At 30.9% G+C, this 1,025,826-nt stretch overlaps 40 protein-coding genes and 7 long non-coding RNA genes across 145 annotated transcripts; 23 read left to right on the plus strand and 24 right to left on the minus strand.

The window, feature by feature from the left end:
* The first annotated feature begins 4,659 nt into the window (after positions 1-4,659).
* sbm (L-type amino acid transporter sobremesa) lies at positions 4,660-60,404 on the plus strand. Of its 4 annotated transcripts, none has more exons than XR_015809277.1 (13): positions 4,661-4,752; positions 51,408-51,508; positions 51,586-51,682; positions 56,338-56,439; positions 56,508-56,750; positions 56,890-57,015; positions 57,762-57,813; positions 58,066-58,213; positions 58,279-58,506; positions 59,586-59,682; positions 59,752-59,901; positions 59,965-60,133; positions 60,197-60,404. XR_015809277.1 is itself a non-coding variant. In XM_088184112.1 (13 exons), the coding sequence occupies exons 2-13, from the start codon at positions 39,996-39,998 to the stop codon at positions 60,262-60,264; spliced, it is 1,653 nt and encodes a 550-aa protein (XP_088040238.1). In that variant the 5' UTR covers positions 35,393-35,495; positions 39,724-39,995; the 3' UTR covers positions 60,265-60,404. The 4 variants fall into 4 exon arrangements, 2 of the variants coding, with proteins under 2 accessions (XP_088040239.1, XP_088040238.1); XM_088184112.1 differs by lacking the exons at positions 4,661-4,752; positions 57,762-57,813 and adding exons at positions 35,393-35,495; positions 39,724-40,119; XR_015809276.1 differs by lacking the exon at positions 4,661-4,752 and adding an exon at positions 39,863-40,119.
* A 1,566-nt stretch (positions 60,405-61,970) lies between these two features.
* LOC148236149 (uncharacterized) lies at positions 61,971-63,509 on the minus strand. The gene is made up of 4 exons (XM_088184114.1): positions 63,383-63,509; positions 63,071-63,214; positions 62,907-63,003; positions 61,971-62,842 (listed from the first exon to the last, which is right to left on the minus strand). Exons 2-4 carry the CDS (start codon positions 63,188-63,190, stop codon positions 62,643-62,645), a joined length of 417 nt encoding a protein of 138 aa, XP_088040240.1. The 5' UTR covers positions 63,191-63,214; positions 63,383-63,509; the 3' UTR covers positions 61,971-62,642.
* Positions 63,510-65,928: 2,419 nt separating this feature from the next.
* On the plus strand, positions 65,929-69,594 carry LOC148236150 (uncharacterized). The gene is made up of 8 exons (XM_088184111.1): positions 65,929-65,947; positions 66,014-66,077; positions 66,153-66,205; positions 66,498-66,561; positions 66,623-66,681; positions 66,750-66,813; positions 66,886-66,948; positions 67,080-69,594. The coding sequence occupies exons 2-8, from the start codon at positions 66,032-66,034 to the stop codon at positions 69,326-69,328; spliced, it is 2,598 nt and encodes an 865-aa protein (XP_088040237.1). The 5' UTR covers positions 65,929-65,947; positions 66,014-66,031; the 3' UTR covers positions 69,329-69,594.
* Positions 69,595-70,892: 1,298 nt separating this feature from the next.
* On the plus strand, positions 70,893-81,206 carry LOC148236151 (uncharacterized). Its single transcript, XM_088183810.1, has 7 exons — positions 70,893-71,078; positions 71,157-71,688; positions 71,754-72,052; positions 77,795-78,006; positions 78,736-78,879; positions 78,946-79,089; positions 80,656-81,206. Exons 1-7 carry the CDS (start codon positions 70,935-70,937, stop codon positions 80,807-80,809), a joined length of 1,629 nt encoding a protein of 542 aa, XP_088039936.1. The 5' UTR covers positions 70,893-70,934; the 3' UTR covers positions 80,810-81,206.
* An 82-nt stretch (positions 81,207-81,288) lies between these two features.
* On the minus strand, positions 81,289-89,052 carry Surf4 (Surfeit locus protein 4). Of its 2 annotated transcripts, none has more exons than XM_088183814.1 (5): positions 88,888-89,052; positions 83,613-83,876; positions 83,316-83,546; positions 83,069-83,248; positions 81,289-82,443 (listed from the first exon to the last, which is right to left on the minus strand). In XM_088183814.1, the coding sequence occupies exons 1-5, from the start codon at positions 88,936-88,938 to the stop codon at positions 82,357-82,359; spliced, it is 813 nt and encodes a 270-aa protein (XP_088039940.1). In that variant the 5' UTR covers positions 88,939-89,052; the 3' UTR covers positions 81,289-82,356. The 2 variants fall into 2 exon arrangements, with proteins under 2 accessions (XP_088039940.1, XP_088039942.1); XM_088183816.1 differs by lacking the exon at positions 88,888-89,052 and adding an exon at positions 83,937-84,010.
* On the plus strand, positions 84,090-91,980 carry ubl (Ubiquitin-like protein 5). Of its 3 annotated transcripts, none has more exons than XM_088183817.1 (4): positions 84,152-84,224; positions 91,326-91,413; positions 91,587-91,779; positions 91,843-91,980. In XM_088183817.1, exons 3-4 carry the CDS (start codon positions 91,602-91,604, stop codon positions 91,884-91,886), a joined length of 222 nt encoding a protein of 73 aa, XP_088039943.1. In that variant the 5' UTR covers positions 84,152-84,224; positions 91,326-91,413; positions 91,587-91,601; the 3' UTR covers positions 91,887-91,980. The 3 variants fall into 3 exon arrangements, with proteins under 3 accessions (XP_088039945.1, XP_088039943.1, XP_088039944.1); XM_088183818.1 differs by having other exon boundaries at positions 84,162-84,224; positions 91,320-91,413; XM_088183819.1 differs by lacking the exon at positions 91,326-91,413 and having other exon boundaries at positions 84,090-84,224.
* Positions 91,981-92,038: 58 nt separating this feature from the next.
* On the minus strand, positions 92,039-102,104 carry Uck (Uridine-cytidine kinase). 3 transcript variants are annotated; one of them, XR_015809240.1, is made up of 7 exons: positions 101,965-102,098; positions 101,549-101,805; positions 101,338-101,483; positions 101,181-101,278; positions 100,289-100,337; positions 97,668-97,975; positions 93,028-93,157 (listed from the first exon to the last, which is right to left on the minus strand). XR_015809240.1 is itself a non-coding variant. In XM_088183812.1 (6 exons), the coding sequence occupies exons 1-6, from the start codon at positions 102,025-102,027 to the stop codon at positions 92,955-92,957; spliced, it is 816 nt and encodes a 271-aa protein (XP_088039938.1). In that variant the 5' UTR covers positions 102,028-102,104; the 3' UTR covers positions 92,039-92,954. The 3 variants fall into 3 exon arrangements, 2 of the variants coding, with proteins under 2 accessions (XP_088039938.1, XP_088039939.1); XM_088183812.1 differs by lacking the exon at positions 97,668-97,975 and having other exon boundaries at positions 92,039-93,157; positions 101,965-102,104; XM_088183813.1 differs by lacking the exon at positions 93,028-93,157 and having other exon boundaries at positions 93,260-97,975.
* Positions 102,105-103,423: 1,319 nt separating this feature from the next.
* Positions 103,424-104,874, plus strand: LOC148236155 (box C/D snoRNA protein 1). Its single transcript, XM_088184326.1, has 5 exons — positions 103,424-103,554; positions 103,618-103,888; positions 103,952-104,270; positions 104,335-104,487; positions 104,554-104,874. Exons 1-5 carry the CDS (start codon positions 103,514-103,516, stop codon positions 104,775-104,777), a joined length of 1,008 nt encoding a protein of 335 aa, XP_088040452.1. The 5' UTR covers positions 103,424-103,513; the 3' UTR covers positions 104,778-104,874.
* A 317-nt stretch (positions 104,875-105,191) lies between these two features.
* Sec22 (vesicle-trafficking protein SEC22) lies at positions 105,192-106,478 on the minus strand. The gene is made up of 5 exons (XM_088184327.1): positions 106,302-106,478; positions 105,971-106,080; positions 105,781-105,901; positions 105,521-105,710; positions 105,192-105,459 (listed from the first exon to the last, which is right to left on the minus strand). The coding sequence occupies exons 1-5, from the start codon at positions 106,374-106,376 to the stop codon at positions 105,311-105,313; spliced, it is 645 nt and encodes a 214-aa protein (XP_088040453.1). The 5' UTR covers positions 106,377-106,478; the 3' UTR covers positions 105,192-105,310.
* A 5,603-nt stretch (positions 106,479-112,081) lies between these two features.
* Positions 112,082-413,004, minus strand: Eip74EF (Ecdysone-induced protein E74). 4 transcript variants are annotated; one of them, XM_088185117.1, is made up of 9 exons: positions 412,408-413,004; positions 353,095-353,149; positions 297,751-297,837; positions 296,824-297,345; positions 295,586-295,831; positions 288,016-288,382; positions 137,628-137,780; positions 128,221-128,469; positions 112,225-112,923 (listed from the first exon to the last, which is right to left on the minus strand). In XM_088185117.1, the coding sequence occupies exons 4-9, from the start codon at positions 296,899-296,901 to the stop codon at positions 112,358-112,360; spliced, it is 1,659 nt and encodes a 552-aa protein (XP_088041243.1). In that variant the 5' UTR covers positions 296,902-297,345; positions 297,751-297,837; positions 353,095-353,149; positions 412,408-413,004; the 3' UTR covers positions 112,225-112,357. The 4 variants fall into 4 exon arrangements, with proteins under 4 accessions (XP_088041242.1, XP_088041243.1, XP_088041241.1 ...); XM_088185115.1 differs by having other exon boundaries at positions 137,628-137,783; XM_088185116.1 differs by lacking the exons at positions 288,016-288,382; positions 295,586-295,831; positions 296,824-297,345; ... (1 more) ...; positions 353,095-353,149; positions 412,408-413,004 and adding an exon at positions 162,306-163,274 and having other exon boundaries at positions 112,082-112,923.
* LOC148236158 (uncharacterized) lies at positions 264,985-767,832 on the plus strand. The gene is made up of 2 exons (XR_015809450.1): positions 264,985-265,845; positions 767,785-767,832. It is a non-coding gene; the product is annotated as an uncharacterized LOC148236158 (long non-coding RNA).
* Positions 321,538-353,093, plus strand: Lsm11 (U6 snRNA-associated Sm-like protein LSm11). Its single transcript, XM_088185134.1, has 4 exons — positions 321,538-321,862; positions 330,833-330,945; positions 351,132-351,273; positions 352,817-353,093. The coding sequence occupies exons 1-4, from the start codon at positions 321,565-321,567 to the stop codon at positions 352,984-352,986; spliced, it is 723 nt and encodes a 240-aa protein (XP_088041260.1). The 5' UTR covers positions 321,538-321,564; the 3' UTR covers positions 352,987-353,093.
* LOC148236160 (uncharacterized) lies at positions 333,335-341,104 on the plus strand. The gene is made up of 2 exons (XR_015809451.1): positions 333,335-339,036; positions 340,228-341,104. It is a non-coding gene; the product is annotated as an uncharacterized LOC148236160 (long non-coding RNA).
* LOC148236161 (uncharacterized) lies at positions 398,948-402,947 on the minus strand. The gene is made up of 2 exons (XR_015809348.1): positions 401,897-402,947; positions 398,948-401,858 (listed from the first exon to the last, which is right to left on the minus strand). It is a non-coding gene; the product is annotated as an uncharacterized LOC148236161 (long non-coding RNA).
* LOC148236162 (uncharacterized) lies at positions 429,849-430,864 on the minus strand. Its single transcript, XM_088184053.1, has 4 exons — positions 430,720-430,864; positions 430,463-430,641; positions 430,188-430,399; positions 429,849-430,114 (listed from the first exon to the last, which is right to left on the minus strand). Exons 1-4 carry the CDS (start codon positions 430,818-430,820, stop codon positions 429,893-429,895), a joined length of 714 nt encoding a protein of 237 aa, XP_088040179.1. The 5' UTR covers positions 430,821-430,864; the 3' UTR covers positions 429,849-429,892.
* On the minus strand, positions 433,432-434,252 carry mRpL30 (mitochondrial ribosomal protein L30). The gene is made up of 3 exons (XM_088183999.1): positions 434,061-434,252; positions 433,863-433,989; positions 433,432-433,784 (listed from the first exon to the last, which is right to left on the minus strand). Exons 1-3 carry the CDS (start codon positions 434,183-434,185, stop codon positions 433,485-433,487), a joined length of 552 nt encoding a protein of 183 aa, XP_088040125.1. The 5' UTR covers positions 434,186-434,252; the 3' UTR covers positions 433,432-433,484.
* On the minus strand, positions 435,278-442,308 carry TORIP (Torsin interacting protein). Of its 50 annotated transcripts, XM_088183936.1 has the most exons (18): positions 442,282-442,304; positions 441,847-441,947; positions 441,613-441,690; positions 441,511-441,540; positions 441,400-441,429; positions 441,222-441,269; positions 441,019-441,085; positions 440,887-440,951; positions 440,562-440,808; positions 440,407-440,439; positions 437,514-437,573; positions 437,381-437,434; positions 437,259-437,288; positions 437,070-437,165; positions 436,285-436,497; positions 435,876-436,204; positions 435,550-435,813; positions 435,278-435,479 (listed from the first exon to the last, which is right to left on the minus strand). In XM_088183936.1, the coding sequence occupies exons 1-7, from the start codon at positions 442,294-442,296 to the stop codon at positions 441,058-441,060; spliced, it is 330 nt and encodes a 109-aa protein (XP_088040062.1). In that variant the 5' UTR covers positions 442,297-442,304; the 3' UTR covers positions 435,278-435,479; positions 435,550-435,813; positions 435,876-436,204; positions 436,285-436,497; positions 437,070-437,165; positions 437,259-437,288; positions 437,381-437,434; positions 437,514-437,573; positions 440,407-440,439; positions 440,562-440,808; positions 440,887-440,951; positions 441,019-441,057. The 50 variants fall into 50 exon arrangements, with proteins under 50 accessions (XP_088040062.1, XP_088040060.1, XP_088040061.1 ...); XM_088183934.1 differs by lacking the exon at positions 436,285-436,497 and having other exon boundaries at positions 437,259-437,291; XM_088183935.1 differs by having other exon boundaries at positions 440,887-441,085.
* Positions 444,668-453,684, plus strand: LOC148236165 (ubiquitin carboxyl-terminal hydrolase MINDY-3 homolog). The gene is made up of 2 exons (XM_088184540.1): positions 444,668-444,896; positions 450,914-453,684. Exon 2 carries the CDS (start codon positions 450,929-450,931, stop codon positions 452,333-452,335), a length of 1,407 nt encoding a protein of 468 aa, XP_088040666.1. The 5' UTR covers positions 444,668-444,896; positions 450,914-450,928; the 3' UTR covers positions 452,336-453,684.
* Positions 454,381-460,139, minus strand: mei-9 (DNA repair endonuclease XPF mei-9). Its single transcript, XM_088184696.1, has 14 exons — positions 459,893-460,139; positions 459,677-459,829; positions 459,440-459,620; positions 459,262-459,374; positions 459,028-459,193; positions 458,750-458,886; positions 458,531-458,685; positions 458,043-458,473; positions 457,674-457,982; positions 457,517-457,607; positions 456,360-456,484; positions 456,126-456,299; positions 455,731-456,066; positions 454,381-455,261 (listed from the first exon to the last, which is right to left on the minus strand). Exons 1-14 carry the CDS (start codon positions 460,006-460,008, stop codon positions 455,100-455,102), a joined length of 2,649 nt encoding a protein of 882 aa, XP_088040822.1. The 5' UTR covers positions 460,009-460,139; the 3' UTR covers positions 454,381-455,099.
* Positions 462,124-467,933, plus strand: LOC148236167 (uncharacterized). Its single transcript, XM_088184607.1, has 8 exons — positions 462,124-462,395; positions 463,557-464,345; positions 465,253-465,317; positions 465,387-465,462; positions 465,537-465,619; positions 465,692-466,171; positions 466,271-467,646; positions 467,720-467,933. Exons 1-7 carry the CDS (start codon positions 462,257-462,259, stop codon positions 466,328-466,330), a joined length of 1,692 nt encoding a protein of 563 aa, XP_088040733.1. The 5' UTR covers positions 462,124-462,256; the 3' UTR covers positions 466,331-467,646; positions 467,720-467,933.
* LOC148236168 (uncharacterized) lies at positions 466,771-472,604 on the plus strand. 2 transcript variants are annotated; one of them, XM_088184615.1, is made up of 5 exons: positions 466,771-467,170; positions 470,315-470,379; positions 470,449-470,524; positions 470,595-470,677; positions 470,750-472,604. In XM_088184615.1, exons 1-3 carry the CDS (start codon positions 466,928-466,930, stop codon positions 470,453-470,455), a joined length of 315 nt encoding a protein of 104 aa, XP_088040741.1. In that variant the 5' UTR covers positions 466,771-466,927; the 3' UTR covers positions 470,456-470,524; positions 470,595-470,677; positions 470,750-472,604. The 2 variants fall into 2 exon arrangements, with proteins under 2 accessions (XP_088040741.1, XP_088040740.1); XM_088184614.1 differs by lacking the exon at positions 466,771-467,170 and adding an exon at positions 469,888-469,947.
* Positions 467,196-468,880, minus strand: LOC148236169 (uncharacterized). Its single transcript, XR_015809359.1, has 2 exons — positions 468,539-468,880; positions 467,196-467,688 (listed from the first exon to the last, which is right to left on the minus strand). It is a non-coding gene; the product is annotated as an uncharacterized LOC148236169 (long non-coding RNA).
* Positions 474,542-477,563, plus strand: LOC148236170 (uncharacterized). 2 transcript variants are annotated; one of them, XM_088184606.1, is made up of 5 exons: positions 474,542-474,598; positions 475,077-475,141; positions 475,210-475,285; positions 475,356-475,438; positions 475,511-477,563. In XM_088184606.1, exons 2-5 carry the CDS (start codon positions 475,103-475,105, stop codon positions 477,233-477,235), a joined length of 1,923 nt encoding a protein of 640 aa, XP_088040732.1. In that variant the 5' UTR covers positions 474,542-474,598; positions 475,077-475,102; the 3' UTR covers positions 477,236-477,563. The 2 variants fall into 2 exon arrangements, with proteins under 2 accessions (XP_088040732.1, XP_088040731.1); XM_088184605.1 differs by having other exon boundaries at positions 474,567-474,696.
* LOC148236171 (uncharacterized) lies at positions 479,031-482,697 on the plus strand. 2 transcript variants are annotated; one of them, XM_088184612.1, is made up of 5 exons: positions 479,032-479,168; positions 479,393-479,451; positions 480,709-480,784; positions 480,872-480,954; positions 481,027-482,697. In XM_088184612.1, the coding sequence occupies exons 1-5, from the start codon at positions 479,150-479,152 to the stop codon at positions 482,182-482,184; spliced, it is 1,395 nt and encodes a 464-aa protein (XP_088040738.1). In that variant the 5' UTR covers positions 479,032-479,149; the 3' UTR covers positions 482,185-482,697. The 2 variants fall into 2 exon arrangements, with proteins under 2 accessions (XP_088040737.1, XP_088040738.1); XM_088184611.1 differs by having other exon boundaries at positions 479,031-479,168; positions 480,709-480,954.
* LOC148236172 (amidophosphoribosyltransferase-like) lies at positions 485,631-494,314 on the minus strand. Of its 3 annotated transcripts, none has more exons than XM_088184610.1 (10): positions 494,228-494,314; positions 490,376-490,563; positions 489,755-489,970; positions 489,578-489,686; positions 489,360-489,506; positions 487,290-487,413; positions 486,985-487,228; positions 486,570-486,919; positions 486,163-486,505; positions 485,631-486,089 (listed from the first exon to the last, which is right to left on the minus strand). In XM_088184610.1, exons 3-10 carry the CDS (start codon positions 489,957-489,959, stop codon positions 485,938-485,940), a joined length of 1,674 nt encoding a protein of 557 aa, XP_088040736.1. In that variant the 5' UTR covers positions 489,960-489,970; positions 490,376-490,563; positions 494,228-494,314; the 3' UTR covers positions 485,631-485,937. The 3 variants fall into 3 exon arrangements, with proteins under 3 accessions (XP_088040736.1, XP_088040735.1, XP_088040734.1); XM_088184609.1 differs by lacking the exon at positions 494,228-494,314 and adding an exon at positions 490,937-491,065 and having other exon boundaries at positions 490,376-490,560; XM_088184608.1 differs by lacking the exon at positions 494,228-494,314 and adding an exon at positions 490,937-491,065.
* On the plus strand, positions 493,959-498,606 carry Paics (PAICS bifunctional enzyme). Its single transcript, XM_088184616.1, has 9 exons — positions 493,959-494,036; positions 495,789-495,992; positions 496,073-496,236; positions 496,583-496,676; positions 497,160-497,285; positions 497,344-497,429; positions 497,511-497,679; positions 497,753-497,970; positions 498,037-498,606. The coding sequence occupies exons 1-9, from the start codon at positions 494,027-494,029 to the stop codon at positions 498,232-498,234; spliced, it is 1,269 nt and encodes a 422-aa protein (XP_088040742.1). The 5' UTR covers positions 493,959-494,026; the 3' UTR covers positions 498,235-498,606.
* On the plus strand, positions 499,120-501,883 carry Srx (sulfiredoxin). 3 transcript variants are annotated; one of them, XM_088184618.1, is made up of 3 exons: positions 499,120-499,233; positions 501,412-501,538; positions 501,600-501,883. In XM_088184618.1, exons 2-3 carry the CDS (start codon positions 501,416-501,418, stop codon positions 501,807-501,809), a joined length of 333 nt encoding a protein of 110 aa, XP_088040744.1. In that variant the 5' UTR covers positions 499,120-499,233; positions 501,412-501,415; the 3' UTR covers positions 501,810-501,883. The 3 variants fall into 3 exon arrangements, with proteins under 3 accessions (XP_088040744.1, XP_088040743.1, XP_088040745.1); XM_088184617.1 differs by lacking the exon at positions 499,120-499,233 and adding an exon at positions 500,549-500,707; XM_088184619.1 differs by lacking the exon at positions 499,120-499,233 and adding an exon at positions 500,815-500,919.
* Positions 503,203-505,228, minus strand: LOC148236175 (salivary endonuclease-like). Its single transcript, XM_088184620.1, has 6 exons — positions 505,048-505,228; positions 504,793-504,983; positions 504,440-504,734; positions 503,777-504,027; positions 503,556-503,711; positions 503,203-503,495 (listed from the first exon to the last, which is right to left on the minus strand). The coding sequence occupies exons 1-6, from the start codon at positions 505,130-505,132 to the stop codon at positions 503,247-503,249; spliced, it is 1,227 nt and encodes a 408-aa protein (XP_088040746.1). The 5' UTR covers positions 505,133-505,228; the 3' UTR covers positions 503,203-503,246.
* Positions 506,009-509,129, minus strand: LOC148236176 (salivary endonuclease-like). 2 transcript variants are annotated; one of them, XM_088184101.1, is made up of 7 exons: positions 508,731-508,785; positions 508,510-508,660; positions 507,946-508,136; positions 507,596-507,887; positions 507,016-507,329; positions 506,795-506,950; positions 506,009-506,718 (listed from the first exon to the last, which is right to left on the minus strand). In XM_088184101.1, the coding sequence occupies exons 2-7, from the start codon at positions 508,643-508,645 to the stop codon at positions 506,470-506,472; spliced, it is 1,338 nt and encodes a 445-aa protein (XP_088040227.1). In that variant the 5' UTR covers positions 508,646-508,660; positions 508,731-508,785; the 3' UTR covers positions 506,009-506,469. The 2 variants fall into 2 exon arrangements, with proteins under 2 accessions (XP_088040227.1, XP_088040228.1); XM_088184102.1 differs by lacking the exons at positions 508,510-508,660; positions 508,731-508,785 and adding an exon at positions 509,027-509,129.
* On the plus strand, positions 509,395-515,408 carry Ssl1 (general transcription factor IIH subunit 2 Ssl1). The gene is made up of 9 exons (XM_088184513.1): positions 509,395-509,471; positions 510,286-510,487; positions 510,552-510,691; positions 510,993-511,155; positions 511,220-511,318; positions 511,377-511,552; positions 514,734-514,874; positions 514,940-515,048; positions 515,212-515,408. Exons 1-9 carry the CDS (start codon positions 509,395-509,397, stop codon positions 515,368-515,370), a joined length of 1,266 nt encoding a protein of 421 aa, XP_088040639.1. The 3' UTR covers positions 515,371-515,408.
* LOC148236178 (trehalose transporter 1-like protein) lies at positions 519,707-527,288 on the plus strand. Of its 3 annotated transcripts, XR_015809439.1 has the most exons (7): positions 519,792-519,943; positions 524,515-524,701; positions 524,782-524,917; positions 524,989-525,197; positions 525,688-525,747; positions 525,845-525,951; positions 526,024-526,164. XR_015809439.1 is itself a non-coding variant. In XM_088185119.1 (6 exons), exons 1-6 carry the CDS (start codon positions 519,924-519,926, stop codon positions 526,780-526,782), a joined length of 1,575 nt encoding a protein of 524 aa, XP_088041245.1. In that variant the 5' UTR covers positions 519,707-519,923; the 3' UTR covers positions 526,783-527,288. The 3 variants fall into 3 exon arrangements, 2 of the variants coding, with proteins under 2 accessions (XP_088041245.1, XP_088041246.1); XM_088185119.1 differs by having other exon boundaries at positions 519,707-519,943; positions 525,688-525,951; positions 526,024-527,288; XM_088185120.1 differs by lacking the exons at positions 519,792-519,943; positions 524,515-524,701; positions 524,782-524,917 and having other exon boundaries at positions 525,124-525,197; positions 526,024-527,288.
* Positions 527,355-528,575, minus strand: Trm7-32 (tRNA methyltransferase 7-32). Its single transcript, XM_088185129.1, has one exon. The coding sequence runs from the start codon at positions 528,510-528,512 to the stop codon at positions 527,520-527,522; it is 993 nt and encodes a 330-aa protein (XP_088041255.1). The 5' UTR covers positions 528,513-528,575; the 3' UTR covers positions 527,355-527,519.
* LOC148236180 (tripartite motif-containing protein 3-like) lies at positions 535,348-596,453 on the plus strand. 9 transcript variants are annotated; one of them, XM_088185107.1, is made up of 12 exons: positions 535,348-535,525; positions 539,468-539,750; positions 588,199-588,311; positions 589,505-589,619; positions 589,694-589,838; positions 589,970-590,131; positions 590,511-590,726; positions 592,116-592,356; positions 592,490-592,939; positions 593,010-593,254; positions 593,331-593,475; positions 594,707-596,453. In XM_088185107.1, exons 2-12 carry the CDS (start codon positions 539,731-539,733, stop codon positions 594,940-594,942), a joined length of 2,088 nt encoding a protein of 695 aa, XP_088041233.1. In that variant the 5' UTR covers positions 535,348-535,525; positions 539,468-539,730; the 3' UTR covers positions 594,943-596,453. The 9 variants fall into 9 exon arrangements, with proteins under 9 accessions (XP_088041233.1, XP_088041230.1, XP_088041234.1 ...); XM_088185108.1 differs by lacking the exons at positions 535,348-535,525; positions 539,468-539,750 and adding exons at positions 545,044-545,295; positions 574,557-574,734 and having other exon boundaries at positions 590,499-590,726; XM_088185109.1 differs by lacking the exons at positions 535,348-535,525; positions 539,468-539,750 and adding exons at positions 545,044-545,295; positions 574,557-574,734.
* On the minus strand, positions 600,524-650,667 carry LOC148236181 (transmembrane protein 47). Of its 3 annotated transcripts, none has more exons than XM_088185132.1 (6): positions 650,451-650,667; positions 650,321-650,381; positions 605,333-605,519; positions 604,908-605,057; positions 604,767-604,829; positions 600,524-602,219 (listed from the first exon to the last, which is right to left on the minus strand). In XM_088185132.1, exons 2-6 carry the CDS (start codon positions 650,369-650,371, stop codon positions 602,059-602,061), a joined length of 612 nt encoding a protein of 203 aa, XP_088041258.1. In that variant the 5' UTR covers positions 650,372-650,381; positions 650,451-650,667; the 3' UTR covers positions 600,524-602,058. The 3 variants fall into 3 exon arrangements, with proteins under 3 accessions (XP_088041258.1, XP_088041259.1, XP_088041257.1); XM_088185133.1 differs by lacking the exon at positions 650,451-650,667 and adding an exon at positions 636,016-636,076; XM_088185131.1 differs by lacking the exons at positions 650,321-650,381; positions 650,451-650,667 and adding an exon at positions 626,972-627,333.
* LOC148236182 (uncharacterized) lies at positions 607,213-616,743 on the minus strand. The gene is made up of 2 exons (XR_015809448.1): positions 613,009-616,743; positions 607,213-611,146 (listed from the first exon to the last, which is right to left on the minus strand). It is a non-coding gene; the product is annotated as an uncharacterized LOC148236182 (long non-coding RNA).
* Positions 653,211-660,331, plus strand: LOC148236183 (uncharacterized). Its single transcript, XM_088184133.1, has 17 exons — positions 653,211-653,339; positions 653,750-653,814; positions 653,877-653,969; positions 654,038-654,264; positions 655,603-655,693; positions 655,754-655,958; positions 656,027-656,097; positions 656,165-656,362; positions 656,428-656,557; positions 656,642-656,774; positions 656,841-657,032; positions 657,481-657,696; positions 657,765-657,910; positions 658,016-658,153; positions 658,223-658,333; positions 658,403-658,518; positions 658,582-660,331. The coding sequence occupies exons 2-17, from the start codon at positions 653,770-653,772 to the stop codon at positions 659,374-659,376; spliced, it is 2,907 nt and encodes a 968-aa protein (XP_088040259.1). The 5' UTR covers positions 653,211-653,339; positions 653,750-653,769; the 3' UTR covers positions 659,377-660,331.
* On the minus strand, positions 660,328-661,122 carry Bet1 (blocked early in transport 1). The gene is made up of 2 exons (XM_088184134.1): positions 661,055-661,122; positions 660,328-660,993 (listed from the first exon to the last, which is right to left on the minus strand). Exon 2 carries the CDS (start codon positions 660,958-660,960, stop codon positions 660,628-660,630), a length of 333 nt encoding a protein of 110 aa, XP_088040260.1. The 5' UTR covers positions 660,961-660,993; positions 661,055-661,122; the 3' UTR covers positions 660,328-660,627.
* LOC148236185 (uncharacterized) lies at positions 662,598-678,017 on the plus strand. The gene is made up of 7 exons (XM_088185130.1): positions 662,598-662,679; positions 674,415-674,606; positions 674,668-674,786; positions 676,486-676,600; positions 676,677-676,784; positions 676,855-677,048; positions 677,111-678,017. Exons 1-7 carry the CDS (start codon positions 662,661-662,663, stop codon positions 677,213-677,215), a joined length of 852 nt encoding a protein of 283 aa, XP_088041256.1. The 5' UTR covers positions 662,598-662,660; the 3' UTR covers positions 677,216-678,017.
* Positions 678,007-695,101, minus strand: tefu (Serine/threonine-protein kinase tefu). Of its 2 annotated transcripts, XM_088185082.1 has the most exons (35): positions 694,885-695,101; positions 694,718-694,811; positions 694,487-694,651; positions 693,336-693,565; positions 693,169-693,273; positions 692,698-693,098; positions 692,409-692,627; positions 691,025-692,139; positions 690,534-690,952; positions 690,024-690,470; positions 689,648-689,953; positions 688,138-688,733; positions 687,906-688,080; positions 687,537-687,774; positions 686,918-687,470; positions 686,665-686,854; positions 684,225-684,405; positions 683,756-683,914; positions 683,397-683,686; positions 683,123-683,327; positions 682,810-683,059; positions 682,574-682,739; positions 682,390-682,508; positions 682,167-682,274; positions 681,855-682,087; positions 681,672-681,785; positions 681,498-681,608; positions 681,264-681,431; positions 680,887-680,993; positions 680,708-680,824; positions 680,334-680,635; positions 679,946-680,052; positions 678,680-678,794; positions 678,342-678,511; positions 678,007-678,269 (listed from the first exon to the last, which is right to left on the minus strand). In XM_088185082.1, exons 1-35 carry the CDS (start codon positions 695,080-695,082, stop codon positions 678,091-678,093), a joined length of 8,652 nt encoding a protein of 2,883 aa, XP_088041208.1. In that variant the 5' UTR covers positions 695,083-695,101; the 3' UTR covers positions 678,007-678,090. The 2 variants fall into 2 exon arrangements, with proteins under 2 accessions (XP_088041208.1, XP_088041209.1); XM_088185083.1 differs by lacking the exons at positions 691,025-692,139; positions 692,409-692,627; positions 692,698-693,098 and having other exon boundaries at positions 690,534-690,834; positions 693,209-693,273.
* Positions 697,369-703,556, minus strand: Usp5 (ubiquitin specific protease 5). Its single transcript, XM_088185180.1, has 16 exons — positions 703,440-703,556; positions 701,099-701,224; positions 700,716-700,898; positions 700,543-700,649; positions 700,314-700,479; positions 700,073-700,240; positions 699,853-700,014; positions 699,255-699,358; positions 699,011-699,191; positions 698,728-698,939; positions 698,533-698,655; positions 698,357-698,459; positions 698,165-698,290; positions 697,946-698,096; positions 697,669-697,884; positions 697,369-697,606 (listed from the first exon to the last, which is right to left on the minus strand). The coding sequence occupies exons 1-16, from the start codon at positions 703,551-703,553 to the stop codon at positions 697,434-697,436; spliced, it is 2,415 nt and encodes an 804-aa protein (XP_088041306.1). The 5' UTR covers positions 703,554-703,556; the 3' UTR covers positions 697,369-697,433.
* Positions 704,394-707,519, plus strand: LOC148236188 (glutathione S-transferase theta-1-like). The gene is made up of 5 exons (XM_088185138.1): positions 704,394-704,624; positions 704,685-704,772; positions 704,845-704,995; positions 707,056-707,239; positions 707,312-707,519. Exons 1-5 carry the CDS (start codon positions 704,513-704,515, stop codon positions 707,458-707,460), a joined length of 684 nt encoding a protein of 227 aa, XP_088041264.1. The 5' UTR covers positions 704,394-704,512; the 3' UTR covers positions 707,461-707,519.
* Positions 708,553-714,391, plus strand: LOC148236189 (uncharacterized). Of its 8 annotated transcripts, none has more exons than XR_015809440.1 (3): positions 708,553-708,809; positions 713,275-713,357; positions 713,432-714,391. It is a non-coding gene; the product is annotated as an uncharacterized LOC148236189 (long non-coding RNA). The 8 variants fall into 8 exon arrangements; XR_015809442.1 differs by lacking the exon at positions 708,553-708,809 and adding an exon at positions 708,995-709,093; XR_015809445.1 differs by lacking the exon at positions 708,553-708,809 and adding an exon at positions 709,000-709,081.
* On the minus strand, positions 709,865-712,648 carry LOC148236190 (uncharacterized). Of its 4 annotated transcripts, XM_088185124.1 has the most exons (7): positions 712,627-712,648; positions 712,433-712,518; positions 712,212-712,365; positions 711,834-712,133; positions 711,374-711,762; positions 711,093-711,292; positions 709,865-711,032 (listed from the first exon to the last, which is right to left on the minus strand). In XM_088185124.1, exons 2-7 carry the CDS (start codon positions 712,462-712,464, stop codon positions 711,019-711,021), a joined length of 1,089 nt encoding a protein of 362 aa, XP_088041250.1. In that variant the 5' UTR covers positions 712,465-712,518; positions 712,627-712,648; the 3' UTR covers positions 709,865-711,018. The 4 variants fall into 4 exon arrangements, with proteins under 4 accessions (XP_088041250.1, XP_088041251.1, XP_088041252.1 ...); XM_088185125.1 differs by lacking the exon at positions 712,627-712,648 and having other exon boundaries at positions 712,433-712,626; XM_088185123.1 differs by lacking the exon at positions 712,627-712,648 and having other exon boundaries at positions 710,953-711,292; positions 712,433-712,542.
* Positions 717,031-719,088, minus strand: LOC148236191 (uncharacterized). Its single transcript, XR_015809449.1, has 3 exons — positions 718,569-719,088; positions 718,323-718,462; positions 717,031-718,229 (listed from the first exon to the last, which is right to left on the minus strand). It is a non-coding gene; the product is annotated as an uncharacterized LOC148236191 (long non-coding RNA).
* On the minus strand, positions 721,355-795,739 carry LOC148236192 (uncharacterized). Of its 3 annotated transcripts, XM_088185085.1 has the most exons (13): positions 795,642-795,739; positions 795,257-795,573; positions 776,929-777,262; positions 776,811-776,851; positions 753,587-753,675; positions 750,512-750,640; positions 739,324-739,530; positions 725,780-726,367; positions 725,187-725,694; positions 725,028-725,077; positions 722,382-724,961; positions 722,104-722,273; positions 721,858-722,021 (listed from the first exon to the last, which is right to left on the minus strand). In XM_088185085.1, the coding sequence occupies exons 7-12, from the start codon at positions 739,520-739,522 to the stop codon at positions 722,125-722,127; spliced, it is 4,074 nt and encodes a 1,357-aa protein (XP_088041211.1). In that variant the 5' UTR covers positions 739,523-739,530; positions 750,512-750,640; positions 753,587-753,675; positions 776,811-776,851; positions 776,929-777,262; positions 795,257-795,573; positions 795,642-795,739; the 3' UTR covers positions 721,858-722,021; positions 722,104-722,124. The 3 variants fall into 3 exon arrangements, with proteins under 3 accessions (XP_088041212.1, XP_088041211.1, XP_088041210.1); XM_088185086.1 differs by lacking the exons at positions 776,811-776,851; positions 776,929-777,262; positions 795,257-795,573; positions 795,642-795,739 and adding an exon at positions 755,909-756,059 and having other exon boundaries at positions 721,355-722,021; positions 722,104-722,270; XM_088185084.1 differs by lacking the exons at positions 776,811-776,851; positions 776,929-777,262; positions 795,257-795,573; positions 795,642-795,739 and adding an exon at positions 755,909-756,059.
* Positions 795,740-806,046: 10,307 nt separating this feature from the next.
* Positions 806,047-813,793, minus strand: Ntl (Neurotransmitter transporter-like). 3 transcript variants are annotated; one of them, XM_088185113.1, is made up of 13 exons: positions 811,902-812,026; positions 811,537-811,648; positions 811,347-811,473; positions 811,147-811,278; positions 810,926-811,080; positions 810,612-810,688; positions 810,194-810,461; positions 810,029-810,132; positions 809,720-809,957; positions 806,870-806,998; positions 806,600-806,800; positions 806,360-806,530; positions 806,047-806,288 (listed from the first exon to the last, which is right to left on the minus strand). In XM_088185113.1, exons 2-13 carry the CDS (start codon positions 811,594-811,596, stop codon positions 806,181-806,183), a joined length of 1,770 nt encoding a protein of 589 aa, XP_088041239.1. In that variant the 5' UTR covers positions 811,597-811,648; positions 811,902-812,026; the 3' UTR covers positions 806,047-806,180. The 3 variants fall into 3 exon arrangements, with proteins under 3 accessions (XP_088041239.1, XP_088041237.1, XP_088041238.1); XM_088185111.1 differs by lacking the exon at positions 811,902-812,026 and adding an exon at positions 813,729-813,793 and having other exon boundaries at positions 806,048-806,288; XM_088185112.1 differs by lacking the exon at positions 811,902-812,026 and having other exon boundaries at positions 806,048-806,288; positions 811,537-811,742.
* Positions 813,794-815,899: 2,106 nt separating this feature from the next.
* SLC5A11 (Sodium/solute co-transporter-like 5A11) lies at positions 815,900-832,390 on the plus strand. 4 transcript variants are annotated; one of them, XM_088184601.1, is made up of 14 exons: positions 815,900-816,144; positions 823,691-823,932; positions 825,661-825,820; positions 825,988-826,053; positions 826,120-826,171; positions 826,232-826,299; positions 826,371-826,525; positions 828,474-828,614; positions 828,684-828,902; positions 828,972-829,155; positions 830,842-831,096; positions 831,161-831,294; positions 831,364-831,556; positions 831,626-832,390. In XM_088184601.1, exons 2-14 carry the CDS (start codon positions 823,715-823,717, stop codon positions 831,659-831,661), a joined length of 1,881 nt encoding a protein of 626 aa, XP_088040727.1. In that variant the 5' UTR covers positions 815,900-816,144; positions 823,691-823,714; the 3' UTR covers positions 831,662-832,390. The 4 variants fall into 4 exon arrangements, with proteins under 4 accessions (XP_088040727.1, XP_088040726.1, XP_088040728.1 ...); XM_088184600.1 differs by lacking the exon at positions 815,900-816,144 and adding an exon at positions 818,998-819,177; XM_088184599.1 differs by lacking the exon at positions 815,900-816,144 and adding an exon at positions 819,295-819,416.
* Positions 832,391-1,025,826: the final 193,436 nt, after the last annotated feature.

Consider the following 1,025,826-nt stretch of genomic DNA (forward strand, 5'->3'; position numbering starts at 1 on the left):
CTATTGCACCATATAATACGAATTAAAAACAAATTGAACCATTTCTTGTTTATGTATTTTAGAATATATTTTATATCTTTATATGATAATATATATTATATATACATTTATGGTACATGTGCTTTTGTATATGTACAAATTTTTAGACGAAATTTTTGTTTACGATCTACTCACATTATTGATAGGTCTATTTTATTATTATGTAATATTATTTCATGTTTAGAGGCATAATTTTGTAAATATATAAAGGTTCTTTAATACGTTGAATGTTTTATTATTAATATACACATCTTCCTTCTCCTAAACTTATTTACACACAGTTGAATATTTTTCACACCAAATACGCTTAATAAGCACACATTTCTACATAACATACAAAATATAAGTAATTAAGAGATTACAGTGTGATTAGTTGTAAATGTTGTCATGTGAGATATAAATTTTGTAACTTGATTTAATCACAGTATGTGACATTAACCTTTTGAGCTGTATCGACGTACATTTACGGTGATTGATCTCTCACTGTTTTGAGGTACCCTAGATAGTTATATGTTTACATATAAAACTGAAAAAATAATAAATAAAAAAAATATTTTATCTAATTCAATTTTGAAAAGATTTCTCTAGAAAATAAATAATATAAAATAAATGAACATAACTAAAAATATCTTATATTAATTTTATAAAAAATATTGAGAGCCTGTAATTGATATAAAAAATCCACAAAAGCCAAATAATACATAAAAACTATGTAAAATAAACTAACAAAATTTAATAATAAGAAAGTGAATTAATAAATTATTAAAATAGTAAAATAAATTAAAGTAAAAAAACGTTGAGAATCGAAGATTCTTTTTCTATAATTTACTATAAATGCAATATATAATAATAATTATGGAAATATACATAAAATTAACTTACTTCTAGGTGTATACTGGCAAATTAACAAATAAATTAACTTAATACTAAAAAGATTGATATCGTTTGCAATTTTTTTTGCACAACCCAAATTGCTTTCATTTGAATGAATCACAAAATTTATTTTCTTTGAGTTCAAACGCTAATATAATAATATTATCTAAGCCACGCTGAAACAACTGTTTCGTCAATTAAACATTAAGCCTTAGAAAAATATGGGTATGGAAATAAACATAAAGCATAAAGTAAATTTAACTTTAGAAGAACAATTACAACACTATCCTTCAGTACACTAATTCAAAGATAAACCAAATGAACATTTCCGGACAGTGACAAAGGAGATAAACGTCTACAAATCAACTGGAAAATTGACAGACATTCTAAAACATCTAAAAAGAGCATTAAGTACAATAAAATCAACGTCGATACAGAATGAGAGAAACTTTTCAATCTTTAGAAATTTTGTGTCGAAAAAAAGAACAAGATTTTAAAATAAATCTTTGCCTTAATATTTTAATAAGTCATTTTATTAAATAATAAATTGTTCATTAAATTTGTCAAGCATGATTCTTCAAATATAATAATTATATAATACTTAGTCTTGTTATTAATCGTGATTCGTGATATATTTTTGTAAATATTATTTTTTGTTATATTATTTGCAAACCATTTATAAAAAAGAAAACAGTTTAGTCTCGAATTATTTCAGTATTTATTTCGAATTATACCCATAAAATATATGTATGATATTTCCAATAAATTTTGGACATTCTCGATTTTCTCGAGAATATTAAATAAAATTCTCTAATTCTCAATATTCACAAAATTGCTATTAATAATCTCTTTTATCACTAATCACATACAATATGTATTATTTTCTCTATTGAATTAAGGTTACCAATTAAATTATTTTTTAGAGCCATTAACAATAAATGAAATTCGACCGTTGTTTATTCGTAGGTCATTTAATGCGGAATTACCATAAAGTATAAGTTTAGCTGGCAAAATGCCATTTGGAAGAATTCTTTTTTTATAAAAAGAGAATCGCAATAAAATTTACAATCACTTACAAAATAATTTTAATATACACACATTTTCCCCTGTAAATCTATCATATTTATTAAAATATGTATATTTACCCTGCATCTAAATTGTTTATATTATATTTTTAGTTGAAATTATTTTGTATTAGATCCATAGATGTCACTAGTAGTCGAAAAATAAAGAAAACTCATCTGATGACAGTTATTTTTAATGGTTGATTTTATGCCTTTTTGAAACTACTCAAAATTTTTTAATATCTTTAACCCTTTCACCGCGGATGGCTTCTATAGAAATCATCAATAAATTTGCCGGTACTCATTTGACACCTAAATCTTTGAGCCTAATAATATGGTTATTTAGTATAATTTAAGGCTGTAAGTCACTTGAATTTATTGAACCATATTATTTTGAAAAATATTGCACGAATAGGTGCCCCCCACATATTAATAAATTTCGAAATGGCGCGCAAAAGTATCAGCCGCGGTGAAAGGGTTAAATACTATTATAGTTTTGTTTAATTAGTCATTATTAATACTAACATTTTATTTATTTAGGGCTTTTATAAGATTCGATTTGCCGATAATACTGTTTTAAAGATACATACATTATTTAAAAAAATATCCACTAAGTTAGTTGTTAAGGCCAAATTGTAAGTATGACAGTTAAGGCCAATAAAAGAGGTTAACGGCCAACGAGCTCGAGGTCGGGTTCCACGCTGTATAAATGTTTAAACGTCACTCTTGATTTTTATTACGCTGCCCTTAAAAATCGACATGGTAAATACTACATACATGAACTATGCTCGGTGAGGCGCGCTTTGGTTTCATCGTCTTCAAGAGAACGAAGGGGCGCACACTCCTGGATTTTTCTTTAAAAAGTGCCTTTCTCTCTTTCTGGAGGCTTTTCGGAGAAAGCTTTTAATGGGGGTTCAACTTGTCAAGAAAAAAGCTTGGCGAATGGTGCTCCCGTGCTTTGAGAATGTGGGGGCCTATTTATATATTTATAGGTTTTATTTTAGTTTTCATTTATGCTTTCAATAGATTAGTATTTCAATATTCACGACTATGCAGGACAAAAATATAATATAGCGATTGAAGTGGAAAGCCTGCTTGACTGCTTGAGTCGAGACATCAATAGTGACAAGCTGGATCGTCTGTGTCGATTTGACGTGAACTCCATTGGTGTAGAGTTCAAGATTGCAACTCAAGCGTAGTTTAAAATCTGAACTGAAAACGAAGGTGACTGCTTTAAGGCGGTGTGCTGACTTATATATCATTAATAGGGATGAGAGGTGCAGGGACATCATTTCAGCTTTTTCATTACAAAAATAGACAGCCAGTTGTCATTAAGATTTTTCATTAAGATTCGTAACATTTCATTAAATGACATGCATTATTTTGGCCAAATTAACTTATCTGCTTTTCCCAAATGATGTCCCTGTTACGTCAAAAGCAATAAAGTCGTGCCATCGCCATCGCAGTGCAAACGCTCGGTTATCTAGCATTCATATTAAGACTTTTACTAGCAATATTACGATCTACAATAAGTAAGAATCAAATGAAGCAAATCTAAACCGAATTTTGACCGACCAATAGGAGAGCGCAAAAAACAATTATCCCTTCTCAGAAGTCAAAAATCCACGTCAAAAGCAATAAAATCGTGTCGTCGCAGGGGAAACGTTCGGTTATCTAGCGTTCATATTAAAACTTTTTATAACAATATTTCGACTTATAAGAAGTGAGAATGGAATAAAACACGTCTAAACCAAATTTTGACCAACAGAAGAGCGCAAAAAACAATTATTCCTTCTCAGAAGTCAAAAATCCACGTCAAAAGTAATAAAATCGTGCCGACGCCGTCGCACTGGGAACGTTACCGAGCGTCCCTACCGCAACAACGCCGACACGATGTTATCGCTTATGACGTGGATTTTTGACTTCTGAGACGAGATAATTGTTTTTGCGCCCTCTTATTGACCAAATTAGGTTTGAATACATTTTAATCAATACTCACATATCAGAAGTACGTAGTAATATCGGTTAGAATAGCTATCATATTTTTAAGACATGGCGTAATATCGAAATGCAGACAAACTATGGAGTAATATGTGAGATGCGACATCTGTTTACATTTCTTCTTCAGATTATTTACCCATAAGAAATGAGTAAGCTTAGTTTGTATTTTAGATCTTACGAAATGAAAGTTCTAAAACTAATTATAGTTTGGCAAGTAGACACAGCTTAAGCCGCTGCAGTATTATGTACTTAAAGTTAATTAGTTTACATGTTATTAATATAGTGAACGGTGGACGAAGCACCACTGCCGTTGTCTATCCGGCAAAGTCCACCAAAAGAATGTGTTGCATAACATTTTTTTATTGATAATATGTATATGTATTTAATATTATTGTAGAGAAGAAAAACAAACTTGATTGATCTATCAGTATTAATTAATTTTGATGTTACAACTTATACTTATTTGCATTTTCATGAAATATATATTAAAACATATTCCTGATTTTCCCTAAACTTACTTAATAATTATGGTACATAACCCGACAGTGATTAAAACACTATAAACCTAACCTCATACATTGGCAACGCAATTAACCCCCAAATAGCAACCCCGAAGCCACGCGAGCACATCAACTGAAAATCTCCTTGGCGCATGCGCATAAGCACCAAAATCGAGATTCTCAGTCGTTTCTGTGACATGAGAGCGAGCGGACTCAACACACGGTGCTCCGAGACATGCATCATCATGAACAGATTAACAAGCACACGACTAATGGTGAGTACAACACCCTTATAACCGCACAACCCTTATATCGCTTCTAAGTCATTCGAACGCCTAAAAGCTGCGTTTATTGACCGATTTTTCCGAAAGCGCGCTTTTCCGGTTGCACCACGTTGCCGAATGAAAACCTATTCATATGTACTGATTAATGTGTACATTACCCATACAAACACCATTACAGTTGAATGATGAAAACGTGAAAATTATCGTACAATATTGCATCATAATAACACATTCAGTTATAATTTAAATTAGAAAAAAGAATTAATACTATTTATGATTTTTTAATAATTTTATATTATTTATGTAAACAATTGAATTCGTTTTTGGTGCTGTAAATGTTATTAAAAACACGAGTAAATATAAATTTAAAAAAATTAATTGTTTGTATTTCCGCTTACGTGTTATGTCTTGTTGTTTTTTATGGGTTTAACCCCTACCTTTTGCCGATAGGGTAAATTATGTAATAACCGGAAGTAACAACTGGCAAGGCCTTGAATTAAATGTTATAAGTGCACTGTGTACTAAGCATTATGAAATAGTCGGTTAAATTGTTACATATGGAAATGCAATGGTGGCGCTTTGTAGATATTTTTAAACGATTATAGATATCAGTTAAAAGGATTAAAGGCTATAACTTAAAAATATTTTATGTCGAAATAGTGCAATATAACTACTTCGATAAAAGATATGTTTATTTGCTAAATTCAAATGTCAGTATATTTTTGCTACAAATTTTAGTTGTATTATTAGTTATATGTAAATGTTGTCAATTTTGTTGTAAAACAATTTCGGCTAAATAAATCGTTTTCCAACACTTTTTTTACTATGAAATATAATACTATAAAATGAAAAAACAAAAAAATATTTTTCTTTTTCTTTGTATTTGTATTTAAAAAAATCAATTGAATCTCACTAAACAATTGTATACAGCTATTTAAAATATGTTGATACAAAATCAATAACGGCAGCATACGACGCACATAGCTACAATAACAAATAATAATATTTAATAAAAAAATGCCTGCCTTTTGTACCTTTCGGAAATTTTATTTAAGAAGTAGAGAAAGTATTTTTTTAAATTGTGTAAAAAACACTTGTCCTTTATATGCAATCAAATAAATCCTCAGTTTTTAAAGAATAGTCAGTTAAACGAATCGGTTAGTACTATTATTATTTTATAATCAATATTTTTTTGATAAATTGTCAAATGCAACTGCTGTTAACCTAACATTGAAAATATAGAATAATTAATACCTGAAAGACCTGGGTTCGAATTACAAATAAACCTTTGAGTTTTTCAATCTAGCGTGTCTGGGAGATCAGAATAAGTGATTATCATATAATTATGATTACGATAGATCGTCACAGAATATGTTTTACTAAATTTTATTAATTTTAAGGATGAATATCGTTATAAATAATTGAAATAAAATCAAGCTAGGTCATGCACAGTGGCATTTATTTATTTTAAGCTGTAATTAATAAATGAGATGTTATTAATTTGCTCAGCTCGAGTGGTATAAGTCTCTGACTATTAACCTGAAAGACCTGGATTCGAATCTCATACGAATTTCTATAGTATCTGGAAGATTGGAATTAGTGATTATTATATAATTATAATTCCGATCGATCGTCACAGATTTGGTTTGGTTCCTTATCTCACGTATGAATATCGTGATGATTAAATGAAATCGAGGTTGTACATATCAGATATTTAAAATTATCTAATAATGAGCCAATACAGCTTATATTTATTACAAAAAATTACAGACTTCGATTCCAGGCTATATTTGAGTTAACACAGTCAGTTCGGGAGCTATCCATTTCATCATTATTCATCATTGGGAAAGAGATTGCAAGTTTGGGTTTACGTCCCCACTATTAACTCTAAAGCAGACGATACGAATATATGTTCAATATACTTATCATTACTCCTGTTTATATTTTGAACAAATTTATATAAATTAAAATAGTTACTATATTTTTGATATTTATTAATCACACAAGACACACATTGATATTTTTTGCAAGTTTAGAAATCGCTTTTTCCGACTTACTTCTTATGCGTAATTCCGCAATTAATCTAGATTAAAACAATTTATATTTGAAAGCTAAAGCTAATACAAGGATTTTTTATGAAAAAGCTGTCGGAATAATTTATTTCATATTACTTATATGGGATTTCGAGATATTTCCCATGGCCCCGCACATAAAAAGGTATAAAGGGCACAACAGCATGTCAGGGACATCATTTAAGATAGGGGGAGGGGCAAGTGGAGGCATTTGCCCCTCCTTGAATTTTTCCACAAAAATGTATGTCATTTTATAAAATACTAGGAAATTACATGAAATTGAAATATCAAAAAAACGCCACTGACTGGGCAACTTCTGCCCCCCCCCTCCCCCGGAAAAACTGAATTGACGTCCCTGATTCTTAACCAGAAGTTCTCGGGATAAATATATCTTGCACGTGCTAGTAATATTACATTAATTTCAACTTTTCCATACGTAGTAATAATATACATTTACATACTTATTATTATTAAATTTTACAGTTAATGTGTATTTTTTTGGTGAAGTTATGTTTTCACTAGTGAATTCCGACGACGGTGGTGCCTCGTCCACAGTTCATTTACATATTAATAACGTCGTAGCTAATTAACTTAAGATAATTAATAGTGCAGCTGCTCAATATATGTCTATTTGCCAAGCTATAATTAGTTTTAGAACTTTCAGTGCAAAATACAAGCTAAGCTATCTCAAAAGTTACAGAGATCGTATCTCACATTTTTCTCTGTGGTTAGTCTGCACTGCAATATTACACTATGTTTTAAAAATATGATAGCTATTCGTAAATATGATATAACTACGGACTTCTGATATGAAAGTATTGGTTAAAGTGTATTAAAACCGAATTTTGGTCAATAGGAGAACGCGAAAACAATTATCACTTCTCAGAAGGCAAATATTCACGTCAAAAGCAATAAAATTGTGTCGGCGTCGGCACGATTTTATTGCTTTTGACATGGATATTTGCCTTCTTTTATTGGTCAAAATTTGGTGTAGATGTGCTTTATATGATTTTCACTTATTGTAAATAGTAAAAATGTTATAAAAAAATAATATGAACGCTAGATAACCGAACGTTTCCACTGCGAGGCGACGCGACGGTGCGATTTAATTGCATTTGACGTAAATTCTAAGTAGGGGGGGACAGGTGAGGGCATTTGCTTTCCTCCTTGAATTTGTCTAGATATAATGCACGCGTTTAATGAAATATTATGAATCTTAATGAAATCGAAATATTAAAAAAACGACCACTGACTGACCAACTTTTAAAATGTCTCTGAATCGTGTTCCTGCTTATTTCTACCTTTATTTCAGAGTGACCCGTATATAATATTTTCCTGAAGACCCCCAAAATCCCGAACCGGTCATGCTTGTAAGTTGTCTATGTAATAAGCGATTCTTAGTAGAAAAAATAGTGTATGACTCATTTTTGTCTCAAGACAATCAATGTCCCAGTTGGCTTTAATTGATTTAATATTATATCTACCATTATCTACCATAAAAATAAAAGTTTGTCCCGTTATTAAGAGCATAAATTTGATTTATTATGTTTACTTTATACCGTGAATATTTTATGCCACATTTTATTAAAACTCAATATGTTACTATATATTACCCTTTCATTTTTTCTACTTTATTGTAAGTTTGTCCATTGCGTTTCGATTAGCCAAATTTGTTTTTGTACCCACCCTGATATACATATATAATACATTAAATAAACATATACAAAGTATACATTATTATCGTGCCAGAGTAGCACGTATCATGCTCGAGCACGATTAAGTGTCATGAACGCGCAAGAACATAAATAAGTTTTTCTGTTAATTAGTCTATCCGCCATTCAATTGCCCTAATCGAATCCAAGGTCAATAAGTAGCATCAACAAGATATTAGACCGTCGCTGACAATTAAACGTATCAATATCAATAGATGGTATCGCGATTCACGTGGTATGTACGTATTTCACGTATTCGTCTGGGGAGCAACAGTTACGATCGTAATGCGTCGTTAAAATTCTCCAAAAGCTTTGATCGTTATCGGTTATACAATTAAAGACCTGTTTTAATAATAATCGTGTTTGGTTTAGTTTAATTATAAAAATGTTTACATAAAAAGTGTTTTAGGGTGTCGAATCAGGGATGAGGTTGGGATAGGAAGGCCGAGGGTGGTTTTCGCCCGAGTGTCAAGAGTAATTAAAAAGGCGAAAATTCAATTTTTATAAAAGCTATTTATGTATAATCAAATGTTTAAAGAGCCAGAGTATTTGTTCCGCTTTATTGTTGAGAAAAACAGTGTAGTATTCAAAAAGCAAAGTAAAGTTATTAAAACGTGTTTTTTTGTAAATTTACTAAATGCAGAAATATAGGGAAAATAGGCATTATTATGTAATACCTTAATACGCTGGCATTGCACATTGATCTGTTTAATGTCAGCTACGAGGAGCTGGTATAGTTTGTTTAATTAATTTTATTACTTTATGTTCTTTTTATTGTTTCTTTCTATGTAATATTTTATTGGGTATTATTTTTATTATATTTTTTTTCTGTAATAAAATAAAACAATGTATTTTTTTACCATCGTGTAACATTGGGGTAACCTGTAAGGTCTTTATTTAATTTAAATAAATAAATAAATATTTAGTTATTTATATGAATTAAATTAAGATGTTGGTTTTCATACAATACTCTCTGTAAGGCTGAAATATTTTTTTTCTCTAACTGTTGCGCCAACAGATTCTTCTGAACGGTCGTGAGGGTCTTTAGAATTCATCGAGCTATTAAATAATCTGCGAATCATTTCTTTCCCCATTTTACATATTTCTGCTTTTGAAGAATAACTAAAGTACTCGCTATTTTTTTGCCTGATGAAAGATTCTGGATTTTGCAAAAAAATAATTAATGACATCAATGTCTGTTTTCTTCGATTATATTATATAATTTCTTAATTAATAATTGCCCGTTGAAATTTCGAGCTAAGTTCAGAATTGATATTTTTCAATTGTTTTAAGGCCTCTTCGCCTGTCAATAATAATCATGAGACATTTATCAATAACAGCTGTTGCTAGTTCACAAAAACAATATGAAAAAAAATCTTTTTGGATTGTCGAAATATAAAGTTAGCCCTAAACCGTTTTGCATTCTGTCGATTCCCGTGAGTAATTTCTTCTTATCGGAGCGGGTTTTTAGATCACCAAAGCAAAAATAAATCCGCCGGCCGGTTAGAGTAAAAGAAAATCGCAAAAAAATTGTTTGTCATTCAAATACTTTCGATCTTCCGAGAAAGTACACATATTTTCAAACATCTGGTACGATTTGGAAAGGTTTCTTATCTGAGTGACTTATAAGGTGAATTTGTGTTAAAAAATTGACATTTCCAGACCCCTATTAAAACCTTCATAGAAGTATGCAAGAACTCACCTTTACAAATTTATTTTTTTATAAAATGATTTATAAAACTTCTGAAGAAATCTGAAAATCTCGAGAAATGAGAATTCTCGGTTTGACATTTTTCTCGAGAAACACTAATCGTGACCTAACAGGTTACCCCAATGTGTCATGATGCTCGAAAACAATACATTGTATTATTTCAATACTGAAAAATATATAATTAAATTAATACATAAATAGAAGCAAACAAAAGAATCATAAAATATTAAAATTAAATAATATGAACCTGACCAACTCCTCGTAACTGACATTAAACAGAGACATTTGCTGGTTCATCAAAAATTTTCATAAAATGTCCCTTGGTAAAAATTGAATTTATACGAATATTTTAAAATGGTTTACATCGCTTAATTTTGAAAAAAGTAGTGATTTAAATTCGAAAAAATACAGCTTCATTCAGAGCAGGTAGTTAAAAAAGAGAGGAATTTCTAATTTACACACTGAAAACATTGTTTTACTATATAAATTTTATGACCGGCTAAAATTCATATCAGAAAAAAATAAGAATGCAAGGATCAGTGATCTTTGGCAAAGATTCCTTGGCCGACTAAATTAAATAAGATTCAATATTTTCATGTTAATGCTATAAAAAATAAATCACACGATAAGATGTTGTCATTTTTTGCACACTTTGAGGAAAAATAGCACGTGATTGAATGTGACCGATAATTAAACATGCATTAAATGTTATAGTCAGAATATTAATAAAATCTTATATAAGAATTATTATATGCGGTATTATTATTATCTCATATACAATTATTGTATTGAATCGTAATTGTTCATAATATAATATTTACATGCATAAATATTGTAGCAAATTGTTGTAAATTAAATCAGTAAAAAATATTTCCATATATTATATAAAATATATATATATATATATATATATATATACATATATATATATATATATATATATACATATATATATATATATATATATATATATATATATATATATATATATATATATATATATATATATATATATATATATATATATATATACTGTAATAATATAAATACATACCGTAAATTACATAGATATATTTTTTCATAAAATCAAAATTTCTCGAGAATTTTCGAGAAATGAAAACTACGGTTAATCCTTAGTGTACTGAGGCTAGGCTCGACTTCCTACCTAGGCTGTCGTAATTGACTGCCGCTGTTGGGTAAACCGGTAAAAAATTAGATAAAAAAATATTGAGCTTCACTAAAAAATTTAGGTAGGGATAAGGAATAACATAAATTAGGGAGCAGGTATATTAAAATTACCGTGTCAATAATCATTTTGCTAGTCGTTTATCGACCGATGAAATCTGAAAATAATTTCAAGTTTTATAAGCTGTTCTTTATAAAATTACTAGCAATATATTAGGCTATTAAAAAGAGAACAGGCTCGCGTATTTTTCAACGGCGTAAAAAAATCACTTTACAATCTTTAATCAACAGTTAAATTGAACCCATCATATTTAACTTAAGAAACTCGTTTTTAGGTTTACCAAATCTAAATAAAAATATTCTTAATATAACTAGTACTTTGCTTAAAATTAGTTATCCGAAAATTCTTCACGCATTGGGATCCGAAAAACAGCTAAAACGAGAATTCTATGACATTATAATAAAGATAAAAATAAACTAATTTTTAGCATTACGAAATGCGTTGAGATACATGGTTATTAGAGCTTTCAATACCGGTATTCCAGTATATATTATACCGGTATTATTATACAATATACATAATTTATATTACCTATTTTAAATGTAGTACATTGGTCACTACGTCACTGTTTTTTGTATTCGTTAAGTATCGTTTTTCGGAACGCTAAAGATAAAAAAGTAAACCGCTGCGAGAAATCTTTTTATGATTAAGATTTAAACATTAATTTATTAGATATATATGTATTATAAACAATGTGCTGTGATGTTTTCCACAATTTTAAATGTATGACTTGATGTCGAGGGTCGAATGTATTTTGAGGGATTAAAGCAGACTAGAAAACCAGAAGCCATATACCAATTCAAGTTCAAAGTTATAAGCCGATTCGTGATCAAAGCCACATGTCAATTCTCTTATGAGATTTGGGAAATCTGCCAAAGGCAGATCATTACACTGAACCAGGCAAAATATGTTTAAAAATATAATTATATCTCGAAAAAAGTTATATAGGATTAATTGAGCCTCCCTGAATTTTTCATACACAGATTTGTGCTTGTGGGGATTTTTATATCAATGAAATATTAACATTATTTTTTATGAATATTATCTGCAATATTATATTATTGTGTATTATAAATATTACTCATTGCTTAAAAACACTTAATTAATTTTAGCATATTTAAAAAAATAATGTGTTACCGGTATTCCAGTATTAAATTTTGAAATTATAGAAATACTGAATTAGGGTTTTAATTCCAAAGTATAGTATCAATTTATTTTTCAGAAATAAATACATGTTAATTACCACATATATAGAGAAATGTAGATGTTGCTATCAGGCGGTTAAGTTGAAATGCATGTCTTGGAAATCTGAGAGCCTTCAATGGTGTTTCGAGAGGCAATTGTTCAGGTGTAATCACTTTTTGTTAATGTCACGTGTCTGTTCGTGATACTGACGATTTTCTATTCGCGACATATCATATATGTTGTATCAATCATTCGAGGAAGCTTTGACTAATCGCCGACGAGAATAATTGAAAACTAATCGTGTTATCTTCGGAAACACGCCTTTATTCGTTGATATCAGAGAGAGCAGCTCCATGCGGTCAAGCCATTAAGGTGTCCAAAGAACAGGCACATGTCATAACTTCTTGCACGGTTTGTTTTTATGGCTGTAATGGATGATTAATTATTACTTTTTTTAAACTTTGTGGTTAGTATGCAGTATTGGGTATCATGCACGATTGCGCTACCCTATTCGTGTCTGTCTTACCGTGTATATCTTACCATGTGACCTTTTGATCGCCTTATTTTTTATCGTTTGAAAAGTATTAGTGACTTTGATTCACGCCAAATTTTTTCATTAAACACATAAAATGTTGCCCACACGGTAAGAATGTCGCACGGTGCGATATACATGATGAAACGGACACGAATTGGGTAGCGCAACAAAGGATATATAAATCGTGCATGACACCCTGTACTGCACACTAACCAAAAGGTCGTATGGTAAAATGTATACGGTGAAACGGATAAAGTAAAATGACCGTGAATCTACCCAATTGTATGGCAGATTTCTTTTACGTTGTTTAAGTTCACCTTTTATCATTTACTTGAGGTCTAAATTCATCATGCATTGCAATGCTATTGTCGTCATCAAGATTTATCGTTTTAATGATCTTTAAATTAATAATAGAGAGACCCCACTGCGCAATTATAAATATGTAGAAAAATAGCTCTAAAATATTTTATGGAATAGATGTTCTTTGCGCATTCGTGAATACAACATTTTACGACATACACATAGATACATCACCATAAAAAACTATCGAAACGCGATCAATACATGTTACCAGACAGTTTTTCGATGAAATTTTAAAATCGGTTAAATCCAATACCTCTCTGCATACACATGCGGGATAACAAAAATGCATTTGCCTCGATATACATAAATACATCAAGTCACTTTAAAAAATATGCATATTATGTATTTTATATATTCCTATAATATAAATATTTTTTTCTATTATATTTAGTAACAAAGAGCGAACAATTTAGAAATAATTTAGTATCTACTATAAGTGTTTAATCTACATATTATAAGTGTTTAATTTAAATCAATAGTGTAATGCTTAAGAATGAGGATAGCGTTAATGGATATTGTGTAGGAATTCTTTAACACCATATAATCCCACGACATAGGTAGCTTCTGGTTAATAGTCCATAATTTTAATTAATCGCCTTTTATCGCCGATAACGATTTAATCGCTTAATGCAGTAACACTACCTAGAATGAAAAGTATACAACGCCTTTGATGATTGATCGCCATTTTATTGATTATTACTGTACAAACCGAGCAATAAAAAGTTTTATGCGGCCAACTGACAATTAACGTTTGTCAAACGACCGATCGGTCACGCGCAAATTCAATACTACGTGACAAGGACATATGCATTACGTTTGAGAACAACAGCTTCTTTACAATCGTAATCCGAAAAAACTGCTGAACGAATTTGCTTTTTTTTTCACTAGTAAAACTAACTTTTCCGTTAACCTTGTCTGAGGTCGAACGTTTGCGCTCTTAGGCCGTCTGACGTTACAACATCCATGTGCTACTCGTTTCTTTGAGCGCTTTAAATTTGTTTAGACTTATAGAAGTTTTAGCTTTATATACCTATACAAGCTTATGGAGGATTTTGCAAATACTAAACAGCTTCGTGGAATTATTTAGAGTGTTTAAAATGAGTATATCATTGGATTGGAAATGGAGTTAAAGAAAGTAATTAGGATTGAATTGAATTGGAAATTGTAGAAAAGATTATTTTCTATTTGTCACTTCAAATGATTAAAACAGTTTTATTTTAAATGCATATGAATTTTAAAACGTTTTATTCTATGATTTTTTTGTGACTTTTTGAAATTTGTGGATTTAATCCATGGATTTAATTTAAACACTATGTAGTTAAAATTGATTGAATTTGCCGTAGAACTATCAATAATAACAAATAATTCTGGATCATATGCTTGTGATATTATGTATACCACTGGCCCTAACAAATACAATGACTCATCTTTAACCTTTTATACACTTGACTGACTATTGAATATTTTACTGTAAGATTGTACATACGTGTTTCAGCACAAAGGGTTAGTTAAACTTTCTCTAGAGTAACTCCTTCAAATATATCATCTCATGACTGTATTTTTTCTTGTTCGAGCTTAAAGCTCTTTATGTACGTTAAATTTAACGGTAGATATCTGCTCTTCGGTATCTTGTTTTCATACACCAGAGAATTATTGATCGTAACACTAGCTAGTCCATTATTTATAAGTATATTATACTTATAAACACATCAGTGACTGTTAATTTTGTCGGATGACGTGCAGTTCATATAATATTTTTCTCAAGTGAGTTTTCCACGCGCAATTATTTTATATTTCCATTGAAAATTCTTGCCGATGCGAAAAGATAAATAGATTTTTGCTCCTCGTATTTCCTAGTGAAATGTATATCGACAGATTCAAGGAAAAGCTTTGCACGAATAAAGATTAAGAGAGAGAGTGAACATTAAATTAATTTTGCACTCGATTGAGTGAACAAAATAAACAAAATATATCGTGGCAGGGAAGTGCTGATATTTATTATCAAATATTCACTGCATATTCGTGAATAAGCTACGAGACCCTGAAAAGTATGGCGTGCACATGATTGACAAATTTTGTATAATTACAGCACTGGAAAATGGAAAATTGCTTTATATAAATTAGTACAAGTATGATACGATAATTGAGCAATTCTATACTAAATGCGTAATATAATATATAAGTAAAATGTTGTGTAAAATAATTATGTTTAAAGCAAAATATATATGTACCTATATTTTGGCAACACCGAAAAATATGTTTCTAGGACAACTACCTCAACTGCAATGCCCTAGTTTTAACTCTAGTGAAAATAGAATAGTTCATATAGTATTTAAAGAAGCAGTTATAATATCTTATTTATGAAAACAACGAAAAACTAAAATACTTGCATCCACAAATTAAATATATCCAACTTACATGTAGTCATTTAAGATTTTCTTAAGTGTTGAACTTTGCGTGTTTAAATCGAGTCAGGGTCCACCACTTTAAAGTTTAGTAACCCTTAGGGGTGTGACTTTGCAGCCAGTAATACGCAGGTGGAAATTAGTATGAAAATATTAGTTAATATTACATATTGCGACAGACTATAATGTGCGAGATCGTTATTCTCCGAGCGGTGGTGGAGAAGCTGGCGGATGGATGATGTCAATGGAAGATCCTTAGAGTTCTGATTGGTGTGGCAGCGACAGTATAGCAAAGGTAAATTCCTTTCTGCTTCGGTGCTCGTATGTCGGAGTCCCTCTCAGAATATGAGCGTCCGTGACCGTATGTAGGGTGGGGGCAAATCTCCCAAGTCTCCATTGGAGACCAGTCTTAAGTATTAAGTGTTGCAAAACTCGCTGACAAATCACAATCACGCATAGATCATTTAGCCCATCGTTGCACTCGCTCCATAGAACAACAAAATATATATACGCTTTTAGAAAGTGACATTTACTTGATGGACATCTCCGAGGTCGAATTGTGCAACGGGAATCTTGTAGCTTTACGGTACTTTATATCTTCCGGTTAGAGTATCCAATTCGAGTAATCGAGTACTCGATACTCGAGTATTTTTGTCTATTTTTCAAGTACTTGATAATCGAGTATTTTGAAAATTACTCGATTAATACTCGAAATTAAAAAATTTTGAAATATTTCAGAAACAAAAATAACTTTAACTCGGTCCGGTAAAGGTTAACGTCTTGCTTTTATTTGGCGGTTATGCCCGAAGTCCCGAGTTAGAGCGGTTACTATCAGGTATAATTTTTTCATAGTTCCATAGTTGCATAGTTCCGGTCGTCGGCTATGTTAGTGGGTACGACGGAGAAATTTCTTTTGTGTTTTCTGTTCGACAGTCCCGACTTATCTAATTTATGGCAATGAACAACATGAAATATCAACAAAAAAAATTCTTAGGTTGTATGACTATGCAGTTGTAGCGTAAAGTGTTGTAAATTGTTTATACTGATCCCTCAGCTTAAAATATAAATCAAAACAATTGTGTGTTTTAAAGGCATTTAAAGTAAAGTCAGTTCTTTGCAAACCGTTTAGCTCTAGAGTGAAAGGGATTCACCCAAATACATATTCGAAGGATATAGATTTAAATTCTTCGCTTTAATCAGAAGGAGTAGAATATTGTATATTGTTAAGAAAAAAAATCTATTCAAGAAGAATTACAAAATGCTATGTTGTCAATAGTCGAAGGAAATAAGAGAAAAACAGAGAAGGGAATGATAGAAGAGAACATAAAAAGAGAGTTCAAAAAATTTTATATCTATAAAAAGCGAACAGATATAAATTAGAAGCCTTATACAAAGCGTTAATGACAATAAGACCAACATCAACAGCAACGGAAAGGGTTTTTTCCATAACGGGAATAATAAAACCAAAGGTTAGCAGTAATATTAAATTCGAGACACTTTTTGCATTATTGTTTTTAAAAAGTATGTTCGTGAAGTTAAAATAATTGTAAAAATTAACATACTAAGTATTTTATTTATTTATTTATATGTGCACGAATTTGAATAATAGCTATTTTGGTACATTTGGTAAATACTCGAAAGTACTCGAGTACTCGAGTATTTTAAAATTTTAATATTCGATACTCGAGTAGTTGATGGTTCGGGTAATTGGAGACTCTACTTCCGGTGATATATTGTTTCCTGTGACCGTTTCAAAACAAAGAAATATTCATTCAATGTACCGGAGAATCCTTGCATGTTATTTATCTGAAACTCTTTTTTCTAGTCGCAATGAAGGCATTTGTGTGGTCCCATTCTCTACACTAATGTCTAGTTTATCCTTATTGAGAATGATCATTTTTGGTCACAGGCGAGTTTCAAGAATAAGTTCCCCACAGTCACATTTATAGCAAAAGAAATTGTACATAATTTTTGTTTTTTATTTTCATAGAATATGTATTAGAACAGTGGAGTTACCCAATTTACACTTTGCCCGCGATATTATTGATTTTATGCACTTATAGGTAAAACAGTTAAAATCACAAGTTATATAAAGCATTTTAAAGTATGGTATTTCGTGTAAAAATGCGTCAAAATTACGCATTATTTTGCTTTTGTGAACAACGTGACTTACTCCTTTGAGTCTTTGTTCGCTAAAATAAAATATTAACTAGAAGCTCAAGGTTAAAGTTTTTCGTAAAAAAAAATATTATATATATTAATTAAATGGCCACGTGCTTATTAATTGTAAAACAACTAATTTTCTTCGCCATCAAACACAAATGAAAATTAATTTTGTATTATAAAAAAAAATAATTGTACCGATTCTTTGGAAAGTTGACTATGACTGGCAAATCACTTTACGCCTTATAAATTCAAAGTAAATATTTTAATTGTCAAAACCAATTTATAATTAACACAAGTAAACAATATATAAAAATTAATCAGTATTTTCATTGTCTTTCAACGTGATCACTGGTAATGTTTTTTGACATTCGTGGCAAAATCTGTCAAGATTTGACTTATAATGAGAAGCCGACAAATTATTGTATTAAAATTTCAAGATAATAAATTAATTGTGAAAGAGCCGTTAATGGTCGATCCCTAAAAAATTACTTTGTTTTCTTTATAAAGGATAAAAAATATATGTTATAAAACTTTTTTTATATTTTTTTACCTTTACAATACATATGAAAAATACATCATAGTTAATATTTAGATTTAGTTATTTCACTTCTCGAACTCAGTTTATTAAAAATTAACAGTCATATATAATGAATGGTCATTTACGAATATTGCCAAAAAGAGTTACAAATTATTGTTATTCGAAATGATTGCAATGTTTTGCAATTATAGTTTGATTGCCAAAAAATCAAACTATGTGATATATTTAAAATAAGTCTATCATCTAGTTCAAACTCCATACTATATGTTGTTAAAAAAGTTATTTAAATATTATTCTTGAACTTAAACAGATAATTCTTCATTGTCTCGTAGCTCCACTATTCAAAGGATCTTAAAAATGTTTATTCCTTTCCTATGCTAGAATTTAAAATACACAATTCAATTTCAGAACATTCCTTTTTATTGAATGTAGTATTTAAAATAAATAAAAGCAGTTATTTTTTGTAGCGTTAATACTCGTAGGGGACTTAAAAATTATTTTTATATAAATTTTGCCATCGGACTATTTATTTATATTTAATACATAATTATCATTTGACATTTTTACCAGGGAAGCTAAAGTTTTGTCGAAATCAATAGAAAAAATCGACAGATTGCAAAAATGTATGGGGGCTTTCCACACAGTTACGCAATACGCTACACAGTTTCGTCATACGCACTGAATTTTATTTTTATTTTTTGTAATCAAATAGTATTCTGATTTCCATCGGCTTTGGTACACTCGTTTTTCTTGTTAAATTTTTCTTTTCTTGTTTAACTTGGCTTAGTGAGCGCTCCAATCCTGGAAAATGAAGACACGCAGATTTTCAACGACTAAGGTTCTCAATTATTCCTAGTTCTCAACTATTCAAATATTGAGTAGACAATGGATGTAGTATTCGAATATTCAAATTTATACCTTATTTAACCAATAAGTGCAAAAAATCAATTAATTGCCTGTAAATATTATTTATTTAAAAAAATGCTCCGTTTTACCGTATTTTATTTTTTTAATCAATTTGCGCAAAAAATCAATTAATTGCTCGTAAAATATAATTTAATTAAAAAATAATTATCGGATCATAATAATTATTTAAATTAATCTAATAATGTTTGAAGCGAATTTTATATAATACGTAATTCGGATCCGTATCGGCGTTTGTTTTGTATGGATTTGCATATAAATTAAATAACTAGAAATAAATTAATCGCGATAGAACGACACTTTAATTTATTGCATAAGTGATAATGTTAAAGAAGTTGTAGATAATTTTAACAATGAATTAAGTATAGTAAAAATATGAATAATAAGTAATGTATGTTAATTAATTATATAGATATGTTAGATAATAATATAAATCTAGTTATAGATAATTCTATTATAGTAAAATTTGATAATATAAAATATTTAGGAGCAATAAAATACGATATAATGTCCATAGTATTGACTTTTTTGGAAAAATAATTTTATGCCATTAGTGTTTGAATCATTTTTTGGGCTTATAAGCGCCGCGGCTGGTCCAATTTTCGACCTCTTTTTAGACTAATCGCCAATAATGCGGCGAATGTTGGCTTCTAAGTAGTCCATCGTCTTCAGTTTATCGGCGTATACTAGCGACTTCACATATCCTCACAGAAAGTTGTTAAATCACACGACCTTGGAGGCCATTTCACAGGTCCATTATGCGCTCATCGAATGTTTCCTTCAATAAATTGATTGTGGCAAGTTGCGCCGTCTTGTTAAAACCAAAGCTTTTCCACATTAATGCCATTTAATTGAGTAACGAAAAAGTCAGTAATCATGGTTCAATAGCGCTTTCCATTGACTGTAACGTTCTGGACAGCATCATATAAACTAATGATTCCACCAGCCCCATAAAGCACACCAAATAGTGACTCCTTGTTGATGTAACGGCGTCTCAATAATGATTTGTGGTCACTCCAAATGCGGCAATTTTGCTTAAAATGAGCTTTATCGCTGAACAAAATTTTGCGGTGAAAATGAGGATTAAGACTAATCTCGTTTTCAGCCCATTCACTGAAGTACGACGCACGCGATAGTCAAGCGGCTTCAATTCTTGCACTAGCTGAATCTTTTGAGCTCGTAAACCATTATCTTTCCGCAAAATCTTCCATAAAGTGGATGGACACAGCTCCAATTGCTGTGTCTATCCAAAACAGAAACAACTTCTTCGGTGTGCACTGTACGACGTCTCTGCGGATGCGTATTATCAATTACAGTATGCGTGGTGCGAAAACATTCCATGGTTTTTCGAATTAATTGCTCGGATGGACGTTTATAGCGATCGTAAAATGGACGTAGCGCATGATTTCGTTAAGTTTCGCGAACTGAACCATGATTTTCGAAATAAATTTGCACAATTTGCAAGCGTTGTTCTGGCTTAAGTCTATTCATAGAGAAATGGCAAACCAAACTGAGCACAAATCAGCTATCGCCGGAAAAAGCACCCTTTATAAACACAAAAATAAATCTGCAATAGTATTATATTGCTTCACTTTAATAATTGTGCAACAATATTATATATGCTTCATAAATTAGATAAGATGATGTTGCAAAAATAGCAAAATAGGGCAATTAGAGTAGTTTTAATAAAATAGTTTTACTAGTTGTAGAAGTATAATTGAAAGATTGAAATGGTTGGATGTTCAAAAAATATTGAAAATTAATGTTTTAGTATTTATATGTAAGTTATAAAATAATATGTTATTAGAGTATTTTAATAAGAATTTAATTATTAATGAAGATGTACATAGATTTAATTCTATAAATAGAGACAATTTAAGGATAGTTAGGTATAATAAAACGAGTACGGCCAGGTGAATAATGTATGGAGGTGTGAATTTGTATAATAATATTCCAAGGACAACCCAAGGCTTTCCTCAATAGAATAACCAAACACCCTCGTGCATTAGAAAATATATTTTAGTAATATTTTTTTATATTCTGTTTATATATATATTATGTTTTTATTATATGTGTTTAGTGTATAAACAATAAGCTATATTAGTTAAATAAATAAATACAAAAACGTAACACCAACTTTGTAAATATTTGCGACGCACACCTGTTTTTGACATATGTGTTAAACAATAATAAATGGTGGACTTTTCCAAGAGTTTGTTTCGCTTAACGAATGAGTTCTGTGAAATTCGGTCATATTATACACCGCCAATAAACATTTTATTCACAAATGTTTTTCAAATGCGTAAAAGCATTTTTTTTGTTGAGAAAAAGCGTCTCATTGTCTCGCATTTCGAAACAAAAGTGCATAATGAACCATGGATTTTAGACCGGCACTAGTCAAGTATAAAAATTATTTCATTGTAAATTATTATTAGAATATTCATATAATTGGAATAATCAATTGAGAATTCTAACAATGACGTCCTTATGTCTTGGTGGTTATAGAGGATAGGCGCGCATAGGGGATATTTTTCTAGGGGTTGTCTAGTTATATAAAACAAGTAGGTTAAACAGTGGCACTTGAACCCTATTATCCGGACCCTGAAATAAAACAATTTAAACCCATTTTTAAGTGCATTTTCTGAAAACTTTGAGAACTAATACAAAATTTTATTCTTCTTTATATATTTATTGCAAAGTTTTGCACCTTAAGTACAAAATCTACCAGAGTTCACGCTTCACGGGCCGCGTATTGGACAGCTCTGTTTTAGACTATAGATCTATTAGACTTTAGTCAGTAGAATTGTAACTGACTCTTCTGACCCGAAATTGCATCCAAATCCGCAGCTTTGAATGCAAGCAAAGTTTCGAACCTGCCGACGCGCAATGAAAGTCATCGATCGTTGAAATCGCCTCCGTTTTCCGGCTGCGATCGTTTCGCGCGGCGGACGGCGCGCGTTTACATCGCGTAGGGATAGGTCTAGAGATTTTACGCGACTTGAAGTTCGCTCTGGATCCCTGGTTCGGGTCGTTGGTGGCGTATGCATTGAGGTTTTGGAGGTGACATTGAAAGTTGGTCAATAGGTTCGTGCGCACGCGTACCAATATCGATCTACGTAGCCTGGACGCGCGTCCTCCAAGCCGTCTCATCCGTTCATACCCCGCTCCAACTCGGTTTTCCTGCCCTACCCTACCCTTCACTTCTCTTCATCGATTGTCGCCAACGATTGCACCCGGCATTTCGATCGAGTGGCTTTGACCCAAAAACCGCCTGTGTCCGCATTTATTTATATGCGCGTACGCTTTTCCGACTTACAGTACCTGGCCATATTATTAAACCCAAGCAACATTTTGGATTTTTTTCCTCAATTGGTCTATATATTTTATTTTTTATATGACAGAAATTTATTTTTGCTAATCTTCTTATTTTTAATAGCATTAGTTATTAAAAAATAACTAGCTTAAACACACAAGGTAGTTTTGGACTATATTTCTAATATTTGATATGTCCTCCTTTTGCTTTAATAAGTGACTGAATTCGCCTAGGCAAGCTTTCTATACATTTTCAATTGCTTCTTGAATGTTCAAATTATGATTCGATTCATAAATCACCTTCTCGATTAGCTCTCTTTTGGTGGTTATTGCAATTTTAGCAATCTCCCTCTTCAAAAGCTCCCAAACATTCTCTTGTTTTTATCCTGCAAAAAAGCCGCGATGCTCTTACCATTATGACAAGGAGCAACATCGTGCATGAATATCGGTTCCTCGCCTCCAGTAAACCATTCTGCGAGTTGTGGTAAAGGCGTGTCTCCAATACCTTTTTGTATTGGTCTTGCTGCATCGTCTTCTCGACTTCCAGAAATTACTAACCAAATCATGATTGAAGGTGGGTGCTTAACAGTGAACACGATTTTGTTTTCTCCATCAAAACTTGAAACTCGGACTCATCCCAAAAGCACACAAGGCAGGTGGGGACATTTGCCCCCCCCCCTTGAATTTGCCCAAAAAAATACACGATATTCAATGAAATACTATGAATTTGAAGGAAATCAAATTATTAATATAAAAACTACCACTGCCTGGCTAACTTTTGCCCCCCCCTACTCCCTGTAAAAATAAACCTGATTCTAAATCGAAAATTCTCGGATTATCCCAGAAATATTATTTTTAAATATGTTTTATAAATATTATTTTTAAATCAGTAAAATCATATTAGAATACATTTTCACAGGTTGATGTGTATTTTTACCAGTGACAATATTATATAATTTATCTAGCAGGTGCTAGTAAAATTATATGATTTCAACTTTTCCATTTATTAGTAATATATACATTTATTTACATGCAATGTATAAATGTTACATTAAATTTGTTATATTTTCACTAGTAAAGTCCAAATACATTTTCCCCAGTAGTTATATATTCCTACTAGCGCTAGTGAAATTATATGCTGCACTAAAATGTCGATGAAATTCAATTTAACAGTTGCGAATTTGCTGTTCAAACATAACATAGGAGTACTTGCATATAATGGAGCTATATTCGTGAACGCTACGAACAAGCACATTGTACAGAACGCGAATCGCCAATAAATATTAACGTGACGAGCGCCTCGCAAAAAATGAGTATTAATAATTGAACAACTTCACATTGGGCAGGTAAAAGCTGATTCTGAGCTAATAGTACCCTATTTTTGTTCGTTTGATGGAAAGGCATGGCCCATAATATTCGAAACGTCAAAAGGGAATTAACGAATGATATTTTTTACCAAATCTATTCGTATATTCCTTTGGCTGATCGGGTCTTAATGAAGCGTGTTTTGAGTAATCATAATAAAAAATCTATTATTAGTATTATTTAGGTAATGACTACAGTTTAATTTTAACAGTTCAATCATCGTACCCCAACTCATTCTTTGAATTCTTGTTATAAATTGGATAATTTGAAAATATCTCGAAAACATGTTTATGAAAGTTGAGATGCTTTCCCCTTAGAGTTCTTCTTAAAAGTTTGTTATTAAGTCTATTTGAAATATGGCTTTGGTATCAAAAGCTTAATATTTTTCAAGTGTGAGTATTAATATCGCAAAATTAAAAGTAAATCAAATGTCACTTAATAGTTGATCTATAGATAATAAATATATTTAATAAAAGAATACAGTAAATATTACTATAAATTATTTAAATACATTAGAATGTTAGGCATTACTCTAAGGTCTATGAAGACCGCTTAGAGTCTCTGCTTTTATTATAAGATTTTTAAATAAAACAGTCATACAATTAATATTTATTTACCGTTTCATAAATGTTTAATATTTATCAAACCCACTTCTAGTCAACGTTATACATATCTAAAATGCGAAACAGAAAATCTAGAGATTACTTACTTAATCATGAAATATGCTATTTAGTTTGACGTTCCATTTTTGTCGTGAATTCTATTTTCCGGCCTGCTTTATTTCATTCGAGATAGGAAGTACATATATTTAGTACACCATTTGCGTAATGTTGATTGTCAACGATAAGATAAGGCTTCTAAATTTGAAGACGAAAATCGCCTTATATTATTAATACTCATATACAAATATAATGGGAGAGGGAGTAATTTTCTAATTAAAGCATTTGGCCCATGTTCCCGTTAGGAATGTGAATTGAACATATGTCACATGTTTACCGATTAATACTAAATCACTCGAGCGATTCCACGACCGTAGCGTTTGTTTTATTGTTTTAATTGATGTTGCTCTTTAACCCGCCCTGGACCGCTTCAAGCTCGCGCGTCGAAGATTGTTGTTTTTTAGCCAAAAATATCCTAACCTACTTGCGCCACATCAACCGGCTGCAGTCTGAACACCACTAAATGACGCTTAACCAAAACCTGAGATTAATGCATTATGATCTCATGCCAAAATTTTAAATGAGTACCTGTGTACGTGCATGCTCCTCACGTAGACTTGCCATATTACGAGAGTTTAGCTCTTTTTAATAATACTGCAATACTCATTCGTAATAATTTCATGTGCAAACTGGGACGTTTGACGTTTCTAACGGGAAAAATTCTAATAGCTCTTAAAGAGACGTTTAAATTAAATATTAAAATGCTCTAAAAGCATAGTTGAATTTTCCGAGAAACTGTTTGGCAGCTCTGATGTGTACTTATCTACTTATAGTTTTTCGTGCATGTGCGTCAGATGTCAACTCTCCTAAGTACCTGAGTACACATCTGGCTTACTAAATTAATAACCGGATTACCAAAATCATATACGTACATACGTATGGCATTCATTGCTTATATTACATACACTTGTCTAGTCAAAATTTGATTTCAATCAAACACAAGAAAATGTTAGCAATAATTACTAGTAGTCACCATTATCTTAGGTAGAATAAAGATCTGTGTATCACGAGTTTAACTCATCTGATTCTGTGGGTTGACTTTGATAAATATGACCTCTAACATTAGAAAAAAATATGTGGATTAGTCAGATATAGTATAAGGTTCTAACACATTAAAATATCCACCTTTGCTGTGACCGTCTCCTGGTATCCGCTTTAACGCATTTCTTCGAGGGACAGCTGAGCTTCGACTAGTGTCTTGGGATGACTTCCGCATCGCTTTCCGTGTCATCATTACGCACGACATAAATACCACCCAGTTTGAACAAGCTTCTGAATTTTTCAGCATGAACGGGATCATGATCCTAGTGACACTTTTTTGCTAGCAAATACTTATTAAACCATTAATTAAATGTGATGTACACTAAATGTACATGTCATTTTATTATGAGAATATCTCTATAAATATGACGAATAAAACGTTCATATTATAGTATTTCTTCGTGTCATATTTACATACTATATAAGAGAATTAAAATATCAGAAGTACTTAAAATAAATATTGTAGTGTTTTAAGTGTTTCTAGTTGGATTTTTTGTTTCAATAATATTTTAGTAAATAAATATTTGATTCGTTAATTGTTTGTATTTATACAGAATAATTGCGATGTTCTTGCCGTTAGCATTTATAATACGACTTGTTAAATTACTATTTGTGTTTATTAATTTTAAATCATTATTTTTTACTTATTTTTACATGTAAACTGCGTGTACATCACCGGAGGGTGTGTATTATTTGAGTATCGTAAGGGGAAGGTTGAGCTTAGTTATATATTGCCGCTGATGCTAGACACTGCATGTTGTGTAATCAGCAACGTCGACTGCTTCTATGAATTGGTGACACTCTAAGGCTACCTCATTACCTTAATGATGTTGACTAGCATGTAGTGCTGTATCAGATTTTACATAGAGAGAGAAGAGGCAGCTTTTTCAATCTTCGTCTGTCATTAGTCGGCGGCTCTATGTTGTTGGAAACGAGTCTCGAACGGAAGTTCTTAAATTGGGTGTTGTGTGTCCGTTTTTATACACGTGGCCAACCAGAGGGAGGTTTAGAGTTGCCACGTGTTATCTGGACATATTTCGAACGGCCGTAAAAATTTAAAAGAAGTCGCAAGGCGGCAACCTCACATTTCATGTATTGCTCTTTTATACAGCAACCCTTTTTTATTTCCTTTGATTTATGGCTGACATTAGAAAGGTACTTGTAGTCGACTAACCCTTCCATAATATTATACATACAGCATGCTATTAGTCCTATTCTTTTGGTGCTAATAGAGATCTATGCCACACATTTAAATATTCGAATACCGAATATATTCGCCCGTTTTTAACCTATTCATTATTCAATATTATTCGTAATGTTTTTATTTATATTTCTGGAACGATATTTTGAAATATGAAATTTCTAAAAACAGTAAAAACTGACCACGTTGAAAAAACATGTGTATTACAGCAACGCATATACTCAATTTTTATCCAGATGTACCACTCCATTATCACAGCCCAATTGTGACTTTTTTGTTTTGCAAAATGTATCTTCTTATTTCTGTTATTTATAACAGCAATGACCATAAGAAAAAACACTGCAAAACGTATCTTAAAACTTGTTTCAGGTTGTGTTACAACTATTTCTCTCCTATAGAGAATACACTGTATGCGTGATCTTTGCCGAAATCCTTCCACCGCATCTCCACTTTCCAACCTCGTTCTCCAAATAGATTAGGGATCACGGATACCATCTGGAATGGTTTATACGACCGCGGTTGTGGCTCGCGACATCCCAGGTAGGAGGTCAAACTCGCATCAGGAGAGTGCGCGGACCGATGTGAAAGCTCAATTAGGGATAGCATTTCCCATGGGTCGAAACTTCCGATCCAGCTGTCTTATAGCAGAGTTCCTGCCTATCATCTTTCAAAAAAATATGAATATAAAACATGAATCCATTTAGTTCTACTTTACCTAAAAAAAATATTCCAGTCTAAATTCTGATAAATAGGGCTCAATACAATTTAAAGCATACCCAAAAAAATAATAAAGATTAACTTAATTGCATTTTCTTAAATGTTTTAGAGTGCAAAATAAAGTATTATAGAAGTTCACACTTTTATCTGCTTAAAGATGTTTAGTTATAGGGCAAATTTAACGTACAATTAATAAATGACACAACACAGTGTTCATAATTAATCCTAGTAGAGTATTATAACGTTCAATTGAAAACAATTAAAGACGTTGCACAAACACCAAATAATAGTGTTTTGGATTTTTTGTATGAATCAAAGATAACTTCGATGATATTTGTGTTAAAACATGTTTTTTAAAGATGATATAATATTTATCAGATGTGAATTTTTCATAGTCTATGTATGGTGTGATGAAAATTACATTATTAGGTAATTTTAATTGCTAATTTATTTATACAAATAAGATAATTTATATGTTTGCATATACTTCATTCAGTAATTGGATTATTTTCGCTACAGATTCATGAAGAATGTACTATTTAAAAGTATGTTTTTGCTAGTTACTTCCTCGCTCCTCTCTGGGGAGCATTGCCAAAAAATCAAATACAATCTTGTTTTCTTAGTCATTGTGACACATGAATGTTTATATTTTTTCGTTGCTGCAAAAATATATCATGTCAATTGCGTAATCGATTTTTTTATTGTGTGTGTATGCTTGTTATATGTGTTGTCAGAGAATATTTATGAATATTAACTTTTAATTAGCGTGAACTTATTAGGGAATCAATCTAGTATAACAAAGTTACATATTTACTATTAGAAATACTTTTTGATAAATATGACCTTTATGACTATACAGGATACCCCAATGCGTCATAATGGCCATTATACAAACAATAATCGAATTAATTGTGGTGCGTTTATTTATTCTGAACAATAATAAAATGATTGTGTTGAATAAAATGTTACACAAATTAGAAATAAACATTAATCAAGTGTTGATATTCAATCATTTTAGAATAAAGTAATATTCATTTATCGTGTTTGTTTTGTATAAGCATTTTCGAGTATAATTTATATCTTTAACGTGATGTTTGTTTAGCAAACAAGATAATTATGCGTCGAAATAGATTCTCAAACAGAAGATAATTAGCGTATCCACACATTTGGAAGCCCTGAAAAATAGGAAGAAAAATCATATTGAATAGTTTTTGCAAATATAATTGAATATAAAAGTATATAATCTGGCGATTAATGTATTTAACGTGATAAATCTAATTTCGGAAACGATTACAAGACATCGGAATTTTTGAGGGGATTGTTTTGCAAACTCCGACCGAACTTCATATAACTTTTTTGTAATTAGGAATACGGGTCGAACGCGATTAAGAGATAATCGAGTGTTAACATGCCACATTTTCCAAGTACGGTAGTAAATAATTAAACATTTTGCTTTAGTTGACAGGAAATCGAGTATATATCTGGGAAGTGAATTGGTTTTTAGTGGCAGCGAATTTCGATTCGTAACCATGAACATTAAAATTAAAAGATAAGTAATTAATAAACCCTAAACCACGAATGGTTATTTAAGTTAAATTAGGAAAATTGTATTATTCTTTAATATTTTAAGAGGCATGGTAAATTGTTTTTTCTTGTATTGGCCATCCAATTTCTGCTGTCAAGACATGTGACAATCAAAGTTGTCGCTCGTTTATTTTGGTAAATAAATAACTTTGCTGAAAACCTTTGAAATATTAAAAATTTACTGAAATATCTATGGATTTTTCATTTCATGGCCATGGAAAAATGTTAAAATAACAAAATGCCGTAGTATTTAATTTTCTACTTAAATATAATATTTACTGTACGTTACGTGCAAATGGATTCTAAACTTGCAATTTATTTTATTTATTAACATAAACGACGTTTTAAGTTATTGAGTACATTTTTTACCTTTTGTAGACTTATGTATATATTTCTATATGAATTGCTATATGCTGTGACTCATTTTGCTTCGCCATAATTGAACATTAAATGAAAATAGGAAATTGAAATCTCTCGGTAAGAATTTTCTTTACTTTACGATAAGGAAATTTAAATTATCTTTTTAACTACTTTAATTAAATTTTACTTAAAGATTAAAAGAGCTCTACTGAAGTGTGTCAATATAAAATACATTCAAGCATAAACTTGCAATGAAAAATGAGCAATAATCAAAACCAATTAGCGTTTTATGGACTGAAATTACATAATTTTTATTACAGATAATAAATCTGTGTATATTTGCTGTAAATATATTTTTTTTTCAAACATACATAGAACCATCATAAACACGTTTTGTGGTGAGAATAATAAATATAACTGAAATAATAATATAAACGCAAATGGCGCAGCGCATTTTTTTATATTTACATACAAAAAAGCTTTTCAAGTGATGATAGTTTATTTATCAAGCCAAGAATACTTCGCATTTGCCAATTTAAAAAATCTCTAGTGTCAACTTTATTAATTATACAGTTTATCAGCATGTTGCAATTCATAAGCTCATCAAGTCGGTTAAAATCAGCGTTGATTAATATCTCTCATAAAATAATAATAATAATTAATTACATGCGATAACATTTATCTTAATAGCCATATTTTATCAGATTTGTCTTTATAAATTGAACGTTTTATATTTATTATTTTTTACTTTTATATTCATATAATGTATGAATCATTTCCACACTAACCAGATTATCGTTACTGTTGCGTTAAATCTTATTTTTTATAAAGTATTAACTATTTTAGGGCTTCATTAAATTAAAGATATTATAGCAAACAATTTTCCAGTTTGACCGCCATAAGACACTTTTCAGTATTTATAGGTCACTTTCTACGCCCTTTGCCCTAATTTATGATGTAATTCGAGAAATTTAGTTGTAAGGAACACCCTAATAATATTTTAGTACTATAAATAGATATTTTATAAAGTTGTGGGAGATAATATTCATAACAATAAGTGGTTTACTTTTCTTCCACGAAATGAAATTCCCTTCTTTTTTCTGTTACTATCGCATGCCATATTTTCATCTACGTACTTTTTTCCTGTCGATGACTACACCTATGTATTAGGTTGTTTCATATTGAAAGGGCGATTTTTGTTCAATGTGCTTGGAACAAGTCGTTCGTAGTAGTAAATAAATAAATTTTATATTTATTTCTTGAGGGGTGTTGTGTTTTTTTTATTAAAAAATTATTTCTGTAAATCGATATATTTCATATTTTAATTAATAAAATTGTAGTTAAAATTAGCGTTTTATAACATATTTATTTATATTTAATCTTCCATTGTAACCTGATGAGCGTAAGCCCAATGCGTTTCAACGGGGTAAATCTTGTACCTACTAGACAAGTCAATCAGACTTAGTGGATATCTACAAGTATTAATTATCAGTCTAAGAATCGGTGACGTATTTATTAATAATTATAAATTATTATATGTATTATAATTTATAATCCATTTTTATAAATACAAATTCGAGACTACTGTCGTGACTCGAACCCCAAACTTTCGGGTACCAGTCTAGATCTTACGAACTACGCCATTCCGACTATGAAACTATTCAATAATTATTACCATATTATAGCAGCTTAGCTAATTTACACTTAAGGGTATTGATTCGTAGAATTTTAAAAGCTTCTCAAATGTATGTGGACTATATCAAAATAATTTTCGGATATACTTTTTGTAGTGAAACTATTTTCTTGCTCCCTGTAGCTACGTTAACGTCTTCGTTTGAGTAAGGCTTTCATCAATTTCTCTTAATAAAGTGCGCATTTCATGAAACAGCGTTCAAGAATTATTTCAGTCCTTACTACGCAGTGTTACAAACCGCAATGCAGTGGTGTAAATACAATATATTTACAGATTACCCTCGTTCACATAATAAACTATTTTTTAACGTATCACTTAATGCATTATTATATAAATATTAACATTGAAGTTAATTCTATAATACAATTTAATAATAATATCTTAAGTTATTATGAGACTATCAAAACGTATTGATTCTGTATTAGTATTTCTAAGATTACACTTTTTAGCTTGTCTACTCTTTTTAATGAGACAAAAAATTTTATCTTGATACAAAGTGATTAATTGTTTGAACCATTTAATTTATTATATATGAAATTATATATTTTAAAATGGTGTAGATTGTAAAATTGTAAATGTTTAAAAAATCACTTGCGTTGACTAGTCTTAATTATCCCTTAACAAAAATAAAAATGATCGGCTTTATCCATTTTCCTATGAAGCAACAGTATTTTTTATAAGAATTTGCTTTAATTATCTATTGATGTTATAAGCTTAAAAATGAATAAAACATGTTTTTATTTTTTTCTCCGTAGAAATGGTTTACAAGATGTTGGTTTTAACTTATAAAATCGATCAAGTTTAACATACTATTTTTATTTCATGAATAAGAAAAGTAGTTTTTTTTTCCGCCGTTGAATAAAATATCTAAATTCATGTAGCGACCTTATTTACTGTTTTTTTTTAATTCAGGGGTGTGTTCACCTTACATCTAACAAAATTATTGTGCGAGAGCAAAACTAGTTAGAGTGTTTCTTTGTTTATTTACAGTAGCACTTTAGAAATATGTTTATTATAAAACACGTACATATATAAATTAAGTTAACAAAATAAATACCCGTTTAGAATGAAAAAATACTACGTCTTTTTTTCTAACATAGTTTGTCGAAATATATATTGAAGGTTACTCAAAGCTAAACGGCGAATCAATATAGCACTGAAACATCGTAAGCTGGACTATACATATATTTCACTGTTAGCATTCAAACTTCGAATTTTAGATACGATGAAAGCCTCAACTGAGGCAATCCATATGATATCTGATCTGTCCACTATATCTACTTTCCAGTTATTGTATAAGTAATATTTAAAAAAAGTTTTCCTTAAAATAATATTAATCTTTCAACATTTTGTTCAGAAAAAGTGGCAGTTTATGAGTTAAAAATACGCTGCGTATGCGCATTTTTTGAATACGTCTTGCAGTGAAAATTGCCGAATACTATGACCGGGGGTGGGTTCCTCGACGCCCCCTGCAGCAATTACCGGCATATGTGTGCTACAAGTCGCATACTCGATTTTATACGAGACTTGTGCGGAACTTAAACAATCCACCTTCCGTTCTCATATAATTTAAGCTGTTCAAAACATTGCCCATTCATATATTTTGACATATTTATTTTCGGATATTCTGGATAATTTCACACAATTTTAAGAAATGTTCATTAAAAGTTTTTCTAGATCGAATATTAATATTCTACCTATAATTTGTCACATCTTAGATGTTTTAATATGTTTTAGTGTTCCACTTTGTTTTGCTATTATTACTTTACATAAACATCTACACGTTTACTTTATTTTTGATACATTTCCAATTAATTGTTTTTTGTTTCAAAAATGTTGCATATATTTTCCATATGTTCAAAGCATTTGATCAAATTCTATAAATTGCATTTTTATTTAATTATTTTTGCTCTATAGTATTTTGTCATCATAGCTTGCACGTTTTGATCGTTTGTTGAGTATAATATTTAACATTTGGTAGACCTCTTTAAAAATGTTGTGCTACCTAAAAACATATAGTCGAATATTTATATGCTTCCATTACATTTGCGAATGTCTCGGTGACAGACTTGAAATTTGATAGCGTACCGTTGTTCTATGTTTTGCTCTACTACAAACGTAACGAATTTTTAAAACACAAACAGAGATAGCGCAGCACTGATCGATCAATATGTAGATTTTTTTATACTTTCGTAACACATAAAAATTGCCATCACTTCTTTGTTCTTTAGGTATGTTAATACATAGTTTTCATATACACATACCAATAAAGAAACATTTACTTTTATAAAAAATATAAAGAAGTGCAACTAAAATCAAACAATTTATTAATGCGAAACGTGATACTGTTTCATGTCAACTAAAAACATTGGAGAAAAACATTCGAATTCCAATCGTTTTATATATTATTTTATCAGAAAAACTAGTATTAAAGAGCCTGCTTCGCCCTTATAGAGCGTGACAAAAGGCATTAGAAATGATATCGCCTTTTCCTGTTAAAACTGATACACCTTACTAGACAGACAAAAATCCATCATTGGCATTCTGTGGAATATGTCGTTGAGTACTTTCTCACACGACAGTTTGGTTATAGATCTAAATCTGGCAATTTTGTTCCAGATTCTATGTTCACTCATTTCCATCGCGTCCTTTCATTTTTACACTTAATTGAAGCAAACAACCTTTGATATTTTCAAACAATGGAAAAAAACGAGCTTCGTGTAGTGACATTCATTTGAAAGGCAAGATACCGAAATACATCAAAGCTGCATGAGCGTTTAAAACTGTTTTTAATCAGGTGAATGACTTTAAACATGGTACATCCACAAGTAATGAATCACGTTCGGGACGTCCACTTGAGGTGACTACGCCAGAAATGATCGACGAAATCCACTATATGGGCTTCAATGATCGACGAGTCAAAGTGCGCGAACTTGTTGAGGTCACAGGCTCAGTAGTTTCAATTTTAAACGAAAATTTGAGTATGAAAAATATATCGGCAAGATGGATGCCGCGTCTGCTCACAATGCAGAATAAACGCAATCGTGTGGTCGATTTAATGGCAGATTTGCCGCTTTTCCGTCGGAATTCTAATAAGTTTCTGCGTTGATACATAACCGTTGATAAACATACATGATCATTATGCGTATTAAATCGCTACTCAGTCTTATATATTTGTTCCAATCAATTTAATTTTGATATAACACATCTTAATCGTTATATAAAGCGATATTTAGATCAAAAACTAACATTTTAGTAATGAAACATACGTTTCAGCTAGTTGCGCGGCGCAGTGCGCAACAGCAACGTGTGGCGTGGACCTGACAGAGTTGTCGTTTATCTCGATTAATTCAATTGTTAATTATTTTAAAAGTCCTGATTCAATTGTTAATTACTGATATTTGAGGTTCGTGAAAGAACAAAAAGCGTAGGTTTTCGTAGGTCTCCCTTTGTGACCTGGTACCGGGTCGCTATCCGTGGATTAAAATGTTGGACTAGTACATAGGTAAATCAGTACACGTACTCCTAGGATGTACCTCATATGTAAATTTAAATTACAAATTTTGAACCTAAATGATACCCACGTTGAGGCAAAGTTTTGTGATACAATATTGTCTTTCGATGAGTGAAAATGAAATCGAGGGGGGAAAATGATGAAATTGAGGTTAAGAAAACGCACGCGATTCCGGTCGGTGGAAAGCTGTAAACTGAAGCGGCGCCAGTGGGGGTCAGCTGACCGGGCGCTCTGGGGCGCTTGCCAAAAATACCCCCAGCAGCCCGACAGTTCGGTGTCAGGCCGCGTAACGGCACAGACGTCTCCGCCCGAAAGCTTTTCCCATAGACTAGCGTTCGCGACACTCTCCCGCCGAGGATTGATTCGAATCGGTGCGGTTACTTCTTCCGGCCGTCGCTAGGGGCGCCGTCGCCCATTTCCGCCGAAAAAACACCTACGGCTACGTGCTGAAAGCCTCGTCGCGTATTTACACGCATGTTGTGCATACACTCGCCGTTTTCAAACGAACCGCGTCAGTGTTGTTCGTGCGTCACCCGACGTTCGTCAGTGTTGCCATTGAAAAAAATTAAGCACGTGACATCGTGAAAAATTCGACCTCAATTTTGCTCCTATTTCGTTTTTACAAAAGATTAATGACGCTCATTGTCCTACAAACTCGCGCGGTGATTGATTCGACGCGTTTGGCGAGTGAATAAAAACGAGTATATTGTTTTTCACTTTTCGACAGAGCCGAATTTGACAATAAATAAATTAACCGTGCTATTTTTTTATTGATTCGCGCGAGATGCGGTGTTATGTCGCAGATGCGACGAATACAACAGTAGTTCTTCTCAACTTGCTTCATTTAAAGTTTTGCGTATTGTGTGACGAACAAATAAGCTATCTGCATATTTCAATAAAAACCAGGTCATAACCTAGTTAAAATACATAAAATTTATTGTTTCCCTCAATGTTTATATTTAAAGTTACACAACTATGTTTTACTGTATAAATCAGTTTTTCTCAAACTTTAAAACCACTTTATTTTTCAAGCTGTTCTATTTTTACTACATTTATGTTTTTGTTAAAAATATGTTTTTTGTGTATTAAATGTTCTTCAAAATAATTCATAATAATAAAAGGAAGAAATTTTTATTTTTTTTTAAATTATATCTGCAGTTAAGATTAAAACAAAAATAAAAAAAACAATATAATTACAATTTAATTTAATTTGATTTTAATACAAAAATAAATTATTAGGTAAAACTATTACTCATATGGAAGATTGAGATAAAATTTATAGTAGTTTACAAACATTTTAATCACTGTATATTTTCGCAAAGATTCAAAAGATAAAATTCAAAGTTACAAAATGCTTGTTATGAAGACTTCATAGTGCTTTTATAAATCTCATGATAATTAGCATAAACAGTAGCCGGTAGGGAGCAAGGTTTGGATAATACGGTGGATGCCATTAAATCTTCCTGCCACGTTCCTTGATTTTATCAAGAGTAAATTTTACCACATGGGGATGCGCATTGTCGTGTTACAAACCATTCAACTTCTGTTGACAAATGCAGGCCTATTTTTTTACTTCCAGCTGACCACAATATAAGCTCGCTGTTATGTTTGGCCAGATTCAGGAATTTCGTAATGCATAATCCATTTGCAATCTCATCATACACACAACATAACATTTTTATAGCACCCATTTCTTATCTCAGTGATCAAGAAAGGCGACTCAGCTTCAAGATCCAGAAGCTTTTGAGCGCTGATTTGTTTTCTTTGGTCAATTCGTATAGAGCCCATGCACCTTATCTCCGTTGCACTGTTGAATCAGACTGTATTAGTGTCTCGGTCAGCTTATGTTTTGATTGGGATATGCTTCCAATTCTGTTTTTTTAGTCTTGATGTGCAATACAAATATAACAAAATACGTATTTATGTATCAACGGCCAAAGAACAACTGAAAAACGACATTTATTTTGGGATAACCTAATATTATAGTTATTAATTAAAGCATAAATGAACGCGAAAAATAGTAAAACATTTATTAAGACGTTCGAGGAAGTCGGGACGAAATGTTTGCAAATCGTAATTCCTTGAGTTGGTCATAAAACTTGTACTGTCAAACAATATTTTCGGAGTTGTAATCAAAAATCCCCATATCTTTTCTCACTACCTGCTCTGAGTGCAACTTAGCGGATTTAAACCACTTTTGTTTTAAAAATTACAACCATTTAAAAATATTCATATTAATTTTTTTTTAATAATAAACAAAAGCATTGGAATTAAGAATAACTTTTTGACGTCTTTTGGAATGCGTGAATGTCTGACAAAGTAAAAAGCGCTTTATATACTTTCTCAGTAAAGCATCAAAGACCAGTATTATAATATATATTGCCAAACTATGCCCTTTTAATGAAGCATGAGTGAATAAATATGTCTTCCGGGCGGCTTTTATAAACGAAATCATTGTGGCTGCTGATTAATTTGTATGGTTCAAAAGTCATTGTTCACGTCTAGTTTTTGAGTGTTATATTATGCCGATTCTCTCAAGGGCTTGTTTGTATAGCGCCTTTGCTTCATTGATGCTTTTTACTGAGCAATTATATATGATTCCCTTCTTATTTTTGCATTTTTAACAATTTATATATGTACGAGAATATTGAGAGAATAGAAGTAAAATGAAACAATTTTTGCTTAAGATTTTAATTTTTTGGTATTTTATTCTGTATATACTAAGTACTGGTTATTGTAACTTAAATAAAAAAGTTATGCGGCTACGAAAGTTCGGGTTTAAATACTTTATATTAATAGAGTTAAAAATGTAAGAGCCATTTACGTTAAATATTAGCACGGAACTGAGCAAACTTATTACGAAAAATATTAATAAGCTAGCCATGAAAATTTATATCTCCAGCGTGCGATATAAAACATTTTATAACAAATTGGGTAAACGTGTATAACATAAAATTCAACCGCATTTTAGTCTATTCTCTCTTTCTTTGAAACTATAATTTAAAATATAGTTACTATCCTACATTCCTGCGCAACTTGTCAAACCTCTTTTTTACACGCCAGATTATTTTTCTCTGTACCAAAGCTCGAGAAAATTTTATAGCACGTGATAAACCACACGCAGCCAAGACAAAACAATAGTTTTGTATCGCAATTTATTAACCGGCCGATTTCGGAGCTTTGCCAAGTTCTGAAATATAATATTCGAGCGCGCGAGCTTTTACTTTTCCCAATTCGCATAGAGTTAAATCCGACATGCAATTTCACTAGAAATATTGTGAGGCAGGGGTCACAAATCGACCGTCTTAATTTTATCTTTAAAGGTCGAAGTAGCGATCGATGTGTGCGATTTTTTTTCTAGAGATAAAATTAGATCTACACGTGCCATCACAAATCTCGAGACTAGAGAATTATTTATACTTATCTTTTTGTAAATTGAGAGAGGTGATGTATCAGTATTATTGATGTGTTTAGAAAAAGCAATAAAAAAACCCTTACAAATGTACATATATGTATATTGATTTACAGTTTCAGATTCATATATTTTACAACAATATATAAACATTAACAATATTTGCAATTTATCAGTTAAATATTAATAAAATCTAGTTGAGTATATTTGGAAATAATGTCACGGTCACGAAAAAATAGTACCGACGAATGACACATATTTTTGTGTTTTTTTTTTCAACCGTTTCATCACCTTTTTCTGTCTCCCAATTGCATTAGGATAATAAAATAGTTTGTGATATTTTTCCACTTTAGTAAAACTTCATTTTTAAAAGTACATGAAGTTATGTAAGCATATGTAATTTAACAATTTATATGCAAATTTATAAACAGTCTATGAACATTGCTGTTTATAAACATTTATATTAAAGATTCACTTTTATATATTTAACAATAAAAAGTATTATTTGTGGTAGGTTATGGGTTAATTTAATAATATGAAAATTGGTTTATGAATACTTAGAAATTTATATTCGCTTCGTTTCTACTCTTTCTGAATATGGATGAAACTCGTTTTATTTTATTTTTAGATACAAACATACAGCTTATCCCACACGATTCTGAAAATTCCATGAATTTTTATTTTACATTTTCATCAAAGCATTTAAAAAACATTGCTTGAGTTTTACTATTTGTTTCATGTTTATGTTGCAGTTTTAGCGTATTTAAAACATATTTAAATTCCAGGAATTATTCCCAAGACTTTTATTCGTATAATAATATTTCTATGGAAAATTATAAACGCTTATCGCATGAAAGGGTCGGAAAATTTTCTAAAGATATACTCTATATGTGTATATTTTACTGAAAAATATAATCGGACAGGTACCAAGATAATTTTTTATTATTCCGAATACGTCGGAGTATTTTTTTCTGATATAAGCACATAGAAAATGGAAACGTACGCAAGTAAAATTGAAATCAGATATCTTATTATGTTCATCGTGTCAAAGAAAAAACTGTATTACAATTTTTAGAGAGCTTTCACGAAAGCTCCATTGTTATTTTTGTTTCACGTTAATAAATATAATTTATAGTATCAATTTGAGAAGCACTACTATTGATTAAAACTATAATTATTATTTTCAGGCAATAAATAATATATTATTATTATTAAGATTCGATGTGAGCAATGAAATGTCATTTTCACGCATCTGCCTTAAAAATGGTTGTGATTACTGTGATTTGTGAACTATATGCGAAGCATCATCTGTTGATATGTTCCAATGAAAAATAAATTACAAAGATCGGATGAAATGATAACATAACTATCGAACATCAAACAATTATTTAATGGACATTTGTTGATTAGTGAATAGTGTAGTAATAATAGCAGAAGAAGATCAAGTTTCTCTCATGAGATGCGTGACCATATTTTGCGGATATTCGGACGTCCGTGTGACTTGTCCAATGATAAACCACACACCAATGGAAATGGAATGCACGAAGATATCCACTATGATGCTCACGAGCTCCGCGAAAGAGGTCTGAATCAATAGAATCTTTAAAATATAAAACACAATATTCTGTGGCATGATACACTGATAATATATTATATAAGCTAACTTTTCAATAACGTAATTTACTCACGCTTGTGCAATATTAATACTGGAAATTAACACGTCCGAATATCAACACTGACATTGTTGATGGACAAAGTTTAAACTTCAACAATTTCGCAACTTATGAAAAGGTTATATGAAAGTCATACCGTACCTGCCAACTCAAACACTTACTAAACTACTAGATTTAAGATATCGCCTATTTCGCGCATTATGATCATGGATGTGATAAATTTATAATGTTTAATTTAAAATTAATAATATAAGAGTTAACTCTAAAATGTAATTAGATTAATAATTATAAATTAAACTTGTGTAAACTATTACACATATACAAATATGTTTTATCGTCTGCTTAAATCTAATTTTATTTTACTTATTAGTATATTATTAAATATAGGATTACGCTATTGTGTAGTTTATTGCAGAATAAATCACATAATAAAACAATCCGTAAAATAAAATGTATAAGAAACACTATATACATACATATTTATGTTACTGTTTTAGTTAGATATAAATATTTTAATACACGTATTATTAAAAATGTTTGAAATGGATTTTGGCTATAAATTGAGGTTGCTCTATTTTTAGTTTCTCGCTAAGATAATAGTATTTCGAAATTTGAACTACTTTTCTACTTTGCTGTAAACATGCTTTATTTTTGAGATTTTGTTGAAATGAGATAGTATGCCTTGGTATATAATATAAGTACATACGTATTATCAAAATTCTCAAGTAATGACGTAGCTTAAAATTAATTCTTAGAATGATTCTATTTTTATCAAAGAAATTTTGGCCCTACTACAAATGTTTTTGGCTTATAAAAGAACGGTGATAGTAATATCATTATATAAATATTACAGTATATTTAATACTTACACATTTCTATAAATTAGTTGTGGGATTACATAGCTTAAAGCTAACTGCTGCATTTATTTTTTTATCTAGATTATATGTAGTAATTTGGAATATTTGCATAACACGTTTGCATTAATTAAACATCATCCTGACATAAAACTTACAACAAAACTTTTATCAAAAGTACTTTAGTTAAGCGTCATTTTTAAAGCCATACGCTTATAAAAGCTTCTTATTGGATTGTTTCAACGATATGTATGTAAATTTGTAATGGAATGCATCACGTTACATACTATGAAATATGAGAGATCGCGTAGCGCCCCTTTTTTCCGCAAAACTCTTCCAACGTTTCGACTTTCGATGTTGAGATCATCGTCATCTTATCCCCTCTAATGCAGATTATCTTACTGCATTGATTTTTCCAGTTCTCACTTTTTCTGTTACATTTTTTATAACGATGTAATTCATCATATATTATTATTTGTTTTAAATCAATAAAGGATAAAGACTATCATACATACAAACAACTTATCAATCAATCTACCCCACGTAACATTGTTTGTCACCGAAATATATTATCCATTATTTTCTGTCACGTTATATTTAGTATCTTTTGCTCGAGCGTTAATTTCGGTTGTTATTGTATAAAGCAGGGACGGCAAACTTTAACGAACCGCGATTTACTGGTTTTTTAAAACAATTTTATTTTAATTGAACAAATTTAGTAACTTACTATTCGAGCTAGAAACGCATGTTTTTTAGTGCAATAATAACAGAGAGAAGCAGCTGTTGAAAGATAGTGGCGCATCTCAATGAATGTACTATCATTTTAGGCAAAAATCCTGGTAAAAATCCATAAACATACTAAAGAAAAAATAAATCAAATTTTAATTTGATTTATTTATTTATATTATTTACGCCATTTTTAAACAGCATATAGAAAAAAATATGGCATATTCCCCTCTCCCCCCACCTTTCGCAAACTACGATAGTGCCTATTAGGTCAAGCTATATAAATCAAAATCGAGTTGCCAAAACACAGTACCGCCCTAATTCTATTGAAACATCCCCCATTTAGTACCGACCTTGCTCTTACCGATTCACCGCTGTGTTTTTAGAGGCAAGTGCCTAATTATCATTGAAGAATAAACGTTTTCATATCGGTAATATTATTCATTTGTGACTCATGGACTGTAATTTAACTTTAAATAAATTTAAAAATATGTACATTCTTCCGCGCAGCACGAAATTTGTAAATATTTAACTTTACACTGCCGTTTCTCGTAATACAATTACCCACGCAAAGTGAAAATTTGGCACATTTATCCATAAGATTATATTTCCTTGAAAGAAAATAGTGATACTTAAATATTTTCACAGTGTGTATAAATGTTATTTATTTTTAAATAAAATGTCAACTGATCGCGCAGATGTTAAGTATATTATAAATTTCCACTTTATTTAACGAAAACTTTTGCGTGAGTAATGAAAATATAATTCCAATTTCATTTTTTATTTTATTTATTGTAATTATTCAAATTCAAAATTCATTTGTTTTGTTTCGAAATTACGCGATAATAAGATGCTTCTTCTGTACAAAAATAATGCTTTTATGCCTTCGAAAAACATTTGTAAATAGATGTTTATCGGCGTTGTCTACTATGAACGAAATTCACAGAAATCGTTCGTTGAACGAAACAAAATGTTGAAAAGGCTCACAATTTATTATCGTATAACGCTTATCACAAAAATAGGTGTGCGTCACAATTTGTTGTGAAGTACATGCTCCATTTTTTTATTTCTTGTTTCAAGACACAAATATTTCATTCGCGGTTAATTTCATTAATATGCAAATCCGCACAAAACAAACGCCGATAAGGATTGTATAAATTTGATAAAATTATGTATTCAAAATGTTTTATCAATTTTTTTGAATTAATTAAATCACAGCTGATCTTAAATTTGTTGATTTAAAAAGCTCTGATCAAAAAGCGTGTAATAATAAATTAAGCATTTTCCTTTTGACACCCTCGCAGCATTGTGCTATGTATATTTTATAAAATTCAAAAAGTTGAACGATTATATAAGTAATTAATGAATAATTAAAATAATTATTATTAACCATTATATATTTTTTAATTAAATGATATTTTACGAGCAATTAATTGATTTTTTGCGCTAATTGAACACAATGGGAACGCTCGTTACCGAGCGTTTCCACTGCGACGGCGCTGACACGATTTTATTGCTTTTGACGTGAATTTTTGACTTCTGAGAAGTGACAATTGTTTTTGCGCCTTCCTATTGAGCGAAATTCGGTTTGAATACACTTTAACCAACAGTCTCATATCAGAAATCCATAGTAATATCGGTAAGAACAGCTATAATATTTTTTAAATATAATATAATTTCGAAGTGCTGACAAACTATGGAGCAATATGCGAGATGTGACGCCAGTCTGTGTTTCTTCTTCCGCTTATTTGCCCTAGGAAATGAGTTGGCTTAGTTTGCATTTTAGAATTGAGTAAATGAAAATTCTAAAACTAATATTAAGCAGCTGCAGTATTATTTATTTAAAGTTAATTAATTTACATGTTATTGATATAATGAACGGTGGACGAGACACCACTGCCGTTGTCTATCCATCAAAGTCCACCAAAATAAAGTGCCGCCGTCACGTTAGTGTTACCAGAGTGCCATCAAGTTTCGGCCATAACAAAATAAATACATATATAAATAAGCCCCCACAAGCTCAAATTGGGTTTGAACAGAAAATGGACGTTTCGTAACTGTAAAATTAAGGTTAAGAAACATTTTAGAGCGGCATATAATTTAATCAGTTAAATTATATTTTCGCTAGTAGAAAACCATGATTAGTTTTTGAAATTTCATTAGGTTAGGTTTGCGTTTGAACAGCAAATGGACGATTCGCAAATGTCAAATTTATTTATATTTTCGCGAGTAGAAATATATATCTACTGGTGAAAATGTATTTGGACACAAGCAAAAAAATATTAAAAATACATTCAATGTAACATTTATACATCGCACGAAAAAAAGTTGAAATTATACCATTTTAGTAGCACCTACCAGATAAATTATATTTTCACTGGTAATATGTTTGTCAGTGAAAATATATTCCATTATGATTTCACTGAAATGACATATTTTCGGGATAGATTCGATACTGTTTTTTTAGATTTTCTTTGAGGGATAACCTGAGAATTTTGGGTTTGGAATCAGGGTCGTCATTTCAGCTTTTTCCAGGGAGGATGGGGACAAAACTATGTTGTTCTTTCCAGAATTTCAGAATCACTCTTAGTGAAAATGAGAAATATATAATATTATAATACCATATAATAGTGTTTCATCTGTGCTAAAGAATTCTAACTATTAGTATCAGGAAATGCAATCATGACTTTGTACACGCACGAAAGCTCGTCGTGGCATAAACGAGCTTTCGATTATTTCGTGCAACGATCTAATAATGACCCGCAGACACCAGTGTCATCCCACGCGGCGACTTTCGCAGGGCGACGCTTTGATTCTGCTCACGAAAATAGAAACCGCAGAAAACAGAATCGGAGACATTATTTCCGCTGGACCGTTTTCGTAAACGAGACCGAAAGCTCGTTCAAAACGCTGGAAATGCTCTCGTCCCGCATATAACGTTAAAATTGTATTTACTCTGCATTCTACGAAGCAGCATGTTTGTCGTAAAGCAATTTAGCTACGCGGATCGTTTATTCATAACGTTATTATATGGATACCTCGATCGTTACAGTGTCTCTGTTGAAAATTGCTAAATTTATCTCAAATGTTATATATACTATATACTATGTATACGTGTATACCGAGAGTGCTTTTGATTGCAGTCAAACGACTCAAAATACAGTAAAGTAGGCAGTTACAGGCTTCAATCAGAGTGAGAGGGGTCGTTAAACGTTTGTATTAAAGTGAGCTATTCCTTTCTTTTTAGACATACAACAACGAACATTATTTCCAATTTATTTAAAGAGTATCTCAATTGATATATTATATATATATATTATATATTAATCTAATAAATTGATTTATATCAAATATTCGGAAAAAGTGAACGTAGAAAAATCAACAGGCCTCACATATATTTTTGCAGGATGTTTAAAATGGCTGTATCAATTCCTAATCTTGGCAAGCGAATTTCATATGCTAATGCTGAGTTCAATAAAAACTTAAATCAGAAAAAAGCGATATATGTACATACATACATGTATGATGAAAAATGGGGCGAATGACCTACGTTATCACTGATGAACTTATTGAAAAAATAAACTTTAGTTAGTTTTAATTAGCGTTGATCAATTCACAATGTTAAGAATTGTTCAAAAATATTATTTGTTTGCATAAAAGACTCATATTACGTAAGAATTTATCAACTCGTTCACAGGCTCACTAAATGTATGTGGTGACTATGTTACAAAATAAATAAATGGGTTTTGTCCCAGTCCCAAAATAATATAGTTTAAAAATATTTTCTGGTTTCTATATCTTTACTTTCTGAATTATCAGAGCATTTATATATCATTTGCATGTTTTCAATTATGAAATAATTTAATATAGAAAAGAAAAATTAAAAAATGAAGAAAATATTATTCATTCCAAAAAAAATATAATTAAAATAGAATATTAGCTATAAAAATTTAAAAAAAAACCATTAAATATGGTATATTAAATATTTATATATTATAGTATGAATTATTATGATTTAATTTTTTTATCTATCATAAACGTTAATTTCACTAATTAAATGGCAAACAATAGTAGTATAATTTAATATATTAATAATTATCTTTCGAGTTGTTTTAAGCAGTTTTAAGATGGTTTATTAATTATTTAAAAAATAAAAAGTAAAAAGTTAAAATAAAATTTGCGTATTCAAAAGAGAAAATAGTATCTCATGGTGTACTACAGGGGTCTAAATTGGGACCATTGCTGTTTATATTATATATTAATGCTAAAATTAATAATATAAAAAAAGTAAAATAAAGAGCGTTCCCACTACGACGGCACCGACACGATTTTATTGCTTTTGGCGTAGATTTTTGACTTCTGAGAAGGGATGAATTTTTTTGCGCTCTCCTATTGGTCAAAATTCGGTTTAGATAAGCTTTATTCGATTCTCACTCAAGTTGTAATATTGTAATAAAAAGTCCTAATTGAGCTGCGACTGCAATGGCACGATTTTATTGCTTTTGACGTGGATTTTAAATATGCAAATACATTGAATCTTAATTAAAGCGAAATATTAAAAAAACGATCACTGACTGGCCAACTTTTGTCCCACTAAAAAAAGCTGAAATAACGTTACTTCTGTGTTGTTTGAAAGTATAGTTCGTATCAAAATTTGTGCTTAAAGGGTATTTAATTTACTTCATACTTTTGTATAAAAATTATTAAAATGTAGTGTTAGTGTCGGAATCGCGGAGTCGTGGTATTTTATGAGGAGTCAGAGTCGTAAAATATCGACCGACTACGACTCATTTTTATAATTTTCTTTAACACGTTTGCGTGCGTTTAAAATAATCAAATCTAATTTAAGAGCTTTCATTAACGCTGACTTAATAAAAGCAATTATTTTTTAAAGATCTAATTCAGTTTTAATTACGGATGGTACAGATTAAATTTAAAATTAGTATTAATAAAAATTTAAGATTAGATTTGGTCAACCTGGCAAAATAAAACCAATGAAAGAAGCTCTTCCTCTTGCGCGAGTATAATTATTAAATGTATTTTAATGTAACGTTTTATTTAATATATTTTTGTATTTACTTTTTTAAAATATATCATTATAATAAGTCAATAAAAGTGAATTAATTGGACGTAGTCTTTTTTGGCTTAATGTTTTTTTGTTGACATTATTTTCATTGCTATCAATTAAATCCTGGCAAAAGATAATCTTGTTTAAATTGTTAAAATCGAAGTCGGAGTCGGATATAAGTTAAAGTCGGAGTCGCTATAATTTTAAACGCCCTGATAAAAACAGCCCTGATAAAAATGTTATTCTTGCTTTTAGTAAGACCTGCAAATCCACAACAAAACCGTACTAAACCTAAACATCAGCAGATTTTGTATATGCTTTTAATAACACAAAATAAGTGTCAGTCATAAAGCCGTTTATAACTTATACAAACGACAAGACTGTATGTTTAAAACTCAATACCAAGCAATGTCGTTGCAGTTTTCCCATGTGTATAAAAGCAGATACACAGGGCCCAAATAATTATGTTCCCACTTAAGCTCAATGCAACATCATTAATAATTTCAAACAAAACTCTGCAATTTAGATTCACTGAATTCTTATGAACTCAAAACTAAGATTGACTGATTTTAAAAAATATTTTGAATAACTTTTATTTAAAAAAAAATCATTGTATTATTTCATGAACAAATCAATATTAGAAACGAGTAAATAAAATAATTAAAATGTTTATTATCAAAACAGTGATATATTATATAATGCTAGAGAGAATTTTTGTAAACTATCATAGATGTTACAAATAAGATTATTGGTCTTCTATGATTTAATAATTGGAATTTATAATATACGTTCAATGAAAAAATACTGTACTGTAGTTCCAACTCGTATTTATTAATGGCGTCATTTAAATGGTAAAAATAGATTTTGCTTTTGAAAATCGAACACAATGCCTTAGTCTTACTACAGTGTATTTTCCAGTATTTAAATTATTTATCATCGATGTAGTAGAAAAGCAATAATTGTAAAGAAAATTGCTAGCAATTAGATGTTTTACTGTTTGTTACACTAGAGAATGGCACTAATATTTATCTACAATTTTAATGGCAAACTTGATCGTTTTTTCCTAATAAAATCTTAAAATACATCGCGTGTCAATCGTATTATATACTTTTTGTTTCGATTGGCAATTGTAAAACTAACTTTTTGCTTATTTTGTGAACACGCAATGTTAATATTTTGATAATCGATCAAATTTCAGATATGCTGTATTATATTTAATTACACATGTGATTATATATATTATACACATACCGATTTAAAGCGCATTTTACGAATCAACTCCATAAATCACGTTGAACAACGCGAATTAATTAGCCAGTGTGATCTAACGACGCTCTTAATGTATATGAAATATTATTTTATCCCAATTGCCTCTGATTTATAAGATTTGAAACCATTCCATGAATAGATAAAGATGCAGATTGACGTTAAATCTGTTTTCGGACGTCCGAAACGAAATTATTCATAGCGTATTCTGAAATTTCACACAGAAGCTTAGTAATAAAACAACATTGTATTTAACTCGAATGCGAAACGTGTTTTGTTCATCACGTACTACGCCTCAAAAAGCAAAGATTATGCATGTAACAAAGTGTTGTTTCTCTGTTGAGCGGCTTAAATATTTCAACACTGAAACTTGTCCAGAAAGGTTCGCGGTGTATAAAAATAATTATCAGTTTCAGCGATTCAGTTAAAATGAAAGCATGCGGATGGAATTGCGTCAATGTGATTTATTTTAAGAACTTAAGCTGTGTCCCTAGATTGAATGCGGTCACATGCACATGAATATCTATGGAGTATAAGTATATTCCACAAATAGTAAAATAATCACTTTTAATTAACAAGAAATCAAAATATACTCCAAATATATGATATATTAATGAATCAACTTACTATGATTTTTTAAGTTATTGACATTATAAATTAGTGATTTTACTGTACACACAGTACATACCTGCACATATTTACATTTTCTATTAACACGGTCGTCATATTGTACACAATACGCCATTAATTTTAATGTATTCCAAACGCTAGTCGCTCTCCTAGTCTCTTTATAAATATTGACGAATATTATTTGTTGTCAAATTTACAACTTGTATATTATTTCTACATTTTAACAGGAATTTATCTACATAAATACAGCAAGGCGTAACAGCGTGTGTACATTACTCAATATCTGGAAATTAGACATTTTTGCAACAAAATCGAACGTAGCTCCTTTGGTAAAAGGCAAATGCATTTATATATGGCTATACAAATTGTAAACGCTCCTAGAACACGCATCGTCGCATTCTCAAACTGACGCAAACACAGATTACGTCATCGTTTTATATGTGTTTTTTATTTGTGTGCAGTGGCGTAGCTATGGGCGGGCCGCCCCGGGCGGCACTTGCTTGGGGGCGGCATATATGCGATGGGATCGTCTAGTGTGGTTCTTAACCCTGAATGCACTAAAACATATATAAATCCACAAATAACAAGAGCTTAATAATAACCAATTTATTATTTTAAGAAATGCTGATTTTATGACCCTGCAAAAATTGTATGGGGGGGGGGGCAATTTTAAGGATTGCCCTGGGCGGCACATTTCTAGCTACGCCACTGTTTGTGTGTATGTAATGTTTTACTTATTATCTTAATACAATCATAGTACCTATATTTTTGATTAATATCTTTTTGAATAACTGAATAAAAGACGCATTTTTAATTTAGAATGGTGAATTATTATTGGTCAAAATATATTCAAACAGAGTTTTGGTCAATAGGAGGGCGCAAAAACAATTATCACTTCTCAGAAGTCAAAAATTCACGTCAAAAGCAATAAAATCGTGGCGGAGCCGTCGCAGTGGGAACGCTCGGTAACGAGCGTTCCCACTGCGACGGCTCCGCCACGATTTTATTGCTTTTGACGTGAATTTTTGACTTCTGAGAAGGGATAATTGTTTTTTGCGCTCTCATATTGGTCAAAATTCGGTTTAGACGAGCTTCATTCGATTCTCACTCAAGTTGTAATATCGTAATAAAAAGTTCTAATATGAACGCTAGATAATTAAGTGATTCCACTGCGACTGCGATTCTAAACAAAGACGTAATTTCTGGGGACAATTGGAAAACTTACGCCCCTTGAATTTGACCAAAAAATGCACGTCATTTAATTAAATACTATTAATTTTAACCCCCTCTCCTCCTGAATTAATCTTAAATTTCGTCCCTGTTCTTGATGATGTTAGCAAGAGCGTGTTTTGAACATAAGTTCTTTATTTGAGATGTGTGTATCCGATTTTATACACAGGGGAGGTTTAGTGCTCTCCCGTGTATTTTTCATTAGACTTGTGTTGCATTAGAGTTTAAATTGGTTTAAATTGAAGGATGCTTGTAACTTTTAATCCCTCTAATATATAGCCGGTCTGCACTAGTAGGCTTAAAAAAGGTACTTGTATGCTTTAAAACCTGATGGTTGCTGTAGGTTTGATTTAGTGTGCTTTTAACGCCATAGAAGTTTTGTGTCTCATGCTCATTTCCATAAAAGCTGTGTTTTTTTAGATGATTACCACACAAAATTACGTAAAAATACTATAAAATACACAAACATAGAGATACAATTCTTCAAGTTATATTTAGTGTAGATATTTACAAAGCTTTAACGCTACTTTATAAATGCAAAAATCGTACAGTATTCATTAGTAAATCATTAATCATTAGTTCATTACACTTAACCAGGCAGAACATATTTTTCGAAGTCTTTGGCAGATCTCCCAAAGACACCGCAAAGACATTCTCTACGCACACACTTGAGAACTCGTACCTTGAAGGCAAATTCCAAATTATTAGCTTGTTATATTGTGCTATAATACTTGAAGATTCATTCGACCTTAATATTACAGTACAACATATTACTATAAAAATAGGCGATAAAATCAAAACCTGGATAGGTTTAGCGCAGCTGTTTACTTGTAATATGCTATGCATGCAAGTAATCTATATTTATCGAATACATAATTGCATTTTTGGTATTGAAAGTCATAGTTATTATAATATATAAATATATGAATATAAAAATTATTTTATATATATTCATAAAAAAAATATATTTTGAGATATTCTTATTTAAAATCAAGTTAACTTTAACTCTAATGTAAGTCGCCGTTAGTATGTACTTAAATCTTGGAATGCACTGAAACGTACATAAGAAAATGTGTTTTTCATTTCCTAGTTTTCTATTCCGAGCACTGTTATTCTATGTATATAGAAGCTTCCATCCATTTTTGATATCCAGGAATAAATTTATGTTAAGTGATGTACGAAATTTCGCTTTTTATTGTTTATATTTAGTTTATTTATACAGCTACATATACATATATAATTCGACAGGATAAAATCAATCAATTGTAAAATTAATATGGGTTTATCTGATTTATTTACTAATCTCACTGAGACCTTTCCGAAAATTTCATCCACCTGCTCCCATCCCACAGCACCCTAACCTAATACACAACGAAATGAGGTTTTCAAAAATACATAAAATAATATTTATTTTCTCGTTACAGGAAACGGCGTTTGCTCCAAAGCGGATGGGTCGAATGGGAGCACATTGGTGTGGAGGGGCGGTGGTTCGGTCTCAGATACACCCTCAAACCCTGGGGACAAGGTTGTTCAGCGTGCCACTGTCAAGCTTATGCCCTTATCATGTGAAGTGAATAACGTTTTTTTATTATGTATTTATAGCTGGAGGGGACGGACGCAGCGCCGGACGACCCTATTCACCTCAAGAGACGGGTGGGACTCCTCAGTGGGGTGGCTTTAATTGTTGGCACCATGATTGGTAATTACGTTCGTTGATAATAGTTTAGATTTATACAAAGTGAGGTCGGCGCGATTTAAATCCAACATGCAAGGCAACATAACATATGGAAGGCATTTCGAAGGTTATTTTTTAATTTTTCTCTAATTGAAAAGATGATTATATGGAATTCATAACTCTTGCTGTAGGCGGAGAGTTAAATATTTAAACAGAATAGATCATGAATAAATATTCCTACCATTTTTTTATAAATATCATATGATTAATAGCTAAAGAAAGAGTTGCAATACAATTTTACTGCAAGAGTTTTGGTATTCAGCACTAGATATGTTCACAGGGATGGAAAAGCACTCCGTGTCCTCGTTCTATTTGCAACAACAGATAGATGTAAATTAAACCAAAATCAAGGAATCGCTTGAATTCAACTTGATTTATGTAGTATGTAATTTAACTACTAGATATTATGATGTTAAGGATTCTCCATTCTATATTCATTAGAAAAATGTAAATAAGAGCATTTTTATAATATTTATATTTTTCAAGCGCGAGTAAAATATAAGCTAGAATGGGAAATTGTTTTATTAAGATTGCAATGGAAATAGTTTACCTTTGAATAATCAATGCATAAAACAAAAAGCCTAAAAAATATTTGCTATAATGTCATTAGGACGGAATTGCGTAGTCCATAACGTCTCAGACTAATAACTCTGAAGTTGCAGGTTCGAGCCCCGGCAGCGGCACTTGATTTTTTATTTAAAAAAATGCGTCATTATTAAAAAAAACCGGCCCCAGCTGCAGTGACATCTATTGATTATAAATTATATTACACTTAATAATTTATAATTACTAATATAGATGTCACCGATTCCCAGACTTTCAGTCTGGTGGTTAATATTTACTTGTAGGTATTCATTATATGTGATTGACTTACTCAGTTGGTACAGATTTATCCCGTTGTAACGCATTGGGCTTACACATAGTCAGGTTAGAACAGAAGATTTAATAAAATAAAATAAATAAAAAATATATAATTCTACAAACGATTGTAAAGACTGCGCGTTTCGCATGAAATATTAGCTGAAATGTACATATTTTACTTTCGATAGTAAAAATATATAAAAATGGTTTACGATAATAACTGGTTATCGATCTCTGCCGCAACAGTATCAATGGCTAGGTTTCGAATTGGTCTCTGTGCTTAACATTGACTTAGATTTTTTTGTCAAAACAATCTCTTGAATCTGCAAGGAAGTTTCACTTTTTTCATGAACGAAAGAACAATATGGCTAATCAGGCTGGCTAACGAACATAGCTTGAGATTTTTGCAAGGTCTATTTTTAGTGAATTTTTTATGTCAATATGCTAAAAATTACGACAGTTATCATATCCTTAAATCATACATATAATATTTTATCTTGCTTTTCCAAACATAAGCCCTATTTCCTATAAGATACATCTGAAAGTACTTGTTTGATTAAAATTTGTGATTAAAAATATTTAAGCTATTATGTAACATTCGCATTTTTTACTGCACGTCAATCTACACTTATTATCACTACAATACTTGTAGAGAGATGATATATTATGATGTATAATATTTTTTAGATAAGTTATAATAATAACTTCATATATTTTATTTCTAATATTTTGTAAAACACACCAATCATTGAGTTTTAGTTTTAAAATGTGATATAATTCATTTTTAGATATTTAACTCAAGTAGAAAATATTTGAACTAATTCTGAAAAAACGCGTTTAATTTGTAAAATAAAATTTGTAAATATGTTATTCATTTATTTAGCTAATTGTTTACACACTAAACAAATATAATTATAAAATATAATATAAACAGAATATATATTTTTTAATATTCATTTATTAACTGTAATTTAATCTGCATAATATTTTATATTTTGTATAGGGATATAATCTTTACAATATTTAATAATCGTTATAGTTATCGCAATAATAATTTATAATCGATATAGTGATATAATTCGTATAATATTTTATAACCATTATAATGATCTGTGAATTGGGAAAAAGTGTTTTTGTTTATTCTAATTTTTTGTGACTGATAATTTTATTTTTTATAATATTTTTTAGTAAAAAAATATATTTTTTGGTGAGTTTATCAATTAAATTACTCTACTATCTATAATTAGAGGGATTAATTTATAATTTACGCATGTAAACAATGTTGTTTGTGCACATAGCACAAAAAAATAAAAAATGAGGCGTATGTCCAGAAGTATGTGTGCTATGTGTCACGTGACTCTGTGTATAGTTTCATGTTCAGAAATTTATAAATATATTTTGTTGAGTTTATCAATTGAACCACTCTACTATTTAAAATTAGAGGGATTAATTTATACTATCAATCATAAAAAGTACCAGTTCCACTTGCGATAAAGCATTTTAACCGTGTTTCTCTATTCCATTGATTAAACCTGCTACATTTTTATTTTTACGGGTTGTCCAAGGAATATTATTTTACAAATTCACACATCCGTACAATATTCCCCTGGCCGTACTCGTTTTCTTATACCTAACTATCCTTAAATTATCTATATTTATAATATTAAATCTATGTACATCTTCATTTATTATTAAATACTTACTAAAATACTCTGGTAACATATTATTTTCTAACTTATATATAAATACTAAAACATTAATCTTCAATATTTCTTGAACATTCTACCATTCCAATCTATCAATCATACTTCTACAACTAATAAATATATTTTTATTTAAAACTACTCTCATTACCCTATTTTGTATTTTTTGCAACATCGTCTTGTCTAATTTAAAAAAGTGTAAAAATGCTTACTCCATATTTGACAACTTTACAGGAGAAACAAAAAACTTTGAAAATAGGAAAATAAAACAATATCTCAAGTTTGTATGCACCATAATCTCAATTTGTTTTCCATTATATTTCTGTCTATTGCTTCAAAAGCTCTCTTAAAATCCAAGAAAACTGCTCCATTGATTTTTTTAGTATCCTTGGCCGCAGTGGCGTAGCTATGGGCGGGCCGCCCTAGGCGGCACTTGCTTGGGGGCGGCATATTCGCGATGGGATCGTCTAGTATAGTTCTTAACCCTGAATACACTAAAACATATATAAATCCACGAATAACAAGAGCTTAATAGTAACTAATTCATTATTTTAAGAAATGCTGATTTTATAACCCTGCAAAGAATGTATGGGGAGGGGGACAATTTTAGGATGCGGCACATACCCTAGCTACACCACTGCTTGGCCGACAACCAATCATATATCATTTTTAATGCAGTCTCAGTGAAATGTTTTTCTATGAATCCCGATTGTTGTTCACACAGAATGTTTTGTGTAATATTAAAATCATTTAATTGTTTGATTACTATAATACTCCTTCCGTCACATTTTCCATACAAGGCAAAATGTTAATTGGTCTCATTTCCTCAAACATTTTACTATTTTTTATTTTATACAAAAGTACAGTAATAACAATATTTAAATTATCAAGTTTTCTCCGTCGGAGACTGGTTTATTTACTAAATAATGCAATTTAGTTCCTAGTGTTTCCCATGTTTCTTTAATATATTTACATACAATTTATCAGACTGGTATCTTTTTTTTAATTTACAAATTATGTTGTGAATTTCTTCTAAAGATACTGATTTAAATTCTCCAAATTTTATATTTAATGTTTCATCATGTACTAATTTATTGAATTGATGTATTGAATTCACATCTCTTCTATACTCTCAATGTAATATGTATTTATTTTTCTGCTATCATATGATGATCTTGATATGTATACATATTTCATTGTGCGTATTCCAGCTTACCAATACTTTTTTCTAAGAAATTCATGGGGATTTTATAATGATATTTAATTATAGACGAAAGTACTTCTTTTGAAAATTTTCGTTGCAATAAATATCGTATATAAATCTTCATTTTAATATAGTAGATATAAAAATCTCCCAAACTATATACGAAAAGTAATGTAATATGAAACTAAAATAGGTCATCGTGACTCGTGACGCATTGGGGGTAACTTGTCAAGTCATGATGGCCAGATTAGTAAATCTAAATCTAAAATGAACAGTATCATAGTCGAGCAGTCTGACTCAAGCAGTGCTCTAAATTGTAAACTTACAATACATTATATCAGCGATTATTTAAATGGAGTCTGATAATTAAATGTAAAAGTTCAAAGTAAAAATAAAAAAGCGTTAAAGCCAGAAGTTGAAAATGTGAAAAAATTAATACAGCTCATTTTCTGATTGTTTGGTCTTCAGTAATACTATAAAAAATGTGGATGCATACTTTGGGAGCTAAAATATTAATAAAATAAAAAAATTTAAAATGAAAAATCGGAGTGAAATAAGAAAATATACTGGTCTTTTATGTATATTTATAGTAGAGAGTCTTAAATATCACAAAAAATTATTGTCAAATAATGACTACACACGAAGCGATTGTTTCGGTCAGGGAGAATTCGATAATAGATTAAAATATAATATTAATACATAGATTGTATAAAATATAAAGAGAGTTTTTTGTCAAAGTTTAGTTGAAAAACGCTCACTTATTGTATTATATATCATAGATTTAGACTATTTTTTGTTACGTTCTGGTATTGATGTACGACGAATGATTAATAATCATTGTTTTCCACCAGGATCCGGAATTTTCGTATCGCCGTCAGGCTTACTTGTAAGAACAGGCTCTATTGGGTTGAGCTTTGCCGTTTGGATGGCATGTGGTTTACTCTCACTGCTCGGTAAGTTTATTATAAACATATTCTTTGATGACTTGTTATTTTAATGGTAAATTACTTTTAACTTTCAGGTGCTTTAGCATACGCAGAATTGGGTACAATGAATACATCATCAGGTGCTGAATACGCCTATTTTATGGACGCGTTCGGAGCGCCCCCAGCATTCCTTTTTTCGTGGGTATCGACGTTGGTTTTGAAACCCTCGCAAATGGCAATTATATGTCTGAGTTTTGCTAAATATACAGTCGAGGCTTTCGTTAACGAGTGCGAACCACCACCATCCGTTACAAAAATGGTAGCTGTACTCGCAATAGGTATGGATTAATAAAGAGGACGTATCAATTTATCATTTATAAAATGCGTCACCTTCATGTATGTAAACATAATTATAGTCTGAGAAAATTCTACACAAGCTGTACTATAATATAATATAATTTCTCTTTCCACATATAGTGCTCATACTTGTGGTGAATTGCTATAGCGTGAACCTAGCGACGTGTGTCCAAAATGTTTTTACAGCGGCTAAGCTGGTAGCTATATTTATTATCATCGCCGGCGGAATGTATAAGTTGGCTCAAGGTATTCAAAATATACTTATTGTTTGTTATTTAAGTTCATTCATATATTTTTTATCATATTGTTCTAGTTACACATTGCAATATTTAGCATGTAGATTAACGTGTGCGGTAAAATTCCATCTCTGTACGCTGAAAACACTAGAAAATGCTTCAATGTTGACAGTTTTATTTGCAATGTTAACATGTACTAAATATCAATTTATTAACCGTTTTATTATGGCAAAGGTTATTAAACTATGATTAAAATATATTTTAATTTAGTTTACATGTGGTACTTGTGTTGTCGCAATATGGTGAACTTTGATATAGCTAAAGTCACCGGCAATTGAGATCAATTGTTTAGACTCTAACTTATTGATCACGTTCGTGTATGCTGTTCAACATTGATTAAAAAATAATTTATTAGTCTTAGTTTCAGCACTGTAATAATAAATAAAAACGAGTCGTTCAAATTAACAAGATGGTAGAATACAATTTATTTAAATTAAAATAAAGAAATTATACAGAAGATGTTCAAGAAATCATGCTCGTATATGGTTTTATATATTAAGAATATTTGTATATAAAATTATTTTTATTTGCATCAATCATGTGCTGGTTATTGCTTGCATTTCACTAGTATATAAATACGTTCATCGCTTTGCCTTAGACATGGAATTTTACTGTAAACTTTATAAATTTTACCATTGGAGTTAACTCGTAGTATCAAGATGTTCATATGTGATATTTAATTCAATTATCTTTTAGGACAAGGATCCTTTTTCAAGTGAACGGATACTTACTCAATTTTGAATTGATGGCAAGTATTATGAATAAAATTATGTGTATCGAATAATAAATACACAAAAATGAATGTGAAAAATGTCATTTTGTGAACATTATCTCAAAACAAATTCATATTTATATACATGGATATAGTATAATATACGTTTACGTTCATATCTGTATATGTATACAGAGCCGTTCGACTCTATGTACATATATTTGATATTATGTTACGTTGGTTTTATACTGTATTTATCGGAGGGTATTTTTGAAACTTTTTTTATAGGAAATACGCAACACTTGTACGACACATCTTTCTCCGGCGAAGCGGTATCGTTTGGTAATGTGGCGACTGCATTTTACACTGGCCTTTGGGCATACGACGGGTGGAACAATCTGAATTATGTAACAGAAGAAATCAAGAATCCTTCCAAGTACTTATTATACTATACGTACGTTTATAATTGACTGATGTTTGATAAATCAATTCATTTTATAGAAACTTACCGAGGTCAATTATGGTCGGTATCCCTTTGGTTACCTTGTGCTATGCGCTTATAAATCTGTCTTACCTAGCTGTAATGTCAGCCAGCGAAATGGTCGATTCTGAAGCCGTGGCCGTAACCTTTGGAAACCGTTTACTCGGTGTGATGGCTTGGTTAATGCCGCTGTCAGTAACCGTGTCCACGTTTGGATCAGCAAATGGAACATTATTCGCCGCTGGAAGGTTAGCTTCAATTTTATTTATTTACTAGTATCGTACCCATCGTAAAATCAAAAGTAGTTTAAAATGATGCATAAGAATTATTAAATAAATATTATTTTATTTATCCAAGATGTCTGTGTACATAATAAATAGTATTGTAAATACTACAGAATGATATTTCTGTGATATTGTATAAATTTTGAAAAGCATCTGTGCACAATATAAAAATTCTCTCATCTATGCGGCGCGTACAATCCGCATTGACAGTGATGCATCGCGATGAAAGAACTTTTGACGATTGTAAGGACATCGTTGGCTCTTTCCCAGAGTATTTTTACTCCGTCTATGATGATTCATCTTCGTCTCTCGATTACAACAAAGGCAATTTGTCTTTGAAATCCAGCTGGTCGTCTATATTAGTTGTAAATGAAGCAGATATTTTTGTGGAGACAGCACCGCGTCCACCTGATTCAAATAACGGGTGATAATTGTCCATCAAAATTTTTAAACTAGTCGCTGTTTCTACAGCACTCACTAAATTGTTTAATATAATTCTCTACGGGCATGTCCATAATCACTGTTGACAGGCTTTAGTGGACCAGAAACACGATTTTCGTCCTACTCATTTAGCAGTATCTTGTACGTATATGATTCACAGCTGTATAACTGTATCTTTACACTGAAAAGTCTATTCCATAACAACTTTTTGATCTATCATCATCCACAAATTGATTTTCTTTTCTCTCTCTCTCTCTCTCTCTCTCTATCAACAGCCATAAATTAATTTTCTTTTGTATATGCATTTCCAATTCAACTGAAACTGCCATTAGTAATGTATGACCTTTGAAAAATAACTTCCAGATAGCACAGGTGACAACACACAACCCTGTTGCACTTTTATTTGCTATTCTACGCCATTTTCTACTAGTGCTCCATAAACACATAGTATTTACTTGGTCAAATGTTTTTTTTTAAATATATAATATAATGCATATATGTATATACACATACATTTTTATTGAAATCTTTACACTTTTGTAGCATAACTCGCCAACAGAATTTAATGTAACTATTATATTAAATAATAATTTTGTGTAAAGGTTGTGTTTTGCTGCTTCACGTGAAGGCCACTTATTGGACATTTTATCTTATGTTCATGTAAGAAGATTCACTCCAGCTCCTGGACTCATATTTCACGTAATACTAATAAATCTTGTTAAAATATATCAGTCGAACATAATAATTAATGTTTTATTTTATCAATAGTCATTAATAGCAATCGCTATGGTGTTATACGGTACAATCGATTCACTCATAGACTTCTTCTCGTTCACCGCTTGGATATTCTACGGTGGCTCTATGGTGGCATTGATAGTTATGAGGTATACAAAACCACACGCTCCGAGACCCTACAAGGTATACAATTTAATCTATTTATTAAATTTATATAAAATACTATTGACTAATTTTATGTTACAGGTGCCAATTGTAGTTCCATGCCTCGTGTTGGTTATATCTTGTTATTTAATTGTAGCTCCAATCATTGAACGTCCACAGCTTGAATATATGTACGCGACCCTATTTATTCTAGCTGGATTATTTTTCTACATACCTTTTGTTAAATATGGATTTTCTTTACCGTTCATGGGTGAGTGCTTAAATTATTATATTTATATCATTGGCGGATTGTAATGTATGTTTAATGTTATAGGTACAATCACAGTCTTCTTGCAAATGGTGCTAGAAGTGGTGCCGACAACGACAACTTTTGAATATTGAATTTAGAAGATTAAGGATATGTGATCATCTGTAGATTTCATTAATCTTTATCGATAACATTACCAAAAATTAAGTAAAAGTTACAATAAGACAAATCGGCAATAGTGTTTTATAATAATGTATTAAAAGTTTTTTTTTAACATTTTTGTTTGTTTTTAAAATCACACTTATCCTATAAACTAACGAATGAAATATGAATAAATGTTATGGTAACATTTTTTTTATCCATTTAGGATTTTTTTAATAACAATAATACACTACATAATGATGCATGTTCATAGATACATATGTAATAATACAAATACACGTGGATTATATAAATAATGCAATATTTATAATATTTTTATATATATACATACATATAAAAGTATGCGAACTGATATTTTTTTATTTACTTACAAATTATTATTAGTTTGAATTGTATACTTATTTTATTCTACATATTTTTGATTTTATCATAAAAAAAATAAAACAATATAACTTACATAAATAATAGGATATTGTTAATTATTAGTTGTCGGTATTAATGAGTATGTACAAGAATTTTATCAATTTTATTTTTAATTATAGTTATATAGAAAAACATTTTAAAAGTACACAAATGACAGATTTGATAAAAAGAATAACTTATAATATATTTTGATAAAATTCTGACCATAATCAGTTCAATAATTGTAATTATTTTAGTTAATTTAATACATAAATATAAAAAAAAAATATAGAAAAAAAATATTATTTGCAAATAATTAGTTAGTAAATTGCTTGCTTTTACATTCAATGTATGAGTACCATTAGGTAGTACGTGAATAATAAAAGACCTGCAAATAAATCGATTATATTATTACACTTAAAAATATGAGTTCTCAATTAGATATTATTATACTTGTAAAGACAAAAAACAGTGTTGAATATGTGTTAAAATAAAAGTAAAACTTAAAACACTTCCGCATTTTACACAATTTATATTGTGATAATTTTAATAAACGTAAATATATTATGTATATGTACATAGAAATATACGAATAATAATAATGATAATAAATAGTTTTCTCACATATTTTTTTATTAGAAAAGGAAAAAGTATTCAAAACACGTTAATTTATTGCAGGGGTATTTTGTACAAACTAAAGTTGTTATTATTTTTATATTGAAAATGTACATAATGCTCAAATGTTTCTATATATATACATATATATTATTGTATTTAAATTACTCATCATTTTTTTATATATATTTGTTAATCTATAAAGTTTAGAATGTGTGTTTTTATTAACCATTTATTTACATCATTTCTCAACAATCAATTAGTTTGCACGAATCATTCCCCCCGAGCCTTTAAATAAAATTCAATGTTGATTTTTATAAAAATTACAATGAATTTTAAATATTTTATGAAAAATATGAAGGCTGATCATGTTACACCATGTTGATTGTGCTAGATATGGTGTTTTTTTTTAGTAATTTGTGTGCTATTTTATCAGTTAATACAATATTGTGTTTAATTTTATACATATATATGTATATATTTAATTTTATATATAACACTATTTATATTTATATATATATATGAACAAAAGTTGTTTCGTTTTAAAAATATTTTCATATATACATTCCACAAATTAAAAAATATATATTTATTTTGTGGATATATGAGTAAAATATTTTATTGAGAAGACTTAAAAGTATATTTTATTGTAAAAAAAATATTTATTAAGTCAAAGTAACAATTTATTAGTGACTATTGTTACATACTTGTTATCAACACATTTGAAAATTCTATTCTGCTATTTATATTTGACATTCCGTGCGCTTCGTCTCATAAGAGACGATAAATTATAAAAGAAAACATCTCATTTATTTCATAATAAAACAAAATTAAGTGCCAACATAAAAATTACATAATAACTAATACAAACTTTGTTTTAATTTATGTTTTGCAATAATTTTACATCAATTTTTTGACTAAGCAATATCGCAGATAATGTACATCGCTAATTTTCATACGATATAATACAAATAAGACTAATAGTCGACATTGCCAATTTTACATAGTGATATTTTTATTCAATCATTTTAATAAAATAATAAAACCATGCATATCACATCTCACAATGTCCATCGATGTTTATATTGTAAATCGAAAACGAAAAGCTGTATTGTTAATTTATTTACGAATAATTAATGATTTTATTATTGTGTAATTTTACATTTTTATGACAAAAAGTTATATAAAATGAACATCCTTTGTTGTAAGTAATGTGTTGGTAAATCAATCGAAAATGTATACAAAGCAAATATATTATATATAACAATAAAAACAGTATATGAATATTTTGAGTGATTTATTTATTGCATTTAAAAGTGAACAATAAAAGTATTTATAAGTTAATATTACTATCGTTCATAACAATGTCGTTATTATTGATAGTATGGTGATTGGCTGGTGTCGTCACAGGTGTAGTATCTGTTCCGTGATTAGCGTCTGCTGTAGTCGGAGCGCTCGGAGAATATTCAGCTCCTAATTCCTCTTCTTCGTCTTCATCATGTGAGTCTTCAGTTTCTTCAGAATCATCATTCCCTAAAAAAACAAACAATTATAATACAAAACAGTTGTAAAACAATAATATAAAATGAATATTAACCTTCTTCCTCATCAGTCTCTGCTTCTTCTTCCATCGGTTCAGGTGCCGTTTTTCCTAATGGATGAATGTCTATATAACGTTGGCCGACTGATGTAAGCTAAACATAACATTCTTTAATCGGTCATATACAAAAGAAACAATATTTGACACAGAAAATAGCATACCCAAGAATGGTACTTTTGTTCCATCGCAGCAACTTCGCTCTCCTCGTCACATGGACTGTCTGCGGTGAACCAATGAGAATCCAACAAACGCGGACAGAGGCTTGGGAATAAAATGTTCATGGTGGAACGTTGAGATCATCAAAACTGAAATTAAAATAATTTATTTGTATTAAACGTAATTGCAGTGTATATAGTATCAAAATCTCCGACATAAATCAATTATTTGTGAAATTTATTAAGTTACTAATCAATTAAAAAAGTTTAAAATAAATGAAATCATATTTTTAAATGAAAATAAATAAAAGAACTTACGTTAAGTTAACACGACAACCGGTCGACGATCGTCAAACCAATCTTTACGTCAAAACATTAGTAATCAGTGTAGCCACATGAAAAAAATAAAAAGTTTAACTGTTACAAATAAAACGTTTTAGTCATTATAAGAATATACAATAATTAATCAAATTAATAAAAGAAACCAAGAAGTAATCTCTTTTTTTAAGTATCATTTGTCGGTTTCGTTAATATAAACAATTGCAATACATTTTTAGGATTTGCAAAAGCGTCGTTTTATGCTGATTTTTATTTTTTATAACAATACTCACAATGCAAAAAACATTAATTAAATATAGAAGCTGTTTCAAAAATAAAAATAGGAGTATTGGTTATTTAAAAAACAAGAGGTAATGAAATTCTGGGAGATATTATGAAAACAAATATACAAAGGCCACAAAATATTAACCCTCGCGTACCGAAACTTCAAAAAGGCTCTCATATTGTATGTGTTTGCGAACGCATCCAATATGAGAAACGAACAATAGGCGAACTTACGGCGTTCGGAAATGTCAATGTTTGACAAACCAGTCGGCTTCGATCGTCGTTACAAAACGGTCGGTAGACGCCGAATTCAATAAAACTTACATACAAATACACGTGTTTTGGATACAGACCTGGATTCGCTCCGAATCGCGAATATTTATTGACCGTGTAGCGTTTTCCTAGACGCCCCCGATCTTAGTTTATGAAGAGCTGACATTTCATCGTGATAGTTGACTTGAAAATGTCTGTCGTTCAGATATGACTTGAGCGTCTCATACAGGCCCAGATATTTTTCTTTTACATGCGAATGGACGAAAGGGAAAAGATCTCGCCGACCACGTCTAATTACATGCATATTATAGAGGAGTGTGTTTTTAGTTTTTTTCAACATATACATATATAGTATCTAATGTGCTTTGCAGTTCCTAGACCATGATTTCTTACCTGCTTATCTATTTTTGATGAATATTTGTATCGACAAAATCACACATGAAAGTATTTTTTTCCATTTTTTATATATACATTTACATATATATATTATTATTTACACATAATTTCACACATCTACGTATATATAATAACTAATATTTATTTTAATACCTTTTTTATTATTTTTTTGAATTTTCATTGGTTTTTTTTGCGGTGTATCCATTTTAAAATCACTATGTAACATCGAATTGTGGGCAGACCGTAAAGCATTTGATTGAGTTTATATTGAAGACCCTTGTGCCACACTATGTCGAACGCCTGGCTAATGTCTAGAAATGCAGTGAACAGTACTTCCGTTCATGAAGGCTAGGGTTCACCTCACCCGCCACTCAGTGTACTTGTTCAATTGTACTGTGTTCCTGAAGAAAACAAAATTGCTGACTAGGAACTAACTTGTTTGGTTGGGTACGCAACATTATCAGATGTTAACACAACTAGCCAAGCGCGCTCTCCGCTGCCGTTTTATCGTTATTCCTGCTTCGTTCGTCGCTCTGAATACCTTCGCGTCCTACATACAATTAAATAGATTCATTTTAGATTCGTTGAGAGCTGTTTGTGATGTATTCAGTGTTCTGACCAATGCTCGCTTGCTACCACTCGCTCGCACCTAACCTATCCAGCAATTATGATGCGAACGAGATATTTTATAAGATAATTCTAAAATAAATAATTTATTACCCATTTAGATTTATAAATGTTACAATCTTTTTTTAATTTACATGATCGTCATATATTTTTATTACTATATCTATTTCATATTTGTGATCATAGTGTTAATAAAATTCTAACCGAGATCTGATTTTTATTCTGTCCTAAAGTTGATTTAAATTCTGAGCATTTAATTTGTTGGCGCAAGCAATTTAAAATATTTATAAATTACTTATTTTATTATTTTCATTTATTAAAATAAAACTTATACATGCTCAATATAAGTTATGTTTGAACCAAATTTAACCATCAGTGTTTACAGTGTTTCGTTAATGTATCAAAAAATGACGCGAACCGGATTTTGTTTTACTGTGTATACTACGACTTATGGACGAAAATATTGAACAACACTACTTTCGGACTAAACTAATGTAACCGTCCATTATAACGATTGCTTCTCAAAACAAATACTTTCCAAGGAATAAGATAATATGGATACATCATTAGGTTTAACGAGACTGCATCGTTACAAGTAAACTATTTTGTATACCTTTGTTTTTTTTATCTACTTAAATATCAAGCAAATTTTATGTGCTATTTATATATAAATGATAAAGTGATGATAAGGGTCTATATCTATATTGTTTACCTCTTATTTTGTACACATTGGATGTTTACTATATTTATATAAAATGCTAATTATCATAGAATCACAATCGTTACCACTGCATCCACTACATAACCATAAAAAATACAATTTATATTATATGTATTTTAATAATTTATTTAGCTAATATAACTAATTGTTTATACACTAAACAATATAATCAATATATACATATAAAACATAATATTATAATTTATTTGTTAATGCACAAAGGTGATTCTTTATTCCATTGAAGAAACCTGCTACATTTTCAGGTAGCAGGTTTGCCCTCGGAACCTCTACAATATTCTCCTGTTTTTTTTACAAATGTTTTTTTTTAGAATGATCTACTAATTGAAATGGAAAAGTATGATGGCAACTTACCAAAAGTGCAAAACAAAAATGGTACTAATTATATTTTAATTTTAAATATTTTCCTATATAATTATATGTACATTAAAGTACGAAATATATTTTCAGAAAAATGCAATGATAGTTTAGAAGTGACTGCAAAACAATCGTCAAACAAAATGGTAATATTAAACAAGTTTAACCCTTTCACCGTGGCTGATATTCATGCCATATTTTTGAAAATAATGTAGTTTAATAAATTCAAGTGATTTACAGCCTTAAATTATACCAAATAACCATATTATTCGGCTCAAATGCTTATGTCACCTTTAGGTGTTCAATGAGTACTAGCGATTTTCTTGATGACATCTATAGATGCCATCTGCGGTGAAAGGGTTAAGATTAATTGATCAAGTATTTTTTTAATTAACATTTATTTAAATATCTCTATTATTTTACTTTCATCTGTTAAAGATGGATGTAAAAATTGAAAATATAGACTGCGACTTGAGAGATATGCAAGAAAATACTAATAATGGTAATTAAATTGATTAAATAATTTTAGAATTGCATTTTTTATTTAAAAAAATATGTTTTAGAACCAATATCTAATCAAACTATCGAAGCTTACGATCCGTTGGATACTAACAATTGCCAGGTAAATTACGAAGTAGTGTTTTTTGATAAAACAGTTTTCATAAAAATATGTTTTAATTTTGTCTATAGGATATAAAAATGGAAATGGAAAGTGATGATGACGGTTATGCTAATGATATATCTATCGACATTGGTAAAATAATTTGACAATCGTATTATTTTAAATGTATTTTGAAAATGAAATTAAGCAATTTCATATTTTTAGATATAAATGATGTTAAATGTGAATTAAATAATGAAACAATGAGGAGCTTAGGCATTACTGAAGGTACTGATATAATTACACTATAACAATTTTGTCTGTCCTGGAATTTTTGGTTTTTTTAATTTTACTAATAAATTATTGTACATTGGGATTATTTTATAACTATTTTCACTAAACTATTTTTATTATTTTAGATGATTATGAATCTTCGCCAAATTTAAAACTCAAACACAAATGCACAAAATGTTCAAAGAAATTCAGAAGAAAAGAATATCTCGTAAATCACATGGCCGTTCACACTAAAGGAAAGAAGTTTTCGTGCGACGTATGCGGAAAATCATACAAGACCAAATCAGTATACGAAAGTCACATAATGTTCCATAGCACTAAACAGTTCAATTGCGAATTTTGCGAACAAAAGTTCAGTTTTAGACGCGAACTCAAAAAGCATTTACATATGCACGACGATGAAGTGTGCAATTTGATCTGCAGCATATGCAATAAGCATTTCAAATACAACCAATTGTACACCGAACATATGGCGATGCATTTGAAAAAGTACGTTTGCGTCCATTGCTCGAAATGTTTTAAATCCGAGCATAAAATGAACATTCACATGTTCAAATATCATAATACTATAGAAATTAAATGTCCTAAATGTAAGGCTACGTTCGATGATAAACGATCGCTCAGGAGACACATGTTGGATCATAAAGAAGGAAAGTATAAATGTGACTATTGCGCGATTAGGTTCCTTCGTTCGCGTGATCTGAAAACGCATCTTATTTTACATAGTGACGAAATCAACTTCGAATGCGATAATTGTCGAAGGATTTACAAGACAAAACGATTATTATCGAAGCATATGGCTGTACATATATTGAAATATCAGTGCGTTCATTGCTTGAAACGATTCAAATCTAAGTATAAGTTAGATATTCATGTTAGACGGCGGCATTCGGATCCAAATATAAATTGCTTCTTGTGCGATCAAATGTTTAATAATATACGATCGCTCAATAGACACGTTATGCTGCATCATAAGGACGCGTACAAGTGTGAATTTTGTCTCAGGACCTTCATGACTAATCGCGATCTTCTCCGACATTTAGTCGTACATAACGACGTGTACGATTATAAATGCGACGTATGCGGAAGAGAGTTTAAACATAAGCAATCGATCTCAAAACATATGTTGCTTCACATAAAATATGGGAATTATAAATGCGAATTTTGCCCCAAAGCGTTTACGTTCAAGTATAACTACAATAATCATATCCGTCAGCACAGCGGCGAACCGTGCTTCAGATGTCACATTTGTAAAAACATGTTCTTCAACAAACGACTGCTTTTGATTCACATCATGGACGATCATAAAGAAGAACCGAAATTCGAATGCAAATTCTGTCGAAAGTTGTGCACCGCTTCTAATGAGCTTCGCCAACACGAGCTCACGCACAAAACTGAATTAGACTACAAATGCGAAATATGCGAAAAGCGATTCAAGCGGAAACGGTCGCTCTTACGACACGTCTCCGGATTTCACATGGGCCTTCCGCTTTACAAATGCATCTTATGCGAAACAATGTTCACCACTAGGCAACTATTAAGCTCACACCTCAAATTAGATCATAAAGACGAAAACAGACACGAGTGCGAATTCTGCCAAAAGATATTCCTGTCAAACAGCGAACTGATTCGACATCACATTGTCCACAGAGAACAATGCAATTACAAATGTGATATTTGCGGTAAAATGTTCAGGTACAAACACTCGATAACGAACCACATGTCGATACACATGATATTCGCCATACATACGTGCAATTTCTGCTCTAAATCGTTCCGACACAAACACAACTTGGACAACCACATTCGAGAATACCATTCCGAACCGATCGTTCGATGCCACTTGTGCGACAAAATGTTCGGCACGGCGAGACTGCTTCACACGCACATCATGATAGATCACGAAATGGAAAATAAGAACGGTATGAAGTACGAATGCAACTATTGCCAAAAGTTGTTCACTTGCAACAGTTTGCTTTTGCGGCATCTGGTGATGCACAGCGGCGCTTTGGAGTTTAAGTGCGGCGTGTGCGATAAAGGGTTCAAACGGCAGCATTCGCTAAAGCGCCATATGAGTTTGCACGATGTCAAAGAAGAATTTGCGTGTTCCCAGTGTCCGAAAATTTTAAATTCTAAATTTTCTCTAGACAATCACGCAGGCAAACATCACGGCATTCCGAGGACTTCGTGTTCCAAGTGTCAGGAAATATTTCAAACTACGAACGAGCTACGGGAACACATTGGTACATTTCACAAAGGAAACGAAGTACATAAATGTGAATATTGCTTTAAATCGTTTCTTTATAAACGCGGGCTCAAACGACACATACGACTCGCCCATAAAGATTTGTTCGAGAATGAGATGATATGTTGAATAACGTTTCAGTAGTTATATTACTGTTACGTTATTTATAATGAGCTTAAATCGTATTAATAATAAAATATGTATTCCTTTGATCTATGAGTTACATGCTATAAACAAAGTAAAACATTCCAAATATACTCTTAAAGTAAAGCTCATTACTCTAAAATTAGGTTTATTTTTTTATATATTTTAATTTTTAATCAAATGTATTGTTTTTGTGCATCTACTTTTTAGTTTCTTTATTTCCATATTAAAAACTTAGAAAGTCTTGAAAACGGTGTTTTATTTATTGTTTTTAATGGTTTATGTTTACTGATGGAATATAAATTAGTGTCAATACACATGGACGGCGATAAAAGAACTCAATAAAAACGAACATATAATATAAGCGTTAAAAGCGCCATGAACAAAAATGCTAATTAGTCAAAGTGTACCAAATGTATCCAAAGGACCTTTTTAAATGCTACTGTACTGCAGTGGTATAGCAAATAAGTGCTTACAATGTTGCCGAATCTCCACATGTTCTTACTTTAACGGTCATATAAAGATATCAGAAGTAAACAAATATAATTACATCCCCAAATCGCCGCTATTGGTGCACACTTTGAGAGTGGGCGAGCGAAAGAATCTCAGACGATAGGTTACCGTTCGACCACAATCCTGCCTGATAGTAAGCAATTATTTTTTTACTTGAATACCAAGGTATTCAAATTATCATGGGAGTGGAATCTGCATAGAGGGTTTCCCGTTGTCTGCTACACCAGATTTTTGTCGATAGTATGGGGGCCAATATAGATTTGTTATGGCCAAAACTGGTCGGCGCAGAAGTAGCATTGTTATGACGGTTTTGGCCCTCTCGACCGGCAAGCTTGTAAGGGTTCGGACGCATGCCGTCGCGCGTCCGCCCCATTTTTGTAATGTAATCACTGTAACCTTAAATAAATATTACTGCAGCGGCTCAATCTGTGTCTCATTGCCACCCGTCACCATCACACCGCTAAAATAGGATTTGAGGGAAGGGAATATGTATGTAAAGGAATAGAGACATCTCTTGTACATAATTGCTAGTATTTTATCACAATAATTGCTAAATAATTTTTATTATTAGCAATTATAATTGTTGCAATTAGTATTTTTGCTAGCGGCCGGCCTTTTTATTAACAGCGCATTATTATTTATTTCGATTTCGAATCGCTGATTGCGCTATCACCAGTGCAATATAATCCAAACAGATATAATAAAATTGACAAGAAAATAGAAATGCGGCCTATTTATCTATTTATGTATTCATTTATTATGGCCAAAACTTGGCTGCAATCTGGTAACGCTAACGTTATTTTGGTGGACCTCTACGAAAAGGCAACGGCCGGTGGTGCCTCGTCCACCATTCACTCATTTTGGTTTATAATTGAAAATCCATAAAGATGCTAAGTGTGCGTTTGCATTTTTATGTATTTAGGCCTCCTGTGTGTGTCGATTGTTAGCCTGTAGTAAGATTGACGATAAATAGATTTTGTACAAAGGTATTTTGCGCAATGGCAACACCGATGTCGCATTTTGCATAGAAATCGGTAAGGTTGGCAGCGTCCGCTGTCATCGCCGCAACACCGGTGACATGGAGGAGGATTTATTTATCTTGCTGAACTACGAAGTCGTCTGCCGATTGTGTATGCAAGGTCGCGGAGCTCTGTCGGACGTTTTTAACACCGACGAGGATCCTCCGTTGTCCCTGCAGATTCATGCCCTCACCGACATCGACGTTAGTATTTCGTTAGTTAGTAGGTTTGGTGTTTGTTTGTTTCAAAAATGAACGCTCGCACTCGAACGTCGCTTTCAGATATCTATCAACGACGGCATGCCGAACAAGATATGCCACAAATGCAGATACATTGTGGAGTTGAGCTACGAGTTTCGCGCTATGGCTGTCAAAAACAACAAGTTGCTAGCTAACTATTTCGAAACGGACGTGCTGGCCAGCCAAGTTGCAGAATCGTTCAAGAAAAGCAACGCGAACCATGAATATTACAACGAGGATAGCCTACCGGACGATATTCAAGACAATATGGAGGTAATCGAAACCAGCGACATGCTAGACGAAGATGAAATTAGGATATTAAAAAAAAGTAACGGAAAATCGGATTATAAAGAGAGCCTGATATCGGTGGAACCCGTAGTCGGTACGCATATGGATCTGTGCTCGGAAACCGGCGATCTCATAGTAGAGTGCAAAATGGAATCGCCGGAAATATTCGAAACGTCCGTAGATAAACACGATTATACGTCTAGTAAAGAAGTCGTTCTGAACCAAGTCAAATTTGAAGAATCTGATACGTCTCAAGTGCATTTATTGCCAGATATGTCCGACGACGGTAATTATATTTTGCAGTAGTCGCTTACGCCTACGTAATACGTTCATATAATAATCGATTTTTAGATGGCTTAAATCTGAGGCACAAGGACTCCGGCAATTTGGACCGATCTCACAGGCAGCACACGTGTCAGCTGTGCTTGGAGATTTTCAACGATCGAACCGCTCTCTTGTGCCACATTAACGAACACTACAAAAATACCACGCTCACGCCGTACACGTCCGCAACCAAACCTTTCATATGTTTAGAATGCAACGTCAATTTTACCGTCAAAATGGATTTGATCATACATCACCGAGAGCACTTCAATATCAATCCGTATGTGTGCAAAGTCACCGGTTGTAATTTTGACGTCGGGACGAGGGTAAGATACACATTATATAATATTTTACCTACAAGCTAATACTAAAAACTATCTAAGATGCATTTATTTTTTATTAAAAACTATGTTAAAACTTAAATATTATCTTATTACTAAAATTTGCAAACTACAGAATGTTCATTATTGTTCTGCAGCTTTTAAAATCTTTCTGTATATACTGAAAATGTTGTACAATTTAAAACTGGATCTAAATTGCAATTCTCCTTTTAAATTTTCACATTACTTTCACAGGATTTAAGTTTTTATTAACTATAGTTTATTCACCTTTCACCATTTTAAATATTACTCAAATTTACTATCAATAACTTCATTATACTATTTATATTTTCACTCATATGATAAATGAATATATCCTCTGCAAATAGAATCATTTATATTTTGTACTGTTCAATCTACGAATGTAACGATGAAGCTTTTGTTTAAATACTATATTATAAAATTATCAAAAGATGTCGGTTTAATCAACAACATGACTTCAAATAGGCACTGGAAATTATTTGTTCTCTTGCCCGTCGATTAAAATATTTTCAATTCTTTCTTCATTAATCCGTAAGATGTTGGTTTTATTACACTACTCTCTGTAAGGCTGAAAGAAATTCCTGTCACTAATTGTTGCGCCAATAATAAATTTTCAATTTCGTAAATGGATTCTAATGATTTGATGAATTCGTGAGAGTCCTTAGAATTCATCGAGCCATCAAATTATCTGCGAATAATTTCTTTCCCCATTTTACACATTTTTGCTTTTGAAGAATAACTAAAGAAGTCATTCTTTTTTTTTTTTTGACCGGTGAAAGATTCTGGATTTTGCAAATATTTAACGACATCCATGTCTGATTTCTTCCCTTATATAATTTATCATTAATTGCCCGTTGAAATTTCGAGCTTAGCTCAGAATTGATATTTTCCAATTGTCAATAACAGCGATTGCTACTTTACAAAAACAATATAAAAAAAAACCTTTTTGGATTATCGAAAAAGAAAAAATACTCTAAATCGTTTGCTTTCTGCCGATTCCCATGCATAATTTTTCTTAGCCTTTGGAAAGCGATGTTCGCTTGATGGGCATTGTCCAAGGTCGTATTACATTGCAACGGGAATGTTGTGGATCCGGTGATTTAAATAACCCGTGACCATTTCGCAACAAAGAAATATTCTCTCAATGACGGTTAATAAAATCAAATATTTTGAATGCTATTAATCTCAAATGATATTATTTATTTATAAAATATATTTATAGAAGACGGTTAATATTTAGGTATTTATGAAAAATACAATGATTTAAGATATGATAAAATAGTTTATTTTTATATACATAAAAATTGACCTTTAGTATTAAAAACTTCTAGATTTTTCATTTACATAAACATTTTATGTTATAAACAAAATATATTTTTTTTTCACACAAGCTGATCAAGCATAAATACAGGGACGGTATTTCAGATTTTTCAGTAGTCGTTTTTTTAATATTTCCATTTCATTGAGATTCATAGTATTTCATTAAATACCATGCATTTTTATGCAAGATGCGACGTCTGTTCTTATTATTTTGCTTATTTTCACCTGAGAAATGAGTTGGCTTAGTTTGTATTTTGAACTTGACCGCATAAATTGAGTAATAAAGACATTCTATCGGTAAAAATGTATTCCGATATTATTTCACCGAAATGACGTATTTTAAATATATTATCGGGATAAATTCGAGATTGTTTTTTAGATTTTTTGAGGGACAACCCGAGAATTTCCGGTTTAGATTCAGAGATATAAAAAAATTAAAAGACGATAATTATTGAACGAAAACTTGAAATAGATGCCAGTAGAACCCAAAGCAGAACTAGAAATCACAATATTCGCTCTTCGTTGGGGTCTATGCTATCTAAGATTTTTTAAATATTTTCAATAGAGCTGAGACTTTCTCTCAAGCTTGCAATAATTGTCATCTGTTTTTGTGGCGAAGCTGGGTCTGAAGCGTCGGATTCCTCAATGTCGTTTTGCTCACACATCTCTATACACTCGTCGATTCTCAGCTACTGACTATGCGACTCCAGCAACTCGTTAACCTAATCACCGTCAACTTCCAAATCTAACTACCTGGCAAAATCGACAACTTCTATCACATGCGTGTCATTTCTGTCTCATTTTGAAAAAAGAAATAGCTAAAGCTTCTTCCAGATAATATTCAATGTTTTTTTTGAAATTTCAATCACAAATATGCTGGCGGCAGTGTTGGCAAACGAAAAAATCAAAAACCGCGTATCTTCGAGTGCGCGTAAGTCAGGGATTACTGTATACGGTTGTAAATTTTATAAATAAGATAAGTTACTAATCGCTCGTCTACAGTTATATGGAAACCTGGAGAATAATATTTTAGGCGAGCAGCATTAAATTAGTCAAATATGGAAAGAATCGGCTCAAGTTTGTCATTGGTGTGTTATAGCCTCATTTCTCTTGTAGACCATATCATCAAATATTATATTACTATATATAAAAGTAAAATTGTTTCTGGAATAGGATATGTAAAAAATGTTACTTAAAAAGCAGATCCGTTGTCCGTATATATTTTAGAGCAAGTCGTCAGCCGTTACATCTTCCAGATGCTAGCAACACCCCAATAAAAGCTTCCATTTCTGCCATTGTTACACGTTTCTCTTTATCATTGCGAAGAGAGAATTGGTTAGTTGGTGTTACAATTTCTTCGAACATATTTGGTGTAATAAAGAGGTCGAAAGCAGATCTTTTCGTCGAAATATTGTTAGCGTCTTCTCTAAGAGCAGAAGGAGATGTAACAATATTCTGATATTTAGTTCTAGAAGCAGGCGGAGGATTTGAATTCCATGTGAACCTAGATCTAGAAGAAAACGTTGCATTTGCATCTTCAATATTTTCTTCATCTAAACCAGTGTTTCCCAAAGTGTGGTACGCGTACCCCTGGGGGTACGGGAAGAGTTTAGTGGGGGTACGGGAAGAGTTTAGTGGGGGTACGCGCTGCATAGGGCTTTGGCTACGCCTGGTGCAACAAAAGAGCCTATTCCACTTTTTCATTTGTTATGAAAACCTAACAAATGAAAGCATGAAACCATCCAAACTAAAGCGCCATCTTAAGACAAACCACAATCAGTACAAATATAAGGCATTCGGCTTTTTTTAAAATAAACTTAAGGATTTAAATCAGTCTCGAAAAGTAATGTGGAGTTTGACAGGAGGTGACAATTAAAAAATCCTAGAAGCTTCGTATCGGGTGTCGCTTTTGATTGCAAAATGCAGTGCAACGGAGACAGGCTTTTGGATGTGGACAAAGAAAAAATAAATATTTTTTTATTGTTATTAAAGTATATGCAATTTTTTTTGACGAGGGGTACTCAGTGCTACGAAAATTTATAGAAGGGGTACACAGATGTCGAAAGTTTGGGAAACACTGATCTAAACTATCACTTTTCGATTCGCGTTCTATGTTATCTTCCACATCAGAATTATCCTGATCATCTTCCAACAAACTTTCTGAAGTTTTATATTGCCTTTGAGCCATTATTATTATTTTTACAGGTTACACTAAAAAAACACTTATGAAATAATAATAAGACGATAAAACTTCTTACGTACCTAAATATTATATAACTATGTAGATATGTAAAACGATTAAAAAGTAAATTTGCCGTCAACTAAACACAACGCACGTTGAAGAAACACTGATAACTGTTTCGAAACTTGCAAGATACTGTTACGTCCTTGGCGATACCGGAAATCATAAGCATTCCAGAGCAATATGTATATCTCGCTCGCACCCAATGGATGAAATACACATTTTATGCATTTATAACCGTAAGTGTGAGCGAAACAAAATATTTTATCCCAACTGCTCTTCCTGTTATGCTATAAATGCACCCAAATATACCGAAACTATATATTTCAACACAAATGTTTGTTTTAAATCTTTATTTATATAAAAAATCTACTAAAAACCATTAAAACATATAAACACTTTAATGCAGGATTACATATAATGTGAACCTATTACCATTATTAATTAAAAAGTTACATAAAGAAATAGCTACTTTGGGGACTTCAAGTACCCCTCTTAGTCCAAGCTGGGTTAAAATCAGGCGCGTACGCTGAGATACTTTCGCTCGCTCGCGTTTTAAGTGGCCTTATCTCTCACTCCTTCTCGTCACTTAATACGTGAGTGAACGAAAGGGAAAGTATCTCACTGTACGCGCCTGAGTGTCAAGATTTATAGGGAAAAGATTTCTAGTGTTGTTTTTAGATTGATACAACAATATAAGATATTGACATTATTTATAAATAACCATATTACTAGATAGTTAATCTTTGTTCATTTTGGTAACAAAGTTTGGCAAAGCCTTAATTTATTATTTATCATTAACCCTTTCACCGTGGCTGATATTTTTGCGCGCTATTTCGAAATTTGTTAATATGTGGGGGGGGCCCTATTCATGTCATATTTTTAAATATTACTGTTCAATAAATTCAAGTGATTTACAGTCTTAAATTATACTAAATAACCATATCATTAGGCTCAAAGGTTTATGGCACCTTTAGGTGGCCAATGAGTACTGTCAATTTTCTTAATGACTTCTATAGAAGCCATCCATTGTGAAAGGGTTAAGAGCATCAATTTGTATTTGCTTAATTTATAATTTACACTGACTGTAAACCATAACTTTGAATCATATCACATGATTTAAATTTTCCTAAAATGATAGCCATATTGCATTTGCGAGTCAAGAGGTGAAAATGTATTTATTGCCGATATCTAGTATATACGTACGTGGCTTAGAATTTAGGGATGTCACGTGAGGGCGGTCATTTCGATAAATGACTGCCGATATGATTTTCTTCAAATTTCATTCGAGATAGTTTAAACAAATACTTTACGAATATTTGATTAATTGTTCGAAATATAGTTGAAAATTGGGCGAATAATTTGAATATTCGATTGAGAACTGTAAACTAAATGAAATATAGATGCTCTAATTTCATCCATAATCTCCGCATGTATAACTTCAAAGGCAAAATTTTTATTACACCAAGAATTATGAATATTGATATATTTTGCCATATGATCATGTATATTTTATACAGAAAACATTATAGCTAGAATTACGTTATCTATTAAAAAAAATGCTCTATATTTTCAAATCTAAATATAATGAATTTTTTCTGATTCTGACAAGAATTTCAAAATGCCACTGTTATTTTTGTTTCGAATAGATCTTACCAAATCGATATGACCTTTTTGATATAGATAGCGTTTTAAATAATCTAATTTCCATTCATCTCATGTTTTACCAACAGCGAATTCACATTTCGAATTAGATTGACAGCAAATGCCGCAAATTACGTCGTTCGTATCACTGCGATAAATAAAAATATCTCCGATATTAACGTTTACAATTTCGGTTGAAATTGGTTTCGAGTTATTCAAGCTTAAATTCATTACAACTTTTTTTACTTCTTGAGATTAGATTAATTTTAAAACTATTGATAAAATAATTTAATATATGTAAATCAATACAAGTCAAAACATTTTACCATTATTTTATTATATGACCGCGGATCCGGCAATTTTTGTCGAAGTAGCAAAATAGTCGATATATCAGATTTCGGCAATCAAAGGGTAATGAAGCGTTTTTGTTAAAGTTGATGAATGTATAAAAATCTTAATTATTTTCTAAATTGTCTCATAAATATGTTTTTAATTTCTAGGAGGCGCTAAGGCATCATATGTACAAACATGCATTGAAAAAGTACGTTTGCAATCTGTGCGGCGCTAGGTATAGACGCAAAGTTGAAATACTGCGCCACCGTGTACGCCACATGGACGAGGGTCGTCAGTTTCGCTGTGGCTTGTGTTGGGTCATATGCAAAAATAGGCTGAGCTTAAAAGCCCATCTTAAAAATCACGAAATTGGTAGAAGGTAAAATGCAATGTATTATTTATATACCTAATTCTGAATTGCTTTTCGGGAGAAGCTATTAGTAAAATATTGTAGCGCTTAGTGATAATTTCCCAGGAAGTAGTTGTTAATTTGGTAAAGTATAGACATAATGAACGTGCACTATACAATACCTAACCGTTTTAATCAATCTCACTTTCAAATAGAATTAAAATTTATATTATTATTTATAAGTATTTTTAAATTTGTTAATTAATTATTCTTCAATGTCATTATGATTAAGATAAATCATGAATTAAAGTTTAAATGTCAACAAAGCATTTTTTATGTTTTAAGTAGATAACAATAATTAAATTTGGATGATTAGATAAAACAAATATTTATCATGAGAATTGTCAACATAGTTTTTTTTTAATAAAAACATATGAAAGCATTTAATCTAATCTAAACATTGACATTTAAACTGTTGATAATATTTAAATAATGTGTACATTAAAAGTAACTCCCTTGTCACATCAGTCGAAACTTTTAAAACAAAACATAAATGTGACATAGCTGCTGAGTTTTACAAAATTCATAAATAAAAAAATATAGTGATTACATAATTTTGTGGTAGTCTTAGACTTCACAAACCATGTGACCCGCTCCCGATCGCTGAGCAAGGTTGCTCACTCGCGTTGGAGTATATTTTTCATTTTGTTAATATTTTAAAACATTGCAGTTTAACAGATCCGATATTGTGTGTTTCAGGTTCAAATGTAATTTTCCCGGCTGTCCGAAGGCGTTTTATTCCAATTCCGATTTAGTAATCCACAGTAGATCTCATTCCAATGATAAATGTTTCAAGTGCAATCTTTGCATTTGCGCATATACATCACAATCACAACTAAATAGGTAAAATAAATTGTATAATTTTGTCGTATCATAGACATTAGCTAATGATCATAATTATAATTTAAGACACTTACGTCGCCATGAGAAACCAGGTCCGACTAAATGCGACAAGTGTTCGGAGATATTCGAAGACTACGGTTCGTTCTGTAACCATCGTATAACCACACACGGAGAATGGCAACCGCACAGATGTAAAGGATGTAATCAAGGGTATGTTAACTAAATTTAGAATCAAAATCTGACAAGTCTCTTTTACATTTATTAGGTTGATGCATAAGTAACGTCGTATTTTTTTAAGAAAACATAAGTTAATATTTGTAGATAAAATTAATTAAATCTATCAACTACATATTTTCCATTACTGCTAATGACTATCTCCCATCTTTCTGTCAACTTTTTAATCCTATTAGAATAAAAACTTTCAAGTTTCGATGCAAGGAACGAATTTAGTGCTGTTTTTACCTCATCTGTTGTATTATTTTTTTTTTCTATTTAAATAATTTTGTAGAGATAAAAACAAGTGAAAATCAGAAGAAGCGAAGTCAGGAGAATAAGGTGGACCCTTTAAAACATCCCAATTGAGCTCCTTTAATTTATGCTGTGTCATCATTGCAGAATGAGGCCGTGCATTGTCGTGATGAAAGACGACACCCTTGCGATTGCTAAGTTCAGGTCGTTTTCTTACGAGTACCGAGTTTAATTTTTGCAGCTGTTCACAATATCTATCAGCATTAATTGTTTGGTTAGGTTGCAATAACTCGTAATAAGTAATACCCTTCATATCCCACCAAACACAAGCATTATTTTTTTAATGATGTTCTGCCTTTGGAGTGGTTATTGGGACTTGTCCTGGCTTGACCCAGTGTCGCTTCCTAGTTTTATTATTATAGACAACCAATGTTTCATCCCCAGTCACTATTCGAAGCAAAAAAGTTCATGCTTTTGTCTCGCACACAAAGAAACACATGTGGCAACTCAGTCCAGCAGGTTTGCGGGTGACAAGTTGTGCGGGACCCAAACGTTGTACTTGGAAACCATTCCACTGTGATTCTGATGCCTCACCACCGTAGATTGAATTATACCTATCTTCATTGCGATATCCCTGGTATTTTGACGGAGATCAGTTTCAAGTATGTCATTCAGAACATCATTATCGGTGGTTGAAGGGCGCCCCACTCTTTTTTCATCAGCTGTTGATAAATTCCCAGATCTGAATTTAGCAAACCATCGTTGACTGTTTCGAACATCGATAGCACCTCTGCGGTACACATCACATATGTTTTTGGTTGCCAATGTTGCATTATGGCCTTTAAAAAAAATAAAAGTAAAAAATGTCGAATATGGACTTTTTTCTCTGCCATTTTAAAAAATCACAAAGGCTCTGTATAACTCAACCGCTGACGATAGACTAAAAAAATGTTAAAAGAAGCCCTCCTTTATATAATACAAATACAACATTCTGCACAGATATTAAAACAGTTGGTTAAAAAAAATATATGATAGTCGATGTAAAAATACGACGTTACTTATGCATCAACCTAATATATAGAAATATAGTCATATTAGATCATTCTTTTTACCCTTTGTTTACTGAAATCCGAATACAAATTTTATATTTTCTTTTAAAAAAAGAATTTTAAAATGCAGACAAGCTAACAAACAACTAATCTAAGGATAACGATTGATCACTTGATAGACCAATTTGATCTGTCGGATATTGAGTCTAAATGTGATATACTCAATTATATGTACATTTAATGAATTTTTTCGTTATAGTTATCAGAGTGAACAGCAATTAGAGAAGCACATGCTTCGTTGTCAAATTGCTCTAAAAATGAGAGAACTAGGAAGTGATAGCATTGATATCATAATAGAAGGCAAAGACGACGATAGCTTCATGGAAGATCAAAATGTAGAAGAAGACAAATAATATTAGTTAATTCTTTTGTGCGTATGTAATGTTATTGTTCTATAAGTTTTAATATCTTGATTTTTTTATAAGCTATTGATGAGTGTTGAGTAAGTTAGTAAATTTAATAGAGTGCCTTTCATGTATTATGTATATATTTTTTCTTGCTCAAACATATTTTAATTATTTTCGTTTCTTCCAGATATATACAATCCTAATATTGTGTAAAATATAATATATATTGGTTATGAATCTAGGCATAATTTTAATATAATCAAATACAGGTATTGTTAGTTTTTATAAAGTTCAGTATTTCATTAATATTACAGTTAATAAATAAATACAGAAGCTTTTTGTATTAATATACTTCAGGAATGAATTTTTTTTTCAAATATAAACAAATTTTATGTCTACACTTGAGGATACTGTTTTTTTTTCATATTACATTTTTGTAATACTGTTTTAAATTCCTGGAAAGAAATAATAATAAAAATGCATTAAAAAATAACTTCTTTTAATTTATTCTCAATTTTTTAAAAATATATTATACAAAGGGAAATTATTAACAAATAACATGTTTATATAGAATCAATTGTAAAAAAAAGCAATCCTCAACAATGCAATGACGAAATGCGCAATCAGTCGTTTGAGAAAATGTCTGAATAAAAAATGCTTGAATGGAAAACTACACAATAATCTGAATATATTTTCTATGCATATATATGAAAATGACAAATATCGAGTAATAAAAACAAACACAAAATATTTCAATATAAAAATAATAATATAATAAACAGAAAAATAATGATTCATCGTAAAATTGACATAAATCAACGGTCGAATAAAATAAATATTCATAGAACTTTTCATACATAAATATACAAATTTTAAAAGGTTGTATTATATTATAAAACGATAAATACTTAATAGGCATAAAAAAATCTACTTAACGTCAATAGCAGCTGAAGTTACTATGTCGGTTTTTATCTCGTTTTATCAATCACAAATTAATAGATAGTCATCGTTATTATGTTACATAAATAAAACACTGAAGCATTCAGATACAACCTTCTAAATTTTTCACAAGTGAACTTCGTCGTCTATAAACAAATCTAAAAATATCAATTGAAAAATATATCTATCTGAAGACATCCCTCACCATACTAGTCAATAAAAAATAGAATAAATAGATTTAAAAATGAATATAACAAAAATTCGCACGTCAAAAATAGATAAGAATAGGTAACGTTTCTTCTATATATATGTATATACCAAAAAAAAGTTAACCGTGTCATCAGCACTGCAACATTTAAATTATAAGAACTTTTACATAACGTATTGGCACCCTGTCTAAATATACTTGACAATGACGGTTATAAAATAAGTACAAAAATCTTACACGGATATGGACAGAGAAGATAGATGGAATATTAATTAACAAACTTATTTTTAATTTTAAAAACTCTACATATGTATTATTATCGTCGCATTATTTATGTGGGTCGGCATGTCATCACATCACTTAAAAAGTCAACATTATTCCACTAAAATTGATTCTGCACATTTTTCTACCACTTCTTCTTGTGTTCGTCCATTGATACTCCTCCTGGTCCTAGCGAGACTATCATCAGTAGACCTCCTATTACCGACAGCGTCTAAAATTAGACAATAAAAATATATATTAATATGACCTTGATTGACCATACTGCGTCAATAATTCTCATACAAATTTAATAACCCTATTCATCGCTAGAACTACAATTTGGACAATTGAATTTATGATTATAGAAACTATTGTGTATACATTAGCCACTGTTAGTCTGTATTGAGGATATAGGGTGATCCATATGTAGCTTCAGCATTTATTATTATATATATTTATAACTAGGATTTCAATGAAGTGGATTTTTTTTATCCATTGTTCCGTTCATTAAGAAATATTTGTAATGCTAATAAAAATGATATATTTGCATCGTTTACCAGATTTCGATTTGGTGTATATATTACATAATCTTGTTCTTATTTTCTCCCATTGCTTGATAAACTTAAAAAACCCGGCACATATTTATAGCACTACCTATAGTTATATCTCAAACTCGTAAGCGACGTGATAACATTTTTTAAATCTAGTTTATTTAAAACAATAAATAAGTTTTTCCATTTCAAGTAAAAATGATAAGAAATAATACCTTGACAATTAATTTAAGATTTGCAGTTAAAATAAATTGAACGTTGTTACATTTATAAATATTTAATTAAAAAATAAATGAGTATATTCACCTGGAAGAAGTCGTATTTGAGGAAATCTCTAAGCGGCTTATAAGCCGGAATGCTCCACCAAGCATTGTGGTAGAAATTTAAAATTGATAGCATTATGACCAGAATTAACGCCGACAGCTTAGTTTTATAGCCGATCGTCACCAATACCATCAAAATGCCTCCGACGATGTTTTGAATAATCTTAAATAAACACATAATCGATATATTTAATGCAACACAAATTTTACGCAAAAATAATCAAACGTACTTGTAAAAATGAGAATTCAAAACGAAGGAGAGTGATAAACATGAACGCTAACAAAACACGTCCCGTGAGTTGAAGATAGTTTTTAGGACGATTTTCTCCTAAAGATGGAACGCCAGCGAACAGACTGCGCCCTTCGTCTTTAGACTCTGCGAGGACGAGTAGTAGTGCACCGATGAGAGCCAAGTTTCGCAATAAGAATTGCATATCCCATAAAATGCTATAAGCGAACGTCTGTAAAAATACGATAATTTCATTAACGATTTATTCTGATATTGTATATATATATTTTATTAATACCTGTAAAACGACTATGAAGAATAGGACTCCGCAAGCGATATCGACCTTGATTCGCCCTAAGACCATGATGCATCCTCCTATCTGTCCCACGAGATTAACTAAGACGAATATCATCGCCAGAAACCAACCGCAGTGCCATGACATATCCATGTATTCGCGCTGCTCGTTCCATTGAAACCACATTCTGAGTCCATCTTCGAAAAAGGTCGAAATCAAGCAAAATCTGGCGACCGTAGGTAGAATGTATTTTCCTTTCCGTTGAACCTGAACATACATTTATAATTAAATCTTTGAAAATACATTTAAAAATAGGTCGAGTCGCACCCATTTAAATATTTTTTTGAACTTCAGCATTATTCGGATACACGTGTAACAAAAACGGAGCACAGTTTTGGACTGTTAGTGACTATTCATAAGAAACATGCGTTGGCAAGGTTAACATTTATTCAAAAATTGTATTTGTGCAGCTGTGAGCTTGCGAGACGAACCACTGTTAACGTGTTAAGTCAAATATGATTTTTACGTCATGTAACAAATTGACATTGTAAAAAACAGTCAGTCGTAGTTAACGAGCTTATAAAAGAACACCCTTTTTCTGATGTCCGCAAACAGGTCCAGTATACTTTGCTTATAATTCAGATATAGTTTATTATCCAATTACTAATTGCAGCTTTGTAACGAATATCATTAAAGTTTTTCATTTATATTATTCGGTTGATTAATATCGAACTAATTTCTTGAATAATTGAAAAGTTACATAGAAAAAAATGTTATTGTTTGAAAGAAATTATAATATTTTAATTCTTAAAGATAAACATTTATTACTTTAAATTTAATACGATTAAATCAAAATTGTAGTGTATTAAAAAATCAATATACAATAATATAATGAGCACATAGTCGTCTGCTACTTCACGTTGACATACTTAGTTTAATCAAAAATGAAATATTCACTGTAGACTTTCTGAATTCCCTGAATAATTTAAGATATTTTTAGGAAATATTTATAAATTGTATATTTTAAGAATAAAAAAAGACAGTAGAATTTATTGATTCTACAAAAAGCGCGATTATGGCTTCTCTTTGATAATAATAATAAAATAGCGATAAGCTCCTTCTTTCATGTAACCTTTATTAGCGTTTGTGTAATACAATTATAAATAATAAGCTTTAAAACACGACTTCAGTTAAGAAAAGTAACAATAACACTACAACTCTATGTGCTGCTGCAGAGATAAGATAACTAGATTTATGTGTAAAACCACGTACTGTTTTTAAATCAGTCATTGGACTAAATTTTGATAGAATCTACAAAACAGAATCCGATATATCGTTTTTTCAACTTTAGCGATAATTGCCATATTCAGTCATTATTGAAAAAAAAATCTTTTTAAAACAATGAAGATTACTAAACTCAAATTCGATGAAGTATGTTGTATAACATACTTCATCGAATACTTTGCGTTGCGAATGCCACATTTGATCTCACATTATCGAGATGAAAAACAATAAATAAGACCGTTTTTAATTAATGTCCTACTCAAATCGTCTTATTATTTGCACAGTATTTGAAACACTACTCATTTAATATCCCACCACATTCATAACATACTCATTTGTAATAAGGGGTTAAACATTATTAAACACAAAAGGTGAGCTTTGATACCATCCGAGTATACGATACACTTCACATATATTTAGTATCGGTGGTTGCATTACTTCCTTTTTAAGTTCGTAATGCAATGTCATATACGCAATTTATTCTCGACCATAGTAAATTTTGCATTTAGGAGTACGATTGATTGAATGCCCTATCTAATTTTTAGCAGCTATAAAAGTGGTCCAAGTTTTTCATGTTTGCGGAAATGATACAGAAATGTAATATTTTAAGCGCTTATTGGTTGTTGTTATCATTATAAATATATTTGGTCTTAAATTTTTACTGCGAACGTGGCAACGTTGTGTTTAGAAATGAGCTACTTTTGAAATCTATTGCTAATTTATTTATTTGAACAAGCCAAATAGTCTGAATTTAAAACGGGGGAAAGTAATGTTTATGATGAAAGGAAGGCCATCCTTTGTAACTGATGAACTTATTAAAAAATGCAAATAAAAATCATTTTTAAGGTTGACAATTGGTCAGGAATGATTATTAAATAAACTTTTTATTCATAAATTACATGGACGATAGTTTGGGAGGGGGGAGGGGTATTTTCCTCCTTTGAATTTGGGAAGAAAAAATCATGTCATTTAATTAAATACTATGAATCTAAATAAAATAGAAATATTATGAAAAGCTAAAATGTCTCAGGAGAAAATTTAAAAAAAATAGTCTTGAATCTATTCGAAAAATATTTTTTAAAATATGTCATTTCAGTGAAATTATTTTTCGAAATACATTTTCACCAGTAGATATATATTTTTACAGGTGAAAATATAATTTATTTGACAGGTGCTAGTAAAATTCTATGATTTCAACTTTTCCATATGTAGTATATAATATATACATTTACATACTTATCATTATTTATTAACATGCGATGTACAAATGTTACATTGAATGTGTATTTTTCAGTAGTTATATTTTCACTAGTAGATATAAATATATTTCTACTAGTGAAATTATATGCTTCTCTAGCGTCTATGAAACTCAATTTGACAGTTGTGAAACGTTCATTTGCTGTTCCAACCCAAACCTAACCTAATGAAAGTTTTTAAGCTAATAGTTTTAGAAATTTCAATGATCAAGTCTAAAATACAAACTAAGTCGACTCATCTCTCTGGAAAGCAGAAGAAGTACAGACAGACGCGTCTCGCATATTGCTCAATAGTTAGGCTCGGCGCACACTAGACAGCTTGGCTGCCCGTATAACGCTTCGGTTAGAGCGTCTTGGTGACGTCACGTGGAACGACGTCTCGCGTCTCTTTGTAGCGTGCAACATCATCATGACGTCACCAAGACGTTCCAACAGTTTTTTGTGAAATCGCCTATGGTTTTAAAAATATGATAGTTATTTTTACCGAAATTACTACGGACTGCTGATATGAGAGTATTGGTCAAAGTATATTCAAACCGAATTTTGGTCAATAAGGCGCAAAAACAATTATCACTTCTCAGAATTCAAAAATTCACGTCAAAAGCAATAAAATCGTGTCGGCGTCGTCGCAGTGGGAACGCTCGTTAACGAGCGATCCCACTGCGAGGGCGTCAGCACGATTTTATTGCTTTTGATGTGGATTTTTGACTTCTGAGAGGGGATAATTGTTTTTTGTGCTCTCCTATTGGTCAAAATTTGGTTTAGATATGCTTTATTCGTTTTCCTCTTTTTATAATATAAAGTATTAATATGAACGCTAGATAATCAAGTGTTTCCACTGCGACGGCACGACCTTCCCCTTTTGATTTTCCCTGAAAAATGCAGTCATTTAATGAAATACTATGAATCTTAATGAGATGGAGATATTAAAAAAACAACCACTGATTGACTAACTTTTGCCCCCCCCCCCTCGTAGAAAAATTTGAAATGACGGCCCTGATACATTAGTAACAACTTTAAAAGGATCGAAGATTTTTTTAGTATATATGTAGGTATGTACAATATATCTTTGAGAATCTGCTGAAGTTTTTTCGACAATTTGTTTTTGTTTATGGAAATGATGTCACTTGTATGATTTTTTTAAATATACTGTTGTAACATTACTTTACATTAAACTATGTATAGCTTTTAATTAACCCTTTGAGTGTTGAGTTAATTTAAACACATTTGTTAATTAGTTGGTATACATCTGAAAGTTAGTTAATTTTACATATTTTGTCATAATTATTTCCGATATTTGTTTATTATTCATTTATATCGCACTTATAGTGAATTATAAAAAAGTCAGTGATTCTTAACAGTTTATTGTTTTGTTTTATTTTACTACTTTTTTACATATTTATTATATATTATTCGGTTTTTGTGGAATTTTTTTATATCAATTCAGAGGCTCTCAATTTTTTTATAAAATTAATGTAAAATATTTTTTGTTATATTACTTTATTTCGTACTTTTAATTTATTAGTAATATTTTTTATAGAAATCATTAACATTTACAGACGTAAGCCCAATGCGTTACAATGGGGTAAATCTGTACCAACTGGGCAAGTCAATTAGATCTAATGAATACCTACAATAATATATCAGCCACCAGTCTGGAAATCTGAGAATCGGTCACATTTATATTATTCATTATAAATTATTATGTGTAATATAATTTATAATCCAGATTTTTAACTATGGCGCAATTTTTATAAATTAAAATTTGAGTGCCGCTATCGAGGCTTGAACCCGCAACCTTGTTACTAATCTGATAATTAGAGATTGCGCTATTCTGTCCTAAAAATATTATATAAAAAATAAAACTATCTGTGGTACCTCAAAACAGTGAAAGATCGGACCACTGTACAGCTGGGACAGGTCTTGAATTTAAACCAAGATGGGTTTATGATGATGAAAAAGAAAAATTATATTTGGCATCTGTTGTTCACTGATAAAATCATTCAAAAATGTATCTCGAAATGCGTTTAACAATCATTGAAGTTTTAAAATGTAATGAAATGTTTATATGAATCTCTGCGTGCATTGTGTCGAAAAATACTTCCACGACGATGGAATCAAGAAACTAATTCAAATAAAAGTATGTTCAATTTCAAATAATTTTGTGGCAAAAGTAATTTATTATAAATTTTCTTTTACAATATCTTTTTGATAAGTGCCGGAACTTACCCATTGGATGGTCCAGATGTTCCCAAAATATACGAATTCCTCTAACATAAGCCACATGGCCATTAATTGAACACTAGTTATAGATTTAAAATCGGCTAAAATATGTTATTATGTCTTTGTTGAAAAAAAGTTGGATATTTTTGTTGTACATAGTAATTAGTAAAAAAAGTCACAATATGTGACAGTGAAATTTGCTCGCCTACCCTTGATTTATTTCATAATATGATTTTGTTATTTTTTACTAATTAATCAACCGCTCGAACGTAAGACATAGTTTAAATTGCACAATCATGTAATTGGAATCTTGGACTTGGATCAGCTCTGGTCGTCGCTTAAAGTACGACGAATATATTTTCGGGATTGTAAGTTTGACCTTTTGAATTGAAAGGCGTCAGACGAGAGCGAGAGCGAGAGCGAGAGCGGGTCTGGAATGTAAAGTATTGGCAGTGAAAGTGGTCCGTTTTGTATTACAATTTGTCAGGGTAAAAGTGGGCGGGGGGCGTAGGCACCTGATCGGCTAGATCCTCGGCCCGCGTCAGGTACGACTCGGGCAGCTGCATCTTACTGCCGAAGTGATCTTCGCCGGCTGATGTGGACTCGGCACCGCCAACACACTGACGCACGGTTACCAACTGCACCAAAATCACGTTCGTGTCAAAATTATTAATGCACGTGTGGCCAAATTACAGATATATTAAAAAATATATATTTTACTGGCAAATAATATTTCATTTACCGCTTAATTTCAATCCGCGGCATGCAAAATATTATTAAACTACCATTGAATTGTGACATTTTTAACCCTTTGTATTTTTTTACGTTATTACGCCTATTGCTAATATGTGGTGGAGCACCTATTCAAGCCATAAGTTATTGAAATATTATTTCAATACATTAAAGTGTTTTTCAACCTTAAATCATACAAAAAAGCATATTACAAGGCTCAAAGCTTCATGACATTTTTAGGTGACAATTTTGTTTATCACATCTATAGATGTCATCCGCGGCCAAAGGGTTTTAATAAGGGTTGATATTTCCCTGATTCCAAAAAATACTTTTCAAATTTAAACGTCATATTATTGAAAAAAATGTTTTACCCCAAATATTTTAATAAATACAGTAAATCCGCATTTGGGTGAATATTCTAAAACACTTAAATGTTTTCAAATACCGCAAGAATGTTATTAATAAATCAAGAACGAGCGAAATAGTCATCGGATCGATGATTATCATAATCATATTTATACTAACTGCGGTTAGAAGATTCCATATGAAGACCTCACAAAAAACATTTATAAAAGTGACTAATTGGATTCTTAAATTTATTTTTATTGCTAAAACGTTATCTTTCCTTTGACAAACACAATTTTAAGCTACGTAGATTTGTTTAAAAAAACATTTATACAATTTAAAGCAAGTGTGCATTCGTAGAAATATGTGTAAAACTTGAAAGGAAATAATACACCCCAAAAACGAAATAAAATGTGTTTTTTAGAAGTTTATTGTTCGATTTGCCAATACTTTCCAGCGACAGCCAATTTGATTGCTAACAGCTGATTTGTGCTCAATTTGATTTACCATTTCACAGTGGCGTAGCTAGGGTATGTGTCGCCCAGGGCGATCCTTAAAATTGCCGCCCCCCCCCCCCATACATTTTTTGCAGAATCATAAAATCAGCATTTCTTAAAATAATAAATTGGTTATTATTAAGCTCTTGTTATTTGTGGATATATATATGTTTTAGTGCATTCAGGGTTAAGAACCACACTGGACAATACCATCGCGAATACGCCGCCCCCAAGCAAGTGCCGCCCCCTCCGCCCCACTACAGCTACGCCACTGCCATTTCACCATGCTTACGCCAGAACAACGCTCGAAAATTGTGCAAATTTATTTCGAAAATCGTGGTTTAGTTCGCGAAACTTACCGTGCGTTACATCCATTTTACGGTCGATATAAACGTCCATCGGAGCAAGTAATTCGAATAACGTCGTACAGTGCGCACAGAAGAATTTGTTTCTGTTTTGGAGCGCAGTATTGAGGAAAACTCGAATGAGTCGATTTGCCATCGTGCACAGCAATTGAAGCTGTGTCCGTCCACTTTATGGAAGATCTTGATTTACAAACTTACAATATCCAGCTCGTGCAAGAATTGAAGTCGTAGGTTCGGTGAATGAGTCGAAAACGAGATTACTCTATATCCTCATTTTCACCACAAAATTTTGTTCAGCAATAAGGCACATTTTTTGTTGAATGACAAAAACCAGATCTTGTTGAAACTAGATATGTGTTTGAAATGAGGCTATGAAACATAAAATTGCGTTTGACAAATAAAATAAGTTTTTCTTAAATAATTTAACGCGAATTCTTTCATTGCAGAGTAATCGTTGGAAAAGTATAATATCAGTCATTTTTCTTGAAAAAGCGATTTATTTTACAGTGGTAGCTGTTCGATGGTTTACTATAAAAAATCGAATGTGACTACATCTACATAACCAATCTCCTCAACCGCCAAACAATGACAAAGAACACTAGCCAAACCAGCGAGGCGCTTGTCGTTTTGCCCATAAGAAATTTTTTTTTTTTTCAACTGCATACTTGTTGAAACACTATTAATTTCGGATTTATAAGCCGAATTTAAATATAAATTATTTGATGCTCCTCTCATGAGCAGTTAAATGTAGTCTGTAAACTGTTCATGGCATGAACGTGTACTGGTGTTTTTTTTTGATGATATATACAGATGTCATCTGTGGCGAAAAGGTTAATTAAACGCCCCTAAATATACTTGGGTAAAATCAGTTTTATTATGGAGTAATAATACTTTTTTTTTAAATTAAAATTTAACAAGAGCAAAATAATTTCAAAATAACTTAGTAGTACTATTTATATTTAAATTTCATTTTTACTTATAAAATTACTAATTTATTTAATGTTGAAGATTTAGGTCAAAAATTAAAAGATTACGGCCAAAAACTGTTTAGTCATAACGAGCGCAACTGTCAGTTTGCTGTGTCGTCGAATTTCTATTCTAGGTACGCATTCGATGCATTATTTCAACATTTAGTTTCTCATGCGTCACAAATTTTTATTTAACACTGCACGTGTATTTATTTTAACTTTTCGGAGTCATTGTACGATTTTTGGTTAGAATATTCTGGTAATTTCTACACGCTTATTAGTAAACATGTTTATCGTATGATTTTAGCGTCCGAGTCTTAAAATGTTGGAGATAACTTGCAATGACCGTTTGGGAAAGAAAGTCCGAGTCAAATGCAACGCAGATGACACAGTCGGCGATCTAAAAAAGTTGATAGCTGCCCAAACAGGCACTCGATATGACAAAATTGTTTTGAAAAAGTGGTACACCATATTTAAGGACCACATAAAACTAGCTGACTGTGAGTTTGGATGATAATATTATTTTTATTTTTCAATGTATTTATAATTATTTTATTTTACAGATGAAATTCACGATGGAATGAATTTAGAGTTGTATTATCAATAAGGTTAATTACGATTTAAAGTGATGTAAATATAAAGATTTTTTGTTTGGTGTAATTTTTTTATATAATAAAAAACAATAAATATGATATAATTAATTTATTATTTTTTTAATTAACGAAATATAACATTTTTAATATTTCAATACTTTAAATTGTAACAAATTCATTTTAAAATAATTATATTTATCTAACATAATTGAATCTAAAGACAGTTTTAAGTACAATATACTTATCAAAAATAATGAATCACAAAAACGTCAAGTCTATTAAAAAAATACATTTTTAGAACAATAACACTTTTTAATTCGCTATGTACATTTTAACGAGATTATTAATTTTCTTAATCGAATCAAAAATACTTCAATATCACATTTGATAAAAGAATATTCATTGATAAAAAAATTCAATATGAAATTGATTTAATACTTGATTGAGCATAAAATGTGCACTTCATTATTTATCTATTGAATCGATCCTATTTACTAAATAATCGTATAATATTCGTTTGAATATCAGAATGTTACGTTTAGCTCAAATGGAAACTAAAATAATTATCACTATAAAAAAATAACAGCAAAACACTTATTTCTCATTTGGCATAAAACTTTGGATAAAAATACTGTCAGGTGTCGAAAGTTTATGTACAAGTTTGCAAGATATGTTATTATAATATTAACCACAAACCTGCAGTTGGAAAATATAAATCCCAATATTTTCATTCGACATTATGTTTAATCTAACACTATAAAAATAAATACTCAGCCTGATGTTAAGAATTATAACTATAAAGCTGCAGTCTATTGACTAGATATAACGATAATATGAAGCAGAAATGAAAACGCCAAATATAAAACTAATCACTAAGTGACGTTTTAAAAGCGCTCTGTGTGTATACATTGTAAGAAAATAAACAATTTGCACAGTTTTAAACCGTTACAAAAATATTGCTTCTTCACAAGCTAGCGAATCTAATTCACGTGGTGTTTCGTATTATACAAATTAAACATAAACAGCAACAAAAATATTTTTGTATTAGACTATCCGATAAGGCAATTTGCTTTTTATAACGTCTAATGCGGTCTGGTGACCGTTGCGGTTCTTCGGTTTCCTCGCAGCGGACTAGATGGTTGAGAGCAAGAGAGAGATTCCAACGTCGGCGAAGACACGGCCGGAGCTATCGGCAAATCTGGAGGAAAAAAGTCCACCGCCCTCGGGTATCCACCGCGGCCGTTCAAAAAGTCCCGAATGTGCTGAACGATCAAATCTATCGCAACTGTAACAAGAACAGTTCATAAAATGACAAAACACATTATTACGTACTTTACACATAAACATGAATAAAAAGGAGTGTGTAATGATAAATAAAAAATATGAATCGATTAGTCGTTTTTATTATTTAATCACAAAGAAAAAAACAAGCAACTTACGTTCTAACATCAATTCACAAATAAAAACTCAAAGTTAACGTATAAATTGATACAGATGACCCAAAAAAAAAACTGATTTTTAATTGATATCTCATGAACCTATCATAATCGATGTATGTGTAATTTCAAGGCACAAAACAGCCATCTGATAAAATTGATTTTTATGATACTATATTGAGATCACGTTCCATTGATATAAAGACAAACCCTTTACATGTGGTTACATCAATGGAAATGAGCATCAACATATACTATTTTTTTCTAGTATCAAGTATTCATAAAATATCTTAAAAGTACTTAAATGTAGTACATTTTTTAAAACATTGCTTTGCCCCTTGAATGATGTTATAATGACCTTAGAATCAAACGTCGATTGAATTGTATTTTTAAATAGCATTTAGGATTCATGAGATGAGATTTTAAGAAACCATCAAGATTTATATCGACCACCTGTATATGTCGGTATAAAGTTATTAAAATGTTTGCAAATGTATAAAATTAGCGTTAGTATTAAATATTATTTCACAAACCCAAAAAAAGTTTGGTGAAGATATTTTAGTCCCATTACCATAAATGATCTTAATTAATATTATAGATGTTGCGAACTGCAACATATGACCATGTAAAATATTGCAAATAAGTAGAAAAGTCCAAAATACACTAATATACTTCATAATATTTTTACGGGACAATAAAAAACTACAGTAAAACTCAAATATGTATAAAAAAAATTGAGTTTCATGTCTACAAAAATAAGAGTAAATAAAAACAATCTCGAACTACTCATATGAATATTTGGAAGGAATTATATTACATATATTTTTAACAGTCAATTTTCGCAAGAGACAAATTTCGAATAATTCTACATTTTCTTCTATATATTTTTTCAATACCACATCAAGATTTCAGAGAAGTATAATATTACAAGTAAACAGATAAAATCGTTGATTTAAATTTAAAGCTCATCATTGGAATTTACTTCAAAAGTTGATAACATTTTTTTCATAAGTGATCCTAAGGGTTAATATTTCCACTTTTAATTGTGATACATATCTTACACAAGAGAAACTTATTGTGAATATATCTTGTGCGAAAAAGACAGGAGCGATTTTGGGCACTTCAGTTTAATTTAAAATTGACATAGCTTTCTTCAATATGTAAAGAACTATTTTGTGTATGTATAAATTGCATAACATCAAGAGAATGAATATTTTACTCACAACACTTAGAGGAGATAAATCGCTCTTTTCTAATGTGATATTGTTACATAATAAATGTTACCTTTAAACCAACGATATGTTATCTGTACTTCTACATTCATATTTTTCAAGTAATTAAGGTTAAAAATATAATTAATTATACAATGGGAAAATGTCTTCATATTGATTTATTTGAGAATAGGAATTTAGATACGGCTCAATTATATATACTCTGGTTAATATAAGAATGTATCACTAGCTAAAAACCGTAAAGCTTTTTTTCTCAGTGGTCAATTTACTGAATGAAATATTTTTATTTCAAGTGATACATTCTTAAATTAACTTACTCGTTAAGTAAAACTGGTCAAGCAATATAGGGTATTATGTAACCGACGATGAGATTCAATTACTGACCATATTTACTATTACATAATTAAGAGAGTTTCACTGTAGATCTATAATAATAATAAAAACGGCAAATTTTACATTGTTGTAGATGTTAATGTTAATACATATAAGGTCATAACATTTCCATTTAGTTTTATAATAATATATAATAATCTAAAGCTATTAGTTAAATTGTAATTCATCAGCTTACAATTTGGACATACTACACAGCTATAAACGACAATTACTAACCACAATATACATATTGCCCAATTTCAAGATTAAATTTTAATACAAATGTTTCGTATACGTTACATATTATTTAAAATGGCCTCGAGACTAGTAATTTTAAATATATAATATGTAATTATTGTGCGACATATTGACATAAAAAAAAGAACAAGGAAAACTAAATGAACATTATTTGGCCAAAGATAATAATGTTTACCCTGATTCAGTTAGTGTCACCTTGGTTTTGCAATGCATTTAACGTCTTAACAGTACGACAGGATGATTCAAAACGATATATACAGAATAGGTGCAATGATTGAAAGTTTAATTGTATTAAAAAAATGTAAATTGTTGTAGCAAATAAATGTTAAAAATATAGTTTTAAAAAATCAGTCATTTTGAGTCTTTGTGAAGACTAAGTAGTTAGTTCATGTATTGGTATATTATTATAATATAGTATAAATAACTAAAGGTATACGATTAAAGCCCGATATTCATTATTATCATTTGGCAATCTATTTTGTTGTATTGATGCAAACATTGGCAACAATATTTCATTAGTCAGGCATATCATTGTTTTAACAATAAGTGTTTTTTGCATTAGATATTCACAATAAAATTCAAAGAATTAATAATTCATACAGACATAGAAAAGAATGATGATGAATAATAATTCATGCCTTTGACTTGCAAATCGGGTTGAAGTAAAGTATGCAACCTAAAATTTGTCGAATAGCGACAAAATACATACTTTATAATGATATAATAATTTAATGAATTCATAGTAAAGTTTGCTTATTAGCTAAGAATTTTACTGATAAAGATATACACTAAATCATTAATGTTAGCGTTTGCGTATTTAGCAATAATGAGTATGCGGCTTAAGATAATAATTTATGTTCTTTCACATGTGATAAACATATATTGCAATAAATTGTCCCATAAGTTATATGTTGCTTCTAATAAGGCAAATCATATAAAAATATGAATAAATTAAAAGTCAGACTTATTTCGATTATAAGAATTTGAATTTGCCTAAAATAATTAGAACGGTCAAATATTTAGTGAACTTTCAAAGAAATTTGAATATAAATTAAGCTATCAAGTTAATCCTTTGATTGCTAAAATCCAATATATCGACTTTTGTATTGCAGGACCTGAATTGATCATTGAATAAAGAATTGGTAGGGTATTACTTCAGAGGAAAATAACGTGTTTTTCAAACATATATTTTTTATTATGTAATAATTAGATGGTTAAGATAGTAATCTCAAAATAATTGGCAAGAAAAGGGTTAATCAAAAATATTAATAATGTATAGAATTAATATCAGACATTTTACGTTGACACTTTTGAACTCGGAAGTAAAGGATCGCTTTGTGTGGTCTTGTCTCTTCTTGCCACAATTTGATACAGCCTATTAGATCTTGCGATATTGTTGGAATAGAGAATATTTCATTTTTATGCGAGCGTGTCTTACACGTGACCTATACGAATAGAAAAAAAATTACCTTGCCAAATGATAGCTTTGCAATATTAGCCACTTCCCGGTCACAGAACTTTTATAAAAATTACTCAAAAACGTCTGGCATTGACCAGCCCTTTCCTATACAGCCGTTGTAAAACATTTAAAAATGTTCGTACAAATCTAATTTTTAACAAAGAAGGCTATGATAATTTTCTCAGAAATTTGCTGATTGCTCGCCGTTAATGCGCACTACAGAAATTTGGCCAGATTACGACTAAACACAGTCTTGAGTTTGAAGCATTATTTCTCCTGAAAACTCACATTTATTACTTGCTCATTTTTTGTCTCACGGAACCACTTTTGAGAATCGAGAACCAGTTTTGAAAAACTGCCCTTTGATCTGTTGTTTTTATTTGGTCTAGGTTTGATCTAAGTAAGTTACATCTTTAAATAGATTTTTGAAGAAAAATTGCCTTTAAAAGACTAATATTATATACTCATCTAATCATAGCAAAGAAACCATAAAAAATATACATTCCTGATGATAATCCTATACGTCATAAATTTTGCAAGCTTTTACAATTTGTCAGAGGATCATTAGAAACAATAAAATGTGAATAAAATGGCAAATTTGGCCCTGAAACTAGAGACTTCAATATAATTTAACTTGACACATTTTGTTTATATAAAGTTAGGGTCAGACCAACTTGAACAATGATAATTTGATTAATAATCAATCTATAACAATAATGATACAATGCAAAAAAAGTATAGCATTGAAGTGGTAATGGCTATTGATAAAAGAATAAATATCACTAATTAATAAATATAACACAAAAAATTAAAATATTGCACAGGACTTATGGGACAACTAATGATTGTGTACATGTATTAAATAAATGCATTTAATTTGGGAATGTCACAAAAATTGTGTACAAAAATCATACAAATTGCTCGATTTAAAAAATGTTCATATAAACCCTTAAAATTAAATGATAAAAAATACTTACTAAATTTAAAGGGACGAAATGGGATAAAAAATAATAGAATAGGAATGTGAAAAATAACCACCTTAATCATCGTTATAAACACACATCATTGCACCATTTTGCCTTATTCTAATTCAATATAAAACATATTGACAATTATTATTGTTTAATTGTACAATCGGAGTTGTTTCAATTATCGGCTGACGTTATCTTCAGATCCTGAAAAGCGCTGATCGGCCACGGGAGCGGCGCATCCGTTCACAGCTTTGGCGGCGACGGGGGTCTCGCATTGGTTGGGACACCAACCGTTTTCTTCGTCGCCACACGGCAATGATGCGTTTTTTTGCTTGACTATGTCCAAGATGTGGTGGACGATAAGGTCAATAGCGACTGTAACAAGCAACCAGGATTTGTTTTTGTTTTCTTTCATATTTCTCGGCATTTATCCTCTAACCATAAAATAAGATATACATACATATGTATATATATTATATAAATATATATGTACGGAAAAATATCAATCCTGATTGCATTCTTCTTACATTGAATTTAAAAATAATGTAAAGTACTGCTGATAAATTTAAAATAAATACAATAATTGACTTCCACCGATACAAAATCCTAGAAACCTTTTAATACACGATCATTATGCATCTTCGATAACAAAAAAACGCATCCAATCACCTAGTGCCTCCAATATAGATTTGATCAACTTTTTTTATGAAATACATTTTTTATTCATTTCACCCATAATTTATAAAAAAATCAATATAGTAGTTCAACGAAACTAAATAACATAGCATCTGTTGAACGATGTATTGCAATTGTATTACTTCACCATGCATTTATAGCTAATTAGCATATTTAAAGACAAAAGTATTTTTATCAGTATCGATTTATGTATATTTATTTTCTTAATAACTGCTTAAATGCACTTTCGCCTTAAAATTATTACAAATACAGGGTGGGCCAAGAAGTATATAAAGACGTAATTTTTGCAAATGAAACTTTCTGTTATGAAATATAATAATAAAAGAATCAATCAAAACAATCGAATTGTGACATGAGATTATCGGTTATTACTTTCTTCCGACAGCCGTCTTGGCAGAATAGTATTGAATCGATACCCATTTACAACTGCAGTATTCCAATTATTTAAAAATCTATATATGTATATATGATTCAACTGAAAACCGTAAGAACGCTGCTTTATTGTGTTGTAAATTATACGTATACGTATGAATCATGCATGAACATGAAGACATGGCAATAGCTTAAAATAGATGCTGAGCTTGTAAGTGAAGTAGGGTTGTCATTCAGTTTTTTTTTTATAAGGGTGAAACCTATTGAAATTTACCGACGAACCCCTTGCCCCTCCAGCAAGTATAGGTATGGACCAGAAAATTCCAAAGCGGCAAGAGTATCATAGCAGACTTTTTCTCAATCTGAGTTCATTGCAGCAGTTGGAGACAATGTTAAACAGCGAATAAAATGACACTACTTTTAGATCAATAACTACATCGTCGATCAGGTTTGCAAGTTGGGTACATATTGATCCCTGCCACACTATCGTAACGCTTTGGAGCAGAAGGTAAGGGTTTTTATGAATAATTTTTACTAGAGATGAAACTTGAGTTTACTACTGAATGATATGGCCCTATACATTTTCACTAAAACCGAAAAAAATTCGGGAAATATTATGTTGACTCTTTTAAGATGAACGAGGGATAATTTCGTGGTACATAAAGTACATCATATACAGATATTCTCAAGAAACAGGTGGCGCAAAAAGTTGGGTTAAGTAGAAAAAGACATCTTTCACTGAATAAATTTCGAGACAAAAAATATTTGAAGTTTTCATTTGACTCACCGGACATTCGATTGTTATAGGTGTAAATTGGCTTAAATTCACTTTTGTGTACAATTGCAATAAAAATTTCACATCTCCAATATATAGTCCTAAAAAGTATATATTTCCACCATTTTCTATACATATATTAAGTGCTTGAAAATGTGTACCCCAGCCATCAAACATCTGACTAAAATTTTAAATAAAAAACTTGCAATTGCAAAATCTATGTCTTTAACACTCTTTGATTTTTTCTTGGTCCTCTATTTTTAATATTATATAACATTGATCCACTGTAACATGCAATAAAAAATAATTAATTTAAGTTAGTTTTTTAATGTAAATATTAATTTAACCTTAACAGATACAGATTATATTAGATATATTTATTTATTATATGTTTTTTATAATCATTCAAGGAAATAAAACAAGATTTGTATAGAATTTTTTATACCAAAATATATGAATGTGTATGAAAGTTTTTGAAGAAGAAAAATAGAAAAGCAAAATCTACTAAAACCTGTAATGAAATATAATATTAATCTAAAAAATAATATTAAAATCGCTCTCTAAATAAACAATAAGTTTTAAGAAAAAACATGCACTAAATTATTAAAATAAATTGTTATCAAGAATATTTAAAATCAATACATAATACAACAGCAACACATAGCAAAGCTTTACCAAAATACATTATTATTTAAATTAGAAAATTTGCAAACATTAAAATTGTAACATCATTAAAATTCTAATAAAGCACTTTCAAAACATGGTTCAACAGAATCTAATTTTGAAAACAAATTTCCTAATCTGATTATTTAAAACTATTTGATGTACATTAAAAATTAACTTACCAATGTTATCAGCACCTCTTGGAATGATGACATCGGCAAATTTTTTCGTCTGTAATTGATAATAAATATATTTTATAAAGTACATAGTAAGACATTTTATACTACACCCACAAACTCATTCCTCTCTTACAACACTTTAAAAATGATTTGAGTTTCAAATGAGGCTTACACGGTATTGTTTGTGGAAATTCAATAGACACAAAGAGCTCTATTATTGTACTCTTTTCCAATAAGGTCTATATTTTATTTATTTTTAAGAATGCACAATATTATCATCACATGTTTTTAAATTTATATCCTGCAATTGGTCGGTCGCCATGGGGGGATATGCCAGTGCGTAACATAAAAAATACGAAATTTATGTTTTTTTTTAAATGATCTTCACAATGTGCAAATTTGCATCGAACTGATATGCAGACTGTATGGCGAAATTTTTTTATCGTAGAGGGTTAAACCACTAGTACACTGGTGCACAGAGTTCTCATATTCAAGCATTATGAAATCTAGTGTTGTTTAGCATCCAAGAGGTTAAATATATTACGATGGAGTTCATATTTCAATAATTTAAATTTGAGTTTCACGACTAATATCATATAACTATGATTTCAAAAGTGGAAAAAATAAAGTGTAACGTTGCTTAATAAATTTTGTTTAGTATTCATTATAAGAAATTATTATTTATGTAGCGTAGAAGAATAGAAAGAGGCAAGAATTAGATATTTTAATGTGTGAAATATTTAAAGTTTTTTAGTAGTAATTTAAAAAATATATGATGTCATCTTTATGTCCAAGTTATTGTAATTATTTAAAATAACAAAATGTAATCGCAGATTCCTCACAATAAAAAATGATGCTATCCAGTTTTACATCGCTTTTAAATTCATATACTTACAGGTGAGCAAAATTCTTCGAATGCCGGTTTAACGAAATTCATATATTGATTCAGAACTTGTTCTAAATCGCGACCCCTTTCGACTATATCTCTCGGAACTAAAAAATAAATTCATTGTAATATTAAATAATAATTAAAATATGTTTCTACGCAATACCTCTTCGTGCTAATCTAGTATCAGAGTCTGTGTCGACAAACAATTTCATGTGGAATAGATCTCTGATCTTCGGAAAGTAAAATACTAGAATTCCTTCCAATAACACCACGTCGGCTGGATATATTGTAGTGGTTTGATTGGGCGCACTGAAATACATAATCGATTGACGTTATCGATCTCATACTTCATAAAGATGACGGATTATAATTACATTGAATTAGTTCTGTAGTCGTATACGGGTATTTCGCATTTTTTCCCCATCAGTATGTCTTGAAGGGTGGAAAGTATCAGCTCATCGTTGAAAGCATCGGGGTGATCAAAGTTGAACATGCCTTTGTCGGCTTTGGCCTTTTCGGCAGGCGAAAGCTCGCGATAGAAGGAGTCCTGGCTGATGCAGACGACTTGCCTCTCCATGTGATCGACGTCAGCCTGCCCCAGCTTTTCCATAATCCTTTTACACACCGTGGACTGAAACGCGAACGAAACTAAAATATATATTCTGAGAATAAAAATCAATATTTATTTTTTAACAGTGTGTACTGCGCAAATTGGTTCAGGGTTAGATTGTGTCGAAATTTGGAAATATACATAAACTAGCTCAATATGTGCATAAAGGATGAGAAATACCTTTCCACTGGCTGTGCCGCCTGCGACTCCGATGAGGAAGGGGCGTCGCCCCGAGCAGTTCATTTTTAATTTATTTTATTAATGGCACACTGCGAATATACTAATTTCAGGCGCAACTGTGTTGCCATATGGATAAATCTGAAATAATACGAATCTTTTTTTTATGACTTGATATTTGGTCTAAAAATAATATCAATTTGAATTTTAGTAAACATGAACAATAAGGAAAGTCAATAGGGAAAAAATATTTAGCTGTTATATATTTTTATAAATTAAACTTTTAAATAAATAATAATATCAATAACACAGAAAAAACTTTGTTTCGACATTTAGCATTTATTATCGACCATTCATACTTGTAATTTTTAAAATATGCTAATTTTACAAAACATTCGATCACAGACTTTTTTTCGAAAATTTAAAGAATTTTGATACTTAGTACATAGTGCAAAGTTGGGACCAACAAATTAACTACCGCTAATGATCGGGTTCAATACCTTAACACTATTTTATTGAAAATAAATTTGTATAACTACAAATAAGTTAATATAAACACGCTAATCAAATTATATATAAATATTTAGACATGTTGCGCAATAATGCCATTTTTTAAAGATCATGTCGCAGGTTACATGGTCTTTTCAAATTTCCAAAAAGCGTTCTAAATCGGGAAAATCGACAAATTAGTCACGACTTGCAATTGCTTAAATGTATAAAAGGTCTAAAAATGTAATACTCAAAATTTCAAACAACTAATGGAAGGACTTATCTTAAAAGAACATTTTTCTTTAAGAACGTCATCGTGTAGTTCAATATTCAGAGAAACTAATTGCAGCGGCAAAACTCGCTTCACAATCTAGAGTCCTGCTAATGTTAATATTTCTATGTCGAACGTTTTTCATTCATAACTTTCTTACGAAGTCATGTGCAGTGCTCTTTTATGACCTTTTGTATGCGCATATAAATTAATATATAAAAAAAAAAATGCTACAAAAATGTTAGATTTACTACTTTACTATTAACTGAAGGATATTTTAAACTTAGCTTATCTTACCTTTCCTAATACTTAAAAAAAATATACAAATTAGCGTGTGTTCGGTAAAATTTTATGGTTTACACGGTTATGACAATGATGAGCGATAAATATAAATTCTCATATATTTATTTTAGCACTATGTATTAAAAAAGAAATATAAAAATTACATTTAATTTAAATAAGGCATAAATAATTAATTTTTGCGAAGAAAATAATTATTTGTATCATTTTCAATCGTCTAACAAAATATATTGTCAGAATAATAATAAAGTACGATCCTCTAGAAAATTAAAAATCTAACATGTTTATACTTGTAAGCTTCTAAAAAATATTTAAATGTTATTGAACTCTATAGTTACACTTTATTATTAATATTACAGATTAGATTTATTGATCAACAATGACTTTTTTTATAATGGCAACATTGACGTAGAGTCAATGTCACAGTACGCATGCCTAGTGAGGTTATATATGTATATATACAATTAATTGTTTACTTGCAAGTAAATTATCATGTCTGAATATGGAACCTTGGAAATTGAGTCAAAACTTGGGTATTATTGCATTTCATTTTCATAAAAAACGTTGAATCTTTAATTATCTTAAACTTTTCACAGACCTTGTGAAGTTTGCAACAAGAATGATGCCAAATATACGTGTCCAAAATGCGAGGTTAAAACATGTTGTTTATCATGCATCAACATCCACAAGAAAGAGCTAGAATGCGACGGAATACGTCAGAAAGTGAAATTTATCTACACGCCTAACTTCACAAACATGGACATAATAAACGACTATAAATTACTAGAAGAGACTAGTAGATTCGTTTATAGCAAAAAAAGAAATCCGTTTAAACGGTTCACTGCTGTTAATAAAGATTTACCACCGGTCAGTTTATTTCTTTATATAATTACAAAAACAAATATATTGATAATTCATTTTATTTTTTAGAATTGGCATAAGTTAAAAGTTGCAGCACGCAAGCGAGGCACTGTCTTATTATATTTATTAGAACATTTTAAAAGACACAAAAACAACACATCTAGACTCGATTACAAGCTAGATAAGATATTTTGGCGAATCGAGTGGATCTTTTTGAACGCATTTCCAAAACCGATAAAAATATGTGAAGATAAATGCCTTGAAGACACTAAGCTTGTTAAATTTTTAAATAAATATTTCGATCCATCCGATGTCACAGTAGAATCAAACTCTAATTTGACGTACTATCACTCAGCGAGTATCAGTAATTGTAGAATTCTATTAAAAGGTAGTATTACTTTATTTATATGTATATAGGCATATTTTCCCAAATTAATGTTACTCTACTTCAGCGGAACGCATCAAAGCTAGTGGTAAAAAATATCACGAACTTGACGTCAGACTTAGTTTAAAGGACAATTTTGCCGGCAAGTGTATCATTGAATATCCGACGATTTTTGTAATTTTTAAAGACCACTCATACGATTTAAAAATAGTTGATTCAGGTATTTTTTTCTTATTAAATATTCATTAAAAATATAAATAAATAAAATATATTCTAATTTTTTAAGATGAAGAGCTTGAAATTGTTAATGAAGAATGTGAAGAAACTACAAAAAATACATCTAGTGATATTAAAGATATAGACGAAAGCAAACAACAAACAAAGGAATTATTTACAGCGAAATTTGCTAAACAACAAAAGATGCAAATCGAGAATGAGATAGCAATAAGTCGGAAAAACACTCCTAAAAATTATCTATTCGATTCAGATTACTCATCGGATGATTTATAACGCTAAATATTTGTTCATAATGTATTTTTTTAAATTTATGCAACATTTGTTTCTTTCATTTATTTTATGTTATTAATAAAAAAAAAATCCTTCAGTATTCTTTCTTTTTCTCGCAGATGTCAGTATAAATAAATACCTATTGCATATATGTCTCACGCTACAATGTAAAAAGAATCAATGTGATATTGGTCATGTGTTTCTAAAAGATTTACTTGTTTGAAATAGAAATATAGCTCATCAAACCAAAAAATGTTGTTCTACGATATTATCACGATTTCTATTACAATTTAGTTTTATTGTCATGTTTTAAGTAAGTCCCGTATTTATATTATTTATCTCAATCAATAAATGGATTTGTGATATTAATTTTCTAAACCAATGCTGGAGAAAATTTTATAAATAAAAAATACATTATAGAATTATACATTTATTTTTAAATCCAAATATAAACCAATCCATTAAATTAGATATATATGTTAAATATTAATATTCCCATATTTTTTAATATATATGTAACAATGCCATCAACAAAATTATAAAATCCAAAAATAGAGTACTACGACGAGAACGAGTATGCCCGCTATAGACGCCTTAACATATATTGACACCGAGTTGAGGAAAGTGGCATCCTTTTTATACTTCTGAGATAACATGGATAGATTCTGGGTCTTGGTATCCAATTCTATAAATGAATTAACATTAGATTACAGAGTACGAATAAGTCTATAAACAGTAATTTCAACCTGATAAAACAGCTCCACGTTGCAGAACATCATCAATGTTTTGAACCATTATTCTCTGAACGTCTTGCAATTGCGGACCGAGTTGTGTCATGTTTCTTCTCGCTCGACTGCCATCGGAAAACGCCTTTCTGGCTTTTTGTATATACGTATCGAATTCTATGAATGTGTACGGTCTGGTGACAGTGTTCACCTGATACAAATAATTGATTATTTAGCATTTACCAGCAATATTATACATATATTAAATTGAGAAATCTTACTTTTTTGCCATATTGTCGGTGAAACTCCTGAGCGATATCTTCCAAATAACTATAGGCAAGACGTTTACTGAAGTTCTTTTCGCATAATATCAAATAACATATATCATCTTCTATCAAATAGCTAAAATAATAGTTGAATAATGTACGGTTTATTTAAAAATAAATATTTTAAAGTATTTGTCATACTCACTGAAATAAATAAGGTCCGGTTTCAATAGAACATCGGCTTGGCGGTTGATTTAATAATCTTCTGAATAACATTTTTGCCTGATTTTGATACTCCAATAAACTTCTTCCCGACTAAAGTTCAATACAAACGTTGATTGATGAGTAAATCGTGTAATAGATTGTGCAATAAATATTTTAATGATCTGAAGAGCTCTAGAAGCTAATTAATACACGCAACGTAGCAGTTTGTCAGTGGAATTTAAATATTTACTCTGTGACAATTGAGGGCGAGTGTTATAAGACGGAAATAGGATAAGGTTTGGCGAGTAATACGTCAGTCATGGCCAAAATACCTGTTCATCATCGTGGACGTCTGCCGCTAAAGGCAGGCCGTCTTTGACGCGGGCGATCATTGTCATTAACACCATTTTGCCTCAGTTCTGGCTGCACCGGCTGCAACTACCCGTCACACGTCATGTCAACACACGTCACAACCTAGTGCTGCCATTGTGAAAAATTCACAATGTTACAATCGCACAAAATGACATCTCCTCTTTTTCAATATTTGACAAAGTTATTTAATTAAAAAAAATTGATATTTATCATTATATATTATGCGGTTTTTTTCAATAAAATTACTTATTATTTTATTTATTTATAACTACATTTTATTAATGTGATGAAGTAACCTGGAAAAGACTACCTTACACAAATTAAATAAAATACTTTTACATTTTAAAATTTCACAATCTTCTTTGAGCTACTTCCTTTATCGTCCATGTTTCCGATACATAAAGAAAGACAGAGAGGATTAGATTATTTGTTATATTATTACTACAAGACCATTTTTTGTATTATGAACACATTTTCTTCATACTTGTTAAAACGTGAATTTGTGTATTATAAACACACTTTTATTCATTGTGATTCGCATTTCCCAAGATTGTTGATGTACATTTTAAGTTAAACAAAAACATACATTATTTCCATTTCTTGTTATTAGTTTGAAATATTTCTTAAAACATTTTTTTCTATAAATTATCAATGATTTTATTAACTATACCTTCCCTGTATATTCGACTCCCAGTGCTAGCAAGCGGGCCACTTGAATAGCTTGTAGATATTAAAAAAAAAATATTTTACATTAAATTATTATTAGCACATACAGTATGTATTAAAATTAAAACTGTGTAAACTAACTTAGTTGTTTATTTATTAAACTCGAAAGAATAAGTAATAATGCACAGAACTTAACCAAAGTAGTGGTTGAATTTCGAGCGCAACGAATTCATAAACACGAGATTACGGTCAATAAAAATTTCGAGGAATGACCTACAATAATTGCATTAAAAATAATTTGTGCTGATGTTTTTCGGTCCGGCTCTGACAGTAATTATTTATTTTTTATTTATAGAACTAAAAAAGGACAAAATTTATTCTTATAGAATTTATTAGGTTTTGGAACACTCACCAATTAGTTTCTAGTTATAGAACCATGGGCTTTGAAACACGTTTAAATTTAAATTCTGGCTATTATTAGGACAATGGCTCCTAACTTTTTCAATTCGCGTGAAACTTAGCATCACATTTCCTTAAATTATAAACTTCTTATTATAGTTAAATGTTTCTTCTAACATTTTGTACTTTCGGTGGGAAGCATCATAAAAAATTGTTTGGTGGACTTTCTGTCTGGTGGTTAATACTTACTGTAGGTATTCATCTGATTGACTTACTTAGCTGATACAGATTTTCCCCGTTGTAACGCATTGGGCTATGTCTGTCAGGTTACAACGAAAGATTAAATAAAAATTAATAAATAAAATTAAACATTACAAATTGTTATTATTGTGCTTGCTTTGGAGGCACATAGCTTTTACACATCAAGTTTTATTGACGCAATGTATAATCTTGAATCTCGAACTGCGTTCAGCTTATTATGGTGTTTTTAATAAGTATATAAGAATTAGCATAATCCACTTATATTTTCGGATTGTGTCTGCCCAAAAGTTCGATCAAGCTCTTTTTCCTTGATTGATAATTTAGATTTTTCTTCAAAAAGATTTACAATCCAATTGTTTTCCTCTACAGATTTGTAGTACTCTCAGAAAGCTGATTTCTAACCCTTTATGGTGTTATTTTTTCGCTTATTTCTCGGGAGAGACGAAGTTTGTTTTCAGATAAGAAATTGTACAAAGTTTTAAATATCTCAGCATCGTCAAACTTATCTTGAATTCTTTGAAATGTTGTATTGTTCGAAGGAAGGAGTGTTCATTTTCTGCACATGTAAAGGAAGTACACATCGCTAATATATATGTATGTAACTTTTTCTACTATTATTATAATTTTAAAGTATGTTTTCATTTTTATAAACACATTGTTTATAAGTATTGAAGTACTTATAGGTATATTTTTACCTTTGATTGATTCAAAGTGCTGAGAAATGCTTAGAAATGATATACACGCGGATTGATGAAAATGTTTTTTGATGAATGATGATAATGTATTATATGATAGATTACATTTATGTTTTATGAATTAAATTTTATACATGAGAAAAATAAATATTAATTTTATAAAACCGAAATACAAACCAATTATCTTGTTTATTTTATTCTTTTCTGCTTTCCCAATTACTTAAAAATCATGCCAGAATAACTTTCCCCTATATTTTTATCTGGCAAACATAACTATAGTATATTTATTTTCAAGAGTCAGTGCGCAAGAACATTGTTTAACGCGTAATCATAACATGCTTTTAAATTTCTGCCCTGTGATTGGTCGTTCGCCGTAAGATCAATCGTTTCATTGAGAACGACCAATCACAAGGCAGAAATTTAAGAGCACATTTTGATTACGCGTTAAACAGTGTTCTTGCGCACTGACTCTTGAAAATAAATAGACTATAGTAATAAATTGAAATGTAGCCAAGGAAGAATGATCTTTAATAGCATAGTCTAAGACTCTAAGAGATAGTTATATATAGTGTCAATTTTGTATTTACTACAGTTTACTTAATTTCTAGGAATTGAAAATTTATTTTTTATTGATTATTTGTATGTATATCTTTAGGTAGTTTTGATAAATAAATATTATATAAAAACTCATTTGATTAAAACATTCTTTTTTATTTGTAGAATAGACATTTTTAATAACATGTTACATAATATATCAATTTACGGTATTTTTTTCTTTTTACAATTATAACTATCTTTACAATGAATCTATATTTATCCATAAAACATACGGATGGAATATAGAAAAAAATATGCTTTATTTTTAACAAATAAACTTAAAGTATATGTAATAAAAATACACAAAAAATAACATAAATCTTGTTGTAATAGTAAAACAAACGACATTATTTCGATAATTAACATCTATTTTCATATACAATTTTATGTACAAACGATCTCCTATTTATAATTATATATATAAACTTAACTATAAAAAATTTGATAGATAAAGTCTCGTTCAATAGCCTATCATGTCAAATTTACCTCAAATAAGTCACCGCTTATGTATCAGTAATCCAATCTCAAATGTGTATATATTTTCGTAAAAAACTATATATTCATCATCACCATTCCAGTTACAAATATATTTTTTTATTATTTATTTTTTACTAATCCAGTTAATCATTTTACCACATTATATATAAAATATTTTGTCATTAAAACCTTATCACAATCAACGTGGACGCACTATTCATACATAGTTTATTATGATATACATATATTTTCTATAAAATTGTACATAGACTATAGGATAGATTGGAAGTAGTGATGGAAATCATCAATTCACCACTTGGATAACGTTAATTATGCGTTAGTTTCAGAAGAAATTGGAATAGCGCAATATATAAAATTGATAAAGCGATATGATTTTTGAGTATTTGACTGCATTCCCACAAACAGACAAACCGATACAATACAGCAAACGAATTATCTATACTTTATCAATTTATAACATGGAAACTATCCAGCAACAGTAATTATATATGAATTTATATAGAATTGTACATCTTAAAACATCAAACAGTCATAATCATATTTCTCTTTTGATAAATCTTACATATAATAATTATTCATTATAACAGAAGATACAAATGAAAACAACAAGTTAACTAACAATTTACTACGTTGCTTGCGAATAATAAACCTAAAGTTGAGTATAAATTCGTTGTATACCACCATGTTACAATTGCATGCACGATTGTTATACAAATGTTAATAAAATACAAAAATCATACTAACGTGTTGTATTTTATTGATTGAGTTGGAAGACATAATTGTAGTATATGTGAAAGAATCTATTACATACTGTGTAGATTTAAATAATTGTAATTAATTGCCTTTATCTTGCACTTCAGAATTGTTGCAGCAAATATAGATAAATTATTCATTTGTATGTATAAATATTTTTTTAATAAACATAATTGGACCGCAAATATATGATTCAGGTAACACATAAATGATACACGATAACGAAATAAATATCAATTTATTTTTACAAACATTCGAAATATTGCAATTAAGTGCGTCGAATGTGTTTCAGACTTACAATATTTATATTTAGATGTATATCAAAGGGTTAAAAAGACAATAATAGGAATGTCATTTCATAAATTAATATCTCTATAAGCCACCGTTTTGTATTTCTGCAGCTTGTTAAATTAAAATAAATTATTTATATTTTTAAAAATATCCTCATTTTTTGAATTTGTTCTCTAGAAAGATTTATTTAAAAAATTTACTATTAATTTTTCCTCATCGTAATGGTAACTTTAATTTAAAACGAATAACCTAACAAACACCGAAATAACGTCTATTTTGTGTACACCAGCGCGCGTATTGCTTAAAATGTAATACTTCTTGCGTTATACAATTTCTCGATGGACTTTATTTTTCTTGAGAGAAATTTCAAAACGTTTTCTTCGACGTATTCAAATTCATAATCACAAAGCAAATGGACTCAAAAATTCGATTTAATTACAAAAATATCACACTTCAAAGCTTAGCTTTTACATATGTAGTGTAATTAAAAAAAAGTAAACCTACACATACAACACTTTTTCCCTAAAATACATTTTCCATCGCTCGTATAAATATTAATTTTTACCGCATTCTTACAAGATTTCAGCCTTTTTATTCATTCTATAACTATATGGTCCATACATTTTTTTTACCAACGGCTAGTGTTGAAAGTATAAGCCCAGATAGAGAAACGATATATATAATTATGTGTAGATATATTAATATAAATCGATATCAACGATAAAAATCTATTCAATCAATATTGTTAACAAGAATATTTTGCATAAAATTGGATATAGTAACTCTCTATGTATGTATGTATTCTCAACCTTTGTGTGTTTATGCACCTGTGTACAATATATACGTTATAAAATCTCACTTCTATAAAGTCCATACAACAAAGCACCAATTGTTACGTAATATAAAAGTAGTTGTATTTTTTTTATTTAAATATTTATTTTTTAAAAAGTAAATGAGCATTATCGAACGCCAATTGAAACGATTTAAATGCTCGTATAAAATCAACAGGTGTCTCTTTTGTTTGAATCCTTACAAATGTGATATGCACAAATTCACAGGAACGAGAGAATTCTGGATACTTTTGATGATAAGTTATGATTTCTACAGGTTTCACATTAATACTTATTTGATCGTCTAAATTTTAATAATCTTAACCTATCACAACTTCACATTTAATTTGTTTAAATCATTGTAAGAATCAAATCTGACATAACTGAAAATTATACATATTTTTTTGTACAAAATTTCACAATACTACAATAGAAATGTGTGTTATATATATGATATATATATATATATATATATAATATAATTGAATCAACATATTAATACAAACATTCGACATCCATAACAAACATATACATATCATACGAATATATATTATAGATTTACATAAACACAACACTATGAGTTACATTTTCTTTTACATATACATATATATATGTATATATATACATATATATAATATTAGCTACCTGATTTAATTAAATGGGATAAGTACCCATACAAATATGTCTCTTTAAATTTAATTTGTGTATAATATAATCTTATTGTATGTGTACTATATGATTTCATTGAGGTTTTTAGAAGTTGTACTTTAACGTGTGAGAATTGTAATTCTTTGTTAAGGCAAATCTGCATGTTTGTGTTTTGAAGTCGAACTATAAAAAATGTTCAGCGCAAGTAGACGAATGAGATTCGGGCTGATGGAAAATCGCGTTTCATAGGTAATGGTCGCTACGTCATGCGAGCAATAATTAAACTATCAGCAACTATCACTCGAAATAGTTCATTAAAATTAAGAGAGATCTCAGGGTTTGGTCACCGGGCAGCGGCGACGTTGTTCAGCGAGGAAGTCACGCCAAGGAGCAGTCGATCTCGACGATGTCCTTCGGCACGTCGACGAACTGATAGACCAGCCTCTGGCCGTCCACTTTGGCTAGGATGCCCCTTTGGTAGTAGTACCGCAGGGCCCTGCCCATCGTCTCGTAGTTCATGTCCGGCTTGTTTTTGTGCAGGCCCCAAAGCCTGGACACGGCTTTGGAGTCGACCAGTTTGAAAACACCCTTGTCTCTGTTCGTCCACTTTATGAACCTGGGGCAGTACTCTCTGTCTTGGAGGAGCTTCAGAAGAAACTCCCAAAGGTAGGTGGTGGAGCCTTCGCGCGATTTGCGCTTGACTCCAGTGGGAGCGTCCGGACTCTTCAGCTTCTTGATCTTCTTGATCTTGTGCGCCGCCGCCCTGTTGTGGTAGTTGAGATCTAGCATGTAGGATATGTCGTCTTGCACGCTGGAAGACGTGGGATGCTGCAGCGTCAGCGAGTTGGGGACCGGCGCGGGAGCTGGAGGGGCAGCGAAATGGTGTCCGCCGTACCCTCCCGGTGTTCCGTAATTCAGGTACCCTCCGTACGGCTCGCTCGAAACTGAAACGATAATAAAATCAATATGAAAATAAAATTGAAGACGATTGCGAAATCCTTCCGGGAAGTGCGCTAAGATCCGACTTCCCTGAGGGATATTTTCGGCTTTCTTGTATTCCATCTATCTCATATACGCTTTCGCGCAAGCGCTGCCTTCTGGGAAATTTTGTAAACGAAGCGAATTTCTGAAATTACGCCAGGTTTTAGATACACGACGAGACCTTTTCGAGGGTGATTATCTCAAAGATGCGAGGCTCGAAAGCCGGCGTCAAACGATAATAAAGGTGAGCTATGTATATCTTATATGCCTTATAAACTCTCAGAGCGACACTAAAATCCTATACAAGGCTAAGTAAAATTTAAACATTGATTAAATATTTTTTAATACAATTTATTAAGTAAAATATCATCGTGAGAAAAATATCAATAATTAATCAGTTTGCTAATTATTTGCTAATGTGTTCGCATCTGTGAATGCTATATACTTCCTCCTGAGCTGCAACGAGTATGCAAAGATACACAGAAGTCAAATGACGCATTGAAAGTTCAATTCAAATAATAGAATTTGCATTATATGTATATACATACATATATATACTACGTCTGGTGATCATTTTTATGACATCTATGTAGCAAAAAAGTTTCAATTTTCCTTATAAGCCAAAAAAATATATTCATATAGTAAGCATTTAATTTAATAATAAAACAATAAGGAAAATATATTAAAACTATCTTTTGCAAACTAGTTAAACTAGATTTACGTATAAAAATAATAATCGATAGTTAATTATTAATCCGTTAATTAAAAAATATTTAAGATATTGTCCTGTTTTATTCATATTGTATCTGAATAGTAGGAGTAAAGTGGCATTAAAGCAATTTTCACCTAAAAGTAGAGTTGACCGATTTACATACAATTAAGGCCAACAATTTATGTCTGTCTGAAATATTTTCTATTGACTTTGACAGATACGTCCATACCGTGATTAGCTGCGGTTATTATTATGATATTTTATAGAAAAATAACTAGTAAATATATTGATTCAGCAAAAGCTTAAGAAAAATGCAGTTTTTCTAACGATAACGAACAAGGATGTAAGTATTTTATCGACGGCGATAAAGAGCGGTTGTTTCCGAATCCTGTCTGTCCGAAGTTCGATTCACACAGGCGAGGATAATAAATAAGCGTAGATAAGAAGACAAAGGGTTAAGAAGCGGTCGATTCTCGGCAAATAACATTGTTTCATATCATCAAACACAAAAATAACTTTCTCCTTCACGGCGACCGATGTCAGCAAACCGATTTATCTACCGTTCGGAAACGAAAACAAGCGCGGCACTGATAACAGATTCAATGTCAAGGATGTGGATGCTGGCACGGACGTTGCGCTCGACGCCGATAATGAGACTCGGTCTCGACACGCCTGCATTCTGGTTTTGGGTACAGTCGACCGCATAAACGAATGTACGATATTCTATTAAAAGTGTTTTATTTTGACTATATTTCTAAAGTGATTTAATAATGAAAATTTAGTTATCATTGATATAATTTGGGATAAATCAAATATTTGCTTTATAACCGCATGCTACTGTATGGGGGGGGGGGGGGGCGTATGGAAATACATCGGTAGATGTATGCTATGTATGTAAATGTGAGTAATTAATTCCACGTTTTAAAATAACGCACAATGCGTTATCGGAAGAATGTTTCGCGTTCTAACGAGGCAGGGGGGAAGAAAATCCCTATTTGCATTCCGCGATGCGAGGCAAAAGAAACGCGGAAAACGCAACGCCTTCGCGATTTGACGAGAGTATACAAAAAGAAAAAAAGGAAGACAGCGAAAGAGCTTGATTTATGACGCTCGGCAGTCTCGAGGGGTCCCAAAACAGAAATAAAAATTCTGATACCAGTTTTGCGAGCCGGTCCGGCGATGGGGCCGAGAGGATTTATTTATCATTTCTATCCGTACGTCAGATTTCCGCAAAAAATACCTCGCTGTTTGTACTGCTTCGAATTTCTGAAGCATCAAATCGCCCCAATTTCGAAATTAGAACGAAAAATTTCCCCGATGTTCTAATTCCGATGCGATCGAAAACTATGAAAATATCGATGAACGCGTTTAAGAACGACAAGATTTATCGAGCAATTTTCTTCGAATTTTGATGTGGCGTATATAATAGCACTTAGAAGTACGATGAATTTTTAAGGCCAAAACGAAGTATACTTTCTTGTGACGTTTATAATCAAAATGGCGGATTCCATACAAGAAAACAGTTGCGCAAACGTATTTATTTAAAAAATCAAACAACGAATGTAAGAATGTATTATATTTTATTAATAGAATCTACAATTGACTTCGCAGACGTACTGTAGCACACTGCCACAGTTCCAGAACTGGTTATCGAGCTACCGGCGACACACTCATGCAACACTTGCATTAGGTGTACGCAAAACGTTCCGATAAAAAACATCAATTAATATTAATCTGTAATGTTCTAATTTAAAATCTTTATGTAATCAATAAAATAATGAGTAGGCGGCAGCCATTTTGTATTTTTTAGAATTGAGTGTTGCCATTTTTGAAAAGACGAACAGTTACACTGGTTCAAATTGCGATTCCGGAGGTATATATAATAGTTTACCAGTTTAATTAATTACATAAATATTAGGCGAATAAACATGTTTTGACAAGAAAAAAATTATTGAATTGTGAATATTTAACCAATAAGCTATCATATTGACAAAATCAATCATGGCACGAAAGTGTCGAGATACATTCAAATAGCGGCAGTTCGTCTGCTAGATAATCTTTGACAACGTTAATTAAAAACAATCGATGTGCAGCTAGATTTGAATAATGTAATATAATATAATAGTTAAATAATAACTATAGTGGGTCAGGTTGTTTGCGGTTAGGTTGTGGCGAGTGCATCGTACGTACGCGCGCGCGTGTATGCGGAGCGCGCGCCTGTGTGCGCGCGCCTCTATGTTTGATATGGTCAACGACACTTTCGACATTGGTGCAATGTTGAAGGTCAGGATGTATGCAGCTCCAGTGGCGGGGGGCGAGAGCGTCACGAATAACGTTACCTAATCGGAAACATTTTTTCAAATATTTAGCATAAATATTTAGATAATGTTGAATTTAGAAAATGTAATGTTTCCATAACGGAACATAACGCGAGGACTAAATGTTTAAAACTGCGATTTCCAGACTAATATTTGTTTTGAATGTTGTTATTTGTCGATTTTGATAGCGGTCAACCTGGGACGGTTGTAAATTACGAAAATGAGGCGGCGTTGACGTTAATTGCGGCAGTGACGAGATAAAAATACGCGATGGCGCTGCCGTCGCTTCGCTCTCGCACTCTAGCTCCGTCTCGCTTTCGCTTTCGGCGAGACGTGCACTCTCGCTTTCGTCGTTGCACCGCGCCGGGTCGCCGTTTTCCGCATTTTTCAGCTGAAGCGCGGAATTCCCCGGTATACTGCGCCGCCGACCGTATAACGAAAAAACACCAACACAAAAAGCCTCCCCCGATTGACCTAGTCGATGCGCCGTAACCGGTTTTCGGCTAGAGCTCGCGCCGGGTCGCATTGGGCATGGTCAGGGTTCGATCTATTACGACTCGATAAGAAAGCAGTGTTGCCATCGTATTAAAAATCAAAAAGGAACATTTCGCGATATCCTACTATACAATGCTTACAATTATTCTTCTAAAATTATCGGCTTATATGCGGTACGCCATTTCAGTTTTTCCAGTGGGGGCAAAAATTGGCCAGTCAGTGGTTGTTTTTTTAATATTTCGATTTCATTCAAATTCATAGTATTTCGTTAAATGACAAGGTGGTCACTGTTTAGAATCCTAGTCAAAAGCGATAAAATCGTGTCGGCGTCGTCGCAGTGGAAACGCTCGGTTATCTAGCGTACATATTAAGACTTTTTATAACAATACTACAGCTTACAATGCGTGAGAATCGAATGAAACATATCTAAACAGAATTTTGACCAATAGGAGAGCGCAAAAACAATTATCCCTTCTCAAAAGCCAAAAATCTACGTCAGAAGTAATAAAATCGTGCCCTCGCAGTGGGAACCCTCGTTAGCAATTTTAGAGCAGCACATACATAATTTCACTTAGAGCAGCATATAATTTCACTAGTTAGAAATATATGTCTACTAGTAAAAGTGTGTTTGGAATTCACTAGTGTAAATATAACTTCACTGAAAAATACACATTCACTGAAACATGTATACATCGCATGTAAATAAATAATGATAAGTATATAAAGGTATTTATTACTACGTATGGAAAAGTTAAAAGCATATAATTTTACTAGCGCCTGCCAGATTAATTATATTTTTATTGTTAAAAATGTATATCTACCGGCGAAACTGTATTCCGATATGATTTCGCTGAAAAGACACATTTTGAGTGTATTTTTTTTAATATTTCGATTTAATTATGATTCATAGTATTTCATTAAATAACATGCATTTTTCTGGTCAAATTCAAGGGTCGTCCCTGCTTCTATGAAGAAATGGTTTTGAGGAGGAATATCCCCCTCAAAGGAGGTCGTCTGGTCACATTATGTTAGACCACGTAGTTAATGTGCAACGTGAAGTGCGAAATAGACAAAATTTTCATCATATTTTCAAGACGATTTTGGAAGTTTCGTCGATAGTCGTCGAAAAAAAATAAGGAAATGCGTCACGTACTTAACGATTCTTTGATTGCAACGCGTCTGCTGCAGAACGTAAACAGGAAGCGCCGCTCGATTCCTTTGTTCGAAGAGGACGCGAAGAACGAGTTTCTTCGCGATAGATACTAAAAAAAGACTATTCGTTGATTACGAAGAAGCCAGAGTATTACACAGAAACGTGCGTATCGAGGGGTTGATGCAGATTCTCGTTCGCATTCAAGGTCGACGGTGGCGCACCTTAATTATCCGACCTTGAAAGAGCGCACCGGGTTGATTGATCGGGCTCGAGTCTATTCGCGTCGCAATGTCACGGAGACGATAAAAACGGGCCGCGAATAGACGCGGCGATTCCTGCGTCGGACGGGAGTAGCGTTTCCCTTTTTCGGGGGGTTCTGTAGATGAACTTCCTGGATGGACGACGGTATGCGCTCGAGGGGTGCAGACGAGCCAGACGGAGTGCGGCGAGAGGAACGGAGCGCGGGTGACCAACCCGGCCCAAGGACGCCCGCAGGAGCGCTCGCATCCGCGTACCTTCCACAGTCCGCGGCCAGGACGAGAGCGAAGGAAGTGACGCGATTGTCTATTTCAGTGGTTTGCAAAGTAAGATGCGCGTACCCTAAAGGTATGATAATATTTATATGCGAATATATCTACCGTTATTCTTATTTGAATCCATTACTATTTGTCTCTCAGCTATTGTTTCAAAGTAATATTAACCCAGTATAAATGCAATTTGCGTTAATATAAGCGTTTTATCAAAAGCATTACTAATGTATCGTTCGTACAGTCATAATTCAAGCTTTGTATAATATGTATATACGCAAATCTACTTAGAGCTATAGGCAAACATACGTATATTTAGAAGAGAAACGCAAGATAACATCTCTCGACTCATAATATAGACTACTTAGACAAGAACTATTTAGAAAATTCTATACTTTTTCATGAAAAGGGAAGGATTGATGATTTTTATGCATAATTTAAATTTCGTATCATCTTGAGCTGTTAATATTTCTTTGTTACCCGGCGCAATGTATGCGTTTCCGTAAATAAAATTCGAAATACTTTTGTTTACCTCGCGAAGCGGTCGACTATGTGACATTGCGGAGGTCAGGAATAGACCTACGTACATGTGTGTAATTGTGGACTCGAATTTTTTTACGATTCTCTTCGCGAAGCGCATTTATTTATTCCGCGTCCCACACTCGTAATCCTTCTGGCAATAAATTTTAACCGCTTGGGTTTTAATCTGCCTTGCATTTTTCATCATCGTTCCGCGTTGATGGAATATTTTGATAAGAAAAAATACGCATGAAATTAATTATTATGCCCTCGATTGAAAGTTTAATGCACCTAACTTTATCAGCATAATTAGAACAGAAATAATAATTATTTATCATTATTATTATTTTGTGTTCGAATATCACGTTTTAACTTCCTGTTTTTTAATAGCTCAGCACAAGGAAAACATTGCAATTAACATCGTAATAATAAATATTTTTTATTGCGAGATTAAATTATTATGCACAGACTGAAGCACGAAACAATAAATAATACTAAAATAAATACAAAAAAAGGTTGCAAATTTCCTTTATTTTTTTAATATCTACGATGAGTCACGTTAAAAAATGACACAAAAAAGTTATTTACGTTTCTATCCATTTAGGAAAAAAAGTGTATGCAAAAGAAAAATATTATTTACGAGTTGCTTATAAAATTGCTTGTTGGTAATGATATTAAGTAAATTTCTTAAAAAAGGAATAAAAAGTTCGTTAGGTCAGTCTGATTCTTCATCTTATTTTAAAATGGCGGCTAATCAACAAATAAAAATTAAGCGTAACTCCGTTAAAACAAGTTTTTAAAGTAAAATAAAAATTAAAAAAAAGGTTATTTTTTAAACTTCATTATCAAATTAATTATATTGGCATAAAACTTGTTTAAAGAATATACCTTGGTAATATTTCGATTAAATTTGCTATTGGTGGCTATTTAAAATATAAAAAAAAATATAAATTGAATTATTTTTTTATTAAATAATATGTAAAGGTTATGTAACAATATCTCAAATTGAAAAAACTATATTTTATTAAGAGTTAGTATTTCACTTATCAAAAAAAAAATAAAAAATTACCGACAATTAAAATAACATGGGTAATTTTTTTGCTTAAAGTGATGCAATTGCCATAGTTGGCATGTAACTGTTTGACAACAGATAAACGACGCCATGTATTATTTTGCAGTGAGCAAATAATCGCCGTAGTGCTCTTACTTCCTATATCTTGCATGCCACGTGAATCAGAAACGACCAACTGCCTTATTATATTATACTGCTGTAAAAGTCCACAAACTGCAAATTAACGCGATGCAGCCTTCGGCGGGCTGTTCAAACAGTGTATTATGTGCTCAGTTGGAATCGGATCGACTCTCTACGAAAGAAGGCGAGAAACACGGACATTTGTCGCTTCGGTGGTTCGCAAGCCTACCTCTTCGGGCAAACAGAGCCATCGGCGAGAGCAAACAGATTTCGGTGCTACGTGTCAGTCTGTGTGACAAATGCGCATGTGGCAAAAGAAGTTTTAAAAGCACACACTCAAATATCGCTTCAGCTGCTCCCGCTCTTTCGAAACATTCGATCGATTTTAGGAAGAAATGGCACGACGCCAATCGGCGGAGTGTTCTATACTTCGACTTAGGTCAACAGCACGGAAGGCTTGCAATTCTTGTAAAAATAACCCGACGAAGTTTCCGGCTCTCGGGTGAATTGCATCAATATAATAATAATTATAAAACGTACTCAGTGTTGTTCCCCAGCAACACAAAGAGCAAAGCAAAAGATACGTCCTGCCAAATATCTGCAAGTTATTTGCATACAAAGAAAAAAAGGCATTAAAAAATGCACAAGCTATTCTAACTTTAGAAGAATGTGACGGAAAAGTCATATAAGACACGTTATATGCAGAATGCCAATGCGCGCGCCAATGATTTAGTGTAATTCTGGTCAGGATCGACTTTGGAAAATTTGTTTCTTTTTTAATGGTGGTCGACTAGCTGCATTTTTGATCGGCGGAGGATGTCAATACTTGCAGGAAGGTCACCTCTAGTCTGCGGCGTAAAAAATGACCGATTCCGAGTACGCGATTCATAAAAAACGACAGGAGCTATGCAATTATATGCGGATTAATTAATACATGAGTAAAGGAAGTAGCGATATTTTCATTTATATAAAGGCCGAAACAACTCTTGATAATAACATTATTTTAAGAATTTAATCTTGAATTGTAACATAAATTGGGTACTACTGTGGAAGAGAACACATGAAAAAAAGGCGAGACGATCGTTCGGAGGTCAATGCTTAAGAAATGTCTAAACTAACTTTATAAGAGGGATATTTTACTCAGATTAACACAAAGATATGCATTTTCAGATTTGCTGTATCGTTAGTCTGGCAGTGTGTGCTTAAAAAGGACGTGTCAATTTAGTTCGTTTATTCTGAAGTGAAAAACTGCTAAGACCGCCGTACATGTACGGTGGTCGATCTTTCACTGTTTTGATGTACCCCAGATAATTATATATTTACATATATAACTGAAGAAATAATAAATAAAAAAAAACATTATTTTTATATATTATTTTTTAAATTTGATTTAATGTAAATGATTTTTATAGAAAATAATACAAATAAATTCAAGAGTATGAAATAAATGTACATAACAAAAAATATATTAATTTTATAAAAAATATTAAGAGCCTCTGCATTGATATAAAAAATATTTGAAATAAATTATAAAAACATACTAATAAAAACAATCAAAGCAGTAAAACGTTAAGAATCACTGATATTTTTATAATTCACTATAAAAGCAATATAAAATAATAATAAATAAATAACAAAAATAATTATGGAAAAGCACGTAAAATTAAATCACTCCCAGATGTTATGTTACTATCAAATTAATAAATGTGTTTAAATTAACTCACTACTAAGTGTTAACAGCAGGCGTGGGAGGTGAGATAATTTCCCTCTCGATCGCTCGCGTGTTAAGTGACGAGAATGAGTGAGAGATAAGAGCATGCGGTCAGCATGCCCTATCTCTAATTCACTCTCGCGATCGAGAGGGAAAGTATTTCACCGCCCGCCCCTGGTTAACAGCTAAAATGTGGCACAATAGCTTCGTAAATTTATTCTCTTCTTATGACAATGATGAACTTATTCAAATAAATGCCGTAATTTAAGAACGCGTTTTTAATAACAAGTCGATGACTAGCACCTGAAAGACTTGAGTTTGAATTAAGTGCGAACCCTAGTGGGTTAAATTGCTACCGTGTTTAGAATACCAGAATTAATAATTATTATAATTATAATTCAGATCGATAGTAACAGACTTTTCTTAGCTTAGAATATCATGATGATTAATAGAACCGAGTTAGGTCGTTCATATATGGTATACATATTCTCTAATGAAGAGCTACATTTAGCTCATTGAGAATATTACATATGTATATATAAAAAAATCAAGGTAACACATATGTAAGTCTCGTGCCTGATTTCCTGGCAGCCATCGTGCGAAATTCGGCATATATGCGTAAGTTGGGTGTCGAAAAAGAGAGGAGGCGTAAAAGTTTCATGATTATGGAAAACGTTGATTCCGTTTTTTCAATTTCTTCAACATTTTCAAGTGCTTTATTAACAGTACTATCACTATTCCTTTTCCACAAGAAATGTTTTGAATTCTCTCATAATTACAGCAATATTTTTTAGCAATTTGTGGTGTAAATATTTTGTTGCGTCTTTCTTTGTTTGATATTACTTCTCATTTTTTTTCTTCAAAAGTAATATTGTTGGCACTAAATTTTATTGCTTTCATTGCCAAAATTATTTTATTAAATGAGACTATCACTTGAAAACATCTCCCGTATAATTATTGAGCATTGAGTATAGATCAAAAGAATTCTCTCATAAATAAATGAAATCAATTGAGTGCATTCTGATCTATCGATTTTCTCGAGAAGTCTCGAGAAATTTTAACGAATGAAAAAATGAATGTAATACAGTAAAGTATTGCAGATATATTTATATACATAGTATGTACTTATGTTAAATATATAGAATTATCAATTTTTTGATATTTTTTCGATTTAAACATATAAATATTATTATCATAGTATGTAATTGATATACAAAACAACTAAAAGAAATTAATATTGGATATATTATTACATATTATTCTTATAATAATATTTAAAAGACATCTAAGTAGAATCTATCGTCATCGTTCTTTTTTTTTGTTAAAAAATTTTTGGCCTAAAAAAATCCTCTAGTTTTGGTTTAAAATAGGTACCGTAAATTATTTGTTCTTTTGCCCGTCGATTCAAATATTTTGAACTCTTTCTCCGTTTACCATAAGATATTGGTTTCCTTACACTATTATATGTAAGTCTGAAAGTCTTTCTCTAACTGTTAAATTTGAGCCAATGGAAAATTATTCTAAAAAAAAAATTTTCTCGAAAAAATAATTCTTGAGAAGAAACACTAGGTGCTATTTTGTTACACATCTACAGTAACTGTATGAATACTTCGAGGCTTATGGGCGTATCTTGATGTACCATGAATGACGAGTCTATATAATGGTATTGTTAAAATAAAATAGTTTAGAAGTATTAAGCTTGTCTTGGCTATAAGGTACTTTCCTGTTATCATGAGTTAAATTTATTCTTCAAAAGTTTTTTTTTTTATTTATTTATATACAAAACTGTTCTGACCAACGCTCACTCGCTACTGCTTGTTCGCACCTAACCTGTTTAAATTTTAAACCGTATTTATAGGTTAGGTGCGAACGAGCTGAGCGAGTGAGCGTTGGTCAGAACAGTAAACACTCCATAAATAAAATCTACTAAATCTCTGCAACGAATCTACTTAAAAAATGACATTTATAATTGCAAACAAATTGTAAACAAATGAATATTTTTTTGAATAAATTTGATAACAAACTTGGATGTTGTTTATAAACAGCACATTGTATACGAACTCAAGAAGCGTTTATAATCCGCGTATTTATTCGGTTAAACGCGTTTCATATTTCGGAGAGCGAACGAATGAGTGGTTCACCATCCATGCCAGACGGAATGAATCTTGAAGGTCGTACGGCGCACGAGGCAAAGGAACTCTCCTATACTCCGACTAATTTGCATCCTCTAATTAACACGTTCGCTGGATTGTTTTCGAAAATGATTGTACATCATCGCAAAGTACGTATGCCAAACAATCGGCAAGTTTAAAAAAAGTTCAAGTTCAAGGTCGACGAACCTCCGCCTAGACGCTCTCAAACTGGAAATGCAAATTTTTTTTGCCGGCCGCGTTCCTACGCGTCGAAATAGGACATGACGCTTCCTGCGCCAGTGCTTCTTGACCTACCCGAACGCGAATAGGCATAAAAAACTACAGCTACGAACAAAACGTAAATAGATAGGCGCGTATACACACGCGCGCGACTAGCTCATAGAAAATAGTACGGGAGTGGTGGCCGTGAGTCACTCACTCTAACCGCGGACGTCGAGCGAGCATGACGTTTCAGTCACAATCTGGTCTACGACTTCAGGGTCGCTATGCGGATAAAGCGCTGGCGTATTCAGTTTTTCGCGTGTATAAAGATCGCTTTTTCTTGATATCAAGAAGCGTTGCCGTGTCGTTAGCTGTACGTAAAATGATCCCCACTACTGAAGAGCTTTCGAGCAATTTTGTTTTATGAGATTTCGTGCGGTACCCTTCTTTGATTTTGGATGCCAAAATCTATATAAGAATAATATCACTTCTCAGAAGTCAAAAATTCATGTCAAAAGCAATAACATCGTGTTGGCGTCGTCGCAGTGGAAACGCTCGATAACGAGCGTTCCCACTGCGTCGGCGTCGGCACGATTTTATTGCTTTTGACGTGGATTTTTGACTTCTGAGAACGGATAATTTTTTTTCGTCCTTCTATTGGTGAAAATTCGCTAGATTTGAATGCTAGATAACTGAGCATTTTAACTGCGACTTTTGACTTCTGAGAAAGGAAAATTGTTTTTTGCGATCTCCTGTTTGACAAAATTCAGAAGTCGAAATATTGCTATAAATAGTATTAATATGAACGCTAAATAACCCGGGCGACGGCACGATTTTATTGCTTTTGGCGTGGATTCTAAACAGGAATTCTTATCAACCTTGAAGTTTTGTATTAGCATCCATATTTATACGAATGACTGCTTCGTCCAATTTTGTAGACAGATTCATGCTTCATCCTCCAAATAAAAATGATCATGTTTTTGCAACAGCAGTAGTTGAATTTCACGTTTAATGATTCAATGCCTTATCATTTTAGATTCAAGGGTTAAAAATAAAATAATATACACATTTGCCGTAACTATAGAATAGTGCACACAGCACAGAAAAATTGGATATTTTACCAATAAATTGCTATCACTAAAATGTATTATTAAGAAATATAAATATTGCAGAAAAACTCATCACGCGACTTCAAAAAAATCAAGTGTTTTTTTTATGAAACAAAACTGCTGCAGTTTTAATATTATTAACATGAAAATAGATCTTGAAGGTATTATCTCGGCCAATTTTGTTAGCGTGATGCGCTGTCTTGTTTCAAAATGGCGGCTATTTAAAACATTAAAAAATTCGTAACTCTTAAAAAAACTTGTGGAAACACGTTTCACGTTTTTGACACAGTTATTGATAAAAAAATATTCTAAAAATAGATATCAGCTAAGTTCGCTGGAAATAATCAAAACATTGCAAAAATCAAAACTCCGTTAAAAAAATCTTATGGCAAAGAAAAAAGGGAAAAAACATTTCGTTATCAAAAATAAAATAAAATCTTAATTAAAAAAAAAAAAAAAAAAAAATTAAGCCTTCGGTTGCTACGCTGTTTTTAAAAACATACCAAAATATATTAAAACAACATTTCATGCCACTGACACACTAACGAAGCAGCAAGTTCCCAAATTCATTTTCCTTTTCGTCGATCGTCGTTAACATTAATTTTATTTTATCATGAATAATTTGTTTAGCATACATAGAGTTTTAATGATAACTGCCGTAGTCTTAATATAATTGACATTAAAATTGTTCTAAAAAATTATTATGTTAATACATGGCTAATTTCGTTAGCCAGAAAACAGCACAATTTAATTGAGAAATATATAAGATAATTGTTACATAAAACGAATTGTTTGTGCATTACTGTTGGACACGTTAGGTTGGGGGCGAACATTGGTCAGAATAGTTATGAATAAATCTACAACGAATCTTTTCCGAAGAAAAATCTCAAGATTTACCTTACATAAATAAACAAACAATTCGTTTTATGGAGTATTTATTTAAATGCATATCTTAAAGTAATTCCTTGTTAAATCGCACCCTTAAAAATCGTGACTTAACCCTTTGAACGCGGAAATCGACTAAAGTCGCCCAATTGATTTTTTATCTCTTTAGCCAAAAATCAGCAAAATATATGCTTTTCAAGAATTTTTTTTTTGTGAATGAACATAAAAAATCATTTTTAATAAGAAAAAAATCAGAACATTTATACACAATATCAAGGTAAAATTTGCATTTTTTTAAAAAAAAAACAATTAAATATTATTTTTCAAATAAAATTTTAATACTTTTATTCACAGATTTTTTTAAAATCTACCGAAGAATATTTAAATCGACCGATTAGCGAGAAAATTGGAAGGTTTCTGCTATTTATTTAAACTGTTATATTTTAAATATTATATTTTTCATTAACATTTATTTAAAATTTAGTTGTACATATTTGTACGGATTTTGTACTTATGCGATTATATGTTTTGCAGTTTTCAATTTATTTTTTATTTCTACAATTTGACTATGTAGACTTCAGTAGAAATTATTAAGTAGCATGAAAGAATCTGTTTCAGGAGAAGAGCCAGAAAAATATCAACTGAAGTTGTTATTGTTGAAAAAATCAAATTCGGTCTTATCTTTCACTCACTCTCGTCACTTAGCACGCTAGCGAGTGTAAGGAAAAGTATCTCACCGCACGCCCCTGATATATACTATGTACATCTAAAACTCTGATATGAAAATGAGTCAGATAAGATTGGCGACAGAAGCAAATTTAGGAATATGATTAGATTATTTTTGTATAATTGAACAAACAATATTTGTCAATTGTAAATAACTTTTACCATTCAGTAAATAAATCGGTAAATATGTGCGGCAAAGATAAAAATACATGTTTTTTATGATTTGCCGCATACCACGAGCGAATTTATATTTGGCACCGTATCTATGGGGAACAAACGGCTCGAAAAAGAAAGTTTGCGAAATTGATCGGTTGCATTGTTTGTGTTTAATTATAAAAAAATAAATTGAACTTCCTACGGGTTACTAGGTGACTTCCTGGACCCTCTCCAAGGACCTGCGGATTATAAAAGCATCGAGTGCAGTTGGCACGCCCAAGCGAATTCCATCCGTCGAATTGTGCTATAAATATTAAATTAAATCTATTTTTATATTTAACGTGATTATATAGATGTATGTTATGGTATTATCGCTTAACGCGCAAGTGATTATGCCAATTTTGTTTACTTCTTTAAATATTTTTAAGCTACGCCTTGTTATGTGTTTGTTTAAACAATGAGCTCGGAAGTTTAATGAAAAATAAATTATTTAAACATAAACGTCTGTCGCTAGTGTTGCTGTCTTGCAATACACACGCATGTATACCTACTAACTTATTATTTGCATAATGTGTAATTTGAATGTTTGCCGATTTTTTTCTTCTGCTTCAAAGCCAAGCTATTTCCAGAAGTGACGTTGTGTACATTATATTTTGTTGTTATTTTATGTGTAATTTTTTAGCCTCAATCTATATATTAGCTCTGAGCAATTATGATATAATAATATCTACATTTATTAAACAGTTAGGTCTAAATAATTTAAATATGCACATAAGTTATGCAGATTTTTGGTTTATATTGAAAATTCTGAGCCACAATTCGCCACACAGATGTCTAATTGCATCATCGCAGTGCCGCTGTTGCAAAGTGAAAATTTCCGGTTTTTCACAAGCAGAAAACGGATTCGTTCCGCAATTCGCACAAGACAAAGGAAAATCACGAAATTAATAATATATGAATTTAAACGCAACTCGTTCGTCGGAAAAGTTGCTTCACGAGCGGGCATATTTCTGTGTTTTTTTCTTGTGAAAATCTACGGAAACGCGTTTTTTCACTTTTCGAAAATTTATACTACGCAAACACCCGCCCTTGAACCTAGCTAAGTATACGCATGTCTCCAAGCTGATGAATCACCTTACGCGTTATATAATTACCGAGTTCCCGGTATATATTTATACAATAGTAACTGAAGTTATTTACACAGCGCGTGCGAATATATATCGCGGGATATGAAGGAGTTATTAAAAGCGCCGACTTCCGGTCGTTTGTGCCAAGTCTTAAAAAGTGAACCGAACGCATTCGAAAGAAATGTTTACCGAGGGAGATATTCGAAGATGATCGAAGACAGCGGCGCAGCTAAGACGATGGAGTGAATGGACGAAGTTGTACTATCAATTACTTACCGTGAGAGCGTCCGGGGGCGAAGTTGTGGTGGTGGTGCAGGAGATGCGTGGTGGGCGGGGGTGGGACTGGCTGTCGCTGGGGCGCCGGGGGCGGCGGAGGCGCAGCGCCTGGATGGTGGTAGAACGGCGGCAACAGGTGGAGGGCGGGTGCCGCCAAGCGGGCTTTCGCCTCGTCTGTGGAAGCGTGTCCGGAGCTGGAAGATTCCACATCGGAGACTCCGCTATCGGCAGGACTCGGCGGGAGCGACCCTGGACACGAGAATAAAACAAATTATAAAATAATAATCATAAAAATATACGTACAGCGTCTTAAACGTAGTTAACTTATAATATACGTAAAAATAGCCAAATGTCACATTATAATTTTAAAATTAAATAACCTTTTCAAAGGTATATACTATTTTATTTTTCTTACTTTTCTTCTGAAAACAGAAGCTTTGGAAATATACAATAGAAAAATTTTTAATTTTACATTAAAGAACAGTGTTTTGTTTATCTTATATGGAGAGCATAAACAATTTCTCCTTCAAAAGCGATATTGGCGTAATTCTTAAACATCTCTTTGAAGTCAGATTGTATTAAGAAAAATAATCAGCGACAAACAAGAGCTTGGAATCAGTCGCACTATTGAGTGGTCTTAAAATGTTTTCAAGGCAAATTCTGATTTCTTTTGAGCTGAAGAACAATTGATATGGAGTTGAATCATTTACAATATATTGTCTTTGTTAAAATCTCTAAGCTAAATAAAATATCATGTTAAATTCAGCTTGATACTTTAAAGATTTTAATTTAAATCTTATATGAATCCAAGTTTGGGTAGGAAACTCAAAAAGGGTAAAAAAAAGTATTTTAAAACTAAAAAAAAAAGATTAAAAAAAAAAAAATTTTTGTCATCAAAATGGCGGGTTTCAAAAATTAAAAAAACACAGTAACACCGTTAAAAATAAACTTATGGAAAAAAAAGTTTAAAATAATAACTTAAAATTATATAAAAATTAAAAAATGCTGTTTTTAATACATTTTTTTATTTCTGTAAAATATCAAAATAATTCATATATATATATATATTCATACCGACATGAAACTTGTATTAAAAATAGATAGTTTTTAGTCAGCCAGATCCGCCGTGTTGTTTTAAAATGGCTGCTTTTAAATAATTTAAAAAAAAAGTATCTCGAGTGAAAATAAACGAAAATAAATTAATTAATAAAAAAAAAAGGTAATATAGTTTTATTTATTCTTTTTACTTTCATTAAGTCTAAAATACAAACTAGACCAACTCATCTTTCAGAGGAAAATAAGCGAAAGAAGTACAGACAGACGTCACATCTCGTATATTGCTCTATAGATATGAGTGTTCATCAAAGAATATTCACGACTTTTTATATAATAATATTGGTCAACGTATATTCAAACCGAATTTTGTTCAATAGTAGGGCGCAAAGATAATCATCCCTTCTCAGAAGTCATAAAAATTCGGTTAATATGTTCCTTATTTAATTTGTAATATTATTATAAGAGTCGTAGTATAAACGCTAGATTACCGAGCGTTTCCTCTGCGACGGCGACGGCACGATTTTATTGCTTTTGGCGTGGATTTTTACTTCTGAGAAAGGATAATTGTTTTTTGTGCTCTCCTGTTGATCAAAATTCGGTTTAGGTATGCTTTATTCAATTCTCTCTTATTATAAATCGGAATATTGTTAAAAACAAACGTAATAACATCGCTAGATAACCGAGCGTTTTATTGCTTTGGACGTGAATTCTAAATCTTAAATTTGGTTAGAAAAATGCATATCATTTAATGAAATACTATGAATTTAAATGGAATTAGAATATTAAAAAAACGACCATGTTAGAAATAATACCTGGCGACATCAGGTAGTATTTCTAACATAATTTGTTAATTATTTCAAAACCGATTACTATCAAAATCGATGAAATCATTATCTCGATTCTATAATCAATGACGTTAATTTTACTCAGTTGAAAATATAATAGATAAATAAGTTTTGTTTTTGTGAATTAACGCATTACATAGTAAACCTCAAGGTTGACAGCCCTATTATGTTATGTGGATCTATCAGCAGAGTGACGGAAAGCGGTTAAACATACATATATGATTCAGAAAACGATTTTGATTGGCATATTTGGTTTTAAATCTCAGTGTTAGTAGTCCTATTATGCTGCTGAGCATATGTGCCATGAAACGCGAATGATTGTTAAAGCAGTGAACACATTTGTTACAGTCGCTGGATGTTGTTTTAAGATTTTTTTTAGAGAAAAATGTAAAGAAATTTTATAAAAAATGTTTTTTATAGATATATATTTTTGGCAATGTGTGGTTTTTCAGGATATAGTTACTGCCGCAGTTGTAATCATATTGACAAAATTATTTTAAAAATAGATCTTAGCTAAGTTCGTTAGTCAGCCTGATCCGCCATATTGTTTCAAAATGGCGGCTATAAAAAATTTGAATATTCGTAACTTCGTCAATAAAAAATCCTAGAGAAATAAGTAAATAGTTAGATAAAATTATATTAAAACAAAAGAAATGATATCAAAATAAAAATAAAGTGTGTAAAAAATACATACTTTTATATATAGAAATCTACTTCATTTTTGTTACATTTGCCAGATAGGTTTTTTCGTGTCTGGGAGAACGGAGTAAATAAAAATAATTTGATTATTATATAGTCATAATTCCGATCGTTCAATACTAATTAGGTTTTCCTAGATTTCCCTAATCTTACCTATAAATATGCATTGATTGTAAGCTATATAATGGTTTATAACGAATAAAATAGATATTACTGATTTACATACTGATTCTGGTGTCTCGCTAATTGCTTAGTATTTGTTAATTGTAACAAATTAGACTAATGCAGTGTCTGCCAAACTGTGTGACGTGGATATTCAAGGTGTGCCGATACGAACAATACTATGTCGTACATAATCTTTTTTTTGCTGTGAATTTAATTAACTATCAACTAATAATATTATTATTGTATTGTATATTATATGTTTATAAAACAATGTTATTTCATTGTTACTATGGTAAGAATTTGTTTATTTTATGTATTATGTATTCAAAAAAACAATGTTATTTTATCGTTACTAGAATATTATCGCCGCAAAATAAATTCTCCTCGCCCAGTGTGTCGTAAGGTAAAATTTTTGGCAGACACTAAACTAACGCATGTAAAGTTTTACAATAAAAAAAATATTCCTCAAGTTTATATCGCGCCACAAAGCCAATTTCTCTAGAAATTAAAAAGCACCCTGATATATACAATCTAAATAGAAAGAATATTGTTACTTTAAGCGTGCCTAGGTATATTTTCATTTCAATATAATAGATCTGAAAATATTGCTAATGAATATTAGTTTAACCTTGAAGAGTTTCAGAAGATAATGAGCGTTAAAAAGAATCGGATGAAAATAAGAAACCGAAGAAAGAAAATTTGTTATATTATACTACATCAAGAAACAATTCACAAAATAATATATTAATCTATAAATAAACAGATGAACGAAAATCTAAACAAAACAACCCCCGCCCTTCGTTGCGAAGAGACCGAATCATGAATCAAGAGCCACCCCTCTGGTGAATCACCCTGAGCTGCCATTGCACAACGCAGCGGGATTCAACCCTCATCCCCGAGCACGTGGCCAATGGGAGAAACAGCATCTGCCGCCCCAAGATCTGCATCTGCCAATGAACGGATTTTTTGCACAACAAGGGAGGCTCTGCATCGAATGCGCGAATAGCCTCCCTCCCTCGAATGAATGATGTTGTTGTCTTGTTGAATTTTCGCAACGAATGCGTCATATTGTGTATAATTTATTACGTAAGCGCAAGCACACACCCTTTGACCGAATCAACCCATTGTTGCCAATGCACATGGCTTCGATTCGACCGTCGTGACTCACCCAAAAGTGTCGAAAATAAGAGATTACATAATACAATGGGTTCTATTCAACCCCTTTTATAATTCTTACACTGAGTGAGCCTCAAAATAACAAGTATTACAAAAACATAATATAGTGTGAAACTTGTAAGAATAGCGAAAAGTTTACACATTGTAAAGTAGCGCAAACTTTCAACAAATTTATGTTTGGGAGGTGTGGCATTAAAAAGCGATTAGATAATAAAAAAACTAACCTACGACCATACTTTATGTACATACACACATACGTCAATATCTGCTTTCTTATCAGTGCGTAAGAATTAATTTAAATTTACATAAACAGAATATTTATTTAATACTTGAATTCCGATGTAGTAATTATAGTTCTCTATTGTTTATTATATAGTTTTAGTCAAATTAATTATAGTATTCTTAGTCACTAGTATATTAAAAAGCTGATTAACGCCATTCTACTGTACGTTATCAAATATGTATTTTTCTTGCGATAAGGTACGGTAATGTTGTTAGGTGGTATTTTGTTTATTTTTTTCGCACATTTTTTGCTGTTGATAAAACTTGACCTACACGTACGCAACGTACGCAAATTTTAAATTCACGCGAGACCCAGACGATAGCCTCACTAACCCAACCAAGAAGATACGTTCAATTACAAAGGGTCAATTAACAAAGAAAATCAATTCGATGTTATCGAACTCAGGCGCGACCTCGAGGCTTATGTTTCGAATTACCAATGTCACGAAAGTCGACATAAAAAAGAATAAGATGCAAAGTTTGCATAGCGCAACGTAGGAAACAGATGCTCTCAGGATGTGCAATGGATTGAAAAGAAAGGTGCAACTAACTTTCACTTTGATCAAACATAATGCATGTGCATGTTCAAAATGTGGCATAACTTTGGGCACATGCTCTGAAAAGTGTTTACATTGGACGAGTTTGAATGCGTGAAACACAATAGCATGTTTGCGACGACAATCGTACACATTGCTGTGAGGTTTCTGGAGAATTTCAACAAAAAATAATCAGCATTGAAAAGCATGTGTGATTCAATCATATCCTAACCCATTATTACAAGAAAATATTCTCGGATGATATCAATCACAATTAAACAGCCGCATATATAAATATTCAATCCAAGATTCATGGATTGAAACGTAAGGATGTCCATTATTGCGATCGAAAACGAATCGTTCATCCCTTTATTGGATTTTTTCATTCCGCTCATTGTTGTTTGGACAATGGGGTCCGAACCCTTTTCAAGTGGTTCGCAAGGTGCACAGTTTTTGCATTCGAATGCGCATATTGCACCAAAAGGATTTGTTTACGAAACGCCGACGCAACTTTCGGACGCATCTGTCGACGGTTTTGGTAACACATTGCGTAGATAAATGCAATATCGCAGCAGCAACAACAACAACGGAAAAAAATTAACACATTTCAGAAGATTTGTTGCGATGTGAATGGGGAGAAAAATAAAGAGTTGAAAAGCGTCTCTAAATTATTTTAATCACAATGAATATAACCGAATCTTCTTCATACACTTCCTTCCCCTATGCTTACCGGTTAATTTTCCCACAAGCGAATAATGGATGAAAGAAGTGCGAACCGGCCGCGAAACCGAGAGTCCTAAATCCGGACACGGAGTGGACAACAAACGGGGGGACAATGCCAGCGGTCATTACAATTGATCAAAAATAAGATATAAACATATAATATATATACAAAATTAATTAAAATAAATAAAAATATCTATCTACAACTTTTTACTTTTTAGAAATTGCTTTTGAAAACTTGCATTTAAAAATATAAATAAGACAGTTGGTGTCGCCTGGCTTGGAATTAACCCGTTAGTTCGCGCGAAGTTTATGTTATGATAAGGTAAATCAAATAAAACCGGGCGCTCGGAAGCGTCTTTAGGGTTACAACCCTTAAACGGCCAGCACAATGGACTGTCCGTAAGTTATTACAACGAGACGTGGAATGACCCCTGTTTTTTAGCAGAAAACTGACCCCTGCATTCATAGCGTACCCTCGATTAATGGTTTTCTGTCCATTCCTTCCTCATATTTAAAAACCGGATATGTTTTACCGTTTGACATCTCATACAAAATAATACATACTATTATAGATCCCCTTGGCAGCGGATCATCTCTATTGTTTTTCAATTCTGAGAAATGTTAAGAATGATAACTGCCGTAGTTTTTAACAAAAAACTTTTTTTTTTATATTTTTTTATTATCGATTAGTCGCAATTGCAATATTGTTGCAATTGCGACTAATCAAAAAATTAAAATAATATATAAAATATAAATGAAGACAAAATAGAATTAAAAAAATGTTTTGCTACTACATTTTTTGACATTTATTTGGCGTTTTGATAACTCTGTTGATATAAAACTTGTTATAAAAATAGATCTCAGATAAGATTGTTAACAAGCTTGATAAGTCATCTTGTTTAAAAACGATGAATAATAAAAAAAGGTCAAAAATATTTATTAAAAAAAAAAATTTTTTTTTTACACATTTAAATATACAGAAATCTACCAAATTATTGCGGCCTTTGGAGAAAGGATTAAAAATATCAAGCGTGTCTAGAGAGAATCGGAATTAGTTATTATTATATTATTATACTTCCATTACATATTAGGTTTTCCTTGATTTTCCTAATCACACAGATAAATAATTAAAAAAATCGAACTTGTTCGAGCATCTAACAATTGTTAACTGCAATAATAGTTTATAAATAAAGAAAATCATAACTTCGTTAGAAAAAATCTTAAGAGGTAAAAAAACGTTTTAAAATAGAAATTAAGACAAAATTAAAATTTAAAAAACTGTTTTACTTTTACATTTTTTGACATTTATTTGGGTTTTTGAGAACTCTGTAACAGTCGTAGTTTCAATCATATTAATATAAAACTTGTTATAAAAATAGATCTCGGATAAAATACGTCATCTTCTTTCAAAATGATTTATTGACTAATATAAAAGAGGTCAAAAATGTTGAATAAGAAAAATTAAAGTAAAAATTTTTTTCGCACTTTTATACACAGAAATCTACGTTTATTTGGATTTTTGAGAACTCTGTAACAGTCGTAGTTATAATCAATCATATTGATATACAACTTGTTATAAAAGTAGATCTCGGGTAAGATTGTTAGCTAGGCATATTGTTTCAAAATGATGATTTTAAATAAAAAAAATGTTAATTAATTATAATTAAAATCAAAAATTTTTTTTCTCACAATTTTATACACTAAAATATACCCAATTCTTGCTGACTTTGCCGAAAGGAATAAAAATATTAAGCGTGCTTAGGATTTCGGAATTATTTATTATTATATAATTATACTTCCACACAGCTTAGGTTTTCCTTGATTTTCCTAATCTCAGAGATGAATAGTTAAAATAAAATCGGGCTAGGTCGAGCATCTAATGATTTTAAGCTGCAATACTAGTGTATAATTAATAAAATAGTGTTTATCCCGTTGTAACGCAATAGGTTATCGTTTCTAAAGACTTTGAATGAATAAATATTCTTCAAGCTTTTAAAAATCACTCTGATCTATGCAGTTTATGAAGAAGCGAACATATGGGAGAAAATAATATTGTACATACGCCTAAAGATTTTTTCAACTCAATATTAAAAATAGTTATCTAATGAATTTTAGTTTAACCTTGAAGTTGAACAAATTAACAAATGAGGACTAAGCATCGTTCGGGTCACTTCAAGTCACTACTTAATTAGTAATTGATTATATTTATCCTGTTGTAACGTATTGGGCTAATTTTTACAATAAATAAAATTTATGCAAGATGGCATTTTGTCTTTGACAATTAATTAGTGTTTACCCCGTTGTACCGCATTTGGCTAACGTGTCATGTTGTATCAGAAAGTTTACAATAAATAAAAGTTATGCAATATGGAATTTTATCTTTGACAGTTAATTAGTGTTTATACAGTTGTAATGCATTGGGCTAACGCCTGTTATGTTGCAACGAAAGATTAACGATAAAATAATGTTATGCAATATGGTATTTTTGCAGTTAAATGAGTATTTTAAAACTAGATATGTTACGAAAAACAGAGCTCACTGTACAAGAGTTGTTGCTACTTCAAATTTATTCCAACAAAATTCCTGCTTTTTATTATAGTTTCTATGATCAACCATTAAAAATATTACTCATAAAAAAATCAAATTGCAGAGAAAGCATATTTATTATATATCAAACCCAGATGATATTTGTGGTGATTATATTGATAACATTGTAATTGCGCAATGTTACAGAATTTACAAAGAATTGACACAGAAAAGTATTACAAAAATACAAATAAAATTCATATTACATTGTAATTTGGAGCCTAAAACTCAGAATTTTAAATTGGTGTATTTTTGATAATTTCATGACACTTGAGCTCACTGAGTCAGTTTTTCTACTTTATGTATAATATTATGATATGTAGTACATTTTTTCATTTAAAAATAAGTTTCAGTATTACGATTAAATATATAATGTTTTTAACGTTATATTAAAATATTTGTTTAATGTAGTAATATATAGTGTCTACTGCTGACGGTATTTTAATATTTTTTGTCATAAAATGTGGCACATAGCTTATAGCTATATGTATTATTTATCTGAGAGTAGATTAGATTATGATATATTGTAAAAAACATACGGTTCAATATGAATTTTTTACTTTTTCTATTTTAAACATTTATAATTATATTTAAGAGCCTTAAGCACAATTTTTATTGAAAGACTAGAACTTTACGAATATAGCGGTATATCATAATCAATTATAAAAAAGTTATTAGAGATGATTTTTTCAATGCAAAAGTTTATATTATAATATGAGCTAATTCAGAGAATACAATATATATATATATATATATTTTATATTGATAGTCAACTGCGCATTCAGCGTGTAATGTAAATTCAAAATCTGACGATTACAAAGGGTCTTTCTTGCGCATGTGATGAATAAAAAAAGAAACGGTCATCTGGACGCTCAAAAATGCAGTTGCATTCCGGAACTGCAATCCCCATTGTGTGATGTCCTAGTGGTCATTTAGTATGTGAGAATTGATATAAAAAGGGGTGGATAGCTCGGACAACCGGATGCGTTTTAATACCCAGAAGAAGTTAGTAACGAAAAGCTTTCGTGCGAGCCGACCTATGTATTATTATTATGTATTCTATAATATAATAAGAAAAATAAAGAAGCGCATAAATTAATCCGAAAGGGTGCTGGTATGCAAATCGGCGGCATTTGCATACACAAGAAGAGAGTGAATTATTAACGATGGACGTGTCGCGGATTCGTCCTTTTGCGCGATTAAATGACAAATTTGTGTAATGGGAATGTCCGAGAGGTTGATTCTCACCCCGTATCATGGTAATAGCTAACGGTCATCTTTAGAAATCGGGGATGCTGGAATATTATTATAGCGGCGTCGGAGAGGGAAAACTTACCGTTTGATCCGGTGGTGTAGGGCGTGTTGCGATGGTGTGCCAACACGTGCTGTACGTGGTGGGCATGGTGGTGTGCATGGGGTGGCGCACTCAGCAGTCCGTGGAGGAGGGCCTTCGGCAGCGAGCTCTTCTGCGACAACGGCAGCACAGTGTCTACTGCAACGCAAACGAAGATGCTTTTAGATTTCTATACATTTAAGATGACGTAGATTCGATGTCTATTTTTTTATATCTATAGCAATTTATGAAATGAGTTGAAAATTGAAGATGAGCGATCGTCTCGCATTATATGAATTTCGGAGCAGCAGGGCGAAACTTTTCGCCCTTGAACTTTCGCCGCGATAGAGGTTCGGCAATTAGCCGATGGCTGAGCGAAAGCTAAACTTTCGCTTTAATCTCCATTATTATAATTCTATTAATGTAATTAAAATTAACGTATAACGCTTCGAGATAATCCCTAGTTCGCGGAATCCTTTCAGGGGGTTTGCGTTTACCCCGTGGCGCATTATTCATTTCCTTCCACGGTAGTCTCTGAACCTCTGAACGCCGGCAACACCCCTAATGCGCCCCCGCCGGTTCGCAAGGTCACCGAGTTCACCCGACAAGGTCACCGAACAGGAAATGACCCTCCTCTTTCGTTTTATGTTTCGCCGAAGCGACCCGACCGCCCCCTCACTGGAAAACTTTCCCATTACGCTAGCGAAAGGGGAGAAAAGTCTGGAAAATGCAACACGTTCTCTTCAACGTAAATATAAATAAGAATTTGATTATAACAATAAACAGTTGAAGACCCCAAGGATAACAAAAATGTAGTTTCCATATATAATGTATTATATAATGTAATAGAAACGTTTATATTATTACAAGTAATTTTAACTTAAATATGTAAAATTCTCATAATAAAAGAGACAATTTGTAGTATTGATTTGCACGCCGATGTAATCTCAGAAATGTAAAATTCACAGTAATACTAATTATTATTATCAATATAAATTACAATTTTATTGTAAATATTAATATAGGTATTTAAAATCAGAACTTAATTGATCTATTTTCAAGTTTTATGTCAATATGATTACAACTACGCCAATTACCGTAAACGCCGTTTACCTTTTTACTTCTTTATCTAAGATTTCTTAAAACACATTACGGTCCGATAACGCTTTTTCGCGTGATAGCGAAATTTTTTAGTTTGTCCGCTCACGCATTTACGAGGGTTTAAAATAATGTATTTCAAGCTTATAAAAATAACACGGAAACGTAATAAACATTTTTTTCTAGAGATGCAAATGTATACATTTATTATTTCACTATTTGTCAAACATAGAAATATATATTTAAGATTCCGCGAAAATAGCGAACCGTAATGTGATTTTTTATTTTTTTAATAACCGCCATTTTTAGTCGAGATCTATTTTTAGAACAAGTTTCATGGTAATATTATTACAACTGTGGAAGTTAAGGTGTTTTTTACTTCTTTACTTTTTCTCCCAAGATTTTTCTTAACATAGTGCGATTTTATTTTAATATCTGCTCTTTTGAAAAAATATGGTGAATCAAACTGGGTAACGAACTTAGCCGAAATATCAAGTTATATGTCAATATGACTACAACTAATGCAATTATCGTGCTTTAAAAAACTCGCAAAAATAACAAAAAATAGCTTTTTATATAATATTTCATAAAACACATTATAGTCCGTTCACGCGTTTTTGCGTGATAGCGAAATTTTGCTATAAGACGATGAAAATAATGTAACTCAAGCTTATAAAAATATCGTACCAACGTAATAAAGATTTAATTTATTTTTCAGAAATGCCAATGTATACATTTATAATTTCAGCGTTCGGCAAAGCATAGAAATATATATTAAAAATTACGCGAAAATAGCGGACCGTTTAATAATCGGCATTTTGAAAAAATATAGCGAATCAGGCTAGAAACTAACGAACTTAACTGAGGCTTATACATGACGATAGAATAAAAATTTGTTATATTCATTTATGTACAGTAGACCCCCAATAATACGGTAAATTGGGGACGTGTTATTTGGGTGCCCGTTACATTATGTACGAGCGAGCCAAAGGGATGATATTTCACCACACGCGCTTGATTCGCTTCTACATATTGCAAAAAATTGTATGAGTATTTTCTAGCCCCCAATTACACGCGCCCAAATAGCACGTTTCTAATTTACCGTGTTATTGGGGGTCTACTGTATGTATATGTAGTACAAAAAGCATCTAAAAATTTCGCGCTGCGCGGTCATGATTGAGTAAATATCTTAAATTCACGGCATATTATTACACAAATGTTAATTTATAAGTCAAAAAGTTATTTTACATAAAAAAAATAATCCAATTTCTCGGCAAATAAAAAAATCTATAATTAAAATTATATTTTGAGAAAGTACTCAAAAATGTTTCGTTGTGTTTAGCTTTCGATCCCTAAGCGGGGTTACATCTGAACCCCAAAATGATTGTATAATAATATCTAGGTGATATTTATTGTAATCTATAATCATAAACCAATGAATTGGTCGCAAAAAATATTATTTCTCAAATTTAGATGGGGTTACTTTATACCCCATTATATTATTTTGGATCAAATTAAGCTGATTTGAAAAATTCACAATTCTTGTATTTAGCATAATTTAAGAATATTTATTGTATATCTGTAACATTAGTTCATTGCGTTACAAAGGGGTAAACATAACACAACTTACTGAAATCTAAGTCTATAAATTAATTTTAAACTATTATTACGGTTTAATCTATATATGTTACAATTACGATGCACGATCTAACCCGATTTTATAATTATTTATTACGATATTCATTTGCGAGATTAAGAAAATCTAGGTAAACCTAATCTGCGATGGTCAATCAGAATTATAATTAGATAATAATCAATACTTCCGATCTCCTAGAAACGGTAGAAATTGAAAAAAAACTAGTGTCCATGTAGGATTCGAACATACATATGTATTAATATATTTTATTCATATTGGAGAACTCATATAACACGTTTTTGCCTTGTTTTTCAGATACTTGTCTCTTACTTTCAACTGAAGAGTGTTAAAATATAATTGTTCAATAATGTTTACAAATGTGAAAACGTATCTCTTTTATTAACTTATTTTAATTTGTCACATGCACTCGTCTGTATATATAAGTTTACGGAAAACAATTGTTCGTTTATCAACATAACCATAATAGCGTTCATATTTTCGCAAAATTAAGTATGCGATAAGTCCAAGGATTTCGGAAACGAACGTCTAAAAAGTGGGTCGTGCCATTTCCAAGAACATCGTATGAATACAATAACTTTATCCGTACACACGCGAACAAAAACCGCGACAGATCGCTCCTCGGACACTTCCTAGAATCAGTGATAAAATTTCGTATAGTCGTCTAAGGTCGTACGCGACGACATCGAAAGCGACCTTCTCGATCCGAGCGAAGGAAAACCTCGATTCGTCCGATACAGCCGAACGGTCGACGTGGAAAATCGCACGGAGGAGTCAGCGACCTTGAGAGCGAAAGTTTCCCGGAAAAGCAACCTCTCACTCCCGAAGAGCTTTCGACCCCTACACAGTCGCGGTGTAAAGTTGCAGTCTAGACTGATCGATTTCCCTTTGTGTAGCGTGTGAGTCAGCGGACGGAGTTAATCAAAATTTTCGCTTTTAATAATACTTGATAAGATATGCGATTAAATAGCAGGATTTTATATATCCGGAAACTTTCTATGCAGATAACGGTGGTGTATGAATCGTTATCATGATGTATGTATTTTCACACGGAAACCATGGTAACAATCACTGTAGGTGTTTGTACAATAGATAATAATGTGTTTATATGTATATGTATAAACACCTCGATGAAATCATAAGCGATTTCGCAACACGACATCGACCTTGATCTTGAAAACGGCATTTCGTACCAGCCAACTCGTTGGCTGCGAAAAATCAGCACGGCGATTATATCGGCCGTTGAAATAAAATAAGTGTCGGTTTTGCATAATCGCGAGCCGGAAAAACGCTTTCCAGCTCAGCGGGAAAACTGGCGCGAGAGCGAGACGACATCAGTCCACGTGTTGGCGGTCGGACGATGCGCGAGAGCGAGACGGCAACGTGTGACGCAACCCGACACAGAAACCGAAAGCGAACTTTTGCTTTCGAACGAGGCTGTGACCTTTACCAAAAGCAGATAAGCAACTTCTGGTGTGCGTGCGCGAAAATGCACACGATGCAACCAGGTATGTGACCGCCAATTTAACACGTGACATTTTTAGACTATTCTTATTGCAATGAAATAAATGGATGAGCCATTAATACAGTACATTTTTTAGAATGCCGTCACCTCATTGTTGATAGGCTACTAACAAAAAGCGTAATAGGAAATGAATTACTGTGTAATGATTTCCTGTTTTGCTTTTAATGCAAGGAAAAATGTATGTACTGTTTTATCGTAAAACAATATTTGGCCATTAGATTTTTAAGACTGTGCTACTATTATTTTTATTCTTTAAAATTCACCACAGTAACCTAATAGGCGTTAGCGTAAAATGTTATGGCGTGTGTAACAACATTCATGACAAAATAATCTTAATTGTAAATTACAATTTTTTTAAGCAATGATCATTTTAAATGATTATTAAAAAACTAATTCTTCGTTCATTATAATTAATTTTATTTATTCCATTATTACTATACGTATTTCAATAAATGACTATTACAATATTTTTACTTTCTTGTCTTTACGTATTTGCAGTATAGCGTGTAATGGGTCATCAGCATGTCGCTGTTCAGCTCAACTTTCAACTTAAAATTTAAGCATAATAGACATAAAAATGGCAGCCAGAATGACATATGCAAATATTAAATATCTCACACGTTCATAATCGTACAAGGGATTACGAATTCAGAGCTGTTCAACTCAAAATATACGGATATCAGGATTTATTTCATTGGACACTTTTGGCATAACGTAAAAGACATTTATTTGATTAAAATACTATAAGAATTAATATAATTGTTAAAATGAACACTTCCGAAGTTTAAATTATTAGGAACTGTATCAAACTAAGTATACCCTATTTGCGTTACCACAGTCAGTTCGAGAGCTGTCATTTCATATTTGAGAAAGAGATTGCAAGTTTGGGTTTACTCCATACTATTAGCTCTAAAGCACACGATGCAGATATACGTTCGATATACTAATCATTACTCCTATTTTTATATTTATTATTAAAATCAACAAAACAAAATTTTTATCAGCAACAAAAAATCCACAAAAATTCTAATCTTATTTTATTTTATATGTATTACAAAACTAGTAGTAAATTAAATCAATATGTAGTCTAGTAGTTATATTTTCGCTAGCGTTTCAGTGAAATCATATCCGAATACATTTTAACCGGTAGGTATACAATTTCTACTAAAACTAAAAGATGTTGCTCTACAATATATACGGAACACATTTGACAGTTCAAACGAAGTAATCAAACCTAACTGAACTTGAACTTTCATTAGGTTTGGTTTAATTTGTTATATATGTATATTACAGGCAAAGTATGAATTTCGAGAATGCATACATTTACTAGGCGATGTATGCACTGTCAAATCACCTCAGTTACAGTACACGCAAAATAATTTATGAATAATTTTAATAGTTATTGTTCGATGCTTGTCAAAGTATTCAAAATTAAATAATTTATTTTAGCTTTTAACGATTTTCAAATGTACTATGTACCATAATTTGTTATAATCAATTACACAAATTAAATATGTTTTTTTTTTTAAATTCCATTTTTGGAGAATTTTTAGTCCCTAAAATATGCGATCTATCCGTAAGCTTAGGAAAATCTAGATAAAACTTATCTGTGATGATTGATCGGAATTATAATTATACATAATAATCACTAATTCTGATTTTCCAGACACGATAGAAATGACGTTTGAATGCCGTAAGGACGCCGGTGTCCGCATAAGAACGACGACATAAATGCCACTAGAACGCGGATGTCTTAGTACATTTTTTGTAAAATTATGAAATATTTTTTTTTTGTAAAATTATAAATTATATTTTTAAGACTTTTTGTGGACTTGTATAAACTGTATTTTATTTTGTTCTTATAATAGTAGTATAATAGTACACAAAAAAATCGAAATTATATTTATAAATATATTTTTATATCATCAATATTTGCAAAAAAAATGCTTGGCATTTTTAGTTTACTCCGCCTAATTTCGCTGGGCACTTAAGGTGTTAAGGTCTATTTGGAATTTGAACCCATGTCTTTCAAGTCAATAATCAGCGACTTATAACACATCAACGTATAATATATCGTATATTTCGGAATCCAATGTGGAAGGGTTGGCATTCCTTGTCTACGCGCCGAGATAGCAAGATAAGAATAAGCTATTGTTTTGTGTGTAAAGGTTGACGACCTGTGATTAAGATGTGTGCTGAGTTTGCGTAACGAGCGAATAAGGTGTATTGCGACTGCTCTAAGTGTGCGAATGAGGACGCGGAAAGGCACTTGACTTCTTTTGAAGTCCGAACCAAACGACCATGGCGATGCATTTATGCGCTTCGTTGGATTCTTTAAATGTCTACAAAAAATAAAAATATTGATAGAAAAAGAAACACTATTTCGGAACACAGGCAATATATAGTTAATTTCATTACTGATAAAAAATATGTATTTGTCCATTCAAACTACATGCTTACGTGCATTTAGATTAACAGGAAAATCGTACGCTAATTATGAAAATACAAGTAGATCAGTTCTATGAACATACGTGTTAAACGTGCTTTTTTATTTTTAGTATCTACACGTAGTCTTGGATTAGGATATTTCCGAAACAGCAATACGTGATTAAATTTGTTATCAATTGTGACTATATTAGTGGGTCATATTGATCATTGATCAGTATCATCCAATTAGCGACCGGAGGGTTAAGCTCAGTGTTGAAACGCGGATGGTGCGTGAAAAAAACCACAATCCGCCGACCTCGTAACTGAAAGTGTGACGTCAGTTACGTGACTATCGGCGTCGGTTGTAATACTTTTGCACGGTAATCAGCCGAGTGTTGCGGCTGTCGTTGCGCAACGACAGAGGCCGGTACAACGCCGGCCAGGTACACGGTCTCATTCAACAATTCGAATGACACCGTTTTTCGGCAATGCCCGAGAGGATATTGCGACGGGCTTTGGATGATGGTGAAACAGTCGGCCGGCCGCGGGCGGAATGATCTTTCCCAAAAGGAAAACGATTGTTTGCTTCTAGATCGCGAGCAATCATTACGACTATGGCAGGGCTGTGCAGAATGCAGATGCAGAAGAATACACAAAAATAGTTCATCTCATTTCAGATTACCTTAAAAGTCATTGCTTGTTTTTCTTATATTTATTTTCAATCCTAAATCAACAATGGCAGTTAAGATGAAATAATCTCAGTTGAGATATGTTATGCTTTATGGGTTTCAATTCTGTCATAATGCGACAATATCAGTTAAAACATATGTAATGCGATGAGCATGGATGCCATTAAATTTAGAAATTGTCAAATGTGGTTCTAAAAATTTCGCTCTGGGAATTTTGACAGGTCCTTTTGGGTTGTTAGTGAAGATATTAGGCTGCCATCAAAGCAAGTCCGATATTAACGATACAGAAGCTAGCTCAAAAGCTCAACGTGTTGCCCACATTAGTTCAGACATTTAAAAAAAAATAGCAAAAGTTGCTGAATATAGATATATCATAAATTGTCTGAGGAAAATCTCGCGTATCGAATCTCAATATGTCAATAATTAATTATTCTATAACAGAAAAAAATATATCTGAGTCGTATGTTACTGGATATGAGAAGTGGATCATTTAAACGGCAGTGGTTGGACGCCAATTCCACCCCGAGAACAGGATTACACCCCAATAAGATAATGTTATGCATTTGGTGGGATATGAAAGACATAGTTCATTATGAGTTATTGGATTATGGGCAGACAATTATGACAGACGCGCAGTGTGCTCAGCTAATTCGTTTAAAAGCGACTCAGACCGTAAAAAGACCTTCCCTTATGAATTAAAAAAGAGTAATTTTACATCAAGACAACGCTCGCTTTCATTTGTTCAATTTTCATGGATTTTCATGGAAACTACTTTTTCATCCACCGAATTTTTCAGACATTGCTCCAAACAATTATCATCTATTTAGATCACTGAAACAGGTTTAAAGTGGAAAAAAATATTTTACTAAAACTGAAAAACGACAATAATTATTGCAGATATAAATAAATGGATAATATATTATAATTAAGTAAAAGTATTATAACACATTATATTTTTAGCTCATATAACCCGCACCTTAAAAAACGCACTCATTTACATTTGAATAAAAAAATTATAAATAAATTTACAATTTATCGTTTAAAAGTTCAGCCATATTACTTAATTAATTAATTAATAAATTATTATTTTCTATAAACCATAAAATTATTGGAACTATATATTTTATTTTAGGAATTTGATCTAATGGGACAATCTGATATTACACAGGGCATAGAATATTTAAGCAACTAGTTAATACAAGAGTATATGTATATAAAGAACAGAAAAACATTTTCCCTACTGGTCCAATGTAGCATACAATCTATCTGATGTTAAAAATCGACGTCAAACAAACATTATTACGGTTAACAATATGTGGGAATTAAATGAGGCATATCTAAATCGAATTTTGACCAATATGAGAGCGCAATAAACAATTATCACTTCTCAGAAGTCAAAAATTCACGTCAAAAGCAATAAAAATCGTGTCGGCGCCGTTGCAGTGGGAACGCTCGTTACCGAGCGTTCCCACTGCAACGGCGCCGACACGATTTTTATTGCTTTTGACGTGAATTTTTGACTTCTGAGAAGTGATAATTGTTTTTGCGCCCTCCTATTGACCAAAATTCGATTTGAATATACTTTGACCAATACTCATGCAGCATAAGTCGTTTGAATATACTATACTTAATACTCATATTAGATGAGTTGGTCTAATTTGTATTTTAGACTAAATAGTTTTAAAACTTTCGTTAGGTTAGCTTGGGGTTTAAACAGCAAATGGAAGTTTCGCAACTGTCAAATTGAGTTGCATAGACATTTTAGAGCAGCATATAATTTTACTGGCGCCCATCAGTTAAATTATATGCAGCTCTAAAATGTCTAAAAAAAGTATATAATAATAAATTAAGCATTTTTCTTTTAACACACTCATTGGTCAGTAATTTGTACAGCATTGTGTTATCCATATTTTATATTATTCAAAAAGTTTATGAAAGTAATTAGTGATTAATTAAAATAATTATTATTAAGCAAAAAATATTTTTATTTAAATAATATTTTACAGGCAAATAATTGATTTTTTGCAGTAATTTGTTATCTAAATTAATATCGGTATATACGACCCTTACATAATCGAGTTTTCGCTTCAGCTAAATATTTTGATTCTATGACCTCCTACCTGGGCTGTCGCGAGCGATAGCCGCACTTGCATAGATCGTTTATTTTTTGTCCAAGTATCCAGAATTGAAAGCGTTGGGTGCCGAGCAAGAAGAAGACGCTTAATGTGGTTTTAATGAGATTTTTATCTATCAAGTGACGCGATAGTATGAAACGTATTAAAAAATTTGCGTTGCACGGTCAAGCGTATTTCGTCATTTTTTATGGTTCCAAAGGCCGTGGAAAGTGAAGACCACAAAAACAAACACATCTCAGACGAAAAACACATGCTTGAAATCAACAACAACTCCACAGCCCTGATTGTGACCGCGTATGTGTGCGTATTGCGCTTCGAAGCGATTGAGTTGTGCAAGAGCAGTGTGTGCTAAAACCGACGATGTCCTTCTTGGACCGGCGGAAAAATGCAATGCGGCAGCGCCGAATGAGTCTTGAGCAACAATATATCGAGGACTATTTTTATGAGTGCTAATCATAATCTTCGTCAAACTTGTAGCGGAATTGAAGTGAATCTTCATTGCACAACGAAAAATTAAGAGCAAACGATACTGTACGTATGTGCAACGCTTGCCCTATATAAACTCATTCAAAAGAACACTTTCAAATCATTACCGAGCATATGGTCACGATCTCTATATACGATAGTACATATATTGTGAGAATAATCATTAGTCGCTCTTAAATACTCGAGAACGAAGAGGCTGTATGTCTACCGGTGTCGGGTCAGGTGGACATATACTCGTAAACGTCGCCTTCGTTCGTGTTCAGCCGCAATTTAGGCCATGTGTCAAATGCGGGAAATGGAAGGTGATGTCGCCGTCCATTAAATTAAAAATATACGTCATGTCCGATACGACCTCGCGTCCATACGGGCGTGACCATTATTAATCGATGCGAGAGAGTAAATACGGCTGGAGTTTCCGTTTCCGGCGTGGGGCGCATAATGAAAATTGTGGGTCACCCGGCGAAAACTAACGATCAGACCAGGAAGGCGCGCTTGAGAGACCGGTCAGCAGAATCCGACTGGGAAGCGATCGGTCCCGCTTGCGGCCAATGTTGTTGCCACATAGCGCACGGCCCGAAATTCAGGTCAAGGGAGCCGCTCAGCAGCCGCGGTGCACGCTCACGTTTCATAAGTTGTCGACGCTGGCCCATTGGCACTGTTCTGCCGCAACGCACGGCTATAGCCGCCGTGCGCTAATGTGAAGCTGCGGGGACGGCTATAGGCAATTATCATTATTTTAGCGGAATTGACAATAGACGGCACTGCAGATATCTAAAAGAGAGGTCTTCCATCTGTTCTGCGGAATCGTTGAGTTCCGCAAAAAAATGTATGTTTTCAATAAAAAAATGGTTTAACCTTTAGAAGTTCAGAGGCATGTACATATGTCATGCCCAATATATTTTCTATTTTTAAAGCCATATTAAATGACTTGATGATAAAATTTCCAGTATTTTATTTTATTAGTTACTCAGAATATATTTTAAGAGCATTACTGAAGGATATAATATATAAAGGGGATTTAACTTCAGTTTTTTCTGATTTCAATCTTTGGATTTTTTATTATTTTATTTGAACATTTTATATACTTTCGATGACTTTTTCATATATTTCGGGCGGTATCTTGGCTATAACAAGGTGGATGTTGGATTGTAAGTGCTCTACGGCCAGTTGCCCCTTCCTTGAATTTGGCCAAAAAAATGCATGACATTTAATAAAATACTATGAATCTTAAAGAATTTGAAATATTAAAAAAACGACCACCATCTGGCCAACTTTGACCCCCCCTCCCCTTAGAAAAAGCTGAAATGACGTCCATGATTCTAAACCAGAAATTTTCGGGCTATCCCGCATAAAAATCTATCCATAAGATATTTTTTTTAAATATATAATTTCTATGAAATTATAACGGAATACGTTTTCACCGATAGATATACATATATTTTTACCAGTGAAAATATAATTTATCTGGCAAGAGCTAGTAAAATTATATTAATATATAGTACATTTACGTACATATCATTACTTATTCACATGCGATGTACAAATGTTAGTTAATGTGTATTTTTTATTTCAGTCCAAATACATTTTCACCATAGATATATATATATTTATACTAGCGAAAATATAATTTAACTGACAGTCGCTAGTGAAATTATATGCTGCTCTAAAATGTTTATGAAACTCTATTTAACAGTTACGAAACAAATCAACAAAAAATTGCTTCTGTTAAGATAGTATGTAACTAGGAATATTTTTAATTTAATTTAAATCAGATCGCATTCAAACGAGACCCATACCCTCGTACACTATATTTCAATAAAATATTTTCGCCCTTCAATAATGGATAAACAACCGAAATACAATATTCATAAAAAAATATGGTGATACTAATTCGATATGGAAATACTTTAACATCAACGGATAGAGCTACAGCTAAATGTAAAGAGTGCAGTGTGGTTTTAAAAACTGGCGGAGGATCTACCAAAGCACTACATACACATCTGCTTTCAACACACAAAATGAAAATTCATGAGCCATCTTCTACAAATTCTACCGAGAAAACCACCAATGGTTCATCTTCAGTGACGTGTACTTAAATTATCACTTAATTTTTTTTTATAAAATTGTAAACATGAAAATGATTATCATTATTATGTATGTAGAATTATTTATATTATTGAAATAAAAAAGGTTCAGGTCCCTAGTCGAAACGGTGAACATACTTTTATATTATATATATTGAATATTCAAAACAACGTTCAGCCTGCGTTCTGAAAAATCATTCCAGTTACACAGGTGGTTTTAGGGTTCCGCAAAAAATATTATACAGTATATACTGTTGTTGATTATTTGGGAGCGAAATACAAAATATCTTTTTACAAACCATTTGCAGTTGAATTCTACAACTAAAATGATATAATCAAGCAGAAAGAGAAGTAATGCATGCATAGTAATGCATGTACTTGAAAAAGTATTAAAGAGTCGTCATTTATCGACTAATGATACAATAGTTTTCTGGAAATAAAAATAATACTATTAATCATTAAATATAGTATTTTATAGCTTTGCAATGGAAAAAATAATAAGCTTTGCACTTGAGAACCTAGCGGAATTGTCAATTTCGAAATCATGACGGTATTAGGCGGAAATTGCAGAAATATCTTATGCTATAAATAATTAGAAAATCTTTAACCTGTGTTCTGAAAAAATCCATGTTCCGCGGAAAAAATAATATACTTTGCAATGCCAAATATGTTCAACCTAGAAATTGAGTCAGTTAAGCACAAAAAACAGTAGAAAAACAGTTAGTTTTGAAAAAAATTGTTGATTTTTACAAAAAAGTAGTACTTAAAAAAACACTTTCACTTTTCAGATAATATTTTCGAAGGTTGTAAGATATTGAAGTGCATCTAGAAGGTCGATGGTTTTGTAAAATAAATCATATATTTACTACAAAAGTTAAGCTTGTATCAGAACTTATGAAACATCAGTGCAATATGAACTTGGACGTGACTTGCGCTACAGCCAAAACCATTAATTTAGGTTTGTATTCGACCTAGATTTTCTGTCTTTTTATCCACCGTCTTCCTTGATGGTTTATTGAAACTGGCTCTTTAGCTGTACCAACATTTGAGTCAATTTCACATAAATTATTCATCGTTGAAGGATATTCGATTGGATAATATTATGCGGCAAGTGATCCACCTTCAGTTACAAACCGCACCGACGCCTATTATATTATACTTTCTTCGCTGACATAACTCTTCGTCAGACATTTAGGAGACGCGATGACATCATTTCGGAGCCCACGTGAAAATGATATAACACTACAATTGCACAATCAAAAGGCGCATTTTAGCGTACTGATCTGCGGATGGCACAAAAACCGTTTATGTGGAAACGAGCAGTTCTGACATGATTTACGTCGTTGCACGAATTCCACGGTGAATCGACGTTTTTATAACGATCTGGCTGCATTCTCTGCATCTGGTAATGCCAAGACGTTACCCATGAACGATTCCTACTGTCAAATAAATCTACTCTGTTATTTTCGATCGTAAAACCGAGTAATGTCAATCAGTGTTTACGACGTACGAATGCAAATCTTTGCCCTTCGCGAGGACGTAACGAAACCGCAGATGCGTCATATGGCTACAGTAGTTTTCAGGGTATCTTTTCGACTGGTCGATTTGATCGATCGTCCTCGATTTCGCGTCACGTACAAATTTAAAATGCTAAGCGCAAGGTAAGCGGATCCAGGTATAATTCGGTCATACTTTGCCTTGTTTCAATCGGTATTTTGTTGACATTTCGATAAAACCATGACAAGAAAACACCGCAAAGGACGAACGAAGAATGTAATATAAAAAGCATAGAACCGATCGACCCACAAACGTAGTCAACTGTTTCCTGATTGCAAATATATCTATGTATATAAACAACTTCTCGATTGATCGAGTGGAATACTGAGGTTCTGTTTTGAAATTCGATTTAGGATTTCAATTATCCGACGAGCTGTCGAATTCGTTACGACACGTGAAAATCGTGTACGCTTTACATGTTTTTCCATTAGCGGCGCGAAATCGAGATTTGGCGAAAATAAGTCGACTCAAACATCGATTTCCTCAAAAAATGACTGCGACCCGAGTCGACAAAAAATTCCGGAAAATTCTTGGAAAACATAAAAGAGAAAGGGGAGGCGAAAGCGGGGAGGCAGGAAGTGAGCAGAAAGGTCGGATATATTGGACGGAAGACTCGGGTCACGTACACTTTTTACATACGTGAACACACATACACACACATATGTAATAATATAAATTATAAGCGTATGAAAATCACGTGTGCGCGATATTAAAATGTAACAGCATATATATATGTGTAAATACATACTTACACGGTGTTAGGTTATTTAAAGGTATGTATATGAGTACGGATTATAATTTTATATTTTAAATTAGCTACTTGACGTAACGAGAAACGAAGCAAGGAGTGATCAAAACGCATAGTCATATTCAGAAAACAATGTCAAAATCTGAACGAGTGAAATTAAATCATATATAAAATTGACCACATTAAGTGGCTGTTAAAGATATGTGTTCACTGCTTTAACAACCATTCGCGTTTCATTGCACATATGCTCAGCAGCATACTAGGACTACTAACACTGAGATTTAAAACTCTTCTTCTAAGGCACGGCCAAATATGCCAATCAAAATCACATACATATGTTCGATCGCATTCCTTCACTCTGACGATGGTTCCAAATTCCTCAGCAACGTAATAGGGCTACCAACCTTGAGGGTTAGTATGTGATGCGTTAATTCACAAAGACGCAAGGATTTTAAAAACACAACTTATTTATCAATTATCTTTTCAACTGAGTAAAATTAACATGTACTGCAACTGACATCAATTCAATATGGTAAAAGTCATTAACTGATTTATTATTGTAAAAGTTGATTTCATCAACTTTTACAATAATAAATCAGTTTTGAAATAATTAAAAAATTATGTTAGAAATACTTTCTGATGTCGCCAGGGACATCATTTCAGTTTTTTTCAGAGGGGGACAAAAGTTAACTTGCTTTCATTAAATGACATGCATTTTTCTGACAAAATTCAAGGTTTAGAATCCACGTCAAAAGCAATAAAATGCTCAGTCATCTAGCGTTAATATTAAGACTTTTTATAACAATATTACGGCTTACAATAAAAAAGTGTGAATCAAATGTAGCATATCTAAAATGAATTTTGACTAACAGGAGAGCCGCAAAAACAATTGTCTCTTCCCAGAAGTTAAAAATCCACGTCAAAGGCAATAAAATCGCGCCGACGCCATCGCAGTAGTGTTCATATTAAGACTTTTTATAACAATATTACGGCTTATAATATGTAGTATGAGAATTAAATGAAGCTTATCTAAACCGAATTTTGACTCATAGAAGAGTGTAAAAGCAATTATCCCTTTTCAGAAGTCAGAATCAAATAAAGCATATCTAAACCGCGACCAAATGGAGAGCGCAAAAAAACAATTATACCTTCTCAGAAGTTAAAAATCCACGTCAAAAGCAATAAAATCGCGTCGACGCCGTCGCAGTGTAAGCGCTCGGTCTTTTTTTTTAATATTACGACTTACAATAAGTGAGAATCGAATGAAGCACATCTAAACCGAATTTTGGCTAATAGGGGAACGTAAAAAAACAAATAACACTTCTCAGAAGTCAAAAGTAATAAAATCGTGCCGACCCTGTCGCAGTAGGAACACTCGTTACCGAGCGTTTTATTGCTATTGTGCGATTTTATGGCTGTTGACGTGAATTTTTGACTTCTGAGAAGTGATAATTGGTTTTGCGCCCTACTATTGACTAAAATTCGATTTGAATATATGTACTTTAACCAATACTCTTATATCAGAAGTCGTTTGAATATACTTTGATGAACACTCATATATAGAGTAACATGCGACATCTGTCTGTACTTCCGCTTATTTTATTTCAGTGTCTACTATGATCGAAATTTGCAGAATTCGTTCGTTGAACGAAACAAAATGTTGGAAAGGACCACCCTTTATTAACGTTAAACACTTATGTCAAAAACAGGTGTGCGTCGCAAATTTTTTTCGTTTTACGTTTTTGTATTTGTTGTTAAGACGCAAATATTATATTTCAATGAATTCAATAATTTGATCGTGAGACTATAAATTTATTAAAAAATAAATACATATATTATATATAAAAATATTGTTATTAATTTTACACCATTATCAAATTTTAATGAGGTTACTTTACACCTTATCCCGTTCCTTGATCCCATTTTCAAGGTTTCGTTACTCAAACGTTAACCTTGAGTATTAAACGCAACTAACAACCCTAAAAACATGTAAACATGCGTTTGATTTTTTGAAAGAACTCAGTTGTGATTCACGAGATTACAATGTCCCCTCTATGTGAATTTCGCACGTATGACGAAAGAGGAAAACGTTCGTCCGTTTCAGTTAAATTTAGAAACTGAGGAAAAGCACTGAATCGAAAACTCTAATCCCGTTCGCGCCGGTTCATCGACCTCGCGAATTTCTAAAGCCCGGTACTCCCGAACAATGAGTCCCGAAAGTGTATCCCAGTCTCTGGATACTGCGTGTGTGTGTGCACATACGCGTAGGCGTCTCGACGCCGATCGATGCGTCGTCTCGCCGTGACGTCACGTCCGGGCCGGTATTTCCGGGTTGCCCGCAAAGTCGGCGATATCACACGATAACGCTCAAACATAAAACATCGATATGTAAATGTAGTTCATAAACAATAAATTACGCGAGTGCTTCGATTGAATATTGTATACACATGTCGGATCGAGGCCCTTGACACACATACAGGTTGTGCACCTTATGGTTACATAAACGATGTGTTAGCTTTTTTTATTCAATTATCGTTTCCGACATTTTTCAAACATCTATTTATGATAATTGTGTGTTTTGCTGTTTACCTTCGATTTTGTCTAACTGCTGACGCATGTGCGTCTGAATTTTTACGCAATGGTGTATTATGCAAATAAGCTGGTGAAAAAAATAACTTATGCAATTTTATATAAGATAAAAGTGACAACAGTGTGCGAATAAACGTCGTTTAAGGAAAACATATAGTATTTAGTTTATTTGGAACAACATTTTTTGAAAAACAGTATGTAAATATCATTATTTACTTGTCAAGTCTTGGATCGGAATCAATGATATTATTCAAATTTGAGCAATCTATGTTTTCTATACTAACTAATCGCACTAGGGCGATGAATGAGATACAATGGTACAAAATTGATACAGACGATGTCCGCAAGGATATGTAAATTGTTAAGCATTATTAAACAATTTTACATTCTTACTTTTTTATAGTAATTTTATTAGAAGAGTTTTTATTTTTTTATATATAAACGTCGTATCAAACTAGCTAAAAATATTAGTTGAGAAATGTTCAAAATATATTTTCTTATTTAAATTACCGCATTTAATCTACAAAAATTGTGTTAAATAAATATCAAAACATAAATATATTATTTTTTAATTCTATTGCCAAAGCTACGATTTTTTTAATTTACTGCTATTAAAAGGCAATGAACTTAGCCAGATATCTGCAAAATAATTTTTACAGAAAACTAAATAAATAATGTGGTTCAAGAATCAGGTGGATTTGTGTATATAAGCTTTTTTAACCCTCAAGTACTTAAAATTGAGTATTAGTAATAAACTAAAAACTAATATAACAATGAAATTAATTTAGAATTTCATTTTGGGCATGTTTAAAATGCATTTTATCACCATAGAATTGATCTATAAATAGCTCTCCCCGAAGAAGCAAACTGGCGCGGACGTATGCATCGTCTGGCACGTGCCGTTTAGTCAGCGAGTGCTCGATAAGTTACCAGGCAAAATAATACATTTTTTATAATATTTTAGATTTGAATAAAGTTAGAAATGAAAATTAATTATTATTAAGTATCGCAAACATCAAAACGTAAAAAAATACAAAGTTACTTAGAATCTTACAACTTCATAATATTTCTCAACACACAGTGGAATCTCGCTTAACTAGCATAATTCGTTCCAGAATCTGTCGTAAAGCGAAACATTCGTTAAGCAAAGCAATTGTTCCCATATGAATCAATTGAAAATACGACAATGCCTAGCAGGAAGTATAGTTTAACAGCTAAATATCTTACACTCACAAGCCTTACTACAGAACGGTTTTGGCACAATCTAAAATTCCCTTCTGCTCGCTAAGCGAGTCATATTTTCACAAATTGTTTTGCTCGTTATGCGAATTTTACGTTATGGGAGGTGCTCGTTAAGCGAGGACCTCCCATAACGTAAAATTCCCATAAGGCAATATTTTGATTTTCTTTCGCGTTCCATTCATTTGAATATATTTATAGATTACAATAAATATCAGATCGATATTATTAATATTTAACAGATGGTTAAAATAGCAAGGATTTTGGGGTACAAGTGTACGCTTTGTCTCACAAAGGTTAAACGGTTGGCTAGAGAAGTTTCAGAAAAATGTTTAAAAATACGGCGGATATTGCGTCCTCAATCGAAGATACAGGCTATCGAAATTTATGTTTCTTTAATAAAAATATTATCTTAAGTTCCGTTGCGGATTTACTGTAATGTAATGCAATGGTCTCCAAATAGGGGTACGTCAAATAATAATTACATGAACGTGAACATCAAATAAACAAGAATTTGAGTGGTCAGCAAATATTTTGTTTGAATTTAAGTTTTTTACTAAATTTTGTGTAAATTCAGGGGTACACATTTTATGTTACTTGTTAATTAGTAAGGCACAACGCTAAAAAACACCAGTTCTACTCTCTACGGTGTTATCAGTGACATGCACCGTGGTGTATCTGTGGACAGTTGCGAAACGTCCATTTGCTGTGCAAACCCAAACCTAACCTAAACGAATATAATAGTATAATGGTATATAGATTTGGGTTTGTTTGAACAGCCCGGGAAACGCAGTGGTGATTAATTTCCATTTCATATAGTAAATAAATTCACTGCAAACGCTAGTGTTAGTGAATAAAATTAGTGGTTTTTGAGCGATGCGCCGTTCTAATTAACAAGTATCGTCTTTTCTGTTTTAGCGGTACGTGATCAAAATAGTTTAAAGATCACTGATTCTCGTTGTTAATTAGCATATATTATGGCAAAAATCTCATTTTATTTAGTTGGTTTTCAAGTTAAATAATTATCTTTCAATATTTTAATTGTCGGGATTGTATCGAGGCCGTGAAGAGTAAACAAGCGCAACAGGTATGCGGATTAAAGCTCCTATCTCCGCTCGGGGTTATCGCCCGTGCGAAACATTTTCGCGTCTAATTTTATTTTCATAAATTAATTGTCGCAATAAAGATAAAATATAAATTAAAAACATAATTCAGTTCGGTTATCGCGAGCTGCCTGTGTGATATCCGGCCAGACGAAAGTGTTTATGATGTGGAGCGGCACACGTTGCCGAGGGATCAGCTGTTCCCCGGCGAGTCACATTCCGAGCGGCTCTCCCCCCGCCCGCGGGCGATGGGAGTGTGAGGCGCTGCGCTATTCATGAATGCGTTCGCCTTGACATTGAATTCGGCGGCGGCGAAAGGGAAAGCACACATATACATACATTCACACACCAATTATCCAATTGGTTATGTAAAAAAAGACAATGCGGACGCATTACTTTAATACTTGATAATTATAACGACCCAAGCTGTTGGTTGTTTCCTTACATTGACGTAAAAAGTAAGCGAATTTCATACTGATTAATTTTATTCAAAATTTAAATGATTCTAATACTCGTATGCTAAGAAATTTAATTAGGAACAGTGGTAGCTCGCGGCGTCGTATTTATTCCTGAGTCATGAATTATTATATTATATAATATATACTCTCTAGATCCAGTTTCGTTATATATAATATGTATTATGTATGTATATTTAACTGCCTTTTTGAATTTTTCATATGAATAATAAAAAAATATTATTTTATTATTATAATAGAACAGATCGCAAGGCAAGAGCATATATTTTTAAACAACTCATTGTTGGATTTTTTTATTTTTAATAAGTACGACCTAGTTTGATCATCATGATATTCATCCGTGAGATTAGGAACATCTAGGAAAACATAATTTGTTAACATTGCTCTCAAACTACCCTTTTAATTGGGAAGCTAATATATAATTAGTTATATTTTGATCTAATCTTATCTTATCTCTTAAGGAGAAGATTTATTTTTAATTTAAAATATTGTTAAAATGCCTACATCTAACATTGAACAAAAATCTGAATCATAATTTTTTTGACAATATCATAAAATAGCATATTAACCCTTTGATTACCGAAATCAGTAATATCAATTTCTGCTACATTGAATCGTATACATTTGTATTATGTTAAATGCAAATATATTATTTTAGACTAAATTTATATTTTAATGGTAATACTGAAAGGCTCGACAATGAAAGAATATATAAGTTTGATTCAACAGTACCAGTAACGTATTGTCTTGGCGATTTAATTTTTTTACTAGTCAAAACAACTTGGAATGTGTTTTAGCTTAGGTATTTTATAAGCCATGAATTCATCATTCAGATCTAGATATTTTTTCTTGAATCGTTTACATTTTTATGAGGCAAATTCATTGATTATATACTTCTCTAGCTTATTTATGAGACTCAAAAATAATTTTAGATACGAATAATCGAAAATATACGCTAGCTTCTAGCAAAACAAACTATTTATAGCGGCAGTAAAATTTGGCCGGAGATAAACGACTTCCCGGTACGAACGGTTTTTTTTCAGAATAGTTTACAACTGTACAATTTGTGAGTCAGAAAAAAACAACACAAACAATACATTTGAAAATTTCCCCGTTACGCCGTAAAAGCATTTTTTATATATGCAACTTCAAGAAAGGATGGATAGTGAGAAAAAAACAGGAAAAGAAATTCTTAAACACAAGAAAAGAAGGATTTCTCGACATTGTGTAATAAATATTGTACTTTGAAAACAATCGCTCGGACTGAGTGGTTGACAAGTTGCAAATTTCTCTTTGCGTATTTTGCAACGTTTTTTTCTTTCGATCCATGCTCTCAAATTGCGGAACGCATCTTTTGTTGTAAAAAGAACAAATACCTGCTGCCGTTAACGGTAAATCCCGTTACGCTCATTGTGCCAAAAAAAATGGCAAAGGACCAAAGAAAAAAATCAGACGCATTTCATCTTATTATGACATTTCTTAGACGCGTTTAGCAATTTAAACCTGCCATTTTTTTATTTAAACTTTCTAAAAATTTCGACATGTCCTTGGAGCATTGCCGTTAAAGGACAATTATCGCCACAAAGGCAAACACGTGTTTCATACCGTTAACTTGCCATCCTCCTAATGATGTTTGCGTATTGTATGCGCTTTCTAAATGACAATAAAAAGTTATAAAGTAATTTAAAAAATCTATGGTATCCAGTTTCGTTTTACATCTGTCCCATCGATTGATGCGTATTCAAAAACCTGACCTACATTCCATTATGATACAAGAGGAAGCTAGACTACGCCATAATAAATATCCTTTACCATATTCAACAGATGAATAAAAAATTTGATAAAAAAGCGACCCTAACCCTGTAAGGGTCTGCGTTGTACAAAAAATGAAGCGCCGTTAGGTGAAATAAGAAATTGACGTCAACCTTTGGTGCGTTTCGATAATTATGACGTTGTTTACGATCGATTATTAATAGGTCCGCGAAAACTGGCCAAATTCCAAACTAAAGAGCGACGACCCGTAAACGACTTTTCAGTACGTAGTTTTGGCGAACTGATCAATTAACAGAATCGATGAAATGTCGTCATTAACAAGGTGAATCACCTCTGATGATGCGGATGCGAGAGCATCGGGATAAAAGGTTCGATTGGTGTTTATATAAAAAATAATACCCTTTTGAAATAGGAGACTTTCTTTCGCGGTCGGGTATCATTCGAGTTTCTCTTCCCTTGTTAACGCACGTGCAAGTACTATGTTATCATTATCGTGGTATATAATATTGGAGCAATTGGAGGCGAGGTTCAAGGCCGGTGTTGATAACGCAGTGGATGGTCGAACCAAACAGCGCTCTCTTTTCAATCCACAGCAAAAGAGAAAGATAACATATAATATTTTATCTTCGTACAGCGCATTTCCGGCAATAGTGCTTGCTATAGGTCAATAATGTGAAACTACATATGCTACATAAAGCTATAACAAAAAGAAGCGAGGGACTATACAGTGATGTGCTGCTAGGGATTTTTTTTTTAACTATAAGTACATAACATCAATCAAACATGCTGTAGTAGCAACAAGATTTGCATTCTGATTTAAAAACAATAAACATACAAAATATATCTGATTCTCTCAAAGATTGTAAATAATAAATAAATACCATGTAGAATGATTTGGTAATTTTCCGGGTAATAAATATTAATAAATCCGGAAATTTGATAAATATTGGATTCAATTGTATAATAAAAAATCCGGAGATTTGGTTATATTTTGTGATAAATATCTATATAATATAATATAATAAAATATTATAGTTTTACATGGAATTTTTTGAATGTGGAATCTATACTTTTCTTATATATGCTATAATAACAAGTAGTTTTTTTAAACTGATTGTAAACATAAAAAATAAGATAATTTTTGATTCTGTCGAAGATTAAGACAAAGAGCAAATATTTAAAATCTGGATATATTGTGATCAATAGCGGAATTTATCGCTTGAAAATGATTTATTAACTAAAAAATGTACTCAAGTGGCCAATGTTTTATAAAACGTTACATAAAGGTAATTTATTATATTCAGTTTTATGTATAATATATTAAGTAAATAAGTTTTCGCATTATATAGTTCCATTGTTAACTAATTGAAGATGTTAAATATCTATTTATCTATTTTCTTCATATGAAGAAAACAGACGAAGAACACAATCTTAAATCTTTATACATATAATTCTATGATTGGCAATAAGATAAGTTTCATAAAATCGATGATATAATTTAAACAATCTGCAATACTATTTTTTTAATCAAAAATTAAAAAATAAAACTTATCTGGTATCTGCAGAAAAACAACATTCTTCATATTTTTTTAAAAAATATTTAATCTTTATACGTATAATTTATTGATTTGGAATAAAAAAAATGTGGGGTTACTTTAATATAATGCAGATTTGTCTAGTTCTTTTCACATGCGAAAAATAATAGTTCTATTTTTCAATAATTTAAGATGTTGAGAAGACGAAGATAGTTAATACATGAGTGCAAATAATAAAATCCCATAAAATCAATGACAAGATTTGAACAATACGCGTCATTAAATTTAAAACAAAACTTATCAGGTATCTGCAGTCATAAGGCAACATCCTTAATATTTAAAAAAATCTAATCTTTATATATATACAAATATACATAATTTCATGATTGTAAATAAAAAAACTGTGTTTACTTTAATTTTATTAGAATATTTATCTAGTTCTTTTTACTAGCGAACAATATTAGTTTTATTTTTCAACAACTTAAGATGATGAAAATACGAAGAAAGTAATTATATACATGATTGTAAATACCAGATAAGATAGTAAATTATCATAATATCGATGACATGGTTTGAACAATATGCGTTATTAATTTTTTAATAAGAAATTTATACAAATGGTGGAAATTTAAAATAAAACTTATCTGGTATCTGCAGTCATAACACAACGTCCTTAATTTATGTTTTTAATATTTAATAACAAAACTTTAATTCTTATGCACATTTTCAACTAAAGATGTTTAAAAGACAAAGAAAGTTAATACATAATTACAAATACCAGATAATAAGAATTTTGTCATACATAGCGAAAATTTAAAATAAAATTTTTAAGGTATCTGCAGTCATATTTAATCTGTATATATATATAATTTTATGATTGGCAAAATAAAAAAACTGCGTGCTTACTTTAATTTTAATGCACATTTATCTAGTTCTTTCCATTTTAGTTTATAGAGCTGGAACTTAAAATAATAATAACACTATTTTCATGCAAATTATTGATTTATCTAGTTCTTATGATAAGTTGAAACTGATGTTATTATTATAATATTTTTAACTAATTGATCACGTTGAAAAGATGGAGGAATGATGCATGATTGCAAATACCAGATAATGTAGTAAACGTTTCATGAAATCGACAACATGCATTATTATTTAAATATTAAATTGTTTACTTCCTTATTTACTATCTGTATACATACGTCATCTTGCTTTATATTTGTAACATCCTTTTATAAACTGATTCAATCTAAATTGCATATTCTTGGTTTATCTGATCTTAATTATAGGAACTAAAGACTTCCTAATTTGGTATTTGCAATCGTACTTCATTCAACTCCTTCCTACATAAAGCTATGTAGTTCAGTTAAAGTGAATGAAACAATAGCAATATCTTCTAATGATAATGGGAGTTGGAATTTTTTATATAATCTTAGCAGCACATCCCTGGCTTTAACCATGAACTTGACTTTGACTTATCAAATTAAGGACATTGTGTTATATTTCTATGGATCTAAAGCGATTTCGACGCACTATGATTAAAAGTTTCAAGTTATGACTTACAATATCGCTTCATCAAGCTTTTCTTGTACGCCTTGCCAGCTTTCTGTAGATCGTCAGAAGGGCTCAGACGTCCGCCCGAGTCGTCCGACTCGGTTCCAGAATCGCCCGCGTGCCTCACGAACTCCCTCGGATCCCTGAACTCTCCGGGAACGCTCATGAACTCGCGAGGGTCCCTAGCCACAAAATCGCGAGGATCCCTCGCGAACAAGTCTCTGTTCTGCGGGCTGCGGAAGACCTCCCTCGAGTATCTCGCGAGAAGTTCGGCGGCCGGTTCGTCTCTAGAATACGATATGGGTTCTTTGGCGAACTCCCGCACGCTTATCTCTCTAGGATGCCGGAAGAACTTTTCTTCTTTGGCGCTGCTGACGCTCAGGTCTAGCGGAGTCTCCACTTCTTCCGGCTCGGAAGGCTCCGGAGTCTTGATCGATATTCTCGGATCTGCCGATCGAGCGTCTCTCTCGGGAACGTCCGATCCAGGTTCCGGATTCATCTCATCGGCGGACCGGCTCCTGATGGTTCTCAGAAATCTGTCTCTGCGGCATTCCTCCGAAGACGAGTAAGTGTCCGGAGACATGGACGGAGTCGGCGGCGTATCTGGAGTGGCAGGATACTGCGGCACCTCGGCGGCGAAGGAGACGCTGGCTGGCGTCCGAGGTTCCGCGCCGATGGAGTGTTGCTGCTGAAGGATCATCATCTTGTCGCTGTTTGTTTATAATGTCACAGTGCACAACATTTCCGGCGAGCGGATAATAAGCGATAAGAATCCGATAAGAAAGTTTGTTTACTAGTAAAAGTTTTCGCGGATCGGGAGGGTCGCGAGCGGGCCGTGTGCGGCGTCCCGACCTCGGCGATCGACTGGCGCGAGAGACGTCTCGCGGGCCGCGAGTTCGTGCGAGACGTTCGGCCTACGAGAGACGGAGAGAGATGCGACGGTACACGCGCGTCCCATCCGCCCGCGCCGAACCGACTGCCGGTGCCCCAGTTTCTGTTTGCGCGGCTCGGCGCCGCTCGGCGACAGTCGGGCACTTTCGTTTTTCGGCGGCCGCACCGCCTCAAATAGTGATATAGGTCTGGTCCGCGGTTGGCGCGCGTCATTCCTCGCACTCGTACCATCTTTTTACAGCCGGTCATCGCGATTGCAACCTTTCTTTTGTACCGCGAGCCTATTACCGGCGGTTCAAGGTCGACGGCGATTATTGTTTGATTCTCAGATAATCTCAGTAATTGTAAGATTACGCAGAGGCAACTCATTTTAAAATTTTAGTCTAATGACCCCAAACCAATTATGTAAATTGTCAAGGATATTAAGGGCGAGCTCAATCTTATTTTATTTCATAATGCAGAGAAGGGGGGAGGGGACAAATTCCCGGGGCCCAACTCTGGAAAAAAATCATATCAAGAATATATTTAAACCGACCTCAAATAATGAATCTGAACTAAACTGCAATTGTTTGAGATGTACCTATATACTGATGTATTTCAGGTAAAAGTTCTTTTAGCCCTTTTTATACATATTATACAATAAATAAAAGAAGCGGAACATTGCCTTCAAAAGCACACACTTTCTACGTAGTACTTTCATAATAAACATTATTATTCAAAGGGACAGATTGTAGTTTTCTGACGCGGCTCTGTTTGCGTTAAAATTTGTTTGCAAAAAATTGTTGACTTTATTGCTCTTTGAACGTTTAAAAATAATAGACATGAGAGAAAATATTCAACGAATGTAAATTAGTATCTAAAAATTCAGATCGAATACCTAAGGAAGAAGCAAAGAAATACCGAAAAATCAACAACAGCAACAGCTGAATTATACAAATTTAATGTTATTATAGATTGTATTATCGGTAATTTGACAACTAGATTTAGTGCAGCAAAATAAATAATACATTCAGTTTTATGTGCCTATTCCTAAAAGAAAATCTAAAAAAACAGACTCGAATCCATCCAGAAAATATTTTTTAAAACATGTAATTTCAGTAAAATCATATTGGAATACATTTTCACAAGTAGATGTATATTTTTACTAGCGAAAATATAATTTAACTGATAGGTGCTAGCATGCTGCACTAAAATGTCTATGAAACTCAATTTGACAGTTTCCAAACGTCCACTTGTTGTTCAAACCCAAACCTAACCTAATGAAAGTTCTAAAACTAGTTTTAGAATTTTCATTAGGTAGTTCAAAATACAAACTAAGCCAACTCATCTCTATATAAATAACCGGAAGAATAAGTACAGACAGACATCGCATCCACGAATTAAATATAGCAAAACAATAAACAAATGCTGATTTTATGATTCGGCCGGTTATTGAATGCCGCTTTTATACATAAAAATATTTTTGGTCGCCCCGAAAATTTGTCTAGTCTTAATTTTAGTATTGATAAAAGTCGAAGTTACACCAGATTTTCCCATTGTTTGTTCGATTCTAAAATTATTAATGCCTTAGAACTATTATCATATTTTATAAAAATTTAAAACTGTTTTACACATTTTTTTTATATGCATATATAGTGGTGCCTTGACAAATCAATTGTCATTATTATCAATCAAATCAATTTCACTATTAAAATTAATTGAAATGCTATTAATCCATTTCAATTTTCCGTATTGAAATGGTGAATACAACCTACTTATATTAATGATAAACAATTGGCAAGCCAGTCGTTGTTTTTTTATTCATATTTCGATTAAAATTAAAATTATTTTGAATTAAATGACATGCATGTTTTTGAAAAATTAAAGGGGAGGGGGGCAAATCCTCCACTTCTGTGGTGATAACGTATGTGATTGATAGAAACGCGTATTTTGATTGATTTTTATATATGATCGAAACTTGAACAAATCTAAGCATTTAAATAAATGCATTTCATGTGCTTGCTACAACAAACTGAGTTGTTTTTTTAAAAAAAGTAATTTCTTTCAACATTTTTTTGACAAAATATTATATATTTTTGAGGCAAAATCACGAAATTAGATAAAAAAAACAGCATTTTATGTAGCATTTCCAATTAAAACATTTGTCTATTTACATATTTTACGTTTTTATTAACTATCACAATTTGCTTAATATTCTTGTTTTTAAAGATTTAGATTATATAGCACAGTTAATATTTATTCAACTAAATTTACAAAAAAAATCATGCTGTATTTTTTTTACTATATAGCGAGTATTTTGTTTTTATTTTCTAAAAAAAGTATTTTATAGTAGTAAGAAAACTAAAAATCAGAAAACTATTAAATTTTCCTATGAATAATACGCAAAAAATATTTTATTGAGTATCGAATAATATACATTTTAGTAAAATAATAGTATATTATGATTATTCTAGCTGCGAGCAAAAAAATTGAAAAAAAGCCGCGAGCTTAAAAAAATTGCTGTATGCCACAATTAAACATAATAAATCAAATAGCTGCGTAGCGCAAAAGTTTTGCATATTCTTTCAAAAATATGGATGCTGTACGCGTTTGAATGACTAATATGGCGAACTATCTCTTCCGGTAGTTATTTTTTTATTAGGTGTGTATCAAGAGCGAATCTAGGATTTCAAGATTACGGAACTAATAGTATAAAGTTGAAATTCTCACCTCAGACAAAAAACTTAATTGATATGAATCGTTTAAAAGCAAACGTCATCTCGTTTTAATGTTTTTATTTTCTTTCGAAAATCGCATAAAAGTTTAATAAAGTTAGAAATTTATTTAGAATCACATTGAGCTAATTTCTGCTTCGAATTGAACGTACTGACGAATTATTTAGCCGGGACGATACATTCTAGTTTTGTCATACATATATATATATAGAGAGTAGACATTTTTCAAAATTTATCTAAAAATGATTTTTTTAAATAAAGTGATGCAAATAATAAAATACGCAAATATATCTTTCAAGAAAAATCCAAGAAATATTGAAGAACCTAATAATTAAAACGATGGGTTCTTTTCAATTTAAAAAGTAAACGATCAAAATCTCCAGCGACAAGCGTGCACTCAAAAAAGCAACACAATGCACGAGCAGTGGGAGAGGTTCCAGATGTAGGTCAAGTGCAATAAATGCGAGTAAGTCATTACCTCTGGGTTTGTTTATCGTCGCGCTACACGTATGGAATCATATATGTTTGATTTGGAGTATTTAAAAATATATGTTTTTTAAATCGAGGGATGATTGTATAATATAATACAATTGTTTCAAGTTTACGTTTTGCCATGTTATCGCGAAAACACTATATATAATAATAATAATAATAAAAAATAAAACCGCAATGACACTTACCAATATTTGGAAAAACAAAACGATACCAACCTGAAACAGAAAAAATACACCTATCAATATTTGTATAATAACAATATTACTCACATCAATTTTTATATTATATTCACACAACAGCAAACTGTCAGACTATTATTAACGGATGCGTTCAATGTCACGACGGTACTATAAACTGGCGACTATGTTCGATTTATAATAACTTTCAGAAGAGCTGAACATTTATTTTATATCCATGAAACTAATAGATGTAATAAGTATCACAAATAAAAATAGATGATTTTTTTAAATTTACATACGAGGTTATTTTTAAAGTCGTTATGGTATAGTTGACTTAAACGGGCCGTTTAGTAGTCTATCTAACATTGCCAATAAGTCATGGAGACTGGTTGCGGTGGCGAGAGCTCGGAAACCGCACAGTTGGCTATTTCTGTATCCCATTGCGGAGACCTGTTGACTACCGGTGCCTAGTACTCTCGTCAGCCAGCCAACCCACTTAGAAGAGCAAGAAGCGATTTCCGGTCGTTTTCTCAGCGAAAATTAATTTCGCTTTTGAAAGAGAAAATCGCCACTATCGCTGGCTAGCGTACGACGCGACGGCGATAAACGTTTTTGCATCGATTCGATTTTATTCTGCGACTTGATAGACAGAGGCTAAATAATGACGATTTTGCCGCAGTGAAAATTGACTCATTAGCGATACGAATTTACTTCAAATTCAGTAAGTGTGTTTTTCAAATTGAAGCAATTCGTTAATCGCGATATCTTATCTAGGTGACCAGGATACGAACGGGGTCATCTCGTCATCGAATCAAAATCGGACCGATTTTCCTCTAATTGGAAGAGTTTTTCTCTGATAATGTATTGCATGAAAAGCAAATCGAAATTATCTCTTTACGTGATCATGTTTACGATACATGATAATAAAATTTATGGGTTAGGTTAGATCATGTCTATAGCCTGTCAGACGATCTTTGATTTTGAATCAGTCAAGCTGGTTATCATCAAGGAGAAGAATATATTTATAATTTAGATATGATAATCTCAATAACCAGAGGGGGGGGGGTGTTTACAACCCCGGGCGGCACTTGCTTAAAAGTGGCTTAAACTGAATCCGCTAAAACTATATTTTTACGAATAGCTGAAAGCTAAGTTGAGTATGTGAAAACAATAAACAGTTTAACAAATACTGATTTTATGATCCGGCCGGACATAAAAAGTTGCCCCTGTGGTATTAGAAATATTTTTGTCCGGCTCTAAAATTAGGTCGGTTTCCTAAAATCGGTAAAAGTTGAAGTTACACCAGATATTCAAAATAATGAAATGCTTGATAAGAATTAGCATTTTTTATTTGCATATAATATGTGAAGGGTATGACATGCTTACAGATTTTGTATTAGATAATTGTATGAGGAGGGGGGAGCAAAGTTAAGGGTCGCCCCGGGCGGTACAAACCCTTGTTACGCCACTGAATGTATATATATAAATTTTTAGCAGTATTTATTTGTTTATAACATAACAAACACAATAACAACCAATATTGAATATTCTGATGAGAACAATCAATACTTATTGGAATTATATTTTGAACAATTCCTGAGAATGCAGCGCTGATGATTATGTAGCACCAAAATAGCTAGATTTTTCAAGGTTTATCGGGATGTGTAAAAACTTTATCAGGATTTTAAATACCTCTACAATAAATCCGTCATTGTATGAAATGGATTTCGATATAATATATACATAGGCATATAGAAAGGAAAGTCAATCCGGAATCGATTAATTGGGAGCTGTCATAAAATTCTTCATGGATATAAGAGAAGCCCTTCCAAAAGAATACCAAAAGTTTTATAAGTATCGTGGATACTTCAAAATCATTTCTGTCATTTGGGGCCAATACAATACAAAAAAAGTTGGGGAAATTGTACACTAATATATCAGACTAAACAAGGATCATCAGGGTATTTATTTACCTTGAGCCAGCCCTTGTTTAGAAGTTGTTTCATTTCAGTACATTTATCAGATTTAGCCTAGGTCTAACCACCTACTTAGGCTGTCGCTAGAGATAGGCGCAGCCCGGTAAACCTATTCATGATCTCCAGCATCACTAGTACATTTAAAGATAATGAAAAATATGTATATACCGAGAAAACCGTCGTTTCAAATACAATGGCAAGCAAATCTGGACGACTTACTGAAAAAAAATGCCATTGGTGATAAACCATAAAATTGAGTTAATGCAGGCTGTAGAATAATCAAATAAAAAGGCTGTGTAATATTGGAAAAATATGTTTTAATTATAGTGGAGGAGGGAGCATGATCATATACGAAGTGTTTTTTGTATATGTTACAGTGAATGTGTACCAGCGAAGCCATATTTTTACTAGCGATTCAGTGAAGTCATACAATTGTACCGGTAAATATATAATATATTTCTACTAGCTAAAATATTATTTATCTGATAGGCGTAAAATTATATGCTGCCAAGCCCGACCGTAACCAAACCCTACTTGACCTAATACAACTTCTAAAACTAAACATAACTCTGACGAGAGCAATAGGAAAGTTAGTCTTGTTTTTGTCAGAGATCTTCTTAGTCTGTTCTAACTTTATTGGTGACTATTTTTTGTCACATCCACTAACAATGATGTGCGTATGGTTGTTTTCTCTCCGTATTAATTGGCAGACGGGTATAGCGAGCCAATGCTATGTATGCACCGTTGCACCGTTGCACTGATGCACAACAGAAAACACAGTTTCTATCAGCTTTCCCATGTTTTCACTATTACTGCGCCGCTTCTCACACAGATACTACGCTGACTTAATTGCACACGTCATTTGTGCATTTTCTAGTTTCGCCCAACTACCTATTCGCGACCACAATATAGGTCTGTGCCGGCGCCGACATTGGCACACATATCGACATGCATTCTTCTTTTCCACTTATGCACTCTGCGTGCGTACGCATGTGTGTGTGCAGGGCCGGCTCTGCAGTTCTAAAAATAGCAAGAGGAAAAATCGTTCATCGCCTACCCCGTGCCTCCTCCGAGCATCGTATTGTGATAAGATTCTGATTGCAAACACTCGGTGTTTCCTCATATTTTTTGGGTTATCGACGAGGCGATTGCGCAATTCGAGTTGTGCAAGGTTTTTCAGTACAGAGTCGTATCCGATAACGAAAAGATACTTTTTGTCGAAACGAGCCACTTGTGATACCTGTGCGTAAGTGGATCGTCTGTACGCCGAAAGGAGCCAAATAACGAAAACGAGAGTGGAACGTGACGTTCAATTATACCGAGTTTCTTTTTAGAAGTAACGTTTCTTTAATCGATCCTGGTAATTTTGTTTTTTAATGTGTCGTCTACGTTTGCATTCAAGATTAGGAATAAATTGTAAGATAATACACTTGAGAAAAGCCAATTTGGTCGACGATTGACTTTCATCCCTTAATTAAGATTCGACATAGAAATTTATAGCATAAGAAAATAAAGAAATAATGTGATTCTCAATATCAAGAAATGATAAATAAAAAATAGCAGACATATATACATATTCTTTAGCATCTGGCTTAAGAATTAAAAATCAATTAAAATTAATTATTATTTATATATCTATATACTTAAAAAAAATTCTCTCAAAGTATTAAATTAATTTAAAGCTAAGTTATGGGATCTCAATAATAATAATAATAATAATAATAAAATTCATACTATTTTATCGAATTAATATTATTATCATAGTGATATATACTTGTCTATTTATGTTATCGTTTTGTTGTTGTTTTCATTCAATATAGGTATTTTTAAAATTCAATACTGGAAAAAAAATAGGAATAGAGTATATAAAAAACTTTAATATACACAAAATACATTAAAAATGTTTCTGTTATCAATCCATTTACTTGTATCGTATCGAAAATGATTCTTACAAAAGATTCGTATAAAATTATATTATAAAAAAAAAATACTTTGAAAAAATATGTAAGATATTAAATTCTCCACAGGGATACTTAATAATAAATCACACAGAGGCTCACAAATTTTATTGGTACATCAGGTATTTTTCACGCCATTTTATAAAAGCAAACTTCTTGACACGCATTTTATATTTTTATCTATTTTAAAAACTGAATCATTAACCCTTTCACCGCAATTTGTTAATATGTGGGGGGCACCTATTCATGCCATATTTAAAAAAATATTATTGTTCAATAAATTCAAGTGATATACACCCTTAAATTATACTAAATAACCATATTATTAGGCTCAAAGGTTTATGGCAACAATGAGTACTGGCGATTTTCTTGGTGACTTCTATAGAAGCCATCGACGATTAAAGGGTTAAGTATTAGTTTATAATATAAAATGATAAAAAAGTATATGCCTTCTATATTTGTAGTTCGACGTTCAACTATTTATATTAAAAAAATGTATATGGTATTCACTTTCCTAAGATAATAGTACATCAAAACATGTACATATGTATGCATATGAGGGATCCTGATGTAAAAATATATTTAGCGATTACCAAATACACAAATTAATAATACAAAATTGCACGTGTATGCCCTTTTCCTCCTTGAAATATATATAAAGACATTCTACGTATGAAAAACTGTACTTGTATATATAATATATAAAACAAATTAATATTTCTCTACTACTCAGAGGTTATAGCGGGGGAGGAGAGACCGCCCGGGCGTCACTTGCTTGGGGGCGGCATTTTCGCGATGGAAGGACCGTTCGTGTTATATGGTTCTTAAACTAAATGCGCTGAAAAAAAAAAATATATATATATATATATATATATATATATATATATATATATATATATATATATATCCACGAATAGGTAAGAGCTAAGTTAAATATGTGAAAATAATATGTGTTTAAAAAATTTAATGGCGAATCAGCACGAAAGATTGGCAATTAATTCCTGGGTCCAAATCCCATATGAATACTAATATTTTTCAATTTATAACGTGGCTAGGAGATCAGAATTAGTAATTGGTTAATATTTATAATCTGATCATTAAACATGGATTAGATTTTTCTAATCTTACGGAGGAATATCGTGAAGAATCATTAAGAAAAGAGGACAATTTAAATGAGCAATATATAAAATAATTGATCCATGAAACTATTTTTTTTACTGTTGGACATATTAGGTACGAGCGAGCGGTAGCGAACGAGCATTGGTCAGAACAGTGAACACCTTATGTACATATAATTGAACTTTTTTAGATTTATCTTTTTCATTTTATGGAACTAAGTTTTTATTTAAATATATGTACATATCACTTAAAATGATGCTCAGTTAAAACGCACATTTAAAAAAATCGAGTTAGATCGTGCATAGTCATATAATTAATAAAATATATGGCACTATTTTACAGACTGATTAAAGTCTGGTTTCTCACTACTTAATTGTAGGTTGATTGGATATACCCCGTTGTAACGCATTGGGCTAGCGCCTGTCATGTTACAACGAAAGATTTTCAATATATTTATACATAAATATTACATATGTACATAAGTATAAAAAATATAGAACGGTTTATTTATCCAATAACAAAAAAAATATTTATAAACTATAAAAATCATTCAATAGAATGTTTATAGCAAAAAATGTTTTCAGGTGCAAGTTTAGCAAAATAATAAATATGTATATACATATATAATTTCGCATCACACGTTACTAGTATATATATAATTAATACAATATTTTATCAAGGTTTGAGGAATATTATTATGAAATAATAATAAAATGCCACCTTGTTGAGTTCGCCTTTAGTATTCTGGACGTTTCATATTATTTCACAATTAATAACAAAATAAATCAATGATATAATCAGATTATCTCAACGTCTAATGCTTTACGTATGCCAGTTTACTATTTTTTTTAGTGAGGATTACACGAAATCATCTGGGTTAATTTAGTTAAAATAATAACACAATCACGATTTAGTCGAGAACAAATATTGAAGAATGCGTGCGACGACCCCGTACGCGATGACTTAAGGAAGGCACATCCTTAGTGGAATGTCAATATTTCATTGTTACAGGAGGCGTTGAACTATCTAAAGCTCGATTTAATGAGTTCTAAATACTCTCAAACATTGAATAAACACATTACACACATCATGTATATTATTATAATAACGCCATTCCAGTGATAAGACACGAAAAGCAATAATAACACAGTCGCTATCAGGAATCGAGCAAATTACGACTGAGCTCGTTCCAGCGTGCAAATCACCCATTCGATCCGTCTATCCTTTCTAATGCGAATTGTGTGCAAAAATCTCTGTTGTCGACCTCTGAGCGTCGACCCTTGATGAGTGTTTTCGCACGAGATGAAGTCGCGCGCGTGAAGGTGTATGTGTGTCCGATTGTGGGTTTGTATGCGCCCGCAGCGATGCAAGCGAGGAGCTGGGGCCTTGAAGTAGTTCGCTGCACTTGCTGCACCGGCCCCCCGCGCCCCCGTCGCGAAAAAACGGCCAAGGCATGCCTGAGATCAGGGGCGCCGCACCGGACGACACGACGGCTAAGGATTCTTCAATGCGACTTAGATCATTGCCTTTCAATTCCAGTTTAAATTAGTATCGAAATACGTCTAGAAAAGTAGCAAAAAATTACTATTTGGATACTATTTGATAAAAGATATTAATACTCTTGTCTTCTAAACAGCACTAATTTCAATATAAATTGATTTCACTGAGTTGACAATCAAGTTATTTTTCAGATGCCGTTCGCATACTCAAACATTGACAACTATCTATCACGGGAAGGCATCTAAGGTAATGTACATTCGGAAACTGTTAAATTATACACGTCCTATATTGCGTTTGTACAATATTAGTTTTGTGATAAATGCAGAAATTACAGCTTTTATTTTGATCAAAACCATATAATATAATATGCTATATAAATCTGTCAAATGTTGAAGTTAACATCCGGCTCGAAGTACTATTCAAAGATAAGTCAGTGTTTCGTCTTCTTGTGGCATGCGACCAATACTTAGACTGTACGTTACGGACGCTGGCGGTATAAAAACGAGCGGTAAACTCGCGCTTGGGTTGCTCCAAGCATCTGGGCCATAACACAAGATTTATTAGGTATGTCTAGACGCATCTATCAAAAATATTTTTTTCACCATTTTCACCATTGCTATATATATTTAGTTAAGATAATGATTGATTGTTTGTTGCGCAACAGTTCTCTGTGTTTGCTTCCGTGGGATGCAGGCGTCTCCCAAGTGTTTCGCTCCGGATTCCGGACGTCGAGCTGGACAAGTGGATGAAACGAGAAAAAGAGCAGTTTCTGTGTTCTTTTACGGCCCAAAGTTGAATCGGTTTCCTCTTAGCTGCGGTCCAAATTGGAGGTCTCTTGAAGTTTGAATGCACGTTCTCAGACGAAATGTCTAAGTGGAATATATTCCAGGGTGCCAGCATGATCCATGGTCCGTCCCTTTACGGCAGGACGAGCAATCAGAGAAGGTTGGCGAATTTCTACGAATATAAATTTCAGTTGGCCGATAAGGCAGATTATAGATGGCTACACGTATTATCTACTATTAAGGCAACTAATGTATAACATGACAAGCGTAAGCCCAATGCGTTACAAATGAGTAAATACCAACAAGTAAGTATTAAATACCAGACTGAAAGTCTAGGAATCGGTCACATCTATATTATTAATTATACATTATTATGTATAATAATATAATTTATAATCAATAGAAGTCACTGCAGCTAATAATGTTTTTTTGATAATAACGAATTTTTAATAAATTAAGATTTGAGTACCGCTGCCGGGGGCGCTCAAACCCGTAACATCAGAGTTACTATTCTGAGACAGGGCGAACTACGCTATTGCCTCTTTAATCCTTTATGATTTATAGCGCGAATTTAATTCGTTAAGTGGTCTCTCAACGGTGTTTCTTTTTAAACGGATAAACCCATTTTTTTCATCGGTAAAAACACGCTTTTATCGCGAGTGAAACTGGCCATTTTTTACGATGATATGCGTTAATCCTTCCGTCCAACTATTATAGGCAGAGGAGTAGTTCAGTTGATGAACCCGACAATATGATGTTACATAAGAAATATTGCATCCATACTAACAAATATACATAACAGTGCAACGTAGCGGTGATAAGAGAAGCGTGTAATATAAAATGTTTTTTTTTATATATTGATCTTCACTCGTATTTTATCATCGTTTTAAGTTGGTTTATCGCTTAAGTTAAGGTAAAACCCTTTCAATAAACAGTTAACTGCAAAAGTAAGGCGAAGAAGAACTGAAAAACATTATTTTGTTTGCTTGTATTTTTGTAACGTTTTTTATACTTATGTGATATTTTAATATTAGCTGAAATTCAGCTTATAATTAGAGAAAATTGGGTTCAGTTTTGTTAGTGAACTTTTGACATTTAAATAAATCAGATTAGAATCAATTATGGAAATCGTGCTTTGTACATTTCATAATATTATTATTAAATTTATATAACATATATTTATGAAGTACGACATATCTCGATTTTAATTGAACAGAAAAATTTTATCTGTGCGATGAACGATCGGAATTATAATTATATAATAATCATTATAATCTCATAGGCATAATAAATATTAGGGTGCATATGAGATTCGAACCCAGGTCTTTCAGATGTTAGTCAACGACTTAAATCACTGATGTATCAAATATATGAAGACAGGAGTGTTACTACATGATCCATTGCTTAAACCGGTAATAGGGCCCTACGAGTCCAACCCAATGGGTGGCATCCAGCTTTTTAGGGCTAGATGAGCGGGAACCACCCCCCGTAGTGCTACGTTATTTGTTAGAGTCTCAGTAGTGTTTCTCCCGAGTGTTATTGGGAAACGCTCTCCTGATCACCTGCAATCTGTTGCTTAGCTTTGCATAGCATTAGCCTTGCATGCTCCTGCATTTCTATGCTTCATCCTTGAACATCACTTTCATGATGCCTCAGTTCCAGTTTCGACTCCCGGTCCCTGAGGGCCGGGCCCTTATTAGCCTGCTGAAATATATGAAGAGAAAATAATCCAAGAAAAAAAAATGAATATTGAATATTTTTACTGAAACTGGAAGAACAAATTAGTTTTCGTAAAATAATTAAATCCCAATTATGTAATTCAAAATATAACAATATTTGGAAAATTAAAGTATAAAATATATTCCTTAAATATTTATATGTTGCAGTGAAAGAGAACCAGTGCAGTTATATTTTCACTATCGTTTCAGTAAAAATCATATATGAATACATTCATATATGATTTTTACTGTAGTAGGTATTCTACTAGCAAAAATATAATTTAACTCATGAGCGCTAGTGAAATTATATGCTGCTCTAAAATATCTATGAAACTCCATTTGACAGTTGCGAAACATCCTTTTGCGGTTCAAATTCAAACCTAACCTAAATGAATTAACCAAAAACTACAGTTAGTTTTAGAACTTTGCTTAGATTAAATTGTTTAGGTTTGGTTTAATTTATTTTAAATATTGTAGTATTTTGTCAAACAATTTTGGAAATCTCTGATTATGGAAATACGCTTAACAGATCATCCGTTTATGAGCAAATATAATTTACTGATACTGAGCAGTTAATCAATCGTTTGATGAATTTTTATTGTCTGAGTTAGTGAAATTATATTTGTGCTAGTGAAAATATAACTTTACTGGTAATAAACATTTACTGTAACATACATATATACAAAATAAGCTCAGTGGGTAAATTTAATCATTGAGCAACATCATTAGCCTCTTTATATTAAATTATTATAAGTAAAATATCAATACAAAACATGGGATGTGGGAAAATCGAAGGTTAGTTAATTAATAATCTGCACTTACAAGATTGTAAATTAAATCTAAGATAATGTAATATAATTGTATTTTATAAGTTGGTATATAAAAATTATAAACTACATTAAAGTAAATTAAATATAAATAATGTTTAATTAGTAATGTATTGTACATACGATGCTTACATAGGTGAAAGATAAGATAACTATTTATAGATGCTACTTTATGCTAGATTATATTTAATATACTGTCATTCTTTTGCAACTCAATAACCCCTTAATCACAAATCTCATAACGATTACCTAAGATAGGTGAGTGTAATAGAATAATATATCATATTATAGATAAGTGTTGCGTGCGACATGTGTGCTTTTATCGATATATTACCTATGTGAAGTGCCGCACTGGTGTTTAATAGTCATAATTAAATAATGACATTAACCGGAACAATTTTAATCGGAGACCCAATTTTCTAATAATATACTTGTGAAATATGCGTATATGCACGGTTCAAAGCTGTTCAGAACGAGTAGTGTTTTTTATCAAATGCTTCAAGGAACACAACAACCTTCGAAACTGGTAAACAGAGATTACATAAGCATACATTAAAGCCGTTAATATTGTAACGACGAACGGGCAGATGAGTTCGGAATCAATAGTGGTTAGAATATGAACCGAAGAAAATGTTGATTTACAAGGCTAAGTTCGAATAATATCGTGAAGAACACTTGAACATCAAAATTAATTTCCACAGTGTTTATTATGAAATAAGTGAAATACTAGTGATAAAAATCAGAAGCACTAAATAGCGGATATATGAAGAGCCCATTCTTGAGCGTTCCACAAAGCCAAATATTTTAAGGAATTGCTTTCTAGTGGTTTACTAGATGTTAATGAAAACGTGTGTCTTAAAATTGTTATGAAGAATATATGTATTGAGTTAATTACTTTTTAATAGTATCCATACTTTTCTAGGATCCTAACGATCGTCAGGCCATAAGTGTCCGCCAGTGACGCATTCGAATGTGAGCTAGGCGGCCGAAAATGCCCGGGGCGACTCGTTAAGGTTCCACCTACCGGATCTGAACGTATTACGTTCGATGACATTATCTGTGGCCCAATTCCGCACCGACAATTACAACATACGAGACCTGTTGCATGCATCTGTGAAAGATCAACAATCTCTTTGCGCCCTGACGTCGGCCAGAGATCGACGGGTGCAATGTGGGGCAATATGATTTCGACTAAGCTATTTGCCGACGAAAAGTGCCATAAGCAAAGTGCCTTTTATGACAGCATAATTCGATGGTTTCCATTTCGTTTACATACATATGCATAGCTCTGTATATATCAGCGGTAGTGCATTCACTGTACTATGTAAATAAATTTACACGAAGTTGTATGACTGCTTTGAAAAATAGTTTTATTGTTTCAATAGACTATTGATAACTTTAAATAGGGTACGACAGAGAAATCAGACGTTTTTGAAATTTGAGCTGATGATTCAATGTATGAGCTTTATAAGGTAGATGCAAAGCTAGTCTTAAGAGCTATGGAACGTGTAACAGCAAGAGTTTGTTATCGAGACATTTTATTTTCAAATATATCTTTACGAAAACTCGAGATGCAGCCGTCATTGTGACATATCTGTCAAAACATGAGTTAAAGATGGGTGTAAAGCTTTTGACTAGACAGCGACTGCAACTGTAATTTGCATGAAATAATATCGAGGGAAAAATTTGATTATTATAACAAAGATTTAATTTAATCATCTACTTGAAAGGTTTAAGTTGCTTTAGGCAGTGCATGTAGTCTAAATGAAGTAATTTGCGTTTTTTAATGCTTTGACATGGTTCGCCGTTTACGTCGTATTCTACTTATTTAAAGGAAGTTGGCAATCATTCTGGTTATGATATGTATATCAAGCAAACGGCAATTTCTAGAGGCGTGAATATATTTCGTTGATCGAATAAACAAGTGCAACAATTGGTTGAATGGTCGCTGCCTGGTTATGATCCGCCAGATACTGTTCTCTGGCATACGGTCAGAGACAGCCTAAGACGAGGGACTGTTGACGGTGTACCACACGGCCACAGACAGAGAGGAACGAACATCGCCTACACTGGCGCTGCTACAACTACAAAACCTCAGAGGACCATCTGCTGGACATAATCCCTCCGCCAGCTTTTCCATCACCGCTTGGAGAATAACGATACTCGTCCACTATAGTTTGTCGCAATATATGTAATATTATACAATAAATTATTATCAGTTTATATAACCGAGAAAAGTAGAGTCATTTAGATATTGTATTTCACGAATATATATATATATATAAATCTGTTATGTATAATATCATGCAATTTAAAATGACATCTATTGATTGTAATTTATAAAACATAAAAATGCAAAATTAATTATATAGATAGATACACAGACTTGATTCTTGTGTTTTTACCAGTTTTTTTTTATAATTATGTAGGTATTATTTATGTCTAATTGCCTTATCTACATAATACTAATTTACTCCATTGCAACGTATTGGGTAAACGTCTGTTTCAATGGAAGTTGTTTGCTGTTGAATACATACAAAATATTCTCTATGAGCTGAAATAGCTCATTATTAGAGAACAAGCTCGATTTTAATTAATCAAACCCCGCGCAAATTTGTTTAGCATATCTTAGAGTACATCAAAACCGAATTTTGACCAATAGAAGAGCGCATAAAACAATTATCAGCCCCGTCGCAGTGACACAGCGACGGTGACGGCACGATTTTATTGCTTTTGACGTGGATTTTTGACTTCTGAGAAGTGATTGTTTTTGCGCCCTCCTATTGACCAAAATTTGGTTTGAATATACTCTGACCAACACTCTTATTTTATTTATTTATGTAATTCCGCATGAGTTAGAAACAACTCTTTCTGCGGTTACAATTTAATACATTACAATTAAAAAATGAATACTTGCACATTTAGAAAAATGTAATAAATACACAGAAAAATAAGAAGCATGTTAAATGAAAAAAAAATAACAATTATATAGTGATATGATATAAATACATATGTATTATTTATTAACCTAATATTATTTGATTAAAGTTGCATGAATTCATTAATAAAACATTTTATAATTTTTTTGCAATTATTCCAACTTGATTTTGGTAGATCGTTAAATGTTTTAAATACAATATATTTTAAAGAATTTGTGGCAAATTTCACAGAAAATGTTTAAGAAATGTGTGAATCATCTGCAGATATAATTTCATAATTATGTAGCCCTTTTTCTAAATTTAAATTTAGTATTAGTAATCGATTTTCTCTCTAGAATTACCAATTAATTGATAAATATAAAAAATATAGACATGATTTTAATTTCAATAAATTTGTTCAAAATATAAACAGGAGTAATGATAAGTATATCGAACATATATCCGTATCGTGCGCTTTCGAGCTAATAATAGGGTCGTAAACCCAAACTTGTCATCTCTTTCTAAATTATGAATAAAGATGGAATGAATATCTCTCGAACTGACTGTGGTAACGCAAATAGGGTATAGTGATATTCTGTCCATCTTAGACTTACTATTTGAAATTAACATAAATTCCTTTGTCGCATGTTAAATAAGCATTTAAGCAGCAAAGTAGGGGTTGAAATTTGGCTGTTTTTTGAAACAAAAAACAACAACAGGGAAAAACACGAAACATTTCTAGTAGATATTAGTTTTTATCTATCGTATTTTGTATAAAAAATTTTTTAATATCAACCATCTGTTTGACAAAAACCGATATATCGACTTTTGCTACTTTAATGAGAATTTGACGTCATGATTAAAAAAGAACACAGAGAAAAATAGTTTTTCTCGAACGTATATAATTATTCATCAATATTTACATAATAGTTTTTAGATTTTTTTTATATTATATGGTGAATTAACTACTACTATTTATAAAAAAATCGGAATTTTCAATATATTTATCTTGATTTTTCTTACAAATTGTATTTTAAATAAAAACAGTTCTATGTATGTTAAAACACCGCACATATGCCTTGTGTTTTAAATCTGATTATATAATACCACGTGTTGAAATCTACAGTTTTAAAATGTCCATTATGGAATAAATAAAATTAAAAATAAAAACCACGCGTCAGACTTAGCGTGCGTTTCAGCATCCATTTATAAAAGGAGGATGTGCAGCACGTGTATGCAACAAGTCCCCTGCATAGAAGTACAAAAAGTTACCCTATAATAATACCATATCTCAGTACGTTTTTTAAAATAAATTCCCAGACACCAGCGTTGTCCGTCAAACATTGTTTTGACTGCGCATTGCAAATGCGTTTTCATGTCGGAAACTCAGCTTCCGAGGATATCCTGCGTCCCTTATCAAAAAATGACGGGTACATACCCTATAGAAGAGACTGTCATAACACTCCTGGAGTTAAATGTAGATGAAAGTTAACGGTTAAAGGTCAAAGCTCCTCTTCCGCTACGTTTATTTACAATATTTTTCGACATGTATAAGCAATTATTTAATACAGGTTCGTTGTCAGCTCGTTAGCGATAGTTTCGTTTTCTGTGGTGTCAATCGATGGAAGCATTAGTGGTTGAAATGGCTATCGTTAAACATCAATGTCACATTACGTAATACTTGTTTTTACTGTGTGTCTCATAAAGAAATTCACTAGTAATTTGATTTCAAATGTGCGGAGTTGCATGTATAAAACCAAGATTCTGTAGAAGTGATGCATAATTTATGTGCTACGACACACTTCGCGAAATTATCTCAATGTGAGCCCCAAGCCATGAGGAAAATTTACTGGTAGATAAGCTGATTAGGAGATAATTGACCACAGACTCGATTCAAGCAAATTGCTTGCCACTGTAAAACGTAAAACATCAACAAAAATGCTTAATAACAACTCGACTTAAAGGCGTGAAGAACCTTCAAAACACTAAATGAAAAGAAACGATATGATGACTCATTTTCATTTTTATAACAACAACCTCTCGACGGATCTGACCAACCGTTCATAAACGGTCAACAAGATGACATTGTACCAAAAAAGAGTACGTCCTAGTGTCGATATTTTCGGCGTAAACAACGCTTTGGCTCAATTATCAACGGCAATCTGTCACACTGCAGTTGAAAAATGACGATGTGCATTTTTGTGTGGAACTTTCCTCCAGAAGACAGATAAACTAATAAAGCTGGACAGTAATATAATAAACACAATACTTTTCCTTGGACAAATTACTCAAAAATAATTAAGGTTTATGGTTGATAATAGTAAACTATGATAAATAGTATAATTCTGCATTACAATTTTGACAGTAAAAATCATTATTTTTTTCGTAGTACATAGCTAGAAAAAAATGTATTTTTATGTCATTTTAACTGTAGTGATACATAAAATTTACTGCGTAGATTTTTTGGTTTAATCCTTTTAAATACTTTTACGTAGTTATTTAAAATTTTTCATTGGGTTTAAACTTGATTACATTTTGTGCAACAACTATTGATTAACTAAAAAACTACATATACGTAGTAATGATTATACAATTTAGCTTATCAGTGTGGAATATGCTATCTATCTAATTCACACAGAGCTTTCTGCAGATGAAAAATGACATGCAGTAAGATGCGCATTTTTTGTGCGAAACTGTACTACAAGAAGGCGTACCACTTTCGATTAGTTTTTATTTCTTTCTCTCTTATCCGTCCTAGGCCTATAAACGCACACGATCTAGGCGTATCGTTTTCCACTCGCATTTCCAGCACTTGGCGTGCAACTCGATCGCAATTAAAATGCACTTTCTTCCGACACAACTATTCACCCAAGTACCCGGTTTCTACATGTTTACGCTAAAATAGCTTTTAAAGAAATGAGAAAAATGGAGATATTACCACAATCACAGAGTGCAAAACGACTACATACATCTATGAATCCGATAATCGAAAACAATTGTGCAATTATCTGCTTTAAAAGTTTGATGTCAATCGAGCAAAGCTATTCACGTTCCCTTATCTAATAATGTGATATAAAAGATCTTAATAAGCCACGTGTGATTAAAATATATTCATGATCATCATCATCATCAGAATCCATTATCCATAAAAAACATCAACACTAAGATAATTAACCGCTCATCTGGTATTCAAAGCAAAAACGCAAATTCAGGTATGAATCGCACGCCGGTGAAGTCAGGTGTGTCAAACGGCGGTTGTCGTGCCAAACCGTGATATCTACTGCACTGGGTAAGTAGGCTACTCGTGCGACCGCCAAGGCGAAGCTTCACCTTCGTGGCCTGAAGCGAAACCGCACACTACCAGCCCTGCCACTTCTTCACTTCTACTTCAATTTCTAAACCGTTCGCCGGTTGCTTGCACTTTTCTCGGAGTTGCTCATCGGAACCGATCTCTTGGTCGGATGCATTCAGGCTGCAGTCACGAGGTCAGCGGAAGAAGGGCAAGAAGATGAGGATGATGAAGGTCTTAATTGAGCACATCGAGTGTTCCGGAGTTTCGTTTGAATACCGCAGGGATCTACATATGAGGTCTGAAGACATCTGGGATGCGTACGAAAATAAGTGCGAAAGCTTGTATAGTGGCAAAAAAGCATACCTTATAAAGATACTATACATAATATTCTTTCTCAAGTATTTGACTTCAAAAATCAATGCGAAAATATGATAGTTTTAATTAAACAATCAAAATTAATTATTGATTAATTAAAAATCTCCCAAAGTTATAAATTAAAATTATAAAGTGTGTATATCTATAATACGTTTTTCGTATTTATTTGATTGAAATATAGGTATAGTTTTCCAATTTTTATTATCCGGGAAAAAAATATAAATTTTAACAAATAATTGCTTTTTCTAAAAAATATCTCGGTTAAATTCGAGTCAGCCTGAACCCGCCATATTGTTTTAAAATGGCGGTTATTAAAAATTAGAGCTTCCACTTTTTATCAAAAAAACACGCACACGAAACTAATACAATCGTATGTTAGGAGTTAATAACCAGCTACTGTGATATTATATATTACTTTTTTATTTATTTTGTGCGAAATGGGCCGAAATATTTACATTTATAATCGGATGTGATCCAGACGAAAAACACGAACAAGCGAGACAACGAAGTGTCTCAGGAAAATGCATTGATTGAATTATCGTGCAAGTTTTAAAAATATATTTGAGAATGAATCAATGGATGTTTCTTGGATCAAAATGGGTGATAATGAGGAATATACGGAATTTAATGAAAAGCTATTAAATAACTGCCGCCATTCCAAACAACCTATCTTTGCGAACAAACATTCTCTAAAATGGTGTCAATAAAAACCAAAAATAGAAATCGCATTCGATTAGCGATCATCTACAATTATGCCTATAATTGACGAACTAGTTATTAATGATAAAATAATGTATCTGATGTGTGAAAAGAATATTGATTTCTTCTGTGCAAAAGGAAGTTGATTGTGTGATTAATATTTTTATGGAGATTTTAAATAAACTATGATCTTCAACTTAATCGAGATTTTATATTGAATTTAAATTTTTAAATGTAAATAATTATAATTTTAAAAACGTAAATTTATATATATTACATGCATATAATTTATATCGCTATAATTTTTTTTTTATTAATTTTTGAAATGTTTTTAATTACATTTCTTAAATAACTACCGCGTGTGCGAATACCGGACTCTCAACTTTTTGGGGTTTAAATATTATTTTTGTTTCGTTCAGATTTTTTGAATATATTTTTAAATTTAATGGTTAAAATTGGACATAATATTTAGTTTTTTCAATGATAGTCAAAATGGTTCAATCTATAAAAAACTAACTAACATTTTCAATTCATTTGAAAATTGGTTTACAACTTAGCTAAATATTTCTAGAAGAAAATATTTAATATTATTTAAAGTTAGATTTGAAACTTAGGTATTTGATGATAAAACTAAATATTGTATATCATTTAAGATTAGGTCTAAAACCTAACTAGATAATAATAAAACTAAACATGGTACAGTGAAATCTCAGTATAGCGAAGCTCCCTGGACCGAAGAAAAAATCGGTATACTGAAAATTCGTTACATTGAATTTTAGGAAAATGATATATTTTTATTTTTTTTTAATTACCATATTACTACAGCATCAAAATAACCTCTTATAAGATTGACAGATCGTTTTTTGTTAATTTTTAAGGATACTGAAATAAACATAATAAAATGTGTTAAAAAAATGTTTTATAAAAAAGTTTGAGGGTCGGCTAAACACCTTTAATGTCGTTTGTGAACACATACGGCACACGCCAAGTCATAGACGAACTGAATTCGGAGAAATATTATGTCAAGTTGTAACGTCATTCTTAAATCGGATTACAATATTTCGTTATACTGAGATCAGTCTTCATTGAAACAATGAAAACATTTTGTATAAAAGTTTATCGGAGATAAATTGAAGATTCGTTATACCGGGAATTTCGAATTTTTTTTAGAATTTGATGATATTTATACATATTTTGATAAGAGAGAACATACTACATAAGTTTGAATCCTCATACATACTAAGGATATATTACACGTTCACGTTTAAAACGTTCCTGGATTATTTGAAATTCGTCAAATCTAACGAATATGTGCATTAAATCAGAAGCAATGATAATTTTTAAATATTGTAAAAGGAAAAACTCACTTTTCGGCCTTGGAGCCCGTCGACGGTAATTCAAAATTTGAAGATTTCGTTACGAAGATCGTTGTATGATTGTTTATCTAGTTTAATCAATGTATTCTTATAATCCTTACACACATTATGTATATATTTCATTTTCATAGTTATAACATACCTAGTTAATTTGTAATCCGAATATTTACACTCACTCAAATCGATCAACGCACAAGCCAAAATAATGAAAATGATTGTCGCGTAGCAAAATTATTTACAACTGTTGTCATGTTACTAACGGCCATCTTGTTTTATATTTGAATGCTTATTTTTCATTGGTCGAAACAACAGAATACATTACCGGCGGCTCAAAAATCAATCTGAGCAAATTTAATTTTTATTATTATATAATCTTATATATAATTGTTCTAATCCGCTTCCGCCGTCGCTTCCGGACGCGCATAACTTTAAACGAAACATTCTCCGTTCAATTATCTACTCTGTAAATCGTATCGCTTTGTATTAACGGTGTGTAACAATACACGTAAACAAAGGAAATATATTTAATTATAATAATAAATAATATTAAAAATTAAAATTGAATTTGTTCCGATTGATTTTCGAGCCGCCGGTAATGCGTTCTGTTGTTTCGACCAATCAAAAATAAGCATTCAAATATTCAAATAGCGTCGACCAATGAAAAATAAGCATTTAAATTCAAATAGACAGTACCGTGACAACACTTTTAAATAATTATTATTTAATAATAAAATTTTGCTACGCGACAATAATTTTCATTAATTCGTCATTTGACTGAATAAAAATTAAATATATACATAATGCGTTGAGGATTAGAAGAATACATTGATTAAACTAGATAAACAATCATAAAATAATCTTCGTAATGAAATTTTCAAATTTTGAATTCCCGGCGACGGGCTCCGAGGCCTAAAAGTGAGTTTTTGCTTTTATAAATAATCGGATTGCAAATTAACTAGGTGTGTTATAACTATGAAAATTAAATATATACATAATGTATTGAGGATAAGAAGAATACATTGATTAAATTAGATAAACGATCATAAAACAATCTTTGTAATGAAATCTTCAAATTTTGAAATCCCGTCGCCGGGCTCCGAGGCCGAAAAGTGAGTTTTACTTTTATATTACATTAACATTATCATTGCTTGCTGATTTAATACACATATACGTTAGATTTTAAGAATTTTAAATTAACCAGTTATGTTTTAAACATGAACGTGTAATATATCCTTAGTATGTGAGGATTGAAAGTTAATGTCGATCAAATCAGCGCTGTCGGACAGCTTATAAATGTGTAGTTTCTTGGATGTTATCTAATAAACGTCATTTTACAATGATTATAAATATGTGATTGCATACCTGGAATAATCGATAGCCAAAATATCTAAGAGTGGGTTATTTTTAATTCCGATGTGGCAAAATAGGTACAATTTTTGTTCTGTGCCATCATTCCTCTTTCTGAATAGCCAAATTTAAGATATTCAGTTACATCAAACTTATGTAGTATGTTCTTTATAAAAAGATAATACTTGCTGACAGTGACTTCAACACGAGAAGATTAACTCTTTGTTTATATATACCAATTCTACGTTGTAGCCATATAGGTCATCAAATTGTTCCATCATTGCTTCTGAAAAATAATTAAAAAACAATAAGACTCCTATCACGAGTAAACATTGAACACATTATTACTACTAATATAATCCATAAATTAAATTTAAACGACAACCAAAGAACACAATTGATGGATGTACTGTAGAGGATTAAACACGTAGATTGGCATCTTTTCATCTTCTACAAAATTGTCACAATATGTCATATATTTTTTATTATTACTAGCATTGCAATATGTTTAATTAACTTCGGTATGTATACCTTTAATTGCCAAATCACCGCTGTTTGTCTTTTAATATTAGATCCTGGAAAGTCAATAGTAATTTTGTTAGAATAACCGTGTTATATTATTCATTTATAACTAAACACTTACTGGCACACCCGCAATTTATAGTTTTGTCTATAATTTCAAATGCTGCATCACTTGAATCATCTTCAATTGTCACTTTGTAACAAAAATCCCGCGATTATAACATATTTCTTGCCAGATCTGACAGAAGAACTGTCAAAGCAAATTTGGGAAGTCCCGCGCTTGAGAACGAACTAAATTGATTTTAACGAGCGAAATTGATTTTAACGAGCGAAATTTATTTTAACGATTTAAATTGTATAAAATTTATTAAAATATGTATAAAAATCATCAAATACAAAAAAAAATGTTTTTTAAAATATTTTTTTAGTTTATAGATTTAAAATATAATATAAATAATGTGGATATGTATTAGCTTCTCTATACAGAAAAAATATGTACCTAAATTTTGGCGAACGTTGGCAATTTAAAGTTTTAGTTTTTAGAGAATTTTTAAAACTTTGCTTTAAAAAGTCAAAAAGGGGCAAAGTTTCAAAAAAAGTACTATTCATTACTAACCAACTACTAAGCGCACAGTATTGCAAAAATCCATCTTACTGACGCCTTTGAAACTAAACTACACAAAAATGTATAACACTAATTTAAATATTTTTTAAATTAAAAGTTTCAGAATAAAATTTCAATATTTATTCAAAATATTTTTTTCAACATTAAAAATATTTTTTATTTTATTATGGATTTTAAATATTAATCATTTATTATAGATTTTAAATATCATTAGTTCATTATTAATTTTAAATATAGTGAAAACTTTTTACACTCATTAATTATTAAAATATATAATGCTGCGCAGAAAAACATTTACTTTAAAAAATATGTAAATCAAAATATTTTTTAATCAAAAAAGACAAAGGTTTCAAAATTATTAATATTTTCAAAACGCACTTTTGGTCTAAAGTAACAGATTAGGTGCTTGATATCTTTAGTTTATTGTTTCTTTCTCATTAGTAAATGTAATTAAAAACTGACTTTTATATTTACACATAAAACATAGAAATATTTTTTTTAAATTATAAAGTAACTTATGATGTCACCAAAAAACTTTTTTATTACGAAAATTTAAATTTATGATATAATTGTGTTATGCAGCGTTAAAACTGGCACTCAAACACATAAAATACCCTAAAACACAATCAATGACTTATAATCACTCACATTGCACTAACTTTATATGATCGATTGTGTTGTTGCGTTAGTAAGGTGTAACAAAATATTTTTTCATATCAGTAATATTTTTGAGCGGATGTGTAGCCGATGCTATTTATTATAATTATTTATTAAACTGTAAACCTACTTTTAAATGATACAAAATGTTACGTTTCAATAATATTTTTTATGTTGAAAACATTTTGATATTTTTTGTTTTATTAATATTTAGTAAAGTTACAAACCTATTTTAAAAAATAATACAACGAAATCTCTTTGTAACGAATACCGAAATAACAAAATTCCCAGTATAACGAATCTTTAATTTGTCCCCTAAAAACTTGCATACAAAATGTTTTCATTATAACGAAGACTAATCTCAGTATAACGAAATATTTTGATCCAAATTTAAGAATGACGTTGCAACTTTACACAATATTTCTCCACATTCAGTTCGTCCTTGACTTGGTGTGTGACAGATGTGTTCAAAAGCAATATTTACAGGTGTTTCGCTGACCCTCAAACTTTTTTTATAAAACATTTTTTTCACAAATTTTATTGTGTTTCATACATTTTCCTTAAACAAGGACAAAAAACGATCTGTCAACCTTATAAGAGGTTATTTTGATGCTGTAGTAATATAGTAATTTAAAATAAAATAAAAATATATGATCTTCCCTACATTCAATATAACGTATTTTCAGTACACCAAAATTTATTCATTGGTTTCGTGAGCTTCGCTGTATTGAAATTTCATAGTACAATTTTTAATTTATTATTATCTAGCCAAGTTTTAAACCTATTCATAAATGATATACAATATTTAGATTTATCATTAAATATCTAAGTTTTAATATAACGATAAAATCTAACGTTGTAAATCTAATAAATAATATAAAATGTTTTCTTCTGGAAATATTTAGTCAAGTTGTAAACCTATTTTCAAATGAATTGAAAATGTTAAGTAGTTTTTTATAGATTGAACTATTTTGTCTATCATTGAAAATCCTAAATAGTAATGTCCAATTTGAACCATTAAATTTAAAAAAATGTTTTAAAAAATCAGAACGAAGCAAAAATTATATTTAAAACCCAAAAAGTTGAGGGTCCGGTATTCGCACACTCGCTAGCTATCGGTACCTCACGATAGTGAGGTACCGACAGCTAGTTAAATATATTTCCTTTGTTTAGGTGTATTATTATACACCGTTAATACAAAGCGATACGATTTACATACATACATATTATATATTAATCTATGTATGTATATGGGATATAACTATTTTTGAGAATTAGTTATTAAAATAGTTTTAATCAAATCGCCATCAAACTTTTCTAAAAAAAATAGTATAAGTTCATTGGTCGGACTGTTCTGACATTTTGTTTTTTAATAGCGGCTCTTAAAATTAAAAAAAAAAGAAAAAAAAGTTTTATAATTACAATTAAATATTAAAAATCAGGATTTTTAATATTGTCATATTAGACATATAACGGTTTTAAGGACACTGTAACTGTCGTAGATTTAATCAGTTCCCTATTACACTTTACTGAAAAATAGTAAATATCTCGGCAATGCTGTTAGCCACAATAATTCGCTTTTTTTTAATATTAGTATATTAAAAAAATAAAAAAAAATATAGCTCTCTTAAAAAACACCTTTGAGAAAAAAGTATAGAAATCAAAACTAATTAATAACATATTTACCAACTATAAAAAAAATAGGAAAAATATATTTAAAAACTAAAATACCTTACACATTTGTATATAAAAAAATCTACTGAAATTTTGCGGTTTTAGCGGAAGTTTTTTACAGTGAGATCTCTTTGTAACGAGTACCGAAATTCCTAGTATAACAAATCTTCAATTTGTCCCCTAAAAACTTTCATACAAAATGTTTTCATTGTGACGAAGATTGATCTCAGTATAACGAAATATTTTGATCCGAATTTCAGAATGACGTTACAACTTGACACAATATTTTTCCGAATTCAGTTCGTCCTTGACTTGCCGTGTGTCGGGTGTGTTCACAAGCGACAAGGTGTTTTTCACCGACCCTCAAAATTTTTTTATAAAACATTTTTTTAATAAATTTCATTGTGTTCATTACAGTATCCTTAAAAATGTACAAGAAAAGATCTCTCAATCTTGTAAGAGGATATTTTGATGCTCTAGTAATATAATAAATAAAAAATAAAATAGCATCTTCCTTAAATTCTATATAACGATTTTTTTCTTTGGGCACGTGAGCTTCGCTATACTGAGATTTCATTTCGCTATACTGAATGCTCACAAATTTTTGTGCGACGCTTAATGCATTATATTACTCTCATAATAATAAATATTTTTTAACACAATTTGAGCTATATATGTAATTTTTTAAATTATAATCACATGTTCATCAGAAAATTTCTTAACTGAAATATTTAGTCCTAGCGTTAAATTTATTAATAATTATACAAATACAATTAAAAACTGTATGTGATTATTTTGTTAAATTATATGTTTAATATAAAATTTATGAAATCTATAAAATAGTATTTTTTATTTTTACCGTCCAAATATATAAAATGTCTCAATATTAAAATTCTCCGATTACATGTATTCATCATTAAAATCTGTAAATATCAGTTGAGTTGACGTAACTGTTAATTAGATTACTAACTAAATTAATTATTCATGAATAAACATCTAGCGAAAGCGAAATGTTCGTATTGTTGATTGCTATCAGATCGTATTGTTTGTATAATATCATATAACTATATTATACTGTGGTATAAACACATGTTTTACATTACTTTATAATATAACACATGCATTTAAAACTAGCCTTTTACATATATGTATGTACACACATTTTAAATATGTATTATGACAATACGCTTTGACCTATTTTTTATGATTTCGTTTTACTTTTGCTATTAAAAAGTCAATATATGCGCATTTTTAATATAATATAATATATGTGCGAACAATATCGCTAAACCGAAAGCTTATAAAAAGCGCGTATTACTCCCGAGGAAAACTTTTGTCGCCACAGCACACAACAATGATCAGTTCTCTTCGACGCACTTTCGTGCGAATCCGGTGAAAATCTGATGGAAAAAAAACATGCGACTTGATGAGAAAGAGAAAACTGACGATGAATTCCCGACCTAAAAGCGAATCTTGTTCTGCACCGTTGCTATTGATGGAAAACGAACGTTTTGCTCGACTATCCACAGACAGGTTTCACCGGCAGGTGACCGAGAAAATCCAAGTGGACCACCATAACCAGATAGAAGATGGTCGAGTGGAGTTGCGTAATGTTAACGATGGCCCATTTTCGCATTTGTAAATGCAACATATTATGTTACAGGAAAAGTTGTTTAGGAGAAAAAGTTTTAGATAAAAGTTAAAGAGCTTTCAAGTGTAACTGGAATTCAGGATTAACGAAGTAATCGTTGAAAATCTTTCTTTTATAGTTATCAATAATTACACACATACAACTAGGAAAATTATTCCAATAATAATTTTATCAAAGCTTATCGATTAAAAAGTAAAACAGTATACTTTTCTATTGTTTAAATGAAAGAGTATTTTAGTATTTTGTGGCTTATTTGTGAATGTTTAAATTTGACATCTCAGCGAGAGGTTATCATCTATTTATTAATCGATTTACTAATTGCTCAGAACGAAAACATCCACTCATAATCAAAAAATAAAATTACATAGATAAGGTCAAAATCTGACATCAGATAAAATATGAAGATGATGCGCGTTTTAGCACGCAAAACAAGAATGCTTCTCTGTTAGAGTTTAGCTCATGATTGAACTGTGATTTATATAATAAAACACAAAAACAAGGAAACTCCAGCTGGCGATGTTTATGTTACTTTTTCGTTAGACGAGAGCCAGACGAAAGAAAGTAACAACAGCATAGAAAACGACATTTTTTATTCATTCAAGCGAGCAAACATAATACGGCAAGAATGATAATAAATAATTAAATACATATTTGCCCATGTAATATGTATCCGATGTGTCATAAAAATTGTATAGAAAAATATAACGAGCGACAAAGCTTTGACGTTCCAAAACGTTGACAACCCCTGACCTAGACAAAAATATTTCGCGTCCTTTCAACGTCCGTTGCTATAGTGACAGACGTCTGGCTTGATATTTAAGGATCATATCTGAAAACCAATATTTCTACTTAACTTTTGAATAGATCATACACATACGTTTTCTTTGTTAATAAGTACATATTATATGAATACACATATGCTTATATTATAGCATCCTACGTTATACGGCTTAAGTTTGACCAACATATGATGCGTATTAACAAAGTGTTAGCAATACATTCTAATGTGAGCTAGGTCAAGGGTAAACAGATAAATAGTTTAACATAAGCAATATCTCAGCGGTAAATATTTGTGTAGTATATAATCACAGAATCGTTAAATGATAATGCAAAATATAAATCGAGATAATAATATATATTATCGAAAGCTCTTCGAGTTAGATGAAACAAAAAAAGTATTACATAAAATATATTATATATTTCTAAGAGATAACAAATAACCAGTGGAAAGGTGATTCAACAGGTAGTCAATATAATATGTTTTAGAACATATCTACCACATAAGAAAGTGAAATCGTATTGAATCGTGGAAAATTAAACGATAATTACACACGCTTAGAAAACAATGCGATAGAAATGGCATTTCGCTTTTTTTTATTATTGTTAACCTTGATCTGAAATTGAGTGTTAAAAGTATACGCCATTAAACACAAAGCTGAGTTAAATGATTATCGAGTGGATGTGTAAAATTAATCATAAGTTTAATTAAATTATTATGAAGAAACATTAGGTTTATTACAATATATTTTTTTAGAGGCATATTACATTTTAATTTTTTTAATTTTTTTAATAAGCAATTATTTTTCTATTTAGTACTGACATTATTTTAATTAATATAGCCGGGAATTAAGACTAGCTCTTTTTGAACCACTTACTTATATCATTACTTTGTAATTAAAACTTATGTATGTATGATCAATTATGGGTTAAGTGAGTATGTATATTAATTTATTAAGTTGTTCATTACACTGTACAATAAAATTTTATTTGTAGAATTAAACAGTAATTTAGTCAGTTTTGTGTTAACACATTGAATACCAAGATTTATTTCTGATAATCAGGGCAAAAACTTTTAAAAATAATTACATCTGGGTAAAGTACCGCATTTATGTCATTAATAAATATTGTATTGAGCAGACCCTTGTAAAATCATGTATTTGTCAGATGTGCAAAATTGTTAAACAAGGTACTGTTTATTAATTTGATATAACTGGTGCATAAAAGTAAGAGTTAGAAGTGGCCATATGCTTCTACAGACAAGTACAAGAATTCCGTTGAAATTCAATATTGATGTATATTGATGGTTCTGGATTTTTCATTTAAAAAGTTTTCCTTTAATTAAATTATTATTTAATTTTCAACGGAAGTTTCTTAGCGCTGTGCTATAATTAATCGTCTTTGGCTCAAAAATAAAACTTTAATTACATTTTTTTATTTTAATATTATTTGCTATAAACCCAATTTTATTTTTATCTATCAATGAATTAAATGAGCTACCGATGAAGCGCACAAAAACAAATTTTCAATGACGTAAACGTTTAAGATAAAATACAAGATACTGCATGAAATAAACAATGGACTATGCGAAATTTAAGAGCACATAATCGCAAAAATTTGACCTTTCTTCGACCCCGAGATGTGATTTCCTTGTAATAAAAAAAAATACTCAGCCATTGCCTGGAGCGACCAATTCCAGAGAATTTAATGAACATAAAAATATAATCACAATTAAATTTTACATTAATATTTGAATTTAATTGATTTGGGTACGTTTTACATTTGTGCATGTATTATCTTATCAATGCAAAATAAGTAGGTTTGTTGCGTTGATTATTCAACGTACGATTCACTAGTAATAATAATAATGTATATGCAAAAAGCCAAGGTGGCTTTAATTAATCCCTGAGAAAATTCAAGGATTGTTCCCTCCTTCTTCAGTTTATTGAAAATTCACATAGACGCGCCCGTATTATGTATGTACGCTTCTGCGGATAAGATATTTCCCTGTGTGTCGGAAAATTGGGATGAGGGAAAACGCTCTTCATCAAGGCCAATGCGGCGTGAACTACTGATAAAATATTGTATATGGACCAGATAACGGCTGGTGTTCAATAAAAAATAATATGACCCATAATCGCAATGAGGCATTTTGCTGCATACTGATATGCATGGCACTTCATTTTAATATCGTATAAATATTTGTTAATATATATTTTTTATTATCAAAATAGGCAGTTGAAAGTCAATGATATGTACCGTAAATAGAACGAGTATTACCTGGAATTGTGTATGGAAAAAATGATATTCGAGACGCGTTGCCAAGCGAATTTAACAATGCGAACAAAGGATGTGATCGTCGTACGTATATAAGAAGGGTTTTCAAAGTCGAATTTAAAACGCCTGTAACGTTAGAAGATGCTTAAATGATCATTGCAAGAAAATCGGCAAGAACATATAAGAAATATTTTTTATTCTAATAAAATATATTTATTTCGATACAATAATCACCAATTTTTTGAGGCGAAAAACACATTATTATTTTAGTTATTAATATTTTATTTTATTCTACATTTATGACTTGAATAGAAGAGGGTTTTTATTTTCCTAAGGATCTTTAGATTAGGATCTGAAACTTTTAAAATTCAGTAGTAAAAAGAAGAGTGAGTAACATATTTTTATTTTATTATATTGTCGATTTTTTATTACACAACACAACAGTTATGCTTTTTACTTCGCATTATTACATAACATGCTGATATAGCTTTACTTTAGTTTAATATTCATCAGCGAGATTAGAAAAAACCAGGAAAACCAAAAATGAGACAATCGTTTTTAATTATATAAATATAAATTCGCATAGCTGTTTTAAAATTTATTATACATGATATTTTTATAATTTTTTTATATAATATATGCACGACCTGGTTCGATTTTATTGTCATTGGAAGCAAATCAATATATCCAGATAAATATAAAAAAACTGCTGTCGGGATCACCCGTTAATTTATTTGTGTATTGTTAATTTTTCGTTAGCGTCAGCCCAATGCGTTACAAAGGGATAGACGATCAACAACTATTAAGTATACCATACTGAATTCAAAGTATGTAAATCAGTATTATAAACTATTAATACAGCTATGCACAACCTAACTCCATTTATTTTAATTATTCAGTGATATTTATCTGTGAGATATGGAAAAGCTAGGATAAACTAATCAGTGATAATTATATAATAATCAATAATTCTAATCTCTCAAGTTACTAAAGAGGCTTTTCAGTTGTTAGTTATCAATTATCACCATTGCTCAGTTATTCATTGAGTCATTATATCTAAAATCAGAGATAAAAATTATATCTAAATATATTTTTTTTTAATTTAAAAAATAAAATAAAGTATTTCTGCTTTATCTGAGTTATATTTATGCACTGTATGTAAATTAAAAAAATATGATGTACTAACTAAGAAGAGGTCATTTGTGTTAATCTTAATGTAATTATATTACATATTTGTAAATATTAGCTCTAATCTCCCAGACAAAAGGCGCATTTAAAAATATCCTGCTAATTTAATTGACAGCTTTCAAAAGTATAGACGAGAGCTTTTGAAGGCATTTTTATATTCACAACCAAGTCTATATTTACCTCAACACCGTATTGAAATTGATATTGAATGATAGATATGACTTTAACTTGACCACTGAGATGTTACTTCTAGATTAAATTAAATATTCGCACTCCTCGTACATAAATTACATTATTAAATCATCAAGGACGTACATTGTGTTACTATACAATAATTGCTTTATTGTTGTTAATTTTTAATCGCTCATTCAGGGCCGGCGAAATTCGGCATAGTGTGTATGAACTATCACATATTGATTTTTGTATAAAAAATGTATAAAAAAGCTTATGTTTTTCTTTGCTGTAAAAAAATACATAATGCGAGCGTTTGGGCCGAACGCCGAGCCGCAGGAACGCGGAAGTAAACCATAAAAGTTCCGGTTTGGGTAGGCTTTGGGTAGGTTTTGGGGGTGGTGGTGTAAACGGCGAGGCGCACGTCGGCACCCCACACCAGGCTCCATGCGACGCCACGTGCCGAGGCTGGGAACCGGAAAATGTGTTTGACAGAACAGCCGCCCACCGTACTGCGGGGCAGCCCACCTTGCAGACGGCAGGGTGTGTTAAGCGACTCATCGCGGTCCACTTAATTTAATTTTAGCGACTAAAATGATACAAAATCAAGGTTATTGTTGGGACATACGTCAAGTCTAACGCATTGAAGAAGACATGAGAAAAGTTGGTAGGCCCAAAATGATGTTAGTGAGAATTATACGTTGGAAATAGGAAAATATTGATGCGATGCGGAAGTAAATCAGTTGAACAGATTGTTATCGATAACGAGCGAACAACGGCAACGGTAATTAAAAACGTATTAGCACCCTATATTATGTTTTTATGGTACGCAATCTAATATTATACATATGTTTTTAGATACGTTAATACTTCGTATGAAAGCTTTGTTTTAAAAAGTTTACACACAAATATTAATGTATAGTATAACTTATAATATATTGTAAAAATATTGTTTCTTATAAAGCCGCACCCTAACCAATTCTCGTATTTGGGTTTACTCATTCGCAAAAAACTCTCACCTTGACTCTGTTAAAATAAGTGTTTTTTCTCGGGAATTATTTTTGGAGAATTTCTCAAAAAAATACCAAATCAAGAATATAGAGCCTTTTTTTAAGCATTTAATTTGAACGAAATTAAATGTTTTACAAGCGCTTTATAGGAAAAGGTGCTTTCATGCCATTTGTTTAAAAAGAGTGCTTTCTTTTAAGCTTTTGAAAGCGGTAGAAAATTGTCTACAATTTTCACAACTGCTCTAATCGCCTTCATCTTTGCTATGGTAATCTGAAAAGTACAATAACAACCAGATAAGAATAAACCGCTCTGCGTGGGAATCAGCAGATTGAAAAAATGTATGGGGGCTTTCCGCAGAGCTACGTCATAAAATTTGCCTGTCGGAGAACTTGAATCTTATTTTGCAATAATTCAAGGATGATTTTAACCTTTTTCTTGTTCGAAATAAGAAAAATATAAAGTAGTTTTTTCTACGATTAATTTATACATACTAGAGCCCAAAGCGAATCGATCTACTTCGTAATCAATTGAAGTAGATCGAATCGTTTTAATTATTCTTCTTAAAACATAATTTTGTTAAGTGGCCCTTTACTTTTGCACAGTAGTGTACATTATATAACATTAACTAAAAGTTCCAATTTCAAACAAATCTGATGGATTGCATTTTTAGTTAGATTTTAACTAATAATGTTTTGCTAGCTACTCGGATAAAGACTAAAAATGGGATAAGTAAAGAATTAAATAAAAAATGTTTTTTTGAAGAATATAATATAGATTAAATTATTTGTATAAAAATGTCTTTTGTATGTATATGATTTAATAAAAATATTACTATTCCAAGCCTTGACTACCTCTGGCAGGAGTGTGAGTTGGCATAGCAACATCCCACGCTCCCACCAGCCCCTGCAAAGGAAAAGTCATCTTATATCGCCGCATGATAGAGGGCAATTTTCAAACGAACACCACCAGACGGTTAAGAATTTTCACTTTCCTCCCGTTTTGCGTCTGGGACACCCACCTACTTCGGGGGGCGAGCAAAGTTAGAGTAGGAGGCTACCACTTTATTTATTTATTATTTATTATGTTCATTATAGGCGAAATCTCGGCGAGCGTCCAAGACTACCCCAACAAGCTAGCTAGACATTTTCCCTTGCGGTGTCTCCTTTATATAGTGTTATTTTTTACATCGGAATAAATAAACCAGTACCACCGGCTGAAATGCGCAACCAACACTTAGTTTTCATTAACGGAGCCGTCCTTGGACTGAAAGTTTTAGTCCTGATGAATAAAGATGGAAAATATTATGCTTCAGGATGGCCGTCAAGGCCGCTTTTGTGCGATATTAAGGGTAAAGGACGTCGGGGAAACATTATAATAATAATTATATACACACGTGTATAAATAGTTACATTAAAAATACATTAATGTGGGTTTACTTTGGCATTGTATTTGTTAGTTATGTTAATTCTATCGGTTACCATCCAATTTACAATAATACTTAAAATTAATAAATACCTATGTTACTATGTTACGTTATGATATTGCAGCATAAAATTGATTACGAGAGAAGCGTTCATCTCTCAATTCAATTCCTAATACATATTCAATGATTGTCATTAAGACTTATTTATTGTTATGGTAAATCTATAGAATTCTGGGATTAAACTCAATCATTGTCTCAACCACATAGCACAGTTTTAATAGATATGAATTCAGCAGCAAAACTCAATACCATAATATAATATAGAGCTAACAACACTGAGCGTTAGTTTGTGCTGTGGTAATTCACATGGATTCAGGGAATCTCTTGATTCGATATATTGTAGTGAGAGTTAATCAATAATATAATTTACTTAATTAGCAATGTAGTTACTGCCAATAATATATTATGTAGACAGAACTGGCGTTTTTTTTAATAAAATGATAATTATGAATAAAAACGTTAATATTACTCACATAAATAACTGTATATGCTTTTATCGTATTAATATAAATACAAAAAAAAATAAGCATCGATGAATACTGAAATTTTGAGAAAGTCTAATTTTTACACGATTTGATCTACCCCACCTGTAAGATTTTCTCATGTGTGTTTCTTTAAAATACTTTTATGCATATATTTCTTTCAGATGCTCAAAAACGGTAAAATAAGAAAAAATATGTTATTAAACCAATGAGTAAAAAATCACAAGCGAGATAAAGCTATAAAGCTCAAAGATCTATTTTTAAATTCTATTCAACAAATTTTAGACTGAAACGAAAAGATAAATTAAAACACAAATAATTCCCCATACATCGCGTCGGGGTGCCCACGCCAACCCCCGAGACCTCCGGGAAACCCGCCCTGACCCTGACCTTGGCTCACTTTCGGCGAGTTAACATTGGGTAGGTCGTAGTATCGATTGTACGTCCCACTCTTCTATATGCCCACCCACAATGGGTATAGGAGCCGCTCACAAGGGGCGCCCGCGACTGTGAAAGGGTTGTGGGCGTCTGGGGTGGCAGACATAAGGTTATGGCCAAACCGAACGGAAATGACTTTCGCTCTTTTAACTTCTCAACGACACGAAGAACTGAACACTAGCCAGACTCAAAACTGCGTCTTCTTTATAAAATATTTTGATACAAAATTACAACAATATCGGGTGAATGGGGATTGAAATAAATTTATGTTTGAGTTAAAATATTTGTAACTATGCAACTTAATATCTTACTTACATCTTTTGAATTTAATATCGAAGTCAATCAATCCAATTTTAGTTAAAAGCGAGTCATATGAAACCCACTAATATGTATTGAGCTCGGAAAGCTTTAAAAACAGATGTAAATGAATAGTTATTAACTGAAAATCGTTGATTCTTAAAATATCGAACCGATGGCCTTAAATATTATATTTACTACTATATTTATATAATATAGATATTTAAACGTCATATATATTAAATGTAAGGCTGCAAATAAAAAAAGATTTGCTTTAAACATATCATTGTGAATATATGCTACGGTGATTGTGTATTACCAATGGAGTTATATCTTCTCTAGCGTTTCTGTGAATACATTTTCACCGGTAGATATATAATTAACTGATTGACGCTCTAAACTTGTATTTGTCTGTTGTGAAAAGCAATGTAAGTGATGTATGTAACCAGCAAACTTAGTTCAGAAAAAAAGTTGTTGGGCGATATAACACCTGTTAAGGCCAAAATGTTCCAAATGTACGTGTACCGGATCACATTGAATAAGTACAGTTTCACTGCTATTGGCCAAAGAAATTATAAATCAATTGTTTGATACATTTCAACAGACATAGTTAGTGAAGTTATATTTATACTAGTGAAAATATAACTTTACTGAAAAATAAACATTCACTGTAACAGTTGCGAAAAATTTATTTGCTGTTTAAACCCAAAACATAAACAATGCGAATTAATCAAAACCAGGTAAACCTTAAACCTGAAACGAAATTTTAAATTTTATTTTCGGTAGTAGAAATATATATCAGATTGTGAAGTTATATTTATACTAGTAAAAACATAACTTCACTATAAAATACACATTCACTGTAACATACACTCGTCCTATTTCAAGTAAATAAATATATAATATAATCGAAACACAAACCAGTAGCAGAATAAAACAACATTTAGGCTGTAAAATTTCTAAAAACTTCAAGATGTTTAAAGCTTGTATACATAAATAGTAAAAAACTAAATATGTATATGTCTGTTATTATATATAAACATTACATATCGAAAAACTAAAGTGTAAATTGACTAACTACATAATTATCATAAAAAACCTTATTAAAATGAATTAATAGTATGATCTTTTATCTCCAAATATTTATTTATTCTTAAGAGTGAGTGGGCAAAAATGATCGTTGAGAACAATATCCTATGTCCATACACGTACCGGTGCATTCCTCCCGGCGACCAACCAATCACAAGGCAAACATATAATATAAAGGCACGCGATGATCACGCGTTGAACAATGTCATTATCAACTCACGGTTTAAAATAAAAGACTAAACATTTTACAGTAATGCTTTAAATTTTCATTGCAGGTAAGAGATTTAACTAATGCACACTTCAATATATTTATGTAAATTTATAAAATTTGATAATAAACATTGAATTAAATCGTACATTTAAAAATAGCTTGACGATCTAAAATATACTGTTTTATAATAATTTATTGTTAGAAGTATAAAATAAATATTTTATAGCAATAAGTAAACCACAACTTTTTACATACTTCATAAGTACATAATGCCTTTGTATAATAGATGAAATGTAGAGAATTTCGGGACATTAATTTAATAGTTTTACTGCTTTGTAGGGGTAGCATATTGCTTGAGGGTGGATCTTTTTCTTGAAAGTCATTTGATCTTTTGCGATATCAATTTGATATTAAAATATGGAAATTTTATGAAAAATATGTCAAATTTACCAAAACCCCAATTCATCACTCGTTCGTATAACATTATATGAACGTAAAAAATTGTAAACCATACGTACATATGCGTACACGAACAGGTAAGAGTAAAAATAGAGGCAAGTGAAAATAGCAACATGAAAAGCACAAGATGTAAGTTAATAATAAATATAATGTTATCGCATTTAAGGTGAAAAAACTATCTTTTTCTTTTGACCGAATTCCGCATTACAAAAAAAGTCTATACTATAAAATAAACATGTACCTTTAAAAAAACTACACGTGTATGTACTTATGATCTTCTGCGACGAGACGGCCTTGGGAGATAATTAAATAATACCCCAGCCTCGTCTGTGGTGGTTAAATTTGTGGAAGCTGGAATATTTTATACATGTCAAATTTCAACCGGGATTAGTATCCCTGTTTTAAGGATATAAATAACCAAAGATGTTTTTATATGAGCAAGTACTGTGTATAGGATATTTGGAATCCAAAAAAGGAGCTCGAGCGCAAACGGTGTGTAAATAAATAAAAGGAAGAACGTAATCATGATTGAACGACTTCATCCTGGCGGCGGTCGCCTTGATTGATGAATCTCTGGAGACTTGTGTTTAAACGAGATGTTCATTAAAGAATATTTAACAAACATAACATTAATCGCCGTATTTATATATAATCTCTTTATTTGAATAATGGAGTAAGTTAACAATTAATAAGGAAGGGTGATTAATATTATGTCATCACTTTGTACCAGTTACATATAATTGTGCTTAGGCTTGAGAAAGGAGAATTCTTATTTAGACTTCTCGACTTTCTCAAGAATTCTCCAGAAATTTTAATAAAAAAATATATGTTATATGTAGTATGTGAAAACAATAATACGTATATATCTTTATATTAATGCTCAACTAAAATGATCGTTGAAGAAAACAAACTTTAATAAGTTGATGATTTGTCATAATGGACCTGAATAATCGAAGGACGGTGACAAAATCTGTCGATGCGGGAATTCAAGTAGACGTCGCGTCGTATGTATAGATTTTGAGAAGGCATTCGACAAGGTTCGTCGTGGGTTATTATTAAAAAAATGTCGAACCTCGGTTGTTCGGATGATTTAACTCGGTTATTCTCGAGTTATTTGAGCGATCGTAGACAGTTTGTAACCTATGGAGGCCGATTGTCGAAAGAATATTTCACCTCTTCGGAGGTTTCTCAACGGTCCAAACTGAGCCCTCTGCTATTTGTGTTATTTATTAATGACATAAATATGGCAGTTACAAATTCAAGACACCTTAGTTTGTAGCATTCTTGAATCGGGATCAATAATTTTGAATCCCTGAATAACCAAATATTCCCTTTTAGTGGAAAAAAATCAAAAAAGGTTTTTAAGATACCTTTGGTTATTATCCGTTCTTATTTCCCAGCGCCTTTCTTTTAAGAGCGTTGTTATACGATTCGCTGAGTTCTCGCAAAAAAGTTGCATGTTCAACAATCCAAATATTCTCGAAGAATTCTCGTTTTGGGTTCCAAAACGTCTTCGAGAATTATGATCGCGTCCTCTTTTAATGTACGCTGGGGCTATGACGTCCGCACTTGCCGACCCGCCTACGGCTGTGGCCATCCGGCTCCTTAATACACATTACACATTGACCTGTTTAATGTTAGCTACGAGGAGCTGGTCCAGATCGTATCATTTAATTTTGATATTTTAGTTTATTATTTTTTGTGTAATATTATTTTAATTATGTATATATATTGTATTTTTTTGTGTATTAAATAATACAATTATTGTTTTTGACCATCATGACGCATTGGGGTAACCTGTTAAGTTACGATGGTCTTAATTTAATCGAAATAAATAAATTAATATATATATGTATGCATATTTTTCGTTAAAGTAAACATACAAAAATAACGTTCAAGTTATCAGTTATTTTAAATGGAGACGTGTCTTGAAAATTTATATATTTAAAATTTATAAACCTTGACAAATAAAGTTATTTTCAGTCTCAGAGATACGCATAGGTAAATATTGCTATTAACATATATAGTTAGTATTTAAATTTAAAGAACCTTTTAATAATTACTACATAGTCTTGTTCCTAACTGTCTCAACGAGTGGTGGTTGATTTTAATCAGCCGTAGTATCAAACAAAGCCACACGAAACACCCCAAAGAGCAAATACAGAAATAAATAATATAAAAAAACATCCAATGAATCGTTGTTCAGTTTTTCTTTTACTATAATACCTAATCGTTGGAAGTTATTAAAATATGTCAATTTTGTAAAAGAAAATTTTAGAATATTGCAGACTGCATTAGCACAATCTACGTCATTATGGAAACGCGAAAATATTTTTAAACCACATTTTTTACTATTCTTCCGTTTATTATTTTCGTAAACATAAAAAAACACACATATTTTTTTGCACGTTTACGTGTTATTACGACACGAGAAAACAACACGTTCGACTCACCGCGAGCAATTTAACAATATAAATAAACTGTTACTTTCAAACGTGCGACGCGTCGGCAATTATTCTTCCGGCACATCCATCCATCCAATATGTTATGAATAATTGTCGCGAAGCGTGATGATAGTGTTTTCGTATCATATCCTAACCGACAGTTGGATGTAGTGCCACAACGTCACGTACGATGGCAATTAGCTGTAAAAATGAATAAGGGAAGGAGATAATCACTCACCGTCGTTCGCTTCCCTTGTATCGGATCATAATGAAACGAGTTCGTTTTGTTGCGAATCCATTATAAATAAACACACTCGTGTGCGTCATATTATTTAATTGTCAGAGGGACAGGACGATCCCCTATTAACTCGAGAAGAGCTGTGCAAATATTTGTTCAGGGATTTATATCGCGGTCATGGATTGTGTGAGGAACCCGCTCGAAATATACAGAGCGTATTCGTTGTTATATGTATGTAAATATACAAGTTCACGGTTAAATTAAATGTGGAGTTTAAATTTGTTTCTTTCGGTCACATTACGTCTTGTCTGGGTAGCATTGCAATTTGTACATGATTAGGTGTATAAATATTGTTTTGAATCTGACAGAGTTGGGGGGGGAGCAGGTGAGGGCACTTGCCCCCTCCCCCCATTGAATTTGGCCAGAAAAATGCATGTCATTTAATGAAATACTATAAATCTTAATTAATCAATCAAATTATTAAAAACGACCATTGTACTGCCAATTTTCGCCCCCATGGAAAAAGCTAAAATGACGTCCCTTAAAAAAATGATAAACCTTACTGCATGATTTTCAGGTATTTTTTTGTGGAATTGCGGAAACAATATTGTGTGATATATGTACAATATATACATACTTCAGCGTTAAATTTATCAAACCGCGATACGATATATTTATAACCTTATAGGTTTTCATCAAAATTTGATAGGATCATTTTTCGATCAAATTCAATATGTACCTACATAATAATTCTACAACATATCCTGAGGTTCTGTAAGTACACTTTTTATTGACTACTATCTGCCAGCATCTTGGGATAATATTCTAAAGGATTCTAAAACAGCTATCAATGAGCTTTTAAGATTTATGGAGGAGGTGTACAAAATTCAGTTATTTAAAACAATATTGTTTTTCAAAAAGCAGTTTAGTCACGCAGTGTGAATTTCCTGGATATTTTCCCACAAATGGTTTAAAATTGAATACTTGAGTCTAAGCTTATAATAAATAGTGCTGAAGTAGAAACTTTATTTCATTTAATTATTCTTCTTATTGTGTCACTTTGTAAGAGTAACATATAAACATACTACATGATAAAATATAAGGTAGTGCTTTGCTAAGATGTTTAAATAGTGTTATTATCCTAACATGTAATTGTGTTAGATATTAGCGCCCCAGGACTATTTTCCCTGAATTTTTGAGAACGTAAATGAAAGTTTTCTATATTATATCTATTACATATTGAAAAGTATCAACCCTAAATATTTTTGAACAACTCGAAAACATTGTTGTATTTTATAGAATAAGACTGTTAAAAATTGTCTGCCTGTTTAATGAAAAAAAGGATAATATAAAAATGGTATCACATCAGAAAGATGTGATACCATTCTTAAGTTTTAACTTTAGATAAGTAGTGCTGAACAATTCATTCAAACGCTTATGTTGAAGATGTAGCATTTTATTATATGTATTATATAACCCAGATATAATACTATTATTAAATACATGTATTTAGTATGTATATGTTACAGTTACAGTGGTAAATTTCGATAAAGTATACAATGATTAGGCAAAGTATGCACTAACTATGAGGTAACTTACAATGCTACATTTTGTGTATACTTTCACTAGATAATGTATGCATTAACTAGGAAGTGTGTGAAGTCTTCGACGTGAGCTAGTTGCATCGTTAACGAAGATTTGACAGACAAGCGTGTTTGACAACCAATCTAATCGTGAGCGACTAATAGAATCAATAAATAAATAAAAATAGCGTTGAACAGGTTAGGCGCGAACGAGCGTTGCTCAGAACAGTGAACACTCTATGAATAACTCTCTGTAACGAATCTACTTAAAAGAAGGATTATATAAATTGTCAACAAGATATACCATAGAAATGTAAATAGTTTAAAATACCTGTTAGATATATAAATTATTTAATTTTGAATACTTTGACAGATACTGAATAGTGAAGCATACAATAACTAGTTATATATTTCCAAAAAATACAAAATAGTGTAATGAAAGTAGTTTTAAAATAAAAATGAATTACTAATTGGAAAAGTATGATTGTTAGATTGAAATGGTCGGATGTTCAAGAGTCTATAAGAAAACGAGTACGGCCAGGGGAATTATGTACGGAGGTGTGAATTTCTATAATAATATTCCTATTAATATATTTACGTTAACGCAGTCAGTTCGAGAACTATGCATTTCATAATTATTAATAATTGAGAAAGAGATATACGTTTGATATACTTATCATTACTCCGATTGATTTATAAATAAAAAAAATATAGTAATGTGCGAATTTGTATAATATTATTCCTAGGATAATCCGCAAAAATAAAAATGTAACGGCTTTCCTCAATGGAATAAAGAAACACCACCGTGAATTAAGAAATAAAAATATAATATTAAAGTATTTTTTGTATTCTGTTATATATGTACGTTTTTATTAAATTTGTTTAATGTATAAACAATTAGCTATATTAGCTAAATAAATTATTAAAATAATAATAATAAATTAATTTGCGCGTACTGTAACTAAAGTGATTTGACAGTGCATACATTGACTAGCTAATCTATGCATTTTTGAAATTCACACTTTTCCTATAACATATACAAATATAAAACTGAAATGTGCATTATAAATGTCGCTTTATTTTTAGTATTTTTTAATAGTTTTTAAATATACATATATTGTATGTCAGGAGTTCCTAAGACATTTTTAGTAAGTCTATATTTTGAGCAATTTTTCTATATTTATAGTTAGAACACTGAATAATGCACTACTGGGTTAAATAAGCTTTCATCTGGAAAAATATACAAGTATGGGGTAAATTTCTGCATAAAGTGTGTTCAATAATTTTTCATTATTAGAATTTTTTCACTAATAATATTTTAGTTTGAGGAAAATCTATATATATTTTTTTGAACAATAGACAATTATTTTTTGTATTGCATGAAACAATATTAAAAAAACCTCTGCACCTTAAGTATCAGGTAATCAATTTAATTTAAAAAATAGCAGTGGCTGATTTGGTAAAAACAATTTAAGAATTTAATAGTTATTTACATATGGAGTGAAGTTTTTATGTAATAAACAATTAAATATGAGCTTAAATATCCTAGATGTAAACAGTAAAAAATATGAAAGGTACATTTAAATAAAAATATTTACATTTTCAAATTTATTAAAACGTGTAATGTGTTTCTCATTGTTTGTTCAACAGTTAGTAAGAAAATAAACTACGCTAAATTTATACGAATATTTTTTTGAATGGTGTACTACCGCTGCTGTTTTGAAAACATATACTGATTTAAATTCGCTAAATTTACAGAAGCATTCTGGCAGGTAGTGAGAAAAGGGACAAAGACTACCGATCACTTCGCAAACATTGTTAGATAAGCAAACATTTTGTTTTGTCATTTTCGAGGATTTGTCGATATATCAAAACTTAAGAATACAAGGATCACTGACTTAAGAGTGATTATATTATTATGTCTCTGGCAAGGATTCGTTCGCCGGCTAAATAAATCATAGGTTATATTAATAAATATTGACCCAGACAGTTATAAATGAAATCTTTAAATACAAGAATATATACTGTAATAATATAAAGAAATGCGACAAGTGAATCACTTGTCCATTCAAATAATAAAAAAACGGATTACGAAACAAAGGAAGGAGGGCTGTAGAGGCAATAAAAAAATATTAATACATATTGTATTTTACATTTTCTTATTCCTTGTGAAATGATAAACACTACTCCTAGGGCTAATGTGTTTCAAGACCACTGATCTATATTAGACGTAGCAGAAATAAAAGATCAATAAGCTATTTTAAGTCTACCCCGACGACCTCACGTGTTCGACGACAACACGTCCGTCTGGAAAAGTCGCAATCAAAGAACCAACCGCTAGCACGTAATGCTAATCGCCAATTCGTAATTTAGTGTAATGCACCTCCTGTCTGGGTGGTATGGGCGCGGGTTAATCAGAGTAGGGCGGGGGCGGTTTATTTCGATAGGCAGGAAGGCAGGGGTTGCAAACGGCGGCCGTCTGGAGGTCGGCGGGCCGCTCACCCGCCGGGGCGACGACCCTCTGCCCGGGCGCGGGCCCACACCCCGACGGAGAACAACGCGGATGACGCTCCCAACCCCGGGGGCTGTCTGCTTGTCCTACACGCAACCTATCGGCCTGAGCCCGAAGGTGAGACGTGTGATATTGACGAATCGCTACGGACGATGACCCAGAGCGCGGCGGCCAAAATGACAAACGACTGGTGTGACGCGAAGCGTGACCGAATCGACGACTTACTACAGAGGTGGATGGGATAGGTCGCTGTAAAACAATAACAAGACATAAGAAAGCATTCCATAAACTTGATGTTTTATTTTAGACCAGTTCAAGAATCTTGTATATAAGTATTGAACATTATATTTTACTGTTCTAGTTCCAGTTCTGGAATACCGCAGAGATACAATTTAGGTCCGCTTCTTTTTATTCTCTTTAATAATGAAATGCAGTGCCGGGGTTAAAAAACGCGAGGAAAAAATCAGGTACATGATGATTTAAAAATGTGTGTTTTTTTGATGTAATTTTAGTGTTTAACTATTGTGCATATTGCTTTCTGTTGTTACAATACGGTCGAGAAATGGGTCGTTTTCTTTGCTTAAAAGAAGCGCAGAACAAACAAACGTTTTTGCAACTTTTTTTATTATACCTAACTTTTGTGCAATCTCTAAAAAAATCCCTCGATTTACGCGGTAGATATTTTCTAGGAAATATCGCGTAAATCGATGCATAGAACGAAAAACGCAATAAAACGGGCAAATAGTATTTAGGCGAATTTTGAACGTTTCTTTAACTTATAAAGTAAAAAAGAAAAAATCTTCAGCGACACGCGTATACTCCAGAAAACAACTCAAGACACACTGCATGAGCAGTGGAAGAGGTTCAAGATGTAGGTCAAGTGCAACAAGTGGGAGTACGCTATTGCATTTGTACATCGCCGCCAAATATGTATGACTTATGTTGTATGTTGTACTGTAAGTTTTTTTTTATCGCGTAAAAGTGAAACCATGTAAAACGAGCACCGCGTAAATTAAAGGATAAGTGTACAAATACATATATCATTCTATACATATAGCACATATTTAACTACCGAATATTTTTTCTATGTTAAGTCAAACATTTTTTTTGGAAATCATTTAAATGCTTCATGGTTAGCCCGCTTTTTGTGTTTCACCATGACTTAAAAATATAATAGACATCTTTACCGATCATTTATACTAGGATGGTGATGGCGCGATTTTATATTTTTATTTTGAGTATTGATCGAAGTATATTCAAACCGAATTTTGGGCAATAGGAGAGCACAAAAACAATTATCACTTCTCAGAAGTCAAAATTCACGTCAAAAGCAATAAAATCGTGTAGGCGCTGTCGCAGTGGGAATGCTCGGTAAGCGTTCCTACTGCGACGTCACGATTAATATGCTTCAATTGATTCTCACTTATTGTAAGTCGTAATATTGTTACAAAAAGTCTAAGCGCTACATAACCGAGCGTTCCCACTGCGACGGCGCCGTTAAAATATGTCATTTCAGTGAAATCAAATCGGGATACATTTTCACCGATAGATATATATTTTTACTAGTGAAAATGTAAATGTAGTATATATACATTTACATACGTATCACTATTTATATGCAATGTTTAAATGTTTAAAGTTATATTTTCACTAGTTCAAATACATTTTCACCAGTAGATACATATTTCGACTAGCGAAAATATAATTTAATTGATAGGCGCTAGTGAAATTACTTATATACTGTTCTAAAATGTCTATGAAACTCAATTGGAAACTCGCATATTGCTCCATAGTTTGTCTGCACTTGGATATTACACTATGCTTTAAAAATATGATAGCTAGCCTTACCGATATTATTACGTGAAAGTATTGGCCAAATTGTATTCAAACCGAATTTTGGTCAATAGGAGGGTGCAAAAAATATCACTTCTAAGAAGTCAAAAATTCACGTCAAAAGCAAGTTTTTGTATTAAACATTAAAAATGTCTTGTTTTTGTCAAAAAATCAGTCCCGAAATTTTAAGAATTATGTTTACTAATTCCGAGATTCTTATGTATTGCAAATAGTCTAAATCAGAGGTCGTCAAACTTTTTATACCTATCGTGCACTTATGTATATTTATAATGGTAAAATTAATAACCGCCCACCAACGTCGTAGTGTGGTATCATTTTTAGAGGGGAAGGTTTGTAAGAAAATAGTTACTTGAATTTTTTTTTTTTGTTATAAATATATAGTCAAACATGCGCAGTTGTTATATAGCAATGTTTTGATCTATGAAGTAAAAACAAAATATGTAGCACCAGTCAAACACATCCATACCGCCTACCACGGAAGCTTCAATCGCCCACTAGTGGGTTGTATGGACCAGATTGGTGACCATTGGACTAAGTCGGCCAAAGCAAAAATTTAGCTTTCAGATAAATATGCTTTTATATTTAGCACTGAATTTACGAGTAAGAGAATGTTGTAAGATATGTTAATATTAATAATTTACGAATTATTATTTTCGATGTTTTACCAATAACAAATTTTATTTATTATGTATTAAGACAATGTTAATAATTAATTAATTAATTCTAAATAATACAATGGTTGATAAACCGATATTTACATTTAATTTTTTAAAACCTGTTGATTACAAAATACAAAATGCAACGAATTTGAATTTATTTTTAAAATATACGTTATTTTCAACTATTTTAATACCGAATAGTCATTATCAATAACAGCCATTGAGAAAGTACACAGCTGCATAACGTTAATTAAAAATATGAGTAATTTCTGGAATTTCTAGGATTAAAAAGTTTTTTTTCCATTATGTTGTTGAAGTAGTGGATGTTATAATTTAAATAATAAATACAAGTTCAAACATACATAATTAATGTTAATTAAAAAATCAAAACTATCTATTTTAATTTGAAAATAATAGAGCAGTGTATCAAGCTTTAAATTACTATGAAATTTAATATTAATTATACATGCTACTGAAAAGACTAGTGCGCTAGAAAAATATTACTTACATAAATTAATTTTGCGTCCTAAAATTAAACATTTTTCGTATTGATTCAATTGAAAAAAATAACACCCATTGAGAAAATACACAGCTGCACAACATTAACTTAAAAATATGAGTAGTTTCTGGACTATCTACGATTAAGAAGTTCCCCCCCCCCCCACTCCATTATTTTGTTGTAGTAGTGGCTGTTATAGTTTGAATAATAATTACAGGTGCAAAAATACATAATTAATGTTAATAAAAAGAAACAATATAATCTATTTTTATTTGAAAAATAATAGAGCAGTGTATCAAGCTTTAAATAACTATGAAATTTAACATTAATTATACATGCTACTGAAAAAACTAGTGTACTACAAAAATATTATTTTTGCAACTTAAAATTACACATTTATCGTATTGATTCAATTGAAAAAAATAAAAACAGCCCTTGAGAAAGTACACAGCTGCACAATATTAACTTAAAAATATGAGTATTTTTTGGAATTTCTGCAATTAGAGTTTTTTTCCATTATTTTGTTGTAGTAGTAGCTGTTATAGTTAGAATAATAAATACAGGTTCAAACATACATAATTAATATTATAAAAAGAATCAAGACTATCTATTTTTATTTGGAAACTAATAGAGCCGTGTTTCAAGCTTTAAAATTTAATTTTAATTATACCTATGTATTACTGAAAAGACTACAAAAATAATACTTTAATAAAGTACTTTTGTGACTTAAAATTACACATTTTTAGTATTGATTCAATTGAAAAAAAAAACAATAACAGCCATTGAGAAAGGACACAGCAGCACAACATTAACTTAAAATATGAGTAATTTCTGGAATTTATAAAATTAAAAAGTATTTTTTTTTTCATTATTACATTCGAATGCTCGTAAAATAATTGTTGGCAATTCTTTTAGACACATTTGAATTGTTTAACATTGTATATAAATATTTAGAGGTACACACTATTTTTTTCTGTTATATGGATACGCATCAATATAATTTGGAGACCGCTGCTGTAGATAATGCAGCAGTATACCGTATAATAATAATAATAAATCTGTTGTTGTAATATAAAAAAGACACGATACAAACAGTTTTTAGAAATATTTATATTAACTTATAATATATGCTGAGTGTGTGTCAGTACGCGTTGCTGCCGCACTGACACACTCATAATAATATTTATCATTAGGTGATTATCATAATAATTTTATTCGGTACTAAGGCGACATGTTTTGTATGTTGTCGTGCATGTTTGTGCATAGTATATGTATATTTCGACAGACGGTCGAAAATAGCAAAAAGTTGCTAAGGTGGCGTTACTCGCCCTTCAAAACATTTTGGAGAGCGCCACGTTATCACAGCAGCAGAAGGAAGAAGGTGTGAGGAAAAGGGTTCAAGAGCCTCTTTATAGCCGAACATCGACTTAGGGCTTATTGCATAAACTTTTGTTGGCGATTATTTTATATATTATTTTATTTATTTACAACATTTATTATTAATAGGATATGATTAATTATTAACCATACTATGCAATATTTGATAACATAATTAAACTGATTTGTTTGGTGAGGCTGTATTCATTAATATTATGATGTAATACATTTTGCATTTTGTTGATAATGTAGAATTAGATATACTTTTTAAATAATTTAATGCCAGACGAAAACGAGAGTGAGGAAAAGTGTGCAGTTGTTTTCCCAGACGCATGACCCTAGTCGCTGGGTTCATGCAAGGTTACGTCTGGGTCTAGGCTGCAAAAGCAGACAAGGTCGCAGCGAAAGTCCCAGAATCCCGCGGTCCAATTTGGCCGCTCACGGGGTCGGATTCACAGAGGTGACCCTCCCAGGAACTTTCGCAAAGCGAAACACCCCAAATCGAGAGACCTCCCCACACCGCCTCTCCACTCAGACGATCCAGACGGCCGATGCTTTTGACCGGAAACAATGGCAAACGACAAATGCGACTTACATATATTGCGATTCAAATCACATTAGGTCATCATGAGATTTAAATAACAAAAAGCAGACGTGAAAACGTGACCTTTAGAAGCCTGTGTATTATATTTAATATAGACAGTTATTTTGTTACATGTATAAAAAATATTTGATGAAAATAAACATCACTTTGAACAAGAGCTGTGTTTATAACGTGTGAAAGGGTAGTGAAGAGTGATCTAGATAGGGTTTCAAATGGCTCATGTTATGTATTATATAATATATATTGTGAGCGCTTGCTTTGTTTAACGTTTTTCTCTATCCGTTATATTTAATGTATAAGTTACATATTTGTATTAATAATAATAATAATAATATACAATTATTGTTATCGTAATATATCATCACGATCATCGTTACGAAAATAATGGTATGGATTGTATTAATTATGAACTAGCATATTTTATTTATTTTTAAACAGAGAAAGATCAAGAGTGGTTTATACTATTTCAAGTTTTAGTAAAATTAAAAAAAATGGTACATGTATTTTTCATGACCAAATGCTGAATTGGAGTGAAAACGAATTGTACTCTAAGAATCTACGATGTTTACCCTTTTAACAGAGTTCAAAGTCGATCAAGGTCGGCAGCGCCATAACCTACCGCACTTACCGATTTCGCACTCTCGCTTTCCCATAATTTTCGCCATTGTGTTTTCCACGTCGTTGGAAAAGCGAGCATTATATAACGAAAATATCAAGGAGAGAAAATGAAAAGCTTCGCATTTCGAATGTAAGCTGAGCGGACAAAGTTAAAAAGAAATTTGTTTTGATATCGTATTATAAGATTACATCCCTAGATTGTTTAGTTATTTTTTACAGCAAGCCGAAGTATTACAATTAATACTTTGTTGTTTTGCGAAATAAGCGTCGGCGAAGAAAAAACTTTAAAAAAAAAGACAACAACACACTAAAAAACAAGCGGAAGGCCGAACTTACTAGAGCGAAAAACGTTAACGGATAACGGATGCTTTTGTAAATCGTTCGCAGTTTTCAATCATTTAATTACGCCGTTATTATACGTAATATTAACACATTAATTGTTAGTTGAAATTATAAATATTAATTTCAAGTAAAAACATAAGTTATACGTTTAATCAAAGGTACACAATGGCAATTTTTAATAAAAGTATAATAACACAGTAAATTTAATTTTTCGGTACATAAAAAACTCATAATTATAATTACAATATTTTAATAATAATACAAACACAAAAATACTTTTCTCTTATATATTGAAAATACATAGATATGTTTTCCGTGGAAATTTTTTTTTAGATCTTTTATTTAATTTAGTTATTGAAGAGTTGTTATAAAATAGTTCTAAATAAAAATACGTCAAATAACCCACAATATATCAATAATCATAATCAATTAAAATTGTAAATGTTATCCAAAAATAAATCTACAGAAAGCTTTCGATTCCAGTTACCACAAAGTCTCATCAAATATATAATCAGAGAAGTTAAATGGAAAACGTAAAATTGTATAAAGCGTGACTTTCGGCCTACGCTCTTTTTCTTTAGGGTTCGAATTTCCATTTCCGTAAAATACCTACAGTACCCGGATCTGGACAAATATCTATATATAAATTTTAAGTTGAGTAGGCGTCGTATGAAAGACGTCTGAATGTCAATTAAATCACGTACGGAATCGTTTCTGATGAGTAATCTGCCTAAAGATAAATATAATATTAAAAAAAAACAATTTGTGTGTAATGTATGAAGCTAGTCGCGAGTGAAAAAATAAATATTTAATGGTTTTAAACTTGATGTTTATATATTATACATATAAAAATAATAAAATAATTGTATATATTTATGTAAATCACAATGGGTTTCAACAGAGTAGTAGTATATATTTTATTAATTATGAACTATTCTTACAGCTTACAATCAATCCGTATCTAGAAATATCTATAAATGAAATAACTAGAAATAAATAAGCCGTGATAGAATTATTTTAAAAAATTGCAACGCACGCCTGTTTTTGAAATAAGCCTTAAACGATAATAAATTGTGGGCTTTTCTAACATTTTGTTTTCTTCAATGAACGAATTCTGCGAATTTCGGTCATAGCAGACACCGACGACAAACATTCTATTCTAAAATGTTTTTCTATTATATTCTCATTGTTTTATTGCGAATGAGCGCCTCATTGTATCGCATTTCGAGACAAAAAAATGGCGTATAAAGGACCATTGATTTTGAAGCGGCACTAGATGCGTTGCTCAAGTATGCATTTTTTTCATTAAAATATTTTTTCAATTTTTATTCGATATAGTTAGTATAAACGAATATTTGATTAATTATCCATATAGTTAAAAATCGGTCGAATAATCAAATATTCGAATATTTAATAAGGAACCAAGGTTTTTCAGGCAATTGTCAGTAGCTTATATCACTGGTCTATCGAGTCATGTGTATGTATATAATACACGATTTATAAATTTTAAATAATAATTTTATAAAATACGGCAATAGCTCACGCCATTGATATATTTTTACCAGGGCTGTGGAGTCGGAGTCGGAGTCGGAGTTGGAGTCGTGGAGTCGTGGTGTTTTGGCCGGAGTTGGAGTCGGAGTCGGAGTCGTGAAAAATGAGCGACTCCGAGCATTTTTTAAATTATGAAATTTATGAATTTTTAATTGCGTAATAATGAATGTGTATAGCGTATGAATATTAAACGTGTAGAAAAACACCAAAAATACCTGATAAAATTAAACTTTTTTGAGTCGGAGTCGAAGTCGGAGTCGGAGTCGGAGTGGAGTCGTGTTGTTGGTAAATATCGGAATCGGAGTCGGAGTCGTGTTTTTTTTTAACGACTCCACAGCCCTGATTTTTACTGACATTTCAGTAAAATAATGCCGGAATATATTATCAGCGGTAGATATATATTTCTACTAGTAAAAATATAATTTAAAAGCGACGTAAGTGGTCGACTTCTAACCAACAGTTGTGAACTGTTGGTTTAGAAGTCGTAATAGGCCACCAGTGAATTTCTAAAGAAATACAGTTTCACTGATATCTTCACTTAAAAATACACATTCACTGTTACATGTATACATTTTGTGAGAAATAAAAAATCAGAAAAATTACTTGCAATGATTTTACTATATCAATGAATTTATTTTTTAGGCGATAGATGACTTAATTATTTCAGAAATAGTTCAAAAAGGATGGCCACTGAAAGACTGAATGATATAAAACAAAAAACTTTTATATACACATGCTTATTTTTTTATTATTATTCTATTTGGTAATATAATAATTAATATTTTACAGTATTGTGTGTGAAAAACGACGTCCCTCAAATGACCCCTATTTTTCTGCTCACAAATACGGACTCTTTTCACAGCATTTTCCATGACCTTACGCAACGTAAAACGTCTGATTTCGGTTCGAATTTTCTCATAAATTTCTTGAATTGTCCGAGGTGTAATTACGTAAACCCGTTTTTTCAAGTAGCCCCACAAAAGTTTGGGGCCGTCAAATCACGTGAACGCTGAGGCCAAACAAATTCAGCATTTTTGAAATTATTCTTTCACCAAAAATTTCTTGCAGGAGATCCATCTTCGTTCTGGCAGTGTGCGCAGTAGCTCCTTCCTGTTGAAACCATACTTCCTGATATTCGATTGCTGGGCGTAATTTTTTTAAGCATTGTCTTGTCCTCACTGATTCTTTCTGGCTGACCTTTCTTATTTTCAAAGAAATAGATCATTAATGTGCATTCTTGGGGATGTTCTTTATGCTAATTTAATTCCCTGGGATTTTCAGTACCCCAAAAGCTGCAGTTTTATTTGTTGGTGTACTCGTTTAAACGAAAATAGCCCACATAATAATCCAGTTGTTTAAAAAGTTGTTGTTATCTCTGGCTAGCTAGCTGCTGATTTTTTTTATTATTTTATGTAATTCCGCACGAGTAAGAAATAACTCATTCTGCGGTTATAATTTGATACAATAAAATTATAAATATATTATGTATATTAAGCACGGCTGTGGAGTCGTTACCGAGCGTTACTGGGCGTCGACACTATTTTATTGCTTTTGACGTGAATTTTTGCCTTCTGAGAAGTGATAATTGTATTTGCGCTCTCCTAGTGACCAAATTCAGTTTGAATATACTTTGATCAGTCCTCTTATATTAGAAGTCCATAGTAATATCGGTAAGGATAGCTATTATATTTTTAAAACATAGTGTAATATCAAAATGCAGACAAACTATGGAGCAATGTGTGAGATGTGATGTCTGTCTGTAGTTATTTTTCCGCTTATTTTCCCATGAGAGATAAGTTGGGATAGTTTGTATTTTTGACTCGACCTAAAAAAGGTTTAAATTTGGGTTTGAACTGCAATGGAACGTTTCGCAACTGTTAAATTGAACTTCATAGACATTTTAGAGCAGCATATTAGCGCCTATCAGTTAAATTATATTTTCGTTAGTAGAAATAAATATCTACTGGTGAAAATGTATTTGGACTTTACTAGTGAAAATATAACTTTACCAAAAAATACACATTCACTGTAACATTTATACATCGAATGTAAATAAATATTGATAAGTATGTAAATATATATATATTACTACATATAGAAAAATTGAAATCATATATATTTTACTAGCACCTGCCAGATAATTTATATTTTCACTGGTAAAAATATATATCTACTGGTGAAAATGTATTCCGATATGATTTTAATAAAATGACATGTTTGAAAAAAAAAATCGGGACAGATTCGAGACTATTTTTTCTAGATTTTCCTTTAGGAATAACCACATAAAACTGAGTGTATTATTTATTTATTTTGTTGAATTAAATCTATTTGTCAAATTTTTGATAATATAATATATAACAACATTAAATTTGTATGATTTTTTGCTATTTCTTTGCTTCTTCCTTAGGTATTCGATCTGAATTTTAAGATCGAATACCTAAATTTACTGCTACTAATTTACATTCGTTGAATATTTTCTCTCATGTCTAATATTTTTTAAGCGTTCAAAGAGCAATAAAGTCAACAATAATTTCCAAACAAATTTTAACGCAAACGGAGCCGAGTCAAAAAACTACAACCTGTCCCTTTGAATAATAATGTTTATTGTGAAAGTACTACCTATAAAGTGGGTGCTTTTGAAGGCAATGTTCCGCTCCTTTTATTTCTCGTATAATATGTATAAAAAGTGCTAAAGGAACCTTTACCTGAAATATATCAGTATATAGATACATCTCAAACAACTAAGTATTGAATCCATATCATGATTTTATATTAAAAAAATCCGCGACATGGCGTTGTCGTGGTGAAAAACACAGTAAACGTAAAAGATATATTTTTGAAAGGTATCTCTACTAACGATATAAATAGCAGAATGCTGTAATTAAAAAAAACTATTGCATTATTTAGATCACAGTCAAGCCCTGAATCTTATTTAATATAAAAAAATATATATATTTTCATAATAAAAAGGGCTTTGTTTTGAAATATTTAGATATTTGAATGTAGATCGCCGTTAGATCGATCAGGTCAAGCATCAAGATCAAGAAGACAGGAAAGTGGTGGCTAGTGGCACACTTGACCCCGATGCTCGCACCACTTTTACTTTCACTGTCTTTGTCCGACTGCGTTATGCAACCGACACTCGTTCCGGTACGATGTCGGCACACTTCTTATCGCATTTGCATTCGATTATGCATTTGCACCACGCGTGACAGTCGGAATGGTTTGTTGTGATGTCTGTCGAGAGATTTCAAGATGGCCTAAATGAAAGGAGCAAAGAAATGGATTTTTTGCGAATTTATAGGAAAAAAATAACACCATATTTATATAGTATATATTATAATATATTTTCATTATTTTGTGTTTGATAATTTAAATAATTATCAAAGTAAATAAAATGGAAATTCAAAAGATGATGTCAGTTGCAACATGTTTATTTGACTCAATTGGCAATATATTGAATGAAGAATAAGCTTATAGTTTGAGTTTGTTGTAAATTAACATTTAACAAATACATATGATTGAGACAATGATCGACTAAATATTTAAAGGTAATTTTTTTATTTACAGAATTTTATTGATTCATATCGATTTGCCTTTTTTATTTATGCTAGGCTACGTCACAATAATCGTAGCTTATATATGACAAAAAATAAAGAGTCGTTCTATGTAACAAAAATTTACTTAAGAACATGCTTTTCTCTTTGTAAATTTTATGTCGCAGTTGTTCTAGCGTAGAATATTAAAAATACAGTTATAATATTAAATAAATATTTAAAAAAAGATGCAATGAAAATAATAACAAATAAAAAAGATCAAGATGGTACGAAACCTAGTAATAGTGTAACACTCCTTACTAAAACATTTTATGTACTCTTTTAAAATCAAATGGTTGGATTTTGAGTGTGTTTCTACATACACGTATCATTTTTAATAAAAAAATATTTTATTTTAAACAATTTTTTAATCTTACTTAAAAATTCTTTAAATTCGGTCAGGATTTTTGGTTACGTTTTTAATTTTTTCTATAGCAATATTGCTTATAAGATATTTAATCATGATATGACATCAAATAATACTTATTTAACATACGTGTTACTATTCCAGACACAATTAAATCGAATAAAAAATGTGCGTCTGTATTCCATACATAATAAAACCCACAACCGCCTCAGACAAAACACAGCCAAAAATTGACCCCCAATAACACTGTCGGAGGCGTGTACTCTAAGTTCCCAGCCTTGCCCTTCGTCCTTGTCCCGTTAGTCTGAAGCAGCCTGAACCTTAAAGTTCAGCTTATGGATCAGGTGGCCATTTTTGCGCCTGTGTGCGTAACATCGTGCGGGGGGTCGCGTAATCAGGGGTGGCGAGGTCGTGTTCCGTCTCCTCTCTACACAGGGGGTCTACGCCCTCAGCGTCTGGGGCGAACTCTCAAAGTTAAACCCGCGCGAGTTCAACGAAACCGTCATCCCTCACAGACTGACATCACTGATTTCGCCCAAACGAACCAAGGTGAGACCGGGGGTGGCGAGATCGGTCACAGCGTGAACTTGAACTTGAACGCACGTACGCACGCGGTCTACTATTATCAAACTATGGGTAATAATGGAAGGAGTGGAATTATTTTTTCACATATTTTAATACTGTTACTTCATAACAGCATAAAAATCATTATAATTAAATATTATTATTTTCAATTTGAATTAACCTAAATGATTTCTGTAGAAAATAATACAAATAAATTAAAGCGTACGAAATAAATTACCATAACATATAATTTATTGAAGGCCAAATGATTTATAATAAATATGTAAAATAAATTAAGGAAATTCAATAAATAAATTATTAAAATATTATAACGATAAAGTAGTAAAATAAATCAAAGTAATAAAACCTTGATAATCACTGATTTTTTTATAATCTACTATAAATGCAATATAAAATAATCTACTATAAATGCAATTTAAAATAATAATAAATAAATAGCGAAACAGATGCGTAAAATTAACCCACTGCCAGGTGTATACTAACAAATTAACAAATATGTATAAATTAACTCACAACTCAAAGGGTTAATGATAGAAAATGAGCTTGTACATGCATGGTATATTTCAATTATTATGTTTGTATAATATAACAATGTTTTATTAGCATTAAATAAAGGCAATACTAAGATTATAAAGATCTATTTTGATACTTTATTTCACGTTAACTGAAATAATAAAGACTAACATATAAAGCAGTCATAGTGAAGGTTTGAGGAAATTATATTCCTCAAAATATATTTAACAAATTTAATACGTTTCGTTAGCATAAAATGGTGGAAATCTTTTTGTTGGAACACAATTATAAAATAGAGGTTATTTAATGTGAATTATTGCAGCTTTGATGAACTAATTTAAAGTAATCGAACGAACGTTTTCATACTTGCACCACTTCGCGCTAAAATCACGATTCACGTCGGTTTTAACACATTTAATACTTATTAATCAAATTAAACTGCGTACTTGATGTAAAGTCCTATAGTCCTTTAGTTAAAGACATCACTAAAACAATATTAACTAAAATTCTTTCCTTTTCGGGGGTTCCTCAAGGGTCCAACTTGGGTCCTTTACGCTTCACGTTAATAATGACATAAATACGGCAGTTATAAACTCGTCTTTTTTAACGGCAGTTATAAACGGCAGTTATATACGGCAGTTATAAACTCGTATATGCAGATGATTTAAAATTGTTTAAGTGCATTCAATTTGTTGTGGACTCTTTATATCTACAGAGTGATTAAGATTCTTTATGGAGATGGACTTCCGCCAATCGTCTGCTCTTTAGTATTTCCTGTTCGCTACGAATCGGTGGGAACATTTTGGGTAACTAAGCTGAGGGAATTTCAGATGAAGATGTTTCTGAGCCAATTGCATCGCTTTTTGATCACACAAAAAATGTGTTCATGTCTTAAAAGAGAAACGGTCCATAGCGATTGGTAACCAAATGGTGGAATAACAATATTATTATGTGCAGTATAGCGCGCGTCTTTTTACAACCCTATAATTTCCATGAAGAATGGGAGTTAACCTATTTTTCGTCATTGTTAAAGAGAAATGTTGCTGTTTGATACATATATGGCGTTTTTCCGGCGCAATACTTAAGAAAATAAATTCGGAGCGCAACATATTACATATAAAATTTTAATCTGAGTTTTTAAAATAAGGAAAAATACTTTCATAGACAAGCAATATATATATATATATATATATATATATATATATATATATATATATATATATATATATATATATATATATATATATATATATATATATATAGCAATCTATGCTAAAATTGATTCTTTACGAACGTTATCAAATTTTTCTGAGAGCGAATTTATTAAAGATACTTTTATTGAATTTACTGATTTACTAATTGAAAACATCATAAATAAAATCAAAATTAAAACTACATAAATGCAATTAAACAACTTATGATATATTAATCAATGTACAATATTTAATTTTATTTTCCATTAGGCGAATCAATGGATGTCAGTGATATTGTACAATTGATATTTTTTATTAGAATGATCTTTGCAGATTTTTCTTTTAAAGAAAAACCGAACTCAGTATTTTTACCATATTCAAGAAATACGTAACCAATATACAGTTGCCATTATTAAAACTTGATTAAACGCGAACAGAAGGAGGTTTCGAAAGTGCTCACATTTGTCTATTTGACATTCCATTCTGAAACCTTGTAATTAAATAAAATAAAAAAAGAACATAAAAGTAAACACAATATCTTGTAGAGCAGAAAATTTTCTTTCAAATGACGTATAAGCTTTACAAATGTGTTTTGCTTTTGTTTTGCATTTTAAAATTTGAAAAAAAAAACGAACACAACTTATGTTAACACCTAATAGAATTGCTAATTGCAGTATCGGAGCTATTGCACACTTTGAACCATTACTATGACACTTTTGCATTGAATATAAATTATTTTCCGGTTATTAAAAAAGTTATTTCACTGAATATTTGTAATAATTATTTTACCGCTATGTTATAAAATGTGTAATCATAAATATTAAGCTTTTAGGGCCTAATTTATTTTTGCTGATAGTCAATTTTTAATCTGTAATATTGGTGAACATTAGATTATATTTTTTGATAAATTTATTATAATTTTTCATTACATTTTCTGTGAGAAATTCATCTAGTTCTCTGTCATGGAGACTAAATTTATCTCAGGTACAACTTGACAAAGGCTCGCATAAATTATATATTATGTTTATGAATATTTATTAATTTTAGTACACTAAAAATATACAATGTTAATTTGCAGAAGGGTTAATAAAATATGTCGTGTATAACTTTGCAAAAATAATTAAAATTTGGTAATTGAAGACGTTGCACGAACGACGATGAATGACACACATTAATAAAGTAAAATATCAGATTTAATTTTCAGTATAAATAATTCTTAAAATGTCGTAAATACAACGTATTCAATTAATATATTTTTATTCAGTATTTATAATCATAAACATTGAATTATGAACTACTAAATTACTACTCCCACATCTGTTTTTAACATACATATAAATTTATTAAATTACTCGCAGCTTTATCGTTAATTTAAGTATATATTAGTAGGTGCAAAATACATACATTTAGTATAACAACAATAATAATAAATAATAAAAATAAAATTTTCGCGAGATCAATATTGACAATCGCAGACTATTTTGGCGGTAGTGAGGTCTGTGACCTACTATTTACCCTTGTACCTAGACGGTCATATCGGCGCATTCACCCTGGCGGATCCGACCCCCCAGACGCCTACCCACCCCCAAAATCACCCGCCACCCACCGACCGTGGACCATTCATAACAAACTGTAATAAAAGTACATAACTCCGAAACGCTCCTCGCTGCACTAAAACACGTAGCCCGCCAATCTCGATTATGCAAAAAATGACCTCAAACGTTGATGGAAAAATATGATTTTGTTTTGAATAAAATTTTAATATTTTACAATGGGTTAATGGGAAAATCTCTTCTTCGCGAGCGGAATGCAAAAGAAAATGCGACGTGACATGGCGTGACGCGGTCGTGTCATGCCATGATTGAATTGTGGTGGTGAACGCAAAAAATATATATGGTAAATAAGCGAATCAATTAAATTTTATACGCTGGCTTGCTGCGGTGTTTTTTTGATAAGCACACATAAGAGAGTGATGGAAATTAATATTTTCAAGTATAAGGGTGAGGCGAATATATCTACAGGTAAGTAAATATAAAGAAAAACGTGAGCTAAGCAATTTTTTTATAAGCTTTCATTTAATAATGTTTTCGGGCCATTTTTAAATGCGCCATTTTACACAATTTTGGGCTAGTAGTCTAATCCAGCAATTGATTATTTAATGCCTATAAAGTTGATTGAAAAAATATTTTTTTTGTAAACAAATAGAAAAAAAGATAAATTGTGAAACGTTCATGCTACCAAAAAATAAAAAATTTAAATGATTTTAATTTAACATTTTTAACATGAACATTTCATGAGTATATGTACTTTTAAAAAAAATATTTTAACTCATCCTGCAATACTAATTTTTATCTTATAAAACAATATATTATTTGGACGTGGACTAAGCATAGTTTTTCTAAATATTATTAATACTATTAATAAGTAAATGATTTATATTAGTTATTCGCCCCTTCATGTTAATAGTACATAATTTACGCGTGCGTTTATTATCAGTTACATAGCAAGTCTAGACTTGATTAAATGACTTAACAAATTTTCTAGATTGCTAATGTATGTTTCTCTGATATTTTTCTAAGCGATGAACATATTTAGCATTATTTGCTATAGAAGTTCAACTAAAAAACAATAAACGTCCGAAAAAAATTACATGAAGTTTACAAGGTTAAAACCTAGTGTTTCTTCTCGAGAAAAATGGCAAATTAAGAATTCTCATAAAATTTCCCCGGAAATTTTATAAAGTATTTTTTATTATATAAAATTGAATTTGTAATTGTAAAGATTTTTGAATATTTTTTAGGTATGTATATTTCCAGTTAAAAAAACTTTAACCTCATTTTAGACGTGAAAACCAGATGGAACACAATGGAGACGACGCTTAACCGCTTTTTACGAACTAAGCAACAAGTTAAAAATGCACTAAGTGACTAAAATTTCAGTGGTCTGTGAAATTAAGAGTATTTAATTATTGCTGTAGGGGTTCTGATGACTACAGCCAATAAAGATCACTGTAGAGTACCTTAGTAAAGAAGAGGTTACATTATTGACAGCCGAATGGGCCTTAATTGTTTTGTCAATACAATGTTTATTATGAGCTAAGCTCAAAATTTCAACGAGCAATTAAAGGAAAATTAAATAATCGGACAAACCACACATTGATGTCATTAATTAAATATTTGCAAAATCCAGAATCTGTCACCAATCAAATAAAGAGTAAGTTCTTTAGTTATTTGTCATTTACTATAACACATCCAGAACTTTACAGAATTCTCATTGGTTAAAACATAATTTATCATACCGTTTTTGTATAATGTAAGTCTTTAAATTGTTAAATTGGCGTTAACTTAACTGTTAAACCAGGGCTTCTTAAAATATTGGTCCCGACCCCAAATGGGGTCGCTTAGCGAAATCTTGGGGTCGCGAGATTTTAATGTAAATATTTATAAACATGAATTTAAACTTTTACTCACTGCCTTATTCATCGGGAGGCCTTTGCAGCAAAAAAATAGCACCAGAATTGAACGATGCGCTTCAGGATGCTGTTAAGATTATAAATTTAATTTAAAGCCATGCCCTTAACAGCCGCTTATTTTCAAATCTCTGTAAGAATACGGATTCCCACTATACAAATTTATTATTACATGCAGAAGTAAGATGGATATCAAGAGGTCAAAGTTTAAGAAGATTATTGTTATTAAAGGACGAAATCGAAATATTTTTAACCGAACAAAAATGTGATCTTGCTGCTTTTTTTCAAAATGACATATGGCTATCCAAGCCGCGTTCCCTGTCAGATATTTTTGAGAAATTAAACGATCTCAACTTGTCTCTTTAAAGAAACAAGTGCGATATATGTGTTTTACTTTATTTTACTTTAAAAAGATCAACATTTGGAAAAGTAGGGTAGAAAAGGATTCGTTCGAAATGTTTTCCAGTATCGACAATTTTATAATCGAGAAAAATCCCTGTAAAACTTTTATCGCAAAAATTATTATAGGTCACTTAAAAGCGCTAGAAACACAGTTTCGTAAATATTTTATATTAAATATTGATTTCAAAAAGTTATCTTGTATTCAAAAACGTATGTATATTGTTACCTAATCAATAAATCAGCAAAAAATATTTATATATATTTATTTTATATTTATCTGGGGTCACGAAGAAACTCACAATCATAAATGGGGTCGTGAATGAAAAAGTTTAAGAAGCCCTTTGTTAAACGATAATAAGCACATTGAATACCGTGTGAAAAATTTGTGTTAAATTATTTCAACTTCATACAAAAAACTTACTGCGTATTTATAGTAACTTATTTATTTAGCCCTTGAGCTGAAGATGTCATTAATATATTTACAAAAATATTATGTTTCCTTTGTCTCACTGAATACATTTTTTTAAACTTATAATCTCATTACCACCAGCCTTTCTACGCACATTCATAAATCCTTAACTTGTCAAAGTTTTGCCGTTAATATTTGTATCTGTTTAAAGTAGGTCAGTATGTTCCGACCTATTTAAAAAACAAATTAAAAACATATTTTATTAATACGCGAGATAAAGTTTGACGTTTACTGATTTCACTATTGCGAATGCAATGAAACGAAATTTGAAATATTGCATTTTAAAATTGTCTTTAAGACGTTGACTAATAAAAAAGTTGTGATTATTTGAAAAAAATTGGTTTTGTTTTATTTCAATAACTGATAAGGAGGTTTTATTTAGAAAGTAAATTGTCATTCTTATTAAATATTTTAAAACGAAACGACATTTTAGCTCAAAAAAGTGTTTTACAAATAAAATTGAGTCATTTCCACACTGTGAAATGCTGCGAACGTCGAGAATGGAGCGAAATATTATTACAACTTCAAAGAATGTATTTAGACGTTCGTTGGATTCACCTAAAGTTGATTTTATTATCAATAGCTAAACTTTACTTTCATTGAAATGTTTAATTACCCGGCTTCACCGGAAATAGATTCAAACTAAAATTTGATTCATCCTGTTAAAAAAAAATGATATTTAGTCACATGTTGCAGTAGCACGTATCGGTCGTCAGCACGTCTCTATTCAACTTAAAATTTATAAATAGCGCAATTGATCTAGAAATGGCAGCCAGAATAAAATAACGTGCAAATGTCACGTCGCTGTTGTTCGTCGTTTGGGAAGAGTTTTTGTAACAGACAGACAGATAAACACGTGTATTTTATGTTTTTTAGTAAAGATTGTACTGTGACAAAACATTTTTTTTTAATAAAAGTCCTGAACAGAAGTTAATTATTCGGCCTTAAATAGGGACAACGAATTTCACACAAAGTAAACAAAAGTAATCATTTTGACTATATGCTAAGTTAAAAATGTGTTTGTTCAAAATCAATTATACAGTGAAATTTCAGTATAGCGAAGCTCACGGGACCGAAGAAGAAAATTCGTTATATTGAATGTAAGGAAGACGAAATATATTTTTTATTTGGAATTACCATATTAGAACAGCATCAAAATACCCTCTTACAAGATTACCAGATCGTTTCTTTTCCATTTTTAAGTACACTGTAATAATCACAATGAAATTTGTTAAAAAAATGTTTTACAAAAAAAGTTTGAGGGTCGGCGAAATACCTTGAATGTCGCTTGTGAACACACTAGGTACACGCCAAGTCAAGGAATCACTTAATTCAGAGAAATATTGTGTCAAATTGTAACATCATTGTTAAATTCAGATCAAAATATTTTGTTATACTGAGATCAGTCTTCGTTATAATGAAAACATTTTGTATGAAAGTTTTTCGGGGACAAATTAAAGATTCGTTATACTGGGAATTTCGGTATTCGTTACAAAGAGATTTCACTGTATTCCTCAGACCCAAGACAAATAGCGGTTTTCAATAAGGGAATATAAAGATTAAAACTAAGATAAAAAAGGTTGTTTAAATGGAGGGAAATATTATATTGTTTCTAAATATTTATATGGTAATAAACGATTAATTAATTTGTTGTTTAAATATTCACAAGTATTTACTATTTTTTTTAATATTCACTACTTTCAATGTTTGTTTAGAATAATTTTCGATTACCATTTAATTATTTATTTTATTACAAATTACATATATTAAGTATCATTATATTTGCCCATTATTAAAATAACATTATTTATTTATTTGTACAATAAAAAGGAAGTTACTTATAATGAATAAAATATTTTTAAATTTTGGGTTAAGAGTTGTAAATGAAAGAAATAACAACCATGAAAATTGTATCTTACATTGAAGTGCGTGTCAAAATAACAGGAAATTCGCTACACTGCTGTCGTTTTATAAGTGATATATATATTATTAGTAAGCATTCATACCTTCAAAAAGTTAATAGAAGTTCATTACGTCCTTATATAAAATTCTTATATTAACGTCACTTATAGCTAGTCAAAAACAAATTTTCCATTTTCCAATTAAACCCGAGACGCTATTGTGCTTTTCACGCGCCTCTCATTAATTTCAACTGTGTGAAAGTGGCAAACGACAAGGCTGTCACTCATCTGGGTGGCAGGCAACCGGGGCTCGTCTAGTACGTCCCCGAAACCGTCTATTTGTAGAGTTTCCTTCAGACAGTCGCCCTTCAGACCCACGAGAATATTGTGGCAGTGAACCCCAGACACGCACACCCTACACCACCCTCGACCACCGGATGTGTCAAAATTCTCCCAAAGCGGAGTCCGTCAAAGTGTGACGACAATTTACAGTCAGAAAATAAAAAAATCTTCATAAACCTGCTTTTCATATATTTATATATTATATATGATAATATATGTGAGTTTATACATAGTTCATTCGTTCATTAGACGTCTCCTTATTTCTTAACATGTTTAATTATTATAACGTAGCAAAATAGGCATTATAATATAGCACTCTGTACCACGCGGTCCGCCAGGACACTGATAATATCGATCTTTACTCTATTCGCAGCCAATTCGTATCAATAACAATTATTTTATGGCATGTCAATAAGTTTAACAATAAACATAGAAGCTGGAGTTACCGAGAGTTTAATTATAATACATCAAACCCTCTTCAAAACAATCAATTGCATATTTTAGCAAATAAACTTCAGTGTCATTATTGTAAGAATCGTTTCATTAGTTATTTTTAAAATTTAATTTAAATAAAGGTTACGTCTACACTTTCGATATAAATAATAAAATAAGTTCACATTTATCAAATCAGTCAAAGTTTTAGCACCGGCGACGCTCGTCTATAGTGAAATTTTCCCGAAAATCTGGGTTCATCAATCTCAGGCACCGAGCGCTCCGGGACGCCCGTCGGCAATGTCAAATGAGAGACGCCATTTGCGTCAAAATGTTAAAAAAATATGTCGCCGTACAATTGCAGCATCTAAATATTTATGACTAAACACATGCATTATGTGGCGCAAAGGAGTCGAAAAGGTCGACACTGAAACTGGTTACCACTATCCGTTCGCTGATCCCTATATCTTGGCTCGTGTCTTCGGGAAAAACGTATAAATAAATATAGAATAAGGAAACGTATCTACAAATGTTAAATGTTCAATATTGATCAATACAACGTTACTCGGAACAGTACATTAACTATTGCTAAAAAGACATACCTATCAAAATTGCGTAAAGTTCGCACTTGTTCAGATATTGGTCAAAAGTTTTAAATGTCTTTATATATAATAGTACGAAAAAAAGAATGAGATAATGCAGTAAATAGAGCAGTTTTTCTCAACAGGCGTTTCGTAACGCAATTGGACATTGTCCAGGCGTGTCGTGATTTTTTTTACGTGTCACGTTCGAAATGATAATTGCGATAAAGTACGGTGTTTTTAAATAAATTTGTTGTTGAGATAGGCCAGGGAATGTAATGTTATTGTTTTTCCTATAACTATTCCAATTAGAAGTTCTTTATGTATTTATATAGGCAGGTCTCTACGGAGCTTACAGATGCCATCAATTTGGTGTTATGTTACGTGTTGTTAATGAATTAGGTTATTATCAAGGTTTCGAGGAGGGTTTAAATTATTCTATTATAATATAATATAAAATAATTAAATTCTCACTAACTCAGATGCATATCGATATTATCACTGCCCTGCCGAACCGTATGGTACGGGGTGCTGTATCATAATCATTTTGTTAATATACTTCTATATTTATAACGTTGTACTAATTACCTTCCTCATCTTACCGATTAAGGATAAGTAACTAGGCATCGTGCAACGCTCGAACCAAAAACGAGTGATCTCTGTATAAGCCCAGTAAAGAACGATATTAGTAATATTTTGATTGACCGGTTGGTACGAAATGTACAGAAGTAATTATAAAATGATGCGGCTGTTGATTTTGGATTAAATACAGCTTTTTTGCCAACAATAGTATATTAAAAACCACATTCATTTGTTTGTTGTAAATTAAAGTTTTGCAATATTTAAATATTTAGGAACTGCCTTATCACATTATATACTGCGACTTATAATTAGAAAAAAATATTTATTTTTAAACAATCGTTACTATTTTAATAAAAAATCGTTTTAAAATCAAATTTAGAATGAATTTTTTTAAAGATTGTTTTTTTAAAAACCGTAAAGGTCAACCTATGGATCGAGTAGTGACAAAATGTTTTTAATAAATTATGGGGCCACTGATCTACTATAAACATGTCGAAATCATTTCAGGGGCAAATTTAAAATAATACTTAAGATAAGTTAGAAACTGATGAACGTGCCTGAGAAGGCCGTCATATGGTGACGGGATGCATGTAATAAAAAATACTTTAAATGTGTTTATTACCAAAAGATATAAAAGATAATCTGAACCAATATTATATTTTTAATGTAACTAAAGAGCTTAATAAATACTTTACAGTAAATATGCAGTTTACCGTGTGTTTTTTTATGAAGTTGAATTACTGAAACGCACAAATTTATGTACAAGGTAAATGTTCTTTTTTAAAAAAAACATTGTTTTTAATAATACAAATAATTTTAGACATACCAATTATATTAGGTATACATGTTTCTGTTTTATAACCTTTTTCATGGTTCAATTAGTTATTAGTTTAATTCAATAATAAAAAAAATCTACAAAATAAAACACTTGTAATTTTAATTTAAGGGAAAAATTTAAAAAACCTTTCACAATTTAAGCGGAAGAAAAATAAAAACAGAGAAAACAAACAAAAAAACCCCAAAAAATTACTGATACATATCATTAGAGAACTGGAATTATTGGTATATTGTCATTAGCATGTAAATCAATATGTGCTTTGGCATTTTATGCTTGTATTTAAATTCAATGTGATTTCGCAAGATATTTTTATAATATTTTCTGCTATAAAAATTACATTGTTTTTAAAAAATGTCTGTTATGTATTATATTATTTTTATAGCTTTGTTTTGCATGACTTGTAATTTAAAAAAAAAATCCACAGTGGACAGACGTATGTTAAAATGACTAATTGATTGTTTATAGATTTTTATTTTATTTTTTATAGTTAGCGCGCTTTTTCAATTTAATATCGGTCTAATGGCCGCAATGGCGGCATGTCCTTTGGAGCTAAGTTCCAAATATGTATATTAAATTTAAGTTTAGCTTATTTTCTATTTGACGTAATTGCCCTCTTCATTTAGGAGAGTGAAAATTTATCTACGTTTTGTGAAAATAATTGCTACTATTTTAATTTTACACCTCTCAAAATATTTATTTCAGATTTCGAAAATTTTTTGTAATTTATTCGAGATAAACGCGTATTACTATTTTTGAGATATCGTTCGTATACAAGATAAAAAGGAACGGTCCGAGCAAACTTCCCTGAGGAACTCTAGTTGGAGTTATATGTTCTTATTTTAGTCTTTACATACAAAATTTAATAAGTCATTATTTACCGGATTTATCCTAAATATTATATAGGACCCTACTTTAAACAATAGTACGTTATAAAAAAAAATCAATCCCCTTAATCTAATGTTTAGATCAAATATAACATAAAAATATATATTTCGAACATAGATTTTGAAAGTATTTAAAATCACTTAACGTTAACGTCCATAACGTATGGACATTTTTTTCTCTAGTTATTTAAAATTATATTTTAAAATTAATACTATTATAATAATAAATAAAACGTATTTTAAATATTATATTTAAAAAATAAATATCTCAATATAATTATATATTAAAAGAAGGTAATACTAAAACAATTGAATTTAAATAAAAAATATATAATTTATAAAAAATTATATTAAGTAAAAACGATATTATATTTTTTTAAATTAATATAATACTATTAATATTATAAATATATAATTTAACTTCTAAAGTTAATTCCACTAAAATATAATTTATTTTATTAAATATAATATACACCTAAATATATGTACCTTGTGGCAACACTTATTAAAAAATACTTTGGACTACGAAGGGTTAAAAAATGTTTTATTTGTCTAATTTTTCTATAAAAACCGCCTACGTTTTATGTATGCTAATTTCATAAAAATGTATTTTTTGTAGTGTATTAAATAATCACAGTTATGCTTTAAATTGGTACTGACTACTGGTTCTATATAGATATTTTATTGTGTACCTGTTTATAACAATAAATTAAATGATCTGAAACTTTTGATAAGCGTTCAGTAAAGCTCAGTAAATAAATTTATATTTAATTAAATTCATTTATTCGAATGATTATATGTGATATTTTAATAAATCGAGCCATTTCAATACGTATAATGCCTATCAAAATACAATATAACTAACCACGTAATTTAAAAGCTTTCAATGTACAAAATAGTACCTTATATAATTACTGATCCTGTGTTTATTATATGTACATATGAGTTTTAGTATATTATAATATGATATGGAAAGAATTGTATTAGGTTTTTGCGGTTAAGAAATGTTATCATAAATGTGCTTCTGATACTATATTATATGACTGATGGAAAGTAATTAGCTGTATTTTTAGTTTATTTTAAATAAAAAATATTGATTAAGACGTTTCAAAGAAACATCGATGTAACAAGGACCAAGAAAAATTAAATCAGACGGAATGCAATCGTTGACAGACAAAAACCACATAACAATGCTATGGAAAAATTTAGAAGTAGGAACCAGTAAAGCATTGTTGTAAAAAAATTAAAAATTTTAACATACAATAATATTAAATATGTCGTCAAAAGATGTGTTATTACCGCTTTAATATGTTGTACTAATTATAATTTTCCCTTTACAGTTGATTATAAGCATGCCTGTTTAAGAGAAGCCTATAAATAATACCTAATATTCATAAATTATTATGAACATTCCATAAATCTTTGCTGGTTAAATTATTATATCATAATACCACATTGTACTTAGCTTTAATCGCGTGCTCAGGTTCTTAAAATATACGACAGAGTTCACCGACAAAGACGTTTCAGCGCAATGTATTTTTTTATGTAAAATTTAATTTGAATTACATAACTGTGATTTCTCGTTATACCTCCGTAATACCTTTTGTAGCAGAGGTGACCTTTTTCGTGGTTGATAAGTAAGATAAAACATTAAAAAAATACGTTAAAAAAAGGGAGTTCGTACGCATGGCGGAATAGATAGGATAATCATAAGAAAAAAGCTGACATTGGTCTGGGGATTAAGGCCTTTACAAATTTAAGAATATAACATAGAAATAAATTAATATTATACTGCTAATTGGTAATAAATACCTTACCCACTGCGAAGATTTTGTATGAATAGAAGATGTACTCACCTGAAAATAAATAAAAATAAAATATTAGAATTTGATCGTTGTTTTGCATAAATTATGCAAGGGTGCATGCTTATCAGAAGATTTTTACAAGAAAGGTTAATGATCCATATTCTTATATGTAATTCTCTAAAACTGTCAGATGTTCTAAAGAAAGTTGTTATAGATCATATAGAAAAGATTTTCGATGTTTAGGATTGGATATGTTCCCAAGATCTCTGGAATTAGCTATCTTTTGCCAATCAAGACAAGTTTCCAGAGGAATCAGCCAATCCAGAAGTATACCTGCACATCGTAATTTATCATAAATCAGTTGCAGTCATTGAATTTTATTCATATTCGTTATTTATATCCAAGCGGATGTTATCGCTATCGCCAACTTAAATGGGGGCAAATCCTCGCTATTTATATCTAGTTGACCCGTTCTGAAATAATCGATTCCAAGTTCCAATCCGCAAGGCGGAAGGACTGGAGATAAGTGGGAGTGCATTCAGAACACAGAAGACCATCCCATGTCTCTGTGCAGCGACTATTGGTGTCAAGGCCTGTGCTTGGCGTGCTTCCACCGTCTCTGTTCTGTCGGTGCATCCGAGAACAAGCTTATATAACCATTATGCATTTTTGCTGCTGCTGTTACGGTGCATTGTGCTATCAAGAACACGCTTAATAGCTCGTCCGAGGGTCGCCAAACTTATATTATCTCTGCATACTTTGTCATTATGTCATTGTTGCGTTCGTTGCGTTGGCGCGTTGCGTCATTTTCGCACTTTTTTCCTGCTCTTTGTGATTGCTCGATAAGTTTAAGCATTAAATTTCGCAAGAATTCCATGTCAGGAGTAATATGTAATTCCATATCATTTTCTAAGCTCACGTTCATACATGTATAAATTGACTAATTTTACTTTAGGAAGTTTTACTACTACTTTACTTTACTTTACAAATGACGTGTATCTGCGTCAACTGCTCTTAACGATATTTTTCCAAATTAAGCGTAATTAAGTGGTCTGACTGATCATTTTAAACGAAAATGAAATATAATTTCCATCAATATGTACATTTTTTGGGTATGACAAGATTTGTCACAAAGATAGGATAACATGATCTGTATCATATATTCAATTTCAAATTAGTTCAGCTAGCGCATATCATCTATATTGTTTTAATAAAAAAAAAATATATTTTATGCTCAAAGCAGCAAAAGTGATTTTTTCCATTCTACTAGAATATTCGCTTATCTTTTTTCTCACAAAGTTTCAATAATCTGTTTATATATAAAATTATACACTGATTTTGAATCTGTCATCATTTTTTTTCCTTTGAAATTTGTAATAGTGGATTTTATAATTACATGTTTAATTACACATGCTAAAATAAAAATAATAATAAAGTTACATAAGCGAATAAGTTTACATATAAATAAGATAATTAAATCTGGGTCAATAAAAAAAATTAATTACAGTAATACATTATATATTTACATTACTACAATCACTAGAATTATAAGTTCGTAATAAAAAATATCGAACAATATTAATACAGAAATAAAATCCTTAAAATAATCAAAAGCCTAAAAAACTCTGCATTAAATTATTTCAATATATACGATGTGTCATTGTATATCATAATCAATCATAAAATCAAAACGAGTTAAGGATTACTGCTACTCAAAAATAAAATTCATATAATTTAATAATTTCCGTATTTCATTCATTGTAATGCAACAGGAACCCGTTCCATTATCGATAAATTCCGTCGAATCATTTCTCGGTATTTGCGACGAAACTATTTTAAGCACCCATTGTTTTTCAGAAAGGAAGTCTCATGCAAAATCGATTGACAAATCACCCGCGAGATTTGCATACATTTTTTTATACAAATCCGTCGATTTCTTAAGTTGTTTTTCCTTCCGCCTGACGTCTAATATTATAAAACATTCTTAAAATAATACCTCTGGCCTAATTTCCGATGCGGTCCCAGTATAACTTGCCGAGTCTTTTGATCGTCTCGCCCTAAATCGCATTCCAGACATTCTTGAATGACATTCATTTTACTGTAAATTTCCATTAGGCTGTCGTCAGGGAGGAAAAACAGCGCGCGCGTTTCCACCCTGCCCTACCGCAATTTCCCGGAAGTTGAGATACGTCCTTGGCGCGGGGGTGGCTAGACAGGGTGAAGAGACAAATGGTCGTATCGATTTCCTTTCCGCCACCTCGTCCTCATTCCCGTCCGCGCAAACAAGGTCAGAGATAATGGGTTTTAACGTATTTATTTAAATGTTTACATAGCAAAAACAGAGTCGAGTAATTGGTAGAGACGTTGATTAATAAGCTAAATTGAATATTTTCATTTAATTTCAATTAGCTTCCCATTATAAAATCGGCTAAAATAACGTCACGACTAAAAAACGTTATGAATAAAAAATGTCCACTGTTTTTAACAAAGAAATATCTTATTTCCTTTAAAATTTAGAATGACGCAAATTAAGTTATTAAATTATATATTAATAATCTCAATATAGCATTAATTTGAAAGAATTTTATTTAAATTGGTACAAAAAGTGAAAACGCTTTTAAAAAAAATTGGTAAAATTAATTTATTATTTAATAGTCATACTGCATCTTAAATATTCAATTTGAATTATCGATTTTACAAGATATAGATATAATCTCTGGAAAGGTTAAAAACATTAGTATAAATTATTAAGTAGAATACATATATATTATTTTCAGTTTATCTAATATAATTTCCATTACTGTTTGCCGATTTTTGATGGATAAATTTGTAAATATAACATGTTGACGAAAACAGTAACATTTTTACTTAATAATTTTTTTTTTAAACTTTACAATGTCCAAAATTTGTGTTGAGACAAGTACGTACATCAAACCGTCTGATATATTTACAGAATCTATAAAACGTTTTATTAATTTTTCAATTGTAAATTCTGTCGAGGAATATATCGGATAAACCATTAATGAGGCAATGTAATAAAAAAGCCATTAAAAAAGAAATTAATATATTTTTAAGGAACTTGAGTAAATTATATCAAATTCGAAGACATTGAAAAAATAATTTTCACTATTTGAAGCAAGCATTAAAATAAAAAAATATATTTATATTATATTATATTTGTGTTTATATAGTCAGTTTGAGACTTATCCATTTCATCATTATTCATAATTCAGAAAGAGATGGCAGGTTTGGGTTTACGCCTCTACTATTAACTCTAAAGTGTACGATACGGATATACGTTTGATATACTTATCAATACTCCGATTGATTGATAAATATAAAAAATATAGTAATGATTTTAATTTCTATAAATTTGTTCAAAATATTAACAGGAGTAACGATAAGTATATCGAACGTATATCCATATCGTGTGCTTTAGATTTAATAGTAGGGGCGGGGCGGGCGTAAACCCAAACTTGCCATCTCTCTCTCAGTTATGAATAATGATGAAATGAATAGCTCTCGAACTCGAACTACTGGAATTATACAACTGTTGTTTGTATAAATCTTTATAAAAAAAGAAGTAAATAATTTTCAATATTATTAAACATATCAAAATTATGTTATAGATAATTCATAATATACTTTTTTCGGTTTTAATGTAGAAAAACAAATTTATGTATAAAAACATATATCAAGATAAATAATTCAGGAATAATTTATTTATTATATTACATAATAAATTACAAATAATTTGATTTTAATCTAAAATTTAAGAGGTTCTAAAATTAAATGGAATTGTTATATTTTTAAATTAATAAAAATATATATATATATATATATATATATATATATATATATATATATATATATATATATATATAAAAATGTTAATTTTTGAACTTTGTTACCTTTTTTCTAGGATTTAAAAAAAATACATTTTCATGGTAATTTTAAAAAAAAAACATTTTTTTAATGTAAATTTTAATTTACTTTGTATTTTAAAATTCTTTTAGTATAAATTTACTTTTTACAAAATTTACTTTTTAAAAAACCTTATATTATTCGCTAAAAAAATTAAATGTCACTTTTTTGCAAAATAGTGGCAAATTTAAAAACTTATAACTTCATTAAAATTCAATAAAGTTCGTTTAATAAAAAGCGTTTAGAAGCTAAACCTGCATCGTAATAAATAGTTTTTTGCTTTAAAACAAGTTTTACATTAAGTTAATCGGACCTCCATACAAACTTTTGCTTTAAAGATTAAATTTTGTTGTAAAGTAGAACTCTTAATGACCCTTATTATAATATTCGCTAAAAAAATAAAATGTCATAAAAATAGTTTTTTGCTTTAATGAATAGGAAAAAATTGTTCAAAAACTATTTTTTTAAATTCAATAGATATTTTAAATCCCTTTTACTTCTTCACTATTTTCTCTAGGATTATCTTACGAAGTAACATAGCCGCCATTTTTAAACAAAACGGTGGATCGAACTAACTAACGAACTTCAACCTTTAGTTTCATGTCGATGTAATAAAAACTACGGCAGATACCGTCTCCATAATATTCGTTACATTCCATATATTATATATAATATATAGAGATCGATATTCTGAAGTCCATTTTTATTTATAAAATGATTTTGATATAATAATTAATTTTACAGACATACTGCATAAAATACATTTTACTGATTTATAAACACATCCATGTATATATTATCGTTTAATTAAAAAAAATATAAAAATATGATAACAAGACTTTTGAATACTGAAATTCTTAGAAAAGAGAAGAAAATGTTTTATACTTTTATTTAATTCTGAAATAGAAACTGTGCAGCGCAAAAATTTTGGATCATTCTCAATCAAACTTTTATTTTACTTCCAATATTTTTTTAATTAAATAAAAAATATTGCATATAAGTAAATTACGTAAAGAATTATAAGAACATTTTTTTTTTATTTTCTATATAACCATATATAATTTGTAATACCCATAAAAATATGTGTATTGTGACTTGGTCCCTTTCCCCTTACATCCGCAATTCGCAATTGCAACAGATAATAATATTTACTATATTTTATTTTAGTAATTTTCATCATATCCTCTTAAAAATCTGCGTAAATTAAAAATATGTTATACCTATACTTTTACTATTCTCAAAAGTTCAACTAATATAATAATGCATTTATTATATTTTGAAAATCTGAAAATAGTACTACCCGGAAACTTATTATCCTTTTATATATCAATTCATGCTGAAATGTAAATAGTCTACTAAATATTTACTACTTAAAAAAATATAATTGATAATACACAAACATATTTCTATTTTTAATATATTGTGAAAATCTTTTGCCATAAAATGAAAAATTAATTGATCTATATTTTATAGCTACTATATTTAGTAATAAGTTAAAGATTAAAATCACTTTTATTTCAGGAACCGTATATAAACTATATAGTTAAACCGAGCGATTATTTTTTATGAAAAACGTATTGTCATTGAGATATGTTTTATATTATTTTATTTCAGGCAGACGCTTCAGGGAGAAATAATACATAGCAACAGGCGTCCTCGTTTTAAAATGAAAAAACATCCCCAACGAAATAAAATCATTATTTTGGTCAAGGCCGGAGGAAATTCTTACTTTATACAAAACGAAAGTGAAAGAAGAGATCTTGTGTCAATTTGTTCAAAGGAGACGCGAAATAAATAATTCATACACGCTTCATAGTTTCTGGATGTATTCTGGAACGTTCCAAAATTTGAGCAATCCGCAATGCGACCGTGAAAGGCAGCCGAAAAACAATTTCCTAATATCTACAAAAGATTGCGGATTGACCTAGCTTGATTTAAATCGCTTCTCAGCATTCAGCAACAAGATTGCGAAATCGCCGTCGATAGCATCGGATGGATTCGTATTATTCTTCTATTTCGCTACCAGGCTGTGTGTGAGAGATCAGGCAAATTAATCAGGTGTGTTGTTTGTCGGGTTGACGTCACAGTAGACGGCCTCGCGCCAGTTGCCGGAGAATGACTCCGAGGCACTGGGAAATCCTCAGCCAGAGGCAGTATAAAAACTCGGAAAAACTAACAAATTTTCCTCTCCAAATCCATTATGAAACTTTCAAAACGATTACTAACATACTAATCTAGTATTAACTCGACTTTTTAAAAAGTAACGGGCGAAACGAACGCGCCTAATAAAAAAAGCATAACCCAAAAAGTGTACAAATCTACAGTTCATGGCCCAACACGTAGTCCGTAACAGTTGGTTTTAGTATTATTATTTAATATTGATCATTTTGATCGTCGCTTAGAATATTATACAATATTATTATGTTGTGTAGTGTAAGTACAAGCGAGGTCAATATTGTCACGCTAAAAAGCTCATTATTTTATATTGCACTGCCAATTATATTACATTGTTGATATTACATTATTAAAACAGATTTCGCATTTGCATTTTTGCATGAGCAGATGGGTAAATTAAATTGGATACTAATTTACGTGTAAACTGGCACGGGTTAATTAACGTTACATGAAGTCAATGTATATCGATTTATCGTTGCGTGTCAGTCTAACTATTATGATTAAACTAATGAAAATATTGAATTTTACATTGTAAGTACATATAGTTTTAGAAGCAGTGCCATTGATTTATCAAGCTGAATAATTTTCGTTAATAATAATACAATAATTGAGAAATCGAGGTTATTTATTTCTTGACAGGAATCGAAGGACCAGTGAATACACTTCTGATCTACGATTTGCTACGTAACTGATAATACTAAGGCTCATCCAACCTCCGTACATTTCAGAGATTAACGATGTAAGACCAGGCAGATGTATTCCATCCATAGGAACATTTTCTGATAAATCTGTACAATATATGTACAAATATTTGGAATACCACTCGAATAAAAACTTGGTGGTTTGGAAGAAATTAATGTATCTAATGCCATGTTCACAATCTTGTCTATATATTTTTATTTTATTGTAATATACATGCATGGCATAACAGCTTTACTTAAAAGCATAGAAAAAAACAATACATATGAACAAAATACGAAAAAAATACAGAACTATGTATAATAATAACTAGACCACATTGCGTCTACCAACTGCGAGTTTTTGGATGAAAACAAATCAACACAACGACAGGTGGTTAAAAAATATGCTTGCTGTGCTTATTATGGAGTTATTTAATACTCATATTCTTACTATATTTTTTGTAACGAATTTTTTGTACAATATCGTATACTTACAGCCAAATTTACATATATATTTATTAATATTGAATGCTGGCTACTTGCATTGTAAGCCAAAAGAGACATCTACAGTGCGTATACAATTTTATTTAGCAAAATGCATTTTATTTCATTTTTATGTTAGAACGAGTCTTTATTTTTAAAACTAAAAACCTAAAAAAATTTAGGGCCTTTTTAAAAACTAACAAAAAAAATCGACAAATATTGAACCTTTTTAAAAAGGGAGTACAAATTTGTAGACATTGAAATTTTCTACAAATTCAGCTTTTCAACTAATATTTGGGTCTTTTTTGAGGCATTGTTGCATATCGATGGCTTAAAGTGTAAATTTGCCAACTCTACTTCTGTGTAAAAATGACTTAACAATGTCATATTGTACCTTTAATCAAAATACACATGCTCAAAAAATTACTATCTCGAATTAAACACTACAAACTTGTGATATTGTTTTTTTTCCTATTTTGTGTTTTTCTTGTAAAGTTGTCAAAAATAGAGTTAGAAATTTTACATTTTAAGCAAACGATATGATTTCTATATGCTGATGGAATCTGTAGTCCTTTTGAAATAGTACACCCACATCCTAGAAGCACATGTTATCTATTTTAGAATAAGTCATTTAACATTTTTGATGCTAAATCGTAATATATTAGCGGATTACCACGCACATAAATGTTTTTTACAATCCTTAATGAAATCTATTTTATAAAATACTTTAAGGTCACCGTCAAAAAGTAAGAATTTGGATTTACGAATAACTTTAAAAATATTATTAATGATCAGAAGAAATATTAGTGGGTTGAGATTATGTGGCAATGTTTTCAGACGATTAACGTTGCCTATATGATTGAAGCAAGAAAAATATGAAAAAGCTTGATCGAGAGAATAAGGCAGATGTTTTAAAATATCGTATCATCATATATAATTATAATCCAAGACTCCAAATTTCGAATACTGAATATATTCGTTCGTTTTTCAAATATACTCTATTCGAATATTTGTTTTACTATTCGTGCATATTTTAGAATTTTAATATATTTAATAGAACTTTAAAAAATGTGTATACATATTTTAACAATACAGGTAGTAACTTTTTTATCTGATGTATCACATTGTATCCTTTTTGTTATGCAAAATGTATCTTCTTATCTTTATATTATTTATAACAGTCATGGTCATAACAATTAATTGTCGACAAAAAAAATACATTTTAATTGCCGAAATTCCAGAAATTACTCATATTTCCGAATTGTGCAGCTGTGGATTTTCATGTGTTAATTAATTGGTAATAAAACAGACCGATAAAATAGTGTTCATTTATAAATTTATCAATTGTCCATTAAAAGCATAAAGTCTAACTGAATGCTTTATAGTATATTATTAAATGTTTATAGACGCTTGCGAATTTTTCAAGAGTTTGAACATTTTCTTAAAATATATTGAATACATTTTTTTAATGTAAGAATCTTCAGGTGCTAAAATCTGGTCAAAGCTTTACAATATAAAACAAATCTCCACTATAAGTTAAAACATACGTTATTGCTTTGTTTTCCGAAGAAGAAAAAAACTGTCAACTCTATGATAATACGACATTACTTATGCATCAACTATACTTATATTGATCATAATCACTGTCCAAATAATTAAGCCAATCCAAATACGAAGGACAAAGCGAGCCGCCATCGCCGATTTCGTCGTCCCGCCTCAACGTTGATCAACTTGTGCTCCAAAGTGCGAATGTTGCCACAAGCCGAAAAAAAGGTTGTCGGTCGTGTGCTGCATGTACAGATATCTGCGAGAGACAAGAGCGCGTGTCGCAACGAGCGGCAGATAAGCGGTCGACATCCGCGTTGCGCAACACCTGCCGCGCGGCGTTTGCGCAATGAACAAGCACCGCGAAAATTTTGAAAATGGAACAAAACACCGCCAGATATTTATTTTGTACACTACACATACACACACACAACCTGCCGTTAGATACACGACGCTACGTGCGATCTAGCAACACAATCAGACGGCCGAATCGAGGCAGTCAAGGTGGGCCGCCGTCGATTCGAACTTTCCGAATTTTCTAAGCAGCAGAGGTCGACAACCTTTTTTGAACACCGTGGATATTAGGCAACACCTTCAATGCCACTATTTAAAAAAATAAGACACTCTTACTTGGCGCGCCAGATACGCAGCTCATATGAGGCGTCGAGAATATTAGGTAGCTTTGCGCTATTCTATAGTCTATGAAACCCATTTTTTAATAAAAAAAAATCAGCCCCAAACCCTAGAAAACTATATTAGTATCTAAACTACTCTATAACCAACGTCCTTTAGATAAGGAACAAAAAAATAAAGGTAAAAATTACAAGAGAAAAATTTACAATCAAAGTCTTAGTCGTTTTCAATACAAAGCTGTTCAAACAATCCACCGTTGAGTGCATGGCATCTGATTTTTTGCTACTTAATGTAGACTCCCACAAGATGCCTCTAGTAGAGCGATAGTGCACCCGGGCCCAGGAAAATTAATGATTCCGGGCTTCATGACAAAAATGGAATTGAATATATTTTTTACCATCGTGATATAATTTTTAGAATAAATAATATAGGTACGAGTTAACCCTATAAAAATCAGCCACCGCTGCGACATATTTACTGAAATCATATTTTATGCGAAATGTTTTAATTAGGCATTAAAAATATCTACTCATAATATTTATACGATAATTAGTCGTGTTTTCGAGTATTCGAATACTCATTTTTCTTGATTTCAGTTACCCGAATTAGGGGAATATTATTAATTAAATAGAAACATACCTAATATAAAGCACAGATTCAACAAAAAAATGCGTTACACACTATCAGCAAGTATAAGACACGCATGTACGATTTTTCCATTAAATCGTATCTGCTCTCAATAATGTTAGAATAGCTATCAAAAATAAAGAATAAGCCTCGAAATTTTTTTTGGTCAATAGCAGTAGGTGTAAGGCTTTCAATAATAACGTCTTGGAGTTGGAATCTATTAGTTCAAAAACGCATTGAAACACGAGATAATATTAAAAGCATCTCACAAAAATATATATTAAAAGCTTATAAAAATAAAATATTATTCATAAACTGAATATAACATGATAGGCGTTAGCGCAATGCGTTACAATGGTGTAACACAAACTATTCCTACAAGTAAGTTTTGGAAAACAGGCTAAAATTAGTGACATTATTATCTATTGTTATTATTTAAAAGCAATATACGTCAAAAATAGTGATTTCAATTTCTCGATAAAAATATTAGAAATTGGTTAAATTTATTCAGAATTTAGACATATGAAAAAATATATGTATCATGTCGGTATGTACATAATTATATTATTGTATATAAAAAATATTTCTAGTGATTTTATTTAGAACAATTTGGGTCAATATTTATCGTATAATGAATTTAACCGGTGAAGACATTAACGGTAACACTATCCCATTTTGAAATACAGCTAAATACTTTGGAATAACTGAACACCAAACTGCGGTGGAAGGAACATGAAATATGGAAAGCTATGTTGAGTAGAAACTCACAGCACATCAACATCGAGCAGCAAACTCCTCAACGTGGACAATTTGAAAAGACGGCTGAAGAGTACTAAGCCTTTCAAACTGGTCTAGTTATCATTACTGGAACTCATTTACTATTAGCAATTATGAAAACTTTTGGATGCCAAATGGTGAACATAGTGCTTAAAAAATAAATTATGAAAGTCCAGTTTTAATGTTAAAAAAGTAATTTTGTTGACCAGCAAATCTTTGAAGACGTCGAAGAGTAATGTTTGTTAATCTCAAATATTAGAGTTGCTCATAACTTACTATGTTGTTAATTTTATGGCGTAAATCGGTAATCCCTGTACCTTTTCTCACTACCTGCTTTAAAGGCAGTTGTGAATTTAGCAAAATCACTGTTTTTAAAATTTCTCGAGAAATGAGAAAACATCATTTTGCATTTTTCCCCAGATCTTTTTTCTATTATATATAAAATAACGTAAATAATGGTAAAACGTGTATTAAAATATACAATATTATAATTCTGACTATAATATTTAATGCATGTTTAATCAACGGTCACTTTCTATCATATGATATTTCTTCATATTTTACAAAAAATGACAACATCTTATCATATGATTTATAAAACTATTATACGAAACCATTGGTTTTTGTTAAATTTAGCCGGTGAACGAATCCTTGCTACATACTTAAAAATATAATCATTCTACGGTCATTAATAATGTTTTATTGGCCGACAATTTTTTTGAAAAAGAAATTCTTACTAATAGTAATTTCTAGTGTCGGTCATAAAACTTATATTATCAAACAATGCTTTCGACGGGTTAATCGGAAATCCTTGTCCCTTTTCTGACTACCTGCTCTGTAATAATAATTCTGGAGAAATTGAAAATATTTATTTTTTATTTTTTTTATGAATTTTTACAGTAATACTTCTCTAGAAGAAACGCTAGTCATAGATAAAAATCAACACGCAACGCATGTTCTCCCATACATCCACCACACAATAACCCAACTTTGTTGCTAAACTTGACGAACTTAAATCGATTATCTCGAAAATTTCATTATTTTATGTATCACTATTATTTTTAATATGAATTAAAGAAATAATAAGTCCTCCATTGCAAATAAATAATGGCGATTTATTTTTAATAAAAAGTACTCGATTATGTTTTCACATTCATGTTTTCGTTGCGCTGCCTAATATATTAGAAATTAAATTTGAGTTCTATTTAACAGGGAATTATTTTAAGAGACATGTGCATTTAAATAAATACTTTGTGCACTGTAATAATAAAAAATGAGCATTAAATAAATATATCTATTTTCAATACAAAATATTAGATTGAGCAACATTATGATATTGTATGCACTAAAACGAACGATTTGTGCATTAAAATATTAAAAAATGAGCGTTAATTAAATATATCTTTATTCAATAAAAAATATTCCATAGAGCAATATTTTATGTTCATACTTAAACCTATCCTAAACAAATTAATCTAATAGAAGTTCAACAATAATTAGGTTTAGAAGTTTCATTAGGTCAAGTTTAGTTTTGATCAGCAATTGAAGTGAAGTTATATTTTTAATAGTATAAATATAATTTTACGAAGAAGGCTAGTTAAAATGTAGCAAGCAATTGATTTTTAATTCTACTGGTGAATATCAGTGAAATTATATTTATTCATTACGTAGATGATAAAAATACATTCTGGTTGACGTGTAAGCCACATCAACACTAATGCACAGCTTATTTATTTTAATGCACATATATGTTGTAAAATGCTTATTTAAATTGTCCTCTATATAATTAAAATTATTATTGTACATTTTTTTGCTGCTTGGTTTTATAACTAGATTTATATATGAACTAAAGAATAATACTGTGCTAGAATTATTCAAACTATAATTATAAAATAAAAAGCTTTTTCTCTTATGACTGCTCTGTGAGAAATTTAGGGTTTTTTCTCACAACCTATATTTTTACGTTAGATGTCCTTCATACATTATTAGAAAGTAAATAATAAAACACTTATTTCAAAATGTATTAAAATAATGATTTAAAATGCTTGTTTTTAATAATTATTGAAAAATAATACATTGATTTTTAGGTAATAAATAAAATAAATATACAATCATGAATCTGGAATACTTATTATTTTGATGACATAATTTACATATGTATATTATAAGTCGGAATATTAGAATAAACTAAAATATATTATACGTTAAATTTGTGCTAAATTTTTGTACATATAATGTACTGTATGTATTATATACGTATGTATAATATATATAATATGTTCATTATAAAGGCGGAACTTTTCAGCTCGGACCATTAACAAGATTAAAATGTTTAATCTATCATAACATATATTACATAATTATAACTCACATGTACATTTTCAAATTATGTAAAATAGTTCGAAAACATATTAAAAATACTTATTTAATTTATAATTAAAAGTGACTTTTGAGAAGACGATATCTTAAAAAAATTAATTCTTTAGTAAAAATATTTCACTCAACGCTCATTATGTATTCACAATCATATTTTAGTATAATATGAAAATTTTGTTATTAATGATGAAATATGAAAATTATTAAAATCATCAAGCACGAGTGGGCGTTTAATATTATGAATGTTTTAAAATATGCTTATGATTGCCTCCTTATTAGCGAGTAGAAAGATATTATAAACGCGTATGTGAAAATGAAATATAATGTCAATTTATTTACACTGTGTTCTAAATAGCTGCAGGACAAATTTGCAATAACACAATTACAATAATATTCTATGACATATATTTCCATTCAATTAGAACAAAGACTTGCGCGATTACTCACATCTCTAGATTAACCCTAATATTTTTCGATTTCACCATCATCACCGCTAACATTTCGCATCTCGGCACACCAGTTGTAATTATGGCCAATTCGCGAAAAAGTTTCCACATGCCCAACCGCTATGTGTTGTATTGTAGATGTAGAAGCAAAAAAATATGCCATACAATAATAACCGCGAAGAGCGGGTACGAATTATAATTCCATTCACCCTATGATAATAATGCGACGTACGCTCCATCCGCTCTTATTGCCAATCCTGATATTTCATAACTTGCCGCGGACCAGTGTGGCAAGTTATGAAATGGCTCCTCCAATTTATTTCGAGGTCTCTCCAACGGCAACCATTCAAAGAACACTTTTACACATCACTTACACGCGTCAGGTTTTTTTCTTCCTTAGATTGTATTGTACGTAAGCAGGACATTAAAAAAATACTTGAAAATTTCACAAACAGGACATTTAAATGATTTATTTAAAAAATAAGGTAATTGAGAATTTGAAGATGCGGCAAAATATATTGCCTTATTATACTAAATATCATTAAAACTTGATTGAGTTATTTATGAACACTTACAATTTATAGCAATTACTATATTTGAGTAGATAATATTTGAAATCGCTCTGAATGTATTATATATAATATTTATTGAATAAATTCCGATCTTCTAGCCACTCCTAGACACTTCTAAAGATTTTATCCTCAGACTTTTAATTGATAAGCAGTTATTTATATCAGTGATACATAGTTTCCAATTAGCTTATATATAATATGTATACATCTATTAGCAGAATATAAAACTTCTATAAAATATATAACGTCTTTAAAACGGCCTTCAAAAAGGGATTCTCTTGTAAAGATGTATATGTTACTAACGAGGTATCATATCTTAACATTTAATGTGTATTATATATAATTTTAAATAAATTAGATATGAAAATTTGCTATGTATTGGTCAACCCTTATCAAACATGTAATTATATTAAGAAATAATCAGTTTAAGGAACACTTAAATAAACATTGAGCGAAATTTTAGCTTTGAGTATATAAACTATATCTAGACATTTAACTTCAAACTGAATTAAGTAATATATTTTATTTAAATTTAAAATCAGTTTTTAAACCAATAGTGCTTTTGAAAGTAGACCGTTAAATTTATCATAGAGCTACTACTTTCAACAGCTGAATAATGTAATATAAAACAAAAAATTACAATAAACTTGTTTGACATAGGTGTATACAACTATAAAAGCCTGAATGGTATGTGGATATTAATCGCTTTCATCGCCATTTATGTATATGTGTAATTAATTAATTTTTATATCTGTTTTATGTACATCTTAGACCATAATAAGCGTTTGATTAAAAACACTCAATTCTACACCGGCCACACAAAATTTAGATAGTAGATTTCAAATTTTCATTACAATTTTAGAATACTTTCAGGTCAATATTTATAAAAGTTTCAGAAAATTACAATATTAGAAATATCAAAAATATGTATTTTTATTTAATATTAATAAATAATCATTAAATAAATAAAAAATTATTCACTTTTTTTTATTATTTTGTTGTAACCTGACAGGCGTAAGACCAATGCGTTACAAAGGGATAAATCGATTCATTATAAATACCTACAAGTAAGTATTAAAAACACCAGACTTCAGTCTCAGAATCGGTGACAAATATTTAATTAATTTTAAATTATTAGGTGTATGACACTTTGCAGCTAAGGCCGTTTTTTATTAAAAACCAATGCTTTTTACAAATAAAAAATCAAGCCCGGGACCTCTGGATTACCAGTCAAGACCTTACGGACTACGCTATTCCAACTTAATTATATATATACCTATATACAATAAATATTGCTCAATAAAACACAATAAATCATAATTTCTAACTTTTTCAGAAATAAATAATTTGTCTATCAGAAAAATCATTGCAAGTGGTATTTTTGACTTTTAATTTCTCACGCAATAAAAATCAATAATTAAAAAAAATGTAAACATATGTTATAGTGGAGTCTAGGAAAATTTATCGCACGCAATTCACCGCCAGCAATTATTCGCTAGCAATATAGCACCGCGCCATTTGATTGCATAAATAATTTATAGCCTAAAAATGATTGCTAGCATATTATACCGTCTAGTAGCATTGATATGTGTTTATACAACGTAGGAAGATAGTGTAGTAGCAAGTAAAATTTTTTTTTTAAATCAATATGTATTTTAAGATATGCTGTTAAACTTAATTTGTCAATTGCAAAACGTCCATTTGCTGTTCAAACACAAGCCTAACCTAAGCGAATTAAGTTAATGGAAGTTAAAAACTAATACTAAATAATTAGTTTTTTTTAGGTTAGGTTTGGGTTTGAACAGCAAATGGACGTTTCGTAACTGTTACAATAAAGTTATATTTTCAATAGTATAAATATAATTTTACTAAGTAAGCCAATTAAAATGTAGCAAAAAATTGATTAATAACTATACTGGTCAATATCAGTGAAACTGTATTTATTCACTGCGCGGATGATAAAAATAACTAAATAAATAAATTTAAAATGTCCAATAAATGTATATAAATAATATATATTACCTGGCGATAAAATATGCTAGCGATCAATTGACGCGGCGGTAAACTGCTAGCGATTAATTGTGGGCGATGAATTGCGGGCGATAAATGTTCCGAATTTCGTGTAATTTACACTAGCATAAATATAATGTCACTAAATGTTTAATTAAAATCATATTCGAATACATTTTCACTGATAGATATACTATATTCAAAAACTCTAGTTAATTTCAGAACTTTCATTAGGTAAATTTGGGTTTGTTTAAGTCAATCGCTTAAATTAGATTTGGATTTAAACAGCAACTTTAAAATTGAGTGTTGTAGACATTTTAGAGCAGAATAAAATTAAGGACAATTAAATGAGCAATAAATAAAATAATTGTTAATGGGTTTCTGTTGGACAGATTACAGAATACTCGTTTGAAGAAAAAATAACCTTATGTAAATGCACTAACAATTCGTTTTATGGAACACAGTATTTATTTAAATGCATATATTTCTCAAAATAATTCCCTGTTAAATAGCACCCAAAATAATTTCACTAACGCAGCTACTCAGTTAACCTTTAACATGTTCATCGGTTCTTCCTATACATTATTATAAGTAAATTCATTCAAAAACTGTTTCATGCCATTGTCATACTAGCGAAGTAGCAAATTCACAAATTAATTTACTTTTTTAAGCTTCATGACGTTAACAGCGATTTTTTTTAGCATTTATTTTATATAATGACGAACAACGATATATCGTTGTTTAGCATCCAAAGGGTTAAATTAAATGTATATCTATCGATGAAAATGTATTTGGATATGATTTCACTGAAACACCAGTGAATATATAAATTCACTGTAGCATATATTTTATTTGCCTCAATTATTATAGTATTTAAATTTAACTTATTTACATATTATAAAAACACTGATTTTACAAAAGTAGAGATTTATTTACGTCATCTTCAAGACAACATAAGGCATTCGAAGTTGAGCTGGATATTCGATTATATATTTTTTAGTTATAAAATTATTTATTTGCTTTAATCGTAGATAAGGAATTCCTAAATCATTTTACTAGTGGATTCGAATATATTATAAAAAAATATGACAGTACATTTATTCTTCGCCGGTATGATATAAGAGTGCTGATCGAGTATAGGAGCGGATTAAAAGCACTCGTAGAAATGCACTTTTCCAAAAGAGACAGTCGGGGCAAATACAAAAAAAATAGAATATGCTTACATGTACCTGGTACATGTACATACATTTAAAGAATCAGATCATTATCACGTCTACTTTAAGTAGCCAATGACAAATAGTATGTTTTCGCCCTGATTTTTTGTAGTGGCCATATGTTTAAGAGGGAAGGGAAGGTAAAATGACCGCCCTGAACTCTGAGAGAGTATATTAGAGCAAACAGACTTTTCTACAGCTTCGCTAACGACTTGGAACAAACGAGAGCTTAGTTGAAATCTAGTATAAATAGACAAGCAATAAAATACAAAGAAAGCAGCCGCTTCCCACTTCTACGAATTCAACCGGATCTTCTTGAGAATAAACACGTATACAATAATAATTATACAAATTAAAAAAAAAAATATATATATATATATATATATATATATATATATATATATATATATATATATTACTAGCTATCACGTACTTCTAGTTATGTAAATGATACTTGATAAAAGCATAATATTTACGCCGAAACAAAAAGATAGAGGAGCACTGATCTCACATAACCATTCAAATTTCCAATCTTATAAATCTTGTTTCATATGCTAAATTTTCGCCTCTCGAGTCCGGCGGGGTATCCAATCGCTCCGATCTCAGCATTTTATAGACACGATATTTTACTTGTAAACAAGCCCTTCGGTCACGAGCGACGTCACTTTTAGTGCACAGATCGTCTTTTTCTGGATTTTTCGCCGTCCATTTGGATGCAAATTCAAGTCTGCCTGTGAGTTCTCGGCGACAGATCACGACCGTGTCGCAACCGACTACGTTTCCCTATATGGCCATCCGCACCGAACAAAACGTTTAAGGATGAAATAACGCGTTGCGAAACTCGGAAAAGGTCCCCCAATCCGATTTTCCTATGGCCATACAGGTAGGTAGGCTTCTGACCCGAGTGCATGTATAGATGGATATCCACGTGACCGAAATGACTATGTGTGTGCGCATAGGAAAAAAACGAGTTATTCAATAGTTTAATATGGCGAGTTTGAAAGTGAACGCTCGACGGAGTTGTTTACAATGAGCCGGCGGGGCCTTGACCGAGTATTTCGCACTGGAAAAGCATATGTCATGACAGCGGCTGTATGTGAGTATGTGGTCAGCGGTGACACACTACCGGATCCCAGGGAGGCTCTCCAGGAGAATCGATAGCCTCCTGGAAACATCAAAGACGGAAAGCTCGAGGTACTTCCGGAAAATCTTCCTTGAAATCTACAATAAATTAAGACAATCTGGAATTATATCTAAACTCACATCCTTACTCGGTAAAATGAGGAATGACGTTTTCTTAATTGCTTCACATCCTAAAATGTGTAATTAGCAGAACTATATAAATATTGGAGTCTCTTTTAAGGGTGGGAATCTGTACCATACGGTCCGTCAGAACATTAATAATATCGAATTTCACTTGAGTCGCAGCTAATAATGTCGATTACAATGTCGAGTTTCCCTACCACGCAAAGATACCAAATATATATGTATATAAAATACAGAGCTACAGAGAGTTTAATTAGAATACCTCAAACCAGGAGGGGCACATCCCTGACGTCCCTGGCAACTCAAAAAGTTGCCATTAGGAGGGGAGCAGGTAGAGGCGTTTGATCCCCCCCTCCTTGAATTTAGTCAAAAAATTGCATGTCGTTTAATGAAATACTATAAATTTTAATGAAATCTAAATATAAAAAAAAGACCACTGACTGTTCAACTTTTGTCTCCTCCCCCCCCTGAAAAAAACTGAAATGTCACCCGAGTTCTAAACCAGAAATTCTCGGGTTATTTCTTAAAGAAAATATAAAAAAACAGTCTCGAATATTTTTTAAATATGTCACTTCAGTGAAATCATATCGGAATACATACATTTTTTCAGTAAGAATATAATTTATCTGACATTTACTAGTAAAATTATTGTCCCATTATAATTATTGTACAACAACATTAGATATGTTTAATAAATTAGATAAAATAATGTTGCAAAAATTACAAAATATTGATAAATTGGAATTGGAAATATTTAATAATAAATAAAGATGCAAATAAATTTAATACTATACACGAAGACAATTTAAGTATAGTTAGGTATAAGAAAACGAGTACGGCCAAGGGAATGATGTACGGAGGTGTGTATTAATATTCCTATAACTCTATTTGGGTTACCACAATCAGTTCGAAATATATCCATTTTATCATTATTCATAAAAAACAAAAAAATAAAACATTTGCTGTTCAAACCCAAGCTTAACCTCCAAGAATTAAACAAACCCAAACTGACCTAATGAGAGTTCTAAAACTAACTACAGTTTTAGAACTCTTATTAGGTCAAGACCAAAATACAAACTAAGATTACTCAACTCTCAGGGGAAGATAAGCGAAAGAAGAAGACGTAACCGAGGTGACGGCACGATTTTAATGCATTTGACGTGGATTCTTAATAGGGCGTTTGCTCCCGGCCCTTGAATTTAATCAGAAAAATGTATTTCTTATAATGAAATACTATGAATTTTAATAAAATCGTAATATTAAAAATAAAACAACCACTGATTGGCAAACTTTTCACCCCACCTCCTCTGAAGAAAGCTGAAATTACGTTTCTGAGAGTTTTCACGGTCAAGACCGTTCTTGAAACATTCACAACCACAATATTCATTAAATAAACTTTAAATTAAAGGCATAAATAAAAGTCTCATTTGTTAAGGAAGGACTATCATATAACTTTCTGTACCCCACTGTCTGTCATGACACTAATAATATTCACCCAAGTCGAAGCTTAGCTCATAGCACTAGAAAATATTTTAAGTATATTAATAAACCTGCAAGCTGCTATTATCGAGAATTTAATTAGAAGACCTTAAACCCTTGTAACGTTTCGCGATAAATTTTGAGCCTGAAAAGTTTTATCAAAGAATTCAAATCCTCCTCAAAATTTGTTTTCACTGAAATCCGCTAATGTATAACAATTGTATGATAGTAGATTAGATTGTATAAAATACAACATTATTTTTACAAGTATTCTCAATCGAATATTCGAATTATTCGCCCAATATTCATAACTATGTATATGAATATTCATATAATTATACTATTATATATCTAATGATATTTGAAAAATACTTAGAATGAGACAATTTGTTTATTTGCGCAACGCAGGTAGTCGTTTTTCCTTTATGCGCTATCTTGTTTAAAAAAAATTGTCTTTTTATTTATATTTATTATCCATTTATTAATAGTTGACCGAAAAACAGTAAAAGCAATAAAAGCGGCATTTTTTAAATTCGCCGAAAGTCACTCCTATATCCTCTGTAAATTTGCTTTTGACATTCTTTAAACTACGCCCCTAATCAAAGAGTATGTAAAATAATGAATTAAGCATTTTTATTTTGACGCTCTTACTAATCAGTAATTTGCACAGCATTGTGTTATAATAATTATTATTAACCAATGATTATGTTTTAATTAAATAATATTTTACAGGCATTTAATTGATTTTTTCACTTACGCGAATATTACGAATGTATTCGAATACATTTTTGTTCAATATTCGAATAATTAAGAACACTAATTAATATGCCTCCATTAGATATTTGTTCATACATAACTATTTAGAATTACATTAAAACGTATATTTGTATATGATTTTGAAACTTTTAATATGTTAAACCAACGAGCATAAATATTTTCTATAGTTCATCTAATATGTTATGATCTTTAAGAAAACAATAGCTATGTATGTGTCTTTTGTGTTACATTGTCAGTTGACATTTTTGTTTATTTTTAGGTAAATAAAGGACAAGATAATTTGTTAGGAATATAGTTGAAAATAAATTTTAAATCTGCTCTAAATTTGGATACTAACCAATCAATAAAATTAAAAATATGCTCATCAATTCGCATTTTTATTTCTCCTATCTACAGTTTAGTAACACTTTATAAACGCTTATCTCTTTGAAATATAAGCATTAAACTATATTATGTTTTAATTTTACATTTTCATATCCATCTAATTTATTCTAGTGTCATAATTTAGCCCAGGGCGAAGTCGTGTGACACATTGCATATTTCTCGTTAAAGCCCTTCTTATAATAGACAAATTAATCACATGGCAATGACAACCCACATTTATTTTACCGTAATATTTACGGAATTACTACAATAAACTATTTATAGTGTGATTTTGTAAAATGCAACATTATTATTTTCATTAGTCAAATATCTGTAATAAATATTGACACATTCGGTTAATTAGGAACGTAGCCTTTTAAATACCATTGAAATGAATAAGTGGATTTAAATGAATTGATAACAGGTTGATTCATAAATACTATCCAATTTGCCGGATTATAATAATAGTTTTATTTTTTTATTAAAATAAGAAAGAGGTTTGAATAAACGTAATACATATTTGGATCAATAATATCTATAATATATTTTATTACGATATGTAACAAGCTAAGAATTGCCAAATTTAGGATTATTTATACATTAGTATTAAACATTGTGTTTTTGCATGATGATGCAAATTTTAGACACGCGTGTCTTGCCACATCTGTTTTGTGTTTATATGAACTTTAATAAGTGTTGATCGCCTATTTTAACAATTGCACAACTCTGGGTGTATAAAGTTGTTAATATTATTTTTTTGTTTCTCCTAGATTTGGGTCTCACGTGGACGAAGAAAATGTGCACAGTTGTAAAGCTGTAATGAGAGTGAGAGGAATACAGAACTTCTTCTATCTAAAAGTTCTGAGAACGCCGTTTTCTGCGTAGCATTAAAAGCGAGTTGCACAAGATGTTGACGTCGACGAAAGCGACCAAGGTCCTTTACTACACTATAGATAAGTTGTGGAAGATGACCGCAGCGCAAAAATCGTACGCGGCCAGGTGGATGTGACGAAACTGAGGAGAGGCGAAAAAAGTGGCAACGGGTCGGCATTTAAAAGACGACCTGACTGTTGAAATTTTAGCCGAGAAGAGGAAAAAAACGAGACATTCGCAATCCGTGAAAAATTCCGACCCCCGGCAGCTGTCGCCGGGGGAAATTTATGGTTTGTTATGGCGACCTCGGGAATACGGTTTCCCCGTGTTAAAACGCCGAGTAATTAATCCCCGACGGCGTCTGGCACTGGGGCCCTTTTTAACCTAAAACAATTAAACCTATTTAAGCACAACAAAACAGTGTTGAAAACACGTGAGGCGAAAAAATACCTTATACGCAATTTGCGTTTAAAGAAATAACGTATTTCACATTATAACATCGGTAAAATTTAATTTTACAGAGGGTAAAGAAAAAGAGTTGATTGTGTTGGATTCATAATTCATTTAAAAACGTTTAATAGAAATTTAGCTGCTGACGTTTTTATTATAATTAATCGCGTATCAGTATTCTTACAATTTGTCAAAAATGTCACACGAAAAAAGGTCTTGTTGTTTTAGGGAAATTTACTATTGAATAAGTACTCGATATGTTCCTAGGACTTTTTGGAAAATTAATTTCATATTAGGGGTACTCAGATTTTTTCAGCAATATCGTACCATAAAATGCGAAAAATGCGTATTTATTTTTTATGTAGCTAGTTTCACAAATTCATACGCATGTCGCTTTGCATGTAGTAACCACATCTCACGATTCCAAGCCTTACAGATTTTTTTAACGTTTGCCTATCTACAATAGTATTGTAAACTATTTTATCAATTTACATCTTTGGATTGGCTAATATTAATGACAATTTTAAGGATTCCATATCTAAGTTTGCCTTCAACGCAAAAACATTTTTATTTGAAATGCTTAAACTATTTTTACATTAGTGAAAATGCTTTTGGTTGTTGTAATTGCCGAATATTTAGAGTTAAGCTTTCATAACATACAATTGTGCAAAAAAAATGTTATTAATAAATCTCTCCACTGTAATTGCAATGTGTTGTATTTAGATTTTTTATGCATGATTAATATTCTAAAAGAATTAGGTACTTTCTGAAGCTATGTTTTTCTTGGTGCGTTGGTTTATTGTTAAATTGGAATTTAGTAATGTTTTATCAAATAAAACAAAATCTAGGAATCACCTGAATCCACATTTTGACGAACTTGTCAATGAAAACTTTGAACCTAAAAGCTGAGAAGAGTCAAAAAAGTATTTTCGAGCATTATCATATAACTTCCTGTACCACATGGTCTGTCAGGACATTTTATGTTTTATCAATAAACCTTGAATAATATTACATTAAAAATATAACCAAGAATCTAGAATAAAAATTCACAATAGTGAGATTGATTTAACTATTTACAGTTAAAAGCTTATTTTATTTAAATTTCTTTAAAATCTTATTTTGATCTCCAGTTATTATTATAATATTCCAAATCTAAATACAAACCGAATAGATTATTGGCGATTCATTAAAACATCTTAATTTTATTGAACCTTTCCAAGAAACGACTACTGTAAAATGTATCAATTTATCGTTTAGTTTAAAATATATACAGCGCCATTTCAAGCAATGTTTGTCCACTAAAAAACCGGAAAAACCCGATTTAGAAATGAACGACCGTTTAATTGACACTGCTAGAACTAATGACAAGGAAAATTGTTTAATGTTTCATCAAAAATCAATTATACGTTTTAAAAATTTTCTGTCTCTCTAATTTTTTATGCATATACATTAAATAATTTTGTTCTTTTTTATTTTTAAATATATGCCATCATGCTGAATTGGGGAAACCTGTCAAGTCATAATGGTTAAATTTATAATAATATTTTTATTTATTATCATTATATTACATTTTTAGGTACTTTCCTGTTATCGGAGGTCAAATATATTATAAAAAATATACAATTCTAATTGATTTTTTTAAAGATTAAGATTAGATTCGTTGCATAGAGTTATACATGGAGTGTTCGCTGTTCTGACTTACCTGCTTGTATTTTAAAATGTATTTATCTTAGCAAAACAACGTTTTGATACATGATTACAAATTTAAACAGGGTAGGTGCGAACGAGCGATAGCGAGTGAGCGTTGCTCAGAACAATGATCACCCCATGAACACAACAAAACATATTCGGTACGAGGCAGTTTTGAAAACGTGAATTTTCAATGAAAAGATAATTGTATATAAATAAATAAAATGTATAAACAAATGAATAAACATTTTTTTAGAACAACTTTAACCCCCGATAATAGAGAAGTATCTATTTTTAAGTTATTCTAAATACTATCGTTTATTTGTATAATATTTTTATAAAAATATATATTAAAATATTTATAAATGCAAAAAATATTAAATAATAGTGAAAGTAAAAAAAATATGCAAAAACAAGTTAAAACATTTGAGAATACTTGTTATAAATTTCAAGAGAGCTTTCGAAACTGTAGACAGAATAATAATGTTGAAGAAATTAGAGAATATTGGTATAAGTGAAATAGATTTAAAATGGTTTTTTTAATTATTTAAAAAAAAAGAAAAGAAAAATTAAAATAAATTATGCATGTTTCAAAGATAAATTAGTATCTCACTGTGTACTACAGGGGTCTAATTTGGGACTATTGTTATTTATATTATATATAGTAATGTAAAAAAGTATAAATACATCATTTTGCGGACGACACATTAACGTATTGCATAGGTGATAATATTAAAGAAGTTGTAGATAATTTAAATATTGAATTAAGTATAATATATTATAGTATATAAAAAATAATGTGCCTGAACTAAATGGGAATAAAACTAAATGTATGTTTATTAATTATAAAAATACGTTGGATAATAATATAAAAATATGTATAGATAACTCTATTATAGAAATAGTTCATAATATAAAATATTTAGAAGTAAATGTAAATGAAAATTAAATTTTAAGGAACATTGTAATTACATATTAAAAAAAATAATTAATATGTATATTATCCAGAATGAAATATATGTTAAGTATAAACACAAAAAAATACAATAATATTATAGTGCCCCATTTAACTTAATGTGCGACATTATTAGATGAGTTTAATAAATTAGATAAACAAATGTTGCAAAAATTACAGAATAGGGCAATGAGAGTAGTCATAAAAAAATATATTTACTAGTTGCAGAAGTATGATTGATAGATTGGAATTGGTAAATGTTCAAGAAATATTGAAGATGAATGTTTTCGTACTTATATATTAGTTAGAAAATAATATGATACCAGAGTATTTAAGAAATAAAGATGTGCATAGATTTAATACTAGAAATAGAGAAAATTTAAGGATTGTTTGGTATAAGAAAACGAGTACGGCCAGGGGAATTATGTACGAAGATTTCCGGGTTTCAAAATCGGGTTTCCTAAATGGAATAAAAAAACACCTTCGTGCATTAAGAAATAAATTTTAATATCAAGTATATTTTTATTTTCTGTTTATGTTGTATATTATATGTATGTTTAATTAAAATTTGTTTGATATAAAAATTAGCTATTAAGCTAAATAAATTAATAAAATAAATATACATACATATATTGCCTTACAAAATACTTTTTTTTTCACCTGATAATCTATATCAAAAAATATGTAGAAATCGACGGTTAAACACTAAGCCTACATAATTTATTTTCTAAGAAAACTCATATTCGTGTAAATCTGAATTCACACTTTCTCAGTACACAACAAAAATGATTATGTTTATAAATAAACTTTGCCTAAGGGCTTAAAAAATAGTTATTAGATAAGAATAAATAATCTGATAAAAAAATGAGGACATTGAACGACGGATTGTGTCTGATTTCTAACTATAAAATATTTGTATTTCACATTGTCACTAGAAAATTCAATCTGAATATATTTTTAACATATTTTATATTTATAATGGAATATATCAGTAACTATTTAAAAACGCAGTTGTATTATTTTTTTATTCTCTGTATATTTAAACAAATATGGTTATTTCCTTCCAGATATAACGCTGCATTATCTATAAATCGATTGTACCTTTTTTGTTCTGTGAAATTTAACGTCTTATATTTAGCCGATAAACAAAATAATAAAGAAAAAAAACTTTGTAATCACCGAAATTCCAGAAATTACTCATATTTCCAAGTAATATTGTGCCGCTGTGGACTTTTTTTTAGGTTTGTTTAAAGCAATGTATTATGGTAATATTAGTTTGATCATACCAATTGTAGTAATTTAACTAAAATAACAAAGAATTCATCATTCAAACTGTATTTTTAGATTCTTCATAACTTTCCAAATATATTGAAATATTTTATCGCTTATGCGATATTCGAATATTTTAAAACTCTAATTGCCACCATTTTTTATAATATAGCGGTGAATCTTTGATAGCATCATCACATAATATTTCTACATTCAAACTCCATTAATGTTTTTCTCAATCCTAATTTGCTTAATTGAACTTTATGCACTCAATAGGTAGTCTCAATTAAAAATATATTAATCAAATTCTAATATTGGAAAAATAATTATAGCAAATTGAGTATTTAAGTGCGACACTTAAAAGTATGACATTCATTTCAAATGCATACTGTTACTCACTTGAAAGACGTACAAAAAAATTCACCCTGAAGGGATTCACTCGCAATTTACGCGTATCCCTTAAACGCATTTTGAGCCCAGAGGCGTTATTTTTTTCTTCCTCAAAAATTACTATGCTCGTTTTAACGACCCGCCGAGGAATGCGTAAAAACTCACGAAAAGTGCATTTCGACACACATCCCTTTGCGCGAAACGTGCTCCTAATCATTGCACAGGAAGGGTTTCAAGTGACTCAATAGCGGACTTCCTTTCGGTTTTTTTTTACCAACGAACATCGTACTTAATGCCAAATTTAAAATTATCATTTTGTGTGCAAAGTTGGTTTCGAAAAACACGTACAAACAACTCTTATCGCGATGGACCCCCTCGAGGAACATAGCAGGAGACACGCGCGAGGTGCAGTAACATAATTAATTATTTATGAAGCAGTGTGAATAAATATATATCATACCGAAGAGTAAAACAGAGTTAAGACCATTAATTGTTTAGTGCAAATTTATATTATATGGATTTATGAGTTCTGGTCGCTGACCCTCTTTGAGTCACCGAGAAAAAAAATGATACTTTTACATGACGTTTGAAGCGAGTGTGTAAATTTTTTACGAACCAAACAAATCAAATAAAACCTAAACATAGTTTATAGGTATCGATAAATCACATTTTATGGCTCATTCTTTCATTTATCTTCAGTTATATTAGATTTTACAAAACAACATACTTATTTTTACTACGTGATCTTAAATTAATTAAATTTAAAAAATAAATACAGCTACTTTTAAATGCGCCTTTATTGAACATGTATCTTAGTCATACATGTCCATTATAAAAATATAAAAATTATCACATATAGGCAATTTAGAAGCTCTGATTGCGATTTAAAATTGTCCACGAGAGAAGAATAAACACATATCATATTCAAATATGTTATAGTATTTTCAAGCGGTTCTTTATAAATACTAAGAACATATCGAATACAAAATATCATAATACTGATACTAAAAAAAAAACATAAAAATAATAGAACACTCCCAAAAACGTGCACCTTGGTGAGAAAAATATTTCTCTATAAAAAAAAAACTCTACATGGGGTTAAAATCTAGGGGGTAATGCAGTGTCGCGTTGCAGTCACGATCCTCCTAAATTAATGGGCCCGAACCTTTGGCATCTGTGTGTCATATGTGGCACAATCCACTAGCGAATGTCATATTGATTGATTCGAATAATTGAAGAATCAAAAATGCAGTAGCTCGGTGCATTTCTGGGATGCGGCGGCGAGGCGGGGCTGGGAGGGGGCAGACAGTCTGGCCCACCAATTTCCTCCCGGCTCCTTGCTTAATTTATTAATTTAAATTACCGCCGGTTGGCGGTCACTGGCACCGCGGAAGAAGCGAATTTGGACGTTTGGAACTTTAGAACTTTGGAGGCGAAGGCGCAGTATAGTCGGCGCAATGCTGCGATTATTTTCTTACATCTTAATGCTTTCCAATGGCTTCTCCTCAAAACTGTAAGAACATGAGGACGGTGGACAAAGCGGCTCTTTTATTACATCTTAGTCGAGAGTATGCGTAGGTATCTCTTACCCGATATATAGCTATGAATGTTAAGTTAAGTTAGAACAAAAAAGATTAGACTTAAAAAACACGAGTAAACTCGTAAAGTTGGAACAATTAAGTTTACTACACAAACTTTCGAATCCATCAATTATCATAACATAAAAATTCTTTATCATTATCGGATGGTCATCCAAAAATGGAAGTTACGATTTCACCAAGGGAAGTGCCGGAGACGGAGCAAAGTAATAATGCTGGTAGTTATACATTCACATTCACCTACTCACGGATTCGCAATCTAGGAACCAGATACTAGAAAAACTCGATTTTCACAACTGCTACGTTCTACGACTCTTTCGCATTCGACACCGCCGTCCGATACTGAAACCTGCATTTAATCTATACAATAAACTGCATAGCAAACAGCTCTTCCGGCGTCTAGATAAATAAATCACACCACTCGGCATACAAAACATCAAAAGAACCGTTTTACTCGTTATAAAAATGCAAATATAGTAATAATATTACTGAAATAATCTATTATTTTTAAAAAAGAGGCTTTATCTCAAAAGTTTGAGATAAAAAAAAAATTATCTAAAAGCTATATTCTTTCAAATACAAAAATAATCAGTCAAACCTAAAGTATTAATAAGACAAAAATACTTTGGAAGCAGTCAAAATATTTCTGATTCTGTCAAAGACAAAGAACACATAGACAAATTACATCTCACGTACAAAATGATATTTGTCTTTCAGATTAATTAAATTTATATAGCATACACCTACAGCTAAAAACAATTAAAATCCGTAGATAATAGCGATAAATATCGGGCTTATAGATAATATATTTTGACACAAATACTTCATAATATATTTTATTATTAGTCCCAAGGCCAATCAAAACTTTAAATCTAGTGTGCTCGTTCAAATTAAAACACATATAATGCTAAAATAACTAGAATATGTTATCTGCACTTTTAGAACATGTAGGTCCAGTAAATGAAAAGTATGTTAACTGCAATAACGAGAAAGTAAAACATATTGGCTGCAATAAACATATTAATTGCAATAAGCATATTCATTTTAATAAAAAACATGTTAACTGATTTAAATATGTGTTAAATGCAATAAACATATTAACTACACTTAACATATCAATTGAAATAACTACAAATTGCAAATGAACACATGCATTGCTTAAAAATGCCTAAAAAACGTTAATTGAAAAAAAAATCTTTACCAGAATAAACATGTTAACTGCAATAGGCATGTTAACTGCTACATTTTAACAATAATAAATATCACGTAAAACATGTTAACGGCATTTAGCATATTATCTGCAATAAACATGTTAACTGGAATAAACATATTAACTGCAAAAACTAAAATTTTAAATGAACACATGCATTGTTTGAAAATAGAAACGTTAACTGCAATAAACATATTAACTGAAACAAACATGAAACTGCAATAAAGACGTTAAATGCAAGAAACGTGTTAACTGCAATAAACATATCTACAATAACTAAATTTTATAAATAAACAAATGCATTGCTCAAAAAAGGGTAGAAGATGTAGCACCAGCAAGTAATACATGTTAACTGCAATAACTATATAGTTAAAATGTTCTTGCCATTAATATATGTTTTGACATTTGCCTTTGAATCATTGAATCAGCAGTATAAAAATATTGTACTGTTGTACTGCGTCCCCAAAAAGGGATTAATTAACACTAATAAAACCTTTATTATGTAGCTAGTATATAACACATATTTTGTTTATAACGTTGTATGGAAATTAAAATATTATAAATATATACACTATCTACATACATACATATCGATTAGCTATTATTTCAGAATATCTGAGAAAATACATATATGAGAGAAAAATGACTAATACCCGAAATAACTGGATTAAAATCCCATATGAACCGTTGTTTTAGGAGTTATAAATAAGTGATTATTAGTTATTATCACATATTAAGTTTCCTCGATTTTCCTAATCTCACAGATGAATATCATAATGATTAATTAAAATCGAATTAGGCTGTACATATTTGATAAACAAATATTTGTAATTGCTTCTTCAGCTCATATGTATAAAAAATATGTTTATTTTGTATAAAATAAAATAATACGTAACAAATAATTTTGTGGTAAAACTATTTTGATAACTGGCATTTTAGGCGAAGAAGACTGGCGCCTAAAGTGACGCGTCGACGGAGTCACTGCGTATCCACCAGCACGATCGCGATAATGTTCCGTGAGAAAACACGCCGTTATCATTGTGCAACGCCATGGCGACCTTCCGCAGTTAAAAATGTCGTTTGTTCAGCTTCCATGTGTTATTGAATCAATTCATATTTTTCCTATTCCAACACGATTAAACGTAGATTGTTTGTTTTGTGCATATTGTATCACAGCTCAAAATTACATAGGTAGTACTACAGTACAATTTTACACATCTTCCCACAAAGATAAAATATATATATGTACAATCACACTTTAGTGTTAAATGTTATTTTTATAATAGTTACTAAAAAAAGAGACAACGAAGATGCTTCTCAAAACTTTCTTTTTTCCTTGTAACCTATTGTGACTATTACAATCCCGGCCCAAAATTTTGATCCCGGGATTTCGGTATTACAATTAGTTAATCCCGTGATCCCGGGATTATTTTCATATATATTTAATATTAGCTATGTTATTTTTCATCATTTAGCCTGGATCTGATTTTGTTTTTTTTTTTGGTTGCAGACTGCCGCTGAAAAAGCACGTTCAGCCTCTACACTTGTTTGGGGTATTGTCATTAAATATTTATATACCAGTTTGAGGTGATGACCGCGTGAGCCTTCATATTCAAATAACATCATTTCTTGGTTTATAATGGACATGAAGCTAGTGCAATTTCGAACTTTTGGTTTACATGTCATCAAGCTTTTTGCGATTTCATCCTGTAACTGTTGTTTCATTGTTTCTTGTTCAATTGATAGGGGTTTTATGTGTGATGACGTTATTTAATGATATATTATGGTTTTCCAGACATTTTTTCAATAATTGAACACAAGCATCGGCTGGCATTATCCATGCACCCGAGATAAACCAATATTCCAAAATTTTTCAGTTTCACTGTGCACATTAATGTTCATGTAGTGTTTATTGACGACCGATGTCCACTCGTCAAACGTCAAACTAAAAAGCGTTGAGTGATTGATCTTCTTTCATTTTGTGTATTGAAAGCAGATGTGTATGCAGTCCTTTGGTACATCCTACGCCAGTTTTTAAAACCACACTGCACTCTTTACATTTAGCTATAGCACTATCCGTTGATGTTAAAAAGTATTTCCATGTCGAATTAATATCACCATATTTTTTATGAATATTATATTTCGGTTGTTTATCAATTACTGAAGGGCAAAAATATTTGATTGAAATATAATGTACGAGGGTATGGATCTCGTTTGAATGCGATCTGATTTAAATTAAATTAAACCTACTGCAGGTTACATACTATCTAACAGAAGCATTTTTTGTTGATTTGTAATTTTTTTTAATTTCAGATTTTTATTGTTGCAAAACAAGGGCTCATTAAAGGTAATAACGATCCAGGACGTTGGGATCAATTTTAAAATTGTATGTGTTTGACATTCATTAAAACATTATTTATGACCTTAAATGAGCTATAGTTTTGCTATTTTATTTTTTTCGCCCTCGAAATTCATTGAAATACAATGATTTTTTATATTTAATGCGTAACCTGGTAAATAATTTATTACCCGCCAGCATCCGGTGTTCCACAGAAGCCACTTGCAACACGTGCAAGTAGGTACACGAAATATAACGATTTTGTTAATAATAATTCGATTGTGCTTGATAAAAGAATCAATCCCGAAAATTTCGGAATTATGTTTTATAATCCCGGGACTCATCAGGTATTGAAAATCGTTCGGTATCCCGGGATTGGAATCCCTAGTCGTGACGAAATTGCATATCGTGATCGGTAATGGCTCACGTGAGCCATTTGTGAGACAAATTAATGTCCTATGAAGTTGAACCTTCGTCCTTATGGAAAGCATTAGTTTCCCTAGAAGACATTCTTACACTTATTCAAATCAAAAACGTATAAACCAGTTAAAAGCAGGAAGTAAAGTTATTAAATCAGTGACTCAAAGTTGTGATTCACAAACGCCAGAAGACAATTAGCCGAAAAACCGATACGCGCTTATCAGTTCAGCAATTAGCATTGCAATTACACTTCTTATCTCGTATTTGAAAGAATTGCAAAAGCCACTCGATACTTGCGTTTACATGTCGGTTATAATAATAAACAAGGGTCACTGAAGTCACCCAAGCGATTCCTCTTGGAGTATGAAATGAACCATGGCCGACTTTCTCGCCTGGTATATGAATGCACATATTTATAAATAAATATTTATATATTTGCATATTATGTACGGGTCGGAAGGAATGTTCGTTCTTGAATTGTGCCGTGTATTTTAATCCTGGAGAATAAATACAGTATGTAGCACCTAGGCACAATGTTGACCCGAGTTATGCTTTCTATTTTATGTTACGTGTAAAAATACATATTGATTAAATTAAATGTTTGTTTTAAACAACATTACAATCCTTACTAGTCAAATCGTCAAGCTAGATTAAACAAGCTTTCTGATATATTCAAAAGTAAACTATCAACTCTAGGAAAAGCGGATGCTTCCTGTCACGACGTATGTATCTGAAACCTGGATTTACCAAGCATAATATCAATAAGCTATGAAGTAGCACAGATAGACATTGAGCGCGCTATGTTTATAAATATCGAATACTGTCATATGGCGAATAAGAGATAACCGAACTGAAAGCGTAACTTATACAGAACGAAGTGCGACACCTTTAAAATGTTGCATAATTTTTCACAAATGGTTTTTTGGCTTACCAATTGATTAAAAAGGATCTGAAGTATTGTGTTTTAATGTTTATATTAATAATTTATTTTTAATTTTATGTATACATTTCATAAATGGCAAAAACTCAAAGGACAAAGAGCAAATATGTTATTGAATTTGTGAAGTCTGAAACAGAACAACGAATTGTTACGTACGGTATTAAAACGACTCAGTCTATACCAAAAACTGGAAGATAATAAGATGGAGTTTTGCATCGTCAGTCCTTTTTAAAACAGTTGAAAAACATGTTCAGAGATGGCTGATTAAACGTAAGCAAAAAAGTTAGGAAAATGGGACTCAGTAGTTGAAAACTTAACCGTTCTAATGCCACGCGCCACATACAGGGCTCAGCCGCTAGGCGACCGTAATGCCAAGAGCCACATATAATAATATTACAATACTTTTAAGGTATATACATATGTATATAGTCATCTATGAAGAAACCTTTAAAATTATTACCGATTGAAGAAAATAAATAATGTGCTTCTTTTCAACGTCGCCAGGGTTGCCACTAGTCACTTGCGTCTTTGTAATATATGAAATTAAATTTTTAATAACAAATCATAATTGATGTAGAGCTTGAATAAAACTATTTTGGTTTCTCAAGTGCTAAAATGTTGTCAGTTAGGGTGTCCCTCCGGTTCGCGCCTTTGTAATATGATACTTCTCGACCAAATTTCACGCATTAGATGATGGAGTGACATTCAAAAAATGCTGAAAAGTTGTTTTATTGCTGGTTTTGATTTTATAAAAAATATATATTTTTCACTATTTATAACAAAGTTGGTTTGCTGATAAAGTAAAAATAATTCAATATTGTTTTGTTGTGACAACCCTAGCAAATGTACCGGAAACGGCACCCGTAGACTCCTTATGGGTTATAAGAGTCTTTGAAAAATCGTTAGCACTTGACATGTATTTTATTTAATTCTTAAAATAGTTGGCATTGGGGTCGTGTACTACGAAATTTACCGTAGTAGCAATGCTCTTCAAAAAAATAAAAAGTAGTCATGGAAAAGATTAGACAATAAAATTGAGCTATGGTTAAATTAGCCTTTGCATCGTTTTTATGATAGGAGATTATAGTGCAGCAGTGGTAGGAATCACGTTCATAGGCAAAGGTCGCACGAATAGTATTTGACAAATTTGAAACAAATTTAAAACAAAACTATCCCCTAAAATGCTATAATAAAAAACTATCCTCTAAAATGCTATAATAAAAAAGGCACTCAAGACCTACCACAATAAAATACAAACCGAACCTTTATTTATTTATGATGTTACAATCCGAATACCAGAGATATATTTTAGCATTAGGAATCAAAGACCAGAGACACTCAATTGCTTACTACAACCATTTTTTATATAAACCTGGACTCGACACATACATTCATATAGGTATTATTTTAAGCAATAAAACTGTACATATATATCAAACAGCTCTTCCTATTGAAAACATGATTCGAGTTTATGAAAGGTGCGCCGATCGGCGAGACATCGACCGGCGAAATTCCATTCCGTCCCGACATCAATAGAAAGAATTGCAACTCCAGATTTGTCAACCGCATTAGATGCAAATATTACATAAAACTCAAATTATAGCAGGAAAGTTCTTTGTCTTTCCTGTAATGTTGATATATTGTTACACAGTGCCTTCGAGCTACACAATCTACCGAAACGAATATTTTTTTTTTTGTACAACAAGTTCCTCTAAATCTTACGAAAAAAATCTCTCTGGATACTGTTAAATATGAAAATTAAGCACCCTAAGATTTTCAACCCCTAACAGTGTATACATCCCGTACTACTCGTCTACGTCAGCCGCGTTATCTAACAACCCGGGTGACGTCACTCGCTCTCGTCCCGTGCGTTTCTAGTTCGATCTAGTTGGCGAGCTGCAGCTATCTGTGTGTTGTTATTCGCAACAAGTTTATAGTAAACCAGGTCAGGGTTGTCTGCCGCCAGTGCGCTGTCGACTATCTCGGGGAAACGCTCCGATGGGATGCGGTCAACAGGTTCACGTGTTGCGTAAACCCCGGCCCGAAATACTACTGTTTCCTATATACGAGCGCGTTGCGCAATGAGAGCCGGTTTCGACTATTTTCGGGACACAAGCACTTTTGTTTCGACATTCATTATTGAGACTATATTACTGAGAGTAATGAGATCGATTCCTCTGGCGTGATTAGGCTATTCTGCTACTTTTTCACGCGTAACACTAGGTGTTGAATTAAAAGCCTAAAGAAAAACCTGACCTTCAGTTTGTTATTTTTTAGACATTTTACAACAATACCTTCAGTGACAATGGAATTGTCAAATTTAATTGAGAAGTTTTTTATAAGAATTTCATGGCATATACATACTATGTATATCAAAAAGCAATTACAAAAATTACGTTATTAAGACATTTTTATGGAAAAATAGCCAAAATAGTCAAGTTACAAAAAATAAATGCTTGCCTAATAAAAAAAGAGATATATAATTTTCGGGCTACTTTTAGGTGCACTAACATGCGCTTTTTTAAATCTAAAATATATTATTGTTTAATATATGCATATTTAATAAAAAATAACCAACTTTGAATTTAAAGGTTACTTTTGGGTATGTCTTAAATTGACGTTTAAAATTTTTAATGAATTATTTTGATTCTGTGACAGTATATAAAATACCTGTTAAATCTAATAAGAACCCTAGTGATTATGAAGTAATCAATCGGAATTAAAAATTATTATATAATTATAATTCCAATCGATCATCATAGATTAGGTTTTCTTAGATTTTCCCAATCTACGAATAAATCTATGTGATGTCATTTTAGCTTATTCCAGGGGGGAGGACAAAAGTTTCGATTTATTGAGATTTATAATATTTCATTAAATGACTTTTGCATATTTCTGGCAAATTTATTCGTTAAATAAAAAATATTTCGTATCGTTTATTTTTATTATTTTATATTTTTTGTGTATGAAATAATACTATGTATTGTTTTTTGACCACTGTGACGCATTGACTTGTTATTGTTAAGTCACGTTGATCGCAATTCAATTTAAATACTAAATAAAAATATGTATAAAATAAATCTGTCTTATTTATTATTTTAAAATATTTTTTATATATATATACTAATATTTGTATAGAAAAGTCCAGATTAAAACGATAATCAGCAAAATTTTAATAGTTATTTCAAATAGCTATCATAAAAAAAGTATTTTATAAACTTTTAAATTATAACTGCTACGGTAATGATTTAAAATATTATTATTTACAAACATACTTTATTTTCTCAAAATATAATTCATTTTTGTAATTCTTAGAGAGGCTCTTAGATGTACAAACATCATGATATTATTTATTCCATATTTCCATAAACATTATTCATATCCATCTTTCTTATATTAACACACTAAGATATCAAATTTACAATATAATTTGTAGTTAAAATTTCATTGAATTAATGTATTCAAACATTAAAAAAAACCGGAACAGCGGTAACATTAACCACATTCTCAAATGAAAATTCTGCATTGTGCAAACATTGTGGTCCAAGGCAAAATCGCTTATGTGGGTCTTGAATTTTCATACAGCGTTTTCCTATATTTCCCAACCCACACACCATTTAATAAACCAACACGCAACTTTTCCTCATCGCCGTAGAAAAAAAAGAAGCAAAAGAAGATTTCCTTTCGAACAGAAAGCGGCGCGTGGAAGTAAGAGTGGGAAAACTGCTTCTCTTTCTTCTGCTATTTTTTTCTCGGCAAATATCTACTTTCAATTTCCAACCACAATTACCGCGGTGGAAAATTGCTAATTTAACAAACGCGCCGTATTGATTGACGAGATGAACGACACGACAGTGGATTATTGCCAATTAACTCGAAGACGACGGAACGCAACCGGTTCTAGCTCTTGACACTCGTGTTTTTTTTATTTATGCAATCATCGCAAAAAGGGCAGTATACACGACCGCAGAAGGGAGACCTCCGCCGTCCTCCCTTGGGGGCGGACACGTGAATCGTGAAGGATCCTTTGAAGGAAGCTCCTGCGAGACAACTTTGCGGTGCATTCAAAAGAGCCCACTTGAAGTATGAAACGAAAACATCCTGCTGACGGCACACAAGGACTTCATTCTATTGGTGTTTAGGGAATTTGGGAATATAATCCTTCGATGAACGATGCGTGTGTGTTTACTAGAAGATTAACTTCTTATAAGCTTACAGTAAAGTTTAAAGCTCTGATATATAAAATATATGTTTTAATTGAGACAATAAAAATTAAAAGAATTCATGAGCCAATTTTTTTAAAAACGTTATCCTTTCCTTATGTACTGAAATGATCACTCAAATTATTAAACAGTGTATATCTAACAATACACAAGTAAATAATCAAGATGTAGATTTTTAAGTGCTATCCATTACTAGGCTAGTGTCGGTATGTTTATTTTATATATTTTTCACCTACTTTAACTTAATAAGTATAGATTTTTCTTTGAATGGGAATTCTAATCATCTCATTTTAAAACTGTATATTTATAATAAAATCATATATTTATAGCAAATTAAGATATCTTTGTGATATCTTTGGTTTGATTATCATTATGATTTGGGTATTAAGAGTACAAATATACTCTGCTGCTTTAGAATAAGAAGATGAGGTCATATTAAAATAATTAACAATACATCGTTTCATACGAATCTATAAAAAAAACAACAGTAATCAACTATTAACCGCTGTTTGACTAACTTTTTTCGCAAACAATATTCGAAAATCTGGGACTTTTTCTGAATTTTAATAGATATATGAGAAAGGGAAAACATGAAAAAATAAAAAAAACATATATACTTAATTATGTGGGAACCACATAAATGCTCATGTTTGTGGGGATCTAAAAATAATCATTCATCAATAAGGATAAACTAGACAATAGTACGATAGGCTCTCGTTACGACTCTGGTTTCGACTAGAGCTAAATTGTTCCCAAGGATTCTCCGGTGCATTGAATGCATATTTCTTTGTTACGAAACGGTCACGGAAAACAATATATCACCGGAAGACACATAGCACCGTAAGGTCACAATATTCCCGTTACGCAATTCAATATATCCATCAAGCAAATGTCACTTTCTAAAAACGCATACTTTTAAGAAGCGAGTGCAACGATTGGCTGGATGATCGCTGCATGATTGTACTGTTTCAGCAAGCTTTCCAGCCCTGTAAACTTAAGCCTGTACTCCAATCAGGAGCGGGCAGTCAGAGGCAGTCATCAGGCAGACTCCGGAAGCACTCGAAGAGACTAGCAGACGCCCGCCCGTCCTCGGACAATACATTGCCATGGACGCTCACATCTTGAGAGGGACTCCATCAAACGAGCACCGTAACAGAGAGGGGACAACTTCCGCTATACTGTCGCTGCCACGCCACCTACAAGACCTCTGAGGATCTTACACCGACATCATCCTACCGCCAGCTACACAACTACTGCTTAGATAAAACATCTTGCCCATCATAGCCTGTCACAATATGCAATATAATCAAATAAAATTCTCACTAGTTTCCACATGCGTCTTACTGGCTGCGAAGTCACACCCCTAGGAGTTAGAATCGCGAAAATTATATATTTTAGAAACCAAAATATATGAAAAAATTATGCAAAATACAACACTAACATATCAAATTAAAATTTAATTATTATTAAATTTAAATACAATGTGTGTGTGTATTTTAACATAATATGTACGTTTAACACAAACTCTAAATAATTCCGAATATTTTTTTTTCAAGAATCAGTTCACAGGTACATCTTAATACTACCTATTTCTCACGTGTGCTATATAATATAAAAAAAATGTTGGGAAAATTTTTAGTTAGCGAGTATACTCGGTTATGGGAGTTTCGTCAATATCGTAAATCAAAGTCAATAATAAAACGTGCGTGTTAACTCGTCCATGGGGAAATTGAATCACCCATTTTTGCGAGGGTTAAGCGGTTAGAGTACATTGTTACAATATTTTCACAGTAGAAAATACTTTAACCATCCAATAATCTCGAGTATCGAAAGCTACGATAAAAACAATATCAGATTTTAATATAAGCACTTAATTCCAAAGCACATATTTATTTGCACATATATAGACAGAAACATAATGGTTCCAGATTAGTATTTACATTAGCACTTCTTTAGTTTACGTATTCTACTTAACGTCATCATTCGACCAACGTTAATCATTTTGTAATAAACATTACAAAAAATATATATTCCCATCTGGCGACCGTTTGCCACTCTCTTTGCCACACAAAGATAATAACGATGTTTTTCAGAACCACTATAGAGAAATAAATTCTGATAAGATATTTTTAAAGGAATATAGTAATCACACGTTTTTGAGTGCTTCCAAAAAAACCCTCCTTTCGGCTTTTTCGGGTTTATAAATATCTAAGTAAAACTTTTTATCTTTATTACTAATCATGTAAATTAAGAAAATCATTGTAATTATATTAGAAATATTATCATTGAAAGCAATATACTTCCGAAAATATTTATTCTGCGTATGATTCGATTATTGTAGCATAGTAAACTGATCACTTATGAGTTACGAGTCAGTTGCTCCATATCATTAGACTACACGTATTTTAAAGCTCTTACCCTTTATTATCAGACGAACAAAATTATTGAATGAATTAGAATTGACAGTTATTAAACATATCAACTAAATGATCAAGTGTTTTATTTCAATTAAAAATCAGTATTTAGCCGATTTCTGAGACCATAAAGAATATGCATATATCCTTAAAAATGAATTTTTATTCATTAAGCGATTCTCTAACTTTTTAAGATTAATAAAATATTATTTTTTAAAGCATCATATATTCGAAAATATTATATTATTATATTACTCGATTACCGCATCACAATAAATTGACCACTCACAAGTCATGAGTCAGTCGCTGTATATCATCGAACTACCTATATTTTAAAGCTCTTTCTGACCCTCTCATTACCAAATTGACAGAATGATAGTAAGTAATTGAATTTACCGTTATTAATCAGTTTAACTAAATTTTAATTTAATTTAAAAACAGTATTCAGACGTTTTTGCGAGCCTTCAATCATTAAGAAATACTTCTATGTAAATAAAAAAGCTAATGGAGTAAAAAAGCAAGACTCATGACCCCATGGAACATCACAGTCGCTTATTGCTCTTTCGTTTTTTTTTCTACCCTTCATAGTGAGTGCATCGTAAAAATGCTAAGTTAAAACACGTGTTTCAGCAGACCGAGTCTTCTGACGCAAAAAAAGCAGAGTAAAAAAATACGTGCGTATGTCTCTCCACGAGTGTACCACAATGGTGCCATTGGCAAGTTGTCACATAGCCGCAAGGTGGTAGGTGCGCGAGAAGCTGTTATTAGAACACACACACACACACACATGTTTGTCTACGTTTATATGCAATATATGTGACATGACATTGAGCCGCTCTAATCAGAGCAATGGACTTTAAAAGGACTTAGCCGTATTACAAATCTATGACATTGCGTTTGATGGACGGCCGACTCGTTATCGTTTTAGCGCAAAAATCACTGCGATATCAATTATGTCATAAATAAAATAAATTACCAATATAGGTATGGGCTTAATAAATAAAGTATATTACATATAATAGGTAATGCGAATAATAAACATAAAAACAAAAACAGATTTTTATTTGGGTTTTTTTCAGGTTGCGGTTGCGGTACGTTTTGAATGTTACGTTACGTTTGTATTGTTTTAACCGTAGTATAATGACGTCATTTAATTTATTATTTGAGAATAAACGTAGAAAATAAGGCTTTTTACGTTTTACTTGTAACGGAAAAATGTTAGATATTAGTACGTTTCATCTAAGTTCCGATAAAATGGGTCAAAGTAAGATTTTTCACTGCCGTCACTGGACAATCAGTGGCGAAGCGATTAGGTTGAAACACCGGCGGTGATGATTACCCTATATAACAACATTGTCGCCTAGATCATTGGCACAGATGTTTATTAATCTCCAGGGTTGCATAAACTAAAGGAGGGAGCATGCCGTCTGAATGGTCAATAATGATTAATCGAATGTCATCGGTCAAGTAATAATTTTAACATAGGACATCAGAAATGTGATTTTTAACATAAATGAGTTCATAATATCCAGTAGGCTAAACTAACTATGACTATAATTATTTACTTACTTGGAATATTTTTTCCTTTGAAATTACTTAAGGACAATTGAAACCAATTTAGTCAGGACAAACGTCAAAAAAAGATTGCCGATTATGGATTGCTTGTGTTAAGAATCAAGTTCGATTTAAAATGGAATTATTTTAAGAGTGTATATTCATTTAAATAAATAATTTGTTCCATAAAATGATTTGTTTTTGCATTACAATAATAATAAAAAATGAGCATTAAATAAATATATGTATGTGCAATAGAAAATATTAGATTGAGCAACATTTTATTTGTAGTGTGCACTAAAACAAATGTGATTTGTGCATTAAAATATTAAATAAATATACTTTTATTCAATAAAAAAAATTACTTTCAGCAATATTTATGTTCAAACCCAAATCTACTTTTTTATAATAAAAGTAGTTACTTTGAATCAAAAGTCTGGCTGTAAATTGATCGACTTGTTTGTCGGTTGTACGTGCATTTTGATTGGCACGAAGCTCCTTCTTGGAAACATGGCTTCCCTGGTGTGATGAAATCTTTATTTTTGGCACACCAAAAAATCCAATGTAACATGAACACACATACGCAAATACAAACAACGCTGCTGCTGTGCAATTGCACATGCACATTTATTACGCACGTACGATAATAACTCGACAGTGTACCGGATGTTGGACAAGTTTAATTGTTTAAAAAAATCTTACGAGACCAACACGCAAACCCTTCTTTCTTCAATTTGTGTAAGCTATGTATGTACATACGTACATAAGTGTTCCTATATTATTATTGCTACTCTTACTAGTAAAAAATAAGGCCACAATTAAAGCAAAAATGGTTAAAAATAAATCAAATATATTCTGCATATAAAATGGACATGACTGATTTTGATTCTAGACGTCACAAATATCCCGTTATTTGCGTAACAGTCAGATAATTAAAATAGGCAACATATTTATAACTCACATACATAAACCCACGACCATTTTTTTATTTGAAAAACAAATCGCTAACGATTACTTTGCAAATTTCCGCTCCCAAAAAAACGCTCTTAACTCCATTGCAAAATTTCGCCCAAACACCCACCCACCGCATTGTCCTCCTTTTATTTTCGCAATCGGAATTGCGGCTTTCTGTGGTGCATTCCTGGATTAAACGTCGACCGCATTGTTCCGGTGCATAAAAAGTAGCCTAAATTGAATCGACGGTTATATTTTGGCTCGGCACACTTTTTAAATGGGTCGACGCGGATGCACTTGGACTTAGCGAGTTTAGATCGGTCACGAGTATTTGTGCAACGTCTCTTGCCGATGCGCGTCCATATTTATAGATCGAATCGGCTCCGAGACAAAAGGTTCGGTAACCCTGACGATCGTAAAGGAGGATACTTTGGAATCCCTCGCTATTCCGCCTACAAATGCGATGATGCTGTTGTGCAAAACGTCCGAAGGAAGTCTTTGCTCGTTTTGTTTTTTCATCGAGTTTTTTTCTCCTCCTCTCGTACGAGATGAAACGAGAATAATGCAAAAATGAGTTAATCGACGGGTTTTTGTCTCTTTTTTCATCATCGACTTAAACGTAGTCATCGAACTCAAAGATGCACGAGTGTAACCACTATAAGGATGAGATGTGACAGAGGTTGCAAATTCTGCGAGCTTAAGATTATCAACCATCAAAAATTTGTAGTAAAATAAATGTATTTGTGAAAAACAAGATTTTCTAACATATATAATGAATATACAATATACTAATACAGTATTACAAAGAATATTACTGTTGAAACATCAACGAGAAGATAATAAAATATGTATTATTTCAATCGCGACTGATTTCAGTGCGTTCTACGCGGATCTAGGTATTTTGAATATAAGTGTATTTTTCTTCGTAACATTTAAAATTAATATAAAATGGCTTATGTAAACCAGTATAGTATTTTCTACATCTACAGGAATAAGATGGGGAACCACCTTCAATAAAAACATCAGATTTTTTCTACATTTCTGGAGTGAGACATGGTATTGTAATTGAAATATTTTTTTGTGTGGTTTGCTACAGCTTAATTTGGGTGATAATGTCTTTCCACAAAACCCCATTTAGCACATGAACCTTTAACTAAAACATTTTTCTTTGAAGAAGGTGATTTTTGTTTAGGAAACCAAATTATTTGAGTCGTTCGATATTCTAGGTTTTGGTCGAAACAGAAAATGGACGTTTCGCAACTGTCAACAGATGTAAACCGCACGCTTAAGTATTTATATTATATTGAAACTATTTGATCTGAAGTGCTAATTAATTTACATCCTAAAAATTTTCATTTTTATTTCATTTTAATGTCATATTTCACACCTTTTACTTTTTTTACGGAATTACATTTTTTATTAGTTGCCATTTTAAAAAAAGATAAGCTCAATTTTTAAGAATAGTTTTATGGAAAAAAAAAAGTTAAACATTGTTGTGCATAATTTTTAAATGGAGTCACTATTTTTTTTGATATTTTAAATATCCACCGTTTTTAAACAAGATCAGGTTGGCTCACACTTTTAACCTAGATATTTACAAGGGCAATTTTTGAGAACATGCAATACAATTAAAAATACGACATCGTATCTCCAAAAACGCTATATCACATATAAATTACGTAAATAAAAACATTTTTTAAATATAAAAATTTTCATAACCGTTTTTGACTTTTGGCGATTTTTATTATTAATTTTTGTCACTACATATTTTTAAACAATATGGAATATTATGCTGTCTATTTTAATATATTTAAGGTCTATTTTTAAGATAAGTTTCATGGCGATACGATTAAACCTACGATAAATATCATGTTCTTAAAAATCGTTAAATCCAACATTAATGACAAAAAAATTCTGAAAAAATATTTATTTAATTTAAATTTTTAATATAGAACTTATTTTCTTGAATTGTTAAAAAATCCTACGGAGCAACATCCATTTTAATATTTTTAATAAATGCTATTTTGACCGTAAATTTCTTAAGAAATCCGCCTATTTATATATAAAAATTCTTTGTTAAATTTAATAATAATATAGTAGTTTTAGCGTATTTCCGTGATTTTATAATATACTATAATATTTAATGCAATTAATAAATAGGAATTATACAAATAGATTATAGATTACCTGCAAGAGTGAATGAAAAATGCATAAACGAAATATACAAAAATATTTTTATTTTTGCACTATGAAAAAGGCAAGTACATACATACATATGTATATGTACTAAATCACACACTTTTATATTAAATAGGTACAATTCTAAGTTACTTTTAAGTTCATGGTAAATCTGAAGATAAAGTTTGTTATACTAAAAGTATAACATAACTTTAATTATCGTAATATTATTATTTGAGAAAAAGTTTAGTCTTGTGCATATTTCCGGACTCTTCCGATTCCCCGATTCGAAACCACTGGACTGCATGATCTCTGGCGCAGCCAAGGTCACAGCCTGCTGGCTACCGAGTTCCTCGTCGATGCAACAAACAACTCGTTTTCAAACAAAAATAAAGGATTAAACCATATAAAAAATAAAGACTATAGTGATTTTATTATAAAGCAATAGTTATTAAAATCTACCTACATGTTTTTCCTCGTAAATATCAATGAGTTGATAAATATTAAATATATTATTGCATTGATTATGACAGCATTTTCAAAAATATTTACGAATTCTACTCCTTAATATGACTGTGCTAAGTGTTCTATCGAATATTTTTATATGATTCAAGAAAATAGTACAAAATTTGGGTTGTTATATTAGCAACGATATTGCATACCCTAAATATTTACCAAGTTATAAAAAGCATTTATCGCCATTTTTATTGACATTGATCAATAGTGAACAAGAAAAATTTATTTTTGTGTACATATGTTTATATTAACAAATAGTAAGGTTATTTAAATATATTGTGATATTTATTGTGTTTAAATAATTTTCCCCCCTTCGCTACGCTCACTGGCGGAAAGGGCTCGAAACGCATCCACTGCCGGCGTCGACAGCGCCGCCCGACGGCGCCGTCGCGAAGCGGTGGCGGAAGCGGTTGTCCTTGGTCGGTCGGAAATAGCGCGGGTTCAAAGCCCGGCGCGGCCACTTGTGCATGTGCATGTGCATCCACCGACTGACCTCTGCGCGGCTCGCCAGCCACCGCCGTCCACTCGTCGCAATGCAACCGACGAAAATCGGTCACTGGGCGATGCCCCAATACCGAGGGACGCCTTCGCAACTGCAAATGTGGCACTAGAGTTCCCATTTCAGACCTAGGTCTGAACGAAGAGAGATGCACCCCTCAGAAAACCGCGTAACGCTACGTCATCAGTCATCCCCTAGTAAGCTCACTGTGCTCGAAAATGGTAGTTTCAGGTCCTCAGATAAGATCTAATCTCCTATTCCTTAATCAATTTTATTTAATACAATAAATATTTAATACTTATTACAACTTAAAAAGGTCGTGTATCTTCCAAAATATCACGGGAATAAACAAATATATGTTGAGAATATTAAGTTTTTGCACAGTGCAACCGAAATGTTAGATTTTTAATACATACATTGAAGGGTTTAATCTGGAATCGACTATTCACTATGCTACTAATTTGAATAATATTATTATGAAACTAAAAAGACACTTTTCATACAGGTCCCAAAAAAATTGTCACTAAGGTCTATAAAACATATTTTAAAAAATCAGCTATCTAACATTTTTTTATAGGTTGTATTATACAATTTCACGTGACGAATAAAAAAAAAGTAAACTGTAAAAATGCTATCCAATGGAATACAAAAAAAATGTTATGTCTGTTGGGGTTTTTTGTATTGGGCTATTCTGACGAAATTCTTTTTATATACGTTGTATTTGAGAGGTACATATTAACATTACAAATATATACATTTTTACTATAAGGATAAAATAATTATATTTATACGTTTATTTTTATTATTTATGCCTTTTTTTATAGATTTTACTGAAATTCATATTTTTTCAAAAATTGATTAAAAAATATTTTTTAATTATATATTTAAGATTTATTTTGATAGGTTATGATAACTAGTAAACATATAATTAATTAAAGACAGAATTTCGAATTCTAGATAATAAGTTTAATTTTTTCAAGTATTTTTTTGTATAAAAATCGCCACGTAAAATGCTCGGTATTTTCTCACAAAAATATTGTTAAATTTATTGTAATGATTAAATAAGCAAAATGGGGAAAATTCACTACATAACAACATTATTGCCATAAAGATAAAATATGTAAAATTAATTTTTACTATATGTCGATGCTCATTATCGCTAGCCGCATTTTTGTGCTATACTCTCATAAATACGCGCTTAGGATTCATAATCTCGCGCATGTAACCTTGCATTTTAGGAGAGGGAGGTCAGCAACAATCAATGAAAAAGGGTTTGGTACAATGAGATTGTGACATAATTATAGGGGGAGAAAACTCATGAAAAACGTGTGCTATTTTTTTTATTTACCTAACACTAGTTTGGAGCGATATTTTCCCATGACATTTGACAAGTATTTTCTTATGTCAAATCGCACGCAAAATTAAGAAGGCAGAACCGTTTTCAAAATATTACTAAGTTTCCGTATTTTATCATATATTCTGAATACATAAAAGTCTGAATACATAAAATTAATTAATTGCAAATATCTCCGCTTCAGCCGGCCAATTGCAATGTATACTATATAAAATTAAAGGTAATTGAATTTCATATCAACGATCTATACAACACTTTTTAATCAGATTATCGGTTTAGGCAGTATTTATGAATTTAAAAAAAGCTATAGTTGTAGCTGCTCAGCTAAGTATCAAAACATTATGATTCAAACAAATCTATAGTAAAAATCGGTTAAGCCAACTTTAAAAAAACTATGCGTTTAATTAAAATCTGTTATTATTTAGTTATAAATCTGTTTTCATGTAGTTTTTTGATAATAACGATTTTAAATGGCAGAATTTACAGCTGCATAAATGAAAAAGAGCAACTATGAAAAATAAATATACATGCTAGTAGTGGCGTAGCTAGGGGTCGGACCGCCCCGGGCGGCACTAACTCGGGATAGGCATTTTCGCGATGGAATGACCGTTCGTGTAGTGTTGTAATTAACTATATGCGTTAAAAATAGCTAAGAGCTAAGTTGAATGTGTGAATACAATAAACATTAGCTAAATAGATGACCCGGCCGGTGTAATTAAAAATATTTTTGGTTGTCCCGAAAATTTGTTGAGTTTCTCTTAATCGGCAAAAGTCGTAATTAAATCAGACCTCATTGTATGTTCGAGTCGAACGCGTGCTATAATAACGAAATACCTGATAACCATTACTATATTTCATTAAATTTAAAAACGTTTTTTTCATATTTTTTTAAATGCATATAATATGCGAAGAGTATTCTGTGAGATACCTGCGGGGAGGGGAAGGAGTTAAAAGGGATCACATGGCCCGGAAATTTTTGGCATATTGAAAACATGCATTATGTTACAGGTTTTTAGGAAACTCAGATTTTATATTAGATGATTGTATGGAGGGGGGAGTATTGCCCCAGGCGGCACAAGCCATAGCTACGCTACTGCGTGCTAGTTTTTTTTATTAGAATATCAGCATTTTTTTTTACTAAAATTGTGTTAAGAATGTGAAAAATAATACTTTCTATTAGTTTGTATATTTGTTTTATAGCAGATATCAAAAAAACTTAAAAAAAATAATGTCAGTTTAGCTTAGATTCAAAACATAGTTTTCTATGCTAATCAAATTCCTGAAAAAATCATTCAACAATTCATATGTAAAGTTTTGCACTATATATGAAAAAATTAGTTGAATAACTTTTGCACGACTTATATAAATATATATCATAGCTATGCGCTAAATCTATTAGTTACAATAGTATATCAATTATACTAGTAAAAAACTAAAGACAGTTTTAAAATCAGAGCATAATGCTACATGTTAATTTAATAATTGAATATTTGAGTCAAATATTGTGATCAAATTTAACCCAGCGAAATAATGCATTCAGCTTTAATAATATAACAAATAAATTTCCTAACAAAAATAATTACAGCAAAAGTCTATCCCTTACTACACTAAAAATATATTATCCTACTTCAACGAGTTTGATTTTAATTATGATTGATTATTATATCATAATATCATATTAAAATCAATCATAGTTAAAGTTGATACAAAAGTATTTTGCCAAAGCAAAAGTATTGAAAAAAATTGAATTTTACAGGAAAATAAAAAAAATAATTGACGAAAACGGTACTTGCTAATTAGCACGGCGCAACGCTCAAAAACCACCAGTTGTTACACCCCACTGCGTTTCACGAGCTGTTAAAACCCAAACCGTACCTAAATAAATTAACCATTATATCATTATTTATATTAGGTTTCGCAACTGTCAAATTTGATAACTATAAAATATTTTCATATTTATTTCCATTCTATATAACTAATTCATTAATGCGCGAACGCTCATTTGTGAACATGCGCGCATGCGCACAGCAGAGTGGGGAGTAACAACTGGTGATTTTTGAGCGTTGCGCCGAGCTAACTAACAAGTGCAAAAATATCTATAGATTTAACTAAAATCAGTGTGTAATTTTACACATAAATCTTATCTTTGTGGCAAAAATATTTCTGTACTATAATAATTATTTCTGAATGGTTCACCTGAATATAGATTTTCAGTCACGTATAACAACCATCGACGAACTGAATTTTAATTTCAACATTCTCAACCATAAATAGGCAGGCAGACAGGACATGGTATCTATGAAACAATATACAACAATGGTGCTTACAACTGCAGCACGAGCTAAACGCATCTGACGAGTTTCAGCGGTCGCCGAAGCAATTGATATAACTGTGTCAATGTCTAGTAGCTAGTAGCTGGAGTCCAGAGTGGCTCGCTGTTGAGATTCGCACAGATTGCGAAACTACGGTGGTTAATGCACAGAAAAGTCGAACGAAGCGAAAAGTTCAAATCCCACTTCCTTTCGGCCCGTGCGAATTTTGCGCGTGCGGCCCGCGGCCATTCTTTGCCGTGGCCGAGTTCGCGACTCTTCAAACGTAAGGTGACCAAAAATACTAATGGGAAGATAGTGTAAAAACGACGGTAAAATCAAACAGTATTATCAAAACTAGCTAAAATAAAATCAGGACCCATTGCTGCAGTTAGTTAACGTGAAAGAAAATTACCTAGTAATACAAGTGAATTAGATGTTCTGCAGTTCCAAATGTGTATAAAGTTAGAGAATAATCATCTGCAGAAAAGTTTTTGATGAACAATAAAATATATATAGATTTTACCAAGAATCGTCATTAATCCAAGATCTGAATTTTGATCGTCTTGAACCTTTGCGAAGTGATTTCTATATATTTGATGTGTTATTTGGAAATGGCGTGATTGAGGAAAGTTATATTTACAGCTCAAAAAAAATCCCTATAGACGTATGTGGTAAGAAAACACTAGCGTCAATTGCGTGAGATTTAAATGTCACAAGTTTATTTGATGATTGCACCATTAAGGAAATTTTTGTTCACTATTAGAAAATAAGATAAATAACATTCTAAGTGATGAGTAAACACCGAGCTAGGGATTTATCCGTGTTAAATAAAATCGACTGGTTACAAATTTATATTTTCTACATAGATTTTAAAATTATTAGAGATATGATTTTATATAAGTGTATTAGTGTAAAGATAGAATATATATAATTTCCATTTACCACAGACTCGTATGCTAGTAAATATATATACTAAAGGCCTTGAGGCTTTATATTATATAATTATTTTTTTAAATCATCTGTTTTTCACCGTGGCTGAATTACCGTCTAGGCAGCCGCCGGGGGCCCTAGTAACATTAAAAATTATTATCATATTGGTATTAAAATTTATTTTAATTAAAAATATGTTAATTAAAAATAATCTAATTAAAATATTATAAATACTACATCCTTTTGGGTAAAAACTATGGCGATTTAAACCAGTAAGCAGTTCTTAATAAAAAATCGTAGCTTAAAATTGTTGTGATTCAGTCAAATTTGTTGTTATATTATAATGAATGATTTTTTAAATATGTATTAACAAATCGGCAGACAAGAATAACCATAAAAAATAGCAACGCCGTAAATAGATATTAATGTATCATGTGCAAGGTTTTATTTTGGGCAGTATATACGTGTTTTAAAACTTGCCTCACAATATAAACGGGAAGAGTGAAAAATATTCGGATATTACTCCAGGAACGTCATTTCAGCTTTTTCCAGGGGAAGACAAGAGTTGGCCATTATATTTCTATTTCATTAAGATTCATAGTATTTCATCAGCCAAATTCAACGATGTCCTTGTTTAGAATCCACGTACGTTAAAAGCAATAAAATCATGCTGTCGCTGTTGCAGTGCAGTGCAGCAAAAAATAATTATCCCTTTTCAGAAGTAAAAAATCCATGTCAAAAGCAATAAAATTCTGCCGTCGCCGTCGCAGTGGAAACGCTCAGTTATCTAGCGTTCATATTAAAAATTTTAATAATAATAATACGATTTACAATAAGTGAGAATCAAATGAAGCACATCTAAACCAAATTTTGACCAATAGGGGAGCGCAAAAAAAACAATTATTCTTTCCCAGAAGTCAAAAGTCCACGTCAAAAGCAATAAAATCGTGCCGTCGCCGTCGGAACGCGTCGCCGTCGTTACCAAGCATTCTCACTGCATTCTCACAACACGATTTTATTGCTTTTGACGTGGATTTTTGTATTCTGAGAAGTGATAATTGTTTTTGCGCTCTCCTATTGACCAAAATTGAATTAATCATCACGATATTCATCCTTGAGATTAGGAAAACCTGTAATGTTTGATCGGTATTATAATTATATAATAATCACTAATTCCGAACTCCCAGACACGATAAATGTTAAACATTAGGGTTCATATGGGATTTGAATACCGAATAAATCCGAACCCAGTACTTTCGGGAATTACCTTCCACCGTCCGAAAAAAAAACGGTTTTCAGTTTTAATACAAATCAAAAAATTTAAATCATGTAATTTTACTAGCACCTGCAAGATAAATTATATTTTCACTGGTAAAAATATATATATCTATTGGTGAAAATATATACCTATATGATTACACTAAAATGACATATTTAAAAAAAATATTTTCTGAATAGATTTGAGTTCGTTTTATTAATATTTCCAATGCATTAAGATTTATAGTATTTCATTAAATGAAATGAAATGCATTTGTCTGGCTAAATTCAAGGGAGGGGGAGGCAAATGTATCCACCTGCTCCCCAAATTATGTCCCTGTATTAATTACTCTATTAATCCAACATCATGAAGAGCCTGTGAAGTTGTCGTTTTAATATTTTGTATCAGTGTCGAGCTATTTTTATAAAACAGCAACTATTATTTATTTCAGAGACGAGTCATTGAGATAATAAACAGTTTTGAATTATTAATATTCATTTCAGGGCTTTTATAGCATATTTAGTATCCAAAGGTAAAATTTTATGGAAAGTTTTGTGGAAATTTATTCATTCGCTTATCCCTCTATTTATGCGTTAGATACGTTCTAGGTCCTAGAACGTATCTAACGCATAAACTTACAAACTAAGACGATATTTCCTAGAATCTAGGAAATATCGTCTTAGTTTGTCTTTAGTTTGGCAAATTAGAAATCATGTCTTTAGTTTGCCAAAACAAAAAGCAGGCGGCTCCTTTTGTATCAATTCAATACCGGTATTGCCGGTATCGGTACTACGGGTATTGCAATCCCTAGTCTTACTGTCTAAAAAGTGAATTTCGCAAAAGTCCATATACATATGTATGTACTATGTACAATTGTATATAATATCTTAAAAGTGTGTTTTTCTTATTATAAAATACTTGGTAATAAAAGTAGTCTGAATTGTTTTGATTATCTGCGCTAGAAACTGACCCACCCTAATTCAGTTAAGTTCACTATTAAGATTATTATAAAAATCATAATATTTGTGTCCCAATTTAATGCAGCCAAACAACAGTCACCACAGTTTATCATCGGCGGACGCAAATACGAGAGTTGTTGTTATTATGTACATTGCAACAAACGATCTCGAGCACCGGGTCTGAATGATGAATACTATTTCGCGTGAACGATGAGGGTCACCGTGACGATAAGAGACTACGTGACAGTACATTTTTGACGGAAATTCGGCCGCTAAAAACGGAACTGAAAATAAAACATCACGTGTATACCAATCCCACTATGTTTTTCTTATAAATATATACATATTAACTTATTATGTGTGTAGTGTTTCATTTAAGGTATATAAAAACATAGAGCAGATCAATCTGACTATTAAAAAAGCTTAGCATTGTCATTGCATAAAGATGCAGAACCTAACTGACAATGTCGTTGCTACTAAAATAAATCTAAGCCCCTTTATTTAAAAATTGTAATTTGAAGTAAGATTATATTTAAATTTAATATAAAAACTTGTAAATATATATTTTCAGTAAAACCTCGTTAGTAATCTGATGGAGACTGATGTGTTTCATTTTACTGAATTGTGGGGTTATTGAAACATCATTATCATCAATTGAGTTGAAGCTACAGATCTTTCTAAACACCTTTGTATAGAACGGATCGAAATAGATTTGAAAGAGAGTTCAGGAGGCTGTGTCTTACTTAACCCAAATTGTGGGGTTGTTGAACGGTGACTACAATGTCAAGCGCGCTAATGTCACCTCCAAGTTGTCCAAGTCAACGCATTAAAAACGCGACACTCGATCCCCTATTTAGCGTTCACTGAAAAAATGCCAGCCAATCGACCGAATCAACGGTGATGACTTTTTGTCACGCTGCAATTGTGCATAGACGGTTAAAAAGTGCAGCAAGGCGATGACGCGGCTGGTAGCGAGAATACCTTTCTGATGACGCACAAAATCGGGATGAGTAGAGTGAGGTAACCACCGAATGACCACCGAGAAGTTTTGCAAGAAGTAGTGACCTTATAAGCGAAACTCGTCGAGATTCGAGTGTTGCAAAGGATCGACGGATCGTAAATTTTAAAAGCAATGGTTATTACGAATTAACATAATCGGCGACACCGCTATCAGATAATTGTGAAAAAAAATATAAACTATATTTTATTTTATACTCGTTTATTTTTTAAATAAATATTGTTAACGACATCTATTGACAGTTAATATATTTAATATGTTTTTTAGCCAATGTATGAACCAATAATTTTATTATTATATTATTTAGTTATCGACATAGATGTCAATATAAATTATTAAATATATTATTTTTAAATTTCTTAATTTCACATATTATTTACAGGTGCAATTGACATAAAATTAAATTTAAGAGCCAAGATAACATTTTCTTAGAAAGCGTGCACTAATCGACTTGCTCAGAGAAAATACGTAAAAGAGTTATGAAAAACTCAAACTTCATTACACACACCACTTTTATACATCAGGATTTATCCACATTCGACAGCACCGGCCATATTATTATAGATTGCGACTTTAAATATTTAAAGGTGCATCCATATTTTAATTTGCATCGTAAGCACTTTATACATATATAAAAAATAAAATCCTACCTTTTTCGTTCCCCTTCTGCGGATTGATATCGCCTATCCTCTGCATTACTGTCGGACTCTCGTAGCCCATATTCGGATAGTCGTTCGACATGGGCTCTTGCTTGATGGTGTTGGTGGCGGCCAGCTTCTCCGCCAACAGCGGATTAGCTGATGCAATGTTGTACTTTCCGGTGCCGTTGAGACTTTGACAATTCGATTGCGGATATTGAAACGAATTTCTAAGTAATGCGGACGCAGTGTTTTGCAAATTTTGTAAGCGCTGATGTCCGTTTTGCATCTGCAGCAGTTGTTGGTTGTTGCCGCAGTTGATGAGCATTTGCATGCTTTGGTTACCCTGTGATGTAGGCACATTGTTATTTTCTTCTTGCTGAAAATCAATAAAAGAATAATTTTTATTTTATATTACATAATTTAAATAAATGAATATAAATATATAAATTAATAAAAATGTATCTTCATATATATAATTGTTCTAAGTCGTCGCTCTTGCTTCCGCTTCGGGACGCGCACAACTTAAAATGAAACATTTTCCGTTCAATTCTCTTCACTGTAAATCGTATCGCTTTGTATGAACGGTGTATAATAATACATATAAACAAAAGAAATATATTTAATTATAAACTGGTAACGCGTTTTGTTGTTTCGGCCAATGAAAAATAAGCATTCAAATATAAAACAAGATGGCCGACAGTACCGCGACAACAGTTTTAAATAATTATTATTTAATAATAAAATTTTGCTATGTGTGTCAAAATATTATATACATATACGTACAGTAGGTTCTCGAGTTACGCGGTATCTACTTACGCGGATTCGTAGTTACGCGGTTAAAAATTTCGAAAATTTAAAATTTGTTATAATATCGATGTTGATATAGATTTGCGCGTAAATTTTTGTTCCTGGTTAATAATGCACCGGGACATCCACCGTGTGATCACGAACACATCAAAATAGCATTTTTGCCCCCAAATATGACCTCTATAATACAACCTATGGATCAAGGTCTAATACAAAGCTTTAAAAAATATTACTTAAAGACAACTTTTAGAAATGCCATAAAGGTAACTGAAGGGCAAAACAGTACATCACTCACACAGTTTTTGAAAGAACACAATATTTATGAAGCTGTTAAAAATATTGGTGTTGCCTGGAATGAAATTGCAAAGTCTACCATGAAAAACGTTTGGAAGAAGCTTACTCCTCAATTTTTTGAAGTTGTTGAAGATCCCATGCAGGAAGATAACATAATTAATGATCTTGTTGAAATGACAGACCAATTAAATTTAAATCTAAATGAAAATGATTTCATTGAATTGTTCGAAAGTCATAGAGTGGAATTAAACAATGAAGATTTAATAGAACTTGAAGAATATAGAAACAACGGCGGTGATTCGGAGGAGGAAGTCAAAGAAACAAAAGAATTTGAGTACAAAAAATGAAAGAATGCCTCAATTTGATAGACCAAGGAATGGCTGGTTTAAAAGCACAAGATCCCGACATTGATCGGTTTGAGAAAGCCAATAAAGCAGTTCAGGACGCTATTTCCTGTTATAAAAATATCTATTATGAGAAAAAAGATCTAGTGTACCTTCACTGGATAAGTACGGTTTCTTATTAGATAAAAGAAATCCAACACCTAAAGATATTGAAATGGAATAGTATAGACATTATGACATGATATTTTAATTAATATGTATGTATAAATATTATTTTTATGTTTCTCATTTCATTTTTTTTAAAAAGTTAAGATTATAATGTATGTAGACATTTTACACATAGAATACATTTTTATAATGCTTTTATTTTCATTTTAACCTAATGTATACATACAAGAAGACGGCATTTAGTTCTTTTAAGTATCGTTCGGATGATTGGGGGAATGTATTAATATTTAATACTTATCGGATGAGTATTCCTCTACTTACGCGATTTTCGACTTACGCGAATTTTTCTGGAACGAATTAACCGCGTAAGTCGAGAACTTACTGTATATCATTTTTTTTAAGAATGACCAAAATCAAGCTATTCACTTATAGAAAACTTTATATGCTCCTTATAAAACAAAATACCTGCTGGTAATAAGATAAAGTAAATATCTTTTATTTCTGTTTATAAATATTAGTAATCTGATACGAATAATTTGACGAATATACTACTTTGCAACTGTGCACATTCACTTAAACAGTGGTATATTATAAATTAGTCAGTAATATAAGTATTCAATAAGAACTTTTAAACAGCGTGTCATACGACTGTGAAAGTGTCAAACTTATTATGACCTTAAGAGCTAAATAATTGACCATAAACGTTTCAAAACTTTTGGAATATGAGCCTCTAAAATATTTCTTAAAAATTATATAAAATAACATTCTTTTAAAAATATACAGAACATGCATTTTTTTAAACGTTTAAATATTTTTAGGTCACGTTGTTAGTTTTGATATACATTTTTATATGTTAGGAACCTAATAATATTTTAGATGATTAATTTTAGACATCTTCAAATTAAAATACATTACACTACATATGATTTTTTTTATTGGACTAACTTTGATTGGACTTTTCGTTGGCGTCGGTTCGATTGTATTGCATTTTTTAAATTATAACGTTTCTGCAACCGACAAAAGCACAATCGAGATTTCTTAGCCATATATAATTAATCTGTAGATATTAGTCTCAAATAATTTAAGTTTTTTAAGTTACATTTTTCCAATACTTGATAGGAACCTATAATATAAATTCTATAGATATAAGTGCACAAATAGATAATCAAGTGGAAGGTGTACAACTAGATCAAAGAACCAGTGGAAGAATCGTGAATTTAACGCAAGAACAATGCAATTGTCGAAATTCCAGACGACGAATAGGAAATTTGTCCTCGGAACAGCAATATAATGAAAATTACAGAAGACGATTAACTAATTTGTCCACAGAGCTACAACAAAGTCAGAATTCCAGACAAAGAACAACTAATTTGTCCGCGGAACAACTAGAAAACCAGAACTCCAGATGAAGAATAACTAATTTGTCCACAGAGGATCAACAAAGTCGGAATTCCAGACGAAGAACAACTAATTTGTCCGCAGAACAACTTGAAAACCAGAACTTCAGATGAAGAATAACTAATTTGTCCACAGAACAACAGGAAAGCCAGAATTCCAGATGAAGAATACATAATTTGCCTACACAATAGATCGATGAGACAAACGAATGAAGACAGCGAAGAAACATTTCTTATAAATGTGCCGTAGCTAATTCGTATAATTTTGTATGTCCAAACCGACTCAATTTAGGTATGATGGACAAAGAGTGCACAATAGAACACTGCAGAGTAGTTCACTTCTCCAGTGAAAAAGGAAAACTTTTTCACAGTTGCTGTCATGGTGGAAAGATTTTATATGCACCGACTACTTATCCGGACGAATTTCGCGACTTATTATTAACAGGTAATAATAACATTTCTAAAAATTTCAGAGAATTTATACGGCAGTACAACAGCGCCAATGCCTTCGTCTCATTTGGTGCGAACGTCGCACAAATCCCAGGTACTGGTCCATATTGTCTAAAAATTTCAGGAGAAGTTTACCATACCACTTCCAGGATTTTACACGTCGTAGATGAGTCGCCACTATATGCACAGCTATACATTTATGACACAGATGAAGCAGTGAGAATGCGCATGAACCATTCATCAAATGTCAAGAACATTGTCAAGAACAAATAATGAAAACGATCAATAGTGTCATGTGCCGAATAAATCCATTTGCGATGCAATATAAGCGTCTCCATGAAGAGGAAGAAGCTCGAGTCGCAATCGACGGTGGTGAGATTCGCGACGTTCAATTGTTATTTGCCCGGTCGCCCACAGATGATCAAAGAAGGTTCAATGCGCCTATGTCGGCCAATGAAGTCGCCGTTGTATACGTAGCGGACTGTGAAGGCGGCTTGCCTTATGATTTAGATGTCACTCTGTTTCCAAAAACGTTAGCGGTCTACAAAAGATTAGTATGTTGTCTAAATATTTGGACCCTTTGGTATTTCCCGTATTGTTTCCTTTAAGTTAATCTGGATGGACTACGGGAATTCAACATTACTCTGCTTTCTCCACTCGACAACGAGGCACTGTTACACCGATGCAGTTTTATGCAAATAAAATAGCAGTGCGCAGGCATGTATTTAATTCGGTCCATTTTTCGTGTAAACTTTTTCAGCAGTATTTGATTCATGCATATATTATGTGCGAATCGAATAGATTAAATTATATTAGGCATCACCAGCAACAACTGAGCGTAGAATCGTATCAAGGATTACACGATTATGTCAGGAATACGATGGAGGAAAGAGGCGCTCGGGTAGGTAATGTTATTATTCTTCCTTCGACTTTTACAGGTGGACCCCGTCACATGAATAAATTGTACCAGGATTCGATGGCAATGGTGAGAAAATTCGGACGTCCTGATTTATTTATCACTTTTACATGTAACCCTAAATGTCCGGAAGTACAAAATGAATTAGCTTTTAATCAAAATGCTAGCGATCGGCCGGATTTAATTGCCCGAGTGTTTCAATGGGAAGTTGATGAATTTATCAAAGACGTAACCGAAAAGCATATTTTTGGAAAAGTGTCCGCATGGGTCTACGTCATCGAAGAACAAAAGAGTGGCCTTTCCCATTTACATAGTGTTTTCACTCTGTGCGAGGGTGACAAATTGCGTACAACGACCGATATCGATAATATGGTAAGTGCAGAATTACCAAATGATATTAATTTATATAATATTATTTTAAAAACATAACGTTCACGGTCCGTACGGTATATTGAACCCTAACTCAATATGCATGGAAAATGTAAAAAGAATTTTCAAAAATTATTTTGCACAGACACTGACAATAATTTTTCAGGTTATCCAGTGTACAGGAGGCGAGACAACGTATCGATAATCGATTTGTTGTTCCTTATAATCCATACCTTAGTAAAAAATATAATGCTCACATCAATGTCGAAATTTCTTCATCGGTTTTAAGTATTAAGTATATTTATAAATATATATCGAAAGGTTTTAACTGGGCCCGAATTGAAATGCGACAAGATGTACAAAGTAATATAAATAATGAATTTATAGTGTATGATGAGATTAAGGAATACCTCAATTGTCGATACGTAAGTGGCCCCGAAGCGGCATGGAGAATATTGGAAAATCTACTTTATGACCATTCTCATCATATTTTTCTTCTTTCGGTTCATTTGCCGAATGGTCAACCCATCTTTTTCAGAGAGGGGCAAGAAGAAGAATCGTTAAGAAAGGCTACCACAAATGATACGACGTTAACTGCATGGTTCCAGTTGAATGTGGAAGACAGCGCGGCCCAAACCGTCAAGTATCAAGATATTCCTAATCGTTACGTTTTCAACAGGAACAAAAGGTGGACAAGGAGGCTGAGAGGAGGCGATAAAGTTTTAGGACGTATAACTTTTATTTCTCCTCGAAATACTGAATTGTATCACTTACGTTTAATACTACTACACGTAACCGGTGCAACTTCATTTGAATCGTTGAGAACGGTCAATGAAATTGTGTTTCCTACATTTAGGGATGCAGCGCGAGAACTGAAACTCATCAACGACAACAGGGAGTGGCATCATTTTATGTCGGAGGCGGCGACTTACATGATGCCAAAAGCTATATGTAAACTTTTAATATATTGTTTTCCAGCAGATCCTCTGCAACTGTGGGAGGATTTTAAAAATCAAATGTCCGAAGATTTTAGAGATGTTTCGGAAGAGGCTGCAATTAATCTATGTCTTCTTAATTTACAGCATCTACTAATGAAAGAAAATTCTTGGAAAAAATGGCAACGTCGACTTAAATACGATTGACATTAATATGGAATTAGTTCTAGGTGAACAGATGCCGAAAAGTTTGAACGTAGAACAACAACTTGCATTTGATGCAATAATGACGAATGCTGTATTGGATAATAATAATTGTTTTTCATAGATGGTCCTGGAGGAACAGGTAAAACTTACCTGTATAAAACTCTAATTCACACGTTAAGAGGAAAAGGTAAGAGAACATTATCCGTCGCTTGGACAGGTATAGCGGCATTGTTACTTCCTGGTGGAGTAACATGCCACACCGCATTTAATTTACCATTTAATTTTTTTCCAGATTTTACATGTAATTTATCTATTAAAAATAAAAAAATATTAAAGAAACAGATGTCATTATATGGGATGAAGCACCGATGCCTCCTGCAACGGCATTAGATATGATTGATCATACAATAAGGGACATTATGGGGAATAATTTAATTTTTGGTGGTAAAACTGTTGTTTTAGGTGGGGATTTTAGGCAAATTCTTCCAGTTTGTAAACGAGCCTCTAGAGGGCATTTAGTTTCATTATGTATTAAAAATAGTAGACTTTGGCCATTTTTCAAAAATTTTAAATTAAAAACTAATATTAAAACATTTGAAAGCGAGATATTATTCGCCAAATGGTTATTAGATTTAGGCGATGGTAAACTTCCACCGGTGGAAGGAAAATCTGAGTCATTCGTGCTTATTCCTTATGAATCAATATGTGAAAATGCTGTAAACAGTGTATATAAAGAAACACATTCTGTTTCAGATGTTCCCCTGTTTAGTGATGGAACAATTTTGTGTCCCAAAAATGAACAAGTTCGAATTATTAATGAAGAAGTACTAGGTAAACTACAAGGACAATTGTATACCTATAACTTGATAGATAGTATAATTAATGAAAATGGTGATTAAGATTTCGACGAACAAGCGAATCATCCAGTAGAATATATAAATAGTATTCATCCTAATGGATTCCCTCCGCATGCTTTAAATCTCAAGATAGGAGTGATTATTATTTTACTTTGAAATTTATCTTTTAATGATGGCCTTTGCAATGGCACGAGGATGGTAGTAAGAAATTTAACTTCAAATTTAATTCAAATTCAAATTATAACCGGAGAAAAAAAGGCAACGTTCAACGACTTTATACCTAGATTTCTTTAAACACCGATTCAGACGTTAATATTCCATTTAACATGTGTAGAAAACAGTTTCTAATCAAGTTAGTTTATACCATCACCATTAACAAATCTCAGGGTCAAACTTTTGACAAGGTAGGCGTACTTCTTCCTGATCCAATATTTACTCATGGCCAATTATATGTAACATTGTCTAGAGCTTGTTGCCGATCATCTTTGTGTGTTGATATAACAGAGGGAGCTAAACAAGTAAAAACTGAAAAGGTTTTTTTTACAGAAAATATAGTTTATACAGAAGTCTTGCATTGACTTCTAAACGATTAAATTTAAATATTTTACAACATTTTCACATATTTTTTGTAAATATAGATTATTTTATGCATTCATACAAATTATGTTATTATTATTTATTATGTTTTTATAATATTGTAATGCAGATACGAAGCAAAAATATCATTTATAGCCCAAAAAATTGCGCGTCCTGTATTTACCACACTCGCTAGCTGCGGTACTTCACGAGTGAAGTATCGACAACTAGTATAAATAAATTTAGCCAATACTCGAACCTTTATTTCTATACCGCCGCAGTTCTGCACTCCGCCGTTCGCAAAGTCGGTAAAGAAGGTATCTAGATTTTCGAACGCAGCTTCGCCCAGCTGCTTGAAGATGTCGTCGGTGTCGTTGGTGCAATTGTTCAGATGATCGTCTGAAAGTCCACCCAAATTCGTCAAAGGCAGCTCCGATTGCTGAGATAGCTCCGAAGCTCCAGATATTTGATGTAGAGCCGCCTGTTGACTTGCATTCACAGCTTCCTGCAAAATAAGAGTTCAATCAATTCTTCATGAACTAAGCGCAATAAAATAAATAATATTTTGATGTGAACACTATAAGTAATTTAATTTATGAATATTTTATTGGTGAAGACCGTCTATCATCATTATGTATTCTAAGTCGTATAAAATTATTGAATATTTTTTATATAGGTGCATTGGGATCAAATAGAAACGACGCTTTCAAAACTTTTTCAGAATGCAATTTATAATATTTTTATATGTCTTTTCTCGAGAGTTATTATAAATAAAACAGTATTTTGAAATAAATAAAATTAAAAATACACCCGAATATTTTTTAATTTAGTGTGATTTTAAACCACAATATTATTTTCTTATCGATCAAGAGATGTCTCTATAATAAAAAAATATTTCATCGAATATATTATTGGTTTGGGACAAATTAGAAGAGACTAAATTTTAACAAATTTTGATTTAATAATGCGTCACAAATTTTATTTGGAATAAAAGCTTGTTGAACTAACGCATAAATATGACTGCATACAAAGCATCTAATATATGTAGCGTTACACGTTATTGCTAACTTCGCTGCTATGTGTTGTGTAGCACATAGAATTAAGCTATCTCAAAGTGTTTGGTACATTTGATCGTGTAACGAGAATTTTTTTAAGTTTTGATTAGTTTAGTCCGCAATAAAGTATAGTTACATGTTATTATTTGTTTTGAAAAGTACTGCATTTGAATAATAAAAAATATAGATAAATTTCTGCAACCCCAGTTGGAAAATCGCAGAGATTTTAAGTATTCTTAGACATAAACTGGTGTCTCAACTCAATGCCACTTTGATATAGACCCTATATTATTATTTACATTGGTCATGTCTATGTTGTATGCATAAGTAGTGATACAGACCAAAACTTTATTATAATATACTCCTTACAACAGCTAATTATTTGTCAGAATAAACATAAAAAAAACTATTTTTTTTAGATTATATATATTTAATAACTTACTTGAAGACACGACGATAGATCAACCATCCTGCCGTCGTTATCTGGGCACCACAGCAGCTCGTCGTCGATAAATGGCATCGCCACGGTGCCACAATGGGACGGCCCCAGTACATGAGTTCCCGCCACAGTAAATGAGTGTAGGATACTTCGAGGCGAAAATACAGAGGATCTGCCGATTGAGCAGATTTCGGAATTACACACACTCACAATTTCACTCACTTGTATATTAATTTTAAAAAATCGATTTTGGCAACGAGGACGGATTTATACGTATGTTATAAATATAATTTTTGTATATGTATATAAATATTTGTTATATAATATAGTATAATAATAATAATATCAATAAATTTATACTCTTGTATGAACACAACAATTTAAGTTACAATAATAACTATAATTTGAACACTTTATTTTATATAAATCGATGGGCTGTTTCAATTTATTTGGATGCACTTTTTTATTATTTATTTTAATCTGCGTTATCTTACGCTGTGATTCCAGAACTTTTTTAAAAGCGATCTGAAAGAAAAGCATAAATATTAGTGTTATATATTCATTTAATAGCAATAAATTGGTTTGGAAGTTCAAGAAGATAAATAAGTCAAACACTGTGATCTCAGAGCAAGGTATACGTTGCTTAATAATTTTAATAGCTACTAATTCCCAATATGTACTTATACAAGTAAAGTCTTTTCAAATTCTAATTTATCTGAAGCTATGTATGTTCGTGGTGAATGTGAATAAGTTGACAATTTAAAATTATTTGTTTTTCGTGATTAAATAATTTTATATTTTGCACCAAATGTCAAACCCAGAAATATTGAAAGATTTGACTTGTCAAGTTATTCACGTGTTCACCAAAGATATATTGCACTTCTTTGACTTGTCTCCCCTTTGAACTCAATAAATGATTTATATCATCACCTGGCAATATCTCTGTGGATGTCAAATCTCCTAGGACAGATCATGTGGAAACGCCTTTCTGAAGCCAGCTTCGGGCAAGGCGAAATTCTGTAACAAAAAAATAAGGAAAAATTAATACAGGAAAGGGTTTTTATTTATTATATGTATCAAGGTTTTATCGTGGTGTATTTTTTATATTTTTGTTAATCAAAAACCTGCGTCCTTACGTTCGATCGAATGTCTTTTTAATGCAACGACGGAAGGTCGTCATTGATATCGAACAAAAATTCAATCCGAATCATGGCCATCTCATTTGCTAAGACGCACTCGAAGCGAAGGTTAACTTATATGAAAATTTTGGACGCGATCTAACATTTCCGTGGTTGCCAACCTTGTACCGAGGTCTTGAAAATAACTCGTTTACTGTGTTTTATCAAATTTATTCCGAAACGCTGCGTGTGCCAGACTGATAGCATATAGTACATATAATACATATTTCTAAAATATCTTAGTTTTTTATAAACCAATTATCGAAAAATATATCTATGGATTGTTTTGTAGCTTTTAATATAGTTTTACTTAATATTAAAAACAAGTTTAATATATGTATTTATATAAAAATTCTGCCGGAAAATCATGATATTTTATAAATAAATATGAAGTAATTCTCGGATACATTTTTAGATTGATTAGGAAATGAATAAATATCGATGTTATTATATTATATATGTACATGCTTATATAATTTCGTAATGTATATGTTACAGTCAGGCCTGCCGAGAGGGGGGCTCTGGAAAAAATATATATATTTATATAAAAAAAAAATCGACCTCAAATAATGAATCTGAACTAAACTACAGTTGTTTAGATGTATGTACTGATGTATTTCAGGTATAAGTTCCTTCAGTCCTTTTTATACATAAAATAAATAAAAAGAGCGGAACATTGCCTTCAAAAGCACCCACTTTCTAGGTAGTACTATCATAGTAAACATTATTATTCAAAGGGACAGATTGTAGTTTTTTGACGCGTTTCATTTGTGTTAAAATTTATTTGCAAATTATTGTTGACTTTTGAACGTTTAAAAATATTAGAGATGATATGAAATAATCAATGACTGTAAATTAATAGCAGTAAATTATGGTATTTGATCTAAAATCTCAGATCGAATACCTAAGGAAGAAGCAAAGAAATAACGAAAAATCAAAAACAGCACCAGCTGAATTATACAAATTTAATGTTTTTGTAGATTTTATTATCGGTATTTGGACAACTGGATATAATGCAGCAAAATAAATAAATAATACAAAAGTCTCGAATCTATCCCGAAAATATTTTTTAAAATGTGTCATTTCAGTAAAATCATATCGGAATACATTTTCACCAGTAGATATATACTTTTACCAGTATAAATATAAACTATCTGGCAGGTGCTAGTTTAATTATATGATTTCAGCTTTGCTATATATTTATATATATATTTTTATACTTATAATTATTTATTTACATCCGATGTTACAGCAAATGTGTTTTTTTACTAAAATTATATTTTCACTAGTAAATTACAAATTCATTTTCACCAGTAGATATATATTTCTACTAGTGAAAATATAATTTAACAGATAGGCGCTAATATGCTGCTCTAAAATGTATATGAAACTTAATTTAGCAGTTGCGAAACGTCCATTTACTGTTTAAACCCAAACCTAACATATAACTAATTATAGTTTTAGAACTTTCTTTAGGTCGACTCAAATATACAAATTTAGCCAACTCATCTTTTATGGGAAAATAAGCTGAAGAATAAGTACATAAAGACATCGCATCTCACTTATTGCTCCATAGTTTGCATTTCCATATTACACTATGTTTTAAAAATATGATAACTATCCTTAATGATATTACCATGGACTTCTAATATAAGAGGGTTGATCAAAGTATATTCAATCCGAATTTTGGTCAATAGGAGACCGCAGAAACAATTATCACTTCTCAGAAGGCCAAAATTCACGTCAAAAGCAGTAAACTCGTATCGGCTTTATTGCTTTTGACGTGAATTTTGACTACATGGCAACACTGAGCAGCAAAGAAAACACGATTAATTATCATGTAAATATTATGAGTAGATATTTTTAATATTTTTTAATGCCTAATTTAAACATTTCGCATAAAATATGATTTCAGAAAATATGTCGCAACGGTGGCTTATTTTTATATTTATTTGTAGCACAGAAAGGGTTATTCTTATATAATCAAGAAATTATATTACGACGTTAAAAAATATATAAAATGCCATTTTTGTCATTGTTCGTTCTCGCGGCCTTGATTACAGTGAAAGTGTACTACTTGTGAAGTTATATTTTCACTGGTGTTTCAGTAAAATCATATCAGATTACATTTTCACCGATAGATATATATTTATACTTGCGAAAATATAGTTTAGGTGATAGGCGCTAGTAATATTCTGTTCTAAAATGTCTATGAAATTTAATTTGACATTTTCAAAACGTCCATTTGCTTTTTTCAAATCCAAACCAAACCCAAAAAAATTAAAACCATCTTTGAAATCAAAGTTTTCATCTCAATTCCAAGCTATTCAGATGTATGCATTTTTTATCTTTTATCAAGACAATATAGTTATAAGCCTCGTTCACTAATAAATAAAAAATAAAATGTTGCATTGGTTCATCGTTCTACAATCGAACAGATTTAGAAATTGTTCAATCAACACTCATTTCGCACGCGTGTTCTATGCCTTAACGAACGATCGTAACGACCGTTATATTGTTAACGCTAAAAGGAAAATTTAGATGCATTTCTCGTTGCTCGATAGAAAGTGAAAGTGTGTTTTCTGAATTATATCTAAATAAATTTCTTCGCTTCGGTTTCGTTGAATAACAGCAATAAAAAAAAATAACGTCATATATTACATATTTTATAATACCTCACGTCATATTTGTGTTTATTATGTATTTTTTGTTTGTTATAAACAGTTAAAGACTCAAGGTCGCTTAAGTAAAATCACGATTAGGAAAAAAATATTGGTAATCGTTTTTCAATAAAATCGACAATCTGTTTAAAATAAAAAAAATTGAAGCGTAAATTTTCTTGCTAACGTTTTAATGAATCGTTTGTTCTAATTTCACGAAAGCAATTACAATGGTGTAAGGAAATGTATAATAACCAAAAGAGAAATTAATTTATACCCTATATTAAAATAGGCAATTAAAATATAACTTTTAAGCAATTTCATTTAAATCAATAAATTTAGATTACATGATTTTATTAATTTTTAACTTTAAGATCATTGACTTTACATTGCATCGTTATTAATCCGGTTACGGTTAATCCAATGTCGTATAATCCGGATCGAAATACAACAATGTAATTACTGGAAGATAAGAACACAGACTGATATTGACTTTGCACAATTTAAGTTTGCCTAATTTAGGATGGTTTTTAAGAAAACAATGGTTACGATACATAACGTAATCGTGCTATTGTGAGATAGTGATTTTATTTATATGTTAAATAGGAAAGGGACTTACTCAGATTATAGAGCAAAAGATTATTTTATTGTTAAGTTATTCAAATCATATTTTATTAATAATCCGATATTTTATTTAAATAAACTGAGAAGGAACCGCGTATCGCAAATTTTTTTGATATAATGCCTATTAAACGCACCATTATCTTTTTATTTTATGTCCAATCAATGTGTTTTTTAGTTAATTCATTATAATACTAATATTATATTATACCAAATTTTCATGTACATATATATGTATATTAATTAAATAAATACAATTGAAGTTCGATATCAATTTATTTATTCAATTAAAATAACATGAATTGAATTGTGTGGAATAATTCATTTTTTCCATTTCATAGTAATTTTGCCATTTCCAATATCTAATAAAAACCCGTGTAAAATATATATTTATACATATTTTACACGGGTTTGGCCTACTTGATGACGAAAGTGTATGATGTCATTATACTAGGAATTTGAGATATGTACATTTAAATAATAATTAGAACGGCAGCTATATCTAAACTTATTTTACGAATTTGACCTAATTAAATAATAAAGAAAAATGTGGGGACCATAGGATATATATTATAGAACGGCGTGAACATCTAAAACTTAATTTATTAGTTGTACGTGAGTTGTTTGCGAGTATTTAATACTAAGTTAAGATATATTTAAACAAAGAAAAGTACGACGGCGGCGGTCTGACATGATATGACGGCAAAATTACGATAATAATATAAAAAACAACAGAGCTGCTTATATGATTTCATTCAAACACATCTCTAAACACTTCCGGCACTAAAAAGAACAAACTGTGAAATTTTCAGCTAAATCGGTCCAGTAGTTTTTGAGTCTATAGAGTACACACATACGAACATTGCCTTTTATTTACATAGATAGAATATATTATACATACTTTATGGGCTGAAGTAGATCATTATCGAATGTTTTTTCTACATAATATGTACGACCTAGCTCGATTTGAATTTATCATCACGATATACATCCGTGAGATTATGAAAATCTAAGAAAACCTAATCTGTAATGGTCGATCGAAATTATAATTAGGTGATAATTACTAATTTCGATCTTCCAGACACGACATAAATATGAAAACGCTAAGGTTCATATTAAATTCGTACCTGTGTTTTTCCGGTATTAGTCACCATACCAATGGTTTATCGTGCTTGACAAAAAAATTAAATAATAAAAACAATTATATTTAAAGCTATTAACCATTTAATTTGTTATCTAAAATTCAATGGGATAGCTTTTCAGCTTTTTCTAAGAGTTTTTTCCAATTTCCAATTTTTTGGTCAAATTTAAGGGGAAGCAAATGCCCCCCTGCTCCCCCAAATGACGTCCCTACGCATATATTTATGAGAAAAAAATTGGTAATCATCATAGAATATATTTCGAAAAAAATCATTTAAAATCAAATTTTATTAATTCAGTCTCTGTAATATCTTACCATTTACGCGTTTTCGCGGGATATTGAAACGCGTGATATTAACTTTTTTATTTTGAACAAATGCATGTATTTTAGCAGATATTGATAATATGCGATATATCTTACAATATATCTATATATTAAAAGTAAATAGCATCGTGAAAATCATATTGAAAATATCTTTATACAAAAATCACATGTATTATTGTATGATAATAATAAAATTGCCTAAATTTTATATTGTCACAATGAATTTTACTAAATATTTATGTTAAAGTTACTGACCATAATCTATATTACTGACAGTTTTATTTAAAAGCTATTAAATTTGTTGCTTAAAATTCTACGTAACATATTTATGACTTGTTTTAAAAATTGGTAATAATAAAAGATACTGTATCTAAGAAGAAATTGAATCAGTCTCTGAAAACATTATTGCCCGTTCACGCGTTTTTGCGGGTTAAAAATATGTTATTTTATTATGGCTAATGGTGTGAATTCAAAAGTTTTTTTATGTGATATTTCAAAAGTTTTAATGTCATAAGATTTTGTTTTTATAGAAAATTTCATAATTGAACAATAAAAAAACATTATCATTAAAAGGTGATTTTTGTCAATACAAACATCCACCAAAAATAGGTAAGCAGATAAGAGAGACCATAGTCTAAAAACAGCAAAACATATATATTATAAATACTAAATATTTGACATTAATAAATGTGAATATATGTCAGAGATCGAACTTATTATTTTTATAAAATTAGGGTAGCAAAAGAAACAAATCCCATAAAGTAATGAATTGCTTGCTTGCTTTATTTATTTATTATATTATTTGGCAGGTTTACCCAATGCGTCGTACATTCATAAATTATATAGTTTTTTGGATTAACGTATGATTGTATGGCATTTATGTTTTTGATCGAATTCAACACGGTACTAAGCTTTGTGTGATGGGCGGCCATTTTTTCATCTGGTCTCTCTTGCCAACATTTTGACCCCCGATGCGAGAAAACGCGCGATACGCAAGCCCTTCCATCAACTCATATTCAAACATGCACTTATTAAAAAAAAAAAATTATAAAAAATATTTAAAATATGATAGTGGCACATAAGCTCGTTGAGGATCTGGATTGCTCAAGTAATGGGAGCGTTCTTAAAAGCTCACATCCTGGTCGCAACGGTGAAGGATTAGAGACGTGATCGCGACCACTAGAGCATTGAAAATCGCCGAGCATCGACTTGTGAAAGTAACATTGAAGTTGAAAATGCTGTTTAAAAATAATATATTCAGTTTATCTGGATTAAAAAATTCGCATATATGGTAAAGACATAATTTAATGTAACTTTAAAGAGATTGGTTCAAAGGTAATGACAACTTCAAGACTAATAGCTTAAAGTTCACTGTTTTTGAGCCAAAACATTTTTATATTATATACGTTGCAAGACTACTTTTTATATAACAAATTTTCCTTTCTTTGATGATACTAGATAGAGCCTCGAGTCTTTCTTGTTCTAATGATTCGTTACAATCCCAAATAACGCCATCTCAAAAAGACAAAAGCGACCAAGATGAAAGCGTGTCCGCGATTAGATCGCGCTCGTAAATCCAAGTGTCCAGATGTGGTCGTGAAGACCACGTGACCGCCGGTGGTTAACCAGCAATAGGTGCAGGTTGCACACAGACGATCGGATATCTGCTTCTGCTGCTGCACCGGAGCTGTTGCACTTTCACTGTGTGCTTTCAAACGCAACAAAACAGCGACGGATCAGTCCGGTTGCACTTTCTTGCATATGGTCTATGAATGTCTATGATGATCTGGCCGCGGGCCAATCGAATGGTCATTTAGTGTGCGAGCTGGATGCAGTCGTCGATCAATATTTGTGGGAGCGAGGTAGGAATTTAGAAAACTGGAGAATGATGGATTATTCTAGAACTTCGTCTAGAATCGGGGAACAGTTTCATTATTCTCTGATATAACACTTAATGAGTACATCGGCGTAATACTTGAAATTCATAACAAATTCATATTCTAATTCTCGGAATTTTCGCTTTGATATATCCCGGGAATTCACGGGATTCCAAATAGATGTTTATATATGAAGTTTAGTGTATTTATAAATAAATGATTTTCAAATTATATATGTATGAACAAATTATGAACTTTGTGGCAAATCCTTTCAAGCGATCTATATTATACGTACAACATATCATTATACAGACTACATGTTCATAATATCTGAAATTATTTCCATAGTGAAAAATCTCATTTTTTTGTATAAATAAAAAGGTTGTAGCGTCAGTTGTTTGACAAATGCATGATATATACTTTATTAATGTAAATTAAATCACCCGAATTAAGATCAGCTGCAGTTGAATTAATTAAGCAAAATTGGTGGTACATTTTAATTGTTACTAATTAATTTTATTGTGAACGAATTTGATATACATAAAGATCGGATTTACATATAAATTAAATAACTATAAATAAATTAACCGCAATAGAATTTTTAAACTGAATGAAATAAAATCTTTGCGTCTTAAAACAATAAATACAAATAACTTAAAACTTCATACAAATTTTCGACCCATACCTGTTTTTGAGATAAGCGTTAAACGATAATAAGGGATGGGCCTTTCCAAGATTTTGTTTCTTTCAACGAACGAATTCCGTGAATTCGGTCATAGTAAACACCCCCAGCATTTTTTGTGTTGTCACGTCAACATCTCATTGTCTCGCATTTCGAATCAAAATAAAGGCGCTAAAACTAGTTACTCATCTACATTGAGAGTGCTGCTCAAGCTTGAGATAGTATAAACGAATATTTGATAAATTATTCGAATATTCGTATAGTTGAAAATCGGGCGAATAATTTGAATATTCGATTGAGAACCCTAGTATCAATGTATTATATAATAAACAAACATGTGCTAGGAAAAAAATATATTTTCCTTTGAAGCAAATATCCTACAGCCTATTCAAAAAGTAACTGATTCTCTTCTCAAATTCTCGCCGAACTATCAAAAGCCGATTTGTCGGATTTCGGCAATCAAAGGGTTATAGTTGAAATTCATACTATGTTTCTGGCCATACAAATTTTGAGCATTAATTAAGATAACGACTGGACTGGACTAAAAATGACGATTGAAATGGAAAGGTCTTCACTCAAACTAGATGGTAAGTGCTCCACTAAAACATATTATGAATTTTGAAGTTAAATATTTTTATATAATCGTCAATGTGGATGGAGATCAAACATCTTCGTCCATCTTCTTCTGTACGCCCAATTTCAAAAATCTTTGTATATGACTTAATCTCTGTATTTTTATCATAACAAAAATAAAAAGTGAAATAACAATATAATCTGCCCCGGCTTTTTGTTAGCGCCGGTAAAAAAAGGCTGAATTCCTTTGGTGTTGACATACATTTTTTTGTCAATTGACGATTTGCGTCGGATGATTTAAAAGCTATTTACTATGCACATGTATTCTTCCGTCACTCAATGCATTGTGATACTGTTGTAAGTTTATTATCCTTTAAAAGCATCCGCTCGGCGGCTCGCTTAAAAACCTATGTGAAATTTGGGTGGTCTATTTTTTGTGTGTGCTTATATTGTAAATAATTAATACCCATGAAACATAATTTTAATTATTAGAAAATTAAATAAGAATTTATATATAAGGTTATCCCGAAATTTGGCCGTTGATACCTAAGTACGTAATTTGTTATATATGTGTTGACGTACATCTGGACTCCATATTTTGATTTTTATGGTCCATAAAAAAGTATGGTATATGAATTTATTTAAAAAACTCGGTAACTACGGCCACTAAAAACATTTGTGAAGTGGTAGGTGATTCATTAGATATCCGTAACTGGCAAAGATGGGAAAATACAATAAAAAAAATAGTCCTAGCTGCAGAAATTGAAGCAAATCCCACTCAAACTATTCATCAGCTGGCCGAGAAATTAATCCAGTCCGATTCCATAGTGCATAGACACATCAAGAAAGTTGGGAAGGTTTGGAGACAAGGTGAATCGGTTCTATACGAATTAAACAAAGAAAATATGTCGGCGGATATCTGCATATCCCAAAGGCTTCTAGATCTTAAAGCTGGTCGCATCTTCTCGATAATTAGATAGCTGGAGATGAGAAATATACTGTACGTAATAAGACAATGGTTGTCCAAAGACCAATTACCAAAACCAAATATAAAAAAGTTATGTAGTGTATATTGTGGATTGCACAGGGAGTGTGCATTACGAAGCTCTTAAATCTGGTCGAACAATAACGGCAAGCTTATATTGTGGTGTAAAAAATTTCCTGCACTTGTCAACATAAATCGAATAGTTCTATAACATGACAATGCGCGTCCTCGTGTGACAAAATGAATATAGATAAAATCAAGGAACTTAGCTGGAAAGTTTTGTCTCATCCACCTTATGCTCCTTGCAATTACCATTTATTTTGATCAATGCGAAGCAAGGGGATCGGAATGTTTGCATCTAAGCCTCTAACATATAATGCTAATAATCATTAAAATAAAAATTAACATTTAAATGCGATTTTTCGTTTCATTAATTTTGAGATTATCTAATAATCTATATTTTTAACTAAAAATGTAAAATTCACTTAGATTTGAATCACTTTTTCATATGCAATTTTCACTACAATAAAACTTTGACTTCAAAGATTTTTTTTAAAATATATCCTAACTTTTTTTTAATTTCTAGTTTGAGAAAACCCAGGAATGAATCTTAAATAGTTTTACTAAAAGAAAGCATTAGAGCTAATTTAATTTTTACTATTTTTATAAACCATGCCTAATTAATTGTAGTGCTTCGCTGTATCAATGGAATTTAAAAATAAATATTTTTACTTATAAAAGTCACGCAGCGTATTTTTTTTTATATATAATCTATTTTTACAATTAAATTAGGTTCAATTTAATTCCGGTTTATATGGAAAAAAAAAACAACATAAAAATTGCTGCGTCTTTCTGTGATGTACACTGAGTGTACATGTCATATTATTGTGTGAATATCTCTATAAATATGTCGAATAATAAGTTATTATTTTACACATTAATTCATAATACATTTATATATTTAAAATACACATGTAATCTTCGGACTTGACAAAAATAAATATTTTGTCGAAAAAAATCGGATATAAATTCACGAGTATTTTCAATTGGATTTAAAACACATTCCAGTGCAGCCCTTGATTAATCTAATCTCTTGATAATCAAAATTTAAATACTATAGACAAAAGCTGCTTTCTAATCTTGCTACAAAATCAACTACTTAGAAATATTTTGTGTTATTTTACACCGAAATAAGGTTTATGGATAAAATATTTCATTATTGCGATCACGTCGCAGATTTTCTTATTCTGGACCGGAATATTTCAATCAATTTTAATAATTAACTTACTTCAATATTGAGTTCGTTATTTAATAACATTGTTCTGACGATATCAATATAATTATCTATAAATAATATTCTTAGTCAAATTAATGAATCAATCAAAAGCACAAGAGACTTTGTATTGTTATAATTTAACTTAAGTAACGCTTTAAATTTAAATCCTTAAATTTACATTTTATTTTGTGAATAATAAAAATCATAAAGTTATTTTTAACTTTGAACACAATACTATGTGTCATAATCTTAACCGACGTCCAAATCACAACAATAAACACAATTTTATCTTAATACAATCTCACGCTTTTGCGTCGTTTAAGTTAGAATCGCACCTGAGCTATCAATTTACATTATCTATTCAAGACTAACTAAACAAAGCAATACATAAAATTGTAAACATAACATTAAAATCTATGTATTTTATACTTGAATCAATAGTTTAGATAACTCTTAATCTATCAAATGTATGTATATATGATATGAAACACAAGACGATCATAACATTGATATATGATTAAACACATTTTTTACGATAATCATATGCCTACAAAAAAATAAGATAACGTACGTAAACTGATGCAACTGCGAAAAGCAAAAAATTAAAAAAGAGAGAAATTTACAGTTTTAAATTAAGAGTATAAATAATTACTTATAGGTCTTAAAAATAAATTTTAAATGTGTATACTTTTAAAAGTTTAAATTAAAATAACCGATATTTAAATTTGCTGTGTAGAAGCGGGTGACGCATATTTGCGTCAATTATTTGAAAATATACCTAAAATCAATTTAACTAATTTTTTATAATATTTTAAATAATATAATATACCATATTAAATAATATAAGTTATCCAATTTTGAATTTGCCCTTTTAAAAAATATTTAGAGAATCAAAACAGTTCTTTTACATCCCTAATTTGGCCCTGCACCGGACACGAATCCCACTCGCACCGAACAGTCTGCGGTCGCATAAAGCGCGACGCAACAACTTACGTAATTTACGTAAACGCAAACGAAGCTCGCGCAAAATGGCGTAATGAACGTTTAGTCGCCGAAGCGACAGGTTAGAAATAAATTAATAATTAACTTTCACGCGATCGTCGGGCGCCGCTACCGACGTTGCGCAAATAACAAAATAAAACAATTTCAAAAAATTTCACTTTGTCCACTGCCGATAAATTAACGTATAATACTAACAATAATATTTGGCGTAGCATCCCTGTATCATGAACAGCTTATTAGATCTCTGAATATCGAAAAGCCAGTGAAATCAAGCTAGCATCTATTATAGATCAGAGGTCTTGGAACTTCTAATGTTTAACTGTAATAATAACTTTTTCTCGTCAAGCTTTCGAGAAATAATTTGGAACTTTAGACATAATTTGGACATTTTAAAGTCAGAGAAATTTGAATATTGTTTTCAGGATTCAATCGATTCGTCTCTATCCTCATTGGAGTGTTAAATCTTTGTTCACATTAATAAGTTGTTACAAAGGCAGTGGCTTTTTATCGCTTTCTTGTGCTCAGTTTTAAAAGCATTATAGCTCTTGACATTAAAAAAGAAAAAAAGTGCTAATGCTTATCCTTCAAGCTCTTCTGAAACATCAACTTAAAAAAAGTGTCGGTAAAATTAATTATTGCAAAAAAATAATATCTGCGTCTAAATTGACATAAAGTTGTATAAATATTTATACCTTTACTTATTCACGTTATCCCAAAACATTTTTTTTACTATTTGAAGATTTTCTCTAATAAGAAACGCTATTTAATTTTAATAAATAATTAGCTATTTTTAAAAAGCAGGATACAGCAATAATATACACCCGAAAACAATGCATTAATCGGTCAAAAGAATCTTTACTAACGAAAAATAATATTGAAGATAAAAAGTATATGACTGGCTTATTCATCTAAAGTAGACAAAATTTTAGTTAAATGCTGCCTACTGACTGTGATTTCTAAAAAGAGTATAGACTTAGTTTCGGGCGGTTTTTAAATGCTAGAATATGTAAAGCAAGTGATAATGTGTTTGAACTTTTATTTCACGGATATGTATTATATATGGTATGACTTTATTTACATTAACCAAAAAAAAATAGTTCAGTGGTATAATCAGCGACTAAAATATGATATATCTGGGTTCAAATCTCATATGGATCCTTAACCTTTTTAATTACTATCGCGTCTGGGAGATCGAAATTAGTGTTAGTCTGATCGATCATCACATATTAGGTTTTCCTAGATTTTCCTAATCTTGCGGATAAATATTGTGATGAACAATTAAAATGAAACCGAGATATGTCATATATTGTTTTAAAAATGTAATAATAGTTCAAAAGTAATAAAATATAAGTCACTGATTAAATTATTGTTTCATTACTTACTTAGTATATTGTATTTACTTCCAATGTGAAGCATTGGGCTATCGCCTATCATGTTCCAACGAAAAATTTTCAGTAAATAAAAAAATGGAATTTACCAATATAATAGGAATATTTGTGATTAGTTTTGCATGCAAAAATATGATATTCTCAATTTTAGAATTGATCTTAAATTGAACGTAGGATCTTAAAGAATGATTCGGCTGTAGTTTTGGTATTATATAGTTAGAGTTTTTGTGTTAAAAATTTAAGATAAAAAAGTTGTGTTGTAAAAAATACACAAAAAATCATTATCTCAATTTTATTAAGGAATTATAAAAATCCAGCTATATTTATAAATGAAAAAATATCCCAACATATTAAATATTATGTTACATCGACTTTAATTTATAATATTGTATCTATATAAATTAGTTTATAAACATTAAATATAAATAAATTGCTTAACTCAATTTAGTATAAATCCAAAAAACTATATTGTCAAAAATTTGTAATAGATTGTTTATTTTTTAGAAGTTTTTTTGTGGATAAGCTATTTTGCAGATTATTTTTTAATGAAGAAGAAGGAAAAATTTAATTTTGTTCAGATACAACAGTTTGATTAAGTTAAATAACAACAGCAGCCATCTATGTCCTTTTATTTACAGTTTATGTTTTTTTAGCCCTTTTATAGTTTAATAAAATCGACATATTGGGTAAAAAATTCAACTTTTTATTTGTAAATAAAAAATAAAAAAATAAATTATTATTTTTGATTGAATCGCCATTTTATAATATTTTATTTAACTAACTATGATACTTTAGATCGAATCTATAAAGTATGTCAAGAAAAGGGTCATTATATCACGTGAATTTACAACAATCTACAATTATGTACTAAAAAAGGATTAATATCTAAATCTAAGAAAATTTACAATTGTCTAAAAATCTCGAAACATCAATTTATACATTCCTTCCTTGTGGTCTTTATATATTAGACATTAAACTTATTTTAACTTATAATAAACATCTATATATATTACAATAATACAATTTTTCTCCCTATCACATTGGATAGGGAGAAAAATTGTAGGGTTTCAACTTATTAATATACAACTGCATTATTAAATTGAGTAAATAATATAAATGTATTCATTGTCAGAAAAACTTCATGATTTTCATTCTTGCAATAAATCAGGGACTGAATTTTAAATATAATTATAATTAAAAATTTTGAGATGACTAGAAATAGAAAAGCTTTAAAATTGCACTGAAGGAGGCGATAAAAATTATGCTTTATTTTGCAGTTTACGTCCTATATTTGCAAACAAAGATATAATAAATTAGTCTATCGTTTTACATATTACAAAAAATATAATATGCAATAAAATTTACCAATAACTAATGTTATGTTATACTGAAAACAATTATTTAATTATTTTAAATCTTCCGTTGTAACATGTGCTAGCCCAATGCGTTACAATGGGGTAAACATAATCAACAATTACTATGTAAGTAGTGAGACGCCATACTGTAATTCAGATGCATATACTAAATCAATTCTAAATCATTATTATAACTTATAAACAAAAGATGTTATTATGCAGTGCTTATATTTTAATTGTTCATCCATAAGATTAGGATAATCTAGGAAAACTGTGATGATCGATCGGAAATGTAATTATATAATAATTAATAATTCCTATCTCCCAGACACATGGGGTTTGAACTCAGATCTTTCAGGTATTATTTACTGACTTATACCACTGGTATATCGTGCTAGTGTTATTATATTTTCGATAAAAATAACCGACACATTAATATCTATACAACCAAATGTAAAAAAATATTTATTGGAAATAATTAATTTCTTTTGAAAAACACATTTTATTTATTACATTATCGTAGTTTTAAAGCAAATAAATTTTCTAAATAATTTTATTACTAATAATTTTAATACTCAACAAAGTTTTTTGTTTCAGTAGGCCAAAAATTTCTTTATGATTTAAAACATGTACATTTTTTGTACCTTACATGACATTCTTTATAATAAATGATATTTAAATCTAGGTCTTTCAGGTATTAGTCCCTAATTATACCACTGGTCTATCGTGATTTGAGATTCTTACATTATATTTTCTGCAAACATAATTTTTAAACTGCTATTTAGAAACGAGTAGCTTTAAAAAATATATAAAAATATTTATACAAATCTTTCGTCCTGTATCTATCTTAGTTAAAAATCAGAAAACCTTTAATTTGCGTTTACCATACATTTGCGATTCGCACACGTGTGATTGCGCCTTTATAATCTAAAAGCACATAAATCAATCGCGCGACCCCGACCTTTCAAAGGAAGAGTCGTGGCATTGTGACTTTTCTCGATCTAAACGGGGATACATCGAAATCTTGATAGCACCTTCAAGCTTTGAGTTATACCTTTCGATTCAAGGATTTACGAGTCGTGTAAAGTAATTTTCGTTTTCTAGTATTATAATATTCTTCTTTACGTAATCTATCTATCACATTAAATCAAAAGTTCTAATATCAATTTGATGCGGGTTGTATAAAAATGAAACTAAACGGTGTTTCTTGTATTATATTATTAACAATTAAAGTTTTTATTCACGCCAAAAACAGCGTTAAAATTAAATTGTTTTTTAACTGCTTTTCACTATTATGAAAGAAGAAAGTGATCGATTAAATGTATACTCAATAATACCATGATTTAAAGTCAATAGTTGTGTTATTATGTTTTATATGATTTTTTACGGTTAATCACAAGCAATTATTATGAAGTATGCGTATTTGACGAATTATGTATGCAATATCGTGTTATGCACTGGCGCATTGTAAACTGCATGGGATAAAAAATATTCAAGTTCTTTGGTTTATCGCAAAGTGCAATGCGCCTTGCAGCTCACTGCACGATTTAGTACTTAGAAAGTATCGTCAAGAAAGTGACTGTTTAACTGTGCACAAGTGCTAAGCACAATCACCGAGAACGAACGTGTACAACAAGAAAACACACAAACGATATCCATATAATTAATAAATAATTTACAAAATCCACACCGGAACGAAATGTCACTAATGCAATATGATCAATTGTAATTTTTGCTGTTTTCGATGGCAAATACAGTATGAATAATAATTTCAGTCTGTTTTATCAAAACGATCGGACTGTGGAATTATCTGCGAGAGGAGAAAGTTAGTGCCATTCGTTGTTGCAAAGCGATCTTGAATATACACATTATCAGAGCTCCTCAAACGTTTGCAATGTTCGGTGTGCGAAGCCAAGCGGAACTTTGCGATGTGCGTTATTATTATCTATCATCTACAAAAATCGAACGCGTGTTTTGAAAGTTTTCGCAGATCGCATTTTCACTAGCTATTAGAAAAAGTTGTATAATTTTTTTTAAAACATTAGAAAATGTATTAATATTGAGAAAATGCGCATTTAAAAATAGCCTGAATCTAGTTTATTTGTATAAATTAAAACCATTTTGAAAACATAGAACTGAATTTTGTTTATTTTTAAGAATATTTTTTATCGATGCTATATTTGTGTGTATAAGAAACATTCTCAATAAAATGTATTATTCTACAATAACACACATTATGTATAATATAATATAATATAATATATACATATTTTAAAATTATAAAAAAATATTGATAGAAACCAAAATAGATACAATCTTAATTAAACAAAATATATATATTATTTAAATTTCTATTATAAAACATTTTTGATAACTTTGCTTTTTCTGAACGGAGTTATAGATTGTTTAATTGTTTTAAATAGTCGCAATTTTAAAGCAAAATGGCTGATTAAAACAAACGAACATCATTTGATCAATTAAATTAATTAGTATTAACAAACAACAAGTATCTATTATTAATATAACACCTACGTAGTTTATACTTACTGCTATCAGTTAGCACAGATAAGTTTTGTATAATAAACATTATTATATAACCTTAGACTCATCAAAAATAATATTATTAAATCAATAAATTAGAACTAAACGCATAAACAACAATATGTTGTCAGATATAATATATAATATAAAACATTTTTGCTTGTAAATATATTGAATTACTCGTAATTCTTATACGATAAAGAGATAATATGTCATTAAAAGTTACTTTATTATTTATAAATTAGATAATTATTTTTTTCTTAATCTTCTAAACATTTAAACATGAACATTGAAGATCTATGAAAATATTTAACGCTGATGAAAAACCAAAGACAGAAAAATGGTTCAAAGTATCACTTTGTAAAAATTTTTTATATATTTTTGTAATTTATCTTATCTTGTTATTAATATCACTTTTAAATTATATTTTTAATTTGCTCTTGAAAATTTATAATGGTTATAGACCAACAACTTTTATGTAATTTTAAAATATGTATTTTCCTATGTTCTAATTTTTTTAATAAATGGTTTCATAAAGAATAAATTCCAGAAATCAGTCAACATGTTCTTTAGTCTCACTACTTGAGAAATTGAGTTTAATCAATAAACGTAAATTTCAACTTGCGCTTATTGCCATTTTTTTTAAAGAAATCTGAGCAAAATAGGACTAAAATTAGGGGGGATTTGCATGATATTGTTTTTTATTTATAAATAAATAAAATCTACATTCTATTAAAAATATCATGTTGTAACATAAATAAAAAAATTAAAAATACAAAATACATATTTTTTAAATAGTAAAGTGACTTTTGGACTACTAAGGTAGAAAATCTGTCAAGTATATTTATAGACGTTTTTCTAGAATTTTATATATTTTTGCTATTTATCTTATCTTGTTATTAATATTACTCCAACTTTATATTTTTAATATTCTTTTTAAAACTTAAAATGGTTAAAGACCAACAAATTCTACCTTATTTTAAAATAAGTATTTTCCTGTCTACTTAATTTTTAATTAAACAATAAATTCCAGAAATCTCACAGCTTGAGAAAATAAGTTTAATCAATAAACAAATTTCAACTTTTTTTTTAAGAAATCGATGGAAATATGGCTAAAACTAGCGGTGATATTGTAAGATATTATTTTTCATGTTTAAATAAATAAAATCTACATTATATTAAAAATATCATGTTAAAATATAAATATTAAAAAAATTAAAAATACAAAAAGTTATATATGTTTTGAATAGTTAAGAAATACACAATTTAGACATAATGCAAGAATATGTTAACTTCATAGTTAACATGTGCTTGCAATAAATATTTTGATATTTGGCTATGTGTACGTGTGTTAGATTGATTGATAATATAATAACACCATTTCAGGTTATAAAATACACGCCCTTCATTCTAATATTGTTATTGCTATTTCCAATGGAATTATATTGTTGTTAATTAAATACCTTTACCTTCCTCTTTACATAAAAGTAACTATAGTATTCTTGTAGTTAACACATTTTATAATGCGACTTATTTGCGTTGATTTTGAAAATTTTATTTCAAAATAATCATAACTTTTTTATAAGTCAAATTTAGAATACAATTCTTCAATGATTGGTAAAATTAGTAAACGCTGAACTGTGGATATGGTATTTAAGAAAGATTGGGAGCTTTGGAGATTAATTCAAGGGTAAATATTATCGGATTTGGAATACCTTTAAAATAAGCTAGGAATTGATGACTGTGCGTAGAAAGGCTGACATACGGTGAGGGGATATAAGAAATGTATTTATAACCTAGAGAGAAAGATGTAAATTTTTTTTAATTATTGTGGTTAATATGACATTAGAGATTTTCATCTAAACGTAAAATAACGTTTTTTTATGTGAAGTTAAAATATGATAACAAAGCGCAAAAAAATTATGCACATGAAATTCAATATTTATTATATAACATCAATATGTCTTTTTTAACAATTCAATTTTAATCAATTTTTCTATAAATTATAAAAACACAGGTATATTTGTAAATATTTTTATTTAATATATATTCCATTAAAAAAACATTCATGATACTAAAATAAGAATGAATAAATAACCTCTTATTGTTGATAGTATTTTTTTAATTATAAATTATCACACACATGGTAAACTTAGCATGATGTACGAAAGAAAAACACCGTGCGTGTCATCGTGCAAGCGCCAGTGCAGGAAAACTATAATTGCCATTAAAAACAACATCGAGAGTGCATTGATCAGTTAATTGGTTACCATTATGCACGACGATTGATTCGTTCCATGATAACAGCCAACACAATAATGTTATAACAACGCAATCTAAATTTATCATTTATAAACATATTATCCAGCAGCAAAATAGTAAATTACAAAATGTACAAAAAAGTAACGAAATTTATAACGAGTGGAAAAAATACTGACAGTCAAACAATGCCCGTTTTGACCTCAAAGGTCTTGGTCATTCTAAGGGCCTTTCAATAAACATTCAATTTTTAAATAGCCTTCAAAAATAAATACATTTATATGCATTGGATAATACTAGCTGTTTGTTAAACATGTGTATTATAATAATGACATAAATTCAAAACTTTCACTAGATATTAAGTCATTATTCATCATCGATTTAAAAGATGTAACAGTTACAGTGTATGTATTTTTATCTGAATATAAAATATGTGTGCATTTTTTTAATAAAACATATGTGTTTGCATATAAATTTGTATATTATACGCATCGGATGTTTAATTAAATATTCATATATACATATGTGTATATATATGTATATATAAAAAAACAAGTTATGTAATGAAAAATGCATTAAATATATAATATATAAAATAAATATAAATATTTATCACAATTATGTAGGCTATAACTTAATATTTTCTAATTTTATTTTACTTTTCATATAATTATATTCTTAACATTGCATCAACTTAAGAAAAACGCATGGTAAATATAAAATTATTAGTTGTCTTTTACACTACATTTACATGTATTATATTATAGTATATTTGAGAAAGAGAGTTAAAACATAAATACGTATATAAACCATTAAATCTATTAAATTAAAATTATTAAAATAAACACCTAGATCCATGTTTCGTGAATGAAATAGTACATATTTTTTATTGATTAAAATGTAATTTAATAATTGATAAAATCTGTCTTTATTTAATATACCTAAATAATATATAAATAATTTTTAAATTAAATTATGTATTCTAGTATGAAATAATTATATTTAGGTATCTACATATATGGTTAAAAAATATATGTAGACAAATTGGTTAATTTATTTATATGTTACAAATACAAGATAATGATATTTTTCATTGTTATATTTGAATAACACAAATTATTTTAGAATTCGGTTGTTATAGAAACGGAAATCGAACCAAATTAATACACATAATAAGAGCATTTTAGCGTATTATGTATATGAGTAAAAATGATAATAATATTAAATACCAATATACAAAAACTATTAAATTCTAGATGTTGATATAAGTGGGTTTCAAGTAAACTGATTACGAAGTCACTCGTCAGTGTTTCTCAAATATTATACAAATAATTATAGTGTAAGATTATTTTATAGGTCTCGCTGCGAATAATATGTTTATATAATATTTTATAAAAATATCCTTTTTCTTAATTTTAGTTCATTGAATATTTTATAAAAAAAACTAATTTAGAAACAATATAAATGTTAAGATATTTTCATTCGTAATTAAAAGATTAACGCGCAAAATTGTTGTACATATCACAAATGATTTCCATATTAAAACGTTTCTATGTACTATGAATCCGAAACTGATTTATAGGTAGATTACCATAACACTACCTAATGATGTGACTTCTAAAATAATTAATGCAATTTTTTCAAATATTATATATTATACATATTTTTATAAGTTTATAAGTTTCTTGAACCATCACAAGACCTATTACCATTATCAACTTGTTTTGACATTTTTTTAAAAATGTGGTCCATTGAAAAAATTAAGAAATAATACTTTTGCTAAAAAAATCTAACAGAAAAAAGTATAGAGGCAAAGACATTTAATATTAGAAACAGAAATAAAAAGAATTCTCTGAGGTTATGACGGTTTTTGAGGAAATTTAAAGGAAATGTCACTACCTGATCGAAAGCAATAGTTTCATTAAATTAAAAATGATCTAAATAAATATGTTTATTTATTTAGCTGATTTTCGCCATAAATTTGTCTTATATAACTTAACTCAAATACCATTAAAATATTTTATAGATAATGTTAGAATACAATAATTTAAATGAAATGACAGCAAAAAGAGAAAAATTCCATCGACCGCGAACTGTGATGCAACGTGACAATGCACTTTCCTTTTCTCATGCTCCCATCAGCCTACCCAGTCTCATCAGCTCATCACAATCACACTCTTGGTATAAACAGTGCGGATGTAAAACATACCTACGTACAAACATTAAGTGACAAATCGATTCCCATCGCCTGCCGAACGAGATAACCCGACCATTGTTCAACCTCAATCTTCCGGTCTATTGGAGAACCTTTGGAAAAGTGCAAAAAGCGAAATTATCAACGTACAATGTGGGATCACAATGGTGTTATTATTGCCATTCTATATACGTGTTTGCACTGCAAGTTGTTTCTTATTTACACTTCCGACCTGACGAGGTCTCGGTCGAGCGAAAATATTATTACATTTTCAATTACGAAATAGTTTTTCCACATCGGAACGAGTGGGATGTCCGAGAACGAAATACGATGACATTTTGCTGTTTTGAAGTCGATACAGTTATAATAGGCGAATGCATAATAGACGAGATAATTTACGACAATATGACGCAGAATCGTTTTCTTCCTGTTTAAATTACCTTGGATAAAATATGATAAAGCGCAGACTGTCAATTACGTGCAAAAGTGATGGCCTCGATTGTAATGCATTCTACAAACAGTACAAGTTTAAATTGTAACCATACACAGAAAAAATAAAGTTTTTTAAAAACGCTATATTAAAGAGGCAAAAATTTGCTTTCATAAAAATGTGTGTCGATTTTTAAAAAGTTGAGGAGCTTGGGTACGCTTTACGACTTTTGCAGAGCATAATAACAATACGTTTTGAGTCAATTAATATAGTTCATTAGATGTTTAATACAGTTTAATTAAAAATGATCATAATTTCAGTATAATTACATGGTTTAATGACGTTGTACGATACATATTAAATAAAACTAGTAAAAAAACTAATTACGCATTATTTTTGTAGTTAAATTTCCCATGTTATTCACGTTATATTTAAAAATAATAAATTATATTAGAAAACTTTCATAAACTTTGATACACCAATCTATAAATACGTAATAAATACAGCAATCTATCATTGATACATCATGATCATTGTATATATAAATGATATTTAATTCTGACCATTAACGGCTTCGTCACCTTCGGAAAGACCTTTGAATTAATAAATAAAGTGGCAAGGTCTTTCACTTTGAGAATGCCTATCGCGTAATGTGTGATATCTCGATGGCTCTCAAACTGATGAGACGATTTATACGATAAATTTAGACAATGAAATTATTATATGATAAATAATATATATTTTACAAAAAAAAACATTGTACTCAATTTTGATTTATTTTAATAAATGCCAATAATTTAAAACCACTGATATAGATAGGGGAAAAAAGTGGCATCATTCACGATATCTAGAAGTTGATGCCATTGATTTACAAGATGTAATTTATGTTGAAGGTTCGCTATTTGCAAGTCTTCGATGTCACGATTAGAACACAAGGAAGTGTACTGGAAGTCATTGCTGCCAACATGCTAGGCTTTAATTGTCTTCTCCATATAAATAATGTTTATTTTTTTCAACTTTATGGCGCGTTGTTTGCGTGCAGCTCGGCTGTCACGAGCTGCCATAATTTATATATAACACAAATTAGAACGGAGAAAATGAATACGATTATGATTTTGTCCACAATTCGACAAAAAAATAATAATATAAAATTGAAGGATGCTCGGTGTGAGTTTTTTCGTCGTTACGGTCATGACGCTCATTTATTCGGCCATGAGTATTTTTTGTGCTAATATTTGTTTTCATCATCATAAATACTAAAAATACCTCGAGTTTTTCGAATTTGTATAAAAATGTCAAAACAAAAGTAAAAATATAATTTACTAAAATTTAAATTACTATAAAGCTTTTTGACCTCTCCCCCTCCCTTCACTGACACAAAACAATATATTATCGTGTTGTAGATATGTGTTTTTTTAAGAATATATGTTATTAAATCTAACCAGAAAATTGCCAATGGCCGAGAATAAAATGTATATTGTAAATTTATTGTTGTACGAATATTTCAAAGAGAGTAATGCAACCACCGCGACTAAAATTTTAATTTTTGAATTGATAAGTTTCGAATTGAGATAATCCATAGTGGATGTACATATATCATTGGTTGCCTTCAAGGCGAATTGCAATAAAGTTGCATATTGAACAATCTATTGTTTATTGATGTCAAAGCTCAGTATTTCGGTGACATTTATGTCTTAACAATCTAAGCAAACGATGCATCGTATCGGGCAGCTGTTATAATAGGGAAGTGGAGCATCCTCCTTAAATTCAATAAATCAAAATTAAGGTACGTATAGTTAAAATGTTTTTTTTTGTAGAAAATATTAAAAGCAAATAAATTCTTAAAAAAATAGTAATACATAATAGTAAGCGTAAACATCTAAATTAGCGTAATTTAAAATATCTAAATTTACAAATTTGTTCGATTTTTGGAGAGAAGGAAGAGAAAGAATATAATAAAGTTAATTTTTTATTACCCTCAAAGAATAATTGCAGCAAATTAGTTAGACTATTTTAATAAGGCATCATATGTAGAACTCACCACACAAAAAATCAAATTGATAAAATTTAAAAGATTTTTTTATAATTTTTTGGAATTTATAAATTAGTAATTAAATAATAAGATAATAAATATTACTTTTAATAATATAAATGATATAACTGCTTAAATTTATTTTTAAAAAAGCCATTTATTTTCGCTACATCCTAATTTTGATGCTATCAACACTGAGCTCAAACGTCAAAACACGACCGGTGTAATGGCGGACCGAGCTGACAGCTCGAAGCCGGTCGGGGCCGAAACGGAAGCTGTGGACGAGAAGCTGGACTTTTACAGCAAAAATTTCGACCCGAAATTGGCGCTTAACGCGAAAAATGTGCGACTTCCAAAAGAGGATGCGCGCGTGTACGATAACCTCGCTATGTACACTTCCAAGACGAGCGGCGCGGTTCGCACGGCGGCCGTCGGTAAAGCGGGGACCTCGACGACCGACGCGAAGAAAATAATGGAACAGAAACACGGCGCCGAATCAGAAAAAAGATTCCTTCCACATCAAAGTGAGTATTTAGTTAGCCCGACAGCGATTTGTATCAACTGTCAGATTTATTCAAAAATAAGCATGCTAGAAAAAAATCATACGGTGTTGCCAGTGTGAATATAAAGAAAACAATTGGAAGCCGGCGGTTCGGTCGATGTCGGTGATATATTTTAAGCACACCTGTTTTAGAATATCATGAGTTATTCTCGGTCGCATTACAAGCAATACAGCAAAACGCCAGCTAATTATCGTACACACGCGGCCGCCGGGATGACGTGAATTATGATCCCAACCCGAGAGAAGTTAGATAACCGATTATAGCAATTTGCCACCGACGATGCGAATCGGATAACGCGCGTGCGCTGCATTTTATATGCCCTTTCAATTAAATAACATTAATGGTCGATTTCTGAAGTGCTAAGGCCAAAAATGGCGGGCGGTTGAAAGTCTTAAATGGGGTTTAATTTCCTATAAGGGATGATTCAGAAGGTCGGGGATGGTTTGGTGGTTGCGAAATTGGTGAGAAAGGTGGTTTAGCGAACGCGGCTGCCCGACCCACCTAACCTAGGTCAACAGTCTGCCGCACTGGAACAGCCATTGCACTCTCTCCGTATAACTGAACCGGAGCGAAAAATTCATCCACTCGGACGTTGAATTTTTGAAAAGTCACATAAAAATCGTCTTATTATGCAATTTTATATTAGCTAACAAACTTTCGATGCATCTGACATTCTATTTAACTAAAAGTTGTGTTTATATAAATAGTCCTAAGACAAATATTTTCGACAAGTTTATTTATATTTCAATAAAATAACCTATAGTCAAAAGAATAAGAATTTTGACTAGCGCAAAAATAAATTATTTTAACTCTTAATCCCTATTGGTTTCATATAATATGCTCAAAAACGTTTATTTATCTGATTAAAAGTTTATGAGTAAAAAACACAAAATAAGTTTATTTTGAAACTATGGGTTTTTATTTTTGATCTTTTTCGAAAACTTTAAAAATTTAAAATCGTTTTATTGTAAAATGTTAATTTATAAGTATTTATCCAAAATGTTCTTAAAACAAAATATTAAAAATATTGCGCGCCCATTTTATCAGTTTTTCTTAAAGTAAAATGGCAGTTTTACATAATATATATAAAAAAAATTGTTGCAGTGAGACCAATCAATTTTGTTTTATTTTATTTATGAAAAAATAAACATTTTTAATCAAATCTAATATACTGGGTGATCCAATTTGAGCTTCCTATGTTGACAGCACTGTAAATCAATCAGCTGTCAATAATAATGTTATGGAATTTACGGGAAGATTATGGTAAATTTCATAGTCCTACTGAGCGAACAACTCGCAACGTACTAAAAAAAATTGAAGAGACTGAAAGCTAGGGTTAGGGTAAGGCCCGTGCATCATTGTGACGCCGTTCAGCTGACAATATTACTGCTGAAAGTGAAAGTGTGGCCGAAGACCCGGTCGGCGTTCACACTTTTTTAGGCTTTTCTTGCACCTACACCTTTATAGAATTCAAATAACACAAGAACTGAAGCACAGAGACCACGGACAGCAAAAATTACGTAGATTGAGTGGTAGAGCAGTAGGAAATTTATGCTGATTTTTAAACAAAATCTTCCTTTCTAATTACCTAATTTCCACTTCTCTGAGTATGTTAATAAGTAAAATTGGCGCATATGGAGCTAGGGAAATCCTCACGTAATTCACGAGACACTATTACATGCTTAAAAAGTGACTGGTGCGCATTGTGGTCAGGCGGCGTCACTTTTTTACGGCCGTACTTTTTTGATAACGATGGAGGTCGGACTGTAACAGTCAATGGTGAGCGCTATAGGCGCATGATAACCGATTATTTTTGGCACTAAATCTAAAATATTGATGTGGAAGACATATGCTTCCATCAAGATGGCACAACTTGCCACACATCAGGTGCAACGTTAAATGTTCTCAGGTCGCATTATTTCACGTTTTTGTGACGTTAACTTGCCGCCAAGATCATGCGATTTAACGCTGTTAGATTTTTTTGTGGGGTTACGCTAAAATTCGTGTCTGGGCCGACAAACTCTAAACGTTTGAACACCTAAAATCCAACATCCGTCAATTTATGGCCGAGATACTACAGTCCGAAATGTACGAAAATGTCATCGAAAGGATCGGCTGCTGCAAAATCGGCTATTTAATTGATATTATTTTTCATAATTAATGAAATAAATCAAATGTTTAATTAATAAAAAAATCGGATGATATCCTTAAATTTGTGTTTTTTTTTTAAATTTCGGAAACTAAAGTTGGATCATCCTTTGTATACACGGTGTCCCCTGACTCATACTAAAGAATGCTCCCTAACATGTACACTCAGTGTACGTAACAGTAAAAGAAAGGTTAATTAAGAAAAATGAAAATGTTACTACCAACCATCTGTGTAAATGGGGAGTAATCTCGAAAATGCACGGTCTCAATCTACTCATGATCGGGTAACGTTTTGTTTTTAGCTTTCAAATCATAATAAGTATGGTGACCAGACTTTTAAAATATTAAAGGAGCGCACTAAAAAATCGAAAAATTTTTTGTTCGAAGAGGACTAAGGATGACACAATTTTTGAGGACAGGGTTTTTAAAAAGAGGACGTCTGGTCACCTTATTATAAGTATACTGATTTTTAGCCCGCTAAGGAATTAGATTTTTATTTTTAGTATTAGTTATTACTGAAACTTCCAGTTATATTGATTTTATGTAGATTAATTTAGTTCACTTTTACCGATTAACCTGAATATAAGTCTGTAAGAAATGTATTTAGTTGGAGATATCCTAAAATTAAAAATAAACGCCTTACTTGTTTAAAACCATGCTAGGTTTAAATACTATAATTTACTGACCTATCTAAAATTGCAGCTACTCCGTAATTAATATAATCTATTTATGTCAGCAATTAATTAATTCGAATAAAATCGAGCAAAAGAAACTTCGTAAATAATAAAGTATCTTATCATAATTACTTAATACTTAATTAGCATATGATGCAATTACTTTGATATCATTTCGCATAACTCGGCTTATCGCGAAACCTTTTGACATATGCAATGCATTCAGTTGAATCTATGCACAATTAACATTAGATAATAATTCAAAACGCAAATACGTTAAAATAAACGTACCGATACATTTTTTGGCACTTGGCAAAGATACGTCAACCTTGATTCAGTACGTTCAACCAACGCACAATAATAATAATAGGAGAGCAATTAAAGATTTTTATTCTCTGGATAACACATCTTATTTATGATGTTTTGTAATATTGTATGAAGGATAATTTGATTACGTATAATAATATTAAATAATATTATGGCTAATAGGTAGGCTTATCATTACCAATATAATGAAACTCTAAACCGGGACAGTTAAAAAAGGTCATCTCAAAAATTTTTGTTCAATTTGGGATGCTAAAACACATAAAAATGGTCATCTCGAAAATTTTGTGAAATCGGTACAATAACGATCAAACCAGAACGTTCTCAATGCGACGACTCCGGCACGATTTTATTGCTTTTGACGTGAATTTTTGACTTCTGAGAAGTGATAATTGTTTTTGCGCCCTCCTATTGATCAAAATTCGGTTTGAATATACTTTGAAGAGAAGTCCATAGTAATATCGGTAAGGATAGCTATTATATGTTTAAAACAATAATATCCAAGTGCAGATTAACCATAGAGTAATATACAAGATGCGACGTTTGACTGCACTACTTTTTTCGCTCATTTTCCCCGGAAAGATTAAGAATATAAATAATTTTAAAACGTTCACTAGGTTAGGTTTAGATTTGAAAAGCAACGTTTCGCAACTGTCAAACTGAGTTTCATAGACATTTTAGAACAGCATATAATTTTACTAGCGCCTATCAGTTAAATTATATTTTCGCTAGTAGAAATATGTATGTAATGGGAAAATATATTTGGACATCACTAGTGAATATATAATTGGACCGAAAAATACAAATTCACTGTTACATTTTGTATCGAATGTAAATAAATAATGATAAGTATGTAAATATAATTTTACTAGCACTTGCAAGATACATTATATTTTCACTTATGATTACACTGAAGGTCATATTTTAAAATATATTTGTTTTTCATGGTTAACCCGAGAATTTTGTATTTAGAATTAGGGACGTAATTTCAGATTTTTCCAGAGAATGGGGGCGTAGGTTGGCCAGTCAATGGTAGTTTTTTAATATATCGATTTCATCAGATTCATAGTATTTCATTAAATGACATGCATTTTTTTGGTCATATTCAAAGGGGGGCAAATGCCCCCAAATGTCGTCCCTGTATAGTGGCACATTGTATTTGAAATTACATAAAAATACTGATCCTATATGAATCATAATGTGAGCTTTCTTGAAGTACCATGATTTATTGAAGGTTTTTCAAAAGCCAGGTTCTTTCCGCGAAGTCGATTAAATACTCGCGATCACTTGCTTCTGCTGCGTCAGACGTACATCGTCGTCGTCGTCGTCGAAGTCGAGTGAAAGCACCTGTTTGTGTCGGTGCATCTGCACACGGCAGTGGCGATGCACTGCGCGATGCGCGCGGGGTGAACGTCCGCGGGGAGCGCACCGGGTCGAAGACCCCGCGGACCGGAGCACCAAAAGGGAATTCCTCGCGGGGGGGCCACCACCGCCATTTTCGCCGGCCACTTTCGCCATAGCCTTCCCCGAATCTGCTGCCACTGCAGATTTATCATCATGCGGATCTCTCCGATGATGCAATTTGAATTTATTTTTTGCTGCAATGTTTTTTTTCTAATAGCACGTATAATTGTTTTTGGTTCTTTCTTGATATCCGTAGTCATTTCTTAAATAATGTTATTTATTTGTTCAATTGTTTGTTTTTGTAAATATAAAAACACATAATATATAATATACGGCGACTTGCTGTCTAAGTCAAATACATTTGTATTTATTTACACACAATTATAAATCTCATTATTCTTGAGGTGTTCACTGCTCTGACAAACGCTCACTTGCTGCCGCTCGTTTGCACACCTTTTTTAAAACGTATTTATAATATAGACGTATTTACATATTTACACCAACACCAAAAAATTAATGATTTTCATTGACAAAAATAGAGAATCTTATTATTCAGCATATAATTTAAAATATCGGTTACTATGAAAAATAATGCCTAAGCACATCTGGCTTTAAAAGTATAGATTAAAATCTTTGTATTTATGGTAAAAACTCAAATTTAATTTCTTACTCTTCCTTAGCGTTCCAAAATTATTATTGGGCTTTGTTGGATTGCATATTTTTTCGTGCAGCAGCGAGTGAGCGTCGGTCAGAACAGTAAACACCCCATGAATAACTCCCTGCAATGATTCTTTTACACAATTATAATTTAGATTCAGGAGGCCAACAACTTTTTTTGTTATAAGTAGATACCGTGTTTCTCCGAAAATAAATCCCGGTCTTTTATTCTGAATATTTTAGTATTTATATTATATACTATGAGTTTTTATATAAAAAATAAACAATTTAACAAATAAATAATATTGTTTAAAAGTACCTTTTTTATAACAAGTATAGTTTTATTATATAGCACGTATAGTTTTTGGTTAGACGTTTTTTTTTTTTTTGCAAAAATTATAACTTAGCTATGTAATATTTGTGATTGTACTTATATCATTATTTAATTTGTATATATAATATATTCATATACATATCAGGGATTGCCAAATTTCTTTAAAACATGCTTAAAAATACCGCGATTCCCCCATCATTAAGATCGGAGCCGAAAATTAGTATTTATAAGAGAATTTCCATCAGATCTGGGGTCAAGGTGTACCCCTGTTCGCACATTGAATATTTTCCGTCCATATGGGTTAAAAAAAACGAGCGTATACAATTTTGATGTTTTAATATGAAACTTCCCGGGATAAACAAACATATTTCATGAAGTGACCTTTTTTAGTGTCCTTTGATATTTTCAAAATCCTAAAATTTCAGGAAATCCCGAGATTCTATGAATTTTTAATTCCGACTCTCGGAATTGAATTTTTTCGGAAACAGAATAATAAAGATATACATGAGGCGTTGAATATTACGAACAAACGGACACTAATGATCAACCAGATAGTTATTTATAGAAATATAATCTAACCTGTTAAAACTCGTTATGTAAAAAATCATCTGTATAAGATCTGGTAATTGCTTGTTGAGTTCGTCCTTAATATTCTGAAAGTTTTGGTGAATTGAACGAAATCCATTCGACAAAGTGCAATATTATCTCTCATTTTTTAACATATAGATCGAATTTTTACTATGATATTCTTAGAAATTTAAAGAACATTTTTATACAATAAAAATTCTGTTGATCAAAGACCGCAAAAATTAGGTAATTTCGTTACAAATTAACGTCTTTTATTTGTTTTTAGACATTGAACTTTGAATTTTTGCTATCATAGTGTTGTAGTATATTGCTAGGATTAGTTTTTTGACAGCACATGTAGTTTTTTGTATAATAAAAAAATATATGTATTGGTTACAGCTCTTGTAGATGTCTCGAAAAAGCTGATAAATCAGGTTTCGATCGAGTAAGATTGGCTTTGACTGCTATTAAATATTATAAGCTGTGCCGATAACATGTGTTAGTATTTTAATTATTCATCATCGATAGCTAAATGCAGCACATAATCGATATAACCATCCATTTATTATACATTCACACAGAAGTGTGAGCTTTTTCGCCGCTGTGGGCAAAAATATTTTTGTCGGCTTTTATATATTATTATTTTAAAACATTTTTTGACAGAATTTTTATAGGTATTTTTAAAAAGTAAAAACTCTATTTCATAAAAAATAATAACAAAAAACGTATGCTATTAAAATTTAATTTTAAAAAAGCAATATTTTTACAACTCAAAATTAATAAAAAAAGTTAAGAACTAATAAAAAATATGCATTTAAAAATTTGGTTTTAAAACGTCACGTAGTTAGTCAATTATATAGTAAAAATAAACGTTTTTTTGTATGTTTATATTCATTCTATGCTGCATCTATATTCACCTTTAGGATTAAATCTTTAATTTAATTCTTAACTATAATTTACTAATTACGCGACATTTTATGAAAATTAATTCAGTACTTAAAAAATATATTATTTTTTATTGAGCGTGGGATAAATCTGAATGTCGCACTTAATAGCCGTACACAGTGATTCGGATATATCCGCACCTAGCACATAAAGGGTTAAGAATCTAGTAACTCAGTAGAGGGTATTAATTTAAATTAAATTAAAGCCTTCGTAGAGTATAATGCAAATGTATCTAATGAGAAAATGTATCTATAAAAAAGTTTTTTTTAATCGGTATTGCTTTAATAATTTAATTTATACTATACTAACCTAACATCAACTATTTGCAATAAATATTAGATAACTGATATTATATGTAGTATTGATCAAATTGAATAATATACTGATCGCTTATGAATTGTAATCCATTGATTGTTCAACTAATTTATGGTTGATACAGTTATTTTTGCTATTTTCCAATTTATTAATTAATAGTTTTTCAATTTGCTAGAATATGTTAACGTTAACATTTGTATCGCTATTTTATCTACTACAATATTGGCTATGTAAGTAGACATTTACTTATTTAACTGAAAATGAACAAGAGTTACATTTTACAAATTCTACGTTTCGATAAAATGTCTAAGGAAAAAAGTAAGAAGCGAAAGATACAGCGCGAATGCAGCAGATGATGGAATCCGTTCTTGGAATTTCTTTATTCAAATTTCTTGAGCTGAGGTTCGTTAATCTGAATATGATTACCGAGCGTTATGTAAGGTTGAGGTTGTTGCGCAATTTATAGCTAATTGCGCTTTTGCAGCGCTGCGAATATTTTAACTGAATAAATCTTGTGCGTATGGACCGCAAAATGTTAATATTATATTATGCGGATGCATAATATTAAAATATTTTAAATAAAAAAAACTGCCTCGTATACATTTACATCAATGATAAATAACAGAAGGCAACGGAAATTCCTACACATAAACTATAACCCCAAAAAACTGGCAAGCAAAATAATTGGACTATTATTTCAGTAGTACATACAATTTTTTTTTCTCTAATTTCTAATTTAACAATAGGTGACGGCCACAGATAAAACAGCAAAAAATGCGTCTCATTACACACCACACACACAACTACCAAAAGTGGTGATAGCCCGACGTGATCGAAACAGGCTAACCATGGAGTCATATTACAAAAAAATATGCAATTCACCAAAGCACAACAATAATTTTGAAACGCTAAGGAGGGTCAAGAAAGGAAACTACAGTTTTTACCATAAATACATCAATTTTAAGCAAGATGTGCTTATGCATTATTTTTTATAGTCGCTGATTCTCGAGATTAATTGAGAATTAATAATGGGATTCTCTAACTTTAGTAAATAGAAATCATATATACTATATATTTTAGTGTTACTGTAAAAATGTATTACTGGTGTTACTGTACGTCAGACAAGCCTATTAATATCATAAAACATATGTTTTTTTAGATACGCACTTCTTTTCTTAACTATCGGTGTTAAGTGCTGTAATGACGGCACACTACCTATAATGTATTATACAAAGTTAATTATTGGAACCTCATATTTTTATTATTTACATATTTTAAGCTGCTTTATTGCGGAAGAAACTCTCGCGCGAAGGTGCAGTAAAGTGGAGTTTAAAATAACATAATTTTAACTTCGGTCGTGCTTTGCACGCGCGTTTATTATTATTATATACTATTATGTTACATAACTCCAGATCGGACGTTGTGTGTTGTATATTTTAAGGTTATCTACTTTTAGTATTAATTGTATTACGCTGCATTGTGAAACGGTTTACGACATAAAAGTAAGGACTGATTATTTATGATTTTTATACATATTTTAAGCGTATGTTTCTTTATTTGCAGTGCCGGTCAAGGGTACAAGGATTCCCGACAAGAATGTTTTGACAAAAATAAATGATATGGAAGGACCTCTAGCGCTATTGAAAGACTGCATGCAAAGGAAGATTAGAGTTAAGGTATAGTATTAGCAATCCATACTCACTTAAAAAGGAACATTTCAAAAAAGTATTATTTAAAATATATATATATATATATATACTATATATATATCAGATTTTTTCAACAAGTTTTACTGCGAATGGAACATTAGCGATATGATTTTTTACAGAATGCAATCTGGCTCATATGACTTTCTTCGTAATCTGACGGCATGTTTAGCGTGTTTCCATCACGTCGGGGTTCACCACTTTTGGAGGACTAATGTGCCTAGATCCTTTTCAGTTCATGTCAGAAATAAATTAGAATCTCTTCATTAAAGTAATTTGACCGTAGATACATGTAAAGGACTATTCATATGCCTTTTGTAAGAACTGGCTGAAGCTCGCTGGAACGAATTCAACGCCGAAGCAAGTTGAAATAAAATTAAAGTGCCATCGTAAACTCATGCACATTTCCACGCTTTAAATTTCTAGTTTCCGATTGTTCCATTGTTGCGTTGAACCTAGCCGCGGGAGGTCATATATACATATAGTAGGACCTATCATCCTTTGAGCTTTCTCGCTTCTCCTTTGATGTCCATTCCGCTGCGTCGATCCGCTTTCTGCGAATACGGCGATCATCCGTCACGAGTGATAAACTCAAACTTTTGATGGCGTGCGTCGCCTTCAGTTTTAAGTTCTATGTTTACTGTTACAATGCGGAAGTGTTTGCAACAAAGGACGCTTTCAGACGTTTGGGCTTTCGCAAGTGAGTCCTTCTTATCGGACCGGTCGCGTTGCATCATCGCTAGCTGCGTGTTGTGTGCATTGAAAGCATTTTTTTCCTGCGTCACTTTTGCAGATTATGGTATAGCAAGGCCGCGAGCCGCCCGAGCGGACCTTGAGTGGTCATGGAGGCGCCGAAGAAAGGTCATCTAGTCGAAAATTATGCTATTTTTTTAATTTCTTCAAAATGGTTTATATGTATCTATAAACATATGGATAAACAATGTTGTGTATAATATTTATCGCATCCGGGAAATTAGATAAATTTAGATGCAACGTCATATTGCTACTATTGCAGCTTATATCAAGCTATGTTTAATAAAAAATAGGAGAAAATATCACGCCTATATCAGGAGTTGATTTTTAATCAGTTGAGGAACAATGATTATTTAGGAACGCAGCCTAGTTATTATAGTCGGTAAAACGCGGAATGACTTCTTCATATTTTGATTAACATAACTTTATAAATAGGGGAGTCTCCTTTGTTATGGGAAGGGAATTATAGTACCATACGGTCCGTCAGGTCGCTAATCATATCGTTTTTTACCCGATAGCTATTAATTTATTCCGTGTTTATCAATAAACATGGAAGTTACTGAATTTTAACGCTAACAGATGTCACTATTAAGATTTGAAAAATATTATTAAAAAATACAAAATAATTATTTTTCCGTGATTTACTTTTACAACCGTTTAGTATCATTTATCGAGCAGTAAAAAGTATAATATCATTTCTAGCCTTTGTTAAAACAACGAAAGAGATTTAAGAAAAGACCTTTCATATTATGCAACCTAATTTTTTTCATCAATTATTTAAGCAAAATATGTACCTAGCTAGCTGTCGGTCACACACTGTCGCGAGGTACCGCAGCTGATTATTCCAAATTATTTTTTTAATTCAAATATCAATTCCTACGTATAATATATTTTAGTCAACTATTTTGTTGAGGTCATATTCTCAACTGTATTTTCTTTATATAAATTATAAAAAATATTTATGTATAAAAAGCTAGACAGATTTTTGTAATTTGAAGCCAAAATAAGACTAGTTCAAAATGCGCAAATTTTTTGTTTTGTGTTAACTTTTTTTATGTATTAAATATATAATAAAAATCTAATTAATTACATCACTAAGAAAAATTATATAAAATTTGGACAATTATATATAATATATATTTACGGGATATTGCTGAAGCAAATAGTGTAAAAGTTTATCATTTTTTTTACTATTTCAAAAATCTTAAAATGGGCCGAGGGTTGTGTATCCCGGTTTTTGACACCAAAATGAACTCTTGACATGACACAAATTTCTAATTATTCACAGTCAAAATGTCGTGAAATTGTTATTTCTAATTTTTGTATATAGAATTAATAGTGGGTCTGTTTTGTGCATATGGTATTCTCTTTGATGCCTCGAGAGCTATAAATTAATTATATGTAATATTTTTTTGAGGTAGTCCTCGAGTTACGACTATTCGATTTAGGAACATAAATCGGTTGTAATCTGTCCTGTTCTGTATCGATCGTAAATCAAATATAGTGCAAATTGTTTAGTACCACTGACGATTGCTAGTTGAAAAGATATTATTTTTGTAAAATTAGACATTCTAAATTTAGATAAGATACTGATTGACAACTTATATTTTTTTTTTGCGAATGGAACGTTTTGCGCGAACACGTGTGTAAGTAGGGATTTTAATACTGGTAATACCGGTATTGTGCCAAAAACCGACCTTCGGTACTACCGGTATTACAAAATGAATTACCATTAGTACCGAAAAAATATGTTTTCTCTCAAATATGTACATTTTATAACTACAAAAAAGACGATTCCCATATTGCTTGAAAGCAGAAGCGAAGAATAAAATAATGCTCAAGAAGTGTTATCGGCATAGGTTATCAATGTAAAAATATATTATGCATTATTTACGTATTCTATTATATTTACATAAACGTTTATAGCTAAAATTTAATTTATGTTACTTTTAACATGAGTAGAAATGAGATATATTTTTCAAAAATATAAACTATTGAGATATTGAGAATAATAATATAGGAATTTCATTGGAATTAAAATTTAGAAAACATTCAGAAGCAATCGATCAAAGACGATGATTTTTTTAATTTATTGTTCCAAAAAACGAAAGATTTGCTATTCATAATCATAATCAAAAATAATAAGTGAAAAAATAAATGGGAGAAAAGGGGTTTTTGTACACAGTCGTCTTATTAAATTTTATTAGTACTCGTAGACAACATAATAAAGGATCAGCGTATAAAGTATTTTTAAAAGTACCTGAATGTAAAGAAGATTGCTTAAAAGCTTCTTATTTTTTGAAGCCGACAGACGTCAGCAACTCAAGTAGAAATTTGCCCTGCTCGTTTATTATACTTCCCAAAAAATATGAAAACGACAATAGTTAGTACATCTTCATTCAATATCTTCAAAGAAAATATTCTGACTCTTGAATCCTTGGATTTTTTCGCAATTTTTTGTTTTCATTCGCATGTATCAACATTTAACAATATATTACTGCATAAACAGCAAAGAGCATTCAGTTCGACTTTGAATGAATGGACATTATTTTTACCGGTAATACTGGTATTGACTTTTTTTCGGTAATACTGTTATTATTGCAATCCCTAGTCCAGAGCGCTTAATTAGAAGTCCTTTTCTGATAAACTTTAAACGCCAACAGACTTAATTTTGACTTTGAAATGAAGACTGACATACACTGCATCTGCTACAGCATAAATGTTGAGAGTTGAGAGAAATGCTACCGGCTATAAGAGACTGCGTAGAACTCAATCATCCGACCTCGTTCAGTGAAATAACACTCGTTAAGTCTGCATGTGATGGAGGGTCATTTATGGATGACATTTTCATAAAAATTAGTGATGATCGCTACAGATGTATTTTTGTCTCATCGGAAACATTACTACTTCGATAGGTTTTCATTGATTTTTTGATTATTCTAATACTTGCAATTTGCAACTTTTACACGTGTTTGCATTCCAATAAATAAAGCAATCGTAGGTTATCAATGTAACTGCTGTAGTAATATTTACTCTAACGCGCCTACGTTTAGTGATACGCGGGTAACCTCCTGCACTCTCGGGTCGCCCTATTATATTATAGTTTCCACATGAGTCATACAAAGACGTTTTGGTGACAATGCAAGATAAATCAACGAGATGCCAACGTGCACCTCGGCACGTGTCTCCAAATGAAAAACATGTGGGCACGATGACTAGGTAACATATGCGCGTTCTAGTGGATAACCCCGAAAAACTGGATCAGAAGGCCAGCACACATCTGAGGTCGCTCGAACCGCAGAAAACGACCCTGCTATTCCTGATCCTTGCTTTTCTGGCTCGAGGCGTCACCCAGTGTCGCGCATACTTGCGTACACTTATTGTCGAATCTGAGGTGATTGACATTTCGCAAAGTTCGAAGGTGTTTTGCGAGGAGCGAATCCGACCTCACTCGTCGATGTGTGTTAATGTTAACAATGCACTTTGGGAAACCTTGGAGTACGCGACGTGTGTCATCAAAAGTTCCATCTTTTGCGGTCAAAATCTGGTGTCATGGTCAGAATTATAAAGGGCTGTAAAGTATTGAATCAAGATTCATATATCAATTACGATGTACAAAAAATTGCACAAAAGTCGGTAAAGAATCGGTATTCTCAAACATCCACCTTTTTAGAAAGATGTCTGTGCGATGCTAATTGTAATGCTTCAAACGTGTGTATGATCTCAGCAACAAGTGTATAGTAGATACTAGATAGTTTATATCACAAAACGCAGCTCATCTATCTCAATACATAAACAAGCATCAGATCAGTAACGGCGTATCCTTTGTGTATGTGCATACACTGCATATTTGTACAATATCGAATTATGCAAATACCACTATGATAAACAAACACATGATACTCTAACACAATATAAACAACTATACTTGGTTATATGCTATTTACACTTTCAAGGGTTCAGAGTGTAATCCACATACAGATCGATATATTTTAAGGACCGTTAGGTTAAACGCCTCGAATTAACCAACTCGACCGGGATTCGAACCATTAACGGCTCGATTACCGCACACAACACCGCCGCTGACGTGATTTCATTCTTCAATGTCATAAATCAAGATTTCGCCTTGAAGCTCACGCTACCACACGAGTGATTCGTGACTTGAGTGTCCAAGGACTCGGGGCGATCAAGGCCGGGGCAAACTGATTAGATCAGATATTGTGCGTCATGTAGCATGTCAAAAAGTGCAGCATCGGATGTACTTGAGGGGTTATCTGGTGGTCTTTGGAGTAGATAAAACGTTGGAGTTGCTTGATGCTGAAGAGAGTATGCAATGTATGTTAACATTACAAACATTCGAGTGTACATGAAACTATGTTGTTCAATATAATCTTTGGCAGTCAAATGGATATTTGAAATCAACTGTGATTACCTGTGCAATTTCATGACGCCGGAGCTTACTGTGCGAGAGTTTTTGATATTAAAAATTAATGCAAACAGATATTGATGGACTTTTTAGCACCAAAATGATTGTTATTATGATTATCATCACATCGAAATATTGAAAAACAGTTTTTTCACAAAACACAATTTTTCAAATTATTTTCGAGTATTTTGCCAAAAATATCAAAAACAAAATCAACTATAGCAAAATACTATGTAATGACATATTTGAAATCATCGCGTGATTTTCTTTGTTGATCAAGTGATGGTTACATTGTAACAAAAATAAACACTATATGCTCATGCTGGTAATCTTAAATGCACAATGGTGACTTATAAACGTTACAATTATTTACTAAATATGTTTTACATATTGTAATTATTGTAAATCATTGATAAATTCAGAAATTGGATAAATCCAGTGGAGTAGTATGGCCAGGGCGCACCAGGACATCGCCTTAGTACTTATTTTTGAAGCAGGACGCCGCCTTGGAACTTTAATTGCAATGGCAAGTACATTCAATAAATATTTAGATATTAAATATTTTGTATACCAAATATTATGGGAATGCAAAAAATATAAATATAGCATAAAAAATCTGAAAAAAATCTGATTCTAACATTTGGCGACTACAACCGTATGACAGTTACTCGCTCAACGATTTATTTTTTCTGGTATGGATATATAATTATTTTTTTGTATAGTTTACACAACTTCTGATTTTAAACCGCAGATGACCGAAATTTATTATTTAAATTATATTTTCACGCAAGAAACAAGCCACTGATAAAATACTTTTATTGATGTAACTCTGTGTTGCGCGAAAATCACGCAGCAAAAAATGACCCGTCGATTAAGTGTTAAATGAATTCTGTTTCAGATTTCAATCTAATATTGTCAAGTGACAAATGAACGCGCACTCTTATTATTGAAATATAGTTACATATATTTTATTTAAATAACAAATTCCATTTTTTTAAATAAGAATGAGTGAAAAACGTAAACAGAATAAAATGGAACATTTTTCATTGAAAGAAATAAAAATCATCAGTAACTGAAAGCGCTAACAGAGAGTGCACCGATGAATCAAATAAAATAAGTTAAATAAATAAACCAAATGGTAAAAAAATAAGCGAATCGAATAAAATTAGTGACTCAAGTGTTATTAATAAAGAATCTGCATCAACTAAAAAATTCTGAAAATTAAGCTTCTAGAAAAAATTTTCAAACCCCATCTTCCTGGCCGATTGTTTGGATTGCAGATATGCGGGAAGAAAAAAATATCTGAGAATAATTAGTACAATTGGAAAAATTGGTTGTATATCCTGTGAATGTGTCTTTAAAAGGAAATTCGAGGGCTTCACAAATAAAATCACTGAGAAAAAAAAGTATCGATTATATGAAATCAAATACACATTTGAGTGCAGATTTTTTTTAAAATCACCTCAACAATAACCAATTAAACAAATAATATATATGTTAAATAATGGTGAAAACGAATCAACTAATAAAATTTTTGGTGTATTACACTAAATTTAAATCCACTAATAAAGTGTTTAAAAACTGTGACATGTAATTCTGCACAGTGTAAATGAGTATTTAGTTGTATAAATTTAATTATAACAGACACGATCCAGTTTACTTATAAAACATATGAAAACCTAAGGACACGAAAACTGACGGAATTTTAATCGTATCGTAGTTAGCCAATCTGATCCGCCAAATAAATTGTTTCTTCATTAAAAAATCTTAGATAGAAAAGTAAAGCCAGTGCCGTAAAAGGGCGAGGGGGAGGCAGACCACCACAGGTGGCACTAACTTGGGGGCGGCATTTTCGCGATGGAAGTGGGCCGTTCGTGTAGTGTGGTTATTAAACTGCGCTAAAAAAATCTAAGAGCTAAATTGAATATGTGAAAACCTATAGATAAAAATATTTTTGGTCAGCTCGAAAATTTGGCCAGTTTCTTAGAAAGTCGAAGTTACCCCAGATGTTCCCCGTTGTTTATTCTAGTCGAGCACGTGCTAAAATAATGAATTTCCTGATAATCACTAACATATTTCATTAAACTTTTTTGCTTTAAAATAATTTAAAAAAGCTCTGCTAATACTAGTGAAAATAAAACTTGACTGGTAAAACACAGTCACTGTAATATACAGTAGTCCCCCCCCCCCTCCCAAATAACCCGGTAAATTAGCTAATAATTTTACGTATAGATCAGATTATTGAATGTGTGAAGCAAAAGAATATTATATTAGCTAACACTTTATTATAACTAATATTCCATAAATTATGAAATAAAACAAATATTGCATCAAATCAATTTATACTTCATGTAATGAATAATCAGTTTCCGAATCGGCAATTATTTCGTGAATATATATATAATATAAATATTTATAACATGTAAGCAACATCTGAGTACAAAAATAGTTTCGTCCTCGTCTCCCGCTTTTAACTCTGGCATACAAAGTGTTAATAAACTAACATTTAAAAAATCAGTATTTTTAATAAAAATGGAGATACATTTTCAGCAACATTAGAACTACGAATCACGTCATTAGATTCCCTATAAAAACACATTATTTTAGATAAAACTGTATGTGACAAACATATGTGTAACACATAATGTCTACATTAATAATATGCGTTTAATTAACTCCTCTTTGTTACATATAGTAAAATAGATTAAAAAATCAAAGACAACCAAATGATAGTACCTTTCAGTTTTTGTCGTGTCTTGTAGATCAAAAATAGGGACTATTATATAATTATAATTTTCATCGACCATTACAGATTAAATTTCTTTCTAGATTTCACTAATCTCACGGATGAATATCGTGATGATTAATTAAAATTGAGCTAGGTCAGTGGTCGGCAAACTTATTGGCCGAAGAGCCAAATATGTACATTACAATGATTTAAAAAAGTTATGAGAGCCAAATCTGTTTTTTAATTTAGTAAACCTTTATTATAATTTTAGTTGATAAACAATAATATGAAAGTAAGGTATCCATAAATTTAAATCATGACAATGACTGACAAACACTTAATGCGAACAAGGTCCTTGGATCTCCTTGGAAAGTTTCAGTATGTCAGGTTTATATGTTGTTGTTTTTAATTTTAGGCATGATTCCAGGTTTTCGTCAATAAGAAGACTTCTCAGTTTACTCTTGATGAAGTTCATGCTTGAAAAGGATTGTTCGCATGAATATGTAGAACCAAAAAGGGAAAGAACAGCAAACGCAAGTTTTTTCAGCTGATCGTAAGAGTCAGGAATACTATTCCAGACGTTGAAAATGATCATGTTTTCATTCTCCAGGTCTTTCAAAGCAGACCACTTGTGTTGTGAACTAAGATCACATTCGTTCTTCTCCAATATTTCCAAATCAATACAAAGACGTTGAAATTTAGAGCTCCATATTTCCTTGCTTTTTAAATCCTGCGTTTATATTTCAAAGTTACCAATGTCAATGCCAAAAGGAGAAAATTTCAACTCAGTTATTGTAACATTAAGAGGATTTTTGACGAATGCTAAGGTCGCTTTGCTGTTTTTAAACATCTGAAACCTGCTTAGAAATGCTTCCCTCGTATTTAAAATTGTTGTTTTGAAATGGTGTTTGTCAATAGAGGAATTATTTTCTTGGCGATGCTTCAGCAGGCTCGGAAAGTGAAACAATGTTTCCCTTTCAAAATCTTGAGCAAAAAGGGATAATTTGTTTTCGAATGAAATGACTTCTTTTAGCATCCAAAAAATTGTGTTTCCTTTCCCCTGTAGTTTACGGTTAAGCTGATTTAGATGAGACGTAACGTCTACCATGAAATGAAAGTTTTGGATCCTGATTGTCTGTAAGTTCTGGATAGTGAACACCCTTCTCAAGGAGAAATGCTTCAATTTCTGGCAATAGCAGAATGATATGAAGCAGAAGATCAGGACATAAGGACACTCGACCAGAATTAGCGCCCGGGCCCGTGGATATTTGTGCCAGAGCCGCACTCAAGGAGCCAAAGAGCCGCATGCGGCTCCGGAGCCGCACTTTGCCGACCCCTGAGCTAGGTCATACATGTTAGTTATTAATAAAATTAGCTAAACAAAAATATCAGGCACAAGCACAAATCCAATGAGAGCTATATACAATATTATATAATACATACAATATATGTAAACGTAGACAGGAATAAAATAAGTGTAAAAAAATGATATATATTTTGTCCTTGGTTAAGAATCTGCCTGAAGACTTCTTGCTTATTGCACCTACTTACATAAATGCCCACACAATTTCGTTTTTTTTTGCTCGACAATGACTGATTTTGGCGGAAATTCTGTTCGCAGTCTATGAATTCGACAATGAACTAAAAATGTGTGTTATTGGAACGCAGCCGTGGCCTAATCTAGAGATTATATCAATTTAGTTTTAATTATTACGATAAAGAGTAAGCGAAAGTGGATATCGATAGTTATTGCAGTTGTTTAAAATTCGTAGAATAAAAATAATAAACTCATTTCCTAGAAATCAAAACCTTATAAATATTTTGATATAATCATTCTCAGACATTCATGACAACTTACTTTTTATTTTTATCTATTAAGGATTATGATTATGAAACTCGACACTAACTTAGATGATTCATTGAACCATTTTTTATTACATCAATTCAATTATAAACAAAGCAAAACTAGATTTGTGTGTCAATGTCAATCGGAATGTCCCAATTTTTGTGTGTCGAGAAATTGCAAAGCTTGCTCCATATTTTTATATGCATGTATTCGCATGCACAATTCAGCCAAATATACAATAGGGTCTTGGGACACGTGAATCATCATTTTATATCGATATGTACCACAATAACGTTTTCAAGCCTACGGCCATAAGTTAATAAACACTGCTGCCACGAAATAACAAGGTCGTCCGATACACACAGCCTCCCCGGTCTACGGCGAGGCCGTTTTTTTTGGTCACTCTTGACCTTTTCCCAGGTTCCGAAGACCTCACTACTATAAAACTTAGATTTTGGCAAGGTTGACTTCACATGGGCATGTGAGAACCGAGTTCCATTAACGCATTTTTAATGGTTTTTAACAATTTTTCATTCAGGACTACGGATCGGCAATTGACCTGACCTGAGCTCGAGCCAGTCTACGACAAGGCCTCGCAGAATTTGAATAACTAGTTAACCTCCAAAATATTTTTTTCGCATCTGCACTAGTCATTTATCTCTCGCCCATTTCGGAGCAGCTAGCGACGTAAAAAAACATTGCACTGATGAATTTCCGCAATTATCTGACCTTTAGAAGGTGTGCTTATGCGCTTTCTATCCTCTGATTATTCCGATAACAAAATTATTATTGTAGAATCAAAAGGTCAAAACTAACAATAATATAATAATGATTATAAAAAACAAAATAAATTATATAAATCACACATGCATGGGCACGCACGTTGAGTCAGATACCAAATAAACTTCTAGAATTACACTGATATAATATAGTCAACACTATATGATCCGATTTGATATTTAAAACTAAAATTAAAAAAATAATATTTAAAATATATATACAACTATCCACATCCCCATTCAATTTTTTTTTAAATAAACGTTTTTACTACCTCAACTCTTTTGTTGCCGAAATTCGATATATCGGCTTTTGTTACTTTGGCGAAAATCGTCAGATATGACGTCATCATTAAAAAATGTGACTAGAGTATTTGTTTCAGAGGTAAATAACATATTTTTGAACATATATTTTTTATTATGATAATATATCAATATTTAGATACTATGTAATCCCAAAGAGACCGGCAGTTATAGGGTTAAATAACCACAGTACACCGGCAAGTATCAGGCTATAGATGATAAGGGGGGGGGGGAACAAATTTCCGGGGACCGTCTCTGGAAAAAATCATAGCAAGAATATATGTATAAAAAAGTAAAAATCGACCTCAAATAATGAATCTGAACCAAACTACAGTTGTTTAAGATGTATTGATCTATTTCAAATATACATAAATTCCTTCAGTCCTTTTTATACATCAAATAAATAAAAGGAGCGGAACATTGCCTACAAAAGCACCCACTTTCTATGTAGTACTTTAACAATAAACATGATTATTCAAAGGGACAGATTGTAGTTTTTTGACGCGGCTCCGTTTGTGTTAAAATTTGTTTGCAAACTATTGTTGACTTTATTGCTTTTTGAACGCTTAAAATATATTAGACATGAGAGAAAATATTCAACGTAAGTAAATTAATAGCAGTAAATTTAGGTATTCGATCTGAAAATTCAGATCGAATACATAAGGAAGAAGCAAAAAAATAACTAAAAATTAACAACAGCACCAGCTGAATTATATAAATGTAATGTTTTTATAGATTGTATTATCGGTAATTTGACAACTGGATTTAATGCAACAAAATAAATAAATAATACATTCAGTTTCATGTGCTTATTCCTAAACGAAAATTTAGAAAAAACAGTCTCGAATCTATCCCGAAAATATTGTTGTAAATATGTCATTTCAGTAAAATCATATCGGAATACATTTTCACCAGTAAATATAAATTATCTGGCAGGTGCTAGTAAAATTATATGATTTCAACTTTTCAATGTGTAGTAATATATACATATATTTACATACTTATCATTATTTATTTACATCCGATGTATAAATGTTACAGCGAATGTTGATTTTTTGGTAAAGTTATATTTTCATTAGTAAAGTCCAAATACATTTTCACCAGTAGATATATGTTTATACTAGGGAAAATATAATTTAACTGATATGCTGCTCTAAAATGTCTATGAAACTCAAGTTGACAGATGCGAAACGTCCATTTGCTGTTCAAACCCAAACTGAACCTAATGAAAGTTCTAAAACTAATTATTGTTTTAAAACTTTTATTAGGTCCAAAATACAAACTAAGCCAACTCTCTCAAGGGAAAATTAGCGGAAGAATAAATACAGACAGATATCGCATCTCACATATTGCTCCATAGTATGTTTGCATTTCGATATTACACTATGTTTTAAAAATATGATAGATATCCTTATCGATATTACTATGGACTTCCAATATAAGATGGCTGATCGTATATTCAAACCGAATTTTTGGTCAATAGTAGAGCGCAAAAAACAATTATCACTTCTCAGAAGTCATAAATTCACGTCAAAAGCAATAAAATCGTGTCGGCGCCGTCGCAGTGGGAACGCTCGGTGTTCCCACTGCGACGGCGCCGACACATTTTTTGCTCTCTTCTATTGGGAAAAATTTATTCGATTTCCATTCGTAATATTGTTATAAAAATTATTTAAATAAACGCTATATAATTGAGCGTTTTCACCGCGATGGCACGATTTTATTGATTTTGACTTGGACTGGAAATTCACTATATGGCAACACTGAGCAGCAGAGAAAATACGACTAAATATGATATTTTTAATAATTTTTAATGCCTAATTAAAATATTTCGCATAAAATATAATTTCAGAAAATATGTAACAACGGTGGCTAATTTTTATATCTATTTGTAGCATGGAAAGGGTTAACTCGTACCTATTATTATTACAAGAAATTATATTACTATGTTAAAAATATATAGAAAAGGTAATTTTTGGCATGGGGCCCGGAATCATTGTTTACCCAGGGCCTAGCTATAGACACCTTCGTTTTGGGATATATTGTTAAGTTAAATATATAGATAATTATTAGCTTCTCTATTCAATTTTACATGCGAAAGAGCGAGAGCTAAAATAAATAACACTCTATCTTTCAAAATATTTACGGAAGTGAATTTTGTGCGTATGCTTATCCTGTTTATATCGAGTTGTTTACTAATAATATAAATGAGGAACTCGTCGGTTGCTTTAGTTGGTAGTACTCGATCATATAGGATGCTAGTATATTTATCTCCTATTACTCGCTTCAGTTTAATAACTATACAGGTAGCTCGTGAAATTGATTGAATAACTACATTAAATATTTTCAATAGAGTAATTATCAATAAAAAACATTTTTTTCATCTCTATTACATCACTCTCAATTCCGATGAAAGTGACAGCCTTGGAAGCATAACGATGTATAATATGTACGACCGGAACTCGTTTCAGTTCCTCCACATCAAACGACAAAAAATCCGATTAAGCCAAAAAACGTGCACTATAATATTAACAACATGTAGTAGAAGAGCCGAAACCGCATTTTGGTATGACGCCGTCTCTTTCGAAGGTCGAGGCCTTGCGTCTGTGAAAAGTGAACGTGCGCGAGTTCACCGTTCGACGGCATTTTTGGCGGTAGTTTACCTTTTAAAGCTCGATATTTATTCGCAACGGAATAACAGCGCTGGTTTATATAAGAGATTCCTAGCCTCATCCCACATGGGTGTTAATTTATAGCCAGGTGAGAATTTGCGGTCGTGTGCGACCTCACCTTCGCCGAGTGGCAAACAGCCCCTGCTAGTAACGTTCATCTCTCGCCAGGGTCAAAGCCCAACGAAGCGTTTTTCAATGGAGCGGCGGAAATGTTTGGGGTTTTCCGGATGACGAGCTCCGAAGAAGGTCAATAAAAGACAGCTGGGAAATTGTATTAGTATGCTGAAATCGTAGCACAATTTCCATACGATTACATTTTTTCAAGTGTTGTCATCAGCTACTTCTTCGAAAATTAGGCAACTTCGATTTTTCGAACGGTCTTGTTACTTATGTCACCGCCTTCAGTATTTGAGCTATGGCAACCATCGCTGCGATGAGTATTTCACTCATTCTGGAGTACCACAGAGATCCAATCTGGGTCCTTTGCTTTTTTAATCTTTATTAACGACATACGTGCGGCAATTCATAACTCGGAATATCAGGTTGTCACATAAGTCTTTGTGTTTTTTCTTACATTTTATAAATTAACGATAATTTTACTATTCTTTCAGTGTTTGTTAACAGTAACATATTATTTAGTAACGAGATATTTTCAATCCTAAATCAACAATGGCGGTGAAGAAACATTAATCGCAGTTAAGCTACATATATTATGCTTTATGAGTTTCAACTCGGGCATAATGCGACAATAGCAGTTAAAAACATATGTAATGCAATGGGCAGAGATGCCATTAAATTTATAAAGTGTCAAATGTGGTTAAAAAAAATTCGTTCTAAGAATATTGCCAATAAATATTGTTAGTGAGGATATTAGGGCTGCTATCAAAGCAGGTACGAGATTAACGATACAGAAGGAAGCACAAAAGCTCAACGTGTCGCTTACATCAGTTCACATACATTTAAAAAATAAGAAAGAAATTAATTTGAAGAATATGAGTATCTCATAAATCGTCTGAAGAAAATCTCGCACAGCGAAAAAATGATTCTATAACAAAAAAAAAATATTTTTGAATCAAATTGTTACTGTAGATGACAACCCTTTATTGTAACACTCGATGTAAAAGGCAGTGGTTGAACGTCAATCAACCCCTAGAACAGGATTACACCACAATAAGATAATGTAATGCAATTGGTGTGATATATAATTTAGTAAAAGTATTAAACGTTTTAATTTTTAACTTACTTAACCCACACCTTATGAGGGAAAACCTGATATTTATGCTGCTGATGACCTACGCACAAATTCGGAATTACTCTCTTTACAGAAAGACTTGGAGTCACTGTGGAGGTGGTAATGTCTATGCACATCGCCAAAGTTTGCGATAAGGCGTTGGAAGATGCTTGGCTTCGTATGCAGAGCGCGTGTAACTTAAATATTTTTTGTCGATTCGCGTTCTGTATGATACGCTAATTCGTAGCGTCCTCGAATATGGCTCCACTGTCTAACATTTGGGTGAAGCGAAAAATGAATTCAAAGGAAATTTATGAGATATCTCTGCAAGAGAACGTATTCGTATCTTAGTATATTTTTTAAAAGCATTAGGATACAATTCATTGCGTCTGCCAAATTAAGCACTTTTTAAAGTTGCTTAGGGGCGGTGTCGATAACACATCAATGCTCGGTGACTTTAGTCTGCGAGCTTTAGAGTGTCCTAGAGAGTCGCGATCGCGTTCTTTATTCTTCTCCATTTTGGCTAGAACGTCAGCGTTTGAGAACGCTTCTCCTGCACGAGTCATTATGTTTTCGGCGATAGCTATGATGAGCTTGGAAAAAATATGTAGGATGATGCTCATCTATTTTAGGTGTGCATCATAACACTTATTTTCAATTATTATTCTTTGTATAACGGCGATCATGGCGCATTGGTAAAATTTGTCAAGTCATGATGGTCAAATTTATAATATAAAAAACTAATGCGTTGTTTGAATGGTTGATTGTACGACAATAATAAGTATTGATTTGCAGTAAATTCGTGATCACGATCAATAATAGACAGTTTGAAGAAAATTAGTGAAGCTCTAGAATTGAGTCCATTCACTGGTAAATAAAATAATTATGACAAGTCATTAATAATTATTTAAAAAAAATCTATAAATATAAGATTGTCGCGACCACCAATAATCGTTGCAACGATTTGATTTATGACCATTAACAAACCATTAATACAAAAATCTGACTTAAAGTATAAATTATTTCACTGAAATTAAAAGTTTTTGCCATAAAAAAAATGTTAAATTGTCTAATTTTACATATAATATTTGTGGTAAAAAAGTATAAATTTAAAAGTACTAATCAATCTGTAAATACTAAGGTAAACAATAAAGAAATTATAACACATGTTAATAACATTTGTAACTGTTGTGATAGAGTTGATGTGACATTAAAAATACCCTAAAGGCGCAATTTGCAATTTTGAGTGAAAAGTGTCAAATAATGACAAAATCGGTCTAATTTTAAACACATCACTTTCACAATTTTGCAATAAAACGTATGATTTATCACTGATGACAAAAACAAATATACGCAGAATTCATTGCTGACCTCGAGCAAATAAAACATTTTTTTAAATTGAATTAAATACTGATAATTTTACCAAATACAAGTATTATAAGACAAAGCTTATTATCGGTGTTAAGAGAAGACATTTTTATGGTTTTAAAAATAAAGTAAAAGGGGTGATAAGCTATAGTCTTGACAACTGTGCCTCGAGAACAACAAACCAATACTGCCCTGTGTATTTACACATACCGGTGCATCCCTTACGGCGAACGATCAACCACAAGGCAGAAATTTATTGTGCACTATTGAAAATAAATAGACTCAAGGTTGTTTTGTTTTAATATAGTTCAACTTGCGAGCACACGAAAATATATTATCACAACAACTACTTATAATATAGATTTCCCTTCCGGGAAAATTCCGGTTCGCAGCCCTACGCCACTCATGACACGTGTTTCTATCGAACAACATATTATATTCACGGACATCATAATTAACCATTATGTTTATCAAATTTATAACATGAACAACAAAAACATCTCGTCTCCGTCAGGAAGAAATGGGACAGCGTTAAATGAGCTAATAAGCGAGCACGTGTTTTTGTCTCACATAAATACATATGGATTGTATAATTAACCTCGTGAGATAACAAAACCTTGATTAGTAAGCTCCGGTAGATCATTATAATTTTGACCATGGATGTTCACGGCCGTTTTAATCTGACGCTCGAACGTATGCAAAAGAGCTGACGTAGTATTATGTACTGGCGTAAGGTGTGCATGTGTGATACTTTTCCACTGGTCGCGAAAATGGCGAACCGTAAGTGAAAACGCCTTGGTTCTATTGCGGCCGTCGTGACGGGGAAGGTCGGCGTTTGTGTATGGTATACAGTAAAGAATAATGAATCGTTAGAGGTCGATTGTTAAAATATTTTACTATGATAAAATCTGATTTTTAAAATATGATGAAATATTAAGTGAGTCACTAATTTTGCGTAAGATGACTCGACGCACATTACCTTATTCTTCCACTTAGCTATGATAAATATAATCAACACGTATGAAGTTAGTCGTGAATTATTTATTGTAACAACAACAACAACAAAATTAGAAATGTATTGATAAATTATGTCATTCGACTTAGCTCTAGTTAAAAAATCACAACAGATTGCAACATCTTAGTACAAAAAAAATCGCTTTTAACTGACACGCGTCGCGTAACAAAGATACCCGTCTCTGGCATATAAAATGTTAATACACTTTTTTTAAATTACTAATCGGTATTTTTAATGAAAATGGATACACGTTTTCAGCAACATTAAAACTACAAATCATGCCATTAAATTCCATATAAAAAATATTTTTCTTGAATTAACCGTATGTGATAAACGCGCAAAAAAATAAATATATGTGTAACAAGTATTGCCTATGTAATTAATATTAAATTAATTAACTCCTCTTTATTACATATAAAATATATAAAAAAATCAAAATCAACTAGCACGATAGATGAGTGGTATAAGTCGGTGACTATTACCTGAAAGACATGGGTTCAATTCAAGTGCTTTTCAATTTCTATCATATCTGATAGATCGGAATTAAGAACTATTATAATTTATATATAATTATAGTATACATCGATCATCACAGATTTTCCTAGGTTTTCCTAATCTCACGGATGAACATCATGATGATTACATGATATTCATACATATTCATATACGTACATATTAGTTATTAAAAAAATATAATAATTAGCAATACAAAAATCAGGCACAAGCACAAGTCAATGAAACCAATTAGAGCTATATATTATACACATTCAACTCTTTTTTTACACTTTAAATAACACGGTCCAAGATCTTCACTATATTTTTACACGAATTATTTGTTCTAACACGATTACCAAAAAATACAATTTGCGTAAAGGTTTTGGTCTGAACGAAGCAACTATTAGACATACGAAGCAACAATTAAAAATAATGAAGATTCCACCCGAAAATCAGTAATTTCTGGATCTGAAATAGCTTCCAAAAAGTCATTGAATAGTCGAAATGTTATCTTAGAGAAGATGGAAAATTTTTTACTATTGTATTATTTTTCCTTAATTAAAATACGTACGTATATATAATATTTTAATAAAAATATTTTTAGAATTTATTTATTTGGTTACTGCTATTACAATGTTGTTATTTTTTTCAAATAACACGGTTTTTTAAATTTTGGGAACCAATCTTCGATTTTTATATGTATTCTATAACTTTTATACACGGTTTTTTATGGAACGTATCCACCGTGTAAAAATGAGTTGGGTGTAATACATACAACACATATACATGTAGAGAGATTTGATATTAATATGAATAAAATAAGAGTAAGAAAAAGTAATATTTTGTCCTTGGTAGAGAATCTGTCTGAAGACTTTTTCACGCACATTTTCTACTCGAGAATAACACTTCATTGAGCATATGAAATATAGGTACAATAGTTAACATACTATTGAAAATAGTTCTTTTTTATATCTACATTTATATACTAATATACCTAAAAATCTGGATAAATTAGTGTTTTTCGATTTGTATCGTATCTGTTAGATCGGAATTAGTGACTATTATATAATTATTATTCCGATCAATCATCATAGATCAGGTTTTCCTAGATTTTCCTCTTCTCTCGGGTGAATAATTAAAATGAAATCGAGCTAGGTCGTGCATAATGACACACATTTTTCGTAAGCTGTAATAATACCACTAATTTACAAACTTATATTGCAGACCGGTGTATCTCTACTTAGTAGTTTTTGATTGTGTTGACCCTGTAGCGACTAAAAATTTCCCATTTAATTATTTATATTATTAGTCTTATTGAATGCTTTTGCTACACCGTAACATATTTCTCTATATTTATTTAGATTTGTGCCTACTATTTCTTATATAATTACTCTAGTTATTTTTTTACATTTTACATATATCTATTGTTTTAAAAGTTTATCTTTGATTTTATCAAATACAATAATATTCGGGCAGTAAATATTTAAGACTAAAAAATACATTTTAAATTTAATTTTATTAACAATGTATGGATAATAAATATACAATAGAAACATTATGATTAATTTAAACTACCTGTGTATTTTTTCTATTGTGAAACTAGAATGACACTCTTTTCCATTTTTTTTAATATTATTTTTGTTGCCTGTTGTGTGCAAATACTATTAATTTTTACTTATCTTTATAACGACGAAATGTCGAATTAGTATAAAGCCGTTAATACTATTAGTTATTGCAACTACGATTAATAAATTAATATTGGAATATTTATATGTAATATAACAAACATACATATCACAGATATAATAAATAATATTGCTATAAAAATAAAAAAGAACATAAAATGTAATACAAATGCAGGTAAAAATTTAGCAATAGTAATCTCAAGAAAGCAATTAGTTCCTGCCATAAATATCCTTTTAACGTGACGTTATTTTCGCACCAAGGTTAAAATAACTTTCCAGTATTACATATACATTTATATAACCATTATTAGTATTTTTCGCTCACACCTTGACACATGCACCAAAAGGTTAAAAAGGTTAGCGTTAAGGGATGATAAGAATTTATGCGATTACGTCAATTGGAACTATAACATAATTCTACTGCATAGATACCGATATTTTCGAGCGCATTCTATTATCTATTAATTATTTACTCGCTTTACCTATAACTAGCTATTTGTGTCACAGTATGACCTATACGATAAACTACGTTTAAATAAAGCAATAAATAATCCAATACTTTTATATAGTAAAATAAACGCTGACCTTGTGTTTACTTTTTTTGCGATGGTCGTAAACACAGATACGTAATTTGTGTCAAAAGCACGATTTCGTATCTTTATTATTTCTATGAAACGTCGATGTTTTAAAGGGTACTTTTTAACGCTCCAATGTAATAATTATTGTTACATCATTGTGTTAAATTGTAGTGAAAGGATTCCTTTTTCAAACAATGGCCTTTTAGCAGACGCCGCCGCCTAAAAAGGCGATCTGAGATAAGACAACTTTTTTTAACGTTTTTATCCTTTCTTTTTCCAGGTAATCACCCGAAAAGAGAGCGGAATTAGGGGCTATTGTATAGGGTTTGTGCAAGCTTTCGACAAGCAATGGAATTTGGGTCTTTCGGACGTCATTGAAGTTTGGACCAGGAGGAGAAAGAATAAAGTTATACCCAACATTGGTAAGTTTTTTAACACGATTTTCGATATAAACACACTTACAAATAGTTCTATAATATGTTCTTTTCGTGTCAGATTCGTCAACGCATTTTTGCTTTAAAACATTCCAACTATTATTTGCCTCATTGTGAATTATTTAATGTATGGTAAAACGAAAAATAAAAAAGAAGATATTTTCAGAAATATGTTCATAGTTATTTTTGCAAATTATGCTACTTTTAACATAAGTTGCTTTATATATTTATATTTGTTATTCGGGAAGATTTTATTCTATTTTGAATTTTTCACCTGCTAAATAAATCGATAGATTAATAAGAATATGATATACATACTTAATCATAATAAATCTCATGTCTTTGTATTGATAATTAGTATAATAAATAGGTTTTTGCGTTATCAGAACACACTTTTTTTGCTTTGACAGTAATAGAATTAATAAACGTTAAACTACGAATCGCTTACTAATGAAATAAAAATAAATGCTACTGAACAACTATAAGCAGGTTAAATATTAGCGGCAAAATTTCTGAAAAGCTTTAAGATATGTTAGGGATAGATGTGCGTAAGATGGTAGACAAATGGTGACGGGATGTAAGTTGTAAAAAAATAGCTAGAGACATAAAGTATAATATGATATTATGTCTGGCTCTACTAATTTTTTTTAGTAAAAATATAAAAGGATAAATAAATATGTTACAGTAAATACGCGGTTTTTTATGAAGTTAAAATGACAAAACGCTCATTTTTTGCACACATTATTCAATAGTCTGTGGCTTATATCTGAAAGACTTGGGTTCGAATTCCTTATGAACCTTTGTGTATTTGAATTTTAGTAATATTTATATAATTATAATTCCAATGGATCATTACAGATTAGGTTTTCTTAGATTTTCCTAATCTCGCGGATGAATATCATGATGATTGATTCAAATCGAGCTATTGAGTATGATCTATCGAACAAATAATAATGAGCTATAACTCATACAAAATATAATATATGTATAAAATAAAAACCCAGCATTATATATTTTACTGTACACGGTATTCAATGTGTTAAGTAGCTACGTTACTTTTTTAACCCAATCAACCGAATAGATATTAAAACTCTAAATTTTCATTTACTTGGCTCATTTTCCAGCATTGATTAAGTAAATTTTAATAAGCATTTTTGTGTAATAGGGGTTTTTCCAGTATTTTGGTCAGTTTGAGCCATTTACATTTCTTGAAATATTTTAATAATTGCAAACAACAAATTATGGTTTACCTGTTGATTCAATATCTATTAAAGCAGATGAACATACTCAAGAAACGCTTCATATAATTCTATAATAGCTAAGAATTCGATTAAATCTATGAAAAGTCAAACATAGAGAGCCCTGAAATAATTCAAGGCAGCAGGAGAACTGTAACTAAACTTAGAATTAGACTTTTTATAGATAGTAATCTATTTATACTAATAATCATATGTTAGCTTTAAGCGTCAAGCGGTTGTAAAATATAGTTAAGATAGACTATTTTTTAATATTGTTTTATGTTTGTCATTAGAACACCTCTTCCTGAAGGAATCTACAATAAAGCCCGAGATATTGGCAAAGGTGCCAAAAGTTCAAGTGACACCAGCCGGCAAAGGCGTGGAAAGGTGCGAGAAGCACGTGCCTCAATTGCTGATGCGAGGAGAGCACGTCGTGCTCATAAACATATTGGAATCCACATGATAAGATCTGATAAATAATTTATAGACTATCGATCGAACATTAAGGACGTGATTGTATTATATTTGTATATTTTTAAAATAAATTTAGAGTAATAATAAAAAAAAAAACCTTTTTCGTTGTACTCCGTCCCTCTGATGTATTGGACGGACTCTCTCGATACGAACTGAAAAATAAAAATAATACAGATTATAGCGATTTGATAACGAAGAGCATCAATGACCTTATCTGTTGTTCTCTAACCGCGTTTGGCACATGTATGCGTTAGTATTTTCTCCCGGTTACCGGTTATACAACCGACCGCGTGAAAGTAAATCGACGGATTGGCGAAAATGCCACAGCGAAAAACTGGTTTCATCATCGTAAAACACATGTATACAAATTTGTTTTTTGTTTGTTTTTGTTTTGTTATAATTCTTGCGAAAACGGTGTACAAATGGTGCTAAGCCGGTTTAATAAGTCCATTGTTAGGGTAGGCCCAGATGAATAACGATATGTGTAATAATTAAACCATGCTAGATGAGTAAGTGACGAGATCGCACAAGCATGTGCTTATTAATCCCTGTGACCCAGTTTCTGCCTATCGATGGTATAATTATTATTTTGTGCAATGTTATTTAATTTTGATTATGACAGTATTGTTTATAGTCGACTAATGTTGATAACGATAAATAATAATTATATTTATGTATTTACAATAAGTAATAGCTTAAAAACAAATTATATGCATTCCGATTAATCTATAAAATGTTTTAGAAAAATTATACTTCATACTTTGTAATCGGACTACTATTAAAAATGGTACCTATATTTAATCAAGAACCTGATTCGGTAAACAACAAACAATGATACGAAACGTCTGTCTAGTATTTCAACAAATTTAATAAATATATCTACATATTTAATATAAACAAATATGACACAATCAACAATATCGCGACAGTGACACCTGATACATTCAAAACACAAAAACAACGACACGTGTCAATACTATGTATTTTACCAGCTTTTGGCTGATCCTATTTAGAATGTTCTGTAATAAACTATTAACAACAATCCAATATTATTTTGTCAAATCAGCGATACATAAATACGGTTAAAATTAGAGTTATTTTATCTTTATGGTAATCCACATCTGTTGCTCAGTAAAAAAATTATTACTTGTCAGACGTTTATGAGCAATGCTACTAGAGACTGACAGTAGAGTTTCAAAATATTAATTATTTTTAACTATTCTAATATTCAGTAGTGAACGAAAAAATAATCGAATCTATTCGTAAAGTTACGAAGAATCGAAAAATACAGGTTCATACAGACTTATTTATATGTTATGAAAAGCAATAATAAGTATCAATACTATTTATGTTAAACTTTAAATCAGATAATAAAATCAATACATTGAATAGTCCACAGCAGCATAATTAATTTCTGTAATTTCTGCCATTAGAAAGTGTTTTTTTCCTGTTATTTTGATTTTATAGATAACATAAGAATAATAAATTAATTTGCAGAACAAAAAAGGCATGATTGCACTATAGCTAATACAGCGATACATCGAATAGATGACTACCTGCGTTGTTGTAATATACAAACACTTAGTGTTTTTAGAGTTATTCGGTATTTGGTGTTCCTATAGATTCAAAATACGAATAGTTAGACAAATATTTAAAAAACGAGGGATTATATTCGTTATTCGAATATTAGGATTAGAGTCTTAACTGTCAGTGATTCACTAGCTGGCATAAATAAAGGCTAAAATAGCGTAGTCTCTGAGGTGAGGACTGATAATTTTATTATTAAAAACCGACCCCATCTGTAAATCAATATAGCATGTTATTTGTAAGCCGTAATTATAGTTTAAATTATTAAATTAAATACCACTGATTTACATAGTTTTTAAGTCTGGTCTTTCACCACTTAATTGTAGGTGTTGATTATGTTTACCCCGTTGTAACGCATTGGGCTCACGCTTGTCAAGTTTCAACGGAAAATTAAAAAATTCTAAAATTTATAATTATCAGAAATATATATTTTGCGTGTGACTTTAACTTAGTGATTTCTAAATTGTATGCTTGATTTTTATTAATATAAGCTAATAACTAAGCCCGGAAAAAGGGGGGAAGGGTACGTTAGTACGCTATTTTTTATTTTATTTTATTATATTTAATCTTACGTTGTAACCTGACAGACGTAAGCCCAATTTGTTACAACGGAGTAAATCTGCAAAAAAGCATAAAACTAAAGAAATGTTGTTTAAAAGATAATATTTAGGAGTATTTTTTTAAAAACATCTCAAAAATAAAAACAAGCTTAAAGATACAGAAAATGACGATACAATATACTGTGGTAGCTCGCGGATTAAAGTTAACACGTTATTGTCTTTTGTTCTTCATATTTTCCTGGAAAATTAAATATATTTTTTTTATTAAATCTTCCTTTATAACCTGACAAGTTTAAGCCCAATGCGTTACAACGGGGTGAATCTGTTCTAACTGAGTGAGTCAGTTAGATTGACCACCGGACTGAAAGTCTGGGAATCGGTGACATCTATATTAATAATTATAAATTATTATGTGTAATATAATTTATAACCAATAGATGTCACTGCAGCTATAGCGTATTTTTTATAAATAAAAATTCGAGAGCCGCTGCTGAGGCTCGAACCCGCAACTTCAAAGTTACTAGTCTGATACGTTACGGACTACGCTATTCCGTCGTTTTTTCATGTTTTTACTTACTAATATTTTATGAAGTATTGTATTTAAACACTTGATTCTGGACATATATAATCGTTATTTGTGTTAAAATATGTCTCTCGCTATTTTTGGGTATATTTTAGAATAGAAAGATATGTATGGCACAAAATATTTTGGTATATTCGCAATTTGTAATAACTAAGATTGTTGAGTCATAGTTATAAAAAATCAACTGAACTTTTTTTTCCTTATAAAAAAATTTACTTTTTAGATTTGCCGGACAGCAGTAAGGTAGGATTTCTTTAAATAATATAATATTATAAGTTTTTTACTTAAAATAAATATAAAAAGTATAGCAGCTTAATAGTTAAATAGACGTGACAATTTTTAATGTTTATTGATTTTTTTTAAATATTAGCCTACCTTTTTTACAATTTGAAAATCGTTGTCATTAATTTTTATTGCTGTCAATCAAGTTGGATTTAACCATTTAAACGCCAGCAACTTTTTAGTGAGTCACCTGTTATTTCTCTTCACGCGTCAATACTTCTTTCTAAAAATAAATATAAAATACTTGGTTTACTGATAAATCTAGCTAGTACAATAATATTTAATCATTTAAAAAAATGTAAATAATTGGTTAACATGTTTTAAAAAGATAATTTGTTCAAAAATATAATTAACAAGGAACTCACCGGTGAGTCGCTGGCGTTTTAAGTGGTTAAATGTGTTGAATCCACGGCTCGGTAATAACACTTTGGGGTCCAGTCGACCCCCTGTTCGGATAGTGGGTATTTTTCTAGCTTTCGTGTTTCTGTAGATAAAAAGTGGACTATTTTTTGGTGTTTTACCAACATTTTAAACGAATGAAATTCACTGAGCGTCAACATTTGATAGGTTAAACTTATAAACAACCATTTCCTTTTTGAAAATACGAGGAATGATCCGCAGTGTTTTACAAATGTTATTTTTGATTCTGTGACCTTCACGGAAGGATAGGGTGGGAGCGAATTTATAAAAATATTGCTCTCGTACGAAATTACATATAATTTTAAAGAATTAAGAATGTTTTCATATTTACCGTTTAAAAAATATTATTTTGAAACTAATTACACATATTTACATTCAAAAGCTACGTGTGTAAATAATTAATTTGTACGTTAATCTGTACGTAGATAAATACTAAATATATAATATAAATAAAAAAACAAAAGAACAAACATTTTAAGATATAATATGATAAATACAAATTAAATTAAATCGAACTACAGTTGAATAAACAAGTAAATCTATATTTAAATATATAAATAATTATAAATAAATTAATTCAAAATAAAATACACATTATATATAATCAATAACAATCCTATTTATCGTTATTGTAATTATGAATTACTTTAATGCTACATATTGAGATTATAAAAGATATTCTATATTAATATCTTAATTGTTATTAAAGTAAAAAAATATTGTTTTCTAAGTAACGATGAACTTTCGAAAGAAACTGGAAAAGAAACATTATTTTCTTTATAATCTTCACAGTTTTTTTATAATACTTCTTCCTGTCAATACTTTTACTTGATGTATAATACATTCGAGATTATATTTTACTATTATATAAAAATATCCATAAATACAAGTTTGAAATGTAATATCTAATAAAGGAATTATTTTTATTGAACTATAACTTGCCCAAAATAAAATAAAACGAATGAATTTTGCAGAATTATGTATTAAACGATAATAAATTAATGTTTAAGAAATTGGAAATCACCAATCGATTTATACTAGTAGTAATTTTATATGATTAATTTTTTACCGTTTATGCAAATTTTATAGTTCAATTAAGGAAACTACTTCATTAAATAGTTTTGACAAATATATATTTATATTTTATGTAAATTATCCATTCATTATAATGATTATTTATTTTACATTTCAAATTTGTATTTATGTATATTTTTAAATTGTATAATATAATCTGAAATGCGTATTCAAGTAAAAAGTATGACAAAAAATATTATTTGCTATTAAGAATAAAAATTGTTAAAATTATAAAAAAATAATGTCACTCTTCTAGTTGCTTTCGAAAGTACATATTTACTTGGAAAACAATATTTTTTTACTTTAATAACAATTTCGATATTAATATTGAATATGTATATTTTGTAGGATTAAATTAATTCATAATTCTAAAAATTATAAATAAGATGGTTATATAGTAATATTTTAATATCAGGTGTTTAAGATATTTTGCATTTTATATGTCAATAGATGCATTTTTTATATTGTATTTTAATTTAATATGTATTTTATTTTAAATTAATTTGCCGGTTTGTAAATATGAAAATATTCTCAATTTTCTTAAATTATATGTAATTTCGTACGGGAGTAATATTTTTATAAATTTTCTCCCACCCTATTTAAATATAATAATATATATATTTATACACTATTTAGTTATTTAAGGGTTGAAGGGTTGAGATAATGTCAAGAATTATGAAGATTTTTATTTATTTTTTAAAAGTAAGAGTTGCATTAAACCGCGCAACGCATATTTGTTTAATGTTTTACTCATAAATAGTATTTTTTTGTATAAAATAAAGCTTTGTTGTTAGATTTATGGTGTAGTGAGAATATTTTATGGATATGAGTAAAATAAAAATTAAATGTAGTAGACTTTTGCAAAATTATCTGATAATAATATTCCCCGTTGTCCGAAAGACGACGGCAGTACGCCATGCGAATAATTTGCCTTAACTTACTCAAGGCACTTTATGACCCATGATGAGGTAGCGTGTTTCTACAACTGCCTCCTCTAGCGTTGTAGCTTAACTTTCGGACTCAGATTTAATTTTTTTTTATCGCCTTTGAATTATCTAAATATAGAGACAGCTAAAAACTATTATATTTAAATAATTTCTTATATTAAACTCATATGTCTAGAGTCGAGACATTTAAAATATACGACGAAAAGATTATGTAGTATCCTGATTCCTGTCTTATCCGCAGATCAGGCCAAGAAAAGTCACCAGTCATCAGCATCGTCGTGTTGTCTGTCATGCCCATGTGTGTGTAAGCGATACGGTCCGATCGCTTCGCTGGCGCATGCAGTCCGAGCGAGTGAGTCAGCAGCAGCAGCATCAGCATCAGGAGTTGCTGACGTCTATTTCAGGAGGCGCGTCACGGCTCTGTGACGTCACGGGGTCGGCGCCCTGCGACCGCTCGCGCGGCGGGGTAACGGCATTATTACCCCTAGCCGTATTATTACTTCATTCAAACCAGACGAGTCACGTGACGCGGCGCGAGGATCTTCTCTCGCCGTCTTCTTCTCTTTCTTATCTGCCTATACGCGTGACGTCACGCAGTCATCTGATTCGGCGCCAGTGCACTTTTTTGTTATGCACTGATGGCGTACTGTGTTAAGAGACTTGATCCACTAATAAGTGCCGTCACTAATCACAAAGTGGCAGGCGACGGACTTTGTAATATTTTATGCGAAAACTGACAAAAGATTTCATAGTATTTCTTACTGCGCGGTACAATATCGATGCACTCATGAGGCGCTTAGAATATTAAGGACGAACTCAGCAATGTACCATATTTTTATACCACAATACTTAAAATTCGAAAAGTATCCTAATAAATGTTTATCAAAAAGTAATTATTTTTAATATTACTTTAAAAGTAATAATATTAAATACTAATAAGACTAATGTATTTTTCAATCGAAAAAAACATTTGATTTAGTCTTCAGCTTTTATCTCTACTATGGTTGCAAAACGTCGTCCTTTCAATGTCATCTTAATGTACGAGAACTGGAAAAATAGCCATAATGGTGTAGTTTTTGCCCAAAAATTCCTGAATTAGAAGGCAAAAATGTAAATACTCCTTATTGATCGTATGACCTGGTATTATGAATTCGTAATGGAAATACCATCATAATTAAAAAAGAGAACCGTGGCATTCGATCGAACATGACGTACTTTTTTTTTGTTTTGGCTATTAATTCATTAAAATTATTTATTAATTAATATTCATTTTTTTATTCATTAAACCATTAAAATAGTAAATTTAATATTTAAAATATAATAATTTCACGTTTTTTCAGTTAGATCACTCTCTTTCTGGTGCGCCGGGCAACTTAATTAACTTGTAAAAAATTTTCATTGAGATTCAAGACGTGATATTATCTTGCCTGGAATATGTATGTATATATAAAAATCAATGGAAGCTTTTTTTATAAATAGTCATTTGTAAGCTCACTAATCAATAAATTACCTGCAGTTAATAATACGCGTTTATCTATAATTATTATTTATTAAATCAGTCGTTCAAGAGCCATTCGACCAATTACCCGGAATAAATGCTGAACGATCAATCACAAAGATTAAAAATGTACATGTTTTCAATGTCACATTATTCAATGTTCGATCAGCATGATTTAATTTCGTCAGTAAAAAACGCACATATTAATCGAGTTAATTAAGATATTTATATAACACTAATAGGATATAAAAAAACATTTAAAAAAGTATGTACTACATATAAGATATCATGCGCACGCCAAAATTATATTTTGACTAGTGAGTATATAAAAGTAATAAATTAGATGTTTTGGTAAAGTAAACATTTCGAGGCAATCAGTTAAATAAAGAAAGATGTTAACTGTCATAAACGTAGTTTTGAGAAACATTAATAAAAATAGACTTGCGATAAATAGGACAAAAACAATCATACTTTTTTATTAGTCAACTTTTCAAAATGTAAATTTTTAATGATTGTTTTTTGTTTTCGTGATGGTAAACTCAGTTAACGTCAAACTGTGTATCGAGTAGCAATAAAATTGTGCTTAAAAAATATGGAGTCACTGACCTATTATAAATAGGTAGAGATTATTTCAAGACTAAATATTAAAGGCAAAACTTCAGAAGACTCCTAAATAAGTTAGAGTTTCATGAATGTGCGTAAATAGGCCAAGAGATGGCAAAGGGGTTCGAAATGTGTTTCCTTAGAGACCAAAGAATATTTTAGTTAATATGATATTAGTGCCATATTAAATACGTAGTTGAACGTGTGGTTTTTTGCATGAAATTAAAATTTGCCTGAAGTTAAAGTCACTCTGTATTTAATGTATTAACCCAGATATGCCTACTGTCCCATGGGTAGGTCACTAAACGGGTGCCACTGTTTTTTATTTATAAATGAAATTTTAAGAGAACAAAATTTCTTGGGCATATCTGGGTTAATATACATTTTTAATATACAGAATTTACAATTGATTCTAAAACTACATCTAAATCAGTCAGTAATTATAATAATGAAAAATAGATACCTTAAAACGTATGGTCTAATTTTAAAAACCATATTTTACAATCGATTTTATGTCCTTAACCCATTAACTGCCGCTGGTATTTTTGAACGTTATTTCGCACTTTTCTGATATGTGGAGTAGCATCTATGTATGCTATAAGTTATTTAAATATTATATCAATATAATAAAGTGTTTTTTAACCTTAAATTAAACAAAAAAAACATATTATAAGGCTCATAGGTTCATGATCATGACACCTCATGGTGCCCAATGCATACTGGCGATTTTCTTGATGACTTATATAGGTGTCATCCGCGGTCAAAGGGTTAGAATATTTTTCGGTGAAATAGGATTTATGTATTCACTTTTTATAAAAATAACGTATTAATGAAATTAATTTTTTAAAATGGAAAAAAAATTATAAATTAAAAGTAAATATGTATTTATATTAGTATAATTTAGGTGTCACTGAAATATTTTAAGAGGTAGAAGCCATTTTAACGTAAAATATTAGTGGCAAGACTTTCAAATACCATTAGTTAAGTCAGAGTTTAACGAACGAGATACAATAGCTGTCACTGCAGATGGGGCCGGTTTTTTAATAATAGCGAATTTTTTTTAAATAAAAATTCGAGTGCCGCTGTCGAGGCTCGATCCCGCAACTTTAGAGTTACTAGTCTGAGATGTTACGAGCTACTCTATTCCGTCCCATATCAAAAATTTAGTTTTAAAGTAATTAAAACACAAAAATGAAATGTAAACGTTATATAAGAACTTAATTTAATAGGTTATTGTTACTTTCTTTTGAAAATAACATCTAAAAATTTTACGGAATGTATCAATTAAAATATAGCTAACTAACCAATAATAAAATCATAAATCAAATGAACATCTTCATGCTTGCACCACCTCTCGTTTCAATTAAGATGAAATATAAAACAAACATGATGCATATCTGTTTTGAGATAAGCATAAAATAATACTAAAAGACAGATCATTTCGACTGTTTACTATAGATTGCTTGTTTCATATAAAAGCGCCTTTTTACAAATACTGAAGTTATTCAATTCAGGTTAAATGGCTCTTTCTTTTCTCAACGTTCACAGCATTTCACGGAGTTTTATATCAAGAAGACATTATTATTTTGCGTTAAATATTTGCGGTCTTGCTGACTTATTGATGTTTAATTTTTACGAATAGTTTGTTGGCTACATGGAGCTCATCAATGTGAGCTTGTTTGATCAATATTTTTTCAGAAAAATCGATACTTTTACTATGGCTAACGCATTGTATATGAGTGTAACGATTTATTTTAAAACGTTTCGCGTTGCTCTGTGATAATTTGAAAAAATGGTTTATTTTGCAGTTTTCTAAATTTAATCCAGAAAAATTGTGTCTTACAACTCATCATAAAAACTATTGTTTAGGCAATTTCTAGTCTCTCGCCCTTTTGACTAATTGCGGTGGATGATCATATATTTTTACGTGATCTTAAATAACAGCTGTCAAAAATTGAAATATTTTTCAAAATCTGAGTATATGAAATCTGAGGTGGTGGCAGGTCAAAGACTCAGATTGTAAATTGGCAACATCGCGAGTCAGGTGTGTACGTGCGGGGTACATTCGCTCCTCGAGAACTTACATGCGCTCACATTATTCCGTGCAAAACTGAGTGAAAATATACTCATAAAAAAGAAAACAAAAGAAAGACGAGACGAATAATAGGACGGACGGTTGAAAGAGAGATTTAAAAAAAGATCAGATTCACAGTATGTGTGGGTTACGTTTGTATGCGGAACGAAACTAGGTCCGGAGCTCTTGAACGTGGCACGGGTTGAAGGACCTTCCTTGACTCGGGCGAAAAACGAACGCACAGTTTTCTTTCCCGCTCTTGCCGAGGAGCGAATCTGCTCTTTCACTTTTACCAGAAAAAGACCTTTCTTCCAGAACATAAAAATGTCAATTTTTAAAAGCATCAAACCCATAAAACTATCAATGGATCATGCCGAAAGTATTATTATACATTATTTATATTTATATTTTAAAACCGAATAGAACACGTTTCTTTAGGACTTTAAGAAACATAAAAAATATAATGTGATCAGATCTAAAGAATTTCGCGTGATACGATCTGAGCCGGTGCATTGTCACGTGGAAGCAGCTGCTGTTATTTTCAATGCGTATATTACAACGATAACTAGACGCTATTCAAAATTATCGTATGTAAAAAAGGAGTTAATCGTTCTTATCAAATCTTGATTTCATCGATCTTAAACATTTAAATAATATAGAAGTGAATCTTTCTCTGATTTGAGTGGTGATTTCTCGAGAAATTAATCTAAATATCTTAAGAATTCTCAATAAGTTTGGATATATGAAAAAAATATGTAATATACAGTTTGGGTATGAAATACCGCTATTGGGGCAAAAATTGACCTTCGCTACTACCGGTATTTAGGTTTTTTTCAAATCCGTACTCATTTATTTTAAGCCGAAATTTGCCCTGCTTGTTTATTATTAAAAAAAAGTTGATGACGACAATAGTTACTCCATCTTCAAATAAAATGTTTCGACTGTTGCAAAATTCAATACAAACAAACAACAATATACATATTACAGCAATATAGCATTCAGTTTGACTTTGAATAAATATACATTTATAAGATAAGCCAACATAACAAAAAACGTTCAAAAGACAGGGAGGCCATATGGGAGGAGGGAGGGCAGGTGTGGACATTTGCCCCTCCCACTTGAATTTTGGCAAAAATGCGTCATTTAATGAAGTACTATTAATCTAAATAATTTTATTTTTAAAAAAATGATCACTAACTGGTTAACTTTTGTCTCCTCCCTTTAAAAAAAATTGAAATGACATTCCTGATTCTAAATCAGAAATTATCGGGTTATCTCTCAAAGAAAATCTATCCCACAAATATGTATTTTCAGTGAAATTATATTGGAATACATTTTCACAGGTACATATATTTTTTTACCAGTGAAAATATAATTTATCTGGCAGGTTCTAGTACAAATATTTGATTTCAACTTTTTATATGTAGTAACACTTACTTTTACTTACTCATCATTTTTTATGTACATGCGATGTATAGATTTTACAGTAAATGTGTATTTTTCCGTGAAGTTATATGTTTAATAGTGAAGATCAAATACATTTTCACCAGTAGATATATATTTCCACTAGCGAAAATATAATTTAAATTATAAGCGCTAGTAAAATTCAATGCTGCTCTATAATGTATATAAAACTCAATATGAGAGTTGTGAAACGTCCATTTTCTATTCAAACCCAAATCCAATTTTTACGTATAACCTATTTTGGACTTGACCTAATGAAAGTTCTAAAACAATAATTACTTTTAGAACTTTTATTAGGTCGAGTTCAAAATACAAACTAAACTAACTCGAAAAATAACCGGGAAAAGACGGTATTTGGATATAATATTAATGATATAATTATATTGATATAATTTAAAAAATATGATAGCTATCCTTACTGATATTACTACGGACTTTTGATATAGAGTATTGGTTAAAGTGTATTCAAACCGAATTTTGGTCAATAGTAGGGTGCAAAAACAATTATCACTTTTCAAATTTACGTCAAAAGCAATAAAAAGGGGGAACCACTGACTAGCCAACTTTTGCCCCCCCCCCCCTGAAAATATCTTAAATGACGTCCTTATTTAACTACAATTTGAATCAATACGTATGCATGTAAATTATATTATGCAAAAGTTGAAAATTAAAACATAAACAAACGCGAATAATGGTAAAACACTATATTTAAACATAGGAGTACATACATAATATTACATTATTGATTTATTGCAAATTCTTATAATATGTTTAACTAACGGTAATTCCTAGAGTCGGCCATAAAACTTTTTCAGAGTGTTAATCGATAATCCTTGTCCCTTTTATCACTACCTGCTCTAAATGCAGCGGTGAATTTTTCGGACTTACGTGCCTTTAAAATTGCAGCGTTATTGAACGTTAGAGCTAACTATTTTAAAATATTCTTATAAATTTAATATTCAACAAAAAAACATTTTATGAGAATTTTCGAGAAATAAGTTATATAAATATTTTACTATATACACTGAATAAATTTTGAAGTAATAATATTTAATGCTATCTAGCTTTATTTCTCAGCGTCCTATAAAATTATGCAGCATGTGCGATTGTGATGAATTAATAGTTTTTGATTATCTAAAGAACGAAATATTAGAAAGAAAACTATACAAATGTTGAATACCATTTTACAACAGAATTTTCCAGTCTCTTTTTCACACAATCACTAACCATCGAAAAATCATATTTGATTCCAATTTTAGAGTATATTAAAATGTTCATTTGCTTTGGTTTTTTATTATTATTGTTGCTCAAGATTATTTTGCTAAAGTTAGATTATTTTATAAATATCAAAGTACATTTGGCAATCGCTATTTATAAGGTTATGCTCCGAGATGATTCATGATTATACGAAGATTTGATACAGATTTTCACTAAATTTCATTACTATGATATTATTGTTTTTTTGGCACCACTGAGTGCAACGGACAATAACTGCAATTGGTCTCGAGTAAAACTTTTCAATTCGATAACTTGAGTAAAAAGAACGAGATGACAGCGTGCAAGGCACTCCGCCAGATAAAATAAAGATCGATGGACCCGCGCGGTCATACGAATGAATGTTCGAAATGCAAAGAGAACAAAAGACTAAAGAAATTTGTAACTTTTTAGCAACACTGAGTACCCACATAAGAGCACGGTGAGCATCAAAGAAAACATTATAAAATAAAATTATATGTGTTATACAAATATCAAAACAACTTAATAAACAACTAAGACATACTTGAAAACATTTGAATTAAATCTCAACAATATATGAAGCAAACATACTATCCTTGCAGATTCTAACAAACCAGACCAGTGATTACAAGCTGGCTGTAATCTTGATCGACCTTAGGGTACGTGGTTATCTTCTAACCTAGACTATGATAGTTCAGGTTTGTTGAACTCGCAGTTGTTGCTCAATGATGTATTACATTTATTTTCTACAGAGAAAAATCTGGACCGAACTACTTTCAGAGACGTATTTGCCTACTTGAATTTGGGTACAAAAATGCATGTCATTTAATTAAATTCTACGAATCTTAATGAAATCGTTCCTAAACCAGAAGTTCTCGGGTTATCCATCAGAGAAAATTAAAAAAATAACCCGAATTTTTTTTTAAAAATATGTCATTTCAGTGAAATCATATCAGAATACATTTTCACCAGTAGATATATATTTTTAATAGTGAAAATATAATTTATCAGGCAAGTACCAGTAAAATTATATAATTTCAATTTTTCCATATGTAGTAATATACATATATACATTTACATACATTATCATTATTTATTTACATGCGATGTATAAATGTTACAGTGAATGTGTATTTTTCAGTAAAGTTATATTTTCACTAGTGAAGTCCAAATAGATTTTCGCCAGTAGATATATATTTCTACTAGACAAATTTAATTTAACCGATAGGCGCTAGTGAAATTATATGCTGCTCTAAAATGTCTATGAAACTCAATTCAACAGTTGCGAAACGTCCGTTTGCTGTCAAACCAAAACCTAACTTACGCGTTTTAATAAAACCCAACTAAAATACAAACAAATTACCACGATTTTTATGTGTTTTATTTCATTTTAAAGTTCTTTACCTAAAAAATCAACCTTTACATCGACATTTGTCATTATCGTATTTATTTACCCCTCTTTTTCTACTGGCACGATATAAATACAAATAAAAGAAGAGCTTCTCATTCTTTGCGTGCCGACTTCTCTATAAAGTTTTTAAACCTTTGAGGCTACGTACAAATGAAGACCTGAGAGATTCGAAAGTGACTAAGCACCCATTCACCAAAGCTCCAAATAAACCCACACGCACGTTTGCAGAAATATGCATGTGCAGTGTACATTCGTCTCGTATTACGGTCGGTTACGTGTGCACAATGAGCTCTATTATGGGTGTTAGGTCATTAGAAGGAGAGCCGAGTGAGGTGCCGCGGTAGCCCGCGATGCCAATCACCTCGACGAGAGCTTATTGTTCGCGACGACGCGTTTTATCGTGACGTCGGTGTTTTTTCTTTCTTTCTTTCTTTCGTCTTTCTCTCTGAGTGCGTTTTGTTTCTTCGTTTTCCACCATTGTGCCGTTCACTTTCGCGCTGGCCGGAGCGTGACGGTCGCCGAGCCGAGAGAAATTTCCCCTGTGCTAATGGCCGACCGTCATGAGCCGAGGCACGAGCTACATGCATTGTCTTGGCTTGTTGACGATGTGGAGGAACATGTGACAGAATAGGTCAAAGAGCGGGCACTAGAGCTTTTTGGTCGATCTGACGTAAAAAGTTGTATACAAAATGTTATTTGAAGTTGACCGTAATTAGTTTGCTTAGATAAGTCACTAACCTAAATGAATCGCCAAAGGCATTCTTAAACTGAAATATGATCTGAATATTCATCTATTCTTAACACTCAACCGACAGATCAGGTAGTCCCTACCTTCGTTGATCGTAATCTACGGGACGGGTAAAATCTACTTTTTTTTAACCCTTCGAGCGGTATCGCCGTACATGTACGGTGGTCGATCTTTCACTGATTTTAAGTACGCCTCTCAGATAGTTATATAATTACATATATATGTAATATAATATGATTTAATGTAAATGATTTCTATAGAAAAAATATCAATAAATTAAAGAGTATGAAATTTAGAAACATACCAAAAATATTTTATATTAATTTTATAAAAAATATTGAGATTATAAATTTTGCCATTAATCATTTGTTAAAATAGTGACACCTCTCAAAAAATATTTGTATTTGAATTAGAATAAAATTCACTGCATCTTATTATTTTATGTAAAAAACATACACTGAAAATACTAGAATTTTCCTTGAAAAATTGTCTTTTAAATTAAAACATATTTGATTTTACTGAAAAACTTTATGTCTGCGATGCATTTTTAAAATGTAGCAACATTGAGGATATATAATCTATACTATAGTTGCGTTAATGCAGTCAGTTCTAGAGCTATCCATTTCATCATTATTGATAATTGAGAAAGAGATGGCAAGTTTCGGTATACGCCCCTACTATTAGCTTTCAATATATTTATCATTACTCTTTGATTGATTTATAAATATAAAAATATAGTAATGATTTTAATTTCTGTAAATTTGTTCAAAATATAAATAGGATTAATGATAAATATATCGAACGTATATTCGTATCGTGTGCTTTAGAACTAATCTTAATTATGAATAATGATCAAATGGATAGCTCTCGAGTTGACTGTGTTAACGTAAATAGAGTATACGCAATAAATAAACATGGACGATTCTTAACATAAAGAGGGTTTGTAATTTTATATATATATTTACAAACCAGCTTAGTTTGCTACACCCCGGAAAAAACTGAAATGACGTCCCTGATCAAAAGTATGTAAAATAATAAATTAAGCATTTTCATTTTAACGCCCTCACAGTATATCTAAATAAATCTTATATATCTAAATTAAATTTTCTGTTTTAACCTGAAAGGCGTAAGCCCAAAGCGTTACAAAGGGGTAAATCTGTACCAACTGAGTGAATCAATCGGACATAATGAATACCTACAAATAAGTATTAACCAATAGACTGAAAATCTGGGAATCGGTGACATCTATATTATTGATTATAAAGTATTATGTACTATACAATCTATAATCAACATATGTCACTGCAGTTGGGGCCAATTATTTTTTTAATAATAGCGCATTTTTTTAAATAAAAATTCGAGTGCCGCTGCTGGGGCTCGAACCCGTGACATTAGAGTTATGGTCTGAGACTACGCTATTCCGCCCTTCATTTTGTAATGATGTTTTACAAAATTAAAAAAATATAACAACTATGATAGTGATTAAAATAATTATTATTAATCAATAATTATATTTTAATTAAATATTATTTTACAGGCAATTATTTATTTTTTTGCACTAATTGGTTAAATAAATTAATATAAGAGAAAAAATTATAAAAAATATATTTGAATATTCCAATACTTCATTTATTTTGTATTCAATATTCGAATAGTTAAAAATTACTAATAATTGAGAATCCTAGTCAATATTATTCTGTATTCTGTGTCAAGACAATTTTACAGTTTTTTGCTGTATAGTCTCATGTATTTTAAAAAAATTAACCTGAAAATCGAGATTTGTAAAATCTATATAAATTTCGTACATTTAATGTTTTTAAAACAATCGAGATAATCAAAAACATCCAAATAACCATCATGGTATACAAGCAGGTAGCAAGCGGAGTTGAAAATGACTCGTAAGAAACGTTTTTAGTTCTGAAACTTAAAATAGAAATATGCGGCTCATTGGTTTTATTTATTTGTTACAAAACTACTTATGCTATCAAATAAAACTGTTTTTCAAGTTGTCTCAAAAAATTATGTATAAAATATGGTCAAGAATTATTGAGACAACTTTTTTCCGGTGTAGAAAGTTCGGGTATCGAAATAATCGAAAAAGAAGAAAGCACTGATTGTATTGTCATAATGTCGATTAAAGAATTATTACACCACCAAAATATTCCAACGGTTAAAAACAATAGATACTATAGATCTTGAAATCAACTGAAACTCGGACTCTCATTTAAATCTGTAATATAAATCAATGCTTTCAAAAAAGCCTACTTCAACAAATAGCGCACAAATATTTTCTACGGCAGGTATAACAAGAAAATAAGACATATACTATACGATTCATCGTTAAATGCTTTAATATTTTTAAAATCTTATTTTGACCTGAATATTTAAAATATTTATTAAATAAATATATAAGAAAATATTTATAATTAATTTTTAATAAATTAATATATACCTATGTTTTTCACAAAAAAGTTTTTTACATTATTTTTTTCTATGATTCAAATGCAAAATTGCGGGACTTCACATCACGAGACAATGCTGCCCAATTAATCTATCTATAATTGGAAATACTAACTGTGTAATAAACGTAGAACTGTATTTGTGGAGTAAAATCTGCTTTATTATTACTATCAATTTAAGTGCCACACAACTTTTCCCATCATAATTAAAATACGAGTCTTATGTGTATAAAATAAATTAAAAACTGCATTAAAAAACAATGATTAGCTTCTAAATTTTGCAATTTTTTCTAACTTATGACTATCATCTTATTTTTTACTTGAAAACTGATAATTGTTTTAGCAGTCTAAACTAAACACTAAATTCGTTTTACTTATATGCATATAATCATTTCAAATTAGTTGCAATTGCGTTCAATTTTTTCAGAGTTGAACTACGATTTCAAGTGGGATGCTGCACATATTTTTTAAATTTAATTTTACACAATATTTTTTAATACAGTATATAGTAGTATGTATGTATATGAATATATGTGTAGTTATGCCGTTATGACGCATTGGGGAAACCTGTTTATTTAATAAATAAAAATCGTTAGTGAAACTTTTTTTCCAAAAAAAAATATGGCATCCCGTTAATATCACTGGATCTCGATAATCTATGTCAAATACTACACACAAAGGAATTGATTCAGTAGTAGATATATTTTTTTAATATTTCAAGGATTCCATTATAATATACAGGATATCTGACTAAATATAATGTGAGATGCTGTACTAGCTTGTTTAGGCTAATTAACAAACTATCACTCTCATATTTTCATCAAATCTATTATATAAGCTGCAAACAGGTAAGCTATATAATCGAATAATCAATCAACAAAACATTAAAATTTTTACATTTTTTCCAACATGAAAGACCAGTGGTATTGTCTATAACTAATACCTGAAAGATCTGGGTTCAAATCAAATATGAACCTTTGCGTTTTTCAATTTATATCGTGTTTGGGAGATCAGAAATATTATATATTATATAATTTAAATTCTGATCGATCATCACATATTATGTTTCCCTAGATTTTCCTGATCTCGCGGATGAATATTAAAATTGAGCTAAGTCTAACTTCCCTGATAATGAGCTACTAAGGCTAATAGGAAATATCATATATGTATAAAAAATCGATAGTTTTATTAATTTTGAGGATAAATTCCGGAAAATATAAATTTTATAAAATAAAAAATTTAAAAATTTCTCGCCGCGCAGTTTATGAAAAAATATCTACAGTGTATAAAAATATTGTTCAACGCATGATAATAACGTGTTCTTAAATGTATTATTCAGCTTTTGTGGATTTTTTATATCAATACAAAGGCTTGCAATATTTTTCTAAAATATATTTTATTATGTTAATTTATTTCGTATTTTTTTATTTTTATAGAAATCATTTATTAATTAAAAATAGAAAAGATATTATATAATTATAATATTTTTTGTAATATGTAAATAACTATCTGGGGGGTCTCAAGGAGTACCTCTGAGGAGTACCGCCGTACATGTACGGCGGTACTCCTCAAAAATAAATTGAATTAATCGAGTATATTTGTCTATCATAGTCTTTCTTTTTTACATTTAAAGAATAAATATGTAATCAAATATCGATATACAAAAAACTTTGACAGTCCCTTTTTCTCTATTAAGTTTGTTTGTGAGATAAAAATATTGTCTATTTAAATGGTACATACTTTAGATAATACTGTAAATATAGATACAATGATTACGAATGAATAGAAATCGCTACGAATATTTTTTTAAATGACAATCTTATGAGTATAAAGAACATTAACAAAGTCTAAGGTCGCCATAATTGCGTTAAAAATGAGTCACCGTCCAACTTGAAACGAGTGCGACCGTGATCGAACCGTCATGCACAAACGGAGACACATTGTCGTCGTCGATTATTATTAAAGACGATGCATATTAAGCAGTCGGAAGTAATCAATGGCGGTGGCCGATTGGAAAATGAAAATTACTGTCCCTTCTTGTTCTCGTGCCTCCTCGATTTGAATGGCAGTCGACAATCGGAATGGCATTGTGGAAACGCGATCGCTAATCACAATAATAGATCTCAGACCGCAATAAAGCCTGAATTGACTTTCACCTTCCGCGAAAGAGTTGAGCCTCTTGATCGAACGAATCACGAAAGACGAAAAGCTAAAAATCGAAACTTGAAACTCACGATTGAATTTAGCTAAAAAGCGGTGTATCTAATATCCTGTAATTTTTTCACATTTTTAAACCGATACTATACATTTCTTTACAGTTAAGCGATTCTTAAACGTGTAAATATTTGATAGGAATGAGATTCAGCATAGCAAGTTAAAGAAGCTGTAACACGCTGAACCATTAGTTATATGAGTAATACATAATATTAATTTGACTAAACCAAGGCATATCATATATTATATAATGTTTTAAAAACTATATGCAAACTTGAGAGTGCTCTTAGGTTATTTTCATTGAGGTGTGCAAAATTTGATTAAGATCGGTTAAAGCGTGTATATATAGCTATACATTAAATTTTATATAAATATATATATTTATGTTTAATTTTGTACTGCCATTAATAAATATAACATCCATTTTATGGTGCATATAAAAATAGATACATTATAGAAAAAAAAAATTCAAAAGATCCCTCTTCGTCTGCCATATTGACCTCGTTGCTACGTTAAATTGGCAGATGTCCAAATGAAGCGGCGTTTTCTTTGTCTTTGCTATGTTTTTAGTCATATTTATAACGTCGGTTATTTTCCGAAATTGAATAGATAATCATCGCATTAACAACGCAATCAAGTTTATTGACACGAAAATGCAAACGTTGAACGTATGCGAAAATCGCATGCCAAACAATACGGGATCAACGTACAATAGTAATTTTCAAAGCACGCAATGTAAATATCGATTTTATTATCTAATAATGGTGTACAATGCTTTGCATAAATTGAGGTTTTTGATACGATGTGTTTGCTTGTTTTTTTGTCGGTGAAATCCTCATCCCTTGCCGGATGTTTCAGATGTATCCATGGTGATTTGTTTTCGGAGATTTGCAAAGATTCTCACGCTGTTTAATCGGCTCCCACCCTTGTTGTGAGCCTTTTTTAACCCTGGGGTCAAAGAACCAAGCATCGCGTGGACATTAACCCCAGATTGGGAGGAGCTTTCAAAGCTTAATAGAGTTCAATACTTTTTCAGTTTGACGTTAAACGATATTTATTTTAGGCTTTGGGCGCTTCAAGTCTACATTATATTTAAACCATTTTATAAAGATTAATATAAATAACGAGAAAATGAAAAGCGTGTAAAATATATACCACGTATCATACATGTACATAAATATATATAAAAAACTTAAAATAAAATTATTAAATTCGCCTAAATTTAGCATTATTTTGATACTTTTTACAACACTATGTCAAAATTATGTTATAGGCATTTTGCAAAAAAATTTTTTTTTTAATAACTATTGATACTATAAAATTAAGAAAAACGCTAAATAACACTACAGTTCTATGTCTGTAATTTAAACTAGTAATATATTATAACAAAAAATAAAACAAATAAAACATTAAAAGAAAGTTAAATACAGTTTAAAACATGTAAAGAGTACTTCCACTACATTTATAATTAACGCAAATAAAGTGAAAAACTAAAAGGGGTTGATGGTGTTTTATTTGCTTATTTATTTCATGATCCTTAACAAAAAAATTCAAGTAACATATAAATACCATATGAAAAACATTATTAATAATTATTTTCAATTAAAAATTTATATTATATTCATGCTCGGTGAGTTTCGAGTGCATTAGAAAGTCGCGATCGCGTCCCTTATTCTTGCCCGTGCCTAACTAGCTTTTTAACGAACTTATTAAATATGACGATGTTTTCAATGATGCTGCTCATCTATTTTAGGTGTGCACCATAGTAGTACTAGTTATTTTTATTATTTGTATAAATGTCATCATGACGCATTGGAAAAACCTGTCATAATGGTTGATCAGATTTATAATAATAATAAAACCAGGGTAAATTTGTACCAATTGGGTAAGTCAATTAAATATAATGAATACCTATAACTAAGTATGACAATAACTTATTATGTATAATATATTTAAATTATAATGTATAATATATTTTATTATCAATATATGTCACTTTCCAACTAAGGCCGAATTTTTCTTAATAATACCGCTGTTGTGGCTCAAACCCGCCTCCTTTATTAGTCTGAGACCTTACGGACTACGCTATTCCGGTCTTAAAATAAAAATAAAGCAAGTTAAAAATATGAAAATGAGTAATTATAAATTTTAATTAAATAAAAGCAGAATTACTCAAAAAAATATTTTTATAATGATGAAATATGCAAAGAGTCGAGACAACCCATAATCGTCGCGTTGCGATTATTTATAACAAATTTCAGTAAAATGACACGTGTACTAATGTGCACTTTTAAAAATAACTCGCCTTATAACAAAGACAATTTCTCCTCAAAGCTTTCCAGATTAATCAAAGGATCGAGAAAGAGTAGAGGCGTTGGTCTCCTCCCATTTCCCCGATCGTGTATAAGCTGTAACGCTGCCATAGAAAAATCGTTATTTTCAATTATTCGAATATATTCGTAAAATTATGAAGAATCGAAAAATACAATTGGAATAATGCATGCAGTTATTAAAAAAATCAAAATTTAAAATATCAATAAAATATTAATTTTAAAAATTATTTTAAATACATCTTCTATTGAAAATACTACAACAAAAAATATTACAAACAAATTTAATCATACTGCTTTAAAAGAGAAAAACAAATAAATACCAGCTATTAAAAAGTTCACAGCTGCACAACATTAACTAAAAAGTATGAGTATTTTTTGAAATTACGGCAATTACAAAGTGTTTCTTTTATAAATTTTACACAACGAATTGGGTACAACGAACAAAATATACTATCTGTGTGTTTTAATACACAAAGACTTAATAACACAACTATGTTTTTGGAATTAATCGGTTTATTGTGTTTTCCTCTTTTTTTAATATTCCACTACAAATATGAACGAATACTTTATTAATAGTTAAACAAATATTCGGATTAGAGTCCATTAGTCATTGACCATTGATTTATCGTACTGACTATATATTATTATAATTACTGACACTTATTGGCTATTTATTATAAGTTTTGTTGCCTTATTAAATGGCATAATAAAATTAAATATTCATAATAAAATAAAATTTTGTCAATCACTTATTTGATTTATAGTAAAAAAATTGAGTCAGACTTTTAATAAAGTACTGCAAAGTTTTGTTCAATCAAAACTTAAATCCTATAAATATCAAAATTAATACTAGTTTTATATGTAAGTATTTTATTTTAAATATAAACTATATATTTTATAGACTTTTCTTATTTTTCCAGTAAATAGGCATAGTTAATATGTTTTAATAAACAAAATAATATTAGCAAAATTAATTTTTATTCTTATACTATACAATACTTACAGGTGTGTTTAGATGTTAATTTATGTTTATTTAGGGCTTTTTTTAATACATACACAACTTTGTTTTTAGAATTTGTCGGTTTTTAGTATTTTTAGAAATGTAACATAGCAAAATATTTCATTACAAATATAAACGAATAGTCAAATATTCGAGAATACACGAGAGTTCAGCCCAAAGGCTTTCGCAGACTAAAGAAAAACAGACGTTTTCAATTCAACCGTACTGGTTCAGACAAGCAAGCATTTTGAATCTCCAAGATATCAACTTGTATACTACTAGGACGTATCACCATAGCATAGCAGGTATTTATATCATAACATCCATTTATTGCACAAATTGTACAGCCATATTATATCAATAATTGTACTTTTTATAATACAGAGAGCAATGTATATTCCTAATATTTGAATGATTCAAATTTAAATGATCTTTGTGTGTATTTTTGCTAAACTATGTGATACTTCAATGAAATGCTTTATGTTTTACGTGATATCTCAAAAGTCAAACTTTTTGTGTTATTTTTATTGATTATTTTCTTCAATATCATAAAACTCGTAAAGCATTTATACAAATTTCCTGACCCAGTATGAGATCGTTCACGTTTAGGGTCACGGTAAGTTTACTCGGGCCTACGTCCTTGAACTTTCACATGAACTCGCGATGCGGGGTGGAAAAGCTTGGGGGAAATTGTCGGTGGTATGGGGGCAAAAAGTCAAAATATTGAATAAGAACCATGAATAGCGATGAAGTTGGGAGTTAATTAAGCAACGACGCAGAAAATTCTAAAGTCGGAAAATTCATCTATATTTTACTAATTTATATTTGCTTTCGCATTAATATAATTGAAATTCGACAAATACTTAAACACACAATAAATTTAAGCGTTTGTTGTATCAGTACCTTCTTAATGTACTGTAGTACTTCATGCCTTAAAAATAGGCGATGGAAGCTATTTTATCACCTTAGCATTTGCAAAATATCAAATGGTGATTTATTCGATTTTACGTAAATTTCTATTTTTGTTGTGTTCGTTATAGATATACATAATATAAATTTGTTAACAATATCTCCATATACCGTAAATACCAGGCGGTTAAGATAATTCGAAATAAATAAATGCCATTTCTTTAATCCGAAGAAAGCGATGTGAATGTCTCCACACGGCCGATCCCCTTTGGCTAAGGGTACAACGCACTCCGTTCACTCACCCTTATGACATACACATCGGCGAATACCATTGTGTCAATTTATACTCTCACGACAACATCCTATCTTTATAAGCACACGTCTTGTTCCGTTTCTAAGACGACCACCGAAAATTCATACGGGAGAAAACATTATAGGCAAAGATCCTAAAAATACAATAATTATTAATATAATATAAATATAAAAAATACTTCCGTGTATACAATTTTTATATTTTTAGTTTATTATATCATTACATTGTGTGATAAGAAACAAAATTACAAATATAGGTTATTCAAAAATTGTTTCAACGCTCACGCAAAAAACTTCCCAGTGCTAAAAATATTACAAGCAATTGTATTAAAAAAATACTTTAAATACGCCTTCATAAAATTATTACTACAATTATGTAAATATTTGTCGAATATTAAATATGGTACATTTAAAATAGAAAAATATAAGTAATATAATAGAAATTTAGACTTAAGGATGCTTCTTATTTAATTTCAAACATATTTAAGATAAATTATAAAAATTTATATACATATGTTCATACATATCTTCAGGCAATGCTAAGAATCATTAACGAAGTTAATTTTATTTTACTTTTTATAGCAAAAATAAAAAGTTTTATGGTAGTTATAATGATTGAAATGTTGAAAAACAGATGGATATGCTGTATCATTAATTTTTAACTTTGCTACACATTTTTTAATTTTTCCAAGAATTTGTAGTTAATTTTATAACTAGAGCTGTTTTTTTTATGATATGTCTTATGTTTAATAATACATTTTTTAAATTTAGATTTAATTTAATATTCTATGTATTTTCATCTTTCTTAGTATGTATTATTATTTTTTGGTGTATCGTTTTTCTATATTTTTTATGTACTGTAATAATACAATATATTGCTTATTTTTTGACCATCGTGACGCATTGGTGTAGCCATATTTCATTACAAGTAGTAAAAGATATTTTTATGAGTGACATACATGACATATCATGTCTGGGATCATCACATATTAGATTTTCCTAGTTTTTTCTAAACTCGTATTATAACCCACCCCTTACGGTGCAAAAATACTGTGTGCTCTATTGATGTACACTGAGTGTACATCACCGGAGAAATAATCATTATAATAATTATTGAACCATAAGTGCTAAAACAAGTACATTTTTATTTTTTGTGACAAAACTGACCGTCATGTAAGGTTTTCCAATACGTCAAGACGCCATTATACAAAAATATAATTAAAACAATTATGGTGCACAACTAAAATAGATTACCATCATCCCACATACATTTTAGCTCTTCATAGCTATCGCCGACAATACCCTTGTATTTGGTAAACTCGTTATAAGCTAGATGGCTCACGCAAAAGAAGCGTTCTCGAGCAACGGAATTAATAATGGATGCAATCATCTAAAATTCTCAGTTGAAAGTCACCGATTGTTGACACCTCCCCTTAGCAATTTCAAAAATTGCTTCATTGAGTAGATGCCACGCTATTATTGCAACGAACTGCATCATAACGCTCCTAGCAAAAAGGCACCAGGATTCAAATATAGATACGACCCGTACGTCCTTTTGTAAAGATATCTGAGAATTTCCTTGAATTCTCTCCAACAACAAAGAGTATTTGCTTCTCTGAGATTTTAAACAATGGAGTCATATTCTAGGATGCTACGAACTAGCTTATGATAAGATTGATATGTACGTGTATATATGAATATTTTATTCGACAAACGATACTCTAATTTATTGCATAGGTGATAATGTTAAAGATATGTGTAGATAGCTTAAATAACGAATCAAGTATTATAGAAAGATGATTAAAAAATAATGCACTTAAAATAAATGTATGTTTACTAATTATAAATATATATTAGATAATAATATAAAATATTTAGGATTAATTGTAGATAATTTTTTAATTTTATGGAACATTGTAATTACATAATCAAAAAAATAATCTACATTAATATTACATATATTACTAAACTTCAAGTATTGTCCAACAATATTATATATGCTTAATAAATTAGATAAAACTATGTTGCAAAAATTACAAAATAGGGCAATGAGAATAGTTTTAAATAAAAATAGATTTACTAGTTATAGTAGTATGATTGAAAAATTGGAATGTTTGGATATTCAAGAATGATTGAAGATGAATGTTTTTGTGTTTATATATGTACATAAATTAGAAAATAATATTTAATAAGAGATAAACATACTTTACGAATAGATAGGTATAAGAAAAAGGGTACGGCCAGGGGAATATTTTACGGAGGATTTGTATAATAATATTCATAGGACGATCCGCAAAAAAAATGTAGCGTTTTCCCTTAATGGAATAAAGAATCACCGTTGTGCTTTAAGAAATAAATTATAATATTGAAGTAATTTTATATTATGTTTTATATATGTAAATATTTTTATTAAATTGTTTAGTGGATAAACAATTAGCTATAAATAATAAATTAATAAAAATATTAATAAAGTATTTATTTACATTAAAAGATAACATGTACACTCGGTGTACATCACAGTAATTTAAATTAAATTCAAGTCAGATCGTGCATAAATGATATAAAATCATAGAGAATATCACTTGTTTTATAAACAAAAAAATGTAAATAAACTCATGTATTGTCTAATTGTTTAACATAATAATAAAACAGATTGCATCACACTTCATTTCTAACGATTAAAGTAGTTTTCAATATATTTATAAGCTAATATTTTTTTATATCGATTCAGAGGCTCATAACATTAATATAAAATATTTTTGAAATTTTCGTTTTATTTAATTTATTGATATTATTTTCTATACAAATCAAAATAAAAAAAAAGGATAATATTATTTAAATATAATGAATTTTATTTATTATTTTTTCAGTTATATATAACTATCTGTAGTACCGCAAAAGTACGGCGATACCGCTCAAAGGCTTACTTCCACATTTTGCACTCGACCTACATCTAGAACTTCTCCCACTGCCCATGCAGTGGGATTGTCTTGAGTTGGTTTTTTGAGTAATATTTTAAAGAAACGGTAAAAAGTACACGTACGTTTACTATTCGATAGTTTTAATATAAATTTTGTTTTATGCCTCGATTTACGCGATCTACCGCTTTAATATAGGGACGAGTGTATTATATATTCTAGCCGTTTTCGACAAAGCGATTGCTTTCATTTGAAAAAGCAAAACTTTAGCACATTTTCTAAATTTTCATGCGTTGAAGCATTCAAGGACAAAATAGCACTCGAATTTTTATTTATAAAAAATGCGCTATTGTCAAATGAACCAATGAATCCAGCTGCAGTGACATCTATTGGTTATAAATTATATTACACATAATAATTTATAATTATTAATATAGATGTCACCGATTCTCAGACTTTCAGTCTAGTGGTTATTAGTTACTTGTAGGTATTCATTATATCTGATAGACTTACTCAGTTGGTACAGATTGTAACGCATTGGGCTCACGCCTATCAGGTTACAGCGGAAGATTTAATAAAGAAACATAAAATAAAATATTTTGGCCGATTCAATTCAAACGCAAAAATAAGTTGTTTTAAGAAAATTTAAGCAATATAATGTCCAATCTATCTATCTATCTATCTATATAAGTTTTAAGACATTGCGTCATATTAAAATATATTGCATCAGAGTGAGACAATATATTAATTTATTATAATTACTATATTGATACTGTTATGAACAACTTTATTTGTTGATCTCTCAAATGTTGTAAGGTTAGTTTAAAATTATATTTGTACAAAGAACGAGCTTTTAAAATACGAAAACCTTCAACTCTTTCAATGAATGTGTACGCAATTTTAGGATTTTCACCCCCAGAGTGTTGACCTTAAGGGTTGGTTACCTGTTGCTCGCGAGGTCAGCAACCCGAGCTCCAACGCCGAATTAAATACGACAGATTCTCCATTCATTGTGGGAAAATATTTACACGAAATTGAATTTTATGTATTTTTTTTTATTCTAAACAAAAACAAATCCTTCCTGATACCAGTCGTACTTTGAGTATTATTCGCGCTGTTCGTCTTCAATGTCATAGTCATTAATCTACCCTAATGTCATTATCGCACGCTGATAAGATAAATCACATCTAACCTCTACTCGTTTAGCCTGCCAAGGTTCTCAGCCGGAAAAATCAGTGATTGTGTATGTGCGTTATCACACAATGTTTATTGGTTAGCCATCGTGGTGTTCTTTAAAAATAGTACATGTGACGCAATCTGATAATAAATTAATTACACATAAAGTGTGTGGTTTAGACGGTGTAATTCTCTTTGAAGCTCTAATAAATATAGTAATAAAATACACGCCCATCGTACAAAACAATGTATGTGGATAAAATTAACAAAATTATATATAAATCGTAAATTAACCTAAATTATGAATCAGTTGTGAAGTGGAACTGCAGCTTCCTAGTAAATACACTTCGGCCTTGGTGGTGTGTAAATATTCTAATTGAATCGCTTGCGTAAATTGTTATTATTATAATATTAATTCAAGTTCATCTATAAATGATTATTATGATACATTAAAATATATTTAGTTATAATATATTAAATGTTAAAAAATTTAACGAATTTATCCTATTGATAAATTGGAGCGATAGTAAGAGTAATGTATCATTTATTAAAATTCGTAATTGAGTGATACGGTTGTTATTCAAGAGGTCACCATTACTCAAAAGTGTCGATAGCACATTCACGTTTTCAATTGAGTAATCCCTCATGATAATGCAAAAGTTATGATGCCATAAGTTTTTGCCGGCAGACGCCGACGATTGCGCAGTGAGCTGCAGTTCAGCAGTAGTAGGACAGTTGCAGTCTTTCCGCGTGCCTGTCCGAGGAATCTCCTCGTCGGAACATTGAGGTTGACATTGGCACTACATTTCGAAACGGCCGTGGTGTGTCGGGCCGTAAGTCGGCCGCCGGCGACGAGCAGTCGCCGTTGTGCGATATCGTTCGACCTTGCCCAATCATCATTACGACTGTGGTGATGAAACCAATTTTCATCCATTATTACGTCCAGTTCCCCCCTGGACGTGACCAGCGTGAGCTCCACTCTCTTGGGCCATAAGGAAAAGCGTCAACTTTTATTTAAGAGAGGGAGTTAAGAGTTTTCCATTAAAACGATTATAAGACTGAATCAACTGGACAACAAAATACGTCATCTGGGAAAATTTCAATATTTTCATTTATTTATTAGAAATCTAACTATCATTAATTAACAAATTTTCCCAATGCGCTATGATAGCCTTTATATACAATATTTATACATATATTTCAAAAATATATTATTTTTAATATTTGGTGGCACACCAATGTCACACTTGTAGCAATCGTAAAAAACATCTGTTGGAAAGCTCACTGAAAAACTGGATCGAGCGCTGACGTCTTACCCGCAACGGCAAGAAAAAGGAATGTAATCTAGAGCATTGACAGATTGTCGACACCACCCCCCAGAAACTTCAAAAGTGTTACAATATTTTGAAGAAATTTATAGAATTTTTTTTTATAAATTTATTAAAAATATAAACAGGAGCAATGATAAGTATATCGAACGTATATTAGTATCGTGTGCATTAGAGCTAATAGTATCCCAATAATAGTAGTAAACCCAAACTTGTTATCTCTTTCTCAATTATGAATAATGATGAAATGGATAGCTCTCGAACTATCGATTTTTCACGGATAAATATCGTGATGATTAATTTAAATCAATATTTAAGCTAAATAAACGCATGAGAATGGTTTACTCCTATTTCTTATACTTGGCCTACATTTGGAGCTTCTCCCACTGCCCATGGGAGTGTTATGAGTTGCTTTTTGGAGTGCAAGCTTGTCATTGAATATTTTTTTTTTGTTTACTGTATAATTAAAAAAAAAACTTTAAAAGGTATATATGAATATTACTCGATCGTTTTATTATAAATTTCATTCTATTCACGCGATATTTTCTGGAACGTATCTACCGCGTAAATCAAGTGATGAGTATATTAGGTATAAAGAATTCTAAGAATGAGCTACTTTTGGTTACATAGAATATACAGTAGACCCCCCAATAACACATTAAATTGGGGACATGCTATTTGGGTGCGTGTAATTGGGGGACTAGAAAATATTCGTACACTTTTTTGCACGTTTGTGGTGAAATATCCTCCATTATACCTCTTTTTTTAACGTCCCAAATTTACCGTGTTATTGGCAGGGTCTACTGTAATATATGTTAGTAATAAGTTATTACAGAACTAATTAAAATTGATTTGAGCACTTTCCCAATATTAGATATTTTAATTAAAAATAACTACATACTTTTCATAATTCTCAAATTAAAGACAGTTAATTTAAAGAATACGTAGAAAATTTAGAAACACGTTAGGTTTTGAGAAACTAAAAAAGTTAACGAATCAATTGTTGCACCGTTTTTTAATAAATAAAGTTTGCAGGAAGATAGCTAATACATTAAAGCTCATCTTTAACTAAGTATTGGAAACAAATCCTAGAAGCAAAATAAAGCAGTTTATATAAAACTCTTAGTTTTTATGACATAGATATTACTATACAGACTTCAAACAATTAAGTGCTATACTCATTCTGATTTAGAGTAGAAGACAATCATGTTTTTTTTATTATTAAAAATAATATTATATTTTCAGTGGCTCTTAATTTTAATTAATTAAGGTAAAACCATTATAACATTATAAAATCCAAGCAAATACTTTATTATAATTATAAGATAATGATTTCCATGAGCTGATCCGAATTTAATAGATAGTTCATACAAAATTGTTAAATACAATGTAAAAACAAATGTTTATAGTAACTCTCATGTTTTTATTGATTTTGACAGTAATTTATTATAAGTTAATAACTATAATTTTTTTATTTCATACTTTGAAACATTGCAACGTATTTTATTTAAACTGTGAGCCTTTTGCATGTCAACAAATAATAATCAAACGAAAAAGCCAGAAAAAAATGTGCCTAAATAATTATATGGCATCCAGAGAAGAAAGCTTTACTAAATTATATTTCTATGAACATATCATATAATATAATATAAATTTGAGAAGACATGATTGGTGTATTTATTTATTAACATAATATTGAAATGTATACAAAAAATGAGCATAATTTTATTTAACGTAAAAAAGCAGCTGGTATGTACAGGGAAATAAATTATTAAGCTCTAATAAGCTAATTAAAAAATTAACATAAGTAAAATATTTATTATATCTTTCTACAAATTAAAATACTTGCATACCAATAATTACTATCTTATACTTGTTATGAATACATCTTAATTGATGACTCGATAGATAAGACTGAATATGGTCATACGTGATCGTATCCAGTGAAAATCATCCGCGGACTCAGATTTGATATGGTCGTCCTTGGAATCTGAACTACTGACCTAATTAATCTTTCCATGACACATCCTAATCTCTTTTAAGACGAGTACGTCACTGATATAATTACAATGTATTCATAAAAGTAGTGACAATAAAAATTAATGGGGTGCAAACTTTGAATCGATACAGTTCCATTAGATTCCTTTGTATTTGAGGTTGTGCTAATATTACTTTGGGTAGGCGTTGATCAAAAAAAGTTTAAATTAATAAAAGATTATTGTACGTGGTGAAAGTGACAGCTTCGCCGACTTTGGTAGTCGTCCTTTACGTTTTTTGAAGCGTTAACGGCCTTGTCAAGATCGTAATATGTATTTTTAAATTAACGTCAATTGTATAACACGTGTAGTATAATTATTAGATTATGTTTAAATAATCAAAGTTAAAATTCATGGTGGCGCATTTTAAAATAGCCTTGTAGTGGTATTAATTGCTTAAAATATTTTTGGCTACTTATTAAAAACAACCTTGATAATTATTAATATATGCATATGCTTATTATTATTATTAAAATTACTGATAAGCTATTGACAATAAAATAATATAGTAATAAAATAAAATGTATTATTTATATTTTAATGGTTGTGAATGAATATCGAGCTTAATTTATTGGCAATTTCTATTTAGTAATTTACCGACGTTTAATATTATACTTTTATAATAAATTATAAACATGGTATAAATAAATTATTTTTCATCCAAGGTGAAATACTTTACCCCTGGTTTGCAAAATTTTTCAGGCGATTTGGTATCACGTAATAAGCAAACCAAAGAATATTTTTGTGACCCATCAATAATATTGTAAACGAGGAGCAAGGCCGTTGTGATTATGATACGTCTGGTTATCACGAGCGTGAAGTGATAAGAACATTTCGAAAATCGCACGTCCAGTTTTGCATTTATGGTTTTCAAATCAACAATGAATAAGATCGCCGTGAGATGAAGGTTACTCGTGCCAAGGTCGAACCATGAGGTTTAGCAAATTAAACAACACACACATGACTAACATGCGGGTAACGAGTTAAACTTGCACTATAATAATAATGAAAAAGACATCAATTGTGATTCGAATGAAAGGACACAGAGAACACTGTTCTATCACTCTGCGAAACCTACGATATATATAACATATTAAAACTAACAGACAAATAGAAAAGCTTCTTGGAAGATAAATTAATCTAATCTAAGTCTCACTAAGGAAGTAAGGTATATTAAAATTGGTGGATATTCATAGCCTTGCGTTTATTTTGACTAGCTCCATTATTGTCAACTTCATCAAACTAATAGTCATCATCATCTCCTGTTCTTTTCACAAGCAACATTTTTATCAGTTTATTTTTTATTTGTTTCAGTAGCATAATCAAGTATTTTTCATCAAAATGTATACCAATTTTCACTTAAAGTCATCTTTAATTAAATGTGAAACGTAAATGTAATATTATTCTTGTAACTAAGAAAAAATGCTGTTTGAGTGAACAGTTGTATGACTGGACCCCAAGTCTGTTACCAATCCCCCTATGAATACTCGTTTTCGGCTATAGTTTTTTATCTTTTATTTGCTTCTTAACCCTTTAACCGCGGATGACACATATAGAAGTCAGCAAGAAAATCGCCAGTATGAGTTGGTACCTAAAGGTGCCATGAATCGTTAAGCCTTGTAATATGTTTTTTTGTATAATTTAATATTGAAAAACACTATAAATTATTGAAATCACTTATGGCGCGCAAAAATACCAACCGCGGTGAAAGGGTTAAGGTACAAAATTGTATTTTTGATCTCCATAAACATCCTAAACGACGATTTTTTATGGCTTCACGTTATAGTTGAATTGGGTTATTTTTTCGCCTGTGTCAACACCAGTGGCGTAGCGAAGGGGGGTCTGGACCCCCCCTTGGCGGCATTTTATGTCAATTAAATATAAATTACAAAAATTATCTTGCCTTTTTTCTTGACAAAACCCCCCCCTTGACAAAATCCTGGGTACACCACTGGTCAACACGTCCATTAATTATGTTATAATTCAAAACAACTTCTGGCCCTTTAATTTCGTCTTTATATTTAAAAAAAATATTTAAGTTTTCTAAAAATTAAACACACACATACATGTCTATTTATCCCTTTAGCTTAAGATGTATTTAATATCATAATAACTAAAAAAGTTTCAAAAAAAATCGTTATCCTCCATTGAGTCTCTTGATTAATAAACACTTTTTATTACTTATATTCCGTCACCATTTATCAGCTTTCTTACGCACATTCATCAATCCCTTACTTATCTTAAAGGTATAATATTCAGTCCTAAAATGGTCTCGACCAGTTAAAAGTAGTTCAGTGACTCCCATCACAAATTAATTTTTTATATTATTGATACGCAATCCACAGTTTAATGTTTACTAATTTAACCGTTGCAATTACAAAAAAAATCATTAGGAAATTTAGTTTTAAATTTGAATGTATTCAGTGTGTTAATGTGTTATTTTTCATAGGACTTATAAAAAATATTCTCCACCATCAAAGATTTCATGACTTTGAAACTCATCTTAGTGATTAATTTCTTAATTGATAGTAAACAAATCATAGCACATTTCTGTCTCAAAAAATATATTTATTTTAAACAAAAAAAAATTGTCCTAATTATCACAATATGTTGCGGAATTCACTGTTTATTAAGCTTAAGATTATATCATTAAGTCAAATAATATTTAAGAAAGCTCCAAAAAGTGGCTGGCCAAAAACAAGGATTAATACATGTTTACAGTAAAATACTGTTATATAAAAATGTTTTTCAATCAAACATATAACGTATATAAAAGCAATTGTATTATTAATAAATCATTCTCTACTTAATTAATTTCCTAATTTTTAAAACATAATAGTATAGAAAATTAAACAATGAAAAAAATATCGATTCGAAGAATAAATGCTGTAATATTTCCCAAATATTATTCTCAGGAAATACGTCATCGGGCAAAACCATCGAATGTATAGAAGCAATATAAATTAAATATTACATAATTTGTTTATAACATATTATTTTATCAGTATGTAAGAGATAAACTATATATAATAAAACAGCTAACCTTCAATGGGAGACCCTACGAGACCTCAGAACTTATTACACCACGGTCAAACTGTTATCCATCGGTTCGATCGCGTTATATAAAACACATTGAATGATTACATAAAGCGATTAAATGTTTTTGTTATAAATATTTAAACTCACGCAACGATACTGCGATCTGTATTTTAATTAACTTTTTTTTAATAATATTTAAAAAACTTTACGTTTACGTTGAAATACTATGTAATTAATTCTTTATTCCAATTTATGTTTTTAAAATGATTTTTTAGCTCTCACAAGCATCCGCAAACAAACAAAAATATCCGAGGTGATCTTTCTTTTAGCTTCTAACAGCAAAAGATTTTTTGTTTACAAAATAAAAAATGGACCGCGGACTAAGAGAAGTTGGACAGCGCTGATTTATGAGATGCATACTTGTTATATAGATAAATAAAGACGTAAATAAAAATGGCAATAAAACTTTATTAATGTACGAAGCTTACAACATTAATATTGTATTTAACACTCTAAAGAGCTTTTACGAGTAAGTGCGAGTAATAAACTTAAACTGTATTTTCAATTGAAAAGTCTGCAATATACATATATGAGCTATAAAATTGCACATGAAAGATGCAAAGTATTTATTATTCCACTGACGCAACTCAAGTGTGAAGAATAAAAAAATCTTATGGTAAAGTATTTCTTATTGAAAATTCAATTTTAATTGAAAGCTGCTGTCAAGAATATATTTTTAAATATAAATATTATTTTTCAACATTTTTCAGTAACAACAATACGTACTTTTAACCCATTATTTTACTTGATTACTAATTAAATTTTAAACTATGGTAGCGCAATTAAATGTAGCTCAATAAACACCATAATTATTTATTATGGTTTATATGATTTTTTACATTTCAGATCAAAGTAATTTATGAACTCTGTTATAATTGATAAAACAAGCAATTAAAATTGGGTGAAATTTTAAAGTTTTTAAAGACACTTATGTTTAATTATGTACACTAATTTTATTATTATTAAACGGTCTTTATTACTTGAGCCATTAAATGGTTAGTTATATTTTGATCAAGTATTACTATTTTAATATAAATTATAATATGCGTTTTATACTCTATATGTAATCTTTCGAATAGTAATATAGAATAACCGTTGGCCGTTTATGAGAAAGTTACTGACCATTTATTATTTTTTTTGTCCTTATAGCACGATTAATTTTGAAAAATAATAAGCCAGATTTAATTATTATAAATCTTTCATTGCAACAAGACAGGTGTTATCCCAATGAGTTACAATAAGGTAAATTCAATCTACAACTATCAACTAAGTAGTGAGACATCATATTGAAATGAACGTCTGTGAATGAGTAACATATTTTATTAATTATAAACTATTATTACAGCTTACAGTCAATAGATAATACTATGTACGCCTAACTCGATTTTATTTTATTTATTAATCACACTATTCATCAGAGAAATTAAGAAAATCTAGGAAAACGGAATCCGTGTTTATCGATCGGGATTTATTTTGATCTCTCAGACACGATTAAAATGGTTACTATTTAATTTATTAGTATTATTTTGTATAGAAATCATTTAGAAGAATTTAAATTAAAAAAATATTATATAGTTATAATGTTTTTTATGTATTATTTCTTCAGTTTTATATGTAAATGTATAACAGTTATATTATATTTAAATATATAAATATCTGGCGTACCTCAAAACAGTGAAAGATTGACCGCCGTATATGTACGGCGATACTTCTCAAATGGTTAATTTGGTATACTCAAAAAAATATTATCATTTTAAATCAAGACAGACACATATAAACACAATTCGATAAAAAAATCTATACCAGCTATTGATTCAACAGCCATACAATATTTATTTGACAATATGGGTAATTTCTAGAATTTCGGCATTTAAAACGTTTTTTTCATTATTCGGTTAATCTGCTATTAGTTGTAATGGTCAAGGCTCTTATGAATTACTTAAAGATGAGAATTTTAATTTCGCAAAACAAAAAAGAGCACAAAAAAGAGCGGTAAATCAAAGAAAAAAAGAAGTTATAATAATTTGAGTTTTTAAATTTGCCGCCATTTTGCAAAAATAATATTTATTTTTTTCATACCAAATATTAAGGGGTGCTTAAGAATTCTATATGATAACAAAAATTAAATTCTAAGTCATTAAAACAAAGAAATTAAGAGCGTTAACTTTATTGCAAGTCTCAAAAAGGCTTGTATGAGAGTCCGATCGATCTAATATATAGCTTGTTTTGAAGCAAAAAACTATTTTTTTCATATTTTATTTCGATGCGGGTTTGCTTTCTAAACGTTTTTATTTAACGAAGTTTTATTAAAAGGAAATTTAATTTGCCCCCATTTTGCAAAAAAGACATATTTGATTCTGTTAGCAAATATATAAGGGTTGCTTAAGAATTCTACATTTTCACCTAAATTCAACTCTTAATCGGTAAAACGAAGCAAATACTGACCATAACTATATTGTTGTGAAACAAAACACAACTTTTTTTAAGAACAAGTTGGTTTATTGTTGTTTTTTTTTCAGAAATTAAATATTTTAAAGTATTCCACTTTACGAATAGCTAGACAAATATTCGGATTAGAGTCTCTATTTGTCATAGACTTACATCACTGATTTATCGTACTGACTGACCACAATTTATGATTATTCTTCTTGTTTTAGTAAAAATCTCTATTTATATTTAACAATTTAAAATAAAATAAAATTTTCGTGAATCTCTTATTTAATTTATACCAGAAAAATTGATCTTGTAAATATCTAAAATAATACCCTCTCTTTTTAATGGCGATTTTAAATATTAAATATATATTATATAATTTTTATCCTGTATATACTAACAGAAACGGTTGTGTTGATAAATTAATTTATGCTTATTTGGGGCTACTTTTATATGCGCCATCTGATTATTTAACAACAAAATGATTCTTTAAAAATGAAAAGACTCCAAAAGAGGATCGGTTATTTAAAATAGTATTTCTTGGTACAGTTCAGTCAGAATGGGTTTTCGTAACGTAATGACAAAAAAAGTTAATTTTCAGTCTATTTTAAATGAGTCACCTGATTCAAAGTTGTGTAATTTATGTATTGCATACGTAGCAAGGAATGGTTTGTTCAAACAGGTGGCTCCCTTAACAGTAGTCCGTTAAAAGTGGGTCGCTCGTTTTTTTATCTTTTAAGAAATTCTCTGTTTAGTTTGTCACAATGGGATTTCGTAACGTTAACGTTTCGCAGTTTGTTGTAGGTTAGTTTTGTCGAGCACACAGTGACGTCGTCGGTGACGTGTCTGCCACTGCTAGCACGCTCAAACTATGTCAAGGGGTAACCAGAGAGGGCCGGCGCTAGCCACGGCCAATGTCGCGGCCCTTGCTTGGCAACATCTGACCCACTGATCTTGAAACCGAGCTAAGCGCGGCTAGCCGAAAACCTTCAACGTATTATACAGTGCTGCGCAGCACTGTAGCTATCGCCCAGAGCGAGATACTTCAATACTAACTAGTCAATTCTATCATAATTTCATACTGATACTTTATAACTAACTATCTGAAGTGTCGTGTCAATTAATATAGATTTATTATAACTAACGTTGACATATCAACGAGACGTTAGCATAAAAACAACACGTCAAAATATCTGGTGCTTGTAGTATTTTTAGTTTAGTATTGAAGCTTGAATTTAGATATTGGTTATGTTTATTTTAAAGATAAATTCATAAATAATTTTGTGAGGAGATATAACTAGTTTCACTGCTTTAAAATCCTAATAAAAGTACTTCATTGGCCACTTTGATACAAAAACAACCATTTTTAATTAAATTTAATTCGATTTCATTTACTGTACAACCGAAACAATATGCATATTGACAAAATTAGCTTTGTATTACACAATAACAATTGAGCGTTTCTTATAAATGCTAAAAAGCCATTATAAATGTACGAAATAATTTGGGAAAAAATCGTTAAAAATCAAAGCAGGCGAAGTCGACTTTGTCCCAAACGCAGAGTCGCAAATTTGCCCATTTATTCATGTATAAATAAACGCACAACACATAATTTGTCGACTATTTCTGTGTATCAAGGTCTTCCTTTATATATTATCCTGACCTAGTGATCCAAAATAATATTCTCTATGCTAGCGCAGGCGCGTTCGATCTATTTTCATAGACTGAAACTTATGAGCAGTCGGATGGTTTAGAATTTTTATTTGTTTTTTTTTCATACATTTCTTTGTATCCGCTAAAATACAGAATGTCACATTAAATGGATAAATAGCAATGTATAAATTTAGGCGAGTGTCAAATTCTTGGACCTAAATCTAAAGGTCATATTTAACAGAAGAAGCATTTTATATTATTAACTTTTTAGACTAGTAATAGCATACGCTTGCTCGGAGCGGAGTAACACCAGTATCATTCAAAATAAAACAAAAATAATATATTTATTTAACCTTTCTATGTTAACTATAAAAAAATCATAGTATATTTTCAATATCATAAAATAAAAAACACAATTAAACCCACTAATCTCTAGAATCACTGACTACGTACGACAAGACAATTTCTTAATTAAGGTTTAAACACATTAAACAATAAAATTTCTAAAAACATATTGTTTTGGAGGCATACATTTTATTTTCAGTATCTCTAGCCCACAAGCTTAATAATTAATATTTAAATAAAAATATATTGAGCCCCCCTTGCAACTAGTTATTACTACTCTTTTTTACATCTACTTGCTTATGATTTTAAATCAGTAACTTGTTTCTGTATTCATAACTTTGTAATAAAGATGTATAAATAAAATATATAGAGGATATATTTATTGTCATTCATCATAAGATCAAATTTAACCCTTTTGTTGTCGAAATACTATCAGTCGATATTTCCCGAAGTAAGAATTAAAAACATGTTTTAATAATTATTACGCAATACATCCATATTTATGTGATAATCGAAACTCGGAAATTAAAAGGTTAAAATGATCAATCAATTGTTAACTTTTTCAATATTTAAATTATTTTATAAAAGTTAGTATCCATGGACCAAAAAATGAGTTCGGGCTCTACATTATAATTATGAATTTGTAGTATGGAATTTGGCATCTACTGCAATAGTTTTTTGAAAGCATCTGCATTTCGTTATTATGCTTTTAATATATATTGAGTGTGACAAGTAGCTATATGAAATACAATATCGTTTGAAATATTTTCTTCCATAAATATTATAAAAATATAAATTGTTATGAACTAGAAATTATCACTCGAAAATTCTATGTAGTTTATCAAAAAAATGCAAATATATTTAACAAAGTAAAAAATAACACATAGGTGCGGGAGTGGTCATTTGCGTGCTGTGCATTTATTGTAGCGAATTAAATAATCATATATTGACTTGATGAACTGTATTTCCATATTCTTAAAACTACGTACTGATACTTATTTGATGATATTATTTTATTTAAAATTTTATAAAAAAAGTTGCGCAAAAAATAATGTTGAAATTGAGAATTTCAGAAGAAAATATAGTAATTATAAACGAGTTTTGATCTAGCATACTTATTTTAAGACTGTAAGACGACGCGACTACCCCTTTACGTGATGCTGTAACTACTAATTAGTATAACTATATCATTCTGTAACTACGCTCTACTAAAAGCTATAAATTTGATTTAAAAAATAAAATATGTTAGTAAAAAAATATATAAAACTCAAATAAAAATATTTGTAATAATGACTTTATACTTAAAAATATGTTAGTGATTTTAAGCAAATTTTTTGGCAACAGATAAATTTTGCAATGTGTTTGTAAGTAAAATCGACAACATCTTATAAGGAAAAAACAATGATAGAACTAACATCAGAATATAAGTTTATATTATATATAAATCGATCCATACAAAATGTGTAGAAAAAATTAAATTAATTAAGATATTGTTGTACAATGTCCAAATATGTAGACTATGCTTCTCCTTTCGTAATTAAATTTAAACGAAATAACAAAAAAAAAATACTGATATATATAAAAATACTAATATTTTTTAGTAGTAATTTTTATATCAAATACTTTACTTTTTTATACTTTTAATGCAGAAAAATAAAAAATAAGTATTTCAAGCAATCAGTCTGTAATTTTTTACAGTGGTCTTACAGTTTTTAAGTTAAAAATTAAGTTACAATTTATATTTATTTATATACATATACATATGTATATAGTATTTACGTATATATATACAATGTTACGCTTACAATATTTTTATTATTTTTCCTTAACACATTTTTAATTATTTTATAAAAGTTAACCTGTACCTCTCAAGACCGATCGTCAATCGGACAGTGCGGCGACCTTTACAGCATATATGGCAAACGGTCTCGCCACTTCTACTGTTGATTGGCCATGGCACAGTTTCAGTTCGTTTGCTTGCAGTACCATGGCCAATGCCGACTTAATTCAGAACTGTTCCTGATTATACAAAAGCGAAAGTCGGTAATGCCTGTCACGTGTGTGCTTTTTAATTTTTGAGACGCAGCCAACGCAATGCACGATATAACGAAAAAAATAATACTATGTATAGCGAAACACATCGTACCTACGTGCTAATTGTTTGTCTGATTTTTTTTAAAGCCAGTCATTACTAGGCGAATTTTCGATAACCTTGCTCAGCCTCATGTCCAAGGTTTTCTTTGTGGAGGCGAGGTTAGATTTTTGATTTGAGCGCCTCTTACTTACTAGTGTATACAAGCATTAGAGCACCGCGCCAATTTTGGATACTTTTTTGCGACTCGTTATGAAAAGTGAATGCAATACAATACCACCATGACAATAAATAACATATAATCATCTGATCAAAATAAGTTGAAATAAAGGGTCATCCTGAATTCAGAGCTATTAGCTTTCATATATCAAAATCTAACCCCTGTAAGCTCTACCGCTATTTCATCTAAAGCTAATACAAAAAATGTTAAATTAAGTTCAACATCATGTTTTAAAAACACTAGTTATCCACTAATAAAAAGTATGTACCTTTAACCATTTGTCTACCTGTTCTTTACTGGTTTACAAATCGTATGGACATTTTTTCAAGATATTTAAAATAATAATATTATCAATAAATTAAATAAGATAACCAAATAAATAAAACGTGTTATTCGAAAGACACGAATCAAATTATTCTTACTAAAATTCCGTAAATGCTTGAAGAGAAGAGTAAATTAAAAAATGTTTTTTCTTCGACGGAACGCCCATATATGTATAATGACCAGGCGCGTACGATGAGATACATTCCCTTTCGCTCGCTCGCATGTTAAATGTCGATAGTGAGTTAGAAGACATGTAACACACTCTCGTCACTTAACACGCGAGCGAGCGAAAGGGAATGTATCTCACCGTACGCGCCTGATAATGACATGACGGTACCAGCGAAGGGAACAGAATTAAGAAGCTAGTCCTTGCAAACCCCATGGTAAACGGAGCGCGACAGCCCGCAAACTAACCCTCCCCCTCCATTTCCCCTATCCAATTTGATACTGGAGACCATCAACAGCATTTCGCGACGGTAGACCCTTCCACGATCAATCGCGACAACCAAGGAAGGAGGTCTGGCCTAGCGCCGGAGTGCGCAGTACTCCGGAGTGAAAATCAGGCTGGGTTGGATCTCAGTTACCCATGGGCTGAAACTGCGGGACGCGGGCGTGGTGCCAGAGAAGTGCCCAAAGTCCTTGCCAATCTAACCTGCGCCAACGCACACGGACGACGGTCCATAACAATTCACTACCACTAATTCAGGTAGTGCCTCCGAGCTTCGCTTATCCAAGTGAACAATATGTACAACGTCTTGAATTAATTGTAATTGTATTGTTGATATTTTTAAATTTTAATTAAAAGATTTTAAGGGACTAGCCTAATCCCTTTAGTCTAATGATGGCACGCCACTGGTCTGTACATAGCGAAGGAATTCGGCCGAAACTGTGAATAGTGCGAAAATGTTTATGATTTTCAGTACATTTTATACATACATATGTTTAAATAAAATTCTCGGGTCGTTAATTAACTATGTATTAGAGATTTCATGGAAATGATGCTGCTTTTTAATTTTGCATCAAATATAATCTTAAATATTGATTTAAATGTTATTTAAAAAAAAAACTATAATTATCTAAGCTCGTGGGTCAAAGTAGTCATGTAATATTATACAAATATACACATATTCTTAAACAGACAAGGTTATAGCGAAACGTTTGGGTATACAACAAGGCTAATTTCGCAACTTCTCTGTCATACTATTGCCATTTTGCACGACGGAGTTGAATTATACGTCATGTGCGTATGCACAATATTATTTTTAGACGCCAAATAAAGTGGGCACGGCGAAATAGCAAAATGATAATATAAGCTCTGCTGCTATAAAGGCGTTATCTGACTAACGAACGCCTTGCAGGCCTTGAATTGTGCAATTCGAGGTCTGAATTTTGATTCTTGTTTTTTACGACACTGCTAAATTTGGACCGTTCAATAAGGCGTCGATTAAAAAGTATAACAAACAAATATATGTAGGGGAGAAGGAGTTAACTATATATTTCATACATGATTCTAAAGTGCAACTTGGTAAAATTTTTAACGGATGTATTCAATTTAAAACATATTTATTTCATAAGGATGTGGTGGTCAAGGGGTGTTTTTATGTTTTGGGCAGGGTCCTAAAGAGTCACTATGTAAACCTTGATTAGCTCCAGCAAACAACTATCAACGCCTTTTTCATTGAGTTCAAATCGTCGTTTCCTCAAATACTTTGGCATGAAACTTGCCAATTTGTAATTCCTAAATAAATAAATAAAAACACATGAATATATACCTGCGTCATTTGCATGATAATGCATTATTATAGATATAAAATAAAACAGCAACGCATTTTTAAATTAAAACTACGTACTGTCTCGAATTGCCAAATTTTACAACTTGATTTCGCGCATGCGCACGCCGGGAAATAAAAAGCGTCAAACGCAATTACGTACTAATAACATACGCATATAATGTCTCGAACGAACGACTAAAAAAATATGGGTCAGACGAACGAATAATTTTTTTTTTACTACATGTTTATACAATCGTCTCTGCGCAAGATCACAGACCCGAGCGTAAGATATTCGCCTTCACTTTTGTCCGTTTAAACTTAACCCAGTGATAATGACACAGTTTCCATATGTATTTTTTACGCTCCGCATTCTCGGCGGCCGTATTGAGTCACACACACATTCGATCATAGCAAGCTAAAATGACACCTAATGGTAGTGAATCGAAGAGTATTAACTTGTCCCTGTTAAACCAGGTGAACGATTTAACCCTTTGGATACCGAATGCGTACGATTTTTATACGTGTGAACGAAAACAATGAGGTATTGTCCGTTTTTTTTTGACCTGCCATCGAGAAGGGCATTCACGTTCGAGCGCACGTGAACGTGAATGTCCTTCTCGCGACAGGTGCGATTGTTTATTTATAAATTAGATGTGTGGTGATGTTCAGACCGTGGAAATGTAAGCATACAATGAAAGTAACATTATTCTGTATAAGTTAATACAAGGCGATACAACAATAGGCGTAATTTTAAATAATAAATTCACCTATTTACCAAGCATTGATCTTTATTTATAATTAATTATATTGATATAAATATTATAGTAATAAAGTAAAAAATAATAATGGCACGCCTTTTTAAGAGATGCATTCGCAAACAAAATCTGAACTCCTGGGGAGGCAATTAATGTCTCCCATCCCAAATATTATTTTTTCGATAGCATTTCATTCGCAATATCTAAAGAAACACTATCTATACTTATGAGAGGATATCATTGAAAGCATATGCTGTAAATAAACTTTTCTGATCTGACTTGACAGTTAGCGCATGGCCTTTAACATCTATATTTGAGTCAATATAAGTTTTTTATTGTTTTAAAAAAGAATAAAGTTCATTACATGCGTTAAAAAATCAATAGAGAAATATATTGATAATATTGTATTTTATAAATCCAGACAGTGTGTTATTATAAATAAAGACCTATTATCTAAATTATCTTATTATGTTTACATATGATACATATGTAGACATTTCTGAACACTAACTAAAATATTTATTATTTCCCTTGCGACTAACTTTAAAGTGATAGAGATCTGAGTATTTATTAAATTAGTTATATATTGTTTATTCAACAGTGGAGCATTTCTAAAATAATATATGCTATTTTATATGAACCTGTTTGAGTTATTCTTCTTGAAACTAGCGCACTTAATTACCGTAACCACGATACAATAAGGATGAACGTGACAAAATATTGTAATGGAAGGGACCACACAAAAGCCCTCGTTACGTCCAGGGAAAAAAGTATTTCACATAAATAACACGTATTTACTTTCCGATGCATTAAAGGAATATGTATTTGTTACGAAACGGGCACGGAAACAATATATCACTGGACGGCAAAAAGCACCGTAAAGCCACAATATTCCCGTTGCACCACTGTTCGACCTCGGAAGCGTGTCCATCAAGAAAATGTCACTTTCTAGGGGCGTGGACATGTTTCATTGGTCGAAGAAATGAGTGCAACAATTGTCTGGATGATCGCTGCATGGTTGTGATTAGTCAGCGAGCTTTTCAAACCTCGATACTTAAGGCTGGTCTCCAATGAGGACAGAGGTATAACTACATGTAATCCATTGCGTGCACCACTTCCGTTACCGGTAATAAGGCTCTACAAGTCCAACCCTTTGGGTGGGCACACAGCTTGTAATGACCGGGTGAGAGGTTCCCTACCCCCCGTAGTACTAAATATGTTATTGGAGATATATTATTTTTTTTCCGAGTATCTCCAATATTTTTAAAACATGATGTTTTAAATTTAAAATCATATTAAAATATGTTAATATGATTTTATGATATATACAGAGCAGGCGCGTGATTTTATGATATATACAAAACGGTGAGATACAGTTTGAGAGTTAAACTTTTACACTAAAAAATATGTAAAATGAAAATAATGACGTAAAAACTAAGAAATGAAATATGAAACAGATTGTCAATATTTTTTAAACATTAAAAATACTGTAAAAAAGATGCCGGAACGCCGTTCCACCGCTTTACATGACAAAAAGCCCTGCATATTTGTATATAGATCATTTATGGTCAAAAATTTTGCTGTGCTTAATTTTCCTTTGCACAATAATCATAAAACCCTTACAAAAACAAAAATTTCATTTGTCTAAATAATTTGATTTTTTTATATATTATTATTTTCAAAAATATAACAGAAGCATTGGACTTACACTTTTAAACACTCGACTTATGCCAACATTAACCGCTGTCGAGCGGATGTTTTCAACGGCAGGAACAATCGAGACAAAGTTAAGAACAAATTCAAAATACAAAATGTGCAATTCGTTATTTTTTTAATGTTTATTTTTAAAATTGCATTGAATTCGTAGCTTATAATAAATTAGCTCGTTTTCTTAGATTTATTTTATGTACTTAATTTTATTTATTGAAAATTAATTTTCATACTCAAGGAAATAATCTATTATTTCTAATTTTACGACATTAAAATGCTTAGGATCTCTACTCTTTATTGGATAAAAATGAAGCCTCTTCGAGAGGCCGAAGACACGAAAAGAAAATTTTGGTGACTTATGGTAAACTGCGCTCAGTATGATTAATTACATATTAATTTTACATCACTGACGAAACCATTATAACTCTAAATTTATTAAGTCGATAAAATGCACCAAGAGCTGTGACTTCCAGAGGTCCAATTCTCATTCACGACATATCGCTCGATTGACCCTCCTTTATGAAATATGACCTAACACACCGTAATCATCAGATATCTCGCAAACTTTTTACAGGTTAAGGTCTCGAACTAAGATTGCATTTAGAGATTTCATCCACCGGAAAAAATGAATTTCGGTACTAATGATTCCAATGTTAATTATTAGCTGATAAGCGTGTATTTGAATAAGAAGGTCATTTTTTTACGTGATTTAATTGATCACAAAGCTTTCATATTTTAAGACTTTTGTAAGAATAAACGTTTGGTGTATGAATCCACCTTGTCGTTAACCGTCAAGCTAAAAAAACGTCCGAGTGGTTAAGGTGTTAGACGCGAATTTCATTGAGCAAGCCGAATAGTTACGAGACGCGGCATCCTGAACGACACAAGGACGCCTCGCGATATTCGGCAAGGCCCTGACCCGGTTACGTGCCCCGCTTTTTTCGACGCGCACAATAATACGCAGCCGTCGCCAACCTTTTTCGCTATTCTCGGCCTCACTCGGTCGTTCGCGCCTCAGGCGATTACGTTAATTTCACCAGATGACTCAATTTACGCGAACCGCGAATTGACCTCCGCTGTTTTTTTTTTAGATTTCACGTATCGTTGAAAACCAAAAATATAACTGAAAGTTCAAAGTCAGGCAGTAAAACGATTAAAATTTTATTTTCAGATCATATATAAATAATTTTAACACTGAGGCAACTTTAGAATATAAAGAACAAGATCTAATAAGACGGTATCGATGAATAACCTCATAGCTATCAATTCCATAGATTGTCTAAGCAAACGTAGGTAATTCATAGCAATAAAGTATTCATATAGATCAAGTACTTGAACGTAAGATCTTTTAGATGTGTCGGTGACTAATACCTGAAAGATCTGGGTTTGAATCCTATAATTCCTGTATGAACCATAGAGTTTTTCAATCGTGTCTAAGAGATCTAAATTAGTGATTGCTATATAATTATAACTACAGTAGATAATCATAGATCAAGTTTTCCTAGATTTTTCTAATCACAAGAACGAATATCGTGACGAATAATTAAAATAAAATCGAGCTGGTTCGTGCATAGTTTATAATTAATAAAATATATGTCACTAATCCATATAATTTGCTTTCAGTAGGGTGTCCCACTACTAGCTTAGTAGTAGTCCATTGTATTTACTCCGTTGTAACGCATTAAGTTAACGCCTGCCACGTTACAATGAAAAAATAAACTTGGTTCTTTATGTTTCAGTACTTTTTTCAGTATCAGTGGATTTTCATAGCAAACATAAGTATATCTAACGATGAAGTTAGCAATTTACGACAAAGGCCTTCGATGATACGTTTCAGAATACGAAAATATTCGACCTCAGTATTGTTTAAACGCGTAATTATGTTGTACCATTGTTAACGATTGTACGAGTATATTTGATTATTTTACTAGTTTTGGCATATAAGTAGTATGCTCTAATAAACTTATATTCAGAATCGATATTATTAAATTATGATAAATATAAGCTGAAAACGTGTATGACAATATCTAATTTCAATTAATGAATATTCACACTGTTCTAAACGTGTTTTGATAATTAATGGCTGTAGGGGACATAATGTAAAATTGGAATATTAATCGCACCTATCTGCATAGTTGGGAAGGTAATAAAAGAAATTTTGCAACATTCTCCGCAACCCGTTTAACAGCAATTAGCATGTATCGAACGGGTTAATTAAATATGAAATTCAACTGTGAGGCTGGAATGTAAATCATATAATCCTGATCGATTTAATTAATTATTTATTTATTATTAAAATACGAAAGTGGTATAAGTCAGAAATGCTTAATGTTTAATGTAGATTTGAAAATAACTTCGAAAAGTTACTTCCTTCAGTATAAATTTAATGTATTTTGATAGTTGATAACAGTGATAACAATATTCAAGTAATTTCTCACGGACTTATCCCGATCGTGATTTTTGGTCTATATAATCTAACTGACAGATTCATTGATTCGTTCTTAATGATTATTATTAATTGTACAAGGTTATAAAAAGCCCATTTATTGTAAACCAAATAATTCAAGATTTTTTAAAGATCACAAGAATTATACATTGTTTGAAATATTTTGAAGATGTGCGTCTAATAAAATGTTATATTAGACATTTTTATGCAATGATCGTTTAGGATCTATAGCTCAAAAAAAGCTTAACAATTCAGTGATAATTGTTAATTTTGAATCTGTCGTAAATAAAAAATATAAAGATATGATTCATTTCGCAAATTTGTATAAACATATGTATTTAAATTTCTAAAACATCAGAAAATAGAAAAATAAATACTTGAACAATAACAAAAACATGTGACGTAGTACAATTCTGTAAATAATTACAACGTATTATAGTTCTATAAATAAATGTGTTTTTGTATTGTTTTAATTTCTTTTTAGTGATTCTTTTACATAGTTAATCGTAAGATTTTCGAAATAAAGCTAAGAGTCATAATCCATATATTTGTATGTAAATAGTAGCAAAATATATTACTTATTCCACTTTCATATTAATTGGTTCATATATAGAAAAAAATAGTAACACAATAGGCCTTAAAGTTATATACTTATTTTTTATATTTTTTAGCAATATGTTTGAAACATAAACAAAAAATCCGTTTCTTAGAAAAATATATATTTTATATGTACATATTACTTTGATTTATTTTGGACTAACCCGTTACAAATTTTGTTATGGCCAAGAGTTGTTTGGATCAAGCCAAGCGGGAAACTTTCGAACGGTTTTCCCTATACAACTGGCTTTCTTACTGCGCGGACGCGGTAATGAGCCAACTTTTATTGTGTATTATTGGCTCTTTAACGCGGTTAAGGTGGTACGCGTAAGATGAAGATGAAAAACACTGACTTCTTAAAATATTTTCTAAGAGCATCGTTAAAAGGCTTTTTTTAGTCAAAAATCCACGTCAATAGCAATAAAATCGTGCCGTCGCCGTTACTTTATAGTTTTTGACGTGAAATTTTGCCACGATTTTATTGTTTTTGACGTGAAATTTTGACTTCTGAGAAGTGATAATTGTTTTTGCGCCCTCCTATTGACCAAAATTTGGTTTGAATACACTTTGACCAATATTCTCATTTAAATAGGATAGTTATGATATTTTTAAAACATAATGCATCGAAGTGCAGACCAACTATGGAGCAATATGCGAGATGCGATGTCTGACTATGCCTTTCCCCCTAAAGAGTTTAGTTGGTTTAGTTTGTATTATTGACTTGACCTAATGAAAGTTCTTAAATTGTATTTAGTTTTAGAAGTTACATTAGGTTAAGTTGGGTTTGGATAATTCGTGTAGGTTAGGTATGGGTTTGAACAACAAACGTTTTCACAACTGTCAAATTGAGTTTCATAGACATTTTTGAATAGCATATAATTTCACTAGCGCTTGTCAGTTTAAATTATATTTTCACTAGTAGAAATATATATCTACTAGGAAAAATGTTGTGGATGATAAGTATGTAAATGTATATATTACTACGTATGAAAAATTTGAAATCATATAATTTTACTATCATCTGCCATATAAAATATATTTTTACTGGTAAAAATGTAAATCTACCGATGAAAATATATTCCGATATGTTTTTCCCAAACTGACATATTTTTAAAAATATTTTCAGGATAGAATCGAAACTGTTTTTTTTTAATTTTGTCTGAGGGATAACCCGAAAATTTCTGGTTTAAAATCAGAAACGTTATTTCAGCTTTTTTCAGTGAATTTACCAGTCAGTGGTCGTTTTTTAATATTTCGATTTCATTAAAATTCATTTTATTTGATTAAATGACATTTTTCTGGCCAAATTTAGAGGGTAATTACCTTCCCCCCTACCTCCATATTACGTCCCTGTTTATATTATAGTATATATCTGTGTGTATGGAAAATCTTTTACTGATTTTATTAATTAATGGTTAAAATATAAATAAATGCGAAGAATAGTAAAAAAATATGAAAACATTCGACTACCTAATTATTTCATTATTAAATTATTTAAAATTCTTATATGATATATAATATTATTAAAATTGTTATATCTCATGATAGTTTCTTTTATATTTGGTACATCGTATTGTACGATTCATTGATAATTTACTCGAAAACATTGACACTAGTATTATTTAACTGAAGAACCAAAAATTGCAAAGACTTAATAATATAATCCTTCTTAAATTATTGATCCTTGAATTTTTAATAATTTATTGACCGGAAAATATTCGTGGTAATCGAAACGATATGATTGCTAATCGTAATTCCCAGAGTTGGTCATAAAACTCTGCTATTCAATGTTTTTAGGATGTTAATCGGTAACCCTGTCTCTTTTTTCACTACCTGCTCTGAATGCAGCCATGAATTAAGCGGATTTTCACTATATGTTTCTGAAATTTCAGCATTTAAAATTTAAAAATACTCAAAACTTTTATTAAAAAATCTCGAGAAATGATTCATCATCAATTAGAAAAAAGAAAAAAATGTGTGTAAAATATTTAAATGTATCTACTTTGAGATTTTTAAATATCTTGGATCTTTCGTTGTAACTAGTAAATCAATCAGACATTATGTATACCTTATACCTACAAGTAAGTATTAACCACCAGACTGAAAGTCCAGGAATCATTGAAATTATTAAGTGCATTTTAATTTACAATCAGTATATCATTTTTTTATCATAACATTTTTAATGCACTTTTATAAATAAAAATTCTTCGAGCCCATGGCCTCTAGGATACCAGTCTAGACCTTATGAACTATTTGGCAAATAAATCTGTATCGCCCCGGGATGATTCACTGACGAGTGACGGATGAGAATCGCGCGACCGAGAGCGAATTAACGAAATGGAAATTGTTGTTTTTTCTTCATTTTATTTTATTATTATTCATTCGCTCGCTCGAAAAACCCGTTCTCCGCTATAATCTCGAGCCGAGATTTGAGAAAGCTAAAAACGAAAGTGATTTTTTTGTGCGCGCTTGTTACGGACGATGGAGCGGCTATCGCATAACGGCTCCAATGTAACAGGTGACGGATGTTACGTCTCGAGATGAGCAGTAACGTTAGAGATATGCAGTTCTGCTGCCCAAAAGAAAACGCCCACACGTGCCACATAAATTAATTCGATAAAAACAGTAGCAAACGCTTGGCCGCCTTTGCGCATGCGTAAGATATTTACATCAACAGCCTCTGGTGAAAATGTAACACACTATTCATATAGAGGTCAAAGAAAATCTAAATTGACCCACAGAGCTGTAGAGCAGATAAGGGTTATAAAAAATCTTTCCAATGACAATATCGTCTACAAGCTTTTGACGTATTTTTTATATACGCAAACATCACAACCATCGCTAAAAAATCTGATTTTTTAAAATGTTTAGTCATGTTTTGAATGTAACTCTATTATGTTCAGAAACCACAGTTAGTAGGCAGCATTTAAAAAATCATTTTAATGATCGGCTTTCATGCTGTTTCATTACTAAAAATGGTTTGAATTGCAATACACTTGATTATAGTGATCACACCCTTATTATAGTGTGTATAAAAGTGGCAATGACAATAGATTCACCATTAAAAACTGGACATTTTATTTGAACTGATAAGATATTACATTGTTTAGAATGATATTTTTTTTATCATGTGATTTATATTTCTCGCGTTCTATTCTATCTATGGGTCTGATCTATTTAACTCATCTGATTCTTTCATAATGATAGAGATAAAAGTTTTACTAATAAAATATTTTCACTATACGCATACTCTTACCCTAAAGTTTTTTTTATATATAAAGATTAATTACAATTAAATATATGTTGTTAACTGACTCTCCCCATTGGACATATAATATAAATTATTTTTATGCAATTTTTATGGGGTGAAAATTAAACATTTACATCTCTTTCTTACTTATAAATATTGACGAAATATAGCGTTACACTTACTGTGATTTCTGAATCGAGTATAACTACACAATAATTAATAGTGAAGAGTGTCGTTATATAAATAAATAATATAGCATTTATTCAAATCAACTAACTCTTATATTACAACATCGATTTTGCTTCGATGATTTATAATAATTTACTGTTATATTTATTGATTTTAACATGTCACAAATAGCATACGTTGAAAGTTTTTTTACTTGAGCATAATATTCACTAAATTTCTTACAATTAAAATATTTTTTTGTTGGAATACATGAGCTTCATTATAAATCATGTTTGCCATTAAAAAGCACAGTTTCTTTCTAGTAAGAGCCCATAAATCTTGATACATAACTTTTAATATTACATTAAATAATGGATAATATTTTTTACACTAATCAGCTTTTAGTTTGTTTATGTAAAAAAACAATATTTACAATCTCGAGTCATGTTACTGTTATTCAGTGTCATACGGACGATTGAAATCGATGTCAATCGTAATTACACAAGGCCACATTAGTACAGACGGAAAGCAAAGGTGAAAAAAATTAAAACATTAAAATCATGGGATTACGTATAATCGATTCAGTCGTATAGAAAAATATACATTTCATAATTATGATTGCAATCAATCTTATCCGAAATTTTCCGCACTCTTGAACGAAAATTGATAACTTTCCCGAATGGAAATTATTGCGCTACAAGATTGCGCAATTCTCGGAATTAAGTCGAAATGAATATTCATGTCGCGGTATTAAAAAAGAAAATTTTCTCATATAACACCGCTGTTTGAAGAACGTAGTGTGTTTATGGATTGAGTCACGTCTTTATCACCGTTGATAAGAACTAGCTCATCATCGCCAGTAACGGTAACGTTTTTCTGGACAGGTGAGTGCGACGGATTTGGTATTTAATATGCGACAGGATGCATTCATTACTCAATGGCAGAACAATAATTAAGGGCGTAATGAATGAGTCTCAATTGTAGTGTGAAGTTTTCCAACAAATGATTTGATGTAAATCAGCTGTTTCAGTGTACAAAAATTTTTCAACAAAAATAAAATAGCTCTATTAATATATAAAATTATAATTTAACTACAAATCTATAAAAAATATCGTTTTTAATTGATTGCAAAAAAAAAAATTTTATAATTATTTATGATATATTGTATATAATTAATCAATATAAAACTATTTTTTTTATTTTTGAAATTTATTATGATCAGCATAATCAACCGTAAAAATGCTTTTTTAGTATATCGTTAAAGCAAAAGTACTAAGAAACGATGAAATCGACGTTATCTATACTGGAAAATAAACTTATAATACGGCTGAAATATTTTTTTTGCTATGTTTGCACAACATTGCTTGATCATTACTATATTTATCCGTGAAATTTAAAAAAGCTAGAAAAACCTAATTTGATTTATAATTATAATAGATCGGAATTATAATTATAATACTTACTATCACCCAATCACCCAAATATAATAGAAATTGAAAAACACTAGGATCTTTATATGATTTAAACTTTTATATAACAACACTAAATCAAAATAGTCCATTAAAGTTGTTATTGTCATCTATAACAGCAAATAAAGACATGCCAAAAAGTAAAATTTAAATTCAAGTAGCCTAGAATAGATTACATTTTTATTACGTGTGATCTTTAAAATAATAATAGTTTTTCTTCAAAACTAATCTTTTTTGTGAGCTTTAAAAAAAATACGCATTGCTGTGCATCTAAAAGTAACCTGATTTTATTTTGCTTATTTCAAATGTAGCTTGTCTATCTTAACTATTAGGTAAAAACTACTTGATAACGTAACTTTTAATAACTGCTTTCTGATACATATGCTATAAAATTATTTTAAGAAACTTCTCAATAAAAATTTACAACTCATAGTCTTTGAGAGTATTATCGTGAAGTGTCTAAAAATAACTTTGGCAGTTTGTTTGTAAACCTCTTGTAAAAAATAAAGTTGATGAACTGGTAAAATACTTTTAAAGCTTATAATTACATATTAAAGTTTTTGTTATTCAATTTTTTTGTAGTTTGCAATATGAATTTACGCTTAAACTTTAGGCCAGGCTTTTAAAATAACACCCAATATTACCGGAGAAAAGTAGCAGATTAGATAGTATTTGAAAAGCACTGGAGTTTGTATGAGATTCGAACCTGGTTCTTTCAGGTATTAGTCATCTACTTAAACAATTGATCTATCGTGTTTGTTATAATTTTAACGAAATTAGAACTAGAGCTGTCTAATTTATTTTAATATGTACATGCAGTCCTATTATTAAAAGGCTTAACACAATATATGCTAACGGCAAATGCATATGGTGTTAAATTTGTATTTTTATCAATTTTTAAATTCAATATTAATAAATAATATGTTTAAAACAAAGTAAAAGTTAAGAACTTATCGTATTTAACGATTTTAAGACACTTTTTTAAGTTCTCTCTCGAGAAGAAGTTAAACAACGACCTTATTGGGATTGAAAGACCAGCGAATCTTTTTTATTTTTATCTTTCCACATACTTTAAAATACGTATGTTAATTTCAATTCGAGCTTCTCACGCGCTAACGGTATAAAAACACCTGCTTGTATTTTTGAGAACTATTGTAAAAATTTACATTTTCATAAAAAAAAATAACTTCAATATAGCTAAACGTTACCTCAAATGCAGACTTGTACCAAATAAATTATAGAAAACGTCAGTAGTACTAATGAATAATTATTGCTTATAAACCAAAAATTTAAAATCAGAGTATACGATTATTAATAATTACATTGACTACAATTCGATTACTTTTTCTAATCTCATAGATAAATATCAGACTGATTAATTATATAAAGCTTATGTAACTCATCGGTATATTAGTACATATCTAACCTATCGTCGAATAAAGACATATTTAAAACTGAAATAAAATAAAAATATTTGATTAATACTTATGTATGAAAATCAATAAAAAATATATACATATCTAATATTTACTCCGAACCTCACATTTAAACATTTAAAGTTTATTATGCAATGTTTATAAAAATACTATACTATTCAAAATTAATTTAACATTTCATCTAAAACTATAATTAGTTTTATAACTTTTATTAGTTCAATTATTTTAGGTTAGGTTTGGGTTTGAACAGAAAATGGACGTTTCGCTGTTGTCAAATTGAGTTTCATAGACATTTTAGAGTAACATATAATTTCACTAGCGCAGTTAAATTATATTTTCACTGGTGAAAACGTATTTGGATATGACTTCACTGAAACGTCAGTAAAATATAGCTACACTAGTAATAAAATTTAACTGTAACATATATACATATGTAACGTATAACAATAATTTTATTTTAAATAAATTGTACGCCTGAACGTTTTTCTTGGCGCTTTGAGATGTACCGCCGTACATGTACGGTGGTCGATCTCTCACTGTTTTGATGTTCCCCAGAGAGTTATCGATGTATTAAAAATAATTTAATTTGGTTTAATGCAAATGATTTCTATAGAAAATAATATCAATAAATTCAAGAGTACGAAATAAATGAACATACCAAAAAATATTTCATAATAATTTTACAAAAAATATTGAGAGCCTCTAAATTAATATAAAAAAATCCACAATAGCCAAATAATATATAAAAAATAAGTAAAATAAATTAACAAAATTTAATAAGAGAAAACATAATAATACAAATAAGTAGTAAAATAAATCAAAGCAATAAAACGTTGAGAATCAATGATTTTTTTCTATAGTTTACTATAAATGCAATGTAAAATAACAATAAATAAACAACAGCAGAAATAATTATGGATAAATGAGTAAAATTAACTCATTACTAGGTGTATACAACAGATTAACTAATGTGTATAAATTAACTCACTACTCATAGGATTAATTACAATTTTCTACTGTCACAATACTGTCAACCAAGTTAACTTAACTGTTCAACTGAATTCATAAACTTATTGAAGCTTGTCTTCAATAGACATAATTCAATTTTTTTGTTACTAATCTTTACCATACATAAATTTTAATTATGTGTTCAGCAACTTAAAATACAGTTATCTAAGAGCGATACGAACGAATAGTTAGTAAGCATACGCAAATCGTAAAAGTCAATCGGACATGAAAGTAGTGGAAGCGTGATTTATCGTTATATTTCTTTTCAAATTACGTTTTCCAAAATGACACTGCACAAAAGAACGAACGACGTTCGATTCGACCGAATCGTTAATTGCGTTTAACGGCCGACGATCGGTCGTTAATCGGCGTTATGATGGATTTTCACGTAGCAGAAGAAAGTGTGCATAATTGTAATTGGCCATACGCAATAATAATGGCAGCAACAGCAGCAGCAGACGAAGAAAAGCGACGTAATTAATTATTGTAGTGTGCAAGCGCATTCTTCTCTAGCGTAGATTATTCAACCGATTATACATAAATGTATTATGGTGCGCTGCCTCGAGTGCGCGAACGAATTTTATTTTAATCGGGCAGGGTCATCGCACAGGTGACAATGTAAACAGTTAAAGGTCGCCGACCCATTTGTTTACGCCAGAAAGGGACTGATCTTTGGGACACCCCTAATATAGGAGTTATGAGAAAATTTCAAAGAAATTCTTATTATTTTTTGAATGGGAAATTTGTAATCAACTACTCGGAAAATCTTAATAAAGTAAATACCTAGGATTTATTGAACACACTTGGCCGCGCAGCGCAAAATTTTTAGGATATTTTTTTATTCATAAACTGAAATTTTATTAAATAAAAACTTTGATGTTCAATTGTCTAATACTGAAAATAATTTTATAAATTTGTGAATTTAATACATATTTGACAAACGTCAATTCTCAATTCAAAATCGCTATTAATTTAATTATTGAGATTTATGCTATAGTTGTTGATAGTATTGTTATTAATTACACTTTGGTTTAATCTTATTCAATTACAAAAAATATAGTTAATTTAGAAGAAATACGTTTGAAGATATTTATTTCGATATAAATAAATATAACAAATATATTGCACATTGGAAAAAATATTATCACTTAGATTTTATTTGCACTAAGAATTTAAAATAGTTATCCATATTTCTATATAAATCAAATATCCATATTTTACTTTATTTTTCTTGAATAAATTAATGAATTACTAATAAATATGAGCAATATAATGTGCTATATAATAAAGATTTTATATGTGTGTTAAAATAAGCTATTTTTAAGTGCAAACTATGAAAGTCAAAGAAAATAATCTATTTGAAAGTTCAAATAAAATGCAATTATTTATATTATCAATGTAGAATTAATGATATCAGTAAAATTTACGTATTACGTTAAGTATCGATATCAGACATTTCACATTTATTAATTAAAATTAACTGTAAAAAATACTTTATAGCTCATTAATTATTTATCTTTTATTTAATATTGCATCATCTGTATTAAATTTACAAAAAAAGCATGATATGGTATATTTTAAAATTATTTTTAGATATGCAAATATTAAACGCAATATTTATTTAATGTATTGTTTTTATCTTATGTAATATCCTCTATTAGCTTCACTTATTATTTTTAAATGAGTTGCATCAATGTAATGTAATTTTATTATAAACATAATAAAATTACATATAACATTTTAAAGTTTTATAGTGAGCTATATTTTTTTAACTATTGACTGCAGATATCACCGCGTTCTTACTGCTACTCTTCATCTTCGGAAACGAACTGAACCGTTGAAGAGAAGAGTAGCAGACTCTTCGAAACGTCAGAGACAAAAAAAGTAAGATTACGATGACATACGTAGTCAATAGTGAAAAAGTAATTATATTATAGCGTTTAATCCAGTTCGAATTGCCATTAAACCTATTCATCTTTATGCTATATTTTTAATTTGATATAATTACATCTGTAAATGATCAAATGTTGTATTATGCTCCCGAAAAGCGTTATAGATGCCCGGTAAGTTGAGCGAGGATAAAAGTAGGTGCACGGTCGTAAATGTAATTTTTTTGGAATAAATTTCTATACCCCTAATTTTTTTCTGTTACGTTAATATAATTATATTTTTCAATTAAACGTTACTAGAAAAGTTAGTATGTTTATTTTCACTGTCTCTAAAAATAAAATTATATAATTGATATTTTAAAATGCTAAGAATATAATATGACTTTTTTGATTGAATTGTTTTGTTACCTACAAAGAAGCTATTTTACTATCATGTAGTATGAATTAGTTTTTTTAAATAAGTTTATTATTATTCAAAAATTAAATTTTTTTATTTTTATCAATAAATATTATTTTATTTTTGAAATAATATATAACATACATATGGTGACACCACAAAAAAAGAATATTAGTCGAGACAAATATGTTTTATTGACTCTTTTTGTAAATTAATTGGATCAATTTACTATTAATCTATGTATATAATTAATATTAATGTGTCTCTAAATGAGATGAATTTTTATTATTTTTAGATATTAAATAATTTAAATAATTATGTCACTTTTTTTATAACGTTGATTCCAATTTGAATTGAGATTTTGCTACATTCCAAGCTTTTAACAAGTAACTATAATTTTTTTATCAATATTTTAAGTAAAGAAAGTTCTAACAATGGTAATAATACAGCGTTTAATTTCAGGGCATCGACACCAAACTGTATATATCGTTAAGTGAGCTATTAATGATTTATGCTTGAGGGAAATTCGCATGATCTACTATGACGAAGTCTTTTCATGTCACCTTTTCTTATAATTATTATCCGCTTTTCGGGGAGATATTACAAAAAAATATGGGTATTATAAAAAAATATAAAACCCGTCAAAGGTTGTCAAGCTAAAAATCGTTTAAAATTATTTTCATGAAAAGGTAATTCAGCTTATAAATAAATAAAAACATTTCAATTAAATTATTAATTATTTCATTGTTTTTTTTTTGTAATAACTGCCTATTCATAAAAATAAAAACTGTACTTTAATAAAGGATTATTGAAAGATACAAATATCAGCGATGTTGAAAAAATATTTTGCCTCTTTAATTTGTATATAAGTATATAGAACATAATTCTATCAATACGACCGTGACCCAATTCCGCCATAAAATTTATAGATCAATTCGTATCTGAACGACTTCCAAAGCAAATATGTACACGCATATAAATATTCGCAAAATAAATTTACATTTGTATTTTTAAATTTTAAAGTAAATTAATTGTATTTAACGGTGACCTTATATTTGCGATAAAAAGTGTGGGGCTTTCACAAAACTCGATCGTTTGCAGTGCAAGTTTACTGCGGCGAAAGTTTGCGTTATGTATTGTTACATTTTAAATTAAAACAATAAAAAAGCGCTTACCTTCTTATCAAAGCGTATCCAATCCGATATTATCCAAAATCCATAATGTTTTCCAATCCATCGTCGACGATCGATTCACACACTGTTTTAAATCACATGCGATTTTAAATTCGCAATCACACACACTTGAGGAACACTGTTTTATTTATTTATTTGTTTAAAATTGTGTGTATATTATTTAATTGTTAAAATCACAGTATCGAGTATCGAGGCGCTTCTAACGGCAGAAGAAAGCTAAAATTCACTTTCACATCGCACGTTGTCTCGCTGGGCATTCACTTGCACCGTTTTCTGCAGCGTTATTTGAATGTGTTTAAAATGAATAGGGAAGCGCCCGGCCGAGCATGGATGAATTTATTTTAGTCCATGGACGAAAGTTTGACAAAAGTTTGACTGACATCAAGCGCCAAATTTGAATTTCGACAACTCGGGGGTAGAAATCGGCAACGATCGTTAAAGCGTGTTAAGACCTAGCGGGACGCGGCGGCGAGTCGGTGTAAAATTGAAAAAAATCGCAGGGTGGAAAAGCGATCGGAAAAGCGCGGCCGCGGAGCGCACGGAACGAGCGACGGTTCGCTCGTCGGTCGCAAAGTCACTGACATTAGTCGGCGGGGCGACCGCCGGTCTTGCAGTCGCACTCTTCTAACGCACGCGCCGATACTCTTCGTCTCGCTCGCGCGCCGTAGCGTTCAACATGTGAGTCGAAGGATCTACGGCCTACGCGCGGGCTACGGTCGTAGCGCCGAAAGTGACGTTTAGCGAGCATGGCCATTGCGCCGCGTCATTTTTAACGCATGCAAATAAACAATGCGGGTGTTGCCATTGTGAAAAACCGACACAACACTCAGATATGTTTCCCTTGGTTCACCATCGCAAAGTCTAATTTAAGCACTTTTTATTATACAAGGTCTTAGATACAGAGCCGTACGAAGAGGGGGGGGGAGGGGACGCCAAAATCGTCATTATAAATTTGAACTTTAAATATGCAGCCTTGGACATAATAATGGGCCATCCATAAAATGGTGTGCAACTCTTTACAAGTGCATAGTCTGACAGAAATATTTTAGCAGGTAGTTTTAACCGCAATTCTGAGAACAAAGGAATTTGTCGTTTTTAATTGCTCACTTGAGTTTTAAAAAAGATATAATTTTTTTTAATATTATATAAACTTTTGAAAATGACAAAAAACGCGAATGAAGTGAAGCTAAAATAGCGAAAATAATTTTATTACATATTATTGACTGAACAAACACATTAATTGTTCACGACACGCTGTTCAAAATGCTTTGAAACTGTTCAACGAATGTGGTTCTTACAAATCAAAGCCAAGAACTGAAAAAACCGAAAGACAACTGCACAGGAAGATCAAATGTTGGTTCGCGAGTCCCATAAAAATCGTCTTCAAAACTGGCTGCTGAAGTTTCTACAAGCGAAGGGCCATCCATTTTTTCGCGGATGGTGAAAAAAAAAGTCAACAATGTGGAACTCAGAGGTTGTAAAGCCCGACACAAACCGTGATTTTCAGATATAAATAAAACTCGGAAGTTAGATTGGGCCCGAAAACACCGAAATTGAACATCTGAAAATTAGGCGAAAGTCACTTTAAGATAATTGTAAACTAAAATTAGTTACTATTAAAAAATATTAAGACTTAATTTATTCAAATATTTCTAAAGCAATAATTTAAAAAAAATGTTATTTGAACAATAATTGTAATACACGTGCGTCGAAGAAGCGTAGTACACAAAGTCAAATATTGTGGCGGAAGCGTTTTGGTCTGGGGCGGCATGTAGCAGCAGGGATAGGAAACTTGCGAGGGTATTATGAATAGTGACAATGTTGGAATCCCATTTAATGGATTCCTACTGGAAAATATTTCCAAGCACAGACCGAACTACCATCCGATTCCAGCAAGAAAACGCTCCATGCCATACTTCCCTAAAAAGCAGGGGCTAGTTTGCGTCATATGGTTTCACACTTTTAGGATGGCCTACACCAGTGGTTACCAACTTTTTTGATAAAAGGGCTGGATTGATTTTTAAAAAACTGGGGGGCCGGATGAAAAATAAATTCTTATAAAGATTAGAATCCAGTTAGAATTCATTGCAATTAGACAAATGCATTTGTCTTAATTTTCACAAAAAATAACGAATTGACCACTGCTCATTAAATGTGCGACACTCGGCGTCTAGTTTCCTTTTCTTTGACATCATTATATTGGGGCACTATAATTTAATGAATTTTAATCTAAATTTTAAAAACAAAATTTGCATATTCTGTTTTATAAAAATTGTGCGGGTTACTACCATATCATTCTTCAAATAAGAAAATCACCGCTAATGACAAGAAATATCACATAATCAAGCGATGTGTACAATGCAGTTTGAAATGCAACTAAATATTTTCGATTCAGCCTCTGTTTTACCTGAACAACCCTTTTTTATCTTGCCTGCACTACGTTCTTAGAATTACGATAAATGAAAGTGTCCGGAGAATTTTCGAGTAAAAGAACATCTGGCCTTCAACGCCGAATTCTCAGAAAACACCGAAAACTCTGAAATACCCAACTCTTTTTACATTGGGTCCACTACCTACTACCTAATTGATGAATTGAAATATAGCTGCCGTGAATTCACAACCAAATAACAAAATTCTATAAAATTAATATATTCGATATGAATTATTTATACGCAGAAATTGGAATTTTTTGGAGGGCCGGATGAAAATCTTTAGCGAGCCGGAACTGGCCCGCGGGCCGTATTTTTGTGACCACATGCCTGCACAGTCACCAGACCAAAATCCTATAGAACATTCATGGGGAAAATGTTGCCAAACACAATTGCAAACCCAAAAATAAGCTGCGAGAAAAATTGCAGATGGAATGAAGAGAATTGACTCCGTCCACCCGCAAGTCATTAGAGACAGCATATAGTATTCTAGTAACTGCCACTTTAGCGGAAAGATCCTTCAGTAAACTTAAGCTGATCAATAACTATTTAAAACTGTTTAAAATCAGACACGAAAACAAGGTAACACAATTATTATATGTACAATACATATATGGACTTTGCTTCCCTGAAGGCGATTAAGATAATATAATATATAAAATAGATCTTTTACTATATAATGCAAAAAATAATGACGAATGTTCATATTCACTAGTAATGCTGAGAAAATTAGCATAACCTGAATTTCCTATAATTCGTCAAATTAAAAACCATGTCATTTTTCTACGAAATCAAATCAAATTCGATTGCAGATCCCAAGCAGAAATTTAAGATAAATTTGTATTTTACGGTTTTTAAATTTAAATTTTAAATCAAATGTTTGAATTAGCAAATGAAAGTGAACTTTTATTTAGTTTTTTGTATAATTTTATATAAATGGATAATGCTACCTTAACGAAATATTGTATTGAGCTAAATATAAAATTTCAGTCAGACGAAACAAAGATGTCAAAAAGAGATTCACTTGTTTAATGAAATACTGTCTTACCGGTGAATTTCCCCGATTCCTTTTCATCGAACAATTCTTTATAAATATTACAAAATATCGTAGAGGTAGATTTAATAGCATGCTTCCCAAATGTTACCATTGCCTTTCGATTTTTTTAACACTGCCATTTTCCGTTCCGAAAAAAAATTTTCAAAACTCAATTTAATTAACAAATAACTCCGATCTACAATGTCACAGGAAAACCTAAGTATTCTAGCACTAATAACCATTGAACGAAATTTATCAGAAAGAATAATATCACCCGAACCAATTGACGGAATTCGCGTCACTAAAAGCCAGAAGGGTTTTTGTGAAAACATTATTATTTTTTTGTTTATTTGTATAGTATTTAAAAAATATAAAAGGATAATTTTTGTTTTTTTCTATTATTTGAATATGTAAATATTTAATAAATAAACAGAATTTTGTACAAACGAAACATTTTTAAATTAATATATTTATTCGTCCTATCCTACATGAAATAAGAATAATGTTGCATTTTCCTGATATTTATTTTAACAAAATAAGAGAGCGGCGAACATTTGTCCAAGTACCAAGACCGGCCATGGCCGGATGCTGATGAAATAATAGAGAAAATGATGTCGATCAAATGCAAAAATGATTATCTACAGCACCCCTCAGAAAATGAGTCGAACTTGATTAAATATTAGGTTGCTAGAAAAATCTCCAGCAAAATTTTAATATACAGTGAAATCTCTTTGTAACGAATACAGAAATAACGAAATTCCCAGTATAACGAATCTTCAATTTGTCTCCGAAAAACTTTTATACAAAATGTTTTCATTGTAACGAAGAGTGATTTCAGTATAACGAAATATTTTGATCTTAATTTAAGAATGACGTTACAACTTGACACAATATTTCTCCGAATTCAGTTCGTTCTTGACTTGGTATGTGCTGGATGTGTTCACAAGCGACATTTAAAGTGTTTCGCCGACATTCAAACTTTTTTTATAAAACATTTTTTAACAAATTTTATTGTATTCATTACAGTATCCTTAAAATGGACAAAAACGATCTGTCAATCTTGTAAGAGGTTATTTTGATGCTAGTAATTTAAAATAAAATAAAAATATATCATCTTCCTTACATTTAATGCAACGAATTTTCAGTATACCGAAATTTTTTCTTCGGTCCCGTAAGCTTCGCTATACTAAAATTTCACTGTATAAAAATGTTAAATATATTTTTTTTTCATTTTACTCAAAAATAAGTCTAATAAATGAGATATATCTGATATTAATTTTAGATGTTTCATGTGTGGCTGTTTGTCATATTATACAGAATTATTTGTGATAGATTAAAAACCATATGACTGCTTTTATTAAGTTTTGTCGAAAGGTTTATAAAATTCAATATGGGTCAAAAAAATATTTTTTATTTAAAATTAATACATAATAAATAATACGTACGTTCAATTTTTTCAATGAGCGATTTTCTTTAATTCATATTTTTGCTTCTTACTTTATAATTTTATTCTCGAAAAAAAGTGTCCGTGTCAAAGACAGGTTTTCACTTGTAACTTTAGTACATATTAAAGATAACAGTGTCGCTTTTGACACATGAATATGTATATGAGAATTTGTGCAATTACCCGATCGGCTCGAGAGAAAAGTCCCGAAAAGGATCTTCAGACCGTGGCGAGACGCATTCGCGAATGAGTACTCGTCGAGACTAAAAGAAGAGGTCAACGGCATGTACCATGAGGGTATCGTTCTGTCAATATTCGCCAGAATCCAGCATCATAAGTGGATCGGACACACGCTAAGAAGAAAGCCTTCGACATGAAGTTGAATAGCATAAACCTTGCCGAAAAGTGATTCCATATTATCATAAGATTCAGAATTCTAGACATGATCTGGAAAGAGTAACTTGAAAACATAATTAAGAATATGTATATACGTATATACATACATACTATATGTTCAGAAAGTTAATTTTGTTTCATTACACGAAGACAACTACAACATAAATTATTTGCTCGTGCTCATTCTCCACCTTCTCCTATATTATATTATATTGATTATCTTTAATGTATCATTGTTCTTTCATTAGCACAACTGTAGTAATATTTTATTATAATATATTGCTTGAATATTATTTAATAACGCATTGAAAACGGTCTTCTTTTTTTTCTGAATAGGTAAGAATAATAGTATAATACACTAGCAACATTGCACTGGATTAAGGATTAATATAAAAAAAATGTGATTAATCCGCGAGAATCATTCTTGTTATATTTACAATTTATGTACATGCACGTATAGATTGAAAAGCAGTACTTAAAAAATAATCCATAAATATTATCTAACACTACGTAAAAGCTTAAATAAAAAATAAAGTAATTTAACAATAATCATTAGAATTACGTAAGTGTCTTAAATTTTCAATTGAAAAAAAATTTCAGGCTGAGGAGTATACCTTTATTTTCCTCATGGTCTTAAAGTGCAACTAAGCAAAATTTTATTATAATATACATACATAAATATATTTATATCGAGAGAAAAAAGAGCATATAGGGAGTTCTTATTATTAAAACTCACGCACTAAATTTCCGTGACCAAAAATTATCATTCATCAGCAATTCAGAGAAACAATACAATATAGTGTAAAAGGGTTTCACATAAATAACACGCAAGTGTTCTCTGATGCATTGAAAGAATGTTTCTTTGTTGCGAAACGATCAAGGGAAACAATATATCACCGGAAGACAAAAAGCGCACAATATTTCCGTTGCACAATTTGACCTCGAAAAGATGTCCATCAATCAAATGTCACATTATAAAGGCGTATACATATTTATTTGTTCTAATATTTATTTGTTGCAACACTTAACTGGAAGATCACTGCATCATTGTGATTCATCAGCGAGCTTTGCAACATTTAATACTTAAAGCTGGTCTCAGGCGGAGCCTATAAATTTAACAACCCCTGATATAAACAATTAAAAAACATATACATACATTCAATATTGAATTAATATATACAAATGTATAACATATACAGTTAAAGACAAAACTTGCTACATCTTTATGAACAATTAGCAAAAGACGTAACATATCCCCATTTTCATCTGACGTCTTCAAATGTGAGTATGATTTATTAGCATCCCCAAATTTAAACAAAGCGAAATTTAATTTTGTTTCATCATAATGTTTTATCTAGTAAATGTTTTCCAAACGTTTTCTCCTTGTAATTTGTTTCCTGAAAAAAAGCATGTCCGAGAAAGCATACTCAGAAATTTGATATTTGTTTTCCAATATCTAAAATGCTTCTCTTTTCACAACCCACGTTGTTTATCTTACGCTTGTTTTATACTGTTGATCTTTAATGGATATCAAAAAGGTTTTAATCCCTTGATTAGATATGTAAAATGGTTGACTGCTTTATTGTTTCATGCGAAAAAATTGAACCTCCATCAGTTTGAGACATATTACTATTTTCATCTGACACAGAAACGTCATGCTAACGTCTGTTTTACATTCATAGTCATTTTTCCACATAACACAACAATTATAGACGTGGAAGCGTAATAAAACGTCCGTTTCATACGATACTTTATTAGTGTGGGTGTCATGTTGTGCTAGGTAAGTTAGGAGAAAGGTCCAAACCGGTACCAGTAACTACGGGCACATACTGTGACGAATGAATTTCTCACTTTTAATTCTTTGTTCGGTACGCTTAAATCTAGCGGGATTGATAGTTTTCTTAACCTATGGTAATATCTTGCTAACGAGCGAGATATACAGCCAGAAACTCTCGAATGACCCATGATCGCTCGGCCATTTGTTATCCTAATTGAAGCATATTTTTATTTCATTTATTTTATGTAATGCTTTTGTATGGTTTAGAAGAGTTCCATCATATCGCATTTAACTATAGGTCGACGAACCATATATATAGGTGAAACATAAATTTAAACCTCTATATTTAGTTTGGTTAGAGTTGGGCGACTCGACGAAGACTTGTTCTTAGATGGAATTCAAACGCAAATTCCATCCTCGCGAATGCACACTTGGTGACCATGCATTGCGAATTTCATAGTAAATGAACTATTCAATTCAAGAAATTAAAGCTTTTTGAAAAACTTAAAGTATTATTTTAAAAAATTAGCAAAAATGTAAAATTTAGTTACCGATTTAAGCTGTTTTTTCTAGTAATTTCATCACTTTGTTTATTATATGCTAACCCTTAGGAGTCCTTTTTCCACACGTTTTGGACAACTATTTTTTAATGTCCGCTCCTGTGTCCATAACGTCTGGTCATTTTTCTCAAAATATTAAAAAATTATATCTTAAAATTAATAATATTATAAATTAAATAAATATGAAAGATAATTTAATAAGCTTAAAATTATTACATTTATTGAATTAAAATCAATTAAATTTCATTCAACTATAAAAATTAAATTTCAATATAATTTTTTTTTTAAAAAAAATATAGAAATCTAGTAATAAATAAATTAATTTCTATAATATTATAAATATATAATTTAACTTCTAAGATTGATTCTGCCAAAATAAAATATATTTTTATATTTTTCAATTAAATATATTTCATGTTTTTTAATAAAATATATTTCATATTTTTTTTCATTTTATTATACTTATTGATCATTAAATTATTAAATTAGATATGTTCATTCAAACTGGCTTGGACTTTAAAATGGCAAAACTTAAAAAAACTTTGGACTACAAAGGGTTAATAAAGTTGTTCAGAAAAGTTGTATTAATATTTTATTTTCTTATGTTTATATTCAATATCAGACATGTATTAAATATATTTATTATATACTTCATAATTTATAATTCAATTTTATTTTATGACATGTCTTCATTTTATGTCTGGGAATAAATCTGACTATTCTGGACTTAGTTAATAAATCAGTAGTACAATCAGGGCCGCCGAGAGCGAACCCAGGCCATGGAAAAACATTGATTCCGGACCTCATGACAAAAACTGCATTTTATATATTTTTTAATTATAATAGGTACGAGTTAACTCTTTATATGCTACAAATAAATATAAAAATTAGCCACCGTTGCGACATATTTTCTAAAATCAAATTTTATGCGAGATTTTACAATTAGGCATTAAAAATTATTAAAAATATCTACTCATAATATTTACCTGATAATTAGTCGTGTTTTCTTTGCTGCTCAGGGATACCATATAGTGAATTTATTTACTGTTTTTTTATTTTTTGTGTTTATTATCCCCATTTTCATCTGAAACTGCAGTCACATATATGTCTATGGTAAGCGACTAAATTTAAAACATTATAAATAATTTTAAAATACTAATATTTATTTTACAGCCATTGTTATCCTTTTACCTGATATTCATATTTCGAGTAATCTAGTTGTTTTTAAAATAAACATATCACTATACTTTATGTTCTAAGTATTAAATAAGTGATAATGTATGCATTTTCAGAGAAATTATCTCTTTATTCTCACATATCAATCTGTCTATTTTTCAAAACAGCCATTTATTTATAGAAAAAATAATTGTAATACTATAAAAACCATTAGCACTTTGTTACAAAACACTGAACAAAAAATAACAATCGAAAACGGTCACAACAAAAGAAAAACGTATATGGGCTGAATCTATTATTTTTTCCATTGAATTCCTTAAACTATATTGCAAACACATATGATTAAAACTAAACTTCATTGAGGTAAAGTGATAAAAAATTCGGCAATTTTTCGCAATCCGGGAATTTTTTCACATGTGGCAACACTGATACACGAAGTTTGTATGCGAGTGTATATATAATATAAAACCCAAATCTTATATTTAAATTTTTTTTATATTTCTCCAACGATTGCAATATATTTTATTCAATTTTTTAAATATGACCTCCCTAAAGTCTCATAAATCGCTCAAAGAACTGTTGACGTCAATAGACGTCCATAGAACTGGTGGAACCAGGCGTGCATTAAAAAATATTTAGCATTAAGTAAAAATATCTATTTATGTTTAAAATTATATACGAATATCAATAATATTATTATTAAACAGAAATCAAATATAAAAAGAAAATAAACACAGCTATTATATTGTTTTAAAAATGTTAAATAATAAACAAATATAAATCAGAAATCAATTTAAATTTGAATACAGATTTTATATATAATATAAAAAAGTGTTTAAGACAAATATTAACAGAAATTTAATAAACAAAGGAATCAAGTACAGCCATCAAATATGAAATATGTTCAAAGTATATTCAAACCGAATTTTGGGCAATAGGAGGGCGAAAAAACAATTATCACTTCTCAGAAATCACAAATTCACGTCAAAAGCAATAAAATCGTGTCGGCGCCGTAGCGCCGTAACGCTCGGTAACTAGCGTACCCATTGCGACGCATGTATGAATGATTAAAAAATGATTATTAAGTGTACGGCAAAGATTCACTCGCAGGCTAAATGAATTAAAAGTAAATGTAGCAAATGCTATGTAAATCATACATTTTTAGAAAAATACTAAAAATAATATCGCATATAAAAATTTTCTGAACATAATGTTATTACTGATTGATATTAAATTAACTTTTGTCATACTGGTGAATGCTTATGGCGAATTGGGTTCAATGCTTTATCGACCAACCGAGTTTATTTATTTAGATGGATACATATTTGTAAGTAGTAAATTAAAACAACACCTCTAGAGTTTATGTTCCTGTAATCCACCTGAATGCAGGGTTATTTAAGAACTCAACTGGATAGTCTTTTGCTTTGTCCATGATATTGTTAATTTAGTAAAATTAATGTTCTGCAACTGGCATCATCTCTTGAATCATTAAAGTTTTTACAGCCATTCTTGTAGGTGACTAACTATAGTATAATAATACTACAGAGTTTGAAAATGAATTAATTCCGCATCTAACAGGAAGTAATTAAAAAAAGAAACATTTACTCGTTTCATTAGATCAAAAGAGCATCATCATCATATTCGATACCTCGCCAACGATCAATATAAATATGCGAGCTTTTTTCGCACTCTCATAATAAAGCATACGTAATTTTTCTCGTAACTCGCTCAGTTCAATCCCCTTTCGCCGCGATCCATCTTGTTCTATGCCGCGTCACCCGTTCGCCTATAACAAATTCCCTCAATCTTGGTTTTGTGCCAAAGATTTATGTGTTTGTATACAGATTTTACAGTTTATTTTTAAGATAGTGACATCTGTCCAAGTTGCTTGACCGCTTGACATCTTTTCGTTTCGGGAATTTCTAAAAATCTAACCGGGAAAATTCCTCGTGGAAAAGAACGGAGAAGAAAGAAGGCGGAAAATTCGATCTGTGCGACGTTTTAGTTTAGATACATTTCTAGTGTCATTTAAATTTATTTCTGGAACTATTAAAAACTCTCTAAAGTCTCTCGAGACAGTATATTAGTAATTCTATAATTTATAAGCATTTGAAAATAAAGTAAAATAACTATAAAAAAGTACGGAAATTGAACGACTACATACAAACCTCCTGAGAAAAATGAAGAAAACGTTAGCTTAACCTTCTTTCCCCAAAATTGCAACGTCCATAAAAAAAATTACACCAAGTATTTCAAAGAAGTACAAGTATTTTTCTTAATAAGGCTCATGTCTATTTTGCTATAAAATTCCATTTATTATACATTGCATATTTAATTGGGAATAATTTACAAAATAATTAAACATTTCTTTTACGATGCTGTACATCGAGCGTACATGTCATCTTTCTGTGTAATTTTTTTTATAAATTTGTCAAGTAAAATATTATTTTATTAGATATTTCTCCGCGATACACTTACGTATTAAATTAGATGTTTGCAAACGACACTTTAATTTATTGCATAGGTGATAATGTTAGAGAAGTTATTGATAATTTAAATAGTACTTTTTGAACACATTTTAAACCTGTACACTAAATGTACATCACCGGTATGTGCGGAATTTTTCGTCACCTTAAGGGAAATGTCGCGAATATTTTGGTTTTCATAATTTTAAATTTCTTTTAGTTACGGCATAAATTAATTTAACAGTGTACATAGCATTTTTGTATGGCAATTTTATTCAATGAAAATTTCATTTTATAGGTTAAATTGGTTGTATAAGTACATTGTCCAATAAGTATATTATTATACAATATTCTTATAAATAAAATAGACGGTAACGTATTTTATTAATTGCCTCAATTTTAACATTTAAATATTTTATTTTTTATGTTTTTACTGAATAATTAGGGCGCGTGTGCGTGAGGGGTGTTTTTAACCCACCTACACAATTAATTTAGTGGGCAATCTCACGATGATTTCAAACAAATTAAAAGAAATACCAACTCGTTTCAATTGTAAGGGCTAACTAAAAATATTAAATCCATTTGGTACCCGTACATTTTTATCATAGAATAATAAAATTTATTTATTTTTTACCACATATGTGGTAAAAAAGAAATAAATGAGATTTGTATTATTTTAAAAATATGAGCATTTATTATTTATTACTAGATTATTCGAATTTCCACAGGCTCCCCCCTCCTCTTCTTGGACTGAAAGTAGCCAGATGCACTTATACTTAAAAATATATTATTAAAGTAAAAAATCATAATATATAAAAATAAATAACTGAACAGTGGCTGAAATTACAATTTTTCTAAATTAAGTTCTTTAATGCTCAAAAATATTCGTGTTTTGGCCAAATTACGCAGACAATTTTTTTCATTATTAATTTTAAATTACTAATTTTGGATCATATCGAAAGTTTACATGCATCGTGCGTATCCACTATATGTATTCGCGTGGTCTACGAGTAAACATAATCGGAGCTCCTCTGCCTTCGTGAACGCATAATAAATAATTAGAAGCAACAACAAAAATAGCGTTCGCCATTATCGATACAATTTAGAATTGTAGATATATAGAGAGAGACGAGCGGCCAAGCTAGCTAGCCGGCCTCAAACGTTTCGTCCTTTTCTATCGCACTTTCACCGACACCACCTCTCGCTCGCGCACTTTTTCATAAAACGCACTGGCAGACGTCGGTGTTGCCATGTGCAACTTTTCGCATGTTTGAATATTCATTAAATTTTAATGAATATTCAAACATGCCCCCCTAGGTCTTTTTTAAAAGCAATATATTCATTTTTTTAAATAGGTCTACATTCGATTACATAAAGTTTTGACTAATAAGGAAATTTTAATAATATTTTTATGCTGTTAAAAATATCCTTAATTACTAGGTTATTGTCGTAATTTAAAGTTTAAAGAGTCTTACTTACTCATACATATATTCCGCAATAGTAGTATATACTATATGGTATAAGAATTAATTTTCATGAAGAAATTTTTAAAATTGCAAAATAAATGTTTAACGAATTTTAAAAGCAACCAAAACATTTTTTATTTTGTCGAAGAACCAAATACCAAATTAAATCTAAAAAAATTAAAATCCAGAGAAAATGTCTAACTACAAAATTTGATGTATTCGGAATGACTGATAAAAGACCCTAATTTTACAACTAAGGGATGCCTTGACTACGATTAAATCTACTTAGTCTCAAAATAAGTACAGTTTATCGGTTGCAAATAAGTTGATAACTAAAAAACATACTATTGGTATATGGGCTAATCAACCTTTTCCAAAACATTAAAATAAATTAAATAAATTAGATACATTTGTAGATTATGTTATAATATATTTAATTTAAAAATAAATTTTATGTTTTTACTATATCTATATAAATGTATACATAATCCTTTAAATACTAAACAATGATAAATCGTTGTTATATACTTACATGCAAATGTATTTAGTCAAATAAATTCTAATGATCATTTTTAATGTCGTAATGCTCGTAAAGGTAAATGAATTCTGGAGCTTGTTACTATGTTGGTGTGTTAATGCTATAAAATATATTTTTTATACATATTTATTTTATTGTTTCTTATTATACCAATGAATATGAAACCGGGTAAAATTTTGAAATAAAAACATCATAGCAGCCGAATGCTTAAGTTGTATTGATATGTAAGATTTGTATGTTTTTTAATTACTTTATCTTGATTAACACAATATAATATAATCCAGATTCACATATGTAAAATTAAATATAATGTATATTGTATCAAGTATCTAAATAATACATATATTTGTCTCTGTGATCTTTTTGATTTACGCTGCGTCCTCCTCTAATTGAAAAGAACATACGTGTATGTTGATACATATGTACTTTTGTCTTCTAAATATGCTAGATTCTCACATTTGCATAGGTCTATATAATGTTGCTTTTTTATTTTTTAAAAAGGTTTTTATTTTACACTTTTTCAGAAATTATCTGATTTAATAAAACTTTGAAATATAATTTAAACATTCACATAAAAATAAACGTATAAAACTAATTATTATATTAACATATAGTAATTATTAAATAAATGTACAATAATATGCTTATAAATATAACTGGATATATTTTTACGTGATGATGGCTTCTATATTTGCAAGTTGCACAACAAAATGTGATATTTACTTTAATTTCATTCGTGGAAAATATTGTAAGATATTTTGGATTTTCTATATTATGTTGTTTTAACAGACAAAATTTCTATCTCTTCGTCCAGATACAATTTGTCTTCGTAGGTCCGCGAGAAAATTTTGAAGATATTTTTATACATTCGGCATTATTGCTTTCAGCGACAATGGAGTTGTATATAAAATTATAAATGCGTTTAAATTATTAACTACTTTAGAGATGTGATATTTTATTGCATTATTGAGTAATTTTTAAACAAAAGTTTAATAAACAAGTTAAAACTTAAGGCCATTGATATTCAAAATAGTTATTAAGCCTCCAATTAATGCGAATATTTTTAGTTATATATAGAATTATCCAATGCATCGTTTTACAATATTTTTTAACAATTAGTTAATTATAATGTCATTTTAATAATTTATTATGATTTTTAAATAATCAATATAATCTGAGCAATGGACTTATTGAACTTATGTTTTGGTTTTAATATATTTTTAAAGACAATTCTGACAATCTCTAATCACCCCCTTTTAATTAAAAAAGTAACACTATTGCGGAAGTTGCGTCGCGGCGAGCAATTTCATTACGAATTATTATAACATTCGAAAAACGCATTATTATTAGCGCTTGTTGCACAACGCGTTTACACGGCGTGATGATATTGAAAATGAAAACAAAATTTCTCTAGCGTGTGGCAACACCGGAGACAGCAAAGACGTTCATTGCACCCTGCGAGAAGGTGAATGACTCTTTCACCCGTCGGCAATAACGGCAGCCGCTGCGAATTTACTTTCATCCCTTTCTAGCAAAAGAAAATCTCAGAGTGGACGGCGCATTCTGTCTCACTTTAGTGCGAAAAGAAATTTCAATCGGTGTACACGCATACATACACACGCACGCACACTCTCAGAGCTGACTTGAAAACTTTGATTTCGTCGTTCGATGCGAAGTTTAATTTGAATTTTAGCCATTGCCATTATTTATATACACATATATAGATCGGTTAATAGTGATGTAAATATGCATTGATAAGGCAACACTAATTGGATTTTTATTAATATTTAAATTTGAACATAAAGTTTATATTGCGACTTGTAGAGATAACAAAAATTTTGTTTAATGACGTAAGTAAACAATCCATAATTAGTAATTAGTCGATTCAAACAGTGATGATATTTCTTGTGAAGGTATCACAAATATAGCCAACGGATATGCAGATTACTTTAAAACTGTATTTGATATTTCAAATGATCGCAACGTTTTGCAATTATCTGAATCATGGTTTACAACTTTACCGACTAGAAACTTTAAAAAATAGAATAGAGCTAGAAAAAGTATCGTATATCAACAACACGGATTTAGACCAACGTGTTACATTGTCATCGATCTTTTAGATATTCACTAAATAAGTGAAAAAAGCACTCGAAATGATTATATACGTAGGTTTTTGATAAAGAGAACCACTCGTTCATTCTCACCAGATACACAACTTGCTCACCCCGCTATGATCATGCTATTTTTCGACTAACATTGTTCTACATAATCCACTGTTCATTGTCAGTCGTTTGAAATACAACTCGTGTTATAAATCAGTATATGAACCTCCGAAGAATTTCTCCAAGAGATGTATGTATACATAAACCATTTTTAGCTTTTTTATAGTCTTTTAGGAAAAAAATAATAGTGAACAGGTAGGTTGACCATAAACATTAAATTTGACAGTGCATTCCTAACAAGTTTCAACCAGGAAAAAACGGCGCAAATGATCAATTCAGTTCTTGGTAAACTTTATTTCACACTGCTTGCAAACACTATTTAAGACCAAGGATGACCAAAGTTCTGCAGTCTACTCGATTGTTAAAACAATTATTATACCTAATAGTGAAACATAAATTTAGTGTTTAAAAAAAAATATCAACCTCCACAAACTTATGTAATAATATAATGGTTTTATTTTATACAAAAATATCATTAAAAACAAAACAAAAAATAAGACGCAAATCTTACAGAGCATCTACAATATAATACATCGATCTAAAGATATAATCTTTACTACTATATTCGATTCAGAAATCACTGTCAGTGGAGCGCTAACTTTGTCTTTAATATTCAAAAGAAAGAAGGAGTAGCAGGGCCGGCTGCGGACTTTGTTCCTATTCAACACGGTGTCGGAATTTTGTATATGTATGTGTTACAGTGTGAATTTCTAAAATGTATGCAATAACTAGTCAATGTATGCATTGCCAAATCCCTTCAGTTACAGTAAACACAAACAAAATTATGAACAATGTAACTAGATATTTTAGCTCTCACTGTTCAATGTTTGTTAAAGTATACAAAATGAAATAATTTTAATATTTAATAAGTAATTAAAACCATTTATGTAAGGGAAATATTGTTGCTACTCTATATAATCCTCCTTTTATGTAGATTTGTTGCAGAGTTATTCATGGGATGTTCACTGTTCTGACTAACGCTTAATTGATTGTCAAACACGATTGTCTGTCAAATCTTGTTCCTGGACGATGTAACTAGCTCACGTCAGAAAGTTTACACACTAACTAGTTAAATCATACATTATCTAGTAAAAAGTATACATGTAATGTAGCATTATAAGTTTTAACTAAAACTCATAGTTAGTGCATACTTTATATCCAATCATTGTATACTTTATCGAAATTTAATACATTAACTGTAACATATGCACAAGCAGCGCTGTTCAATTAGCGGCTAGCGAATTTATTTTTGCGATCCGCAATTTTTGTTTTAAAAATAAGATTTGAAAAAAATTATGTGCCAATGGGAGTTAAGAAATTAAGCTGACATTTTTAAATGAACAAAAATATTCAAGGTGATCTTTTTTGCCTGGGGCGCTGAATATCCTCGGGTCAGCTCTGTAAGTCATTTGGGGGAGGCAGGTGGTGGTATTGGGTGTACAACTTTCCAATAAGCACATCTATCCGACTTTTTAACCATCTGTCGGATAGTATTAATTTGTTCTCATCCGGGAACTCACAGTTCTTGGACGCATTGTGGTCTAGCCACTAATATAAATGGCTTTCTTCTGTGTAGGGTGCATAAAAAAAATCTGTTACGACCAGCACAAGTACATAAAATAACTAGTTGTCAATATTTACACAGTAGTAGTCGTGGCTCGTGCTAAAAGGATTTTCTACAAATGCACAAAAATTACGTTTTAGTTAATTCAAGGTGATTTTTCATTTAGGAATCACACAACAAATCATCATGACTCACGAGTCATATTTTTAAGAAATTAAAAAAATAAGTATTGATCGGCAAAAACCTAAAACTTACTTATGCATTAATTATCATTTTTCAATTTATCTACATAATAATGGATTTAATAAAGTACCATTTTCCAGTTTGGTAACAAAAAAAATAGTCTGAAATTTATACAAAATATTTATTCAACATATTTTATCACATACATTTTTCATTTTCCTTTTTTAAAGTTTTTGTCTTTCCCCCTCTTGAAATTTTTTTCGCCCCCTTTCTTGAAATTTCTCTCACCTCCTTTCTTAAAATTATTATCGCCTCCTTTCTTAAAACTTTTTTCGCCTCCTTTCTTAAAATTCTTTTCGCCCCCTTTCTTGAAATTATTTTGATTTCCTTTTCTGAAGTCATTATTTTGTATTTTATTATTTTTTAATGTAGCCTGCAAAGATATACATAGTTTTAACTCCATTTAATATATTCCAATACATATTGTTAATAAATTCTTTATTTACCTTTCCATATCCACTAAGCAAATCTTTGTTTGTTTTTAATCTTTGTTTGTTCTTCAATTTGTTTTCAAAATTTTTACTAGAGATGCACACTCCAACAGCGTTTTTACCCGCTTGCATCATTGCCTGTTCTGATTTTTCCTTTTCCATTTGCACAGCCTTCTGCTTTATCATTTCTTTATAGTTTTTATATTCATTTTTGGGAGGTTTTGCACCTATAAATACAATTAAATAGGATCAATAATAATAGGTATGATAAACGAGTTAAAAATACATACCTAAACTAATAGCTAAAGCAATTTTAGCTTCTTGTTTTTTTGCAGAATCAAAACCGTTGATTCCAAATTTAATAATTTCTCTTCTAGCACGCTTAATGTCAATGCCCTTTCTATCATCTTTAACAAGTGATTTTTTTTCATCGGATTCTTTTTCAGTATCAGTATTTGGTTTCTTACTCCTATACATACACGTTTTGAGGTTAAGTTTATAAAATATTACTTTATAACAACATGGACATGTGGAAAAACTGTTTTACCGCTTGGATTTATGCGTTACATATGTAACTATCTTGAATGAGTCTTCGGCATGTTTATTTACGGCAGCTGCCCTCGTGGGAACAAAAGCAAACGTCTCCATGAGAAAATGACAGCTATGAAGAAAAATTTAAATGTTGCCATTCCGAAAAAAAGTCATACTTAATTATCGCCCAAACATAATTTTAAGAATTACAGATTTGAATAATATATTTTTTATAAATACATATTTTTGCTTAATTAATTAATTGCTAAAAATATATATTTATACGAAAAAAAAGAATAAACACAAAATGGTTTAATTAACAAAATAAATAGTGATAAATGCTGTTATTATTGTTTAATATACTTCATTACACATATAAGGGGCTAGGACAGTGTTTCCCACGGTGGGGCATCACGTCTCAGAGGTGGGGCATCACGCTTCAGAGATGGGACACGTCGGCAATTATCAACTATTTCACACTACGGTTTAATTAAAAAAGAGGCCGGTGGGGCATATGACTTTTGAAAAGACTACGGTGGGGCATGGCATTAGGAAGGTTGGGAAACACTGGGCTAGGATTAAAATATTCAGATGCTATATTTTTATTTTTTAACAAAAGCAGTTAGCGGAAATAAGAGAAAAATGTATCAGCCACACAAATTTATACAAAGCGCAAATATTGTGTTGCTGTTTTAGTATATTCATTTAAAAATCTACAATATGACACATACCAGGTATATAAATATAAACATTAATAATGTTTAATACCTCATTACATAAAAAGGTTCGACCTATTAATTATTTATTACATAAAAAATAGATATGTCAATAGAAAGGATGGATAAAATATAGATAAAATTTAGGCAGAAACAGTGCGTTTCATTCTTAACGTCCGCAGTATTTGACAAAATCGTAAAAGCACGAGTTTTATACTTGATAAAAATGCCACTGTTAATATTATAAAACCCAATTTGTTTAAATTTAAATGATGTTCCGTTCTGGAGAGCTTCGGCTTACTTTTACTCCAATGTTAACTTTAACAATCTTATACTATATTAAACTGGTTTATACTGTATTGAACAGGAAAAAAACCAGGCGCATATTAGCCACAAGATGTATCGCAAGTTCGTTAAAAACAATATTTTCAGTTTTGGAAAATTATGCTTCGCTGTGTCATCATTTTGGATCGGCGAGTGTGAATAAAACTCGATACAAAAATGATCAATGTATGTACAATATATTGCACAGATAAATATATTCGTATTAATTTCTAATGAATCTTGCACTTATGTATGACATATTCAAATTATCGCTTCTTTCAATTACTCTTGAACGAAGACATATAACTTTGTACAAGCTTATAGATTGATTCATAGAACGATTAAGTTCATAAAAACAAGAAGGGGCTGAAAATTCTGGAAGCAGAGACCGCAGTCGAAGAAAAAAACAAATTAATTTCAAATAAGAAAGTCGTGACAAGCAACCTCGGCTAATTATTAATCAATGTCGTTAATAATATGAAAGAAAGATTAATATCAACGGATATCTTTTCCGAATTACAAATCCTCGAGATCAATGACTGGCCATTCGATATACTATTAGGATTTGGTCAACTTAAAATAGAGTCATTACGTAAACGATTTCAATTGTCTTTTCCAAAAACACTTAATACATTTAGAGAATATATTAATAATGGTTGACGTCACATACTGTTTGACTTGAACTGTCACACCGTTAATACAGTATTCAAAAACAATTGCATGTAGTTCTGCGGAATATGAAAATAGTTTTAGTTGTATGAATTTGCTTATTACAGACTTAAGATCGAACCTACTGATAAAATATGTGAGAAATTTAATGTTCGTTGAACTTCACGGTTCACTGATCGATATTTGTATACCTAAAAGTTACGTCCAAAAATGGTTAAAAAGTCATCGAACAGGCTCAGACACATAGACGTGTGAATGTAGATTACTAGAACACAAAGAGGATCCTGTATGGAAACTTTTATAATATATTTAAAAAAAAAAAAAATTATTTTAATACATATAAGATATTCTCTATGAGCTGAAAATAGCTCATTATTAAAGAATTTTTAATACAAGATATGTATGACCTAGCTCGATTTTGATTAATCACCACAATATTCATCCATGAGATTAGGAAAATCTAGGTAAACCTAATCTATGATGATTGATTGAAATTATAATTATTAAATAGTAACTAATTTCGATCTACCAGATTTAATAGAAATTTAAAAACACTATTGTCCCCATATGGGATTCGAACCCAGGTCTTTCAGGTCAATAGTTGGAGACTTATACGACCCGTCCATTCATGGTAGTCTTCTTGAAAATTTGTGGGTGAAAGTATTTTACAGGATGAGGGAGAGGTATGTATCTTTATTTGGGGATAAGAGAAAAATAGCTTATAGGATAAGAATTCACATTAGTTGATTGTAAAAAAATTGTTTTTATATATGTAAAGTTTTGATAGTATATTTTGGACAAAATTTTAATAGTGAGTGCATTTAAGTAAACTTTAATCTATCTTTCAATAACCTGTGATAGAAAAAAATATGTAGGTTTTATCGATGCAAGCTGCAATTGACTTATTTTCGTTTTTTTAGAAACCATAATTTATCCATATGATCTTACCGAAACAAATGAAAAGATGATATAAAATCATAAGAATATATTGTGTTAAAAAACTAAATAAAATACAGAACCACATTTTATCTAATTTATTATTATCACTAATCTTTACAAATAGAATTACAATTCAAAATCCTCCCGTCCATCCGCTATCCCATTTAGATCGGCAATGGTTCCTTACTGTCACACCGTTCATTCTACCAGGGTCATCCTGAATATCATTCCATAGCTGTATTTTACTATCTTCAGCAAATACTTCCTTCATTACGACGCATTCACCGTTTTCCTTCAAAACAGCGTATTTAATATCGTCTTCAGTCGGTTCGCCATAAGGAAAAGAGATCGGAGTGATTCTTATCAGATGTTTTACTTCCCACAATTGCCAATTTACTTCAGGTGTGTTTTTGCAAATTGTAATAGTAGCTCCCTTAAAATAGTAAAATATTACGATAAAAAGTTAATAACAATAATTACATAATGTATACATTAATATATTATAGCTTACATTTCTGTGGATTCCATATTGCTTGAGAATATTTCTTTCTTTTGAAGTTGTGTATTTTAATTGTTTCACTCTTTCAATCCTGAACAACTTCGAAGGAACAATATCAGGATCTGGCTCGTCTGGACGACTGAGGATATATGTATATATATGATCGTAAATTTTTATCTACAATTTTGAGGTTATATAAAATTAGCCTACCGCGGAAAATATTTTGGACCCCCTTTAGGAGACTGACGCCATCCTGGATGTTTATATCCTTTGAATCTACAGAATTCTTGATTAGGCAAAGCTGCCTTCAGAAAAGAAGAAAAACCACGCAACATGATCTAAAATATGCGACAGAAACTGTCAAATACACACAGTGCTGCCAGTATTCAAAAATTTTAATTTGCGCTTTCACAGAAGTGTTTTTTGAAATATAATTTTCTATTCATTTACAGATAATTTAACGATGAAATATAAAAAACACTGTTTTTAATTTTATTTTTTCTAATATATTAATTTTAAATATTTCTAATATATTTTTAGTCTGAATAAAGTTAAAAATATATCAAATTTTTTAGGCTTTTATCGTATTTTGTAATTATTCAAAATAGTAAAACGTCAAATCAAATGTTTATTCTCTAAAACAGTCTTCAATCAATTTATAGGACATCTTATGAAGTAAAGTTTATCAAAAAAATTCTGAAAGCCACGCTTTGTGTCCAACTTTCCAACTGAGTCCCACATCGTTTGAAGACATTTTTTGACGATTTTTAAGACACTCACGAATCAACATGCGTAAAATAATAAAGGATGAGTCTAAAAAAAACAGATGCCATAATATTATTATGGCAAATACAGAAAATAGTATAATTTTTAATTGGGTAACAATATTTTTAATAGTTAAAAGTAGTAAGGATGCATTCGTGGCTATTAACATCGTTGCATGGTTTGGTTTTACACTTTTGACCAGTAGTGTTTTTTTATTATTTTTAGTATTTAGATATTTTGTAATTATATTTTTTTTTATAATGTATTTTTTTTGAGTAATTACAGTTAATCTGTTTATCATAAATATTTTATATTTAAATAAAATATTTTAAAATTAAATACATATTTAACTCGCTCGCGGGAGAAATAAAAATAGCGATCCTTATCATTTACATTGTGATTTTTGATGGAATGAAACTAAATTTTCTTAGATTATCTCGAAATGTTAGTTTATTGTTTCACTTACTAGTTATTTGCAGAAATATACTTTAAAGTTCAGTCACTGCTAAAAGTTGGACTACTGATTTATCTCATTTTATGTAGGTATATTTTATGTTTTATTGATATGAAAAAAAATCTACAATTTTTAAAAAATTATCTTTGAGAATAATCTTATATTTTAAAATTTTATTAGAAATAATAATAAATAATACTGAGAATTATATAGATTTATCCTGATATTTATTAAAAAATATTAATTATCAATTACAAAAATATATTTATTTTAGATCTCTTCATTAATCAGCAGGACAACATTTATAATTCTAGCTAAAAGAGGTTTAATGACATATGAAGATAAACCAGTGGATCCACCCCACAATTTAGTTAAGCAATCTTCAATAACGATAGTATTCTTTGTTGATTCTGAAATTGAAATACATTTTTTATTTGCACAAATTTGCTCAGACACTAAAGAAAATTGAATGTTACATACCATGATTTATATTTTCGCTATTTTGACAATTAGAAACATTCATAATTAAAAATATAATCGAACTTTCAACGCAAGGGTCCTCAATATCACAGATATATCTCAAGTCTTGTGCAATATTAGGTTGCAATTGTTCAATGTTTTTAACTATCATTATGAAATGGGATTTCAGCGTGTCCCTATATTTAGATATTACTTCTCCCCGACGCAGTCCGTTTAATATATTTGGTGTCAACATAACGGCATCGATGTTATCTGTCGATTTTGCTGTAATTAAATGTAATTAATATAAAATACCTAAATTTATTTATAAAAAATGCTTTACTCACACAAATGTTTGACTGTTATATTTCCTATTGATTGCGAAATTTTTAAGGCTGTTTCAGTTGTTTCAGAAGTTTGAAGCAATAAATATACTGCTTGATTTTTTTCATTTTTTGGATTAATAATTCCTCTGACACCTGATTCAAAATGGTACCAGATATCTTTATTTTGTTTGGAAAATATTTTTTTAATATTCATAAAGTCTAGCGATATATTCAACTTTAAAGGTACTTCTTTGTTAACATGTACTACTGTTGAGTTGAATGGACTGTTGTATTTATTGATTGCTGTTACTATAGCAAAAATAACAATTACAGTAGAAATTAAGAAAACCCTGAAAAAAATAAAGAAATATGAGCTAAAACATTTATTTTAAATTAATTTAAAAAGTGTATTAAGAATGTTGGATGGTACGAGCAATGGAAGAACTATCAAAAATTTTGGTCCTAGCCAATACAGGCTCAAATAACAGACGTTATCGTTATTCACGTAGAGATTCAATTATTCAGCAAAAATTGGTCTTACAGAGCTTTGATGAACTGTCAAAGCTGCTCATAAGCAACTTTACAAAATGCTTCATGGCATAGATACTACGTCGAGAAGATAAGGAGTTATACTCCAGGGCGTCTAAAAGAGAAGCATTTGGATATAAAATTGTATTATTGTATTGTAAACACACTCTTTTCGAGATACTTGGAGAATTTCATTTGAATTCTCTCTAACAATAATGGCCCAGCTTCGAGAACATTTCGTATCACAGTTATCCAACTCGTTGGTCACCAATATGGATGAAATTGATGGATGATCATTATATACGGAATGAAAACTCTACTCTAAAGGGTAAATAATTTTTATCATCGTAAATTTAGACCCCATGATACATCACGTTTAACAAATAATGCCAATTTTTGTAAGCAACTCACTGCACAGTACATAAGTGTACTGAGGACGATGACACCAGAACGCACACCGCCATTAGCAGTCTCTAGATGGCACGTCGTTGAGGATCTGTGTCCCCAGATAATGCGCTCCATAACTTGTGCCCCTGTAACCTTTTTATCAGTGGTAACTGGTGTGTTCTTATATTTGCGTTTAATATATGTATTATAAATAAAATGGCTTAAATTACGTCTCTATAAGCAAACCTAAGATCCGAAAATTTTAATCCTACAGACTCAATAAATTTTAACAAAACTTACAGAAAATATTCCTTATGATCTAACCATGTATTTTTCAAAATTATCATGAATTGCGTTTTGATGTGATTCAGTGACATTGACCATTCTTGTAATTTTCTATAGAAAAACAAATATTAAAAATATAAAGGTTATATAATATATATATGTAAGTATATATAATATAGTGATTTATATTAAGTTAATGATCACCTTTTCCAATCTTTAGCTGAATTGCGACCGCTGCTAAAACACAGAAAATACTCTAATTATTTGTAACATATTAACCATTGTCAACTATATGATTATTTACCGGTCAGGTAATAATAATTTACCTAGTATCGGAATCATCACCCTCGTTAGTTTTAGGCAAAACTGGTGCATTTTTACTGAAAATAAATTAAGAATAACTATTTAATTTTAATTATACAAAGTATACAACAGGAATATGAATTTAATCAAATTTACTCTTTAGAGTTGGGAACCTTGTCATTGCCTGTAGAACTAACATCTGTAGAAATGTTTTTGCTAGAAAATAGAAAAAAATTTAATTTGTGAATCAGTGCCGACAGTTCGACAATAAGTATCAGATAGGCATTATTAATATTTAAAAAATGGTTGAAACAACAATAATTTTAGGGTACAAATGTATCCCGCTTAGGTCTTGTGAAGGTTAAAACTGTGTTTTGAGAAAGATAAGAAAATGTGATTAGGCAGTTACAGTCAGGAGCGTCATTTCAGATTTATCCAAGGAGAGGAAAATGTTGGGTCAGTCAGTGGTCGTTTTTTTAATGCTAAATTATTAATTAATTCTTATAATTCATCAAGATTCATAGTATTTCACTAAATGACATGCATTTTTGGAGGATGGGCAAATACCCTCACCTTCCTGTTAAGAATTCACATAAAAGGCAATTAAATTGGTCCACCGCTGTCACAGTGAAAACGCTCGGATATCTAGTGTTCATATTAAGACTTTTATTACAATATTATGACTCACAATAAGTGAGAATCGAATGAAGGAACCAAATAAACCAAATTTTGACCAATAGGAGAGCGCAAAAAACAATTATCCCTTCTCAGAAGTCAAAAACCCACGTCAAAAGCAATAAAATCGTGTCAGTGCCATCGCAGTGGGAACGCTCATTACCGAGCGTTCTCACTGCAACGGCACCAGCATGATTTTATTGCTTTTGACGTGGATTTTTGACTTCTGAGAAGTGTTAATTGTTTTTTCGCCCCTCTATTGACTAAAATTCGATTTGAATACACTTTGACCAATACTCTCATATCAGAAGTCCACAGTAATATTGGTAAGGATAGCTATCATATTTTTAAACCTTAAGGCTGCATGTGGCCTTTTGGCTCCTTTGGTACGGTCTTTTGACTGACGCCAGAATTTATTTATTTGTTTTTTTTTTAAATAAAAATATATTTACATATATTTCCTTCGATCAAAGAGTTATTCGTAAGCTTTTGGAAAAAGAGCGTAATCAACCCATGATATGTTCCCAAAATTTCTGGTACTGTTTTGAGGTCATCAATTGAAATTTCTTGAATGCGGCCTTTTATGTTTGGAATTAACTTAATGTGGCCTTCTGACGTGAAAAGGTTCCCTACCCCTGCTGAATTGCAGACAAACTATGGGGCAATATATAATACAAGATGTGACGTGTGTCTATACTTCTTCTTCGTGATAGATTCGATACTTTGAGGGATAACCCGAGAATTTCTAGTTTAGAATCAGGGACATTACTTCGGCTTTTTCGGCAAAATTGGGACAAGCAGTGGTCATTTTTGTAATATTTTGATTTCATTAAAATTCATAGAATATCATTATATGGGAGGGGGATCAACCCCCCCCCCCATCCCCTCAAATAACATCCAGGTTACAGTTACAATATTTAAGTTTGAAATAACAGCAACTATACAAGTTACAAACAGTTTTTCAATATGTGAGGTATAATCTAGAGCAGGCCCGGGCAAACATTTTTGATGAAGGGCCATATTAGGAATTCAAAATGAACAGTGGGCCACAAGTGAAACACTATTTTTAGATATACATTATTAATTATCATGAAAAGTGATTCTCAAATAACCAATAATTTAATGATACGAATGAAACTGTTTAACGTCTTTCAACATTTTTTTAATTTTGGGTGTTAATTTTATAATTAAAATTGCTCGTAAATGTTCATCGCTGATGCTTGATTATAAAGCGTTTTTATTGAGATTAATGATTGAAAATGTTTGTTCACATATGTAGGTTGATCCAAAAATAACTAACATTATTCGAGCTAAATCTTAATGTTGGTCTAATTTATCAGAATTAAGAGTGTGGTAAAATTAGCAGATTTCTTCACAATGGTGCAATTCCCTTAAATCAGTATCACACTGCAACTCAATAATCTCAAATTGTAGCTCTGCCTGTACACTATCAATATATATTGAAAATGGATCACGTACTATTACCAAACTTGTCTTAATTTTCCGGAAGTCGCCAAATCTTCGTGAAAAATCGTTACTCAAAGCGTTGATAATTTCACTTTTTTAATCAATAAATGTTTAAGGAACAACTTGAATTTTAATTGAAATCTATTTTTCATCATATCATGGGCATATACATTTTTCCCTTGTGACACGGAGTTGAAAGTATTTAAGTGTGTCACGATATCTAGAGCAAATGCAAAATCACAAAGCGTTATTACCAGTTAATTCGGGAAAGTCCATAATATTTTTGATTTTAAAAAATAGAAAAATGTATTTTTCAAGATCCCATATTTGCTGAAGCACTTTTCCCATCGTTGGCTAAGCCATCGAACTTGACTATAATAAGGAATATCTGTGTGCTCAGATTCAATATATTGAAGAAAACTAACGAGTTGTCTGTGTTTCAGGCCCCTCGCATAATATTTCAGAAAATCAAAACAGTCACATGGATTGGGTACTTGTTTTTATAAATACGATTATAACTCACAGTGGACCATAGTTTTCCCAGGCCTGATCTAAAGAAATAGCTGCCAAGTGGTACATAAGTCAAAGAGGTAAAGAAAGATCCACGAGAAATAAGCACTTAAAAAGCTTATAGAACATGTAGTTTGATAATCACATACAGGGCTTCGAACCGGAACAGAACCGAAAAGAAAATTGGTTTATTTCGGTTCGATTCATGTTCAAACACGCAGTCACAAAAAGTGCAAGCTACACAATATTCGAAAAAAAAATTATCATGAATTGTGTTTTGTTATGATACAGTGACATTGACCATTTTTGCAATTTTCTACAGAAAAACAAATATTAAAAATATAACCTAGTATATATAATCTAGTGATTTATATTAAGTATATGATTTTTTACGTACCTTTTCCGATCTTTATCCGATTTGCGATCGTTGCTAAAACATATAAAATACTCTAATTATTTGTAACATATTAACTATTGTCAACTATATGGTTGTAATAATAATTATAATTGTATAAGTAACATACTTTTATTACGCATGATATAATAATTTACCTAGTTATAGAATTAACACCCTTGTTAGTGTTAGACAAAACTGGTGTATTTTTACTGAAAATAAATTAAATTAAGATTAAACAGAAAAATCACAATACCGAAACAAATAATATGAACATTTAATCAACGAGTCGTTTTTTTCGCTGTCTGTTGCATGATGAGTAATTTTGCACAACACAAAGTTTAAAATAAGTCTCAATTTACGATTTCCATGTACATATGTATGTGCACAAAAATACATTGATATCTATTCAAGAAAAAAAAAAAGAAAGTAATAATATTATTTTCATAATAAGTTTAAATTTTACGGATAAAACTTCCTTACCAGACAATTACCACCATATGACAAAAACAGTATTAATACCCGTACTGATAGTTACCGTCGGCGGACTTAACAGGTAATATTAAATAATAATATAGCAGTAAGAGGATATGTTCTATATTTATTTTGCCTCACCTCTTTTTACAAAAATCATCATGATGGGCTTATTTACAGTTACAACATAAGTTTTAAATAACAGCAGCTGTATAAATTATAAAAAAAAATCTATTATATAAGGAAATAATTTAAAAAGAATGAGCTACACAAGTTGAAAAAGTTTCAAGAGATATAAACATTTAAAAAGCTTATTGAACATATGAATCATATACTGTATTTACCAATTCTGATTATCCTCATTATCTGAAGTAGCACATTCTGGCACATACCTATAAAAATAAATAAAAACTCATAGATTATAGAACCGCAATAGTATATTGGAAGAAAAAGCAAAATGGTAACAATTAACATTATGAGATACATCTCACATTTATATTCAATATTTCAGAGCATATTCACCTGTAACATTCATCTTCGCTTATTTCGTATCTAATTGATAACAAATAAAGATAAGTAATAGTAATATTATTGAATAAAATGAATATTTTTATAATTATTAAATATATTCACCTATAATCAGATTCTTCACTAATTTCATTGCTAATTAATAATAAATCATGCTTTTATTTACGTGGGAATAATTTAAAATTTAATATTATGAACCATATTCACCTAAAATCAGATTCATCTTCACTTATCAAATCACTATATGTATCAGATACAGAAAAATTTGCTTTTCGTGGCATATGACTGGAAAATCAGTAAATGTATAGATATAAATGGACATCATTTTTTAATAGTAAGCAAAACATAACCAATATTGTAAGAACTATGGCTTATATAATATTATACAGAAATTCTCTCATTGTTACATTTGAATACTATTATATAATATAAATACTTTACTTATTTTCACTATTAGTCTCGTTTGGATTAGAGCTAGGCATTTCGTGAATACTACGCCTGCTCCTAATTTTGTTAGGAGCTACTGGTGCATTTTTATCGGTCTGAAATAAATACACAATCATATTTTTTTAATTTATCGAATAAAAAGCATAAATATCAAAGTAAAAGATCGATGATTTTCAAAATCTAATCACATTAGGGGTTCTATTATAAAATCGAATGCTTAACAAATAAATTAAAGGTTACGTTTTAACTTTACTAAACATGTATTTTCCAATGTGGAATTTATTATAATTAAGAAAGAGCTATAAATTAAAATTTACATACAAATATAATACCGTGGTTTATTAACAGTACCTAAAAATACAAACACGCTTTAAACTATATAGAAAACACATAAAACGAAAGTAAATTGATAAAGAAAAAGTTACACACCGACAGCTCTGACATTGTGTTGCCACTGCAAAAAATCAAAATTACGAATTATTAAATTTTTTTAATTAGTAAACACTAATTTGATATTTGTTTTAATTTACTATTTTATACATACATATTTTTTAATCAGCTGACTTACAAACTATAGGTAATCACTAAAAACTGAGTTGAAGTTAAACAAAAACTGGGACGTCATTTAGTAGCATGTAGCCATTTGCACTCTTTGAATTAGGCCAGAATAATGCATGGCATTTAATAAAATACTATGAATCTTAATGACTAGCCAACTCCCCCCCCTCCTCCTGGAAAAATCTGAAATTATATCACTGATTCTAACCAGAAGTTCTCAGGCTATTCCTCGAAGAAAATCTAAAAAAACTGTTTCGAATTTAACCCGAGAATATTTGCGGAATTCATTTTCACCTGTAAATATATATTTTTATCAATGAAAATAAAATTTATCTGGCATTTTAATTTCAACTATTCCATACGTAGGAATATATACATTTACATACTTATCATTATTTAATTACATGCGATGTACAAATTTTATAGTGAATGTGTATTTTTCATTGAAGTTATATTTTCACTAGTGAAGTCTAAATACATTTTTACCAGTAGATGTGTATTTATACTAACAAAAATACAGTATAATTTGTAGGCGCTAGTAAAATTATATGCTGCTCGTCCATTTGCTGTTCAAACTCAAACCTAACCTATACGAATTAATCAAACTCTACTTGACCTAATGAAAGTTCTACTACTAATTATAGTTTTAGAACTTTCGCTAAGGCAAGTCCAGAATATAAACTGAGCCAACTTATTTTTCAGGGGAAAATAAGCAAAAGAAAAAGTACATACCTACATACATCGCTTCTCACATATTGCTCTATAGTTTGTCGGCATTTGGATATTACAGTATATTGAAAAAATATGATAGCTGTTATAAGAATGTTGGTTAAAGTATATTTAAACCAAATTTTGGTCAATAGAAGGGCGCAAACACAATTATTACTTTTCAAAAGTCAAAAATCCACGTCAAAAGCAATAAAGTGTCGGCGCCAATCGCAGCAATCCTAGTCCATGAATTAGTTGAAATCGTGTAATTTTACTAACTCCTGCTAGATAAATTATTTGTTCACTGGTAAAATATATCTACCGGTGAAAATATAATTCAATATGATTTTACTGAAATTTCATGTTTTAAAAAAATATTTTAAGGACAGATTCGACTTTTTTTAGATTTTATTTGAGGGATAACCTGAGAATTTCTGATTTAGCATCAGGAACATCATTTCAGATTTTTTCAGGTGGTGAGGGAGTTAGGCCAGTCAGTGATCGTTTTTTTTAATATGTTGATTTCATTAAAATTCATAGTATTGTGGTCTGGTGGCGTCATTGGCCCTTACTTTTGAAGAGGTGAAAGGTTATAGCTTCTTGATTGTATATTCGGCAGTCCGGTTGACGATCTGTGATAGGACGTTTGTACAGCGAACTGTACAAAGTGGCCCTTATGAATCTTCCGGTACGTTCTTGACGCGTGTTGACTGGGATCCTTCGACAGTCGTCGATATTTAACCTCGAGCGCGTGTCCTGGAGATGATTGCTTAGACAGGAGGCGAGGTGTAGAATCCGTGTAGTCCAGTGAGTGTTGCAGAGTCAGAAGTCCAGAGTCAAATGTGTATAATGTGAGCCTTTTAGCGACGCATTATAATTCCGGTCGGGTGCGCAACAGTATCCCCACTCCGCGCGTTGCTTGCGGTGGCGGGGGTGCGTTGTGGTTGTACAACGCCGCTTAGTTCGGGTGCACGGCTCAGCGGGACTTCACTTTCACTTATGCTGCGTCACGGACGGTCGTCTCGGGATCCCCATACTTTTTTGATATAGTTAGCGGTAAGTGTTTTAGACGCATGATAACTAATTATTTTTTGGATAAAATCGAAGATATTGTCATGGAAGACACGTAGTTCTAACAAGACGGCGCAACTTGCCACACATTGGGTGCAATGTTTGATATTTTGCGTGAAAAGTTCCCAGGTTGCATTTTTTCACGTTTCGATAACGTCAGCTGGCCGCCAAGATTACGCGATTTACTGCCGATGGATTTTTTTGTGGGGCTACGCTAAGAGTCGTATCTAGGCCGACAAAAAGTTATCGAAAGTATCGACTACTGTAAAAGGTTCAGAGGTAGCCATTTATTTGATATTATTTTTAATAATTAGGTAAATACGTCAAGTACGAAAAAGTACGAAGATATCCTTAAATTTATAGTTTCTTTTAAAGTTCTGAAACTGAATTTAAATAACCTATTATAAATATATTGTATTTTTTTTTAAATACATTTTATATTTATTTTTAATTGTATAATTGTTTCAGTCGTAAATACGAGTTCGGTGGATGGTCGCATTTCATCGTGTTAAGGCTCATCAACGGGGGCGAGACGAAGGGGGAGTACGTGAAGCGCGGAGCTGTCGATAGCTAGGGGAGGTGCGGCGAGAGGTGTTTGTTGGCCCCCAGGCCGCGACTGCGCCCTCGCACCTGCGCTTACGCCTCCGCGCGCTCGTCGCCCGCGCCGTCTGCGTGTAGCCACCCATTTCGACGCCGCCGAGGACACGGTGAGCACCCGACCTTGCGCCGTGCCCCATTTTAATTATTGTTTTTCCACATAACCTCAAAATTCCAACATACTAATGAATTTCACCTATCCGCTGCAATCGCGTTACGGATCGATACGTTTACGTTTTTAGCGATGATCTCACTGGATTGTGTATTTGCGTCGTCGCACTCCATCCCATAATTACATAATTTTGTGACACAAGTAGTTCATGCTGGCAAAAGTCATGTTATTCATAAAACGTGTCAATATCGTAATTCCCCAAACTTATTTTACCTCGCCACCCTTTTGGAAAACTATATCTATCTACTAGTTTGACAATCGATATTATCACATTAGATTTGACAATTCCATTTTATTGAGAAGAACAGAGAATTTTCCCCCTTAGCAATTTATTTATTTGTAGTGCGAGTTCCTGTACACTTCCCCACTAGAAAGCGACCATCGAACAATGGCGCTTTGCTGAACAAAGGGTTTAATAATACAGCTATTGGTCTAAATTATTTTCTCTCCTATTTGTCTAAACAAAACTCGGACTCAACCCAGAGACCACAGAAGCTGGACTTTTCTTCATTTAATCTGTATATTTATATTATAAACTATCAGGTTCATTCGCAAAAATGTATAACTTTGTATAAATTAACAAAATAGCAGTGGGGATAAAATAATCTCAGTTAAGCTACATTATGCTATATACGTTCAACTCGGTCCTAATGCGACAATAGAAGTTCAAAAATCTGTAATGGAATGGGCAGGGATGCCATTAAATTTAGAAAGTGTCAAATATGATTAAAAAAATTCCTTCCTGAAATCAATGTAGGGTAGTTCTTAGGAGTTGTTAGTGAGGATATTAGGGCTGCCATCGATGCAGATCTGAGATTAACGATGTAATAGAATTTATTATTATGTGTTTTCTTACTGGAATCTTTTTGTATGTTGTGTGAATGCTTTGAATCCTTGTAAATATAGTAATTGTTCACTATTGTAATTTACACAACACCATTGGTTTTCAACATATTTTTAAATGCACGGAATTTATTGTTATGAAACACTAAATATACATTTATGTATGTATATTATAATTACTTACATATTTATATATTTGATATTTGATTATATATGTCCATTTTTTTATATCTATCAACATTTCGAAGCAATTTTTCATATCAAGATATGAGTTTGAATTAAGTTTTTAAAAATCTCCTTTGTTTTTCTTTCACCCGTTTATTTTACATACTATAGGAATAATACCTATTTGTTAACCCTTTGAGTAGTGAGTTATTTTTTCGGCATATACATCGTGGGAGTGAGTTAATTTTCAGTTTTTTTTTTTTTTTTAAATTCGTTTTGTTTATTTTTTTCATCGATTATTATTTTTATTTATTGTATTATATTTTTTTTGTATTATATTTATTGATAAGGCAAATTCAGTGGCTCTCAACATTTTATTATAAGATTTATATTATTTATGTATCACATTTATCAACTTATGATTATTTTATTTACATTAGAGTAAATTTTAATATATTAGTGAATTTTTAGTTATTGATAAAGAAAATTCAGTGGTTCTCAACATTTTATTGCTTTTTATTTACATTTTACTTTTATCAACTTATGATTATTTATTTACGTCTCCCTTTTATCAACTTATGATTATGATCATTTTATTTCCGTATATATTGAAGTAAATGTTGTTTTATTGATAATGTTAATTCAGTGGTTCTCAACATTTTAATTTAAGCATTTTTTATTTATTTCTTACTTTTATCAACTTATGATTATTTTATTTACAATAGTATTTTTTTATATAAGAGTAAATGTTGCTTTATTGGTAAAGTAATTCAGTGGCTCTCAACATTTTATTGTAAGTTTTTTATTTACATCTCACATTTATCAACTTATGATTATTTTATTTATTTCTCAATTTTATCAAATTATGATTATCTTATTTACGTTTATATTAGAGTAAATGCTGCTTCATTGGTAAATTAATTTAGTGGTTCTCACCATTTTTTGTTTTTTTATTTACATATTACTTTTATCAACTTTTGATTATTTTATTTACGGTCTCATTGTTTTCAACTTATGATCATTTTATTCCCGTATGTATTGAAATAAATGTTGCTTTATTGATACAGTAAATTCAATGGTTCTCAACATTTTATTATAAGCATTTTTTATTTATGTCTCACTTTTATCAACTTATTATTATTTTATTTACAATTGTATTGGTTCTCAACATTTATTGTAAGTGTTTTACTTATGTCTCACTTTTATCAATTTATGAATTTTTTATTCACGTTATATTAGAGTAATTGTTGTTTTATTGATAACATAAATTAGTGGTTCTGAACATTTTATTGTCAGTTTTTTCATGTGAATAATGTATAAAAATATAAAAACAAGAGAGTAAAATATAAAAATCTATTATATATAATAATAAAGGTGTACATATAGGTAAAGTTTCATTATATAAACATAAAAAATAATCAGTTAGTTCTTCTTTCTTGCTCTGGGTCCACGAGTACTGTAATATTTTTTTCTTTGGTGTTTATCTTTTACAAGTCACGATATCTCATATGTGGAAAATTACATAGGTAGAATAACAAGAGCAACTAAAAATGTTATACAATTGGAATAAGTTTCCAGAAAACAGAAAATAAACCAAAGAAAATATCAGAGTGGAGAAACTTTACATACCCACGACTCTGCTTTCCTGTGGGAAATTTAGCATAATCTTTACGATTCGCTCTAATTGTGCCACAGGCGTGAGTTTTATTTTAGAATAAATAGTGCAATGCTGGACTCAAGTACCAGTTATCAATATATAATCGGTGCCTTTTTTCCAAATAATATGCCAGTATTGTTTTGACTACCGATCCTGAAATCCCAGTGGCTTTATCCACATCAATATCCGTCTGGCTTCCCGTGTAGACAATTATGTCAATCACAAAGCCAGTCTGTGCATCGCACAAGACAAAAAATTTTATACCGAAACGGTTTCTTTTTGATGGAATATAAATTCTGAATGACAAATGCCCCTTTCATAGTAATAGACTTTCATCAATACATAAGTTTTGGAAGGGGTAAAATGCGGCTTTATACGTGGCTTTTATTGGGTCTAATAGCGGACGGATTTTTTGTAAGCCATCATTGCCAACCAAACTAGTCAACATTATAGTAGCTAAAAATACATACATTTCCGAAATATTTGTATCTACCCATTTTTGCAGTTTAGAATTTGCACTCATATTTATGCTTATTTGATTAGCATATTTATTTGTCTCCGTTACAATATTATTCATAATTTCAACATTGAAAAAAAGGGTGAAATAGTAAATTTCAGTATCCCTTTGAAATGAAGACTGAATTCCAGATGATGAATTGTTGAATTCTAGTATCTGAGGGGAGAAATCACCATCTTCCCACTTTCGTTCCTCTCTTCGAGGACGTCGAGCGAGTGGCGATTCAGCCTCCTCTTCGGAGTCTGTTTCCTCATCTGAGGAATTGTTTAGATGGAGCACCAAGTCTTCTAAATCTTCCATCACATTTTCGTCTTCACTATCGATGAAAACTTTGTCTATTTCTTGATCACTCATTTTACGGGACATGCTTATAAATTTACGATTTTTACACGATACGGGAGAGAAATGAAATAATTATCGAACTAATTGTCGCGATCCGATACCAAAGCGTTCTCCGAAAAGACTAAAAAAAATATATATGCATTGTTGAGGGTTGATAAGAGTGGGATTTGACCAAAAATGCGAATCTCTTTTGTGTGCCTAAAAGCAATTTGTCACGTGCACAAAACCTAAATTGAAATGAGAAACACATGTTGCTTGTTCTCAAAACAAACTCATTGAAGATGTTTGATATTACTATGTAAATAAATAAATATTATTATAAAATAATAATATTTTTACATTTATTATTTTTAATTTTTTTACTTACGAACACCAGAGTTGACAAAACTGATAAGATTTTTTTGAAATTTATTTCCGTAATTATTTTTAAAATCTTGAATACGATATTTACTTCCATTTTAGGCCTGGAATCTTCAAAGAACATCTGTGATCCTGATGGTATCAATTCCAAGAATCACAAACAATGAATTTAGATTGTGTACATCTATTATACTATTTTTTTTCACTATAAATAAATGATATCCAGATATCATTGATATCCAAATATCATTGATATGTACTACCGAGATTAATAAATAATTGATCGACATTACAAAAATCTAAAAAATATAAATAAAATAGCGCATACGTAATATTCGCAATTTTTACGATTTTTTCACATACTAAATACTAATAATTATTATAATTTTATAATTTTATTATCGAAATATTACTGATAATAAATAGTATCGTCATGATAAATAATAAATAAATCGAATTTACAAACATAAAATAAAAAAATCGAGTGAAATGGTCGTGGACGCGTATGCGCGGCGATACTCTATCTGGACCCATTGAGTGTCGCCGCATACGTGCGGCCATACTGCCCAGCGGGTTAAGCCACACTTAAGTCTACATTGTGACGATTTTTTTGTCCTTTGATGCAAATATTATAATATCGTTGTTCGTTCATTTATATGTTACAACTTCTCCATTGCGTATTTTTTTATTGCTTGTACCTAATTGTACCAGTTACATAAAATATCAGCAAGTAATATAATCGTGTATTAAATTCGAGTTTCATATGTTGGCAGCACTGTAAATCAGACAGCTGTCAATAATCACGCGTGTTTAAAGTGTCAAATGCAGGGATATCGTTTCAAAATTTTCTGGGAGAGTGAGGGGAGGGCAGAAGTTAACCAGCCGGTGATCGTTTTTTTTAAATATTTCGATTTCGTGAAGATTAATAATATTTTTCGTTTAATGACTTTTCTATTTCATTTAACAATTTATATCTGGGAAGAAAATTAAATTGATGGTCATTTTTAAAAGAAATATTTTTAAATTCTTTTGAAAAAATCACATTTTCCACTCGTTTTTCAAAACCACCAAAATTTATCTGGATTGTGGCGCATTTGAAAGTAAATATATTTCTCCTAATATATCGATCATTAGCGCCAAATCTTTTATGAAGTTTTTATTCTTCAACATATCTGTATTATGATGTTGCTTGTGAAAAAGGCTTATATAGTGCAGGGTGAGTCCTCCATGTAGCAGTTGCAGATCTTAGGCTGCAAACTGCAAATCGAGGTCCTAACACTACCAATTTTAATTATTTCTATGTTTAATTCTTTAGCTATATTGAATCTTTAACAAATCTGAAAAATTTTAACAACAGGTTCTGAGAACTCCTAATTTTTCAACAATCGGTTCTAGAGAACCGGCTATCAACCCACCGCTGCCTATAAAATGTATCCGATTAGCCTCGAATTAAATGATTCTTGCCAAAGAAAAAGTCGATTTCGGCAATTAAAAAATGAATTAAGGATCAAAAGTACAATTAGATAAGAACGCCATTTTCTAAATACTAAAAAAATAGAGCTCAACATAGATTGATCAGATAATTAATTTAAGTTGTACCAATAAAGAATATCTGGTAATAGTAAAAACTGCAATGGTAAACATAATTCTATTTCTGATAACATACCTATACAAACTAGCATATCCATCATTATTGGAAATAAAAAACAAGTTGTGTTTAATAAACGGAGTAAATCATGTGAATACACATTTTAAACAGATTATCCGTATATTGCTATGCAATGTAAAAATATGCAATCACATATGTTCCGTTAAATTGCTTTTGTAAGCTTTAAATAAGTTCATTTTTACTGTATAAAAAGTAAAAAATGCATTGGATTTTTCGTAGAATCAGATTTAATTTTGTAAAAACCAACCATATACAAAAAATGTTTTTAAAATGTAATATATTTTTTGAGTGTAAATGTTTGGGGATCGTATATGATTAATATGAATGTATAATACCCGTTTATTCTATCCGGTAAATGTATTTTTATTCGTCATGTTTAAAATTTCTTTCTTTTTTTTCCAGTTAAACGCTGAAGATATGCCTATGATACAACAGCATCAGATCCAAACTAGTTCGACCTCTTCCATACCTGGAAGAAGAGACGATACGGCGATGGGAGAAGGAGACGCCGGACCGTACAAGCAGGACATAGCCGGCGTTAACAAGCTACTATGGGGGGACAATATCAAGGAAGACGTGTTCCACCGCTGGTCGCAGGGATTTCATTTCAGCGACGTCGAGCCCAGCGCTTTGGTTCAAAACGAAGGAGGACCGTGCGCCGTGATAGCCCCGGTCCAAGCGTTCATTCTCAAAACTCTGCTAGCGGAGATACCTGGCCATTGTTTTCCCGACTTGACACCCGAGAAGGCTAATTCGTTACTAGTCAGAGCCATCTGCAACGTGTTAGACCAGTGCTGCAACTGCTCGTTCAAATTAGTGCTTTTGAATAGAACGCGTTCGCCGTCTGGCGACGAAGGCTGCTCTAACGACCCCGACTCGGTCGAAATATTAAGCGTTGCACCAGAGGAACCGGCCGATTTCAACTCGACAGTTTTCAACGAGCGTCTTCAAGTGGAAGTGTTCGAGAACATCCAAGACGTCAAACAGTTTTACGCTAGGAATTTTAGATTATTAACGGATAACTACGGGGTACTGTTGTTTTTGTATTCGGTCATTCTGTCGAAAGGAATCGAAAATGTAAAGCGAGAACTTTCAGATTTATCGGATCCGTTGATTCACGCAACGTACGGATACGGTTCGCAGGGTTTGATAAATCTGATGCTGACGGGACGCGCCGTCGGTCACGTGTGGGACGACGTACAACACGTCGGCGGCATGAGGCTCAGCGGCATAGACCGCCAGCCGGAGATAGGTTTCATTACCATAATGGAACATATGCAGTACTGCACTGTCGGATCGTTTTATAAAAACCCTATAAACCCTGTTTGGGTGATGGGTTCCGAGACGCATCTGACTGTTTTATTCAGTTTCGAAAAGAAGCTCGTATCACCGGAGACGCCGGCCGAATCGGCGAAACGCATATTCCGAAAGTTCGATCCGGACGGAAACAATTTCATCCAGAGCGCACTGTTGCAAGATTTACTGTGTGCCATGGATTTAGTCAGCGAGCCACCAGAGTATGTGGACATTATGAGGAAAAAACTCGACGCTGAGAATCTGGGGATTATATTGTTAAACGCGTTCATGGAAGAGTTCTTTTCGGGACAGCAGAGATCGACACCGGACGTATTTAATTTATTGCATTATAACGGACTGTCCCGATCGAACATCGAAGGGTGCGTGACGTACAGGAACGGTAACGCAGTGCGATTAGAAGGAGATCTTCGAGCGTCTTGCGAAGACCCCATGCTGACGTGCCTCCAGACCAAATGGCCAGGATTGGAAGTCAGCTGGAATGGCAGTAAACCACCCTCGCTCAATTGATCACTTCGTTTAGTGGATTGCGGAAGTGTTTAATTTATTTATTGACTGACAATTCGGTTGTAACGTTCTCTAGGTGAATTTTAAGTATAAAATGGTGTCAAAAAGTTGCCGAATCTAACGATACGATAAAACGATCGTCGCATTAGTGTCATCGATCTTTACTAACTTATCATTACCACCCGACGAACAAAAATAAAGTTTATTATTAAGAATAAATATTTATTAATAATATTATATGTATATATAATGCAATAAAAGTGTAGTGATGGTGAACTTGTTAAACTTGTGAATCAAAGTGTCGCGCATGACCCCAATTAATATTTAGATATCTGTACACGGTTTAGATAGTCCAAGCAGAGCGTGTAAATAAGAATTGGATCAGCTAAAATCATAACTATCCCAATTCCTGTATGGCTTTAAATAAAAATTCCGGTATGGAACACAATTGAAAAACACTACACCTAATTCGTTTTTTTTTTCGAGAAAATATGCTCAATCGTTTAAATTACTGCTCAGTACATAAAGAAAAAATGTATATAGAATCTGAAGTAAGAAGAAAGAGTTTCAGGTTGTCGATTCAAACGCTTGAATCTTATTTTACAAAACATTAAGACTCAGCCGTTGATTAATTTATATCAACATGAATCTCATAATAAATTATCTACATATAAAGTATAATTGTTACCTTTGAAAAGAAACTATAGTTTAAATATTATATTCAACTATTTGGCAAGCGCTAATTTTATGTTTTATCTTTTCTTATTTACACGCGTTGCTCAAACTGCCTGAATGGAGTATATATAAATCGTCGAAATTGTTACTATCGATTATAATTTTTTAAATTTCTTTTTTGTATTAAATTCGATTCATTCCTTATTTTCGGTTGTTAAAATTAGGCTGTATTATTTTGACTTATATAGTCAGTATTTATTATATTATTATAATTATTCCGAGCGTCGAAAGTAACCTGTCCGAGGTTTTATTTTATAATAATACTAACATTAACTCCAAGAATTGTTATTTTATACTTGAATTCATTCTCATTCCTTTTCACTTTTTGTTGATTTTATACTATTTATCAGTTAACATTTGCTTGGTTATGTGTATTCCACTGTATTTTTTCATTTTTTGGTACGAATTATTCGTATGACATTTGATTGTAATATAATTTGTAATTTCAACTCTTCAATGTTAAGTTATAAATTTATAAGGTTATTTTGTAATCTATGATTCAATGCAAATGTAATACAAATTTAAAATAAAAAGAGTAACTCAGTGCTTACTTTGTTTCAAAAAGTTGTACATTTTGTTGACAAAAAAAAACTAATTAAAGAATAACAGTTAATTTATCACATTTGTTTTATTGATTATTAACACTTGACTGACAGGTCGTTTTTTGCCGCTTGATGTGCGAAAACAGCTGTTTCGCGAGAACTTTGCACAATACAAAAAACAAAAAAAAAATGTTCTGAATTGTATTGATATACAGTAGACCCCCCAATAAGACGGTAAATTGGGAACTGAAATACTCAAACTAAATATTTTTTGCAATACGTACGTATGAATCAGACGCGTGTGGTGAGATATCCTCCCTTTGGTTCGCTCACACATTAAGTAACAGGCATCTAAATAGCGCGTCCCCAATTTACTGTGTTATTGGAGGGGTCTACTGTATATGTTAAAATTATTTTATCTGTGGGGCACATAAGATCAAAATTAAAACCATAATTTTTTTTTCATGAAGTATAAACATTGGTTCATAGATAGCAGCACAAAACGCTTTAATTTTTGTAGGTAGATACTACGGAACCCGTCGTTAAACATAGAAGTCGTAAAATGTGGTCACAACCTGTCCTGTGGATTACCAGCAGTGGACAAAGCGGGTAGATATTACTCGACCTGTTGGTAGTGTTAATACAGATATTAACCCTTTGAGCGGTATCGATGTACATGTACGATGATTGATCTTGCACTGTTTTGCAGTACACAGATAGTCATATATTTACATATATAACTGAAGAAGTAATAAATAAAAAATATTAAGATATATATAATATTTTTAAAATATTTATTTAATGTAAATGATTTCTATAGAAAACAATACTACAATAAATTAAAGAATACTAAATAAATGAACATATCAAAAAATATTGAGAGCTTCTGAGTTGGTATAAGAAAAATACCACAAAAGCCAAATACAGTGGAGCTTCGACTTACGAGCTTTTCGAGATATGAGTAGATTTTTTTTAAATTTTAAGTCGTCATACAATCAAAAAACACATTGCGTAACTTAAAAATAAACTTTATCATTAATTTAGGTAGTATGTATTTACCATTTTATTTGTCATTAATCCATTTCAATGGGGAAAATTGATTTGACATGAGTAATTTGAGTTACGAGCTCCGTTATGGAACAAATTAAACTCATAAGTCAAGGCATCACTGTAATGTATAAAATTATGTAAAATAAATAAACGTAATTTAATAATAGAAGTGTTAAAATAAATTATTAAAACATACTAATAAAAAAAAGTTATATAATAAATCAACGCAATAAAACATTGAGAATCACTGATTTTTTTCTATAATTTACTATAAATCCAATATAAAATAATAAATAATTATATAAAAATACGTAGAATTAACTCATTCCCAGGTGTATACTAACAAATGTGTATAAATTAACTTACTACTCAAAGGGTTGAATAAAATAGATTCTCACACTAATAATATCATATAATGTTAATAATAAAATAATTAAGATTCATTGATGATTTCTTTTTCTTCCACGCATTGGTTTCCCGAATCTGTTTTTTGGTATGATCTTATTTTGACTGTTAGTCTCCGATGGTCCATGGACGTATTGTATAATGATCCACAACATCTCACCATCAGATTTATTTCCTGCTAATTCATAAAGCTCTTCCTGTAATATTTAAAAATATATATATAAATCGATTATTAAAACTAATATCGCAAAACGAGAATATTCTTTAAAATATTATTAACAGATAATATTCATATTTATAACAATCATTTTATTTTTTAAGAATTTTATGTAACTTCCTATGGTAATCTAAATAATGTTAAAACTGTACTCAAATATATTTTTTTATTACAATATTGTACTGAATCACTAATAAACATTCAACTTCAAAAGCGAGCAATAATTGAGCCAAATAATGTAAGTCGCTAATAAATTTATAAATTCAAGAAATGATGCCAGCTGCAGTTTGCTTATTTTACTCAATTGACAAAGATCAGTTATTAAATTCTCTCAATATAATCGAAATAAAATGAAAGGTTGGTAGGTATGTGATTGAGACAAATGTGTTCCCAGAATCCCATTCATTCTTAATGATTTACTCATAGCATTGATATGAAAATCTACTTACCTTTGTTAATTTAACAATGTCATCTAACACTCCACCTTTGTTCATTATTCTGGATATATTTTTAGAATTCACTCCGGGTAGTGTCAATATGAAATCGTAAATAGCCGGATTGTATCTGTCAATCATGAGACCGTCTCCGGAAGCATCTTCTCCAATAGTGAGTGCCGTTTCCGATGAAGGTTGCGATCTTCCTTGCTTCAATTCATAGAACAATTCCGCCGTCGCATAAGGACTTTGAGACCATACGAGCTTCAACTTGGGGAAATGGATTGTTAACAACTGCAAATTCTGACGTATATCTGCCCCTGACATATCGGCAGACAATGTGTATTGACCCTAAGAACATTATTATAATAAATTATAATTATTTTAATGCATATTGATTAGACACTTACTTGCAAGTTGAAAGGTCTGTTCTGATCAAATTCGATCAGCAGCATCGGTCTTGTGTAATGGCGGCACATTTGGGTACATTGAGTGTGTAAACGGCCCGAATTTAAAGAACCTATCAGATCTGATAGAGATTTACGTTCGACGCATATATCAGGTGTTAGTATATAGTCACCGACCTGTAAGTGAAATAGTCTTAAAATTAACGTTTCAATAATTTAGTGCGAGTGATGTCATACTAAGATTGTGACAGGATCGATTTGAAAGCCTTTTTTATGCAATAGAGCTGGAAGATCTGAACGAAATTCACGCATGTCGACAATAATACGAGGCTTTTCAGTTGGTTTATCTGCATCTTGACCTCCTGCAACATATAATCGTTTAGAATAATTTGAGAGGTGCATTAAACAAGTTTGATAACTTTAAATTATTCAATAGGGAGTTAAATTATTGTATTATTGTAAGATATAAGTTTACCGAGGGGTGCGGATTCATCAGCGATCGTCTTTGTTAACTACCCGCATTCGCTGTGGGTTGTCTTTGGAGTTTCTGCTAAGGAGCCATTAATATTGTATTCAATTCGATCTAGGAGGTCTAAGTGTGACGAATTTTAATTGTGTCAAGAGCGTGCCTACTACTTTAGAGGTAGGACAAAAATTGTTCGAGGGAATGCGGCCAGTTTTTAGTCGCCTACAGCCCAACTTCTCCGAAGCACAGCGGAGACGTAGAGCAAAGTATGGGTAAGGTTTTGCATAAGAGGTGAAACCCATTGAGGTTCGGTATAGTGAAACATCACTCCAGCAAGTGTTAGAGAGGATCAGAAAATTCCAAAATGGCGAGAGTTCTGTAGCGGACTTATTAAAATGCACAGATCTTATCAAGTAATCATTAGCTTCCATTTTAATCAAAACAACGTAGACTTCTGAGTACAACTGTTTTGCTGGTTTCGGTGATTATTCCAGACACTGATCATTCAGGACAAAAAATATATAAAAAAATTACGTTAGCATTTGGATTGTTCAACCTTAAAGTTCAATGTGCAATTATAATCAATAAAAATTTGAATATTAAAATTTTTAATTAGCGTATTGAACATTAGTTAACATATTAAATTTCTTAAGTTTGTCATTATATCCGTCAAATACATATAAATATAATTTTTGTCTGGAATAATCAATGTCCGCAAAAATCCGATCACCGTTTTGTAATCCAAGATCATTAATACGAGTGTCTTAAACATCTACTGCACTTTTATTTCAAATTCATGTCCTTTCGAACAATAAATTATAAGATAAAAAATATTTAAGGTTTTAATTTTACTTAACCTTATAATATATTTAAGATATAATAAGAAAAAATGAAAAAAGATTAAAATTTAAAAAAAATAATAAATTACCAGCTTTTCTAGTATTAGTTTCCGGTTCAAGAACTTCATTTGGTATGGATACTTCTGATTTTCCATCTTGATAAGAGGGAATTACCATTGTCTATGAAAATATTTATAACATTTATTTCTTTCCACAATAATTCTTTTAAATGAATATAATACTAACACTTTTTGCTTCAATCAACAGCTCGAAAGATTGTTTTTCTCTCCTGAGTGAAGTAAGATAACTTTGCTCTTCAGTCGTTTGAGCATGCATAAGAAAAAATATCGTCAAAGGATGCTCCCGATTTCGTCTCGCTTCATAAAGCTCCACCTGTCTTGTTGCCGTTATATCACTATGATACATAATAATATATCTCGGCTGCAATGCTTGTAGAGTATCCTCTAAATATAGTCCTTCATTATTATTTTTGAAAGTCTGTATAAATACCATAGGTGCTTCAGTCTCTATTTGGGTCAAATCCATATTTTCCATCTGCACATTGAGAATTTGATTAGCATTCAAACGTTAATATAATTACATTATATGAATTACCTGAGGGAAGGGTTCGAAATATGAATTATCGTTGCTCTCCTCTTCCTTTCTATCCTGTGTTATGTTACTGATTATATTTTGTGACATTGTCAGTATGTAATTGGTTTTATCGAGATTCTCTTCTTCGACTTCGTCATCGTTGAGCTCCAACTGATTCGGTCCATCGCTTACAATCGTTTTATCAATCTTACTATTGACTTCTTGCGGAGGAGCGGTAAATGTGACATTGTTTCTTAGTGCAGATAATTGTAAGCTCTTTTGGTGTCCTAATGTCAAATAATCGTTTAAATGCGAACACGTCCTCTTATCTTGGCATAAAATTAGTATCCTAATTTTACTATCAGAACCCATTTTTTTTTGCTCAGCTGGAATTTCCACCGTCAATATCTCGCTTAGATACTTCCATTTAGATTGTATTTCAGGTGCAAATTCTACAAATTATTTATTTAATTATTTTTTAATATATATAAAAATTGATTTTAAAATACCTTTTGTATTGTTAAAAACTCTACTACGTGCATGCTTGAACATTTGCTCAGCCGAATCTAACAGAATCCATCCAGAGTTTACCTTTGCGTATTCCGGCGTTCTATATTTGCTCAAAAGGCTATAAAAACTAACTGCATCATGATGGATTAGATGTCTGAAAATATATTGAAATAAATAAAGCTACTGCAAGATTAATTCAATGAGTGTAAAATACATACATTATTAAACTTCGCATTATTTTCAGATCTTGAACTAATTCCTTAGTTCTAACGCTCAATTGATGCCATATACAATCCAGTTGCGATTGCAATATTTTATGAAACTTTTTCGTTATGCAATTCTCTACTGTTATTTCCTAAAATTTATTAATTTGTATATTTATGGTATTATCAGAAATTTATTGATAATTTGTATAACAATGCATACTATGTATATCTATAAGTAAAATTTCTCGAATTTCCTTAATTTAAAGAAAAAAAGTGGAAAATATAAATACCTGCAAATCTAATGTTCGGTTGATTTTCTTCAATTCTTTGGTTGTATAATTCATTATATCTAATATACATGTTTGCATAAAGGTTGTCTTCTGCGAAATCGGAACATGCAACTCTACGACAGTCGGCTGATACTTTTTTAAAGTTTGATTTATCAAACCATGGAATCTGCTCATAAAAAAATTAAAAAAGTATAAGAACCCTATAAAAATTAGTTATATTATATAAAATAATACCTCGGCCATAAAAACAGTTCTATTAAAAATAAGGACTTCATGACTTTTTCAACGTGAGCGAAACCAAACGTAAAGCATTGAGGCGAGTGTGAGAAAGCTTTTATGAAACCAGTCTGAAATAGATTATATTAGAAATTATAATCAAATTAAAATTAAAACAAAATAAATGCATACTCACTTTATTACTTTGTCGATATAACCGGAGAGCGAATGCTTCCTGACAACTCTCCAAAACTGAGTGAGCTCTCAAAACAACAATACCAGTAATATGCTCTTTTGGTACTTTATTTTTCAACAAATCTACAACCAGTATCCTAGTCGACACAAAATGTACACCTCCATTTAAATACGTCTTTTCTCTAAAAATAATCGCATATTATAATATTTATCGTTGCATATAAGATAAGCAAAATACCTTTCTGCGGCTGTATTTGGTAGCTCATTAAGTTTAAGTTTATTCATGTAAAACTTTTCTTCAAACTCTGAACTATTTATTACTAAAACTAGGTGAGCCGGATCCATGTACGTACGGAGAATGTTTAAAATCACCACACTGTCATTCAACCCTCTATAATTTTAACATATTGTTCAAATATGCATTTTAAATATGGTATATCTAAACAATACTTACTTTGCTGTTATTACCAAACCATCAGTTTCGACTATATCGAGAAACATTTGCCTTTCAAAGTCCAACATTGGCAACCAATTATTTTCTTCAACAGGTTTTTCTACGCCACTCTCCATTTTAAATGTATATTTTGTAAATAATAAGGTGGTTTAACTTTTTTGTCAGCACTTAACAGTGAAATGGAACAAATAATAATAGTACAAGATTTTGTTTTGACAGTTTGCTTTCTAAAAGATAATATTTGGTCTTAACAAATTATCATTGTCGGCAAGTGTCGGTTTTACACATTTTAAACAATCGTCAATTAGTGGACTTTTTGCGAAAATCTTCGGCGTCACAATGAGGTTTTAATTTTATGTATTTAAATAAAATAAAAATTTTAATCAATCACTCCATAGAATACATACATCATTTATTAATTTATTATGCACATTTTTTCAACTACATATATTTTTTGTCTGTTCAAATATTTCCCATTATTGAAAAAATCATTCGATGTAATTTATATGATGTTACTGATATTTTTTTGTAGTTGGGTAAAACATTTTCAGTAAAAAATATTTTTATCAGTTATTAATCGAGCCATATGGTAGCAGAATATATATTATAATGTTTCCATGTTTATTTGATTTTAAAGAGTAAATATCATCATATAATCTTTTTACGTTTATTTTTACATTTACCTATTTTTAGGTAACCAAAATTAAGGTTAATGAGAATAAAATAATTCTTTGTAAACGATGATATTTTTCCGTAAGTCTTCATTGGTTCTGTTTAATTTCCTCCCTCGAGGAAAATATTGAATTATTTATCTTCGCGTGCGCAGATTGTGAATAATTATTCTTCCAGTCTTAAAAAATAATATAATTTTGCAGATGCAGTAAAAAAGTCTTGAAAAAAGTTTTACTTTTTATATGAATGAAATAAATATATTAAGACAAAGACAGAGGTATAAATCGATTTATTAGAGAGTTTGAGTTTCCGAGTATTGGATCTCATTTCCTTTATCTATTAGTTTATGACTACAATTCTTCATATGTCACAATGAATACTATATGAAATGGTTTTCTTTTACATTTTTGGTTTTAATTATTGTTTATATAAGAAAACTCATAATTTTGCGAACTGTGAGTCTTATTATAATTATACTTTAGATGCTACAAATGCTTGGAGGGGGGGGAGGCCCGCAGCAATAATAAATAAATAATTTGGGGCCAGATTTTTCTCTCGGCGGCGCTGTGGTAACCAGTGGTGTAATGGTAAAAAATAAGTACCGGAACGTTACACCCCTTAATAATGATAAATGAGATTTCAGTTTATGTGAATCCGAAGACGTATACCCTGGTTATTTTATTTGTTGCGTTGTAGTTTGGTTATGCAGTGTATTATTTAGAAATGTGTAGTCAATGACCGTTAATTAAGCTTAAGGAACATTGAACAGAACTTTTAATAAATCCTTTCGGAACGCATTCCGGTTGTAGAAAAATGTACTAAAGCGACGTTCCGGCCCCACTACACCAATAATGCCAACCTTAATTCCACTTTTAATTCATTTTCGCAATACATATTTTTGTCAATGTAATTTTGTACTGAATCTAACATTAATATATTAAAACGATTTAACTCAACAATAAAATCATATATATATAATATAATTTAACGCTGTAGTAGTATTTTTATTTTAAGTATATACTGGTTTACATGTTAAAATATGGAAGTGACGGTGAGCGAGGCACCACCGCCGTTGTCTATCCGTCGAAGTCCACCAAAATAATGTTGCTGCCCTCCGCCGCCGTCACATCAGTGCTGCCAGAGTGCCGCCAAGCTTTGGCCGTAATAAAATAAATACATGTACAAATAGGCCTTAAAATAATTTTAAAAGCCAATCTAAATTGCTTAGAAAAACGATACAGTCCCTTAGCATTTTAAAAAGTGATTTATTTAGTACACGCTACCTACGTCGAAAATCTAAAATATTTTTTTTAATACATATTAGATGAAAAATGCATTAAAAGCCATATTCAAAATATTATTTTCTTGATATTTGTTAATAATGATTCCAATTGAACAATTTAACCACTGAATCGAGGCACATTTTTATAGACACGCGCTTTCAAATATATTCAAAATTAACGAAAAATGTCGATTTTTCTCAACTTCGTTAATTAAAAAAAATATTCATAAGATGTCACTGTAAAGAAACAACTTAGGTCGGACGCACGTTGACGCGCAGTTGACAGAAGCAGGGCATCGCATATAGACGTGCCTCACACTTTTGGATCTGACACAGAAATTGCGCGACACGTGTGACTCGTACCACCTTTCAATTTGCGTTTATTTTTATGTATTTTATTGTTTTTTTCGATGAAATCGCTTGAAAAATTAATAGAGTTAGTCCGTAACCACCCAGTGTTATACGACACCAATGATTCACAATACATGCAAATTAAATTTAAACGGGAGATTTGGATTAAAATAGCAAAGGAACTCAACATGACAAAGGGTAAGTACATTCAAAATGTATTTATCATATGAGTAATATTAAGGTGACAAGACTCCTCAAAATTGTGTTTTCCTTTGTCCTCCTTAAGCAAAAACGTCCAAAGTGACCTCTTTTTAGCTCTTGCAACAATCTGTCTTTGAACAAAAAAATCCGTAATGACCTTTTTATTTTTAGTGTCCGTTGATATTTTCAAAATCTGATCACTTTATTGATATGTATAAGAAATAATGAATACTGTTATGTTAACATTTAAATGAGATTCATTACAATACCTAATATATATATATAACATTAGTATTCAATAGTATCCTCAAGAAACAACCTCTTCTTGCCATGGCACACTTCCCCTTGAATTATAGTATTCAGTGAATTTTTGTCTAACTGAAAAAGCAGCTTGTACACGCCTTGAACGGTTACCTTTAATCGAAAATAGCTGTCTTGTTGGTAGTTTTTCCTCCATGCTGTTTTGTTCATTATCACCACTTATGACATTTCTACATAAATAATTGTGCAAAACACGAACTGCTTTTACGACATTGACAAGGCTAGTGACTTTAATTTCAAATAGTCTTTGGAATACTCATGTTCATGCACATTCAACAGTTTGCCTTGCTTGTGAGAGCCTATAATTGAATACCTTATTTTCATAGCTTGACATAACACTTCTCCTTGGATAGGTTCTCATTAAGATTACCATCAATAGGAATGCCTCGTCCCCTACAAATATAAATGTCAATTTATATTCGAAGGAAGGTAGATCAGTAGGTGGAGGAACTTTTAGTTTCCTTATCCAATTTTCTGGCCAACTGACTACTTGAAAAAATATTTCCGTCACTGAATCTCCATATGGATCCTACATCAATGAAAATGAATTTGTACTGTGCATCGACAGCTGCCATTAACACAATGGAGAAATTATTTTTATAATTAAAGTATAAAGATCCAGATTTATTAGGCTTTTTGATCATGACATGCTTCTTATCAATGGCGCCCAAAGAATGTGGAAAATGCATCGTGATTCAAAACCTGACGCAATCGACATCCACATTTATCTTGTACTTTTACTTTTTCATTTTAATTTATTATATTTTAGTATTAACAATTTTGTTGTGGTACTTATTAATTAATTAATTACATAATTTATTGTTTTCCCTTTTTCAGCTGGTGAGGCTAAATCTACATGGGTGAAATTGAGAAAGAACCATAAAAATGCTCTACGACGACAGCAACGTATGAAAATAAGTGGAGTTGCTGCAGCGGATATCAAAATGTGGAGGTTTCAAAGTCAAATGGAGTTTTTATTACATTACATGGTCAATGATAACTGTGATAAAAATTTTGCCGTCGATGTGAAGAACCAAGAACCACATAGTGAAGAGGATCTACATATAGAAGCTGAAACCCAACATTGTGATGATAACCCAATAGATGAGGGTGATGATAAAGACTCGGCCTTAACAAACATTGCCTATGTTGAAGAGGGTGATTTACTTAATTCATCTGCAAACAATATGCCTGCTGAATCTCCATCAAAGACACAATTAAAGAAGAAGGTGAAAAAAAAGTATATAGAAAACTTAATAAAAAAGACTCTTGAACAGCATAAAGAAAGATCAAAAGAAAGGAAAAAAATGATAGAAAGAACAGCTCCACAAGACGATCTGTACTTGTTCTTCATGTTTATGTATAAGCAGACAAAAAAAATGCCTCTTACATCTCAACACATTGTGAAAAGAAATGTATTTCTCACTGTTTCGCAAGAGGAGACACGCCTACTAAATATTGCTGAACCTACAGTTCCTCAATATCAGCAATTTCATCCAGGAGTTGGTACAGGCGAGAACAGCAATCACCCGAGGACAAATAATTGGTCCCGTTGGTCACATGTGAACTCTCCTGTTTCAACTAACTATTCAGGGGAACCTGGAGAGATGACGTCTTCATACAAAAGTAATTTTAAAAAATACCAACCTCCATATTTTCATATTTTCGTTTTATATTATCAGTTTTTTTTTACTACTTCGTTAAAATTTTGTTATAATAATAATTATCTGTTCTATCCTTTTTCTGTTTCTACATTTACGATACGTATTATTAGCTTTTCATAAGAAATATAAAATATAATATAAAAACTTACCTCAAAAATAGTGCCAGTCTTTCTTTGGTTCTAATTGGTGTTTGAGCATTGCATCCCTCTAAGTAAATAATAGGATGAATCATGCTATGAATTTCTTCTAACTCCCCTCGATTTAAGCGGAAATAGTTTACGAATCGTTCTTTTCAGAATTCTCTTGTCAGTGCAAATTCCCCATGAGCTCCTCTTTTTTCATGTACTCACTTTTCCGTAGCTTTACCTTTCTTGACTTCTGATAGAGTAATAATAATGTTTCTAACTCGGAGCTCAAATCAAAGTATTTCAACATGTTTTTGGTCACTCGATTTTTATCATATCATGGCTCTGCCTCCGTCAAACTGCTATCCAATGTGTGTGGGCAACTATGCCACACAGTTTTTTTTATCGCACAACCTTGCCCCGCATTGCCCGACTGCGCCACGCTGATCAATGTGCGTTTTAGCTAAAACGTTTCTAATTTTCCCTTTTATAATCCACTCTCAATAGTTCATCATATTTGGACCAAACCTCGCTTAGAAACTGTCAACTCCACGCTGAGTTACAGTGGTGTTTATGAAAACTGGTATTATTTTTTTTGTAATTACAATTAAAAATTTAAATGTCTTAATTTTTAGCTAATTTCACTACTCCGTCATATTCAGTTATGTTCTGATGGAAACGAGATATTATATTTTTATGAATGATATACATATATCTATTAAGTATTAAACTTAATTTTTGCAGAAGCTGACATTGAAAACGATAAAGAAAAGCTTCCTTCCATTGACAAGATTCAATGTAAAGACGAGGTAATGAAACGTGCTATTTGTTAACGTACATGTTAATACATGTGATCTAAAATAGTGTTCTTTTATTAGTTCTTAAATGTAAAACGCGAATACTGTAGCAGCGAAGATACATTCAAAGATAATGTAGATGAATCGATTGAAATAGGTTGGACATTGTTATAAATATAAATATACTGTTGCATTTTAATAAGTGTCAATTATTATTTATTATGATTTCAGAAATTCACGATGTAAAAGATGTACTTAAAGGGAATACTATTGGTGTGGAGGTTTTATCTAACCAAATTTATAACGTTACAAAAGTAATAAATGAATAAATTTGTGAATTATGTTTATTTCTGTATTTATAATAACTAATGAAATTTTAATTTTAGAAACCAGGGAGAGAAAAATGTACTAAAGTTCAATGTTTTTATGACGATTCTCATAAATTCGATTGTAGTAAATATGGAAAAGCATTGAAAACTGAACGAATAATTTCACGACATATGCAAACTCATAATGATGTTCGTCAATTTGAATGTGAAAAATGTAAAAAGCTCTTTAAATCTAAAAAACGAGTTTTAAGACATATGCAAAGTCATAGCGAAGTTCGTAATTTCGAATGTGAGAAATGTGGAAAAGCGTTCAATAATAGAGAATACCTTTCACAACACATGCAAACTCATTTCAATATTAGTTTATTTAAATGTGAAAAATGTGAAAAAGCATTCAGAAATAAACAACTTATTTCACGACATATGAAAACTCATATTGATGTTTGTGATTTTGAATGTGAAAATTGTAAAAAACTATTCAAATCTAAAAAAGAAGTTTTTATACATTTGCAAACTCATAACGATGTTCGTGATTTGGTACGTGAAAAATGTGAAACACATGCAAACTCATATCAATAAATAATTATGATAAATATTTCAAAACATACTTGTAAATTGTGATTTCTAATATTTTAGTTGGTACTGATAAAATCGACACCGTCTATAAATTTCTATCGTAGATTTATGTTCCTTTAAAGTATGAGAATTAATTTCATAAAAAACAGCGGATATGCGATAAGGTCCTGTATTTCTTTAAGCATACCAGCTGGAATGAAATCAAGGCCTGTTCAGTTTTTCGCCTTCAATTTACCAAAACATACTGAAGGTCAGAAATTGTGAAACTATCAATTGATAGACATCCTGACGTTTATATTTTTGAGTAGTTGTCATCTAAATCTGAACTGATCGGAGTTGTGTTAAGGACCGTTTGGAAGTAGCTCACAAATGCATTTGCTATTCTCCCATTACCTTCATAATTAGACGTAGGTTACACATTCAGTCTGTGATATTGGTCGTAAAAATACTGATAGTAGATTGATAGACTGACGGACGATATTAAACGATCAGTCGAGACTGACATCAGTCTTCTTGAGAATGCGTTTGTGAATGTGATACGTTTTTTGCGGAAAAAATTGCAATAAAAAAAAAGCTGCTATTGCAATAATAATAGCTTTGGCTACAAAAAAACGTGTTAAGAGAAAACGATGGACTAAAGAATGGCTATTGAAAAAAGATCTCTACACACATTTGAACTTATCGAAGGAAGATGAAGACTACGAAAATTATTATCGTATGAAGTATGACTGTTTTGACCACTTGTTGGAAATGGTTAAGCCATTCTTGACAAAACAAGATACGTGCATGAAGAATTCGATATGTGCTGAAGAAAAACTGGCTGTAACCTTACGATATCTTGCTACTGGAAGGAACATTAAAGATTTGAGATTCTCAGTTATAATGTCACCAGCTGCTATCAGTCAGGCTATAATGGACACATGTCAATCACTACTTTATGTTCTTCAGTCTTATATAAAGGTAAGTGAAATAAAATAGTAATATAATTTAACATTGTATATTTTACGCACACATCAGTAATATATTATATTGAACAAAAAAAAAATTAAATTAAAAATAATCAAGTACAATCATGGTTTAAATTGAGCAAATAATGGTCCGGCATTGTATATAAATTCACATTCTTGTGAATCAGTCGCAAAAGACAGTGCAGAAGAGGATGGAATAAGTGTAATTTCGTGTCGATTAAGTGAGTAGTTAGGAGATAGCTGCAGAGATGTGACTGGAGTATATTGATTTGCTTCAATTTTTATTGGGCTCAGATAAATATGCACACGCCCTATCCAATAATTCATTTTGTTTAGCAAGCATACTTTTCTTGATTTTTGTCTAAGGGGGCAGCGATGGCGGAATAACAGCATTTACAGATGAAATATAGTTAGTACTTTCTGAAGAAGAGCTTTCAGCGATTCAGTTCTTTGTTGTCCTTGTAATTGGTCCGAATCATTTGTGTTTTCTATATCATAAGTAGCAAGAACCTGTAACAATATTTTACAATTTATTTTTCAGATGCCATTAACAGAGGAAGAATGGAAAAAGATTGCCTCTGATTTTGGGGAAAGATATCAGTTTTTTGGAATTTAAAAAATGATGAGTGAAAAATTTTTTCACGATTTCAATAATGAGGGTAAATTGGATATTTGCAAGAATTAATAATAAATATTTTACAGCATTCATTTAGTTAGGTTATGTTGTATTCGTTTTAATAAATGCATTAAATATTTTAAGCGTTTTTATTTGAAAATAACATACTCGGGGTCGCTCGAATCTGTTCAAAAATAAAAGATATTGAAAGTTCCAACTCTTCGGAGTATAAACATCATTTGCCCCCGACCTTGATCTTCGAGACGTTATTATTTTTTTAATTCTCAGTAGTAATTTGATCTTAATGTGTTTATTTTTTTTTTATTATCGTCGATGGTGGCCAGAGGTTTAATTTTTTATAAATTATCAACAACCTTTCCAAAGCTTCGTTTCTCTTATACTTATTTACATAATTCTTATGGATTTTAACCTACAGAATAGGCAATGATTTTAATGTATATAAAAAAATCTTTCTCTGTCACAATTTAGAATATAGCCTCACGTTTCCATTATTATCATTTCCAAGGTACGAGGAGCAAATTCATACCAATTACTAAGTATCTTATTGTTATAGAGAGCCTTTGACCAGCAGGAATAGCCTGACGCATATCAGTGTCTTGTTTTTTCAAAATTTGGCCGGATTATCTCTAATAACGTGTCAAATGATTCTTGGTTCGTTCGAAGAATTTTATATTATCAGTTTCTTGTAGAATTGTTTGCAAATGCTCATGAGTGAAGCGGTACCTCAATTCGTTCCAACGTCTGATTCTTTTCAATTTTTTTCTGAGTAGAACCGCAAGAGTAATTGCAAGAAATGCCATATCTGCGCTCGAAATCATCTTGACAGATCGGCAGGTACTAGAATCAGGGTTATCAACCGTTTCGGATTTCCCAGGATTATATCAGAACAATTTGACAGATTCAATCAATCAAGACATCAATCGCTCATCATTCGAAACCGTCAATCACGTAACGATTGATCTTCTCCGGGATCCTTTATGGCCAAAATTTGGCGGCACTCTGGTAACACTTATACTTATAATAAACTTGCAACTATATTTACTTTTCAATAAAAATACTATTACTGCGGCTCAATCTGTGTCTAACTGCCACCCGTCACTAAACTTATTTTAACAACTCACCATTCTGGAACGGTTTTTTCTTCTTTGCAAGCATGTGAACATTTTTTAAAGCAATGCTGACCTTTTTAGAATTTTCCACGTATCTAGTAAACCTTCTGTTGGGCAGACAGGTGTGATTTTAGTTGATTTATTTTTCTCTTTCTTACTTCATATTTAAGTGGATAACTCGTATCAAAAGTGGCATGAATTGTCAGGGAGTGTTTTTGCCATATTTGGCTTTTTTACCTTTCATGTATTAACGAAAAATAAGTCTTCCCCTCCACAAAACTAAAGACTAATCAATCGCTAATTTTTGAATTAGAATTAGTTAATATTTCTACTGCATATAAATTAGTTTGTTTTTTAGAATTAAACAAAATTTTAGAATTTAATATTCAAGCCTCTAAAGTTGTAACTCTACGAGAAAACATCTGTTACTTACTCCCTCACTACCGCTGAAGATCCAATGTCCCTCTCTGTAGAGGCCTCGGTGGTAATTCTGGTGAAAAAATCTCACCATTATTGTCTGTAGTCTGTGCCACTGATTCCCTCATAATGTGTATTTAGCCATGTTGTGCATTCATCCCGAATAAAATTGTACCAGTCGATAACATTTTTTTAATGCACATCGGCTTCATAGGCCATTCGCCGCTGAGGATCATCACAGTACCAGTTGTATATAAGTATTAGAATTTGTTGAATTTGCCTTTTTTCATTTCGGATTTCTTTCAGTTAAAATTTCGTTTATTATTGTCGTTAATCTTCCACGTCTTCCTGCCATTGCGGGATCAACAAACAGTAATGCAATGCAATGCAGTGTTCAAAAATTGTGTGCATGTAGGTGTAAGCCGTGCTGTGTATTGGACGCTAAACGTTACTTACAATATTAATATAGTTAATATAGTTTTAGAAAAGTTTGCAGACTTTGGAAGATACGTAAATATAAAAACTGCTCAACAATTTGTCGTATTTAGACCAACCGTTGGCTAAGAACTGTCAACTCCGGAGGTACAATGGCGCTTATCAAAACTGGTATTATTTTCATTTTTCTGATTGCAATTACCAATCGAAATTAATGATGTCCCACGCTTTAATATATTGCTTCTTACTGATATCACTGCTTTATCATTTTCAGTTATGATCAAATGAAAACGAAATATTTTATTTTCATAAGGCGATCAGACGTCTTCCTTTGAGGATTGCCCTCAAAATTGCCCCCATTTTCCCCTCCGTTGACCTTCTTTTGCCCTCATTTCAACCTTATTTGTCCTTGAACAAAAATATCAAAAAGACGATTTTTTAGCTCTTACCTAAAAAAATTTCAGAGATGACCTTTGAACAAAATTTACTAGTTAATTAGGTAGATGTTTTAATTAAGTATTAAATTTCCTCTTTGCAGAACCTGACGTCGAAAATGAAAAAGAAATGCTTCCTTCCGTTGACACGATTCAATGTAAAGTCGAGGTAATGAAACGTGCTATTTGTTATCGTACTTGTTGATACATGTGATCTAAAAAAGCGTTCTTTTTATAGTTCTTAAATGTAAAACGCGAATACTATAACAGTGAAGATACATTCAAAGAAGACGTAGACGACTTGTTTGAAATAGGTTGGACATCCATATAAATATAAATATATGCATTTTAATAAATGTTAATTATTGATTATTATGATTTCAGAAACGCATGATGTTAAAGATATATTTAAAGAAAATACTACCGGTGTGGACGCATTATCTCACCAAGTTTATAACGTCACTAAAGTAATAGTCGAGTAAATTTTTAAATTGTATTTATTTAAATATTTTTGCTAACTAATATAATGTTAATTTTAGAGATCAGAAAGTGAAAAGTGTACTAAAGTTCAACGTTTCAATGACTATTCTTCTAAATTTGATTGTAGCAAATGTGGAAAAGTATACAAAACTAAACAACAAATTTCACGACATATGCAAACTCACAGTGACATTCGTGATTTTGAATGTAAACAATGTGGAGAAACATTCATGTCCAAATACATTCTTTTAAACCATATAAAGTCTCATTGCGATGCTCGTGACTTTGAATGTGAAAAATGTGGAAAGGCATTCAATTGTAAACGAAATCTTTCACGACATATAAAAATTCATAGTGATCTTAATTTTGAATGTGAGAAATGTGGAAAAGCATACACTATTAAACAACATATTCTGCGACATATGCAAACTCATAGTGATGTTCGTGATTTTGAATGTGAAAAATGTGGAAAAGCATTCTATTGTAAGCAAAATCTTTCACGGCATATGATAACTCATAGCAATATTCGCGACTTTGATTGTGATATATGTAAAAAACTTTTTAAATCTAAAAACCGACTTTTACAACATATGCAAACTCATACCGATGTCCGTGCCTTTGAATGTGAAAAATGTAAAAAACTTTTTAAAACTAATAACCAACTTAAACAACATGTGCAAACTCATAGCGATGTCCGCGACTTTGAATGTGAAAAATGTAAAAAGTTTTTTAAGTCAAAAAAACAACTTTTACAACATGTGCAAACTCATAGCGATGTCCGTAACTTTGAATGTGAAAAATGTAAAAAACTTTTTAAAACTAAAAACCAACTTAAACATCATGTGCAAACTCATAGCGATGTCCGTGATTTTGAATGCGAAAAATGTAAAAAACTTTTTAAATCTAAAATCCATCTTTTACAACATGTGCAAACTCATAGGGAGGCCTTCGACTTTGACTGTGAAAAATGTGAAAAACTTTTTAAAACTAAAAAACAACTTTTACAACATGTGCAAATTCATAGCGATGTCCGCGACTTTGAATGTGATATATGTAAAAAACTTTTTAAATCTAAAAAACGACTTTTACAACATGTGCAAACTCATAGCGATGTCCGTGACTTTGAATGTGAAAAATGTAAAAAATTGTTCAAATCTCAGAACCACATTTCACAACATATGAAAACTCATAACAATGTTTGTGATTTTGAATGTGAAAAATGTGGAAAGGCATTCAACCGTAGACCAAATCTTTTACGACATTTGCAAACGCATATTAATATTAGTTAGTTTGAATGTGAAAAATGTTGAAAAGCATTTAAAAATAGACTATGTACTTATTTCACGACATATGCAAACTCACACTTCGTGATTTTGAATGTGAAAAAAGTAGTAAAGCATTCAATTATAGACAAAATCTTTCACAGCATATTTGCAAATTATGAATTATGATTTCTAATACTTTTGCTGTTGCTTATAAAATTGACAATGGTGATAATGTCAACAGAGCACTATATACGTATGATAAAAGATTATTTTTGGCACAAAATCGAAGATATTAACGTGGAAGACGATACAGAGCACCTCACACGTCAAGTGCAACGTGGGATTTTTTGGGTTAAAAGTTCCCAGGTCGTATTATTTCATGTTTTGGTGACGCCAAGATCATGTGATTTAACGCCGTTAGATTTTTTTGGGATACGCTAAGAGTCGTGTCTGCGTCGATAAGCCCGAAACATTTGAGCACATAAAAACCATCATCCGACAAGTTATAGCCGAGATACCGACCGAAATTTACGAAAAGAATCGTCTGCTGCGAAAGGTCCACAGACTTCTATTTATTTGATATTAATGTTCATAATTAATGAAATACGGCAAAAATTCGATTAATAAAATAATTTGAAGATATCCTTAATATTGTTTTTTTTTTTTAAGTGAAAACTGAAGTTAGATCACTCTTTACAAAACAATAATGATGCCAGTATGGAACTACGGAGCTCAAACCTGGGGTGCTTTCTCCAAGTCAAATATTAATATTATAAAATAGTTCAAAAACAATGTGCTCCATGTATCAGTTAACGCTCATTGATATATTTCAAACAAGTACATTGCCAGTGACTGTAAGTGCGAAACTGTGACAAAAATCTGCATTTAAGCTACGTAAAAAGCAGGGCTGGGAAGTCGTTGGAAATTTTTCCCGACTCCGAATCCGAATTTTTCGCAAGGTCCGACTCAGACTCTGAATTTAAAAATTTCAATAAGATAATCTGAAAATATTAAATTTATTTTTAATTGTTTTATTTATTTATTTTCATGTAAATAACAACAAAAAAGAAAATACAAAAAGTAATTATAATAATATATTTATTAAGTGTAAGATCACTCACATGCTTAATTTAATCAATAATGTATTCGAAAATCCGTGATTCAAACTGAATTAGATCTTAAAAAAGAATTGCATCTAATAATTCAGCGTTTATGGAAGCTCTTAAATCAGATTTTATTTTAAGCGCGGAAAATAAACGCTCTACTGAGACTTGCATTGATGGTAACGCAATGACGGTCAAAGCTGAATTTTTAACGATTTCTGGGTATCGCATTATTGCTATCACATCCAATTTTGAAGCATGGTCAATTTTATCAACTTTTTTCCGACCATGTGGTTATGCCGTCTCCCCACCACGCAAGTTGGGAGGGATAGGAATGTGGCGGTCGTGTGTCTCGAAGTCGCTAGGTCTGGAGCAATCGCTCGTGCGACCGCAGACGCGCGTGTCAACGTATAAGTCGCTACAAAAGGAACACTGCCATTGATTAAAAACAAATGGTTGGTTATTATGATATTTTGGTATACAATTTACGTGATATTTTTATACATATTGGAAATGTTGTCGAATTCTGAATTTTAATGACAGGATGCAGGGCCGGCTCTAGGTTATTTGGCCCTTCAGGCAAAAACTAAATTCGCGCCCCCCCCCCCTATTAATACTTTAATAGCTCATTACATTAGCTCAAAAATATAATTCAAATTAAAGTAATCTATTATTATATTTGACACGATACTATTTTTTTGCGATTGTGGGTATTTAAGAATTTGTAGTTTTTTTCGTCGCGATTTTTTACGCGAGAAAAATCTAAAGAGTACAAAGTAGGGTGTACCAAAAAAACTAATCTCCTTGGTGAAACTCACAATGAGAAATGTCAAATGCCAAGTGAGAGTACAAAATTATCTATCAAAAACTTTGCGAAACTCAACAGCCTTCAATAGGGCGATGCTCGAGCATGCAATCTGTTCAACATTGCCATAGAAAAAATAGTTCGAGATGCCAAACTGGATATAAACAGCAGTGTGTATAATAAATCGATAAAAATCTTCGCCAACGCTGATGACATAGATATAGTGGCGATATCAAAACAGGCACTAATAAAAGTCTTTAACGCTATTGAATCATCAGATAGAAAAGGTGCAGATCGATGAAACAAAAACAAAATACATGTAGATTGTGCCTAGTTTGAGGAGCCAGTATCCTGAAAATCTCGAAATGAACAAGTACACTTTTGAGTGTGTCAGTGAATTCATGTACCTTGCAACCCTGTTAACAGCTACAAACGATGTCAGCAAGGATATCAAGAGACAAATAGTGTCAGCAAATAAATGCTATTTTAGCCTAATAAAACAAATCAAACCGTGGTACAAAAATATTGCTCTACAAAACATTGATCAGACCAGTTCTGACATACGGTTCAGAGAGCTGGACACTTATCATGGCTGACGAAAGGATGCTTGCCATATTCGAGAGGAAAGTGCTCATCAGGATATATGGCGCTATATACGAAAGCAACGAGTGGCGTATGCGAAACAATTGGGAGCTCTACAACCTTTTTTTCCGTAAAGTTTGAAGGCGTTGTGAGGTACTATTATAAAAACTGCTCAATAATTCTACGTATTTAGACCAAACGTTGGTTAGGAACTGTCAACTCCAGAGATATGATGGCGCTTATCAAAACCGGTATTATTTTATTTTTTCTGATTACAATTACCAATCGAAATTAATGATATCCCACGCTTTAATATATTGCTTTTTACTGATATCACTGCTTTATCATATTCAGTCACGTTCAAATGAAAACGAAATATTTAATTTTCATAAGACGATCACACGTCCTCCTATGAAAATTGCTCTTAAAATTGCCCCCAATTTTGGCCTCCTTTAACCTTCTTTTGCCTTTCTTTTGACCTTCTTTTAACCTTATTTGTCCTTGCACAAAAAAATCCAAAAAAAAGTTTTTTTTAGCTCTTACCTAAAAAATTTCAGAGATGACCTTTGAACAAAATTTACTAGTTAATTAGGTAGGTGTTTTTATTAAGTATTAAATTTCCTCTTTGCAGAACCTGACATTGAAAACGAAAAAGAAATGCTTCCTTCCGTTGACATGATTCAATGTAAAGTCGAGGTAATGAAACATGCTATTTGTTATCGTACTTGTGGATACATGTGATCTAAAATAGCGTTCTTTTTAAGTTCTTAAATGTAAAACGCGAATATTATAACAGTGAAGATACATTCAAAGATGACGTAGACGACTTGTTTGAAATAGGTTTGACATCCATATAAATATAAATATATGCATTTTAATAAATGTTAATTATTGATTATTATGATTTCAGAAACGCATGATGTTAAAGATATATTTAAAGAAAACACTATCGGTGTGGACGCATTATCTCGCCAAGTTTATAACGTCACTAAAGTAATAGTCGAGTAAATTTTTAAATTGTATTTATTTAAATATTTTTACTAACTAATATAATGTTAATTTTAGAGATCAGAAAGTGAAAAGTGTACTAAAGTTCAACGTTTACATGACTATTATTCTAAATTTGATTGTAGCATATGTGGAAAAGTATACAAAACTAAACAACAAATTTCACGACATATGCAAACTCACAGTGAAATTCGTGATTTTGAATGTAAAAAATGTGGAAAAACATTCATGTACAAATACACTCTTTTAAACCATATGAAGTCTCATAGTAATGCTCGTGACTTTGAATGTGAAAAATGTGGGAAGGCATTCAATTGTAGACAAAATCTTTCACGACATATAAAAATTCATAGTGATGTTCTTAATTTTGAATGTGAAAAATGTGGAAAATCATTCAATTGTAGATCCAGTCTTTCACAACACATGAAATCTCACATAAATTTTAATTTATTTAAATGTGAAAAATGTGAAAAATCATTTAATTATAAACAAAATCTGTCTCGACATATGCAAACTCATATCAATGTAACTTTATTTGAATGTGAAAAATGTGGAAAAGGATTTACTACTAAACAACATATTTTACGTCATATGCAAACTCATAGTGATGTTCGTGAGTTTGAATGTGATAAATGTGAAAAAACATTCAAGTATAAATACACTCTTTTAACCCATATAAAAATCCATAGCGATGTTTGTGACTTTGAATGTAAAAAATGTAAAAAACTATTCAAATTTAAAAGCCAACTTTTACAACATGAGCAAACTCATAGTGAACTTCGTGATTTTAAATGTGAAAAATGTGGAAAAGCATTTAATTGTAACCTTAATCTTTCACGACATATGAAAACACATATAAATTTTAATTTATTTGAATGTGAAACATGTGGAAAAGCATACACAACTAAACAACACATTTCACGACATATGTTAACTCATATCGATATTTGTAACTTTGAATGTGAAAAATGTAAACAACCATTCAAATCTAAATATACTCTTATAAACCATATGAAAACTCATAGCGATGTTCGTGAGTTTGAATGTAATAAATGTGGAAAAGCATTAAGTTGTAGACAAAATCTTTCACGACATATGAAAACTCATATAAATTTTAGTGCATTTGAATGTGAAAAATGTGGAAAAGCGTTCAATTGTAAACAAAATCTTTTACGACATATGAAAACTCATATAAATTTTAGTGTATTTAAATGTGAAAAATGTGGACAAGCCTTTACAACTAAACAACATATTTCAAGACATATGCAAACTCATAGTGATGTTTGTGATTTTGAATGTAAAAAATGTGGAAAAGCATTCAAATATAAATACACTCTATTAAATCATATGAAAACTCATAGTGATATTCATGACTTTGAATGTAAAAAATGTAAAAAACTATTTATATCTAAAAGCCAACTTTTAAGACATATGCAAACTCATAGTGATGTTCGTGATTTTGAATGTGAAAAATGTGAAAAAGCATTCAATTGTAAACAAAATCTTTCTCGGCATATGATAACTCATAGCAATATTCGCGACTTTGACTGTGAAAAATGTAAAAAACTTTTTAAATCTAAAAAACAACTTTTACAACATGTGCAAACCCATAGCGATATCCGTGACTTTGAATGTGAAAAATGTAAAAAATTGTTCAAATCCAAAAACCACCTTTTACAACATATGAAAACCCACAACGATGTGTATGATTTTGAATGTGAAAAATGTGGAAAGGCATTCAACCGTAAACCAAATCTTTTACGACATTTGCAAACTCATTAATATTAGTTAATTTGAAAGTGAAAAATGTTGAAAAGCATTTAAAAATAGACTACTTGTTTCAAGACATATGCAAATTCACAGCAGTGTTTGTGATTTTGAATGTGAAAAATGTGGTAAAGCATTCAATTGTAGAAAACCTTATTTGGTAATAAATCAATACATGATCTTTTCTAGAACAAGAATAGCAATTAATTTTGATTATGAAATGGATAACAATGTGATTCATTGCACAGAAGCGGTATCAGATTTGGGAGTCCTATTTCGAATGGACTACAGATTTCATCAACATGTATATATTACAAAATAAATACAATAAAACATCCTAAAATGTAGAGATTTGTGTTGCGATATTCACATCAATTAGAGCTTGAGGGCACTGTGTACCTTGTATAATCAACTAGTGCACTGTACCCTTGAGTATTCTTCTCTGATCTGGTTTCATAATAATACAACTAACTCACTTTTACTAAAAAAAGATTAAAAATATGTGTCTAAGATACCTGTACATAAGGAAACATAAAAATTAATCATATTTTTTTAGCAAGTAAACAAGATAAGTTTGAACAGCAATCTCTACAATTTAATAAATTGGGTATGGTAATTTGTTTCTAATTTGTAATAATGTTTATATTATTGTAAATATAAATAGGCATATATTTTTTCTTTATATAGTTCTCAACATTCAAAGCAATGCGGTATTATTGAATCACATCCCTTGAGTTTGTATTCCTCAATATCATGAAATTTCATAATTGTTGTTCAAATTTAAAGGTTATATATTGTAGTATGTATTTTTTTACAAGTTTTTTACAATAATTATTTAAATATATATATATATATATAATTAAAATGCAATAAAAAAAAATTATTCGTTTTTGACTGAAATATCCTGTGTGTGAAGTAGTTAATACTATTTAAAATTACTGTAACCTAAAAACTACTAGACGAACTTTCTTAAAAACTCAAATATAGTTTTGAAATGATTATAAATATGATATGATGCTATATTTATTTTTCAAACTTGCTTACGTAAATGTATATTATTATTATTATTACTACGTACGGAAAAGTAGAACTCATTTGATTTTACTAGCACATGCCAGAGAAATTATATTTTTACTTGTATATGTATCTTTCGGTTAAAATGTATTCCGACATAATTTCACTGTAATAACATACTTTTAAAACTATTTTCTGGATAGATATTTTTTACGTTTTCTTTGAAATTTAATGGAGGGGGGGAGAATAATTTCAAATTTTTTCATGGGGCAAAAGTTGGCCAGTCAGTATTTTTTTTTTAATATTTAGATATCATTAAAATTCATAATAATTCATCAAATGACATTAACTTTCTTGGGCAAATACATTTTACTTGGGCAAAAAAGGGGGGGCAATCCCCTCCCTAACTGTGCCCTTAAATGACGTCTTTGATTGGAATTAGACTCGATTGAGAGGCAAATTCTCGAGTTGCACAGCCTAAATATACGTAGTATGTGAAAATATTAATACATCTATAAGAACAAAAACTGCTTCAAAATATTTCATACAATGTAATAAAATTTTATTTTATTAAAAAATCTTATTATACACAAAACGCGCAATAATCCATACGTGAATCATACTTTATTTTCTATAAAATTATATAAAATAAACGAATTATATTTTTTTTATAATTTCTATCAATATTTTGCATTCATCTGTATTTATTTTAGCTAAAAAAATCTCCTTTCGTGGGTTTAACTATTGCCCACGCAGAAAGGGTCAGCTGTAGACGATAAATATATACATTCCACAACAGAATAGGTAGAAAAGAATTCCGAAAAGTTTGGAGGCTTTGTGAGATACTATTCTAAAAACTGCTCAATAATTCGTACTATTTGGACCAAACGTTAGGAACTGTCAACTTCTGACACAATGGCACTTATCAAAATTGGTATTATTTTATTTTTTTCGATTACAATTGACAATTGAAATTAAGAAAATAACTGTCATGTTTTGCTTTTTACTAATATCAGTGCCTCGTTATATACAGTTATGTTCAAATGGAAACGAAATATATATATTATATATTTTATTTTGAATGATATACATTACACTTCTTGCTATATTTTTACTAGCTAATTAGATGTATCTAAGTATTAAACTTTATCTTTTCAGAACCTGACATCGAAAATAATAAAGAAACGCATCCTTCCATTGACACAATTAAAATCGAGGTAATGAATCGTGTTATTTGTTAAAGTACTTGTTAACTAGGGATGCCAAATTACTCGACATTATAATACAAAGGTAGTCGAGTATTTCAAATTTTAATATCCTGAAACCCGGCTGTAGTTTTGCTAATTTGAGATATAAAAAATATAATATATTATCTTGGTGCAAACTGCTCCGGTATTAATTTTAAAAATAAATAAAATCAAAATTTCTTTTATACATTTATTTATTGCTAATAAAATAATATCAAAATTACTAATCCATTTAAAGTTTCGAGTTGTCATTTATTTCTAGTATTTGTTTTTACGTAGAAAATATTCTTTCATTAAAGGTGATGTCAGTTAGATCGATTTTAGAGAATTGTATCATTCTCTATTTCTTATTCAGCAGGACGATTTGTGGGAGAATCCTCCCAGTTTTTGAAGAGTTTGTCCAAATCATTAGTTTTTCTTGTTTTTTTCACTGACATAAATGAGTTTGTGTATTGATACAATTCTATATATCTACACAAGTAATTCCATAATTATTTGGCAAACTGTTTTATTGAGAAAAAATCGTTGGCTTTTGGATAAACTTTATTTTCAAGTTTATCCAAATTATTTTCATTAATTTTTTTATTGCTGATTTAATTGGTTCTGTGATCGTTAAAATTTCTTGCAAAACCCATACATTTTCTTCTTTATTTATGTAAGTCTGCCCCAATTTATTTATAGAATTTTTTATTTTAAATTTCTTATGATCAAATAAGGGATTGCCATCGCGTTTTACAATCCATCATTAAACACAATGTTTTCTTTCTTTCATTCTTCCATAAAATTTGATTTCCGATCTTAGATTTAAAAAATAATTGCTTACTTTCATCTAATATTTTTTACATCGGGACGAATCTTGAATGCTTAAAATAAATCCGTCTCATAATTTATATTTCCGTCAATATAAAACGCATTATCTTCATTTTGAGGGTAGCCTTTATTTTCATCGCCAGTATTGATTTCTTCGCTAGAATCTTCTTGGTCTGAAGCAAAGAAATATTCAGAAATTTAAGAATTTATACCAATTTGATTATAAAAACTTTTATTGATTAACAGCATCAATATAGTTTCTATATTTTACCATAACTGCAGCCCAGTCATGATTCGAAGCAACAATATTTGCTTCAATTCACCTGAGTACTCGAAAACATAGTAATAAATGCAGGTACTCGGGTTGGCACCCTTACTTGTTAACATATGTTATCTATAATAGCGTTCTTTTTCTAGTTCTCAAATATAAAACGCGAATACCATAGCAGCGAAGATACATTTAAAGACAATGTAGACGACTTATTTGAAATAGGTTGGATCATTCCTATATATATATATACATATATAAATATGCTATTGCATTTTAATAAATGTCAATTATTGATTTTTATGATTTCAGAAATGCATGATGTGAAAGATGTACTTAAAGCGAATACTACCAGTGTGGATATTTTATCTCACCAAGTTTATAACGTCACTGAAGTAATATTCAAATAAGTTTTAAAATTTTATTTATTTCGATATTTAAACTAACCAATTAAATTTCAATTTTAGAAACCAGAAAGTGAAAATTGTACTAAAGTACAACATATGCAAGACTATTCTTATAAATTTGATTGTAGCAAATGTGGAAAAGCATTCAAAACAAAATATCAAATTTCACGTCATATGCAAATTCATAGCGATGTTCGTGATTTTAAATGTGAAAAATGTGGAAAAGCATTCAATTGTAGACAAAATCGTGCACGTCATATGATAACTCATAGTGATATTCGTGATTTTGAATGTAAAAAATGTGGAAAAGCATTCAAATATAAATGCACTCTTTTAATCCATATGAAAAATCATAGCGATGTCTGTGACTTTGAATATAAAAAGTTATTCAAATCTAAAAAACAACTTTTACAACATGTGCAAACTTATATAGGCGTTCGTGATTTTGAATGTGAGAAATGTGGAAAAGCATTCAAATGTAGGCAAAATCTTTCACGACATATGCTAACTCATAGCGATATTCGTGACTTTAAATGTGAAAAATGTAAAAAACTATTCAAATCTAAAGACTGTCTTTTTCAACATGTAAAAACTCATAACGATATTTGTAATTTTGAATGTGAAAAATGTGGAAAAGCATTCAATAGTAGACAAAATCTTACACGACATATAAAAACTCATATGAATATTAATTTATTTGAATGTGAAAAATGTGGAAAAGCATTTACAACTAAACAACATATTTCACGACACATGAAAATTCATAGTAATATTCGTGATTTTGAATGTGATAAATGTGGAAAAACATTCAAATATAGATGCACTCTTTTAATCCACATGAAAACTCATAACGATGCTTTTGACTTTGAATGTAAAACATGTTGTAAACTATTAAAATCTAAAAAACAACTTTTACAACATGTGCAGACTCACAGCGTTTATCGTGTTTTTGAATGTAAAAAATGTAGAAAAACATTCAATAGTAGATCAAATCTTACACGTCATATAAAAACTCATATACATTTTAGTGTATTTGAATGCGAAAAATGTGGAAAAGCATTCACAACTAAACAATATATTTCACGACATATGAAAACTCATAGTGATATTCGTGATTTTGAATGTGATAAATGTGGAAAAGTATACAAATATAAATGTAGTCTTTTAACCCATATACAAACTCATAATAGTAAAAAAATATTAAAATCTAAAAACTAAATTTAAAATGTGCAAATTTATGGCGATGCTTAATATTTTGAACGTGAAAATGTGGAAAAACATTCCATTGATAAAATCTTATACAACATATGAAAATTCATATCAATATTAGTTTAACATATTTCAGCACATGCAAACTTATACTGATATTGGCGACTGAATATGAATAATGTGAAAAAGCATTTAAAACTAGTCAAATGTATTCTTAAAATTATTTTAATAATTATTAGTGTATTTAAAAGTACTAGTTTTTACTTTCGCCCAATACAACTGTGTTTTGGCCAGGAGTAACTTTGACCAAGCCGAGCGTGAAGCGAATTACGAATCAATATAGGTGATACCCACAGAATAGAAGAATCAATTCCAGCTCCCCACGGTACATCTGCCGTTATTTAATCAATATTTATTATAAAAAACAAAACATTGAAATACATTTAAAGTATGCTTAATATTTTGTTCTGGAACATATTCACCGTCTACTTCAAGATCTGCTTCCCATTTGGTTGGAAGACAGTCGATTTCACGTGCAAAAAAGAGCCAATCCTCGACCCTATGTATGCCTTAACATCAATCATCAAATCATCCATAATAATATTTAAATTATTTAAATATCAAAATTTAAAAATAAAAAAGGCCCAAAATCGTAATTTAAGAATGTAAATTCATTTCAGGGATGAACAACCCGTTTTAGCATTATATAGTATAAATAAACTAGGTTTCAAAAAAATCATTTTTACAATATTTATTTATAGAATAGTTAACAAGAAAAAGTATCAGTATGATTCTCGGCATTGCAATGCAATGCTGTTGATAAATATATATAATCGGTTTTGTAATATCTAAGGCAGTTCAACAATGTGTAACATTGGGGTATTATTGTTTAGCATCTGCAATCATAAACAATTTAATTAAATTAAGACAAGAGTATTATTATACCTGTATGCTAAATTCAATAACATGGATGCAACGGATACATGTCAAAACTAACCATCATAATGTTATCGGCTAAACGTTAATGTGACATAACGCTCCCCGACAAAATGTTAACACAACATAATGTTAACATTTATGTATATAAATTAATGTTATTTATTAAATAATAAATTAATATGGTATTCTGTTATAATAAATGAATATGTATTCTATTAATTTATAAAATATTAAATTTACAGGGTAGGTGTATTACTTAATTTTGCAACCAGTGAACATTTTTTAAACAAATTTAGAATTTTATATTAAAAAGTGTTGTACTTCACAAAAAGTTTATAATCAAAATAAATAAAAGGCAAAATTGCACTTATTTTTATTTCAAATAAGTTTTATTAGTTGAAAACAAATCAATAATAAATAAAATACGAGGATTGAAAATCGATATTTTATTAACTTATAATTAACTATTATAATCAAACAAATTGCGGCTCATGTGTAATTTATGGGTGTTAATTACACATGTGTAATTGATGGGTGTTAATTACACATGAGCCGCTGCGATAGTATTTCTATTAAAATATATGCGAGTGGACGAGGCACCATCGGCCGTTGTCTTCCCGTAAAGGCTAACCAAAAGAATTTACGTCAGTGTTACCAAAGTGTCGCCAAGTTTTGGTCATAATGAATGAATAAATAAATATATAAATAGTCCCCCACAAAACCAACTGTTTTAAAACTGAAAATTATAAGCTTTGTCTATTCGGCCAATTAACTGTAACGTCTTATGTTATTTCTGTTAAGCAAATATAGTTTAAGGGTTTCTAGCCCTTAGGGGGTGTGATTTCGCAGCCAAAAAGACGCTGTTGGAAACTGGTAATAATTTATTATATAATATTACATATATTGCGACAAACTATGGTGGCTGGCGGAGTGATGATGTTCAGTGAATGGTCATCGAAAGTCTTATAGTTGTGGCAGCGCCAGTGTAGTCGAGTTTCATTCCTCTCTGCTGCAGTGATCGTCTCCGGGAATCCCTCTCTGGCCCTGACCGTATGCTGTCTCTCGTCTCAGGCTGTCTGCCCTCTTCTCATTAGAGACCAGCTTCAAGTATCAAGGTTTGCAAAGCTAGCTGACGAATCACAACCATGCAGCGACCATCTAGTCAATCGTTGCACTCGTTTCTTCGAACAACAAAACATGTCCACGCCTCTAGAAAGTGACGTTTGCTCCCGGAGGTCGAATGGTGCAACGGGAATATTGTGGGTTTACTGTGCTTTTTGTCGTCCGGTGACATATTCTTTCTGTGCCCATTACGCAACAAATAAATATTCTTTCTGTGCATCGGAGAGTAATTACGCGTGTTATTTATGTTGCCCTTTTTTTGTGGACGTAACGAGAGCTTTTGTTGTAGTCCATTCTTTTACAGTCTTTTGTCACGTTCATCCTTATTATGTCGTGGTTACGGAAATCAAGTGCGCGTGTTTCAAGAAGAACCCTCACAATACAATGTTATCAAAGTAAAGGGTTCAAAAATATTTTTTTAGTATCCCTTATAAAAGAGCGACTCGATGATAACCATATATTTTACTCTCTGCACCTCATTGCTCTTCTATGCACACTTTGGTGTGCTACTATTATATTCTTTGTTGCGTGGTTAGCGTACAGTTGTTTTCACTGCTGTTTTTTAGCGTTGATGCGTAAATTTAATAAATAATTATATTACAACAAACAACCACTATGTAGTTATTTTGATTTACTATACATTTTAAAATGCTTATAGTTAATTTGAATTAAGATACATTTTAAAATTATTTGCGAAAGATAATTGTTATTTAAGTAATATTCAAAACCACACTGCATATTATAAAAATAATAAAAAAACAACAGAGAATGAAATTACATAATCAATTAATTTATTACTAACCTAATTATCAAACGTGCTTCTGAAAAAATACAAGTCCGAGAAAATTTAATAATAATTGCTTTATTTGCTGATATTTTCCTCGTTGCTAGCTAACATTGCCAACGAATTATTTCTTGATATTTTTCATAGCTTGGTAATTCAAGATCAAGGGTTCGAATCTCACGTAGGTTCACTATTTTTTTAATTTTCTTTATTGTTTGAGAGATAGTAGTTAATTATTATCACATATTTTAATTTCTTTCGGCTATCTAAGATTGTATTATGTATAAATATTGAGGTTAATAATGGCTATTAAATGAACAATTGCGATTTTCCAAACGTATGAAGTGGAAAAAATTGTACATTTCAATTTGAACCTATTACATGCAACCTAATAAGGCAATCTACTTAACGTCTAGTCACACATGATATGAGAGAATATCGTATTGATTTGTTCTTGTCCAGGAATTTCAGTTTGCGGACCCATTGTGGTATTTAATAAAATTATTATTGTAAAAATTGTAAACATTTTTTTATGTAATGTGCATTAGCGAGAAGCCATTATGATCTACACATGTTTTTAAATAAATAAATATTAAAAACTAAATAATTATATTTTCTAAATAAACTTTATTATTTATTAAAGCACATTGGAATTTTATATTATACAAAACTTGACATAAAAAATCTTCCATATTATAGAATGTTAGATGTTTGTTTAATAATAACACATTACCGTAAGTAATTTATTAATTTAGTTTTAACACATAATATAATGACTAAATCAATCATTAAAAATTAACAGTGAGATTTCATCATTTTATTATAAGAATATGTATATAAGTCAATACAATCGTTAAAAAAGAAATCATAGAAATTGTGAAACAAAAAAAAAAACGTATCTATCACATGCCCCTTATTCACCAATCTAAATTATCTGGAAGACCGCCAGGGTATTCTCCTGTGAGGCAAGCAGTACAATGACCACCAGGTCCCCCACCAGGAGCAACCATTTTATATCTCACAGCGTGAACGAGCCCCTCCACGCTTAAATACTTTAAGCTATCAGCTCCTATAATTTTAAACACAAATTAAATATGATTTTGAATTATTCCTTTAATACTTTGTCATTATTTGTGACTAACCAACATGTTTTGCTAGTTTAGCTGGACTCATTTTATTAGCGATGAGCTCTTCGCGAGTAGGAATGTTTATACCCATATAGCAAGGGTATTGCAGAGGCGGACTTGCAATACGAACGTGCACCTCTTTTGCACCGGCGTCCCGTAGCAATTTTATAATTGGTCCAATGGTATTTCCGCGTACGATAGAATCGTCGATTAATACAACTCGCTCTCCAAAAACGTTTGCCGATAAAGCACCGAACTTCTTGGCTACTCCGAGCTGACGTAATCTAGTAGAGGGTTGAATGAACGTGCGTCCCACGTAACGATTTTTACACAATACTTCCATGAAAGGTATTCCGGACTAAAAAAAAGACGATTATTAATCTTATTTTATTTAAAATACATAATGTTGTATAGTGCAATACCTGTCTGGCATATCCGTGCGCAGCAGCTGTCCCCGATTCAGGAACTGAACTAACAATATCAGCGTCTATAGGCGCTTCTCTAGCGAGTTCCCTACCGCATTGCATTCGCACTGAATAAACCATTTGCCCCTCGAATATACTATCACTTCTTGCAAAATATACATATTCGAATATACAAAATGCGTGATGTTTATTAGGAGGCGGGTGCAATCTGTCAACGGATCGAGGACCGTCTCTCGTTAACTCGACTATTTCCCCTGGTAAAATTTCACGATCGTATCTCGCTCCGATTGAAAGAAAACCACAAGATTCAGAAGATACGACCCATCCTTCAGTGGTTTTTTGATTGCCTATATTACATTCATGGGTCAATATAAAATACTTACTAATACAGTCACTAAAATATGTTACAAACCTATTGACAAAATTCTTCCCAAGCACAACGGTCTGTTGCCATATGGATCTCTAACACAATATATTCTGTCTTTCAACATAATGACTAAGGAATAAGATAGAGGCGCTAAGTGCATTAGATTTCGGATTCTCGCAGGCCAATTTGGTCCGTCAGCTCCTTCTTCTTCGGCAGGACTCACGCAAAGAGCTTGTGTAATCAATTCTGAATCGGAGTGCGTCGATAATCCAACGCCACGCGCCAATACCTACAATTAAACATTAATTCATATAACACTAAAATAAACACAAAAACATTTCTATACCAACCATTTTACGTAAACTATCACAATTGACGAGCTGTCCATTATGAGCTAAAGCTAAAACACCATGTGCTGTATGGACGACAAATGGCTGACAATTTACTTCTTCTGATGCAGCAGATGTAGAATATCTAAAACATGGAAAAAGTTTAGTAGTAAGAAAAAGTAAAGTTCCATAGTATATTAAAAATTAATGGAATTGGGAAATTTAAATGATCTTGGGAGATAACTGATTTTATGAACCCACTTCCTAAAATAGTTGAAAGACTACATTTTTTATAATTTATGAAAGTGTAATTTGAATAGCAAAAATACCAACACCAAGTTGGCGTCGTTCATATACTCTGAGACAAATTTAAAGAAGAATTTAAAACTTTTAAGATACACAAACCGTGCGAGCTAATCCTCATTTTAAATTATATTTGGATTTTATTAGTAAAGACGATGCAATTTATTTTATTTTTATTTTTATTCAACTTTCTTTTAAGACTGTAAAATAATTTATTACTTTCAAGAGTTCTCCATAAAGACAATGTATGTAAATTAAGATCCCAAGGCGGGAAATTGTTAGCTGACATAAACATAGTTTCGAGATGTTTAGACATTTGCAAAATTTATTTTCTTTAGTGTCCTCGAGTGCAACAGAGTAATTTATCGAATAGATGGTATCAGTGGTATAGTTCTAAAAAATAACTACTAGAACGCTACTGCCCTTTAGACTAATCAATGAGATTTCAGTTTATGTGAAGTCGGAGACAATTAGTTATTTTGTTCGATTGACGGTAGTTGTGTTGGGAGTGTGCTGTTTAAAAATGTATTGTCGGTGGCTATTCAATTGGGCTAAATATAAAATAACAGATTTTTCAACAAATCATACCAGAACAACATTTTGGCGTGTTCCGGCCCCCATTATACCACTGGTTTGTATTCAATATAACCCACATTTATAATGGGAGAGAGGAAAGAATGACTAATAGAAAATTATAAGTACCTCTGTTTTAATTATACTTTTAATATGGTAAAAAAAATAGGAGGCAATTTATTTCAAGTTTTATCCGACTTTCTTGAAAATCTTATTTTCAACTACACTGAGAAATATATCTTTTTCAGTGTCCTAGAATGCAACTGAGCAATTTCTTGTACAGTTGGCATTCAATTATAACACACACTTATATTGGGAGAGAGGATAAGATGCCCAATAGAAGATTGAAGTGTACTTCTGTTTTAAGCAGAACCCTAAGGAGTTACTATATTGTATGATGAGTTAACATATAGAGACATACATATTATTACCCTAAAGTAAGAACATGTTAACTGACATAAATCTAATACAAAGTTATTTTAGGTATTTTCATCTTTGATATACACATTTCTTTCAATTTTTAACAAAAAAACTGTAGTTAATTTAAAACAGCATAACCATCATGAAATGAGTTTGTTCAATAATAAGTGGTAATGTAGTGAGTTAAAGTTTTATTGCTTTGATTTGTTTTACTATTTTTTTGTGTTTGTATGTTTTAATAATTTATTTGCAAACTTCTATACTATTAAATTTCGTTAATTTATTTTATATATTTTTTTATAAATTAGTCGGCTTTTGTGGATTTTTTTATATCAAAGGCTCTCTATATTTTTTATAAAATTATTGTAAAATATTTTTTTCTTCTGTTCATTTATTTCGTATTCTTTAATTTATTGCTATTATTTTTTATAAAAATCATTTACATTAAATCAAATTAAAAAAATATTATATAAATATAAAGTTTTTTATTAATTATTTCTTTAGTTATATACATATGTATATCTATATAACTATCCCGGGTACCTTAAAACAGGGAAAGATCGACGACCGTACATGTATGGCGATACCGCTCAAAGGGCTAAAGGCATTTTTAACTATTTCTTTAATTTAAGAAGCGCATGTATTATGTAGAACTTTACCTCATTTTTTCAGTACAATAATATTTTTCACATCATCACATATTCACAGCAAAATACATTGCCATAAACTATATATTTGGCCCCCATGAAAAAGTTCAACAACAAATTTTGTTGATATAAAATATTTTAGTATTACCGTGTATGACCGATGCCAAGATTTCCTTTTAATTTTCTTATAGCCTCATCGTTGAATATATTACTAATCAATCCCATTCCTTTATGAATATGAAATGATCGATTACACGTTCCTTCCGATGTAACGATACCTGCTGATTCTTGACCTCTGTAATATAAAAATGAAATAAAAGCAATAGTTGTATTAATTAAAAAAATAATAATTAATAAATTAAAAACCTATGTTGCAAGGCAACGAGTCCAAGACAAATCATTTGTGAGATATCAATCTGCGTAGGCCATTCTCCTGCACCGATAGCTCCAAATACTCCACATTCGTGCGTTAAACCTAATACAGGTTTCTTTTTATTATTATATGTTGATATTTACATAAATAAAATTTTAAATATGGGTTACCCGTTGTTTCTACATCGTTAATCAGTGATTTTTTATGAATTAATGCTAACGCCGGTCTCTTTTTACACTTAACGTCGTTATTTTTGTGCGAATACAGACTTTTGATTATGCTGCTGGTCTGTTGGTGAGATTCCTCAATATTAATTTTTGAAATTGCAGAGTTTATCAGATCGGGTTCTTTATCGGTTCCGGTAATTAGATCCATCGTTGATTATACTGAAAGAAAGAACATGATGATGCAAAATATTATCGGCCGTTGATATCGAAATTGAAAATTATATTACAACAATGGAAGTTATAGACTATTAAATGAAAATTGTATATAAAATGATTTACGTCATTTGCATCTTTTAAACTATTACAAAAACATATTTTGAAACGTTTTCGATAAAGGTTCTTATCTAATAGCTGCAAAATATTATGCAACGAACAAACAAAAAGAAGATTATTCTCATGCGTTTCCAATATATTATTTACGTATTTGTTCTGAATAACAACTGGAGCAATAACATCTACAATTGTTTGTGTATTATAATCAACTAGCGATTATAAGCGATGGAAGCAAAAGCTAAATAAAAACACAAAATGAATTAAAAATAAATAATTATAATTTTCTAATACCTTATATTTTATTTTTAACTCGAATGTCGTTTTCCTTTACTAATCTTCAAACGAAGCGATAAAATTAGTATCATCACAGGCGATGCATTCAGATATTATAGTATATACTATATTTGACGAGTTTTTTGCGAAAGGGTCTCAATCTACCGGCTATTGGCCTCGAGCGTCTCGAAAATCTCACCAGTCTGCTAAAAGTAAATAGAGAAAATAAAAGTATCCATTAAATACAAAATAATCGAGTCGTAAAACAAATAGTTTCGTGTAACATTTTTGACCATGATCTATAATTTCATTGATTCAAGGAAGTAATAGTTCGCGACGTGCGAAATATTGAATAAACAGTGACGTAGCTTCAGCTTTATAAAAAGCTGAATATTATTTATTTAATATATCTTTTATCAGGCATTTTTAAACTTAGACCCTTTTGATATATTTTTTACAGTTGTATTATATTATATTAAATGACATTTGCGTTTCTCCGTCAATAGATATTGCAATGGGCAAAAATATAAAAGTAAGCTTGAGGGTATTTAAGAAAGGTTAATTACTGCGTTCACTTACATGCGTTATATTTGAAACTTATTTGATTTTGCCGACAGTGCTGCGTTATGGCCAAAACTAAAGTTGGCGCAAAATTTAAATTTGCGTAAAGAGTTTGACGTTTACCCGCCAAAGAGCCGACAAACACTCGCGGTATTCTAGAGTGTAGCTAATGGCATAAGGCGTCTGGCTTATTGTGTGCACGTTCGCAGTCGCTTGCCATTTAATTATTTATACGAGCGATGTCCAAAGTGTGGACTGCGACTTCACATTTCCATTAAAGGGGTAGTATGAAATCACTTTATTTTTATTTTATTTCAATATTAATTATACGACTTTTTTCACTACAATATTTTTTAGTCTGTTTGTATTTATTCATTAAATTGTATAATACATAAATCTACCTGATTTGTCGGAAATATTTTTCTTTATTAAAAATGTCAGTTGATTAAAGTATGACAAAAGAAATTGTCGCAATTGTATCACTTTTTATTTAATCTACTATGTCTTTTCTTAAAATTAAAAATAAACAAGTTCCCAAGTTGCAAATCCACAATAATGATTAATAGCAATAGTCCAATAAAACAATTAAAATTATAGTAAATTTCTAGTTAAGCAGTGTTTTGTAGTTGACGTCGCTTGAGAAAGTTTTAGAAAGCCGGTCATACAAATTTACACCTCTAAAGTGCGTCACACGCGAGCGGCCGATTTTGGAGGCAACCAATTAACGGAGACGCCCTCGCGGTATTAATAATTACGAGAAAAATGTCTCCCACGTGAAATTATTTAACGATTACTTAGTGATTTTTTAAAAGTAAATAATATTATTGACGCAGACATGAACGCCGAGTGATGTGTTCGAAAGATCAACAAAGATTATTTGTGTAATTGAGTTTTACCCCCCCCCCCTCCTGGAAAAAGCTAAAACGACGTCCCTAATTTAAGGTCATAAATTTTCGGGTTATCCTTCAAAGAAAATCAAAATAAAACAGTCTTGAATATTTTTTCCGAAAATATTTTAAAAATATATTTTCACCAATAGAAAAAATATCGGAATACATTTTCACTGCTATAAAATATCTATGAAACTCAATTTAACAGTTGTGAAACATCCATTTGCTATTCAACCGCAAACCTAACCTACACGAATTAATCAAAACCAACTTGACTTCAGGAAAGCTCTAAAAAAGGATATGGGCGCGCGGAACGCATTTAACGCACGCCCTTATCTCTTTTTAACCCGACGTAAATTTTACGAAAAATTTAATAATTTACATAATTATTTTTTTTGAAATACCAGCTACTTCTTTCTCTTTTTACTTCTCATATCCTTCAAAAAGAAGAAAACATATTATATCAAATAAACCAAGTTGGGTTTAATATAAGGTATTATATTCCTCTACCATACTCTCAAATAGTCCAAAGTATCAACTAATAATAAAAACCATTTGACATAAATAAAGTTTTAGTGAATCGTAAATGATGGAGTAGAAAATAAAGTCAGCATTTATAAATGTATGTAAATGCTACTTTTAAACGTTCTAAAAATAAATATTTTTATTTATTAGTTATTTTAGCTTGGATATTTTTTTTACATCATAGTTAAGGAATGGTTAAAATAATTTGTAAAAATAAATAAAATGGTTAAAATAGTTTCATTTATCACACATTTTTTATTCTATTATTTTAGTGACATATAGATTAAAATAGTTTGTAAAAAAATGTTAAATAATTAAAAAAAAATGTTAATTAATTTAAAAAATTATTATGTAAAAAAAATAGTTTGTAAATTAAGATAGTTTGTAAAAAAATGGTTAAAATAGTTTGTAAAAAATAAAATGGTTAAAATATTATAGTTAAAATAGTTTCATTTACCAAACATGTTTTATTCTGTTATTGTAGAGACATATATATTTTTGAGGATCTCCAAAAACCATTGATTCTTTTTTTTATTGTTGTTTATAATTAGTTACACGTTTATTTACTAACGTTTTACTCTAAAATTCATATTCATTAGGGACATCTACAAGTATCTACAATTTTAATCGTGGTTGAAATATTACATAAGCTACTCATATCATCAGTGTTGTATACAGACATGGCTTTGTTTTTACAAAAGCTAAGAAACTAGCTCAGGAATGGTTTAATCACTATACGTAATATGATTCAAGCCGCACAGCGCGTAAGAATTTTAATTCTCCAAAAGGACATTCGTTACTTTTCACTGAAATTAGCTAGTGCTTAATGAAAATTCCAGAAGTTTAGTTTGCGAATCTCATAAGCTCAGAAAAATCGTAACAGAAAATGAACAATGATACATTTGTGTGAGCATAAAACAATGATAAATAAGTAAACAATGATCATAATTTAAATCCGCGCGTCAAATGGATTTTCATCCTCGCAATACAATACGTTTTGTTTGGCGAAGTATGAACATGGTAATATTCTGAAACATCTCGAAAGGAACTACACGCTAACAGCTGATGAATACTGCCAGAACTCGGACAGCTGACAGAACCAGTTCGTCAAAACTAAGTTCAACGACCAAATCAAAGTTCTTTAAAATGTACCGTATTATTTTCAAAAAATTTGGAAATTTAGACAGGAAATTTTCCCGACAACATTTTTGCGTACACTAATTTTTTGAACATGAAATATTCTGGACAAAAAATATGTTCAAAATATGTTATTTAAACTAATTTACGTAAACACTTGAATTGTTAAACTTTTGAGTTTAATGTGCTATTATAATAAAATAAAATTTCAACGTAAAAAATTGAATATTTGATTTTTTAGTTAACGTATTGAACTTGAGTAAGGATATTTATTTTTTTTAGTTTGTCACTTTATCCGTCAAATACGTATGATTTTTTATTATTATTATTTATTATTTAAAGAAAAACAGTTTGAGAATCATTATTTGAAATAATAAAACCCGCTTATCTCAATTTATTTCGTTCGCGTTCGCATGGCAGCGACAAAGAACCACGTGTTTTCGTTAAAATTGCGGGGTAGAAGGGGGGCCACACGAGGTTATAAAATCACACTTAAGAGCGTTTCGTGTTCCCAGCGGCAGTGTTTCGGTGTTCGTGTCCTGATCTCTGTTCCATCATGACTTCTGGTAAGAATCCAATATACTTTTCACTTCTTTTTATCGCTAATCGACGAACAAACGGTAAAAACAAAAGTAGATTTGAAAGAAACATCATAAATCACTCGGACGTCTTTCGCGCAATTACTAGTTCGATTTAAATTATTTCAAATTTAAGAACTAATTAAATATAAATTAAAAACATGTTCAATTTTACTAACCGGATGTGTGACGTCAGTCGCCGTAGTTCAAAAAATGTTATTCAAAGTCTTATTGGATGTAGTTATGTGGTGTTGCCATTGTGCAATATTTATATAGCTAGGTATTACTACAAAATACGTTATACTAATATATATAACGTAATCATTGTACTTACATTATATACTATACTATTAATTTAAAAATAAAAAAACAAATTCCTTGTACATCTTGTTTATTTGTATAGAAATACCTCAGATTGAATCCGTTATAGAACATAGTGGTTTTCAATTTATATGGTGTCTTGGCGATCGTAACTAGTGATTTTTATTTTTTTCAAATTATGTTTTCCTAGATTTTCCCAATCTCACACATGATTATCGTCATGAATAATTAAAAACAAATCGAGCCAAGTCATTATAAATAGCTTATAATTAATTAAATATATTCCACTGAGTTACACTCTAATGTCTCACTATTAACTTAGTAGTTGTTGATCGTGTTTACCTAGTTGTAATGCATTATGCTAACACTTGTCATATTGCAACATAAAATTACAATAAATAAATAATTATGGAATACCCCAAAGCACAAAAATGTTATCTAGCATGAATATTTCTAGTTTTTGTAGTTTATAACGAAAATAACTAAAGATTTGTGGTATTTTTATGATAAATAAAATATTTCTATATTTTCATCTTTAATTTACTTTTTCTTATAAGAAATCTACAACTAAATTATTCTACAATATGTTAAGCTCTGTCTAAGGCAATTTGAACAATTCATTGAATTGTTCAAAAGATCATATCTCACTGAAAATATTTTTATCTGAGAAATACATGTCATAACCTCAAATATTGTTATTTTATAAAAAAAATCAGTAAAATATGTTTAAATGTCCACAAATTCATCGAGTAATTTCAAATAATAATATGAAACACGTGTGAACCTACAAACATATTTATATTAACTATGTAGTTAACATATTCTTGTCATAATGATGTATTTAGCTCATATAGAAAAGTATAGTTAACACATTCTTCACTTGTTAAATCTATGAAAGTCTTATTTATTAGGTTTTATAACTAATTTTAGCAATAACATGTTTAATATGTTCAAAGTGTGTAGCTCCGTACTTTAAAAACCATCCATTGAACACTCTTAACCAAACTTATGATTAAAATAAAAATATAATGAAATCATAAATTGTTAATTACTAGAACATTTCTTATACATATGTACATCTCATAGCTATTAATACTGATCTTTTCTTAAATATTTATTTTAAAATTCACATTTGTATTGCTAAACGCTATTATCAAGAACAAACGCCACCCAAAATTGATATGAACATGCAAAACAAAAATATTTTCCTTCCCGTGTGACGTGCAATTTGATTATTTGTTTTTATGACCCTTATGAGAAATTCTTAGATTACATTTTTTATTATCAATATATTTTGTTTTCTCACATACACAAAGAGTCATCAAAAGGTCAATTATTGTTTTATCAAGTGTTTTATGAATATATATGTAAGTATACCAATTAAAAATGATCCCCAGCAAAGAATGTTTATTTCATCAGACAAGAAATACACTTTGGGCGACCTCATTATCGAGGGAAAGACTAAGAAAGTATTCAACATCAAAGAGAATGCCGATATTTGTATGCTGGTCAGCAAGGATAGAATTACGGCAGGAGACGGAGTCAAAGCTCACGATTTGGAAGGAAAAGCCGTCATATCGAATCGTACAAATGCTAAAGTCTTCGATATCCTCAATTTGGCTGGTTAGTAATTTCATCTGTGTATATATATATATATATATATATACTTATTGAAGTAGTTTTTAATTAATTTATATCCACAGGTATTAATACGGCATTCATTTCTATGATGGATGATACTTCTTTTGTATCTAAAAAATGTCAGATGGTTCCCATTGAATGGGTGACGAGAAGATTGGCAACTGGATCATTTTTGAAGAGGAATCCCGGAGTACCTGAAGGCTATAAGTTTTATCCGCCTAAACAGGTATATAAATCTGAAACTATCCATGAAAAATATTATTTTTCTTGGCTATCAAATATCTTTGATTTTTTTACAACTTATTGCAGTGTTTACGTCAAAGAATATCATAGAAAACTTAAAAAATATGTATAAATGTATTTAATCTGTCATTCTGACGTAATATAAAAAAGAAGAAGTCTGGTCGAATATTTTATATAATTTTAGTATATTTTCAGAATATAATAACATTTTAAATTGTTTTATACTTATTTTAAAAGTATAATATATTATGAAGTAACTAACAATTAATAACTAACCTAATACTTAATCATACAAAATTATATATAATAAGTAAATATGATCATTTTAGGAAACATTTTTCAAAGATGATGCAAATCATGATCCTCAATGGTCTGCTGAACAGATAATCTCTGCTAAGTTCACATTTAATGGATACACCATTGGTAATTGTCATTAATTAATAATAAAAAAACACATCTCTAAAGTTAATGGCGAGTAAATAATATATATGTATATACATATATTATAAATGATTTAGCTAAAATTATTATTAAGTAAATACATACATACACATGTAAATCTAAAATTGATGTAATACACAATATCACAAAATGCTTTAATAAAATACAACAATATTATCCTCACACATCGTAAACGGTTGAACACTCACTTAATTCATATAAATTTTATGTTCTCTCTTTTGTTCTTTTAACATATGAATTACTTATATAATAATACATATGTAAGGTTTGATATTACAATTATTTTTTATAGTAATATTATTGTCACGCAACATAATCGATTGAACACTCATTTAATTCATATTACTTTTATTTACTTTCTGTTGATCTTTTAACATATGCATTACTTGTAAAATAATACATACATATGTATATAAAATTTGATATTATAATTATGTTTTATAGGTCAAGATGAAGTAGATATGATGAGACGCACAACCATTCTCGTATTTGAAGTCTTAGAAAAAGCATGGGGACTTAGAAATTGTGCTTTAATTGACATGAAGATTGAATTTGGCGTGGATAAAAATGGTATAATAAATTTAAAGTGTACCGTCTAAAAACAAGAAATATACTAAATCATTTTCAGGAAATATTTTGGTGGCTGATGTCATTGATTCTGATTCTTGGAGGTTGTGGCCATCTGGCGATAAACGCTTGATGGTGGATAAGCAGGTGTTTATTAATAAAACAATATTTTCATAAAATATATAGTATTTTAATCTCAAATAATATTCAATTACATAATCTCTTTAGGTTTATAGAAATTTAACAACTGTAACATCCAGTGATTTAGATACGGTGAAAAGAAACTTTAAATGGGTCGAAGAACAACTGGACCATTTGAAACCTGTTGTCCCTCATCTTATTGCAATTATGATGGGTTCACCTTCTGATAAAGAACATTGTCAGAAAATTGCTAAATGTACGTTGCATTATTTACCGTTATATGTTTTGGTTGTTACATAAATATAATAATTTATGATCGTATATTACAGATTGTATAGATTATGGACTCAATGTAGAGCTGCGTGTAACATCAGCACATAAAGGAACCGAAGATACGTTGACGGCTATCAAAGAACTGGAAGCTCAACCAGGATCTTTGGTTATCATAGCTGTCGCTGGAAGATCAAACGGTTTGGGCCCCGTGTGTGGCGCCAATGCAACTTGCCCAGTTATAAACTGTCCTCCTCCATCAACTTCGACTACTCAGGTTAAGTATATATATTTTTAATAAAATACATTTCCACGGAGTATTTAATATTTGGTGCTTAATTAGGATGTTTGGTCGAGTCTTTCATTGCCTTCCGGAGTTGGCTGTACCACAGTATTGTATCCTGAAGCCGCTGCTTTGGCCGCCGCCCAAATCATCGGCCAGCAAGATTATTTAGTATGGGGAAGATTGCGCGTTAAACAAATCAACACTATTTACTCTCTGAAAAAAGCCGATTCTGAAATGAGACAAATGTGCATTTAAAAATATGTATATAAATATTTCTACCATTTATAATGGAGATTATACTAAGTTTAATTGATCTAAATACTATTATATCTATTTTGTACTACTTCTTTTCACACATTCCTTTGTGGATTTATAAGGATAATCTCTCAAATATTCCGAATTGAAAACAACATTTTTTTACGTTTATATATTATCAGTACATACATATGTATGTATGTACATTATATTATGCTATTTTGTTATTTTTTAATAGTTATTAATATAGTAATGTGACTATTATACTTACATGTGCTTTTGAATCTTAAGTTTATTTGTTTAATTTCACTGCTTCTTGAAACACAATATGTAAAACTTATGCTTTTAATTAAATAAACATTATAAAAACAACTACTTTATTTTTTCAAAGAATGGAAATTTGTCTTATTGTATATTAGGTTATTACTCGTATGTGAAGTATTCATTTAAAAAAGCCACATAAGAATTTCCATTTCTAATATGTTTTCCTAAGATAAGAGTGCCTACGAATTTTATTTCGTATATTCAACCAATGTTGTAAATAACCTACTTAACAAGTTTTGCAACTTAATATTTAAAAATAAATGCAAAGAATGCAACGCTGTTGCACTTCCGAATTAATTTATTTACTCAATGTTCGGATTGTTGATTAGAGTAATAGTTAGAGTGAAAAAATGTGCATGTCCCGTTTTTAAAACTAAATTTTGATATAATTTTGTTAATGTTATATGATAAATGTATATACAAAATAAACCTAAGTATCTAATTTATACTATCTTAAAGTCACGATTGTTTTGTTAGGATATCCGGGGTCGCTACTTCTATATTAAACATTCAAAAATAGTTTTACATAAATGTTTACATTATTTTAATTAACATAATGCAGTTGGCCGACTGCTGGTAGCACAGTTTTTTAAGAACGATTTTCCGTTGCGCACTAAGACTACAACTCAGTGTTACAATATTAACGGACCCTTAAAATATTTATCAAGACTTAAGGTATTCATTCAGCCATTGAATTTTTGCTCATTATTTTTATAAAGTAATGAAAAATAATCTTAATTACACAAATCTAATTGACATTTCATATGCAATAATACACAACTTTATTTCAGGATGGGTGAAAAGTTGCCCAAACACAGTTTTAAAATTGTACTCAAGATAAAGAAACTAATATGTGTAATTTATTTAATTTACTTAATAAAACGTTACATGTTTTGGTGCTTAATGACTTTTAAAAAACCCGCGCTGTCAAACGCCAACGGCGCCATATGAACATAACGCCTAGTTTATCGACCGTGTCAATACTATTTATTTTTGATGATTTCTTTTACGGACTTAAATTTAATAATTAATTTATTTTGTAAATATGTGCAGATAATGGTTTTAGAAAGGTATCGTTAATTGCTAGTTAGCACGGTGCCACGCTCAAAAACCACCAGTTGTTACTCCCACTTCGTTTCCCGTGCTGTTAAAAACCCAAACCTAAACTAAACAAATGGACCATTATATTCGCTTAGGTCAGGTTTGGGTTTGAACAGAAAATAGACGTTTCATAACTGTCAAATTGAGTTTCATAGACATATTAGAGCAGTTTATAATTGTTTTACTTAGATTTTATATAAGTGATACCCGAGAATATCTGGTTTAGAATCAGATACGTCATTTCATATTTTGTCAGGGAGGGGAGCAAAGGTTAACCAGTCAATATTCGTTTTTTTAATATTTTGATTTCATTAAAATTCATAGTATTTCATTAAATGACATTCAAGAGGGGGAGGTGCTCCCACCTACCCCTCTCCAAATTACGTCCCTGCTCGAAGAGCCTAGTCGCTGCTATGCAACTCTATGGGCTGAAGTCTTTAGAGCTTCGATGAGGATGCAAGCGCTTTGGGGAGGGGGACTGCTATTTAATGCCACTTTCGGGGATTTTGGGGCTTAAACCGGGCAAGAGGAGAGTCTACTTCAGTTCTAAAGAGCGACTTACAAGCGAATTTAAGTTTCGGCGATTTATTGGAATTTCAAGTGATGAGTCATCCCTTATCTTACATTGAATCAATGAAATTCCGTTACTTTTCCCGTATGTATGACATATAGATTAACCTTGTATCTGATACTTTTTAACTAATCTAAGCTATCCAATACCTTAATCAATATTTGGGGATGCAAACTTGTCAGAAATCAGATTGGGCAGTATTTTTATAATCTCTATATGTTATTAATTTCTAAATATATAAACATAATTAATATCATACATAGTTTTAAGCAGTACATAACGAATATTTAAAAATAATATATATTTTATAAAATCAATAATTAAAATTGATTGTTAAAAATGATTCGTTATCACTGGAGTGTTTACAAGGCATGTTGGAAAGTGGCAAAATCAGTAGGCAATGTTGGCTTGCCTTGCCGGTCGGGTCGGTCGAGGTCATTGGACATATTGTTTTGCCATACATATTTACGAACACAAGTTGGTATATTTACACACTTTTAATTGTAGTCATAGTACATATTAATCAAATTAGAGGCACGTTTCAATCGATTGAGTTAAAATATACAATAACAAAGTGTTTTGTTTATTATTATATTAACCTTGAATTTATTATTATTTTATAATAAAAAAATCTTAAGAATAAATTTAATAACGACCTTTGTGGTATTTTGTTTTTCTATAAGCTATAAGTAAGTTAATGGACTGCTTTGTGATAATTTTATTGGCTTGATGATTTTTAAGTACATAGTACATTGTTTGTTATTATTTTTATCTGATTGATGTAAATTGTCTAATTTCATAATTTAAAATTTATACAGTGATAATGAGAAGTAATCATGTGATTTAGATGTATCTGGTTCTTTTCAACCTTCTGTTCTTTACACATACATAGTATTAATCAGTTTATCCACGAACACTTTCTTTTCTGACGTGGAAAGATATTTTTACACAATTGACAGTGTTGCTTTTAGAGACAATAAAGTTGCAAGTTTTGAGACAATATCAACGATACTTGCTATTATGGAGATGTTACATTTTCATTTACTATATCTATTTGAGGCCAAGGAAATATTTTTAGCATTTTATCTAATCGCTAATCGCGACCGTTGTGCAACATATGTTATTACAATTAAATTGATAACGTCATAAATAAATAAATACATAATCAAATTGTTTTTAAGAAACATGAACAGCATACATACTGTGAATCAACTCGAAGTTCACGAAATGCCCATGTCTGTATTAATACGCCCTCTGCCATTGCAAGTCGACGATAAAAAAGTGAACTCAATTATGGAAACATTGAAGGTATTAGCAATACATAATTAAATAATAGTTTATGATTGATATGTTATACTATTTTTATTAGGATCCACAACAAGAACAATCAGTACCCCCAATTGATGTATTATGGATAACTGGATCTCAAGGTGGCGATTATTATTACAGTTTTGGAGGTTGTCATCGTTATGAAGCTCATAGAAGACTTCAGAAGGACACAATAAGAGCAAAACTGGTGAAATCGACTCCTAATGATTTGAAAATATATTTAGGTTCCAGCGTTCCAAATTTAAAGTGATTTGATAGGTTATCTTATATAAACATTATTTTTGTACTTATACTATAAATAAAATACGTATTTAATTCCCAAAATATTTCATTGAGAATCGCGCCTAATGCTCCATGATTTATTTGCAACCTGATATTTATAGCATGACCTAAAAATAGATAGCATTATCTAACGCTTCCACAAATTAATAAAAAAACAACGAGAGAGAATTAAATATAGTATTACAATGTAAAAAGCAAATTTATACTAAGAATAAAATAAATAAATGAACATACATAATTCATAGAAAATAAACCGGGAGAAATTTAAATTAACATTAGTGCTTTCAAAACATTTTTAGGACACATCCACTACCATTTTAATGAAAATAAAAACTATCTGGGCGTTCAAAGTATATCAATGCCACTCTCACGGCAAAATAATATTATACAAGCCGTCCACATTGAGACTATTATTTATGGCCATTAAGTCACTGTGGCTGACCACCCTTAAGAATACCAAAAAATATTTTTGCGCACCAGATGCAATAATTGGTCCAAATAAGCATACACAGAATTCATCATAGCTGCCGGAAATCTTGCGTTTCGTGGGCAATCTACTTCTGACCAGAATTCGGACTACTCACTCCTGATATATTATATGTCGCCAGGATTTATCCTGATACACGATACCTGCATTCTATCAAATTTTTTGGTACACTGAATTACTTAGTTCAATAATAAACATACACGAAGCGCCTAATTGGCTGAACACACCTACTTGGCTTCAAAGCCTGAAACATTTTTTTTTGAAAATATGTTTAATAATTAGATTGATAATCTTTTTTATCATATTTGAGTGTCTTATTTTAAGCGGACTACAAATTATAGCACTAAATAGAAAATATATGCAATAACGCCTCTGGTGTTGGGATTTGGAAAGATATTTGTTCGGCTATTTTCTTGACGTTTTTTCAAGCTTTTGATAAATTATGACAAATAGCTTAATTTACTACTGAAGCAATATAAACAATTACTTGAATCGTACATTTCTAACAGATTATTCAGAATTGAACAAAATAACGAATAGCCTGAATTAAAAGATATAAGAGCTGGAGTCCCACAAGAAAGTGTCCTAGGGCCGATACTCTATTTGTTATACACGTATGATTTGCCACAAATAGAGAACGTTACAATCGAAATATTCGCGGATGATATAGCAATCTTGGCGGTAGTGAAAGATATAGCGAATAATATCGAAAAAATCAATATGCCATTGATAGATTCACCAATTGAAACAAAAAATGAAAAATAATGTTGAATGAATTAAAATCGGTACATATAAACTACACTAATAAAAACATAACTAATCAATTGCAAACTAGTTTTTCGAAGGTATTTACGTTACAGGAAACTATCTTGCATCAATTTCACGCATTTATTATCACTATAGAATTAAATTCTACATTTAATAAAATAATCCATTAACTTCAAAATCCGGTAAATAATTTACAACTTTGCGGAAGTCGTTTACATCGCAGCAAATACCGAAACCTAAGGTAGTATTTTCAGCTTTCCAATTTAGCCAATTGAAGTTAGAATCTCCAAAGCATTTATTTTCACAGAAAGTCAGGTCTTTTGCTTCTTGAAGTGTTACAAAAGGGTTATTCAAACCCAAGAAAGCAGTAGCTTTATTCGTCGATGCGTCATGTACGACCTATAAATACAAATATAATAATACTTAAAATATAAAACAGTATATGGTTTTGAAACATACCTTGAATAACCAAAGTGGAGCTGGTAATTGCTTAACCCTAGGACTTAAATATATATCGTGAAGCTTGTTTGAAGAATCTTTTAGTTGTAATACACCCCAACTACCTGTGTATATAGTAGTTCTGAAATTTCCAACACTGATCCGTTTACGCAAATTCTAAAATACAATATAATTATAAAACAACTATGAAGATGTAGTACCATTGATAAAAATGAACATACATCTTCCAAGGTATTCCAATTTCCGCCATTGAAAGACTGCCATTGAGGCACGCAATTAATATAGCTGAAAGTGGCTCGTTGTTCTGTGGACAAGACGAAGTCTGTTTTGGCTGCAAGATGTCCACGTGCCAAATATGTGTCCCTGTAGTACACATCAGCCATCGCATCACCGACTACTAATGCTACATTGGTCTTTTGCACTTTCTGGGTATAAAGAGAGTTGACAGACAAATTTGGGTACCATTCTCCTTCTGCAATGGTATAAAATACATTTTTTTGAACTACAAAATGTAGGAATTGAACATATTTCATCGTCCCGAAGAGCATTTAATAAAGATAATATAAATGCATTTAATCTTCAATTAGAAAGATTCATGCTGATTTTCGATAATTATAGACACCATGTAATCATCGATCAATAAAATTATCTTATCAACGATTGTTATTTCATCGACGCAAATATAATGATTATTTAATTATTTAGTTTTTTTTTAACATTCCAATATGTTAACATCACATTAAACAGCATATAATAATATCTCGATTAATTTTGATAACATTACGTTGCGTAATCCATTTCATCAAATACCCAATAATCGGGGTTTTATTACATATAATTAATATTTATTATTTACTTATAATTATAATATAATAGTTACTTACGTTTAAATTCGGGTCTATCCGACTTTTGAGACTTTATACTCTCTGGTGTTTGAGAATAAGTAACGTATAAAACTGCAGCATTAATTTGATCAAAACATGATTTATATATGTCGATTTGTTTTGGTGTCATAGCTTGAACTCCAACTGCAACATTGAAGCCTTGACCATGAGCGCAGCTTTCTTCTTTTCTTTCCAGCCAAGTAGAATGCGAGATACATTTTACTTCTCCAAGTTGTGTAGTTTCTTTTAACCATTCAGTTGATGTAAATAATGTATCAGATTTACACATCAAAGTCTGAAACACATCATTAAAAATAAATTTATCATTCCAAACATGATTTTTTAAAACTTACTGCAGTTGTTGGATGTTCATCAGTAGAATTCTGAGACAGTCCATTATTTTTCCCAAAACATGAAGCAATAATTTTGTCAGAAACAGAAAACTGAAATGATTCTGAATTCCCAACTGGTGCTATCAATTTTCCATTAATTACCAACGAAGGCTGAGGTTCAGTTAAAGAAGAAATTGTAACACTACATCTATCTATTAAAAGAAATGTAAATACTGTTATAATTATATATCTAATAAATTTACTTAATACACTTACTTTGATTAACTATTAAATCGTTGTGAAATTGTTGAGGATGTGCTTGCACGAGTGCACCAAATAAAATTAATATATAAATGTACATAATTTTAAAATGAAATAACTAAAATATTTATAAAGCCTGGTTAAAATAAAATATTATTAAGTTTACTTTACGTCAAGATGGAAGTGAAACTAATGAATTGAAAATATAATTGTATCGAGTATAATTGTTCTTTTTTATCTATAAACACATTATTTTATTTTGATAAAGTTCTATCCCGTTACATTTATCAATCATGTAATTAATATTATATTTTAGATCAAGGTAAATTTTATATCAGATTATTATAATGGATTCGATTTATTATGATAATCTGATTCAATTCGAGTATACCCAATATAAAAAAATCAGTGCGAATAAATAAGTTTAAAGTAGTTTTTAGTAAATAAAGAAACACCAAATCAATAATGAAATTACTAACATAAATTTCTCATCCTACAAATTTTAATTAATATTTAACTAATAAATAAATATTGTCTATAAACCAAAAGATCGCTCTAGTGTTCTTATTTCCTCTTTAAATTAAAAAGGAAATAAGAACAAAAAGGTTAAACTCATATCACGCTTTTAATTTATTGAAATAAATCTAGCTATATATGTATAAAATAATGTAAAAGCGTATATAAGCGCTTACATTGCATACATAAGACACCTCCATCTGCGCTTACATCAGGAACCAATAGATATCTCACAAGAAACATTAGAGTACATCCGAACTCGCATCAAGCGGAGTTACACCGAGCATCGACCGAGACCGAGAAAGCAAAAGCCAGAAATCGATAGATTCTGCGAGACACAGACAAGGCTACGATAACATCAAGTATTTATTACACAAATTGCACGTGCTTAAAAAAATGTTGCGAATTTAATAATAGTTTATAATACCAATAACTTAAAATAAAAATAAACAAGCGACTGTAGGAGAGCACAAATTATTTATTTATTAAAATACAACCATTAATGTCTTATCGGGTTATCCCTAATGCGTCACAATAACCGAAAGCAAAAATAACACAATTAAATGAAAGAACAAATATCAAAAATACAAAAAATAATGGCATTTGTATTTCTATACAATATTAGTAAGTTAATATGTAATAAAAATGCTTCGCGATTTTTCAAATTTATTTAAGTATGTTTTTTACGCATATTTTGATATCAAAAAAATATGGCGTTTTATCTATTCGTTTCGTTATTATTTGCGATCGTTATACATACATATGTTATAAAGACATAAAATTAAAATGGATAACAATTAATTAATACATAACAAATTACTATTAGAGATTATGAAAATCGGCCCCGTAGCAAAAACAGTGTAGTTGATTATCTATGCATATTAATATTGTAACTTGATTCTATTAAATTTAATTCTACATTTAATAAAACATTTCATCCACTTCAAAATCCGGTAAATAGTCGACTACTTTGCGGAAGTCGTTTACATCGCAGCAAATACTGAAACCTAAGTTGATATTTTCAGCGTCCCATTCTAGCCATTCGAATTTAGAATTTTCCATGCATTTGTCTTCACAGAAAGTCAGGTCTTTTGCTTCCTGAAGTGTTACAAAAGGATTATTCAAACCCAAGAAAGCAGTAGCTTTATTCGTCGATGGATCATGTACGACCTATAAATAAAAATAAAATAATACATATCCCAGTTTAAAATATAAAATTGTCTGTAGTTATTGTTATGGAACATACCTTAAATAACCAAAGTGGAGCTGGTATTTGCTTAGCCCTAGGACTTAAATATATATCGTGAAGCTCGTTTGAAGAATCTTTTAGTTGTAATACACCCCAACTACCTGTATATATAGTAGTTCTGAAATTTCCAACGCTGATACGGGTACGCAAATTCTAAAATGCAATATTATTATGAAATAACTGTAAAAATATAGTACCTTTGATAAGAATGAACATACATTTTCCAATCTATTCCAATTTCCGCCGTTGAAAGACTGCCACTGAGGCACGCAATTAATATAGTTGAAAGTGGCTCGTTGTTCTGTGGATAAGACGAAGTCCGCTTTGGCTGCAAGATGTCCACGTGCCAAATATGTATTCTTGTAATACACATCAGCCATCGCTTCACCGACTACTAATGCTATGTTGGTCTTTTGCACATCATTGTAATATCCATTAGCCATCAATTCGCCAACTTCATATGCTTCGTTAGATTTTTGTGTATCTGTTGTGTAAAGAGAATTGGGAGACAAATTTGGATACCATTCTCCTTCTGCAAGAATATTTAATTTTTTTAAGATCGAAGTCGTTAGAATCACTTCTTAAGATCGACACAAATGGGATACTTTGATACGTATTAGTAAATACTGCATTAACTATCTTTCAGTAGACACGCTTATTTTTCTTTACTCTTTCACCTCTCAACAACAACATTTTAGCAGCTCTGTAATCCGCGCAGTATCGAGGTAAACGTTGTCAATTCAAAACATCTTTCTTAATACACATATTAATTCAAAATTCAATATAATAGTCACTTACGTTTGAATCTGGGTCTTTCTGTCTTTTGCGTTGTTATACTCTCTGGTGTTTGAAAATATGTTACGTATAAAACTGCAGCATTAGTTTGGTCAAAACATGACTTATATATAACAATATTTGTTTCTTTCAAAGCTTGAACTTTAACTGCAATGATTAAGCCTCGACCATTAGCGCAGGTCCCATCTGTAGCTTCCAACGAAGGTGAATGCGAGATGCATTTCACATCTCTAAGTTTTGTATGAACTTGTAACCATTCAGATTGAAATAATTCTCTGGATACACACGATAAAGTCTAAAATAATATCAAATTAAATTTATTATCATCCAAATATAAAATTGCTAAAACTTACTGCAGTTGCTGGATGGTCACTAGTAGAATGGTGATCCAGTCCATTATTTCTTCCCAAACATGAAGCAATAACTTTTTCAGAAACGGAAAACACAATTGATTTTGAATTTCCAATTGGTGCTATCAATTTTCCATCAATAACGAATGTTGGCTGAGGCTCGGTCAAAGAAGAAATTCTAACACTACATCCATCTAAAAAAATATTTTATTAATTAAATTCATAATTTAATGTTAAAATGAAAATTTTCTGGCGGGGAATCAAAATTGCTTTATCGAATACTCGCTTCTATCTCGATATTTTCACTTTTTAACAATTCGCTGGGATTCTTCAAAAATGAGCCATTTTAGAGGACGCTACGAACTAACGCAATGTACAGAATACGAATCGCCAACAATAATGCTACACATATATGACGCCTTAGCATAGATTTTGACAATGTGTATACTAAATTTTCATCCCAAGACTGCGTTGGAAGGATAGTGAGTGGAAGATGAGGAGTTGGTAGGCCAATACATTTATAAGGCTGTAAGAGCAATATAGTTATTATTGCAATAATACACTTACCTTTAAATGGTTTAGTATTATTTTGAATATAATTGTTGTTTAAATGCTCAATTTTTAAATCATTGTGAAATTGTTGAGGATATGCATGTACAACAGTTCCAAATATAATTAATATGTATGTAATATAGTAAATCATTTTAAAAATAAGCTACTAAAATATTTTTGAAGTATAGTTTAAGTAAAATATTATTTTTATAGCACTACTTGACTAGAGGGCATACCTTAAATAATGTTTACAAATATAATAAAAACATGTATATGTTTTTGAACGTTTACTTTGCATTAAGGTAAAAATATAACTAATGAATTATGAAAATAACGGTATCAAGTATAACTATTTTTTTATCTAGAAACTCATTTTTTCATATTGATAAGTATAACCCGTTGTGGAATCAATAGATTGGATTAAGGTGTCAGATTATCATAATGGATTCGATAACTAATATGAATAAGCAATTGTTATATGCTTTATATTATAAAAAAACATGTTAATAGAAATAAAATGTATAATACTAACAACAAATTAATAAATGTTGAATTTCGAATATCTTTTTTATTGTCACCATTATGGTTTTACAAATATATTTTGGTATGTACTTGTTAATTATATCGACGACACGCTCAGAAACCAATGGTTATGAACATTTAATCTGTTTTTGGCCCTAGCTTCTGCGAGAGTGGCCAACAACGTTTTGTTACATAAATACTTTTTTAAATTTAGATTTTAAAACTTGGTTTTTTATCGCCTACATAATTACGTACGTAATACGTACATACATAATTGATTTTATAAAAATAAATACGTACATAATTGATTTTATAAAAATAAAATATTTTAATATTATTTTTAGCCAAATGACAGTTCTTATGGCCAAATTTAATCTTATGGCCAAAATTGCAAACATGGCCGAAGAAGAAGACGGTCGCGAGTATCGCTGGGAAACCGGCTACGAAAAAACCTGGTATAAACTCAAAATCTTTCAATTTCTTAACTTTAATTTAATATATAATAATTAAACTTTACATTGGGCCAGTTTTTGTGCTCATTTGGATACAATAACTAGTCAAATGTTAGTTATTTATGTCAAATTGACATTTCTAAAATATCTTATCTATCTTAATATGATTTTTGAATTTATATATATACCTTTATGGTTGTTTTACTTAGCGATAAAATGATGGGAGAGTGATCAGATAATTAGTCATATCAATATTTAAGTGTTAATGTAGCAATTTCAACACCTTACAGGTAAGGTGACTTTGAACATATCAAAGTTGGACACCAAAAATAAAAAGGCAATCTCGGAAATTTTTGTTTGAATAGGACAAAGAAGGACAAATTGCTACAAGGAGCCTTAAAAAAAAGGGTCATCGTGAATTTTTTTTTCAAAGGCCATCTCGAAATTTTTGTTTGGATACATATTGCTGCGGGAGTTTAAAATAAGTCATTTTAAAAAATTATGTTCAAAACCATCTCTGGAATTTTTTTGAGGAAAAATTGCTACTGGAGTTTAAAAAATGGTCATTTTGGAAATTTTTAAGAAGGGCATCTGGTCACCATAACTTATATTACATAAAAATAAGTGAAATACAAAATCTAATAGAACATTGCTGTTTTTCTGCTGAAGTGTGTGCCTAGGTAATGAAAGACATCTAAAGTGATTATGATAACTAAATCAAGAAAATATCATTGAATACCGACAAATATCGCCTCTTTCAGTCATTTTCTCCACGTTTCAATCAATTATTTATTAATGAAATCTTTATTTAATTCAGGGAAGCTATCAAAGAAGATGACGATGGATTCTTGGAAGCTTCAGTCGCTGATATTGTTCAGCGAGAAAAGAGGCGTAGGATGGCACTACGCAAAGGAAGACCGAGGCTGGGGATGATGCGTTACATGTACATAGTAATCGACACTTCCGAAGCCATGGCTCTTCAAGATATAAAGCCGACGAGATTCATTTGTACTATAAAAGTATGCGTTTTAACTTTGTGTGATTATTATAGATAAATCAATATTGAATTTTATTTTATTTTAGCTATTGGAAGAGTTCGTCGAAGAACTTCTCGATCAAAATCCACTCGGACAACTCGGAATTATAGCTATGAAAAATAAACGTGCTGAGAGGATAAGTCCGTTAGGTGGTAATGCTCGACGCCATGTGAGAGTCTTACAAAGGTATTAAAATATTTAATTAAACCTTTGGTTATGTCGTCAGTGCTTTTAAAATGACATACATTGTGTAATTTTGTTTCTTAATAATATTCCTTAAACCTTTCGATTCCAGAATGTAACTTTTAATATGGAAAATTTACCAAAATTCAAATGGCAAAAACATTGTAAACTTTACATTAAATGCATGATCTTTCATACTCATAACATATGTATATATACAATATACGAGCGATATATTGCCACACCCTAACCAGTGTTATAAAAAGCATCGCAATATATTTAATATTACATCAATACTTTTCAGTTTGAATAACGCAAATTTAGTAGGCGAGCCTTCTATACAGAACGCATTGGAAATGTGCTTACGTCAGCTACGCCAACTACCTGCTCATGCCTGTAGAGAAATTTTAATATTGAGTGCTAGTCTTACAACATGCGATCCGACAGACATACATCAAACAATACAAGTATATTTTTTTCATCTTTATATTATTATTTATACATATACAATAAATCTTTTCTTTATTTCAGACGTTAAAAACAGAAGGTATCCGTTGCTCGGTTATCGGTTTGGCAGCAGAAGTGAGAGTATGTCAGCAATTGTGCCAAGAAACTGGCGGAACTTATGGCGTATGTAGTCATTTGTAAATTAAAAATTGTATACGGTATTACAATTGTTTTTGTATAGGTCATTTTAGACGATTGCCACTATAGATCGCATCTATTGGCTCATGTTCCTCCGCCAGGTAATGCTAAATCCACTTCGGCGTGCCTTGTAAAGATGGGCTTTCCTCATTCGGGTCCGATGCACCCTGGTGATGAAGAAAATGATGCTAAAGACCCTCTATTGACGGTTTGCATGTGGTAAAATTATTCATTTATTTACTTATTATTAACAATAAAAATAGTTGTGCATTACCTTATGTAAATCTCAAACCCTGAATTAAACTGTAAATCTCAAACCCGAGCAAAAATCCAAAGTTGGATTTTTGCTCGACACCTTGAGGTCTTAATCAAAAACTAGAATCAGTTTCAGAACTTTCATTAGGTTAAAATGGATTTGAACAGCAAATGGACGGTTAAAATGAATATGTATTTTTCATTAAAGTTATATTTTCACTAGTATAAGTTTAATTTCATGAACTAGACCAGTTAAAATGTATCGTGCAATTGATTTATAATTCTCTGTATAAAACTGTTACAGAATAATTTGTAAAACAAAATAACACAGCAGAAGAAAAGATAACCGCGACCGAATTGTGTTTCGCATACCATATGATTAGAAAACATCAATCTTTTGCTTCTACAGACTACCTTAACAAATTATAACCAAAAGTGTACGATTCTAAAATTGCGACACAACATTCTTCAGCCAAAACAAATTGTTTGATTAATCAAGTTCTCGAACCTCATTCGTAATGAACTTCAAGTTGCTCATTTTGTAATATTAGCACTGTCACTAGTAACCACAGAGATTTAAAAATACTTGCACTTGTAATCCAATATTTTTCCAGGATAGGATTAATGAAAAATTGTTCAAATTGACGGGGAGAACTTTCGGATATGGTGGTCAATTTTTGTATACAAATGTTAAAAGAATTTATAAAATACATTAGATTTGGAGGCGTCAATGCTAATGTTAATTTTGGCAGGTGGCAACGAAAGCAAAAGTGACTTTTGCTCGAAGGATTTCTGATGGAAGAATATCTCCGAGATCGATGGATTGTGTAACGGAAATATTGTGACCTTATGGTGCTATTTGTCTTCCGGTGATACATTACTTCCCGTGGCCATTTCGGAACAAAAAAATATTCATTCAATGCACCGGAGAATCCTTGCGTGTTATTTATGAGGGAACCCTTTAGTTCTAGTCGTAACGAAAGCAGTTGTGTAATCGCACTATTGTTAAATAATCACTTTTGGTCACAGTAATTACAGGAGTTTCAAGAATAAGGTCCCCCACAAATGAGAGCCTGTATGGTATCCACAATAATAAATAAAACAGTACGAAATAAAAGATAATAACAAAAAATATTTTATATTAATTTAATAAAAAATATTGAGAGCTTCCAAATTGATATAAAAAAAAGCTAAATTAAAAAATAAATTAACGAAATTTAATACTTTAAAAGTGTTAAAATAAATTATTAAAACATACTAATACAAAAAAGTAGTTAAATAAATCAAAGCAATGAGATGTTGAGAATCACTTAAACAACAAAAATACTTATGGGAAAATACGTAAAATTAACTCACCACTCAAAGGGTTAAAGGCCTTTTTTTGTCTAAAAGAGCACCAAAGGCTTTATTAGATTTTTTCAACAATCCTCTTGGAATGAATTAGAATGAATGAAATCTATCTTTGGTTTCTTCATAGTAATAACAGCACTTTTCATTCGCATATTTTAAAAATAGAAGATAAAAGTAATAATTGTAGAAGTTATGTTATAGTTTCAATTGGGAATATTTCAATAAAAGAGTCGAAAATTAAATTTTTACCAACTCTAGTTAAATCGGCTTTAAATACATACAAAGAAAACAGATTAATTTCAAAAGTACGAATTGATAGATTTAATAAAGAAGTAGCAATATTTTATGAAACAATGGACAATACCGTTAAAAAAATATTCAGTGTTCAGTCCTGGATGAAATTGGAAAATATACCAAAATGGCCATATGTTGAAAAAACAGTTGAATATTTGAAAACAAAAAATATTGTAATAAATGGCAGCTTTATTCAATCAATTTGCTACATTAAAAAATATATTAACCCTTTGGATACTAAACGACAATACATATATCGTTGTTTGTCATCATATAAAATAAATTTTAACGAAGATCGCCATTGACGTCATGATGCTTGAAAAAGTAAATTAATTTGTGAATTTGTTAGCCGGTTAGTATGATAATGGCAGGAAACAGTTTTTAAATGAATTTGATTATAATAATGTATAGGAAGAACCGATGAATGTGATAAAAAATAACTTTTAAAAACACCGTAGCCTCTGAAGAATTGCAAAATGAATTACAATCTCCAGAGTGGAATAAAAAATAGCTATGCTTTTAAAAATAGAAATGGAATTTCCCGTACACTATAAATATTTATATTGCATGTGCGAGTATAATTTTTCCATACCAGGGCATAATGGTAACGTGGAGAGAATATTCTCATTAACGGAGATTCAATGGACTGACGAAAGAAATAGACTTTCAGTGGATACTGCTAAAAGTATTCTACAGTGCATTGAAAACTATGATTTCAAATGTATGATTATCTACTTACAAACAAAGTACTCTTTCAAAAGACGAAATCTATTGAAAAGTATAAAAAAATATAAGTGAAACCTATTAATTAAAAAAAACTATACAATAGACCCCCAATAACACGGTAAATTGGGGATGTGCTATATGGGAATATAAAGAGCCTGTATGGTTCTCTGGATTTCGCACACATGCCTGGAGACATTTTTCACTGTATCTTTCGCCACCTTGACAATAAATGTAGAGCAGCCATATGACCCATATTTATTTATTTTGCTTTTATCAGAGAACGTCACTCTTCTTAAATGCGTGTTGTCATGGTATAAAAAAAGCTACGTACGAGCGGATGCTTTTACGGCGATCATCACATGCTGACTCATACTTGTTCCCTCTACAACTCCTCACCACACAGAACTCGTTCGTCTAACGTCCATCCTATCTACAGCCTGAGTCTCGTTACTTTTGGGTTCCCCATCATATAAGCTACCACATGTATACCTTTATCAAATGTTTTGCAAATACTTCCTGATAAAATTTACGGTAGTTTTCGCCCAACATTAAGCACATTCGTAGTATCACTCTTACCCTAAAGCTGATTTGTTGCACCGTTTTAAAAAGTTTTAGAATTCTCCTTTTATTTGAATCAACTCATATTCTTGGTAATATACTTTTTTACTTTTTCTATTTGTTTATTTGTTTTTTTTTTTTATAATAACCCTTAATGTCAATTATATACAGGATGCATTACATTTATAAAATGAATCAATATCATAATTAATTTCAGTCATTTAGAAGATTCTGAAGAACCTAGTCAAGTTTCCACCGGTGGTCATCTATGTCCTCAGTGCCGCAGTAAATATTGCGAACTACCAGCTCAATGTCGAACGTGTGATTTAACCTTGGCATCGGCGCCACATCTAGCTAGGTATATTTACTAAATTATACACATTTAAAAAATATCAAATCACACTTATGACAATTTTTTTTTAGGTCATATCATCATCTATTTCCTGTTGACCCGTACAGCGAGTTACCGTACACCAAACAAGTCAATTATTGCTATGCGTGCCTGAAAGAGTTTGAAGAGTCGGAAAAGTTTGTACGTACCCTTGAATAATAACTCGCATAAATAATTCTGTCCATTTCAATGTGCATTACCATCACTTGACCTAAGCCATTGACAATCATTTCAATTATCTTCAATTCACTATAATAGATGCATATCAATTTGTAGCTGTGATAATTTGTTTCTTTTTATTCAGATATACCAATGCGGTTCCTGTTATCGTTACTTCTGCTGCGACTGCGATCTTTTTGTGCACGAGAGCCTTCACGTGTGCCCTGGATGTGCTTCTCTGCCAGCTCAAACGTCGGCGCAGCCTACAAATGCGCCACAATTCCCTACCATTACAATTTTATAATGTACGAAAATTGCAATAAAAAATTATTGAAACTAAAAGTACTACGAAATTTATTTAACTCATACGTTATATGATGATTGATGATGATTAATCATGAATGTTTATGAGTTTCGCAAATTAATAATTATTGTTGATTAAAATCTTAATAATCATTGTTTTTTGCAATACAACCAGTGCTGTGGAGTCGTTTAAATTTTTACCGACGTAAAAATTGAAACTGAATATTTTGTGTCGTTGAGATAAAATGCAAACATCACTAGTGCTGCTAAATAATTTTTGGTCACGCTCCCATGTCGACCGTATGGCTACAATGTTTGAATGAACACGAGAGTCGTGTTCAATGCACTAAATATTGGTCGATTGGTCGATTTTTTGAAGACTCCGCGACCCCAACTCTGAATCCACAGCCCTGAATACAACACTAAGAATAATATTTATACATGATCGTATTATCTCAATCTATAAAGATAAGATTAATGTGTTCTTGGCAAACCTTTAGGATAACCTTGCTGCTTATTGAATATTTGTTTTTTTTAATCGAGAGAGTAAATATTAACTTTACTTACACTTTGATTAGCTAGTAAATTTATAATTATAAAAGTGTTTTGATGATCTTTATATGTTTTAAACTAATAAATCGGTTTTAGTAAATATTTTATTAAAAAATTCGTAACTATGCTGCATATTCAGACAGTTCTTTAAATTCAACTGAGAAAATTGCAACAATGATATAATTAAGATAAGAAGCAATTAACATAATAAAGACGGTTTATCATGTATTTGCTTTATACAACATTGTTGTAGTATCTTTTAGAATCTATATTGGGTCCATTTTGTATGGTTTATTTATTATATAGTATGTAAGTATGTTGAAAAGTAAAATTTTCCAATAAAAGTTATAGCAAACTAACAAAAATAACAGGATAACATTTGGTTATTTTTTATTATTTTCTATTTTTGTTTTTCCAAAATAAGACTAGTTTAATAAAATTGGTTTCTCTCAGATATAAATTATTCAACATGTAATGAACACAAACAGAGCTAGAGTAGTATTTTATGATTTTTTTATTAAATTCACAGGGTAACGAATTTCTAGTAGGGAGTTCTTTGTCACACTGCATTCGCGATCACATTTCATCCTGTAATAATTCGCTGCGTATACAGGCCACACATAAAAAGTGCTTATAATTCATACTAGAGGTTTCCAAACTTTTCAAGAAACAGGCCTGATTAACATTTTGAAAAAATGTATAACAGACCAAATAAAAAAATATTCAGACCAAATAAAAAAATATGTGCATAAGTATATGTAAACTACATGTACATCTGGATGATAATTACTTTCATTGCTCTCTGTCAATTTTAAAAATTTACTGGAGTTTATGTTTACTGTTTATGGATTTCTTAGAGATGTGAATAAATCTTTCGTGGGTCGTAGTTTAGCATAGCTTAGAGGCCCGGTTCTTCATCAAGACACTCAAATCTACTGCTTATAACGTCACATGGTTCACACCAGGTGACGTTATAAGCAGTAGTGTCTCCTCTTAGTATAATTAAGTAATACTACAATTGCTGGGTGAGGAGTACTGTGAGGACACTGGTGAAAAATAACAGAATTGTGACAGTATTTTAATATAACTTATACATACATAAAATATTGTGTCGTATTATCAATCAAAAATAATAAGGAGAGTATCACTACTAATGTATATTTGTTAAGTAACTGTGACACGCTTGATATATATTTTGTCTGAATCACCATTTTAGTATGAGAATAAGCTTGTCGCAATTACTTGTTAAAAGCGTAATAAAATAATTGTGACATACAGAGAAAGTATCATCACGAAAGCGTAATACAAGCGCACGTGACGATTGCTTATTTGAATAGATTAGGGCTACTTCCAAATACATCTAAATAAAGGATAGTCGGGGTCACAACAATAAACACAAAATAAAGCTAGCAATCCTTAAAGATATCAATACAAGTACCGATAAAATAGATGAAAATCAAACGATATGTATCCGAATTACAAGTGTACTGTGACAGTGTTGCCAAATCCCCAGCTGCTACGTAAAAATGATTCTTATAAGAAAAGTAGTAGACGATAACACTGTTTTCGCCCTAAAGCATCGCGTTGGTCGAGGGTTAGGAGTAGGAAAAGGCGAAACATCTCTCCAATTTCCAAATGAGTATAAGCGCAAACATAGTGTACTCACAAGAAAATACTGTAATACACTTACACTTCCTTATAGAACTTTAACCAAATACTTCCGACTTGGGACACAAGAGAGGTCAGCTTTGAAGTCCGAAATCTAAGAGTTCGACCCGATCTTCAGAGACGATTAGAGATTACATAACGCAGACAAGGCTACAACAACAACACATGTCTATAATAACTCTGTATTCAAAATAAAAACAAACGCGCGACCGCAAGATTCTAACAAGTAACGTCACATACATATGTATCTGATATTACACCTAGTATTCAGAAGTAGTGTATTACTAACATTTATATATAGATATAAAGATGTATTATACCCTTCAAAAAATAATGATTTTAAAACTTATTTCAGATTTAAATTTCAAATATTCCTATTAGATATACAGATAACAGTCTGAAAATTAATCAAATGGCAAATCAGTATTTCTCGAGCGTTTTTACTTAAAAGCTAGATATATCTGATATTACGCACCAAATTTGCTTTATAAACATTTTGCTTCTGATTTGCTATCTATTACTAACTTTATCTATAAAATAAAATATTTAATAGTTGTTTAGTTAATGAGTTGATAGCTTGTCACATTTTAGACATATGTATGTCTTATTATCAATATTTACAGCACCGCGTATATTTTAACGATGTGAATTTTGATCAGAATTCAACCAATGGTTCTTATTTTTTTTATATTTTAAATCATATAAAAGCGACTAATCTAGAAGAAAGGATAAAAATCTGGCGTTGGTCGTTTGGCATGAAAGCTTAGTATTAAGGAGATGGTGAAACCTTGTTCACGTTTACTTGAGCAATAATGCATCTAATAAATGGAATTTGATGAGTAAATATGTATGTAGTAAACTCGTAGATTGTCAACTAAACGAGATGGCAAAAACTGTGTGATTTATTCAATGAAATGAAAATCTAAATGTCCATGAACACTGTGTATTAATTAGTTTTACACGGTCTTACTCTCAGTGACAATGATTACGCTTTATACGATTAGATTGTAAAATCTTCGTTTTTGGCAACTGTGTTAATACAAAGACAGTTAAATTGTGACATATGCAACTATAAATCGGCGAGGTTCATTGGTCGCAATGACAATGATCAAGGTTGTGGGCTGCGGTTGGTTCAATTCGTGAGAACTTAAAATATCTTACCCGATTAGACATGAAGTGTTGCCGAGGTGAAGGTTTTAAAAACATCTTACAAACAAACAATACGTCAATTCGCCTTCAATGTATAAGTTCTTAATGTGTCTTTTGCGGTGTCTTTGGGAGATCTGCCAGACACCGCAGAATATGTTTTGCTTGGTTAAGTATTGTATATTAATTATGTATATATATTCATTTTTCTTATATTAAGTTTATTTGTTTATTTGAAAAAAAATATATTTATTATAATCTGCTTGGCCATTGTAAGTTCAGTCGCTTTTTAAATTATTGAGTGTTGACATGTTTTATTTTGTAAAGCACCTTTGTTCGACTGTCGCTTTCTACTGAGTAATTGTATAGGATACATGCAGATGAATATATGCTTGCTTAAAATATTTGTTTTATAGAATTTTAAGTTATTAAATTATTTTTTTATTATTTCTTTGCTTTTTAACAAAAATGAGCTTTTTTTAGCCAACTTCAAATAATTGTGAATTTTAATCATTAAACTAATGCGCCGGTTAGAGATAAGCATTCGTCATTAAGAAAAGATGCCCCTTTTTAAGAAAATAATAATTTACATTGGTTTTTTATATATGATTTTTCTGGGGCTTTTTAAATCTTTTGAACTTTTAAATTTTTCAGACGAATGTCACCCAAACAGATTGTCTTTGAAATCGAAAGTTGAAAAGTCCTTATAAAACATATTTTTCTTAATTAAAACATTTTTATATTAGTTCTTCGAGCCGGTTCTGGCAATTAGAGCCGTTATACTACACGAGTGCCCATGAAAATGATTCATAACTAATCGCATCATTTGGAGCCGCCTCTATTTTTATCGCTTGAAAAAAAGATCGCCAATTTGCCAAGCGGTGGAAGTCCGAATCAAAATAGTGCACAATTTTACTGCGTGTTTATAGAACACACTGTATCTTTTGAATGGATAGAAAGTTAAAATTGCCAGTCGCTATCAACACGCCGAAGCCTCGGCATGCTGATCACCAGATCTGTGCTCGAATGCTTAAACGATCTACAAAAAACCTAATTGTCATTTTGATAATGTGCCATTGAAAATTGACGGTCCTTTATTATTAGTCAAATCTAGTACAATTAACCAAAAAAGTGTGATATTTTTTAAATAAATTGTAATACATAGTTGAATTGCTGAAAAGAGGAGAAATGGCTGACGAAAAACTCGAGTGAGTATTTATAAAGTGAAAATTTACATATATTATAATTTTATTACTACATTCAAAGAATTCGATTGTATGCAAACATGTAAATGAAAGTATGTATGTATACATGTATTTATATTATTAATAAAAAAACATATTGCTTTTGCATAACTTGTTTCATGATACGGGTGATAAAAATATTATTATTTTGTTTCTTAATATCTACGCTAGAGCTAAAGAAAACGTAATCTTTTACAAAGTTTAAAAATTAGGTTAAGTGTAACAAGTTCTGTAATTCAACTACAATCATTCGCACTTATAATAAAATCAGTCTCAGCAACGTTGTTTAATCTGTGGGAGTGTTGTTTATTTCGATTAGCCTAGTACATCTCAGTTTTTAACTGACAGTTTTTAGGTACAATGACTTGACTTAAATGATTTTCTAAATTATCTTAAAACTAAAGCAGTATTTACATACACAATATATAACTATGACTAAAATTATGTACATATTAAAAAGATAGTGGTGATTAATAAATATTTCAATGCTTAGTTTTTCACAGTATTTTAATTAATTATTATCTTGGACTTAGTATATATTTTTCAATATCTATTGTGTCTGAAAATAATATTTCCTAGATTTTCCTAACCTTAAAAATTAATATCGTGATGAATAATTATAATCGTTTCCAGTGACGTCTATTGATTGTAAGCTGTAATAATATTTTATAATTAATAACATAGGTGTAATTGATTTACTAATTTAAGTTTCGCTACTTACTTAGTAGTTGTTGATTGTGTTTAACCTGTTGTAATGCATTTGTATAACGACTATTTTGCTGCAACGGAATTTACAATAAATAAAATATGACGTGTTGAAAATATAAACGGCAGACTCAACAATGTGTCATTTTTTATTTAATAATAATATTCATCTAACCTTGAATTACTAAATTAAGTAATAGATATATTCTATTATTTATAAATTGAAAACTGACTAAAACGTTTCCCATACTAAAATTACTTGACTTGACATTGACGGATGTTGATTAAGATAGATTTAATTCCCCCTTAATATTCTTAAGCACTTAAATAAATGTGAAATAAATTATATTCAAACATGCATTTGTATTCTCAACTCAAAGTATATACCAAAGGCTACCTAATAACATAGTTACTAAATAATTTTCATCACATTTTTCTTTGAACATAATTATAGACCAACAATTCAATTTTAAATAATTATATAACCATATAATTTGTAGAAAAATTGATATATTGTCTAGGATGAGAAATAAGTGTATTTACAAAAATTATTACTGTAGTATTATTACGCATCATTTTAAATATAACTTTACTTTGTTACTTTTTATGTTCAAATAAACAAATAAAATAATATTACACAATATGGCAATGAGATTAGTATTAAATAAATAAATTTACTAATTAAAGAACTGTACTTGATTAATTGGAATGGTTGGATGTCAGATATATATTAAAAAAAGTATTTTATAAAAGTTACAATATATTGTTGAGGTATGATACATCATTTAAAAAAAAACAGAGATAAACATTTATTTACTACTAAAAAATTGATAATTTAATAAACGTAGAACAAAATTAATATGATTGAGGGATAAATACCGCTTTAAATCCCAAGGGAAGTTTTCTCTAATCATTTATCTATTTAACTTTACATCCGAACTAGTTAGAAGTTGAGGTTGTATAGTTAGATTTTAAACACCTGGACGTATACCAGGAATCTAATCTTAAATTCAAGAAACACATATCGAAAATTCGCTTTATAAGGCTTGCCGCCATTTGCACCGATATATGATAAAAACATCGCTTTAACTACATAAAATCGGTTATTATTTTTATACTATATATATATGATTTTATATAACGAATAATTCCATCATTATATCGACGAGAAAAAGATTACGGCTATTGCCGACGGTCTTCACATTGCAAAGTCGCTATTACTGAATTTTAAAATAAAATTGAAGAAAAAAATAAAAAATCTAGGACATACCCAGTAAAACCTTTGTTATGGCCCAACCCAAGCGCGAATTTTCCGCTCACTCTTATACCGCTGACACCCATGAAGTTCGGATGTGGGAGCCAGTGACGTAGCTAGGGTATGTGTTGCCCAAGTCGATCCTTAAAATTGCCGCCCCCCTCCCCCCCATACATTTTTGCAGGGTCATAAAATCAGCATTTCTTAAAATAATAAATTGCTTATTATTAAGCTCTTGTTATTCGTGGATGTATATATGTTTTAGTGCATTCAGGGTTAAGAACCACACTAGACGATCCCATCGCGAATATGCCGCCCCCAAGCAAGTGCCGCCTGGGGCGGCTCGCCCGCCCTCCCGTTATTTAACGTGTAGAAGAGATAGAATAAAATATACAAACAGGTTTCGCTGGTCCTTCAAGGCCCGATAAGAAAGCCGTTCCGCAAGGATCAATGTCGCTTGTGAACAATAATATCGCCTACTTCTCCTCGAGGGGAGAAGTAAAAAAATACTTTACAAAATCATTTAATACCCAATAAAATTTATCCCAAGCAATTCACGAACTAGAAAATATTATTAAGCGACTTCTGAATCGTATCGTATCGTATCCTGGAAACGACTTCATTCCTAGTAGTCTTTAAAATATTTTCACCATTTACCATTGACTTTTAAACATTATTAACGGGTCTCTTTCCTGTCTATACTATCCAACTAACTATACATTTTATTCTATTTAGCGAGCTAGGGTTTTCAATTATTCTTAGTTTTCAACTATTAGAATATTGAATAAAAATTGCAAGTAGTATTCGAATATATTCGTAACTTTTTTTTGCTTTTATCGATATTAATTTATTTTACCAATTAGTGCAAAAAATCAATTAATTGCCTGTAAAATAATTATTTAATTTAAAAAAAATATTAGTTATAAATATTAATTAATATTTTATAAAATATTAATTATTTTAATTAATCATTAATTACTTTCTGAGACATTTTGGATTCTAATTAATCATTAATTAAACTGAGACATTTTGGATTTTAAACTTTTAGGCCGGTTTCACACATGCCGGATGGAATCACCCGGCACCGGGCCTGCTCCGTGTAGTGGGGATGGTGTTGTATGGGCTAGTACCTACCATTTCAGACGTGCCGGACGAATCCATCCGGCGCCGGCCCGACTACACCACCACCCCCACTACACGCCGCCAGCCCGGTGCCGGGCAAATCCATCCGGCACGTGTGAAACCGGCCTAATTTAGATAAATTAAGACAAAGAATCTAAGCAACCAGAATTAGGGTTACATCACTTAAACTAGTACCTAATTAAACTTTAAACCAATCTAAATATTTTATCAAGAATCATGTCAAATGCTCATTGTAAAAACAAAAATATATATTGAAATATTTAAAAAAAATGTTTTTAAATACAAACCTCCATCTAACTAGTTAAGCAGATAAGAAACCGTGGTCTTTGAATTGTAAAAATATATCAGATACAGTTTCAAACATTTTTACAAAACGGCTTATTCCTATGAATCCAGGAAAGATTTATTGCAGTCGAATGACAATTGTTTTGGTAAAGTGAAAACAACTATAAAATTATTTTATAATATAACGACTTAGTTTTTCTCCTGAATAATCATTACATTATAAAAAATATAGCAAAGATTACTCAAGTTTAGATATAAAATAATTTAGTTATTGTGAATTGATTGAAAATAGTAAAAATAGTATGTGTAAATAATAGAGTATTATTTTATCATATTTCGGACGAGAAGCAAACAATAGTGACTTTGAATAATAATTTACATTTATTTATTGCTAGCATATACATATATCCAGGTTTGTATATATAAACCTGGAGAATAAATTAAAAGTTGAAAAATTTCATTCAACTGACAATTATGGCAAATTTTTAGCTTGATTGAAGAAATGCAGATAAGGATATGGAGAAGTTATTGCCTTCAGAAAGAAATTAGTATTAATCTAGCTCTAAGCTAAGTACAATTCTCAGTAAAATTGTTCTAGCGTTCCAAGCCTTTCAGTGTATTTGTAAATTGTTTACCTATGTATGTGCATTTGGCAGCTTATTATTATTTCGAATGCTTATCTCTAATCGGTTTATCGTTTATAAATATAATTATTTATATGTGAGTTTTAAGCATACAAGTAAAAATTGTGATAAAAATAATGAATATTAGGTCACTCTACAAGTCTACGTGTATTTATCTTCCTTTCATACGGAATTTCCAAAGCAGTCGTACAATATCTAATGAGTAGTCGCATTCTTAAACTGGCATGCATCTTATCCACAGAGATTGTATCAAATTCAGTGAATTCGCCAGATTCTTAATCTGCGTGTTCTTTTGAACTTATTGTAACTATTATATATTGTTAGTTAGATTAGATAAGTTTTTAACTTATGTTCATTAGTTAGGCTTTATGTATTACTATCAATGATGTATATCATAATTATTAGTATTTTAATATTTAAATAAATTAAACAGTCCAAAATATTTAAGAAACAGTAATTATTATAATACAGAACATATTATTTAACACAACTATCTTTTACAGAGAAAATGAAAGAATGCTATTAGAATTGAACGGCAAAAGGGAAACTATAGAACCGTTAAACAATACAACCGGTCGAAAAAATCGTAAAGAATCATTACGAGAGTTCTTAAAAACAGTCGGTTCATTAGGATCGTTGGCGAGCCATGGCGAAAACGTACACTCTTCTAGAACTGGTATTTTACATCAGGTTTGCTTTTATCATTATAATTCAATAGCATAAAACTAAAATCTTACATATTATACGATAAATATTAATTTTTTTATTAGTGTTTAGCCACATTTGCTGTTCTTGTATTAACAGCGGGCGCCGGTCAACCCATTGGCTTTTCAGCAGTATTACTACCACAGTTGTATGTAGAGAATTCTACCATGCAAATAGATATGGAATTAGGATCTTGGATTAGTAATGCCTATTAATTCACTTAATTGCATAGACCTGTTCTTTATTTATAATGGAATCGAATATGTTTTCAGCTAGCATTCACTCAGCGGCATCGCCTGTCGGATCTCTTATAGCAGGTCCCGTGATGGATCATTGGGGAAGAAGACGCACTTTGGAATTAAGTGTACCTCCATTATTTTGTGGATGGTTATGCTTAGCTTTATCACCACACATCGCCGTATTAATGCTTGGAAGATTTCTGTGTGGATATGGCGTTGGCAATATTGCTGCAGTCAGCCAGGTATTATTCATCAATAAATGTTACAAATTGTATCAAGAGTAATAAAAAGGTGTATGGTACTTTATTTGATCACATGAAGGATAGATTATATCTAATGTAAATAGCTAATTGAGTGTATTAATCGATGAATGATGTATGTATATTTGAGTTGAGATAAACTATTCATGTGTGGTTATTTATGGATGACATTATCTGATTCAACCATCCAATGCATGTAATTTTTGCAATAAGCACACTTAATATATTAGACATCTAATTTTTTAATGGTGTCTTTGCTACAATAGTAGGAGACACCCTAATAAATATTTTATATCTTAAATATTCGAGATAGTGATTTGCAATAGTGTTAATTTATTGGTTGTATATTTCAAGTAACATCTCAATAGAAAGCTGAAACGAGATGCCGCCATAATGCACTATGATTAACGTAAAGTTTTTTATGCCAGTTAAAACTACTGTGTATTTATGTATATTTTAATTTTATTCACAGGTTTATCTTGGAGAAATATCTGATCCTTGGTTGAGAGGTTTATTACTTGGCACACCCTTTGTGAGTTATTCCATTGGTATTCTCATAATGTATTCTTTGGGTCGACTTCCATGGCGATGGGTCGCTTCTTCCGGTCTAATATTACCTGCTGTTGCAGGTTTACTTTTGTTCAATATGCCAGAATCACCCGTTTGGCTAGTTAGACATAACAAATTGACAAAAGCACACTCTGCCTTAAAATGGCTGCACGGAGACGAACCTCTGGTAATTTATACAACTTATCAAATAAAAATACTTCTGTATGATTATATAATATAAATAATTGTAAAATTTTAGGCTAAAAAAGAAATACATCAAATTGTAAGCGCCAGAGCGAGAGAGCGCGAAGAACAAGCGGAATCTCAAGAAACATTTTGGACGCTGATCACAAAACCGGCAATCTATAAGCCACTTTTGCTAATAAACATTTTTAATCTATTGCAAGTACTCTCAGGGACATATGTCGTCATTTTTTATGCCGTTGATATTATAAGCGACGCGACTGGAAGTGATTTAGACAGCATACAAACGGCGACTTATTCAGCAATCGTCAGATTGATATTTGCGATAATCGGTTGCTATTTACTGCTACACCTATCTCGAAGATCTTTGTCGATGATCTCCGGTATCGGCTCGACTGCTGCTTCTTTAACTTTGAGCATATATTTGATGTGTAAAAGTGAAAAAGAAAAAACTGAAACAGATTTTTGGGTGACTGTGATATGTATATTGATATACATAGCTTCTAATACGTTGGGTTTTATGATGTTACCCAGTTTAATGTCTGGTGAATTGTTACCTGCAAAGATAAGAGGAATGTGCGGCGGATATATATTTATGATATTCAATATACTATTGTTCTTAGCTGCTAAATTATATCCATTGATTATGTTGCATTTTGGAAGCCAGGGTTTATTTATGATCTTCGGTGTTTCGTCGTTGATAGGAACGGTGTTTTTGTTTCTATTTTTGCCAGAAACGAAAGATAAAAGTCTCATACAAATCGAACAATACTTCCAAGGAGCAAACTTTTTGTGGATCACTAATAAGAATTAATGATATGATAAAATTGTTTGTTTTGAGAAAACATAATATAAAACTATTTTTCCAAGAATTAGTGTAACATATTTTTTTAAGTTTAAATGCGATTGCTTTAACTTAATTTAAAAATGTAGGACTCTCTGATAATTCATTCTTAATTTATAGGTTAATAAACATGTATTTGCAAAGTGTAGATGTGTGAATTAATAATTGAATACATCAGGCATTATTATGTGATTTTATATCAACAAAAATATTGGCTATTTATTCTTAACATACAGTATATGGACCAAATGCTTAATTTATTGTTCTTATAAATATTTTATAAGTAAATGTTTTGTTGAAACGAATACCTCTAAGAAATGCGAAATTGTTGTGGCACAAGTTAAATATATAAGTATATAGTTTTTAATTGATGACACAAATAATACACAATTTAATATTTTAATTGTGTTAATTAAGAAACATGTGATATTATATTGCAACATTTTATACAAATGTTAATATTGTCAATAATTTAAAAAAAATCTAAATGAACCATTTACATTGCAGTATTGTTACACAATTTTTGTTTGTAATAAAAACAATTTTTAATATGTAATATATTTATATATAGTGAATAATATACATAAAAAATTAAATATATTTTTAATTATTATTTATCGCACATGAAAAGTAACAAAATTAAAGCTGGTTTATATTTAAGAATGTGCAAGTAACAATAAAAATATGACACATTGAAGTCTTTCGTTTTAATTTTCGACATCCTTGTTAGAGGTAGATGAAGTGTCTTCTTGTGCAATATTTAAATTAGCTATTTCTAAAATCGGAATATCGAGCTTTTCAGGTTGCCGATCGAGGATCCTTTGCAGCAAAGATTCGTTCTTTTTCAGATGAATACCATCAGTCAGTCTTATCACTTCTTCGTACGGCGGTGATATTGGTCCTTGCACTGGCTTTCGATAAACATAATCACCCAACTCGGGCATTGCTAAAGAATATGTCGTATCAGAATCGTAAGCGCTCAAATCACCGCAAGCATTAAATGGCACTATAAACCTATTGGGTCCGGTGAGCTCATTAAAATTGCAATATTCATGATCTAACAGTGGATTGGTCATGTTCGGAACATAATCATCTGGAGGATTATACCCTTTGCATACGACGAACGCTTCAATACTGGAATTTCTCGAGCTCTGTGGCTTCGTAACATTGACGATTGGGAAAAATTGCTTCAACTGTGAATATAAAAGAGTGATATCTTTGCCGCGGAATATTTTAGCAACGAACGTGCCACCAGGCTTCAAAACATGAGTAGTTATGTTCAAAGCCGCTAGTAAAAGTTGTGCTTGGATATATTCGTCTATGTCGTGTAAGCCGGTGACGTCCGGAGCTCCATCGCACACGACTAATTCGGCTTTATTGCCTTCGAAATGCTTTATTATCTCGTTTGCAGTGCTCAGTTTGGTAATGTCACCCTGGATCTGTGTAACTCCGTTTATGTTCGCCATTGCTTGTAAATCCACCGCGACGATCTTAAATTCTGGTCTGTCTTTGAGATTCTTTACTAAAACTTGACTCCAACTGCCGGGCGCTGCACACAAATCGACGGCTCTCGTGACATCTTTGAAAATCTCGTATTTTTGATCGATATGTATAAGCTTAAACGCGCTTCTCGCTCTCCATCCTTCTTCTTTCGCAAGTCGATAGTAAATATCGCGCTTGTCTTTTGATGATTTGCCCATTTTTAATTCAAATTAACAATATTCACGAACAGCAATCTGACAGCGTGCAGATGACACTATGCGTTTTAAATATTTGGCCATAACACATTTTTTTTACTCAATCCATACTTTACTTTTTCATTGAAATAAAAAAACTCTATTAGCTCAATTTATTATTTAAAAATAATTATAAATTAAAATAATTAGCAAAAATAAATGTTATACAGTAAAAAATGATAATAATGACTTTGCCTAAGATTATGGTTATAAAAAGAGGCTAAAAATACTACAACAAAATCTAAATCAAATTTAAGTATAGAATATTTTGTAAAAATCAGTAAATTTATATACTTGCTGGCCTCCATAAATTATTTAACAAGTTTTTCATATTTTTTTTACACCTCTCCCCTTTCTTATGTCACAAGATGTCTATGAGCCAGACTTCTGTTTGTTTCGCACAGTCACAATTCTAAGTCTGCAACATAATTTATGGGAATACGATCTCATCTGGGAATATTTTTTATATTACCAAAATACTTCAATTGTCATTTAAGTTATTTTTTTCTATTTACCTGCAAATATATATTATCTAATTGGTATTTTATATATTTAAAATAATTAGTATTTAAAATAGAGGTGGAGAGGTCAACTTTTTCGGGTCATTAACCTACAAATACCACTTCTGAGCATTGCGTAGTCGCAGCTAGTTTTATTGTTATTATTTTTAAACAAATGTGTAAAAACATCTAAAAAATAGGAACACTAATAAAAATAGTTATTAATAAAGTATACAGTTTAGTAATATTTTTAATAAATTTTGAAATATTAGAATATCAAGTGGCAAAATAACATAATTCATTAACATTAGAATAACTAATTAATTAACATTAGAATAGCAAGTGGCAAAATAACATAAATAATATATAAATGTACATATTATTAAGATTTTTTCTCTCCCCATAAATTCAGACACAATAAATTTACAGAAAAAAGTCTATATCAGCGCAACATAAATTGTTATAAAGAAGGGATTTTTGATATTCGTCAGCGGGCCGCGTGTATAATTTACAGATTTTATTAAAAAAAAATTATTTTGTGGAAGTTTAGAAATTCCAAAAATCAAATAAGCGGGTCAATTATTCGCAAACGGCCACCCTAAACAATGTTTTGTGTAAATAAGATAGCTCAATATTGCATAAATTACTTAAGATGTGTTAATGTTTTATAAACTTTTTTTTTACTAGTTATACTATGATTTTAACGGCATCTTCCCCACTGCGTTCACTTTAAGAAAAAGATTCTTTGCAGATAAGTACTCTCATTGAATCATACAGTGAATGGAAAACATTTATGGATGAGCTTTGAACAGCTACGTACGTAACTACATACATACGTAAATGATAAAAATTTATAAATTATTGATTTTGATAGCTTATAACTTTCACTATTTCAACATAAAAAAATTTAGTAGCATTTCTAATTTTTCTAAATTTGTTTAAAATATAGAAGGACGTAATGATAAGTATATCGAACGTATATCCGCATCTTGTACTTTAGAGAAAATTGGTTGGGCGGATAACCAAATTTGTCATCTCTTTTTCACTTATGAATAATGACGAAATGGATATACCTTAAAGTGACTCTATTAAAAGAAATGTCGTCTTTGATCGACCACTTTTGGATGCCTCCTAAAGTTTTATTCCAGGGGCCAGAGCACCATTGGCAATTTATTCCAAAAAAATTAATTACTCATTATTTTTGGTCAATTACGGTTTTGAAGATTTATTAAAAATTAGCATAACATTTTAAAATGTACGCCAAATATTTGCGAACCATCAAAAATTTTCTACGGACCACCGGTTGAGAAACACTGATAAAGCGCTCGAGTTGCGCGATTTGTTATACGCGCCTAGTGCAGAGCGGGGATATTTGTGAACCTCAGTAAGCGGGGATATTTTGACTGCGCGCCCGTGTGTATGAAATTCGCGTTCAATAAAACACCATGACGCCTCCGAGAACCTCCGATTTCGACCACCCGAAAACCTCGAAACGACAACGAAACCCGCTCTCATTCAAGACCAAAATGGAGATAATAAGAAGGCTTTCGACGGGCGAGACCACAGCATCACTCAGTCGAGTGTTCAAAGTGAACGAATCCAGCATCCGCACCATTTCAAAAAACGCAGAAAAAATAAAAACATCCGTAGCCAACGCTTCGCCTCTTGTGGCTGGAATCACGTGGAGAACCAGAAACCCAATACTCATGAAAACCGAAACTATTTTAACTGAATGGATAGAATCGCAAGAATCAGAAGTCAACTATCCCAAAGTTCGCGCTAAAGCTCTAGCCATATACGAAGACCTTTGCAAGAAATCAAATTTAGAAAACAACGAAGCTTTCGCAGCCAGTAAAGGGTGGTATCACAATTTTACTAAGCGTCTCCAACGACAACATATAAATACGAACGAAATTATAGATTCTGATTCCGCGACCAACTCAATATATTGGGAAGAACTGAAAAATACCATAATTACAGGCGGTTATGAACCTCAACAGATCTTCAACGGGCGACAGACGAACTTATTTTGGAAGCGCTTGCCGACTAAAGTATACCATTCCAAAAAATCTGTCGACGAAAGACTCAAAATCTTTCTCTGTAACAACATAGACGGCTCCTTCAAATGCAAACCCTTCATCGTACACAAATCAAGCTACACATTTACAAGTACCACAACTTTCTGTAAAAGAAACAAAAATGGTCAAATGACAGACAAAATGTTTGAAAATTGGTACCTGGAATCGTTTTGCAAAGAGCTTGAATGCTTTTGCTTTGAAAGCGATATCGAATTTAAAGCATTGTTGCTACTGGACAACTTGCCAGGATATCCTCTTTATCTACCAAATCTGCATCCTAACATCAAAGTATTATTTCTTCCCATGGACATCACAATTGGCACACATGCTATACAACAAAACATTATCACCATTTTCAAACTCAATTACATAAAACGATTATTCACCCAAATGTTAGACCCTTTAGGAGACCTCCGCGACCAAACAATAGATAATATTTTAACCAACTTCACAATATCAGAAGGTACAGAGTGTATCCATGAATCTTGGCGTGAAACCGATATAAGATCTATGAATACCATTTGGGAAAAATTGTGTAAAAAAGGCATTTGCCATTTGAACTTTCAAGAATGTTTAGATTTATCTTCTACAATATCCGAAATCACAAGTTTGGGTATAAGCATAGGCGGCGAAGATTTCGAAAATATGGTGGAAGGAGACATAATCGAACTGCTTGAACCTAACGAGGAAGACATTGCGGAAGTGAGAGTGGAAGACGAGGCGGAAGAAAAATGTGAAAAAATAAGCGTTATACGAAAAGATGACGACGGGCTGGACGATGATTCTTTAACGAAGTTTTTTTATTTAGCTGAAAGGATAACTTCGTTGGTTACGTGCCTAGACCCAAATATCGATCGCAGTAGTAACTTTGTGAAAGAACTTAGAGCTGCTACATCTGTTTACAGAATTAACGTGAAAATGACATAATATTATTTTTCTTTAAAATAATATGTTAATATATATAATAAATTGATATAAAATAATATTTTTTTATATGCCTTACCTTTTTTTGTATGAATTATTGCACGCTATGATGTTTAAGCTAATATATGTATAAGAAAACATATTAACTATGTATCTACATAGACATTATTTTATATACAACTGCAATTATTTTGTATTATCAATACATGAAACACTAGTAGGAAAATCGTAAAAAGTGTATATGTATAATATAAATATCTTTGAGAAGTTCCCATGGCGCTATGTTAAAAATATTAAATATAATGTAATTCTTAAGTTATTGCTTTTGTTAGCACAATCTAGCAACATGTTTTTTACAGAACTTTCTGTTGGGTTCCTGACATTTGCGCCAAGGGCAAAAGCGCCCCGTCATAATCGCACAGCGTCGTATGCGCGCCTAACATTCGCGCGCCGACATAATAAGTGCGGTGTCATTCGCGTGAATTAAGAAAATAAAAACTGAATTTGTATAAAAAAATATAAAATAGGATATACATACCGTCGATTAGTGTGCTAATGATGGAGAGGTATCGAACGGAATTCCAACTATGTATTTGTTATTAATTCATTTTAAAATATTATCAAATATGTCAATTATATAATTTGGGTTAGTTTATAGAAATATTTTAGGATTTCCTAATTTAAATACGAATTTTCCTAAAAGCCGTTATTTCATCGTTATATTTGAATATCAGTTGGTCGATGTACTCAGATAAGAAAAGTGAGTGCCGTATTGTGATTAGGGCTATTGATAATTTCTTCTTCTCCACTTTCATCCTTATTTTCATCTCTTCTGGTTGATTGGTTTAGGAAACAATATCTGCATCACTCACGGATCACACAAATCGTACACTAACCACTTCTTAATGTTTTATTCATCGACATTTTCAAAATCTTGTAATTTTTTTATTAGTTCACATGTTTTATTTATTCGTTACTAACCAACAAAAAGCCTTTCTACGTCTGATTATATATTCTTCTAAAATCGAGCGAATACTATTGACTTAACTTCCTAATTAACCCGCAATTTGGTACTCAAAATTGAAATTTTAATATTTAATACAAAATTATTGTGTGCGGAATATGTATTTACATGTAAATAAATACAATAAGTGGGAATCGAATGAACTGAATTTCGACCAATAGGTGAGCGCATAAAACAATTATCACTTATCAGAAGTCAAAAATCCATGTCAAAAGCAATAAAATCGTGCGAATGTTTCGCTCTATTCTTGTAAATAGTATTTAGTTAATTTTTCACTATTGTAATTCACAAAACTTCAATGGCTCTCAAAATACTTTTAATCACACAAAATTAATTGTTGTTGTTTTTATTACTTTGATATATGAAACACTAAATATATTTTTGTATTACATTAAAATTACTTATATATTTCTATACTTGCCGTTTGGTTATATTTGTCTATCGTATGATATTTCTCGAAGTAATCTTCCATATGAAAATATGATTTTGAATTATGTTTTTAAATATCTCCTTTGTTTTTCTTTCATCATCTTTTAACATAATATAAGAATTTACTATATTTCGGAATAGTACATATTTGATAAGCTACTCTTAGTCCACATTATAGCGATTTTTTTGTCCTTCCATGCAAATACTACAATATTATTGTTCGTTCATTTATATGTTACAACTTCTTCCTCGCGTATTTTTTTATTGCTTGTGTTAGACCTAATTGTACTAGTTAAATATAATTTTTGGAAAAGTAAAGCGGACATTATAGAGTAATCCAAATCGAGTTTCCGATTTTGGCAGCACTGTAAACCAGACAGCTGTCAATAATCACGCGCGTACAAAATGTCAAATGCAGAGACGTTTTTTTTTAATTTCAAAATTATTCATATTCATAGTATTTCATTAAATGACATGCATTTTTCTAGCCAAATGTAAGGGAGCGTCCCTGTTTAAAATCCACGTCAAAAACAATAAAATCGTGCCATCACCGTGGAAACTTTAAGTTATCTAGCGTTCATATTGATACTTTTTATAACGAATGAAGCATATCTATATCGAATGAAGCGTATCTAACCCGAATTTCGACCAATAAGAGAGCGAAAAAAACAATTATCCCATCTCAAAAGTCAAAAATTCACGTCACAAGCAATAAAATCGTGTCGTCGCCCTCCTATTGATCAAAATTCGGTTTGAATATACTTTGACCAATACCCTCGTACCAGTAGTCCATAGTAATATTGGTAATGATAGCTATCATATTTTTTAAAACAGTGTAATATCCAAGTGCAGACACACTATGAAGCAATATGCGAAACGCGACGTCTGTCTGTATTTCTTCTTCCGATTTTTCTCCTGAGAGAAAAATAAATAAATCGTGCTAGGTCATGCATTTTATAATTAATGAAATATATGGCACTGATTTATATATGTACATTGTTTTCAGTCTGATGTCTCACTACTTACTTAGTAGGTGTTGATTAAGTTCACCTCGTTGTAACGTATTGGGCTAACGTCTGTCGTCTTGCACCGAAATTCCACTAATGTTTTGCGGATTGAAAGAAATGCTGGCATAGGTGTACTATATCTGGTATGGACTACTTTAAATGAGACAATAATATTTATGAATATAATTATTAGAGTAATGCTTTATAAACGTTATTTTAAATTTTAGTGAACATCGTCGTTTTACCCATATCGTTGACCAAACAAGCATTATTTCAACCGTGTGTTTGTTTACGCAGAATGAAATTAGTGGAACCAAAATCGCATTACATAACACGACTAATCCAATAGTCCGACCATTGGATATTAGTTAATGGACCATACGAACCTCACTTTGCCTTTATCCTTTTGCACACAAAGAACACCTTAATTGTACGAGTGCTCTATTTGCAAGTAATTTATTTATTTATTTAAAAATAATATTTATATATGCTTATCGAAAATAAATCTTATCGTATATGTATTAAGGAGCAATATTGCTCTATATATATTTTTTAGCGATTCGATGCAATCGATCGATCGAGAGTTCGTTGACCCCAATAACAACTGAATCAATAATATAAATCGCTTGATGTTAGGTACCGCATGACATGTGTGATTTTTCGCCTGTGATTGTTTTGTTTATTTATGTTTTTGCTAAACGTTAGCGAGTGTCATCGATCTCGGTGGGAGTATTGCCAGTGTGGGCCATTGGTGTGGGCAGTGAGTCACGGCAGATCGATGAAAGCGCTCACCCTCGCCCCCACCGTCCGCGCCCCATTCTTGACTCGGCAGTCTGCACTGCGTTGCTGGCGCTGGCACTGCGAGCACCGTTACCCCCACCACCGTCTCTGTTTTTGACGTTTGAAAAATAAGTGCGGCCATAGACAATAATAATAAAAAAAAACAATCTCGGCGGGGGTAATAAAAGACGCGAACGCGATTAGCTTTCGGAGCTAAATAATAACGCGCGATGACGTAATAAACAATTGTTTTAATTATGATAAAATATAATATGGTGGATTTTATTTAATTAAAGCGTATATTCGGAATCGACCTACAAAAGTGATAATAACAAATTGTAGTTTTATTAGAATATCAATGAAGACCCCAAGGCAAAACACATGTGAACTGATATAAAAGTAGTTTTGATATATTTCTGCGTAATTGTCCTATATTTTTATATTTTATATAAAAAAAAATTATGGCGATTATTATTAAACTGCTATATTGTATATTTTCATCTTCAATTTTTGGTAGTAAAATATTTTTTTAAATTAAATTTATATTAAAATTCACACACCTTAACGGTATTTTTATGAAGGACATGCATTATATAACGTTAAATATTATTATCATATTTTTCGATACAATAAGATTTAATGTTAATAAACGTGTATTATCTAATTCATCTGCAGATTCATAAAAAAATCTATAATAAGAAATCCCCCAGTACTAATCGCAAGAATCAGGTAGATTTATGTTTGTGAAAGGATGTTTATATATTATAAACACTCATTCTTAGTTTTCAATTCATTTTTTTCGAAAGAGACTTATATAGACAAACTATATAATGTAATAAACATTTCTAAAAATTGTACCCTTTAAATATATGTAAATAAGTTAATCAGTTAGCGTGATTCACATCTTTGTTTCAAAAAGACGATGTTTCATAAAATATTAATTAATTAAAAAAATATATGTGATATAACGGATTTGTAGACTGCCATATTTTTAATCAATTTTATTCAGAGTTCGTTGCCTAGCTACCATCTTGCTTAAAAACAGTAGTATAAGTCGGTGACTAATAACCGAAAGTCCTGGATTCGAAACTCACAAGGACTCAAATGTTTCTTTTTTAATTTTATCGTGTCTGTGAGATCGAAATTTATTATATAATTATTGTATAATAGCGATCGATTATTACAGATTAGGTTTTCCTAGATTTATCAAATCTCACGAATTAATAATAATGGTTATGCATAGTGACATCAAGGGCTGACTCTGAACATATGTAACCGATTCACTCGCGTAGGGCCCCACGCTCAAAGTAAAAAAAATAAAAACAGACATATTATTTTTATTCCAAAATGTAAAATCACAATTCATATAAAGATATTTCATTCTCCTAAAAAACACGATGAAATCAAAATTGTGCAAATTTATGGATCGGTTTTGCCGTCTCAGACTTATATACATAGACGGAGCCGGCCTTGCGCTCTATCAAAACTCTATTGTCAATTTTCGGGGCCCTTGAAACCCTTTATGTAAAAGAAACAAGGGCCAGAACAACTTGAATATATGGTTTCTATGAATCATTCCTTAACGTTTGTCTTCGTCGCAATAAGTAAAAAAAACACAAAAAGCACATATTTGAATCTGTGTTTTCTTTTGTTATTCCATGTTTCGGAAATAGTAGGAGTTTCAAATTTCAATATATGTTGATTGTTAGCAGTGATTCAAGCCCCTTTTTAAAGCTAGCAATATTTTTACCGAAAAATACATTTATTTAAATGCAATAATGTAAGGATTCCTTAGTTGCTGTAATATTTATGGTTCTAAAATGTATTACTTTGATATTGGAAATTACAAACGATTTTTTGCAGTTTGTATAGTTTAGTTACTTTGCACGATGTATATGCAATTAATTTACTTGTGATTTTGTAGAATCAAAATGGCTAACTGCTTATATTGAAATTATTTACAATTTTATTTAGAGCTACGATACAATATTGGTGTATTTTATATATTATTGTATACATTTTGTATTCGTTATTTTGCTTTCAGTTTAGTGTCTCACTACTTATTTATTAGTTGTTGCTGTTGCAACGAATGCAAAGATTTACTATAAATACAATATTTTTGTATAGCATTTTTTTATTTCAAATTTTATTTAAATTTACACTATTAAATATTTTTTAGCTCTTTCCTTTTTTAAGATTTTTCAACAGAGCTACTTTTTCAATTTTTTGATTAATCGCTATTTTTAAACAATATGGCGGATTAACGAACTTAGCCGAAATATATAGAAGATATATTTTTAGAATAAGTTTCACGTTAATATGATTTAAATTGCGGTAGTTATCGTGTCCTTAAAATTCATTTAATTCTACATTAATAACATAAAAAATATTTATCTATTTATTTTATCTTAATTTCTAATTTAAAACGTTTTTATCCTTTTTTCTCTAAAATTGGTTTTAACGGGGTTGTGAAATTAAATAGCCGCCATTAAAATTGTTTTTTAATAGACGCAATTTTGAAACAAAATGGCGAATCAGGATAACTAACAAACTAAGCCGTGTCTTCAAATTTCTTTATATCCCATATACATATTATACATAAATAAAAAGTGTATTTTTACATGTATTGGTTATTTGCGTTTGAATAATTTTTATATCATATTGATATAAAACTTATTTTTAAAATAGCTCTTGTAGAAATCTTGCCTAAATTCGTAGTATTTCTAATCTCCTAGCTTATTTAAAATGACGGCTATTAAAAAAATTAAGAAAAACGTAACTTCGTTAAAAAATATTAGAAAAAAGTAGAAAGGGAAAAAACGTATAAAAATATAAATTTAAATAAAAAAAATATTAAAAATATATAAAAAAACGTATTTTTCTGTTTAACTAAAAGTAAAATATTAAAATTCTTTTTTAATATACATTAAAATAATATAAAAATTAAAATTAAAAACTTCCCACACAATTTGATATACAGAAATCAAGGTATTTTTTTTAAATTATCTTGTAGATACACAGTGATAGTTTATATCAAAATTGGTAGTATTTCTATCGAAATCTACCTAACAATCATACAGTTGTACTAAGAACATGTTAACTATATATGATAATAATATATTTAGTTGCCATAAAATGTGTAGTTATCATGTTCTTTGATTGTTATTTTCGATTGTAGGAAGAGTTCATTTGAAAGAGAGAAAGAAAATAAGTTAAATGGATATTATAACTTATTTTCTATAAAAATATCAGTTAACAGGTCATGCCTTGGGGTCTTTATATTATTTATAATATGTAAAAACTAGTTTAATTGATGCGAAAACAAAAATTTAATGAAAAATTTTATACACCTAGGATAAAAATTATAAAAAAAAACAATAACGCAATTAATATTTTATATTATCATAATCCTAAGAGTGATGATGACAAAATAACCATTGCTCTGTACTTTTATTAATGCAGGGTTTATAAACCATTCCGTGCCCAGCACCGCAGCACCCCTAAGAAATGTTTGCGTGTCTCGTACAAATGTGAATTTTTACTTTTTTTAACTGTATAAATTAAACCGATCAAAATAAGTTTTAAATTGAACAATTATAAAAAATTGTACTTCTTATTTATGATTTTGTTAAAATGTAAAATTTACATGCCATTATATGCCAATTGTATGAGATTTTTCTAGTATTTTTTTTCAAAGACCTGCTTTTAACTTGAATTTTATTACATTGCTTCACAATTAATTAGATCTTTCTTCGGCTATTTGCCGGTAAATCTGATGCATATGGATTCATGATTCATTCTTCTAAAATCATTAGATCGTAAACGAAGTATTTTTTAGAGATTTCCTCTTTTAATTTACTGACAATAATTTAATTTTATAATATCTTCAATGTGTCATACTTTACTTCTATGTTGCACCCCTTAAAACGCCATCTCACGCCCCTTGGGAGTGCAATAACCTTAAGTCGGAAAACCCCTGCATTAATAATTTGTTGAAAATAAAGCAATGCAAAGCAGATTTTTTGCTAAAAAAGTATACGAATGTTTTGTGATCACATTATTTTAAAGGCAAATGTCTTGTTTAGTGTTCCAAAATATGATATATTTTTATTGTAACACATTTCATCGTTACAATAAAAAATGTATCTTTGATTTAAATATAATTTTAACGTTGTAGGATCTGGATGACCTGTCAAAATTATGCATATGCACGTAGATGTGCGACCCAGTGACCCGAATCTTCTCTACCACTTCCTCTCACGTTCTTCTCCTCTCTACTCCGAGAAACCAGTGACTGTCTATCGATTCGCCTACGTTTGAAAACTTAAAAATATCGTGTTGTGCTACGACATTATCGACATGCGACAATAATGCAATCAAACAACTGTCTACCAACGCTGCGTTTCTACACCTGAACCGCAGGAACTTCACAAGTGCTCGATGAGTTGCTGGTCTATTCTGTGAGTATAAAAACGTTACATAAGCTCACGATTATGTAAAACCTTTCGGGGTCACAGCCATAAATCGCTCTCGGGTAGATACCTGGAGATCATTATCGAAAAGCGACCCTTCGTTTATAAAAAAAAGTTATTGAAACTCACGACGTAATAATTTATGACATGGTAAACACATATAAATCTAAAAAATGTTGATAATAATAATTCGCCTCCGTTGTCAGTGGGCTCCGCCCTTATGGGAATATTTGTGGGGCTGAAACTAATCAGTGACTTGCTATTATGTTATTATATTTCATTTACCCCTTAGTAATCAAAGGGTTAAACGAAATGAATATAAATTGAGCGATTTATTTTTTCCCATTTGTAATACTTACATATAATGCTATTTTTTATTAAGTAAGACCATTCTTTACACCAAGCATATGTTTCAAACGTAAATATTGACTACACGAAAATCGTTAAATCATTCTTTTATTCTGAGCTTATCGATAAATAAAAAAATAACTTTGAAAGTACACCTACAACAGGTTTCCTAACATAAATAAACAATATCACGACGCAACATTGCGATGACAGCATTAATTCTAAATTTCCGTTTGCTATAGCAGTAAAAAACTTTAAAAATATAAAATAAAATCCAGTAATTGAAAACTTAATTTTCTTTGAAATTGACTATAGTACTCCAATCAATAGTCGAAAATTGTTACTGTTAAGTGACTTGCTGACGCGAAATCATGATTTTTATACTGTGTTGCCAGTGAAAGGAGAACAAAGTCCCGCCTACCCTCTTCTCCCATCGTCTAAGAAGCCAATTAGGGTCCATTTGTTTTTTTTAATGTAAAAAAAATATTACTAGATTATTTGCTGCCACAAAGTAGCATATTCAGTCACCACTATCATTAGTATTTGCGTCTAAACTAAATCATCCTGCCACTTCTTTAAATATATCTTCTTTGCCTACTTTGACATAGAGGTCTCCTAAAATCACTAATGCATCATATTTGGGGGCTTTTTTCACTGCTTTTTTCTTCTTCTGAAAACATTTGTGAATAGAATGTTTATCGGTTGTATCTACTATAAAACATTTGTCATTTTTCTCTTCAAAAAGTGCTTTTATACATTCATACATTCAACAAGTTAAAATTTGAAACTAGTTTGTGAAACACATTAGGAAATCTATGCATCTTGTCGTTTTACTATGTACATTACGGCTTGTTATCATTATATTCTTTGCTCTGTGGTTACCATGCAGTTGTTTCCGCCGTTATCTTTGTCGCGTTGATCCACTCTTTCAGGTATATTTATTGAATTATTATAACACGAACATTATGTAGTTAAATAGATTTATTATAAATCTTTAAATGCCTATTTATGATGATGAATTTTCGGCACATGTTATATATACAATTGATTAACAATGTATTGAGGAAGGAGGATATTTGTCAAGGGAACTAAATAATCTAGGTAGGCCCTGCAAGTAGAAATAAACAATAAAATATGTTAATCTATGTAATACGCAATATTGTCGTATATTTATTTGTCTATAAAGAACTAATTGTGCGATTACTATTTTTTATTATTATATATAAACCAGTGGTTAAGTCAGTGACTAATATGTGACTAATATGTAAGACCTGTGTTTGGATCCCATTTGGACACTAGTGTTTTTCAATTTATATCGTGACTGAGAGATATGATTTGGTGATTTTTATATAATTATAATACAGATTGATTATTAAAAATTAGGTTTTCATAGATTTTTCTTATTCTACAAATGATCATCGTGGTGATTAATTCAAATAAAAACATATTGTGTTTACCCAGCTGTAAAGTATTGGGCTAACGCTTGGCATGTTGCAATGTAATATTTAAAATAAATAAATAAATTTTGATACATCTCATGAAGTCTTTAGTTAGTTGCGTTTTGCATCGTTTTCATGATTTCATGTCACATTTGAAAATTTACGAGTCAAAATATAAAAGAGCCAGCTGTTTCTATTCATGCTTACCTCACTGAGCGTTCACAGTTCAAATCAGTAGTAATAAACATTTTGTTTAACTATTGATTTTTTTCTGGTGCTACATTATACAATCGTAATGAAATTTACATGTTTCGGCTCAATATAATTTTCATGAGGGCGTGGCGCTTTTTTAATCACGTAAATTTAATATCACGCCAATTACGTGTCACGAAATCATTGCTATTTTTCTTGTATGTATAATAAATATATAAAAATCTTAACAATACGTATAAAAACTAGCGCTGTGTTTATTTCAATAAAGTTGGTTTAATGTAATTGAATAACGTGACTTAATAATACTAAGTATTCTAATACTTATTTTGCTTTTATTCTATCCTTTTTTATCAGAATTAAATTAATTTTGAATAATAAGAATTAGTTCTATAGCGCAATGCTATTAGTATTTTTTGAAGTCTGTATGCAGTATAACATATCGGTTCAATGTTAAGGTCATTTCGCTAGAAGCACTCGTGACAAAAATATCGATTTTTGGTCAAATTAACCGTATGGGACACGTAACAAAATGTAACAAAGAAAATATGCTGTAACTTTTTGTTATGTTAGAGAAATAAAGTTGTTTTATCAAAAGAGTTGCATACAAATACATTAGTTAAAAAACACTAATTTCTTAAAATAATATATGTAGATAAATTCAATTACCAGCATACAACTCAAATATTTGGAATATACGTAAATATTTACAATAATCTTTAGAAATTGGCAGAGCACACCATCACACAATAATCAATAAAAGCAGCATAAAAACCAGTGTTTCGAAACGTACATCTAAAAACGTGTACGTATCCTTTGCATTTATCTGATGGTCGCTTAAACAAAGGTGCATCTATAATTAGCTTTCACTAAAGTGGTTGACTTTTAGAGGTCAGTCGCTAATGTCCTCGAGGGACCAGTATAAAAGATGTGACACTCGTGTCAAACATTTGAAATTAAGCACACTCGAAGAATCATCGACAATCATCGACGACCACAGCGTAGACTCTCGGTTTCTAAATCTTGTCAATTTGACTCTTCCGCCCGATACATTCATCTGTAGATATTTTGGAAATTATAGTTTGTAACATATAATTTATACTTTTATTTTCAAATTGAAACCACGTAGTTAAGTTAATGAAATGCTTTATTTTTAAAGTCCAATTTTAATGTTAAAATACAAAAGTTTAAAAAAAGAGTGAGGCAACCGTTTTAGCTCCCATTCTTTAAAGGAGCGCGATTTTTTTTACTTTTACAAATATTTTTTGAATTGTAGTGTGAAAGACTTTCTCGACTAAAAAACTCGTAACGCCCGTCTAGGCGCACCCCGCCTGGATACTGTTGTATCCAGGTAATACCAGTATCCAGGCGGAGGTGCCTATTATATTCCCAATACATTTATATTTCTAGGGATTTTGCAAAAGCAAGGTCGACTTGCACGAAAACACAGTTGTTGTTTTCCAAATAAAAATATTTGTATATCGGCTGTCAACGACACAGATGTTTATATAGTGTATTATTTCCATCTACCTAGTAACTATTATTTTCTATTTATAAATAGTCGCAAATTGAGTTTCATAGACATTTTAGAGCAATATATTAGCGCCTATCAGTTAAATTATATTTTCGCTGATATTAATGGTGAAAATATATTGGACTTCATTAGTGAAAATAAAGCTTCACTAAAAAATTCACATTCACTGTAACATTTATACATCGCATGTAAATAAACAACGATAAGCATGTAAATGTTTACATTACTACGTATAGAAATCATATAATTTTACTAGCATCTGTCAGATAAATTATATTTTCAATGGCAAAAATATATACATATATACCAGTGAAAATAATTTCACTTAAGTAACATATTTAAAAAAAATCGAGGGATCCCTAGAATTTTTGGTTTATAATCAGAGACGTCATTTCAGCTTGAAGGGTGGGAGAGCAAAAATTGGCCAGTCATAGATCATTTTTTAATATTTGATTTCATTAAGATCCATAGTATTTCATTAAATGACATGTATTTTCCAGACCAAATTCAAGGTGAAGGAAGGGGGGGGCAAATGACTCTACCTGCCAACCTCAAACGAAGTTTCTTAAATCTGAAGTCAATAGTAATATCGATGTGGATATTTTTAAAGCATAGTGTAATATAAGTGCAAATAAATTATGGAGCAACATGCGAGTTGCGACATCTGTACTTTTTCCCCGCTTATTTTCTTTGGGAGATGAGTTGGCATAGTTTGTATTTTTAACTTAACCTAATAAAAGTTCTAAAACTATAATTAATTTTATTAGGTCAAGTTGGATTTGGTTAATTCGTGTAGGTTAGTTTTGAGCAGCATATAATTTTATTTGGTTAAATTATATTTTTCCTAGTAGAAATATATCTACTGATGAAAATGTATTTGGATAGGATGGCTATCATATTTTTTAAATATAGTATAATATCATAGTGCAGACAAACTATGGAGCAACATGCGAGGCGCGACGTCTGTCTGTACTTCTTTTTACGCTTATTTTACCCTGTGAGATGAGTTGGCTTAATTTTTATTTTGAATTTACCCTAATGAAAGTTTTAAAACTACGTTTTAATAAGATAAATATAAAAACGTTTTGGCTAGTAATTTTTACCCATATTTTGAAAAACAATAACTACATATTTTAATAAGTTCCTCAATCCAGTGCGCAAATACTAATTTAGATATTTTGAAAAAAAAACATTGAAAACGTGTGGCTAAACGTCCCCAAAAAAATATATAAATTAGCGGGTATAGAGAGTATGCCTAGAAGAGTACTCAAAGTAATGAAAGAGAAAGGTGGTGTTAATATATATTAATTTTTCAGATTAAAAATGTGCAAAAACATAATTTTTACTTTTTTTTAAATATTAAAAATACCGTCTGGTCCAATTATTTTGTCACACCACTATTTATACTATAATTTTAAAAATATAATTTAACTGATAGGCGATAGTGAAATTAAAAGCTGCTCTAAAATGTCTATAACTCTATTTGACAGTTGCGAAACGTCAATTTAGTGTTCAAACCCAAACCTAACGTAATGAAAGTTCTTAAACTAATTTTAGTTTTAGAACTTTCATTTGGTCAAGTTTGGTTTGGTTGATTAGCGTACCCCCCTTTCCCATCCCCAATGATTTCCCTGTTTGTTAGAAAAAAATTAGGGCTGTACAAAGTTACACACTATCGATAATTAACTTGGAAAATGTTTACAATCTCTGGCCAGAGAGCCGGTGGGGGGTAGCGCCAGCTTACCGCTGCAGTTGTCAGTCAGCTGAGCGTTCTCTCGCTCGTGTTCGCGGTCTCGCGCTCGCCGCTGTTGATATTCGCGATCGCGAACATCTTCCAGACATGTGATATTCGCGTTCGCTCCGGACAATCACCGTTCGTCGCTCTTCGCGTTTAGAGGTATGCGCCTGGAGAGAAGCTGCGAACAAAGGCGGTGACTTGCGCACGTGGGGGCGCACGTGCTACAACCCGTCCAGACATGGACGAACTCCGCAGGTTCATACAGTGAGTCTTTCGTGTGATATTAACATCCCGTTTAGATCGATAGAACCTATGCGATACGTTGGACCGAATATCAACATCCGTGAGATATACGTATATAAACAACTTCTTGTTTTGATTTGTGTTATTTATTATAGCACGTGTTTTGATAGTGCACAGATTGTGATAGCGTTTAATAATTGTGTACATCAATCACTACAATTAAAATAACTATCGATATGAGGTCAGTACGCGATACCTGTCAAATTTTATGGTCTCGTATTTCGACGAACCCAATACCTTTATATACATCTATAATTACACTACGAATTTATCGCTAAATCAGTTTTGATCGTGTCCGGAATTCGATCGTTTTTCTAGTTCTTTTTCATCAATTCTGATGAAGGTGAGTGACTCATCGCATAGCAGCGAGTTCCTTTGGGATCTGCAGGCGTAGTATAATGTTTCATATACACATTCTGCATTCTGAGTTAAATTAATTTAATTAAGTAGCTCTTCTAATATAAACAATAATCAAATTTCAGTTTTAGCGTATCGGTCGAGTGCTGGGCAGTGTTTTTTTACCGCAGCTCATTAAAAATACCAGTCTGAGATGCATTTGCTGATTGAAATTACGTTATTATTAACAAGTACGATACTAGTTTATGAAACTATTATTCAAAATATTTAAATTTTTATGTATTCATATTATTATTGCTAATAGTAAGTTTTTACCTCGTTTAATATTTATGTAATCTATTTTTGGTATTCTAATAATATATTTTCTTTCTTTGATTTTTGTGAATAATAACATCCATAAGCCTAATTTATCCTAGAGAGTCGCGATCGCGATCCTCATTCTTACCCATTGAGGCTAGAACGCCAGCGCTTGAGAACGCTCCTCTTGCACAAGCCATCCAGCTTCTCAACTAGCTTTCCAAATACATTAATGTTTTTCGGCGATAGCTATGAGTAAGCGGGGCAGTCCGCCCCCGCCCCCCGCCCTCTAAATGTATTTTAAGCAGGGCTGTGGAGTCGTTTAAAAAAAACACGACTCCGACTCCGATTCCGATATTTACCAATAACACGACTCCACTCCGACTCCGACTCCAACTCCGACTCCGACTCAAAAATGTTTAATTTTATCAGGTATTTTTGACGTTTTTCTACGCGGTTTATGTTCATACGCTATACACATTCATCATTACGCAATTAAAATTTCATAAATTTCATAATTTAAAAAAATGCATTTTATATAAAAAATGTTCGGGGTCGCTCATTTTTCACGACTCCGACTCCGACTCCAACTCCGGCCAAAACACCACGACTCCACGACTCCAACTCCGACTCCGACTCCGACTCCACAGCCCTGATTTTAAGCAATTTGCGAAAAATGTTAGAAAGGTCATGCTAGATGCTAAAATTATAAATATTCTCTCAAAAATTTAGAATAAATGTCGTTTTTTTTGCTCATTTACAGATTGCATAAATAACATATTTTTGATGCTCACTTTAATTTCGCATGTACGAAGTATGCATTTTTTTCAAAATGCTAAAATGTGGAATACATAGGATATTTTTGGAATAAAACATATATATATATATATGACTATAATAATTGTGAAAAGAGCGACAGCTGTACCTCAAGTGTTAGAAACAATAAATCAATTAAAATTAAAAACACATAAAGTAAAGCAATGCTTCTGCTTTTGTCCCACAGCGAATTTAATTTTAAAATGAAGGTGAAAAGGACGATAAGATACTAATTTCGATAACCTGGGTACTTACACGTACCGGCACATCCCCCATGGCGAACGACTAATCACAAGTCAGGAATTTTTAAAGCGCGTGATGATCACGTTTTGAACTACGTTATTGTAAACCGACTGAAATAAACTGTAGTTGTACATAAAATAGCGTGCAAAAAAAACGCGTCATCTTAAAAGTCATCATATTTCGTATATTTTTGTATAATGGTCATCATGACACATTGGGGAAATTTGTCCATTAATGATGGTCAGATTCATTACATTTAAAAAAATATGAAATGTTAAATAAAACCGTTTTGTATCTGCCATCATGACGCATTGGAACTATCAGGTCATGATTTGGAGTTAATTGTTTAATAAATTTATATTTTTCAAATGTTTTAATGTTTATTGAAGTATTACACATAAAAAAATAAAATAAATACTTAAAAAATAAAACAGTAAAAGTTAATACATACATAATTTAATAAAACTTGGAAATTCATTATTAAATTCTAAAACAATAATTACGTAAAATAGTATTATTTTGTTATATATAATATCTAATATTTTATCGCAGTTTCTAGACTTAAGTCTCTCACCTGCTTGACGAGGATTGGTGTCTGTGTGTGTTAGCACGCATCACCTTTTTGTTATTATTTTATTTGAGTTAAAGAAATATTAGCTGGAATTAATCAAGCAAATCAGCTATTAAGCCATTTGCATGATTTCGTATTCTTTCGCGGTGTCTATTATTAAGCCTTTCAAAATGATTCTTAAGAGTGTCTATTTGTAGATCCTGGTGCAACATCGAATTGCGAACATACCAAGGAGCGTTTGCTGCGATTCTCAATGAAATATTCTGCTGGGCTTGTAATTTTTGAGGGTATTTGCGAGTATTTATAATATGTCCCCACACAGGGGATGCATAAGACATTGCGGGTCTGATTATTGCTTTATAAATTAGCAGTTTATTTTTTATACTTAATTTACTTTTGCGGCAAAGAAGGGGGTAAAGCTTAGCTCTTGTGTATTTAACTCGATGAATTAGAGTGTCTATGTGTGGTTTCCACGAAAGTTTAGAGTCTAAGGTAAGACCTAAGTATTTGGCCTTATTATGCCATTCTATCGGTTTATTATACATTTTAATTTTGGCTAAATTTTCTATAGCAAAGGCTTTTTTTCTTCTAAGAGAGAACATTACTGCGACGCTTTTTAGTGGATTTGCAGTGACCAGCCATTTGTCGAACCATTTTTCAATATTTTTAATTTTATTTTGAAGCTTAATTACCGCTCGATGAGGATTTTTATAGGTACTCAAAATAGCTGTATCATCAGCGAATAGAGCAGTTATGTCGTTACCGCGGTGTTTGGTTGGAAAGTCGCTCGTAAATATAGTGAATAATAAAGGACCCAGTATTGAGCCTTGGGGCACTCCAGCAGTTATAGGTCTGGGTATTATTTTGTTGCACCCCTTATACTATAGGGCCTATAGCTTCGTTACTGTAAAACACGGAAAAGCATGGAATTAATCAACGGTTCAAAAAATAATAATAATAATCTAATTCGTTGCAGTATACTATTTCGATCACTTCTATGAATTTTCTTTTGCTCGTTGAATTGTGCAAATGTTTTTTTATTATCTATTATGCCACATAGATATTCTATAGATTTAATTAAGGACTATTCCAGGGCCAGTCCAATGAAAAATTTCCACATTTTTCCTTATATGTATTCTGAAATATTTTTTTAAGCTTTATAAATATTAAAAAGTTTATAAATATTTTCACCGAGAATATATCTTAAATTCTTATGATTTTGATGAGTGATATTTTTGCACGCTACTTAAATTATACAAAGAGTTTCACATTTTTTTTTAAATCATCAGTATAAGTAACTAATAAAAGGTCCAAATACTTATCAAGTCTTTGAAAAGGTTTATCTCTGTAGCTAAAAAAATATTTTCCTAAGTGTAATGCGAGTCAGTTATAAGATTGTGTATGTCATATCATGCTTTATATTTACATATATAGGAATGTTTTTTTCTGCATATAATGTATTTATTTAGCAACACTGATTTATATAGATCACAGATATGCGTGTCATATAAAGTTGTGACTATTTTGCCTGCAGTTTAAAAACAAGTCGCTATGTTCCATTTTATTCCAGGTCTAACATCCTCTTTTTAAAACAAAACTTGTAAAACAAGTAAGTTAAGCTTTTTGTACCCATAAGGTCTGTAGCTCTTAATGCACTTTTAAACTTCGTTTAAAGCCACAGTAAGTGCTACTTACCAAAGAGAAGCACACAGGGGCGTACTATGAATATTGAAATACATTTTTCATACGATTATATAAAATCATTTCCTAAGAATGATTCGTACTTTTCAACTTCCCTTCGTGGAGATACGTCCCTGGAGGCACACCATAATTATCGTGGTCCCTTTTTGGTAACCTGCACTTTGGTACATAATGTTCCATACTTCATACAATTTTAAATTATCGCGAATGTAGTACACCAAGTCTCGAACATGTTTTTAAATAATTTAACAGTTCACTTTACCGTTGCACCCCTCCCTCATAAAGCTTTAATTAATTATATGTGCAAGAAGAACACGCTTTATATAATTCATTTCGGGTTAATCTATTTTATTATTGCTGTTATTTCGTGGGAGATAGGATACCTGGTAATTATGCTGTAGTGCTCAATTAGATAGATTAGTATGGAGAGGTGGTAATACACCAGTTTTGGTAAAGTTGCCGGAAGTTCCATTTTCGAGAGGGACGTGACTCTTAAGGTACTGTTGGATATGAATCGATTAGCTAATCATAACCAAATACGTAATCGGTTTTGCACCACGTAATTAATTTCAATTCCTCGATAATCTGAGAAAATATTTAATGCTATATTTACGACCATTCTGTTCCTAAATTGGAAATATTATTATAGCGTTTAATGATATTGGATATACATACTACATATATTATTTTTAAATATAATCCGTTAGAAGTAATTTTATGTATACATTCAGACGGTCCTTATATTTCTTATTTTGCAATTGAGAATACGCAAAAAATTAAATGACTAGAATACAGCAAAAAATACGATAATTTACAAAAAATATGTTAAAGCGAGTTCACTTTAATTGTCAGAAAAAATGCACGAGTATTTTGCTGTGTACTTTTTTGTTACTGAGTTCTTAAATCAGATTCTTCAAATGCAGCTAGCTTGAAATCGAAATATACGTCTAATCAAGCATATTTTTTCTTCGACGTACATAATAACAAATATTATTAGATTCTAATGACGTTTTGAAAGTCTTGTGGTATTAAGCTATTTTTATTTTAGTGAGATATAAAACGCTATATATATTTTAGCTACAATTTTAATAATCAAAATATGCTCCATTTACAAAAATGATTTATTGCCAACGATTTAGCAATGATTCTTGTTTATAAAATTATTGTTTTAGAAGTTGTAATAATATCTCATTAATTATTAAAGGCATAAATCAAAATGTTTTAAAATGTGATAATCTGTAGGAGATAGGTCAGAGAAATATGGGGGATGAGGCAAAATTTCCAATCGTAATTCATTTATTTTTGTAACAGTAATTAGTGATCTAATGCCTGCTCTACACTCTCTGGAAGTTGGCCAAGGTTGGCAAGGTTGGCCAACATTGTCGGCAAAAGGACCGAAGTCGGAGCTGCTCTTTCGAGCGCGAGCGGTGAGATACTTCCCCTTTCGCTCTCTCGAGTGACAAGAGTGAGAGATATAATGATATAGTGTTTCGCAAACTGAGATAGAACGAGTTACTCGGTTCAATTTCAGTAAGGCGTCGAGCGCTGCATAGTGGTCAGGTGGTCAAGTTATGCATGCTTATCGGGGACTGACATCTTTGAATATTTTAGGGCACCAAAAGAGATTAATTATATTTTTGATAGTATATTCTTGTAACATATATCGTTATTATATTTTTCTTTCATATAAAATTAAATAATTAAGAAATAATTAGTGGTACATACTTGATTTTGTTAAAAAAATCGTTTCGAATATCCTTATGTATTTTCCTACATCGGTTTATATAAATGTCACCATAACGAATTCTTATTTAGACTCGATGGCGACAAATTATAGGATAGTCACACATGTGTTCGTATACTGAAGTATTATTTTTACGTCTTATGGCATTTTGCAAAAGCCGATAAAGATTTTGCGTAAATTGAATATTTACGTCTTTCACGGCCGCCGTCCGGACGGCATATGAAATTTGCGACAGTGGTCGCTTCCTCGAAGTCGTAGGTCTCGGCCGACTTCAGTTGTAACTTCGGTTCGGACAACTTCCAGAGAGTGTAGGGCAGGCATAAGAGTTCTCGAATTATGAAGTCTGTTTACCAAGATTCAATACTTTATGAGTAATTATTATGCATAGTTTCAATTCATCTGGCTTAAGAAACAATTGATGAATAATTCTCCCATTATACCACAAAGTGATTCAGTTCTTATTTAATGTATAACTATTGTATTGATCTCTTTTAGTTATCGTAGAGTAAACATTTCTCATTGCCGGTAATAATACTCTTCAAGAATAGTTTCATATTTTTTATGTGAACTAACGAAGAACATATTTAAAAACTGCATTTCCTTACTGATATCACTATGGATAGAAGTCCATAGTAATATAAGAAGGCTGATCAAAGTATATTTAAATCGAATTTTGGCCAATAGGTAAGTGCAAAAAACAATTATCACTTCTCAGAAGTCAAAAATTCACGTCAAAAGCAATAAAATCGTGTCGGAGCCGTAGCAGTGGGAACGCTCGTTACCGAGCGTTCCCACTGCGACGGCGACGGCGACGGCGATTCGATTCTCACTCGTAATATTGTTATAAAAAGTCTTAATATAAACGCTTGATAATCGAGCGTTTTCATCGCGATGGAACGATTTTATTGCTTTTGACCTGGTCTGAAAGTTCACTATATGACAACACTAAGCAGAAAAGAAAACGCGACTAATTATCAGATAAATATTATATGTATATATTTTTAATGCCTAATTAAAATATTTCGCATAAAATATTTCGCAACGGTGGCCAGTTTTTATATTTATTTGTAGCATAGAAAGGGTTAACTCGTACCTATTATTATTTATTCAAGACATTATATTACGATGTTAAAAAATATATAAAATATCATTTTTGTCATATGAGGCCCGGAACCATTGTTTTCCCCATGGCCCGGGTTTGCTCACGGCGGCCCTGCAAATTAGAAAAATTAAAGAATGACTAGAAAATATTCTTATTTATTACGAACATCTTTTTCCAAATGACAGTTAGTTTCCGACTAAATAAAAATCGGCCACTTGATATGAAACGACCTAATATTTAAAATGGTTTATTACTTTTTTAACTATTGTTCATTTTTCTATAAAAAATATTTCCTAACTTATTTATCTCACTGAATTAACCCAAATTTAAAAAAATCGTGAGTGATCTTCTCATTAGCAGAATTTAAATTTTTAGACTGCCGTAAAAATATCACTAGCTTCCCCAAAATTAAGAAAAAAACTAAACTAATTTTTTGAATAGTTAAACTTTAATAAAAGAGAACACGTAGTCAAGAAAAAGACATTTTTTATAAATCTAGTTTGAATGCAAAAAATAGATTACACTATCAGTATTTTAAAGAATAGATTAAAGACAAGATACTGTCCTTGGGTATTCATACGTTCGCGGAAATATCCATCTCAGCGTTTCCTTTAAATATTGTTATACAAGTAGACTTTCAAGTCTCCATTCACTCCAAGAATAAACACAACGAAAGTGGAACTTTCGATCGAACATGCCAAATCAAAATGAATAAGTTAAGTTTAATCGCAAATCCAAATGATAAAGAGCCCTTTTGTCCACATTGGAAAGTGACGGCCAGTCACGCTTCCTTTCATGTCTAAAAGTGAATGGAGAAGAATTACTCTTCAATACGTTCCCCTAGTTTCTTGCGGAAGATAAACGCCTCGAATTTAGAACGCACTAAAAAGTACATAAATGTGTTATGTATATGATGATGATACGAGAATTGTTGCGTAAGTTTTGATTTTCGATTGACAGTGCTGCTTGAATGATTGGAGGATTTGTATGGTTAAGATGACACGGTCAAACACAGTGAATATAAAAGTGTAACATTACGACACTATTTTATAGCGACGCACTAAAAATACGATCAAAGTCTTATGTAATTATATGTCATTCCGGAATGATTGCATGTTATGACATCTTGACAGAGCACGCTTCAAACTATTATAGAAGCAATCAAGATTAAATCATGATATTCTGAGTAATTTGTTAAGTAGAAAATCAACTTTGTATTGTAATTGTAGATGCCAAGATTTTTTTTTTAATTATCAATATATCTTTTATTTCAAAAATAAAATACTGAATGTTCCATAATAAAGCGATAAGTTTTTCTTCGGTAAATTTGTACCACATTTTTTAAAATATAATTTACATAATTAGGTATTCTTGTAATAAATTATAATGCTAATTTTCTCAAAGTCATATCATTGTTTGCTTCAAATTATTGTACTAATTAAAATCACCTATGTAACACATGAAAAAGGCACGTGTCTTAAAATATAATTTATCACCAGACTATTTTTTCTTATGCCTGAACTACACTCTCTGGAAGTTGGCCAAGGTTGGCCAAGGACGGAGAATATAGTGGGTTACTTCGGTCGAGTTCGGTTCTGCCCACTCTAAAATCTTTCGGAAGTTGTCCGAAGTTACCGAGAACGGGAGGTAAAGTGGGTGTAATTCAGTCTACTTGGCCAGCTTCGAGTGCTTCCGAACATTGTCGGCAAAATGTCGGCCTATGGTTAACACGCATGTCGAGCGCTGCATCGTGTTCACGTGGTCAAGTTATAATACCACATGCTTATCGGGGACTGACATCTTTGAATATTTTAGGGCACCAAAAGGGATTCATTATATTTTTGATAGTATATTCTTCTAACAGATATCGTTATTATTTTTTTTTTCATATAAAATTAAATAATTAAAAAATAATTAGTGGTACTTGATTTTGTTAAAAAAAATCGTTTCAAATATCCTTATGTATTTTCCTAGATCGGTTTATATAAATGTCACACCATAACGAATTCTTATTTAGAATCGATGGCGACAAATTCTAGGATAGTCACAGATGTGGTGTTCGTATTCTGGAGTATCATTTTTATGCCTTATGGCATTTTGCAAAAGCCGACAAAGACTTTGCGTAAATTGAATATTTGCGACCGAAAAGTTTTCACTGATATTGTATTGGTGAGTGCCAATACAAATTTTTATAATTATCAGTAGCGTAATTCTAATAATATGACAATTTAAAAATTGCGATTATTTGGCACTTTTACGATCGCGCCCAAATATGCCGACTGTACGTGACAGAAGCCGCCGTCGGGACGTCATTCGACGGACGGACGTCAAATTTGCGACAGTGTGGTCACTTACTCGAAGTCGTAGATCTCGGCCGACTTCAGTTGTAACTTCGGTTCGTACAACTTCCAGAGAGTGTAGTGCAGGCATTAAATATTATTAAATATTCTTCCGAGCTCTTCGCTGTTCTCTTCTTACTCCAAAATTGAAACTAGCTTAAACGATATAAACGAATTTAAATAACGTACATAGTCAGCTATTGACACCAATGTGTTTGATAAACGTATGTTTTTATTGCACAAATTATTATTTATACCAATACACAGATGTCGTTATTGGGTGGCAATGTCGAATGTGAAGTGTCCAGTTTGATAAAAAGTTTATATTGCATTTTTTTATAATAATAAAATATTTTCTAAAAATTAAGATTTCAACACATTCTAATGTAAATAATAATTAATATTATGTCATAAATTGCGCAGTAAATTTAACAACATACCCATCTGATTTTCTTTAGTTCTAAATAAAGAACAACTTCGCATCGTATATGTGAGGTAATTGATAAAAACAATTAGAATTTCGTCAAAATTATATAAAAATATATAGAAACATTCCAAAACTAAAGTTTGAGGCAAACTGCGCATAAAACGTGAGAATATAATTATCCATGCCGGTAAATGACAGCAACGAAATGTTTGACATTGCTGTTAGCTAAATAATGTTTTGTATTTATTTATCTTGAGGAAGCATTCAAAACATTCCTCGGGTCAAAGTCACTTGAAAAACTCTTCACCACGAAAATAATCTTGATGTCATCGTCGAATTGCCAATAAACGTTCAAGTGGACTTCGATACTGTTAACTTATCTTTCGAGCTCTTAAGAGTTGATAATTTTTCTGGATCGTATTTCTGAAACCACTTGACTCATCCGCCATACCAAAACATCGGTTCATTCTACAGTGTTATTATATTGTAGCTATCCACGTTTTAACATCTGCTCAATTTGGACAGATGTTTTGTATGAACTTTACTAGGTCGACAGTTGGTTTTGACGGAAGCAAGTCAGTTGCAGTTGTGTTTCGTAACTTTTTTCTTTACAATGATAATGAAAAATCTAAATAATAACGCCCACTAAATAATGCATATTGGATTTGTAAAGGACATATTCTAGGCGCATATTAGTTCTTTGTATGAACACTTGAACATATTACAAGTTCGTAGACCTCAATATTGAAGTCGATGGACGTTTTGAACTAACACGTTGCTTTAATTGCGTTCTATAAATTCGATAAGAAATTTTCACACAGATCTATAGATAAAATTGTATCTTGAATCATTCAATTATAGAAGTAATTATACACTATGAGCACAGTTTTGAATTTTAGGTAAACAATGCCTATTCTGATCGTCCCAAATGTATGATGCTATCGTAGTTCTAAAAATGTTAACGGGTATTTTGATACTTTATTACCCTCATATGTTATTTAAATTAGTGTTGTTATTAACTGATATTATCTTTAATAATTTAATGAAATATTTTAGTAGTATTTATATTATTTTTTTTCGTGGGAAATGAATAGTATAATCCTATTCAGAATCGTATCCTGATTTCATTATCATAGTTTCTCATTTTAAGTAAATATGTAGAATGATCGTAGAGAAACGGGTTTGAAAATAATTTCCCTTTTTAAAATTAGGATATTATGTATTAAAAACAAAGTAAATTATTATTAAATTGCTTTTTCATAGATAAATGGAGAGTATTCATAAATCAGTTTAAATTGAATAGCTTCAATATTATTGTTGTATTTTATAAAATCAGATAGAATGTTTAAATATGAAGACCCCAGAGCAGGAACATATATGTCGAAAATTAGCTTCAAAATCCACTAGATTTTTATTATTCTTATTGCTAGAAAATATAAAACCAGCAAGGGAAGAACATGTTATCTGCACTTCTATGGGTACTGAATATATAATTAATGTTCTTGATATAAATATTTTTTATTATTATTATTCAATATAAGAGGATTTTTTTATATTTAAAAAATCTGTTGAACAATTAGGTAGTACATAAAATAATATTTTACATTTAAGGTTAACTCATGTATGTCTTCCTAAAAATGTCTAATAAACGATGATTCCTTTATAATACATTTATATGAAAGATGAAAATATATCAATTATCATTTTCTATAATTGTAATAAATTATAAAAATACAGGTAAATTCTCAAATATTTAAATATCTCATAACTGCATCATGCTAGTTAATATGTACTTGTAAATACTTGGGGATTTAAATATCAATACATAGAACTACTTTTTAAATAAAATTAAATAATTTTCACAAATACTATAAACATAAAATATTAGTAAATAAATTTAGCTAAGTTTAAACCCATTTATAAAATGTTTGATTTCATTCATTATATAAGGACATAGAAGTTTCTTATATTGATAATTTACAAAAAATAAAAACAGATGTTTCAAATCGTCAGATTTTATTTATTATATATGCTAGTTCAGCTGTATACGCGCATCAATCGAAGAGCTCGAGGTTACTGTGTGCCTTGTGTGTAATATTTCTCTGATATTGTTGCATAAATGATGTAACCGACTCACTTTTAATATAGTTGGTCTATACACACGAGGAATAACATTAACCATTTTTATTTCTCACAAAATTCTTATATATGATTCCCTCGAGTCGCGTCGACGTGTGTATTTATGAAAGCATTAATTTAAGCTGCTGGTATGGAATAGATACAATCTAGAATTTCTAGAAAACCCTCGTCTTTTTGTGCCACATAATTAACAGGGCTTCGGTTCTTGAGTATTATTTTAAGTACAGCATACAATAAAATATGTATTAAACAACTACACAAAAAGCACAGCTATCCGTCAGATAATATTTATTTGATCTTATCCACGTACTTATGGTTGGTGAAAGCATTGTAGTATAGTCATTAATGCTATTGTTTAACTATTCTGTGGTGTAGCCATTAATGTTATCGCTTAACCTCTGACTTCGCCCCGGGGAGAAGTCAGAGATTTTCCTTATTACGCGTGCGACCTAGACTTACGTAGGAAGGTCGTCTTATTGAGGATCGAAGGACCAGTGAAACACCCATATTGCCTAATATCTCGTCTTTCTGATTGTTGCCCAACAAATATACCTTCCCCCGCTCGGATCGATTAAAACATTTTGGCCATAATAACAGATATTATTGTTAATATTTTATGTACTCTTATGTAAGGTTATGTCCTACACATATATACATAAAAATATTTAATTTAACTGTGGTCAAAATATGAATATTTTTTTCGTATATCTTTTGTTATTATCAGTTGATATGGGTTTTTTGTATCTACTGTCACTTAGGCGTAAAATCCTATACATTTTTTTATAATAAAGAAAACAAGAACGCGGAATGCCTTGAGAAAAGTCATTCAAGCGTCATCCAGCCACACAAAGATGACACGAATCGAATCAATCGGCTACTTCTCGAATCGCTTTTTTTCCTTGTTCGCCAGAATAGAGCAATTCTGTATAATAATGTAAGAATGTGTTCCGTAATCGTGGGAAATGGAGCGCGATTATCGTTAGTTGGAAAAAAAATCTGAAAAATCCGATTATGGCCACTCTGAAAAGCAATCGCAGATTCTGTTACGTTTTTGCGCTCTCTGCGTTGATTGGTTTGTTGCTGCGCAGTTTCGAGAGATTGAACAATAAGCATAAATAAGCATATAAAAAAATAAATAAACGCAACAAACAAACAAACGCCCACTGCCTGAGTCAATTGAAACAAATTTTGTTCGTTAGCCGACGGCGAATTTTTGGGGTAAATGACAGACAACCGACTGACTCGTGTGCATCGGAGAAATCATACAAGTTCAATAAACACACAAATCAAAGCAAAACGACCGGGAAGTGGATAAGTAAAGGAATGTTTTAAGACTCGAGAGTCTCGAGTATAAAAGGTCCATTGAAATACAAATGTGTGAAAGCGATTAGTGTTGCGTCAGTTGAAGATTTAGAATAGGAAATTGTCGACTTAAAAAGATGATTAAATATGTTACATATATGTAAATTCACATTAGAGATTCGTTATTCTTGATTAATAATTCAAGTAATGATATATTTTATGATATTGAAGATCTTGGATATTTTGTGTATGATTTTTTAATCCCCATAATATCATAAACAGTGTTTGATGTATTCTGAGTTTATTATTTAACACACAATATACATCATATTGTGTATTTGTATCACTATTTAAAATTTGTTCGTTGTATATCTGACATCCGGATTTACTGTGATCAAATAAGCGATGTTTATCGCAGAGTTTGCTCAATTTTAGTTTATCTATATTGATGTATACGGTTTGTATTACGGTTTTTTTTTGTTAAAATGTTACTATTTCATACAATGATCTATTACTTTGCTTAACCTCATGTCTTTCTCAACCAGTGACGAACTTTTTTGATGTGGGAATACAAGTAGATGTTGTATATACTGATTTTGAAAAGGCATTCGATATTTGTCATGGGTTATTATTAAAAAAATGTTAGGTTTTAGTTATGATTATTCCTGAGTTATTTAAGAAATCCTAGATATATCGCAACTTATGGCGACCGATCGTCGAAAAAATATTTTACCCCTTCGGGACTTCCTCGAGGGTTCAACCTGGGCCCTCTATTCTTCTCGTTATTTATTAGTTACATAAATACAAGAGTTACAAATTATAGTTTTGTTTTATATGCTGATGATTTAAAATTGTTTAGATGTATTCTACATATTACGGACTCTTTTTCTCTATAGAGAGATTCATGGAGATAGGCTTCCATTAACCGTCTGCCTTTTAATGTTATCAATATATCAAATTATGTCATTTTTCCAATCTCGTTCCCCATTAGAATATTCATATGATCTCTGTGGGAACTTTCTGACTAGATTTAAAGATACTTGAAAGAGCAAGTGATTCTCTCTACACGTAAACGACATCCGCAAAAAAGGTTTCAATATGCTCGGCTTTGTTATGAGGAACGCGTTTCAATTTGACGATCCGTTAGCGATGTACGTTTTCTTTAAATACAATTAACGATCCAATTATAAATCTTCAATTTCGTCAATTTAGAAAGCGATGAACAATTAAATCGGTAGTTCAATCAACATGAACTTTAGTATCATATAAATTGCATTGTTAATGATCAATTTTCGACAACGACAGAAAATTAGCAGCACACGCCTATTATTGATATTGTGACCTAAAACATTATTGTTCGTCCATTGATAAAAAAAAATCGCGACTGATTAATAAGCCGCTTGCTTCGTTTTATCGCTTGTATGCGTTGTGTTTATTTTCGGTCGAATCTCGGTAAGCAAAGGTTGACGATCGCTTCGTTACGCGCGTGTGTTTTTATTTATCGTAGTAGGTATGGTATATGTGCAGACCGTCTGGCGCAGTTTTAAGTGAATAATGGAGAGTGCGTTCACATCGGCCGACCTTGCATCTTGCTAAAGGTTGCCCTCTGAAATTTTCGGGTTGAGCGCCCCTACGTCCTGGGTTGCCAGGATTTCCTCATTTTTAGTCCATTGCACTATATCTTGTATTTATATCTCACACTTATTAATATCACATTGTTTTAGCTTGAAAAAGTATAAATTACAATCTTTAGTGGAGAAGTAGTAGTTTTCCTTAATTAATATACATATATTTTATATGCGTACATATACTAAAAGTAAGTATAGGTACATATTTAAAAAGTTCGTGGTCTAATCTTCACGTCGTGGCTTACTTTTTCGATCACTTCTATAATATAAGTTGCTATCCTTATCGATATTACTATAGACTTATAATATAAGAGGGTTGACTAAAGTATATTTAAACTTAAAATCATATGAATGAGCATGACGAGTTAACTCGTCATAATTTTCGTCATGATCATATGATTTTATGCCGTCGCCGTCGCAGTGGGAACGCTCGTTACCGAGCGTTTCCACTGCGACGGCACGATTTTATTGCTTTTGACGTGGATTTTTGATTTCTGGGAAGGGATAATTGTTTTTTTGCGCTTTCCTATTGGTCAAAATTCTGTTTAAATGTGGTAAATAGTATTGTATTTATTGGCTTATTTTATGCATGTTAGACTCATTTATATATTTTTCAAATGTTTCGCAAATAGTCACTTTTAAAACTTATGGCAGTTATACGCCTATTTCGTAAACACATTTGTAGTATCACTTGATATTCACCAATAGTAGTTATTTTTACCCGTAACTAAATTTATTGAACTAATTTCGACATTTTCTAAATGATTGGTTATAAATAGTGCTTCTTCTCGAGAATTTCTCGAAAAAAAAATCCAAATCGAGAATTTTGCTGATATCTCTAGAAATTTTATAAAGCCTTTTTTTTTTACTATTAAATTGACTTTAGATGTTTTACAACTGCTGATTTTTTTATACTGCTGCATAAGAAAAGGTGGGTCTGTGCCAGATGTTATCCATAAATATCCATGCATTATGTATGAGAATGGCAAAAAAATTGTTCACAATTTTCTTAACTATACTAATTGGCATTATCTTTGATTTAGTAATCTAAGAACTACATTAATAATCAGATAAGAAAAACCCGCATCGCGTTGGAATCAGCAGATTTAAAAAATATATGGTGGCTTTCCACCGGTTTCGGTGAACTTAAATTTCGTTTTTTAAGCAATCCAAAAAGTTTTTTTATTTTTCACTTGCTCGATATATGAAAAATATAAGTAGTTAAAATACTGTTATTGACAATTTTCTCAATAACATTCTCAAAATTTCTTCGTAATTCGACGTTCTGTGATTAATCGAATTAGATAGATCCGATCTGGTACTTCAATTATTCAAATCCATTATAACAAATCAAAATCCTATAAAAGTTATATATTATGTATATTAATAATATTAAAATATCTGCAATTTTTTTATTTATCAAAGTTTTTAGAGAATCTCAATTCAATCGATTAGTGAAAATGAGAATTCTCAAGAAATGAAAAACATATGGGTTAATTAAAGTATAACCAAATAGATCATCCTATATCTATATTTTTATGAAAAAGTATTCTTGAACATTTCTTTTATTAAAATTCTATACATATTCTCAGACTTTTTGAAAACAAATTTACAGTCACTCTAACCGATTTCTCGTTGATCAACAATACGGATTTTGACTAAAACATTATATTAACGCATACATATCTTGTTATAAAATCAATCGAAAAGATTTAAAAATACAGATTTCAAGAAGGCCATTCCATTTTTTCCGATGTGACCACTTGGATAATCTTATTGCATATGATTTTAAATACTCAGAAGAGTGATTAACATACTTTGGAGTACCGAAGGATCAAATCTTGCTCCATTACTATTTTTTCTGTTTATAAACGACAAACACAGAAAATGTTTACTCATGTTATTTACTATACGGTGACTACTTTAAAATATTTGTCTTATGTTTTCTCTATTTATTATAAACCATATCATCACGACTTCATACAATTCATACACATGCATACACACAACACAGTAAACACAATGAAATGTTGAGCAAAATAACAGATTTAATAAATGATAGTGGTGCAGTGTCAATCGTCGTTTCATTTGCAAAAATTACAAAGTTTGGGAAAAGGGGATAAAATACGCACATTGTTAATGTTCTCAGAAGGTTGATAAATCGTAGCATTGTCAATTTTCCCCAATAACAGAATATTATAAAATATTAGTAATTCTTAAATAATATTCTGAATGCAAATATCGATTTTCCTAAATTTGGAGTTGTCCCTTTCACGCAATTTTTTTATAATTGTATACTTTTTCTCTATTTTTTCCACTTTTTTTTTGTCCTTTTTATTCATAAATCTAGATAATCCACTGTGATTGCAAAATACTTCTATCGCAATTTTCCGCCGTAATTTGTAATACATACCGTTTCGGATTGAAATGCAATTTCTTGAAACGACAAAATAAGAGAGGTAAAACGTTTTGGATTGTGGTCGGTTGCATTTATTTCACGGTCACGGATTTTTCCGTAATAAGTTTAATTCGTAATAAAACAAAACTCTTTGTTTTTGTGGGTTTGTCGCTTGTAACCGTGAGACGTTCACAAATCGTTTGCAATTATTTTACTTTAATCGAACATTATATAAATAATATTTTTAATGGAACGTTCGATAATAGAAAATTAGTTTCGTACACAAATTCGAGTAGTCAGTTTCGTTGTTAATTCGAACATTTATTTATCGCTTGGAATCACATTAAATTTATAACATAATTGTGTTTAAAATGGACGATTGAATTATGTTGTTACACAAAGGTAATTCCAAATCATTCGGAATCGCTCAACCGTAAATAATTATCGAAATATTTCAGTTTGAATAAATATCGGAGAACTGCGCATTATTTATTTGGAAGATTTATTGTCGTTTTTCAATATAAACTTACGTATATTGTACACATACATATATTGTAGTTACAAACCATGAAGGTTTTTTTTTCCAATTTGTTTTTTCCACACTATACGCAATTTATGTTTATTGGTTTTCTACAATAATATGTGATGTAGTATATATTAATCTATGCATTTTTTATGCCTATTTTAGACCAAAAATGCAGGTTAGGTTTATTATCAAACATAAGGAAAAACTTTTTTTTTTTAATCACGTCATTCACAATAAATATAATATCTCTAATGATAATGATAGTAAAGTATAACTCAAACAATCTAGTATAGAATCAAAATGAGATTATGTTTTAAGGAATAGTTAAGATATTTATAAAATATAAGTAAAACAATAAAGTTTGCATGTATATGGTTAAATTTAGCATAAAAATCAGTAACATATACTTGTCTATAATTAATTTAAATAAATAATACTGATGATATAATGATTCATAAAAGAGTTCGTCCAGTAGTCGCTAGTTTGAGTCTTTGTTGTAGTCATCGCTGATTTATTCGCCGTCCGAGAGTCTTCGCTATGGTCTTCTTTGATTGCCAGTAATTATTCGAGTGATCGTGTTCCGTTCGTTTAATGCTTGCCAGTGATTGAATCACTAAGAGTGATGGAATTTTCTTATTTAAAGTATTCACACATTTTTAGAAGGCGTAAATATATTTGTAATTTTTTCTTGGTGCAAAAAAACAATGAATTGCCTGTAAAATATTATTTAATTAAAAAATTATTGTTTGTTTATTATAATTATTTTAATTTATCATTATTACTATCATAATCACTTTTGAATTTTATAAAATATTCGTAACACAAATGAGGGCGTCAAAATGAAAATGCTTAACTTATTATTATTACTGTTTATTCAGGAACGTCATTTCAGTTTTTTCAAATCACCATAATTTAGAACAGCTGCGATTAAACTAAGCAAAATTTTATCGAATTTATTAAATGTATATACAATAGCTAAATAATGTTTGGAACAAATTTGATATGCATAAATATCAGATTCGTATCGACGTTTTTTGTACGGATTTGCATATAAATTACATAACATGAAATAAATTTACCGTAATCAAATTATTTAACTGAACGAAATAAAATCTTTGTCTTGAAACAACAAATACAAAAACTTAACACAAAATTTAGGACGCACACCTGTTTTTGAGATAAGCGTTAAATAATAATAAAGAGTAGGCCTTTCCAATATTTTTTTCGTTCAACGAACGAATTCTGCGAATTTCGGTCATAGTAGGTACCGCCTGTAAACATTATATTTTCAAAGTTTTTCGAAGGCGTAATAGCATTTTTGTTGTTAAGAAGAAGCGTTTTTTGTCTCACATATCGAAACAAAATAAAGGCGCATAAAGAATCATAAATTTTGTAACTTTACTAGTAATGTTGCTTAAGTACGCAAATTGTATAAATGAATATTTTAATATTCATGTAATTAAAAATCAGGTGAATAATTCTATAGATTATATAAGGTTATATTATTTGCGATTTAATTTTAAGTGATACATATCATATTGGAAATTTCACTATGCAGCCTAATAATATAATACAACAAAAAATGTAAAAATAACTCGTTTTTGATCATCCTGTAACATTAAAGGTTTTACCTGAACAATAATATTAAAATTAAAATAAAACTTATCTTTAAGAATAAATGAATCTTTACGTTTCTACTTAGTCTTAAAATGGCTTATGACTCTTTATTAAATAAATTGCCTGTAACACTCTTATTTTTGTTCATGTTAAATTTTATATGACGTTTAAATCGCCAGCGTTTGAATTTTGCGAGGTGTTTTAATGAGCAATAATATTGATTTATACACACATACCCTGGAGGTTGTTTATTTTTTATTTTATTTTTTCATTTTCTTTTGTTTTGAACAAACAATGCCTTATTTTCACTGAAAACCTGTTTTTCGCTCATGTCAAATGTTAATCCGAGAGTATAGTCGATATGGAGTCGCTTAGGTTCATCAACCCCGACCTATTCTCGATATGTCGGAATTGTTGCGTGAAAACCGATCGCTAACAGTCGGGTAATCTTTGTGTGACAGCGATACCTGCCATTGCAGGTGCTTGCATAATGTCATGGCATATATTCGTATCAAGCATAGACTCAAATTTCGACCAACATGATGACATTTATTTATTAGAAATCTGATCATCTTTACTTGACAGATCTACTATATCCGACTAAATAATATATTTATAAAAAAAATATTTAGTTGGATATCTATCATGTAAAGATGCCAGATTTCTACACATACATATACTTTTAGACACTCTTATTCTTACTATAAATGCACACAACAAAGTGTAAACGATAATATATGTGTACAATCCCACATGAATTAATCTAGCTCCTCATAGCTACCGCCGAAAAGTACGGCAAGCTCGTGAAAAGCTCGATGACTCGAGTATTTGGGGGGAAGGGCGGGTGAGGGAATTTGCTCTCCCCCCCTCTTAAATTTGACCAGAAAAATGCATGTATTTTAATAAAATACTATGAATCGTAATGAAATCAAAATATTAAAAATACGACCACTAACTTGTCAACTTTTCTCTCCCCCCCCTATGAAAAAAGCTGAAATGACGTCCCTGATTCTAAACCAGAAATACTCGGGCTATCCCTTAAAAAGATCAATCTTGATCTAACTAGAAAATAATTTTTAAATTATGTCATTTCAGTGAAATCATATTGGAATAAATTTTCACCGGTAGATATATATTTTTACCAGCACAAATATAATTTATCTGGCAAGTGCTAGTTAAATTATATGATTTCAACTTTTTCATACGTAGTAATATAAATAATATATACATTTACATACTTATCATTATGTTAACAGTGTGTGTATTTTTCAGTGAATTTATATTTCACTAGTGAAGTCCATAGTGAGTAGATACATATTTCTATAAGCGAAAATATAATTTAACTGATAGGCGCTAGTGAAATTTTATGCTGCTCTTAAATGTCTATGAGACGTAATTTGGTAGTTGCGAAACGTATATTTGCTGTTCAAACCCAAACGAAATTTCTAAAACTAATTATAGTTTTATGTTTTAATATACTTTGATCAACACTCTCATATCAGAATTGTGTAGTAATATCGGTAAGGATAGCTATCATATTTTTAAAACATAGTTTAATATCGAAGTGCAGACGAACTATGGAGCAATATGCGAGATGCGACGTTTGTTTGTACTTCTTCCGCCTATTTTTTCCCTGAGTTTGTATTTTGGACTTGACCTAATGAAAGTTCTAAAACTATAATTAGTTTTAGAACTCTCATTACATCAAGTTGAGTTCTGTTAATTCGTGTAGAATTAACTACAGTAAGAAAAATATACAAATTAAGACAAACTATGGACCATTATGTGAGATGCGATGTCTGTCTGTACTTCTTCTTCCGCTTATTTTTCCTTGAGTTTGTATTTTGGACTTGACCGAATTTTGGTCAGAGAGTGTTACTACATTTTTCCATTGCAAGAACCACTGCCGTTACCGGTAATAGGACCCTACGAGAACAACCCAATGGGTGGCATCCAGCTTTTAAGGGCCGGATGAGCGGTAGTATTTCTCCCGAGCGTTTTAGGAAACGTTCTCCTGACCACCTGCAAATCTGCTGCATAGCATTAGATTTGCATGCTATTGCACTTCTACGCTTCATCCTTGTACATCACTTTACGTGATGCCTGAATGATGCGTGAAATGCAATGCTTTGCTCGTCATTGGTAGTCCAAAGGACACTACCTCGGTTGAGTGTTTACAGAGTTTACTTCCTCTCAAGAGCTTGGGAATTCAAGCTCAAAAGAGGTCCCTCACTCTCCCACACTGTTAACGGGGAACTCCAGCGTGTAGTCGACTGGCGCCGACCGAATTTCGGTCAATAGGAGAGCGCAAAAACAATTACATATCACTTCTCAGAAGTAAAAAAATCACGTCAAAAGCAATAAAATCGAGTCGGAGCCGTCGCAGTGGGAACGCTCGCTTATGACTGCCGGTGGCAACGGCATAAAATCATATGAATGAGCATGACGAGTTAACTCGTCATGGACTTTTAAAAGCTAATTTACAGCGGGTTGGACGAAGTATCACGCTACATATTAATACATCTAAACACTCGTACTATTAACACATTTTTAAGCCAACATTTAATTTATTTACATAATTTTCAAACATTTTTATTATTATTATTAAATGAAAAATATTTTTTATTATATTAAAAATAATATTATTTTAAATTTACCACATTTTTTTAATAACAATTAAAAACAGTCAACATTAAAAAATATACTGAATCTTGCTATAAAAAGAAAAATATTTTTTAATTGCTCCTTATGAAAACACAGATGCATTTATTTTAAATGTTGCTATTATTAAAAATAAGTAGTTTTTCCATTTCGCTACATTTTGATCATCGTTACTCCTCATCTTCAATGTTATTCAATTATTATGCGAATATATTTAGAAACACAGTGTGATTTGTGTTTTTTTTTTACTCTTGGCCTTCGTCTTTGATTTTTATTCTTTCGATTCTATTTATTGCTCTTCCTTCTCGTGCATTTCCAGCCAGGTCTGACGACATTTTCTCTCGCATTTTCCCTTTTATATTTATTTATTTTCGGAATATAACATCGCATTTCAACAGACAAACAAAGAGCATATGCGGTCGGACGCTTATGCGGCAGATGCATCCAAACATTCACAGTAATTTATTGTGTCGAATGTATCGCCCTTTTAAACGGATGCCAAAATTACCCGTAGCAACTGTTGTGCATTTATGGCCGTTATGCAATAAATTAAGACTTATTGGGGGATAAAATCGGATATACATTTTTATTAAATAAAATCTAAACATATAAAGGGAATAATCATTAGTGGGTCTAATAGACACGACTGGAATGTAGAAAATACGCTCGATGCTTTAGCGTAACTTTTTTTAAAGTTTTAATGTCACCGAATCGGTGATTTATCGTAGCGGGCGTTGTAGTATGTCTCGTTTTCATAAGCTCGAACGATGAGCTTTTTAGTCTCATTAAGCTCAATTTATTCCTGGATGCGGAAATGCGCCCTTTATTAATAGGACACTGCTCGCTGCACGTGGATGTGTTATTTTCAACTAAAATGCATTTAAACAACTTCAATTTACCAGAATGAATTAATATAAGAACAAAAAATTAACAGCTATTTCAGGTGCACCCATAATTAATTACTTACCCTTAGTTAAAAAAACATTTTAGCTGACAAACGCAGTGTCGAGATTTTTATAAATATTTTTAATTTAGAATGCTATTTCTGTGTGCTTAACTGCGATTTCTGAATCAAGTATAGAGGATTATATTATCTTCAATAAAAATGTCATGCCTTTAGGTCTTCACTTAATTATTTTTCTAGTCTTGTATTCTCACCATTTTCTTTACCCTTTCGGTTGTAAATCGTGAGCTGTTACATGTTGTATTACGCATGAAAAACAAGACTCAATCTTTCAACGTAAATAGCATTGATTTGCATATACTACATTCGTAATTAATTAGTTAGAATCGATAGCGTGGGTGACTACATACTATAATACATATATACTCTTACTTACTGTGCTGTTATTTTATGTAATGTATACTCCAGCGAGGTATAAAGTTTTAATTAAAATTATTGAAAGATCCGATAAAAAAAAACAAGTTCATTTAGAGCAATACGTATACATATATGGTAAATATAGTTAGGGGAACTTTTATAGGGAATCATGTTAGGGTGAAAATCATATTTTCTATAATACAATAATTTTCATCCAAGTATCGTTTCGTTGTCCTATTTAAAGGTTTTATAATAACTCGGTGGTTTATTGTTGTGTTTTGTGACCTTTGATAGTCACAGTGTGGCCCATGGAAGCTATAAAGAATAAAATTGACCTTGATTGGACATCATCTGGGAGACAAGAAACAATGGTTGATTCTGGGCACGTTCTAAAATGTTATACATAAACTTTATAGCTCATGTCATAAATCATCGATGCGGTATTCAAAGCATTGATTGTTTTACTGTTTATTGCGGTTTCGCGGAATGTAAACTCGCTTCTTCGCATTCAATGCTTTTAGCTTGAGTAACTAGAACGACGATATACCCACGAAGAATGCTATTCGGATATTCGATAACCATAATGCAAGAATGTCAGCGTAACTCGAGAGTTGTATCTCAAAATATGCTAATTACAAGAACTAGTTTGGTACGCACTGAGCTGTTATTAATTTTGTTGACATTTTTATTGAGATTATGACTATGTTTCTGGTTATTCATGATCGATTTTCTTCGCTTATTTGTTTAGTGATTCTCAAGAATTTCTAACAATCGAGTGCTTCATAAAAATCAAACGCAATCATCCCCTGTTAAAGGTGTTATCCTCTCGCTCTTTTTTCTTTACATAGTTTCGCAAGGCTCTTTTATTGTACCCTTGCAACGTGTTTATAAAATGTGAAAATTATTTTTTGCCGTATTGTTGAGATAATCACTCATATGTTTAGTTGTTGCGTCTTACGATAGAACATCTGCCATATTCTGATATTTTACTTATAAATAAAACATCTAGTTTTAATTTAATACCCTCATAATTTTAGTTGCATATTTTATACTTAACTCACTTTATTTGACAATTTAACTGACTATAAGTATAGTAGCGTGCAAAAAACGCATTACCTTAAAAAATAAATGTTATATTTTATTAAAAGAACCTTTAAATTCATTACTAGTTCTTAGCTCACGTTATTTAACAATGAGTACATAAATACAGTAGCGTGCAAAAACACTTACAAAAATAAAATCATTTTAGAATGTATTGAATCTCGATTAAAAAAAATTGAAAATGCCTTTTAGACTTCTACAAATACAGCAATCCATTGAAAGTTCAAAAACTTTAGTTAGTTTCAGAACTTTTATTAGGTCAAGTTGTGTTTGGTAAATTCGTTTAGGTTAGGTTTGGTTTAAAATAGCAAATATACGTTTCGCAACTGTCAAATTGCGTTTCATATATATTTTAGAGCAGCATATAATTTCACTAACGCTTATCAGTTGAATTATATTTTTGCTAGTAAAAATATATATCTACTGATGAAAATGTATTTGGACTTGAACTAGTGAAAATATAACTTTAATTTAAATATTTGCGAATAACCTTATATTATTCTTGCATATACAAGTATTATTTAATATTTATTTTAATATTTTTCCTGATTTTTTTTAATTAAAAAAAATTAAAACAATTAAATTGCACTGTTAATTTATACTACTTTCACGTACCATTTATTTTCAGCGCGAGTCTGTTATAAACCATGATTCTGGTGCTTTTATCTAACATCCACAAACGTTTAACATGACAATGCAGGACATTATTTATCAACACATCTACCACGTGTTGTGAAATGCACATTCGATCGCATTACACGCTCGGAGCGCTTTGAAAAGGTGTTCCGATCCATATGGATGATATGCGTAATTTTTATCCAAAGAGGAACCAGAGACCACAGAGAGGTGCTGTGCGATGACGCAACGTGGGATTGCGCCATCGTAAATAGTTTATTTTTTTCGAGCTCAAACCCAGGCCTTCGTTGAAGTAGATAAATACCCCTTATCGCCCGCATATTCTTGAGGGTCCCTTTGTCTCTCGTTTTGCGAACTAGACCACCCTTCGCGTGAGTGGGAAATTGATACTGGTTCCCATGGCGCTGCTTAGGAACAGGTTCTTCCCCTTTTGGCAGCAGGCGGCGAAAAAACGCGTTTGCTTTTTAATGGACCAGTTTTACGGAACACGGGACAGGTAGGCATTATAAGGCATTGCGCAAACGGCGACAGGTTTCTTGTCAAACGATACTTTCAGCTGAGTGATTGCTCTTGTATTTCCAACGTGTAGATAAATCATGCGTGAGTTATGGATTACTTGATGCGACTCAACTTTAAAAAGGAGAGTCAATGATTTTATAATAGGAATTCCACGAGGCAAAAAAGTATATGCAGCTTTGTGTCCTCTTTCCAAAGAACGCTTGCGTTGATGTTCGAAAACAGATGTATAATAGAAACGCAAGTAAAGAACATAACTCTACTTTTTTATGGGAGCAAAGTATACAATTTACGACAAAAATGTGTTTTGACTTTTGGTTCTATAAAATTCAGCTTTATGTGTAAATATATACAGTAGCGTGCATAAATGCAAAGTGATGATTTTACCAGCGAATATTTGTAAAGATATGAATGTGGACGTATGAAATTGGCCAAGCAACACAAAAACTGGAATATTTTAAATAATCTGGAGGTGCTTCTTATATTTCGGAATGGAAAGTATCCACTTTATCGACAATGGGAAAGCACGTACAAATTTGAACTGCAACTTAACTTTTGCGCCCTGTCATCGGTTTAAATAGTCAGTAATATTTTTTAATCAATTTGATAAATGTAGTAAAATAAATAAAATTAATACTTTATTAGAATATAAGAAAATATGTGGGAAAAATCTTGCACTTGTCATGGAATAATCCTTATTTAAACCGATAAAATATCTTCGAATCATAGTTTTAAAAAAACGATTGTAGAACTCAATGAGCAAACAAAAACTACCGAAATAGTTTGTCACGACAAATTAGATCACGAACTCGTTGAATCTTTTTTTCGTAATTCAGCAGCATCAAAAGTCAAAGGCGATGCATCAAAATAATAATATTTTAACCTTTTAACCAAGGAATTAACTTATGACGATTATTTATTTATTTTTATTATTTATTTAGCTTATATAGCTAATTGTTACACTAAACAAATCTTAACTAAACATTTAAGCATAAACAGAAACTTTAAAAAATACTTATAATTTATTTCTTAATGCACTTAAGTATTTCTTTATTCCATTTAAGAAATCCGCTACATTTTTATTTTTGCGGAATGTCCTTGGAATATTATTATACAAATTCACACCTCCGTACATTATTCCCCTGGCCGGACTCGTTTTCTCATACCTAACTATCCTTAATTTGTCTCTATTTATAGTATTAAATCTATGTACATCTTTATTTATCATTAAATATTTAAGGTTTGAGAACCCTAGGGGTGTGACTTCGTAGTCAGTGAGACGCTTTGTTTTTATTAGATTGTATTATAATTGCGACAGACGATAAATCGCGAGATGTTTTTTTCCGAGCGGTGGTGAAGAAGATGGCGCAGGTATGATGTCCGTGGGAGGTCCTCAAATATCTTGTAGGTGGCGTGGTAGCGATAGTATAGCGGAGGATGATCCCTCTCTGCTACTGTAGTGCTCGCATGGAAGAGTCCCTCTCGGGATGTTAGTGCACATGACGCTTTCAAACATGGGCATCCTTGTGAGGTCACCACAGATACTCTGGTAACATATTATTTTCTAACTTACATAGATGTAAATACTAAAAGATTCATCTTCAAAATTTCTTGAATATTTTACCATTCCGATCTATCAATCATACTTCTACAACTAGTGAATATATTTTTATTTAAGACTACTCTCATTGCCCTATTTTGTAATTTTTGCAACAAGATTTTATCTTTTTTTTTAAACATATTTTATATTGTTGCACACAAATTAAAATGGGACAATATAATACAATTTTTTTGTGTTTATATTTAACATATTTTTCATCCTAGATATACCTTTTTTGCTGCCAATTATTTTTAATTTAAAAATGATCTCGCCCAAAATAATAATTTTATATATTTTTCTAAATCTAACTATCTTAGATTATAATTTTTGTTAATTTATTAATTTTATTTTCTTAATTTAAAACTTTTTATTTTTTTATTTTCTACATTTTTTAATTAGCAATCAAAAAACTATTGTTTTTTCTATATGCTTTTTTTTTAATAAGAATCAGTTTATTTTTTAACGTTTTTATCTTGTATTTTGGATGAGTATGACGACTTATTCCGTAATCAGAATATCTGTAATGGGCGTTACGAGAATCTCCGTCAATGCGAGAAAAAGTAAGACATTTTTTTAATGCTAATTAAAAATGCAGTAAATTTTTTTTTGCAATAGTATTAAATACGTAAAAATCAATAGACTATTCTCCACCGAAACAAGTACAAATCTGTCTCGCATTTGGCACGATGACGTGATTTTTAACGATCTCATATTTGCTTAAAAATGTGTTAATAGAACAAGTCTTTAGATATATTAATAGCCTGCTGTAGATTAGTTTTTAAAAGTCTATGACGTGTTAACTCGTCATGCTCATTAATTATTTTTATGACGAATATATTCGTCATACCCAGTTAAAAGGTCAATAGTTGTAATATACGATTTTAAAATAATGTTTTAGAATTCAATAATGAATTTTAAAGTCTTTTAAAAATACGTACCAAATTTCTCTGTTATATTATTTATTTTAATTTCTTAGTTTATTACGGGTTTTTATTTTATATTTATTATGAAATATTTGTTTGAAAAAATATTTTAATTAATGAAAAATATAACGTATCTTTAGTTGTATTTAAAATATGATGATTTCGAAGGTGATACATTTTTTGCACGTTGTTAAGAACAATTGTTGAAAAATGATGATTTTTAAAGTGCTTCATAAATAAAAACCACAACACATAAAAATCTATTTTTGTGACAAAAATCATTATGTACAAGTTGCATTAAAATAACTGGTATATTTGAACTAGACCTTTAGTAAATAAATTCATAGACCACTCGAGATTACATTGTTTTGTCCACAAACTTGTCTAATTTTGGATGCCAATGAACTGTATAACACGCCAAAACTAATTTCCATAAACTATTGAATAATCATGACGTGACGCAGAGATAAGATTACCATAACTTGGTCGTAAATGTGACGTCGCCAAAAACCACTTTCGCCCTCACTCTTTGGATTCTCCGACGAACTTGTTACACTTTAAGAATTAAGAATAGGTTAATGCTTAGATTTTAATCGGCGATTGTTGATATTTTTCAGGGCGTGTGTGGTTTTGGTCGATCGGTCAATTGGGACAATTAATTATTATTAAGACCTAACCCTTGTGGAATCCGGTGATTATATATTATAAGAATTGAATCATAAAAATCGTATATTAATTGATTGGATAACGTATGCTTTATTCAATTTTTTTTATTGCCTATAGTACGATAATAAAATAACGAAACCATCACACGCAATGGTCGTTAACCGTAACTATTTATTTGTAATGTTGAAGATAAAGTTAACATTTTTATTTAATGTTGCTTTAGAGTGCATTACACTCGTAATTATACGAGGGTTTCATAGTTCTTAGAATTGCAATTGCATTTATAAAATATTTTCTCAACGTGTTGAATCGGTCATTTTAAAAACTATGTCACGTTTTAATTTCAATTGCGAATAACAGTATTTCATTATGTTACTATTAATGATCACACAACTTCCACAAAAACCACATCCTTCACGTGCTAGATATACAATCAAAATCACGTACAAGTCTTCCACAAAACAGAAACGCAACATCCTGTCTCAAATGTCAACTTGTATTTCATATCACACATACACTTTTTAGCAATGTATCATTATTAAAAATAAATTAGCATTACAAAAAATAGTATCAAATTCTGTGTTTTGACAGGCGACGATTATCTTCGGAGTAAACACGACCCGGTTATCTGCAAGAGATCCAAAAAAAATAGTGAACTCAGCCAGGAAAACGCGGATATTTGTGTGAGCAAACGTTCAAAAGTAAACACAGTGGGTGCCTTACGTGTTTGCACTAAACATACATCTGACATCCTGACTGAAGAAAGAAAGTAAGTCAAACAAGTGTGTACGTGCAATTAAAAAAATGTATTTGCTTTATAGTGCCTGTACTGTGTGTTGTGTTTTAAGTTATATCATAACGTGAAGTTTACTTAACACGTTTTAGTATTGTGTGTGTTCATATTATAATAAAACTCCTCTTTGTCAGGATCAAATAAGATAAAACCAAAGATTAACCAAATCTAAGATACGAGTATTTGAGTTTGTGAATAACGTTAGTATGGAACATTGCTTAACAGTAAACCTAACTTAAAATATGGTATCTAATATCGATTGTGATATTTAATCAGTCTAATTAATTTATATTGAAGAGATTTTTTTTCATAGCATTAGATGAGAACATAATAAATATTCTTCAATACCAAAACATTTTCACAGCAATCAGCAAAAACATTGAAATTTTATTGTTATTTAATATTCAATTATAACCATAGAATCCGTAATTGTAATGCAGTGACGTATTAGGTAATATTTAATTATATTATTTTCGATTTTTTTGCACTTGGTACATCGATGCTGTAATGCCATGATGTCTGGTAAAATGCTTCGTCTTGTCTACGACTGCAGTGACTCCTTTGGTGGACATCTTTACTGTCTTAGTTCTTTTTTGAGTACGAAAATAGATAATACTATATTCGGGGAATAGATATGCTTAAATATCAATTCAAAACCGCATCGTTGAATTTCTGATAGTGGTGACTTCATCTATCATTTAATTTATTATCGCTATTACAAATAACATCATCCGTTTATTTGTTGGAGGTGATGTTTTGACTGTTGCTTTGATTTAAGCCAATACTAGTTACTTCATGTATCATTGATAGTAATTGATCTTTCAAAAAGCATTCTACAAAGTTTGTCTTGAACTTCTTCTTTGGTCTTATTTTTTTAATTATTCAAGTTGTTCAATGAATATTTCGCACATTCTAGAGTAGCGCAGGGTTCGAATAAGAGTCCTTTATCGTCTCTAAACTTCCATTTCGCAAGTGAAGTTCTTTGATGATAGTTCTAAGGTGGACGTTCAAGGCGATTCTTAAGCATTAGATTTGCAAAATACCTCTTTTGCGGAAGGAGCTATGTGATATGCTGGACCATACAGAAGCTCCATATGTCATCAGCGGCCGTATCATATATTTATATAACAAAAGTTTATTTTTGTTACTGAGATGGCTGCGATTCCTTTTTGTCTAATGGCTTTAACTTATTTTCTCTAATTTAGACGGCTTTTCTAAAAAAATTACGACTTACAATAAGTGAGAATCGAATGAAGCATATCTAAACCGATTTTTGACCAATAGGAGAGCACAAAAACAATTATCCCTTCTCAGAAGTCAAAAATCAAAGCCAAAAGCATAAAAATCGTGTCGGCGCCGACATGATTTTATTGCTTTTGCCGTGAATTTTTGACTTCTGAGAAAATATAATTGTTTTTGCTCCTATTGACCAAAATTCGGTTAATACACCTTAAGGACTTACATTCATTAGGTCAAGTTGGGTTTGATCAATTCGCGTATGTTAGGTTTGGGTTTGAATAGAAAATGTACGTTTCGCAACTGTCAAATTAGGTTTTATAGACATTTTAGAGCAGCATATAATTTAAATACCGCTTATCAGTTAAATAATATTTTCGCTAGTATACATATATATCTACTGGTGAAAATGTATTTGGACTTCACTAGTGCAAATATAACTGCACCGAAAAATACATTTATATGTCGGACGTAAATAAATAATGATAAAAATACGTATATATATATATATATATATATATATATATATATATATATATATATATATATATATATGATATGATATGATATGATATGATATGATATGATATGGATATGATATGATATGATATGATATGATATGATATGATATGATATGATATGATATGATATGATATGATATGATATGATATGATATGATATGATATGATATGATATGATATGATATGATATGATATGATATGATATGATATGATATGATATGATATGATATGATATGATATGATATGATATGATATGATATGATATGATATGATATGATATGATATGATATGATATGATATGATATGATATGATATGATATGATATGATATGATATGATATGATATGATATGATATGATATGATATGATATGATATGATATGATATGATATATATATATATATATATATATATATATATATATATATATATATATATATATATATATATATATATATATATATATATATATACGAGCTGTGCGCCACGCTGAAGGAGGACCCGTGGGGCACACCGTACAGGTTGGTGAGGGGAAAACTCCGAAAAGCCACCGTCGACCCGTATTTGGAAGACGAGGACAACATGGAGCGAATCGTCGACGGACTCTTTCCCCAACATCCAGAAGAGACATGGTCCAGCTGCGAGATCGACTCGGTCGACGAATTGAACACTCATACACCGTTCACCGAAGAAGAGGTAGCCGCCGCAGCAGAAAGGATCAGCGTTAGGAAGGCGCCGGGTCCAGACTGCGTACCGAACGCGGTCGTAATACGGATCACTACAATGGACCCACAGCTACTGACCGCGGTCTACAACTACAAAGACTCAGCCTCGCGAGGGTACAGAGAAGAAGCCTGCTGCGTGTAGCCTCCGCGTTCTCGCTCTATGCGGCACGCCGCCGCTGAATCTCCTCGCCTTGGAGAGACAGGCGATCTACAACGGCTGCGAGAAGGTGGCTGCCAGAGCTGCGACCGTGACGGAATGGCAGAGGAGATGGGACGCGTCCACCAAGGGCCGGTGGACGCACAGACTCATCGGCGATCTGTCGGCCTGGGTCGGCAGGAAGCACGGTGAGCTTTCGTACCACCTCACACAGGGAATGACCGGACATGGATGCTTCGGTATTTATTTGAAGAGGATCGGCAAAGCGGCGAGTGCCGAGTGCCTCCATTGCAACGCCGGAGAAGACGACGACGCTGAGCACACACTCTTCGGATGCTCGGCGGGGGCAGCGGACAGGATGGCGCTAGAAAGGATCATAGGAAGGTCTGCCACAGTAGACACTATGGTCCAATCTATGTTATTGAACCGAAGCTGCTACGAGGCATGGACGAACTTCGTGTCGGCCGTATCATATCATATCATATCATATCATATTACTACGTATGGAAAAATTGAAATCATATAATTTTATTAGAATCTACCAGATAAATTATATTATCACTAGTAAAAATATATATCTACCAGTGATAATGTATTCCGATATAAATTAATTGAAACGACGTATTTTAAAAAATATATTCGAGATAGATTCGAGACTGCTTTTTAGATTTTTTCAAGGAATAACCTGAGAATTTTTAGTTTAGAATCAGATTATTTTAGCTTTCTCCGGGGGGGGGGGGGGGCAAAAGTTTGCTAATCGTTTTTTTTTAATATTTCGATTTTATTAAGAATCATAGTATTTCATTAAATGACATGCAATTTTCTGGCCAAATTCAAGGGGGTGGGGCAAATGCCTCTACCTGCCCCACCCCCCTAAATGACGTTCATATTTTCCATGACAATATCATGAATCAAATTGATATTTATTTGTCACATGTACAATGCTTGTACTGCGAGAATCATCTTTGGTGCTATCCCTCTAATGTTTTTAATTATCTGCCCTCTTTTTTATAAAGTTTTTAAAGTTTTTATTCTCTGCACAGTAATCTGTTGCTTTCCATTCCGAAAAAATATATAAAAAATTAAGACTTGAGATACTAATGTTATTTCTCATAACCTCTAAAAAGTGTGCGCCTAGTGCTGCCATCTCTGCTGGATCACAACGTTTTCAATGTCTAGTTCAATACGTATGACCTGGTGTGAAACATATTTTCACAATTCATTTAAAACCAATAAGTAGGCTTTATTGCCTATCTGGGTCGCACAGAGCTGTAATTTGATAATGAATGTAGTCGAAAGTGCGTCGATATAATAGCAATTACAAAAATTACTCTTCGATTTGCGTATCGAATTAACTGTAAAAAAAGGTTCGCCGCCGCTGCCTGAGGCTCGCAGTTATACGCAGTAAAAATTAACCGAATTTTTCGGCACACATTCGCTACTGAACGATATCGTTATTTTTTCCTGGTTGTTTAGCCTTGATAAAACATTCTTCGAATGCAAAAAATATAAATATCGGCGCAATAACCTCAAGCGGTAATCAGTTGTACAAAATTGATTCTGGTATTATAAAGGTTATCGTTCGTTGCTGTAATAACATGAGCACAAATATAAACAAAAATTGCTTATAATTCATATTTTATAAGTTTTAAGATCAGGAATCTTTGGTGCAATAATAAATTGAGTAAACATTTACACAAATAATTGACCTCATTTTTTATAATTTATAACAAAGTTGTATAGTATGAATGATGATTGAAATGTTATAAAAAACATGGATGTGTTATTATTATATTTATTTTTATCTTTGATGTACATTTTTTCGATTTCACGTTGAAACAGTTTTATCTAGAAAAAAAACGCACCAATGCATGAGCTTCTGTTTATGCATGAACATCAAAAGTGTTGATAGTCGAGGATATTAAAAAAATACGTCATTCAATAATTAAATTTCATTTTTTAACATACAAAAAAATAATATTAGAAATTGGTAGATTTATTGAATTTTGAGTCATATCTGCTGCGGACCTACCCAAATGAGCTCGCGGGCCGTATACGGCCTGCGGGCCGGACGTTGTCCATATTGCTTGAAAGTAGTAGCCGAGAATAAAATGAAGTTCACTGTAAGGGAGTAATGTTATTGGCGTAGGATATCAAACTACCATAATATAATGCAGTATTTTTTCTACAAAAATGTCGATTAATATGTTCTTGCCTTGTGATTTTAAAATATGCTATATTTGTGTTCCTAATATAATACATCATTTGCTCATTATTCAAAATCTAACATATAAAGAATATAAAAGTTGCTATTAGGGTTTCTTCACAGGTCAAATGAGTTAAGCTACTTTCTTTATACCTATTAGGGAATGGATTACAGTGGATTGTTATTTTATATTTTGTTGTAATGTATACTAGCTTTAAAAACAATTGCGATATTTATTTATATGAGTATATTAATCGCAGTATATTTTATTATAAAATACCTATTTTATCTTAATATGTATTAGAGAAGCAATATTAAAAATAGCAATATCTACTATAATTGGTAAATAGAAAGATTTTTTAATTATGAATATTAGTATTAGATAGTTTTAACTCAATCAAAAAATAACCATCAAACAGATTAATCAATTAAATTGAATTATTATTAAAAGGAGAAAACGTTGAACGTGTCGTACCTTTTGATTTATTAAGTTATGGGGTCAAGTTCGTGCCTCTTCCGCGGGTCCATAATTTACCAAAATTTATAGTTAGCTCCGAGGTATATACTCGTGGCGAAACCGTTAATAAAAATTGCTCTTTCATTATTGTTTTGTTCGGAACCAGCGACGTGGGAAATCCGAGATGAAATATTAATTATTATTTTAGCCGATGAGTTATTTAAAACGCGAGTCGAATTTTGAATTTGATTTCGAAACGCGCGCATCGTCCCACTTCCGGTGTTGCAGTGCGAGAAAAAATCTCGAGGGGGATTACTCGCACTATTAATTTCCATCCCCGGAAATATGATACATGATTGTAATATAATAATGTTGTGTTTTTTAAAACAAAAAATATCAAAAGGGGCCTGATATGATAAATCCTTATAAACAGTTAGCAGAGGGGTTACTTAATGGCAATTTATATTATATGTAAAATGACTTATTCAAGTATAATATTTCTACAAATTAATTTTGAGAGATAAAAAATAACATATTTAATCATTTTTAATTAATTTACTATCGTATTGTATATAAAATGTTGAATAATTTTTTTTGTAAAATGGCTTTAATGACGCATTTGGAAAACCTGTTAAATCATGATATTATTTTCAAACATTGTTTGAATATAACCATTTATTTAATAGTGAAAAAATAAAGATTTCTCAACAACTAAAAAAGACAGAAGTTTTTCTTCTCGCATATCACTAGTCATTATATTGTTTATGTTGTAGTAACATAAGATATTTCACGGTTCTTAAAAAATATTTCGTTCAATTATCACGGTGTTAAGTTTTAGTAGCATGATTCTACAATGGGTTGTTGTCTGTTATTGTATATTATTTTTCCCAATGATCGAAATCAATGATTCAACTTTTTTGATTATACAAAAGTGCATTTCCGTGCCAGAAAATCGATTCAATGGCGTTAATCTATAATTGAACATAACGGCGATTGTAAAAGTACATTTCCCTGATTTTTTTATCAAAGAACGTACTTTTGATCTTTGTCAAAATAGCAATTTATCAATCTCTTCATCGATCGTGACGGATCAATCTGTTTTGCCATCAGCGTCGAGTCAACCAAGCCAGAATAAGTTATTTTTTGTGCGATTTTAAAACTAATTCTGGTGTGTCTGCGGTGTTACGAAACGAATTGGCCTGTTATGTCTGTTCTTCGTCTTGACAGGTTTTGATTCGAAATAGCATGATACACCTTTTGGCTTTGCCAAGAACACGGCGAGATGTTGTACTAAATACGGCCGGTTCTTGGGATGCTGGTCACGTATCGGCCCGTGTCCTGTCGTGATCCACGACACATCGCTTCCTATACACCCTGTAAAAGTATTATACAAAACGACGTATATTAGGTTATGTAAATGATGCTTTGTGTAGCGTTAGAAACTGTTTTTCAAAGGTTTTACAAATATATTTTGCTAACGATTTAATAATAAACGAATCTCTCGCTTATAAAATCTTCATTCTTGGAGACTATTATATCACCCTAATGCTCATTTATTAACAAAGAAATAAGACAATAGCGTAAAGGATGGGATCATACACAAAAGCCCTCGTCACGGCCAGAAAATCACATAAATAACACGAGTTTTGTTCTTACTGTAAATGTTCTCCATCATTGAGAGAATATTTCTTTGTTGCGAAACGGTCACTGATATAATAAATCACCGGATCCACAAGATTCCCGTTGCAGTATACGACCTTGGACAATGCCCATCAAGCGAATGTCACTTTCTAAAGGCGCTGATAAAAACAAAATATCGTCATTGCGAAGTTAGTTCTGGAGAGTCTGAGAAACTTATTTAATATGCAATGTATTATTAGTATAAACAAACACATTTTAAGTCAATTAGAGTTCATTATTGATCTCTACAATATTATTAGCTTTTTTTTAATTATGTAGTATTTTTAAACCAAAAATTTACAATCAAGAGCCTAAATTTTTTAAATGCTTTAAATACATTTAATACGTACTATTTTTTAAACTGATTATATCAGTTGCAAAAAAATAATATTGATAATATTTTAAAACGCGAAACTATGGGAGAAAACGTCTGGATTTAAAATATAAATTTTCGTGGAAAATACTACATTTTAATCATTTTAAATTCTGCTAGGAGTATCCTGATCTTGATTTGACTCAAATATTGTAAATGACAAAAACTGATTTGAGTCATCAAATGATTTGACAAAGGTCAAATAAATTATAAATAAATAATTTTGGATTCGAAATCATGTTTGACTGTACACTTTTTATTTATCGAGTATGTTATCAATGTGGGTAAATTAAATTAGATCAGTAAGGTGATGAAAATATGTACTACAATACAATAAATAATATCATATGAACTGTAAATTATCCATAGTACGTACATAGATTTTCATATTTATTATTATCATGTGATGTTCATTAAGTAAAGTAGTTTTAGAATGTTTCTTTGATAACAGCAACAGAAAATATCCAATAATTTATAATACCAACACGAAGGTGTACATAGGCGCCAGAGTTACTTTCGTTAAACCGGTTGTGTGCGCTTTACTGTATCGTTTTTTTTCTTCACAGTTAGATTTACGCAATTGCCAACGCCTATATATAGAAGTGTCAACATAAAACATAAACAAAAATGTTATTTTAAATCTAATTTACACACACGGAATCCGATACGTTGGCCGTATAATTACATAAACGCTCATGGGTATATATGTTTTGTTAAATCACGTTCGATAAACATTTACTTAATCCTATACGCATTAAGATCCTAGACATGTATCATAATCGTTTGAAGTTTGTCTGACTTAATTTATACTATAATTCTCAAGGTTTGTCGGTTTTATTCAAGAGTTGCGTATGAAACGCTAGAGATGTGATTTTTTACAGAACGTTTTGCTGCGTATTTTTAAGTCAACGCAATTTTTTTATTTAATATTATGGCACATATAAACAGGCCTGCCAAGTGGGGGGAGGAGAGGAGACAAATTCCGGGAGTCCGTTATCAGTGAGGGGCCTGACTGGAAAAAAGCATATGTATGTATGTATAAAAAAGTAAAAACTGACCTCAAATAATGAATCTTTTGAGATGTACCTATATACTGATGTATTTCATGTATATGTTCCTTTAGCCCTTTTTATACATATGCAATAAATAAAAGGAGCGGAGCATTGCCTTCAAAAGCATTCACTTTCTAAGTAGTACTTTCACAATAAACATTATTGTGTTAAAATTTGTTTGCAAATTATTGTTGACTTTAAAAAAGATTAGACATGAGAGGAAATATTCGACGAATGTAATTTAGTAGCAGTAAATTTAGGTATTCGATCTGAAAATTCTGATCGAATTTGACAACTGGATTTAATGCAGCAAAATAAAGAAATAATACATACCCTAAAAAAATTATAGAAAAAAGTTTCGAATCTATCCCGAAAATATTTTTTAAAATATGCCATTTCAGTAAAATCATATCGGAATACATTTTCACCAGTGGATATATATTTTTGCCAGTGAAATAAATTATCAGCTAGGTGTTTTTACAATTATATGATTTCAACTTTTCTATATGTGGTTATATTGTATTATTTATATTTACATACATATCATTATTTGTGTATTTTTTGATAAAGTTATATTATCATTAGTAAAGTCCAAATACACTTTCACCAGTAGATATATATATTTCTACTAGCAAAAATATAATTTAACTGATAGGCCCTAATATGCTACTCTAACATGTCTATGAAGCTCAGTTTGACAGTCGCGAAACGTTCAATTACTGTTCAAACCCAAACCTAACCTAATGAAAGTACCAAAACTAACTATAGTTTTAAAACTTTTATTAGGTCAAGTTCAAAATACAAATTAAGCCAACTCAACGACAAATATCGCGTCTCACATATCGCTCCATTGTTTGTCTGCATTTCGATATTACACTAATATAAGAGGCCTGATCAAAATATATTTAAACCGAATTTTGGTCAATAGAAGAGCGCAAAAACAATTATCACTTCTCAGAAGGCAAAAATTCACGTCAAAAGCAATAAAATTGTGTCGGCGCCGTCGCGGTGGGAACGCTCGTTAACGAGCGTTCCCACCGCGACGGCGACGACACAATTTTATTGCTTTTGACGTGGATTTTTGACTTCTGAGAAGTGATAATTGTTTTTTGCGCTCTTCTATTGGGCAAAATTCGGTTTAGATGTGCTTTATTTGATTCTTACACGTAATATTGTTATAAAAGATAGGTTGATAATCGAGCGTTTCCACTGAAATGGCACGATTTTATTACTTTTGACCTGGACTGGAAAATCACTATATGGCAACACTGAGCAGCAAAAAAAAACACTACTAATTATCAGATAAATACTATGAGTAGATATTTTTAATAAGTTTTAATGGCTAATTTCGCATAAAATATGATTTCAGAAAATATGTCGCAACAGTGGCTAATTTTTATATTTATTTGTAGCATAGAAAAGTTTAACTTATACCTATTATTATTTATTCAAGAAATTATATTACGATGTTAAAATATATATAAATGCAATTTTTGTCATGAGGCCCGGAATCATTCTTTTCCCAGGGCCAGGGATCACTCTCATTGGCTCTGCATATAAACGTTTATTCACAAAATGTCAATGATTGCTAGCGATTTGCTCTTTTTTAGCTACATCAATATCCGAATCGTCTAACTTTGACATTGACGTGAAATATGAATGCTTCTCTCATGGTTAATTTTATGGCAGTATTTTAAATTGAATAGTATTGAGTTTTCTGTTATATTGTAAGTTGATTGTAAATTTTTTTTTAAACATTTTGTTTTTCAACTGACTTCTGACTTCTCTCAACTGAAAGAACAAGATAGGCTGTTTTTATTTTATTATTCAATCTGCCTCATTGTAATGCATTTATATTATTTTCAAAGGCTCGTTGTGAAACCGCAGTTTTGATGTATGTTGAACCAATGTCTCGGTCGGGCCAGGAGCGTGTCATACCTGCCTCGGTCATACAAATGTAGACAATGCCAGGAACCGGTCCTAAACAAACGTTGTTAACACGCTAATTGTTCTTTGGACACGGCGTGACATGTCACTGATAGGGAAAAATGATCGTCTGCTGCACCAGAGTAATGTAACCGAAACGATAAATCTTTCGCCTCATAATATACATCTCAAAAGTACATATTTTATTACTATTTGCATACAAAAGCTTCAGCCTTGTGAGGTGTCTTCATATTCATATTCATATTCATTGTCGTTCTGATCCTTGTGAGACCAGACTCTTGAAACATTGACCTACATTAATAAAAGCAGTATTTTACCATTGATTTTTATGACTCAACATTTTCATTACTAACTCTCGATTAAAATTTACTTTCGGCAAATATATATTGGCTATAAAGCAGGGCTGTGGAGTCGGAGTCGGAGTCGGAGTTGGAGTCGGAGTCGTGGAGTCGTGGTGTTTTGGCCGGAGTTGGAGTCGGAGTCGGAGTCGTGAAAAATGAGCGACTCCGAGCATTTTTTTAAATTATGAAATTTATGAATTTTTAATTGCGTAATAATGAATGTGTATAGCGTATGAATATTAAACGTATAGAAAAACACCAAAAATACCTGATAAAATTAAACTTTTTTGAGTCGGAGTCGAAGTCGGAGTCGGAGTGGAGTCGTGTTGTTGGTAAATATCGGAATCGGAGTCGGAGTCGGAGTCGTGTTTTTTTTAACGACTCCACAGCCCTGCTATAAAGTGTTCATTCACTTTAAAGTAGTCGCCATCTAATAAAATACACTTATATTTGTGGATTGTACTATTCGGTATGGATTTTGCCTTTATCTCATTTATAATCGCAAACCATTTTTAATGTCGTAGAACAGAAACAGAAAAAAGTCACAGAAAACCATATTTGATAGATACGGTAGTTGCGGCATCACGACGGTGTCGTTTTTGGCCAAAAGTTCATGGAAAAAACCATTTTGCGGCCACCCTGTAGCTCTTAAAAACGCTCTTGCCAGCTCAAGCGAGGCAGTCTTGTGCCGGCAGTCGCGTGGGAAGCTTCCTATGGTAGTCTCCGCGGAAGTCGTTTAATTGTTTGATGCAATCATTATGTGAACACTTTTCCATTAATTATGAGTGTGATAGAGTGTTGTGTATACTAATTAATAATAATTATTCAAAAGCGAGATCAATTAATTAAAAAGTAGTATTATATTGTAATATGTCTCTTGGAGAAACTCTAGATATGTCGTCCATTGAAGAATGGTGAGTTTTGTTTGTTTTGTATGTTAAAAATTTCTAGCAATAAATTATAAATGATAGGTATTTATTAGACCACACAGAAAGTATTATCGAACATCTTAAGTGTGCACTATAATAAAGGGTCGAACGTTAAAAAAACGTTTATCGAACTGTGTTGTTTTCTAAAAATCTTCTTTGGTGATTGATGCACGTTTGGTATAATATAAAACATGCATACTGAAAGAGTATATATATGTCGTATTGTATATTTTTTGTGTCGATTTATGATAACTTGAAATAGTACGTTTTTATATTTATATTAGCATAGTATTAGCATAGCTTGCTGAAAAATATGAATAACTAACCTAACCGACAATAAACAATGTATGCCAAATTCATAACCGACAATATAGTAATTAAAAGTGATATGTAACATATGACTCGTTAAAATAAAAAAAGTGACTAACTAGCTTAATTAAAATTGAAAACCATTTCTTTAAACAAAGATCGTTTTTTTGTTAATTGTAGAATCTTAATTATAAATAATTTTATTTTTTACTAAAATAATTTACATTGGAATTTTAAAATGTCTTGTTTTACTACCATCAGTTCAAATACTTGTCTTATTTGGCACCTCATTAAACTTATTTTATATTTTGTAAAAGCAGTAATATAATTAGCAAATGCTATGCTAAGAATAGCAGTTTTTATATATTACTTCATATTTAACTTAATCAGTCAAAATGTCATTTAAACAACTCATATACAAATTTTGTCTCATCCTTTGTGTCAGGGTTTTTTATTTAATGTACGACTTTTGTTGATAGAAATTGTGCAACTATTGTGATATCATTTCGGACGCTAATCCCTTGAAATTAAAGCTCTATCGGCCGTAATATAATCCTAATTAACACATATATTTTATATAAATGTAGTATTCTATTTAAAAAATATTAAAATTGTCGTTTTTTATGAATTTTTTTGAACTTCTTTAATTGAAACACAGCTTGTACGCCCCTGAATATGTTTATGGTGATGAACGCTGTAACTTAGCGTGCGTCCTCAAGCGTGAGCGATTAGACTATGATCTAGAGTTTTATAAATATTATATTATTTTAATTAAAAAATATTAAATAACTTTATTATAATATATATTAAATGCTATTCGTTATTATAAATTATTATAGCTTTGATATTAGTGGGTAAAGAATTTGATTAAGGTATAGGAATCTATTTAGATATTTATATACATATATACATATATAAAAAGCTATGTTCTTACTGATAAATTATTATTGTAATTTAAAAGTACTAGTATTGTACTACAATTTTATAATATATGCAAGTACATACCTTACATACTTACATAATACGTAGGAGCTTTCTACAGCTTAATGTTCGTGACTTAAACTTTCGCAATTAATCAAAGTTTGTTAAGTATTATAAATTATGAAGTAAATTTTGTCCATTACAATAATTAATTGTAATTAAAAAATTGACAATATTTAGAGAGATAACATATTTAAATAACTAAAGATCATCTTAATTTATTATTTATTTTGAATATAACATCAATATCATTAGATTTCACGCGAAAAAATAGCTATTTTATATTTATTTTTTAGTTAATCTTTTACCTGCATATGTTCCCTCAGTTAATACGCAATACGCGCACGACTATTTTCAACGATCGGCCAGCTAAAGACTAATCACATTTAATGTATAGAGATCCAGAAAAGTCTTGACTTCGAAAGCGTTTTATGGAATTAATTTTACTTGAGAGTTCACAGTTTTATGTTACACCCAGAAACCATGAATTATAAATTCCCTACTAAATACAGCCTTATTTTGTTACAGGACGAGGCTGAGCGGGAGTGTGATGGCTCACACCAGTTCGACGCTGGTGGAGACGGTTTCCATTAATTATGAAGACTTTAGCGAAAGTTTCCTCACGTGCGGCACCTGCCTTTGTGAGTATGAATTTGTTTAATAACAAACCATACGTGGAGTTGTGTGTACATTTTATTATGGAAGATTTTATGCTTACGTTCGAGCTATGTATTTTTAATATACCAAACCTTTGTTCCGTTATTAAAACGCACTATAAATTCGTTACAAGATAATTTTTAACATCTCGACGTCACAGTGTAACTTTTCCTGGTATAATAGCTCGCAAAAAGTCGGAATACATGAGGAAAATGTTAATAAATGATGTAAACTTAAGGTCATAGGTGTTAACGCTGAAGTTTTATTTTTGGACGTTTAATTTTATGCGGATTTTGATTATAAATAGAATTTATATCCATACTTAGTGATTATATATCATATATATATTTTACATTAGATCTCATATATTTTATTTTCTTATGTGTGTGTCAGGGGTGTTTATTTTGATATAAGAAAAAGTTATTTAAATTCATATTTGTGCAACAATTTGAGTCACATCTTATCTGCTTCCTAAAGATCCAATCGCTTCATAAAGGAATTGAACTCTAGATTTTGGATGCTGTGGCTAGATCAAGGTTGGCGTGAAGAGGGAAGCGGCTGATTTATCAATTTTCTTCGTATTGACACTCGGCGTAACTCTTCTTGGTTTCGAGTACGTTCGAATCCAATGTATCCGAGTTGTCAAGAGCTAGTCCCGAACGGAAATTGTAGATTTAGGTGCTGGGAATCCGTTTTTATATATTTAAACAGTCAAGAGGGATTTTGTGGTGGCCCACTTTTAGATAAAACAGCCTATTACGAGCATTTAGGCGTATAATTATACTGTCCGTTTTCTTACTGGACTTTTATATTGATGTATGACTGACTCCTTTTAAAATACCAGGATTTTGCGACTCTGCGTTTTACTCAAATAGCACACGGTGAGATTTCTATGAGGATAATTCCTACTAAGACTTGCTTGCAATACTTGTTTATAAAAAATGTTTGAATTTGTATATGTATCATAAAAATATTTCATTTTTATGATATACTAATTCAAACAAAAGCGTAGAAAAACCTTCACAAAAGTAATAAACGTGACACGCCTAATAAACTTTCAATTTAATAATAAAAAGGTTTCAATTCCTTTATTGGCAACATCCATTTTTGGTACAACATTTTTTTTTACCGGCACGCTTCAAAGAATACTTATTACTATTAATATTATACATTACAGGTACTTATGACGGGAGCGAGCATACACCTAAACTTCTGCCTTGCTCTCATTCAGTTTGTTTACATTGTTTGGGACGCATTGCTGCCGCTAATACCAGAGACGTTGGAAGTTTCAGGTGATTGAATATTTTTTAGGTGTATTAAATTGTATGAAAATATCATATTTATTGTATTTTGTTTTTAATTTCAGATGTCCAATATGCAGGGAGCTGATAACGATACCAAGAGGGGGAGTGGCTGCACTCCCTCCCTCATTTCTCGTCAACCAACTATTAGATTTAATGTCCCGTCAGCGGAGAGAAGTCGTTCCAAAGTGTAGTACGCATACCAATCAGGTATCAATTAACAAAATTAATAAACTTACTTATGTAATAGATAAATATAACAATAGTAGCTCGTTTTTTATTTAAAATAATTAAACAATGTCAGTGTGATTCTTATGTTAATGATAATTTAATAATTTCAGGAATTGCTATTCTGTGAGACGTGCGATTGTGTATTTTGCGCATTGTGCACTAGCGGTCCCCACAGTGACGCACCCTGCGACCACACCATCATTCCATTTTCAATAGCCATTAAAAGAATGTCGGAAATACTTCTTTATAAAGCAAATGACTGCCTTTCAAAGGTTGGTATTAAAATTAAATATTTTTAAAATAAACAATAATTGACTTCTCTACTAATTACATCATCACACTAAATTGACCACTCATATGATGCGGATATAACCTTATATAATTAATATAGCCTCGCATATTTAATATTAGAAAAAACAGGGCTTAGACATAGTACAGAGTTGTAGCACACGTAGTTTATTATTATTATAAAGTTTCGAAATTTTTGTCAGCATTGCTCTTAAAACTATTTCATAAAAAAAATGTGGAATTTTTTGCGCAGAATCCTCATATTTCAAAATATACTTTTATATATAAAATATACCTTTATTGGGTATAGTTGTTTCATTTTGATTTCTGCACATATATGTATTTAAAAAGAATAAATTGCAGTTGGGTGCCGCTCGAGAGGGTGTAGTTACTGAATTGCGACGATTAGAGAATGCACGTGAAGCAGGAGCTGAAGCAGCAGCGGTTTGTGTCAGAGAATTAACGGCTGCGGTTGAACGTAGACATCAAGAGCTACTGGCTGCATTATCAGCCGCCGCTTGCCACAAGAGACGCATATTGGAAGAGCAACTGTCTTTGATAGATGCTGAAAAGGCCAAAGTAAGTCATATATTATTAAAATATGAACTACTCAGAATAGCTTTTGCATGAAACAATTGGTTTACACAAATTTATTTCATCATGATTTGGTGAAATCGCTGGTTATTGGCATATGCGTTCAACGAAGTATGTATACATTTTTTCTTCATCTTTTAGCATGTAGATAAAACATAAGTGTAAACAGATCCAAATTTCTGAACCTTTAAATAAGGTTTATAATTTCGATTCGTTCAGTTCTTGTCTTAATCCATTTATTTCAGTTTTTTATGATTAACTTGAACAATGTCTCTAAAAAAATTTTCTCTAACAATATATTGAATATATTGATTTATGACAATTATTTGTCATAAATAGGGGAAAAACTTTTTTTAAATATTCATGAACGTTTTATAGGTCAAATTTGGAATGCAATGATTGTTTTTTGTATTCGAATCGGTAAAATGTGTAGATGTCAAATTGGATTGCTTACTAATAAAATAACAAATAAATTTGTGTTTAAAAAAACTTGGGAGCCACTAACCTAATTTAAACAGTTTTAAACCATTTCAGGGCCAAATATTAGCGGCTTTAAGATAAGTTAGGGATTGATAAGTGTGCATAGGAAGGCCGACAGATAGTGACGGAATATAAGTAATTAAAAATGTACTCGAAATGATATTATTACCTAGACATATAAAAGAGATAGAGAAGAGGATAATTTTTTTTCTATTCAAGTTAATATGATATTAGTGACATCTTTAGCTAAAAAACTAAATAAAAATTTTGCGGTAAATATGGAGTTTAACGCGTCTTTGAAATGACAAGCGCACAAATGTGTTGCACACATTTTGAGAAATTTAGCTACTTTTTATTCCATATCTATCTAAATGAAAAAAATAATTATGTATGTCTGTATAAATATAAATATAGCGCCATTTAATCGATCTTAATTAAATTACGCATATATAACTATTGCTCAAAACATCGACACTCTCTCACCATACATTCGATACATCTTCAGTGTAATATATTGAATACCATGTGTTCAGTTCTACAAAACAATAATTACTTCCACCGATATTTCACCCTTCCGTTGCCTAAAACAAATTTTGCATTTATCAAAGAGGAAGCATGAAAGTACGTAATTTTAATAAGCTGTTTCTATTTGAAGCCTACAAAAATAATAGTAACTTAAATAAATTTGTCGTTGAATAAGATTTTTATTTGTCTACTATTTCCGAAAAACTGCCTTCCAGTCTATTTATATGAACATAACAAGATTAGGTATCTCAAACTAATCACAGATTTATTTGCATTATATATTAATCTTTGGTACATATAAATGAAAGTTGATATATATACATATATAAACATATATGCATTTTACATAATTATATAATATTCTTTCAGGTTGAACAAGAATGTTGCGGTCTTCAAAACCAAATAGAAGCTAGAGACATGTCGTCTCGGATAGCGGCACTCAGCGAACGTATCACCGGAGCTGCCGACCTTTCCGAACCTAGAGAAAATGCATTTTTAGCTTTAGAATTTTCTCATAATGATGCCATGCATAAATTAATGGATTCATTACCGTCTTTGGGAAGAGTGCGAACGACTACAACGTATCCGCCGCTTTGCAAAGCGTCAATTGGTAATTTAATTTAATATTTATACATATATAGTTAGCTAAAAACAATTTTTACTATTTTAAAATAATATATATTTCCGGCTCTCCTTTATGTAATAATCAATAAATTTTTACTACATATTTTATTTTATTTTAGAAGGTAATATAACCTCTGGATTGGAAGCAAACGTATTGCTTCACACCGTGGATTATCACGGCGAACCTAGAACGTCCGGGGGAGATCCTGTAACAGTAACCGCCAAATATGAAAACGATCCTATCGATTCGTTGACTTGCAACATAACCGACTTAGATAACGGGACTTATAGGATTAAGTTTAGACCTTTCCGAGTGGGCACAATAGCAGTGAACATCAGCGTTGTTGGGCGGCCTATAAAAGGAAAAATGTTACAAGTAGAAGTCAATAAAGCGTCTTTAGATGAGTCGCAATGGGGCAAACGAGGATCCGGGAGAGATCAATGCATGCAACCCGTTTCGGCCGCATTCTGTTCTATCAATCCTACACTATATGTATTAGATGTTGGTAATTCTAGAGTGTTGTTATTAGAAGAGGATCTTACTACTAGAGATTACATAGAAAACGAAGGTAAGCTTTTTAATATTATTGTTTTAAACTGCATTAGAAGAATGTATAATTTTTTTTATTGTTTTTATAGTTTTAACAGGTAGAAGTTGTACCGGATTAGCAGTTACAAATCGAGGTATCGTCGTCGTCAATTGGAGAACACAGAAAGTGACGGAATTGTCCATACATGGTGATACGCTGCTCAGTTGGGGATATGATAGTTTTGTAGAGCCTATTGCGATCGCCGTAGATCCAATCTATGGCCATATCTTGGTGGCAGATAATGGTGCAAGATCTGTATTTGTGTTTGATTCGGATGGCAAATATCTATTTCAAGTAATGATTTTAATCTTAAGACTGATTCAATAGTGAAAGGTAAAAGATAAAAGTTTCATTTATGATTGTGTTTCAGGTTGGTGGAAATACAGTCAAATTAGGACTTGTGGGTGGATTGTGCGTAGCTCCTGGTGGTGGCGAGTTGATCGTTGCTGATACGGCAATTCATGTTTTCAGTGCCAAAGGCGATCTTATAAGGACATACGGTCCAATTCCTAAAGGTATGCAGATTTAAGTAAAGGCAATTTATATGTAACACTATTAATGTACTGCTTTTTATAAGTTTGTGAATGATCAGATTTTTATAGTAAGAATCCTATTAGTTACAAGTTTGAAGTAGTAACCGGACAAAATCTTTTTTCTTATTTAATCCACTACGGTCCAATTTATTTAATCACAAAAATTAAGCTTCTTACATACATATTATTTATATATCATTTATTTAGGGTAAATCCTGTAACCGTTGCAGATGTTGGGACCACCACCTAAAATACAAATACTATAATATTATTGTTCGTTCATTTATATGTTACAACCTCTCCCTTGCGTATTTTTTTATTGCTTGTGTTAGATCTTATTGTACTAGTTAAATATATTTTTTAGAAAAGTGAAATATCGTCAAGTAAGATAATCGTGTAGAATTGGCAGGGTGATCCGATTCGAGTTTCATATGTTGGCAGCACTGTAAATCAGACAGCTGTCAATAATCACGCGTGCTCAAAATGTCGTTTTAACTTTTTTAAGGGGGGCAAATGTTGGCCAGTCAATGATCGTTTTTTTTAATATTTCGATTTCATAAAGATTCATAGTATTTTTCATTAAATGATATGCATTTTTCTGGCCAAGTTCAGTCTCTGTTTAGAATCTACGTTAAAAGCAATAAAATCGTGCCATCTCAGTGAAAACGATCGTCGTCATTTTTGTCGTCATCGGAAAGCGACCACAATGGTTTCGTTTATAGAGTCACTTGGAGACATAATCAAAATTTATTAAAGAGAGGAGAGGGGCATTCGAAAAAAATTGAGCATACATATATACGTCCAAGCTTCTGTGAGAGAACATATAAATGTAATAATAAAAATATATGGCCTGATACTTTAGAAAAACCTAGGGTTAGAGAAACCAGAAAGCTGAAACTAGAGAAAGAGTCACTTTGACACGTACCTACGCTTTTGTGGTTTTTGTGACCAGCGCAAAGTGACCGCAATAGTTTCGTTTACAGAGGGCCACCTGGGATGATCGTGCTTTGGCAAAGTTTGACAATACAGCCTAATTGGTTTAAAAGCTGTTTTCTCATTCGACAAGGCTTTTGTTATAGAATGTATAATAAGGTTGACTCTTGCTTACTAAGACAGTAAGATTCCTTAGATCATAAATAAATTGCCATTATTTTTTAGTTATTATTACATATTATAGAAACATTATACTGAATGTATTCTTATTACTTTTCAGGTAAAGGTTGTTACGGAGGCGTGGGCGTGGATAACGAAGGTCGAATCGTAGCTTTAAAATCGGAAAAAGGTCACACAAAACTAATAGTAATCGCTCTAAATAGTGGAATCACTCTCACGTCGTCTCAATTGTCCGTCCGGCTGAAAAGGCCCGGCGCGATCGCCATCATGCCCGACTGTTGCGTTGCCGTCACCGATTTGGTCGGCGATTGCATAAAAAAGTATAAGTATTGGTAAATGCTTAAATCGAAAGTTAGTCAATAGTCCGTCACAAATTCGATCTGATTTTATTTCGTGAATAATATAATGCGACGTTATATTGAAATTATATTCCTATTATTATTTTTTATGGCTATGTAAAAATATCGTATTTTTGGTATGTATTAAATAAAAATTGGTAAAAAAGTGATAATAAATGATATTCGTCGATATCATGCATTTAGTATGGAAAAGGAGAGTTTCCGCTGAAGACTGATTGAGGATGATTGAGATTTGCATCATAGCATTCATTTGACAGAAAATATCTCAAAAAGAAGTACAAAAATAATCGGACAATTTATTTTTTTAATCGCTCACAAAAATACTGTGGAATAAATTCTGAACTGGAGTTTTACTAATGCGGTTATATTTTCTTTTTATAATAAATATGTGTAAAGCGCAATCTATGTTATATTCATGGACAATATTACGCTCATAAATTCTTCTATCGTATATATAATATATGTTTGTATATCTACGTGTATATTTATATAAATTACACTTGCATGTTTGGAAGTTATTATTATATATAATATATATTTAAATGATAATACAAAACTATATTTTTAAATTACTAGAAAGTCTTATTGCAAAAAATATATTATTCGCAACAGAAATAAATTTCATATCAAATATATTTTGAAGTTGATTAAAAAATCACATAACGTACTATTTTGTCACTCCGTATATTGTATAATGTTAAGAAGAATATTTTTGAGAAAATTGAAGCGAAAATTACTAAGTGATTAAACGCGTAATGCTTGTAATGTTTAACATTTGTAAATAAATTATATTTTAAATATTACGAATTCAGCTCTAGTCGAGCATAGTCTCAAAATTGCAACGATCTTCAAGATCGTATTGAAACAATATTAAAGTGATCAGAAATTACAATCACTAAATTTATATAAATACATATGTATATTGCTAACCGCATATGAGATTATATCGATTTATTTTTAACGTTGTGTCATCTTGTGTGTATATCCAGCTTTAGTACTGCCATATTTGCATATTATTAAATATACAGACGAACCAAAAGATGATTTACAAATTATTACTTAAATTAATTGATATTAATCCTTTGGTCTCGCCTGTAATTTACAAAGATTTCTTTACAATGACATATCTTGATTTGCTTTCATATCAGGACTTAATTAATTAATAATGTATAGCTCAATAATTGCTCATTTATAAGAAATCTTTGTAACGTTCAGATTTCGACCAATTTTAACCTTATTACCAAATTGCGCATTATTTATTCATATATACGCGTGCGTATATATGTTGCAATTATTGTACTTAAGGTCATGTATATGTTTATTTTAGTATTTATATGCATATAACAAATGTTAATGTCTTATTTGTTTTCTTTTGTAGGACGAATGTATTCATTATTGTTAATATCTAGTCAACTTTATTTGTCACAGTTATACATGTACACAAAAAATTAAACGATGAAAAATATTGAATAAAAATTTATAAACTCATTTCAATTTATTTGATTAAATGTATTCAAGAATTTTAGTTCCCTAAGATTTTAGAGAGCGGCCAACAAAAGGAGACGCAGAAAAAATATCTCCCGCATTAAATCATTTTATGATTTGTCTGAGCTTTTGCAAAATGAAATCGGTAACATTGGCATGATGTTTTAATTATTTGATTTGCAAATACAGGTTCTAATAATGTATTAAGTTGTTTCATATAAACTAGCTAATATTTTTACACATTTAATAAATAATAATGTGGCAATTAGGTATTTTTGATTTAAAAATCATCAAGCACCAATAAATTATTTCTTACAGAAAAGAATAAGAAAGATCTCTTTCAAAAGTACTTCCTGACGGAGTGTTTATGGACTTTATATTCACATTGATGAAAAGTGGTTCTACTTGACAAAATCCAAGCGATCTGATTATGTGCTTTTAGACGAAGAAACTCCACAAGGAACGTGAAAAAGTAGGAGATTTATATCAAAGGTTATGTTTATGGCAGCAGTAGCTCGCCCCAGATGGGATCCACACAAAAAATGCCTTTTTGATGGCATATGGCCATTCGTTATGCAAACGCCAACCCAACGAAACAGTAAGAACCGAACAAAAGGAATATAAAATCTGTTACTAGTACAGAGATACGGAAAATGTTTTTTGTAAACATACTGCCAACAATTCGCCAAAAATTGCCAAGAGGATCAAGACATTGCCCCATATTTATTCAACAGGATAACGCAAAACCACATCTAAAAGATGATGATCCAGACTTTAATGTGTTAAACTTAGGTTTATTTACCTCAATTTAGTAACTACAACATCAAGCCTCGCCCAATAATATTAATGAATTGATAGAAGCAGTAAGCATAGCCTTTGATAATATTTCTCCCAAAATACTGGATAATACATTTGTCACTTCAACAAGTTATGCTGGAAGCAATGAAGAACAATGGCTTCAATACTTTTAAGCTCAAGCATATTGGGAAAGTAAAGCTTCGCAGCTAAGAGATCCTATTTACAAGTCTACATGCAGTAACGAAATTATTAAAAAATCCAGAAACTATTCGATCAATAAAAATAAAAATTAGGAGTAATATTTTTAATTTATTGTATAATTTAATCTAGTTTTTTGATAATAAATGTTACGTTCTATATTTATTTTCTTTGCTACTATTATTATGGGACAGAGGGAGTATGTTTTTTTTAACTCCTGCCATAATAAATAATTCACAGCTACTCTGAAAAGTGTTTCAGTGCAATCCCTGTATTCTAACGCGCATATTGTTTATTTGTAATGTTCAAATACGTAAGTAAATAAATAATTCTCCCAAATTTATAAATAAATAAATAAACAACACAGCAAACCTTTCAAGACATCGTAAAGAAATAATATTTTCAACAAATTGATACAAAATATTGAATACATCTTTTTTTATGTATTTAAAAGTTGCAAAATTCGTCACCCCATTATGTACTTCTCAATAATTTGAACGCAATGAACGTGTATTGAAATTAAATAACTTTCCTTAAACCATGTGAGTGATGTTCCGTGTGAGCAAACGCCTTGAGCGACCTATTTTTGAGCAATTTTCGTGTGAGCAATGTTCATGAGAACAATCATCCGCATCAGCAATCTTCCTTAGACCAATGTTCGTGTGACCAGTTGCCAAGTGAGCCAAAAAATTAGGAGCCACTGGTGAATTTTGTTGAAATTTGAGTCATTCAAAATCAAAAGTGATCATGTGTCATTTTTAAATAAAGATTATATTTATATATAAAAATATCCTGTCTGTATATTTATTTAGACGAATTCTTCAAAAATCCTGATGGTTTATTTTTTCTCAATTTACAAAAACAGGGCTGAATTAAAACTAATTTTTAATATAAATAAAAAGGTATTGATTTAAAAAATAAATAAAACATATACAATAGTGAATGTGGCGATAAGATAATCTTGACAACTGTACCTCGAAAACAACAAACCTATGAACTTCCACATACCGGTACCGCCCCTCAGGGCGACGAACCAGTCACAGGGCAGAAATTAAGGAGCATGTGATAATCACGCGTTGCGTTGAACGATACTTTTTTTGCATTTGTATGTACATAATAAAGTAATTTAATGATTGGATTTTTTATACCATTTATTCATTTTTAAAACGAAACAAGGTTAAGAAACATTGGTTGAATATTGCCAAATTTAGTAAAAACTGCAAAATAAACATTAATACATTGTGCACATTCACCGAAAGTTGAAAATATCAAATCAGTTTCATATTTCGAAGAAAATATATTATTTCAAATCATGAAAATATGTCTATAAAATATATATGTATTATACAAATTAAATGTTTCGGGAGGTTAAAAAATAAGAAACAAACTTTACCAGCAAGGTTATATTTTATTCATATTTCTAGTACATATATAAACCACGCTAATTTCTTCATACAGTTAAAATAATACACAATAATAGAGAAATTTAGTAGTAAACATATTAAAATAATAATAAGTATTTTTTTTCATACCGAGTAGCTAAGAAGTTAAGAAGAAAATATGTTTTGAGCCACTAAAATTTTGGTCCAGAATGAAGAAATTTAAATAGAAAATTAGACGCACATACATATATGTATATATTTTCATTTATATATAATATGTATATGTATTTTATAGATTTCCTTTCAACTTACTCACTAATACAAACGCCCGGTTTTCATAAAATTCACATGAAGGTAATAGCACAGCTTCCTTCTCAACATCATCCTTATACAATAATAATAATTCATACAAATGTAATATCTACAGACCAGTCACTTATATTTAGATATGCATTTATACTTTTTTTTTTGCTATAAATAAATATTACGTTCTTAATTTTAAGCGTATATAGTATTTTATATACGAAAAACACATGGACGTCGAAAACAAAAATGTGAAAACATATTCTCTATATAATATGTAACATTATAATGTAGTTAAAATATTCCTACTAATCTGTGTTAATGAATTGACGTATATATTTAGCTAAAGAATTAAATTAACATTCGGAATGACACTTTTCAACTATCATAATATATTTATATACTTCGATTTGATTACGAATTGATTAAAAGAAAGAGATCGAAATAAAATCTATAAGTAAATAAATCATCTCAAAATTCATACAAATTTATCACTTTCTATCACACGATAATTTCCGGTTTCTATGCGAGAAACATAAAATCATATCAGTCCTTTTCGCCATATACATTTAATAATCTCGATAATGAACTAATAAAATTGTGTATGTGCTAAAAAATAATGATTGTGTTCGAATATTTAATATAAAAAAACCAGAGAGTTAAACAGCTTAAGAATAAGACCAAAATTTAAGAGTTAGATTAATTTACAATACATAAAGAATATTTATAAACAGTCTCACTTCTAGACACAAATATATTTACACAAGCATTCGTCATCATTATAAAAAAATTATAATATGTTTTTTTACATAATAAACTTGTTAAAAAGAAAACTTTGGTCTTACACATAATACATACTATATATATATCTAAATTCAATAGACAAACGTTTCGGCAAAAACGTCCATCGGGCAAAACCCTTTTGGCAGTGGTTTCCTGATGGTATAGCTGATTGTTTGTTACGTAAATTTCAAGACATTGAATTTATACGCCGTAACTAGAATCAGTTGTTCTTAACACTTAATATATATTCATGTATATTAATATCGGAGAATTATAGTCGCGTTTTAAAACATATCTATATATCAAGAACGCTTATTTATATATAATTGGATTTCATATAAAATACTATGCTTAAACATGTAAATTTAAACGATTCTCGTTACTATATATATGTATATGAATATATATAATATATCAAGATGGATAAATAAACGATACCGTTCTTCATCCATTTTTTATACAGTAATACAGTAAATCAAAAGTTTTAGTAATCTTTTTGACTCACTTAATACGATTAATTTATTTTTAATCAAATGAGCACTTTCATGTCGTCGTATCAATTGTCGTAACACGCGTTAATCACTTATTTTTTATACAGGGAAGGATACGTTTCTTTATCTCGTCAATTCTTCACTATCACTTGTGTATTTTTACGTTTAAATTAAGCAGAACACTATCACAAGTTCACATAGTTTGTTTTTTTATATGTTTATATATTAAATGTCCTTTTCATTGTTTGATTTTGTACGTAGGGGATGGGGCGGTGGGTATCGCCTGCCCGGCGGAATTTTATATCCATACCTCTCGCACGCGCCACCGCCGCGTGTCCATTTAACTCGCTCCTCAACAAAGTCGGTTAGCAAAAAGATCAGAATAAGTTACAAATCAAATTAAATTTCAAATTATTCTAACGTTTTGCGAACCGAATATGTTCTCAATCGTTTCGTTTTGCAAACAATACAAGTATAATATAAAAAAGTTATAATATTTAAGAATTGAACGCAAAATAAAACGGACGGCAAGATGCACAATTAACAATCAAAACAATGCGCAGACAATGGATGGTCGTATATTTTAATGACGGAACAATGAAGGAATCGGTAACTGCGAAGCAGATTCCGATTCAAATATTCCAAGTGTCCACTGAACGAAAATGAAAACTAAGCTGACAATCAATGAAATGGACAGAATGAAACATTAAAACATAAATAAACAATAGACCCCGACACTTTTTCAAGTGTCGAGATATATACACGCGTGAGTGTCGAAATGATTTTTATCTCCCATACGTTAACTTGTCACCCCATTATGAATGAGAATACTTGTAATATTTTTTTTATCATCAATAATTTTGACTTTGTTTCTAAACATCGATTACACACCAAATAGTTTAATTATATAATATGAATCAGTCGATTGTGAATCAATTTTCGATAACTATGATGGCCGAAAATGTGTGACGATGAAATGAGTACAATCAAGCGATGAAAAGCGATATATGAATCTAAACAATAAAGCTTTGGATTTGTTCTTAACGATAAACTTATAATAGAATAAAAATAATATACACATAAAACTAAATGGCAAATGCGGAAAATATACATTTATAAATTAATGGTAATGTATATAATAATATAATAAATATAAAATAATAGTTCTTTTACATAAAAATGATATAGTGAGAGAAGCCGGCAAACAGAAATAAAAATACGATCACAAGGAAGACATTATAACAATATCAATATGGTTGTATAAAAATACAAATAAATAAACTCAATATACAAATAACTTAATTTGATCATGATAGTCACAAAATAATATCGTGCAGTAGCAGCATAAAAAAATAGCTAAATGGCAACTCATATATATACATGGTGACTTAAAAATATATATACGATGACTGCATAATGATATGCTTAAAGCTTAAACAATATGTGTATATAGTATATATATACAAAAGAAGAAAAATAAAATAATGTCACAAATTCAAATTAAAAGAGCACGTCGTTCGGATGAAACGAACATGGTTGTCACAAAACAAACGAGACGTCGAAAGAAACACAGCGAACGAGGATGCAAAAACGACATCGGCGGGTGCGGGGCGGGGCGCTCTAGGGCACGAGGTCGGGCAGGCGTCGGCGGCCCTAGGGACCCCCTGGGGGCTCTCGCTCCACCTTGCGCTCTTTGTAGTAGATCTCTTCGCTCTCCTTGTCACATAGCAGCAGGATGACCGCGCCGAAGAGGAATATGGCGGCGCCCCAGCCAACGCCATACGCCCAGCCGAACTCCCACACTGTGCGGTTTCCTGTAATAATATGCAAAATGTATTAACTTCACTATTATTAAAAAAAGTCTATCAAACTACAATTTACAATACGAATTCTTAAGACCAATCGAACCAATAAAATTTAAGTCTTAAGCTTGATTATATTCAAAACTCGTTTTAAGACAAATATGTAAACCTTTTTATTATACTTGCAGAATCCATAAAACATTTTAATAAACAGATTCCGATGATGTGTATATAAGTTGGAGAATTTATAAGTGAAGCCATAAAAAAATCAATTAATATGTTTCTTGAGGAACATGAAGAAATAACATGACATTGAAGAGCGAGTTTAAAAAACAATACAACAAAAAAATACTTTTCGATGCCACGAAAACGATAAAATGGAGTTCAGAAGTCAAGGAGAAAGTATTCTCTATTTCAGATAATTATCTATAAAATTAAATATCTAAAATCAAGAGTGGATATTTTATAATCATACAATCAGTAATATTTTTAGTTTATTTTATTTCGCTATAATGTAGATACATATTAAATAGCCTGATAAACCTTAATATAGAAATAAAGATAAATATTTGTTGTAAGAATTCGATGCAGTATTTGTAAATGTAAGCCCTATTATATATTTTCTATTTTTATCATTATTAAAAAAAAAACTTAACCTCTTAACTCTAATTGGGCATGACGCCTAAAGACACAGTAATTATATTTCATACATAATGGGCGTGATGCAAAAAGTCCGTCATTGAATTTTAAAAATGATTACCAAAGATAGAAATGAATTTTGTCGTAGCTCATATTATATCATCACAAGAGCCAATGCGTGACCATTCTGTGACGAATTTTATAGTCATCCTCTCTGCCTGTTTATTTTATGACGGGTAATTTTAACATTTAATTTTTAATTTGGCAAATTTAACTGCCTGTTCAGAACCAACTATTTTTAATCACGTAATAAGAAATAAAGTAAAAATGGTAGAATGGAAAATATTGAGCCTTAAAATATGTATAGCATACCGTCTGAATTTACAAAGCACAACAATATTATTCTTAGACATGTAATAAATTGGGCAGATTTTATATAAAAAAACTGTTTTTATAAAATAAATATTATTTTTATAGGTAATAAAAATAATATTTATTTTATTCTATTCCATTGATTTTTCATAGGATACGATACAAATACTTTTTATAAGAGTTCAACTTGAAGCTCAAAACTCACAAGAAATAACAATTTGGGTTTTGGAGAAAATTCTGTTCGCCAGTATCGATTAAAGAAATTTTATTCAAACTATCTTGAAAATGAACCTCAAATAAATCCCAAAAATAAATTGAGAAAATCGTTAAAGCTAATCCATAAACAACTGTTAAGACACTTGAAATAAATGTACAGGTCTCTACAGGAATCTTTTTCAAGAAGTTAAATTTAAAGATAAACGAACAAATGGAATCGTACAAATTGCTGTTACTTCACAATTAAAAAAATTAAAATATATGTTTTAGTTTTTTTTTTATATTTTCCTCTGACCTTTCCTCATACAGATTATCACTATAATAAACATTTAGTAACATTTTATCAAAATAAAAGAGTGATTAAATAGTATTTAACAACTCAGTCGCTAAAAATAAATATTTTATAAACAACATTATTCTCTTTGACATCATTGCAACTGAAAAATAAAATTAGTACAGTAGACCCCCCAATAACACGGTAAATTGGGAAACTAGAAAATACTCATACATTTTTTTGCAATACGTACGTACGAATCAGGCACGTGTGGTGAGATTTTTCCCTTTGGTTCGCTCACATATAAAGTAATGGACAACCAAATAGCTCGTCCCCAATTTATCGTGTTATTGGGGGGTCCACTGTATAAAATAGCTTACTATCAAAATTGGTGAATAATTTTAATTTAAATCAGTTAGTAGTGTAAATGATATTGTTTTTCTGTGTATAATTGATAATATTATAATAAAGAAATTTCCTAAAATTTATTATAAAAAAAAAACGATTTTATTATATAATAAAACATCAAAGGTTGAAAACATTTGCATAATATATAAATTTATATTTATTGACTCGTTTTGCAAAAAAGTTGAAAATATGATATTTTTATAATATAATTATAAAAACAGCAGATTTGTTTGTCGAAATCTGAAAAATATAGACTTTTGCCTATATTTTGCTACAATAAATTGCCTATTTAGACGATATCACTGTGAGAAAGAATCAGATATTTTTATTTAGATGTGGAGTATTTGCTTTAGGGGCTAATAACATTTATTATATTATGTAATACATCAATATTTAGACAGTATGCCTAAAAGTTCGGCAGCTAAAGAGTTAACACTTGAATGATCAGAGGCTTGTATAGTGTTAAATTATATGAGGCATTCAGAATATTTATTGTGAACTCAAAAATTTTGAACTTTGTTATTTCATAATATTAGTTCTCAAATATCGTGAAAAATCGATTCCAGATTATAACTTATAAAATAAAAAATAATATAAATCTATAAAAAGTTTATTTATTTACGCAATTTAAACTAAACTGTTATTCTTACCTAAGTTAAGTTCAGCTGCAAAGCATACTGGATAGATTACCAAAGCAATGAGTATTGCTATTACTGAAAAAATAAAAAATATATTAAATCAATATAATACCTATATATTTATAGATCAGATAAGATTGTTTGTTTGCTTACACGCTACCGCCATTGCGAGAACGGCCAGACGATAATATTTGAACTTGACTCTATGGTCACTCGCCCGAAGGCCTAAGGCTGTGAGCAACGTCCCTATGACGTCTGCGCACAGTGTGACTATGCAAAGGCCTGCCGCCGCCTGAATATAACCTGAAATGAAAATTCATATTGTTATTATTGCAGACTTTTAAATTAGATATCATTATTCTTGAACATCAAGGAAATGGCTCTTAACAATGTAATATACACTGTGTCTGATATACCTTCTTTTATTCATAATCAAAAGTAATAAATGATGTACAATATATTGTGGTAAAATTGAGCAATTTTAATATTTTTTTAATCTGTTATTGTAAAATTTAAATTATAATAATATCCCGACATCAGATGAATCACATTTAAGTTTTCATTTAAAATATACTGACCGACGTCTCTCGAGCGGTAGCATCCTGGTTGTTCCATCAAGTTGAAGGGAAGAGGCGTAGGTGCATCTGGTTCGATACAGTGTGCGAAGAGCCCCTGCCGCCAGCCCGCTGCCATCAGCCAGTCCGCACTGCCCAAGCCCAGCGCCATCAGCACTACCACCAGGATGCCGCATATTAGGGCTATGACCTGAAATTAAAGAGAGTTAATAAATTTGATGCTTAAATAATAATACATTAAAATCTCCTCATATCATATATGAAAACAGATGTTTCATATAAAATATCTACCATGCTGGCTTGACCCGCTCATATATATTTTCGATGCACGCCCAGATTTAAAAGATTCCGATAAGAAATCGCACGGAAAACACGCGCTTTTCACGCGAAATATTCCATCAGATTTTTCTTCATACGACACGCGACTTTTCTTACACGTTTTTCAATTATTATTGCTTTTTACGAATGCACAATTGTAGTATTTATGCTACACAATAGGAATAATAAAAAAAGGCACGTGAAACTTTTGCCATATCAAAAGTATGGCATCTGAGAAGAATGAGAAGCGAAAAAAGCGGTTTATGTGGAAAAGTCACGATTCATAAAAGTTTGTGACAAGTATTGTAAAGAATTAAACCATTTTTTTTGTATTATATAAGTATGACATATATATGATTATTATGTAATAAAACATGAATCTATTTGGAAATGTGTATTTTGATATATTTTTTCGAGAGCCGCAAGTAAAGCGTTGAAATATTTCTTACGATAAAGCGAGAATTGTGTATATTTTATAAGATATTTTTCTTATGAACTGTTTATGTACAATATTATATAAATCAGTGCTTTCCAAGGCTTCCAGAAGTCACGTTTTCATGAAATCAAACAAAAAATATTGATTTGAAAGTAAAAGGTAACGTATTCTCTTTTTATTGTACTAAACCTATTAATCAAAATAACAGTAAGTCTAATGAAAAACAATTTATGTATAAAATTATACGAGTTTGAGAACCTATGACAGTTATGCAAGTTAATGCAAAAATAAGACAAACTATTCAACGTTATAATTTACAATATATAGATTTTTGTTAGCTTTTATAAATTATAATTTAATTTTATTATGATCCTTAAGAAAATAATGATTAAGTTTGTTGCTCATTCAAGTTTAAGTTTACTGTTATTCTTATATTTCTTACATTGTAACATTTCAGGTGTTAAGACTGATGTGTTATAGCGGGGTAAGCGCAATAAAAAAATAAATGTTAATCCAACTTCAGTTATCGAACTTAAAAAAAAAACAAACACAAATTTAAGGATATCATCATATTTATTTAATCGAAGATTTAATATATTTATATATATCATTAATTATAAACAATAATAACAATTATTATATGACCGCCTCTTAATCCTTTCAATGACTTTTTCGTACATTTCATGCGGTATTTCGGCAGATGTTGGTTTTTAGGTGCTTCAATGTTTCGGGTTTGTTGGCGTAGACACGATCTTAACTCAACCTCACAAAAAATCAAACGGCGTTAAATCGTATGACCTTGGCAGCCAGTTGACGTCACAAAAACATGAAATAATGCGATCTGGGAACTTTCTACGCAAAATATCCAACGTTGCACCTGATGTTTGGCAAGTTGGAATCACATGCCTTCGATTTCGTGCCAAAATAATCGATTATTACGCGCTTATAGCGCTCACCGATGCCTTTTACAGTCCGACCTTCATAATCGTTTTACAAAAAAAAGTAAGGCCCAACAACACCACCTGACCACAATGCGCACCACAGTCACTTTTTGGGCATGTAATGGTCTCTCGTGAATCACATGAGGATTTTCTTCGGCCCATATGCGGCAATTTTGCTTGTTATGGTATTTTCTTTCTTTATAAGTATGAGTCATTGACTTATACTATTTGTCTATAACGCACATTTAATTTTAATTATGCAGCGGAAATGAATTAACGTTTCTGGATTATATATAGTACCTTACATTTATACTTCTTATTTATTGATTTTTTAAGTCGAAATTCCGTTTCTGTTGAAATTCATTACAAACTGATCTTTATGTATAATTTTATAATACACTGCGCGCGTTGGGTGCCGAAAAAGAGCACGAGCCTTCAACTACGTTGGAATCTTGAATCTCGTTCCCAGGTTCAAAGTTGGCAACCTCAACATCAGCCACCATACATAGGATGTAAATCAACTTGAAGATAATTTGATTAACACTCTTCACTTCTTCGAAAGGTTAACGACGCGCATTATTCGATTCGCCAAAGCAAGTTGAACCCGCGACCCGACCAACGTCGGTTTAATTGCGCAGTAAAACCGAGCCATCCGAGTTTAATTTCATACACATGTGTGCACCGCACAGTATACACGGCACGTTCAATTTGAACGAAAGAAACGTCATCGATACGCCCCTACCTCATCAGCTCAGACGTCTCGAAACACACGGTCCAGAGAAAGGAAAGAGGGAGCTGGAGGGATGATTCGCGGAGAACCCAGGGGGCAGACGTGGGTGGAGGGAGTCGCCGCGGGGGCAAAGGACGCGGGGAAAATCAATAAGGAGCGTCGGTCTGGGGCGCGAGGATAGTGCGGTAGGAGATTTTTCCTGTTCACGAGTCTGGATTGTAAGAAGACGTCCTGTTGAGGGTCGCGAGGGCCGTTAACGTCGGCCTCTGCGCAATGAATAATGCATGGGGCCCGGGGCCCTTCGGCGCGAATTAGCCCCGTTTCGGGGACGAAATCGGTTTACGGCAAGGACAATTCGGGAGCGACCAGTTTAATTTATTTATATGTAAGTGGTTGTGAATTAGTGAGTGAAAGGAGACGTTTTATTTTGACGTTTCGCGGCAAAGTGATGAATGAGATTTAATCTTGAAGTGAAATATTAATATAGTTAAAAATATCTCGTTTTTTACAATATATTTATTTGTTATACGACATCAATTTTAACCATAAATGCTTGGAATTATTATAAAAAATATTGGTGAACATCTAAAAGAGATGTACACTATTTCACATGAATTGTTCCAGCTTCGCATAGCTATCGTCGAAAACATCCTTGTTTGGCAAGCTCTCAGGTGTTGATCCCCTGGCTGCGACGTTAGATAATTAAATAATAAAAGAAGCTGTTGAAGAAGCTTGCGCAGTTGACCGCGTTGCCATGGTCACGAATAATATATTTAAAAAAAATTGAAATACTTGTTTTATTCTTCGCAAAAATGACACATGTTTTGTAAATATCTATGACTACTACTTATTTTATAACGGGGCTAGTAATAATAATGAGGTTTTTTCTCAGTACGTTGTTATGGTTACGAATTAAATCTGACTGTGAGTATAGTAACGCTTTGGTGTAAATAAACAAATTTATACAACTATAACATTGACCTAAGAAATGTTTAATAAGCATCGACTTATTATTTAATGAGTCGAAAATACAACGAATTGTATTTCAACGATCCTTACAAAAATATGTTAGTACATATAAAATCAGTACCTTTATTATAAAAAAAAATATTCTAAATAGTGAGCCGAGCATCTTCAACGCTCTATCGCAAGCATGTAGTAATGTGCATACTAAATATGGACCTTTACCTGAACGACAAAAATAGCCGATTGTCAATCAACCTGCTACATAGCGACTCTAGGACCTTTTGTAAAAACAACGAATCCTCACTTGTGCGAATACTTTGACACTTTCATCACACACTGTCATTAGCGTATAATAAATATTCTTAATGTTCTCATACATGTCATTAATAAATACGAGGAAAAACTTGTTTTTACAAAATTCATCAAAAATAAAGAAAAAACATCAAATATGATCAAATTCTAAACTAATCGATTTAGTATCGATTCATTCTGAACGAGGATTATATTTGTTAAATCAATTATTTCATTTATTAGGTAGTGCTAAATTATCGTTGAATAAGTTATTTTAAATACGTTTTTCGAGACGTTCTCAATTATTTGAAAACCTTCTTCCAACGACTTTATCAAAAATACTCAATTAAATCATAAATTAATTAATTTAATCGTCATTAAAACACCGCCTTCCAGTCATAATTCACGGAAATTGAAGGGAAAGGGAGCAATGGCGATTTGCATAACGATAATTAACGACGATAAATATCCGCCGAGCGACAAATGTTAAAATTATAAATCAATCACGATAGGCGAAAATTTTGTTCCCGCAACAAATTAACGGCAAAATATAATTAATTTAATGCAAATTCTGCGATACAAACGGGGGCGAAAAGTTTAATTAAACGTCAGAAACACACGTACAAAAACGGCATGTCGGGAAAACAAAAGTACCAATTCGTACCTGTCCACCACACGTGGGTACGGCATCACGCGTTCGATGACTAAAAAGTAAACCACGTCGACTTCCAAGGAAAAATAATGAGACTGCCCTTTTGCGTACGATCTGATGAATCACGCTAAAGAATTTTTATCAACAATGAGCTTATTCATTGAGAGGACGTACATACGTGAAAATCAAATTGAGTTTCTATTACAACGATATATGATACACACAACATCGTTAAAGCAAACGAAACAAGATCAGTGCATGATATAAACTAGTTTTAAAAGAAATTTGATGATATCATTTTTCGAAGCATCAAATATCTCTTCTTGTACATAAATGCGGAAACTATACATAGCTTGTAAATGTATCATATAATACTAATAAAAGGCTGCGTATGTAAATATAATTTGTATCAAATCACATTATTTTATTACATACTTTTAAATTAAAAAAATCATTACTATAACATACATATAATTGTTGTACGGTGAGACTTTCTTTAAGACATCATAATTTAAATCTTAATTACGAATATATACTTTTAAGAATATTCACATACGTATGTATGTCTATGAAGTTATATAAAAAACCTACGAAATTACTGTATGATTCATAATTAATACGTTGTGCAAATAATACGGCACTGTGATTATTTCGCCAACGGTTCTAATCATTAAATAAATAGTAAGGTGAATGAAAAGTTGTAATCATTGCCAGGAAGTAATAAAATAACATTATAGATAAATATAAAAAATACTGTATGATACTTTAAAAACCGTATATACACAATTGCAAGTAATAGAATTAATTATATGGAATGAAGGAAAGTTGACGTTATAATTACATTAAAAAATAGATTCATTACTATGAGAATTTATACATTTAATTACAAGAAATACTAGTTATTCAAACTAGTAACTAACGGTAATAAATGTTATAGTAAGCACTGAATCGAAAGTGAAAGCCAACGAGAGATTTATTTATTACTTAATATACAGTTACGGATCAAATTAAATTATTATATAATTTATTAGTCACGCTACTACGCTTTATTCGACACACATTGTACTACTTAGTAGCATGGTACCCGTTGAAAAATCAACGGAAGGCTAACCTAACCTAACCTACACCGTGTATGTATTTATAATCAATTTAATTAACAGCTGACGAAACCTAACTGATGATATATTAATTATATAATAAATATATTGTAGTGAGTGTTAAGAGTGACATCATCACGCAACTTATAAATGTCACATAAGGAACGGGTCAGACGTTACATAATATAAATAAAATTATTTATTGACGCAATTGTCAAAAAAAAATGATATTGAAGCGCTCGAATTAATAAGAGCTAACTAAATTTGCCTTTATGTTACTAAAATTTTGCATTTAAATCCAGACTTCTGGGATGTTTTAGAGAATCGACTTTTTTATGTAACTCTTCGATGTATAATTATTAAATTTTATTGATTACAATTATTAACTCATTGCGTACGGTGTGCACAAATTTGTGCGTTTCAGAAACCTTCCGTTGCGTCGGTGTGCACAAATTTGTGCGTTTCGTCATTTTAACTTCATACGAAAAAAACCCACGTAAACTGCGTATTTACTGTAACGTATTTATTTAGGGATTTACCTACAGATCTTACTAATATCATATTAACTAAAAATAATTCAAAAAAGTAGAAATTCTAAATTCCAGAGGCTCAAAACTCGGGTAAAATAAATTCGTTTCAAGATGTATGTTTACATATATATATACAATTTTTTTCTATGGAATTATCTCACATATTATTTATTAGAAATAGTGAAATCACTCAAATACCAAATTGCGAATCACATATCAATAATATACAAATATATTTAATTAATTTTTAACACTTAACGGTCGATTTACGCGGCGATATTCGCAAGACACTCAACCGTCCAATTTCGAACAAATGTAACGTTTCCGTTAGGCTAAGCGCACGCTGTTAAAAAAAAAATGTTAACGAAAAACCCCACCTTATCGGTTTGATTCAGGTAAAGATAGTAATTTTTTTAGAGATATGTTTCTTGAAATTCTTATCTACAAAATTACAAAAAACCCAAAATATTCAAAGGTAACCGCATAAAAAAAAGAAATGTTGAGCTAGACCTAATATCTAAATACATATTATCAACCCGAAGCATTATAACAAAATAATCAGTGATTCTCAACTTTTAATTGCGTTAATTTATTTTACAACTTTTTGCATTATTATATTTGGTTAGGTTTACAATATATTTTTGTAATGCTTATTTATTTCGTACTCCTTCATTTATTGATACTATTTTCTAAGAAATAAATTACAGTAAATCAAATTCATATTTTTATAATATAAAATATAATGTTTTGTATTTATCATTATTTTCTGTTATATATATGTATGTAGAGGTATCGTGGGCATTTAAATGCAGATTCATCAATCCCAAATGTGATATTTTATAATATTTAGACCTGAAATGATCCCGATCTGTTCAAATTAAATAAACTGTTCTCAACATGTTTTCAATTACCAACACATTGAATACCGGGCGCATTATTCCAAAAAATGGAGCGTGCGGCGGGGATTATTTGCAAAAATTAGGACTTTAATTTGTGTAACTATCCAAGCACATTGGTGGTTCGAGTCTTTATTGGATGCGAAGTATACAGTAAGTGCGCGTTTTTCATTATTTTAACACATTGCGTACCGTGTGGTAAAAATACAAAAAGTGGTAAATATATAATATTAAAGCAATAAAATGTTTAGAATCACTGATAATTTTTAATTATATTAAATATACTATATAAAATAATAATATATAAATTATAACAGAAATATAAAATAATAATACATAAACAATAAAAGATTACATTTAGCCATAGGCAAACGTTACGTTTGTTCGAAATTGGACAGTTGGGTGTCGTGCAAATATCGCTGCGTAACTTGACCGTCAAGTGTTAAAATTTTTGAATTGATTGTATAGGTCACAAAATTAGATATTTTCGGTTTTTATTATATACAACAGTATTTTATCATCATTTTATTATTATCTTTATTGTTTTTATTCAAAAATATATATATTTGGTTATTCTAAACTAAAAATTATATTTTATTTTATTGGTACGCGATCCACAGTTTGACGTTTACTGATTTTATCATTGCGAATACAAAAAAACGACCATCATTAATCTGTTTTTAAAATTTGACGTTAAAACGTTGACTAATTAAAGAGTTACGATGTTTTAAAAAAAATAAGTTTGTATCCTAATTTTCGCAAATAATCCCCGCCGCACGGCTCCATTTTTAGGAATAATGCCCAGTATTCAATGTGTTAAACAAATCTACATTTAGTTTGAAATCAATTTTTATCATATGGCACAATCAACTACATCAATAATACTAATATAATCAAATATACATTCAGTCAGATAACGAATAATATTAATAATAAACATCGTCCACACGAAAGACAAACATAAATATCAAAAGCTATTTCGCGGAAATAATCGGTGGAATACTCAAAATTTTTTTTGATTTGTATCAGCATCAATTTCCGCGAATTTTTCTGCGTGTCACAAAGCGAATTGTGTTACGTAGAATTTTTCACAAATTCGCAATTTTTAACATGAAATTACACCAATAATAAGCGCTTTTCTTGCGTTCCAATCACAGCTATGTGGCAAAACAATCGTTCATAGATCAAATACAATACAATTAGAATATATACAAACAAAAAACAAACACAACATTCGCAAAGATCGAGATCGCAACGCACGAGCGTGTTCCGGAGTTGCAAACTGAAGTTCAGAGACAAATATTTTAAGAACTTTCTCTGTATCGGTTTTAATAGTTTTAAAATTTCATCATTATGTTTATATTCACCGAATTTAAATCATTTTTAAGATTTTTAGAGTCAGTAATCGTTTTAATGAATTTAAATATAACACAACGATTCATAAAATACATTATTGCATCTACTCATCCAATTCACCGTTTAATAGACACGGTACTCTTGACCCTCAGCCGACATGTGACATGTCACTTAACCTTTTCACTTCATCAACCAGACGATGACTAATAGTCCCCAGTATACCCAGCACACCCCAGGGGTGACGACTAACGCCAATAGGATTCGTCAAGTGACACACTTCCGAGATTGGGGGGCTGAGCTCGTACGAGCGAGAGTAAGGGCGTGTAATCCGCTTTGAATAAAACAGCAGGCGGATTTGAGTAAATCTTGCAGTAAAACCACAAACATAGTAAAGCGAATGAAACTGAAATCATATGTTCTATAAGAGCCGGAAACAGTGGGTAAAACTTGCGAGAAGTCCTGGGCTCTAATCCGGAAATCGAATTCGGTCGCTACTCTAGATTTCTTCATCTTTAGATTCCCACCCCTCAAGATCGATCCTTCAACTCTTGACCATTCGCAAAATTATTTTCATCTGGCAGCGTGTTATGTAATTGTTTTTGATGCTGTATATACAACTGACATTTATATTTTAAGTAATATTTATTGTGGTGGCAAAGTCAAGGCATAATAGGATTTAAATGTGCCAGTTCGTTGCATCAATCACAAAAGCACAGTTTCGGTGAATCTGAATTATTCAGGAGCATAACATGACTACCAATATTCTGTGATAACTCATCTGATTCAGATAATTTAATACCTCAACTAGATAACTGTCCTTCTTTGTCAAAATATTGCTGCTCATGAAAGTATTGACATCTGTCAGTTTATGTTAGGTTATGCAACAGACAAGCAGACATACACACATAAATTGTTATATTATGATATTATCATATCATTATGGCACAAGGTTAGGATCGCGTTACCAGATTCTACGCGGTACTGTTCACTACGTCGCGTTGTATGGAATGTGACTCGGTGCCTTATTAAATATTAATATTGTTGTTTCGAATGCGATTACTTTAGCGTGTGCCATTGTCATCGGCTATTAATGTTGAATGACATCGTTTTATTGATGACCCCTGGCCACGGACCCCATTCAGTATTATATCTATATGAGCAACATGTTGCTAAAAATATATATTACGTCAAAAATCGTGGACGATATTATCTCTAATGGGGCGGTAACATGGACTATGCGATTCAAAGGAAATATAAATTATTATACATACACTAGACCCCCCAATAACACGGTAAATTTGGGTGCCCATTACTTTATGTATTTTCTAGTCTCCCAATTACACGCCCCCGAATAGCACGTTCACAATTTACCGTGTTATTAAGGGGATCTACTGTATATATAAATGTATGTATAATACTTTCATTCTCTAACTAGACATAAAAGTATTATCTAATTTGAAAGACGAAAATTTTATATTAAAATGTGAATTTAGTTGTGTAAAACTATGAAGAGTCCCATAAAATGTTAACCCACTAGATAAAATAATGACTACCAATAGTATACAAAGGATTGTCCTCCTCAAATTTTTTGTCTTCTTTTAACAAACATTTTCAAAATGAGCTTTTTTGAAGCTCCCGTAAAAATTTCTCCTTCTCAAAAAAATTTCGGATATGGCCTCGGAACAAAAATTTTTGAAATGATATTTTTTTAGCTATCCTCTTTTATCATTTTCAGACAAAAAATCTGAAATGGATTTTGAACAAATATTTCTGTGACAACTTTTTTTATGTCCCATAGCAATTTGCTTTTCTGTGTCTTTCTCGAACAAAAAAATCTGATATGGCCTTTGGGTTTATTTTTGGTGTCCTCATTTGATATTTAAAAAATCTGGTAACCTTAAAACACTAATGTCTAAGATCGAGAAATTAGAGTCTGGAATTAGTCATGCAACGTTAACTCACATTTGAATATAAAAGTTTGGTTTTAAAGCAAAAAATTATTTCTTTTATATTTTATTTCGATGCAGATCTATCTTCTGAACGTTTTTTATGTGGCACACTTTTTTGTAGGATTTTATCCGATGAAGTTAGAATATTTTAAGCAACCATTTTGCAAAAAAATGTCATATTTTTTAGCAAATATTATAAGGGTTTTTAGGAGTTATATTTCAAAACAAAAATTCACGTCTTACTCATTAAAACAAAGGAATCAACAGCCTTAATAAAATTGCAAGTCTCATAAAAGTTTGTATGGAATTCCGATCAACTTAATATAGAACTTGTTTTAAAGCAAAAAACTATTTTTTTAATATATTTTATTTCGATGCAAGTCTGGTTTCTAAACGTTTTTTATTAAGCGAACTTTTTTGTGGGATTTTATCCAACGGAATTCTGAATTTTTAAGTTTTTAAATTTGACACCATTTTGCAAAAAAGTGACATATTATTTTTTTAGCGAATATTATAATTCGACGGTATATAATTGGATGACAAATTACTTTACTGCAAATTTAAATGAGGTTGATGTAATTTACCAAGAAGAAATATTAAAAATGAATTATTTTTTGTGAGGTTACGTTAAGAGTCATGTCTACGCCGAAAAATCCGAAACGTTGGAGCACATAAAAACCAACATCCGCCAAGTTATAGTCGAGATACCACCCGAAATGTAGGAAAATTACAACAAACGGATCGGCTGCTACAAAAGCTCCAGAGGCGGCCTTTTGATTAATAAAAAAATCCGAAAATATCCTAAAATGTGTTTTTTTTTTAAATCGGAAACTGAAAAGTTGAATGATTTTTTTTATATTTATTGCAGTTTCTGTACAATAATTTGATATTGTTTCAATATCAACCGATGAAGATGACAGGGGCTATACCAGTCAGTTACAGCGTGGTAACAACCAACACATGCGAATAAGTATTAAAAAACAATCTTCAGAATACATTAACTGTAACTTAAGAATGACACTATTCTGAGCAATAATAATAATACAATATATAGTATCGATATGCATAACGATGTAATTAGTATTAGTCGGAAGTGTGAATCACTTCAGGTGAACAAAGCTAATACAAAGGGCAACAGTCGTTAATTAATTTGTTCCGTAAAGACAATCACTCTAAGTACATTTTTATCCAGATTTAAATGAAGCATCTCGTGCAACGAATTCGAATCGTTCTAGTATAATTAATCCGTTTCGATCGTGTTTGATTGTTTTCCAACTAGATCTTAATTATCATTTAAATGATCAATATTTGTGAATCCAATGGAAAATAATATAGAACAGTTTATAGTATTAATTTTTAAATGGTAATATTGGTATGATAACACACGTGCCATTGAACATGTTAAAGCTCCATAAGATTGGCTTTAATCTGGGGATCACGAGAACTGCATAAATATACCTACATACATATATGGTTTTGCTGCATCTGCACATATGTCGTCAAAGCTCTACATTTTTTAATATAAATAAACTGATTCTCAAGGAAATTAATCAAATTAATAAGAACACGAGCATTGTCTTCTTGAGATAAAAGTTAATTGTGATTTGACTTGAAAGAGAAATCGCAGTTCATGAGTATTTCCTTCTAGCGTAGTGATCTCCACTAACATTGTAATGCTGGCAGAGCAGATTTATTCATTAACAGTTAAATAAAATTAATTAAAGAAAATATCGAGACTAATTTGGCTGCGTAACAAAAAATATAAAAAGGGCCGTTAACTCATTCCTATAGCCTAAGACAAACAAACGATCATTAACAAACAGCTGATGATACGTTTAAATTTGCACTAAAAACACACAGTCCCATAGAACAAAGCGAAGCGAAGCGTAAAACGCAATAAAGTAAAAGATTTTATAATTGTGACAGCTTCAATTCGGACCATAACGGTCTCTGGGCAGGGCTTTTCGGGGTTCGCCTTACTGCCATTATGTAATATTCTATATTAGGGTTAACGTGGTGAGCTACGTTAATCGGGAAACATGATCGATGATTGAATAAATTATATACCATGAGAGTAATTTCTGTTACGAAAGTAATATTAAAATTTGGCACAGCGCTTGGCGTGACCCAACCGATTCTTGAACCATTTCTGGTATAAATACACCGTATGTATATTTTTTTCGTTACCAATTTCCAGACACTACCGCTTCGTGAAAAATTAATACGGTAAACGGCAGCGGCTCAACAGGGCCGCGCACGCAAGTGCTCGAATAATAACGATAATGTCTCATTTTTGAAACTTTGCAAATTACTCAATCAATCTGGGGTAGACCCCAGAGCGTTTCTGGCAATTTATTTTTTCATCGCTCCATATTATTATATTCAGAAACGTATTGTTTTCAAAAAGTTTTAATTGAATAACTTGCTGCGAGACCTGCGCGCCATATTCAAAGATACTTGTATGCCTACAATCTACATGTACACGTACACTGTATACTAACTTGGGTTTATATACATTCAGAAGCCATTATATTGAATGTTCGAGGGGAGGCAGATAAGTTCGTGGAACTGAGGTGAAAGAAATCACGCATATACAAAATAATGAAATTAAAAAAAAATGAACCCATTAAAGTACGATAAGGTGAATTTTATAACGTCGTTATACAGTAATCAGTTACTAAGCACGTCAATTATCCGGAAGCAAGCGAACGAGTTCAAAACATTTTAAAGGTCTTCGACTTCTGAAGATTTATCTAAAACGTGTTGATTTCCAGACATCGTCTGATGATTTCACCACCATCAGTCTGAATCAGTCGAAACAATAAAATAAGGGTTCATATCTACACACAAAAGAACGGTGGTGCCGTCTGCTAGCAAAGTTCTTACGGGTTAAACTATACACAATTATTACATCAACTTCGTGTGAAATAATAAACGACCTGAAATACTAAACAAATCGCAAACATTAACAAATCAAATGGCGCGTCTTCAAATTGATATTTTAATCCTATATATTCACCAAATTAATCGTTATCATCTTTCGAACCTCAACATTTTTTTGAAAAAAATATATTTTTTGTAATTATTCGGAATAATGACATTATATAATTTAAAATTGTCCAGACTTATTAATTTACTTTAAAATTTATTTTTAGGTGTCCTGTGTCTGTTTTTATACACTTGGTCACTCTGGGGGAGCTTTCGTACTTGCTCACTTTTCGCTGCAACGACCAATTACGAATATTTGGGGGTTGTAATTGGACTTTTTGATCTTCGTCAATATTTTTTTGTTGTGACTTTTAAAATTTAAACAATTTTCAATGTGGCAACTTCTTGACCTATTCGTTCCGGATCACTTAATATATACAAAAGCACTATCAGAAAGTCTCGAAAGACCGTTGCAAAGCTTTTAGCTTAATCGTTTTAAATTTAAGACCGACACTCATAAGATACATAACAAAAGCACTTGACAGATTATACAATATATATAAAAAAATCCTATTTTGGGCCGCGAAATTTTCAATCCACTAAAATAAGCAGGTCTGTCGAGAGGGGGAGGGGGGAATATATCAGTAATTTGACAACTGATTTTAATGCAGAAAAATAAATAAATAATACATAAAGTTTCATGTGATTATTCCTAAAAAAAATCTAGAGAAAACAGTCTTGAATATATCCCGAAAATATTTTTTAAAATATCATATCGTAATACATACATACATACAATAAAATCATATCGTAATACAGTAGATATATCTTTACCAGTGAAAATATAAATTATCTGGCAGGTGCTAGTACAATTATATGATTTCAACTTTTCTATATGTAGTTAAATGTCTCTGAAACTCAATTTGATAGTTTCGAAATGTAAATTTGCTGTTGAAACCCAAACCTAACCTAACGAAAGTTCTAAAAGATTATAGTTTCAGAATTTTTACTAGATAAAGTCCAAAATACAAACTAAACCACATCATCTCTAAGGGGAAAATAAGCGGAAGAATAACTACAGACAGACATCGAATCTCACATATTGCTCCATAGTTTGTCTGCTCATTAATATTTTAAGAATATGATAGCTGTTCTTACCGATATTACTACAGACTTCTAATATAAGGTTATTGGTTAAAATGTATTCAAACCGAATTTTGGTCAATAGGAGGGCGCAAAAACAATTATCACTTCTCAGAAGTCAAAAATTCACGGCAAAAGCAATAAAATCGAGTCGGCGCCGTCGCAGTGCGACGGCGACGGCATGATTTTATTGCTTTTGACGTGAATTTTTGACTTTTGAGAAGTGATAATTGTTTTTGCGCTCTCCTATTGGGCAAAAATCGGTTTAAATGTGCTTCATTCGATTCCTACTTATTGTCTGCATTTCAATATTACACTATGTTTTAAAAATATTATAGCTATCCTTACCAATATTAACAACTTATAATATAAGAAGGTTGATCAAAGCATATTCAAACCGAATTTTGGTTAATAGGAGAGTGCAAAAACAATTATCACTTCTCAGAAGGCAAAAATTCACGTCAAAAGCAATAAAATGGTGTCGGCGCACTCGCAGTGGGAACGCTCGGTAACGCTCTCCTACTCGCGGGGCTCGCACCCGTAAACTCAGAGTTACTAGTCTGGGACGTTACGGACCACGCTATTCCGTCCTTGACGATTATTGGCAAAATGATAAGATGAGAATGAACCAAGGAAAAAACATTGTTAGGGTTGCAAATTGTTAATTAAGAGATCTGATTTAATTAAATTCTGCGAATTTATCTACCGCACCTCATATCTTGAAAGTTGATCATTTCTCCCCCTATAGAAGTGATTGAAACCAAAGTCAACACAAGTCATAGGTGACTCTTGTTTTCGTCGTTTTCAATAGATTCCCCACTCATTAGGAAATATTTACTCCATTCCATATGAAGGAAAACAATTACAATATATGTACATACTTCATCTAAACTTCTATTCTTTGGAGAAACAATTATCACCAAATATCTACTCAAGTTGTGACCGGTTAATTAACTACCCAAACTTTTTCTGCAAGATAGTGACTGTATAAAATTACGCATTAACCAAAGAACAATTTAAGATTTAATCCATAACATTACAGTTAAATAATAAAACTGTGACTGTGACTGAAGGCTTTTCTAATTCTGTTTATAAGAACCCGTCCAATTAATTCTAACTCAAACGCGCAATGCCCAACTAATCGGTTGTAAGTTGATTACTATTTTTAAATGGAGCGATAACGCAAACGCAAGTGCTTTGTTTGGCGCTCTTATTTGCCGAGTGCTTGAAAAAAAAATACCTAGCGTATTTTTACGATATCTAAACTTAGCTAAGCCGTCAATAATTGCGTCGATTTACGTTAAATAAATATTAAAACGATCGGTCGCAAACCTCCAAGCGCCTGTTTATAATCGAGTCAAAGCTGAATATAGCTCTAGTGTTTGTATTCTGAAGGGAAATTGCTTCATATTAAAAATTCATTCTTCCGAATTGAAACACTGAAAATTTTAGATGCAGCACAATCTAATCAGCTAACGCTCGTGTGTAAGGTAATGATAAGAAAAACACACCATACGTGTTTTAAGTTCCTTATTTGTGTCAAGACATAAAGTAATATAACTTGACAACTGATCTAACCTCTCAGACGGTTATAATTACAGGCGGCCCTCGACTTTCGCACATAATTGGTTCCTGAAAATGTGTGCGAATGTTGAATGTACGAAAGTAGAGGGAAGTAAAAAAAATTGAAATTGTGTGTATTTTAAAATATTTATTTATCAAGTAAATATAAGATGATTAAGAGGCGTTTAACAGACACGTTTAAGTGGGGTTTGCGGGTGTTTCCTTTGAAAAGTTATCAAGAGTTAACTGTTTTCCACTATTCTTTTTCTTTTTTTCATATAGTATTTTATAACATGCTATGTTTTTATTGATCGCCCCACGCACTTGAGATATGCGCTCTCCATTGGGATCACAATCTTCCATAATATTTAAAAATTTGTCAAGGTGCGTGAAGGCTTCGTTCATATTTTTCACTGTTAAAGAATTTTCCAAAATAAACCTGTTCCATCTACATTAAATATTTGGCTAGAGGAATATTCTACATCTTCAATAATTTTGGATAATTAGGAAATAAATTCTTTTGCAGCATCTTTATCCGCATCAGCCGGTTCTCCAGTAAATTTAATATTATAAAAAGAATAACTCTAATCATTTTAAAATTGTAAAACCAACTGTTACTTGCTTGAAAAACCGTGTTAAAATATTTTTTTAATATATCCTTCCAATCTTTGTGCAAACTAAGAGCTTTTGCTTGAATAATTGAAATACTCAGAGGGACATCTTTTTGATGTTGGTCATCGATCTACGATGACAAAGATTTTCCATTTCATCCATGTTTTTTTTTTGCTGGGTTTTTTTGGAAACATATCATTATTTTAATTATTTTCCACAATTTTGAACGTATTCTTTAATTCTATTTTTATTTTGTAAAATTGAACATATCGTAGACCTGTTTGTATCATACGAAGGTCCGATTGAAGCAAAAGATTCATCGCTATCAGAACGTTTTTTAAAAAAAAAATTGTTTTTTTTAAATGTGCGAAATAGCGAATTGTGCGAAAGTCGAACGTTCGATTTAGTTATTTTTTATCAATCTATTAACAGAATATCCTTGTATTTTTTTTTTAATAATATTCTCGATAGTAATCGACTTTTAAATAATAGCCTAACATTTAAGTATTTCAATAAGATCGCGTTTAACATACACTTCGTGATAACAAAACACAGAAAATGTCCACAAAGTTTATCTTACTTATCAGTAGACGGAATGTAGACGAGGATCATTAATTCTCAAAGGGTTTCACGCAACTGATGGCACTACTTTTTATGTCAGGTTTGCCGGCTAATGATAGTTTGCGATTAGCAAAACCGCTAATGAAAGTCAAAATTGCGAATGGTTTTTGCATCCTCCGTTATTGAAATATTTTATAAAGGCATTTGATATTTCGCATAACACATTTGTCTTCATTTACGAAGGGCAAGGAACGATGATGCTACTAAATAGTTTTACAATGAAAAAGTATACATAGCAATGTACAAATAAACAGATTAAATTATTAATACCGAAATATCTTTATTTACATTGAATCAATACTAGTTTTTTTGGTATTGTATTAGCAGAAATATCGACAGTAATATATTACGTTATTAGAGCAGAAACTTGTTTTCTTGCACTATCCCGCAAAACATGTCCTTTGAATTTATATCAAAAATGAGAATTAAAAAAATATTACATATACCATCATAATTTAGCTTAACTTTTTATAAGCATTCCAATAAATAAAAAAAATCTGGAATGCGCAAGTGCTGCGGTATATCGCGATAAATTGCACCAGGTGATTCCTACTGCATTGTCAACTGCCAGAGATAACAGTTAAAGTAACTTACATTAAAATGTTGAGATATTCGTAAAGTTTAACAATTTACAGCAACACTGATAAGATTCCGAATAAATCCATTCTATAATCGAACCACTTAACCTAGTAACCTACTACAGAAAAAATCCGATTTAAAGAGAGAGAAAACCCTCCATTGACCTACGGGTTCGTTTCCGCGCTAATTACGCAAAACGTTTACTCAGCAATTTAAGAGAGAAAGATATTTTTTTCAAAGGCAGGAATAGATATTTTATTTTAAGGAAAATCTCTCTCGCACAGGGCCTCTGGGAAAGCGAGATTTTCCCGTATCAAATATTCAATAACGACCTTCCTGCCTCCAGTCGCTAATTTGCAAGTCAGCGATTGTTTTAACGGGGTCACCCCCTATCCCAATTATTTTACGAATGCTAATGCACACAGTTAAGAGTTTCTAAACGAGCGATCGGACCATTAGGGCGAATTATTATAATGACATTCGATAGCGGACAGACACACATGCTCATACGATATTTCTCTCTCGATTCTGTGTAGATTTAGGGCACACTAATATATTAAGTTAAGCACTTACAATATGGTAATTTCTATGTCAGTGATCGGTCGCGCTTTAAAGGGTTTCGAAAGCCGAATAATTGTTATCGTTTTATGATGAAAACTAAGAGCTGATAAGAAAAAATTCCGGAATAGTATAGACTCATTTGTACACATGTTACACGTCAACCCTGTCTCATTCAATTTTGTTCAATCGGTTAAAACGAAAAACGCCCTATAAATATAAATTGGTACACAGATAATGCATTCGAATCTCGTCCTATTTACACTTATTATGTACATTTATTCATGTATTCAATTAAGTCGATTACATCTACCCGCAAGAGAGATGCAGCGTCGTTTTCATGAGGTAGGGTTAACACAAAAATAAATATGAATAATATAAATGTATTTTAAAATACGATTACGGCACTGCGGTGTGTATTTTTATATTTAGAATGTCACATTTATGTATTTGATGAATAAAAAAAGATTAGCTAGAAGTGGGTCAGACGTGTTTGCATTCTTGGCAAGGTTGAGAATTTTTGGTGTATTATGAATTTTGTAAATTCTTGTGAGTTAATGTCCCATGCAATAAATTCAATCTGCATAGTCACGTTAATTTATTATGTTCATTGAAATAGGGAATCTTTGATAAGTATTCGAATGAAATGTTGGTAAATTGTATTTATGTTTAAAGAAATATTTAAACCGAATAGCTGGTGATTACAAATAGCAGTCAAAGTGAAAGTACTATTCATATTTTAAAATATAATATATATTAGTTCATATCGTTCAGTGTAGTACTGTGAGTTACATTTTTAATAAATCGCTAAGACATTTAAAATGAGAACTGTGATTTAATAATACTAATATTCTAAAATGTACGAAACACGATGTCTATTATTAATTATTATTAATTATTATGATTATGATAATTCTAATATTTTAAATCTGATTTTTTATGACGCCCAAAGATCACTAGTAAGACAGAAATAAATAAAAATAATTGAGTTACGCTAATAAAAAATAATGTTTTGCAAAGCGTAAATTTTTGAGCAATTTGTGTGAAACAATTTGCGATATCTAGTAAAGAAAAATTAAAGAAATTAAAATTTGCCGCTGTATCTTAATAATATTTTGCAAAAAGTTGTATTATAGATACAATGGCAATTAATAAAAAAATATACTAAACTTTCAGAATTTTACATTTACTTCATAACATGAATTTATTGTTAGAACTAGTATTTTTTTCTCGAAAATTTTTATTATATAAAATTAAATTTATACGAATATTTTTTTAGAGGTTTACAATCACTGTCCATTTTATAACGCTGCATAAGTAAAGGCGGGTTTATTCCTAATATGCATACTTCTTGGAAAGTTTTAATAGGGCTCCGGGAAAAACAAACAATTGTTTACAAATTATTAACACGCTAACTCGCCTCTAACTCGAAGACACTCAGATACAAAACCTTTTTGAAGATGTTCGTGCCAGTTTTTTATTACTCTAACCGGCCGGCGGTTTTATCTTTGCTTTGGTGATCTAATAACCAGGTCCGAAAAAAAGAAATTACGCATGGGAATCGGCAGATTGCTATTTTTCGATAATCTAAAAAGGATTTCTATATTGTTTTTTTGTAGTAGCAACAGCTGTTCACGATTATTATTGACAACCGAAGGGGCCTTGAATTTTTTGTTAAAACAATTTGAAAATCTGAGCTAAGCTCGAAATTTTAACGGGCAATTAAAGGTAAGTAATATAATCGAAAAAAACAGACATTGATGTCATTAATTAAACATTTGCAAAATCCAGATTTTTTACCAGTCAAAAATATAATGATTTCTTTAGTTATTCTTCAAAATCAGAAATATGTAAAATTGAAAAAGAAATTATTCGCAGATTATTTATTGGCTCGGCGAATTCTAAGGACCTTCTTAAATTGAAAATTTATCACTGGCGCAACAATTACAGAAATAAATTTCTTTCAGCTTCACAGAGAGTAGTGTAAGAAAACCAACATCTTACGGATCAAAATATTTGAATCGACGGGCAAGAGAACAAATAATTTACAGTGCTTATTTAAAGCCTTGTTATCGATAAAATCATTTTTTTTTATCAAAAAAAATGATTTCTATATTTACATATCATTAAAAATAAGTCACGTATATACAAAATAATAGCGTAATAGTAAAACATTCCTAATTTTATTCTTGCGTTCTCTTTAAGATAAACAGCATTATTTGAGTAAAATATTATTTTTTTTAAGCTGTATGTGTAGTGTTTCTTTTCAAGAATTTATTTATAAAAAAAAAACATTTTTTTAATGAATGAGATTATTTGGACATCGAGATGAGGCCACATCACTTTACCGTGAGAAAAAAGCGTAACCAATCTAATTGCAATAAGTAATAAATGTGTTCGTTACGCAAACGTTCGTGACGATCGGAGATTTGAACTAAAAAAAAAACCGTTCACTGCTTTTACATGTACTAAACAATGCTATCGTTTTGACAAGTGCTGACAGTCGGTCGAATTTGCTACCCGGTATTAAAAGTATAAGACATACACGTCGAAAGGTCGAGAGCAAGAAAAGCGGAAACACCTCCTCTCGAATGGCGTAAATAAAACAATACCATTCGAAATACACTTCCGAATACTTTAACTTGAAATAAGCGAGAGTCAGTCAAACTCGCACCCATTGGAGCTACTCCGAACATCGACCGAAACCGAGGAAGCAGTCACTTTCTACTTCACATCAATCTGAAACATAGAGTTAAGCCCGATCTTCGATTGAACACTTCTATGAGCGTATCAGGCATATATTCAATAACAATTTATAATTTTTCTTTGTTTATAGTAAAATATTTATCTTCAAATATCGAAATCATATTCTGATATATTATTATTTTATAATATGAAGATGCGAATAACAAATACGACTGATGTTTAAAATATAGAGGTCACAAATAACAGGAAAAAAACAATTACATGTAATCGAAAGATTGTAAAAGTATTTAATATGTCTCCAGGTAGAAATTGTGTATTGAAAAGATGTGTACAAGTAGTTGAACGAAAGGAGTTTTACTGATTTTAGATTGCAAAACAAGATGGAACACTATGGATTCATTAAAATATAAAAAAAATCAATATTGATATTATAAGGAATGAAATACCCTTCGAGTTTGAAGCATCTTATTGGAGTTAAAAATAAAATAAATAAAATAAGAAACAATGACATTATAAATTCCTTAAAAATGCAGGTGTGCTCAGTTATCGAGTAGGAGATTTTAGAACTTATAAAATATATACAAAATAAGAAATAAACGTTGAGCACGGTACATTTTCCGGTCGAGTTTACGGTGACGCATGTTATTGAACGAGCGTGTTCACACTAGCGGACGCCCGTACAAGCGTGTGTGTATTTTTTGTGTTAAAATTAACAATAATCGCGTAAATTTTAAAGAGAAACCAAAAAGACCGTCGGTAAAATCGCATACCTGCGCAATCTGATTGGGCGGCATCTCGGGATGCTGTTGTTGTTGTTGTTGGTGGTTAGTAGCGCGCTGTAGATGAGCTTGCTGAGGGTGGTGCTGAGGGTTGTAGTGCTGCTGGGGCTGACGCAGCTGCTGCACGGGCTGTGGCCCGAACTGGGGCGGCGGCGGCAGCAGCCCGACGCCGGGGCCTGGGGGGCCGTACGAGGGAACGGCGTGGGCGGCTTGGGCGGCGGGGCGCCTGTGGCCGCCGTTCATCTGGCTGCCCGCGCCCCCCGCCGCCACCCCGCTATAGCATCACGCATCTGGGGGCGCGGCGCCCTCCGCCCCGTAGGCCGCGAACACCTCGGCGACCGTTGCGACGGCGGCGGCCTCGAAGAGACCGACTAACCACCGGGGGTACGCCTAAACACGCTGCCGATTCTTTTGGAACTCGACGAAGACGACGACGCAATCAATCACTGATGAGTAAGCTGCAAAATTTCGACATTGCCAGAACCGAGCGGATGCGACGAAAAGCGAAAACCCGAGTATCGAGAGCGGCCACGATATCGCCAAAATTATATTTTTGAATTATCGTTCTTATTACGAGAGAACATACGTACATACATACTATAAATATGGAGAGGAAAGGTTTACATTAAAATAAAATAATAGTAAGATTATTTTATATCTCCTTCAATGACAATGTAGTTGTCACATTGTTCCTTATTCTGAAGGCGTTTGCTGAGCACCGAAACAGTCATAATAGATCGATCTCATGAATTACTAATGCGTGAAAAATCTGACATAAACCAATGTTGACAGTAGAAAGGTTGGGATGTAGCATCAGAGCCGTAGTAAGGGAGGGGCGATGACACCGGGCGCAAGATTGAAGGGGGCGGCAAAACGAAGTTGGTAATAATCCATATTCAAATAATTTATTTGATTTTGCCAGAAATCACAGGGCAATATATGTGACAAAAAAGCTCTGCTATTGACATTAAAACGCAATTCGGAAACACGCTGTAACACAAGAACAAAAGCAGTTACAACTATTCATCGAGAACTAGAATCGATGCAACACAATTGCTATTCAATATTTTTACTTTAATTTTATTTTGTTAAATTTCTGGGACATCATTTAAAACAAACCAAATTTAAAGCAATTGCAAGATTCTACTATAAATTTCACGGAAGCAGACTGATCTTGAATCTTTAGAATTTGAATTGTTCAAACTTCGCAATGATTTATACGAAAAATCTGTTAAAGTATCAAAAATAAAATGTACAGATAGGAGAATATATATTGTAAAATTAATTAAGCGAGGTAGAAAGATTAATTGATGCAGAGCTTCAATATCACAATAAGAAGTAACAACACAATTTTCAATAAAATAAAAAATATTGACATTTCTGCTGGACATCGAATCGCTTCTTTCTACAAAATTGCACAAATTTTGGAAATTTCTGTTATTTCAGTTGATTTATATTTATATTACCGAGAATATAATTTAACTGAAATTATATGCTGCTTTAAAATGTCTATGAAACTCAATTTGACATTTGCGAAACGTCCATTTGCTGTTCAAACCCAAACCTAACCTAACGAAATTTCTAAGCTAATTGTAGTTTTAGAACTTTTATTAGGTAAAGTCCAAAATACAAAATAAACCAACTCATCTCTCAGGGGAAAATAACCAGAAGAAGAAGTACAGACAGACTTTGCATCTCGTATATTGCTCCATAGTTTGCCTGTTCATTAATGTTTTAAGAATATGATAGCTGCTTTTACCGATATTACTACAGACTTCTAATATAAGGTTATTGATTAAAATATATTCAAACCGAATTTTGGTCAATAGGAGGGTGCAAAAACAATTATCACTTCTCAGAAGTCAAAAATTCACGTCAAAAGCAATAAAATCGTGTCGGCGCCGTCGCAGTGGAAACGCTCGTTACCGAGCGTTTCCACTGCGACGGCAACGGCACGATTTTATTGCTTTTGACGTGAATTTTTTACTTCTGAGAAGTGATAATTGTTTTTCGCTCTCCTATTGGGCAAAAATCGGTTTAAATGTGCTTCATTCGATTCCTACTTATTGTTATAAAAATCACTAGACAACCGAGCATTTCCACTGTGACGGCATGATTAAATTGCTTTTGACGTGGATTCTAAACCTCCCCTTGAATTTGGTGGGAAAAATGCCTGTCATTTAATGAAATACTAATGAAATCGAAATATTAAAAAAACGACCACTGACTGCCCATACTTTTGCCCCCCCCCCTGAAAAAAGCTGAAATGACGTCTCTGTTTGAGTCCTTCAATGAGGCAAAGTCGTCTTAGTATTTTTTTAGGAAATCAGAAAAAAAATATTTAACCCTTTAGCCGCGCACAAAAAATTTCCATACAACATCCGTGCGCAGCGCTATTTTTAATGAATTAAAAAAATAGTTTTTTATATTATATAAAATATAATGAACGTGTCAATTTATATCTAAGGTTATTTTTCAAATCAATAAATGCGTCGAAAATTCGGTGTAAATTGTAAAAAATGATCTGCCATACAAAATAATGAAGTAAGAATTGGAAACACCAATAATTCTTAGAAAAATATTTAACTTTAATATATCTACAAATGTTTTTAAGCAAATCTCAAGATATGTCGTTAGAAAAATGTTTTATTATTCCGTTCAAGCAATTTTCAACCATAATATATATTAAACAACTGTGATATATGGATCAAAAGTTGATGACGGCTATGTCCGTCATACGTGCCGGGGGCTCGTTCGCTATGACGGCTGGAGCCGTCAAACGCGGTGAAAAGGTTGATTTATATAATTCAAATTGTAGTTTTTTTTATCTTAATAAATATATTGTATTTACCGTTCAAATTGTTTAACTATATATTCGATTTTAACTACAGTGAGATATTATTTTAATAACATTTAAAAAAACACTTAATGGATATATTCAAAAATTGTAAAAAAATAATTTAAAATAAAGGGTGGCGCCATATAGCATTTTCGCCTCCGGGCGGAAAGTACTCTTGTTACGGCACTGCGTAGTACATACGACTCAATATTATTTATCTTCAACACACGGATATTGAGTCAGGTGATTGATGATGGTTAAAACTGATCAAAATCTGGCATTTTAACAACACTTACTTTCGCGTGTTAATAATTTTATAAAACAACGATATGGATGATGATATACAATATACACATAGTACATATCCTAACAAAGAGTAACAGTAATATATACGAACGACTATGTGATGTTACAAATCTGTTTATTCTGCGACTATATCAAAATTTACCGCTCGTAAATCCGTATCAATGGGGAGTAAAGGATCGACTCCGTTCGGTTTAACCCTTTAACTTTCGATAGAACGCGAGCGTGTTAAATAAATTAAGATTCGTCTTACACGCTCGCATTTAATAAGTCCGATTGATATGATAAACAAGAAGGGAACGAGAAAACGAGCGTGACCAACAAAAGGTTATTCAGAGTCCAATCTGTGGGAACGGAAACTGAGCCAACGAATAATCTGGTCTGATTGAAAACGAACGCGACAGACGGTAAATTCTCACGGCTGGAAAAATTAACAGAATATATGTAACTTCGTTGCTGACTCTAAAAACTAAACAATAGCCTGAACAACTCATTTTGATATTTCTTTAACTAGAAAATGGGTCAATAAAAATGTAAGTACTCTTATGAATTTTGTGGATTAATCAATTACAATGAGGATAATTTAAATGAGCAATATATACAATAATTGTTCCATAAAATTAATCGATTGTGCATTACTGTTAGACAGATTAAGTGCGAGCGAACATTGGTGTACACCTTATGTTTAACTCTGCAACGAATCCTTTTCAACCTTACATAAATGCACAAACAATTCGCTTTATGGAACAAAGTATTTATTTAAATGCACATATCTTTTTTTGCACCCAATTACAATTGAAAATTTTGAATCTGTGTTTAAATATGTCAACTATTATATTTAAATATGTCGGAAACACTGCAATACTAATACTATATATAAGTTTTATGGCACATGTGCCATTCAATGATAATAAGCAAAATAAAATTAAAACTATAAGAGAGTCAATTATTGTATTAGTTACATACATATATTCAAAGGCGGTTCTTCATAGAGAGTATACAGTACAAAGCAAAAAACTAATATTATTTTAATTACCGTTTTTTCGGCATAAATTCGAAATAAAAAATAACGATAAAATATTCGTATAGTTATAAAGAATCAAAAATTACAGGTTCATAAATTACTATAATTTTGATATAAAAAATAGTATCAAAACTATATATTTTAATTTACAAAATAATAGAGTATGGCGTGTTTCAAATTTAAACCCTTTATAGTCCAAAGTGTTTTTTAAAAGTATTGACCCAAATCAAAACCATTTTGAATGAATATATTTAATTAAAAAATTTAATGATCATTTAATATAATAAAAAGAAAAAAACTATTTCTTCTATATTGTATCTTTCTAGGTATATATTATATGAAATAAATTTTATTTTGGCAAAATTAACTTTAGAAGTTCAATTATATATTTATAATATAAAACATATAATTTTTTTTAACATAAATTTATTCATTACTATATTTCTAAAAAAAATTAATTGAAATTTAATTTTTATAATTGAATGGAATTTAATTGATATGAATTCAAGAAATGTACTAATATTAATCTTATTATATTATAAACCTTTATTATGTATAAGAATTGTTTTATTAAATTATATAGAGATATTTACCTATAATATTATTAATTTAAAGATATAATTTTGAATATCTTGAAAAAAAGACCCGTCCTAATGGACATAGGAGCTGCTAGTAAAAAACATATGTACAATACGTGTGGACAAAGGACCCAAAAGGGTTAAAGCAGTACGATGTTTTATTTTAATTATTCGTGCTGCCGAAAATAATACAAATTAGTATGTACATAAAATATTACTATAATAAACTATTTAGAACAGATTTTAAAATCAACATTAAAAAATTCAATACAAGCTATTAAGAAAGTTTACAGCCTCAATAATAAATCGGAAGTATGATTATTTTCTGGAATTTCGGCAATTATAAAGCAATTTTTTCCTTGGCTATTTTGTTTTTAATATATAAAATATGGATAAGAAGATAAATTTTGCAAAGCAAAAAGGGCACAATTGGTTTGGTGGTCATAGTGGTATATTAAGGGAGGAGGGAATGAGTACTTTAAAAATAGTTACAATAGTACAAATTTTTCGAATAACGAATAGTTGAAAAATGGCGAATTGAACGTATACAAAATTTGGCGTTTAAGGTTTTTCTATATTTTCCTTATCTCACGTATGGATATCGTAATGATGAAAATCGTGCACTGTGCTATGTATTGATTGTAAGCTGTAATAATTTACAGACTTTTATTTTAATTTGGGGTCTCACTGTAACATTTTGTAGATTTACATTACAGAAAGTGACTATATTTTATTAAAGTACAATTAAGAGTAAATTTAAAACGGATGGCCATGTTTTGAACAAGTTCATAAATAGTACCTGAAAAAAATAATTTAATAGGCAGAGTTACATACATTAAATTGTATGTATGAATATAAGTTACTCCGACTTTAACTTGTATGAAAAATGGTTTTGGTTTACATTTTATGAAAAGAGTGCCGAACCTGAACCTCAGCTAAGACGACAGTTAACGCGCTGTTAACTCAGGTTTCACGCCACGCACTCTGCCGTTACACAATCACGCCTACCATTGTCATAAGAGACAATGTCTCCTATGTAAATCTCCTATGCGAAAGATGATAATAAAAATAAGAGCGCCGTTCTAGGCGAGCGCTTTCACTGAGTGATCTACTTTTGAGAGAGTTAACGGTGGATTCGGCAAAAATAAGTTGAAGCGCCTCTCGCGATTCGATCATCAACCTTTCAAGTGTGCTGGAGAAAATCGCGAAGATTATCCAACAGCTTCTTCGTATATCGCACGAGATGATGAATTACTATTGTTTTCGAAATATTAATTTGCCAATCGCTACAAAAATTGCTTTTCCCACATTTATATAAGTTTTTTACTTCCGTCATCAGTTAGTTAGTTATTTACGCTTTCCGGTACAACGGAATCACCAGTCTGTATCCGAAGTTAATCGATAACGCACCGCTCCGAGCACATCGATCTAATCGAATCACAATAGAAGTCAAAAAGCGACGACTTCGTATATGTATTTGTATGGAGCTGTGCAAGCGTGACGCTTTTAAAAGTATCGCTGTGAAATTCAGAATCGATCACTATTGTGGGTCCCGACAAAGGTCACATATTCCATAAATACGACCTACGACGTTATAATGCAGTGCGCGTCACGCGAAATCTTTAAATAGAGTTTCCGTGACATTGGAAAAATCAGTAAAAAAATCTGACATGTTCAACATATTATTACGTTCTAATGGATTAATGGGAAAGCCAAATAAATAGTAATAAAAACGCCGTCTTTAAAAATTGCAAATGGAACCTTTTTTATACTCTATGTCAAATGATACATATCATATTATTTCAATCTTGGAATTCCGGGTAATTCAAAAATTATAATACAGACATTATTATCACGACTAATACCTGCAAAGACATAGTTTCGAATCCTATATTTTAAAATTTCGATCGTATAGGTGAGATCTGAATTAGTTATTATTATATAATTATAATTAAGATCAATCATTACAGCTTAGATTTTCCTAATCTTATGGATAAATAATAAAAATAAAATAGAGCTAGGTCGCGTATATGTTGATTGAAAGCTGTTTCAGTTTGATGTCCCACCACTTACTTAGTAGTCGTTGATTGTGTTTACTCCGCTAATGCCCGTTATGTTACAACAGACAATCTACAAGCTGTATATTTTTGTTCAATTGTTTATATTTCATAGTAGAAATATTTTTTGAATTTTTTTCAAATCATAATAGCTTGTTTAAAAATTGTTAATATACGATTGAATCGAACACTTTTGTGATAATGTTAGTAATGTAAGGACTTGGATACTAATCATTGTTATTATTTTTGCAAATAAAAATAAGTATATCAATAATACGCTGCGTGAGATATTGGTTTAAATACTGCAAATAAGAGTGCAACTACGTTTACAATATATTATGGGTGGTTGCAAATAGATTGCGATTGACCAGTCGACCGCGAAGCTATTTGCGGTCGCCTGCGTTTTAATACGATACACGTCGTATTCCGTGTTTGTCTTAACAAAATAATGATTAGGGTTTGCAATATCGAAAATACCGATATTGGAGCAAAAATTGAGCTTCAGTAAAAATAAAATACCAGTAGTACAACAATATCTTCATGGCTAAGAACCACAAAAAATACGATTCCCATATTGCTTGACAGCAGAAACTGAGAATAATGATTATAATATGTTATAAGCGTAAGATATCAATTTAAAAAAAATATGCAGTATTAACGTATTTTATAATATTTACATAAACATATATAGCTAAAATTTAATTTACGTTTCTTTAAGCATGAGTAGAAATATAAATTATAAGCATATTAAAATAAATCTTAAATATGCAATAATTAAAATAAGACTATATAAATAAAAATTACATTTCAATCTGTTTTTAGAAGAAAAAAAATGTCGAATTTTAAACAAACTTTTCTCAAAAAGCTCTTTCGAGAAATCGTAACTGACAAAAATAATGAGTTTTATATTTCATTGGAATAAATTGCTTAGCAGGCATTCAGTAGCGGTCAATCAGACGATGATCTTCTAGACATATTGTCCCAAAAGAAGAAAGATTTGCCGTCCGTATTTAGAAAAAAAATTTTTTTTCCGACAATATAGTAAATGAATGAAAGAAAAGAAATAAATAAAACAAAAGGAATTTTGTACACAGTCGTCTTATAAAATTTTATTGGTACTCGTAAATAACACAATAAAGAATCAGCGTATAAAGTATTTTTAGAAGTACCTGAACGTAAGGAAGATTGTTCCAACGATTCTTATTGCTTGAAACACGAAATATTCAGACGGATAATTGGTCATAAATGTCGGCAATTTAAGTCGAAATTTGCTTTTTATTTATTATAGATAAAAAATATGAAGACGACAATAGTAACTATATATTCATTCAATATCCTCAATACAGAAACACAGTCAATACCGGTATTGACTGTTTTTCTCACGATAATACCGGTATTGAAAATCCCGGTATTATTGCAATCCCTAATATAAACTAAACTAAAATAGGATTTATTAATCATATTTTAATAAGCAACATTAGACGATTCCATAGTAATTCCAGTAGCGCTCAGGGAGTAAAAATCTGGCCTCATATGCAATATATGATATACTTTTGTAATTATATTATAAACATACTAAAATACTGGTAATCGATTACAATAATAATAATCACCGGTGTTTTATTATAATTATAATAATAAAAATCGGTGTTTTTAAAAATGCTCCTGTATTGAACGGTTATGAAAATCTGCTCCGGTATTGAAATATAATGCTTGGTCTATGAAAACGTAAACAATATTGAACCTGATACGCTTGTGTACCCAACATAAACATCGACTTGTTTGGAAATTTCCACAACGATCCACACACGTTCTTCGTCTCCTCCGTACGAACGGAGAGACGTGTAAATATTTAGCGCCATAAACTAGGTTCACGCTCCCTTTCTAGACGGCTTGCGTAGGGCGCAGGCCGAGAGGGTGGCGCATCGATCGACTCCCACCGAACCGCCGACTCCCGCCGCTCCCACCCCCAAAGTCGGATGCATCCATCGGACCGAGCCGAAAGCTCCAGGGCGATTAAACGAAATCGGAATTAACGGCGTCGATCTGTCGAAAGGTCGACTCGGATCGCGGTTTTCCTACGACGTCACACTACGGTGGTACGTACCGGAAAAAATGGGTCAACCCCCGAAAACAGCCCCGGCTTCTAGCGCGCGACGGAGAGTTAATTCCGCACGCAAACAACTGCAATAACTTATTCATATGTGTGTATGTGTGTTTGTGTTTATACATACGTTACGTGGCGGTTCGTTTCTGTCTGAGATGCAATCTGTGCGGCGGCACCGGGCGGCTGCTCTGAGGGGGCGGCATCAAAACAGTGTTATAATTAATTTTAAATTCTACTTGAAAATGCTCTAACGCGATCAGGGTGATTCGATGAAATTAATCTAAAATGAGTACAACAGCTGCTATTGTGCGTTATGCTATGTTCACCACTTCTGCAGAAGCAGAGCAGCGAGATAATTATCAGCATAAAACACCGCCTAAAAACGATCATTCTCCTTGCATTCATAAAGAGTATGAATTGATCCGGAAATCCGGTACTACATTATGATAATAGTCTCACAACTGGAACTGCTTTCAAAGGGTGGCGAAGTTATGTATGTATGTATGTATATATATATATATATAAATATATATGTATGTATGTGTTAAAAAAATAAAGATGTATGCCTTGGCATGCTTCGCCACTTCCTATATTTTACAAATATTATCTGATCAGTTCATCCTTAACAATATTTTCTATCCAGACTGCCAGTCTAATAACTAAAAATTCTACAAGTAAATATTATTTATAGCACAATAGAGAGTGGAATCGTGGAAGCAAATAACGAAATATGTTAGATATTCTCAAGAATTCCATGGACCAAGAGACGCAATTACTTCTCCATATTTCAACAATTCTATATGTCAAAAAATAATCATAGCATATTATTGACATATTACAAGAAAGCAAGCGAGGTTGAAGAAACATGAATAAAATAGTGATCAAAATCAAAGAGGAAAAATGAACACAAAAATATGAAAATGAATTCGGCGAAAACTTTATATTGTTATATAAATAAAATCGAATTAGATTCTCTAGCTACCCTTTGGCTTATTATATATTGTCAGCATTTTTTCGATTTTGTATTATATAATTCCATAAAAGTCCCTGAACTCTCAAAAGCATACATACGCACACACACGATCAAACAAAAGTATTTTATTTACATACACTCCCGAGACTGTTTTGCAAAGTTAATTCACCCCTAATCAAATCAGACTCAATAGCCATTCAGATCGAGGCACATAATAGGCGCTCGGGGAGCGCTTTTATGCGTACGCATTATTTATCGAATAATTTAGTAAGAACGTGTACCGGGTTCGCTTTGTGCCGAAAAAATAATACAAAGGATATTTTCACCAATGCCAATATAAAAGAATATATTTTCCGGTCGGCGTTTCTAATAACCAGATTCCTTTCGTTCCAGTAGCAATACTATCTCAATTACGCCAATATGGTGTCCAATTATTTTTTTGGGATATGGCACTGTGGAATGCGAGGAAGAAGCACACTGCCGGAGCAAGTGTCTGTGGTCCTTGTTATGTTATGTTAGCGAGGGGTGGAATATAATTCACCACCCCCCATAAACATACGTGCTCGCTCCAGGACTTTCCCGGCAACTTGTCCCGTCATTAATCCTGACCCCACACGTTGCGGGCGCTAAAATAAAGCCGTTACGTTTTTCATGTAAATTAAAGGTTAGTTTCAAAACAAGGAGAGTAATGGTGCGGCTATTAACCGCACGGCCGTGGCTACAAATTGTGTGTGCTCGTAATGTCTGGGGAGGGGTTGCCCGGTTCGGGCAATAACACATTCATCAATCACAATTGGATTAAGTATGTTTTTTGCTGGAAACGTTAGGGTTGTTAAGTTGACACCGAAAGCTTCTAAGGGTTAATAAATATTTCTATAGAGCCATTTACAAAAATCAATGAGATATGGCCAGCAAATCTAAGAAGCATTTGGATATGACTCACTGAGATCCCTTAGAAATGTTTATGTAATTCAATATTTCTACAAGGTACTGCGAGACATTACGCACACTTGCCTACTCTAGTTTTTTCTCCCCAGAACGCGCTCGTGCGTTGTGAGCTAACTCGCACACTTTCGACTTATCTTTGCATGATCAAAAATAGCAATATACCGAATGCTGAATTAAGTTTCTACATATTTTTAATATTGCATACAAAGAGTAAAATAACATTCTACAGAGGGCTACGAACCGGAACTGAAACTAAAAAAATATTTCGGTTCGGTACATATCACAAAAATGCTATGCAACATTTGAAAAATATTTGGAAGAAATTACAATTTTTAGAGAAATCAATTGCAATCACAAATGGACAGAAAATCTTTTATCTAGAAAATTCAGATAAATAGGTTGACGATTTAAATGATTTTTTAAGAAATAAAGAATTGGCAATAGACACAAAGATTACTTATTTCAACAGATGTGGACATTGAATTCATATCATATAACCTTAATCATGTACAAAAATTATACAGAAAAAAACATATTTTAGAATTTTGGGAAAAAAATATATAAAATACGTATCTTCATTTCTACAAAATGTTTTTTTTTAGAATCTCCAGCAACGCAAGTTAATGTTGAAAGGGCCTTCTCTGGTTTAAAGTTTATTCTACGAGACAATAGAAATAGTTTAAACGAAAATATATTGGAAGATATTTTATTAATTAGAGGTAGCTAAGAATTTGTTTTGTTTAATAAATTGTATTATTATCATATATTATATATACTTTCAGTTATAATTATTATACCCCTAATTAATTATTAATTATCTTATTTATATCATATTATTGTAGCAATTTATGAAGTATACAAAAAGAATAAAAAATTCTGAATTTCACTATAAAATATTTATTTAATATTATACAAATAAAAACATTTGAAAATTTGAGCTGAACCGAAAACCGAATAAACGTTATTTTTTACAGAACGAAAACCGAACCGAAATATTTTTTTAAATTGAACCGGAACGCCATTTGTTGTCAGTTGCAAAAATTAGTTTATATCAAGAAAATATCCATGCCAAAAATGTCTGCATTGATGGAATTGATATTAAAAATGATTTCAGCGCCGAGTTTAGAATGAGACTAATTTCAGCCAAATGTGCTGCTTTAGTAGCATATACATTTATATATCCAGAAAAAATTCAGTCTGGCAAAAGCCGCAAGAATTATGTAGATTTATGTATATAAAAAATGTGTAAAAATGTATATTTTATTATTTTAATATTTATTATATAATAGAACATTTTAAAATATTTAATAAATAAATAATTATAATTTTTAATATTTTTACCTTTTTACTTTTATCTCTACGCCTTATTTTAGCGAGCTTAAATCTAACTTTTTTGAATAGCTGCCATTTTGAAACAATTCGGCAAATTAGGTCGACTACGCTGAAATATTTACAAGAGCTATTTTTAGTCAACGTGATCAAAACTACGGCAGTTGTCGTGTCCTTAAAATTTTTTATATCCTATACTCTATTTGCGTTAGTACAGTCAGTTCGAAAGCTATACATTTCATCATTATTCATAATTTAGAAAGAGATGGCAAGTTTCGGTTTACGCCCCGCCCCTTCTATTAGCTCTAAAGCACGTTCAATATACTTATCATTGCTTCAGTTTATTTTTTGAAAAAAAAAATGTTTCTATAAATGTGTTAAAAAAATAAACCGGAGTATTGATAAGTATATCGAACGTATATCCGTATCGTGTGCGTAGTGGGGGCGTAAACCCAAATTTGCCATCTCTTTCTAAATTATGAATAATTATGAAATAGATAGCTCTCGAACTGACTGTGTTAACGCAAATATAGTATAAGATATAACGAATTTTGAGAACAAGATAACTGCCATAGTTTTGAACATATCGATTAAAAATAGCTCTTGTGTAAATATTTCGACGTAGTCAACCTAATTCACCGATTTATTTCAAAATGGCAGCTATTAAAAAAAATAAAAAAGCCCGTTCGTTAAAATAAGGCGTAGAGATAAAACTAACTGACTGTGTAAACGCAAATGGAGTATAAATTAGCCGAGATATTATATATTTTTTAATATTCCGTTGTAATCTGACACGCGTAAGCCCAATGCGTTACAACGGGATAAATCTGTACCAATTGGGTAAGTCAATCAGATATAATGAATACCTACAAGTAAGTATTAACCACCAGACTGAAAGTCTGAGAATCGGTGAATATTTAATTATAAAAAAATATGTGTAATCTAATTTATAATCAATATATATCACTATAGATAGTGCCTTTTTTTTTTAAATAAAAGCTCTTTTTTTGTATTTCATTAATAAAAATTCGAGTGCCGCTGCCGGAGCTCGAACCCGCAACCTCTGTGACGTTACGGACTGCGCTATTCCATCCTTATATAATTACGAGATTTTTTTAATAAGTTTCTGCAGTTATAATAAAAGTGTTTGCAAAAGTATTATTCACCGAATTATTTTATTTAATTTCCATTATTAAACTTTTTTTTCGAAGTTACGAATTCTTTAATTGTTTGATTAGCCTTCATTTTGAAACAATATGAGGAATATTTTTAGAAAAATTTACATGTTGATTTTATAAAAACTACATTGGCTTTAAGCTATTATAGCCTATGTAAAAAAATCTTGGTTCAGGTGAAGCAAAACACGCAAGAAGTAAATATATTTATAACGTTTAATAATTTGGACACAATAAATAAACCGATCACACAAATCTAGTACGTCCAATCATTAGAAAGTGAGAATTCGAGTTTATAAAATCGCGCCACAGCGAGACAAAATAGAGGCGAACGGCAAATTAAACAAAGGAAACTACCAATCCACATAAAAATCATTGGCATTTCACGAGAACCGTACGTCTAAAAGTAAAGACAGACAGAGTTCGTTGTTCTAAAACTAATTATACGTTGCGCAAAATACCTAAATCAAACTCGACTTGATTGCTCATTCTATTTCAGATTCTCCTAAATTTTCTCAAAATATTTAGATAAACAATGAACGAGAACTGTTTACATATAAATACAGCTCCATTGTTTTGAATGTTCGACGTTTTTAGAGATCGATTGTTGTCCTAATTTTCAAGGGGATTTTTCCTTAAACAATGCAATGAAAATACGAAGAAATCAATAAGTAAAGCGTTGTTATCAACGTCTGGCAATATGAATCATGTTATTACATATTTCAAACATGTTTCAAGATTGGTAATAAATATTAGAATCTATCTTCTTTTATCAATTAAATAATTATTAGCATTATCAAATATATTATTCAGTGATCTGAAACATGCTTTTCCAAAGTGGCATTATTTGATTTCAAAAAGTATTTATAAGAGACGTCTTTAATTAATTACATAAATATCTTTATTCGTATCATATCGGTAAAATCAGTAATAAGGATACGTGAAAACATTACGCCTATATTGAGCATAGTGACTTGTGTTACTATTCTATAATATATAAATGTTTCTTTAATGCTTTTAAGTTTAGCTAAGTATAAGATAGAAATATAACACAAAGGAAGATAAACTCGATTGGTACGATTACTTTTCGACGTTCGGCAAGAGTGAACTATAAACACTGATATTTAGCGAGCTTAGAAAAATTGGTTTTAGGGCGTTGGTGCTTTTTTTGGACGCGCTATTCAATTGAAATTTTCTCTCTATTATGTTATATCTCTATAATTTTATCTACATATTAGATTTTACCAAAATATTAGGTTTTCGTTCGACGCCATTGTTGTTTTGACTGTGAATTTTCCGCGCGCTGCACTACAAAATCGATCGCGCCGTCTAAGCTTTCTTTAAAATTCACTTACTATTGTACTATACATAAGACGCCATAATAATTTTCTATCCGCAGATTTTCCCAGATCGCATAGTCACCCGAAACGCGCGCAACGTTGAACGAAAAAATAGGTCAGGCGAGGATGGAGAGATTGACGCGCATATCGCGACCGATTTAAAACGAAAAACTGATTGGAAAAAATGTCACATGCATCGAAAGACATACGCAAATACGCGTATCTACATATGGGCATGTAAACACTGAGCACGTTCGAGATAATATTTTCCCAAAAACGTATCGGCGGTTCCCGAGACGTGGCCGGGATAATCGATATCGGGCGTCGCTTTTTTCGCGGGACCTCGCGACGCACGAATTCGGTCCTGCCTAGCAGGGCCGCATTGGAGCTCGTCGAGGGTTTATTTATTATTTTTCGTAGGCACCATTGTTCCGCTGGTCGATGGTGACGTAGGCGAGTGCACCCTGGGCGGGGGTCGTTCCGGCGCCGAACCGTGCGGACCGCGCGAGCGAGGGCTGGATACTGGCCGCCCACAGCCGCTCGGAGCCAGGGGGCGCCCGGCAGCCCCCTCGGCGCGGGGTTCGGCCCCCACGTATCCCAAAACACGAACCGAACGCTGGGAGGAAGCGGGCGGCCAACCTTTACCAACCCTAGGATTAATATTTGAATCGGACCGGCGAATCCTTCCTGATATTTCCCTTTTTTGTATCGACGAGTCAATTCATTATTCAGCATTTGGATAAAACAATGCTTTGTACACGAATTGGTTTGCAAAAGATTATTCTTCCCCTTCGATGAGAAATCTTATCCAATTCATCTATTTTTTTTTGTCCTTTTGGTATTACTAATATTTTTCCCCAAAATACACCGAACATTTTTTGTACCTCTCTAAAATAACGAGAAAACCAAGAACGCAGTTCATTCAGCACCTGCTAAGTTATTTGATATAATTTTTCACAAATATATCTATAATCACCGTTGGTACGCTTTAGTGGACCAGCAACATGAGTTTCGTCCGCGTCGCTCCACGGTCACTAACCTCTTTACCTCTAAAAAGCAGTGACAAAGTCCAAATCCAAAACTATACCGACATTCAAAAAGCATTCGACAAAGTTTGTCATGAACTTATTCTTCTATGTACTTAAATGGTTCAGCCCGGTTTTCGATCCGATAAAAATAACGGTTCTTCCGGTTTTCGGTTCAATTCCTGATTTCATTAATTGACATGCATTTTTCTGACCAAATTCAAGAGGGAACAAATGCCACTCCCCTTCTCTCAAATGACATCCCTGTTTAGAATCCACATCAAAAGAAATAAAATCGTGCCGTCGTAATGGAAACAGAATTTTGACCAAATGGAGAGCGCAAAAAACAATTATCGCTTCTCATAAGTCAAAAGTAATAAAATCGTCCTGTCACAGTAAAAATGCTAGGTTTCTTAGCGACTTTTTATAACAATATTATGACTTACAATAAGTAAAAATCGAATAAAGCATATCTAAACTGAATTTTGACCAATAGGAGAGCGCAAAAACAATTATCGCTTCTCAGAAGTAAAATATTTTATGAAGTATAATTTTTTTTTTAATTCATTAAAAAAAACAGCACCGCGCACGGATGTTGTACAGAAATTTTTTGAATGTGGCTAAAGGGTTAAATATTATTTTTTTCCTGATTTCCCGATTTGAAATCAATTTTTTCTATTGTTTTTTTAATGCTAAGAAGAGCTAAAATAATAAGACGACCTTGCCCTATTGAAGGACGCAAACAGGAACGTCATTTTAGATTTTTTAGGGGGGGGGGGCAGACAGTGGTCGTTTTTTAATATTTCGATTTCATTAGGATTCATGGTATTTCATTAAATGACAGGCAATTTTCTTGCCAAATCCAAGGGGGGGGGGGGTAGAAAATTTATCTGATTTAAAATCCACGTCAAAAGCAATTAAACCGTGCCGTCGCACTGGAAGCGCATATCTTAACAGAATTTCGAACAATAGGAAAGCACAAAAAACAATTATCCCTTCTCAGAAATCAAAAATCCACGTCAAAAGCAATAAAATCATGTCGGCGCCTTCGCTGTGGGAACACTCGGTAACGAGCGTTCCCATTGCGTTAACGAAGTTGATTTAAACTCTGACTATTTAATTTGTTGTAGGCTACACTTGTACAAAATATTACTTATTTATCTTAGTGACTCAAGTAGTATTATTGATGTTTAACATTCACTGAATGATATCCTTTACTATCAATAGTAATGATATTATTGTTTTGAATACTAATATAATTTTAATAACAGGAGTAATTAACAAAAGGCATTGAACCCATTTCAATGTTATTTAGCTTTAAATTAAAATCATAAATTGACCATCAGCTAACTAATAAGACTATAAATAAAATCAATTTATGATCCTATTATTTAATAAACAATCTTTTCGATAAAAATTAGCAAGAAACGAATGAGCAATCGCGCAGCGAAATTTAAAATATTTTAATAGATAAATATATCAAACCGCGTAACGGAATTTTTGAATAAAAAAAATACATCCTTTATTCTTAACGTGTATTATTTGCCATCGCTAAGTTAAACTGTTATTATAAGCACCACTCGTACACATGCAATACGATGTTAAAAGTTATTTTAATCTGATAAAACAGTTAGTTTCAAAGATAAAGATAACATAAAGTATTACTTGTTACATAATATTTTATGATTTATTACATAACAGTAAACTTTACAAGATTACGGGTTGTTCATCGTTGAGTGATAATTTCAGATTGTATTAGTAACATAATAAATAATAATCAAATGCGTGCCGATGGTTGCCCATTCCTTATAAAAGCTGTACGTGTTGTCTTCTCGCCTCGCTTTTCGCATTTCCGAAAGTGAAGAGAGAGAAGGAAAACGCGAAAGAGGACGGAGCGAAAACGGTGGAAAAATATAGTGAAAAATTCGTTACATGAACACACACATAAACATTTTCCGAATACATACAGCAAAATAGCAAAAATGTCCTGACCTCGTTTATGACGTCGTTTCATTTATAGTAGGGGTAAATCTCGAAATTAGGCCTTAAGATAATACCTAATAACATAATCAAACCTGCGTATAAAACAAAGAAGGGTCGTCGTAATAATTCTTGGAGATCTTCACTTTCTTCGCTTTTCTAACGCAGCACCATCCGCAACACTTGGAACGTTTCGATTGAGGATCGTCTGAATTTACAATCTCGGAAGCGCTGCGCCAACGCCAACTGGAAGCTTTTCCAACGCCAGATCTCTTGAAGCATTTTGGCATTCTTGACTCTGTATCTTTAATTTCGACATCGTTCACCCTAGATCCGGTAAAAGCGGCTCTCAAACGCTTCACGCAATTCTCCATGCAGACAGGCAAGCGCTTTCCCTGAACGTCTTCGGTCACTTCCTTAGTAGGAATGTTAGATTGGCGGCTGAAAATCTGCCGATCATCAAAATCGGTATGCTCAACGTCTTCATTTTGATTGCGCCCAACCTTAAAGAACGCCTTCAAACGATCTTTTCTAGTGGGAACGTCTTCCGTTTGAGAGCTAGCGTCTTTCTTAAACAAGCTCCTCATTTGAACTATTATACTAGTTGGTTTAGAATTCGATGGCGGATATGGACGATTGCTTTCAAAGTCTGAAATTCGTCTCTTATTTTTAAAGAACGTCTTCATGCGAACTGGAGATTTCCGAGCAGTTGTTCCAACTGTATCTTCAATTTTCGGTTCTCTTTTCCTCTTCATCTTCATCTTTAAATTCGCAAATTTGCTCATAGGTGGTTCGAAACGACTCATCTTCGGATCTCTGATGGATACTTCCTCACTTCTTTGATCGTTAATGAAAGAATCTATGTTTGGAGAAGCATTTTCGAATCCTACGAAGTTCTTGAATCTTTTCAAGATTCTGATGGAGCAGTTATCGGTGGACGAAGCGTTCTCGATCATCACGGCGTCTATAGCTCTCTCCGAAGTTGTATTTGGTAATACGCTGATCGAATTCGGGTATACGGTTTCGTGCCTGTTGTTGGCGTCTCGATACCAATTCGCTTCTCTGTGCGCGAATATATCTGAATCGCTCACGAACTGCCTATTGAGCGTGCTCCGACGGAATTGCGAATCTCTATAAGCACTCTCGAGAGTGTATATCCTGAGTTCGGCAGGTTGAGATGGATCGTAGTAGCTTACTCCACCTGAGCCTCCGTATTGTTGCAGCATGTTTGTGGTGCACATTTTAGGCTGTTCGAAACGCTCGTTGTTGAAGTTGATCTTAACCATGTTTAACGCACTCGTACATGGACAACAGTGAAGCGCGAACTGATGAGGCGGTTTGCAGCATTTTGTTTCCGGCATAAATCATATCGATTCTGCGTGATCCGTTTAGGGCACTTTAGAGGCTTCTAGACTGCCATTGAAAATCGAATAATGGCGAACGATATTGTAAAATAACGTTTTGCTTTCGAGACAGTTGCGCAAATTGCTGTTTTCGCCTGTCGAGGCCAATAAAAAAAACTCAAAGTACAGCTTTCAGTAGCCGAGTATCGGAGTTTTCAATTATTTTTCTTCCGCGTGATACAGAGCTATAACTCTTTTCACTTCAACCCACGAGATTTGGAACGGACCCGCCATACTTTCACGTCTTAAACTTTTCCAATCACTTGCATAGTCCTTGGGTCAGCGCCCTACTTTCTTCCAACTCACACGAGATAATAGGAAAACTATAGCAATACAATGTTTTATTTCGAGTTTTAGTGAGCTTTCTAATAGCTCATGCTTATCAATCGAATTTGCTCTAACTTTCAACACAATTTAAAGGCTGTAATATCAAGGTATTTCTTAAATAATACATATATTATTAGGCTGAGGTAATATTAGCCTTTTTTATAAATTATAATTGCAATAATCACTAAATCTACATTATTCTGGGTAACTAGGAAATATGGTTTAACGTTAATTTATTACTGATATATTCATGTTGTGTTTCGTAATTCAAATTCTAAAAGACGACATTTAAATTGAGCACCCCTCGAGTGCAAAAGGTTAAAAACAAGAACACAATTTAATCAGCGTTTATATGGCTTCGTGGGGTATTAGTGTCAAATTTCGCATGTGTTTTTCCTGATATAATGTTGCATCATTCGTAATGAATAAAAACATCTTACATTTATAATGTTAGATTTTAGATGAATTTCAATAGCAGTATTGCCTATAGCAGAAGGTCTCATGTATGCAACTTCCAGAAAATTTCAACGCAATTTCTTTGACTATTACCAGGAGACAATAAAACTACCCTCAGTCGAAGTCAATTTTTATATGCGTATTAGTGTAAAATTTTAATTCAAATTAGTATTTGTACGCACCGGCCATTTTATGTATTCTCTATTCTGTGGTCCAATCCCATTACCTGTTTATGTCTCCAAAAAATTGAAAAATAATTTACAGAAACAACACCAGACATTTAAGAAACAAAATCCTGAAAAGGATCCTGACAGCTAAAGCTAGTTACTTTTTTCACATAAAATTTCGAAGGTCAATAAATCATTATCAGATAGTGAATTTATTAAAGATTGCATGATTGATACGCCAGAGTTAATACGTACCAACAAAAAAACTTCTTCGAATGCATAAGTTTATCTGAAAAACAATACAAGACGTATAATTGCCTAAAGTTAATAAATACCTTACTTACTTAATCATAGGCTTGGAAAATATTATCAATGTAACAACAGATGGTTGCCCAAATCTAACTGGAAAAAATATCGGGTTTGTGAAAAGAATCAATGATTAAGTCAAATCAATCAATCCAGCATAAAAAAATGTATTTTTGGACGGCATGTTTTGTGTAAAAAAGTTTTAAAATTGAATCATGGAGTAAAAGTTGTGAACTTTATTTGAAGCCAATCGCCAATGTGTATCATTTTTGGATGATATTGAATCTGAACATACACATTCTATATTACTCACATATGAGGTAGTCGAGCCTGAGACGTGTTTTTAACCAAGCATGGGAATTAAAGCAAATTGCAAGGAAAAAGTAATGGTATAAGTGTTGAATTTTATAAAAGTGTGGTCTTACTCTTAAAACTCGCATTAATTTACTGTACAAGGAAATAAGACAATAGCGTTAAGAATAGGACCACACACCTCGTTACAACCAGAAAAAATCATAAATAACACGCAAGGATTCTCCGGTGAAATGAAAGAATATTTTTTTATTGCGAAACGAGCACGGATCTAAAAAATAACAGGATTCACAAGATTCCCGTTGCAGTAAATGACCTTGGACAATGACCATCAAGCAAATGTCGCTTTCTAAAGGCGGATACCTATTTCGCTGCTATAAGAAACGAGTACATCTACTGGCTGGATGATCGCTGCATGATTGTTATTGGTCAGCAAGCTTCCCAGCCCTGGATATTTAAGCCTGGACTCCGATGAGGAGTCCAGGCGGACAATATACTGTCATAGGCGCTCACATCCCGAGAGGGACTCCTCCATACGAACACCACCGAAGAAAAGAGGGATCATCCTCTGCTATACTGTCGCTGCCACGCCACCTACAAGACATTTGAGATCCTCCCACGAACATCATCTTTGCGCCAGCTTCTCCACCACCGCTCGGAGAAAACATTACGCCGTTTATCGTCTGTCGCAATTGTAATATAATCTGATAAAACTCTAACTAGATTCCACTAAGCGTCTCACTGGCTACGAAGTCACACCCCCTAGGGTCTTCAAACCTTAAATATGTAATAATAAATAAAGATGTGTATATATTTTTAATACCAGAAATAGAGACTAGGGTTACAAATCATAAACTTAAAATATCTCACCACTGAATATGTGTAGCCAGAGCCGGCTCTGACCATACGCAACCAATTTTCTCGAGTAGGGTCCCGCGTTTATAGTAAAAACTAAGTAAAAACAGACGTTAATATTACTTTCATCACAAAATATGAAATTATAATTCATATAGCGATATTTCATTATCCTAAGAAACACGATGAAATCAAAATTGTGCGAATTCTAGGATCGGTTTTGCCGTCTCAGACTTTGTATATAATTGTAAGATACGTATACTTAGACAGAGCCGGCCTTGCGCTTCACCAAAACTCCATCGGTAATTTGCGGGGCCTTAGAACTCTTTGTGTAAAATAAACAAGGGCCAGAACAACTTGAATGTGTCGTTTCTATGAACCATTCCATAACGTTAGTCTTCATCGCAATAACAAATATGGAACATTAATTAAGATGTGTTTTATTCTAACGGTTCACGTGTTAATAGGTGTTTCAAATTTCAACATAACAAAAACTTTTAATGTCCAGCCCCATTTTAAAGTTAGAAATATGTTTACCGAGGAATAAATTTATTAAGATTTAATCATGTAAATATTCCCTAGTTGCAATATAATATATAGTTCTAAAATGTATTACTTTAATATTGGAAATTACAAACGATTTTTTTGCAATTTATGTCGTCTAATTACTTTACATGATGTATATGCAATTAATTTACTGGTGATTTTGAGGAATCAAAATGTCCAATTGCTTATATTGAAATTTTATTAGTGTACCTCAGATAGTATTGAATTAATTTGGTATTCGTAAAATTTAATTTACATTTTCTGTCTAATAAAACGTACAGCTTTGAATGAGTTGCTTTGATTTTGTCAGTTTGGAATTAAGGGATGAAATATTATACTTGGTTGTGTTTTGCCAGTCAAGAGGTACAATCATACATTATAACACATTGAATAATGCATGCACAAATTTGTGCCTTTCGTCATTCAACTTCATACATATGAACTAAAATATTTCGATAAAAATCGATATCCTCTTCTCATCTCTTTTGTGTCTCTAATATTTAAAACACATTTCGAGTAATTTTTTATTACTTCCGTCCCATTACCATATATTGTCATTCCTACGCACTGATTTTACCATTGCGAATCCAAAAAACATTCCTTAAAAAATTGCATTCCAAGTTTGACCAACACAAAATTTATGGATATTCTAAAAAAATTTATTCTAATTATCGCAAATTAATCGATAATTGAATTTGACCGCAAAAAATTGTTTTACAGAAACAACAAAATGCAGGGGTTTAAATCAGATGCTCATAAAACTTTTTTTAAATACCGTGTAAATATATCGGCTAAGTTTGTTAGACAGCCTGATTCGCATTTTGTTTCAAAATGTCTCTTATTCTCTTATTTTATATTAAATTTGTATGAATATTTTCAAATGTTTTACAACGGCTGAATTTATATATACCGCTGAATAGGAAAGGGTGGATATGTGCCAGACGATTTTAAGCCATTTTTAAAAAAGTACTGTGACCAGGAATTGGTTAATATAAAAAAAGTAGTTTAAAAAACACATTTATCTACAATAAAAAATTACTGTTCAACATATAAAACTTATTTTATTTTTAATCGATTTCTTATAAGAAAACAGCACATTTAGTGTAAAATGCAACGGGAAACCAGTACAGATAGTTTAGTGAGAACATAAACATACGTCGGTGTCACCGATTTCATGTATAATTATCAATGTGTGTATGTAATCATGAGTTATGAAAACAAATAAATACTAATAAACAAAACAAATGAATTTACAGCTAATAACAAATTAATAATATAAACATTGCTCACCTTCAAAGGTCTAGTTATAGTGACCGTTTCTATCATAGTAGTCGGAGCCATCTCGTTCGTTCTGCGTATAAAATGGTCGTTTCAGTCAAACTTTAAAAAAATTGAATAGATCGTTGTAAAGTATACTAACTTTCGATTATGGCGCGTAAAGTGTCAATCGGCGTCTATAGGGGGCGCATGACCGGCGGGGGTGCGAGGGGTGTTTACAAACAAAAGTGACAGACGGCGGGGGCGCGGTTCGATCGGAGTGCGGAGAAAGGTGCCGGGAGCGGACGGAAGCGAAGGAAGAGCGACACAGTGGCGGAGCCCCACGCGCGACGCCAGACAACGACTGTCGCGAGCGAACTGTTTGTTGGCCACAGCGAGCCCGCGGACGGCCATCTCCGACGATGACTCAACGGCGAAACGCTAACGATGCGTTCTCGCAATTTTTGCGCTAATTGGAGAATTGAACAATGCATTGTTGAGATGTTTGCGATTGACATAAAGCTAAGTACGTGATTTTATTCACAAAAACCGCTGCTTTAAAAATAATAATGATATTGTTTGTACCAAAATTAGCCCATTTGAACATTTTTCAAAATGAAGCATTTACTTCAGTATTAGTAATGACCATTTATTAAACTATAATAACAGATACGACTCGCGCCACCATACATCACGGATGCTTATGTAGAAGTGGATAAAAATAAGAAACTCAAATTATGGAACGTCATGTCGCACACCATAACTAGCGACTATCAAAAGAAGAAAGCAAGAAAGGCACCCTGGGCCTCAATGTTTGTTTAATCGGATCTGGTAAACACATCGCAAAACATAATGTGATAACGCATCAGAATATCAATTACTTCTGTCGTTTTACAACACATAATGAAAGTAGTTACGTTCATAGAAAGCCCCTTGCTGTAAACAAGTCACAATATTACCATAAGAAATAACCGATAAAGTGTCACAGATAACAACCTCTAAGAAATGCAAAGCCTTTATATTTATGTTTACAGAATTCAGTATTCATAGTCAAACATTCGACCAGATACAGACTAGCTACCTAGTAGCTTAACTTAAATACACTCAAGCTAGTTAAGACGATCAGTCATTCCCGCTATTGAACCGGTTACATTTACGGCATCGATACGACCCATATAGATCTGCAACGTAAAGTTGATCAATACTATTTATGTTGTTTTTTATCACTCAAAAAGGTTTCAAAATAACAGTGATGTCAAGAATTGTCTCCACTTCGCTTAATACAAGTTTGAAAATGCTTATAAAGTGCATAAATACATTATTAAAAAATTCCTTCCTAGACATTTTGTTTCATGCTATGGACAATTACACGCAGTAATCATCACCTTTATTTATTTATTTTGTATATATTGTAAAACCTGGGTGACCAGATTTTAACAATAACAAGGGATGACACTAAAAATAAAAAGGTGATTATTGCTGCGAGAGCTAAATAAGGGCATTTCAAAAATTTTTGTTCAACGCTATCGCGAATTTTTTTGATTGAGGAGGACAGGTTGCTACAGAAGCTAAAAACTAGTGATTTCGAAAAAAATTAGGAAGAAGAAATTGTTACGGAAGCTCAAAAAAGGTCTTATTGAAATGTTTTGCTTAAGGAGGACAAAGAAAGGCAAAAGAAGAACAAATTGAAGACAAAGGAGGACAACATTTTTGAGGAGAACACCTTTCATCTCAAAGGAGGACGCCTGGTCACCTTAGTAAAACCCATTCATTACAAACTTACATTAAACACCAAACAATACATTTAATATATGCCAGACTGACTAGATATAATATAATTTTGCTATCAGCATGCTTTTGTGTAATTTTAACATATGACGATGTTTTCAATTTCACATTTAAAAGCAGGGGCCGATAGACCTAGCAGGTGGTCTGGCATTTCCCAATGGGCCAATGTGACATTCTTCATTCATGTTAATTATTAATATTAATAAAATTAAAAATAACATCGATTCCTACTAGGGATGACGGTGGAAGTTAAAAAAGTAACATTAGCTTCCACCAGCATCTGTAAACGAACAAAAAAATCTGGGGTGATCTTTTTTTAGTGTCAATCATTGATATTTTCAGAATCTGATCAACTTATCCAAATCCCCTAGGCTGATTTAAACCCTTGATCCACTCATGTAGATTTTTATAATCACTTATTTATTAAATCGCTTGGAAAAACAGTGAATTATTAAAAAATTAAATCTCAAAAAAAGTGTTTCGTATTAGCAAATATTTCTTAGAAATATATTATTTTGTACTAATGAAAGGTTTGGCCTTTTTCGGTTTATGCCATTGGAGAATCGTTTATGACATTACTTCGTTGTAACAATTCTTGCCGGCATAGATCCTGTATACTTTCTTTTTTCCAAGAATAATATAATGATACATGCGAAAATAACAGTGCATTAAGTTAAAACTTTAAAATTTTCATTGTATATATCATTATGTAATTCTCTAGGGTGGGAACCATTGCCCCCATGCCCCCCATATACTTTTAGCCATCGTGACGCAATAGATTTACCTGTCAGGTCACGATGGTCTTAATTTTAATAAATAAATATTCAGTGTTATTTTAAAAGAATATATCGATAATACTCGTTTTACATAAATACTTTTATATTATTAAAAAAATGAATTTAAATGGCGCCTAATTTAGTATTTTATCGGTTGGTGTTCCCAGTTAGACCTGTACACGCTCTTGGTGTACCTACCAAATTATTCCTACATCGAGAAATATGAAAAATTCTTAACTAATACATTTTACGTAAACATAAGCGCATGTCAATTTTAAAACTTTTTTGAAAATATTTTTTGGCATTTGAAAAAAAGAGACGCATAACTCGTGACGATCGGTGGCGTTACGGTGCGTCGCGCGTCAGCCGCCGCACGCCGAGGTTAGAGCCGCCGCCGTCGCCGCCCGCGCCCCTCGCCCCGCACCGCCCCGTTTTGCGCCTGTTTGCCCCCGTCGCGAGGTAGCCTTAAAGTGCCTCAGCCCCGACAGGTGACCATTTCGCCCCATTTTTTCGGTCAATAGTGCCCGTTCGCCGCCGTCAATTACCACTTTGACGTTTCGGCGCCCGAAGGGCCCGCAGACGCCCCGAACGCGATCGAAGACCCTTGCGGCTCTCATTCGAACACATTTCCTATTTATAACATCTCCGAGTCGATATTAAATACGTTATTACGTTTTTTCGGCCTAAAATCATAATTGGCGGCCATAACCCTCATTTTTCATCTTCGAAAAATGTTTTCTATGAAAAACGAACCATACGCTTAAAACTACAGCTTATGGCCAAAAAAATTGTGTATGACGTAACGATGCGCACATGTCGATACTAAATTATAATTTTTATTGCAATGGTTAATTATATATGCAAATCCACTGATTATTTTGACGTTTTATAATCATAGGCAATGATATAAACGCAAAGATGGATAGCGGAGGATACTCACTTCGGTGGGATGACAACCTTCGGGTATGTATAAATTAACAATAATAATAATATCTAACATATTAATTTAAAATAATATATTCCAGGGTCGAAATGGAGGTATTATATCAGAAGAAATAATAAGTGACATCGATTCAGTTCAGTCGCATTACTCGATTGATCCTAATTCTTCGCATTTGGTTAGTTTTATTAGATAAATAATACATTTTTACTTGTGCACTATCTTAATTGATGTTTTGGTTTATAGAATAACGAAATAATACCAGATACCGATCAGATCGCCGCCGAAAATTTGATCTTTTTGGCTCAAGATATCGTAGGACAGATCGGTAATTACGTCGAACCGGTTCAACAGTTCAACAGTGACGCGTTCACCGTCGAACAAGTTGAAATTGATAATGCGGGCGAAATAGAATGTCAGGTGACCGAAGAAGTCATCACGGACGATTGGGTCCAACCTGGAGGACAAGAAAGGTAATAAGCTCGTCATGTGTTGACCTTCTGTAATAAAAAAAATAAATATTAAGAAATTAGTATTTTTAAAAATCGTTCTGCCCTGATGTAAGCTTTTCGTTTCATGATTGTGATATTTTTCAATTTACATAGATTTAATAATAAATAAATGATAAAAACACTCAAATAATTCAGTGTAATAAGAGCACAAGTTCAATGATCACAAAAATGATAAAGAAGTAGGCTTTCATGATTTTTGTAAATGTGATTATATAATCATTAAAAATTTAATTACGCTCACACAACTACTTTGAATTTTTTTTATATTTTGAACGTTCATTAGATCAAGTTAGGTTAGGTTAATTCGTTTAGATTAGGTTTGGGTTTAAACAGCAAATGCACTAACGCCCTCAGACTACATTACAAAATATATCCCATGTAAGAATTGAAACTGCTATTTAGTAGGTGCTATTTAACAGTGAATTATTTTAAGAGATTTAGCATTTAAATAAATACTTGTTCGATAAAACTAATTGTTTATACATTACAATAATAAGAAATGAGCATTAAATAGATGCATAGATTGAGCAACATTTTATTTGTAGTGTGCAATAAAATATATAAACTGCGCATTAGAGTTTCGTTAAGAGTAGCAAATGACTGAAGTTAAGCAGCATTGAGCGTAGTGTCAGTACTTGGATGGGTGACCACTTATAATTAATTCTATCTATTTGCCGATGCTTCACCACAAACTTCTCCAAGTGTAGTTTGTATGAAGTTGAAAAAACAAAATAAATATTCTCAAAAAAATTACGAATCAATGAATTGTTTCCATATGCATTTTTATTGTTGTACTTTCACACTTAAAATAATTGAAAATAATTTATTATAACTCACCATAGTTTGAATGAAGGTTATAAAATAGTGTTCAAAAAATAGAAAAGATCCTAAACAATACACAACTTTATTCTTGAGTCTTGTATTTTTTTACTATCATACTATTTTTTTTATTTTGTTATAAAAGTGTAATAAATATACTACTTTATTCGTTGAATGAATCAGATTTAATATATTGTTTTGCTTCTTAATTGTATTTTGTTGATAAAAAATAGTTTTGTATGTTCTAAATGAATGCATGTCTGATATTTAAAAATAAATTAGGTTTGTTTGTGTTATTATGATCTATATACTTTGTAATTGATTATAAAGGTATTAAAGTTTATTAATCGTTATTGTCATTTAAATGTTATAAAAATAAGTCATTAAAAACTAGCAAAATGTAAGAAATTTTTATGAGTCAAAATTTCGTATCTATCGAATAATTGATTTTACAGTAATAAATCTACTTTTTTATTTTAGAGTTGACGTGTCGTTGGAGCAGTTGTCATTACCAAACATTGAACAACAACACGAAGGACATGATGTCGATTTTTCGCTACCGACCGATCAGGTAAAATTTCACATTCCAGTAATTAACCGAAGGAGTTATTAATATTAATATTAAATTTAGGATCAGTATACGGCTATGCGTCCTTACCCGTGCGACTTTTGCTCGCGTCGATTTCGCAAAAAAGCTAATCTGATGAATCACATGGTGGCTCACCAGAATGATCGCCCGTTTGGATGTAATTTGTGTGGAGCGAGATATGTGAGGCGTTGCGATCTATTGAATCATTTAAAGGTTCACGCCTTCGTTCCGGAAGATGCAGAAGAAGGTATTTATCAATTTATCTCTTTACTACCTTTATAATATTTTATTGATTTACAAAAATTTTCTTCATAGAAACTGTAATTACGACTGACGAGGCAGTTGTAAAACGAAAGAGTCGAAAGCGTTCAGCCCAATATTCAATCGTTAGTTGTTATTAATATTAATATACATATATCTATAAATTGTTTTATTTATTTTATCTTTTTTTAGAGCGATAAATCGTCTACGTATTCTGATAAAACTTCTGTAGCAGCTCGTACGCAACAGTACGAGGGCTCTGGAAGCAGCAGTACTAATTTGCTCAATAACCGGATCAACTTTGAGGCTACAGATCCTAGTCGCCCGTTTGTTTGCCAACATTGCGGAGTCGGATTCGCACGTGAAAAAGCTCTCGCGTCTCACGCTAGGGTAACACAATCTCACTCTTTTACCCCCCTCATAGTTATTTTTAACCGTTTTATAAAAACTCTCAGGTACACGGCAGTGATTCACCTATCGAATGCAATATTTGTGGAGAATTATGTTACAGTAAAGAAAACCTCATAACTCACACACATTCCCGTCATCCAAATAGAGCTCCTCAAGCTTTACCGATGTATGAAGGTATAGTTTATTATTATTATTTACGATTATTTTTTATCATATCTGCTTTATAAAATTAATCATAATGCTTTGCTAAACATTTAGAAGAGAACTCGTCTGAAGAATCTGCCGTCGAAGACAGACGCCATGATAGTTGGGTTGAGTTGATTTGCAAAGACTGCGGGGCGGGCTTCCAAAGAGCCGATTTGCTTCATAAACATGCAAGAGCTGCTCATAAGTAAGATAATTATAAAACATATTGTTTATTTGAAGATATAGGAAGGCTAATTTTATTTTCCATTAGTTATATGTATATGAAGAAAGAATCTGAGAATGACAATAAAAGCGTGCCGGAAGCAGACGAAGAAAACGTAGAAGAAACTGAAGAAAATTGGGTGTCATTGAATCACGCTTGCAGCGTTTGTGGCGAAGGCTTCAAAGATGCGCTAGAGTTGCTGGCGCATGCGGAAAGTCACGCCAGGGGACGCAACAATAGGTATTCATTTTCCTTATTAAGTGATTACTCCTATATCCTATTGTGACCTATTCTAACACGTTTTCAGACTTGATTTGCTCAATGCATCTCGTCGGGGATCTTTCTCTTCATTCCTCCGTGTTGTTTCAATAATATAATTGACAGATTGGTTATAAGGTATTTGGAGCATATCTTCCGATATGTCTTGAAATAATGAAATCAAAGATTGCTCTCGTGGTGATTCTCTGATCTCTCCATATCTTCGTTATTTTATTCTTGGTTCTCATTCTTTATAGGATGAAATTTAATAATATCGAGAGGTTCTGTGCTGACTATCGAGAGTCTTCAATGCATTTTTTTTAATCCTAAATTACTCTTTTTGTGTTCTAGTTTTTAAAACTGAATGTTAAATAGTATCGGCGAGTGTTGTTCGCAAATAATGATCCAAATTTTTTACTGTGCCATTTAGATGTGTCAGCTGCGGAGAAAAGTTCACCGATAATGCAAAGATGGCCGAGCACATATCGACAAATCATCCCGACTTGCCGCCGAATATTTGTCTATTTTGTGGTCGGCTTTGCAGTGACGAACGAACCTTGGCCAAGCATATAGCCTCGCAACACGACGGCCAAGGAAAGACTTTATTCTGTTCGAAATGTGGAAAGAGTTTCCACAACAAAGCTAGGTTTGATTTTTTCTTATTATTATTGATTTAGAACCTATTGACAATTAATAATATTTTGCCCTTTATAGATTAAAGCGGCACATGGCGTCACATAGAGATAAAGCTGTCACATGCGACGTATGCGGCGATAGTTTTGCAGATGGACGATCTCTCATGAACCATCGTCACTCTCATAAAACTAACTCTGGAAGGAAATTCCCATGTCATGAATGTGGTTAGTATTATTATAAAATTATATAAATTGTTTTACTTTCAGAAATCATCTACTCAATGAACAAGAGCAGTCTTCTAAATTGACGTATCATCTCTTTCTTCTCAGGAAAAACTTTCGGATCTAGGAGTTCTCAGCAAATTCACATAAGAATTCACACTGGAGAACGTCCTTACGGATGCAGGTTCTGCTGGAAAGCATTCGCAGACGGTGGCACTCTAAGAAAACACGAGAGAATTCACACAGGTTCATAATTCTTCATTCATTGCTACCAGTAGTCTTGTTTCTTAATTAATTTTATTACGACCCTTTCAGGTGAAAAGCCCTACGCTTGTGCTATATGTCCGCGAGCGTTCAATCAACGTGTTGTTTTACGGGAACATGTAAGATCTCATCATTCTGGACCAAATTCTCACCATGGAGTCGGTAAATTAAAACTCTTCCATTGATGATATAAAATATAGTGGTATATTTTACTTATTTTATTTCATCTAGGTTCGACTCCGTATTGGTGTCCGGTTTGCGATCGTCTAATGGCGACTTCCGTAGAATTGGTTCATCACATCATTCAGCATTGTGATAATAATACAGCTATGAAGCGGCAGCCACAGGTAAAAACCGGTTATCATTTTGAGTATTAACGTCGATCTTTAACTAATCTGGTTCCGTTTCAGTCTGGACCCCGCAAATATAAACGTCGGCGCAAGTTAAACACCGACACGAAGGCAGGTAGTCCCTCTGAAAATAAAAACGATACAGAAGGAAGCGTCTCCGAAGGCGAGGTCGTCGTAATCCCGATTAGAAAATTACACCCTTCTAGACGGGCGAAAGAGGACGAATCTCCTAATTACCAATTAGACGATAGCAACGAAGTTTCCGTACAAAATACTAGTTCCAGTCGAAGCGGCGAATCTAGCGTAGGCGGTAGCGCTAGAACCAAAGGCAAATTGAAAACCAAGCGCACGGTTGAAGTGCAACGGCCCAAAATGATACACACCGAAAGAACTAAACCCGAAGACACCGCTGTGGTTACTCGGCGCAAAGGCAGAAGCAACTACACTATCGTGACTAGCACGACGTCCACCGTGACGACGACTGTCGACGAACGAATTCGACCAAGAACCAAAAACGTATCTTATCACGATAATGTGGAGCGCCTACCGACAGCGACGTTCCCTTCGTCCGTCAAAGCGGAGCCGGAGAACGATATTGCAGCCGATCTACGCGCTATCTACAGAGATCCGATGACGATCGACGATGACCTAGAAGAACCGTCTAGTCACCAGAGAAACGTGAAATGCGAACCCTTCGAGGAAAGGGTCGTGTCGCAAGTCAGTTTGTCGTATATAAAGGAAGAATCCGAAGAGGGAGCGAATTCGAGCGAGGACGGTCCGTTTCGTTGCGAAATGTGTTCCGAAGCGTTCGATGTGCGCCGTCAGTTGTTGGCTCACGTCAGAGTGCACATTTAATATTTTTATACATAATTTTATAACACATGTGCAATAAATTATACTACTTTTATCGTCATTTGCATGGGCGTATCAATTTTTTGTATTTATTTTTACATATCACTGACTAACGTGAACAGTGGGAGTTCAAAGTAGAAAAGTTATGCCGTACTGCTCTTTTTAAACTCCAAAACAACTGATAATATTGTTAGCAAAATATGCAGTGATTATGAAGTGGTGCAGATTTCTACCAGGAACCCACTGAATGTAAATTTTCAAGTTGTATAAAAGTGCCATTGTTTATATGTATATATATAATATATCTTGTGTATGAAAGCATACACATAAAAAGGCATTTTATAGCAACGCTAAATATTATTTTGTGTGTATATATTTATGTACATGTATTCCATAAAATTATTTATTCGCTAGCATTTTGTAATAAATTTTACTGCAAAATTATACTACTTCCAACATACTATCATATAGTAATATAATTATGCTTTTCTTCTTTTTATTTATGGACAAATTAAATCTCCAAATGTTCAGAATAGAAAGGCCTTCTATCTTTTGTGTATAAAAATATTAACTTAGCATATCCTTCTTTGTAAATCATGATTTTTTATTCTTTAAATAATAAGTTATATATAGTAAATATATATTGGTTATTTTTCCCATTTATTATATAAATTTCGTTTTATAGACGTGCATTTTATAAACAATTTTGATGTCGTTATCGTTCAATTTGTGAACATAAGACTGACGGATGATGCTTTTTTATATCGAGCTTGTTGAGTGTTTTTTTTTATATAACGGTTTTAATAAAAATCTTCTTAAAAGACCAATGTGTAATTGTATGATAATAAATTAATATTATTATTTAAATAAACCTTGAAATCATAGATTATAATGTAAAACATTTATTTTGTACATATATAAATGTGGCTGATTTGTAAATATAAAATATTGATGTAAATTACGACTTTTATTTATAGATATAGTACATATATATGTAACGTACATTTTTATCGAATATATAAAAATATTTCATTATAAATATTTACAAACGATTTTGCTATAAACATTGATAATAATTTATAAATTATACGTAAAAATAAAGTAATGGTAGCAATGGTCTAAATTTTGACCCATACTTGTTATTATAATCTTAAGATCGCAGTAAAGACATTAAAAGAAAAATAGAGATCTGGGCAGTGGACGAGTTCATTAAATTGTGGAATAATGCAACCTCGAGATATTTCAACTATCCAATTATCTGAATTTAATTATGATATAAAGTAAGAAAAAAACGAATATTGAAAAGAGAAACAGGTAAAATATGTAATAGTTGTGTCCGGCTTTTCCCAGCTTCAAAACTCTGTTCATGGTATTACCGAGGAATCCACTAGTCCTGTCAGCATCGTCGTCAATTCCTCTCAACAGCCGATCGTGACTGCGCACTTCGTGTCCTATGTCTATCGACAGGGACTTTAAAACGCCTATTTTATCACTGAGCTCCTCCGCCATCCTGTCATTTTCGGATTCTAGCACCTCATTCGTGTTTTGACTCAGAGGCGAGTAGTTATAGTTGTTGGCTCGACGCATCGTGTTGGAGGCCACAATTAGGCTGTTACAGTACTGAAAGAAAACAAAAATGAAAAAATTGGGTTATGAATATGCTTAAATCAACGTTTTATACCTGTAAATATTCAAAGATCAAGCTGACGTATACTCAGCTCGAATGATGACATATAAGATATTGCCATAACAAAAAATATTTTTATACTGGCTTACTAATAGCCACCCAAACTATTATGAATCTTACCAATATATTTGAATAGGCCGGAATTTTTAAATTTAAGTCTATTATTATTACAATACTTATTCAGGCAGCGAGTATTAAAGAGGGCAGGGCCGGCCAGAGGGGCAGCCAGTACAGGCGATCTTGTGGGGCGCCGTGATACCAAATAAAGGCGCAATATTCACTTAAATTATTAAACAATATTGTTAAAAAAAATAATCTAATATTTTTTGCCACGCTGATACGCTGACCTAAGCGATTCGCTGTAGTTATTTGTTATTTGATGCGAATTCAAGAGGGGGGGAAGCCGCGAAGTCGGGCTGTTGAAACATTGACAGTATGGAGAGGAGAACAACGACGGCGATCCTACATATATTATTTATATAAGTTCGCTATTAAACGATTAAACTTCACGTATACCGGTCATTGATAAATCGAGCATCGTCAATCGTTCGCCGGTTAGATTAGGTTCGCTATCCCATTTCTTTAACTTCATATAAACCGAACATTTACCGGTTACAATAATATTTTTCTTCCAACTTCCTACCTGGAGTCTTCCAACTCTGATGAAGGTGGTAAAAAGAGATCGATCTAATGTATATCAAGACAAAACATCATAATCATATAAATGAAAAGAAATTAACGAATATTGATAAAATAAAAATAAAATAAAATATACGTAAGTGAAGGTAGTGACACTACCAGCGTTGAAACATAATTACAAAATTCAGGTAATAACAGTGAAACACATTTATTGATAAAAATGTGATTAATAAAAATAATCCCGGCTAGCTGAAGTGGCATGTCCGATATGGATCGAATTCAAGTTGTCATAGAATTCTAATATTGTCGTAGCCTTCTAAAAACATTTTATTTTAAACGCTATACAGTAAACTCTACGTAGGTACATATATAGAGTAGTTTTCTAATTATTAATAATGAAATCGTAGAACTTAATTGAAACCGAATTAGGCTAAATATTAAGGTGACCAGACGTCTTCACTTAAGGAGGATTGTACTTGTTTTGGAAACTATTTTTTGCTCTCGTAGCATCCCTAAATAAACAAAAAAAATCCGAGATGACTTTTTTTATTAGTGTCCTTTGAAATTTTAGAAATCACCTTAATGCAACTTAATGCAACAGTTAATGATAAAATATTTTTTCTTAATATTAGTTATTTTGTCGGCCATTCTATGTTTGAAGCCATTCTGGTAGTCAGCCTCTTGCCACACGTTAGGAGTGATTTTGGTTTCATCAATGATTATGACACCTTAATGCTTCAATATTATTAGTTTAATTTAAATTATTTTATTATTTAAAAAATAAACATTGATTATAGTCGATTGAACAATCTTGTAAGACATTCGTAAGACTGAGTTGCAAGTGTGACTCGATGTAACGAGCAATTAGTTTTCGACTGCTCTACCCTGCTTTCCGACCAGTCGCTAGTTCGAATCTTGAGTTGTTCGTGGCGTTGTCGCACGAGCGAATCGAGTGTCAAAGATGTTCAGCGGAATAACCGGTATGTTGTATTTCAATATACAGGCAAAACATTTTATCAAGTAATTGAAAAATATGAGCCTAGATTTTAATAAAGATTTTACGAAAAACTGCGTACAACGCACGAAATTTTACAAATGCACTTGCATGTTTTTTTTGTTTATTTTAAATAAATAAAATAATATACAAAACGTATTTATCGTAGTTTTAGTTTTAAATATATACTTTTATAAAATAGTTTGTTTGCTCGAATTAAAGTAAAATTGTATTTAAAATTTATATGCCATTAACACATTTTATTCTATCATTAATTTTGTTTATTATAATTATATTATATATGCATTCAAACTGCATACAATACATTATCGATTTATTGCGCATTGCGACGCGCAATCAAAACAAATCATTATTTCAAAAATATTGTTTTATTTTCACATAACATTGCGCAATGCGCCTTTTTTGAATTGTACAATACATTTTTATTGCACATATTAGTATTTTATATTGTATAATATAATTGGTAGTATGTATTATAAATGAATTATTTCAATTATGTTTTAATGCAGTGCCGCACCCATTTTTATAACACATACCTACTACATATATTAAAAAATCGATAAATTTAGAACCCATTTATATTTATATATAAACCATTCGTCTTTCAAACTCGTAAATAGTTTCAGCGACCTAAATTGATGTGTATTTCAGATATCATCCAATATAACGTTGTTTGACTTTTCTTATAATATACAATGCATTTAGTGCGGTAAGAAATTTTCCAATGCCACATTGCGGCATTGGAAAATTTATGCGGCTTTTTGCTATTATATGACGCTATCAAGGACTATTAAATCATGTGAGAATTGCGTCATTATGATTCCTCTGCTACTGCAGAATGAACGATTTTTTAATGGCATGTGGGCTTTGCGGAATATTTTTACATTATCAAGTTCAAGAGACAATATCAATGTCACATCATGTATTGATTCGATATGTTTCATGTACAGTTATGTCATTTAAAAATATATTTTTGTCGATTTGAATAATACACTGAATCTAAGTAAACCGAATAATAAAATATCGAGCGTTCTAGTACGTAAAATTTCATATTTCAAGTCTTTGAAATATACTTATTTACGTATTTGTAGCTGTACTGTAGCCTAAATTGCTTTTTAAAAAAATAATTAAATAGTTAGTAGTTTTAATAATTAGCCAGTAGCTCAAATAAATGATCAGTGATTATTTTAAATGGCCAGTAATTATTAATGATCTGATTTTTATATTATATGTTACGTTTTTAAATTATATGGTTAGTTCAATTTTGTCCAAATGTTGGTAAATTACAAAGAACGATAATTACAAATTATAAAAGGGACTGACCATTTTATTTTTTACCATAATGAACGTGTAGCAATGTTCTTGCATGAAAAATATTTTTTATCAAAAAAAGTATAAATTGAAAATATGCAGAGATACTTCTAGAAAGTCACCTTTATGGTACAGGTCGATTAGTGACAGGCCAACGCCACGTTTGCACACATACATACATCGGGTGGCAAATTTATTCTAAAAATGTATTTATTAATTTTGTTTATTTATATACAATTATAGTTTAAGAAACAGAAGCCGTACAATTCCTGCAATAACCTGTTTTGTTGTGTTCATGGGGTGTTCACTGTTCCGACCAACGCTCACTCGCTGTTATTCGTGCGCACCTAACCTGCCGAAATTTTAAAACGTATTTATGTATCAAAACGTTGTTTTGTTACATAAAATAAATTTGTGCTAACAAGCGGTAGCGAGTGAACGTTGGTCAGAATAGTCAACATCCCATGAATAACTCTGCAATGTGTGGTTTATAATTGTAATAAGTAAATAAAATATAAATATTTTTTCAAACTAGAAATAAAACAAATTTTATGATTTTAATTTTTATATTATGCTACCCAACTACTGTTAAAATAATTTTACATATGTACCAATACAAACCAAAATAATTGATAAATTTATTTTAATTCGTCGTCGGAGTGTAGACGGTTTTTGCGCATGCACCAAATTGCTTCATAAGCGTGTTAGTATACGCGTGTAAGTCCGGCGTTGGCCTGTCACTAATCGATCAGTACCTTATTTACCAGTATCTTATTTTTTATATAGATATACTTTTTACAAAATAAAACATTGCTGAGTTCACCTTCACTATATACGCTTCATTTGATTTACTCTTGTATTTATACTGTACTAAAAAGTTTTTAAGTATAAAATTACGTCTCGTATTTTTTAAGGTTCTAAAAGATCAGGCTGCAATCTTAGGATTTCATTGACAGCTGGATCTGGTCTCAGGGATGTAATTGGGGAGGGGGGGGAACTCTTGAATTTCACAAGAAAATGCATAAAACACTATGAATCTTAAAACGACCATTGACTGCCCAATCTTTGCACCCCCCCCCCCTGTAGACGTGGAAGTAGAATGCGGCTGTTTCCTCGGGCTCGTCTCGGTCGATACTCTGCGTTGCTCTGCTTCGGCTGAATTCTCGTTTATTCCAAGTCGTGAGCAAACTGGCGGTAGAGTAAAGTTACTGACGAAAGTAAATCCATGCCGTGTTTGAGTTTATCCTTTGTGAATTCCATAGTTCCATAGTTTGTCTAATAAATGAATGATGTCTTATTCCGTTGTATTTGGCAACAGCCATATACAACGACAAAGAAAAAACTTAATCGCAAATAAAGCGATTAGTTTTAAAAGCTTTTTGCGAGTCTTTCCGACAATTTTTGGTCGTATCCGACTCTTACACATTGATATATGATAGTTATGGAGTCGTATTTTTTCACCAGAAAAGCAATTTAAGAAACGTTACGATGATCAACATAAAAAATTGGCACGTCTCTTTAGCAGGATTTGCCAATTGGTGTCTGATTTATAAAGAAATCATTTATAATATTGTCAAACGCAATTAACGAAAATAGTGTGTGCATCATCTTTTAACTTCTACGAAGCGTTGCATTAATTTTTTTGTTCCATGCATTCGCCCACGTTGAAGTATACTATGCAAATCTGCTATCTGGCTGCAAATCTGCTATCGGACATACTGGTTTTGTTCTAACGCATTCGAGCGATTCGTTCCCATTTTCCTCACATTGAAAATCGTCAGATTTATTTGTAGTACCTCCTATATAGTGTGAATTAGAATTCTATTATAGGATCTTTCTTCTTATGAATATGATAATATATCTATAATTTACACTATATTTAATTTATTGTGGGTAAAATAAGTGTACTCTAAACGTCGCTTTGCATCATCTTTGTAATTTAGAATTTTTAGCAATACCTCTGATTGGATTAGTTAGTTTTTCGCGTAGCTTGCAATAAGAACGCATCACAAAGGCGTTTTAGAAAGGAATTTGGATGTTTGGTGGGGTTATAGTGGATGGAGGGAGGGAGTTAGAAGAATAAATAATCAATTTTCGTGTAGACGAGAGTCGAAGAACGACTTCCCGAACAACGTAATTGTGACGATGGCGCAATGGCGGTGATGTCATCTTCGGCAACGCAAGGACGTCGGCTTCCAGAGCGATGGAATTCCATCGCGTACACGTACAATATACACTTGCCGAACGACAGTAGTAGACAACCTTTTTAGATATCATTATAACAAGCTATCAGATTGTTTCCGGAAAACGGCGCTTTGATTTTTCAAAATTTTCCAACGATCTTTTCATAATGTGCATATTAAATGCACACTACGTGATAAAGTGTGCATATTTTAAATACTTGAACGATGAACGTTCAGACAACGGATGTGAAAACAGCGGAAACTTTCACAGGACATCCGTACATAATAATGAACGCAGGAGGATCACGTAAATGTCACGTTTCAACGCATATAATTTATTAAATTATATATTATTATTTCACGTTGTGTTGTGTTCTATTCTGAATTGTAACCGCAAGATATGATCTTTTTAAACTATAGTTCAGGCGATTAAATAGTTTTTACATTTTACTATCAAACCACAAACCAGCTTGCAAGCTCTTTAGAGATAGTTATAGTCAGTTTTTTTTATGAATTTAACTTATTAACATTCCCAGGAATACAATCATCTCGTCTATTAATTCATTGCATTCTTTCATATATGACGCGGTCCACCTCTTCAGGGGGCCGTTTCGATATTTTTCGATTCTCTAAATATAATCCGAATGTGCTGAACTAATGGACCCGCTTCGGTCAGTCAAAGTTAACCTTGCACGCGTTGACCCAAATCTGATCAGGGTACGTACTCACCCAACGGGTAGACACTTACACCACACAAGTGAATCATACATAGGACTACTGTATGTATTATATATTTGTTACAGTGGTTTTCTTCCAAAGAGATATTAATCAATGTGTCCTTTGTACACGTGTAGGTGAAAGATCAAGATAATATAGGGAATGGAGTGTAGTTTCTAATCTCAATTTGTTTAAATTTTCGATAGTAAGTTATTAATTGAGACTAAGCGCTGCAGTTTTGCCTCAATCTATTCGAACCGTATCTATTTTCTTCACTTTATCGATGTCATCCAAGCTTGGTGAAAAATCTGCAGTAAATACGTGCGTCTATCGTGAGTATCCAGAGGTTTTTTATGCATGTCTTCCTCTGGATTACTTTTTAATATCAATGCCGCACGAAAAAGAGTGAACCAAATGTTGAGACTCAAGTTAAATTCAGTCTTGCTTTTCAAAATCGAGTTTCGAAAACTGTGTTTCAATCACCGTACAAGAAGACTTTAGCAATATGTTTTGAGCAGGATAAATACTTCATAAATAAATTACTTGAAAATCAATCCTTTGTATTCCACTGATTGATCTCGACCGTCGATTTCCTCTGACCTTTTCTCACAATCGCGTCCGTCTGTATATATATATTTAATTATAGTTGCACTGCGTTAGTGCAAATGCACCCACCTCGGTCGTTACTCCTTGTTTTAATTTTAAGCAAGCGAATCACACACTGCTCTCGGTGTAAAGCTTGGAAATAATCGATTTTCTTCGTGGAATACTTTAGTGTGTCATTCGTGCACGGTTACGTGTGATAATTTTTCTTTGTTTTGTTTTGTAATATTACGGATTGGGTTTGACTCACGTTTCTGTGAATCACATGCGTGCATTGTAATAGTTTTAAGAATTGCACCTTGGAGCCAAAGCAATCTGTGTAAATATTATGTATTTAATAGGTTTATTTATTTAAAAAAAAAATATGAATGAGTAGTATTTTACAATTCAGTATGTATTATTAGTCATCTGTAGTTAGTTTTAATTTGCATGCTTGTAAAATATTATGTAGAATTTGAAATGTTTTTATTGTACATGAATAATGAGCATTTATTTTTCATGTCTAACAATGTTGTTTAAGATGGTGAGTTATTTTTTTTATACTATTATTAAAACTGTATTTCTTTAATATTTTTATATTTTAAATACATATTTGTCTGCAAAATTTAAATAAAACTACTTATTTATATCAAGTGCAAATCACTTGACTCATCAAGAGAAGTTAAAGGTATATACTATAATAAAAAAACTAAAACAAGACATGGTTATTTCTAGAGTTAATATCATAAGTAAAATTTAATTATTTATTGTTTTAAAAATTACTTATTTATTATTATAGAAATTATATTTTAATATAATTTCAAAACACGCAACATTTAGAAAGAGCTATTTTTGTTGTATTTACTTCCATAATTCAAAATATTATAAAAATATGTTTGAATTGTTGTGCCTATGATACAGGCGCATACTGTGAGATACATTCCATATCGCTCGCTCGCGTGTTAAGTGACGAGAGTGAGTGAGAGATAAGGGTGTGCATTACTTGCGTTCCGCACGCCCTTATCACTCTCGTCACTCGCGGAAGGGAATATATTTCACCGTACGCGCCTGATAGGATATGAGATTAAATAACATTAAATAAAATATATATTTATGTCGAAAGGAGAAAGTAAGATAACGTGCATCTCGGTTCACGCTACATAATGTTATATTATTTGTGGGTACTCGATAAAAATCGGTATTTAGGGGGTCGTCAGACGACTGACCGTATGGTTTGAAGTAATTAGTAGGAATGCAGACGAACAAAGGACATTCCCCTATTTATATAATTATGCTAATTAGATGTAAGAAAAGGGGTGTCCGTCGCCTTAATCTATAAATGGATCAAAACTCGTATGAAAGGTCATTGATCTTACGAAAACAAGGAGTTATATAACAATATATAACAATAACAAAGTTAAATATATAAAAATATTTACATCGAGAAGAGACGTGAAATTGTATTATAAAATGATTTAAATTTCAACTTTATATTTTTATGTTAAAACATGAATGTATATTGTATTTCACTGTCGAGATTATAACAACCAAAGTGATCACGTGACTCTGCTTGGTTGTTTTTATAGGATACTATTGGGATTTAATTAAAATAAAAAATAAAATTATATAAAAAATCTAAACTTTTAGCAAACAGTAGATAAAAATACATTTGAACAAGGGGACGGCGGTTTTCAAGTTGAAAAAATGCTGGCATTTGAAGTAGCCATATTTTTGGTCTAAATCTCCATGTTGACTTCATGTAAGGTTCTCGCTTTCTTCGGTTGTATCTAATTCATAAACACTTCTGGTCTTTTCCTTTCATCTTCAAGTTTGTTGATAGCTTTATATTTTTTGTACATTCAAAGAATATTATATATAACAATAACATAGGGGTACTAACGTCCCCCGCTTCGCTCAGGCTGGGTCAAAAGAAGTCTTAAAATTATTTTCATTAACAACATAAATATCTGCATATAGAAAAGAGATAGATAGATCTGATATTATTTTTTTTAATTACGTTTCGTTTTACCCGTTATTTCTGAATAAATATATAATTTACAATTTATACAATTCTAATATAACAAATATTTTTTTATTGAAGCATTAGAATTAGAAGAAAAAAACGTATTTATTTTTTTCTAACAAATTTAATCTGTAGTAATTATTTTATGTTTTATTACAAACTATAACGAGACAACTTACGTCTATTTCTAATTCTTATCATCTCAACTCTGTGAACCATAGTTGTAAAATTAACCACTTAAATCTCAAATTCAATGCCAAATTCCATCCTATAAAAATAACTAATCAATAAACCAGCGAAATAAGCTTACATATCTTTAATTAACATATTTCTTTAAAGCATTGACCTCAATTACATAATTGCTAACTAAAATTTTTAAGTGAGTCAATTCGAGCACAACCTTCAATTACACTCGACGGAAAAATGTCTTACTTTGATCCTCATCCACCTGACAATATAATAATTTTAGAATTAAACCACTACATTCCGTCCTACGAGAGTAGACGCAGTCTAATGATTGGATGAGGTCACTAGAGGTTAGATGGCGTCATGCAACAATCAAAGAGTGACTCATTCGCCCGAGATTGAAACTGTTGGAAGTAGGAAGTTCGCGACTGGAAAGTCGGTCAGCAGAGAAAAGCTTCGGGCTAGCATGTCTAGGAATCGATACGAGCCATGGAAACGCGTACTGTAATGTTAGGTAGCCAGACTGTGAGACTCCGACGAAGGTCGGCACAGTTGGATCGATCGTTTTATACGCAGCTAGTGTTTGTAAACATGAACCACGTTCATGGAGCCGGAAAAGTGGGTCGTCCTAATGTCACATAAACTCGCATCGGCATAAATTAATGATTTACTTCCAATTTGTGTTAATTACTGTCAAGTAAAAAAATAGTTATCTACTACTACAAAAAAATATATTTACAAATATTAAAATATTCAAAACACGCGTTGATAGCGTGTTGGTAATGGTATACTCATTATTTAACTTTACTTTTTGGCATTTTATTCGCACACATGTAAAACACGTGTGTACATTTTTATTACACCCATGTGTGAATCCTAAACAGAGTGTGAAGCCTATCGCAACTGTGTCCACATTACCATTTTTTTTTGACAGAGTTAATTCTGATCCAATCTGCAATATCAGACCGCCAAGCGTTCGTTACTCTGCAGTCTCCATTGTTTATAGCCATTTTTTATACACACGTATTATACTGGATTTTGAAGGTCGTCTCGATCGAATGGTAGTAGGAAGACTCTTTTTGGCCCGTGGGCGTCCGAAACCAGTGTAGAGGATCGCGAGGTTATTTTATGTATTTTGCTGCTAAACCAGGTGTATAATAGCTTTTTGCTATATTTCGCTTGGATCACATTGTGTAAATTGCCACGAAGTGTTTCATTTTCCAGTGAAGGATGTCGAAAAGATCGAGAAAGGTGACGACTTTTGGTTGCATATAAAAAACGACAATGTAATTGAATACAACCTAAGTTGAGAATATACTTATTCTGTATCTGCAATCATGAGTCGCTCTCCTATATATTTTAGACAGGAAAATGGAACTCTTTGTGATAATTTTCACGACGTGGACAGAGCGAAGAATATATTAGCAAAAAAGCTATTATGCATAACCGAGTTTGTATTGCGTCGCAGAGTCTGAATACAAATCGCAATAAAAATAACGCACGTGTCCGATTGCCGGTTTCGAAATTCAAAGGGTTGTGACTTGTGACTAACGAGTTTTCGACGAGCAGCTGCTGTGATTAAAAAGTATAAACATTGCACCTTTAAAATAATAATATTTATGTGTGCAGTAACGTCTACAATTAATTTGTCTCTAATAATATTTATATAGGTGGAACATCGAGTTTTTCGAGCTATTTTTTTTTGACTTGACCACAGAATAGAGAATTCATAGAACGACCGTTGCGTACAAATAGGCATATAAAAATTGAAGCCGTTTGCAGCGCCAATTTTGAATTGGGTGTTGAAAGACTGAACTATTACCATATACATCATACACATTATATTTTTTTTAAGAGAAAATATTTTAAATTTGAGTTTTGCCATTATTATAATTATTTTAAAATAAAAATAAAGAAACGGACGGACCGTGAGGTACGGAATGCTACCTGATAATGTCCCTTGTAACAAAGGAGATTTCCTTATATAAAACGGCAATTACATATTTTGATGATATGAATCAACAATGAGACATAATTCTTCTTCTAGGCTTGAGTCTTGTAACATTTTGTTCATCGCTTAAATATTTTTTTAAATACGTCATTCAAGTGAAATTATATAGAAATACATTTTCACCGGTAAATATATATTTTTAGCAATGAAAATATAATTTATCTGGCAGGTAGTAAAATTATATGATTTCAACTTTCCATACATAGTAATATCTACATTTTCATACTTATCATTATTTATTTATATGCGATGTATTAATGTTACAGTAAATGTATATTTTTCAGTTAAGTTATATTTTAACTAGTGAAGTCCAAATACATTTTCACCAGTAGATATATATTTCTACTGGCGAAAATATAATTTAACTGATATGCGCTAATATACTGCTCTAAAATGTCTATGAAACTCAATTTTACAGTTGCGAATCGTTTATTTGCTGTTCAAACTCAAGCTTAATATAATGAAAGTTTATTATTTAATTATCTAAGTATAGTCCAAAATACAAACTCAGGGTAAATAAACAGAAAAAGGATGTACTTGAATATTACATTATGTTTTAAAAATATGCTATACTACGGACTTTTAATATGAGAGTATTGATCAAAGTATATTCAAATCGAATTTTGATCAATAGGAGGGCGCAAAAACAATTATCACTTCTCAGAAGTCAAAAATTCACGTCAAAAGCAATAAAATCGTGTAGGCGCCGTCGCAGTGGGAACGCTCGGTAACGAGCGTTTCCACTGCGACGGCGACGGCACGATTTTATTGCCTTTGACGTGAATTTTTTACTTCTGAGAAGTGATAATTGTTTTTGCGCTCTCCTATTGGGCAAAAATCGGTTTAGATATGCTTTATTTGATTCTCACTAATTTTAAATTGTACTATTGTTATAAAAAGTCTTACATAATCGAACGTTTCTACTGCGATGGCGACGGCATGATTTTATTGCTTTTGACGTGGATTTTTTACTTTTGAGTAGCGGGTAATAATTTTTGTGCTCTCTTATTAGTCAAAATTCGATTTAAATATGCTTCATTTGATTCTCACTTATTGTAAGTTTAAATATTATTATCCACAGCGATAGCGACGGCACGATTTTATTATTTTTGACGTGGATTCTAAACAGTGACCTCATTGAATTTGGCCAGAAAAATGCATGTGATATAATGCAATACTATCAATCCTAATGAAATGGAGATTAAAAAAAAATGTGCCAACTTTTATTCAGAAATACAAATAATAAGCATAAAAAATATTTCTCAAATTTAATTCATAAGTTCGATAGGTTTTATTTAAAAATGTTCCACTAGATATCGTTTCCTATGAACAAATAATCAGTAGGCGGTTTACTATTTTAGTTCAGAATACAGAAAAGAAGTAGCTTATATAGTTAAATAAATTATATATTAAATATCTATTTCGGGTGCCCAGTAGTTAGTGAAAGCAGTTGAATTATTAAAGTTCTCGCTGCACGGCTTAGTTTACCATACTACTTTCCTCAAAGAGGTATTATACATTATATAAAATGTAAGGAAGGGGAATTTAGTTATTCACTATGTATATTTCCACAAATAAAAATCGATTCTTAAATAAAAATCAAAAAAATTCTCTGACATGGAAAAATTGTATAAACGTAAAATCAACAGTAGAACATATTAATTAAACTAGAAGAATATAGAGTTGTTTAAAGTTTTTCAGTGGCTGAAAGTTTGCAAACTACTGGTCTAGGAATTTATAGCACTTCCTAGATACTAAATTTTGAAATAAATGCTCGTATATTTATAAACGAATGAGTTTATTTGATTTCAGCTGCAAATACTTGCCAATAGTAACAATTTTATTTCTGTAGAAAATGTACTAACAATTTTTTGTAATAAATAATAGTATTTATGATGATATATTTATTTATTTTTTGGATAAAACGCAACAACAAAATCTTTGTTGATTTTTCTAAAACTATTTTTATTAAAATTTTACTTTTGGACATGTCTGATGTGTATAGAGGTTAATGTCAGAGAACTAATTTTTTAGATTTTCTTTATTTTTACGGTATAATAAAGAGAAATGGTTGTATATACATATATATGCTTTTCATTTTATAGACATCGTTGGTATTGGTTCTAAGACACACCCCCCCTGCGCCTCTGTTCTTCAGAACATCGCGATCCCACGATTTATAATGACACATTAGCATATTTCAAGTTTTTCTATACACAGCTATATTCATGTTCATAATCTGTCGACCACAAGTTCATCTCTGGTGCAAGTTGAGTTTTCCGTGGAAGATGAATAAATAAAAAATCAACACGGAAGGCGTCCATATGTTAATTGAACAATTTTAGAACTTCGCTCGAAACCGGCGCCGCTGCTGTCATAACTTTTCAGTTTATACTTATTCACTCAGGCCGCGTGTGTATGTATTTTTATATCATGTTGTATAGGAGTGGTCGGTTTTATATGCTGACCTTGACCAGTGCTCGTGCACCACAGTTGGCACTGGTTACTGCGATCCACTCACTATGAAACTATTTAAAAAATTATCGTCAGCCTAGTTATAAGTTTTCTTAACATTGTGTCGTAATTGTTCTCGGGTCGCAGGTCAAATTTTTACGCCTATTGTGCTAACCGTATCTCGTTCAAGACTCGTTCGAATCGCTGATTAATTGATGATAAAATTCCTCTAGGCGCCTTCAAGAGCTTGGGCGAGAAGACCTCTGCTCTCTTCGACCGAAAGAAGAAAGATGCCGAGAAAGTCGCTAACGAGAAGGTGCAAAACGCCGCTGGAATCGTGGAAGACCAATCCAAGAAGATTGGACAAGTAATCCAGTCGACAAAATCTAACGCTGAAACTGCAGTGGTGGGCGCTGCCACATCAGGTGAACTATTTTTTTACATTTTGATGCAAAGTTTGATTACTTATGTACATATATTTTATAGCTATTGCATCGACTGCTGCATCGGCGGATTCATCTAAGAATGCTACCATCGACGCTTTGGACAAAGAGTTCGGCAAAATGAACACGGCTGCGGAGGACGTCAAAAACACCACAAATAAGGTATTAGTTTTTGTATTTTCAAGACCGGTTTCGGACACGGCCGTTCTGTATCAGCTCAAATAAAAAGCAGTGGTATCAAACCAATTCAGAGACAGTGCGATTTAAACGAAATCTTTTTTTTACCCGTCATGAAAAATCATGAAATGATTTTTAATATTTCCTCAAAAAATGTTGTATTTAGAAAAAACACCTAAACTATTTGGATAGCATACTGCCATTTAATTTAAGAAAAACTTGGGTTAGGACACGCAGCGCGTAATTTTTGAACATCTTTTCATATATTTAAAAAGAATTCGTTCGTGTATTTTTAAATAGATTTTTATAGAAAACTTAAGTCTCTTAACCAATTTTGTTAGTGAGATATAAAATGTTATAATTTTACTAACCGTTTTCGTGCCACGGTATATTTCGTAGCACACGACCCCAGTGCCAACTATTTTTAGAATTAAAAATAAAATATATTTTTAGAATTAAAAATAAAAATTAAATGTATTACCGACTTGTCAAAGACTCTTATAACAGCTGTTAAAAATCTAAGTGCTAGGGTTGTCACAAAAAACAATATTGAATTCATTTTTGCTTTATTAGCAAACTAATATTTTTACATAAAGTAAAAAATACATATTTTATATTAATAATAAAAAATCTTTTCGGCAATTTTTGCTTGTCACCACATCATAACGCGTGAAATTTGATCAAAAAGTATCTTATTACATATTATAAATTCCTGAAAGTCTTGACAGATCATGTTAAAATTCAATTTCACGCACAATTTTGCCTTGAGCAATTGGGTTTGTCCATCTATGCATTTCCCATTATTAAGAAAATTCTTTAGACGAAGGCATGTGACAGATTTCAGTAGTTCGCTGAAAATGTTTTTAGCAGAACATATTTTTTCCCATTTTTTATTTGTTGGTAAATCAAGCGACTTGATTTTAGAATAGATATTTTTGAGAAAGCAAATATCATCATATAATTTATCTGCATATAATTTTACATTTATATTTATATTTAGCGGCATTTAAAAAATCACGATAATTGAATTTTTCGTTTTTAAGATTGCAAAATATTTTAATAAACTGTTTTTAAAACTTCTGTTTACTTTATTGTTTCGCTGATAGATTTTTATGACATAGACAGTCAGGAAATTTCAACTCGTTCACTTTGCTACTAAAAAATTGATCTAATTTATTTTCTAGTTTATTTTTTATTGATGACATTATGACATGCGATTCGAAACAAAAAATTGAATGATTTTCAGCTAAAGATAAATTATCTTAAAATAAGTCTTATTATATAATTATTATTCCGACCGACCAACATAGATTAGGTTTTCCTAGATTTTATTAATCTCATGGATGAATAATTCCAATCAAGAGAAAAGTCTTGCATGTATGGTATGAAAAATTCAGTTTATATAAAAACACTACAATTTATCGCTGCTACAATAGCACTGCAAGAAAAAAAACCTGATATTGAGACAAGTTTTTACGAAGAATGAGTGTACTTAGCAGGGCGCAATAATGGCCAGTGTCGTCACAGTCTCGCATACTAATTTTCATTGAGGATTTTTTCAATGCACATTCTCAAAACATTTTAATTCAAGGTTTTTAATTATGATTCTAATTTCATGATTTTGATCTTAATTTAATATTTCACATGCAAACAACTAATAATATGCTTATGAATTTTTAAACAGGTGATTAACGATGGTAAGCAAGCTATTGATGACACACGACAAGCCGCAAACGCTGCAATCGATAATACAAAGAAAGCGGTAGATTCAACCAAGAAGGCCGTCGACGACACTAAAAGTGAGCATCGTACACTTTGGGAACAAAGCAAACACGTTATTCGTAATGCATTAATTTTATTTACTTTTCTCATTAGACGCTGTTAATCAAACAGTCGAACAGACAAAAAAAGCTGCCGAAGACGCTAAAAATAACGCTATCAAAGCTGCGGAAGCTGCTAAAGCACAAGCTGAGAGCGCTGCCAGTGAGTATATTGTAAAAATGTGCCGTTTTTAGAAACGTATTTTGCCAATATAATCAATCGTGTTTTGTAGACACGGCATTCGAGGAAGGCAAGAAAGCTGCCACTAAAGTTGCCGAAGACGTTAGTACCACAGTCAACAGTGCTATAGATCAGACCCTTCAACAAGCCGAAAAAGCAATCGATACTGGAATACATGCAGCCAGCGATGTAGCCGATCAAAAGATGAAGGATGCCGAGAAGATGATCGATGAGAATACAACTAAGGTAGTTAAAATAAATTTGTTTTATTTATAGTATTAAATAATAATATATTTGAAAATTAAAAGCTTGCTACTTCAATATCGTCTGCTACCGAACATGCCATCGGGGGAGCTCACGATGGTGCTGCAGGTCTGCTAGGCAAAGCCACCGGATTAATGAAATTCAAATGAATATCTTAACGAGCACGCTTCCGATAAATGTTATATAGAAGACGCAGCTGCATTTCATATTGCACATATTATTATAAACATTAAATCAAGAAATGTGTATTGAGGTATTTCGCTCCCGCAGACTGATTTATAAAACATAATAGATTGTCAATTGATATAGTATGTATGTATTAATACATTTTAATACGAATGCTATCGCAATTTTTCAAGTATACCAAATGTTCAATGTATGAAAATATATGTATTGCATATTTGCATAATATTCCTGAATGAAAGTCTGCTTACAACGACAGTGTAATATTCATATAAATATTTTTCGATGTTGTCTATTAAAATATAATAACTATAAACATGCTTATAAATATTGTTAAAATCTGTGTTTATTATGGCTTGTATAAATGTATATAAATACAATTATTGTAAATGTATTTTTCACATTTTTATTTTGTCTATCGGTAGATACAATATGATTATTTCAAGTATTATACATTTTGATTGTATAATTATTATATTTATTTCAGCTTAATTATTGCAAAATTGCGAGCACCAATTTTATTGTATAATTATAATTGCATATTTCGAATTATTAATAATTATCGATCTTTTTTTACTTTATTGTGGAGCGTTACATGACAATCTTTCGTAAAAATTGCAATGTCACATAACAACCTCTTAAAACATTTTACACCCGATAATTTTAAGTTCTATTGAAGTATGAATTTTTATATTTAATTTTTTATTATTTCGTTCGCTGTATATATGTGATTATAATGATAAAATAAAAGTAATTATAAAATGTAAACAATTGTATTTTATTTATCATCAATATTTAAAACAATTTAGTACGATTTGGAATTGAACAATTTAAAAATTATCTATAGATAAGGCTGCCATCCAGCGAAGAGACGTGACAAATTGTTGACATCGGTAGCTTGCTGGAGCAATCTTGCAACTTGACCGGGAGTGGCAAGTACGCTACCAAATTCGGCACCTTCCAACTTGCTCCGAACCCTCGATAGAACACGCTCAGCTTCGCTAGCAAAGCCTTCAGCGCCTAAAAAAACAATTTAAATGAACATAAAGCTTCTAGCGGAAAAACTTCAGAAACATTTTGAACGGTCCATACTTCGATATGATGTCATTGAAGAGATATCGGCTATTAAAGCATTCTGTTTTTTGAAAGCCTGTTCTTGGTTAATAGTCCACATGTACAAAGGATCGTAGATTAAAACTTCCAAGATGGTGATGAGAGTCTCTTGATTGGATTTCAATACGTCTAATGTTTTCTCACAAGATCTAAAACGTAACACATAACAAAGTTAATCAAACTAATTACGTTACTCCGGTTAATCTCGGAATGTTCTGCACATTGACTACCCACAAGTCGCGATTCATTATTATATAGCTAGAGACACATTCTTAGAACAACCAGAGTATATATTAGATATAAACTATTAAACACACTTTCTAAACACTCCGTCTATTCCAGTGCATCCTAATCCGGCGACCATATCTTGTGTCAGACGGAATGGAACTGTTTCAGGGGTAGGTTGAAGTTTACCCTGTTCAAATGCTATGCCTATAAAATATACAATATGATATTAATAACTAGATCTATTTACTGCTTAGTAACATAGGGATATATTCAGTGGCGACTCATGGTTAAATCGAGCGTTGGAGTTATATTATATATAATAATATAAAAATCATAGAGTAAAGAAATATATAGAGAGGGTGACGCATATTAAAAATCGTAGCATATTCTGGATCGCCGACGGACAAAATGACCTTGTGACATTTGACAAACGAATAGGGCTGTCACATTTGTAATTTCTTAATTTATATTTTTCTTTATTAATTTACTTTTATTACTAATTATTATTATATTATTACAGACATTATGTTATTCATTTCCGCACCAGAGGTAGAATAAATGTCTATCTGATGTTATATTAATATGGTTGGATGAAGACAATATGCTAATATTTTCTTACCCCTAAACGAGTCTCCTAATTCTAAGTGAGTAAGAAGTTTTTTGTAAAGAGCCCTAAATTGCCGTGCCGTTGAATTATTATTATGTCCTCCGTGAGATCTAATATTACCAAAAAAAGTTCTATATGATCCTGATTTATTTTATAAAATAGTACTTAATTTAATATCCCTTCCTGCTCTACCAAACTATTATATAAGTGTTCAGCGCTATCTATAAATTAGTCTTTTGTGTGCCTACTATCCCATCTAATAAAAAAATATGCTATGGGTAATTTCTAACTACCATTTATGCACACAATCATAAAAACTAGTGCTTCTTTTGCAATTGATAAGCAATCGCCGTCTATGCATGTAACCATGAAAACGTTTTCCATCCCACTCGGTAAATTTTCTAATCGCGATTTCGTCTCTAACTAAATTGAATCTAAAAAACGTGTTTAATGTTACTAACCTTAATATGTAACAAAAACATTTACTAATGAAATATTATTTTCATCATTTATTTAAATATAAATGCGAAGTATGGAATGCACGGTTACAAACACTGCCGACCGATTGAGAGACTAGCCTATTAGATTTTTCATTGCACGATTTTTTAGTATGTGTCGCCGCCTCTATTTATTTCATTATTCTACGATAAATATAATTCCAACGCTCGACAGTGTACATTTATAAAATAATAATACGACAGCAACCGCAACTATATAACCATGAGCCACCACAGGATATATTTATTACCAAAATCAATATGAACAACTTCAGCTGTGGATTTATCAATCAATATATTTTGTACGTGTCTATCTCCAAGTCCGAGGATATAGCCAATCATTGAAGTTGTAGCAACACTATAAATAGAATGAAAAATTATTCGGTAGATTTTGCTATAAAAAGAAACACTTGCATTAATGAGTGTGAATGACATCTAACAAACCCGAGAAATTTAAATTATAAGTTAGAGATTGACGAATGTGTGCAGGAAGGCCAACAGATGGGGATGGGATGTAAGTAGTAAAAAATATACTCAAAATATTTTTATTGCCTAGTGACACAAAGGCGATGGAGAGATCCACGGGTGTCAGTATAAAATGGTATAAAAAACCTATTAAATCATATTTATATAACTCACCTATGAGAATATGAAAGCCTTCTTTCGTACCAAACAGCCGGAACCAAAAAATTCTCCATGAAGAACAAATGAAACACTGGCTTAAATTTCGACAATATAAGCTTGAAAGATTTTAGTTTTTCTTCATTTGTGCTGCTACGCTTTGAGTTTAGCAGTTTACGAGCGTCCAGAGATGGCATGTCGTGCGGTCGAAATTTGGCATGATATCCAGTGCATCCATTTACTCCCGTCAATAAGTGACCCAAAGGTTCAGTGCCATCACACCACCCTATTATTCCGCTACGTCTAGACAGCACGACAATCTAAAAATATAATATATATATTTACATAAATCTAGTGTGAAATTTACATCTTCAACTTCAACCGTAACTCACTTTATATGTTCGTATCAAAAGACGTTGTTGTTTCGTGTGTTGATTGTTTGTCAGTAAATTATTAACGATTCCGAACACTTGCTGCATAACTGCGTCTTGTCTAATATCGTCTTCTCCCTGAGAAGTGATTAAATAAGTAATAATATGCATATGATACATAATTTGTTTATTAAAAATACTTTAATCAGCATGCTTCTTTCAATTCCATCAGATCCTTTACATGAGATTTTTTTAGGTGCATTTATTCCACCGACGAGCAGGAATATATCGGAAAATGAGACGACATCTGAAAAAGTTCTTTATTAATAAGCAATCAATAGATAATGATAAGATAAATTTAATAATTTATTTATCGTGTCTTCTGTTTCAACATGACAGCTGGTTTTTTTATTCATCACCAATTCATCCGTGAGATTATGAAGATCTAGGTAAACTAGATCTAAATAGATCAAAATTATAATAATCTCTACAACACTAAGGTCCAAATGGGATTCGAATCAAGGTCTTTCTTGGTGGTACAAGAGACATAAATTTGGAATGTAAATATAGTACGTACGTGGAACATTGTCATAATTTCCATCATATCTAACGGGTAGTGTAACAGTAGGCACGAGGACAGAATCCAGTTGTTTCAAAGCACGTAGAGATACATTTCTGGGTATGCTCTGCTGATCGCTTTTCATTGTTTTTTTATCGATCTTATAATTGGCCAATTTGATCAAAGCTGTAAGTAATATTATTGTATAATAAGAATAAACAATTACATGAGTTTAAATAATTTATATATTACCTATATTCATGGCATCCATTTGATTTATGATTCTAACGAGTTTAGTATTCTTGCTAGATGACAAAGTATCTATTATTTTTTCAGCGCATATTATATACGAATCATCCGAATCTGTAAGCATATTATGTTAGGAAGGATTGATTAGTTTGTATCAATAATATAAAAAATATATACCTTGGGTGCTTTTAGATGGACCTGATTCTTTTTGGAATTCGCTATCCATATTTGAGTATTTCAAAGCAAATAATATAGGAAGAACATGATGAGGATGATCAATTGCACATTTTTCTATATTGATAAAATACAAATTAGTGAAAAAATTATTAGTATTATTGTTAATAATAAAATAAAACACACCTATAATTTGATGTAAACTAGTTTGGAAATGAGTATCTTCGTTCATCTTCATTCTAGGCGCTATCTGAGGGATCACCAGTAGATATTTTCTCGACGGTATCGCTTGGACAAATTTCGAGATGGTCATATCATCGGTGCGGAGTTCTAGATCAGGATTATCGAGCCATAACGATATTATACGAAAAATGCACAAATCGTGATCGTCTCCGTCGAGTAATGTTTGAAGATAGTATCTGGAATAAAATTATTTTAACATTTCAATCCTTATTAAGAAGATTTCTAAATATTTGCCAATGAGAATTAAAAGATTACCTCATAGCCAATTGTAAATATTGTTCTTTCTCACTTTGAGCATTGCAAATTTCGATTTCATCGATTTTCATCTGCTGTTCATTATTGACCATAGCTTTAATTTCCTCTCTGAAAATATAGTAATATTAAATCAGTAAATATGTAGAGGCTTTGATCTTCCAAAAAGGCCGAGAATCATATTGTATGGTTTATAAATAAAGGATCATCACAAATAATTTTAGACCTTGTCATAGGTATTTTTTTTTGAATATGCTTCTTCTTCAACATTATATAAGTCTCTTTACATTTTTCCATTAATCTTATCTTATTTTTAAACGTCACGGAATTTATATATCCATTAATCTAAAATTTAAAATTATTTTTAGTTGATAAATATAAAACAATCTAAGAACATAATTAAATCTCACCTGTCTATATTCTTCATCGGCAAACTTTGCTATAGCAAAATATGCACCAATTTTTGTCGGATTACTCTTTTTTGATTGCATTTTCTCCAATGACAGTTTGAAATAATTATTGAATATATCTTGAGCATTTTCTCTTCGCGTTTCCATCATCCATAATCCATACTGCCTATAAGATTATTAATTCATTTATTATATATACAAACAATTTAAAATAAAGTATCGATAATAATAATAACATTAAAGCCTTTGCTCGTATATCATCGTCCAAGTTGCTCGAGTTACAAATTACGTTCTTTACAAGATGAGCGGCGACATCGGAATGACCCGTCTTCCACGCCACTTTTCCTTCGATGAGACTCGTCAAGTTGATAAAATTTAAAACATCCTTCGCGCTCTCGTCTCTGACAAACAAGTTTTGACCGATTTTTGTCGCTTTATTGATCCATCGATTGCTAACATTCGGCCATCCGTGCAGCAGAGCTAATTCTATAAATAGCACAATATATTAAATAAAATACATATATTACAAATATTTCTATACTACAATACCTGCATAATCCAAAATTAATTTGCCTATAGATATATTCAGATCGTTCAAAGAGCTGTGTTTTAAGACATGATCTAAAATCACTATTCTCTGCGACAAAATCGATTCGATGTTTTTAAAATCATAAAATGGCACGAGTTTATCCACATTCCAAGCAGAGATCAGATTAGAATATGGATTTTTAGACACTTTATCGTTCAACTTGTTCTAAAATATAAAATAATTACATATCAGTTTTGTTAAATATTTTTTTTAATATTACACTTTAGACATTACCGATACGAAATATTCAACTTCCTGCAAAGATTGAAATTTAGCCGCTATAATGCAAACACTCTGACAACTTTCTAAAGCACTATGTTTATAAGTATCGATTATGTGCTTTCTGGCGTTGTTCAACGACTTCAACAACTTATTATCAATCAAATCTACGTCTCTCTCCAAAGATGTTTTTAAACATAAATATTGATGTTTGCTCCACGAATCATCCGAGTCTAACAGCAAAACTCCGCTATGAGAACTCTCCGAATTTAATAGTTCTGTATTAACCTCCAAACTCCAATCGCCTTAAAATTTATGTATATATATTCAATGTAAAAATTAATGTATTTTATAATTATTATTTTAATAAATACCTAATCTCCAATAGCAATCATATTTTATATCGTCAAAATCTATATCTGATTCGTAGCTTTGAATGTACTTTTCAGTCAAATGGTACAATCCAGATGTGTGTAAGCTTCTAGTGAAGCTTTTGATTGCCATGTTTTGAAAGCTGGCCGAAGAATCTGAAACTATCATTACAAATTAACGCATTACTAGAATTTTAAATGTATATTTTTAATTTTTTCATGCTACTTAAATAACTATAAATGTACTTATTCCCATCTCTTGATAAAAGTTTATAGCTCTATTATGTTTGCACGTTATTTTTACAAGCTAGTTATATTATTTTTAACCCTCGAAAACATGTAAATGAAGCGTAATGCGTTTTTATAGAATTAAAATCACTCTACATACATATATATTCACATACATAAATCGAGTTGTAGGTTTGAGATGACATTGATATTAAATATTATGTAATAATAACAGTTAACATACACAATCCACTCTCTATTGAAGAAGTTGAATATTTATTTGAAGATAATGAAACGTCATGGAGCAATAAAGCATCTGCATATGATTTGTTAAACATGTAGTGATTTCTTCTCTCAACAAGATTGGAAAAATGACTGGATCCACAGCCACTTAATGCGTCTCCGTTTCCAATTGAACGATAACTCTAGTTAATAAAAAAATACAATAATATTAGGTCAGTGCATATAAAATTTTGGATAGACAAAAGCCGGCCCGCGATAATATTTAGATTTTGAACAATTAAATTAAAATAATAATACAAAATAAATTAATAAATAAACATAATACAAATTAAACGCGCTTTTAATTTTCCATTCCATTACGTTACGAAGTTATGTTATGTTACGTTAAAAGTATTTTCTATCTTCAACCTTTTAAGTGAAAACATAAAATATTTTAGAGTTGTTCGAATGCAAGGCTCTTGCATACGTGCATCATAATTGTGGCTTAACTCTTTAAACGCCAGCGACTTTTTAGTGAGTCTGTATCTCTTTCTTTAAATAAATATAAAATACTTGGTTTACTGAATAATGAAACTAGTACAATAATCTTTAATAATAATTTAAAAAAATTTTTAAATAATAATTGAAGAAATCGAAAATGATCTATTTTTGGTAAGTTCACCATTTTTATTTAAAGTGGAACTTAAAGCTCTACCAAAAATTAAATTAGAATTAATTTAATTACGATGCAATAATTTTCTTAAAAAGAATGCCATTTTTAGACTTCTATACAGTTTAAATGATTAAAAAATCAAGCAATAAAATGATTGTTAATTTGACGTACAAGTGCGAAAGACTTTTTCTGTAAAGAATTATAAAATCAAGATATCGCTCTAAGATTTCTGATGAAAACTACATTCAATTCTTCGCATTTTAAACTGTGACTTGAAATGATTGAAAATTAACAGTGCTTTCATTCATCACATTAATGTAAATTGTATGTAATTTTTTTTAATATACTTTTATAAGTGTGTAAATATGGTTAACCACTGTGTTATTAAACTGTGGGGAAACTTATTCTTAAAACTCGCGTTGATGACTGTGACCAAAAATGATTTTCATCAATAAGGACAAACTAGAAAATAGTGTAAGGGATGGACCACACAAAAGCGCTCCTTACGACTAGAAAAAAGGGTTTCACATAAATAACAAGCAAGGATTTTCCGGTGCATTGAATGAATATTTCTTTGTTACGAAGCAGTCACGGGAAACAATATATCACCGAAAGACAAATTCCCATTGCACAATTCAACCTCGGAACGATGTCACTTTTTAAAGTCGTTCTAAAAAATGAGTGCAAAAATTGACTGGATGATTGTGTTTCGTCAGCGAGTTTTGTAACTCTTAATACTTAAAGCTGGTCTCCAATGGAGACTTGGCAGACTCGCCCCCACCGGCAGAAAAGCGAAGATACACGATCATCGCAGCATAGATGAACCGATCTCCATACACTGTCACTGCCACCTACAAGACCCTTGAGGATCTTCCACGGAACATCATCCCTCCGCCAGCTTATCCACCACTGCTCGGAGAAAACGATACTCGCCATAAAATAGTTACTCACAATATATGTAATATAATCTAATAAATAATTACCAGTTTCCACCTGCGTCTTACTGGCTGCGAAGTCACACTCCTTAGGGTTAAAACATCTTAAAAAATGATAATTGGGGTAGAACTAAAACTATTTTTGTTTCTCAATAGTCAGTTAGGGATGTCCCTCTGGTACGCGCTTTTGTAATATGATACTTTTCGATCAAATTTCACGCGTTAGATGTTGGGGTGATATGCAAAAAATTGCCGAAAACTTTCAGTTTTAAATGTATTTTTTCGAAAAAAAATATTAAGAATAAAAATTTCACTTTAAAATTCATAACAATTTTTTTTCTTTATGTAATTTATAAATCCATAATTATAGCTTAAAAAAGTTATAATCAATTTTTTTTAATCATGGTCAATCTAAATAATAAATTTAGCCCTATAGAGACATTAACCTTTTCACCGCCGATGGCTTCTATAGAAGTCATCAAGAAAATCGCCAGTACTCACAGGGCGCCTAAAGGTGCCATAAACCTTTGAACCTAATAATGTGGTTATTTAGTATAATTTAAGGCTGTAAATAACTTGAATTTATTGAACCATAATATTTAAAAAATATATAGTATGAATAGATGCCCCCCCCACCTATTAACAAATTTCGAAATGGCGCGCAAAAATATCAGCCGTAAATCTGATTAAAACTACGATAGTTATCAATAAATTGATAATCAATAATTTACTAATGTAAAGAATACTACCGAATCTCCTGCAGTAAATTAAATAAATAATATTCAATTAACCCAACCCTTGTTTTTGTTCTGCTATAACATATAAGCGCAAAGAAAAGCAGCAATTACACTCACCATTCTCATTATAGTCAAGATATCTTCACCACGGGCTATATCACCAATCGACTCTGGATTCGAAGGTGGTACATTATCGTTCTTTTCATTACACCACAGATCACAACATAGGATAGCCATGAAATTAGCACCACACAAATAAGCCGCCCACGCGATTGGCAAGTAGTTGAACGAAAAAATTTTCTTATTACTGCAAAGTATACATTTACAATAAGATCGCAATTAATGGCATAAACGTACACTATCTGCTCACCAATTCCATTTATAATGCGGCAACTGCAATCTGATGAACTTCACTAGATTCAGCATACATTTCACTGACTTTTGATCAAAGCTCCTCTTGATAATCTTAGAAAAGTTGCTCAGATTCGTTTCGCTGTATTGTTGACTGAGCGAAAACTTATTCTTTGTGTGCGATATATAAGTCGCTTTGAAGAAACTGTTGAAGAACACGTTCATGTGTTTGTTGATCGTAACGACTTGTGATTCGTCGGCCAGATACAGAAGCAAGCCGATCAAAGGGCAAAAGCATTTTTCTGAGACGCTCGGCTGCAATCGGCAAATGTCGATGAGTTTCGAAAGAAAGCATTCTTCTTCTGTGAAACATTTTAGGGTAGATATCACAATATCAGTCACCCAATCTGAATGTTTCTTATATTCAAAATCGTACCATATTTCAGTACGGTTGAAAAGCGAGTCAAACGATTGCGTAGAAATTTTTACACATGGTATTTTGTAATTGTTCTTTACGGGACAAAATGGTAAGAGTGACTCTTTGATGTTATCAATGTCATTACTCAACATTTCTGTAATAATTTAATAATAAAGTATATGATTCATAATAAAGAATGATTTTTTTTAATCAAATTTACCTAATGCTTTCTTGCCAACGTCATAATATAATATTGAAGTCAATGCTTCAGCTGCAGCTTTTACGATTTGAGGATTTTCATGATAGACGAACTCTCTTATTTCATTTATAGCTATGTATGCAAAGCAATCTAATGGTACTCTAATCATGTGACTAAAATTAGGCGGAAGCTTCAGGACTAATGTTTGAAAATCTGATGGTCCTATATTGCCTATGCAACGAGATGCTTGCAATCGAGACTGAAATATAAATAAAATTAAAAGGTAAGAATCTTATACATAATTGGATATAAATATAAATGAATAAGTTATGATATGTATAATTAATAGCATATTAAAAAAAATGTTTATTTAAATTATTAATCACTTACATTTTCATCTGGTGAATTAATTGCAATCTCAACCAAACTAGACATCAAACGGTGCAGATTGCTTTGTTCGCACTCTTCCGAGAAACCTCTGATGTTCTTCAAATTATTGAACATATCAAAAAGTTCGTTACAATCATTCATCAAGTTTTTTTGAAGTATTTCAAGGCCTTCATATCTGAAATAATCTCATTCAATAAATAAATATCTAATTGCATAAATACTATTTATTTACCTTCTAGTAAAATTACTGCCAATAAAATTCGATATATAATTATTTAATCCATCGTTTGGTGTCAAAAAATATTTCTTAAATCTGTTGTTTAGATCGCGAAAAATCTCTTTATCAGGCAACGGATCCATGCTTTTGAATGTATCCAGAAACACTTCGTTCATCTCCAACAGTAGTTTGATAACTTTGTAGCAATATCCGTTCTTGCCATTTTTATAACTGGTTACAGATTCTATCATGGTTGAAAAAATCAACGGTACTAAATGGGAGACGATATTCGAGAGCTTCGGTAATACGGTTTTCAAACTGTCAAATAACATCTTGCAAGCCGTTTCACTCAACATTTTGAACTTTTGATCGCTTCTATATTTAGCAATGATAAAAATTAAAGATCGAATAGTGAACGTTATCAAGAAGAAGTTCAACTGATTGCTCAATGGTAATATTTGAAAGAATATCCAATATCGATGCAGACATATTATTCTTCTCTCTAGCGAGAATTGCTTTTCAATATCGGACCAAATTTTCAGAGCCAATTTTTGGACAGTCGACGGATTATTGGTACATAAATGACTCAAAATATTAAGTTGAAGAATTTTCTAAAATAAAAAAAAATTAAATAAATACACAGTACAATAATTTTGACACAAAGATAAGGTAACTCGATTTATATGTAAAATTACGCATTAATTTCAACTGCATCAAAGATATTATTTTAGATATCATCAATTTTCGCCAAAATTTATTGCTTTTCATAATATTTTTGTGTGGCAAAATATAGTTGATTATTTATGGAATATATAAATATTTTTAGAATAAAAATTGTTACCAAGTGATATTTTTTTATTATTGTCGTGCCACGTAGTTCACTTATTTTGAAAATACTTTCAGCGGTTGTTCTTCGCTTTGCACTCAAAACCGTACATTTTCATTAGTGTAACACAAAAATCATTATTTTATTTATTGTTAACTTATTAATAAGGTTTAGGCGTAATAAGGAATATATATGAGATAATAACTAAACTTGGTCATCATGTTTCCTACGTATTTTTGTTAGATATATATTTTTTTACATGTAACTATAATAAAAAGCCAAGACAAGAATATGCCAACTGATGTTTTTGTTGAAAATGAGTTATAAAATCCACTAAATAAAGTTTCGTATACTCTTTTAATGTCACTGATTTTGTAATAAACATATTTGCCAGCACACAAAACGCAATCTGCGATCCTGTGTTGTTCCGCTCCACAGAGGTGTCTGCTTTAAGAATTACCATTCTTAGATAAACTATTAAAAACTATATTTATGTCCTTGTGAAACTTATTGTTCCTAATGAAGTGTTAAATGTAATTAAAAATATTTATATTTAGAGTGTATTTTCAAAGCAAGTGTTGAAAAAGGTTGAATTTAGCCAGTTTTACAATAATAAGATTGACTATATTTGAAGAACTAATGATACAGCTGAAATTAGGGTGCATTTATATTCAAATAGAAATTTATAAAAATAATTACGTTCAATAGATTGATGGCGCTGACAAATTGAGCTTTGTCTATAGTAGGATTCGTCACATGCGGTACATGACCGGACCATTCAAAGTCTTCAAGAATCTTTCTTTTATCGTTGACTAATATAAGAAGTCCATATAAGATTTCGTTTATATTTTTTTTGGTCAATTTGAGTATGACTTCTTCGTCGGGTAAAGATATACCGCAATTGAGTTGTGTTTGTAGAATTCTTTTTAAAGATTGCGCATCATAATTAATGTTATTTTCAATTAAAGTCGATAAGTTCAGGGTCAATAAAGTTGGCAAACATTCCTGAAATCATAAGCTGAATTAATCTAATGATAATTAATTTAGAAATAGATTGAAATTAAAAAAAGCTTACACAAATTAGTTCACTATTTGTAATTTTATTTTTTTTGACAATCAATTCTTGCAGTTTGTAATTTCCAAGATCGTTGATATAAAAAATCTCATACGAAACAATGATTTTCCTCAACGAATAACAGAATTCTTCGTACGACTTATATTGCAATAATTGCCATGGAAACATATCCAAAGGTCTTTTGGAATTGAACCATACGTTCAAAAGATACGATAGATTATCCTCAACAATGTTTTTATTGTTATTAGTATTTTTTGTAATTAAAAGTATGACTTTGTTGAGAAGTTTTATATCAATATTGTTATCGTAATAAATTTGGAATAATATGGTTAAACATCTCTTATCCCAAACTGTACTGGATACGGATAAAGACGCCAAGCAATGGAGAACGGTTGCAGCTCTATTAGCCCCTTCATCTGATATAATATTCGACGTTGCATTTATTACCTATATAAAAAAATATTTTAAATTGAGTTATAATAATAAATATAAATAAAATTGTACACTAACGTCAACTTTGAATATATCAGGAAGCGATTCGAGTAGTTTATTGAAATTATCAGGATTAGTTTTCACTATTTGGAGGCAAAGACAATATGATGAATAAAGCCTTATGGAGAGAAGGCTGCTGAAGAAGCATTTGAACAAATCGTCATACAAGTCTTTACCCCAGTCTTTACAACCAGAATCGTTGATGATCCAAGACGAACATTTCAAAGCTTGCGCTAAAGTCTTCGAAGCGTAAAAATATGAAGTGCATCTTTTCAAATAGCTCTTGAGCATTATAATGCAGTTTTCTTTAGTGGTCAAACTTCCGTAAGATTTGATCGATTCTAATAAATCGAAAAGAAGAACTAAGATTGAATGTGTCGATTCGTTGTCTCGGAACACAGACTTACACACTTGTTGCAAAAATTGAAATACTTCATCTAAATAAAAACATAGCATTAAATAACGTTTCTGCAATAAGTACATATATTAATTTAAAAATCAATACTTACTGATTGGAATATTATCTTTATATTTCGAAAAGCGAGTAACAATATTGATAATGATATTAAAATCACTCTTCACGGCAATGTCATATAGATCGATTTGTAAAATTAATCCTAGTGTTTCATTTGTGAAGCAATTTTCAATTAGATTATAACTCAATATGCAATCGATCGCTGCAGATTTTAAGGGATTTTCTACATTCGTCGGCATTTCATGGCACATTTCCATCAAATTGAATCGGTCGTTGTCAACCTCGTCCAAATCTTCGGTGATCAAATTGCAAATAAATTCAACGAAGTTTTTCTGAAGATTACCTTGCAAAAGCTTCAAAATATCAGCACTCTGATATTTGCATTCAAATAAACCTTTAATTTTATTTAACAAATCCAATTTAGCATTGTTTTCGATCAAATTAAAACATACTTTTAAAGAACCGTCTATTAAATTGAGAGCAATTGTTATCTGTGATTTAATATCTCTTAAATCGTCCAAAGAATTTATAACATCACTGTCAATGAGAAGAAATATAAATTTTAATAAAATATTAGTATCAATCAGTAACTCGGACAGCAAGTTATTTTCTTTAAAGTTATTAATTCCTTTCGTATAACTTTCTAATAATGTTTCAATAATAAAACTGTAAGTATCCTTCCATAATGAATAACATGAAGGTTCTTTAGCTGTTTTCTGATCTATTCTTTCATTTTCCAATAATAAATCAGATTCAAAGTCGACGATCAGCATACATTCTTCATTGTCTTCGAAAATCTTTCTAAATATATCATTAGATTCTTTATAATTATTATCATATAAGATCGTGTTTTCTTTAATGCATAATTTAAATAAAATAGACGCAGTAATATTATAATTGTCACATAAACGACAATTAGAAAATATCCACTTCGCAATATCTAATCTAGAACTTTCGTGGTTTATTTTAGAATTATAATTGGACAATAATACATCTAGAGTTTTTAAACTTTCGTTACAATACGGCATAGATTTGTCGTAATAGAATTTAAATAAATTGTCCAATGGTAAGTTTAAATCAATATTAATTAAAAGGATTTGTAAAATTCTATGACTTGAATCGAATACTTGACTTTGAGCTGATGCTTTTCTGTAAAAAGTAATACAAGTCAAACATACATTAATTCATAATTATTTACACATCGACGCTGTTTATTAAATATGATCCATGTATTGATTTTGAACAAAATTTATACTTGTTCATCTTTTGCACTATTTTTAAAACATATAAGTGATTTTAAAAAATGTACTTAAATTTTTCTATGGATGAAATTGTTATTTTTCGTTTAGCATATTGTTAACATAGTTTTTCTTGATTAAGTAGATCATATTTAAAATTCAGCGACAATATATACACACCTTAAAATTGAATTCCATATATTAATAGATAGTGAATTATATTTTTCGTTCCATTTAATTTGTTCATATACCACTTTAATGGCACTGTATAACATACATTGTTGAAATTCAGCAATATCATTATTAGACAATATATAAAAAGTTTGTAAAATTGCAGTGTAATCATCACAAGATAACTCGTTACCATAATTGTGTATATATATTTTAATGACAGAAATCCTAAAATTTACAAAAATATTAATATAAATATTTAAAATTAGAGTAATTCACTATAAAAAGTATCTTATACCATGGATAAAAATTTTGAGGTAGAACTTCTAACAATTGTTTAAAATTTAGGAAGTTATTTTTGTCCAATTTGCATCGTTTTGATGAAGGTTCTCCGTTGACGTTCTCCGAGCTAACTAAATCTACTTCTAAATTGCCTTGAAATACTTGATGGCAAATATCAACAGTCAACTCGACAAACTCTTTGTGAAAGTCGCCATCGTTGTGTAAGAGACATGGATTGATGTTCTTCTCGAAGTTCTGATTTATTAATTTAGCTTCGGCAGTCACTAAGTGATAGATGGAAACTAAAGTTCTCTTCCAAATGTTCCAATCGCCAGCTAAGCATCCAGCACTGTTATAAATTCGGCCATTCGGATGATGTATCACAATACACAGTTTTAAAAATTGAAATAGTAATTTCTAAAATAATAAATGAGACATTCACATAAAATTTATAAATAAATCAAAATATACTTGCTTTTACAAATACCTTTTTATATTTAAACCCTACAGAAGTTTGATCGTAAAACTTTAAAACGTGAGATGCAATATTTTCAATGAATATACAAACAGTCAATCGTGATTCATTCGCAATCTAAAATATACATATAAAATGTAAAAAACGTTAGTTAGTGAAAATTATAATAATATACGTACATTATTTAAAATCAATATTGAAACTTCTAAAAGTATTTCTTGCAAATGATCTTTTTTGTCGTTATTCTTCGAAGTGTAAAGATTGGTTACTTCATGTAAATTATCTCTCAATGGAATGATTAAATGACATCTACCAACACCTTCTTTAATTATCATCATTAAGAGCCGAGTTGTTTTTAAACAGTCACATATGATTTGCCCGCAAAGTTCAACAGCAACTTCTAACAAATCTATAATATACAATAAAACCTTATATTTATGGCGCGATAATATATAGCTTAGCAAAATAGAGGTGTAATTTAAATTTGCAAAAAAATACTCATTTGTTTTTTCCCATCTTTAACCCTTTGAGTAGTGAGTTAATTTATACACCTGGGAATGAATTAATTTTACGTATTTTCCATAATTATTTCTGTTGTTATTTATTCATTGCATTTATAGTAAATTATAGAAAATAATCAGTGATTCTCAACATTCTGTTGCTTTGATTTATTTTATGTATTAGTATGTTTAAATAATTTATTTTAACACTTTTCTATTATTAAATTTCGTTAATATATTTTACATATTTTTTTATATAGTATTCGGCTTTTATAATTTTTTTATATCAATAACAGAAGCTCTCAATATATTTTATAAAGTGAATATAAAATATTTATGTTCGTTTATTTCGTACTTTTTAATTGATTGGTATTATTTTCCATAAAAATGATTAACATTAAATCAAATTAAAAAATTATTACATAATTATAATGTTTTTTATTTATTATTTCTTCAGTTACACATGTAAAAAACTATATGGGGTACATGAAAACAATGAAAGATCGACTACCGTACATGTACGACAATACCGCTCAAGGAGTCAATTCAAAAGTCCAATTTGAAGCAAAATTATAAATAGAACTGAAATGTTCCTTAAAATTATATTAAAGTAAACATAATGAAATTAAATTATCGTTGAAAAAAACAAATCTTCATTATAATATTATGCAAGTTATATAAGATAGTTCCTAACCTATTGTAAAAAAAATATCAGTAAGTACACAAACTCGCTCTCATCTTTTTCGCATTTGCCAGTGAAATCGGCGCCGTAAAAAATGAATAACAATATATTCACCTTAATTTATAATATTATATATTGTGATAATTACCGGCCCATTGATGAGGCGTGAATTGCTCCAAATAATATCGAACACACAAAATGTGTTTATTTAGTAACGTGATGTAAGCGTTTCCGATTATTCGAATGTATTTCTTGCATCTCAAAATTTCGACACAGCAGCCAAATATTTTCGTACAATTTATGTAAGATGCACCTGGAGATTGATTTGTACTGTGAGTTAAGCATGATTTATTTATATAAAAATAAATTTTGTGTTTACTTTTATTAGCCGACGATACGACGGTGAAGAGAACAGAAGAGCATAGAACTTCAACGTTGCTCGCCGTCCTGTTGGTCTCTTTCTTGTCACATTCCTTTTTAATATTATAGTAAATGTAATAGAGCATTGTAAAACGAGTGTAAGTGATAAATGTGACATGATTTTACGGCCAGAATGCAGTCGTGAGTTGCGTCAAACAGTGAGTCGAACGGTGGCTGTGTAGATGGAGAAGTAGATGGATCTAGGGCTTCTTTGACTGCCTCGCAACCTTTCCGTCGCTCTGTTACTTTCTCGGAGCGCAGCAAAGTGCATATTTCTCGCCATCGCGACAGACATCTGTCAGATCCTTGTGAATTTACCGCCATTGATAAAAACACATATTTGACTGTTGGTCTTAACACTTAAGAAAACGCCTATTTTATTCAAATAAAACAAAATGTAGATTTTAAATCATTTTTTATCAAAGAATTGCCTAATATCTTTTTTAATTGACAATATCAGCAAAATTCACCGCCTCTATTAAGTGAGTGAGTAGTGATGCTCTTAGGGAAAAATTAGATTTGCTCCCCCCCTAGTTATTAGAAACTCGTTATACGTGGAAAATAGACCAAAAACTGCAACCACAAAATATTTTTTTGAGATTTATTATTTTTAGCTATTAGTGAACATTTTAAAATTATGATTTTTGAGAACTTTCAAAATTGAAAAATAAATAAAATAATCATTCACCTCCAATAGTTGAATTGGTAAGAAACGAAATGTCTAAGAACGACATATTTATGATTACATGACAGTTGAACACATGATAACTGAACACACGACAGTTGAATATAGAAACAATTGCACACAATGACAAATGAACACACAAAAGTTATGAAAAGTTAGAGAATCTCATGATGGTTAAATGATTCAAATACATGCCCTATAATTTATTTTATTCATACCACTTTAAACTTTTTTGGGGTTTGTGTTCGATTGTCAGCATGTGCAATTGTCTCTGTGTTCAGTTTTCATGTATTCAACTGTCATGCGATGTGTAATGTAAAATATAGATACTATCCATATTCATGTTCGTTCTACACTGACATATTAGTATTGAACGCAAAATGTACTACTGGGACACCATTGTACTTTTTTTTTGTATTTTACTATTTATGCCGCGTAAACATTGTCGGCATTTCAGCTTTTTTCAGGGGGAGTGGCAAAAATTGGCCAGTCTCCCTGAATAACCCTGTTGTTTACATAGTTTACAAAGTATCTGAAGATTGCCAGTCGAAAGAATAACCATCACCCAAGCATCTACTCAAGTGCCGACCAGTTTTGGCCATAACAAATCTAGGCTCTCACAATAGTATTTAATTAAATGACATGCTATTTTCTAGCCAAATTCAAGGGGAGTGGGGGCAAATGCACTCCCCCCAAATGACGTCTCTATGCGTAGAACATACGATGTAGATCTCCATGTCAGAGGGTGCTTAAATGTAACTGGTTTAATAGCAGAGATGACTGATCGTCTCTAGTGACCGAGGTGGAATTGAGCTAACTCTGAGCTGGTCAAATGTCTTATTTTGAATATTGAATTCTGTGTCCGTATTTGAAAGCGTAGTCGGAATGAAGTTTTTATTTAGAAATCCGAATGAGGTGCTAACCAATCCTGGACTAATTGGTACTTTGTTATGATAATGTAGTACCATTTTATAAGGTGACCAGATGTCTTCATCGAACAAAAATGACCGAGGTGCCCTATTTTTTAGTGTCCTTTGATATTCACCACTTTACCTTTTTTAGTATCCTCTTTTGATATTTACCACCTTATTCACCTTACAGTAAAAGGTTTTATATCAACTTTACTGCTTTCATTCTGTGAACACATCTTACTTAATTATCTTAAAGCTTTTAAAAACCTACAAAGTGTTGGTAAAGCAACATGTGGTATTCTGTGTGATGTATTAGCACATACACTTAGAATTAGTTAAAAAGAAATGCGAAGCACGATCACCGCGTTAAATATTATATTTAAGAATCCGTGCTTAATATAAAATTAAACATATTTTGTAATAATAGTATTTCTATATCTATTTTGTAATAATTTTTACTTTGCTATTTGTTTGACTATAATTTTGTAACTCATTTCGTTAAATTTCCGTAACACTGAAATCTATGAGCAGGTCCATCTGTTAATGAATCAATGATTTTGGCAAAAATATTTATATGAAAATTCCCTTCCTATTGCAATTTTTTTGCATTCGGCAATCACTCGTTTTATTCCTTTAATCGGGCTCTAAGTATTATCTTTTTCTAAGCCAAGTGTTTCTTTGCAGCCTTCGATAATAAGATTTCGTTGAAGTAATCCCCAGCAATTTTAACCGAACTTTAAGCATTACGACACATTTAAAACTTACGAAATATTATTTATGTACCGGAATATGTTCATTACTTATTACTGTTCAATATTGAAATATCTTTTAAATAAAATTGTATTATATAAATTCATCATAAGCGTGGTGTAAAATAGTGTATACCTATATTAAAATTCAGGTTCAAAATAAAGACAATTTTTTTTCAATATGTATGCAATTAAAACATTTAACATAGCAACTTACGAATGAAATAGAAAACATATGATATGATCATAATCAAACAAAACGCAATTCTGGATATAATAAAAAAAATACTTTATATTTGTATATATAAAGAAAAACAACTTCACTTAAAATCACAATCTTTTATATAGATATAAGTAGCCGAGGTTCTTGGGTGGCGTTTCGGAGTAAGCAACCTTATCATCGTTGAAAATTACCCAGCGGTCGCCGATAAGTATATGACACACGTAATGTCCAACTTGAGCTGAAGTTCCCATGTGCGATACAAACGCGGCCAACTTGTACTCTGTAAAATCATACAATTTAAAACATTCTTAAATAAGATATTAATAGATCGTCAATACTTACTAGAATCGCCGTCGCGGAATTCGGGTTCTTGGGTTCTTTGCTGATTTTCAGTATCCATTTCAATATCCAATTCGGCAGCGTGACTGAATATATAATCGGCGGCACGTTCCACGTTGTTCTGAGTGGCTTTCAGTGCTTTTTCGGCTTGAGAGCGCAAGAAGCCCATCGCCATTATCATTTGAACGTCATCTTCGTTCGGTTTAATCTCGGGAATGTCTAAAATATATTATATTTTATTATATAAATACTTTATTAAAAAATTAATTTAAAAACTTACTTTTCCTATCGGTTCCGGGTGGAACGAAAGGATCGGCAACATCCGCGTCGGCGATGTGTTCCATTATCCAATTTGTCGCCGATTCCATTCCAGTGTTTTTGGTGAAGAATAGAGCTCTTTCGCACGCCGGTTGTGGAAAACCCATTTCTATCTAATAAAATCAAACATTATTATTATGATAAATTTAAAAGTTCAAGGAAGTATAGCAACAATACATACCAATTGTGAAAGGACTTCTTGATCGTATTGTGGAGCAGGAACTTCTGATGTAACATCAGGTAGTAACTGTTCGCCTTCTTTCAGACCAGTTCCCCTCAAATCGCTTAAATCCAATTCCCATGGCATCTATAAAAATGAACAATTATTAATCTGAAAAACATATACATTAATTCAATTTTAAATAAACCATACTTCAACATCAACATCTAACTTGAGCGGAGCCCAATTAGCTCCCACTGTAAACTTTTTCAATTGAATCATCAGATAATCAGGGAAAGATGCAAATCGAGTCAATCTAAACAATGATATTAAACATTAGAATATAATCTGATTATTTAAATAGCAATAGTAGATTATATTATTATTACTTTGTAGCCGTTACTTTCTTATTGAGTGCCGAGCTAAAGAACTGCTCTATGGTTTCTTCTTGAACTAGAGAATCCAAACATGCTTTGAATGGTATGTGTGGCCTGACTTTAGTTATTGAGTCTCTAAAATAATATCATTATATTATATTCAATGTAAACAATAACATACAAATATTATACAAAAAAAATGCATACAACTTCTGCCCAGTTTTTTCAGCTTCCATCCTTTTCTTTTCGTACTCTTCAATTTCATCTTGATTGTCTGCCGCTTTCAGCAAAACGTTGAGTTCGAGGCAGTGCTCTTGTTTGTTGGTGTATCGGACAAGACCCGATTCTGTGCATTGAATGCGTTCCTCAATGTTAAATTTTAAACAAATGGACGGATTAAACGAATCGCGACAATGTTTCTATAAGAAAACGACACATTTTTTAAGTAAAAAATAACCATTTGTATGTAATTAGTATTAAATTTATTTACCGTAAGTACGTCTAAGAAATATAAATAGTACTCTTGTGCGTCCTGCTGCTTCTTTGTACTAAATTCAGGATGATTTTTGCCGATCAATTGTTTAAACATCATCGGCGAGATGCCCTTTTGAGATCCATCTTCTAATAAAACTGAATATTTACCAGATGTAAGACCAACAGCTAGCTTTGCTCTATAATTAAAAAATAATATTATTTATACAACAAATAACATACGATGCTCGGTAATTACGTACGTTTGAATGTTGAAATCGTTAGCAGGATCCGATGGAAACTTGCTAAATATTTCCTGAGCTCTGTCTGCAAAATGCTTGACGAAATCCGGTAGCACGAACATTACCTAAAAAATACACACTATAAGTTTCTTTGATGTATGTTAAACGGTAACTACCAGTCATGAAAATACTAAATAATACAATTGAATCCCTCACGATACAGTAAATACTACTCATTTTTATTTCGCATAAATGAAATTATGTAATGATACCGGGATACAAATCGTGTATAGTAGACTCCCCAATAACACGGTAAATTGGGGCATGCTATTTGTGTGTCCATTACCACACATGCCTGAATCGTACGTACATATTGCAAAAAATTGTAGTCCCCCAACTACCACGTTCCCAATTTACCGTGTTATTGGGGGGTCTACTGTATTATTATTTTACAGTCCAGAAGTTTGAAGGAACTTTGTTTTTGGGTACCATATAATTATTAACACTAAATATTGTTCAAAAAGCAGTTTATTAGAACAGGATTACTAGATAAAAATGCGATAAGCACTTATGTTTATTTATAAAAAAGGTAAAACGATTTCGTAAAATTTTAAATTACCTGCATCACGCTATTAAGATAGCAAGAATTTCCAAGATTGACTAGACCGGTTATTCCTGGCCCGCAAGCTGGCTGAAGTTGACTAGAAGATTCTTGTAATAAGCTCCACTCTCCCAAATGCTGGTTGGCCTCCAGCTCTAACTCTATCATAGATTTTTCAGTCTGCAAATAACAAGCAATAAATCACATATTCGAGTTAATCTATAATACAATCAAATACCTTTTGCATTAATTGATAATCGATTCCAAAATGCTTTAAGTGATCGGCTAGAAGTGGATCCAAGACCATATCGTCTTCAGAGTATGAAAACACATCAGCCTTTCCGTCGGCCGTTATGGTGCCTAGTTTAACGGCCAGTGGGTAGGCTGTGTTGCGATAATGCTCAACCTATTATTTGATATATAGTATTAAATATATCTACACAACTAAATAATTTTTAGATATATTTGAATATACGTACGGCGTGATTATTACCACCGGACCCGTCAAAGAACTTTCTTCCGCATAATATCGCACCGTCAGTTAAATTCAACCATAGATTTGCAGTCAGGTCACAGTTGCAACACTTCCATCCAGTCGGTGGTATTTTAACACCATTATCTAATTGCAATAGATTAACAGCCTCCCTTTAATGATTAACATTGCTTAAAAATATTTCAATTTTATATATATTACAAAAGAGGACAAACCTCGATTCTTTTCGAACTTCACCGTCCCACGTTTCCGAGAGCGCTTCCAGCTCACCTAAACGAAGCGCAGCTTCACTTTCTATAACTCCCTTGACTGAGATTTTGAGCTAAAAGAATTATACAAATTGTAGTTATATAATAAAAATAAATATATATTCAAGAATGATCCTAACCTCTTCAGGAAAATCATCGTTCGGCCAAGGTATTACGGCAAACTCGGGCAACAGTACGACTGAATAATGATCTATGAATTCGTATTTCAATCTGGATTCAGGATCAAAACCGCCTTCGACACCGATAGCCAATCGAGTAATCTTCTTTTCGGGACCTTCACTTCCATCGTCAGTAATAGGGATCTATTTGCAATAAAAATGTGATTAATATTTTATAGGATATATATCAGTGGCGTGCGGTCTATACATGCGGTAGATTCAAAACGTCTATACGTCTAAATATATATATATATATATATATATATATATATATATATATATATATATATATATATATATATATATATATATATATATATTTATATTTATATATAAATACAAACCAGCTTCTTTTCTCTTTGAATATGAAGAAAAACAGCATTTCCAGAATGCCGAAAATATTTCTCAACATAATCCCGTCCAAATCCCAAAAACGATATCAACGATACGTACAATCCAGTCTCGCTTTCCTGAAAAGAAAAATTAAAATATTAATACAGTTACACACAGAAAACTTATGCATTATCAAAAGTTAACTGTGACCCTCATATGCATGTGTATAAAAATGATATTCATCAATAGGGGTTTAGAGAACATAACTCACATGGCTTTAAACCGTCGAGTCTAATACACGCATTAAAAATGAGTGAAATTTACGAATTGTTTTTGGGAGTCGCATTATTGATTGTGTCTATTTTTATTTGCATTTATTATACAATTTCGTTAAAGGCGTTGAGTAAAGGTTGCAAGAGTTTCGCTGGACAGTGCATCTCGGAAAACATTTTAACTGCAATCATCGGCGTGGTTTTCATCGCTAAGAATGTGAACTTTGAAAGTGAAAAATTGATAAGATCATCTGAAACTTTGTGCAGTTATAAACAATATATGAGTTATACTTTATTTTTAGCGCCGATTGTGAATACCATTTTTGGTTACGTGTGTTTGAGTGGAATATGTTGGAGTAAATTTATCAAAGAACATGTTGCATCTTCTGAAAAGGCAGTGAGTGTATTTAATAATGGTATAATATACATCAGTGGAGTTTTTAATTGGATAATAATTATATTGGCATCTTCATCCATATTCACGATGGATATGATGAAAATGAATGTTACAAATTATAATATAAAACAGTTTTGCGTATCCTTTACAGACCTCACTTGTACCATCGAGTATATTGATGAATTGCTTATGATGAAAAATTCAAATATAAGCTTTGAAAATATTGATCAGCAAAACAATACAGAATTAAAAAACGTGGTTGAATCTATTTATAATCTAATGAACGAAACACAACATATGAATCAAGATAATAACATAACATATCCCGATGTAATTATAAACAAAGTCTTGGAAAGGAATTTGAAGAAAATTAGCAATTGCCACGAAATGTGTTTAATCAATCCGAATCATCTAAAGCTGCATTTCATATTTGCGATGTTGATATATTACTTTTTGCCGATACTGTTGACGAGTTTCGTTTTCGAAAAAGCAAAGTCACGATGCATTTTAAAAAACGATAAAGCAAATAAAGATCAGTTTCATCTGTATGTGATGAAGAAAATAAACAAGTCTTTTATGATAAGTGCTGTAATATGGATGGTGATAGTGATCGATGAATTTTTGGCAATTTTTTTATGTTCTTACAAGAGAAGTGATGGCATTAAAATGACAATGACAATATTTGGCAATATGTACAATCTGATGAAGAATATGATTCATGCATATTATTTGAGGGAAAATAAAGTTAACTTTATTGATACGGTACCTAAAACTGTTTAGATTATATGTATTAAAAAATGTTTCATCATGCGTCTTATGAATGACCACAATATTTAATGCACGTATTTATATTAAAAATATCAATTAATTTAATTAATAATTTTATTAGTGTTATAATTGCTTTTATGTAAAAAAAATGTAAAACGTTTAATTTAGCAAAATATTGTTGAATAAAATTTTGAAACATTCATCAGTGATTTTTTGACAGGACACCATACATATGTATTTTTATAATTTAATGACATTTTGGATGTCTAGACTTTCTATTAGTTGATTCCACTTTACCGACGATTTCTCAAAATTGTTGATGAAGTGGAATCAGCTAAAACGTGCTTCAGTATATTATACATTTGTAAAAGTTCATTCACTCACGTTTTTTTTTCCATACAGTAATGGTAGTTTTATTAAGATTATTTGATCTAAAAGGAATGATTGACATTTTTCTGGACCACTATTATTGAATTAGCTGTTGCTGCAGATACCATTGGAGTTCAGTCACTGACTAATTAAAAATTTGCAAGAAAAAAGTTAGGTTATGTTATGGCTTATTAACAAAAACGTCACACAAACAGTACATAGTTTTTTATGATAACACTGTTATAGTGTGAGATATAATTGGAGTTTTATTTGAAACGTTACACTCAAATGGAGAATTATATTTTTGTGCAAATCATTGTATAAAAAATTTGCAATTCGACAAATTCGAAAGCAAAATTGTATGAAAGGTGCGACGATAAAACGCAAAAGCAAGTTAACGATGAACACGAGTATTCTATGAATAATGATTTAAAGGATGCGTCCATTTTATGACATGTTTACCGGTGCGTTCGATTTTCGCTCACAACGGTGAAAATTGCGTTCGTGAACGGAACATGGGATTGAAAATATAGCAACATGACTAACCGGATTGTCGAATGAGAAGAGACACTCATCGCGGTGGACTTTTGAGCCCGGTTTTTTAGCTTGCCGCAAACGAGGATCGGTAACCGCCATCGCGCTCGAACCGATCGCCGTCATCGCGGTGTTGCCGCTTTGAAAAATATCTCTTTATTTTTGTCCATTGCCATATACATATTTATTCATTTCAGAGTAAATCCTCGTAATACATAATTCAGGTTGCACTGATGACTACCTATTTAAGAAACGCTTTCACTTTCAATACATGTTTTTATTGGCTTCCGCAAAAAATATGACCACCCCGGAGGGTGGCCTTAAAATAATGATCCCTACGCGATTGAAGGGAGATCAGGACTCAGCGCTAGAAACAGTGCCCCCTGGACAACGGATGCTAAAGTGGTGAACCCTGAGGTGATCAAGGGAAGGTCAGGACGGCGATATATAATAATTTATGTAGAATCTAAATACATTAAAAAAACATGTATTGATGTATTTATTACTGTCGTGTCAATATTGAAATTAAATAACTTTCTTTCAATTTTCAAAGCAATATTCGTATGTGCGATCGATTTGTGACCAATTTTCGAGTGAGCAAATTGCCTTGTGACCAATGTGTGACCAGTTGCCATATAAGTAATTATTACTGAAACGTCTTTACATTTGTTTCTTTGGCAGCAATCAGAATTTGAATTGACAGTGATTTTTTCACAAGCTTTTTTATAATTTTGCAAATGATTCTTATTTATTTATATGACAGGGAAAGGTGAAGGGCTTAAAATAAAAATATTTCACAAATAAGTTTCAAGATGTTCAGTCCTATTTTCTTATTAATTTGATATATAATAAATTAAACGTATTTAGTAATAAATTTAGAAAAAATAAATGAAAAGTACATCTCTGTATAACTTATATTAATTATAAAATCATTTATTTTGACGATATTAATATTATTTATAAATTGTTCATGGCCAGTTTTTGAGATGTCTTGGATTAAAATGTTATCTGTCAATTTCGCACTTTGCACTTGATCAATTTACAAATTGGATTTTCGCTTTGCCAATTTCACAGATTACGTAAAAATGGCGTTAAAACTGTATTTCGATTTTATGTCTCAGCCATCGAGGGCTTTGTACATTTTGATGAAAACGGCAAACATAAACTTCGAACCGGTTCCTGTGGCTTTGAAAAAAGGTACAAGTTTATGTCAAAACAAGTATGATACGTTATGTAATCAAACGATATTATTTTAAGGCGAGCATTTCAGCGAAGAATTTTCAAATATCAGCAAGTTCAACAAAGTTCCAGCCATTGAACATAATGGGTTTCCGTTGACAGAGAGGTATTTACATTACAAATCTGATTAAACACTGGTATATGATTATACGTTATATGATGATTTGATTTATTTTAGCGTGGCCATCGCCAAATATTTAAGCAAAGAAAAACTTTTAGCTGAAAAATTCTTTCCCAACGATAGCAAAACTGAAGCGCAGGTCAACGAATACCTTGCTTGGCAACACATCGGTATAAGAGCTCCATGCGCTTTGTATTTTCTGGGTGTGGTGTGTATTTTTTATTATACTAAAATAAGTCCTGCTTGTATTATAGGAAGAAATTCATTAGTTTGCACTGTGAAATCAGATAAAAAATAATTTTAAATTTTAAATAGCTGTTAAAGACCAGGAGGAGGATTTGCTTAAATGAGTAGACTTGTATTAGCTCTGACTGTCACACTCTCTCTCCGAGTTCAATATCAAGTGCTGTCTCTTTATTTTCTTCGCATATTTATATAAATTCAACCTGTGATGCATTTCCTTGTGACACATTCCATAAGGTAACAAGTGTCATACCGTTTTCAATATCGAGTACACCACCGATCCGTCCGAACAAGCGAATGATATAACTTGTGACGCATATATCCCTGTGACGAATCTCAATGGACAACAAGTAACAGTACACTATTGTTTCGGTATCGAGTACATTATCAATTCATCGCTTCGTTCAAACGAATGATACAAAAATCAATCCCTTGTTTGCTCCGACTGCTTCACTATAAACAAACGCTCATATAACTCGATTCTGGCGATTAACAAATTACGTCACAGTAAAGCATTTGCGTCTCAATCTTATTGAATTATATAATATTAGGAATACATATATTATAAATCAAAGTATATAACATAGCTACCTAAAATATTTGTTACTCTTCCGTTTTATGTCAGTCGCTGTCGCAATGTCTTGTGTAGCATCGGTATCTTGTTTTTTGAATCATCGATGGTATTTATATGTTATTTTCTGCATCACCAGAACGGTAGAAAATATTGTGGGATAATTTAACAAATTTCACTTTAAAGCCTCTTTGTGAAATATGCTGGGAAAGTTGCAATGAATGCCTTAACACTTAAGCAGTGGGAAGGGTAGTGACTACCTTTTATGATTTTTGACTTTTAAGGAAGGGTCCATTAGTATCTACTGGCAAAAACTAAAACGTTTAGTGCTGCTGGCTATGAATGAATGTTTGTACTTTAAGAAAAAAATATTTCAGAGCATAATTATTTTTATTGCCCTGGCTGACTTCCCATGTGAGGGAAAATCAAAGAGCTCCTTGTATAAACAAGAAATGATAATAAAACTTGATCGTAAATTATTTTTAAAGCTGAGGAGCTATAGGCATAACATTTTAACCCATGAAAGACCAAAATATAAATTTATATATGATAATTCACATATAAATGTTATGATATTAATTATTATTTTATGCAAGCCACTTAACTTAAAATGTATTGTAAAAATTTAGAAATAATAATTCTTACAGATAAAAATAATACTGATATGAATGGCAATGATTTGTATGATAATCTGCGGATAGCATTGAGAATATTATAAAGTATTTCAATAATAGATGCTTCATGGGAACATATTTTTAGCAAACTCAAACTTATTAAGACAAATCTTTGATCATCCTTATCAAATTAACGTTTAAATTCTTTAGCAATTTTATCTATAGAAAATGATTCAGCAAAAAAGTAGACCTTTGCATGCAGCTTAAAAGCGAAAAAACATTTTTTTAATAGATACAATAGACCCCCCAATAACACGGTAAATTGAGGACATTCTATTTTGGTGCTTATAGTTGAAGGACAGGAAAATACTCATTCATATTTTTGCAACACGTGCGTACGAATCAGGCACGTATGGCGAGATATCCTCCTTTTGGCTCGCTCACACATAAATTAACGGGCATCCAAATAGCACTTCCCCAATTTTCCGTGCTGTTGGAGGGTATACTGTACTTGTTATATTATTAAATAGTTACTACTTACGTGCAACTTAATCTTCACTACAATTTTTTTTAAATATCTTAAAAAATCTACTACTCACATTAGCTGATAGATCAATAGTGAAATTAATTTCGTTTTATTGCTTTGTATTGTTTTATATATATTTAATCCTTGTTATTAAATTATATTTTGCCACATGTGTTGATGAAAATTAGGGGCGCTAATTTTAGTTCTTGACGGGGCACTGAATATCCCCGGACCGAACCTTGACATATGTATATAATTAAGTGGTCCATTTATCACCATTATTGGTAAGCATACTTTTTTTTTGTTTTTTACAGGTTATCGAACCGTTATTGACTGGAAAGCCGCTAAATGAAAGAGTAATTGAGACAAGACGCAAAAAAATGGAGGAAGCTCTTGACCTGTTTGAGGAAAAGTGGTTGGGATCTGGTAAAAAATATATTGTAGGTGATAATTTAACTGTGGCCGATATTTTTGGCTGTTGTGAAATTGAACAACCCAGTAAGTGATTATAAAATAAGTTGAAAATATTATAAAATATTTTTTTTATTTACACGTGGCATATTTAAATAGGAATGGCTGGTTACGATCCCAAAAATGGAAGACCAAATATCGCCGCATGGATGCAGAGGGTCAAAGAAGAAACGAATCCTTTCTACGACGAAGCACACACTATACTACAAAAAATATCATCTAAAAGGGACACAGTATCTAAACTATAATAACATCTTCAATTTTGATGTAATTAATCTTATATGATTAAATGAAGTTAATATTTGAATTTATTTTTGTATATCATAAAAGTTTATATATTATGTAAAATTAATAATTATAATACATAGTAATACTTCAATTATATTTTTGTTTATAATGTGAGACTTATAAATGAAGAGCGCCATATCAAAACTCACCTGCTGCACTTTTCTGGAATTGTTGAAAATTATATATTCTCGTTATAGTTTTCGAAAAGGTTTTTCTAAAACGTTTGTATGCCCTTTAAAATTATGTAACTGTATCTTAAAATCGATGTTTAAATGTAGGTGCTACTAAAAAATCGTCTATTACGAACAACCAATAGACAAATTCCATGGATATCATGTGGCTTGATAACATCTTTTTTTTTCAACATTTATGTTTAAAACATTTTAATAAACCACCAAATACGGAAAACGGTGATGTGATCAAACTCAATCTGGTGGGACAAGGTAGAAAGATAATTAGAGATCATTCAAAGTAGAAAGTTTTAATCGCCCAAAAGCAAATTCCAATTTAATAATTTAATTAATGTATTTTATAAATCTATGTAAATTGCTGTGATTTTTATTTAAGTAATCAATTATGTCCAAAATTAACAGATTTTTCACTTTAAATTAGAGAATAATTATTTTTTTGATTTCCCAAAATGCATCATCGTGTAGGCAAGGTGCTCCTCAAATATGGGTTGGGAAATCAAGGCCCGCCATGTCCATATGTGTGATGTGTGCAATGAGCATGCATCGGAGCGCCTTCCGAAGGGGCGCGCCAAAATTATATTTTTATCAATAAAAATTCTACAATTAATTTTAAAATGGAAGTCAGAACAATGCTTAAGAAGGTTGCTGTCATCACATTTCATTCGTACTCTGCATTAGAATAAATTCATAATAGTCATGTATTACATTTCCATTTATTCAAATTAATATGCCAAGCTTTTGAGAAATAATAAATAAATATATGATAACACATGCTCGATTTTTGAGATCAAACTCTAAAATGCGCAATTATTATCAACAATTATAATTTTTTTATGGTCAAAGTAAGTCTCTCTAGTACCTAGTGTCCCTCAAGCTTATATGATAATTACCGTGACTTAATACAGCTAAACTGTTCTTTGCAAGTCAAGAGTGCAAATTGACAATATTTTATCTCTGATTTGTCATGATTCTGATTCACAAACAAAATTAGATCATTTCAATCAATCCACCGCTATCGAAAATCCGAGTGTAGTTGTGTGCGTGCGTACGCGGCTTAGCGACGGTGCTGCCCTCAAGTGTCAATCGAGTGCAACTTGAAACGTCAAATTCGGCTTTCGGTCAGTAGAATTGGAAATTTGCCATCCGGCAGATACGTATCCATAATAAGACGTTGTATATGTCAGCTTAATGAATATGAATAAAAAATAAAGTTTTTTATTTATTTTATAGATAATTTGTAATTTTTAAAAATGTTCATCTCTAAAATGATTTCTACGCGGCTTAGCGACGGTGCTGCCCTCAAGTGTCAATCGAGTGCAACTTGAAACGTCAAATTCGTGTAACTGCATGCTTGCGAACATTTGCCTTTGAAAATCGCCACTGAGTAAATGTATTTCAAAATGTATCGTAACTGCTCAAATAGAAGTTCATATTTTCATTAACCTTCATCCGTTTCTCAAATAGACTATACAGTTTAGTACCTGGGGTCTTTTTCGACCCATTTTAATATATTTACTCAACACAGTAAAAATGGTTATTTAATTTTTTATTTTAAGCGCCTAAGCATTGTTATAAGTAAGCAACATAAATAACGCTGCTTTCGAGAAACTACCATCCCAAGACTCCGCTTAAAATGTCATGACCCCGACTCCAAAGCCCTAGTTCATGGCGTATATCAGGCATGGCTAACCTTTTTGGGTTCGCGTGCCAAAAATCCTCCAAAAAAAAAAAATATTATTCCTCGAGTGTGTGGCGTGCCCAAGGAGTAAAAAAATTACCAAGATAGAAAAAATAAAAAAATATTTTTTTAAAACGATTGTCGTTTATCTTAGAAAACATTTGATAATTAATAAAATGAAATAAATTAATAATTCACGGGTTATTTAATCAAGATTTTAATTTTTAAATTTCAAATTAAAAAATATTTTTGAACTTGGAAATCGTTCGCGTGCAATCCAAATTCTCAAACGTGCCACCTCGGGCACGCGTGCCCTAGGTTCGCCATGCCTGGCGTATATGAATCAATTCATTCGTTATAAATTTAATACAAATATTTTTTCAATATTTACATTGTAATCCATAATTATAGTTATAGCATCTACTTATTTTTTGGCTACATTGAAGAAATCAATTGATGAAGTATAAGGACAGTTTGAAACAAATCAAAGAATCGTTCAGTTTTCAATTTTTTATTTTATCCGCTGAATCTACAATAATTATCAGAAAGAAACAGCAAAGAAAACTGATAATGACAGGATATATAAAAACAAAACGAAATGAAAAAATGCTTACATATATACATACATTAATGTGCTGCTCCATGTGACTTTCCATTAGGTTTATTATTTTTAATATTAAGACTTAAATTATGTAACCGCTTTAAACGTTTTATTTTTAATTTATTTGAAAGTGCTGGGTGACCAGAAGCTACAACCGAGTTGCCCCTGGTTATACCTATCCTTTGCCTACTAATGGCCGTTGGTTGAACTTTAATTTTGGCACCAGAATTACGTTTAATTATATTTTTATGATCAGTAGCTACTTTTTTAAACACACCTTTAAAACCGTCCTCAAGTTTTTTGGCCAAATCAGGATCAAATACTCCCTTCATTGATGCAAAACAATTATTTTTAAGATCTAAAAAAAAATCGGCAAATTTTTCTTTCATGTCTACATTTAAGTTGTTATCAATTGAAACTATTTCTTTCTCTTCATTTAATTTAAAATCCCCATCAACAATGGATATGTCACATGGAGCAATATTAACGCTGCTGCTGCTGCAACTAACTGAAACTTTAGAGTCACAAATATCAGGCAGTGGTATAAAAAATTCAATTGGCGAAGTCTTTTCACCAAAAGCTAAATATGCAATCTCGTGCTTTGCCTGAGCAGTTAAAGGAGGTGAATTGGGAATTGAGTTATCACGATATTTGTATACCACTGCCTGATGTTTACAAAACTTACCAAACTTACCGTCCCCACATGAACAAATACCAATTTTGGCATCTATAAAATAAAATAAAAAGGGACTTTATAAACGCCATCCCCTTCAAGAATGATATCCTCCGGTTGTATGTTAGCTGCTGCAAGTTTTTTTATTAGTAAATTCCTACTTTTGCTGCACCGACCGTTAGATACATTTCTCAAGCGCCGAGTATAGTATGTATCGAGCTCCGACACCACAAAATCCACCAAAGCTATTGGGTTATACGCCTTGGTACGTTGCAGGACGATATCTTTGAAAAGACGTACATTGACTTCACTATAATTATTGGTATGATGTCCGTGTGTCTTTTCGTCACGCCAAGCTAAAGCCCAGCATTCTCGTCAATCCCAATAACCTAATAATGTAATTAAAAATAAGATTAACGAAGCATTTTTAAGTAAACATTTTTGAATACCTGCAATATGCTGTACCCATCTATCATATATTTTTGATACAATGTTATTTGACAGATACTCATATGCCTTATGTGCTTCCTCTTGGGTTGGAGCTATTAGTATGTCGTGAAACATTGTATACAAAGGTTTACGGTGACCTTTTATAATCTCATGTTTGGCATCCCACAACCATCGCCAGATGGCTTGACAAATATGAAATCTAAGTTATCAAAGTAATGAAAACATATTAGCTATATTTTTGGAAAATTTTAGGAAATTATATAATTTTGGTAATTCATACCGGCACAAAAGTCTTTTAGATTCTGGCCATACGCTTTTAATAGCTCCTCGTTCAGCATTGGAGTCGTCAGTCATGACAATTTGTGGCGTGATACCTACAACAGAGTTGAACAACTGAAATCCAGCCTGATATTCAGATTGTGTTTGCCCTTTTGTAATTAGAACGCCTAGAGGAACAGCTCCAATGCTGCATGCCGTTAAAATAAAAGTAATTGAATGGCCTTCCGCATCGCAAGAGGAAGTGCTGTCTATGAACACAATATCGTTAGTCAAAGGCAGAGAATGAGCTCTTTTCATCATTGGCGTTATAATAACAAGAGCAAACGGTGATTCATAATATTTAATTAAATGTCCTGTTTTTTCATATACTGGTATCTTCTCTATCAAAATCTGCAATTGATAAATACATATTAATTCATAGAAACAACATTGCGAACATATTCATTTTCAATATAAATTACTTGGAGACAGTCGTTACGTGGACCTAAAGTGTAATCTCTCCATTTTTCCCTTAAATAAATAACAGTACGCATTTTTGGGTTAATTGATGCAACTGCCATTTCTACGCTACAATTATTATATTTTAATAGCAGATGAGCTTTGTGGTATCTCATAGCCTCGCCAACCTTTAATCCCATATCAAAATAGTCATAAAACTTATTTTTGATATGTTCAGATGGAGGCAAGCAAAATAATGTCTCTGCGTTTATTATAGGATGACTATGGTCTCCGATAAACTGTATTATCGTTTGATATCCGTCCTTAAAATTTGAACAGAATTCATATATGTATAAATATGAGTTATATATATCAAAAGGAAAATAACATATTGAAATTACCTTCAGATATTTATCTCGCCTCATTGTGTCACAAGTCACCTTTTTGACAAGAACGTCTATTTCAGCCTTGCAATACAAAATTTTTGATTTTCCATGCGTTCTTTTTGAAGGGTCAAGTTTGCAGGTTTGGGAATGATGACATATTTTCCTAATGCTACAATAATTATGTATGTGTATATAAGAACTGTTATCTATATTATTAGTTTAATTAGAGTACTTACTGTGAAATATATCTTGTGGGGTTTTTTTTCATACTCTTACAATTCCAACTTGTTCTGGATAACGCACTGTATTCTTTTATCCAGCGCTCCGCTTCCTCGTTCGTCTTTATATCACATCAAAAAGTTTTAGTGTCAACCTCGACGTAGTTAAAAGATTTAGGAAAATGTTCCATCGTGGTAGTTATTTATTAAGCAAATGACGCCCACGCGTAAACGACCGTTACAAGCAAACGACAATGCACTCGATTGACACTCGATTGTCGCTAAGCCGCGTACGCACGCACACAACTACACTCGGCTTTCGGTCAGTCGAATTGGAAATTTGCTGGCGGGTCACTGGCATGCGACGACTGGCATTCCAGTCCACTGGCGCCTTATCGTTTACACAGTGCCAGCAACTGAAAGAATTATTGTTGCGTAAAAGCGCTACTCACCTTGCGCCAGTACGGTAATGTGGTGGGAGGGGGAGCTGGCGTGCCAGAAAAACAAAAATATTTGTTTTGCTGGCATGCCAGTGGCGCACTGGCTTCTCCATTGACTGGCGTTAAGAGTTTACACGATGCTAGTCGCTGACCGACTGGCATCGTGTAAATCTGCCTACCGTACTAGCGCAAGGTGAGTAGTGCTTTTTCGCAACAATAATTCATTCAGTTGCTGGCACTATGTAATCATATATAAATGAATATTTCTGACATCGTTTGTGTTCACTTTCGCATTTAAATCACTTAAAAATAAAATTAACTTTTAATTAGGTCGAAGCGGGTTAAATGTTAAACTACAAATGACTGTGTATGTGAGTAATGCAGTGATAAATTTCATAACTGATTGTCATTATGTCTTAGCACTTGGACTACAACACATCAAGAATCTTGACACAATCAACGCCATATTCTACTGAAGCTCCACACTATTAAATCACACACTTGTATGTTTCAAAACCTATTATTAATCATTAAAAACTTCTTGTTCCTTTTTAATACTATTTGTGTTTTTTTTTAGAATATTATTTTGTAAAATTAGACAAGATTTGGCAGCCAAAGTGGAAAACAAAAATTGTTTTAAACATAGAGAAGTGCTACTTAAAAGAGAAAAGTTGAAGTAAGATAAAGAATGAATATTGCTAGTGAATTTTTTGACGAAGAGATAAAAATTTTTTTTGGATCGCTTGATCCAGTATTTTTTGAAATGCTAAAGTATAAAGGATATAATCCTAGGGAAATGGCTGACACAATCTTAGATATTGGAGGAGAAAACGCTCAGACGGATATTCAACAGATGATTGAACTTACAATAAAAAAAGGACATTTTATTAATAGAATTATAAAGAGAAGCAGCCCTAAGATATCCAATACGATAAAGAATCTAAAAGCTCGATACAAATTAGTGAATTGCTGCAAAAATAATCCAAGCGCGGTTACATTGTCACGAGTTGCTTTGTCGTTTCCTTTGGTGGCGTGTGGATATTTATTTGAATTCCCTAATATGTCTACATTCGTTTATTCGGAAAAACTACCTGTCGATTATCCTTCTGTCATGAAAACTTTTGCATTTGCTCATATGATTCCAAATCATAAATCGTACACTCAAACAATGATTAATGCTTTTACTCTACATCAGTTAGAATACAAAAAAGTGTTCTCCCAGAAAAATACAACACACAAGGAGTTAGTTTTAGATGTTGAACGCTATGTGAATGCTGGAGTGACTAATGACTTCATTCCAAACAAGGAAAGAGAAGAATATATGAAAAAGTGGCAGCTTATCAAAGATGGATCTGTCTCGCAGGCAGTTCTTAATGCTGAAGCTGAATTGAAAAAGAGGCTTTCTAGATGATCAGGATCAGATGCAATTAATATTTTTTTAACACTAAATTGCAAAAGGTAGCTTTCACAGCTAGTTTTGTAATATATGTATGTTGTAATTTTATAATCAAGTTTAATAAATTTCACTTTCTTGTAATTAAAGTGTTTATTATAATTTTGTAACTTATGTGTTTTGTAATTTCATAATAACATTGATGAATTTCCTTTATTTCTCTTGTCGACTTATCGTTTATATACAAACATAATTCACATAAATGCACCTTAAGAGACGAGCGGTCTGAGAAGTTTAACTTTTTAGTCTTCGAAGAAAGCGGGAGAGGCAAATGTTATATTTTGAATCTGCACGGGAGTCGCTTGCCGTTATCTCTGGTATTCTTATTTAAAACATTTTTTTACAATATATGGAAATCAAAAACATCAACAGTTTTTGTAAATAAATGTTGATGTTTACATTTAAAAAAAAATTAAAAATAAAATCACGGTTAAGTTGGAAGTCAGTTTTCTTTGGTTTCGTTCCAACAATACTATCACTTTCTAATGAACACTCAACATTCTACGACAGGGCGATGCTCTAGCGTGCAATCTGTTCAACATTGTCTTAGAAAATGTAATCCGAGATGCCAAACTGAATATAACCGTGTATAATAAATCGATACGAATTTTCGCCTGCGCTGATGACATAGATATAGTGTCGAGATCAAAACAGGCACTAATAGAAGCATTTGACGCCATTGAATCATCAGCCAGGAAAATGAGGTTGAAGATCAATGAAACAAAATACATGTCGGTCGTGCCTAGTTTGAGGAGCCAGTATCCTGAAAATCTCTAAATGAACGAGTACACTTTTTAGTCCTCGTTTTTTTAGTATCTATCTTTATTAAAAACTTATTATGATTATGTATAACACATATTATGTTTAGTTCGACAAAAAATAAGTGTTGCCATTCGCCGCCGTCACGTCAGTGTTACCAGAGTGCTACCTAATTTTTGGCATAATGAATAAATAGGTCTTCACAATAAAATATTTAATTTATCATAAAATCAATTTAACCTAAAAGTAATATTTTAAGTTGAAAGTTAAGTTAAACAGCAACGTGCTACTGCAATAGGTGAAGACAAGAGACTAAAAATATTGTAGTCAAATTAATTTGTAATAGCAGGAGGAATAAGAGCAATTATAATGAATACATAATGAGTATGGATCTATCACGAGCAGTGTTTTAGTGGTTTAAAATACTTTTTATGTCTATTATATTTAATTTACATTATTGCATAAAAAAGGTAGCGAGTTTAAAAATAATAAAATGTCTTTCTCAGAAAAATCTCATAATATTTTATTATTATTATTATTTTTTACTTTAACTGTATTTTGTATTTATTTCTGGATTTATACATCATTTATTCTCTTAGGCCGGTTTCACACGTGCTGGATGGATTTGCCCGGCACCGGGCTGGCAGCGTGTAGTGGGGGTGGTGTTGTATGTGCAGCGTCGGGCCGGCGCTGGATGGATTCATCCGGCACGTCTGAAATGGTAGGTACTAGCCCATACAACACCTTCCTCACTACACGGCGCCGGCCCGGTGCCGGGTGAATCCATCCGGCACGTGTGAAACCGGCCTTAGTCTTGTCTGTATCTGTTTTTTCAGTATCTGTCTTTATTAAAAACTTATTATGATTTGTCACTATATGTATAATTCATTGTTACACAGAGTTTTCTGTTTATATATGTATGTGTAGTAGTAGTAGTAGTCGCTTGTCAGGTCGGCTTGAGCTCCGGTCACACGTCTGTCTGGAATGGCGGGCGCCGTTGGATCTCCCACCCACTAACCCACGATCGCAATGCACGCCCGCCAAGTGTTGCCACTCTGCATTGCGGATTAAGGGCTTAACATCATATTATGTTAGCAAGGAGATCAAGAGACGAGTAGTGTTAGCAAATAAATACTATTTCAGCCTAATAAAAAAAATCAAATCGTGGACACTATCTCGTTGTACAAAAATATTGCTCTACAAAATGCTGATCAGACCAATCTGACATACGATTCAGATAGCTGGACACTTACCAGGGCCGACGAAAGGCTGCTTGACATATTCGATAGAAAAGTGCTTCACAGGATATATGGCGCCATATACGAGTGCAACGAGTGGCGTATACGAAACAATCGGGAGCTCTACAACCTCTTCCAAGAAGAGTGTCTCCACCTTCATCAGAATTGGAAGACACCAGGAAGGAAGTTGGAAGAAAAATATGATTGTAGCCAGTGTATGTTCGGATTATATGCAGTTTAAAAAATAGGATAGCAAACCTAATTTAACCGGTAAACGGTTAATGATGCTCGATTTATATAAAGTTAAAAAATATGGAACAGTGTACATAGCCAATCAATGACCGGTATATAAGTTTAGTCGTTTAATCGCCGTTGGTGTTCTCTCCATACTGTTCATTTTTCAACATCCCGACTTCGCGGCTTCCACCCTCTTGAATTCGTATCAAATAAAAATAATATATGCATGTTTTTATTGTTTTACAGTGAATCGCTTAGGTCAGCATATCAGCGCGACAAATAATATCAGATTATATCATTTAACAATATTGTTTGATAATTTTAAGTGAATAGTACGTAGTAGGTATCACGGCGCCCACAAGTCTAGCGCCCCAGGTGATCGCCTGTACTGCCTGCCCCTCGGGACGGCCCTGGTAATATTTTATGTTTTTAAAGACTTGTATCCATAACCCAAAGCAATAGTTTGTGCAAAATGTAATAATACACTAATTGACATTCATTTGCTTATTTATTATTACATAATCTACACAACAATGAAATATTATAAAAACATTTTCAATTTACTTAATATTGAATTTGTACATTGTACCAAATAATTAGACAATTATTATATAACAGTAATAGTTAATTTAAAATATTGACTTTAATGTCATTAAATCCATATGTACATTTTAAAGCATTCACCAAAGCTTAATTTCCCGATTTACAAATACACATTTTTAAGATTAATTATATTGTATGTACATACATATGTATAATATCTAATAGCACAATATCTTTACATTTCTACACTTTGTATACATTTCTATATCGATTCAAGTTGTTAACCATGTTTCTGATGACTGATCTTTAGATTGATTTTGAGCAGTTGTTGTAGTTGTACATTATAATTGGTCGTTATAAGTGTTACTGATATCATGATTCGTTGCATAGAGGATATGGATTTGTGTTTAGATCTAATATTTGGAACAATAATTATCGGATCGATTTCATCCTTTTGGATCAAGAGAAGTTGACAATGGTTACTCAATACATGATCTATTCGTATTTCCTACACTCTTTTATTATGTGATTGAGATGGCGAGCATTTATAATTTGTTTATTGGTCCATTAATGTGTCAAAAGTATTCCTGTTTACACATAGGTTTATTTTAACGTTTCATGGTGTGAGCTTTATAACTTTTATAAAATTTAATGGGTTTCTTTCAAAATCTCACCTGAGAGCTTCTTAGAATTATTCTGGCTTGATGTTTTAAAGAAAAATATCATATGTTATTACAGTAAGATTTCTCTTTATTGACTATACCATGTGGTTTAATTATTTGCTGCTAATAGCTCTTCTAACAAATATCTAACGTTTAACGAGGAACTCTGATTCTGATTAAATTCTTGAATTTCGTTGACTTCTTGGTGCTGAAGTAGCTTTATCAAATTTAGTAATGATGGAAATTGCTTTAATTGAATCATAATGCAAACATCAGACTTAAAGTAGTGCGATTCTTCCAGGTGTGTTTACAGTTATTCTGACAAATATTGATCGTACTTATGAATTGACTCTCTCCTTTTATAATCTCCTTAGTGTGTACAACTTCATTGATGCTTGGCTACATTAAATTATTTTGATAATTTTTGTTGTTGGGAATCATGGGAATTGTTGTATTAGGAGATATTTAGGCATCACATTAGAGCTGTAAAAAAACACATGATTATTTAATTCTATAAAATTAGGTATTAGTTATTATAACTGATTAACTATTATCTACATATTTTTTAATATTTACCAGTTTCATTTCAAATTCACATTTGCAAACTTTTAACTACAAATATTATTGTAACATGATTATTCTTTATTGAGTATTAACTGTTTTATTGTAGTTGCGTTTCACTAAGGAAATTTATATATGCGGAGGTATTACTTTTTCTGAAAAAAGTAAACAAAATACCCACAAATAACACAATATGTAAGTTTCACAAAATTCGATATATGTATTTTTCTAACATTATATGTTTATTGTATTGTGACTTACTTTAGAGCTGGTCAAGTATTGTATAATATAATTTAGATAGCGAACCGCATTCTTTTTATATTGGTCCATTAGCTGTATATTATGCATATACAATATCGGTTGTAATGGTCTGTCTGATTATGTCTATTTACATATTAGTTTAACTTTAATAGTTTTACAGAGTGAATACAGGGCCAATTTTCTGAGATGTGAGAATTTATTCCGATTATTATTTTCATTTTCATTTGAAAAATTAATATTTATCTTTCGATGAAACAAAATAAACTTTTATGATAATATAATCATCATTAATGTGTTTTTCTTCTTCAATTTCTTACATTACAAATGAAATAAATTTGATAATTAGTAATGGACTGCTAACATATATAGTGTCAAAAAAGTCCTCGTACATTAACAAAAGTAAAAGACACATTTACAAATTCTCGTTTAGTTTTAAATTACTATTTAAGGGGAAAAAATATTATGCAAATAATTTGTAGAGGTTGATGCGGTTTTACATTGTCCAGGTACCACACTGAGCCTGTAAACAAAAATACATTTAAGTATTAAATAATATACAGTTTCTAATATTTTATGTAGCAGTAACATAAAACATAAATCCAGTTATCGATCATTTTTCGTCTTTTATTTTATTAGAGAAAAGAGAAGTAACTATTCAATAATTAGTTGTTTATTATTATTATTATTGATTTATTAGTTTTTTACATATGTACGGATTTTAATGATATTTTAATCTCTAGCGACGATTAATTCTTCTATTTTCAAGTCCCGATGGATGATCCAGTTATTGAAAATCTAAGCGTTTGTCGGCATTAATGAATGTTTTTGTTTCGCACATTTTCCCTTAGTATGCAACTCCAACTGGGGAAAAGGCATGTTAATTTCTGGTCGGACGATCGATTTGTAAAGAAACAGTTTATCCTGCTATCTATTGTATATTATTTTTTCCGCTTAATAAAGGAGTAGCTTTTACTTTACGAATAGTTTTATTTAAAATATGTAATAATACAAAAAAGAGGATTTATAGTCATTTTAGTGTTTCGCTGGTCCTTCGAACCTCTGATAAGACTGCCTTTCTGCGTAGGTCAAGGTCGCACGAGAATAATAAGATTGCAACTTTTTTTATGATTGATTTCTATGTGACGCTTGCCAGGATAATTCTAGAAATATATAAATAATTTCCTAATTTAATACGGAATGTTTAATTTTCGAAAAGTGACTTTTGACTAGCTTCGGCAGAAATGTAATAGCTTAAATAATACCACATCATGGTAAACCTGAGCAATTGCTTTAGTTATATTAAAAAATATTGCTTCTGTTGTCATCAAAGCCCGACTGTACGAGTTTCACAACTCGATGTAGCTGAGCCAAGTTTGTTTAGCCAGATGTGCTATTGAATAGTAAAATATTATATTATTATCGATTAGATATTTCAATAGTCTGAATTGATTAAGTTTTTTAGAAAACTGTATTTGGAAAGGGTGGAAGGCTAATTGCACGATATCTTGCGGGAGGAGTTTCAGGATCAGTTCCAGGTTTACGTAGAACTATTATGTTCGCCTGTTTTCCCGATAGAAACGAATATATTATTAAAAATAATTTATGACAACTGAGGGTGGAATTTTAATTCTTTATTAGGCAAGGAATCATTTCCTGGTTCGATCAGGATTGGAATGAATGAAATGCGCTCAGCAAGTACCACAATTACAAATGCTCAATGACAAAGTTGGCATATCTCCAGCTGTTTGAATTATGACCGTTACACAAAATGTGAATTTTGTAAGAGAACTAACAGATAATAACATTACTCTGTTTGTGCTCCCAGGTAACGCATTGACCAGATGATCAAGAGTAGAGAAAAGTGAAGCAGCTCCCCTAACTTAAAAAGATTATATAAGCACGATCATAGCGTACTTATGTTACTTCCATGTTCCATTTGGGAGTTTACCAGATACTTCGCCTTTTCTACTACTTCATTTCTGATTTAGAACACGCGAGAGCTCAACCAAGGGAGGCTACATCGAATATCAACCAATATTACTTTTAGATAAGAAGCCATTCCCCTCTTCACGTCAGATAGCTTAGAAATCCCAAATCCAAGAGTTCAGCGCCATTTTCAAGGGCGACTTGGAGACTACAGATACAGGCAAGGCTTTGAGGACAAAACGTTTATATACTTATTGCATTTTCAAAAAGCAAAAAATGATAAAAATAAAATAAAAACTATGTATTCTATAAAAATAAACGCGTTATTAGCTTTAATTGGTATTGTCATAACATTTATTGTATTACTATATTCATGTTTCTTTTTTTTAAAATGTATTATATTAATATCTTATAATATCTGTTCCCAAGCCATCACCGACTATACATATATCCGTTCGGTTAATTTTATAATTGCCGAAGCTTATTATTATCGGTTATTTTAAATGAGTTTCGGGTAAAAAAAATCTTTTGCTGTTGGGAGCTAAAAAAAAGTTCATCACAGACATTTTTGTTTGTGTACCACATGCTTTGGTAAACGAACAAAAATATCCAAAATGTCCTTTTTTTAGCTATTTTTTTAAATTTCATTTTAGAAACATGAATCGGTTTGCAGACCAGCAGTTGGACAGCGCTGATATATATTATGCTCTATTATAAATTGGTTAACTTCTGTTTTTTTATCGCATAAACCATTAGCATTCCATGCCAATATTATTAAGTGTACAAGATACAGAGTTTTACTGTTTACATGCATTATAATAATTTAAGGAAAATGTATGAGGTGATAAAACTCATCTTACCTTGTAATTTCTTTATCATCTTGATAACGTTATCGCGAATAGGAATATCATGTGTCATCGGTTGATTGACTGGCGCGGATTTTTCAGCGAACTGGTAGCTATTTATTTCAATGTCAAGATGATTCAAGGGTATACTATTATATTTAGTTAATAATTACTGTAACTGATTATCATTAATATATTTACTAGTTTTATTTAAAATTGCCATCAGAAAACTTCAAAGAGAAACATCAGATAATGCTCACAGTACAATCATTCTAACTAGTCACAGCTGCTCCAAAAATTTAGCTTGCCGCAGCAGAGCTACTTATAAAGGCAGTGTAATGATAGCGATTCTAGTTGTAAAAAATATTTATTGCTTTTGCTTAGTTTTGAGTTAACAGCAAAATCATTTTATTTAATACTTCGATTGAGTTGGACAAGTCAAAATAAGAGAAATATTTTTTTTTAAATTGCTTTACTGAATATCAAAATTAAATTATGTTCATGAGAATGTACAGTTATCCATTTTTAATTAAGATTTATTTACTAATTTAATGAATATTGCAGATAAACTCTATTTAAAATACAGGAAGTATACAATATTTGTGAAAATATGAAATTAAAAATAACATGCAATATCCTAAGAAAATAACCAAGGATAAATAGATTCCAAAATAAAAAAAATCTGCAAAATAATAAAATGCATAAAAGTACAAAAGCTAATTAAATAAAATATTATATATATTCAGCAAAAAAATATAATTTACCATACGTAGATAATTCTTCTCTTACGTTTTTTTACGGTTTTTGCTCCCTTTTGGTCGTCCTCTTTTTTTTGGCACGTGGGGAGTTATTGGGGCTTCATTAATGGGAGATATTGGAAGCAAGACATTTGTAACTTCCGTTGTCCGATTATATTCCTGTGGCAGTTCATCTGCTGGTATACAGTTATTATTATTTAATGTTGCCATATTAGGGGCAAGTAACGACGGTTTTGTCTAAAATAAGAGCTAAGACCGTATATACTTTATAAGGAAACCTGTACCTGATTTTGAAATTTGATTTATTTTTGACAAATGCCCAGATTGGTATTCATCCGGCTGTCTCGTGTGTCCATTAGGTATTGAAAAATCTCTTCTCTGGTTGTGATTGCATCTAGACATACTATCCATCGTTGACATATGAAGACGATTGTATTTCATTTGGTCATTATTAATTGGCTTCGGTACATTTTTATTTGGTGCTATCCGAGGTAAGGTATAGTTTGAAAATGAATCTGGGAGTGAGAGGACATTTTGCTGTTGCTCAGAGAGTGGCATACCAGAATTATGGTAACATGGATAAGCACCATCATTATTGTTGTTTTGTGTTGTATTCTGTCTTTCTAAGCCTTTATTTATGGGCTTAACACGCCTTGGATCAATATTAATCCTTTTATCGTTATTTGTTATCTGCGATAAATTACAATCTGTATCTGAAAGTGAGACGTTAGTGTTATCCCATTGCTCAGATATTGACGCACCATGATTATAATCATTTAGATGATAACCTTGAGAATCATTATCTTGATTTTTGTTATTATTCACATTACATCTTTTTCGACCGCCATTATTTTTGAGCGTAGCACGTCTTTGAATATTGCTTTTTTTTCTTTGTATTTTATCTTTCATTGTTTTCTGCGATATAATACTGTTTGAAAAAGAATTTGCGTGTGAAATGTTTACATTTTGCTGTTGCATAGATGTACCAGAATTATAATCAATAGTGTTATCCCATTGCTCAGATATTGATTCACCATGATTATAATCATTTAGATGATAACCTTGAGAATCATTATCTTGATTTTTGTTATTATTCACATTACATCTTTTTCGACCGCCATTATTTTTGAGCGTAGCACGTCTTTGAATATTGCTTTTTTTTCTTTGTATTTTATCTTTCATTGTTTCCTGCGATATAATACTGTTTGAAAAAGAATTTGGGAGTGAAAAGTTTACATTTTGCTGTTGCATAGATGTACCAGAATTATAATCAATTGGTTGATAATTTAGAAAAGCATCTTGATTTCCACGTATTGCATTCAGTCTTTCTAAGCCTTCATTTATCGAATTAACATGCCTTTGAACATTATTTACGCAAGGGGGTGATTTTTGATTCATTGCTATCCGCTGTATATTACGGTTTGTATCTGCGAGTGAGATGTTACTATTATGCTGTTGCACAGATACTGGTATACCAGGATTAAAATTATTTAGAGGATAGTTTTGATAAGTAATATTTTGATTTCCACGTGTTGCAAACTGCCTTCGTGAGGCTTCACTTATGGAATTAACATGCCGTTGATCAATATTTTGATTTGTGTTTGGCGAGAAGTTCACATTTTGCTGTTGCGCTGGTATTAGCATACCAGAACTATTTAGATGGTAGCTTAGATTATCTTGATTTTCATGTATTGCATACTGCCTTTGAATGGAATTATTAGGAATTTGAACATTATTCCTTTTTAAATGGGGTACATTTCTCTTTATATATACACCTGGAAGTGAGAGGTTCCCATTATGCTGTTGGTTAGATACTGGCATACCAGAATTAAAATTATTTGAATGACAGTCTGCAAAAGTATTATCTTGATTTAAATGCATTGCAATCTGCCTTTGTAAGCCTACATTTGTGGAATTAGCATGCAGTTGAGTTTGTTCTATTTGATCTGGCGAGAAGTTCACATGTTGATGCTGCTCAGATGTTGGCATAACAGAATTATAATTATTTAGACAATAGGCTAGTAAGTTACCATTTCCATTTTCCTGCAATAAAATCGGCCTTTGTAAGTCTTCATTTATGACATTAGCGTGTCTTTGATCACTGTTTATTTGATTAACATGTCTTTGATCATTGTTTATTTGATTTCGTTCAGTAATGCTCAAGTATGAACCTGGGAGCGAGAAATTTCCATTTTGCTCTTGTGTAGATAATGGCATATCAGAATTGTAATTATTTAGATTTAAAGGTAGATAATTATTATGTGGACTTTCATGAATTTCATTCTGTCTTTCTAAGTCTTCATTTATGGTATTAACATGTTGCGGAAGTATAGTAGGAATATTTGGGAAAATATTTGTATTGTAGGGCGCCACATTAGGTGATAGTTGTTGCTCAACATGTGTAATAATTGAATTGTTGTTTTCCCTTTCTTTTAGCATATTATTTTTATGTTGTGTCGATTTTTCTATGAGTTCATTCAGTAGATTATCTGGTAAAGAGTCATTTACATTTTCTACATGTGCTGAATTTAAGACATTGTTCACAATGATCTCTGTCCCTGTTCGCGTGTTAATAGATTGGTTCAATTCTGACCATTTTGCAGATTGAGGAGTTTTTTCTATGGCGCGTGAAGCCTCAAATTGATTTTCTATTAGCTTCTTTTTATTTTCATTAGAATCTTTAATAATATTTTCCAATAAATTATTCTCTTGCATTTTAGTTTTAACGTCATCAAAATTGCTTCGAACATAATATTTTTTTGTAATATAGCAATCTTCATCGTCCGAGGAAATATTTAAGATATCATTGTCTATATCGTTGTTGTTATTTTGGTCTTCTATTACTTGCATGGATGCAGAATTATCTAAGTGACATAAATAAAAATACATTATATTGATTATAATTGTAATGCTATAAACATTATACAAACCATCAGTAGACGTTGATTTTGTTTTACATTCCGAACCCATTACATTGGAGCTGAAAGAAAAAATATTAAATTATTGAATTATTCGCGAAAATAATATAATATTTATGTAGTAATTATTGTAACTGATTATTCATCATTTCAATATTTAATCATATTTACCAGTTATTATTGAAATTATTATCTGCGACCTCTATTGTAATATTATTGCCTGACGTTTCCATGGAAACATCAGATAATATAACTGAATTTTGTTGGTTATGTTCATTTTGATTGAGTATACTCTGTGGTTCAACAATTTGCCTCTCACAGGTCTTTGATGTTTCATGAGGAATATGCGATTCATTAATTTTTGGAACGATAGCATTTGCTTCTACTAAATCCATAGCTTGTACTAATAATTGTAACGTATCGTAGCCATTTGTATTGGAAAATTGCAAATCTTCTAAATTCACATCTCGCGATTTTTCTACAAGTTTCTCAGTGTTATTTTGAAATTGATCAGTGTTGGTTACACTGATAAAGTTCTCAATATTTTTTATCGTCTCTTCGTCTTCTTCCGTAATATTCTTGCCGCTTAACTGTTTTTGTTTTTCGAGAGTTGGTTGGTTGCAGATCGTTCGTGCCACCATAGGAATAGCTTTATGAAGAGGAATTTCTTTTATGTTATCTGAAATAAATAAAAAATTGATGTGAATTAAATATATATGTATATATATAAATATATAAGGTAATATTTTATATTTCATTCTCACTTATATTGCCCATATTATTAGCTGCTATATAGGTTTCAGCAGTGACTTGATGGACAAGGACTTTGCAATCTTTCATGATAGGTAAACTGCGCTTTTTATGTTGATTTTTTTTACCGACGGATTTCTTTGGTTTTCTTTTTTCACTACAGTTGCTTAATGGTACTGTTGATTTAACATTTTTTACAATCTCCGTCATTACACTATGTGCTAACTGCAAGCTTTTATCAGTACTGTGAATTTTCTTTTTATCAGGTTTAAACGATATTTTAGTATTTCTTTCTTCAATAAATTTGTTGTATTCATTTTTATTAAATATTTTCATTTCAACATCTCTTGGTGACTTATCACCAGCCTTTTCTATTGGAGTAATCGTAATAATACTATTAATATTTACATTTTTCTTCACTAATTCATCATAACCAAATAGTATAGTGTATAATGAATAGTTTATGTAGTTGGTGTAGCTATGGCTATCTTTTTTATCATTCTTTTTTGTAGTAGGACTAGATTTTACTTCTTTGGTCGTATTTTTTGAACTGGACTTTTTCAAGGATTGTCGTTTAGGGTCCATTTTTAATTTTAAATTTTCTGTAAAATTCAAATGATTCATTATTAGTCTTACGTTGTAACAATGCATAGGAAATTGTAACATGTTACATTAGCATTACACATAACATACAATAAATGGTACTTGTTAGTTAGCATGCCGCCACGCTCAAATTTTATAATTGCGAAACGTCCATTTGCTGTTCAAATCCGAACCTAACCAAAACGAATATAATAACGGTACAATGGTTAATTTGTTTAGGTTAGGTTTGGGTTTGAACAGCACGAAAAACGCAGTGGGGAGTAACAACTGGTGGTTTTTGCAGTACTTTAACCAACAAGTACCTAATAAATATTATTAAACAATACATATATTGCGATACTATCACACTAGACGTTACCATGCAGCTTGGGCCGGTTTTTATTAATAGTTTTATTTATAATTATAGTTAAAAATTCTATTATATTACGGGAAATTTAACCCATGCCGCTGGATGCATTCAAAAAGTTTTATCAGAAATTTTGCTTAAACGAATTTGGAACAGGGCCGGCTTTAGCGAAATAAGGACCCTGCGCAAGAATAAAGCGCAAGCATACCTCAAAAAAAGGTTATGTAACGAATACAAAATTTATTAAAAATTATATAAAATACACTAATATAGTATCGTAATTTTTATTAAAATTTAAAATACTTTCAATATAAGCAGTTCGACATTTTGATTTTAAAAAATCACAACTAAATAGTTGCATATCTACATCATGCAAAGTACTACACAAACTGCAACAAAAAAATCGTTTGTAATTTCCAATATCAAAGTATGTAATACATTTTAGAACTATATGTATATTTTATAGGGACTAAGGAATCTTTACATTATTAAATGAATTTGAAACGCCTATTATTTTAGAAATATGGATTGCTATAATAAAACACAGCATTGAACATGCGTGTCTTAATGGGCTGTAGTCTTCCTGTGTATTTTCTTGATCTATTGCGACGAAATCAAACGTTAAGGAATGGTTAATAGAAACGTCACATTCAAGTTGTTCTGGCCCATGTTTATTTTACACAAAGGTTACCAAGGGCCCCGTAAAATTAAGATGGAATTTTGATGGAACGCGAGGCCGGCTCTGTCTAGGTATACGAATTTTACAAAGATACCAAGTGTGAGATGGCATAATTAGCCCCAGAATTTGACAATTTTGATTTCATCGTGTTTTTTATGAGAATAAAATATCATTTTATGAATTGTAATTTTTCATTTTGTGATAATTTTTTTATTAAATTTTTACTTTGAGCGCGGTGCCTATGCGAGTGAATCGGTTGCGAATGCTCAGAGCCAGCCCTGATTAGGAAACTGGTAGTCTTTAGAGATAGATATTGTTCAAATACAAAACTAGGCGCTAAATAATACATTGTTTTATATTGAAATACAGTCGAGGATTGAGAAATGGTAGTATTTTATGCAGGGCTGTGGAGTCGGAGTCGGAGTTGGAGTCGTGGTGTTTTGGCCGGAGTTGGAGTCGGAGTCGGAGTCGTGAAAAATGAGCGACTCCGACCATTTTTTTAAATTATGAAATTTATGAATTTTTAATTGCGTAATAATGAATGTGTATAGCGTATGAATATTAAACGTGTAGAAAAACACCAAAAATACCTGATAAAATTAAACTTTTTTGAGTCGGAGTCGAAGTCGGAGTCGGAGTCGGAGTGGAGTCGTGTTGTTGGTAAATATCGGAATCGGAGTCGGAGTCGGAGTAGTGTTTTTATTTAACGACTCCACAGCCCTGATTTTATGCCTCGATTCTCACTTAATAACATGCGGTACGCTGGTGTGGTGCTCCTAACGGATAATGGAGGGTTGCTAATAGAAGCATATTAGAGATACAGCCTAAATTAAACGCTAAAAACTAAACTTACGAGTTCCAATAAAGAGTTCGGCAAAATATTTATTTTGGATACACTCTAGATCAGTGGTTCTTAACCGGTGCTCCGCGAAATGATCAAAGTCGAAATTTAATGCTGGCTAATCTTAACTAAGAACATACGAAAAACGCTGAAAACAAGAGTGTCACATTCTTCATTATTCTTGTAGCGTTCTCGTTCTCGCTCTCGTTCGTTCTCGGATCGGTGACGATTTTTTGCGCCGGATATAATGGGTTCTTGAGCGAAAACCGAGAATCATTTCATGCCAGTGCGAGAGTGATACTGAGAAACCGTGAGTGTGGTGATGTTTACTTTTCGCAAGGTTCTTGTCAAGAATTCTCTGCGAGAGTATAGAGTTGGCATAATATACATTTGTTCTCTCGCTCTCTTTCTAATTGCTTCCTGGAACTCCTCAAACATCCGCTCCATCCCTTTTCGCCTCACATTTCATTCGCAGCATGCTGTTGAATTTAGTAATGTTTTATTTGTTTTTATTTGGATTGTGTGCTGTTTATAACATTTTTAATTCAGACATCTTACAAAAATATCTGGTGAGATGTTTTTTTTATTTGTGAATCTCTTTGTTAATTATAGTGTGTTAATATAATTATAATTATTATATTCATTTCCAATCAATCTAAATTTTGTTTTAGCTTTTTTAATATTGTAATACCCCACAATACATAAAATTGTTTTTGAACGAAAACAAGATTCAGAACATATTATTAACGAGAAGCGAATACAAGTGGGTGTAGTAGTAATGATGTTGATCCAAATAGTTGTCTCATACAAAAGATAAAATTATACGAAGTGAAGTAAGAACAATTAATCGACAGTATTCTGACGAATATTTAGATTTCGGGCTTATATTCCACAATGTAGAGTAAAATTTTCAAATAGTGCGATCGTACACCATTTTACTACGATGCACGCCACAGAATAAAGAATATATAGAAGCGGCGTTCGCGGTGAAAAACAAACTCTCCAAGTCGTAATTTTGTCCACTGAGTCACACCGCGTGCGATGGATCTATACATACATTTTTTCAAAATTCGGTTGTAAAAAAATTACTGACCTTAAAAATCAATAGTTAAAATAATATAATGTGAAACTACATGTGAAGTTTTATTTTGTAAAAATAATAGTTTGTTTATTTGTTCATTAATCGACTTGATAAATAAGGGAGGTTTAATATATACCCATCAGAAGATGTCATCCGTGTTTGTTTAAAAACTTAAATTTACATAAAACGTATTATAAGTTTAACTATGTAGTTAATTCAGTGCCAAAATTAAATAAAAGCAAATTATTAAAATGGTACTAAAATCTTTTATGGGCATATGTATCTTTCGAGATCTATATGACCATATGTTTGACCAATCTCCATTGGAAAACCATTTAGTACAATTATTTAAAGTAATTTCTGAAAAATATTTAGATGTTAGACTACATTTTATAACAAAAAATTGTATAAATATCGAAAGTAAACATAATTATTATAATAAACTAATCCATTTAAAGGTCAGTAATTTTAGAACGATTATTATTGTATGTTAAATATTTACATGTATATATTCACAAAAGTAACTAACTGAAGTTTTTGTAAAATTGACACCAATAAAAAAAATATAATTGTTGTCAGACAATAGTCAGACAAGCAGTTTGCTTTTGAAAAATCACTTATATAAATATTTAAGAAAATTTTCAAAGGCTTTTTTAAAATTGGTATAATTCAGTAATATTTTTTTGCAATTAATGACTTTTGTCAGTATATATACGGTATATTATATATTTATTAATGCTTCCTCCACACTCTCTGGAAGTAGGCCATGGTTGGGCAAGGACGGAAAATATAATGTGTTAATTCGGGGCTACTTCGGTCGAGCTCGGGTCTGCCCGCTCTAATGTCTCGGCGACCTCGACCATATTCGGTAGACCTTTGGTTCGGTAACTTCCAGAGAGTGTAGAGGAAGCATAAGATATTGTATTTAAAGAAGTTTGTCAGTTTTCTTTGCAGTTGTTTCTGTGAATACTAATAGAACGTGCGGATCTTAATATATTATATAATAATATAACGGAAATGAATGTGCTAAAATGTCATATTTAGGTGATATTTTTGACTATTTGAATAAAATTAATACCAGCATTCAAGAAAAAAAAAATAAAAAAAATAGACATTCACTGACAAATTGAGTCTTTCGGACAAAATAACTTTTTTGAAAAAATCACGCGTTAGAAAAAAATAGGGTAGATATGTTTCCTTTGTTAAATGATAACACTGCTGAGGAAATTATTTTCGCTATAACAGAATATTTAACTTTATTGGAAGAAAATATTAAATGGTCATTTTCTTTAGAGACGTCATTTGGGGGCATTTGTTCCATTTTGATATTAGTGAGTCTTAATAAAATCGAAATATTAAAATAAACGACCAATGACTAGCGAACTTTTGCCCTCCCCCCCTCCTAGAAAAATATGAAGTGATGCTCCTAATTTTAAACCAGAAATTTTCGGGTTATCCCTTAACGAAAATCTAAAAAAAAACAGTCTCAAATCTATACCGAAAATATTTTTTTAAATATGTTTTCATTTATTTTTCAGTGACATTATATCGGAATACATATTCATATTTGGCAGGTGATAGTAAAATTATACGATTTCAACTTTTCCATACGTAGTAGTAATATATACATTTACATACTTGTCATTATTTATTTACATGCGATGTACAAATATTACAGTGAATTAATATTTTCACTAGTGAAGTCAAAATATATTTTCACCAGTAGATATGTATTTGTACTAGCAAAAATACAGCAATTTAACAGTTGCGAAACGTCCATTTGCTGTTCAAACCCAAACCTAACATACACAAATTAACTAAGCCCAACATGCCTAATAAAAGTTTTAGGACTAATTATAGTATTGAAACTCTCAATACTCAGCGAAAAATATGTGGAAGAAGTACAGACCGGCGTTGCATCTCACTTATTACTCCATATGTCAGTACTTCGATATTATTATAAAACAATAAATGTTTTAAAAATATGATAGCTATTCTTACCGATACTACTACGAACTTCTGATATAAGAGTGTTAATAAGAGTAGGAGGGCGCAAAAACAATTATCACTTCTCAGAAGTCAAAAATTGACGTCAAAGGCAATAAAATTGTGCCAGCGCCGTTGCAGTGGGAACGCTCGGAAACGACGGCGACGGCACGATTTTATTGCTTTTGACGTGGATTTTGACTTTTGAGAAGGGATTATTGGTTTCGCGCTCTTTTATTGGGCAAAATTCGATTTAAATGTGCTTTATTCGATTCTCATTTATTGTTATAAAGTTTGAATATAAACACTAGAAAACCGAGTGTTTCTATTACGACAGCGATGGCATATTTATTGCCTTTGATATGGATTCAAAATGGACGTCATTTGAGGGGCAGGGAAATTTGTCTCCACTTAAATTTGGATAGAAAAATGCATGTCATTTAATGAAATTGAAAAATTAAAAAAAAAACGATCACTGACTGGCCAACGTTTGCCCTCCTCCTGGAAAAAGCTTAAATGATGTCCCTGCTTTTCTTCTCTAAATATAGAAAATTATAACTGGATACGAAATCCCTTTGTCAAGATTTATACATCGAGTTGTGAATTTTCGTACCAAGTAGAAGAACAATTGTTACCTTGTCAACGGATCGTACTCTAAAAATAAAATTCTCTGATATAACTCTGGAGGAATTATGGATTTTTTGTCCATGACGAATACCCAGCTCTCGCCACAAGGGCACTGAAAATCTTGTAACAGTTTTCAACTTCATACTCGGTTTCTCGACAATAATTTAATATCTTACTTGGCGCTAATATCGTTGATATCTGTAAAAGTCGACAAGCTTAGGTATCACATTAAATGATTTTGTCTCAAATAAATTTCATTACAGAACTTTTAGTTATAGTTTTTACAAATATGTATGTATTTTTATAATTAATTTTATTTCAACTGTTATATAATCTGTTTAATTTGTAATAAAAGTTATGTCTGTATGTTTTTGTTATTCTCCTTACCCTTTGATTTTAGTCCTTCGCGATTTTTTCTTATAATCAAAAGTTCTCACTGACTACAAAAAGATTCAGAACATTAGAAATTGAGAACATTGGTTATTTGTGGGCAATAGATGAGCTTGTTTTATGAATAAAAATAGTTACATGATCTGTTCTTTTATATGGAGTAGAAGGACGCTCACAAAAAGCGATAAAGCGTCTAGAAACCTACGAAATATGAACGCATGCTTTGTGTAAGTTCAACAGTGTCAACTGATGTCACGGATAAAGAAAGATCAAAAATCAATACATACAATAAAAATAAGAAGCTTAGAAAACAAGCAGTCCATTCATTCGCACCGACATCTTCGACGGAACGATAACAATTATCATGCAAATTGCGATACGGGATTTGAAACCTTACATTTCGATTTGTCACCGAAGACAAGGAGCATCAGATGCCATGACGTAAACAGGAGTAGCATATATATTTATCCCGTTAAAACGCTCCAAGGAGATTCGACATCCAATCATTCATTTGTGAGATGTGTAGCTGGCTTAATTACACATTACATTTAGTTTACGAATTGTGAACTTTTACAATTGGTCAGTTGGTGAGTGATTCATTTTTTGCCGGCCGCCTCAAAGAGACAGCTGTAAATCGAACATTTTCATATTTACGCAAACTGTTTTGTTCCACCGACGTCTTAATTCTTGGTCACTATAATACATATCATATAAATAATTTACAATCAATAAAAACAGATCCCATTGCTAGGCTTCGATTTGTCTGAGTCAGCGATGGCAAAGCCATTTAAAAAGAGAATTAAACCATTTACAAATATGGTCAATTGTATATCTGAATGAGTAATGTTGCTGAATTATACAAATGGTTTAAATCGCTCGGTTAGACTTCTTGATCTTTTTACATGAACATGGCGTAAAATATCTCGAGCTTAAAAAATCGCAGTGGTTAAATCATCTAATATTTTTATTTGACATAGCATAATGTTTTAAAAAAATTAAACCATTCCTATGAAATAACAGATTTGAATAAGACAATTATAAAACAATATTTTATTGTTTTAGTACTTTATAACTACGGCAAATTTTCTGAATAATATTTAAAAACTACAAAAAGCATGTCTGCGATTGGCGTAGGCCATGAGAAATATTATTTTGTAATTTGGCGAGGGTACTGCTAGTCAGAGAACTGTAAAACATTGGTTCGAAAAATTTCATACTGGCGATATTATCTTAGAAAATAAGCCCCATTTGTAAAATTAACCTGCTGTAGATTAAAAAAGATTAAGAAATATTGTTGAAGTCAATCCATAACTTACAACTGTTCACGTATTTTTTGTATGAGTTCAAACTGGCCATGAGAAATATCAATTTAGAATTTGGAGAAGGTACTGTTAGTCAGAGAACTGTAAAATGTTAGCTCGAGAAATTTCTTACTGGCGATATAAACCTTGAAAATGAGCATCGTGGAACACTTGAGTATCACCATTGAAGCTAATAAAACAAATCTTCTGCAACCGTTTCAAGACATAAAGATGACATAAGAAAGGTGCAAAAAATGCAACATTTAGAAGTTTGTTCATCGTTAATTTTTTAAAAATAATTAGGAATTATTCTTGAAGTGAATTATTACCTGCGATGAGGAATAGATTTTCTACAATAAACAGTAGAGATCAATACAATGATTTTGATAATAAAATTTAAACATGCTCTGAAACAAAGTTTGCGCCCGGAAAAAATATGGTGACCGTATGGTGGTATTCTAGGGGAATTATTCATCTATCGTATATTAAACAAAGTGAAACAATTGCATCAAAATTATGTTTAGGGATATTAAAACCATGCATAAAAAATTAACCATAAAATATCCGATGTTAGTAAATATAATTAGAGCGATATTGCTCCATGATAATGCAAGACTTCGTACATCATTAATTGCTATTGTGAATTTAAACTAATTAGGGTTGCAATTATTGCCTTATTTCTCGTATTCCCCTACAACATATCACTATTTTGAACATTTAGACTTATTTATTCGAACTACAAAATTCAATTATCAGTGATATTATAAAATCTTTTGACGATTTCATCTCTAATTTTTTTTTATTATTATTTATAAAATTGTAAGAGCACATTTTGGTCAATAAAACGGTAGGTATAAATATATATATAGCATTTTTTATATCCTTAAAATATCGGCTACTTTATATAAAAAAAAACAAAAAAATATTATGAATTATTTGATAACGAAGGGTTCTATAATATATTTGTTTCATTCGAAAAATGTTACATCATTTTCTGCCCACTTCTTATTACTGAAGGTAAATAAATACGAAAGAAAAAATAAATAAATATAAAAGAATGAATAAGTATTTTCTATTCTATTTTATTTCCAATCGTCCATTTCTTTGCACCGGATGTGAATCAGACGACGTTGAAGTTACTGTTACTTTTCCGAGAAAAATAATCCGCCATATGACATTTAATTACATATTACTTAAAATTTCCTGGTATTATGTTAATGTAAAAACTATTGGCTAGACAATTTTTATGTATGTAAATATTTGATGGCAAAATCAATTTTTTTCGTTAAGATAAAATCATATTTTTTTTCAAATATTTTAAATATATGTTATACAAGGTGGCGCAAAAAGTATGACCCTTATAATAAAAGGCGGCTATTTTTGCGAATCGCAAATTATGTCATTGGGTTGTTGACAGTTATGTAGCAGACCGACGCGAAATACGCCACGATAAACAATGGACCACCTTATTAATTGGGTCAATACAGTGGGACCTCGGTTTTCGATGTTGCTAGGGAGTGTTTATTATTAAATTTGACACCACGATAGAGGTGAAAAAATAAATCATATCCAAACATGAGAAGGCTGTCTGTCTCGGTAAGACGAAATCAACGAGCTGTACTAAACCCAAATATAAAGAGAATATCACAGGTGTCGATTTATTTTTGCTGATTTGAGTAAACGAGAAACAGTCAGCTCAAATTGTCGAAAAAGTGAAGCGACTACATGAGCGTGTTCAAAGCAATAGAAATTTAAGAAGAGAAGTGGCATTTAGGGACTGAGAAGCTGTTGAGAAATATGTGCAGGAATTTATGTAAAAGCTGTAAAAAATATGAAACTGTCTCAGCAGCCACTGCTTAAACACCTAGTCTGCTTTACAGTCAAAGCAACATACAACTGAAGAGGACGATTTGTCAACAAAAACCACCATGACTCATTCTATTCATTCTAGATATAGAATTGCAAATCCTTACATTATTTAAGAGACGCTTTTATATCCACTCAGTTATTGTTTGGTGTGACGTTTATGCTGAAAATGTGATTGGGTCATATTTCTTCAAAAACTAAAATAGACACGTGGTTCCATCAGGATGGTGCTAGCGCACAAACAAAGCTAGATAAAGCAAATCTGACTAAGCAAATTTCATCCTTTGTAAATACATATATATATATACAAATTAATATAGTTCAATAAAATCATCAATAATATATTAAAAAAATACGTTTGTGTAATAGGCGATTCTACAATGTTACAATATATTTCAGTGTTAAAAACTGTGTCAGAGTATATAAAATAGTAACAATTAAAAATTATATGATATGGTTAATTATAGCTGAAATCGTGGGTGTAGAAAGGAATAAAATTCGAAATAATTGTTGTTGTCTACCAAAACATTGACTACAAATACAAATAAAATAAAGTGAGAATAAATACCATGAAGTTTTATAATTTCGGCGTTAAGTTCGCGCGAAAGATTGTCTGTGGTGGGAGTGCGCGTGCGCACCCATGAAATATCACACGGAGCGAGACACACCCTGTTTACTCAACGCGGTCCAGCAGACTGTCGTCGAGGGGGTGATGCAGTGACGTAGCTATGGGGAGGGGGCGGGCCGCCCCGGGCGGTACTTGCCTGGGGGCGGCATATTCGCGATGGGATAGTTTCCCATTAATATGAAAAATTGCGCGCGTTGCTACGCATTTTATTCTAACATGCGAATTAATAATTTTATGAATATTTTTATTACAAATATGACGATTCAATTCTAAATTTTAAGCTTGCAATTAATAAAAAATGTATAATATTAATAAATAATCATATTTATACTAAAATATACGTTTCTTATGTTTTAATATATAATTAGCAATTTCATATTTTTGAAACAAAAATTAAAGACACTTATCAATTTTTTTCTGATAAAAGTAACAATCATTTCTCCTAAATATAAAGTGAAAACTATTTAAATAATTTGGCATTTATGTTGATTTTAGATTATTTTCTCATCTAATGCAGTGCCTTTTTGTTGAAAATAAATTTTGCATTTTATGAAGTTGTTATTAGAACTCATAGATTTACACCTTTTTCCAGTGTGCTAAACAAAAAGTCTAATGCCTCCACTACACTCTCTGGAAGTTGTCCGAACCGAAGTTACAACTGAAGTCGGCCGAGATTTACGACTTCGAGTAAGCGCACACACTGTCGCGGATCTCATATGCCCGCGCGCTTCGCGGCGCGAATGACGTTCGGACGGCGGCTTTTGTTTGAAAAAAGTGGCAAATAATTGCAATTTTTAAATTGTCATATTATTAAAATTACGCTACTGATAATTATAAAAGTTTGTGTGGGCACTCACCAATACAATATCAATGAAAACTTTTAGGTCGTAAATATTCAATTTACGCCAAATCTTTGTCGGCTTTTGCAAAATGCCATAAGGCATAGAAATGATACTTCAGAATACGAACACCACATGTGTGACTATCCTAGAATTTGTCGCCATCGAATCTAAATAAGAATTCGTTATGGTGTGACATTTATATAAGCCGATCTAAAAAAATAAACAAGGATATTGGAAAAGATTTATTTTAACAAAATCAAATACCACTAATTATTTTTTAATTACTTAATTTTATATGAAAAAAATATAATAAAGAATTAGAAGAATATACTAGCAAAAATATAATTACTCCCTTTTGGTGCCCTAAAATATTCAAATATGTCAGTAAGAGTCTGTTGAAGATCGAGTTTCATAAAACATGTTACATGCGTTCCACTGTAGCATGTGGTGTTATAACTTGACCACGATGCAGCGCTCGTCATGCGTGTTAACCATAGTTACTCGTTCTATCTCAGTTTGCGAAGCACCATATCATTATCTCTCACTCTCGTCACTTAACACGCGAGAGAGCGAAAGGGGAAGTATCTCACCGCTCGCGCTCGAAAGAGCAGCTCCGACTTCAGTCCCTTTGACTCGGAAAATATACCGACAATGTTCGTAAGCGCTCGAAGCTGGCAAAGTCGACTGAATTACCCCCACTTTACCTCCCGTACAGAAAATATGGAAATATTGGTATGATAAGAAACTTTTTTTGCAATATTACGGTATTGAAGGAGTAAGAATAAAATGAAGAAAATCTAAACCGAATTTTGACTAATAGGAGAGCGCAAAAACAATTATCCCTTCTCAAAGTCAAAAATCCACATCAAAAGCAATAAAATCGTGCCATCGCCGTCGCAGTGGAAACGCTCGTTGCCGAGCGTTCCCACTGCGATGGCGCCGATACGATTTCACCGCTTTTGACGTGAACTTTTGACTTCTGAGAAGTGATAATTGTTTTTGCGCTCTCCTATTAACCAAAATTCGGTTTGAATACACATGATCAATACTCACACATTAATAAATTTTGTTTAATTTTTTCATGCGCTTCGTGGCGTAAGAAAAGCTGCTTTAAATTTAATATCAATGATATTTAAATATCATTTTTTTTAGTAAAACGTTTCACAATAAGTGAGTTTCGGCACCTTTTTTGTTTAAAAAAAAACCTGGTACTATTTAATGGGATATTTTTTGTTTCTATATTTCTAATCCTAAATCAACAATGGCAGTGGAGATAAAATAATTTCAGTTAAGCTATAGTTATGCATTATATATTTGTAATAAAATAAGCAGGAATAATGTTAGCTTAAATTTAGAAAAGTGGCAAAAGTAGTTCTAAAAATGTTGACATTTTGACATAAGGGTTGTTAGTGAGGATATTAGGGCTGTCATAAAAATAAGTCCGAGATTAACGATACGGAAGCTAGCACAAAAGTTCGACATGTCGCCTACATCATTTCACAGACATTTAAAAAGTAGGAAAGGTGTTAATTTGAACAATATAGATATTTAATAAATTGTCTTATGAAAACTTTGAACAGCGAATCTCAATATGCCAAAATTAATGATTTTTGAAAAGAAAGATTTATTTTTGCGTCGAATTGTTACTGAAGATGAAAAGTGGATCATTTACTGTAACACGTGACGTAAAAGGCAGTGGTTGTATGGCAATCAACCCCCTAATTCCAACCTCGAGAACAGGATTACACCCCAATAAGATAATTTTATGCATTTGGTGGGATATGAAGGGTATAAATCATTATGGGTTAATGTATTATAGGCAGATAATTATGACAGACACATAATGTGCTCAGATAATTTGTTTAAAAGCGACTCAGTTCATAATAAAGACCTTCCCTTATAAATTAAAGAAGGGTAATTTACACCAAGACAGCGCTCGCCCTCTATGTATCGAAGAATACGATAGAAAAAAATCAATGGATTTTCTTGGGAACTCAATTCTCAACCACCGTATTCTTTAAACATTGCTCCAAACGACTATTATCTATTTATATACCTGCAACAGTTTTTAGGTGGAATTTTTTTTTTAAATCGGATATAAAAACGACATTTAAGAATGAATTGCTTTTAAGACACATTATTTTTTTAATCAGATATAAAAAAAATGATTAACACGCGGAGAATAATTGTAGAAAAAGATAGAAAATATATAATATAGTAAAAGTATTAGCGTTTTAATTTTTAACTCATTTAACGCGCACCTTAAAAAACGCAAAGATAGTGTCAATTTAAAATGGGTTAATTCACCGGTACACAGGATCCTCACATTTCCTTTTAAAATTATAATATCATCTATTGTAGAACTTACTGTTGCTAAGTATCCTAACATATTTTTTTTCTTTCACATGACTTGATTTGCTGCTCGGTTTGTCGGTAGAGTTGTTGGTAGGTTGGTATTTGATCATTTTCTTCAAACGTTCTTGCATTTCATGTTTACCAGATAATTTAATTTTCGTATCCGAATGAATCTTATCCTTCTTAAATTTTTTTTTTGGTTCGGTGGACATTTTGCTTGCTAGAAAATATTTAAAAGAATGTGAACATTTTTAGAGATGGAAAAAACAATATTATTAATCAACTTACCTCTAATTAATTAACTGGAATTATTATATTATTTTGTTACGCAACAAAGGCATTGCGGTGCAATACAATGGGTTAGTTTAGTGTTAATTTTGTTAGTCTAGACAAGCACAATGCAAACACGTGTCAAAGCAGTTGTTCTAAACATGCGTAACTTTTTAACTTAACGTAAAAAAGTCAACACAAATTAGATACATTTTCATAACAGACATTTTAACGTGTATAATAAAACACGGACGCAAAATATTTGACTGTAAAAAATTGAAACCTTTGTTGACCGTGTAAAATCGAAAGCATTGGGCAAACCATTGGATGCGAATACATTTTAGGCACAAGGCATTTATGTGCAAGAATTTGAGGCGTGAAGCATTTATGAGCAAGAATTTGATTTATACTAATTGTATTTTTGAAGTTAAAAATAATTTCTTCGCGAAACGGTTATTAAAAAAGTCACGCAGTGAAGGGTTAAACATTTCTTGGCGCTGCGCGGCCAATTGTGGGTCATTACTTTCTTGAAGAATAGCAACAGTTAATGATTATATTCGCAAATTACACTATCGAATGAAAATTATTTAATTTTGCTTCTACTACATTATTTTATTATAATTATTTATTTATTAAAAACAAGACCATCGTGACTTGACAGGTTAACCTAATGGGTCGCGAAAGCCAAAAGCATAAAAAATACAATTTTAAATATAAATATAATTAAGAATATAAAAGAGGACAGACACAAATCATCTCAACAGGTGTGCATTGTCCCATAGAACTGAACTTCCCGTATGTGCACAAGAAAATATCAATATCTTGATGCACTGTATTGAGCAGTCGTACAGCTATTATCAGAGAAGAGTTGGCAAGTGCTCAATTAAAAACACAGAAACAAAATAACGGAGGTTGCGATCGAGAACTATGACCGCCCTACGGAGCACATATTTAAGCAATTAACAAAAATGTTTAATTACATAAACACTTCTTCGACTTGACAACGAAACGATTCAAGCGCTCGCAAAATTAGAAAACAGGAACGGATATTACCCGTATTTCTTAAAAATAAATACAGCATTGACTTATTCATGATCAGAGCCAGGTTTTAGTATGCTGCGGATTAGAGCATTATAAAGAGTGCGTAATACTCAAGTATTATTATACTAAAGTAGCATACATTTCTCAAGATAAAACCGAGCATCTTTATCGATCTGCTTTGAATCTCTGCAATGTGCAGGCTGAATTTACAGTGCTTTTTAAACATCACAACAAGATTTTTAGTAAAGGAAGGCCTGCTTAGAATATATCCACCCAGATGGTAGTAGTATTCCGTCAGCATCAAGAACCTTGAGAGTCGTGTGACATTTCATGACACTGAAAGGTAATAAATTATCGAAAACCCACTTCCATAAATAATTGAGATCAAAGGAATCCGAAATCGACTACATTCTTGAAATTTTTCAATTTATACATATATACACTAATATCCACTTGAGTTCGGTAACCTTATCCCAACACCCTCGATTTATATTACTAACAATTTTTTTTCTTGTTGTTTAACAATCAAGACGTCTGTTGAAAACATACGAATACTTGATCTACGTTAAGCTATGGGACTTTCAAAATTCTACGCAAAATGCATTTTACGTTCTACAGACCCGAATTTAATTGCTTGTTATTAAAAAAATAATATTCTTCCTGAGAATATTTCTTTTGCAATCACGCGTGAAAAACTAATTATCATTAAGCTGTATCTAAAATTATTTCAATTAAGGTATTTTGATAAAAAAATCTATTATTAAAAAATATATACAAATTCAGTTAAAGATCAAATTGATATTGACTACATATAAGAAGAAATCTTTGTCAAAATTGTAAATAGATATTCATTCTATACAATTGACATTCATTGATCATTAACTGTATAAAGGAAATTAATTAAGATGAGATTAAAGGGATGCGTGGCAGTTAAAAAACCATTTTTACAGAATAACAACAGCCAAAAAAGCGGATTTTAGAAGATTGGTAGAGCTAAAAGTTTCCGTCAAAAAAAGAAGACATTTTGTCTAAAGGACAGGAGAAATGAGAGCTGAGAATCTGTTCAAGTTTTTCTATATCTGCAGTTGGGGAATTAGTCATAATCGAAGGGTAATTGAATGAAAAACGGTATTAGAAAATTATTAAAAATCACGCAAAACCATCTAGACTTCCTTTTCTGGGCTCTATTTTTATTTTTGGAAAGATAACGAACCCAACATACAGTCAAAGTAGTAAAAAATATTAAAGATATTTAGAAATCAATTACAAAACTTATTTTGTATAAACTTTTATGGAAGCCCTTAGGTAAGGGTCGTCAAAAAGAGAACTATTATATAATACTCTAACTCTTAAAGAAGGTTGGTTAAAAATTCAAAGTGATACAATACAAAAACTATTAGAAGATTTATGTATATATTATATATACATACATCTCTAAAATAACAAGTAATTCTAAATAAGCGTCTCAGCAAAATTATGTACTGAAAGGATACTACAATATGTAATTCCGCTGCCAAAAGTTTTAATTCTTTCTAGAAAGTTCACAATTTAGGAGTTTACAATTAAGGTCAAAGGTATTAAAACATCTTATGAAGCGAGAATCCTAGTGTCGCGTCGCTTTTCAGTTAACAGCGGGAGATGAGGACGAAACTTTTTTTAACTGCGATATTGAAATTTTGTTAATCTACGTCTGTTGTTGTAAATATGAATTATTTTATTACTTTAGCAAAAGTCAACCGATTTTTAAACAAAGTAGAATGGCACGTAGTTATAAACTGTTACATTTTAATTTAAATATGGTTTTTTCGTCCAAATTTTTCTGCAACGACAAGAAGTAAATAAATTTAGAAAATCATCTATTTAAAAATGTATTCCGCGACAAATTATGATCGACTATTCGTGAGATACATACATTTTTTTTGAGCTATTAATTATTTTTAATATTATTTTAAATTAGTAATCACGACTACTATACACATGGGTATAATTAAAAATAAACTTATTATTTCTTTCATTATGTGGCGACTGTCGACCACCATGCATAGTAACGCACAAAAAAATGGCAATTGTCTCATTGTTAATGCCCGTAACCAAGAATGTTCACCATTAACAATGAGACAAACATCATGGCGCAAGAGGGATTTCTTTTGACCACACAACACGGGTCGTTAAGAGAATCCCTTTTGTGACTAAACGGTGCGGATGCAATTAATCATCACAACAGCAAACCCTTTCCGTAGAATTCGAAAGTCGGAGCAAGCAAAAACTCGCTTCCAAATATGCAACATCCGATTTCTCGAATTCTACGAAGCGACTCCAGCGATTTGCTAGGAGATCGACGCACAAGCGTGATTGGCCAGCAAGGGTGCATCCCCTAAAAAATATAAGCCCGGACTCCGACGAGGAGACGGCAGTTGATCCGAGTTGATCCGCAGTGGACAACACGCCTTGGCAGAGGGCCCAAGGACAATCCACGAGAGTGAAGCGAGAGACGAGGCGCTGAGGCACGAGACAAGAGAGCGGAATCTGCGGCAGTCGAGCTACCAGCAGCCTTCCTGAGGAAACAGCCACGCGCCTCCACCTGACACTCCTGGCACGTCACATGCAGCTTGAGCCATCCTGAGCATCATCAACTGCACGAACTCCGACATCACGAAACGTCACGCCGTATTCGTCCATTAACAAACTTGTAAATATAAAATAATAAACAGTCTAATAGGATTCGACCAGGAGTCTCATTGGCCGCAAGGTCCCTAAAATTAAATTTTTACAATATTTGCAGAACTTAATTCTGAAACGTTACCAGCTTATGTGTGTATGTTTATGGTGATGATTATATTTATATACCTATAAATCTATTATATAAAGAATTTTTGGTTTTGGGAAATTTATAGTATTTAAAAAAATATTCAGTATAAAGTATTGGTCTTAGATATTTGATTATAAATATGTTTATATAATGTAATGTTATATGATTTAATACAAGAAATGGAAATAATTTAAGACCATAAGGGGAGTTGTTTAATTTGTATAATAATATTCCTAAGACAATTCAAAAAAATAAAAATGTAGCGGGTTTCCTTAATGGAATAAAGACATATTTTTTATTTTCTGTTTATGTTTATATTATGTATGCTTAGTGTAAAATTATTTATATATTAGCTAAATAAATAAACAAAATAAAATAAAAAATGATAATATAGAAAACATATGCAATAACGCATCTAAGATGTTGGGATTTGTCTTGCGATACGTGAATTAATTGTAGATCTCGAGGGCACTGTGTGCCTTGTATAATCACTTAGTGAGCTATACTCTTGAGTATGTTTTCTGATCTGGTTGCGAAAAAGTGTAAAAAAGGTTTCTGAGATACACATATTAAATAAATATTATTAATTTTTATTTACCACAAAATTTATTCTAGGTATGTTGGGATGTGATTCTTTCTAGTTGCATGTGCCATTTAAGTGCTGCTAAAAATGTAGTATTAGACAACTTTCCAATAAGCATAGCTATCCGAAGGATAATATTAATTTGTTCTCATCCAGGTACTCGCAGTTCACGGAGGCACTATTTTTTAATATGCATGGTGAATTGGCACAAATCTGTTATGCTCTAAATACAATAAATACAATAAATACAACCCATGTAAATTTGCAATAAAGTCATTAGTGATTTGGCGTGTGATAAAGCATTATCATTTATTGGAGCAAAATTTCCGCTTCATACACACTTACGTTTGAGGAACTCTGTTCTTCTACTCAAACCTGGCTACTCACCCCCGTAATTAGCTTGAGTACAACAGATTGATACGTTAATGGAGAAGCAAGTACATACATTCAATTTGTTACAACATATTGCCCCGTGGGCAAATAGAGACCTGTGTCCATATTTTAAAATAAATTTTAAATCGTGCTGCTTTGAACAAACATCGGCTTAGTTAACCCCTAACTACTTTATGTTCATAAAATAACCCTTCATAACATCTTATCATTAATACTTAATTAAAATCACTGCTAGATATTGATAATAAAAATAATTTATAAAGTTCGCCAAATAATTTAAATCTTATATGTTAATGAAATAACATATCACAGTTAAAGTATAATATATGCCATTGATATCAAAGACAAAAATAATAATTGCGCCAATTAACTGTAAACACCACCGACAAAACTGATATTTTAAGTGAGTTTCAATTGAAAAATATAGAAATAAGACATAAAAGATTATTAAATTAAAATCTTGAAACAGCGCAGCGTCGATGATTTAATTACGAAGCTGATACTATAGCATGAAAGAGCTTATTTAATTAATAAATTTCTGAAGCTCAAAGTAATGAAGTCTCAATAAACATATACATATAATTTGTTGTGTATACAGAGTTCAAACTAAATTTTATGCACTATTTTCCATTCTCTCCATTATACCTTTACGCAGATAAGTCTTTCGTAAATACGGTAATATAATTGACTGTCTGGAGCGCATCCTATTTACATTTTCCTATACACTATTTCACTATTGAATTTTGCTATCTCACAAAGTGGATTTTATTTAAGATCCGCATAATCATATCAAGGGACACCGAGAACGACCCCGGGACCCGAGAAAACAATGATTCCGGGCCTCATCACAAATATTTTTTAACATCGTAATATAATTTCTTGAATAAATAATAATAGGTACGAGTTATGCTACAAATAAATATTCGCATAAAATTAGCCACGGTTGCGACATATTTTATGTGAATTAGGCACTAAAAATTATTAAAAATATCTATTCATAATATTAACATGATAATTAGTAGTGTTTTCTTTGCTGATCAGTGTTGCCATATAGTGAAGTTACAGTCCAGGTTAAAAGCAATAAAATCGTACCATCGCTGTAAAAAAGCTCGATTATCAAACTTTTTATGACAATATTACAAGTGAGAATTCAATAAAGCACATATAAACCGAATTTTGATCCATAGGAGAGCACAAAAAACAATTCCTTCTCAGAAGTCAAAAATCCACGTCAAAAGCAATAAAATCGTGCCGTCGCTGTCGCAGTGGGAACGCTCGTTACCGAGCGCCGACACATTTTATTGCTTTTGACGTGAATTTTTGCCTTCAGAGAAGTGATAATTGTTTTTGCGCTCTTCTATTGATCAAAATTCGGTTTGAATATACTTTGATCTGCCCTTTTATAATAGAATTCACAATATTATCGGTAAGGATATCATATTTTTAAAACAAAGTGTAATATCAAAATGCAGACAAACTATGGAGCGATATATAAGATGCGATGTCTGTCTGTACTTATTATTCCGCTTATTTCCCCTTACTTGACTTGACCCAACGAAAGTTAGGTTTGGGTTTAAACAGCGAATGGACGTTTCGCAACTAACAAATTGAGCTTCATATACATTTTAGAACAGCATATTAGCGACTATCAGTTAAATTATATTTTCGCTAGTAGAAATATATATCTGCTGGTGAAAATGTATTTGGACTTAACTTTTATTAACCCTTTGAGGAGTATCGCCGTACATGTACGGTAATCGATCTTTCACTGTTTTAAGATACTCCAGATAGCTAAATATTTACATAATATATATTACTGAAGAAAAAAAATTGAAGACATTATAATTATTTATTTTTAATTATTGTAAATGAATTTATATAGAAAATAATAGCAATAAATTAAAGAGTGTGAAATAAATTACCATAACAAAAAATATTTTATATTAATATTATTAAAAAATATTGAAAATCTCTGTATTGCTATTAAAAAATCACAAAAGCCGAATAATATGAAATAAATTAATAAAACATACTGATATAAATCAAAGCAATAAATTAAAAATCACTGATTTTTTTCTTCTATAATTTACTATAAATGCAATATAAAATAGTAAGAAATAAAAAACAACATAAATAATTATGGAAAAAGACGTAAAATTAACTCACTTCTAGATGTATACTAAAAAATTAACGAATGTGTATAAATTAACTAACTTCTCAAAGGGTTAAATAAAGAAGGATGCCAAAAACCTTTCTTGTCTTCAAGGGTCTCATATCCAGCACTAAATTTTTGCACCATTGCACCATTGCACCGCACTTTTCTTAACAGTATACACACCATAAGCATTACATAGTTTACTATCAGTTACTGTTGTTTTGAACTCATATTTGCTTTTACATCTCCAATCCAATAATCAAAATTAAAGCAAAATTTATTATAAAATTAATAACATAAAGACAATGAAATAAGATCTTCATTAAAAAAATAAGTCAAAAGCTCTTAGATTGAACCACAACAAAGTAGTTAAGTAAATCCCTTTTCTGCCTAAATGGTCGATTGCCATCACTAATTTACTTTAATTTATGTCTTTCAAAGTGCACTTGATCCAAGGCTGGCAGTTAACACCTTAGAACACGTGCGGTTATTGGGTTATTATAAATCATTTCTAGAGCGTTTTTTGAGTCATACAAAATATCGTCATGTGCTCCATCCATCTCATCACGTTAAGTGGTTGGAAGAGGGTGGCAGGACATAAAGTATAATCAAAAGCACACTTGGCATATGTATATGTATTTTGTACATCAGGATTACGAAATCGGAGCTGGGATTGAGTATTGAGGTCCGAAATAGAGCTCTCGTGCGTAAGGTTTGTATTTACACTGCAAGTGAGCTTAACATTGATTAGCAGCTGGTCGTGCCAATAGGACCGCAAGTCAACGACCAGTGTATGCATTGGTTTGTTTGATTTGTTATTACGTTTATAGATATAGTGTAATATTTATATATTATAAAAATATATCTTTTTATTTATAAATATTTGAAAGAACGAATGTTCTTACGGTAGATATTCTACTCTAAAAGTTGTGAAGTTCTATATGTTTTCACATGTAGTTGTGTTTTTGGAATATTTTTTTCTATTTGGGAATTTATTATCATATAAGTACTACGTATATGGCTTAAAAAAGAAAAAAAACAGTATGAGTTTTTAATTTTTGCTTAGAACTATTGATACAAAAATATGATCAAATGGAACCACAGTGTCATATAATATATATTTTAAAGAACCGATTGCAGTTTTCCAAAAAGAGTAAGATAAAGAAAAACTGCACTCAAATCAGCCTTCAAAAATTAATTGATTGGATGTCTGTAAAATATGTGAAACATAGAATTTCTATTTTGGCAGATAATGTGAAAAAACGAGTTTTCTTCAATAAAAGAGAACATACATTTTGATGTTCAACTTAATGAGACTACAGATGTCAGTAGCAATTCGCAGCTAATAATATACAATCGCTACTAGGGTACATATGCCTTAAATTTTTTTTTTAATTTATGTCTTTCACAAAGTTTATTTATTAAGTATAAATCTTCCGTTGAAACATGAAATGCGAGTACAAAAGAAACACGATCAACAACTACTATGTAAGCGAAGAGAAACTAGACTGAAATCAAAGTCTGTATATCAGTGACGTTTTTATTAAATCTTCGTTGTAACCTGTCAGGCGTAAGCCCAATGCGTTACAACGGGAAAATCTATACTAACTGAGTAAGTCAATCAGATATAATGAATACCTACAAATAAGTATTAACCATCAGACTGAAAGTCTGAGAATCGGTGACATCTATCTTATTAATTATAAATTATTATGTGCTGTACAACTTATAATCAATAGCACTACAGCTGGGGCCGCTTTTTAATAATAGCGCATTTTTATAAATACAAATTCGAGTGCCGTTCCCGGGGCTCGAAACCGCAACCTCAGAGTTACTAGTCTTAAGACGTTGCAGACTAATTTTATTTTTTAATTATTTATCACAATATTTATCTGCGAGATTTAGAATACCTAAAAAAATAATTTTAATTATATAATAATTAGTAATTCGAATCTCCCAAAAACGATAAAAATTGAAAAACACTAGAATGGGTGATATTAATAACCAACTTATACCACTCTAACATTAATAAATACATGAATTAAAATTGGAAGACTGTATGGTTGCATATGTTAAGACGTACAAAACTGCGCCGACAAAAACGCGAACCGACAAAAGCACGCATGACAAATGTGTAAAATAAAAAAAAATATTTCGACGACAAATAAAATCTTGAACAAAGTATATTGCAATAAAAACTCGTCTCAAATATTAAACATGCACATACACGACTGTTTAATAAATTATTTTGAACTAACCACTATATATGCCGAACTACATTATCACATAGAAGTGAGAAAAATTCAAATACGTTGTACATGTACCATATTTAGGCGTTTTAATACTTTGAAAAAAGTATTGTAAAGATGAAATATCGATATAATTTCAGTAAAAAAAATTAACTTTTGAATTCAAGCTACTGCACTGAAGACTGAAATCAGAACAGAGCAACATTTTAATTTATTTTTTAAAGACTGTGAAGGCACTAATGCATATTAAAATAAAATACACACACTGTTCATTCAACTGTGACATGTCTGATGCGCCAGAAGAGCCTGAAGAATTAGCAGAGGCATTTTTTGAACTCTTTTAAATAATGAAGTATGCATTCAATTTCAAATCAAGAGCTGCAAAAGCTTTTTAAAATGCACAGGCGGAAGTAATAAAAAGGCTACTATAATTTTCAAACACATATCTTTCTAACGAATTGAAAACGAAAATATAGAAATTGATGAACCTCAAAGATGGTGTACAAATTACTCTGACATTGAAACACCCTATTTTTTATATAGTTGTTATTATACATTAGAACGCAAAAAATTAAATTACAATGGTGAGGCGAGACAAGAGATGACTTATCAATTGAAATTCCGTTGAGTCATGAAGTCATATCAGCTATACGTGGGAAAGCCACACCCCTCATTATAGCTACATTGGGCACAGCTACATTGAGGAGTACTCATTAGCGCTCCACTCCCCAAATATAGGATTGACGATGCTAGAGCGTACCCCAGTGACTGCAGTCTCTGATGTTGTACCACCAGAGAGCCTGCACACTCCATTGGGTACATTTTAATACTTTTTTTTTCCTCATGAGCCCTAATATTATATTAACTTATGTTTGAAATTAAAGACTTTACTTTATTCGGCAAACCATACAATACAGTAAAAAAATAACAGTATTCCACAATCTTTTCACTTTAAAATATAGGTTAATAACGTTGTTTTTGAATTTATTTTGGGGTATTTCTCGAAAAATTTTGTAACCACTGATCTAAACCGTGTGTACCAAATAAATTTAAGGTTTTAATAATAGTACCTATAACCAAGATTAAAGGCACAATAATTACTAGTTAATAGAGGTATAAGCTGACGCTCTTTCTGTATCGTAAGAACTCACTAAAAATATTTAGCACTCTAAAACTGAAAATAGATTAATAATAAAAATTGAAGCATTCGCGGTAGATAAAGATTTAATTCGCAAAATAAGCTCATGGGAAATTTTAAATGTCATTAAAAACTTGAAAAATAAAAAAAAAGGTTGATTAAATAGCTTCATGGAATTTGCAATTTGTATTTAACGAATATCTTTAACGTCTGCTTATGTTTTGGGTATTTATCAAACATTAGTAAAACCGCTAAAATTCATGCGATAAAAATACCCGATAAAGATCTTAACATTCCGATTAAGTATTCAGTTAGTAAAATATTTGAAAAAATATTCCTCATGCGTTTGAAAAAACTTTAGGGAATAAAATTATTAACGAACAATTTGGTTTCCGCAAAAATCACTCGACACCACATTAACTTAATAGTTTGACGGAGCATATTTGTGGTAATTTTAATATAAAAAGAGTACGGGTCTTTTAATGTTGAATATAGAACAAGCTTTCGACACAGAATGGCATGCAAGTTTAATTCATATACAATACAAATACAAAATATCTTACCTGATAAGTATTGTAGAAGTTATGTTGTTCCAATAAATACCGAACACTCGATGCCGCGTAAAATTCCAGATAGAGTTCCTCAGGTAAGTTTACTTGGGCCGTTTTTTTTTGTCTTGTATTCGAACTATACTGCAAAAATAAAAAAAATCGTTTATCTATGTACGCTGACAATAAAGTGCTTATGGTCTTAAACCAATCAAAAATTAAATAAATAATTTGAGATATGGAAAATAAAAATCAAAAGAATTAAAACAGAAGTAATTATTTCCACAAAATGTAGACAATTTCTACCAGCACCTCTTCTAAATGTAGAATGCAGTGATGTAAAATGGAAAATAAGCGTTAAAATACCTGGGCTTACACCTGGAATGCGTTAATATACAATAATACCAATGCGTTACAATAGGAAAAACAAATCAAGAACTACTAAGTAATTAGTAAAAAACCAGATTGAAATCAAAATCAGTGATATACATATATATGTATATCAGTGGCGTGCGGCCCATACATGCGGTAGATGCAGCGCATGCTTTATGATTGTAATACGATTCTAAAAATTAAATATTTTTATTATTTAATCACTTTTTTAATTTACGTAATTATGAAATGCAAACGCTCAGAAAATCAGCCACACACCCTCTTCGATAGAACGGCATATGCCGACTGAAGAGCGGGTGGGCGTAGTCGATACGCGTGCGCCATGCTCTTTGCGAGTGAATTTGTCGCGCATGCGCACTAGAACTTTAGCCTATACACGTCGTTGTATTTAAGAACGCCCGCCATCAACCATTGTGCGGTTAACATTTTTAATCTGTTTATTTCTTCGGCAATTTTTTAAATCTTTCTTTCTGAATTTTTTATTTATTTTTAGTGTACCCAAATGAATGATTTGTTTTGACAAACAGCAAAGCAATGAATATTATTTCCAAATTAATTTACGTGATTTGCTGTTTATCTAAACAAGAACATTCGTTTCGAGGACATTCTGAAAAAATAATACCGTAAATGGAGGCAACTTTGTTGAATTGTTGTATTTTCTAAGCGAATCAAACACATTATTAAAAAAAGTGAGAATAGATTATCAGCTGCTCTTGAATTAATATCAATCGAAAAAAAACTTTTAGACAAATTAAAGAAAGACAATATATTATATAATGCGGTTATTGCTGACTTTTGTAAGAAGGAGCGTCGAATAAAATTAATTTTCAAAAAATAAATACATAATATGTTTATAATATAAAGAAAATAAATTTAAAAATATAGCATACCCTGTTTCAAAGTCACCGCACGCCACTGATGTATATAGTATATATTTTAAATTAAATATAAGCTATTCTAACAGCTTACAATTATTAGATGGCAGTATGTACCTTACTCGGTTTTATTTTAATTATTCATTGTGATATTAATCCGCGAGATTAGGAAAATCTAGGAAAACCATTCTGTGATGATCGATCGAAATTAATTTGTATATTAATCACTAATTCTGATCTATAGAAATTAAAACAACACTGAGTTATTTATGTTAGGTATTAGTCACTGGCTTATCGTGCCGGTTGATTGTTTGTATTATACATATATGAACGATATAACGTTTTGTTATGCAGATTCTTGTAAGATAGATTTATTTGCGTACGAATAAAATATTGGGAATATATTTCAGAGACAGCATTTGATTATTGGCTGCCAATTAGTAGTTCCGCTTTAATCTTCGGATTCGATTGAGAGCCACTCGGTTACTAGAGAGCAGATATGAATTAACTTAAGATTTGAGAAGACCAGTGATTCCACCACTATTGAAATAGCAGTTTTGGACCGATCTATGCGGTTCAGTATGAATACAAAACTTATCAGCTAAATGTACGAATAGACTAAATAGTGTTTATCGAATAATAATATAAACAAAAAGTATGTTTATATTAATTAAAAGATAATTATTTGTAAAACAATGCTGTGCAAAAATCTTATCTTGAGCCAAACATATTTAATTTTAATTTTAGTGAATATTAGTAATAATTAATATATACGTAAATCAAACGTTATCTCATAACTGGTTTTCGTTTTTATATATCGTTTTCTGTTATATTATATATAAAGTTTTTCGATCAAAGATGCAAATTGTACATTACAAGTTGCGAGAAGTGGCGACGTGTCAATATAAAATGCGTCATATAAAAAATGTAAGGTGTGAAATTACAAATTAATAAGAGTTCTTATAACATTCTTATCGTCGTCATAATTTGTGATTTATGAAAGTAATTGAAATATCACGCCTGTCAATTTTTGTTAATATTATCACCATTTGCCTGAGTACATATAATAAATTGATATTATATAATGCGTTTGACGTGTAAGCAATTAAAATATATAAATTCAGCTCTAATAATCTTATGATTACGAAAACATGTTTAGCAAAAATAATCAATACTCAGTTATAATATATATAAATGTATAATATAATTGTGTACTAATTAAGTTTGTCGTTTGTTTGAGTCATGAGCGAAACACTGGAGATATTATTTATTATTTTTTTTAGAATGTATGCTGTGAATTTCTAGGTCGACAAAACATATCTTTGAATAATATTTTTTTGGAAGGTACTTATGTAATTATTTTTTGCAAAAATGTAGTGTACTTAAAACATATTAATCGATTTAAAAGTTCCTCATAAAATAGCCGTTTTGCTCTCAAGTGTTTGAGTGGAAGTTTCTCTAGTCAGAACGTTCCTACGAGATTATTGAAATATTTTAATGGTGAATGAGATCTAGATAATGACATAATATTACATTTTCCGAATCTAAAGGGCAGGCAAAATATAAAAATATTCCGAAACAGATTTAATGCATATAAAAAATAAAAATCATATGCATACATGATAAAACTGGAATTTGTACCAGCCGTATTTATGTGATTCATGCGTAATGATAAGGACAAATATTGTATCGCTCAAATATCTAATACTAATGGATTATTTAGTTCATCTGAGCAACAGAGATCAAACTATATTTTTTAAATGAACTATGATAAACTTTGTCGAAAGCTTTTTAAAAATCAGTATATAAGACGTCTACTTACATTAAGATATTTCGCCTCTGTTTTGGTGAACGGCAGGAGCAGGCCTGCCGAGAGGGGCGAAGAGCCCGCTCTCCTTGAGGGGCCTAACTCTGGAAAAAAATCATACCAAGAATATATTTATCAAAAAGTAAAATTTGACTACAGTCGTTTGAGATGTACATATAATCTCATATATTTCAAGTATAAGTTTCTTACGCACTTTTCACATATTATACAAGAAATAAGAGGAGCGGAACACTGTCTTCAAGAACACCCACTTTCACAATAAACATTATTATTCAAAGAGACAGATTGTCATTTTTTGACTCCACCATACGAGCAGCGCAGCAGAGAGGGATCAACCTCCACAATACACAATCGCTACCACACCAACCAGAACATCATCCCTGCGCCAGCTTCTCCACCACCGCTCGGAGAATAACGATCTAGCGCATCATAGTCTGTCGCAATATGTAATAAAATCTAATAAAATTCTCACTAGTTTCAACCTGCGTCTTGTTGCAAAGTCACAACTCTCAGGGTTTTTAATGCCTGATTAAAACATTTCGCATAAATATGATATCATAATTATATTTCGCAACGGTGGCTAATTTTTATTGTTATTTGTAGCATAGAAAGGGTTAACTCATACCTATTTTTATTTATTCAAGAAGTTGTATTACGATGTTAACAAATATATAAAATGCCATTTTTGTCATTTATTTGTTAGTGACAATGGAACGAGCGATTCGTCTAACTCTAACAAAACACATGACTCTATGCACAAATGCACAAATTGTAACCATTTTTATGAGTATGGGTGATTTTTGTGCATCTCCATATATCATGAAATAACGACGACTTGAGAATAAGATAAAAAAATAAACTGTAGAGAAATAGCAACACTGATTTTGCAATGTTTTAAAATTAAATCAGGCACAAAAGAACATCCTTTCTTTAACTTCTCAAAGCCATATCTACGATCTAAACGCTCATAAACGATCATAGTATATTTTAGGTGGCAATAGTTTCTGGTTAATAAAAATAATTTAAAACACATTGTTGTCGGGTGATTTCGCGCATTGTTTCAAGCCTGGCGCGGGTCATTTTTTAGCAGCCGCGGAATTTTTCGGAAACGAAGAATTTCCGCGTTTTTTTCGGAAACTTTTTTTCGGATACAATATAAAATTATGAAATTTTAAACACAGACTTACTATAAACAGTACTATCAAATGAAGAAGAAACATGGAGGATGACAGTTTTATATTCACTGGAAACTTGCGTTAATTTTGCACAAAAAGCATTATAAAAATGTATGTAATAAAAAATCGAATTAAACACTAAATAAAACTAAAATATGTCACAATTTGTATTTATGAATAGTTTTTCAACGTATGATATCTCTAAAAACTCTGTATAGAGGTATGTCAAAAGGTACATAGCCACACTTTTGGTGCAATCATCAATAATCAGATAAATTATCCACACAAAATTCATCATCAGATTTATTTACATTTCGGGGTGTAAAACTATTTTTTAGAGACAATCGAACGAACACTAACGCGTAACTGTAATGATGTATTTTTTTATAACAAGTCACAGATGTCGCAATGACCGTTGCTTGTTATCTACCCCAGGTCAAGTTTCATTGGAATTTGTTTTGTTTTCTCACTCCCGACCATCCCTTCTTTTACATCAGGTAGAAAGTAATTCCTCGAAGCATCTTGAATAGAATTGAACATAATGGAAGATATTTGGGATAACAGGATTTTTTTATAGTTCGTTAATTAACTTTTATATCATTTTTGTACGGTATAAAAATTCAATATCAAAATTAGTACAATACATTTGGTGGAACTGTAATAAATTCGACGACGAATAAAATAATGTCTTTATTAAATATTAAAGCAGTGACATTTAGCTGCTGACAACAAAAAAAAAATGCAGTTCAAATTACACGGATAAACACGTGAGCCGACTTCTAGCAACAGACTACAAAAAACGGATTTTTACGGGTCCCGCAATCTAGCAGCAGTTCCGCAAAAACGGAAAAATCCGTGTCCCGACAACAATGTGTTAAAAAAAACAATGAATATGATGAATAAATTACTAATAAATATATTTTTGAAACATAGTACTTAATATAATCTAACCCATTTAACCACTTATCTACAATATTGACAATAAATAAAATTGTATATATATATCATAATTACTAGTTAAACAATTTACTTCTTTCTATAAATAAGATTTCAAATCCAAAGTTTTCATAAGATATTTAGCAAGAATATTTTAGCCTTGCATAACTTATTCACACTGTTTATGTAACACGTCACATATTACCTCTCGTTTGTGTATGTGAGTATACATATGTTTATAATATGTATAAAAATATACTGGTTAACGACAATAAGGGTTTGCTTTGCGCACAGTTAGAAGTGTACGATGCGACTAAAAGTGGATAATTGTCTTCGATTTCAATACTATTATGACTATTTTATTTATATATATGTATAAAGTGACCTTATGCACTCACGCATATCAGTGCAGAAAATTGTGGACGTACATATATACTAATCAGTTAACTCTTGCGCCGCGTTTCGAGATATTTCTTAGAAGTGTTCGTTGAATCGTTTGTTCAGACGCCGATACTTTATTTATCGCCCAACAGGGTTAGTGTTTTCTCGAAAGTTAACCGATTACCAGTGCGAGTTTATATGTATATAGCAAATACGAGACCATGAGAGGAAGAAATCTGCACAACTCTTTATTTGCGCACGTTTTAAATCGACACTCATGGTGGTCTTCAATAATTAAGATTTGAGTTCGCGTTTCATAGTTGTATCGCAGAAGTATAACATACAACTCTGATTTGTAATTATTGGGTGAATATGTGTAGACATCTGCGCCACAGTGACGTAAGTAATATTATATTAAAATACTGGAATTAATTAGAAGGTGGTATTTGACACCCAAAGTAATTATAGAACCAGATAGAAAAAAACGAAATACATTTGAAAATTTATTATGTGTTCCAGTAAAAAGCTTTATTTATTACTTTTCGCATTCTTAATGAAGAGAAGCATCGGATTTGTCGATATTTTTATACCGATGTACGACGATTCCCTCAAATATGTAATTAGCTACTTTCTCAAAAGCACCTTCGTATTGTATAAATAATTGTTTAATTCGAAACTATCTGTCAAAAAGGTATTTTCTTGTATTTTCCATGAAAATCTAAATTGCTAGCGATAAGCAGTTTGAAAATCAATAAAATATTTATGCTGTACAATTGTACAAGTACCAATTAATCTCAAATAAGATGTAATTTTGGCAGAATTAAATTTCTTTAAATGAGTAGTCAAAAATATAAAATAAATTAAGTTGTAGTGCGCGCTAATGTCGGCGCGCCAAGTCCCGCGCGCTAAAATCTGGGTACCCTTTCGGATATTATTAAAAAAATATATATAAAAAAAATATATATTTAAAAAATATATATAATCATTTGATGCTCGTTAGGGCTAGAACGTCGGCACTAGCCGACTCGCCTAAAGCTGTCGCTATCTGGTTCCTTAACACGCTGGAATTGCACAACGATCTGTTTAATGTCAGCTACGAGGAGCTAGTCTGATTCATACAATTTACATTTTTTATCGTTTATTTTTATTATATTTTTTGTGCGTATCTAAATGGTATTATTGATTGTTTTTGACCACCTGTAACCTGTAAAGTCACGATGGTTTTAATACATATAAATAAATTCGTGACTAAAATCATTCTGTAAATCAATGATATTAGTTAAAAATATAATTACAACTTACAATTAAAAGATCGCTATGTACGACATAGCTTGATTGTATTTTAATTATTCATCCGTTAGATTAGAAAAATCTAGGAAAACCTAATCGGTAATGATCGTTTAGAGTAATTTCAGATCTCTATACGGGATTCGAACCCAGATATTTCAGGTTAATAATAATTGGATTATTTATTTATTTTTATTAAATCTTCTGCTGTAACATGACAGGCGTAAGCCCAATGCGTTACAACAGGGTAAATCTGTACCAACTGAGTAATTAAGTATTAACAACCGGAGTGAAACTCTAGGAATCTGTGACATCTATAATAATAATTATAAATTATTATGTGTAATATAATTTATAACTAATAGATGTCACTGCAGCTGGGGTCGATTTTTTTAAATAAAAATTTGAGTGCTACTGCCGGGGCTGGAACCAGTAACCTCAGAGTTATTAGTCTGAGACGTTAAGAACTACGCTATTCCGTCCTTAATAACATATATCGTAGTATTTGTGTTCAAGCATCTTTGTACAGTGATATTTAGATTGGTCCACAGGTTAAATAATATTGTATTATTTTACAGGCAAAGGAAAGTAAAAGCAATTAAATCTGAACACATTAAGAGATGCAAGAAGAAGAATATACAAATTAAAAACAAAAATATCAGTTAAATTATTAAAATAAGGAACTAATTCGTTACAACGAGGTAAATCAATTAATACATATAAGTAAGTATTGGGAAATCGTACTGAAGCCAGTCTAAGAATTGGTGTCTGCTGCAGGATTAAGCTATTCCGACATATTAAGGAGTCAAGGAAAGATAAAAACATTAACTTTATTACTATTATTTAACAGATGCCATATTTTTATAATTTAATCTTAACCATGATAATAAATCATGAAGTCGTTAAAGTTTTTTTTCACGGTATTTGTGATTTTAACATCTGTAAAAAATATTGAAAATTTTATGATTTCGCACACACCCGACAAAATTCAGACAATGTGAATCCTTGCCCTTGACTTTCGGTCGTAAATGAGGAATTATGACCTGAGAGAGACTTCCAACGACGCTTGCAACATAACATCAATTTGTGTTTTCCTTTCTTTTCAATTTTTATATTTTAGAATCCTCTCGACTTCATTAAGCTCAAAATAAAAATACTAATAATCCATTGAGCACATTGCTTTTATTAATGATAAATTTAATTAAAACGCTCATTTTCCTGCAGTGTTTTTTGCTACTTCCACAATAAATAACCAAAATGATGTTAAAAATATTCCATTAATCAGCAGACAGTATTCTGTCGAATATATGAAATGGTTTGTGATATGGTAGAACTTAAAGTTCAACAAGTTAAATAAACGTTATTAAGCAATGAAGCTATTCTTTGTGAATAGTGAGATTTCTAATCAAAAAAATGCTTTTTGACAGAGTTGATAGCGGTCAGTCAGTTTATGAAGTTTCTATTAAAATATTATATACTGTGCAACATATGGGATTGAAATAAAAATTATTGCTGGTAGATTTTTATTGCAGTATTGATTATTATTCACTGTACTTTGTATACCCAATATTTGATAGCTCGATTTAAATTATTCATGTCTGTTAGCGTGCGACAATTTTAATATATGAATTTTATTATTGTAAAAACACGTGAAAGGGCTCACCCGTCCCAATATATTGTTGACAGAAAAAATGTGTTTTTACTATGAGTCAAAAGAATAACAAGTGCCGATCATTGTCAACTATCGCGAATTTAAAAGCATCATAAAATTTTATAATCTTATATTTATGAAGCACGCAATTGTACAAGCAGAATTTGCTATTTTTATATTTCCAAAGGAAAGAATAAGTATTTTACGTTACTTCTAAATCGATAATAAATATTAATTATCTTATGAAATAATTTATATCAAAATTGCATTAGAGTATTAAAAAAATCTGTTCATATCTCTTGCTAAAGAGCTATCTATCAACCGATAAAGTCTAACGATCATAATTCATTGCGGTAAATAATAAAAATATACTTAAATGCCGTTTTTTGTGTACTACCGTCCACCGAGTATGCCGTATGTGTTTTAAAATACTCCCATTTTTTTTTGTTACAAGGCAAATATTTGAGGATGCCGAAATGAGATGTGTAATAAAACTTATACTGTGAAACAAACTATCGGATTATTAAATAGCGATTTCTGTCCCTTTTCAATACACCATTCACTACCCACATTATTTCTAAATGTGCTTTGCAAAATAGAAGAATAGCCGGAGAGTTTTATAAAAATCAATAACATACATTATATGCTAAACATACATCTATAAAACAATGAAAATACACAATGCATATAAGCAGATTTTACAGTAATACTTATTGGGAACACAAACATGCAAAACTAATATAACAATATCTACAAAAATAATACACTATTTATGAATTACTCGCTATAGAATAAATAAAAATTACCTTTCAGTGTGAAATTATTGCATAGCATATATTATGCAAAACAGAATTATAAAATGTTACTATTTTAATTACTAAACAAAATTCGAGCACACGTAGTCTAAGGCTGAATCATGTTATAAAATATATTAATAATAGTTTTACTTGTTCTGTATGGACTATAATAATTGAGCTTCGTTATTCATATTTATAATGAATAATGCATTCATTAATATATGTTACTAAAACAATAGGCACTTGACTATTATAACGACGAAAGCTATCTTCAATGTTTTATACTAACAATACTTCATTCATTTCAAGGGAACAGCGGCGTAACGTAATATAAAAAAAAATGAACTAAAGCTACATCATTTTCATACACTTTATTTACACCCTCTCTTATTTTTATTATGTAATAGCTAACAATGTAGTGAACATTTAAGAGAATTTTAAATCATAAACGGCTGCTTATTCAAGATAAGACACAAAGAAAAGTATAAGATGAATTTTTGAAACTGGACAAAGTAGCCCACTACTTTCGATCATAAATGATATGATAAACAGATATTAGTTAAAATTATATTGTAAATTCATCTGCACTCATTATGAAAGTAAAAACAAAAATTTTTTTTTGGTAACCGAAATTATACATATAGTAATAATACAATTTCAAAATGAAAAGATAAGAAAAAAAACATATAAACACAATAAAAATTGAATAAATAACATTTTATAAATTACATATTGTACATACATAGAATTATTATTTTTCTACATTTTTTTATGCTCCACATTGAAACAGGGTATGCAATAATGCGGATTGCTTTCGCATCTCCCACAATAGGTAGTAACCCGTTTTGTACGATTTTTTGCATATTTTCGTCCATTAATTGTCACATTTAGCTTATAGCATCTAGCGCAAAAACGACGAACTTTAGCTGCTGGGCCATCTTTTTGTAGCATTTCGTGTCGTGTACTTCTTCGTGGTACTTGGTGGGATTTAGATGCCTGATTATCATTTTTACATGTTAAATGTAATAATAATTGCTGTCTAAATTCAACAATTGATATTTTCTTTTTCGTCACCTCCATATACAGCAATCTTGAATTTACAACAGCTGTATTCAATAGTAGTTCGATTGCAATTTTCCGGTACCATTTAACCGTTTTTCGTAAAGGGGTACAATATGCAGCCATTTGATCCGATAAGTCTACTGACGATTTCCCTCTATTATATTCTTCTACCATTTTTGGCTTTTGTTTTAATATTCGTCTTCTAGTTTTTACGTCACAGTATTCATGTGTGTTTGGTGGAAAGGAGCATGACATCTCTGGTATCTTTCCATTTTACTATATTAATTCCTCTTTTATTTTGTTTAGCAGCAATTTCTCCTTTTTTTAGTTGCGCATTTGCGACATCTTTTGGGATACCTCTTCGATTGGATCGTAGAGTTCCCAATAAGTGTGAGTCTTCTGTTATTAATTTATTAGCTAGATCGATACTAGTATACCAGTTGTCTGTGCATATAGTATGACCTTTTTTAAATAACGGTTGACACAGTTCCATCACTACATTTGTAGGTACAGAACCAACAACATGTTTGCCTGTATATATTTTCAGGCTGTATGTATATCCCGAGGACGTACATAATTTAAATATCTTGATTCCATATTTGTTCCTTTTATGCTTCATATATTGTCTGAAACCTATTCGTCCACGAAAAGAAACCAAACTTTCGTCGATGCAAACAATTTCATGAGGGTTATAGTGTTTTTTAAAATTATTGTTTAACTCGTCAACCAGATTGGATATTTTCCACAGCCGGTTTTCTGAATCGGAAGTGTTATTGTCTGTGAAATGAAGCATTTTTAATAAGATCTCAAAGCGATTTCTGCTCATCACGCTTGGCGGAAATGTTTGCCGGAATGGAATTTCTTGACTCCAATATAGTTGAATGTTGGATAGTTTTACTAGTCCCATAAAAATAATGAGACCTAAAAATCTCTTAATTTCGTGTTTATCGGTATCAGTCCAGGCGTGTAGTCGACTTGAAGGTGTTTGAGTTTTTCCTCTAATTACTTGGTGGGCATAACGATTTGTTTCGACAGCAATATTTTCAAGAAGATCATCCGTCACCAGCAACATGTAAAAGTCATGCGGTTTTCCACAAGCCAGAATTCCAGAAGTATCACTTTTCACACCCGTTGAACTCACAAATGATTTTATAAGGGCCGTATTTCCACGGGGGTTGAACCATTCATTTGATTTATCACTATCACTTTTTTCACTAATACTTTCACTGTCGCTGTCTGCATCCGGTAACAATTGACGACGACGAATGATATTTGGCCTGCCAGTAATTGAACTATCCTCACTTGAAAATTCTTCATCTGACATATTATATAAATTATCTGCCATTTTTTAGGGTAAAACTAAAATAAATAAAATAAAAAATATTAGAATAAGTAAATAAATAATATAATTTAGGGGGCGTAGCCCTAGGGGTGGTTGACCTCGAGGCCAATGAGACTCTTGTGTGAATCTAGGTGGACTTTTTATGAAGTTATATTTACATTCGACTATGAAGCTGCGCAGGTGGTAATGTCTCAGGGCTCTTGTGGCTGCGTGCGGCGAGTGGTTCGGGAGTTCCAGGAGTAATCTTCTGGTCTGTCGATGAGGGCGCGTGGCTGGTTCCTCCGGATGACTGCTGGTAGATCTTCTCTCTCTCTGGCTGGGTGTTTCGTCTGCGTCTCTCTGCTATCTCCGACCGATGCGTCGCTGGCTCCCTTCTGTCTCTGGCTGTTTCTTGTCTGGTGCCTCAGCCGGCTGCCCTCTTTTCCTTGGAGTCCAGGTTTATATCCTTTACGGGTTGCACGCTTGCTGGCCAATCGCGATTGTGCATCGATCTCCTAGCCAATCGCTGCAGTCGCTTCGTAGAACTCGAGAAATCGGATGTTGCATTTTCGAAAGCGAGTTTTTTGGTTGTCCAAACTTCCGCATTCTTCGGAAAGGGTTCGTAGTGTGGTGATTGATTGCTTCCTTACCGTTTTGTCACAAAAGGGATTCTCTTAACATAAAAGAAATCCCTCTTGTGCCATGATATTTGTCTCATTGTTAATGAATGACCCATTTAAAACGACAACGTCCAAAAATAAAATAAAAAGCTTCGGGTTTCTTTTGTCTATCAAAAAATGGCATGAAAAATGTAACGTTTATTGGTCATGGTATCTCTGTATTTGAAAAAAATATGTGTGCCTGTTGTTTTATTTTATGAGGGGTTTTTGGTATTTATTATAAGACAAAGCAAATGGTCAACTATCGACTGATTTTTTTATACAATAGACTTATTTTATACAATATGCTTTTCAAGCCACTTTTTTCACCCCTATTAAAATTATTACCCTTTTTTACACACATACATAGAAATGGAAAGTTTTGTCGATGTCTCTATGGTCGATGTTGTAATATTTCAAATCTCTATAGATTAAAGACAATACATTCCATTGTGAATCGGGAAATACACATGTTTATATTTTATACGATAAAATGATTAAAAAATTTAATAAATTGTTTATGATTGATAAATTAATTTAAGTTAGATAAGAGTATGTTTTCCGAGGGATCAATCATCCATGATTATTATAATTCAATCGCACGACAGCAGGTAATATGTCTTCTCACCATACTTTAGGATACCAGTTGTATTCATAATCCACTTAAAAGGTTCGGGCACCATAGTCAGCGACTGTTGATAGATTGATGAAAAGCCTAATATAGTTTTAGCGTGCAGAAGTAAAACACTGGTAAATATTCGAGGGCGCCATGGTGGCCACTAATGGCGGACACTTATTCTACAGAGTCATGGTGGCCATGGGTGGCGGACACCCCCAATAACACGTTACGCTTGCATTTTTCAACCACTAACTAATTATTTATATCATTTATTATTATATATGCAATATCCAGTCAAAATTCGTTTTGGCCTGGACAGTATTTTTCAAAATTTTGGTTGGCAGTTGGCGCAAGTATTGTGTTTTAAATGAACAAATAGCAAAGACGGAATTATAAAAATTTTGTTTGTAACAATCGTTACAGAATCTATACCTAAAATATATTTGTACTATATAGAAATTTGTTGCAGAACGGTATATAAAATAATAGTATCGTTACTAAATAGTTGTATTATTATTATTAAGATAAACAAACTTTAAGAATGATTTTATGTAATATTCACAACTGTATCAACTAGCTTATCTAATTTTATATATTTATTGAAAAAGCTACTAATAGCAAATCCATACCAAGCCCCGTCCTACTATGCAATTAGTTTTTTCAGCCAAATCAGTTTCAATACAAATCTGATATCAATGTATTTTACCCTTTGAGGGTGCTTTTTATTTAAGTGATGAGGGTGTCCCCTCAATATTGGTATGCAATATTGAATTGAGCACGACCACGGGGCCTCTGTCGCCATTCTAAATTAACTATTTTGCTGTGCTTGTAGTATGTATATTTGCCGTAATATTTACTCTTTGACGGGGGATGCAGACAGAATTACAAATCTAATTATTGTTTTAAAAGGAAGGAGTTTATTTTTATTATTTAATTTAATTGTACGGCAGAGGATAAAGTTTCACGCTAAGCTTTTACTCTCTGAATTAATTTGTCTATATGCGATTTCCACGAAAGCTTAGAATCAACGGTAAATCTAATATAAGTTTCTGTATAATATAATTCCAGGGTTTCATTATACTTTTTTATTTTTCAATAAAGGATGGCGTACGATTTTTTTACTTTATTTTGAAGTTTAACTATTGCATAATGTGGATTTAGAAAATTCTACACAACGAAAATTTAGAACATAGGTTATTGTTTTGATATATTTAACTAATAATTTCAACTGCATTATATTTTTCTTTATTTTAAAGTAAAATGTGTATTTATCGAAAATATAAGTGATAAAAATATAATGTTTTGAAAATATTTCAAAGCATTTTTCTTAAAATTATGTTAACATCTATAATATATACATATATAGACATTATTTTATTTTTTTATATATGTATATATTACCGTATTCTTAAATATACATATATGTGTATATTGATATATATTAAAAAGTGCAAATGTGTCATTTCTCTGTAGTTTTGATTAGAAATAGCTTGTAAATACATTGAATAAAGACAAATTGAACCTTGAGATACTCGAGAATTTATTAGTCTAGGATTTGATAGTTGAGATTATTTGCGTTGCGATGCATTACAACCGGGTAAACACAATCAAGAACTAATAAATACGTAAGACAGCATTCTGAAATCAATGTCCTTATTTCAGTGACATTTATTCTATTAACTATAATTATTATCTTCCGTGAGATTAGGAGAAAGTAGGAAAGTTTAACATGTGATGATCGATTATAATTATATGTAAATAAAAATAAATGTATATAAAAAGTGTAAAATCAACTATGGCCTTTGTGAAAACTACGAAAGAGATTTAAGAAAGGGTATTTCATATTTAATCAATTAATTAAAAAAAGCTGTCAGTCACTCACTGTCGCGAGGTACCGCAGCTGGTTAAGCCTAAATATTGTTTTTTAGGCGACTATTTTGTGGAAATCATATTTTCACAGGCGCCAGTAGTGCACAACTCGCGGCCCGCAACTGTATATTCTGCGACCCGCAAACATGATTGAAACAAAAATGATTCTAATATAGAAATTCCTCACTCAATTGTAATATCAATACGATACTTTACGATCAATAATTTTACAAAAAACTTTTTTACACAAATAAATAATAAACTTTTTATTATTATTTATCGAACAGTAACTTTCTTAATTAATTTAAAATTTAGGAATCATCTAAAGAGCGTATTAGTAATGTGTAATACTATCGGAACTCATACAATGAAACTTTTAGTGATTGGAAAATCATTTAAGGGGACTAACGTAAAAAAAACTTCTTGTTGCTTATCATCAATAAAAAGGAGCATGGATGGACAGAGAGAACTTTGAAGATCAAAAAAATAAAACTTTAAATCAAAAGTGCAAAAACAATTATCACTTCTCAGAAGTCAAAAGAAATAAAATCGTGTCAGCGCCGTCACAGTGGGAACGCTCGTTATCGAGTGTTCCCACTGCGACGGCGACGGTTCATATATCAAATACAAAAAAATACAATAAATTCGGTGTGATTAAAAATATGAGAAACATTGGTGTGGCGTGAATTACAATATTGAACAATTAACATAATAGATAGAGCGAAACATTATTTTTTTGGGTGTTTCTTTTCAGGTAGTGGTCCCAACATCTGCAATTAGTACAGAATATACCGTAAATAAATGATATAAATAATAGATAAGAAGCTTAATTTTTGTGATGAATTGGACCGCAGTGGATTCAATAAGAAAAATATTTTATATAATTAAATAATATTAATTTATTCTTTGCACTTATTGGTTAAATATATTAATATCGTAAAAACTGAGATCAAAATTATGAATATATTCGAATACTTCATCCACTTTTTATTCAATATTTATAATTGAAAATTACGTATAATTGAGAACCATACACGATATGCAGTCCTTTCGAAGAAAACATAGATTTATACGCTCTCACAAAGACCTAAACACCGAGAGAGTGTTAAATTAAAACTAAATACGAGTTTAGGGTTTGTTAGCTTCTATCCTTTATTCCAACAACCAGTGTTATTGGGTAAGGATTTGTTTACGAAGAAAGATGTCATATAACTCGTTTACATAATATACAGAAATAATGACGCAACGTTTTTTACGCACATTAAAGGGCTGTATTGTGTAAATTAGAAAGCCTTAAAAAACTAAACTAAATAAAACAATTCGTGCGCCCGACTCAAAGTAAAGCGAGCGCAGAAAAAATTGTTTATCAAACTTTTGCCATTTTTTTGTCAAACTAAGGAACAGGATTTTTTCCGAGAAAAATATTTATAGCCAACTTTATTGAAAATAAATTTTATTCTGTTATAATTTGCTGTCCTCAGCATTACTTAACCTGCCTATACTCACAGGTAGGGAATCCAATCCCGGGCCAAAATGTTGATTCTGGGATTTCGGTATTGCAATTAGTCTATCCCGTGATAATTTTAATATTTATTTAATAGGTATTAGCTATGGGTTTTTATCGATAAAAATAATTTAAAATGAATAATACAATATTTTTTACATCTGTTTTTATAACGTACAATGTATAAAGTGCGTATAGTTTTAAACTTGGGTTTAAAATAGAAAATAATATAATAAAAAAAAGTGAAACAGTTTTACAGGCGGTCCTTGACTTTCGCACAATTCGCTATTTCGCACATTTAAAAAAAAAATAGGAAGAAGAAAAAAATAAGGAAGAGATTGGTATCCTTTGACTATAAGAGCTGTTCTTAAATCAATCGATGTAGTAAATATATTGAATGGTAAACCATCTCGAGATGTCATCTGTGCAAGCACAGCGTCGAGTGATTGATCTTCTTTGGTTAAAAAATAGTCGGATATTAATTTTTTTTTACAACGGTCGATCAGGTGATTTGGTGGTTGTCTCGGTAGAATTGACAGAAGATGGCTCATGAATTTTCATTTTGTGTATTGAAAGCAGATGTGTAAGTAGTCTTTTGGTAGATCCTACGCCAGTTTTTAAAATCACACTGCACTCTACATTTAGCTGTAGCACTATCCGTTGATGCTTAAAAGTATTTCCATATCGAATTAATATCACCATATTGTTTATGAATATTTTATTTCGGTTGTTTATTAATTACTGAAGGGCGAAAATATTTGATTGAAATATAATGTACGAGGGGGGTATGGATCTCGTTTGAATGCGATCTGATTTAAATTAAATTAAAAATATTCCTGGTTACATAATATCTAACCGATGCAAATTTTTGTTGATTTGTCATTTTTTTAATTTCAGACTGTTATTGTTGTAAAATGAGGGCTCATTAAAGGTAATAAATAACGTTTTTATTTTTGACAAATCCATTACGATCCAGGACGTTGGGATCAATTTTAAAATTTTATGTGTTTGACATTCATTAAAACATTATTTATCACCTTAAATGAGCTATAGTTTTGCCATTTTATTTTTTATATTTTATGTTATCATCAATGCGTAACGTAACGCAGTAAAAATTTATTATCCGCGAGCATTCGGTGTTCAACAGAAGCATGTGCAACTTGCGCAAGTATGTACACGAAATATAACGATTTTGTTAATAATAATAATTCGATTGTGCTTGATAAATCAATCAATCCCGAAAATTTCGCGATGATGTTTTATAATCCCGGGACTCATCAGGTATTGAAAATCGTTCGTGATCCCTAGATATCGGGATTGGAATTCAAATATAACGATATACTAATAGCTCTTGAAAAATTCTTACTGATATTTGAAAATTTTTGAGAGATCTCAAAAGCAAACGAGAATCACAGATTTTCTTAACAAATAAAAAAAATGATAATCTGCATTGTATCACATAATACATTGTAATACATATATTATACATATTTTAAAATTAAATACAAATTTATAGCTTAGATTATATGTTTTACAAATATCCGTGCCCTTTCTAAGACATTGATCCGGGGGATATATCATATTTTTTTTCATAACCCTATCGAATATGGTTTAAAGCTTTTTGGTCGAATGAAGCTGAATTGTTCGTCAGGCAAAATATTATTATCACTAATATGTTCTAAAAATATTTCATAGATTCTTACATATATACTTACTATGTAACAGAAACAATGTAATAGGTCGATGGCTCGACGGCAGTAAAATATTAACCTGATTCTTAAAAGCCACGAAGAACTAATGATTAAGATAATAGTTTATGTTGATTGGGTAGCCTAAACGATCCTTCCCACTACGAAGGCGTCGGTTTCCTTTTTAATGCACGTCAAATTCACACTTCTCGAAAGTCGTAAAAACGCTCCTTTGCCGTCGTAGTGGGAATGTTGCGTAAGGCGTGAAGAATTTTAATAGCACTACTTTGAAGGTAGTCATTCATGTGAGCTTTGCGATTTGTTTCCATTTTTTTAGGGTTTTGAAAAATAACCTCTACTTTGTAATTTGTTACTTTGTAATCTCTTTACTGCGCTTGGAAACTGTCAGTTGTCTTCGCCTTTTTAATTTCAAAGCAGGAGTTCTTAATCTAGGTTCCAAAAGATTTCAGGGGTACGCGTAAAACTTATCAAGTGTGTTCAAAAATGGGAGCAGAATATGAAGTGTTTCTTCACTACACAAAAGTACGCTGACATTTAAGAGTACATGTTTTTAAACGCCTATTAAAACTAAGGTAGGAAGTTTCACTTTTTGTTGAAGAAAGAAAAAGCCCACTTTTTCATCTACGAGTTGGGTTATCTGGCCATATGTATAGGATAAATATTTTCATTCAAGGTCGTGAAGTCACCATTATGGATGCAACTGAAATACTAAGAGTTTTGGCTCTCTGGAATAATAAAAATAGAGGTCAATACTCTGGCAAATTTCTTAGCTAGAAGAAGTGGACTTAGAAGAGGATGGAACATAAAATTTTATAAGCAACTTCTATGAAAAGAAATATTATGTCAGAGAACACTTGAAATTATTAAAAACTTTTTGAAGATTCTGCGTTCCTTGAGTTTAGTTTATCTCTGTATTGTAAAGCGAGCAATGAAAGTTTTAATTCCGTTTGCAACAACATATGAGCGGTCGGGATTTTTAACACTTTCATATAACAATGAAAATGGAAGCTTGAAGTCGATTAGATGTCCAAGAAGATTAAGAATAGCAGATTTTACATTGACGTGTCTTTAAAAAATGGATTACTATTTATAATATATTTTTTCGATATACTTTATATCAATACGTTTTTTATATAATTTTCTTCTATATATTAAGTATAGATTGTTAATTTTTTTTACAAAATGTAAGAAATTAATCTCTATTTTATGAATTCGCATTTCGACATGATCATAGCCATTTTTTTCTAAAAATTAAATTTGTATAAATATTTTTAAATGTTTTACAACGCTGCATTTTTTTATAGCGCTGCATAGAATAGGGTGCGTCCGTGCCAGACGTTTTAAAGTAATTTTTATAAAAGTATCGGGACCAGAAAGTGGTATAATTAAAATAAAATTAACTAGTTTCACTACAAAAAACTGCATTTTAATATATATATATATATATGTTAAAACCAGGCGCGGGTGGCGAGATACTTCCCCTCTCGATCGAGAGTGAGTGAGAGATAAGGGCATGCAGATCGCATGCCCTCAAAACGATTTCAGTAAAAATCTAGTATTAAAAAACTTTATTTTGTGAAAAGAACGTAATTAAATCAATAATTTTTGCATGTTTGAATATTATAATATTTTTCACTCCTTTTTAACACTTAACCGGCGGGTCGGGTATATTTACCGATTTCGTTCACTGGCGGTAGCCGGCGGGACGGGTAATAACTACCTTTTACGAATTCGGACGTTTAACGATGGGTCCAGTTGTTTCTACCCGCAAACACTAAAGTGTTTTGTGATGACATATATGAATGAAGGTTTGTACTACAAGAAAAAAAAATTAAGGGGAAAATATTTTTATTATCGCCACAACTTCACATGTGGGGGACAATCAAAGAACTCTTTGCATCAACAAGCTAAAGTAATAAAACACGATCGTAAATTACTTTTAAAGCGTGACAAAGCTTGGCATAACAAATTTAGCCCATGGAAGACCGAAATATAATTTACATATGATAATTCACATAGTTCATTTTATTTACATTATTAATTAATATCTATTTTTTAAACTAGAGATATAATAAAGTAGAATAAAGCAAATTTTATGATATTAATTATTATTTTATGCAACCCTCAGATTGAAAACCATTGATAAAATAATTTTAACATATGAACCAATACAATGCAGAACATTTGATAAATTTTTGTTTTTTAATTCCGTTTAATTCAAAAGTTATCATATATTTTTGTTATAAATCTGTGTTGCGTAAAGTTCTCGCGAAACAGCCCATTTTTACAGATCATGCGGAAAAAAAAGACCCGCCGGTTAAGTGTTTATATTTAAACTTTTTTTTTATAATTACTTTAATTTCTATTTTTAGTTGCACAAATTTCAATAGATTGTTTGATTTAATTTATAAAATATTTAGCTTCTGAAAACGGTTTATTACGTAATAGTTATTTTTGCATGATTTTGATTTTGCAATACTTAGATATCAATCGATATAGTTCAAGAATCTATGTTTTAGTTAGGCTATTAAAAATTATATAAACTATTTTAAGGCAAAATTATTTCATTAAAAAAATCAGAAATTTCTATTGCATTAATAATTTTAAAATGAGTATGTTTTGGCTAATTTTGAAGCAGTAGAGAGATAATACCATTATTAGGTTGAAAGGATTGAATGAAATAAATTGTAGTGTTTTTCATATTATTTGAATAATATGAGATATTTGCAAACCTATGTATTAAATATTCGCTCATAAGTATAGATTTATAAATATATTCTCACGCGCAATAGATTGAATCTTATGAATAAAATATAAATTTAAAAGCATACCATTTTAGTGTGTTATTGCTAAAACATATCTATTGTATCATATATAAAAATATAGTATTGTTAAAATAAGTAAAATGTATAAAAAGAGTCCCAAAAAATACCAACATTTATGCTCCAACCTACATGTTTATTTTTTAATATATTAATAATAATAATATATTTTGGGAGTGGGAGGCGAATTTAAGCCTCGCAACTAAAAATAGGCGAACGTTCAATATCGCCGACCTGTCTGTCTGGTAACAGCCATTTTTAGTACTATTTGCAGAATTTATTCAGTGATTCTAGCATAAACATTTATAATTCACAGCATTAGAGTTGTGGAAGCGTTGTAATAAAAATGGGCCACTAATTCAATTAAATCTTGCATATTCGTTGCATGGCTTATTATTAAGGAACAGGCGGGATATAATTATTGTTTTTTTTAAATGGTTATCGATCCATTCCAAGAACTTTCACAAACAATGCGAAAACACCTAATGCACTTTACGTCTGGACCAATCTTCAGACGGACAACATTGGCAAACATTTGCAAGTTAATATCGCATTCGAAAAGGACCCTAACACATAAGTAAACTTACACGGATTATCCACTTCAATTAAGAGTAAGGTATGTATCATACATAATCATATTTTTATATCGGGGGAAACTGGATATAGTGATACATATATACAAAAATATTTACAGAGATGTTTATCTATTTTTTAGATCATATATTGGGTTATAAGATCATTGCTTCTTATGTGAGTGTTGGTTAGCAACAAACGCTACATACTTATTTTTGGACTGTAAGACGATGCGATGACTTTTATTGAAGTTGAAATTACGAATTAACATAATCATATAAATAGGGGAATCTCCTTTGTTCGGGAGCAATATGTCAAATAACTTGATAACCATACGGTTAGTTATCCGACGGACAAATAACGCAGCTATCATTATTTTATAGCGAATTAATCAAATCGGAGGCTAGAAAACTATGGGCTTAATGTTTTAATTATTTTGGATTATGTTTCTTCCGTTTATTAATGATGTTAATAACGTTATTAATAATTCGCGATTCTTACTAAATATATTCTATTGAGGATTGTATAAAATCTATGTGCATGGTGATCCGCTAATAGATTACTATTTAGCATAAAAATGTCATTTCATGGCCTATTTTAGAACAAGAACGCCATATAATTTTGATGCTGAAATGGATAAGAATGTCATTCATCGCACAGAAGTGTAACCGATTTGGCTGTCCTGTTTTAAGCGAACTACGGATTTCATCAGCATATAATAAACATATCACGGATTTGGGATTTGTCTTGCGATCACGTATCAATTGAGAAACTCGAGAGACAATGTGTTACTAATATAATAACTTAGCTTAGAGCATCTGATCTGATTGCCAAATAATGCAACTGATTCACTTCTAATAGAATAAGTCCAAAAAGGTTACTTAGAAACCTGTGTGTAATATTTAATAAATATTAATTCATTTTTATTTCTCATAAAATTTCTACACAGTATGTACATAGGAAAACACTTTTTAAAACTGCTAGCAGGGAATATTCACAATATGGATATTCTGGAAAAACTTAAATATCATAAATTCCCTAGTACTGTGTGTAAGAACAAGACTATTGGAACTTTGAGAAATAATCAGAGCCAGAGCGTATTGATTTGTTCTCATCCAGATAATCGCAGTCGTTGGACGTATATGGTCTAGCTATTGATGCTATTAATGTAAATATATTTATACAGAAATATGTATCGGTATATAGCTGTTATATCCTACACGTGTAAATAATTAAATAAATAGGTATATATTTTCAATTATATACTTTTTAGGCAAATCTACGCAGCGTTTGTAACACAGGCAAAAGTTTTTAATTGGCAAATTATAATAGAAAGGTAAAGGTGCCAAATGGAAAAAAGCAGTCCGAGGTCGCCGTCTGGTAAAATACTATTATGGACCGGAATAAATCCCGCAAAGGTTGTAGCGCAAAGAAGAAAATGAGATGAAGCATTAAAAAATAATATATTTTCCTTTCGATCGATTATATCAAGTTGATGGATGTAGACTATTTCCGGAACGGATACTCCGTAAAACAATTTTACAATATTTAGCCACACAGATAAAAAGCTCGATTTACATGTAAGATTATTTTTTATATAGTATACATTTTAGTATTTTAAGCAAAACGTTATATATAAGTGCTTGCTGTCGCTCGCACCAAATTTAATTACTAGCGTTAGTGGAATCTTTTCATAGGTCCTCCATATTTAAAATAGCTTACAGAAGATATTTTCAATTTACGACTTTTACACGTTATTATTTTATTAGCGATTTAAAAATAAAATATTAGGATAAGTATACTTTTTAATACTGTCTATTTTTTTATTACGTATATTTGTTAAATTTAATCAAATAGAAAAATAGATGGCGCACACAAAAATTCTGAAAAAATAGGTGATTGTTTGATTGGCAAATATATTTTATTTTAATTCCAACTGATTAATATTTTTCTCTACTTTTAAGTTGAAATTTGTGTAAAAATTGGAAGTGTAAGTGTATCATACAAATGTAAATCTAATTAATTGTAAAATATGTGTTATGCTATTATTTTTTTTATATATATTTACGTATTCCTAAATTTAGATATACACACGTAATACGTATGCATATGTTGATTATCTATGATCAGAATTTTTGTTGTGCGCAATTTTCGTTTCCCCAATAATCATCGAACCACTTGAAACACTTATCCGTAAAAAAATGTATATGTTAGGAAAATAGTTACAGAATTTTTGTTGCGCTATAAATACAAAACTTCAATTCTAGCATTATTACTCAAATTTTTAAGAAAATTGCTTTAAATAAGTCTATTATAAGCAATCATACATTTTTAGTAACATCTAATTTTTATATTTATCAAAAAATAAGATGTAAATTTTGTGACGATTTTTATTAAATTCTAGGATTATTTTTATTTATTAGCGGTGAAATTTTTTAAATTGTGTTACTATAGTATAATTATGAAAGCAACTATATTAAAAATATTTTAAGGCATAAATCGGATTATTTCATTTTTATTAGCATAAAATGTTGTAAAGTTTAAGCCTAGTAAAATAAATATACTACATATAAATGTACATATGTTCATAACTACTTGATAGACTTATCCGTAAAAAATGTTTAATTCAGGAAAAAAATAGTTACAGTCTTTGTTGCGATTTCAATACAAAAAATATTTTTTATACTTGCAGGAAAATTTGCTTTAAATAAGTCTACTATAATTAATCAGCAATTTTAAGTACTATTTAAATTTTATGTAATATACTATAAGCAAATAAAAATTGTATATTCTGTATTCTATTTATATTAAAAAAAAATTATCCATTAGCGGCGAAATTTCTAACTATGTGTATAAATTATGAAATCAACTATATTAAATATATATAATAAAATGAACGCAGATAATTTTACGTGTAAATCAGATTATTTAATTTTTAGTAACACAAAAAGTAGTCTAGTTTAATCCCAGCAAAATTAATATGTCTGTATATAACTACTAGATACACATATCCGTAAAAAATTAATAAGTCAGAAAATAATAGTTAACTCGCCTTTGTTGCGATTTCTACACAAAAAATATTTTTTATATTTTAAAAATTCATAATTATTGTAATGCAGAAAAAATGCTTTAAAAAAGTCTACTATAATTAATTAACATTTTTAAGTACTATCTAGGTTTTATGTAATATACTATATTTGTTGAAAAAAACAAATTCTGTATTCTATTTATAATCTTTAAAAAAACTATTTGTATAAATGATGAAATCAAATATATTAAACATATATAATAAAATCAGCGCACTTATTCGTAAAAATATGCATAAGTCAGGAAATAATAGTAACTGAGCCTTTGTTGCGATTTCAATACGAAAAATATTTTTTAATACATAATTAATGATATAAAAATCATAAAAATTTAGTACTATTAAGTCTTAAAATCAAATGAAAAAATGTTGATCCTGTTACGATTTTATTGAATTCTATGACTATTTTTAATGAACATATTCTTAGACTGATTTTATATTACTATATTAAACATATGTAATATAAAATCAGTGCATAATTTTGCGTATAAATCAGATTATTTAATTTTTGGTGGCATAAAAACTAGTTAAGTTTAATCCTAGAAAAATAAATATACTACATATGTATGTATATAACTACTTAATACACATATTTGTAAAGCATGCACAAGTCAGGAAATAATAGTTTGATACAAAAAAAAAAAAAAAATATTGTAATGCAAGTAAAAATTGATTTAAATAAGTCTACTACAATTAATCAACAATTTTAAGTACTATCTAGATTTTATGTAACATATATTTGTATTAAATTGATATTTTTAATAGATATATTTTTATTTATAAGCGGCTATATTTCTAATTATTTGTTTAAATTATGAAATCAGCTATATTAAAAATCGGCGCATAATTTTAAATAGAAATCAGATTATTTAATATTTGAAGTAAAAATGTGTAGTCTATCCCAGCGAAATATTAACTACTTGACACACATATTCATAAAAATCTTTTATTGCAATTTCAAAGCAATCATTAATTTATAGTTCTATTTTTTATATTTGTTAAATTTATCAAATAGAAAAATACAATTTTATGATTTTTTTTAGAAATGAGCTACATTGAAAAAATATTTTTAAATCAGCTCATTTTATGAGATTATTTGATATTTGAAAACTACGTAACACATTTAGTCGCAAATTTTCATGATTTAAAAAATAGTATTTAACAATTTTTTTGCTTTTTACAAAAAAATATTTTTTCCACTTAGAAATTACATTAAATGCGCTCAGAGTATATTTTAAATCAATGCCTGTTATTGCTCTAAATTAAATATGAAAATTTTCACTAATAAAAATTCGACGATATCCAAAAAACAAACTAGCATATAATTTTATGGTAAAATTTTGTTGTACAGTTATCATTAAAATTAATATAAATTGCTAATCAATTATTTTTTGCTTTACATATATGTAATCAATTTTTATACAAACACATTTAATATTTTAAATAACAAAAGAAAAGCGACACACACAAAAATTAAAATTATAATATTTCTCCCAAATTTTTAGACTTATTAATTTAAATTAAGGCTTCAGGAGTAATATTATCGCAAATATACGATGATGTATAATTCTAAAAACATAGAACTTTGCGCTGCGCGGCTAAATAAACCTCGTCGCTTTGTTCCGTTAAAGAAGATATCAAACAATTTTTTCATAAATAAAAACGTTACCCCCAAAGCGGGGGCGCCCGCGCGTCTCGCATATTCATACGCCACATAATATTACATGCAACATTTAAAGAAACATCAAAGTAGTATTTTATTTCTTACCTCGCTGAAGCTGCCTGTCGCTAGGTGGTTATGTGTAATACCTAATGATATAAAAATATATGTTAACACATTAAAAGAAATATGTATTTTATTTAAGACGATAGAGATTTATACGTACAATTTATTACGAAGCGGATTCAGCGGGACGTCTTTTCTATCAGCAATTTGATCTTCTTCTTCTCCACAAATTATGATTTGTGAATGTGAATAATTATCGCAGCGATATGATTAGCTCACGAGTGCGCTCGAAGCGGACGTGTTTACCCGATCGAGGGCAGTTTATGAGTGAGCCCTGGCTGCCCTGGTGAGCTGCACGGGAGGTGCGGTGCAGTGATGTTGAGCCCTTGGCAAGTATGGACCAATCACCGAACGAGACGTGTTATAGCAGGCGGAATGATATACCCTGTGCCACCTCGAATGCCCGTCCGAATGTACACATACATACATCAGGGCTGTCATAATTTAATATTAATTAACAAAAGCTATAATAATTAAAATTTAAAAATATGAAAATAATATGGCCTCGACCCGATTCCGGAGCAAAAAGGATGTATAATAAAACATAGAAATGCAGACTGGTCTTAATAAAATATTTTTAAAATGGTGCACGGAAAAATCATCGTAGATAATTTATCACGAGTCTTGAAATTTGAATATTAAATTGTCTTTACTTAAAAATTCATCCGTTACTATAATAAATGAATATTTAAACAAAAGCATAAACAAATAATAATTATGTGCTTTTCGGAGTCCGTATGGTGTGTCACTTTATTTATAATTTATTGTAAATCTTCCGCTGGGATATAACAGGCGTTAGCCCAATGCGTTACAACGGGATAAACACACCAATTACCATGTGAGTAGTGAGCTAGCTAGATTTTATTTTAATTATTCATCGTGATATTCGTACGCGAGATTAGAAAAATCTAATCTGTGATGAACGATCGGAATTATAAATAAATATAAATAATTAATTACAATCTTCCAGGCGCAAAAAAAAATTAAAAACACTAGGGTTAATATTAGATTCGAAGTGCGTGTATACTTATGAATGTTGTACTTTAAATTTTAATTATAAGCAATATATTTTTAGTATAAAAATTACAATAATTTTATTCGTAATTAGAAAAAAAAATAGGGTTTTTATTTGCGACTTTCCGCTGCGTGCTTTAAGGTGCACTAGAGTCGCGATCGCGTCCCTATATTCTTAACTGTTGCGGCCAGTACGTCAGCACTTGCAAGCAAACTTTCTAAACAAAAATATGCTTACGGCAATAGCTGTGAGGAGTTGGAACAATGTAATTCTGATTGTGATATTTAGGTGTGTGCTATAATTGTTTTTTTTTTATTATTTTTAAATATTTAGCGTTATATTTTTTTTGTATAATGACGCCATCATGACGCATTGGGAAAACTTGTCAAGTTATGATGGTCAGATTAACAATAAAAAAATAAAAAAGCATCAAGGTATTATAAACCGGCTTATACCACTGGGATCTATCAGTTATTGAAATACACATGGGATCTGTCTGGTATATTTATTTTATAACTTGTTAGGTTAGGTTAAATATGAAAAAAATTTAAATAATTAAAATAAATCACAATATTTTATTTTAATATTGATTAAATCTTTTGTTGTAACCTATTAGGCATAAGCCCAATGCGTTACAACGGAGTAAAACTGTACATACTGAGTAAGTCAATCGGTGAAATCTATATTAATAATTATAAATTATTATATATAATATAATTTATAAGCAATAGATGTCATTGCACTTGGGGTTTTTTTATAATAGCGCATTTTTTATAATTAAAAATTCAGATGTCGCTGCCGGAGTTTGAACCCGCAACCTCAGAGTTACTAGTCTGAGACGTTACGGACTACATATGGATGTATATTTATATTTATTGTTAAACGAACAAATTAATCACAAGCTGTACATTAATTATAATTAAAAATAACAATGATTTGAACGTTTTGTATTATAAATTGGTTCCTAATTCTGTCTTGATTGTTCTTGATGTTGAAAAACATCGCTAATCGTAGAAGTGCTTAAGAAGTTGATACGTTTTTGTTCTTTTTTGAAAATTTCAAAATATCTAAAAAAAAATTCAATTATCTATTTGAACGAAATGTTTTTTTTTAAGCAAGAGTTGTCTTTTTTCCACATCCGAGTATTTTCGAGGCTACCCTTAAAAAAATAAACTTATGAACTATGTTACGCACAAAATATTTTATCACAAATTTGTATGAATACTATTTGAATATTAGTGCAAACATCTGAGTAGAAAATAGTAGATAAAGACCGAATAATATTTAGGTTGGAATCTCTAATCATGATAAACTTTAAAAATTGCTTTAAATATTTCACATACACTATAATACACATATCCCCATTACAAATGATGTGCATCATCCCATATAACTTGATACAGTTCCTATTTACTATCGACGAATCTCTAAGGCCTTTTACAGTCCTCATATGAAAAGCTTTGAGCATCGACGGATTGTCGACGCCACCCCCCAGCAACATTAAATACACGTTACTTAGAAATTACAATGCATTGTATTCCAACGCAAATATGGATACGATCCAAATCTGTAACAATACTTGAATATTTTATAGTACAACTAGTTACAGACAATCAAAAAGTTTTTAATTAGACAGTGTATGTCGAAGTGCTTGAAAACTTTGGACTGCTTAGGGCAAACCCCGTCTTTATAATTTCTTTAAAGTGGTCATCTAATAACGAATCAAATGTGGTGACCACGCTCTTTTTCTGTGAAGGAAATAAACTATTTGACTATTTTGCCGACTGCAAAGAGTAATAACAAAGTTATAAAAGATTTGACCTCAAAAATTCATGTTTATGGTATTGGAAAGTCTTCAAACCGTTGTGTTTTAAATATGCTGATTACTTTAGAGAGTTCATTTATAAAGCGCCGATGATTAAATGGCGCTATTTAACGGATCCCTACACGCTTTTAGCGATAATTGCATAAATTTATAATCACCACATCTGAAGTGCATCCTCTCGGCGGCTCGTTTCAAAAACCGTTACAGAATTCACGTGGTCTATTTTTTAGTGGACCATAATTTGCCTAATTTAAAGAGTGCGTATATTATAATAATTAAATTCAGTAGAAATAAGATGATTTTGAATTAATTTTAATAATAATACTTATAAATGATTAAATATAGACTTATAAATTAGTAATAAGTTTGAGTGATATTTTAAACATTAAAAATATGATCATGATAGAAATGCTATATAAAATAAAAACGATTTACTTAAAATAATGGAAAAAAAGAAAAATATATTTTAGTTCAAGTTTTAATTAATACATAATAGAATAATTTACATTTGTGCTTGCATGTTTGGTGAAACCAACTATGATATTTAATACTACTAATAATATTATAAATATCGTTACCATTTATGTTCTTAGTTAAGTTTTTTTGTGTTTTGTTTTCATTTTAGATTTGTTCACGTAATTGTTAAAAGCTAAGCAGTGGCGTAGCTATGGGGGGGCGGAGGGGGCGGGCCGCCCCGGGCGGCACTTGCTTGGGGGCGGCATTTTTGCGATGGGACCGTCTAGTGTGGTTCTTAACTCTGAATGGACTAAAACATATATAAATCCGCGAATAACGAGAGTCTAATAATAACCAATTTATTATTTTAAGAAATTCTGATATTATGACCCTGGAAAAAATATATAGGGGGGGGGGGCGGCAATTTTAAGGATCGCCCTGGGTGCCATATATCCTAGCTACGCCACTGAAGCTAAGTCAAAGAGCTTTTTTTTCGACTTCTGTCTGCCAGTTCTAACACCGACTTCCTGGAAACCTTATCCCTTGAAATCCCTATAAATTTCAATACTCCTTAATAAATACTCTTGATAACTCTTATTTTCTTGTCTTTTTATAAGTTTTAATAAATTTTAAACATTTTAAAAGTTAGCGCCTGCCCTTCAGTGGGCTCTGTTTTTAGCGGAAGCCAGGAAACTGTGAGGCGGATGCTCTAGAAATAATACGACGGTAGTTATAGCAACCAATTATATTTATTTACTTTATCACTTCATATTTATAGAAAAAATAAAATTTGATAAACGTGTGATAATAATGATCTCAGTACCTACTCAGTGAATATACTATTTACGATTTTTGTTGGGGTATAGCCTAATAAAATACATATTAAATAAAGTTGCTATCTAGTTTTGATTTTTGTTTCTGATTCTTATTAAATTTGAGGTATAAATATATTTTTTAACTGGTTATAAATAACTATTTTTGATGCAACACTTATGTGTGGTCCTGACAGATTATTTTTTATCTTAAAAAAATTTAGGGATCAACTTTTTATAATGTAAATCTTTATGATTTGAATACTATCATTATGATTTTTGAATAAACTTGATGAAATATCTTAGCTATCATAACTTTTCTTATATGATTGTTATGAAAATGTAATCCGTGGATGACCCTCATTACATGCAGACTCAACAGGTACGTAGTCATATTGATAAAAATATTTTTGTTAATCTCGCACATCGACTGACTAAGGCAATAAAATATCACAAGCTTATACATCTTGCAACTAATTAATCTGTAGATTATTTGGTAGTTTTATTCCAATATTTATTGCGTTATGGGTGTGTACTATTCTATCTCTTGTTTATGTTTCTAATTAGAGAATAGCTCTTAGGTGAATATATTTTTGCATTCTTACAATCTTATTGTTTTATTTATAATAATTATAGTGAATATTTTACACAATAGTGTTATTTATCAAAATTTGACCCACCCTGTATCATAGACTTTGGACACCCTAATTTGGACACCCTAATATGCAGGTTTGCACGGTAGCCTTGTTTCAGAGATGAGGGGTGTTGCATCATTCGATTATCGAGTTTCCGCATGTGACTTTTCATGTGGCGAAGTCAAAATCGAAATGAAAAACTATAAATGATGAAATTTGCCAAAGCGGTGAACTAAATAATTACAAACCATAACTAATAATAACAAAATGTTAAAAATAATAATATATTTTTCTTCGAAATTCTTCGCATCCTTCTCATTATATTTATTACCGAAGTTTCGACCTCCATGTTGGAGACATCATCGTAGACAAGGTCTTTGAACACAAATTTTCTGGTTGCGTAGTTTTCGATTCAATAACGTGACGATGAAATATTGCGGTTAGAGACCTTATTATCGCTGTAAAGCTTATATTTATAATCGTTTAAAAGTCATTTTGTTAAACAATAAAATGAAAAACAATTCTATTTTTGCAAGAAATTAATATCTTTTCACTAGGAAAAATATAAATATAGATTTAATAAAAATATATTATATTATCTTACTAAACACATTTAGGATCGCTTCTGAAATTCATATTTAGGAAAGGTTTACATAGTGAGCAATTTGCCAATTGGGAGAAGTGCAAACAGAAGTGAGAGCAACAGGTTATATCGTAATCGAAACAAGAGCAACAGGTTAGCAAAAGAAACCCTTTTTTCAAATTTTAGAAATCTTAAGTGAAAAAGTTGTATGGAACATTAGAAAAAAAAATAGTGATCATTATACATAATAATAATTCTAACTGATCATCTAGCATTTTAAAACCTCATTAACAAATAGTGGATATTAAGATATTTATTTAAAATATAACTAGGTCGTACATGCTATGCTACAATCAGTGGTTCGAAATATTTTCGAATCTCGGTGCCCTTGCTGAATCCAGCTTTTCAAATTATAACAAGTAATCATTTTTAGAGACTCCTGAAAATGTTTATTTATAAGTGAGTTATTAAATATCTGAGTGTAGCATAGTGTATATTGTTTATTTAAATTTAAAAAAACATATGTGTATGCATGCAGCCGTATTAGCGTGTTGGTAGAGTACTGGGTAAACAATCCCTAATAATAATTTTTAATACATTAGACTAACTCATCGCAAATACTATCATATTTCGATAAAAACATTTCTTATCTCGTAGACCGATCAAGTTTCGATGGTGTTTGCGATTATACACGTCTGTTTGATTGTCACAAGATATTATGTCTGCGATTGTGTGAAAACTATCCGACCGATTTCTATGAAAATCTTTATTAAAAATAGACTAGAAAATCTTGACAAAAAAAATGGAATATTAAATATATATTTATAAATAAATATTGAAAATCAGCAAGTATCGCAAATATTGAAGATACATTCGTTTAAGCAAAACGTTTTATAAATATTTATTTCAAAATGATAAATAAGGAGAGTAAGCCGCCTCTTAAGAAGATTGTCTAAATATAGATTGTATAGGTAAGATATATGTGTATGTTTTTCACATGTATTTCGTTCATAGACGTTAAAAAAAATTGTCCTGCGTTATAATAAATATTAGAAAATATAGTTCTACGATTCATTGGAAAAATCATTCCATAGAATATCGGCGGAAGCCCGTTTGTCTGTGTGTATTTCTGTCACAACAATTTTGTCTCCCCGATTGTGCAAAAAACTACCAGACTAATGATAATGAAGTATTATTTTCACGAGCCTATGAATAGGTACTATAAATGCGAAGGATAAATAATATGTGTTATGATGATAAAGCACAAAAGATGTGATTCAACGCTAATGAAAAGAAACTAATCGTTTCTGAGATTTTTTTTATCATACGAAATGAGTCAGAAAGCGATAAAGATTACTCTTATAATACTATTTAAAATATCAACTGCAAATCAAATAAAAGTTATGGTGTGTTATAATAACAGAAGATAAGAAAAACATTATATCAAGTTGCGTATTCTTTGTTGGTATTTTGTTATATATTTGATTATGACGTATAGCGTGTACATATGTAAATGTACTTCTCTTAATAACTGAGAAATGTAAATAATATATAATATTTATGTAATTACAAATACTGTAGCGTGTGATAAAAATTAAAAATATTTTTTTATTAAATTGGTAACTAATGTAATGTTATTAATTGGCGGATCTCGATATAGCACACAGATGCCATAAATTTTATGTTTTTGTAATATATCGCGTGTCGTTTATGAATCCTGTAGTTTTGTAGGTTACGAGAATGGTATGAAGTCTTCAGTGTAACTTAACTACTATTCTCAGCTTTCAGGTTATATATGATAGTAATAGTTCATGTATAGTCCAGTCAAATAAGGCGAAATAAAGGCTAAACCTCGGAATGAAAGATACCAAGCTGAAATTTTGCACAGACCTTCGTTTTGATGTTCTAAGGACAGGGTGAAAAGTCTCATAAAATATCGTGTCTGCTAATCAAGATATCAAAGGTCAAAGGTCACAAAATTTGTTTTTTTGCAAATATCTCGCGTTTTATGCGTTGCACGTCATTAGATGCATCACAAAACTTGTAAAGCATAAAATTATCTACAAGTTTAGTTACAATATTTGTTTTGTATCATTAACCGTTTTTGAGATATAGCGCGAAGAGTGGGAGGCGTACATCCGTTTATAGAATCCAGCGAGTATTTCTACCTGCTTAACTTGGTATAAGCTTTGAAAAAGTAAACAATCGTGAAAAAAGTGGTCTCGGCAAGTCGTTTGAACCATAATTTTATTACTTTCTTCATTGTATTATTAAGAATTAAAAATGAAATATTGCTCGACAAGAAATTTGTGCGAAAAAATTGAAAGAGTTGAGAGATGTACTTACGGAGTATGTACCAGATGATAAGAAGATCATTTCCAAATTAAGAGAAAAATATTTAACTGATATTATAGTTATAACGAAGATTGGATCATTCCCTTTTTTTTCTTTTCGCGATGCTCAAGCTTAAGTTTTATCCATAGCTTGGTATGAAAATAAAAAGGCACTTCGGAAGAAGAACACTTGCGCGTAGTGGAAGCTGCTGCGGCGATTATTAGAGAAGATATTCGATCTTCTGTTGTTGAGACCAAGTCTTATCCGCCCCCGAGTAAAATATTAATGAAGAAATTCCGAAAACTTTATTACATTTTCTGCAAGAAGTTATTATAAAGAACAGAAAAGGAAAGACGGGGCATTTTAAAACGAAATACACAGCTATAAGACTTCCATACGAAAACGGTCCTTTTCTTCGCAGTTATTAATAGGCCTATCTGTATTTCTTCATAGAAAAAATACAGATAGGCCAAACATCCAAAAAGACTTTTGGATGTTTTGTCAAGTTTAGGTTTTTTCGCTTCATATAGTGATACTGTAAAATGTTAAATTTCAGCTGTTTATCACCCACAGCCTAGTAATCAACCATCATAGTCAAGTGCCTTAGTACAGTATGCAGCGGAAAATGCAGAAAAATATTTATACTCTTGATGGCTATAATACTGTTCATATAATGGGAATGATAAAAGTAATAACTCCAAAATCTGAAGATATATCTGATGACCGCATAAAGAAATTTACAACAAAACCAAGTGCAAAGGAGTTAGCAGCACTATCACATATACCCCTTCTAGTGTATGAAAATCATGTCGTACCCGGATTGAGCAAGAGATTCAAGTTCAAAATTTTAATAATGTAGAAGAACTAACCGAACAAATATTTAATGTAGTTGATTTGTTGTGGAAGTACGGAAAGTGGAAAAATATCTCACCGTTGCCAGGGTGGAATGGATTTATTGAACAACTTACAAAAAACAATGAGAACTTTGTAACTTCTCGGATTCTGTTTCTTACTTTTATTCATCATCCTGTGAGTAATATGGACATAATTTACACTACATTACAGTGTGCTATAAACACTGCCAAGAAACATGAACAAAGAACATGCTTAATAACTTTTGATCAGCCGTTGTACATAAAAGCACGTGAAATCGTAGCAGCTTCAGATGCTAGCTCAGACTTGTCCAGAGTAGTTGTGAAACTAGGAGGCTTTGATATGCTTATGTCTTTTCTTGGATGCATAGGGTATATAATGAATGGAAGCGGAATCAAGGAAGCTCTCAGTACAATTTATGCATCGAATTCTGTCGACAAAATGTTGGATGGTCCCGCTTTTGCAAGAAGTATCAGAGGCCATACGTATTACTTTTTGCATTATCGATGATGATTTTTGAAGATATGGAGATTGAAAGTTATAATGCTTTAGATGGGTTCATTCAGCAGATAACAATTTGCGAAGTTCTCTACGAAACTGTGGAAGAATGTACAGGTAACTCTGGCTCCGTAGTTTACATAGCGTTATCCTATAAACGGATGCGCGCTTCCCACTCCCCGCGCTATATCTCGAAAACCATTAACCATACGAAGAAATAAATTAAAACAAACTTGTAGAAAATTTTATTTTCTATAAGTTTTGTTAAACATTTAATGACATGCGACGCAAAAGAGGCGAGATATTTGCAAAAAAACGATTTTTATGACCTTTGACCTTTAATATCTTGCTTAGCAGACACGATATCTTTTGAGACCTTTCACCATATATTTAGAACGCCAAAACAAAGGTCTGTGCAAAATTTCAGCTTGTTATCTTTCATTCCGAGGTTAAACCCTTATTTGACTGGACTAGTACCAAGACAAAGGTTTTACAAGAGGTATGTGATTCGTAGAACAATTGTAAATATTTAACAATATTTATGTATGTATTTGTCCAACTCAAATTTCATATTCAAATTTAATACAGAATACCATAATTGCAAAAGCTATTTTCAAGCTGGTCACATCGTGTCAGGTAGCTAGAAATTCCACTGCAAATAACAGCATTATACATCAAATATTGTCAATTTGATTGTAATGAAAACATCGATCGCTGAAATAGTAATAGGACAGACGGTATTTGAGGGTAACGTTGATTAACTTTGGCAATGCATCAAAGGGGTGCACTTTGAACCAATTTACTGGCGGATGGTACTTAAAATAAAAAAAATGATGGTTTGATTTAAATACAATTTATAAAGAACACAATATTTTTTTAGAATTTTATAAAATATTATGTATTTAATAAAATACATAATATTAATAATTTTTAAAACTAAATTACCATCAACATATATAATAGCTTAGAATACTTATTTACTATGTTTTTAGGTAGCATATACATTTGTTTCAGATACATGTCCACCTAGGAAATCAATAGTAATCATGCAAAAAGAATACCGTGGGATTCTCTACATTTGTTGTATGCCTAACCTCCGTTGTAACAAACCTACACCTTTTGACGTTGAGTTAGAGTATACTTGTCGTATTATATTTCTGATTATCTTATGATATTTGTTATTTAACCTTCATATTTGATATAACAAATTTATCCTATAATTAATAAAGTTTATTTGCTAAAAAAAATATTAGCCACAGGCTGTTCGAAATATCGTAGTCCATAAGATCTAAATTGGTTATCCAAAGGTCGCGGGTAAACATAAATAAATGTTAGCATTACTACATACAATAGGTTCTAGATTTTGAGACTTATAGACAGCAAATATAGTGAAATAAAATGTATTTTGTTAGATATAATGTGTTTAAGATATCCGACCGTTGCAAAAACAGAGAAAAAGAGCCGAAAACCGTTTATTTGAGCAAGTAGCAGGTACTCAAAAATTCCATTGTTGTCGGATTTATGCAGCACCAGACGGAATATTCAAGAGCTGAAATATCTTTATAAGACAAAAACAAAGATTTCAGTTTCACTCTATATCACCAATGTTTGGTTAAAGAGTTGTGAAAAATAAGTATTGTGGATCTACTCTCTTTTCCCTGATAATATACATTAGCATAAAAAAGTATCTATTCTCGAAATCATTATGAGTTCAAGAAATATTTTTATCTCCTTTATGGGTATATATATATATATTATTTTGAATGATTTTATACTTGATTTAATAGTTTTAATCGTGGTAAAAAATATATAAAAAATCGTATTCCTCAATTATGCCTGCACTACACTCTCTGGAAGTTGGTCAAGGTTGGCCAAGGACGGAGAATTTAGTGGGTTACTTCGGTCGAGCTCGGTCTAAAATCTCTCGGAAGTTGTCCGAGGTTACCGAGAACGGGAGGTAAAGTGGGGGTAATTCAGTCGACTTGGCCAGCTTCTAGCGCTTCCGAACATTGTCGGCAAACGGACCGAAGTCGGAGCTGCTCTTTCGAGCGCGAGCGGTGAGATACTTCCCCTTTCGCTCTCTCGCGTGTTAATTGACGAGAGTGAGAGAGATAATGATATGGTTTTTCGCAAACTGGGATAGAACGAGTAACTTGGTTCAATTTCAGTATGCGCGTAGGCGTTCTATGGGCAACACACATGACGAGCGCTGCATCGTGGTCACGTGGTCAAGTTATAATACCACATGCTTATCGGAGACTTCAACAGACTCTTACTGACATCTTTGAATATTTTAAGGCACCAAAAGGGATTCATTTTATTTTTGATAGTATATTCTTCTAATAGATAAAATTAAATATTTAAAAAATAATTAGTGGTACTTGATTTTGTTAAAAAAAAATCGTTAGGTATTTTCCTAGATCGGTTTATATAAATGTCACACCATAACGAATTCTTATTTAGAATCGATGGTGACAAATTTTAGGATAGTCAAAGATGTGGTGTTCGTATTCTGAAGTATCATTTTTATGCCTTATGGAATTTTGCAAAAGCCGACAAAGATTTTGCGTAAATTGAATATTTATGACCAAAAATTTTTCACTGATATTGTATTGGTGAGTACCCACACAAACTTTTATAATTATCAGTACTGTAATTTTAATAATATGACAATTTAAAAATTGCGATTATTTGGCACATTTTTCGATCGCGCGCAAATATGCCCGCTGTACATGACAGCAGCCGCCGTGCATACGTCATTCACGCCCGCCGTCCGGACGGCATATGAAATTTGTGGCAGTGTGGCCGCTACTCGGAAGTCGGCGACCTTGGCCGACTTCAGTTGAACTTCGGTTCGGACAACTTCCAAAGAGTGTAGTGCAAGCATTATATTATCAACAAGATCAGTTCAAGAAAATGGGTGCAATACATCGGGGTAAGATTAAAATTACCAACCCTTGGTAAAGATCGAGTAGTACTACTTTTGTGCTTTAGTGAATCTGCTGTGTGAGTATTGGTAAAGCATTTTATAAAAATATAAACGTGAATAACCCTTAGATGTGGCTTGAGAAATGGTGTATATGCCTGCGTATAGTCGTAGACCTGCCTAAAAACCGTTATTGATCAAAGAAATGCATCTAACACGCACAAAAAGGTCTAAACCACATAAAAATTATACGTGTTTAATTATGCTTACTATGTGGAGAAAGATACAGTGATAAATTTGTTCAGGCAACTGTAAAAAATAAATGGGCAAATGTTGCGGGGGTGTTTCTTATATTCCGAAATGGAAGGTATCCATTTAATCGACTGGGCAGTGAAGAAGGTGGATTATAAAACTGTCCTGTATTTTTTTCATCACTTTGATGAAAAAGCTCTTGGGTTCAAATGTTGACACCAATTTCATATTTTTTCTGCACCCTGTAATCAAGTGAAAATACTCAGTAAATTATTTTTATCAATTTGGTCAATGCAGTAGAGATGAGATTAAAAATATTTAACTTACTTACTTAGAGATGAGATTAAAAATATTTAACTTACTTAAATATTTAAATTACTGACTTTATTAAAAATTTAAAATGTAAAATACTTGGACTGGTCCTGAAAAAAATAATTAAGCTGGTGGAATATATTTGAAGTATAATTAAAAAAAATGATTATTACAAAAATTTATAAAAGTGATCGAAAATGTTTGCTACATTAAATAACACCACGAGCACGCAAACTAGTTTATTAATTCCATGCCTTTCCGTGTTTTAGCAGCAGTAAAGAGGGTGCAACAAAATGATACGTTATTCGTTATTCAATTACTACTTATTAGTGGTCATATGCGATTTTTAAATATTTTTTTACTTCATGATGCTTTACAATTTCATAATGATTTTAAAGTTATACCTACTTAATTTATAATTTAATATACAAATATAGTTAAAAATAATATATTTATTTAAAATAAAACATATCTTTAGTTGTATTTGAAATATGATGACTTTTAAGGTGAAGCGGTTGTTTCTGCGCACTACTGAATCAACACTGAAAAAATAAAGAACGCTGCCTCAGAAATATTATATTTTAAGATTAATAATTATTATACTTGCACCCAGCGGAGCTCACGCCAAATCGACACAGGCAGTTTCGAAGTCCAGAGACCGCTTCTACTTTGATAGTCAGATCTGCCTAGCCAAAAGGTCTCATTGAATCGACAGAAATTTAAGAAAAATTTACGATACAACGCCACTACACAAACAACACATACATATATTATAAATCATATTATTAATAACTACATTGTTGAGGAAGTTTTTGCGAACTTTTCCTCCACACGTTTAAAATATTAAATAATAATAGTATTATTTATAACTTAAAATACCATTTTGTAATTAAGGAAATAGTTTTAACTAGGTACATAAGATTGTAATATTTTATATCATTTCCGTGTACAAAATTCCATTTTAATAAAGAAATTGTACAGTTTTTTTTTTAATAATATAATCCATTTATTGCACTAATTTGTACGACGCGTGTTTTCAACTTTTGTAATTTAAACTTAAAAAATTGGTAGCGCAGAATAACCAACAGTAACAGTAAATTATACCATCTAGCTTAATAAGTTTAGTTTAACTAATTGTTTTAATGTTATTCGACACTAAACTTTGTTGGTGAATAAATGCATTTGAGCAACATTTAATATAATTTGACATCGTATGGTAGGGAAAATTCTGCATAATATAAGTTTACGTTTCAATAGTCTTTCAGGTATTAATGCACGGCGTGTTCAAAACAATTTTATATAAATTATATCCCATTCTACGACTGGCTTAAAATACAATTAAAGCATCTCAACGAGTTTTTACTTTGAGTTGAGCGTTTGAGCTTTGGTACATCCTAGACATAATTCTGCATTATATATTCAGTTTTTGATACACTCTCGTTTCCTTTCGTAGTCTAAACAATAAGAACGTTGATAATGGTTATTAGGGAAATGTTTTGAAAATTCTTCTCATCAAAGTGAAAACCAACAACTGTCTCAATGCATTGGTATATATACATATATGATATATATATATATATATCATATATGTACATATATAAGTTTTCTGGGTATAATAATAAATCATGGCAACTAAACCTGATGTAAGTAATACGAATAAAAAAGTTAGAAGCATTCATTCTGCAGATAGCATTGTATGATATTAATATTTGTTGGATAATGAAGCAAGTAGACACGAAACTCTTCAGTTGAAGCCATAAGTTTTCAAAAACGCAATAAAAATAGCGAACAAGTCTTTAATGAATCGCATTTTTTATAGAATCACGATGAAATTGTGTATTAAAACGTCTGAAGGAAATACAAAACGGCATTGCAAAGACTCGATCGCTTGTTTGATCAGACTTTAAGTATTTAAATAATACATACTTTGTACGTTTGTTATTTTCACTCCAATGGCGAGATCTCATTTACATTTATAACTCGATTATGTACGTGGTGATGCGGATCAGGTAATTTGATTTACGATCACCCTTCACCGGCTAGATAAGTAATTAGCATTAATGATTTTATGATTTACCAATATCATCTAGGAATAATTGCAAAGAAATTAAAAAATATTTTTTTAATAAATTAATCCTATCACTATATAGTTGTTATTTTTGTTTTATTTTTTATTTTTATTATTTATTATTTGTTATTTTAAAATTTAATAATTAATATTTTAGGTGTACTTATTATATTTTTCTAAACGTATAAGTATTAAATTTAATGTATTGCACTGTCCATCACATATCTAAAATTGCCTCCGGGGAAAGACTGCACTTCATTTACTCCGAGCTCCGTATTTGGTCGGTCGGACCCCCAGAAGCAGTTACGCCCCCAGAGAGCCTGCGCCATCAGATGCTACGTCCTACCAGAGAGCCTGTGTTTCTAGAGTTGTCAATCAAAAGACTGAGCTCACTGAGAAGATCGTCATAAAAACGGTTTACAAATAATAATATAGCTATGTAACTAGTGAGTAATTGAACACAATAATATTATGTAATATATTGTAAAAAATAAGCATTTAAAAATAGCTTGGGCATTCTTTCTAACATTTTTTGTGAAGGCGTAAAAGTTTTCTCATGTTTGTTTTTTTACTGAAATATAAAGAAAAAAAATGTCGCAATTTGCCATTAAAACTTTTTGTGGGACTTCAATTAATGAAAGTTGACAAATATATTTAAGATCTAGAGTATTCGATACTAATTGGAAGATAACACGTTTACAAGCGTTTTAAAATCTGAACTCTATCAACATATTATTTTTTTTATCGTGTATAAACAGGTGCAAAAAAATAACGGTATTTAACGTTTTTCTCAGTTAATAATCAACTTTATTAATCGAAATAGGCGTAATTAGACACGCCTCTTTGCAAGTTTATTTATTCAGTATTGTAAAATTTCGGAGTTCTGGAGTTAATAAAATATTGAAATGCACATTTGGCAGTAGCTTGATTGTTAAAGAGTTTACCCTGTTTTAATAAATGATTTTTAATTGATCAGAGCAACAATTTAAATCATGTATGAGAATTTTCTACCTTTTCGATTGCTCAGAGCAGCGACTAGCCGTCGCAGTTAAATTTATTGTATAGTTTTGGTTTTGTGAAATGCTTTTGGACCTAACTTTTCGTGAAAAAAACAATTTTTTTGGACGTTAAAAATCGATCGTTTCTTTTACGTAAAATAAGCGCAGAACAAACTTTGTTCACTTTTTATTAAGTTCGTGCGGTACCCTCTTTTATTTTCTTAGCTATATATAATTGTTCAAAATTAATTTTGCAAGTTATCGAATTGTGTGTGATTCTGTTTACGTACTACTTTGGTTTCTTGTAAGTGAATTGAAAAAAAAAACAGACGATGATTTAAAAATAAAGCTTTTTGCATGCTTTAAAATTTGTAACATGCTTTAGAATTTGCAATTAATTTGAGAATTACTAGGAGAACAATTTGTGAGTCGCATAAAGGAGGTAGCGTGATACTGGTAGATAGATACAATTCACATGTCCCTATCTAGCAGTGCTTATGCAAGCATGCACTCTTTAATTATGAGAACCTGTCCCTATCTCCAAAAACGCGCCCTCGTTTTGGCAATCAATTTACCGCCTTTATATATAAAATACTTATTTTCGTCCCTGTAACACGATCGAACTGTAAAATTCAACAGTAATTTAATAGTATTAACTAACAAAATTAACAAGAGTCATTAATTAATTACGACTTTACAAATAAAGTATTTACAACAATTAATTTTAATGAAAGATATTTATTTTTCCTTTGCAACATACGCTACAACAGGGTAAACACAATCAGTACCCACAGGTAAGTAGTGAAATCAGTCTATAAATCAGTGAGTGCTATTTTATTATTTTATAAACTATTATTACAGCATACAATTATGTATGTCACTATGCACGACCTGGCTTTTATTTTATTTATTCATCCGTGAGATTATGAAAATCAAGGAAAATCCAATCTATGTTGATCGACCGATTATATAATATAATTATTAATTTCGATCTCTCAAGCACTTAGAAAATGGTCTATATCGGATTCGAAAACAGGCAGCATCTTATAACAATAGTTTCTCTAAAAAAATGTGAGTGTTTTTGTGCCAAACAACCGAAAAATAAACTATACCGCCCTATTATTGCGATGCATTTACAGGGATTATTTAAAGTCTTGACGATCTTTGAATCCAGTTAGGACGCTGTTGAATTATAATAATGATGCCTAGCGGGAAAAATAAAATAATTAATATATATGGAGACGTCTCTATATCGACATTTGAGAGAGCTCACTCAAGTGGACTGCATTTGTAGCTGGAGTGGAGGATAATTGCTAAAACCAGGGTTGGAAAACCGTTGCAAACAAGTGTAGTAAAAAATATGTTCATTTTTACAAAAAAAATATTAGCTGGCGCAGCACAAAGTAGGTATTTTTTTATCAATAGCTTTTTTTAAAGTGTCTCTTAATTAACAACTAGTATACCAGTCGTACTATATAAATTTTAAGAATATCACCACATTGCTTATATGACAAAAAAGTATTTTGAATTGACGCCCACTTTACAATTCGAGATAAACGCAGTGTTTACTTCACTGTTATGGGTTGTGTGGCATATGTGGTTCTATTTTCGCTTAAGAAAATATTGGAGCAACTATAAAAATATGTTATATACGATAAAACTAGAATGCTTACCGATGATGCATATATTTTATAAAGCAAATTAAAAGCTTCCGTGAATTATACCCATAGAAAAAATACGTCTCATTATAGCACAAACTATTTTGTATCTATGATATAGGATGAAATATATTTTTTTTTGCATAAACATATCTTAATCCACGACAGCAGCAGTATAAGCGATTACCCTGCATCAACAACAACTACTGATTCTAAGACGATGGCGTGATTTGAAGATTAAATTATATTATTTATTTTTCTATTTTTTTCATTTTCCATAAATATAAAATATAAAGAATTATAAGCCGATGGCAATATTATTAGCATTATAGTAATCAAAAATAATGCTTCAAACCATATCAAAAGATACTTGATTGATTGACAGCATATTTTTCGTGTATCGAGATCGATAGCAACGAATCTGCTCTGTTTTACAATTTTTGACAAAAAATCTCGATATAAGTAAACAGGTAGATGGCATCAACACTGATTTTGAACAGGCTTTTGATAAAGTTTACCAAGTCTTGATTTTTAAAAAATAAGTTTTCTCATAAAATGATTCATTTTTTTAATCATACTTTTCAAATCGTTATCAATCTGGATTTACACAAGTTGTCTGACTACAATTCCTCAAAGTTCTAATCTTAGACCCAAACATGTTTATTCTGTTTTTTAATGCTATTAATAAAGTTATTCATAATTATCTAAAAGTATTCCTTAAAATATACATATACTATTGAGGATTGTAAAAAACTTTAATTTAATGTTAAAAATCTTTCGCTAAGAGATTACCATTTAGCATAAAAATGTCATTTCATGACCTATTTTAAAACAAGAGCACAGCTTAAATGTGCTAATCGATTTGAGTGTCATATTTTAAGCAGGCTACAGATAGAAAACACATGCAATCAAGTTTTAAAGATGTTGGGATTTGTCTTGCGATACGTGCATAAATTGAGAAGCTCGAGAGCACGGTGTGCCTTGTATAAAATTACCTAGTGCGCAGTACCTATCCTTGAGCATGCTTCTCTAAGCTGGTTACCCAACTGGCAACCGACTTACTTTTAATGGAAAAAAATTTTCACACAAAAAGTTTCTCAGAGGCATGTTAGGATATGATTCCCTTAAGTCGCGTCGACATGTAATCTATAGAAAGCTGCTAATACGCCATCTAATTACTAACCTTTGCATAACATAGTACTGTTTGAAGTAACACATGAAAGAACTGCAGTTAAATTTGATGTTTTTCCGGTGGAGAAAAATATTTTCAGGCTCGCCTTATGCTCACTGGCCGGACTACGGATGTTTTCACTCGTTCCTTATGGTCAAGCGTAGGCTCTTACCCACCGGCCCATTAACAACCCATAGCTACAACATCTTGTAAGATTCGCATAGCTAGCGAACGAATTGCTCCACCTCCGTTCTTGACTTAAGCCGTCACGATCGACGCTCAGGCAGGGACGTCATTTAAAGGGAACTGGGTAGGTGGGGTCATTTGGCCTGAAAAATGCATTTCATTTAATGAAATAGTATGAATCTTAATAAAATAAAAATATTAAAAAAATTACCATTGACTGGCCAACTTTTGCCCCTCTCTCTATAAAAAGTTGAAATGACGTCCCTGATTCTAAACCAGAAATTCTCGGGTAATCCTTTAAAAAAATCTAAAAAAAACAGTTTTGAATCTATACTGAAAATATTTTTCTAAACATGTTATTTCAGTAAAATCATATCGCAACACATTTTCACCCGTAGATTTGTAATTTGTCTGGCAGGTACTAATAAATTTATATGATTTCAACTTTTCCATACATAGTAATACTTATCAATATTTATTTATATGCGATGTTTGTGTAGTTTTCGGTGAAGTTATATTTTCACTAGTAGTTCCAAATACATTTTCACTAGTCGATATATATATTTCTACTAGCGAAAATATATATTAACTGATAGGCACTATTGAAGTTAGTGACCGGATTATTACGCAAAAAGATTCCACACGGCGAAATTATCAATTATCATTTCTCAGAAGTCAAAAATTCACAACAAAAGCAATAAAATCGTGTAGGCGCCTTTGCAGTGGGATATATATTTATACTAGCAAAAAATTTAATTTAACTAATATGCGCTAGTGAAATTATATGCTGCTCTAAAATATCCATGAAACTAAATTTGACAGTTGCGAAACGTCCATATGCTGTTCAAACCCAAACCTAATTATAGCTTTAGTCCAAAATACAAACTAAACCGATTCTTCTCTCATGGAATGTTTTATGTCTGCACTTGGATATTACACTATGTTATAAAAATATGATAGCTATCCTTAATGATATTACTGCAGACTTCTGATATGAGATTATTGTTCAATAGGAGAGTGCAAAAACAATTATCACTTCTCAGAAGTCAAAAATTCAAAAATAAAATCGTGACGTCACGATTTTATTGCTTATGACGAGGATTTTTGACTTCTGAGAAGTGATAATTGTTTTTTGCGCTCAAAAAAAATTCGGTTTAGATATGCTTTTTATATTATAAATAGTCTTAATATGAACGCTAGATAATTGAGGGTTTCTTTTTTGACGGCACGATTTTATTGATTTTGATATGGATTCTGAACAGGAACGTCAGTAATTAAAATACTATGAATTTTAATTTAATCGAAATATTAAAAAAATGCCCAATGACTGGCCAATTTTTGTCCTTAAAAAAACTGAAATGACATCCATGGATTGCAGCCGGGTTCCTGGTCTCAATTCGAGTCAATGATCTTTCAGCATCACTATCTATGCTGGAGATGAAAACAAAATTTTGACAACTGCCCAGTGGGAACGGCTAGTATTGATTTGTTCTCATCCAGGTACTCGCAAGACGACTTTTCATGCCAGATTCGGCGAAGACACTGAAAATTTATGTTGATATGTTCAGTGTCAGCTATAAGGAGCTGGTCCGATTTATTTAGTATATTTTATAAAAAAAATATGTGATGTATATGTTTTATTGAATCATTGTGATGCATTGGGTGTAATTTGTAAGGGCATGAATATTGTATTTTAATAAATAAATATCTTTGCATTTTAGTCATTATTATCTAGTAGTGAATAGCTTATCAACACCGCCTAGCAATAGTAGCCAGTTAGCAGTGGAAAAAAATATAATAATATGAAATGAATTTTCTCTGATAAATTAATATATATTTTAATATTAGTTTGTATTTTTAACTTACAAAAATAAGTAAAAGAAAAACATGTAATACTTAAATTTAATTGTTATTGTATTTTGTAATCGTAATACCCAATATAATAGATACGCATATTTTGTTAAATTAAACTTACTTAATCCGTCAATAAATATAACAATAAACAAATAAGTATGATGCAACCAGCCCTAAATCACACAGTCGCGCTAAAGCATGATGGAAAGGGATAAAATGAAGTAGCAGGTCACAAGCCATTGCCATGGTTTCCTGAAACAGGATTCTGGGAGGTATGTTTTATGTATGCATGCGTATTTACTCACCCTTACCTATACATCAACATGATTCCAAACATTGTAAGCATTTTATTAAATGCCATATTTACTATGACACAGTCGGGAGATACACAGACAGCTAGTGACCGTGCGAGTGTGTGCAACATAGTGCAATAGTGTGCATTTTACACCGAACAGGACGTGGTTTGAGATCCCCTCCTATTCCGGGAAAATCCAGGGTCTATTAAAATCAATACCGTTTTCAGATGCACCAGATACGGTGCATTTATTTATAAACCTAGCTGAAATGTCCGGGGCTCGAAAATCAATGAACTGCGATAATTTTGTTCAAGCATAGTTTTCTTGATTTTTATGCATGCACGTGAGTGAGACAATACACAGGATTTGCTTAAAATATATAATAGAATGGAACTATGAAATTACCTTAAGTAGAAACAATGGGTAATACGCGGGTTAGAGTCGAAGAACAAAGGATTTGAAATACATTATTTTCTTGTTATCGGAATTGAAACATTGAATGTACAATGTATGATCTCAGAAACTCAGTACGTTTTTAAACACATTCTTTTGTTAAAACAAAAGACTGTTTTAAAAAAAATAAGACATTTTTAAAGAAACATTTTTTTGTAGCAAAAATATTATTGTATAATAATTAGTTGCGAATGCCAAACATATGATATAAGTTTATACCATATGTTTAACATTATGGACATTATTTATTTATGATATATAGACCAGACAGCGGACACTACTTAAATACGTACGAATCAAATATGTATGTATACATACTGTGTCTTTATACAAATGAAATATGTAAATGTATGAACAAAATTACAATTACATACATATTTTGAATGGTTCCGTCCAGACACGAGAGAGAAAAAAAAACATTTTTTATTCTGTGCAAGGTGTCTGCGCGATTGCTCATTATTTGGTCCTGATATACGCATGACTCAGTGCCACCCAGCTCGTTCGGGGTCAACTTAACATGTATAATATTTTTTACAGTGAAATTAATGTATTAAATACTGATGTTTTACTACTCGTATACATTTCGTAATTAAATAAATTGTTGAGAAGCTCTGATCATTTTTAAAAAACTAAAACATTATATAACATATAAATATGTAGATAGTTAGAAACTATGTAAAAAAAATCTGTTTCAAAGTGCAGAATATTAAATTTAAGTTTGAGTGTATAAAGTACATATTATACTATCAAATTTTTAGTGCAAGGTAATAAAATTTATGTTTGTGTGTACGTAGTACATATTATCAAAAGTTTAGTGCAATTATATATAACCCTTTTTTATACTAATTTACTATTTTACATTTATTATTTGTCATGTCTGTCAGGTATGTCAGATGGTCTAAAACGTTTCTTGTGTCGTCATATCTACAGATCATTGCTCACATGGAAATTAGTTACAGGAAGATTGCTCACACAAATATTGGTCCCAAAGTAGCTTGCTAACACGAAAATTGGCCACAAATCGATCGCTCACATTGCGATTGCTCACACTGAACATCACTCACAAAGGTAAAGTTTTTCAAGGAAAGTCATTTAATTTAAATATTAACAGGAAACAATGGGAAAATATTTTTATTGAAATAAGATTTTAATATTTCATAAACTATTTTTTTAATTATTTTATCCTGTTTTACAAGAAAAATCTTTGGGCTAAATAATACTGTGGCAATTCGGTATTTTTAATTTAAAAATCGAAAACATATGGATAATTTTAATTATCCATAAGCTGATTTATTAAACTAAGTGGTGAACGGACTATTGCTCACATGGTAACTAATCACAGGAAGATTGGTCGCGCGGATTATTGCTAACACGAATATTTTTTAGCACGTTGTAATGCATTTGGCTAAAGCTTATTATGTTATAACGATAGATTTATAATGAATAAAAAGACACATTTCTAATTTTTCAGTAACTCGATAATAATTTCACTTCTTAGTGCTACTGCATTAGGCGATATAATGTTTTAAATTTAAGTAATTTATAGTTATTTAATTTTATTGATCGATATACTATAATTGCCTTCGAGACATCTAGCCAGTTTAATTATAGTATAATTTACATATGTGGGTATAAAATGATAGCATCCAATTTACACGGCAGTTAATAATAGCAAAAATATATATGCGAATGAAAACGGACGAAAGCCTCTAATTATCTGCAATTTCCTTTTAAAGTGAATATCCCTGGATGAATTATATTTTCAAGGAATATACCTACATTTGATTATGATATATGTACATGTGTATATTCTATGCTATTGACTAACCATATTATTTATATAAATAAACTTATTTATTTGTTATTTTATAATAATAAACTTAATTATTTTATTTTATTTTTTAATAATAAAATATGTATCTATATATTAAGTCTTGACTTTGAGTAGTATCATTGTTATTGCTAGAACAGCAAATATTTTCTGGTTTGAGGAAATCTTTGATTCTCTGAAAATAATGTTATTCATTAATATTGTCTAATATATTGGTTTATATCATTAGGAAATGTATAAATTATCTTAATCAATAATCCTATTTTCTTGAAATAAATATTATTGTTTGAATATTGTATTGTTTTATTTATATAAAACAACACTGATAAATACAAAAATATTCACAAAATATAAAACAAAACTAGGAAGGAAAAATAAAAATATCATTGGAATTGTTAAAATTTTGCAAAACTATTCTATATTACAAAAAAAAAATTAATTATATTTTTATTGATAATAATAAATAGATAATAATAATTAATATAGTAAATTGATAATCTATGTTTATATTACCAGAAAATGGATTAATCACTTTATTCCTTTTCCCTACAATTGAGCTTGAACAAAGAACCTAACGGGCTACGACACTCCAACTATAATAGTCTACCCCTTTGTATGTAACTTTAGTGTTCCACACAATTGTTATAAATATGAAATGAAATTATTAGATCTGTTAAATTCATATACTAAAACTCATTATCTTCTACAAAAACTGAGAGATGATTAAAAACCATGAGCGTTGATATATTTCCAACAAAGTGATTATACTACATGGACCTTTCTACCGTTCATAAATTTAATATCTTTAATGAAATTGTTACGTTCATATATCCAACTAATGACTGGATTTAAAAAGATAAATTAGTAGAATAGGGATTGATGTTAATACCAATCGAAGAGTTCCGGTATGTACATTCCGCCCTACAATTTATATTAAATTTGTTGAATTGCTTAATAACACATTGCAATATACATGTTTAATTAATTTACATTTGTGCAGAACACTGATGAATCAATGAGGAATGATAAGCACACTAAAAATGTAAGTAATTTTTTTTTGCATAATATAATAACATACTTTAATTTAGAACGTTTTAAATTCTATATGACTTACATTATTAAAGGATATCATATAATGTTATCTGTCTCGCTATTCAATAAACAGATAAGCAAAATAAATAAAACCTTTTTAAAATACGAATATAGCATTTCGCCCACACAGTGTAAGTTTTTCCATTGTACAAAAAATCGATAACGCCAGTCCATTGTTGTTATCTGAATTTTTTTATTAGTTTGTCTTCAGAATGACATTTGCTATTAAATAATGAAAAATCATTGAATATTTAGTCTGGGAATTGTATTAATACAAAGAAAACCTTATCATTGTTCAGGAATATCTGTTTAATGACCAAGGTGTTAATAGGACCATTCTTGCTCATGATAAAGCGCAGTACAGAAAGGTTCTGGATAATCATCCGAACCATTTGTTTTTTCTATCTATCCTTAATTAAGGTCAATCATTTAATCATCAACTAAGTTTTTATTGTTACACAAGAAGACTTACAATTTGCTTTATAAACAGTTCTGAATCACATACCTTATATGATCAAATGAACATGTTTTCTTACAATTAGATGATTACGTTTCTTATATGGTCACATTTCTCATGCTAATATGAATCATATTTTAAAAGGGTGTGCTAAGAATAACAATAACAATATCATATGACTACAATCTCTTGTTTCATGATCGACTTCAAAGAGCTAATGTTGTAGAGTCAATTTGCAGATAAAAGACACATATAAACATTGTTTCTGTATGATCATATGTCACTGAGTATTTTAATACAATTTATTTTCGGCGAAGAGATCATAATGAATAAATTATGTGTGTAAAGCTGGACACATTACAATAAGCATTACCGATACATAGTAGTTAAATCAAACAATATCAATAAATTCCGTCTCCAATCGGTTAGTGCTGTCGGAGACCATCAACAGTACTTCGCGACGGTAGACCCGTCCACGGTCGTCAATCGCGACGACAAAGGAAGGAGGTCTGGCCTAGCGCCGGAGTGCGCAGTACTTCGGAGCGAACGCCAGGCTGGGTTGAATCTCAGTTGCCCATGGGCTGAAACTCACGAGCCTAATGCAACTGCGGGATGGGGGCGTGGTGCCCGAGTAGTACCCAATATCAATAAATATATGATAGAATATTGGTATATTTGCTGACTTTCTTAATGATACTTTTATATATGTACATATGTCAGGAATAATTATTTGAGCATAAGACAAAACTAATTGCAAGAACTTGATTTTTCAAGTCTATAAAACCAATTGTTTTATTTATTTGTGACTTTCGAAGAACTCAGCTTTTTCTTCGCCGGTATGATACAAACTCATGAACCAATCACATATTTAAGCAGATTTAAAAGTATTTTGTAAAATAACCTAATTAAATGATACAGCTCGGTGCCAATATAAAGCCGAAAGATAGGCGTATATTACGATTGGAATGCACCGGCAGGTACTCAGACATTACAATATCACTACATCTATTGATGTTTTAATCATAGCAATACGCTAAGACAATTCGTACTAGATATTAAGTAGGAGACAATAACAATTAGTCTGCTTCCACTCTGAATCACTGCATTGGCCGTACAATCGATAGTAGAAAGGGCGAAGAGAGTATACAAGAACAAACATGTCATATTAAACTCACTTCCAACAAAAAATTTCAGTCGGAACTTTTACCAATTCACTTCTGACTTGGAACAAACAAGAGTTCAATCTTAAACATTAGGTGGAACTAAGGAGTATGGATAGAGACGACCCTTATAATATGGAGAAAATAGGTAGTCACATCCACTTCACGTCAGAACGGGTTCAGCTAACAGCTAAAAATTCACCGAAATCTAAGAATTCAACCGGATCTTCTAGACGACTTGAGATTATCTGACGTAAGACTGCATGTTTGCTATACACTAATATATTTATACACTAATAATTTAATAATTTGCATGTGAATTTCAAAACTGTTGCAGATTTAAAATTAATTTAAAATTGAAAACTTTGTAATTATAAAAACAAGATTATATAAAAAATAAGTATAGATTCTAGTATACACTTTCCAAAACAAGTGCAGATTATTCTTAATTATTAGGCAGTAAAGTTCTAATCCTAAAAAAGTTCTGCGCAGCAGATTACTTATCGTATATATAACGTGTCTACATACGATATTTAGGAAATATACTAATTAAAGTCAAAATTATGAATAAGGCATTCTTATTTATAATATAATATATATAAATTAATACCACAATTGTACAAGATCATTCTCAATGACAGTAACAGTTTGGTAACGAAGCAAATTGCTTACAATATATCCGTACTAAGTAGAAAGTAGGTTAAATTTTTACTATCAAAATATCAGTATCTCATTATTTAAAATTTAGTCGAAATATAAGAATACTAATATTTGGTACTTTGGAGTTGAAAGATACATTTTAATGTGAAATGGAAAAATGAGTCACAATGATATACCCTATGACCACCGATATGACAAAAGTTTTTGTAATAGTTACTATGTAATCAATTAGTAGCATTGTCAACAAATCATATAGTTTACTGTATTAAACAGATATGACAAATGATTCATTATAAAACATTACCAAAGGAAATGTATAATAACAATAGATAAGTTAATATTAGACTGTAATACAACGCACATAATAAATATATTATACAATATTTATTGCATATACATACAACTCTTACAATTAACTGTTTCATTAATGTATGAATATAGCTATAAATAAAGTATGTTTTAAAACAATCTTTATATAACAGCTTTGTTATCATTGTTATGCAATCAGTACTAGAAATAATATAGCAATATTTCACACTACTGAATTATTATCACCATCATTAATAGATAAGAAATCCATATATAAATTATATATTTATATCATAAATTAATAAATAATTAAATAATAGGAAATACTCCCTCCATTTTTTTAATGCTAATATTAAAATAAGCCTCGATATTGATGATGCCATACCTAAATATGATTTCATTTATCTCAATTTGATTCTTTATAAATCCGTTTTTAAAAAATGATACACTATTCTGTTTTAATAATTCACAGTAAGGTAGTTACAACTGATCTTAAAATAGTATTAATCAAAGGTGCAGTGATTATTAATTATTAAGAAGCATACATGTTATTAATTTGCCTACAAAATTTGGCAAATGTGAAATTGTACCTGCTTATTCGGCAACAATATTGTTTCTGACCGTAGTATGCATCTAACATTTGTTTTATGTACATTCTTTCGTTATTGGGTGTCAAGGAGATGCGTAGCTGATGTTTTATTGTTCTGGGTTAAATGCCAAAGGCCGCTCTTATTTTTTTGTGAATGCAAGGGACATTTTTATGTAAAACTATATACTAGTTTTTATGATTCTGAACGATTCTTGTACAACTAATTGCAACATGACAAATATATAATATGTGGTCCTGACATATTAAATTTGGTCATTCTTTAATAATTTTAGTTCGAGTACTGTAATTTAATTTCATGTTAGTAGTTGATAGAACATTTTAACATAAACTGCTTAGATTAGAATTCAAGTTGGCGAGTCTCTCCAGCAAATTGTAAAAATATGGTAAGTAAACAAGAGGTTGAGCCATATGAAACGATTTGATATGAAACTATTTAATTATTGAAATCCTTTCTTCACCTTTCTTATTCGATAAAACATAGTATCTTCTTATAGGGTTGATTCTTTGATAACCATATAGTATTATCAACGGCTAATAATAAATAATAGCAAATAAATTAAATAATCATAATCACTACATTAGATTTGTATTATACAAAGGCGTATTTCTAATTAAATTCCATATTGTTTATTATAATAATTAGGTTATATTTAATTGTATAAAACATTCTTTTATTTTGGTATTTTGTCCGGCATTTATCTTTGCAGTTGGGCTGTGTACTTTTGGTCAATGTAGCTTCTTCTCTTAGTAGATAATCTAAAGCTCTTCATTTATTATAATGCGCTTTTGATTTTCCTTTACGTTTAAGTAATTATCTTTAGTAAATTAAAAATTTTCCGAACTGTATGTCCGCAGTCTTGGCCATGTTATATACATACATATATATAATACATTACTAGTTCTGAATGATGAGTTAGTATACTCGATTTTGTTTGGTTTATTTTAAAATATGGCAAAGAAAAAATAATCAGGAACATAGACTAATGTAGTTTCACACGTGCCGGATGGATTCACCCGACAACGGGCCGGCGCCGTTTACAAGCCCTTCACACGTGGCCGGTCTCTGGCCGGTTTCTGGCCGGTTTCTTTCCAACCCGACCTATACCCCGTCTACTGATGCCAGTCACACATAAGTCCTTCCACGCATTTCGCGTTAGGATTTTATTTTTGTATGTATTCTACTAAGATAATTAAAAGAGATTATATTAATATAATTAAAATTTTGAGGTCTATTTCTTCCGCTATTGCCTAAACACCAGAAATATATTTAATAATTTTATTACAAGATACCACAATCACTGTCAACGGCCCGGTTCATGTTTGAGTTTCACCTCCACCACACTCAACCCGGTACAGTTACAGTACAGTTGTGGTGAACACGGCCGGCGACAACCCAGCAGCCAGCGTCGGGCCGGCGCCAGATGGATTCGTCCGGCACGTCTGAAATGGTAGGTACTAGCCCATACAACACCATCCCCACTACACGGCGCCGGCCCAGTGCTGGGCGAATTCATCCGGCACGTGTGAAACTACACTAACAGATATGAATAATAGAATAGGAATAGGTTCATAGATACTGTAAATATAGAACGTTTGTCTGATATTCTTCGTTATCAAGATAACGTGTGACAAAAACCAATTTGTTTATATTTACTCATTTGACTTTAAGTGAAAGAATCAATATAAGATTAATGATTTTAGGTCAATATCAGCGACTCATTTATTCAACATTTGATTTAGACGAAAAACTTTACAAAAAGCCTGCACAGTTTTTAATCCTCAACACTATTGTTATATTTAGTTAACACTACTGCCTGAACATTGTATTTATTTATTTAAAAAACACTGTTAAATACAAAAATATTTAGACAATATAAAAAATTATAAAACAGAACTAATGAAAAAATGTAAAATTAATAAATCATTAGAATGAAATCGGAAATATAATTTTGCAATATTATTGTATATTACAATAATTTTTTTTTATATATATAATGAATAATCTTTTTATTGATAATAATATGTGAATCATTCTTTTAGAGGTACTTCATTATATATTAAGTCTCGCCATCGAGTAGCATCATTGCTATCGCTAGGACACCAACTACTTTCTGGTTTGACAGAATCTTTAATTCTCTGAAAATAATAATAATATACATTAATATTGTTTAATTTATGTCTATATTATAAGCAAATGTATTAATTACCTTAATCAAGGAGCCTTTTTGATTGAAATAAATATGGTAAATCATATATGATGGAATAGCTGCAATTGAGCTTGAACAAAGAACCCAGCCGGCTCCGACACTCCAACTTGGATAGTCTACCCCTTTATATGTAACTTTAGTGTTCCACACAATTGTCGTTATAAATATGAACTGAAATAAATAGATCTGTTAAATTAACATTCTTAACTTTATCATATTTTACAAAATATCAGAGATTACCATTAAAATCAACGGTGTGATGTATTTCCAGCATAGTGACCACACCAGATGGACCTTCTTACCGTTCATAAATTCAATATCTTTGATGAAATTATTACATCCATATATCCAACTTATGATTGTGATTTCAAAAAGACAAATTAGTATGACAGGGATTGATGCGGAGTACCAATCGAAGAGTTGCAGTATGTACATTCCGCCCTATAATTTATATTAAATATGGTTATTTGTTTAATAACACATTGCAATATACATGTTTAATTAATTTACATTTGTGCAGAACACTGATGAACCAATGAGAAATGATAAGCACACCAAAAATGTAAGTAGAACTTTTCTTTTTCTCATCCATGGAAAATTGTCGACTAACGCTGACATGATGGTTTCAACTTGTACGAACTGAAAATAATAATTTGTTAATTAAAATATGTATAATTCATATATATAGCATATACAAGGGTAAGTCAAATGAAATCCCTAAAAGTGCATTTAATTATCTTATATTATATATTGACAGCAGAGTGGTACAAAGGTAAAAAAATCAAAAATTTAGTTTGGTAATGCATTCATTCCAGCAAGTGTATGAGTGGACTAGAAGCTTCTAAAACGGGCAGATTCAAGATTAGGTCAGGCACACTTATTCCATTGCCACAGTTGAAGGCAAAGTGAAGTAATATCGTATACAATGTTTTGCAGTTTTGAAAAGTGTTTGCATTGTGACTCCGGAAGAAATTTCATACACCACTGTCTGAATTTCTCTTATAAAGACTTACTCAAATCTCCTCAAGAATAAAAATTATGTGGAATTTTGTTGCGACATGACAATGCATTTGATGGTTGCAACGATCTAGCATAAGTGTTTTGAACATTAGCCATACTGAGATCTAATCCCAAGTGATTTTTATATCTTTGGAGCGCGCAAAAGCTTCAGGTCTGCAAAGAAGTCAGGGACGTTATTTCGGTATTTTCCAGAGGGGGTGTAAAAGTTGGTCAGTCAGTGATCATTTTTTTAATATTTCGATTTTATTAAGATTTGTAGTATTTTTCATTAAATGATATGCATTTTTCATGCCAAATTTAAAAGAGCGTCCCTGTTTAGAATTCACGTTAAAAGCAATAACAGTCGCCGTTGCAGTGGAATCGCTCGGTTATCTAGCATGCATATTAAGACTTTTTATAACAATATTATGATGTACAATAAGCGAGAATCAAATGAAACATATCTAAACTGAATTTTGACCAATAGGAGAGCGCAAAAAACAATTATCCCTTCTCAGAAGTAAAAAATCCAAGTCAAAAGCAATAAAATCGTGCCGGCGCCATCACAGTAGGAACGCTCGGTAATGAGCGTCGGTACTGTTTTATTGCTTTCGACGTGGATTTTTAACTTCCAATAAGAGATAATTGTATTTTGAGCTCTTCTATAAGGCAAAATTCGGTTTAGATGTGCTCTATTCGATTCTCACTTATTGTACGTCGTAATATTGTTATAAAAAGTCTCAATATGCACGCTAGATAACCAAGCGTTTCTACTGCGACGCCACGATTTTATTGCTTTTGACTTGGATTTTTGACTTCTGAGAAGTGATAATTGTTTTTGTGCCCTCCTATTGACCAAAATTTGGTTTAAATATACTTTGCCCAATACTCTCATATCAAAAGTCCATGTAATATCGGTAAGGATAGCTTTCATATCAACTGGTGAAAATGTATTTGGACTTCATAAGTGAAAATATAACTTCACTGAAAAATACACATTCATGTAAATAAATAATGATAAGTATCTAAATATTACTACGTATATAAAAGTTGAAATCATATAATTTTACTAGCACCTGCCAGATAAATTATATTTTCCCTGGTAAAAATATATATCTATCGGTGAAAATGTATTCCGATATGATTTCATTGAAATGACATATTTAAAAAAATGTTATTGGATAGATTCTGGCCGGTTTTTTAGATTTTTTAAGGGATAATTTTATTATTTCTGGTTTAGAATCAGATACGTCATTTCAGCCATTTCCAGTGAGGGGGGGGGAGGGTGAAAAGTTGGCCAGTCAGTGGTTGATTTTTTTAATATTTAGCTTTCATTAAGATTCATAGTATTTCATTAACTGACATGCTTTTTTCACGCGAAATTCAAGAGGGGCACCTACCCCTCCAGAAATTAAAAATTGTTTTCGGGATATATTCGGAGATTGTTTTTTTATATTTTCTTTGAGGGATAACCTGGTTTAGAATCAGGAAAGTCATTTCAATTTTTTCTAGGGGGGGGGGGGCAAAAGTTGGGCAGTCAGTGGTCGTTTTTTAATATTAGGATTTCATTATGATTCATATGTATACATTTATATGTATTTCATTAAATGCCATGCATTTTTTGCCAAATTAAAGGGGGGGGGCAAATGCCCCCACCTGCCCCCCCCCAAAATGACGTACCTGGAAGAAATGCAATTGGTAGTCCATGAGTGGCGGTGCTCCTTACACTTTCTAAGCACTAGAAAACTTTTCTAGTTTAAAAATTAAGAGATGGAAATATTTAAGGTTTTCATTTGACTAACTTTTATATGTTATTAAAAATAAATTCAACGCCAGGTATGTTTTGAGATTTCAAGTTATTTATTTACTTTTTTGTAAATCTTCCCTTGCAACATAACGTTACATGCGTTACAACAGGGCAAATGCAATCAACACATACAAGCAAGTACTGAGATACCAGAATGGAATCTGTCTGTATATTAGTGACATTTATTTTATTATATAAGCTATTATTATTGCTTACAATCAATAGGCATCACTACTAATAACCTAGATCGATTTTATTTTAATTGATTATCCGTGAGATTAGGAACATCTAGGAAGACATTATCTGTGATCAATTGGAATTATAATTATATATTTAAAACACTAATTCCGATCTTCCAGACATGATAGAAATTTAAAAGCACTAGGGTTCATATGGGATTTGAACCAAGATATTTGAGGTATTAGTCACCAATTAAACCACTGGTCTGAATGAGTTTTATTCCCAAATATGTTATTGTCTATTGATTTTAACTTAAATAAAAGTGAAAGTTGTACTATTTTAGTACATAAATAAAATAATATGAATATACTAACACAACTATCTATTCCAAGTAAGAAGAGCATCGAGAAGAACAACACTGACCACAGATTGGACCATGGCAACATTGTTATAGCTGATGGATAAGTAATGAACGCTAATGATGGTCCTCCAGTTGCCACTGTGGCAACAGGTAGTCCTGTCTTCTCCGCCATGAATCCAACTACGGAAAACACCACAAATCCGGCAAAAATACTTGTACTGCAGTTTATGATTGGTATCAAAAACGAATCACTGAAGAAAAATTAAAATAACATTATATGTATATTAATAAAACGCATATAAACATAACGTTGGTATCTTACGATAGATTGTTGTTTTTGAACTTATTATAGCTTGCCATGCTAACGATGCCGCCCCAGCCCGGCCCCAAAGAATAAAATATTTGTATAGCAGCATCTGCCCAAACCTTACATAAAAAATAATTGTATTATTTAGTACAAACAAAGCATAAAATTACAATATCATACCCTGAGATTGCCAAGCTGCTTCCAATCGGGATAGATGTAAAATGCGATACCTTGTAGCGCACCTGGTAAAGTGATGCCTCTTATGAACAATACAAATAGAATCACGTACGGAAATGTTGCAGTGAAGTAAACAACTTTGCCAACAGATTTAATTCCTTTGATGATGCACAAGAATATTATGATCCATGATAGAGCGTTTCCCCAAAACAACGGCCATACAATTGTACCGACTTCTTCTAAACTGCCCGATATTTCTAATATCTTATTGCTGAAATTAAAAATTTGAAGTAAATCAAACATTATTAAGCAAGAAGATGGCTATTAATATAAATAAATGAAGACTCTATGACAAGAATTTGACAACTTAATTTTGTTGAAAGTAAGTTTATTTATTGTTGTCATAGAGTAGTATATTTACTGGAAAAATTCATCGGCAGACGTCGAGATGGAAGAGTTTAAGAAGAGCGTGCTGTTAACTTCGCCATATTCTGTTAGCTGCACAAATAATGTTTTACATAATATCACCAGTCATAGCGAAAACTATAACGGTACATTTTTTCATTTTACAATATGGTTATCTTAATGTTCAAAAAATATAATTAAAAACACAGGCAAATTTCATGATTATATTATAAGTAAAGTGAAAAATGAAGCACATTCATATTTATTGTGATTGTCGAATTTACATGAGCTTTCTTGTTGTAATATTGATAAAAAAAAACGTATTCATACCTTAACACATTTATCCGTATTCCACAGATTATCACAATTATCCCAAGGTAAAACACTACCGAAAGAGTATTTTATAAATAACAATGGATAAGTTAATATTAGACTGTAATACAACGTACATAAGATATTTACAATAATTATTGCATATCCGACTCCTACAAACATATTATTATATATATAAAGCTATGATTATTGTTTGTAAATATAGTATTAGTATTTACCTTTAAATAACGGTGATATTCTGAACATCGTTATGCATCCAGTACTGGAGAATTGACCGATGCTTGTTTCCAAGTAATATAATGGTATACCGCATATCACCAGCATTAATAGGTAAGGCACAAGAAACGCACCTATGGTTTTTTAAAAAGGTATTTGTGAAACCAATTATATATGTTGAATAAATAAATATTGTATATACCTCCTCCGTTTCTGTAACATAAATATGGAAATCTCCATACGTTTCCGATGCCGATGGCGTACCCCAAGCATGATAGTAAAAATTCAGTCTTAGACTTCCACTTGCCTCGTTCTGGTTCTTCACGAATCTGAAAATTAGGACATTAATCGATTATATTTTACAAATATAAATATGACTTTTAGATACATACATTTTTTTCCGGCTCTGGTGGTGTTTCAAGTGTCATCACTTTGCAGCTAGGCATTTGCATCTGATCGCAAGATTGTAAAAATCAAAGGTTGCTTTAGATGCAGCGTTTACATCTAATAAGGAAGCATACACATTATTCAATTGCCAACAATTGACCACCTCTGAGCAAACTGTTATAAAATGTGTTTTATGAACATTATACCATATAAAACCTTGGAATGATTAATTAATGATTGCAGTTAACAGAAAGTTGATTTAATACATACATATGTGCATATTATTGTAATTAGCTGACTATACTTATTCTTTATTACTTATAATTATAATAATATTAGTTATTACTATAACATTCGTTATTATACTTACAAATTAACATAATTAGCACACAAGCTGGTGGATCTCTTAGTCTCAACTGAGTTTTATGTCTCTGAGATTAACACTGTTTGATTGCAAACAACTAGTCATTGTCTTCTGAATCAACAAAAGTAAATAATCTGTTTATAAATAAATAGTAAGTTGAACTATTGTACTATTGTATCCGGCATATGACAAATGCTTGTAATTTTAAAGTGACCAGATGTTGAAAATATCAAAAGAGGACACTAAAAATAAAAAGGCCATCTTGTAAATTTTTGTTTAAAAAGAACAAATTGCTGCAGGCAGGTACATCATTTTGGGGAGGGGCAAGTCAGAGAATTCCCCCTCCCCCTTGAATTTGGAGAGAAAAATGCAAGTCATTCAATGAAATACTATGCATCTTAACGAAATCGAAATATTAAAAAACATTAATTGCCTAGCAAACTTTCACCCCCCCCCCCCCTGGAAACAGCTAAAATGACGTCTTTGACGGTAATGCGTTAGTAATGCATTTTTTAGTTCAACAAAAATAAAAATATTGTATTTTTTTTAAATATTGATTTAAAATAATGTGTTTTTGATTTTATACTTTACTTACTATTTTTATATTCCATTTTTGTTACTACTTCATACATATATAAAAATAATAAAATAATTAAATTTCATATTATGATTAATAGTCGATTTATATTTTATTTAAAATTTAGAATTATGGCCGTCATGACCAAACAGGTTACCCCAATGCGTCACGATGGCCTATAGTAATATAGTGAATAAAATACAACATCAATATACTTGTGCGTCATACAACAAAACAATAACAGTTCATTTAACTTCACGATATTTTTAGAATGTTAATAGCTAGTAATTATAGTGACATTTCAGTTATTTTTTACATATCTAATAATTTATTACAATTTTTTTGTTAAATAGCGTTAGCCCAATAAGTTACAACAGATTAACGCAATCAATTAATACTAAGTAAGTAGTGACATCAGAATTTAATAAAAGTGAGTGGTATCTATTTTGTTAATTGTAAACTATCAATACAGCTTGCAATTAATAGATGTCACAATGCACGACCTAACTTAATTTTATTTTAATTATTCATCCGCGATGATCGATCGGAACTAAAATGATATTATAACAACTTATTCCGATTTCTCAGACTCAATAGAAATTGAAAAACACAAGGGTTCTTATGGGATTCAAACCCAGGTCTTTCAGGTACTAGTCAACGGCGTATACCACTAATTATATAATACTATAGAGTCCATATTGAAAAGTTCTACCTATTAAATGTTACAATATTGTTATTTGGTTCGAACTAGAAATTGTTTTTACTCGTTTCACACAGTAGGTATATCGTTGATACTTTTAGACATTAGACACAGCAATAGCAAAAAATATGATAAAAAAATAAACATACGTCTATATATTATTGCATTTTTACAAACATGTTTAGTTATCGAAAACACGAAAATAATTCCAATAGTATCAAATTGTATTTAAAATTAGGTAATTTTAAAATATTTTTTATAAAATGTTCTTTAACAATGTTTTTTTGAGTAGGTGATGTACAATTTTTTTTGTGTTTTTATAATATATTTTTATATTCCCTAACCACCATTTACAACAATTCAAGTGAACTATACAATTATTAAATATTAAGTAATAGTAATTAGTTTTTATGTGAATTATTTTTTTTAGTAAAGTTTTTAAATAATTTTACTATTATATTATACATAGTTATTAGTTTTTTTAGTTAATATCAAGTAATATAGAAGCATATTATTTGTTTTGAAATAAATAAATAAATCATTGTGACAATACTACCTTAACTGCAATTATCCTTTATGACAAACATGAGCATTTTATAAAACTGATAAAATCGCTGTCCCAACTTAAACTGACCTGAATAGAATTGTAGTCTTCTGTCTTTTGGCTATCGTCCAAATCATTGCTTTATTTTTTTATTTCCACTTAATAATGTGCATTTATAAAGTAGAGTGACTATAATTTAACGTTCAGAGACTTTATTTTATTTTTCTTATATTATACTATAACTCAAAAAAGAAATGAGTGAAACACTGATTTTTATAAAACGGCAACTAGGACTTTATAAGACAGCCAAATTTTTTATTATTCAGATATACTCCTATTTTTTTTTCAAATTACGTTTCGAACAAATAGAAAAAAAAAACGAAAGAATAAAATAAAATAAATAAAAATAAAATTTTAAGAGAAGTGGCCCGCAAGATCATTTGGGTTGGCTACCCCTGGTGTACGCCGTAATATCTGGGGTGACCTTTTTATTAGCTCCCACCAACAAAATAAAAATTGGCACCCGAAATGCTTGCAACAGAAAAAATGTATATATTTTGATTTTGCTTCAGTTTCAGATACCGAAATACTGGTATTTCATATTTTCAAAACCAGTATTTCGGAATTCAATAAAACCAACTAAAATACCGAGATCCCGGTTTCGATAATATCGGTATTGCAATTCCTACTAACATGCACAAACACAACAGCATTTTAGGTACCGCCAGAAAGAAAAATTGAAAAAAAATCGACCAGTCTTAAATCACACACACTTAAATTGCCTTTCCAGTGCAATTAACACTTCCTTCACCACGAATCACCAAGAGTTAACCCTAGCTTAAAAATGATAAGAATTTGTTTCCAAGCAGAACCATGGCACGAACGATTCATGGCGTATCTATTACTTAAAATAAATTTGTTACAAAAATTTTTTGCGGCCAGAAAATCAACGGTTGTAATGTAAGAGTAACTTATAGTTTTTTGTTATATATATGCTTATCTCAAGCATGTATGTATATCGATAGTATTTTTCAAGAAACCAGCAACCACTAGTACATGTGTTAGCGCCATTTTATATTGGTATATATGCTTCTTTTTAGGGTTCTATTAGGATCTTTGCGCCATTTGTATTAATATTAACACATTTTTTATAACCTATACCAATTGTAAATACATTTCAATATCCTTTTTTCTGTTTTCCAGGTTTACAATTTTTTAACTGTTTTAATAAAATGTTTGTATTTATACTGAAAAAAGGTAAAAAAAATGTTTGCAACGAAAAACAATTACAGTACTACTAATGATTATCTGAATATGTATGATGTCATGTCATCATAGTTATTTCATTATTAATTATAATAATTTACAATTGATTAAAACTTCATAGATTTGGATAACTCATCGAAATTTCAATCGATGAGTCACCCCTTATCTCTTTTTTAGTGTATTGGCGCGGTACATGTGATCCCCACAACGTAATTGTATTTAATTTATTTCTTATCAAACGTAATTAAACAATTGTATGTAGTTCCCCCTAAAAGTTAAAAGCTTATTTTATAAGAACCCATTGTTGCCTTTTCGTTATCTGACAATATTTTCAATGTGAAATGTTTAGATTTGTCAAAATTTTCTCTAAAACAATAGTTAGATAAAGGTATCATTGTTACCTGAAAATTTAATAGAATCCTAAGCCTCCGCTGATGTATTTAAAACAAACTAAGCTGTAAATTAAAAAAAAAAATCTTTAATATATTTTAAAAAGTAAATAATATTTTATCGAATACATCTCTGCCATATAACTCGTACTTCTGAAAAAAAATCGTCACCACCTCTCGCTAACTGGATTAAGCTTTTACAGTAGCTTAACCACGGAGTGAAATGTGTATTTTGTACATTAGTACATCGCTTCGACATTGTGGGGAAGAAACTCCACACAATTTACCACCAGCTATTGAACATATAAATGCATTGTGTCTAGTTTTCTCAAGCGGAATTCGTTCCGCCGGTAAAATTCACGCATGGTTACCCTACAGTTGAGTGAATTCAATTCAATTTTAAATTATAAATTATATTTTCAATTCATAATTATTCGAATTTAATTATTATGTATATAATTACTCGAAACAATTCTATCCAATCAAGTCGGCATAGTAGATATCTACAGTGTAGTTTGCCGCATTGACGATAGATGTCTACGTGCGGGGGAGAGCTGTCAAATTAGACTATTGGGTTTTTAGGTTATGTCTCCGTTTGTTTGGTCGCTCGACGCCTAAGCTACGTTTGGCTAAAGCTGAAAGTGTTTGTGAACCGAAAACACGTTCAGTATTGTTTCGCAATGGATGTTATTCAATATTTTTGCCGTTGAAATTTTCGAGACAAGATCGCTACATTGGCTGTTAAGGTCATTGAATTGCCATGGTCGCAAATTGTGAGTCTAAGCATACGTTTATTATTATTTTTAATTTTAAAATATTTCCCAAATGTATCATTACTCTTTTTCAAAAAAATATTTATTTACAAATTGAAATTGGAATCCGATTAGAATTTCGCACCGTATTGTTGTAGGCTTACCATACGTCCCAGTTTCTTACCATACGTCCCGGTTCCGGTTTCACAACATTTTCGAGATTCCTTTTTTAGTTCTTACCAGATTACCGTATTTCGTGATAAATATGGCATTGTTAGTCTATTTTATTTTTTTATTGAATAAGTTTATATATTAAACCGCACCCCATTTATTACACCTTTTATTATTTTATATATTTGTTTTCAATTAATTTCAAACGATACTAAATGTTTTTATTTTTAATGTGATCAATTTTTTATAGTCTAAATCAGAAATTCATTAAGAAAAAAAATCTTTTTTTACAAAATTTATTATATTTACACCACGTTTTATTTATTAAAAGTACGCATTAAATATATACCAGCTCAAAAATATGATGTATTTTATATATAAAAGGCGTTGAGAGTTTAATGGCCAACTCAACAAATGATTAGATATCATCGTCATGAAAGTAAGTTAGTAAGCTGGATAGTGGGAGTATGGGAGATCATGCGTTGTGTGTTGACCTTGCCTATTGAATTTTGGTAAATTTACGATATCATGATTATGTCCAATTGGTTTAGGGAATATTATTATGAAACAATAAACAATTCTCCTTCCTATTAGGGTAACTTCACCTGTATGTAAAGTATAAAACATGCTTTTTTTATTTCTTAAAAATAAAACATTTTAGAACTCTCAAATATTAATAGTGGTTTGATTTTTTTCTTTAAATAGCCTTCATTATTAAACTAATGAAAATAACCAATATATATACATAATTATTTTTTAAGAAAAGTTTGATTAAGGTATAATAATAAAATGTAATTAATTTCGTTACGATAATACGTTTTATTTTACTATATTATACTCTATTAGTGATAATCAAAGAAAGTGCATTGAAATTTTTAGTAAGATGAGACACTCTTCAATTGAAATCTATCTAAAACCGAATGGCATTTGATTTATATACTACAGATAGCTATGTATTAAATATATTTATAAATTATTATGATATGTGTTCAGTTTTAGTTTGTTGTTGATACAATAAATAATCGTAATATTTTGAGCATTGAAGGACCAGTAAAACGCTTGTTGTTTGAATATCTTATTCCGTTTCTCTACATGTTTTAATAACACATATGCTTATTCCGCATCCGAACGTTACAGACGTTAGCGATATAAGAACAAGCGAGAAACCCGCGCATGTGCTAGTTAGCTAGTCCAATCATCTTGGTCATTACAACATTTTTGTTAGACATATCACAATGTAATAAGAAAAAGGAGCTATATTATTAAAATACACAATTTTGTTTGTATCATCTACATAAACCTTTTGTGATTTATATTATATTATTTTTATATGAAAAAGTAAATTAAAAGTTAATTTATTAATAACAGGTACTAGATATATATATATATATATATATATATATATATATATATATATATATATATATATATATATATTTCAATTATTTATTATTTATTAGTTATTTATATTAATAATATTTAATATAAAATTATATTATTTTTAATAAGTAACAAATAAATGTATTATTGTATTGTTAATTATTGCTGCATCTTCATCAAAATATGTTTTATTATCACCTTCACACATGACATTAAAAAATTTAAGTACTTCACCATAAATTAGATCTCAAAATTATAAATGCATGATACTTTTAACACATTGTGAATTGGAGCATTATGCATTATTTAATGTAAAAATATGTCTATTTTTATATATTTTTTAAGCTAATAAAATGAAAAATAAACTATACAAGGTAGAAAATGCGTTACACATCAATTTATTATCTCTTGTATTAAATCACTTTCTCTGCATTATACAGTCGAAATTCAGGTCATAGGATTATGCAAGTCAAATTTATGGTTTCCATTCAAAAAACATACATTTTGTTCAACAAAGTTAACACAGTATGAATTGAATTTAAATTGTACAAGCGTTAATGAGTGCTGTTTTATCAGTCACGGTTGAAACTTGGCGAAGTAAAGACATACAGCTCTGTTAACACTGTAAGAGTATTTTTATTAGTGAAAATGTTATTGATAAATAGGCATATCTGATTTAAGTTTCACCTAATTCTCTTTAAACACACGTTTCGATTATTAAGTTATAAATACATATAACTTTATATTTCATTGTGGCTAACATTTAATTATAATACATTTTATGGCTATGATTCACAACGTTAACAGTTAAATTATTAGATAGATAAGTATGTTACTTTTTCCACTAATCCAAGTTTCGATAATGATATCGTATTTCATATTTGTGTAGTTAAAATAGTTTACTCGTTTATTAGTCTACAGGTCTAAGCATTAACAGGTTTATTCCATTATGAGTTTTCCAAACACGTTTTATTCATAAACATTAAACAATATTATTGTTTTTTTAACAATTGTTAAGCTTGTATTTATTTTTAATTTTAAACCTTGACCTATAAATAATCGCGACTAATCGTGGATAAAATATTAATCATCTATGAGTTGATTCTTGACCTTTATTTACTGGCAATCTCAAAATCGATTCAGTTACATAATTCGATAGCCCAAATCGCATATTGACTTATAAATCCACTATTTTTTGGATAAGATAATATTTTTAGGCACATTAACTGCTCATTCTCGATAGCCTTGATTATGTCGAACGTAAATGGGCTCCTCGCAGTCAATGTCTTTGCACGATTAGTATACACATAATGAATGCTTCTTAGTTTCATTGCAAATGCCATCGTATGAGTTGTTTCCGTGGTGAACTGTTTATATAATAACATAAACTGTTACTAAGTGCTTTAGTGTTGTTTATTTTCTATAGATGTTAGTAATATACATAGAAGATCTGAGATTTTTAAATAGGTCGTTAAAGTTCGTCAGATTTGTGTTCTAAGATAGGTAAAATACGCATTTGTTATCTTTTTTGTATTTAGATATATTGTTTGTCGTATTATGTTATACAATTTAGAAATAGAATACTTTACATCATTTTTTTATTTAAATAACAGTAGAAAGTTAAAAAAGCACTTGAAAAGAAAAATCTATCATATGTCCTTGTATGGACTTATTGCGCTTTATTATATGCAAATACTGCTTTATATTATATGAAAATTACATTTTCCTGATCTAATTAATAGGTACGTAGAAAAAAATTGTATTGTTTATGATATAAAATATGTATATTATATGTACATAGCGTTTAAATTTTAAACTGCTATAAGGGCCTTATGAAAGTTTTAATATGCTACAATGCCTTATGTCATCATTACTACTTATATTACAGCACATTACAGTTATTTCAAAAACATTGATTTGGTTCTATTCCAAATTTTAATTTTGTACTTATAAATTATATCATAATTCAACAATAATATTATTTAATTCACAATAAGTATTGATAATTTCTGGTTCATAGTATACCAAAGCAAATGTCATAAAAATATCTTATGTACATATGTATTTACTTTTTATCTTAATAATATGTAGTTTTTAATAAATAATAAATATTTTTGTGTTTCATATGGTAACATTAGTCTTGTATATGAATAAATAATATTGAGGTATTTGATAACTCCCTTTTAACGATTAGTAATTACACACATTAGAAATAATGACTAGTATACATAGTTGCTAAAGATAAAATACCAGTAAAATGAAATATAATTCTAAAACATATTTGTTTGTTTATAAATATGTAATATATATCATATAATATATTTTATCTTTTTTAACTACAGTATTTTACAGCTAATTTGACAGCGTTGTCATAAATTTTTATCAAAAATAATATATTTATTTTTCAACTCTTAGCGTACCAAATGTATAAAAAAAATACATGATGTCCGAACATGGGGACGGAATGACCCCAAAGGTTATTGTAATTTACCATTATAATTTGACAGAACCTTGTTATATAATATATACAATAATTAATGGCATTTTCATTTACGAACGAAAAAGTTTGGGGCTATTTCTGCTTTTATTTGTATTATAAAATATGCATGAAAATGCAGATAGAAAAATTTCAAAAAAATAACGATTTTTAAATAATTATCGGTGGCCAAAATCTACTAAAAACTAACACAAAAAATGTTTAACCTTTGATTATAAGTCTCCTCATCCCATTAATCTTTGCTTTTTTTTCTTACATTTGTAAAAATGTATATTTTTTTTATAAATTACGATAATTTCACTATTCTTTCGTTGTTTGTTAACAGTTGTGGTATCAATGATTCTATTTAGTAACGGGATATTTTTTGTTTCGGATATTCAATCATAAATCAACAATGGTAGTGGAGATAAAATAATATCAGTTAAGCTATTATGCTTTATGAGTTTCAACTCAGTCATAATGCAACAATATCAGTGTAATGCAATGTGTCAAATGTGGTTCTAAAATTTTCGTTCCTGAAATTTTGATATTGAATATCTACGTAAAGGCGGGTCTTTAGGAGTTGTTAGTGAGTATATTAGGCTGCCATAAAAGTAGGTCCGAGATTAACGATACAGAAGCTAGCACAAAAGCTCAACGTGTCGCCTACATCAGTGCATAGACATTTAAAAAATTAAATTTCCTACAACAGTTTTTAGATGGAAAAAAAATATTTCACAAAAACGGATATGAAAAACGACATTAAAGAATTTATTGCTTCCAAAATACATAATTTTTCGAACCAGATAATGAGTAACACGTGGAGAATAGTTTTAGAAAAATATGAAGAATATATAATTCAGTAAAAGTATTACAAGTTTTGATTTTTAACTCATTTAACCCGCACCTTTAAAAACACAAAAACCTAGGAAACAATTAATAATTAATAGTTTAAGTGTGTTATTTTAGTTACTATAATAGTTATTTTATTTGCCGACAATGCTTTTTATTTATTCGGATAGATTTACACAAACGACATAACGCCTGGTGGTAAGAATTCATAGTTGACCTTGACGAGAACTCTGACGTTTTGTCAAACTTGACGTGATTTTTTTATCGTAGTTTTTTAGGGCGCTTCCATTGAGATGATTAAATCTAGGTTCATAATCATATATACACGATTCGTCATCTGTTATTTAAAAATTTGACTGCTACTGTTTCCCGCGCAAAATGTCAGTCAAAATTACTTTACATGAAACGTGCGATATAATTTTACCAGCACGATATATCATTTATATAGTCAGAGATTAATACATATATTACAATAAAGACATGGGTCCGACTCTAATATGTTCTTTTGTTTTTTCATTTTTTTTGTGTCCGGGAGATCAGAATTAGTAATTATTATATAATTTCGATCGATTATCACAGATTGTTTTCCTAGATTTTCCTAATCTCACGGATAATTCAAATCGATCTAGGTCGTACATATTAGTTGTAAAATAATAATTAAGCACAATATCTTTAATTGTTCGTACTATTCATAAACATAAAATCATCGCCAAAAGTCTTATTCCACATTTGCACTACTTTACTGCACTTTATAGCATATTTAACGCAAAATTTAATACAATTTTATGCCGCCAATCGTGATAAAATGCGTCGTCATAACTTGTTTATTAAACACAAACTACGCGTCTATTATATCTAATAATTGACATGTGCACCACACGTTCATAACTTTATATTTTATTGGTGTATTATTTGATATTTCAAAAATAATATTGGATACAATAAAAATCTTAAGGACAATTTGGCCGAGCAGTGGGAAAATTTTGTGTTATTTCATTTTATCTTTATAAGAATTTTTACGAAAGAAAAAAACATTAAAAATTACCTTTTGCAACTAATATACATATACCAATTAGAAATTAGTTAATATAAATATTACGCTTAAGTGCTGTAAATTGCAGACCTATGGTGTAAAAATATTTTTTGCCATTAAATTAATTTATTTATTGTAAATCTCCCATTGTAACATACCAGGCGTTAGCTAAATGCGTAGTAAACACAATCAACAACTCCTAAAATAAGTAGTGAGACATCGCTGAAAACAAAGTCTGTAAATAAATGACATAATATATGTTATTTATTATAAACTATGCACGACCTAGCTTGATTTTATTTTAATTATTCATCATATTATTCACCCGTAAGATAAGGAAAATCTAGGAAAACCTATAATTATATAATAATCATTAATACGAAATGAAAAATACACTAGAGTCCATATGGGATTCGAACTGCATAGTCACTGACTTATACCGTGTGAATATCGTGCTGAGTAAATTTTAAAATAAATAATTACCTACACTATAACGTCAACTATTTTGTAATATTTAAATATTTATTTTAGGGTTAATGAACGACTCCTTACTGTTCGTAGTCATTAAAAAACACTTGTGTTTATGTATTTAAATATATACATATTACATACATACGTATATCTATTTAGAGCAACATTTATTTTAATAAATTATAAAGTCATTTTAAACAATAAGTAGTATAGATTTTACTAAAAACGTTAATACGATAACGATATACTTTAATGAAATTATATTAACGCTTTAAAGACCTTATATATAATCTATAGCAATAATATAACAAAAACAAACTTCACATTTGTTTGCCAAATTCTACTTAGCATGATGATTAAAAGTTGTTTTCTCAATATCTACCTAACAGATCATTTTTTTAAATATCTACTTTATATGCCGATTATATTATGTAATACAAGTCTCTTTATGCGCATTCCACAGACCTTTTGCTTTTGTATCGGTACTGACTGTATTCTTTGTTCAGGTCCTTTCACAAAGTGCTTTCTGATCCATTCAATTATTCGATTTGCTCGCGCTTGTATCATGCTGACAGAGGATTTTTTTCTTTATAAGTCACAAATTTAACATTTACAAATATATTTGTAATTACATGAAATTATGTATTACAAAAACATTTGAATTATGTAATTTAATGTATAGAAAAGTACAGTTTACACGTTATTCATTTACTGTTTCTACTAGAATAACCCATTTTCTAATTGCCTGCTAAAATGATTAAGTTTTCGTGTCATCAGCTGCTCATAGAAACGCGAAGTGTATTTAATCGTGTGGTGTCATGCATTCTCATAAGTAGTGGATTTACATTCTTTTTTTCGAGTGATAATATGGTTATTAATATATAACCCTGTCTTAAAATTTCGACTTATGTACACACATAAAAAATACATAAATAATGACGTTGAAATTCAAGAACGTATTGTATTCATTATTTTTGATAGCAACATCGTAAATACGATGACCAGGGTCAATAGAAACTTTGTCCCCCATGTAACTAAATATTGACTGAAATATAGTGACATCGCGATACGTGACATTCTAAGAGATTCGATTCTGCTAACACAATTCCAAAGTCCACGCATTGAGAAAGATATGGTCGCTATAAGAGCATTCCAAGTATGTTATAACACTTTCTTTTCGACAGATTGAGGTTCAGATATAGGCTGTGATGAATGACGGCGGAAACATAACATTGAGCGAAGTTTTAGTGAATGCCAAATTTACACCTCTCGACTATGGATTCTTCGGAGCCATGCTGTTGCTATCAGCGTGCACCGGAATCTACTTCGGATGCAGGAAGAACGCGAAGAAGGCGGATGTGCAGGATTATCTTATGGGAAACAGGAACATGAGGACTTTTCCAGTGGCCATGTCACTAATTGGAAGGTATATAGATATATCATATTATTAGACCTTATGTTTGTATTATAAATGCTATATAAAGTGTTAATTATCGCGAAGAACTTTGGTCACAGCTTCATTGCAATCAAATAATTTTCCATTCAAGCGATTCAATCTATCTGATCAGTCCTTGAATATAAACAATATAGTTACAATTGATTTTTTTATGTGATGGAAATAGATTGGGCATGTGTGAATAGCATGAGTGATACACAGGTTTTTGTGGTAAGGTAACACATGCGAATGCGAGTTCCAATGGAAAATTTTGTTAGCATGCAAAAAAGACATACATACGTGTCCAATGTGGTTATTTTAATGTATCTATCTTTGTCGTTTGCCATATGTTTGAGTAGATGTAAATGAGCTCCAAGATTTTACCAAAGTCGACCAACACGATGCATCAATAATAATTAATTGTAGATTTTTCTATAAATTGTTAACGAGCAATTAAATATATACTAATAATAGTTTTGGTAATACCTACGTATTGCTTTTCTAATCATCGTAATCATCCAGTTTATAAAAATTTTATTAAATTTCGTGCTTAAATTTTTTCACTGCGCTGCCATTTATTTTGTTATTTAATTAAATTCTAGAACCTTGAGAAAGTAGTTGTTTATGCTTGATATAAATATATTTAATTAAAAATATCCAGTTTATACAAATAACCAGTAATAAATAAATAATACTTTGTGATTATATTAAATAATACAATATTATTCTCATGTTATTTGATAAGGTGGTTTTTATATATATTGGATGAAATTAAATCTTTTTTTAATAAATCATATTTTCCATGTGTAATAAATGTACAAAAATATCCATTAAATATATTTTTTTATATTATACCTTAATGTAGTAATATCTCCTATGTATGTTATCTATTCACACCTCAAATACATGTGAACGGTACTTCTTAATTCACATCCTTTTGTGTATAGGTGCGTTCATTCGAATATCATTTTTCGAAATCACTATTGGTTCTTCTTAAAAATCCTTCCTTCAATAGGCTCAAAGATTTCTGTTGGTGGCCTTGGTACTATATTAATGCAAAAAATTGTAATGTATGTATCTACTAATTTTACGTGCTCTTAGCACGTGAACGGTTCTTCTTAATCCATGCCTTTTTTTTTGTAAATGCGGGTTCACTCGACTACATTATGACGTATCTACTATTTTTGTTTTGTCTATAATATAATATTTATTTATTTAAAATAGAAAACCTCGAAATGAAATTTATTTAAAGCAGATCCTTATTACAACAGCCCTACCACCTTTTTCTTTTCCACATTTTATGAGATATGAGCGTCTAAAAAGATGTTCGATTTTTGGGTCATTCTGCTTATATTTTTATTTATCTAAACTTGATGTAGTCTTCAAATAAAAAATATTGAAAAAATATATACTTATAAACCGCGCATCGAGAAATTTTTCGACATTAAAAATAAGTTTTTAGCTTTTGTAACTCTTTAATTTGTGCTCCCAGTTGCTTTATTTATTTATGAAATTATTTTGTCAACATATGTGAAGATTTTCGTTAGTTACCATTTCAGTTTACATATTAAGGTTTTCTTAGTTTATTTTTTACGAGCTATAGCTCGAACGCTAACTTGCTACCTAAAGAAAATTAAAAAAAGTTCGCCATGCAATATTTAAATTTTATTCTACCTATTTTAAGATTTTGATTTACTTATTGTTTATGTCCAAATTCAGTTACATTTCAGGCGTGACCATTCTGGGTACACCGGCTGAAATTTACAACTTCGGAACTCAGTATTGGATGATTATCATTCCGATCCTCGCCAGCGGTACGGTAGTGGCCACCGTCTACTTGCCTGTGTTCTTCAAGCTCAAGTTGCAATCTTCATACGAGGTATTACAATGTCAATATTTCGTCGAAGCTTCAAATCTATATAAATTGATTTGGTTCCCAGCCAAAAAATTAAAATTTCTCACATACGTCGACTTTAACATTGATGAAAGAATCGTATTGTTTATTTATATAAACCGAGTTATAAATATATGGTTTTGCATTTTCAGTATTTGGATATGCGGTTTGATAAATCTTTGAGAACGATGGCGTCGATTATGTTTCTTTTTGATGAGGTACGTATTAAATACTGTTTCGTATGATAAATACCTTTTCTGAGCTATGTAATTGGTATGTTTCAGATTATGTTTTTACCCGTTCTTGTGTATGTTCCTTCGTTAGCATTCAACCAAGGTGAGTTATAGAGTTAAAAATAAATATATAAATAGGCATTACGTAATTTTATTTTTTCAGTTACTGGTATAAATTTACATATAATAGGATCTACGGTATGCTTAGTGTGCATTTTTTATACAGTATTAGTGAGTATCTGTCAATAATGAATGAAGTGTTTGAATCTGCATTAATATTTCAATGTAAATATTGATTTCAGGGCGGACTTAGAGCCGTCGTTTGGACTGATACGTGGCAAGTTGCAGTGATGTTTGGTTCCGTTCTTTTAGTGACAATTTTGGGAACGGTCCAAGCCGGTGGTTTCGACAATGTGTGGGAAGCTGCGTCTTCCGCAAGCCGCTTACAGTTCTTTAAGTATGAGGGTAAATTAAATAGTAGAGGCAATTTATATTTTGTTTTTACAGGCTTTTTATAATCCTGTAATGTAAATATGTGTATTAAGAACTTAACTTATTAAGTTGTTTATTAAAAATTAATTAGCACCCTTTTGAAAGACGTCAATTCAGTTAGGTATGACTAGATTCTGTTTTCTATGTTACGTTTAATAAATTATAACCGGTGGTAAAATTGGTGAATAATACCTGATAGACCTGGGTTCAAATTCCATATGGACCATAAAGTTTTTAAATTTTTATCGTGTTTGAGAGATCAAAATTAGTGATTATATAATTATAACTCAGATTGATCTTCACAGATTAGGTCTTTCTAGATTTTTCTAATCTCATGGATGAATATTGTGATGAATAATTAAAATAAAATCGAGCTAAGTCTTGCATAGTGATATCCATTGATTGTAAGCTATAATAATAGATGTCTCTTATTTTAAAGACTGATTTTAATCTGGTGTCCCACTACTTAGTGGTTATTGATTGTGTTCACCCCATTGTAGCGTATTGGGCAAACGTAACAGAAGATTCATAATTATTATTGAGACATGAATTTAATGTAAGATATGTGCATTTAATTATCTTTTTCGCAAACATGTATAGATAACACACCTCAATTTAACAACAATTGTATTACCGTTCCTAGAAAAATGAGAATGAAGATTAAAAATGTTATAAACCTTAAAAATGGTACAATAGGTCTTATCATATTTTTGAGGGAGAAAATGGCGAGAGACAATAATATTTTTAAAGTTTGACTCATTTCCTTACTTTTTACACTGTCCTTCTCATAACATAATATATACACATTTTTGCAAGAAAGAGAAGCGTGTTATACTCTTATATAACTTTTATATTTAAACCAACTTAACAAGTTACGCTCGGTAACGAGCGTTCTCACTGCGACGATGATGGCACAATTTTATTGCTTTTGACGTGGATTTTTGTCTTTTAAGAAGTGATAATTGTTTATTGGGTTCTCTTATTGTACAAAATTCGGGTTGGATATGCGTCATTTGATTCTCACTTATTGTTACTCGTAATATTGTTATAAAAAGTCTTAATAAATTCACAACATTTGCTCCCCCCTGGAAAAAGTTGAAATGACGTCCTATAAGGAACATTATAAAATGAATAATATACATATAATATATGTGACGTCTAGAATTTATATTGGAAATGTGCTTAGTTATGATTTCTTTATAATAAATGCAGAAATACAATACAAATCAGAATCAATGAGACTAATATATATTTTAATAAGTTATTTTAAATATATTTAATATGTTATTTACAATGCAGACTTATTTTTATAAGAAGTTGTTTCAAATTCACATAAATTAATACAATAAACCAAAGGTCAACATTTGGTCACATAATTATCCTTCACTTTTTGTGCTATTGGTTGTTAAATCGATTGCTCTTTTAATTTTAGTTTTGTTTGAATAAATCCACAAGTTATTTTTACATGATTAGAAATGTGATGATATCATATAGAGAAAATACTCAATTTGTAGAAACAATATTTTTATAATAGATATAAGTTATTTTTTTAAGCTATTCGTTGTATTATTAAAATTAATAAGTTGACAATTTAAATGAGCAATATATAAAATAATTGCTCCATAAAACGAATTGTTTGTTTATTATGTACTGTTGGACAGATTGGTCAGAACGGTGTACACCTTATGAATAATTATCTGCAATGAATCCTTTTCCAAAGAAAATATTCGAAGATTTACCTTACATAAATGCACAAGCAATTTATTTTATGGAACAAAGTATTTATTCCAATGCACATATCTCTTAAAATAATTCCTTGTTAAATAGCACCCAATTAATAATAAGTTGCCTTTACATTTATGGTTAAATTCGTTCGTAACAAGTTTATTCAGAATCATTATTTAATGTTGCAGTTGGGACACAAACATATATAGAAGACATTCAGCATGGGGAGTGATATTTGGAGGATTTTTGTATTGGACGGCTTTTAATTCCGTTAATCAAACTATGGTGCAACGTTATATGGCGCTTCCTACTCAAAGGAAAGCAGTTTTGTAAGTCGTATATTTAAAAATGAACTATGAGATTTCTTTTAAAATAAAATCTGATTTGTTTATGTTTAGATCCGTCATATTGTTTTCGTTAGGAGCCGCTTTTGTCGTATCACTTTGTTCATATACCGGACTGTTGATCTTCGAACGGCTAGGTCAATGTGATCCGAGGAGCACTGGACAACTTCAAGCAGACGATCAACTGTTGCCAGCTTACGTGGGCATTATATCCGCTAATATACCGGGAATACTCGGTATATTTGTGGCCGGAGTATTCGGCGCAGCGTTGAGGTGCATTTGAAAACAAAGATATAAATCAGACATTTGCGATGTCAATAGTATAATGTTTTATTTATTCAGTTCTATGTCAGTGGTGCTGAACTCATCGGCGACCGTGGTTTTGGAAGACATCATTCACGGACTAGCCGGAAAGACACTGAGCTCGAAATTCGCGACGATATTGGCACGAGCAACCATATCGCTTTTGGGCCTGGCTGCTTTGGGAGCGCTCTTTATTGTTGAACGATTGAGTGGAATTCTGAGTGTAAGAATTGTATATTTATGTCAAATGCTTTGTACATGAAGGGCTTTCAAAGAGTATAAATATGAAATCAGTTAGCTAAAAATTGGAGACAAATTCATTACTTTGTAACATGAAGTTTATAGTTGCAAGATTGAAGAGTATATTTATAATATAGTATCTGAGCCTCTTTGGGGTGAGAAAGGCAGGCAGAAATATGTTATTTTTTCATTCTGAAGTCTGCTAGTGTGATATTCACTTGGCCTATTGCTTGATTCTTTATCGCATTTATAAGGTTTTAATAAAATCCAAATATTAAATACTGTAAAAAGCTGAAATGATTTTAAACTAAAATTACTCGGGTAAACTCTCAAAGAAAATCTAAAAAGAGCAGTCTTGAATCTATCTCGAAGATATTTTTTAAAATATGTCATTTCAGTGACATTATATAAGAATACATTTTCACAGGTAGATATATATTTTTACCAGTGAAAATATCATTTATCTGCCAGGTGCTAGTAAAATGATATGATTTCAACGTTTCCATATGTAGAATATATACATTTACATACTTATCATTATTAATTTACATGCGATGTATAAATGTTACAGTGAATGTGTATTTTTCAGTGAAGTTATATTTTCACACAAGTCCAAATACATTTTCACCAGTAGATATAAATATTTCTACTAGCAAAAATATAATTTAATAGATAGGCACTAGTGAAATTATATGCTGCTCTAAAATGTCTATGGAATTTAATTTGATAACTTCTCAGAAGTCAAAAATTCACGTCAAAAGCAATACAATCGTATCGGCGTTATTGCATTGGGAACACTCGTTAATGAGCGTTCCCACTGCAACGACGCCGGCATGATTTTATTGCTTTTGATGTGGATTTTTGACTTCTGAGAAGCGATAATTGATTTTTGCGCTCTCCTTTTGATCAAAATTTGATTTAGATTTGCTTCATTCGATTCTCAATTATTATAGGTCGTAATATTGTTGTAAAAAGTTTTTATATGAACGCTAGGAAATCGACGGCACGATTTTATTATTTTTGACTTGGATTCTTGGATTTGGCGAGAAAAATGCATGTGATTTAATGAAATACTATGAATCTTAATGAAATAGAAATATTAAAAAAACGACCACTGACTGGCCAACTTTTGCCCCTCCCTGGAAAAAGTTAAAATGACATCCCTGTTAATTTTTTCACACTCATACTCGTTAACAAGCTTGTAAGAAAGCCTCGAAAATATATTTTTTTGTTAGCAGAAAAATGCAAATAGACATGGCTTAATTACTTTACTTTATCTCTTTATATTGAGAGTTTCAGATTCATATCAAGTATGAATTATTGAAAATGAGAATTTATCCGACGATCTAATAAAATATTCATTGAATGATAACGACAATATTCTCAATGTACGACACACACAGTTGAACATCAATTACCAGTGTTGAATAAACAATAGAGGTAGTGTGTTACATGTGAGGTGATAGAGACAGGTCGCCTATCTCTATAATGTGTTTGTTTCAAGTTGGTTCGTTATATTTTTAACTGCTTTTATAAACTGAAAGCCCTAGTATACAATATGCATATTATTATATTATAAAATATAAATAGATTGTATTATACAAGTATAATGATCTTTAAAAAAAGATAGTAAAATCAGCAATTATTTTTATATAATTTTCATAATCAGGTTGCTACTTCTTTATCTGCCATTGCGGCAAGCAGTACGTTTGGCATGTTCACTTTGGGCATGCTCTGGCCCTGGTCAACGGCACGTGGTACATTAATTGGAGCTATTACAGGTGCTTTGATCGGTGGCTGGGCATCTTTAGGCTCACAAGCTGCTGCTGCTCATGGCTTAGTCCCTCCTGATCGATTCACGCCGTCGCTCAGTAACTGTAGCGCGTTGTTCAATTCTACGAATCTATGGCCAGACATTGTCGAAGTGAGTATAACCAATTTTATTATTATAATTGTAGCGATAATTTGATTAACAAAGTTAACTATAGCCGTTAGATCCGGAGACAATATTTCCATTGTACCGAATCTCATACCATTGGATTGCTCCTATTGGACTATTTACGACGTTGATTGTTGGAGTGATTGCGTCCGCCTTAACTTATGAAAAAGGCAGTATTCTTAAGTAAGAAGCGACAACTATATTGTGTTAAAATATAATTATTATATTAATATATACTTAATCAATTTATAGATTAGATCCTGATCTACTGTCTCCTGTGATATATAAATTTTTACCGTCATCGGTTATGCTCAACGCTGGGCAAACTCTTAGAAGAAGAGGCAAAGACTATAGAGAAGAAATGCTAACTGTGGCTACGGGTAATTTGAGTCCTTCAAATACATACAGCACATTGTGCCCTGAGAATAATAGCAACATAGTCGGGGTAAGTAATTAATTAATAAATAATTATTACATACTGTAGTTTTAATTTATTGTATTTGTAATGTTGCAGTTGAACGATTACAAAAATTCTGATAACAGCAGATGATAATGGACCATTTGTTTTAATAATAGTTTAGCGTAGGGAATTAACGATGGACATTCAGTCTTAAAGAAAAAAGACGCAGCTCATAGGGAGAGTTGCAGTGATATTGTTAAAATTTTTGTTACGTATAAAAAAATTCCAACTTACTGATTGAAATATAGATAATATTTCATATATATATATATATATATATATATATATTTATATATATACAGTGGTACCTTGGTTTTCGTTGACTTTGGTTATCATCGATTTTTTCCGCGAAAAAATTGTCTCGATTTTCGTCGGTTGCCTCGGATTTCGTCGTTTTTTATTGATTGCGAGTGTTAATACATATTACAATTACATGCCTCGTAATGTTAAAACATACTACAAATAATTGCCTCAGTTTTCGTCGGTATCGGATTTCAAGGATTGTTTTCGGACGGATTATCGACGAAAACCGAGGTACCACTGTGTATAGATATGTACATTGTACATATATGCAGGACGGCATATATGTACAATGCCCTTGCTCATTTCTATGATGAAAGAGTAAACTGATAACATCATTGAGAAATTATATCTTGCGGACAATTTGACAAATTTGATGAACTGATACTCAGTGAATATTTTACTTGTATTGATGTTTTTGTGCATCCAAAAATATTTATTTTTTTGTACTGTAATATGATTATCTATTTGGCCATATTAATATTGTAGTTTATTTAATACAAATTATACATGTATAAATTTTATTTTATTTAACCCTTTGTAGTCCAAAGTTTTTTTAATACGTATTGCCCCAAGTCCATGCCATTTTGAATGAATATATTTAATTAAATTATTTAATGATTATTAAATATAATAAAAAGAAGAAACTATTTCTTCTATATTATATATTTATATGTAATAGATGAAATAATTTTTATTTTGGCAGAATTAACTTTAGAAGTTTGATTAAATGTTTATAATATAAATAGTATTACAGTAATTTAAAAAATATTTTATTTTAAATAATGATTATTTATTACTAGGTTTTTAATTTTTTTTTATTGAAATTTTATTTTTATTTGTTAATTATTCCTTTTAACCAGGGCGCTCAACACCGCTTTTTTGCACGTGCGACAGAAAACCAATTAGTCTTTTAACATATCTTGTACTAATTTATTTCATAAATAATTTATACTATTGTTTTCAAAGTTTTTTCTTCCGAATTCTATAGCGATATGATTTATTTTAACCTTAAAGGTAGGTAATGTGATCTTTCCGATATTGATTATTGATGACACAATTAATTATTCAATAAATAATATATGTAAAAAGCTTGACTTTCATATTTTCGTATTTCTGGGTTCTCCACATCTTATATAAAATAATTTTATGCATCTCTTAGCTGTTCAGCAGGTTATTCCATCAACACGTATTTTTATTAAATTTTCAGGTTAAAATAGCTTTTAGTTATATGAGACAGCGCGTTTTACAAGAGCTGAGAAACCGATTCAGTACAATTCATCTTTTCAAATTGAAATTAGTAATGAATTCAGTGTAGAATATACATATGTATGTAGATAGTAAATACATACATACATCGTTTATTGATAAATTCAAATGTAGACATGTAAATTATCAAGTCTAGCTTCAAAACTGAATGTCCCAATTAGGGTTTATCACCGCGCCGTTGCAGGTAAAAGGTTCTCGCGTAATTCCATCGGAAAAGTTATCAAACATTGTAGGGGGAGGTGTTCAGGTGAGACGATGCTTTGGCAGGCTGCACCGCCTTTCAGCCATTACAGTTTCTAAACTGTATGCAAATCACACAGCCTCGAATGTCGAACGTGCCAGTGGAAAGTAAGGAAGCGGCTTTAGAATATGAATGGAAAAGTGAGTAAAGGCTATAATAACTCGTCCCTATGTTGAGATTCAGGGGTTGTATTTTTTACAAAGAATTTAATTTCCTACACACGATATATATATTTTGTATTTTAAACTGAATATATAAACCATCAAAATAATAAATTATTAAATATATAAATAATTATTTAATATAACTAGTATTAAAAAATATTTATGTGGCAGTGTATACGTCGACCGTCAATTGAACGCACCTGTTTCTGGAAATCAGTCACAATGGCACAAGTATTATACAAGCGAAAGGAATTGGGGGGGAAGTGGAAGATGAGGGTAAGATATTTATGAAAGTCTACCTCTGAAAATACGCAAATCGCGTTCATTTAAATGTAACAACCCGCGATACCGCCGACAGTTCTGGATTGAATTTTAAACCCCTAAATACATATTTATTTTAATGTTGCAAATTTGGACAGAATTGGAAATATTAATAATGACTGGGGTGAACGTGTCTGTCGAATTGAAAATTTTTCACCCTCTTGCGTCTGCAGGTAATAAATTTAACGTGAAAATTTTATATAATATTTATAGATAATAAAATGGTTGATATATATGTATATAGTATATCTATTTTTTCACTGTCGCTATTCTTTTGTTATTTCAACTATTATTTCATATATCGTTAAGGAAAAAAATAAGAATTTGTTATTTTTTAAAAATATGTTTTTCTGAGTGAAACACATAGTAAATACAATAATTGTGACAAATAAAATAATAGTTACATATGGGCTGATCTCATAAAACACAAGTTTATATTTCAATAATATTTGAATAATTAAGCAAATTCTTCAAAAATGGAAACATCCACCCAAGGATGAAAGTTTGTTTTAGCTTGCCTGCTAATAGTTATTGAATAGAGCCTGGGAAAAAAAGGGCGAAGACCTTGGTCTCGGGCCTGAGAGCATAGGCCCTGTAATGCAGGGATGGCAAACTTGCATTTGATTGCGATCGACTGTATTTTTTTTGATACTTTTCGATCGACTTATTTTAATATTAGAATTTGAATGGATTTTTTTTTGTGAAATAGACAGATTATGAACTATTTCAATAGTTTTAGTACAACATTTATTACGTTATAGTATAATACAAAGCATAAATAACTAGGGAATATTTTTTGGAAAGATTGTACTTTCATTTCCTTTGCCAAAATAAGAAAATCAGAGGAATAATTGGTTGGCTCTATATCTTAAAAAATCTTTTGTGTTATTATTCATCAAAATAATTTTATGTTTTATCGTTCTAATATGCAAAACTTGGGTGTCACATGAGTACGTAGATCCAAAATTCAAATTAAAATATTCCCAGAATCTTCTTAAATTTTGGTATTTTTGATTACAAATATATTTGCAAAAATATTTGTTATAAGACCTAGTTTTTTTTGCAAAGTTGAATTAAAATTTCAATTTTTCTAAAACCATTAAACCTTTTTTTTCAAAATCTTGAAGCAAACTAGCAAGTATACCCATGCCAGCTTTGAATAGGCCGATAATAACTTGAATTAAAATTTTAAGTTTTCTGAAATCATTAAGCCTTTTTTACAAAATCCTGTAGCAAAATAGCAAGATTATCTTTGTGAATAGTACATAATATTTATTTGAAATCAATGTGTATAATACATTACAAAATTCAATTACTAAGGTTACCAGATTTTGAACATATCAAAGGATGAGATTAAAAATAGAAAGGTCATATTAGACATTTTTCTTTGAAGAGGATAAATGAGGAAAGATTTGTGCGGGAACTAAAAATTAAAAAGTCATTTCAAAAATTTTAAATTTTTGTTTGAGGACAAATTTATGCAGTGAGCTAAAAAGGGAATTTCAGAACCTATTATAACTAATACATAAATAAAAATCAAAATTCAAAATGTAAATACAAATTAAAATGCAAATATTGTAAATTAAATGCTATAAAAAACAAAATAATTTTGTGTCAACCCAACTTTACATAAAGCCCAACACAATGGTGTTTACAGTTTAAGTAAACTGTTTACAACTATGCGAAACAGTTTACATTTAACCAAATGTTGCAATGTTTGTATCTAAAAATGTGTCAATCTGTATTTTATATATTTTTTATTTCCCAAATTTTCACAATTTTCTCATTGCCATTTATTCCCACACAGAAAACACGTTTTTTTCGGGTAATATGCAGTTTTTCCGCTGACATATCTTTAGCATCTAGACCGGGTCTCGACAACCTTTTTTGGCTGCTGGTCAAAATAATTAAAATGTGAATATAAAAAAGACTATTCGGGTCAGTGAATATTTTTGGTCCTAACAACCATATATGTGGTCTAGTCGTGACATCGTAACACGTTAAAAAAATGATTTTTGCAGAACTGAAATGGGTCACTTCAAATCATCAAACGGGTCACTTGGTGACCCGCGGGTCATAGGTTGCCGGGCCCTGATCTAAACAGCTGTTAGGTCTTTGAGCACAGTTCGCGGGATTTCTGACGCGCGTCTGGGGTGTCTCTTGACTGGTGTTCTATATGAATCGCTACAGTAGTAAACGTTCATAAAAATGCTACTATGATTTATACCTCCGGCTATTTTTCTTGCTCTAAAATATAATACATATTAAAAATATATAAAAAAAAACACTTTTATGAGACTTGTACTTTCTTATTTGATGACTTAGTTATACGTAGTTTCATTTTTAAGAAATCTTCATATATTTTAAATCTTTATATATAGTTTGTCATATCATCTCCTTATTGCCTTCAATAGTTTTGTGAAGGATAACAATGATTTAGAAATCACACAAAGGATAATGGTTTGGCGTCAACAATATATGTATAAATCGATATATTCGACTTGATTCCAACATCTAGATTTCTCTGTATATATGTATGTGTGTGGTAATTACTTATTTCTTAAATAAAATATTACATGTTTTCCAGCGTCTATCGAGCTGAAAAGTCACACCATTCGGCACAAATCCTGAAAGTGTATATTGAAATTTAGCATACACGTTCAACATTTTAGTTGTCCATGATGTCTAACATTATTAAACTTTATTTCATTTTATAGTAATGGTATAAAATAGCTAGTAGAAAAAAAAATACGAAGAAACTATTGCATCATCTAATAATTTTCACTAGAACCGTTGCAGTTCTCCCACCGCAAAAGGGGTGCGGATTTATGATCAGCGCCCGCGTAATTCTCAAACAATTAATGTGCGGCGTTCTTGTGGCGAACAATAATTTTATACGACGTATGTATGAGGAAGTTGCGAGTGAAGAGCGGGAATGTTGACTAATGTCGCGCAGATGGCACTCGACTTTTACGAGTTTCCCCGCAGCGAGAGAAGAGGGCTGTTTGATGGCTCCCAATTGCCGTAGTATTATTGTGTTTAATGCCGAGCACGCCGAGGACGTGTTGAATGCCAACTTGTGGCTGGAGGTGCTTTGTGCTTGATGGTGGCAATCAAAACAAGTGGGAAAAACCCTATTCGATCGGATGTTGGAATAATTGGAATATCCTTTTGAACCAATACAGATATTTTGAATAATTTGAATCCATCATAACTTTTTGAGCAAAAGAAAAAATACGCTTATTATTAAACAATAAAATAATTTAGCTTGTTGCCCTTCTGAATATCTCTCTTACTAACAGTAAACATAGGTATCAGTGTGTAGCTTAATATTAGAGTGATCTAGACTGACTAATTAAGCAACTTAATATTTATTTTTGTGATAAAGTAGGGAATACCTAAGCAGAAGTAATCGATTCCAATAATTAAAATCAAATTAGTTTTCGAATGCCACAGTGCCACACTAAATTTATTATATGTTTTTATACAAATCTCGGTTTAAAAAAATAACTTTCAAAATCTCACATACATACATACATACACATGTATATACATATAATATATAAGAGGAAAAACAGTATGAAAAGGAGATCATCCTCAACTGTTACATAATGGAGCCCAAGTGGATTATCTGATGGTGTTCAGAGCAGAAGAGCGAGCAATAAACGGCGGATTAACGTATCTTAAGCTTTCATCAGATTTTCCCTTAGAATTATTTATTTGTCAATGAATTACACAATAATCAAGGCATTTACACAAGCAATAAGCGATGGTCGTGTACCCAATAAATCAAGTCTTAGAGACGGGCAGTGTGTGTCAACGTCTAACGTGTCTAATAGACCAATAAAGATAAGGCACCAAAGCGTGAGCAGACTGAGTCCGACAATCTTGCGGGGGTTGATTCATCCCCCAAGGGATATAATGCCATGGGGTGGAAATTTCTTATGTACTGACCGCCGAAGGACAGTTTTATCGTATCCCTCGATCGAGTGGGGGGACACGTATAAAGCATATATAAATATTTACTTTTTTTGCTAGGGTGGATTATATTGTTATACAGTTGTCTATAGCTTTGAGTGTGTTATTGTATTAAATTTTAAATAGTGAATTATTTAAATAAAAATATAAAGATGCAATCATCATTATTTAAAGTATATTCAATAGCATTTTAGAATGATTTATATTTTTTTTCGCCACAGAGAAAATTTATTATATACAGTTTAAAGAGTAAAAATACTGTAGCCTATATAAAAAAATATTTATAATTTTTAGCCGTCGCCGTCTTCGACGAGCGTTTCCACTGCGACGGCACCGACACGATTTTATTGCTTTTGACGTAAATTTATGCCTTCTGAGAAGTGATAATTGATTTTGCGCTCTTCTATTGACTAAAATTCGGTTTGAAAATACTTTGATCAGCCATTTTTTGATCATTTATGTTACATCAAATATGAAAATATATACATAAAATAAAATTTATGTATTAAAAAATAAAAATTCGCAATTGAACAATGATTTTGTGGTCCAAAATAGTTAAATTTCAATCTAACATGTGAATATATTTGATGGACAATTATGAACTTTAAACTTTAAACTGACTGTTAGAGATAAGCATTCGTCAAAAAGAAGAATTTTGGAAGGCTTGGAACGCTCTCCTATAGTCGTATGTTTAATCGTTAGTACTGTTATTTGCAAGGGATCCATTTGTATATACATATATTATATATATATTATACCAGAACGATAGATCAGAAGTATAAGTCGATTACTTATACACGAAAGACCTAGATTTGAATCCCATATCGATTGAGATCTGAATTAGTGATTATTATATTATATATAATTAAAATTCCGATCGATCATCATAGATCAGGTTTTCTTAGAATTTTTAATCTCGCGGATAAATATTGTGATGAATATTAAAATAACATCTAGCTTGGTCGTGCATAGTGACATTTATTGATTTTAAGATTCATAGACTGATTTCAATCGGGTGGCTCACTATTTACTTTTAGGTATTAATTGTGTTAACTCTGTTGTAACGCATTGGTCTGAACGCCTGTCATATTTAGGACGATTGGTTAAAATATATCTAATAGTATTTTTCATTTTTAAATATTTTTTCCTAATACATTATAAAATAAACAATACTACCCGCTTACTTTTTTGTAGGATAGTTTTTTATGGAGTTATATATTTTTTATTTTTTAAATAGTCGCAATTTTTTAACAAAATTGTGGATCTAGCTGGCTAATACGCTTAGTCGAAATATTTACAAGGGAAATTTTTCAAAAAAGTATGATGAAAGGGTCGGGTCAATGAATAGGTTCCTAGTTAAAGTTCCACGAAAAGATAAATGTTTCATTGATATAGATAGAAGTGATTTCAATTTGTATATTTAATAAATCTTTTTGTAATAAATTTTGACATGTCTTGTTTTTAAACAAACTCAACAAAATATTACATACATACATATATCTCCTTCACTCTTAGCTATGAAAATAATAAGAATGAATTTTATCAAATAAAAACAAACTACGACAGTATTATTAAAATGATTATCGTAAAATATACTGACACTTAACAATTTTAAAACAAATAAGTAATTTTATCACTTCTAAAATACCAATATTATAATATGTTTACATACTCTCTATAAAGAATAATTAATAGTTACCATTCAACTTCGAGTCTCATTGTTTATTTTAAGTATTCGCGACATAAGACATTTATTGAGTAATCCAGGGATACAATTCTTAAGTCGTATTATCCGCTGCATATTTCAACTTAGATGAAAGTGTCACTTATATTGGCATTTAAGTACATTTTTAGTACACATTTTTATGCGTAGTATATTTGCTACTGCCATATAAAAAGTTAAGCAAAGAATCGCCGATTGCTAAATTTTCAACCCAAGAATCGCAAGGTGTCCCACAAGAGCCAGAAAACACAATCCCAGACCAATTAGGGGTCTTCGTCCTGTTAGAGGGCCCAAAGCTGAGGCCAAACAATGCAAAGAAAGGCCGCGGGCCTCCAGGCCCCGACAATTAAACATAATTGGCCCCCGAGAGATGCGCCGAGTTGACACCGGGGCCCCTTTAGCCTACTATGCGTTTAACTTTAACATTGTTTACCCACCAATGGGCTCCGCTTGTCACCTTTGAGACGTGTTTATGCCCTAAACGTGCCCTAATGGCAGATCGAAGAATTTTCGTTGATGTACATTGGAACTCTTCCAAGACATCGGTTGTAATTTATCTTGGTTTAAAGTGAATTATTTGTTTAAATCGATTTATTATTTTATATTTAAGCTCGTAAAATTTTAGAACTACTCTCGTATTTGTTCACAATTGCATAGTTTTTTTGGGGTGGCTTTACCGCGTCTATTCTTTGGTACATCACTAAAGCGTGCTTTTCCCCATAAGCCCCCAATAATTCAATGATAAAATCGGCAAATAAAGAGGGATTTCGGACACGTTGTCGGAATACCTATAAAAAGAGGAGATCCAGCTGAAAACGCTTGTTCGGCAACTTCTTCCCGTTGGACGTCTTTGTTTGATGTTACGGCGAGTAAAATTGCGGGCTTAACAGCAAAAAGCCACTTTTTGCGATTTTTATCAAGACGAAAGAATCGCCTTTGAGTTTTCCTTGCTTGTACTACATATACCTAAATATTCTCATTGAATTAAAAATATTACTCTAATCATTTCATAACATATGTATTTTCAACAAATATTTATTTTATCAGCGCATAAGGTAGTTAAGCAATAATTTAAAATAAGTATTTATTTTTAATGTGTTACTCTTTTTAGCCAAAAAAATAAAATATAATCTTAGTGAAATTATACTTAAAAAAATATACATAAAAATATACATAAAAACAAACAATGCTAGCATATGCTAGCGAACCAATACAAGATAGATGTTAGTATTTTTAACCGTAAGCCGCAACTCAGCTAAAGTCATAGTTTGTGACTAGAGGCTGGATACTCAAATCCGAATATTAAATATATACCTGTCCATCTATTTGTAAAATATTAGTACATACTAGTGAAAAATATATTGAAAATTTAATTTCTAGATAAATAATGTACTCTAAATTTTAACAACGCAGGTAGTCAACATTTTTTCGAATGTACCACTGCAGTATCAATAGCTCATTGTGCGCTTTTTTTATTTTGCAAAATTTATATTCGTATCTTTAAGTTATTTATAACAAACATGGCTAAGCTAAAAAAAGACAAACGAGCAGTAAGTAGCACACAAAATAAAAAACTTTTTGTAATTGCCGAAATTCCAAAAATGACTTGTATTTCTGAGTTAATATAAAGCAGCTGTAGATTTTTCGAAAATGGTGTTTAATATTCAATCTATTTTAAATCATTACGACTAATGTAAAGTTTAAATTTTTTTAAACATTACGACAATTTGTGTCCCATTACATACTTGTAGTTGTTGATTGTGTTGTAAAGTAATTGTAAAGTACAATAAATGACTAAATGATTTTAGTTAATCAGATTAGAATATTAAAAATTACATTATTAAAGTAATACTATAATATATCAATATATGTATGTGTGTATTTTAGGTAGAGCATTAAAAGGGTAGCAACACGAAATAATTTTATTTCACCCCCAAAAGCTAGTCATTTCCGCATGTATTTTTTCTCAAAATAAAAGCTCTGGAAATCGCAGGAATTCGCAGGAACGAATTCTATTGCAAAACGCTATGCAGTTGCGGCGTCGCGTCACGACGCGACGTCGGCAAAAAGGACGCCGGCGGAATTTTGCTATGCTATTATTTTTTTGGGTTAGGAAAAAATAGACTTCGGGTTTAATTATCAACTGGGGGTCCAGGGGTTTAATTTAGAGGCACTTCAGACGGGGTGGTCTGAACAAAAGAATTTAATAATATAAAACAAGCGGCATTAGCGTAAAGTATTCGTCCGGCGAGGCTATTTACAGTGGCATTACCGGCTTCAAATGAAAGCTCGCATACCTGGTGGTCTGTATGGACCAAGGTTAGGGGTGTACTCCGTTCATAGGGGATGTGTGTGCACTCTCGTGCGTTAAAGAAAAAAAATACATGTATGCCTAATCTCATTTTAAGCTAGGTATTATTAATCTATGTAAAAGCAGCTGAATATATTTTTTTTCAAATAACAAGTGTTGAAAAATGGTTAAAACATTTAAAATGAATTAAAGAACACACAGTGTAAAATCGTGTAAGTGTGTACGTTTAAATGAAAAGTAATATTATATTTGTGTAAAAGAATCTCATGTCATTATAACTTCAATCAATCAATGAATCCAGAAAAAGATTTTTTTGAAGGCTACTGCTTATTCTTTCAAACTATAATTCACAAATGCAATTTTAAATTTTAATTATTTGCTTAAACACTTTTCCTACCGAACGTAGTATAAAAGTGTTTTCCCGGCGCGTAAGAGTCCGCGCGTTCGGAGCTTTTCCGCTTTGAAAAAGAACTGTAATTCAAGTGGCGTTGTTCTGCAAGCGCAAAAACAATTTTCAGAATTGCGCATTGGATTTCAAATATGAAAGTATCCCCGATGGGCATTAAGCGAATGTCCCGGACCGTTTTTCTGACCGTTTCGCCTCTCTTTATTGTAAGACACAATGGCTTTCGACCCTAATATACCACCGCACCATGCGCAAATGACGCGCTTAATCCAAACATTGCAATATATTAACAAAAACCTCTCCTTGCTCAAACCCTTCTAAAATTATATACGGTAGTCAGTGAAATATACGGCTTTGTAGAGGAAGATTTTTTTTAATAAATCCTACATATGATACATATATATTTTGTTGTATTTAATATACATATTAAATAAGCATGCAAATAATTCAGATTATTAATGGAGATGTATATGATGTCATTATGTCATTATGGCTGCCATTTACAGGTCACCTGTGCCGTTTAATTTTAATTAAAGTTGAATTGAACAGCGACATACCAATGAACAATGAAACCGCTGAAGAAACTGAACAGCGATGCGCTGATGACTAATTACGTGCTACTGCAATATGCGAATATAAAAGATTAAAAATATTTATTATAGCCAGCATAGAAATAAATTTGTATAACAAGATGAATAAAAAAAAATATAATAAAAAAATAATAAGTTCTAATCTATTCCTATTATTTTCTACATCTGCCTTCTAAGCAACTGTTTTCTTAACATACGCATTCATAGTCAATAGAAATATCTGCAACTTCCGATCTATTTTGAGAAGAAAAGCTATAACTAAAGTCTGTCTTTTATTTTTATAAATGTAGTCGAGTTACCAGTCATCATAAAAACGCTAGGAATAAATTTAAAATTATCTTAGGATATTGGCGATTTTCATACAAAGGGTGCTCTTCTTCGCAATGTGTACATTTCGAGCATTGCTCTCGAAAAAGTTTAAAATTAAACCCTAAATGAATAACAATTTTATACCGCTCTGAAGCAGCGCAAATACATAATTTTTCGTAATCAACATTGTTAGATTCTGGCTCAAAGCGGTCAGTTAATTAAAATTAAAAAATCTCCACAAGGCAAGGGATAGACTCCGCAGCCGGAGTCCAAACACGGGGCCGGATTAAGGTAGGTGGGAGCCCTCGGCGTGTGTGCCCAGCGGGGGCGGCGCCTCCGCTAGCCGGCCAAAGGATCCCCAGGAAAGCCACGACTACTTGGCCGGGGTAAATATGAAATGAAATATGCCCTCTCGACGATAAACACCAGGTATCCAAACACCGGCACACTGTGTGTTGACACTGCGAATCTGCAAAGTTCCCTTTGCGATGGACGCACACACATACACACCTTTAATCATTCAAAGCAAATAGGATTTGTGCCGGACCCTCGAATATTGCCCGCGCTATTTGTTGGCACAAATTAATGTTTGTCCAAGGAAATTACTGAGTAAAACTATGCTAGGAACCTCTCTGAAACCTCTCGTTTCTTATTAAGCTCCATATTCCGTTTGAATAACTAATTCCTGAGCGTTTGATGTGAAAACATACCTACTACATTCACACAGACCCGAATTCAAATCGCATACATAACCCTAACGGTTGGAATTCGTTACGTTTGACAAACTTGGAATTAAAACGTTGCGCACGGAGAGGTCGTAGTTGACCTTAAAAATTTACCTGTGCTTTGGAGTGTTTTGGATTAAGTGCGTCTACAGATTTTTAAGCGTATAGAATATAACACTAAAAACGTTGAAATTTCTAGCAGAAATTGTGATAAATCATTTATTGAAAACCATTCGTGGTTTTTTGCGCACCTGCTTAATTGTTTGATGTAATTATTTAAAATTATACAAATGTTATATATATATATCTTTAATGGCTTACGTGTGAGAGATAAGGGTGTACGTTACATGCGTTCCGCACGCCCATTTCTTCTAACTCACTCTCGTTACTAACAGGCGAGCGAGCGAAAGGGAATGTATCTCACCGTACGCGCCTGGTGCTGGTTAGGGTTTGTCATTTTTTTGTATGTAATAAATTAATTAAAAAATATATTATTTATTCTATTAATTTAGTAAAATAATATATCACTACAAGATCTAATGTGTTTCCCAACCCATTTTTGTTAGGATTTGTAGGATATAATTAATTGTAATATCGATGTAGCGTGAGCACAATTAAATACTTGATAGGCGATATTGATAATATGTTGATGATCAGTGGCTTTCAATTGCGGCTGTAGAGTCGCGATTACGTCCCTTATTCATGCTTATTTCGGTCAAAACATTAATGCTCGAAAACGCTCTCATTACATAAATCATATGATTTTCAACGAGCTTGAAAGACACTTGATTTTGAGCTGGAAAAAATATATGGGTTGTTTCATAATCCATTTAGTGCATGTGTAGTGAGAATAGGTGTGTTAAAGTGTATGTATGTGAAGAGACTTGTAGCATTTTTATGTGTATGAAATATTATCTAGCTGGGCCGATTTATAATAAATAAATAAATAAAATAAATATTCAGAAAGCAAAGATAAAATGATAGTGAAAGTGATTTTTAGTCAGTAGGAAATATTGCTGTTTCCGATGAAAAACGCAAACATTTGTTAATGCATATGGAATTGACGTTATGATTGATCAAACTTAAGCGAATAAGTTATGTACGTTCATGATAGAAAAAGGCTATCCACCGTCAGTAGTAAACTCATTTATTTAATTATACGAAAAATGATTATTGAAAATAATGAGAAGGTGCAAGTATTTCTTTCTCATACTATATAATAAATCAGTTCTAATGAAATGTTTTAAAACATTTATAATGAAATGTATATTGTAACATTTATATAATAGGAAATGGTTAAAGTTTTTCAACCATTAACTATTTTCCTAAAAGCAAACGGACCGAATATCATTACATTACATCCGATATTATCGTCTCATTTTTTTATTGTTGAAAAATTCCCATACGTACTTTAGTGGGAAACCAGAGGCGGTCCTAGTCCCCCTTTTTGTTTCGGCCCGTCGAGGGCAAAAGCCCTTTCAGAGCGACTAAACGGTCGGAATTAATACCTGGCGATGGCGGGGCCTCTTTTCCTACCGAACACAAAACCTACCCCCTGTTTATATTCCGAGCTGGAAAGCTCTTTATGACATTCCTAATTAAATATACCGTGAACTCTTTTCACTGGACTTTCACCCAGCGTTCGTTTTTCGGAATATTTATACAGTGTTTTAAGCAATTTTTAATAATGTAAAGCATTCGCGTATTTTCATGAAGAGAAAAATCGCAAGGCAAATAATACAATTGTTTGCTTTTGTCTTATTAAATTGTAATATATTTTTGGTAAAGGATTAAAAAGTAATATATTTGATTTAGACTACTAATAAAATTAAAATGCTTAATATTAAAAAAAAATCAAAATAAAATTGATATCAAAAAATGAGACTTGAGAAAAAAAGTTGTGTAGTTAGCGAATAATATATATTTAAACCAATTTATCTTATCTGTGTGGCAAAAAATACAAAATTTTTGTTCAATTAAAAGAGCTTTTACATTCGTATCTTATACCTTTTAAATTTCAAATTATATTTATATTTACTTGCATATAAAAAGATGGGTATATATTAGGTACTCTTATAGTTTTTTAATCGCTTCATGAATAATGTATAAACGCTTTTACAATATTTAAACTTATTTTACATATAGTACATACATCTCCGAATAAAACGAGCCAAAAATTGCTACATTACGCAAATCCGTTGTCCGTTTTGTAAATTTGAAATTCTTAAACATCCTCGAGGGAGGGTCGCATAAATTATGTAGCATCTTTACTTCGGTCTGCGGGTACACGGGTGGTTAATAAAGAATGCGCACGTTTGTTCCTTCTTCTTCTCTTCGCTGTGAAGTACCAAAAGAACAGAAATCAATTTGCATAATCGACTCGTTAAATATGTATAAAAGCGGTGGAAAAAGTTTGAGGAAATCCATCCATCGCGATGGTGTTCTTCCTCTTTGAGACACCAACGGGTCTGATATGACAGACGTTCGGCGGAGATGCAAATTGAAAGACAGCCGAACTCTCGGGACGTGTCATCTGTCCGAAGACGAGAGAAGGCTTGAGCTTTTCTGAAATGTGTCAAAATTTTTGTTGCTACATCTGGAAAATCGGAAAATCTCGCTATGTATGTAAATGTAGATTATTGTACATACAGCACACATACAGCAAAATTAATTTAAATTTGAAATATCGATTGTTATTGCCAGTAGTATTATTATTATATCACTATTTTCTTTTTTAATAGTTTATTTTGACTGATTTAGAAAGCAGTAGAAAGTTTTACTAGCGGATAAAGACCCCCTAAATATTTTTAAATAGTCACACTTTTTGGTTTGCTTAATAATTTTGATGTAAGATAGATGAATATGTTAGGAGATCAAAAATATTACGCAGTTAACGACACTTTCGAACGTAAGAAAATAAAATAAAAACTAGTTTAGAAAATAGGCCTAACAAGAGAAAATCATTAAATAACACAATTGCATAACTAAACAGACTTTCATTAGTACGTCCGTGAAATGTTGTAATGCCTAGAAAAACCAGCATTGTGCATAAAAATGCAATAGACAATGCGTCTAATCAGCGTAAAAACCACCATTTTGATATACCCTTTTGCATTTACGATCTTCAAGACGTGTTCACCTTACAAATTTCACTTTTTCAAGGCGTGAACATATTTCGTTGGTCGAATATACAGGCGATGCAATTGGTCAACTAATTTCTACAATTTTTATGATTCGTATAACACAAAAGATCTGGCACTTTGTCACATCGGCAAACGAACACACGATTCGAGATGACAGACAAGCAGACTTCAGACCTCAGCGGATCATCCCGAGGACATAACTTCTCTACCAGCTTCTCCACCAGCGCTCAATCTACAATATATTTACAACTTGGCAATATTTCGCCTTTATAAATTGTACAATTTTACTTAATAAGCTGTTACTAGCTTTCTGGCATCTATCCTGGTTGCAAAGTCACATCCATTCAATCTCCAAACTCTAAATATATTTAAACAAAAATAATACACTCATCCTCAATTTACGCGGTAGATATGTTCCAAGAAATATCGCCTAAATCGACGCATAAAATTTTGATTTATATATTTTATAAAGTAAATGTTTTTCTGCGCAGCATTATATATTTTAATAATTAATAAGTGCAAAAAGTTTTCACTTTATTTAAAATTAATAATAATCTAAACATATTTAAAATCTATAATATAATATATTAGGAAAAAATAAATTAATAAAATAAAAAAATATTTTGAATAAATCTTGAAATTTTATTCTAAAACTTTATAATTTAAATTATATAATTTATATAATTTTATATTTTATATAATTTTAATTTTATATAATTTAATATAATTTATTTTATATTTTATATAATTTAATATAATTTATATAATTTTAACAGAGTTATATAATTTTGTGTAGTTTCCTTTCAAAGACGTCAGTAAGAGGGATTTTTGCAGCACTAGGTGTTTAGTAGTTGTTTGGTAATGAATAGTACTTCTTTTTAAACTTGTTGAAAATGTTTTTTCAAGCGAAATTTTTAAAAATTCTCTAAAAACTATAACTTTAAATTGCCAACGTTTGCCAAAATGTATGTACATATTTTTACTGTATATAGAAGCTAATACAAATCCACATAATTTATATTATATTTTAAATCCCGTACAAACTAAACATCTTTAAAAAAATATTTTATTACAATTTGATGATTTTTATACATATTTTGATAAGAGTTTTACAATTTAAATCGTTAAAATCAAATTCGTAGTTCGTTCTCAAGCGCGCCCAAAACCGGTGATTTCCCTTTCAAATATGATTACATGTGACAGTTCTTGTCATCTGGCAAGCGCTCGCTGTGCCCATTTCTGCGCAATTAAATAAACATTGAAATATGTTATAAACACGAAGTTTTTCTTACGAAGTGTCAATTGAAGACGATTCAAAGTGATGTAGTATTGGAATTATAGACAGTATAGTTAAAACTAAAAATTATGAGTGTGCCAGTAAGTATTTGGTTATATGAATAATATATCACGGTTATTCTAACAAAATTACCATTGACTTTCCAGGATCTAATATTAAAAGACAAAGCGATGATTGGGCAATTAAAGGTATACATACCAAAGTTAATTAAACCAATGATAGTAATAATGAAAAATCTCGTATTGGTGCAAACAAAAAGATACATTTTACTCACTATATAGTATCGTTTACAGTTAATTTTCAGAAGCAATGATAGATATAATAACATTTACGTGTGGCAAACAATTAATATATGACATATTGCGACAATTTGAAGAAGATGAAGGGATGCCAATCTACGTGCTTAATCCTCTACAGTAACTTCAGTCAATTTGGTTCTTCGGTTGTCGTTTAAATTTAATTTATGGATTATATTAGTAGTAATAATGTGTTCAATGTTTACTCTTGATAAAAGTCTTATTGTTTTTTAATTATTTTTCAGAAGAAATGATGGAACAATTAGATGACCTATATGCCTACAACGTAGAATTGGTTTATAAACAAAGAGTGAATCTTCTCATGTTGAAGTCACTGTCAGTAAGTATTATCTTTTTATAAAGAGCACACATACTACATAAGTTTGATGTAACTGAATATCTTGAATTTGGCTATTCCGAAAGAGGAATGATGGCACAGAACAAAACTTGAGTAAAAACCATGACGTATACATATTTTGCCACATCGGAATTAAAAATAATTCACTCTTAGATATTTTGCCTATCGATTATTCCAGGTATGCAATTACATATTTATAATCATTGTAAAATGTCGTTTATTAGATCACAACTAAGAAACTACACATTTATAAGCTGTCTGTTGGCTGATATATAATATAGTGATCCCACTGCGACAACGCCGATTTGATCGACATTAACTTTCAATCCTCATACATACTAAGGATGTATTACACGTTTACTTTTAAAACATACCTGGTTCATTTTCAATTCTTAAAATCTAACGTATATGAGCATTAAATTAGAAGCAATGCTAATGTTTATGTAATATAAAAGGAAAAACTCACTTTTCGGTTCGGAGCCCGGCGACGGGAATTCAAATTTGAAGATTTCATTATGAAGATTGTTTTATGATTGTTTATCTAATTTAATCAATGTATTCTTCTTATCCTAAACACATTATGCATATATTTCATTTTCATAGTTATAACACACCTAGTTAATTTGCAATACGATTATTTACAAAAGAAAAATCTCACTTTTCGGCATCGGAGCCCGTCGCCGGGAATTCAAAATCGAAGATTTCACTAGGAAGATTGTTTTATGATTGTTTATCTAATTTATTCAATGTATTCTTCTTATCCTAAGCACATTATGCATATATTTCATTTTCATAGTTATAACACACCTAGTTAATTTGCAATCCGATTATTTATAACAGGAAAATCTCACTTTTCGGCATCAGAGCCCGTCGCTGGGAATTCAAAAACGAAGATTTCACTAGGAAGATTGTTTTATGATCGTTTATCTAGTTTAATCAATGTATTCTTTTAATCCTCAATACATTATGTATATATTTAATTTTCATGGTTATAACACACCTAGTTAATTTGCAATCCGATTATTTATATTCAGTCAAATGACGAATTAATGAAATTATTGTCGCATAGCAAAATTTTATTTATAAATAATAATTATTTAAAACTATTGTCACGGTACTGTCGGCCATCTTGTTTTATATTTGAATGCTTATTTTTCATTGGTCGAAACAACAGAACGCATTACCGGTGCGTCGGAAAGCAATGAAGAAAATTCAATTTTTATTATTATTTATTATTATAATTAAATATATTTCCTTTGTTTACGTGTATTATACACCGTTCATACAAAGCGATACGATTTACAGAGTAGAGAAGTGAACGGAGAACGTTTCATTTAAAGTTATGATGGCTTAGAACAATTATATGATAGAAGATAGAAGAAGATGATTTTCGAGCCTCCGCTAATGTATTTTTTTGTTGTCGACAATGTAAAATTAGCATTCATATATAAAATAAGATTGCCGACATCAACGTGACAACAGTTTTAAATAATTATTATTTATTAATAAAATTTTGCTAAGCGACATTCATTTTCATTAATTTGTCATGCGTGTTGTTCGATTTGACTGAATATAAATATTCGGAATGCAAATTAACTATGTTATTACTATGAAAATGAAATATATACATAATGTATGTAAGGATTATAAAAATACATTGATTAAACTAGATAAACAATCTTCGTTATAAAATCTTCAAATTTTGAATTCCGTCGACGGGCTCCGAGGCCGAAAAGTGAGTTTTTACTTTTATATTACATAAACATTATCATTGCTTCCGATTTAATGCACATATACGTTAGATTTGACTGAATATAATTACTCGAATTGCAAATAACTCGAATTGCAAATAAAAAAAAAAAAAACCAGGTACGTTTTAAACGTGAACAGCTAATATATCTTTAGTATGTATGAGGATTGAAAGTTAATGTCCATCAAATCGACGCCGTCACACTGGGAACGCTACATATATCAGCTTATAACTGTGTAGTTTCTTGGATGTTATTTAATAGACGACATTTTACAATGATTATAAATATATGATTGCATACCTGGAATAATCGATAGTGAAAATATCTAAGAGTGAGTTATTTTTAATTCCGATGTAGCAAAATATGTATCTACGTCATGGTTTTTTAGCAATTTTTCTTCTGTGTAATAATTTCTCTCTTGGAACAGCCAAATTCAGGATACTGAGTTACTTCATACTTATGTAGTATATTCTTTATAAAAAGATAATACTTGCTGACAGTGAAATCAACTTTTTGTTTATATATTATTCCTACTAATATAATCCGTAAATTAAATTTAAACGATAACTGAAGAACAAAATTAACTGAAGTTACTTAGTTTTTATTTTATTTACTCTAGTTTATGGATACGGATTATAAGTATGTAATGATGTAAATATGATATAAATTTTTACAATTAAATGGAACAATAAAGTGGAATATGTAGGAATGAAATATGAAAAAATAAAAATACAAAAAGATTATAAATTTCTAGTAAAAAATAACTAAAATCTAAAATTCTAGAGTATGGTTTTACTTCTTATCTAAAATATAGTTTAATTTAAATATGTAATTAATTTTTAATTATGTGTATTGGTATGATGATGACAATAAGTGTTTTAAAAAATTCTGTTAGAATCTCACAAATATTTTATTTAACATGCTCTCTGATAGTTCACCATCAATTCATTAAATATCATCTGCACGTGGTCACGTATATGTGATGTGTTTATACATTTGCACATATATACATGTATATATATATTATATATAACGTCTGTTTTAGACCACGCGTCTTTCCGTGTCAAAGAGACTCGCAAAAGGAGTATGCATATTTAATGTCGCGTTTTACCTGAGCGGCATCCCTGGGGCCTCCGCCCTCGGGGCGCCCGGCTTTATTATTTAGCCCCCGTCATACTCGGGGCACCGGAGCCGCAAATTGAATTGCCGATAAAACTCTCCGTCTTAAGGCTAAAACAACCAAACGAGAATGACACCTTCATACGATATGATCAATCCAATTTGCCGCGGGACACTTCATTCCCCGACCCGTTCTATATGTACGACTATGTCTTTACGTCCTGTCGGGTTTTACTTCGCTCGTCGGGAATGATGCTGGGTTAACGTTGTCACATTTTTAATTTAATTTATTTTAATTTAGAGCAGATCGAATATCTGAAAATAAGCAAGCAATAATTATTATCAATTTCTTATATTCTTGAACTATTAATTTCATTTTTGCTAGCTTGTTTCGGTTGTGCGTGAGAAAATATGATTGGTGACAAATATGGAAAATATGACACTGCGACGGCGCCGACACGATTTTATTGCTTTTGACATGAATTTTTGACTTCTGAGAAGTGATAATTGTTTTTGCGCCCACCTATTGACTAAAATTCGATTTTATTATACTTTGAACATTTTTAATATTTGCTGGCTGTGCTTGATTACTTTGTATATTTGATTTCTGTTAATATTTGTCTTAAATACTCTTTTATATATGAAGTTTGTATTCGAATTTAAATTTATTTTTGATTTATATTTGTTGATTATTTTACATTTTTAATATATGATAGCTGTGTTTATTTTTTTTAATATTCAATTTCTGTATTTGTATATTTATTAATGCACACATTGCTCCACTAGTGCTATAGACGTCTACTGAAGTAAATTGTATTTAGGGTTTTATGAGACTTAGGGAGGTTATATTTAAAAAACAATCATTGCATCGTCGATGAAGTGAATAGTTTCCATTGTAGAATATGAGAAGCATCCGCTTATAAATAGTCTTAATATTAATAATTTAAAAAAAATATTTATCAATTTTTGTTTTATTTAACTTTGTAAAAGGTTGTTGTATTTTTTCCTAATTGATATTATGTTTGTTAATATTATTAGTCTTATTTTATTCTTTTAAATAAACTAAAAAATAGTGATAAACCAGAAATTTGTACCTTACTTTAATATATTTTTTTGACTTCTAATGATTTTTGTGATACTCTAAAAATTCGACATTACATAGGCACCAAGACAACCCATTTTCTAGAAAACTGTTAATTCATTATTCAAAGGTCAAATATGGTATTCTTGAGTTGTCGTTGGGTGGCGACGGTCAAAGTGTTTTAACAAGTACGTGAGGTCAGAATCCGTCGGTCCTTATATCGGTACATTCAGAGATATCGGTACATGTGACATGATCCTCTTCTGGATCTGCGACATTTGCGTCAATGAAATTCTCCCGTGCCGCATGAAATATTCATCTCGGAAGGTTCACGTTTATGTTAAAGTGAAGATGTAACAGGTAGGAAAAAAGGTGGTCGCGTGACGTGACGTGCCCCCGTGACGCGTGTGAATCATCCCCCGTTCTTATTACGTATATATTTATAAATATATTAGTTCTTGGGTTATTAAATAGAGTATGAATATAGCTTTGAAAGTAAAACATTTTAAAACGTCGTTGAAATAAATTGATTATGTATCATATTCAGTGGCGTAGCTAGGGTATTTGCCGCCCAGGGCGATCCTTAAAATTGCCCCCCCCCCCATTTATTTTTTGCAGGATCATAAAATCAGCATTTCTTAAAATAATAAATTGGTTATTATTAAGCTCTTGTTATTTGTGGATTTATATATGTTTTAGTGCATTCAGGGTTAAGAACCACACTTGACGATCCCATCGCGAATATGCCGCACCCAAGCAAGTGCCGCCCGGGGCGGCCCGCCCCCTCCGCCCCACCATAGCTACGCCACTGATCATATTATATATCATATTGTTAAATTTGGCACATATAAATTAGATTTAAATAATATTTTCATATAAATAAACTTGAAATCATCGACATTATACTTTTAGAAGGTCAACAACAACAACAACAACAAAGTGACCTTCGTGTCACTCTCGCATTAAAATAAATCGAATGAGAGATAGATATTTTAAAAATAAACAAACAACTTGCTTTAAAATAATTGGAATTAGAGATAAATATTTAAAAAATAGACAAATTGTCAACCTTTGATAAATAATATTTTTTTTGTAATCTGAGATGCACGACATTTTAATCCTTATGGTCTATTATGCACGAAGCATAACCTTGACCTAGTTTGCACTTGTTTATGCATCTCGAAATATTAAAAAAAAATCAGTAGCTAAGCGTCAGCGGGCGCGTCGACTGTTTCGTTACATTTTTGTCGAATAAGTGTTTTTATAATAATATCCCTTTCGATGTTTTTAATTATAAAGTGATAGTGTAATTTAGTGTATGTGTTAGAATTAAGCAGTGTATTTTTGCACCGGCGCGGCGATGGCGATGGCGATGGCGTTCTTACCGAAGCCGCGCCAATGCGCCCCGCCCCCACTACCCTACCCTTCACGCCGAAGGACAAGGTAATGTCTTTGGAATTTTCTGCGTCTTTCGAATATAGTTAACCCTTTGTGCTCGTAACTCGACAATGTGTCGACATCCGAGTGTATTCCAAGCGTTGCACTCTTTAAACTTGAAATGCGTTTATTGGCTTTGTGTTGGAGCTAATTTTGCCAATTTCAATTTATTAATGGTAAAAAAACTTGTAGTAAACACATTTTAGTAATATTAAATTTTTAACTAAAGCAAATAACTCAATAATCTTAAATTTACGAGTGTAAGTTTATTGTAAAATTTTTCACCGGAACATGGCCGGATCGAGCGGTCTTAAGACCGGATAACGCTTACTTGACAGTTTTACGTTGGCTCTTAAACTGATTTTTCCCTTCAATGGGTATCTATATTTTTATGATATGGGATGAAACGGGATCATATGCTCTAATTGTGCATAATTGTTACTTAATATTTTGTGTCTGTTATGAAATAAAACGATTAGAAAATTTAGTAAGTAAAATTTCGCTATTTCGTATCGACATTTTTAGCGTTAGCATTTTAACTCAAATAATAATGTTGGTCTAGACCAGGTCTCGGCAACCTTTTTTGGCTGTCAAAATAATTAAAAAGTGACTATTAAGAAGTCAGTGAATATTTTTGGTCCTAACAAGCATATATGCGGTCTAGTCGTAGCACGTAGGTATTTATAAAATCGAAATTGTATTTGATAACTCAATCTACACATTTGATGTATTTTCAAGCTAGTAAATTACTAAATTATGTAAAACAGAATTAGTAATCTGTGTTTTAATTATTTATAAATACATACGTATATTGATTTACTTAGAGAAATTATCCGATATAATAATGGATGCTTAAGGAAGTGACGATGAGTTTGATATTAACCGTGATATTATTACTGTGACAGTAATATCTAACCACTTAAAAGAAGATGGATTATGCCAATATTTGATCTAATTATAATCTTAAATAATATGACAATTAGTAAATATTGTTAACCTAATATAATACCTCTGCACCAAGAGATCCATTTACTGTTCAGATACCCAGAGACCCGAAACTATGGAATAATGTATCGATTTATAAAAACACTAATCAATTTACTAAGAGATATTAGCATAATAGTTTATTATTATTTATAAGCTAATAAAAATATTGTTTCTAAAACAAGTTTATATATGGTCCCCTTTTAAAATTGTAAATCCTACACTTTTTTAAATATAATTTTCATTTTCATTTTTAATTTGATTTATTTTATACACTTTCTGGATTGATAGTGCAGCAAGGGCATTTAGTACATGATAGGAAATCAATTTTCTTACATGTATTTAATGCGATTCAACGACCTGAACGAACTGTTTTAATAATACACAATAAATTTAAATGTTTTCTATAGTATCTGTTGGTGAATAGTGCATTTTTACAAATATCATATTTTTTTCTAACAAAGCTTATATTGTTTTGCTTTTAAATTTACCACCATCAGATGTTACACATTTTAGTCGAATTCACTTTAAAATGTACTTTGTTAACGTTTTTCAACTTTATTAATAATATTTTCATCTGTAGTTGTTCTATGCAAACTATTCATCAAAACTAATTTTTCAATCACATAGCATTGACTGCTTGAATAAATAATTTAGTGCAAACCAGTAACTCACTTAGTGACTTACTGTTTGCAGAAGCCTTTAAAAATGGGTAAATACTGCTACTATTTATACCTAACCCTTTACTTATACAAAATATTAACTATTTGGCAAAGGATACACGTAATATTTAATTATAAATACTAACAACTTATATAAAAAACTTATCTTTATACGTAGCGGGGGTTAATTGTAAGAGGGTTAATTGTCAGCTGGTTATTTGGGGGTTAATTTCCAGGGGAAGTTATAATAAAACAAGTTATTTTCCGATTAAAGTATTTAAATTATAATATATTTTTAATATTTAATTTATTGTTTTTAAACTAAAATACTGACAAACTATCATACTTTCGCCGTATTAATTTTATTTTGTAAAAAGATTAATCAAAACACGTTTTACTTCCAAAAATTGAACTTAAAAAAAATCCTGAAATTAAATACAAGCTGGCACTACCCAAACCAATAAAAAATACGAGTGCAAATTACATTTTTATTCACGCTGCGCTGCCAATAAAATATCAGTATTTTATTTCTTAAAAATAAAAATTTATGAAAAAAATATTTTAACTTTTACACTGTTTAAGTTATATATTGACATATTTTTTGTGAATAGTGCCATTAAAATAATATATTCAGAACACTCTCGATTATCCCAGTTAATTCTCGGGAGGAAGTGCAAGGATAATCTGAATTAGAAATTTGCATTAGATTCTAAAATATGTTTTATATATTTACAATACATATTAACAATTATTTTTATTCATGAGGAAAATCTTTGATTCTCGTTAGCTTTTGAGAATCTCTCAATAATTTTCGAATATTATTAGGATTTTTTTTAAAGAGGTATTATATAATGATACTCGAATCGTCTTGAGTAGATATAGTCCAGTAAAGTTTCAGCTATAATATATTTAGAAATCCGCGACTAAAATATAAAACATTTTTTCTATATTTAAGGTTTTCTGACATTAACACTTTGAAGTATTTTTATAAGACAGTCAGCATTTTAAAAGCTTAAAGATTCTTTTTGGTATATTGATTTTTTAATTTAGTTCACTAAAGCAATATTTACCGATCAACATGCTAATTTTTGATCAAATCTTAATTTAATCTTACTACTTACTACTCAAGTGGTTAATGTATACAAATTATGGTAAATTTACACATTATTCTATTAAATATGTACCTATTTCATAATGGGCATATGCGTGTATGCATGATACCTACATTCGCTATATAGGCACCTAATACGTTAATTTAACATCCCGACTGACAGACGTTAACTTGTCAACGTACCCGCAAGTTAAACCGCACTTATATCCAATTTGCGAAATTAATTAAACTCGCATCCCGATAGCTCCTTAACACCCAAAGCACACACATCTAACGTCGAATAATTCAAGATCGAACGATCGTGTGTGTTTGTTCACCGAGTAAACATATACACCACGCATATCGTTCTAAATATCGGCATTGGAGAACACATTAAAAGCGGTCTCGTCAAACAGACTTTGGTTAAATACTATTATAGGTACACATACAAATCGGTAGGTGAATAATAAATATTATATATACCTATATAGTGTGTGATTTTCATCTTATTCTATCCGAACGTCCAGACTAAACGACGTCGATTAGTTGGCTCAGCGGTGACGTGAGCTTTTTTTCTTTTCGTGTTTGGCTGCCTTGAATAAATAAAGGCTACACTAGATAGCACTTCGGCCGCTATTTGTGTGACGTTAATTATGTTTTAGTATTACAAATAGAGTGTGTACAGGATGGTAGAAAAAAAATAAGCAACTATTTAAATCAACATGTTTTTTGTTTTAAATTTCTGAATCAAAAATGTGTATATTTTGGATAATTTTAAATGCGTCTTAATATTTCATAATTGCATATTTTTATCTGTAACTGAATGACTTTCTTTGTTATCGTAATAATTACGCGGTTAATTATTTGGAAATAAATTATAACTTGTTTTATCAGAGATAGAATTATTGTTAGTATATATTAGGATTTTTTACGATGGTTTGTATCTGAACATATGACTAGTATTGCTTTGCTCAAAATGTATATTATTAAGTGAATCGATAGTAAAATTATTGTTTCTTAAAAATATAACACGTAAATTTCCCAAAAATATTATCTGATGCTTGTTCGAAAATTATGGTTTAAAAGCTTAATTGTTTTTTATATTTAAATTCAAATGATTGTATGCTGTTGAAATGCACTATTTTATCATAATCCTAATAACTTCAATTGTATTTGGAAATATATACTTGAACCATTACTAATTTTCCAGTTAGCCAACTTGTGTGTTTGCCCAGTGAGTCAAGTAAGTTAAGTATAGACAGGTTGACATTCGAGAGACTTGGGCAAACAGCGTGAATAAATAAATATCTCGTCACGCTAAAACTTTTTTATTGCTCAATTCCCCGTCAATCATTTACTTATTCAACTTTGATTGAATAATTAATTGATTCATATAGCAAAATTAGTTCTAAAAATCAACTGAGATTTTCTAAAATATACTGAGTATAACTATAATTAAATAGCTATCTGAATATTTATTTTTCCGTATGTCAAATATTTATTCTGCAGCATTGTTAATTTTGATCAGTACAGATCCAATTATACTAAAATAAATATTAAAGTAAAATTTTACATAAAACATTCCTCTAAAAAATGCTTAAATTTAAATGAAATAAAATAATGAAAAATATAACGCTCCCGCTAGGATAACGCGTACGAGTATGTGCAAAACATCAAAGCAAAGTCTGGTAACTAAAATAAATTTTGTTTAATTATATATACACAGTCAAAATCTGTGCAGACTTCACATCTTTCGTCAAATAAACAATTCGACAGTAAAAGTATTCTGAGCGTTTACTTGTGCGCATATTTTCAGTAAATGTAAACATGTTATCAAATATATGTTTAAAAATAAAATATTGACTTATATAAATGTACATATAATTCATAATAAAATATTAAATAAATTACTTAATTATTATCTTTTAAAATTTAATGTAATAAAAACATGTTTTTCCTGTCACGTGAATAAAAAAATAATATTTGAAGGTGTTTGTAACACATTGACATTCACACATCTTTTTCAGATAAATAACACTGTTAGACTGTATGATTACAAAGTATAAGTTTTCGTTTATGTATTCTTGGCAGTAAAAGTAGCAGTGGTCGCAGTATAAAAGTAGTCCTTAAGGGAATAGCGTGCATTCGCCATTTGCGCCTTATTCATTAATTCACGTTGCGTGCCGTTCTCCTTGCCATATCCACACAAAATGCTAATATAGTATTAAATATTTAGGTTTAACTTTTTATGACACATTTTATTACGCACACACAGTGATATTCATAGTCATGACATAGTTGGCGGAAATGTTTAATGGTCGGGTAATCGAGAAAATGCTCAGGCGGCGATTTTATTACTCTGCCTATTTAGTTAAATCCCATGTGTTCAAATAGTGTTTATTAAAGCTCAATGAACTTTTTACTAATACTTTTAATTTAAATTTCATTATTATTTTGCACTTGCTAGTTATAGGTTTATTTATTGATTAAATAATAAATTAATTACTAAAACTGTACAACAAATTTGCGATTGACATTTTATAATATCATTTTAATAACAAGTATTTTGTTTCTCTTTAGCTTTTATGTAACATATTATCTTTATTGAATTAAAAGTATGATCCAAAACATTCATCACCTTATTTTAAATGTCTTCAAGATCAAATTCGTAATAAGATCATTGTTCAATTAGAATATAATTTAATATATTTGTTTAAGTCAAACTTTGTAAGCTCACTAAAAATATAATTTAGTTTGTTATTAATAGACTTTCCTAACATTCCTTATTTTCAACTATTCGAATATTGAATAGTAAATGATATAATAACCGAATATTTTAATATATAAAAAAATAGTTTATCCTGTTCCCGAAAACACTGCAACTCAATATGCTCAACATTTTTTTATCATAAATACTTTTTTTGACATACATAATTAAAGATTATTTGTATTGCTTTAAACTATATAAAAAAAATCAATAACAGCCATTGATCAAGTCCACAGTTGCACAATATTAATTCGGAAGTATAAGTAGTTTTTGGCAAATATAAATTGTTATATTCGCTATTATTTGTTATAGCCATAGCTGTTACAAATAACTTAAAAATATGAGGATAACTTTCGCGCAACAAAAAAGGTCACACTTGGCTGTAAATAATGCAGCAGTATACGTAATATGTATACGAAAATATACGCAACAGTATATTTTCTGCGTTGTAGAAAAAATGACTATATGCGTTGTTGACTTAAAAAATAATACACAAATGTTTATTATTTTTAAGTCTTTATTATATTAAAAATTATTTCATTACAAATATGAAAGAATAGTTGTATAAATATTCGAATAACGAATAGTTAAAAAACGGGGAGTTTATCTGGTATTTTAAGAATATTCTGTAACCGTAAGTGATTATTGTTTTTTTTTATATAGAAATTTAAATAATATTTTTTTAGTCATAGTGAATTGGTTCATAAATATAAGCCAACAATTCAAAAACTATTGGTGAACCATAGAGGTCATATTAAAATAGCCCATTAATTTCGTTATAATTACATGTTTAATTTATTATTCTGTTTCACTTTTAAACACAATGTATATAGGGTGAAACAATATTAATTACATAATACATTAAGTCATTAACATGTTTCCTAATTTTTTTAACTTAATTTAGTGTGAAAGATGTAGAACCGGCTTGTGAAAAAATGTTGACTGCATTTTTATAAGAGCCCAATATGTTGACGAATGTAAATAGTAATTTATAGTTTACACGTTCTTGATAAAAATGATGGAATTTAGCATTGTCTTTTTATCATTGAAAATAAAACATAATAAAATTTAGAAGAGATTTTATAAATCTTTTTGTATCGGAAAATATGATAATAATATTGGGGTCTATCTTATTTATGGCATTTAAAATGAAATATGTTTTATCCACATATATAAATTGTTGAAATTTATTTAACTGGATCATTTTCTTGATTTTTTTTATCTAAAAATAAAAAAATATCTATCTTAGATACCAATTTATCTAAAAATTACAAACATATCCATTTTTACCAATATTATATTGATAATGTTGTAATAAATCTAAACTGTACTTAATATTACAACCCTTGCTTTTATGTTCACTATTCAAATAATAAAATACAAACAATGACAACAAAGTTATTTCCGTTTTTTCTATGCAAAAGAAAGGCGATAATTTCAAGATTTTTTTATATAATGTGTATTGCCCATTTTAATCCATAATTTTGTAATTTTTCAGGCAACTATATAATTTCACACTCAAGAAACCTATATTTTATATTAATATATTGTTCTAAGTAGCGTTGTTATGATGAAAAGCAACACATTTACGATTAATCTGGATGTTTCATGGCATCATTAAAATCCTTACAGTTGATGATAGTATGCATTAAAATAAATTATTTGGCAGCTCAATGAACTATTTTTTTTAAATTGCCTATATAAATGTATTATCTAATAGATGGATTATAAACTTTTTTACGCTATAACCCTTTTTCTAGAGATTTAAGTATGCCAAATAATAGCTATTGCTTATTTACACGAGTGAATCGTAGATACTCAAATATCGAGCTTATCGACATTACCAAGCTGTTTTAAATGGTTTAAATCATTTGTATGTCTGGAGTTTGCTTGCAAACTCTCGTGTAGTGTATCTAACTACGGTTTACTTGAATCATGTTTATAGTTTTCGTCACCAAGATAGATTAGCTTTCCTGTGCATTAGAACGATATTTATAGCAATCTCACCATGAGTTTTCATAGTTTTTTTTTTCTTTTTTGTTTTGATTAACTTTTAACTAAATCACGCATTTGTGACACAGTGAAGTTTTGGTTAATAGTAAAGTTATCATAAGTTAATATTATGCCGTATATCAGAGGTATAATAAGATAGATTTCTGAGTATCAATATCACAGATTAGGTTTTTCTAGATTTTCATAATATTACGGATAAATATCATGATGAACAATTGTTCACCATGATATTAATTTCAGCTTAAAATCAATATATGTCACTGTATGATCCAGTTTTTATTTTAATTAAAATAAAAACTAGATCGTACAGTGACATAAATTGATTTTAAGCTGTAATAATAGTTTATAATTAATAAAATATATATCACTGATTTGATTGTGTTTACTTCGTCGTTAACTCTTTATACTAACACCTGGCATGCGCAACGAAAGATTTAAATAAATAGGCAGAAAATAAATTATTTCCTAATGTTGGATAATTTAATTACATAGTTTTGAAAGTGTTGATCGGACTGATAAATTTTGAGTCCTGTGTTCCATTCCCTCAGTAAAATATTTATTAAAATATGCTAATCAGTAAATTATTCCTGATTCTTTAGTTACAGTTTGGTGTCTCACAATACCAACTGATTGGTATTGATTGTTACCATGTTAATATCACTTTATTGTCATTTTAATAACATTTAATTTAGCTTAGCTATTTATTTTGCTTAAAATTAGGCTATTCAATTACAGATAAAAAAATAAAGATTTTCTTGTTTGCGTTGAAAACAGGTGGTAAAGCAACATAAACTTCTTGTAAATTAAACAATGGTTTTAGTATAAGTACTGTTAATAAATGTACATTTGAGTACTTCAATAACGGTTATGTGTTAATAACCGAACAGCTACGAACCATCTTAAACAGCAGTCGTGCATATAAAAAACTTGTCATATTGGTACCGCACGAACTGAATAAAAACAAAAATCTCCGTTACGAAGTTTGTTTTGCTGATGCATTTATGTAGCACTTAAATATGCTAGCAGAAATCAGGCTAGCTGAACTTCTTCATTTTACCACAAGCATAAATAAAAATATTTAGATTCTAATGGCGTTTCCTCCGATTGATAAAATAAATTATGATCTGAATTTGAAGGTCATAAACAGCAAATATGTTCCTAGTAACCACATACACATTTTGATTCAAACACCATTTTTTATGTTATTAAAAATATATAATATAAACGGTATATCCAATCCAGATTCATAATACTTCGGCATACAAATAACTATTATTTACCTAGCACATCCATTCGACTCTGCAATTGGTCCATTGGCAACACATCCCAAAAGAGCCGTTTATTCAGCATTTTCACCCACGCACAGTCAATTCAATATGGCATTAAAAACTATAACTCCCACTCCAACGCCCCAACTCGAGAGACAAAAACCTCGCGATTTTCATGAAAAACTAAGATTTTCCATACCGATGGGCGTGGCAGCCGGCGAGCTTTTCCAGCCTCGCCACGCCCAATTCGTCTGACCACGCCTGCCGTAACTTTAGGCTTGTTCGATTGGTTCATACGGGCGTGGGAGTGGGGGTGGTATTCCGCCCACTCAACGTTGGCCGTCAGACGGACGTCAGTCGTCGGTTGAGCGCGTCGTGGCGCGCGTGCCTCCACGCCGCGAAAACTTCGACGCTTATGTTCGAAAACACTTTTCGAAGTTGAAAATTCGTTAGACACTTTCCAGTGGCGATCGTTTTATGAGGCTGCGATCGGATATGACCTGAAAAGTTCTCGTTTTAGTGCGAAAAACGGACAAATAAGACATGATTTAATATATAAAAATATTAATAAAAACATTAAAACCACCAACACAAGTTTCATTAATTAATACTATATTTAAATACTATTGCACTATGCAATTATTATACAATATTACGATATATAATGGACTATTCAATAAATTAAAAATATACTTTATTTATATTACCATACTAATAATAATTATAAATGCTAATTAAGATCAATAATATATAAGTATCATTAATTGACTGTATGTGCGATTGTAGACGTTTGAAAAGCACCTGTGGCTCGAACCACGTGGCGCTGGAAAGCTATCGATTTTTTTACTGTCAAGATGAATGACGTAGTTAAAATAATAAGCAGTGTAAAATTAAATTATAATATATTGTAAGAGACAAAAAAATATAGACACAGAGACATTTGGATAGAGTAAAGCAGTCTTTTGGGAACACACGTAAGTAGAACTATTTTACGTGTTGAATGCTACAGATGAATATTTTAAGTATTTTTTTTATGTTATGAGCATGATTATAAATATTATTTACCTGTTCTTGAATATACTTATTTTATTTCCTTGAAATATTAAAGGTTAATAATTATTTTATACATTTATGTATAAGATACTATAAATATAAGCTGCGATATTTTATACTTATTCAGGATTGAGTTTTGATGTAATTTTTACATAAATGTATCACAAAATATGTATATGTATATATACAGTTAATATATTTATATCATCAAAACTTAAAAAGTTTAAACATAATTTTGTATTGCATTGTGCAATTAATATGTTTTCTTAATGTCTATATAAGTTGGGTCTGTAAATAAATTAAATATAGGTTTTAATAAGTAGCCAGTTTTTTATATTAAATATTCTGTTTTTAAAATATTCAAAAAGCAGTTTTTTTTAAATAATTTTTAATTATCTAAAAAGTATTATGAAAAGATGATATAACAAAACTATGACAGTTGTTTACAATATGTAATTTTTCACACTCATTAAGGATTGATTTTGAATGTAATTTTTACTTTAAATTTAATAGCACAATATGCTTGTAATTCTAATTAATATATTTACATTATCAAAACTTAAAAAGTTTGAATTTTTTTATTGTACTGTGCAATAAATATGTTTTCTTATTATCTATATGTATTGGGTCAGTAATTAAATATTGGTTTTAATAAGTAGCCAATTTTTATATTAAATATTCTGTTTTTAAAATAATCAAGAAGCAGTTTTTTTAAATAGTTGAAAAAGTTTTTTTTAAATAATTAAAAATCAAAATTTAAAAAGTTTGAATTGTTTTTATTAAATATGTTTTCATAATGTCTATATTAATTGGGTCAGTAGATTAACTTGTCAGTAAAAAAATATTTTTAATTATCTTAAAAAGTGTATGCTTTTAATTAATATATTTACATCATCCAAACAAAAAATTGAATAGAATTTTGTATTACATTGTACTTTAAATGTAATTTATTTAAAGTATACTTATTGTGGCAATTATTTATTTAAACGGTCAGAAATAAATAGTCACTTTTTATAATAAATGTTGTTCTTTTTTTAAATATGCAAAAATATTTTTTTAATAATTTTTACTTATCTAAAAAAATTAAAATAAAATAAATAAAAAACTACGTCAGTTACCGTTTCTATTAAAACCGTTTTATATAGTATATTTTTCCGCAATATCTAGATAATATTATATATACATACATACATTTTGATTAAATAATTTTAAGTTCTCTAATCGAAAAAACTGCATTGAACTTTTTTCGAAGTTGCGGCATTTTACTTTTAGTTAGTAAAATTAGTCTTTTTTATTGAAGATGTTCCTAATGCATATAACTAAATAGCATCCTAATTATTAATTTCAACATTTTCTTAAAAGTTGTTGAAGTTAAATTATAGCCTTAACCATTTTATAAAAATAAAATTATTATCATAATGTTTAAATTCAATTTAAAATTTTGTAGAAAATAGAAATAGAGTCATAATAAATAGTTTATGTAGAAATCTTGGTATGCGATTGGCCAAGTTCGCTTATGTTCCATTGTTTTTATTGTATATATTGTAATATTTATGTTAGTATTGTAATATTTATGGCAAATACCAGTATTTTTTCAATTCTTTTTTAATGACTATTTGTCATTTAAGAGATTTGAAATTAGAGTAGTAAGGGAAAATAAGCATAATTAAATATTGTTTATCTAAAAGTGAAATTAGCTAATTTATATTAAATGCCATCAATATAGATTATATAAAAACCTTGCATATATTTTCTCAAAATGCAGGATTTTTTTATAATTAAAATATTGTTACAGCCTTAATATAATATTTTGCCAATAGTCATAATATAATATTTATAAAAATATTCTTATAGTCATAATATAATATTAAAAAAATATATTTTTTAGTAAGTGTCTAAATGCAATGTAGTTATTTTTAACTGAGCTAAGTATATATTTTATATAGTTTTATTACAGAATTATAAATTTATGGATCTCGATGATTTCAAGGAAAGATTGAAGTCTAATTTAACTCTCAGTAACTGCAGCTTTCATGTTTATTGATAAACTTTAAAATACGACACAAAAAATATGTTATTTCTACGAGCTACAGCGTTTCGGGTGAAGATCGATATTATCAGTGTTCTGACTGAGCATTTAGTACAAAAGTTTTATGGTAATCTCAGAAAAAATGAGATTTTCCAGTTTATAACCTAATGTTAATTAGAATTTGTTGAAGCAATGAGACGTACTTTCTTTTAAAATAACTGTACAGTGCTTTGCTAGACACCCAAAAGTACGTTGCAGAGGGAATGACTTGAGTATTATTATTGTTTTTTCTCAAATTAGTCATATTGCAAAATATTTTTGCAATAAGTGCCTTTTATGGGATATTTTTTTACTGACTAATTAGAATATTTCTTTGAATTACATTGTGTAGAAAAGGGTGTTCCATAACTGTTATAATTTTCATTATACAGAATTATCAATCCTTCGGGGGCTTCTCAAGGGTCCAACATTGGTCCTCTGCTCTTCATGTTATCTACTAATGATATAAATGGGGCAGTTAGAAATTCATTTTTTTTTGTGTATGCTATAAACTCTTTTTCTTGTATTCTGTAGTATTCTTTATGAAGATGAGTTTCGTCAACCATTTGTCCTTTAGTATTGGAAATTGGACCGTTGAGAACAAGTGAAGGTCTCTTACACGTAAACGATGTCTGCGATAAATCTTTCAAGATGCTGGGATGTCTCTTGAAATTATTCGCGTTCTATGTATGACACTTTGATTCGCAGCATTTTTTAATCGGGTTCTATAATTTGGAATCCCCGAATGGACAAATAATACCTATTAATAGAAAAAAAATCAGAAAAGCTTCTTGCTATTATTCGTTCTTGTATCCCAGCGCTATTCTTTTAGAAGCATTAGTATTATATTTGTTGTGTATATTATGTATTGTTTTTTGCCGATCGTGACGTATTAGGAGTAATCTCTTAGGTCACGGTAGTCTTAATTTAATTTAATTAAATAAATAAATAAAAATATCTTCTGATTATAACGTAAAATTTAGAAATAGTTTTGTCCAAATATTTTCTTAACACACTGTATACGCATTATACACACATACCTATGTATATATCCGCTAACGTACCGCTATCGTCGGCGAGATCGAGAGCCGGAGCAGTTGGAGGTGAGGAGGAGGTCAGAGCCGAGGTCCGTTCACCTCTTCACTTTGTTGTGCCGAGAGGTAAATGGCGTAAAATGATCTGCGATATGCGGATGGACCATGAAATTAAGGCAGCCCACTGACTCACACCGCCCGTTGTACCTTCAGACGGCCCTTTATTCACAAGCAACAATGAATTTATACGACGATAATCAGAGCCGGCCCGAGGGGCAGGCAGTACAGGCGATCGCCTGGGGCGCTAGATCTTGTGGGGCGCCGTGATACCAAATAAAGGCGCAATATTCACTTAAAATTATCAAACCATATTGTTAAAAAATATAATCTGATATTATTTTTTTGTATACACTACTGTGCACTCTTTAGATTATTTCACGAGTAAAAAATCGCGACGAAAATAAAGCTACAAATTCTTAAATACCCACAATCTCAAAAAATAGTATGGTGTCAAATATAATATTAAATTACTTTATTTTAAATTATATTTTTGTGCTCATGTAATGAGTTATTAAAGTATTAATAGGGGGGGGGCGCAAATTTAGTTTTTGCCTGGGGCGCCAAATAACCTAGGGCCGGCCCTGACGATAATGCGGCGTTTTAGACACGTCCAACATTATGCACGCCGAGCGAAATTTGCTTTAAACGGCTATAAAAATGGTTAAATTATAGTCGATGATCGACAGGCAATGTGGGTTATTCTCGGAAGATTGCCATTTATAGTGTTACCACAAATTAATAGGCAAATAATCACTTGCGGTATCTGGGGTTTTTAATTTTAAAATAGAGTAAAATATGATCTATAGTTCTTCATATAAGTACAACTACTACACACCTTTTTCCTTTTAACGTCAGATTAGATTTTTTTACAGGTGAACAGATTTTTATAAATATTTTGAGACATCCGTTGTTGTGTTCGTTAGAGAAAGATTTTTTGTATTAAATTTTTACTATTGAAACTTAGGACATTATTAGTACTTAAAATGTATATAAAATATTAAGAATATTAGCACTTACTTTACTGTGATGTACACTAAGTGTACATGCCATCTTAATATATCGAATACAATTTTAGTATTTTATGTATTATATTTCTCCGCATTATTCCTTCATATTAAATAATAGAATTACAATATGTACGTAATTATCAGAAGTAGCAAAAATAAATATTCTGGCCACTAATTCAACAAGTATTGCTTCTAGTCGAATTGATGTTCTCGTACAGAAGTTTTAAACTTGATTTTCCAATATTATCTTTGTAAACATATTATCGGTATTTTTAAGTTATGCACTATGTATAAGGGATGTCGAATACATTTACTAGTTTTTAAAACTTATTATTGTTTTCACGTTACTCAAAAATCTGAGCTCTGGCAATCGTTGCTCCGATAAGTATTTCGCTCATTCTAGAGCAGGGGTCTCCAACTTTTTTGAGAACCGGGCCGGATCAAAGCATTTAAATGCTTGGGGGGCCGGTATAAAAAAATCCCATACCCCAACCATGTTGGTGCTTAAAAAAGTACAAATTTACGAATGTGATAAAAGAGGGGACAAATTCCCGGAGCCTGTTTTCCTTTAGGGGCCCGACTCATAGCAAGAATATATTTATAAAAAAAAGTAAAAATCGACCTCAAATAATGAATCTGAACTACAGTTGTTTGAAATGTATTTCAGGTATAAGTTCCTTCAGCCCTTTTTATACATACAATAAATAAAATGAGCGAAACATTGCCTTCAAAAGCACCCTCTTTCTAGGTATGTACAGAATCAAAAATAAAAATGTGGATAGCAAAAAAGCTTAATTAGAATTTTCACATTTTTCAATTGACACTAAAATATTATATAGAAAAAAAACATTAATGTTAAGAGTGTGCTTGTTTCATGAGACTATCTTTTTAATATTGGAAATTAAATTTATTTTTCCAATTTGTAAAAAAAAATGTAAGTGCGGATTAGTTATGCGCGTTTTATAATAAAAAACGTGTGTTTGCAAAAATACGACCAAACATTGATTAAATTTTCATTATTTTATATTGATTTCAGATTATAATTTACCTAAAGATCAAATAAATCCAATTGTTTATCGTCCTCAGTCTGTATTTTTAAAAATTGTTTTTTTTTTTAATTTGACCCTAAAATCCGAAAACCGGGCGACAAAGCTTCTTGTAGAGATTCGATATTTTTAATAAAATTTAAACTCTAGGGAGCTTTAAAAAATATGTGGGATGGTGCTCATCTATTTTAGTCATGTGACACTATAACTGTTTTTTTAAATGCTTAATTGTATAATTATTGTTTATATAATGACCAACATAATGCATTGGTGGAATTTGTAAAGTAATAATGTCAGATTTGTGATAAAAAATTATAATACAAAATCAAATTATACCTACAGTAATTGTTACGACTTTGGCTCATTATTATAATTAATTATCACGATAGATCAGTAGTATGGTGTCTAATATTCATTTCTCACCTCTGTGTTTTCTAAACTTTTTTTGTATCTGAGAGATCGAAATTTATAATAATTATATAATTATAATTTTGGGCAATTATCACGGATTAGGTTTACCTAGTTTTTTTTTATCTCATTAATTAAAATTAAGCTAGCTCGTATATATTAGGTAGAAAAATAATCTCTAGTAATTATACTGTTCTTGTTTTTACAGAGTTATCAGTATTATATACACAAATCTAAATCTAATTAGATTTGTAATCATATTAATTATTGATTTTTAATTTTCAATAACGATATTAATCGATGAAATTCTTAAATTAATTTATAGTTTTAAAATAAAAAATCTTAAGAATCAGGCTTATTAAAATAATGTTTGATGGCTAAAAAACTGAAGGTAAATATATATTCCATAAAAGTTTTTATTTATATCTGATTTTATTCTATTGAAGTAATTGTTTCTATAATAACCGTTATATTCTGTATTTATGAATAATAAATATATATATTTTATTAAACTTCCAAATTGACGACATTATACTCTTTGCAAATGGAAGTATTTTTTTAAATTTAATTAAAAAATAATACTTTAAAATATAGTTATAATATTAATAATTTATGGTACTCGCTTAGGATTTAAGTTCGCGTCTTTTTAATCGAGTTTTATACAATAAATTATTACACTGATTTATGGTGATTGGTTTTTGATTTAATAAAAGGCTAATATTGAATTGCTTTATTGATTTAAATAAAGGCATTTACTCTATATTTTTCACTTACTATAAATGATTTAAAATTAAAAATTGCTATCTTAAATATAATAAAAAAATCAATTAAAGTTGTGCTAATATGATGTAAGCTACATAACAAGTTTTTCTATCGAAAAAAAATGATATTGGACATATTTGTTATTAATTTATTATATACTTTTTAGATTTAAAATAGTATTATGTAACTGATACAAACCTATAAAATGTATTGTACGATAGTGGTATTTTCGTATATTGGGTCACGAGAGTCATAAGAGCTTTAGGTCACGTGCGCAATAGTATTAGTGGCCAATTCCTGTTGGAGCTCTTTCTTAATGGTCCTTGGTATCAGTTGTTTCGACTACATTGTCAACTTTAAGCGTTCCAATGCAATTACTATCGTACTGCATGTTTGAGTAGAACATAAATATTACTAAAAAATAAAACAATATTTATATTATCACCTGCCAACCTTTCGTTTTATATTTAAAAAAGTATTGTAGTTATTATATAATGACTTAAAACATAAAAACTTTCAGCCTAAAATTATTTCACACACTCATAAAAAACCGATAATGCTCGCCGACCATAATTTCATAGTTCAAAATTACATCACGATTGCTCATTTCATGAATGAACGGTTTTCGTTATTGATTTTTTTTATCATCATCGGGTCATTGGTTCTTTGGTATTTTTTCCCCCTATAGTTTTCGTCCATTAGTGTTTGTGTTTGATGTACAGATACAAAAGATTTGTTTGATCGAAATCGATATTCACGACGTGGGATATTTTTTCGGTGAGAACCCGAGGTAATGCGATATGGACATGATGACTTTTTTATTTTGTATCAATTTCACACCAGATCGTCCACCGGCTCAAATTGGAGAGATAGATCTCCGCCTAGAAGGCCAGAAATTCTGCCTCCAGTTACCGACAAGTTGGATTTCCGTTTCACTAATCGTTCTTGCATGCAGCAGAAGCCAGGCTCCTCGTCCCACCAGTCACTTCTCCATGTTTCATATTCCTCCCCCGGTCACTAATTGAGGGTGTATAATGCATTTCTTCGCGAGATCTCTCATACTCTCGACGATAAACTTTCAGGGTTTACGACTGCGAAACTTATTTTAAAAATATTTTAATAAATAATGTACATATGTTCATTAAACTAAATTATAATATAGGAGCTTTATATTGATACTAAATACATACATACATATACGCATATAATATGTATTAAAAAAATATTTGTTAAACTGTTTGGCAATTTTCGATCTCTTTACAGCATTGTGTAATCTCATTGCTGATTTATTTAGTATTCTTCAAACCTATAATGTATTTAAAGAATATTGTTATAATATACAAAAAGTTTATGTATAATTATGCTCCAAATTCAGATGCATTAAAAATCTTAAATATCCTTTTACACAAAAAATACTTTTGCAGAAAGATTATATGTATTTACATTAGCAAAATAATAAGTTTTTGAAAAAAATTCTCAACACAATTTTTGTAGTGTACTAAAATTGTCACTACTTCTACTTAAAAAAATATAATTATAATATAAAGCGCAAAATCCATTATTGTGTTAATTTTTTAATTTAATAAAAATCGACTATATATTTTTATGGGTGTTATGCAGATTTCTAATGGTTATTATTAAAAACCTCATACTTGTATACAAAAAAATATTTTGAATCACATAATAAATTCTAGGATATATGGATTAAAATAATTAATTAATATTGGTATGGTGGTTATGACCGTATTAAAAAAGTAACTAACCATTTATATTTTTTAATTTTCTATATATTATTATTATTTACTGTTTTGATTAAACGCAACAGAGCAATTAATTCTTTAAGAAATTGACGACTAATTTGTTGCTATTCTCTATAAAATTGTTAAAACCAATAAGCAAAATATTTTTTTCATTGTTAAAAACAATGAGTTTATTAAAACTTATATACCTAAAAAAATATTTGCATAAAAACGATAATCTCAATTATTGACAATTTTTTGTTGCGAATTTATAACAAATCTATACTAAATATGTATAGTTTACGTGCTATAAATAATTTTTAGGTAAGTATTAAATGAAACGGAAAGCATATAAAATTATGTATCATAATATTACAAATTAATTCGGTTAAAGGCACAATATTTTTTTTGTCGATGTAATTTTTTTGAAGACCATCTTAAATATATTATTCATATTATTATTATTGATAAACATTAATAATCTGTGTAATGTAGCTTAATTGTGTTTTTAATTGCAATCAATCTCTCGATTTTTCCAACCCTGAAAAGACCGGTGCCGTATTGCAATAGGGGCGGGTGCACGTTGGTACAACAATTTCAGCCCTCACTCTCATTAAAAGCAGCACCCTCACAGTGTTTGAAGTCCGATTAGTTTAGTTACTTGTAAAAGTGTTAGGCGAGCCCAGTGCTCTCGCAGAGCCAGGTACGCGAAGGCCCCATGGGCCCCAAAGGGCAGGGAATGGGGCCCCAAGGTGGTGCGCCTCATTTGTTTACTACTGCCGAACAGTCCGTTGTAACAACTATAAATTCAGAAGCATCAACGATTTTCATCTTCTCATACTTTAGCAGAAAATTTTTGCCATAATTAAGCATTTAAGATTGATGTCATTTAAACGTCGTTGAATATTCACAACGAATTAAAACTATCGAGCTTTTAGAATTCATCTGTAATGAGTTGCAAATGTTTTTTGCAGTATTGCAACCTTTTTTCGTGGCAAGAAACGATGGGGTGGTTAGGGAGAGCCATTGGGGACGATTTCCACCCTTTGATCCAACAGGTTGGCTTCCTAATGATTCTCTAATGATTTTCTCCAGCAAACATAACGATAGGTCTACAAATACATATGTATATGTAAGTAAATTTATGCATTTTAATAATATTTTCTGGAAGAATAAATTTTGATGTTATTATATGATAAGCATTATGCTCTAAATATTTTTAATGAATCACTTATAATTGTTCATAAATATGAAATAATTTACGTGCGAGTAAGATTACTTAAGTTTGTTTATCTGATCGTCAGTCAGAAATTATTAGATGCTTATGAATGTATATTATAAATAGGTGAGTGATTTAGTAGTGATAATTATTAGTAATAAATTATATTGAATAATATTACAATATCAAGCATAAAGGGTGATGATTTTTAAAATTCAGATCAAAATATATATTATCATTTAGTGAAGAAATATATTTTGATTAGGCAACAAATTAAATAAAAATAACAACTAATATATCTTTTCATTAGATACAAAATTGCTCAGTTACGTTTAATCAAATTTATTAAAAATATATACAATCAATTAAGAAAGAAAATATTTATGAACTACACGAAAATATACACAATTAATTTATCTGTTTTTGATTCTAGATATAACATATTATTTAGCATAATATAACATATTCATAGATATTTTAAAAATAAATTGGTAAATATTTAGATGGTGACACATGTTTTAACCGTTCCACTTAAAATTGAAAAAATAATTTCATATAACAAGTGATATTTGTTTAAATATATTATATAATGCTGTATTTTCTGGTTAGCTTCATTAATATAAAATATAAAAATATTTTAAAGGATTTATTTAATATTAATATATTATTAAATACTTATTATTACGATTATTTTATGATGTATGGATTTAAATGAATTTGTTCATTGGAATGTACAGATCAAACATATATGCACATTATTGCTTGATACTTTGATATTACAAATCGTGATTTCTTGAATCACTAGAGTTAACTTCGAGTCGCTTCCGCCAAAGTTAAGATTTTCTCTCCAACCTAACTTGATCGGCGTAATGTCTGCTTAGTTAGGAATATATGAAGAGCGCCTCGTAACTCACGGATTTATACACAAAGTTGTAGTTATGCCCACTTAACGCCACACCTCCCAACGCACCTTTCTCGGCACCGTTAACGGAACCGGACACTTCCTAGAGTTATGATCTGACGTGTTTACGATCGGACTCTAACGAAGTCCAACTCTATTCCTTATATTCCACTTTTAACAACTGGTCCACCCCACAGGATGGCAGGACGGAATTTATGAGTGCGGGGGAAGACGCGCGTTTCCGCGTGTGATTAACCTAGCACTTTTGCGGTCGTAATGTAGATGAAACGGGACGATGTGATAAGCGGTTAGACGAAAAGTTTGAAAAGGATGTGTTTATATTTGTTTACTATATAAATTGAGAAAGCAATATACAATTTTAGTTCAATGTGTGATTGAACTAAAATTGTAATTTAAAAATGAAATTTAGTGCAATGACGATTGAAAGCGAATACTTGAAATGCAGTTTGTTTTATTTCAATCTATTATTTTAATTTTTTATTTAATGTTTGTATATTTATTTTATTTTTACTGTTACATAAACGTATTATAAATGCCAAAAATCGCAATTTAAGCGACGGCCAGATTGTGAATATAATTTTATTACGTCACGCTGTCTAACATATACATATTAAAACGGCTCAGTGAATGTGGTATATATCTAAACTATAAACTGTAAGAAAATGTAAGGTAAGACAGGGTTGCTAAAACATAAAACAGCAATTTGATCATGAATTAGATATTGCAGAGCTCTTCATAAGTCGTGACTTTAAAAAAAGGCTAGATCGGGCTCGATAATACAGATATTCAACATTTGTAGATTAGGAAAAGTTATTTCGTCTGATGAATCCAACCCTGGTTCACTCCCGTCATTAAACTCACCATACGCACCTGATATTTATGCCGTCCAATTTTTACGAAATTACTAGTAAATTTGTCTTAATTTATATTTTCGTATCAGTGTCTTAATAAGAATTTAGTTTGAACCTTCGATTTATTTTCAATTTAAAATTATTTTAGCTCATATCTCCGTTTATAAATATTGGTTTTATTCAATTTTCACGTTTACGATTAACTTATTCACTCTATCTGTCAAAATCCTGAATGAATACATAGTAGCTCTGTATACGATGCCGTGTTTACTTTTTGCGCCCGCTATTAGATCACAGAGCAGACACAGTCACCAGAAAAAACCCGTCCGGTTTATGACACGACATTGTATTCAAATGGCAGACCGCCTCCAGCGCCGTAGGATGATGATGGACCGTGGAATGTGATTCGACTTGTGCAGACACGCGACCAAATTGGCGTATAAAAGTGGGCTGTAATTAGGAAATTGAGACCCCCCGGGCTAGGGCCCTTATCCGATGTCGTCCAGAGCAGAGAAGAGCGGCACCGTAAAAAAACTTTCGGCTGTAACTCTTTGATGCGACGCGTGATATAATGACCGATGTGGACATCTACCACCTGGTGGGTGAGCGCGTGCTTCAAAAGTTCAATTACATGATTGAAATTTGTCCAAATTACGGTGGTATTTGAGAAAATAATGCATTGTTCTCTGAGCTTACACTGTTATGCTCGTTGGCCTTATTTTTGTTTATTTTCAGATATAGAAAGACCTAGTTGCTCAGACTATTTATAAAATATGAGTCAAGAAGTATTGCACTGTGTATATATTAGTTGTTTATGTATAGAGAAATGCTAATAAGTCACGCTGGAATCAATAATTTCAGGTATATACATATGTATGTATATGTTTATTGAAAGAATACAATTGTAGACTGCATAGAATAAAATGTCTACACAAAAGTGAAGACTTAGTGAGACTTCTAATAATCTTAACAGTATTTAAAATGGCATTATATGACTCATCTTCTTATTTATAATTGTTTAATTCTCTACTCTGTAAATCGTATATAAATAAATATATAAATATATAGATAAATTGTATATGAACGGTGTATAATAATACACGTAAACAAAAGAAATATATTAAATTATAATTAATAAAAATAAAAATAGAGTTGGCACGATAATTTTCAAACCTCCGCTAATGTATTCTTTTATTGTCGACCAATGAAAAATAAGCATTCAAATATAAAACAAGATGGCCGACAGTGCCGTGAAAACAGTTTTAAATAATTATTATTTATTAATAAAATTTTGCTAAGCGACAATAATTTTCATTAATTCGTCATTCGATTTGACTGAATATAAATATTCGGATTGCAAATTAACTAGGTATGTTATAACTACGAAAATGAAATATATACATAATGTGTGTAACGATTATAAAAATACATTGATAGATAAACAATCTTCGTGATGAAATCTCCAAATTTTGAATTCCCGTCGACGGGCTTCGAGGCCGAAAAGTGAGTTTTTCCTTTTACAATACATAAGAATTATCATTGCTTCTGATTTAATGCACATATTCGTTATATTTGAAAATTGAAAACATTTAAATTTGTTTTGAAACTTAAAAACATACAAAAAATATTTACAATTGGAAATTCTTAAAGCAATTTTTCTTCTTATTAAAACATAAGACCACACCACATTTTTCACACTTTGTATGTGAAATTCCATTGCATTTCGACATTTTGCATCTGTTCCTTTTGGTCAATATGGGCGAGTGTCTACAACTGCATTTTTGTTTATTTTATGCAAAATATGTATTTATGTACCTCATAGTTTTTTAGCAATTTTTCTTTTGTGCATTTTTTCATCATTTCTCTTTCGGAACAGCCAAATTCAGGATATTCAGTTACATAAAACTTATGTAGTATGTTCTTTATAAAAATATAATACTTGCTGACAGTGACTTAAACTTTTTGTTTATATATACCAATTCTACGTTGTCGCCATAGAGGTCATCAAATTGTTCTGTCATTGCTTCTGAAAAATAATTAAAAACAATAAGACCTTTATCAAGAGCTAAAAATTGAACACAATATTACTACTTGTATAATCCACAAATTAAATTCAAACGATAACTGAAGAACATAATAAGTTGTACGTCATATTTTAATTTTTTGCTATACGTAAATGTTTTAGATCTTTCGTTGCTTCTGAAAATTAACTGTAAACGATACTATAAAGTGGGTAAAATGTAACTTTTTGTTTACACTAATATAAGATTTTTCATTATTACTACCATTTTAATATGTTTAATTAACTTTGGTATGTATATCTTTAATTGCCAAATCACTGTTGTTTGTCTTTTAATATTTGCTCCTAGAAAGTCAACAAACCGTGATATATTATTCATTTAACCACACTCACTGACACACTCATAATTAGCTATTAGTAAAAGTGCACTTCCGATAAAACCTTCGATAAGAAAGGTTCATTATATTTTCATTATAGATCTTGGAACACGTGCATTATATTTTCTCAAATTTCGTTACTGTATTAGTACATGACAATTTTTTGTATATAATATACATTTTGGGGGTGAATTTGCTTACCCTAAATTTTGCCATAAACATGTGTGTCATTTGTTAAAATAATGAGACTGTTCTCAAAAAAAAAATCATATTTACAGTACAATAAAATTCAATGCACCTTGTTATTTATGTAAGGAACATTTAGTATAAAAACAAAAAAAATCTTTGAAAAATTTAAATCATAGAAATATTTATCAAAAATTTAGCATTCAATCAAGACATATTTGATTTTATGTCATTAATAGTATAACATTCGCTAAAAGATCGACAGAGATTTAACATAATCAACAATAAATTATTTGTTATAAATTAACAGCTGACTTAATCTAACCGACAGAATATTACTTATGGCAAATTTGAGAAATACTGGCGTACATATTAACTATTATGCCACTGTATGTTCGTTATAATATGAGCCGTCTGAGAATTTGCGAATAATACCTAGATATATGTATAACCAAAATAGCGTATCAGTATAGTCCCAGGCTTATAAACACACAGTAAAATATTTCTTACCATTTAACATTATGCAAATAATTAAAATATTAGAGTCAGTAGTAAATTCACTTCATGGTGCTTAGTACACGCGCTTGTTTTATTTAATTATTTGACACTTATAATATTTGAAATACAGTTGCACAAATTGTACAAAAAGTATATATTTTGGTCATTGTATTGGATAAATCTGACGATTGAAATGGAAGCATCTACTTTTCTCTGGATTTTTCTATTTGGTGTAAGCTTTACTGGATGCGAGTTCAGGATTGTGTAACAGGGTTTAAGTCGAAATTAAAGTTTCCAGCACGATCAGTAGTATTGAGATCTATTTTAATATATAGTTATTCTAATTTCTATCCTGTTTTAAATTACTGACTATTGTATAAATATAATTTCGATCGCTCATTACATATTTTCTTAGTTTTTTTTTTGTAATCTCGCGAATTAATATCGTAAATATCGAGCTTGATTGTATATATATATTTATAATTATAACTCATTAAAAATTCTCTAATATAATAGTGAGCTACTTTATATCATATATGTATATAAAGTGTTTTTTTATGACACAATTCTGGTTTATACATAACGATGGCTTAAAGTGTAAATTTTTACCTCCACTTTTGGGTGAAAATGATTTAAAAATGTTATATGCTCAAAAAATCTCCAAATCTCAAAATAAACACCACAAACTTGAGATATTGTTTTATTTTACAATTTTCAAGTTGTTTATTTTAAGTTATTTATAAAATATGGAGTTAATATTTTTTTACTTTTAAGTCAATATAAATACGTTCGAGGAAATGGAAATAGATTTAGGATACTCTCCACCTTCTATTTTTGACCACTCTGGTTGTTTTGGGGGCAAAACTGAAATATCTGTTTTCGTCTTTTGAACATAATATAAAAATATACTTTGCTGTTTTGCACGTAATTTTTTCCATGGGTTGCATAAATCTGGCAACAATGGAATTTCAGTTTTAATACGTGCTATTTATTTAGCGAATGGCTTTGTTGGGCTCTTTTTTGTGTGGTATTTAGGTGAGAGATACATTGTTGATCTAATATGCTTTGTTTCTCTTGAAAAGACTGCTGAAATAACGTTTTTATAACTCATTTATAAATAGTCACTACAATAATCTAAATAATTTACAATTAACAAAAACATATTTTTCTAGATTTTTCAGTTACTTATAATAATAAGAAACAGATATAAATAATTTACATTCAATAACTTGATTTATTTATAGTTTATTATAAACACTGCTTTATTTAATAAGATATTAATTCTAACGCGTTGTTAAATACAACATTTATTTATAACAACATTTTTATTTAATACCAATAGTAAATGCTGTGGGATAATCGCTCTGTGAACTTTTTTTTTATTATTATTTATATTCATTCTTAAGTACATACAAGGTAATATGTTTACTAAACTGATATTTGTATTAAGTTTTTGTAAAAGCTTTGAAAGGCATAGTTACATTGAATTTGATTATTTTATGCATCCCTGATTTTGAAGTGCTTATTTGTTATGTATTATTTCTTTACTAAAGATTATTTATGAAAAGATTATGTATTGTAGAATAAATCAATGCAGTTTCTTCGGGTATAACCATATAACGGGTTTTAAAGACAATAAACTATTCTTAAAAAATATACTTGTAAATATCTTAAATCTTATTTTAAAAGATGGTTACTAAAAAAAATATTCTGGTAAAAAGTCTTATATAAAATTTAAAGAGCTTTAAAGCATCTTGTAACTAGTTTACTCAATATATTTAAAAATTAAAAAACCTTTACATGTTTTTATATGAAATTAATATTTGTTTTCACATAATATTAATAATTTAATGTTTTTAGTAACTAAAGTAAACTATTTATAATATTATATGATAATAAAACTCATCTTATTTCTTTATGTGTATTATATTTTAAAATAACATATCTTACAATATTAACATCCATCTTATATTGTATAAATATTATTTTTAAAATATTTTTAGTACTTCTATTATATACATTTTGAATGCTGTAATAATAACATTGAACACAAGTATATTATTCAATATCTGGTCAATGACAACAATGCGCATATAAAATATATATTATTTTCTCTCTGATCATTCGCATATAAAGGCATTGTTATTTTTATGTGTAGTCCCTGTCGCAGATTTATCGACTTCAGGTTTATCCCTGGCAGTGGCTCGTATTCAGTGAATTCAAAACCCGGTCCAGTGAGTGAACTATGGCACGACAGAATAAAAATATTACCCGGCTCAATGAATGCATTTCCATCGCCACATCCGACTTTCGGTCTTTATCTTATTTTCGTACAGAATTTGTCCGAAAAATAAAATAAAAATCTTTCGAGAAGTACATTCCGAATATCGCAGTTAAATTTAACCGTCTTTTTCAAGGGTATGTTAAACGCTCGCCCCGATGTGTTGCGTTGTAGTGATTCCGTGAAATTTCCAAAGATCTAAATCTGGCCATGGTCCCCCTCGTTCTTAGCGTTTATCCCTAGAATTCCTGGCAAGTCTCGTTCATTTGGAGACATTTGAAAAATTCACCAATGATAAACGGCCGAGGGGAAGTGTAGTAATAGTACCGGAGTCCGCTTGAAGTATGCGTACCGCATTCGGAGCAAAATCATACAGATTTATGTAACTCGTGTAATTTTAAACGACTGCGTGATATACGCAGTGACAAACGGATGGAGTTGTTCGAAAGCGTCATTATACACGAGCGTACCAAAAAAATATAATTTATGTGCTTCGTTTTTTGACGCCTATACATTTTAGTTAAATATAAATAGGCGTTAAAGCAATTATGGCACTCAACAAATTTGTAGTATTTTTTTAGAATTTATGAAAGTATTAATAGTAGGAATTAAAATACAAAATATAAATAATATGCACTATGTAAATAATAAATTATAAATACGTACATTAAGTCTTGTGTAATTTGTTCGGAAATAAATTTGCTTAGCCTAACATTAAAAATATATATCCTAGAATAAAAGAATTACATATACAGATGATACAAGTTAATATCATGTACTTTTAGTGGTGACCAACAAATAAGATGGTTTATTTATTTGTTACATTAGATCAGGGTTTCCCAAACTTTTTCAGCGACGGAACACTTGGCAAATCCGAAAACTTTGGCGGAACACTTAGCTTTTTTTTAGGTTTGGTAATTCATAATAGTATCAATAAAAATAATAAATGTTAAAAAAGAAATATCATTCATTTAATAAACATAAAAATTTTAATAAATAAAATTCCTAATGACTGATGATTTTGGGTTCTTTAATTACTATTTTTTTATATCAGGCATAATATTGATCAGTTGTATTCTCAGTTTTTGTATTATTTTCTTCTTCGATGATAGATGTAGCAGTAGAAGTATTTGGCCTTTCTTTCGTCCAATTTCCTGTTTTCAACCAAAGATCCATGGGTAGTTTTTGAATATTATGTAAATTCTGTAATATTTTTTTTTGTCAAAATGGAAAAAAAATCTGTATTGTAAGCAACCAGACTAAATGAATGTACAAGAAAATCGATTTATTTTTATGCAAATTTTATTTAAATCATTTATATTTCCAAAAGTATATACCCAATCCTGTTTTAACGCAATAAATTACAATAGTTTTAAGCTTTTTTATCAGATTTATGAACAATTTTTGTGTATTGGCAAGACTAACAATTTTTTTAATTTACTTCAAATTTTTGTGAAATATCTATTTAGGCTCCGCGGAACACCTATTTTGGATCCGCGGAACATCAGTGTTCCGCGGAACATAGTTTGGGAAGCCATGCATTAGATCCTATGAATCGACGTACAAATTAATGGTTGACCGTAGCAGATTATTCTTTCTCACGATGGCTTCTTTTTGGTAGACGTTTAAGTTGCAACAAATATACCAAAGCTTTAAAGTTAGTTTTTAATTTGCAGGGTCAGTAGTGGAGCTGACTGAGATCGGTCGACGAGAAGATTAATCTCTCGTTGACCAACCAGTGGCGGATCTTCTTATAGATCTGGATCCAATGTTCACAGTTTGTGAACCCTCAAGGAGGTATTATTTTACGAAAAAATCTAAACCCTTTTATAGTAGTGTTTTTAAGATTTCGGCATCCCTGTAAAGTAGTAGAATTTAGACCTTATTTATTTATAGTAAATGCGTTTTCATTCCTATTTTTGTCGCAAGAATCTCGTTTTAAATTAGTTCAATTAGAGTAAACCAAGAAAAATATTAATTTATAATTTCTCTGTCTTCTTGAGACTCTTTGTTACACATGATTTAGAAGGTGCGCGCGTAAACGAATGGTCAATTTCACATGAGAATATATTTTCCGCTCGTTTCAAAATTATTAAATTATGTTACAGCGCTAAAAAATAAAAACCGGTACAAAACAGTATTTTTAAGCCTTTAAATTTGCTGAAGTGATTTTAATAATACCTTTTTTGAATATTAAGCTAGTGCTGTTATAAATATGTATTATATTGATAAGATAATTAAAATATTGACTAAATTTTAGTAACTATGACAACAGTGACAACCAAATTAATAATTCTAGACATGAAAAAAGCAGTTACTGATTGTTGACACCGCCCTTAGTACTTTAAAAAGTGATTAAAAAAACAACAAGGAGTAATTCGCTTAACTCTTCACATAAAACGTGAATTGAGAATAAATTATTGAAGCTACATGCGCTCCGCATAACTAAGTCTTCGAGTCTTATCGCAATGTTTAGCGATGTGCGTAGAAAATCTCCATCCCATTAGTACTAATTTTTTATTAATAAAAAAGCGTTATAAATAAAAATTGTCCCCAGCTGCAGTGACATCTATTGATTATAAATTATATTAAACAAATTAATTGATAATTATTAATATATACGTCACCGATTCCCAGACTTTCAGACTGGTGATTGGTGCTTCTAGGTATTAATTCTGTCTGATTGACTAACCCAGTTGTAACGCACCTACGCTTGTCAGGTTGCAATAAAATATTAAATATTTCGAGTTATTAATTATCGCATGCAAAAATAATAAAATACACAGATTGGATCCATGTGGTAATCTATGATGTAATGAGTCATCCCTAATCTCGCTGGCTTACCGCGCCATTATAATTCCTTCGTCTGTGTGACATATGTCGGCCGCCACATAAGCATTTTAGCGAATTGATACATTTTTTGTAGTTATGTCTATAATTTCAAAGGTCTCTTTAAAATATAAAAAACGCTACTATATTCATATTTTTATTACCTTTCTTAATGGCTATTATCCAGTAATATGTATATAAACTATATACAATACTCATGAAATTGTACATAATATATACGAAAATCAACTAACATAGTTTAAATTGATTCGCAGTGAATACAAAAACTCAAATTGACATTGAGTACTAATATTTCTTGTAAAATATTTTTTTGCTAATAATACATTTATATACAGTGTGCGTGATAATATGAAATCAGTATACAGTATAGAATAGTATTATAAAATCAATGATCGAAAACTGGAGTAGCAATTGTTTAATGGTTAATATGTTAAAGTTTAACGTGAAAATACAAACGTAACGATAGCAAAATTTAAATAAAAATCTTGCTCCATAATTTATTGATTAAAAGTAGGAAAAAACGATTTCATTTTTATACGTATTATAAATTATATTTTCATTTAAATTAAATATATTTCATATATGTTATTTTCCGTATAAATCGTAAAAAAATCTATAGATTTTATTTTAACGCCAATATAGTAAATAATAAAAATAAAAAATAAATCGAAAGCGTTTGCAGATCTGCGTTAAATTGTGAGCCAATAAATCGTAATTCCCGCATGGTCCCCCACAATAGTTGACTATCCTCACATTGGCATGCCAAAAACACAATGTCGTAAATCAATAATCCTTTCACGACTATTGCCTACATTCACTGCTATAAAGCTATCGATTCCGACCGGTGTGACCGCTGCTGGCTTTCGTATTATGCACAACTTAAAAATGTGTATGAAAATTTGTTTCGTCCAGAAAGACACGTGATGAAAAATTTCCAATCAGTGTCACCGTCTTGGCGATCGGTTGCCAGAGAACTGTCACTTTGTGTCCATCAAGTTGCTTTGTGTCTCCTGATCGGCGACATCACTTAATCAATCACGAATCAGGAGAAGACACACTGTTTATTCGTTTGTACTCTGAATTCTAAACCGTGAATTTTTAAAGATGACAAATGGTTTAAAAATATAGCTAAGGCAATTTTTTCTTTAATAATTTCTCATTAGATTGCAAATTTTATAATATTTTTTTTGTATTGTATTATAGTTGTAGTTGTTTATAATTACAAGAACGTACAATTTCATTATAAATAACTATTTTAGTTTCTTTATTGTTCATTGCTCTGCTGAATTGAATCCATACAAATAACTATGATTTAAAATTAATTATACAATATAATGGTTATACTTCTCACATAATAATAATATAAATTCGTACATTTGACAACTTTTTCTATTCAATTTATTTAACAAAAAGGCAAAAATGCATTTTTCAAAACAATTATAAAACACAAAATGGAAGTATTGTAAATATTTTCCTCTCATATACGTACCTTTTGTTATGTTTTTATTATTCTTTTTAATATAACAATAATGAAGCATTTATGGCGTAGTAATTGATTCAATATCATATTATAATGCGAACAATAGTTAATAACATAACATATAGGTGACAAATTTACAAAAAATAAGGCCAAAAAACTGTGTTATATTCATTGAAATAGAAAAAAAGGAAGAGCTTGTAGATATATTGTTATTATCACAGACAAAAATCAGTATTTTCTGACAGGTCTGTGAACAAAATGTATGTTGTTTGTCCTTGCTTTTAGTGTCAATCGAGTTGTTTTCGAAAAATTATGTTTTCATAAAACAATCGATTAAATTGTAAGTGTAATTAGATCATACTAACCTAACCTAGAAGTTACGCGTTAATTTTAATTTAGAAATCAAAGTTAGGTTTATTATAAATCATTATTTAATTTGCAACAATTTTGAATCTCATAGAATTTGTGTAACGTGTTGAATATGTATAATCTTGTTTGTGTCTCATAGATCCAGTCGCTACTGAAAATCAAGTTGAACTCTAGATATGGGTTTAGTAGTTGGAGCAGGGTTGACGTGAAGTGGGAAGCGGCTGCTTTCTTAGTCTTTTAAGTTTCGGTCAATGCTTGTTACGAGTTAATATAAACTATCGTGTGCCCTAAGTTAGAAATATCTGATAAGAACTTTGATGAAGCGCTGAAAGAAACGAATTCCAATTGAATTGTATATATAATTTAATTTGTTATTTTCTGATATTATAAATGTAGGGGCCTATTTACATTTATATATGTATTTATTCAGGTATGATATAATAATACTTAGGTATGAGCGTATTAAACGTAGAAGATAGTCAATGTTTATGGCTGGGCTTGAAAGTGGAAAGGTCCTCGCTGGCGTGTCGAGTTGTATTATTGTCAGCTCTGATTTCGGTAGAACTCTAAGCTCTGCTTCGGTAATGTGCTCTTGTAATGCCCTCTGAACAATCTGCTGATGACTTTTGTGTCGATACATTTTTATAATGCTAGTTCGAGACAGCTCTGTCAAATCGCAGATGAGGATCTTTGCGAGTCAATTGCACCACTTCCTGGACATATCTATGAAATGTGTTCAAGCCTAAAGAGAAACGTTCTAGATTTCCACTCGAGCGGTTGGTAAACAATGTGTTCAATAATAATATAATTGTGCGTAGAGTAGAATATTTTATAATAATATCTTTTCCAAACAAAGAGTAGTTTTTTTGGCGGTAATTATGGACGTATAATGTCTCAGAAGAGCAAATATTTGATCACGAGATCTCACTTTAATTGTTATGAATATACTGTGTGTACCCTTACTTTCAAGACGGGTTTGGTCGAAATAGTTGTTAGAATGACCTTTAAATTATAACAAATTGTGCAGGAGAAGTGGTTATTTTAACCTTAAATTTTTTTAAATAGTTTTTAGTTGAATAATAAAACGGTCAAAAATATTTGATCGTTATTTTCCACAAAAATCAAATTTCGGAATTTCTAACTTCATTTTATTACTATTATTTTTTATTATTATTTGTCCAAAAATTTAAACTAAAGCAAAAAAATGTCTGTTTTTTCGGAAAATTAAAACTTTTTGAGCCATTATTTTATCAGAAATTCAATCTACATTTTTGGACCGTTTTTCAGTATAAAATCAAAACATTTATTGCTATTTTTAATATTAAAATGAATAGTATTGATTATTTTTATTCTAAACATATGTATTTTTCGATTCTTTATAACTAGGAATATTTTATCGTTTAGTATCCGGTATTCGAATAGTTCAAAATTACGTAGATTTGCCAGTTTCTAGTCGGATGGTTCTGACAATATATGATCATGATTAATGTGTGTAAATTAATAATAATAATAATAATTTAGATACGTATTTTACCGACCATTCTGTATATAAACGTAAACCATTTGTTTATTTTTCTCCAATTATAGCTGCAGTATATAATTTTTCCGACGTCAAAACGGCCGATTTGGTAGTGGTAGCACGAGCGGTCGAATTCGCTGGAAATTCTCTTCAATCAATCACGCGCCGTAAAAAAAGTATAGGGTGTTTAGGCCCATACAATGGCTGCTCGTTAGGGTACAAAAATTACATTGTTTATGGTCAATCGGTCCCAATTAATCAACGGGTCCAATAAAAAATCATGCCCATTTTTTCCAACTCGCGACAAAATAACTTTTGTGCATCGCGTGTGCAAAGTCATTCATGGCTACTAGGTATGTTTCGACCCCAGGGGAAAAGCGGGTGGTTTAAGGGTGGGTGTCTTGCACGAACGGAAATATATACTAAACCCCCGTGTGAAAGCGCCAAGTGGTCGTCTGTTCAATTATTAACCGACAAAGGCGACAGTCGGACCGGCCCGTTTTTCCGGAACACCCTGTTGTTGGGGTATGAACTTGTCAATGTGTCTGCGACGGATTTGATGTAATAATGGCATACAATTATATAATGTGTGTTTTTTTTTTGAGAATGATGTGGTTTAAGATAAATAATAAAATTAATAAGTGGGTGACAAATTCGATAGTACTGAGTGATACAAATATTTTTTTATATCAGTACAATATACAAACACATTAAGTTTTTCTAATATAAATGTAGAATATAAACATTATTTTTATATGTAAGATTAAAATAATACAGGCTTACTGCGTAGCTGCTATTGTTATAAATAAGGTCACCTATCATATATATACATATATAAGAAAAGTAATAGCAACTTAAAAAAATTATCATAGAACTATACATTAATAGAAAGGTATTCAATTAGCTATTTATTTTTTATATTAAAACTCAAAAAAAAAAATATATTAGAATTCAAAATTTCCCCGCATTAAATATAAATTAAACTTCACACAAAGCACACAACAGCAACAATAAAGCATAATCGCGATAAACCAATGCTTCGTTTCCGTATCGCGATTGCATCTTCACTTGTGTCCACGAGTGGCCCTCGTGTTTGCATTCACCGAGCGTGATTGCAATTATTGTCCCTTTGATACAATTGGAAACCATTCAATTTCATGTCCATATAACTTTTCACGTGTCCAAACGTAGTTTACGACCACTACGCCCAATGGAAATCACGCCGGTAGAGAATAGCTAATGAGCAATAAAACGCGCTTGTAAAAATATACACATACATATATGGTGTACTATAATTTCAACGGTCTTCGTTCGAGGGTGTGTATGATGCATGATAATAAAACGATTATTAATTCAAATCGGGAACGCGACATGTGAGAATGACTCACGTGAACGGTTTGAAATTACTACCCCTAAAATAGGTATGATAGATTTTACGCACGCTCGTTTCGTTTGACAATGATGTAGAATACATACTTGAAATGAGCAACGAATAAACGTGAATATTATCATATACTAAATTAGTCAATAAATTTGTAAATATTATTGCTTGATTTTTACAGCCTTACCCATTTTTTAAAATTAAAGATGGTCCATATTTAAGTTTAGTTATAGCTGCAACATTTTTTAGCTTAGTTTTAGTATTTTTCAAAAAATTGTTTTTTTTTTTTAAATTAGGGTTCACAATTAGGGACAATTCGGGTTTTTAATTATTCGTAGTTTTTAACTATTCGCATATTCGTAAGTATTCGAATATTCTAATGTATTTGTAATTTTTTTTCTTGATTTTTACCGATATTAATTTATTTAATTAAGTTTTATTATAAAAAAATATTCATTCAACGCACCGGAAAATCCTTGCGTGTTATTTGTGGGGAACCCTTTAGTTCTAGTCGTAACGAGGGCTTTGTCTAATTTAGCCTATTTGATAAATGATTATTTTTGGTAACAAATTTTCTTATTCCTATTGTTGTACATTATATTATTGGTTTTTGAAATATGAGTCTTTGTCAGCAACAAACATTTCATACTTATTTGACTGTAGGACGACGCGATTACCCCCTTCCTTGATGTTGAAACTATTAAGTAACATAATTATATAAATAGGGGAGTCTTTTTTATTTGGGAGCATTCCGTCACATAACCTAAAACTATACGGTCAGTCATCTGACCGATAAATAATGATCTACATCCAGTCGGAGCCATTGCGTAGAAATTATAATTATTTTATGAGATATTCATCGTTTTATAGAATAGTTCAGACCCTTCTCGAAACCTTTTTCAACTACAGGATTCATCAAGGAGAAGCATAGATTGGTGTCATCGGTGAGTTTCATCGAGATTGCCGATTTATAACATTACATCTTCTCTTCTAAAGAGTCCTGTTGGTTGTTGGTAATCCATTATAAATATGTTAACTGATCCAAAGAATTAAAATACATTCATGTCATGAATTCTTTAAAGTTTAAAATTGATGAAATTAATAACGATGCCTAATTATTTAATTAAAGTGTATTGCTAAGTGAGTCTTATAAATGATACGCGTATGGTTTCCTAGACAATTTCGTCAATGTATGAATACGTATTATCAACACCGTCGAGGAAAATTTCCTTTGAGGTCGCTCACAGTAAAGAGGCCTGTGAAACTGAGAAAATAATTCCCGAGACCTGAAATTAATTTGCCTTAGCGGATTAATTTGACCGGTTGCCTGTCCGGCTTCTGCGGCGAGAACTGGCAGGCAATCAGCTTTCGGTCCACGGAGACTGGTAGGAAGCCCTAAAACATCAAGGATCATTGGGCGAGAGAGCATCTCTCTCAAGGCTTCTAATTAACCTCATAAACGATATTAACATCTTAAGTGGGTATTAATTTAAATTTTACTCATTAATGTATATTATGTACCCGACGTCGCTCTTCCTCTCGCCGTATAAAAGGACATTAAAAATTAACACGGACGAAGCCTATGAAAAGGACATTCGTAACTCTCTGAAATATAGATTTTGCACATAGCAAGTAAATTTAAATAATATCCCATCAACATTTTTTCCACAAAGATATGATTACCTAATTTAAATATAAACTGAGCTGTATCGTTATTTGTTTTATATTATTCATAAAAATAAATATTCTTTTATCAATTTCTACTTTGCGATATCATTTACTTTATATTTTAATGATTCAATTGGTCTATACCTATGTATTAACGATTCCATTAGTTTATTTATTAATAATTTAATTAATTGTTTAATATATTAGTTACTTTAAATACACAATATATCTAAATATTTCATATTTATGTAATTTATAATGCAAGTCATAATAATGCTATACAATTTAGTCGAGTAAGATGCAACTGCAATTTTGATTGATTAATGGATTTGCGGCACAAATGTACTAATAAATTATACACGTTTACGTGAGCAATATCCTAATTGAATAAATTAATTACAATAAATCAGTAAATCTTTTGTAATTACGCTTGGCACTTGGTTTATGGTGCGTAGTAAGATTTATATCTATTGAGTAGACATTTAAATTAACACATCAAAGTAGATGGATTTCTACTGTTAAAGCTTCGCACTGTGACGCAGTTTTTTAAATTAGCACATAAATTAAAACTGTGTTGAAGTAATAAATTCTTGCATTTATAGGTTGCTAGGAGTATAAACTTATTGTATGCAACGCTCATAGATAAGCCATAGAGAACACTATCAATTGCTCACAACGTGACATTTGCGTGTCGTTGATGAATCCTGTAGTTGTAAAGGTTTCGAGAAGGGTCTGAAGTATTCTATGAAACTAGGCGACTCTTCTTAGCTTTTCAGGTTACAAGTTTATCGTTTGATTGGTTTGAAGTCTTTCAATAAAACTTTCGCTTTATTGATAAAATTTATTGACACGCCATAAAATAATTAGCTGCGACTCGGGCGAGGATCGACATTTTCAGTGTCTTGACGGATTTAACATTCTTATCTCATTGCTTTAACTGTTTGAAACAGCCTCTACTATTTTTCAAATCTTGATTCGTTAATCTATCATGACCATATCATGAAAATCTAAATCAAATCGAACAAGAAAAAAAAAATAATCTTTATAATTTCTGACGCAGACTAGAATTATAACAGCAAATTAATATTTTTCAGAAAGTATTCAAATGTTAAGTTTCAAAAAGGTGAAATGAACCATCACAATGTCTTTGAAAATAATACAATATTTTGTCTCAGTTCCAATTTGTGAGCCTCGTGCTTGTACACCTGTTGCACGTGACTATTTACGGCATTGGATATATCCGTAGAATAGGTGTTTTAAATATATATTGTACTACGTTTTTAGTATAAAAGCACTGATTTATATAGTAGGTATTTTTAATTGCACAAAAAAGCGCTCAGGGTTGTCTCAAAAAGTCGTCATTAAATCGCCAGTCCGATCGGAAACCGAGGGGCGAAGCAGGGAGAGATTCGGGCCCATTAAATATTAAATTAGAGCCTTCTTCTTCGTCGTCAAAATAGTTGGGCCAACTATTTGCTTAATTAAAATTTAGCCCCGGGCGTCCGTCCATCGGCCGGTCGTCGTTTTCACCTTTTAATCTCATTTTTGCAAAGGCCGCCGCCGTTCGAAATTTGCACAACTTTGCGTAAAGTAATTTGCATGCGCCGCCGTATAAATTGTTTCCGAGTTATTTTCATTAATTTGAATCGCCTTTTTCCGCAGTACCTACCACCTTCAACACACTCTTTTTTATTTCATTTTAATTCTATCGTTCATTACGCTCCGGTGAATGTGAACTCCGCAGTGGTTCCGAACCGATGAAGTTCCGATTTCGCGTAATAACTTTTTCGCGAGGAAAGGCGATTTAAACAAAACAATAGGGTCGGTTTAGTTTCGTGCTTGTTTAAAAATTTACTCAATTTTATGCAGGCGAGTGAAAAAATATTTTTTCAATTTGTCGTATATATAGGGCCAGTATTGATTAATAGATGCAAGGATTGTGTAACTTCGCAGATGCTTTTAAATACTATTTACTTTTGTTAAAAAATACCGATATTATAATAGCTAGATATATGGAGCAACTTTACATTAAATTTGTATCTGTAGAACTGTTAAATTTTAATTTAAATTAGCTAAATTTTGAAAAATTCATAACAAAGACACTGTCTCGATTTTTTTGCAATACATATCGCATATTTTACAACTCTAGTGTTGCTGAAAAGAACTCCGCAAAATGTGTAATTCATTAACACATCTTATATTTATATTTCAAAAAAGTTTTTAATTTTAATTCGTATTTATGTAGCGTATATTTTTTTTATCTATTGTATATACAAATAAAATAGTGGAGATGTATTTAGAAAAAAATAGAGTAAATCAATTTACACTTAGGGCTATCCACATTTTTTTATATCTTGCATGAACAAGGAAGGTTTTTTTTTGTAGAAGGTTAGAACTTGTAACTAGTCTTGAATTGAATCGTAGAAGCACACGTGAATAGCATATTGTAGTTTAACCTTTATTTTGAACTCTTATGAAACGCAATTCGTGCTAAACAGCCATTCTTGTACACTGCGCACACGCCCAAAGGTGTCTCTATCGATAGAGACAAGAGCATAGTAACTGCACATGCATGCACAAGTGTTCTCGGTCCGTTTCGCCTCTTTGCCGATACGATACACCCGATAAGATTCCGTTATCAGATCGTCTGGGGGCGGACGGGCAGCTACGTACTATATTTCTATGCCAAATCAGCGCGTATAAATTCCCGACACCCACGGCAGTCCGGCTATAATTTCTTGCTAGATCTATCCGATGATATCGTAATTATGCGTCCAAGAATTTGCATGCGAAATTGCGAGATTGGTGTATAAGCAAGCCGGTTGTTTCCGCCGTCTGGTATGGGCACCGGCTGCCCTTGCCAACGGTTGCTCAAAAACGGAGTAGTTAAATGAATGTTAGGAAGAACTTCCAAATATTTTATTATCGATTAGTAAAATAGATGAACCAAATATTTTATATTTAATAGTTTCTTGATACTCTAATGCTTGCATTACACTCTCTGAAAGTTGTCAACTGAAGTCGGCCGAGGTCGCCGACTTTCGTGTAGCGACCACACTGCTACAAATTTCATATGCCGTCCGGACGGCGGGCGTGAATGACGTACGCACGGCGGCTGCTGTCACGTATATTTGCGCGCGATCGAAAAATGTGCTAAATAATCGCAATTTTCAAAGTCATATTATTAAAATTACGCTACTGATATTTATAAAAGTTTGTGTGGGCACTCACCAATACAATATCAGTAAAAACTTTTCGGTCGTAAATATTCAATTTACAAAAAATCTTTGTCGGCTTTTGCAAAATGCCATAAGGCATAAAAATGATACTTCAGAATACGAACACCACATCTGTGACTATCCTAGAATATGTCGCCATCGATTCTAAATAAAAATTCGTTATGGTGTGACATTTATATAAACCGATCCAGGAAAATACATAAGGATATTTGAAACGATTTTTTTTAACAAAATCAAGTACCACTAATTATTTTTAAATTATTTAATTTTATATGAAAAAAATATAATAACGATATCTGTTAGAAGAATATACTATCAAAAATATAATTAATCCCTTTTGGTGCCCTAAAATATTCAAAGATGTCAGTAAGAGTGTTGAAGTCCCCGATAAGCAAGTGGTATTATAACTTGACCACGTGACCATGATGCAGCGTTCGTCATGCGTGTTGACCATAAGACGCCTACGCACATACTGAAATTGAACCAAGCTACTCGTTCTATCTCAGTTTGCGAAGCACCATATCATTATCTCTCTCACTCTCGTCACCTAACACGCGAGAGAGCGAAAGGGGAAGTATCTCACCGCTCGCGCTCGAAAGAGCAGCTCCGACTTTGGTCCCTTTGACTCCGGTCCCTTTGCCGACAATGTTCGGAAGCGCTCGAAGCTGGCCAAGTCGACTGAATTACCCCCACTTTACCTCCCGTTCTCGGTAACCTCGGACAACTTTCGAGAGATTTTAGAGCGGGCAGAACCTAACTCGACCGAAGTAACCCACTATATTCTCCGTCCTTGGCCAACCTTGGCCAACATCCAGAGAGTATAGTGCAAGCATAAAACATGTCTAAAATATGTTTTTCAAAACATTTGTAATATACTAGTTAGATTGTAAAGAATAGTTAATATGCAGTGCCACTTTATCTCTAAAGAATATTTTTCTTTTTCTTTTATAATCCATTTCATATAGTGATATTTATTTTATAATCCATTTCATATAGGTGGATTTATTGTTTATATTAATTGTTTTATGAGCGAACTGATTCGTAATGTATATAAATGTCGTGAAGCGTTCAGGTATAATACAAGTTTCCGAATAGTTGTTTGTAGATTAGCATTAGCTATGTTCTTAAATAATCTTCATTAGCGGTACTTTAAGATTTTATTCAAGATTCCTTTTCACACTCAGTACATTTATTGAACTCACACTGTGTTGCTTTCAAGCTAGCATTTTTCTTAAGCCAAAATCAATGTTTCTTATAGCTTCGACTGTGTATTGCTTTAAGTTAATATCGTACTAAAAAATAATTAATAATTCAGTAGTGGCCAAAAAATTTCAAATCACAAAAGGAATAAAAAAAAGTTCATTAGAATCCTGGCTAATTGCTTTGTTCGTCTGCTTCTAGTTCTTTTTATGAAAAATACTATTCCAATATTTATCGGTAGTTACAAGCAAAGTATGCATTTAATGATTATTATTATGTCTGACTTAGTCGTTATTGTTTGTGGTTTCAAATATAGGCTCTATACATTGTATTTTTATAGCGCATTTTATGCCCAGACCTAGAAGTTGTCTGCATATAATTTTCCTTTCTTTAGTAGTAAAAAATATCAAATTTTTTACTGAAATATTTTTGAAAAATGCCCAAGGTTCTAGACACCAAGACCGTATCAGTCTTCGGCAACGAAAGATAGCGGCCGAGGAGGTCTCCAGCATGTCCCGGAGCCATGTTCGGAACCTCGGCAAGTTGTGATTATCTCTTCCGAGTTAAAGCTCTCGCCCCTGTAATTTAACGCAATAATTTATTGAAATGAAATGATAATGTTTTGTCCCTCTCGGCGTGCGAGTGGACTTGAAACACAGGGGCGTGCGTTGTTTCGTTTTAATTTATCGATTTAAAAATGTATAATTTAACGAAATACACGCTGGCGAACACTCTCGCAAATCGTAAATCAGTTTTGGGTATAATTTAATTATTAGAAAAATTGATGCTTAGAGGCTATTTCTAAGCGCGCCGTAAAATTTTACTAATTTGTTGAATTTATTATTATTATATTCAGTATCAACATAATGCTATTATATTATAACGAATAATGTCATTATATGTATTGTATAAACACACAAATCAAGTTGCAAGTAAAATGATACATGTTTTATTAATGACTATGTTTTATTAATATCTGGTCAATTCTAGACATCTAAATTACCTTGATATTTGATCGAAGCTAATAATTTTATAGGGCGCTTTCATTGAGACAATTAGATCTTATTTTCGATGTTAAAACCATACATAGACGATTATTTATCTATTATGGCCCGTTGGAGTAATTTTGTTTCTTCAGAAACTTTATTCAAGCATTGCTTAGCGACGCTGTTTTTGTTAAAAATTCTAAAATTTTGAAACGTAGTATTTTAGGGTTTGGGAATCTTAGAGAAGATTGACCTCGTAGCCAATGAGACTCAATGTGGAATCTAGTAAGAGTTTTTATGACAATATTTACATATGTGCGACGGATTATTAATGGCGAGACGTCTTCTCCAAGCGGCGGTGAAGCTGGCGCAGGGATGATGTCCGTGGACGATCCTCAGGGTTATTGTAGCTATCTGCAGCGAGTGTCAGGAGGCAATTCCTCTTGCGGCGATGATCGTTCAATTGAAAGCAATTGATTTTATAAATGAATTGCAGGGTTTTTAAACACTTTTTTATATTAAATTGTTGATTAAAGCAATTAAGCAAATAAATTATTTAATACCTTTCTGGTTGATTCTACTTAATATCACAAATTAAATATTTTAAGATTTTATTTATCTATATATAATATATTAAGATATAGTATATTTTCAACAAATTTTATCTACAGCTTTGGGTTTGGAGCCTACGGCAGACAACGTGTCGGCTCGGGGTTCGAACCCAACCTGTTATTAACCCGCGGAAGACGCATATATCCACAACAATAAAATGACACACATACACCCACAAATGAGGGTACCTACCATAGGCATTTATTCACGTGCCACGAAACAGCCATGTGAAAGATATGTTTATCGACAGCAAACCCATAGTTGACCGACGCGTACGATTGTGTACAGATTTATGATGCTGTAAAACTTTATAAACACCCAGTAGTAAACAATGTGCCATTAAAATCGTGTATGCGGTGAAACGACGACCCCCTAAGAAAGTTTATCATATTTACGAGTGAAAAATATGAAGCGCTTTTTATTTGTTATAGTTGGGAATTTTAACGGTCGTAAAATTTGTGTGTTTTTTTCAATTATGACTATGAGCATATGTTTTTATGTTACTTGTGAGGCTTGTAAAATTACTCTATAATATAATAATTATATATGATTTATGTACATACATACATATACAGGTTGATATGAAAATTATAGAAATAGTTCTTTCTATTGATCTAGCCCACAGTAAACAAAAAATCCTGTAACAAGAAAGAGGAAAAGGGCTTTCTTTTTTATATATTTTTTTCTGTTAAGATTTATGGTTTAAAATATATTTTTTTTATTTTATTATATATATGATATCTTTTATCTATCCGATGTAATAACATACGCAACTTATAAGAAAAAGTCTGTTTAGAAATTGTCCCGTAAAAGATAAAACAACATTAACATGGTAAATAAAACACAGTACAATCTATAATATAATATTATAGATAACATTCTGTTTTAGTGTTGTTATATATATACACTTCCTATTGAAAGATATATAATAAAGATAAATACAAATATAAACAATATAAATATTTTCTGGTACATGGAAATCAGTATATATTTTTTAGGATGACCAACTCGAAATAATATTGTTAATAAAAGCAAAACAATTTTCCGGGTCTTAGTCTCTGGAATATTTATTTGGTTAACGTATTTATTGCACAAGTTTGTACGACTGGAATATCAATTCTTGTAACATAAAAATAGTTTGCTACAACTTTTTTAGATGACATCTATGTTTAAAGTAACATATAAGCTTAAAATAATTTTAACAAATCAAAAAGTAAAACATGGACATGTCTGATATTGATGCATATAAAAATTGTATGGTGTTGTAACTCTTATCGCCCGGAAAAATTATACCGACACCAAAATCACGTAGCATCCTCGATCTGAATTTGGTGCAATTAGTTACAACACAGCATTGTTATTATTATGATGACGAGATGACGACAAAGGGGACATTAAGCCTCGGAGACAGATCTTGGTCGGCGATTGTAATGGAGTTGCCGAGAGTACGTGACGCCTCGTACTCTTGTTTACTTCGCCGACACGGAATGCGATTGGGATAAGCCACAGTGATGGACTAGTCTTCTTCTTCTTGACTCGCCGACAAGTTCTTTGGAAGCTGTCTTCGAGATGGCCGCGTGATTTAAACGGTTATTAAAAGGCTGGATGCTTGTAATGCTTTAACATTTTTTCGCCCTCCAACTCTTTTTTGTTGTACAGTATAATGGCAACCATTAATGTGATACATGGAGTTGATTCATTTTTATATCTTGAATCTTAACGAATGATCAGGTTGATATTTAATATAGTTGTATAGATTTTTAATGTGCGAATGCATCATTAAGGCGCTATCGCCCAAAGGTATGAATTAATTGGTTAAAGTTATGTTTCCACCATGACATTGCAATATTAAAGCATACTTAAAATATAAATAAATATTTTTAGAATGTAGATTTTTTTAATTTTCATAGTTCTGTCATCTAGGTTGTGTTAGTCTTTTCTAAGCGGATAATAATGAATAGTATTTTTTTTATCCTAACCCATGTGATGTCAATTGTTGCTAAGCTGTATTATTTTTTTCTTGCAGTATTTCTCATTAATCGTAAAAATCAGTTTTTATCGGAATATCGGATTAAGCTATACATAATATTTTGAGGCAAATTATGAAATATCGTTGTAAATGAAAATAAACCGAGAAATTTTAAACGTTCAACAGTGGTGTAACAAGGGTATGTGCCGTCCGGGGCAATCCTTAAAATTGCCCCCCTTATACATTTTTTGCAGGGTCATAAAATTAGCATTTCTTGAAATTATAAATTGATTATTGTTAAGCTCTTGCTATTCGTAGATTAACATAAATTTTAGTTTATTCAGGATTAAGAACCACACTAGATGATTCCATCGCGAATATGCCGCCCCCAAGCAAGTGTCGCCCGGGGCGGCTCGCCCCCTCCGCCTTCCCATAGCTACGCCACTGACGTTCAAAAAGCAACAATAAAGTCAACAATAATTCCGCTCCTTTTATTTATTGTATAATATGTATCTAATGGCTAAAGGAACATATACCTGAAATACATCAGTATATAGGTACATCTCAAACAACCGTAGTTTAGTTCAGATTCATTATTTGACGTCGGTTTTACTTTTTTTTATAAATATATCCTTGCTATGATTTTTACCAGAGTTGGGCCTCGGGAATTTTTCCTCTCTCTCTCCCCCTCTACAGACCTGCAGACTAGTAACTCAGAGGTTGTGGGTTCGAACCTCGGCAGCGACACTCGAATTTCGTTTATAAAAAATGCGCTATTAATAAAAAAACGGACCCAGTTGCAGTAACACCTATTGTTTATAAATTATATTGCACATAATAATTTTTAAGTATTAATATAGATGTAACTGATTCCTAGACTTTCAGTCTGGTAGTTAATACTTACGTGTAGGTATTCATTATATCTGATTGACTTACTAAGTTGATACAGATTTACTCCATTGTAACGCATTGAGCTTACGCCTGTCAGGCTACAGCGGAAAATTTAATAAAAAATAAATTTAACTTGGGCAAAGTTGATAATATGCATTTTGGCTGTAATCTGCTATGTTACTTTTATCACTATTATTTAATAGAAAATATGCGAGTCTATAATGCTGTGTTGAAACTAATATGTAGAAAATATCTAAAGGCATTTTTGTTATTATTTTCGTTGTAATTAGAGATATGATAAATGGTTTTATAAAAATAGATTAAATAAATATAATGAATTTCGATAGTATAAATAAATATATAGTTGTATCATTTCTTAAAATCCGTTGTATGAGACTTTTAAAAAATCAACTTCTCTCTGTCTAATTTAATTGACATATAGTTAACGGTTTCCAAAAGGTCATATTTTTTTCGATTCCAGGAGGTTAAGTCAATTTTTTTCTTTAACCAACCACCAATTGATTCATTCCTTGTGTTTGGGTACATTCAAATCTGCACAGAGACCACCTGCCATTTGAAAGGAGCGCATTTTTTTCGGAAGAAAGCAGCGGAAACTGAGAACCAACTCAGTAAGCTCATTCCCCAGCTCAAACGGGAGCAAAACAAGCGCTCGGGGAGTGTGTCTCATTAGCATCCGGCGTTGTAAAAAATCCACACGAACGTGTTCCTCATTATTGCCGTTAGTAAGGCAAATAGCTACGAATTTTTAATAAGCGGTAATTTTATCTCAGACTCCCTTTGAAATCGAACAAATCTTATTAAGAGCGACACTCGACGAAGCGTTAAAATATGCTCAATTTATTTATAGACTTATTCAAATGTATTTTGTCTGCTGTAAAGATTTTTATAATTTCAATAGAATATATGTACATATGTGTGTATATTTGAAATACTTGCGCTAATTAGTGGTCTATTTTGTTGCTCGAATCGATAGAACATGTGCAAAATCAGTTTGCGTTAATTAGACACAATGTTAAAATAAGCCCATATATCTCTATAGTAAAATCATGTAAGTATATTATTCATTGTTCTCCACGCAGATGGCAACACCTAAATAAAATCATTTTATTTATATCGAGTAAAATATTCTATTAAAAGTTGAGAAAGTAATGACTCAATTGTGAAAGCAAGAAGACATGCCCATATACGTATGCAATTATCGCGAGAGGTAAATTTAACAAGCTTCTAATTTTAGATTTGCTACCGTAGTTTACCCTGAGCGCTAATTAATTATGGTTATCCAAAGGCGGTTGCAGTACATACAGCAGACAGCTCTAAAGAGTTGAACCTAGCAAATTGTCATCGGTAATTAGCGTAGAATTAGAATAATATGATCTAGAAAAAATAGTGGGTGTTTAATGTTGGACTACTTGTGGGTGTGGGTAGCTGATGAAATTCGGATGGGAGAGTTTGTATAGATCAATTGGCACACTTGTTTACATATAATATAATAATACGTATTTGCTTATCGATATTGTATTATTAATTGCAAGCTTTTGCGTTAATAGGCATAATTGTACGTAATTTGCTAATTAAATTAATTAGCATCGTAGCAAAATTCTTGTAATTGCGATTATTTATCGCTTATGAAATGTCAAATTTCAGCAAAATATTCAAACATATTCTAAATGTTCAAAGATATTTTTATAATAATCATGTATCAAAGGCACACCCTTGTGAGTAAAAATATTTTCCTCTACTTAAATTACAGCAAAACATAATTGAGTCGTTATATAGCGCTTTAATTTATTTTCAGAAGTTAATTGCATTTATAATGTCACAAAAACAGTTAAATCGTGAGTGGGAGTTAGTGATATTTAGAATGGTTCAGAAAGTCTATACATATATTAACAAATCTGTATTGATTTCTCCTATTGTCACTTTTCATGTATTATTTCATACATATATCAATTGCTATGTATAATTAAATATTCATATTGGTAGCAAGCTATGATTAACCTTATACAGTAAATATCACTCTCTCTAACATCAATATTAATAAAAATCATAATAATGCTTAATATTTACATTACCATTATTATCATATAATATAATATGTGCAAAATTTCAATAACCGAACAGTAAATTAACTAACAAATATAAACATATTAATTGTATTAAAATTACTACTATGACGGGACAGTTTTGCACATTTTCCAAAAAATTGCATTGTTTTTGATAAATGCCCATAACTTTTAAACTAGTAGGAATTTTAAAACAAAAAATTCAGAGATATTTCTTTATAACCCGAGGTATTTAAATATAAAAAAACAGAGTTTTTACGCAAAAGCTGTGAAATCCGTATTCATAATTGATGCATTTAAATAAATTACTTTAACGATGGTTCTCAATCTATGTTGTTTTGGAATATTTTTGGAGAAACTCTCAAAATAGTATAAAGTTTGATACAGCGAAGTATATTTTATTTATTGTGAAACGGGCTTAAATTCGTGAAATATTACAAAAAAACATGTTTTAGATAGAACTTAATTTTAAAAACATGTCACAGTTGTGTTTATTGTTATCAGCAAAACTTTTTAAAAACTGACATACTTATCACAAAAAAACAGCCAGTATACTAACTAATATAGTTATCACACAAGCGAAATCCATAGTTTTTTTTATTCTGATACGCTTGAAAACAAGTATCCAGGTGTAGTGGTACTTCACAGTTTTTACACATATAATATGTATTCGCGGGGTACTTCCTCCAACCAATACTTTGCTACGTTTAACACGAAACCATTAAATTTCATTTTTGATGTTGGGTAAAGTTTTTAAAAAACTCGGATAGAATTAAAGATACCACAATGTAGAAGATAGAAAAATACTTTTCTGGGCCACTTCAAAGTTTTCCTAAAGATCGGATTGTACGCAAAATTATGGTCTGCTAGATCAACGCCACTCATAAAATTGTTATAGTCCAAAATACAATGTAGTTCCTGAATGAACCCTGATGTGTGGTTCTGTATATTTACCACTATTTACTAATTTAGCATTGTGAATCATTGATATCATTTGAATATTCATATTTTTTCGTGTCTCCAAATCTGCAGCAGTATTTCTTCTTTTCTTTTGTGGCACGTTTCTTCACGTCGAAGTTTTATATTTTTTTTAGAAAATTTGGTAATCCTCGATTGGCTCTAATAGTTCCACAAATTCTAACTTTCTTAGCTAATAAAGTTGATGCTAATTTTACGCTGTTGTAAAAATTAACCGCATAAAGGTCCATAACTTTTAAAATTGTATTTTCTAAATTGGTGCCCTTTCCTGCATACAAATTAAAATTGCATATATGTATATCCGGTTTTCGATTCACAAACTATTCTATTTATAATACCATATTTTATAATGTTGCTGGGATTGCCTTCGTCCAACAACTTCGTTCCTTATTGAAAACATTTATATATTGTCAAATAATAAACACATGTTTTGGGGTCAGTCACCGTTTTTTATGAGCCAAGGAGCAAGATCAAGGGCAGCAATAGTACAAAAAAATCAGGGCCACATGTTATATATTATATGATTTTGATTTTGTTAAATGAATAGAAGTGTAGAACCAAGATAGCTATAAAAAAATATGAGGTCAAGGGTCGGGTGAACTTCTCACAAGCAAGACCAAAAAACCCACAAAGAGGATATACACCTATAAATTATTTTTTGTCTGCTGTCCTGTTTGTTTGTTTTCGTGTAGTATGGATGTTCGAATTTCACGATTTTATTTAAAAGTTTTCTTTATTACTAATATCCTTCCAGTGGCATCTGTGAGCAAACTCTAAAAATAATATTGCTCTGGCCGATTTTTTTACGTTCAAAGTTCAACGTACGCAAAGACGCGTATACGAGTCATCCGTGTTTCTTCAAAGAAATTTTAAAGACTCGCGTACCAGTCATCCGTGGCAAATGTGTTAAATTTTTGCACAAATAAAATATTAATCGAAAAAATATGGCATACAAAAATATTATTTAAATAACATTTTTATTTTTTTTTGTATAAAATGTTAAAAAAACGTGTTTTTTTTAGTAAGCGATCGTTCACACTTTAACGGGCATAATACGGTTTTACGATTTTTGCACTCTCATATTAAATTATAATTTTAAAATCTAATTTCACCCAATCAGCAAAAAAAATGATCAAAATTCACGTCAAAAGCACCTATATCCTCTCATAACTGCTTTAATGTTTTTTAAATACATATTTTAACATTTTATATGCTACAGTGTATTCAAAAATTCCTCATTTCCAGATTTTCATCAATTTTTCCTATACATTACTATAATTAAATTCATTTAAAAACTGTTTCATACCGTCGTCATTTTAGTTTAACAATTTTATAAATTAATTTACTTTTACGAGGATCATGATGTCAATATCGATTTTTGTAAGCATTTATTTTGGATAATGACGAACAACGATATATCGTTGTTTAGCATCCAAAGGATCAAAATAACGTTACTAAATAAAAAAAAGAGTTAAAAATAAAAAAATTGATTAATCAGTTTATCTAAGAATTTCATGTTTCACAAGTAAGTTGTTTCTTGAATTTTTTTCGTTTATAATGTTTTTTTGAATATTTTTTCTGAGTAATTTTTGCTACATATTTCTTTTGTGTATTTTTTTTCACGTGTAATTTCTTCCTTGTGTTATTTTAACATTTTTCCTATGTAATTTCATAATATAACCATACACATGTATATACATATACACTCATTTTAGCACACGCTCTTATTATAAATGCTCATAATTAATAGTGTTATATACAAATGAATAAATACTGTTACCATAATGAGTCAAGGAATTAATTTTCTGTGCAATATGCAATCATACCTCTATCAAGGCAAAATAATTATGTGAATATTTTTATGCATATGAAGTGTTTTGAGTATCTTTGTTTATTTAATATAAACTAAAATAAAAAATCACGTTATAACTCCGACATTTCATACGCACCAACTTGGTGTTTCCGCCGTTTCTTCGGGTTCGTTTACCATTGTTCACAATATTGTTCCCCGAGGTGAACCGTGTATGGTATAAGCCAGTAGAAAGCCTTGGAATATTTGTATAATTGATGCCTGTGTATTCCGAGAGTAAGTTGGCACACCTGCAAATCCTGTGCATCCAAAACTTGCTCAGCTGCAGCAGTTCTGATTGCAACACTGCTTCGCCACAAAGCACCCCAAACTAATGATGTCTGCGTACAAGAACTTTACGGGCGTGTGGCATAGTGCATTATTGCAACATCCGAACATATTTACGCTACATTTGGCATTCGCCGAGCCTTATTAATTATAATTGGACCACGAGTCTGCGCTTTCTGTGTAAATCAGATTATTCACTTACCAGAGAAAGATTCGTTCCAAGAAAAGCGAGAAAAACAGTTGCGAAGGCAACCGACATCGCTTCTTTATATGATGTAATGAAAATTTAGTTTAACGAAGCTTCGATAGAATTAGTATATATACATACATACGTCCAGAAAATAGCATTTATTTAGGAGTCGACTTTTAATATCTGTACTTATTTTTCAACATAGATATTTTGGACATTTATGTAGCTTGAGAACTAGTTTATTTTTAGAGGGCTGTAGTTTAGTATTGAAGCATCACTTCTTTATATTCACGACTTTATTTTGCCTATTCTTTGATATAAATAGAAACAAGTAAACGATTGAATTCAGCAGCATTTTCTCCTCTTAGATTACTCCAAATCTTTACTTTAAAAATATGCCTCAATTATATATTGGGATTAGTTACTGTAGTAAATGGTTCATACCCTAAAAAGAAAAACTATTTCAAAAAACTTCAAACCTTTACTATTAATTAGTACTACTTAAATATATATTTAATGGATAATTAATAGTTAATGAAAACAAGCATAATGCAATCGATGGATCAACAAATAAACGATTCTTCATTTTAATTAATTAACATTGTTTGTATTAAATAATGGTTCCAGTAATTGAATCGCTTAATTATAATAGGTAAACGATCAATCTCCAATGTCTCAGTAATTGCATACATTCTAAGCTAAGGTGTGTATGTATGTAGCAAGATTTATATGGACGAGAGATAAAAGGTCCCACGCCTGGTGCAATCGAAATATCTCAAATTCTTCCGATCGCCTCTGCTTCTATCCTTTTCGGCATCCATCTTACCCGGACTTATCTGCCTAATGGCTTACGTCGAAGATTAAATAACCCCTAATTTTCATTCTTCCGCAGGCTACGAGCATAAATCTAATTTAACACTCTTAAACAGACATCATCACGCCATGCACCGTTTCAGTGACGAAACCAGACCGGTTAATTAATACGTATTCTAATGCAGTAAAGCTCGAGTTGATTAGATTGCGTTTAGAACGGAAATTAGCGAAAAACGTACCGTTCAGCGTTTCACAGGATGCGATTAACTTGTTGTTTCAAAACTGGTTAAAGTCGTAACTAATTAAATCCGCGTCTCCGTCCGACTTGAAACAATGGCGGCTCGTCCGAAGAGCTGCGAAGTTTAGCGCCTGTGAAATACATTAGAATAATATTATTAAAGTAAACTGTATACAATTTAAAACTTATAAGAAAATAAGTAGATGCGTATATTTTTTAGTATAATTTAAAAACTTTCATAAAAAAATTGATTTTAATTACTTTGATATGGTACTAAATATATTAGCTTGTTTCATATCAAGTATTCGATTTTTACTTAATCAGAAATGGACCTTGATTGGAACAAGACTTTTATAGTTTATAGCCATATTTTTTATTTATTTTGCAAGAGCCATATTTTTTATTTATATCAATTTGGATTTGGCGAAGGTATTGTTAGTCAGAGAATCTGAGGCGTTAGTGCAAGTAATTTGGTACTGGCAAAAAGAATCCCGTGAAATACTTTAATGTTTATTAAAAACTGAGAAACATTGTTATAGCTGATCCTAAAAAAAACTGTTCGGACACTCGCAGCAGACTTTGAGGTTTTTCCTGCAATATTTAGAGGACATTTGGATGGCTAAAAAGGGGGTGAAAATGCTCAAATGGGTACCGCACGAACTGTAAAGCATGCTCAGAAATCAAGTTTGCACCCGAAAAAATGTGTTGACAGTATGTTGGAATTTAAGGAGAATTATTCATCAATCGTTTTTAAACCATTGAGACTATTATAGTGAAATTTAATCCATGCGTAGAAAATTTTCATACTATGTTGGTGCACATCAAATTATACGAATCAGGATTGTAAACTTTGTCTCATCCCCATATTCTTCTAGTAATTATCATATTTAGACTCATTTTTAGTACAAGATTCGCGAAACTAAGAAAGTCTAGGAAAACCTCAATCAGAGATATTTTATCGGAATTATATTTATATAATATACAATAATAACTATTTCTATCTTCAAGGCACGATACAAATTTAAAAACACTTTGGTTCATATGAAAAATGAACTGATGTCTTTCAAGTTAATTTATATGATTAAACTTTTATTTAATTGTGCGGTTTGTTTTTCAATATATAAAAGCCTCAAATTTTATCCTAGAAATCTTGTTCTAGATGTACAACTTTTAATGAGGATATTGTCAGGTGAGCTTTTATGTGAATGACTTGAATGCTTCTCATAAACAAGCATCCTTTTGAGATAATATTTTTTCTATTTTAGTTTTTACGCTCGTTAGATATTATGTTTACAGTTTCGAGTTTGAAAAAATGTTGAAAACTCAATTATCCCCTTTGTTAGCATTTGATTTACGTCCATCGTGGCAAACTTTCCAGACGTTTGTTCGCCTGTAGATAATGTTTGTCGGCTAATCCTCGGTATGCAGCTATTCCGGTGTCGCCGATGGTTATTTCTGTCTAGTGACAGCTGCTACTGAAGAGCGAAATTCCTGATATGAAACTCAGGACTTCATCCTTTCGACACGTTCTTAGCCGAGATAAGCCAAGAAGGAAAACGCGAAAGAGTTCGCCGCGGCAATCCGTTATTGCCCCATGCCGTTTATCTTGGGAAACAGAAATAGCAGGAGGATGCGTCACCGATTCGGAATCGTCGTTTTTGCCGGTGAAACGGTCGTTAGAGTGTGGATTTTGGGATAAGAAGGAGTAAACATGTTTGGGATGAAAATAAATATAAATTGGATAAAAACCTTGTCATTTAAATAATATTTCTTACTAAAAATATAGCTATAAAAAATGCATTTGCTTTGCTCTGAATTCCAATTATTTTTTATAGTATATTTTAACAAATTAAGGTACAATTAAAAGTCTACTTATTTTTGTTATCACTGAGGTCGTAATTATTCTCTATCTTACTCCCATGCGCCTATTAAAAGTCCTCCACATCTCACGTGCTTATTAAGGTTAATAATATATCATTATATACATATTATTAAGGTATTTGCGCTATTTACCTAATTAAGCAGTAATAAACTGATGTCTTGCGTATTATTAAAACGCCATATTGTCTTAAGAAGAACAGTTGTAAGGTATAAATATATTTTTGTGAAATAATATATGTGCTATATCTATATACACATAGTCGATGTCATCGCGTTTTAATAACATGACGTTATTATTAAGCGGGCTCTCCCGTTGCCGACGGGTGTGACAGTGGCGTAGGTGTGACGTAAATTATATTAAAATAATAAATAAATTTCTGCCATTAAATAGTAATATTTCAATCGAGCTCCAAAATATGTTTAAATCATGTTTAAATAAAATAAAAATTTTATGTGTTTTTTACAAGTAATCAATAACTCATTAAAACTGTTTAATATGATCATCATTTTAATTAACGTTAATTTTACGCACATTTTAAATGCAGTTATGCAAATTAAATTTCATTTACTACATGCACATAAATAACGTGAAAATAAAATATGCTTTTAATGTATTTTTAAGTATAGCTGTTAGATTAATCTTTCTCTGTGTCTAAGTTCGAATGAAATTGCAATTTTTAAGTTAAGTTTTATGTTTATATTTTATAGCATTTCCACTATTTCCACTTAATCTGTCAAATAGTTTCGTTTCGGTATCCATTATAACTAAAAGCGCAGATGTTGAGAAGATTCATTATAATGACGATCCGGAAATGTATTTGATCTTATAATTTGATATATTATACAATGCTTGTTTATACATGTTTAATGAAATAAGCGAGTAATTAAAAATATATGTATATTTTTAGTTTTTAAATAAACTTTTCGTATCGTCACTGGAACCGTTTATTAGAAAGTAACGTTTGGCAGTGTACTGGGGAGAGTCGCACATCACGAAGGCCAGAAACAAAATTCATATTGCCACAACGAAAGCAAGAACATGTGTTTCCTTAGCGGTTTATTATCAATTAGTCGCCAAAGTGTGTCACGATCCAAGAGCTGCTAATGGATTTGCGATCAATATCGAACTAAGCAAAAAAATATTGTTTATGTTCACTACACACAATACATTTGTTATAAGCAAATATTTATAATGACTCAATGCTTTGGCCCTAGTATTTTATTTCTGTCGTGTCTGGGAGATCATACTTAGTTGTTCATGATCATCACAGATTAATTTCCTAATCTCATAAAATAATGTTTTAAATAAAATCGAACTATGTAGCTCATAGTGACATATGACCTGTAAATAAATGTTTAGAATTAATAAAATATATGTTACTGATTTACGGACCTAGATTTCGATCTGGTTTCTTAGTAGTTATTAATTGCTTTAATCCCGCTGTAACGCACTGGGCTGACGCTGAATACACAAGGCTCCAAAGATGAAATTGTATAGCATATTTTTTTTACCTTATTTAATAAATATTTTGTAATAATCCATATTATTTCCCCTACTAATTGATGATTAAGGCTATAATAATTCTCGCGGATTGTAAATTTTATTAATTTCTTATAGTAAATTGAAATTTTTAATTCACCTAAGTTTTTAAATAAAATAGTACATTTGTATAAAAAATGATTTTTCTACAAAATGTTTATAGAAACCATGACTATAAAGATAGATTTTATAATATAATTGGACGTGAACTAAACATCCTAAGTTAAGGCTATAAATTGATTTGTGAAAATGAATTTATTTTGTTATTCACTATATGTAATTTTAAAAGATATTTTTGTAAGGTACTTTAACTCTTTACTGGCCGATGACTCATATATGCGTCATTGTAAAACTTATGCGGCATTCAATATCGGTAAAAATGGTATAGAGATATTAACATATATTTTAATGTCATTAACATTTATGTTTAATTAACCTAGTGACATACATTTTTTGGTCGTGAATAATTTTTTCCCATTAAAATAATTACATATTTATATTTTTGTTAATGTACATATAATTTATAACAATAAAATAATGACGATGGTCACCGAATTATGTTTTATAGAAAAATATTGATTTTATGAATGTTAAAAGTTGAAACATTTTTCAAAGTTTTCTGTGCATTGCAAAATAATATTTAATTTAGAGAAATTACTTTGAAAGTTATAGCGATTTTTCGAAGGAGTTAAAAATTAAGTTTTCTTTCCGTGTTTGTGTCTTAAGCATTGAGTCGTCTCTAAAGCGGGTTGAACTCTTGCCGTAAAAAAATAAGCAATTGCTTCTTCAATTGTTTTAAGTTAGTTGACCTTATCTTGACATTATCCTTATCAAATCTCGGTAGAAAAATTATTGTTTTGAAATCCGAAATAAAAATTTCATGGAGAAGTTATTTTTGCGCCCATTGTATCAGCTTTTTTTAAGCATGGCCCCTCCCGAGGAAGATTTAGGGCTCGCCTACTGTCACGGATAAACACTACCTGCGTTCATTTGGCAGGTTTGGGAAAATTGAACAGTTGCATATCAAATCCTTTCGAGATTTATGACCGCCCTTAAACTATATAACAAAGGCACTTGCAGTTTCAAAAGTATATGTTTTTGGGTACTTCCTCAGATTTATGGCCGGGTGGCACTGAATTCAAAAACATGTTTCATAATCTATTAATTTCTCAATTGCTTAAAACTTTCAGATCTCTTTGTGTTAAGGACCGGGAGGAGGAATCGGCTGGACGAACGATTTGTTTAAATGAATACGCTTTTGTATTGGCTCTGACCGTCACTCTCTCTCTCTCTCTCCGAGTTCAAGATCAAGTGCTATCTCTTTATTTGGTTCCCATATTTATATACATTGCACACGTGACGAATTTCCTTATGACACATTCCATAAGGTAACAAGTACACCATCGATTTGTCGCTTCGATCGACCCAGTGATATAACACGTGACGCATCATCTCTTTGTGACAAAGAGAACAAGTATAGTACTGTTTTCAGTATCGAGTGTACTATCGATTCATCGCTTCGTTCAAAAGAATGATACTAAATCGATCCCTTGTTTGCTCTAATTACTTCACTATAAACAAACGTTCATATTTCTCGATTTTGGGCGATTAACAAATTACGTCACAGCATAGCAATTGCGTCTCAATCTTATTGAATTGTATAATAGTAGGAATTCATAGATTATAAATCAGAGTATATAACATTTGTTTTGAATCTGCTTCTATGACAAAATGGATAACTTAAAAAAACAGTAGCTATAATATAATACATGGATGTGTTTAGTGATCCACTTTCCGCCGAAATTGATTTTTTGTGTTATCTACCAAATTTCTAATACTCACTTTTGTTTCGCAGTTACTCATACAGTAGCTTATTATATATGGATCGTTTTGTATGGATACCTATGTAGAAAGACCATGAAAGATAAGTCCCTAAAATTTAAATACTATTTAAACATATTCGTTCCTAAAAAAACTTGTTAATTCCTAGATAACATATACATACATATACGCATCTGGTCAGGGCAAATATTGACGTTGGCATTGACTCCAGAGTGGCGGCCGCCTTTGAGCCGGTCCTTGTGAAAACAAAGGAGGACTCTTGCGCGTCAAATTTAGCGTGACGTTCGCAAACAGCGGATAAATGGCGGTCAATTGCGCGTGCAGAGCACGCCGAGAAGATGGCGGCGTTGATGGCTTATTTGTCCGCTCCGTTTGCGGGAACTTGTCTACAGATCCGGCCGAGATGCGGACCGACGCGACTTCAAAGCGGAAGACAGAACTGTTCTCACCTTCTCGCTAGATAAAGAAAGAAGGGAAAATGTAGTAAAAAGAGAAAATATGTGGAGAATTTCCGTCTTTAATGAAATGCGCGGCTTAGTGAAGAGGGTGGGATTTAGTTCAATAGCTCCCAAATATTCCAATATCGTATTAACTGATAAAACTATTCCTTTATAGAAGAAAATGCTACTTGTATGACCAAGTTTTTATTTCTAACTATCTTAGGTTCGTAGATTTGAAAAAACTGAAATACAAAGATGAGGCATTGGACAAAAGAGGTGGTTTTGCATTATGATAATTTAATTTTTTTATTCATTTATATTTCTGGACATTTTCTAAGAAACTGTTATTTTACTCCGTCGCGAAATTTGTATATGGCTATAAATAAAGCTTAACAATGCCACTAATTCGATGCTGATATTTTGCGTGTTATTAGTTAATCCTATACTATTATTCTAATAAAACTCTTGGTAACTCCAGATTCCAGTTTTATTGATAAACTGTATGTGACTAATTAAAATATTATTTTTTGGCAAATACAAGGTATTCTCTATGAGCAAGTAGTAGTGCTTTACTAGAGAAATTTTAATACCTAGCTAGCTTTTTAGGACCTAGCTCGATTTTAAATAATCGTCACGATACTCATCCGTGAGATTAGAAACATCTAGGTAAACTCAATCTGTGATGATCGATTCGAATTATACATAATTGTATAATAATTATTAAATCAGATTCTGAAAATTGAAAAACACTAATGTTAAGGACCGGGAGAAGGAATCGGCTGGGCGAACGATTTGTTAAATGAGTAGACTTTTGTATTGGCTCTGACTGCCATTCTCTCTCTCTCCGAGTTCAAGATCAAGTGCTCTCTTTATTTCCTTCCTATATTTATACACATTCAACCTGTGACACATTCAATAATGTAACAAGTACGCTTCGATCAAATGAATGATATAACTGTGACGCATTTCCCTGTGAGGAGTCCCAATGGTCAATAACAAGTTAACAGTGCAGTATTGTCTCGGTATTGAATACATTATCGATTCATCGCTTCGTTCAAAAGAATGATATAAAAATCAATCCCTTGTTTGCTCTGATTGCTTCACTATAAACAAACGCTCATATAACTCGATTCTGGCGATTAACAAATTACGTTGCAGCAAAGCAATTGCGTCTCAATCATATTGAATTATATAATATTAGAAATACATATATTATAAATCAGAGTATATAACACTTATGTCCACATGGGATTTGAACCCACGTCTTTCAGGTCAGCGATTTATTCCACTTGTTTATCGTGCTGATAAATTTGTTGTTATCGCGAGCTAGCTACGTCTTGTTGAGCACCGATATTACATAGTCCGAACGGACTAACGTGTTGTACGACAGTTATTTGATAAAGATTCTCCTATGTTTGTAATTATATGTTAATTAGTTGTTTTAAAAGCAAATACGACGTGATTGTTTCGTCTCCATATCTAAAAATATGAGTGTTGATGATCAAAACTCAAATGAGCGAGCAATGACCTCCATATAAGTACATTGTATTATATATAACAATATATTGGACGTCTTCTAAAAACTGCTAGTATCTATAAAGATTCATTTGAAAGCTAAAAACAGTATACTATTAGTATTTTACTCATCAATTTTTAATTGTCAAATAGAAAATGGAAATTTAATAGCAATAAAATAAGGTTCATTGTCGACGCAAATTATTTATTCCTTTAACTATTTTGCATTAAAAAATTACGACATAGGCCACAAGAATTTGGTAGATTTCTATATATAAAAGTTTGTGTAAAAATATTTTCATTTTTGTATAATTTTAATATTATATAAATTATAAAATAATTAAATTTTTCTTATTTATTCTCCAGGATTTTCTTAAACGGAGGTACAAATTTAATTTTGTTTATAAATCATTTTAAAATAGTATATATTTTGATTTTTTAAGGTTTTTTACTTATTTCCTTTTTTTTCTAAAACTTTTTAACGAATTCATGTTTTTTTAATAGCTGCCATTTTGCAGAAATATTGCAAAAAAAGTTGATTAATGAACTTTAAGTTCACTCAAACAATAGTTCGTTCAGCTTTGAAATAAAAAAATCAAAATGGCAAAGCTACTTATTTGCGTTATTTTATTAGGGTTTAAAATATTTATTTTCATATACATTATTTCTCGCTGCGCGGCAAAAATTTTTTTAAAGTAAATTATTAGCTTTAGGTAAACATTTAATCATTGAATTGCCAGATTAAAAAAAAAATATTTTCTTTAAGGAAATTATTAGCTTTCCAGAAAAAAATCTGTGAAAAATCAACTACAATAATTTATATGAATGAGTTGACATTGCTTTAAAAGGAAACAATATTATTCTGAATATATTAACTAAAATTACTGTTTTATCTATTATCTCTTCCATTTTTATCAGTCTATTAGGTCATTGGGATTCCGTTTTATTCCATCTGTGTGACACATGACAATCGCCAAAGTTATTCCTGGTTTAGTTCAGCTTTTATCTCAAAAGAATATAAGGGTTCTACTAGTACAATTCTAAAAACTAATGGTCAAAACCATTTAACGTTGTATATAGGACGTTGATCTTCTATCTTTTCTCTGATTGTATATAAATCGAAACGTTATTATACATATGACTCAACTTGCGTTCAGCATATACATACATAGAAGCTTCACTATGATCACATTTATATAACCAGTGATTAATATCTGAAATACCAGGGATCGAATCCTATTTGAACTCTAGTGTTTTTTAATTTATATCGTGTCTAAGAGTTTGCAATAAGTGATTATTATATGATAATAATTCTGATCGATCATCACATATTAAGTTTTTATAGATTTTCTTTTTGACATATCAAATCATGGAACTGTATACTATGCTGTGATTCAAATAGTCATGTAAATAACTATTTACGAATATAAACAATCAATAAATAACTTTCCGGAATAAAATGCAAACTACTTTCTGAGAAAATGTATTTTTTACTAGCAAAATAAACATTAAAACTTATATTATAATGACATGAGTTTAAAACTCATATGAACTCTAGTGCATAGCAATTATTATCGTGTCGTGAAAATCAAAATTAGTGATTATTTTATAAATAATTATAATTCCGATCGATCATTAGATCATTAGTTTTTTTTAGACTTTCCTAAATAAATTCAAACTAAGTTGTAATAATAGTTTATAATTAATAAATTGGGTGTCACTAATTTATAAACTTATTTTAGTATTTACTTGTAGTTGTTAATTATATTTAGCCCGTTGTAACCCTTTGGGCTAACAACTGTCATGTTACAATGGAATATTCACAATAAATAAATAAATAAAATAATCCATGCGACAAAATGTAACCTAGTGTTTTAGCTGTTTTGTGGCGAATCTATCAAAAACATAAAAATAATAAACAAAAATACTTTAAGTATTCGGGCAATACCTTTGATCTTTGCAATGTATATTTGAAAATTTTAAGCGTTTAAAAAACTGTTTATATAATCATTTAATTACCATTAGAGTGTTCAAATTGAATGACACAAATATTTATATGAGATAGTTGCGACTGAGAGGAAGAGAAATATAAAAAAAATACTGTTGAAATATTAAAATCATAATAAACTATTTGATTAATATGCATTGTTTTAGTAAATCCAATTTTGGCAATATTGAAACAAAGTTCTTATATGTTAATTTATTTATCAATACTAAATAATACAACTTCATACAAATATTTATCCTAAGAAGATAACTTGCATCTTTGTCCACCTTTTGATCGCATAAACCGCCATTTTCTACCAAACCCCACCTCCGTTATCCTAATTAACGTTTTCCTGTACAATTTAATTAAATTTTAGAATCAATTTGCTGAAGCCGAACTATAAATTGTACACACGCCTTCCTTTTAGATATCCATACAATACGCGAGTGTGCGTTAAGTTTATTAATTTAAACCGCATTTTGTCGTCGAGCTACCGGTCACCTTAATTACCCCAGCTTGTGTGTATCTTTTATAATCTTGCATGACTCGATCCCGCGTTTTGTACAACACCGAGTGAGATAATTAGTGAGCAGTGCGAGGAGGTCCTTACCAGGACAGAGAGATAAGGCCTCGAGATATTTTGTTTATCTCCCGGTGCCAATTAACGGAGGCTGCGGCCGCTGGACCCTACTCCGGCTCGCAAATGTACGGTGACTATGCGCTGATATTTTTTATGGATCAATCTCAAATTCAGATTAGCAAATATATACAATATTATATAAAAATAATAAGTTCTGAAAGTTTTTACTCTATGTATACTTTATATACTTTCACCCCTAGCAATTGACGTATCCATTTTTCAATTGAATCATGATACTTTTATTTTTACACATATATTTGGATTTTATTCTTACAATGGATGCATGGTCACCGATGGCACCGTTCTCCATGGATTGCACAATCAGGTTTTTATTTGACGCAATCTAATCTGGATGATGCCAAATTATTTAAATGACTCTTGAAGTATTGCCGGTTCTGAGTCTCGTTATAAAATGAGTTTAATTGGCGCATTTTTGGATGAAAGGCAAGGAAACTCATATGAATAAATGATATCTTATCGCGCTCTTGTATAATAAATAAATTAAAATATAATTAGACTATTTTTCCGTTACGTGTTTAGATAGAGGAAACGTATGGCTTCATTATCGGGCTTTTAAAAGAATATTTATTATAATTGCTGTGTTAATTATTTAAATTGTTCAATATTTTATATTTGTATCTATTAGATAAAATTCTTTGTGTAAAATTCATTAATATATGGTATAAATTTATAAACATAGAATAAAACCCACTTCATTCTATTATATTATGATTAATTTTTGTAATAATAATGATGATTACATAAACATAGAATGTCGAAATAAAAATCTCAAATATATAATAAAAAATAATTTTCTGATTTTTAATGTTTTTGTGGTTTCTATATATTTTTTTATGTCGGTGGCGAATACCTGAAATATCTGGGTTCAAACTACATATAGACCTTAGTGTTGTTAAATTTCTATCGTGTCTGGGAGATCAGAATTAATGAGTATTAATATTTAATTATATTATTTATATATCCGATCGATCATCACACATTTGGTTTTCCTAGATTTTTCTAATCTCACGTAAGAATAATTAAAATAAAATTGATCTTGGGCATGTATAGTAATGTATTGATTGTGAGCCTATATAATAAATAAAATATTTATCACTAATTTTTTGACTGATCTTGTTGATGTATAAAGATAAAAGTCACGTCTTTTTCTTTTACTATTTAAAATGAGCCAATTACGATCGATATAAGTGAGTTACATGAATATTTGTACTTATATTTTTGGAAACACGAAATTTATACTTAACTTCAATTGTTGTCACCAAAGTTCAACTTTAATAATATGTCAGGAATTTGTTATGGTATTTTCGTACCGTTACTTGATGTATTAGTTAGAAATAATATACATGCTTTTTACATAATTTATGGTTAATTATTCGTCGACGGATAGTCTTAAGTCCTATACATCGGTAAAGTAGAAAAAAAGCACTATAGCTTTAATGGCTTTGTTGGCAGACTCATAGAATATAATAAGTGTAAGTCAGCATATTATAAAGACACAATTATGTGACACAAAATTAGCTAAACTATTCAGTATGTTATTACCTTTTTAACTTGTGTTTTTAAACACACATTAAATAATTATTTTGTAACATATTACTCCAATTGATTACAATTGAAGTGTCACAAATAGTTTTAATTGAAATGGTTCAAAATAGAGATTCTATCTAATCGTGATTTAAAAAAATGTTCTGTATTACTGACAAAGAAAGATCAAAGATCAGAATTAACACAAAAATATAAATGCAACATTGTAACGTTCGTTTATTTAACGCAAGGATTCCGATTATGGATCAACTCAACTGCTAACCAGCAGCTATTAGTTGTTCTGGTCGCTTACCTGAGCACAATCTGAAAGTGGAACTTTACCATTATCAGCCGGCCAACCTCTGCCTGTAGATGTTTACCTACACAAAGCATATTGTTGACCGCAATCTTAAGACTTCCCGTTCTTTGCAGAGTCCTAATGTGGAACGTGTTTATTAAGCACAGCAACCGGCTCAAATGAACGGGCATTTGTGGGCAAATTTACTACACCGATCGCCATCATTGTCAGGAAACGGCGGCGCTCTGACTGCAAATTGATACATTTCGCCGAAACGGGAAAGCGACACGGCCTTAGATGGCAAAAAGTGGCCTATGACGAACCGCGGGGCGTATCCACCCTAATGAGCCAGTGTCACCTGGTTTGGACTTGGAGATAGTCTCGAAACCCTATGTGTTGGAAGACAAAAGCAGTCGCATTAATGCCAAACGTCAAAAGGAGCCGCGTGAAGGAACGGGTTTCGGCATTACCTTAACGGGTGGAATCACAAAAATCCCCTCATCAAGTGTCTAGGTAGCGAGTAAGTCTTTCAGAAAGCAATATTTCAAGTGGGTTGAGTGGAGATTTGTAATGAACGTCTGAATCCCATAAAACGAGGTCTTCGTGGTTTCTTCCCTTCGCACACTAATACTTTTTTAATGATGTATAGCTATGAGTTATAATCGTATTTAAGCGCTAATGAGCAATGTGAGGCAAATCTTTTTGAAGAGCTAAAAGTTTTGAAGTCGATTTTATTTAATTGATTTAAGCTTTTTCTTAATGAAACTCAAGTGATTGGTATATATATATGTATATGAAGGACCGCCGAGAGCGAGCTTGAGCCCTGGAAAAACATTGATTCCGAGCCTCAAGAGAGATCCTTATAACACATCCATCCAAGACGTTAATCACCCATATGTACAGCAAAAAAATACTCTTTGTTGAGAAAGGACGTGCGCTAAACAATAAATCTCATCTGTGAGTCTCCAGAGCTGTCTTGAACCAGGATTATAAAATATTTGCCACTTGATCACAGAAAAGAAAAACACTACAGAGTCATCAAAGACGAGCTAAGAGACTGTATCGACAAGAAAGACATCAGTGGACCATCTAGACAGCACGAGAATATATCACGACAGATCCCAGTCGTTGCACGAAATTACAGCCGACAATCATACAACTCGACACGCCAACGAAGACTGTCCGACTTACAATATTTGCCAATTTAACTATACTGCTGTCTGTATATATGTGTTAATTTATATATATATATATATATATTTATAAAATAAACTTTTACCAGTTTTGTGACGAACTATTATATAAACGTTTTGCTATTGTGCATATAAAATATAAATTATACGTAAATTGTAACCATTTGGACGCGTTAATAAAAATAAATATTAAATTATTTTTTGAAAAATGCAAATTTTTAATTTTTATTAATTTGTAATAATATTTAATATTTATTTAACATAAAAGTTTTTTTCATAAAAATAATTTTTTTTACTGATTATTGCGTAAAGAGAAAAAAACAATCGGGTGACTTTAGTCAATTTACGCGCTCAAATGGGTAATATTATTAACGAAAAATATCATTATGTACTGTAATTTCTATATTTATATTCTAATTCTATATGTTCTAAAATTTTCTATCGTTTCTAGAAATTAGAATAGTGATTATCATATAATTATAATTCGGATTCGATATTCATGGATTAGGTTTACCTAGATTTTCTCTCACGAATGAATATCGTGATCAATAATTAAAATAAAATCAAGCTAGGTTCTGCATTGTGACATTTATTTATTATTAGCTCTAATTAATACAATAGTCGTTAATTTACAGCCTGGGCATTACTTACGTACTTAGTAAATACCATTTTTGTGTGTATTGTCAAAATTAAAAGAACTTATGTATATATATGTACATATATAAGTTTGTTTTTATGTTCTATAAATATTTTTGTGGCAAAAATCTGATCGTTCATTGAGCGACAATTATTATAAAGCAATAAAAATAGTGATTCATATATATTTATAAATTGCTTTTAAATATCTACTTAGATATTTTACAAATAAAATGCTATTAAATGAAATAGGAAACAATCACAAACATTTCAGAATATTTTAAACTCTTCTCTTATTATTTATTTACTATCAAGTTGAATCAAGCATCATGTAAACAAGATCATAACAATTAGCGAAATTGCCCATTATTCTCCATAATAAATTTGAGCATCGTACTAATTATTTTAATAAAATGGTTTGACGAAAAAGTCAGGGCTGAACAACACATAATTCGCTTCAGATTTATGCAAGCTTTTATTGGACGCACTCTCAAAGTCGCTTAGTAAATTAACAGAAATAATGTACGAAGGCAGTCGATTAAAATCGACATTGTTAAGTGAAGTTTGTTGGTGAGTAAGTGGTCCATTTCGAACATATGTTTCGTTCGTCCGGGACACGTGTTATTCGCGGTTATATTTAAAAGCAGCTAATTTATTTGCTGTGCGTGGGATGCGGACCGGACCGCAAATTAGTTGAATTCCACTGCTTAATACGTGAACTCTCTCTCTATCTATGGAAAGTGGACAACACAGATTTATCAAGCTTATCATTGCGACTATTAAAGATATATCTAAATTAATAAAGAATAAATAAATTAAGGTTGTAAAAATATTGTATATAATAGCCAGATGTTTTAGCAATATAACATTTAAGAAGTTAGGTTCTTGTTTAAATTTGACGATTAAAAGATGGGTATAAAAAAACAATATCATTTAAATAATATATATATATATATATATATATATATATATATATATATATATATATATATATATATATATGTGGTTGAATGCGTTTTCGCGGAGAAATATTTGGTTAATATTTCTAGGAGTCGGATTACTCCGCGTACTTTTTAGATTCCGTGTGGAATCATGGTCCCTACGTTTCGGCCAGATTCGCCCGGCCATCCTCAGGGGAAAATTGAGAATATGAACATCCGGTGTGGGCAAAGCCCAGCATGTGGTTGTTCAGATCTGAACGTAGGGACCATGATTCCACACGGAATCTAAAAAGTACGCGGAGTAATCCGACTCCTAGAAATATTAACCATATATATATATATATATATATATATATATATATATATATATATATATATATATATATATATATATATATATATATATATATATATATATATATATATATATATATATATATATATAATGTGCAGTCAATTTTAAAACAAACAGTTAAATATAAATAAGTTATTCAATTTTTCGAAACAATTAGTTAAACAAGAAAATTAGTTAAATATAAATAAATTTGTATTCAATGATAAAGTCATGAGTAATAATTTGCTCTTTCCGCTAAAATATAAATATTATATATAATATATTATCACTTAACAATTGATAGAATTAAATATTTACAGTTAATTTCATTCTAATATATTGTTAGCACTGTAGATACTCATCTCAGCATTCATAACATCACAACTCATAAGAAACGCAGTTTTCACATACATTAATCACTACATTACTTAAATGTGAAATATAACCATGTTTTCAATCTCATTACGACACAATAATTATTGCGCGACAAATTTATATTGTCTTGCCGACTGTCGTTATTTACTAGTTGTAATCAAATCGGAATTGATAAGTCGTAAATTAGTTTTGCAAACATACGCATAGAACGTGTCATTATAGCGAGAAGAGAGCATAAGATGATGGTCAGAGCTAATTTATAGACGCCGGTTTTTTGGCTTTACTCCAAGAACTTAACTAACAGAGTTTGTCTGGCTCTTTCTCTGTGACGGGCTCGCGTCTTGTTATGAGACGTTAGAAAAATCTGACTGGGATACGGTGTTGACTGTTTCTATAATGAAGATCGATGAGGAAAACCGCTTGGGCTAATTTTGCGCTGGTAAAACGGAAAAATGCGAAAAGCGCCAGGATGTTGGATTATTAAACGAAACTTATGGATTTATTCGAATGAATATTAGGTATACATATATAATGTTGTGTCAATTTTTTTAATTATTAAACATTATCTGTATGATACATAAATCAAATTTAAAGTTCTTAGATATCGATGAGCATGAGCACAGGGCCGAGAGCGAACCCGGGCCCTGGGAAAACATTGATTTCGGGCCTCATGACAAAAACGCCATTTTAAATAATTTTAAACATCGTAATATAATTTCTTGAATGAATATTAATAGGTACACGTTAATCCCTTCTATGCTACAAATAAATATAAAAATTAGCTACCGTTGCGACATTTTTTCTGAAATCATATTTTATGCAATATTTTTTTAATTACATTTTTTGTACCTATAATATATCATACATGTAAAATTGTTATTGACCGAAGTATGCCGATACGTTGCAGTTTCCCGATAATCACCGTTATTGCAGCGTAGGTAGAAACAAAAACAACATACAATCGTGTTTTCATGCGACTTATATGACTTTCTTCTTGTGACTCGGCTCTAGCACGCGTGAATGTTTGTGTGTACAAATTGGAAGCCTTGGCGTTCACTAATGTACACGGTGAAACAGATACGATAAGAAGTCTGAATACAGGTTTTTATTGTATATTTTTCTAATACTTAAATACATGATCAGTTGGTGTTAAATAAATATTAATAAAAAAAATTGTTGGGCGCTGAGTAGAAAGCTGCATCAGAGCACAATGGGGCGAAACGTTGAATATCATTTCATAATACAATTTTGTCCAATGTACAACATAATTAAAATAAGTAATGATTTTTATTCATAACATCCTATAGATTTAATGACAAAATCATTGTTTTTATAAGTTCTTCCGTTGATTTATTAAATTTTGTCAAAGTTGTATGTTTGAAGAGAGCAAATTTATAGCGACGACTTAAGTGAAATTTTAACTTATATTAAATATATTAAATATGTATTATTTTATTTTATTCATAAATAATAATATGCTTTGTTTCTATTTAATTTATAATTTTTTTAAATTTATTAATGGATAAATAATATCATCTACTAATTAAAATAATAATTAAAGACTTTTAATTAGTTCGAATTTTACAGTGTTTTTTATATAATACGTAAAATAAAAATTTACTTACAATATTCAATTTCTATTTATAAAATGTATTTTCAATATACTAAAACTCATATTTTATTCATGATTTTAATAAATATATATATTATATATATTCATCAACTTCTATACCAAATTTGAGTTATTGAATTTTGAGATGATTTAAAGCGTTTCGCCCCAATGTGCACCGGTTCCTAGAGCCGGCACTGCCACCAACAGCTTGAAGCGTTGCTTTTTCAAGTATACTTGTCGACGTGACTTTAAGGAATCATATCTCAGTATACATTGTTACAATTTTGTGAAAAATGAAAAATTGATAATATTTATTTTCCCTCATGTATGTGTCTAAGAAACTTTTTTTGGACCTTCTTTATTAGAAGTGAGTCAATTATAATTTGGCGTCTTGACCTCAGAAGCACGCGTATTTAATGATACAAATTTGCTGTTGATGTACGACAGGGGCGTATCACAAAATTGACTCATCCTAGTTAAGTCCGTTAACGCCTCGAACATTTTTTACCCACAACGCGGCGTGATTTCTCGTCTAATTTACACGCGTGAAAACGTGTCGTGTGTTTAGTGAGCGGAGAGTCCGGGTTATTAAATTTAGCCCGGGCACGCAAAAGTGGCACGCTCGTATATCAAGTAACAATTCACACTTTGCGGGAATACATAAACGTCCAGAGAGCGTCCCACGCGTACACACACCACAGACACACACACTCGGTCGTAATTGAGAGTTGTCATCGGCGCAGCCGACACCATCTCCAATCATCTTCATTAACATCGTGCTAAATCTCGGACAACACCTCGGGGACCTTGTTAAAGTCGATTCGATGCTGTGTTCTCGGAAGACAGCTTTTTAGGTATGTGGATAGAGAGATGATGAATTAAAAAGGCGGAATTCTATAAAAGGTATAAGCGACACTTTTTTTTAGTTATGTAGATATGTATGATTTGTGGGTATGGTAAATTATAGTTTATCAATGACATCAAATTAAATATATATAGAACTAAAAAGAATTGACGATTTAAGTGTTTTTGTTATAAATTTTGCGGGTCTTGAAGTTCACCGATGTCAACAATCTGTATTGTTATTTTGCGTGTCGTTGATTAATGATGGTGTTGTGAAGGTTTTGAGGTTCATCGCGGTAGGTTTCGAGAAGGGATTGAGGTCTTTTATTAAAACTTGCGGTAACTCTAGCTTCTAGATTTATAAATTAACTTTATAGGCATGCAGTGCCGCCGAAAGGGCACTGGGAAAACATGATAAAAATGGCATTTTTTATATTTTTAACATCGTAATATAATTTCTTAAATAAATAATTATAGGTACGAGTTAACCCTTTTTATGCTACAAATAAATATAAAAATTAACCATCGTTACGACATATTTTCTGAAGTCATATTTTATGCGAAATATTTTAATTTGGCATTAATTATTAAAAATATCTACTCATAATATTTACATGATAATTATCGTATTTTCTTTGCTGCTCAGTGTTGCCATATAGTGAATTTCCAGTCCAAGTCTAAAGCAATAAAATCGTGCCATCGCGGTTAAAACGCTAGAATATCAAGCGTTTGAATTAAGACTTTTTAAAACAATATTACGAGTGAGAATCGAATGAAGCACATCTAAACCAAATTTTAACCAATAGGAGAGCGCAAAAAACAATTATCACTTCTCAGAAGTCAAAAATCCACGTCAAAAGCAATAAAATCGTGCCGACGCCGGTGCAGGAGCGTTCCCACTGCGAAAAATAATTTCGGGATGGATTTGAGACTATTGTTTGAGCGCCTGTTATATCAAAATAATACTATAAACGAAATAGTGTAGTCCGTAACGTCTCAGACTAGTAACTCTAAGGTTGCGGGTTCGAGCTCCAACAGCGGCAATCGAATTTTTATTTATAAAAATGCGCTATTAATGAAAAAACCAGCCCCAGCTGCAGTGATATCTATTAATTATAAATTGTATTACACATATTAATTTATAGTTAATAATATAGATGTCACCATTTTCCAGACTTTTTCAGTATGGTAGTTCATACTTACTTGTAGGTATTCATTATCATTGATTTACTCACCCATTTGGTACAGATTTGCCCATTGTAACGCATTGGGCTTACGATACAACGGAAGATTTAATAAAAAAATAGAAAACACATCTAATATAATTAAATATTACAAAAGAAAAACAATATCTAATAAAAAAAAGGTTCTTGATATTTGTGTTGCTTCAATATATTTAAATAATGCATATCTATTGAATTTTTTTTGTGTCCAAGTTTTTATACACAATGTGATTGAACTGTTCAAACCATAATTGCTATGTTTATAATATACGATACTTATTTATATTATCATGGTAATTATATGTCTTGATTTAATTTTTTTTTTTTACAAACAAAGCCTGGCTTTTGCATGTAAAAACATCGCAAAACAACTTCTGCTCCTAAGTCATCGGTGTTAAAAATAAGTAAAAATACACATACATACATAAAGAACGGAAGTTCATATGCATAACGTTAATTTGTTGGCCGGCCTTGTGCACGCGCCGCCATATGCAAATGAAATGCTTTGTTTGAGGTGCAACACGGCAGGTGTGTTAACATCCATTGTTATACACCATTTAATAACAATAATAATGGGAAAAATAAGAGCACAACAGTGGCAATTCTAACCATTTTTGTATGTACTTGTCGAGTAACCTCAGTCGCCTACGCTGAACAACAAAAGCAAGAATGTGTTTTTTTGCAACCGTAGCTTGGCAAAAAATATGTATAACAAATTTAAATATATTATTTGAACTGAAAAATAATTAATTTGTTAAAAAAAAACGTTTGAGAGGCGGTGTTTTTAATGAACGAGATTATCGAAGCAACAATCTGGAGCGCCGATCGGATCGGACGTTTTTTCGAATTTTAATGTGTATATGTAGAAAAATAACTATTTTATAATGGTATGCTAATATATTTCCCTCTCGATACATGCATGATGTATATATAGAGCAGTATACGCAATCGTTAAAAATATTTATTTTACAAAATCCAATTGATTTTGCATTTAATGTATTAGATAAATAATTTATTTATACACCCTGAATATAAAAAAAACTTATACGCTTACAACTTTTTTGTAATACAATTGTGATTTTTTCGTTGCAATATGACAGGCATTAGCCCAATGCGTTTTAACGGGGTAAACACAATAAAAACTAGTGAGCCACTAGTTTGTAAATCAGTGATATATTATATTAATTAAAAGAAAGAAAAATCATTTATATCATATATTTCAGGTAATGCCAACTTATACCATTAGACTAATGTGCTGGATATAATATTATATGATAGTATTATCAAAAAATGGATGGAAATGTTACATAATATCAAAGAATATTTCATCAATTTGAGAATACGCTTTAAAAAATTTTATTATTTCTTTCATGAATATCATAATATTGGTGACAATAGAGTAGGACTAAATCCATGTTATTGATCAACGAGAAAGTGGTTACAGTTATTCAATGTAGTATAATTTAATAGTGTTCATAACAATATGTTGGTAAAAACTCAATGAAATTTTATGGTTATATGCAAAACATCGAAATTCAAAGTCATACTATAAATCAATATTTATTATTGAGGGCAGCTTAAATGTATCTGAAACCGACGCCACATTATCAAAGTTAGAATCTGTAATGTTTTTTGTACGCTAAAAAACTGTTTTTTACATTGGTATGCAAATATATTTTTACATTACAATAAAACTAATGAGTACCGAATAAAGAGCGATTCTGACACACACCAGTTGTCGTCAAATTAATCAGCGATGTTCAACCGTCACGCAACCGCGATTTGATTGATTGCTCAATTTAAATATGTTGTCTATGTACAAAATTAACTTCCACTTCACCAATGTTAAATGTTATCAGTAGATTAAGAAGCGAAAAAAACATTAAAGGTGTATCTTTGCGTAAGATCGCAATGCGCATCAAGCTGCTACAGCTCACTGTGTACAAATAAAATTAAAATAAATTACAATTGTTATTACATATGGTGTAAAATGGTTTAAATAAAATTTAACAATAGTGAAAATACTGATTGAAATTTTAATTATAAAATACAAGAATTTACTGATAAACCTTGACACGAAAATATTAAACCTTACGTAAAACCAATTATGTTAAATTGAAAACTGCAGTAAAGGTCAATTATACGAATGATATATTATTGTATGTGTTTTCATTATTAAAATATGACTTAATAGGTGTAATAAATCTTGTTGTTTTTAATGTCACCTCTCATAATTTAAATAATTTTACATAAAACTTGTTTTTCACAATATTTACTACACTGGCAGATGAGAAAAAATATTTTGAAACAACTATTCTCTGAAAAATTAACCAAGAGCTAATATTAATAAGAGTAGTATAAATTAAAAGATATATATTTCCTAATATTTATGAATATGTTGTTTAATTTAATCAAATTTGACACAATTTTAATATAAAGAGATTTATTAATAAAATAATTATTACTTTAATCTATTTCTATGTACAATTTTACTTGTAGTAAATTTCAATCTAGATGTTTCTTAACAACATAAAATTGGATGGTGCATTAAAACGAACCGTATTTTATTATATTATTTTATTATTATATTAAAATCATTTATTCATCACTCACTCCCTATAATTCTGTGAGCGGTTTTTTTTCTCACCTGATAATTTTTGAAAAGTGCTATCGTGATCAAGCAATATTTTATTGAATTCCAAAATAAAATCAATGAAGAATATTTCAAATATACTATTAAAATAATCGTAAAATTTTTTTTTTATATTTTTTCGATCATGGTGATCAAAATTGTAGTAATATTGTTCCGATCAAAGTGTTAGGATGCTTTTTTTTTTATTAAGTTATAAATTATGATTATTATGCAACAATTGTTCATGTTGAATTTTCGTGAAAATGTATTTAAAATATATTTGATAAAGTAGAAGCCGTTGGAAAATAATACAATAAGCTTAAGAATTACATATAAATAATGTATTATATTACGTAGCTGCATTTTTATAAGTTGCAATTGCAAAATAGTAAAACTACATCTGTGTTGCAATTGCAAATGTATCTCAGAATATGAAATTGAATCGGTTGAAGCAAATTGATTGTGTTTAATGTAAATGTATTCATTAGATATACATAGATAATATAAAATATTATATTATTATAACTCATTACTCAAGTAGCTGTTATAATGCGATCATAATATTAATCAATATAATATATAGCTATCTATAAATTGTATTTATATGTACATAAATAAAATACAAAAATTCAATTATGAAAGACAGAGCGTTGTTACACAAAATTAAGTTTAATTTGCTAACATAAAATAAATTGTTTCTATGTTATTTTTAACGTGAAAATATTATACAAATGAGTTCTTACCTAAGACGTGTGAATAGTTTTTGATTTAAAAAAAATCGTGTACGTAATAAAATTACCTAAACATTTTAACATTGAAGTTCACGCGTTCGTAATTAGATCGGTAAAATATTCATTATGGCACTTACGGCCACCCCTTATTCGTGTACCGAAAAAGAGAACCGCCCAAATAAATTATGTTTAACGATGAGGTAATAAAGTTTGTGTGCAATTACACCGACATAACCGATAATTATCGCGCTTCAACTACGATGATCTATGCATCTTGCCCTCTCTCTCTCTTCTTTAAAATACATTAAAATCAATATTTTTTCAAGAATGAGGCTTAAAAGAAAGCGCCGAAGCATTTGCATATTTTGATAGGAGTTCTAACTCCATTGTGTTGAGGTAATTATTTTTTAAACAATTAAACGCTCGGCTTATGCAGCGTGAAATTAACACTTGATAAATTTACACTTAATGTGAGACTTACGCAAGTTCAACATCCTTTTATCTAAGCTAAATTTTTTTTTGTTCTGGTTACCGAAAAGTAATATATATTATTTTTATAGCAAACTGAGCTACACACATATTTAATATTTTAAATCGTGTGGGTGTTGTACGTTTTTCTTTTTTAACTTTAACCTCGAAGGTCAAAGTTAATTTGACCTCATAGACCACATAGCGAGAAGTGAATTATTACCGGTTCTAATGGCCATTAAGAAAACGCACACTTTTTAAAACGCCGATGATATCTTAATTAATTATCTTTGAAGCGCGTGTCGGCTATGCTTTGAAACTAAAGAAAAACGGCGACAAATCATATTGCGAATGTTTGATAAAGTGTGTTTTGTATAAAAAAATAAACAGCATCATTAAGTAAGATCTTAAAAAAATTTACGTGTCACGATATTTTATAAATTTAAAAATGTTTCTTGCACATTATCATAATTTTACCATAAGCCTAAAATTCTTATGAGCATTTTTATTTTATTTTATAAAATTATATCGAATATGAGAAGGCGTTGTACAGTTAGAAAGTCATTATCTTAATTAATGCCTATAGTTTTGCTGTAATATAATATATAAAGCAAATAAAGATAATTATGTTAATTATTAATTTACTTTATGGCACAAAGGTGTTAAAATTTTACTTTAAAATATTACCTACAATTATTTTTAATGATTTATAAATAATATTATCACAGATACAATTAGTAATTTAATATATGTTTTATCATAAATAATGAGTTTTACAAAATATGCATCTATTTATTTGGGTTATTCTCATTTATAGTATTGTGATATTATTTATGCCGAATAAAAGTCAGCTTAAATAGTTTAGCATGAAAAAATATATTGATAATATTATAATAATAAAAATAAAAATTGAATTTGCTCCGATTAATTTTCGAGCCGCCGGTATTTCATTCTGTTGTTTCGACCAATGAAAAATAAGCATTCAAATATAAAACAAGATGGCTGACAGTACCGTGACAACAGTTTTAAATAATTATTATTTAATAATAAAATTTTGCTTCGCGACAATAATTTTCATTAATTCGTCATTTGACTGAATATAAATAATCGGATTGCAAATTAACTACGTGTGTTATAACTATGAAAATTAAAGGCTCCGAGGGCGAAAAGTGAGTTTTTCCTTTTATAATACATAAACATTATCATTGCTTCCAATTTAATGCATATAGTCGTTAAATTTGACTGAATATAATTACTCGAATTAAACGTGAACATGTAATATATACTTAGTACATATGAAGATTGAGGTTAATGTCGATCAAACCGTATTAATGCTAATAAAACGTATTTTTTATCTATTGATATTTGGGGATACTACCTTTTACGACGATCGCGTGGCAATGATTGTGATGCAGTTAGCTATTTAGCTGAAGAAGCTTGGTTACAGCAAAATAAATTAAAGCCATTATTGTAGCAAAAAAAATTCACCTATATCGTTCCGTTCCGAGTGATTGCATACCTGGAATAATCTTATTTTTACTTCCGATGTGGCAAAATATGTATGTATACGTCATAGTTTTTAATTCATTTTTGTTTTGTGCCATCATTCCTCTTTAGAAATATCCAAATTCAAGATATTCAGTTACATCAAACTTATGTAGCATGTTCTTTATAAAAAGATAATACTTGCTGACAGTGACTTTAACATGAGAAGATTCACTCTTTGCTTATATATACCAATTCTACGTTGTAGCCATATAGGTCATCAAATTGTTCCATCATTGCTTCTAAAAAATAATTAAAAACAATAAGACCCTTATCAAGAGTAAACATTGAACACATTACTACTAATATAATCCATAAATTAAATTTAAACGACAACCAAAGAACAAAATTGACAGATGTCACTGTAGAGGATTGAACACGTAGATTGACCTCTTTATCTTCTTCAAAATTATCGCAATATGTCATATTTTAATTGTTTGCCATACGTAAATAGTATTAGATAAACGATACTATATAGTGGATAAAATGTAACTAATACGAGATTTTTCATTATTACTAATTAAGCTCACTATCGTGAGGTACCGACAGCTAGTTATGATAAATTATAGTCCAATTTAATCAGCTAATGACTTTTGTATCTAAGATCAGTATTTCTAATAATATAATAATTTTCAATACATCATGTTGTGTCATAGTTTCAATATATTTATATATTTTAAAATAATAATTCTGTCAGTTCAAGTACGTTCGTGGATATGTAAACTGTATTTTGGTAAAATATATACTAACCAGCAAAATAAATCAGTGTTATAGTCAATGACTAATACCTCAAAGAACTGGGTTTTAATCCAATATGAATCATTGCTTATTTTAAAATTTATATCGTGTCTTTGATATCGGAGTTAGTTTTTATTATATAATAATAATTTCGATCGATTATCACAGATTAGGTTTTCCTAGCTTCCTTCTTATTTTCAATTATATATTTCAATTATATGTGTAACTATTTTACAGACTCGAAACAATCTAGTGTCTCACTACTTGGTAGGTGTTGATTGTACTTACCCCATTGTAACGCATTGGGCTAACGCCTGTCACGTTATAACAGAACAATTGATACGAAATATTTTAAGACATTTCGTTAATAAATACATGTAAATTATTTAATTAATTAGTACCTGTATTCGACAGACGCGTTTATTTTTCACTGTAAATTACACCGTTTTATATATATTTTTATGTTACTGTTAGGGCTTCCATACTGGTTAACCGGTTTTTTCGTCAATTTATAAAAATCGAAAACCGGATTTATAAACCTAAACGGTTTTTTATGATTATTTTTAGAATAAATAAAGAATATTTTTTTTTTAATTATAAGTAGCGCACAAGTAAAGTGACAGCCATAAGGCTTCTTTTTCTCAGATAACTGTTCCAAAAAGGGTTTTTTCTTAAGTAGTCAGCTAATTGAGGTAAATAATAAAATAACGAATATTCTCAGGCTTCAATTATGTTGGAGCTTAGAAATACTTTAAAATACTTTAATACAATGTAACCTCCAATTTTTTCTAAAAATATAGTCTCTTTCAAGTTAAAAAATCCTCGTGTATTTATATATTTTTTATTTTTTTGTGTTATAATATTTTCAATATATTTCCTCCATATTTTGGTTATCCATTTGTAATTTTTTGATTGAGTTCAACATTTCGAGTGTCAAGGTGACTGCTTAGCTGAAAAACATCAGACGATGGAAGTGTGCTGGCGATCCGTAAAGAGGGAAGAAGACTAACGTCTCTTGACAAATCTGGATCATTTAAAACGAAAATAGATTCATTGTTGTTATCTTATAACGTATCTAATAGTTCAGCAACAGTGGAAGGAAATTTTATCTGTTTTTTAGGGACAGTATTTTGTGGTACATTTTTTTTGGGAGTGCATATTGCTTCATTATCCCATTTCAGTGTTTCTTTGATCAAGGATATGCGTTTCTGCGTTTCATTTAGAAAGACCAAGGATACAAATCCATTTCCTTATTTTAACGCATTCAATATAAGTGGTTCTCACATATGCATTATTTATGCAATTAGTATTATTATATTAAATGATCTAGATACTGTTTAAATTTTTTTTTATCTATTGTCTATTGATCATATTAGTCTCTTGTTACTATTAAACCGTACTTTGTCCAATATCGAGATTTGTACTGTCGATTACGGTCTTTAGAAAAAAAATCATATTAATATTATTCTAGATATAAATTAGGCATTTAATGATAGAAATTAACTAACAATGAGGCACTTTTTTCTTTAAAGCGCTCGTGAAAAAACGCATTTATTCCAAGAGTCAGTCTTGAAGATATCCCAAGACTGGTTATTGTGTGTGTTTAAAGTTAATGATAATTTATAATTAATTAATTCGGTTTAACGATAAGTTTTAACGATAACGGCGAGCAATCGGGGCGCCGTAAACGAAATTCGAACCGGCGCGGCGTCGGTTTTCCCACACGACGACGGCCAAAATCGCGCCGGGTAATTGGATGTGCCGGTTAATATGAATATGCATGCGGTTAACAGACGTTATGATAATTAATTACGCAGCGACGGGTTTTATCAATTAGGATGTGCTTGGCTAAGGTAAAACAGGTCGCGATTGCATCTACCGAGTTCTGAGTCTAAAGTGCGCGCGATTCAATTAAACCATTGTTCTTTGCTTGCGATTGTGTGTGGATTTTCAATTTAATTGACGATCGTATCGAAACGGTAAGCATAAGGTTGAAGAGAATCTAGTTAATCAAATTAAAAAAGTTTGAAATAGGAGTTTACAGCGTTAATATATTGATTACGCATAGAGATTTATTTTAAAAATAAAAGCAAAATTAAAATATTGAGTTAGCATAGTAAAAAAAATTGGTTAAATCCTGTACAAAATTAGTTATGTTTAAAACATGAAATTTATATTGTATTGCTAGTACTACCTATTACTGACTTTTAGAATCTAGAAGGATGATAAAAAAAAAAATCGTACATAATATGTTCATAAAAAACACTATAAATAAAAAAAGTAATTCAAAATTTTCACAACTAAAGCTACTTTTTATATCTTTTTTGTTAATGAAAAATACCTTTAATCAATGTTTTTTTATTTGCAGGTGGTAAGTGAATTCCATTACTATACAAATTTGGGATCTTCCTACTATAATCTGGCAGATAAGGTAAAGATTATTATTTTTACAAATAATATGTGACAAATTAACCATTTATGATAAAAATATTATACATTAGTTTTACTTTTTTTATATTCTTGTAAGAGTCGTTTAGTACATATATTATTATTTAGTACATATGTATATTCTTGTACGAGTCGTTTAGTTTCCAGAATTATTATAGCACATTAGTAGGTGTACACCTTTTTAATATAATACAAAATGAATTAGAGTTGTTAATATCTTTATTAATAAGATTTTTTGAGTAAATCAAATTACAAAATGTTTACTAAAATATATTTTAAGGCAATATAAAATAATTTATAATTTCAACTTACAAATATGCCGAGGTAGTTAAACTCATAGGATTTAATTAATAAGCTAAAAACTTGTTATATCAGACAATACTCCAAAATTATCATCTTTATAAAAATTATTCTACACATTTATTTTTAATAAAATTTGACTTGTGGGAAATAAAAATCAGACATGAAAATTTCTGGCTCATATGCATTTCATTTTTCATTTATTTTATGAGCAGATAAATTATTTATTTGTGTTTTAATACTGTGTTTTATCACATAAACATATATTAAAGTGATGAAATGCTACACATTCACAATTAAAATAAACACATTTATTTCTCGCGGTATTATTTGTGATATTTTGATCCATCTAAAACCGTCGATCATAAATTGCCTCTTTATAAATATGAAACGATGTTTCCTTCCCGATGGAAGGCGATAAATTTTAGATATCAATACGTGCACACTACGTAGATATATAAATTTAATTTGGAAGTTTAAAATAAGATATCAATGGATTTCCTTGGAAATGTTCAATTTTTAGACCAAGATGCTGGTCACGTGCCGGCGTTGTAACACATGCATTATTCACTTCTCGGTAGACCACCTCAGTTGCATCGTTAGATATAGACAGATGCACATCGAAAGCCAAAACCATCGGTGTTATTGCTACTTTAAAAAATTTACGACCCTTTCCCCGGTTTAGTTAGGTTTAACGAGATTGAAGTTTAACAAACAGATCTGATGTTTCCAACACGTTATATATGATATATAGTGATCATGAAACATTTTATTGAAATTAAATTTTAATATTAATTTATAGTACAAATACATATCAAGAGCAGTACAAAATCACAACTCAATTAAAAAATGTGGTGCAGCTAGTAGGGATGTTACAATGCTTTTTATATATATGAACTTTTTTGAATATATAGAGAGGCAATATACAAACACAGCTTATCGAATACCAGCACCTTTTACATAATGCCACTGTTGTTGGTTATCAGTGTGGGAATACATGTTTGTTGTTCTTCGCGAGGAAGAGTAGTACGTATTAAGTATATCTCTCGGTGTACATCCTGTTTGAAAAAATAAAATACATAGATAAAGTTACCGCTAAACCGAAACGATAAGAATGTGCCAGCGGTGTACTATATGGGTTAAAGTACTTTAAACGTGTTTGATTAAAATTTTGTTGCCAAGAAACGACAATGGTGTACACAGAATTTAAATTTATGTTTCTGTTAAATAAACAGTCTTATTGTAATTTGAGCATTTTAAATTTTTTTTAACAGTATTTGTAAACTTTCGTATGGCGTAAAACAATATTGTCCTTCAAAATACACCTGTTCCGTGTCTAAGCCTTTTGCGAGAAAAACAAGAAATATACATTATAGTTTTGTTTTTTTTCGTAAAATGATTGTAAATATAGTTCACTGATATTGACTATTGAAATTACGAATTGACTGTTTGATACATATGAACGTGGCGAATTAGTGAAATTATATGTATTTATACTAGCTAAAATAAAACTTCACACAAGTGAAGTTTCTGCTGCATAGAAAAATGCTCATATTTAATTATTTACTTCTTTAAATCACTAGTAAACAAAAATTTATTTAACGCTTGATTTACATTTTATCTACCTTGTTCACTTCAGATAGAAAGTGGTAAAGCTTGTAAACGTTTTATAAATAAAAATGACTGTTTCATTTTGATTAAAGGTAATTTTCTTGATCTCGAATAGCTGGAATAAATACAAGTTATCTATAAAATATTAACCTTCGATTTACTTTTAATTTATTTTAATTTGTATATTAATCTAAAAAAACGATTTATATCTTGGTTGATTTTAAATATTAAATATATGTATTGAATTGAATGACCTTCTATAAAACTGAAAAATAAATCTTTTTTAAACTACGAATGTTCTTGGCTCTGTCTGGTTAAAAAACTTTATTTGATTATGTATTTAGTTTCAACCGCATGTTTTCGAAACCGATTGAAATTGTCTAGATAATACCACAGTAAATAACTTTGCTTAACTCGAATTTCACATGCCTGAAACATACTGTTTGCTCCTATTATACGTAACCGTGAAAGTGTAAGATTCTAAACTAACCGCATATAATTGAAGTACCATTAATAATTAGTCTGCATTGTATTTCTGTGCAATGCACGCATATTCAAGTTATGTTAGGGGTACGCATGCCACAAATCAATAGACGAAATAAATCCGGCAATACTGCAAAGTATGCCCATTGCGAGTGTTAGGTAGTTTGGTATGCAATGATACAATCTGTGCTCGGATGCTGCACATATTTCGGCAATGGGAACGCAATTGAATCCGGATTGGTAAGACGATGCCAAAATAATTTCGTGTTCACGGCGAGCCGTGCTGCCGATAATATGGTTATCCAAATCTGGAAACTGTGAGATAATTTAGTGGTTCTTCCTCCACCCCAACCCCCAGAAGCGGCAGACTATTGCCGTACGCGGGTACAATAAATTTACGTAGCGCTAGCGAAAATCCCATATTGAGGGGTGTGCGAAACTTATTGCGTCTGGAAACAGCCAAGATAAACCCATCGATGGTTGAAATATGCAAAATATCTTCATAATTATTAGCGAGGCGGTGGAAATTTAATTTTGGCTGTGTGTATCATTGCGAATTTGTATACATTTGTATGTTTATGAATGGTTGCGTTAGTTGTGATCTTTGATAGAGGGTTGTATCTATTTATAATATATTTTAATAGTTTGGATTAAAATAAATTATGATTTTTGGAATCTTAAAATATTTACATGCTATTATTCACGTTTTAAAATCGATGCTCCGGAGAGCAAATTTTGATGTCATATCGTTAGTAAATTAAATATGGTGGCATACTTATAATGCCATGGTTTTTATTATGTGAGATAATTATTACCTGCAATTATAAATGTATTAACGATGATTTTAAAAACATATCACGATAATTGTTAGGTATTAAAATACAAAACATACTCTGAAATCAAGTTTTCACCCGAAAAAATATGGTGACAGTGTTATGTTATTCTACAGTAATGTTATATCAATCGTTTCTTGAACCGGGCCAAACAAATTAAAGATAGGGAAATTCAAACTATTTATAGAAAATAAATATAAAAAAAATAATGCGAGAACTTATACTTTACTAATTAAAGTTGGGTAATTAAACTTATATATAACCATTCTAGTTTCATGATGTTTTTCATTTATCAATAAATTGGAATTTTCATCTTCACTTCTTGATTTTATCGAGAATTCTCTAGGAATTTTGCTAAAAAATATATATATACGCAGTATTATTTTGATATCTTTATATTATTGACAAACAGAAAACCTGATGATCATTGAAAAAACAAACTTCGATAGGATGATGTATTGTAATAATGGAAGCGAATAATCGAAGGATCAGAACGGATCGATCTACTTCGATTGATTACGAATTTCGGACTTTAGTATTTATATCGGAATCATAGGAAAATTTACTAAACATTACCACTACTTAAAAAACAATATTTTATTTTTCTGAAAGGCAAATTTTTGGGCGTAGCTCCACCAGAAAGCCACCATATATTTATGCAATCTGCCGATTCCCACGCAGATAATCTAATTAATAATGTTGTTAAATTAAAAATAATTCTGATTAGAGTAGTTGAGTAGTAGAGTAGTTTTAATTTTTTCACATCTTTTAAAAGCTTTCAAGAAAGCATGTATATTTGAAGCATCTGGCATGGACCCACCCTTTTATGCAGCAATATAAAAATATCTGCAGTTGTAAAACACTTATTTTTTTAAGAAAAAATTGCACGAGAATTTAAAAAAATTAGAAAAATTGTCGAGAAACAATAATTCTCGATTTTTGAATTTTTCTCGAGAAATAATTAAAAAAACAATTTTACAGATTATGACATTTTTAACATTTAGTTATATTTATTTTAAATACGAAATTTAAGTTAGTATATATTTAAAAATAGTGATTTTTATAAAAATCATTATTTTTAAGGGTAATTTATTGTTAAATCGTTGGGAAGAGAGAATTTATGTAGATAGAGCAATTTTTATTATTAAAATTGTAGTAAAAAATGCTTTTTATATCTCACTAAAAATTGGCAACTTCTTATGAAATAATCTAATGGTTTTTTTTTATGTTAAGCAAGGTAAATTATTTTATTTTATTTATTTATTAAATATATTAATATTATAACAGCAGGTTAGAATTTTGAGCATATTTTTGGATTTAACCACATGTTTACATTTCAAGCACGCATATGACGGAAACTGACAATTACTAAATGCAATGATCAGATCGTCAGATTACGATAATAAACCAAGGAGATGATCCGCTGAGGAATTTAACTTCACCTACCGGGTGGTCTCGGTGTTGATACGTTCCAGGAACACCCATTACACCGAATTAGAGGACCGGAACTGAACGAACGATCACGCGGTTCCCTTCAGCGGTTCCCAAACTCTTTCTCGTATATTCGCCGCAGTTAGTACGAAACGACATTGCGAAAATGATTTGCTTTGTTTTTTATCGTTCACATTTTGTTAACGCCTTGCCATTGCAACTCTTGAACAAAATAAATAACCTCGCGGCTTTGATGTCTAAAATAGCAGCAACGGTATGTATTATACGCATACTTTGTAAAGCTTGAAACAACCAGCTCCTTGCGTCGGTTACTGAAGATTTACGGGCCGTAAACCACACTTCCATGTGTTCAAACCGCGATGTTTCATTTCTTGGAATCATTCACGAGGCAAAAAAGTTGACCAATTTTAAACCCTTCGACGAAATTCGAAAGCATTACGAATCAGCCGTAGACGTTCATAAATCAATTTTTATTATGAACTTTCAGGGTTCCATGAGGCGTTGAATTTATCCAGCATTTAAAATATGCATAAAATATGTTTCTTCGTTACTTTTCCTTATTCATTAATTGTTTAAAGATATTTTTATAAATATAAAAAAATTGATTTCGAATAAAAAATTTGGTTTATTATAAATTGTTAGGTCTTGATGAAGCTTACTGATGCAATTAATTTTATGTTATTATTTTGCGTTTCGTTGATAAATCATGAGGTCTCAAAAAAGATTTGTAGAAGTATTTATGAAACTGGATAATTCTTCTTAGATTTCAGGCTTATTGCAGTTTATCACAAAAGCTTTTAACAACGGTTTTGGGTATTTTAATTAAACTCTTCATAACTAGAGTTTCCAGGTTTATTTATGAAGTAAATATACACCACATAAAATAATTGATTTATGAGATTTCATTTACAGCAATTTGGGCCATTGATTCTTGAATTATTATTTTATGCTTAAGAAAGTCGAAACAAAATGTTTGCTAATTGCAATACATAAAGTTGGTCAATAATGACAATGTAAGTTTAAAATTGTATAGTCACACATGTTTTTAGTGTTAATCAGAAATTCCTGTCCCTTTTCTTACTATCTGATCTAAATGAAAATGTGAATTTAAAGGATTTAAGCCACTACTTGTCTTAAAAATTGCATCGGTTGTAAGCCATTTAAACATTTATTTAAAAAAAATATATTTTATGAGAATTTTTGAAAAATCTTCCAGATTCTCGAGAACTGATAAATTATTATTTTGTCAATCGGAAATCACTTTCCCTTTTTTAACTTAATTTATTTACTTGCTCTGAATGCAGCTGTGAACTTATCAAATTAAAAGCACTACTTTTTTTAAATATTCGTGAAAATGATTTTTTTAACAAGAAAACATTTTTTATTTATTCTGGAGAAACCTTCAAATTTATCGATAAATAAAAATACTCATTAGTATCCACTACCGCAGCTTTAAGCTCTTCGTTATCTACACTGTCTTAATTCAAGTGCGTTCATTAGCCACAATCTCGCCAAATAGGTTGAAAACATTTCGAGCTGAAAAAATTGACGCAAATTTTTATTTAAGTAATCACTTAATTAAAAAAATATCTTTTATTTGAAAAATCTATTGAACTTATTTATTGTATGTTATCTAATAACTGATTATATTATTTTCAATTATCAAATGATTTAATTAAGCAAACTATTTTTTGTAATTACAACAACTAACAATTTATATGCTTATTAAATATTAAAATTTAAAGTATATTTGTGAGTTTAAATCAGATAAAAAGTATTTAATCATTTCCACTTTTATGCTCCAGTGTACAATGTAAGTCAAATTTAATTTAGTTTTAAACAATACGTTTTAAGTGTTCTGAAGTTGGAAACAAACGAGTTTATAATTCCACTCTCTGAGTAAAATACTAAAAAAATCAAATAAAACGTAAGCAACGACCCTCTCACTTTACGGTATTTTGCATTTGACTTTGTTGCTGAAACATTTACAATCACGAAAGATTTAATTAAATGGACACATTTGTAAACAAAACTGTTAATTCTTTAAAGTTAAAAATCTTTTTATTGACATATTATTAAAATCACTTTTTTTATTCCTCCTTAATTTGAAATCTCTTGCCAGTAGTAAGATATAGCGCTTTTTTATTATTATTGAAATATGCTCGTTTTAAAACGGCTTATTTATGTGATAATCTTGATTTGCCGTTTTGCATTGTTTCTGCCATCTTATTCAAATTTAAGCTTGTTGATTTTTTATGAATTTTGAAGAGCAATTTCCGCTTTGAAACAATTATACATGTTCAAAGAGAGTACCTTTTCTATACATATTACTATTACACAAATTAAATATCAATAAAATATCATATAAAATACACACTTAATGGTTTTTATTTATGTTTGTTAATAATATTACTTTCTTAAACTTATATATTGTGAAGCTCCATAGTGCTCGAAAGGTTGCTGTGTATGTAAATAAAACCATTTAATTACATATATGAAAAATAGCTTCGATTGATATTTTTTAGTTCACTATAAAAGTACATATGTGTAAAACACATTACTTTGATTTAAATTTAAATAATATTTATATTATAAATACAAGTAGCCCACCCATGTAAAAAAATTAATAACGTAGCAACCCTTGCTTTCAATTTTTCCAAACGTTTTTACCTAAAACGGAGTAATCAAAATTGGGATTAATTAACGAATTAATGAAATATTCGACAGGCCCCGAGGAAATTAAATTACATCTATGAAATTGCCAGGGGGTGGGTCGTTATTAAACATTTAACAGCTCTTGTTAATTGTAATCTACATACACGCATTCAAAATATTAAACGCTTTAAAAATTTCCATATTATCATAGGCTGTACAAATTTGACGACAATAATTCAGATGGATGGTAAGACTAGTAACCACCACCGCGTCGTTTCTCGCCCCCCTATTCTCGTCGGTATATTAAAGTCGTAAAAAAGGGTTGTTTGATCTATCCCCGAAAACAATTTACATATTCTTCCCGTCGGAACCCACACGTCCTGTCGGATACTGCCGACCACCCCTTGGCCACCCTTTCCGCCACTCCGAAGTTGTTCGTTAAATTATTTAATTAAAAGCGGCACAAGTTTTTATTATTTGGAGCCGGTGGGTGTAGGGAGATGATAGAGGGGGTTTGGTAGATTTGGCACTGGACAGGTGCGAAGCAGGAGTTTTAAATATCATGAAATTATTATAAAATATTGGTGGTAAAAATATGCGTCAGTATTAAAAGCTTTACTTCAATGGCGAATATGCCTTGTTTCTCTAAGGATTTTCTCTAGTGTTTCTTCTCAAGAATTACTTATTCTCGGAAAAAATCCAAATCGAGAATTCAAGAATCTCCATAAATCTTTTTTTGTTAAAAAAATTGTACGAATATTTTTAATGATTTACAACCGCTGCATATTTTTTTATACTGGTGCAAAAGAAAATATGAGTCCGTGCCAGATGTTTGAAAATATGCATGCTTCCATGAAAGCTTTTATTAGAAGTCGGAAGTATTTGAGGTGCAAATATTCAGATTTTAAGTTCAGATAAGAAGAAACCATTTTGCGTGGGTGTCGACAGATTTCAAAAATGCTTGGGGACTTGGGAACTATTTATTAAATATATTTGCTTACTTATAATAAAATATCGAGAATTATTAGGAAAATCGAAAAGTAAAAATGAGAATTTTTATTTCTCGAGAAATGAAAATTCTTATTTTTGAGAATTTGATCATTTATAAAATAGTTGTTTCATAAAACGAAATGTATGTACATTATTGTAGGTCAGCTTATAAATAACATTCTGCAGCGAATCCTTTACTGAATATATACTTAAATGCACAAACAATTCGTTTTATGGAACGTCTAACTATTTATTTAAATGCACATATCTATTAAAATAATTCACTGTAAAGTCGCACTTAATGAAACCCACCAAGAAACCAGAATGTCTGATTTTCACCCATACATATTCACATTGTATTAAACGGTATTTTACGAACTATTAATTGGCTCAATTAATTTATGAATTTTTAAAGTCTCACAAAATCAGATGTCAGTTATTTTATTATATCAATAATTTATGCATATACCCACAAATAACTTGAATCTAATTTAATTCTAATATGGTTTAGAAAAATAAATATTAATGTTGTGCGTTTTAAAAAAAACTAATCACTACTTTTTTATTATAGTTATTAACCTATAAAACATATTTATATATTTAGATTTTTCACTTTTGGTATATATGTTTTAAATATATTTGTATGGTTTACATTTCTTAATAATTTTTAAGTCAAAGTGAAAATATTTGTACCAGCTATAAAAAAATAAGCACAGATTCGAGAATTAAATGTTTACATTGAAATTTTAAGCTACGATTTATTCTTAACACAAAATACATACATTCATATTAAAAAAAAACTAAACATTTACCCGAGGAAACATTTTTACGATCGTCAAAAGTTTTTTTTATGCTACAATAATGTCGACAGGATCATCTCATAATTAAAATAATTGCATATATTTATCTTGTCTATATTTTTTGTCCAAGTGCATTTCTGCAACGCGGATAATGATGGTAGGCAATGTAATACTTTACAAAATTGTGTAAATTAAACTTAACTTTAAAAATATGATTTTATTAACTATCAAATGATATAACTAGTTCCATTCTTAAATTGTGTTAATAAAAATCTTAAGTGAGATCATATAATACAAACTACAATACTGAAGTAATTTAACAGTGTATACATTGCCTAGTTAATGTATGCATTATCAAAATTCACACTTTGCCTGTAACATATACTTTTTTTGGACTGTATAAATAGTTACTATTTATCAAAAACGCACAATGTGTATAAAATAATTTATATATCGTCATTCGATACAGTTTGTAAAATATTTTTTTATGAAGAATATGTAAATAAATTTAAAAATGTGTAGAATAAAAGTTTACAATACAATAAAGTTTTTAATTATACTTTGTTTGTTGAATAATATGCAACGATGGTTATAAATTACATATTTATGTATAAACTGGATACAAAAATAAAATATAATAATTTATTGTCTAAAAATTTAAAAGCATTCTTTAGAAGTATTGTATCTGTCTATGAGAATGTACCATTTCCTAGTTCGGCCCTTGCAATTTGAGCAAAGCAATAAAAGGGCCCGTTTATTTTTAAATGAAAACCAAGTACGGGGTGGTAAAGGGCGACTTTTACCACCCACGCCACATATCCATACATCCGGAATTAAACACACGCTTTCGCGCTTAATACCATAAAATAAATTTCTAGCAAGAACATTAAAACATTTTTATTTTAGTGATAAGCATTCTGTTAAAATATAAGCTCACTCAAGAAGGAATCACGTACGTAATAATAATGTCATTTTTATAAAAAAATATAGACATATTTTATTGTACATGTTTTTATACGCAGATATAAAAAATATTCGTTTAATAAGAACTTTCGGTTGTTTTATAAAGTTATATAATATAACATTTTTAATTCGCATATTTGCCGGTGTTAAAATTTTTGAGCATAAAATAGACGTTTTCAAGTTTATATTCGCTTTTATAGTGTCTTGATTATATTCGTATATTATTTTATTAAATATTTTTTTATTTGACTTCTCATTATTTTTTTAAACACGTTTTACTGATCGTTTCAATCCACGGTTGTTGTTTTTGCAGCGTGTTTCACGCGTTAACAAACCGACTGGGGGCCTTCGTTATATAGCTAACCACATAAACACACGTCCGTTTATTGTTAACCGTTTGACCTCGGCGATGATGATTTTCAAAGCTTCGTTTCATATATCTCTATTTTATTGACGATCAATCATATTCAGAGCTTGTACGTCGTGCACGATGATTTTTTGTGATCACGTATCTGACCAAACGCTTTGTAACATATTTGACTAACTTAATAAGACGTTTCTAATGATTCCTGACATTACGCGGTCGTTCTTTTTCTGACAGCTGAAGCCTGAGCCCCAGTAGGAGGTCTTAAGGCCTACCATAAACCATTGGTACCGGTTGTTTATTTAATTCAATAAAAAAGCAACTAGAAACAAAATCAATGGAATCTAATAAAACATCCATCAAATTTTTTATTTATTTATTATATATAAGCATTATGATTTTTATTATTTACAATGTTACGAATCCCTGATAGCTGTGAGAAATTATTATTAAATGACCATAAAGAATTCGTGCAGCATTCGCCAGATAACCGCGCCGAGGGGTATCTATAATCTGATCTGGTTTCTCCGCCATCAGATACCTTCCAGATCTGAGGATATCACGGAATGTCTTACGACGTCAATGTCAAAAATAAGATACCGTTGACCTCTCAGTTGAAGGATTGCTACGTCGTGGCTGTCCAGCAAAGAATTCCATGAATAAAAAATGTATTGTGATATGTACCTTCATTTAACAGCTAATTACTAAAATATCAAGAACCTTATTAGTTATTTAATTTACTTTCCGTGCTTCAAGTTCTGATGATAATAAGTTTACTAACTTTTAAAAGTTGCACTCAAGCTTATAAATTGCAATTTTAAGTTCCGCTCCTTTTATTTCTTGTATGTATAAAAAGGGCTGAAGGAATTAATACCTGAAATACATCAGTACATACATCTCAAGCAACTGTAGTTTATTTCAGATTTATTATTTGAGGTCGGTATTTACTTTTTTTATATATATATATTCTTGCTATAATTTTTACAAGGGTTGGGCCCTTCAATTTTTCCTTTCTCCCTCCCCCCCTCCTCTTGGCAGGCCTGGTTCTGTGCTATAATCTTTGAATTTTTTTATCTTTATAGTTGAAGCGGACGTTTAATCTCAATGATTGCACTCTCTTTATGTGCCATCTTTTCATGCATCAAAAATCTATCGCTTTAGCTGTATATATTTTTCTTAGGTCAGATTACAGGCCTCTCATTCGTATATCATGACTGGTCGTATGGTGGTTTTATATTATTAACCACTAGTTACATTTGTAAATAAGTTTAAGGCGTAAGGATCTGAATGGCGCAGCAGTTGTGAATACAACTTCTGAAGGCTCGTGACGCAGGTTCTCTGGGGGCCCCAGTTCTTTTATAGATACAACTAGTTCATTTCTCATATGTTCCGGGAAGCAACAATGCACAACTTTAAGTCGATTTTTTTCTGCTTTTGATAGATTTATAATAATAAAAATAAATAGCATATTCACAATTCAACAATAAATATGTATTTTAATTATTGTATCATGTGGATATAATTTTTGCGGAATATTTAGGAGTACTGAAAATTTTCTAATCTCGCTACTTTACTGTTGTGAAGATGAGAATGATTCCTAAATATTTAATTTCATTTTCCGTTTCTATTTGATAACTACAATATATACTAATTTTTCTTTCACAAGATAAGATACAAATTATACGACAAATTTTTGTCATTCGTTTTTCAGACATCATCGATTTTTTTTAAAAAAAGTGTTTTTTTCTTAATACTCGTACTTGCTATTACTAAATACTTATTATATATAGTTTTTGTAGAGAAAGAATTCCTTATTTAAATACATATTTTATGTTAACAAAAATCCAATCTCAAGGAGTAACATTTTACATGTATCCAAGGATACAAACAAAACTATTTAAGCAATATTCTTAGCTTTATGAAACATAGACAGATACATATAGTATAAATAAAATAGTTTTATGATGGTTTAATAATTATTTGAAAATAGAAAGCAAATTCGTTGTACACTGTTTCTTTACAAATAAGACTTTAATTTATTGTATCGGTAATAGTTATAAAGAAGTGGTTGATAACTTAAGTAATAAATTAAGTATAATATAAAGATGGTTACAGAATAATATACTTAATCTTAACGTCGTAATTTAGTGTCCTTAGTTTACTTCAAAATCTAATTTCACGGTAGCGTGTCTGTTAGAAATAAGCTTGTCAAAACTACCGACTCAATTATCTTCCAAAGGATCCATATCACTAACTCATAATACTATTTTATAAATACATTAAATATTTTTGTCTCTGTGTATGTGACAGCACATTAGAGTGCTTCTGCAGGATTCAAAGATGAATATAAATCTTCACACAAGAAATCCCCAAAATGATATAATTTAACCGCACGCATCATACATCATAGTCAAAGTTGAAACTAACGACTCGCTGGATAGCGAAGGCGGGTTTTGTGTGTGTTAGGCTATTTTAACAGGACATTATACATCACAGGCGAAAATTTTAATAACGATTAATAACCGTCGGCTAATTTTTGGACATGAGTCAAAAGGATACGTGTCATATCTCCTCCGGTGCAACACTTGTATAAATAATTGTGTGGGACAGCTAGCATTAATTTTACACTTGGCGGGTGCCAAATGTTTAACATTGATGACGATGAACTGCCCCTTTGTTAAAAGAAGATATATGCAGCACTGTAACTAGTGTAATGTTTTATATTGTGCCTTCATTTTTTAATAATATTTTAAATATGTTATTTAATTAATCCATTTATAAAGAACCTGTATCAAGCAGTTTTAACATTTTGCAGTGTCCAAGCGCTTGCAATTTGTGAACATATCAAAATATTTGCTATACTTAATAGCAAATATAAAATTATCAGTCTCATTTCAGGGCCACCATCGGCATGAGCGCTGTGTTGTGCCTGTGCACCTGTTGCACCTGCCTAGTTATGGCACCGGATATATGTGCTGTTTTAACAAACGTATATTTAGCCTAAGTAGTGATTTACTTCGTTGTCAGTGAGTCCTCAATTTTTTTACATTTTTTTAAATTTCACTACGCTTTGTTTTGCATAAAATATGATGTAAAGTTCATAACACGATAGCATAGCTTGGATGACAGTGAGTTACATATCATAAAAATTCATATCGCTTATACATATCTCAAGTATAAAAATATATGCCAGGTTATTAAATATCTAAAGATTGGTTAAAACTTCTAAATATAATACAGGGTGAAAATGCTGCTGGAGATTGTAAAATCAAACCACTTTTATATTATTACTACAGCGTAAACCCAAGAGCCAGAAAGGATATTTTTTGAACACTAAACCAGATAGGAATCTGATAAAAGAGCATAGATTACTAAATACATTTTTAAAGACTGATTTCTTTATTATGTTGTTGTTTATTGAAAAATATAAGCCAAGATAAAATCCTACCATTTAATAATTTATTGATAGTTGATATATGCAACACGTCATCAGCAATGTGACTATAATGAAAGCGTAAAAATAATGTACTTTTCACCGAATACAACCATTATTATTAAATCAATTAATTTAGATGTAACAAATACATTAAAAAGTCATACCTAAAGATAATGTTTCTCATTTTTTGAGAAATTTGGACATATGATTAAATGCATGTAGTGTGTACTTTAATTATTACAATATATTTATGTATATCTTTGTATATAAAAAAATGATTTAACTTACAACAATTTATATTATATGTAAAATATATTAAAGTTAATAATTAAAATATAAATGAGCCCAAAAAATAGTCAAATATATATTAAAACACAGTAGACTACAATTTCATTATTAATTTATTTCAAATTCTTATATGAGATATTATTGTTATTAATAATATAATATTTAAAACATGCTTAATTAACGGTCACTTCTGATGACATAATAATTTATCCTCGTAATATAAAAAGTTATCATATGATTTATATAGCATTAAAACATTGACACGTGTTTCATTCGTAACGTACTATTTTCTATTCATAATTCCTCGTCACTCATAATATATATTGTCGAACAATATTTTTGGTGTGTTAATTGGAAATCCCTGTCTCTTTTCTTACTACCTGCTCTGAATGAAGCTGTGATTTTATTTATTTATATGAATTACATAACATTTACATGAAAACACTGCTTCTTGTTTAATTTAGCCGGTGAATGAATTATTGGCAAATAATTATTAATACTATCATTTGTATAATGTTTCTACTCAAAAATTTCTCATTTTAAAAATTAAATTCGTACATATATTTTTTAATATCTTACAACAGCTGCAGATGTTGGAAAATATGCATGCTTTATTAGAAGCTTTTAATGAAGGTCGGAAGTATTTGAATAGCAATAAATTATTTACGATTTTCTTAACTACTAATATTATATAATCGGCCTTATATCTGATTTAATAATCCAAGAACTACAATAATAATCACATAATGAAAAAATGCTAACAGTGGGAAGCGACAGATTGTCAAAAATGCCTTTCATAGAGTTACGCCCTTAAAATAATTATAATGGTTTTTATCTTTATCTCGCTAGAAATATAAAAAATGTGAAGTAGAAATAGCTGGGTATAAATACGAAAGCCCGAAATTCCTTCAAAATTCAGAAAAGCTTTGATTATTTGCCTGCATTATAACAAATAGTCGTCCTATTGATGTTTAATATAAATAACGATCATCGAATTCTCTGTTATCAATAATATAAAGATATCTATAATAATATACTGTATTATTATAATCACATAGCATGTATTAAATATATTTTTTTTTATTTATCAAAATGAGAATTCTTACATTCTTAATTTTTGTTGATCAGTAAATGTTCAAGGAAGTCAAAACGAAATGTTTATTAATCAGAATCCGTAGAGTTGGTATTAAAATGTTTAACAAATAATGTTTTCGTAGTGTTAATCTGAAATCCTTCTCTTTTTTAACTACCTGCTCTAAATGTAGCTGTAAATTTAGTGAATTTAAAAACATTACCTATTTTTAGAAATGCAATGATTTTACGACATTGAAAAATATTCGTATCAATTTAATTTATAAAAAAAAATGTTTTATGGTAATTCTTCACAAATCTTAAAGTTTTTCGTGAAATAAAACATCTTTTTGCATTTATACCGAGAAATTCTCGAGAAAACACTCTAAGTTCCACATTCGGGCAAGTAGGTAAATTTATTGATGGAGTATAACATTTATAAATCTATTAAAAATAGTGGTAATCTTATAGTGAAATGTCGTATAGAATAAGTGCACTCACCTTTCAGGGATAAAATGCAAAATTAAAAAGTTGACGATGGTATTAGTAATTTAGTCAAAATTAGCATAGAATCTTATATATAATTGTTCTAAGCCGCTTCCGCTTCCGGACGCGCATAACTTTAAACGAAACATTCTCCGTTCAATTATCTACTCTGTAAATCGTATCGCTTTGTATTAACGGTGTGTAACAATACACGTAAACAAAGGAAATATATTTAATTATAATAATAAATAATATTAAAAATTAAAATTGAATTTGTTCCGATTGATTTTCGAGCCGCCGGTAATGCGTTCTGTTGTTTCGACCAATCAAAAATAAGCATTCAAATATTCAAATAGCTTCGACCAATGAAAAATAAGCATTCAAATTCAAATAGACAGTACCGTGACAACACTTTTAAATAATTATTATTTAATAATAAAATTTTGCTACGCGACAATAATTTTCATTAATTCATCATTTGACTGAATAAAAATGAAATATATACATAATGTGTTGAGGATTAGAAGAATACATTGATTAAACTAGATAAACAATCATAAAATAATCATCGTAATGAAATTTTCAAATTTTGAATTCCCGGCGACGGGCTCCGAGGCCTAAAAGTGAGTTTTTGCTTTTATAAATAATCGGATTGCAAATTAACTAGGTGTGTTATAACTATGAAAATTAAATATATACATAATGTGTTTAGGATAAGAAGAATACATCGATTAAATTAGATAAACAATCATAAAACAATCTTTGTAATGAAATTTTCAAATTTTGAAATCCCGTCGCCGGGCTCCGAGGCCCGAAAGTGAGTTTTTCTTTTATATTACATAAACATTATCATTGCTTTCCGATTTAATACACATATACGTTAGATTTTAAGAATTTTAAATTAACCAGTTATGTTTTAAACATGAACGTGTAATATATCCTTAGTATGTGAGGATTGAAAGTTAATGTCGATCAAATCGGCGCTGTCGGACAGCTTATAAATGTATAGTTTCTTGGATGTTATCTAATAAACGACATTTTACAATGATTATAAATATGTGATTGCATACCTGGAATAATCGATAGCCAAAATATCTAAGAGTGGGTTATTTTTAATTCCGATGTGGCAAAACAGGTACAATTTTTGTTCTGTGCCATCATTCCTCTTTCTGAATAGCCAAATTTAAGATATTCAGTTACATCAAACTTATGTAGTATGTTCTTTATAAAAAGATAATACTTGCTGACAGTGACTTCAACGTGAAAAGATTAACTCTTTGTTTATATATACCAATTCTACGTTGTAGCTATATAGGTCATCAAATTGTTCCATCATTGCTTCTGAAAAATAATTAAAAAACAATAAGACTCCTATCAAGAGTAAACATTGAACACATTATTACTACTAATATAATCCATAAATTAAATTTAAACGACAACCAAAGAACACAATTGATGGATGTACTGTAGAGGATTAAACACGTAGATTGGCATCTTTTCATCTTCTACAAAATTGTCACAATATGTCATATATTTTTTATTATTACTAGCATTGTAATATGTTTAATTAACTTCGGTATGTATACCTTTAATTGCCAAATCACCGCTGTTTGTCTTTTAATATTAGATCCTGGAAAGTCAATAGTAATTTTGTTAGAATAACCGTGTTATATTATTCATTTATAACTAAACACTTACTGGCACACCCGCAATTTATAGTTTTGTCTATAATTTCAAATGCTGCATCACTTGAATCATCTTCAATTGTCACTTTGTAACAAAAATGCCGCGATTATAACATATTTCTTGCCAGAGTGACAGAAGAACTGTCAAAGCAAATTTGGGAAGTCCCGCGCTTGAGAACGAACTAAATTGATTTTAACGAGCGAAATTGATTTTAACGAGCGAAATTTATTTTAACGATTTAAATTGTATAAAATTTATTAAAATACGTATAAAAATCATCAAATACAAAAACAATGTTTTTTAAAATATTTTTTTAGTTTATAGATTTAAAATATAATATAAATAATGTGGATATGTATTAGCTTCTCTATACAGAAAAAATTTGTACCTAAATTTTGGCGAACGTTGGCAATTTAAAATTTTAGTTTTTAGAGAATTTTTAAACTTTGCTTTAAAAAATATTTTAAGCAAAAAGGGGCAAAGTTTCAAAATAAGTACTATTCATTACCAACCAACTACTAAGCGCACAGTATTGCAAAAATCCCTCTTACTGACGCCTTTGAAAGTAAACTACACAAAAATGTATAACACTAATTTAAATATTTTTTAAATTAAAAGTTTCAAAATAAAATTTCAAGATTTATTCAAAATATTTTTTTGAACATTAAAAATATTTTTTATTCTATTATGGATTTTAAATATTAACAATTTATTATAGATTTTAAATATCATTAGTATATTATTAATTTTAAATATAGTGAAAACTTTTTACACTCATTAATTATTAAAATATATAATGCTGCGCAGAAAAACATTTACTTTAAAAAAGATGTAAATCAAAATATTTTTTAATCAAAAAAGACAAAGGTTTCAAAATTATTAATATTTTTAAAACGCACTTTTGGTCTAAAGTAACAGATTAGGTGCTTGATATCTTTAGTTAATTTTTCTTTCTCATTAGTAAATGTAATTAAAAACTGACTTTTATATTTACACATAAAACATAGAATTCTTTTTTTTTAATTATAAAGTAACTTATGGTGTCACCAAAAAACTTTTTTATTACGAAAATTTAAATTTATAATATAATTGTGTTATGCAGCGTTAAAACTGGCACTCAAACACATAAAATACGCTAAAACACAATCAGTGACTTATAATCACTCACATTGCACTAACTATATATGATCGATTGTGTTGTAGCGTTAGTAAGGTGTAACAAAATATTTTTTCATATCAGTAATATTTTTGAGCGGATGTGTAACCGATGCTATTTATTATTATTATTATTTATTAAACTGTAAACCTACTTTTAAATGATACAAAATGTTACGTTTTAATATTATTTTTTATGTTGAAAACATTTTGATATTTTTTGTTTTAATAATATTTAGTAAAGTTACAAACCTATTTTAAAAAATATTACAACGAAATCTCTTTGTAACGAATACCGAAATAACAAAATTCCCAGTATAACGAATCTTTAATTTGTCCCCGAAAAACTTGCATACAAAATATTTTCATTATAACGAAGACTGATCTCAGTATAACGAAATATTTTGATCCGAATTTAAGAATGACGTTGCAACTTTACACAATATTTCTCCAAATTCAGTTCGTTCTTGACGTGGTGTGTGACAGATGTGTTCAAAAGCGACATTACAGGTGTTTCGCTGACCCTCAAACTTTTTTTATAAAATATTTTTTTCACAAATTTTATTGTTTCATACAGTATCCTTAAAAATGGGCAAAAAACTATCTGTCAACCTTATAAGAGGTTATTTTGATGTTGTAGTAATGTGATAATTAAAAATAAAATATATCATCTTCCTTACGTTCAATATAACGAATTTTCAGTATACCAAAATTTATTCATTGTTTCCGTGAGCTTCGCTGTATTGGAATTTCATAGTACAAATTTTAATTTATTATTATCTAGCCAAGTTTTAAACCTATTCATAAATGATATACAATATTTAGATTTATCATTAAATATCTAAGTTTCAATATAACGATAAAATCTAACGTTGTAAATCTAATAAATAATATAAAATGTTTTCTTCTGGAAATATTTAGTCAAGTTGTAAACCTATTTTCAAATGAATTGAAAATGTTAAATACTTTTTTATAGATTTAACTATTTTGTGTATCATTGAAAATCCTAAATAGTAATGTCCAATTTGAATCATTAAATTTTAAAAAATATTTAAAAAAATCAGAACGAAGCAAAAATTATATTTAAAACCCAAAAAGTTGAGGGTCCGGTATTCGCACACTCGCTAGCTATCGGTACCTCACGATAGTGAGGTACCGACAGCTAGTTTGATTTAATTCTGAATGAAGAGGATTTCATATTCAACGAAAATGAGCAACGTAATATTGATGGATCTTGAGAAGCAGAGAAAAATACTCATTATTAGAAGAACAACAAAATAATTAGTAATGAAATATTTTCCAATCAAGAAGATAGTAAAATATTTAAATATCATCGAAAACAACTTGCGAAAGTGTCAAAAACAATGAATGGTGCAATAGCATGCAATACTTTAATTTATGAAGAAAATAAAAGGGTTGTAAGGTAACATTATATACGTTTAAGTACAAAATTTATATTTTAATAAGTAGTTTATAATTAAATATATGTAAATATATTTATTATGATATGTGCATATATGAATAAATCATAATTTATTTTATATTTTGTAAGTAGGGACATTTTATTTTCACCTAACTTTCGGAACCACATACTTAAGTCGAGGACTATATGTGGAATGTGCTATAAGTATTGCATCTTAATAAAAAAGTAGCTGAATTTTTTCGTGTTTTTTTATAATACTACTTTTTCAGTAAATATTGTATATAGCATTTAATTATGAACGGGTGTTTGTGTTACCGTTTTAATTAAACGAACTTTTCGAATGCCTGCCATCAGTCATCTAACTTTCGAATAAACTTCAAAACGCCGCTGTTCCAAAAATGTATCAAATTGATACTTCGACGATATAATTAGTTGGTGCACAAAGCTTTCCCGTGGATGGATCTGTATAGTTTGCTCCAGAAAAACACATCAATCATTCGTCGAGTTAGCGGCCATTTAATGGTTTGCAACTTTTACTCCGTGACATGGTGAACTGCGCGAAATTTCCCTAATGAATTCTGTCATCTGGTGGTAATTGATGGAGTCCGCGCCCAAAGGGTCCAAACTTAATACAAAATTCAAATATGCGCTGTTTATTCATAATTTAATTGAAAACAATCATCAAGCGGCGGGAGAGGGGATCTTGATAGAAATTCAAAGCTGAAATTAATCACCGGTCTCGATTTATACTTAAAGTATTTCATTTTAATTATAAAATATGGCAGAATAAATTAGCAACATTTTAATTATGGTCCACGGTAAAGAATCTCTAAAATTATATATAATTGTATACATAGCTAAAATAGCTTAAATAATAATTTAATAATGTTATTTATAGAGCGAATAGGGGCAGATATTTCTGATTAATATTCCGAAAATATTGTTTACACTTTCTCAAACATTTCGTTCAGCCTTTCTTATACATTTTCATGTAAATAAAAAAATTAGAAAAGCAATGATCAATGACTCAGAAATGATTATATCATTAAATCGTTCGCTGGATAAATACATCGAGAGTATTTCTTCATGTAAATGTATTATCATAATCATACGATAAATTATTGTAATTATTCTAAGAAAATATTTGCGGAAAAGTAACCAATAAATATTTTAATTAAAATTTGAATAATATTTTCAGTAATAAATTAATATAGATATTTTAATAATGTAAGAATTATGTATTCGTATATTTTACTTAATTGCTATAAATTAAATCTGTCAAAATAGTTTTTTTATACAACAATATATACTGTAATATTATAGTTACTGTATGTTGACACATATTTTTTCATGTATCCAAATTTCTCTTATCTGTGTTTTTTTGTGGATGTTTGTATTGATGAAAACCACATTTTTTAAATAATGTTTATTTTTTGTACTGATTTTTTTTATTATATATAACCAGTAGCTAATTTTTTAATAATTAATAATACTTAGAAATTAATCGATGGTAATCGGTGAAAGTATTTACAAGGTACTGTTGGGAATTGTCATTTTCAGGGACTTTGCCATTAGAAAGTCATTGAATAATATTATCTAGTTATTCTATGAATTTCTCGGTATAATCTCTGATTTTTTTTCAATTTAATTATAAGCCCATGCATAGTTTATTATATAGATAAAATAAATTAAAAAAATAAATAAAATTGAAGTCATAATTTTTATTTAATTTGCTATTTTTTATGGTTATTCAAGCCATTTAAAAAACAATACCACAAAGGCGTATGACGTCTCGAAAACCGCTAAAAATAGATTTAAAAGAAAACTATAAAATTAAATATCGTTTCTAATTAGTGTTTTTAAATTTAATTACGTTTTAAATGCGATATAAAGTAGTTAATAATTAAATATTAACATTTAAACCTATAAAATGTCCCTATGTACATAAGTTCAACGGGATTAAAGATATTGTTTATTTATTTTATCGATTTTTAAGCAACCTTTCAAATCTACACAAACATATTTTACAACAACTAGTTACGCAACTCATCGTTAATAATTCCGTTATCTAACTCAGGTGATATACGGCGATCATTATTTTAATTAGCAGGTATGCTAATCCTTTCGCCGAGGTGATTTATTGCGGTCGTTTTTTCAGCAACGCAACGAGTCAGATAAGATTCGGATCCCACAGGTCGTCAAGCCGTAGAACGGCGTTTCTAGATTATCTTAGATGACAGAATACTGTGCGTTTGGCACCTAGCTTAAATTAATAGCCACCGATCGAACGATCCGAATGTATAAATTATAATATTGTGCGAATGATTAATGTCCTGCAATAAATAGTTTGAATCGATCGCTAATGATTGCCTTTCGCGTGAGATTTTGCTTGAGCAAATATCTGTGTGAATTGTAAAATAAAATAATAGCTTATTCAATTATCTTTTTTAAAAATATGATTTGAAATGCTTTTATTTATAGTCGGCCCTGATCTAATTAGTTTAAGCTATCCATCATGACAAAACCGCACTGGTGTCAAGGCTCATTTCAGGTGCAAATATAATAAATTCGCGATCCAATTTGCAGTCAATTAGTGCGCGCGGATCTAAATAAGCCGGAGCTTTCAATTTGGCGGGTCGTAAATTCTGTCCAAGGTGCACTCCACATACAAATGCAAACTATTTTAACGAAGTCGAAGATAAAATCGGGTCCCCAGAGCCATATATCAAAACCGAGACTAATTGCTAATGCGCATGAAATGTATTATGATATAACGTGGCGCGGACACGAATGACACAAAACGCTAACTGCGTGGGCTGACATGGCTCAAGGGATTTGGTAGAATTTAACTTGGTTAACGTTTGTAGAAAACGTCTCAGAATGATAAAAAAAGTTTGAGGATCCACGGAAAACGATCAAGGACTCTAATAAGCTGGTAGTGGCGGCGCGCTCGGTAAGGACATCGATCATCGCTTGTCAATTATTGGTGCGCGCCGCCCCCGACGTGTTCATTTGTGGATCGTGCCACGAGCCTGACCACAATTAACATAACGACTTTTGCAAGAAATGCAAATCAAGATGCACCCGCGCACAGCCGAAAGGCAACAAGACGAAGAATGAGTTTTTAGCTTATTTTTTTTATAAATACTTTCTGTGTTTATAAATCATAGAAAAAATGTAGAGCGATGATTTTTTTACTTTTTATATGTATATACTTTCTAGACCATAGTTTCACATCCGATGAAACGTGGACCACTGGTGATCCGTAGATTTTTTTGGTGGTCCACAAATATTTAGCGTATATTTTAAAATGCTAAAAAAAATTTAAAACCCGTGCACCTTTAAGTGGCTGATCCTATTATTTGTTAATACCGTCCTAATATATTTCATGAAAATATTTCTAGTGTCATTTTATTGAAAATTGTTAAACCCTACATAATAGTCTTAAAAATTCGTAGTCGCTGTTTACGTATAGAAAAAACGTAAATTTGCTCTCAAAAGTGATTATGACATTTGTAGTGGAAGTTGCCTATTTGCTTTCAAAACAAAAAATTATCAAGAAAAATTTGATTGTCTAAGAAATGCTAAGCGCTGGGATACAAAAATGGATAAATATCAAATATCTTCTTATAAAGGTAGACCAAGGAAGATCGCAGAAACCGCCGCTTCTCTTTTCGCTTCCACTGGTCCAGTTCGACGTTCGGAATCCAGAGTTTAGCCCGCATAGGAAACGCATGGAGCCTACAAACGCACAGACAACGTTTCTTAACTGTTTGCACATATTAAATAATAACAAATTTTGTCTTAACAAATAAACACCCCCGACGCGAACCCCGAACCCTATTTAATGTATTTTTTAATTACTACTATATTTTATTTGGTGTGATATTAATTTCCTAATACTATCGAATAGTAATCGATAATATATTCGAATATATCGTCAAGCTATGAAGAATCGAAAAATATAGTTTGAATAAATAATATACACATTTTTCTATATTAACAATAAAGAGTATTGAAATTATTTAATTTCATTTAAAAAAATAATAGAGCATTAAGAACGCTAGTTGCATTTTAATTAATCCTGCTCTCAAAATCATTTAGAAAGTACTAAACCCATATCTGGACAAGTGGCACCGTGTTTATGCTGACAATTTTTAATCGCAAAATATTTATTTTTACGAAAAACAGAACTTTGCGGAACAATTCGGAAAAAAGGGGTTTGCCAGAATCTCAAGAATATAAAATAAAGGCCTCTACAGATGAAAAATGACAGAAAAGGTAAAACGCTTATCCAAATTTGGAAAACAAATAAGAAAAGAGAATTTAGAATGATATATACTTTTCATTACAGCTAGATTATAGACACGGGAAAAAAAACAGAACGACAGACCTTACAATATATAAGCCTCAATGTATAATGGACTATAATAAATATATGAGGTGTTGATCGCGCCGATCAATAAGTACATAGTTACCTAATATTTCGAAAAACAATGGAATAAACTAAGGAGGTTGTTTTTTATTTATTTCAGTGCGCATTGTTTTATTCGTTCAGTGTCTATCAAAATTTGAATCGTAACAGCAAAATTAAATTCAAAGATTTTCATTTAAGTAAGGCTAAAGATGGATACAGAATTCAGTGAAATCTATCGATTCTGAAGACATTTCGTCAGTTTCTACCACATCTTGCCGTGCCCGTGCTGTCGATCCACCAGAAAGGCTTTCGGATAAGCTGAAAAACCATCAGACAACAAAAATAAAGTGGGAAGAAATGTGTGAGATGAAAATGTCGTGTTTATTCTGCTCACAGAATAAGGAAAGATACAGCATACATGTGCGGAAGTTGTGAAATTCCTCTACATATTGATAAGTGTTTTTATACGTATCAAAAAATATAAAAAGTGTAAATAATAAAAATAAATATAAATAGTGATATAGTGTGGTGTATAAGTGTAATTATGAAAATAAATGTGTCAGTGACAGTGGTAAGCAGAAAAAGGAAGCCGAAAAATTTGGTGAGTGCAAATTATATAATTGTATATCATAAACGGATATTTTTGTAAATCGTTTATACAAAAATTTATAGAAGGATTTAAATATACATATTATTAAATTATAAATAACTGGTTTGTAACCATTGCAATAACAAATACTAGGAATGAAAAATACACATTTATTCGTTCAGGATTTTATTCCTCAGAGACTCTTTTAAGTGCAATTTAATTATTTTTTTCAATTATTTTACTTAATGACGGCAATAAACTAATTCGGCGATAATTTATTGGAATTGCAGCTTTTTTCCCCTGATTTCTTAAAATGTTTCTTAAAATTTTCCCCTGGTAAATGTTCGTATGTTAATGGATGATATTTTTTGGAAGTTCTTTGATTACTGTATTATCTAATTTATCTACATATACCGTAACGATTTTACTGTATGATTTTGCAATAACATACCGAATTTTAGGTTGAAAAATGTTGTTAATTGATTACTATCAACCGGGATGTTTCGATTTCTTTTGATTGGATTGGTTTTAGGTTTACCTAGATAGTTTGACCCTCAAATTTATTTCTGTTCTATTATTTTTTATATGAAATAAATAATTATAGTTCATGCATTCCATAAAAAAATTCACGTACCCCAAAAAGGCGATGTCTCATTGCATTGCGTCGCAATGGGATAATACGACTCTTTTTACAAAAATTTGAAGTAAAGTATAATTTATTTTTATTTGATTCTACCATAGAGGCAAACTTAATGGTATCTCAGTTTTTTTTAATAAAAGAAAACGCATGACGCAGGACTCATGCCCGAGTTCACGGCCACTAAATAATCTTCTTGCAAGACTCGTATACGAGTCCTCGGGCGTTAAGCTGTTAAAATAAAATAAAATAATAAATTAATTTGATTACAATTCTTAAACCATTTTTTTATGAATTATAACTTTTTGCGCCTCATATAATCTTAATTTTTTAACTGCCCTTATTTTTATTGGCCACTGATTTTACATGCGGATTTTTTTATCAAGTCTAATAAAGTGTTCAGCCTAGTTTTAAATTTAAAAACATATCTATTACAAAATTTTGATTAATGCAATCCGTCACATAAAATTATATACTACTATTTAAAAGGCAAGATCCGATTATAACCGATCTTAAGTAATAATTGCAATAACCAACAACATTCAGACACTATCCATTAATACCTGGTGTTTCTAAATAAGCAATTAGCATGCGTTGGCGGCATACAAATTACAATCGTCACATTTGAAATCGATTTCGCCAACGTCTTAACGACTCTCCATTATTTATTCGTTACTTCGCGAACTGTTTACCATTTGAAAGAGTACTATAATTTAAATTGTGCCTAATTATTGGGTCTCGTGACAAGTGTTGCCATAGTGTCATTAAATGCAAATTCGTGCACCTTACTTATTAACCGAGGGATCGTTGATTGTCGATCGGAAGGTACGTAGGGTTATATTATATATATTCTGTGAAGAAATGCATTATTCATTGCGTTTAAAACGCACTCAATTTACAAACGACGGTGGCTTAATTAACTGCGTTTCGTTTTAAATGAGTTTTATGCATAAATGTATAATATATATGCATCGCGACCGAGAGTTGTGTACAATTCGAGATGTCTTCCTGAGATGTGCCTGGTTAAATGAGATGCAACACGAAAGTGCAGCACGCGAATCAGTAGTGAATAGGTGTTGAAAAGGAAGGCACAAACTTTTCGTTCAAATCCAATTAAAGGCATACCTTTACTGATCGATATGTATCTTGTTGTCTTTGCTGCGTAATTTAATTTTATATTAATTATGATTGTGACATCTAAAACTCATATAAATACGGCAGTTACAAATTCAAGTTTTCTTCTGTATGCAGATGATTTAAAATTGTTAAAATGCATTTGATCTGTTGTGAACTTTTCTTTACAAAGTGATTTAGATTATCCATGGATATGAGCTTCAGTTCGTATTATTTAATTTTAATGTATAATGATTTTTCAATAACTACTATATCTTTTTTAGTGTTGTAGAGGTAACTTTTTAGACCACGATGATATTAATTTAATTTAAAAATATAATTTTTTATTTTACTTTCTATAAAAAAATGTGATGGTGTAACTAGTGTTTGTGAATTTAAGCCAAATATTATAACAACAAATTTTAAATAAATATCTTACAAGAATAGAAAATAAAATTAATATTTTGAAGGTATCGAGGACGATCGTGTCACGCAGATTCTCATATTTTTACCCTTTTATTTGCCATCGAGCAGAGCCGTTACCCAATTTGGCTCCATTGTTTGATACCTTTGTCTCAGCTTTATATATGTTTAATTGTTGAACCCTGCCCCCCAAGGGGGTGTTTTAAGCCCTGAAATGAGATAATAAAATCGTCGGCGTGTTTGCGGAAACGCGACGACATGAATACTTGATCGCGTCGTTTTTCCAAGGGCGCATCGCGGCGGGGGCGCGCGATTGTTCGTTCAAGTGTCAACAAAAAAGCCCTTAATAATTTATCACCGGCAGACGTGTAAATTAATAAGAATTCGGTCCGCGGTTCGCGGGCGGATGAGCCGAATAACGGGGGTGGATCTGTCGTATTGTTTCAATTTAATGGCGCCACCCCTGATGCGGCCCTGGCGACAGTTAAACAGCCCCGGGCTGTAAAACCTTCGCTTTATATCATCGCGGATGAATTTGCGCGATGAACCGGCAAAAACCAGCTTGTCAAATAAAACGGCTCTGTTCGACATCCACCGGTTTTCAGCCCTTTTCCGCGGCTGTTCAAATACCGTTTTATTTGCTTTATCAATGGGATATAAAATATTGTAGGTGTGCTTTAGGCTGCTCGCGAACCACTTAATTTTGCTCGATTCGTATTGTGAAGGTTTAACGGGGCGCGATCTGCCTGTCGAAAGGTCGTTAAATTGAAATTATGTATTTTAGGCTTTTTTACCAACCCTCATTTTGCATATGCCTTTATGAAACGAGAGTAAATATGTATTTATATGCCTTTGTAATTTAATCGTAGATTTCTATGAAGAACAGATAACAATATATGTAGCTGTTATTTAGTCAGTGAGCTTATGTTGCTGTCAAGTAGTATAAAACTTATATTTTTGTATGTATTTTAGTGGAAATTAAAATTTTTGTACTATTAGTATAAAAGTTTGTTTGTATATTTAACAAGCATTATCAAAATAATAAATATGCAAAAATGCATGCTAATTGCTCAAAACATTTTTTATAAAATACTTTTATTCTTCCAATCGATAATTACCGTCTTAACAAAAATAGATCGCTTTTTGGGCATCAGATAAATATCTAACACGATAGAAAAAGTTTCATTAAAATTGTTTTTCCCGATCTTGAAATTTAAGTAAAATATATAAGTATATACATAAAGACAGATTTAAAGAGTTTCTTTTAAAAACTACAATGTCCAATTGTTGCAATCGATAACCCTTAAAACTTTTTGGCTATTTATTTTTCCTCAGATAGGAAAAAAGTCCTTTAAAAACGGTTTAAAATGGGCTGAGGTAATAACTGTACATATAAAAAAAATACAAATAAACAAGACATATCTGGTATTTACCACAAAGCACTTATATAAAGCTAACCTAATGAATTTTTTAATAAAAAATTTTTTTACACTTTTATGTATAATTTTTATTTATATTTTACGTATTTATTTTGTATATATTACATGTGTCTCTTTTAAAATATATGATATACAAATTAAGCTTAAAATCAAATTAGTAACAAATTTGATACATTGGAAAAGTTTGCAGTTCTTAAATAATTTACAGTTAAAAAATTAGGAGAAAGTAATAAAAATTGTAGAAATAGTTGTTTTTTAATTCTATAAATAAAGAGCATGTAGTATATCTATTTATCAGGGTTAATCACTATATACATATGGTAAAAGATGAAGTATAGCAGTTATTTAATTAATCTATAAATATCGTGTACGTATTTAATCTTCTTATAATAAATTTAAGATCAAAAGATTGACGGTGTTGATATTGTAATAAAAATATATGGCTACATTTAATAATTCAATTAATAAAAATAGTTTAATCTTTATCCCTTCGATTTTTTTCAAAACCAATCAGCTAATCTGATTAAAATTTGTGGCTTTCGTGAGATTTTTTATAGTTTCTATTCGCATATAAAAATTATTATCAGCAAAAACCATAAGAATCAAGTAAGGAATTTTAATTTATAAATATGCAATAAAACATAGTAACTTTTTTACTTTTTTGTAGGATTTTTTAACGGTGCTATGGTTTTACGATTGGCCTTACCGAGATATTTACAAAGTTAATTCTTTAAAAAGGTTTTATAAAAATCTGATTACTGCGACAATTTTCATGTACAAACCAAACATAAAATATATTTTCATGAAAATTTTAAATTAATTTTAAAAATTAATAATTAAATTTTAGAATGAAAAAATATACCGCTGGTAAATAGGGTGTGGGATTAAACCCAATGAATCAATGGTTAACTACTCGTTTCTCGAAATATATAAACGAGTTCTCGAGTCATTCAGAGGGTTTCTTGGCGATCTCCTGATTCAATTTTACGTACGATTAAATCTGGATCACTGAATTAAATTAAAAAAATGTTTAAGTGGATGGATGGTTATAGCGTTATAATAAACATCCAAAAGTTTATCTTTTATAGATTGAACTATTTAGCTACTAGTATGTCTAAAGGTTCACCCTTATGTCTAAAGATTCTTTTAACAATTAAATTATCCGCTGCAGTTTTTTTTTTCAACGATGATTGGGCTGCGTGGAAAACTCCTGTATTATTATTAATTTATTATATTAAAGCGCGTGATTAAGCGCACTTAGCATTAAAGAACTTCCATGTCCACATCTACACATACACACATCAATATCAATACCTCCGTTTCGCCAACCGAACAAACCTCTCCGGGGAGTCGAGTTTTTATTTTTTGATTCGATTCGCTGCCATACATACAAACTGAAAAACGTTGGGTTTCGTTCGTTTAAAACTTTATTAATCAAATTCGAATAAAAGTCAAATAGCGAGAGCTTTGTTTTCAAAAAATTATAAATCAAATCGAAAAAATTTGCTCACCCCCGCGAGGCACTTGAAAATGCACGATTTTAGCATCTGAACGCATTGAATGAAATATAGTTTAATTATATTTAATTATATGAAAAGAAATTTATCTTACATGTCCATTTTCTGAATATGGTTTTGAAAGCTGGATCACGTCTTGCGTGTTAATGACCACCGCAAATAGTGTTAAACTGGTTCATTAACTGATTTAAGACACGGCGTTTTGTACGAATGTCGTGCACTTGCACGCAATTCGAGCAAATCTATCGTGCTTACACGTGGGATAGAAATACACGCTATGCAAAAGTCTCCGAGAAAAATATCTCTTCTTTTTGCTTTTCTTAATTCCGTGTTTCAGATCAAGACTCTGCATTGACTTTTAACGATTATTTATAGCACACTTTTATTATAGTATTACATATACATGTATAAGCTAATCGATTAATCTTATATTCTAATTCATACTATAATTCTTAAAGTTGGTCTTACTAAAAACTCGCTATGGAACACTTTCTAAAATTTTTTTTATTATTATTTAACAAAGCAAAAATATTATTCAGTAATCTAGGTTTCGAGTATGATCAAACCAGCAAAAAAATAACATATATTACTTTACTTTTCAGTTGTATTCATTCTATGGTAGTGTATTTAGGGAGAAGGATGTGTTATTTAAACATATAGCTTAGGCGTCATTTTTTAAACTAGAAATACTTCGTTGAGAACTTGGGAATGGCGTTAGAGTAGGAATCAACAAATTTTGCGATAAAACGCCAAAAATTCTATGAGTCACTTTCACATTTATTGGTGATTTGTTAGTTTGTAACGTCCTTAAAAATAGTTCTCTTTCAGAGAAACTTTCCAAATATCTCAACAAAAAGGATTGCGGATTGAATTTGTGGCAACCATTGGCTAGGTATAAAGCATTTATTGAATTTGATGCATTAACCATAAGAAAGAAACTTACATCAAAATACGCGTTAAAAGCGCAATAAGCAAAATGTTATAACAAATTAATTTTGTATGTGACGAGATATAAGGAATTAATTAAAAAATAAGGCAGGACTAATAATCTTGAGATCGCGGATTCAGTTTCTAACTTTTATTTCTATTAAAAATAATATTTAAACCGGCTCAGCTGCAAAGTTACATGTATCGATTGTAAGCTATAACTATAGTTTGTATTTTATAAATTACTGGTTTATAGATTTATTTTACGTCTAGTTTTCGCCGGGGACGTAATTTCATTTTTTCCAGGGAAAGGCGGACGGGGGGGGCTAAAGTTGGCCTGTCAGTGGTCAATTTTATTAAGATTCATAGTATTTCTGTAAATGACATACATTTTTCTAACTAAATTTAAGGAGAGATTACTCAAGGATGGATAACAAGAAAGGATTATTCCAAATGGCGTCTTTGTTTGTTTAGAATTCATTTCAAAAGCAATAAAATCGTGTCATCACCGTTGGAGTGGAAACACTCGGTTATCTAGCGTTAATATTACGGAAATGACGTAGTGAAAGTTCTAAAACTATAACTAGTTTTAGAATTTTCATTAGGTCAAGTTAGGTTTGGTTGATTCGTGTAGGCTAGGTTTGGGTTTGAACAGAAAATGTACGTTTCGCAACTGTCAAATTGAGTTTCATAGACATTTTATAGCAATTTCACTAGCACCTATCAGTTTAATTATATTTGACACTGAAATGACCTATTTTCGGGATAGATTCGAGACTGTTTGTTTTAGATTTTCTTTGAGAGATATCTCGAGAATTTAGAAGGGGGAGGAGGCAAAACTTGGCCAGTTAGTAGTTGTTTTTTTAATATGACGATTTCATTAGGATTCAAAATAGTTCATTAAATGACATTTTTCTAGCCAAATTTAATGGGGGGGGGGGGGAAGAGAATGCCTCCACCTGCCTTCCTACAATTTTCTCCACTTACATTGTGTTGATTGTGTTGTTACGCATTAGACTTATGTTTGTCAAGTTACAGTAAAAGATTTTATAAAAAAAAAATTCTCAATGGCCGTTTTGGGCTTTTAGAAATAAACAAATCAACTTACACCTTTAAATCTTCGAAAATGGCCGTCGGGTCGAAGTGGACAATGAAAAAAAATTTTCAGTCAAACCATGCGTATATATCATCGATTTCCATATTTACATTTAATATTTCTGACTTGGAACACAAGAGAGTTTACACGAATTCGCACTAAATAAATTTACGTTGACCATCGACATAGTAATTCGAGAAATTCGAAAAAGCAGCCGCTTCCCATTTCACGTCAACTACGAAAATCTATCTACGACGTCCAAAATCCAGAGTTCAATCCGATCTTCGGAGACTACTACAATCTTTAGACGCATACAATGCTGCAAGAATTATATTTATAGTAAATGCCTAAACTGTACCTGGACTCAAAAAAATGTTGCACAGTTTAAATAATTTATATATATATATATATAAAGAGAAAATACAGCAGGATGAAAATATGTTTATTAAAACACCTGATTCTAAGATAATCGTAACCTATTAGAAAATTTATCCATCGTTTTCACAGCATCCTAAACGGTCATCCCAGATAACAATTGACCATCGAGGGACATAACATAGGTGGGTGCCAGAGGTCGAGTTCTTCCCGACGACGAGTCGTGCCGATTGTAAACGCTGTTGCATGTTGTGTTCGACACCGCCGCTGATAATTTGTTACCTCACTTCCACCTCCTCCTCACAACACAGAAACAATGATCATTGTCCTCTTTGGTGCTCCTTTTTTGCGCCACGTTCAGCACGCGAGCGACGACTGACCATAAGTACGTGCCGCGTAGCTCCAGATGAAGATATACGACATGAAAGGACTCGGTTACTTTTGACAAGATTTGTAAATCTAGTGCTAAATCTGATTTTTAGTTGGCGACGCGAAACAAAGTTGGAAAGCGGAACACCAATTTGTAGCCGACGCGGTGCTGAAATAACAAAAATATGACATACGAGCTCCCATTCCGACCGTTCAATAGTCGATGAAGTCGTAAATATCGCGGTCCCAATTAGCGGTGACTAGGTGTTAAATCACAAAAGTCGTTAAACGTCTCCGAGTGGGTGACTGATAGCCTACCGAAAATTTTCAACTCAAATAAAATCACACATAAAATAATAATATAAAGTTATGTTATATTCGTGTGTGTTTGTTTCTAGCCTTCAAGCGTTGATCTTTAACAATGAAAAATCAGCTAGTTTCAGAGTTTAAATGGACATGTCTTATCACATCACTAATATGTTTTAATCTGTCTATATCGAGAAAATTGTATTCGTTTCACATATAATATTCCAAAGCAAAAATATTTATCTATTTATTGGAAATATTTTTTGCAACATAACAGTTGCGTTACAACGAAGTAAATACAGTCAACACAAGTAGTGAGACACCAGACTAAAATTTGTCTGTAAATTAGTGATATTTATTTTATTAATCATAAACTACTATTACAGCTTACATTCAATACATGCATTATGCACGACATAATTATTTTTTGCTCTAGTTATTTTAGTTCTTAAAATTAGTTTATCTATAAGAGATTTTCACGAAAGCTTAGAATCTAAGATGAAGCATCACTTGCCGTATTTTACAGACCAGAACTTTTTAAAACACTTTTACTAATTTGTCAACAGCGAAAGCTTTTTATTTATACGAGAAAACATTACTACGACGCTTTTAGTGGAATTTGCAGTGACTAGGCATTTGTCGAATCATTATTTCAAAATGTTTTATTCTGTTTTGAAGTGTATCGATTGGGATTTTCAGTAAAACATAAAATAGCCGTGTGGTTAGTGAATAAAGCGTTGATATCATTTCTGTGAGGCTTAGTTGAGAAATCACTCGTAAATATTGTGAATAGCAAGGGTTTTAAAATTTAACCTTGTGGGATTGAAAGTTGACCAATAATTTTCTATCTTAATCCGAAATATTTTACTATTTAAAATCGAGTTTATTTATTTAATTAAAGCTACTGAAAAAAATAATTTAGTTAGTTTATATATAATGGCTGCGTGCCAAACGCAATCGCAAGCTTTAGCAATGTCAAAAAACACTGCTCCGGTAGAATTTTTCTGTCAAAGTCCTTTTGGATATATCTCACAGCTCGATGTAATTGATCCGTGACAGAATGCAAACATCTGAAGCCAAATTTCTCATCGGGAAAAATATTATTAGTATTAACATGAACTAGAACTAAATTCTGACGTTAAAAACGGGATATAGATTTTGTGGGCAAACTGCGGAAAATTCGTAGCGTTCTTTAATGGCTTTGTAACAAAACGGCGCAGGACAAAATAGCGCCGACAAAACAGCACATCAAAACAACACATTATTTTATGTCGAATATGACATTTACTCTCAGCGAATTTCCTTTGTCGTCATCGCTTTGTTTTACCATTAATGTGTGTAAGTTTGAAGTATCTACTATAAATGCACGATTTGAGTGTCTACGTTATTCAAATACATATGGTCTTGCTTCATTAAGCGTTATTCTTTGTCGTTAGCATACTTTATTTACAAGTAAATTATTGATATTTTCTTATCATTCAAAAAAAAATTTTACTCGTAATTTCATACACTCTAGAATAATATTTTTAGATATCTATGAACAGTAAATTTATATCGCAAAAATATTTTTATAATCCTAAAATATCTAAAAATCTGAATAAAACTCATAATAAAAATATTAATAAATTTAATCTACTGTCACCAAAAACTTTGTTTATATATTAAACAAATTTTTGTACTGATTAACGAATCATGATAATCAGATCACTTAACAGATTGTTTACAATGTTTTTTCGTAGTGTGTATGTTGATTGTATCTACATAAAAAATACAAATTTATTGCATCCAACTATTTCTATGAATTTGGTGTTTTTTAATACTATTGGCCCTACAACATGTTTTTGAGAAATTTATATCAAAAACTAAAACTTTTTAGATGGAAAAGTGAAAACCATAACTTGCTGACGAATAATTATGACAGAGCATCATTCTATTAAATATGTCATTACAAATATACATGTAACCAAATATGAACAAAATTATTGCTGGAATGAAATTATTCTCAAAGGCTGGTATTGCATTGTGTGCAAGGTTTGCTGTTCGTATGGTTCGTGTGTAAACCGCGCTCCTTAATGATGCACTGCCTCCCTAATGATTATCGGTAACAAGGCGGTTAAATTAAATATGCGAGATGTAAATCTGTTGTATGGACGTGGTGGATTTAAATTAATTCACTTCGAACAATATAGTGGCCAATTATTTTCAATGCCCCCCCATTAGGGCGCTTCGGCGTTTAAATGGAATTAACGTGTTTAGTAGCCTATACACTAACCAACAACAGTAAAGCACGCATTGTATTTGTTTAGAGCTAATTATGCTTAATCTCCTGTATTGTTAAATAAAACTGTGGAGAGCAACTAGATATCAAATTTATTTGGGTGCAGTTTTGGTGCTAACATTGAGACATGATTTCACAAACTAAGAAATATTAACAAGGTTGATTTAAATATTAGCTAAGAAGAAACAATGTGCTTACTTCTTAAAGCTCTCCAAAATGTCCCCGTAGTGGACCAGTCGATGACTTGGCTATTCCTGCTTTATATGATTTTATTTTATACACCTGAAAAAACGCATAAACGCAAGCTCACGCTTTCAAAGTCTCGAAAGGGGAAAAGTGCTTTCAAACAATAAAATAAACTTCACAGATTTACGTCCGAGATTAGAGAGCGTTTGGACTTTCGTCTCGTTAAAGTCGTACCGAATTAACCCTTTCTCAGCTAACGAAAAAAGATATCGGCGAGTGGGCTCGCGACGAAAGCTCGAAACGTGGCATAATTGCTTTTTGGCAATTGGCCACACATGTAATTTTCGAGTTGGATTTATGATTGTTAACATAAGTTATGGCTTTGTCGGACAACAAATTTAAACGAGGGAACATCTTCTCTCGAGGTCCGAGCCGAGTGCTCGTCTTGTGTAATATAAATGCAATAAAATGCAATTAGTATATGAAAATTTACGGCGCGTTTTATGCAAAGTCGTAAAGAAATGACACCAATTAGTAAAGATTTGCTAACAATCAGCGTAAAAATAAGGATTGCGTTCAAACCAATAATTTGAAGGCGATTGTACGATTTTTTTCGTATGGCAATGGAGGTTTAGTTTATGGTTAAAAGTTAGTTTATTGATCGATGATTATATGGTTGCAACAATCAACGCGAGACCCTCAAGAAAGACTTATACATATTTTCTGTAAATGAATAACAATTCAGAAACATTGTTGCAACTAATTCACAAAAAAATGTTCAAAAGCTGTGCAATCTATGCAGTAAAATTTTTCGAAATAATGGTTTTTGACTCTGCTTAGGAATTATTTATATTAATTTCGCAATTATGGATCGAAACAGTGCAAAATTGTAACAATCTAGGCTGTTCTACGGCAAATATTATGTTTAATTACTTTTTTTATATGAATTCAGTGATTCTAAATAAACTTACTTAGATAAATAAAATAATAATATAACCAGCACGATAGACCAGTGGTATAGTAGTGACTAAACCTGAGAGACCTAGGCTTGAATTTGTTATAGAATAAAGTGAATTTGGCGTAGCATACCCAATCGGATCGAAAGTTATTTAAGTCATAAAAATATATATAAAAATAATAGTAGTATAGGGTTCGAGAACCCTAGGGGTGTGGCTTTGTAGCCAATGAGACTCAGGGTGGAATTTAGTTGGAGTTTTATTAAATTATATTTACATATGTATGTATGTTGCAACATACAGTAAATGGCGGGTTGTTTTATCCGAGCGGTAACGGAGAAGCTGGCGGTGGGATCATGTCAGTAGACAATCCTCAGAGTTCTTGTGGATGTCTGCAGCTAGTGTCAGGAGACAGTTCCTCTTGCTGCGATGATCCTGTTCGGAAGTCTCAGGTCGTATCTTTGCGTCTGTCAGTAGGGGCGTGTCTGCAGGCGGGGTTAATAATCTGGTCTCTTCAAGTGGCTGCTGGTGACTTGTGACTGTTTCGCAACAAAGAAATATTTTCTCAATGATGGAGAATATTTACTGTAAAAACTCGTGTTATTTATAGGATTATAACGAGAGCTGTGTGATCCAAAATCATTTACGCTATTGTGTTGTTTCCTCGTGATGAATTATCATTTTGGTTAGAGTTAATTAAGTTTTAATCTAGTTTTGAGACAAAGACCCTTTCAAACGTGGTCATCTGTGTGTGGTCCCTTTAATAGTATATCAAATTTTGTATATATTATATTTAATTTATTTATAAATGATAATGATAATATTACATTTTATGCTGATTTTTATTATTTGTTTCGTATTATTATTCTTAATATAATAATAAATTGGTTCAATAATAGTTATCTCAGTATATATCGGATTATCAACTTAACCACTCTTTTATTCACAACGGAAGGGATTACCTTATACTATTTAATCATAACAAGGGCGTCTTTCCGTTTTGACTATCTCAGAAAAAATAGCCTTCTTCATTAAAATGTGACACCACCGTGAGAAATATCTTAACACCTTAAATACACGCGATAAAGTAAAAAGGATTAAAATAATTGCGTGCACTTGAGTTTAGTCTCAAAACAGCTGTGTGTAATCCATAGATTAACCAACAGCAATTTGTTTGAAAAACAGTAGCTAACTTTCTGTAATTGGTCAAGGGGGCCATGGATATATGGAAACTTCTCCTTAGACACTTTGTCTAAAACTACTTTTTCTACTGATATTCACACTTGAACTTTCACTTCGGAGTTCAAGGCATCCGAATTTCAATAGCTCTTCAACTGTAACCAAGAGTAAGCCGACACAACCTTAGATCAGCGAAGATTGCACAAGCCGCTGCTTCTCTCTTCGCATCCAAACTTAATCTTAGCAAAATATACTCTCTGACTCGAAGTTCAAAACCTTAGCTTAAATATCAATGCATGTTAAATGACTTAGCTCTACTAAACTCGAGATATAGTAATTCTATACTTTTTACTAATATTTTTGAAGTCTCAAGTATACAATTTTTTAATAATAAACATACTTTTATTAAACATATATTAAAAAAATACGAACCCTTGTATTAAATTACTATATATAATAATTGTCAAATGTATGTATTCGATGACCAAATTATTACAGTCATCATAAATTTCTAGAACGTGTACAAAATAAATTCCTTAGATATATGTATGTATTAATTGAAAAAAAAAATCTGTTATTCTATAGAACATATTTTTACTTCCACTTAGTATAATACAATTGAATGTTCTTTATTTTTTAAATAGTCTATCTTAAAGGGGTGAGATTGTTAAGAGTCTATTTTACAAATAGATTTCTGATTTATTTTAACTAGAACCCTTAACTTTGGTGTGATCACCATAATGCAAACATCGTGCTGTTGGCGAGTGGTAATAATAGTAGAAATATAATAGTAAACATCACGATCGGAAAACGCAAAACAGGAAGGAGGATGGCGAGAGCATCTTGTTTTCTGCAAGGCGTGCGTGGGTTTGTACTATTCGGTCCCGGGATGTAAGAGTTTGTGGTACATGAGAATGCAATCTAGCTAAAGGACGTCTCACGAACCGCACCAGTACTATTGGCTATCAATTATTACCGAGACCGTTATATTTGTGTTTGATCTTTCAAACGTCGATTCATGTATAGGATTTCATGCGTTCATATTTAGCCTTCAATGTATGGAATTATCTAACGATAAACGCTGAACCACTTTGTGATCGGCGATCATCGCTTTGGAATTTGCATTATACATTCGCGTGCAAAGCTAAAAGCATTCATACTTCGTAAAGTTTATGCTAATTTATAAACGTACGTGATTTACCAGCACACTAGATAACTGGTTTTGTTCACTCCTTATCAATATTAAAAGTAATAAAAAAATGTTGTTTAGGATATCAGAATTATTATTAAGTTCATTGTCTGTTTCAATCGAGGTTTTACATTTTCAAACTCTTTAAAATTACGCAGAATGCGTTATAACGAAACTGCCAACCGTCTAGTTGAGAAATTGAGAGTTATGACCGTTTGTGGTGCTCCTATTGCTTCGCATTCTGCTGTGACGTTCCGCAGTTATAATTGGACAACGTCTTTAGTGCTCCGTGTAATGCTTTTTGCGATATTTTATTATACCCGTGGATCTTTGTCTTGTCAAAGCCAGACGACAAAGCATTGTGATCATTGTGCGATGACATTATGTCAATACTAAAAAGATTACAATATACTTTGTTATTACCAGATATTCACAATTTGAAGATAGTAACGAGCAAAAAAGTTAAAAATCTTAAAAGGGATTCTTTTATCACAACGCATTTTTTAGCAGAAAAAGAATATGAATCTGTCTGTTGTTTGTTCAAGAGTAGCTCGTTAATTAACTAATAAAATAAGCCATTCACCGATGGTGAATTAATAAAGTCGTGCATGATTGTTGTCCGCTCATTTCAATCTATCAAGCTTTCGAAGATACAGTTTCTAGGGTGTCGAGCACATTGTGAGTAACATCAATAGGCAATTTAATAGCAAATCAAATAATTTAATGTATATTCACCATTAGGCACTTCATGGGAAACATCTTAATCTATTATATATTATTGAGTCAGTCGTGTCAACGGTGATTTTTATCGTCGTCAGATCCGTGACTTTTTTTATCAGAAGTGGAAGCTGAATATCCTGATTTGCTTTGCCATACAGCAGTTTCATGGCTCATTTATTGAAATTTAACTCAAAGGAGCGATTAAAATTTTTCTCGGAGAAAAAATCCGCTCTTAGATACTATTATCTATTACTAAATGGCTTTCAGAATTAGTCTTTGCTGCAAATATCATGGGTTTTTTTTGACAAAGTTACTTTAAAACTTCAATAATACTTTCTGTCTCACCGAGCCTAAGATATCCGATCCAGGTTTACACAACGAGTTTGCCGACCCTAACTTTAGAGCATTCAATACAGTATTGTCTATACAAGGCTTAAAATTATTGTCAGTTTACTTTAGAAAATCCATTTACATTTACAAACTACAAAAAATTAAGCTTAATATGTTGTTGGGTTTCAACAATGACATATAAAAATCATCAAAACGACAATAGGTAAATAGTCATGCATACTTTTGAATGCAAAAAAGATCTTAAACCCTTTTCTTCATTAGTTTCAAAAATTATCTTAAAAAACACTAATGAACTTGCATCAAATAAACATAGTTTGAATTAGCCTTAGTAATAATCGGACGTTTGCTGAACGTGGGACCTTGATTAGTTTTCATTAAAGGAATGATTAAGAGGCTGAGTTAAACTCTAATGCAATAAGTTTTCTTCAAAAGTCACGGCAAAAATGTGTAAAATATATAAAAATGTTAATATCTCATGAAATAATATTAGTAAAATCAAAATATAAACAATTAATACAAGCTAATTTTAAAACTTGCTCAGTTATTATCTATCCTATCTTTCATTTAAAATTTTGTGAAAAGCGTCTTCCATTTTCTTATTATTTTATATACATCTATTCTTTTTTAGAGTGGATTAAATCTAGTGAGGATTAATTATTTTATTTATCTTATATTGTTTTATTTTTTTAGCATAAATCTTGCGAAATATTCTGGTTTCTTATAATATTTTTTACATAAATTTTGAAAACAGAATTTAATGTAATGTTTTTTTCTGAGGAATCAACGAAGCATAATATTTTTGTGATACAATGCTCGCATTAAATTGTTTGTGGCGCATTTTTTATATAGTTAATTTGCTTCAAATGTGAAAAGAGGAACTTAAGGTTTATTTCTGGTTCATGAGATATAGAAATGCAAAAATATTTTTTAGTCCACCTGTATTTATGCATTTATGGATTGGAATTACATTAAATATTAATGTGAATGTAATGAACTATTTAAAAACAGTTCCGATGATAAACACAACATATTATGTCTGCAATGTGTTAGATCTACTACAAGAAATGACTGAGCTTTACGCTGAAAAGATCGAGGTATTTCTCGTCAGTGTCCGAGGCCAGGCGATAAATTGTCAAAAAGTGTGAAATAAATTTAAGTTTAACGTCACTGTTAACAACCGCGTGAGCGTCTAGGACAGTGTCACCATATATTTCATAGCAATCGGCCGGAACACAAGAATAAATTACTCTCTTCGAAATGTGATACGTGTCGAGATGCTGGAAGACCATTTTCGATTATTTCCTATTTTTGATGCGACACAACATGGACAAAAGTAGAACATCAAAAGTAATGGTTGCACTGTATTAACAAAAAATCGATTTATTGCCTTCTCCTTGAATGTTCCATTGTGTTTTATGATTATTTAATACATATAATTTTTTAGACCATGGTAACATTTAGCTATTCATAGATTTAATCTATTTTTAACGATTAATAGATTGGTATTCAAACACAAGATCATTATTATATAATTCGTGTATCGAATTCATTTGAACTATTATTCAAAATATTTCCACGGTTAATCCAAGATTATTTTCATCCTCTAAATTTTACCATAAACGATTTTCTATCATATTTTATTTAAATCATTCACTGTGAAATAATTATAATATTAAAAAGAAACTTCTGTCGAGTCAATAAGACAATTATAAAGGCATATGTATATTTATAATATAACATACGTCTAATTATGAAAAACTACAATATAATGACAGCATCAATAATGAATATATGAATGGTTTGTGTTGCCATTATAATACTGTCTCAGAATTTATTCAAATAGCGGTCACCTCACAGCTTCGTCATATGTAAGACCCGCTTCGCCAACGTATAAAAAGAAGGTTTATTTATTGTAAAGGATTACCTTTATCTGATTGTAATAAAATAAGTATAAAGAAAGAATGAAAAAAAACACATTCGTTTGAGGAAAAGCTATTTTGTCTCGGCTCTTCTTTATGTATTATTCTGTTTATCTTCGAACAAGATATTAATTAAGATTGTTTATTCGCTTTGGGCAAAGGTTATAATTATTATTATGACATTACTGGTTACGCAGTGACGACTAGCAAGTCGGATATCAAATTTCTGTAAATGTAAAATTAAAATTCGATTTTAAATCCGATCGATGACAGGTTTAATCATTAATTAATTCTTAATAAAGTATCAAGTTTTAATGAAGCTATATCAGACGATAGGATCATGTTTAAAAGCATATATACAAGGTATATTCGTAAAGTAAATTACAGTTATAAACGCTAGGATTTGCGTGACGTGACTAGGATTTGCAGAATTAACCAGAACTAAATCTTTAAACTGCCATCGTTAACTTGTTTTCGTGTATGACAATGTTGTTATGCACAAGAAAAGTGTAACTAAATGGTGTATTGAATTCAACTAAACCGCTCTTTATAAAACTGATCTATCGGAAGCTGGTACTAAAAAAATCAGACGCGTTAAAAATAAAATCTTTTCTATGTGTATCAAATAAATTTATATGTTAAAACAGTATGTTTGAAATAACCTAAAAACTATTTATTATTTGGATATGAGAAAGAATAAATTAGGGATGTGTATCTAAAGTTCAGGAACCAATATAGTGTGTGCTTCTTTCTATAAAGCAATGTGTGCTTTAAAATTTAGTGCCGATTTTTTAAGGATGGGGACTGAATGACGGACTTGTTTCTCTCGACAGCCCTCGCTGATTCTATTAAACATCGTTCTTATGGTGGCATTGGCGGCAAGCCATTTAGGGCAAAATTTATGGTTGAAATTCAGACGTACACACAGGTATTAAACGCTCGATTTACATTTTATATTGTCTGGAATCTGACTCTATTGTCTGGAATCCCAAAAACTGATATATCTGTACAAGATGGAGTACAGGTCTTATTCGTATTTGTATCCTGGTGCATTTTTGGTAGGAGCGTTGAAATTTTATTAATTATCGACGTAGCATTTACTCAGTGAAGCAGTTAAAAGTTACTGAAGGGTAGTGTTAACAATTTATTAATGCTCGGTGACTTTCGGCTGCGAAAGGGTCGTGATCGCGTCCTCTATTCATACCCATTACGGCCAAAATGTCAGCGCTTGAGAACGCTTCTTTTACACGAGCCATCTAGCTTTTCAACGAGAATGTCAAACACAAGGATTGTTTTGGCGATATATTTTTATTGAATTTTTGCAAACTTTTTAATACTCATATTATTTTTGTGTGATTAATTAGGCAATCGATCGTCAACTTTCGTAGTAAAAATATTTATAAAAATTATAATGTCAACCGTTTAGTTTAAATGGGAAATTTGATTTCATTGTGTATTTCTTAACTAGCTTATGATAAGAGAAATTTTAATCTCGAACTAGATGCATTAAATCAGATTTAAGGTAAAAATAGTTATAAACTATTGCTTCAAATATGCTTACTTGATAGGCGTAAAACCAATGAGCATTTGTGAAACATTTGATAAGGAAATACATTTTGACAACCCTAATATTTGTCTCAAATAAAGGGGTGTATGCAGTCGTATACTTTTCATCTAACGAATCATAAATAGGACAATCATTTTGGATTAAGAAACAGTGTCGCTCTTTAATGAATGAAATAAATTCACACGGATCAGATAGATCACGAAAAATGTCTCCAAGCAACTCCAAATTATTTGGGGGTGCGTCTTATATTCCGGAATGGAAGGTATCTACTTGGCGGTGATTAAAAAAACTGTTCTCATATGTTTGCTTAGTATGGAGCAACACGAATGAAACTAACTTTGATAAATTACAAGCAATACAAATAATATATAACACTACAAAGCACATATTGCTTAAGGATATTCAAACTCAAACAATAATAACCGCAATTTACTGATTAATTTAACCTAGTATTTTAATTTATGTATAGCTTTACAATTAAGCTTTTTCACTAGATAAGTCCAAATGCATTTTCACCTGTAGATATATATTTCTACTAGAAAAAATATAATTTAACTGATAGGCGCTAATCTACTGCTCTAAAATGTCTATGATACTAAATTTGACAGATTCAAAACGTTCAAACCCAAACCTAACCTAATTATAGTTTTAGAATTTTTATTAGGTCAGGTCCAAAATAAACGGAAGAATAAGTATAGACAGATTCACATCTCATATATTGCTCCATAGTTTGTCTGTATTTCGATATTATATGTTTTAAAAGTATGATAGCTATGCTTACCGATATAACTATGCACTTCTAGCATAAGAGGGCTGATCAAAGTTTTTTCAAACTAAATTTTGGTCAATAGGAGAGCGCAAAAACAATAATCACTTCTCAGAAGGCAAAAATTCACGTCAAAAGCAATATTTTTTTTCATGATTTATATTTTATATGCAGAAATGTGTGAAAATATAAGACAAGTATTTCACGATCAGACAAATCTCACATTATAAACATGCTGATTTCATTAATTTGTACCTCACACGTCGTTCATGTTTTTGTGGTTGCCGGCGAGTCGTTGTTAAACACTTATTAAAATATCATATATTCGCTTAAACCAAACGGTTATCTGCAACTGGTATATGAGAAATACATACATAAATATATTATTATTACAATTTTCACACTTATTATCACACAAACGAGCTTCAGCCAGATAAGCACACGTTGGTTAAAACGTTAACGCAGTTTTGTCACGTATAGAGATATAGTAATACTCATTTTAAAATTGCCATTGCATACCAAATCCATTAGCCTGTTGCGCTCGGGATGTGACACCGTCGAACCCTTGACTTCCAGCTAACACCCATTATCACTACACCGCATCGTACTTTGGCCGCGGTCATTATTAATATTTATATTTATTATTATGTATGCATGTAACACAAAATGTGTATGCACGCGCGGCACATAATCCGGTCAGAAGTAATTTTCCGTGTTATTCGCTTTTTATATGACTTTATTCACGCCGGACGAGATAAGATAGCGGCTCGATCCATACAATATTTAGCAGATATATCTAGCCAGTTAGGTTTTTTATGGAGTATGAAATCACGGGGCATGACATCCTTTCCGGGCACAGAAATGAAAGCGGATTAATTTATTGTCTTAAGTGCCGTCTCGAGTGTCAAATATAAACATATATATATAAATAGCTAAAATTAAATTCTTGTGAGTTTGCCATACAACAAAAAAAAACTGATGATTTTTTAAGTTTACGCGGTAACGATTATTTCTTAGTATTAGGTTATAATTTAAGCGACCCTTGTTCGGAACCATAATTTCTACCCCTTATGCTGCCATTTCCGGTGAGAAATTCTTTTCCTACTATTTGTCGACACAAAAACGTTAACCCTTTGAGTAGTGAGTTAATTTATACACATTTGTTAATTTGTTAGTATTATATATGTATACTCGAGAGTGAGTTAATTTTACATATGTTGTTATTTATTAATTATTATTTCATATTGCATTTATAGTAAATTATATAAAAAATTTGTATTAGGATGTTTTAATAATTTATTTAAACACTTTTATATTATTTCGTTAATATATTTTACATAGTTATTATATATTATTCGACTTTTGTGTATTTCTTTTATATAAATACAGAGGCTATTAATATTTTTTTTGTAATGTTAATTTATTTCGTACTATTTCATTTATTGCTATTATTTTCTATTGAATCATTTTTATTAATTAAAATTAGAAAAAAATATTATTTAAAAATAATGTTTATTATTTATTCTTTCTTTAGTTGTATTTTTAAGTATATAACAATCTGGGATACCTCAAACAGTGAAAGTTCGATCACCGTACATTTATGGCGATACTCCTTAAACTTTTTTTAATTACTTTTTGAGATACTTAACCCTTTAACGCTTAAAGGGTTAAGTATTTCAAAAAGTAATAATAAAAAAATGATAAGGCTTTTCGTACATTTATTTATCTATTTATAATTCAAAATTATTTATATAACAGTATACGAACGTGGGTTTACTTAAACATTTTCAAAAATGCTCTGATTTATATGTGGAACGTATTTCGCATCCTCTATGTCATAGAGCAGGGTTTCCCAAACTTTTTCAGCGACGGAACACTTGGCAAATCTGAAAATTTTGGCGGAACACTTAGCTTATTTTTTAGGCTGGGTAATTCATAATAAAATAAAACATGTTATTAAAGAAATGTTATTAAATTTATTTAATAAACGTAAAAATACAAATAAATAAAATTCCTAATGACTGATGATTTTGGGTTCTTAAATAACAATTTTTTTTATATCAGGCACAATTTTGGTTAGTTGTATTTTCATATCTGCCGTGGCGTGGAGTCTATTTCTGTATTTTGTTTTTGTTGCAATATACTTAAAAAATCATATAATAAAACGGAAGTAAAAAAACCAGACCTTGGGGAACTCTTCAGTCAGACTCACCAGAAATCATTTAATGGCTGATATTTTTGTTTCAAATCAGAGTCATTAACTAGATTCTCATAATCCCTTAAGCCCACTGGTTTTACTGTCACGGAAAATATATTCCGAACCCAGGAATCGTCCTTACTAGTTTTCGGAAAATATTCCGAAAGAATTATTTTCAAGTAATATAGGTGTTCTAAAAATACTTGTGAAACTTTTTTATCTAATTAAAAATTCAATTCATTTAAACATTCATATCCATGACAGGAAAACAATCAAAATTATTAGATTCAACCGATAAAATCTGAAATTGTAATTTTTTATCAAAAGATTCAATATTATCTCTCATATTAAAAATTGTAATACTTTTTTCTTGTAATTATAAGTTCATCATTTCGCTTTGTAAAAATATATGATAGATATGCAGATGTATCAACCAGGAAGGATTTGTTAAAAAAAATATAAAATGATGTTGCAAATTATTTTGTGCTTTCAAGAAGACTAATAATTCATTTCGAAGTTCATAAAGTCTTAATAGTACTCTGGATAGCCATCTCACTTCAGTATGTTATAAAAGTGCTTCATGTTCACCACCCATTGCATTGTATAAAATTTTAAATAATCTGGATTGAAGTGGTCTAGATTTTACATAGTTTATCATTTTCACGGCTACTTCATTACATTTTTTAAATTTGTGGAAATTTTTTTGGTCAACCGTGCATGCCTATGCAAAATATAGTGACTGCTAGTAGCATATCTAGTCACATAAATAAAATTCGTATAACAAGCACTAATATCGTTTGATTAATTAACAAAAAAAAGATTGTTTAAATAGGATCAAATTTTAAAGTTAAAAAAAAACAACACCGACTTATGAAACTTTTCCCTCCAGATTTTATACACATCAATGTTGAATATTTAACACATATTTTCAAGCTTTTTTATCAGATTTATGAACAATTTTTATGTATTAGCAAGACTAACAATTTTTTTAATCTACTCTAAATTTTTGTGAAATATCTATTTAGGCTCCGCGGAACACCTATTTTGGATCCGCGGAACACCAGTGTTCCGCGGAACATAGTTTGGGAAACCATGTCATAGAGGATGCGAAAGCTTCGAACTAAAGTGTCATAGAGTCTATGACACTTTAGTTCGCAGCATTTTTATATTAGGATCTATAATTTCGAACACCTGAAAAACCAAATATTCCCTTTTAATCGAAAAATGTTATGTTTTTTCTATCTTACTCTATATTTTTTTTAAGCTTACTTGTATTGTATGTATTTCTTGCGTATTGTAATAATGTTTTTTGATTATGGGGACGCATTGGGGTAAACTGTTCAATCACAATGGTCTTGATTTAATTTAAAGAATACACTGTGTTACGTTCGGATTTTACTTCTAATTACGGTGAGACAAGGCGTTTATTGTCATTTTTGCTGTCAATCAAGTACTTTAGTTTGGTTAATCTGAACTACAGATTTAGCAAACTGAAGATGCAAGTTTGATCTTAGCACCATCAGGTATGCACACTCGTTGAGGAAATTTGTGTCTGTTCTCTTTTCATCGTGAGGCATTAGATTAACGATGGTCTTAATCTTGTGCGCGTTTCTCATTTAGGTAACTGACTTTCAATAATTTTTACCATTGCTTTAATATATATATTAATTTCTTTAACGAGCTAAGACATACATACCGGTAATAGCTTATCGCTGAAATATGCAAATGCAAGTCTCGATTCCTTTTACTATTTGTGACGAATGGGGCAACGTTGATAAACGGCCGTGTAATGTCATATCAGAGAACCCCCGCTAAGTTCGAAATGCGAATTTAAATTACTCAAAACGTGTATAAGACTTATTATACACGTGCGTATAATGTTTGAATTTATAAGCACCTTGACTAATTATCTATTAACTCCTGCAGAGAGGCTATGCGCGACGAATAACTTCAACTACAGGTTATAAGTTCCTTTATTATTCTGAGATATAAGTATTTGCATTTTTCGTTTCATTTAACTCCCTTGCCAGTCTTTTTGTGAATAATGCTTTAATTAAGCACAGTGCATCTCAGACCATTTCATTAACAATAATTCCGATTAAAGGTTTTCCTAACTCCTAATATTGGCATAGATTAAGATGGAACAAAATAAATATGCAGTGTTAAAAATAAAATAAAACTAAATAAAAATTCATCGCATTTTCGCTAGATGGCTTAAAATATAATTTCAATGATCGATTATTTTCTGTCTCGATAAAAACATAAAAAATCCACTTTTCTCGTAGAAAGAAATTGTTACTGAGAAATTATTATGTATCATCTGAAGAGGAGAAAACACATTAAAAATAATAATATACTTTTAATTTCCATATCAGGATAATGCAATTGCATGCCGTAAGTAAGGATTGCAATACCGGTGAAACCAGTATTTGGGCAAAAATTTACATTCGGTACTACCGGTATTACAAAATAAAATATCGGTAGTATCGAAAATATTTTTTTATTTATTTTAAATCGACATTTTGTCAACATAAAATAAATGCGTTTATCTCAGGCAAGTCAATGGTACCTAGCAGTTCCAAATATTCTGTTCTGTAGCAAAGAAATTACCAATCAAATAAATATCACAATCATTAATCATATAAATCTGTTTTCAAAAAAAATATGTCGCAGTTTGAACAAATAAATTTACAATTTTCTACGCACTGTTTTCTCATTCTTTTGGATAATCGTAACTGACAAAAAATAGTAACTAATCCATTTAATAGAACAAATAGGCGAGTGGTGCTCTGGTCCCTGCTATAAAAATATAGGAGGCACCAGAAGCGGTCGATCAAAGACGAGTTGTCCTAGATTTATTGTTCCAAAAGAAGTGTTTTAGTCAAGTGTTTTAATTAAAATAGTTTGGAACTAAAATATTCAATACATCGAAACAATACTTGTCGCGGTATTCGAATGCCTTGGTTTTTCTAATCAATAAACATGGTAAATCTTGCGAGGGGTACTTGGATTATTTTTTGGTCAAATAAAAAATAATAATAATGTCAATACCGGTATTGACTATTTTCTTTTTCGGTAATACCGGTATTGCAAATTCCGGTGTATTGCAATCCTTAGGCGAAAGCGTGCATTTAATTACACGTTGCACAATCACAGCGCCTTTTGTCGCCCGGCTCGCTTTCGCCAAGCGTGGGACAAAAGGTCCAGGCCTCGTCGGTAATTACTTTGACCCCTTGCTGGCCTTGAAAATTTGTCGACCATGGCATGGCATGGTTGACCCTCTGCCGCCGAGCGCACCGACCCAACTACCACTGACTTATGCGCCTCCCGATCTTATCACGGTATTTTACGTGCTGCGAACCAGATAGGTATCTGCCCTTTGGCGTGATAATGCTCTAAAGATTCGCAATTTATTCGCGGTACCCGGCGATTTGTTTACGTGTTTTACGCCACCATTGTGTGCAATCATGTCGAGCAAGATTATGCGACTGTTCGTCCGGTGGCTTTTACAACTTAAACGCAGGAAAATCGTAAAAGTATGTATGTAATTATTGTTGCTCGTTTCTTTTCATAGTATAATGTTTATAGTTCATGCAAGGATTGTCTGGTTCAAGGCATTAATACACCTATGCGGGAAGTGGGAACGAAATAATTATTAGTCTTCGTAATACAGAGTTTTTTCACATTATAAAATATTAAATATATCAAAACAATAATTGTCGGGGTATTCGAATGCTTTGGTTTTGCTAATCAATAATCATGGTGAATCGTGCAAACAGTACTCGGATTATTTTTTCCGTCAATTAATTAAAATATTAATAACGATAATACCGGTATTGGCTGTTTTCTTCTCGCGATAATACCGGTATTGAAAATTCCTGTATTATTGCAATATTTAATGATAATGACAGTATGTCTGTCTCTCAAACTTAATTTTTAATAATATTAAATGATTAAATGAAAACATATTTAGCTAAGTTATAAACCGATTGAAAATGAACAGTAGTGTCCTATAAATGGAACCATATTCACTAATGCTTTTTAAAATCTAAAATATTCGTTTATGTAGTGCGAGAATTCACGCAGTAACGCGGTAACAGTAAAAAATGCACTAGGAGGAACCGCATATCTCTCTGTGTAATCTCATTATACTGTACTATAAACCATTATGTAGGGCACAGATTTTTAATATATTATTACAACTATTAAATTGCAAAACTAGATTTATAAACATCTGAACAAATCAAAATTAATATAAATCCAAAAAGTTAAGGGTCGGGTATTTGCACACTTGCTAGCTTCGGTATCTCATTACAGTGAGGGACCGACAGCTAGTTTAATTGTAAATAGCTTTATTAATAAAAACTGAAAAATATTATTAGGACAAGATTAGATCTACCGAAATTTCTAATATGTATTTTATATATACATATATATTTTAATTTTTGAAAAGTTTAAAAATACCACAAACGTCATATATTAAATAGTCATGTCAGAGCTTTTCCCAGCCCAATTTGTAATTTAAATAAATTTATGCTGGCATGTAAGTGATTTAACAATGAGTTTACCATCAATTATATTAAAAACATTAACACGAACCGATCGGGAACCATACAGCTTTCAATTGCCGCCTATGTAGGTACGTATCTACCGTGCAAGCAGCATATCGATTTCTTTTAATTGGGCTCATCGCGCGAGCGTTTATTTTTTAACTGCACGTCGACAACATCGTTAACGGCGTGTTTAACTGCATTATGTCGTCTTTTGCGGGATTTTCGATCGCGGCGGCGGTAAATTGATGCGGGTCGCGTTTAATTGATGCACCGGGGGAGAAGGACTCCTAAAAGACGCGACAATAAAAATGTTTCGCATTTCGACGTCGGCCTTCTCCGAGACGATACGACAAGAGAGAGAAAGAAAGAAAGAGAACCGGTTGATTTTATAGCCTAGTTGTGAAACTCGACAAATGATTGTCGCTTCGAATGCGCGCAAGCCTCATTATTGCCTGGGTAACTGCATGTTGCATTATTTAAATGCCTATATTGTCATTCCGACAGAATGCGAATCGTCTGATGATGAGCCACTGGAGTTTTTCTTATACTTGGCTACAAAATAATTAATGTGGGATATTTTTGGGGCAGTAAACTTTTATTTATTCATAGTTGCAAATAGAGCTTTTATAAATAATATAATTTTAATAATAAATAATATAATTTCAGAAGAAGAATTAAAAGTGAGCTCTTAATTTTTTTCTGATTTTTAATAATTTCTAATAAACTCAGATCAGTATATAACGATTTATTATTATTAATAATATTTTTTATTCATTACTTTTAAGTGCTATTAAAATACATTTGCGATGTTTAATAGCCATATTCCAATGCGAAATAATCACCTTTATAACAATCATCACATATCATTATTCAGTTCACGTTGAACATTAACCCTTCTAGGGCAAAATAAAATGAACAAAATGAGACAACACCTCACTCAGTTCTCCTTTGTTCTCACAGCCAAAAACACATTACATATTTTAGTTAAATTCATACCGCAAACGGCTACTGTTCCAACTGTAGAACATAAAAATGGTAGACTTTCAAAACCGCATTTCAAAACTTTGTAATAAATAATGCCCAATAAAATAAATCTGGTAATGTTACTGCTTGCCCATACCGCAAATTAATAATTTTACTGCACAGTGGTAGAGTTTAAAATATCGATCTAATAAAATAATATTTTCTAATGTAATCATATTTATGTTAAAATTTGAGTGTATAACGGCATAAATAATATTTTAATATTATAGTAATAAACACCTGTATCTTATAAATAATTTAATTTAATAAAATTTATTATATAAAACCAAGTAAGCTTGTATTTGTTACTTCCATTTTAATTGATAGAACATAACGCAACAGTCAGGTTTCTCGCTTGCCCGAGAGTTCATATCTATAATTAATTTTTAAACGAGCAAACATGCTAAAAGCGTTTTGTGTATATAATATGTAAAATTTCACATAAAAATCGTATAATTTCATTGCAAAATTTATTAACATATTACATATGCGTACATTAACACCCAATTATCGACAGTCGTTTGATTATTGGAGGTTTTTTTTTATCACATCTTCTTTCTAACGTACCTAGTAATATTCGCTTATTATGTATTTTAAAATCTACATTATGCGTATTAGTTAATAAAATATTAATGTAAAATGAATTTTCCATATTTATTAATGCATAGTATCTTACATTTTCCAATATGTTATTATTTCGTAAAAATAATCAAGCTACACATTTTCCGTTATAAATTATTTTTATGTAAAACATAAACATAACTTCAATCGTTGTTTTTCGAATAAATTTGAGTAGGAAAAATAGTGACGTAAATTTAACATACAATACAATTATTTTGATATACAGTACATTTAACCATAAAAAATGCTATAAAATAAAAAGTCGAAGAATAAATAAATCAATGTTTAAAAGTACCACAATTTATCCTAAAATAAAATGTTTTCTGGATTTAAAAAATAAGACGGACATGCAATACTGCATACTTTAAAATCGATGAAGCTTATCTGAATAGTATTCAAATTTAACTGCTTTTTCACATGTATACTTTGCAACCCGAAATTTTCTTATCGATAATTATGATCTGCATCGTCTTGATACATACACCAAATGCGAATTTAACAGAAAACTGACCACCGTGTGTTTTTTTAAATGATCTGAAAACTAAGATTTTTATATGTAAAAAAATGTAAAAATAGTATCAAATACATGTGGCGTTTTAATAAAAGCATTCCATCTCAAGATGTACGCATTTTTCAAAGGAGTCTTTTGATTTATCTTTTGCCGCAAAGAACCATACATATGTCGTGACGTATCAAAACGAATTGTCGCCATAAATTAACATCACTGAAGCTAATTAATTAAATTTGTCTTTCATTTAATCCGAAACAGACAACATTAATCAGTGTTTTTTATTTCTTACTATGAGCATTAAATTTGTATCAGTCATTACTGATAAATTTAATTTAATACATTATTTAATAGTACAATTGTTTAAGTTAGTTATAACCGTGATCAAAATTTCATTATTTTTCACCAAACGCTTTATCGGCGAATAAAGCATGAATAAATTATTTTATTATTGATTTAAAACATTGCTAAATATATTCTCGAACTATTTTTGATACATTGTGTTTATAAAAATAAGTACAAATAATGAATCATTTTATTACTCGTTGTATTATTTTTTTTAATTGCTTTCTAATAAATTTATTTTATCTAGAATAACATAAATCTGTTCTTAAATTGATAGAATTTACCATGAAAAAAGCATTCGTTTCTCAAAATAGTTCATGCATTATTTATTGTCATATTGAACATATATTTGATGGGAAATTAAGCTGCTTGAAGCGAAAAAACAAATAAAGAATTCTGATAAAAAAAACATATTATTGCTTTTACGTGTATTTTAAATCATTAAAACTATCCCAAAAAGCGAATGGCAGACCACTGCTATTCTGCTGGCATTCTATAAGGCTTTTAATAGAGGCCAGATATGTTGTTAGCAAAAACCCTGGCGTTAAACTCAAACGTGTAAAATGTGTGGTTCACTCAGGTCAACGACCTAAGATTCACTTAAAAACAGGCGCGTGGAAGTTTCTTAAAAACAAAAAAAATATTAAAAAAGTATGACTTGTCAAAATTTCTTTCGATTGGCCACGCTTTCTATCTTTCTTAAAAATCATTTTCAATCTGGTTCCGAGGAACGTTGTTATCTTCTTAGTGTTGAAAATAGTCGCCAGAGATACCAATACTTGAGTGGTAGTTTGTGGTGTCATTATACAAATAAATTCAGGGAGTTTAATAAGTCTTTAATCAGTTTAATATGACGTTTATCTACTGCTCTAAAATGTCTATGAAACAAAATTTGACAGTTTCGAAACGTCCATTTGCTGTTCAAACCCAAACCTAACTTAATTCTAATTTTGGAACTTTTATTAGGTCAGGTCCAAAATACAAACTAACCCAACTCATATTTTAAGGGAAAATAAGCGAAAGTATAAGTACAGACAGACATTGCATTTCACATATTGCTCACAGTTTGTCTGCATGTCGATATTAAATGTTTTAAAAATACGATAGCTACTGAACGCTCGGTAACGAGCGTTCCCACGAGTCGACACGACGACACGATTTTATTGCTTTTGACGTGGATTTTTGACTTCTGAGAAGGGATAATTGTTTTTTGCGCTTATTGGGTAAAATTCGGTCTAGACGTGCTTTACTCGATTTTCACTCGTACTATTGTTATAAAAAGTCTTAATATAAACGCTTTGATTTTATTGCTTTTTACCTGGTCTGTAAATTCACTATATGACAACACTGAGCAGCAATGAAAACACTACTAGTTATCATTTAAATATTATGAGTAGATATTTTTAATAATTTTTAATGCCTAATTAAAATAATTCACATAAAATATGTCGCAATGGTGGCTAATTTTTTATATTTATTTGTAGCATAAAAAGGGCTAACTCGTTCCTATTATTATTTATTCAAGAAATTATATTACGGCGTTAAAAAATATTTAAAATACCATTTTTGTCATGAGGCCCGTAATCATTATTTTCCCAGGGCCCGGGTTCGCTCTCGGCGGCCCTGTACACAACACAAAATTTTAGTTCAAAAACCGGCTTATCTAAATACGTAATTAGTCGTGTTTACAAAAAAATAGCAAGCACTAAGCTTCCCTCAAGTTGACAATGTATATAAAAACAGATACACGGGGTTCAAATCAAAAACTTTCGCTAAAAACGCGCTCTCAACAACATCATTAAGAACTAAACCAGAGCTCGCTGATTTGAATTCAAGGAGTTCGTATGAACTCGAATAAAAAAGAGCCATTGACCGAGAAGATTGAGAGAGCAGCCGCTGCTCTCTTCGCTTCAACCCTAGTCCAGCTTGATGTCCGGAATCCAGAGTTCAACTTTACAGGAACTTGATTTAAAATATTGTACAATAGCAAATTATAAACCTTATACTTTGTCATACTTACTACTTTATATACACAGCAATGTTCTGTGGAAAAAAACAATAAAGATAGCAAACTACCTAATGTAATTCTATTTTTTTAATAACTTATTTGTTATAGACGTTGATTTTCAACGTCACTTAACTATTTAGGCATACTATAGTAAAATCATGATTTTATTTATTTATTTATTTTTACATTAAGTTTATTTCAATCATATTTTTAAATGTGCAATTAATTATTTATTTCAAATATATATATACAACTAATATGATATCTATACAGCACACGTATCCTTCCAGACAATTTGATTCGTTTGCCCGCATACATACTATATACACACATTGATTCGCGTCACATTGCCAGTCAGCTCGCGGCGCACAGGGCCGGACTCGGCGGCCCAACTCGCCCGGCGTTCCGATGAATAATGAGCGCACTGAGTGCGGCTCTGCGGCCAAAGTGCGGTCGCATCAAATTAATGATCACCGGTTTGACAAATGGCTCTGTCAGCGTCATGTATAGCGGTGCAACACTGACGCAGCATACGACCTGCATACGTGATGCTGGAGCGCTCCTCCCTTGGTGCACGTGTAATAAGTTTTTTTGCTAATGGCGACAAATTAGCGACGGATGTCTCAATGCGGAAGTGCGGAAAGGGTAGTGGTGGTTGTGATAATACTCTGGAAATTTTCAAATTTAATTATTTAAATGTTTTATAAACTACGTTTTAAAGATTCGTAAAAGTAAGCTTGTTGCAAATTTGCTAGCAGCAAGTAATAATGCCAAGTGGTGTAGCTTTATCAGACATTTACACGCCGAGAAGATATGTCTAACATATATTTTAATACACTAGTTTTGTATACTAATATACAGATGCAATGCAAGTGTCAGTATCGGGCGGCGGTGTTGAATGCGGAAGAGCTCGGGTTAATTAAAAAGGTTGTAGGTAGTCGAGTTTTATATTTGTATAGTAGTCATTAAAGTAGCTGAGTAGTCGTAAAAGTCTTTAATGCGCTGATTATATGTCTCGAAGCGAGATTGACTTCTCTGTCCAGTTATGTAATCAAGTATAAATCCTTTTAAATGTTCTGTCACTTAAGCTATAACAATGTGAGAGTAGCTAATATATAAAAATTAGGCCGTAAGGTCAAACTCTGGTACTTAAATGTACGCGCGGCATTTAACCGCTTTCCTGGCTATTTTTTTTAAGATTTCGTATAAAAAAATTTAAATTAATTTTTGTTAAATTATATATTTTTTTACAAAAAAAATTTGAGAGCCACTGTTGAGATAAAAAATGACAAGAAACGAAATTTTAGTTCATAAATTTGAAATGTCGCTCACATATTTGTGCACTGTACCTGAGATCAGATTTCTTCTTTTAACGATATTAGTTTTTCAATACGAATTGAGACTTTTAGTGCTCATATCTAAGCGGTCACTTTGGAAGCGGTTAATGAAAAGTAATAATTTCTTCCGGGTGGCCCAATTTAAACAAAAAATCTAAAATAAGATAAACTATCAGTAAATAAATAATTTTGACGATTGTTTAAGTACAAAATGGTAACAAACGATTATAAATGTTTTGGTTACAATTATTATTGTATATAGTTTTCGAAAGACTTTTTATTTAGGGCTTCTAATATGACAATTTTCTTATAAAAAAACACGAAGAATCCCCTACACTGTAACTTAAATTAGCATAAAATTCAAATATCCTTTCGCAATAAACGTCCAATTGAATCTCGACATTTCATAAAAAATTAAAAGCTTTATTCTATATAAACTTTATTTTATTTAATATTAAATTCTGCACGAAAAATTGTAATCTGTGTTTAAATTAGCCGATTTTTAATTATTATACGTTTGTTAATTTTATATTCTCATCAAAAATATAATAAATAATGCAAATATGTATTAAATGTTTTATATATAAATTTATAAACATTTTTATTTAATTTACACTGCATCTTATTTATTTGTATTGTCAACAATTGATAAACAATTTAATACAAATTAAGTTTAATAACCACTTAAAAATATTTTTCCCTTTAGTATAGAATTATTCCAAGGATAAGAAGTTTTTTTATAACTTCCTCTACAATTTAAATAAATCTCTCATAAACATTACGATCAAATATCGTTATAATTTAATATATTTCACAGATTAGATAACGAAGGCGTTTTTTATTCGAATATTTTTACGGTTCGAACAGAGACTAATTTTTTTTCGTTCATATCACCATAACCACTATTAATGTTTTCCGTTTGTAATATTTTATATAACCTATCGCATTCAAACGATATCCATAAAGATGTGGTTTAAATATATTTATAAATTTATTATCATCCATTTAAATATACAATTAATTTATAGCATATTTAATATGGAATGAAACATCGATAAAACGGTAAATAAATGAGGCTCATCGCCGAGTACGAAAAGCATTAAACGAATATGACACATAAAAAAGAAACCCTTAAGAGAAATCGCGTTACTTTAATATCTTTGTACTGAGAAATTACAAGTCGTCTTCGTACCATTCTCGTTTACCTGTTTTCGCAATATAGCTCTTACAGGTGTGTTCATCTTTTAAATTGCCTCAAAGGTAAAAAAATCAAAGAACTTATGATGATACAATATAATAAAATTAGAGTATCAATTTGACAATGATATGTAAATATTTTTGTTATGATATTTCACATGTTTTTGTGTTGGATATTTTCTTATACAGTAACATAATATGGAAGCTTTGAAATTTAATACGTTTTTATTTATATCATTTTATGATATATAATTTTTTTTAATAAAGTTTTCGCCCTTGAACTTTTATCGACATTGACCTAATACATTCTTACATATTACAACAACGGCACAAAATGTTTAAATAAAAATATCAATAATTCAAAAGCGTCACTTACAACAAATACACCTATTGATAAAAATGCAAGTATTTTTTTCCGCAGCACGTCTTTTGAAAACCTCATCCACAACAATGCCTATCTTGCTTGTACAATATGTCACATTTGTCAAGCGATTGTCAGTGATGGCATTGAATTCGAATTCAGTCAAACGTCGTTGCATTCATATTTCTGCTTCTTGCGAATTACGTTACATTGTGCAGCTTTAAAATACAAATAGTGTATTTATTATAATGGACAGACATTTGGTGACGTTGACTGATGTAATCTCCCCAGAATCGCCACTGTCAGTTAACGAATAACACAATACAATTTATAAAAGATGAAGTCAAATGAAAACTTTAAAATTACGATATAAATCCTAAACATGGTTGCATTATCGTGAATAAAAAATCTTTGGGAAATGAAAGTTCACTATGGTGTTGTATTTATTATATTTCATGAAGTGTGTTATAAAGTAGTAAGTTATTAAACAATGTAAGTTCTGTGACAGATTCTTATCGATTAGATCAAGCACACACGAGTAGTGCTATTATACATAACTCTTCGTCTAGAGAAATCCATTCACTTTGTAAGCCCTAAAAGGAATTCCAGGCTGAATTATGAAAAAAAATGGATTGACTTTTTGCCATTTGACTAACTGTGAGTACTATTATATATATCTGATGTCCATGATTCATCTTCCTATTTTATGTATATAAAAAAATAGCCGAATACAACATTCTTGGAAATAAAAATTATATTTATTGGGCGTATTAATTCAGATATGGCACTGATAAGCATCGATAAGCAGTGTGTTAGTAAAATGCTAATAAATATTATGGAAATATTTCGCTGGCGCACGGTGAGAATGCCAAAAATTTACCATTGGAGTTTTTCTCTCTCTCTTATTTAAATTGTATATATACAGCAACTGTAAATATTTTTTATTTTTTATTTAAATAAAAATATCTTCAACGCCCACGCGTCGATTAACGCCGCCTCTTATCGGTTAATTACGATAAAACAAGTTGGAGGCAAAGTGATTAAAGAAATTCGTCAATGAATATATTATGATATTTTGATTATGAAATCGTTAGGATTTTGTAAACAAAGTTTGAAAATCTGAGCATTAGTTTGTGATTAATGTAAATACTTTTAAAATAATTTTTAAGCCAATTCTTTCAACTTTTAATAAGAAAATAATACTCAAATGAAAATGCGTAATTTTTATCATAGATGTAATTTATTATTAATATGTTGAAATATCCATTAATTGTCACAATTTTATATATGTTTAACCTTCTACTATAATTTTCATAAATATATTTTTTTGAATGAATAAATAAAGATCTAGTTTATTTTTATGTCACAGTTTAATTTCTTGATCTGTATCAAAAGCCAATTCTAAGTATTTTTAATATAATAATAAAAAGACGGTCACTATCAAAAAACATATTATATTTTATGTTATAATGCTGTTTGTCGTTATTGAATATTGTAATTGAGAACGTTGTGAAGCAGGGGTATCGAACCTTTTGCATCTTTTGGGCCTCATCGCTTGACAAAAAATTGTCAAAAGCCGCATATATAATTTAATATTTATTTAATCCAAGGGTTGATTACAAATTTATTTTTTACACAAAAAATAATCCCATATTATTTTTAATGTGAATATTAAGCTATTTTCTTCGATACCAGTGCATCAATATTTAATTTAATAATAATAGCGAAGAGTATTTTAAAGATGTTCGTCTAAAATTTTTGTTTTAATTTTGCTTTTTGTAAATCAACTAGTTTCGCTAATCTTTCCTTTATCCAACCATCAGTTACTGTGTCAAACTGTGATGTTTAAGCGAAATTTTAGTGAGTCTAGGGAAGTAAATTCATCAGTAGTATCAAATTTGTTTTAAATACCTCGAAAGAAGTTGAAGCATATCTGTTACATCAGTGCTTTCATCAAAATCTATGGAATACGATTAATAACATTTATGTTTTTAGGGCAGTTTATTTTTGCTACGCTCCTAAAACATACTTTAATAAATTCATTGTCAATAAACAGATTTGTTCTTTTTATAAATTAAATTTGCTACGACATAACCTGCCTTGAAATAGTTGTTAATACGTAAGATTTTTTCCAAAACTTTTTTTTTGTATAAGGCACATTCCATGTAGCTTATTAAATTTAGAAAAATTATGTTTTATTGCATTGTGAAAAAATATTTTTTCATGAAAAATATTTTTGTCGTATATTTTGCCTTTTCATTTCACTAGTTTTAATAGGAAATAATGTAGTTAGAAGCCATGCTAAAAAATAATAATGTTAATTTAATTTTTAACAATATCCATGAGCGAGTGACGTAGGCCGAATGCGGCTCGCGAGCCGCGGGTTTATTAGTTTTAGTTAAGGTGTCCTTGGTGTGAGACTCTTATCAGCTTACATGTTTAAAAATTATTGCAGAGAGTTTCGAAAAGGGTTGAGGTCTTCTAATAAAACTCTCAGTAACTCAAATTTCTAGATTTAGTAATGACATTTATAGTCATGCCATAAAATAGTTTTGTATCTCTACGAGTAAGCTGTGACTCGGGTGAAGATCGATATTATTGGTAATCTGAATGACCGTTTAGATACAAATTATATGAAAAACGCTCACAAAACAAATAATTGTATCTTATTCATACAAGATTGTGTTAATTTTTTAATATTTATCAAGGAGAAATAATTTCGACTTCTTGTCCAAAAAGCGTCTGTTGCTGAGCAAAACTATAAGCGAGCCACCTTTGAATATTTAAACAAATTAATATTTTAATTACTCTTCTATAAAAAAATCAGTATACCTTTATAAATAATTTTCCATTTACCATATAAGCACTGAGAAATCGTTACACCTCATTTATTTACACAGAAAAATTTAATTCTCAATAAAAAAAAGGGATTGTAAGTAATATTTTAACTAAATATTGCATTTTTTAAATATTAATAAATATTTTTTAATTTTGAAGCAATTTATAATTTAATGTATTATATTTAACTTTTTACATTCAATATTATAAATATAATGTAGCTTTTCAAATATATTTTATAAGTAGATATTTTTCATATCTGACAATTAGTTTATATAATATTTAATTTGCTGCAACTATTTAAAAAAATACTATGTTAATTATAGTGTGAGCCGATCCATCACATGTTTACAACTCAAATCTACATTATTTCTTAAATTACTAAAAAAATTCAATTCGGGGCGGTTTTAATGTCAGTTAAACTTGCGTTACAATATACATTTTTTCATCGCGCAATTCAAACAATATTTAATCCGCCCACGATCTTTATTGGCACTTACACAATCGAACATTTTCGTACAAAAGTACGTAAAAAGCAGCTCAATGTATAATCTCACGAGTCATTAATAATTAAGCACAACGAACAAGAACATAATTAATCCGAGAGTGTTACGAACGCGAAGAATTTAGATCATCACAATGGGGAAATAAAACTTTACAATCAAAACTAATTGCCCACATCTTCAGAGCTCCCCATAATACATAGTATACATTCTATCATTCCATTATGAACGTATGCTAATTAACTTCTTTTGTTCCTTGCGTCGTTTCTGCGCCGTAAGCTCCGACTTTAACAATGTTTATAATGCTCGTTTTGTGTGTGTATAACAAAACATTTGTCATGTATCAGAGCGCATGTCAGACGGATTATGGTGAGTTTTATTGTTGGAATTATTGTTATTACGCTGTAAAATTTGATACGGCCGAATTTGGTTGAAGCAAACCGGAAAGTTCTCAGAAAAAAATACTAACTAACAAAATAACTGTTCGTTATGTACTAAAACAGTGATTCTCAAACAGAAAACGGAGCCACGGAAAGTTTTAATGAATCCGATTGTAAAAACACAACTTTTTTTTTTATTCACAACTAGTATCGTAACAGTTGAAAAATCAACAGAGAGTTATCCGAAAATTTCATATTTTTGCTACCCATATAAAATATAATTTATCCAACAGTATTAATTTTTTCTTTAATAATATAAAATACTGAAATTATTTTATTTATATCACACATTTAGTTTAATATTAATGCAATTAATGGCATACACTGAGGCCTAGTTTGTTTTATTTTTCGGGTTTTGAGGCCGAAGTGGTGTGACTTTGCTTGTAAAATATACGTCGGAAAAGATAGTTGCAATTTATTTTATAAACGTAAAAAAAAGAAACGTAGATGCTGCAGTTAGGCGGTAAAGTTAAAATAGCAAGTCTTACAAGTCATCGCGTGTTTGCTGGCGTGTTGTATTGTATTGTTGTCGGCTGTGATTTCGTGCTTTCGTGACGCCCTCTGGACGATCCGCCGATGTCCCTCGTATCGATGCGGTCTCTTGGCTTGTCTATGCTACTGTGACTACGTGACGCCTCTTCATCTGTGTCATCTGCGTCTGTCACGGCGTCTCTGCATCTGTTACAAATATATGGTCACAGAAGCATGACTTTTAAAATGCTAGTGAATCGCAGATAAGGATATTTGCGAGCCAATGCATCGCTTTTTGGACACACCGACGAAATATGATTACTTGTGGTTCACGCTTTAAAATAAAAACGATCCAGATGGCCACTCGGTGATCGGTAACCGAGACTAAAATAACAATAGTATTATGCGTTGGGTAAAATATATGCCCTACTGCGCATCTTTTCCAAACAAAGAGTATTTTTTTCAGAGGTACTTATAGGTGATTAACGTATCCATGCAATATTTCCAATTAATAACGCAATATCACGCGAGCTCTCTTTTATTGTTGTTAATATACTTTCGAGACTTTTGAATTAGTCGTTAGAATTGTGTATATGGTTGAAACCTCACATATTCATTCGAAATATTTTGAAAAGCTAGGTTAAGTTAAGTGTTTTATATTAACTATATTTAGCTCATCAATATAACCTATTATTCACTAATTATTATTTTTTTTATATTATATTAGTGACTAATAGAACATTAAAAAATCAGTAAAATGTGTTTGTATATGTATTTGCTTAAATTGTGGTATGAAATTTTATTCACTCGCTGGACCATGGTGTATAATTATAATTAAACAATTTGCATATAATAAAAAAAATCTGTACTACCCATAATCGTGGCTCTGCAATTATTTTGGAAAAAAATCGTTAATATTGTTGACCTGGTCAAATAAATGTACAGTACAATAAAATAAATTAACCCTAAAATTTGCTACATCGTTCTGGCGCAAAAATATAGAATATCTCTTAAAAGATGTGTTGCTCAAAATACATTCTCTGAACCTATCAAAAACTAAACTTAAACGATCGCACAAGCTTAATAATTAGAATAATTGACTAATGTATTTATCAGATAAAATAAAGACCTCAAATCATATCTTATCATTAATCTCTTCTTCTTTTCCTAATCGAATATAAACAAGAACACTAATATAAAACTTGGAATGCATGATAGTTAAACCCAGACTAATCTTAGTGGAGCTTTTGCCGAATCGAAACAAACGACTCATCGAAATCCAGAAAAATCAGCCACTAGCTGAACCTTAAATAAATTTTAGAATATTGCAATAATATTTATTTTCGAAAGATTTATCTCTCGTATACATATTTATTTCTACTCATGTTTAAAGTAACAATAATTAAATTAGTGCTATAAATGATAATGTATTATAGAATAAAAAACGAGGTCCAACATTTTTTTTGAAAAATTATATCTTTGCACTTCGCCAGCCATCCCTATCATAAAAAAATGGCGCGGATATTTCTGTTACACACCAGAATTACTAGGAACTGCTAGGTAAAAAAAATGTGATACCGGTGGTGTCGAAGATCAATATTTGACCACATACCGGTATTACCGGTATCCGTACTACCGGTATGGCAATCCTTAATCCTAATGCCTTTTAGCTTGGAGTAGGGATTCCAATCCCGGAATCCCGGGATCCCGAACGATTTTCAATACCTGATGAGTCCCGGGATTATAAAACACAATCCCGAATTTTTTGGATTGATTGATTTATCAAGCACAATCGAATTATTATTGACAAAATCGTTATATTTCGTGTACAAACTTGCGCGAGTTGCTCGTGTCATCTGTGAATCTTTGAGGTTGTGAGTCTGAACGTGCTTTTTCAGCTGCAGGCTGCTTAGGAACCAAAATCAGATCAAGGCTAAACGATAAAACGCTTGATGCTTTGATGTTACTTCGTGAGTTTTTTCAAAATAATGTTTTCCATTAATTGTGTCTATGAATGTTCATATGTACATACATTGTCAAAAGTTAATTTTTTATCTTCTCAAATAAATATATAAGACCTTCCTTTTTTTATTTTTATTATATTATTTTCTATTTTAAGTCCAAGACTAAAATTATACGTACTTTATACATTGTACGTTATAAAAAACAGATGTAAAAATATATTGTATTATTCATTTTAAATTATTTTTATCGATAAAATAACATGAAAATTATCCCGGGACTGGTCCCGGGATCCCGGGATCGACTAATTGCAATACCGAAATCCCGGGATCAAAATTTTGGCCCGGGATTGGAATCCCTAGCTTGGAGCATTGCGATATTGAATTCTCATCGTAGCGTTTACTCAATGAAGCACTTTTCAAAGTTGCTAAATAAAATAATAGTTGATAAATAAGACAAAATAAAGTATGAAGACTACTGTGACTAATTTTTTTGTTAGCATTTTATATAACTTATTTTTACGTATAGTAAGTTGTATACATTATTTTGCTAGAATTAAACTTGATTATAATTATTTGCTATGTACATACATATACTTATATTTTATAATACAATATTTAATTGTAATTTATAACTATTATATCATATTTTAAAAAACTTTGTTGATTTTTCAATGGCTATGATGCCTATCTTTAACCTTATAAACATCAAGAACGATGCATATCTATTACACATTATCAAAATATTACCACGTAAATTAACGGAGTCCAACCTTCTTTCCACTAACGTTGACCGATATTACATCTACTTTATTATTTGTTACACTATATAACCCACCAAGGGCAATTAACTTCGAGTCTCATTCTGGGGGTGTAACAATAATGCCGTAATTACGTCAAGATTTCTCGTTATTTACATGTTATGGCTGTAAATAAGGAATGCCATTATGTTGTGTATGTAATAGATAAAACCAGGCGAGACCAAATCGGACGACGTTAAACGTTTCCGGTCCCAGTCCAGTGTCCCAAGGTGTGAAATCAGTCGTCCAATTAGAGTCCAGCTGCTAGGTAAGACAAGGAACCTTGGTCGCGACTCCGAGAACTCTTTCTTATTCTTTTGATGTTCTGTTTATTTATGTTTTGGTCGTCTTCGAACCTGTTTGCATGCGACGCGCGCCGAGAAATGCGAATAAAATTTTAATTTTGGACATATTTCACTTCATTTATGGTCGGGAAAGGTCCATTTCTGGTCGAGTGTCAGCACGCGCGCATAGGATCAAAGTGTAATTTAGGTGATTCCGTTTTTGCGTAGGACGCTAATTCGCATTGTATTATTTGCTGATACAATCGATTGACGTTCGATAGTCGGTTCCTTTGAATAGATTTGTTTTTTGTATAAATTATATTTGTAATTAACTTCTCGGGTTTCGCGTGATGATGTGATGATGGTTAGTTTTTTTTATTATAAAATCTGATTGAAACGATGATAAAAAATATATCTTTGATCATTTAATTTATTCAAAAATAGTAAATCTACAAATTTTGCGAAATATATCTAAAAAGAAAATTATACAATTATACAGTTTTTGATTGCGTTGCAAATACAAAATTAACTTGTACTTAAAAACATACTGGATATTAAAAACAATGTTTCGCATAGTGATTCCTTTATTAAAAACATAAGTTTTTCGCGTTTTTCTTGAGCAGATTTTTTGTCTTCAGTCTAAATCAGGGTCAGGAATCTTTTTTAGTCATTACCACAAAATATATGTGTACCACGATATTACCCCCTAGATGCTCTGAAAGCATAACCCAGCCATTAATTAAATTACCCTTCCAATAAAAAATTGGAGCACCGAAATTGGCAGGACTAAAAAAGTTACAGGCGTGATAATCCAAAAATTATGCTATTCAATCATCAACCATATTGACAAAGCCAGACAGAAAATACGGGTTTTAAATGTCTAAGACAAAAAGGTTTCTTTGTAAAATCTTAAAGATTATTAGAATTCGGCACAAATGCATTAAGAAAGGATAACACGTGCACTCGGGATTGCCATCTAAACGGTTGTTGGTAATCTGCTCTAACGGCCAACGGAAATCTGTTTAAAAACTCTTTTATAAAGTGGCGTAAAACAACAAGGAAAAATAAATACGGGAAAGTGGAAAATCAATGATCACTTCCTCAGACGCTTTCTTTGACATTTAAACACTTCAATATCTACTTCGTCAACCAATCTAACTTTAGACTATCAAAGATAGTATAATTCGCCGCTTCTCTCTTCGCATCTCCTGGAGCTCAACATCTAGAATCCAGAGTTGAACCCTCTCCGGAGACGCCTAAAGCATACGGACGCACCCACAAAAAATTCCCGTATAACTGACAAACACAAAATACGCAGCGATTTAAATTGTGGCACAAAAATCAAAATAACATACATTGCCTTAAACATAAAACGCCCCTGGAACTATGTTCAGGACAATAAAATACATAGATACCAATTTTTTATTTTTATTATTAAATCTTCCGTTGTAACCTGACAGGCGTAAGCCCAATACAAATTCATCCTAACGTCGCTAGATGGCATAAACAATGTACATTCCAATAAAAACGCAGATCTAAGATTCTCTGCAAAAATCTATTTTTATATTCATATAAGATATCTTAAGCAAGTGACTTAACAGTTGAACTCAGCTGATTAATTATAATTTAAGGACTGTCATAAAAAATATTGTTGAGTCTCGTAAAATCTTTAAATATGGTCAGTTCAGCGTCCATCCAACACTGATCAATTACACGCATTAACGCTATATACACATCCACTATTTATCTAAATCGCATTAAATTTATGCGTATATAATTGATCCTAATTAAATTATCTCCGGTCCGTGCCGTGTGAGTGAGCCATTCGGTTCGTTTTCGAGACCTTGCTGGAGAGACCTGAGCACCGTTGACCCCTGCGGCCGTTGAGACTTTTGAACCGGTTCTTGAGTTCTGAACCTCACCCCTCCCGCCTCCTCTTCTTCATCATCATCATCATCATCAGCATCTCGCAGCCAACAGCTCCACCTCTCCAGAGACACCTATTACAAAGCCATAATGAGCCATATGCGGACAATGACCAAATGGTTCTTGGCGACAATGGTCGTACTGGCATTTTGCCTCATAAAAGAAGATTAATTATCACTCTTCGGTTAATTGCTATTAGAGACAACAGTTTGAGAGGACCCTAAATGTGAGTGTATGTGTGTGAGTACGTGGAGTGTGTCGCTCTATTCAAAGAGCTTTTTGAAGAATTCGCTGAGATCATTAATGGCTCACAACATAAATAATCGGCGGCCGTAAAAGGATTTGACCTAGTAACGATGTGTGACTCACTTTGTTTGAAGTTTAACGGTAATTTGCAAAATTACACATGTGTAGGGTGTAGTGTGTAGGTATGTGAATGAACCAATGTATGTTGACTTGTTAACATAATTGTCAATATAAAATACAATATGATCTTGAAGTAAATTTTACCAAAAATAAGTATTTAATAATATTATTAATTAGATAAATTATTAGGACATAATTAAAATATTATTTTAATATAACTGTGACTATTTATATTGCAAAATTTTATATCCGTGGTTACTTTATTTTAAAGAAAGACTATCCACTTTATTTTAAAGAAAGCTTCATAAATACATACATATATATTATGAATTTAGTTTATTTATCTGAAATTTATATATGTCTTGGTTTTTTAATATAATTGTTAGATATCTTGGTTAAAAATATTTAAAATATCCATGTCTAGTCAGTTATCGATTCCTCAATTGAGCAATATCTTTATTTTTATATAACATATAATATAATTTAAAAATGGCATTTCTTGAAAGAAGTTTAAAACTACTGGTATCGTCTGGAGTAAAATAACGGTCAAAAGATGGATATGTTACAAGGGATTTGGAACATTTGACCAATCCGGGAATTGAACTATCACACCTCGCAATACATACGCGAAAGAAATCTTATCGAAATAGGCCGCTTCTTTAACCATCCACCCTTACCCTAATTCAAAACATCTCCACCCTCGCCACCTTCACCCCCACCCCAGTCGCCAATATGTTGAAATTTTAATTATTCCCTCGAGTTATGTAATTTACGCCACCGCAATAAATAACGGCCGGCGGACATTTGCCGTTTCTGGCCGCGGAAAAACTTTCTCCGCCTTTCCGTCTTATAAACAACCCCCCCACCCTTTGCCCCCCAACAACAGCTTTTCGGTTATTTTCATCACATTATTCGTGTTAATTATAATACAATTTTGAAGCGCGGTGTGGGCCGCCTCGCGCAGTTGTTTGTTCAAGTATCACATTATTGCTGGTCCACGGTGTACTCTGTACACACGCACACAGCGGCGTTTAGCGATCGTTCGGATCCCTAACGAGCCGGCACTCTTTGTACTCCGCTCTCTCCCTCTCGCTCTCTCCAGGAGAGACCCTCGTTACAACGGGAACAACTAAGCCCCAATTAGACTTAGTCCTAATTAAGAGATGCCAATAAATTACGCCTCCGTCATTCTCACACGCCCGGGAGCCAACCACCCCCAAATTGCGGACCCCCGGTTAACCAACCCCCACCCGGCCAGGACCGGTGCGATGCGGTGGCGTTTTTGCAAAGTGAAACGACGCAAGCTGTACGAGGACATGAGCATGGAGTCTTGGAAGGATTGGAACGAGTCAGAAAGAGGAATGGAATTTCGAAAGTGAAAACAATATCAAGAAACACGATAGACTTCTTGGATATGTGATATTGCTGTTAAGTGCAACGGATTTCAGACATGTATGCAAAAAATAACTTTGAAAATTAAAATCCCTCAGTAAGTCCGTTGAGATTTGTGTTAAAGTTCTACTAAACAAAATATGTGACCATGTCCTCTTGAGTATGCTCCCGCCATGTTTGTAGGACGGTGAACGGTTCAACTGCAGGACAAGAAATCAGTTCTACTGGAGTGCAAAAACCAAAGTATTCAAATTTCTCTGTATTATTCCCAAGTCAACTGTATTTTTGCATTAAGAATTTTCGCTATTCATCTCTAACAATCAAACCTATTTAAAGCAAATCAAGACTCAAAAACAACCTTGTATACTATTATCTCTTAGTCTCAAATTAAGACAGGCACTCGCTGATTATGTTTTTACATACGTTTACATATAATTTGCACCCAGGTCTTTCAGGTGCTAGTCATCGACTTGAGTCACTTATCAAATATGTTGGTTTTATTGTAATATTGCATACAGTGTTGTCAAATATTTTTAACCCTAATAGAGCCCTCAATTTTTAGGCGCCCTGAGCAGCCGCTCCATAAATCTATGACACCGCCTACCGACTCTGCACCCACCAACCAGAAGCCGCGATATACGCACAGATCGGCGAATGAATTATACCGACGCGAAATTTTATAAGACGGATAATAAACCTGCAAGAAAAACATTGTTAGCGAGCGGGGCCGGATTACGGCTGTTGATTTATGTCCGCCCGATCGTACTAATTTGAATGAGGGGGGCGCCCGGGACCCCCGGCTCCGGCCCTGTGGACCCCTTCGAAGACGAATGCCTTCCGGTTTATCGGGACGCGTCGTAATTATTCCGCGGGCGATAACATGTGTACAATATTATTTTACGTGTGAATCTCCTTGTTGGCCTTATTAAATTTCGTGCTCGGCAGCCGCCGGTCCGCGACCCCCGTCTCTACCAAATTAATGGCTTAATATATTTATTATATGCGTTACTGTGCAGAGCCGTTTTAGACTGAGTATAAATTTTCGTTCGCAGCCCTTATGTGTCTGTATGTCTGCGATTATTTTAAGAACAGATTTGTGGGATCCCAATTAGTACGTCGGCAAGATAAAAAAACAATTAAAAATATTCAAATAACGGCACTGAAAATTAGGTCCCCAATGTAGAAATCTGTTACGTTACACCGTCTTATTATTTTATCCGTTACATCAAAGGATTCATAATTTTCCAAAATACTACTAACTTTAGTAAATAAAAAACCTGCTAGGCAAATATCAGAAATATAAAGATAATATCCATATTATCTTTATATTTCTAATATTATATCCGTGACCGTTTCGCAGCAAAGAAATAATCTTTCAATGACGGAGAATATTTACAGTACTTGCGTCTTATTTATGTATTTTTTCTGGTCATAACCAGGGCTTTTGTGTGGTCCATATTGTCTTGTTTCCTTGTTTTAAGAATAAGACCCCATAAAACATTTGGTTTTGTGACTCAAAGCGAAAGTAAGCAGGGGTATCCAACCCGCGGCCCACAACACTCGTTCATACGGCCCGGCCTGCGAATCAATATTATTAAAAAATAAATAATAAAAAATGTTATTATTTAGCATGGCTTTTACACTATTTCTTAATAAAACTAGTGAAATGAAAAGATAAAATATATGCTAAAAGAGCGCCTTATTAAAATAAGACAGGCACCTATTTTTTGTTTAAAATTTTTTTTTTCAATGCTATTGCATTGAAAAAAAAAATTTTCTATTTATTCGAACTTTATTTATTCATTTATTATGGGCAAAATTTGTTGCCACTCTGGTAACAATGACGTGACGGTGGCAGAGAGCAGCGCTTTTTTTTGTGGACCTCGACGGGAAGACAACGGCCGGTGGTGCCTCGTTCACCGTTCACTTTTATATATCGTAATAATAAACATGTGAACTATTATAATCTTGGAATAAAAATACTACTTCATTGGATCAATCCGTCCGCCAAAACAATATATTCAATTTATTTCAAAATTTATTATAATCTAAAAGAATGTGCTGTATACAAAAAATAACGATCTGGAAAAAGGCTTACGTCTCAAAAACATATATTTCAAAAATTGAGTTATTAGGAAAATTTAATTTATAAACAAAGCAAATGATGAATTAATTAAAAAGTAATAAACACTTACAGATAAAAAGTCTTATTCCATAGCTTTTAATGAAAGCACTGCACTTTTTATATAAAGCATACAAAAAGTGAAATTAAAACAATTTTTTTAGACGAAAACAACATGAAATTTGTGGCATCGGTGAACTTAAAATTATGCGTTGAGATACCTTTATTAGTTAAGATTTAGATTGGATTCAAGGTATCATAAAAATATTTGTATGAATTCCTTAACATTCATTAGATTGTATTTTACAATTTCAAAAGTTACGTTAAGCATACAAACAAATGTATACACTAAAATATTTTTCCGTTGATTATCTGTTGTGTATTTTGGCTTAGGAGTAACATATGTTAAAACGGCCCTGCTTTTTGTATGCGTATGCAAAGACCGCATTTATTTAGGGCGATTTTTGGACTAATTCTTTGCGAATGAATATGCATGCCGCGAAGTAACCGGAACGCCTTTGCGCGTGGATGCTTAAGTACTATAGAGTATAAAATATAGTATTATTTTTATGTTTCATGGGGAACGAAATGAAGACACTATAATTTAATTAAATTGATGGTTTTCCTTTACGGACCCAAGTTGCGATTAGGATCAATCTTTATAGCCAAGAAATGTAATATAAACAAATTATACAAGGATCCAAGCTTATTATAATAATAATAACTAATCTGATATTTTTATCGATCACATTACTAATTTTATTGCTTAAAAATATAAGTAATAAAAAATAGTTTAAATCATATTACATTTGAAAAAAATATCAATAGTTCCAATTAACATTATCATATAACAAAATATCGAATTTAACTGTATATTATATTATAATTTGATATTAAATTACCTTTAGAAAATATTTTTTTTATTTAAATCTTAATGCTATCCATTATTTTCAATCAAAAAAGGTTCTATTATTAGACACGACACGTTTTGTATATATAAAAAGCAAACACTGTACTAAAAAAATCATAATTGACAACGCTCACCCACTCGTGATTTCAATCCAGCTCTCCCGCTAAGAGACCCCTTGTTTTGGTCATCAAAATTCAACCTCGAACCGAAAAAAATATGCTTCGCCGTCGATAAAAAACACACAAGACGTTCACTTTACGCAATATGATACGTAAAACGGTCTTCGAGTTGACAAAAAAAAAACAACCCTACTCTCCAAAATGCCATAATTATATGACTGGTTTTACTAGGAAAGGTTGTTAAAAAAAGGATATAAAATTATACTCGGACAACAACAGTCCCATTGTGTGCGTTCGTTTTTAATAAGCAGGACAATATATTAAATTTTGTTCGTAGCTGTTTCGAAGGTTCGTGCTTTAAAACCAAAAAATATATATAAGAATTATCCTTATAATCAAATTAAACTTTAAATATTGGTCTGTATATTAGGTATTTTCATTCACATTTAGATAATTCCAGTACGTATTTTATTTCAATTTAATAGAAACTTACAGATTAATACAGGTACATATTTTTTAATTTTTGTTACAAATTAATTACATTATTATTGAACAGGAAAATAAAATTTAACAATAAATATATTTTATGAATTAAAATTAAACTATGGCAAAATCGACGTGAAAATTAAAAAAAACATTTAATGAAGGTTGTAAGTTAGCAAATTATAGTATATTTTTTAAAAGAAAAGGTTAATAAATATTTATATTTATGAGGTATTATAATAATCAAATTGATTTACTACCAAATAATAATTAGTTAAATTTAGTCTTTTTTTTATTGATGTAGTTTTCAAGTTCATAGCTCAAAATCTATTTTTTTAATTTATAAATTTTTAAGTCATTGTGAACAATTTTATAAATATTAGGATTGTCAGCAACAATTAAAAGTCCCTAATAATAATGCGAAAATTTATACTTCACTTATTACTGTTGCAAAATAGAACGAATTAGGATTGAAAAAATGATCTCATCTTTTCCATATTCACCTGATCTATCCTCTACATATCACGTTTTTAAAAAAATAGAGTTATTTCTTTGAAGTGCGAATTTTAATAATAAAATAATATAATAAAAACCTTTGACGATTTCACAACCTCTAAAAAGATGTTTATAAACAAGGGATTTATTTATTTTAACTATGGAACAAATAAATTGAGTTGTTTGCCGATGATGAAATATTAGTTGATATCTAACAAAATATTATTTAAATTAAAACTTATGGGATAGATAATAAAAAAGATTGGAAATTATTTTATCAATAAATTTTCTGAGGCAAGTTTGAGAAGCCAAGAAGGTTGTGCTACTCAGTGGGGTTGCCCCCCTGCGGTCAAGGTGGACACATTAATTAAAGGCCCCCGCTCCCTTGTCCCTTGAAGCCACTTTAAATAAGACAACCGTGATCTATGACATATAATCACATTCCACAATTTAGTCCCGGAATCATGATACATTATATTAGGTATTTAAATTGCCCTGTGTTTGTTTATCTAAATAAACACTTTATTAACAGCGTCAATACTTCACGAATGTTAGTTATTATGTAGACACATTTAATAATTTTGTAGAAAAAAGCCATAAGATGAATCACGTTCGTGACAAGTATTGAAAATTTAACCTCGTTTGTGATTTCACATGAAAAGAAACCCGGGATACCTTTGTGCAGGTACAACCCTTAATAGACCAAAGAAATTCCATCAGGTAATATAGCTAATATATAAATGGGTGGGATTCGTATTTGAATTGGATCTATTGTAAGATGTACTCTCAAACGGATTATTATGGAATTCTAAAAATAATGTTGCTTCTAATTATTTTACTGTTATCATTTTTATTAATATAAATTTTTTTGCTCCCAGTATTTTTATAATTTACAGCAAAAATATAAAATTTTATTGTTATGTAAAAAAAGGATTGATGTTTTATTTTATGAATTGACATAATATTTTTTCGATCTTTAGCGAAAAAATTGTAATTAACTCCAAACCTACAGCTGAATTTACATGTTTTGCAAATATTTTTGTCAATATAATTAATGTATATTATGTATTCTAAATGCTTTTTTATTATATTCAATTAAAGTTTTTATAATATTATGTATTTATTAATAAAAAATATAATATAGAAATATAAATGGATTCAAAGACTAAAGAATTAGTTCGTCATTTATTTGTATTATACATTAGTAGTTCAGTATATATAATTTACACACATATAAAAAGTTTTAAAAAAATATTTCAAAAATAGACTAATAGCTTTTAATTGTTATCTCAATTGACACTAGTCTATTCATGTCGAACCCGTCAAACATTCAATTAAATTTTTCGTCGGGTCAATCCTCAAAGGTCAGACCAGTCACGAGCTGATGATTGATGCCAATGGGAAACACGCCGCCCCACCCTAAAGCCACCCAATTTCTCAGCCAATAAGATCTCACAATCGTAAAGTGAACAATTTGCATTTGGCATATTATACTGCCGGCCGTAAAGCAGAGCGGGTCCGTAACTCTTGGATAATTGAATGCCAATTACCCGCACTGTAAATATGACACACAAGTGGTGTAATTGTATCGGCCCACATGGTGCACTGTGGTGCACATTAGTTCACCTGGTTCAGCTGCGCCAAACCTTGACTTTGCGTTATGAATGGCCTCGTAATCATGTCGCCGTGTATTGACGTCTAGTTTACATTTGCAATACCGCTGTCAATTCGCAGTTCAATTGCCCGGACATACAGAAGCAATTTGTACGTTAAATCTATTTTATTATGGACTACCTGTGTTACCATAGTGTGTATTGGGCCAACTTGAAATGCTTGATATTGTTATATATTATAATTCTTTGTTTTTGTAAGATCAACGACCCTTCATAAGAGTTTTGATCCAGCAAGTCTACTTTTAGACTAAGACGACGCGGACACCCCTTTTCTTACATATAATTAGCATACTTATATAAATAGGGGAATGTCCTTTCTATAGTAATTTGTAACATTCCTACAAATTACTTCAAACCATACGGTCAGTCGTCTGACCCCTAAATACCGATTTTCATCGAGTACCCGCAAATTTATAACAATATCTTAAAATAAAATAAAATACACGTGCATTTAATTCCAGCTACTTTATATTTTTCTTTATTTTAAAGTGTTTTTATTTGTAAAATTAGGCAATGTAGGTTTATCACATTAATGTAAATTATTATTATAATTGTAAAATATTTCTATTACATGATATTTTTAAATTAAAATCATATTGAGATCTGTGATATAAACATATATTATTTTTTTATTTTTAAACACACATATATGTGTATATTGTTCATCTATGATCGGAATTTTAAAAATGTTTCCCCAGAAAAAGTGTAAAAATATAATTGTATTTTTTCTTTCACTACAATACATATTAAACGTATTACAGCTTCGCACCCAATGATATTTATCCGTCCTTTGGGTTCTTTTTGTACGATATATAGAATGTGGTCTGATAAATTTATCGCCCGCAATTTACCGCCAGCAATTAATCGCTAGCAGTCAATTGATCGCATAAACAATTTATAGCTTACAAATGATCGCAATTATATTTTATCACCAGATATAAATTTATTGGTGATTTTTAATTAAAAATAATGTGTTATTTTTAACATCAAGTATTTGATTTATTTTAACTAGCTTTGTTAATAAAATTAAATTCATACTATTGAAAATATTACTTTACTGTAACAGTGGCTGAACGTTATTTTTTTATTCATACCCAAACATAAAACTAATTATAGGTTTTAAACTTTCATTAGATTCATTGGCTTAGGTTGGATTTGGGTTTGAACAGCAACTATACGTTTCTCAACTAACAAATTGAGTTCTGTAGACATTTAAGAACAATATAATTTAAGCCTCTTAAAATACGTCTTGATTACAAAAAAAAAATTTTTAGACTTGCCACACCGTCAATTAACCAATGAATAAGCAAATTTGTGTAAACACATCTCATTGCGTCTATCATTTGTAAGTTATATATTGTTTATGCGATCAATTGCTGCGGCGGTAAACTGATAGCGATTAATTGCTGGCGATAATTTTTTCTAGACTTTATTCCTAGATGATTTCAATGGATTCTTCTTGTTAAAAAGTTCATTAAATAAACTCATAATCAATTGGCTCATATAGACATACTTATTGCTTATTTACTTGACTACTTAAAGGTGACGAATAAACCATTATAAAATTTGATCTAGTATTCATATATAATATATAGGCAAAAGCTGAATCAAAGCCTGTATTTTACGTTGTGCTGTCAATCTCATATATGTATATTTAAATCGATTATAAGCTGATCAATTGTATTTAAATTTTAAAATGGAAGAAAATATGATTGACAGCTTTTGTGTGATCATTAATTTAATAATTAATTTATATCGTTATGTAGTTTAGCTTCGTAGAAGGAAGCAGAGGTTAAATACTTTTTAAATACAATTCCACTGCTTGTTAATATTTTATTACTGACTATAATCATATAATATTACAATGTGTATCATAGTTAGCGTGAGTGTGTGCCATATCGAGAATAAAACGTTACGGATTGTATACATTCGATTTGCATTTTTGATTGCCACAAATTGCCTTGGCAATAAAAGTTTGGCCACCACTGGCAGGACACTGATTGGCCCGCGAGTCCCCGGGACGCACCATAAACATGGTGTTTTTATTCGGTGCGGTGGTATGTATAAAGGTTTATGCTCTTGGAGAGTGCTTGATATAATCTCCGGTATATATGGCTCATTAATAATACAATTTTATAAATAAATATCCCCGTGCACAATATTATGCGCCTTATCGACGGACGCGAGTGAATAATTTATTGTTATTAAAATATGCCAAAAGATTTACGGGCAAAGGTCCGAAAAGAGTAAAGGTTGAATCAATCTAATTACGGCGTGTTCCCAGAAGGACATAGTATATTAATAAATTAATTAAACGGCGTAAAGTTGATTGAAAAAGTTTTTTAAATTAGCGTTTCAATATTGGAAATAAAACAGTTTAAATATAAAAGTTATTGCCAATATAAAATGTAATCGAATTAATAATAATAAGTAACTGACCTCCCACGTATCCCGTCGAAAGTTTTGGTTCATCATCACGCAAGCGTGTTTTAAATTTATTTTTCGCAATTTATTGCCCTTTTCAAGTAATCTGTCATAAATTTTCATTACTGAAATTGCTTGGTAATACTTGTAAATTATTTAAAATTTATGCTTATGGACAGTACTTGGTTTATTTTATAATTACAATGTAGTTTTTATTGACCAAGCTTTGTTTGCGTTCGCAACAATCCTTAATTTATTTTATACTTTCACTTTTTTATTACAGAAGATGTACAATGTGATATTTTCTTTTTACTTTGTTCAAAGCTTGCCAAACAGTGATTTTTAATAAACTTTTTTGTGATTAAAAATGAAACAAATAATAAACTATTAAAGTGCTTTAAAATAAACAAGTTTGAGTTAAACCATTTAAATTTAGTTTACTTTTATATTAAAAGATTTTCGAATACAATTATAAAATAGTTTTTAAAGGGCCTCATTGAAAACAGTAATGATTTGGTAGCCAAAACAGGTTTGGTAGCCCTAAGGGGTGTGACTTCGCAGCCAGTAAGACGCATGTGGAAACTAGTGAGAATTTTATTAGATTGTATTACATATATTGCGGCTACTATGATGGGCGAGTATCGTTTTCTACAAGATTCTCAAGAATCTTGTAGGTGGCAGTAAAAGTGTCTGGAGGCGGTTACTCTCGCTACGATGATCGTAGTAAGAAGAACGTCGCACCCAGCGACAAACGCGCGATTCTAATATATAGACAAAGCCCTCGTTACGATTAGAACTAAAGAATTTCTCATAAATAACACGAAGGTATTGAGAATGAGTATTTCTTTGTTACAAAACAGTTACGTGAAACAATATATCATCGGAAGACAAATAGCACCGTACGGCCACAATATTCCCGCTACACAATTCAATCTCGGAGATATCCATCAAGCGTATACCTATTTCGCCGTTTTAAGAAGCAACTGCAGTGATTGGCTGGATGATCACTGCATACTTGTGATAGCTCAGCAAGCTTTGCAGCCCTGGATTACGCATGGACTCCAATGAGGAGAGGGTAGTCACAAGCAGTCACCCGTAGACTCCTGCAGATACTCAAAGATACAGTGAACGCTTGTCGCCGGTGGACAATATACGATCATGGACGCACACATCCCGCCACCAGTTTCTCTACCAGCGCTCGGAGAATATACTGTCACACCAATCATAATTCAGAGGATCGTCCACTGACATCATCCCTCCGCGAGCTTCTCCACCACCGCTCGGAGAAAACAATTTAAAACGAAAAAAAATTATCGTCTGTCGCAACATATGTAAATATAATATAATAAAACTCTAACTAGATTCCACCAAGCGTCTTACTGGCTACGAAGCCTCTACCCACTAGGGTTCTCAAACCTTAAAATATTTACAATAATTTTCGATGACTCGCCAAAATTAATGTGAAAATTTTATATTTCTTTAAAAAAATTTTAAATTAAAAAAACAGATCCACAAAGAGGTTTTTATCAACTTTTTCTCTATAAATAATTAGCCTAATAATCTAGACAGATAATAATTTAAAAAAAATAAAAATGTTATAGATTAAGGTAATAAAGAAAATGTTGTAGATTAATATAATAAAGTAGTTAGGTACTTAATATTTTTACTTTTTTAAATATTTTTTGATATTTATCAAGGACTGGATCAGCTCACAAACCATACTTTAAGAAACAATGCAAAGTTTATAATGTTGATACCTACATATGTAACTGTTATACAAGCATAATCTCATAAACTAATTTGATTACGTTTACACGAACGAAAAAAATGGCTACGGGCGTAATCATTTATTCTTCAGAATTTATCTCTCACATCAAATCGCCTTATCGTTTCGCTTCGATCTAGGAGCAGTCACAGACCCTTCGATCGAAAAAATCGTAAATTTTCACCTGTTACGAGCGCCGTTTAGTCAAGAATCCGAAACACGCGAGTTTAATTCGTTCTTGCATTCCTTAAATTACACATGCCGCGCTGTAACGCCTCTCATCAATATCCAGAGAAGAGTTTAGTGGACTTTAGAGGCTCTAATAGATTTTCGGATAGTCCAAGGCCAAATATCCGAACATTTACAATCGATGATCATTAACGTCGGTCAAATCCGAGCGTCGGCAATTAATCGAACGGCTTGGCCAACAATCGACTAACGATTTCGATCTTATTAGTAGTACCCACTCTCGTGGCATTGAGCAGATAGATCCATTTTATATTCTTGATTGCCCATTTAACAACGATGATTCATCAACAAGCGCGCTTTTCAAAGGCATCGATCGGTAATGCAATGCTTGATCTGAGTCCCGATTAAAATCTTTCTGATTAATAGATTTGCCTCGCGAGGTATTCAATTAACGATATCATTTTCTATATGCGTGAAATAGTGCACATAAAAACAATATATTTAATATTAGTATGTTTGGTGAATTGAAAAACACAATTAATTAAAATTCATCGCGTTTTTAAAATCAGATTATCTACTTCCATGTTGACTGAAAAGTACACATCTATTCTTAGAGTGCTAGTGTTATTTTGCTCAATCTGACATTGATATGATTAATATCTCAAAATGTATTTTATAAAAATATAAAAGGTTTAATTTTACTGCACAGCAATGCAATTGATCTCCCAATAAATAAACGAGTTAGGCAATGAAATGGGTGATCCACGATGCTCGCCAGACATATTATCACTTGTTTAATTAAGTATTTCGACAACTTCATTAACAACCAATTGCAAGTATTCATAAAGTTGTAATTAATTAAATGTGTTGATTCTATTAATGCTTATTTCCAATATTAGAGTTAATTAATAACTGATAAAATGTGTTTCAATTCGAAGGTCATTCACAGCAATTATGTTCTTAGCATACTAATATTATTTATATATTTGCGTTCCATGGCTATAATATTATTAATAATATAAATATCTGATCTAAATATATTTTTCGTAATTTTTTTATTATTTCTTCTTCCACCAGATTCATTAATAATACGAATCGTTTGCGTCGAAGCATCTGAAGCTATTGAATAGGACGCGTAATGACGGGAGCGATCATCTTTGTTGGATTTCTTTCGAATAGAGCTTTTTTTAGTTTGTTATTAAATTCTTATTACCCGCGGTTAAAAAATAGATTATTGTATTTGTATCGTTATGAGTTGTTTGTTGTCTCGAACAAGAGACATGATGAATACACTATAATTGCGTAAAAATTATATATATATTTTCTCTATAATTATTTTATTATATCATCATTATTTATTTATTTCAGTTATTATAGGATACTTATATTTACTTTTGAATTAACTGTTAATTAATTAATTTGCATAATGAATGCAACACGAGATAATCTGATATAAAAATCTGTAAACTTTGCATTTTACCGCTCTCTCATACAAAACGACATCGTAAAGACTTTCTTTATTAATCTTACCAAAAGCATTTACGAATCGTTTTTTTTAGGTGAATATCCACATTCGAATGTTAATTGTGTTTTAAATACACATCAATACTTTTAACATTAAAAAGTACTAGTGTATCTGCAGTTTTTTGTGCTTAATAATTGCTTCTTATAAAATGAAATCGACTAATTAACATATTGCCTTGTATAGAAAATGTGAAGAAAGAAGAAATAATCCAACAATTAAAGGATTTCATTATTTCAAAAAACATTATATCTGACAACTATCGTGATTCAGAGAAAAACATACTACGGAGGCTGCATTTCAATTAGTGACAAATGATTGGATTGTGACCAAGGATACGAACAAGATCATTAGAGCTCTTTTGTTAAATTTAAAATGAGCTTTTGAAACAGACATATTTATAATGTTAATGAAATAAGTGAAATTTTTTTAAGAAAAAAATTGGATCTATAAATAAGAGTATGATTATATACAACTTGCTGTTATGCAAGTAAATTAATAAAATAAAATAAAAAATGTTTTTTTTGTTGTTTCATCATTGATAAGGATCGAAATATAATTACTCAATTTCTTAACGAATGTTGTCAAAATGTGGTATTCATATTTTTTTTTAAATATTTCTTGATATATTTAGGTTAGAATTCTTTGATCGGATTGTTTATACATTCATTTTAATCAAAGTAAACATCCATAGGTGGTCTTGCAAATTGCCAACGAGGAAGTAAGCGCCTTGTATGGGCGAGGCAAGTTTTGTACATAGTGTCTGTCGCCGCGGTCGTGCCCTCCGGCTTGTCCTTCGACAAAGTAGACCAGACCCTGACCACCTGGTTCAGGTGGTGGCCAAGAAGACGCGAGTAGGGAGACCTCTGCTGCTGCTGCCATAGACACCTAATTGCCGACCATTGTGCTCGACACTTTAATGTAAATGTGAATAGGTTTTGATTTGTCGGCCACCTTCCATCGGGACCGGATTACACCGCAAGCTTTCGTCGTACGAACCAAATATTAAAAAAATGATCTTATTTGTTTTAGATTTTGAACTATTTTATAGACTATCTTTTTAATATAAATATTTCATTTTTAACTGCGTCTTTTATTTAGGCAAATATATTATTAAAATAATTAATATTGAAATATGCTTTTCGATCCGGAGCTTTATAATTTATTTTAAGAACTTAAGAAAAGTAAAAGTTTCAAAACCTAGATAATTAAATATTTCTTGCGTTATTTTTAAATCCAAATCACCTTAAAATATTCTATATTTTAAAGTATATTTTTAAGCATTAATATTGACATTCTACAGATTTTTTATTATGTTTTTTTGAAACAAAGCACTCAACTTTTTAAATTATCGACTCTTTGCAACTGTTTTTTTATAGACTCCAAAAATAAAAATACTATGATATTTTAGATTGTTTATTCTGTTTATTACGAACATATATTCCAGATAGTTATATCTAGACAGAAGCATTACAGTAAGACAACATAAATTCTCCCTTTTGGCCCAAAAGTGTTCAAAAGTTTATTATTTAAAAAAAATATACTAAAAATACATTTAAAATTAATAAAAGAATAGTTTATAAAAATTAAACCACACAAAATATTGTTTATTTAGCACAAAAATATTTATTAAAATAACCAAATAATTATTACACATAAATAAAAAATAAAAAATATGGACATGAAAAGTTGTGAAAAAAATAAAACTAAAATGTTTAAGTATAAATATATTAAAATTACAAAAATAGGTTTTTATTCATTTTTTCCGTCAACTCTTAAGAGTCCATATCGACCAATTTGAGGATCTCTGTTTCAAATAATAATAAATGAAAATACTAGTTACACGATGTTAGCATTCAAAATATTGTGCTAAAGGAACAAAACATGCTTACTGATTATAATGTATTAAAAAAAATTACTGTTGCACGAAAAATCTGTGTTTTATTAGTATCATAGTTGGGACAATAAAGTCATAAAACAAATTAACCTTTTTTCTACCCACGTGCATAAAAACAATGGCCGCCAGAAAATAATTTCATTAACAACAGACTTGCGATATGACACTAAAATTGCGTTGACGCCGCAAGTATTGCTTTAAAAACTGTATTTATTCCTATCCTTATACGTGTTAAAATAAAAAAGATATGTTTCCTTGAAATAACCTACCGTTTTTCAGAAACAGATAAAAAAATAACATTGAGTAGAATCTTCTGGTAGATAGCAAAACCTACAAAAACCATTATTGCGTGTTGTACGCAATTTTCAGTGCATTTAAGAATGGAATTCTGGTGTCGCCCCAATCGATTATGGTTGGTCAAATAAGCTGGGAATGTCTATTCCCATTTCTATTCCTATAGATGAGAGAATTATTGAACTTCTTACTATTTGCTCATTATTTATTTTCCAGAAATTGAAAATACATTAGAGTTTAGCTCTCAGCTTTCAATAGATATCATGATTAATCGCAAGACCTTAAAGCTGATACAATAGAAATAAAAATAAAGCAGCCTTTCCATTTCGATCGTCAGATATGTTTCAACCGAGCTGTCACTTAGAGTCACCAAGAGTTACTTGTGCCTTGAGACCATTTGGAGATTTAACGATGCAGAATCAGGACTATCTATATTTAAATATCAATGTATCATATCCTAAACATATTGTATTAAAAATAAGGCAACGAAAAACCACTATAACGTCTACAAGTTTTTTGCATGTAACTGTGAATATATAAAGAAAAATAAAGAATTATATGAGAAATTAAAAAAGCGTTATTAAAATTTCAGTTACAGAACAACAATATAGCTACACTATATCTGATAACTCACCAGCGAATTACGACCCTCATTGCATTTATTTTTAAGCGACATCCTACCACCCACATGTACATACAATGTTTTTGTGATAGCATATATTGATGATAACAAAACGGTAAATTTTTTTATTTAATCAAAAATATAGAATTAAAATATTAATATTAAATATAGATAATTCTTTATCGCTGTATATACATTAAATCCTAATTTAAAATCAACTCTATATAAACTGAATGACTCATTCGAAAAGCCGACAATGATTATTTATTTACACCTCACAGAGCTGAGCGTGTGATGGGACCCTTCTCACCTTGCTACAATTGAACGGTAAATGAACCACAAAAATTATACGACCCCTCCACAATGCGAGTTGAAATTGCTACACTCTGCCACAATATTCCAGGACAGATGGCCCTCGTGTCTAAGCGAAACAATTTTTTGACACGTCACCAAGCCGGTGGTGTGTTTAATTGGGCTGCTTGTGTGTGGTGCCAATTGCTTATGCACAATTAGGTCACCGTTTCGTGCCTTTGCGCAGACTATTAGCAAAAGCGGATGAAATATGACCGCTAATGAAGTGTTTGTTGATTCATCAATAATCCCTTCAGGCCTTTGTGCGTGTCGTTATTATGTGTATTATGGTTAGTGGCAAAAGAGAAGTCGCAGAGTTCGACTCGTTTGATCAAAGGATGGCATTGCGCTCCAAAGAGTTCATTAGAGTTAATTTATATTTGTGGTATCAAGATAGTAATTATTTAGACTACAAATAGCCTAACCATAAAAAAATAACATTTTCAAATGAGCGTTTAGAATATTTTAAAATTTAATTTTATGGTTTTTCTAAGCAATACCATTTAATAAATAATTTAAAGAAAATTACATTTTTATAGTCAACTTTAAAATCCCTTCCTAAATTTAATATTGTCGTCAGCAATCATATCATAATTGTATAAAATTTATTATTTTTATTTAATTAGAAAATCAGAAAAAAATGTTACAACTCGACGCTCGAATCAATACTTGTCAATATATTTATTTATTGACAAGTATTGTATTTGTGTATGTATTGTAAATCTTTCGTTATGACATGTATGTGTTATAAAGTCAAAAACTACTAAGTAAGAAGCGTTTCTAAGTAACATTACGCTGTATTATTCTTAAAACAATAAAAACATAATTAAAAACACATACAGATCTTTAAAAATATTACATATCTATTAATATACTTTACTTTTCTTAAAATATTGCGTATCAATACAACTAAATTTAGTTACTATTTTTCGTTACAACGGTGATAACACAACCAACAACTACTAAGTAAGTAGTGAGACATTAGCGAAATATATTTTATTGAAATAGTTATTAATAAAATTATAATACACAAAATATAGTTTTTGAATTTTTTTTTTAAATTTAGATTATTTATATCATCTATCTGTCTAATTATTGTTATTATAAAATTTTTAATATCAATGGGTTTTGTGGCAAAATAATACTTTTTAAAATTATTTTAGGAGTGAGCCAAAATGCTATATTAAAATGATTGCTTATTGTATCAAATTAATTTTTAATATTGATTTATTTTAATATAAAAAAAATATTTTTATCCTTGATAGACATATAAGTAAAGTATATTTGAATCACACATTTTTATCAACAATTTACTTAACGAACAAACTTTCGATTACACACAAACGATCGCGTAGCGAGAGAATAAAAGAGTTGAATTAACTTTAAACAAGCCATTTTCCTCGTAGTTCACTATCGGAAAATGAGGAAGGATTTCTGCAGTGTCTTGAATTTAAAGCGAAACTGCGAAGAATGATTGCAAAGAAAGTTTTGCTGGGGTGGACAGAGGGGCAGAGGAACGGGGGATCCGAATTGTGGCAGGGGGCGCGCGGGGGGTGTCACGGCGCCCCTGATTGACCCCATTCACCCCTAATGAGATATTGTACCCACAGGGGCGCAGCACGCAGTTACAAACTAAACCAATCCACTAACCATTCACCTCGCCACTGATGAAGTTTCAATTGTGACCGCGCTTTTTGCAAAAATGTGTGTCTCTCTCTGTGATTACGGGTTGCCCTTATTATGTCCTTTTTTCTACGGCTTCCATTTTTTTCTGCGCGTCGACGACACGTATTAGCGAATACGTGTTCTTTTTTCGAAAAACGGGTAAATATGCGGCGGTTTACGTGTGAAAAATTCCGCGTTACGTGAAAGCGCTTTTCAAAGTTTGTATTTATTGGAGAAAGAATGGCTTGTGCTTTAAGAGCTATATTAAAACTTTGATTGTGCTTGTTTATTATCTCTTTTTATAAAAAAAATATTATAGATCAAATCTTGCTAAAAAGTAGATTTAAGTTTTATTAATATTATTCAGTATCTTTCGATTATCCATTATTATATAATAGCTTCGTGGTATATAATCTGTAAAAGTATAATAGATTCTGCGATAGAAATGAATTTGTTTTCTATGAATTATTTGTGGCCCAACAACTGTCTTTTAACTGCCGGAATTTACTCAGTATAATTGAGCTTAGTTAATATTTTACATTCGATTATTATCTTTTTAATAATTGAATTCTAAAAAAACAAAGATTTATTAGTATAAAGTTGTAATGTAAAACAGATGCCAGGATCAGGTATTAACCCATATTTACGAGATAATTTTGGATAGACTAAGTAGAATTAGTTAAATTTAAATATTAAACATAAAATAAACATGCCATGAATTACTAAATTTATTGTATAACATTTAAAAATATTATTGTCACTTAAAATTATTTTTTAAGTAAAAATATTTGATATTTTGTATGCACACCGAAAGGGTTGAACATATAGTAAAGAATATGAAATTTATTGCACGTGAAATATTTTCCTTATCTAATTCTTTCCAGGTGTAATTTTTCCTTTCTATGATTTTTTCCATGTGCAATTTTATCACGTTAATATTTTTTCGTTGTAAAGCTTGCATCGATGTGCTAGCAAAACTTTTACAACCCGACAAAACTGATGTAACACTGGAATTTAGTATTAATATTTAAAGTTATATTATCCAAATACATAGAAAATATAGTTTAAAGAAAAATCACTCGCACAACAGTTTATAAAGAAAGTCATACTATACTGATATAAATCGTAATTTACCAATGTACTAGCAAAACATCTGGTTTTTGAACTACGCGGCTAAATTTTTTATTTAAAACCAGCAGTTTATAAATAAAATTGTAAAAAACTTTTGCAATGTTAAGAAGATGCCGAATATGTGCATAATTTTAGCAAGATATTTTGCTAGTGAAAAATACAAGTAAAACTTTATCAAAATAGCAAGTTTTTTTTTTAAATAAAATGCTATGTAAGTCTGAATAGTTATTAATTTTTATATACTGTATTTTTTTTTAGTTCTATTATTTTTTCACACAAATATATTTTGCGGCAACTATTAGAAATGTTCTTTTTGTCTATAATTTTGTCTATAACTGATATTTATAAAATGATTATGTAAAGATTATGCTACTATTAGAATCGCTGTGCGCGCTAGGTGCTGATTTTTTAAATACATTTATTTCTAATAAACAGAAGAAAAAACAAAAAAATTAAGCTGTATCAAAAAATGTCACAATTTTTTCAATACGCTGGCAGCATGACATAAAAGAAGATTCATAGCATGTGACGAGAATGGTAAAAATACGTAAATTCGTTTACTTTAATCATTTATGATTGCACTCGATTATATTTACGAGCTATATTCGCGTATTAACTTTTTCAGACCTTATAATTTAACTTATAATTTGAGACTTTGTATTTCTGGGTAATTAATTTTTAATATAATAAAATGCCACAATATTTACTAGAAGATTATTTTCAGCACGATAATTAATGGCCTTCAATGTATTTCTCTATAATTTTTTAAAATTTGTAGCATTCGTTTAAAATTTATATTCAAAGTTCAAATTCTTAATCCTCCCCCCCCCCCAATATTTAGGCCCCTTCTAAATGATGAGGTTTTTAAAAATACATATTATTATAAATTCAGATTTGAACCCCTGGATTGTTAGTCCAGCACTTGATGGACTACTCTATTTTGATTTTATAAGTCATTCCCAAAATAAAATACTTTAAGTGTATATATCAAATATTACGATTTTTTGTCAATGTAGACTATTTAATCAGAAATAACCAATGCATACATTTTAGATAAATTTAGGCTCAATTTCAAACATCACTTTTAGAGCGGTGGCAATCAAGACTCGAGTTGCATCAATTTCAGTTGCATCAGCGGCCCGTTTCAGGGGTGGTCACGTGTGGGTGGTCGGGTGGTTCAGCGGGTGGGTGGTCGAGGGCAGCGGACAATGCAGGCAAATGACAAATGTTACGTCGCTCAGACGACGAGGTGGAACGCAAATGAAGAACATTGTCAGTCGCGGCCATGGGAGGACACCCTCCACCGCCACCCTGGCTTCGCACTCTCAATACTTCGTCAGACACACACTATGCCTATTGACTTTGCCTCGTTTAAAATGCATTATGTCAAAAATCACTAGCTAATTTGTCTGTCGGGATTTTAAGACGTTACTAGAGTTGCTAACTATCTTTGCTTGACCAGGATTGTCCGAGAACCTTAGTCCTACAGGGTCACAACACAACTAGTCTCCTTACGTTGTTCGGATAGAAAAATCACTTTATAAATAGATTTCCCATGAAAATGGTTATTTACTGCACAAATAGATTATAAATTGCGTGTAATATAAATTTGAACTGGTTTGCTTAAAAAAAGGTAAATTAATACAATAATAAATAATAAATAATTCAGAATAGAAATATATTTTGATATCAATTAAAATAAGCAAAAAATTAGCCATATAGATTTGGGATAACATAATACATACTAATAAAATAAATACTGTTTTTTATAATCAGCAACAATTTTTTATAATTATTATTTTAAACAGAAAAAATATTAACGTTGATCTCGATTTTCATACGGTAGGGTTTGTTAAAGTATGTACATGATCAATCAATTGCATCGATCGATCTTTTAAACCAGTTCTTGCTGTTCTTGCTTATTCAGGACAAATACTGAGTTCATAATACTAACTGCTAGTAGATTGAGGCTCACATAATTTCATAATTTTCATGTTAAATATGTTATGTTTCAATATTCTAGTACTATAACAATAGCAAAAAATTATAAACTTTGTAGCATACCTGTTTTTAATTATAAAACTAACTTTCTATAATATTATATGAGGTGCTATACTGTGTATTTGATAAGTACATTACTCGAAAGTGCCATCAAGTGCTTGGCGTGAAATATCCTTGATGGTTTTCTGCTGAGATTTTATTTCCAAAAATAAAGTACGCCTTCCATAAGTAATGGAAAGATTGGGACGTCTTTTCGGTTAAGTGTTTGACGATTTCCTATCATCGCAATTATTACTAAAGTTGCCAAAAGCAAAATGTTCTCAAAATTCATTAACACCAAACGCGCTGTTCAGTTGTCGTTGAAAGTGATGAAACATTTTTGACGCATCACAAATATGATTCATATAAGTGACTGAATCTGAACAATGCTTTTATTATGACGTCACTTTCTTCTCTCTTAACTATATACTTTCACTCTTCTAATCAATTCAACACCCTTTCGCCGAAATTTCTAGCGTAATAATTGGTCGGTGTGTCCAAGGGGAAACTTTGTACTTTTACTACAATGCACTTGCATGTTATGAGGTCAACTCTCGTTCTTCCACCAATCAATCCAACATTTCATGGACGACCCTCGCCTTACCCTCCCATTCGTCATTACTCAGATTATTTATTACCACCGTAAAAACCAACTTGTGTGTCAGATGAGAAATTTTAAACATTACGTCATTTTATTTGCTTTTGATCCATAAATTTTGATCATCTACTATTAAATTCAACATTTAATAAATGCCCTCTAACCTTTCGTCGATATTCAGATTAATTAATATTTGCGTAAAACTGAAGAGAACTATAAACTTTTAAAGCATGCATATGACGTCACTTTCTCTGTTTGCGATCTATATTTGTTGCTCTTTCACCAATCAATATAAATTTTCCTGGACGCCATCAATGTCGTAATCTTCGGTCTGTATGTCGTCATGATGTCACTTTCTGCTCAATCTTAAACCAAACATTCCAAACTCCTGATCGGTCCGAACCTTGTAGAAATAATATAACACATAAATATCTTTAGCGTCTTTTTTATGCGATTTAAAATTATGCTTTTAATAAAATGTATTTTCGCTTACATGTTTATATATTACCAGTGGTATTGTTTATTGTTTTTTGTGGTTGGTTGTAAAGTAATGAATTTAATAATTGTTTTTTTTTATTATACTTTCAAAATGTGAAAATTATATATTATCCATAAATATCCTTAGCATAATATTACAAATAACCAAAAAGCAAAAGTCCGACATGGGCAATGGTCGAATCATATAAGAAGCAGGCAGATATAAAGTAAAGGTGTCAAAATAAAAATATGTTTTTAAACGAGTTCATATTCTATGAAAGCTATCTAATCTAAATAAAAAAAAATATTTTTTAGGGATTGTTTTGACAAAGCTTATTAGTACAGATAAATTATTTTATTAACCAACCAATTAAATGACACACATATAAACCATACATTATTTAAAACATGGTATGACTATGAATCATCTCTTGTTATTGATATATTGATATTTGCTAATGTTAGCAACGACGTTTATAAAAATAAAATATTTTGAGATAATTTATATGAATACAATTAAAGAGATTCAGATTCTCAACGAGCTTACTAAACATAAGAATATTTTCAGCGACAACTATGAGTAGCTGATATTTATTGAGGTGTGCACCATAATTGTTTTTATTAATATTCAATGGTATAATTACTGTTTGTATAATAACCATTACGATGCATTAAGAAAACCAGATTTGTAATAGAAAATAAAATAAATACAAATACAAAAGAAAAGATTTATATTAAGTATTAGAAACTTATGTTTTTAAAATATTTTACATATTTTAAAATATTACTTTAGAAAAAAAATGTTTGGAAATAGTTGCTTGCAAACTTTTATATTTGTTTATAAGGGATTGATCCCTATAAAATCTATGGTGATAAGATGTAGTATAGTATTTATTCCTTCAATCTCTTTAGTCACTTTTATTTTAGTTTAATAATGACGGTGATTATATTAAAATTAAGTATTAAATAATTAAATTTAACTTTCAAAAAGAAATTTTGTATATTTCAAGGCTTAGTTAAAAGAGTTCAAAATAATTTGAATTTGTTTGTGAAAATTCCTTTCAACAAAAGCCGCAATAATTTGGTAGTTTTTTATATATAAAAAAATTGACAAGGTGTCTGAATTTTTATTTACTTGCCATATAAAATATTTGTTTTTTACTTTTTTTCTGTAGAATTTCTTTTAACGGAGCTATATTTATTAATTTAGCCTTCATTATAAATAATATTTTTAGGGTGTCACTTCGCAGCCAAAAACACGCCGATGGAAACTAGTAGTAATTTATTAGTTAAATTTACAATATATATTGCGAGTTACTATGATAGGCGAGATCATCTTCACCGAGCGGTAGTGGAGAAGCTGGCGGAGGGATGATGTCACTCAGCGACGATGTAGTGGAGGTTGGTCCCTCTGCTGCAGTTGTGTCTGGTGGAGTCTCTCTCTGGTGATGGCAGTTCATGACGGTATGGTCCTATGGCGTGTCTTAGCGTATCTCCTGTCGGGTTATGTCTGCGTGTCTTTACGTCCGCCCTCTCCTCATTGTAAACCAGCCTTGAGACCAACAATCATCCAGCGATCATCCAACCAATTGTTGCATTCGTTTCTTAGAACAACGATATTTGTATACATCTCTAAAAAGTGAAATTTGCTTAATGGACATCATTCTGAGATCATATTGTGCAACGGGAATATTGTGGACCTACGATGCTTTTTGTCTTCCGGCGACATATTGTTTCTCGTGACCGTTTCGCAACAAAGAAATATTATTTCAATGCATCGTGTAATCTATGTGAAACCCTATTTTTTAGACGTAACGAGGGCTTTTGTGTGGTCCCATCCTTTAAATAATATTGCTTAGTTTCTCCTATTATTACAAATGATCATCCTTGGTCGCGGTCATTAACACGAGTTTCAAGAATAAGATCCCACAAATCTTTTAGTTGGTTTATATTTTTTTGCTCCCGAGTATGTTTCCTCATATTTTCCAATTCGTACAAGCTCTTCTAGAACCTTAAAGATCTTTGGAAATTATTTGTACACTGTAAATACAGCTTGTATTTTGGATGACCAACTAAAATTGAAACTTTTTGTGGCAAAATAACGGTAAATTCGACATAAGAAAATTCCAATAATTCGAGATTGCACTCCTTTATATTTCCCAGCCATATTCGCGTCATCGGCATAACACTGAACTCTGAAATATTGAATATCTAGTTGGTCAGCTTACAGTTTGTCTAAAATGTTTATTGAAAGTTCAAATTACTTAATACAATTTTGGCGCTCGACCCTCTCCAAATTATAACTTCACGAAAAAATACACATTCACTGTAATATTTATATATCGCATGCAAATAAATAGTAGATTCAATACTGTTTTTTTTAGATTTTCGCTGAGGAGAATTTCTGGTTTAGAATCAGAGATGACATTTCAGCTTCTTCCAAGGGGGGGGGGGGGAGTTGGCCAGTCAGTGCTTTTTTTTAATATTTAGATTTCATTAAAATATAGTATTTCATTCAATGACATGCATTTTCTGGCCAAATTCAAGGAAGGGGGCAAATATTCTCACTTACCCCCCTCCCTCTCAAATTATGTCACTGGAAAAGTACCATTATTTTTACATCATTATATTACGCTGCGGCCCGCGTAACATGTAGCAAACATCTGTATTTGGCCCGGATAAAAAAAGGTTAAGTATGACTGATCTAATGGATCCTTCGTCAATCCCGTTGAAATCTAGATTCAATAACTCAAGACGTTTCTTTCTCCACTTTATACCTAGCAGTTGATGGACGCCAATGACGTAGTCTTCAATCGGAGTCCAAGCAGAACTTTCGAACTTAGCCTACACTGCACTCGGGGAAGACGTCACTTTCCAGGACGTCTTT

Source organism: Plectrocnemia conspersa, unplaced genomic scaffold (genome assembly GCF_051122295.1).
Source record: "Plectrocnemia conspersa isolate PC_06_02 unplaced genomic scaffold, ASM5112229v1 ptg000004l, whole genome shotgun sequence".
NCBI classification, from domain to species: domain Eukaryota; kingdom Metazoa; phylum Arthropoda; class Insecta; order Trichoptera; family Polycentropodidae; genus Plectrocnemia; species Plectrocnemia conspersa.

What these genes read in the sequence shown, in the direction of transcription:
- sbm (XM_088184112.1), top strand. Translation starts at nt 39,996, where the DNA reads ATGCGTGACCATATTTTGCGGATATTCGGACGTCCGTGTGACTTGTCC. An exon ending in ACGCTCCGAGACCCTACAAG is followed by an intron (nt 59,902 to 59,964) that starts GTATACAATTTA and finishes TTTATGTTACAG; the next exon opens with GTGCCAATTGTAGTTCCATG. An exon ending in ATTTTCTTTACCGTTCATGG is followed by an intron (nt 60,134 to 60,196) that starts GTGAGTGCTTAA and finishes TTAATGTTATAG; the next exon opens with GTACAATCACAGTCTTCTTG.
- LOC148236149 (XM_088184114.1), bottom strand. Translation starts at nt 63,190, where the DNA reads ATGAACATTTTATTCCCAAGCCTCTGTCCGCGTTTGTTGGATTCTCAT. An exon ending in AACAAAAGTACCATTCTTGG is followed by an intron (nt 63,004 to 63,070) that starts GTATGCTATTTT and finishes TGTTATGTTTAG; the next exon opens with CTTACATCAGTCGGCCAACG. An exon ending in AGAGACTGATGAGGAAGAAG is followed by an intron (nt 62,843 to 62,906) that starts GTTAATATTCAT and finishes TTGTTTTTTTAG; the next exon opens with GGAATGATGATTCTGAAGAA.
- LOC148236150 (XM_088184111.1), top strand. Translation starts at nt 66,032, where the DNA reads ATGGAAAAGTATGATGGCAACTTACCAAAAGTGCAAAACAAAAATG. An exon ending in AAAAGTGCAAAACAAAAATG is followed by an intron (nt 66,078 to 66,152) that starts GTACTAATTATA and finishes ATATATTTTCAG; the next exon opens with AAAAATGCAATGATAGTTTA. An exon ending in GCAAGAAAATACTAATAATG is followed by an intron (nt 66,562 to 66,622) that starts GTAATTAAATTG and finishes AATATGTTTTAG; the next exon opens with AACCAATATCTAATCAAACT.
- LOC148236151 (XM_088183810.1), top strand. Translation starts at nt 70,935, where the DNA reads ATGGAGGAGGATTTATTTATCTTGCTGAACTACGAAGTCGTCTGCCGA. An exon ending in ATGCCCTCACCGACATCGAC is followed by an intron (nt 71,079 to 71,156) that starts GTTAGTATTTCG and finishes CGTCGCTTTCAG; the next exon opens with ATATCTATCAACGACGGCAT. An exon ending in GCCAGATATGTCCGACGACG is followed by an intron (nt 71,689 to 71,753) that starts GTAATTATATTT and finishes ATCGATTTTTAG; the next exon opens with ATGGCTTAAATCTGAGGCAC.
- Surf4 (XM_088183814.1), bottom strand. Translation starts at nt 88,938, where the DNA reads ATGCAGCTGCCCGAGTCGTACCTGACGCGGGCCGAGGATCTAGCCGAT. An exon ending in TCTTCATAGTCGTTTTACAG is followed by an intron (nt 83,547 to 83,612) that starts GTATTAATAAAA and finishes GTATTTTTACAG; the next exon opens with ACGTTCGCTTATAGCATTTT. An exon ending in TCAAATACGACTTCTTCCAG is followed by an intron (nt 82,444 to 83,068) that starts GTGAATATACTC and finishes GTCTAATTTTAG; the next exon opens with ACGCTGTCGGTAATAGGAGG.
- ubl (XM_088183819.1), top strand. Translation starts at nt 91,602, where the DNA reads ATGTTGGAGATAACTTGCAATGACCGTTTGGGAAAGAAAGTCCGAGTC. An exon ending in CCACATAAAACTAGCTGACT is followed by an intron (nt 91,780 to 91,842) that starts GTGAGTTTGGAT and finishes TTTATTTTACAG; the next exon opens with ATGAAATTCACGATGGAATG.
- Uck (XM_088183812.1), bottom strand. Translation starts at nt 102,027, where the DNA reads ATGAACTGCTCGGGGCGACGCCCCTTCCTCATCGGAGTCGCAGGCGGC. An exon ending in GCGGCACAGCCAGTGGAAAG is followed by an intron (nt 101,806 to 101,964) that starts GTATTTCTCATC and finishes TTCGCGTTTCAG; the next exon opens with TCCACGGTGTGTAAAAGGAT. An exon ending in AAGAGGTGCTGATAACATTG is followed by an intron (nt 93,158 to 100,288) that starts GTAAGTTAATTT and finishes TTCTTGTTACAG; the next exon opens with TTGCGATAGATTTGATCGTT.
- LOC148236155 (XM_088184326.1), top strand. Translation starts at nt 103,514, where the DNA reads ATGTCTGAATATGGAACCTTGGAAATTGAGTCAAAACTTGG. An exon ending in GAAATTGAGTCAAAACTTGG is followed by an intron (nt 103,555 to 103,617) that starts GTATTATTGCAT and finishes AACTTTTCACAG; the next exon opens with ACCTTGTGAAGTTTGCAACA. An exon ending in TTGTAGAATTCTATTAAAAG is followed by an intron (nt 104,271 to 104,334) that starts GTAGTATTACTT and finishes ACTCTACTTCAG; the next exon opens with CGGAACGCATCAAAGCTAGT.
- Sec22 (XM_088184327.1), bottom strand. Translation starts at nt 106,376, where the DNA reads ATGGTGTTAATGACAATGATCGCCCGCGTCAAAGACGGCCTGCCTTTA. An exon ending in ACCGGACCTTATTTATTTCA is followed by an intron (nt 105,902 to 105,970) that starts GTGAGTATGACA and finishes CTATTATTTTAG; the next exon opens with CTATTTGATAGAAGATGATA. An exon ending in ACCGACAATATGGCAAAAAA is followed by an intron (nt 105,711 to 105,780) that starts GTAAGATTTCTC and finishes TATTTGTATCAG; the next exon opens with GTGAACACTGTCACCAGACC.
- Eip74EF (XM_088185114.1), bottom strand. Translation starts at nt 162,999, where the DNA reads ATGATGATCCTTCAGCAGCAACACTCCATCGGCGCGGAACCTCGGACG. An exon ending in AAGCTTGATGAAGCGATATT is followed by an intron (nt 137,784 to 162,305) that starts GTAAGTCATAAC and finishes TTTGCGTTGCAG; the next exon opens with TAGACACTGTGCTGCCGTTG. An exon ending in CTACACCACCGGATCAAACG is followed by an intron (nt 128,470 to 137,627) that starts GTAAGTTTTCCC and finishes TCTCGTGTCCAG; the next exon opens with GGTCGCTCCCGCCGAGTCCT.
- Lsm11 (XM_088185134.1), top strand. Translation starts at nt 321,565, where the DNA reads ATGGCGGACCGAGCTGACAGCTCGAAGCCGGTCGGGGCCGAAACGGAA. An exon ending in AAGATTCCTTCCACATCAAA is followed by an intron (nt 321,863 to 330,832) that starts GTGAGTATTTAG and finishes CTTTATTTGCAG; the next exon opens with TGCCGGTCAAGGGTACAAGG. An exon ending in TAAAGTTATACCCAACATTG is followed by an intron (nt 351,274 to 352,816) that starts GTAAGTTTTTTA and finishes GTTTGTCATTAG; the next exon opens with AACACCTCTTCCTGAAGGAA.
- LOC148236162 (XM_088184053.1), bottom strand. Translation starts at nt 430,820, where the DNA reads ATGGAGACGTTTGCTTTTGTTCCCACGAGGGCAGCTGCCGTAAATAAA. An exon ending in GTAACGCATAAATCCAAGCG is followed by an intron (nt 430,642 to 430,719) that starts GTAAAACAGTTT and finishes GTGTATGTATAG; the next exon opens with GAGTAAGAAACCAAATACTG. An exon ending in TGCTTAGTGGATATGGAAAG is followed by an intron (nt 430,115 to 430,187) that starts GTAAATAAAGAA and finishes ATATCTTTGCAG; the next exon opens with GCTACATTAAAAAATAATAA.
- mRpL30 (XM_088183999.1), bottom strand. Translation starts at nt 434,185, where the DNA reads ATGTTGCGTGGTTTTTCTTCTTTTCTGAAGGCAGCTTTGCCTAATCAA. An exon ending in GGTCCAAAATATTTTCCGCG is followed by an intron (nt 433,990 to 434,060) that starts GTAGGCTAATTT and finishes ATATATCCTCAG; the next exon opens with TCGTCCAGACGAGCCAGATC. An exon ending in AATATGGAATCCACAGAAAT is followed by an intron (nt 433,785 to 433,862) that starts GTAAGCTATAAT and finishes TACTATTTTAAG; the next exon opens with GGAGCTACTATTACAATTTG.
- TORIP (XM_088183890.1), bottom strand. An exon ending in TATAACAGTCAAACATTTGT is followed by an intron (nt 435,814 to 435,875) that starts GTGAGTAAAGCA and finishes ATTTAATTACAG; the next exon opens with CAAAATCGACAGATAACATC. An exon ending in TAGCGAAAATATAAATCATG is followed by an intron (nt 435,480 to 435,549) that starts GTATGTAACATT and finishes TTTCAATTTCAG; the next exon opens with AATCAACAAAGAATACTATC.
- LOC148236165 (XM_088184540.1), top strand. Translation starts at nt 450,929, where the DNA reads ATGCCTATGATACAACAGCATCAGATCCAAACTAGTTCGACCTCTTCC.
- mei-9 (XM_088184696.1), bottom strand. Translation starts at nt 460,008, where the DNA reads ATGGAGAGTGGCGTAGAAAAACCTGTTGAAGAAAATAATTGGTTGCCA. An exon ending in ATTTCGAACCCTTCCCTCAG is followed by an intron (nt 457,983 to 458,042) that starts GTAATTCATATA and finishes CTCAATGTGCAG; the next exon opens with ATGGAAAATATGGATTTGAC. An exon ending in TCGATCCTGTCACAATCTTA is followed by an intron (nt 456,300 to 456,359) that starts GTATGACATCAC and finishes TTTCACTTACAG; the next exon opens with GTCGGTGACTATATACTAAC.
- LOC148236167 (XM_088184607.1), top strand. Translation starts at nt 462,257, where the DNA reads ATGAAATCGCTTGAAAAATTAATAGAGTTAGTCCGTAACCACCCAGTG. An exon ending in AGATTCAATGTAAAGACGAG is followed by an intron (nt 465,318 to 465,386) that starts GTAATGAAACGT and finishes TTCTTTTATTAG; the next exon opens with TTCTTAAATGTAAAACGCGA. An exon ending in AAATTTATAACGTTACAAAA is followed by an intron (nt 465,620 to 465,691) that starts GTAATAAATGAA and finishes TTTTAATTTTAG; the next exon opens with AAACCAGGGAGAGAAAAATG.
- LOC148236168 (XM_088184614.1), top strand. An exon ending in CGATTCAATGTAAAGTCGAG is followed by an intron (nt 470,380 to 470,448) that starts GTAATGAAACGT and finishes TTCTTTTTATAG; the next exon opens with TTCTTAAATGTAAAACGCGA. An exon ending in AGACGACTTGTTTGAAATAG is followed by an intron (nt 470,525 to 470,594) that starts GTTGGACATCCA and finishes TTATGATTTCAG; the next exon opens with AAACGCATGATGTTAAAGAT.
- LOC148236170 (XM_088184605.1), top strand. Translation starts at nt 474,675, where the DNA reads ATGATGGCGCTTATCAAAACCG. An exon ending in TGATTCAATGTAAAGTCGAG is followed by an intron (nt 475,142 to 475,209) that starts GTAATGAAACAT and finishes GTTCTTTTTAAG; the next exon opens with TTCTTAAATGTAAAACGCGA. An exon ending in AAGTTTATAACGTCACTAAA is followed by an intron (nt 475,439 to 475,510) that starts GTAATAGTCGAG and finishes TGTTAATTTTAG; the next exon opens with AGATCAGAAAGTGAAAAGTG.
- LOC148236171 (XM_088184611.1), top strand. An exon ending in TTGACACAATTAAAATCGAG is followed by an intron (nt 479,452 to 480,708) that starts GTAATGAATCGT and finishes TTCTTTTTCTAG; the next exon opens with TTCTCAAATATAAAACGCGA. An exon ending in AAGTTTATAACGTCACTGAA is followed by an intron (nt 480,955 to 481,026) that starts GTAATATTCAAA and finishes TTTCAATTTTAG; the next exon opens with AAACCAGAAAGTGAAAATTG.
- LOC148236172 (XM_088184610.1), bottom strand. Translation starts at nt 489,959, where the DNA reads ATGGATCTAATTACCGGAACCGATAAAGAACCCGATCTGATAAACTCT. An exon ending in GTGATAGTTTACGTAAAATG is followed by an intron (nt 487,229 to 487,289) that starts GTTGGTATAGAA and finishes GTTTAATTGTAG; the next exon opens with GTATTGGCGCGTGGCGTTGG. An exon ending in GGGAAGAATTTTGTCAATAG is followed by an intron (nt 486,920 to 486,984) that starts GTTTGTAACATA and finishes AATGTAATATAG; the next exon opens with GCAATCAAAAAACCACTGAA.
- Paics (XM_088184616.1), top strand. An exon ending in CGATATCCTCAATTTGGCTG is followed by an intron (nt 495,993 to 496,072) that starts GTTAGTAATTTC and finishes TTATATCCACAG; the next exon opens with GTATTAATACGGCATTCATT. An exon ending in AGTTTTATCCGCCTAAACAG is followed by an intron (nt 496,237 to 496,582) that starts GTATATAAATCT and finishes TGATCATTTTAG; the next exon opens with GAAACATTTTTCAAAGATGA.
- Srx (XM_088184617.1), top strand. Translation starts at nt 500,631, where the DNA reads ATGTTGGCTTGCCTTGCCGGTCGGGTCGGTCGAGGTCATTGGACATAT. An exon ending in ATACATATTTACGAACACAA is followed by an intron (nt 500,708 to 501,411) that starts GTTGGTATATTT and finishes ATTGTTTTTAAG; the next exon opens with AAACATGAACAGCATACATA. An exon ending in CAATTATGGAAACATTGAAG is followed by an intron (nt 501,539 to 501,599) that starts GTATTAGCAATA and finishes TATTTTTATTAG; the next exon opens with GATCCACAACAAGAACAATC.
- LOC148236175 (XM_088184620.1), bottom strand. Translation starts at nt 505,132, where the DNA reads ATGTACATTTATATATTAATTTTATTTGGTGCACTCGTGCAAGCACAT. An exon ending in ATGAACATCCAACAACTGCA is followed by an intron (nt 504,735 to 504,792) that starts GTAAGTTTTAAA and finishes GATGTGTTTCAG; the next exon opens with ACTTTGATGTGTAAATCTGA. An exon ending in ATTGGAATACCTTGGAAGAT is followed by an intron (nt 503,712 to 503,776) that starts GTATGTTCATTT and finishes ATTGTATTTTAG; the next exon opens with AATTTGCGTAAACGGATCAG.
- LOC148236176 (XM_088184101.1), bottom strand. Translation starts at nt 508,645, where the DNA reads ATGATTTACTATATTACATACATATTAATTATATTTGGAACTGTTGTA. An exon ending in TAATACTAAACCATTTAAAG is followed by an intron (nt 508,137 to 508,509) that starts GTAAGTGTATTA and finishes ATATTTTTTTAG; the next exon opens with ATGGATGTAGTGTTAGAATT. An exon ending in CTCCACTTTGGTTATTTAAG is followed by an intron (nt 506,719 to 506,794) that starts GTATGTTCCATA and finishes TTTTATTTATAG; the next exon opens with GTCGTACATGATCCATCGAC.
- Ssl1 (XM_088184513.1), top strand. Translation starts at nt 509,395, where the DNA reads ATGGCCAAAATTGCAAACATGGCCGAAGAAGAAGACGGTCGCGAGTAT. An exon ending in GATTCATTTGTACTATAAAA is followed by an intron (nt 510,488 to 510,551) that starts GTATGCGTTTTA and finishes ATTTTATTTTAG; the next exon opens with CTATTGGAAGAGTTCGTCGA. An exon ending in TCGGCGCCACATCTAGCTAG is followed by an intron (nt 514,875 to 514,939) that starts GTATATTTACTA and finishes ATTTTTTTTTAG; the next exon opens with GTCATATCATCATCTATTTC.
- LOC148236178 (XM_088185119.1), top strand. Translation starts at nt 519,924, where the DNA reads ATGGCTGACGAAAAACTCGA. An exon ending in GAACTGGTATTTTACATCAG is followed by an intron (nt 524,702 to 524,781) that starts GTTTGCTTTTAT and finishes TTTTTTTATTAG; the next exon opens with TGTTTAGCCACATTTGCTGT. An exon ending in ATATTGCTGCAGTCAGCCAG is followed by an intron (nt 525,198 to 525,687) that starts GTATTATTCATC and finishes TTTTATTCACAG; the next exon opens with GTTTATCTTGGAGAAATATC.
- Trm7-32 (XM_088185129.1), bottom strand. Translation starts at nt 528,512, where the DNA reads ATGGGCAAATCATCAAAAGACAAGCGCGATATTTACTATCGACTTGCG.
- LOC148236180 (XM_088185102.1), top strand. Translation starts at nt 545,270, where the DNA reads ATGGACGAACTCCGCAGGTTCATACA. An exon ending in AGAGACGTTGGAAGTTTCAG is followed by an intron (nt 589,620 to 589,693) that starts GTGATTGAATAT and finishes TTTTAATTTCAG; the next exon opens with ATGTCCAATATGCAGGGAGC. An exon ending in GCTTTGCAAAGCGTCAATTG is followed by an intron (nt 592,357 to 592,489) that starts GTAATTTAATTT and finishes ATTTTATTTTAG; the next exon opens with AAGGTAATATAACCTCTGGA.
- LOC148236181 (XM_088185131.1), bottom strand. Translation starts at nt 627,223, where the DNA reads ATGAACGGCGGCCACAGGCGCCCCGCCGCCCAAGCCGCCCACGCCGTT. An exon ending in TCTCGCAATGGCGGTAGCGT is followed by an intron (nt 604,830 to 604,907) that starts GTAAGCAAACAA and finishes TTATTTTTTCAG; the next exon opens with TAATAGCAATACTCATTGCT. An exon ending in TGCAGCTGAACTTAACTTAG is followed by an intron (nt 602,220 to 604,766) that starts GTAAGAATAACA and finishes ATATTATTACAG; the next exon opens with GAAACCGCACAGTGTGGGAG.
- LOC148236183 (XM_088184133.1), top strand. Translation starts at nt 653,770, where the DNA reads ATGGATAGCGGAGGATACTCACTTCGGTGGGATGACAACCTTCGG. An exon ending in AGCTTTACCGATGTATGAAG is followed by an intron (nt 656,558 to 656,641) that starts GTATAGTTTATT and finishes CTAAACATTTAG; the next exon opens with AAGAGAACTCGTCTGAAGAA. An exon ending in ACACGAGAGAATTCACACAG is followed by an intron (nt 658,154 to 658,222) that starts GTTCATAATTCT and finishes CGACCCTTTCAG; the next exon opens with GTGAAAAGCCCTACGCTTGT.
- Bet1 (XM_088184134.1), bottom strand. Translation starts at nt 660,960, where the DNA reads ATGCGTCGAGCCAACAACTATAACTACTCGCCTCTGAGTCAAAACACG.
- LOC148236185 (XM_088185130.1), top strand. An exon ending in GGTGGGCGCTGCCACATCAG is followed by an intron (nt 674,607 to 674,667) that starts GTGAACTATTTT and finishes TATATTTTATAG; the next exon opens with CTATTGCATCGACTGCTGCA. An exon ending in GGCCGTCGACGACACTAAAA is followed by an intron (nt 676,601 to 676,676) that starts GTGAGCATCGTA and finishes TTTTCTCATTAG; the next exon opens with ACGCTGTTAATCAAACAGTC.
- tefu (XM_088185082.1), bottom strand. Translation starts at nt 695,082, where the DNA reads ATGGCGGTAAATTCACAAGGATCTGACAGATGTCTGTCGCGATGGCGA. An exon ending in ATACGAGCAAAGGCTTTAAT is followed by an intron (nt 682,740 to 682,809) that starts GTTATTATTATT and finishes ATAATCTTATAG; the next exon opens with GCAGTATGGATTATGGATGA. An exon ending in AAAGAAGCATGCTGATTAAA is followed by an intron (nt 680,825 to 680,886) that starts GTATTTTTAATA and finishes ATCACTTCTCAG; the next exon opens with GGAGAAGACGATATTAGACA.
- Usp5 (XM_088185180.1), bottom strand. Translation starts at nt 703,553, where the DNA reads ATGACGGCGATCGGTTCGAGCGCGATGGCGGTTACCGATCCTCGTTTG. An exon ending in TCTTCTCATTCGACAATCCG is followed by an intron (nt 701,225 to 703,439) that starts GTTAGTCATGTT and finishes TTTTCTTTTCAG; the next exon opens with GAAAGCGAGACTGGATTGTA. An exon ending in CCGGTGGTAATAATCACGCC is followed by an intron (nt 700,241 to 700,313) that starts GTACGTATATTC and finishes ATCAAATAATAG; the next exon opens with GTTGAGCATTATCGCAACAC.
- LOC148236188 (XM_088185138.1), top strand. Translation starts at nt 704,513, where the DNA reads ATGGCGTTAAAACTGTATTTCGATTTTATGTCTCAGCCATCGAGGGCT. An exon ending in TCCTGTGGCTTTGAAAAAAG is followed by an intron (nt 704,625 to 704,684) that starts GTACAAGTTTAT and finishes TATTATTTTAAG; the next exon opens with GCGAGCATTTCAGCGAAGAA. An exon ending in CTTTGTATTTTCTGGGTGTG is followed by an intron (nt 704,996 to 707,055) that starts GTGTGTATTTTT and finishes TGTTTTTTACAG; the next exon opens with GTTATCGAACCGTTATTGAC.
- LOC148236190 (XM_088185123.1), bottom strand. Translation starts at nt 712,464, where the DNA reads ATGAAAAAAAACCCCACAAGATATATTTCACA. An exon ending in CACGTAACGACTGTCTCCAA is followed by an intron (nt 711,763 to 711,833) that starts GTAATTTATATT and finishes TATCAATTGCAG; the next exon opens with ATTTTGATAGAGAAGATACC. An exon ending in TCTAAAAGACTTTTGTGCCG is followed by an intron (nt 711,293 to 711,373) that starts GTATGAATTACC and finishes TTGATAACTTAG; the next exon opens with ATTTCATATTTGTCAAGCCA.
- LOC148236192 (XM_088185085.1), bottom strand. Translation starts at nt 739,522, where the DNA reads ATGTCCACCGAACCAAAAAAAAAATTTAAGAAGGATAAGATTCATTCG. An exon ending in TAATAATATGGGCAATATAA is followed by an intron (nt 725,695 to 725,779) that starts GTGAGAATGAAA and finishes TATTTATTTCAG; the next exon opens with ATAACATAAAAGAAATTCCT. An exon ending in AATAATTTCAATAATAACTG is followed by an intron (nt 725,078 to 725,186) that starts GTAAATATGATT and finishes TTTTTCTTTCAG; the next exon opens with CTCCAATGTAATGGGTTCGG.
- Ntl (XM_088185113.1), bottom strand. Translation starts at nt 811,596, where the DNA reads ATGCAAATGCCTAGCTGCAAAGTGATGACACTTGAAACACCACCAGAG. An exon ending in CACCAGAGCCGGAAAAAAAT is followed by an intron (nt 811,474 to 811,536) that starts GTATGTATCTAA and finishes CCTAATTTTCAG; the next exon opens with ATTCGTGAAGAACCAGAACG. An exon ending in CATCAGTGTTCTGCACAAAT is followed by an intron (nt 806,801 to 806,869) that starts GTAAATTAATTA and finishes TATAAATTATAG; the next exon opens with GGCGGAATGTACATACTGCA.
- SLC5A11 (XM_088184601.1), top strand. Translation starts at nt 823,715, where the DNA reads ATGAATGACGGCGGAAACATAACATTGAGCGAAGTTTTAGTGAATGCC. An exon ending in TTCGTTAGCATTCAACCAAG is followed by an intron (nt 826,172 to 826,231) that starts GTGAGTTATAGA and finishes TTATTTTTTCAG; the next exon opens with TTACTGGTATAAATTTACAT. An exon ending in GAAAAAGGCAGTATTCTTAA is followed by an intron (nt 831,295 to 831,363) that starts GTAAGAAGCGAC and finishes ATCAATTTATAG; the next exon opens with ATTAGATCCTGATCTACTGT.